Genomic DNA, 1,153,433 nt, shown 5'->3' with positions numbered 1-1,153,433 from the left:
AGTACCGCCACCAGTAAAACCACTGCTACCACTACCACCACCAGCACCACCAATAACACCAGTACAACCAGTACCAGTACCACCCCCACCCCTACCAATACTGCCACCAGTAAAACCACTGCCACAACTACCACCACCAATAACACCAGTACCAGTGCCAACACCACCAGTACCACCACTGCCACCAGCACCAGTACTACCACCTCCACCAGTACCACCACCAGTACCAGTATCACCACCACTACCACCACCAGTACCAGTATCCTCACCAATACCACCACCAGTACAACCACCAGTACCACTACCACCACCACCAGTACCACCACCACTATCAGTACCACTACCAGAACCAGTACCACCGCCCCTCACAGTACCACCGCCCCTCCCAGTACCACCACCACCACTACCACCAGTAAAACCACTGCCACCACTTCCAGCACCACCACCACTAGTACCACCAGTACCACATCAGCACCACCACCAGAACCACCAGTACCACCACCACTACTAACACCGCCGCCAGTATCACCACTACTACTACCATTACCAATATCACCACTACCAGTACCACCACTACCAGTACCACCAGCACCAACACTACCACCACCAGTACTACCACCACCACCAGTATCACCACCAGTCCCACCACCGCTACCAGTACCACCACCACCGCTACCAGTACCAGCACCACCCCCATCTACCACCACCAACAGTACCACCAGTACTACCACCTGTACCTCCACCACGACCACCAGTACCACCACCACCATCACCAGTACCACCCTCACCACTACCAGTACCACCACGAGTACCACCACCACCAGTACCACCACCACTATCAGTACCACTACCAGAACCAGTACCACCGCCCCTCACAGTACCACCGCCCCTCCCAGTACCACCACCACCACTACCACCAGTAAAACCACTGCCACCACTTCCAGCACCACCACCACTAGTACCACCAGTACCACATCAGCACCACCACCAGAACCACCACCACTACTAACACCGCCACCAGTATCACCACTACTACTACCATTACCAATATCACCACTACCAGTACCAGTACCACCACTACCAGTACCACCACTACCAGTACCACCAGCACCAACACTACCACCACCAGTACTACCACCACCACCAGTATCACCACCAGTCCCACCACCGCTACCAGTACCACCACCACCGCTACCAGTACCAGCACCACCCCCATCTACCACCACCAACAGTACCACCAGTACTACCACCTGTACCTCCACCACGACCACCAGTACCACCACCACCAGTACCACCACCAGTACCACCCTCACCACTACCAGTACCACCACGAGTACCACCACCACTACCAGTACTGCCACCACTACCATCACCAGTACCACCACCAGTACCGCCACCAGTAAAACCACTGCTACCACTACCACCACCAGCACCACCAATAACACCAGTACAACCAGTACCAGTACCAGTACCACCCCCACCACCACCCCTACCACTACCGCCACCAGTAAAACCACTGCCACAACTACCACCACCAATAACACCAGTACCAGTGCCAACACTACCAGTACCACCACTGCCACCAGCACCAGCACCAGTACTACCACCTCCACCAGTACCACCACCAGTACCAGTATCACTACTACCACCACCAGTACTACAACCACCAGTACCACCACCAGTACCATCACCAGTACCACCACCACCAGCAATACCACCACCAGCGCTACCACTGCCACCACCTCCAGTACTACCACCACCAGTAGGAGTACCACCACTACCATCACCACTACCAGTACCACCACCACTACCGCCACCAGTAAAACCACTGCCACCACTACCATCACCACCACCAGTACCCCCACCACCTGTACCACCACCACCATCACCAATACCACCACTAGTACCACCAATACCATTACCACCATCACCAGTACTACCACTACCACCACCAGTACCATCACCAGTACCACCAGTCCCAATACCACCACCAGTACCATTGCCACCAGTACTACTACCACCACCAGCGTTACCACCGCCAGCACTACCAGGACCACCACCAGTAGCACCACCACCGGTACCAATACCACCACCACCACCAGTAGCACCAGTACCACCACCACAACCAGTACCACCACCAACAGCGCTACCACCACCAGTAACACCACACGTACCACTACCACCATTAGTACCAGTATCACCACCACTACCAGTACCACCACCAGTACTACCACCAGTATCACCACCAGTACCAGTATCACTAACACCACCAGTACTACCACCACCAGTACCACCACCAGTACTGCCACCAGTACTGCCACTGTCACCACTTCCAGCACCACCACCAGTACCACCATCACCAATACCACCACCAGTACCACCAATACCATTACCACCACCGCCACTAACACCATCACCAGTACCACCACCACAACCAGTACTACCACCACCAGCGCTACCACCGCCAGCACTACCAGTACCACCATCACCAGTACCACCAATACCAGTACCACCACCAGTACTACCACCAACAGCGCTACCACCGCCACCACCACCACACGTACCACTACCAGTACCACCATTAGTACCAGTATCACCACCACTACCAGTATCCCCGCCAGTACCACCACCAGTACCATTATCACCACCAGTACAACCACCAGTACCACTGCCACCACCAGTACCACTGCCACCACCACCACCAGTACCACCACCAGTACCACCACCACCATCAGTACCAGAACCAGTACCACCGCCCCTCCCAGTACCACCACCACCAACGGTACTACCACCAGTAAAACCACTGCCACCACTTCCAGCACCACCACCACTAGTACCACCAGTACCACATCAGCACCACCACCAGAACCACCAGTACCACCACCACCAGTACCACCACCAGTACTAACACCGCCACCAGTATCATCACTACTACTACCATTACCAATATCACCACTACCAGTACCACCACTACCAGTACCACCACTACCAGTACCACCAGCACCACTAGTACCAACACTACCACCACCAGTACCACCACCACCAGTATCACCACCAGTCCCACCACCGCTACCAGTACCACCACCACCGCTACCAGTACCAGCACCACCCCCATCTACCACCACCAACAGTACCACCAGTACTACCACCAGTACCTCCACCACGACCACCAGTACCATCACCAGTACCACCCTCACCACTACCAGTACCACCACGAGTACCACCACCACTACCGGTACTACCACCAGTAAAACCACTGCCACCACTTCCAGCAACACCACTAGTACCACATCAGCACCACCACCAGTACCACCACTAACAGTACCATCACTATTAGTACTGTCAGTACCACCAGTACCATCACCACCAGTACCACCACCACCATTATCAACACCTCCAGTACCACCTCCAGTACCACCACCAGTACCAGCACCAGTACTACCACTGCCACCAGTACCACCACCACCCGTTCCCCCACCAGTTCCACTACCACCAGTACCAGTACCACTACCAGTACCACCACCACCACCAGTAACACCACTATCAGTACCACCACCAGTACCACTACCAGTACCACCCCAGTACTACCACCAGTAAAACCACTGCCACCACTTCCAGCACCACCACCACTAGTACCACCAGTACCACATCAGCACCACCACCAGAACCACCAGTACCACCACCACCAGTACCACCACCACTAACACCGCCACCAGTATCACCACTACTACTACCATTACCAATATCACCACTACCAGTACCATCACCACCAGTCCCACCACCGCTACCAGTACCACCACCACCGCTACCAGTACCAGCACCACCCCCATCTACCACCACCAACAGTACCACCAGTACCACCACCAGTACCATCACCAGTACCACCCTCACCACTACCGGTACTACCACCAGTAAAACCACTGCCACCACTTCCAGCACCACCACCACTAGTACCACATCAGCACCACCACCAGCACTACCACCACCAGTACCACCACACGTACCACTACCAGTACCACCATTAGTACCAGTATCACCACCACTACCAGTACCACCACCAGTACTACCACCAGTACCACCACCAGTACCAGCACCAGTACTACCACCAGTACCACTACCACCACCACCAGTACCACCACCATCAGTACCACCGCCCCTCACAGTACCACCGCCCCTCCCAGTACCACCACCACCACTACCGGTACTACCACCACTAAAACCACTGCCACCACTTCCAGCACCACCACCACTAGTACCACATCAGCACCACCACCAGAACCACCAGTACCACCACTAACAGTACCAGTACCACCACCAATACTAACACCGCCACCAGTATCACCACTACTAGTACCACCACTACCAGTACCACCACTACCAGTACCACCACCACCACCAGTACTACCACCACCACCAGTATCACCACCAGTCCCACCAGTACCAACACTACCACCACCACCACTACCACCACCACCAGTACCAGTACCACCCCCACCACTACCAGTACCACCACGAGTACCACCACCACTACCATCACCAGTACCACCACCAGTACCAGTGCCCGTACCACCACCAGTACCGCCACCAGTAAAACCACTGTCACCAGTACCACCACCACTACTGCCAGTACCACCACCACTACCGCCACCAGTAAAACCACTGCCACAACTACCACCACCAATAACACCAGTACCAGTGCCAAAACCACCAGTACCACCACTGCCACCAGCACCACCACCAGTACTACCACCTCCACCAGTACCACCACCACCAGTACTACAACCACCAGTACCACCACCACTAGTCCCACCACCAGTAACACCAACACCAGTACCACCATCACCACTACCAGTACCACATGCACCACCAGTACCACCACCACCACTACCGCCACCAACCACTGCCACCACTACCATCACCACCACCAGTACCAACACCATCAGTACCCCCACCACCTGTACCACCACCACCATCACTAGTACCACCACTACCAGTACCACCACCACAAGTACCAGTACCACCGCCACCAGTACCACCACCACTACCAGTGCCACCATCACCAATACCACCACCACCAACGCTACCACTGCCATCACCACCAGTACCACCACTAGTCCCACCACCAGTACCACCATCACCACTACCAGTACCACATGCACCACCAGTACCACCACCACCACTACCGCCACCAACCACTGCCACCACTACCATCACCACCACCAGTACCCCCACCACCTGTACCACCACCACCATCACTAGTACCACCACTACCAGTACCACCACCACAAGTACCAGTACCACCGCCACCAGTATCACCACCACTACCAGTGCCACCATCACCAATACCACCACTACCACCACCACCAGTACCACCAATACCATTACCACCATCACCAGTACTACCACTACCACCACCACTAGTACCATCACCAGTACCACCAGTCCCAATACGACCACCAGTACCATTGACACCTGTACCAGTACCACCAGTACTACCACCACCAGCACTACCAGGACCACCACCAGTACCACCACCACCACCACCACCACCGGTACCAGTACCACCACCAGTAGCACCAGTACCATCACCACAACTACCAGTACTGCCACCAGTAAAACCACTGTCACCACTTCCAGCACCACCACCATCACCACTACCACCGCCACCAGTACCACCACCACAACCAGTACCACCACCACCGCTACCAGTACCACCCCCATCTACCACCACCAACAGTACCACCACTACCACCACTACCACCAGTACCACCACCTCCACCAGTACCAGTACCCAGTACCTCCACCACCAACAGTACCACCACCAGTACCATCCCCAGTACCACCCTCACCACTACCAGTACCACCACGAGTTCCACCACCACTACCAGTACTGCCACCAGTAACACCCCCAGTACCACCCTCACCACTACCAGTACCACCACGAGTACCACCACCACAACCAGTACTACCACCACCAGCGCTACCACCACCAGTACCACCATCACCAGTACCACCGCCAATACCAGTACCACCCTCACCACTACCAGTACCACCACGAGTTCCACCACCACTACCAGTACTGCCACCAGTACCACCCCCAGTACCACCCTCACCACTACCAGTACCACCACGAGTACCACCACCACAACCAGTACTACCACCACCAGCGCTACCACCGCCAGCACTACCACCACCAGTACCACCATTAGTACCAGTATCACCACCACTACCACCACCAGTACCAGTATCCTCACCAATACCACCACCAGTACAACCACCAGTACCACTACCACCACCACCAGTACCACCACCACCACCATCAGTACCACTACCAGAACCAGTACCACCGCCCCTCACAGTACCACCGCCCCTCCCAGTACCACCACCACCACTACCACCAGTACCACATCAGCACCACCACCAGAACCACCAGTACCACCACCACCAGTACCACCACCACTACTAACACCGCCACCAGTATCACCACTACTACTACCATTACCAATATCACCACTACCAGTACCACCAGCACCACTAGTACCAACACTACCACTACCATCACCACCAGTCCCACCACCGCTACCAGTACCACCACCACCGCTACCAGTACCAGTACCACCAGTACCTCCACCACGACCACCAGTACCACCACCACCAGTACCACCACCAGTACCATCACCAGTACCACCCTCACCACTACCAGTACCACCACGAGTACCACCACCACTACCGGTACTACCACCAGTAAAACCACTGCCACCACTTCCAGCACCACCACCAGAACCACCACTAACCGTACCAGTACCACCACCAATACTAACACCGCCACCAGTATCACCACTACTACCACCATTACCAATATCACCACTACCAGTACCACCACTACCAGTACCACCACCACCACCAGTACTACCACCACCACCAGTATCACCACCAGTCCCACCACCACAAGTACCAGTACCACCGCCACCAGTACCACCACCACTACCAGTGCCACCACCACCATCACCAATACCACCACTACCACCACCAGTACCACCAATACCATTACCACCACCACTACCACAGCCACTAGTACCATCACCAGTACCATCACCAGTACCACCACCACAACCAGTACTACCACCACCAGCGCTACCACCACCAGTACCACCATCACCAGTACCACCAATACCATTACCACCATCACCACTACTACCACTACCACCACCACTAGAACCATCACCAGTACCACCAGTCCCAATACCACCACCAGTACCATTGCCACCTGTACCAGTACCACCACCACCACCAGTAGCACCAGTACCATCACCACCACTACCAGTACTGCCACCAGTAAAACCACTGTCACCACTTCCAGCACCACCACCAGTACCACCATCACCACTACCACCGCCACCAGTACCACCACCAGTACCACCACCACCACCGCTACCAGTACCAGTACCAGTACCACCCCCATCTACCACCACCAACAGTACCACCACTACCACCACCACCACCAGTACCAGTACCCAGTACCTCCACCACCAACAGTACCACCACCAGTACCATCCCCAGTACCACCCTCACCACTACCAGTACCACCACGAGTTCCACCACCACTACCAGTACTGCCACCAGTACCACCCCCAGTACCACCCTCACCACTACCAGTACCACCACGAGTACCACCACCACAACCAGTACTACCACCACCAGCGCTACCACCACCAGTACCATCATCACCAGTACCACCGCCAATACCAGTACCACCACCACCACTACCAGTACCACCACGAGTACCACCACCACAACCAGTACTACCACCACCAGCGCTACCACCGCCAGCACTACCACTACCACCACCAGTACCACCATTAGTACCAGTATCACCACCACTACCACCACCAGTACCAGTATCCTCACCAATACCACCACCAGTACAACCACCAGTACCACTACCACCACCACCAATACCACCACCACTATCAGTACCACTACCAGAACCAGTACCACCGCCCCTCACAGTACCACCGCCCCTCCCAGTACCACCACCACTACCACCAGTAAAACCACTGCCACCACTTCCAGCACCACCACCACTAGTACCACCAGTACCACATCAGCACCACCACCAGAAACACCAGTACCACCACCACCAGTACCACCACCAGTACTAACACCGCCACCAGTATCATCACTACTACTACCATTACCAATACCACCACTACCAGTACCACCACTACCAGTACCACCACTACCAGTACCACCAGCACCACTAGTACCAACACTACCACCACCAGTACTACCACCACCACCAGTATCACCACCAGTCCCACCACCGCTACCAGTACCACCACCACCGCTACCAGTACCAGCACCACCCCATCTACCACCAACAACAGTACCACCAGTACTACCACCAGTACCTCCACCACGACCACCAGTACCACCACGAGTACCACCACCACTACCGGTACTACCACCAGTAAAACCACTGCCACCACTTCCAGCACCACCACCACTAGTACCACATCGGCACCACCACCAGAACCACCAGTACCACCACTAACAGTACCAGTACCACCACCAATACTAACACCGCCACCAGTATCACCACTACTACCACCATTACCAATATCACCACTACCAGTACCACCACTACCAGTACCACCACTACCAGTACCATCACCACCAGTACTACCACCACCAGTACTACCACCACCACCAGTATCACCACCAGTCCCACCACCACAAGTACCAGTACCACTGCCACCAGTACCACCACCACTACCAGTGCCACCATCACCAATACCACCACTACCACCACCAGTACCACCAATACCATTACCACCACCACTACCACCACCACTAGTACTATCACCAGTACCATCACCAGTACCACCACCACAACCAGTACTACCACCACCAGCGCTACCACCGCCAGCACTACCACCACCAGTACCACCACACGTACTACTACCAGTACCACCATTAGTACCAGTATCACAACCACTACCAGTACCACCACCAGTACAACCACCAGTACCACTACCACCACCACCAGTACCACCACCATCAGTACCACCACCGCCCCTCACAGTACCACCGCCCCTCCCAGTACCACCACTACTACCTGTACTACCACCAGTAAAACCACTGCCACCACTTCCAGCACCACCACCACTAGTACCACATCAGCACCACCACCAGAACCACCAGTACCACCACCACTACTAACACCGCCACCAGTATCACCTCTACTACCACCATTACCAATATCACCACTACCAGTACCACCACTACCAGTACCACCAGCACCACCAGTACCAACACTACCACCACCAGTACTACCACCACCACCAGTACTACCACCACCACCAGTACTACCACCACCACCAGTATCACCACCAGTCCCACCACCACTACCAGTACCAACACTACCACCACCAGTACTACCACCACCACCAGTACTACCACCAGTATCACCACCAGTCCCACCACCGCTACCAGTACCAGCACCACCCCCATCTACCACCACCAACAGTACCACCACTACCACCAGTACCACCAGTACCTCCACCACGACCACCAGTACCACCACCAACAGTACCATCACCAGTACCACCCCCAGTACCACCCCCACCACTACCAGTACCACCACCACCAGTACCACCAGCACCACCAGTACCAACACTACCACCACCAGTACTACCACCACCACCAGTACTACCACCACCACCAGTACTACCACCACCACCAGTATCACCACCAGTCCCACCACCACTACCAGTACCAACACTACCACCACCAGTACTACCACCACCACCAGTACTACCACCAGTATCACCACCAGTCCCACCACCGCTACCAGTACCACCACCACCGCTACCAGTACCAGCACCACCCCCATCTACCACCACCAACAGTACCACCACTACCACCAGTACCACCAGTACCTCCACCACGACCACCAGTACCACCACCAACAGTACCATCACCAGTACCACCCCCAGTACCACCCCCACCACTACCAGTACCACCACCACCACCACTACCATCACCAGTACCAGTGCCCGTACCACCACCAGTACCGCCACCAGTAAAACCACTGTCACCAGTACCACCACCACTACCGCCACCAGTAAAACCACTGCCACAACTACCACCACCAATAACACCAGTACCAGTGCCAAAACCACCAGTACCACCACTGCCACCAGCACCACCACCAGTACTACCACCACCACCAGTACCACCACCACCAGTACTACAACCAGCGCTACCACTGCCATCACCACCAGTACCACCACCACTAGTCCCACCACCAGTAACACCAACACCAGTACCACCATCACCACTACCAGTACCACATGCACCACCAGTACCACCACCACCACTACCGCCACCAACCACTGCCACCACTACCATCACCACCACCAGTACCAACACCATCAGTACCCCCACCACCTGTACCACCACCACCATCACTAGTACCACCACTACCAGTACCACCACCACAAGTACCAGTACCACCGCCACCAGTACCACCACCACTACCAGTGCCACCATCACCAATACCACCACCACCAGTACCACCAATACCATTACCACCATCACCAGTACTACCACTACCACCACCACTAGTACCATCACCAGTACCACCAGTCCCAATACCACCACCAGTACCATTGCTACCTGTACCAGTACCACCAGTACTACCACCACCAGCACTACCAGGACCACCACCAGTACCACCACCACCACCACCACCAGTAGCACCAGTACCATCACCACCACTACCAGTACTGCCACCAGTAAAACCACTGTCACCACTTACAGCACCACCACCAGTACCACCAAAAGTACCAGTACCACCGCCGCCACCACCACTACCACCACCAGTACCACCATCACCACTACCACCGCCACCCGTACCACCACCAGTACCACCACCACAACCAGTACCACCATCACCACTACCAGTACCGCCACCAGTACCAACACCACCACCAGTACCAACACCACCATCACTGGTACCACCACTACCAGTACCACCTCCACCAGTACCAACACCACCTGTAGTAGTACCAGTACCACCACCACCACTACCAGTGCCACCACCATCACCAATACCACCACCAGTACCACCAATACCATTACCACCATCACCAGTACTACCACTACCACCACCACTAGTACCATCACCAGTACCACCAGTCCCAATACCACCACCAGTACCATTGCCACTTGTACCAGTACCACCAGTTCTACTACCACCACCAGCGTTACCACCGCCAGCACTACCAGGACCACCACCAGTACTACCACCGGTACCAGTACCACCACCACCAACACTAGCACCAGTACCACCACCAATACCAGTACTGCCACCAGTAAAACCACTGTCACCACTTCCAGTACCACCACCAGTACCACCATCACCAATACCACCACTACCACCACCAGTACCACCAATACCATTACCACCACCACGAGTACCATCACCAGTACCACAACCACAACCAGTACTACCACCACTAGCGCTACCACTGCCAGCACCACCACTAGTAACACCACCACCAGTACCAGTACCACCACCACTACTAACACCGCTACCAGTATCACCACTACTACTACCATTACCAATATCACCAGTACCAGTACTACCACCACCACCTGTACCACCACCGCTACCAGTATCTGTACCAGCACCAGTACCACCCCCATCTACCACCACCAACAGTACCACCACTACCACCAGTACCACCTCCACCAGTACCAGTACCTCCACCACCACCACTACCAACACCACCAGTACCATTACCACCACCACCACCATCGCCAGCCAGTACCACCGCTACCACCACCACCAGTACCAACACTAACACCACCACCAGTATCACCAGTACCACCAGTCCCAATACCACCACCGGTACCATTGCCACCTGTACCAGTACCACCAGTACTACTATCACCACCAGTGTTACCACCGCCAGCACTACCAGGACCACCACCACCACCACTAGCACCACCACTACCAGTACTGCCACCAGTAAAACCACTGTCACCACTACCAGCACCACCACCACTACTAACACCGCCACCAGTATCACCACTACTACTACCACAGTACCACCACCATTACCACTACTACCAGTACCACCAGCACAACCACCAGTACCAACACTACCACCACCAGTACTACCACCACCAGTACTACCACCACCACCGGTACCACCACTGCTACCAGTACCACCACCACCGCTACCAGTATCTGTACCACCACCAGCACCAGTACCACCCCTATCTACCACCAATACCACCACTACCACCACCAGTACCACCAATACCATTACCACCACCACTAGTACCATCACCAGTACCACCAGTCCCAATACCACCACCAGTACCATTGCCACCTGTACCAGTACCACCACCACCAGCACTACCAGGACCACCACCACCGGTACCAGTACCACCACCAGTAGCACCAGTACCATTGCCACCACTACCAGTACTGCCACCAGTAAAACCACTGTCGCCAGTACCATCACCAGTACCACCACCACTACTGCCAGTACCACCACCACTACCGCCACCAGTAAAACCACTGCCACAACTACCACCACCAATAACACCAGTACCAGTGCCAAAACCACCAGTACCACCACTGCCACCAGCACCACCACCAGTACTACCACCTCCACCAGTACCACCACCAGTACCACCACCACGAGTACTACAACCACCAGTACCACCACCAGTACCATTATTACCAGTACCACCACCACCACCAATACCACCAGCGCTACCACTGCCATCACCACCAGTACCACCACCACCAGTAACACCACCCCCTGTACAACCCTCACCACTATCAGTACCACCACGAGTTCCACCACCACTACCAGTACTGCCACCACTACCATCACCAGTACAACCACCAGTACCACTACCACCACCACCAGTACCACCACCACTATCAGTACCACTACCAGAACCAGTACCACCGCCCCTCACAGTACCACCGCCCCTCCCAGTACCACCACCACCACTACCACCAGTAAAACCACTGCCACCACTTCCAGCACCACCACCACTAGTACCACCAGTACCACATCAGCACCACCACCAGAACCACCAGTACCACCACCAGTACTAACACCGCCACCAGTATCATCACTACTACTACCATTACCAATATCACCACTACCAGTACCACCACTACCAGTACCACCAGCACCACTAGTACCAACACTACCACCACCAGTACTACCACCACCACCAGTATCACCACCAGTCCCACCACCGCTACCAGTACCACCACCACCGCTACCAGTACCAGCACCACCCCCATCTACCACCACCAACAGTACCACCAGTACTACCACCAGTACCTCCACCACGACCACCAGTACCACCACCAGTACCATCACCAGTACCACCCTCACCACTACCAGTACCACCACGAGTACCACCACCACTACCGGTACTACCACCAGTAAAACCACTGCCACCACTTCCAGCACCACCCCCACTAGTACCACATCAGCACCACCACCAGAACCACCAGTACCACCACTAACAGTACCAGTACCACCACCAATACTAACACCGCCACCAGTATCACCACTACTACCACCATTACCAATATCACCACTACCAGTACCACCACTACCAGTACCACTGCTACCAGTACCACCACCACTACCAGTGCCACCATCACCAATACCACCACTACCACCACCACCAGTACCACCACTACCACCACCACCAGTACCACCAATACCATTACCACCATCACCAGTACTACCACTACCACCACCACTAGTACCATCACCAGTACCACCAGTCCCAATACGACCACCAGTACCATTGACACCTGTACCAGTACCACCAGTACCAGTACTACCACCACCAGCACTACCAGGACCACCACCAGTACCACCACCACCACCACCTCCACCGGTACCAGTACCACCACCAGTAGCACCAGTACCATCACCACCACTACCAGTACTGCCACCAGTAAAACCACTGTCACCACTTCCAGCACCATCACCAGTACCACCATCACCACTACCACCGCCACCAGTACCACCACCAGTACCACCACCACCACAACCAGTACCACCACCACCGCTACCAGTACCACCCCCATCTACCACCACCAACAGTACCACCACTACCACCAGTACCACCACCACCACCTCCACCAGTACCACCCTCACCACTACCAGTACCACCACGAGTTCCACCACCACTACCAGTACTGCCACCAGTACCACCCCCAGTACCACCCTCACCACTACCAGTACCACCACGAGTACCACCACAACCAGTACTACCACCACCAGCGCTACCACCACCAGTACCACCAGTACCACCATCACCAGTACCACCACTACCACCACCACTAGTACCATCACCAGTACCACCAGTCCCAATACGACCACCAGTACCATTGACACCTGTACCAGTACCACCAGTACCAGTACTACCACCACCAGCACTACCAGGACCACCACCAGTACCACCACCACCACCACCTCCACCGGTACCAGTACCACCACCAGTAGCACCAGTACCATCACCACCACTACCAGTACTGCCACCAGTAAAACCACTGTCACCACTTCCAGGACCACCACCAGTACCACCATCACCACTACCACCGCCACCAGTACCACCACCTGTACCACCACCACAACCAGTACCACCACCACCACCACTACCACCACTAGTTCCACCACCACTACCAGTACCACCCCCAGTACCACCCTCACCACTACCAGTACCACCACGAGTACCACCACCACAACCAGTACTACCACCACCAGCGCTACCACCGCCAGCACTACCACCACCAGTACCACCATTAGTACCAGTATCACCACCACTACCACCACCAGTACCAGTATCCTCACCAATACCACCACCAGTACAATCACCAGTACCACTACCACCACCACCAGTACCACCACCACTATCAGTACCACTACCAGAACCAGTACCACCGCCCCTCACAGTACCACCACCCCTCCCAGTACCACCACCACCACTACCACCAGTAAAACCACTGCCACCACTTCCAGCACCACCACCACTAGTACCACCAGTACCACATCAGCACCACCACCAGAACCACCAGTACCACCACCACCAGTACCACCACCACTACTAACACCGCCACCAGTATTACCACTACTACTACCATTACCAGTACCACCACTACCAGTACCACCACTACCAGTACCACCACTACCAGTACCACCAGCACCACTAGTACCAACACTACCACCACCAGTACTACCACCACCAGTATCACCACCAGTCCCACCACCGCTACCAGTACCACCACCACCGCTACCAGTACCAGCACCACCCCCATCTACCACCACCAACAGTACCACGAGTACTACCACCAGTACCTCCACCACGACCACCAGTACCACCACCACCAGTACCATCACCAGTACCACCCTCACCACTACCAGTACCACCACGAGTACCACCACCACTACCGGTACTACCACCAGTAAAACCACTGCCACCACTTCCAGCACCACCACCAGAACCACCAGTACCACCACTAACAGTACCAGTACCACCACCAATACTAACACCGCCACCAGTATCACCACCAGTCCCACCACCACAAGTACCAGTACCACCGCCACCAGTACCACCACCACTACCATCACCAGTACCACCACCAGTACCAGTGCCCGTACCACCACCAGTACCGCCACCAGTAAAACCACTGTCACCAGTACCACCACCACTACTGCCAGTACCACTACCACTACCGCCACCAGTAAAACCACTGCCACAACTACCACCACCAATAACACCAGTACCAGTGCCAAAACCACCAGTACCACCACTGCCACCAGCACCACCACCAGTACTACCACCTCCACCAGTACCACCACCACCAGTACTACAACCACCAGTACCATTATCACCAGTACCACCACCACCAATACCACCACCAGCGCTACCACTGCCATCACCACCAGTACCACCACCACTAGTCCCACCACCAGTAACACCAACACCAGTACCACCATCACCACTACCAGTACCACATCCACCACTACCGCCACCAACCACTGCCACCTCTACCATCACCACCACCAGTACCAACACCATCAGTACCCCCACCACCTGTACCACCACCACTAGTACCACCACTACCAGTACCACCACCACAAGTACCAGTACCACCGCCACCGCCACCAGTACCACCACCACTACCAGGGCCACCATCACCAATACCGCCACCACCACCACCAGCGCTACCACTGCCATCACCACCAGTACCACCACCACCAATACCACCACCAGCGCTACCACTGCCATCACCACCAGTACCAGCACCACTAGTCCCACCACCAGTAACACCAACACCAGTACCACCATCACCACTACCAGTACCACATGCACCACCAGTACCACCACCACCACTACCGCCACCAACCACTGCCACCACTACCATCACCACCACCAGTACCAACACCATCAGTACCCCCACCACCTGTACCACCACCACCATCACTAGTACCACCACTACCAGTACCACCACCACAAGTACCAGTACCACCACTATCAGTACCACCACCACCACCAGTACTACCACCACCACCAGTATCACCACCAGTCCCACCACCACAAGTACCAGTACCACCGCCACCAGTACCACCACCACTACCAGTGCCACCACCACTACCAGTGCCACCAATACCATTACCACCACCACTACCACCATCACCAGTACCATCACCAGTACCACCACCACTACTGCCAGTACCACCACCACTACCGCCACCAGTAAAACCACTGCCACAACTACCACCACCAATAACACCAGTACCAGTGCCAAAACCACCAGTACTGCCACCAGCACCAGCACCAGTACTACCACCTCCACCAGTACCACCACCAGTACCAATATCACCAGTACCACCACCACTACCACCAGCGCTACCACTGCCATCACCACCAGTACCACCACCACTAGTCCCACCACCAGTAACACCACCCCCAGTACCACCCTCACCACTACCAGTACCACCAATACCACCACCACCAGTACCACTAATACCAGTACCACCACCACAACCAGTACTACCACCAACAGCGCTACCACCACCAGTACCACCACACGTACCACTACCAGTACCACCATTAGTACCAGTATCACCACCACTACCAGTACCACCACCAGTACTACCACCAGTACCAGTATCCCCACCAGTACCACCACCAGTACAACCACCAGTACCACTACCACCACCACCAGTACCACCACCATCAGTACCACCGCCCCTCACAGTACCACCGCCCCTCCCAGTACCACCACCACCACCACTACCGGTACTACCACCAGTAAAACCACTGCCACCACTTCCAGCACCACCACCACTAGTACCACATCAGCACCACCACCAGAACCACCAGTACCACCACTAACAGTACCAGTACCACCACCACTACTAACACCGCCACCAGTATCACCTCTACTACCACCATTACCAATATCACCACTACCAGTACCACCACCACCACCAGTACTACCACCACCACCAGTATCACCACCAGTCCCACCACCACTACCAGTACCACCAGTACCAACACTACCACCACCAGTACTACCACCACCACCAGTATCACCACCAGTCCCACCACCGCTACCAGTACCACCACCACCACCAGTACCAGCACCACCCCCATCTACCACCACCAGTACCACCCCAGTACCACCCCCACCACTACCAGTACCACCACCACCACTACCATCACCAGTACCACCACCAGTACCAGTGCCCGTACCACCACCAGTACCGCCACCAGTAAAACCACTGTCACCAGTACCACCACCACTACTGCCAGTACCACCACCACTACCGCCACCAGTAAAACCACTGCCACAACTACCACCAATAACACCAGTACCAGTGCCAAAACCACCAGTACTACCACTGCCACCAGCACCACCACCAGTACTACAACCACCAGTACCATTATCACCAGTACCACCACCAGCGCTACCACTGCCATCACCACCAGTACCACCACCACTAGTCCCACCACCAGTAACACCAACACCAGTACCACCATCACCACTACCAGTACCACATGCACCACCAGTACCACCACCACCACCACCACTACCGCCACCAACCACTGCCACCACTACCATCACCACCACCAGTACCAACACCATCAGTACCCCCACCACTAGTACCACCACTACCAGTACCACCACCACAAGTACCAGTACCACCGCCACCAGTACCACCACCACTACCAGTGCCACCATCACCAATACCACCACTACCACCACCAATACCATTACCACCATCACCAGTACTACCACTACCACTAGTACCATCACCAGTCCCACCAGTCCCAATACCACCACCAGTACCATTGCTACCTGTACCAGTACTACCACCACCAGCACTACCAGGACCACCACCAGTACCATCACCACCACCACCGGTACCAGTACCACCACCAGTAGCACCAGTACCATCACCACCACTACCAGTACTGCCACCAGTAAAACCACTGTCACCACTTCCAGCACCACCACCAGTACCACCATCACCACTACCACCGCCACCAGTACCACCACCACAACCAGTACTACCACCACCAGCGCTACCACCACCAGTACCACCATCACCAGTACCACCACCAATACCAGTACCACCACACCCACTACCAGTACCACCACACCCACTACCAGTACCACCACGAGTTCCACCACCACTACCAGTACTGCCACCAGTACCACCCCCAGTACCACCCTCACCACTACCAGTACCACCACGAGTACCACCACCACAACCAGTACTACCACCACCAGCGCTACCACCGCCAGCACTACCACTACCACCACCAGTACCACCACCAGTACCGCCACCAGTAAAACCACTGCTACCACTACCACCACCAGCACCACCAATAACACCAGTACAACCAGTACCAGTACCACCCCCACCCCTACCAATACTGCCACCAGTAAAACCACTGCCACAACTACCACCACCAATAACACCAGTACCAGTGCCAACACCACCAGTACCACCACTGCCACCAGCACCAGTACTACCACCTCCACCAGTACCACCACCAGTACCAGTATCACCACCACCACCAGTACCAGTATCCTCACCAATACCACCACCAGTACAACCACCAGTACCACTACCACCACCACCAGTACCACCACCACTACCACTACCAGAACCAGTACCACCGCCCCTCACAGTACCACCGCCCCTCCCAGTACCACCACCACCACCACTACCACCAGTAAAACCACTGCCACCACTTCCAGCACCACCACCACTAGTACCACCAGTACCACATCAGCACCACCACCAGAACCACCAGTACCACCACCACTACTAACACCGCCACCGGTATCACCACTACTACTACCATTACCAATATCACCACTACCAGTACCACCACTACCAGTACCACCAGCACCAACACTACCACCACCAGTACTACCACCACCACCAGTATCACCACCAGTCCCACCACCGCTACCAGTACCACCACCACCGCTACCAGTACCAGCACCACCCCCATCTACCACCACCAACAGTACCACCAGTACTACCACCTGTACCTCCACCACGACCACCAGTACCACCACCACCATCACCAGTACCACCCTCACCACTACCAGTACCACCACGAGTACCACCACCACCAGTACCACCACCACTATCAGTACCACTACCAGAACCAGTACCACCGCCCCTCACAGTACCACCGCCCCTCCCAGTACCACCACCACCACCAGTAAAACCACTGCCACCACTTCCAGCACCACCACCACTAGTACCACCAGTACCACATCAGCACCACCACCAGAACCACCACCACTACTAACACCGCCACCAGTATCACCACTACTACTACCATTACCAATATCACCACTACCAGTACCAGTACCACCACTACCAGTACCACCACTACCAGTACCACCAGCACCAACACTACCACCACCAGTACTACCACCACCACCAGTATCACCACCAGTCCCACCACCGCTACCAGTACCACCACCACCGCTACCAGTACCAGCACCACCCCCATCTACCACCACCAACAGTACCACCAGTACTACCACCTGTACCTCCACCACGACCACCAGTACCACCACCACCAGTACCACCACCAGTACCACCCTCACCACTACCAGTACCACCACGAGTACCACCACCACTACCAGTACTGCCACCACTACCATCACCAGTACCACCACCAGTACCGCCACCAGTAAAACCACTGCTACCACTACCACCACCAGTACAACCAGTACCAGTACCAGTACCACCCCCACCACCACCCCTACCACTACCGCCACCAGTAAAACCACTGCCACAACTACCACCACCAATAACACCAGTACCAGTGCCAACACTACCAGTACCACCACTGCCACCAGCACCAGCACCAGTACTACCACCTCCACCAGTACCACCACCAGTACCAGTATCACTACTACCACCACCAGTACTACAACCACCAGTACCACCACCAGTACCATCATCACCAGTACCACCACCACCAGCAATACCACCACCAGCGCTACCACTGCCACCACCTCCAGTACTACCACCACCAGTAGGAGTACCACCACTACCATCACCACTACCAGTACCACCACCACTACCGCCACCAGTAAAACCACTGCCACCACTACCATCACCACCACCAGTACCCCCACCACCTGTACCACCACCACCATCACCAATACCACCACTAGTACCACCAATACCATTACCACCATCACCAGTACTACCACTACCACCACCAGTACCATCACCAGTACCACCAGTCCCAATACCACCACCAGTACCATTGCCACCAGTACTACTACCACCACCAGCGTTACCACCGCCAGCACTACCAGGACCACCACCAGTAGCACCACCACCGGTACCAATACCACCACCACCACCAGTAGCACCAGTACCACCACCACAACCAGTACCACCACCAACAGCGCTACCACCACCAGTAACACCACACGTACCACTACCACCATTAGTACCAGTATCACCACCACTACCAGTACCACCACCAGTACTACCACCAGTATCACCACCAGTACCAGTATCACTAACACCACCAGTACTACCACCACCAGTACCACCACCAGTACTGCCACCAGTACTGCCACTGTCACCACTTCCAGCACCACCACCAGTACCACCATCACCAATACCACCACCAGTACCACCAATACCATTACCACCACCGCCACTAACACCATCACCAGTACCACCACCACAACCAGTACTACCACCAACAGCGCTACCACCGCCACCACCACCACACGTACCACTACCAGTACCACCATTAGTACCAGTATCACCACCACTACCAGTATCCCCGCCAGTACCACCACCAGTACCATTATCACCACCAGTACAACCACCAGTACCACTGCCACCACCAGTACCACTGCCACCACCACCACCAGTACCACCACCAGTACCACCACCACCATCAGTACCAGAACCAGTACCACCGCCCCTCCCAGTACCACCACCACCAACGGTACTACCACCAGTAAAACCACTGCCACCACTTCCAGCACCACCACCACTAGTACCACCAGTACCACATCAGCACCACCACCAGTACCACCGCCACTACTAACACCGCCACCAGTATCACCACTACTACTACCACAGTACCACCACCATTACCAATACTACCAGTACCGCCACCACCAGCACAACCACCACTACCACCACAAGTACCACCAGCACCACCAGTACCAACACTACCACCACCAGTACTACCACCACCACCGCTACCAGTACCACCACCATCTACCACCACCAACAGTACCACCACTACCACCAGTACCATCACCATCGCCAGTACAACCACCGCCAGTACAACCACCACCACAACCAGTACCAGCACTCCCACTACCACCACCTCTACCACCAGTACCACCACCACTATCAGTACCACTACCAAAACCAGTACCACCGCCCCTCACAGTACCACCGCCCCTCACAGTACCACCACCACCACTACCGGTACTACCACCAGTAAAACCACTGCCACCACTTCCAGCACCACCACCACTAGTACCACCAGCACCATCACCACTACTACCACCACCAGCACCAACACTACCACCACCACCAGTACTACCACCACCACCACCAGTATCACCACCAGCGCTCCCAGTATCTGTACCACCACCACCAGCACCACCCCCATCTACCGCCACCAAGAGTACCACCACTACCACCAGTACCACCACCACCAGTACCACCACCACCACTAACAGTATCTCCACCACCACCAACACCACCAGTATCACTACCACCACCACCACCATCGCCAGTACAACCACCGCCAGTAGAGCCGCCAGTAGAGCCACCAGTACCACCGCTACCACCACCACTACCAGCACCACCTCCACCAGTACCAACACTAACACCACCACCAGTATCACCACCAATACCACCACCACCCAGTACCATCACCAGTACTAACACCGCCACCAGTACCACCACCAGTGCCACCACCACCACTACCACCAGCAGTATCACTACTACCACCATCAGTACTACCACCTCCACCAGTACCACTACCACTACCAGTCCTACAACCACCAGCACCACTGCCAGTACCATCATCACCAGTACCACCAATACCACCACCACCAGCGCTACCACTGCCACCACCATCAGTACTACCACCAGTACTACCACCACCAATACCAGTACCACCAGTATCACCCTCTCCACCACCACCAGTACCACCACCGCCACCAGTACAACTGCCACCAACACAACCACCACTACCACAAGTACCAACAGCAGTAGCAACACTACCACCACCACCAGTACAAGTATCACCGCCAGTACCACCAGTACCACCACCACCACTACCAGTACCACTACCATCATCACCACCACTACGAGTACCGCCACCAGTACTATTACCACCAGTACTACTACCAGTACCACCAGTACCACATGCACCACTGCCAGTACCACCACCACTTCCAGTACCGCCACCAGTAAAACCACTGCCATCACTACCATCACCACCAGTACCCCCACCACCTGTACCACCACTACCGCCTTCACCAGTACCACCTCCACCAGTAGTAGTACCAGCACCACCACCAGTAGTACCACCACCACTACTACCAGTACCGCCACCAGTAAAACCACTGCCACCACTACCACCAGTACTACTATCACCAGTACCACCACCACCAGTACCACCACCACTACCAGTACCGCCACCAGTAAAACCGCTGCCAGCACTACCACCACTACTACCATCACCAGTACCACCACCACTATCAGTACTGCCACCAGTAAAACCACTGCCATAGCTACCAGTACCAACACCACCAGTACCCCCACCACCTGTACCCCCACTACCACTAGTACCACTACCACCACCAGTACCACCACCACCAGTACCGCCTCCACCAGTACCACCTCCACCAGTAGTAATACCAGCAGCACCACCAGTAGTACCACCACTACCAATATCCCCATCTCCACCAGTACCACTACCAAAACCACCACTACCAGTACCACCGGTATCACCCTCTCCACCACCAGCAGTACCAGCATCACAAGTACCTGCGCCACCAGTACCACCACCACTACCAACCAATACCACCACCAGTACCACCAATACCATTACCACCATCACCAGTACTACCACCACCACCGCCACTAGTACCATCACCAGTACCACTGCCACCAGTAACACCACCACTACCAGTAACACCACCACTACCAGTACCACCACCAATACCAGTACCGCCACCAATACCAGTAATGCCACCAGTAGCACCACCACCAGTACCACCACCACCGATACCAGTAACGCCTCCACCATCACTACTACCACCACCACGTGTACCAACTCCACCACTACCACCACCACCGCTACAGCTAGCACTACCACCACCAGTACTACCACCACCACCAGTTCCACCACCACCAGTACCAACACCGCCACCAGTACCACCACTCCCAGTACCACCACCACCACTACCACAGTACCACCACCATGCCCTTTCCGACATCTAGAAGAATATTTACTAATCTTTTCAGGAAGCAAAGTTGCTGCATTGCTTTAGTAGAAGGCAGAACCACCAGTATCACCACCAGTCCCACCACCGCTACCAGTACCACCACCACCGCTACCAGTACCAGCACCACCCCCATCTACCACCACCAACAGTACCACCAGTACTACCACCAGTACCTCCACCACGACCACCAGTACCACCACCACCAGTACCACCACCAGTACCACCCTCACCACTACCAGTACCACCACGAGTACCACCACCACTACCAGTACTGCCACCACTACCATCACCAGTACCACCACCAGTACCAGTGCCCGTACCACCACCAGTACCGCCACCAGTAAAACCACTGCTACCACTACCACCACCAGCACCACCAATAACACCAGTACAACCAGTACCACTACCAGTACCACCCCCACCACCAGTACCACCCCTACCAATACTGCCACCAGTAAAACCACTGCCACAACTACCACCACCAATAACACCAGTACCAGTGCCAACACCACCAGTACCACCACTGCCACCAGCACTACCACCTCCACCAGTATCGCTACTACCTCCACCAGTACTACAACCACCAGTACCACCACCAGTACCATCATCACCAGTACCACCACCACCAATACCACCACCAGCGCTACCACTGCCACCACCTCCAGTACTACCACCACCAGTAGGAGTACCACCACTACCAATACCACTACCAGTACCACCCCCACCACCAGTACCACCCCTACCAATACTGCCACCAGTAAAACCACTGCCACAACTACCACCACCAATAACACCAGTACCAGTGCCAACACCACCAGTACCACCACTGCCACCAGCACTACCACCTCCACCAGTACCAGTATCGCTACTACCTCCACCAGTACTACAACCACCAGTACCACCACCAGTACCATCATCACCAGTACCACCACCACCAGCAATACCACCACCAGCGCTACCACTGCCACCACCTCCAGTACTACCACCACCAGTAGGAGTAGCACCACTACCAATACCACTACCAGTACCACCACCACTAGTCCCACCACCAGTAACACCACCACCAGTACCACCATCACCACTACCAGTACCACATGCACCACCACCAGTACCACCACCACTACCGCCACCAGTAAAACCACTGCCACCACTACCATCACCACCACCAGTACCACCATCACCACTACCAGTACCACATGCACCACCACCAGTACCACCACCACTACCGCCACCAGTAAAACCACTGCCACCACTACCATCACCACCACCAGTACCACCACCACCAGTACCCCCACCACCTGTACCACCACCACCATCACCAATACCACCACCAGTACCACCAATACCATTACCACCATCACCAGTACTACCACTACCACCACCACTAGTACCATCACCAGTACCACCAGTCCCAATACCACCACCAGTACCATTGCCACCTGTACCAGTACCACCAGTACTACTACCGCCACCAGCGTTACCACCGCCAGCACTACCAGGACCACCACCAGTAGCACCACCACCGCTACCAATACCACCACCACCACCACAACCAGTACCACCACCAACAGCGCTACCACCGCCAGCACCACCACCAGTAACACCACACGTACCACTACCACCATTAGTACCAGTATCACCACCACTACCAGTACCACCACCAGTATCACCACCAGTACCACCACCAGTACCAGTATCACTACCACCACCAGTACTACCACCACCAGTACCACCACCAGTACTGCCACCAGTACTGCCACTGTCACCACTTCCAGCACCACCACCAGTACCACCATCACCAATATCACCACCAGTACCACCAATACCATTACCACCACCGCCACTAACACCATCACCAGTACCACCACCACCACAACCAGTACTACCACCGCCAGCACTACCAGTACCACCACCACCAGTACCACCAATACCACCACCACCACCAGTACCACCAATACCAGTGCCACCACCAACAGCGCTACCACCGCCAGCACCACCAGTAACACCACACGTACCACTACCAGTACCCCCATTAGTACCAGTATCACCACCACTACCACCACCAGTACTACAACCACCAGTACCACCACCACTACCAGTACTGCCACCAGTAAAACCACTGTCACCATTTCCAGCACCACCACCATCACCAATACCACCACTACCACCACCAGTACCACCAATACCATTACCACCACCACCACCACTAGTACCATCACCAGTACCACCACCAGTTCCACCACCACAACCAGTACTACCACCACCAGCGCTACCACCGCCAGCACTACCAGTACCACCATCACCAGTACCACCAATACCAGTACCACCACCAGTACTACCACCAACAGCGCTACCATTACCACCACCACCCTTACCACTACCAGTACCACCATTAGTACCAGTATCACCACCACTACCACCACCAGTACTACCACCAGTACCAGTATCTCCACCAGTACCACCACCAGTACCATTATCACCACCAGTACAACCACCAGTACCACTGCCACCACCACCACCAGTACCACCACCACCATCAGTACCAGAACCAGTACCACCGCCCCTCCCAGTACCACCGCCCCTCCCAGTACCACCGCCCCTTCCAGTACCACCACCACCACCGGTACTACCACCAGTAAAACCACTGCCACCACTTCCAGCACCACCACCACCACTAGTACCACCAGTACCACATCAGCACCACCACCAGTACCACCGCCACTACCAACACCGCCACCAGTATCACCACTACTACTACCACAGTACCACCACCATTACCAATACTACCAGTACCGCCACCACCACCACTACCACCACAAGTACCACCAGCACCACCAGTACCAACACTACCACCACCAGTACTACCACCACCACCGCTACCAGTACCACCACCACCGCTACCAGTATCTGTACCACCAGCACCAGTACCACCCCCATCTACCACCACCAACAGTACCACCACTACCACCAGTACCATCACCAGTACAACCACCGCCAGTAGAACCACCACCACAACCAGTACCAGCACTACCACTACCACCACCTCTACCACCAGTACCACCACCACTATCAGTACCACTACCAGAACCAGTACCACCGCCCCTCACAGTACCACCACTACCGGTACTACCACCAGTAAAACCACTGCCACCACTTCCAGCACCACCACCACTAGTACCACCAGTACCATCACCACTACTACCACCACCAGTACCACCATTACCAATACTACCAGTACCACTACTACCACCACAAGTACCACCAGCACCAACACTACCACCACCACCAGTACTACCACCACCACCAGTATCACCACCAGCGCTACCAGTATCTGTACCACCACCAGCACCACCCCCATCTACCACCACCAAGAGTACCACCAGTACCACCACCACCAGTACCACCACCACCAGTACCACCACCACCAACACCACCAGTATCACTACCACCACCATCGCCAGTACAACCACCGCCAGTAGAGCCACCAGTACCACCGCTACCACCACCACTACCAGCACCACCTCCACCAGTACCAACACTAACACCACCACCAGTATCACCACCAATACCACCACCACCCAGTTCCATCACCAGTACTAACACCGCCACCAGTACCACCACCAGTGCCACCACCACCACTACCACCAGCAGTATCACTACTACCACCATCAGTACTACCACCTCCACCAGTACCAGTATCACTACCACCACCAGTCCTACAACCACCAGCACCACTGCCAGTACCATCATCACCAGTACCACCAATACCACCACCACCAGCGCTACCACTGCCACCACCACCAGTACTACCACCAGTACTACCACCACCAATACCAGTACCACCAGTATCACCCTCTCCACCACCACCAGTACCACCACCGCCACCAGTACAACTGCCACCAACACAACCACCACTACCACAGGTACCAACAGCAGTAGCAATACTACCACCACCACCAGTACAAGTATCACCGCCAGTACCACCACTACCACCAGTACAACCACCAGTACCACCACCACCACTACCAGTACCACTACCATCATCACCACCACTACGAGCACCGCCACCAGTACTATTACCACCAGTACCACTACCAGTACCACCAGTACCACCACCACCACTGCCAGTACCACTTCCAGTACCGCCACCAGTAAAACCACTGCCATCACTACCATCACCACCACCACCAGTACCCCCACCACCTGTACCACCACTACCGCCTTCACCAGTACCACCTCCACCAGTAGTAGTACCAGCACCACCACCAGTAGTACCACCACCAATACCACCACCACTACTACCAGTACCGCCACCAGTAAAACCACTACCACCACTACTACCATCACCAGTACTACCACTACCAGTACCGCCACCAGTAAAACCGCTGCCAGCACTACCACCACTACTACCATCACCAGTACCAACACCACCAGTACCCCCACCACCTGTACCCCCACTACCACTAGTACCACCACCAGTACCGCCTCCACCAGTACCGCTTCCACCAGTACCGCCTCCACCAGTACCACCTCCACCAGTAGTAATACCAGCAGCACCACCAGTAGTACCACCACCACTATCACCACCAGTACCACTACCAGTACCAATATCCCCATCTCCACCAGTCCCACTACCAAAACCACCACTACCAGTACCACCGGTATCACCCTCTCCACCAGCAGCAGTACCAGCATCACAAGTACCTGCGCCACCAGTACCACCACCACCACTACCAACCAATACCACCACCAGTACCACCAATACCATTACCACCATCACCAGTACTACCACCACCACCGCCACTGGTACCATCACCAGTACCACCAGTACCACTGCCACCAGTACCACCAGTAACACCACCACTACCAGTAACACCACCACTACCAGTACCACCACCAATACCAGTACCGCCACCAATACCAGTAATGCCACCAGTAGCACCACCACCAGTACCACCACCACCGATACCAGTAACACCACCACCATCACTACTACCACCACCTCGTGTACCAACTCCACCACTACCACCACCACCGCTACAGCTAGCACTACCACCACCAGTACTACCACCACCACCAGTTCCACCACCACCAGTACCAACACCGCCACCAGTACCACCACTCCCAGTACCACCACCACCACTACCACAGTACCACCACCATGCCCTTTCCGACATCTAGGAGAATATTTACTAATCTTTTCAGGAAGCAAAGTTGCTGCATTGCTTTAGTAGGAGAAGGCAGAACTGCTCAGTATTTACAAAGATATGGAACATTTCTGCTCTTTCCTTGCACTGGCATGGTGTAAGGGTGCCTGTGTTACAGGAATATTCTCAAAACAATCTTTAGAGGAATTTCCATCTTTCCACGTGTGCTGCAATGTCCTGTGAAGCAGGAGTGATTACACAAAGCCTAAAGCGTCCCTCTTGTGTTTCTTCCTGGACAGCTTGTCAGCAGACTGCTTGGAGGCTTTGCTAGTGAAAGGTGACCAAGAGCAAGGGCAGGACCTGCAACGGGCCTGGTGTACGCCTAAAGTCTGAAGAGCTTCTCCCCCTGCTACTTGATAGCCATAGCATGCATGACGCCACACTGCTCATAGTTCCTGGAGTTGTGCTTAGGCCCCTGGCACCACAACCAGACATGGTACTGATCTGAGAGGAGTATCTACAGGACAGGATTGACATCGTTTAATCTTTGACATTTTTAACAGGGTATAGGGTAAGGGAGAATATCAAAAACACTGCAAACAATGGGACTCATTTACAAGCCCTGTGCGCAGCCAGAACGTCACTTTTAATGATGCTCCGGTGGCACTCACTGAAGACCCACATCTACGATTCCACGTAAAACTGCCCTGCATGGCTTTTCATGGCCTCATAGATATGGAGTGAGGCAACACAGCGCAAGTCGCTATGTTGCGATAGAGAGGCATGCCATGGACGTTCGGTGGGTGTTCCCACGTAACACCCATGGCATTTGACACATTCCCAGGTTTACAACATGCTGTAAACTTGGGAATGTGTCAGAACATCACAAGAGAGAGAACCATTAAGACAGGACAGGATCATACAATTGAGCAACAATATCCCCCATCCTCGCTCATGAAAATTACATTTAATTATTAAATCACCAACAATGTAAAAACGCAGAGAAGCCAAGCAAATAGTAACTTTGCCAGAGTAGAAAGACTGCGTACCTTTGGGAAGGAATAAAATAGTGAAGCAAAAATAAATACCAAGCAATAATACATAATATTGCAAGCAATAACCCCATCCTTCCCACAAAAAACATTGGAAAATAATGCAGAGAAGGGTGGACACACACCACGGCTAACACCCGAGGCCAGAAACAGACAACAAGGGTGAACCAACACCAAAGACACACGTGTACCACAAAATGAACCACATAGAGGGTACACACAGTGAGGCGCAGGGCGACTTACACACGACATCTGAAGCACGGGGCGACTTACACACAACAACACCTGAAGCCCAGGGTGACTTACACACAACATCTGAAGCGCAGGGCGACTTACACAGGACAACATGTGATGCACAGGGCGACTTACACACACAACATCTGAAGCGCGGGGCGACTAACACAGAACATGAAAGCAAAAGTGCAGACCAAACGTGCAGCGCAAGATGACTTACACACATTGATCAGGACACCAAACCACATAAGTAATGTCACCACAACACAAAGAGGTGGGAAACCACCCACCAGAACCACCCTCATGTAAGGGTTAACCCTAGATCCATTATGGGAACTAACCCATGCCCAACCCCCTTGTAAAGGTTACATACCCCCATGTAGGAGTAACAAACAGTGAAATGTAATGGGGAAGTAACCCCACAACCATCCCTCGTGTATGGGAACAATGTGATGACCACCCACAGGAAATCAATGAAGACCCATCCTCAGAAAAGCGTAAACCTGTGACATCACGACATCAAATGTACTGTAAAAGAAAATTACAATAACTAAACTCCAAGTGATAAGAACTCTATAGCTTTAAACACAGCGCTCTAGGCCAAGTTGCGAAAATAATGACGTATCGCAACACTGTAAACGTTTACATAGGTAAGCAGTACAAAGCCTTTGTCATAAGTTATAAACCATACTGTAGCTAAAATTAATGGAGCATGTAATTGTGTGCGGAATAACCCACAAATGTGTTATTACAGACTAACAAGCAGTCAGATGACGTAACTTGCCAGATATACAGCTCAGAATACTCGTAGACAGCCAGGCTATGACAGCACACATTGCAACCACTGACAAGATGTGCATGTTGATGTCACTACCAAAGCACAGAAAACTTGGCTCCTCTTCAAACAAAAACACTGCAAGGAAAATCTGAACTGATGGCAGAACAGAAACAAGTTCTAAGTATAGTATCGTGGTTATAACATGTGGCCACACAGAAGATGCGGGCACACTGAAATAGGGAGAAAAGTCCTCAAACATTACTTCTGACATACGTGAAACGGAGGACATCCAAAAAGATTCCGAAGTAGACGATTCTATGATGTTCAAGTCGTGAAGACACCGCGTTGTCCTCGTCCCTCATGTCAACTTACACTAAACTTTATTGGTTGAAGCACGAACACCGTGGTTGGCAGGAAGACCAGAGGGCACCATGGAACGCTATGTGACTGTGTGCCACCTCCAACCTTAAGATGGCGGCACGCTTGTGGCGGTGCATTCAGGTGCCGGATGGCTCCCGGCACGTGAATGCACCAAAATGCTCCCATGCAATGGTCAAGTGTCACAGAGGAACCCTCGTAGAACTAAGCAACATTGAGGAAATTCCAGAGGCATTACAGGTAAGAGCCCTCGCGCTGAATGTAGCGCGCACCTCAGCTTTTGAATTTCAAAGACAGCGGTAAAACTAACAAGAAGAAAGCGCTGCCAGTAACGGTAAAAAACAAAAGAAAGGCTCACCTAAAAGAGCTTAAAAGTCTGCATTTGGGCAATTACCTCCATATCCTCCCGCATAACATGTAGAAAAGGGCAAAGTACAAAAAAAAACCTGTAGAATGATTCGGTACTCCAACTCTGTAAATACCACAAGTAGTGCAGCGTTGTGTGTAAACTGCAGGGTCGTGTGTAGAGTCCATGATCGCCCCAACTGTGCACCCACTGCAACACGCTGCCAATCCTGCGCCTGCAAACTCCTGTGCAAGACCCGGTCAGAGTGGATCTCTGCTCCAATGCAGACAGGAACCAACATGCATACACCCCAGAGTGCCCAAAGACACTGAGCAGGCACCTCGCCTCTAGAGTAGACATCCAGAGCCAGCACTGGTGTGGTACCAACTCCTACATCAGCCCCCTCAGGAGCAGCCTGCCTAGCTGCTCAGCCCATCTCCAACTGTCACCACTCATCCACACAGGCACCCAGGCATTCCATTCATCACAGTCACACCAACATTCCATTACCATCTCTCACTCTGGCTGAGCAGCTAGGAGCAGCAGGGCTGGAGTACATGTAAATACAACTTAGTAGGGTATAACAGGTACTTACTCTCTTCAACTTATAACCCAGTTTCTTACATTGGTGTCAGTAGTAGGATCCAGGACTTTTTTTTTCCGCAATACCACACTGTGATCCACTAAAAGATCTCAGTCATCTACGAAAACTTCAAATCTGAACCCCTCTCCGCCAACAGCAGCAGCCTGCTCACACCCACGAACACAAGCCCTAAACACCAGCTCATCCATTGGGATGCTCTCACAACTTAAGCTACTATCTCCATCATAAATTATGTGCACTCTGGAGCACCCACGGAACCCTGTCTCCACCATGTTGTCATCCTCTGGAGCAAGACGATTGGCGGCAAGCTCAAGAAAGTCCTGAATACCTCCATCACCTCAGCCTCCTTCCCTGCGGACTGGAAACACTCTTTAGACCCATCCTGAAGAAACCAACCACCGACCCAACAAAACCAAAGAGCTAGAGACCCATCTCCCTGATCCTCTTTCCAGCTAAGGTCTTCGAGAAGGCAATCAACCAGCAACTCACCAAACACCTGGAAATGTAACAACCTCCTAGATCCCTCTAAATCCGGATTCAGAGCCAATCACAGCACAGAGGCAGCCCTGAGCGCCAATAACATCATGGCACTCCTGGCAGCAGCTAAACAGCAGCCCTCATCCTCCCAGGCCTGTCAGCCGCCTTCGACACCATCTCACATCACATCTTAATCAACCGGCTCGACCACATTGGAATCCAGGGTGACGCCCTAAAATGGACCGCCTCACACCTCACCGAAAAAATCCAGAGAATCTGTCTCCCACCATTCACCTCAGGACCCAAGAAGATCATCTGCAGTGCCCCCCACAAGGATAGTGCCCCAGCCCCACCCTCTTCAAAACGTACATGAAGCCCCCCCCACCTGCCAACACCGTCAGATCACATGGATTCACCATCATCTCCTCCACCAACACCCTGCTCATTCTCTCACTGTCAGAAGATCCTTTCACCACCAGAGCCATCTTCCACAGATCTATAATGAATTTCGCAGCAGACTGGATGAAGGGCAACTGTCTCAAGCTCAACTCGGACAACACAGAAGGTTTTATCTTTATGACCACCTCACCATGGAATGACGCATGGTAGCCTGCTGAACTCTGCCCATACCACGCCCGCAACCTCTGCAGCATCTTTGACAGCATGCTATGCATGAAGAAACCGGTTAGCGCAGTCTCATCTGTCTGCTTCCATGCCCTACACATGCTGCGCAAGATGTTCAAGTGGCTCCCACTAAACACCAGGACTGTTAAGCAGGCTCGCGTCACCAGCAGACTGGGCTATGGGAACACACTCTACGTAGGAATCACCACGTGCTTCCTGGAGAGACTAAAGCCAATACAAAACTCAGCGGCAAGACTCAACCTTGATCTCCTTAGACGAACCCACATCACATGGCACCTAAAGAAGCGACAATAGCTCAGATCCAGAAAAGATGCCAGTTCAAAATGTTGACCCATGCATACAAAGCCCTGCACAATGAAGGACCAGTATGCATTACAAAAAAGCATGGTCTTCCACTAACCAACCGGACACCTACGATTTGCCTCCCTCTTTCTCAAAGAGGACACTCCTTCTCACACCTGGCAGCCAAAGCTTGGAACAACCTTACTCTGCACTCCGGGACCGCCTCATCACTCTGGGAATTCAGGACCTGGCTGTTTGAATGAGCAGAGCCCAAGAAGCAGTTAGCAACTCCAGCGCCTTGAGACGCTCAAAGGTGATTTGCACAGCTTTATAAAGGATTTATTGATTTTAGTTGATACCAAAAATCTCTTTTTATAATCCAACATCAAAATCTACTTTTTAATTCTCTATTTTCTTTAGTCCATAAATTCCATTCCTACGACCTCCCCCCCCGCCACCCTCCCCCCCCCCTCATTCAATTTCGCACCTGTGACGTTTGAAAGGATGGAATTGAATCTGAGCAGCACTGAGAAACTTTGCATTGCAGAACTGAAGAGGTGAAGGAGAGAGGGCTGAGGCTAACGAAAGGATCCAAGATGCTAGACCACCAGATAGCCCTAATAGCATGGAAAGAAGTCTGCATGCTAAGGTCCACCACACAGAAGAGGATCATGAAGCAGAGGATGAAGAAGAAATGGAAGAGAAAGATAATTAATTGAATTTGCCTGTTTTGGAGATATTTGGACAGAGCTTAAACTTGTATATTTGCACATCTAAACTTGTATATTTGCACATTTAACAGCAAAGTTCTCTAAATGGAGCAGGTAACAAACGGCTTGCGGCAATTAGTGCTAGTGAACCTATGTTGGGAGCCTTGTAGCAGCCCCAGCGCTAGTGGAGGAGGTGGCCATGAGATCCAAATCACCTGCATTATCTAGAACAGTGTGACTTCACACAAATTGACCCATTCAGTGTTAGAGGACAGGCAAGCAGAGAGAAACCTAAAGCGACTATTGCTTACCTTTGTGCTGAAAGAGAATAAACTAGTTCTGGCTTTAGAAGAGACAAAGGCCTTGCAGGCTCATGAAATCAGCCAGAAAGAGCTGGACCTGAAGGCAAAGAGGATCTCAGAGTCCAGTGAGGATGGTGTCAGCAACAAGGAAGTGCCTAGAGGAGGTAAAAGGATCCACATAACCATAAACTGATGCTTAGCTTTAGAGTGGAAGATGATAGACAAGTGGTATGAGGTTACCTTGTGTAGGAAGAGTCCCCAGAGAAGGACTGGGGTGCTAGCTTGTGAAAACACATGCCCAATATGAGGAGGGATACCTTATTGCTCTTGAGAAAGCAGACAAGATGAAATATGTCCCCATGAAGGAAGGCGCTTGGGACATCCAGGGTGTTTGTGGTCCAAATATCAAAAAGGTGAGGAATCTCTGGCTAGATAGTCTCTACGAGAAACAACATTCATAAAAGGTAAGTAACTTGTTCTACAGGTTGTCTCACAAGCAGAGAGCCAGCATAAAAGAGGAGGTTTCTAAGATGCTGAAGGTGGGTGTGATTGAGCACTCCTGTAGTCCCTGGTTCAGCCCAGTGATACTGATACCACCCCAGAACTGAGCTTCTGAGTAGACTGTAGAGGCTACTATTCAGACTCCAAGACTGGTGCTCACCCTATCCTCTGTGCTGATCTGCTCATTGATCGGTTGAGGCCTGCCAGGTTCCTGAGCGCATATGATTTGACCTGAGTGCACTGGCAGATTATCCTAACTAAGGGAGCCAAGGATAAGCCACCATTCTACACTCCGGAGGGGCAAATTCCATTTAAAGTGATGCTCCTGCCACCTTCCAGAGGTTGGTCAACTGGGTCCTAGCTGGCCTGGAAAACGTCAGTAAAGCCTACCTGCATGACATTATGGTCTTCAGCTCCAGCTGGGATAACCACATGGAACACCGAAAATAAGTGTTCCGGGTCCTAAAACAGGGGAGGACTATCAAGGCCAGTAAGTGCCAGATAGGGAAGGGCTCAGTGAGGAACTTAGGCCACCAAGCTGGCAGGGGCCATGTACAACCTTTACATCCCAAGATTCAAACAATTCTAGCTTGAAACTCAGACTGAAGTGATAGCAGTCTTAGGCTTCACTGGATATTACAGGACATTTTGTCAAGAGGAATAGCACCTTAACAGAGCAGACTTCCAAAGAAGCAGCCTAAAAAGGTGGTCAGGACAGAGGCATGTCGATAAGCCTTTGACACCGTGAAGAAAGCCATGTGATCAGCATTAGTGTTCAATGCATCTGACTTCTCATAAGAGTTCCTCATGCTGACAGATGGTTCAGTGCATAGGGCAGGGCTGTTCTCTCACAGCTGAATGATGGGAGCCTGGAACAGCTTGTAGCCTTCATCAGCAGGCAGTTCCTGCCGGGGAACAAAAGTGGAGTGAATTAAGAGGGAGGAATTTGCAGTGGTCTAGGCACTGAAGAAACAGAGACCACATCTGTTTGAGACACATTTCTGGGATTAGACAGACCACAGACCCTTCAGATGGCGGATGCAAATGCAGTGAGAGAAACCTAAACTGTTGAGGTTGTCCCTCTCCCTACAGGGTATGGACTTCATGGTGGAGCACCACCGAGCCTGCTACACCAATGCCGTTGGTCTTTCCAGGTTTTTCTGCCTTAGCGATGAGAACTCTCCTGAAGGTGGGTAGTTCTCCCTGCCTTTTGCTGGCAGGGAACCCGTGTTGGAAATTACAATTTATTGCATGGTATTCCTCCCAGATTTTTGCCTTGACTGGTTTCTCTGGCCTTGAACTATGTACATCTTACCCCTGCTAAGTAGTGGTAAAGGGCATGTGCTCTCCCTCTGAACATGACGTTCGTACACACCTGATTAGCTCATTTACTTACCCAAAGGTCCCAAGTATATGATACTAACTGTATCCAGGGCCTATAAATTAAATGTCACCATTGAGACACAAGAAATCCGACTCCAGGCCTACCATTATAGCCTGGTTGAGCATGTCCTTGCATGGAAAGAGTAAAAGGTATTTAGCAAGGCAGGGTGCTTCCATAGAGAAAAACTGGATTACATTATTACACCTAATTATGCTAATTTTGGGTTGGAACCAGCTAGAGAAACATTTTAAGGACTCTTTAATAGTTAGACTAACATTAAATTGAATTTTTGTCTACCTCTTATGGAAAAGGTATTTTTTTTAGAAAAAATAGCTTTCCACTTCCTAAAGCGTCCAAGGTCTTTTTGTAAGTATTCCAACCATCAGCTGAATACTCCGCTGTAGTGAGATGTGGATTGCTCACAGGACAGGGATACACATCGGAGTGTGGGGAGATGTTGTACTTCTCTTGTCAGGATGGCCTGGGGCTGTGGCCAGGTACTTGATTAAGTTCAAAGGAGGTCTACACTGCTGCTCCCACCTGGGCCTGCCCCTCTATTCTCCTTCTGAGTCAGATAGGCACCAATCCCTGTGGGGGAGGGGGGGGGGGGGGGGGAGCTGTCCCAGAACTGATTTAGAGTGACTATTTCCATACCTCTGGGTGGGCAGAGGGTGCTCCGACCAGGAAGAAAAAGGTGCTGCCATGTTGGATTTAGGGAGAAGGGGGGTACTGTAAGATAGTTTACATTAAAACCCACAACAAGTGCTGCAAAAGTGGGTAGGGTCACCACTGGGATCTTTTATCTAATTGGTTAGGGAATGGCCAGCAGATGCCCCCACGCATAGGAAGGTGCCAGACATAAATGTGGCACCCACAATACCCTCTGAAGAACATTTCTTGACCTGAGGCAACTAGAAGAGGACTGAATCTATTTGAGGCCAGAGAAGAACCTAGAAAACTAGACCTGCTCCGCCTCTTCTGCCTACGACAAAGTGGATTCAAGGGGGTCATAAGCTTGACGTCCTGTTAAAGCCACAGAGAAGCTACAAGAAAATTGTTCCTGCAACCGCCCACCTGAATAGTGCCAACTGGACGTTCCTCTTGGCTTCTGCCTGCCACCCTATGAACCTCCAAGTGCCTTCCCTGAGGTTCTGAGGGCTTTAAAAGTGTACTCATGTGGTGGATTGGAACTTAAAGAACTAAAGTCAGAAGGTAAAATCTTTGACCAGGACAAATCTGGTAAGGGTATTAGACCCGCACTCCATTGAAATTAGCATCAAATTGCACCTATGTCCTATTCTACTGCAAGCATTGACTATGACTGGCACTTTGTACTGCTTGCCACTATTTCAACTTAACTTTAAAATTCATGTTTGCGAGTTCCCATTACTGTATTTTTGTAATCTGGTGTCACTAGGTTTATTACATTTGCATCAATTTTCTTATTAATTTTAGGATTTTTATTGTTTTGCATTTCAACTTTATTACTGTTTTAGCACCGATTCAATACTGTACACATTGCCTCTAAGTAGAACAGGTCTGCTCTATGCCACAGCTACCAGGGGCTTGAGCTCAGGTTAATTTAATGACTTTAAGGGTTCACCCTGACATGGATTGAGTTATTATATGGCGGGTTCTTACCTCCCATCAACGAATAACTCAATTTGTTACAGCCATTCAGCGGCGGACAGGAGAACTGCTATAAAAGTTTCCCAATGCATTTTGACTACGGGGATTATTCACAAGGTGTCGAATCTGTGGTTAGAAGTAGCCAATAGAAAGCTGTGAATGAGGGTGTGGCAGGGACAGAACCGTGAGTGGGGTGGGGGGTCAGAAGAGCAAAGGAAACGCTTGAAGCTGGGCTAATGAAACGTAAAAAAAAAAGAAAAAACATGAAAGGGTGTGGAAAGTACTGAATAGTCAGTGAGGATGGGAGAGGGAGCAATGGCGAGGTGGGAGGGGTGTTGTATAGAATTGAGAGCGCTAGAACACATGTGCACTCATTGAGTGCTGAAAGAAAAAAATGTTACAGAATGAGAGCAGTTAAATGATACCAGTCAGACAGTCAAAAGGATGGCAAAGACGCTATGTTCGAAGGAAGGGATAAACAAAGATGAATGAAAGCCAGTGAATAAGAAGAAAGCAACTGAGAGTGACAAGAAAGCCAACCAATGGTAAGCAAAGGGCAGGCTCTAAACCCATTGTACATTTTTGCCTTAGTTTACTAGTCTTCCACCAACAGCTAAAAGCAGTCTGGTAGGCAAGACCTAATTAAGGCATCAGGGTAGGTGGGGAGCGAGGAATAAAAATGACTTTGGAAATATCCCCCCCCCCCCTCCATATCTGACCCACCTTCCCCCCAAAAATACTACAAGAATCCCTTGCTGCTCACCTCGACAAGTTCCCTGGGAAGTAGACACGAAAAGCCGAGAACAACATTGGGCACACCCGTTTAGCATAATTCATCGTTTATACAAAAGCCATGTTTTACTTTCAAGTTTAATATGTGGTATCATAATCAAGGATCATTTATATACACAGTGTTCTAGCAAAAGAGCCGCAGTTACATTGTTTCAGTCAAGTGTACATAATCAAGAAGAAAAAAGCAGCAACGAAAAACTATTTATGAAAGATGCCAGCTAGTTCTCTTCATGAACTTGAACAGTCCCATTCAATACATATTTTCTAAATCTATATATTATTTTCGGCAGCTACAGATAAAAAAATGAAAGACATTTGATGAACAGGGAGCAAGACTGGTGATTGCATTACAGTTGTGTAGTCCACGAAAGATGCAGCCATACTGCCCATGAACTGACGTCTTCAGACGTTCCAATATTTTCCCATTTCTCGCGGATGAAGAAAGGTTTAATAGCGCTCAAGTGCCAAGCCAAGTCGCATTTATAGCTCTGTGTTTTCAATGTTTTCTTTAGAATACGCAACCTTAGCGCCTGCAATGTTTGCGCTCTGAGGCCAGCGTCTTCAGGTGACAATCACTGAGGATGCTCGAAAACACGGGGAGTTCGCTAATCCCCCAACACGTTAACTTAGAAGAACATCTTCTGGACCATTCTGTAGAGCTGTATTTGGCATTTGAAGGGACAAAGTCACAGGGAGGCGTTGAAAGTCAGGTGTCTCCTGATTGAAGTCATTACCAGTCTGTGGGAAGCAGGCTCCACAGGTAGTCACAGATGAAGCTCTTGCTGTGCTTTGTGCTGTCTATGTTGATGGGCTTCGCGATGTCCCCGCCGTAATGTACTGAAGAAATGGTGTGAAGGAAAATTGGTGTTGTGTTAACGGAATAAGATGTACATTGGGGCAGCTAACAAGAGCAACTCGCCCTTTACAAGAGAAAAATACAGAAGTTTAATATATTTTGAAGTGTGACAAGGCCTTGCTCCTAGCACCTGGAAGAAACATTCTGCTGTTCTGCCCACCCTCCCCCTACCAGCCATAAAATCTTCATCCAATCTGACAACTTATCCTCAGGCACACAGTGTTTGACAATCCTGTGGATTCAACCATCGCCCTGAGCTCTGCAACCCACCTATCAATCTTCTTGAACGATTTAGATAAAAAGTTACAATTATGTCAAGTTTCCTGTTATGGTGACAATACCTACCACTGTGAACTGTTGCTGCCCCTGCCAGTCCCATAACTATGATCGGTCTCAAGACTTAATTAGATTCTCCCTTGGCCAATGAGCAGAGTTTCACTAATATCAGCACCCCTCAGCCTCAAGGAAGTACAAGTTAAAAGAGAGAAGCAGACCATCACTTGATACTGATGAGGCAGAGGTCAACAGAGTGTGGTAGACCAGGGTCACGCTATACAGAGGAAGTGATCAATGTCACCCTCAGTGTGAAAGAAAATGTGTTGTAGGGTCCTTATGAAAAGGTGCCACGAGGACCTCCACCAGCGGCATTTCTCTTTTAAGAACAGTCAGAGGATCTCAGCCCTCTTGGAAGAAGGAACCTCTCCCAGAAGCATGCATATTACCCCCAAGAGCTCTTTTGTGTTTCCATTGTATATAAGAAAGCTAAGGTTGTAGACCTGTGTATACAAGTTACTTACCTATAAAAGCAGTTCTCCAACACTACTATCTTTTATAGATTTAATTGCTTTTGTTAAAGCTCATTATACTTGGAATCCACTGCACACAAAGCAGTCCTACAACAACCGTTTCTTTTATGGATTTATATGCTTTTGTGACAGCTCATTATACTTGAAATCCACTATGCACATAATGAATATGTACCTTTGAGTCAACCATTATTCAAAGAACCATGAAGCTTTTTTCTACAATAATAAGGTCTTGCTCTCTCCTTATGCCCCTTCACTGCTGACCAAGGAGCTCCATTCTGAACCATAATTTTAGCTGTATTTTTTACTCATCCTTAGGGTGAGCGCCCTCTTCCTTGACCAATCCAGCTTTAAATGTATGTTTTCTCTGTCCTGCTGCAGTGTTTGGGGACAACACACACACCAATTTGTCCTGTAATGTGAACAGTTGGTTTACCTAGGGGCACATATGAGGATTACTCCCAGGAAAAAAGAAAGATATTATTTTACATCCACTTTGTGGTCAGGTCCGTAAGAGAATTACCAGGATGTTAGGTTGTATAAGAAAAATGGATTTGTCAAAAATCCCACAGAGCAAAACAGAACGGGGCCACAAGAGTTGCATACGTGAACAGAAATGCTCTGACAGACCAAAATCTAACCCAGCAGAAGGGTCATTAATGAAAGAAAAATGACCCTAGCTGAGACCATTTTGTTTAAATCCTAGATTCTAATGGATTCTATGGACTCTTATTAAGAAGGCATTCGTTCTAGGCACGATTTCCCACACTCGTAAGATTTCTCTTTCTCCACTTAGAAATGGGACTCCAATGCATAAACTTTGGATGCACATACAGTAGTTTTTAGATCCTGCCTACTAGACAGTGCTGCATTGTCTGTGGCAAGACATACGGTGACAGTATACAGTAGTATATTATTAGTTTATTAGTCAATTAAAACCATAAACAAAATCTCACGGTTAAAAAATACATAACGAATAAAAAATGTAAAAGATAAAAAGCGGGTATGTCATACAACTAGTACAACCTCGACTCTTCACGCTACATACCCTTTGCTCCCTTCAACTTGCCTTCGTAGAGATTGTATTCAGGATACCAAACACTAATCTATGTTAGATAAAAAGTTACTAAACAGGAATCGATAGTTACACTGATGTCTAAAAAAACAAGCCTTCCACACAGATAACTAAAATGTCCCTTAAGTAAATTAATATATGTAGTTAAAATGCCTATAAGCGGGACTAAGGAAGTATAAATACAGTGCCAGATGGACTGTGAGACCCACTATTAACCCTTTCCCTGCTCATGACGGAACCACTCCGTCATGAGCCACGGGCGCCGTGTGCTCATGACGGAGTGGTTCCGTCATGGTGCGGCCGTTGGCGGCCGCTCCGCCCACGCGGCACTGATTCCCCGCCTGTGCGGGCGAACAATGCAAGTGGGCGGAGTTGTGACGGAACCACTCCGTCATGAGCACAGCTCGCCCGTGACTCATGACGGAGTGGTTCCGTCATGAGCATGGTGGCGCCGCGCTGACCCCAAACCCCCCCAGCGCCGCGGCGGAATTTGTGCCGCGGCGAAGGGGTTAAAAGCAATTTTGCAAGAATTCACATCACTAAAAATTCAGAAATAAATAAAGTAGTTATCTGAGTCTAACGGAATAGGGAGCTACTAGTTTCAGTCCCTAGCAGCCCGTCCTTCACAGTTTCTGTGCGTGCTAGGTTAACATTAGAGGTTTCCGAGTTATTACAGTTTAGAATTACATTCAGGGACCCCATCCAGATTACACATCGCATATCCTATTAGCTGATCATTTTCTGAAAATAGATCAATAACTGAGTCAATCTAATGTTCAGCATGATGTTGTTTGGGTCCATGAAATCCACCAGTGCATGCCTGTAGGACCCAATTCCCCGTTCAAAGAAGATTCAGACCCCTGGTGGCATAGACGGCAGGACTGGTCTTCACTTTAACCAGACATCCTCCATTTTGGCATGAGGTCTAGCGTGGGTATTTCTCCAAATTTTAGGGCCAAAAATGACTGTTTGATCTTCCGGTGGTAAGGTGCGGCTAGCAGGGCAGATTCTTTTAGAGTGGAATACGATTTCAACACCAGCCACCCGTGCCGACGTTTTGACAGTGTTTCTTTGTCTGCCATCCAACTATGCAGTTTTGTAGATTTACAAGCTTCTTACAGATTTGCCCAGAGCTATTAGAATTCCAAAGGTCACCCAGATCTAGCGTCGTAACACTGTTTTCTAAAAATTTCTTGTAAGCACAGTTGCCCCTTTGCAAGTTAATTTCAATCCAGACACCAGAGTGTTTTCCGCTGTCATGCAGCAAATGATTATGAATGGTCAAGATTACCCCAAATTTACAGGTAAATTTGGGGTAATCTTGACCATTCATAATCATTTGCTGCATGACACATTTTTCCGCCCTTTGGCCTACTATTCCCTTATTAAAATCTGAACTACACTCTATCTAGACATATATTGTTATCGCGATCTATCTTTGCTTCAGAATGTAAGCTGCTTTTGCAGTCAGGTCACCACCTTGTTGCATACATTTTAAATAGGATACGTTATTGCTTGCCTCCATGTTATATGCTGTTCTATGATTTGTTTTTTTATGCTCATGGTTTCCAAGCTGACGTATATTTGACTAAGTGGCTTTACCTATTTTTTGCATCAACACACATTGTTGAAATTATGCTTCAATGTTGTAAACAAGAAACTTAGAGTGTAAGCTGTTACACAGCAGTTTCAATTGACACATTTAAGTGCCCTTCGCGCGCCATTGAGCGTTGTCTGCCGCTCGGGTGTTAACGCTTTCAGTTTTGCAGCATCTGAGTTTTCAGCTGCGTTGATACAGACACACCCCCTGCCCCGGTCCAATGGGCGCGTCACGTGCCTCTCGCTGACGTACTTGTTTTCGTCAGCTACTTAACGAGCGACTTGACACTTCCCGGGGTTAGCTGTCAGACGTTGTCGACGCTACCTGGGAGGTATGTCATGCCGCGGAGCAAGCGCGCGTTCTCTAATGAGATTGCAATTCACCGCGCTTCTCACTTTCTTTTAGCTGCCCCTCTTCACCTCTCCATTTGGCAATCTCCCGTTGCTGGCCACATCTTAGTTGGGTCTAACTATAATAAGCACCATATGTAAATAGTCTCCATGCTTTAGAGCCGTTAGGCGGTTCTATTTTATTTTTGATTTTGTGAAACGCTGCGAGATTAATCCCGTACCTTCGCTTGCCTCATATTTATTGTCCGGGCTTTCAGAGGCTGAGGCTTGTTACGTGTTAAGTCTGTAACACGCTGGGTGTTGTTCTTAACATAGCGGAATTATATCCTCAAAACACCGCAGCGCTGTCCATACTGTCCCCTCACGGTGACTCCCTTTTTAGATTTTTTTTAGATATCTTTAGATACATTTGCCGCCAAAGTTTTCTCTTCACTTGTGTGGGTCCTTTGATGTTTGTACCCTATTTGGCTTAGGTACATCTCCGAACTAAGTGGTGAATTGAAATCCATTTCTTTACCCCCCCAGCGTTGGTTACTTTTGAACCACTGCCCACTGTGATTCATCACATACCGCCAAGAATATTGCCATCAATAGCACCGGTTGTTCAACAGTGAATGGTGAGTAACACACCATCTTGCGTTGGCCAGTAGGCCCCAATTGAGACCCCATACAGATGTACAATCTCCCCTTGTTCCGTCTTTTTGTTTTGTTTTAGGAGCCGTTCGGGCCCACTCCACAACTAATCCAGCATGAGTTTTCCTTGCTGTTGCTGGTAAATATCATCTTATTTCTACCTCATGACAATTAATGATCCCATAGACACACCATATTAATACTACTCATTATCTCTAGGTGTAAGTCCATCTTCCCTACCCCCCGCTGGTCCTGAAGAAGACCCCGCTTCCAAGATTTCCTAATTGCTGGCTCGATTAGGGGTCGAAACGTCGACGACTTTTCCCTTTGTTCAATACACAAGACTGACAGTGATTGTACAACTGCTTTTCTTGCTAATGTTATTGCATTTGTGTTGTTGCCATTTAAGTGGCAGGCTAGGTCTTCAAATTCATTTTGGATGTTCTAAAACACACGACCTTCCCCTTCACTTCGTCTGCACTTATCCCGATTTATGTTGCACTTTTCACTTCACTTACACCCTTAGTAATTGAAAATGATGATTTTGACATGCATTTGTCTATTTAATAGGTTGACATGTTGACCTTTTTCTATGCTTAATATGATTAAATGAAGTCATTTGTGTATCTCAATAAGGTGTTGTCATAACTTGATTTAAGTTTATATTCACATACTTGTGTTTTTATTAAGATAAATTGTTCCACTGTGACTGTTTTTTCATATACCAGTCTTTCATTATAGAGCTGTTGTAGTAGGTCCAGGTCTCTTGGATGTTGGTGTGATTGCCGAAAGAGTCTGCCGGTTTCCTTTCTCATGTTCCGAATTTGAACGGGCAGAATTATCGATTTGCCATGATCAAGTTGAGTTCCCTTCTTGTGACTCATCTCACTTTGGGTTTTAGACATATTATTGGCGACGGTCTCCCAAGTCGCTATTGGATTGAGCTCACATTGGGCTAGGTCCTGTAGACTTGTGACCCCATCCTGCGCTAATGACTTAATGGAGCCAGGGCTCCACTTCAGGCGTTTCAGATTTTCTGAGTGTGTTTCTCCCAACAATGTATGAAAAAAGCCTCAAGTTTGCGCAAGGATATGTTCACCTTGATTACCGGAGGGTTGTGATCGCTTTCCACACGATGTCATATCATGTAATCGCAGACCTGATGGTAAAGGGGCATTGAAACGAGGGTATAGTCTATAATTGAGACTGTCACCACAAACCCTTGACCAACCAGGTGAAATATCAGATGATTTTCGGCCATTTAGAACCAGCAGGCCCAATAGTTCACAGGCTTTAAGAGTTCTTCACCTGAGTTGTTCCTCCGTAAGATTGATGGCATTGATTGCTCTTGGAGGGGGCCCACTGCGTCTCTATGTTCTTCCGAAGGAAAATGAAAAAGGTTGAGTTTAAAGTCACCAGAAACTAGCCATTGTGCCTTGTTGTGGCTGTCTTTTAACTGGGATAGATGAGATGCTATTCTCCTAGAAGATGTCGCTTTCTGCTTTGGATTGATGTACAGATTTGCGATGATAATTGATTCTTTGCAGTCATTATCCTGACCTTCCAGATTTATTACCAGCATATTTGGGTCGTCCACATACACTTCCACCGTTTCAAAAATTATGTTAGTATTTATATAAATTGCCAGACCCCCTTTTGCCCTCCCATAGGCACTCTTTCTTTCAGCTAATTTTGTGTATTCCCTTTAGCCAATGAGCGGGAGAGACGTCTGCGCCCAAGTTACCTGGAACATTAAGATATTAAAGGTTTGCAGGAATCCTGTGAATTCTGGGTCTGAAAGTTTTTTCTGTAAGCCGTTAATGTTCCAAGAGCAAACTTCCAGGCCGCTCGGAATCATTTTTGGGGGACTTCCCTCGCAGTCTTGGCTGCTCCCGGCTCGAGACAACGCCTGCGGTAACCAACTCCAAGAAGATTGTTGCTCATTAGTTGTAACCAATCGTAGTGGCCAGTCAGCGGTTATGTCGTTAGTTACTCTAACAGACATTTTAGTGAGATCTGAGTCGGATTTGTGATAGACCGCCAGCTCCTTTTAGTACAGACACAGTGGGGACTGGTTGCTCACTTGATGATGGCCCTGCAAGCAATACGTGGGGATATCTGTCTCCATGATAGGCTGTTACTTCGATGCCCCAGGCCTTTAGGGGCTTTTTCTTTTCCAGAATCACAGCCGGAAACACAGAGGATGAGAAGGTAACTAAAGTGGGATCCGCAAGCTGACGTCTTCTTGCCGGCAGAAACTTAATTGGAAAGATGTCATCAGACTTTACATGGGCCAAGCTTGGCACTGCTTTGAGCAGTTTTAGGATGTTTAAACGATTTAGTATATCTTGAGAACCCCTCGATTTAAATTCTGGGATCCACAGCAGCATCTGACCCGAGTTGTTTAAACCAATTAGTTCATTAGGACCGACACCGCTTTTTAAGGTTAGTTGACTACCAACAGTTGCTACCTAAAACTGGGGTTCCAGGAGAGGCTGTTCACTTTGGGGTGGTATGATGGATTCTTCTACCAAGCATTCTTTCGCTTGCGGATTCCCCGCGGGTGATATTATGTCCTCTCGGCTGACAAGGTGAGCTCTACATGTTCCCTCTGGTTGGGAGCTGTGTAACAGTGAGGGTGTGTTAGATGAGGAACGAGATGCCCTTAGATTTTTAAGGGATGCTACCTTGTTGTGAACAACAGCTTGAGATGAGGCCACGATGGAACCCTGAGACTTTGGGCCCATTTGAGTCGTCCATAGACAATCCTGATCACCCTGTTCCGGAGTTTGGGGGGGAAAGAAGCTCTCTAAATTGCCTGAGCAGATGTTATTCCTTCTTTTTCTCGCATGTTTCCTTTCCCTTTTGGATTGTCGCGGTGGGGTTGAAGCAATAGTTTTTATGCTACCGTCCTCAGATGTTTCATGTAGAACCCCGGACGGAGTTTCGGGGTTAGTCTCAACTAAATCCACAGATTCTTCCTCTGGTGGCCGTTCACTGGAAACCAATCTGCTCCATGAAGTTTTGTTCTTAGGACTGGGTATTACCTCATTCAATAGAGTGCCGGGTCGAAACTTGGGGCCGAGGTTGTTTTTAACTTCGCCCAGTATGGCTTGCATTATAACTGGAAGTTGTACGAGTTTCTCGACTACCTCCTTACAGGAACAGACTTGAAAATCATTTAAATGATTTGATTGGGCCCTTGTGACTAGTGCGTTTAGTTTTTTGAGTTTCTCGTCAATTCCGGACACAAATACAGCCATCTTGTTCAGCAAATCCACCTGAATATCCATTTTGTATGAATGGTGAGTTAGAGCCAATACTGTTGCTTGCATAGAGTTCAGTATAGCGGTCCACAGATTCGAAGGGTTTTCTCCGAGAGTCACTATCCGTGCCATTTTGTTTCTCTCATCTTCTATAGTTACTTCCAGTGAGATTGTATTAGGCCCATCATCGGATACTAAAGGAGGTAAAGAATCCTCTTCGCAGTATAATTTAAACTCAGGAAAAACAAAGAATTTAGGTGCCCACCCAGCAGTACCTTTCGGGGCTGGGCCTGTATCAACCACTTCTTCTGGGGCATACACAGGAGATCTACTTGATGGATACTCATTTGGCTGCTCATTTGGTAGAATATTGAGTTGGGTGGTGGAGAGGTCGAGTTGGGTGGTGGAGAGGTCTGGGCAAGGCAAGTAGCGACCATCCCTTCTGGTTGACATTTGACATTCTTATTTAATTGTTGTGATTTATCATGTTTATTTGCTGGCCGAAAGTAATCTGTAATTTTTGATGAGTTATGATGATCCATCAACTTTTTATCTTCTTTGCAACTATCTTTGTCATCAACCTGGCCTGACTGCAAGCTCACAGTGCGATCTGAAGTAGTTTGAACCTTTGGGCTACTTTCTGGATGAAGCTCCATGCTCGCGTCGAAATCTAGGTCCGGGTCATAAGAGGCACTTTGATTCCTCTGTGGGAGGGGATCGACATTGACAACAGACCTGTCCGGTTGGATTTGTGGCTTCCTTTTTGCAGAAAGATTTCCCAGAGCAGTCTCTCTTTCGCGCTTTCTTTTCATTGGGGCTTGAGCCTTACACCGCACCTTACCAGATCTCATTCCTGATATAAGGAGTCTTAACCCCTTCCATGCTGGACGGATTCCCCTGCTGTGCTGATCTTTTCCTGCGCGGGCGTGGTCATGACGGAACGGTTCCGTCATGAGCACAGCTCAACCGTGGCTCATGACGGAACCGTTCCGTCATGAGCACCGAAGGGGTTAATTAGTAGACTCGTGTAGACTCTAATAGGTACCTGTATAGCGACCTAAAAAATGGATCGTGGCTGCAGTATTGCTATATTAGCAAAGGGTAAGTCAATTCTTAGAAAAATACACTCTCCTCCAGGAGGTGATACTGAGAAAATATAAACCCACATAAGGCCATGACAAAAATACTGCAACACAAAGACCTGTTAGTCCCTTCCAAAATCACTATTTGCGATTGTGATTGATCAAGTCATGTCACAATTCCTGGATATAGTCACAATTTCAGGCTGAAGGTTGGATTAAGCATGTGGATTGTCTGTCAGTCAAGTCAAAATATAAAAGTAATTTAAATTAAATTAGAATCAGGAGCACCCAGCACATGCTCCAAACACCAAGCACTTATCTGACTCTTGCTGAGGGTGCTCAGGCTCGGGCACTGACAAAGAGGCGGAGAAGAAGTCCAGACGGCAGTGGCACACAATGGGATCACAAAACTCTGTGCCTCTGCCACTACCCCCACCACAGTCTGTCAATCCGGCAGCGGGTCGAAGAACAATCGGCCTGAGACAAACGGTACAGATAGGCGGCTGGGCCGGGTGGCTCCCGCTGTGACCCAAAGCAGCCTGCCGCGCCCCCCAGCCTCTGAAGCCGAAGCAGTGGGAACGTGGCAAACCAGCCGCCGCACAACAATGGAGGAGCAGCAATGCAAATACGCCCCACCTGTAGCTCCACAGGGACAACACGGACTCCAGCAACACAGCAGCTCAGCGGGTCAGTAAAAGAACACAGTAGCTTGGAGCCTGGCCATTGGTTAACAATGGTTGGCTTTCCTGTAACATTTGCCTGTTTGTTATTCATGTCCCAACTTATCAATCTTGCGTTAATTTCCCTATGAAACGTTGCCTCTCCGATAACACCTCCGGTTGGCTAGGTTCTATGCTTTCATTGCTTGCCTTTCAAGCACTTTTTTTTTTACTTAAGCACTCCATGAGAGCACATGCTTTTGCCAGTAGTATCCATAGTGTAGTTCTCCCACCCTACAGTCCGTATTGTTCAATGTCAACCATGTGGTTCTCGCCACCCCATCTTGCGCTCGGGCTCATGTACGTTCCGATGTTGGCTACTCATCAGGGTGCTTCTCCCCATCCACTCAACGTTGCGGTCTCACCTGTTATGCCCCCCCACACTTCTGTGATGCTTCACTTTACACCAGACTTAAATTTAAAGAAAAGGCAATTAAAAACGATATTTAAGTAAACAGAAAAAAGTGCCTGTACCATTTTGCAAAAGTGTGCATGCGTCTACAAAATGGCACAGGCGGGCAAGTCATTTTATTTTTTTTATTCGTTAGCCATGCTGTTCAGCATGGATAAAAATCATTTGCAGAGCCATTAGGTCCCAATGGTGTAACCTATTGGCATTGACACTGCTTGTTTAAACAAAAAAAAATAATCGCAGGGAGCACAACTTACTTAATGTGTTTTCTTCGGTCATGTTTTGGACATTTTGGCAATTTCAGTCCAATGTACATTTTTTTAATGTTCTGGTTTAATTGTATTTATGTATATAATATAAAAAAGGAACAGAACATATAAGCTTGCTTCCAACAGGTTGGTTTTCTGCTCCAAGTTTGTTCTAAAATGAAGTTTTAAACATTAAAAGGACACCCATTCTAAAATGAAGTTTTAAACATTGAAAGGACGCCCAGGACCCCACAGAGGTGCAGAGATATTCTACAGAATGCAACGAAGGAGAAATGACACAGGCCCTGACCGGTTGGACCTATTTTGGATATTCCTGCCCAGGAAGAAGGAATACAGTTGGCAGTTCACTGGCTTGCCAATTCACTGAGATTGAAGGCAAGTAGAGGTCTACCGTTCACAATGATGCAAATCCCTAAAGTGAAGAAGTTATATATACCCTATATTGGATAGAATACGACTGCTGGGAACTGAGATTATGACTTTCGAAAATAAAGAGAGTCAGGCGTGACTAAAGGGGCATTGAGGCGTGGTAATAGTACAGTGAAAGTATATAAAGGAAGAACAAAACAGAGCCAAAGTGAAGAGTCAGGAATGTGGAGAAAGCAATGCAACAGAGGTAGAATTGAATGACCTACAGTTTTGAAGGATGAGAAAAGATCAAGCAACACTTGTAGAAAGATAATTAAGAGTGATCTGGAGAAGAAAGAAAGTTACCAAGGAGCAAGTCAGAAGACAAAGTGACCGAATGAAAGCAGAGTATGAACAGCAAGGAATTAGGCAAAGATCACACCGGTAACTGGTACCTCAGAGAACAGTGGCAAATGTATATATATATACAATAATAATATGGACCAGCTCAAGGATACTGCCCTTAACCAGAGTGGGCTCAGCACTGTAATCCCAGTCTATCTTGGTGACCTTGTGGTACAGCTGGGCTAAGTACCTGAAAAAAAAAATTAAAAACTTTGATGACACAGGAACATAAATGTTCTATTATTTGAGCAGTTGTGGTTTTAAAAAGAAGTTTAATTAAAGTATGGGAATACACTTGCAATCACTATATCAGATCTAAAGGACAGACAATTGTTAATACAGCTTAGGGTTCTTTTAAAAACACTTACATGAAGCTATTCTCTCCTGTATGCTCAGTGAGAGGTTTCACAAGCAGCATGGTTCTCACTAGAACAAATTCACACTGATTTGACTGAATGACGCACAAAACAAGTTTATCGACTGGAGTGCTTTACAATTAAATGGTTTAATAATATCCAACTAATCGTAGCCTTTCGTCATACCACATTTAGTGGAAGCAGTTAAATCGGACCAGTTCGGATTCAAACTTATATCTAGCAGATTGTACTTCGGTCTAGGCAGAAGGCAACTAACCCACTGATCTGTCATTGTAAGTTCTTTCCTTTGTGCAGGAATTTATTTTTGTCCCTATAATGCATACAAAATATTGTATTTGCCTCTGAGTCTTTCTACCGTCAAACTGGGGGAATTGTTACTCCTGTAAGCTGAACGTCACATAGAAGCAGGGTAGTCATCAAATGGAACAATGCCCATAAAAGGACATAAGACAATCATCTCCTAGTTTTTAGGACACCTCCTAGACACCATGTCCCGAAAATTAGAATCCTGGTCGTCTAAGTAAAACCCTATGTGGTCATTGATGCACTTTTGGCAACTTGTTGTAAAATGGCAGCCAGTTGCCATGGTTCTGTAAAAGTTTTGTTTTATTGACACAGCGTTTCTCAGTAGACAGGCACTGCTAGCATTGTGTTTGTTACCAAGATCGGGAATGAGTGTGCCTTACGATCTACTAGATTAGTCATCGGAAGAGGCTAAATCAAAAGAAATGCCATTCTTGGACATGTTCATGCAGCCAAGACAAAGCCATGTTTTTCGGATGATCAATGATTACATGCACATCAATCATTTAATTTCTAAAGCATGGATAAGACCCTGGATTGAAGCCTCTCTAAAAGCAAATACAATTGAATAAAACAGTAAACATGAAAAAAAACAGTAAAAATATAAACATTAAACAAAACTGTTCAAATAAAATGTACTTATCTTGCTGGTTTCGTCTCCGTTGCAGAAGACTGAAATGGGGTTCATTTCTTGAGTATTGGAATTTTTAGATATGAGATTTACCAGCTTTTATCCCCCTTTTCACAAACTGAGGTTTGTAATTTTCTGCCAATTACAGAGCATGGAGGACTACCAATGGCTTCATAATGGACCAGGAAATAAGCTTATTATGCTCTGTAGGCTTTCAATAAAGATTCTATAAGATGGGTGCAATACAATAAAAATAGCTGCTTCCCGTAGTCACCCTGGCAGCAGAGCAGACAACAGATTTCAAGGGACAGAAAATTAGTAAAGGGGTACCTAAAATGGAGTTTAATTGAGTAACCATATATCACATATAGGAGACTTTGCGGCCCACATTTCTAATGAGGAAAAAACAAAACTACAAGTAAAGAAAACATGGTGCTATAGACTAAAAAGCCCCAAATGTCTCAAGGTGTAAACGACTAGGGGCAACTTGACATTATTGTGGTGATTTCTAAGACCCAACTCTGAAACACAAGCAGACTGCCAAAAGAGGTTATCCCATGTCAGTATTATCACTGGTAGGACTAAGCAATTGTCAGTCACTCGCCAGGATCACCTCTTGAAGACCAGTATGGCCGGGTGAGGGCATTCGCATGACAGATTAGCATCTGAAAGGCTAGATCTGGTTCCGTCATGTCATACCAAATGACTGAAAGATAAACAATGCTGGGCAGTCAGTCACATGTCTGGATCACCACAGAAAGACTGAAGTGCCAGGAAAGAGTGTGTCATGAATCAGACTTGTATATGAAAGGATCATAGTCACAGCCTCTGCACCCTCATACATCTGTCACTCCTCCCCAGCATGACTTCACAATGAAAAGTAAGCAATAGCAAATTTATATTGAAACAAATTCCACCTAGGTTAAGAGGAGATTTTGAGGGTTTGGTAACTGTATTAATTTACTCAACACGTGGGACTAGTGCCAATCTGTTCATTTTTTAAACTAACTTCTGAATAGTATTTTGTGCCACTTGTTGTAGTTGTACCTTTCATGTTGTACAACTAGATGTTAATAAATCTCTTTATAGATAAACAAATACCCACTCTCCCTTTCCATGACTGAATAAACTATACTCCATTTAGGCTTTCTTCAGGTTCAAGCAGGCAGTCTTTGGAAAATAGTTTGACAAGGTCCTTTACTGCAAGAATATCATACCAGAGTCACAGAAATTCTACAGTATCTCACTTTCTCAAATAAGCAAATGGGGCAGCAAATTCTAGGGACATTATCAGATAAAGAAAAAATTATTGCCAATTCCACAGAAATTATGTACAATTCCCGAGTACATTGCACCCACTAAAAGAGAGCACTAAGGCTCGATAAAGGCAAAGTCACCCTTCAGGACTGACCGTGCAGAGGGAATCACTTCTGTGGTGTCCTCGTTCACTTCTTGCTGCATCTGTTGCATTTCGGTTTCCATTTCCTTAAGTTCTTCCAGCTCTTTTGTCAAAAATGTAAATCAAATGATGTAAGGAAAAATCGTATTTGGGATTATACAGAGGATGCAGACATTCTGTTTTGCGTTTCAATCATTCAGTTAATAGAAATACTTCCCTCACATTATTTATTCTTGCAATTTTGGACAAAACATTCCAAAGGAAGATTAAAAGCCGGTACATCAAAATATATTCTGAAATGGAGTAGTCGGAAAAAAACCAAAATGACAAGACCATTAAGTACAACAGTGATGAGTGCACCCAAAATGTCCTGTTGAATGGAGTCCCAGGGATAAAGCCCAATGCGGCCTAGCAGCTCTGCATTGAGCAGAACATACTAAAAAAAAGCAAACTTTCAAAACCAGGAAGCGTGAAGGCTGTATATACTACTCATGAGACGAGTCAGGCATCCGAAAGTAACTGAACCCTTTCCTACCTAGAGCACATGAGGTCAAAAAGCAGCTTGAACTAAATCGAGAACCCATCCAAACCGACATAGGCTATGCTGTAGAACAAGATGATTGGAGCAGGCACCTTGTCACAAGGTGTTCAATATTGCACTCTGCACTAGATTGTGCACTCACATCACATGGAAGAAGAGCTGTGCTGAGGGTAATTCCACAATTCTGGATCCACCAAAAAACCAGTCCATTACTGATCTTTTGGTCATGGTACACAAACAGATAGTAATAACCACAACACATAGAATATGGAGACCTGTGAAAACAGACTTCACCTACAAGTGCACAACATTAATAAGAGAAGCTGGAACACACACTGTATCAAACTTGGACGGCTCTTGGCTCCAACAACTTCTACCTCATCACATATCAGACACTTGTGCACCATTCACAAGCCACCTCTCACGTCAAATAAAGCAATAAAGGTTGGGCATACCCAAAATTGAGATGGCCTGTCCGCGGTTACCCTAGGGAAGGGGGGGGGATCTCGAAACAATTAAAGGAGTATGTAGAATTGGACTGAAGTCATTGGACAAAGAGGGAGAGGTACTCTTCGATAAAGTTGAGAAATGGAGGTCACGGAGGTTAGTGAATTGGAGGAGGGAGTGAGGAGAGGGGATATGCTACAGCTAAAAATGCCCTGTATTATTCTCAAACCACCCATACTGCAAATGGATGCTGGACCAGTGTGTTTGAAAAGTGTCTGACTTTATGTAGTCAGTTAACCCATGCAATGATTTGCAACCTTGATGAAAATGAAATAAATATAAGATTTAAAAGAGAAAGAGAGAAGAAAACGCTATTTACTTGTAATCCATGTTCTTCATTATGGGAAGAATTTTCAATTAATTTGTGAACACTGGATGTATCCACCAATGTGAGGTTCCAAACACTTTTACAGAGAGAAACTTCCTTCTAAAAATAAATGTGTTCCATGCCTTAAAAATGCAAGATTAACTAAACATTGCATGTCTGCCAACTTGCAAAGAGATTTGGGAAAGTCTCCTTTTTCCAAGCCTTTTGCGTATCCACTTCAGCTTATTTGTGGCAAATTCTACAATAAGCTCAAATACCAAGCCGAGAACTTCCTGAACACAGCAGATACATAGCCTAGATGGGTCTCGAGTATCAAACTAGTTACTTTCAACCCAAAGGAAGGATGAATGGCAAGAAATAGAAGCCAATTCAGAAAACCACAAAACTTCCCACATTCACTTGGTTAGATACCCAAAAGTCTTCATTAACTATTTCTTGAGATTTTTCATGTTTTCTCAGGGTAGAACTGCAAATCTATGATTGCGATCACATGGCAAATAAACATGCCTACCAGGAGTGCAATGCAGTCAAGCCACTCATCAGAGTGGTTGTAAAGCATGGGAGGTCTGGGGGAAACCGACAAATAAGCAGAGGAGAGGTACTTTCAATTACTGCAGAGGCATTAAGGAAATCTTAAAGAGACAAGCAGGTTCTGGTTCTGTAGGTTTTTACTTTTTAAAATCAGTCATCGAGTTACCACATATATATTGTAGCTGGAGTCTGGTCATTTTCATTGGCAGTTTTAGTAAATTCAACTAACAATTACAATGGTTTCCATGGTGCTCAGTGTTGAAGAGTTTTAAAATAACAGATAACAACAGATATTCTGATCTGAGATGTAGACACTGAAATATTCAATCTGGTGACACTAGCATGGAATGAGGTCATAACGTCAGTGGGGTATACCAAATTGGGCAGCTTTTGACGTGGAAAACCAGGTTTCATTTTACGAGGTCTAAATATACGTCTATGTTTGGAAATCGTGGACACTGATGGAGCAAATCTAAATGGTTCTTCTGTGTCATCCCAAGGGTTCTGAAATGCTTCATTAGTTATCAAGGTCTTCGAAGGATTTCCTAGCGAAACTGCTCCTTTATCAGAGAATGAGTTGCCTTTCTGTAGTTGAGTCTCGAAGGGATGGGATTCTTCAGGTGTTTTGGGGAGTTTAGTTCATGCCTTAGTGTTTGGTCTATGTAAACAACACGCATGAGGTAGGGAATCCCATTAAGCAAAATAATATGCTCTTCATCCTCTAGATCCAACTAAAGTTTGGAGTGATAACAAGTCCTTGAACATCACTGCAATTGAACAACAATTAATATAATGTAAAGAAAGTCCTTGAAGTCAAAGGGCAAATGGACACCAAGCAAGTAGCTGGATCTCATCGGGAGGCCTTCACAATCTCAGCACTCGATCACAAGCTCATCAATGTTGAAAGCAAAGTTGTGGGAAGCTCCATTTCCTGAATAATCATTACAGAAGGCATGCTCGGAGGTGGCAAGATTGCCTCTCCCAAGAAAATTACCGAGATAAGACCCCATGTGGAGCTCTGATGTAGCATACCCACTTTATGTCTATTAAGGTTCTTTTTTTACCTCTCTGTCAGAAAAGAAATTCATGTACTATATGCCAGTTAGTCAGACAATACACAAGCAGGCACGGTTTTAATCCGTTTTTCCTCCCATGTGAGTGAGAAGGGCATTTACAAAGAGTGAAGGCATGCTGGTTTTCAGAATTTGTACACCTTTCTACGGAAAAAACCAAAAGATAGAGCTTAATGTGGATACATGGGCTGTAGAACCACCTCAATGCCTAGAAATGTCAAGTGCCATTCAAACAAAAGCATAAAACCGTAAACAACAAGCGATGAGGACAGGACAGTGTTCAGGGATCCTAATTGCAGGAGGAGAAAACTGAACCAATTTCCAACTGCCAAAGCAATGTGCTAAGGGAAAGCAAAGACACTGCCACCCATAAAGTGGTGTTATTTAATTTCAGCTCTTCAAAGGCTACTGTTGATGATGATCCATTTCCTTTTAATAATTAACAGAAAAAAAGACAAATTCAGTTATTACTGCTTTTGGATAAATACATAACGATCTGCACCCACGCAAGAAAAATCGCTCCCTCCTTCTTGGGAGAGCAGTGCTGGAAAGCAAGACCTTACCCACACGTGACCCTACAACAAAGGGACACTTAAGAGATAAAAAAAATGTATCAGGTTACAGTACTTTTCACACTATGCTCTTGTGCTTTGTCAAGGATATTTAATTTCGGTCTGAAGATTGGTATTCTGCTCTCCTGCCTGTTTCAATTCTTCTTCGATTTTGCGTAGCAGCGCCATGCACCGCCCCTTCTCGTCAACGGAGTCCAGTAGTTTTTGGGCAGCGTCCTCCTCCAAACTTAACAAGTCTGAAAGGAAAAAAAGCATGTAAGACAGCAACTTGAAAATCAAAGAGGTTATAACGCTCTGTAGACAAGGCAGAGGGAAGAGGGGGAGCAATCCACATGAAGCTTCCAATGCGGCAACTCATGGCTTCACAAGCTCTAGGCCACTGCAAATATTGTTTTTATTGAACGATTCAAGTTCTGTTACTGGAAAGCTTGTCTCACTTAACTGATTTTTTATAGTTCTACAGAATAGACATGCCAGAAGTCTATGTGCAAGGCATGCAGAGGGTAATTATGTGCGTTTCCCAGCACAACCTGGCACACTGCTTATGTCATTTTAGCACCCAGCATTATCTACGCTCTGGACAACGCTAAAGATGCCGGCTTTCAACACTGCAACTACTTACAGGGAATCAGACAAACGTGGGGTGTTGCAGGAAAGACAGCACAAGAGAAGACCCTTGGTACCTCCTGAAGCAGATATGCTGAGAACCTAGAAGGCTCAACACATCAACCCCTGATCTAAGTGATCTATGGATGACAGCGAGCCATCGCTTTCCTTAGGCGGACTGCTCCATGATATGGTGGATATACTAGTGTAAGAGGTTATTCCTTCGCCAGTGAAGATATCCAACTGCTTTGGAAAAATGTGTTAGCTACTTGATCAGCATGTTTGGAAGTATTGGTAAAGAGGTCATAGAAAACAGTCATCGCTATCATTGAAGTTGGGAAACAGAAAACATGCATAATGCCCCAAATTCACCCTCCACAATGGCCCATGTTATGCCTAATGCCCAAAGTTCACCCTCGACAATGGTACATGTTCATCAGCAGGCGTAAATGAAGAGCAAACACTAGGTACCTTTCACAATGTCGGCTGTGGATGCTTCAGTCTCCAATAGCTTGTCCAAGGTCATAGCCTGCATATCAAAGGTTTTCTTTATAGTATTATTTTCAACGTTGAGCATCTTGGTGACCTCATGGCCGACCTCCAGCATTTCTTTCATCTGTTCAGCAAACATGTTTGCTTTCCAATATAGTCCCTCAAATGAGAACTGGGAAGAAAAGAGAAACGATTGCCATTTGCAAAAATTAATGGATCTGCTTTTGATTCTTTCAAAATATCGTTACTGGTTTTAAAAAGATAAGGAACTAAACGAAAGATTCTTTCACTGTCGAAATAGATTTATTCACTAATTGTATTGAAAATGATCAGGTAACAAGAACAAAACTTTAACTACAATGGCCTCTTTCTGGGTGTCACTGAATCAATTATGTCAGCAAGCCATAAGCATTACATACAGGCCTGGTAAATATTAAAACGTGTTTCATGCTGGTGTTTATGCTTTGCTTGGTGAATCTGCAGCATTTGCTGGTGAAGATGAGAGCAAATTTAGGGATAACAATCTGGGGCATACAATTCATGTATTATGGGTCCCCAACAATACCAATTTGTTTAGTTACGTTTAGGAGACTGTAGTTATATGGCATACCAATATATACATAATTAATAAATCACTTACAATTGTGAATCATGGATACTCAGGATGCTATTTGATTCGGGAGTCATTTCATCAAGAATATATTCCATTTCAGAACCTTTGTTGCACCTCTGCCTTCCCTATACATTACTGCAAACTCTTATATTTCAGTTGTTGCCCATGTTATTAAATCCTTTTTCCAGACAAACCTTTTGGGGCTCTAGAGGAACACCAGTTCACTGTAATAAAATCACTCAGCAAACAGCAGTGTCAAGACTATGAACCTTCTTGCTGACATCAGTCTTGGGTCGTGTCATTAAGCCTAATAAATATGTCTCTGTGGCACACCTTACGTTTGAGCAGCAAGTTTGTCAATCACTCTGTTTCGATAGGATAGGAGGGAAGGCCAATCCTAAACCATGAGTGAGAAAATACGTCTTCATGCCCACATCTGGAGCAAGCGCCCAAATTGTCCAGGTACATTCTGTGTAGTCGCTGGGGTGTCAAATGTCTGGTGCAAAGAAATAATTTTTACAAATTAAATGTTAGCACCCAGAGATCTTAGCTTTGTTTGAATAATATTTCCAATCCCACTCTGATAACTGCCTCCTGTGTCTACCTCCCATTGTGTTTTCAGCTGACACTGCTTTATAAATTTGAGTGACCAGTTTCTTTGAACCACCCACCATTAAGAATGCTTGAAGTACTGTATGGATAGATGGAGAATAGGTTTCACGCCATCAAATGAGTGGCACCACTCTTACCAGTGCAGCAAGTTTCAATTTGACCCAACAATATGTTTTGGTTGCAGTAAAGATCTGTTAAGTCAATTATTATTAACAATCGGATCGCCTACATTTTGTATTCCTGCAATTGTTCATGCAACCTTATGAACTATCACCGAGGGCTCATTATAAAACATACAAATCCAAGCAGGAATGTATCCATCAAATCCCATGCAATGAGCCCCTGGGTCAGAAAAAACACACCCAATCGAGTTCAAAACCTTCCCTAGATAGAGTAAGGATAAAAAGCCTTATCCAAAATGTGAAATCTGCAGATGTTGGTGGAAGTGCACGTAGCTGGCATAAACCAGCTTTGATCTGTGTGAACAAGAGTAGGCAGGATCTCCCTCAGTCTTGTACCTAAAAGCTTACTGAATATTTTACTAATTTAAGCACCGATTATGGCCATAACAATCTTGTGTTCATGGAGACACAATGAGGTTTAGCCAAGGTAACTAGGATAGCCTCTCTTGTGGTTCAGGGTAACCCTCACTCCCCCCTTTATCTTTTCTCCTACATGTACATATCGAGTATCCTCGGTGCGAAAGTGTCCATGTAAGGTGCGTAAAATTCTGTAGCAGAGGCATAGTTCCCCAATGTTTTGCCCAATGCTGACCCTACTAGTGACAAGAGGAGCCATGAAGGAGTTAAGGGCGCTTCGAGTGATTACCTTATATCTTGGGGTAAGGTGTTACGCTTAGGTTTTTTTTGAAAATATAATCCTGTAGCAATTCACAGTTAGTTTTGCGGGGTTGCAAATACATCATAATAATTGGCAGAGCTAGTATGAATTTCTGCCTGTGAGCATATTGAAGCTCCATTGACCTGTACAAACGAGGAACTGTGAAATGGTATGCACCGGATCTAACCAGTCTCACTAATTGTTGGCCAGCCTCATCACCTTCAGTATGTTGCCGGGTGACATTCTTAGTCACTGAATACTTCAACCTCTCTAAGAGTTTAGTGCGCCTTTTCCTTTCTTCATCCAGATGAGCACTTTGTGTGGGGCCAATATCACCTGTTCCTCTTCATGCATCGCAATCTCTAATGCCTACTGTTCTCTGTGTAAGATCATGAAGAAAATACATTCAGTGCTTAAGCAAATCACTCTAATCACAACCTTAAATGCCCACTACTCCATATGCTCCGCTTCCATCAGTTTCACATAGAGTATGCAAGACTGGGTTCCCTTAACATCCTCCTGAATGCAGCTTCATGTAGTTGCAGCCTATCTGTGACAAATGGGGATGCACGTATGATGTCAGCTGCAGTTCAAGGCCGTTTTTATAATGGATTATGATCAGAGATTGTTTTTCTTAGGTAGTCTATGCATGCAAAGGTTGTGCATAAGAACATATTGAGCCTGGTATGCAGGCCGTATGTGTTCATATAGGAATCCTCCCTATCCATTAAGTTGATCTTTCTCCATATTTCAGTGAAATTCCAGCTGGCCTACCAGGAATTATCACTTTTGGCCGCTCTTCCAATAAGGACCCTGTGATCTCTTCAGAAGTTTGAAACACCATCTGCCAAAAAGGCTGCACCTGGGGCAGGACCAGAGAATGTGCATCATGGTAACTGTTTCTCTATGCCACTTCCAGCACTCTTTACCGCTCGGGTGGCGCATGGTTCCCAACCTTGTAAAGTATTTCAGCATTGCCTCCCTTCTTCCTGAGGAAATCACAAAGTTGTCTGTTCTTGTGAGGATGTCATTACATGGTTTCCTGCCTAGCATTATATCTAGTTCTTTACCCCACTAAAAATGTGGATTGAAGCACTATTGCCTGTCATATTGAGTAGACTAGTCACTCCTCTAGCAAGCTCAGTAGGTCCTTCCACATTCCACACAGACTTTTCGTTGTACATCCAACCAGTTTATTACATTAATTTCTATGCAATTCACTCTCATGTTTTCAATTATTTTTGTGTTCTATAACCAGATTTAGAAGACTCCCCCACAACAATAATCCTTCCCCATGGCTATGGCACAAATGTCTCCGCCCAAACGAAAGTAAAATAGCCCTTTTTTTGGTTCCTGTACGGTTTGGATCTTTCGCTATGAAGAACGGGAAGGGGGCTGAGTTTGAACAGTCAGAAGCCCACAGTCTTCTATTTTTCTGTGTTGGTTACCCACTGACTTGTCCATTCCCACGCCTACATGGTCTCAATGTAAAGGTATGCCATCCAAAAAATTTAATTAATCCAGAAATAGTAATATGTTTCAGAGGCTGAGTTTACTGAGCCACATACTAACCTTTTGGAAAGAGTTACTCTTTTCGCTGACTGCCACAGTGTAATCAGGTAATAGAAGCACCATGCTAATTTCCACATCTTAAGGACTACTCTGCCTGCCTCACAAGCATGTCGCAGTCCCTGTAGCTAAAAATGTGCGTCACTAGTGGCCGAGGAGGCATGGTAGGCCCTGGGGATGCTCAGCCATCCTGTGTGCTCACTCAACTGAGAAAAAATTGGTGCGGACTCTCGTGCAGCCACTTTACACGACCAGTCCTCTAAAAACAATTGTAGCTGCTAGCCTTCAACTTCCTCAGGGAGATAGCCCTCCACTCTATACTTTAGAAATCCAAGCCTCATAGTCAATTTTACAACTGCAGCTCCTAGGAACTGTATACACAGTTGCATATTTGTAAGGGCTCCTTCATTTTCGGTTACTTTTAGCGAATTTATTTTCGTCTGCTCTCAAAAAATCCTAATCTGCTGCCTCAGTATCAATTTAATTTTCCAGTACCAGACTAGAGCCTTCAATAGCACATAGCATACTAAGGTCCCCCTCTGCAATATGCAGACAGCTCATCACATCATCCAAAGCAAAGTACTATACCATCCATGGAACCACCAACAGAAGCTGAACGATGTTCAAGATAATCAAACACTGCATCAGGCATCCTATTGGATCTGCTCACTGTACAGAATTGTGCTAGGCCATTAACCTCTTCTTTAGTTAAATAAAAAATAAAAAAAGACCACAAGAAAATCAGACTCGATGATACCAAGCCTGGATCATTTTTTAGATTCACCCTTCCCCCTAGAACCCGCAATGGCCAGCCTTCAGAGCCCTATCCCTCCTCAATCTGGCTGACATACTCAACTCCCTCAAAGACACTTCTTGCAAATAGGATGCCATACCATCATCTTACATCAAAGCTCTCTGTGGTGATGCTCTCAAGACAGACCGGATCCTTCCACTCCCAAGAAACCTACACTACATCCTGATGACCTTGCCAACTATCAGCCCATCACTCACCTACTATTCATCTGCAAGATCCTTGAAAAAGAAGTCTTTGGTGAACTCCAAGATCACATAAATGTTAATCATCTTCTGCAAGACTGCCAGTCTGCCTTCAGATCACACTGCAGCACGGACACCAATATCTTAAACATCGCAGAAGATTCCACCTTGACCACTGATGAAGATGGTCCCTGCCTCCTGATACTGCTGAACCTGTACGCTGCCTTTGACACAGTTGACTATCCCCACCCTCATACACACCCTTAAGTCTTGAATGTGATTCACTGGCAATGCCCTTCACTGTGTCTCCTCCTACCTTTTCAACCAAAACCAGTTTGTTCACATGGGCACCTACAGATCACAAAAGATCCCTTTCACGTGTAAAGGCCCCCAGGGTCCGTATTGTCTCCTGTCATCCTCAACCTTAACATGGAGCCAGATTCGCCTATAGCAGCATCAAAATCCACCAATATGCTGATAATAAACAACCCTACTTGAAAGGCTCATCTGCTTCAGCCATCCAACACCTCAAACACTGCTTGTACATCATCCAGCCCTGGATCTACAGCACCTATCTGAGGCTCAATGCAACCAAGATAGAATTCCTTGTCTTTGCTAATAACACCAATAATATCCCTTTTCAGGAAGGAAACCTCCTCTCATGTATCGTAGATGGAAGCTTGTTCTGCATGTTTTAAAAGTCTTGAAGCAAAAATGTAACTCAGCGTACAGGTACTACCTTTCAGTTGCACCCTCACGCCTTCTAGGCAGATGGTAAAAATCTTTATTTCACACACAGTTTGAAAGCACACACTGTGTGTATGTAGTCTTCCATGCAGTAAAGAGAAGTAATTCTTTATAGGCCTGCAGGACATATGACAAACAGTAAAGTGTGCATTTTGCAGTGCTTGCTGTCACATCTTTGTTCGTTAATCTGGCTGCTGGAGACAGAACCGGGCCCGTCTAAAACATACGGCCTACCCTTTCAACAGTGTGGTTTTTGCAGTTTTACCTTTCAAATTCAGTTTGCCCTAAAATAAAATAAAAACACACAAAAAAACAGTCTATCTCCTGGAAATCCTGGAGAAATCTGATAAAAGAGTTGGGTAGCATACGTTAAATAGTAACTTCAGAATAATCCGAATTCAAAACTAAATGTTAGTCTGCACTCACAGTTCTGCAGCAGGCCTGTTAACCCACTAAATCTGTTTCTTTACATGCTGCAAAGAGTGTTTAGCTGTAATTTTTGCCTGCGAGATTTTTTAGGCTATGCCAATGTTTTAAAGCAAACCTCAAAGAATTGTGGGTTAAGGTAAATGGTATTATAACAATCAATTTGGGAAAGAGGATACTTGAAGTGTAGAGATTGTGAAGTAATAATGGAAGAATATAGCCCGCTGCAGAGGGCTAAACCAGTTGTTAAAGGCCCTGAACAAGAGCTACAGGCTCAAGACGCAGGGTCTTTAATAATTGGTGTAGACCGAGGCAGAAGGGCTATTGGAACATTCTACCTTCTAAATTAAAAAATGAGAAACAGAAAGACATAAATTGAAGCACAAGACTTATACTAGCCATTATTTGCCCCAGCCATTTCATTTGTCTTCAATGGAGCTCCCATAAGTAAGAAATAAAAAATAAAAAAGAGAAGAAAAGAACAAGCATTTGCATAGCCAATAGGTCTCCTTTGGAACCATATAAGTGTTTAGCCATGCAACAGTTAATATTGTTGCAGTAAGGATATTGTGCTGCATAACTAAATAGATATAAGGTCCCAAAAGCGAGACCTATTGCTATGCCAATGCTTGTTCTTTATGTTTATTTATTTTAAATAAAGTTATATATGCATTGCAAGGGCGATCGGTGCTTATGCTATATAAATAAAAACATGCTTATAAAAAGAATGTGCCGGGATCAACTCTGCAATGCAAATATAAACATGTCTGCACTTTAGGAAATGTTTTAACTTTTTATGTGCTGCACGTGCAACACCACTTTTAAAAGTCTCCAGCCGCCGCTGCCTTTCACGGTAGCCAATAGGAAGCCAGCGCAAAGGGCAAACAGAGAGCATTTGCAGGGGCCAATGGGAAAGCCCACAGATACACTGCATGGAAGCACCGGCCTGCTGGTAAGACCACGGGGATTTGAATCAGTGCGCCCATTTGATAATTAAGCAGCCTTTCTTTTCATGTTCAGAGCACTCACCTGCAGCTGCTACAGTGAGGATTAGCCGGGTTCCCACGTGCCACGTCCCCAATAGTAATTACTGCGTATTTACACACAAACAACTGTGAAGCCGCGCCCTGCTCTTGCTGAAGTCTTTGAAGCGAAAACGCATTCGCACCTTCCTAGCTGAAGAACTTCAAACGAAACAAAAACGAGACGCTGCTGACACAACAGAGACAAAGAAGCAAAGCTTAGCTCTGAATCGCGAGAGGAAACCAATCTCGTGGACGAAGCAGCCGTGCTCACCGGGAAGGAAGGTGGAGTATATCAAGGGTGCGTTTGCAATCACGTAACCTTTAGGCAAAACACCGCCTCTGAGACCATCTGATAACAAGCAGGAAGTGGGATAAGGGAGGGGGGTAGGCAGAGAGAGGCACGCAGGCTGGCAAATGGTGTGCACTTTCGCAGCCACTTTGATGTTCTCAGTGGCCGCGAAAGTGATCAGGCTGGCTGACAAATGGTGCGTGCGCCCGGTGCACATGCACTGTATTTGGAGGCCTGAAAAGCACTAGTCTGCACTTCCAAATCCCCGCTTACTAAAGCTCTCGCCAGAGCGGCACTAAAGCGCTGGCTCAGGCGAGACCTAAAAAGGATCCCACTTTAATCTGAGCTTGAAAGGATGCCTGTCAAGCATGACCCCATGAAATTAGGCATAGGTTGCAGAAGAGGGGTCATCTACAACAGATGTAGGCCAGAGATTATAGTAACATATAACAGATTCAGATATATTGGCATTTAGTTTGAAAAAGTTAAATTCCATCCAAAAATGGACTTTTGAAAAGTAGCTGGTCACTTTAGCTACAGATTGCGGAACCTGACTGTTGAGAAGCACAATCGACAGCGGTTCCTCAGCGTAGGAACTAGCAAGTGAGTCAAACTATCTGATAAATTGGACCAGTGGATGAACATAGATGTTAAATAATATCAGAGAGAGGGATTATCCCTGTAGGACACCACAGTTGACTGGCAAAGGTGCAGAGTGAAATGGATGGAAGCTATACTGTTAGGGTCCACTTTGGGAAAGATAGAAAACCATGCAAGGCCTGGACCCTGAAAACTAGCTTCAGCTTGATGGGGTCCCTTTGATCTAGGATACATCTTAACTCATCAAGAGAAATGCAAGGGCAAGAACTGTCTCAGTGCGTCCACCAGCAGAAGCTGAGTTACAGGCGTTTGATACATCCAAGTGATGTGCTAACAATTTTCTTTCAGTCTTGGTGTGGGGTGTGAACTGGTTTGGCGGAACGGAACAAGTTGAAAATGTTAGCCAAGATAGACGTAAGTGTCTGAGCACGTCTGTAAGAAAGACACAGAACAAAGATTGCCCAGGGAGCCAGACCTGGTCATCTTTAAGATGGCTGCATCATCTTCGCAATTATCGATGGCGAATTTAGGACCAAGCTATATAAAACAAGTGAGGATTGCTTATTAGGGATGTTTACAGGACATGCACTTCTGCTGAAATCTGCAGGCCTAAAGTGTCAAATACTGTGGGAGCATTCACTGAATTAGGTCTGCTGGAGTGCACTAAGTTGTGCAGCTGCAGTTCTGCCCAGTAAAATGTGTATTAACAAGGGCCAAGCTAAAACTGTGTAAAATTGTACTCACCATAAATGAAAGTCATATGAAAATATAAAAATACTTATTCTGATCTGGTTTGTCCTGTTAGAAGATTGCTGCCACTCTACAGAGACTTTGCTATTTTTTAATAAGTGGTTAGTGGACTGAATTTGGTTACTGGATTGAATTAGGTTACCGTAGCTTGGGCCTTCATGTTCAAAGCAGGGAAGGGTTGGGTTCTAGAAATCCTTTGACACTACGCTCAATGCCAACCCCAAACTAAACCCTCCTAATTCGTAAGTATGAAGGGCACGACTTCTCTCAGCGGACACATGTCGAAATTTAGGAACTGACTATCCATCGCCCTACAAGGGAAACAAAGAATCTCTTGAACACAAACACTGCATAATAACTAACAGTGAGAGTCCACTTTACTAGGGAGTGATGACAGACATAGTTATTTACTTTACAAAACACATGAAATATGTCAGTTTCAGAAACTTTCCATTTCACCAGATGGCTATAGGCATTGTCATTGCTAATGGCACATTAGCGCAGCCATGCACACTCTGTGCCAGATGATGCCTGCCCTCCTCACAGCGGTACAAAAGGGGGTGGTGATGGACGGAGCATCAGAACCAATCAAACACTCACACCCAGTCAACAGATCTGGGTTTGATCCATCACCGTTCTTTAGCCCACTCTGCCACCCCAGTTCAGACATGGCCATATGCAAATCAGTCTGACCCTGTGCCTCATGGGAACAGTCCTGCCCGAACTGCCAAGCCATGCCTTTCCTGGACCGGAAACAAGCTTCCTAGGACAGGTTTCTGGCATTTCAGCCGTCTTCAGCCAGGCTTGCTTGAATCCAGTGGCAAAGTGAGCAAGGGACTCAACGTCTGAGCATACCCTGCCAACTTATGGCGAACCGGTCCTAGAAAGCATACCCTGCTCACACTGATTTGCATATGGCCATGTCTGAACTGGGGTGGCAGAGTGGGCTAAAGAACGGTGATGGATTAAACCCAGATCTGTTGACTGGGTGTGAGTGTTTGATTGGTTCTGATGCTCCGTCCATCACCACCCACTTTTGTACTGCTTTGCCCTCCTCACAGCATCACCAGCGGAGATGTAATATGCCCTCATCCCTCCTGGGGCCGGATCACTGAAAGCAGCGCAACAGACATGCATTGACATAGAGAAGCAACATCTTCACAATGGTTCTCTGTTTACAAATGGCATCATGTAATAATTGTATTTACATTAGATGGCATAATGCAAGTGTTAGAAATGGGGGTCGCTAGATGGCCGTAGTATACACCCTGTCCAAGTAGGGACCCTTCCTTCTAGGCAGGATAAGGGAGTTACACACCCAGATAACCCCTGCTCACAGCCTTGGTAGCTTGGAATGAGCAGTCAGGCTTATCTCCGAGGCAACGTGTAAAGTATTTGTACAGAACACACAGTAACACAGTGAAAACACTACAATTGGACACCACACCAGTTTAGAACAAGCATTGGCATAGCCAATATGTTTCACCTTTGGGACCTTATAAGTGTTTAACCATGCAGCATATTATCACCCACTGGGCAGATTTCTGTAATGGAACTAGTACTTATGTAAAGTGCTTTGATACCTTCATTCGCGCTACATAATGGGAAAAATAAAAAGGAATGAAAGGAGAAGTGCTTGCAGATTTCTGAGGTGGGGGAGCGAAAGGATGCACTCTGTAGAGTTACGCTGTGCCTACCTGCTGTAGATGTTTGTTTTTTCTCCACAACAGTTAGGGTAAAATGCCGATTGCTAACGTTCTTCTGTTTTGTTTAACCAGAAGCATGATCAGCCGGACGACAAATGGTTAAGTATCACAATGTAGCTATTCACTGAAACCCCACGAGGATCGTTCCCTTCCTCCCCAAGACAGGAGCTTTAACTACTGTAGCAGTGGCTTGTTGCCTTCCAGGGTAGGCTTGTTGGCCAAGGCCCGCTCATTAGATGGTGCTGACAATTCCGCTGAAAAGTAAGATGTCACCGTAATTGATTTCGTTTCTGTTCCTTTGTGTTTTAGAGAAAATGAAAGCGCACTCTTGTGGAGGTGGGGTGGAGGGGACGAGCCTTCTAATGAAAGCGGCAAGATCTGGAAACGAAACCGGACACAAAACAGATGGTAGCCTGGCCGCCGCCGCCGCTGGCTCCTATTATATAATGCCAGTTCCAAATCAGAGAGCAAGCACAGTATAGAAAATCAGGAGCCGAATTGAAAGGAGGCGAAAGTGAGTTATCCCAGTGTGCAAGTGAAGGCGGGGCTGAAGTATGCTGCAACTTGGTGCAAAGTAACAGATGTTTATTGCCAACCAAATGAATGTTAATTAGTCCATCGGCCTCTTGTAAGATGAAAGGCTGAGCAGATGCGCTGGGGTTCGAACCTGCGATTGTGAGGTCAAACATAAGATTAATAGGGTGCTTGCCTTAAAGTTAAGATTGCATTATATAATGCCAGTACCAAATCAGAAAGCGAGCACAATAGAGAAAATCAGGAGCTGTGTGTGTAAGCAGAGGCCTCGCTACCTCTGCCTCGGCCGCCACTGTCAAAACACGATTCTGCTGCCTTCCTCCTTCTACAAGTCAACAGCAATGGGCCTAGCATGACAGCGAATGCACAAGTTTCTCATTGCAAACAGAGCATTAGCAGGGCTGTGCGTGTGGCATGTGAAGGGAGGGTTGGTTAAAAAGAATGGCGCGAGAGAGAAGCGGGGGTGAGTGAGCACGGCAGCGCGGCGAACGCGCTAATTAAAAACAGATGGTGACATGTCCCCGAACAGATGGCGCCCCTGTTCGTAACCGCAAGCCGTAGGCCGTGGGCAGATACATTTCCTGGGTAAGGTGGGACATGCACCCGCCTTTTCCCAATTGCTATATTAAACAAGACCAAAAGGTCAAAAATTCAACATACACAATTCAAAATATGACTATTAAAAGTCTTCAAGCAATTTGGTCCATAGAACTCTATGGATGTGGCGATTTTACACAAAGTAACTCAAAATCCACAAGGCTAAACAGCTGGAGAGGAGGGAAGCTTTAGAAAACACAGCGATGCGTCGGTTCCGAGTCAGATCTGCTACACACTGGAGAAGTGTTGCGTTGAATCAGGACTGTAGGAAGAAGTGATGCGGTGGTTCTGGTCTGTGGGTGATGCGGACAAAAACTTGTAACGTAGGTGCGATGCGTGGAAATCCGCAAGTGATAAAAAGGTAGATTTCTTCAGCCGCGGTCCCACGATGAGTTGATTCTTTCAGCCACACAGCAGGCCCTGCGTCGGAGTCAGTGCGGGAGTCTCAGACCACAGAGACACAATTAGCTGAACTTGGGCTGCGGGAGTTTCTTTGTCTGCACTGTGGCGGTGCGTGAAAAATTCTCCTATACATCGGTGCTGTGTCAGAAAAACAGGTGCTGGAAGGGCAATGCGTTGATTTTGAGGTCTTCTTGATGCTTTTTGCAGCAGGAACAAGCTCCAAGGGCCCAGAACTGGAACTGGCACTACAAGGCAGGTCAGAACTCCCAGCAGTGGAGTTCAAGCATCCTGCAGGTGAAGTCTTTGCATCACTGAGACTTCTTAACAGGAGGCAAGCTCTTAAAGCCCTTGGAGAATCTTCTCAAGTAGGATACAGCAAAGTAAAAGTCCAGTCCTTTCCACAGACAGAAGCAGCAACTGCAGGCCAACCCAACAAACCAACACACAGCAATGGGGCAGTACTCCTCCTGACAAGTCTTCTTGGCAGGGTCCTGTTGATCTAGAAGTGTTCTAAAAGATTGAGGTTTTAGGTCCAATACTTCTACCTCTTTTGGCCTTTGAAGTAGGCAAACAAAGATAGTCTTTTTAGTGCACAGATCCTGCCTTGCCCTGACCTGGCTCCAGACATACTACAGGGGGGTAGACACAGCATTGTGAGAGGACTGACACAGCCCTATTCAGGTGTCAGTGCAACTCCTCCCACCACTTTAGCTCAGAAAAGCCAATCAGCCTGGTGATGTCAATCAGGATATGCAGGGCACACCTCAGCTCCCTTTGTGTGACTGTCTAGAGTTAGTGCACAAATGCCCCAACTGTCAATTGAAACCAGACATGGATTCCACAGGCAGGCAGTGGCACAGGATGGTAAAACAAAAAAATGGCCACTTTCTAAAAGTACTACCAAAACGCCAAGATGCCAATGTTGACTCAAACTGCGAACCTCAACTTTTGTTCATGGTCACTTTATTTAATAACAGTGATCCTTTTTAATTTATTCTTTTTTTCTTTGCAATAATTTAAGCACCATAGTAATAAATACCATATACATTGAAATACACAAAACATATAATGCAACCATCTCCACATTACATCACACTGTCACCCACCCCACCCAACAAAAAACACCCACCAAACAATTAAAAAATAAATCATTGCAAAACCACATACATTTACAAATCAAATACAGTTGCAAACAATATTAACACAACCAACATTTATTGCTAAATTCAACATTTGTGAATTTTATAGCCCAAAAGGATTTTTTTTTGTTTGTTTTCTACAGCTTCTAACTAATCAATTCCTCATAAATGGGCATACTCAACCGCCCAGTGCCAAGCTGCTTAAGAACAAGGGAGTGGCTCTGTAGTTTATCAATGTCATCCACCAGCGTTCTACTACTCTCATGCACTTTCGGTTGCGAATGGTTCAACGTGTTTCGAACCAATTACATTTGAAGGTTAACATCAGGGCTAAGAACTGAAGTGAACTGAAAACAATAATAATAACAACAAAAATCTCTCGAATAGGGAGGGTAGACAGGATCATAAAAACAATTGTCAACATCACCAATCATCGTTATGTACCCCATGGCTGTTGCATCCATAAGCCAAAAGTCCTTTCTAAAAGTGGCATCTTAAGACACACAATTTAAAAACCATCTCCGCAGAAAGATGTGTTTTTAAATTTGGAGTTCAGGGAACCCAAACTCCAAATCTTCATCTCTTTCCAATTTAAAGTTATACTTGTAAAATGTTACAAGGCAGCTCTAATGATAACCTATGGGAGAGCTTGTCCTTACAATAGTGTATAACGTAATTGGGCGTATTTCACTATCAGTACATGTAAAATACACCAGTACATGTCCTACCTTTCACGTGCACTGCACCCTGCCCATTGGGGTACCTTGGGCCTACCTTGGGCCTTACATGTAGTAAAAGGGAAGGTTAGGGCCTACAAGTGGGTGTACTTGCCAGGTCGACATGACAGTTTAAAACTGAACTCACAGGCACTACAATGTCAGGCCTGAGACAAGTTTACAGGGCTACTCCTGTGGGTGGCACGATTAGTGCTGCATGCCCACTAGGAGCATTTGATTTGCAGGCCCTGGACACACCAAGTGTCCTTTACTAGGGACGTATGAGTAAATCAAATATGCCAATAATTGAAAACCAATCAGAATTACAATTTACACAGGTAGCACTTGCACTTTTGCACAGATCAGCAGTGTAAAGTGCGTAGAGCTCCTAAACCAGCAAAAACGGAGTCCAGCATAACAGTAAAAAATATAGGAGATAAAGGCAAAAGACAAAGGAAACCACACCAAGGATGCCAGGACTAACAGTAAGCAATTGTTTTTTGTTATTGTGGTCTCCCTGCATGCATGGAACAATGTATATGTTCCTACCGAGTATGCTTGTTTCTACTCTATATTTCTTGTTCCATCACGCGAAAGATTAATAAAAGGTATATAAAGGGAACGTATGCTGGTAAATATAACATAGTAACTGTAGTTTCCATGTGATGGTCAGCCTTTAATTTGATGGATGTGACAATTGATAATCAAGCGCACAGGCATGATAAAATAATACAAAAACAACAATTGATGGACAGAATGCGGACCAATGTCATACATTCACCCCAGTACAGCGATCTGGGCCTAAATCCATAGCTTTTTGCACACCATGCCATTCCAGAGTGAATCCAGCCATAAGCAAATCAGTCTTGACTCTGTGCCCAAAGGGAACAGTCCAGCCCGAACTTCCAGGCCAGGTCCTCCCACGACTGGAAACAAGCACCATAGGACCAGTTTCGGGGTTTCAACCCTCATCAGCCACGATAGCTTGACTCCAGTGGCATGGAGAGCACAGGACCCACATCTGGGCATATCTGTCCAACTCGGGGTGACAAATGCAAAAACAACCATTGATGGACAGAATGCAGAACAATGTCATACATTCACCCTAGTAGAGAGATCTGGGCCTAAGTCCATCGTCTTTTTGCTCACCATGCCATTCCAGTTTGAACCCAGTCATATGCAAATCAGTCTTGACCCTGTGCCCAATGGGAACACTCCAGCCTGAACTGCCAGGCCAGGTCCTCTCAGGACTGGAAAATACCCTGTGGGCATGGTATGACCAAACGTGGGTCCCTTGGTCACTTAGCCACTGGATCCAAGCTTGCCTGGCCGATGAAGGGTGTTACCCAGAAACCGGTCCCAGGATGCTTGTTTCCAGTTCAGGGAAGACCTGGCTTGGCAGTTCAGGCTGGACTGTTCCCATGAGGCACAGGGTCAAGTCTAATTTGCATATAGCTGGGTCTGAACAGAGGTGGCGAAGAATGATGATGGATTCAACCCAGATCTGCGTCTGGGGGTGAGTGTCTAAACAGTTTCAGCGCTCCGACCATCGTCTCCTTGTGTTTGCTTTATGATAAAATAATACGTCAAGGGGAGATTTAAAATTAAACTCTTGTGTGCATTTCATAGAGGCTTTATGTGAGTGCATGTCAGAAAGCTGAAACATAAAACCAATGTAAATCCTTTTTTTAAGCAAATATTTTGAAAGTAAATCAGAATTACAAGTAATGTTGCACTGGCAAATCACTGAGTTTATTTGTACCCAAAACACACACTTAAATCACGTTTCTACCACTGCAATGAAAGAGTTTATTTACGTATGTTTCTACAAAGAAAGTCATGCGATTAAAAGCCTCTGTTTAAGCGTATGTTTTGTAATTAAAACAGATGCATGCAGAATTAAAAGTAATGTTGCACTGGCAAATCACAATAAAAATAAACACAATATGTTGAGAAAATATTTAACTTCGATTTGCTGGTGCAATATTACATTTAATTATGAATGTGTGTGAATTACTTTTACAACATGCGCTTAAACAAAGGCTTTGCATCGCTTGATTTTGTTTGTAAAAACGCACCCAAATAAAGTCTTTAAATTCAAGTTAGAGAAGTGTAATTTAGCCACGTGTTCTGAAAGTCAATAACGGGCAAGCAGGATTACAAGTATATCGTACTGATGACGGACCTAAGTGATGACATACATCAATCATGTGTAAAATAGCTAAATGTGCGCCCTCTGGGAAACAGCATCTGGAATTTAACCTCGATCTTTGAATGCACAACAAATATGACAAGATAAGAACAAGATTTACAGGCTTGGTTACAAAGGAACTTAGAGCAGCAAGTGAAAACATGAGCGCTTGTTCTCAGTGCTCTTGAAAAAAGATAAAAGTAGTTCCTGAAACAGATCCTAAAATGGAAGCAGTGGAGGGATAGTGTAATTGGTCCATGTGGTCGGGGAGGACTACACACAGGAAGAGACAGGACAAATGCATGCCCTGGACAAATAGGGAGAGAGAATATGAGAACGATGATGGAGACAGCCAAATGGAAGCCTATGGGCGGGGTGAAGCCCACAAAGTATATACAACATCTCTTCGAGACAGTGCATGCGCAGTCTATATGAAACCTAAAAATAAACAGACTAATGCTAAAAGTAAAAATTAACAAACTGCAAACTCAAACGCAAGGAAACAACCCATCTGCACTTGCATTGTGGCTGTCTATGGATTTTCAATCAGAAGAGCTAGACAAGAGATAAAAATCCCTGGAAAATATTTTCAAAACAGTCACATATTGTAGAAAGAGGTACAGTGAGACTGTCAAACATCTCTTCCAGGTTGGAGGACTTGACCCGCCCCAAAATGAAATATATGGAGCTATATTGTCCTTTTTACAGCATCATTTTTTAAACACCGGCTAAACAACAATCAGTTTCAAGGCCGTTTGGATGAGAGACGTCATAAAATGCTCTAACCATTCGGAGGTTTGACCCAGTAAGTAGGTGCAAGATAGCCAGGCAAATTCAAATCAAGCATACTAATGTAAAAATATCGAGCTCAATTCACGAAAAGAAAAATGTGAAAGTATGGGTGGTGATCTGAATATTCGCCTCAGCTTTTTTTAAAACACAAAACAAAAAAACAAAAATTGCAGAAGTACACCCGGAAATCTGAGCAGCCTTCCAGGTGTATTATTGCGAAAGCCATTTAACATCTCCAACAAACGCCTATTCCCCTGTGCAGAAATCTAGACTGGGTAGATTTAAGTACAAAGAAAATAAAGCCCGCAGTGCAAATGCATTTTTGTTATTATGGTTTTCATCCCCACAGGGAAAACATTTTTTCGAGGTGAAAGCCTTTTCCACATACCCAACGTAATCTTGGGGTAATCTGTTCCCCTCCCCTTACTGAAAGAAGAGTTACTTCAGCGCTTTGCCAGAGTACATTTCTGACTATTTCCAGGGTCAGAAGGATGAAGGGGCGGGGGGGGGGCGGGGAATCGCAAAGAGGTTTGTGAGCTCTCATAAAATTATAAAGGCGAACCACTCCTTGCTATGCCCACTTTCCGTTGGATGTACTAAAACAGATCTCCCAACACTTGCGGTGGACGACATCAGCAGTAGTAAATCCATTTAGGACTGCGAGGGATCTTATTGTGAACGGCTGGCAGGCATAACTGAAAGTAATTTCGCCAAAATGTAAGTATCCGGCTAATATTACCATAGTAAATCAGTACCATTGTGTGCTGCCACATCAGGGATGCTTTAGGTGTGAATGAATGGGCAGGATAACAGTGCAAATACAGAGAATACGCAGTGTCATAGAAGCGAATCTCTTTTGACACATCAACCAGTTAGAATGATTATACTCGTTAACCCTTCTGTGTAAATTAGTGAGACTGTGACTTAATCAGATATGTTAAAAAATATATATATATATATATTCACTGAAAAAACCATAGGTTTCAGGGGTGTTATAGTTAGCTGGACTTTTCACTTGTACAAAACCATTGAAATTCCCCCGTTATAGTTAGTTCAGCTAACTATAACTCGCGCGCCCGCAATGCACTGCTAATGACGTCACATATTACATCACTCATGACATGGTCAGTGACATCACTCATGACATCACTGATGACATCTCAAATGACATCACTGATGACATCAACCAGTGAATGTGTGTTTTTCTGAAAATTAAATATGTTTTATATATGTATATCTCAAGGTCGATGGAAGAATAAATGGGTATATAAGTGTCTAAATGGATGATTTGTTTTTGAAAAATTGATTGTGTAACTGACTGATTAAGTGTATCATAGTGAATACATGGCTTAGTGAGTAATGTTTAAATATGTAAATATCTGTATCAGTCTCTCACTTTGTGTATAAGTGGCTGCATGGGTTGGTGAGTAGCTACATGGGTGTCTATATAGGTTATTAGTTGGTTTTTTGAGTATCAGTCTGAGTGTCTGCATGGTTCGGTGGGGGGTATTACGTAGTGCATAGGTGCATGAATGAGTGACTCACTCTTTGTATGTGTTGAAGACCGCATGTGTGCAGGACTGTATGGGTGGATGAGTGTGTGTATGGGTGTGTTAGTGAGTGAATGCCTGTCTCAATAGTGTCTTTATGAGTAACTACATATGTTTTAAACTAGTATTTGTGACTATTGGTGTATATAAGTGAGTATATGTGAGAGTGAGAGATTGAAAGAGTTCCTGTATGAATAAGTATGTGTTTCTATAAGTGATTGTTTAAAAGACTAAGTATGTGTAAGGTTCCGTAGAAGTAAGTGTGGTGGTGTGTGTATAACTGTATATGCAAATAAATGTATGTTTGATACTTTATTAGCATGAGTGACTATGTGTGTGAGTAACTGTATGGATGAGTGGCATTGTGTAACAGGATGTATAGGTGTATGAGTACATATTATGAGTGAATACATGTATGAGTGACTGTATAGGACTGTTGGTGAATGAGTGGATGTGTATGTGGATCTTAGAATTACTGAAGAGGTTGTTGTAACTGGTATTGGTATGTCCATTGTTTTGAAAATTTTAGTCTCTATTTTTGAATGTGTGTATCAAAGGTTATATTAGGGTGAGAGGAGGTCTGCCACTCTATCACAAGGATGATGTCATCAGTGATATCATTTGAGATGTCATCAGTGATGTCATGAGTGATGTCACTGACCATGTCATGAGTGATGTAATATGTGACGTCATCAGCAGTGCATTGCGGGCGCGCGAGTTATAGTTAGCTGAACTAACTATAACGGGGGATTTTCAATGGTTTTGTACAAGTGAAAAGTCCAGCTAACTATAACACCCCTGAAACCTATGGTTTTTTCAGTGAATTTCTGAGGTTTTTTAAATGCTAATTCCTAACTATAACGTGCCTGAAACCTATGGTTTTTTCTGTGAATTTCAAAGGTTTTTTAAATGCTAATTTCTAACTATGCCTACAGAGATAGGACATGTGAAGAAAGAAGAAAGAATGCACAGAAAGAAAAAAAAGAAGTGCAGAAAGAAGCAACAGAAGTCCTCAAAGACGAAGAAAAGTGCAGGAAGAAGGATAACGTGCAGAAAGAACAAAAAGAAGAGCAGAAAGAAGCCTTGTTGCAAAATCATCCTGTACCCTCAACTTTTTCAGACGGATACTGGTGTTAACTGAGTCTGACTAACCAGTCCTAGAGCCAGTGCTATGTTAAAAGACACTTAGAATACAGTGAAAACACCTACATACACTAGGGAACATTATGCGTTGGGGTCCCCCTGTGATTAGCATGACCTCCTCTGTAAGCCCCTAGTATATATAGGGCAGGGGGATTAAAACTACCTCTTAAAACAGGACACAGGGCGTCTTTGCACACGTTAACTCAGGCCCCGTCCCCTCCCTTCACCACTGTGTAAACACGCCCTGTGTCCGTTTTTAGTTGGGAGATTAAGTTCATTTGAATCCTGAGGGTCCCTAGGGTCCAACTAGCCCACTAGGTACGTCCAGTAAGTGCCACAGAGCTGCGTTGCAGAGAGGTGTAAAAAGGGACTTGGCCTCAGAACACCTGTCTGCAGCGCAGCTCCCTGGTGCATACTGGAGATGCCTGTTGGGCTAGTTGGCCCTCAGGGACCCTCAGTATTGAAGAGGAATTAATTCCCCAACTTACAACTCGCCAGGGGGCGCGTTTGCAGAGTGCTGCAAGGAGGGGGCGTGGCCTCCGGCACGATGCCAGTCTTTTATTTATTTTAATTTTTTAAGAAGGGGGGCTGTGTGGTTCCCCTTCTTATTCTAATTTATTGGCCCTGATGACCCCATCCCCCAGGGCCTGTCTCCTAATTATATTTTTTTGACCCCAATCCCCAGGGCAGGCCACTGTTTTTTATTATTTTAAAAAAATATATATTTATAGACACACCTAGGACATGCTGGACAAACCGTACGTACCTATCACCATGACGATTTGCGTGATATTCATTAAAAGGCGACTATGCATACAATGAATCCACGTGGAATGTATTTACACCACTAGTGAAGCTCTGACATGTCTGATGCCCTACCGTGCCTAATCCCGGTAGACACCCTTGTCGTTTATTTATACAAACATGGGTAGCTATTGACGGGCATATTTAATACACATGCACACCAAGCCATTCAAAGGGGATTCGACAAAAATTCGACCAAAACTATGCAAGAAACCCCCCTCACGGTTAATAAAACACACATCCACTGCCGGATGTGTAATACTTTTTATTTTACTCTCTGGAAAGGGGGCGAACATCACTTGAGAGTCACAGCGCGCTCCTGGCAGAGCCCAATGCTGTGTTACACCCACCATTGCCTGCTGAGTGCCACACACCTCTGTGTTGTATTCCACTAGCTAGTGCATATGCTATGACACTCTCTAGCCCATGTGCACTGTAACACCACCCCGTGAATATGTCATGCCACACTTGTCTTCGCACGGGTTATATTGCCCCATCTAACGTGCCTTCCTCGATGCCTATGTTATAACGCACAGTGCTATGCCATACATATTACAATCTGGGATCCATATCTTTGTCACAGTGCATATGCAACGTTACACTCCCCAGCACATATTTTATATTACAACTTTAGAGATTAGTTAGGTTACACAACACTGCCCTGTGCATATTACACTCCAAGGCGCATATCGCATAGCACGCGCTAGTACCTGTGCTATCTCGCGCTCTCCAATGAATCTGTCATTGCGCACAATGTATTGCATATTATATTTCACGCCCGGTTCATCTTATATCACACTTTTTGGTGCATAGTTTATGCCATACACTATATCTAGTTTTCATTTTCAATCGTGCTCTCAGGACTATGTTCTATATAACACTGTGTTCACCTACCCTTTTCACAGGCATTACATTTTGCGATAGGGGGTGGAGGGTCAGGGGGTGTTTCTGCCAAGTGAGCCCGGAGTCACAGTCACAAACGTCCTCTTCTTCCTGAATAAAAGTGAGATTATGCTGCATACTTGTTCATATTTTAAGTAGTTCGCACAGACACACGTTTTAAAAACAATAAAGTTCCTAATACCCGCCTTCTCTGAACAGTTAGCTTGCTGCCCCATCCCCCTCCTCCCTATCCTCTGTTGTGTGAATCCATGGACTAGCCTCCTCCCTCCTGCCATGCATGGTCTGATGTGCTGCCACTGCCCTCAATTTAGTATGATGTACCAGTCCACTCCTCCTGCCCTCCATTGCCCAATTCTATGCCCCATCATTGACCTCCTGCTTAAACTCTGTGCTTAGCTTGCTGCCCCTATTCTCCTTCCCCCTGCCCTCCGATGTCTTTGTGTATGCCCCTGCTCCATCCTTTTTGCCCACCATGTTCCATGGACCTGCCACTCCTATCTACTCTGAGTGTTCTGTTGAGCTGCCACTCCCCTCCCACATGCCTAGCATTGTCAGATGACTGTAACCTGTCCCTGCCACCTCCACCCTGCCTGTCCACATGCCATGCCCCTATCCTCTTCCTCCTGTCCTACATGGTCCATTGTACTGCCACACCCTTCTGCCCTCCCTGGTCTGTTGTGCTGCAACTGCTCCTCCTGCCTGCCCCGTGCGGTCTGTTGTGAGGCCCCTTCCCCTGAACTTTCTTGTCTGTGCATAGGTCCTGACCCTCCCTTCTATCCTCCATCGTCCTTTGTGCATGCCCCTGCACCCTCCTTCTTGCCCATCATAGCCATTGTGCTACGACTAACCCACTTGCCATGCATGGTCTTCTGTGCTGCCATGGCCCCTCCCACCTTCCCTGGTCAGTTAGCTGCCCCTGAACCCCTCCCACCTTCCCTCCATGGTCTGTGTGTATGCCATCACAGTCTCACTGTTGCTCTTCATGGTGTGTCTTGCTTCTAGTGCCCATCCTGCCTGACCTCCATGGCTATCTTGCTGCTCCTGCCCTGCCCCCTTACCCCCAGCCCTCTGTTTACATGTGCAGACCCCTACTCCCTCCCTCCTGGCTTGTCTGTTCCATTGTAATGCCCCTGATCCATCCCTCCTGCCCTTTATGGTCTGTTATGCTGCAGCTTTCTCTCCTGTCTGTCCATTATGGTCCTGCCTCTTGCCCCTCTGTTCTCTGTTGTCCATGTGCATGGTCCTGTCCCCTCCCTCTTGCTTTCTATGGATTGTTGTGCTGCACTCCCGTCCCGCATGCCCTGTGTGGTGTATTGTGCTGCTGCAAACCCTGATGCCTGCCCTGCAGGGTCAGTTTGGTGCACCTCTCCATGTCCCTCCTGTCCTCGGTTATCCAAGTCCATGTCCCTACCCCATTTCCTTCCATGATCCAATGTACCATACTTGCAAACATTTTGAACTTGGTAAGAGGGAGGTTTTGAAAAAAAAACTGGGGTATTGATTTTCCCCTTTGAGTTACATTGAAAAAGAGGAGATTGTAGACAGGAGACAGATAAAATAAAGCCCATTTGATCTTAAAAACATTGGACGTTTCCTGGCTGAATCGGGTCTGTTGGCATGTATGGTTGTACTACCATTGCCTCTTCCTCCTGCCCACAATGGTCTATTACATTGCCACAGCCTCTCTTGCAAGTCCTGTATTGTTGGTTTGTTGCCCCTGCCCCCCTTTCCACTGCCCTCCATAGTCTGTTGTGCTGCCACGGCCCTTCCTGCCTGCTCAGTGTGGTTAAATTGTTGCCGTTGCACCCTCCTACCTGCCTTCAATTTTCAGAGTCCGTGCCCCTGGCCTCTGCCTCTCAACAGTATCCTAATGAACAACTAGATTGCTAACATTCTCTATTTATTACAAAAGTGTGGAACGCCTGACGTCATCTTGATGTAATCAAAACTGTAATACCTAGAGCATTTCCTTTAGAAATTACATATATGAGAGGGTCTTATTGGCATCAAAATTATGGCTAGTGCTCTAAAAGATTAAAATAAGGACATATTTTCTGAGTTTTCAAATAGCGAGAAAGCACTTTTAAATTATTTGTTAACTTTATGTTTTTTTATCTAGTTGACCACTTGATTAAATGTTGCACTTAGGGGAGAGGATGTGGTGTTACTTCCAGAACTGCAGACTTTGCAACTGGGGAACCAGGTTGGAGTTTCTGCTTCAGCTCGACATTCTGTGATTCTAGTCAAATCACTTAGTCTCCCCATGTCTACAACCGAAATGAATTTGTTCTTGTGTGATGTAACCAATGCTCATGTAAAGCACTCCAATACCTGACAAGTCTGCACTATATAGCACTGCAAAAACACAAAATAATAAGTGTTTTGCACACTTCTGTCATTGGGCTATATTTGGGCTACATCTGGGTGATTTTGGGCTACATTTGGGCTCTTGTCTCCGGTGGCCATCTTGGGATTTATTTGTTATGAAGTTTCCTAATTTCCTCATGTACTGCAGTCTCCTCAGTAGGCAATGCTTTCAGTTTTTTACTTTGATTCCATCATGAAGGTATTCAGATATTTCACACATTTGCCATAAATTCTGAATGTTAGCACTCTAGTTGCTCATTAGATCACTGTAGTAAAACTACTGTTCACCATGGAAGTCTGCTCCTGGTATTAAAAGTGCATGTTTCGCCGGTGATGGAATGTGTAAGCGTGGCTGTGGTGCGTTGGCGACTTTCATGCATATACTGTGGGAGTGCCCGAAGGTGGAGCGATTCTGGCGTGGTGTGCATGATGTTTTACGAATGGTTACGCGTGTCGCGCTGCTGCCTGAAGCGAGGAGATGCTTGCTGAATGTCTGGGAACCAAATGACTACTCGGTCCCGCAGGCGCGGTGGGTGACTCTGGGATACATGATAGCCAAGCGTGATATTGCCCAATTGTGGGGATCCCAGAGGCCCCCTGCGGTGTCGGCCTGGAAAGAGCATATGGATTGGTGTATGTTTCGTGAAAAGGTGGTGTATGTGGCGAGGGGTAAGCCTGGGGCGTGGATGAAACTCTGGGGCCCCTGGAACGCCTACCGCGGGGGTATTTGTGAGCCGCCGCTGCTACCGGCGGCCTCGCCGGCTCCGTCTCCCTAGATGGCGCCCCTCCCTTGGCCGCGGGCGCGCGGTCCCCCAGTCCCTGATCTACTCCCGTCCCCCTCTTCAGAATTTTGCTGCTGGTTTGGATCCCCCACTTATGGAGCACGTGTTGTCACTTTGGATCGAGGGTTGCCTTGCGGTTGTGGTTTGTTTATGTTGTTTTGCATTAAGAAAATGGAACCGTACTGTGGGCATGGAGCTGTGAGGCCTGCACCATTGATCGCTCCTGTCTTCCTATTGTGCACCGCTGAGAAAATTTTTGCTGTATGTCTGTAATATGCTTTTGATGCTCTAGCGGCCGGCCGTGTGGTTGTAGGCCCATACCTGTAACTTCTATAAACTGCAATAAACGGTTTCAAAAAAAAAAAAAAAAAAAAAAAAAAAAAAGTGCATGTTTCAGTCTGCATGTCAGAATTTTTTAATGTGCTAGAAGAGGATTTGATAAGTCACTCAAAATGTGCCCTCATTTTCTTTCTTCAACATTAATCATAATTTCTATGGCAAAATGAACCCCCTCATTGTGTTCCTTTTTAAATTAAATGTTTTAAGTGTTACCAGTTTATTCCAATCAAGATGGCTTCAGGTGTGCCATACTTTTGTCATAATGAAGACAGTAAGCGCTCTAGTTGTTTTTAAGAACACTCTGGGACATTCTGTCATTGGGCTATACTTGGGCTACATCTGGGTGATATTTGGGCTACATTTGGGCTCTTTTGTCTCTGGTGCCCATCTTGGGAGACTTATTTGTTATGAAGTTTCCTAATTTCTTCATTTACTGCAGTCTCCTCAGTAGGAAATACTTTCAGTTTTTTACTTTGATTCCAAAGGCATTCAGATGTGTCACACATGTGCCATAAATTCAGAATGTTAGTACTCTTTTTGCTCATTAGATCACTGTAGTAAAGCTACTGCTCACCAGGGAAAACTGCTGCTGGTATTGAAAGTGCATGTTTCAGTCTGCATGTCAGAATTTTTTAATGAAATAAAAGAGGATTTGAGAAGTCACTCAAAATGTGCCTTAATTTTTCTTTCTGCAACACTAATCATACTTTTTATGGAAAAATGAACCCCCTCATTTTGTTCCTTTTTAAATTAAATGTTTTAAGAGTTACCACTTTAATCCAAGCAAGATGGCTTCAGGTGTGCCATACGTTTATCATAAGTAGGACTGTTAGCGCTCTAGTTGTTCTTTGGAACACTCTGGGAAGCTGCAGTAGAACACAAAGGAATCAACTGACAGTCTCTGCCCTTGTTGGATGTACATGTTTTACTGAGAATGTCAGACTTCATTCTCACATGACTGAGAAAGATAATGTGAATTTACAGAAAATAAGCTCTCAGTTTAGCTTATAGATCACCTTCCAAACCTCTGTGGGAAAAGCATGAGAAAATATTTTTCTCTCAATCATGATATCCCAGCAGAAGGCTTTTTCACATGGTGAAATCACCTTCGAACATACCACAATTCCTAAAATGAGTATGGTACCATCAACAAATGACTTATAATGTAACTAAAGTCTTAAAACCTTCTATTAACTGCAATGCTTTTTAATGAGGTGCTATCATGTATATTGGTCCCAAGATGGCTGCCAACACTTCTTGGATGAAGTGCTGACAGCCAATCAGATCTCAGGATGAGATTTGTGGTTAGGCTCCGCCCACATATATATATGATTTTACTTTTGATTTTCTCAGGAACTACTGAACAGATTGACACCAGACCTGCAAAAGGCTCTTCCCTGACCTGAGGACAACCTCTCTGCCAAATTTCAAGTAATTCTGTTCAGCCGTTCGGGCTGTACCTTCGACTAAAGGTCCTATGGAAAAATGCATGGGGAAAACGCGTTTTGGGACCCTCCTTTTTTCTCGGCCCCCGCCTGACGAATCACCCCGAGACTTTCAGGGTAGGAGCGGAGCGGAGCGCCCCACCTATTTTGAAAATTTTGCGAGGATTCGTCAACCGGCGCCAAAGTTATTCCAAATAGAATGTTGCGGATTTCCTATGGAAACACGGTCCTAACTATAACTATCTACTGGCGTTCTAGTTAGGACCGTGTTTCCATAGGAAATCCGCAACATTCTATTTGGAATAACTTTGGCGCCGGTTGACGAATCCTCGCAAAATTTTCAAAATAGGTGGGGCGCTCCGCTCCTACCCTGAAAGTCTCGGGGTGATTCGTCAAGCGGGGGCCGAGAAAAAAGGAGGGTCCCAAAACGCGTTTTCCCCATGCATTTTTCCATAGGACCTTTAGTCGAAGGTACAGCCCGAACGGCTGAACAGAATTACTTGAAATTTGGCAGAGAGGTAGTCTTCAGGTCAGGGAAGAGCCTTTTGCAGGTCTGGTGTCAATCTGTTCAGTAGTTCCTGAGAAAATCAAAAGTAAAATCATATATATATGTGGGCGGAGCCTAACCACAAATCTCATCCTGAGATCTGATTGGCTGTCAGCACTTCATCCAAGAAGTGTTGGCAGCCATCTTGGGACCAATATACATGATAGCACCTCATTAAAAAGCATTGCAGTTAATAGAAGGTTTTAAGACGCTAGTTACATTATAAATCATTTGTTGATGGTACCATACTCATTTTAGGAATTGTGGTATGTTCGAAGGTGATTTCACCATGTGAAAAAGCCTTCTGCTGGGATATCATGATTGAGAGAAAAATATTTTCTCATGCTTTTCCCACAGAGGTTTGGAAGGTGATCTATAAGCTAAACGGAGAGCTTATTTTCTGTAAATTCACATTATCTTTCTCAGTCATGTGAGAATGAAGTCTGACATTCTCAGTAAAACATGTACATCCAACAAGGGCAGAGACTGTCAGTTGATTCCTTTGTGTTCTACTGCAGCTTCCCAGAGTGTTCCAAAGAACAACTAGAGCGCTAACAGTCCTACTTATGATAAACGTATGGCACACCTGAAGCCATCTTGCTTGGATTAAAGTGGTAACTCTTAAAACATTTAATTTAAAAAGGAACAAAATGAGGGGGTTCATTTTTCCATAAAAAGTATGATTAGTGCTGCAGAAAGAAAAATTAGGGCACATTTTGAGTGACTTCTCAAATCCTCTTCTATTTCATTAAAACATTCTGACATGCAGACTGAAACATGCACTTTCAATACCAGCAGCAGTTTTCCCTGGTGAGCAGTAGCTTTACTACAGTGATCTAATGAGCAAAAAGAGTACTAACATTCTGAATTTATGGCAAATGTGTGACACATCTGAATGCCTTCTTGATGGAATCAGAGTAAAAAACTGAAAGTATTTCCTACTGAGGAGACTGCAGTAAATGAGGAAATTAGGAAACTTCATAACAAATAAGTCTCCCAAGATGGGCACCAGAGACAAAAGAGCCCAAATGTAGCCCAAATATCACCCAGATGTAGCCCAAGTATAGCCCAATGACAGAATGTCCCAGAGTGTTCTTAAAAACAACTAGAGCGCTTACTGTCTTCATTATGACAAAAGTATGGCACACCTGAAGCCATCTTGATTGGAATAAACTGGTAACACTTAAAACATTTAATTTAAAAAGGAACACAATGAGGGGGTTCATTTTGCCATAGAAATTATGATTAATGCTGAAGAAAGAAAATGAGGGCACATTTTGAGTGACTTCTCAAATCCTCTTCTATTTCATTAAAACATTCTGACATGCAGACTGAAACATGCACTTTTAATACCAGGAACAGATTTCCATGGTGAACAGTAGTTTTACTACAGTGATCTAATGAGCAACTAGAGTGCCAACTTTCAGAATTTATGGCAAATATGTGAAATATCTGAATACCTTCATGATGGAATCAAAGTAAAAAACTGAAAGCATTGCCTACTGAGGAGACTGCAGTACATGAGGAAATTAGGAAACTTCCTAACAAATAAATCTTCCAAGATGGCCATCGGAGACAAAAGAGCCCAAATGTAGCCCAAAATCACCCAGATGTAGCCCAAATATAGCCCAATGACAGAAGTGTGCAAAACACTTATTATTTTGTGTTTTTGCAGTGTTATATAGTGCAGACTTGTCAGGTATTGGAGTGCTTTACATGAGCATTGGTTACATCACACAAGAACAAATTCATTTTGGTTGTAGACATGGGGAGACTAAGTGATTTGACCAGAATCACAGAATGTCGAGCTGAAGCAGAAACTCCAACCTGGTTCCCCAGTTCCAAAGTCTGCAGTTCTGGAAGTAACACCACATCCTCTCCCCTAAGTGCAACATTTAATCAAGTGGGCAACTGGATAAAAAAACATAAAGATAACAAATAATTTCAAAGTGCTTTGTCGCTATTTAAAAACTCAGAAAATATGTCCTTATTTTAGTCTTTTAGAGCACTAACCATAATTTTGATGCCAATAGACCCTCTCATATATGTAATTTCTAAAGGAAATGCTCTAGGTATTACAGTTTTGATTACATCAAGATGACGTCAGGCGTTCCACACTTTTGTAATAAATATAGAATGTTAGCAATCTAGTTGTTCATTAGGATACCGTTGAGAGGCAGAGGCCAGGGGCACGGACTCTGAAAATTGAAGGCAGGTAGGAGGGTGCAACGGCAACAATTTAACCACACTGAGCAGGCAGGAAGGGCCGTGGCAGCACAACAGACTATGGAGGGCAGTGGAAAGGGGGGCAGGGGCAACAAACCAACAATACAGGACTTGCAAGAGAGGCTGGGCAATGTAATAGACCATTGTGCGCAGAAGGAAGAGGCAATGGTAGTACAACCATACATGCCAAAAGACCCGATTCAGCCAGGAAACGTCCAATGTTTTTAAGCTCAAATGGGCTTTATTTGATCTGTCTCCTGTCTACAATCTCCTCTTTTTCAATGTAACTCAAAGGGGAAAATCAATACCCCAGTTTTTTTTTCAAAATCTCCCTCTTACCAAGCTCAAAATGTTCGCAAGTATGGTACATTGGATCATGGAAGGAAATGGGGTAGGGACATGGACTTGGATAACAGAGGACAGGAGGGACATGGAGAGGTGCACCAAACTGACCCTGCAGGGCAGGCATCAGGGTTTGCAGCAGCACAATACACCACACAGGGCATGCAGGCCGGGAGTGCAGCACAACAATCCATAGAAAGCAAGAGGGAGGGGACAGGACCATGCACATGGAGAAAGCAAGAGGGAGGGGACAGGACCATGCACATGGACAACAGAGAGGCAATGGTAGCTAGCTGACCATAATGGACAGACAGGAGAGAAAGCTGCAGCATAACAGACCATAAAGGGCAGGAGGAACGGATCAGGGGCATTACAATGGAACAGACAAACCAGGAGGGAGGGAGTAGGGGTCTGCACATGTAAACAGAGGGCTGGTGGCAAGGGGGCAGGGCAGGAGCAGCAAGATAGCCATGGAGGTCAGGCAGGATGGGCACTAGAAGCAAGACACACCATAAAGAGCAACAGTGAGACTGTGATGGCATACACACAGACCATGGAGGGAAGGTGGGAGGGGGTCAGGGGCAGCTAACAGACCACACAGGGAAGGTGGGAGGGGCCGTGGCAGCACAGAAGACCATGCATGGCAAGTGGGAGGGTTAGTGGCAGCAGAATGGCTATGATGGGCAAGAAGGAGGGTGCAGGGGCATGCACAAAGGACGGTGGAGGATAGAAGGGAGGGTCAGGACCTGTGCACAGACAAGAAAGTTCAGGGGAAGGGGCCTCACAACAGACCGCACGGGACAGGCAGGAGGAGCAGTTGCAGCACAACAGACCAGGGAGGGCAGAAGGGTGTGGCAGTACAATGGACCATGTAGGACAGGAGGAAGAGGATAGGGGCATGGCATGTGGACAGGCAGGGTGGAGGTGGCAGGGACAGGTTACAGTCATCTGACAATGCTAGGCAGGTGGGAGGGGAGTGGCAGCTCAACAGAACACTCAGAGTAGATAGGAGTGGCAGGTCCATGGAACATGGTGGGCAAAAAGGATGGAGCAGGGGCATGCACAAAGACATCGGAGGGCAGCGGGAAGGAGAATAGGGGCAGCAAGCTAAGCACAGAGTTTAAGCAGGAGGTCAATGATGGGGCATAGAATTGGGCAATGGAGGGCAGGAGGAGTGGACTGGTACATCATACTAAATTGAGGGCAGTGGCAGCACATCAGACCATGCATGGCAGGAGGGAGGAGGCTAGTCCATGGATTCACACAACAGAGGATAGGGAGGAGGGGGATGGGGCAGCAAGCTAACTGTTCAGAGAAGGCGGGTATTAGGAACTTTATTGTTTTTAAAACGTGTGTCTGTGCGAACTACTTAAAATATGAACAAGTATGCAGCATAATCTCACTTTAATTCAGGAAGAAGAGGACGTTTGGGACTGTGACTCCGGGCTCACTTGGCAGAAACACCCCCTGACCCTCCACCCCCTATCGCAAAATGTAATGCCCGTGAAAAGGGTAGGTGAACACAGTGTTATATAGAACATAGTCCTGAGAGCACGATTGAAAATGAAAAGTAGATATAGTGTATGGTATAAACTATGCACCAAAAAGTGTGATATAAGATGAACCGGGCGTGAAATATAATATGCAATACATTGTGCGCAATGACAGATTCATTGGAGAGTGTGAGATAGCACAGGCACTAGCGCGTGCTATGCGATATGCGCCTTGGAGTGTAATATGCACAGGGCAGTGTTGTGTAACCTAACTAGTCTCTAAAGTTGTAATATAAAATATGTGCTGGGGAGTGTAACGTTGCATATGCACTGTGACAAAGATATGGATCCCAGATTGTAATATGTATGGCATAGCACTGTGCGTTATAACATAGGCATCGAGGAAGGCGCGTTAGATGGGGCAATATAACCCGTGCGAAGACAAGTGTGGCATGACATATTCACGGGGTGGTGTTACAGTGCACATGGGCTAGAGAGTGTCATAGCATATGCACTAGCTAGTGGAATACAACACAGAGGTGTGTGGCACTCAGCAGGCAATGGTGGGTGTAACACAGCATTGGGCTCTGCCAGGAATGCGCTGTGACTCTCAAGTGATGTTCGTCCCCTTTCCAGAGAATAAAATTAAAAGTATTACACATCCGGCAGTGGATGTGTGTTTTATTTACCGTGAGGGGGGTTTCTTGCATAGTTTTGGTCGAATTTTTGTCGAATCCCCTTTGAATGGCTTGGTGTGCATGTGTATTAAATATGCCTGTCAATAGCTACCCATGTTTGTATAAACAAACGACAAGGGTGTCTACCGGGATTAGGCACGGTAGGGCATCAGACATGTCAGAGCTTCACTAGTGGTGTAAATACATTCCACGTGGATTCATTGTATGCATAGTCGCCTTTTCATGAATATCACGCAAATCGTCATGGTGATAGGTACGTACGGTTTGTCCAGCATGTCCTAGGTGTGTCTATAAATATATATTTTTTAAAAATAATAAAAATCAGTGGCCGGCCCTGGGGATTGGGGTCAAAAAACATATAATTAGGAGACAGGCCCGGGGGGATGGGGTTATCAGGGCCAATAAATTAGAATAAGAAGGGGAACCACACAGCCCCCCTTCTTAAAAAATTTAAATAAATAAAAGACTGGCATCGTGCCGGAGGCCATGCCCCCTCCTTGCAGCACTCTGCAAACGCGCCCTCTGGCGAGTTGTAAGTTGGGGAATTAATTCCTCTTCAATACTGAGGGTCCCCGAGGGCCAACTAGCCCAACAGGCATCTCCAGTATGCGCCAGGGAGCTGCGCTGCAGGCAGGTGTTCTAAGGCCAAGCCCCTTTTTACACCTCTCTGCAACGCAGCTCTGTGGCGCTTACTAGAGGTACCTAGTGGTCTAGTTTGACCCTAGGGACCCTTAGGACTCGAGGGGACTTAATCTCTCAACTTAGAACAACCACAGGGCGCGTTTACGAGGGGACGGGGCCTGAGGTGACTTGTGCAAACACGCACTATGGCACGTTTTAAATTGGGGATATAATTTCCCTTCAATACTGAGGGCCCCTGGGGGATAACTAGCCCACCAAGTGCTTCCAGTAAGCGCCACTGAGCTGCATTGCAGAGAGGTGGTCCAGGCCGTGCCACTTTTTACACCTCTCTGCAACGCAGCGCTGTGGCACTTACTGGAGGTACCTAGTGGGGTAGTAGGACCCTAGGGACCCTCAGGATTCAAATGAACTTAAGCTCCCAACTAAAAATGGACACAGGGCGTGTTTACACAGTGGTGAAGGGAGGGGACGGGGCCTGAGTTAACGTGTGCAAAAACGCCCTGTGGCCTGTTTTAAGAGGTAGTTTTAATCCCCCTGCCCTATTATATACTAGGGGCTTACAGAGGAGGTCATGCTAATCACAGGGGGACCCCAACGCATAATGTTCCCTAGTGTATGTAGGTGTTTTCACTGTATTCTAAGTGTCTTTTAACATAGCACTGGCTCTAGGACTGGTTAGTCAGACTCAGTTACCACCAGCATCCGTCTGAAAAAGTTGAGGGTACAGGATGATTTTGCAACAAGGCTTCTTTCTGCTCTTCTCTTTGTTCTTTCTGCACGTTATCCTTCTTCCTGCACTTTTCTTCGTCTTTGAGGACTTCTGTTGCTTCTTTCTGCACTTCTTTTTTTTCTTTCTGTGCATTTTCTCTTCTTTCTTCACATGTCCTATCTCTGTAGGCATAGTTGGAAATTAGCATTTAAAAAACCTTTGAAATTCACAGAAAAAACCATAGGTTTCAGGCACGTTATAGTTAGGAATTAGCATTTAAAAAACCTCAGAAATTCACTGAAAAAACCATAGGTTTCAGGGGTGTTATAGTTAGCTGGACTTTTCACTTGTACAAAACCATTGAAATTCCCCCGTCATAGTTAGTTCAGCTAACTATAACTCGCGCGCCCGCAATGCACTGCTGATGACGTCACATATTACATCACTCATGACATGGTCAGTGACATCACTCATGACATCTCAAATGACATCACTGATGACATCACTGATGACATCATCCTTGTGATAGAGTGGCAGACCTCCTCTCACCCTAATATAACCTTTGATACACACATTCAAAAATAGAGACTAAAATTTTCAAAACAATGGACATACCAATACCAGTTACAACAACCTCTTCAGTAATTCTAAGATCCACATACACATCCACTCATTCACCAACAGTCCTATACAGTCACTCATACATGTATTCACTCATAATATGTACTCATACACCTATACATCCTGTTACACAATGCCACTCATCCATAGAGTTACTCACACACATAGTCACTCATGCTAATAAAGAATCAAACATACATTTACTTGCATATACAGTTATACACACACACACCACCACACTTACTTCTACGGAAACTTACACATACTTAGTCTTTTAAACAATCACTTATAGAAACACATACTTATTCATACAGGAACTCTTTCAATCTCTCACTCTCACATATACTCACTTATATATACCAATAGCCACATATACTAGTTTAAAACATATGTAGTTACTCATAAAGACACTATTGAGACAGTCATTCACTCACTAACACACCCATACACACACTCATCCGCCCATACAGTCCTGCACGCATGCTGTCTTCAACACATACAAAGAGTGAGTCACTCATTCATGCACCTATGCACTACGTAATACCCCCCACCGAACCATGAAGACACTCAGACTGATACTCCAAAAACCAACTAATAACCTATATAGACACCCATGTAGCTACTCACCAACCCATGCAGCCACTTATACACAAAGTGAGAGACTGATACAGATACTTACATATTTAAACATGTATTCACTATGATACACTTAATCAGTCAGTTACACAATCAATTCTTCAAAAACAAATCATCCATTTAGACACTTATATACCCATTTATTCTTCCAGCGACCTTGAGATATACATATATAAAACATATTTAATTTTCAGAAAAACACACATTCACTGGATGATGTCATCAGTGATATCGTTTGAGATGTCATCAGTGATGTCATGAGTGATGTCACTGACCATGTCATGAGTGATGTAATATGTGACGTCATCAGCAGTGCATTGCGGGCGCGCGAGTTATAGTTAGCTGAACTAACTAGAACGGGGGAATATCAATGGTTTTGTACAAGTGAAAAGTCCAGCTAACTAGAACACCCCTGAAACCTATGGTTTTTTCAGTGAATATATATATATATATTGTTAGAAATGGGATTTCTGGTTGGCTAGGGCTTGCGCTAAAGCCAGGCAGAAACCACTACTCTAGTCAGGGCTGGGGAGTTACACGCCAAAGATAACCCCTGCTCACCCCCTTGGTAGCTTGGCACGAGCAGTCAGGCTTATCCCGGAGGCAATGTGTAAATCGTTTGCGCGCGCACCCAGCAACAACACCCAAGGCTCACCACAAAGGAAACTCCACACAAGGTTATAAATAAAAATAGCCTTTGTATTATACCAAAACACATTAGATAATATTCACACAATTTACACTGTGCCAACTGGCACTGGGCGGAATTCTACAAGGGACTATTTACACGGGACAGGGCCACATGGACCACTGTCAGAATCAGCACAAATCACCAATTGTACATGTAGAACATATACTAACTGTAACACAAATTAGTACTGTAGAGAACAACCAGTAACTACTGGCGCAATAATGACCTCAGCGTCATCACACTAGCATCAGGAATAAAACCTATCCTGCATCCATCACAGGGGCATAAACACATTATGCAATTTCTCATTGGTCTAACGCATTAGACCTAACCACCTAAGTATAACTATACTAGGGGCGTACATCGCACAGGGAAGTACAATCTCCCTAACATTCATCTAAACAGGTAAAACAACGCCCTAGGCAGAAATGACCACATTTAGAGGTATAAGACACAGGGTGCGCAAAACATGCTATACACAGTACATTTCCTAACACCACATCACATTAGCACATAAATCATATTGGCAATAATAACAAATAGCGCACAGATCACCTAGACCTCTCCCCTAGGCCAACCTGGCCTCTCAGGGGCTCAAACGCCCTTTGTTCAGCAGAGTCAGGGCTAGACTACGCAGGCTGCGCAAGCCAAAGCGTAAAGGCCACAACCTAAACGTTGCAGCTGCCCACTAAGTGCTGGGCAGCTGGGAAAATGAGCCAGGGCACCACTGCGCCTTTTGAGCCCTCTCTGGGCTCTGGAATGTCCCCAAAACAGCGTGGGAGCCTCGTGGGCTCTAGAACATAAATATGCCCTGGGACAACGTTGGAGCCTCCTGGGCTCTAAACAAACAATGCGGCGTTGGAGCCTTCTAGGCTCTTAAACAAATATGCCCCGTTGGAGCCTCGTGGGCTTGAAGAGAATGGTGCCCCCAAAACGTTGGAGCGGCCCGCTGCCTTCCGGGGCCGCTCGGATCACCACAAGCAAAGAATGCCCCTCTACATTGGAGCCTCACGGGGCTCAAGAAACAACCAATGCGGGCTGCCGTTGGAGCGCACTAGCGCTCTGACACAACCAAGGCTGGCCCCGTCGTTGGAGCCTTCTCGGGGCTCTAGGAACCAACAAGGCCCCCAACGAGATCAGATTGGAGCCCCACTCACCGGGACTCCTGCAGCTGCACGCGGGCTCTTCTCCCTGCTCTTCTCTCGGCAGGACCGGCAGCACTTCTCATGCGGCGCGGGACTTCCCTCGCAGATGGGATCCTCGCGCTGCTCTCGCACTTCACCCGGGCCCCCTCCTAGGACCCGGGACATGTTTGTGGAGCCCGCAAGGCTCCGGGGGCATTAACCTCTTCCCCTGTCACCGGGAGGCGGGGTGGGCTCCCGTCTTCCCTCCTGCCGTAAGCTCCGGGGGCTGCTGCTTCCCCCGAAAATGGCCGCACTTCCGCTTCCGTCCCGCGGCCCCGCCCACAACCAGGCGGGCCGCGGACTCAGCGGTAATTTTTCAATGCGGTTCGGGCCGCGGCGGTGAAACGCGGGGTGGGCTCCCGCTATTAAATCAAACAGGTGCCATGAGGGGTAGGCTCCCTCCGAATTGGGATATAAAGCAGGGTGGGCACCTGCGCACCCAAATCAGCGGGGTGGGCACCCGCAAGGCACACATCATGGGGGAATCCCTACGCTGGGGATTTCCTCTCTCTCGCTCGCAGCAGCGCAACGCTGCACAGCTCCAGCTCCTCTCTCTGGGGGAATAAAGCACTCTCCAGGCGCTATGTTCAGGACCAAAATACAAGGCAAAACGCACCCAGGCGCTAGAAGGATGCAGCAAAAGTTCCCAGAAGTCTTCCAGGTATCCAGGGGCTGGGCAGGGCCCAGGGAGGCAAGCCTTCCCCTGGGCCCCAGCAGCAGCACGCCCCTGGCAGATTCAAGTCAGAACGAGAACATTTTCATGGGGTCACAGCCCCTCTTTTATACACCAAATCCTTTGTCTCAAGGTGCAGGGAAGGGGCGAACCAGATACAACTGGTTCTTGAGCACTTTGTTTTGCTCAGCCCCTCTCCCTATTCAGAGAACAGGCCAGGGTCATCAGTCGCACCACAGGGGGCGGAGCCAGCATTGTGTGGGGAAAGCCCAGCCCTATTCAGGTCCTAGGTGTACTCCTCCCACCCATCTAGCTGCTGATCTCTCCATTCACCACTGGGTGACTCCTCCTGACTCTGGGGATTCCCTAGCAAGTCACATGACCTCAGGCAGCCAATCGCCAGACAAGGCACTCATCTCACACTGCACACAGAAATGCCCACTTCTAGAAGTGGCACTTCCACACTAGGAACAATGACGCCGCACACATCATCGCGCAGCATTTCATCACACGAGTCCGCACATACCAAACTCGGCCCTGCACTCCCCACGCATCAGGAACTAACATGGTCACTCAGATCCCCCATGCATTCCTATGGGAGGGCAGGTCAGTCTCACTCAATGTAACCCAGAGCGCACGCACTTTCCACTGGGACACAGTGTAAAAGCGCCTAGAGGCCTAAAACCACTAGTACAACACAGGAAAAAGGCTAGGATACTGCAAAAAGTTCTAGGGGTGAACTTGCCAGAAGTGCCAAGTCCAATATATATATATATATATTTTTTTATCACAACTATTTCAATGTGGTAATTATAATTAGGCTGTCCGGTTTTAGGTTTAAACCTATAACTACTGATAAAACCCACAGAAAGGGAAATAGTCCTCACCAGTGTAAATATATAAACACTGAAAAAACACCCGCAAAACCACAAAATAAATGCCATTCAAAGAAAGTAAAAGAAGAGTGAAAGAGTAATTTTTTTCTTCCTGAAGGGGCCAATACAATATACATTTGTTATACAAGCTGGCAGCAAGAAAGACTGGGCTAACATTATTCTGCTTGAGTTTTGTTGTTTATGGAGGTCACTAAAATATTGTTTCTTCTTCCTTTTGCTTTTTTCAGTTTTGTGGTCTTTGGTGCAAAGAAGCATGTTTTAGGTCTTGTTCAATTATTTTATAAACTGTAGAGAATCAGGGAACATCAAAATCATATTTGATATTTTGGCTGATTTTGAGTCTTTCACTGATAGGTAAAATGGCTGGTTTCATAAGAATCTTTCCCAATACGTGCCATCACATTTACCCACAGAAAATGGGTAAAAACCCTTGATACATCAGCCTACAGTTTATAATGAGTCAGTATTGATAGTAGGTGAACTGCCAACACCTCAGGCTTTAAACACTCAATGCAAGGTATAGTGACAAGTATAGGTGAAAAGAGTGCTATCACCAAGCATATGGGATAGTGGTTGTTAAAAATGGGCATCTCTATTTGGCAGAGGTAGGTACCTTTGACCAAATAGGGACTCTTGCTTCTAGTCAGGGTAAGGGAGATACACACTTTAGATAACCCCTGCTCACCCCCTTGGTAGCTTGTCACGAGCAGACAGGCGTATCCCAAAGGCAATGTGTAAAGTATTTGTACCCACACTCACAGTAACACCACCACAAATGGACACCACACCAGTCTAGAAATACAATATCTTTATCTAAACTTAGCAAGACAAAAACAACAAAAATCCAACATATAGATACTCAGTAGATGTCTTTAAAAAGGTTGTTGCAAAAATAAACTTGTAGATGATAAATGCGACACTTAGTCTCAAAGTACCTGGCATGCGTAACACAAAAAACCCAAAAAGGGTCGCAGAGAAGGCGATGCGTCGATTCTTCCTGCGCTCCGGTTTCAATGCAACAAGATGGTGCTTCGATGCTTTGCGACGATCCGGTGCAATGCGACAAGCTGGCATCTTTGATGAGATGCGACAACGTGGAGGCGATGCATGCACGCCCAACGGCCGTGCAGCAAAATCTGTGGTTTCCTGAGCAGCGACAACCCCTGTGACACGCTTCTCTGGTGATGCGACAGTGATCAGCGGCGACACTCTTCCTCAGCGATGTGACTTACAAGTTCTAGATCCCTTCGGTAAAGGGGGATTTTCTCCGTAGTTTCAAAAGTGCTGCTTCATTTTTGACTGCTTAAATAACTCTGAGGGCATAAGTGCCCAGTTCAATGCAAATGTTGCAGAACCTGTCCAGAGAATCGCAATCTTCAAGTGCACCAGCATTGGCATGGAAAGCTATTTCAGTGGCCAGAGTTAGCAAATTGTGTACTGGATGTTTTGGCGTTGTCCGTCTCAAGTGCCTATGTTGAGAGGGACTTTTCACAGAAAAAGGTTTACATGGGAAGGAAAGAGCGAGCAAACATGAAAAAAGACTGAGGAAGAAGTATTGTATGGTGTACTGGAATAAGTTTGATTTGCAAAAATGTATTTGGACCTCATATACACTGTACGTACACTGTCTATATACCATGCAGAATCAGCGCAGAAAACAAGCAATAATAAAAGCAAAACTTTCCATAAACACAGGAAAAAAACTTTTTGTTTTTAATGGTGGGAAAATGTGCAACCACTGATAACCACTGTTTTTCAAGGTATTGAAATCACTTAAAAACACAGAAAACCCCCACCAGAATTTACCAAAAATAGAAACTGAAAACAGGAAAGCCTAATTATAATCTTGTTATATATATAGGTGGATCTGAATATGAAAATATTTTTCACTCAATAACAGTAATCTAACTTCTTATAAAAGCACAAATATGTACCCAAGTTTGGTTATTTATCTGGTGATTTGGACTTGAAAAGAATTGCATTGAATTTCCCCCCCAATTATAACAGGTTAATAGAAAAAATCTCCTTTGAACTTCCCACAAATTTGCTTTTGATAATAATGTTGTGGGGCCATATAATATGCCTTTACTTTCTACTGACCCTCGTCATGGTCACCAGCATACGCTTGATGTGTTGTCTAGTTAAGTAATGCTCATGACAGGCTGCCATTTTGAAACGCCTCCAACCCACACTATGAATATTTATCCTGAGGTATGTAACTATAGGTGCTCTGAAACCTGGTAGACGGCAAAAGTATGGGGAAGCTTGGTTACGGCTCAGGCACGGCATTAGCTTTTTGTATCTATTCACGGCACACTGTACTTTTTAATACTATACAGTTTGTCATTATTAGTATAAATAAACAGAAGTGTGTAACCGCCTTATACGGACACTTGTATGTTTCCCACTGAATCAAGACCAGCGATCCTAATAACTTGCCCCACAACCTAGCTTGACCTACTTGTTGATTTCAACACTGAAGGAATGGAACCACTCTGCAGATTGTTCAACAAGTCTATGACAGAATCAGAAATTAATAGATAGGTCTAGCAAATTTCTGGGTAAAGACTTATAAATGTGGCCTAAAAGAAAAGCAGTTTCATACCAGAACTTTGCAAAAGCAGCCTCTAAACACAGCTACAAATAAAAACAAGCATTTGCAATGCAATAGTGCTCACATTTGCGAGAGTTCGAGCTATTGAAGGTGTAAATGACAATGTCTTTTACCTGTGTGTTTTGGTTTGGAGTGCAGTGCAGTGGCCTTTGGGACTTTATAAGTGTTTAGCAACGCAGTATCAGGGCTAAAAAAAATCCACTCACATTTGCGAGGCAGATTTAATTAGGACGAGCTGTTTGAGAGCAACTGTGACAAGATAGCAAGATTTAAAGGTATCTTTTTTGCTCACAAAATAAATGAGCAATAAAAATGCCTTTAAATCTTGTTAACTTGTCACATTTGCTTGCTTTCATAGACAAAGATCAAGTGCATTACAGTTAGGTCAAGTAGATTTTTTTTTAAGTTACTGGACCTGCAGGTCTAGTAACAATTTTTTGATTTTTTGAGCCCTGAGCATATTATCCTGGGTGCTGTGCAGGCAAGGATTGAATATATACAGTAGGCCATGCAGTCTGATTCAGGAATACATGCTTGCCCCGACTACATCTTTATATGACTTTGCAATAACAAATAGTGTCTATGTGTCATCACTGGCATTATTATAAACGCAGGTATCCCTTATTTTATTGTTTTATGCACATATATACTCAAAAAAACAACTGAAGTTTGTGGTAAGACAAAAAAACACAATGCATACAGATACCGCAAACAATATTAGTTTAAGGAGCAACATTTGTTTCAGTGAGATAAAAAATTAAAGAAACAATTGTGCAGGACTTCTGTTTCAATGGGATCCCTTAAAAAGGTTTTTAACTGGCCAAATCCAATCCTCACCAGGTTGCTGGTCCATGTGGTAGGTGCAAACATCCTGGACCAGTGCCCCCTCAAGGCAACTGTAGACAAATATCCTGAACACATACCAGATGACACCAAATAGACTAAAAGAATGGGGCTGTAGAGCACAGGAATGGCAACATGTTATTTTGCTTAGGCCTCCTAAAATCCATGCAACAGATGAAGAAATCTGAGCATGAAATAGACACTTAAAGATATTAGGACATCAGGTGACCTAATCTCATATCAATGAATTGAAAGAGGCCACATTTTGTTATCCTGCCTACATAAATGTATCCTGGGTATATTATTTTATTGCTCTCCTTGCCTGGTATACTTAGTAAAAGGAATTACAATTTCTTAGATCCACCTAAATCCCGACTTTCTCTGGTGCAGGTAGAGAGACCAGGACGGAATTCAGAGTGATTGACGTTGAAGCAGTTCCAAGTGCTCTGTCCTGCAGAGATATGTCATGGCTTCTCAGATACCAGATGCTATTGGGCTAATTCTGGCAGACTGTAACAAGCAGTGAGTGAAAATGAACCATGTTTGAAAGAAACTTTACTTGAAAAGCAGTGCAGCTTTTGGGATGTTTAATAGTGATTTCACAGCCAAGGGCTGACAGTGTAGGCAAAATGTACAATTTTATATATGTGTGCGGCTTTTATATGGCGCTATATAGCTGCAAAATATGTAAACGTACCCTGCAGGTGCAGGTGTTAATGTAATTGATTTATATCAAAACGTATTCATATACATATTCTTTCTGTCTTGATGCTCGGACCATTTTAGATTACACGATTTCCCGACTCAGTGAATTTCATCCAAACTGCTTCGTGGTGGATGAAAGACAGATTTGATTCTACAAGGAATCAACCCTTGTGCTGCAGATGACACACTCAAATCTCTCTACTTTCTGGAATGTTCTGACTACATATTGGAGCCACATCTGGAGTGTAGAATCCGGTTTTTATGCCACCTTTAGAAGCATTTTGTACAGTTGTGAAAGGCTCATCTGAAGTGTTGTGCCCAGTTCTGGGGAGCAGTCTTGAGGCTAGTGGACATTTCTGCAAGCCACAACTAGAGTAATGTGTCCTTTTATGAGAAGACCACATTGTGTTTTCTGGGTGGGGATTGTGCTGGAAGGGACAAAGGTTATAATTACACAGAGCTTCCAAAGGCAGGCATGGCCTCGATTTTCTGTTGCATGAAACATGTGTGAATCTTACTCGACGCTATGCAATGTTCTAATCAGAAGGATGACAGGTAGATTCTGACATCTAGTAAATGCCCCTCAAGGGTGCTTACGTTTCACCCTGTGGCTTGTTTAGGCCCTCTTGTAAGTCTTAATAAATCATTTTGATGTGCACAACGTGGGTGTCTCATTGAGCAAAGTCCTAGGAGCCATTCATTGGTTTAGGAGTACGGTATTTGCCATTGATCATTCATACGTTGCAAAATAGAATTATTATAATTTTTTTATCTTATAAAGTTTTATATAGCGCAAACTTGACCCGAGGGTATCGGAGCGCTTTACACGAGCACAAGTTGCGTTACATGAGGACACATTCGTTAGGTCTCGCCTGGCTATCGCGTACGCGATCGCACAGCGAGACTTATGTAGGGGCTTCAGAAAATGCTCCCAAAGGCTTCCCAGGCGGATCGGGTGGCGGTTACGTGCACAACAACGCGCATTCCATTTGCCACCAGCTACTTCCTGCGCGTGCGCCGCCTCACGCATTCAGAGAGATTTAGTAAGGGGCACAAGACCTTAGGAATGCGGTTTATGGACAGTGCATGAGAGGCATTCAAGCGCGAATCTGGCATCGGACGTGAAAGCAGCAGACTGCTTTCGCCAGCGCGCGCTCGGCCTCACTTCCTGCATCCCCTCTTACAACAATTAACTTTCGTTATACCTCACACCCCATATGCTCGTTCCCTCCCACCCTTCCTTTGATGTCCGCTTTTCTTGTTGTTTACAAACCAAGCCACACACTGCTGCACGCCAAACACTTCTGCATGCCACACACTGCTGCATTACACACTGCTGCACGCCGCACACTGCTGCACGCCGCACACTGCTACACGAAACACTGCTACACGAAACACTGCTACACGAAACACTGCTGCACGCCTCAGACTGCTGCACGCCTCACACTGCTGCATGCCGCACACTGCTGCATGCCGCACACTGCTACACGAAACACTGCTGCACGCCACACACTGCTGCATGCCTCACACTGCTGCACGCCTCACACCGCTGCACGCCACACACCGCTGCACGCCACACACCGCTGCACGCCACACACCGCTGCACGCCACACACCGCTGCACGCCACACACCGCTGCACGCCACACACCGCTGCACGCCACACACCGCTGCATGCCGCACACTGCTGCATGCCGCACACTGCTGCATGCCGCACACTGCTGCATGCCGCACACTGCTGCATGCCGCACACTGCTACACGAAACACTGCTGCACGCCTCACACTGCTGCATGCCGCACACTGCTACACGAAACACTGCTGCACGCCACACACTGCTGCACGCCACACACTGCTGCACGCCTCACACTGCTGCACGCCTCACACTGCTGCACGCCTCACACTGCTGCACGCCTCACACTGCTGCACGCCTCACACTGCTGCACGCCTCACACTGCTGCACGCCTCACACTGCTGCACGCCTCACACTGCTGCACGCCACACACTGCTGCACGCCACACACCGCTGCACGCCACACACCGCTGCACGCCACACACCGCTGCACGCCACACACCGCTGCACGCCACACACCGCTGCACGCCACACACCGCTGCACGCCACACACCGCTGCACGCCACACACTGCTGCACGAAACTTAACCCCTTCGATGTGTATGACGAAGCGGTTCCGTCATGCGCGTCGGTCGCGCATGACGGAACCGCTCCGTCATGGCCCCGCCCGGAACCTTCAGCACAGCACGGTAATCTGCGCCGCGCTGAAGGGGTTAAATAAAAGGCATTGTCATTTACAACGCCAATAGCTTAAACTCGAGTAAATGCAAGACCTATTGCATTGCAAATGCTTGTTTTTGTTAGGTACGGGGAGATAAAGTGATTTGCCCAGAATCACAGGATGTCTAGCGTCCCTGCCGAGACTCTAACCCGGCTCCCCAGCCCCGAGGCATACAGCCCCAGCCGCCAGGCCAACTCCTCTCCCCACAATTATGATGAAAGCATAAATAATTCAATACCATGACAGTAAGTTTTTTAATTGGTGGGTCTGATGTAGAAAAAACCTTGTTTATTTATGTTAATTCATGGGCTATCTGGCTGTTTTGCATTCTCCTGTCCTTCCTTAAGATTAGGAATTATGCCAGCACCTTGAACTCAATTAATCTTTTACTTATGAAGACTGTGTCAAATGCATAATTATTCACTATAATAATTCTGGGCTATGCTTTTTCAAATTATTTATACACAGCATCACTCTATAGAGAGCAATGTGTAGGCTTTATTAATTTTCTGAATGTGATGCGACTCTCAGGGACTAGATTATGGTCTACTTATACTTTGTATTCTTGCTTTCTAGATTATAGATGCTCATTTTTGTCCTGAAGATGAACTCAACTAACTGAGTTCGAAACGTCGTCGACCGCTCACAACATGAACCCCTCATATTAAGTCTAAAAGAAAGTGGTTCAACTCCTGTTGTCAATGCGATGTCTTCTTTTAAAGTTCACTTTCACTTTTTTTGTCACGCTTACTGTCACTGAATATGTGAGCATCTGAATTTACTTCATTGTATAATAAATATCTGTTATACCTTGACCTTCTTGTCCCTGTTCTATATTAACTATCGCTCTCTCTTTTCAAAATTAATTTAAAAACCTTTATTTAAACGTTTACCTTGTTAAGGTTTTCCCATCCTGGACCTTTTAGGCCATTTAGAACCATTGTCTCTCTCTTCACATCACACCGCTGCACGCCACACACCGCTGCACGCCACACACTGCTGCACGAAACTTAACCCCTTCGATGTGTATGACGAAGCGGTTCCGTCATGCGCGTCGGTCGCGCATGACGGAACCGCTCCGTCATGGCCCCGCCCGCGCACGGAACCTTCAGCACAGCACGGTAATCTGCACCGCGCTGAAGGGGTTAAATAAAAGGCATTGTCATTTACAACGCCAATAGCTTAAACTCGAGTAAATGCAAGACCTATTGCATTGCAAATGCTTGTTTTTGTTAGGTACGGGGAGATAAAGTGATTTGCCCAGAATCACAGGATGTCTAGCGTCCCTGCCGAGACTCTAACCCGGCTCCCCAGCCCCGAGGCATACAGCCCCAGCCGCCAGGCCAACTCCTCTCCCCACAATTATGATGAAAGCATAAATAATTCAATACCATCACAATAAAATCCAACATTACAGGCTCTCTGCTGTGTTCTGTTAGGATCACTGTTCGTGCTGTGTGAAAAGAAACTTGGTGTACTGGAAGATGAGGCCACAGTGACCAAAGCCCACGCACAAGAAATCCCTAAACAGCCTCGTTCCTATAACGATAGCTTCAACCCAAACAGAGCCGGTTAAAGCTCTGACTCGGATTCCAAGATAAGTATGCCGTGCACATATTCCTTGAGCACTGACAAACATGCGCAGGGAATTATGAATGCAAAAATAATCCATTATTGGTAGACCGAATGCTGCTGCCTTTTAGAGACTCCTAAAATGCTGAAGTTTGGCACAAAGCAAGAGTCTAGGACTGTTTTCTCCCCCAAGGCATGCAGTCAATTTCTTAAGCGCTGCAAGTTTTTGCTACCGGCAGAATCAACTGAGGAAGATCACATGATTTGTTGATGTCCAAAGAATGAACAAGCAGAAAGGCGGAGACGTTTTGGTTCCAGAACCAAAAGAACTGGCCACATGCCCCGTTTCATGCCTTCCTTTAGTCCTGCATGCAGTATGATTGGAAAAAACCTCTGCCAAATTCTAAGTCTTTAGGCAGGAAAGAGGGGAGTGCAAACTACGGCACTTCTGAGCCACTGAAAGCCAACAATCCTTCAAAAAGTATAGCAAATAAATAAGACAATCACTAACTACCTATTTAAAAAATCCACTGCCCAGCCCACTGAGCCTGCATCCGGGGGGGGGGGGAGCGAAGGGTTATACAAAGTGCTTCAATTAACTCACTCGTCGAAGGCTGCCTGTTGTTTCAGGGGCTGGCCTGATGCAGCATGTTGGACCAGAACATCATAACTGAAACAAGGAGGGAGGGGGAGACAGCTGCAGCCCAGGGAGTGAGCGTGGGAGCAAGCATTCGCCTATGTGAAGAGCAGCTGTTCCAAAAAATATATTAGGAAGGGAAATGCACGAACGTGCGTGAAGAGCTCTGAAGACTTAAAAAAAAAAGTCCCTGGGCAGAAATTTAAATAGAAGGAAGTGGAAGAGGACAAGACGTGGGGGCGATCCATGGGAGTCAATAATTGAGAAAACAGGTGGGACAAGTACAAACCATTATCCAATTAGAAGAAACGTTTTTAAAGGGCACTGACAAAAGCCAATCAGAAGCTGGGGGCAGGCTGTAAGCCCCCTGACTGAATACAGCATGTCGAGAGAGGAAGCGCAGGTGCTGCCTAGACTCGACCACAAAAAAAACACACACTATTGGGCTATATCACTAGTTCACTGCAATACATAAAAGTTTAACCATAACTGGTTGTCACAGAAATCCATATTTGGGATTTTAGAGCGTACCTTATAGTCAGTCAGTCAAAATTACTTTATTCGGTTCATAGCAAAAACCATAAAAGCATATAAATATAAAAGACATACAATATAAATAACATTGACAATGAACACTACAATTGAGTTAAGAAGGTATACAAGACACTTGATTTCAATTCATGAGTTACCCATTATTATGTTATATCCAAGAAATTTTCTTCCTTAATCTCATTGAGATTGCTAAAAAATTGGCAATATTAAAAATCTCCCATGTGGAACCCAGCAATTGTAAATATAAAAGAGCAGGTTTAACCTGCCTAAATCCTTTGTCCTTAATAAGGGGGATAATAATTTTTTTGCGAATAGGGGACAAGTGTTTGCAGAAGAAGACAAAGTGCACCGTGTCTTTGATGGAAAATCCGTCACAAGAACAGATTCCCAAGTCCCTCTCCTTCGACCACCCTGGGGAATCGGTGAGCAAAAGATGGAATTTATTCAGTCTAAACTTGGTCAATAAAAAACGATGGTTCATGTTGTTAACAGTGACCAAGTAGGGTTCAATACTGTTGGAAGTGATTACCAACTGATGAGCCCTTACTGAAGGTTTAAGTAGCTCCTTTTCTTCCCTTTCTAAAATTGTCCGCTGTTTATATGCAGCTTTCACCCATTTCAGATCCCCCTTAATTAAGTTGCCAGGTAGATCGAATAATTCGGGACGGCCTAATTCTCTGGATAAATTCTTAACATAATTTATCCAAGGAATGGTGCTGCCATACTCAAGAGATAAACAATCCTTTAGAATCACATGATTTAATTCCAAATCTGGGTTTAACCAAATTGTAATCCATTTTAACAATGGGGCTAGAGCAGTACGATCCACTAAATAATCTATCCCGCATTCCTGATGAACAATAAAGGCAGGGGTTGACTGAGGTAGACATAAGATGGATTTTAGAAATTTATCTTCTACTATTTGAAGAACTTTAACATCTTTAATTCCCCATAAGTCAGCCCCATACATTGTTATAGAAAGGCATTTAGCAAAATATATGTTCAAGATGGCCTGTATAGGCTTCACCCCCAATTTGCGAGCAAAGTCTAAGACGGCTAAAGTAGACCTAACAAAGACATTGCGTTTAGCTGCCAATTGCAGGGACCAAGTAAACTTATCATCAAAGATAACCCCCAAATAGGGAAATCTGCTAACGCGGGATAAAACATGCCCTTCGCAGTACAAGGTCTTAACTTTTTTTGATTTACAGCCCATAATCATGACATGTGATTTAGAAAAATTCACACTAAGATCAAGTGCTTTCATAAAATTTGCAAATGAGTCCAACAAACGTTGCAAACCCACGGGTGTACGTGCTAACAAGGCGGCATCATCGGCATATAATAATGCCGGAATAGAAAACTTGCCAGCTCTTGGAATATCCTTGCACGACCTAGTTAAAACAGCACCTAAATCATTAATGTATAACGTAAAAAGCAGGGGGGCTAAAATACAGCCCTGTCTAACACCATTGGTGATTCCGATCCTACCAGTGCAATTACCCAGGCGATCGTATCTGACAGTACCTTATGCACCTGTCCACTCGTCCCAGAGTCTCGCACACGGCAAGGAAAAAAATAAATAGACACAGAAAACTGTGCATTTGTACATTAAGAAGCCTAGCTCTGAACTCAATATTAAGCAGTATGGGGTGCAAATCAGGTGTCTCAATGTGCACAGCACCTTGGAACACCTGCATGTGGATGGTCTGCACCTGTGCCATGAGGTTACACCAAATGCCAAGCTTCCTGTCGGCTAAAAGTCTGCATAGCAGCAACAGTGATATCAGATTCGGGAAGAGTTTGAAAACCATAATGTTGAATGTCAGGTCACTTTTGCACCATAAAGTTGGCCACATTTGGCACATCACTCAAAACCCAATATGGTTCCAAAACCCTCTGGGCCACACTCACCTGTCAATAGCTCTGCCTGCTTGTCACCCATGGACATGGTGCCCCATGCTACATAAGTCCTCCAGAAAGAAGAGCGATATTCCATGCCCCAACCTCACGGAATCGGATCTGCGAGAGACTCCAGCCTTAGCACTGACTAATCATCTTTCATAAATACTCCCTGTAAGGACTCTAGCCACAAAATTGAGCCTACCGCCTAGCTCCTGTAGGTCTCCAAGTGTTGCACTTTCCTTTTCTAAGACTAGCTTTATTGCAGTTATAAAGTCCTGGATGTAGACCGTTACAATGCAAGGTGCCCGGATCTGTGGTGTCAGGATCAATATTTAAAGAAGTTATCCAATGCGTGGTGCTTTTCTTGCCTGATGTGCCAGTTGTACTACTAGGCCTTGGGCAGCGCCATTCACGCAGTCAGTGAAGTTTGTTTGCCCACTAATGGGAAGTCATCATGGTAACTGAGCTTGCTGCATGCAGGCTCAGTTCTTTTCTTGGGCCAATTCCTAAAAAGCTGAATCTCTCCAAATGTGCCCATGAGAGCCATTAGCCAAGGACATGCACCTGTCATTACAGTTTCCCTGTGAACTAGAAACCCAGTAGATAGAAGCTGCCTAAATAAAGGTTCATGGTTCTGTTTGGCAATATAGGCATCTAATGCATCCCTGACCAATCAACTCAAAAGAGGCATAGGTGAGCAACCAGGTCTCCTGACTCAACCAGTTCTTGCCTAAGTTGCCCCCTGGAGTCAGACTAGGGTGGAATATTAAGCATTCGCTCTTCTAAGAGAGACTATTCAGTGTAGGGTGATGAGGATATCACTATGGGGGCCATGCTTTAAACGTGCATTTTTCCTCCATTCTAGTTTCTGTCTAGCGTTTAGTTTGTCTATCTGAGTTTTCGTGCCATCTGCCAGACAGTGGTTATGTGTAGGGAACTTTGAAGCCTCAGATAAACACTTCTCTTGTATTTCTTAAAGTACATGTTACATTCAGTGGCAAGTTAAAGCGGATGGAAAAAGGGCCTTTTGGTAGGGGAACAGAACTAAGGCTGGGAAGGGAGCCTAATATGGGACTGCTTGGGCTTTCTGAAAGCCCAAAGGAACAGATATGGCAGTATTTAAATGCCAATTCGTAGATGTAGGTGCCCGTTACACAAGAGACAGGAGTTATGTATTTCTGCTGAAAGTTTGAATTGGGTCTTTTTACCACCCAAGGAGTCCGAAACAGCTTCAGCTGGTCACCTGGTGGATGAGAACCCCACCCGTTAAACGATTTTGACATAGTAAATTACCAGGGAAATTGGTGGGGTTCAAGAAGGTGACTAGGCTTGTGGTACTTTAAATTCTGGACCATTGTTATAAACATCGCCGTATCATGACGATTTTGGTATCGGCAGACCGCAAATGATTAGGATACTATGCACAAGCATTTTCGCCATATTCGGGTGAAGAAATCACCCTGAAATCATAGTTTCCGTTCTGATCCCTCGGTTTCCATTGAACGGCAGCCATTTTGTGATTGCCCTCACATAGGCCAATGACTAGGCCAAAAATCGAGTCTGAAGGACACATACACCTTTGCTGACTCCTCTGTGACCTGGGCAAGCTGACTCCACTGCCTGAAGCCAAACCTGTTCAGCCAGTTCCTTTCCCAGTGGCCGAATGAGATTAGTATCAAGGCACAACATATCATAAAACCTTTCATCACACACAAACCATGCCTAATCTTACACACACCTGTCCCTGTTTCTTACTTTATGACTTGCTTTACGAGGAGGAGGTGCCCGTTTTTATTGGGGGTCCGTCGATATCTGATGAAAGTACTGAGCCTTGTCGGGTAATTAATTGAGGGCTGGACAAACTGAAATATGGGCTTGTCATCATGACTCTGCTTTTTCTTTGTAGTGAAAATATGTGAATGGTCAACTGTAAAATAAGGAATGTTTGCCTAAAGCATAACATTTTGTATAAAAAGAGAAGGCTGGCTTTGTAAGGTTGAGCAGTCTCCTGAGAATATACACCGTGTTGTACTTCTAGGATAGCTGTTACTGGTTGCAGCCAATAAATACGATCTTTGACTTCACCAAGAAGTCTCTGTGTTTCTGTAGTCTGAAACAGGAAGAACTCGAAGTCTTAGGGTGTGTTCCCTGGCACCGCTGGGTTCTGAAAAACCCAGTACTTCAGGCTGATTGAGGGTCAACCTCCATGTAGCGGTTGCATAGCTCTGAAAGGATTGAAATGTGTTGGACTGTAGCATGTGTTCCTCTACTGATAAGTAAGTGCGACCCGTGGTAGCACTTACAGCTGCTCTGCCTCGCTGCCGCCGATCTTTTACTTTCCCAGCATATTTGCACATTAATGAATTGTTTACTGCCATTTTTAAATTGGATGTGTTGTTGTGACTGAATTTTAATACAAACTTATTTTTGCACTGGGCATTGATCGTGAGGAGGGCGGTGGGAATCGAACACAGACTAGGAAGTGGGGAAATTTTCAAACGGCCCGCCATTTTTGGCACGGCGCGGTCTAGTGGTTATGTTCTCTGAACAGTTAAAACGGGACGCTGCGCGAGCGCGCAGCCTACGCGCCGCTGGTGCGCCTAAGGCAAGCCCATCTGCGCCCGGAGGCGTCCCGGAGGCGTCAGATAGCGGCTTGGCCGGCCCCTTGGCGCTTATGAATGGGCGCCAAACTGTTGAGCGTATCTGCTACACCAGTAGTGATCTCAAGGCTATCGGTAGGTGTGAGAACTCTCGCCCACATACCCTTTCAGTTGGTAACATGAGGGAATTTAGCTGTGTGATGTGCAATTGGGCACTCGCTCCCCCTCCTACTGTAGTTAATAAAACTATGCCTGGAAAGCATGCTCCCGGCCCTTCTGTGCTTATTAACTCGTTGGTTAATAGTGATCTAACTATGATGCTCCATAATACACGCTCCATGAAGCAGCATGAATTCCAAATTTATGATTTGCTCTCTGAATTAAAACCTGATGTTTTATTTAGAACGGAAACATGGCTTCATGAGGGCTCTAACCCAACTATTGCTAACGCGATCCCCCTAGCTACCTAATATTGAGGAAAGATCGACAAGGAGGACGTGGTGGAGCAGTTGCTATTATTTATAAAAGTTAATTTACCTGTACTATTTTACCTAACTATGCCTTGGCGGATGCTGAAAGCCTAGGTTTTTTGTTAAAAGTATCGGCTCACCAGTCAATTGCAGGTATATTAGTATACCGGCCTCCTGGTCAGGTGAAAAGCTTTTTGGAAACGTTAGATAATGTCATTGCTCCTGTAACTGCAAAATATAAGCAATGTCTGGTATTAGGTGATTTTAACATTCATATGGACCAGGGCCTAGATCACGACTCCTTGAAACTTTATGAATCTTTGAATATGTTAAACTTTACTCCCTACGTTTCCTCCCCCACGCATGAAAGGGGTCATATTCTTGATCAGGTTTTTTCTACTGACAAGATTGAATTGGATCTGCCCCGCCCTCCTGTATGGTCTGATCACTGTCTACTCACTTTTAAAATAAAGAAAACACTGGTTCACTCTAATAAGCATTGTATGGAGCGCACCAGTAGTTTTAGACCTTTTAACCTGATGCCTTAGGCAGCACTAGGAAATTTTCTTAAAACGCATCAGTTTTGTTTTAATCATGGCCTAACGCACGATGTCCTTGCATTAGAGAGCTGGTTGGAAACCTGCACAAATGAGCTTGCCCCACCCAAGCTCTGTGTCGCCAATAGGGGAAGAGCATCTGCCCCCTGGTTCACGGAGGCTCTCAGGAAAAGTAGAAGTCTCTGTAAACGTTTGGAGAGAATCTGGAGGAAGGATTTTAATTCCACGGATAAGCAAACTTATAAGGCGGCATTAAAAGCCCATTATGCCAAAGTTCGCCTGGAAAAAAAGAACTTTTTAAATTTAAAAGTAGAGAAGGCAGGCAATAAAAGCAAGGAACTTTTTACAATTGTCAAAAACTTTGCGTCCTGATGTGCAATAAAGAATCCTTTCACCCCCACAGAGGAATGGACAGCAAGTATTGCACATTATTTTTATACGAAAATATCTTTAATACAAGCTTCCTTTGGAGTTGCATCTTCCCTTTCAGTAGGCAACTTGGTTAATACCCCAACTCTCTCACCCAAGGCTGGGAGGTTTCTATTGAAATTCCCCACGATTACTTTGGAACACTCTTTAAAAATCGTATGCTCGGGGAGGAGCCAAGATGGCGACCGGGACGGCAGCGTAGACTCCCGGCTCCGTGAACCTCCGCATCCCGCACGGATATCCTGCATGAGATCCTCAGCCTGCGCCACGCGCTCGTATTTGTGAATGAGAGTGGCAACCGACCGTGTGACTCCGAAGTTTCTGGCGGCGGTACCGCCGGAGAAATGTGCCTTTGAAATTTGCGGCCCGTGCAGCCCTGGAGCCAGGACCTCGAGTGGACGCCTTGGCCGGGTGGCAGTTCAACAACAGCGGCCTGTGGTGACTGGGTGGAGTCGGACCACCGGAGCGGTGCACACCTCGGCCTACATTTCGCCGTGGTCGTTCCTACCGCTAAGCGTAGCGGACCGAGTGCATGCCCAGGGTGGCAATTCTGAGATTCTCCGGTGATTGCCCCTGCCTTTGACGGTGAGCTGCCCGGACGCCGCCCGTAACTCGCCCTGATTCTTGCGGGCTGCTACCGGATTCTCGCGGGCGCTGGTCCGTGGTGGGGACGACAGTTGCCCGTGACCACACAACGGATAATTTTTGCCTGCCCCCGGAACCCTGTTTCCAGCGACTTGGACCTTGAGGCGCTTGTCCCTGGGTCCCGGTCCCAATACGGGTCGGGCCTACCCGGCGGCCATCTTGTTATGATGAAGCCTACCATCCTGTCCACCGGGTCACAGCAGGACTGGGAGTGTGTGACTTTTGGGAGTGTGGCGGAGCGATCGCAGAGAGCTGTGCTGGGGTACGGCGACCTCCTCGAGGCTCTCGGTGCCCTTCATTCCACCTTGGTTCATGGCATCGGGGTCTTGGGGAGTAAGCTCGATGGTGTGGCATCAGCGTCGGGACAGTTGCGGCCTGCCTGTCCTCAGGTACACAGGGACTTCCCACACTGCACACAGGAGGACAATGTCGCGGCCACCCCTGAGATTAGTGAACAGCTGGAAACTCCGGACAGTATGCTTCCGTGTGATCGGCTGGCTGTGGGTCTGATCTGTTCCGGAGGTATTGGACCTGAGTGGGAGGTGGTGGCCTCGTCCCGTGCACGGCCTCCGGCGACCCAGGGAAAATTCAAGCAACAGTTGTCTACTTTGGCTGATTCCGCCTTCCTGGACCTTGTGTGCAGTGCAGATCCTGGGGCAACACTGGGAAAGACGTCCCCCCATGATGCGGACTGTGTTGGTACTCAGAGACTTCCACCCCACCTGTGTGCGTCGCTTCCCGGTCGTTTTTGGACACTCCTTTACCTTGTAACATTGGACATGGCGCTGGGTCGAGGGGTATGCATGGGCAGATTTGCAAAGAGTGGTCAAGGATAAGGCTGATCCTTCAGGGGTGGTTATCTAGTAGACGGGCGGGCTCAGGGGTTGCGTGCTCTCATGGCATAGCTATTAGTATAATTGGTGCATAATGCTCCCCATCTTTCTTTGACATGGTCGATTTTGTGCTGCTTGCTGTTTGCCTTGGGGAAAACTTACCGTGCGGGAGGGAGAAGCCGGGGGCATGTTTTGAAGGCCCTCCTCCAGTTTATTAATTCTCTCTCTACCCCCCGTCTGGTGGGGTTCTTTTCTTACTCCCTTTTCTCTGTTCTTCTATATTTCGGGTCTGGTTCCAGGGCGACAGGCACACTGCTGGGGGGGGGGGGGCCGTACTCATCTGCCGAGGTGCAGGGTGGGGGGTTGGGGAAGGGGATTCTTTAGTCTTTACCCTTTTTTTTCCATGGCCTCCTTTTTCTTCTCTGATTCTTCTTTGTTTTTCTTTTCTGGGATCAGCGTGGTACAACTCCTTTGTTGTGAATCACTGCTTTTTCATGTGTGCCACAATTTCCGGGGTGTTTTCTGGGTTTTAGGGCATGGGACTGCAGGCGCAACTGGTCATGATACTTCTCTACATCCTGCACTTCCTGTTTTAGCGCCATTGACTCGATAGATTGCCGTTTATTGTTTACGTTTGTTATTCTGCCTGCCATTTTTCGCTGCTGGGAAATTGTTTGGCACCTGATCCTTTCGTGTTTCCCTATTAGAAAATGAAAGCCTTCTTAATCCTGGTGTCCTACTTGCGCCATTTACTGGCCGAGAATATATTAGCATGGAGATTCTGCTCCCCGAGGTTCTGCCTGTGTCAACATTGGATCTCTGTTGCTTTGACTGCTTAGCGGCCGGCCCCGGGGGGTTGTAGGCCCATACTTGTTATTGGTTGAAATGCTAATAAAGGTTTTCCAAAAAAAAAAAAAAAAAAATCCTATGCTCGCTGAAATCAGGCTCTCCCTCTGATCTCTGTCCTGCGAAGGTCCTCGCGTCTGTTGCTGAGGTGATAAACCCAGCTGGTAATAAGGTTCTGAATCTATCATTAATTTAAGGAATGGTGCCTGATACCTGGAAGCACGGGAAAATTCTCCCACTTTAAAAAAAAACATCTGCGGACCCTTCGATAGCCAGCAATTATAGACCTATTTCGCGGCTACCGTTTTTCTCCAAGTCTTTGGAGAAATTTGTAAATCAGGTTGTGGGGGAGTTTGTCGAAACCAATCGTGTTTTACATCCGAGCCAATCTGGTTTCCGTGCTAATTTCAGCACGGAAACAGCTCTCCTTGAGATATCAGAATCAATTAAGTCCACATTGGATAAAGGCAGTCTTGATACTGCTTGACCTGTCCGCGGCCTTCGATACCGTTCCTCACAAACTACTTTTGGGTCGCCTTCAAGGATGCGGTATCGGAGGCACGGTCCTTCAGTGGTTCAGGTCCTATTTGGAAAATCGCCAGCAAACAGTCTGGTCCCCTCCTTTCGCGGCATCTATTTTACCTATGAATGTTGGCGTCCCTCAGGGATCTATTTTACGTCCAACCCTGTTCAATGTGGTTTTGGCCCCTCTGGCATCACTGATTGAAACCTTTCGGCGCCAGGATGGTCTCTTACGCCGATGATACACAACTTTTGTTTACTTGTGGTAAGGGCGAAGCTCGTAATAGGAAGATGATAAATCTCTGTTTATCCACAGTATTTGGGTGGTTTAATCAGAACCAACTTCTCTGCAATTTGGAGAAATCTGAAATCATTTTCTTCGTCTGCAATCCTGGGGATGAGTGGCGTGAATGGTGGCCATCAAACATGTCTCCTCCTACTGCCTTAGCCACTACGGTCAAGAATTTGGGGGTCAAACTGGACAAGGATATGTCCATGAAATCCCAAGTCCAGACGGTAGCAGGCACTTGTTTCGGCCTATTGAAAATGATGCGTAATTTTCTCCCATTACTTTCAGTATCCCATAGGAAGATAGTTGTGCAAGCATTGATCCTGTCGCGTCTTGGTTATGTCAACGTTCTCTACCTTGGCCTGCCGGACTATCTGATTAGCCGCCTTCAGGTGGTACAGAATGCCGCGGCTAGAGCCATACTTATGGTTGACTTAAGGACCCATATGACCCCACACCTCAGGGCCTTGCACTGGCTCCCAGTACGCAAGAGGGTGAACTTCAAGGCTTTGGTGTTGGCCTATAAGGCATTCCACAACATTGGAGCTCCGTATTTGAGAAATAGATGTCAGCTCTATGTTCCATCTCGAAACCTACGGTCCTCAAATTCATTTTTGTCACAGACCCCAAGGTTTCTTCGCTCGCGATTGGGTGGTCGCTCCTTCCAAGTAGTGGCCTCCGGGCTCTGGAATAGCCTACCTCTTGATCTGCTTCAGGAGGGGGATCTTCTTAGCTTTCGTCACAAGCTCAAAACTTGGGTGTTTGTATGATCGGCGGCCTTGGGGCTCCACAGCTGTGTTTTTGTCACTGGTCTTTCTTTTCTTTAGCGCCGGGACACTCCCGGGAGTAGCCGCGCGCTCTATAAATACCCAGTAACATTAACATACACCAGCTGACCCACTTCAATGGCTGCTCATTGCATGCATGGTGGCAGTATGTTGATCCCATGTTTGTAACTCTAGGCCTACTGACGTTTTGTCCAAATTTATTGTGCCCGACATTGCTCCATATAATCATGCCCAATAATCCACAGTAGACTGCATCTGCTCTAACCACTCTTCTGTTTCCTTTTCATTCCTTTTTTTTTTTTTTTTAATTTTTTTTATTGACGAGTAACATGACACAGATATCCTTCATACACTCAACCATAATTTTCATCAAATACATTATCTGCATCATGACTCTGATTTTAGCAGAATTGACCACCCCCCACCCTGAACCCACCCAGCTACCCTTGAGGGCTGAGAGCTAGAGATAAAAGAAAGAAAGAAGAAAGAAAACATCCCGTTAAATTCATAACTAATTAGATAATATACATGATACAAACATAATTAATATACATTGCTATCATACTACATTTCAAGAATCAATGGTTTACACAATCCAACCAATTAATCAAAGGAGCCCAAATCAATTCCCCATTTCTGCGGGCTCTTGGGCCTCTCCTTCTAAAAACCAACAGCTCCCACTTCCCTATATTTAGAAATTTGCTAAACCATTCATGTTCCGATGGAGGGGATGGATCTAGCCAAACAGTTGCTAAACATAATCGGAGTACAGCCATTGAGACAAAAAATAACTTTTGCTCGTGGGGCGTCATATCCACTTCAGTTACCCCTAATATAACTGCCTGTGATGAGAGTGGAACTACACGGTGAAACAATATTTCCAGCCATCGTTCAACTTTGTTGAACAAAGGAAGCAAATTGGGGCAAGAAGAGAACATGTGAATAATATTAACCGCAAACTCACCACATCTGGGACAATTAGCTCCCATAGTCCCCCCCCATTGATGAATACGCTGTGGGGTTATATACAAATTATACCAGGTTTTGAAGCATTGAACTTGGAGATTTGCGGATAGGGTAGAGATGTAGCTAAGCCGTAATGATTTTTCACAGACCTCCTGCCCAACATGCAATCCTGTATGCCATCTGCCAAAATGTTTATCCAAATCGTCTTTTCTTTTTTCGTTAATCATTTTATAAATTGAAGATATTGTGGAGTGCCCACCTTTAATAGCCTCGAGTAACGAAATAGCAGTCCAGCTAACCATCCTCCGAGAGAAAAAATCCCGGATCTGTAAAAACTTTAAAAAATGTTGATTACCAAGAGTAAATTTCTGTTTTAAGTATTCAAAAGTCCTTACCCCATCCACCGAAACCAAGTCCCCTAGCCTATTGACCCCGTGGGCCCTCCATTCTCTAAAGTATCCATCAGCAAAAATTTGGGGCAGAAGAGTATTACTATTAACTGGAGTGTATAAATGTATTCTACCAATATTAAATAATTTGCGGATAGATGTCCAGATTTTGAAAGCCGCAAATAGACCTTTAAACCTCACACGTTTAAAATATGCAAAATCTATATGCTTAAATAAGACCCCTGAGATTTCCTCTCCATACACCAGTTTATATATTGAATTTTCCCGCTCCTCAAAATCAGGGCAATCTAGCAATACAGGAATATGTCTCAAAGTGATAGCCCAATAATAAATCTGAAAATTAGGCACAGCCCAGCCCCCCCTTTCTCTTGGTAAAGTCATAAATTTAAAGGCACGTCTGGGTCTTTTCCCTGCCCAAAGAAACCATGAAATAATACGTTCGATTTTTTTAAACCATATTAAATCGAATAGAACGGGGATAGCTCTGAGGAGATACAATATCTTTGGCAGAAAAAGCATCTTTATAACATTGCATCTCCCCATAAGTGTTAGGTAAAGATTACCCCACACCTCAGGGACTTGCACTGGCTCCCAGTACGCAAGAGGGTGAACTTCAAGGCTTTGGTGTTGGCCTATAAGGCATTCCACAACATTGGAGCTCCGTATTTGAGAAATAGATGTCAGCTCTATGTTCCATCTCGAAACCTACGGTCCTCAAATTCATTTTTGTCACAGACCCCAAGGTTTCTTCGCTCGCGATTGGGTGGTCGCTCCTTCCAAGTAGTGGCCTCCGGGCTCTGGAATAGCCTACCTCTTGATCTGCTTCAGGAGGGGGATCTTCTTAGCTTTCGTCACAAGCTCAAAACTTGGGTGTTTGTATGATCGGCGGCCTTGGGGCTCCACAGCTGTGTTTTTGTCACTGGTCTTTCTTTTCTTTAGCGCCGGGACACTCCCGGGAGTAGCCGCGCGCTCTATAAATACCCAGTAACATTAACATACACCAGCTGACCCACTTCAATGGCTGCTCATTGCATGCATGGTGGCAGTATGTTGATCCCATGTTTGTAACTCTAGGCCTACTGACGTTTTGTCCAAATTTATTGTGCCCGACATTGCTCCATATAATCATGCCCAATAATCCACAGTAGACTGCATCTGCTCTAACCACTCTTCTGTTTCCTTTTCATTCCATTACATGGCACCTTCCATGTGCTGGCAAAATATCAGGTATTATGCATCCAAATCTCGCTCAAAGATGCCTGACTCTGTGCTAGATGGCTGAGTGTGGTTCATGAGGAAATGGCCTTGCTCTGATTTTCCTAAAATTCTGGCAGCTAGTAAGCCAAAACGTCCAGCCTGTTTACAACAGTCTTTGGCATGACCCCTTTCAAAGTTTCCATGCCAATTGGCAGATATTTGAGAGAAAGCCTGCCTTGGCGCGTTTTGCAACCCCTAAATATTCACTAGTAGGGGTGGTGAGTGAATGCATCCATCTAAACATGGGTTCCATCCTTCTCAACTACCAGCCTTTGCAGTCGCTGCAATGTAATTTCAAAATTGCTGAAGAGGGGGCTGGCTCTGGGCTGAGTCTAAAGTTGGCTCTATTTCTACATGAGTAGACATTCATTGATTTCCTATGCTGTCCCTCACATCCAGCGACCCCTCTCCTGTCCCTTATCTCGTTTGTTGCTCCAATTATGTTGCTACTCCTCAATTCAAAGAGGGTAGCGGACACAAGTCACAACAGTTTACACATCAATTGTTCTTGCAACACACCAATGAAATGAAATAGCAATCAATCAAGTATTTGTAGAGCGCACTAATCACCCGTGAGGGTCTCAAGGCGCTGAGGGGGGAGAGGGGTGCAGCTACTGGTCGAACAGCCAGGTCTTGAGAAGTCTCCTGAAGGTTAGCAGGTCCTGCGTCTGTCGTAGGTGGGAGGGGCGGTGTTCCATGTCTTGGCAGCGAGGTAGGAGAATGATCTGCCACCGGTGGTCGTCCTGTGGATGCGTGGAACGTATGCGAGGGCGAGGTCAGCGGAGCGAAGCTGGCGGTACAGGGTGTAGAAGGTGAGTCGTTTGTTGAGGTATACTGGTCCGGTGTTGTGGAGTGCTTTGTGAGCGTGGGTGAGGAGCTTGAAGGTGATTCTCTTGTTGCCTGGTAGCCAGTGCAGGTCTCTCTGGGGGGCTGAGATGTTGGTGTGGCGGGGGATGTCGAGGATGAGGCGTGCGGTGGCGTTCTGTATGCGTTGTAGTCTTTTCTGGAGTTTGGCCGTGGTTCCTGCGTAGAAGGCGTTGTCGTAGTCCAGTCTGCTGCTGACGAGGGCCTGGGTGACTGTCCTTCTGGTTGCAGTGGGGATCCATCTGTAGATCTTGCGAAGCATGCAGAGGGTGTTGAAGCAGGAGGAGGAGATGGCGTTGACTTTCTGGGTTATTGAGAGCGAGGGGTCCAGAATGAACCCCAGGTTGCGTGCGTGGTGGTGGGTGTTGGTGCAGCTCCCAGTGCGGTCGACCACCAAGAGTCATCCCAGGTGGAGGGGGTGGAGCCAAGGATGAGGACCTCTGTCTTATCCGATTTCAGCTTCAGGCGACTGTTCTTCATTCCATCGTGGAGGTTGGTTTTGGCGGTGGCGGGGTCTTTGGTGAGGGAGAGGATCAGCTGGGTGTCGTCGGCGTAGGAGACAATGTTGAGGTTGAGTGATCGAGGATGTTGGAGAGTGGTGCCATGTAGATTTTGAAAAGGGTTGGGCTGTGGGATGATCCTTGGGGTACGTGGCAGGTGATCTTAGTGCCTTCAGATCGGAATGGACGGAGGCGGACTCTGAGTTCTGTCGGGGAGGAAGGAGGTGATCCAGTCCAAGGCTTTGTCGCGGATTCCTGCGTCGTGGAGGCATGTACATAGGGTGTGGTGGCAGACAGTGTCGAAGGCGGCTGAGAGCCACGGTTTCGCCGTTATCCAGTAGGGTCCTGATGTCGTCAGTGGCAGCGATGAGGGCGGTTTTGGTGCTGTGGAAGCCGGATTGGGACGGGTCCAGGGTGTTCTCCTCGAGGAGGTGGGTCAGTTGCCTGTTGACGATCTTCTTGATGACTGTTGCCGGGAACAGGAGTAGGGCCGGAAGTTCTTGGAGGTCCTTTGGGTCCCTTGAGTAGGGCGTTGGTCTCGGCGTGCTTCCAGCTTTCCGGGAAGGTGGCAGTCTCGAAAGAGCTGTTGATGGTCTTCCGGAGTTGGGGTGCGATGATGGGGCTTGCTTTGTTGAAGATGTGATGAGGGCAGGGGTTGGATGGTCAGCTGGAGTGGATGGTGCTCATGATTTTGAAGGTGTCGTCGTCGTGGGTCCAGGAGAGCAGGAGGTTGGTGTGGCTGCGGGGCGGTGAGTCTGCAGTGTCGGTGGCTGTTGGGAGGGTCTGGGTGTTGAAGCTGCCGTGGATGTCTGCGACCTTGCGGTGAAAGTAGGTGGCTAGGGAGTCGCATAGGTCTTGCGAAGGCGGGATGTCGTTGGAGCTAGAGAGTTCCTCCACGATGAGGAAGAGCTCTTTGCTGTTGTGCGCGTTGTTGTCGATGCGTTCCTTGAAGAAGGTCTTTTTGGTGGCTCGAATGAGTTGGTGCTGCTTGCGGCAGGCGTTCTTATGGGCTGCGAGGTTGTCCTGTGTCTGTTCGTGGCGCATCTTTTTCTTGAGTCTTCGGCAGGTTCGCTGGGATTCCTGGAGGTCAGGGATGAATCAGCTGGCCTGTCGATGCGTCTGTTTGAGGGTTTCTTGATCGGGGCGAGATTGTTGGCGCAGTCCTCTATCCATTGCCTGAGGTTGCGGGCGGCTGTGTCGATGTCGGTTGGTGGGTCTTTGGTGACCTTGCTCCAGCTGCGATGTGGGATCCGTTGCTGTTGGTGGTGCGTGGTGGTTTTCTTGAAGGTGAAGTGGATGCAACGGTGGCCGGTCCAGTGGAGCTCGGTGGTGTGGCTGAAGGTGACGTGGTTGCTGGCAGAAAAGATGGGGTCGAGCGTGTGTCCGGCGGAGTGGGTGGGAGTCGTGACTAGCTGTTTGAGTCCGAGGTTGGCGAGGTTTTCGAGCAGGGTGATGGAGTTGCTGTCGTTGGCATTCTCAAGGTAGAAGTTCAGGTCTCCGAGGAGGATGTAGTCTGTGGAAGCAAGGGCGTGCATGCTGACGATGTCGGAGATGGAGTCGCAGAACTGTGGTCGGGGTCCGGGGGGTCTGTAGACGAGGGTTCTTCTGAGGGTGGTGTTGGGGTCGGTGTGGATCTGGAAGTGCAGGTGTTCCGTGGTGCTGGAGGTGTCTTCGGTGCTGGTCAAGATTTTGAGGGTGTTCCTGTGGACGACGGCGATTCCTCCTCCTGGTCTGTACACATCAATAAATATAAAAGTGCGACTGTTACCAACACCATTGCTTACAAGACGAGTCCCCATACTATTTCTGTTCTCTTGTTCCATCTGGCCCATTCCTTGGTTTTCCTATCTTGTACCTTCATGCCCCATCACCTCCTAGATAACACTACACCAGGGAGAGAGAGTACCTCTACCTATTCACGAACCAACATCAGAACATGTGTACCCATTACCGACTCAATCAGCTGAACTTTTATGAAGGTCTGTACATACACCCACTTTTATGTGACCACTTCCTCTGGTACGCCCCACAGCAACATTTCAACAATCACCTGAAGCATTTAAATATAACACCTTTCATGTACACGCTGTGCTTATTTTGCCATGGTAAGGGGGCCATGATCCACTAGATACTTACATTGTGAATACACCAAAAGCCCCATTCCCTTCTTTTCTAATCCTGCTCTACCCTTGATATTAACGTTGCAAAGATGACAACAGATTACTTCCCTACCTTTGATCGACTTTACATCTGCCACATCCCTTCTAGTTTTAATTTGCAGTACTCCATCTGTCCTCTTTCCACACTCTGAATTCTATACTTTGGACATATTTTCAACAAACCTATACAAATACGTCCCTGGAGAACATACCTCAATTTCTTTCCACACATTTATGCCAGGTGGTCACCCATAAAGGCTGAAAGATATATTACTTAAAATATTCCACCAACACACCCCAAACCAACATATAGAGCAGTCAACAGGTCCATGCCTGTCACCCAAAAATAGTTTGAACCTGCAACAACCACTACTACTGAGATCATTATATTCAGTGATACATGTTTACTTTCGCTTGTTACTGGGTGATTCTTCTGGGCATATACACTCGTCTCAGCACTGCAGAAAACCAAATGCAGATTTAGTCCATGTTTGCCAAACTGAGCTATGCCAAAACGTTTTTTAATTTTTTAAAGGCCACCATTTGCAAATCATTGTTTTTTGGATACAAGTGGAAATACTGTCCAGAGTATGAACTTCAGACTCAGTCAGTCGAATAACTGATAACTGCAGACTCAAATTCTGGCTATCCCCACATGAGGTATATTCAGCAGGGTCCGCTAGTAGCAGGGGCCAAAAACAAAGCCTGATGTGGGGATGAGAGGGGTGTGGGCGGGGGATGGGGACAGTGACTGTCCTATCTGCTCTCTTAAAGAGGGATCGCCAATTCCACCTTCGGGTACAAGGCAGATGTACGTTTTCCCATTGAGCTCTCTTGTTTTGGGGGAAAGTGATGGAAGGTTCACATCCAAGAACCACTGACCCATATAGACACCGGTGTGCAACAATCTGTTTAGGTATCCAAACAGCTTCTCCTAATAAAATACAAGTCCCATATTTTACAAAGTGGGTTCAAATGAGCAACAGCTTTGAACTTAAATGTTGTGTATGCATGGACTTCCTTTAATCCCCTCTAAGGTGGCCATCTGTCCGCTACTTACACAGACAGTCCATGAACTAAACCTGCTGTCTGTTACTGATCTTTTAACAGAGATCATTCGGCCATACTTTTATCAGAGTTGCATGTCAACTAATCCCAAGGCTGAACATATTCTACAAATCAGCTGGAACTGGGAAGTATGGTTACTGTGTGAAGCGACCCAGGATTTGAGTCACCTCAGCCAATTCTAGTGCACACAATTTAGAAGAGTTAATTGACTGTTGACTCTGCACAGGGCCCTGTCCAAGCTGCCCTTTGACAGTCAGCAGTTGCTGCCCATTTATGACCTGCCGGAGTTTAGCTGGAGGTCCACCTCAGCTAAATTAGACCTAGGCCAGGCAAATCAGACTAGGTTGCTGTCTCTTGTTGTTTAGGGAAGTGCTGGGCTGTTCCTGGCAGCCAGAGGGAGCGATGATTAGACCTCGTCATGGCCTCAATCTGTCTAATCAAGTCTTGCAGCTGGTGCATGCCTGGCCAACCAGGCACTCTTGGTTCCTGTTGTGTTCAGTATGTCCACGCGATTGATTCACACCCTTCTGCTAATTGACAGCCCCTATCTGGTCAGACTCTTGACATTCAGTAGTCTGCACTGGTAAACGGCACATTATTTATACCACCTGTCTTCGCAATTTCTGTAAAACAAGGATATTTTTTTCTTTGCATGCAAGAACAATCCGAACTCTCGGCCATCCTATTTATTTCTTTGCAAATATGTTTCGTTTTAAAATAATCGATTGTACAAAACAGTCTTCATTTTGACTGGTGGTAAACCGTGAGTTTTAATAAATAGTAAACTTGTGAAGAGTGCACCTCATATGGTAGAAGGAGTAATTCTATGCAGAACATATGACGAGCAGGAGTGCACATTAACAGATGACGTTAGCCAAAAGACAGAAGGGGGAAGAGAGACAAAGTTACAAGAATAATGAAAACAATTTATTTAAACAACGCAACACACTGAATTCCAGGGCTTTGTGGCTATCCAAAGTTAGTATCTGGTCAATTACCTGGATCTCACAACTGGATCGATAATGGTTAGACCTGGCTGGTATCATTGCTGTAGTTTCACCCTAACTTTTTGCCTTCAGACATCCTGTTATTGCTGGCCTTTAGAATCTGCGTATAGTACCACTGCTAACCGGTGCTAAAGTGCTTGAGCTCTCTGCTTAAAACATGGCAAAACTGGCTTTTACCGAATTGGTTTATTTAATTTACTTATAAGTCCCTAGTAAAGTGCAGTACATGTGCCCATGGTGTGTAAATTAAATGCTACTAGTGGTCCTGCAGCACTAGTTGTGTCACCCACTTAAGGAGTCCTTTAAACATGGCGCAGGCCTGACATTGCACAGCCTGTGTGCATTTCGACCTGGCAAAATAAAACCTTTTTGCCAGACCAAAACCTTTTGAAATATGATCAAAACCTCCTTTTTTAATACATATAAGTCACCCCTTAGGGAGGGCCTGGACAGCCTCAAGGGCAGGGAACAGTGTACTGTACGTTGGACATGAACTACTACGTTTTACATGTCCTGGCAGTGAAAAACTCAAACTAGCTTTTGGCTACTGCAAGGCCTATTTCTCCCATAGGATAACATTTGAGTTGCCTTTTTACATTTTAGAAGTGTAATTTCCAAATGGGAAGAAATTATTGATTCGTGTTTGGTGTCTCTTGAAGCCTAATTTATGGTGAAGACTGATTTTAAATTACAATTCTGAAAAAGTCACTTTCAGAAAGTTGGCATTTTCTTGGCTTAGCCATTTGGTGTCCACAGCCTGTCTCTGGTAACATGACTGTGCAGTTGGGCTTTGTGTATTCCACCTAGACAGACACACACAATGGGAGCTTACATGTGATTGTATGGACCATAAATGGCAGGATGAGAGGGAGTGGCTGAGCCCACCTCACTTACACCTGAATAGGCGCTGTCCTCTGCCAACAGATAGAGCTGCATACCCCTGTAGTTAGCCTGGAGCCAAGGCAAGGAAGGCAGGGCATCTGTGCACTTCAAAAGCATGTCTGTAGAAGCTTATCCACACTTTAAAGAAACACCTGTGTATACAAGAAGGATCTCAGAGACCACCGCTACAGTACATTTCTGGACCTGTGAATACATACTCTGACAGGAAGAAGGACTAATGTGCTGCTACAAGGACTGCCACTCTGCTGGACTGCTGTTCTGAAGGAACTAATGCCCGGTTGTGCTGCCATCTTGCCTGGGTGAAGAGGACTGGACCTGCCTCTCTTGACCCCAGAACCCAGGGTGACTTAAAGGGCTAGATGGCTGGTCTCTTGATCTGAAGCCTCAGGGACAGAACAGGCTTCTCACCACCTCGCAACTGCACCTGGATGCTGCCATCTGCGAGTCTACCCTGTCAAGTGGAGCCACTCCAATCCTCTATCCTTGGAAGTGACCGGAGGTGCTTTGTCAGTCTCTGTGGATCCAGCGGAACAGACATCTCCTCTGCTGTGAGGCGCAACCCCTAGCAGACCTAATGCAGCTCCGCTGCTGCGTGGATTGGACCCATCGCTAGGCCTTGTGTTGCCACTGCAGCACGCAGAGTGACGCATCCTTGGCACAGGCCTTCGCATCTGTCATCCACAGAATCCTTGACGATGATGGACTGTGCATAGCAGCCTTGGGAACAGACGCGTCATCCTGACTGCATGCTCAGCGCCAGACTTAGCATCTCAAGCCCAGTAGACAGGATCCTCGACGCAGCAGGACCTCACACCACAGCCTTGTTGAATCTCCAGACCAGCTCATCTATGCCACAGAGCGAGACAATGCTCCACAAACCAGGATTGAAGGTATTCTATTCAGCGGGCCCAACTCGGTTCCTGTAGCTAGCCCGCCCTCTATTGCCGTTGGCCTGAACTTGTGACTGCCATGTCCGGTGCTACCAAATATCCAAACCTGGTGCTTTACACCTTTTGGAGCTGTAAATCTCTGGTTCCAATTGGATTTTTGTCCTTTTGGTCTTGTTTTATTTCTTAAATTAAGCTCTATTTTAGGTCAAGCTGGAAGATCCTTTGTGGGATCTGGAGATCATCCCTAGGACTTGCCTTTTTCTGCCTTTGCTTAGGGACTTTTTTTCATTTCAACTGCCTCTATTTAACTGTTTTGATGGAAAACGACCAGTAGAGGTCAGTAAAATATAGATTTTTTTTTCGGCTTGTTCAACTGCCTCTAATTAACTGTCTTGATGGAAAACGACCAGTAAAGGTCAGTAAAGTACCAGAATTGCTTTCTACTTAGGGACTTTCTTTTTTTATTTTTCTGGCAACTGCCTCCATTTAACATTCTTGATAGAAAACGACCAGCAGAGGTCAGTAAAATACCAGAATCACTTTAGCATTCCCTAGATTCCAGATCATAGAAACTTTTATTCAACAAGCCCCCATAGACAATGATATTTTTTTCAAATCTTGCATTTTCAGTGATATGACCACTGAAAGGGCTGGTTTTATATTAGAAACAGAGATTTGGACAATACAATTTCCTGATGTTCAAAGGCAAATAAGACCGTCCGGCCGTTCGCATGAAGAAGAGGGATTATCCCGAGACTCTGCAATCTACACAGTTTTGAAATCTCATTATTTGGATACCTGTAATTGGTTTTTTTGAAGACTAAAGTGTTGTACTTATTTGCCTTTGAACATCAGGAAAATTGTGAAGCCTTGAGAAAGCCCTGGTCCTATTGACCACTTGGGGCGAAACAAGTGTCGGCTGTCGCTCTAACTTCAGTATAATAGTACTCTGGAATATTCATGATTTAATCAATAAAATTATTTCTCAAGACAACCAAAGCCAATTGTTTTCTTCAACTACCAACTATTCTTCACCTACAAAGGGAGTTATCTAATACTATATAAAGATATGTACTATTAACGGAGGAGTTCCTGCTTAAACCCTTGCAGAACTCATGGGTGAGAGGGCAACTTGCATGTTTAGAGGCAGTGAAGTGAATGAGATGCGAAGACGTGCATTCAGGTGAGTGTGAAAAGAGAGTGCTCAAGAGGAAAGAGATGGGTGTGAAATGGACAAGATGAGAAGAGAAATAAGCATCGGCAGCCAATAGGTCTTGCCTTTGGGACCTTATAAGTGTTTAGCCCTGCAGCACATTATCCGAGGTGCTCTGCCACCATGGACTAAAGAGCAAGTTCACAACCATCCAAACTGAGGCATTGGCAGAGATGACGCAATGCTTTGGTTAACCATACTAGAGAGAAAGAAAGACCTTATGAAGCGCATCAACACCTTGACGGTGTAGTAAGCGCTATACAATTCCAACATAATACACTTACCAACAAAAACACTGCTGATAGCTTTGTCTGTGATGCAACTATTCAGTTTGTTTCCCCTATACACATTCACTGAAAGGAATGCGACACCGCCATAAGGAAACTTCAGAGCCTCCAGTTATGGGGCGGTAGCGAGGGACCGGTTAAAGAGACAATGCTAGTCATGTCATTATTTCCTTGGAAACACCACAAATTTGCATTCCCATTTCACTCTCTGGCAATTTTTTCAACATTGACACGAGCTGGAAATGTTATGAGGTGGAGCGGCTGGAGTTGTGCCAGTGGCATCTGCAGTCATAGTTCCCATTTAGCATTTTTTTATTAAATAAGCAGGTTTTGTAATCCTTTTTTTTTTTTAACGAGCGATAAAACAAATGTGCTATCAACTTTGCTAGAACAGCTGCTGTCACAAGCGAGTGCCATTTAGAGAGCGGATAGGGAAGTGGATAGTCGCGTTCGCAAATCTAATAAACACAACCATCCTAAAACAGGAACAGAGGCAAAAGAAAATGTAGTGTGCCCAAACTAACAAATGTACTGTAAGACAATGTTCACAAGGAACTCATTTACCAATTTTTTCAATAATATACAATGTCAATGATTGCCTTGAAATTAATCTCAAACCAAGAAGTCAAGAAATGAAAAACCTCAATTATTTCAAAAGAGAACAAATCATTAATCAACACCGTAAGTCTGCACAAAAACCTTTTTACACTACTGAAATCTACTAAGCCTCAGCCGAGGTCTTTATTTATTAACCACTTTTTTATATCACAAATAAAACCACATTTTATATATACACAGAAACTCTCTTATATTTACAGTGAATGGTGAGCCCCAGTGAAACAAACCATAACCTTATACAATGTGACAGAACAAAAAAGATTGGTGAAAGGTTATTGGAAAAAACATATATAAGGACAGTTTATATACAATATACAGTGATTCAGTCTAGGCTGTCTCTTATTTTGTTGTCGACGGCGTTTCGACCCACTTTGAAATACCGGGTCTCATCAGGACTGTAATTCTAGGGGCTAAGAGAGAAGAAAGAAGATAACTATACTCCAAGTCATAAACTAATTTGTTTATAAAGGGTCACCTACAAGACTTACAATTTCTTGGCTTACCGGTTTAAAACATACAGTTGTCCATGTAGGATCCAGTATGTATAAAGATGAGATGGATGACAATTGTATCCAGACCTATAAGTAAGGGATACTCATTTAGTAAAGACACAGTCTCGATTATTCTGTGTTATCACCCAAGTGTATAGTGTAATGCACTTACTTAGGTTCTTTTCTATCCTCCAAAGATAAGAGGCAGTACTACTCCAGGTATAATGGGAGATTTAGAGTGTTGGTATGACACTTCTGGAACGTTTTGGAAAATTAAAAATACATGGTCAGTATCCATATGGCAACAGAACAGACAGAGGTGGGGAAAGGGGATAGTCCAATTAAAGACCACTCAAACTACTTACATATTCAGTGTCAGAGGAACTCATATACTCAATAACGGTTCTTCTGTATAATCACTAAGGCAGTGTTATCCCACTGTAAGAGACGAGGGTATTCATGAATTAAAACATGTCCCTCATAATGCTCACTACATAGGTATATATATATAAAGCCCTCTAGGCCTGGGAGGCAACTTACTTGATAGCACCACGGACGATAAGTGTTCTCCACGCAGTGTGCTCAGCTGAGTTAATCGAGCCAACAGATGGGACAGGATCTAGCTCCTTTATACCTGGCTCCACATCAAGGAAAGGGAAGAAAGACCTCTCGGCCGCCATGTTGTAGTGGTCAAAAATATAACTCTCACTTAAAAATATGTCCACTTCTATTATGGATACATCTAGGTGGGGGAGCAGTTGAACAGCGGACTAAATCACATTTGTGATCCTTCGCCTTAATGATAAATGTCGAATTTTCAGGACGCCGCTGGCAGCAGCCATCTTGTAATGGCTATTTCACATAGCCCAACACTGGTTCGGGAATCAAAGTATAATAATGCGCCTACTTATTTTTTAATTGGCATATGTATGGATACATATAGGTGGGGGAGCAGTTGAACAGCGGACTAAATCACATTTGTGATCCGTCGCCTTAATGAAGAATGTCGAATTTTCGGGACGCCGCTGGCAGCAGCCATCTTGTAATGGCTATTTCACATAGCTCAACACTGGTTCGGGAATCAAAGTATAATATTACGCCTACTTATTTTTTAATTGGCATATGTGTGGAGGAGCATTCGAGCGGTGGGTATAAATTACGTGTCTGATCCGCTATTACCCTTGCTCTTATATTAGATGCCGTATTTTCAAGACGGCGCCGGCAGCAGCCATCTTGTAGTGGCTGATTCACACAGCTCAACCACGGTTCAGGAATCTAAATCCAATAATACGTCTGCTTATGTTTTAATGGCCTGTGTGTAGAGGAGCAATGGAGCGGCGGGTATATATTACGTTTTTAATCCGCTATTACCCTCGCTCTTATATTAGAAGCTGTATTTTCGGGACGGCGCCGGTAGCGGCCATCTTGAAATGGCGAAATCCCTTCACTCAGTTCAGAGTCTATGGTCTAGATCTATAAGCCTGCAAACAAAGTGCTGAACAGAAACGGTGGGCGGGAGGGGGGGGTTGGCGTGGAAAGGGGAAAGGACCGAGGGCTGGATAGAAATTAGTGTCTAAAATCATTTAAGGTCCCTGTTGTATCCCCGTCGTGGCCATTTTGAATTGGGACCAATATACTTCATACAGAGTTTAGTCTATATCTCACGGTCAAATGGCCAGTCACTTAATTGATTCAAGACAATAGTCAAACGTGATAAATCACAATATATAAATGCTTGACCTCTAATATTGAAGTAGAAAAGCTCACAATTTCGATACCACTAATTGTGCAAAAAGGTCAGTGCTGTTTATGGTATAAGTGCAGTTACTGCCATTGGGTAACATTATACTTAGACATACATCTTTGTCTCGTTTTACAAAACATTGAGCATACTGTACAGAGAAAAAACGTCTGTTGACCCGGAATTCGGGGTAGGGGAGGGGAAAAAAAGGAAGGAATTATACAGAATCTTTCCAAGGAACACATGATAGTATGACATAGAATCCTTTCTGATGACCTAATCATGATATATAAATGAACATTTCATTACATTGTTCGGACTTTAGTCATAGCGCATCCATCCATAGACAATTAATTTCTCTGTATGGCACCATTATACCAAATGAAACCTCTAGTTTTCAACACAGGAGAGTATCTTAAACCTCTGGTTTACTGCAAGGAAGGGGGATGTGGGGGGGGGGGGTGGGTTGGGGGTGAAGCGTGTGGGAAAGAAGGAAGTGAATGGAAGTAGGAGGGAAGGGTCATTTTATTTAAAAATGTTCCAATTGAAACATAAAATATTACAGCATGTGATCCATAGATCAATCATTTTCAATAGTCTACTGTATGACAGAGCCCTGTCAAATACATAGCTATCTAAAGATAATCAGGCAAGTCACACTAATGTAGATTAGTGTAAACTAATGAATTTCCGCCATTCCTCAAGGCTATTTAACCCATTTTTAATGGACCCACACTTGTCTATCCATTTGCATTCAAGGGATTGGAGAATAAGAGAGATGTCACCACCCCTACGTGGAAGCCTAGCTTTTTCCACCACTTGCCAGGTCAAATCATCTCTCTTATTCTCCAATCCCTTGAATGCAAATGGATAGACAAGTGTGGGTCCATTAAAAATGGGTTAAATAGCCTTGAGGAATGGCGGAAATTCATTAGTTTACACTAATCCACATTAGTGTGACTTGCCTGATTATCTTTAGATAGCTATGTATTTGACAGGGCTCTGTCATACAGTAGACTATTGAAAATGATTGATCTATGGATCACATGCTGTAATATTTTATGTTTCAATTGGAACATTTTTAAATAAAATGACCCTTCCCTCCTACTTCCATTCACTTCCTTCTTTCCCACACGCTTCACCCCCAACCCACCCCCCCCCCCCCCCACATCCCCCTTCCTTGCAGTAAACCAGAGGTTTAAGATACTCTCCTGTGTTGAAAACTAGAGGTTTCATTTGGTATAATGGTGCCATACAGAGAAATTAATTGTCTATGGATGGATGCGCTATGACTAAAGTCCGAACAATGTAATGAAATGTTCATTTATATATCATGATTAGGTCATCAGAAAGGATTCTATGTCATACTATCATGTGTTCCTTGGAAAGATTCTGTATAATTCCTTCCTTTTTTTCCCCTCCCCTACCCCGAATTCCGGGTCAACAGACGTTTTTTCTCTGTACAGTATGCTCAATGTTTTGTAAAACGAGACAAAGATGTATGTCTAAGTATAATGTTACCCAATGGCAGTAACTGCACTTATACCATAAACAGCACTGACCTTTTTGCACAATTAGTGGTATCGAAATTGTGAGCTTTTCTACTTCAATATTAGAGGTCAAGCATTTATATATTGTGATTTATCACGTTTGACTATTGTCTTGAATCAATTAAGTGACTGGCCATTTGACCGTGAGATATAGACTAAACTCTGTATGAAGTATATTGGTCCCAATTCAAAATGGCCACGACGGGGATACAACAGGGACCTTAAATGATTTTAGACACTAATTTCTATCCAGCCCTCGGTCCTTTCCCCTTTCCACGCCAACCCCCCCCTCCCGCCCACCGTTTCTGTTCAGCACTTTGTTTGCAGGCTTATAGATCTAGACCATAGACTCTGAACTGAGTGAAGGGATTTCGCCATTTCAAGATGGCCGCTACCGGCGCCGTCCCGAAAATACAGCTTCTAATATAAGAGCGAGGGTAATAGCGGATTAAAAACGTAATATATACCCGCCGCTCCATTGCTCCTCTACACACAGGCCATTAAAACATAAGCAGACGTATTATTGGATTTAGATTCCTGAACCGTGGTTGAGCTGTGTGAATCAGCCACTACAAGATGGCTGCTGCCGGCGCCGTCTTGAAAATACGGCATCTAATATAAGAGCAAGGGTAATAGCGGATCAGACACGTAATTTATACCCACCGCTCGAATGCTCCTCCACACATATGCCAATTAAAAAATAAGTAGGCGTAATATTATACTTTGATTCCCGAACCAGTGTTGAGCTATGTGAAATAGCCATTACAAGATGGCTGCTGCCAGCGGCGTCCCGAAAATTCGACATTCTTCATTAAGGCGACGGATCACAAATGTGATTTAGTCCGCTGTTCAACTGCTCCCCCACCTATATGTATCCATACATATGCCAATTAAAAAATAAGTAGGCGCATTATTATACTTTGATTCCCGAACCAGTGTTGGGCTATGTGAAATAGCCATTACAAGATGGCTGCTGCCAGCGGCGTCCTGAAAATTCGACATTTATCATTAAGGCGAAGGATCACAAATGTGATTTAGTCCGCTGTTCAACTGCTCCCCCACCTAGATGTATCCATAATAGAAGTGGACATATTTTTAAGTGAGAGTTATATTTTTGACCACTACAACATGGCGGCCGAGAGGTCTTTCTTCCCTTTCCTTGATGTGGAGCCAGGTATAAAGGAGCTAGATCCTGTCCCATCTGTTGGCTCGATTAACTCAGCTGAGCACACTGCGTGGAGAACACTTATCGTCCGTGGTGCTATCAAGTAAGTTGCCTCCCAGGCCTAGAGGGCTTTATATATATATACCTATGTAGTGAGCATTATGAGGGACATGTTTTAATTCATGAATACCCTCGTCTCTTACAGTGGGATAACACTGCCTTAGTGATTATACAGAAGAACCGTTATTGAGTATATGAGTTCCTCTGACACTGAATATGTAAGTAGTTTGAGTGGTCTTTAATTGGACTATCCCCTTTCCCCACCTCTGTCTGTTCTGTTGCCATATGAATACTGACCATGTATTTTTTAATTTTCCAAAACGTTCCAGAAGTGTCATACCAACACTCTAAATCTCCCATTATACCTGGAGTAGTACTGCCTCTCTTTGGAGGATAGAAAAGAACCTAAGTAAGTGCATTACACTATACACTTGGGTGATAACACAGAATAATCGAGACTGTGTCTTTACTAAATGAGTATCCCTTACTTATAGGTCTGGATACAATTGTCATCCATCTCATCTTTATACATACTGGATCCTACATGGACAACTGTATGTTTTAAACCGGTAAGCCAAGAAATTGTAAGTCTTGTAGGTGACCCTTTATAAACAAATTAGTTTATGACTTGGAGTATAGTTATCTTCTTTCTTCTCTCTTAGCCCCTAGAATTACAGTCCTGATGAGACCCGGTATTTCAAAGTGGGTCGAAACGCCGTCGACAACAAAATAAGAGACAGCCTAGACTGAATCACTGTATATTGTATATAAACTGTCCTTATATATGTTTTTTCCAATAACCTTTCACCAATCTTTTTTGTTCTGTCACATTGTATAAGGTTATGGTTTGTTTCACTGGGGCTCACCATTCACTGTAAATATAAGAGAGTTTCTGTGTATATATAAAATGTGGTTTTATTTGTGATATAAAAAAGTGGTTAATAAATAAAGACCTCGGCTGAGGCTTAGTAGATTTCAGTAGTGTAAAAAGGTTTTTGTGCAGACTTACTGTGTTGATTAATGATTTGTTCTCTTTTGAAATAATTGAGGTTTTTCATTTCTTGACTTCTTGGTTTGAGATTAATTTCAAGGCAATCATTGACATTGTATATTATTGAAAAAATTGGTAAATGAGTTCCTTGTGAACATTGTCTTACAGTACATTGTACTTACCCGGTTCGCAGGGACACAAGGGTCGCTCTTGTAAACTCCAAACTAACAAATGGTCAGGAGTGAACTGATGCATGTAACAGGGACAGTCTCCAGGACCAGACAAAACTGCCAAAAGAAGGGAAAAAATGTAAACTAAGGGCAGAAGACCAGGTAAGAGAAGGATCAGGAAGGGGGGGCCTTTAAGGGGATGCCCCACGTCACCCCCTTACAGGTTCGCTAGAAGGACAAACTCTTTTCCACTTTTCGTTTTGTCCCTCTTCCCGGATTACCCTTGAATCCATGATACAGAGATGGTACACTTTAGGATACCCTTCTGACCGTCTCCTCTATTTCTGAGTAAGTTTGGTTTCCTTCCCCCCCCACACCCCTCCCCCGGTCCTGATGAAACGCCACTTATCCATTAGGAGACCACAGGCATGATACATGTCAACCTTTTAACCACTTTCACCCCTCATCACACATATCGAGCTGCAGTAGGTTTAATTCTCCCTGCCAGCCACGACTGTTGTAGTCTGCTTTTAGCTATAGCATCTGTGCCCAGCAATTAAAGGTTCCTAAGGACACTCATAGCTATTTTTAACACACTCACTACATCCACTCTACCTACCACTCATCTGCCCCACCACCTCATCACATAGGGCCCCCGCCTTACAACACAGAAGACCTACGACAGAGAGCCCCCCTGCGGGGCCCGTTGGGCATTGCAGCGCCAGCCCAACAAGGAGCTGCCCTATGATAAAGCATGACACTTCTCGGGGGTGTGAGGGCCCTTGCTCCTTATTGGAGTAGCCCACCCCTTCCTGATCCTTCTCTTAGCTGGTCTTCTGCCCCCCTATAGACCCACCCATTCCCTTCTTTAGGAACTGCATACCTCTTTGTTTGACTTATACGTTTTAGGGCATGTATGCTGGTCCTAGATCTTAAAAGCCCATGTCCCTCCGATTATGTGTACTATAAATGTAAACTATTCATCAAAGAAATTTCGAAAGGAAGATGAAGGAACCAATTAAAAGCAATGGGCATGCTGAAAGCCCAGAGAGAAGATGCAGCATGCTCTAGAAACCGCTTATACGCTGTCTAGGCTTGACCTAAAAAAGGGTGTACTTGTCTACATAAAGTGTACATAGTGGGAGTGATTGAGACACACTGAAGACCACTGCTCCTTCCAAAGGCATCAGACCAGTCTTAAAATTTCGGAATTGAAACATTTTCAATGTTACATTATTTGCAACAAAATCATTGTGGTTACTCATTCATCTTAAAACCGCTAACAACCACTGACATTAAATAATTCTGGCTGATTTTCAGAGTATATCCGTTGTTGTGTTATATATCGGTATATATGAACAGCAAGCTCAGAGGAATCAAATTCCAGTCTGTTGGCACACTATGGGAATCACAAATGTAGAATAGAAGTTTAAGCCACACTTTAATTAAATAGGCCACATCCCAATTAGAACCCCACACACTCTTTTCATTCCACTTAAATGCCATGCCTCCAAGTTATCTTACTTTATCCTCCCCTGAAAAGTGCTGAGCACAGACAATTCTATAGCATTATTGAATAAATACTCCCCACTGCCAGCACTTTTTTTTTTTAACTCGGATTACCCCCAATCATACCGAAACGTATAAATCGGTTTCCTCGCAAATCACAGCCCTCTCCTACCACGGTGCAAATCGCAAACGCAATATCCTGATTGTGGCAAAAAAAATTGCTTTTTTCACAGAGCGACATGAAGAGGGTCGGGTTTGCTTCGTTACAACGCTCTCTCACCTGGCAAAAAGTTGCAACAGCTTCCAATGCTTAGAATCGTAGAACAAATAGGACCCCTTGCTAGGTATGTTTCTTCGTGTGTATCCTTTATTTTGGTCCTCCCATGGCACTTGTATTGAGTCTCTAACTAGGACCCTTGGGGAAAGGAAAGCCCAAACGACGCCCTCTGAGCGAGAAACCAGAACAGTGGCTTCCGGCTTCCCGCTCGCGCTTCCAGTAGGTTCAAAAGCGCAACCAGTAATAAGGCTCCCTTCAGATAAAGCTATTTTTATTATCGTCCAATCACAAGTCTCGCTGTACTTGGGCTCGACGCAGGCGCAATGAGACTGTGACGGCCATAGAGTTTCGTGATTCTCGCTTGAAAAAAAATCCGCCTGTAGGACGCAGTTGTCCTGTTTTGGGAGAAGACGAATCATTCTCGTTTGGTCACCGATCAGAATTTTGGTTGATGAGATAGGTTTGAAAAGATGGAACCTTGATTTGCATTTTTATGTAGCGCGAGCTTGGGGCCCCTTACATGAGCACATGCTTAGAAATCCATGCGAACATTTTAGAAGAGGAAGGTGGGAGATTTAAGAAATACAACCGGGAGAATGTACTTACGCCATTTACTTCAGTTGCAGCAGAGGCAATTTCATGCGTGAGACAGCCAAAATAAAGCTATTTTTGGCCTCAGAAATTCGGAGTCCCCCTCCTGAATCGGGTCTATTGACATGTATGCTTAGATTACCTTAGGCGCGGCGCGGGGAAGCTAAACGAGAAACGAGATTTGCTGAGAATCACAGGATATTGGGCTGACGCTGCGACTCGCACCAGGTTCCCCAGTTCCAGTGGCTTCGGGCAAAGCTCCTGCTGCATACCACTTAAAAATAAGTTTGGAAATTGTGACTGACAACAATAGGCTTAGCATCAGTGTGTTTGGGGTGAGGTGATAGAAGTGGCTACAAAGAACAATATAGTCAAACAACCATGTTGGCTTTTTATTTAAATATAAAGCACACATCTTAAATAAAAAGTAAATGCAAGTTAAACTGATCGGTTGGAAATGCATTGCCCTGGTAGGAAAACTAGGCGGGTTACTGTAGTCTACAGATGTCCTATGTATGTAACCGGTGTGGCAGTGGGGATGGGGGGCAAATAATTGAATCTTTGTTGGTGAACTTGGGAACTAGTACATACACGCTATCCCTCCTGATTTAAGTGGAAGACTACCAATTTCATCCCTAATTTCCTAAAAATCCGATGTTTACGATTCTGCTGGTGACAGAGGGAGCTCAGGAATTATGGTTAGTCTCTAACCAGTAGTTGTCAGCGCTCTATTCTGAGACAGCTTTAAAGCCAGATAGTAGTCTACTTAAATATGAGGGTTGACCTGGCCTAGGGCCGAGCACTCTGGAAAGGCATTCATAGTTTGCCCACACACTGCCTGTGGCAGTGCTTCAGGTGATGGGGACTGTTTTAATTCATCACAGTGTTCTGCCAGTGACTTGCTGCTGCAGCCTACTGACTTGAATGCAGCATTCAAGTTCACTGGGACAACTCTTTGTCACAGCACTGGCCATGCTTCTTCCAGAAGTAAGGGGAAAACAGTATATTATGTGACTAAGGCAGTGAGATCCTGCTGCAGAACACACTAGCACCAGGTTTCTTTTGTCTCCGGAGTCGGAGATATGTTGATATGACAGGCCTCTTTGTCTTCCACAAGTAAAGGCCTTTCTAGGGAATATGAAAATATATGTCCATCATGTCTATTGTTGCTGGGGGGTGACCTGCGGAGACCATAGGAATGATCCTGTGTGACTTCTCCATTTTGAAGGAAATATTCTTTATCCACTTATTGACTTTTGTTAGGTTTATAAGACTACACAATACTACTGTTAGTTTGGGAACAAGGAAGATATTTTAATAAAATCTTTTCACCCTATCCAAACAAATTAAATTGAATCACTGTTTGTTTCGCGACCAGAACAGATAATCCCTTTTGAATGGCCTCTTTCTTGTCTGAAGTAGATTCCTTCCAGGAGTGTCGAATGCATCTGCCCAGTGGAAACATGGTGTCAACTTCTGTTGGAAGCCTGGCACAGTCAGGAATGATGATTCTTTACGGGAGAGCTTTGCTTTTGATTGCAAGTGAATTCGCCAGATAAACTGATCCCTTGAATTTTACCAAAGTACTCTGAAGGTTGTTTCCTTGTAGATGGCTAATAAAAAGGTGATACTTTCAAGTATTTTGCAGGCTTAGAATGATGAGGCCTAAAAGATGAAGGGCATTTTTATTTTCTAAATAAATTGTGCATTTTTGTTCAGTTTCAGGACCAAGAAGGTGGGTTTTCTCAAAGGCACAAAGAAGGCAGTGGAGTTTGAACTGTATCAGTGTTGCAATTTTTCAAAAGTAAATTTTGCCGAGAAGCAATAGCAGCAGCTCTAGCCAGGCCTCAAGCTCTTATTCCATCAAATAAAACTTCTCAAAGAAATTCAGTTTGAAGTTTTTTGGGACGGGAATGTGCCCTTCTTAGTAAACAGGTTTTTACTCTCTGCACAGAGTGCCCAACCACATGTGAAACTGATATCATGACTTTCTATTTGACCCAGCCATCAGGCAAATTTAGCATGTATGCAGAGCCCTGATGTTATCCTTGGTAATGCCAGGTCCTGGACCTATTCTGTGACCTGAAAAGATGTACAAAACTTGCCCTCATAGTGGGCATAGGACTGCAGTCGATGCCCTGGGTAAATCTCATAAAGCAGTTTCAGCAGGGTGCAAAATGTTTGTGAATCATTGATGTTAATAAACCTTTTCCTCTGTGTCATGGAGACTGTGGTCAACTGACCCTCTTCGTTAAAGTTCCACTTTTATGTCAGACCCAGTTCCCTGCAATGACATTCTGTGTGCATGTTGAGTGTGTAGCTTATATATGGCAGCAGGACACTTTGGGACATATTTACAAGGGCATTGCGCCACCGGAGCATCACTTTTTGCGATGCTCCAGTGGCGCTGTGCCCTGACCCATATTTACAAGGCGGCGCTAAGCCACTTTGCATGGCTTAACGCCCTCTTGCAAATATGGTCCTCCTCGACGCAGTTTTCGGCGGTAAAGAGGTGTGCAATGGGTGTTGCTGTGGGCGTCCCAACGCATCACCCATTCATTTTTGACACTGGTCCAGATTTACAAGGATCTGTAAATCTGAGGCAGCGCCAAAAATTACACCTCCCCAGGGGAGGCAGGCATAAGAGTGGCTAAACGAGGAGAAATACTTTATTTCTCCCCATTTATTGCTCTTTCTATGTGTGCTGCATTCTGTAGCACACACAAAAGGAGCAAAGCGCCATTGATGATTGTTTTTCTCCAGGAAAGTGCCCCTTCCTGCACAACAACAATCCTCCCTGCAGCACAGGCACCCTTGCATCATGGTGCAAGGGTGCCTATGCTAGCCCTTGGCTGCTTGTTTTTACTTCGGCGCAGGGGTGGGTAAAGGAATGCCCCTTATTGTTGTAAATACGGCACATTCCCGCACTTAGAAAATGAAGAAGCTCAGTGCAGCAAAATTGCTGCCATCGTAATCGGCCCCAAGGTCAGCTAGAAGAGTGTGTTGCCCGACTAATGGCACAGGTAATTAGATGCACTGCGAAAAGATAAAAATCTTATATCTGGGGTGGGGTCCTCTAATACCAATTTCAACACCATCACTAATGCCAATACAAACAACACTGTTCAAACCCAGCCCCAAAGCTTAACTGCAAAAACTGATGAGCGAATCTCCCTACCTACTCTGTCTTCAAAGGAGCCTTATACTGTTCCATATGCACTTCCAACGTCAGCGGCGCACCTGGATGCTCCAATTTCAAAACTTCCTGTCACAGTTTCACAACTCTAAATTACCCGGGCAAACAAGGTAATCAACCTCCCCCCTGGGTCAACCCCTTTAGTAAAAGTTCTTGGGAATGTACCTATGTATACAGAGTCGTGTCTAGAAACATTTGGGGAGTTGAAGAACAAGGTAGTGTTAGAATTGAAACATTACTGTCCTATTATTCATATTTCATTCTGTATTAAGTTAGCATTCATGGCGCCGTTTTATTAGCAGCCGCCATTTTGTTCTGTGATCGAAGCCAAACTTCTTTCTTGTACCTTCTGTTTCAGTGGAAATAGCTTCGCTTGTTCCTTTATTATTCAAGGCTGAACTTCGTTGCACTAATGAATAGCTTGTTCTGTGTTTGCATACCTTTCTTCGTATGTAGCCCTATTCCCACTGTTCAGAGAGACGGGCACGGGCTGATCAGCCTGGAGACTAAGATAAGGTGTTCTTGGTCCCAGGATGGTAGCTCATCCTTCTGGGCCTCCTTTGTTAACTTGCTCCAACTTGAAATTTCTAGTCTGGGGGGGGGTCCTGTTGGGTATTGGAAATGTATAATATCTAATGTTATGTTGGGTAGAGTCAGTCCCTCGGCAGTCATCTTAGGAGGCTGGTCAGACTGGGCTCCACTGCAGCGCAATACTAATAAATTACTTGGTTTGTATTCTCTACTGTCTGACCGACTCTTCATTTGTATGGAAGGATGAGAGGTGGTCGCGGGTGTCCCTAATTGGGTCACTTCCTTCAGTTGGTGCCCGAACAGGGACCCCATCGGGTGACCTATCTTCGCCCGCAGACTCCCTGCACGATAGAGCACTGCACTCGCAGCTGCCCCACCTATCTGATCGGGCGGTGCTTCACCCAGTAGTCATCCCAGCTGGGGTTCTGAAAAGGCGAAACCCTTAGATTTGACCGTTTGGTCCAAGGAGTCGGCAGTGGAGAATCACTTCATTTGACCTGTGTGCACCAGGTGAGTTTGTTTTGGGCCATGGCATTGTTTGTTTGAGTTTGGTACGGTCTGAGGATCGTATTGGGCAAGCGCTTGAATTTGTTTGAATTCTTTGTGAACACGGCATTGTTTTGATTTAGTCAAGATGCCTTGCTTTAGTCGATTATTTTGTGTGAGTTGTCGTTGTTCTGCTGATGCTCAATTGGAGGAAAGGCAGCCAGCGCCCCCAGAGGGTACCCCAAAATTTGACACGTATGTAAAATACGGCCTTGGCCCTATTATGTTTTGTACATTATGGCACAAATATACGAGGGACAATGCCGAGTTGCAGTGGCCCCTAACAGGTACCTTTGATAAACAAAAATATCATTTCCTGGGGGATACCGCTGCTTGTACTGTCTCTGCCGTCGCGCAGGAGTAGGGGCTGCAAGGCTTCCAGCAGGAGCCGAGTGCCATGAAAGCGTCACAGGAGTACCGCAGCGCGGTGGATACCGCTGCTTGTGCTGTCTCTGCCGTCGGACAGGAGGAGGGACTGCAAGGCTTCCAGCAGGCGCCGAGTGCCATAAAAGCGTCACAGGAGTACCGCAGCGCGAGGGATACCGCTGCTTGTGCTGTCTCTGCCATCGGGCAGGAGGAGGGGCTGCAAGGCTTCCAGCAGGCGCAGAGTGCAATGAAAGCATCACAGGAGTACCGCAGCGCAGGGGATACCGCTGCTTGTGCTGTCTCTGCCCGTTGGGCAGGAGGAGGGGCTGCAAGGCTTCCATCAGGCGCCGAGCGCCATAAACGCATCACAGGAGTACCGCAGCGTGGGGGATACCGCTACTTGTGCTGTCTCTGCCGTCGGGCAGGAGGACAGGCTGCAAGGCTTCCAGCAGGCGCCGAGCGCCATAAAAGCATGACAGGAGTACCGCAGCACAGGGGATACCGCTGCTTGTGCTGTCTCTGCCGTCGGGCAGGAGGAGGGGCTACAAGGCTTCCAGCAGGCACCGAGTGCCATAAAAGCGTCACAGGAGTACCACAGCGCGGGGGATAAGGTTATAAGCCCCCTACAAGCTGGCTTTAGGGAAAAAACATAAACAATAGATCAGAGTTTTAGGCTCCAACTCCTTTATTGGAAATCAGTGTATCTGGAAGGTGGTAGTCTCTATCTGGTCTTTGTGGATCTCAAAAGTGCTTTTGACCTGGTTCCCAGAGATCCTCTCTGGGTAGTGTTGAGTGGACTCAGAATACCCCATTATCTTTTGAATATGTTGAGAAGGCTCCACACTGGCAACTATGCCCAAATTAGGTATGGGAGGAAGGGGGAACTCACCTCGCCTATTCCAATCAACAGGGGAGTTAGACAGGGCTGTGTGCTCGCCCCTACCTTGTTCTGTATCTACATCAACGGACTGGTAGGCGTGTTGAGTGAATTGAGGGACACAGACGCCACCAAGCTAGCACATAAGCTAATTCCAGCAATGATGTTTGCCGATGACACCTTACTGCTCTCTAAATCCCAGATCGGCATCCAGAGAATCCTTGATGGGTTCTGTGAGTTCTGTATGCATAGGGGGTTGGAGATCAACATACTAAAGAAAAAATATATGGTCTTCAACCCCGTTAGCTCAACCCGCCCTAACCCGCACATGAACAGTATTCCCCTGGAGCAGGTATCTGTCTTTGACTATTTAGGCCTCACTCTAACCAAAAAAATGGCCTGGGGACCCCAAACGGATATGTCAAGCCTTAAATTGATTAAATGGGATTGTGGACAGGGTACTATAAACATTAGTTACACCCTCAACAGTAGTTCGTATCATGAACTATCAGTACCATCCCTAGTGCCTCAAAATTTAATATTTAAAACAACGCAACCCAACATGTGCAAATAATTCCACCTAGAACATAAACCAGAAAAAGTGTGGAGAATGAGAAAGCATCTCACGTGCGCAACACCAGAGGAGCTGCTGGCTGGTTCTCGCCAGTGTGCTCACGAATTTCTCATCATCGATGTCTTTCTCATGAAAATAATAATGTGAAAAAATAATGTGAAAAAGATCATGTGTAAAGTAAACCGGGGAGGATTTATTTAGGCAGCCCAAAACCAACAAAAGGAAAAAATAAGAGGAAAGACCCGTGTGGTCTTGCAGATAAGATTAGGTATGACCCACGTATATAATTCAACCTGTTTTATTCCGCTCTGTGAGTCATCCCAAGGTTAAAAACACGGTCATGTTCAATAACCACATCTATGAATGGCCAACATGTTTCATTGCCTACTTATCTTTGCGGCAAATTCATCAGGGCGTCATGGAACTGCAATCACTTCCCTGGATTTAATCTGTTTTGAGACAGAAATCGCTGCATATATGCAGAGGACATAAAAACACATGTAAGGTTGACAGAAACATGAAGGAACCAAACTGTACCCCACTTAAAAGCCTAGAGACAAACAACCTTCCGAAAGGGACATTACCTAGTGAAAGCCAAGGGCACATGTACCAGCTCTCACGTTGTCAATGTTTTAAAAGAGCACTGTCAGTTGCTCTAATAGTCCTAGTACAAAGCACATCCGTTGTTTTGTGTTGCTTAGACCGTCATCTGTCGAGACAAATCGAACAATTTAGGAAATCCCTACATCTCGAAACTCATGCAAGCTCACTCATATCATTCAGAAGCCACCCAAAGGGGATACTGTCTCAAATTAAAACCTGTCACTGATCAAAAACATGCTCAAGCAGGGTAATTGGCAGGAATATACTTCACCAAGTCCACCCTGATTCTCCCATGTATTCTCAGTTAACTCTTCATACTAGTTCTCTCTCACCATCTTTAAAAAAAGCGATGTTGCTACCTCAGATTTTCTAAATCTCGCTATTTCCCCGTGGCGCCGCTACTGCTAGACCGGATCAAACTGGGCTCACCGTAAGGTTTAGGAGCTCACACCGTAACTCATTCCGGGAACAACCCAGAGGGATGCGGGGCCGGGATTTAAGCCGGCTGCGCATCCCGAGCACTTCCGGGTCGGGACTGCTGGGGTGAAACTACTATACCGGGGCAATGCATGAGCAGCAATTGCGAGCCCCACATGGCGGCCATCTTATAGTGGCCAGGTTATAACTGATTCAATGCCCGGTACACTAATCTTACAACAAGTCTGAAGTGTATTTATCACTTAAGGAGACCGATATTCAAAGGGGAATATAGGATATTTAAAATTATTCATAAATGAATAAAACAGGTAATATTAGGACGAGTCGATTGTGATAACTGATTCAATGCCCGGTACACTAATCTTACAACAAGTCTGAAGTGTATTTATCACTTATGGAGACCGATATTCAAAGGGGGATATAAGATATTTAAAATTATTCATAAATGAATAAAACAGGTAATATTAGGACGAGTCGATTGTAGAGACTGAAATTCTTCTTACATTATTCACTAGTGAACAGAACAGTCCAGAAAGCACAGTTAAGATATTCACATAGAATGTATCATGCCACACAGGGGCAGGTGTTTAAGGGATCGAGCAATGAGTTCATACACTATGTGTGTTCACCAAATACCAGGACCTACAGAGGTGTCTACCCAATGCTTTCATCGTCTGGAGATCTTATTCCACTCGATTTGGTCATTCAGGCCAATCTGATCGACCTTTTCTGAATAAATCCAGCGAGCCTCTTTCACTGCAAGTATATTCTCGATCTGATTCACATTACCCATCACTTTTTCCAACACCAACCATTTTATAGCTTTGTAGTTGTGCTGGTGGTCCTTATAATGTTGAACCAACTTCGTAGTTAATTTGCCATTCTTGATGGTGCTAAGATGCTCTTGTATCCTCACTTTAATTTTTCTTGTGGTGAGGCCAATGTAGTGAAGCCCACATGGGCAGGTTAGCCTGTAAATAGTGTTAGATGAGTTGCAATTACTGAACTTGTTTAAGTACCAAGTTCGTCCATCCTGCAACTGTACACTAGTTGTCTTTTCAGTTAATTCACAAACAGAACAACCGCCACACGGGTAATGCCCAGGGGGAATGGATGTGTTGGTCACTTGTGATTGAGGCCTTGTATGGACAAGTCTGTCTTTAAGGTTCTGGGCTCTTCTGAAAGCAAAACGAGGTGCAGGCATTTTGTACTCGCTGGTGGATAACAACGACCAATGCTTTCTGATGGCCTGGCGAATTTTCGTCGCAAGGGGGTCAAAGGTAAGCACTATGGGTAGACACTCAGATGTCTCCCTCAAACTTCTTTCCAAGAGCGCTTCACGTGGGGTATTATGAGCCCTCTTGCGAGCTCTGTTGACAATTTTTCTTGGATAGGCCCTTTGCACCAGTTTCTCAGTGAGACCCTCAGACTGTTTCAGAAAGTCAGCAGTCGAAGAGCAGTTTCTGCGGTAACGCAGAAACTGTCCTACTGGGAGATTATCCCTCAGTGCTCTAGGGTGGAATGATTGGTAATGCAAGAGAGAGTTTTTGTTTGTGGGTTTCTGGTGAACAGTCGAGGTTAGCTTATCACCAGTCACAGTGATATCCAGGTCCAGGTATGTTACTTTCTCGGTTCTCATACTCCATGTGAACTTCAAACATTTGTCACGGTTATTGAGCCATTCCAAGAACTCACACAGATGGCTCCGAGTACCAGTCCATATGCACAGGACATCATCAATATACCGCTTCCAGAGGCTGATATGCCCCTGGAAGGGATTAGGTGGATGGTATAGATGATGCTCTTCAAACTGGCCCACATAGATGCAGGCCAGACTGGGTGCAAAGGTAGCACCCATAGAAGTCCCAGATGTTTGTAGGAACATGTCGTCCTTATAGGCAAAATAGTTGCGGGTAAGTGCCACCTCTATGCATTGCATAACAAAGGATTGGGGGGTGTCATAAAACCAATCCTGACCACCAAGAGCGCGTGCTGCTGCCACCAGCGTTGCGTCTTGGGGGATACTTGTATATAACGATTCAATATCGATAGTTAAGTATCTGTTGCAATCCATCAAATTTTAGATCTTGGATGATGTTCAAGATGTCCGTGGTGTCCTGGACATAAGACAGTTGTGGGCCAGTTTGAAGAGCATCATCTATACCATCCATCTAATCCCTTCCAGGGGCATATCAGCCTCTGCAAGCGGTATATTGATGATGTCCTGTGCATATGGACTGGTACTCGGAGCCATCTGTGTGAGTTCTTGGAATGGCTCAATAACCGTGACAAATGTTTGAAGTTCACATGGAGTATGAGCACCGAGAAAGTAACATACCTGGACCTGGATATCACTGTGACTGGTGATAAGCTAACCTCGACTGTTCACCAGAAACCCACAAACAAAAACTCTCTCTTGCATTACCAATCATTCCACCCTAGAGCACTGAGGGATAATCTCCCAGTAGGACAGTTTCTGCGTTACCGCAGAAACTGCTCTTCGACTGCTGACTTTCTGAAACAGTCTGAGGGTCTCACTGAGAAACTGGTGCAAAGGGCCTATCCAAGAAAAATTGTCAACAGAGCTCGCAAGAGGGCTCATAATACCCCACGTGAAGCGCTCTTGGAAAGAAGTTCGAGGGAGACATCTGAGTGTCTACCCATAGTGCTTACCTTTGACCCCCTTGCGACGAAAATTCGCCAGGCCATCAGAAAGCATTGGTCGTTGTTATCCACCAGCGAGTACAAAATGCCTGCACCTCGTTTTGCTTTCAGAAGAGCCCAGAACCTTAAAGACAGACTTGTCCATACAAGGCCTCAATCACAAGTGACCAACACATCCATTCCCCCTGGGCATTACCCGTGTGGCGGTTGTTCTGTTTGTGAATTAACTGAAAAGACAACTAGTGTACAGTTGCAGGATGGACGAACTTGGTACTTAAACAAGTTCAGTAATTGCAACTCATCTAACACTATTTACAGGCTAACCTGCCCATGTGGGCTTCACTACATTGGCCTCACCACAAGAAAAATTAAAGTGAGGATACAAGAGCATCTTAGCACCATCAAGAATGGCAAATGAACTACGAAGTTGGTTCAACATTATAAAGACCACCAGCACAACTACAAAGCTATAAAATGGTTGGTGTTGGAAAAAGTGATGGGTAATGTGAATCAGATCGAGAATATACTTGCAGTGAAAGAGGCTCGCTGGATTTATTCAGAAAAGGTCGATCAGATTGGCCTGAATGACCAAATCGAGTGGAATAAGATCTCCAGACGATGAAAGCATTGGGTAGACACCTCTGTAGGTCCTGGTATTTGGTGAACACACATAGTGTATGAACTCATTGCTCGATCCCTTAAACACCTGCCCCTGTGTGGCATGATACATTCTATGTGAATATCTTAACTGTGCTTTCTGGACTGTTCTGTTCACTAGTGAATAATGTAAGAAGAATTTCAGTCTCTACAATCGACTCGTCCTAATATTACCTGTTTTATTCATTTATGAATAATTTTAAATATCTTATATCCCCCTTTGAATATCGGTCTCCATAAGTGATAAATACACTTCAGACTTGTTGTAAGATTAGTGTACCGGGCATTGAATCAGTTATAACCTGGCCACTATAAGATGGCCGCCATGTGGGGCTCGCAATTGCTGCTCATGCATTGACCCGGTATAGTAGTTTCACCCCAGCAGTCCCGACCCGGAAGTGCTCGGGATGCGCAGCCGGCTTAAATCCCGGCCCCGCATCCCTCTGGGTTGTTCCCGGAATGAGTTACGGTGTGAGCTCCTAAACCTTACGGTGAGCCCAGTTTGATCCGGTCTAGCAGTAGCGGCGCCACGGGGAAATAGCGAGATTTAGAAAATCTGAGGTAGCAACATCGCTTTTTTTAAAGATGGTGAGAGAGAACTAGTATGAAGAGTTAACTGAGAATACATGGGAGAATCAGGGTGGACTTGGTGAAGTATATTCCTGCCAATTACCCTGCTTGAGCATGTTTTTGATCAGTGACAGGTTTTAATTTGAGACAGTATCCCCTTTGGGTGGCTTCTGAATGATATGAGTGAGCTTGCATGAGTTTCGAGATGTAGGGATTTCCTAAATTGTTCGATTTGTCTCGACAGATGACGGTCTAAGCAACACAAAACAACGGATGTGCTTTGTACTAGGACTATTAGAGCAACTGACAGTGCTCTTTTAAAACATTGACAACGTGAGAGCTGGTACATGTGCCCTTGGCTTTCACTAGGTAATGTCCCTTTCGGAAGGTTGTTTGTCTCTAGGCTTTTAAGTGGGGTACAGTTTGGTTCCTTCATGTTTCTGTCAACCTTACATGTGTTTTTATGTCCTCTGCATATATGCAGCGATTTCTGTCTCAAAACAGATTAAATCCAGGGAAGTGATTGCAGTTCCATGACGCCCTGATGAATTTGCCGCAAAGATAAGTAGGCAATGAAACATGTTGGCCATTCATAGATGTGGTTATTGAACATGACCGTGTTTTTAACCTTGGGATGACTCACAGAGCGGAATAAAACAGGTTGAATTATATACGTGGGTCATACCTAATCTTATCTGCAAGACCACACGGGTCTTTCCTCTTATTTTTTCCTTTTGTTGGTTTTGGGCTGCCTAAATAAATCCTCCCCGGTTTACTTTACACATGATCTTTTTCACATTATTTTTTCACATTATTATTTTCATGAGAAAGACATCGATGATGAGAAATTCGTGAGCACACTGGCGAGAACCAGCCAGCAGCTCCTCTGGTGTTGCGCACGTGAGATGCTTTCTCATTCTCCACACTTTTTCTGGTTTATGTTCTAGGTGGAATTATTTGCACATGTTGGGTTGCGTTGTTTTAAATATTAAATTTTGAGGCACTAGGGATGGTACTGATAGTTCATGATACGAACTACTGTTGAGGGTGTAACTAATGTTTATAGTACCCTGTCCACAATCCCATTTAATCGGAAACAGTGCTGCGATATCTCCAGGTCTTGTATTGTGTATTATTGATTGAGTGGAGGGTGGCCTGGTTGATTTTTCCCTCTTAAACTCCTTTTTCTGAGTATAAGCCTTAAATTGACCCAGAATGCTGGAGGCCTGGCCATGTTTTATAGAAACTCTTTTCACAAGCCTGTAAGCCCAGTCATAGAGAGCTATAAAACTCAAATTAGGAGTGCTGCTTTGCACGGGCCCGAACTCAGGACATTGTCTCCCCAGGTCCATTAATAAAACTGAGAACAGTTTCCTTAGGCAGCTGTTTGGCTTACCGGTGAGCTCCCCATTAGTCCTACTGCGTTTGGATCTAGGGGTGAGATCCATCGCAGAGGAAATAAGTTGCAGACCCCTACTATTTTGGCGGCGCTTATGGGTGACCCCTGAACTGGCCGAGTATAGGTCTGAGCTCCTAGAACTTCTGAGACTCCCTGGTATAGGTAAACTGGCTTGGTTTGCACACATCAGGGAAGGTCCCAGTATCATTGGTAGAGACAACTTATGGAACAACCCGGAGTCGGCCTGTGTGGCAATCACGCACAACTAATTAGTTAGTAGTTATGGTGGGGGGGGCAAACTTGCCCAACTTCACGAAAACTCCGCCATTGGTTCCCTCACAGTTAATTTTCTGGTAATAAAGAATATGTATAATATAGAGCCGTGCTTAGATTAAATACCACTGGCTCTAGCCAGGAAACTGTACGTGCAATTCAGGCATGGCTCTCTCCCTTTGCGCTCATTCACTAATAAATGGTCCAGTAGCGTTGCTCTGGGGTGCCCAGCCTGCAGCAGGGAAGAGGAGACTGAACTTCATGTATTCTTTTTTTGTCCGGGATATTACAAAATCAGACACAAATGGTTGATCCAATTGTGCAGGAATTTAAGCACACAACACTGTAAAGAAGCATTCAGGCTCCTAAAATACAACACTGAACTCCAAATTGTTTATGCGGTATCCCGTTTTTTTAAGCTCTATGTGGTGGCACGAAAAGTTTTCGTAGGAACTAGCAATGGATCTAATATTGACTGATCTTTTTATCTTTTTAACCTAATGTCATCTATTAACCAATCCTATTTTATTTGGGATTTAGCTTTTTAATCTGTTTTTGTATAGACTGTATATATCTGTGTATGTTCTTTAATGGTCGACGGACCGAAATAAAGAATGATTGGATTAGATTGGAATTTGCTGCAGGATAAATTGTTTGAAAAACGGAGTAGACAGTCAATGTTTGATTCTCTTCAGGTATGGCTGAAGGAAGCTAAGCAGAGACGGATGAAGGCAGAAAAGGAGGCCCAAGGGGGCAGAATGCAGACAGTGACGCAGAAATCAGTAGCGTACGATAGAGAGAAAATAGAAAATGATATAGAGTGTGCTGATAGACAGTTTTGATTACAATGTGACACATCCTATATCCTATTGTGCCGCAGCCTTCACCAGCTGTCTCAGTCTCTTCTGCCCCCGCTGTTTCTGTTTCCCCTGTCGTTGACACAGTTGCTTTAATAACTACGCCTCCTTTCCATTCTGTAGCTTCGCCCTCCGCACCTACGATAATTGCTAGTGTCTCTGCGGTGCCGGTTGTGTCTATGTCTTCTCTTTCTCCAGCCCTTACACCCACAACCCAGCCATTTACGACATTGGTGCCTACCCATTCGGTCATCACTCCTTCCCTCTTCCCTCACACCCCGGTCGCATTAGGTAGTGGAACGCCTGTGTGTGGGCTGGGGACAAGAGCTGAGCAACAGCTAGGGAGCGGTTGGGGCGAATTCTAATACAATCTGATGTGGAGGAGGAAGAAAAGAAGGCAGTAGGGAATCAGGCTGCGCAGTGGGTTTGTCATACCATCTATATAACTGAAGATGTGTGGAGTGTGATGAGAGATTATGAGCCGTTTGTGCAGCAGCATGCCCTTAAGCACATGTCGGCTACCCTGATTGGATTGTGGAAACAGTGCTTCAATGCTATAGCGCCACAGATTATTTATGATATCTGAGATAATGTATATGTAGCTGGCATTTCACCTGAGGAGGTTTTCGGAAACGTCGCAGCATTGGTAGCTTACCATGGTAGGTTGTTCGAAAAGAGACCGACCACGGTATCCCAGTTCCCAATGAGGGAAGTCCAACCCATCTATCACCCAGTTGCCAGAGCTTCGAAATCAGCAGGATGCGGTCATTAGACCAAAGGTAGAGACACACTTCCAAGAACAGTAGGTCTATACCCCATGGAAGAGGAGTGAGGTGTTATCCCTCAAGACCCAATTACCTGACCCTAGAAAAAATCCTGCATATTATAAGAAATTGACTGAAGCCGCTTCATCAACAGTAAGGACACTTCCTGATATTGAAATGTTTTTTGGGGTTATTTGTGCTTGTCGATATTTGGAGACAGATGCACACACAGGATCATGCTGGAGAATTGGGTGGTACAAGGGATAAGGAAAGGAAGCCTAGAGAGAAGCCAAAGGCCGAGATATTAGCTTTACCCGACCGGATTATTACGAATATGCACTCCCTTATTCCTACAAGAACAGTTGATTGGGACAAGTTAGCAGCATGGCGTCAGAAGAAGGATGAAAGCGTGTCCGACTTTTTCATGCGGTTTGAGGGGGTGTTTTTGGAATTTAGGGACAGGATTTGTCAGTGGAAGGGGGTGTTCGATTGTTTGTCAATAGGTTTGTTACGAACTTGCTCCCGGGGATAGTGACCTGGTTGCAAGCTTCGGAGAGCACTTGGATGACTTCCTCCCCTTCTGTAATTTTGAGTATGGCACAGTATTATGAACACAGGGAGAATGAGGAATAGGAGAAGGTGGAGAAGAAGCATAAAGAGTTGAAAACGAAGGTGTAGTTACAGCAGGCGTCTAGGGGTATGGAAGGGGACGTGGTGCTGGTCCGGCCCGACAGCTTCCCCGTACTAGCAGAACGGCTGCACCTGTAGGGCCAAATCAGTGCGAGTATTGCAAAGAGGAGGGGCACTGGAGTAGTGAGTGTCCGGTGTTATTGCAGAAGGTTGCGGCCCCTCGAGGACAGGGTTCTCGTGGACGGGGTCGCGGAGTAAGTGATTGGGACAAGACTCGGGAGGATGGGACATCGCAGGGTCGCTCTGATCAGAACTATTTTGATGACTCTCGAGGAAGGCAGTATTATCAAGATGAATATGATTTGGATGAGGTGACAGGGATGTCCTACAGCTAGGACAGCCAGGGTCGGGGTGAGGGACCAGTTCAGATACCTGTAGATCAGTGCGGTCCTTATGTCACCGCAGATTTGCAAGGCTCGGTTAATAAATTTTTTTTGGTCCTTATACTGTGGATTCGCCCTTTCTTTGGACATCCAATTGTGGGGAAAATCTAATGGGTTTAGATTTGTTGAAGAAGCGGCCTGCGACCATTTTTTGTTCTCCAGACGGTGTCTATATGACAATTGGACCGAATGTAGTAAGCTCTAAGCAGTGTTTGTCTAAAGATGCGCCCCTTCCTGCTGAGTTTAAGGATGTGCCATCCACTTTGTGGGCGACGGGTGATACGGATGTGGGGCACTTACAAACTTCCCCAGTTTCCATCAAGGTTAAGGTCAATGCCGTTCTGCCCCGTATTCCCCAGTAGAAAATACCACAAGTGGGGGAGCGGGCTTCATTACGTATTATACAGGATTTGATGGAATCCAGGGGAGTTGAGGAGACAGCATCAAATGTGTGTAACAGCCCTATTCTTCCTATTCTCAAAAAGGCATCCTCAGACTCCCCCAATGGCAATGCAGATGTTTATCGTTTTGTGATTGACTTGCGTGCAGTTAAAAAGATTATGGTTCCTCAATTCCCGTGGTTCCTGACATTACTGCCCTTCTCACAATGATTCCTTCCTCTGCCCAATTCTTTTCTGTCATTGATTTGAGGAATGCGTTCGTTAGTATTCCAATTCATCCTGATAGCCGTTATTTGTTCGGTTTCTAAATTTCAATATTGTCCACAGGAGGTCACTTATTTAGGTCACCTACTGTCGAAGGAGGGTAGGCGATTGACCCCTGAGCGCGTTAGCTCCATTGTAAAAATGCCCATCCCTAAAACTCAAAGGGATGTACATGCCTTCATTGGCATCACTTCCTACTGTCGGCATTGGATCCCTAGTTATTCATTACTAACGAAGCTCTTGCTTGCTCTAACCACTAAAGATGTGCATGTGCCCTTGCCTTGGACGCATGAATGCCAGCAGTATTTTGAGCAACTAAAAATTGCGCTTTGCTCCGCTCCTGTGCTAGGCACTCCTGATTATGCAAAGCCGTTCATGTTGTATGTACACGAGACGGCTGGCTGCACGCTTTCTGTCTTAACACAGGCCTTTGGAGGTAAGCAACAACCGTGTGCCTATTTCTCTGCTTTGCTTGACCCCGTCTCTAGAGCCCTTCCGAACTGTTTAAATGCGGTCTCGGCTGTGGCTGTTTCGATAAGGCAATCGGCTGGGCTTGTACTTGATACTGATCTCACAGTCATGGTACCGCGTGCTGTGGACACTCTTTTGAATAAGACCAAGACTCAGCACCTTATCAGTGCACGTCTGACCATTTACGAGCTAACTCTTTTTCCCCGCATATTACGATCACAAGATGTGCCACTCTGAACCCTGCCACGTTACTACCCCTCCCTTCGGAGAGTGACGAACTAAACATACATGATTGTCTGTTTCGGACAGAGGAGGAGACGAATGGGTGGGTAGACTTGACTGATCTTCCCTTACTTGACCCCCAAGGGGAGCTATATGTCGATGGTTTCAAATTACCGGATGGTACCACTGCTGCAGCATATGCACTCACTACACTGCACACGGTAGTTGAAACATCACAAGTTCCTAATCAGTCCGCCCAGGCATCTGAGTTAGTTGCTCTCATTAGAGCTTGTGAGTTGAGCGAAGGACTGGCAGTCAATATTTATACTGACAGCCAGTACGCGTTCAGGGTCGCCCATAATTATTGGCGGCTCTGGGCAGAGAGAGGGTTTCTTACATTGCATGGGACACGCATACAACACGGCCCTCTGATACATAGACTATTGACTGCTCAGACGCTCCCTAAGAAATTGTCCATTAACAAGTGCAGTGCCCACAATGCTATTACTGAAGATATAGGAAAGGGAAATGCATTTGCAGACCAGACAGCCAACGAGACAGCTCGAATGAAGACGAAAAGATTGTTTGTAGCGGGTCCTGCCAGGTGGGTGCCCGAGGCTGCTATGTTTGAGGATACTCTAGACAATGTCAAGGAGATCCAAAGTGAGGCAACGGTTGAGGAATTAGCAGAAGGGCAGGAGAGCACAGGATGCTTAGATGAAGGTGGGTGTTGGACTGACAAGTCAGGAAAGCAGAGATGGATGTTACTGGATGCACATGTCCTTCCTGTGGACACTATGGCGCATGGCCCTGCTCATATTATTGCGAAGGGGATATGTAAGGTGTTAGATCCTGTAGGGCAAAATGATCACATACCTAAGGTTGCTGCTCACCTGGTGAAGTACTGTATGGTATGCATGATGCATCACCCTGGAAAAGGCACTTCTACCCCTTCTGGTATTTTGCCCCGCCCTCCTTCCCTTTCGAGGTTCTCCAGATGGATTACATCGAAATGGAACGAGTAAACAATCTGAAATATGTGTTAGTGGTTGTTTGTGCATTCAGTAATTGGACTGAAGCTTACCCCACCAAAGGAAACAGCCATGGCGACAGCGAAGACACTTGTGAAAGAGTTCTTTCCGCGTTTTGGTTTGCCAGTCTGATTTGGAGTGACAACGGAAGTCACTTCAACTCAAGAGTTATCCATTTGGTGTGTGATGGTTTGCACATCAGGCAAAAATGTCATGCCGTGAATCATCTCCAGTAGACAGGTTTAGTTGAGAAGTACAACGGCACTCTCTAATTGAAGCTAGCAAAGATTAAAGAGAGCACAGGATTACAATGGCCAGATGCTTTACCACTAGCTCTGTTGTCTACAAGAGCCACGGCTCACTCTAGGACAGGATTGTCAACGTACGAGGTCGTGTTTGGTTGCCCGGCAAATGTCTGGGGCGTTCCGCTGCCTCATCGGTTCTGAGAAATAGAATACCCTTTACTTGTGGACTATCTATATGAGTTTTACTAAAAACTTGCGTTCTATTTGCCAACAGATTCAAGAATCTCTACCGCCAATTCCAGAGGGGCCAGGCCATAGGATTCGACCCGGCGATTTTGTCTTGGTCAAGAACTATCAGAGGGAAGCCAGTTTGGAGACACGTTGGAAGGTGCCTCTCCAGGTCCTCCTCGCCACCCGGACGGCAGTGAAGGTAGAGGGCCGGAAGAATTGGAATCATTCAACCCAGTGCAAGAGGGTGCCCCTTCCGTTGCCTTATGACCGCTGGGTGCTCAATGGGATTGGCGACTCTGAAACGGAGCAGGTGCGCGCTTCGCTCTCTTCTCAGATGCACAACTGACGTGGGCACCCCCGAGGAGGAGAGCAGAGCAATGTTGAATGAGGCGGTGCCACCTGCAACTAGGGGTATCCAGGAGCTCAGCTTGTTGGCCCATCTGTGTTTGAGCCCCTGCCCACTGAGCCCCAGCCCGTTGGCTCTTCTGTGTTTGCACCCCTACCCCTTTGTCCCACTGGACCTGAACCCCTGTTTGCTGACCCCTCTGTGTCTGGAGTAGTTGGGTACAATTTCCGCCCTTGACTGAAGAACAGTGCACCAAAGGAGAAGTCAGATTAGTAGGGATAGACTGAGAGGATAACGAATGGGGTGTACCTTACCTGTGGTACCAACAGTAGTTTAGGGAAAGGGAGATTGGTGCATTGTTCAGATATTGGACAGGGTGAATTCGATGTGCTCCCCTGGGAGAGAGAAGAATACCCTGTCCTGGACGACGTGGGATTCTCTCAGAAAGGGCTGCGATCGCGCAGCTCCATCGAAAAGTGCTCAAGAGCACCACCGTAGATGAAAAATAGGAGTCTATCAGCGAGACTCTGACGGACGCTGAAAACTTTGTCCCCTTTCTTTGCCTCATCATCGTTGGCCCCATTGCATGTCTTTTCCTCTGATTCAAAAGAAAACAAAATATGTACCCATTTTGTCGCCCAGTTAAGGAAGAAGAGCAGCCTTTTGCCGCCCTGCGTTTTGGGCAAACTGGATCTGGTTGGTCTGCTAAGAAGAAAGTGTTTTGTGCTGTTTTTGTATTGTCACCGTCGTTGACTTTGGGAGGGGTGTTCTGGGCTTTGGAGTGCTTTTTTAATACCCCATTGTGTGTTATATACAAGGTTGTTTCTCCAGGTCATGCCAGAAGAGCAATTCCAAGTAATGTCTTCCTAGATACACACGGGAAATTCTTAGGTTAAAGCACAGCTTGTTATCCTATTGACTCCTTTACAAGTTTGTGGACTGCTTACCCATTGTCACTGGTTAATTATATATACGGTCCCCCACCCTAATTTGTAGATGTAAAGGGTGAGGGGGATGGGCTATCCCGGTCCCTGTCTGTACTATAGGAAGCCACGAGGGAAGGGATATCCAGATTGTAACATTAATGTGTATTGCAATAACCTGTATATGGAGGAATAGAACATTACTTTAACAGGCTGGCATTATCAAGATTTGACAGTCACTCGAGAAGCAGGTTACAATCCCGCATGCTGCCTGATAGTAAATAGTACTGACACATTCTTATACATAAATTGTTCTGGACTATTATTGTTCAAGAATACAATGTCTTTAGTGAGGAAAGATGATCCGAGTACTATGGGGATGAATACTAGATATGCTCCTGTAGATTGCCATGGTCCACTTTATGCACATTCGGGATTTTACTTCCTATCAAATGGTACGTACTCCAATGTTCATAATGGTACTGAACATGTGGCTTTGGGAATGGTGGTTCCTCTTGGAGTACCTTGTAAGTATAGTAAACAACATGTAAGATGGGTTAAAAGGACGTTAACAAAGGAGTTCTGCGATGGTGTGACAGACCTGGAGGTCAACAATTATAGTAATAGTATCACCTTTGGGTATATACTTTCCTCCATTATTACATTCGGTGGTACCGCTATGGCCAAGGTTGAAAGGGCTAGGGAATCTTTTTAATGTAGGCTGCAGATACTATCTAACTCTAGGCTTTGCATGACATCACCACCCAGTTAGAAAGCATGCGAATATACTCCGAGCAAACAAGATATGCAGTCGATTTTATCCTGGCTAAGAGCGGTGGTGTGTGCGCAGTAGTAGGGGACCAGTTTGTAGTCGGAATAACAAACATGGAAAAGAATAACACCCACCACATTTTAGACATTTTAGAGAACGTCAAGGGGATTGAGAGTGGAAATTGGGGTTGGTCCCTCTTTGGTGGATGGGGTTGGATTCTGGAAAAGGTGATCTATCTTGTGATTCTGGTTGCCTGTTGCATTTTGGTGCAGTGTCTTCCCTCGTGTCGATCCTTCTGTGCAACGCTCCTCGCCCCTAAACGGCAGAAGACAGTCTGTGACACAACTGCAATTATGTTGCAGAAGGATATTCACGAAATGATGCAGATAGACAAGAGCATCTTTGGTTCTGCCACATCCCTTGCAGCTTCTTTTGCTGATATTCAACACACGGATAATATTCAGTGCTGATGTCTCTATGCATTTCAAATAACACCCCTAATGAATATACGGACTACCAACAACCTCATGTCTGTTTTGTATGCTATTTTATGAATATTATATATTTTGATGGTCTTTATCTATTGTATATAGCTTTCGTCAAAGTCTAATGTTGCTTATGCTAGAACATTTTTCCTTCCTTTAGAATTGTAAGTCCCTTACCTGCTTGCAATAATAAAATTAAGCATGAATGCTAAAAGGAGGGTCTTTTAGAATTGAAACGTTACTGTCCTCTTATTCATATTTCATACTGTAGTGAGTTAACATTCATGGCGCCATTTTATTAGCAGCCTCCATTTTGTTCTATGATCGAAGCCAAACTTCTTTCTTGTATCGTCTGTTTCAGTGGAAATAGCCTCGCTTGTTGCTTTATTTTTCAAGGCTGAACTTTGTTGTACTAATGAATAGCTTGTTCTGTGTTTGCATACCTCTGTTCGTATGTAGTCCTACTCCCACTGTTCAGAGAGACAGGCACAGGCTGATCAGCCTCGAGACTAAGATAAGGTGTTCTCGGTCTCAGGATGGTAGCTCATCCTTCTGGGGCTCCTTTGTTAACTTGCTCCAACTGGAAATTTCCAGTCTGGGCGGGTCCTGTTGGGTATTGGAAATGTATAATATCTGATGTTATGTTGGGTAGAGTCAGTCCCTCGGCAAACATCTTAGGAGGCTGGTCAGACTGGGCTCTGCCGCAATTACTTGGTCTGTATTCTCTACTGTCTGACCGACTCTTCATTTGTATGGAAGGCTGAGAGGTGGTCGTGAGTGACCCGGGTGACCCTAATCGGGTCACTTCCTTCAGTAGCCCATTAGTTTCGGGCAAACTCGAGCATTGGAATGGAAATCTATGGTTCAATCATCATGTATCAAATGGTTGACTGGCTCAGTCCGGATACTAAGAGGTGGGCAGGGGACTGAGTGATAGTTCACCTTAATAGCTCTACTATTGTTGCACGCCTCCTGTCCAACCTTGATCCACCTAATATGGCCAGAGTGAACGGTATCCAGACCTATCCACTGGGGTATTTTTATAGACCAATGATCTTGTACCGGTCCCCTTGATTCCCGGCTCGAGGCAGACCATTACACAAGGGGTGCCCTCCAAAGATCACTTGGGCAATGCCATTCCTACCCTTGGGTAACAGGTTTGAGCCCTTGAGTAACATTGAGTCATGTGATTGACTATACACGACTGAACTGGCACCTGCTCTAAATGCATAAGTAACCCTTATATGGGGCGGGTTGAACAACTGCCCACTGAGGAGGACCAGGTAACTGCCAGCTACCCAGTGTAATGTCTACCCTAGACATAAGGAAAATATAATGAAAGTATGAGCTGGAATGTTGCAGGGCTACAATTTAAAATGCTCCTTCCCGAATCCCTAGTATGTGGCATTCATATCATTATGATGCAGGAAACCTGAGCCCTGAACACCAGAACACCACGGCCCGATTAGTAGCGAATGCCCCTCCCAGAACAGCCTCGATACCGCTTCTAAACAAACTCCACTGGCTCCCTGTAAGAAAACGAGTGAAATTCAAGATCTGTTGCATCGTTTTCAAAGCTCTTAATGGGCTGGGACCCCCTTACCTGTCAGACAAACTATCAAGGTACACGCCTTCTAGGCCTCTTCGGTCAGGATCCAAGTCACTTCTGTGCACCCTGAGAATTAAAAAAGCTTGCATGGGTGGTAGGACATTTACGCACCGTGCCCCTACTCTCTGGAACGAACTTCCTTGCCAACTACGCGAATGCCAGAACCTCCTACATTTCAGGAAGCTGCTAAAAACCTATCTCTTCTGAGGTTTGTTTGTCTGGCTGAAGCACGCTGCCCCAGCGTGGAGATACCCCTGTCGGGGTGATTCGGTCGCAATATAAATTCATAAATATCAAATAAATATGGACCCCATTATGCTCGATGGGCATTCATGCTTTAACACACCAGCTATTCCATCGTGTGCGGGCCGAACATTTGGGGGGATAACCATCTGGATAAACTTTCCCTTGGCGGTAGTGCCGTGGTGATAGACATTGTAGGTAGTCCTTTTCAGATTGTGCTTTACAAAGGAAACCCCATGTTGTATTTTGATAATTTCTACAACAATTACTTTTTGAACAGCCCCAATCCCTGATTCCTGAATCTGTTCAGTTTCATTGAGTCCCTTATGGGTTTAGTAACGGTGAGGGGCGCCCAGTCTATCTGTGCTTAGTAGGGGATTTCAACACCAAACTGGATTGCCCTAGCGAGGTAATGATAAGCTATTCTCCAGGGGGGCCTGATCATAGGGGTAAAGAACTGAAGGCATTCTTACCATATTTGGACCTCCTTAACACACTGGAGATGGCTGAAGTGGACATAGTTGGTTTGGCAATCTTTAGGGGCAGGAACTGTTTCTCTTTCATTGACAATATTTTTGTTTCCAACAATTTGTTACATCGATTGGTGTCAGGGGAAGTAGTCCAAACAGAATTTGGGGGTCACAATCCCGTAGTAATTGATCTGCTCACAGTATCGAGATTAGACTACAAAGTCAACCAGAAATTTAGAATCTGCAGGTATCCTGTAAGAGGGATGGATGGATGTATAGACGAGGAGGCGTCTGTTTTTTCTTAATGATGAGTTATTTAGGTTCAAAAGTGGGATAATGGTGTAACCACAGGTTCCTTCCTATTTTCTGCTTTTTATAGGGGACCTCCACAAGATGGTACTGGCCAGGAGTCTCGAGAAGAGAACAGCAGCGGGAATTATGATGTTGCAGGTATTATTAATTTGCCAAGTCACTGAGCACAAGTGTGCACAAACTTATAAAACAAAAGTGCAGAAAGTATAACTCAATTTTATAACATTTATCCCTACATATGCAGGGATGACTCCCCCTGACAGTAGGTCACTGTCATTCCCGCCCTGGTTGAGGATAGTCCCTTTTATAAAACAAACAAGGGGGGGTTTGTTGTGAGAGAAAAAAACAACAATACCAATTTTGCAGGAGTTTTAGCCCTATGTCTTTTCCTTTACAAAAAGGGTTTGATATTCCCCTTGCTGGAGCTGCACTCTTCCTTTGTTTGGGAAGCGGCTCGCATGGTATTGTACCGACAGCCCTCCCTTCGTGTCACAGGGGTGGGGTGGAAGAGTAGAAAAACAGAAGAAGGGAAAGAAGAGTTTTTGTGCGAATGGTGTTTTTACAGAAACCTACAACCCGCCAACAAAACCCCAGTCCCCAAATAGGTGCCCGGACCTCCCTGATAATCTCTTCCCTCTGCACACTCTAAAATCAACTGAACCCCATTACTGGGACTCACCCGCTATGCCACAACTCTCCTGAGTTGCAATGAACTACCAGTGTCCTCTGGATGTAACAACCACTCCTCACTCCAGACCTCCGCACTGTCCTCCTGGTCCGTGGAGTCCTCACCAGCGTCCTGGGTCTCGGCATGCTCCTCCAAGCAAGACAGGCATCTCTCCTCTGCTGGCGGGTGCCCTTTGTAGCGCTCTAGTTGTTGGCCGCTCGTATTGAATGGAGACCCCAACCCGGAACCGAACATCTACAATGTATCACCTTCTGGCCAGGCGTGGTCAGAAGGCTTTAAATAAAGGGACCAGAGTCGCTCGTGACTTCCGTTCCACACCAGTAGCCAAAGTGTCCGTGTATGTTACTCTGACGTTGCATCAGACGCATGTACCCCCCCCCCCCCCCTGCTTGAGGACCCCAACACCCTTCTACTCTGCAGACGGGTCCCTTTTCTCCTCCCACTGGCATCCATTGTCATTCCACCTTCCTTTTTAAAGACACAAGACTTCCCTCCCTTCCAGATAAAGGAGGGAGTTGATGGCCCATTTGATGGCTAGGGCCTCCTGTTCAACAACTGCATAATTTTTCTCTCAAGGGAATAGCTTCCTGCTAATGAACACAATGGGTTGTTCTGCATCCTTGTTGTCCATCTGTGCTAGAACGGCACCAAGCCATACACCTGATGCATCCGTCTGACCAATGAAGGGCTTTGTGTAATCAAGGCTGATTAGAACAGGCTCAGGGATCAGGGTCTCTTGATAAAAGACTTTTAGGATTTCTGGGGTAGGGTTTTGTAGCATCTCTTTTGAGAAAACTGAGGTATAAAATGTTGGTAATGACCAAGGAGTCTTAAGAAGGCCCTGAGCTCTTTTCTTGTTTTAGGTACAGGTACTTGGGAAATAGCGGACACTTTCTCAAGTTGGGGTCGGATGTACCTTTCTCCCAAGAGGAATCCTAAGTATTTCACTTTTCATGCCGCTAAATGGCTCTTTGCAGGATTGATCTTTTGTCTACATTCGCCTAAGGCCTGTACGACTAGCTGTAAATGTTGTGAATATTGTGTCCATGAGGAGCTAAAGATAATGATGTAATCTATACACCACTGCATACTTTTCATGGGGTTGGAGTATTGTGTTCATCATGGGCTGGAAAGCCGCTTGTGCCCCATGAAGCCCAAAAGGTAGGACTGTAAACTGATATAATTTTCTCGGGGTTGAGAAGGCCAGTTTTTCTCTTTCTCGTTCTTTGAGGTGTACCTGCCACTACCCCGTGCATAGATAAAGGGTACTAATGAACTAGGCTTTGCCTAATCGTTCCACCATCTCATCCACTCGAGGAAGTGGGTAAGCATCAAACTGTGATAGTTTATTAACCTCCCGGACAATGATTCAAAACCGGACAGATCTGTCTGGTTGGCACCAACACAATCAGGGACTTCCATTCACTACAAGATGGCTCAATAATGTCCATTTGCAGCATTTGGTTCACCTCTTTGGCTATAATGTCTCCCCTGACTTCATTAAGGACGCAATCATATTTTCAGTCCTAGTGTAGTATCTATCAAACTGGTTCTACCTGATAAAATAGAGAACACCTCCTGACAGGAGTGGAGGTGTTGTTTCAATCTCTGTATTAAGGAGCCAGAGAGATTAGGATATATACTTTGTAGTAACAGAGGGTTTCCTCTAGGATAGGCACCTGTCCTTCCCATTTCTTTAGGAGATTGTTATGGTATATCTTATTTGTATTTTTGTTTGAGTCCAATTCAGTACGACAGGTAATTGGTGTGACCTTCTCTAGTACTAGATAGGGTGCCTGCCACTGCCCCATGAGTTTATGGCCTGATGAAGCCATCATTAAGTGTACATAGTCTCCTATATGGAAGGACCACTTTTTCGTCTTTTTATCGTATTGGATTTTCTGCATCATCTATGCCTGTTCCAAATTGTTTTTAACTATCTCCCTGATCTGCCGTAGATGGGTATTTAGATTTGTCACATAATCCAACAGAGGTTTGGCTCTATCCTTCTCCTGTTCCCACCCTTCCCTCGCCATGTCTAAGAGGGAACTGGGTTGTCTTCCATAAAGAAGTTCAAATGGGGAATACCCTGTGCTTCTTTGCACCTTGCATCGGATTGCGAATAAGGCAAGGAATAACATATCTTCCTACTTTCATGTACCCAGGTCAAGCAATTTCTTCAGGGTAGTTTTTAGGGTGGCGTTAAACCTTTCTACCACGCAGTCAGCTTGCGGGTGGTAGCTCCGGTCCAGATTTGCATAATCCCCAATAGCCAACATACCTGTTGCATAAGCCTGGAAATAAAGGGAGTTCTTTGGTCCGTCTAACTTTTTTTAGGAAATTCTTTAGGAAATCCCACCTTGGTGGCCACAAACAGGTTCTGCGTCGATGTTTCCTGCTGCACCGCGGCGATACGTTGGTTCTTCAACCGCACGGCAAGCTTGCGGCGGAAAAAACTGCACTGAAGGGCAATCCGTACATTTTTAGCTCTTCCTGTAGCAGAAACAAACCTCCAATGGCCAAGAACTGGAATTGGCACCACTTGGCAGGGCAGAACTCCAAGAAGAGGAGTTCAGGGGCTGCAGATGAAGTCTTTGATGGCCCTGTGACTTCTTAACAGGAGGCAACCACACACATTCCCTTGGAGAATCTTCTCAATCAGGATACCAAAGCAAACCTCCAGTCCTTAGTTTCTCCAAGACAGAATCAGCAACTGCAAGCCAACACAGCAAAGCAAACACAGCAAAGGGCCAGTAATCCTCCTGACAGCTCTCCAGCTCTTCCTCTTGGCAGAGTCTCCTCTTGATCCAGAAGTGTTCTAAAAGTCTGGGGTTACAGTTCCAATACTTATTCCCCTTTTGGCCCTTGAAGCAGGCATACTTCAAAGGATAGTCTATGTAGTGCACAGATCCTGCCTTGCCCAGACCTGGCTCCAGACTCACTACAAGGAGGTGGCGACAACATTGTGAGAGGACAGACAAAGCCCTATTCAGGTTTCAGTGACAACTCCTCCCACCACTCTAGCTCAGGAAGGCCCATCATCCTGGTGAGGGGCAATCAGGATATGCAGGGCGGACACACCTCAGCTCCCTTTGTGTGCCTGTCTAGAGTGAATGCACAAACAGCCCAACTGTCAGTCTAAACCAGATGTGGCATTTTCCTACATGCAATGTAAAAATCATCTTCACAGAAAAAAGTGTTTTTAAATTCTGAGTTCAGACGTGTTTTTAAATACTGAGTTCAGGGAACCTGAATTCCAAATCTCTCTCTCTCTCTTCCCAATTGAAAGTTACACTTGTAAGATGTTACAAGGCTGCTCCAATGAAAACCTATAGGAGGGATAGTCCTTGCAATAGTGAAAAACTAAATTAACAGTATTTCACTATCAGGACATGTAAAACCAGGGGCGGCTCCTCCACTAGGGGGGAGGATCATCGCCACACTGCTTTGTCGCAGTGTGAGAAGCAGAACCAAAGTGGTAATAACTTTCAGATATTACCATTTTATGTTTGGTTGTGGGTGGGTGGGGCTGTTCTGCGAGCAGGCAGGGGAGGAGTGGTGTGCCTGCCCACTCCAGAGTGCGCATAGACGGTTTGGTCGGCCCCCAGGGCCGCCCAAATCAGTCATGTGCACTCTCCCCTTCTCCATGTTGGCTGCATTGCAGCCTGCATGGAGAAGATGGCCTCCCCATAAGCCGCTGTCTGGGCGGCATCCTGGCCAATCACAACGCTGCTTGCAGGGTTGCGATTGGCTTACGGGAGGGAGCCTGGCTGCCTGCTTCTGCTTTCTGTTCCTGTGAGCAGGAGCAGAGAAGACGCGGGACCCGGACAGCCAAAAGGTAAGTTTAATTTTAAAAAATAAATAATAATTAACCCCCTGTGCGACCCCCACCCGCGAGCCATGCCGCAACTGTGTAAAACACACCAGTACATTTCCTACCTTTCACATACACTGCACCATGCCCATGGGCCTACCTTAGGGATGCCTTACATGTAATAAAATGGAAGGTTTGGGCCCGGCAAGTGGGTGTACTTGCCAGGTCGACATGGCAGTTTAAAATTGCACCCACAGACACTGCAGTCACAGCACACTGTCAAAAACAGGAGGTCAGAAGCAAAAAAGACAGGGGAAAACACACCTGAGATGCCAGGTCTAACAAATAGCAAAATGGCAATTTAGACTGCAGGAAGTTTCACATTGAGTATATATCAGGAGTCAAGAACATAATGGCTGATCGTCTTTTGAGATTACCATTGAGTTTCCATGAGCAAAATGAGGAGATTGAAAATGATGACATGGTGGTGAGGGAATTTTCTGTCTTTAAGGTACACTTTAAAAAAAGGATTAGTCTAGGGTCGTAGAGCAGGTTATGGATTTGAAAGTAGTCATTGAATATGTATGCAACAGTCGACCTGAATGCAGAATTGTAGATGCACTTTTGGATGTTTTTTGGCGAGTCGCCTCAGAATTATCAGTGATTTCAGTTTCGTGGAGAGATTTCAGTGAGAGGCATATTTGGATGAGAGCCATGAAAAGCAGATTAAGAGACTTGTTCTGGTGTCCTGTCATGGACAGAGCTGTGGATCACTATGTATGGCAGTGTAGCTTTTGTATGGCCAGTGAGATGTCTCAAGTTACTGTACCGTATTCCATAAGACCGGTACCAGTGCCAGATAAGGTTTGGTATAAACTTGTTATGGATATTTTTGGTCCCCATAATGTGGGAAGTCAACCAAGTATGGGTTAGTCATTATTGATTATTGTCCTAGATGGACGAAAGTGGCTTTCATGAATTCTAGTAAGGTGAAGAAAGTATTGAAAAACTTTTTTTCCGGGAAGGGATGCTGGATGTGGGAGGTTACAGAAAATGCACCACAATTTGTTTCAAATTAATTTGAAATCTTTTAAAAAGAATTGGTTATGAAACGTGCAACTACTTTTTTGCGCCATCCTAGGAGTAATAGTTTAGTGGACAAAATGTAATCGCGTGATCAAAGAAAATTAGTAGTTGATGTTTGCTATTGGATTGGATGCGTGAGGTTAAAAAATTGTTGAGGGGGGGCGTGGCTAGCTGCCGAGCATAATGGCCGCAGCCTGAAGGAGCTCCGGGGTGAGACCGTCCTCCCCGCCATCCGTACATCGATCCGCATCTTGTCGCGAGCCTAAAGACTGCGCCTACGACGCTGCAACGAAGCGACGCCTGGCTGTGCCGCTCCGGGGTCTCTCCGTGGCCGGGGAGGCAGCCGCCGCGCGAGAGATTGGGCCTGTCCCTTCGGCAGAAGCCGGGGACTCAAGTGAGCAAGCATGCCCTGGTGCTGCGCATGGGCCCCGTGTTCGCTGAGTAGCGGCCCCCCCCCCGCCTTTAATTTGGACAGACTGAGTGGTGGACGATGCGGGGGTGCGGCTTGGAGCCCGACTGCCCTGGCGGGCGCCCACTTGCCATACGGACCCCCGGTGCAGCCGGGGCGCCACCGAGGGGGGAGCGGAGCGGCGCTGCGGGGCGGTGGCGGCTCAGCGCCAGCGGCATTTCCCATAAGGGACAGTATTCCTTGACCTGCCCGGCACCATCTGTGACGCTGGGAGTGCTGGGGCGGCCTGAAAGAACTACTGGCAACGCACAGAAGCAGAAGCGGTGACCGGCGGGACGGCGACGGACCACGCTCTCAGGGACAAGGGGAGAGGAGGAGTGCGACTTCTGGGCGCAGGTGACTGCAGCAGCCCTAGCGTGTTGGTGGTGACTCGCTGGTGTGCCATCCGTTGACCGCCCTGTCCCCTCGAAGTGCCGGCGCCTGAGGGGTGGCAGTACCGTCTTGGGCCCAGCGTGGAGTGTAAAGGCACCTGGTTTTTGCCCCTTGAGTCGTGGTGTTGACGGCCCTTAGCGGAGTCCGGTCCCCAGCCTCATCATGAGCGGTAAGGGGAGTAGGGCGCATCACCAAGGGAAACTGGACCAATATGCGTTTACTAAAGGCTCGCCCCCGCCGACGGACCACGACAAGCGCGCAGACACGGCCTCTGAAACGGCCGGCCCGCCTAAAGTAACACTAGAGGACATCATGGCCGCCCTGACCAATGTGCAAACGACGGTGGGGTCGATATCTACGGACGTGACGCTCCTCCGGGCAGACTTCCAGAAAATGTCCGCCAGAGTCACGGAGGTTGAACAGGTGACTACCACTCTGAAGAGAGATTCTGGCTTGCTGCTTCAAAAGGTGTCGCGACTGGAGGCCGAAAACAAGCGCATGGTCGAGAGGCTTGAGGATCAGGAAGGGCGCTCCCGCCGCAACAATGTCCGCATCACGGGCATTCCGGAGAGTGAGGGGAGCCCAGCCATGGACCTCTATGTGGAGAACCTTATAAAAACCGAACTGCAGCCCAGGGGGCTCTCTGCCTTCTTCTCGGTGGAGCGGGCGCACAGGGTGCCCGGGGGGAGGCCGAAGGTCAGGGCTCCCCCCCGGCCGGTCCTGGCCCGCATTTTCAACTTTCGCGACCGCGATGCCATTCTGCAGGCGGCCCGCGTGGCCCCACCCTTGCGTATATAGAACTCACAAGTATCCTTCTTTCCGGACTACACGGCGGCGGTGTCGGCTTGCCAGCGGAACTTCCTGGACGTCAAAAAGAGTCTGAGGGCCCGCGAACTTTCCTACTCCATGTTATTTCCGGCCAGACTACGAGTGGTGGCAGAGGGGAAGACCTGGTTTTTCGAATCGCCAGAGGAAGCGCATGACTGGCTGGAGGGGTGGCAACAGGTGAAGCAGTCAGGCCGTTCAGACAGGCGAAAACGACCGCCCGGAGAGGCGCCGGACCCCACTGGCCGCGAGGAAGCTCTGGACGCTGGTGCCCGGCTGCAGCAAGAGGCTTAACCCGAAGGCGTTGGACTCTGCTTACTTAAATGGACGGTGCAGGGTAAGGGGGATGACCCCGGGGTGGGGAGGTGTCTGTGTTTCATAAGGTGGCTCGGGACATATGGACACTCGAAATGGGGACGCACTGGTCTTCCTCGGACCTTCCGCTCCTAGCGCACAAGTTAGGTGCTGGGATATGGGGTCAAAGCGCTCTGCTGAGTTGGGGTGGCGGGCAGTTTGGAGTCCACATGGCAGGGAGGCTGGGAGGGGGTTGGGGGGTATGAGGGTAATTTGTTTTTTTTTTTTAGTAGTTAAGGTTCACACTGACAGTAATGTTTGTTGCGCAGCACATGCAACCACTACAGAGCACATATTACGCGCCATTTGCTGCGCGCCGCTACTTCCCCTGGTACTCGAGCGTTCTGATGGCTGCAGTCTGTGAGGGGGCACCTGAACTGTGTTCCTCCGCTCCGATACCACCACTCTCCCTGCTCACGTGGAATGTGCGTGGCCTGGGGAACAAAATTAAACGAGGCCTCGTTTTGCACAGTCTTAAGAGATGCGCTCCAGCGATTGTCCTGCTGCAGGAAACCCACCTAATCGATACCACCAGTAAGGCGATGGACAGGTGGGGGTACAAAATGGTGGTACATTCGGAGTTTACCTCCGGGTCTAGAGGGGTGGGTATTCTAGTACGGAAGCACTATCCACTTATTATACACAAACATAAAACGGACAGGGTGGGGAGGTTTGCGGCGATAGCCACCCAGTGGGAGGGATGCCCCCTTAACATAGTCTCCGTTTACATCCCTCCTGCAATGCACGCCACCGCGCTGCCGGCGCTTAGCGAATTCCTCCTTGACCTACCGGAAGGGGAGCTGCTCCTTGGCGGTGATTTTAATGCAGTCGTACACGAAGCACTTGATAGGCACCCTCAGCGAGCGGGTGGGGCGGGACTGTCCCGATTTGGAGGTTTTCTAGAGGCCATGGGGTTGCTGGACTTATGGCGGTTGCACCATCCGACAACAAAGCAATACACGTATCACTCGGGGTGCATAACAGTCTCACTAGGATTGACTACTTCCTGGGTTCCGCTAACTGCCCTCGCAATATAGACAGTGTTGAGATCAGACCTAGGGGTATCTCCGACCACTCCCCGATACTTCTAAAATATGAATGCTACCACCTCGCACGTCGCCGTATTCCCGTGATACGTCCCGGTTGTCTCAAGGTCCCTACGATACATAAAGCGCTGTCGAAGGCGGCGGTTCTCTTCTTCACGGAAAATGCCCCTTCTGCTGCTTCACCGACGATCTTATGGGAGGCATACAAAACGGTCCTCCGGGATCAGGCGCTCACTACCATAGCGGCGCACAGGCGAGCGAAGCTGGCGGAGTTACAGTTGCTTGAACGGGAACTGCACTTGGCGGAGGCTCGGCAGGCTCGGGACCCAACCCCGGAGTCGGCCGAAGCGCTGGGGGCTGCGCAGACCAAGTATAGGGCGCACCTTACGGAGCATACGAAGCAACAGCTGATGGCCACGCGGCACAGGATATAGGACCTGGGAGATAAGACGGGGAAGCTCCTGGCATGGCTTGACAGGAGGGAGGGTGGAGCCAGGTGGATAGCGCAACTCCATTCTGAGGAAGGTCAGGTGCTGACAAAACCTAGCGAGATAGCGGAAACTCTCGCGCGTCACTTTCGGCGGGTCTACTCCTCCACCTCATCCATGACAGAAGAGGAGGCAGGGACGTATGTGCAGGATCTGGCGATGCCCCGGCTCACCCCTGAGGCGGTGGGTGTCTTGGAGGCTGACATTACGGTAGAGGAGGTGCAAATGGCAATCCTTGCGCTGCAATCGGGTAAGGCGATGGGACCGAACGGTATACCGGTCGAGCTGTACAAGCGAACGGCCGGAACGATCGCCCCTCATTTGCTCAATATGTTTACGGATAGTCTCCGAGCGGGTGTACTCCCGCAGGACCAGCGGACAGCCACTATCGTGGCTATACCAAAACCTGGCAAGCCGGCATCGGAGTGCAACTCCTATCGCCCTATCTCGCTGCTGAATGCGGTGGCGAAGATCCTCGCGAAACTCTTGGCATCCAGACTAACACCGCATTTGCCGGACATTGTGCACCCAGACCAATCTGGTTTTATGCCCGGCAGGAGCACGGCCCTTAATCTGAGGCGATTACACGGAGTGTTGGCCCGTGTGGGTCAGGTGCGGGAGCCGGCGGTGCTGCTCTCGTTGGATGCGCGAATGGCATTTGACATGGTCGAATGGCCCTTCCTCTTTGCCGTACTGTCGCATTTAGGCTTTGGACCCAAATTTAGTGCCTGGGTCCGGCTCCTATATGCTCAACCAATGGCCCATGTGGCCGTGAACGGACACATATCTGGAGACTTCCCCCTGACGCGTGGCACCCGACAGGGATGCCCCCTGGTGCCCCTGCTCTTCGCTCTGGTGCTGGAGCCCTTGGCGGCTTGGATCTGCTGGGATCCCCAGATTCGGGGACTTAAGTGGACGAATGACTGGGAGGATCGTATCTCCCTCTACGCGGATAACGTGCTGCTCTATCTCTCCTCCCCGAGGTGCTCAATCCTCGCACTACTTAACATTTGTGAAATTTTCAGGAGAGCGTCCGGTTATACTATCAATTGGTCGAAATCGGTGCTTTATGTGCTGCGTGGCCCCTCTCCCCGGCTCCCTGTGGACTGCCCGTTGCAGACGGCGACGGAATCGTTTAAGTATCTGGGTATCCACATCATGGCAAGCCCCGCGGACTTCCTAAAACTAAATCTGCAGCCCCCACTAGACCGTCTCAGGTGCGATGTGCGTCACTGGGGTACGCTACCACTCACGTTGCTGGGGAAGGCGGCCCTCTTTAAAATGATGGCCCTGCCCCGATTCGTCTACGTACTGGAAAACACACCGTGTCGCATACCGCCAGACTACTTCCGCGCGATAGCGGCACAGGTGACTACCCTCCTGTGGGGTGGCAGACCGCCGCGCATAGCGCAGTCCAAATTGACTCGCGGCTGGTATGACGGGGGGGATAGCGCTTCCCGACATTCAGCTTTATTATTGGGCAGCGCAGCTCAAAGTAATAAACCAGTGGCTTCATGTCCCGCATACAGACCCGGCATTCAAAGCAGATAGGGCCGTACTGGGAGAGCGAGGTGTGTTGGCAGCCCTGTATGATGGTAGACTGACTCCTGCGCTCGTCGGCCCTCTCAGACAGACGGTTGCCATATGGCATGCAGCGCAGGCCAAGCTAGGGTGGCGCGGGTCCTGACCAAGCTCACACCTCTGTGGGACACCAGGCAACTCGGGAGGCTCAGACACAGCAGGGGCTTTGACAAGTGGGACGCTATAGGGATCTCTACGATTGGCGACATGTGGCATGGGAATGACATTATCACATTTGACCGTCTCCAACAACAATATGAACTGGCGCCAGCCGAATGGTTCCGATACACGCAAATTAAACACGCCTTGCTGGCACGGCTAACACCGGGTGTGGCGGTACCAGAGGCATCGCCCTTGGAGGACCGGTTACTAACGGATTATATGCCGAAAAGGGCCACATAGTTTACATACCGTAAGCTGATTAACAACCTGCCAGACCCAATGGGCCCTCTCCGCACGAAATGGTCCCGTGATGTGGGGGAATTCGACGATCCGGAATGGCGAGAGGCGTTGGCCTCGCCGTGGGAGGCGGGTATACCATCCAGGCTCCGGCTGGTGCAGCTTCGCATCTTCCACCGCTCCTATTACACCAGGCACACACTGCATAGCATAGGGAGCGCGGCACACCCTTTCTGCCTGCATGGTTGCGGGGAGGTGGGAGGCTTCTTCCATACCATATGGGAATGCCCCGTGCTTCAGGAGTACTGGCGGGGGGTGATGTACATGCTGTCACAGTCAGGGGGAGTCACGCTGGCGCCGGAGCCCAGGCGCTGCCTGCTGAATATATGGGAACGTAACGACCTCTCGCGCCTGGCGCAGGGCTGGGCCACATTAGGATTAATGATAGCCAAGCGCAACATAGCTCAAAAATGGGGGTCAGGGGAACTGCCGCGCCTCGCTGCTTGGGGCACGGACATGGACGAGGCCATGTTTGCGGAGAGGTCGGCCTTTGTTAGACGGGGCTGTCCTGGTAAATGGAGTAAAGTATGGGGGGCGTGGAACTCCTATAGGGGTGACATCTGTGACCCGCCCTCGGACCCTGAAGACGATGCCTCAGATTCAGACTAGGGTGGGGGAACGGGACGGTGGATGTTGAAGATATGCACTGCTGTGGAACTGTTATCTGCAAACTTGTCACATTCAGGGGCTATTGCACTGCTATTCATCATGGAAAACTATGTGTTTGATTGCTGTATTGTGCTGCTGCTAATGGAACAAAAAATAAAAACAAGTTACAAAAAGAATTGTTGAGGGCAATACTTATGAGATCCAAAGCTGACACCAAAGTTTCACCATTTGTTTTGTTGAAATGAAGGTTGCTAGCGTCAAAGATAAATAGACTGTGGATGGAAAATAGGTTGTCTTCATAAGACTGTGGTGATGAATGTACCGGAGAGGATAAAAGAAGCATAGAGGAAGGATACTGGGAAGAATGATCGTTGTTTGAATGTAAAGGAAGGCGGTGTGGTGAGAGTCAAGAGACTCTTTAAGTGTTAGAGGGAAGCTCTGTTTTTTTCTGAGCCAAGAAAAGTAGTGAAAGTATATGATCAAGCAGAGAGATTAGAGATTGGTAAATGTTGAAACAAAGGTAAATTATCTCTGGTGCGTGATTACCCTGAAGTGGAGTTTTTCCAGGAGCATTTAGGAATAACGTATTCCTCATCTCTCGAGAAGCAATCGAGGTGTTTGGCCCGGAGGAATGAAACCAGGATAATTTCTGTTCCTGTGAAATTGAGATACTATGTTTTAACACAGAATTTTATAAATAGTAGGTTTCATCTTCTATTTTATGTAAATATAAGTTATTTTCTTTGGGTTTTTTTAAAGGGGAAAGATGTGTTGGGATTTGCTTTAGCAATAATGTAGTAGGTGTTTGGAATGTTAAAAGGTTCTGTAGAATGTTTAGGTTTAAACTGCGCAGAAGTCAGTTGTTGATAATTCTGTACGCCTGGCAGTCTATTTGTAGATGCTCATTAAAAGGAAGAAGATTTTACACCTCAATGTTGGTGGGTGCAGCATCTTTATAGGAACCTAAGTGGTCTCGTACAACAATAGCAACTTCAGTGCACTCTATCAAAAATAGTTTTTTTTCATCTGTGTAATTTGTGTAGTTTTTTACAGAGGAAACCACTGCTCAGGGACACTGGGGCTCTTTACAAGAGAACCAGAGCATGTTACACATTTAATGATATTAGGTGATTTGCTTGAAATCACAGAATGTAGAGCCAAGGGCGGGATTCAAAGCTGGTTCCCCTAGTTCCAAAGTCAGCAGCTCTAGTCGTTAGGCCACGTCTGTTTTGTTTAACAGCCTGTGATGCAAAACTCAAACGGTATGTACAAAGCAATGCTGTTTCAACATATAAAGTGTTCTGAAAAGAAATGCCCCGACAGCAGTAAGCTATTGATACTTGAGGACAGGTTGGGCCCCTTCAGATAAGAGCAGCCATCTTGGACCAGGGTTTCTGCTCTCCAGCGACATCCATCTATTCTGTACCATAACCGATCTGATGAACAGGGCGGCGGAGTAGTTTTAATTTACTATGGAGACCTTCGCATTAATGTTATACAATGAGCTCAATTTATAGGTACTGAGACCATCTGTCTCAGTATTTGTACTAATAATACTACCTCACTGGAATGTACGTTCTCATATCACCCACCAAATGCTGCTCTAACTTATTTGAATGGGCTGGAGGAATCGACTAATCATTTTCAATCCCTTTTCCATAGAAACAGGTACTCAGTGTCTTTAACTGCACCAAGGCTCTTGTGAACTTTCATTCTTTGGATCTTGCACAATTGTTGAAGTGCCTGCTCACAAAATAGGCCACATTCTGGATGTCATATTTACCAATTCTGATAGAATTTGATTGTGTCACATTCATGAACTACTCTAGATGGATCACTTCCTTATTACCTTTTTAATTAATGACATTAAAAAGAGTACACGTCAACCAACAACCCAATTACCTGCAGACACTGGAAAAAAGTCACTTTACTCACCTTTAAAAATCAGTTTGAAGCCACTCATAGCAGCCTGCCTGTTCGCAGCCAAAGAACAGCAAACAGCTTCTTCGAGAGTTTAAGACCTAACCACCCCACTAGATGCTATAGCACCCACGGAATCTTAAATTAATCTAACCTAAATATTTGTCATGTCCTTAGTTCAAACCCACACTTAGGGATGAAAAAAGAAATTGAAACATCTGGAGAAAACCTGCTGGAATACCTACAGTTCTCAGGATTAGGTTTCAAGTACCTTAAACAGAAATCTAAAAGGCGATTTTATGGCACAAAAAAATTATCTCTAGCCCTCTTTAAAATTTCACAGTCTGGAGGCCACAGATCTCATTATTATCTCATCCAGGAATTAGCCACTTCCTTTTATTTTTTATTTTTTCCATGACAAGGTACGAAAGACCAGAGAAGATTTAAAACTTTTCAGATTCCCCAATTAACATATACAGGGGCATATCATCAAGCCCCGGAGATAAAATTATCGCCGCTTTAGCGTCCGTTTTCGGACGGAAAGCGGCGATAATTTTATCGCCTAATTAGCAAGGTCACGCTATCGCGTGAATCATTGCATTATCACCCTTTCCCCCAACGCCCATCTTTGCATCTCTAATGAGATGCAAAGTGGGCGTTCCTGCCCTGACATAACTGGAGGAATGTCGCTAAGGGACATTTCTACAATTATCAATGGGCACGCTAACCTGCAGAGCGACAAGCAAAGTAGCGATAACCTCTGTTATCGCTACTTTCCGTACGCCTGCTTCAAGACTAACTTAGCCATGATATCCTATGTAAGGTGGATATCATGGCTAAGTATGCCTTGCCCTATCAGCAAGCTTTCGCCAAACCTTGTGCGATTTTCGCTGTATTTCCAGCGATAATCGCACAATTGGCAGCTTGCGCTCTGAATTTTATCGCTTTGGAGATAAGCGGTGCTGATAGCACGCTATCTCCGCAATAAAATTCAGAGTTGGCCGGCGATAATTATCCTCGCGCTAAGAGCGCTGAGCGATAATTATCGCATGGCCTTGATGATATGCCCCACAGTTGCTTAAAGATTTTACCTCCGTGTTTTGCAACTCGACTCTCCGCCTTCCATTCTATCTCAGTGGAGGCATGTTTTGAGGGAATGAGAAATAGTAAACCGAATGATTCACCACTTGATCCGAGCCCAATTCTTAAAAGATAAGACACACCATTTTTACCGACAGCAAGCCAGATCATTAACTCCAGCCTCCGTTCTGACGAGGTGCCTTCCAGCCTTAGGGAAGATATAATAAATCTGTCTTTAAAATCCCACCCAAGACTCACAGGAGCTGACAAAACACAGACCTATTTTCCTCCCTTATCTAGCAAACAGTCATGAGAAGGTGGTTATGCTACAACTATGATACTTCTTAAAAAATAATATTATTTTGGTTGATTCCCAGCCAGGTTTCAGACCTGGTTTACGAACCGAATATGACATCAATTCTGCTTTAGATGACCTTCGGATAATTGCAGATGTGAAATTCAGGAGAAATGATTCCCCTGGTCCTGTCTGCAGCATTCAACACTATATATAGATCATCCCATCCTACTTCATCATCTAGCTAATCTCATTATTAAAAACACCACTCTGCAGAGGTTAATACCTTTTCTGATGGAAAGAATACAGCAAGTACTGCTCGACCCTTTCTCTTCAGAGGCCTTACCCTTACTGTAGTGCATCCCACAGGACTCAGCCCTTTCACCCCTGCTTTTCAATCTCTATATGTTACCACTGACAGTTTATGTAGGCATCTTAATGCCACAAACTACTTGTAAGCTGATGGCACTCAGTTAACCATTACCTTAACCCAGCCGCAGTCCGTGCAGGTAACAGCCGTGGGGAGGTGGGGCCGGATAGAGGGTATTTCGAGGGATGATGCAGAGGAAAATTAAATAAATCATTATTTTTCCCTCTGCATCGTCCCTCGAAATGCCCCTCACCTGGCCCCACACCTCACAGCTGTTACCTGGACAGACCGCGGCTGCCTTAACCACAATCCCTAAAACCTCCAACACAGGTCTCTTGGCCATAAAATATATCATGAAACTGTGCTCTCCTTTCTAAGGAAGAAATTCACCAAGTATATTCCCTCCACGCAACCATCACTCAGCAATGAAAGCCATCTTTGTTAGCCCACATGCAAAATGCGATAGATGGGGTTCTTGAGTATTCCAGATCAAGGGTACTAATCTCTAGAATTAAATTCCCTTGAACATATGCCTTTTTTCTTCCTTGATAAATTTCAGGAACACCTTAAAAACCTGTCTGGTCCTGAATAATCCCATATCTGCCTTATTCCACTCAGTTATGTTTCCTTAATGCCAGGAGACTTTGCTTGGACTTAGAATGAGCTATACAAAAAGAATAAATAAATAATAAATACATGCATAGTCAAGATGCTATTCCTTATATCAACCACCCAAGCGCCATATTTGAAATGAAGGCAGATGAGAGGTCTCATAAAGAAGGAGAACCCATAAATGCTACAGAATACTTCAATGCTAGGCCTACACTGTTTTCACTCAAACCGCATGGAAACTCCTTTCCTTTGAGCCAGGAACAGCAAAAACAGAGGTTTAGTCCTTGTCCCTGCTCTGGTTTTCTGACTCCATTCTTGCCAATGGTACATGATTTGCTCCACATGCCCTTCCAGAAAGATCTTACCACTATCATGACAACACACACCTTTGAGCACATTTCTTGTTTAACGAGCAAATGTGTGTAATGCCTTTTGGTAGACTTTTCACATTCATAGACTAGAGGTGGGCCAATTTATAATTCCATTGGTGCTAATGGGAACAATGCATCACTTTGCAATTTCATGAAAGTGCTAGATTTTAGCATATTTCCAATTAGTCTCTTGCTAAATCCTCTCATTTTTGTGCCACACTTCTTTAAAAAAAATTCTACTTGCATTTCATTTTTTAGCAACATAAGTGGAAAGGCTCTTTAGAACGTTTCACTTTTTTCATCTAAATAGAGCTTTAAAAACCTACATTTGTGAATTTTTCCACCTGCAAGATCTATTTTTGAAAACGTTTCTCTATAAAATAAAACACATTTCTAAAGCTTGATGAGATTCGTAAATGTTTCCATAGACGTTCATGAAATTGGGAGTGGCAAAGTCAATTTGCTCACTTCCATACAGAGCTCTCACTGTTACACAAGGAACGAGCAGAGACATTGCACAACTACGCTGATACACCCCAAAACACCACCAACACAATAAGAGTTATGGCACCTCTCCTGCAAACAAAACCCCTTCCATGATGTGCAGCTTATGATGACAATGGTGGCCATGTGATTTGCCTTCTCCACCTATCTGCAGTTTTTACACTTTTTGCTCATTTCAGTGCATTAACCTAATTGCCATAAGGATAAACAAGCATCTTTGATACAAACAACATTGAACATCTATCTTTGCATCATACCATGATCAGCCAAAACCTAGTTTACCAACACGGGGTCCTATTCACAAACTTAAGTGTACATGTGTAGATCTTATTTAGATATACACCTAAACCTAGGTGTCTATGTCCTCATGAATGGAATTCACCATTTCTGTGTCATTTATACCTAAATGTAGACTTACGAATCTTAAAACTAGATTAACAGCCGAGATCTCCGTATAGAAAGTAATATGGACATTTAAAAAACTGAATTTGACATTAAAAAAAATAAACCATCTATAATCAATTTTATTGGGTTTTTAGTACGATAAAATAAACAATAAGATGAGGGGCCAGCCACCCCAAGCACTGTACAGCATTCCTTTTACAAATGTCCGCGCTAGGCATCAAGAAGCAATCAGCGTTTCTAAGTCCAACCCATAGTATTCCCACCATTTACCCCAGATTTTGGTATGGTTCTGTGGACAGCCCCTAAACGCATATAATGGGGCCACCTGTTTGACACTGCAGTTCACACCTTGCTCCACTTGGCCAGGATGGTTGATGTGGACTGTTCCATAACCTGGCTATATTTCTTTTTGCCACCAGGGTGGCCACACTCACCAATCTTTTTTCCCCTCTGGTATTGCTCAGGATCCCCAGTAATTCTAAGATTCTGGATGTAATTTGAAAGTTTAGTATTTGGAATAAAGAATCACCAACTGTGTTCTAGTCATTAGCAATAAGGGGACACAGCCGTGTGATGTGGTAGAAATCTGCGTCGGCTTGGTGGCAGCGTGGGCAGCCCAAAGTTTTCGTCTGTGCTGCTAGCCAGAGGCACTGGGGCATAAGGTATGTTTGTGAAGAAAGTTAACTTTGATCATCCGGGGGTGGGAGGAAATTGCTAATTTGCAAGGAGCCATGCATGCCTCTCGCCAATTGATGTCTAAGAGAGGGCCCACTCACCACGCCTACTTGTGTTTAAGGGGGCCTAGGGGGTTGGGAGCATTAACTATTAAAGTTCGGTGTGTTTGGGAACCCCATCCCCTCCGAGAGTCCCCTTAAGGAGTTTGGTCTCTAGGGTGCTGTTTATGGGGGAGTCCACCAACTCCATTTTGTATTCTGTTTGCTCACTACAGAGCTGGAGCATTTATGACATTGGGTTTTAAGGAGGTGAAACTGTGTTTGTAATTCCTGAAAGGAGCTTAAGTCACCTCTTCCCCCACATCCCCAAGAGTGGAAATCCCAATTCTGTCCCATTTGGTGAACACCTCCAGACGCGAGCCACAGATGAGTCTGGAGGGTCAGTCTACCCAGTCATCCTGTGGAGCACAGTGTTGCTCTCCAGGTTAGAAACACCAATTGTGTCATGTCAGGGAGGGCTCAGGGGATCGGGTCCCTGTAGAGCAGTCCCATCATCTATTCAGTCCCAGCATAGAGAGTTCTGAACGGTATGCCGGATCGCTCTAGCTCCCACATATCTAGCCATTAATCACTAGGAGGTGGGTGGCTCGGTAGTGCAATTGTATGTTGGTCATTCCCATCTCACCGTTGTATGTCGGAAGTTGGCATTTGGCCATGGACATGTGGGGGTTTTGGCCCATAGAAAGGAATGGATGTCTGCTGTCAAATTTGTAAACCAGGTGTTGGGGATCTTTAGGGGGACGTTTTGGAGGACATATAGGAAACGAGGAAGGATCCTCATTTTAAATAAGGCATTCCGTCCTAGGATATTAAGCGGTAGAGAGGCCCAGCATGCGAGGTCCTTTTTCATTTTGGTGACTTAAGGGACTGGGCTTCAGGCTTCATGTGAGCTCGCTTTTCAGAGCCATCATGACCCTTGAGTATTCAAAACTGAGCCATTGGATCAGTATGTCGTTTTGCCCAGAGAAATAAGTTGTGCTGCCGCGTGTTGGGATGAGGAGGCATTTAGGTTTTTTTTAGAGTCAGACTCCCGATGCCTCTTCATAAAGAGCTAGTAGTTGCCAGCAGCAGGGTCCCGAATGATGGGGATCTATTTGATACAGCAGAACATCATTGGCATATAGGGTGATCCTATCTACAAAACTGTCTCCTCAGTCCCAGCACGTGACCTCAGCATCACAGTGGATCAGTCTAGCTAGTGGTTCAATGGCAAGGGCGAAAAAGAGTAGAAAGAGCGGGCAACCCTGATGGGTTCCTCTCACATCAGGAAGGGTTCACACAGGAGTGCACAGGCCTTGAAGCTACCAGGCATGGGCTAGTGTCATATACGCCCATCTAATACAGTGTTGGGTACTACGACTCGCCATAAAACCACAATGTTCAGGATGCAAGAGTGTGCCCAGAACTTCAGTGAGTGCAAGGAGTTTCACAAATATTTTAAGGTCTGTATTTAACAGAGAGATGGAGCAGAAGGCCTCGCATCTGGGGTTAGGGTTGTTGGATTTTGCGATGACCACGATGGTAGTGGAGTCCATCTCTGCAGGGAAAGCCCCAGTACCGTATGCCTCTTGGTGTTGTGCTAGAAGACGTGGGGTCAACATGTTCCAGTATTTCTGATAGTATTCAAAAGTGAATCCATCAGGTCCCGGAGTCTTTCCAGTATTCAGTGCTAGTATTGTTTCCTCTACATCTTCAATAGTAATGGCGGCCTCTAGGGCTGTTTTCGATGTCTCAGATAATGGGGGGAGAGGGACTTTCGCCACCAGCGGAGCGTGTATTTCATTCAGGGGACAGGAACGGTGGGCATATAAGTCTCAGTAATAGGACATGAACTTACGCCTCATCTCCGTTGTGGTATGGAATGATTTACCTTGGGAGCCTTGAAATGTGGGAATCACCCGTTACAAGTATCTGGTGGCCAGCCAGTAGAGTAGTTCCCTTTCTTGTATCCAGATTCCTATACTTTATGTGTCGTTACCCTCCAGCATTGGTGGGCCTCCTTTAGGGTCAGTTGTCGTAGGGAAGCTCTAGCATGTGCTAGTCTGCGACAAGAGTTTTTTGATTCCTCAGTTGAGGCCTGTCTCTCCATCTGGAGGATTTGGCCCTCCAGCTCCGTAATCACCCATATTTTTGGCATTTTCACACCCTCTGAAATGGGATTTCGCCAATCCTTGCATGGTGACCTTACCCGGTTTCCAGAGTATAGCGGGAGAATCCATGAAGCCTTGGTTAATGTCAAAGTAAGCGGTAATCTCTGCAGTCAGGAAGTCCGCGCATTGAGAATCTGTGAGGTGCCGTGCGTTCAGATGCAAATACAGGTTGGGGGAGGGAGCATAGTAGGTCTTTTGGGAGAATGAGTCGGGAGTGGTAGGAAATGCCACAGGGGAGGGTGTCAGCGTCTACAACCTGTAGGGAGTCCAATAGAAGGAGTAAGGGTAAGTCAACGCGGGAGTGGGTTTATGGACTGCCAATGTATGGGTATAACCTGCCTCTTTGGGGTGACTAATCCTCCAAATATCATAGAACCTTAGTTAGTCCATCCAAGTCTTAAGTTACTCTGATTGGTGTTGGCGGGATTGCTTGGGGCTTCTGACACATCCTTATTACAGTCTGGGGAGGCATTACAGTCCCTTCCAATGATGGTCGTAACCACAGGGAAGGCAAGGAGAACTGTTTCCAGGTCATGGAGGGCAGCTGAGGTCAGGTGGGGCAGCACATACACACTAAGGAGGTTATAGCGTTTTGCCTTCTCGTGGATCTTCTATTCCCACAAAGTGTCCCAGGTATCATTAATGGCTGCTGTCATGGGAAGGGATTTGTGGGGAAATAGTGCCACTCCCTGGGAGCCCACCACAAAACCAGTGTGGTAGATTCTGTCATAACCAAATCTAGAGAGGAAAGGACAGGCAGAGCCAATTAGGTGGGTCTCTTGTAACATTAGGATTGAATGTTGGAAACTTTTGAGATGCTTTAGCATTGCAGATCACTTTATGCGGTCAAGGAGACCGTTCACATTCCTGGATATTAGAGAACATTATATTTTGTTGGGCTTGGGTCATGTATGGGCTAGAGCCCCCATGTGAGTGGTATCCACCCTGGTAAGTAATTTGTGCGAGAAAGTACAGATGGGGTGTTTATGAGGCGTTTGCGCTGAGTATCAGGGCCTAGGGAAAAAAGGCTTGGCTAAAAGAGCCCAATGGCAAATCAGTATAAGGGCCCGCTTACAATATCCCCCCTCAACACACTTCCTCCCTAGAAGCATCTGTCGCCGCAAACGTCCCCTTCAACAGAACTCATAAATAGGATCAGACAAAATGTAACTGGCTTTAGAGTTAAACCCCCTCCAACACAGGATCGCGCAGCCATTCTTCCAGCCATACCATGTAGTTCCAGGGCAAACCATAGTAGTCAATAGGGCCCTGCCCAGGTGGTCTGCATCTGGTTTCACCTCCTTACATGGGAGTCACAGAGAGGGCTGCTCCTAGTGGCAAAGGTTATCCGCACCAGTTGGCCTCTCTATTTCAGTGTTGTGCAGTGTGGGAGACCGCAAGAGGGTGTATAGCTCCCTCACCCCTATAGGTTCCGGCCTGGCACCTTGAGGTTCATTGTGGGGCAGCCAGAAGCGCACGAAAGGGGAGGCTAGGGGAACAATCTTGATGTGTCTGGGGATTCCGCAAGTCAGGCGTCTCCGCCATCCACTCCTATGTGGTTCTTGGGGTTTCAATGAAATAGGGCCAATAATGGGAGAGGACTTTGAGACGTACTGAAAATATCAGCATATAGCGGAGCGTTCTGGTACAACGTATTTGCTTGAATTCCTCAAAGGATTTGCGCTGCCGCTGGACCGCCTGGGTATAGTCCGGGCAGATAATAATTTGGGATGACCTGTAGCGGAGCTTTCCTGTCGCCCTCACTGCTCGGAGAATCATGCCTCTGTCTCTGTAGTTCAATATTCGTGAGATCAGGGGTCTCTGGGGTGGGAGGGGGGTCGGTGGAGGACATTGTATCAAGGAACGATGTGCCCTTTCAGTTGGGAACCAATTGGACAGGCAGTACGGGGGCATCTAGGATGAGAGACAGGATTCCCATTAGGATTCATGGTTCTTAATCTCCATCTCTTTCAGGAATCTATTGATGTGCAAGTTATTTCAGTGCAATTTGTTTTCTGCCCGAGTCTCAAGGGCGGTTATGGTGGACAGCAGCCATAGAGACTGTAATTTTAAGGGCCTCCATTTCGTCTTCAATGGTCGAGACCCTGTTTTAGGCTTTGGCCACCCATGACCCCACACATCAGAGATTCTGTTGCAGGAGAGAGATGTACACCCTTACCTCTCGTGTTTTAGATTCCACTTTATGTACTCCAAAATAAGTTATCAGGGCTTGAAAAATCTACTTTTTCTCTTGCCATAGTGATTCAGATTTTATGAGGATAAGCTATTTTTAGAGCCTACTGACCCATTTGGCGAGAGCGCAGGCTGGCAAAGACCCAGTGTTCTATTTTCAGAAAGTGAATGAGTAGTGAAGATGGCTTTAAAACTTGTTTCTATCTTGTCACGTTTGCTGTGGGTTCAATGACAGAGACCAAGGGGCATATTCACAACAGCATGGCGGAGTGTAGTGTTACGCTACAATTGGTAACACTGCGCTCCAACATTCAGAAATGTCAGGGATGCGCCGTATTTACAATAATACAGCGCACCCCTTGCTTTACCTAGCGCTGGGGCTAAATTTAGCTGCCTAGCGCCACTGCAGGCACCCTTCCACCATTGTGCAAGGGTGCCTGCGTTGTAGGGAATGATTGTTCATATGCAGTATGGTGTCCCTTCCTGCACATAAACAATCACTAATGGCGATTTCCTCTTTCTGTTGCACACATAGAAAAAGCAAAAACGAGGAGAAGTTAATCATTTCTCCTTGTTGCACCAGTTTAAGACCAGGTGTTCCGCGGTCTTATTTTTGGCACTGCTCATATTTACGCCAGCATCTTAATAGGGGACAGTGTCAAAAAGCAATGGGTGTTGCGGCAGAAACCCCACTGCAGCACCCATTGCCTGCCCCTTTCGCTCTCCTGCGTGAATGGGTATTATTTACCAGGCGGTGTTAAGCCACGTTAAGTGGCTTAATGACACCTTGTAAATAAATCGAAGGCGTTATCGGCCCCAGAACTTTTTTAAAAAGTGACGTTCTGGTGACGATAACCCCTTGTACATATGCTCCCAAATGTCAGCTAGTGTCTTGTTACAAATTGCTGTTTCTTGTATCCTGCAGATTGGTGTTTACTTTTCATTTTCTGACTGCTAAGTTAAAGGATTTTTGACAATTGTGCTGAGGTATATGGATTGTGAAATTTAAGGCTGTAGGATGCCATTTTTGTCTAACACGACATTTATGTAGCTTGTACATTAACTACAAATATTTCAAAATATATAAGCAGTTAAGAAAGGCACACTTTTTGTAGTTCTGAAGTGTGATGGAAACAAAGATTTTATTAGAATCAAAACAAATCAGAACACTAATAGGTGATGTGCAAATGATAAATATTTGCTGAGACCCAGTTGACACATTATCGTTTGTACACTGCATAGTTTTATCAGTAAAACTGCATGTCAATGGGAAAGTTTGCACCAATTTCAATGGAAAATGGGCTGTCTGTAAATGACAGTGCACTACCACATCATGCTTTAGTAATGTACTTATTAAAAGTGAGAGAGTTTTTAAAGATGAACTGAGGAACATTCCTGCCACCCCCTACAAATGCCAATGCAATTAGTGAACTGAGAGGCAAGTCAGGAGTCATGTGTACCCTATATGTGGGATAGGTTCTTATTATACATGGAGCAAAAGTGTAGTCTAATAAACCAAACAGTTCCTTTTTAAAGCAGACATGCTGAACTCACATATTTGAAGGTGCTCTCATATGTGATAATGAAGAAAACAGACGACTCTGTGAAAAAAAAACATTTGCCTAGGATCACACAATGTGAGGCCAGCTCATGAGTCAAGAGCATTACAGTTAGTTTGAATAGATTATTAAAGTCCCTAGACCTGCATGTCCGGTATTTTTTTCTGATTTTTCAAGGCCTGTTTTTGTGAATAGGACCGATGGTGTCTTAGTGGTAAATGATATACAGAACCAACAACGTGTGACAGCAGAGTATTAAAACAATGAAACACACATCCTAGATTTCATTTCGAATTTAATTAAACAGGTGTCATTCTTGTTAGGATTACCAAGTTGGGAAATATTTTTGCGTGAAGGTGATGGTGGAACAAACTATTTTACTTCATCAGGCCATGAATATATCATTGTGGGCCACACAAATATCCAAATGTCATTCAGTTCTAAACTTTGTTGAACACCTACAGTATTTAGTCCTGTAAAGTTTGCTTGCTATCAATTATTCAACTTCCTCCAAGACTGTTTAGCTGGGTCCATGACCATCTGAACTGTGGCAAGCAAATTAAACAAGTCCAGGATGATTGTTGGACAACATGTCTGCTGAATATGATGTGGCATTTTTTGTGGTTTTAGGTCATTGCAAACACCAAATGCATGATGGGACTTTGTGTAGACTTGCCATAGAAGCAGTCACAATTGAGAAGTAAGCACGACCTTTTGGAGCACAGCAACAAAGTACTTTTCTCCAATCTGCATTTTGAATTTTTCTCCATTGTGAACACTTATGTATGTCTTTTACCTGTGTGGCTTTCTATATCTGACTGGATGATATATCTCAGAAGGTGGCTGACAATGAGGAATAATGTCTTTTGGATGATTGGCAGCATATCTTCCAGGTTGGAAGCTCCTTCATTTGAGTTGTCTAACGGGCTGGAGCGGTGTGAGACTTTGGAGTGTTCCACTTATAAAGAAAATACCAAAGAAAATACAATTTTCTGTCTTATAATTTGGCACGACCTAGTGGTGGAGGCCAGCTGATCTCGCGAAGTGGAAGCACCAGTCCAAAAGATGACTGCAATGAAAAAGAAGATTAATGCTTTGGTCAATGCGTTTATGGCCAGATGTACTATTTACTAGTCACAATTTTTGATTAGTATTTTGCCACAAGTTAAGAATTTTAAGAACTGACTTGTAAATTAATTAGGCAGGTCTTAAAATTCCGAATCGAAGTGGGTCGTATTTTAACCTACCTTATGAATATTAGTGAGGTAGGTTACAAATTGTGACTCTCTGCGATTGGAGGCCATCACAGGGATGGCGGCTTCTGGGGTCAGTAGACCATCTTGTCTGTGATTAATTAATAAAACAAACTTTAACAAAAAAAAATAAATGCAGCTCGCTTTCCTTGAAGGAAACAGTACTGGGTTTAAAAAGAAAAGTTTAGTTTTTTTGTTTGTTTATGAGTTGACAGTGGTCCCCTAGACTACTGTTTATTCTTCAACAAACTTTTTTTTACATTAACAGAGTGGAAAGGGTCCCAATGTTACTTCTTCCCTTTTACAAATTCATTACCACCTCGTTTGAGGTGTTGGTAAAATATCAATGTTTTGCGACCAGAGTTTAGTCACAAAACATTGACACATAAGATACCAATTCAGTATTTTGAAGGGATTTCTTCAACACACCCTTTAAGGTACAGAATCGGCATCCCATCAGAATCCCATTTTAGTAGAAATTCTGACTCGGAAAATGAGATCAGCATAGTATTAGTATATAGGAAAAAGCATTTTAACGCTCGCAAACACCAAAATGGAGCGTTTGCGACCATTAAAATGATTAGAACATCGTCCCTTAGTTCCTCCATAGTACTTTCGTTTGTGGCAACAAAGTGCGTCAAGGCATCACACGTCATTGCCGTGATAGTTATAAAACATGCAGGTGTGAGTAGGGGTTTCGTTTTTTTTTCTCAGGAAATGTATGGGAATTCTACAATTCGGGACCTTGGTTACAAATCAGAACATCGGTCACATTTTTTATTTATCATTATTATTTTATTTTAAAGCATTACTCTGGCCTCGTCGGTGAAGTCCGTGCTATAAAACTAGATGAACAATTAGAATTAAGTCGATTGTGCGTGGTGATAGACTCAGTTTGGTCAGACGAGGTTATCCATAGGAAAGCTTGTCAAAAGCTTTTTTTCGGGTCTCGGTTCAGGGAGGACGCGATCAAAGAGGTTTGCTAGTTAAAACTAAAAGCAGGATATTTCAAATTTTTCTATTCCACAGCAAGGGTTGTATGTCGTTACAACGCATGCCTTTACTACGTATGCGTTTCAACGAAATGCTATTTCCACGCACAACATTTACCACGAATATTCCTTTACCACGCATACTTGCATGGTAATGGCATTCTCTTGGTAAAGGTTATACCCCTCCCCTGTACCCTTACGTGACCCTCCAATCCTTATTATAATTACCCCTGCCCGTTACCCTCAATCTATATATATATATATATATTTTTAAAATTTTTATTCCCCTTACCTCTTCATCTCCTCTCCTCGATCTTCCTTGCTGACGTCCTAAAGAGGAAGCGTCATTCCGTTTCCTCTAAAACGATGCCGATTTTCACCACTTCCCGACGTTTTAACATGTTCTTTTATTTGGGGGGGGGGGGGAGACCCCCCAAAGCCCCCTTTTTTTTCAGCACGCATATTTTTTTATTTTTAGGGGGAGACCCCCCAAGCCCCCTTTTTCTGATTTTACCCTTTAACACACGTCTTCGCCGACATCAAAAAAGGACTGAACCGGACGAAGATGAAGACGTTCCAGTGCAGCTTGCGTGGTAAAGACGGTCGTGGAAGGCATACGCGTGGTAAAGACGTTTACGTAGTAAGTGTACCGTTGTAAACGTAACGTGTAGAAAAGCCTTCGTGGTTAAGGATGTTTCCCACAGCAAGTGATATATATCCTTCTCATATCATTAGAATTGTGAATCGTTTTCTTTTTCATATTATTTACTGTATTTTCACATTTTCATTTTACTTTGTTCATTGTATCTCATCATTGTTCCTTTTATCTTAATGCAACTGCTGTTATGTATTTTAATAAACATAAACTTAAAAAAAGTAAATGCAGGAATATAATTTATATAAATTGTGCAGGTTGTATTCCTTTTAAAGTCCCTTTCTGACATTTTCTTAAAGGGGGTGTGAATAGCAATAAGTATATTTTTCGGTGGGAGATATTTCCTCTGGATTGCCATCTTCCCTCAAGCCAGCAGATGGCAGGATTACACTACAAGTATGCCTAGAAAATTGCACTTGAATCCGGATGTCCTGGCCATGCCTCCAAACAATCCGTTCTGTAAGATCGCGCCCGGTTCAAGCCTGGTTGGAAAGAGTCCCTAACCTGTAACAGAGAGGTGTGCAACTCTAGAGACTGTGAAGAGCAGATCTCCAGCATCTCCCCAAAGCATGGAACGACCTCCCCCAGCACATCAGAGCCTACGCATCACTTCTTGAGTTCCGCAAGACGCTGGAGACCTGGTTCTTTGAATAGTTTCTCTTTGGGGGACCCAGCCCCCCCCCCCCCCCCCCCTCCCCCCCACGTATGCCTGGATACCCTTACTGCTCACTCATTACCACGCTATACAAATAAGCAGAACAGCTCAGGTGCTTGTTTATGTCTCACATTTTTAGGTCGTGTATGACTACTGGGTCCCAGCAGGAGAACTGGGTGCATCCCTGTAAAACTGGATTGTAAGTCTCATCCCGGGGTCTGCTGTTGGGCCACGTGCCAAAGTTGGATGCAATCCCAAAGGAAGGGGGGGGACACCTTTGTAGCCTGAAGTGTGTAGTGTGATTGAGAGCCAGCCCAAGTTCTAAGCAGTTTTTTGGTAGTCCTCGTTCACATGTTTGGTTTAGCGTAAAAATAGAAATATTTTAGTTGGAATGCATATATTCTTTCGCCAGTATATTAACATCAACTATATAGGGCACCCTACCATCAGAAATGTGTATTTGAGTTGGTTAATCACATCAGGTGTCACAATTAACGAGCTCCATGCTACTCATGGTATAGACCTGGGAAGGATGAACGGGTAAGTCGCCCCATCGGATTCTGCCTCTGCTGTCAGGGAGGTTGCCTCACAGTTTTGATGTTCTACGAAAGCCCTCACAAGTTGGATGTTCTGTGTTAACGCCAAACGTGAATCTCCTGCTAGATTCTATGACATCAAGGCGGCATGGAAATTATATTCTTACAGTTTTTCATAGCTGAAACATTCTTGAGCTGGGAAAGATGGCCATCTTTAAGAAGGTTCTACCTTGGCCTGAGAAATGGTCTTTTCTGATTTGATACTGTCCTGTGAATATTGGGCCTGGTGTACAAAGGGTTATCCACTCAAGATTGTCTCGCGACCGCCTTGCATCAGTGATAACATATTTGTAAACCAGGGCCAACTTACTTAGGCGTATTATTTGTAATACACAACAATGCCAGGATCCCAGCTTAAAGACGCAGCAAACTTAAGTGAAAAAAAAGAACAATCAAAATCAGCATATAGTAAAAAAAACAATAAAATAAAGTCTCAGAGTTGTCTTAAGCCTGGGAAATCTACTAGTAAATCCGGTCCCATGACTTTTCAAAGTGCATTAGAACGCAAAGTGGGACAGCCCTTTAAAACAGAGCCCATATTTACCATTTAATATGTGCAGGTGGTTGCAAGCGGTGGTCACTCTGGACCAGCACTTCTTTTTCAACATCAGTGTAGCAATTCAATCCTCCTACATTGTCTCCCTCTGTTTTTTCAACTTCTGGGGCTGGTTATACCTGGCATCATGGCTTTCCATTCTATGAACATGCCATGCAGTATAGCAGGGCCTGAGATCTGTCCTTATACTGTGATTTGACATCCAACCGGTCAAAGGAAGTAGTCCCAGGCCTGCATCAGTGTCAGAGAAGCTAAGTGTCACACGTGGGGGGCAACGTGTGACAGTGTATATTTACACCACCCCGACATGTAGAGGTGGAAGTCTATGGCTCCAGGCTCACCGCTGTGGCCTGGCTGACTTAAGCTTGAAATACTGTAGTAACACCTCAGAGGAAAGGGTTCTGCTGTGTGGAAAAAAACAATACATTTCCATGTTAGACGGGCCACCTAAATGTTTGTCTTGTATTTCACAGGGTGGGGTGCTGTAATGAAAGAGCCACTCTTGTGGTTTGGCACCCTATGATGACCTTCGACTACCACCATTTTAATTGATTTTAGTGTGTTATTTTACCCTAACCTTAATGTAGGACGGTCCTGCATAGGCCTGCTTCTCTTCTGTCTTGTAATCTTGCTGTCTTTTAGTGGGAACTGTCACGGAGTAGAACAGTACTATTGGCTTTGACATAGACTCATGTCATCTTGTTTTCTGACTTTGCCTTGCTTCTGCGTGCACAGCAGTGCTTCCAAGTTGTTTGGGTTATGAGAATTAGAAGGGCTTACTATTGGCTTTGACATGGCCTCATGTCATCTTGTTTTCTGGCTTTGCCTTGCTGCTCGCACGTAGCTGCAAAGTGGGGAGGGCAGGTTTTTGCTCTTCACTTGTTTTTCGCTCCTCACTGACCAGAGTGAACTGGATATTATCAGTGGAATGTGCAACTCTGCCTTGAAGTCAAAATATGGGAGCTTGGCCAACCTCCGTCTTGGCCTTGACGCAGACTGGTACAGCCAGCTCGGTTCTTTCTCATGTGAAGGGGGCAAGGTTTTCTAGAAGCTTTGCCTCGCGTCGAGTAATGCTATTAAAGCTGGGAGCCTTCGGGAGCCAGGTGGAAGTTCACCACAGAACAGACGTATTGCTGTGGAGGTGACGGAACTGGAGTCCTGATTGAACTCCTTCCTGGGCTGTTGAAGGGCTTCCCCAGCTTGAGTTGGCAAGGATGATGCAAATTCAATCGGTGAGGTGTTCCTAACCATTTTGTATATATTTTTTACTCTTTGCTACTTGTATATACTGCATTTTATTTCAATTGTTCATTTAATTGTTCACTTAACATTTGGGAATCTGCATTTACTGATATATTTGGCCTACCGTTCATTAATAAACTTGTGTGTGTTATTTTAAATGCACCTGAATTTGTTTTCTTGCCTCGCCTAAAGGGAGTGCTGTGTCCTTTCCTCGTCTTTAGGGGGTGCTGCTCAAAGAGTGTGTTATTTAAAGGTGCAGTGGTAAATTTGCCTCCAAAGTGGGAGTGCAGGGTTTGGGTGTGTCCTTTTAGTGAAAAGCACATTCATTACAGGTGCTTAATGAATAAAAAAAGTGGGTGATGCTAAACAGGAAAGAAAATTCTGTCCCTAAACGAGAAGCTACAAAATGCTGTTTTTACTGTGTAAGTAATGTGACATTTTTCCATGGGGAGGCTTACTTGTGAATGAAAGCTAAATTCTACACTTTAAACCAGGAACATTCTGAAAACTACATTGAATGTGTACTACATCAATATTATCAAAATCTAGTTCAATTGTGCGGGCACAGTTTGATAACTGCACTGGACATATACCTTTAAAACTCCATACTTTGTCCCCCTGAATGCCTCACCATTCATTTCTTCTGTGGTTCCACCACAGCAGTGATCACGCCTTAAAGAGACGTGAAGACCTCTTCTGATAGAGCAGCAATAGAACTGCCTCAGATAGAGCAAGGATGGGGGGCAGTAACTACTAGTCCCTGAGATGGGAATTAGCCAGTTTCGAGTGAACTGGAACAGTAGCCAGACAGATGGCCCAGGCTAAGGCCAGGGCCAGCTATCATCATGGCTATGCTAAGAGAAGTCTTAGTTGGCCCACGCCTTTTATCAGTAAGTCCTCTCAGACATTTGTCACCCGTAGATAGGGCACCTGTTCCCAGAACAGGAAGAGGGGGTGGTTCCTAATTCCCATAGGGCTGGATCTGGGAGGGGAGGGGACCAGTGGATCTTTAGAGAAGAACCTCTCTTTTGCCATTTCGGAAAAAGGGGCCTGGAATAGTTTGCAGGAAACCAAACCAGGCTTTGCCTGAAAAGTTGGATGGCTGTTGGTGGGAATTCTGCAGAGATCCAATGTGACACATCACTGTTCACTGCGAGCACACTGGATAAAAGGGATAACGAAAATAAACTGTGCCTGTCTATGAATGATTTAACAACAACTAAGGGGAAAACAGTAACCATTGCAATCAGTGTAATTAAACCATGTCATTTGTTATACAGCTTTGATCATTTGAAAGTTCATTCATTAGACAAACCTCCTGTTCAGAGGACAGTCCTGCAACTTTTCCCCCTGGAACTAAAACAGAGAACACCAGAAAGTCACAACAAGAAAATAACCAGTCTGGGCCACAGAGGATAAAGTGCATCGCCTTTTGTTAGGGCCTGTGGACGCGACGGTTCATGATTTGGTAAAGTACAGAGCACAGCGTAATGCCGATACAACATCTCAGTCATAATAACATTCAGAACAATAATTCTACAATTTCCCATTTTTGTTTTCTATATTACACAATATAAATATACAGAGAGAATGCAGCTGTTCAACGTCTCGCCAGGAGCACTGTCAGTGTTTTGCCCCCTGTCAAACCAGGTGGCAGTCTTCTTTTACAATAGTTTTTTGTCTTTAGGTATTTTTACAGTCAAACATTACAATATGTACAAAAAAAAAAAAGAAACCGAAAGGCTTGTTTTTTCGTTTTTCTTTTTCTTCAAACCAACAAACGCGCAGGAACATAACAGTTTAAAAAAATAAAAACTGTACAATGGCAAATCTAAAGGGTTTCATTGAGGCTTTTCAGAGGACAGCAGAAGTATAAATCATTGCTACAGTACCGTGTACAGAAATGGCATTTTTCATGTTTTTTTTTCTTTAAGATTTTTTTAATTTTTTTACTTTTTATTATTTTTTCGATTTCTTTGCCTACCAAAATAAAGAACATTTCATTTTTTAAATTTTTATCACGAGGAGACACTGGGTACACAGTTGAAGACTGCTTTACCTGCCAACAGCCACAAATGTTCTACAGTGTTGAGGTGCCCCAAAAGCCCTAAATACACCCAAGCATTGAACACTGAACACCAACCTGGGGAAGATGTACCTTCTCCGTCCACAGTAGGAAACAGACCAATCAAATGAACAATTCTACATTCTACCAACATTTTACAGCGGTATCTGTTCCTCCATAAACACCCGACCCAACCTACCAAGCTTTCTGTGATGGTGATGACATAAAACATTCCTCCACACCAAAAGAACTAAATGAATACCTCTGCAGTCAAAGTGATTCACAAAATGAAGACAGCCTCTTACTAGAGATCGTGTGGACATAACGTTGCAGCAGAATTCACTCTACCTTCTCACTTTTGTTAATTGCATGGATTTTTTAATTTAATCTATAATCAAATTGTGTCACAGAACCTCAACCACGGACAAAGCTATCAGAGCCGCACAGTAATGACATCATAGCTTGCCAGAGTGATGTCATCAAGCTTGTGTCAGTATATCCTTGTTTGAGAAGCAGTTCTTCAGTGCTGCTGGCATCTGAAAGACAGCTCGGAATGCACGCTCATTACACGTGAAATAAAGTGCACTTTGGGAGCTGGGCTTGGTGGTTTGAGGTTCTAGGCACATTGACGCTTTTAAGAAATCTTGGGGGATACGGAAGAAGCAATAGGGATCTTTAAGAAATTCTCAATAATGTCCCCTGTATGCTATTCTTTTTCTAACTCACTTTTTGACTGCACAGAGAAAAAGTAGGTACAGCAAATTTGTCAGTCAAGGGTGTGGGTGCTAGAAAAAGTGACCACTTCTCAATAGCCTATTCAGGCAACTCTTCATAAACCATCTGTAGCACCCTAAGAGTGTCTCTCAGCATAATGTGAAGTGTTAACCAACTGCAGCAAACTGACTCTAGGGTTCTAATCCTTGCCATAGGCTGTGCTGACTCCAGGTTACCATGTCCTAAAATTACAAAAACGTCTCTCTGGAAGAGGCAGGCCGCGGCAGGGTCAATAGGACACACACTTTGCAGTCTCCATCTTAGTACAACAGTGCCTCCATGCTCAGCCCCATCAGCAACACAAAATGTGACATTTCTTAAAGGTCAGTACATAAAACATTTGGCGGGTTTTACTAGGCGTGAAGCGAAACCTCCATCTTAAAACACGTTGATCAGAAACGGTGTCCCCATTGCACTCATCTTTGGAAAATGTGCATGTTGAAATATATAAATAGAGCGAGAAAGAGAGAGAAAGACTTGTGCATGGGCAGCCGAGCGGTACAGGGCTATATTTCATCTGAGGTTTTATACTACGACATAGAAGTGGTTTGTGTAAGCATAACACTCAGAACTCATTTGGTGCGGTAGAGAGCCTCAACAAAGCATACACAACCTGACAGAGTACACACGACCATCAGACCATTAAGAGCCCGCTAACAGACCAAACAGGACCCTGAGACTCCAGAGGGACCAGGTTGCAAGACACCCAGAAACTGCAGAGAACAGACACCACCCAGGCAGAAGACAGCACTTTCTTCGCATTCAAGCGGGAGGACACACTTTGCCTGCAGCTTTATGAGAGTGAGCAAAGCACATTGGGCTTCTAATTGGCTGAAAATCTGTGATTCACAGGAACGGCTCTATATCCGCAACTGACAATACACAAGTAAGGAGCCATTGTCATGAATGGTGCGTGAAACCATTGGTTTCGGCAATAGCCAAACATGTAATATAAAACAAGACCTTTAGCAATGTAGTACACAGCGACACTGTCTAATTAAACAGCAATGCATAGGAGACCAGTTTCAGACTGCCTTTCTGTGCCCACCCCCAAAAGTAAGCACCCCCGTAAAGATGGACGATCTTTGATGCAGTCAGTTAATAACAGGCATGGTGAATGCACTGATAGGAGTTTCTGTATCATGCCACAATGTGGAAATGCACATTTATCCTTTCTTATACACAGAGCGTTGAGAATACGCAGGACACTCAAAGTGGAAATAGATCTCATTTCACTGGCCAACAGTTGTTATTGAGTAGTAAGCAGCCTAGAACACCACAAGAGTTTGTCATGGGCTTCTCCCTGATAAATGATTTTTTTCTCTCTTTTCCTCTCCATATATATATATATATGTTTTACATGCTCACTTTTCTTCGCATCCGGTCCTGTCCTCAGGCACGAGGACATGAATGTTCCTTGCAGCGGGGAGACTGCTTTGGTTCGGAAGCTATTTCATGATTTGTGGAGGTTCCTATAGGACAGTGATAGCATGCATGGGATATGATGGCTAACCCTTGGGAACTTTGTTATGACCACTGGCTTTAGATAGAGCCAGGGCTGCTTTTAAGATTACGTTCTGAGTGAGGAGGAGTGGACGAAACAGTACGTACTAACAATATGGACGAATGGTGCATGACTATATGAAAATTCATTTTTCTTTGAGGCAAGTCACAAGACAGTGCTTGTATTTTTTTGTCTTTGTTTTTCTTTATTAAACACAACCTTTGAGTTCACGGTGAAACTGTGCAGAAAACAAAAGTTTTTCACTTTGCTTTTTCTGTTTCTCTCTCTCGTTCATTCTCGCTCTCCTCCCTAGAAGAGAAGATAGTGTCTTTTTTGTAGACAAGTTAGCAGAGACACAGTCTTTGCTTTATAAAATAGATCAGATTAGGAGTTGCAGGCACCTCCAGGAAGCAATCATTAGAGCGTGTAAAATCCAGTAACAAACCGTCTTAAATTTCAGGAATCTTGGCTTGTTCTTCCTCTTCTTTGCTTACATTCCTCTCCTGACCAAGGTATTTCTCCCTATCTGGACACAGTCTCTTGTATTCAGTTACCCTTTCACTTCCAAGCAACAAAATAGAAAATTATTAATTGAATTGGTGCATTTTCCATCTTTATACTGAGAGAGAGTACCAGCTTTCTAGACCCACCGCCCTATAAAATAAAATAAAATATAATAAAAAATCACAATAGAGTGAAAAGAAGCCCCGCTCTTTGTTCATTTTTCTCAAGCATGCAAAAGCAACCAAAGGTCTCAATCAAGACAGCTGCTCCTGAAGAAACTTCAGGTATATCACCTAAGGAAGGCTATGATGTCCTCCCAAACCAGAATGGGAGGACATAGCACCTCACAAGTTGGATCTCTGACTTCTGTCTTATACATTCTAACACACTATGTCCTGCTAGCACCCCTTGAGCAGTTGCAAGTCACAAAAATAGTCTCTTCCCAGTGTGGTCAGAACAACCGCAGTAACAATGCTAGACACTCCAAACCTCCCACAAGTGGGACAAAACGCCAACACATCAGGCCTAAAATGTCATCAAGACTCCGGCTAGGGCACTAATGATTTCGGCAGCTGCACATAAGAAACAAAAATTCTTCCTCCGGTGGAGAGGCTTAAAAACATACCAGTTAAGTTCAGTAAAAGAGGTTCAAGCTAAATTGCCTTGACACTGCCATGGCTATTTTCCGGTGAATGACGTTAATTCATTTGGTCAACAGGGTCCAGGGAGATTTTTAGCAACAAGCTTGTTCAACTGACTTGGCGGGGCTTTCTTCATCATTCAAGATGAAGAATGTGTTGAGGATAGGTCAGGCGTGTGTTCTGCAAGAATGCCAAGTCATGACTATTCAACAGAGGCCTCCATAATCACAAGTAGCCATTTTTTCAGGTGTCAGGGCTATGCAAATATAAGTCTTGCGTCTCTGCCATCCAATCACCTTGAAGAAGATTGTCACAAGAAGCAGCTAAGCTTCTAGAGGCAGAATGATGGCCCCCTTTTTAAAGCAGACATGCTCTGTCTCCAATTGACCGGCACCAACGGAAATGTATGTCCAACGATAAAAATAAGCTAGGTTGCATCACGTATTGCTTCCAGGAGGTGCCTGTAGAATTCTACGGAACACATTTGCCACAAACCACCAGTCACTCACTTCTTGAAGCCAGGGGCAGGCCGCCTTTTAAGGAGCCTATTACTGTGCTGTGTGCAGGTACCTTCTCGGTACTGACTACCCCTTATGTACTTGTCGCATGCATGTCCGAAAGGGCGCACTCGTATGCACACTACGTCCAACGTCACCATCGTACATTATTGAAAAACATATTTCTATTCAAAGAAGTGCTATGGAAAGTGCTTATCGTAGACTTAAGTTGACTGTTGGGAAGTGGCTAACACCTAGAGACTCACAGTGAAAATATTACTGTGATTATTTAGAAGTTAACTCTTTTGCTGAGGTGGAGCGGATTCGACTGCAAATGTATTAGAGGAAACAAAGATGCCCACCATAGTGTTTGTGGTTAGAGGCCTTATCTAAACATTGTAGATATTTGCAGAAACCCCTAGATTTGTCACGTGTTCTGAGATTCACAATTTTTGCAACTAATGTGTCTAAGGCGCATGGAGATACTGTAAATAATTTTTGTGTTCATAACCAATATTTATCGGGGAAGTTGGGATTAGAATTTAGGTCACCTTTCAAGCCTTAGAGAACATCTATATGCTGAGCAATCTGCAGTGGTGGTGTAAAGACATCAGTGCAACAAACTAAGGGAGTTATTGAGAGGCTGCTGGTGATGCGGCATCTGCCAAGAATCAGCTGATGCCCTGTCTGCCCATGTCTCAGTTCCCCTGCCTCATGTAGAGGTGGTGGAACTCCTACGTTTCTGACAACAGAGCCTTCTAAATGCTCTGTTGAGAGAAACTAAGCCTAAGCGGGTCCGCATTGGCTCTGGCGTTGGAAGGGCCGCAATATGGCCGGCAGGATTTCCGACACTGATTTTTCCTCTTCATGACCACCACACCATGCTTTTATGCTAAAAGTGCTCCGGCCTTCTTCGCAGAACACTTCTGGCAAAAACCAATGTCCGCACCACAATCTATCTCTAGATTTGGGGAAGCACTACCTCTGACATCTTAGCGGTCTGGTGGCCCACCTAACCAAGCCTACAATAACCCCAAAATCTTTGCTCATCTAGTTTCTCTTCCATTGTTTCGACTAACCCCAAAATGAGTGCAATGTAATTCACCACTGTCGCTCCCAGAAACAATGAAGGATGGTTGATATCACTCAGCACTTCAAAGGCAGGGAATAGAAAAATTACATTTTGAATTTGAGTGTTTCAGTTATGTCAGAAAATCCACTTTGAATTCTGATTGATCACTCGGAATGAGACAAATAAGTAGAATTTCTGCCTATTTGTTTTACTCTTGAACATGTACCATTCAGAACTGTTCAAAAGTATAGCTTTGAAAACTCACGGCATGACTGACATAAAATGATGAGCTGTGAATGTGCCCAAGAGTGAGGGTTGGGGATGAGCTTAGCCCTAGTCACAATGGTGAGGCCTTTGTGCTGAAAAGATCTGGGAGAGCCTTTTCCAAGGATATGTGTAACAACCAACCACAGGCACGGAGTACAAAAAAATCATGACTTAGAGTTTGATTTAGAGTTTGACGGACAGGTACTCCCTCATAAATGTGACAGATACCTTGTCTGCCTCAATAGAAAATTGGAATGTTGAGAGCTCCATTGGAGACAGTGGAGTCTCTCAGGGCTAATAATGGCTGATATAGGCCTTCTGCTTCGACATGTGTCTTTGTGGTTCTACCTTTTTAATTTAAAACATTCTATCCTCAGTGGGTGAAATGTTCTAATAGCCTTATTGCCCTTCTACCTCCGGCAATACAGGCTGTTAAAGCCCCCACTTTATTATAGGCCCTTGCCTGTGGTTCAAAACTGTTACTCTGGTTCAGGCCCTTCAACAACCAGTAGTCCTCTGCAGCGGGCTATAAGGCTTTATTAAAAGTGCCACAGGATATATTGCGCAAGTCAGACGGGATATCGGCTAAGTAACCAGTTTACCACCTCATAAATTCGGCATGAAGACTCTGTATTATCTATAGTCTTAAATTTTTCGACAACATTTAGACTTGGTGTTTGCAAATCTGGTCCTTTGGTTGGTTGGTTGTCAGTGCGTCCATTGGTGCAAAGGTCTCATTGATTGAGTGGCAAAGTATCTGTGTACATATGTAGCCTATAGTGAGTGACTGATGCTATGAAAGTATGCTGTCCCAGTGGCTGAGTGCGTTAGCTATTTAACTGCTGTCATAGTGCTTTCCCAGTAAGCGACTGATTAAAGAGTGTAAATGGGGGGGGGGGATCTTGATAAGGAACAATTACTTAAAATATGTAAGTATACTGTCTCTCGTAAGCGCCTTTTGACCCTGTGCCATATGTAGTGAGCAAATGCGATAACTATCTAACTTTGCTGCCATGGCAAATAACAGGTTTTACCATGTGGCTATGCTGCCACTAGTAAGAGACTGCTACGACTTTAACAATGCTGTCCCCTGGTGATTTATTAAACTATGTAAGTATGTTGCCCTTAGCAAGTGACTACATTAACTTTGTAGGCATGCCACCTCTTGTGAGCCACTGCTTACTTGATGCGCCCATGCTGCCTCATGAGAAGTGACAGTTTTATATTATGCGACTAAGTTTCCCCTAGGGAGTGACATTTATTAATAATGTGTAAGGTAGGTAGCCCTTACCCAGTCATAATACCTCCTTGCCTTACATATGTGGAAGATAATGAATGTGATTGTGTAGTTTGTTGTCTGCCTTTGTGCGCATGTGGATACACACACACAAAAACAATATAAATATTGTTTTAGTTATTTCTTTAGTTGGCAGTATATCAATTATGTGTGTATCAGGCGCAGACAGTATGCAGGCATGACTGCATACCATCCATGCTATCACAAAGCTTTTTTTCAAATGAGCAGGATGTGTCCAGCGGCTGTTTTGGATTTCCCAGGGCAGGATAAATGGAGAATCTTCCACATTCCTACTTTTAAAAAACAGAAAGGCCTCTACCCCACCTGCACAATCCTATTTAACACCACAACGTTTCTATTTAATTTTCTCTCAGCTCCAAATATATCTGTGGTATTCCTGTCAGCTAACCTCTTACTCTCCTCCCGCCAGTTACAGCTGGCATTACTATTCAGTGAGGCACGTGTGATGGTGTTCCACAACTTATCTGGAGGGCAAACAGCATGGATGACCCACTTTACTTGAATGAGGTGCAACAAACCCCCCAGTAAAAAAATGAACAGTTCTGAAGTTCACTTTTTACTCCAGGCCACAATATAATCCCTGAAAACCTACACACTGGCCCATACCACAGAACTAGAGGTGTGGAACAGAACATGTGATCACAGTGGAATCGAGAGATATGTATAATAATTCTGGCTTCCCCCTTGACCAAAGTATGTCACCCCCAGAAAAATCACCCTTTCTCTTTAAGCTTAATTTCTGCAAATTTTGAAGGACTTGCATATAGCATAAACACCAGTTCTGTGCACAAGCTGGCCAATAACACAATAAGCCTATTTGTTAAGACTAGCTGTTTTGGTACTATGGGCACACCATGGGTTGGATTTTATCTCTGTTTGCATTAAATGTCTACGCATTCTAGATTTCTTAACAACCTGTTCTGGGAGTGCTGCAACCCTTGTAACGTCTTATGCAGTCAGGCAGATTTGATCGTCTTGCTTCACCAGTTTTAGCAGCCTTATCGAGAGGCATATAGTCAGAAAGCACGTGGCCAAGGTTGGGCCAGGAGAGCCAGATTCATGCCGGGTTTTAAGTAGATCAAGAGGAGATACATTTACATACAATGAATCAAATCTCCATAATCTGTGATTGTCCTGAACATTTTGATGTGTGGATGAAGATGAAATACTCACTTTAGACCTTGTTAGGTCTCACGAATAAGGACATTTGTGTGCAGTGAAACATGTGACGACACTTGGGCCATACATTATTTTGGAATCTGTCCAAAAGGAGATCCAATGGGCAACAGACGCCCTAGGCTATCGAAACAGAGACCCTAGGCCATTTTCAATCTTGGTGAAGCAAAGTGGCACAGACAGGTTGGAAGTCAAAAGGGGCATCATTTACACTGTATGTAAGAAAGAGCGTTGTGAATCTCCTCTATTTAAAATTAACATGTCTGACTTTTGTGCGGAATTGTATCCTAAGCCCTCGAACCCTCAGTGTAAATACTTTAACTCAAGACCACTCTTCTGAGCAGTAATAATGACAAGGTGATTAATGCGCCCGATCCTGTGCAATGACTGTATCTCCCTAAATTAGCGCCCCTAATACCCTAGGAAGTAGCTGCACACAGCACAGAAAGAGAGGCTTCCCACAAACATGTAACTCTCCTTTTATTTTCCTCGTCTTCCCTCTCCAAGACATGCCCCTCAAAATCACTGCACGACAATACTCCCTGACATACAAACATGCATGGGCACACATGTGCACGCAGGCACACTCACACACGCGCTCACGCACCTGTTTCATGGCAAATTTTGTTAAGGCAAAAATTGAAAGTAGCAAAATGAGAAAAGTTGCACAATTCCATGTCTATAAGCATTTCTTAAAAGAAGGACACGGTGTGATATTATAAAATATTTGTAAAGAAAAAAATAAAATGTTCATTTTCCAAGCCTTTTTTGGTGGAATTCCTGCTTTCAAATGCTGGAATGTAGGCTTTCGATGGAAGTTTAGCCCTCGGTATATATGGGATTTTATCTCTAACGTATGTGGTGTCAACAAGGACAGAGATTTCGGTTAATGTATCTTTCCATTAAGATGTCCGAGCTTTCTGTTTTGCTGAAACAGAACTCTGACACTTGGGAAAGGCCAACAGGATGACAGTAAATTTAGGAAGCATCTTTAAAAAGATCGTGTTTAGGGCGTTGGTCTCTGAAAATTGGTAAGGCTGTTCATAAAATCGATAAAAAAACCAAAGCTTTTTTGTAGACTCGGTGTTGTGGTACAGGACAGGTCCTTTCGGCCAGAAGTCAGACATGAAGCAAACTGCCACATGTTTATTTTTGTTAGTCTGATAACACACAAAAAAAAATCCCCAATCTTAAGCTGCATCATTTGACGTTTATTACGTTCTAAGAAGATTTGAGAAGTGGTAATATTTTTGGTTGGAGTAGAGTTGTCGGTTGCACGTGCCGTGCACGCAGCAGAGGATGTCGACGTTGTTGGGTGGGGGCAGAGAGATCAGTTCTCACTGGTGAATCGAGTATTATGTGAGAAGAGGCACACCTGAAGCTGAGACTTTGATCCTGGGCTGAATGCGCACGCAAATCTAGTCGCCACGAATACGCTTTCTCCCTCACACCTTTCGAACAGAAACTCTGCAAATTCTCTGAGCATCAAAATATAGCAGACCTCAGAATCCCATCTCTAATTCTTGAGAACTAAGACATGCTTGAAATATCTTTCGGCCTATGAAAATTACTACCACCTCCTCCTGGCCCTCATACTCCTCGAAAATGGCTATAGAGTGCACAGACCACAAAGAAAAACAAAATGAAGTATTTCTTTCTACAGCGGAGTGCACTTAACTGTGTTGCAGATATATCAGGTTGTCATCAACTAAGAACCAGACATGTAGAACTGGTCATGCATGTTTCAAACGTCAGACGTTTGCTGGATGTATTTTTAGGCATAACAGGGGACACACAGAGGGGCCTGATCTGCCTAGATCCATTATAAGGGGGGAGGAATGAACTATGCGAGTATGCTGCCACCAGGGCTCGCGAATGGAAGAATGAGTTACCATCAAACATGAATTATCAAGTGGGAAGAAAATATCAAAGTTTGTTGGACTGGATCTCTGTTTTTATCCCAACTCAGATGGAGGTGCATTGTCCTGGGACTATCTAACAGTTATGTCCCTTGCATATAAACATGGAATTGTGAGCAACAAAAAAAAATTCAAAATCGGAAAAAACTGCTTAACAGTTGGGGGTAAACATGATTCAGCATCTTGATGCCCCCCACTGTCCTGGCAAGTGCGTGTCTGAAACCAGCGACTAGCCTTTCTCTTGATACGCGTTCCACAATTGTTCCGCGTGTATTGCCATTTTGTGCAAAAGAAAACAAACAAACAGAGGAAGACAGGCTGTCAATCTCCTAGTGTTTCTGTCTTTTCTTTGAAAGGTGAAATCCTTTCCAACCCTGCCCCCGCTGGCAAATTTTCTCAATTTTCCAAGAATATGGCATGAATGCGGCTCTCAAGTGGAGCCCAAAAAAACAATAAATTAACATCTAAAAAATATATATAAAAAACCCCATCGAAAAATATATATAACATAAAAAAAGGAAAACCCTGAACATGTCTTGTCTCATTACTACCGGTGCCATAGCTTGGTGCAAAAGTTAGCGCTGGCAGATGACAGAAGGCATGCCACTCTTCTTGTTTCAGGGTTCTTTGCACTCAACATTTCATTTGTTCGTTTATTCTATGTTTCTTTCTCCATTACCATGCTGGCTATAAAGCCAGATGAGCACATAGTGCAATGGCAAATGGAAAATCATCTCCCTCTTGCCAAAAATGCATTTAAAACATTCTTCACTGAAAAATAAAAATATATATATAATAAAATAATACTTACTACTTTATATCTCCCCCACCCAACACTCCCACCCCATCTACCTGCTTTTATTTTCAATTTCCCATTCCTTTGGAGAACCATTAGTTTTCTTCTTTTTCCTTTTTTGAAAATGGCTTTTCATCGCCGCACATTTAAAACGGAAAACAAAACAAAATCTGGTGGGAAAAAAAGATAAAAAATATTCCAAAGACTTTTTGTTTTTCTTGTTGCATCCGTTGAAAGAAAAGAAGAAACAAGTTCCAGAGCTGAAACATATTTGTATGGCGAAGGCTTCCTATGCTCCAAGCAGGCCTGGATCTACAGATTTGTGTTAGGTTCACTTATTTTTTTTAAAAATATATATTTTAAAAAAAACGAGGGAGAAATGAAAAGTACATTTATATTTTGTTGTTTTTTGTGGGTCCTTACAGAAGTGGTTCAAGACTCCCCCATTAAAGTGTCATAGGAGGCAACGTGATCCGGTCCGCTGTGCGCATCGTCTTTTGTAAAGATAGGCCCTGATTCCACATCGTCCTCGTCGGAGCCCTCTTGCGTGCACAGGCGCCTGTCCTCCGCCGTGTGGAAGCTACTGTCCTCACCAGGGCTGTGCTGGTCCTTATCAGACTGGTCTGACTCCTCGCCCTCTTCCTCAAGAGTCAGTTCGAACTGAAACTTCTCTATGCAAGCTTCCTCATCCTTGTCAGGGTCATCCGGCGGTGGTGATGGGCTTTGTGGGATCATGCTCTGGTACCAATCCCGGTTATCTTCCAAGGTGTCCAGAATGTCTTGTGCATCAGGGTGAACCAAGTCCGCCCAGGTCTCCCACAGAGGATGGACAATGTAATCAATAAATCCCACCTGGAAAGGAGAAGAAAAAATGACCAGTTACCATCCTTTTATGACTTTTTTCAAATGTATTTGTTAACGGTTTCACCACCACTTCTCCTGGGCAGATATGCAAAACATTGAACAGGGAAGCATCCTTTACAAAGTAGGATTAACCACGCAATGCCTTTACCACAAAGCTTTTACCACACATGCATTTACCAGTAATGCATTTTAAGGTATTTTATCATAAATACCTTTACCATGCATGGAAGTCTAGTTAAGGTAAGAAGGTAAGTAGGTAAGTATATGTTTGTGTGATATCTATCTATCTATCTATCTATCTATCTATCTATCTATCTATCTATCTATCTATACTGAAAAAAACAAAGGTTACAGGAACGTTATAGTTAGTAAATAGAATTAAAAAAACCTTAGAAATTCACACAAAAAAACAGAGGTTACAGGGACGTTATAATTTGGTTCAGATTTTACACAACAAAACCATAGAAATTCAGCAGTCATAGTAATCTCAAGAAACTATAACTCTTGCCCTAAGGTAACTATAACTCGCACTGGAAATGTTGTAGTGATATTTTCAGTGATGTCATGAGTGAGGTAATATGTGGGGTAATTAGTAGTGCATGGGGAGGGCGTGAGTTATAGACACCTTAGACCATGAGTTATAGTTACTTGAGATAACTATAACTGCTGAATTTCCATGGTTTTGTGTGGGTGAAATCTGAACCTAAATATAATGTCCCTGTAACCTTTGGTGTTTTGGTGAATTTCTAAGATTTAAAAAAATTCTATTTCCTAACTGTAATGTCCCTGTAACCTTTGTTTTTTTAATGCTATTTCCTAACTATAACGTTCCTGTAACCTTTGTTTTTTTTCAGTGAATTTCTACTGTTTTTTAATGCTATTTACTAACTATAACATCCTTGTGACCTGGCTGAATGAGTGTGTGAGTGGTTGTGTGGGTATGTAAGTGGGTGTATGAGTGTGTGGTGGGTGTGTCAGAGCATGTGTGAGTGGCTGTGTGGGTGTGTGAGTGCCTCTGTGTGTGTGTGGTTTCCTGGGTCTCTGAGTGGGTATATGAATGGCTGTATGAGTAAGTTAGAGGGTTCTGGGTCCTTGAGCGTGTGTGTAAGTGGGTGTGTGAGTGGTTGTGTGAGTGCGTGTGTGACTGGCTAGGTGGGTCAGTGAGTGGTTTTCTGGGTCTCTGAGAGGGTGTGTGAGTGGCTGTACAGGTATGTGAGTGGGTTTTTTGATTAAGCGCATAGGTGTGTATGTGGGCATGTGAGTGGGTGTGTGATTGCCTTTGTGAGTGGTTCTCTGGGTCTCTGAGTGGGTATGTGAGTGGGTGTATGTGTGGTGTTCTTGTTCTATGAGTGGGTGTGTAAATCGCTGTATGGACATGTGAGTGGTAGTGTGGGTGTGTAAGTGGGTGTATGAGTATGTGTGTGCGTGGGTCTGTGAGTGGGTGTATTTAAAAAAAAATTGGGATCTGGATCTACAGGTCTGCCACAGATTCACACTGTGGGCTGCACTTAGTGCTGTGTTGGAGCCGCAGATCCTCACTTGCCCCAAAATGTTTTTGGACAATTTCTTGCCCATGAGAGGTCCCTCACAGACCCCTACTTCAGTCCAATGGAGTCAGGATACCTCTAGCCTGACCCCTTATATCCTATTTCCACTTTACTTCCCCCTTGAGAGCTGTGTTCTGATGCACAAAACAGTGGGCGCAACTTATCTATCAAGTTGCGGCCAGCCAATCAGGGCATTGCTACTGGCGCTCAGATCCACTGCAGTGGATCCTCATCTCTAGATATACCATAATATTATTTCTTTAATAACTTGAAAACAACTGCATAGATTTACGCCAAATTACTAAAAGCACCTTTTCTGGATCAAGATCTAGCTTTCTGCCAAATTTGGTGTAACTCCGTTCAACGGTTTGGGCTGTAGTCATGCCTAAAATCCCTATGGGAATTTGCATGGGAAAAATGCATTTTGGGACCCCCTTTTTCTCAGCCCAAGCTTGACAAATCACTCCAAAACTTTCCAGACTTCAGTAGAATTGCGTAGCAAACACATTAAAAAAATTCTGTGAAGGTTTGTCAAACAGCGCAAAAGTCATTAGCAAAACTGAAAATGCTTTTTCTATGGAAACTAGGTCCTAACTATACCTATTGGCGACCTATATATACCTAGTACGTATATAGTACCTACTGGTGGTTGCCAGTAGGTAGTTATAGTTAGGACCTAGTTTCCACAGGGAAGGTGTTTTCTGTCTTACTTATAACTTTGGATCAGTTTGACGAATTTTCATAAACTTTTCCAAAAAAAGCGGCACAGTATGTCTAGGTCTACATGGAAAGATTCTGAGTGATCTGTCAAGAAGGGCGGAAGAAAAGAGGGGGTCAAAAAATGGGCGTTACCCATCAAGGGAGTAGCCAGAAAAATAAAATACCCCCTACTTTGCCACATGGAACGAAATGTCCTAGCAAAGTGAGCGATCCCGACCCTTTCCATTAAGGAGATTGTGGGCATTGTTGCCTAGACCAAAAAACGTATGAATGATGCATTTTACAGCATGATTTGAAAGAAATGTGGCTCAAAACTCCACATTTACCAGCATGACTTCTTTCCTTCTTTCTAGGATTTATTCTTTCCCTTTTCTCTCCTTCTTTTTCTCCAACTTTAAATTATTTTATTTTCTCCCTTTTCATTCTCCTCTCATTCCATTTTTCTTTTGTTTTGCCCATTCCTCTTTCAGGTGTCTTTTGAGCTCTCAGTCCTTCTTTATATTACTGTTTAATGTTTCTTCCTCCTTTCCATCTTTCCCTTTCTTAGTCCCATCCTCACATTCTTGTTTATCATCTCCTGTACTTCCCTTGTTTCTTCTCTCATCCCTCTTTTTGTTGAATTTCTTCCATTTGCTAAATCTTTATTTTCTTTCCTCCCACTGACCTTCACCCATCTCTCATTTCTTCTTTCTAATATCTTATATGATTTTCAGCTTTACTTTCTTCCTTGTGTCTCATTTGTATCTATTTCTTTCCCCACCCATTTTTCCAAGTTTCATTCTCTTCTTTCGCCTTCCATTCTTTTTCCCTTTTTCTCCTTCTTTCGATTTTTCTTATGTTTCATCCTAATTCCTTTTAACTTGTCTTTGTTCTGTTCTTATTTGCATTTTTTGTTCCTAACTCAACCTATTTCATTTTATTTGCCTTTAACTTATTTTTCTGTTATATTCTGAATTGAATTTGACTCTAACATATTTTTCTGTTATATTCATAACATTTCTCTTCCATTCTGTCACAATTTCTAAGCTTTTTTTAAACTCTTCCACCCCTTACCAATATCACAGTTGTACCACTGTAATGTATAGGTCTTTCCTTCTGCCTTGCAATGAACTGCAATCCAGATATAAAGGTTAAGAAGGGTTGTAAAACAATTTAATTTGTCCCAGGCACCCCCGCTTAAGCTGGCAGAGAAGGGGGCTTCGCTATGCCCTTGTTTCCCATGCAATTTCTAATAGGGATTTTGAACATTACTACAGCCCGAACTACTGGACGGAATTACACCAAAGTTGGTACCTCTTAGTCCAGAATGAGCCCTTTTTGTGATTTGGCGTAAATCTGTTTAGTAGTTGCAGAGTTATTAAAGGAAAACCAAAATTGCATGTCTTAGGACACGAACCCTCTGTGGATTCCCCGTGGTGGATCCACGAAGTCACGGGCCACCAGCAATGCCATGATTGGCTGACCACAACCTGACTGGGAGATTGCGGCCGCCATTTTAAGTATCAGGAATGGTCCCGGGGACTTACAATATTCCTGGAAAATGATTAAAGGGGTCAGGGGGTGGTACCCTGACCCCATGGCTGTGTTAGAGGAGTGCGAGAGTGACCTATGTTAAGTACGAAATTGATTTGTATCGTTATTTCCCACTTCGGAATCCGTGGATACCCCACTAAGCTCAGCGCAGTCCCCTGTGTAAATCCATTATGGATCCGCAAATCTTGAAGCACTTAGCAAAATAAAGAAAACACTTTCTGACCTACTCAGACATGCACACTGGTGCTCTCACACTCATTTACAGAAACACACAGGCAGTCATGCACCCACTCACAGACCTATGCAGGCATTCACACATTCATTCATAGACCCACACATGCCCTCACACACACACACAGACCCACTCAGACAACAACTCACAGACCCACTCAGGAACTCACACCCACTCACAGACCCACGGAAGGACCAAATCACAGACCCACATAGACACTCACACACTCAATTGTAGATACACACAGGAACTCACACACCCATTCACAGACCCACACACCCACTCACAGACCCACACAGACAGTAATACACCTATTCACAGGCCCACACAGGACCTCACACATCCATTTAGACCCACACACCCCCACACAGACCCACATAAAAACTCAGGCACTCACAAATCCACTCAGACCCACACAATCAGACACCCATTCACACACACACTCACATACCCACTCAGGCATTGAAACGCCCAGTGACATACCCACTCATGAACTCACAGACCCATTAACATGCCCACACAGAGACACACACAGCTACTCGCCGTCTCAACAAGTCACTCACACACCTGCTCACAGGCCCAATGAAGATCTCACACATCCATGCAGGCACTCACAGACCCACATAGGCACACACCCCCACTCACATAAATACACAGGCATTGACACACCAACTCACAGATCCATGCAGGTATGCACACACCCATTTACAGACCCATACAACCACTCACACACTCACTCACAGATCCACACATGCACTCTCATAACCACTGACTGAACGACACAGGCACTCACAGACCCACTGACAGAGCCATGCACAGACCCACACAAACAGACACCCATTCAAACAGGCACTCACAGACCCACTCATGCATTGAAACACCCAGCGACATACCCACTCAGGAACCCATAGACCTACACACACAGCCACTTACAGTCTCAACAAGGCACTCACACACCTGCTCTCAGACCCAGAGAGGATCTCACACATCCACTCAGGCACTCACAGACCCACATAGGCACACACACCCACTCACAGACATATGCAGGCATTGACACACTGACTCACAGACCCATGCAGGTACTCACACACCCATTTACAGACCCATACAGGCACCCATAGAGCCACAATGGCACTCACACACCGACTTACAGACCAACACAACCACTCACAGATCCACACATGCACTCTCATACCCATTGACTGAACCACACAGGCACTCACAGACCCACTGACAGAGCTACACAGGTATTTGCACACATACCCAGAAATTTATAGAGTCAATCACAGACCTACCCACACACCCACACAGGTACTCACAGACCCACTCACAGACCTATGCAGGTACTCACACACCCATTCACAGACTCATGCATCCACTTACACATCCACTTACAGACCCAGAGAGGCACACTCACACCTACTCACTGAGCCACACAGGCACTAACACTCACTCAAAGTTCTATGCTGGCACTTTCACATCTACTTAGAGTCCCATACAGGTAGTCACACAGCCACTCACAGACTCACACAGCCACTCACAGACCCACAAAGGTACTCACACACCAACTCACAGACTTATGCAAGCACTTATAGAGACACTCATATACCCGTGCAGGTACTCCCACATCTACTCGCATACCCATGCATCCACTTACACACCCACTTACAGGACGACTCAGGACCTCACACATCCACTCACAGAGCTATGCAGGCACTAACAGACCCACTCACAGAGCCACACAGAAACTTGCATACCCACACAGCCATGCACACACCCACTTACAGATCCATACAGTCACTCACACACCCACCCACAGATCATTACAGCTATTCACACACTCACCGACTAATGCAGCCACTCATACACCTACTCACTGACCTATACAGCCATTCACACACCCAGTCTCAAAGGTTACAGGTTACAGTTAGAAAATACAATTTAAAAAAACCTTTGAAATTCACAAAAAAATAAACCTTATGGGGATGTTATAGTATGGAAATAACATTAAAAAATTTACAAATTCACTGAGAAAAACTAAAGGTTACAGGGACGTTATAGTTGGGCTCAGATTTCAAACACACACAAAACCATAGAAATTTTGCATATAGTTACCTGAGTTAACTATAACCTACACCCACGCAATGCACTGCTTATGACCTCCCATATTGCATCACTCATGACATGGTAAGTGACATCACTCATGACATCACTGATGACATCATGGAGTGATTGTGAGTGTTTTCTAAATGTTTTATGAGTGTTAAACATTTATTCTTAGCTACTACAAAAGTTAAATTAGTAAATTTTGTGTACTTCTAATGAGTGATACTACTTCTAACATGTATTATTTGAGTTGCTGTTTGTGTGTATCCATGTGTGAGCGGGTGTAAATAAATAAATGTAAATGCCTGCATTTGTAAAGCATACAGCTACCTCCGGAGGGGTGTCCCGGCACTGGGGGCCGTCTGGAAGATTAAGCAAGCTATTGCCCAGAGTCACATGGTGCTGGGCTAACCTGCTGCCGGAGCCGGGGATCGAACCGTGAGCCCTGTGGTCCGGAGTCAGGCACCCTGGCTGCTGTCCCACAACTCTTCCAGTGTCTGGGTGGCTGTATAGGTGTGTGAGTGGCTTTGGCAGTGTATAAGTGGGTGTGTGAGTAGCTTGTTGGCTGTGTGAGTGGCTGTATGAGTGAATGGCTGGGTATGTAAGTGGCTGTATGAGTGAGTGAGTGGCTGATTGAGTGGATGTTTGGTTAAATGAGTTGGTGTGTGAGTAGGTGTATAGAAGAGTGAGTGTGTGAGTGGCTGTATGGGTGAATGAGTGGATGTGTTAGTGGTTGTATGGATGTGTGAATGGGTATGTAAGTGGTTGTGTGAGTGGTTGTATGAATGAATAAGTGGCTGCCAACTTGTAGGGGACTCCAACATTCACATTTCCTGGCCCAGGGAGGAGGGGCCAACTCCCAGCCACCTCCTGCTGACCGACATGCTATAAAACTGCCTACTGTGGCTTGGGGCGCTGAATGCTTGTTGCTGTGGCTGCCAACTTGTGAGGGACTCCAACATCCACATTTCCTGGTAAAGGGAGGAGGGGCCAATCCAACATCCCCGCCAGTGCAAGATAGAGAACACGATAACACACCACTGAGGTCAGGGTAAATTCTAAAAAGGGAAACTACCTTTGTGGCGCAGGAAAAATGAGCCTGACCTAGACACTTTAGGAATGAGTAAAAATAGGCCATGGAACTCAGAAGGCTTAAGAATCCCGCTAACAAAATCTCACAATCTGTCATTGAGAGCTCAACATTCTGAAATCCCTAGTAAGCATCGGGTAGGGAATGCACTCATGTTGTGCACAAGATCACACTGGAAAGAAGATTTCATCACTAAAAATGTACTCCATGCTAATGAACACCAGGGCAAATCTAGACAACATTGAGTCTATTTAACTTATGTCCCAAAGCTTAGCAAACAAACCTGGGAAGATGAGAAGGCATTTAAAAACAAAGTTCTTTTCTGGATTAAGCACAAACACCAATGTTGGTCTTTTGTGCGTTCAGAAAAAAATGGCAACTAAGACGCTATCATGCTTAGCAGACACTGCGGTTTGAATTGCATAAACCACCCTATGACCAAACCAATTGAATAGGAAGTAACTGTCCCTTGGCCACCAAGCTACTGCAGAACCAAAACATGTCGGATCTTGAAGAGGTTAATTGACAAAGTAAAATAAGCAAACTAAATATCCCAATATAGAACCCCTGCAAAATCAGGGAGAGAATCGCGAGGGAAGGCAAGCCTCAACCCCTGAAGAGGTAGTGGAACAGATAATATGCGATAAAGAAAGTGAAGAACCGATTGATACCCCTGATACTGAAATGAGGAGAGAAGGACAACTTAATATTTTCAGAGCAATGGACCTAGAGACCATAGCCTTGGTCTCGTGGAAAGTGGAAGGTTAAAATACAAGCTCTTGGATCCAGATTGGCATAATTACATTAAACAATTTAATCTCTGTCTCTTCCAATAGACATGGCTGGTAGATCCACTGCATAAACTGGGATATCAAACTTACCAATTAATAGCCACCCCGCCCGAGTGGAAGATCCTCGGGGGGGGGGGGGGGGGGTTGGTTCTCTGTGTAAAAAGTACTCTAACTGCGGAAATTAGTACCCATGATATAGATTCCACTTGTTTAATGTATGAAATAGACTGAAAAAAGCAATCTTGAATCCCTGGTCATAGATATGCTAAATAGTGCCCTTGAATGTGCAACACCAAATGACACAGTAATTGTAGGAGGCGATTTTAACCTCATATGAGCCTATAAGTGGCCTTGAAACAATAAAAGAGGAGGAGGATATGGCCAGGGGCATTCCCCATTTGGATGCAGGTCCATCGGCACCATGCACTATAGCAGGGATGCAATTTCTGCAGTTTACATTAGAGCATGACTTAAGGGTATGCAATGGCAGGGTTAACCCCAACAAGGACGATGATATTCCTTTATTCACATTCAAAAGAGGCAGATCCCAATAAAAGATAGCTTATAATATGCACAGTACAAAAAACCGGCACAGGATCTCTGACTTTAAAATAGATGCTAGATAAGAAAGCGACCACTACCCCCTATGCCTAGAAATGATAGGGTGCCTCATTGAAGTACAATTATCTATTAGACATTCCTTATCAATCCTGGTAATGATTGGAAACAACAGCAGGTCAGTTACATGACCTTGAATTATAGATAATTTATAAAGCTTCTGAGGTAGTGGGCCCATATGCAAAACAAGTGCCATCTAGAACCTCAATAATGGCCATGCATCAATCACTGGTGATGACTTTAAGGCCCTTTTTAACTAAAGTCACCAATGTGAAACCAACACGCAAGGCAAAAAGTGAAACCAATAATAATCCCTGGTATACTCTGGATTGCAAGCAAGCATATACATTATTAATAGAGAATCTAAAGTATGGGAGTTCACAGTTAGTAAGGGAAGCCAGGAATAACCACTCGCAAATGGGAGAAAACATGGGGGCCATGTACGTTGTATAGGGGTCTGTGAGGTGACTCATGGGATGCACTGACTGGGTTCCCTGGGAATGTCTCGAGTCGTACTCCACTGGGTAGTGTGCAGCTCTGTATACTATGTAATTGCATAATACCTGCTACAATGCCTGAGATTTGTCTTGTCTGCTACATGCCTTGTATATATATAATATATATATATATATATATATATATATATATATATATATATATATATATATATATATATATATATATATATATATATATATATACATATACACTGAAAGATGCTTATATCTAAAGCTTGGTTTTGATTTAATAAAAAGAACTTTAAAATAAAAATAATTGGGAGAATTGTGGCTCATAGAAACAAGGATAAAGTTGTTCTCACAGAGTATTATTTGGACTCCGCTACCTGGATTGAACACTTTTCTAACCTCAACTCAGATCTTAAGTTTTTCACTGGTGAACTACAATCCCTCAAGAACACTAGGGGATACACAGCTTATGTCAGTCTGGAAGAAACGCCACCGGCAACTGACACGGTTGAGCTGGGAAAAGCCCCTGGCCTAGATACATTACCAGGGAACTTGTACAAACATGACAAAGAGGTGTTGAGTCCCTTTGTCAACTTGATCACTAATGCGATAGCTTCAGGTGCACCAATCCCGCCACATGGAAGGGGGCCAAAATAATCCCCATTCATAAAAAAAGAGGCAAACAAGAACCATGGAATTATAGGCCCATTAGTCTAAAAGATGTATTACAGAAAATCTATGCCAGACAGGTGCTGAATAGATTAAATGAATGAATAGATCACAACAATATTTAACATCATATCAAGCCAGTTTAGAGCGCACACAAGCATGGTCGATCAAGTCTTCAGAGTTCTGCGTATCTTGTGGAAGTATACCAAAATAAAGGGAAGTCATATTTATATTATGTTCGTGGATCTATGGGCAGCATTTGATCTTGTACACAGAGGACCTTTATGGGCCTCATTAAAGAACCAATGTATGCTTGAACACATTTTGAGTCAGATATTTAGGTTACATCAAGGCAATTACGCGAGAGTCCGTTGGGGTATGAATGGCGAACTCACAGATCGGATCCCAATTAATAGAGGAGTGAGGCAGGGATGTGTGCTTGCACCCAACCTGTTCTCACTCTATATTAATTACATGGTTGATCATCTTGAGAAAGCTGAGCATGACTCCCAGAACTCTGCAGAACCCTTATTCATGACTTATTATTCACAGACAATACTATCTTGATCTCTCAGACACCAAAGGGTCTCTATAATTTATTGGATTATTTTAATCTATATTGCAATGAAAACGGTTTGGAAACAAATATCGGGAAAACTAAATGCATGGTCATAAAATCTCCCAAGAACTTCAGGAGGAATATCAAGGCGGACAAACAAAACTTAGAGCAAGTATCACATTTTGCTTACCAAGGCATAACGCTTGATTCGAGGCTGTCATGCAACCCACAAATAAGCCATTCTAGAATGGCCCTCACTCAAGGGTCCATGGCTCTTTTAAGTGAATGCAATGCGTCCAGGACTAAAATGATTACACCGGCCCTAGAGAGCTATAAACAGTCTGAGCTGTGAGGTATTGGTAATGTCAAACAACTTGTATCCACCAAAAATAAATTCGTGAGAGGAATACTAGGTATACCAGTGGAGACACCCCTTGTCCCTATATTCCATAATTTAAACATTAAGCAGATAGAGCACATTGCAAATCTGCGCTCTATACTTTACTGGATCAGATTATGGACGACTTTGGAGCTCGCAGACTACAGAGAGGGCATTGAGGAAATACTGGATCTTGAAAGGTCCTTAGCTTTCCCCTGGCTCCGACATCTCCAGAAATGGTTTAATGAGCTTGGCTTTTCTTACTATTGGACAGAATCACAATCACTGGTGCAAAGCTCAAAGAAGCACTTAAAACGAAGATACTGGGAGTATGTCCTGAATGCTCTCCAAAGTAGGCTGACAATGCAATTTGCATTGAAGAGTTTCTTGACACCATCAAACCTTACAAGACAAGAATTTTGTATATGAAATTTCGTTATGAAACTCACTCTTCAAGTCAAGGCCTATACTACGAAATAGAAATCGCAAGATGAAGCAACCTGTACTTCATGTGCTTTAGGTTAAACTTAAGACATTGCACATATTTTGTTTTTTTGCACTGCAGATGATAAGATGAGGAAGAAATGGATCTGTTTATCATGTAAAAGGTTGGAGTTAAGGGAGTATGAAGAAGTCCTAAGAATAATTATGTGATACAGCGCAATACATAATTTTTAGCCTGTGTAAATACTTATTAGCAGTAGGATTTGCACGTGGTAAAATGGGATTGAAACTGTAATGCTGAAATTAATATTATATTATCTTAGTTTCAAGAACCAAGTATCGCACTACCAATTATCATTTTAATGTAAATACTGTACATAATCTGCTGTTTCAAGTGAACAAAGTATGATGTGTGAATTTCTTATGTGTGTACTTTTAATGGTTTTTAACCGAAATAAAAGTTACTCATGAGTGGCTGTGTTGAGAGACTGTCTGGGTGTGTGAGTGGCTGTATGGGTGAATAAGTGTGTGTGTGAATAGCTGTATGGATGAGTGTGTGGCTGTGTGAGTGGCTTTATGGGTGAGTGGTTGTGGCTGTTTGAGTGAGTGGGTGTGTATGTAGATGTATGCGTCTGTCAATGGCAAAAAGAACTATTGATTGACAGAATGCAGAACAATGTCATACATTCACCCCAGTACAGAGATCTGGGCCTAAATCCATCGTTTATTTGCTCACCATGCCATTCTAGATTGGACCCAGCCATATGCAAATCAGTCTTGACCCTGTGCCCAATGGGAACAGTCCAGCCTGAACTGCCAGGCCAGGTCCTCCCTGGAATGGAAACAAGCATCCTAGGACCGGTTTCAGGGTTTCACCCCTCTTCAGCCAGGATAGCTTGATTACAGTGGCATGGGGAGCACTGTGCACTCACTGGGCTCTGTAAGTGGTTGTGTGGGTGTGTGAGTTGGTGAATGAGAGTTTTTATAGGGGTGCGAGTGTGAGTGGTCCTGTGGATGATATTATTAGTGATGTCATTTGAGATGTCATCAAAGATTTTACTGACCATGTCATGAGTGTTGTAATATGTGAGGTCATACACAGTGCATTGTGGGGGCGTAAGTTATAGTTAGGTCAGGTAACTATAACTGTTGAACTTCTATGTTTTTGTGCTTATCTGAGCCTATCTGAGCCTAACTATATGGTCTCGGTGCCCTCAGTTTTTTTCAGTATATATATATATATGTGTGTGCGTTCCAGGGTGGGTAGAGGTATAGGGTGGTAAAGGTATTTTTAGGCTTTAGGGCAGGGTAAGGGAATTGAGTGGTAAGGGTATTTTTAGGGTTTAGAGGTGGATAAGGGTATTGGGTTGTATAGGTATTTTTAGGGGTGGTTAGGGGTATTGGGTGGTAAGAGTATTTTGGGGATTTAGGGGTGGTTAGGGGGTACAGGGTGGTAAGGGTATTTTAGGGTTTTGGTGTATGTAGGGGCATAAGGTGATAATGGTAATTACTAAAGGGGAGGTTTAAGGGTGTTCCCCAATAAAGCTAAATGTTATTTATTCTTAAAAAATAGGGCGCTTGAGGTGTCTACTCCCCAAAAAGATACACAATTTATATTTATATCACTTACCTTACTTATACTTATCTGAGTGGCAAAGATATGCATGGTAAAGGCAGAGGTGTGGTAAAGGCAGAGGTGTGGTAAATGCATCCATGGTAAATGCCTGCATTGTAACGTCGTTCTATCCATTCAACAACATTCCTGTGAGCATGTTTTCAAATGCTGCTCTTGAATTCTCTTTCAGTTTATCTCTCAATTTTCATTTTAGTTATGGATGTATGCAATAAATAATGTAGCTGGCAAAGTTTTGACAAGCGTTTCAAAAAAAGGTATTTTGGATGAAGAATTGTTCATCCAAAAACTTCTTTGTGAAAAACATTCTGCCGCTATATGTGATTGTTGTGGGATGTTTTTTCAAACCTTATTTCCAAAACCTACACTGAAGTTCATGCAGACTGTGAAGTTTGGAAAAACATTCTCAAAATTTGCGAAGCAAAATGTTTACAAATTAGTTTACTCCCAGTTCTAGAAGTCACTCTTTAAGAAAATCAGAGGCTTCTGGTACCTTTTCTGGGGTAGTCTGTGAGTTATAAGTGCAGCCAGTTATCTAGACATTGTAGCTCTCTATGGCTTTTTCTCCTTTGTATTTACATTTTTGGACTCATTTGGTGCTTCTTGCAATACCAGTCTTTTGAACTTTGAACTTCATCGAAGCCAACTCCATCCTCGACTATTTCCAATCCTGATTCCGCAGCAACCACAGCACCGAAACCGCCCTCCTCGCCGCCACAGATGATATTCGCACTCTCCTCGACCAGGGCCACACCGCAGCCCTCATCTTACTAGACCTCCCTGCAGCCTGCTACACTGTCTCCCACCGCACCCTCACCGCCAGACTCCACGACGCCGGCATACAGGGAACCGCCCTCGACTGAATCTGCTCCTTCCTCATCGGCCGAACCCAAAGAATCAGACTTCTGCCTTTCCTCTCCGAACCCACAGAGATCAACTGCAGTACCCCAAGGATCATCACTCAGCCCCACGCTCTTCAACATCGACATGGCCCCCCTCGCTGCCATTGTCAGACAGCATGGACTCAGCATTGTATCCTATGCCGACGACACCCAGCTCATCCTCTGCCTCACGAAGCAACCTGACGCCACCAGACTCAGCTACCAGGAAGGAATGAAAGACGCTTCATCCTGGATGAGCAGCAGCTGCCTGAAGCTCAACTCGAAGAAGACAAAAGTCTTTGTCCTCGTACCCACCCCCTCAGCATGGGACAACAGGCCCACTGCCCTCGGCAACTCCCCCACTCCCACGGACCACGCCCGGAACCTCAGCATCATTCTCAACTTCCTCACTATGACCCGACAGATCAACACAGTCTCCTCCACGTGCTTCAACATCCTCCGCATCATTCGCAAGACCTTCAAGTGGATCCCTGCCGATTCCAGAAAGACCGTCACCCATGCACTCATAACAAGCTGCCTGGACTACAGAAACACCCTATAAGCCGGAATCAACAAATCCCTGCACCGAAAACTCCAGACCATCCAGAACACAGCTGCCAGACTCGTCCTCGGCATCCCACAACATGAACACATTACCCAGCACCTACGAGACCTCCACTGGCTCTCTGTCGAGAAGAGAGTAACCTTCAAGTTACTCACTCACGCCTACAAATCCCTCCACAACACCAGACTCCAATACCTCAATGAAAGAGTCTCCTTCCACGTACCCAAGAGAAACCTCCGCTCCGCCACCCTCGCTGAAACCTCGCGCATCCACAGAGCCAGAGTGGGCAGAAGAGCCAACTCCTACATCATGGCGAAGACCTGGGAGGAGCTCCCGCTCAATGTCAGACGTTCCCCCACTCTGAACATCTTCTGGAAGAGCCTCAAGACCTGGCTTTTTGGCTGATTTGAAGCTGCACGCCCCCACCTGTCCTCCCCAGCGCCATGAGACCCTCACGGGTGAGTAGCGTGCTTCACAAATCCTTGATTGATTGTTTAACCAATGCCCAGAGCTTTGACAACATGAATTGTGAACAAAAATCTTTGCTGGTGATGCGCACAGGCACCTCACAAGAATTCTTTCTCTGCTGGTTGCAGTCATCACTCATGCTCTCCCCAAAGAGACTCTCATGGTTTGCCCACTCAGTGGCTGTCAGACCAGAAAGCACCAAAATAGGCCCTGATGATTTTTGATCACCACTACTTCATGCAGAGTCAGGATTTCTCTGGCCAAAATCTTTTTTACCTGGTCACTTTGGACCAAGTGGTTATCTCTCCAACTAATCCTTTAGTTCTTAGCAAAGTATCCCCTCAAGATGGGCAAGCTTATGACAGGTCACCATATGAGCTTTAAATACGCTTACTGTACCTCGTCCACCTACTTTGTGTTTAAGAGTGCTGGACAAAGGCCTGATCATTGTGGCACCAGTGAATGGACACTACCAAACCTTCTGCTGCAGTATTCACTTCCTCGCCCAGCTCAATAACATAGCTTCCATCCAAATGATTGACTTTTTTAGTGCATCGTGCGTAGCACTACATCAAAGGCTTTAATGAACTGTAAGCAGATCCAATCTCTTGACTTAGATCTAACTCTGAGCTCCAGCCTAGTACGGTCAAATGCTTCTTTTACTGACTTGAGGAAAATGGAGGAGGGCCTGAAGCTCCCGAGCTGCAGGTTTTAGGATTTGATTTCAAGCAGAAGGTGCTTTTTCTGGTTGACAAATAAAAAGGCCCTGTTACTTATTTTACTATTTGCTTCTATTTTGTTTCCTAAAGTACAGTCTGTGGTTCCCAGCTTTATGTATCTCCCACCATAAGTGGAGCAAGAGTAAAATGGTGATAAATGGCATTTAATCGATGTTATGGCCACAAAGGTAAAATTTGAGCTTTTTCGGCCACTAAAGCTTTTTAATAAATGTACAAACCCCAAATTGAGATTTGGTAACAAATTACTGAATCACAATTTGGGTTTTAGAATAAATACAGAATCGGTATTTGGAAGGGGAGTGTAAAGGATATCCCTTCCAAATACCAGTTCTTTAGCTTACGTATTCATGTTTCGCAACTGAAATCCGGTTGGAAAACATTAATGTATTACCAACAAAATCAATATTGGTGGTACCCATTTGCAAAAATGTTTTACAAAAATTGTTATTTCCCCTTTTAAATGCACCCTATTTTCTTACTAGCAAAATGGGCTGCATTTAAACAAAAAAATTAGATTGCTTTTTGAAACACAGCAATCACACACATAGTGATCTGCTTACCCCAGCAGGCCACAATGCCTGTGACCCAAACCCAATCGTAGAGGGTCTGAATTTGTAATCTACCTCTTACAAATGAATAAGGTAGTTTGAATTGCAACCCACTGTGAATCAGTATTTTGTGAACCAACCTATTAATGCATAGGTCGGTTCACAAAATACCACTGCATTCGGTAGCAGTCGGTGTGCAAATAGCACCCACTTCTACTGAACCCGTTTTAATGGACTCTTATTAAGAAATCGAAAATTGAAAATAGTTATTTGATGCAATTTTGTGATTGTCTTTGCAGGAATATTAGTGCATTAGAGCCAGAGTGAGGAAACCTGCAAACTCATGACAGATGAATGGGTAGCAGCGTTGCATCATCCATTCCACAAACATGCTAATACAATTAAGAAATATAAAAATAGTGACCTGCGACTTCTCCACGGAGGCGGTGTGCTTGTCGCACATGGGACTGATCTCCATCCCCCGCTCCCGCTCCTTGTCCCCCTGGTGGAAGAACTCATCCATGATGCGATCCGTCCACTGCCGGTATAGCTCCAGGGGCTTTGTTGGATTGCTGAGATCAGCACAGTGCACCATGTTCCGGAGAACCTGCAGAAGAAGAGCCAGAAGCAGCAGTTAGGATTGTGTGCTGGACGAAGACCGTATTCTCATCGGTAGCCTTGTTTGAGTGTTTCCATCAAGCATGTGAAAAGGTGAGGTATTTAAACCTCACAACCTGGCATGTATGTGGAGCATTTTATATGATACATGAAGATTCCTTGAACATTCTGCTTAAAAGCCCGAGGGTAGGGTAATTTTTAGAACATGTCTCAGATTGCTAAGCAATCTCTGACATACCAAACATGCATCCTTGCTAAGCTACTCAGTATTAGCAGAATATTGTCATGTTATAGATATTTATATAGCGGTTTCAGACCCCTGGTGAGGCCTATAGTGTTATTCTAGCTGGTGCTATTGCAATGTTGAAAGAGAGCTTTATAACCCTAGTGAGGTTGTGAAACACTCTTAATTTTCTTTGGGTTTCTGGGCACCCTTCTCAGTACTAGATTGAAAGAGTGTAGTCTATGGATTCACCTGTATCAGATATGCTGATGGTGGTGTACGAGGTTTGACTGCATAGCGACAACACAGCACATTTGAGTGTACCTGTGCACTCGCTTGAGTGTTGCAGAACAGTGTGAGAATACACGCACCGACACGTGCAGGTACTTGCTTTATTTTGGATGTGCATCAAGAGAATTAAATGGATCCTACCCAGGAGAAGTTGATGAACAAACTATTCAACACTGTTAAGGAGTCTTAAATGAAGCCTACCTAGGACCAACAGATGTGCAACTAACCGGACACTGTTATACCACCAAGGAGTACATGTTGAGTCTACCAAGGTGTGACCAATGAGTTCCTTTTAGATAGGCGCTATTACACCACCAGGAGCCCATGATTCATCAACGATGTTTCAATAAATGTGGATTGTGGCAGCGCAGTGGGTTTGGAGGAGAGAAGGGCACTGGGAGGCTGATCAAACCTGAGCACATAACATGTGGCATCCACCCAGAGGGACTGGAACCTCAAACCCAGGAGGTACTGTAGAATTTCCAGAGCTAATTTAAAAGGTTAAGACGCTATGTTGGAGTCTTATTGAGGGAACAGGAATATTAAATTATTTGGTTAGGGGCCGACGTTGACAGCTGAGCAGTGTGAATGCATGTGGGAGGATGGTAAGAGAGGACTTCAATCCAATGGGATGATCTCACTTAAGTATCCCCGAAGCACGGCATATATACATTTTTTACAGGAGTGGGCCGTGCAGGTAAGAGTGGTGGGGCCGGGTTGGGTGGGATTCGAGAGATGACCATGAGGGAAAATTAAATAAATTCATTTTACCTCGTCGTTGTCTGTCGAATCACCCCCCCCCCCCTTCCCAACCGCCCACACCTCTTACCTGCATGGGCTGCTGATGATTTTTAATGAGAGACTTTACAATACTTTCAAGTGTCCACTTGAGAGACTGGTTAGGGACATGGGTTGGAACTGCAAGGATTGGCAATATCAAAGCCTATATAGCAAGAGTTTAGAATGCTAAAGTATTCAGACATAGTGGCGGTGCCCGCTCTCTTCGTACAAGAGTTGCACATCCTTATAGAATGAGTGAGATAGGTTTAGGAGAGTTGAAGGCAGCTAGTGGCTAGACAGGTTGCCAAGGCTTGAGGTTACATTCTGGAGGTCAAAGAAAATAGTCAGGGACAATAGGTGAAGGATAATTCTAGTCCATGGCCTGAAGTGATTACAGTCAGTCGTATTAGAAAACAATTTTTGCAGTTTGTGACTATTCTTAGAACAGACCTCGTTCTTGTACCGGTCTTGAAACACACTGAGTGGAGTGTTTGGTTCTCACCTAATATGGTGTTTGGGTAGGTGGTGCTCAGATGCCAGCTTGGTTCTGCATGCTTAGCTTGGGAAATGCCAGGTCTGTACTTCCACAATAAATCTCAGATGTAACATACAGTATGGACCTACTCAGAAGTGATAGATCCCAACCCCTGAAAGCACAGGTAAGCAACTAGTGGCATACTTTGTGGACTCGACCCAAGAGAGATAGGGGACTCATGTGATGAAAATTGTATCCTGTGACCACTGTAAACAAAGTCATTTGGAGTGTCAGAATGCCTTCTACGTCGCAGCTTAGTTAGCATTCTGGATAATGACCTTGAGCACAAAAAGGGATGCAATTATGAAGCAACAGAAAAGCTCTGCTCCTCTGCAAATGTTTAAATCCCTCTGTGAACTTTCATTGTAGAAGTGTAGGGCATGGCTCTGGCCAATTACTATGGTTATATCCTTGGAAATTGGTAACCAGTTGCCACCCACCTGTATCCTGTCCGTGTAGTTGTCCAGCAGTAACACACCAGAGCTGGTCACCTTCTTCGTCTCCACCATGGTCTTTAGGTCTGCCAGCAAGCTCATGTGCTTGGACATGTCCGTAGCAAGTACCTGAGTAGCACAAGCAAATAAATAGAGTGTTAGGCATTCATTAAGAGTGGCCTCTTAATACCGGTGGGGCTGGTAACAGAAGTTACCAGCGCGTTTGGAGTTCTAAGTTAACTTTATTTTCTCAACTTGATTGCAGCTGCTGAGAACAGTTAAAATCTTGGTGTGAAAGTCTGTGAAATCATGAGGAATGACTGGGTGAACTGGACCTAGAAAAACCAATCCCTCAGTAGTTACAAATTGTTTTGCGGCTTCTTAAGGTCCACATCATAATGGGCCATATTTTACCCACTCTCAAAGTTACTGGTGCCCACGGTATCAGTAATTTAGAGGGTGGGAAACATCAAGGTCATTTTCCAGAACAAGGGCCAAATTGGGGGTCTGCAGACCACACTTCGGCCACTGGTGACCAGCCTACACAGCCCACCAATCAAACTCACAAATCTTGCTCCTCCAGGAGGTTACAAATCTCAACCTTGAAGCTCCCAAATGATATCTCTACTTGAGCCACCAACTAACATCCGTGCCTACATGAAATTTTTTATAATTCTGCTCCTTGAAAATCGATCTCTGTGAAATTTTATGAAGTTATAATGTACTATTTCTGTCATTTATGACTTTTGAGAATTTAACCACATTTTTCAGTTTATCATTTTTTCTAGCAAATATTTTCAGAGAAAAATATAATTGGAAAATAACTTGTGTTTTTCAGCAAAATACCTTGCGAAAATATTACATCTACATTTTACGTCTTGCAGATTTTTGCCAGAAAATATTTCATTCTGAGAACAAAAATAATATGAAAAAAAAAAAATCTGGGCTTTTATCCAACAGCCCCCTATGTATAGTTTTTGTGTTTACGGCATAAAGTTATAGTTTTGTAGATATACATCAGTGTCCTTCTCATTTATCTACTTGTTTATTTTTTTTAAGAAAATTCATTGTAACCAAAGAAAAGAAGTTCTTTTGTCAGCTTTTTTATGCAGCCTCATGGCTGTGTCAATGTGTATTACCCGTGGAGTGGAAAGAAAAATGGATACTGAACTTTGTTATTGGAACCAGGTTTGGGGGTAGGAAGGTCATGCAGAGACACTTGTCAGAAGAGACGAGTTTACGCTCCTCTGCAGAATTTGGTGAAGTTGGTTTCCAGGCAAAGATGCTATGGTAGGAGGGTCCAACCCTCGAAACCCGGAATGAATTAATCTAAAAGTGAAGGATTGTTATTTTCAAGACGGAATGTGATGAAATATGGCCTATAATACCAAGGGGGCTTTTCTTGAGTAAGTCAGTCTGAAGATGTAACCTTGATGCAGCCTGAGACTGTGTGACGAAGAGCCATATGTAATAGGCAAAGTGCTATGAAGATGTCACTTAACTTGACATATCCGCAGATTGACTTCAAAGTAGGGACGGGTAAATAATTCCGCTCCACCGGCGGGGTTCGCAGAGTTTTGCCCAATCTGCGTTCTGCTTGGAACGCTTATGTTACAGACCTACTTTATGCTTTATCGTTTATAGACCTGTTTAGGTGATAACATTCACTTGTGAACACAAATGTATGCCTGCGTTAAATCTGTCTCTTAGGTTGCAGACATTCTTGGTGTGCTATGGACCTGTTTTGGGGACATCATTCACTTAACTTTGAAATATGTATCTATGTTACACATGGCCGTTAGGTTACAGAACTGCTTGCAGGCCAGTTTGGTGGCAGCATTAAACTGAGGTTTTAAAGATATGTCTGAGTTAAACTTGGCCCTTAGGATACAGATCTACTTAGGGAGTTTGGACCAGCTTTAAACTTAATGCATCAGAAAGATTCTGATCACTTAAAACCAAAAATAAACCCTGAAGTTTACCATATCAATGACCATTTTCCTCATGGTTTGCCGCTGGCGTTTGGTGAGGTTCACAAAAATGTCACAGTTCTCTTCTTGAAGCAGCTTAAAGCCTACGGCAAGGTGGTGATTCTCCAGCACAGACTCGTCGTTGTACATCAGGGCAAGCTCCGAATCTAGGCGACACAAGAGACAGACTGAGGACGAAGAAACAGACACATTTGCTGGCAAGTTAGGAGGTTGACCATGAGTAGCGGCTGGTAACATTTGAAAATGGTGTGGTGTAAAAGTTGTGGATGAACTTAAAGTAGCAAGCGGGCAAAGCCCGAGTGACAACAGGAGGTGTGAGGGTCTCCCCTGAGAAAAGTTTGAAAAAAGAGTACCACTAAATAGTGCATTTTACAGCAATTTGTAATAAAGAATTTAGGACCTGATTACGATGCAGCACCGTAGAAGAAGCAGGTCCGCCCGACTAGAAGTTAGCGGTCCCGCTGCCCTGAATACAATGCGACCGCATTTATGGCGGTTGCAATGTGTATATTTTCTACTGCGGTGTGGGCTGCGGGCTGCAGCACACCCACCCCAAAAGAAAATGAACACTTTAAAAACAACCCTGCAACGTGTGGCCGGCCCCATGCGGTGCCTGAAACATGGTGCAGAGATACTTTGGGGGCACCAGAGGTGCCCCCCAGCCCCTATGCTAAGAGTCAGGGGAGTAGGGGGCACTGCTAGGGGCAGGCAGGCAGACGGAAAGGGACATTGGAATCCCTACGGTGGTGCCTGAGCAGGCACCGCCCTTATAGGAGCGATTACTGACCCTCAGACGCACCGACGGGCTCCTTGAGCCCATCGGAAGCGCCGCTGATGGTCTCTCTGCTCGCCGCATGGTAATGCGACGGGCGGACCGCAGCTGCAGGTGTTGGTGGGTCCGACACTGGCAAGCCGTCTGTGTCGGACCCACCAACATCGTAATGAGCCCCTTAGTGACAAAGGAAGGTGATTTATAAAGCAATTGAAGACGTGTAGTCTTGAAACAATATATATATTTTGGTGGGGGGCTTTATATAGCGCAAACTCGATTCAATGGTATCAGAGCTCTTTACATGAGTACCGGTTGCATTACAGACTGACACATTAATTATTTTTTTTTGGTAGGCATGGAGAGATTAAGTGATTTTCCCAGAATCACAGTATGTTGAGCGTCCCTGCCGAGACTCGAACGCGGTTCCCCAGCTTCGAGGTCGCTGACTCTAGCTGTTAGGCCACATCCTCTCCCCACATTGAATACTGCCCCATATCTTATTACATTAAATAGGTTCAACAGCTACTATAGTGTGTAGATTGTACAGTGTGACAACATCAGGATCTTCAAAGTGTGTGCTTGCCCAGTGTCCTGCACTGCATACAGAATTGACTTTGGAAGAAAATGCACTAGTTAATATGTGCAACCACGGTTTTAGGTCGGATGAAAAAATGGGGTTGGGCGCTCCAAAGGGGTTGCGGCTTAATCGTGAAAACCAAAGATTCCCATAGTGTGCATAGTTGCTTTCTCGCTGCACTTTCTGCTATTGCATCAAGATATATAACACGACACCTGATACACACATAAAACCATCCACAACTATTGGCTTTGTCAGTGGCTGTTAGCTGTTGACTGTAAGTTAGTAACAATAATGATTTTGTTGAAAATAATTGTTATTGAAAAGTCTGACATTTTGAAATAGTGAATTAAATAGTACTGAGCCTTGTGGGAGGAATACAGGTCTTCAGTGTCTTAGTCACTCACGCCTGTAATGTTCACTCTATGTAAGACATGTAGTCTCTTTTTCATCTCACCCTTCTGCGTATCTTACACCTCATCTCTTTCCACCTCAGCACCACCTTCTCACTCTCTCCTAAATGCACTTCCTCACATCTCCGTCACTTCACCCCAAATACCGAACGCTCCCACTCGACTGTAAGCACTGCAGTTTCTTTTACTTTAGCTGTGTCAATATTCTGACAACTTCATTCACATCTGTCTGCACTGAATCACGACTGCTACTGGAATACATGACCATTGGTCTGAGTGCTCTGCAGAGAGGCCAAAGACTGGATGGCATGTAGTTTGAAAAAAAATTTGGCCCACTGGCAGGCACTGTCTGAGCTCTGATTTCTGGGGCGTTATGAGCATCTGGAGGCTTTTCGGTTTGAAGTATGTTCTATAAAGGATTGATATTGTGACACCCAAAACAAACCATTCTCAGTCGTTGGTGACACCCTCATAAACATCGAGGGGACTCAGTTAAAAGAATGCGAGAGTAATATCCAACACAAAAAAAACAGAAACACACGATCTTTCAAATATAAGACTCGTAGGGAATGCAAGATTAGGTAAACGCGGTAAATAAAAATGAAGGGAACTACAATGCTTAAGATTATCTTAACGTTTTTAGCATTATTTGTTCTGAACATGTGCAGTGTTGGTGCCAGTGAAGTCTTTACTGGCAAAAAAACAGTGAACGATTTCTGAACATTGAATGTTTAAAACTTTGAGGTTAAGGCCATGAATATAGGGCACAAAAGGGACCTGTTTCAATGTCTGTTTTGAAATATTATAAAATACACTTACCTGGGCGAGGCTGAGGCCAGGAAAGTCTTGTCCTCAGGCCAGTACTGTGCTGTCTTGGGCACTTCAGTCCCGGCAGCAGCCGGTGGCGCAGCCAGACTAGTCCAGTTCAAGAGTCAAAACCATGCTTCACCTGAAATGCTCTAAACAGATACACGAGGCACAGCAGAAGCATGCTCAGTGTATCTGTTTACACAGGGCTTTAAGTGGGATGAAAAACTGGTGGGTCTCTCAAAGGGGCGTGGCCAATGTAATTAAGGGCGTGGCTTAAAAACATGTAAGCTAAAAATCTGTGATTAGCATAGTGTGCTAATTGTCATTGCATCCAGATATACGAAACAAGCAACATCATACCTACAACAAGTCAGGACTATTGTTTTGTCAATGGTTGCAAGTTGCATAAGATAAATAAGCAGCAACTATGGCTTCCATATTATTTTGAAAAAGCTTTCACTTATTTATTTATTTTGAAAGTTTTATATAGCGCGAACATGACCACCGAGGGTATCGGAACGCTTTACAGATTATGCATCACGATGGTTATAAGTAAACAAACAAAATCATCACTTTTGTGCTTGGTAAAATAGTGAATAATAGAATGGAGTGCAGGCTGGGCATAGGACAGCCCACTGAGGTTTTTACCTTATCTCCTTGGTGCACAGTCTGTGCACTATTGCTTTGCGAGGCTATGCATCGTCCGGCGTCAGTTCCAGCGAAGCTGCGAGGCTTTGCGGTGCATTCCGTAGTTCTCCGTCAGTTCTGATGAGCTGTGCAGCAACGCTTTGCAGGGCTCTGCGTCCCTCGGTGTCGGTTCCGGTGCAGCTGCCAGCCATGTGGCAAGGCTTTGTGTTAGGCCAGTAGGAGCTCTCCTAGGAGCCAAGGGCCCATGACATGGGGAGGCACAACTTGGGGATCAGGAACACACTCCATTGGAAGCCAGCATGGCTCAGGCAGGCCTAGGCAGGTCCAATTTAGCAGGCTGCCAGGGCAGTTGCAAGGAGTCCTCTCAAGCTTATTATGTCCCTGTAGCTCAGAACAGGAGGTCAGTCAGCTGACCCCTGAAGTCACTCCAGCCTGGGATGAAGAGTGCAGTTCAAGTCTTTCTTCTCAGCAAAACAGGCAGCAGGACAGCAGAGTAACAGGGCAGCAGAGTGGCAGTCCTCCTTCTAGCAAAACAGCACAGCGGTCCTTCTTCTTTAGTATCCACAGGTCCAGGAGCGTATTGATGAATGGGACTGACGGTCCTATTTTTATACCTAATATATTTTTTAAAGTAGAATTGTCTAGAGAATTCACTTTGAAGTTCTGAAGTTTCGTGCCTTCTCTGCTCAGTTCCACGCTGGCTGCAAGAACAGTGCAGAGGTGACAAGCCCTTTATGTGAGGGTAGGGGACAGCCTATTAACTTGCAAATGGGGCTGTGCTCAGCTCTGACCTCCATCCTGCCAGTTAATAGCCCATGCAGGCACACCTAATCCCCCAATTGTGTGGCTCTTTGGGAGGAATAAACACAGTCCAGCTGCCAACTACACCATGTCATGTGACCCAGGAACAGGCGGTAGGCACCAAATTAGGCAGGAAAATGTCAACTTTCTAAAAGTGGCATTTTCAAAATTGTAACTTAAAATCTGACTTTAGCATTAAAGAGGATCTTAATTACAATTTCGTAGACAAACATGAAATGCTTACCTATTCCCTTTCAACGGTTAGCACTTATTAAATGTAAAAAGGCAACCCAAAGTTAATGTATGTTGAGACGTGGCCTTACAGTAATGATACACAAATTTAGGAGTTTTTCACTACCAGGACATGTAAAACTTAATAGTGCATCTCAAACGTTTTAAATATTCTGCAACCTGCCCTATGGGCTGTTTAGGGCCTATCCATAAGTTAGTTTAGCGATTCAAAACTGAAAAAGCTTTGAAATGTGCCAGTTACAGTGTGCATTGCACAATGCACACAATATCTCAGACCTCTACCAATGCTCAGCACAAACCTTAGAGAATAACATGTTTAAAAAAGGTTGTCTACAAAGACTGAAACATCACAGGGCTGTGAGTTGTGATGTGAATTGTGCATTGCACACTTCAAGGCTTTTTTGCTTTTGTATTCATGAACCATAACTATGTATAAAATTCCCTTTATCAGATAACATAAATGGGGCCACAAGACCACATCAGTGTTTAGAGCTGTATGAAAAACTGCAATGTCTTAGCCTTCCTCACATTTTATAAGAAATGAAATGGAAGAATATTGTCTCTTCTTTATCACCTGCCTCACCCTCTTTTCCACCAGCAAGCCTTGTATCATGCAACAGAGATAGGGTATGGACTTTCAAAGACATGATACTCTGGTCCAAAAAGGGTAAACAAATGCTAAACCATCAAAACTATATTTTATGGGCCACAATGGCTACATTTATCTGGCCCGTCGGATTCTATGTCTACCCTGTGGTATATACAAACCTGGCTTGCACGCAGATGACTTGTTCATTTGCCTTGCGCCTAATTGTCCAACCCATAGGCTTCTCCACTTAAATGAAATGATTGCAGTCACAAATGTTGTCACTTGTCACCCAGTGACACCGGGAACTATCCCTCAGTCAGTGGACAGACTGATAATTCAAATACAACCCTTAAAAAAGACATACAGACAAGCACATAACACTCATCAACCTCAGCTTGCATTCTGGATTGCTATTTGGACATGTGTTGTGGTAAGAGGTATTTTTCAAGCGTGCTCACATATGAACATTGTTAATGCTGAGGTTTTCTGAGTAAGGTCCAGAATGATGTAGAATAATTCTAGACAATTCTTAACACACTCTAAGCTACACTTCAAATGAAAGAAGATAGATGCAGATTTTTAACTATATCTGTAGACCATTGACGCCAAGAGGAACCAGTGGTTTTGTGTAATGAAATGGATAATTGTCTTCCTGACAACAGCTTGGACAGTATCCCAGCTCAAAAGTGCTGATCCTGTCCCATTAAAAATATAGCAGCCTTGTGAATGTGTGTTACTGTATTCCACTTATAGCACAGCACTCATAAAACAGTTTGCTGATGTGGAAAACGTATTGCTTGTTTACACAATGCATAGGGAAAATTTAGAGAGGAAGGAGAATCATTCTCAACACGAATATGATCTGCGCGGCCCTATGCTTAGTCATATGTGCCAGGATCTAGTATTTTCTGTGGGCGACGAGCTTTACTTACTCGTGTTGATGAGAAACTGGTTTGACACCCCGGGGTGATCCACATCATGGATGGAGGCTGCAAATAACGCAGCTAGAATCTCCAAGTCTGTGAACACCGCCTGAAAGAAAGATAAAAAAACTGAGTACACTTTAGCCTGCATCCTTCTGGACCACAGCTGTGTTTCCTATATTCATATCCATCAATAACTTCACTTGGAGGTTAAAAATCCGCAAATCAAATACAAAAATGTTATACTTCATAGTTAATCATTGCCTGCCACAACAACCTCTCAAAATGCCAAAAAATTCCAGAAGAACAAACAACAAAATCTTGTCTCTGTGAAGCCCCATACTTTAGCAATAAGTTCTCTCCCACGCATGTGATCTGAAATCATACAGGCTTAACGGTGTTAAGCAAAGTTTCATGAAGAATCTGTATTTGGCACTGCACCCTGAAACTCTTGCTAACAGATATAAAGAAAACATAGATGCTGGAGCTTCACAGGAATTTGGGGTAGACTCAAAGGGACATGTATATTGTGGTTTGTTTATTTATTTATGCATTTCTAGAGTGCAACTGAAACCTAGAAAGGTGCCCTGTGCTTACAACAGCCATATATTGCACTAAACCACCTAAACAGCAGATTATAGAGTATAAAGCCAAGTCTATAAGGATTTTCTAAATGCCAGAAGTTCCTCGAAGGTGCGGACGGAGAGGGAAAGATTATTCCAAAGACTGCAAGCTTTCACCGAAAAGATCTTCCCCCAGAACAAATTTGATTAAACTTAGGAAGAATGAGCAACACCAAGTGTTTAGGTTGGGAAACGGCCACTACAACGTGGCCGTTTCCACGCCTAACAATAACCACGCATGCATTACAACGCATGCGTGGTTACAACGAACAGCCTTTACCACACATACCTTTACTACGAGATAAGTAGTAAAGGCATGTGTGTTAAAGGTAAAAAAAAAAAGGGGGGGCGTTGGGGGGGGGTCACCTCCCCCAAAAACGAAAAAAAACTGGTTAAAACAAGGGGACTTGGGGGTCTCGCCACAAAAAAAAAAAAAAATGCACCTGAATTCCATTATTTTTAGAAATAGAAGAAAAAAGATGAGGAGGCAATTGACGTCGTAAGAGGAAACGAAAAGACACTTCGGCTTCCTCTTCACGACGTGAAACGTAAGTAGGAAGTACTTGGAGTGAAGACAACGTGGAGAGGTAAGGGGGAATGAGGGGCTGGTGTCGCACAGGGGTAAATTATAAGGGTAAAATATAAAGGTTAATTAGCAGTGAAGGAAGATATCCTTTAAAATGAAAATGCCATTAACATGCATATTTAAACAACGAAAATCGTAGTAAAAATGTGAGTGTTAAAGGCATTTTCGTGGTAAAGGATATGTGTGAGAAAGCATTCGCGTTGTAACGCATGCGTGGTAAAGGCATGCGTTACAACGGAATGCGTAGTAACGTCATACAACCGTTTAGGGTAGTAGTGAAAGAATGTATTTTAAAGATAAAGGGTGCAAGCCTAGTGAACTGCCTTATGCACAAAGCTAAAGGATTTAAAGATGATCTTTTTAGGTACAGGAAGCCAGTGTAGTTTGTCCAAGGCTTTTGAGACAGTAGAATGGTGGGGAACAGCCAATGCTAGTCTAGCTGCAGACTCTGCATCCAATACATGCATCTGAGCAGACAGCCAGGGGAACACAAAAACAGAAAGTTCCTATAACACAGCCTGCTCAAAACAGCAGGCAGGACCACCAGTGGTTTCATGTGAACAGGAAGAAATGGGAGAATTTTCCACAAATTTTTCAACAAGAAAAATCAAATGGAAGACAGTTTGGTAACCTGGCTGGTTAGGGAGAGATCATCACTGAAATTAAACTCCAGATACTTCACAGACAAGGAGAAATCAGCAGGCAGTGGATACCGGTGGTTGGGTTTTACCTATGGAGCAGCAACGAATCTCAGTTTTATCTTCATTGAATTCTGGGTAAGCAAAACAGTGATTTTATGCATACAAACGTGGAAGGCCTCGAGAGGACCTGGAGAAAATTGTTCAACTGATATGAGGAGCCGAGTGTCATCAGCATAGTTTACACCATGATTCCGAATCAGATGGACAAGCAGTCTAAGATAGACATTAAATAAGGTGGGGTTCAGGGAAAAGCCCAGCGGTAGCCCTTAACCAATAGTTCTAAAATCTGAGTGAAATCGCGGTGGGAGATGCACAACTAGATATCTGTTCTCAAGAAAGCAGATACGCCAGCCACAAGCAGATCCCTAATGCTGTTTTCTGGCATTCTGGAAATCAACATTTTATGAGTGACCATATCCGTGGCCGAAAGATCTAATACCATTAGGGCCTCAGTGGCCCACATCGACCCCCATTCGAAGAATGTCCAGAACAGAAAGAAGGTCAGATTTGGTACCATGTGAAGGGAAAAACCCTAATTGGGCTGGCTCAAGCAAGTGGTTAGGCTCCAGATAGGCTGATAAGAGCGTATTGACATGTTTATCTAGGATCCTTTCTGGGAATGGTAAAAGAGATACTGGTCGAAAAATACTGAGATTAGAGAGGTCGGCTGTAGGCTTTATCAGCAAGGGACCTTTCCACTCAGAATGTACTTACTATGCCTGAAGATAATGAGAGATTACAGATGGATTGTAAAGGATCAGTTGCTGAAGCACCCAATATTCGAATATTCCAAGCAGGCTTTAATACATACATGCATGGCATTTATTTCCAGAACCTAGGAGGTAGAGGGACGAGCTGCGACCACGAGGAAACAAGGTTAGCAAGTCGTTGGAGGGAGGCATACATTTAGATGTAAATGAAAATGTAGTAGTAATTTTGCGGTGTTAGGGATTGAAGTTTTATTTATGTTAGCAGCATGGCAAAATCAATAGATCTCTAAAGGCTCTAAATGTTTTTGAATTCCTCATCTTCATTCACTCTTTTGATATCACAATTTCAAGCTGGGCATTAACAGTGAATGTATATGATGTGTGTGTCTCAGAGTTATTAAAGAGTAACCATCCACCAGAAAGCCCTCCACAAACTGGAGAGACACCCTGAATATCGCTCTTGTTCACACTGAGCTTCCAACCTGAACCATGTGTGTTGGACATGCAGGTATTTTTTAGGTTCAGATAAAACAGCCAAGCTTACAAGAGACTTCCTGATCCTATGATTCCAGACCCTATATTTTCCAAATCTTATTTGTTTAGAAACATAAACATTACTAACCATTACTATTCGCTCCTTCACAAAATGGCTGGTCAGTACTTAATATGTATATTTGCATTGACTTGCTCAAATTCTTATGTTAGAAGCAATGTCTGTTGTCATATGACATTTGTCATGTGTCGGGCTAAGAATTGTATTAGATTCCTGAACAATTTTCACTACTGAAAAAAATTATAATATTTAGAATTATAAATGGGTAATTGATAGATGCTTTTCATCAAAGGATTCTGAGTGGCATCAAATCGAAACAGAGCAAAGCCTGGTTCCCTGACACCCATTTCCACCACCCTTTGCTTATCCCTCCACACCCCCCCAAACAAACTGGACCAATAAAATTCCTGGCAACCTGCCAGCCACCTCCACACCCTCTGATATAACCCTACCTCCACCCAAACTGACAAAAATAACTTGGCTCCTTCAACCCATCACCATAACCTTTGTGCAATCCCACACCCTCCTAGTCCAAAGCTGTGCTCCCCGCTTCAACAGTAAGAGTGGAGAGCTGGCATCGAGCTGACCGCTGTCAGTGCGGCTTGAATTGATCTCTCAGCATGGGTCTGTAGAGATTCACACTGACAAGGAAGAAGGCGGATGGTGCAGCCACAGTGCTGCCCGTGCTCTCCCGCCTCCATCGGGTGTGTTGAGACCTGGGAGACGTGGGAGAAGTCAGGTGAGACAGCCAACCACCATTCTGCCACCTAGCTTGGGTCTTTGGAGGCAGCAGACAAATGGTGATTGAGAGCTTCTCCGGGTGACACCACAACAGTGGGTAACTACTTTGGTTAACACCTGTTACAACGTCGCAGCAGTTAATAACCGAATCGCTATTCGGGTATTCATGGCAAAGGCTTCCTGTAGAGGCCATATACAACATCACCGTGTGCTCTTCTCTTCTCTACTCGACAAAATGGGTGGCGTCTCCTTTGCTACTCAGCGACAATGTCATTGACTCTTAACAGCCACACTGAAATTCCATAGAGAATCCCAGAAGAATATGCCTACTTAACAAGATTACCATGCGTTCACCAATGGTTCTTTACAATACAATACAATCCTAGGAGTTTGCAGGGATTCTTACCAACTCAAACAGAACCCTCTGCTGATGTTGTGGGCCCTAAGCTACTCAGAATGCTGGGATTAATACCCCCATGAGTCAGCGTTGATGCAGAAACACTCTCCTTATGATTACAGTGGCCATTGTCAAACTTATCTAGAGTTGGGTTAGATTTTCACAAGTTTTCATTAGCTCAGCAGCATTTTTACAAGTTACCTAATCCAGCCGTAATATTCTAAGAAGGCTTTAAATACATGCATAACAGTATGTGTGCCACTCTGCTGTCATGTATTCTGTGAGGACTTAACCACCAGATGTGCTCAGCTCTGCCTATGCCAAAAACAGCAAGCAGAAATCCTGCATAAAGCCAGCAGGTTTGCCTCTAGTATATCTCTACTTGATAAAGAATGCAGTATTCAACATACCTTGTGGTTCTAAATGAAATCCTGATGCTTTGATCAATAATATTATCAAAATACAAATTGATTCGATGTTTAGCGTGGCCAGCTGCTTTACATTTCAAAAGCTATGTTTGTTTTTTATTGTCAAACAGATCAGTACTACAGATAATCCATCTCTTTTATGCCACCATGTACCAGCATGAAAGCAGACACATGGGGTGGCAAGTGTTACAAGTGAAAGGGTAACAGCCTAGGCTTACCAGGAGGGTGCTCAAAAGAAGCATGCGGTTGGGCTCAGGCCTACTCAATTGATTTGCTGGCAATTATCTGGAGAGGTTTACATGGACCTTTGAAGACTTTTCCATCCTTTTATCAGTTTTCCTATGTTATGGAGCTCCTTTGCTGTGCCAACAAGGCTCTGTTTCTGAGTCAGCAGGTTTCTACATAGTCTCTTGCGTCCTAACATCTCGGCGCTGTAATAGTACTGGTTCTCAATGCAGATCATGCATTTATTTTTCGCTTCCCTCGTTGGGTTTATTAACCACCACAGCCCTTACCTCAACTTTAGGGAAACGGTGGATATTACCTGTCCGTTGGGTATCCAACCATAGGTTTGGAGGAAGTTGACTCATATATGCCTGAAGATCTGGGGATTCGTTCCACGGGCCTGTCGCCTTGGACCCCTACAACTTGTGCTTTCTTTCCTGCGGGTGCGACGCATGCTGGCAGTAGTACCGCACTGTGGTGAATGGGGTATGTGGGAGTGGGGGGGGGGGAGGCACGTGGCAGCCTCAGCGTGAGGATAGATCTTTAATGTGGCCATCTTGTGGATGCATTCGATGCTCTGCCTTGCACGCTACTGGTGCATCAGAAGGGCTTGACCCTCATCCTGAGAGAAACGTGGTTGCATGTGGCGTGGGATGGTTCTCTCCATCGGTTGGTTATATTGGAATTAGTGAGAAGGACCTCAAAGGTGTGTAAAGATGAACTCCACAAGGGATGATGTGCTTTTCATGGCAAGGACTGATTCACTGTTGTACACTTCAGCTCTACTTTAGAGGTCCAGTTCAGATGGATACCTGTATTCCAAGCTCCTGTTACTTTAGCTCCACTGCACTCTTTTTATCTTATTGTTGTGTTCTAAGTAATTTGCATCAAGTTTGTCTATCAGACAACAGCCATCAATGCTGCCTAAACTCCATCTCACCTGGCACCCAAGACTGAAACTGGTTCCTAACAAAGGACATTTTTGGGGAACGCCTGTTGGCAGTTAACAAATCCTTGAAGATTTTGCCCATAAGTAGCTATGCTGGGTTGTGGGGCTAATGCACGGCTACATGGTGTATGAATGTCTTAGCTGTTTACTTGTGTTCGCCACACGGCCTGGTTAAAAACCTTTTGGCTTTTTCCCTTGATGTCTCTTACAACAACCTAAGATAACAAAGCTAACCTACATTGCGTCACATTGTTATAGCATGCTTTGGATTTCTATAGAGTAGGTGCCCAGACATCGCTCTTCTGCTTCAGTGCGACATTGACCATGCCCTTCTAACTTGTGTTGGTGTCTGTCTCCTGCTGTTATTCCTGTTAGATGCTGGCTCTGCCCCTGACTCGGTAACTGCTCTTTCTTTCTTTGTGTTTCTGTTCTCTCTGCCCCTGCTTAACTGATCCTTTTGCATCCTCTGTTCCACTTAACTGCCTCTTTTTGCATCTTTTGCTCCCCTTATTGCTCCGTTTTGCATCTTGGTTTCTTCTGTCAGTTTTTGCCCCTTGACGTGCTCCGCCAATCACGATTTCCCATCTTGCCACTCTCTGAGGGACTTTCACGCTCTTGCTGAGCCCATCCACCGCCCCAGCGCTCCTCCCACTCTCTTTGGCCCTACTTATTGGCAGCCGCGGCGCAGCAGGTGCGTCGCCGGTGTTCTAATGGCGTGCCAAAAGCAAGCCTGTTTGGACTGTGTGACAGGAACTTTGGTCCAAATGCCTCCTGCAGCTACACCTGCTCAACGCTGGATGCTGCCATGAACGCTGCTGCGGAACTGCACCTCAGTCCATTCTGGTCTCCTTTACCTGCTCGCATTGCCACTTCACCTGCCTCCACTCACCCAATCACACCACACCCATCACCAAGCCAGAACTCAAGACCCCCACGTACACAGCACCACACACACACCCTGCACAACAATACTCACTTGCATGCATGCTCCTCAATGCCACTCACTCAGCAGGCACTCCACCAAGATTTGGGACATCCTCTTCCTCATAATATCACAAAAGAGAGAAATAAGGGAGAAATTGAGCCTTCTCTGACTCCCCTAACTAACGTTTTATACTCACTAAACAGAGAAACGCTCCACAAAATGTATTCCTCACCGTTTATTGTGATAGTGAAGAGCACAATACTATCCCTATTATCACATAAACCTAGAGTATTATTTAGAAGGAAAAGACATTATTCTTAAAATACTGCCCTCACACACTTTGCAGTGTCATGCTTCATCATTGGGCCGCGTCGAACGCCCCCGTGCAGACCAACACAGTGGGCGGAGCGCAATGTTTTTTGTAAGATGAAGAATAAAGTGGTGAGGTGACAAAACAGAAAAAGGGGTTTGACAAAATAGAACAAATAGTGTCTACAGTAAACAAAACAAGGACAATATTCCCTAAAGGAGGGACCACAAAAGTGCAGACATATATAGTAAAACTGTCTAGGAGGGGACTTACTTAAATTTTATTCCTGTCACCCCCTGACAGGATTAAAAGTAACTGGTCGGGATTTATTTAAGGGAGGTAAAAGCCCCTAAATCCCTGCTGCTATTACCAACATGTTTCTGCCCAAATCAAACGCTCATAAGAGTCGTGCAGGCATTCATCAGGGTGTTGGTCCCTTGGTTATTTTTCTTGGTCTACCCCCAACTAGGGGATTCGTTACCTTCTACTGAGAAACGGCCAGTCGCCTTTAATACTTCAGTACTCTGAATGGTTTCCGAGAGTGAACAATTATCTGAAAGAGAGTAGAACATACTTAATCGTTCCACTCCTCTACACCCCCTTGCATTGCTTTAAGAATAAGAACTATCCTCACATCTCTTATGCCACAGATCGTCATGTCTCCCAAGCGTGTTCACCACACAACACCCCCCCGTGAGAACTTTTATTCTTCACACAGGTCAAAGACCTCACGTATTCATTGTACACGTAGCGTGATGGAAAAAGATGTGATTCCCCATTCCAAAACACCACGAGTGTACACGTCTATATACACAGTAAATACATTACATCATGCTGTTAATTATTTGTCATCCACAGCACATGCTGGTTCTGCTGGATATGAACCAAAATAAAGAAGGACTTACAAGGGTTTATTGGAAAATCTCCAAACCCGGGACCGGTGAGAGGCCGTGGTCCTATAGTCACACTCTGTATACAAAGGAAGGAAGTCAAAATGCATAATAACATCAATTCCCTCGTATTATGCCAAAACCGCTTCTCTTTCATCATCAGACCACTCGTATCACTTACTACTCCAAGAACGCACGGCACTAATCGTCCCAACAGCGGTCCTCCGTCGCCGGAGACAGAGACGAATTCTCTTCAATTTAAAGACAGCGTATTGATTATTCCTTCCGGTGGGAGGGCTCTGAGTACACGTGATACCGCGTAGTTCCGGCCGTCTGACACTACGCGAGTGAAAAGAGAAGACGGACCAAGTACGGACGGGAGTCTATTGAGTGAGAAAACCACCCGCCGACATCTTGGAGGTCCTGTATCCCTCGTAAAACGTCGGGGCTCCTACATGGGTGTCTGTATTCCCAATAGTGGGAGTACCCTCTCGGTGATATCTTTATATAATAATGATTTCAGGCAAACTGAACTCATTCTCGGTTTCCCCACATACGGAAAAATGAGCGATCATAATTCATGTTTACACCCGCATTAAGTGTGAAAAGTGACCAGAAGGCGCTCTCGCATACAAGCACAGTGGTGATTGAATGAAGTGGTCAATAATTGAAACCATCCTGCAGGTGCAAATGCCATTTCATGATGCTATTATTTTCTCAGGTGTTGAGCTACACTGCGTCAACAATACTCTCAATACAAACTGACAAATCAATCATTTTTTACCCAACCCATATAAATGGAACCATGGGATGGAATCATTTAAACCCACTATACTGCTTTTTAGTCTGTCTACCCAACGTTGTTCCCTACAAAACAGGAAGTTAGCAATATCTACTGTATTGGGTGGTATAAAGGGTTTGTCCAGCACCGTCCACCTCAAGTCATGTTCACTATGTTTTTGTTGGTGAAAATGTGCAGTAAGTTTTGTGTTTGTTTTCCCGCATTGTATCGTACTCAGATGTTCAAGGATGCGTGTTTTTACTCTGCGCGTCGTCATTCCCACATACAAAAGATTACACGGACAACGGATTAAATAAATCACGTTCTCAGTGTTGCATGTGGTATGTTTTCTCTGCTCCCAAGGTTTGGACGTCCCAATGTCAGCCTTTTTTCCATTTAAAGACAGGGGGCATGCCCTACAGGAGCCACAGGCATAGTGTCCCATCACAGGGGGCAGAAAGTGTTCCGGTTGGGGACCACTATTGCCAGACATGATAGCTCTCGGACGTGTATTGACAATAGTATCTTTTATACTTGCACTCTTTTTGAAAGAGAATAGTGGTAGAGGTTGTTCTAATCCATTAGAGTTCAAAATCCTCCAGTTCTTTTGGATTATCTTTTTTATATGGTTGGAAGCTGTATTGAATGTAGTGACGCAAATGCTGCTCTCCACTCTTTCTTTTTCTTGTGTTTGTAGGAGCGTTTCCCTATTGCAGTTTCTCGCTCTTTTTTGTGCCTTGGATATGACTTTTACAGGGTAGTCTCTGTGTTTGAGTTTCTCACTCAAAGCATTGGCCTCATTTTTGTAATCCCCAATGTCGGAACAGTTCCTGCGAAGACGCAGGAACTGACCATAAGGCAAATTCTCTTTCAGTGAACGGGGATGAAAACTCTGAAAGGAAAGCAGGTTATTCCTATCTGTAGGTTTGTGAAAAACACTACTCGCCAACCCTCCGTTTTCTGCCTTAATCCAGAGGTCCAAGAATGGTAACGCTGTATTAGTGATAGTACTGGTGAAAAACAAAAATGGGTTTTGATGGTTAAGCCAACCCAAGAAAGAGTTGGCCTGGTCACTATTGCCTCTCCAAATAATAAGCACATCATCGATGTACCTACGCCATACCCTAATGTGTTCTAGAAAAGGGTTGGCTGCTGTAAACACTGTCTCATTCTCAAAGTTCGAGACATAGAGGCATGCCAGGCTGGGGGCACAGGAACTACCCATGGAAGTTCCATGGGTTTGTAGGTAGAAGCAGTCTTCAAACTTAAAAAAGTTTCTGGTTAGGGCCAGTTCTAAAAGGCTCAAGATAAATGCCCGTGGAGTATTATAACCCCATTCCTCAGCAAAGAGTATGTTCTCAATCACTCTTAGTGTTTCTTGCTGAGGAATGTTCGTATATAACGACTCAATATCCAGTCCCATCATAAGGTCTTTTTCAGGGTCAAACTCCAAGTCTTTTATCAGGTTCAAAACCTCTCTCATGTCCTTCAAATAGGCAGGCATCTTTTGAACAAGTGGACGAAGAAACACATCGCAAAATTTTGACAAGGGTTCTAGTATCGAGTTAGTACCTGATACTATCGGCCGTCCGGGAGGGGGCCGTGTGGGTTTGTGCACCTTAGGTAAAATGTAGAAGTAGGGCACCATGGGGTGTGCATTGCAGAGGAAAGCCGCCTCCTTTTGGCTAATCCAATCATTTCCAACTGCTTCTTCTACATATGTGTTAATCAAAACTCGTAGTTCCTCCGTTGGGTCTGCAGGCAAGATCGTGTAATTTCTTCTATCACCCAGCAGACGGAGACATTCCGAGTTGTACACATTTTTATCCAAAACAACAATTGCTCCCCCCTTATCGGCCGGTTTTATTGTCAATGTAGGGTCATCTCTTAATTCATTCAGGGTTTCTCTTTCAATTCTCGAGAGGTTATGGAATGATTTTATCTTTTCGGAATTTTCCAACAATTCCACCTCCCTAAGTACCGCTTGTTCGAACACAACCACCTCTGGGGGTAGTTGTCCTACACTGGGTAAAAAAGTCGAGTGATTTCTAAGCCCTGTGTCGTCCCCTTTGTCCTGGACCTCCTTGTCTTCAAAGAAAATCTTCAAACGTACACTCCGAAAAAAGCCAGCCAGTTCACATTTTAGTTTGAAAGAATCTAACTGGTTGGTAGGAACAAAGCCTAGTCCCTTTGAAAGAACCGCTTCTTGTGTTTGAGTTAGTGACCTACTGCTTAAGTTCATCACTAGGTGTGTTCCCTGCTGGTGCTCGGTTCCGCCTCCCGTGCCATGCTGCGTGTTATTCGTTGGTTCATGTCCTCCCATTGCACCCGTTGGGTTTTCTGTGACCTCTGTCTCCCTCTCCCCCTCCCCCTGCCTCTCTCTAAAAAAGGTGGGTATTCATTTGGGAAGAATTGAGGTGGGCCCATGTGAGGGTACATAGGGGGCCATCCGAATCCCATCTGTGGTGGTTGATGATAAGGACGCGAGAAACCCCTTGACCAGCCCCTACCTCTAAATCTTGGTCGGTAATCCGCATCACTGCTTTCACTCCCAGAGCTAGATGTATCTGTCTGATCTTTGTAGACTTCTTTTGCATATTTTGATTTTCCTTCAGTTTAATGTATTCATCTCTTATATAAGGATACACTTTCTCTCTTGAGAATTTTTTAAGATCTTTCTGTAACTTGTGCACCTTTGAATTCATAAGATAATCTTTATACTCATTTACTGTTTTATTGGTCTCTTCTAATTTCTTCTTAAACACAGAGATCTGTATTGATGTCTTTAAATTATCTTCACTTATTTGAATTTGCATCAAAAGGTCGTCAGAGATTTTTTTCGCCGTTTCTATGATTAAGATGAGCCAATCTCTGGAGCATCTCCACGCGATCAACGACCAATCCTTTCTAAATGAGGCGTTATCTAGAAAGATAAGGGGTTCATTGACAACCAGTAGACCTCCTGGGGCAGCATTTGACCTGAGATATTCCGTGAGGATTGCACCGTGCAGGATGGTCTTGACCTGTGTCCTCTTCAATTCTGTTAGTGTATCCCAACCTTCTACTTGTGTTAGGGCCTGGGTGAGTGTGGCGTCCCCCAACAGGGAAGGACATGATAAGATCCTAGTGGCGGCTTCGTCCCCATAGGCGAGGCCTGTTTCCTCCATCAGTAGTATAAAGTATAACTACCTTGTTTTTTGATATTTTAAGAGGCTATGAGGAAGTCCCTAAAGAATCTCTACGGCTCAGCGGCCGTGCTAACTAATAATATCACAAAAGAGAGAAATAAGGGAGAAATTGAGCCTTCTCTGACTCCCCTAACTAACGTTTTATACTCACTAAACAGAGAAACGCTCCACAAAATTTATTCCTCACCGTTTATTGTGATAGTGAAGAGCACAATACTATCCCTATTATCACATAAACCTAGAGTATTATTTAGAAGGAAAAGACATTTTTCTTAAAATACTGCCCTCACACACTTTGCAGTGTCATGCTTCATCATTGGGCCGCGTCGAACGCCCCCGTGCAGACCAACACAGTGGGCGGAGCGCAATGTTTTTTGTAAGATGAAGAATAAAGTGGTGAGGTGACAAAACAGAAAAAGGGGTTTGACAAAATAGAACAAATAGTGTCTACAGTAAACAAAACAAGGACAATATTCCCTAAAGGAGGGACCACAAAAGTGCAGACATATATAGTAAAACTGTCTAGGAGGGGACTTACTTAAATTTTATTCCTGTCACCCCCTGACAGGATTAAAAGTAACTGGTCGGGATTTATTTAAGGGAGGTAAAAGCCCCTAAATCCCTGCTGCTATTACCAACATGTTTCTGCCCAAATCAAACGCTCATAAGAGTCGTACAGGCATTCATCAGGGTGTTGGTCCCTTGGTTATTTTTCTTGGTCTACCCCCAACTAGGGGATTCGTTACCTTCTACTGAGAAACGGCCAGTCGCCTTTAATACTTCAGTACTCTGAATGGTTTCCGAGAGTGAACAATTATCTTACTTTAAGAATAAGAACTATCCTCACATCTCTTATGCCACAGATCGTCATGTCTCCCAAGCGTGTTCACCACACAACACCCCCCCGTGAGAACTTTTATTCTTCACACAGGTCAAAGACCTCACGTATTCATTGTACACGTAGCGTGATGGAAAAAGATGTGATTCCCCATTCCAAAACACCACGAGTGTACACGTCTATATACACAGTAAATACATTACATCATGCTGTTAATTATTTGTCATCCACAGCACATGCTGGTTCTGCTGGATATGAACCAAAATAAAGAAGGACTTACAAGGGTTTATTGGAAAATCTCCAAACCCGGGACCGGTGAGAGGCCGTGGTCCTATAGTCACACTCTGTATACAAAGGAAGGAAGTCAAAATGCATAATAACATCAATTCCCTCGTATTATGCCAAAACCGCTTCTCTTTCATCATCAGACCACTCGTATCACTTACTACTCCAAGAACGCACGGCACTAATCGTCCCAACAGCGGTCCTCCGTCGCCGGAGACAGAGACGAATTCTCTTCAATTTTGCACCTCAGTCCATTCTGGTCTCCTTTACCTGCTCGCATTGCCACTTCACCTGCCTCCACTCACCCAATCACACCACACCCATCACCAAGCCAGAACTCAAGACCCCCACGTACACAGCACCACACACACACCCTGCACAACAATACTCACTTGCATGCATGCTCCTCAATGCCACTCACTCAGCAGGCACTCCACCAAGATTTGGGACCTCCTCTTCCTCACCAAAACCTGGCTCAACCCCACATCGGCACCAGACATCGCCACAGTAATCTCTATTGGGTACAAAATTTGGCACCAGGACTGAACCCATAAACCAGAAGGTGGACTCTCCATCATCCACAGAGACACTATCAAGTGTACCTCTTACAGTGACCCAGAAGCCACTCTTATATAATGCACTTCAGACAGTAAAGCTACAATCAAAATCACCCTCACCTACTGGTCCTCGCACCCACTTCAGCACCCCTCACCATGGGAACCACATACTTCATAATCCTAGGGGATCCTGGCTTTCATCTCGACAAACCCATGGACTCCAACTCCACAGACCTTCTCAAAAGTCTACAGAACATCAGCCTCACCCAGCTCGTAAAAGGCCCTACCCACATCGCCGAACACCATCTTCTCTTCCAGCAACAAGGTTAAAGTCAACCACATCACTCCACTCACTTGGACAGACCACTCCATCATTCACTTCCACGTAACAGGGCCACCGACCACCCCTATGGAGTCTAGCAGCACCACAAGTTGCATCTGGAAGAAAGTTACAGAAATGGAATGGCTCAACACCCTTCAACTAAACTACCTAGACCATCACCTCAGACCCCATCAATGACACAAACAACTTCAACAACTGGATCACCCCCTGCGCCAATAACCTGGTGACCCTGAAAAACACCAAACTCAAATGATCCAACACACAAGCTAGCTGGTACAATGCTGACCTCAGGGAATTCAATAGAGTTTGCAAACAACTCGAAATGAAATGGAGGAACCACTGCAAGAAACACCCACAAGGTTGCACTTAGATACTATCACCATCAAGTGAAAAAGACAGAGAAAAAGGCACTGACCCAGAGAATCAAATCTAGCTCCAACCACCAAAAAACACTAATTGCAAGACTACACACAGCGGAAATACAAGGACCAGCAATCAAATAATTAGCTTCTTTCCTCTCCAGAAGAACACGTCAGGCACGCGTCATTCACATCAGAACCGAAGGGCCTCTTCTGCAGAGTCCCACAAGGATCATCACTCAGCCCCACACATTTCAACATGTACATGACTCCTCTGGCTAACATAATCTAATTCCATGGAATCAACATCATGTCTTACGATCACAATACCCAGCTTATTTGTCCCTCTCAGACAACACCAGCACCACCAAAACAAACTTCAAACAATGCATGTTCAGCATGGCCAATAGGATGAAGAAAACTGCCTCATTCTCAACATCAACAAAACTGAAGTGTTGATCCGCGGGAATAACAGCTCACCTTGGGACTTTACCTAATGTCCCACCGAACTTGGACCCACCCCCACCCAAACCGCCCATGCTAGGAACATAGGCCTCATCTTGGACACAAACCTCACCACGAAGTCCCATATCAATACTGTCACCTCTTATTGCTTCCAAATCCTCCACATGGCACTTAAAATCTTCAAGTGCTCCCACTGTATACCCGCCATACCATCAGGCAGGCTCTAATCAAAAGCAGATTGAACTACAGCGAGGCACTCTATGCCGGCGTCCCAAACCATCTACTTCACAGAAACCAAAACGCTGCTCCCAGACTCGTCCTTGACCTCCTACAATGAACCCACAATGCACATCCCCTCAGAGAGCTCCACTGACTCCCCATGCACAAGAGCTGCAAGTTCAAACTTCTCCCACACACATTCAAGTTACTACACAAAACGAAACCCCATACATCAATCACCAGCTTCACTTCCACCAACCCCCCAGACAACTTCGCTCAGCACTCTCACTCGCACACATCATCTCCAGAAGCATAATGGGAGGTTGATCATTCTCCTACAAAGTTGCCAAATCCTGGAACAACGTCCTCCAACACATCAGGGCCTTCTCCTCACTTCTTGAATTTCGCAAGAAGCTCAAGATCTGGCTATTCAGTTAGTCTTCTTATGGGACCATCGGGACTGCCTGTACTCAGGCCCAGCCTTGCCTACGCTCACCTAGTCAGCGCCTGCACACCCTCAAATGTGACAAGTGGAGCTCTACAAATTCACATTACATTACATAGAGGCCTTCTTAGGTTTTGCTCTGATTTTATATGTTTATTGTTGTTCTTTACTTCCTTCTACATGTGTCTAAATATGTCACTTAGAAATGCATCTGAAATTATCAATGGTCAATTTTATCACTTACTTGGATCTACAGAAGGGTAAGCGCTGCCTTACTAAGGGTTCTGGTTATGGTAAAAGTAAAGAACCGTTTTCTTAAAATCTTGAAATAGAAATATCAAGTTTAAAATAACTTTATGTATAGGGATTTATTGTGTCGTATAGAGATGTTATTTTTAAATAAGATTTTCTGGTCTTCTTAAATGCTGTTTTAAGCACATTAATGCGGAGTTTACATGTCACTATCATATTTAAAAATATGAATGGGACATAAACCCTCCCTAGCCACCCTATCTCCTTCCCTTTTTTAAAACCTCTGGCTGTAGAATTCCCTGTGTTTTTAGAACAGGGAGACATGAACCACTCCAATATGGCTGCCATGGCATCCTGCTACTTGGAACTACATGGACCTGCCAGGGTCTGATCACAAGAGCGTTAACTTTTCCTCTTGTAGTCTCCTCTCTTGCCTCTATGTTGTAAAGCGAGCTCATCTTGGCACACTAAGCCCTCTCTCTTCATCGGTGTATTGCTGCTTCCTCCAGGGCTTACCTCCTGAGACCAACAGATAGCCTGTCTGTCACTCAACAAGTACTCTATTTTAAAAAAATAACACAATGAAAAATAAAGGATCCAAATTGTAAAAAAAGATTTTAAGTCTTTATTTTACAACTGTTGTTTGAAGTAGTTTTTTTGTTGTTGTTTTTTTTAGAAATGTTTTTTTTTTTTACCCATGACCTCTTGATAAACCTGCATTCTAGCTTTAAAACCTCGGCTTGCATCTTTCCTTACAAGTGTGGGATTTCCCTTATATAATGAACTCTCTGAATAAACAGTAATCAAAGCTGCAAAAAATCTTCTAAGACCTTTCTTTTTATACCACTTGCACCAACCTCTCATGTACTCCGGAGTCCGCACCATGCAAGGCATGTGCTTGATACTAGGAGGCTAGGGACGTATGGAATGCTTGAATCAATCTGAACCACTACCAATCACCCTGAGTGCATTCAATTCCATAATTATGTATGTCATCTGTGTAATACAATACAGGAAGAACCCATATGCAAACCAGTCTTGGCCATGCCCCTGAGAGGACAGTCCAATTTGAGCTGCAAAGCCAGTGATTCCGTGAATGGGAACAAAGCAACTCCTGCAGACTGGTTGGGCCATCGGCGGCTACATCTTCCAGGTGCCGCTTCCCCGTGCCGCTTACGTGAAAATGTCTGAACCAGTCCGAGTTGCTGTTAAAGATTGGTTAAAATCTATTGTTGTGTAGCTCACCTAGGCCAAAAGGCTGTGGCCAATCATCTGCACATCAGTCTTGACTCTGCCCTATCCACCCCAGTGGACCTGGCCAAATCCCCTCTAAACCCCAGCAGAACCCAAGTAACCCCAGAAATCTAGAGCACGTTCTTGTCGTTCAGACCGAGAAAAGGATTTTCATCCATCGAATGATGCTGTCAGTTTTAATCTTTACATGTATGCTTTTTAAACCAACAATATAACATACACGCAGTACATTAAAAAAATATACACATACAATAAATAATTGTACAGTAAAACGTCACAGCAAAAATTGTCACATAATTCATATACCAGACTTCAGAACTATCTCATCTATCTAGATATCCTGTCATTAGCCCATGTCTAGAGCAAGCAGGCATCCAACATAATACTTTCCGTATTCTTCAGCTGATGCCATATTGCACAGTTCTTTAGAAGATGTCTTGTAGTATTTATTGACTACAACTCCGGAAGTCTACATAAAACAATCCATGTATGTGACATGCCAAGGGCTCACATCCTAAAATACCCAAAAGACAAGTGATCCCTGCACTCTCCTCCTAAGAGAGCCTACACAAGTAAAACTAGATATTCTCTACCACATGCCAGTCAGACACAAAAAAGGGGAAAAGCCTTATTCACAACAAAAAATTATACCAGCCTTTCTCTGGGATTAGTTGGTGGGCGAGATACTAAGCGAGCTTCCCTGCTTTGAAAATTCAGGAAAGATGGTTTAAGACTTCTCGGTAGCCACTATACCAGTCTGCCACCAGCAGGGCCATTCATCTTGGTACACTAGCACGTTTTCAAAAGCTTGAGTTAGTGAGGATGTGACCCAAACAAAAAAGACTCCAGCTGCAAGTTTTTGAGCCAGATACCTATCCCCTCCCTGTGGCGCATCACCCTTTCCTCATCCGCAACGTCCCTAGCAGGCCATGAATCTCTATTATATACCACAAGGGAGTCAGTGCATCCTATATGTAGTGCTGGGTTCCTACTTGAGAGCAATACCCAAATGCTGCCTACCATGCCATGAATTCTTGGTAGCTGTGCTGCATTGAAGCCACAAAATCCACCATGTTAGATGCAGAATACTTTGAAAGTTCTGCATTGACAAGCTGGCCAATCACCTGAAGCCTTAAACAACGGGGCACTTGCAGTGAGCACACAGATGCCTCATCTTGGTTTTGGAATCTTGACAGTTCAGTTGGGGGGGGGACCTTCAATGTTTGAATTAGCTATATAGAGGGCTTCGAAGACTTCGCTGGCAGAAAATATAAACTGTTCGGTTAAAGCCTGTGTCTAAAAAGTCTGTACAAATCTAAATAGGCTGCTCCTGCATGATTACGCAGAGGTTGCATGAATACGAGTTATTTTCACAAGACAATTGCCAAAGACTCCCAGAGCTAAGAGTGCAGGATCATGAGCCGTATACATCTTTGGAGACCTGATTTCTGACAGGGAGATGTCACTTACGTCTAACGCTGGCGTGGACAACAGCGCATGCGTCGACTGCGTGACGTCAGCCGCGTGCAGGCTGTTATGGTAGGCGACGTCAGCATGGTAGTGGTCCTCCAGCGTCATGATGTACGTGATCAAAGTGTCCACAGGGATCTTGAAGGTTTTCAATAGATCTCGTTCCTAGAGAAGAAAGATCAGAAACATTAGTGTCTCAGAAATTCCTCGCATGCATTACGCTCCCCAGCACCCAGGCTGATTTCGAGTGCGAAGTTTGTACTGACTCACCGACTCATTCCCAGTTCCACCTTCTGAACGTTTATCGCTGGTAGAAGATAATGCGCATAGACAGGACCTCAGTATTGTGTTAATCAGTCTTTTCACTTGTTTTTTGTACATCAATTGCCAACATAGTCATGGTAACTTCACAGAATTTTATATAGCATCATAACAAGTGCTACTATATTCAAACTCTTTGTAACGTGCTTTTTATTGACCATGAAAGGATGAAAAGCTGAGTCAGAACTACCGGAATTCAAACCTGTGATCCTTGGATCTACCTATAAAAATATTATTAATAATACCCATAAGCATAACAAGGTCATAAAGTAATAACAATAAAGACCATAGCAATGAGCATTAGTAATTCCAATTCTTAATAATATTTACTAATAAGAATACCACCAGCTTTACTAATAATTATTATTGATATTCTCATTTACATTATTATTGTTATTATCATTATGACTGTTACAAGTATTGCTATTGTTATTACATTTCTGCAGTAGGCTCATTCACTCAGATACGTTAGAAGCTTGTTAACCATTTTAAAAGTGAACCTCTATCACATTAATGGCGTGAGCTAGGAAATGCAGAAATTGTGAGAAGGGTTCAGTGTGAACAATGATAAATAAGTTGCATGCCTGACCTTTACCGCTAAGCTAGTGCCCTCCTCCCGTTCACCAAAGATAAATCCGGACTGGTCTACCTGACCTTAAGATGGCTTTCACAGAAGTTGAACTCTTTAGGGAAATTTGACCAGCAATACCGTCTTTGGTGGTGTCCATCCAACACACATGCATGTTAAACAACAGGGCATCACTGATGGGTTAACCCTGTGGCTCCGTGTCACCTGGACAACCTTGTTTCCAAGCCAGATATTCAATTCACCCAAAAATTAGATCTGAATGTTGTACTGTAGTTTCTGTATTGAACTTCTAGGACTACAAGTATTACATTTCAATGGTTTGTAAAAGTCAAACCCAAGAGTGGAAACTGGGTGACTCGGTAAGAGGGTTTTATTTAATAGTCATGCACAATATAGGCTCTAATGCAAGAGGTCCTCCCACTTCATGCCAAAGTACACTCATGAACTTGTGTTTATTAACCCAATGCCTAAAAGGCTATCTTCATTAAATGACATTCTGTTTGACTCTAATATGGCAACGACTCATGGAGTATATTGGATTTAAGAAGTGTTCTGAATCAAAACCCTCGCCATTCAACAGAAAGTCTATAAAAACCTGCCGTTTTTAGAGCCCTTTTCCTTGCAACTGTCCATTTACGCAGGGTAGAGTCACAATTCAATGACCAAGTAATAGCCATCTTTTCACATTAATTTGCATTTCTCCGCTTAAAAGACAATTTGCACTCTAAACAATGTGGGGTCCAGCCTCCCAGTCCAAAGCAAGGTCCCTCTCTTTCTCAACTTTCCAAGGTGTGTGTGATTGTCATGACTTGATTACCCACAATAATTTTTAGGTCTTGCCTACCAGACTGCGCAAGCTGTCTGTTGGCGAAAAGACGTATTGTCAGCTTACATTGGGCTTAGAACCCGTCCATTGCTTACCATGGGTTGACCTTATTCTTACTCTCATTTGCTTGCCTTTAATTTGTCTGTTTGTGTGGGCTTTAGTTCCTCTTTTAGTGTTTGTTCCTCTCATAGGACAGGGATGCATTACTTGTGTGATTCCACTGCTCACTTTTGAAGTACTATTTTTAGGTCTCGCCTGACCCAGCGCATGCGCTGGTCTGGCAGACATTTTGTGAGGGCTCCAAAAAGTGCTACCAGGCCAGCTTAGAGCTACAGTGCATGTGCGTGGGCGCGCGCGTCGTGCTTTACCGTGATTACTTTCACTTTCGCGGCCGTGCGGCCGCTTTGATGTTTGATCACGATCACTTTCGCGGCCGCACGGCCGCTTTTATGTTCTCCGTGAGGTTTCAATAGATTGCAGCAGTTAAATCGGTCTCGCTTTTGGGACCTCAAAGTGTTTAGTTATGCAACTGTTGCATGGCTAAAAACTTATAAGGTCCCAAAGGCGAGACCTATTGGCTATGCTAATGCTTGTTTTTATTTTGTTAAGCACTCCACAAAAGTGTGTGCGTTTTCCAACTTTCTTCCTTGTCTGCTTCACTACCTCCCCTCTGCGGCGTTTCTTACTGTTTTCTTTTATCTGTGTGCTTTTCTCACACCCCTGTGTTGTGCTCACCCCTCACATTCATGTCCCACCACATTTATTTTTAACCTGTGTGCTTCCACCCAACATTTCTCTCTTGTCCGTGTTGCTTACCCCTGCCAACTGTAATGCTTCCTATGCCCTATGTGTTGCTTCAGCCCTTCCCACCATCTGTGTTGCTTCTACTTCCCACGTATTGATTCCCTTTCCCACTCACACCCCATGTTGCTTCCCCCCCACCTGTGCCTCAAACCACATTATTTATTTACTGATCTAAATACAATTAGGGAATAAAAAGAAAAAGAGCATTCATGTCATTTTGTAGGCTTGCGAATGCGTGTTGCATGTGCCTGTAAATAAGGCCCCCGGAAATGTCATAGCACTGACTTTTTGTTTACTTTTTAACCATGCTGCACAGCTTTGGGATCTGTAGGGCCTTGCTAAAAACCATAGGCAAAGCCAATCGTTCCCAAAGACGAAACTTATTGGCTTTGACAATTCTTGGAAGATATTTGGGTTCCATTTGCAGCCATTTTGCCTATCATGAAGCACAGCACTCAGGAACATCTGTATCACAACAAACGTCTGTACCTGGAAAATGCTGTACATGATGCAGCTCAGCGGCCGGTTATTCGTATATTCAGCCACCCGGAATATGTTAAGGCCCCACTTGTTCAAATTGTCCAGTTCCTGTAAAAGAGTTGTCAACAGAGATGCATTAGAGGAGACACTGAATACATGTATCAAAATATTTGCTTTGCCAAAAAATATGAAAGTTTCAGGAACAGAAATGGACTGGTCAAAATAGACTCTGGTAAACTGACAGCTTATATATGTCATGTAGAAATGTAGGCAAAAGCACTTTTCTTTCTGGGACTTGCAGTTTTGCAATTCCAATTATGAGTTTTGAACTAAAAGTCACAACTAAACACAGATCAGGACAATCCAATAATCTCACAGGAAACTGGGCATGAACCTTTACATGTGTAAGAAGGGCTCCTGAAGAAGTAATTTAGCCAGTCTGATTCAACCGCTGCAATGTGTGCCGCCGGGTGTTAGTTCTCTGTATTTCTCTGTTATTCTGATTTGTTTATTCATTAAAGCTTTAATCCTGTTGGAGTAGGCGAGGATACTAATTGATCCTTATGTTGTTGCAAATCAGTATCCATTTTTATATTTACTTGTTGGGTTCAATGAGGGCTGCTATTTTTGCACTTTAACACTTAGGCCCACATGAACAAAGAATTTTTCCGATTCACTGCTTTGGGTCACTTGCGACTGGAAAAATGCATTTTAAAATGTAGAAAATGCAAAATGTGATTCAGTTTACGATTTGGAATTTAGAAGGGGTATGTTTACGGTGTCCCTTCCAAATACCAAATTGGTATGGTATGTATTACTGTTGCGCAACCAAATTTCAATCGCAAAACAGTAATATTTAACCTTCAGTTTAAAACTGATGGTAACCCATTTGCAAGACCCCTTCCCCTTTGAGACTGTAAATAAAAATATTTTATAGAGCAGGCAGTGGTCCCACAACCCACTGCCTACTCTTAAAAAATGAAACATCAAGGTTTCCCTTTTTTTTAAAACATATCCTGTTTTCCTTTAAGGAAACAGGCTGCATTAAAAAAATGCTTCATGAAAAACATATCACCGACATGGTGGTCTGCTGACCTCAAACATTAGATTCAATCAATAAAAGAGGAAATTATAAATGCTTTCGCTTCTTTCAAATGAACACTAGGGGTGCTGTTGCATTACTGATTGTCAGCTGCCCTTCCACTAATACCATAAACACTGATGACGAGGTCGTAGGGGAAGACAGTGGGCTGCTCTGAATGAGATTCATGCAGTCTAGAATAGTTGTATTTCATGACGCAGCTACTCGTCGAGTTAGGAGCCTACAAGACGGGCCTGAGCAAAATACGGCACTCACATTTCTCCATCCCACATGAGAACCCTGGGCACCTTCTTAATTTCCAGGGGGGCTCCCCAAATCTTGATGATTTGCTCATTTTGTCGAAGTCTTTTATTCTAGAGCGTAGAGACAATGTCACAATATCTGGTGACACAATATCGTCCTGCAATAATATCTTATCCAGAATATCGGCTCCCACGATATTGGCAAGATAAGTATGCATTAATAAGTACAGATTCGCTAGTCATAACTTCACATCCGCGTACATTGGAGAAATGTTCATAAGCATATACAAGGGCAAGGCAGATGGACGTGGAGTTACAACTCATAAATCTATACTTCCCTAAATATATTTACCGTCACCGATATTTTGGTAGTCGATTTTTTGGGGTACAAAACTTTGGTCGGGTGACATGTAAGACTTAATATTGTGACATAACACCAACCAAACGCGATGCCACATGCTATAATTATGAAAGACCCATGTTTTTAAGCATTTCTTAAAAGGGCTGCCTGCCTGGGATGGTTCAGGGATGGAAGGGCAGTAAGTTCTGCAGCTTGGGGTCTGCATAGCAAAGACTGTGACGTCAACTTTTGGGTGCTCGGGCCCGAATCACAAAGGTAAACTTAGACTTACTCTAAGTTTATTATTTTTTTTGTATTCACAAAGGTAAGATACGACTAGTAACTTTAATACTAGTAAAGTTACTAGTGGTAACTTACCTTTGTGAATACCAAAAAGTAGTAAACTTGGACATAAGTGTAACTTTATTACTATTTCGTATTTACAAACGTAAGTTACTTCCAGTAACTTTACTACTAATAGAGTTCATATTAATAAAGATACTAGTAGTAAAGTTACTACAAGTAAAATACTAGTAGGAACTTACCTTTGTGAATACTGAAAAGTAGTCAAGTTACACTTAAGTCTATCGTTGCGAATTCGACCCTCGGTGAACTTTGTGAATCAGTGGAGAGAGGGTATTATTCCTATGAAGCTGTTGGCGCAAGATGGGGAGGGATTCTATAAACGGCATAGTGTGTAATACAAAGAGCAAGATGGCCTCACTACTTACAAATTGTGATGGCCAAATTGACTTTTATGGAACTATACACCTAAGAATTAGCAAACTTCTGTTAAAACTGTAACTCTGCTTCTAGAATCATAATACATCTCTGATGCTCTTTCAATCTATTTACTGTTAAAGGGTGCATGGTTGTGGACTCACTGTAATTGTGAGGCTCGAGAGTTCTAGCAAAGGATGTGATCCCTGCCTTTGAGAGTACAGCTCAGTGGAGAACTTGTAGGAAAAGAGGGCTTCCTCATGGGAGCTGGGAAAATGGGAGATGGCGAAATGAGGATCCAATCCGATCCACTCAATAGCATTACAGCCTTTGACCACCTTCGTACCCACAGCGTTCCCACTATTGGTAACTATTGACAATTACTCTGTTAAACAGCACACATTGCTAATAGTCTCTGGCGAACGCTTCACTTGAATGGCGTTAAGATGGCCCACGCGCTTGGCGAGGACAGAGTGTGGAAAAAGATGAGAACTGCAGCCTCCGTTTTGAAAAACTAACTAAAAGCAACAAGTTACATAGGTATCTAATTTTTAAAAGGTGTTGTAGGAATGAACTTAGAGCCGACACATTGCTACTCACTTGTTTTCTTCTAACACGCTTTGAGCATGATTTGGAACGTTTTTGGAGCGCAGCTAGTGATTCATGAACTAATTTTTAAAAAGCACTGCTGCATAACCTGAAACCTTCAAAGACATATCAATAAGTGAATCTAAAGTTAGGCAATGAAACATGGATTTTGGATACTATAAACCTGCTATAGTTTACAAGTTCAATTTTGATGACAGCACTAGTCAAATCCAGTCAAATGTGGAAGCATCAATGAGACAGCAATGGAGTTGACATCACCCTTGCCGAATTATTCAGAAAGAGAGCAAATGTATCTGAAATAGACCGGGCAGGTGTGGCAGACTGATCGTAAGAGGATCCTGTGAGACGTGATCATGTTGGTGATCTACCGAGATTCGCAGTGATGATGACAAATACCATACCTTTCCGAGAGCCTCCTCCTGGTCTGTCTTGACTCCAAACCTGGGGATGCTACAGTTGGTCAGGCTTGAGCTGTGCATTAGTTTCTTGACCCCGCATATCTGGCCCATAGGTGGCTGTTGTTGTTGCTGTTGTTGCATCTGCTGTTTTTTCTTCTTGCTCTCTCGTTCCTTCTGGGTAGGCGAGGGGATCTCCACATCGTTCTGTTTGTCTGATTCGGGAAGAAGCAGGGCAAAAAAGATAAATTAACAGAAACAAATGAGGCAACAATAAAACACCAATATATTGAAGCTGGCAGCTGCGGTTGAAACACGTCAATAGGCGTCAAAGATGCAACCTTGTGGTTGAGCAAGGAACTGAGCAAGTAAGTTGGAAAACAAATTACAGATTGGTAGGAATGTGTTTATAATCGTACCTCTGAAAATTAGATAATAATGTGGGCACAGTATAATATAACTTTTGTAACCTGTGGCTGTTGCTATGTATCCTCTCCATAGGTCCCAGTTCCCTGCTGCTCAGCCAGTGTGAGTGTGATTTATTGGAATATTGAGGAGTGACTGCTTGGCATGAATGCTAGTTGTAGAGAGTGGGCTGAGCAGCATGCTGATCCTGGTGGGGCTATTTATATTTAACCTGTAACTAAGAGATATTATCTTCAATAAATCTACATCATATAATCTATGTGGCTGGCTACCTGACTACCTGTTTACTAAAAAGGTATCTTGTATAACAATAGCACTCAATGGATATTTGAGGTTGGTGCTAAAGTGGTGTATGACACCCTACTACCGGAGGTACCAAATCACAAAGGGTCAAAGATCCAAAGTGTACATTAAACTTTAGAAAACATCACAGCACTCAGTAAAAGTGCATTTTCATTCGAAAGATTATAGATCAAAGATTTGTAGTCTGTTGCAATTTTCAATCTTTATTGAAGCCAAAAAGAGGTTCTGTGCATTCAGTTTGAAACAACCAGTCTTGAGTATGTATAACAGCCGACACGTGTGTTGCCACAAGAGACCTTTTTCAAGGCTGTAAAATCATACAAAGTGCATCAGTATCAAAGGTACATGTAAATTCTTAGAGCATGCATGTAAAATTTCAAGAAAAAGGGTTGGGAGAATCAGAGACAAACTAAGTGCACTTAGTTTGTCTGTTTCTCGTTACCCTTTTTCTTGCAATTTTACGTGCATACTCTAAGAATTGACATGTACCTTTGATACTAATGCACTTCGTATGATTTTACAGCCTTGAAAAAATCACCTTGTGATGAAACACATGTCGGCTGTTGTATATGCTCAAGACTGATTGTATCAAACTGAATGCACAGATGATCACAGAACTTCTCTTTGGCTTCAATAAGATTGAAAACTGCAATGGAACTGCGAATCTTTGATCTATAATCTTTAAAATGAGAATGGACTTTTACTGAGTGCTGTGGTGTTTTCTGAAGTTTAAAGTAATTTGTAAACTCAGGTATCCGACTTTAAACACCTGATTCAAGAGCCAACGTTTTTATTCTCATGTCAGTTTCTACTAGTCAACTGTGTTGCCTTTCTTGTGGTTCAAAAATATGAATTTCAATGGTCCTACGAGCATGAAACTGGGGTAACAAATTATGAACTCGGCTGATGGGTAAAATAAACCGAGGTTCTGGTAGGTTTTGTGTTTTTGGGTCATAGACTTCCATTTATGGGCATTTTATTTGTTACTCATCCAAGCGCCTAGTTTTCAGCAGCTTGCTGTATGTAGGTCACGTTTTTTAAAGAACTAAAATGTGAAACTATACAGTAGTCGAATTTCATCGCTGACCCAAACTAGTTTCCAATTCTGTATATTCTATTCCTTGTAAAGTATTTTTATCTAAGTTCACGTATCTCAATGTGCTAAACAACAAAATTAGATAATTGAATGCTTTGTATTGTCTGTTTGGATTCTGATAGTCAAGTGAGTTTGCAATTGTGTTTGAATCCCAGCTCGTTTGGTATCAGGTTTCTATTTTCTTAGGCTATTCTTAAGTTTAGATTTTTCAACATGAGAAAATACAAACTGATGCTTTTAGCATTTTTGGAACAGACTGTATTTTTCCAAAGTTAGTGGGCAAATATTCTGTGGCTAGTAAGGTGCTGAAAAGTAAATGTATTTTTTATTTTTTATTTGTATTGTATAAAGTACTCATATACCAACATGGAAAAATACAAAACTAAGTTCTGTTATAGGTTGGAGAAATTTGATTTTTTCCTGCAACGTTATGCAATGGTATTTACTGTAATCTGCATACCTTTGCTTACATTTTCTTGTAAGAACTATTTTTCCTACTGAATCCCTCAATTAAAAATTAGGTTTTACTGAGATTTTAGTTGGAAAACATACTTTTAGAGTTTTTTTCTTGCGATTTAAACTTTTATGAAGTATTGAAGGAAACTTCAATGAACAATTTATGTGGAAAAAGTTCACAACTTTTCTGAACACTACTCTTCAATTCCACTGCTAGATCAATAGGGAGTTCTTGTTCTGTTGAGGCCCCAACGAAGTTCACATTTTTGAACGCCTTGGTAAGGTTTCTTTCATTCTGTCAACCAAGTGCTTGTTTGTGTAGGTGACGTGTATGCACTGATCTTAAAACAGGAGCAATAGGCAAGCTGTCCTCGTGTGTCTTTAGCCACCTAGGTTGAGGAACCTGTGCCATGTCTGAAAATGCAAAATTAATATGAAGAATGTTCCTGATTTGGATTCCTCTGTGGAGTAAATGGGTTTTTATTGAGGCGAAACATGGTGGATTATTAATACCGGATTTTAAATGGCAGAAGAGGCTGGGCTGGGCCCAGAGGGGTCTAAGAAGATGAGAGACAAGGTCCTGGTGCTTGGGGTAAAGAATCTAACATTCTGCCAAATTAAACAAATAATTTATCACATTTTTTTGCAAGAACCATGTGCTGTATTGTTTTGCTGCCAAAAACATCCAACCCCGAGAAAACACAACACACCGCCTGCGAGCACACCACTGGCTTCCTGTAGGTAGATGAGAGTTCTTCAAGGCACTTTGTACTGACTGTCCACTGTGCCTCTTACGGAAAAGGACCACTGTACATACAAATGAAATTCAAGAGTTGCAAACAAAACAGGGCACTGCACTCCAGCCTTGCACCAAAGACTGTCTTACCGCCTACTACAAGAAGTCCATAGGAGGCACAGCTTTCTCAGTACAAGCCTCCGAGCGTTGGAACTCACGATCACCCTCGATTTCAAGCATACAAAAGCCTTTAGTGTTCAGAAGAGTCATATAAACATGGCTAACATAACTATACCATCCTATAACCTTGAGATAGGGCGCAGTACAATAATTCCTTGGAGTACAATCTACAGCACACAGACAATCACACAACTTTCTATGTCTGGGTGAGTAATCAAGGGCAGACCTGTGTCTAACCTGGATATTATATACTAATGTTAATTCATATATAACAATTCTGGCCTACACTAATACCAATACCATAACATTCACAATTGCGCGGCATGTTGTAGTTCAAACAGGCTGCATAACAACTGCCTTCTGCTGCTTGGCACTCCTGCACTCAAGTAAAACAGAGTTAATACAGGTTATATCTATCAACCAGTACTGTACCAGTCCACAGCAATAAACAGCCTTAAAACACCTGAACAGGCAGGGAATAAATGAAGAGAGCTGCCACACACTGATAGACACGGGATGACTCTAATTTAGTCCACTACTGCAGGTCCCGAATTATTGCATATTAGGAGCACTCGTTTGGTTCTCCCACAATGACCATCAAATAACTTAATAAAGTCCATCCCACCAAATCTTCCCACCATCCAATGTCTCCTTCCAACCTATCCCTGCCTGGGATCTTAAACAAACAAACATCTAGAGCATCCTAGACTGTGATCTGAAGAAATACGATAAAGAGACCCACAGAGTAGCGGTGGACAAAGAATTCCACTCCGCCTGCGGAGTTCAATGAGTTTTGCCTTCTCTGCGATGAGTTCCGCAAAACTCTGCGAAGCGACGCAGAGCAGAGTTTTTTCTCTCCAGCAGCTCCCCAACCTAAGCAAGAGAGTGCTTGCGAGAAAAAATCATACGCTAGACCTCCACCGACGAGATTTCCCAATGACGGCGGTCGTAGCAGGTCGCGACCGCTTGCGTTGAGAAATCTGCCTCTCACATTGAGGAAGCTGCTGCTACAGTAGAATGTCTACTCGAGAGGCAGAAAGCAGCAGTGCCCTCTGGAGCGATGCGTAGTGTCGTTCGCACTGATTTTACAGCGTGGGACAAACTCCTGGTGCTAAAAATCAGTGCGAGCATTTAGCAGACTCCACCGCTTGCAAGAACTCCGTGGAGTGCGGCAGAGTTCCACGGAGTAGAACTCCGTGAAATCTGCCCCGGCCTACACAGAGCTGATCAAAGCTGCCTGCTTACTAGAAACCATAAAGGTGCGCCTCTCTCACACTTTTTCATCCATCACACTGCTAAGCGCCGAGCTCCTAATGGAAGATTCCATACCGGAAGACAAATGAAAAGAAATGACGCATGAAACTGCAAACTCCACTAGATGGCGGTCAAGTACAGAAAATATTTCCCTTGTTTTAGTAATCCCTGCAACCGAGGTGAATGATTCTGGGTTTGACAGTGTATATTGTAACTGAGTGCTGAGAAAGCAGAAGACTTGAGAGAACGTCTGAGCGTTTGCTAGCTTATCTGAGAGAACAAAACACATCTGAGTGTTTGAGAGAGAGCACGACGGAGTGCTTAAGAGGGCTTGAGAGAGCAGATGTTAGTGTTCGGAAGGGCTAATCTGAGTTTTTGAGAGCAGATCCCGGTGCCTGGAACAGCAGGTCTGGGTGCTTGAGAGAGCTGACCTGAGAGTTTGAAAGAAGGGGCCTGGGTGCTTGAGAGAGCAGGCCTGCAAGCTTCAGAGTGCATCTGTGCACATTAGAGAATACCCCTGGGCTCTCCGTGCACAGGCAGTGGTGCTGAAAAGGAAGACCCTAATGTTTTAGCGAGCCGGGGTGAAGGGCGCGAGAGAGCAGGTCTGAGTGTGTCAAGGAGCAGGCATTAGGGTTTAAGAGAGCAGGCGTGAGAGCTCGAAAGAAATAATCTGAGGGCTTCAGAAAGCAGACGTATGAGCTTCAGGGAACAGATCCAATTCTTGAGAGAGGCTTGAGTGTTGAAGAGAATAGATTTCAGTGCCTGAGAGGACCGGACTCGGTGCTTGAGAGGGCTGATCCGCGAGCTTGAGAGATCAGATTTGGGTCTCTGACAGGGAACACTTGATTATACAAGGAAAAGGCGAGAGTGCTTCCAAAACATACGACAGAGAAGTTTGCGAGAGCAGGTCTGAGCACTCGAGAAAGGGCTGTGAGCGCGCCTGAGGACTTGAGACAGCACACGTGAGTGACTGAGACAATGGGCCTGGGTGCATGGAGGCTCAAGCCCTCGAGCATGAGCGCACCCCTGAAGACCTGAGAGAACAGGCGCGAGGGCCGAATGAGAAGGCAGTGGCTGGTGCTTAAAAGGGAATGACTGAGGGCAGTGGTGCAACTAGAGCCACATTTCGGGGGGGACTAAGAAAAAATTTCAGGGGGGGGGCTGAATCTTTAAGCAAGAGTGGGGCTGCAGGGGCTCTTAGAAGGGGTGAAACAACAGCGAGGCAACAGCGAGGCCTCATTAACATACAAATGGTCTTTTAAAGACCTGAGAAGTGCTCGGGTGCGGCTGTGTTGTGCCCGGGAAGCTGTCTCATCCCGGGCTGCCACACACGACGGTGGGGGGCTGAAGCCCTTTGCGTCCAATGGGTGTTGCTCGCCTGACTGAGGGGGCGAGTGAGTTCCTGGGAGAACACATCCGAGTGCTTGAAAGGGGGGATGTGTGCTTGTGAGCGCAGGTGTGCGCACTTGAGAAAGCAGGATTTAGTACCTGAGGGAGCGGGCCTGGGTGTTTGACGGAGCAGGCCTGCAAGCTTCACACTGAACCTGACAACATGAGAGACAAGCCTTGGCAGTGGTGCTTAACAAACATACCCAAATGCTTGAGAGAGCAGGCGGGAGCGCTCGACAGAACAAGTCTGAGCTCTCTCACTCTCTCTCTCTCTCTCAGAGAGAGAGAGAGTAAATACTGGTTTCTGGGAGGGAATATTTGACAATACAAGGAGAAGGCTAGAATGCTTTGAAGACAATGATGTTTGGGAGGGCAGGCCTGGGTGCTTTAGAGAGCATGGCATGCCAAGGTGTTTAGAAGAGTAGGCTTCAGTGAGCGGATCAGAGTGCTTGAGACTGTAGGTCCAAGCGCTCGGAGGAGAGAGATCAGGCCTTAAAGACTGAGAGCACAGCTGAGAGCCTGACCGAACAGGCCTGAGTGCTCAATAAGTGCCCATTGGCAGGTCCACCAGAATTACCATGCTGCGGCGTTAATTATGGATTTGGCCCAGTTACCACAGAATCCACCATTTGCTGCCCAATCTGCAATTTGTACCCAAAACTTGTTTCTAGGCTAAATGCAGCAAACGATACTAAGAAAGGGGCAGTTCATACTGCCGCAGGTGAAGAACTTTGGCAAAGGTTGACAGGTCACATTTTAGTTACGTATTGATGGGTTTGGGTGTTAAACTGGTAGTAATGAGGTGAAACCTTTGCCCATGCCGTATTAACACGAGTAACAATAAAATAATGAAGTAAAGCTGTGACAACATGTGTCGAATTCTACAGCATAATTTGCCTTTTCTTGCTGCTTAATAAGGTCAAACCGCCAGCGTAATTTGGTGCAAACCTGCCGCATAATTCCATGGCCCTGGGCATGGTTCGTAAAAGGGAAGGCTCGGGTGCGTGTGGGATGCAGATCGGGATGCCTGAGAAAGCAAGCCAGGGTGACCGAGGTATCCCTCCCTCTCTGAACTGCTGCCGTTCTTTGGCCCACGCTTCTCATTCTGCTGACGTCACCAGGGATCTCGGGGTACCTGCGGGCGGCTGCTGTTTCCCCTGGATTCCGGAATCCCCCTCAGGAACCGCGCGCGCGTCGGAGGTGCACGTCCTCTGCTCAGTCACACATTCGCCTCGCGCTGCCAAGTCCGGAACATTCTGGTATTTTCTCTGTTCTCTGAACAGGTCTAAGATCCACATGAGTTCCTTTTCACGATTCTAGGGTGTTTGTTTGTTGGCTGTTGGTGAAGAATCCCCACACGCTCAAAGAGAACATTAGCAGGATTTCTGTCCACGAGAGAGGCGTGTGATTCAGGTGACCCCAAAGCGCGCTCTGTCCCCAGCCCCTACATTGATGCCACTGAGTCCTTCTGTGCCTTCATCTAGCCCTAGCAACAGAGACCAAGCCCTACTGAGACGCTACCAGGCCTTACTGTGACGTCATTAGATTCTAGTGGGATATAATGGGGGCCTAAGATGATGCCAACAAGCCTACTGTGATCTCAGAGCCTTACTGCCAGACAACCATCGTTACTGTGATACTGAAATGCCCTAATGTGACGTCTGATCTACACAGCCCTTCTATGATAGCCCTAGAGCCCGACCTAGCGGGCTCTACCGTCCATTAAAGGCCCGCTCCAGCGTTAAAGGCCCGAGCCGAAGACGGGCTTTAACAAGGGAGCGGGCCTTTTAGTGCCAGTAGGGCCCGCAAGGAGGGCTCTCAGGCTGTTAGAACATTCCACCCCTAGAGGGCAGAAAGTTCTAATTACTTAAAACAAAGGCCTCTCGGAGCCCGAATGGGTTTCGGGCTCCGAGAGGCCTTTGTTCACAGCAGCAGCTGTGAACAAATGCATCATTGGTATGTTGCTCTGCAGGCTTCTACCAGCCATTAGAAGCCCGGTGCACTCCTTTGTCTTCAATGGAGGAGTGCTCCATATTCCAATGTTCTAAATTGCCGAAAAGCCCCATGACGGTGTAAGCTATGCCTTGTGTGAGGTCTTTAAAGTCTATTTTGATGGTTCCAAGTGCGCATGTGTTGGTAACGGAACCTGTTGTGATGTCAGCGATCCTCAGGATGTCATCACCAAGGACCTATGGTACTATTGTAACGTGCTAATGTGATGTCAGCAAGCACTGTCGTGATGTCACATGATGTACCAAATCCTGGGGTTCATAATACTGCCAGGCTTCTACTGACAGTTTATCTGTTTAGTGTACATTGCCTTCACGTTAACAACTTCTCCATTGATATGTTCTTTACAGTGGACATCCTGATGTACAAGCATAACGCAGTGCCCAGAGTCACACATGTGTGTGTGCCTTTCCTGTCCCCAGCTCTTCTCCAACCCGGTAGGCCTCTCAAGGCACTGACCTATTGGTGATTCTCGCGACTTACTTGTTAGGCTGGTAAGGGGCAGGTCCTGCAACCTATGGGTACAAACTGCCCTAAAGCAATTCAAAAGCAAAATACAATCCTGAAATTCATTAGTGACCAGAACAGGTTCATGTTTCTCTGCAGTATGACCACAATCCGCGAGCAAGGTTGTGTCAAGCGACGGCGTCACTCCACGCCATCAAGGACATTGGTTCCAGTCTTAGGCTTTTGTGTGACAACTTCATTCCTCCTGCGTATAGTAGTTTTACTGTGAACCCATACACCTCATTTGACTACCAACCCTGACAACAAATATTAACATTAGGCTGGAACAGTGTTGATACTGACATGGTGCGAGGTGGTCACTAACTTCTGTCTCTTGCACCTGAATGCCTGACACACAGACGGTAGGTGAGTGCATTTACCGCTCTTTCGTGGAAACCATTTCTGTCTGTCTCATTATCTACCCACACATCCGTCTATTTACCTATATATGTGTCTATCCGTCCCTTCATCTTTTCAGCTAACTACATGTCCGTCGGCTTGTCTGTTCATCTGCTTGTCCTTCAATCCATCTGTCTCTTTATCTATCAACAGATCCGTCTGTCCTTGAATCTTTACTTTTACCTGCCTAGCCATCTCTATGCCTGTCCTTCCAGATATCTATCTGCACAGCTTTCTGTCTACTTAGCCACACGTCTATCAATCTGCGTATGTGTCTGTCTGTCTATCTGCCTTTCGATCACTGCTACCTACATCCATGCGCCTGCAATCTATAGGTCTGTCCCTCTACCTACATGGGTATCTGTCCATCTTTCTGCTATGCACACAAACATACATCTGTCTTTCTAATAGTCTGCCTTTCACCCTACATGTCTGGCTGTCTCTCTGATGTCTGTCTGTCTGGCTGTCTCTCTGATGTCGATCTGTCTGGCTGTCTCTCTGGGGTCATATTACAGTAGTTGCCACGGGTGTGCAACGGGCGTTTGCACCCGCTTTGTTCCCCACCCGGGGCACTTTGGTATTATAGAAGGGGGCGCAGACGCTTGTGCGTCCTCTTCTATAAAACCGATAGCGCTGGTGCGTTTAATGCACCAGCGTTTTCTTCAGAGGGTGTTCCCTCATTTGTATAGGGGTGTGCCCTATGCAAATGAGGAGATTCCTATGACTCTGCGCTCTCGGCATATTAAAGACAGGGCCGCAGAGTCAAAGAAGCCGTCAGGAGGCGCACTGACAGTGTGCCATTTAAAAGGTGGCGCACTCTCAGTGCACCCCCTAACAGGGGCCCTCTGCAGGGGGTAAAGGAGGTCCAATGGACCCCCCAGACATCCCTTTGCAGGCGGGTGCAGTCACTGACTGCACCCACCTGCAAGGGGATCTCTAATCACCTTTGAATATGCAGGCGGGTGCCGCCTGTACAGTGAAAACACGGAGAAGCTGTTCCGTCTTTTCACATGAACGCGCTGCCCTGGGGGCAGCACAAGTTTGCAGCTGCCCTAGGGGCAGCGCATTCACCATAATAGGGCGCATTATCCTGGTTTGCGACCGGCGCACCTTTTGAAAGGTGCGCCGGGTGTAAACAATGATAATGTTTTATACGGCCCCTGATGTGTATATGTCTATCTGTCTCTCTGATGTTTATCTGTCTGTCTGGCTGTCTCTCTGATGTCTATCTGTCTGGCTGTCTCTCTGATGTCTATTTGTCTGTCACATATCCCAACTTTTTCATTACCCTTTCTTCCACCAGCTGTTCATCAACACTTGAAAGGGCCGCCATGCACTTTCTTCTAACTACGCCATGACTTGCAGCACTTTACATTCATGTGGAGGCTGGTATCAGTCAATTATTTGTAAAGCGTGCGTATATTTCATCCAGTGGGAGGATAGAAGGACGTAATATCCGCCTCATTCATTAAAACCCCCGGCGTAAGTAAAACCTCACCCTGCAAACCACATCCCCACCACTATCTCAGACCAGGGGAAAAATGACAGTCGCTCCTCCCATGGGCAGCCTTCGTGGGGTAAATCCACTACCACAGATACCAGTCCGTCCACAAGAAAGTAAAGCGCCAAGAGGGTGAGGAATTGAAAAAACACTGAATTATTTTAAAAAGTATTTAACATGGCATACACATGTAACCAAGGGAGAGGAGATTGGTCTTCTGGAATGCGCCCTGTGTTTACACACACTCACCTAAAAACGTGTTGGAAATATATTCAGAGACCTGGTTCCCAGAGCGGCTCATTTCCGAGAGGTGAGTTAATTCACGGTTCAGCATTCTCTTGAACTGCGGAGGAGAGGAATGAAAAAAACAAAGGTGAGTGCCAGGCCATTGGGAGGGGATCACAATGGCAATGCCCAGCTGGCACAGGTCCATAATGGACACCTATGGGACATATCTCATCAAACCCATCTGCCCGGCCACATCACTACCATATCATGGAGCCAGCTCCCCGCCATGTTTCAAAGCTTACCAGATTCTTGCGAAAACACAAGGGAAGATGGAGAAAGTAGATGCCCAGTTGGGGGGGGGGGGGGGGGGGTGAGGGAGGCATAAGACCTCGCATATCTCACTTACCCAAAACTGGCATTGTTGATGCACTTTGTTAATCTTCATTTGCTATGGTATACATAAGGAGCAGTGTTGTTTGCCCAAACTCTCTAAGAATTATTCTTCGACATTGGTGCTTGCCGGTACTTCTCAATGAGACATAAGCAACAGGGACATCGTAAGGGTTTTGTAGGCCCGTGCTCCTAATAGCTTTGAATTTATGATCCAATTTCAGCTCTTTCATGCACCCAGGCATACTCATCCAAGTTTTAAATGACATGTAATATTACTGTGAATAATCTTACTGACACCCTCCTATTTCTCAAATGTGAAGTCCTGTTTTGATCTAAAAGAAATGTTTTTATGGATGATGCATGGAACGTAAACACAACATTTCTTTGTAAAATGTTGGTGATGGATTCTCACACAACACCCACATTAAAAATAAATTAGAGAAAAACAGTATTTAGAATAATCTGTTAAAGAATTATTCAAGGTCATCAGTCAAGACTCTCTGCAAAACAGAGCTGGCTTTATCAGCCCCCCCCCCTTGAAAGGCTGGGGTCCTGGGCCAAAGCCCACTTTGCCCATGCCTTAAAATGTCTCTGGTATGCAAGCCAGTTGACAGGAATTGGTAGCAGTAATTGGTCTGGCATAGGCAAGCCTGACAGTTTTTACTTCTTCTTGCAGACTTGTACAATAGGTATTTTAAGCCAAAAACAAATGAGTAAAAATACCATGTCTAAATATGTTTGCAGACAAATAAGTAAAATTTGACCCATTCCCCCAAAAAAGCATGTTGGCAAGACTATCTCCGACACATAAGTAACCTATTCTTTAGGAAGATGTGCACGTGCAAGATGCTATCACTCATAGTAAAAGAAACCAATGACTGAAATGGAGTGATCTATTTCCTCATGCTGTGATTGGTGGAAACAAATTATGAATGACTCTTGAACAGACCAATGGATAATAAATATATATATTTGTATGAATGTTGGCAACTGCTAAAACTGTCTCTATGCCAGAACTAAAAACTTGACACACGTAGACCACTTTAAGATGACGCTTTTGTAGGTACAAAAGGAAGCAAGTGTTCTGAAATTAGAATTTATTTAGAGTGTTTTGATATGAAACAAGAGGGGGTGAAATAGTGGTAGATTGTTAAAGTAGTAGTGTACCTACTGAAAAGCTGTTCTAGTGTTTATAAATAGTACCTTACATAGTGTTAATAAACCGTATTTATATATAGTAGAATACTGTTTATTTCTATGAAATTACATGTTATATAAGGGAAAGATGTTCTTGCGTACCAAATAGTACACATAGAAAAATGATTATTGTACTGTTAACTGCTTAACGGAAGAATGTGGTTTTGTTAATAAATAACAGTTCACAGAGTGGGCAGCTGTTAATAAACCGTCTGCATAGAGAGGCTGTTTCTAGTGTTAATACGTTGTAGTTTGTGTATTACAAGACTGTTTAGAGTTAATAAACATTAGTTCACCTCATGGAAATTTGCTCTGGTGTTGATACACTGTAGTTCACACAGTGGAAGGCTGCTGTAGTGTTAATAAATAGTTGAAACACTGGAAAGCTGTTTTAGCATTAATAAATAGTTCATATTGTGGAGACTATTGTGAATTAGAAGTTAATATCGGAAAAAGTGTTCTCGTGTTAATACGTAGAAGATCCTAATGTGGAAGACTGTTTATTGTAAACAATTATTAGTCCGCATAGTGGACGGCCTTCTCGTTGGTTATATAGTAGTGTACACAGTGGAAGGCTGCTCTGGCATTAAGAAGTAGTTGTACACATCACAGAAGATTGTTTTTAATTAATAACTAGTAGTTCACATGGTAGAAGACCTGTTAAAGGAATATTAGTTCACACTATGGAAGAATGTTTCTGGTTAATGAACTAGTTCACAGAGTGGAGAACTGTTCTACGGTTAACAACGAGTAGTCCACATTGGGGAATGTTGTTTTAGTCTTAATAACTAGTTGTTCACGCAGCGGAAGATTGTTTCTTGTTAATGAAACTGTGGTAAACTGCTCTAGACTCAACAAATAGCAGATCACATAGGAGAAGACTGTTTCTTGTGTAGTTCAGTAGTGGAACACCGCTCCGGTGATAGTAAATAAGGTCCCAACTAGTAACATCTTCATTTGATGTTATTACATCGGTGGGCAAGAGGTGGAAGGCTATTCTTTATTTCTCAACTAGAAGCTGCACTAGAAAAAGACCGCTCTTTTGTTATTTTCTGGGTGCTCCAATGGTAGAGGGCTATCGTTATTAAATGTGGGCTTAGATACTGTAAGTATTTGCTGAGTTAGACGTGAGGTAGATCTTGTCTAGTGAATGCTGGATCTTGCAACATAACAAATCTAAAGTAGATACACACAAAAAGGAGTGACACAAAGCACATCTGCTCAGCCTCACACTGTGGTGCGTCTTCTGAAGGGCTCATGAGCTACACGCCTAACACATCTCACAGAAGCTGGCCTACTCATTGATCACTCATGGTATGTATACAAAGAAACAATAAAAATGGCATTGCAACATCGCAGATGCGCCTTGCTGCTCTTATTTGTGTCAGGATAACTTGTGTGTAGGGGTTTCCACGTAGTCTCTTGCTTCCTTGGAGATGCAGCCAACAGCCAGGAAGTCCCGATCCATGCCGGGTTTTCTGGGTAGTTAAATAAAATAAATGTACATACAAAGAATCTAAATTGAACTATTTGAACAGTCATTGTTTATCCTAAAAATCTGGCATTTACCTGCACCGGACAACCCTTTTGTACGGATTTAGACTGGTGGAAATGGCGCTTACGAAAGGCACAAGTCTAAAACTACTCCAAAGAAAGGGTAAGCAAGCAACAAAATGCTGAGATTACCTGTGCTATTTTATTGAGGTGAAGATAAAGGGATGTACTTTTTAACCTAATCTCCAACAGAGCAACAATGCAAACAGGCGTTATATTCGCAGTTGTCCAAATCTGGTGAAGAGTCCCACTGCTTCCATTCCCATCCCACGCGCTTGGCCTCAGCCCTCAGCAAGATGCATATGACCCTGGGTACAGGAAGCATGTCCTATTTTAAGCAGAGGTTACTACTCCGTGACGTGGAGGAGGGGGAGGGAAGCAGGAACAGACTAGCACGGAAGGAGGGGTTTTAAGAGAGGAGGGATGGGTACAGTGTCGGGGTACAGGACGAGATGGGATGGGAGTAAACAGAGCAGGGTAGAAGTAACTAAACGGCATCTTAAGGTTACGTTAAAGCACTGGACACTAGAAATGAAAAAAGGACAGCAGAATTGAGAGCATGCAGGCTAGTGAAGTGACAGAGGACTTGCAACATGTACTGGCATAGTAAGATGTATAACTTGTGGTCTCTGCAAACCACACTCTTAGGGCAACCCCCACTGTTGGGCAGACATTGAATCTAAGGTCCTGGGAGGGACGGGGACATGCCTCGAGCCACAGAAGATAGTCAAGTGAAGAAGGAACAAGTCATGTCTCTCAGTTCCCGAGTCTGCAACGTAGCCACGTAGAGCGCACATCCTTCGTGAATAGCGCCAGAACTTTGGAACAGGTGCTGCTCTGTGTGATTTCTGTTTGAGGGGACAGCGATCAGTTTTATGGGGAGAACTTCGGGTGAGCTCGATGGAAAGGTGGTGAAAAGGCAAGTTATGCTTTTGTGACATTGTTACTACGTTATTTGGCTTTTTTTTAAATGGTAACGCTGTCTGGGCAAAGACCCCCCTCATTAGTAACAGTTAAATGCTCACATACAGCAACAGGCAATTGAACATGGCCCAGCAAGCTTTTGAAAAGGGGCTTCCACTGGGGGCCTTCCACGTGTCACCGCAATATTAGTAACTTGTGATCAGTTTGAGCTGGAAACAATTTTTTGGGGGTAAAATCTACAAATTATGTAGCAGATGATGGAATATGTGACAAATATTTCAAATCCATAACTTCGCGGAAAATGCTGCTGCACTGCATAGTTCCAGGGTCCTTGACTATAAATGTGTGTACATCAGGAAAGCAACCAGAGGGTGTCAAACTTCCTCAAGATATAGGCTGCAGCCTCAGAAGCTCTTCTTAGGTTTCGCCTGCACAGCACTTGTGCTGTACTTGAGAATCTATTGTTTTTAATATAAACTTAAAAGGGACTTACTTCCCACCTCCTCTCTTTCCTGTGCCTGCCCCTTACCTTTCCTCCATTTCTATTGGCTGTAGCATATTTTACTGCATTTAACAATTTGTGTTCCTCATCTGCTTCTCGTATCAGTTTCCCGCAGCTGAAATACTGTTAACATCCGCTTTGGTGGAACTATATTTCCATAAAGTTTTGCCTTTGACTCTTGCAGCATATTTATATAACAATTTATTACCCGGAGAGATTACGTGATTTGCATAGAATCACAGGATGTTGCGCGGCGCCGCCGTGACTTGAACTGGGATCCCAGCTCTCCACTCCCGTGTTATTTGTCCAAAAGCTCTTTCCTTCTCCCTGACGATAATTGATGAAAACAGCTCTTTATTAATTACATGGGTGAAACTGATGCATTACCAATGCTTGTTTTTTTTGGCGGCGGGGATCGGGGTGGCTAGAAGAGCCTCAGGCCTGTGCTCACGTTAATCCTCCCCCTTCAAGACCCTGCCCCACTCGCACACAGTTGAATTTTCTTTAGAAGTTTGCAGGTCCTAAATATTTCAAGATGAGACAGCTGCATGGAATGAATGAGAAGATGGCACTTGAAGGTGACGGTGAATTAAGATCGTGATCGTTACAGTCGTATTGAAATACTTCTGTATTATTATACACTTTGTATAGCCATTTCTGCGGCTTCTAGCACTGTTTTGCCTTTCACTGTGCAAGCTCTTCTCTGTTTGTTGTGAGTTCACCTAATGGGGAGCTCCATAGATTGGGTCAGGTCTTTCCACCCTTCTCTGAACAGGCGTTACTGTGATACGCAGGTTTTGTGCTTCAGTTAAGTTAGTGGTAGTCTCTTTCAACATGCGAGTCAGTGTCTCTCTGCCTCAGTCCACCTACCAGCATCTCCCGGTCCCCCTGTTCAGGTCAATCTCTGCCTGTCCTTTGAGCACTTGTCTCCCTGTCTCTCTCTCCCAGTGCATCCAGGGGATCTCCCTGTCCCAGTGAGAATGGCTCCTGGTTGATGCCGGGTCTGGTGGCTCAATGGACTAATAGGTCCACTGTAGGGACCTGTGTTTGACCTCATGGTCCCAGGTGCAAATCCCAGCAGGTCCACTCAGCATTGCATCCTTCTGAGGTCAATAAAATGAGTACCACTGAGTAGGGTAACAATAAACATCTGTTATTCAGCACCAAGATTCCCTTCGGGGTGAACATGCCCTTTACAAATACACATTATGTTATGTCCTAATGAGTGGCGTTCTATCCTCCGAGTTTTTCACTTCTCTTGGTTACTGAAGGTGAGCCTGTGTCTGTCTGTCCCAATGCACATGTAAAGGTCGCCCCTTCCTAGTGAATATGGCGTTCTGTCCCAAGTAGTGCCCCTCTGTCCTTTGGGTGTGTCAGTGTCGTCCTGTCCCAACATTTGAGTCCATCTCCCACCTCTTCAGGACACCTGTCAGTGTCTCAATGCCCCAATGTTCCAGCCTCCCTGACACGGTCGGTGTTCACTATAATAGCGTGCAAGTGCGTCACTGGCCTCTAAGGCTATTAATCTATCAATTTCGCCCTGTCCTAGTAATCATGTCTAGTTTTCTTTGAAGGATCTCGCTGTCCCAGGGTTTGGCACTGTCCTTATATTACATTCAGCCTGTACTAGCCTCTGTGTTGCCCCTGTACCAGGGTTTTATAGTCCCCGTGCTGGCGCAATCCCTCCGGCTCCCAGTGCTGTAGCATTATCTCTCCCTGTATGCGGCTCCCAGTCCTAGTGTATGTGTGTGTGCCCATGTCTGCGTCTCTCTGTCCCAGGGTTCATGCATTGACAGTCCAAGAATCTGTGCATTCATTGTCCAGTGTTTGTGTATCCCGTGTGAGAGTCAGTATAGGCCTGTCTCGGCGTGGGCGGCTCTGCTGTAGTGTCTGTGGTTATGTCTCTCTGCCCCAGAGTCAGAATCTTACCTGTTTCAGCGTCATGTATTCTCTGACCAGGTGAAGGTATTGTCTTTTCTCTGTGTTGGTAGTTTCTCTATTCCTGTATTCATGTATCCTTTGTGACAGTGTTACCATACTACTTACACAGGTGGGCATTTCTTTATATTTCCGATTATGAGTTTAGCAGTCCTGGAGTGGGCCGCTATGCCATCGACCCGCACCAGGACTGCCGCTAAACTGGGCTGCCACCTGCCCGTCAGAACACGTTCCAGCACTGCATGGACTGTGAAGTCCATGCCGTGCTGGAATTGATGCTGCATGCAAACAGAAGGGCACAACATGTGCTCCCCTGCATGTACCCCCATACATGGGGCAAAAGGGGGCCCTGTAGAGCCCCCTTTGTTTCATGACTGTCAGCAGTTTCCTGGAGGAAGAACCTCCATGACACCGCTGGCTGTTCTGCTGTCCTGATACTCGTAATATGCATGGCGGGGCCGCAGCGGCACCGCCAGCATATACTGAGCCCTAAACCGCCATGGGACCACCAAGGAATGCAGTTCCTCGGCGGTTGCAGCAGTGCAATGACGACCCGACTGCTAAAGTTGTAATAGGGCGGTCGAACCTCTGGTGCGGCAGTAGCTGGACCGCCACTACCATGGCCCCACATGTCTGGCGGTCCTCGGATCACCAGACTCTTAGTGTTCATTTTTACAGTGTCAGTGTACTTCCTGCCCCAATCTTTACCGTGCCACCGTACTTCCTGCCCCAGTGTCTGGTAGTGACTAAGCAGTGATGTGCATTCCCTGTTCCAGTACTGGTATAATTATTGTTCCAGTGTCATTTATTTATTTTCCCAGAGTCTAGAACCCGATTCTCTGTGTCTCTTTATTCACTGTCCATAGCTCATGTATGGATTGAACTTTTATTATAAAATGTAATATGGTTTTATAAAAAGTGGAAGACACTAAAAAGTATAGAAATTCACATTCTTTATTTTCTTATTGCATGCATTTTCTGATGTCAGAATATACCTTTAATGAGGAAATTGAGTCAGTACTTGTGTAATAGTTAAACACAGACGAGCAGTGATGTCACAGCATAAGCACGAGTCTTGTAACTGGTCTGATGGCTTCTTTCCTCTGGCACCTCACAAGTGGCAGGAGTGTGCCTTTGGCCTTTTAAGCTATTACCTAGCTGAAGACCTACTGTCACCAATACATTAAAAAAAGGAAAATATATATATATATTTCCCATTGAAAAAAAACAAAAGTCACAGGGACGTTATAGTTAGCAAGAAGAATGTAAAAAATAACCCAAAGGTTACAGGGACGATATAGTTAGGTTAAGATTTTACACGCACAAAACCATGGAAATTCAACAGTTATAGTTATACTTATCTCAAGACACAATAACTTGTGCTCAAGACAAAATAACTTGTGCTCTAAGGTAACTATAACTTGCGCCCTCGCCATGCACAATTTTCTCATCACTAATTTTAGTGGAAATATTGCAGTTATATTATGAATGATGCCACAGAAGATGCAATTACAGATGTAATATGTGGGGAAACTAGCAGCACATGGCGAGGGCGTGGGTTGTAGGCATGTACAATTGTCTGCACCCTCCGTCTTACGTATAGTACAGATATGGATCCTAAACAAAATGTTGTCAACCATTTGCAACACACAAGCAAGGCAAGGAGGGACAGAGCTTCAACCTAAAGCATTTTGTTGATGCTAACAAGTAGCAAAACATTCCCTTACTAACACTTAATGAAAATTGCCTACCCGCCACTGTCATAGATGAAATGGTCTACTGAAAGACCCACTAGGGCTAGTTTAGATATCAGCACTTCATGTGGTACTGTGATGTCAATTTGTGCCGATGTGAAGTCAATGTGCACGCTGTAAGGTCGCAATACCGACTGGGCTCTCTTAATATCACAATGGCCACCATTGTGACGTCCACTTTGAGTTCTGGTTTCGACTCTTCGATTGACCAAGGCAATCCAAAATGGCCAAACCCAGCCGTAACAAGAAAACTAAGAAAAAGAAGAACAGGAAAACATGTTATGGCTCTACAGAAGAGCTCCTGAACTTCCTAAAACTTGTATCCTGCAAAAAAGAGAGTGATTCATTATGGTCTCCTGGTGTTCCTGTCACGGCGATAAGACACATCAAGGGTTGCGCGCTTGCAGTTGTTACCAGGCTCCCAGGTGCACAGCGGTACCTAACACTCATTTCTTGCTTTCCAGGAAAAGCAGATGGTCCATGTCTCGCTGGAAAAGGGGCCATAGCTGCATTTTTGCAAACACCTTGTGCTGTGGAGCTGGGTGTGCATATATATATTTTTTTTTTAATCTGTTTGGCGATGATATTTCCATGTGAAACAAAAGGAAAAAGGGGGGACAAGGAGCAGATAAAGGTCCAGTACCCGTGCTCCGAAACTCTTGATCATTTTCACAAAGAAGGTACTATTCCTATAGATCGAGAGAGCTAGGTTATGAACAGGACTCAGAAGGCAACCCTCAGGACTATTTCTTGTTGCCCTCACCCACCCCTACGGATGTCATGCTTCATCATCGAGCGCGTGCTCCTCGTCGGGCCGGCCCTGCAATGCCCTACGAGTGCCTCGAAGGGTAATTTTAATGAAGCTCTTTTGCTGTTGCTGCTGTCTGATGAAAGATATGGGCATCATGGTGTCGAAAGGGTGGGGCTTGGGTAAGCAGAGGAGGGTAGATCTTCCGCACTCTTCACAAGCAAGCCACCTAGCAGCTGTGCGCTAACCTCTGTCCTGACCCATGGGGCATAACTTGATTGACTTGCTGGGTTGGACAATCATTTTAAATCTGAAAAAGTAGGTAACTCCCTTTTAGAGGGTGCCCTCTTTTCACACAATATAGATGACGGTAGGCTCATTTTCCTTCCCATTTTGGTCCTGAAGAAGTGCAACAGATCATTTTGTAGACCACTAGGGCGTGAAGCATGGTGAACCAATTATACCTTACCCACACATATTGAGCTACTCAGGTAGATTATCCCCCTAGAGTAGCCTTAACAATTTAGACTTTTGCCTCTGTCAGGAGAATCTTTACCTTAAAGAATGATTTGATGTCCCCTAGATGGTTTTATTCAGCTTCTTCACAATCACTGCCACCCACCTCATACCCACATCTTTCATCAGACGGCAGCAACAGCGAAAGATCTCTGCCAAAGTGACCCTTCGGCAGACCCGTAGGGCATTGCAGCACCGGCCCAATTAGGAGCACCCACCGATGATGAAGCATGACATCCATAGGGGTGTGTGAGGACAACAAGAAATAGTCCCGAGGATTGCCTTCTGAGTCTTCTCTACAACCTAGTTCTCTCTATCTATAGGAACAGTACCTTCTTTGTTGAGGTGATGATAGTTCCTCACCTAGACTTGGCCTGTAAAAAAGGCGTGTCAGGCCGTGGACATGATCCCGCATTAGTCCTATAGCTATTTCTCACTCCATTCCTCCCTCCACAGTCATCGCCTCCCACCCCATGAACAATCTGAAGTAGGTTAACCTCAAACTGGCTTTGCCAATCCACAATAAATGTACTTCATTCCTAATAGGTGTGGTACCAGAAAATTGTCTAACATAAATGTCATGTTCTAAATATCGTTTACAAAAATAACGCATCACTGGAGATAATAATACAAAATCTAAACGCAATTGGACAATATTTTTGTAAATGCTATTTAGGATGCAACATTTTATTTCAGATGTTATTGCTATATGTGATATTCTGACATACAACCATGTTATTTCTCATTTTTTGCTACACACGGTTAAGTTATCAGTATTGCCCATTGCATTACCTCTATTCGTATGTTCAAAACAAATTTGATTTTTTGCAACAGGCGCATGTAACATAGCTTTTTTGTTTTTATTCTTTTAAATGTCATTGTTCGCCTATTTGTTCTTCTTTATTTTCTCGCTGCCAATTTTTGTCATATTTTGCCTCATTTCATCATTTGTAGTCTTACCTTATTGCACAGTGGATTTCTACTATTTTCCTTCACTGGTTTCTGCAGTGCGCTGGCTCGCCGCATGTTGGTAAGCCTAAGGCTATATCAAGAAATGCAGAAATAAAACTCCTAATGCTATCATCAGTGGTGTTGGGTCTTTTCCTTGGATACTGGGGCAGTTGGGAGCATTGACCATTATCTACGATTGGTATCGTTGTTTCTCCTCACTGTCTGGCACCCTAGATACGTTTCTTCAACTTTATTTGAGATGCACCTAGCTTCTAAGTATTCAATGAATACTCATACCGGTCCAAACAGAGGTTGTTTCTAGGGAGAGTACCATGCCTGTAGAGCTAGGGTCATGACATCAGCCCTCTTATCAATGAAATTCAGCAAGGAGTATTTGAACTTCAAAATGTTGTGAACTCCACTGAAGATAACACAGTGGCAGAGGACCAAAAATGCCACTATGACCTTTTGCTCCAGGATTCCAATGCTTGTCTTTTTTGCTTCTTTCTATTTAAGTTACAAAATTCTGTGATCAGTGGGTGGGATGGTTTAATGGCCTTATAGATCCTCTGCCTCGGGCTTGCCTGTGGATCAGGCGCATAATTAGGGCAGACTGCTCTTAACATTGGATATGGCTATTAGCAATAGGCTATAAGGCTATGTCAAATCAAAGCATAATAGAGAAGACACACCCGTAAGATGGCTGAGATATGATCCAAATATAATCTCTAATTATCCTCTGAGGATGAAACACAAAACAGCGTAAATCTAGTCGGTTGGTTTTTAGCGTTTTGAGTCAGACTTACAATCGCATAAAAAGGACCCTTTGCTCAAGCTTAGTTCTTTCAAGTTACCACTGTTTTCAAGTTTCAGATCACAAAGCACACATAGAAATGTGAGGCTCTAGTCTTCTGTATCCCCATAATGTGTGTAACTGAGGCTTAAGGTAGGTCAGAAGATGTGGTTCCTACCAGTGGTTTAGGTGGAGCAGGGGAAGGGTTGTAACACGGCTTGCATTTGCAAAAGTCCAGGATATTTTCAGATCTGCCATTGCAATGCTATATGCTGCCAGTGATTCATTTATTTTTTTTAAAGCACAGGGTAACAAAGTTATGTGCTGGGGGGTGGAATACACCACTGACTAGTTTTAGTTCCACCATCCTAAACTTCCTGATTCTGCATCTCACTTTTGCAGTGGTATGCAGCAACAATTAGTTCTGTAGGGAAGTGCAATATTTCTTTTTAAACTACTTTATCTCCTGATAGACTAGGAGTTTCCCATTCAATAGTACAGCACATCAGGTTAATAAGTACATACCACAAGCTGACACACAAAAAATTGAAATTCAACACTGTATATTATCAATCATATATCGTGGAACAGTGCAGTTTATGACATACCTAGACAACACACAGGACTGTCATGTAACATATACATTAAGAAAAAAATAGACAAAATTAACAAGGTGTATCAAAATTGAAAAACATTAAATATGCAGGCCATTACACAATTTAACATGAAGTACACAAATGACTCAGTAGGGTGTCTGCTGGAAACATATACATGTTCAAGCATTGCTTGGATGTGAAGAATGCAAGAGAAGGGTACATAACACCTATCGGTATCGTTGACGTTTCAATCCGTTAAAGTTGTGTGTTCATACCAAACATCACCCAGGGTCTTCACCAGGACTAAGAAAAACCAGCCTGGATTAGGTTGCGGCAGCCTCATATTAGGCACTCTGTTCCAACAGTAAATGTGTCCACAGTTAAATGGCCCTTTGGTTTGTGGGGGAGGGGACCTTATACACATAGTAAGTCCTCCTCTGAGAAGGAATGAAGTTACAGCCAATGTAGGAGCAGAGCCAATGTTTAAACCCCCCATGTAGGTACAGCATCGGTGCCAGAGAGCGAATTAGTCGAGTCTAACCAGTTGGAAAATCAAACGAACCACAGTTGCGGGTTCTTTATGTGCATTCTTCACTTGTCACAGTTTTCCTATCTTTCTTGTTCTCCTCTCCCTGTCTTTCTTCCTCTAGGTCAATGCCTGATGCTGCAAATAAGATCAGGTGGGGGGGGGGGGGGAGGGCGTTTTGTGTTAAAAAACAAAACAAAGGTTAAAGTGACGCTGTAGTTAGGTGTTGAAATGAAATAAGAATTAATGTTTAAAAAAAAGGCTGAAATTCACCAGTTATAGTTTAGTGAAATAACTACAACTTACACCCCATTGTTTAGTGCTAATGACCACACATATTACATCAAACATGACATTTTAAATTACATCATTCATGCCATCACCGATGGCATCTCATATGACATAATTGATGCCATTACTGATAGGATCATCTGTGAAACTGCTATTCCCCTTACTTTATAAACCCTTACACCATTTCAAAAAAAGAAAGTTGTTAGTAAATGGCCTATGATCATAAAAAGCACAGGGTTACTGAATGTATGTGAGTAGAAAAACATAGAATGCAAATAGTGTAAGCCCTGGATGCAAGTGTGGATGTGCATGTTGAAAGCTATATGGTGCACCGTTTACAAACCAATAAGTAGTAATCCATCCTAAACAAGGTAAAGGCTGAGCACTTTCAATGTGGGTTACAGAGGCATGTTTCAAAGTGGGTTGTGGCGTAAAGCCAAAGCCTATTACAAAAAACTCTATGAAAAAGGCCAAAGCTTTTTTAACAATAGATTATCTACCATTAGATGTACGGGCAAGTGCCTGTGTAAAATAATTGTAACACAGCGCTATAGGACAATTTTATGTAATAAGGATGTTGAGATGGTGTGGATGTTTATTTCCAGAATTTCGCTGTGAAGATTCTGATGCAGTGCAGATTGTTGAATAATGTAGAATGTACGGTTAGTCCCCTTAGTGGTCGGATAACTCACACTGGGGTTGTAAGCATAGCTCTAACTTGTATGCCATTCTGTTCATCTCAGGAACGGCTGCAATGTATTTTAGTAAGCTATGGAGGGTCGTCCAAAAGGCTTGACAGAAGGTGTCTTATCTGTGGCAAATGCATACCTGTCAACCTGTTGACTTAAAAGTGGAGGTCAATTGAAGTCTTTAAGATGGTGATCCCATTAAGGTGAATAGAGAACACATTTTTTTGGACGGTGTTCAAGGTTATGAAAGAGGGTGACCTCGTGAAAATCTTTGTGGGCATTCTCTTTGTTAAGTAGGCGAATACCAGTAAAAAGAGGATAACATCCACTCAGGTGTGAGTGACTTGCCCAATATGCTGTGTGCCCACCATGTGGTCAAATGTTATGCCCATTAGCACTCAATAGGTGATCGAAAATGGCGCACAGGTGTAGAGTAACAAATTAGTTCAGTTTCACAAACCCTATAGGGTGCTGTAACAATGACTTGATTTCATCACTGAATTCTGAAATGTTGTCAGGTGAGTTATCATGTAACATGTCATGAGTGATGTAATATGTGAGATCATAAGTATGTATGATGAGGGCAGAAGTTATATTTAGTACACTGAACAAAAAATGTTGAATTTCAGAGCTTTATTGGTTTTTATATGTCAGTTCTTATCTCATTTGAACACCTAACTATAAGGTCAATGTAGGAAATTCAATTATTTCTGGGGTGTGGGACTACCCACCTCATGTAATAATTACTACGTATATCACAGAGAACTCTCAAAGTCCCGAAATTAACCTGAGCTCAATCCCCAGGTAGCTTTGGCACAGAGCAGAAAGGCTTAACTAAGGGCAATGTGTAAAGTATTTATGCAGTATCAAAACAGTAATAAAGTCACACTGAAAAACAATAAAAATCCCAAACCAAGTTTGAAAAAATAGAGTAAAATTTAAGAAACAAAATGACACAAAAATGGCAAAAATCTAATAAGGCGAACCAGAGATTAGGCATGGGCAGAATTTCAAATAATCTTGAGTAATCAGAGTAATTTCATGAATTCCATGTTACTCTTTGATGTAGAAATATACAGATAATGATGCAACTACGCCTACTCACATAATTAAGAGACATCTGAAGAAAAAAATCTTAAAGCAAGTACATATTTAACTAGTGTGAGTGGCTGCTTGAGCTGCTGTTTATCTCCAGTTGCATTTAGCGTTATTTTCTTAGTGCAAAATGTATCCTTGCGTTCATTTTGGATGCCAGGGTGCATTTTGCGCTAAGAAACTAACACTAAATGCTGGGAGTAGGTGGGAGAAAATCCAACCAAAAGTGCACATTTAGTGAGCGTGAGTGGCTGCTCGCGCAAGCTATTCATGTTTTTTTCCATTCAGCGCTATTTCTCAGTGCAAAATTACCCATTCCGTGTGATTATGCTACATATAATTACAAAAGTTATACCCACCCTTACCAGAGATATGATTTTTTTTTAAATCTCAAGTAGGAATAGTACCTAGAAGCACAAAGTGCCAATGGAAATCAATGGTCGTGGTAGCCTGGGACCTATGCGCAGTTCGACGCTGACCGCGATCAAGCATGAATCGGGTACACCAACAAGGTTCATCCTGGTCAAAGACTTAACTTTTCTACTTTAGTCCTTTCAGTCCCAATCCACCACAGGAGTACACTTCTAAGGCCCTCATAGACTTCAAGAGAGGCACTTAGTGACTCAGAGGATGTCAGGTAGAGGTCAAACATCAGGGTACAGTCCAGGTCCAGTTGCCGATGGAGTACTGGGTGGAAAATGGAAATTTAGCAGCCAGCAACTTCAGGCAGGGAAAAAGTAGCTTTCTAAAAGTTACTTTTCCTCAATATTCATTAAAATCTGACTTTACCTTTGAACTAGATTTTCAATAGCTATTAAAAATTGTTGCTTAATCATTTTTCTAGCTAGTCCCATTAACTAGATATAAAATTAAGATTTTTAATGGAAACTCTGGTTTTCTGCATAGGACAGATAGGACTGCCACTTTTGAAAAATAGCTTTTGGGTGCTAGTCACTGTAAGGATAAATTAACATTCAATTTCTACATGTACTACTTTTGAACACCATACACCCTGCCTTGTGGGCGACGACCACAAAGGTATGACTTATTAATATTTAAAATGGAGGTTTAAATCTTTCAAAAGGGTTTATTTCAAAAGGTCAAATTGCAGTTATTACACTGCTACAATCAGGCTTCACTGGGTAGGCCTGAAGCCATGTTTTCACTACCACAGTAATAGATGGCACGATAGGAGTTGCAGTCCACTAGTGGCATTTAACTTCCAGGCCCTGGGTGCAACTTGTACCATATATTTGGGACTTATAGGTAAATTAATTATACCAATTAAGAGTATGTCAATTTGACCAAATTGAAAGGAGGAGCACAGGCACTTTACTACTGGTTAGCAGGGGCAAAGTGCAGAGAGATCCAACACCAGCAAAAATATAGGGTCAAGCAAAAGGCAAAAAAAGGGTGACCACAAGGAGAAGGGGGGTTTTCTGCAGGAAACTTTCATTTTTTCTGTGAATTTCAGTTTTTTTCTTAAACATAAGTTAAGATTTAATTACCAGACCTTACTATAAAGTCACTTTAACCTTTGTTTTTTTCCCAGTGAATTTCTATGATTTTTGATCATGTTAAAATGTGAGCATACACCCAACCCCATTGGACAACCTGTGGCCAGTGTGCCCACTGCACACATCTTTTGGCCCTGTGCCCAGTCCCCATCGTGGGTGACCTTCCACCCAAATCACAACAGGGTGCCAACCCCAAACGGTACACGGTGTATGACCTGCACAATGCCAGTAGGCTAGTCGGTCTGCTTTATGCCAACACCTTGTCATTTTATTTTAAATGGTTTCTTTGGTCGAGTGCTGGTACCTTGATACCAGCGAACCAAAGTAATTGTTTTTTTTTTTTATTTAAGTTAAGGGAGGGGGCTCTTTGAGACCCCTCCTTCCCCCTCCCCACATGGCCTTGGCGGTCAAGGTGTGCCCTCTCAGCCCCCCTATGTGGCCTTTTTTAAAAGGTTTTCTGTGCTCATGGACCAAGACTCTGAGACCTGTAACAGCGGCTGCAACATTTCTTTTAGAGTTGTTGCCAGCCAATCAGAACAGTCTGTTCTGTGGTACTTACACAAGTACTGTGGTACCGAAATGACCAATGGAAGAAAACGCTCCCACAGCCAATCCGAATGGTCTGTTTTTGTCCAATTTTTGGTGCTGCAGAATCCCCTTGGGAACAATTGCGCGGGTAGAACTAACTTTTTCTTAGGGTCATCCCCTTCATACCTAACCCAATCCCTTCTTTAAATGTTTGACTTTGCCTAGGTTTCAATTTTTGCATTTCCATTGATATGTTAGTGTCTTGTTGTTTTCACCATATTTTAGTTGGTTTATCGGAAAGGGAGGAAGTGTTTTATGTCCGGCACGCACACTGGTCCAGCACGCACTGTGGTCTCTTGAGCATTCCAGAACCTGATGGTGTGGATGGGTTCTGGAATGCCTGGTGCAAAAATGGCAGTTGCCAGAGCCGGCAGTTATTGGGGGATTGCGGCTGGGATCGCGACTTCTGTTTGCCGCCATTGTCTCTACCAGGATACTTTGTAATAAAAGTGATTCTCTGCACTCACGGCGGCTCCTGATCTCATTTACAACTCCCCCTGGCACACAGACCTTCGATAAATGCTGGGGTCCATTAGCCCGGTCTACAATCTGTGAACCCCACAATACATTATAATTATCTTTCTTTTGACATAAGGGCGAGGGTTCCCTTTGTGTCCTGTCCTCATTAACGGGGGCTCTGTGAATGCTTCCCTCCTCCATTATGGCTTCTTTTATATTTGTTCAGGACTTGAGGACCAAGTCCCCAAATCTTTTAATTATGACCGCAACATTTCATATCCAAGTCTTGGACAGTCAATCAGAGAGCTTCAACTCTGAGGGCCCCACTTCTGATCCACGTACCCAAAATGGACGATGGGAGAACAAGGTCTCTCGTCCAATAGGACTAGTTAGTGATTATTTTTTTTGGGAGTTGGGTCTGCAGGGGGTCTGCAAATCCAGCTTCACAGACCATCCATGGACTTAATTTCTAGATATCTCAAACTTTCTAACGCTTTCAAGCCCATTCCAAAACGTTTCTAAAAGCCATGGTCTTGAAAACTACTAAATGGATTTACACTAAGCCAAACAAATGAACTTTCTGGAGTAAACACCAACTTTTAAACCAAGCTTGGTGGAGTCCCATTCACCGTTTTGTTTCTATAGTGTAAAGATTCCATTGGGAGTTAAATGGGAAAAAGTCACTTTTTTGGCTCCCCCTTTTTGCACTCTCCCCACAACCCCTTTACTGGATGTGCATTAAACCTGCCATGAAATGTTTTTGGGGGCATAGAGGGTGGAAGTTTTGTACAGATTTATCAAACAGCTGCAAACTTTTTAAGAGAGAGACAGAGAACCTGTAAGAGAGTGAAAGAAAGCAAAAGAGAGATGGGGAGAGAGATGACACATAATGCGTAACCCTCTAATGTGGTCCAAAATATTACCATTGAGGGGTTGTGGTGACATCCTAGACCTGAATCCCTAAGGCTGAGTGATGTGTCAAAGATACCAGAAACCTGAGATTGCACTATAAGACTGTATTACATGTTACCAGTTATTTATTTTTTATATTACATCATTATTTTGGGTAGTTAGCATGACATAAAGTGCACGTAACAACTGCCACTTATTGGAATTAAAATATTTTGGCTTTTTTTTTTCATGAACAAAGTTTTAACGTAAAGATGGATACTGGTGAGAGTCAGTGTTTTTATGCAATTGTTTGGCTTCAGTATTTACTGCATACTTATGTATTTGCAGAATTCATCACATAATTTGCATATTTCACAAAAAATCCTCAATGGGGCAGAATAATACAGCCACAAATAGTGATGCATTATTTATGCTGTTTGCCGCATAATTGAGATAACCTTTCCACAAAATGTGGTCTTCCATTCCACATAATCCTAATAGCGCTGGCAATAATAACGCTATGCAGAGTGGTTGTGGCACATTCAGTATGTTAAAATCCATATTTCACAAGGAACATTGAAATATTTTCAATATTTTACAGTTCACTGTGAAATATGGATTTTTATATTACCCCTGTTTTGGGAAATAAAAGCACCCCAAACAGGTAAGACATGCTTATGCCATAGCAGTGTACATAAATGTTGTTCAATTAAACGGTATTTCGAGCAACTCTACTAATAAACACTCTGGGACATATTTATCAAGGGTTTGAATCACTTTTGCACCATGTAACATGGTGCAAAAGCAACACAACCCCTAAGATGTGATTTAATAAGCTACGCGTGGCTCCCTTGCGTGGCCCTGGGTGGCTTGATAAATTCAGAGTAATGCAACAGCGCAAATCCCTGCATTGCGTTACTCAGCCCCAGGGAGGTGTTCCATGGCTAGTCCCTTGGTGGCCCATGGAGTTTTACACATTCCCAAATTTACTATTAAGGAGACATATATTTATTCCTCCTCAATTTTTCCTCATTCTGCAGCACACATAGAAAAAGGAAAATGCCTCAGGGGATTGTTTGTATGCAGGAAGGTGCCCTTCCCTGCACAACAACAGCCCTGCTTACAATGCAGGCACCCGTGCACCATGGTGCAAGAGTGCCTGCGTTGGTGCTCGGCATTACATTGCGTGCCAGGGCTGGGGAATGATGCAAATGCCCTATATTGAATTAAATACAGCACGTTCCTATCCTTTCCCTGTTACGCGGTGCAGCGCAGCAAGGTGCCTTGCTGAGCTGTGTTACATCTTGATATATATGGCCCTCATTCCTTTGAGCATAGTATCAAAGGATAGGAAACTTGACATGAAAAAACCCACTGTTTACTGCCCCACAGAGTGCATGTAATATTTACTTTACACTGAGAAACAACTCTCCTAATAGTCAGAAGGCCTCTTTAATGTGATGTGACTTTACGGCACATATGTAACACCTTGAATCGTTGTTTCAATTAAACAACTTTTCTTGAAACAAATACCCGTGAAAAATGCGCCATGGGATTTACCACACACACAGATGGGCAGAGCATAATATGCCATTTATTGCTGTTTTGAGGGAGGTTGCCATGATCCTGAATGATTCTCAGTAAGTCACTGAGGGAACCGTCCTCCCATTCTCAACCATCACCATATCACGCACCACACTTGTCAAGGCACAAAGTCCCTGATTCAGAGTTTGGTGGAATAAAGGCTGTATCTTGCACCGATAAATAACAGAACCCTGGGATGCGTGATTTATCTGGTGGGATAAATAGCCCCTATTGTGAGTTTTTTTGCGGAATAAGATGCCTATTTTGGTGCTTAATGCACCAAAATCTGGATGGAATGGTAAATACTGTACATTTTTCCCCTGTTAAATTCGGCCAAGTGTGACCTGCAAATATTTAATGAAGTGTGAGGTTTTTTGATGCACCTACTAATTACCGGGTGCGGTCAGAATTCTGACCAGTGCGCAAACAGGGGTTTGTGGAGAGGTTGGAAAATTCTGAACACCTCAGAGGCAAATGTTACTCAGGATGGTTCAAGTTTTCGCACAGCACTGTCGTGTTGCACCTCAACATCTGTAGTGCAAGACTTTCAGGGTGCCTTTTTAGGTCTCGCCTGACCCAGCGCATGCGCTCGTCTGGCGAGACTTATTGAGAGGGCTCCAAAAAGTGCTACCAGGCCAGCCTAGAGCTACAGTGCATGTGAGCGGGCGCGCGCGCCACGCTTTACCGCGATTTGATGTTTGATCGCGATCATTTTCACGGCCGCTTGGCATAGCCAATAGGTCTCGCTTTTGGGACCTTATAAGTATTTAGTTATGCAACTGTTGCATGACTAAACACTTATAAGGTCCCAAAGGCGAGACCTATTGGCTATGCCAATGCTTGTTGTAACTGTGCTAGCCTGGACCCAAGCAACTTCACCTCACATTGAAAACTTTGTCCCTCCTTCAAAGAGCTGCAGAATCCCAAGCGAGGTGTGGACGGGTTTGAGCCCGCATGGGGATTCCAAGATCAGTGGGAGTTACTGCTTGAGGCAGGGGTTTTGCACACATGTTTTTCACCAGGTAGAACCGGGTAGGGTCTTGGGTGAATTTGCACATGGAAAAGCACTACAATGTTATCCTTTATTTTAAGATGTGGAGCTCTGAGTATTGTGGTAATACTCCACGCGGCACCTCCTGCAGCATCGGTATGTATAGGGCGTGGTGTTACCACAACAACATACTGCAGCACTGTGCGTTGTTATAGGTGACCTGAACTATAGGGGAGCCAAAGACCGCTATCACTATAGCACTCTTGCGAAATGTAATATCAATGCATTTTATATACTTTTTTCTCTGCCCTTGGATCTCTCTGCCACTCTGTCTCTTACCCTGGTCCCCCCCTACCTTAATGCTCTTCTGTCTCACACACTCTTTCTGCAGCTCACATCACACTCACACACTTCAGAGCTGGTCTTTTGGCGCCCCCCCCCCGATGCCCTGGATCAGCAGCCCCTGATGCACAGTGTGATCTTGCCCCGTGTACACATGAGCGCCCCCTTGCTGACTCACCTTAATGTACCCCCAGCAGATGGAGCGCAGGTAGTGAATTTCAGGCATGGTGGACGGCACGGGCTTCCTCGTCGCGAAGCTCCCAACCATGAACCAGCGTAAAGTCAATGAACCGTGTACAGGCAACCGAGGGACACCCAAGAAAGGAGGGTGATGGGCAGGAGGGGCTCGGCTCGGCGCGCGCAGTCTCAGACCGGATGCAATCACTGTAGCATGGGGAGATCCAGTGTGCTGTTGGATTAGAGTGTGAAAAGAAAGGATTCTACAGGTGTGGAACGGGGACCTATTGCTGTGGAGTCGGGGGGGGGGGGTGATTCTACAGGTGTGGAGTGGGGAAAATCCGGATGCTGTCACTGCATTTTGGGGGAATTCCCTATGCTTTTGGTGTAGTGTGGGAAAAGTTCGGATGCAATGGGAATGCAGTGAGATGAGTCCGGATTCTACTGGCGTGGTGAGGTAAAGGTCTGGACGCCATCACTGTAGTGTGTGTGGGTAAAGCCCCGATGCCTTTGGGCTACACAAAGTCCACGGTGCAGTAGTTGTTTTTGCAGATTCATATAGTTGTGGAGTAACGCTAAACTGCGATGCTGTTGTGGTGTTGCGGATGAAGCTGGTGCTTGTTAAGGTGGTGCGCGATGTCCATGACTCCTGCGTCTCAAGCTCCATGTTTGTGCCCGGCGTCACTCTCTGTAGATGACGTGAAATGTCCAGGACTCCAGCCACGAGCATCGTTCACTGTTGTCGGATACTGACTCGGCTCGAGCCACTAGCGCTGCACACGTCATGGGTTTTAATGCACTGCCGAGTTTACCGTCGTTTGGCAATTCAGTCGACTCGGGGCGCCTGTGGACTCTCTCCGCTCGTGACGTCCATACCCGGAATCCCGCGTTACTAGGTTCGCGACGCCCGAAACACTCGCGTGGCACAGTTTACAATGGCAGGACCACCAGAGTTTTGATACGTATACGATTTTCGAGCAACAGTACTTCCGAGTTTGGGGTCCAGCCGCGCGAGCATTTCACAGTTTATAAGAAGACAGGGTCACTAGTGGTTCGAAGTTCACAATGACGTCAAGGCGAAGGCCACTAGTAATATGCAAAGATGTCCAGACCACTAGCGCTTCAAAGTTCTCGGTGTCAAGAGCGCTAGCATGATGCCCGACTCACTAGTGCAGCGTAGATAACCGTGTCCAGGCTACAACCACTGCACGGCAGCCGCACACCACGACTGACCTCAGCAGCACGTCATCCCACGGCCTTCCTGCCTCCTGTGTGCAGGGCGCCTAAAACCCCATCCGTGGCTATGGGGACTTCACACGCCCTCCTGTTTCCAGCCGTTCCCACCTCTTCGCCAGCCCCCCACCCCCTCCCCACACAGACACACTTTTTTTCTGCTTCTCCCTCTTAAGTTTCAGTTCTCACTTCCCACCGCCTCTAAAGCTCTTCGGTGCATTCTTTTACACTTAAATCGCTCTGCTCCGCCTACATCTGTGTGCAGTAAAGCGGCGAAACGCGAATCTTTTGGTACTAGATTCCATCACACAGGCGCTCTTAATTTTTTTACTAGAGAAGGTAACGGAAGTACGTAGGAATTTAGCGATCTTCTGAGGACCACACTACGCGCGAAAAGCTGGGAATATAAAGGGGTGATCTTGGTCCCGCAGTTCACAGAGCATTGTATCAGCTGTGTAGCGGTTCATAATCCTGACGGAGTCACAAAGCGCTCCAATGTGCATCAGAATGACCTTAACTTAACACTTACACTACAACTAGGGCCTCCTTTAAAACTCCCAGAAAAAAATTAAAAAACACCCCATCTGCAGGGTGTGAAAAATCGGAGAAATCCATTAATAGAACGCTAGCTACCACCCCAAAAACTTCGCACATTTCTGGCGCAGGCTGGTCTGACCCTGTAGTGGGTTCTGCCTCGTGTGATCCTGGGCAAATAACCTATATCCAATTGCCTCAAACTACACTGTACACATGCCTAATGGATTTACACAGTGTAAACCACGTTTGATTTAATTATGTAAAAAACAAATATACTGATCCAATTAGATGTTTCTACCCCACGCCCCTCCCTATCACCTCCGGGTTTCAACGGGGTGCGACATTTCCAGACTTGCATCCGTACATTTCGTCAGGTTCGGTAAATTGAAAGGATTTTTTTTTTTACAAAACCGATTAAAATAGGGTTTGCGGGAGAAACACTCAAGCAAATAACAATTTTTATTTAGCTGTACAACTTCCCATGCAAGGACTTATCTCGGAAACTTCGCCCGTAGGACTAGCTGTGCAAAGTTCACAAGCTTTCCCAGTTCACAAAACGGTGTAGTTTCTCAGTTTTATGAATTATCTGCAGCCCTAGTTTCTGTGATGTAGACTCATCGCCGCCCCGTTGTGTACAATAACTTGCATCTGTTGCTTTTAATCAGGGCCGGCTTTAGTGCTGGTGGCGCCCTGTGCGACAATGTTTGTTGGCACCCCCCCCCCCCCCCAATGACCACCTCCACCACGGATTCTCTCACTAGCACCCTTTAACAGTGACCAAGTGACCCTAACCACACTCTCTCAGATGCATTGAATTAGTTATACAGCGCCACTCATACCAGTGTAGGGTGTCCGAGCACTTTGCATCATACACACATTACAGAGAGACAATCAATCATACGTGTGTAAATCAGTGTATAGGAAATGTTACTTAAGCCAAAGGACTGAAAGTGTAGGAGTCACATGTCATCCATACTGGTAGGCAGTATAGTTTAAGAGTGCTTGGTGTGGAGAAGCACAAACACAGAGTCGAAAATGAAACAGCCTAGTTGGGAGTTTTCTTTAATAATAAGAATCGATTTCTAGCCAATTTAACCCTTTTTGCAATATATATCAATGTTCTAATAATGTATACTTCGCAGTGTGTATGCAGTTCTGGGATGAAAGTTAATAGCTCACTGTTGTATATTAGGACTTTAAGTTATAAATTGCAAGTAACAAAAGGATGTCTCTTTTGAAAGCAGTAACCTGCTGATCTGTTTACATCATACGCACTCTGTAATCTAATTGGTACACGTTCTTTGCAGCAGGCATATTAACCCTCTGCACTAACTTCACCTAAGACAAAACCTCAACTATACAAAATGCTGATCTCTCTCCAGGAAGATAATTAATCACACGAGCTTTCTTGACATTTATGTGAGGCCTGGTAATTGCAGGCGAAACGCTGCAGCAGGTGGTTCAAAAGCTTAATAAACTTTCAAACACGGCGCCCCCAGGAAGCCAGCACCCGGTGCGGTGGCACCGGTCGCACCACCCTAAAGCCGGCCCTGCTTTTAATGCCCAAGGCTGATCCGTGGCGCGCATATAAACGCAACCAAATACTAAAAAGTTAAATTGGAAAATGACCACCAAGTACGCTTACCTGAGCTCTTTCTCTATGGCTAAACTACAGCTTTTCCCCAGATAAATGCCCTTTAAGTGTCACTGTAAAACTGTAGGACAGCTCGTGAGCTGCCAGCAGCTCTCCAGCTACCTGCAAGTAGCTCTCTCGTGTAATACAGCCTACTAAATTAGAAGATTTTGATTGGTTGACTTAATATATGGATATAAACATTGAAAAGTAAACGCATGTGTGTTTTTCTTGCAATCATAAGCTGATTTTAGGAGAAAAACAGCTGAATTTTCCAAATCTATTTGTTGCTGTTATTTGCGTGATCGATCATGAGACGCTGGAGGGACATATTACCCAAATTATTATGATTTTGTTTTACATTACTGCTGGCAACGGTGCCTGACAGACCTAGGTGGTCACTGCTGGTAATCTTACATATGGTGGCCACTAATGCAATCTTGCTTGTTGGGGTCACTAACACAATATTAATATTAGAAGCTCAGGATGATTTTCATTGAATATAAGTAGCTCTTATTACAGAAAAGGTTGGAGACCCCACTGCAGGGGTTTATCAACAGAGCTTCAACAGAGCCGTCGACACCATCGCACCCTTGCTCTAGCACACAATCAACCGCTCCCTGGCGACCGCCTCGTTCCCTGATATCTGGAAACACGCCGAGGACAACCCCCGCCTGAAGAAACCCTCAGCGGACCCCACCGACCTCAAAAACTACAGACCCATCTTCCTGCTCCCATTCCCAGCAAAAGTCATCGAGAAAGCCATCAACAGCCAACACGCCAAATTCATCGAAGAGCACAACATCTTCGACTCCTCCCAATCCGGCTTCAGAAAAAAACACAGTACGGAAACCGCCCTCCTCGCCGCAACAGACGACATCCACACCCTACTGGACAAAGGAGAAACAGTAGCCCTCATCCTCCTCGACCTCTCAGCGGCGTTCAACACAGTCTCCCACCGCACCCTAATACGCAGACTCCACGACGCAGGGATCCAGAACAAGGCCCTCGACTGGATCTGCTTCTTCCTCTCTGGCAGAACGCAGCAGATCAGACTTCCCTCTTTCCTTTCAGACCCTACACCAACCACCTGCGGAGTCCCTCAGGGATCCTCCCTCAACCCCACGCTCTTCAAAATCTACATGGCTCCCCTCGACCCCCTCGTCAGAACCTACGGACTCAATATTGTGTCATATGCAGACGACACCCAACTCCTCCTCTCCCTATCCAACGAACCCAACACCGCCAGACACAACTTTCGAGAAGGCATGGAAGCTGTCGCCAAATGGATGAAAATCAGCTGCCTACAACTAAACACCAAGACAGAAGTACTCATCATGGGCCCAAACCCCGCTGCCTGGAACGACACCTGGTGGCCCCCCGCTCTCGGAAACCCACCCACCTCACGGATCACGTACGCAACCTAGGAATGATCCTGGACTCCGAGCTCAAAATGGACTGCCAGATCAACTCTGTCTCGTCCTCCTGCTTCCACACCCTCCGCTTCCTACGCAAGACCTTCAAATGGATCCCCCTCGAACACATAAAGACTGTCACTCATGCCCTGGTCACCAGCCGACTCGACAACGGCAACACACTCTATGCCGGAATAAACACAAACCTCACCCGCAAGCTACAGAACATCCAGAACGCCGCCGCAAGACTGGTCCTCAACCTGCCAAGACACTGCCACATCTCCCAGCACCTACGCACACTCCACTGGCTCCCCATCGAGGCTAAAGTCACCTTCAAGATACTCACTCACGCACACGAGGCTCTCCACAACACTGGACCAGCATATCTGAACAGCAGACTCAAATCCCATGCACCCCAAAGGACACTACGATCTGCCTAGCTGTCCTATGCCATGGTCCCCCGCACCAGAAAATCCAGATCGGGAGGCCGCTCCTTCTCCTTCCTCACGGCCAAGGCCTAGAACGACCTTCCGCTCCACCTCAGACAGACAACATCGCTTCCCATCTTCACAAGAATCCTCAAAAGCTGGCTCTTCGACAGATGCCCTCCTTGATGGACTGGAACCTGCATCCCCCCCCACCCCTAGTGCCTCGAGACCCTCACGGGTGAGTAGTAGCGCTTAACAAACGCCTGATTGAGCTGAGCCTTCTTCACTTCTCGCAAGCAGTCCGGTCCTCACTCGGTTTCTTTCCCCAGGTGCCCAGCTGGGGTGGCAAACGAGAGGGTGGGGTTGGTGGCAGCCTCATACAACATGGCCGGTGCATAGTCACACAGCAGCCCTCCGCATCTTTCAGCGCTGGGACAGTCCCGGGTAGCCATGCGCTTTACAAATGCCCTTTCATTCATTCATTCATTCTTCTCTAGGTGAGGAGTGAGCGAAGCGTGCTTTTGAGTTTGCAACCAGGGCACAAGTCGGAGGTACACGCGGGTGATGGACCCCCCCCCCACTAATTTTAGAGGTCCCCTTTAGCCACCAGCCGAGGAAAAGTTCAAAAGTGCCCGTTTGTTTGTAAAACAGCATACTGCACACTGGCCAATCCTGAAGCAGAGAAGCATGTTTATGGTCGTTCCTAATTTCTCGTGTCTTTCAGACATAGCCTATCACAAGAGGGTTTGGGTTTGCAGGTGGTTCTATATCCACTGCCACAAATCCCTACAGGCTCACATTGCCTGGGCAAATAGGGCTTCCTGAGCAAACTGTAAATGTGCACTCATTAGCAGTGAGATGCACGCATCTACATTTCAAAAGCCACACCAGTCCTGTTGGCCATTTCCTGATAAACATTCACGCTTTTTAAAAGCATTTGAGTCTTCCTAGGACAGGGACAGATTGTTCTCCTAGGCCGGGATATGGGTAGAGGTGGAGCAGTCACTTAGTGTTGTTATCATAACCACTTTCACATTTCTTAGCAAAATGTAAAAAAAAAGTTTTTGCCGACTTAAAATGTATAAATTATAGTAGAAGGGAGTGCAAAAAGGCACACTTTTACTAATTCTATTTTATTTTACTATCCATACTGTGGCCAAGTGGCTCCAAGTCAGCCTCTCTTGACTTTTTACACACCAACCTGTTGCATTCTGGGGATCGGATTTGATTTTAAAGCTTCCACCATGATGTCAAAATGTTGCTGTGCAGAGTGATGCCAGCTAAAAAGTCAGATCTGGTTGGAGGTGTCGCCAATGGTATGCAGCCCCTTGGCAAAACATTTTACAAAATGCTCAATTCCATTTTGAAAACTGTTTCTGCTTGTATGAAATGTAAAGCCAAAAGGAAGCTTTGTTCACATTTTGTGAGTGTTCAGTCTTTGCATCATGCATTAAAAGAAGCATTCAAAATGCCAATCATGTAAAGGAAAGGTTTACATCAAGCTTCATTAACACACAGTACAGAAACTGCATGGCATGCAGCAGTGTAAGCTTCTTTAACCCAAACAACGGTACGCAGCGGGGTGTCGGCAGCAAGAGTAGTGGTACAAGGTTCCATCACAGACAGAACAGGAGCAACATAGCAATTGTACTGGATTATCTAATTTACAGAAAAAGTACAATTTAAGCATCAGTGGTGCAAGCTTCTCTCCCTCACAAAACAGGTACACACTGAGAAGCGAAAACATACTGTATTGTAATTGTATTTCTTTAGCAATTACTACCTATAACTAGGCATAGAAACACTTTACGCTGTACAGCCCGCTGCTCCAGAACCCAAGGTCAGTGGTTACACCTGTGGTTACTGTTGGTTACTGCGATTAGTCTAGTGGTCTCCAGGATATCGCTCCTTGCAGCTATTCTGGTGTCTGTGTGGTGGATAAAGTTAGTAGGAGCTAGGTGTGATGGTTAGCGGGGGTATGCGAGTTCATGTGGATGGTAGGTGGGACTAGTGGATGAGCTATCAGAGACCAGGTATTCTATTGCTAGGTTGCTATGTATGGCTTTCAAAGAGGGACAGGGTGTGACCTTTGAGATGAGTTGTGGGAAATTTGCAGAAATGCAAAAATAAAGATTAAGGAAAACATGCACAGGGCTTAGAATAGACTGTAATCAGACAGAGGAGGCATGAAGAGGATAAAAGGTAAGGAGAGGATCATTCAAAGAAAAATGAGAGGAGACAATCAGAAGTTTTAAGTCACTGTTTTTCAGTAAAACAGAACAAGATTCCCTCCCTCTCGGAGAAGGCACAGCGAAGTAGTGCAGGCTTCTCTCCCTCTCGCGGATATAAAACTTGGCAGTGGCCGTGCAAGCTTCCTTCACTTTCCGAACAGCAGCAGATAGGGCAGTAGGTGTACAAACTTTCCTCACCGAAAAGGTACTGGAGGCAGCTGCAAAATACATATTCACTCTCACAGAAGGCATCTACAGTGAATGGTTCACTTCAGTGCAGAAGACATCTCGCAAAGCAGGAGTAGTGCAAGCTTCCACTGATCATGGAAAATGTCCAGCTCAGGCATGTGCGTCGTGAAGGTTACATATAGATGTATGAAACAGGTGATTAGAGTACTGAGGTGAACATGTGTGTGGAGGAGTGAGTGAGTGAATGTGTGAGTGCTGCAGCCACTTTCTTCTGGGGTGTTTCACCCTCCCTTCATTCCACCCTTCTTCGTTCCATCGGTCATTCTTTCCTCTCTTTCCTCTATCAACCCTACCTTCTTTTCTCTTTATTTTTTCCTCTCCACACCTCCCTTACTTCCACTCTTGTTCTTTCCTTGTCAATTTCCTCTTACCATCATGCCCTGCTTCCTCCCACCTTTCCTTATTTCCTCTTTCCACCATTCATTCCTTCCTTCTTTCCTCTCTCCAAAGTCCATTCCTTACACCCTTCCAGCTTTCCTCTCTCCTACATCCATTTCCTCCACTCTTCCTTTTTACTCTCTCCACCATGCCTTCATTCCAGCCTACCTTATTCCTCTCTCTACCATACCTTTCCTCCACCCTTCTTTCTCTCTCCAGCATGCCTTCATTCCAGCCTTCCTTATTGCTCTCTCTATCATACATTTCCTCCACCCTTCCTTCTTACTCTCTCCACCATTGCCTTCATTCCAGCCTTCCTTATTCCTCTCTCTACCATACCTTTCCTCCACCCTTCATTCTTACTCTCTCCACCATGCCTTCATTCCAGCCTTCCTTATTCCTCTGTCTACCATACCTTTCCTCCACCCTTCTTTCTCTCTCCACCATGCCTTCATTCCAGCCTTCCTTATTCCTCTCTCTACCATACCTTTCCTCCACCCTTCTTTCTCTCTCCACCATGCCTTCATTCCAGCCTTCCTTATTCCTCTCTCTACCATACCTTTCCTCCACCCTTCTTTCTCTCTCCACCATGCCTTCATTCCAGCCTTCCTTATTCCTCTCTCTACCATACCTTTCCTCCACCCTTCTTTCTCTCTCCACCATGCCTTCATTCCAGCCTTCCTTATTCCTCTCTCTACCATACCTTTCCTCCACCCTTCTTTCTCTCTCCACCATGCCTTCATTCCAGCCTTCCTTATTCCTCTCTCTACCATACCTTTCCTCCACCCTTCCTTCTTACTCTCTCCACCATGCCTTCATTCCAGCCTTCTTTATTCCTCTCTCTACCATACCTTTCTTCCACCCTTCCTTTTTTCCTTTCGCCCTTTATTGACTCCATCTTGCACTTTTTTCTTCTTCACAATTCCTTACTTTTCTTCGTTTCCTCTCCCTAACCCACCTGCTCATTCCAATTGCCTCTCTCCCTTATGTCCCTTTTTCTCCATATTCATGCTTTTGCTGGTACTGCACTTGGCAGCTCTTGGCTCCCACCCTGAGTTCCAACATTCTCTTCAGCTTAGCAGCACACCAGGCCCAGTGGCAACCCCAACTTTATCATAGAGACTGGTGGGGTTCACAACACCACTGGCATGCAGGTCAAGGCAGTGGGTATTTGACTACAGGTGTGGAAGTTCTTTTTGGAGGTTAGAAAAGAGGTATATTGACTAAAGTACACCTCTCATTTGGAACGCCAGTACCACACTCTACAGTCAGAATTGCCTAGATACCGCAGCCCCAATATACGGTAACACCATCAGTCAATAGTACTGAGTACCCAACTATTCTGGTTATAGAGATGCACACAAATGCACATTTTGCAATGAACTTTGGCAGAATGGAGTCTTTGCTATGCCTTTGCAGAGACATTCCATACTCAGTGTGTGAAAGGGGCTAGAGGGAGAGATGATCAGTGCCTCATAGGGCGATGTAAGGACAACATCTATGGCTTTATCTCTCCTTCCTCTTATCCTTTCTCCATTATCACCTTCTTGTCTCGTTTCTTTATTTCTATCATCTCAGTCATTCTTCTATTCTTCATTCCCCTACATTTATATTTCCAACCTCTTCTTTTACCATCCTCTCCACACAATCTTCTTTCTTGCACCCCCTCTCTCCCCTTCCACAATTTCACCATACTCTTTTACACCTACTTTCTTATTCTTTTTCACCCTCCTCTTTCTCTCAAACATATCTTCTCTTACATACTCCTACTTCTCACTGCTATCATCCTCTTCAGCTTCTAGGGCAAGTGTTTTTGTCATGCTTCAAGAAGGTACCGTTAACTCTAGTAAGGGTGCTACACTTGCTATTTGCAGTGGTAATAAGATATCCCCTGAAAGAGGTCCTCTTGGCACGTTCCCATTCCCCCCTTTGCCCCCAAAATGTTCTTCCACTCCCTTCTTTCTCACACATCATGCACTCTTTTCCCACACCTCCTCTCCACAGCACCGATTCACCCTTCTCCTTACACAGCCTCACCACACTCTCACCTTTCTCAACCACCTCATCCCCCTTCTCTGTCTCCCATATTCTCCGCTGACCCTTCCATTAATTTGTTTTCTCCCCCCATCTTTCTCCATTTTCTGACACTCACGATCTTCCTTTCTACACGTTACTGCTTTCAATTACCTCACTTTCTTCCTCACTGTCGTCACCTTCACACCGTACTCAAAACATTCTTAAAATTAATTTTCCACATCTTCTATGACTGCTTTTTACTCCTTTCTACGATCCTATCATCACATGTTCTCTGATTTTCTGTCTTTGTCTCTCTCACACTCTCTCTCTCTCTCTTTCGTTTTCTCTTACAATGGCTTTCTCCCACCTGCCTCTCACTAAATCTTCCCCTCTCTCACACACCCCACAATCTCTTAAATCAAACTATCCCTCCTATATCTTTCTCATACACCATCCTGACTGAGGCCATACCCTCCCTCAGACTCTGCCTTCTCTCTTTCATGCATCTTCTACTTCTTTTCCACAGCTCCTGTTTCTCAAATGGACTATCACTTCCCCAGTCTTTTAAACACACGCTTCCCAACAATAACTCTGATGCCTACCACTAGGTCACGTGTTGAATGGCAAGTTTACAAACTTACACTGCTGAAAAGTCTGTGCTCCACAGTTAGGTAAAACTGACCGAGTGGCCTTGCCTTTGAGGTCAGCTGAGCAAACCAAGCACATGGCTGAAGGTTAAAGTCAATGCAGTGATGACATCAAGGTGAAAATGGCCATTTAGTTGCAAAAGAAAAGACGCAAAAAGATTCATGCCATTTGAAATTGTTAGGCTTATGTATGTTCTTCCATTTGTAGGTGTTAAAGGGTTTTACTTATGCAGTTGGAGCCATATGGGGACAGTGTTACCCGGAGCAGGCCACCCACCTCCTAAGTAATTACCCTCAAGTCAGGCAAATACCTGCCAACCTCTCGATAAACATTTTGAATGGACGTGGGCCACTGACTCCCAGACTTGTTGTTGCACCTTCTCAAACTGATGAGCGTTACCAATGCGACTCAAGGCTTTGTCTTGATAAAACATGCGCAACTGTCAAAGGAGGTGGCCAGGGTAAGAAAAGCCTAGCAAATTCCCTTCACAGGAAGGATCTCACAGGGTGGTGACATCACTTCCTGTGACAGCAAGGCTCACTGATTATGCTAATTAGTCCACCCACTTATTTTTGTAGGACTTGTGCCCCGTTTGCAACCTTCATGAAAACGTCACAAAGTTGAGATTTGTGTGAAAAATTGCGATTTGTTCGAAATGCGTGTCATCATAGGTAAGCTTGAAGGGAAACATTCTGCATACATTTGCCACCGTGCATATAAAATATGTACCAAAGGTAAACTTGAAGGGAAGCAGTAGGCAACTATGTTGCATACATGTGTCACTGAGGAGATAAAAGCTGAGCAAAGGGTAAACTGGCAGTGAAACAGTAGGGAACATTTTCTCCCTGGCTGGCTCTAATTAAAGTGAAAATGATCTTCCAATGGGCAGAAAACGTTCCATAACTGGACTTAAATCAGGGATGTTTGCTGAGTGTGGAAGTAGGAAATCAGGAAAAATCTATGGACCTGAAAAAGTCTTACCACAATAAAGGTACAAGATCAAAATCTGTATAAAACCAAGAGCAGGTAAATATAGCCACAGAATTAACAAAAATCTAACTGAGACGCTTTCCGACCAATCCAAGGATCGTTATAGAGGTCTCCAATGACAATAGCTGAGTTCAGGGTGGAAGCAACAACTGGATGGATGGGTGAGTGGACAAAAATTAATCTTGTACCCCTTTTTAGGCACAGGCAGAATACTAATTTACCCAGAACCACAAGGTGTCAAGGAAAAGACGAGATTGGAACCTGGTTCCCCATGTTTTAACTTCAGCAGCTCTAGCCAATACGCCACGTCTAACCTTTGAATTTATTCCGCAGTTCAGCGGGCTGTTATAGCGTGATTTTAGAGCATTGACGGAAACAGTGCGCTGCAAGAGAGAGATAGCGTGTTGACTGGGAGTTGCAAAGTTGCCCCCTCTTTGTGCAGTTCTTTGCAACTTTGTGAAGGACGCAAAGTAGCACATTTTTCTCACTTGTGGATAAATAAATATATACAAAAAAGCCTTGTCAAGTTTCCCAGATCCATGTGTGATGTGCTGCTCCAGTCCAGGTTTTTTCTTTGAATTCTGGGACTTGTACTTTTCTAGATTTCATTATAAAACAGGACAATAAGTCACACAATTAAAAGGAAAAAAAGCATGCACTGGAGCAGCATATCATGCATGGACTTGGGAAGCTTGGCAGTGATGCAAAAGTAAGCTTGCAGACATTTGCCTTTCTGTATAGCAAAGATGGGTAAAGTTTCAGAGGGGCGTGCCTTTAAGTGCGCCAGGTCCTGGCCCAGCAGTATTTAGAATCTGACTTTAAAACAGATACCTATGGGGTTATATTCAGGTCATTCTCAACAAGGACTGTAAAAAAATCCTTAATGTATTCCGTGTCAGTGATTACATTTTTGTTTACAATCCATGTTTTACTTCTGCTTGCATTCCCTAGAAGTATTTGCTTTCTTTATGATACTGTGCTTCTGTAGTTTTTTTGTCGGGCAACATACAACTCATGTAAAGTGCAGTTTGTGGACGGTGTCACCTATTGGTGTTCCCGTTAGTTCAAGCTGTGGGTGGGAGTTCATGAAGGGGCTTGAGTGGGGGCTCTGAAGTTCAGTCTGAAAGCAGTGCAAGTTAGTCAGTGGGTCATAAAGGTGTGCCGACTACATGCACATCCAATCCTTGACCTCTTCGGAGCGTGCACACGTGGATGGTCACGTATATGCCAGTCGTAACAGTGGCAAAATTTGAGCTATGCAAATAGATTTAAGAGAGATGTGGGGAGAAAAAGAGTGCACGTGTTTCTCTGAGTGGAAGGTTGCGGAAGAGAGTGGTGTGAAGAGGAGAACAGGAGCATCTGCGAGACTATGAAGAACACTACCCCATCCTCAGACCTCGGCAATGTTCGATTCCCAGTCTCATATTTCTAGAATGACACTCCAAAGACTACGCTCCTTCCCCGGTCCAGGGGCGTAGCTTCAATTGGTGAAGCAGGTGTAGTGGCTCTGGGGCCCAGAGGTATGAGGGGCCCATTGGGCCCCAACTATTGCTGTATTTTATAATTCAAACAGCAGATGTATGTGGGGCATTCCCTTCTTTGCACTAGGGTCCATGACATGCCCTTTATGCTGCTACTACGAACCTTGTATATCAAAAAGCAGACACAAAAATTGCACAAGCAACCACAACCAGGGAAACGTTGCAAACTTTGACAAGGGTGAAAATCAGAAATTTGGCTGGGGAAAAAAGTCTTAGTACAGCCCTAATTTTGCCCATTCTTCATAGTAAATACCCTGTCTCGACTCACGCCTCCAGCGCCCACAGCCTGCTCCTAGGCAGTGTGGTGGCTGAATGTGGTGATTAGGGCACTTTAAAACCTCACGGAGGTGAAAGAACTGGCTGGCCGTGACCACCTTCACCTAAAGTGGCATTCTCGTCCAAAGTTACCCATCATCGAAAATAGAAACCTTTAACAGGAGTACATCTGGAAAAGGAATGGAACGAGGCATATGGGAATCACTGAAAGCCTCAATATAGTGGAGTTTCTCCATTTAGTTTCTTTAGATATTTTGTGGATTGTTCAGCAAAAGTGGCGAATCAGTGAGACAGAACTGGAGAAGAAAAAGGGTCAGGAGCACGGCTGTCATCTGTGCAGCAGGTGCGCTGGCACCGAAGCCCAGACAAGTGTGAGGGGTCCAATGAGCCCCAGCTGTGGTTTGAGAAGGTGGCTCATTTCCTTGCTTGCTTTGGGGCTCATGAAACCATTGCTATCACCCCATAAGGGTGGAAACATTAAGGTTCTGGCAGAAGTCCAGGTGGAGGGGAAGCAGGAGCGGTACCCGGGGGTCATACCGGTGGAGTTCCATTTGACTTTTCCACCGGGGCCTTGGAGTGAGTGCCAGGCGGGTGGCAGGCAATGGATTCAGAGCAGGCAGAGAGTCAAGAGCTCAGCTTTGTGCCGCCTGTTGCTTTTCTGCCGGTAAACCCGAAAGGAGTGAGGGCAGGCCCAACAGCTGCGCTTCGACTTTGAGGGTAAGGTAAGTGAGTGGCACTAAGATAATTGGTATGTGAGAAATGTATGGAATCCGCTGGAACTGGTAGTTTTCCCCCAAAAAGTATTCTCTGGATAGCATGTACAAAAATGATTTTTAAAAACAAATTTGATTTAAAACAAAAAACGTAGTGGTAAAAAAGACTGCCACAGAAGGATTGTGGCTAACGCATTAATTTATAAAGTACAAAAAATAGTTGTGACCCAAAAACATTTTTTACCACCTTATAACTTAGGCCCTTTCAACAAAATGTAGCCCTTCGTCGAACCTCTAACAGCTACTTACACCTCTTTCCCTATCCATTAATCCTTATCCTAACCCTAATTTCCAACTTCAACCCCAGCCCTCTGTCCCAACCTTTTCTCGGTCTCTAAAAATTGTCATTACTAAATGTAACTCTAAACCTCACTAAAACCCCACCCTTGAATTAATCCATACCCTATGCGAATCCTGGCCCTTTACTTGACTCTTACCCAAGCATTTAACAATACCCATAGCCTACTCCATTGCTTATCCAAACCCTAACTACAAACTCTAACTCAACACATACCATAATCCATCTCTTATCAGAACTATATAATTTCTTTTGCAAATACTTACAAGAGCCCTATGACTTCCCTTGACAATAAGTCATATTTAATTAATTTATAATTCTGTTTATTTTATATATAAAAAAAATATGTTAAGGCATGTTGAATTAAAAAATGACTTTAAATATTTAAAAGGAAAAAAATTACAATTAAAAAAATAAATGACTTTTTATGGGACACATTTTTTCTTTGCTCCAAGGGGCTCATGGCTGCCAAGGGTGTAGTGAAACTCAAAAAGATGATAGACGGGATGCTGAACATTGTTAAACATTCACCCCCAAACCCGGCCACAGGGTGCTTGTTTCTGGTCCCGGGAGGACCCAATTTGGCAGTTTGGTGTGGACTGTTCCCATGAGGAACATGGTCAAGATTGATTTGCATATGGCTTGGTCCAAACTAGGGTGGCGTGGTGAGCAAAAAAACGATGGAATAAACCCAGATCTCTCGACTGTGGTGAATGTTTGCAATGTTCAGCATTCCATCCATCATCTGTTCTTTTTGCTTTTGCCAAGTGTGTAGTATCAGAATATTGCTGAAAAAATACTGGCTACAAAAGTATAGTAACAAAAATATCGACTGCCATGGTATCATCGAGGTAAGTAAATATAGGTAAGTATAAGTTTACTATACTTCCCATATTATATCTACACAATATTAATCTGCAAGGTACGAAGATGTGGAGTTAATAATACATCTAGACTTAACTGTTTATACTGATCTTAAAGGTGTTTTGATAGTCGATATTTTGGCTACAATATTATTTATGTCCTCTGTATTATGACATACAATCCTTCCCAGTCTTCCAATTTGAGTAAACAGTACCATCTCACCCAGGTCCAGTGCTTAATTTGTAAAATATTACGTGCCAGGGCTATGACCAGGAGGCCACTCCAGCTTGCACTACCCACTGCCCCTGTCATTGCTGCCAAAACAACTACTAACCATCTCTCTCGCATGTAAATGCGACAAATCAGATTATTCCAGGCCCCCAAAGCTAACGGAATGGCTGGGGAGGCAGGTATTAGCAATTATTTAATGTATATTGTTTTCTTAAACAACTGTTATACTGCTCATCTTTAAATTACATGAGCAGCGCCACCTTGTGGCAGACTGCCCTAAGTGTGGTGTTGACCATTAGGTGCCGGTGCCGAGCACCAGAAACCAATTAAGTGCTGGTGCTGAGCACCGGAAAGCTCCGGCTCAAATTAAGCACTGCCCAGGTCTAAATTTCTTCCTGTCTGTACCTCTGCATCCCCAGCAGATGCAAGCTCTCAAGTGACCCACAATGAGAATGGAAATTTTGATGGGCATAATTTGGGTGAGCCACTGAAAGCTCGAACCAGGTACCTGGTTCAGCTCGAAATTCTCTTGGAATCTCGAGCCCTAAACGAGCCAAATTTTCACAGCTAGAGCTGCCATCGTCTGAAAACAAAGAAGCGGGTTTGAATCTGGGCAAATCATCTATCATCCTTGTACCAAAGCAAATGTGTGACTAGTAAGTCCTTGCACCAAATTTGCACAAAGGAAAACTGCAACAACAAAAACGTCCACTCATGCTCTATCATCATAACCCAAGAGTTAAAGAAAAAAAAATCATTTTTTTATATGAGAAAGAGATACGCATCTAGTGAAACCAGAAAACCTAGGATGAATCCAAGCTTCCCTCCTTGACCAAATTACATGATCAGAGGCAAGTACTTTATGTCACTAAGTCCTTCATAATCACATACACAAACACCTCTAAATACATGAGTTCGGAGATTGCGCCGTACAAAAACCTCCTTTGTGTTTGATTTAATAAACTATAATGTTTTTCCATGTATAATGAGAATGTAGGCCACATATGGGGTGCACATTATAACGGGCTTGCCTCTTACTTCACCATCAGCATTGTCATCTGGGGGCAGAAATGTTTGTAAAATCATGTTAAAACTCTCATTTTTAATAAATGCTAATCAATGATGCAATGTAATCGGATATTCTAAGGTGAATGGCTTCCACATGTTAAATAAAGACACTTTTTTAAAATTGTTCTTGAGACTATTATATTTTTATGTTCCTTGCATGATTTGCATGCCAAATATTTTGAGGACTCGGCTCGTGCACAGGTTTTTAGAGCCATGCCAGGCACTTGGCTTGGCTCTGGCTCGACTCTCCCTGTTAATTTGTTGAACCAGTCAATTGATGTTACTCCCGGATCCTACATTTCCCTCAAGTGCGGCGAGCGTGTGAGTGCCGGCACATGGCAAGGACAGGCGTGCTCTGCTGTCAGGAAGGCTTCTGCTCAGTCCCTTTTAGCGTCACGACAATTAAAACTGCGCACGCGTGATGAGCACTGACTCAACAGCAAAGCCCTAAGGCTGCTCTAGCAATTGATCAAGAGCCTGAGTTTTTGACCACTTATTGGCATTATCTCGACCGATGCCTGGACCAAAGCCAAGAAGACACAGGGCACCAGGTTGATCGTGATAAAAAATAATAACATGCTTTGCAACTTTATTTGCACACAAGTAGAGGAATAACAATCCATAATTTCTCTCTGATGTGGTCCTGCATGTGATTTTATTTCCATAATTCTCATAAATTACCTCATTCCACTAAATTGTGGATTTTATTTAATCATATATCTTACTTACTGACATTTTTACGCCTACCATCCCTCCAGAGGTATAGGCCATCAACCAGTACTCTCCAACCACCTCTGTCCTGGATATTTGTCTTACAAATTCCAAGTAAGAGAATAGATTTAAATAATGCACCAAACCATTCTCAGTGGTTTACCGTTGCCATTTGTTTACTCAGTATTCTCTTCATGAAAGTTCAGAAAACAAAGTTTTGTAACTGCAAGTAGGAACACTGTTAGATGAACCTTGTCATACAAACGCCTCTCATTTCTACAATCAAAATGTGCTTTTTGCAAACGCTTCTTCAGTTAAACCCCGCCTTCTGAACGACAAACATTTGGTCTTTCTCGGGCAAACAATGTAGTTCCGATTACTGCCTTCAATAAACGCTTTTCCATGTAAAAAAATTATTTTAAAAAACACTGTTTTGGTGTTGAGTGAAAAAAAAACATCTCATGTAAATAAATATATTACATTTAAAGTGTATTATGCCCAACAAAGCCATTGTGGGTTTTTACTGTCATTACACCACTGTTCCTTCATGGCGTTATTGGGTACACAGTTACTCGTTAAAAATCCTCTATAAATTCAAAGCTTCTTCAAAAGAATTTAAACTTCAAACATATATATTATAAGATCATAAACAGCTATCGCTAATTAATGTGAGATAATTTCCTTGGGAACAGACTTTAAGAAAAATTATGTTTTCTTGCTTTGTAATATTATGAAAATGGCTCCCATGACTGTACTTTGATGATCATGCACAATGTATCTTCTCTGTTGCTCAACATTGTAGTTATTTCTCCAATTAAAAACATCCATATATTTGAGCATTGCTATAAGTTATATGAAAAGGGTGGGGTTGGGGGGCATGGTCAAATAAGCACATCTAGGGGTCTTATCCAAGAGGCATGGTCTATATAATTAAGGATGTGGCTTAAAATACACAAACTAAAATCCTGCGCTTCACACAGCATGACACCTGACCAGTATTGAGAAGCGGTTAGTTTTCTGTTATTGTATCTATACACGTCACACAACAACAAACACATATACCTAAAAAAAGACCGATTGACTTTGCCAGTGCTTGTTAGATGAATCAAAAAAATTAGCAAGACCAATGATGTTATGAACAAATAAACTGAACATTTTTCAAATTGGAAAATAAGAGACTGAATTAAAAATTACTAGAGTCTGTGGAAGAGGAAGTGGCCTTCACAGTGGCTCAGACACCTTTGTTCTCCCCTTCAAAACACTTTCTTCTGCAGTCTCCCTCTCTAAAACACAAACTTTTTTATACCCAAATCTTCCTAAAACCTTCCAGATGTATATCTCACACTTTTCTGCAGTTACCACCAGCACACATGTGACTATTGGTCTGTGTGCTCTACCGTAAGGATTGGATGTGCATGTAGTCTGAAAGAAAAAAGATAAATTACGCTAATTCCAGACTTCACACACGCAATTGGGACAGGCAAGACACTCCGTGATCATTGGCACCCTTTAGTCCTACTTCTGTGTCTGGGCTGTCCCAGTTTTTGCTTCTCAAAATCTGGTCACCCTAAGTCTGGGCCCCTCTATGACCCAGTGGCTTGACATAAATTTGTGGGCCTCCCATGCAGAATGGGTAGAGAGGCCGCTTGGTTTTCCATATCACACAAATATTCATTGGCTTTGGGCGGAATGGGACCCTCTGAATCAGGGCCAGCTTTAGGGCAGTGCGACTGGTGCGGACGCACTGGGCGCAGACCTGTGGAGGGGGCGCTGACCTCAAGGGGGTGCGCCGCATTTAGCAATAACTTATGATTGGAGAGATGAGGGGCACCTTTTCCTAGTGGTAGTTAGAGAATCAGAGGAGTTGGTCATGTGGTGGGGTGCCAAAAATGATTGTAGCACCGTGCGCCACCAGTGCTAAAGGTGACCCTGCTCTGAATGGTTTGGGTGCCCCTGAAGAGTTGGTGTCCCCTGTGCCGCAGGGCTCAGTGTTGCGCCCATGCTATGACCCACTGACAGACACTGTGAGAAACTCACATTGCCTTCTGCCACAACTTCAGAGTTCTTAATCGTGCGCCCCCATAGATACCCAACCACCATCTGAACTCAGACCTGGAGACGCCTTGAAGAGTCATACGTTGCTTGAAAAAAGATATAGAAACACAATATTTGGGGGGGGGGAACACAAATACCCTTAGGAAATGCAAGCTTAAGTGAAACGTATGAAATAAAACATGGATGGCAGCACTGACATGGAATACCGTCCTTAAGGGTTTTTGCAGTCATTGTTGAGGAAGCGATCAGTGTTTCTACCAGTAACATAAAGATGGCGATGTGCCCTTGAGGGTAGAGCTGCGAGGAACAGGGGACCCAGATTTGAATCCCTCTACTCAAGAACGTGTAATATCTGGCTGTCTTGCAATGAGCTCTGATGCACTCTGGCACGCTTGGGTTACCGCCTGATGAGGCCCCTTTTCAAAGTTCGTTTTTAGGTCTCGCCTGAGCCAGCACATGCACTGCTCTGGCAAGACATTTAGTGAGTGGGCTTTAAAAAGCCGACCACAGCTTTTTGAGTGGCCTAGAGCATGCAGTTACGCGCACAGTTACGAGCAGAGGCGCCATCTGGCTTTCCTCACTCGTCGTGGCTCATTAAGTGCATCGCTCGCGGGCACCCTTACAACCCGCGATTGCGATCACTTTCACTTTGACGGCCGCATCACTTTCACAGCCGCACGGCCAATGCTTGTTGCTTAAGTCTTCCACCGTTTCTACGATTTCTGTGCTGTGTTGCTTCTTAAGCGATATCTTAAAAAAAACAGCCTAGTTAGCCATTGCGTTGTGCTACTCTAGCACCGGATAACACCTAGAGCAGACAGGATTGTTCATTACATTGCCATGAGGCTGGAATTACCACTGCACGGTGGTGTAGCACGGCAAGTCAGTCCCGGGCAAGAAAGCATAAACCCGCTGACATTCCGCAAGTGGCTTCCCCTGGAACACAAACATGTGATATTCATTTGTCATTAGTCATCCTCGAGAAACGCTGGAGTAGCGCCGTGGCCTTTCGGTATGCTCTTTCTGACCTTAAAATAAAACAGTGGAGGAATGACTGCATTGAAACATACACCGTTCGTGGTCCTCAACGTGCAATATATTCATTTTAAAGAATCATTTTGCGAAAGGAACAGTGGAACAATGCCATCTGGTGACCTAAATACCCACGGAAGGAATGATACATTAGACCGAATTAACATTCGAACAGCACAACAGTTTGTCCTGCCTCCGTTAACCAGTTCGCTGCGTGCGTCGGCCAACGGCCGTCGCGAGCACTACCTCCATAGTGCTACGCACGTCGGTTGGCCGCGGTTAAAGGGTTAAATAAATACCCTTCCATCGGCAAATACACTGCATTTCCATGATGATCAAGAATATGTAGTCGCAAACCTGAAAACATGCCATATTCATTGTGCAGTCCTAATTTATCGAGAAACAGTCCGCGCTGACGGACTCGGGACTCGTGCATGAAACCAAAACAATGTTAACATATTTAAAATCTAAACATCTTTGGAACATGAAATTCAGACCACGCGCTGCGGGTAAGCTTGCGAAGTCGCCATGCCGGACTGGTGCGCGAAACCAATAAATGTAAACTGTTTAAATGGCCGTCAGCGTGAAGAACCAGCATTATTTCCTTCATTGGCATAAACGCTGCCATATTATAACGCGATTGTTCCCAGGTCAGCACTTGCATCTTAGCTGCCATGAATCAGCTTGTGCACAACCCCAGCACCTGCCTGTACTGGTCCTCCGGTGCACAGCGAGGCGCCATGCTTGACCTCCTGATTGCTGCAACCCTACAGCGCCGACCCCCCCCTGCGAACCCGGGAGCCTAAAGCTCTATTTTATACAACGCGGCGCGGGATGTCGAGCAGATCCAGTGCTTTATTACTGCTTGGAACCTCGCCCGCTAGCCAACGTCATCCCCACTTCAATGTCGCTCTGCGAGCTGCAATGTCGCTCTGCGAGCTGCAATAATTGAGACCCAAGCCTTCCACCTCGTGCATAGTTGTGGTGGCCGTTCGCAGTTCCACCCATGCTAAAGGCACTAGCCAGGGCTTTAAGTGGGATGAAAAAACTGGGGGTCTCTAAAGGGGGTGTGGCTAATGTAATTAAGGGCTTGGCTTAAAAACAGTACTTTAAAAATCTGTGTTTAGCATAGTGTGCCGCCCAACTTGTATTTTGATGTTACTGTCAATGCATCCAGATATGATACAACAAGTAACATCATACCTACAAGTCAGGACTATTGACTTTGTCAATGGTTGTTAGTTGCATAAGATAAGTAAGCAGCAACTATGGCTTGTATAAAATATTGAAAACGCTTTCACTTAAAGCCCTGGTGACACCACGACAATGTTGCTGCTCCTTAGTTTCAAAAAGAGAAGGGAAATCCACAGAGAAGATGACTTTTTAAAGGATTTCCCTTCCCCCTACAACAATCACCTGGCATGACGTCATGCTGTAACTTATCCACTTGTGAGTAGTGTACATCGATATGCTTGCTGTCTCGAAACAGGTCTCTATTGTGCTCTGTTTTGTGCCCTGGCACTTTTTTCCGGACTGCAGTGACAGCAACGGACCGTCTGTGCCAGCGCACAAAACAGAGCCCGATAGAGACCCGTTTCGAGACCCCCTTAAACAAGCATTGGCATAGCCAATAGGTCTCGCTTTGGGACCTTATAAGTATTTGTTTATGCGGCAGAATATCCTTGGTGCAACAACATCAAGTGTTGCATGGCTAAATACTTATAAGGTCCTAAAGACGAGACCTATTGGCTATGCCAATGCTTGTTAATTAAAGGCAGGACACGCCCCACCTAAAACCTTATATTTGAGTTCGTTTCAGGACAACCCCTGCTTTTGTTTCGTTTTTCTCCAAACGCCAATGGAATCGAAAACCTGAGCCCAAACAGATCAAAACACGTTGGTGACTGCTGAACATCTTTGAGTAAATTCTATCTCTAGTCGACAAGGTCGCATTTAAAAGTGTCACGGACTTTACATCGTGACATTATTATGAGATTTCACACCTTGAAGTTAAAATAAAATGTTCTTTCTGAACAAAAAAATAGGTTTCCAGCTTTGATTTTCCGGTTAAATGCAGCCGAGGGGCGTGAGGGGCGCGCTGTTCTCCGTTTTAGACCCAGATCCATTTTGGAACTTGTTTACAGATCGCAGGCACCCCCCCTGCTTGACGCTTCCCGTCGGCCATGAGTAATGGTGGCAGTCAGGGTTGTAACTTTCCATACTATTTGCAGAGAGAGGTAAGAGGGAGTCACGTCGAGGCGAGCTCTCTGGGAAGAGCTCGTCCTGACGTCACGTGAGAAAGAGGCCGCCTGCGGCCTGGTTTCCCACGTCGAGGTGAAAGAAAGGCGGGAAGCCGAGAGCAGAGTGCTGAGGCCGATTCACAAAACCCAAATAAACACTAGGCTACATACAGGCTGTGTGGAGAAAAGTGGGGCACTTCAAGGTCAACAGCCATCTTGTTGTGTTCAATAGAGGCCACAGGGATGCGAAGGTAAAATATGCGCGTCTATGTACTGTGCCGTGCGTGTAGGGCCCATACCATCAGGCATGACACAATCCTTGCACGTTCACCGGAGCCCACTGCTGTACTGCAGTGTTAAAGATAGGACAGCTATTGATATATTGTGTGTTGGCTTTTAAATTACCAGAAATCCTAACAAAATAATAACTCTGTGCAGTGGTTTCCAGCTTGTTTCCCTGCCACCGTGAGGTGGCCGTGTGAAGGGAGCTGATAGGTCCTTTTGCACAGTCACCATTACTGATAGTAGGTGGGTGGGGCAATCACTCCAGTAATGGGGGTGACCTGTTTAAGCACTGCCTACAATGCAAGGGTGTGAGCAGAACACGTAAACATATTGTGACATTTTGCTTGTGCATAGCCTCAAACAGCATGAGCCGAGGCGGTCTTCTTCCATGTTCACAAGAGATGCCCGTATGTCCTTCATAGGAAGACTTATGCATCTTTTTTGCTCCTTGTGTATTAGCTCAGATAGCATGTGCCATGGCTGTCATGCTTGTGTGTGCTCCACAGTAGGGATGTTCAGAACATTCATACATCGCTATATAGACTCATGTGTGGGCTACCATCTATCATGGCAATGCCCCGCCTAGGCTCTTCACCGTAGCAGACTACATTGGCACAGTAAGCACCTTTAACCAATGGTTATAGACTGTTCATGTTTTGTTGTCAGGAGCGTTCACCATTGCAATGTTCTGATAGCATGCTCCTGGTTAGAACGCTTACACTTGCTTATATGTTGTTGGTGCAATGGATAAAACGCTATAAACAAGCATTGGCAAAGGCAATAGTTATAGCTTGCATTTCAAGTTGCGACTAAAAAAAGCAACAGATTCTCTTCTGTATGCATCTGTAAGCTAAATAAATAAATGTGTGAAGATGCAATTAGTCCCCTATTCATTGCAATACAAGCACTCCATAGGAGCTCGAGTGATACACCAAAGAGCCAAAATCATGAGGTAAGTGGGTAATATTCCTCTGGGGGGGAACGCAAGTCGAGTCCATGCATAGGTTAAATAATTGGTCGCAACAGTCCTTGCAGGCAGCTGCACTGTAAAGTCAGACCTAAAAATGGCAGTGTCCTTCACAATAAAGCACTTGGATGTAAATGATAAGAACCCTTAAACATGGCTGTGTACTGATTGACAGCATACTGTACATGCGTGGGCTCTACTATGGTTGGGACATGGCAGTGTTCTTCATGACTGATTAATAGAGCTGACAGCATGCTGATCGTTAGGACCCTTACCCATGGGAAGAAGCTGGTAGTGCATTGGCTCGAATTGCATTAGGTGGCAATGTCTGCTTGCCCATTCAATAGAGCTGTCTGCTTGCGGGTGATCAAAACGTATGCATATAGTAATACACAGCTAGTGGTATACCATAAAGAAAATGGGACCTGTCATATTTGCACGTTGAAAAGAGATGAGAGCATGGGGATGGTTACAGTTCTTATTCATACATCAAAACAAAGGAGGAGGAAGAGGAGAAACACAGAGGGACTCGTCCTCCTATTACATAATGCCAACAAACAAAAAGAGCCCGTCTGTCACTCATGGACTTGCCTTCCACTTTTAGTTGAAAAACAGCATATTTTAATTAAATAACCCTCACACACCAGGGTTTCCCCTTGGTGGCATGCTTCATCATTGGTTCCTTCCCGCTGCGGAAAGGGGCGTACTGCGACCCATGAGTTACATGGGAGCACTTATTGATGTATATACAATGAATAAAGAAGTAAAGACTGGGGGGAGGGGTATGGGGGAGGGGAGGAGAATTAAAAATACCTGCCTAATAGGAATTTTTATTTTATTCTTATCTCTAGTCGATATGATTAAAAACGGGGAAGAAATGAAAACTCAATGGAATAATGTTCCTGAGTTACAAACGGTCTATATGTTTCAAGCCACCCCAAGGCTTTTCTTCAGTACCAAGGCTATCTCCTCCCTGATACCAGTCCTGTAAACATAAAAAACTAGTTGCAAAATACCTGCATGCCAAGAAAAGTAAATATACATGTCCAGTGGTGCAATGGCGGACCCCTCGTTCCGCACCGCACACCAGTTCCACTAAGTGAGTTGGCCGCGCAAACAACCCCAAAGCCAGCCGTTGCGTGACGTCACTGTGTTCCAGATCAAGAAATCGTTTTTAAGTCCTAGGGGGGTGCGCAGTTTACTAAGTCCAGTAGTCAAATGTTGGTGAGAAAATATTTTATTTATTTCAAATTGTGTCAAAGTATCATCGCAAATAGACACTCCAGTCAACGCGTTTCATTCCCATACTGGGAATTTCATCAGGGCTAGTAGGCCATTGGTAGATTGTAATAGTCTTAGTAGACATAGCGCATTGTAAGATGAAACCCAACCGACAGAGAACAAATATGCAGACTGTATCTTATAACACATAGATTTCTTTAGGCAGTATTCTAATTTTATTGAATTTCGTTCTGTCCCGTGTATTGCACTGGGACCCAGAACCGCGATCAAGATATGAAGACTCCTTGATGCCGAACGGGTGTTTCTCCCTCTTCGTGTGTAAAAAGTAAATATACATACAGCACCGATACGGTGATATGGCTTGATGATATGTAAGATGCCTAAATCTGGCATCATGAGTCCTGCGGGAGGAAAGAGACACCTGTAGTCACACTTACTCCAAGGCTACTCCCTTGTGTATTCACCTAGGGTAGCCGCCCGTGGCTCGAGAGTCAGTGTTATTTAAAGAAAACATGTTGTTTTCCAACTAAAAGTGGAAAGCAAGTCCATGAGTGACGGACAGGCTCTTTTTGTTTGTGTACAGTTCATATTCACCATTATGTCCTAAATAAGCATTTGCCCCAAAACCATCTGTCATAAACACAAACCTCTTATACGTTTACCACTGCGGACTGTGCACGGATGGTCAGAATACTCATGCATGCTACATACTGTTTGTGCAATGGCTTTTGCAACATCAGCCATGGCAGCTTTTTCATCATATCTCACTGCAAATGTATGGTAAGAATGCCTACATCTGTATGTATTGTTCATGCAATTACTCAGTACCTTGTGCCGTTGTCAAGTCATGTTTGTATGTTCATCATGGCTCACAGCATGTGGATGGTAAGAACATTTAAAATAATTCTCTAGCATACTCCCGGTGCTCAAGAGCTTTCCACCCACTTCAGGTAAGGAATATTAGTCAGCAAGCCAAGACCAGTGTGCTGTTAGTCATCGAGGCCAGAGTAATGACTAGAGCCCTTACATTTCACTTGTAATGTTAGTGGGGCCAGGATAGGACGTTAGTGAGTGTGAGAAGCAGGAAAGCTGAGGTATTATGTTAGGAAATAGAATAATATGTCTGCTGGGAAGTTGATTAAAACATCTCTGTGTGAAGTATGATTGTATGGCCGGTAAGTGGCCTCTCTCGAGGATTAATGGGAGTAGTCAGTAAGAGCCCTTACTCTCTTTTGTCTAGTGGAGTGTTACAAGTCGACTGTGTAATCTAGAGAATGATGCAACTGAACTAGAATAGCTGGGTGCGGGTGATCAAAGTTGAGAAACATTGTTAGAGCTGTGGGTGGGTGTGGCATAGAAGGGGAGCAGGGTTAGTGCTGTGGGGGTGTATGTGGGTCCCCTAACTGGAGTAGCACAGGCTCTGCAGACCAGCAATGACCTGTGTTTAGGTCCCAGTACTGGAGTGTTCAAGTGGAAAAGAAGTGGTGTGCAGTGTGAGGTTTCAGTACTGGGGTAACAGAGGTGCACTGGCAGAACTGTGTGTGGGTCCCAGTAAAGGAGACGCAGGAGTGCCAAACGACAGCAAGCAGCTGTGTCTGGGCTCCAGCACTGAAATGACTGTTCTAGGGCCACAAAAGACGAGTTGCTGCACTATGTGTAGTTCCAGTACTGGACTAGCAAAGATTTTGTTCTGTCAGTACCACAACAGCAGAGGTCCTGATTGGATTAGCAGGAGTGGTGCAGATCAAGAATGAGCTGTGTGGGGTATCAGTAATGGAATAACAGAAAAGACGTGCTGTGTGGCGGTTCCAGTGCTGGAACAGTATTCCTGCAATGCTCGTTATAGTATAATAACCCAGGTTCTCTTCTATATGCGGGTTTCAGTACTGGAATGCCGCAGGTACTGTGCTACGTGAGCGGTCTATATCTGGAATTTTAGAAGTGTTGGGGGCACTGTGCCAGGATTCCATGACCGCAATAGCAGACATGCTGCATTGTGCGGTAGTTCCAGTACACCTGTTTCAGGGGTGCTGTGCTGGGTTTTAGTACAGAAACGGTGTGGGGTGCGGGTGTTGCAGTACCAGTGGGTGTAGTACAGGGAGTGAGTGCCGGAAGTGCAATACTAGCGGCAGCTGTACTTCCTGGGTGTTTTTGTACAACAATAGGGCGGGTGATCTACTTGTCGGGGTCCAGTACTGAAATAGCGGAGGATGCTGTACTGTGCCTGGATTCCACTACTGCAGTAACAGGGGGTGCTTCACTTTTTAGGGCTTCCTGTAAGGGACATACCACTGTAATAAGATATTGATACTACATACAGTAGCATATCAGGAGTGCGGTGTGGAGTTCCAGGACTGCACCAGCTGGGGTGCTGTAATGTGTAGGGATCGGGTGGGTAACAACCTTTACAACGCAACTGTTACAACGCACTACACTTACAACGCATTTTTTACAACGCATAATCCATTACAACGCACTACATTTACAACGCATGACACTACAACGCATTTTTTAAAACTACCTTTACAACGCATACCATTACAACGCCTACCATTACAACGCATAATATTACACTACACTATCCAACACTTACCCTACTGTTGCACCCCCTGGAGTTAGAATAGTAATTTTTACCCCTATACTATCCAACACTTACCCTACTGTTGCACCCCCTGGAGTTAGAATAGTAATTTTTACCCCTATACTATCCAACACTTACCCTACTGTTGCACCCCCTGGAGTTAGAATAGTAATTTTTACCCCTATACTATCCAACACTTACCCTACTGTTGCACCCCCTGGAGTTAGAATAGTAATTTTTACCCCTATACTATCCAACACTTACCCTACTGTTGCACCCCCTGGAGTTAGAATAGCAATTTTTACCCCTATACTATCCAACACTTACCCTACTGTTGCACCCCCTGGAGTTAGAATAGCAATTTTTACCCCTATACTATCCAACACTTACCCTACTGTTGCACCCCCTGGAGTTAGAATAGTAATTTTTACCCCTATACTATCCAACACTTACCCTACTGTTGCACCCCCTGGAGTTAGAATAGCAATTTTTACCCCTATACTATCCAACACTTACCCTACTGTTGCACCCCCTGGAGTTAGAATAGCATTTTTTACCCCTATACTTTCCAACACTTACCCTACTGTTGCACCCCCTGGAGTTAGAATAGCAATTTTTACCCCTATACTATCCAACACTTACCCTACTGTTGCACCCCCTGGAGTTAGAATAGTAATTTTTACCCCTATACTATCTAACACTTACCCTACTGTTGCACCCCCTGGAGTTAGAATAGTAATTTTTACCCCTATACTATCCAACACTTACCCTACTGTTGCACCCCCTGGAGTTAGAATAGTAATTTTTACCCCTATACTATCCAACACTTACCCTACTGTTGCACCCCCTGGAGTTAGATTAGTAATTTTTACCCCTATACTATCCAACATTTACCCTACTGTTGCACCCCCTGGAGTTAGAAAAGTAATTTTTACCCCTATACTATCTAATACTTACCTTAAATGCAATTTAATATTATGCGTTGTAATGGTATGCGTTGTAAAGGTAGTTTTTAAAAATGCGTTGTAGTGTCATGCGTTGTAAGTGTAGTGCGTTGTAATGGATTATGCGTTGTAAAAAATGCGTTGTAAGTGCATGCGTTGTAAAAGTGTGCGTTGTAACGTCATACATCCGGATCGGGTACTCTAAGGGCACAGAGTGATGTATTTTGTGGGGTACCAGTACTACAATAGTATGGGTTCTTGTACTGTGTGCGGTTCCAGTACTGTAATGGCAGAGGGTGCTGTACTCTGTAGATTTTCCAGCACTATAATAGCGGGGTGCTGTGTGGGCGGGGAGGTTCAAGTGCTGAAACCTCAGGGGGCACAGTAAGGGGGTACTAACTACTGCAATAGCAAAGATGCTGTGCGGTGTGGGGTCCATGACTACAATATCATTCATTCTGTACGGTGTGGGGTTCTGGTGCTGTAGCAGCAGAGGGCTGTAATCCATGGCGTTTTCAGTACTGCACTAGCATGGGGTGCTGTACCACGGGGCCCTTTGCCTACTGCCACAGCAAAGCTGCAGATCGCTTTGTATTCACCATCTGGGGGCGGTACTGTGCCGGCTACAAGTACTGCGATGGCAAGGGGGGACAGCACTGTAGAGGAAGTTTAGCACAAGGATAGCAGAGGTCTTGTGTTGTGCGAGGTCCCCATTTCTAAAACGAGAAGCATGCTGTACTTTATTGGGGACACTGGTACAGCAACGGGAGGGCTGTGCACTCTGTACGGGCTCCAGTACTGCAGTAGTGCCTATGCAGAGGGGCGGTGTCGACACTACAATACCAGGAGGCTGTGTGGTTGTGGGGGCTCCAGTACTGCAGTAGTGGCTATGCAGAGGGGCGGTGTCGACACTACAATACCAGGAGGCTGTGTGGTTGTGGGGGCTCCAGTACTGCAGTAGTGGCTATGCAGAGGGGCGGTGTCGACACTACAATACCAGGAGGCTGTGTGGTTGTGGGGGCTCCAGTACTGCAGCAGTGGCTATGCAGAGGGGCGGTGTCGACACTGCAATACCAGGAGGCTGTGTGGTTGTGGGGGCTCCAGTACTGCAGTAGTGGCTATACAGAGGGGCGGTGCCGACACTGCAATACCAGGAGGCGCTGTGGCGTGTGGTTGTGGGGGCTCCAGTACTGTAGTAGTGGCTGTGCAGAGGGGCGGTGTCGACACTACAATACCAGGAGGCGCTGTGGTGTGTGGTTGTGGGGGCTCCAGTACTGCAGTAGTGGCTATGCAGAGGGGCGGTGTCGACACTGCAATACCAGGAGGCGCTGTGGCGTGTGGTTGTGGGGGCTCCAGTACTGCAGTAGTGGCTGTGCAGAGGGGCGGTGTCGACACTGCAATGCCAGGAGGCACTGTGGTGTGTGGTTGTGGGGGCTCCAGTACTGCAGTAGAGGCTATGCAGAGGGGCGGTGTCGACACTGCAATGCCAGGAGGCACTGTGGTGTGTGGTTGTGGGGGTTCCAGTACTGCAGTAGTGGCTATGCAGAGGGGCGGTGTCGACACTGCAATGCCAGGAGGCGCTGTGGTGTGTGGTTGTGGGGGCTCCAGTACTGCAGTAGTGGCTGTGCAGAGGGACGGGGTCGACACTGCAATACCAGGAGGCGCTGTGGTGTGTGGTTGTGGGGGCTCCAGTACTGCAGTAGTGGCTATGCAGAGGGGCGGTGTCGACTATACAATACCAGGAGGAGCTGTGGTGTGTGGTTGTGGGGGCTCCAGTACTGCAGTAGTGTCTATGCAGAGGGGCTGTGTCGACACTGCAATACCAGGAGGCGCTGTGGTGTGTGGTTGTGGGGGCTCCAGTACTGCAGTAGTGGCTGTACAGAGGGGCGGTGTCGACACTGCAATACCAGGAGGCGCTGTGGTGTGTGGTTGTGGGGGCACCAGTACTGCAGTAGTGGTTATGCAGAGGGGCGGTGTCGACACTACCATACCAGGAGGTGCTGTGGTGTGTGGTTGTGGGGGCTCCAGTACTGCAGTAGTGGCTATGCAGAGGGGCGGTGTCGACACTGCAATACCAGGAGGCGCTGTGGTGTGTGGTTGTGGGGGCTCCAGTACTGCAGTAGTGCCTATGCAGAGGGGCGGTGTTGACACTGCAATACCAGGAGGCGCTGTGGTGTGTGGTTGTGGGGGCTCCAGTACTGCAGTAGTGCCTATGCAGAGGGGCGGTGTTGACACTGCAATACCAGGAGGCGCTGTGGTGTGTGGTTGTGGGGGCTCCAGTACTGCAGTCGCGTGGAGTGCCACGCTATATGGGTATTCCAGTCCTGCAATCGCTGGGGCTCTGTAATGCGTGGCGCACAGGTTGCTGTGCTGCGTGGGGTTCCAGTACTGGAACAGCATGGGGTGCTGAGCTGTGTGAGGTCCTGTATAGCAACAGCCTGGGGTGCTATGCTGTGTGGGGGTTCCAATACTGCGCCAACAGTGGGTACTATGCTTTGAGGGGCTTCCAGTACTGCGTTAGCAGGAGGTAGTGCGCTATGCCGGTCTCTACAGCTGCAGTGGCCGAACTTCTGTGCATTGAGGGGATTGCAGTGCCTTAATAGACGATGGCGGTGTACTGTGTGGAGTTCAGTACTGCGGCAACAGGGGGCGCTGTGCAATGTTCAATACATGAAACGGGAATATAACATTAACATATTAAAAGTACTGATGCCAAGCTGAGATGTGCAGGTACACCCCCTCTCAAATCAGTACTATGAGAGCCAACTGCTGTGTCGAGTGATGGCCGACATTCTCCAAAAGGAAGGATACCTACTCTCCAGTACCATAACAGAAGGGGGCGGTGTGGGCTTTCAGTACTGCCGTAGCGAGCTGATGTGCTGTTACTACTATAGAGAGGGTGCTATGCGACGTGTGTGTGTGTGTGTGGGGGGGGGGTATAGCAGTGTTGCTGTAACAACATATGGTGGTTCCATTAACCCAATAGTCAGGGTGCTGCAATGGGGTTCACGTAGATGTACTGTTTGGGTTCCAATACTTCGAAAAAAAGGGGAGCAGGACCGTGTGGGGGTCCAGTACAGCAGAGCAGAGGGCACTGTGCTATAATGTGTGGAGTTCCAGTACTACAAAGTCAGGGAGTGCTGTGCGGCGTGGGGGTTCCATTACTACAATGGCAAGGAGTGCTGTAATGTAAGGGGGTGGGGGGTCCACAGTACTGCGTGGGGTTCCAGTGCTCCAACAGCACGGGGAGCTCTGCTGCGTGTAAATCTAGTACTGCAGTCGCCGAGGGTGTTGGTATGTGGGGATTTCCAGTACTGGGGTTGCTGTTGGGTTCTCTGTACTATGATAGAATAGGGTTCTCTTCTGTAAGGTGCTCCTGTAGCGAAAGGATTCTGTGCTTTGAGGGTATCAGTACTACAACAGCAAGAGGAGTGCTGTACTGTGCAGGCTTCACTCTGTGAGGCATCCAGTTCGACACTTGCATGGGTTCTAGGGTTCCAGTACTGCGCGTGGGTCTATGGAAGATCCAGTAATGCTATAGGAAGTCTCTTGGCCCGTTTTCCTAGAAAGTGCGTCGAAGCAGTAAGAAATTTCAGCCGAAAATGCAGCTCAGGTGGGGGGAGATAGAGAGGAAACAGCGTGAGGACACGTTGCCGGGGCTCGGCCAATCGGACGGCTGAAAAAAGTCTCCATAGCAACAAGAATCTTCTTAGCAACTGCCTCCCAGCGCTGCCCTTGGGTCCGAGAACTGCAAGGATGCTCGCGCCAGAGTGAGGAATACCGAAAGCCTTCCCCTAGAATGACTTGCCGAGTTGTCATTTTTATAAAGTGATTTGTAAGGCCTGCATTACACACTTGACTGTTCTAAAGACTGAAGACGACGCCGGAGAAATGGCGGCGAAAGAACGAGAAAGGAGAGCACACCCGTCACTCAACCACAAGATGCCCTAGCCCCCAGGCGCCACTAAGGATGCTGGGATCTGTGGTCCTTCCCTTGCTTCAGTGCCAACAGGTTTTTATTACAGCTCACAAGGTTGCCAGATGACACCATGCCTCTAGAAACACAATGGACTTTTCATAATGCATACTGGGAATTGTGGTTCAATCGAATCACTTGAAAATGGCGCGAAATAATAATGGTTTTTAGAAGCAAAACCTGAAAGGATACACAGTATCACGGGTGAGAGAGCCATATCATAACTCAAATACTACGGCACAGTCGCCTTAGAGGAGCGTGCAGTCCCTCACACATTCATCATCTCACAAGCTCATAGGTTAACCAAGGTATTATGATGCGATTGCTAGTTACAAGTCCCTTTGGAGGCTACCAGGGAGGCAGATAAAAGAAAATAAATGCTGACCAGCCAGTCTGAAAACCTCCTGACGTGCGGCAACTCCTCTGTGGCATTACTGGACCATAATTCACAGTTACCAGTTATCTATTTATTATATGTTCAAAGAACAATATTAACTGTTTCTCTTTTAATTGTAATTCAATTCTTCTCCGTTCACATTAGTTCCTACCTGACGCTCGCCATTTTCTGTTTTTCCTTCTTGTCCATTGAACAATTACCCGATTAAGAGCCCACCACTAACTGAAATGGCGCTTAAAAATATTAGTGTCCAACTCCCCCTAATTATTTTATCCATCTTGCAGGACTGAAACAATGAGCCAGCCATAATCATTTTCGAACCTGTTCAAATCTGGATTTCTTACCTGGTCATAACCTAAACACAATAAAAAATGTTATGTTGGCTATAGCGCGGGCAAAGCAAACTTTCTACAACCCTGCCACTTTACAGTTTGCCCTTTTTAAGATTTAATCCATGTCATGATCCTGATGGGTGCAGGCAGACTATATTAAATTGTACCACAATGCATGGTGCAGCGTGTTTAGCAATGCAGGGTTTGGTGCACTTGCCCCAGAGTGCTACCATAGTAGTCACAACTTTTGCAGGCGGTTTGTTTCAATCATCGTGCAGCTTTGCTGTCCTGTACATAATAGCCCACTAATACTCATCATATTGGCTTCAGACCACCTAACATTCATTTGCGCATTTGTGTGAGACAAATTTGCGACGTAGACAAAAAACTTTGCAGCAGGCGCATTGACCTATCAAGCTACTTTTCCTGTGATTTCTCTGAGTTCCCCATAGATTTGGGCACTCGTTTGTTAAACCTCAAATGACCCACCGTCAATGCAGTTTCATGGTTCTCTTCGACCATTTCGTTGTTCTCCCTTGTACACTAATCTCAACCAGATGGTTTCTCACAGGGTTAGTGACTACAAGTTCGGGGTTGTTTTGGCATACGTGCAACAAGGGAAATGAGCCTCAGTCGTAAGCCAAGACATTTCAGGATAATGCTCCCTGTAGGAGGCATCAGGACATTAGGACATATTAACCAGCCAATGTCAGGTACACATTTTGTAGCTAATGGCGAGGATGAAGGTGTTGCAATAACTGATAATGTGGGACATCTTCGAGGCATCAAGCGAAGGATACATAATTCACAGTGACGCTGTGATGCCATAGAATGCGGGAAGGCTCAAAGATACGTAGTATGCTGACACAAGAGGTGACTCCAGGTAGTAGGATGTGAACCTGTAGCCTGTAGGTTAGACTTAGATCTCTGCAGAAGATGCTAGTCCATCTTCCCTATTTTACTTGCCTATAAAATGTAAATTTGGAATAAAATCATAGTAAGTGGGACCTGTCTTAAGTCCCAGGGTCAAAGCAGCCGCATCACGCAGTCTGGCTTGATTTGACTACATGAAAGGGAGATGTACGTCCTCGCTGAGATGTAGATGATTCCCCAGGAGTCATAGGGCCATGGCCATGGCCAGTGACAGGAGAGGAGTCTGTTGTGTGCTGTGTGTGAAACTGAGAGCCTTAAGGTTACAGCGGAGGGAACAGCACTCCACCGATCACCCCAGAAGACGAGGCACTATTACACCCCAAGCACTTCGAATGTCTTCGGACTGGCGTCTTCTCTTTCAGGCTCTGCCGAGCACTTGTACGTCAACTGGGTCCTGAGGTTTCACTTTCTAAAGCAGATCTTAACGTTCAAAACACTTCAACTGCATGTTTCGAATAAAGAGAGGACAGTATAGCAAAGTGCGTAAACTGGCCTCAGTTAAATTTAATTTCGATATATATTCCTTGTACATTTCTGCTACTCTTGAACCTAGATAAGTGCCCACGCATATCAAACAGGACATCAAATTAGAAAATTAGGTTTTCTTAGGGTGAGGTAAGTAGTAGGTTATGTCTTAAATTGTTTAAAACAGGCCAACAGAAATCAGTAAGATAATTATGGCCATAGGCGCTGAAGGATTTTCTACCTCTGGTGGTTGGATTAAAGTGGGATAGAGGTGTGAGGGTCGACAATAGTATTTAACTACCATGCCTCTCTTTCAAGCCAGTATGATAATCCCCAGTGCTCTGTCTACAATTTAGACAGGGGTGTTGGGAGGGCTTCTGACTCACGGTATTGTATGATTGAAAGAGATCACTGCTTGTAGCCATGGACTCTCCAAAATACAGACCCAGGATTCACAGGTGGACAACAGATTTTCAGGCTATCTTCATGAGATAAAATTACATATGTTTAACTTTAATTAAATTCTTCAGTCAGCATTTATACTGAAAATCAGCATGAATGCAAAAGTCCAGAACTTATGTTCAACATCATTGTCATAGGCCTATAAAGGAGACCAAGAAGGGAGTAATTTGGGATAATGTTCTACCACAATAGTGCAGACGAAATATTAGCCTGCTGATGTATTGTGAAAACAATAGTGACCCCAAAATATTGTCAAGGAAGATCTAATGCTTGATCACTCTCTAAAAACAAGCACCACATATACGATCTACTCACGAACACACAACCTGACTTACTCTGCGTAACTTAATAATGTTTGGGAGATGACATGGCTCCGGTATTGCATTAAGCCGTTCCTCCAGGCTATTAAACTGTCACGCAAAATTGCAGCCAAAAGAGGATGTGGACTAGCTGTTATATTCAAGGAGACAATAAATCTCACCAAAGCTGATGACATTTCCACACAAGGTTGTGAGGCCCTCATCACCAGATGCAACCCTACACCAGCTTCCACCTGTAACGTCCTCCTTCTTTACAGACCACCACCTAGAAATGCAACATTCACAGACCCATTTCTAGACACAATTTCAGACTTTATGACACTATACTCCAACCTATGCATGCTTGTTGACCTAAACATATGGTTGGACAAACCCAATAGGCCCCATCCAAAAACAATCATCACTGGTCTAGACACACTGAACCTACATCAGAACGTCCACAACCCCACACACATCACTGGACACATCCTAGACATTGTTTTTGCAAATCCAGAACTAGTTAACATTCAAAGGATTACTCCAGTTGCATGGCCAGTAGGGGTGGGCAGTAAACTTCGCTCCGTTGGCAGAGTTTGCGAAGTTTTAGGTAAGAGGATGTAGCCTAATGGAAGAGCGGTTGACCTCGAAGCTGGAGAACCGGGTTCGAGTCTCGGCAAGGAGCACTCAACCTCCTGGGATTCTGGGCAAATCACTTAATCTTCCCATGCCTATCAAAATGAATGTGTCCATCTGTAATGCAACTGGTGCTCATGTAAAGCGCTCGGATACCTTTGGGTCAAGTTCGCCCAATATAAAACTCCGCCCAAAAAAAAAAAAGAGCATGGAGTTCAGCAAAAAGTCTGTGCGCGGAGTTTACTGGTGACCACCCCTATCAAATAGCCTCTCTGATCCTAAAATAGTGTAGTTTCCTCGTTATTGACAAGGTGTCCTCTATAGGTCTTCGTCAGACTCAGTTGCACCTATTCACTCTAAAACATCCTAAATGTTGGTTTTGGCTGGTTACTTAGCCTTCCGACAATCCTGTTTCTGTTTCGGAAATTCACCTAGTGTCCATCGTCAACGTATTGGTGTCCCGGTAGTCCTTCTTTTTCTTCGGTGTAAATGAATTTACCTCTCTAGTAGTCCCCTCTCATGGTCATCAAGCCCTGTTTCACACATGCACGTTGGTGCTGGCAGACAGCGTGGGCTCTGCATGAGTGCTGGAGGCTTTCAGCGGCCTGACTCACCAAAAGCAGCTCGGGTCTGCCTTACAAGGTGTATTGCAGGGTGCCCGAGACACCGGGGGGACTGCGAGGGACACAGATGAGTAGATCAGTAAAGCAGAAGGCGTACTGTTTGCAGAGTCAGCATAAACCTGGAAGTGCTGGATAGTTGTGAATTTGGGCAAATTGTCATCCCACTGAGGTGGAATATTAGCAATAAACTCTAGCGTTCCAACCATCTAAACTGCTTAGTTTATTCCAGTGGGAGGCAATTGTGCTAATCCGTACAGGGAGAGGACTTGTTGATATAACCTAAGCTTGGGTCCATTGTTATTTTTAGTTAAGGGATTGGTCACCGGGTTTGTTGTTGATTCTTTGTTATTCCAGATTGCTTGGCGAGGGTGCTTTGTTATTCAGGTTGAGTAAAAGTTTTGAGGATGGAGGCTAGTCATGTCTAATCAGCTTACATCTCTTGCACAATGTCTAATATATCACGTTTATAAATGAAAGGATTTGAAGTTTAGTAGCATTGTTGCAGAGGGCGTAGTGCAAATACTTTATTTTTTAACCAGGCATAGTTCCACGTAAAAAGTCTCAGTATCTTTTTTCGGGTACTCACAGTAGCAGAGTTTCAGAGGGATTTGCGAACCTATGACTGCAAAGATGGTAGCAAATTTTCATTATATACCAAACAGGGGGTGTGAGAAGTTGGCCTGATGTATGATGTCACTAGTTATAGTGTACACCTTATATCAGTCCAAATACCCTTATGGTGATTGGTTGTAAAGTCAACCTTATAGACCAGCTATCCTAGTGGTAGCATGGACAAGAGCAGTCTTAGGCTAAACTCTGAATGGCATGTGAAGCCAGCTGTGATACCATATATAATCCCTTGAATACCAAATGAAAGGACACCACAACAGATATATATATAAAATAAAGTGTATTTATTCTAAGCAAACCCTCAGCACTCTTTATGAGATTAGAGGTAAGTACAACACAGTCTTATTAATGCATACAGTAAGTCACACAGGTAAGTAATACAGTTAGGCCCTAGGGGCCACGCAAACCATATACTAAATAAGTGGTATAAGAACCACTGTCACGGAAATAGAATAGGCCTAGGCCTAGGGAATCGCTGGGGCTACACTACACTAGCGTTAGTTAGGAAGTGGGAGGCCCACGGGATTCGTGTGCAGAGTGGAAACACTCACGCGTAATGCGTAAAAGTCAATAGCAATAGTACAGTTTAGAAAACGGTAGATTTAGGACACTTCCGGAGTAGCTAGGAAGTTGAGACTTGAAAACTAGACACTAGGATAGTCACTATCCTGATGAGCACCGGAGTACCCAAGTTACCTAGCCCACAGGCTGCGGGTGCATAGGGGTGAAGATGCGTCGTTTTCGTCGTCGACTCCTATGGATGCCTGAAGAAAGATGCTGACAGGCAGTCAGGGGAGAGTGTCCGGTGGATCCCAAGGCTGGGATCAAGAAGAGAAGAAACCTGCAAGCAGAAGGGACAGAGTCAAGGTCACTAGCCAGTGACCACGTGGAACCAGGAAGGAACCAGGTGATGTCGTGAAGAGTTGCAGGTGAAGGTGAAGCTTGTCGCTGCAGCCAGGAGGACCAGGAAGCGTCGAGGACGACCAGGACCAGGAGGCGAGCTGTCCCACGAAGGCTCTTGCTGTCGGCGGCGTCGAAGTTGGACTAGGACTCACCAAGCCTTGGCAAGCGGAACCCACGAAGAACAAAGGACTTGCTTCTGGTGCAGACCAGGAAGGTCTGGGGTGCTTCTTCTTTGCAGAGATGCGGGAGCCAGTCTGGAGGAGCCAAACCAGCGCAGAAGATTTCAGGGTGCGTCGTCACAGAGGCCACTAGCCAGCGGGCAAGCAACCGGACAGACGCGGCAAGCAGGAAAATGCTGAAGGGCCCCACGCAGGACTCGTGGAGTGTGGGGGGCTGATCTTCGGTGCAGATGGTGCTTGGGGTTGGGGCTTCTCAATCCCCGGTGCACAACTTCGAGGGTACCTCAGAAGCTGCGCTGTAAGTTACTAGCCACTGTTCCCAGGTAGCCGGTCCCACGTCGCTCGTCGCCTCCACGGATCTCAGCTCTGCTGCAGATGTGGATGAGGGTCGGAGAAGTCTGGAAGTCAAGGCTCTGGTCGGGCTCTGCAGTCGGTTCCTCGTAGAACGGTCGCAAAGCAAAGGGTAGTCTATTGATGGTGCCTGTTTGCACAGGGTAGCCACTCCTTGGCTACAAGGGAGATTCTTCAGTCTTCTTCTTTCGTCGAATGTCGAAGGTCCAGAGTTTCTGTTCAGTTTTGCAGGTTCAGGATAATCTAATCTCTTGAGGTCCAACTCCCACTCTTATACTAATCTGGGGGGCTGAGATACCTGCTAGGTCACGCCTTATGGGTGGGACCTGGGAGGGGGTGGTTACACCCACTTCCCTTTGTCCAGTTTCGCGCCAGAGCTGGGGCTGGAGTGCCCCAGCGCCGGTTTGAACTGGACTATGCAAGGAACACCTTGTGTGCCCCAGGCATGTCTCATTCCTTTCAGCCCACCCTGCCCCAATACACTAAAGGCTGTCTGGGGAGGTGCTAGCACCTCCCCAAGCAGGAAACCTATTGTCCAGGCCTCCCTGGCTGGGATCACTCCCAGCTGCAGGAGGTCAGACTTGTGTCGTGGCAGCAGCATCCATTTTGTGATGCTGAGGCTTTGGTCAGAGGCTAACAGTTGAAGTAGGATTTTAACATGTCTCTCCCTCTAGAAGGGGGGAATAATATCCTCATCACCAGAAATGGTATGGGGGTATTATTCCAAAGTGTTAGACACCTTACACGACATGTTTTGATACAGCCCAACCATAGTTACCATAACCGTTTAAGATTATAAGGCACTTTAAGAGTATATGGTAGGCTATATCATAGAACAGCTATAAGGACATGGTTCCGAAAGCTTCAGACAGGCTCAGCTCATGCTAGAGCACCATCTCACATGTTACCAAGCACTCTGCCTCCAGGATTGTTAAGGCCTGCCATAGGAGTGACTGATAGGTACACATGTGTCTATATATAAGGTAGGTATAGGAATACTACACCTAAGCAAGGGGTGATTACACGACCTTGCCCCAGCTGAGTGATCAGCCAGTTGTGTCTGATTGGAAGGCCAGACCAGGGGTGGCATAATACATGCTGCAGCCCCTGGGAGGCCTAGGGTACACCTATGCCCTGGGTACCTAGGGTACACTGTACAGGGTCCAATAAGGTGATCCTTACCAATTGGTTATGTACCTAGGGTACATGGAGTCCATTTTAAAGAGAGAGCAGACAGCCTGAGACCCTGAATGGCAGGATCTCAGGCCAACTAAGTCGAAAAACCAGCTAGACACTAGGCAAAAAGTTGGGGGTAACCATAGTCAGATATCCACCTTCCTACACAACCCCCCCCCCCAAACGAAAGGAGATAAGGCTGGCCTTGACAAGGTAAGCCTCTATTGCCTAAGTGGCCATATAAGGAAGAACCAGCACTGGCATGGTTACCCCCTGTCTCATGGTCCACTAAGCAATCCCTCATCCTAAATATATCATAGGGTCTCCACCATAGGGAATCTCTACCTTTGGTGTGTCTTTGCAAAGTAAAAGGCTGGTGTTGAGATGGAGTACTGAAGTGAGTGCCCTCAAAGTGAGGCCTCAGCTTCCTCCAATCATCCTCCACCATGGATGCCTTTCTTTCCTTAACTGAGTTGCACTGTGCTCTCAGGGTCAGCCTCTGGCTACCTAAAGCTGGAGGCTGGGTCCCTTTTGTGGGCTTACTGGAGGGACAGGTCAGGTTTGGGGCCCTAAGGTCCCAGGTTTGCCTGTGCCCAACAGAATCCCTCTGGGGGAGGTCCCTAACTACCTGTAAAGGGGATCCCTCAGGAATGTTTTTACCCATCACCTGGCTAGGGCTACTAGCCAGGCAATCCTCATTCTTTTGATTGGGGGGTTCTTGTGGACAGGGGCCCTCTTGGGGTCCACTGGCCTCCCTGACCTCTGCAGCCCTGGGCTGACTGAGGCAGGGTAGAGAGAGGCAGGCTACCTGCACCAGACTGGGTCCCACCTTGGAAGGGGCCACTGACATCAGAGGCTCTGCCAGGCCAGGCCCGGCTACCTCTGGGGCAGTTCCTTCACAAGGGGTGAGGTCAGATCCCTGAGGAGGCTGACCTTTTCCTAATGTCTGGGGAGAGGGAGACTTTTCTTCCTCCCCACTACTCTCTGTTTGTGTGGAGTGATCCATAGTTTCAGGCTTCACTACACCTATATCAGTCTGAGTATGGGCTGAGACCATTACAGCCTTGCCAACCTTTTCAGGAAGGCACTCAGTTTGTGTTTGAGCTGTGACTGTCACAGCTCTGCCAATTTCTACAGGGAAGTCTGTCTGTGCCTGGGCTGTGGCTACCACTGCCCTTCCAACCTTTTCAGGGAGGAAAGCTACTTGGACAGGGGTTGTGACTGGCACAACCCCACTACCCTTTTTGGAAAGGCCTACCATTTTAGAATGGGTGTCTTGTTCAACTCCAGCCCAAGCTGAGAGTTCTAAGTCATTCCCCAGCAAGCAGTCCACAGGCAAGGTTGGAGACACTGCCACCCTTTTAGGGCCAGTGACACCTCCCCAGCTGAGACATACCTCTGCCATGGGATGACTGTTCTGTTTGCCATCAATGTTAGTTACCTGGTATGAGAAACCAGGCAAAAGCTGCTCAGAGGAAACTAGCCTATGGGCCACCATAGTGATGCTAGCTCCAGTGTCTCTGTAGGCCTCAGCTTTTCTACCATTGATGTAGGGTTCCTGTCTGTACCTACCCAAAGTGTTGGGACAGGCAGTGAAGTTGGCAAACCCCATGCCACCATCACAGACAAGAGTAGCTGCTGCAGGGGAATTGGCTAAGCCAGGATCCCCCTGTGTTCCCCAAGAAAACCCAACCAAATTTTTGGGGGCACTCCCACCACCTGGGGGATTACTGCTGACAGTAATAGGTGGTGTGACAGGAGTAGTTGGAGGAACAGTTTTGTTTTTAGCCTGTGGACAACTGCTGTCAGTTTTCCAATGCCCAGGTGTTTTACACACATGGCAGTAAGGCTTTTTAACTGTGGTAGAGGAGGGAGCTTGGGACCCACCACCCTGTGTGGAGTTTTGGGGCCCTGAGGAAGATTTCTCTTTTGCTTTATCCCCACCCTTCTCTTGAGGCTTGGTGGTATCTTTCTTTTGGTCACCACCCTCATTTTTAGGCCTAATCCTGGTCCTGACCCATTTATCTGCCCTCTTTCCCAATTCTTGGGGAGAGGTCAAATCTGAGTCTACCAGGTGTTGATGGAGAAGCTGGTTCTGACAATTACTAAGGATCTGCTCCCTCATAATCAAGTTGTACAATCCTGTATAGTCCTGCACCTTGCTGCCATTTAACCAACCTTCCAAAGCCTTAGTGGCACAATCCACAAAATCAGACCAGTCCTGTGTCTGTGTCTTCTGGGTGTCTCTGAACAACAACCTATATTGCTCAGTGGTTAAGCCAAACCCATCTATCAGAGCACTCTTCAGGACTTTGTAATTGTTTGCATCCTCATCACTGACTGTGAGGAGCTTGTCTCTACCTTTGTCAGAAAAGGAGAGCCACAAGATAGCTGCCCACTGACTTTGGGGTACCTGCTGTACTTTGCAGGCCCTCTCCAAAGCAGTCATCCATTTGTGGATGTCATCCCCATTCTGATATGGGGGGACTATCTTGCTTAGGTTTCTATGGTCATAAGACCTATCCCTATCTCTAGGAATGTTGCTGCCACCAGTGGGTTCTGACCCACACAATTTTTGCTCTCTAGCCAGAGCAAGCTTCTCTTTGGCAAGGGCAATTTCTTCCCTCTGAATCCTCAGATTAGCTTCCCTCATTCTGGCTTTATGCTCCTTTCTCTCAGGTGAAGTCATTCCCCTGTGAGAGGAAGCATTAGAGATGCTAGAAACATGGGAGTGGATGGATTCCCTTGAAGGGGATCTGTCCCTCCTGCTTCTCTGTGAAAGCCTACTTGGGGGTCTGTATGGGGGGACCCCATGCAAACTCCCATGTAAACTTAGGTTAGCCTGGCTAAGTCTCCTTACTTGGCTCTGGCTGTCTACCTCCCCATCTGAAGCCCCATCTGACTCCTCTGTGGTGGGTAGACCCTCCTCTGTGCCTAGGGCACCTGCCTGAGATGCCCTATAAGCATCATACTCCTCTAGGAGTTGTCTTAACTGAAGGAGGGTAGGGTTTGCACCCTGTTTTATTCCTCTGGAGGTACACAAGTGTCTCATCTCCTGGAATGTTAAGGTATCATATCTAGAGGGGATCTTTTGCAGACCTGATCCTCCTGAGAGAGCATCTACTTGATCTACTCTCAGAGACATGATCTAGTGAGGGTGTGGTGTGTGCACCTACCTACACTAGTTGTATCTACTAAACCTCTCTTGTAGTTGTAGTCAGGGTGTGTTATTCCCTTCAACCTACAACTACAAAGTCCAGTAGGACTTAAGTATAATAATCTATGTTATATGTACCTAGACAATATCTGTGTGATCTTTCAATTTAGTATCTCAAGATTACAATGGTATTGCAACAGCAAGCTCAGATCCCAACCGCTGCTCACCAATGTGAGAAGTTGGCCTGATGTATGATGTCACTAGTTATAGTGTACACCTTATATCAGTCCAAATACCCTTATGGTGATTGGTTGTAAAGTCAACCTTATAGACCAGCTATCCTAGTGGTAGCATGGACAAGAGCAGTCTTAGGCTAAACTCTGAATGGCATGTGAAGCCAGCTGTGATACCATATATAATCCCTTGAATACCAAATGAAAGGACACCACAACAGATATATATATAAAATAAAGTGTATTTATTCTAAGCAAACCCTCAGCACTCTTTATGAGATTAGAGGTAAGTACAACACAGTCTTATTAATGCATACAGTAAGTCACACAGGTAAGTAATACAGTTAGGCCCTAGGGGCCACGCAAACCATATACTAAATAAGTGGTATAAGAACCACTGTCACGGAAATAGAATAGGCCTAGGCCTAGGGAATCGCTGGGGCTACACTACACTAGCGTTAGTTAGGAAGTGGGAGGCCCACGGGATTCGTGTGCAGAGTGGAAACACTCACACGTAATGCGTAAAAGTCAATAGCAATAGTACAGTTTAGAAAACGGTAGATTTAGGACACTTCCGGAGTAGCTAGGAAGTTGAGACTTGAAAACTAGACACTAGGATAGTCACTATCCTGATGAGCACCGGAGTACCCAAGTTACCTAGCCCACAGGCTGCGGATGCATAGGGGTGAAGATGCGTCGTTTTCGTCGTCGACTCCTATGGATGCCTGAAGAAAGATGCTGACAGGCAGTCAGGGGAGAGTGTCCGGTGGATCCCAAGGCTGGGATCAAGAAGAGAAGAAACCTGCAAGCAGAAGGGACAGAGTCAAGGTCACTAGCCAGTGACCACGTGGAACCAGGAAGGAACCAGGTGATGTCGTGAAGAGTTGCAGGTGAAGGTGAAGCTTGTCGCTGCAGCCAGGAGGACCAGGAAGCGTCGAGGACGACCAGGACCAGGAGGCGAGCTGTCCCACGAAGGCTCTTGCTGTCGGCGGCGTCGAAGTTGGACTAGGACTCACCAAGCCTTGGCAAGCGGAACCCACGAAGAACAAAGGACTTGCTTCTGGTGCAGACCAGGAAGGTCTGGGGTGCTTCTTCTTTGCAGAGAAGCGGGAGCCAGTCTGGAGGAGCCAAACCAGCGCAGAAGATTTCAGGGTGCGTCGTCACAGAGGCCACTAGCCAGCGGGCAAGCAACCGGACAGACGCGGCAAGCAGGAAAATGCTGAAGGGCCCCACGCAGGACTCGTGGAGTGTGGGGGGCTGATCTTCGGTGCAGATGGTGCTTGGGGTTGGGGCTTCTCAATCCCCGGTGCACAACTTCGAGGGTACCTCAGAAGCTGCGCTGTAAGTTACTAGCCACTGTTCCCAGGTAGCCGGTCCCACGTCGCTCGTCGCCTCCACGGATCTCAGCTCTGCTGCAGATGTGGATGAGGGTCGGAGAAGTCTGGAAGTCAAGGCTCTGGTCGGGCTCTGCAGTCGGTTCCTCGTAGAACGGTCGCAAAGCAAAGGGTAGTCTCTTGATGGTGCCTGTTTGCACAGGGTAGCCACTCCTTGGCTACAAGGGAGATTCTTCAGTCTTCTTCTTTCGTCGAATGTCGAAGGTCCAGAGTTTCTGTTCAGTTTTGCAGGTTCAGGATAATCTAATCTCTTGAGGCCCAACTCCCACTCTTATACTAATCTGGGGGGCTGGGATACCTGCTAGGTCACGCCTTATGGGTGGGACCTGGGAGGGGGTGGTTACACCCACTTCCCTTTGTCCAGTTTCGCGCCAGAGCTGGGGCTGGAGTGCCCCAGCGCCGGTTTGAACTGGACTATGCAAGGAACACCTTGTGTGCCCCAGGCATGTCTCATTCCTTTCAGCCCACCCTGCCCCAATACACTAAAGGCTGTCTGGGGAGGTGCTAGCACCTCCCCAAGCAGGAAACCTATTGTCCAGGCCTCCCTGGCTGGGATCACTCCCAGCTGCAGGAGGTCAGACTTGTGTCGTGGCAGCAGCATCCATTTTGTGATGCTGAGGCTTTGGTCAGAGGCTAACAGTTGAAGTAGGATTTTAACATGTCTCTCCCTCTAGAAGGGGGGAATAATATCCTCATCACCAGAAATGGTATGGGGGTATTATTCCAAAGTGTTAGACACCTTACACGACATGTTTTGATACAGCCCAACCATAGTTACCATAACCGTTTAAGATTATAAGGCACTTTAAGAGTATATGGTAGGCTATATCATAGAACAGCTATAAGGACATGGTTCCGAAAGCTGCAGACAGGCTCAGCTCATGCTAGAGCACCATCTCACATGTTACCAAGCACTCTGCCTCCAGGATTGTTAAGGCCTGCCATAGGAGTGACTGATAGGTACACATGTGTCTATATATAAGGTAGGTATAGGAATACTACACCTAAGCAAGGGGTGATTACACGACCTTGCCCCAGCTGAGTGATCAGCCAGTTGTGTCTGATTGGAAGGCCAGACCAGGGGTGGCATAATACATGCTGCAGCCCCTGGGAGGCCTAGGGTACACCTATGCCCTGGGTACCTAGGGTACACTGTACAGGGTCCAATAAGGTGATCCTTACCAATTGGTTATGTACCTAGGGTACATGGAGTCCATTTTAAAGAGAGAGCAGACAGCCTGAGACCCTGAATGGCAGGATCTCAGGCCAACTAAGTCGAAAAACCAGCTAGACACTAGGCAAAAAGTTGGGGGTAACCATAGTCAGATATCCACCTTCCTACAGGGGGGACAATGGGGCAAGTTTTTACGAGGTCTAACACACATTCCCCACAAGATCAGTGAGAAAAGAGGGTGTGGAGGTCCTCAGAGTCAGTGTGGGTGAACGTAAGAAGGCCAGGTGGGTGTGACACGCATCGTGCTAGTCCACCTGGAGAGAAAAGTCAAGGGGGAATTCCCTTGTCAGAACTAGGGCTCTCACACACCTAGCAAGCTAGGTGTCATGCTTCATCATATGAGCCTGCCCCTCGTCAGGTCGGCGCTGCAATACCTGACGGGCACCCAGAACGGGGCTCTTTGGCAGGGATCTTCTGTTCCTGCCGTAAGGTGCAGTGGGGGTAAGAGGCCTAGTCAGTGATGTGGGGTGAGTGGATTAAAACAGGTCAGTTAGTCCTAATAGTGTTTTATTCGTGAAGGTAAACTGCCTGATTAAAACAGGAAGAGTAGCAGTGAACTAGATATAAGGTTTCTAGCTGTGTATGCTCACTCTCCAATGGTCAACATGTTTCGTGCTCTCAGCGTCAGGAGGATCAAAAGTACTTTGTCAGGACCAAGGGGACTATCTACACAACATGATAAGTGAGAATCTACATACCACATATTCAGGTAGGTAGCCTATAAAATGGGGACAAAGAATATGTAATAAATAAAAACATATAATCACAATACGTTCACGACATTCAGAGCACAGGTACTGTTCAAGTACCTGTGCTCAAGGTGTAGTGGTAAGGATAAAAATTCATGCACTAACCGTGTGGCTAGGGGTATCAAATGTGTAGACACTCGGTAGTAAGCATGAACAATTAAAACAACAGGTACATGACAATTCAAATGAGTTAAATTAAAACCTTAACAGAGAGAAAGGACAAGGATCACCGAAAAGGCTATCAAATGAAGCCTGCAACGGAAGTCCGGCGGTCTAGAGGACATCAATAGTACATCCTGGAGGATGAGGTACAGTAAGAATGTCACGGTGCGATATCGTCACCAATAAAACAGGAGGGAAATAGAGGACCTTGGCGGCAAAAACACGCAAGAGGCATGTAAGCAATTCGGGGAGTGCGAGGGTCCACTCAAAACACACACAGCCGAAGGAGGCAGCCATGGACCCGTACATCACAGACAGTGAGCAAACACGGGGACGTGGTGTAGTATCCAAGTAAGAGGGATACAACATGGGTAAAGGAACAGTGAGATATCAGCCCTCCATGTGAAACGCTATCCGAGTGAGGAACACAGGTAGCACGCCAAAAGGGGAGTATGGACTAAGAGAAGAACCCTCGAAACGCTTCCACCATAGTCACTTACCCTCGCTGTATACTGAGGCGTCGAGGCGGTCTCAAAGTTGTAAAAGGGTCACTTACCCGCGTAGCAAGGAAGGCTGGCGGTCTGACCTACCATGGCGCCGGATCCGGGATGGTGGCAACTGGCCCGGTCCGGCGTACAGTTATACTCAATGGTAAACTGGTTACTGCAGAAGTTATCGCGGGGTAAAGGAAACCTCGTGAGATCATAGATCAACACAGTGAGGTTTGCGTGGCCTCTAGTAAATGCGGCGGCCATCTTAGAATGGTAAAATTAAGTCGTGTGTCTATGTGGGGAGGTAGATTAAATCTAATGTGGTAGTGCATAAGAATGGACCATCTAGGTGTGCTAAATAGAGAAGGTAATGGGTTGTAATATCTTACTCTAGCACTGCCAAATAAAGTCAGTACGGCTCGAAGGAGTCAGTGCCAATAGACCAGAATGGGTGAAGCATTCTGGATGAAACACATCTGTGTGCTGAAGTATAGTGGGAAAATCCATGTCACAGGGACTGTAAGGTGACCACATGTACAAAGTGAGTTGTACCTGAATTGGTGTTACGAAGAAGTATCGGTTAGTCTCTAGTACAGACAATAAATGTATCTCTTTGGTATGTCAAAGTACGGTCGTAGAGCCTATGGTGTACGTATGAATAGGCTGTCCATTGTAAAGAATCAGACGCTGACTGGGGGACATACATTAAATCATGCGTTAAAACAAGGGATGTGTATGCCAAGGTGGTGTTAGTTCATAATGTACTCATGCACAACAACAAGGAGGTGCAGGCTAGGCTAGAGCGCTCCATGGGATCTCATCATTAAGCCCTGGATGGTGTGTAGAGAGTCTGTGAACCCATCTCTGTTCAATCCTAAAAAGTGATGATTGCGAGATCTGTGTATGTGCTTCCAGTATCACCCAACGTAGGGAATCAGGAGGGTGTCGGGCATCTTTGAAGTGAGTGTACAGTTTGGTAGTTACCCTTAAACTTCGGATGTTAATTTTATGTTCAGTTATCCGGGTCTTGGCTGAACGCATGGTCATGTCTATATACCTCAGATAGCAAGGGCATGTGATCATATAGATGCATTATGTTGTGTTACAATTTGTATGGCGTGTCAATGTCCACTTGAAGTTGTCTGTAAACCTGATCTCTTTGGTCACGGCAGTCAGCTTGCATACTACACAAGAACCACACGGATGGTGCCCCGTCACCGGTGGGAGACCCCACAGGGTTCTCTGTGTGGTAGATTTGTTTACAGTGGGTCTTGTGTGTATCAGGATGTCTTTAAGATTGCCTGTACGTTTGTACGCAAACCTAGGCTTTGGAATACACAACTCTCCTGTCCCTAAAATGGTCCAGTGTTTCAAGATAATTTTCTTGATGCGGGTTGAGTCTGAGGTGAAAGATGTAACGCAAGTCAAAGTATCAGGCATTGGTTTAGGGTGTACCTCTAGAAAAGCCTCTCTGGGGTTATTTTTTGCTCTCTTCATGGAGTCTCTGATTTTATGTTGAGGATAGCCTCTAGCCCTGAGGTTGACTGCCAAAGTGTTTGCCTCTGTTTTGTAGTCAGCAGTGGTAGTACAATTACATCTGATGTGTAAAAACTGCCCAAAAGGGAGGTTGTCTCTCAAAGTTCGTGGGTGGTGACTGTGGTATAGTAACAAGCTGTTACGGTCAGTGGGTTTCCTATACAAGGTGGTACTCAGAGACCCACCCGACAGCATGATTTTCAGGTCTAGGAAGGGGATATTAGTCTCCGAGACAGTGTGGGTAAATCTGAGAAATTTGTTTTGGTTATTAATCCAAGTGACAAATTCATCACAAACAGAGCGTTCCCCTTTCCAAAAAAATAGGATATCGTCTATCTAACATCTCCACAATTTTAAGTTGGCATGGTAAGGGTTGTTGGTGTTATAGATGGTGTCTGTTTCAAAAGCTGCCATATACAGACAGGCTAGACTAGGGGCAATGGTACTGCCCATCGAAGTACCCTGGCTTTGGTGGTGGAGCTGCTTCTTGAATTCAAAGAAGTTCTCAGTCAAAGCCAGGGTAGCGCATTCCAAGATGAATGTCACAGGAGTGGGCGAGGACCACTTCAGTGTCTTAAGAGCAGTCTCAACTACTTCCAGGGTGGCTCTTTGGGGTATATTATTATATAGAGCCTCCACATCAAGGGTGACGAGAAGGTCTATGTCATTGGTGTTATCAGTTTCCTCAGTTATTCTGAGTATATCTGTGGTGTCATGCTCATGACAAAGGAGGGGGTCTGTCTCACTATGTATTACTGTCTCACATTAGGTTGAAGAAAGTGATCACAGAATTTGGAGAGAGGCTCCAGAAGGGAGCCGATACCGGAGACAAATGGGCGACCAGGAACCGGGGTAGTATCTTTGTGTATTTTTGGGTAAGGTGTAGAAGCTAATTTTGATTCCCTCAGGTAGCAGAACATAACGATGAACAGGCACCGTGTAATCTGTCCAAGCAATCACTAGCTGCCGTAAACATATAGCATTTGCCCAGCCCATTAATGTAAAATACATATACATATCTAGGTACAACGGCGAGGACTGTCAGGTGGCAATGTATTTGAAATCTCTATGAACAAGGGAGAATTGGCGAGCAAGAGGTACATGAAGCAGTCCATCCTTGGCATCAAGGTGAGCAAATGTTTAACATGTGTGCCCCCTGCCCTACTTACAGTAGGTGTTCCATTGACAGCCAGCTACAGTTTGTTATTGGGAAATTCTGGAGAGATGTCTTCTGAAGCCAGATTCCTGCTGGTTGCAGACAGCTTTCCCCCGCCACTCATCACAACCTATGCTTTCGAGATCACTAAATGACCACTCTCTGGTGCGGCATATGTTAAACCCTCCCCAGCTCTACCCTCGTAGATGCAAGCAGTCCTTAAAATCAGTTTGCAGCCTGGCTTCTGTTGAAGGCAGCCTACTCTCTCCAAAGTTCCAAGCCACTCCTATGAAAACACTGGCTGCGGCCAGGAGGCACCTAGGCACTGATAGTGCATAAAGCGCTGTGTGTGCTCCGGGTGATGCCACTAGCATTCCTCTAAAGCAGATTCTCGATATCCCATGCCGGGTTGGGAAGCAAAGGATTTACACACCTCATCGCTGACCAAAGCTGGGCATGGTTTAGTATCCAATGTAGGGGTGGGCGGAACTCTGGTGAATCTTGCAGTGTTTTTATGTAACTCCTTGGAGTGCGGCAGAGTAAAAGTCTGAAAGTTCTGCCCACCCCTAATGGTCAGACTTCCATCTGGTAGCTTTTCAACACAAAACACCACAAATCTGCACACCTAAGTCTACCATACATGCATCCACATATCACCCGCAGAACAAACCCAAATTTTAATACTTAGAAACACAATTAACATCCAACACAGATCTAGACAGAATACATTCCATTCAAAACCTTTATGAGTGGCTCCAGGAAGCTTTTGATATCCTAATACCACTAAAGCCAACATATAAGGACAAAGAAAGCAAATACCTTGGAGGAATGCAGGACTAAAAAAGATTAAACAACTAATTGCAAAGCTGCAACACACCCGGCCCAAAACAAACTTCACCTACACAAACTTAACAGAATATACAAGTCAACAATCAAAAAAAACAATAATGGTACTGTTCAGACAGAATTAGAAATGCTAAATGTGCAAATAAAGAATTTTATAACAGTCTGTCTCACAGAATTTCGTAAACCTAAATGCACAGAATGAACTCATACCGTTACTCAAGAATTTACTGACAATCGGCAAATTCTTACACAATCAAAGCAGCCATGTTGGACTCCTATTTAAAATAAAGGAAACTGCCAAACCCAACCAGTTTCTTATAATCTTCTCCAAGGGTAGGCTAACCCAGCCTCTGCATTCCCTCAAACAACTATTGCAAAGTGAATTTATGGATCTTGTCAAAGCAAGCAGGCAAGCCGTCTACCCTCTGACCTTTGTCCACCACAAATCTTTGAAAACATTCTTTCAACTACCCTTGGTGCCATACCAGTAAGAAGAATCAACAATAATTCTTTAACTTCAGGATTATTTCCCAAAAACTTAATAATGACATACATATGCCCATTATTAAAAAACAAAACCTGGACCCACATGATCCAAACAGCTACAGAACGAATATAAATGGATCTATCCTGGGCAAACTGACAGAGCAGCATTCGCCCAGATGTCACCATTCATTGAAAATAACTCAATAGCTTCTGACTTCCAAACAGAATTCCATCCAGGAACTGGCACAGAATCGGCCCTCGTCGCCATCTGGGATGACCTTAAAAACACAGTAGACCAGAACTGGGTTCCTGTACTACTTCTCTTGGATCTCTCAGCTGCCTTTGACACAGTTGACCATGACACTCTTATCCAAAGATTCTTCGAAACCGGCATAGAGGGAACAGCACTCGACTGCATCACACCCTACATTAAAAACAGAAATAGTGTAATCTATTCTCCCCCTTTCTCATCGAAACCATAATTCACAAAAGTAGGTGTCCCTCAAGGCTCTATCATCTTACCCATGCTTTTGAACATCTACAGGAAGTAATTACCAGCAATGATCAATTAATTTCAGCTGACCTGCTATAAATATGCAGACACAACATAAATACTTCTTAAACTGGAAAGCCCCAAAGAAATTGGAAACTAAAAAATCTTTAGTTGACAGCGCCATTGGTCAATGGACGAAATAGAGCCATCTCAAACTGAACGTTTCCAAACCTGAAATGGTCACATGTGGTAACTGGAAATTTTTTGACCCACTCTATGCCTGGCTTGATGATCGGGGACCGACTCTTAAAATATCTAAGAAAGTAAGAAACCTTGAAATTACCATGGACTCCAAGTTACCAATGGATATCCATGCAAACAAATTAGCAAGATCAAGCTTCATTGCTATGAAAACTCTGCAATCCATCTTCCTCCACCAAGAATTTCCCCACACGGTCCAGGGTATCTCTTTTGTACTGTTGATTATGGCAATGGCCTCTACCATGGGTAATCTTTTTCAACTATGGAAGAACTACAATGAATAGAAAACTTATTTGCCAGACTACACCTACATGTAAAGCCACAACCCCACATTTCCCCTGCCTTGAGGGCCCTACATTGATTACCAGTTGGCAGAAGATCCACCTTCAAGCTGCTTTGTATGACCCACAAAGCAGTACATTGAACAGGACCACTTTTCATCAGGAATAAAATCATCAAATACATATAACAAAGCAACCTCCGATCCAGATTGGCACCTGCCTCAAAACCCCAGCATACAAGAACAAACCATGGATGGTACATCTTTCTCTGTCCAAGGAGCCAAACTATGGAATTCATTACCCCCAAACATAAGATCCAAGGATAACTATCTTAACTTCATAAGACTACTCAAGAGTTGGCTCTTTCTTATATGACCACCATACTCAAACAGAAATGTACAGCCCATGCAAACATTTTTAATTTGATTATATGTATTTAGATATGTGCATTTCATTGCACAGATATATATAATACCTTTGGTTTAAAAATATATAGATATTCTTTAGATCTGATTACCTAATGTATATATTACTTATGGGTAATATATATTTATGTTATATTCCTTAACATCTGTATAGGTCACTGCATAGTTTTTATATAAACTATTTTGATTAGATGCTTATGTGTATCTGCTTTATTTTATTTTTTCTAACACAACATGTAAATATGATCATAACAATTGTATCTATAAGTGTTTCACTATTGAAATATTGAGGAGAAAATAAACCTAAAATAAATTTAAAAAAATTAGAAAAATGCACAAATAAATTAGCTTCACATACAGCAACAATTGAAAGTCTGAGTTTCTAATGATCTATCCACACATGCCCATATGGGACTGTATACAATACAACTTTATATCTCACTATAATATTTTCCTTATAAGTGTATATCCTTTCTATGTAGAATATATTTATTACTTTACTACTACACTAGGAAAAAAAATCTTCGGCTCTCTTCAGTGCACTGCTCTGAGTCTCACCCTATACCTCTCTCGATATATCCTCTACCTCCACTCTCTGACTCATCCCAAACCTCATTCTACTACTATGATCTCCCAAATAACTCATTCTAGACTCTTCCCTAAACTATCTCTCCTTGGCTCACCCCAAAACTCATTTTGCTACTACGATCTCCTAAATAACACTTCCTAGACTGTTCCCTCGTGTATTCCCCCTTTGACTCATCCCAAACCTCATTTTACTATAATCACGCTAATCCCTTTCTAGATTATTCCTTCCTTTGACTGATCCCAAACTTACTGCTCTACTTTTCAAATAACAACTTCTAGACTCTTCCTTCCACTTATTGCTCCATTTTGCTATCCAATCAAACAGACTCACATGTCCAACGCTCTAATTAACAACTTATATTTCCCTATACTAATCCACCACTAATCATGTTTGTGTTTCAGAGTAGCGTGCTACTCACCGAAAAATGCTTCAATGCCTCGTCAGGGGATGTAAGCGCTATATAAATATAATTACAATAATAATAAATCTACACTTAGTTTGGCAATATTTTGGTGGTTTATGTTACGATCACAATATGTCTTCAGCAGATAATTTGACCACATATTGTGTCACACATTCTAAGCGATTCAGGGAAAAATTTGGGTGGCTATATTACTGCAAAGTAGTAGCATGTTATGATTCCTATAACCTCGATTGCTGCTTTTTGGTACAAAAACAAGTTATAACTGTTGCAAACATCACATTTAGCAGATAGTAATACTTTTCCAATTGTGACTAGTGATTTTTTTGGTAAGTATCGAAGGATGTTACATATTATATGACCGAGGCACTGAATACTGTTTGTGTTTCCTAAGGGAAGGCGGGCAGAGATTTCAGCCGCTGTGTTTCAATGAAGGCGAGCCCTAAGTAGACATATTCTAAGAAAATCTGCAGGTTCACTCATCAACATGTTTCCCTTGTACGGGGAGGGTTATTGTTCTCCCGCACTACATATTCGCACAACCCAGCAAGGATGGCAGAGAAACCAAGGTGGGGGAGGGTATTTTTGATACTCAGCATTGGTTTCCGATGTAGTACACAATGCCTGCAACAGTGCCGCAATGGCCAGCTTTCCATCTTCCCGGATGATCATGGTTATCAATAACAGGTTGGCCACCTCTCATCACTAGAGTTCAATGCTGTTGTTCATCTTCTCATAAACGTTTCTCTTCTGTTCATAAAAATGTTGTATACTAACGCTTCAGGGACAATTTACAAATATTTCCTGGTTTCTTTCCATAGCCCTCAGGCACCACCGCAGAAGTGCACTGGGAGCAAAACTCTGACCTCCATCTTTTTCATTGTGCACACTCTTGTCTGTGAAGATCTAGGCATCTTCTCATATCATTTCGGCTTCCACCTCTTATAAAGACAACAACTCCATCTCCAATCTGAGTCCCACGTTCCAGTTCTCAATCACCTGCTTGTCCAGCAACTGTCACCACGTGAAAATAAATACCATGTGTGACAAACAAAAAGTTTGTCTCATTGACCTGGTGCTCTTACTTGCTTCAAATATGTTTAAACTACTATAATATCACCTTTCTACCAGTTCCCATGTTTGACAGTGTGTCAACAGGTTTGAACCCACCATCCTTCAGCCACCAGTCCCAATTTCTTGATCACAGCCATGACATATAGGCCTCCACCAATGGTTCTTGTGCCTCACGGGAGAACATGTTTGCCTATCCTTGGTCACAGTTCACTTCCGTTAAAGAAATTTCCTTCCAGCAAACCTCACCCTGTGCCACTCAGTTTCCTAATCTTAAAAATTACTTAAAGAACATAAAAAAGTGCATGCTAAATGTTATATCCCTGTAAAGAACACATAATGAGTTTCAAAAACAGAATATTTAAAATATAGTTTCTACTTCTCTTGAGGGTAATAGATTCCCCACAATTTCACAATGTCTCCATGACAAAAGCTACCAAAGATAAATGCCAAACTCTCAGTCAGACAACTACAAACCTCTCCAATCACGACGCCGAATGATCAAGGACATGAACTGTTACACTGGTAAACAAACAAACAGAAGCTCCAGCCTACTGACTCCCTAGTTCTTAGGCCTTCTGAAAAGCCTTGGATTCCATGGCGCAAGCAAAATGTTTATCACATGAACACGTTTCAGTTACATTTTTGTCTGCTTGTCCTGATGAAGGTCTGCAATGCAAATGGTAAAACACCACAGAGAATGAATGCTTTGTATTAGAAGTTGTCTGACCACAAATAACTTGGTAACTCCCCCAGGTCGAGCATTTGCTAACTACTTTATTAGTCCTTGAAATTAAGTTGCATTAGAAACATGACTTAGTCTTTCCTTACATTGTACATATTTTTAATGCACCAGTACCTGCAAAATCTTGGTTAAATTATATGAAATTTAATACATATTCTACATTTAAAACCAGTTTGTCGTTTGAGCTCAAGCTGGTGTATACAAGACAACATAAAAAATGTGCGAAAGGCACTGAAAAAAGTGGGACCCGGAGGCAGATAATTATAGATTCTTTAGCTAAATGAGCAACTAAGCAATTCCAAAAATGCTCGGAATACTTCTGGTATTCTTTAAGTAATGCTACTAAAGACCCAAATATTGTTGTACAGTGAACCTCTATCTGCCTAGATGGCAAGATTTCCCAATATATATTTGTATGATCTAGAGAATACCAGTAGCTAACCCGTTCCTCATTTTTGCAGTCCATCCATTCCCACATCGTTCAGTTTGCCTGTCTTTTCACTCCCTCTTCTCCTTCGCATCACCCACAAAATCCTTAAGCCATCTACTGCTATGTACTACATAAACACCCACACCTCCATTCTCACGCCACCACTCACCCTACTGTTATTTTGCGGCACACTTTTTGTACGCCTCCACCACATCATGCTTATTGTGTCAACTCGCACAACAGCCACAACTTCTGCCATAAGTCAATTCCTTTACCAGCTTGTCTTTTTCCATGGATAACCTACATTTGCTTATTTTTCCATATATTGTATCCATCATTACCATTTTAGTTGAAAGGCCAACATGGCCAGACCCAATGCTTGCCTGAGACATAACAGAAGGACATATGTCACAGGTAAATGAAAAATAATCACAGGAGGAGTTTTTTTCTTCCCAAAAACATTTAAACACAGTGCGAGGATAATGAACGGATGTATGACGTAACAACGCGAGTCATTACAACGCGTGCAGTTACATCGCGGTCGTTACAACGACTGCGATGTTACTACGCTATGCCATTACAACGCAAGTCTTTACATCGACTTGCGCTAGATGGCGTGCTAACATTAGAAAAGCGTAATTTACTATTCCAACTCCAGTCCACTTAACAGTAGGGAAGGTGTTGGGATAGTAAACTACACTATTTGTAATGTTAGCACGCCATCTAGCGCAAGTCGATGTAAAGACTTGCATTGTAATGGCATGCGTTGTAAATCCACTTGCGTTGTAAAAGTTTCGTTATAATGGTAGTGCGTTGTAAAAGTTGCGTTGTAAAGGTTGTTTACCATAATGAACACAACATTGATTGAAGAGAGTAGACATGGCTGCCGACCCACTATAGGGTAGTGGTACTATCTGCATTTTTCATCTGTTTTTAGGGTGCATGCTTTTATTTATGTTATGAAAGCTTGAGCGCCAGGATACCCTAATTAGGGGTGACAGTCTGCACTTTACAAATTCCGTAAAAATAACCTATCATAGTATATACTCGATTCTTATACGTAATAGTCTTAAAAGTATTACATAGAGGAACTGTATCTCACTAGCCCAAAACAAGAAATATTGAGTTTAAAGATAAAACATATAACATAAAACCTGAAAGATCCTGAAATATTTGTTCAGCAAAAAACAGCTAAGAATATTCCGCCCACTTAGCAAGATAGAATAAAATCCTGCCCCATAAATTCAGAGTAATGTCAAATGTATTGTACTGAAGAAAGGTGCAACGGATAGTCGTTCACCCTCCGTGTTGATGGACAGCGAAGTCAGATCCATGGTGCGGACAAATGTTGCCGGGGCTGACCAGCATCAAGGGGAGACCGATATTGAGGGCATAGCGATGTGAAGAACACTCCAAAGCCGAGGACAGGCAGCACTGGGATCACAGTGACGACTGATGCCAAGCGCAGACCAAAAACAAAGTCTGACTCACACAACAGCAGAATGGTGCTGGATGCCAGACTGGCGCTATAGCCAAACTAACTAAACTCACGCGAAAGAGCTTTTGGGATAACTCAAGATGGAAGATTGATGCCTTTATGTTAAGCGGTGTTTGGCTTCATTGTGATAGTGTGATCCGACTCCGAAACTGACAACTTTTACCACTGCTGCTCTATTCTCTCAGAATCTGACTTTATAACTTCCCAATATACATATCTGATGTCGACATAATTCATATTCTCCTTTCATTTCCTAGGAAACCAAATACTCAATGCTTATTGAGGGTCACCAAAAAGCCTTAAGGGGACGAGAATTGGACCAGGAAAAATACTAGAATCCGACTTCTGGCAATGGAGAGATTTTGAAGGGTGCAAGAAGACACTTCTGTCTTAAAGCAGCATCGTGTATGCCTGTCTTTCTCCCAGAGCAGCACGGTTCTCCCAATGAATCAAAAACTCTGTAATGGAGGCACCAGGCTTAATCTTCAGTGTGGTCTGACCTCCACATCAAAAAGTGACATAAAAGGTGGAAAAGGATGGTGAAGGTGGCATGGTATTGAAAGCTGCTAATTCCAGAATAGAAACGGTACCTATCTTGACCATGGATAATGTCACTAGCTTTTTCCTCTTCCTGTAGGGATTTTTGTACACTTTTAGACTCTTGTAACTTGGCAAGGGACTATCAAATGACACGTGCAAAAGTCTCCATGGCAAACCTTAACCTTGTTCATTAATATTTATGTTTTAGTACTGCCAAGAGAAGATTTAGTGTTACCTCTACCCTCATTTTCACAGATTTTTATAAAATAATATTGACCTCTGGTGTGCACTGGAATTCATTTCAAAATGAATGGATGCATCAGCCCCATCCAACTAAGCAGGCAAGCATCCTACAGCCATAATCCTTTGTGCTGCGCTGTATTACAGACGTGGGAGTAAAGGCAAAGGGATGTCAGAAGGGGCACTGTATGTGAGCCACAGATGTGGCACACAGACCAACGGCGCTCCCTGGAAGGTGGGAAAGAGGGTCATAGGGCCCTCCGGGCAGCTGTAAGTAAGTGCAGTTACTCACTACACCCGCCTGCAGGGGGATCTTTGCCACCCTTTGAAAGGCGTTACAGCAAACAAATGATGGACGGAATGCTGACAATGCGAACATTCTCCCCCAGTTCAAAGATCTGGGTTAAATCCATCGTTCTTTTGCCCACTACGCCAGCCCAGTTTGGACCCAGCCATATGCAAATCAGTCTTGACCCTGTGCCTCATGGAAACAGTCCAGACCGAACTGCCAGGCCAGTTCCTCCCTGGACCGGAAACAAGCATCCTAGGACAGGTTTCAGGGTATGTCACCCTTCTTCAGCCAGGCTAGCTCGAATCCAGTGGCACAGTGAGCAAGGGACCCACGTCTGGGCATACCCATCCCACTTAGGATGAAAAGTGTTACAGCAAACAAAAGATGGACGGAATGCTGACAATGCAAACATTCTCCCCCAGTCAAAAGATCTGGATTAAATCCATCGTTCTTTTGCCCACTACGCCACCCCAGTTTGGACCCAGCCATATGCAAATCAGTCTTGACCCTGTGCCTCATGGGAACAGTCCAGACCAAACTGCCAGGCCAGGTCCTTCCTGGACCAGAAACAAGCATCCTGGGACCGCTTCCAGGGTAAAAAAAAAAAAAAATGCCACCCTTCTTCAGGCAGGCTAGCTTGAATCCAGTGGTTCAGTGAGCAAGGGACCCATGTCTGGGCATACCCATCCCACTTAGGGCGAAAAGTGCTACAGCAAACACATGATGGACGGAATGCTGACAATGCAAACATTCTCCCCCAGTCAAAAGATCTGGGTTAAATCCATCGCTCTTTTGCCCACTACGCCACCCCAGTTTGGACCCAGCCATATGCAAATCAGTCTTGACCCTGTGCCTCATGGGAACAGTCCAGACCGAACAACCAGGCCAGGTCCTCCCTGGACTGAAAACAAGCATCCTGGGACCGGTTCCAGGGTATGTCACCCTTCTTCAGCCAGGCTAGCTTGACTCCAGTGGCACATCAACTGTTTCTTTTGCATATGTGGGAAGGGTATGCCCAGACGTGGGTCCCGTGCTCACTACACCACTGGATTCAAGCTAGCCTGGCTGATGAAGGGCGATGGCCTGGAACCGGTCCCAGGATGCTTGTTTCCGGTCCAGGGAGGACCTGGCTTGGCAGTTCGGGCTGGACTGTTCTCACAAGGAACAGGGTCAAGACTGATTTGCATATGGCTGGGTCCAAACTGGGGTGGTGTGGTGAGCAAAAGAATGATGGATTAAACCCAGATCCTTGTGACTTGGGGTGAATGTTTGCATTGTCCAGCATTCCGTCCATCAACTGTTTCTTTTGCACCCTTTGAAAGGCAGTCTGGTTACGGCCTGCACAGCGAAAAGCAAACAGGCCTTTTCAAACAACTGGTCCATCTTTCATTAATCCGCTGTCCTCAGAGTAAGCATGGGTTCAGCTAAGAACAGGGTTCATGGAGTAAAGCATATTTGCTGTTAATATACTGCACTGTCCCACTCTGCACCCAGCACACAGATTTAAGTGTGCGCCGCAGCTCTAAGTGGGAGAGTGCACCATATTTTTAATGTGGCCCTAGGAGATGTATTACAAAGTGGAGGTGCTGGCCATCGACATCACTTCATCTAAGCGCCTTTACTGTACTTGTCGCGGATACATATATTGAGATATTTGTAATTTATTTTATAAAGCAAGCACGTCTTTATGTGCTGGGAAACCTCAGGATTACTGTGGTCTTCTTCTTTCTCCTGTATCCCTGTGAGAGTATCAGTGTGTCAACACTAGTTAAAATTATAAATAAATTGAAAGTGCATGCAGAGAAAGAAACAGGAAATCTCTAATTTTTTGTTCCAAGAATTAGGAACAATTTGTCAAATAAAGTTGCCAGTTTGCCAGTCAGAAGACAGTTTGTTCCTGAACACACAGTAAATGCTTCTGGACTAATACATAAATGCCTCTTTGTTGCTAATTCTCCATTTGAAGTCCAAGCTTTTATGGGGTGCTTCGTTACCCCCGCGACCAGACTTTCAGAGCTAATGGCCGATGGGGCCCTTTTAACTGGGTGCTCAAGGCATTGACGAGGACATTGTGCCTTTTTACAGTCAAGCCCAGATTTCCTAACGCATTGCACCAGATATGTGTCACTTTTGTGACGCAAACCCGGGGCAAAGTGTTAGGGTGGCATTTAATATTCAACGCAAATCAGGACTTGCATTGAATAGTATCCCAAAGCAATTAAAAGTTGCGCTGTGCGCTGCTTTGCGTTATTTAGCGTCAAGGGGGCATTCCACTGGTGGTTAATGGCCGTTCTGGATTTTGATGCAAATCCCTGTCTTAGAAACATTGGTAAACAAGGGATTTGTGTAGCATCGCAAGCCTCCTCAAGGCAGGCAAATGAGCGAAATGTTTTGATTTCTCGTTGTTATTACAGCTTTGCTTGTGCGCTGCATTGCTGCATTGAACAACCTACATGCAACGTGGAAAAAGCCTTGAAGCAGCGGCACTTAACCTGTGCTCCTTTGTGTCAAAGAACAGGAAGTGTGGGCCTTAATGTCCTGTTCCCAATGCAACTGCAAACCTGCACCTACACAGGGAACAGAGCATTAATGAAAGGCAATCTGGCTGTTTGAAACCGCCAGCTCACTTTTCACTGAGGCAGCAGACTCGGCCAAGCCCGGACTGGCCGCAGCGGGCACCGGGCAATTCCCCGGTACGCCGCACGGGTGGGGGCCGGTTTTGGGCCCCTGGGGGCCGTTTTTGTTACAGGGCCGCCGGGGGGCCGGCCGAGTACTTTGCCAGGGCCGGTTTTGGTTCCCAGTCCGGCCCTGGACTCGGCCTCACATTTATAAGGGGGTTAGTGATCAATTACAGGCAGGTGCAATGAGTGACTGCACCCCCTGCAGGAAAACACCTGGGGATTCTCGGTGACATGCGCACCTCCCTCACAAGGGGCACCCTTGAGTGCAGCACTGACTGTGCGCAGCGTCTATGTGATGCATAGTTAGTGTGCTTCCTGAAGGCCTCTTTGCGGTCATGACTGTAATATGGTGTGAACATAATGGCAAAGGATTCCCTTATATGCATGAGGCCATGGAATCATGCCGGTGCTAAATGTGTACCTGCGTGATCCTTATACAGAAGGGAATGCACAAGCATCCAGCTGCAGTTTCTTCATGAGAGAGGAGGAGGGTTGCCCCCTGCAAGCTGCACGAAGCAAATGTGAAAAATAAAATGCAATGAAATGATTTTGTTGTCATTTTATTTCTTACCGATGCGCACTGCAGCCTGCCCCAGAGTCGAGAGAAAAGTGGGGCGTGTCCTTTGCAGCTGATTGGCAGCATGGAGGACTGGAGTAGTGGCCAGACACTCCAAAGTGTGCATGTCAGTTTGGCCGGCTGTCTTGGATGGGCAGTTTGTCTGACATGCACACTTTGAAGCTCTCCAACCCGAGCTGTATCAGACAGCTTGGTGGAGAGCAAGCACAGGCCTCCAGGGCCTGAAGGAGCGTCCAGCCATACAGATCCATCCAATCCTGGCACTTCTCTCATGCTGGTTAATAGCATAAGAGCAGAGTCTGGATTGGTTAGGGGGAGTTAGTTCTTCGACTCGTGCCACAGAATGCAGATGAATGCCAATGAGGAGGCGCAGCCCGTGGGCAAAATACAGTTTAATTTGATTTATTTCAAATGTTAGTGTAATGCATGTCAGTTTAGTGATTTTGTTTGTGTTTATGTTGCATGATGCTTGTTTTATTTTCGACGTTTGGAGGGGTTGTTTTATATTTGGCTTTCAGAGAGAGGGGATCTTTTATTTTTGGCTTCTGGAAGCGGTGGGGCACTTTGCTTGCCCTACCACTTACAAAGATTATCAGCCGCCCCTGCAAGCACCTGTAGCCCCTTATTCAATGCCAAATTGCACCGGGAGCACAAAGCGGATGGACTCGCCTGTTGCGTTGACAGGGAACTTTGTATAATATGTTGTCAGATGCAACATGCAAGGAAAGATGTACATACTAGGGGGCGAGACTAGGGGGCAAATCCTTTTCATATCTGGATCCATCTATATGGAACCAACTGCCCATCCACTTACGTCTCTGCACCAACTACCTATCTTTCAGGAAGCTGCTGAAAACCTAATTGTTCTGATCTGTCCCTTTTGGTTGCCTTAGGATGTTGCAGCGCGGAGATACCCCGGTTGGGGTGATTCATGCACTCTATAAATGATATAAATAAAATAAATAAATAAAATAAATAAAGATGTACATACTCGAACAGAGCTCTCATTGTTTCTAGGTCCATGAATGAGTAGCTCATCCATACATGGGTTTTTATTTTGTTTTCTGAAATATTCACATCCAATTTGATAATGAGATCAACAAGACTACAATTACCAGAATGCACAGAAAAAAAGCTAGACTAGTTGAGCTACTCACATACGGAACTGGGAATCTTGGGAACCCTGGCTTGAAACAAACTGGGTTTACTGGTTGCAACTACAGCAAGACTTACATGCTATAGAAAATAAGCAGCTACCCGATGCGGGGTTGATACACATGATATGGGACTGCCCTAGACTGGGACACTACTGGGCGACGGTCTGCAAAATATTGATGGATATAGCCCCGGTGCGCCGGAATGACACTCTGGAATACTGCATACTGTGACTAGGGCCCCGTGAAAAGAAGGGTAGCTCTGCCTCCCGTTTTGTTAATCTTGTGCTCCTACTGGCCAAGAGAGCCATAACCACAAGATGGAAAGCCACTAGGGCCCCGTCCCTGCAGGAATGCAACACGGAAATGTTGAGGTGAGGTAAAGCGTAGGGTGCTGGACTGCAACGGGAGGAATATAGAGACCTAAGGAAAACACTGATTTCGTTGAGTTGGAATGCAATGATAGAGGAATACGCTGCAATAGACATTTTGTCCTACTGAGGCGGACTCGGACTATCGCATGGGGGTTTGATCAACGGCTACGGGACACATAGGCTCCTCACAATCTTTGTGGGCTATACTGTGTAAGTTAGCAGGACTCTACAGTTTGCCTACGTCAGTCTTTGGAACTGAGACACATACAACTGCGAATGTGGAAAATGTGCAAATACTACTGTTAGATATTATGGCTGAGCATGTGGGGAGGGAGGGGGAGGTTGGGTAAGAGTTTTTGTTAGAATACTATAACTGTATTAGATCCTGATAGATTTGACTAATCATGACATGTTTGGCTGGACTCATGGTGTAGATGAAAATACTGAAAACTTTTCGAATTTGTTTGCCGTTTGAGATGCATATCAACGATCTTAGACCACTGAGTGATGTCATGCAGACTATCATGGATGTTCAATACTATTAATGGGTGATATCCTAAATTGGTTGTAAATATGTGAACTATGCCATGTACTTATATGTCCATATGTCGCTCTATGAGGTCAGGCTCACTGTTATGTGCAATCAATAAAAAAAAAATAGAAAAGCAGCAGCTGCTCCCCCCCTCCCTCCACGGCAGCCATGTGTCAAGGGATTAAACCCCAGATTCCAAACGCAATCTGAAGTTAAGGCAGTGGTCATACATTTTTCACTCTTTGGTCATCTTTTTAACTCCAATGATAGCGAGCAAAAGCTTATGGTAATGTCATTGTGTGCTAGCCACATCTCTTTAAAGGAGGCTAACTGAGCCAATACAGCCAGCTCTCAAAGACATATGACAATCACAGAACAGTTTCGCTCTAACTGGGATGATGATGAGAGACGACAAAGAAACAAAGAGTGAAAACATGTAAAACTACACTGCTAGAAAACAATAGACAGCTTTAAAAAAGCAGGATAGGGAGGGGGTGGTGTTGTTGATAAGAAAGGCAGACCAGCATGCCCCTCCACTGATCTTAAGTGCCCCCAAGTCTGGTGCTCTGCCGGTCCTTACTTTTTACTTACAGTCAATTTGTACTATGGATCTTGATAGTTTCACTTTTTAAATAATAACCGCTGGACTCCAGCTCCCAGAATGCCAAGCGGTCAGCCAACCTGAATGTCTCGCACCAGGCCTAGGCAGCTGCTTCTACAGCATCTGTTGAATTGCTAAAATCCAGCAGACATTGATTGCAGCATTCAATATGCAGGTATTTTAGCGCCTATAATTACAATGATAAATGGAAAACTGCAAGTTCCAGAATGCAAAGTGCTGTTAGTTGAAAAGTTAAAATTGGCAAGAACATGGGTACTTCTTTTCAGCCATTCACTGAGACAAAGTGGCTTGATCAAAATTATACTGCACACACTTACTGGCAAATTCATAGGTCTGAAATACAGCACCACATTATTAGGGTGCAAAATTCACATAATTTATTTTCACGTAATTACATGACATTTCGCAGAAATTACATTCAATTACACGAAACACAAAAGCAATATGGCGCACAATATTTTTGCACTAAATGAGTCCTCACCTCACATCAGTTTTCAATACGAGGACACAATTTGTGCTAAAAAAAGGTGAAAAAACACAAGGGCTATGAACTACAACCACACGTGCTATGGTTCCTCTTGTGCCCTTGCTCCGGTGCCAACATTTTGTTGTGAATACTGCACAATTACACCATGTGGCATAGTGGCGCAATTTCACATAAAAAGCATAGCACAAAATTCTTGAAATTTCTTGAGAATATGGCGGCTTAATGAGAATTTCACCCAGGTCTACACATTGCCCATGGACATTAGCGAGCTTCGCTCAGGAATCAGGGAAAGCCATTACTAATCCAGGCAACATGATGTGCTCACTTCGGCAGCACAAATACTAAAATAAGTCAAGGCAACATGAACTGCAATAAGGTCCAGGCAGACAGCACTTAAGTCTGTATCACTCAAAGGTTGAGGGACTGCAGCGGAAGATGTCTAGATTATATGCAACACCTTCAGCCAGTATTGTCTTTTCTGTCCACAGTACTATATATTCTGGGACTTGAAATTCCACCTTCAAAAGTTTGGAGTTGAAATTAAAATGCTAGCATGAAAAGCACTGTAGGTTAAAATAGCAGTAGTGGCTGTAGATGCCACGCATACTATGGGGTCACTTGGTAGTTCTGCCCAACTCCGCTGAAAAATCTTTAAAAAAATATCTCTAAAGCGGAAACAGTCTCTTAGCGCTTCCCCTGTCACCCACAGGTCAGTCTTGAGCTGATAGAGACCACCCTTTCCGGTAGTCGGCTTCTTCTCGTCATCCATTAAAAATAGGGGTGTGCGAAATTCGCGTAATTTGCTTTAACATGATTATGAAAAATGTTGGGAAAATGACACGCAAATACATGAAATGTGAATCGGTCATTTAGCACTATATTTTAGACCAAAAAGAATCGTTGTGTACATTTTTGATAGAAGGCCGCAATTTGTGCTACAAATATAGCATGAAAAACACAAGTGCAGACAACAGCTGTTTGCGTTATAGTTGTTCGCATTATTTTGGGCTGTAATTTTGCCACGAACTGCAGTGTAATTACACGATGTGACTTAATGGTGTACTATTGCGACTTTCACATAGCAAGTCTAACACGAAATTCCTGACATTTGGGCTACAAATATGCCACGAACTGCGTGTAATTACATGATGTGACTTAATGGTGTATTGTTGCGACTTTCACATAAAAAGTATAAAGCAGAATCTCTGAAATTACGCAAACGTAATTTAGATTTTACCCAGGCCTAATTAAAACCCACTGCGCATCTTTATCAATTTCTGGCACAACTTCTCCTCAAAGCACACCTCTTCTTATCAACCAGTGCTGCTCCCCTATTAAAACTGAAATTAAAGAGCCGGGTGGCATTCAGCGCCCGTGGTCTTTATTTGCTTGTATAGTTGGCACTCATGCTCTGTGCAGGCCTGAAGAATCAGTTACAAAAATTGGGGACCATCTGCTGGGACTTGATCTTCTGGATTTCAAGCAAGGCCAGAAAACAAGAGCCTGATTTAGTGTTTAGCGGTAATGCTTCGATTACTTACGGGTAATGCAGTACTCCGAGTCCTTCCCTCACTTAGATTCCTAACAACTTGAGGTCTCTGCGCCTCCCTCGACACCCTTTCTGCGGTATAAAAAACCCTCTATACTGCCTGTTTCGCCAACAAGCCTCCAACACTCAGTTGGCCTGAACATACAGGGAGGGAGGTGGAAATCTAAGTAAGAGAAGAGCTTGGATTAATGCAATTTCCGGTAAGTAATCAAAGCATTACCCCCTCGCCCCTCTCACTTAGATTCCTAACAACGTGAGATGTATATAAGCAAAAGAAAGCCAGGACAACTGAGTAAATGCAGAAGGCAAAACTTCATTATCATCAGGAAGACCACGGTTACTTCATCGCAGACAGGATCCTAAAAAACTCTGTAGTCCTTGATAAAGGTAGACAGGATTACCCAGGTGGCTGCCCTACAAATCTCAGCCAAGGAAGCCCCCGGACACTCAGCCAGAGAAGTTGACAAACCTCGAGTTGACTTGACCTGTACCCCCAAAGGAGAAGGAACACCAAACTGAGAATAAGCCAAAGAAATCAAAGTACGACTCCACTGGCTCAGGGATTGCATGGCGGGCTGCAACCGAAAGAAGAATCCTGACAAATCTTCTTCACTCTCCCTAGATAAACCACAATAGCTCTTCAACGTCCAGAGAATGGAGACTAACCTCATCAGGAGACTGAGGCTTCGAACAGAAACAGGCAAAATACCTTTCTGCTGTAAATGAAATCATCAAAGATCCTTAAGAAAGGGGCCTTACAGGAAAGACAACCCAGCTCTCCCAGTCTCCTGGCCAAAGTAATCTCCACAAGAACAAACACCTTCAATGTAAGAAATTAGAGTGGAATAGAGGGGCTCAAAAGGGGGCTAAAGCAGAGCCTGCAACACCAGAGGCAGCTCCCAAAAAGGAAAAACTGGAAATACCTTACGACTAATTTTATAAAATCCCTTAAACAATTTTTGGACCAGACTCTGTGATTTTTCTAAATTACCACAAGAAGCCCGGAAAGCCATAATTACTGGCCATTGTACCCGTAAAATCAAAGGACAGAGCCTCAAAGACAACCCTTCCAGCAAAAATTAAAGAGTCTGAGGAAGAGACGAAGAGATGGGTAAAATATGCCGTTTCACACAGATTTCCCAAAGGAAACCCAGTGCCGAGCATAGGAATCTGTAGTGGACGGCCTCCTGGTGTCCTGAACGTTAGAAGAAACTGCGTCAGAACAACCTTGAGATATTAACCCTGCGCTTGAACCGGCAGTGTCTGGTTGGCCGAAGGGATGCCCTCAGCCATGCAGATCCTACTGCTGCCGTCAACTGCAGGTGATTACACTTACTATACAACCAGGCAATGTGTAAAGCAAAGGCAGAGCAGCCACTCGCGATAAATACACCAAGCGTCACAAAAGAGACTTCACACGGGTATGTAAAAAAAGTTTATATTCAACACATGTATTCAGTCATTATAACATGAACAACATATCATTTTTGGGCATAAAACACATTTGGAAATATTACTATCAGTACTAGGCCCACTCCTAATGTTATGATATCAATAGTATGCAGACTGTGGACAATGCCTAATCTATGCCCTCCCCTCCCTCAAATGAGAAAGAGCACCCTTATGCGGTGCACAATATCAACAATATGTGCATACACAAAACTAGAACACTTTTTAGCAGCACCATGGGCTAAAGCCACAAGGGTAAACCCAATGTCAAATGTATTGTGCTTTTGGCATACAATCAACGTATAAACCGGCACCGCGGACCAGTGTCATTAATCGTAGGCGGTCCGCACACGATCACTACCACTCACACAAACTCACTCAGCACCGCTATGAAGTGCAGCAGGTATCAGCCAATCCGTACGGAATGCTCTTACACACTTCCGCACCCAGCACCCTAATGTGGTGCCACTTGTACCCAGCAGGTCAATGGTTCACCCTCTGCAGACTCCGTGGCCCAATCATCCCTCCACCCTCTAGTTCACCCCAATTGTCCTACACCCCCGGATAGCAGATAACGAACCCCGCCTCCCGGACACTGGGCCGCACACGACAAAGTCCCAATTAGTTTGGGTCCTCGAGAAGCAGGTGGGAATATGTAGCAGTTTTAGGAGGTAGACGTAAACAAGGTAAGGGTCGCAGCCACTCGGGAAGTTCAACCACCGGTCTCAAAACACAAAGGAGTCACACAGTCTCTAGATCTGCCTCCGAACTGTCTTGAAAGCATTCCTTCAACCCAGTTAATCTCTCTCTCGCTAATACCTGGTGCCAAGATGTCTTCAGGAAGGGCCAGGTGTGGAGAGGGCAGTTGGTCTGCCGCGATGAGGGTCTAAAGGGAACATCCGATGAATGGGGAGTAACACAGGGGAATCTCTTGATAGGAGGAGGTGCCCAATTGGTATACAATGATCCAGGTAGTGCCCAGGCAATCCGGTCACAGTGTCTGGTGCACGTAGGTATGAATTGCACCAGGCACTTCAGATTTCATCATGATGAGTTGCAAACTCTGCACCTCTCTGGAAAGGAGGCACAATGACTGGTGCACATTGAGATGAGTTGCACCAGGCAATGCCGATCACACACACGAAGAGTTGTGATTTTTTACCTCCCTGGAAATTAGGAACAGCTTCCAGTGCACGTTGATACAGGTTGCACCAGACCAGTCCGGTCGCACACACACAGGTGCAAGTTCAGCAGAACCACATGAAGTAGAATAAGGCCCTACTACGGGGTACACCTCCAAGGTTTGCACCCTGTGAATCAGACACCATATGCAATGAGCATGAAGTTGGTGTGTTGCACAAGAGGGATGCGGCACGATCTATGAAACAGGCCAGATGAAGTCCCCCAACCAGTGAATGCGATCCCTACAATCTAAACACTTATGAGTGTCAGAGTCTTCGCAGTACAGGAATCACAAGTCTTCGATGCGTGCAAGATTTCTGGGGCTTCGCACTAGACAATCCAGTCTCCAGACACAAGTATTACTTCCACGCTCATACCACGCTGCCAGGTTGAATTTAGTAGCCAATGTAGGCACTTGAGAGGGCACCGCTCTCCAGATGTAACAGGTGGATGTCGTATGTCCCTCTCGGGAGATCTTTGATGTCCCTCAGATTGCTAGGAGAACAGGAGGCCTGTGGTTAGGCCCTTATAGAGCACACTTCAAGGTGCCACACTTCAGCAGGTCCTTGGCCCAGGCCAGCCACTATTCGGACATTCATCATCCATGTGCATCACAGAGTCCTCCGGCAATGTGCACCACACAGTCCAGGTTCTCCTGTCCCAAGTCCCCACAAGCGTATCTCACCCTTTGTTGAAGAATGGCACCCGTAGTTATACTATTGTGTGTCTTTGAAGTTAGGGGAGGTTTAAAGGGGTTGCCATTTGAACCACAGATGTCTCACCTAAATTGTAGGCCTGTCTGTCAGGGGGCCGTGGGATGGTAGCTCCCCTAGAGGCTAAGTGTGACAACCTCTCTCTCCAATCTATCCCATTCTACCCTCAAATGGGAGAGGTCTGCAGTTTTCGTGGGATGCCCATGGTTTATGGCTGCAGCTTGGGGAATGCACAGATGTGCTGCCCTGGCCCTGATGTCCACTGGAGCCAGGCACCCGAGACTCTTAGAGCACAGAAATGTCTATATTCTATAAGTGACATTTCTAAGCGAGTTATGACAAAACCCCCTTTACCAATCGAAAGTGTTTGGCATGGTGAATCCATTGATAGGAAACATCATGAGGTTGCTCCACTGCAATCCACTATTGGAGCCCAAAGTAATTTCAACTACTTCCCCATGTTAACCCATGGGAAGAGCAAGCATCATAGGTAGTGAAAACACACATGGGTATTCCTCAATACCTGGGTGCACGTGCGCTATTGTGCACACTAACCTGCGCTGGCAGGTTGGACACCCAGGCCCAGGCACCAGGGGTGCAAGTGCACCTGTCCGAGTCTGCACAGCAGACTGGACACTGGTTTAACTAATATGTGTGTCTGTGCTAACGCACAAGCCTGTGATGACAGGAGGCATGCGCAATCCTGAGCACTATAGGTGTGGGTGTGTACATACAGCAGCCTACAACGGGAAGCTGCTCATGAGTTTACTTACAATAGATGCCAGTGAGCACCCAGTTGTCTGCGATGGCAGACAAGGCCAGGGGCTTACCCAGGGCCTAGCACCTTAGGTGAGAGTGCGTGCACACCACTCTGCCCAGCTGGACTCAGGTTGACCCCCTAAGGGTGTGATTGCACACACCCGGCTGGCGACGGCGGGCCAGGCACCTTGCCACTAACACCATAGGTGCAAGTGTGCAGACACAGGTCTGCATTCAGCAGGCCTGACCTGGGTGTTAGAACACAGGGGATACAGGTATGCACCCACTGACCCACGTTGGCAGACGGGACATCTATCAACAATGCCATAGGTGCCAGGACACAACCTCTAGCCTGCCACGTCAGTCTGAACATGTACTCAAAACAGCATAAGGACCAGAGCGAAGCCAGGCGCATAGTTAACACCTCTCAGGTATAATTGCGCACTCCCTGGTTTGCATTGGCAGACAGGCCCATGTTGCCGACCACTGGGTCAGCGCCTCTTCCTAGCCTGTGTAGGAAGGCATGCTCTTCCCCACCGCCTTGACAGTGAGAAAGTGCTCAAAGCTCTGAAGCCACATGGGAGAATCGTCAACACCACAGGGTAACCCATGGGAAGAGCCAACCTACCAAAGTAGGGGACGCCCTGTGTGGTTGGTTCCTCCCTACCTGGACAGGGAACATCCATACGTACCCACCTAGCCTTCAGCCTACCACGCCCCCTGCGCCGGTCAGGGCTTGCTTGCAGAGGTGCCCCCATGGTATGTGAGGACCCACTCAGGGTTAGCTGAGGCATAAGAGGTGCCAACCTAGGTAGGGGCGCAACGGCACCCCACCGGCCTGCAATGACAGGCCTGATACAGTGTTGACAGACTATCCGGTGGGAAATACACTCAGTGCTAAATCCCATAGCTAGCCAGTGCTGTACCTGCCCCAGGTATGGGGTGTACCCATTTTACTGGGCACACGAAGGTACGGCACCAAAGCCCATCGCGTAAGCACCCCGATGCGGGCAAGGCAGGTGGCAATGTGCACCTTCCCTTTGCAGTACAGTAGGAAGGTGCCCAGATTCCTATGGTTGTGCAGAGAGAGTCGGCAAAGACTAGGAGAAAAAAGTAAACAAAATCCCCTTAGAAGGCCATGTTTGACACCCTGCCAGTTTAGTTTCCAAACCGTGAAACTGAGATGAACCAAAGACTCCTCCTGAAGAACTGGGAAGCTCAGAGGAGAGGGACTTGTAGGTAGCAACCACCCCTTGTTCTTCCTCTTCCTGACTAGCTGAGGACACAAGGAGGAGCGGGCCCATACTGGAGCAACTAGTATCCCCTGAGCTGCTTCCCTCCTCATGCTGAAAAGAAACCTCTGGATCAAAGGGAAAAGTGGGAAAGCAAACAGAAGATAGAGCCTGCTTCTCCCAAGCTGCAGACTCCTTCATCCTGGATGGAAACTTGGGAAGCAGAGCGTTGCGGGAGGACACAAACAGATCTACCACTGGACACCTCCACTACTGACAGATCAGACTGAACAAATGGGGAGAGGGACCGAAGTCTTGAGAGGAGAGAATCACCCTGCTTAACATGTCCACAAGGATGTACAGAAGACCCTGAATGTAAATCAACGTCAGAGACAAGAAATTAGTCTGGCTCCAAGAGAAGCTGAAATCTGAAATAAGGGACAGAGATAAGGCCTGCGTTTCTCCCTGCCAGTTATGTAGGATTTTGCCGTGGTATTGTTTGTCCTGATCAGAACAGACTGTTACTGAATCCAAGGGGAGAAGGCCAGATGAGCCGAGCAGATCACCTCAAGCTCCCTCCAATGGCTGAGCAGATGCTGTGAGAGATTGTCCATAGACCCTGGACCTGATGCAAAGACAGTTCGGGCTGGACTGTTCCCATGAGGCACAGGGTCAAGACTGATTTGCATATGGCCAGGTCTAAACTGGGGTGGCATGGTGAGCAAAAGAATGATGGATTTAACTCAGATCTCTTGACTGGGGGTGAATGTTTTGATTTGTTCTGAATTCCGTCCATCAATTGTGTGTCTCCTGATGCAAAGACATCCAGGCCCCACAACTGTTTTTGCTTGCATTTGTAGTAATCAAGGACAAAGGAAGAGGACATAAGGACATCCTCTTCATGAGATGCCATGGATCAAACCACGAGGCCAGCTCCTGGTTCATTTCCTCTGACACTGGAAGATCGAGGGACATATCCTGCGAGTCGAGATTTCACAGAACTGAAGCAGAAAGCAAACTTTTTTATTCAGGTGGTAGCAAGCAGAGAGAACCAAATATACAGCTGCTGCCATATCCCCCTGAACACTCATCCAATCTGACACCCTGGGGAAAGGATCTTTCAGGAGATCTAAAATATGAGACTGAATTTTGTGAACCCTGCTGTCTGGAAGATTAACCACACCCAGATATGTATGTAATCTGGCTCCAATAAACACACAATCCAGTTCTGGGAACAACTGAGACTTATGGGTGTTGATCAGAAACCGATGTCAGCATATGAAGTGCTCAATTCACATGATTTGTTGCTTGACGGAAAGAACTGGCAGACACCAGACACTCGTCCAGACAGACACTGCAAAGGAACGCTGTCCCTCTCACACGCGGGAGACTTCACCACCACCTCCTTCACCGGATCGGGTGACCAGCGGCAACACAACCAAAGTTGGCTGACAGCCATAACCCTACGAATAGGGTCTCACAATATTTATTAGCTGCATACATGAAATACTCGTCTACATCACAGAATATAGAATCTGCTTCGTAAGGAAACTTTGATTAAAAGGAATTCTGGTCTCTGTTACCCTTAAGACCATCTACTGTTTACCTGTGGGACGGAAGTACAACCGACAATAAGGACCGTAATCATAGGAGTTTAGCGCTGAAGAAGTTGCTGTGTACTTCATGGTAGCGACAAAACACATGTTGGCTAGGCTAAGACTCTGTACCAAGGAACGCACAACAAGGACAATAAATCCTGGAACCACACGGAGCAGTGGATGAACAGTGTTTCTTTCTTTCCTACACTCATTACTGTACTAACATAACTCTATGTACCACTAGCGTGTGCAAGGGACCTTGGAATCGTCCAGATAGGGCTGGACGCAAATCCCCTTCTGGTTAAGGAGAACCATCAAAGGGGCCAGAGCCTTGGTGAAAACCCATGGGGAGATTTCAATCCAAACTGGAGAACTCTAAAGTGGGATCCCTCCACCTTGAAACGAAGAAACCTTTGATGTGCTTGATGAAGAGGCACATGCAAATAGGCGTCCTGTTAATCGATCATGGACAGCTCGTCCTGAGCAGAAGTCATAGGAATGATGACCTGCAGTGTTACCATGCGAAAATGAACATTCTTGATCCATTGATGAGTCTCTTTAAATTGGGTAAATGACGGAACCCCCCCAAGACTTTTTGCATCAAAAAGAGGATGGAATACACCCCCTAACCCTGTTCGTCCCGGGGAACAGGAAGTATTGCCTTTTTGTGCAGCAACATTGAGGTCCCATCCCACAAGGCCTTCCTCTGGACAGGATCTCTGGGTACAGGAGTAGTAATGAGCCCTGAGTCTGGAGGCAGTCCAACTCTATAAAGTCCCCGTCCTGAAAGATGTTCAGAACCCAACAATCTGTGATAGAGATCTCCCACTTAGGGAAAAATTCCTTGAGCCTTCCTCTCACCACATTCGAGGCTGGAGGACTGGAGTGCTGTCAATGGGCCTGCCTTATTGGATCCACCCTGCGACCTCCCTGATTCAAGGAGTTGCCATTTACAACGTTTAGCAGAATAAGACTTAGAGACTTTCGAGGGACAATCCCTGGCATCTCTGGACCAGGGTCTGAAGCCCTTCCTGGCAGGTGATTTATACAACCAGGCATGTTTATTGTCTTTGAAAAATGTCCTCATCATGTTGTCCAGCTGGTTGCCAAAGAGCCACAAAATGAACAGGATGTCCAAAACATCTGCCCTTTGCTACATAGCTTCTGCAAGATCCTTTACCAAGGATTGTGAAGTCAGAGCAGCATGGGATGCTGCCACAAGACCAAATCTGCAGCCAAATCTACAGCCCCAAGTTCACTTTTTTGTCTGATGGAGAACTGTCATCAGGGTTCAATGATTATCTGCCAAGAAGGGGAGCCAATATGGAATCCACGTCAATGGACTGAGGAAGTACAGCGTCTGCTTCCTCCAAAGAATAGGACTTCTGCAGGAATATTGGAATCTGGAATTGATCCAGCTCCATCCAACTTCTGAAAATAGACTTCTTGATCTTGGCTTGAAAAGGAATAGCCCCCAAAGCAGGGTAGGAATCTATGCGAGAGCGACGAGGGGGTAATATAAAACCATCTTTACCGCTGGTGGGCTAACTTTAGATAGACGCAAGTTCAGAGAGAGCAAGAAAGGATATCAGATAAATGGGCAGAAAAAAGGACAAAAGATAAAGAAGACAGTGATAGAGCGGGTACTTAGAGGCAGGTGTATGCAGTGCTTCAAATGGGAAAAAATATGTGCAGGTACTCTTAAAATGAGCTATGAGTGTAGCAAGTGGGCGGGGCTAGGGGCGGGGCTAAGGACAAGACATATAAGACACTTCTACTATGTGGCCGAATACTTATATATTCTGGAGTGCGCACTCACAGAAACAAGCAGCAATGCTCACACAAAACATTCCAAGAATGTCCTTTAAAATACCTCCATAGTGTCTGAACTATTTCCCTCTTTCACTTGCTTTTCTCTCACACACACACACACACACACACACACACACACACGCACACACACGCACACAAGCAGGCAAACACCCAGACACAAGCAGACAGACACTCACACAAAAGACTCAGGTGGGATAAAGGCCATTTTACACCCCTTATCTCCCGCGGCTTTCTTAATTGCTGCTGTCAGCGGGATGCCTGGATTCGAGTGTGTGCACAAATGCACACCATGGTGTGAATGTGATTGACAGCATAGGGCCTGAATGGGCCCTGCTCTGTCAAACACAGCGTCGTGGTGAACACCAGACATTATGCAGATGAGCCCTGCTGAATTGTTCAGAGGTGGCTGAGCTTGGGCTAGAGACACTTTGGCTTTCAGACAGCCTCGTTCGTGCATGTGAGCCAAAGCAACAATGAGCCTACCTTTGATGAGTACCGGTACTCTCCTTGGCAGCAGAGAAGTGCCGGTACTCAGAGCGGTAAAAATGAGAAGTGCCGGTACTCCGTACCAGTGAGTATGGGCCCATTTAAAGCACTGGGTGTATGAAAGGCATTTACCCATTCAGTGTCTAGGGAGATATATATTGGTACATAAGGGCCGTACTAACTGGGCAAAAGTTGGCATAATTGAAAAACATTCTTTGTATCGACCTGAGAATAAAGAAAGACAAATTAAGGCCCTATGGTCTACCTTCAACCAGCGCAGTATGCCACTAAACTATCTCACCGAAAACGGGAAATTAAGATTGAAAATTAAATCCGGAAAGGAATAGGAACAGAATTGCGATTTGACACTACTTCCGAAAATCTCGGCAGCAGGGCCACTCGCGCACCGTCACCCCCGCTCATTAGCGCGCCCGACGACGCAGCGCGCACGCGGCGCATGCGGCCTACACCCGGTACCGCAGTCTGCTCCAGGAAGAGGTGTGAAAAGTTAATTCTGGCGCCGAAAGCTCTGTGTGGGCGGAGCAGCAGCTCCTGTCTCGCTTCTCACCTCCGCCGAGAAGCAGACACAACAGTTTCCACGTGCTTCCCACACGCACCCATAGCCAGAACGGCCATCTTCCCCCTCACTGTGTTTTCCAAAATAGGCACCGTGTGATGGCAGTTCTGGGATAAGGCCCAGGTAGGGTGCCCAGCCCCTGCGTCTCTGCAGAGTGTTTCCTCATCCTACAGAAATCGATTCAAAGGCCCGCCCCACTGAGGGAGCCTCAAATTTATGGGAGGGTCACAATACTGTCTCAAATCCCATTTTTGGCGAATTTCTCTGTCCAAAACAGGATTACAAGTAGACCTGAGCAAAATGTTATTTACAGTGGCGACCTTCACATAATTTGTGAGCTTTGTGTTAAGCGAAATGTTATTAATTGTCCACTTCTATGCTTAACTTTCTGCTCCAACCAGTCTCCTACAGGTATCTTGCAAGGCTTTTTTTTTTTAACGCAAAGCACAGACTTTTTATAGAATTTTGTGAAATTTCACTAAACAAAAGTACATCATTTTGCACACACCTAATAAAACACACATTGCTCCCCTGTAATGTGAGGTAGGTACAACCTGCTGCAGATTATAGGTGCGCACAGAGCAAAAGTCCGATTCCTAGCTGCCAAACTCAGAATCACGCAGAAATTGTGCATTGCGCTAAAGCAATTTGGGGATGCACAAGTTGCACCTGCATTTTGAAGGAGAATCTAATTGGGCCATATATCTTGGGATAACGGTTCACAAAACCATCCACGAAAGACACACTGAGTAGCCATGATAAGGCCCAGTCAACTGTGCACCTTTTTCTGAAATATGTGTCCAACGCACAAGTCAATGTTGTACCCAAAAAGTACTGACTTATCCATTCATCCTGCAGAAGTCTATTAAATGAGACTGACCGTGCTGGAAAACAATGGCATCTTACTCAAGCAACAGAATACAAATCAATTTGTTACATATACTTTACAAATGGTCAATCATTTCTTTTTTGTATTAGTCCAGTAGACATGGGTTGCCCAAAGGCCTGTGGTAGTCCCTGGCACCTCTCCTGGCCCCCAGATGGAAGTTCTACCTACCAGGAAGCGAAACAAGAGGCGCAAATGAAGTAACTGGAAAGTTTGGTCTGCAATTCTTTGCAATACTTGTCCAGGTACTAAAAGTTACCACCTGTACTATGGAGGAAGCCATGACAGCAAAGCTCTGCAACTCACTCACAGCAAGAAAACAGAGACCACAGACTCCTGTCTTGAATTCAGGAGACCTGGCTACCCCAAACACAGCCATGCGCAGGCCAGATGATGTCACGTATCTGGATTCACTACTCTACAAATCTGACACTTTATTGCTGCATTCCATGCATGAGCACAGCTACAGCACTGCCGCAGCACCCATCTCTGCAGACTTCACACAACACACCCAATGCCTCCTACACACATCAGACTACCAGATCACAAACTACCAAGCAAGCACTCACTCGGAGTACCTGCATACCCACCCACAACGAAGATGGGACGTACCTGCAATTGTGACTCTGTCGTACAGGGCTTTGCTTCAAGTCCGGCTTATGGGCAACCACAAATTTGCCCCAACAGGAAGCAAAGTCCTCCTTCAAATCTCAGACAAGGCACTCAATTCTTTCCACATAGGTCACTTTATCAACCCATACTCTACCAACTAGGTACAACAAGTAGAGCAGTCTCTTTCACAGTCCCCCAGAGGCATTACAGGGCCTTGTGATGGTATGAAGCACTATACAAATGCTCCAAAACAACACAATGTACAGCAGCATGGTCTTCACAGTGCTCACCAGCATAGTTAGAAATACTAGGGGCTGTTCTTAAACAATACATTTTCAGACAAGATACCGCCCAATTGGATAAAAAAAAACCCTCTCTGGGCTTCCCTTCCACCGTATCTCCTGACTAATGGATTTCAACCCATAAGTAGGCCACAAGCTGATGTGTCGTGTCTGTAAATACTCAAGGCACTTTACACTATTAGATTCACCGAGCCCTGCCAAATAGCTCCAAAAATACTACCCAGGTGTGAGAACAGCCGGGCCGTACAGGGTGCCAAGCAGCATGTTGTGTAGAAGTCTGTAGCAACTCTTTACAAGGATTTGTTTGTTTTCCTTTAGAAATCTCTTGACACGACCGCTTCTAAAGGTTGGAGAGGATGTGTCCAGCTATACTAATATCACCAGTATCTACGACTCTCTGAGTGACGTCAGAGAGTCAGTCGTCCTCGCACTGTTCAAGTACTCCTCTGAAGTAGTCGGATGGATGGGCGTGAACAGTACAGCTTTTCCTCTAACATGACTGATGGTCTCACTGATGGGTCAGAAAGAGGGTTGGAAGCACACAGGGAAGACTGAAAGCCAAACGAAAGGGGTAGCTAGGTTCACTCCTCTAGTCAAATTCACCCACACTTTTCGTCACCACAGTCTCAAAAAGGAAGTAACTGCAGGTTAAGATGAGGTTAGGGCTTGGTTTCGCTACTATGTATAAACTTACTTCTCTCGATGTCTGACCTATCAAATTGCTTATCCAAACCTCCTTTCTTGGTGTTGAGGAGCTGGAGACATCTCGCTGCTCTCGCTGCACTGTTGAAGGAACTCCAGCTAGTGCAGAACACGGCAGCTCGCATGATAGTCACCTAGAGCTGGCGAAAGGGACTGTGCACCAGTAGACAGTGAGTTTTCAAACTCAGTTCAAGATGGCCGCCACTTCTTAAAAGACAATACACAGCCTATGCTTTGGACACTTTCGGGACCGTCAAGTCTTCCAAGCAAGAGAAGTGAAGAAGATGAGATCTATCTCTCATAGTGAGACCAGTCAGTTAGACCTCCTTTCCCAAAGCTGGAAGGTGCATATGTGTGACTGCGAATGTTACTGCTTGTTACCATGTCTGGATTGCACAATTATTGTCTTGTGAAGGAGGTAAAGCATCTTGCAGTGACTATTAAGAAGGAATATTGTCAGCTGCTATATGAAGATTCTCCCATCCCCTCAACAGATTACAAAAGCAAAAGGAACCAACAGGCCAGCTTCTCTAATTGACACAAGCCTATATAAAATTATCTACAACATTTCGACAAGCACCAGACCTAGCCCCACCAGAAAGCAGTTGCCCACGGCTGTACTTGGACATTATTTGGCTGGATTTGAGAATATTTAACAGCTCAAAATTGTTGAAAATATTTATTGTTAAATGGTCTTTATGTTTCTGGTCTATCTTTTTGAGCTTTAATTTGAGTTGTTACATGTTTTGCCTTTATTATTTTAGTCAAGATTTTTTGATTGTATATTTTCAAATAGAATCTGTCCGAAGTCTTGGTGAAACCCTGTTATAGCATTCCTCATTCTAGTATTTGCCAAACACTGGGATTAAAAACTCAGTTCTGCTTTGCAAATAACTGGACATTTACACAAGGAAATCAACACATCCACACATCACTCCCACGGGGAGTGTCACACTGGTTGAGAAGTCCAAGCTAGAAGTGGCCACCTTTACGTCTTCCAACGTACAGCAAATCTGATAGTTTAAGCCAGTCTGGGATCAGATGCAAATCATTACTACAGATTTCCGGCCAGGAAAGGACCGGAAAATAGTTGCTCTTAGTTCTGAATGACCTCCCCAAATGGAATAGGATACATATATGGAACCAAATGAAATCACCAAATAAGTTTTTCTTCTTTCACCTTTCATCCGAGAAGTCCATTTCGTTGTCCCACTCAATATCTGGACAGTCCAGACTTGCAAGTTTTTGGGTTTAAGAGCTATTCAAGTCACCTAAACTCAAAGAGTATTTTTATAAACATGAACTAATCTTGAGGGTAAAAGAGTTCCCACTGTGTTGTGGATGGGCCTTGCTGGCCACCAAGTACGCACTTGCTCATCTGATTGGTTGTTCATGTCACTCCCTATTCTAGCATGCTGAGAGAGAAAGAGATGTGTTCAGTATCCCAGCCTGTGGATAAGAGAGGAAGCCAGGACTAGTTTTGAACACATTCATAAACTGTATTTGCTCATTCTTATGACAGTTTCATTGCCAAGGTAATACAGTGCTGCATTGCTTTTCTAATGAATTCATGGGTGTGCTTAATCAGCAACTTTCTTTAAGAAAAAGCCAGGAGAACCCTAGGGCATTCCAGTCCTGCAACCATCATGTCGAGCCTGAAACCCTGAGGAAGGGCGAGGAGAAGCTCGAAACACACGAGTCAGTGAGGTATATGTGGATTGAAAAAGAAAAGAATTGATTTGGCTGAGGAAGCATGCATGGGACCCAAAAGCACCAGATACAAATATACCCGCCCTGACTTGCAACTTCATGGAGAGTGTATACAATGGTCATATTCAACTCTACGCCCTAAAAGTCAATTATCGTTTACAAAACTGCCAGGTGTTTTAAATCCTCGAAGGAAACACAAAGCCTGCAATTTTCTCAGAGAAAACTGTAGGTGCGGAAAACCTATTATCAACACTGCAGTCCGTGAATGCAGGCTCTCTTGCACATACATAGATTTTTATAGGGAACTCTGAACATTTACTTGAAATACTATTGAAACATTTGTATCTCTCTATGGCTAGATGGATAGACAGACAGACAGACGGCTAGGCGGATAGATGGATATTTGGATAGCTGGGTAGATAAAGTTTCTCCTATTTGCATAGGGATGTATACTCCTCCTACGTATTCCTGTGTCACATAAGACACATCTGCCCTCCAGAACCAGGAACAACAAAGTTCTCGTATATCGGTGTGATTTTTTATCTTAGAGTACAAAGTCTTTCACACCTCTCATTGGCCTTACTCCAATTTAACAAAATATCGTTTCAGACGATAGGTATCCATTTGTGGTAGTGAATAATGTGTACTAGGCACAAAATCAGGTCATGCTCCCTATTACCTAAATAATGTGTACATGTAAGATTAAACCAGGGCATGGAGGGGTGCGAAAGACATACATTCGAAGGTCCATCTTGACTCTTTGCACACACTTCAGGGAAGCCAGGCACTGCTAACATTAAAGTCACCACGCAGCTCCATCGTAATTGCGTGAAGCATAAATGAGCAGTCGTTGACAGCTTTCTTCAATTATTGTGTATATAATTTGCGAAATTCTCTATGAAGATTTTGAGATGAATCATGTCCTTATCACATATCCCTATCTAGAATCACAAAAACATCAGGGCACACCAAATCACTATATCTGTAATCCAAAAAATAACTGTCACAAAGTAAAAAGGAAAATTGGTGTAACTCAGGAGAAGTGTCAATCCAGTAGACCGCAAGTCAAAATGTCCTTTAGGTTGAGGAAAGACGAAAAGAGTCTTGAATCAGGTTCTTCTTTAAGCTTTAATTACAGTTCACACCAGAATGAAAAGCATCAGCAGCCGACGTACGTTTCGCCCCCCTGGGCTTCTTCAAGGCTCTAATATGAGAATGATGTTTTAATCACATTTAAGCAAAGGCTTCCGATTTAGAACTATCCGAAAAGTTATACGGGTAGAGGGCCGTTTCGAATTCGTTCGCGGTTCCCATACCGATGGACACTGAAGTAATATGTCCCTTTTAAGTGTCAGGCAACCCGGCTCCCTGGACCTTAATAAGTCTTGTTTCTGTATTATCCCGTGTATTCTCAGTAGATGACAAACGGCACTTCCACGTACAACAGACCTATCTGCCTGCCTTATAAATAAAACCACAAGTAGGCAGCAGGGCTCTTTAAAATAAAAATAATGTAAATTCATTAAAAGTAAATGGGAATGATTTCTCAAAGGACAGGGCTGAAGTCATCAAAGATATTTAAGCTCATCCATTAAGTAACTGAAACAACCTTACCTTTCGATTTGTCAATCTTAATGTTACTCGGTATTTTGATTGCTAAATGTCAGAATCTTTGAGGAATTTTGATTTTAACATCCCCATATCTAAGTAATCTCGCTAAGCATATGTGCTTACATTTTATAGCCTATAGCTGGATACCGTGTTTACTCTGAAAACGTATGAATTCGTGAGTATCCGACCATCTTCCTTTCTTTAGGAGCAGTGTATATAAATGCCGTTTCACAGAAGTGGTGACACTTCTACAGTGCATAAGTCGAGGGTGAACAGAGTCCCCCATTATTTTTTAGAAAGGGACTCTGTTCCCCTTAGCCTGAGAGGGGTCACCTAGTGCCTCATCACTGCAGCTGCTAGCATTTGCAAAGCCATGCCTCAGAATGTTTGCAAACCTCCATGCCACTGGCAGCCCCCCTTTATTTGTAAGAATACAACAGGAAAGAGAATCTTTTAATCTCGTATCTGAGGACAGAGAACTTGACAATGTTAACGCTTCTATTGCTTAATGTACTGCACACGTGAAGAACAACAGAAAAAAAACACAAATTAACAACACTTTTTATTTATCTACTGAAAGCAATGTAAACATGTCATTTCCACATTCCACACCTCTGTTAGAAAATATTGTCACTTTCAGCCATTTCCGACCTTACTTCAAATTGATAAGTGTAAAAATACTTGTGATGTGTAAAAAGTAAAAACAGAAAGGTTCCTTTCACATTCTTTTGTGCTTATGTATTTGTAGTTTTTGTAAAATAGACCCTTGACCTTTTAAGTGAGAATTACTATACGGACATGACGTCTCTTCTTACATCAGTACGTGTCACTTCACTGTGATTTGTATTTGATAATTTGTCCTCGCACTATTTTCCTTACAATTTGGGCCCCCTGTTCTACTCTCCTTCGGTCTCTGGCCAAAGAGTTATCAATTGAATCAACTCAGCAGCACCTAATCTTTGTCACGACTAGGCTGAGAGGGGTGGGTGCTGTAGTGTCGTGGGCCCGAGGCCCACATGCTATGCAAATGACCACACAGACACGCTGTAGTTGGGTACTGGAACTGGCCCAGGGCAAGCGCTTCTGGCTCATTTTATTAGCAGGGTCACCTGACCGGTAATGCCCATGATTGGTGAGTGTGCATTGAAGGATAACAGCAGGCGGAACACTAGAACGTGTCCAGCAGGACACTACATCTGGCGTCAGGTAGGGTCTGTGGACAGTATCACCATAGTCAGGGATCAAACGAGGTCCCATGTGGGATCCCGGACAGTGCAAAGTCTGCACAAGGAGCGCTTTGGAGACCACGAGATGTAACAGCTTGTACAAACAATTAAGCTGACCTAAGCCTGAACAGATGGGTACATGTTCCTTGGGGGAGGGGCGGCTTGCCCATCAGGGAAAAACCCAGTGGACAGCTTTGCCCTGCATCTAACTCAGACCCATTCTCTTGAGATTGCATTCGGGTGAGCCCAGTTTCAGGGGCTTTCTTGGACAATTATGATCTTGGCTGAATTTGCAAATATAAGACCAGAGCTTTGGGGTTCTTCATTTGTCTGTCTCCAAATTATGTTGTGTCCAAGGTATTTTGTGCGGATATGACACCTTAACCCCACACTTTTTACCACATAAGTAACACGGGGAGAGTGATTCAATACGTTTTTGACCCTCACCATGCATCTTTTGCCACTAAGTACTTTACTCCGCAGGGAAGTATATATATTTTTAAATAACATTATTTTAATGGGTTTTTTTTTAAACGGGGTTAAGATGTGGGTAGAAGTAAAGGGAGGGATTGGTGGTTTTAGGGTTAAGAGGTGGGTAGAGAGAAGTATAGGTGATTTTAGGGTTTAGGGGTGGGTAGAGGTAAATGGGGTAACAGTGAATCTAGTGTTATGGGTGGGTAGAGGCAAAGGGAGCCATGGGTGATTTTATGATTTTAGCTGTGGGTAGAGGTAAAGGGGGGTTGCCGCCCTCTCCCCCAAACAGACAAAAAAAGTAGGGGCATTGGGGGTGTCACACCTGAAAAAAAATAATACATATATAATATTGTATAACACACACTGTACAGTACGGGTTAAAGGCATGCGTTGTAAAGCCCTGTGTGTTATTACAACATGTTGTATAGGTCAACACACTGGAATGCACATGGGGTAAAGGCAAGCGGCTTAAATCCCTGAATTGTAATGCTTTTGCCCGCACAATATTTATACCAACATGTCAAAAAATGCACATCATTTTATAATAAATATTGTAACCAATGAAAGTTAATATATTCAGAGTCATCTCTTTGATAGCGTTTATGGTACTGTGATATGTAATCTGAGTTGTAAGGTGATTTATTATGTTTGTAATAGAACCTGTCACATCAAAGGGGAGGTTCTGAACATTGCATGTGGTGTGCAAGTTATGTTTTGCATGGTTGTTGTGAGAGTTTTTGATTATAAAACAAAACATGACGCACATTTAAGTGGTTTTTCGGGTTTGTTTTGTAACCATGATGTCACTGTAACTGTTTTTAAGTGAATTTCAGAAGTTTTTTTTTTAAACATATGTTTAGGTGTTATAACCAGTCCTAACCAAAATGGTAAGAGGAGAGCCAGCAGGTGTCAGGCTTCCGCCTGCCATTCCACTGCAATGCTGTTGATTCCAGGTAGAAGACACCTACTCTTTAGAGGTCATTATAAAGAAATAAAGGCTACTGGAGCTAAATGGACACAGAAAAAGACAAGGGCAGGGGGAAATTAGGAGAGATAAATGGAGGAAAAAACAGATGGGGAAAGAGAAGTTAGGATAAACTGAAGGATAACAAGTGGAAAAAGAAAGAAAGACAAAAAAAGAAAATGCATAAGACAGATTTAGAGAAATGGTAAAATGATAAAAATAAAGAGGGAGAGAGGGATGTAGAGAGAAAGAAAGACAAATAAAGAAAAATAGCGAGACCGCAGAAGAGCATTGACAGAAATCAATACAAACTGAAGGCCACTTGAAGGATGGAGGAAGAAATGCTCACTTCCTTTCTAAGGCAGGGGCACAGTTCATATTGTGAGGATTAAAAGCCAGGCCCTTAACCATTCTCCACCCACAAATACCCACAGCAATCAGAAAAGAACAACTAAAGCAGATTACTTTTGTGCGAGCATCAAATAAAGGAAGTCTGCACATCTGTTTACAGCAAAGTCCTGGATATAATACAGACAGCCCAATGTATATCACAGAGTACAAGGTCCTACAGACGCCCCCTTCTTCCCTGTCACCACCCCCTTACCACTGTCTGTCTCTCCTTGTGTAAGATATGGCAGGGAGCAGCTAGAACACAACACCTTCTCTCCTCAAAGACCTCATCTATTCATAGAAAGACACAGATCATATGTAGTGTAATAATTTGAGTCACAGCCCACAGCCCCTGTATTCAATGGGTAAAAACACTCTTCAAATTAGGTACCAGCTGCAATGTGGTTGAGAGAAAAGCAGCAGAGAACAGATGAGAGCAAGACAACAAACAGGCCATTTTTTATGCAACAGGATCAGGAAAAAACAGGCTATTTAAGATACTCTCATAAAGAGAGGATCAGGAAACCCCTAACAGGAGGAATTGAGGGCACCGTCAGGTATGAAAGGAAACCAGCAAATCACAATACAGAGGAAAGGCAGAGAAGGAAAGGGACAGGGGCACAGTATCTTGAGGTGGAAAACAAGCACAGTATAAACAGAGCACGAAGAATGAAGAAAGGGCACAACTATCAGGATATTCTGAACAAGAAGAGCCACCAAAACAGTCTGGAAAGATAAAAAAAAGTACCGTGGCATGTGGAGCAGAAACTGGCAGATTCCTCAGACACAGAAAGGAACAGAAAAACAATCCGGACAGGAACTTGAAAAGAAAAGTAAGACGGAAACAAAACAGCAGCTTCAGAAAAGAAAGTGAGCAGAGACTGATTTTTCTGGAAAAGAGACTGAGAAGCTAAAACTACAGCATCTTCTTCCAAGGAAAGAAGCAGGGGAAAACAAAGACCTGATGTTTAGGTAAATAAATGGAGAGGGAAACAAAGTATACTATGCTGTGCAAGGGCTTTGTGAAGCACATGGCTACCCGATGTGTCTCCCAGCGCTGAAGGTCAGTGTCCATCACATAGTGGCTGAAACAAAGCAGATCATTCAAAGAGATGTGTTTTAAGTAGTTTCCTGAATTTAGTTTCTTCTTTATTAATAATAATAATAATAATAATAATAATAATAATAATAATAATCGTTCTCAGAGATGAAGGCAGCGAGTTCCAGAGCTTCAGTGCCAAGTGGGCAAGCGAACACCCTCCACTCCTTGCTTTCTTAGTTTTTGGTACAATAAGAAGTCTCTGATCTGCAGAGCGTAGAGATCTTTTGGGGCTGTAGGCTGTAGGGGGTTAACATTCGCTGAATGAAAAGGGAACTTTTATTGTATCTCACCCGGTGGGCCAGACAACAAGTTTAACATTTGATTCTCTTGAGAACCGGCAACCACTGCAACCCTGGCAAGGATGAAGAAACTGAATGATGCTTGGGTATCTGTAGGAGAATGGGAACTACAGCATTCTGTCTCTTGTGTACATACACAGGACTTCCCAAGTAAACTGAGTTTCCATAATCAAGCAGGGAGAGCACCAAGCCCTGGACTACTGTTCTTTAGGGGGCATTGAGGAGGCCAACTCAAACCTTCCTTGGAGCCCTAAGTAGGCCACAGCAGCAAGCTGCTAATTTCTTAACTTGGACCTCCATGGTAAGGTGGGAGTCCATCCAGCATCCCACATTGTACAGTGATGAATAGACAAGGGCAGGGATAACATACAGCACAGGAACTTGACGTCTAAAATGGATTAACAAACGTTTAATGAGAGAAAGTAACAGTAAAAGAAACTGCCAAAGCGTAGCTCCATAGCACAGAGCAAGGAAAACGAACCGTAAGTCAACAGGTAAATAAAGGAACGGGTAGAAGAAAATGAATAGGCCATTCATGTATGGAACGGAGAAAGGAAGGTAAACAAGCATTGGCAGTGCTAATAGGTCTGGTCTATATCTGAAAGCCCTCTTCAGGTATTAATTAATTTAGGTACTCAATACCTCATAATACAAGTAGTCTTTCACAAATCCTTGCACTCATATACCCATTCATCCACCTGCTGACCCATCCCTACATTTATTCTCACCCATTGGCAATAAAACACACACACAAACTCAACAAGTGAAGGCAATCTAAATAATAAGAACAAATGAAAAAGGAAAAAATGTCACTGCATAAACATGGCAGGTAATTGCTTGCAATTAAGAATAAACAAAAAATAAGCATAGCAATGAGTTGCCATCTTGGGAAGGTATACGGATTGATTGCTGTACTAAACAAAGATGCCTGACATGCTGCTTCTAGTGTGAGGGTCATCTTGGAATGTTAAAACAAACATTCGCTATGGGCAATACATTTTAAGATAGCCACCTAGTTTAGAACGAGTGGCCAAGCGAGTTGTAGTGTAATGCAGATTAATTGAGCCCTAACCAAGCATCCCAGTAGCATTTGCTAAGGGGTTGCACAGAGCTCAAAATAAATACAGAAACAAAAACAATGAGAAGGAAAGACAAGCATTGGCAAAGCCAATATGCCTCAGCTATGCGTGAGCTATTGGCTTTGGCAATGTGTTTTAACCATCTTGTACACCAGTATGGTTGCTGTTCAGTGTGGTTAAAAGTTAGTGGTGTGGAGTGGGGTGGTGTGGTTGGAGTAGGGTAGACTGAAGTAGGGTAAACTGAGAGAGATTGGAGTGGGGTAGTTTGGGGTAGAGTAGGGTAGAGTGGGGTAGATTGGAGTGGGGTAGACTGGGGTAGATTGGAATGTAGTTAGGTAGATTGGAATAGATTGGTGTGGAGTGGGGTAAAGTGGAGTAGATTAGCATTGAGTGGGGTACACTGGGGTGGAGTGGATGGATTGGGGTAGACTGCAATGGGGTGTATTAGAGTAGGTTTGTGTGGAGTGGGGTAGAGTGGAGTGGGGTACATTGGAATGGAGTGGATGGGGTAGATCTGGGTAGATTGGAGTGAAGTACGGTACATTGGAGTGGTGTGGGGTAGATTGGGATAGTTTGAGTAGAGTAGGATGAATAGAAGTGGAGTAGATTGAAGTGGAGAAAATTGGGGATGAGGGAATTGGGGTAGATTGGAGTGGGGTGGGTAGAATGAGGTTGATTGTAGTCATGTGGGGTATATTGGAGTGGAGTGAGTAGACTGGGGTGGCATAGGGTAGACTGGAGTGGGATAAATTGTGGGAGATTGGAGTAGGGAGCTTGATGTAGAGTGGATGAGGTAGAGTGCAATAGGCTGGATCAGGGTAGAGTGGGGTAGATTAGGTAGACTGTGTTGGAGTGGGGTAGATTGGAGTGGAGTCAGGTGGAGTGGAGTAGATTGGCATATATTGGAGTGAAGTGGGGTAGACTGGGGTGCAGTGGGTGGAGTGGACTGGAGGGGAGTGGGGTAGTGTGGAGTAGAGTGGGTGGATGTAAGTGTGGTCAGGTAGATTTGGGTAGACTGTAGTGGAGAGGTATAGACTAGAGTGAAGCAGAGTAGATTGGAGAGGCCTGGGGTAGACTGGGGTAGATTGAGTGGGGTAAATTTAAGTTGAGTGGGGGTGGGGGGTGGGGTAGATTGGAGTGGAGTAGACTGGGGTACATGGGATTGGAGTGGAGCAAACTGGGGAGGAGTGAATTGGGGTTAACTGGGGTTAATTGGAGTGTAGTGGGGTCAATTGGAGAGGAGTGGGGTAGACTGGGGTATATTGGAGTGGAAAGCAGTATATTGGGGTAGATTGGAGCAGCATGGGGTAGATTGGAGTGGAGTGGGGTAGACTAAAGTAGAGTGATTGTTGTAGACTGGAGTGGAGTGGGGTGATTAGAGAGATTGGAGTGGAGTGGGGTAAGTGGTGTGGAGTAGAGGGGAGTAGAGTATAGGGGCATAGAGTAGGTGGCATGTTGTTAAGTGGCGAAGAGTGGTCTGTCGTAGAGTTGAGTGGCATAGAGTGGAGTGGTGTCGAGTAGAGTGGAGTGGCGTATTGTATAGTGTCGTAGAGGGTCTTAGAATTGGCGGGGATAGAGAAGAGGGGACTGGAGCAGAGTGGAATGGCATGCTGTGGAGTGGTGTAGACTGGAGTGGCAGACAGTGGAGTGGAGTAACGTGGAGTGTCGTAGAGTGAATTGACTTGTTGTAGAGTGGAGTGGCATACAATAGAGTGGCATGGTGTAGAGTGGAGGGGCAAAGAGTGGAGTAGAGTGTTGTAGAGTAGAGTGGCGTAGTGTGGAGTATGCATTGTGTGGTAGCGCTTTGCCATTACAGACAAAACATTTTCAACTGAGATGGTCATTACATTTTCACATACACACAGTTTTACTGTGCACAAACAGTAATATGTGGAAATGTCATCATCTAGTGAATTGATGTGTTGTGATCATATTCATTCAAATATTTGTTTCCACCTCACTTCAGAATTACAAACAAAGTGCTTCATTTGTACTTTCCTAATTCGGGTATATTCTGAAATATCAGTACTGATTGTTAACAGACATTTAAAAGCCTTTCTCTTCCTAGAAAGATGTTCACATGAATTCTTTCATTCTGAAGTCGGAGAAAGAAAAGTAAACACAAAGCTCGCTCGGAAGACAGAGCCTGACATTTTACCTCTATCTTTCAATGTAAAGTAAAAGTGAGAAGATAAGAACAAGATTTAAAAGCTTATTTACAGAAAGCAAGTTCATTTGAAGAGAATACAGTAAATAGGCCATGCTCCACAAGAGGGAGAACTCAAGATGGACAACCTAAAACAAATAATGCCAGCAAATAGAAAGCAAGCAACTGTGAGTTACAAACTACAGAGACAGAGGTAAGCAATGGGTGAAATGCATCCCAGTGAAACTTTCAGAAGGCTCACAAGAAGTCATTAGCAAACCAGACAGCTGAGCTATCTAGTAAGCTTCGACCTAAAAAAAGAGAGACCTATAAAAGGAGAAAATGCAAAACTGCAGTCACTGGCACTGCAGTGCACTCAATTTCAGGCGCACGTACACGTCATCAGGCATAATGCCATCACTCAGAGGAAATAGAGCCAATGACTAAAATGGGCTGACTCACTGGCCAATGCTATATGCTGTCATGGACGGAAGCAGAATGTGAATTACACTCAAATACACCAGAGGCTGGAAAGGACTCACCCAAAGTCTCTTTATATATGTATATGATATATATATATATATTTTTATTACAAGACCCTGGCAGGCAGCTAAAGCTAACAGGACAGATCTGAAAATGTACTTTAATATACACACAACTAAATAGCATGTATAAAATTATAAACATGTATATTATTACAGTTTAAAAAACAGTATATAACCCCCTACTAAGAGGACTAACAATGATTCGCAAATAAACATTTGAGAATCAATTGTCTGAGAGTGATAACAAACCCCCAAACCCCTGCCTACTACAAGAATCTGTCAGATTCCATGTCACAAAATTCTTGTCTACAAGTTTTAAAAGTCTAATAAGCATCCGCCATTAAAGGCCAGCTGTTGTTAAAATAAGTACATGTGTTTTTGCTATAAATAATTTAGTCCTTCTGATTTTGTCATCGCTTTTTGCAATAAAGAGAACAGACATAAGGCATCTAACATAGGTTTTTTTCCAATTAACTAATCATGCCTTCAGCCTATATCGTTGACTTGTTACCATAACCAATGCTGGCCTACTGTACTGAGCATTAGCTTTGCCACAAGGCAACCACCATGCATACAATTACAAATATGTAAAACAACATTACCGTACAAAAAACAATATACAACCCCTAACAAGGATTCTCACAGTATAAATCTACCATGAGGGTTAGTCAGAAGGGATAACCACAACCCTTGCCCCCCATAGCGATTGGTGAGATTACATTTAACACAATATCTGCGTACAGTATTTACCACAGTATAATAAAAACTCACCCTAAAAGGCACAAAAATAAGCTGGGCTTACTTTATTTGTAGTTACCATTATTAAAAAGAAGGTGAGAACTATGCAAGAGGACATATGTTTTCCCAACAAACCATCTTTTACCCCTGGCTTCTCAAAATAACCAGCTCAGGCACACTATACTGAACATAAGTTTGACCACAAAGCAACAGGCATCAAATTACAAATACACACAAATAACTTATGTCCAAACAATATAAAAGTCCCTTTAAGAGAGCCTAACAATGATTAGTACAAAACAAATCTTCTAACCTAAGGGTTTGTCAGAAGGAGCAACCAACAGAAAACCCCTAACCTGCTACGGTTCTCTTTGAGATTGAACACAGCACAAAAACAACCCACCCTTAAAGGCCTATTGACTTTAACAAGTATTTTCACTATAAATGTGCCTCTTTTTCAAGTTTTCGTAACAGGACAGAGAAAGGACATCTGACTTAATTTTCCTAGTGAAACAATCAGGGCTATAGCTTTTTCCTCTCTCTTGTCACTATAACCACTCGGCCTGCTGCATTTAACTTAGGCTTTCTACAGGGCAACTATTTTCATACCGTCATAAAATAAAAAATCTCTATAAAATGAGAGTTGGCAAACCAATATTCACCTTCCTAAGAGGTCCTAACATGGATTCTCACAGTGCAAATTGTTTACCCAAATGGTTTGTTAAAGGGTGCACCAACAGCAAAGTCCTTGCCCTTCCTGATTCCATATAACAAAATACATGTATACAGATTTGACCACAGTGTAATAACAAAGAGAACTATTGACTTTAACACAAGCTTTTCGAAAAAAATAAGTCAACTTTAGAGCCTTTTATCTAAATTTTCATACAAAACAAATGAGACTCATGGCATTGGACTCAACGTTTCCCAACATTCCAAATCAGGCTTATTGCCTTTATCACTAGCTTGCCACTACATCCAACTCATACCTAGAGCATTGAACATAGGTTTTCCTACGAGGCAACCATTGAATAAAATCATAAACTTACAAATAAGTGCCAAAAGTTCACAAAACAATACACACCACCTAATAAGTGAGTCTGATGAGATCAACATCAAACTCGGCCTACTACTACTACAGTAGTCCGTGAGATTCCGTGTAGCAAAATACCTGTATACAAGTTATACTTCAAAAAATAAGAAACCACCATTACAGGCCTGTTGACTTTAACACACGCTTTTAACACAAAAAAATTCATTGGGCCTGTGCCCTTGTCGTATCTTTTTATAATAACAGATCAGACGTATAGCATATGATAAATTGCTTCATTGGCTCATCATGTACTGAACACTTCCCACAGAATAAGCCTTTGAATACAGTCATAAAATGACAATTATGTACAAAATTGACGTTTTCAATGCCGCTGTATAAACCCCTCCTAAGTAGGAGTGTCAAGGATTCTCATAGTGCAAATTTAATACCTCAAGGGTTTGTCAGAGAAAGTATTCAGCACAAAAACCTGAGCCTGTTAGATTTCTTGTAACAAAATAGTTGAGTGCCTACATTACCACAGTGTATGAACAGTTCACCAGTAGAAACTTTTCACACAAAAAGTTGGGCCTACTGTCTGTCTTATAACTTTCCATCATAAAAGGCCAGGCCTATGGAATTTGACGAATGACATTAGGCCTACTGTATTGAGCAAAAGCTTTCCGACAAGACAAAGTCTAATACAATCACTCTTTTTCAGTGAAGCTCACTACTTCCGCCCACGCAAATTCTGTAGTCAAGAGAATCAACATGTAGGAAGAGTCCAAACCCCTCGCTAGTGGTGCTTGTTTTCTGTTCATCACATAAGGTATAGCAATAGTAGGACTGTCAAGCTAGACCTAAAAAGGAGAAAGGAAAACATTGGCAACACAATCAGCCAAAAAGGGCCATTCAAAACAAAGAAGCTATTCAAATGAAGAAAAGGGTAGTAAAAACCTTCAGCACAGAATCTAGAAATATAGGAAGCAGAGGGTAAAACAAACTAGCAAAACTATCCCGGGGAAAAAAACTAGCAGAAAAACAAACCAGCTAAGCATAAGGACAAAGAAAGAACAGCCCATGGAAACCTAACTGAACAAGATATTGCGGTAAACAAGGATACAGGCAAAACAAGCGGCACACACTGTTGAGTTAAGAAAAGGAACATGAAAAACAAATTGAGGAATTTTAATTTAATGTAAATTAAATGAAAATAATATAATAGTTGTGTAAAAAGAGAGGGTTTGGAAGCACACAGGGCATTCTGTTCAAGGCAGGATGAAAAATCAAACTTTACATAATCTTAAGGAAACAAAAGGAGGAGGCAAAAACAAAGAAGGCAGACTAATAGTGGAATAACAGGAAGATAATTAAACAATGCAAGCTCTTCAAGTAGTAAAATGAGCAGAGTGACCAAACACATCTGGGTAAGGAAAGGAAAGGTAAAGCCGGGAAAGACAACTGGCAGGATCGGAAGAAAATAAAGATCAGAAATACAAGCTGGTAAGGGGCTTCAAGAAATAAAGAAACTGTGAAAAATGGAAAGGAAGTAGGGAGATGAGAAAAAAAACAACAAGATATTTGGATATGAAAAAGAAAAGGAACAAAAAATATGAAAAAGCTTCACGTACAAAACGAGAATGGGTTACAAGAACATTCAACTAACACAATGGAAAGGGAAAAAACAGCACTGAATAAAGATTAAAAAAAGAAGGAAAACTAACAATGGGATCTTTAGGTAACAAAATGAAAATGAAAACAAACATGGCAGGATATTCATGAAAGAAAAGAATAAGTGTAAATATAATGAACTCCAGCTGGACAAAAAAAAGTGAAAACAAAAGTAGTAGATCTTCAGGTAACAAAGTAATAAGGAAAACAGACAAAAAGATCTTCGAGTAAGAACTTTCTCAACAATTGTCCCAGGTAAGGAAAGATGCAAGAAAACAGGCTTAGCAAGAGCTTCAGGTGAAAAAACAGAATGAGAAAACAATCAAGAGTATGGTTGAGGTCAGAAAAATACAAAAACAAGCCACAGTGTAATCAGGGAGTGAAAAGACAATGTGAAATAAACCTTAGCCTTCTTCTGTAGACAAATGTAGGATAACAAGTTGAACAGAGACATTAGGAATGTACAGGGATGGGCAAAACAAACTGAACAAATATATTCAGGAAGACACATGAGCTGGAGAAACCACGGATAGAATCCTTGGGTAGAAAATCTAGTAGGAAAAATAACCTCAAAAGATATTAAAGTAACACTGTGAGGAAGGCAAGGCAAATAAGATCTTCAAGTGAGGATGTGCCAGAAGCCAAACCGGACATAAAATTAAGACAGCTAAAGGGGCAAGGAAAACAAGCTGCAAGAATAAAAAGATAAAATAATCCAGAATTTGGTACGAAAACAAACAGATCAGGTAAGAAATAGGCAGTTCAAATAAACTGGTATGACCTTAATGGTAAGTAGAATGAGTAATGAAAACTGGAAAGGGCCTTTATGTAAATAAAGGAGAAAGAAGCAAATATTAAGTTATTTGTCAAAGAAAGGGGGCCGGTAACGAATTGGCTAGATGTTAAGGTAGGACATGGTGGAGGTGAACAAACTAGCTCAATATTCGGTAAGGGAAATTAACAGAAAACACTGAACAAACGCTTTGGGTAAGAAATGGATCAGGAAAAACAAACACCATCTTCAAATAAGAAACAGGGCAGGGGTGGAAACTGTGAAACAAATACCATCTTCGGGTAAGACAAGGAGAGGGAAAATAAACTGAAGTAGTATCTCCAATTAGAAAAGAAGCCGGAAACACAAGCATCTTCAGATAAAGATTGCAGTGGGATTACTGTGTGCTCAGGATTGTTGTGAGTAGGGAAAACAATCACACGTTTAGCCTTACAAAAGTGTGGAAGAAGAACAAAGTATTCAGATAAGAAAGTGAGCAGGGGGGGAAAAACTATCTACTGATAAGGAAAGGAATGCATAAACCAAGATCAAGACAACCCTGAAAGAAAGGGCATGTGTCATAAATTGGCTGGATTTTTAGACAAAAGAAGGGGTAGGGAAAACATTGTCAGACTTTAAGTAATGCAAAGAAAAAGGAAAACAAACCACATAATCTTCAGATACGAAAAGAGCGAGGACATACAAGTTGAGCAGAATCTTCAGGTAAGAAAGTAGCAGTGGCAAAGTGAACAAAAGCATGAGGTAATTAAAGAAGCACAGAAAGAAACAGGATAGTCACTTATGAAAAGGGACATGAAAACAGAACAGCTTCAACAAGTTAATTATCATAGCTGATTGGTAGGATCATCAGACAAAAAGGAGCAGAAAAACCGATGGGGAACTACATAATGAGAAAATGAACAGGTAAAGCACATTAGACAAGATCTTTAGTTAAAAAAAAGGAGGATGGAAGACGAACTGATGATATCTTCAGTTAAGAAAAGGACAGAGAAAACAGCAGATCCTCCAGTGGAGAACATGAACACGTAAAGAACACACGGAATATTTCAGGCCACACAGAGCAAACAATGTCAACTAAATACTGGAAACTTAATGATGGAAAGAAAGTAGGAAAATAAACTACCCAGGACGTTTAGGTAACTAAATGATATGAGAAAGCAACCTGACCAGTGAAAGTAGGAGAAAGAACGCAAACTAGACACACTAGTTAAAGCTAGGGGTAGGAAACCAGTAGCCAGTCCATTCAGGAGGTAACAGAGATGTTCCTTGGAACAAAGAACATGTCATGTGGCTGTTCTTTTGGAAATGTGAGGGCAATTAATAGCAATAATAACAACTATGCATGCATTCATCAAATGATATCTGAAAGCAGGTATCTGCTGGGGGGTGGGGGCAATGACATCGGTGGTTCATCAGGCATCCCTGGAGACCCAGTGTTCCGAAGGAAGGCACTCGGCCCAAGCAACATTGCTCTTGGGAGGGCTCTGGGACCACTCTTCTCTAAGTTGCTCCATCGTGGGGCAGTCAAGTGCCTCGATGACCGTGCAGTACTACTCCACCCTTCCTGGTCAATAAGCACCAAACACATGGCCACCCAAAGGGTAGAATTCAAAACTCTCAAGTGATTCAGGCCGAAAAACATTCAAAAGAAGCCCCTGTTTAGAAAAGTGAGGCTGGTTAATTGTGAATGCAATGTATTAGTAAGCAGTGACAGTGAAAGGAACTAGGCCTAGCAGTGACTTTAAACAGGGGGTCACAGTGACAGGAAGCCGGCCCTGATGAGGCGCTAAATCAAGGAGTGACACCGAGAGGGATCAGGGCCGGGCCGTGAGCTGGAAATCAATTGTGACAGTGAGAGAAACGAGTTGACAGTGACTTAGTAATCAGGGTGGGGTGTCTGTGAGAATGAAATCAGCACCTTGCAGTGAATTAGATACAATAGGGTGGCAAAGAATTAAAAGGAAAAGGAGAAAAGCCCTTCAGAGCCTCGTCAGTCGTAGAAAGCACAACATAACTGCATTTACACTACATAGTCAAAAGAAGACAAGGTCTGGAAGTAATTTAGAAGTCAGAGAGGAAGTGAGAAGAACAAGGCCCTGACAATAAAGTGGAATCAAAGGGAAGCAATAACAGGTACGACTGAAAATGAGGGAGAAACCAGAGGGAGGAGATCAAATGAGGGGCAGGGAATTCGCTGGAATTATGGCAGTGATGATGACGGAGTCAGTAATCAGTGGTGATAGTGCGAAAACAGAGACCTGACAGAGTCTTACAAACTTGGGAATTGCTGTGCGAAAAGCCCTTGCACTGGAGAGTAAGCTTTCCACACGGCCAAGTCATCTGCTCTTTAAATAGCAGGGCTGGGCGGTCTGCAGGTAAAACGTCAGCCAATGAGGCGAGCTAGAAAGTGCAACTGTAGCAGCCATCTTGGAGAGCTCTTTCCGCCATATGCAAAAGGAACCACAACCTTGAAATGCAGGACCTCTGATACTTTGGCTGCAGTTATGAACTTTTTTATCGATAAATATTAGTACGTGCTACTCTCAGGTGCAGGTCTCTCCTCTTTAAGCTGTAGGAAATATTACACTGAGCTGCATGTCCCTACTGTCGACTCCAAGAGCGATAAGACCTGCTACCCAGAGTGGCGGTTCCTTACTATTGCTTCCAAAAGCGGCAGGTCTCTACTCACTCCTCCAACCATGGTAGAGCCTGCTACCCTAAACGGAGGTCTCTGCTCCTTTCTCCAAGGGCAGTAGGGCAGGTGAGTCCACGCAGGTCCCTCTGATCTTCTACATGAGAAGACCCAGAACTCTCAGCTGAAGGGCCTCCCTTTCTCCTCTGTGAAGGCGTGGGCCGAGAATATAGAATCCTAGATATTGACGGGTCACAATATCGTAACCTGAATAGTGAGGGACAAATTATTGAAAGATAAGTTTGTCGAGATTGTCTACACCTAGCTCCACATATTCATAGCTTAGTGATATATATATAAATCTTCAAGGTACCAAGATGTAGAATTAAAGATAATAAATCCATACCTTCCTCTGTGCACTTATGTCTTCGATATGTTGCCCCTCACTATTCTGGTCACGATGAAGTGATCCATCAATACTTTGGCTTCGATACTTTTAACCATAATCCTTACTTAGCAGCTTGGCCTGTGACCCTGAGCTGCAACTCGACCTTCTATGAGTGGTAGAAACTTCAGGCCCCTAATCTAGGAGCCAGAAGGCATTTTACCCTAAACTGCATGACCCTCCCCATGAACACATCACCGGCCCACCTCTAGGCCTCCTTATGTAGCCCTTTCAGGCCTCAGTCCTCTCAAACCTACATACATCACAACATTACTGCTGTACAAGGTCATACATGTCAAGAGCAAGCGGTGCCGCTCACCTGGTCCCACCAGCCGACCAGCCATGGTTTCGAGCAGGTTTCACAGAAGAAGTCCACCAATGGCATCTTCCGTCCTCACAGGAGAGCCTCCAGGGATACTCTGGGGTCCCAGGTGTCTGGATTAGTCCTCACCGGAACCCGAAATCCTCCTTCTCGCCCGGGGTAGCCGTGCCGGGGGCGGTTGTAAAAAAGCCCCTCTCCTTGGTTGTTGTACTTTTGGCTGCAGCTCCCTCACTTCGTAGACAATGCTGGGGTCACTAAAATTGTCACCCCTTCCCTGTCCACAGCTTTTCTTGGGGATGGGAGGGTCAAGTTTCCAAACCGGCGGACACGGCTCCCTTGGACAGCTGCCATGCCATGGTGACCCGGTGAGCTGCAGGGATCCACCACCCTCCACCCTCTCCCACCCGCCCCCCTCAAAAAATGTCCAGCCCTGTTGCCCTTGCCTCTTTTTTAGGTTCCCATTTTTTTGCAGAATGCTACGCTGGTCACCCCCCTCCACCTTCCCCCCAAATCATGGTCGATATTTTAGCGGGGGAGGGGTGGGGAAACCCTCGGGGAGGGGGGAACAGTGAGCCCCTTACTTCTCCCTCCTGACCTTCCCAGACTCAAAAAGGAAAAATAAAAAGTAGGCCCCAAGCCTGGACTTCTCGGCTCGAGATGTAGTTCACCAGCAGCTGACGTGGGTATGTGGTAAGTCTCCGGCACTAGGAAGGGCGCCCCCCGCCCCGCACCTTGCAGTCCAAGTTACATTTTCAATGCCCTTTCCGTTTCTGTTTTTAAGTCCCTGGCCTCGCAAACCAGCCAGGGAAAGGGAGGGGCGAAGGGCCGAGCTCTACGCGGGTTACTATGCCTGAAAAAGCATCACCTGCCGGGGCACGGCTGTCAGTATCTTTGGGATGCAGCGGGCGACCCCGACTACCAGACGGCAGATATGACCTCCTGGGCACCGTGCGTTCAGGGCATCCTCTGATGGTGCTTAGAAGGGAGAATCTCTGGGATGCCGGGTTAGGCTTGGGTACCAGACGCCCACAGCATCCTCTCCTAGGGCCTGGCTGTGATCACTATTCTGGGATACAGCAGTCCTCCTTGTGTACCTGACTCGCAGAGCATCCGCCGTCAATGACCGGGTGTGAGCATGGTAGTAAATCCGCGGACCTCCTGTCTGGGCCGCGGCTCCTTGGGTACCAGACTCCTAGAGCATCTCCTACAGGAATCTGGATACGAGCATCTTTGGGAAGTAGCGTCCTCTCTGGATAGCATACGATCAGTCCTCCGTGGATGTCAACCACTCAAAGCATCCCCGGCTTGATACAGAATAGGAGCATCTCGGGAATGCCGGGGACCCTCCTGGCCCTGCAGCAGCCGTCCTGGGAATCAGACTCTCAGAGTTACGTCTGCCGAAGCCCAGATAAAAGCATCTTCAAATTGAAGTCCTCCTCTCTCGGTAGAAGAAAATCGGTCAATTCGAATAGCAGACGCTCAGTGCATCCTATCTTTGCAGATTGTATGAGACCCTCTCGGCGACGCAGAGGTCTTCCTTGGCTACCAGACGCTGCGAGCATCTTCGAGATGCGGTGGTCCTCCCTGGAAACCAGACGCTCAGCGCATCCTCTGGTGCGGCCTGGCTGTAAGCATCCTTGGATACCGCCGTCCTCCCTGGGTACCGGACGCTCAAGGGAACCTCTGCCTTAGAACGGATGCGCGCATCTTATGCATGCAGCCGGCCTTCTGGGGGCAACAGACGCTCAGAGCATCCGCGGCCTGGCGGTCAGCATCCCGGGGATGCTGTCGTCCTCCCTGACTGGGCCGCATCTCCTTGGGTACCAGCCACTCAGCGCATCCTTCAGCTGCCAGGGACGACTTGATGACGACGCAGGGAGGGAGGTGTCACCGTCGGCGTCGTCGCTCGCTGTAATCCCGTTAAAACGCCCCGCTGGTGCGGCGGTGGCGGGGCTGCAGAGACACATTCATCTCCGGCTGTTGGAGGCTGTGTCCGCCTGCGAGAGTCTCTCTCTCTCTCGCGCCGTCTCTCTCTCTTTCTCTCTGTCTCTCTCTTACTGCAGCAGTGCCAGGCTAGGAAGTGATGTCAGGTGGTTACTGATGGAAAGAGTGCAGGGAGGGGGTGGAGCAGGGTGAAGATGAGGAGGTGTGTGTGTGTAAGAAGACCCCTTCAGGACGGCACAGGAAGCAGAAGGCCAAAACAAACCCGAGGTCTGCAGAGGAAGACACATCAGTAAGGAGGGCACACAGGAGCATAGAGAAAGGAGAATGCAACCACAGAGAGTGGTAAAGACAGGGGTCACACAGATATAGGGGGCAGGAGAGCACAGAGGGAGGGGGGCATAGGAGCCTTGAGTTTGTAGAAAAAGGGAAATTGGGACAAAATCACAAAGATTACAAGAATCAGGCCAGAGAAGCAAAGATATTGGGATCGAGGACATAGAGCAGCGTAGAAGTGGGGTATGAGGACACAGGATTGAAGAGATAGGGGAACCAAGACAGGAGTGCAGAGATAAGAAATCATGGCAGAGGAGCGAAGAACTACGGAACGAGGATGCAAAGGATGTTAGAGAGAGGGGGGATGAGGGCACAAAGGGTAAAGAAATAGGGAATGAGGACATAGAGGATGTAGGGATAAGGGAAAGAGGACAGGGGAGCAAAGTATAGGAAATGAGGGCTTATCGGCGTAATGTGATAGAGAATAAGGGCACAGAGGAGTGACAATATATGAAAGAGGGCACTGAGAAGGGAACACATTGGGAATAAGGATAGAGACAGCGGGAAGAGGACACAAAGAAGCATATCAATAGGGAATGAGGGCACAGAGGAAGGCAGAGGGAGGGGAATACTGGCACAAAGAAGCAAAGAAATAGGGAATGAGGGAGTAGAGAACGACATGAGGGGACATAACACAGCTTAGAAAAGAAATAAGGACTTAGAGGAGGATAGAGAGAGGGGAAAACACAGAGGAACAAAGGGATAGGGAATGAGAGTACAGAGCGGCCGTAGACAGGGTTATGGCTGTAGGGAGAACATGGGAGTGCAGAGAATGGGGATGACGGCATAATGGAGCATAGAGTGGGTAAAAGAACACAGGAATCAGATCCAAACTGACCCCGGCCGAGGAACACAGTAGCTGCTGCGAGGGCGCAGGGGATGGGAAGTGGTGCACAGTAGGGAAAGGGGAGTGAGGACAGAGGAGGGTAGAAATAGGGGATTAAAGACACAAAAGTGTAGAAGAAAATCACAAGAGATGAGACAAGAGGTTGGCTATGAGGAGGTAGAGGAGGGTAGAGAGAGGAGAGTAGATGATACAGGAGGGAATAAGGACACCGAGGGGCATAGGCAGCGGAATCAGGACAAAGGAGCACAGAGCGGAATAGGGAAAGAGGAGCAAAGAGATGCAGAGTAGGGATATGGAGGGGATAGAAACAGGACTATGCTCCAAGTAGACGGGCACTGCCCGGGAGTGAGTACCTGCACTTCTTTCATTTGAAAGGGAGAGTACCAGCACCTCTCGGAGGGTTGAAATAGACATAACAGGGCAGTACGGACAGTCCTCAGCAGCAAAATGATATTATGACATGGAGGAGAGAAGGGAGGAGGAATAACAGCCCAGAGGGAGCTATAGGCAGGGGAAAAAGAACATAAGGCAGTGTAGAGGGCACAAGCACAGAAAGGAGGGCAGAGATGGGGGGCGAGGGGGCATGCATGACAGGCAGTCCCTGACATGCAGAACAGGCAGATCACAAGCAGTAAACAGCAGTAGTGGAAGCTTTTCGCACAAAAAGCTGGTATGGCGCAGGCAGCTGCAGTTCAAGCTTCCCTCACACGTAAAACAGGTAAACAGAGGCAGCAGAAGTGCACCCTTCGCTTAGAAGCAGAGCACGTGAAGTGTGGGGAGGAGCGCAACTTTCCCTCGGATACAGAGCAGGTACAGCACAGGCAGCAGCAATGCATGCGCATGTCTCCCCTCACATAGACAAATATAATGCCAACAGCAGAACCCTTTTTTACACATATAACCGGTACAGGGTACAGCTGCAGCAGTGCAAGCTTCGTTCACAGCACAGGGAGTAGCTGTGCTCGCTTACGTCTATAGGCAGAGAGCAGGCTGTAGCAAAGGAGGCTTTACACCCCAAACATAACATGTGCAGTATGGGATCAGCACTGTTCAGACACACACACACAGACAGACACACACACATTACAGCACAAATAGCAGATGTGCAAGTTTTCCTCTCGCACAAAAATCACATTGGCCACAGAGGGAAGAAAAGTTTGGAGGGCATCTGAGATGCTTTACTATTAAAAAATAAAAATTGATTATATATACAAAAAATGAATAAAAAGTGACAGTATTGAGATTTTATTTCTGGACTCTGGGTTCCCTTTTAATGTCCCTTTCTTACCTTGGCATTGTCATCTAAAATGTTTATGATTTATGAGGAACGCCTATAGGACAGATGTGGTCACTCACCTTCCTACTGTATATAGTGACACAACTTCACATGGTACATCTGAACACTCCCAAAATCGGAGAATACAGAGGGAAGGTAACTCCCGGACCCACCTGTGACTGCATTTGCGCCATGGTTAAGAAATGGACAGACAGCTTTGCTTGTCTAATTTTGCGTTAACGTTTTCACATTTTACCTTCACAAATACTATTTGCTTCTACACATTTTTCTGATAGGTCATTTATATTATTCATAGGTATCAAAAAGCAAAACTTTTCTATTTTTGTCGCATATTACTTTGCACATGAGTTTGAATGAACCCTCCTTAGTATAGTGTACACTGAGGCATAATGCACAACTTGAAAATGTGATCTTTCCTTTGCCACACCTCAGCCTGTTACCACTAAGACAATTGTGTTCTCCCAGTAGTGCTAGAAAGCAGCTATGCCAAATGTAAACAAACATGGGCAAGCCAGCAGGCATGGCTTGCATCTTGAGGCCTGCCTAACACATTTTCAGATACAAAGAAAAAGTTCACTTTCGGAATATATCTAGGAGGTAAATAATTTAACGCGTGATGACACAGAGTACATTTGAGATATAAAACAGTCCCTCATGCATTGCAATGAAAGCACTCAATACGGGGTGACATGATACACTACATGGCCAATAGAATGAGATAAGATACACCTCAGGGTACAAGCAAAGCCCACTCTATGTATATTTTAAAGAATGGGTAACAATAGGCAAGGCAGACAGCTGTGCAGTAAAAAATGAGAGTCAATGCCTTTTAGAAAAGCAGACCTTGCTTTCAATTAATTGACATTTACTGTGGGATCTGGAGTAGTGCCATAATGCAGACGGAATGGTGTCTAGGTGCATTATTTTATCAAAACTACCAGGCACTTAGCGCCGGTCATACACATAGCGGAACAAAGTAAAGTATATAGTGTAAGCACTGTTGCCTTTTAGTAAACAGTCAAAATTATTATGAAGAAATTGGACATCCACATTTGTGAGAACACAGGTCCCTTTTTCAGAGATAATATAGCCTTAGAGTCCGCCATAGTGGGCTCTACCGGCCATTAAAAGGCCCGTGCCAGCGTTAATGGCAGAGCCAAAGGTGGGGGCCTTTAACAAGGGAGAGGCCCTTTAATGGCCGGTAGAGCCCGTTATGGATGGCTGTAAATCTTTTAGAACATTCTGCTACTAGAGGGCAGAATGTTCTAATTTGTAAAACAAAGTCCTCACGGAACCTGAGGGGGCTGAAATCCCCTCAGGCTCGATGAGGCCTTTGTTCACGCTGGTGCAGTGAACAAACATTGGAACGTTGATGCTCCGGGCTTCTACCAGCCATTAGAAGCCCGGAGCACTCCATTGTCTTCAACGGAGCGCTCAACATTACAATGTTCTAATAACAATTAAATGAGGAGAAAGTTAAGTAGGAACTTTGAGAGTAAGATTCCAATTCCGTTATTAGACAAAGGGACACTCATCGGTTGGCACTTCCATACAAGGGTAGAGCACAAACCTATTTAATGTTTATGGCCTTTTGTCTAAGGTGTGGGAACTCAGCTGATGTTAAGAACAGTGATGGCCCCCGCTTTCATCAGCCGACGCTCCTATTTTAGGGGTCCTGTGTCAGAGGACAGCCATGTCAGGCCTATAGCACTGCGTAAATGCACTATTCCATCTAGCAGCTCAGATTCATGCTTAGGGGGTTTCAGCTTGGCATGATAGAAGAACACATTTCAATGTTAGTGCAATATTCAATGCCACCTTTACCCCAGGCAGCTTTTCCCATTCCAAGCTCAGGAGTCCAGCAGGGGGGGCATCTTACATCATGCCTGGGCAACTACTGAAGTGCACCCTTTCCCCGGCTTACTCCTATCCAAGTATAAGGGGTTCGGTCTGGTGGGGAACCTGTTCAGGTCCAGAATAATGCTGGATTCCACCTATCTATCTAGTTCATGCTTCTATTACCAGCTTCAGTTGTCGCATCTGGGATGGAAGTAATCTCAGAACTGACTGATAATACATTCAACCAGTCCCCCATGACTAACACTTCTTCCTCCTACTTATGGGTTTCAGTCTATAGGCCTAAGGCCATTCGGATTCAATCCATGCCTCTGGAACACTTTTCTGTCCCAAGGTTAGGAGGTATAGGCTTAGATAGGGGGTCGCATTTCATTTAAAGCTTGGAGAAAAGCTAAATTCCAGCACTGACCTGACCATTCAGTCCTCTTCAACATACACAGTGTCCAGTCTGCAGTGATAGAATGACCTCCAGATTAGAACAATGCACAATTATACAACTCTCTCTTCAGCAAACAATCTTCTTCCAATGACGAGCAGTAAGACTGCATACCCAATCCATGTCTACAGCAACGAAGACCCCCCTTCAGAGTTACATTGACAATTATTACGCACAGCGACCTGCCAATTCACCACCTTCCAGAGGTGAAAATTAAATCAACAAAGAACAGTGCGCTTCCTGAAATCTATATTCTGCAACCAATAGTATAATTATCAAGATATCAATTAAGCTTTATTCGACAGTTGAGTCATAAAAGCGCAAACAGACATCACACATATAAATTACCTACAAATATTTAAGACAAGCATTAAATTCAATATTTCAACCATCAATAAGCTAAAATCTATTAAAAACCATATACAGATATTCACAGAATAAAATAACACGTATATAAAACCTATGTGTGTTTAACCATCATAAAAGTTAAAATTTCATTAGGTTTATACTAGTACGATCAATTTCTACAAGTTGCCGTCACATCTCAATGCTTTAGATCGTAGGCCCCAAGCCCACCCTAGAAATTTGGCCACTGCTATACAGATGGGAGGAGCAGGGTCAGTGCTCAGAATGCGAAGGGCTATTCGATAGTTCCTAATGCCCAACGATTTACATACAGGTTTTATCCAAGTTTTACGGGGTTGTATGTACATTGGGCAGAAAAATAGCAAATGTTCTACAGATTCGCATTCCTCAGTGCAGTTATAGCATTTATTACTTTTATTTTGGGTATTTTGCCAATTTGAGGTGAATTCTGCAACCGGAAGGGCACCCACCCGTAGCTGGAAGTATAGCTTGCGGTCAAAGGGCCTCTCTATTATATCCCAGTAGCTTTCGAGTAATGGGCTGTTTTTAAGATCAAGAAAGCGACCTGTTAGATGGGAGGAGAGGCCTTGTGTTGTTTCTATCATATAAACCCATTCCCAATAGATAGCTTTCAGTTTGCTCTTAGAGGGGAAGGTAGCATTTTCTGGGTCGTTCCAAAGTTCAGACAGACCTATGCTGCGCAGAAGGGATTTAATGCTGCACAACCAAGGAATGTTATGTGATGAGTTATATTTAATTATATCCATGAAGCCGCACTTATAGTGCCCAAGCTCGTCTGTGCACCAAAGGCGACGCCAGTATAGCAGTGGGCGAAGCTTGACAAGGTGTGCCAATGGTTTTTTACCTAGGTCTAACAATAAAGGGCGCAGTGGTGTGCTGGCAGGTAGGCTTGTGATTTTACGCAAGAATGCATTTTTAAGCACTACCAGTTTGTTCAAGTTGCTAAAGCCCCAGAGCTCAGACCCATATAAACATGGACTCAGTACCATTGCACCGTATGCTTAATAGTATAATTACTCCTGTGTCGTAAGGGATATCACAAGTTGCTAAGAGAGAGACACTAAAAAACTGTAAAAGTAACAAAATATACATGTATAGCTGCTGGGAGGGGATGGGGTAGAAGAACTGATGGCAGAAGGGAAAATAATTACAACAAGAAGCGGGAATTGGCGAAAAAATCTGGATACAGCATGTACACAATAGATACAGCAACGCAAGGAATGATAAGGGCGTAATGGCAACAGACTACTCAAAATCCCCAAAAGATCTAAGACCTGATGGAGAAGAATATGCCGGTCAAGTAGTGAGCTGCAATGATTTAAAGGAGCTGACTGACAAAAGGCAATTGAGAGGAATAATAAAACGATTAACAAGCATTGGCATAGCCAATAGGTCTCGCCTTTCCGACCTTATAAGTGTTTAGCCATGCAACAGTTGCATAACTAAATACATATAAGGTCCCAAAAGCGAGACCTATTGGCTATGCCAAGCGGCCATGCGGCCGTGAAAGTGAAAGTAATCGCGGTAAAGCGCGGCGCATGCACATGCACTGTAGCTCTAGGCTGGCCTGGTAGCACTTTTTGGAGCCCTCTCAATAAGTCTCGCCAGACCAGCGCATGCGCTGGATCAGGCGAGACCTAAAAACGGAGGGGGCGGCAGGCCCGAATGGACTGCCCAATGCACTATTTAAACACGCTCCGGATTTTTGGGCTGATTACCTCACGCCTTTGTTTAATCAAATTTACAGACAGAACATCGTCCCCAAATCTTGGAAAGGGAGCATTATTCATCCAATATTTAAGCAGGGAAGCCACAACAATCCAGAAAACTACAGATTGATATCATTGATGGATGTTGAGGCCAAACTATACAGATCATGCCTACTTCACCACCTGCAAGATTGGATGGATGAGACAAGCATCATCCCTATGTTCCAAACCGGCTTCAGACCAGGCATGGGCACTTCAACAAACTTGGCCACGTTGGCACTTTTAATTGAAAAAGCAAGAAAAAGGAAAACACGGCTGTTTGCATGCTTTGTCGACTTGAAAGCCGCATTCGACAAAGTAAGCAGAAATCGCCTCTGGGAAAAATTAAGAGCATGGGGGCTACCGAGCAAACTACTGGATGCAATAATAGTCCTGCACAGTGACACTTGGGCAAGAGTGAAACTAGGCGATGGACGTAGTACCACCACCAATATAAATACTCAGCAAGGCCTAAAACAAGGCTGTGTTTTAGCCCCGAGTTTATTCAATTTATTTATGGCAGATATTAGTAAACACATGCATGCAGCCGAATGGCACTCGCCAAATTTAGTTAATGAGCCAATACCCTTTTTACAGTACGCAGACGATATAGTGGTGCTGAGCCAAAGCCCCATCGGGCTACAAAGAGCAATAAACAACTTAGTCACCTATCTGGATGGAGACAACATGGAATTAAATAAAGACAAAACCAAGGTTGTACGCCTTGTAGACCCTAAAAAAAACATGTTTAAATGGTTTGTAAAAGGGACTACAATTGAAGAACAAGCGGCCTATAAATATCTCGGCTTAAAAATGGGGAGAGGCTCCACACTCAAGGAACACAAATGGACCTAAAAGCAAAATCTCAATCGTTCATTTTTGCGTACAGATTATTGAATAAAAAACTGAGTTGCCCGAACTACGCACATCTTTTAAAAGTGATGGCTGCACAAATAGTACCGACATTGTCATATGCCCTTGTAGTCTGGTGTGGCAAGGAGGTGGAACGGCTAAACGAGTTGCAGACAAAGGTTTATAAAGCCGTTTTTAATTTACCAAGGTCCGCTGCCCCAGCACAGATCCGGCTGGTATTTGGCCTTCAAATTCAGAAATTCCGGAGCATGAGCGGCTTCGTGAAATTATGCCACAAATTCCGTGCATCTGAACTGGGGTCATTGAACAATCTATGCTGGAAAGAAATCAAAATCCAGATGGATCAGGACATTCCACACTCATGGGGAGCCTATCTGAGAAAATCATTGGCGGAACTTGACATACAAATGACATGGGACAGCCAGATAGATCGGGCAGCGTTGGGCAAATTGGTAAATAAGACGGCAAAGAAGAAGTCCGTCTTAGAAGATAAAATAACAACCTCGAAACGTAGACATGGGTGGACTGTGATTAACTCCTACATATCAACAAAGCCGCAGGCCTACTTAGTAACTCATTTCAGTATGGAACTAAAAAAAGGTTTCACCAATTACCGTTTGGGCCTGCATGATTCAAAAGATCTACAACCGTCCTAGAAAAGCAACCAAGCAGCACACTGTTGATTAGGCGGTTTCTGTAACGAAACATTAACTCACCTTCTTTGTGCTTGCCCCGCAGTTAAGGAACCAAGGAGGGGGCTTTTAAAACCGATTTTTAACAAATTAAAGATTCGCACGTGTAGGCAAGCTGTGATACGTTGGTTGGAAGGCTCCTCTATAATGTTGGCGTGCCGGGGCGTAAAATATCTGGCAAAAGTAAGAGAACTTTTAAGGCAAGACGATTTAGAGGAGATTGATAAAGCGTGAACAAGGACGGCAGGGACTACAAATACAGCTTTTCTTCACTAGCTTAGGTAGAACAAGGACTGGGATCCTATTCCACAAGAAAACAGGAACAATACAGAAAAACGGTGGCTGACCAAAGTCTACCGGAAAGTTTGGCATTTTATATGGTCATTTTACCTGAAATAATTTATCTTTTGGATAATTTTGGTCATTGGAGCTCCTGGGAAAGTTGTGAAGAATAGAACTTGCGCAGATTGCCTAACCAGTTACCCAATATTTTATGAGCTTTATTAATGTTATTAAGATTTTAATACTGCCAAGCTCATTGTCGATAAATGATATTTTATAGAAGATTAAGTTTAATACTTTTTTAAAGTGTAAATTGTAACGATTTTAAGTAATCATACACAATAAACCTTTTTTGTATCTATCTATCTTGATGGCAGAAGAGGGTGGAAGGGAGAATAAAGTAGACAAGCAATTGACTTAAGAAGATGGCGACTGAGTGGAAATCAACAAGTGATAAGAAATTAGGAGAATACAAGAATACAAGCCACAGGACTCCTGGAGGCTGGCTAGTAACACACTTAAGTGACAGCGTAAAACATTAGCAACCTAATACAAAATTTTAAAAAATTAATAATGCTTTCCTCGCAACAAGTGATGAACATGGCAAGTGAGCAAGACAAGTTCTGAAAACACACACACAAATATATATTGGGCGTTTGGTTAACTATATATATATTATATATTTATCTCTTCCAGGCTTAGGTTACAGCCGCCGCCGCTCCAGAACAGAGGGTGTGTCGTCGTTAACGGACCACTCAAGCAAGGTCCGGTAACAATTGCAAGTATCTCGCAAACCGAGGAATGACGATGCTGTGCTCTGGCCAAAATTCATACCAGCTGACGGAATAAATGAATTTTGGCCAGAACACGGCGTCGTCATTCCTTAGTTTGCGAGGTACTTGATTGAGATATATAATATATAATCTCTCTCCAACAAAACAACCTCCCAGGTAAGGTTCACCGACACCTGCAAGTTGTGTAATCTAGCGCTTTTACACCGTACAAAACAAATGCACAGATTGACAAAAACCGTTTATTCTTCTGAAAGCCTTGATCACGGGTGAATGTCTCTGCTTTCTTGATAAACCATGTGTTATTTGAAGACGCAGTTCCATCTTATTTGCGAATGCACAATATATATAATGTGATCCTCCTTCGGCACTAAAGTTTGTTATGGGTGTTTGTCGGGGATGCAGACCAAACAATTCAGCAGCAAATTCATTCAAAAGGATCAGAGCACTCACAGAAGTATGAGTAGATTTTGGGGTCATGGCAATTGTGAGTCATTTTTTCTTTCCACTTTACATATCCCAGCAGGAATGCCATTGTTCATAATTACATGCTTATTACAATGCAATGAGGGATTCATAATTCTTGGTTTCAGGTTCTACCTTTCTGCTTTTTACAATCCCCTAAATGCGGGATTTGATATTTGTTTTTTTGTTCATAGACCCATGTGTCATTAGTTGTTTCACGATCCCGTTGTTTTTTCCAACCATCAATACAGGTCTATTGTCGTTCAGTGGAAGTAGCATTCTCTTTAAAAGTTTTCTAAATACTATTATTCTCCAATTGACTTTGCAGATGACTTTGAAGGATCCATGTCCCTATGTAATTAGGATAACAATTTTATTATTTTAGGTTTAATCTTTGATGCAAATTCCTTAACTTTTAATAACTTTAGTTTTTTTTGTGTTCATCATTATACTACCAATTTGAATACTTCAGTGGAATTTACATGTACTGACAATCAGTCTATTTTATCACCAGTGCTTTAATATCTAATATCCACTGCTTGAAGTTAATTTCTACTTAGATTCTTTTCAATTAATTTTCATTCTTAAAATTCTAAATGTATATAACATTCTTTGTCAGTCATCAGGATTGATAAAGCGCAGCTAATCACCCGAAAGGGTATCCAGGTGCTTGCAGGTTTCGAAGGCTTATTCGAACAGTTGGGTCTTGAGGGCCACTCGGAATCCCGGTTGTGAGTTGATGGTCCCGAGGTGCGTGGGGAGGTTGTTCCAGGTCTTTGCTGCAATGGGGGAGATGGAGCATCCTCCACTTCTGCTTCAGTAGACGCGGGGATTATGGGCAAGTGAAAGGGAGGCAGAGCGTAGTCTTCTCGTCGGTTGGTGGAAGTTCAGGTGGTGGTTAATGTATGTGGGTCCTTGGTTGTGTAGACCCTTGTGTGTGTGGGTCACCAGCTTGAATAGGCATCTCTTCTGTACGGGGAGCCAGTGGAGTTGACTGAAGTGGGGTGTGGTGTGGGTTCATCAGGGAAGGCCGAGGATGAGTCTGGCTGCAGCATTCTGTATGGTCTGGAGTCTCTGTAGGAATTGTGCGGCAATTCCTATGTAGATGGTGTTGCTGTAGTCCAGTCGCCTGGTGATGATGGCCTGCGTCATGGTGCGTCTCATGTGTAGGGGTAGCCACTTTAAGATCTTACATAGCATGCACAGAGTTAGGAAGCAGGCAGAGGAGGTGGCATTGATCTGTGATTTCATGGTGAGCTTGTTGTCAATGATGATTCCGAGGTTTCTGAGGTGGTCGGAGGGAGTGGGTGCAGGTCCTAGGTTTGATGGCCGCTAGGAGTCGTTCATGTGTTGCTGCTCTTGCCGAAGATCAGTACTTCGGTCTTGTCTGTGTTCAGCTGCAGACAGTTGTTCTTTATTCATTTCGCGACATTTGGCATGCATCTGTGGATGCATGCCAAACGTCATGTGTAAGTGTTTAACCAATGTGAGCAGTCTATTCCCAATATGATTATGCATTATTTATATATATACACACACACACACACACACATACACAAAGGTTAAAGTGATGTTATTGTTAGGTATGGTAAAAAGTAAGTATATCTTAAATTGCATTAATAAAACTTAGAAATTCACAGGTAAAAAACAAAGGCCAAAGGGATGTTATGGTTAGGTAAAAATGTCTGTTAAAACATGCCATTTTAAGTTAACAAAACCACAGCCATTCACCAGTTGTAGTTATCTCAAGTAACTATAACTCGTACACCCATACCGAAAAGGAACAGGAAAAGAGAGTCGCACTTCTCAGTCATATTACAGATGCAGCTAGGCTTTTTTTTTAAATATCCAAGTTGTCAGTTCTGGCCATGTTCTTCACACACCTTTTCCTTTTTCATCCACTTTCATGGCAGCCTTTCGTCACACACCCATCTAATCCTTATCACCGCTGTATTGATCTTCAACATATAACCCTGAGTACTCTGTTACTTTTCACTTAATTTCATAAATTGCTCTTCCACAATGCAACATGCTCAGCGATGTAGTGAAACCAAGCACTGGAACAAACAAAATAACGCCAATATGATTCTTGTTGGGAAGCGTCATCTACGGACACGTTGCAGAATTCAATACGGTATAATTTATTCCCACCCCTTTCTTGGAGAGTGCTTACAGTAAAAACACAGACCATGCAGTCCACATGTGTTTCGTGGTAAGACAGATTCCTCAGGTCGTGTTTGCTATGAAAATTAGAATGGAACTGGGGTGTTCTGTAGTCTTTGTGAAAGATACTATTGCATTGCACAATGTGAAAATCTTTGGCTATTGAGTTCTCCTCTAATTGACAAAAGTCACTGCTACCTTCAAATAGAAGCATAGAGTACAAAGTTCAGTGGGAGACCATTACGCCTTCATCTCAAGCTTTGCTTGATGTCGTTGAAGTGCCAAGTAGAGTGGAGGTGCCATTAGCAAACTATGCAACTTTGACTGCCAAAGTCCTCAAAACTGAGGTTGCACAATGACAAATATTTACAAATCACTGAAAAGGGGAGGCTGCACCTCAGCATGACTCAGAGAGGGAAGAGAGTTTAGAAGAGATGGGAGCCCATGCATGGGCAGATACATTAAAGGCAGAATGAACAAGAGGACCTGGGACTGTGCATCCCATCTTTTGTGAAATACGATTGACTAGACAACACCAAGGCCTAGGAGTCACCTGAACCCTAGAGGCCATCTTCGATATCTTAAATCTACATTCAAGGCCCATTAAACATGGTTGTGATACGCTTTTTTCTGCTCTCCCCACTTTGGACAGTGGTTCTTTTTCTTTAAGCAATAAACATTAACACAACACAGCTTCAAATGAGGCTGCCCTACATTCATGCCAACTTACACAGACTTTCTCAATCCCTCGAGTAACTCCAGGAGATGCTGCATCTGGTCCATGGCTCCTAAGCAAAGTTTTGCTGCTGGTTGACCAGATGACACTCTCCAAATTAGCCCCCGTCTAACTAGTAACATTTGTAATATACAGAGAAATAGACAGCATGGCCTCCTTTTCAGAACAGACACAATGAAGCATAAATCAGGGAAATCAGGGGGGAATTTGTTTCCTACCAGGACACACTGAACAGAAAATCAGCACACAATAAGTCCTCAGGAGTGCAACATGATCACCACCCAAGAGGTTACCTACATGTGGAGTTTAAAAGGGGTGTGTGGGGATAAAGGAAAGAAATTGTGTAATACATATGCTGGAGTGAGAATAAATCTCATGCTGCTAATATTTAGTGATGTTTATCATTCCACCGAATAAATTAGCAAAAAAAATGTATCCATGGGTTTAATAATAATAATAATAATAATAAAGGAATTCGCCCACCGTTTTTTAGAGTACCCCCAGTAGTGAAGTAGGCTGTGATATAGCATCCCCAATATCTTAAGCTTTGTTTTTCATCATAGGATTTAACAGAGAGGAAAACAATTAGAGTGTTCAATGCCCGTTTTAAACAAAGAGGATTATTTAGAACGCCTGTCAAAGTCTCAGAATGTTTACTACATTTTTGTAAGGGTCAACAATTTGTGATTTAGTCTTGCTCGAGGATAGGTCTAGTACAACTTATTATTCGTTCCTACTCCTTCTCATCAGACATGGACAACTTATTTGAGAGTCACCTTGTTGCACACAAGGGGACATGTTGTATTCAGAATAGGTACACCTGCAATGCCTACAGCCATCTTTTGGCAAACCACACATCTACTCAACACCAGCCATTTGACAGATAAGCATTAATAACCACTGTGGAAGTCCAAACTGAGAGAGCCTACTAGCAATGTAAACACCATTCCAACTCCAACGACGCACAAAAGAGCAGCAGTGAAAGCAATGCGGGCGAAAACAACCGTGGTCCCACCTGGGCTCTCAAGATCACTCATTTTGGGGCACAGCTGCCCAAATGCACACAGTTCATCTACATATTGTAACAAGTGTCCACTGATTAAAAGATACAGCATTGGAGATAGCCTACCTTGGTGGAAGCCATATCACTGACCGACCGGTATGTTTGAATGGTTTCCAGTTGGTCTAGACACCAGTCCAGTTCTTCCAAGGTTTCTTTGGCCAATTGCTGATAGGTTTCCTCTGTAAGAGACAGAATATCACCGTGAGTGTCGGGAGATCTACAAAGTGGAGGCTTGCACGAAGAAGTTTACCACAAGTTCCTGGTTAGACATTCGATTTCAACACACAAGACCTAAAATGGCCATTCCACCTGTCAGTGACACAGAACATGAACTTTAAGTTCTGAGAGATGGTGTTAGTTTGACAACCAAAACCAAAGATGTGCCCAATTGGAACATGTGGCGCTTCTGTTTTTTTCCTCTATGAAGATGAGCCACAATATCACAACTGACAACTCCAACTTGGCTAATGAGTGTGTGAATAGACATGTCACTGAATGCAAGTCAGGGATAAAGTGTGGAATAACAAAGAAAAACAAGGAAATTGGACAAACACACAGCTCATAAATGTACCATTTTTTCTTGTTTAATGCAATAGACAATGGGAGCTGAACAAAACATTAAGTATGTAGACGTGGCACACTCTAAAGGATAAAAATGCTATTCCAATTGTGGTTCAATTTCAATCTCCTGTAGTATATGTCTCCGTCATGCTCTTCACCTGTCATTTTTGTACTATCACCCCTTTTAACATCAATAACACGCTACTACATTGACAATACTTTATATCTTGTGGTTGAAAAACTTGTAGCCAGGTGCCATAACCGAACTATTTGTGTTAAATGCTATCTGGCATTTCTTGTAATATAGAAAATTGCTAAATGAGGGCCAGTTTATGTTTTCATAAATGTGTGCAGAACAACCAGTTTTGCATAATTTTTAAATGAAAGTACAAAAAGTAATAATTTCCAGTGCGGCATGTAAACTAGGGTAACCTTTGGTATTAAGTGACCTCAATTACCATTGTAAAGGGACAGAATTTAGTTTGATGTCATTACAGAAATTAGAGATGGTATCATGCGATCTAGGGGGTGCTTTTGGGAACCTGAACCTCAAGTTGTAGAGGATGAACAAGGAGTACAAGAAAATGAAGGGGGAGAACAAAAACTGTGGTTCGAGAGGTTACATCAGATTATGAACACATCAGCAAAAGGTCCATTCAATTGTGGAACAACAAATCGTAAACTATTTCTTATGTTTATTGCCCGCAATTAATTAAAAAACAAAAACGGTAGAATTACAAAACAATGTTGAATTCCCTTTCTTACCACAGCATATTGTAATACAGCAAAATATGTAGCGCAGGCCTTGGAGGGTTAATGAATCAGATTCAATTCAAACCCGTGGTGCAGATATTCTTGAAGCCCTTACTTTGTAATTACAAGCTTTGAATTTGAATAGTACATGCAGCACTTCACACCACTGTGCACCCTTACAGAAAAACGTACTTTCTATAGCGGTACATATCGGATGAATAAAAAATAAAAAATAAAAATATATATATATATATATATATGATTGTATATTTGTATATCTGTAGAGCGAGATAGAGTTAGTTAAAGGGCACCAAGAGGCCCCGTGGGGGAGTGTGCATTATAAAAATGCTATCATTAATATTTCTGCCTGGGTAGTGTCACAAAACTTCAACAAATAGGGACCCTGTAAAATCATTTTGTGGTATGATGGCCATCAGCACCCACTAGAGGCCAGGGCGTACTTTCACAGCATCAAACACATAAAAGACGATGGGAGAATCGCTTACTATTGTTCTACCCACTGATAATCACTCAAGGTAACATTCCAACCCATCATTCTTTTGCTCACCATGCCACCTCAGTTTGGACCCAGCCATATGCAAATCAGTGTTGACCCTGTCCCAATAGGAACAGTCCAGCCCAAATTACCAGGGCATGTCCTCTCTGAACCAGAACACTAGCCACTCAAGATCGCTTTTGCCCTGATAGCGGCTCTTCGTGTTGCTTGGTTTCAGTGGCACAGTGAGCACGGACCCATAGCTGGGCATACCTTTGCCATTTAGGGCAGTACATCAAACACACAAGAGGTGATGGAAGGAATGCTTGCAATTTGTCTAACAACTGGCAATTGCTCGACGTAGTATTCCAACCAATCATTCTTTTGCCCACTGTTCGTTTGCCCACCATGCCACCTCAGTTTAGGCCCATCCATATGAAAATCAGTCTTGACCCTGCTCCAATAGGAACAGTCCAGCCCGAACTGCAAGTTCACTTTCAGAGCACTCACTCCTCCATCCCTTCTTATCACTATACGTCACAGAATAGAAAGAAGAAAAATATAAATCACTAGATTGTAATTGCATCATGCCTAAGATCAGCACGCACGTAGTTTACCAACCTCACATAAAACATAGTTGAGGAAATACTCTTTGAACAATGAGAAATACAGTTTAAAAAATAAGAGGGAAAATAACAAGCAATCTTGCAAGGTAAGTGGATGCATGTTTTTGGGTGCCAGCCCTCGCAAAATCAATAGGTCTGTCTCTAATGTGCGAACGCATATCAACAAGGACAGTCACAAATCCTGGTTATCACATTGAAGAAGAGTGTTTATAACCCTTGATGTGTCATGAAACAGATGAACTGTAATTACTAGAGACCAATCTATTTAGTCAATATTTAGATTTTAACCTGTATATACTTTACAAATTGTATTTGTATTGTATGAGATGTTGTGTCTTCATTTTTAGGTGATGTATTACATGTATTTATGTATATCTGTTTAGTTACAGTCTTACATATTGTAGTGTCCACTTTTTAGTTTTATTGTATTTTTGATTGTGCTTGTACATTAGATGTGTTGTGAGTTTCCCCCTTTTGATAATCTTTGTAAGATTGACACCCCACATGGGATAACAATTGTAATTGATTTATCTGTTAATAGAAATAATATTAAAAAAGGAAGAATACAAGTACACTGTTCTACAAGGCCTATATTGTGTAACTATATGACAATCAATTGGTTGCCAAGGGGTTCTTTATTACATTGTTGAATTTTCCCTGCCCTTGGAACTATGATCCTTCACCAGGGGGTCTTTATTTGTCTACAGTATCACATTGAAGTTATCCTTAGTGGCTTTGCCAATTCTGGGGAAACGTAGCAAAAAAGGATTGCCTTCTGTACTGAATAGGAAACAACATTTACAACGCGGGTTTTACACCGCATGCAAACACAACGCGGTTGTGACTATGACTGCGTTGTTACAACGCAGTGCCATTACTACGCAAATCATTACAACGACTTGCGCTAGATGGCGCTCTAGGATAAGGAATAGTATGATTTACTATTCCAACACTTTCCCTGGTGTTGCACACACTGGAGTTGGAATAGTAAATCATACTATTCCTAAGTCCAGCGTGCCATCTAGCGCAAGTCGTTTTAACGACTTGCATTGTAATGGTTGTGCGTTGTGACAACACGGTCGTTGTAACGACCACATTGTGTTTGCATCGCGGAGTAAAATCCGCGATGTAAAGAGACATATTCGTATTGAATATATGTTGAAAAAGAATAATTAAATGTGACATTAGTGTGATGATTAGGTGTACTTTTCAAATGTAAAATAGTACTTCATGCATTCCAATGGAAGCACCTCCTGGAAGAAGAAATGATACACCACTCAGCCAATAGCATGAGGTGAGAGTCATAATCTTCTGGGTGGAGCCAAATCCCCCATCAAGGTGTATTTTAGAGAATTGCTAACATATGCCATGCAGACAGCGGTGTTGTCAAGTAAGAACTAAAAAAGCAAGATCTGGGGTCATTATCTAACAAACCACTAGGAGAAGGGACCTATGGGATCCTCCAATTTTGCTAACAAAAATAGTCTTACAAAGATATAGGACTGGAACTTCTGTAAAGAGGCCTCCTGGGATTTGTTCAGCTTAACCCGTAGCTGTCAAGAAAGCCCTGTGGACTGAGCACTCTTTGTTGCCTGCAGGTCATTGGTTTTAAATCTCAAAAGGGGGAAATGGCAGTTCTCTCCCTTAGAGGTTCGTCAAATATGTATTTTCAAGTTGAATAATCACAACGCATTTTATCATAGAAAATTCAACATGTGGGGTCTGACAAACTGTTGCTGTCATACAATATCTTAGGCCAGACTTGTAATTTATGACTGAAACTAACTAGATTAACTCTTGAAAGGTATTCACAAAAAAATCCTAGCAAGTCTAAATCCTTTTACACCTCAATAATTGGACACCACAACTGTGTACAATTGTACACAGGTGCATCTTACATAAGGGGAATTAAGGGAGCATAGTTAAGCATGGTTTGCTATGTGAGTTTGTGAACACTCGCAATCACAACAGCTTGTGGGCATTCACACTCTGCTCTCCAAACCCTTGTTTGAAGGTTTGCTCCTGCAAATTCCCTTCCTATGTGAGATAAGGATCTAAACACCCTCTTACATGGTGGAAGTGTTGGAAAAGGGGTTTCTCCGTAGAGAAAAAAGAAATGGAAATATGTAATTACACAGCGCCGCTCTCATTTCCAAATACCGAGTTGTATGGCGCGTACAATTTCTTATTGGGAAAATGCTACACCTGAAAAAGCAACAAGATTTTTTTTCAGAAGTAGGTCAAGAAACCTGCGACTAACGCAGCTTACCAAGAACCCTCCTGGAAAGGTTTGTGAATTGGGGACAAGTGTACAGGACTTAATTCACAAAATAATGAGTGCTGGTGCTCAGAAGCTCGCAGGCGGCGCTATTAAACGTCAGAATGCCTTATGCGTAGTCTCGATCCACCTCATGCCTCTTTAGCCCACTAACAGCTAATCACTGCCCCATTATCTCTATGTTGCAGGTTCCTGCTTTCTTACTTTGTGATGATTTTTACGTCTTTCTCTGCCTCTGTCCCCTGTGTTTCTTTTTCCCTTTCTTGCTGTCAGTTAATGTCTGTTTCGGAAAAATAATTGCTGGTCACCAAAAATAAGTGCTGGTGGTCCACACCGGCCACCACTGTCTCAAATTAAGCACTTTAATTGTATTAAAAAATCTGCAAGCAGAGGTGTACATTTCCTACTGTATTTTACAATTTCTTTTGTGATTTCGGACCCCATAATTCATTTCTAAAGCTCACTGTATTTTACAGAGTAGTTATCCATCCTATTTTATTTATGAAGATTATTTTTGTTAATGGGTTTGAGGCACTGTGCTTTACATGCATACTGTCACTTTTTGTTTTATGATCTGCAGATATATGGAAAGACTTCAACATGGATTACCCACCACATAAAGGGAACATGTAAATCAAATGTAGTTACTTACAACATACATGATTAGAGCACACTAATGTTCTTCCTTTTAGGTTGTATGCTATGATATGCGTGTAACAAGAGGGAGAGAGAGGACTAGTTAGCTAGTCCGAGTCCCCGAGGGTTTATATGTGATTAAACAAAGAGGACTAGCTTAAGTTGACCAAAGTGTTACAGTACTCAAATTAGTTCTGTCACGGGCACCTTGTTGGTGTATTCATGAAGCCCTCACCCACCAACCTAGTTGGTGGCATGCTTCATCATCGGGCCCACCCAGTGACACCTAGTATGTCCCGGGTGTGCTACGACGCCTGATTACAGCGGAGCTGGTATATTGCTGAGAGTGCAGTGAGGTTGGGTGAGTTGTGATTTAAAACGGCTTGGTGGTGGTCCCAGTACCCGAGGGTAAATTAAATTTTAATAACTGGGCCGTCACCAGCAGTTAAAAGTAAGGCTACAGGACGCGTTAGGGTGGCGAGTTACTGCCCCCTGCGTCCTTCAGATGGTCGACATGTTTCAGCCAGTGCCTTAGAGTGTTCTGGCTTTCCTCAGGACCGTTTATTTAAAAAAGGTGTGGTGAAATAAAACAGACTTAGTGTTGTGGTACAGACTATGTGATACACTCACTAAGGCGTTTTTCTATATGTGAGAGGGGGATTCCCTTCTCATGCATATGCTTTGGGTTATTAGCCAAGGCTTCCTGGAGGGAAGTGGTAAGGGGATGACCAGTCTTTCTGGTCAGTGCCTGCCTTGTACCTGTTGCCCCACCGTCGTCCTCCGGTATGTCGACCATCTGAAGGACGCAGGGGGCAGTAACTCGCCACCCTCACGCATCCTGTAGCCTTACTTTTAACCACTGGTGACGGCCCAGTTATTAAAATTTAATTTACCCTCGGGTACTGGGACCACCACCAAGCCATTTTAAATCACAACTCACCCAACCTCACTGCACTCTCAGCAATATACCAGCTCCGCTGTAATCAGGCGTCGTAGCACACCCGGGACATACTAGGTGTCACTGGGTGGGCCCGATGATGGAAGCATGCCACCAACTAGGTTGGTGGGTGAGGGCTTCATGAATACACCAACAAGGTGCCCGTGACAGAACTAATTTGAGTACTGTAACACTTTGGTCAACTTAAGCTAGTCCTCTTTGTTTAATCACATCATGTATGCTATGATAAACATGTGGAATTCTGCTGGGGATTCAATACTTGATCCAAATTGATCTTGGCCATTCCTTAAGAAGGTGCTCTCAATTTCTCCACTCTCCTGAGTTCTATGAAACTGACTAGGTTGGTCTTGGGGTCCCTGCTTTCCTCCTCACGTGGTACAATCTCCTAAAGGCCCTTGCGATTCAGTGACCCCAAAATAATATTGTCCATTTTTAGGGTCGAGCCTATGAGAGCATGTGCTAGCGCATACACTTGCACTTGTGAGACACTATTGTTTACAAAAAGGGCTTGGAACCGCCCATTGCTCACCATTTGTTTGCTTCAGTGTCCTTCTTCTTTATAGTCTCTTTCATTGGCCAGTGATGGCAAACAATCACTTCTGATCTTTTCTATGGAGCATGGACCATGCACAGATTGATTCAAGTTAATCCGTGCTTGTCCACTGCTCCCAACGTGATTGAGGCACTATTTCTTCCCCCTTCCCTCTCTCCCTGCTTGCTGCTCCCTCCATAGAGCTTTTTTTTACTTGTTTGCTTTTGATGGGACAGAGTGTGGGTGCTTGAGTTGGCTCATTTGTATGGAAGTCTGTACTGCAGCAGCCTCTACATGCATACATGCCGACATTTGAACAGACTAAAAAAGACGCTGTAGAAAAAACATGAGAGACATGATTAATCTTTCCATTGAGGTGCATTTGAGATAACAAGTACAAGAGTGGGAAATCCTAAACAGTCTCAGCTTCTCTGTTCTGAGAAGCAGCGTCCTATCTGTTACTCCATTCATGTGTAGTCTCTAAATAGCCCCCTCCTCAAATCATTTAAAGGGGCCGTTTCATGTGGGGGGGAGAGAATAGCAGTTTACTTGATCAAATCTGCATTGATAGAAATACTTTGATTTCTTAAATATCAGATGTATCTAAAAAGAGGCAGGGTTAACTATGGAGTGTGGGTTATTACTTTTCTCTGAATCGACCAAAAAACCCAGGCTGGGGATGTGAATCCATTTGTTTTTGACTTTCCAGTGAAACAGCAGTCGGATCTTTGATACTGTTAAATTCCTTGGATGTATAATAGTTTTTGGGTAAACTCTTACAGAAGCCAGGCTTGGGCTGTGAGTGATGTGTCAGCTTTCGGTTCCCTCCAAAGTGTCCTTTGTGGATCACCTACCATTGGCATCTTAAGGCTTACTGCGGGCCATCTTCGTGACCGAGCGAGATATTCCCTGGATTCAGCCCTTTTCTTGCCGCCCTACTCTCTCTATGTTTGAGCCAGTTCCTTCACAGAAAGTCCCTTATGTTTCTGGGCACGGTCCTGACTGTATGATCAATTGAGCCTATGCACACCATGGGCCCCTCTGTCTCTTTCTTGAAGCGCACTCTTGGCACTTTGCCAAGCACTTGTGGCCATGCTGCCATTTTCTTCCCCGTGGAGCGGCACCAATGGTGAGGAAGCTTTCTTGTCCACCCTTATAGTGCACAGGATTCTTTAGGCACATACACCATACCCATTAGTGTTCCCCTTTTAGGCCATCATTTTATGATAATCAGCACTTCACCACTGGTGGAAGCTGAACATGAGCCACTCTACGCCACTCCACTGTACCCTATGCCACTTTACTCTACTCTAAGCCACTCCACTCTACTCTATGCCATTCTGCCCTACACCACTCCACTCTATGCCCCTAACCTTTAGCCATGCTAATGTACAACATGGCTAAAAGACATTGGCAAAGCCACTAGCACCCACATAGGCGAGACCTACTGGTTTTGCCAATGCTTGTATCAAATGGCGCTTCCTCCCATTCACCTTTCATAATTTTAGTTAGGAACCCAAAGCATCCCCTAAATGATTTTGACATTTGACTGACTCTGCTACAGCCCATCTGGGCTTTCAGAAGCACTGTCTTATCAGGTTAAAGTGGACTACCAGTTGAGGCTCCTTGACAAGATGCCAGCCCGTTGTACCTAAAGGTCTTTGACCACGACAGTAAAGTCATCCTAGGAGTCACATAGAGCATCACAGACCAGACAGCAGAGTATCCCTCTAGTTAGACAGAATGACGTGCAGACAGTAGAACACCACTCACATTATACAGATCTTACAGGCCCACGGATATTGATTACGTACCAGCTCACAGAGGTACAAAGCTCATTACAGGTTATAGGTTTAAGCTTCAGACTGCTGCCCTATAGCACAGCTTACAGAGTTTTCAGGTGGTGTGACCCTCAACAGTAGAACAATCTCACAGGTGAGAGTGATCTTACCAACTCTGACGTTGTGCAAAAGCGCTACCCCTTTGTCTACTCATCGTACAACCTTGGACCTTAGACAGCTAAGCAACCGACCAGCTTCGCAGATCTTACAGGTCAGAAATAGGTTAGCAGAGCTACCCCTAAGGTTACATGGATCTTACAGGCTCAAACCTCAAACAGCACAGACGTTCATTATATTACACAATACTTACAGCTAAGCTCTCACTTTCCACAATTATCCTACAGGCTACACCAATATTACAGGTTTAGGCCTCAGAAAATAAAGTTATCTCCCAGGTTACGTGCATCTTGTGTGCAGCACCATCAGATACCAGACCTATAACAGGTTACGGGGATGGTACAGGCTCAGGCCACTGACATAAGAGCGGTACAACAGGTGACACAGTTTACACAAGCTCTAAGAAATCAGAACTATCCCACCGCTTACAACAATGTAGTAAGTGTCGATGTTAGAAAGCTCAGCTACCTCTAGACAGATCTTATCGATTTTCACCTCACACAGGAGATTCCCTACAAGCAAACCAAATCTCACAAGTGGAATGCTAAGTTTCTTCATGCGCCAACTCAAGACAGCTCAACTGTATAGAAACTTGTGTGAGGGCAGTTGTGTGCTTAAGGTTACGCCATGTCATGAGAAGGGGGCAGATTGTTATATGGAGCACATGTTTCTTCATGAGCTGAAGTCACTAGGGCACATCATGAATGCTGAGGCAATTCAAGAGGTTAAACCACTGGGAGCATTTCCAGTGAACTGATTGATAGGGGCATCTCTTGCACTGATATTACAGGGGAAACTTCATGAGGTAATAGCTCTATGTGCGTTTTGCGAACTGATTGCACTTGATGAATTTGACGTGCACAATACATGTTTTGCATTTCATGGAATTATAGCACAGGATGCTTATCACTAGCTGATGGCACAAGGATAGTCCATGACATTGTGGCACCCGGGCATTAGACACATTTCATGAGCAGAGTGCCCTTCAGGCATTTCCTGCGCTGGTGCCAACAAAATGATTTTTAAGAGTGTATGGCACTGTGGGTATTTAGCAAGCTGGTGGCATTTCATGAGCTAAAAGCACAGGAGAGATTGTGAAATGAGACTCTGAGGCATTCAAAAAGAGGACGTCACTGGAGTATTTAATGAGCTGAGGGAATTTGTCGTATTTCATGGGCTGTATGTACTGGGGAATTTCATGTGCCTGGTACACGTTTTTCATTTCATGGGATTATGGCACATGGCACTAGCTGAAGGTACAAGGATAGTTCATGACATAGTGACACTCAGGAAATTCAATAGACACATTGCATGAGCAGAGGGCACTTCAGGCATTTCATGCGTTGGTGGCATCAGAAGTATTTTTAGGAGGGGATGGCACTGACTGTATTTAGCAAGCTGGTGGCATTTCATAACCTGATGGCACATGATAGACTGTGAAATGAAACTCTGAACCACTGGGAAAGAGGACATCACTAGATTATTTCATGAACTGAGGGAACTAGCAGCATTTCTTGGGTTGAATGTTCTGGGTAATTTCATGTGCACCGTGCACGTTTTATATTTCTTGGGAGTATATTACAGGATGCTTCTCACCAGATGATTGTGCTGCGGCAACAAATGATGGACGGAATGCTGAATAAAACAAACATTCTCAAAGACGTCAAGAGATCTGGGATAAATCCTTTGTTCTTTTGCTCACTACGCCACCCCAGTTTGGAACCAGCCATTTGCAACCCAGTCTTGACCCTGTTCCTCATAGGAACAGTCCAGCCCGACCTGCTGAGCAGGGTCCTCCCTGGACCAGAAACAAGCATCCTGGGACAGGTTTCGGGGTACATCACCCCTCATCAGCCAGGCTAGCTTGAATACAGTGGCACAGCAAACAAGGGACCCACATCTGGGCATGCCCGGTGCACTTAGGGCGAAAACTGCTGCAGCAACAAATGATGTACGAAAGGTCGAATAAATCAAATATTCTCCCCTAGTCAAGAGATCAAGGTTAAATCCATCACTCAATACGCCACCCCAGTTTGTACCCAGCCATATGCAAATGAGTCTTACCCATGTTCCTCATGGGAACAGTCCAGCCTGAACTGCCAAGCCCTGTCCTCCCTGGACTGGAAACAAGCATTCTGGGACCAGTTTTGGGGTATATAACCCCTCATCAGCCAGGCTAGCTTGAAGCCAGTGGCACAGCTAACAAGGGACCCACATCTGGGCATATCCATCCCACTTAGGGCAAAAGTTGCTGCGGCACCAAATGAGGTGAAATGCTGAATAATTAAAACATTCTCCCCCAGTCAAGAGATCTGGGTTAAATCCATTGTTCACGATGCCACCCCAGTTTGGACCCAGCCATATGCAAATCAGTCTCGACCATGTTTCTCAAGGTAACAGTCCAGCCCAAACCGCCAAGCCCGGTCCTCCCTGGACCGGAAACAAGCATCCTGGGACCGGTTTCGGGGTATATCAACCTTCATCAGACAGGCTAGCTTGAATCCACTGGCACAGCGAGCAAGGGACCCATGTCTGGGCATACCCGTCCCACTTAGGGCAAAAGTGCTGCCGCAACAAATGATGGACGGAATGCTTAATAAATCAAACATCTCCCCCAGTCAAGAGGGTTAAATCCATCGTTCTTTTGCTCACTACGCCACCTCACTTTGGAGTCAGCCACATGCAAATCAGTCTTGACCCTGTTTCTCATGGGAGGTGGTGTAATGAGCAAAAGAACACTGGAATTAACTCAGATCTCTTGACTGGGTAGAATGTTTGATTAATTAAACATTTCGTCCATCATTTGTTGCTGAAGAACTTTTCGCCCTGAATGGGATGGGTCTGTCCAGACTTGGGTCCCTTGCTCACTTTGCCACCCGATTCAAGCTAGCCTGGTTGATGAGGAGTATTACCTCGAAACCGGTCCCAGGATGCTTGTTTATTGTCAAGGGAAGACCTGACTTTGGCAGTTCCGTCTGGACTGTTCCCATGAGGAGCTGGGTCAAGAATAATTTGCGTATGGCTGGGTCCAAACTGGGGTGGCATAGTAAGCAAAAGAATGACAGATTTAGCTCATATCTCTTGACTGGGGGCGAATGTTTGATTCATTCAGCATTACATCCATCATTTGTTGCTGCATCACTTCTCACCAGATGATGGCACAAGCATAGTCCATGACATGTTGGCATTCGGCCTATTCAATAAACAAAATGCATGGAGAGCATTTCATGAGCAGAGGACACTTCAGACATTTCATGAGCTGGTGGCATTGGAAGTGTTTCAGGAGCTGATGGCACTCTGGGTATTTAACTAGCTGGTAGCATTTCATAAACCGATGGCACATGGGCATGAGGCTCAGGGCATTTTAAAATGAGGACCACTGGAGTACTTCATGAGCTGAGGGCACCAGAAGCATTTCATGAGCTAACAGTGGAGAAGTCATTTTGTGATCTGAAGGCAGAGAGAACATTTCATGACCTGGTGACGCAGTAGCATAATAATGAGTTCTTGCAGTCAGGAAATTGTAAGCGATGCTCTCACTGGGGACATGTCAGGAACTGAGGAGACTATGGCACAGAGGCATTTCATGAGCTGGTGGGAATAAATTCACAAGCTTTAGACAAGGAGGTCTTTTCACGAGGGGACACCTGTGAGCATTTTACAATAAGGAGATCTTGAGGGATGTCATGCAGTGAAGCCATTTTACGAGCCGATGTCTTATGGGCGTTTTATGTACTGATGGCGCAGGGTACGCTTCATCTGCCGGTGGGTGCTGAAGCCACTGCAGTAACGCTAAATGATGGGCCTCCACTCAGTGGCGTAACGAAACTCGAGGGGCCCCCCCTGCAAAGTACATGAAGGGGGGCACCTCCGACCACACTCAGCTCTCCAGCCAAGGTACTGGGCTGAGGGGGCCCCTGGAGCTCGTCTCCCCTCAATATGCCACTGCCTCCACTGCAGAATGCGATGGGGGGCCCTTGATTCCCCATATCTCACAGACCTACATTGACCTTCAGCTTAGTAGGGCCCCCTTAAAGGATTGAGGGCCTCTTGTAGGGTTTGGGGCCCAGCTGCACTGTGGGGCCTCCGTTATGCCCCCAGCTGGAGCAATTATGTGCTGATGGAATTCTTACTGGGGTCGTTTCGCATTTCACGTTTTCAGGGAGCTTATAATGGGCTGATATGCAATTCACAAGCACTCAACGAAGCAGTGAGAATATCATGGGTTTGTTGTTTCTGTTGTTTTTGAGGAATGTACTCAGCATAACAACACCACCTTCCTCAGCTGGAAAATGGAGATTTCACTGAATTACGACCTTTTGTTATTAGGGCAGACCTGATTTAGTGTACCATGTTACTTCATTTCTTGCAAAAAAAATATCCGGAGGGACACTGACCCTCAGTTCCACTTCCAGAAATGGGTGCAGAATGCATTTGTTTTGGGGGCGGGAGAAGGGCATACGTGTTCTAGGACTTTGCTTTTTGTTTAATCTGGAATATCACATCCCTTCTACCTTTGTTCTCTTCGTGCTTCTGACCCCTGACTCTCCCGCCTTCCTCGTTGTTATTGTCACTGCTCTTCCTCTCTCCACTGACCACCCTCCTGTTCCTGTCTCATCGACACTGCTTCTGTGGCTATATTTCCACACTGCCTGCCCCACTGTCCTTCACTTGTAGGTCTTTCCCTACCTGTCCTGTCTCGTTGTCTTTTGTTCAACCTCGACTCCCATGCCCCGCCATCTCAACCCTTCTCCTCGGCATATTTCTCACCTTCATGTTATTTTACCCAACACAACTCACTAGACTGATTTTGTGCCTCACCCAATCTGTCTCTCTGAGCCTGCCATTCCTGCGATTATCCGTGCCTGCGCCTCTCCTACACTCTGCCTGTCTCATTGTGCTTGCCTCGTGTCCTTGCTTCCTTCTCTGGCCCTCTCCGCAGGGCTGTACTGCCACTGCCCTCTTTTACGGTGGTGTTTCATTTTAGTTGACTGCATCTCTCTTGCCTGTCTCTAGGTCACACTGTCATGATGACGTGTGCAATGCGTGACCCTCACTTCTCCCTTTCGCCTCATCCTCGCCGCTGCACTGCTCTCGTGGTGATGTGTCTCTCACTCTCTCTGCATCTCTCCCCTAGTGCATTGCACCCTCTCGTCTCATTCGCCCCGCTCTCTTGGTACGTGTGCAGTATCCATCTATCACGTTCAGACCACGCCCCCTCTCGTTCGAAGCCCCGCCCCCAGCCTCCCTCTAATGATCTCCTTTCCATCCGGCTGCACTAATGGGCCCTGGGCCAGGGAGCCAGTGATATGATACCCGCGCTGTCCCCGGCCAGGCCCTCCTCGCGGACACCCTGGCTGACGTCAGAGCTGCCGCCGAGCCGACAGCAGGCTGCGATGCAATCATTAAATCAGGAACGGGAAAAAGAGAAACTGCAAAAACCCAAGCCGGCCCGGGGGACTTCAGTGTGCCCTCTCATTCCTGGCGCAGGAAGCATCTCGGAAAGCGCGGCCTGGTGGCGCAGAGGACCAGGGGAGGACGCCGAAGCTCTCTGCACTTGCCAAGGCCCCGGTGACCTTGTGGGGGTCAGCGCCAGGCCTCCCTACTTAGTAGTGGGTTGTTTTTGTCTGTGTCAGTGCCCACCCACCTTAAGAAATAGCTAGATCAGCCTGTGGTACCACGCAGCTCAACAGACCGACAAAGGCTCCTTCACTGAGCACCCACTTCCGCTGCTGGGACCACAGGCCCGCACCGCACACGTTCCGAGACCCCAATAAAAGTCCTTGTAAGACCTATCATTCACCACCAGCCTAGAGAGAAAAGCCCACCTCTTATATTCATCCTTTCCTGTGTTGCACATCCGGTGCAGAGACCCAGAATCCGTGTCCCTTCCTTTCCACAGTTGTGGAATACTGGATACAGCCCACAGTTCCACAAGCCCCGGCGCAAATCAGTGCCCCATAATCCGCAGCCCAAAATACACTTAAGTGAGCTGTTGTTTATACAAGGCTTAATAGTGGCACTTAAACTTCTTCCAAACACCCTACTTTTTTGGGCAAAGAAAGGAACAGGTCTCTCATGGATGTATGTAGTATTTACAAAGTGCGTACCTAGCCAAAAAGCCTGCAGGTCTCTGTACAGGGGAAAAGGCAAGATAACATCTGCCCACCTGTGAAAGTTCAGAATCTAAGTCTCACAAGCTTTATTCAGCACCAAGGCATGAAATGCTAAATTAACAACAGCATGGTTGATTTTTTCCATTCTTCAAATGGATAGCTCCAGCTGCCTGTTTTGAGATAGCAATATATACCATACTTCATAGAGCCACTCCTTTCTCATGATTGGTTGCCTTTCACGTCAGTCTTGATGTCTGGTTCCTATTTGCTGCTTTCCTCCCTTTTTAGGTCTCGCCTGACCCAGCGCATGCGCTGATCTGGCGAGACATTTTGTGAGGGCTCCAAAAAGTGCTACCAGGCCAGCCTAGAGCTACAGTGCATGTGTGCAGGGGGGGGGCGTCGTGCTTTACCGCGATTACTTTCACTTTCGCGGTTGCTTTGATATTTGATAGCGATCACTTTCGCGGCCGCATGGCCGCTTTGATGTTCTCCATGAGGCTTCAATAGATTGGAGCAGTTAAAACAAGCATTGGCATAGCCAATAGGTCTCGCTTTTGGGACCTTATAAGTGTTTAGTTATGCAACTGTTGCATGGCTAAAATCTTTTAAGGTCCCAAAGGCGAGATCTATTGGCTATGCCAATGCTTGTTGAGTCTTACCCCACCACAGTAGCTTTTTGCTTTGCTGTCAGTAGATTTGTCACTTTGTTCCTAACGAAGCATTGCCAACAGAACCACGTTTAACCCCTTGCGTGCTCATGACGGAACCACTCCGTCATGAGCCACGGGCGGCGTGTGCTCATGACGGAGTGGTTCCATCATGCTGCGGCCGCTCCTCCCACGCGGCACTGATTCCCCGCCTGTGCGGGCGAAATAGAGAGTGGGAGGAGTCGTGACGGAACCACTCCGTCATGAGCACAGCTCGCCCGTGACACATGACGGAGTGGTTCCGTCACGAGCATGGCGGCGCCGTGCTCACCCCGCACCCCCCCAGCGCCGCGGCAGAATTCGCGCCGCGGCGAAGGGGTTAAACAACACCAGTTTGCTTCCTTTCAGCGCGACCTAGTGGTAACTAGAAGAAACTGCAGCAAAAAAGTGGAATATAAAACACCGGTATCGATAGATTATAAACAGTTCAGTTCAGTTCATATACTTTATTCGGATAAGCATTGTATCCATAAAAGTCCAAAACAGTAAAAACAGTATGAATGACGGGAGAAGAGTAACAATATACATTAATAAAAATTCAATTGCAAAACACAATATTACAAACTCAAGGTTGTAAGTAAATGACAATTTTTAGACTTAACCATTCATGTATTAAAAACTCAGGGATTAAGCATTGTTTTAGGAGCCCTGGTAGCAATTCTCAAGAATGAACTTAAACGGAAGACCAGCTCTTCATCAGCCAGGACAAGCATGCTTGAGTAGGCAGAATCCAAACTAATAGGTCTGCTCCTGCTAAAAAAGGGGTAAAGAAGCCCCTTACTGTATTTAATGTAATATTTACAAAAAAGCAGGAAATGAAGAGTAGATTGGCCACTCACCCCGTCACATGGACAGGGTACTAGATCAAGTTTCGGATGGAAGCCAAGCGGAAAACAGAGCGATTTTGACTGTCCCTGCTCTCAAACGGAATAAAAGACTCCTTTCCCACTGACTCATAGGTAGAACAAGATCATTTGGTAGAGGATGGCAGGGCCGCTCCAGTGACATATAACTGGAAACAAGAGATTTCTTTGATTCCAGCGCAGTTCTTTCAGTGCTATAAAACAAGTAAAAAGCACTTCTGAGGTCTTTTTTGTGCAGTTTCAGCTTTACCAGGATTTAAAAAGATGCAGCCTTTATTAATGCTGCATAAACTCTGATAGCGAGGGGATATCCATCTACCAAAGTTCACAATGTGACGGGTCAAGTAAAAAATGTGACCTGTCAAGTTAAACGTGCTATTTTTACCATGGTTAGATCAAGGGAAAAGTCACAATGTGACGTGGTTCCAATGGCACTTATCTGCAGACATGTGGCGTTTTGAAACCAATTTGACTTCAAGTAAACTACACTAACCCAAACAAAACATCCACACTATCGCAACTCAACTAAAAACCTCAGCAACCACAACAAAAACAAACTCAACACACTGCAACTCTACTCATTCAATGTGAACTACACAATCCACTGGAAATCACCGAACTCTAGCCACCTGAAAGGAGCTCAATGCAATCCAAATCAACTAAAAACATTGAGTAAATCGACCACTCAACCCATATTAACCAATGGAAATGAAGAGACATAATTGTTTTGCAACCTACTGCGAACCAAAACAACACAATCTAGCTCAAAACAATACAGAATGCCCTAACTCAATTTAACTTACCGGGTAATCTCTTCACAGGGCAAAGAACCCCAACTCAATTCAAGGTAACTGAATGTAGCTGAACACAACTGATAGAAATTCAAGTAAACCCAACCCAATCCACATTAAACCAAATAAAAAGCACATGTTCCACCTAAATTAAAAGTAAACTCAGTTGGGCTCAACCCAGTTCAACACAGCACAGCAATTCCAAAGAATCCCCAATGCAACCCAAACAAGCTCAAATCCGCCTAAATCCACTAAACCCGCCTCAGTCCAGCACAACTCTACTCATACGCCTACATATAGAAGTGTACATTTAACCTTTCTTTTTGCATGGACAGAATACATGATCCTGAATATTCCACCCATTATGGCTAGGGTGTAGGATGGTGTGTGTGAGTGGAGTGGAGGCGGTTCAGTAGGGTTCCAATATTGCACTCCTACCAGCAATGGTGTGTGTGTTTACTGGATGGAAGGTGGGTGATATTTAATAAAGCAGCAGTACGCAACTTAGCTGGCAACTACAAACATGTACATAACCATAGTTTGGGGGAATACAACATGCAGTGAGCATGTTCTTCACTGAGGATTTTGTCTTATTTTTCTGAGGACTTATGAGCTAATCGTGTCCCCAGATAACTCCGGCATGTGCCAACACCACATATCCAGAGGCACCAGCCTAGTCTGAAAAATGATATCGGTTTTAAGAGGTCTTTGCAAGGAGTATCTCGTTCACGAGAACAAATTCAAAGAATGGATCGTCCCAGGTGGAGACGCCTATCTTGAGTGGCGTTTAACCACTGCAGAAAAGCTTTTATACAATAAACACAGGGTTTCAAATTGGGAACATTCTGTTACAGGACACCACCAAGGTCTTCCGTTGTAGATATCTTGTACTCATATAGAAATTAATCTAGTGACTGCTTTTGAAAGCATCCAACATCTCTTTTGCAATAAGTGTGTTCTTACAGAACACATAGCAGTCATCCCATTTCACTAGTTGAGATACATGCACCATCAATTTACTCGATCTCTGACGGAAAATTGAGTGTTCGGCATACAAGACGCCGGAGGGAAAAGACGGATGACATAACCCCTTTGGCTACAGACCAAAATTAGGAGTTTTCTTGAATAATTTTGAGCTGTGGATTAGAAGCCATACCCAATTTGAGCATCAGCATGCATTTGCTTAAAATTCCAACATGACCATTTTGTGGCTATACAGGGAATATTCTGAAGGAGGCTGTAAGTCAGTACGACATGCCGAGCCAGTTCGCATTCCTTGTCTTTGCATCCAAAGCATGCTCCTTTGAGTGAGGGTGTGTAGTGATGTGACTCTGGCCACAGAGAGGAGCTCAAAAGCTGTCGTACACTTGCCACTGAACACCTATGGAGGTACATGTCTGGTCAGCAGGCATCAGTCGAAAGGTGCGATCGAGGGCACGCTCAAATGAAGATGACCACATTCAACAGGCATGATTGGTCAGTATTTGGAGAAACCCCAGACCTGGCTCTCCAACAGCTCCAAAGTCCTGCCAGAAGCCTTGGGGATCAAAAACATATCCTCTATGTGGGCCACCTCCAGATCGTATTTCAGATACAGCACAACATCCGTCAAATTAACGTTTCTTATGCATCAGTTGCAGTCTCTACAAAAAACACTGATGAGGATTGAACGCTACTTAAAAAGCAGACACCTATACAGGGTAACAACAAGGGCCTTGAGGATTTACACCTTGATCTTTCGACCGTCCTCAGTGAACTGCGAATCTCCAACATAAAAGTGAGAGTATGCAGCTAAAGATCTGAGGAGACCCAAGAATGTAGCTTCTAAGGATTAACTAAATCTTCAGAAATTACTGACCTTCTAGGAACATCCCACTCTCCAAACTTCCCCTATGTCACAAACATTGACATTGTGGCAACCCAGGCAGAGCTACATGGTTTCCATTTTGTAGGATGGTATTTGATCAGATAAAAGTGTATTCGAATCCTCTGTCAAAGTTGGCATCTTAATGTGCTGACCTTGCCAACAGTTCCAAAAAAACAATGGAAATCACCCTCCATTCTAGTCAGTTCTGTCCAAGGTGCCTACACTTGCTATGGGGTTGTTCCTGATCCACACAACAGTTGGACACCTTGGCTTGATAGTATGTAAAAACATAAAATGAAAAAAGACAGGCAAAAACACAGCCCCGAAAAACATCTACTGCCAAAATAGCGAATTATGTAAGTATCATCATTCAAAAAGTTAAATCCACACCTCAACTGCCTATCAAGCACTTGCTCAAAAGATATGCTTTGGAATAGAGTAGGGGAATAAATTAATCTGGTCATACTCCAGATGGGAAGAGAGTTTGGTAGTGTTTAGGCATTTAAAACAAATCTTAATGCTAGCTGGGTAATATTAAATACTATTCAGTTTAAGAAGTTGGATTACTGGTTGAGAGGGGTAGGAGCCTCAATCAGCAATCAACCACAATATTTGTCAGGGTAAAACACAAAAGTCACAAAATTGGCCTGCGTCTAACCTCTGGTAGCTAGGCACAAAAGCAGTCCAGCTTAACTTAGAGGCAACGTGTAAAGTATTTATGCACCACACAAAAATTAATAAAGTGAAAACACAACACAAGAAAAATCCCAAACCAATCTAGACAAAAACAGATCAGATTTTAATAAATAGGGTGAAACAAGAACACCAAAAATCCAATCAGTAAAACCGTAGATATTACATTTGAAAGTTTTAGGGAAAAATAGCACCTAAAACACAAAGCGCCACTCACAGTCAACTGGTCCCGCTAGACTAGTGGAAAGTCACAAGCAGGGGCGGATCCTGAAGGGCAGAAGCGCATCACCCCACCTGCTGCAAGCATAGCAGGCAAACACAAACAAATAAAATGGCATGTCAATGCCATTTTATTTTGCCACCGGCTCACGCTGTGCAGCGCAAGAGTTGGGGTGGTGCTCAATTCTAAGATTGCTACGCCTGCCAGTGTGCATGTCAGATTGGCTGGCTGCCTACAGCTGTCCTATCTGACAAGCGCACTGTAGACTCAACAATCCAAGGGCTGTGAAGCAGCCTGGGGATTGCTGCCACAGGCTCCAAGCCTCAAAATGAGTGCTGGGTTAGCCTTCTCCAAACAATCCTGGAGCTGCTCTCATGCTGAAATGATAACACCTCCACGATTGGTTGAATTTGCGTTCCACAAGCAGTAAGAAAGTCCTTCCCTTTTCTGCTCCTGGGCACAAGGCTCGCCGGCAGGGAAGTGCCACACCGGCGAGAGCCACCGCCGCGTTTATGGTGAGTTGTGCGCCATTGCACCCCACCATATTTTGTTACTGCTAGCCGCACTCGTAATAAGTTCACACGGACCGCAATGGAGTGCAAGCTGGATTCAGGGGCCAGGTTAGTTCACCTGAAAAGTTACCTTCTAGGTCTAGCAAAAGAGTTTAGTTTGCTTTTGGATGAGGCTGTGAAGAGGAGGCTGAGCATCACAGAGGTTATCACTGTATTGCAAAGAGCAGGTTGGGTATTTCAGATGGTCATTGCTGTAGCATGAAGAGCAGGTGTGGCGTCACAGACGGTCGTTGCTGTAGTATCGCTTTGGCAGTCATTGCAGGCTGTCATTGCTTTAATGTGAAATGCAGGTCTCGTGTTGCCGGTCACCGCTGACATTCGTTATCAGTGCGTAAAGCAGGTTTCAATAGAGCATCGCATTGGTGGTCGTCCCGGGTGGCAGAGTAGAGGCTTGAATGGGCAGGTTTTCAGTTGCCACAAGCTCAAACTTTAGGATTTTCACCTTTTCTTGCTGGAGAAATATATTCTGGTGCCAGCCAAGGGTCCAAGACCCGGGGAGCACCTCTTGGGGATCAGGACTCACTCCAGCAGAGTTTAACAACAGGGCTCATGCAGGACCAGTTGTAGGTCCAGGCAGGTCTAGTTGTAGCAGGTCCGCTGGGCAATTGTAGGGAGGCCTATGAAGCTTGTTGTGTCCCTGTAGCTCACACAGGAGACCAGCCAACTGACCCTTGGAGTCACTCTGAGTAGCCGGGGATGTAAGCAAGTCCTCTAGCAGAAGGGCAGTCCTTCTTCTGTAAACTCCGTAGGCCCAGGAGGGATCGGATGAGGGGCTCTAGACATCCAATATTTGGACCTGGTGCCAGCTTTTGTGTGGAGGACTCCCTATCCTACCCCCACACCCGGTTCTGGAAAGTTCTCCCCTTCCCCTGTTAAGGCTCCAACCTGTCTTGGGGTGTCAGCAAAAGGCAGGGAAAGGCTTGGTGTCAGGTTCCTTTATGTTTGCAGGAAGCAAAGCCCTTTAAAGTGTGAGTAGTGAAGGGTACAGCCCCTCCACAGCCATCCTGTCATTTGGCCCATCCTGTGTACACCTATGCTCCCTTTGTGTCATTGTCTGGAAGTAATACACAAACCCCTAACACCAGGGCCATTCAAAGTCATGTGACCCAGGTCGCTAACAGAAGGCACATATTGTTGGGACAAAAAAATGCCAACTTTTTAAAAGAGGCATTTTCAAAATTGTGACCTAAAATCGGACTTGATCATTAAAGAGGATTTAAAATTACAATTCGTATGAATAAATGAATGTTATGTTATGTTAGCCATATTTATATAGCGCACAGATGCCCCAGCAAAGGGGTGTCCCGGCGCTGCAACAGACAAGGTATCAGACCAAACATAACCAACAGCAAATCACTAGAGGTTCTGGGGAAAAAGGAAGGTTTTAATAACCTTCCTAAAGACCAGAAGATCGTCAATAGCACGAATATGGGCAGGGAGAGAGTTCCAGAGCCTGGCCGCTAATACTCTAAAGGAGCGACCACCGGCCCTAACCCTCTTGAAGCGTGGGACTACAACAAAGTGAAGTCCAGAAGATCTTAGAGTGCGCGAGGGAATATAAGGCTGAATAAGATGCCCCAAGATATGAGGAGAGGAGTGCTTGAGGATTTTAAATAGCAATCAAAGGCACTTGAATTTGATCCTCTGCGAGATAGGGAGCCAATGAAGTTTGCCAATAGTTTTTTTGGCCGAACAAAATCTCGGTAGGCCAACCAGAGCTCTGGCGGCAGCGTTTTGGACGCATTGGAGTCTAGCAAGTTCGGCCAAATTGGCTCCTAACAAAAGAGAGCTCGCATAATCCAACCGTGACAGGATCATAGCTTGTACAATAGGCTGTCTGGTAGGAGCATCAAAATATTTAAAAGTGGGTCTAAGCTTTCGAAGTATCCCAAAGCACGTGGCAGCAGTTTTCTTTGTGTGAGAAACAAAGCTGAGTTTGGAGTCTAACCAAATCCCAAGGTTTTTAACCTCCGTAACAGGGAGGGGAGTAGAGCCAAGCTCAGATGGCCACCAGCGATCACCCCAAAGGTGGCTCTGCTTGCCAACAATGAGCACCTCGGTTTTCTTAGCGTTCAATTGTAGGCAATTATCAGTCATCCAACGCGCTACAGAGCTAATTCCCTCCCGGAACTTAGCAGAGTCCAGGTCGGAGGCCCCACTTAATGCAACCGCCAGCTGAGTGTCGTCAGCGTAGGACACCAAAGTAAGGTTCCACCGTTTGGCTACAGCAGCCAGCGGCTGGACATAAAGGTTGAAAAGTGTGGGGCTATGGGCCGACCCCTGCGGGACACCCTGTGCGATAGGATAAGGATTAGATTGAAAAGGGGGTGTAACAACCCTAAATGTGCGATCAGATAGAAATGATAGAAACCATTCCAGTGCCGTGTTACCGACACCCGCCTCACCCAGACGTTGTAATAAAATGGCATGGGAGACGGTGTCAAACGCAGCACTGAGGTCGAGGAGCACCAGTGCCGCCGTTTGACCCAAGTCGACCAAAGTTCGTAAATGGTCGACCATAAAAAGCAGCGCCGTCTCCGTGCTATGGCCAGGTCGAAAGCCATTCTGAGTAGGGTCCAGAATATCAGCGCGGTGGAGATGATCAGATAGAATGGTATTGACATGAGCCTCAGTCAATTTGGCCGCCCACGGAAGAAGCGATATGGGGCGATAGTTTTCCAATTTAGATGGATCCAGGGCTGGTTTTTTCAGAATGGGCATCACCTGAGCCTCTTTCCAGCTTACAGGGACAGAGCCAGTTGTTATAGATAGATTAACAAGATCGCGCAATAGAGGGAAACAAAGAGACGCAGATTCTCTGAACTGAGCAGGACGAAGAGGGTCCCTAGGTGAGCCTGATTTAACCTTTACCGCAATTTTTGTAAACTCCTCCCGGGAGAGCTCAGGAAGAGAGCAAAGAGCCAGCGTAGTCATCGGAGGAGATTCTCCCTTATCCAAAGGGGCAGATGAATCAGGAAAGGAGCGATATATAGCCGCCACCTTTTCCACAAAAAAAGCGGCAAGATTTTCACAGTGCGATGCAGAACGAATCTCATCAAGTGAGGCTCTGCTAGTTGTAAGATCTTTAAGAACCCTGAAAATTAATTTAGTAGGATTAGTGCTGAGATTGAATTTGCGAGAAAAATAGGCGGCCCGGGTTTTACAGACCGCTCTATGATAGAGCCTAGTCTTAGCACAATACTTCGATTTCTTGTCGGGAAGATAAGATTTGCGCCAAGCTCTTTCGGCTTGTTTGCAAGATTTCTTTAAAAGCCGAAGCGCATCGTCGTACCAAGGACTAGGCGCACCACGGCGCCATTCAATCTCAGCAGTTGGAATCAAACAGTCCAACGCATCAGTCAACCAGTTGCAGAAAAGATCATAGCCTGATTCTACGTCAGAGAAAGGACCCAGAGCTTGTTGACCAAGGACCCGATGAAACTCAGCCAAGTTCAACTTGCTCCATGGGCGTCTCAATGACACAGGCACAGTTGTTTTGAATGAACTTCATTGCAAAGATTAATTAAAATCGTAGCAAAAAATATAGGCAACGTGAGTCAACAAGTAAAATTCATCTGAATTAAAATAATGATATTAAAGTGGAAGAAGGCTCAGTATTAACATTCATTATATCAAGTTAGAAAGAGGGGTAAAAGTGCAATCATACCATCATATACATAGTATTCCTTAGAAAAATCATCATAGGCAATCTTGATTATATGACAAAAGGACCAAAAGTGCAATCATACAATCAAATACATCAACATCATATCAATTCATTTGAATGTAAATAGCATATCTCTATCTTCTCCCAATCCAAGGTTATCACCTATTAAATCTAATAAGGTAAGCCAGTGTTAGTCAAAGGAAGAGATAGGCCTTGCAACAATGAAATACAACTTTAGATGTTTTTCACTGTTAGTGCATGAAAAACATAAGTACACATGTCCCACTTTTAAAATACAATGCGCCCTGCCGTATCAGCCTTTGGAGCCTACCTTAATTATGACTTATAAGAATTAAAACGAAGATTTAAGCCTCGCAAAAGGTGTATAGCTGGGTCTGAACTGAGGTTGCGAAGTGAGCTAAGGAACAATGATGGATTCAACCCAGATCAGAGACTGGGGGTGAATGTCTGAAAAGTTTCAGCGCTCTGTCCATCATTTCCTTGTGTTTGCTTTGTTTGCCCTAAGTTGGCAGGGTATGCCCAGACGTGGGTCCCTTGCTAACTTTGCCACTGGATTCAAGCTAGCCTGGCTGATGAGGGGTGTAACCCTGAAACTGGTCCAAGAATGCTTGTTTCCCGTTCAGGGAAGACCTGGCTTAGCCGTTCGAGCTGGACTGTTCCCATGAGGCACAGGGTCAAGACTGATTTGCATATGGCTGGGTCCAAACTGAGGTGGCAAAGTGAGCTAAAGAACGATGATGGATTCAACCAAGATCTGAGACTGGGAGTGAATGTCTGAAAAGTTTAATCACTCTGTCCATCATCTCCTTGTGTTTGCTAAAGAGGTGTATTTTGCCATGTCAAATTGGCAGTATAAAACTGCACTACAGGCTGCAGTGGCAGATCTGAGACATGTTATTAAAGTGTCACTATAGTGGGTGGCATTATGAGTGCTGCAGACCCACTGGTAGCATTTAAGTTACAGGCCCTGGACACATGTAGTACCATTTACTATGGTCTTATAAGGAAATGAAACGTGCCAATTAAGTCCAAGTTTACTGTGTTTGAAAGAGAGACAATAAGCACTTTAGCACTGGTTAGCTGTGGAAAAGTGTGCAAAGTCGTAAAGACAGCAAAAAAAAACAAATTCAGCAAAAAAGATGGGTGAAGGCAAAAAGGTTGGGGAGATACCACACCAAGGATGTTAGGTCTAACAATCAGTAATTTGCTAGTCTGTGCTCTTTAAATCTGCGTTTTCACATGGAACCCTACTTGCAGGGCAACCATGGATTTGTATGAGCCTAGAAACTCCTGCAAATGCCTTACCCCAGGTCTTTCAAAAGGCAAAAAAACTGATATACAAAAATGGTAATTGATTGATCTGAAGAATGCATAAGATACATCTTTAAGCACCGGTTTATTGGTTTGGTCAGTGGTGATGTGGGAGGGAAGGCAGGTTGGGCGAGAGAGAAAGACATGTTGAGAAGAACTTGAAAACATATGAAGCGTTCCTCCTCAATGAAGGGTTGTAATGAAGTGCAGGAGCCCAAGACTTTCATATATATATTAGAGTATCCACCTATAAAGGAATGTCTTCTTTACTAAATTGCACAACGTATTTCTTTATCTTTTTGTGCTATTTTATTATGATTCACGGCCTCAGCTCAGAGCAATCTTTTTGCCTGATTAATTGAAACTTTTCTATGAAATAGTCAAGCTTATGGGTAGAATGTTTACTTTTGGGCCTGGGACCTCTGAACTTTACAATTTCCAAACTTTTTAAAGTTTTGTAAACTTCACAAAACTTTGTATAAGGGCAAAATTCTTGCAAAAATATTTTTGTCATTAACCCCCCCATAAATATTTTGATTAAGAAAAATTACTCACACTGAAAGTGTTTTCTGAGCAATTTTTCCTGTAAAATATGTCTAACATTGCAGGTTTTTGTCACAAAATTTACATTTCTCAACTGCAATCAAGCTTGGGAATGTTTTTTTTTTTTAATGCAAAGTTAGCGGAGGAAAATGTTTGCAATTTCACACACCATTACGTTTCAGTCTCCAACAGGTTTGAGATACAGTGGTTTTAGAAGGAAAATCCATTGAAATAATTGGAGTTGGTCATTTTTTGGGAGGATGAGGAAACTCTTGAGTGACTAGAGATGAACAATAAGTTCAAAGCAGATCAACACCCTTAGGTGACCATTGGTTGAAGGAAATATTTCTAATATATCGGGAAAGACCCATAAGTGATTAAATGAGTCGGACGGTGGAGCATATTGTGTCTAAAGAGGTAGGCATAATGACCATCCTAGAACAACCAGTCGGACCTTATTTATCTTTAACAAGGGGCCTACCTTGGCCAGTAAGATTGTGTGGCGGGGGTAGCTTCAGATTTCCAAGAAGCACGCTGGTTAAAATAAATTATATGAAAATGCAGGGCATGAGGGGGGCTTATGGAGCAGTAAAAAGGGAGAGGAGTGAGGATTGTTAGGGGTACCTAAAACTCAATACTTTGTCAAATAAACAATTTTTAAGACCTTTAAAACAGAGACGAGTGTGTGTGTGTACCTGTGTGTGTGTATGTGTATTATTTTCTTTGTTTTTTTTTGCAGATTTATATAGCGTGAACTCGACCCAAAGGTATTGGCGCGCCTAACATAAGCACCAGTTACATTACACAAGGACAGAGTCATATTTTTTTGGGGTAGGCACGGGGAGATGAAGTGATTTGCCCAGAATCACAGGATGTGGAATCGACCCCGAGGCTCGAACCTTGGTTTCCCAGATCCTAAGTCGGCAGTCTAGCCGTGAGACTACATCCCCTCCCCCGTGTATGTAAAAATCCCAAGTAAAATCCGACAAACACCTCACAATACCTGACTTAAAGCACCAGTATCCAACTATTTACTAAAGAATACTTTTATTCGGGGGGGCTGTAACACCCCAAACACTTCCCCGAAGCTATACCACTGCCTTTGCCAGTAGAATACCTTCCTCACCCATGGGATGCTCAAACTTTTCTGTCTCGTCGCAGCTTCCAAAGTAAATGCATTGACATATAGATTCCGCAAGCACGACATTGGTTAGTAGTACAACATGAGCCTAATTTATTGAATTACTCTCTAATTAGGTTGATGCCACATACAGTCCTATTGACTGACCATGAAAAAGTGCATTTTTGAACAGGGAGTTATCATGTGGTGAAATAAAATCTCACTGCATAAAGATGCCAGTGGGCCCGTTAAAATAGGCCCTGGTCATAGCGTATGTGAAAAAGGAAATTTGTTGTACATCAAAACAAACGAAGTGGGAACAAAGGGGGTGTGGGTGTCTAGATTACAGGGGGAGTGCCTGACTGTTGGTTCCCTTGCATTTCCTGACATGTGACTGACCCTTTCCTGACCCCACCCACTTTTTAGGGATACCAGCCTGTCAGGATAGCTCCCATTTATTTATGGGACAATTGGACATGTTGGAGTACCTTGTTCTTGATATTATAGCAATGTGCACAATGGTCAGGCACTGGAGTCATAAGAGTCCCATGGCCATATGCAAGCAGTGAAAAATGCCCCCGTTTTTTGAGTAGGTAGTAAAATCAGCCATAACTGGAGGGCAATTGGGCCGCAGACTCCCGCACTATTGATAGATGACTGCAGAACAATGACAGCAACAATGCCACATTCTGGCCTAGACTAGCTGCTCCAGCTTCCCGTCATGCAGTGCGAGGCGCCAGATCTTAGATAGAGCAGTACCTGAGAGGGTGGCCTTGCAGACAGTCTGCTGGGTGATGACCGGCGACCTCCTGTGGACAAACAAAGGAACAGGTTTTAATCTTTAAAAGTAGTAAGTAGACAGTAGTAGGCTGGGCAGCATGGTGTGGCATGGGTGTGCAGAGAGAGAATCTTGGTGGGAACTGTATTACACATTCCTGGATGTCTGAACAGTTTATGAAACTTTTACAAAATGCAACGTTCACCACAAATGACGAATGAAACTGAATTAGTAACTTTGAAATTGTGTTCCAGTGCCCAATTTGCACACTCAACTTTAGCGACAACTAAAACTGGAGTAAGTGTCGAATTGGTTGTGGAAAACAACACAACATTCCTATATTTTCAGGCGGTGTTGAGGAAGTCTTTTCTTTGTGTGAAACAATAATCCCCTCGTAGGGAGCAAAAGATTAAGTGCATTTGCACCTTTAAACCCCCGTCCCTTTAAATCCGGGGATTTAAGATTAGTAAAATAACTTTATAAATCGCAAATGTGGTTTGCTTTATATGTCATGCCTCGTGTAAGTTGTCTACTGTGGAACCAGGAGACAGCTTCTTTTGATAGCACTGAATACGTACACAATCATTACAATCACTTCTCTGAAAAAAACAATTCGCCAGAGCACATTATATTTAAGGAACATACTATAGGCTCACTGATGCCCTCACATATCTTTTATTTAGCGCCAAGATGCCCTTGGGTGAACGAGTGCTTTACAAACACACATGTTATGTTATGTTAGCAAACCTACATTTCACCATTAGACACTTCTGTTCTTTGGAGAACAGGCTGCTAATCTTGGCTTCCCCTACTTTACAACGCTGTGTGATCCTGGAAAACCACTTTGTCTCCCTCAAACCAAAGCCCTTCATTTGTCGATTAGAATGTTTAGAAACAGGCTATGCGCCAAGATTAAGAACTATAGAAGCTGCTATGTGTGCTTTGCCAGATGTGAAATCAAGTTATTCCATGCTATTACCTGCCAGCAGCAAAAAGGGAATGGCCGCACTCCCATTCGGCCCTCGCTTGGAATGGAAGAGGATGTTCCACCCTCTATTTGCAGGCCTGAGGGAGGCAGGAGAATGATGGTGGTGTTCTTGCACCACAAACACGGGTACGACTGTCAATCACACCCCTGTTGACAGAAGCATATAATCAGTTTGGGGTGCTGGCACAATGGTGCAGCCTCTCCACAGCCTGGTCAGTAAGATTGAGGGGGAGGTGTGACCTTCAGATTGCCCAACAACCATGCAGGAACATAATGTTAAACTACATTATATGCTGTACTCAATTTGTGCTGGTGGTTTCCGGTACTTGGCACCGGCACTTAATTATCAACACACGGCGCTTCTGACAGTCTGCCACAAGGGGGCAATGTCTGGCTAATTTAGAGATGACCACAACAGTCAATTATTCATTAAGTATAAATTAAAATGACTATTACCTACCGCCCAAGTCATTCTTGTAGCTTTGGGAGCCTGGAATAGTCCAAATTGTCACGCTTGTAAGAGTGTGATGGTTAGTAGTTGTTTCGTTACTATCACTGGCAGCATGACAAGGGCAATGTGTGGTGCATGCTGCAGTGGCCTCCTGACGAGAGCCCTGGCACTTTTTTAAAATTCTTTTTTCTACAAATTAAGCACTGATTATATGACAAGCAGGGTGCAGAACAGGGGCTTCTGGGGCATTGGAAAGGGAGATAAATGCTGTTGGCAGGGGTACTAAGTGAGAGAAAACACATTATTTTGTGAAATAAAACATGTTTGATGTGCAAAAGAGATTGTGCATGCGTTTTTGTTTGTGTGTGTACAAATTCCTGGTGAAATTCGACAGACACCTCACCATTCCCGACTGAAAGCACCTGCACCCAACTATTTATCACAAAACACATTTATGAGGGTGGATGTGACACCCTAAACACACCCCCTGGAGCTACGCCCTTGGACAGGGGGAGCGCAGGGTTTACCAAACGTGGTGGGGAAGGATGGCAGAAATGTAGATATGTTTTTTAAGTATTTGACGGGGGAAGGGAGGGAGGATCCCAAAGGGTGGGAAGGAGTGAGGGGGATAAGAAAGGGTATTCTTTTCGGAGCTCCCCACCACCTGCACAGATATTCCGTAGGCTCTATTGCAAGGTGACTAAACACCACTACAGAGGCTATGATAGAAGCTGAACATATAGCCTGGGTGTCCAAGGCAGGAAGAGGCCACACCCAATTCTAAAGGGGACACAAAATTAGTTTCACTCTTAAAATAAACACTTCCTGGCTTATAATGCGGGTGACCTTCTTTTCACTGTACGCCAAGGCAGATTGTGGTCTTACCAACTGAAGGCAGGTGGTGACCCATGGGCACTACTACACCAGCTCGCCCACTCATCGCAGGACCAACAAGCAGCATCTGAGTGCCAGCACCAGGGCTCTGTTAGCAGGCCACCTTCACCCTAGCACACCCCATGACATCATCACAGCTGTTCTTGCAGATCCCCCACCTGGGCCTGGGATCCATCGCTCCTTCTACCTCCAGAGGGAGATCCAGGAGTGAGGGGTGGGGGGTGTGTCAGAGTTGTGTCATCAGTGCAGTCCTGACAAGGGGGTTTTGAAGATAAACATGTGGCAGCAGGTGAAACTCCAAGCTACAATCTTTAAGCTTGGCCACAACCCCAGATTATAGCCAGGCCAATGGAAGTAAAAACAGATCTAAACGGAGTAACCACCAAGCGAATTCCACCCCACAACCCTCCCTTGACCCTTTAGCCTTGGATCTCAAGGCCTGGGAAGAGGACGACTTTACTTTAGTTCAAATTTACAAGTCTGGGCGTTACACAATAATTAAATCAACTCACAAATAAATAAATAATATCAGCCTCTGCATTCCTGCCCTCCTGGGGGAGAGACAAGGAGCAGGCTTCAGCAGCTATCTTAATTCCAAAGAAGCCACGGCAGCAGCTCTTGGGTGCCACTGAGGGGTGCAGCCAAACTATGGCACCGTCCATTGTGCTCACAGCATTGAAAACCCTCGTATGGTTCCAATCAGGACACAAACAGGAAGAGGATCCGGTCCTCGAGTTTCCACCATCGAGTAGCACCTCACGTGCATATTACAAAAAAGGAATGAGCTCAGACACGAACATTGGGATGTTTTTTTCCCTTTTTGCAGCCGCAGCCCGTGCAGGTAAGAGCGGTGGGGGCAGTGGGAAGGGTGCGGGGAGGGGGATTTTGTTGGACGATGACAAGGGAAAAGGTATTATTTATTTAATTGTCCCAAGGCATCGTCTGTCGAAATCCCCCCACCCAGCCCCACCGCTCTTACCTGCACGGGCCGCGGTTGCCATTTTTGAGCAGAAAGTCTAATCTAAGGAATAACATCACATAAACTCCGAGGACCAAATTTGAAACTCTCCACTTCTTGACAGTGATAGCAGCAGAATGCAACCAAATGGGTGCTTCATTTTTGCCCAATTTAGAGCATAGTATCAACAGCATTGCGTTTTGCCAAGATCTCTGGAGCTGAGCTGTAGCAGTCAGAGCAGAGTGGAGCAGAACTGAGCGGAGCTGAGCCGGGTGGGATAGCCAGTAGAAGCAGAGCCCGTAGTCGCGTTTGCCTCAACCCGTATGCTGCTTCTGGGACTCCTGTTTCTCCCCCAGCTCAACCTGTTTTAGTAGGGGACTGCTAAGTTGGTGGCCTCTCCCTCAATACACCAGTGCGTAACGAAACTTGAGGGGGCCTGCAAAGTTCATAGAAGCCTCCCCGCATCCCCCCCGACACAGTCAGGAGCTCTCAGGCCAGGGGCCTGTGGTCAGGTACAGACACGGAGGGGCCCCCTGGAGCTTGAGCCCCCCAAACTGCAGGGACTGCGGGGGCTAATGTTACGCCACTGAAATACCCACCGGCATAATGGCCTAATGTTTTTCCAGCGTGTCCCCAGCATAGCGGCAGAGCATACAGTGGCAGCGGAGTCTGGTGTGGGAACTAGGGCTACGGGCTTCTGGCCTTGTCCGGCGCGGCCACCAGCAGGTGATGATTTAACAGCCGAAGGGACAGAAGAGACGGTGTTGTGATGTGATGGTGCTGTGCGGTTTGGGGGCATAAGGCCTCCATCGGAGGTACAGTGTGGAGAAGTGCAAAAGCAGCTCGCTTAGTAGTGGGTGCGGCTTACACTCACCTCACTCCCCACAGAACCATCACCTGTGCGTTCCAGAAATTCCCACATCGGAGTCTCCCTGTGGTCCTGAAAGGACTGTAGAGACAACGGTCACTGAAGTGCCTAGGATCTAAGGACATTCAACCATAAAAGGATATAAGGTCTGCAAACACTACTATCGATACCTTTGGGGGCCAGTTATATTTGTCCCCAATACAGCGACACCATTCTAGCTGACAAGGTGAGCACATGTGTGCTGGGGGTCACAATAAAGGGGCACTTGAGCACTTCTAGTCCATCTGAAAACTGCTCTAGTACCGGGTCTGGATCATTCCGCGAGTCAGCAGGGTTGTGGCCAGGTTAATGTTCTATCGGACCTATTGTCTGGTTAGGCTGTCTAGGATAATTACGGAAAGCTCATACTAGTCCTAATCGAGGGAGGAGCTTTTGTTTTGCATCTACTACGGTTGGCTACCTACTCCAAGGGCAATGCTTAATTTGAGCTGGTGGTTTCCGGTGCTCGGCACCAGCACTTAATCGCCAACACCGGCACGTATGACAGTCTGGCACATGGTAGCGCTTTTTGTCTAATTTAGAGATTAGCACAACAGTTGTTTATTAATTTAATATTCATTCAAAATGACCGATAACTGCCCCCCCCCCCAGGCCATTATTATAGGTTTGGGGCCCTGGACTAGTCTTAGTTGTCACAGCTGTGGGTATTTGATGGCAGTAGTTGTATTAGTACTGACATTGGCAAAACATTTTTTAACAAATTAAGTACTGCCCACAGGGTTGCCCAGTTTGAAACGCACAACTATTTGGAAGGTACCTGGGGTATACCTGGCCACAGGCAGCCATTTTCCCCAGTGCAGTCAAGCAGCTGGAAAGGAAGATATCACCTGAGAGAGGTTTCGCGCGTCATTGTCTTGATACTGAAACTCTAAGCTCTTATGATTTGCACCTTGATTTGCAACCTTACAATGTTTGAGGCAATTTTTCCATCAGAGGCGCCAGAACACATCTTGAGCAGCCTGGAACGGCATCATCTGGGCTTACCAATGAGATCAGGATTTATTGATGAGCTGAAGGACCTTACAAAAAAACAACAGGCTACAGGAGCAGATGAAAAGGGCTGTCATTTAGGTACCACCAAGGCTTCTACGCAGAATATCGAGAAGTATTGTATATTTGACTGCAACCTTCTATGTAAGACAAAGCAGTCCTATGCGAGGGTAGTCTGGAATGGTATTCATGCAATTTCTTCCCTGATGCTTGACACTGTGGAGGGGGAAGACTATTACCTCTCCATCTAAGGATTCAACAGGTCAGTCAGTCAGTCAGTGAAAATAAATTTTATTTCGGCAAAAGCCATAAAAGCACAAAGCAATAAAAAGCCTTAAAGTCCACATTTAATTTAACAGGCCATAACCCCATGATGCCTCCTCCTCAACTAAATGGAAAGCAAGAATCTGCCACTGAAGCCCCAGGGCCTACGACTATCATGGAAGCCGCCGCAGCAATGGATCCGGAGAAACCTGGAGTTTTTTGGTTCAGATCATCCAACAGACCAGTTGAAAGTAGCGCCACAAAGGGAAAATGGTGTATCATTGACCGATCAGGATGTTGCAAACGGGGGCTAGTGCTAATAAAACAGAGAAATCTACAGAATTAGACTTATCAACAGGACCTTCAAGACACATGTCAAAGAGACAACAACAAAAATTGCATAAGCTAAGGAAGGGAGAAATTAGTCAAATTAAACACACCGGGTAAGGCACCCCACAGAAAACTATTTCCAATCTTCACTAAAGGCAGCATCATTTGAGCTACAATATGTATGCCAGTTGCAACAGACCAGGAGCAGGATAATCGGGCGGGGGAAGGGACCTGGCCAAAATGAATCCCTCAGTGACAAGTGGCAGCCTACTAGTGCTAATCAAAGCTCATAAATGTCATTACATGCTCAAATCAAGGGTGGTGGGATGAGCTCACCCATTTCCCAGTGAAAGACATCCGTGCTCAACGACCTACCTAAAGTGAGTATTGATCCGGCTACTGTTGATGACACTTTTCTTAACACGCAAAATAATGGCTTACCGACTGCTTTGCTGCCATCATCGGATGCAAACCCAGGGGTACATCAAAATATTACCCAAGTTCAGTAATCCATACAAGCCGAAGCTGCAATACGGCATATCAATATGGTTCCAGGGGAGAATGAAAACCTGTTTGTGGATAAAACCTATCATACTTCACCTGACAACTGAAGGACAATTACAAGGTTTTCTTAATTACAACCAATAACTGGGTTAGAAGACACTCCCCAGTATTCCTCCAAATGACTACATGATGTGCTGAACAGTGGCAATGTGTTAAGACTGCTTAACCCCTTTCTGTGCCACGCCCTTTCCCCCTCCTGTGCCGGGCGTTACATTAGTGGGTGGGGTTCATGACGAGATAGTCTCGTCATGGGCACAGCGCGACCGTGCTCCATGACGGGCACTGAAGAGGTTAAGTCCTTTAAAACCCTAGAAATTTAAAATCTATGGACACTCTCGATAGCATACTTAAGACCTAGAGGAGTGCAAGGGACTTAAATTTCATTAGCAACCCATGAACTTGCATCAAAAGTGTATCAAGAAAAAGATACATTCTGGAATTGGGGCATAAAGAGCACCATACATGCAGCGTATCGCTATCCATCCATTCTCGCAGCGCAATCTCCGGGGTCTCTAGCTCAGAAAATTTCAGAGTGCTCCCCGCATCATTTTCAAACAACACGGGTTGGCACTCTGGTGAGTAATGGAAATGTACAGAGAACAATTACTCAAACTTCTCAATCTACGAAGAAGGCCCCATTCTTCAGTCCCTTCTCTATACTGCGGGCTGCTATTGGATCAGGAGACACAAGCCGTAATGACCGTGCAGGATCAGGCGTAATTCCAGCAACACTGACAATGGAAAGTATGCCTCCCTCCCCTGGTATCACAAAGAACGTTTGCTCCTGGCTTCCCCAAATCCTGTTAGGTAATAAAAATCCATGTATAGGGGCAGACAATACATTAGCACAAAAAAGTAAGTGGTCATCTGGAACCCTAAAACATGGCTTGAGGGGCAACAGAAACCAAAATGTAGTAGACAACAATTTGGACACAGGACCATAACACACAAGACCAGTTAGTCACTGCTCGTAGATTTCTCTTTCTTTAATCCATTTCTTTTCAATAAGCACAGCCAACGTGATGCGCCTAAACATAGGCTTCCTCAGGGCACAATCATGTGAGCGAGTGGTCTATTCCTTGTCTGAGCCACATTGTCGCACTCTATCGCAGCATCCTACTCAGCGTTCCACTGTTTTACTGCCCCTACGTCGAACTCAATGGGACTTCAGTCCTGATGCGAGGTAAGTTTGATTGCAAAAACATACAGCAGAGTGTATCTCGGTTAATGCAGTGTTAATCAGTATGGGTTCTATGTACCACAGTGTCCCAAAATTACACAGAGTAAAGGCTGGAACCCCTAATTTTAGTCTACAACCTCCTGCAGCCCTCATTTGCTCTTGGCATAAATCGTGTTTTCCCAAAAAGGCCTCTGACCCGGACGTCATTCAGCATCTGAGAAAATTTCAAATCATCCTCATGCAGGAAACATGGGCGGAGCAGTCAGTCCTGTTAATTAGGTATCTTGAATACAACAAGATTGCTCATAGAAAAAGCCCTAAAGGTCGCCTCAAAGGGGATCTCATAATATACATCTCAGTAATCCTCAATACTAAGGCTGAACAAATATATCTCACAGAAAATCGGCTATAGGCTGTTAAACTAGAGAACTGGAAGCAGGGGAGAACGACCCCTCCTGCTACTGAATGTCTACATTAATCCAAACCTAAAAAACAAAAGTGCTCGATAAAAGGCTCCTGCAAGAACCGATACCCAAACTAATGACTGAGACTGAAGCACACTACATGATAATGTCTGGAGACTTCAACTCAGAGGTATTTCAATCACGGTTACACATTGAAAATGGAATTGCTCAAAATCTAGTTTGGAATATTCCCGTACAAACAAAACCAGTATCGTCAAGGAAAGATTATCGGGGCATCCAACTTGCATCCATACTACTTAGCTCTGGTTTTCTTATTCTGAATGGAAGGTTTGCAGATGATAAGATCCCATCCTGAACACAGATTTCGCAAAAGTCTTCGTCCATCATAGACTACTCAGCCGCCTCCCTACCTCTCTTCAAATATATTGGCAGCTTTCAGATCGAGGTACGTGAAGATAGTGATCACAATACGCAAATTAGAACGTTAAATTTCAGACCTTGCGTAAACCAACACGCCAATTTTGTTATTGTTGATACTGACTTCAATAATCTGAAGAGACTAAGATGGCAAGGGAATCTCTAGGAACAAGATGAGCACATCTGTGTAGACCTGCTAGAAGAGCAACAGTTCCCAGTACACAACGTGATCATAGAGTGGGAACAATACAGTGAAATATTGTTACAAAAGGTCTGTAGGAAAAATAGCATTTAGTAACCATTAAAAGGAAAAACTATCTCTGGATTAATAAACATCTTCTCTAAGCAAAGAGATCTTTAGATCGCAAATACGGTATACTTATGATGGGCTCTGCAAACAAGTTTTAGCAGGATAAGGTAAGAATAATGCGCCGGCTTTATAAGCGAGCAGTATTATCTGCGAAAAAAGATCATTTGGAAAGATTTTGGGCCAGGGTGTTCCATTCATGTAAAAGAGGTGATCCAAAAGCCTTTAGGAAAACCTAAACGGGATTGATAAAGAATCAGCCTCTTCCCAATACACAAATATTTCTGAAGAATCCTGTGTGCAATTCCTGAGAAGACATTATTTCATTACAAATCCAACTAAGGATGATGGTGGCATTCAACAGCACGGTAATCCAGGAAATCCATTCCCTGGATACCATTACGGCCAATGGTGCTACTACAGGAAAATGGCAAACATGACATTCTCAGCCACATATGTAGTCAAGTTACATTCCTAGGTGAGATCAATTATGGGTCTGTATCAAATCAGCTTGTTCGGGACAACCGTTATAAATGTAAGCACTTTATAGAAATCCTCATAAGAAAGAGTAATGCAGACGGCACCCCTGGCCCCAATGGCCTGTCCGCCGCACTTTTCAGGTCTAACATAGATTTCTGGGCGGGAAATCTCTCTACTCTATATAATACAGTCCTTCAGAACCAGGTCCCTGATTCATGGCATGGATCCATAATAAACTCTCTTAAAAGGGGGGACAGGAGCAATCCTGGAAACTATCCATTGATAGCACTATTAGATTTAGGCTCCAAATACTTTGCAAGCTTGGTCTTGCAAGACCTAACAGCATGGGTAAACTCTTTGAATCTCAGTCATTGGAATCAGTCGGATTTTCGTTCTGGACAGGGCAAGTCATCAAATGTAGCCGCCCTTACAATTTCCATGTGATCTGCCCTTGCCTCAAATAATATTCTTTACTCCTGTTTGGTCAATTTTAAAGCAGTTTTTGATAGGGTTCCTCAAGACTTATTATGGATGAAATTAGCAAAGGCTGAGATCCCAGGAACTCTATTGAAAGCAATCGGGCTCTTGTACACTTGCACCTGGCTCCGTGTAAAGTTGGGTGATTGCAAAAATAGTTTGTGAAAGGTTTATACGACAACAAGATTGAAGAAAGCGTGTTTTCTCACCCCACTGCTGTTTAAAATATACATCTCCGACTTATTATGTGATCTAAATTTAGGCCAGGGCTATCATTATTCCTATTTTTAAAAAGGGCTCAAGGGACGATCTTGCTGGTTACCGACCCATTTTGCTCTTGGACTCAGCTGCTAAAATCATGGGGAAGGTGATCCTGAATCATTTATCTTCGTGGCTAGATACTTTTAATGTTATTTGTGATTTACAGTATGGTTTTAGGCAAGGCAGAGGGATGCTCGATCAATATATTCATTTGAACTTGCTGGTCTGGAAATATACAATAGCCAAGAGGGGCACCTTGCATATGGCTTTTATGGATTTAACATTGGCATTTGACTGTGTAAAAAGATTCAAATTGTGGCAGATCCTGGGGGAGCTGGGTATGGAGTCGGAGCTGGTGACCTTCCTAAACTCTGATCACAATACCACGGCAGTGAGGTTTAAGGAGTATGGCGTCATGACGGACTCCTGGGAGGTCAGGAGAGGGGTATGGCAGGGGTGCATTTTGGCCCCTTTGCTGTTCACACTTTACATCAATAACCTAGGGGACCTCCTCTCAGCCAGCAGTAAAGATATCCCAAGAGCTGGGTCCAAACTGATCCCTGCACTTCTGTACGCAGATGATGCGGACTTGTTTGCCAGGACCGCCGTGGGCCTTCAAAAACTTTTAAATGTTTTTATTGATTTTATGGATACTTCATTTAGCCCCCAAAAAATCTAAATCCCACACTATGACGATAGGAACTAAAAAGGCTGCTAAGTGCAAGATTTTTTGTTGGGGGCAGAATTAACAAAAGTGTCAACTTTCCCTTACTTGGGGGTGCTGTTTGATGATCAGGAGACCCGGGCTGTGCAAAGACTACTCAAAAAGAATGTTTTGTCCAGAGCAGTAGGGGCCACGGTGGAATTTGCAAAAAGGCTGGGGTATGAACCCGTACCTGCCCTGCTTAAGGTGTATAAAGAAAAATGTATTCCTATGGCCACATACGGGTGTGATGTTTGGGGCTATAAGGATGTGAGTGACATTCAGGGGGTTGAAAACAAATGTATGTGTGGCCTTTTTGGTGTCCCCTCTAGCACCCCGGCCTTTATTCTGCATGAAGAGCTTGGTCTGGGGTACATCTCTGACCTTATTGCTGTAGCGCCCCTGATACATTGGCTGAGAATCGGGTCTAGCCCAACCACCACCTTGAACCAGCTTGTTGTAGCAGACTGCACCGCCCATGAGGGGGCCCTAAGCAGCCCCTGTTTAAAATACATTATGGAACAAATTAAATGGCTAGGCTGCCCTGACTTGTAAACTAAACCTAAATCCCTCGGTCCGGCAGTCATCAGGGACATTAAACGTACGTTTCTGGCTAAGCAGCAGGTGTTAAGGGAGGGCATGGAAAGAGCCAAGCCCTCGGTGAGAAGGTATGTCACACTGAGTTTGGAATCACAGATACAGCCTTATTTGTCACTGGTTTCCAATTTGCAACATCGCTTTGTTTTAACTAGATTCTGGCTGAATCTGGTACCCTGGTCATTAGCCTTTCCCAAGGGCTACTCGAAGCCTAGCGCCCTACAGCCATGTCCCTGTGACAATTTTTCTGATCAGGATACCTTCCATTTTATCTTTTTTTGTACATTTTATGACTCCCTGCGCAAAAAGCTTCTACTTAGAAATGCCAAATTTGTCCAAGTAAGGCCCGCAATACTATATTTACGAATGCTTCCCTCCACCATGGAGTGCTTCAGGTTGCGAGTTTCTTGTCAGGGGCCTTAAGACTCAGGAAGAAGATGTCGCTGCAGAAGTCATGCAGCATTCATCTAAATATATCCAGTGCATTACATGTACCATCTAGTGGTTCTCCTGGTGTAATTAAGTTGTCCGCTTATTAAGGAAATGACTTGTCACTACTGCATTTTACTTGCTGTATTTTACGTTCACTTTGGTACTCGTCGTCTGATTCCTTGTAATGAGTTTTAATCTTCATCTGCTTTATGACTAATTTTACTCACAGCCACTGTATGATAGGGCCTCTCTTAATGGACATTGTAACTTTTTCTTTTAAGGTATTGAATCTTTAAAATGTTTTTAAATGTTTTAAATTGTCTGCTTATATGGCTTTTATTGGCTGAATAAAGTATTTTTGACCTGACATTGGCCGAATAAAGTATTTTTGAACTGACCTTATTCACACTCCCTGAAAATTGCGACGGCATCTATTTTATACGCTGATGACCTGCTGTTGCTCAGTTTGACACCAGTAGGCCTACAGTGCCACCTAAATACTCACCTACACTCAACTGAATAATCTTGAAGTAAATCTTTTGAAATAGAAAGTGCTCAAATTTACAAAGAAACTCAAAATATCCGGCACTTGGACTATTGGAGGTCTCCGGCTTGCATGTACCTTACAGAACAAGTACCTGCGAGTAACCTTCGATTCCAGCACTACGTCTATTCCGCATATTGAGGCAATGAAGTCAAAGGCAACCTCTTCAACCACTGGTTTTCGGCAGCTATCAAAAACTTTGCACGGCCCCATTCTGGAGCCTTTACAAAAAGTCATGGCTGCAAAAGTTTCATTCACAGTAGCATATGGCTCTGAAATTACAACAGTCAAAATGGCATTTTTAGACATTTTGATTTAAAAGACCTACCAGCTTATATTCAAACCTCCAAAGTACATTTCACAGGCCCAGCTGTGCCTAGAGTTTGGCATTATGAAACACAGCTGGGGAACAGCCTATGCCTTTCTCGAAGTGTGCCACATCTTTCGACTTTCTGAAACCAACACTGTAGCCACCCGGGTATGGCAGGAAATAACCAAAACTCGAAGACTGGACTGAAGGACTTTCTAAATGATATAATCCGATCTCTTCAAGCAGAAAATTTAAGAAACCTCCATGTAACACCAAAGGAATTAAAAACAATTGTCAACTGATTGATTAGATCACTCTCCTTACAAGATGATAAGGTTAGCCTGGCAAAAAAAGCTCACACCTGCAAGTTATTAATACTTATAAGCTCCTAAAGGTGCAGCCTTACTTTGATCATGGATACCCATTCCAGATAAAGTAGGCATTTATGCGATTACGTCTTGGGGTCCAACCAACATTGGGCCAGCCGCCTCCTTGGTCCAGATCAATGAATAGAGAGGAATGCAGACTTTGCGGAAAAGGAAAAGAGATGATGTTGCATATTCTCGGTCGTGTCCGGTGTTACTCTTTGAAAGAAGAAAACTACTGAGGTGCCTTTTCATTCAATCCGAGATAAGAACTTGAGACAATCACTCATTCAAGGCCTAGATCCAGCTTACACCTGACTAAACACGTGGGTTGTTAAATTCATACAGTTATTTGAGGCAAAATAAAAGGGACAAAATGGTGTGGGCAGCTCAAGAAGAAAGCAATCTTCCATCTAAATTGGCATATGACTCACTGGAACAATGACTTTCGATAACATAGACTCAAGCAATATTTATTTTAGAGAGTAGGCAATATAATGACTGGTATCACGAGGAACTAAACTTGCTTTTTATGAATTGATACTTTTTGTAACTGATAGGCTAAAAAAAATTCCGTGGTACCTTTGTTGTTTTAATGTGTTGTTTTTATGTGTAGTGTTTTTAATTACCTATGCACTTTATTAATACATCTGAATCTGCTTTCTAGTTTACGTTCTGGGCAGTGGTATTATTAATAGACAATAGGCGCTTATGGTGAGTACACCTGGTATCTGTGGGGTTCAAATTGGTTACGGTGCTAAAGGGTTGGAGAGAACCACCAGCCTCCCATAGTGATTGTGGCAAAAGCAGCACAAAATCAAAATTTGAGAATACCCAAGCACACGCAAAGATTTGGTTTACAAGATTATTATGTAGATTCAGCATGCAACATAATAAAGCAGTTCTTTGTTTCTTTCTTGTGTATTTCTTCAATTTAATATTCTCGTTTTCACAGTAGTTTCACAGTCTTCACAGTGGTTCCCAAGCCAACACGTGTTTTGTCGCCTTTAGTAATATCGTACATGCGACTTGTTCATGGCTAGGTACAAATTAATATGATATTTCACATTAGTCCAATGTTATTGTAGATGTTGCAAACATTTGTTAACATAGGCAAACAAATGTGCTCCCAGGGTAGGTGACAATGTATTGGGCTTTCGACATGTGGTGGTATCGCACGGCTATGGTGTACATATTAGCACCATGAAATAAGGTGAGTTGTAGCCTTATATATATGATGGTGAATATCCGAACGTACAGAGATTTATCGCGTGGGTGGTGTACGTGAAATTGATTGTTTATGTGGTGAAAATACGTTCTGTGTGACGTTTACCATATATTTCATATGGTATGTATAGTCTCTAAACACCGGGCTAAAAGTGCAGACGGAAGTGAGCTAATCAAAGCATAGACTAGCTGGGGGTGTCTATATGTACAAGAACAGAAAAGAAAAAGGATACGTGGCTGTAAATATCTATGTCTCAGAATACGAGTGTGAGGTAAAGACACCGTAGACACAGTTGTTGGATGTCAAAAGATACGTACATCAAGTGTGATGGTAATTCCAAATCACACAGTCATGCGACGTGGGGGGCAGGCCCTCGTGAGGTTGCACTTCAAATTAAAAGCGGTATTCGGTACTTTTTGGTACGATCCCCATCTAGTTCAGAAAGAGATAAAGGTTGTCTCTATTTCAATATGAGTTCGTCTAATATGACTGAGATAAATCTAGTCCCTTAATCAGGAGAAAGTCTGCCACAGATATAGATGTGCTCAGACAGCTAAAAGTTATTTCCTTTACCTCTTGGTAAGTGACAATGTGAAATATCATATTAATTTGTACCTAGCCGTGAACAAGTCGCATGTACGATATTACTAAAGGCGACGAAACACGTGTTGGCTTGGGAACCACTGTGAAGACTGTGAAACTACTGTGAAAACGAGAATATTAAATTGAAGAAATACACAAGAAAGAAACAAAGAACTGCTTTATTGTGTTGCATGCTGAATCTACATAATAATCTTGTAAACCAAATCTTTGCGTGTGCTTGGTTATTCTCAAATGAATCTGCTTTCTGCCTATTTAGAGAGGATATCAGAAAGCAATAAATCTGCCATTTGTACACGGTGAAGGACTTAGCTTTGTACCCCTGGAGTGTTGGAACTTTACCTCACAGGTAAAGGTGTACTACTAAGCCACTTAAAAAACAGTAACAAGAACATTCAAGAGACTGGCTTTGTAGTAGCAGTTCTGATCTCATATACCCCAGTAAAAAGTCTTGGAGAACTTACTTGTTTGTCGGAGTAGTTACGTTTGCCAGGATTGAAAAGTTACTTCTTACACTCCGCAGACTTGCAAGCACCTGGCAAAAGCAGAAGAAAATACTGTTACAACCAAGGCTTTCCTTAATTCAAGATCTTAGACGCAGAGCACAATTTCCATCACAAAAACTCATTTTTAACTTCAATATTTTAATTTTATATATCAGTTAGCCTTTCATTAATTCTAGATCTTAGACACAAAATACAAATGCAATCACAAAAAACTAAAAAAATCAGTAAAGAAAAGGTTTGTGCAATTGTAGCTCTTTTATGCAGAGTATAATTTCTTTAACTAAAATTCATTGCTAGCTGCTATTAATGTCCCAAGGTCTATCATAGTTGCCAAGGTTTGGACCTTATATGGATAATTTTCTTTTGAGATTTGTGGGGCAATTTGGGAGATGAGAAGAGTTAGACTGTAGATTCCCGGTGCATAGAGACAGTGTAAAATGCCCTTAGAATGGTGAAGATCAGGCAGTGAATCAGAATAATCCAAGCAGCGACAGCTTGTCTTTTTGAAGCAAATGATTTAAAAAAATATTTGTTACCTTACTAAACTAGAAATACAGTCACAATGGACAAATAGAAGAGGCTACAAAATGCAATTTTCTCTCAGAATTTTTTTAAGGAGGAATTTACATTCTCATCTTTCATTTAACATTAGTTTGCTTTACCCTTTCGCATGGATAGCCTATCAATCTGTTGTGGATTGAATTAGACAAATGGACTCCCATTTTCCTTAGAGAAGGAGCATTTTTGTTTACAATCTATACTAATAATCAGGTTTTCAGATATTATTTTCTCAAACAATATTTCTGATCACACAAAGTATACTTTCATTACTGTTAAATCCATCATGCCCCATTTTTTGTAACAATACACTTTTATTTTTTTTTACATTTTATAGTCTAAATTTTTTAACTACTTAGCTTCTTTAAAAAAAAATTTTTTGTCAATTCCAACTTTTTAAAAACACATCTGTGTAGGTTTTTAGCTATTTTTTCTTACTTAAACATTTTAATAGTTCAACTTTGTTTATTAGTGATTTTGACAAGAGAAGAACTTATTGGACGGACATGTCATTATAAGGAAAGATGCCAGTAAAGGCTGCAATCAATACATGTCATTACAGTTGGACACCAGAGGACAAAAGAATCAGCAAAATGAGAAAAAAGAGGGCAGGGCGGTTCTCCCTCATTCAAAAGACAAAGAAAAACAGGAACATGAAACTGAGATTGACAATGGAAAAAAACCAATAGCAATGTTTCAAAAAGATTGAAAATTGCAGAGCGAGCAAGTTTAGAGGCAGAAATTGGTGTACCCGAAAAATGTACTTAAAAATACATCCTAAGTAATGACAATCAAGGATAACAATTGGAGCACATGTTTAAATTATTTAGTAATCCAAATTACCTTAAAACTAATAACTCTAATCAAAGATCATGACCAAGTTTTATAAAAATTCTGAAGCAACCTTTCATGAACAGTGCATCTAAACAATTCAATTAATAATCTTTTTTTTTTAATTCCCAAATAATTATAGCATTCAGAAGTACACACCCCAAGCTTTTTTTTTTTTGCTTTACTATGGGTTTTTTTCAACCCCCCCCCTCCCCGCCAAAAATCAAAAAGGACTTTCAGGTCAAGGTGAAAATTGGTGGTGCAAACAAATAAATATAAAAAGGGGCCAAATAAAAGATTTGTGAGGAGCGTTGTGGACAGACGAGGGGCATCAAATTAGGGAAATGTTTCTCTAGGCAACTGTTTAAAATTAGGGGTAACATCTTCGCCTAGCCGTAAATTTAGTATCATTAGCATTATAACGGACAATCTATAAAAATGTTTGCAGTGGAATACATTCAAATGCAAGCAGTAACTCGTACCTGAGCAAACGGAGTTACTATCAAGTCTTCGGTATGCCTAAAGGAGAGATGTAAAAAGAAAGGAGGTGATCAGATATCAGAACTCCATATTTCTTGACATTGTCATTTTAAACAGTTCCAAAATGGCACTTGCTCATTACACAGAGCTGAAACTCCTGATTCACACACTGAACCCATACACTAGCAGTCTCCCTTAAATTCAGCCAGGCTTGTGATCAGGTCTGGTGGCCAAATTCTTGACTGTGGAACCGGGAGGCCAAAATGCTAATTTTTGTTTCTCCTTTTTTTTAAAAAATGTGATCCTGAGCCTAAATAGTCTTTGGCTGAAAAACATGTGCTTAGAATAAGGGTAACTCTCAGAATGTTGTGCTTTGTAAAACAAACTTGACTTTTGCATGTATTTGCCTGCCACACAAGGAAATAGGCAAAGAAACTAAAGGCTCACTTTAAAAAGTAACAAATGTATCAAACATAATCGACCAAAAGTGAAACACGCTTTTCATTTATTCCCTGTCCCATGTGACACTGAGCTCTAAGGAGTCTCCAATGTGGCGAGACTCTCCCTTATGCGGACACAATTCTGTGATACAGAGACAAAACTCCTAAATCTCAATGAACCTACCAAAATTACCCCACAATTGCCCCAAAAATTCTTGAAATGTAAGCAAATAAAAATATACTCTGGGACGAATTAGGTGTGCAAAGTAGGCATACACTTCTGTGCTGTGCCTTGAAATAAATGTACCAAACTTAACATGTGACCTAAACTGACTCCTCCTCTTTGAACCGACTACTCCAGACTACCTCAAAGACCATCCTGGAGTCCTCATCTCTCCCCATCCCACGCAGTCAGCACTGGGGAAGCCCCAAGGGGTTCCAGTTGTTCTTTGTGAACTGTATCTCCCTCAACTCACCATATTGCTACACAGCTTTAATACTAGAACTGATTTGGGCAGACTGTCCTCTTCCACATACAGATGTTAATGTGACTCGAAGCATACAACAGCCATCTTTGCACAAGGTTTATTTGTCTCTCAATGCCATCCCAAAGCCCTTTAAGGTGGCAGAAACCCTATTGATTCATGGAATCCTCCTGGGTTTCATACAACTGGACACAAGACACTAGATCCATGGGGGTCTCCTTTAGTGCAACAACAGTAGCCCCTCTAAAATTCATCGACATGCTTGCCAACCATGCTACATTTAGCTGCCGGCCACAACTTTTTCTGCAAATCTATTTGAGTCATCCTCCTACTGCTGTTAGAGAAGTTGTGAATTGAACCTGTAGGAAGCGAAATCCATCTCCAACAGGGTAAAGAGAATGACCAACATATCTCTGAAAGGTACTCAGTATCTTGAAGTGTGTGTCTGGCAGCTGCTGCTGGTACTAACTCACTGCACTATACTGCAATGGCATGTTTGTCAATGGTGCACTGCGCTAGAGTGGTTAAAGCTGGATACCGTGCTCAAACGCCACTCCTATCATTAGACGTAGTAAATGATTTTTACACATTGCAAACTCATTTAACAGATAAGTTTTATTTATTTTTTATCAAAAAATGTATGAAAAGGTCAAAGTTACTAGTGTTCTATAGGAAACACAGAGAAAACATTTTGTACTAATCCCTTAATTAGTCACAGCTCACCCACGAGTAATAGAAACGTGAACAGACTTAACCAGAGCATGACATTTTGGAGGTGACTTTAGCATTAAACATGGTCTTATCACAGGACAACTACTTATAAAGCTCATGTTTCTCACTAGAAGCAACGCGGTCCTCGTATTATCATGAAGTGAACAAAAACCAAGGTCAAGAGGTAGACTGATTTCCTCTGACCAGAGTGGCATGTCACGTGATGGGATTTCCACTTCCGTCATCATCTGGTGAAGGGATGTGATATCACTTGGCAGGGGCGTAGGAGCCACTAAACTTCTGGGGGGGACAAGGATAACTTTTTGAATTTTCCAGTAACCCTATACAAATCGCCCATTGTATGAGAGCCGTACACTCCGTTAACTGAATACAATCGCATAGTTTTGTAGTGAAACATTGATAAAGGCAGACATGTAGTCACAGTTTGCAGGTATGCTTCAATTGTTATTTTCACTCACAAAGCAATTAGACCAAATGTAAAAAAAACATGTTTTTGAATCTTACATCTTCATGCATCAAGCAAACAAAGGTGGGATGAAAAAAAGGAAGAATAACCCAAATGCTCTTCAAGACATTCCTAAACCTCAGAATGCAATTGGACTAATATTGGAGTGTATTGGAGACAGGCTGCAGGCACACAGAGCTGTAAAAGCAGAGAAATGTAAAATAGTAATATGAAATCCAACCTTACCAGTAAAGAGGATTTATCATGGCCATTCCAGAGATATAAAACATGACACAGCTACTCCTTTCTAACCAGGAATTACAGCTTAAAAGAGTGTATTAAGGAATTCCCAATGTTAATATACGGGAGGAGTAGGCCTCACTGTAGTGAAAAACAAATGTAGGTGTTTTTCACTACAAGGACATGCAGAACTTTAAAGTACATGTCCTTCATTTTAGTAACATAGCACCCTTCCCTGTAGGGTACCTAGGGCCTCACCCTAACGCAAGATGTGTGCTTAGTATGGCTGATGCTAATTTGAGGTTCAACTGCTCAAAATAAACATTTCAACAAAACATTAGCCTTTGAGTTGCTGAATTGCGCAGTGTGAAACAGTCAAATAAGGTAGGGTTGGGTTGAAGAGGGGCAGGATGCAGACAGCAATCAACAAACTACCTTGAGACTCTTCCTTTGACCTGGAAGTGCAAGCCAGAGGCAGTGGGCAGTGAGGGCTAGGTGAGAAAATATTACTTGAGGGTTGATGCACAATAAAAGGGAAAATCACAGGTCAACTAGTGTTTTGACGTGCTAATGGCCCCGCAATTGACTGTAGAGAAAGGGGGAATTCTTTTGTCCCCTTGTCCCCCCCACCCTTGTCCCCCGTGTTCCCTCCACTTCAACATCTGGGGGGATATACCATCGCGTCCCCCACACTTCTTACGCCCATGTCACTTGGCCACAAAAGTTGGCAAGTGTGAATCTGGGGCACCATACCATACCAAATTACAGCTATTCATTGCCATAAGTGAAGGCGTCATCCTCTGATACCACCTTAAAGTCATCATTCCCGGCTTTGAACTTTGTGAAGCTGGTAAAGGAAATTATAAAAAATGTTGAGATTGCAAGCTGGTGAACTGTGGCCAATTTGCAGGAAGCAATAGAAGTTTTTATTTTTCAAACAATAAAGATGGTGCTGCTAGCCTTGTGCGCCTTGTAGTGACAAGTGAGAGAACTTGGGAGCACTTAAATAAGGGTCTAACTTTGTATTATATTACACATGAGCAAGAAAGATCACTATTAACTGTTAGCATGCACTGTTCTCCGGGAGGGATTACGGGAGGGTTACCAGAATGAGACTTTGCAGGTGCGCGGACAGGTTGCTAGTCCAAGGGCAGCGTACACAGTTGCTCATCTGGCCTAAGTACGTGAACGGGGCTCTCTCTTGCGTGGAGTGTACTGAAGGAACATCCTGCACCTTCACATTAGCAGGCACGTAGCTTGGTTTGCGTTGGCCAACAAGTATATAATGCCCCGGTTACTTACCGGTAATCTTCATTTCTGCCAGAAAGGAGAAGTATCTCATGCGTAAGGAATGTATCCAGGAAAACAGACAGGGAGGTTATGCTTGACATGTGCAAACTAGTTCAGGGCCAAAGCTCACGTAGCTTATTGGGGGTCTTGCCAGGCTGAGCCACATATCTTTTGTTGATGTTGCGGCATACTGCAGAAAAATGTATTTTGCATTTTAGAACTTGCTGGGGGAAAGGGTGTGGCCTAACTGCCAGATCTGACGACTTTAGAACTGGGCCAAGTTCAAGTCTCGGCGTCGGCTCAATATCCTGTGATTCTGGGCAAATCACTTAGGGCCTCATGTAGGAAGCCAAATAACGGTCGGTAACGGCCGAAATTCAGTAAATATCCCGTTACCGACCGGTATTTAGGCATTTGCTTTTTAGGGGGCTGATTTCTGGATTCGGTATTTACCGATTCGGAAATTAAGAAATCGGTAAAATACCGATTCGGTAAATACCGAATCCAGAAATCAGATGTAGGGAGCACTCTAAAGAGTGAAAATTAGTATTAGAAATTTGTTATTTACCACCAAATACAGGTTGGTGATAAATAACGAATACCTTGCAAAAAGCAATATTTTGCTGATTTAAGAGTGCTATGTGGCAGACATACATGCCCTTAGGGCATGTATGTGCGCCACATGTGCACACATGCAAGATTAAGGGGTGCAACAGGGTGTCAATGTGACACCCTGCCACCCTTGTATATGCTCCTCTCATTACCGAATCGGTATTTACCAAATCGGTAATGAGGCATACCTTCCCATTGATTCCTATGGGCCTCCAGGCCCATAGGAATCAATGGGAAGGTATGCCTCATTACCGAATCGGTAAATACCGATTCATAATTACCGAATTTTTCCGATTCAGTAATCTTTACCGAATCATTACCTACATCACATTTACCGATTCATAAATACCGAATCGGTAAAATTCGGTATTTATGAATCGGTAAATGTGAGGCTACCTACATATGGCCCCTAATCTTCTAATGCCTACCAAAAGTGTAATGTAACTGGTGCTCATGTAAAGCGCTCCAATACCTTCGGGTCCAGTTCGCGCTATATAAAAACTGCATAAAACATAATGTGGGCTAGATTATAGGGGAAAGGTTCGCAGTAACTAGATGTCTGTCTGCTGTCTTGAAGCAAGAAGGAGAGGTTTTTCTTAGCCGATGCTGCCACCGGCTGGTTAGTATGGGGTACTGCTCTCAATAAAACCTATGGAAGATTTAACAGTGCTTTTGACTATGACAGTAACGAGGTACGACCGCATTGTAAATTACATTTTTTGTAGTTCTAAAAAAGTAAGGAGTTTTTTTTGTTCAGGGAATGGAGCCCCCTTCGTTTGATCGGGATGTTTTCTAAAACAGAGCAAAGCATTTCGAGAAATGGAAAAAGGAATGGCGTAAGGGCGTCGTGCACCACTTACGAAGAGGTGCAGGACTTGGTATGTGTGCCTTGTGCTGTAGTCAGGGGGCGTATGGAGTAAAAGGCTTCGACCGCGAAGTCAGGAAAGAGGGCTTGCCATGGCACTAGCGCCAGCAGAGAACGGAGCACTCTACTGCGTTTAGTTAGTCGGCAAAAAACACACATTGCTAGACGATATAAGCCCGGAAAGTGCCGGAAATGAATGGCTGTAGCAGCCATGCACACAAGAGTACTTTTGTGTGAAGCACAAAATGGCAGGGCTGGAGGCAGCAGGGGTCATCAGAATGTTGTTACGTGCAGGGGTTGCCAGCATGTGTGTAATCTGAAGGTGCACAGTGCAGAGAGGATAGTCTAAGGAGACAATATAGCGAATTGTTCCCACAGGGGTTCAAAAACAAACCTGGAAGGTTGGAGGGTGAAAGAGGTTATCACATTACACTGAAACAGTCAGGATTGCCGGTAGTGCAAAAGGAACAGAGTCCAACAACAGTAGACGACAAATTACAATATGGATGATATATTGATTTGTAGTGGTGCACAACCGAAAGCATTATTAAGGATTGAGTTATCTATGAACATTTTACTGTGGGAGCCAAACCTGTCTAACACTGAGGGAAAAGGGTTTTGGTGTATTTCTAAGTCAGTTTCTAGTAGAGATGTTACGTGGCTTACATGTTACACGAGATACTACACGAACATGTTCTGTTATCAATATAGAGGTTGTGGCGTGGTGGTGGGGTTTTACAGAGATTTCTGTATTTGTCGTTTTCCACACAGCATAAGATCAAACCATTAGCACTTCATTTTATTTAGCACAATGCTCTTTGCTTGTGGCTTGCGGTTTTAAAGCAATTACACTTAAAAATGGTTTATGTTCCTGGAAATTAAAATGTGGTGACAGATTTTGTCACCATTGCCAGCTGCCAGTTCAGATGAAGAAGAGGAAGAAAGAGACTATCAAGGAGATGTGAGTTGCAGCTTTGGGCAGAACAGTGGAGGCCACACTGAGCAAGAATGAATGGCTGGATGAGTGGAAGACTGATGACGCACGCAGAGCAAGAAAGTAGCCTTCGGTCGAAGCACGGCTGGAGGTCACATAGATGGGGGGCATGTAAAAGCAGGGTTTGCAGGGGGGTGAGCAAGTGGTATCCCCAAACTCCTTGCAGACCGAGATTAATCCACTAGCCCACGAAGCCATCGCAGACTTCATCAGCCCGCACCTCCTCTGACTACATCCTCCTAGGGGACCTCAAATTCCACCTGGAGAACAACAAGGACAGCAACACCACCACCCTGCTGGACAACTTCGCCAACCTCGGACTCAAGCAACTGGTGAACACCCCCACCCACTACGCCGGCCACACGCTTGACCCCGTCTTCTCCGCCAGCAAGCACATCTCTTTCAGCCACTCCACCGGACTTCATTGGACTGATCACAGCTGCGTCCACTTCAACTTCAGGAGAACCACGACTCACCACCACCCACAACAGGTTCCCCGCAGGAGCTGGAACAAGATCACCGCCGACCAGCTCACCACCTCCCTCAGCCAGAACCCTCCCGCCAGCGCAACGGACCCCAACGAAGCAGCCCTGAACTTCACACAGTGGCTCACCAACTGCGCCGACGACCTCGCACCTCTGAAGAACCCACCCGGCAGCAAGAAAGCCTCGTGGTTCACCAATGAACTCAAAACATCCAAGAAAAACTGCCGCACCCTCGAAAAAGCCTGGCGCCACGATCAGACTACAGAAAACATGACAGCCCTCAAGAACGCCACCCGCATACACCACCAGCTGATCCGCACCACCAAAAGAACAACATTCAAAGAACGACTGGACAACAACACCCACAACAGCAAGGAACTCTTCAGCATCGTCAAAGAGCTCTCCAACCCCAGCGCCGAAAACAACAACATCACACCCTCGCAAGACCTCTGCGACTCACTCGCCTCATTCTTCCATCGCAAGATCGCCGACATACACAAGAGCTTCGGCGCACAGACCACTCACCCAACCACCGAACCAACGCCCCCCACCACCACCCTCTGCAACTGGACCCCAGTCAGCACCGAAGACACCACCCGCACGATGAACACCATCCACTCCGGATCCCCAACTGACCCCTGCCCCAACCACGTCTTCAACAAGGCCGACTCCATCATCGCACCCCAACTCCGGGACATCATCAACATCTCCTTCACCACCGCCACCTTCCCGGAGAGCTGGAAGCATGCCGAGCTCAGTGCCCTCCTGAAGAAACTGTCAGCGGACCCCACCGACCTCAAGAACTTCCTCCCCATCTCGCTCCTCCCTTTTCCTGCCAAAGTCATCGAGAAGACCGTCAACAAACAGCTCGCCGCCTTCCTCGAGACGAACGGATTCCTCGACCCCTCACAGTCCGGTTTCCGAGCCAACCACAGCACCGAGACCGCCCTCATCGCAGCCCCCGACGACATCAGATCCCTGCTCGACAACGGGGAAACAGCTGCCCTCATCCTCCTGGACCTCTCTGCAGCGTTCAACACAGTTTGCCACCGCACACTAATACAGCGCCTCAGCAACACCGGAATCCAAGAGAAGGCACTGGAGTGGATCATCTCGTTCCTCGCCGGAAGAACCCAGAGTCCGCCTCCCTCCGTTCCGTTCCATGGCCACCGAAGTCAGCTGCGGCGTACCTCAAGGATCCTCGCTCAGCCCCACCCTCTTCAACGTCTACATGAGCCCCCTCACAGCCGTCGCACGCCAACACAACCTTAACATCATTTCCTAAGCCGACGACACCCAGTTGATCCTCTCCCTCACCAACGACCCCGCCACCGCCAGAGCCAGCCTACACGAAGGAATGAAAGACGTCGCCAAGTGGATGAAGAACATCCGCCTGAAACTGAACTCAGACAAGACGGAAGTCCTCATCCTGGGATCATCCCCCTCCACCTGGGACGACTCCTGGTGGCCCCATGCCCTGGGCACCACCCCCAAGCCAACGGACCACGCACGAAACCTGGGCTTCATCCTTGACTCCTCCCTCTCGATGACCAAACAAGTCAACACCGTCTCGCCATCCTGTTTCAACACCCTGCGCATACTCCGAAAGATCTTTCGATGGATCCCCACCGAAACCAGGAAGACGGTCATCCAGGCACTCGTCACCAGCCGACTGGACTACAGGAACACCCTCTACGCTTGAACCACAGCCAAACTACAGAAAAGACTCCAGCGCATACAGAACGCCTCCGCACGACTTGTCCTGGACATCCCCCGCCACAACCACATCTCCGCCCACCCGAGAGACCTGCACTGGCTCCCCGTCAGCAAGAGGATCACGTTCAGACTCCTCACCCACGCACACAAGGCTCTCCACGACCTGGGCCCCAAGTACCTCAACAACCGCCTCACTTTCTACACGCCCACCCGCCAGCTGTGATCGACCAGCCTCGCCCTCGCCCTCGCCACCGTACCACGCATTCGTAGAGCCACCGCCGGAGGAAGATCCTTCTACTACCTGGCGGCCAAGACATGGAACTCCCTCCCCATCCACCTACGGCTGACCCAGGACCATCTCTCCTTCAGGAAGCAACTCAAGACCTGGCTTTTCGAGCAGTAACGGACCCCTCCCCCCCAGCGCCTTGAGACCCTAGCGGGTGAGTAGCACGCTATATAAATTGATTGATTGATTGATTGATTGAAATACATTTAGGCAGAAGCTTAATCAAACGCGAAAGTCAAAGAAAGGCTGTCGTCATGTGGTTTTGATGCTGAAGTGGAGATTGCAGGTAAGGAATACATAACTCAGTAAAATCCTTCAATTTGGGCGTGGATACCCAAGTAAGAAAAGGGAGAGGTACAGAGCTTAATTTAAGCCAGTGGCTGCTGCAGCACTTATTTTTCGGTATTAGACATTTACCAAGAGGGAAAAACACACAAAGCGAAAAGATGGAAAAAACACGTCACAAAGGGAGAAAGCAGGGACCCGCAAGAGTGAAATAAAGGGGCAGAGAGTGTCTAGTAGTGGATTAAAGAGGCCAGAGGTGAACTGAAGACTACATAGCGTTGGGATTTGGTGGGATCTAATTTGATTGCACTGGCCACAGGCTTCTGAGCAGAGATTTGGGCACCGGCACGCATTCATTTACAAATTAAGCACCGGAGAGGAGGTAGAACTTTGGAGTTTTTATAAAATAGAAAGCAAAGACACAAAGAAACCTGGCACACCTTATTGTGGTGAGTCACGGCTACATAATGGAACACCCACACATTTTCAGCTCCCTTGCTTGCTGCAAGGGCAAGAAAGGTCAATGCTTGCAGGTAACATTACAGCTGCTTCACTGGCTCTGAGACTGAAAATACCGGTGTGTAAGTAGGGCTCAGAGTTTTCCATTCGTGCAGATGAATATAAACCGAAACCATCTGCTTCTCTGTTTGTAATTTTTTTAAGAACTGAAAAATGGTTAGTAGGTGGCATTCGATAAGGAGCACCCCCCGCCCCCCCCCACCCCCAGTGCCTTGAGACCCTCCCGGGTATGTAGTGCGCTTTACAAATGATTGATTGATTGATTATGTGTGATTCTTAATGCTGGACAGCATCATGACAGCCTGGCAAATGGCTGTGCAGAGTCACAGGCAGAGGGGATCCCTTATGAAGGTTTACACAGCTGTTTATGTGTTTGTACTACACTGCTACTGTCTGAATGCATATGTACTATAAGTGAGTAAAGAATTGTATGTGGCCTCTAAAAGCACTAAAACCCACCAGGCGTCCAAACGCGAGTGTAGTTTAATTAATTAAATAAACATGGTGGTATATAAGCAGCGGCTTCAGTTTTTTTCCCACAAAACTAAAAAGTATGGATAAACGCAGATAAAATCAATACACAATAAATGGGGATACTTCCAGATGGAAATAATAGACTCCATAAAACTTGGAGACCAATACAATTTAAGGAAGTTGATGTAGCAGGCAAGTGGAGCCATGTCAAGTATGACACCTGCAGCCAGTCCTAGCTTCGCTAGATAACTGCATTCTGGGAGTTGTTGTGGGTGCTTCTTTCTTTATATGGACGGCAGACAGTTCCCAGCAAGCAAAGTGGTGGCTAACGAGCCCAGATTGGCTCAAGGTATCACACGTCACTCGGCCACGTGCCATCCCCACGCGGGCGTCTTGCACTCCTGAGCCAGCAGACAGGTGGACAGCACAGTTCGACACGAAGGAATGGCATTTTTGGGAGGAAAATGTCTTCTATTCAAGATGATGCTGTGTTTCACCATCACAGGCCTGGGCTTTGCAGTTCAGTGGAACTTTAAAGCCACTTTACATTACCGTATTCATAGATGAAACTTTCTTTTTTTCAATTGACCCGGATATTCTGTTTCAAGGAAACAGGACTAGCAGTTATAAGGAGGTGGCAATTCCTTCATTTAATAGGACAGGACAAAATATTTTAGAAGGCAGGATTTTTTTGTTTTGACAGGACTACAAAGATTTGTACATTTTCAGACCACCCCCAGAGAGAGCCTTAGTAAGGCTGTGTCTGACACTTCATAGCAAAGGTCCCGCCTCCTCTCCCACCCCCTCAGTGTTTCAAAGCACAGGGTTGCAGGGAATCTGCTAATTATTATCAGCAAGACCAGGGCCAACTTTAGCGCTGGTGGCGCCCGGTGCGACAATCAATTTTGGTGCCCCACACCCCATAACTGACTCCTCAGATTCTCTCACTACCACCGGGCAAAGTGCCCCTCATCTCTCCAATCATAAGTTATTGCTAACCACAGCACCCACCCCCCCAAGATCAGCGCCAAGTGTGGCCGCACCAGTCACACTGCCCTAAATCCAACCCTGGGCCAGCCTACCAACACACACATGAGGACCTCACACAGAAGAACAAGCCCACTTACACATCGCTGGTGATGGAGGAGTTCCGCGACATGGTCTTGGGCGACATGTCGTAGTCGCTGTCCGAGCGGTACAGGAAGGACTCCCGCCGCTGGCTCTGTGGGAAGCTCGGATGCAGCACCAGCCCTGGACTTGCCTGCGAGTCGATGGGGCTTCGGCCGGGTGAGGGGCCATTTTCAAGGTCAAAGCTGCACAGAGAGAAGGAAACCTGGTTAGCGGATCAGGGTGCCTGAAATGGGGGTTCGTGGTTAGATGAGCCAGGATTGAGGCCCCACCCCCAAAAAACAAGGCAGAAGTGCCGCAGTCCCTGTTTTTATACAAAAACGATCCACATTCATGTTAACATTACCACATAAAGGATCCAAGAAACAACAAAGTTGTAAGTCAAAAGGATTGTTCTCTGTACATGCACACAGGCTTGAAATGAGAGTAACTCTTCTCCAGACACGGTGGCCTACTATAAGTGCTGACCTGCCTGCCCGGACATACACCCTACTCTTAGGCAGAACTCCAAATGTGCAAATGTTGCAAAACATTTCTTGATTTCTTCATTAGACCAAGAACCACTTTTGACAATGAGCAGGAATAAAGGGAGCATCAGTAATGAAATAAGAGGGCAAATGACAAGCACTGACAACAAGAGGGCTGGATGATAAGGGTATTGGTAGAGGCTGTCAGTATATCACCTGCCGCTAAACAACCACAGCTCACTTGGCACTTCATTAACAACTGTAAAACACTTAGGGCCCGATCATGACTTACGCAGTGTGGGAACGGGGCTGTCACGCTGCTCCCACACCACCAAAGCCGTGTGAGCACCGCCCGCCAGATTATGAGTTTTCTCTTGTCTGGCGGGCAGACCCGTGGTGGTCCCACGGCGGTGCCTCTGAAACAGGGCACCGCAATGGGAGAGTCAAAGGCAGTTCCTGCATGGCATGGACTCTGCAGTCCATGCCTTGCAGGAACTGGGGTACATGCACACAGGGTGGCGCAACATGTGCCCCCTGCATGAACCCCATTGCCCTGAGGCAACAGGACACCCTGTAGGGCCCCCTTTGTTTCCTCTCCACCACTGTTTTCATGGCGGGCCACCACCATGAAAACGGTGGCGGAGATGAAACTCATAATATGCCTGGTGGTGCCACAGCAGCACCGCCAAGCATATTGCAGCTCAAGACCACTGCATCACCGCCAGGGATCTCTGATCCCTGCAGTTGCAGCGGTCCCATGGCATCCGACTGGCCAACTTGTAATAGGGTGGTCGGACTGTAGGTGCGGCAGTACCGTCACCATGGCTACAGTGGTCCATCGGACCGCTGTTGCCATAATCAGGCCCTAAGATACAATCGCCACCAGGGGTCTTATCAACCATGAAGAATTTGTCAAGCGGACTTTTTTTGCTATTGGGGGAGAATGACTCTATCTACTTTAAAAATATTTTTATAGTACGAGATTTTGAACCAATGCACAACAAACTTCTTACTCTTACGTATTGCATGCGTGGAGTTCTGGAGCCAATGGGCAACTATCCTGAGGTTGAGTTCAAGATTTCCAAAACTGTAGGCTAGAGCTGGATTTTGGATACAATAAATGTATATAAAAAGACATATATGGCGCTATGTTTAATACAAGCTACTCTACACTTCAGTACACACAATACTTACGTAGGAAAATCACAGACCTGGTTCCCACATTGAAACTTAGTTAATGTTTCAATTGTGCGGGGTACTTCCAACAAAATCAGCAATGGACAAAATGAATATTTTCTGACATACAGAAAAATGTCCCTCACTTTTAATAAGTGCGCGATATTTAGAAACCACTACCAGTTTAAACAGAGCTATTCTTCCACTGAAGTAAATGGATAAATGCTTTAAACTATTCACAATTTTGATTATTTTTTTTGTCTTTCAATAATTTATTGAATAATACGTTCTGTTCCATATCTATTGTCCTAAAACATGGACATTAACATTTGTACATCTATATCTCAGTTTGCATTAACATTTGTAGGTTTCAACAAAGTTTTGGCCATCAAGAATAATGAATAAATTACGGGGTCCAAATGAACGTGATAAACGTCGGTTTCAAAGGTTGGCAGACGCAGTAGAATCCACCAGGGTGTTGGAGGATATTAAAGCCGCACCAAGATGGACTATCGTCTGATAAATTTAGAGATCACCGCTGGCCCAGCGAAGTGATAGGAATCACTGTCATGGCGTTCCAGTCAAGGTACACAGTGTTTGATGGTGGCTCCATTGACTGAAAGCTGGCAGGCCTCCTGACCCTATCATAGGGAACCTGTTGGTTGGCAGACAGGGTACTCTAACATTTCTGATGCCGCACCTTGTACGCCAAACTCTAAATCAGACCTTACATGTAAATAGGAGATGTGCCCATATTTAAGGGGCATTTGAAAGAGGACAGACAAGAGAAACTAAGCTACACATTCTACATGGAGGAAATCACAGGCCCATGAGCGTCAAGTTCTAATGGAGTTAAGTATTTAACTGCGCGCAAACTATTGCAGAGAAAAGGTATTTTGGTTAAATATTTAATGAAATTTACTCAGCGTGCTTCAGGACCATAGAGGTTGGGGTGTAATTTCCGAATGGGCAAAAAGTGTTCACAACAATGAAGTTAAACTAGAAAAATTGATAATGATTTATAATCACTTGCACATCACATTTACAGTTTTCTATATGTTTCTACTGCCACTAATGGAACATTTCTTAATATAGAACTAGTTAGCACTATATCTGCTGTCTTCACAAGGGCAGCCGGTGAAGTGTAGGCGTTACATAGTGAGCTATAAAGCCCTACAGAGCGCTGCCTTTCCAGCTCAGGTGTTGGAGGATATGCATCCGTAAAGTCCATTAAGGGTTTTGCATCCTCCCCAGGACAGAAGCCTTTATTTTAAGAGGGTAGGTAGGAGAGACAGCTTAGTCCATGACAGGCTAAGCCGGACGCCCCTGTCCGTTGCTCAACCCTTTCTGTTGCCACTCCAGACGATTTTCAGCAGAAAGTAGCTGAAAGCCCCTCCCCCCCCCTCCCTCCTCACATGGTGAAAAGACTATCTAAGCTGGCAGCAGTGCTCAATTTGTGCTGGTGTTTACCGGTGCTCGGCACTGACAGTGATTTCTTAACACTGGCACATATTTAGAAACCATCCACCACATGGTGGCACTGTCTATCCGTTTTTAAACACATCAGCAGAGTGTTTAACAATTCAATGTACATTAAAAAACAAAGAATATTAACCAGGGCACCCAGACCAATCCTATCTTTGGGTGACCTGGAGTAGTCCGATTTGTCACATTCGTACGAGTGTGAATGTGGTAGAGTCGGTGCTCGCATTTCACAGATCTGGCGGGGACAGTGGATGGTGCCGGATGCAGTTGCTCATACAAATTAAGCGCAGGCTGGCAGGCCTGGTTAAGCTGCAATAAACTTGAATGAGAAGGATTTGCTGTGGCTTCATTATTCTTATTGTTTATTTGAGATAGTAATAAAGTGTTAGGTATATAAAGTGCTTCCTCCACTACGTTGCAATGTTGCAGCCCTGTAAGTAACAGCTCATAGGAGTACTAGGCTGTCATTTTGTTGACTTTGTACCAACAAAAGGTAAATATGGCTGCGATGGATTTGAGCACATGGGCTGCAGTGTACACAGGCCTCCCTGAAGCCTGGCATCCTGTGAGAAGAGAGGTATATATTGTCATTTAATACATCTCTGGATGTTTGCTTGAATGTGCAAGCCTTGATGGAGTTCACTATGCAATATGGAATGCAGCGTAGGAGGCTTCCCAGGGTTTTTGTTTCAACAGCGGGGGAACACATACCCATAGGCCGCTTGAGGAAAGGGGCTTATCGTAACCGGCAAAGAGAGATCTGATTGGCTCCCACCACATCAAACAAAGGTTGCAGCCCCCCCAAACGGGGCGTTCTCGAGAGGGCTTTTTTGTAACACCTGCCAAACACATACAGTCTAGTTTGCCTTGACCAAGACTCCTGGTGCTATTCGAACTAGGCAAGCAAGACTATTAGCAGTTTATATGACAAAAAGCCAGGTCTTAAACTCAGATTTCAGAGATCCCATGATGTAGAGCTGCCATGCAGCAAAAACCTGCACCTGTTCCCGAGCCGAAGAATCCTGGTGAAATTTCTCCATCCTCCTCCTGCACCAACCCCCTCCATTGGCAAGAGTGTCTCCCTTGTTTGGTCCCAGCTGGTTTTACAAGACATTGTGGGACGGGGTGCTCCTGGCGCCTTGTTGCTTTCATTTCTTCCAGCAATGGTCGCCCTCGGGCAAGTGGGGCGAGGTTGTTATTCCAGGTTTTTGGGTCTAGTTGTTGAGCATCAGCCATTTTAAATATCAACACACAATATCACAATTCATTCATTACCTTGCCAATCTATATACATTTTAATCACACCCATTAATACCTAAACTCATATCTTCACAAAGACAACAGAACAAAGCTTCCCAAAAGCCCAACACCTCCATATGACACAGTAGATAGTCTAAGACGGCCAACGTGCACCTCCAGCATCCAACACCAATGAGTCCCTCACCAATGAGTCCATTCACAAGCCTAAGTCCTCTTGGATGTAACAAACTCTCAGCATGACCCAAACCGGCCTTCTGATCCCCTACCTCACTCTGAGGCAACATCCCAATGTGGGTTTGAAGAACACTCTACATACCAGAGTAGATCAGGGTGATTCCACACTTTAGAACAGGGCCACAGTTATCACTGTAATAGACTGCGGACCTGGTCTACACTTAAAAAAACCTAGATTAGGGGGTGCATAGTATTTAAAATATTGCTTCAATTAGGTCATTGGGCGCCCACTAGCAACTTTACTAAAAGCAACAAGATCTTCAGCAATTCTTCAAAGGGAGGCTGGATTATCACCACCATTATCATGGTTTCTAAAGCACTGTAACTCATAATGGGCCTCCAAGCGCTAAAGGAGACTCGTTGCCACATGGCTAATAATAACTTCGGTAGGAAAGGTGTGGGGAGACCTAGTATGACAAACTAAAATAGTGTCAAGGTTTTGAAAAGAGGCTCAACAGATTCAGATCGACACATTTATCACGTCACACACCAGGAGAAACAAAAAACTCACTTCTTTCTCTTTTAATGTTAGAAATAATGTGCAAAGACAGGAGGGCGATGTTGGTTACCATTAGTTGGATTTCTCGTCATTCTCAAGTGCATATTTCTTATTTAATAGCTTGCCTTCCTTTTCTTGTGTCTGTCCTTCCTCTGGAGCATGACCTCTTTACCATCCTTTTAAATGGCTGATTTGGTATCTGCTCACTGCCCCTTTTTTAGTAAACTACTTTTTTTTCCTTTTGGTTAAGCACTCCATGAAAGTGCATGTGTTTTCCAGCTCTCTCCCTTGTGCGGCTCTCCCTGCCTCATCTCCACTCCCCATTGCCCTCCACGAACTTTACCTTTGCATAAACTTTTCTTCTTAGTTTTTATTTTTTTGGGAGGGGACTTGTATGTGCAATTTGCTGCCTGGCCACTCCGCAATTAAGAAGGAGCCTTCGGGTAAGAATTGTTCATTATTTTAATTACTGATCTAAGTGTAGCCACAATTTTGGATTAATAAATTTAAAAAAACAAAATGGTGCCAGCGTCATTATGCTGGTGTGCGCCTGTCTAGTGATGCATTTGCTTTTGTCCATATGCTGCCCAGCATCTACAAAAATCACAGCCATAGACAATAGATCAACAAGGAAAGACCTGTTGGCTTCGGAAGTGCTTGCTAATATTGCGCTTATGTTAACTACTTTTAACAGATATTGCCTCTGCAACATCAAATGTGAGTTTTGGGCTTTTTTTCCATGGCGTTATTTTTGCGAGGCCTGCATGGTAATATTCAAACATGGAAGATACCACTATTTTGAAGCAGCAGACATAATGTAAAAGCAACATCATTAGGTCTTGTCTGAGACAGCGCCTGCTCTGTCAGTTGAAATACATTTTGTTAACTAAAAGGGGGCTTGAAGCTGCCCCATTACTTCACATTCCTTGACCTCATTGTCACTCTTATTTGTCGGATTCTGATTGGTAAAAGCGTGCCGGTTTCACTTTCTCTTCATTTGTTTCTCCCTTCTGTGGAGCATGGACAAAGTACTGTTTCATTCTTTTTAATTAGTGTCCTTTCACTACTAACACTTTGATTGAGGCACTTTTTTTTATCTACATACAGGGTGCATGTGTTTTTACGTTGTCTTGCTACTGATTTAGCTCTGTGCTGTTGCTATCACCTCATGTTTACAATGTTTCTGTTTGTTCTGTTTAACTTTTCATCCTCTTCCTTTTAACTCTTTGGTGCAGCATAACACCACCAACACACCACAAGTTGTTGGTGTCACTTTTGAAAACGATTTCAAAATGCATCAATGGGTTTGCGCTATTGCTATTAAGTAATCACTCATTTAGTATGCAACAAAGTGCTCTTTTGGTATGTATTTCATGATTTAAAAGATGTCTTGATTAAAATGCTTTATGCAAAAAACAGGGTATGTCCTGCACTGGTTTACGTTAACACGATTATTGGTTGGCTGGAACATTCCAGTATGAAAATGACATATATTAATGCACGTTTTTTGCTTGTTTGGATGCTCCTTTTGCGCTTTCTCCCATAGCTTAATGTGTATATTGTAACAAAAATTACCACACCATACCATTCAAAATACAATATCAGGCCATACCATACTATACAATGACAGAACATGCCATACAATAAAAAGCCATGCCATAACATATAATATACTATACAATGAAGGTCATAACATACTATACTGAAAATTACAGGCCATATCATAACATTCTATACAATAGAATGATCGGCAATACCGTACCATATGGCACTGTACCGTACCGTACCATACCATAGAATGACAAGACATACCATATCATACTATACAATGACAGGCCATGTCATACTATATAAAAGTTAACCGTACCATCGCATTATAATATAATATTATATAATAATTGTTTTGTATGAAATTAGTACAACATGGCTACAAAAAAACAGTCAACAAATATAGCATAGGCACGATCTATTGGGTTTGCCAATGCTTTTCCCCTCATAGTGAATACAAGAGTGAAACCATCCTAAAAAGAGAAACTCTTATGAATTCACACATCCATTCCACAACATTAGATTTACCCAAAGATGCTCGCATGCCACCAAAGGCTTGATGGCTAGCAATCGTAGTGAGTCACAATTTGGACCTACCTCATTAATATTCATGAGGGAAGTCAGATTCTAACCCATCTGTAATACAGATAGCACTGGTGTATACACGGCACAGGCCATCTTAAAGGGGCGTTCCCTCATTTGCATGGGAGTGCGGCCCCATGCAACTGAGGGGAACACTGCCTCTGCACCTGCGCTGAATTATTGATGTGGGCGCAGATGCAAAGAGGCCATCATAACGCACAATGACAGCACCACAACATGATGACTCACAGTCAGTGCATCTCCTGAGGGCATCCCTCTGCAGGAGGAAAAGGAGTTTCCATGGACTACCCAGACATCCCCTGCAGGTGGTGCAGTCAGTCACTACATCCGCTTGCAGGGGACCTCTGTCGCTCCTGCGAAGTGCAAATGGGTGACCCCATCACAGTTTTTCACTAATCGGCTGCCTCCAGGCCAACAGCAAGTTCTTCTGTGCCCTGGGGAAGCACATTTTTAGTAATAGTGTGCACTATCCCAATTTGAAGGTGCCCCACTGTGCAAACAGGGACAGTGCATCCTATTTGTAATACAGTCGCGGTGTCCCTTTTGCAAACTACAGCCCACCATAATCACACTGGCATAAGTGTGCTTCTGTCTCTGAGGGGCAGGAAGACATATTATCCTTGGTTCCCTGGCACAACAGATCTGACAGAGGGAGGGGGACAAGGGAAGGCAAGGACATTGGAGAGCTATCTCCCATCCTGGGATCTTTCTGGTGAGCCAAAAACCAGATGCTTAGAGAAACAGTCGTGGGAGATCTTTGAACCAAGCAGCATCTTCTATAGGAAAAAAATCTCAATGTTGAGGTCAACTTGTGAGCAGTACCTTTTGGCAGCAAGAATCCTTAACTCAAACTAGGACACGAGTACTAAAAATATGCCTCTGGGAAACGTGGAGGAATCGTGGGAAAAACCCAAGTCATGGAAAAAAGCACCGATCACACAGAACGGCACACGTGAGCATGGACAAACACGAGGAAATTCAATTAGGGGGAGTTAGGTGGGTCAGGCATTGGGATAAAGCCCCATTTGGTGAGTGAGTGAAAAAATATTAATTTAGAGAATAGTGATGGAACATCTTTAAATGAGACCCTTTATTTTTCTGCACCAGTTCCTCTTGTGCAACATACAGACCCTGAACAAGGTTGGGATACTCCAGACCGTGTTTTAATGGGCTGTCCTAGGCTAGGTACACAAAAGGCTAGGGCGTTTAACGTTTAAATGATGTGTCGGATCACATGTTTCGGCTATCTGCCCAGGAGTGCTATGTATAATGTTTTTCTTTCTACAGCTTAGATTCTCTGTTTGTTCGCAGTCTCAAAAACCCTTTAACCCACTGTACTCGTAAACCCTGCATTAAAATCTGACCCTTCAGTGATCTTCTTCTCACCTTCCATCCTCGGAATGTTTATGAGTATGGCTTCCTCTTAGTCTCATGCCTGCCTGTGTCATATCCTTCTCACTGTAATTCTGCATTTTGTCTGATTCCTTCCTTATTTTCTAGATTACAAGATCTCCTCTTTGAAACCCTATCCCTGCAATCTTACATCACCTTATCTCTCACCAACCATTCACCTGAAACTACACAGCTCCCACTAAAAATTAAACCTACCTGATGTTAATATATCACAATTGCATGCAATGTTTTCTTGAGAGAACATGATTGAACGCAAAAAAACAAAAATAACCACTAGATTAACCACTAACCTTGGATTCTGGAATCGTGTGCTACTCACTGTAAAGCGCTTCAACGCCTCATCAGGGGTAGCAAGCACTATATCAATCCAATTACAACTACAGTTACAATGTGCATGCCTCAGGAAGTAAGGAAGGACAGGGTGACAGGTAATGTGGGTGCGAGGCTGCACAATGGCTACTGGCTCCTGGTTGTGTCTCAACTTTCAGTTCCATCAGTGTCAAGTTAGTATGGAGTGAGCATGGCAGCAAGTTACACAAAGGCGTGGACAGCAGCGATTTTCAACTGCGAAGCTCTGGTGGTGATTCCAGATAGGAGATGGTCTGACCTAACTTAGCCCTATCCGGGAAACAAAGTCATGGCCTATTTTACCCTGAAGACCCTGTCTGTCGCTCTGACGTCATCACACTTTATAGATATTGAAAGTTTAAAATGGCCACCGTTCCCATACAGTCCACCTATTTCTACCACCAGCAACACATCGGATTCTTCATAGGGTGCAGGTCCATCACAGCTCTTCCAGGTGTCTGTCCGATACATTTATAATTCTGTTGCTGGTTTTCCATTAAGTGGCGGCGCGAACTGCTTCAGCCTTTGTGCCTGCCAACACAACTACTATCACCCCTTCACATGCAAAGAAGTCTAGCCAGCTCCACTCAAGAAGTAGGGGGGTCTAACCAGACCTCCTCAACAGTCAGGGCAGGTATGGCCAGCAACCCTCTACAAGCAGGGAGGCAAGTATATCCTCCCTCCACATGCAGGCACTTGCCAGTGCCACCCATTTGCCTACAGATAGCTCCCCGCGCCGTTTCTGCAAAGACGGTCCTACCAGCACCCTTTAAGACATTGGGAGTTATGGCTGTCACCACACAACATGCAGGGGGTTTAGATAGAAGTCCTCCAGATGCAGGGAGGTCCTACTAGCGCCCTTCAAGAAACAGATCAGTCCTGTACATGGCCCTCACCAACCAGGGAGGTTCAACCAACTTCCCTCCACTTGCTGGGAGGTATACCCAGCATCCCTTCAAATTCAGATAGTTCCTTCTGCCACCCTTTCACATGCAGATGGGTTCTCCCACCACCACTTCACATACATTACGGTCCCGTCAGCACTATACCACATGCAGGGAGGTCACACCTGCACCATACCCCATGCAGGGAGGTACTCGTATCAAGAGTCCAGCAGAGACCACATTCCCAGCAATGAATTGTGTCAGCTCAGCAGCCTCCCATCAGCCTGGCCTATATTTGACAGCCACGTGAATAAGGTCAGCAGAGACTTATCGACCAATAATGCATTCAGCCCCTGCTCCCCTCCGCCTGCTGGTCAGAAAGGAGAGCTCAGATTTTGACATTGCATTTGACTGGGACAAAATATGGCCTGCAGCTAGTGAAACCCAATGAACACGTAATGCATGCATCGCACAGAAAAAACACGACCAGTGTGCTACTGTCAGGGACACACATAAAGGGAACTGGGAATAGGAAAAGAGAAACTGATGAAGTGAGCGGAAGATATATGATAAAAACATATACACCCACATCTCTTTGACACCCAAGGCGCTTCATAGCCTTCAGCACTGTCTTCATTCTAAAATGACTATTACACCATTACAATTGTCCAAAAGCCATTCTGACTAACACTGCTCCTGGAATACACTCATCCCCTTTGGTGCATTTGTAGTCTGAGATGTATAAATAACTCTAAAGTATCTTTCTCCTCCAATGTCACACACAAGGCATCCTGCTAACCTACTTTTAGCATAATGTATTGCATAATGTCTTATCATATTTCTCCATCTCTTTTCTTACATTCCAAGGGCCTTTCAAACAGATCAACAGAACTAGGTTTGAAGACAGATTGACCGAGGTCCACAGATTATGGAAAATCAGCCAATCACAATGTGACTGAAATTCTGAGATTCACAAAATATGAAATACCAGGAAAGAGAGAAATCTGAAGGAAGACAATTACATTCAAAGAAGTCTGGAGACCGAGGACCCCAAATCACTGAAATTCTGAAGCCAGCAAAACTTAGATTTATTAGACGCACAGGAGGTGTAAGTCACGTTGATAAAAACAGAAAACAGGCTCAGTGAGACAATGATAGGCAGGTCCCTAAAGGAGCCCTAAAGAATCCCAGGTGGAAGCAGAAGAACAATCCATAAAAAATCTAAAACCTCAGTAACATTTTGTGTTATTAAACCAGAAAGCGAAGGAATAAATTGTTAAAGGAAGTCGATTTACAAGCAAGTAAACACTTCTAATAAGTAAATTCTCTATAATTGCAATATGGATGAAGCAGGAGAATAACTGTTAGCGATTCTAGGCCCAGATGTATGTCCAGTTTTTGCGTGCGCAAACGGGTTTGCGACCCCTTTGCGCACGCAAAAACCTACACGGCCATGTAAAAACACTATTTTGCGACTTGTAAAAAATTGCGACTCGCAGAATAGTGTTTTGCGACTATTAGGAAGGGGCATTCCCTTCCTAATTGTGACTCTCTAGCCATGTAGGGCAGGCAGTGGTACCAGAGACCACTACCTGCCTTTAAAAATTTTTAGGAAAACAATTCTTTTTTTTACATTTTTTTAAATGCATTCCATTTTCCTTTAAGGAAAACGGGCTGCATTTTAAAATTAACCGCTTTATTGACAAGCAGTCCCAGACATGGAGGTCTGCTGAGCCCAGCAGGCCACCATCCCTGGGAGGGCCAGCCATTCCCAATGGGGTCGCGAAATGCAAGTGGCTCATTAATATTCATGAGCCTTGCATTTTGCGACCCTAGTGGGAATCGCAATCAGTGTTTCTGACACTGTTGTACATTCCAAATTGCGACTCGCAATTTGCGACTCGCAATTGAGCGCAAATTGCAAGTCGCAATTTGGAATGGTCGTACATCCGGCCCTTTGAATATAAACATTTCAATCTAGTAAGAAAAAACAACAAGAGGGAATATTCTTAGAGATTCTTGAGTCCCAGCTGGAAATCAGATTTACTGAGAAAAGATAGAACCAGTAACACACAAAAGCCAGAAGAACCTAGGGCCTCTTTCATACCAGACAACGTGATAAGAATGTATTGCACTCTTTATATAGTTTATACCTTTCAATCAAGTTATTGTGGGTTGCATGCCTTACCCACTAGTTTGTATTTTTATTTATGTGTGTTCTAGAATGTAATTGGTTTTTCTATTATAGCCTGAGAGCTCGCTGTAGTGGACTTCTGGCGAGGGCCTATAATAAGGGAGAGGGCCTTTAATGGCTGGTAGAGCCTGCTACAGAGGGCTTTAAGACTATTACAACATTCCGACCCTAAAGGGCAGAATGTTCTAATTTGTAAAACAAAGGCATAACGGAGCCCAAGGTATTTGAAATCCCCTCCGGCTCCGTGAGGCCTTTGTTAAACATTGGAATGTTGATGCTCCGGGCTTCTACTGGTTATTAGAAGCCCACAGCACTCCATTGTTTTCAATAGATCGCTCAACGTTCCAACATTATTTCAAGCATTCTCCATGTTGGGATCATTATTTTAAGTGTTCTAAATGTCTGGTAAGTTTATTTTCAACCTAGTACCTAATTAAGCACCAAAAGCCAGTTCCATTTCTAAAAGAACTTGTCGATAATATCACATCATCAGAGATAATTTGAGACATTAAGAAGAAAGACATGGCTCTCAAAAAGAAGTTGGCTTTGAAGATCCCAGTATACGTAGCTATTCTAATGAAAATGGGTAACACATGAGCGAAGGCTTTGCTGAAAGTCAACAAGCGTTGCAAAAAGGCTTGAAGGTCAGCCAAACCCAGGCAGCTGGGAACTGGAGTTGGCATCATCTGGGCACACACATTCCTTAGGGCTGTTCCCGGGCAAAGCACCATTACAAAGAGCGACAAGGGCTGGCAAATGTGCAGTCACGACCCGCCCTTTTCAGCACTGCTATTTTCAGCCTGAGAGTGAGGTACAGGGTGGTTCCTCCACCAGCTTCTAGTGGTGCCAGATGATGGAAGCCAGGGACACATTCTGGGGCCAATTGAGGCTTTCATTACCATGGCCCATGCCAATAATGTAGGTCGGTCATATTGGGGAACAGTCGGGTATTTCCTAGCTAACCACTGTCCCTGTAAGGCAAGGAGGGTCGGGACAGCCTCTAGTCACGCACAGGCTTTTCATCAGAGGCATCAGTCTTCTATAAAATCAAAGACGTCTCCAAAAACACCATTCCACTTATGTTATACCATTGAGAGAAAGCACCGCTTTGGAAAAAATGTGAACAAGACATGGCTTCTCAAAGAGCTAAATGAATCTTTTTTTATAAGAAAGCAATTTCTCTGAAGAGCTGCTTATTTTTTGGTATGTGGATATCAGAAGGCCCAATACATACTGTTGAACATGCAGACAATGATTCATGACAGAATGCAAGTCTACCTATCACTTACACAGGCATGTTGTTCCAAAACAATGGTCTTGTGTTTCCTTACCCCCCCAAAAAAACTGATCAAGGCATGATTCCGGTGTGGAAAGGACACTGAAAGGAAGGCATTGATCCAAAGGTCAACCACATTGAGAGACATTGACACAGAAGCAAAGATGACGTAAGCAAAGAGAGGGCATAAAATTGGTGAAGACTTGGACACTGACATGGAGGAGACATTGATGTTGAGAGGACATCAGCACAGAACAGACATCAACAGAGAGGAACGCAACAAACAGAGAAGATCATTATGAAGAGGATACTTATATCGAGTGAACTTCGATAAGAAGAAGATATTGACACAGAATAGGTGCTAAATAGGAGAAGACATCAACAAGGGCACAGTAAGGCATGGGCACAGAGAAGACAACAACGAGGACACGGTGAGGATATGGACACAGAGAAGACATCAACAAGGAGGATACACAGTAAGGATATTGACCGACACAGAGAGGACATGGATGCAGAGAGAACAGAGTTACAAAGAGAATATCAGCACACAAAGAACATTGACATGGAGAGGATATCAACGCGGAGAGGACTTTAAGGCAAAGAGGCAATAAATGCAGGGACGGCATATTCATGCCCGTGGAGACGACGGTGGCACAGTGAGAACATTGGAAATGGAACTTGGAAGACATGAGCACAGGCATGACATCGACATGGAGCGGATATCAAAGAGATGAGAACATCGATGTGGAGAGGATACGGCATAGGGGCAGGGAATTGATAATATCACGTCATCAGAGATAATTTGAGACATTAAGAAGAAAGACATGGATCTCACAAAGAAGTTGGCTTTGAAGAACCCAGTATATGTAGTTATTCTAATGAAAATGGGTAACACATGAGTGAGAGTCTTGTGCAAAAACATGAGGCCTGTTAGCATCAAAATGGGGGTCTGTTTGGGATTTAGTAGTGGGTTGGTTTTGGCACTGTAAGGGTCTATTGGTCTATGTCAGTTACACGAGGGCCTGTTGTGTACTATGTCAGGATCTGTTGGAGGTTGTGTTTGTTTTGGACTTGTGAGGGGTTGCTGAGGCCTGTGAAAGGCTACATGGTTTAGGAAAAGTATTTTGCCAGTTACATCAGTTGCTTCAGACTATTCGAGGTTCTGTTTCCTGGCAATCTGAGCATCAGACAGAGGCTATGGAAGGTATCTATGGGCTATGCGAGTATGTCTTGGGATACACGTATGGATCTGCTGTGGTCTATGCAAGGATTTCTTGGGATACACGTAAGGGGCTGCTGTGGTCTATGCGAGGGTTCATTGGAGGTATGCAGTGGTCTCTCTGGAGATACTCAATAGTCTTGTGGAACAACGTATTGGTTCTCCACTTCTTCTCTGAGCCTTGTCAAGGAGGATGCCCCCCTCCCTCCCCCCCAAGGTTCTTTATATGTGGTGGCCACGTTTGAGATCAGTACTCACTCCTCCCCTTTGCATGGCTCACGGATTCTGAAGACCGAACATCCGTGTTGATGTGGGCGGAGCCAAACTGGCAAACAAGGTGCGTAGATCTTCCACTTTCCTCAAGCATTCAGCTTGGCACCAAGGTTAGGCAACTTTTAGCTCGGTGAGTACCTACCCAGACGCTGTACTTAGGAAGTGAGAACAGGTGCCAAAGTCGCCTTTCACTTATTGACGACACGGGAAGAGTCACCTGTGTGGATGGCCCAGAAAGTGGGAAAAACTAACACCAGGGAAGAAAGCAGCTGATGCTGTATGCTGAGAGCTGTAATCTGTAAACCTTTAGGTAATTCTTGCCAATGGAGCTCTACCATTCTATAGCATTCTCAAGAACAGGTCGTACTGTTACCCCACCCCCACAGGTCTCATGTATGGACCTGCTGCAATCAGAGCGTCTGGGCTGATGGTTATGTACAATGAGCAATTCTGTTACATTATTGTAATGAGTGAGACTGTAATCTCATATTCTACTGTGTTTTATTTTCTTATTACAGGTACGTTCTGACATCGAGTTGTTACAAGTTACTCGTGATGTAAACGTGCTCAAGGGGCACAGCAGCCTTCGCTCAGAGTGAAGGACGTCGGTGGCTGTGAGCCCAATACTCCTTTTGTATAACAGCAGTTTGTAAAATAAACGGTCTATTTACAGACGCGGCTTGGGGCCACGTTCCAACTTCCCTCATTTCCTAAAGCAGGCTGACTTAGGCTGCTTGCAGAGGCGAGCTGTGGCAGCCCACGGCCGTTCAGAGGAATTAGTTATACTACTTTTCACCCATGAAAAAAAAGATTTTTATTCTGGCTAGGCCGGCAATGCTTGCTGATTCATGCAGGATGCCTAAACAGAGCCGCCAAGATGCCCCTTGTCATGTGTAAAATGTTCAGCCAATTCTGCCTTTTCAGCCTGCAGCAGGTTGCATTCTGGGACATGTAGTTTTGATTTCAACGTTGAAAATCCTAAAATGCAAAGTGCCCTTGGATAGAAAGGAAGGTGTGGTGGAAGGTGTCACACATGACATGGTGCCACATGTCAGCAAAGGACGATGCAAGAAACCCACATATTACATGGGATAAAATACCCCTTGTTTTATAATGATACTGCCAGTCACCTCAGTGGTTCCATGACCAACAAAGGCACTTAGCCAGCCCCCAGTGCATTGACTGTGCAGAGAGCCAACTCCCTCCAGGGACCAAGGCCCCATTAGGCGGGCAAACCCCTACTCACTAGTCTGCGCTCAATTCAGACTGCACGTAGAGTCCACTTCCTCTTGACAAGAAAGCCCTATTAGATGGGCAAGCTCTTTCTACTCACAGTCTGCTCTCAGTGTGCAGGCGGTGTGTAGAGTTCACTCCCTCCAGACGCCAAAGCTCAGTTAGGTAGGCAAGCCACTACTATGCAAAGGTTGCGCTCTCTGTGTAGCTCTTCACAGACCCCCTCCCACCCCCCTACTCAAGCCTACTATGTACAGCTAGATATGTTAGTAATACTCTACATAAAAAAAAAAACTTAGGTGTTACCTAAAAAGACAATGGTTAAAGTGATGGTATAGTTAAGGGTGGTAATAATTTGTTATTTTTAAAAACCCTAGAAATTCACTGAAAAACACAAATGTTAGAGTGAGGTTATTAGCTAGGTGGAAATGTCAGTTTAACAACACTATTCTAAACGTAAACAAAAAAAAACACTGACATTCACCAATTACTGTTTACTGAGCTAACTATAACTTGTGCCATTTACTGCATGTGTACTCACACATTATATCACTCATGACATGTTCAATGACAGCATTGATGACATCACTGAAATCCAGCATACTGATTTTCAATTTACTCTACAAATCAGTACAGCCTCTGAAATATGTAAATAATTACTAAATGATGCAGAATCATGTAAAGCATAAATTACATAAACAAGTGATTATATAAAATAATTAGATTGTATTCCACTCTCTCTGGACACACAAACTCCATTAGGTGACCAAGCCCCTACTATGCGCATCCTTTGGATTCAGCACACTTTTTCATGAAAATCCACTACCTACAGACACCCAAGCCACAGTAGGTGGTCAAACTCCTACTATGTACAGCCGTCACCCTCAGCAGAGGTATTTACAGACAGTCCACTCCCTCCAGGCAGCTACCCATAGCCTTCGCCCTGTCCACAGCTTTTTCCCTCTAGACAACCAAGCCTCATTAGGTTCCCACGCCCCTATGAAGCAAACTGTCACCCTGTGCACAACATTTCACAGAAATACTTGAAGAAATTAGAGGCCACACTGATTCTTGAAATGGATTGTAAAGAACCCATTGGGCGGAATTTTGATGAAGATTTATACGTCTTTTTATGAATATTATAACATTTTGGTGACCTGACATAGGACATATTTTGAGAGACGGAATTGAACTATATTGATTTTTAGTTAATTTGATTTCTGTATTTTGTTTAGGCAAGGAAGAGGCTGTATTATATGGCCAAATAACCCACCGGGGTACAATAGGATACATGAGAATTCGAATTTGGACGAGATATAACGAAATTAAGATTGTTTAAAACATTTCATATGTTTTGAGCAAATATGGGACCTTATGATGAATTTGATATGAAGTAACTGATATTAGCATTCAAATTATGATGACATGGAAAAGTATTTATTAATCACTTTGCTGACATATAGATTTTGAATCATGTAATATATAGTATATAGGATTGTTGTAAACTATATATTATTATTATTATTGTACAAAAGGAGTGCCAGAATTGTAAAATGTTACAGGATGGCACTGATGTTTTTTGTTCCTTTGTCCTATGTTTGCGTTAATTTCCGTTTTTAGTGGTGATGTCATGGGAAGAGGTGTTTCAACAAATTTCAAAATATGGCGGCCCATATCAGGAACAAGGCTTTTACAAAAAGTGTTGATTGTGCCTCAGCAACAATAAAGGGTTGTGTATCTCGCAGCTACAAGAGTGCCGAGACCTCTTTTAATTTTGGAAGGGTATTTTGCAGATTTCTACAAGTGCAGGCGAGTGCGTTCCTAGAGCACCGCGGGACGTTAGAGTTAGGAAATATAATTAAAAAACCTTAGAAATTCACTGAAAAAAACAAAGGTTACAGGGACGTTATAGTTAAGCTAAGATTTCACTCATACAAAACTAGTGAAATTCAGCAGATTAAGTTACCCAAGCTAATTATAACTTACGCCACCACCTCAGGGAGGTGAGGGATGCACGGGGCCGAGAACAGCCCAGGAGGGGGGTTGTGCAGCACCCCTCCTTCCTAAAAAAAAAGAAAGCCCCGGGGAGGTGATGGTCTGGAAGCCCAGGAGTGGAGCTCGTGCGGCCCCCTCCTTTATTAAAAACGAAGCCCTAGAGAGGTTGTGGTCCCCATGGCTTCTAGAAGTCCAGGAGGGGGGTGTCCACCTAGCCCCACTCAATTATTATTACTTTTTTTAAAGTCCCAGTGGGTTTTGGTCCCCGGGGCTCAAAGAGCATCAGGAGGGGGTCCCCAGGCACCCCCTTCCTTTATTATAAAATACCACCAGGACCAGGCCCACACGGGGCCCTTTTGAAAACAAGTAGGAGCCCATGCTTGGTTTTTTAAACATTTATTTGTCGCTAATTCAAGAATTTTGTGAAATAAAAAGAAGCTTTTTTGTTCTGCTAGGGTCCCTCTGGAACCCCAAGACCAAGGCTTGGGGATCAGGATATTACTACACTGCCCCTTATTCTTTTTTTCAAATTATTATTTTGGGGGACTCAGCTGAAGCCGAGTCCCAAGATGGCTGACAACACTTCCTGGTTGAAATGTTGGCAGCCAATCAGAGCTCTGCATTTCCCTGAACAAGCTCGTTATTATTCACAAAGTCCTCTTGATCTCAGATAAACAAATTTAGATTTCTTTCAATTTCTCGATATCTACTGAATGCCAAGCGCGACCATCCGGAAGCGCGCCCTTAGGACCCGGCTCCCCCCCGCCCCGTGCGACACACCCCCTTGGGGGCGTCAGCTTGGCCGGCAGCCTAATTGGTTGCCGGGCAGCAGGTGTCCTTCCGGGTCAGAGCTACGTTGAGCGAACGCGAATTTCCGGTCGGGATGAGTGGAGGTGGGGCGTAGGGGCTATTTAGGCCCGCTCCTCACCCTCACTCATCCTCTTTTCCTACGGGGACAACGACGACTTCGGAATCTTCTTCGGGATCCATTGACTTGCAGCGGTGTAGGCGTTCGTTGGCGAGACGTTGGGGCTTGGTCTGGAACTTTGCCGGTCGTCGGGACTACTGTTCGTCGGTTGCTGTGCTGCTGGGTGCATGCTGGTGGGGACTCGGAGCTTCGACGGTGTCGGTGTTCGGCGTTCGGTTCGAGGGACTGTTGCCAGGTAAGGTGCTTGGGGGGGTGAGGACTCGGGCTCGGCCGCTGGGGTTCTGCGGGTGGCAGCGTATATTTGTTTGCTGCTCCCACGGGGCTCTGGGCGTGTTGCGGGCCTGCTCCCCTGAGCATCTGTGTGCGGATCGAGGCGCGTGCGTTCGTTCAGCGTATGAGGAGAGGTTGGGGTTAACTGTGCAGTGAGGGGCAGCGTATCTTCCTGTCTCGAAAAACGGCGGTAATTTGGGGCGCGAAGAATTCGCGGGCGATTCGTGTTGCGCATTGTGTGGTTAGGTCGTGAGTAGTGTTGTCCGGCTTCCGCTACTGACCGTACTGTGGGGTATTACAGTATTGCTGGCTGTGCGAGTGGGGGTATAGGTAGTGTTTTACCCGCGCCTGCTGTCTGACCGGGGGAGAGCTGCCTTTTTGTAAACGCTTAAGTGAGGGTTTTTGGCGGTGCGTGGGCTGGTCACCGGGTAGGAAGGTGGACTCGTGGACTTGAGGGCCTGGTGATTTAAGACCTTGGTCGGCGTGCGCACGTGGAGCCTGGGGGTGTCAGCACTGTGAGATAAAGGGTACTGCGAGCTCGGGTGGCGTAGGCACGACACATTGAATTTGTTACAGGGTGCTGGGGGAGGACGGCTATTGTGCATCCATATCCTCTGGGTCGTGTGAGGGGCCGAGCGACGTCGAGCTGCCAGGGGTTGAGCCAGCCAGATCCACTTGCTGCAATATGCCCCCCAAAAGGAACCAGAAGAGAAAAGGGGGTGATTCAGAAATAGCACAATTGTTGAAATTGGTGCTAGCGAAGATGAGTAGAGATGAGGACAGCGAGGCGGATGATGAAGGGGGTGTGGCTCCCGAGTCAGATAGCGAAGGGGAGGCAGCGCCGGTAGCGCCCGAGCGCCCACGAAGGGCGATAGTTCCACCAAAGGCGGCCTTTCCGCCATTGGTGAAGAAGGCAAAAGGGGGCAAGAGGAGGAAGGTGGCGAAAGGGAGTGAGGGGGCTGTTCCAGAGAGGATAGATTTGCAGCCAGATGTGCCGCAGCTGCCAGTAGAACCTGCGCCAGCCGTGCTCCCTACCCCTTTAGCCCCCCTGCCCGCACCTGCGCCCCCGCTCCTGTAGTACCCTCCCTGGCTCCTATACTACCACCTGCGCTACCTCCGGTCATTCCTGAGCCCGTAGGGGCCACACAAGAGGGGGCAGGGCTAGCTAGGGATGATATTGGCTTGATTTTGGCGGAAATTAGGGGAGCTTTCAAGACCTTGGCGCCGCCCGCGAGTACCCTTGCCCCCCCCGTGCCGGAAGTTCCGGTGGTGTGTTCACCACCAGCAGTGTTACCAGTTGGACAAGCTGAGGTAGTGGGGGCGCAAGTGCCTAGTGCGTTGGGGGGAGGCGGTCAGACTGCTCACTCCAGTATTCTGGCAACCGTGGCAACATTGTTGTCACAGCTGGGAGCCCCGGCAACAACCGATACAGCGACCGCGCCAGGGGTTCCACAGGCGGGGGGGGGGCGGTCCTAGCAGAGCTGGGCAAACAGGTGGCGCTATTAAGTAAGGCACAAGAGACAGCGACGAATGCGCCTGGACCAGCGGTGGGTCAAGCGGCCCCCGCGCATGCAGTGCCCGAGGTGACCTCTGCAGGTAAGGCAGGGGAAGGCTCAATTAGTGGGGGAGGCAATGACCCTAAAATGCCAAGGGGTGTTGAAACGGTGCTGTCAAAGAGAGGGAACTTGGCGGCGCATGTGGCACAGGATGTGAAAGAAAAGATTTGGAAGGGTGACTTTGTGGACATATTTTCTCTGATCAGACCAAAGCGAAGGGATGAGGCCCCTGGAGAGAAAGACAAGAAGGAGGGGTCCTTTAAGGATAGAAAGCCAAAGGTGGAGGAATCCATCTCTAACTGGCTGTTTGGTTTTAACGTGTTTTCAATCATACTGCTTGAAAAAAGGCCAGAGTTGGCAGTGCCATTGATTTGCTATGCAAATAAAATCTTGAAGGTACAGGTGACATACGGGGGTGGCGCTTGGTTAGATTATGACAGGGACTTTAGGTGGGCGAAGGTTGAAGATCCGGATATGGGGTGGGACCAGACGGAGGTGAACGTGTGGCTAGAAAGTGTGAACAAATTGCATGTGAGGCAGCCCTTTCGGACTTCCCAAGGAGGCCCGGGTGAAAAGAAGGGCACATGTTGGGCGTTCAACAGGAAAACATGCTCATGGGCTCCAGGGACATGCAAGTTCAGGCATGCATGTGGTTACTGTGGCCACCCCTCCCATCCCGAGTTCAAATGTATCAAAAAGTCCAAGGAAAAAGGGAGATATCTACTGAATGGATTTATACCAAATAACTGAAAGCGTGATCTGTGTAACCAAATCTACTTTTCTGCCAAATTTGGTGTAATTCCGTACAGTGGTTCAGGCAGTAGTCGTTTTCAAAACTCCTATGGGAATTATCATGGGAAACACACTTTTTCAACCAACCTCCTTTTTCTCAGCCCACTCTTGACGGGTCACCCCGAAACTTACTATGCACAACAAGAATCACTGGCACACTTTTCCTGTAAAATTTCCTTAGGATCTGTCAAATGGCACCAAAGATATAGGCAAGTCACCAAATGCTTTTCCTATGAAAACATGGTCCTAATTCTATATACCTTACTGGCAACTGGAATAGTATTGCCATAGTGAGGTTCTATTGATATCATCAATTGTGGCCAAATGCCCCCAGGCATGTAACTATAGGACTATATTAAATGTAACCCCTTATCTATATTTTTAGATTATGTTTACTTCTGAGTAATTAACTTGAATAAGCTGTGTTATTCAAAGTGCAGCTAACAATGGAAATGTATTGGAATTGGAATGTTTATTGTTGGTTTACCTTTCACAAATAGATTGCTAATAAAACAATGTACAGAGGTGATAGTCAATTTATGCAATTCTGTGGCTGCAGCATGTCCTGCATCCTTATGGATTTACCACATTTGCAACAAAATTTGCCATTTAATTTGCAAATTTCACAAAAAAATTACTTTATAGCTTAAATGGATAAAAATAACACTGCCAGAGAATGTGGCGATTAATTTACATTTCTGTCAGATAGTTTAGATAACCTTACTTGATAACGTGGTAGCCACTGAAACATAAATCTTGTACCATTGACAACGGTAAAGATCTCAAAAGTGGTTTTGGGACAGTCATCACGATGATGAAAAACATTTTACATGGAACTGTGAAACGTTTTCCACATTTCATGGTCCCCTATTAAATATGGGTTTCATATCACTACATTTAGTGCAATCAAGACACCCAAACATGTAATACATATTTATAAACGCAGAAAGAGATCTATATAGATATTACATGCACACCAGAAATTGAAGTAAATACCAACTCACTGGCTCTCACGACCGGTATCGACATTCTCTGCCTCCCTGATGCTTGGGAGGTTTCAGCATTACCTAACGCTTATGCATAATGGCGGCTGACACAGTGAGTGGTTTCTGCTTTGAGGCTTATCAAAGCATCATCGGTAGAGAGGAAATCCTAAAGGGATTAGAACAAGTGGGTCGGATACAGTGACTCTCACTGAAAGGCCTAAGCACTCAGTGTGCAACGAAGCGCCGACGACAGCTCTTTGCTCCCTGACACATTCAGAAATCCACCCTCGGAGTGGAGATCCTTCAAGGTCTCTGTGGCAGAGTATCGAGGGCTGTTCAGTGTTAGCTTAGCTGTGATTATCTGGATGCGCACTAGCTTCTTTAACAAATAGTTAGGGGCTCCTAGTAACAGGGCATTGCAATGGTCCAGCCTACTTAGTATTACACCTCTGGAAATCAGTGATCTGGCTGGCAGGCCAAGCAGAGGATATAGCTTCCTAAGGGCCCGGATCGGTGCAAAAGATGTCCTGGTAAGTCTATTCACTTGATTTTCCATAGACAGGCCTTGATCAATGATCACACATAAGTTTCGTACCGCCACTGGGTTACCCAGTGGCAGTTCCGTGGGTAGAGGCCAGAAGTTAGACGATAGGGATACCGGGATTTTATTGGATGAGCAGCAGAGGAGTTCAGTTTTGCTTCCATTCATCTTGAGTGAATTTGCATTCACCCAATCAAAGATGTCAAGAATGCATGACTGGGAATTACCTATGGTATCCTCCTGGTCATTGTTCAGCGACAGAATTAGCTGAGTGTCGTCTGCAAAGTTAATTAGCTTAACATTGTGGGTTTTAATAAGTGAGATGAGGAGTTTGCCATAAATATTGAATAAAATAGGGCTGAGGGAAGAGCCCTGGGGGACACCATTTGTTGTCTTCTAATTTTGGATAAAAAAGGGGGAAGAGATACTGCCTGACAGCGACCAAACAGATAGGATTTTAGCCACTTTACCATCGGGCTCCCCACATCTTCTGCCGTAAGTCTGGACAGAAGAGTGTGGTGATCCACCATGTCAAACACAGCTGACAGACCTAGGAGGAGAAGTACAACAGATTGTCCATTGTCTGTAGTCCTCCGAATATCGTCGGTGGCACAGATAAGGGTGGTCTCAGTTCCATGGCCAGGGCTTTAACACCCCATCAGGGGTATCAAGCATTCTATAAATGCAAACCTTCTATCCCTCCACTATCCTTCTCAATCCCAATAACTGACTAACATATCCACCATTCAAATTACTTTCATATTTCACTATACCAATTCACCACTAATCCTTTATAAATTCCGGAGTAGCGTGCTACTCACCGAAAACGCACTTCAATGCCTCTTCAGGGGTAGTAAGCACCACATAAATGCAATTACAATACAATACAATGCTGGGACTGAAGTCCTATTCGTGGTCTTGGAAAGCTATGCCACTCTGCTCTGTTTGTTGGTCTCCCACAAACCCTTAGTAACAAGAAAAGCTTCTCCAGAGCACTGTCCTGTTCACTGTAGCTTCCCTCAAAATTCATCATCCGGTGAGTGTCGTCTGCTGCCCGAAATGGGAATTCCTGCAGCCGGCTGTCCTCGGTCAGTGATGGGTACGTTCCCCTGCTTGGTCACTAGTTCAGTACCCTCTTTGAAAATTATCTGGTGGGAGAATGGTAGGGTCACCATCCCTTCCTTCGTGTGAGAGAGGTGACTTACTGGGCAAGACAAAGCTTTGGAAAATGTAATGAAAGCTTAGCCGCTGTGTCTGAAATCCAATGAGTTGACTTTTGTGCACGCTGAGATCACGGAAACAGTGGGCCTGACTGTTATACTTGCTGCTCAGCCAGTGTGAGTGTGGTGTAGACTGTTGTGCATGATGATGCTGTGGAATGTTGGATGAGTGACCTATCACAACAATCAACACCGTATTTGTTTGTGTCAGGAGCCATATACAATGAGTTGGCGTAAAGCTGGCCTTCCTATAGATCGAACTCGGAGGAAATAGAGAAGAGCAACATGAACATTAGAGTGTAGGGATGAGAACTACAAATATGGCTGATCCCAAAGGACAGAGAAGTGTCACGTCAGGGCCGCTGCAAGACCTTATTGTACAGGGCCGGGTACAGAGCATTATAAGAACACTTCTAGACAGAAACATGGCTCCAGGAAACGTGTCCAAGTTGTCTCTGACGACCAAATTTCACGCCTAGCCTCCCAACAAGCACCTGTGTTGTGTTTTTCCCTCCTTTGTGCTCTCTTCAGCTCCACTTCTTGGAAATGTTTGCATCCGGGTAATCTTTAGTCCTCAGCTTCGCCCGTCTCTGCTGGTTTCTTTCTGCCCCTCCAGTCACCAGTTCCCGGGCTGTACGCCGAGGGTCAGATTGGTGACACCCTGACACTTTGTTTGGCCCACTGGCCCACAGCCTGGACTGGTTACAGACATTAGAAATCCCAACAGGTCCAGAGCACCAAGACACTGCTACGTAGGACATCACAGGTGTAATACTATTTATAACTCTGAGGCATAGTGTGCACGCGCGGTGACAACTTTTAGCATCTTATCTCGGACGGGAACCTGGTGGCTTCATCTAGATCACGGGTACTCATAGTACGGCCCGCGGGCCGCCAGCAGCCCGGCAAGCCTTTCTTGGCGGCCCGCGGACCTTGCCGACTTCGTACCGGTGTTTTTTGTTTTTTTACAGTGTCAGCAAACACAGACTTTGCTCTGTGGGTGCCGGGCGATTCAAGTGATAGTCCGAGTGGAGCTGCAGGGGCGCTTAGAAGAGGTTAAATACAACAAATCCTCGTTATCATGCAAATGGTCTCTTAAAGACCTGTGAAGTACTCGGGTGGAGCTGTGTGTGTGCCCTGGAAGGGAAGCTGCCTCAGCTGCCACACAAGCGGGGGGGGGGGGGGGTGAGGTGACAAAGAATGACAGAGGACAGCAAGGTGTGAAAGTCGAGTGAGGTGACAGAGGGCAGTAGGAGGAGACAGAAACAGACAGAGACAGATAGAGACAGAGACAGACAGAGACAGGGACAGACTGACAGATAGAGACAGAAACAGATAGAGGCAGGGACAGGGCAGACAGATAGAGGTAGAGACAGACAGAGGGAGGGAGACAGATAGAGACAGGGGCAGACAGAGCTAGATAGAGGCAGAGACAGGGACAGAGAGACAGATAGAGGCAGAAACAGACAGAGATAGAGACAGAGATAGAGACAGAGACAGACAGAGACAGGGACAGACAGAGACAGATAGAGGCAGAGACAGACAGAGACGGAAAGGGAGACAGAGGGAGGGAAACAGAGACTGGGACAGACAGAGGCAGAGACAGGAACAGACAGATAGAGGCAGAGACAGAGACAGAGAGATGGAGAGGGAGACGGAGGGAGACAGAGGGAGACAGTGAGGGAGAGGGAGGGAGGGAGACAGTGGGTGACGGAGGGAGAGGGAGGGAGACAGAGAGGGAGGGACACAGAGAGAGAGGGAGACAGAGAGAGGGAGACAGGGGGAGGCAGAGGGAGACAGAGGGAGGGAGATGGAGACAGACAGAGGGAGACAGACAGAGGGATGGAGGTGGAGGGAGGGAGACAGACAGAGGGAGGGAGACAGAGAGGGAGAGAGAGAGGGGGATAGAGAGAGAGGGAGACAGAGAGGGAGGGAGACAGAGAGGGAGGGAGAGAGAGAGAGAGAGAGGGAGGGAGACAGATAGAAGGAGACAGATAGAGGGAGACAGAGGGAGGGAGACAGAGGGAGGGAGGGAGACAGAGGGAGGGAGGGAGACAGAGGGAGGGAGGGAGACAGAGAGAGGGAGAGAGAGATAGAGAGAGAGAGGGAGACAGACATTGGGAGGGAGACAGAGAGAGGGAGACAGAGAGAGGGAGAGAGAGGGAGACAGAGAGAGGGAGAGAGAGAGAGAGAGAGAGAGAGAGAGAGAGAGAGAGAGAGAGAGAGATGGCTCAGTGGACAAAGGCGTCCGCTGCAGGGGCCTGTGTTCCACCTCATGGTCAGTTTTTTTTGTTGCTCTAGCCTCGCCCCCTCCCCCAATGACCCCGCCCCCACGGTGCGGCCCTCGGCCACAAACCAAACTGTAAATTTGGCCCCCCTAGAGAAAGTTTGTGAGTACCCATGATCTAGATTCATCCCTGCCGCGCATGACAGAGAGTGCACCTGGATCAGCATCAGAGGGAGTGCTGCGTCATAATGACCCGACCAGGGGCATCCCTTATGCGTCAGAAGGGCCGCCGACCCTTACATAATGCCACTTGCCTAAGAGGCGTGCTCGGTTCCCCCAAGAGGGACTTACAGGCTTCCCTTGAACGGCTCTGTGCACCCCCTGGGCCAGACAGCCTCTGTCAGCACCAGCTGCCAGAAGGAGAAGATTACAGTAAGCCCTAGCTGCTGCAAGGGAAAGGACTGGAGGGGTAGGGGGGCGAAGGTGAGAGCCAGGGCAGAGCACGGAGGCGACTGACCAAAGACACACATCAGCACCCACAGGACATAGACAACACACAAACACAACACAAGCATGCACACATACAACCCACGCACAACACACAAAATACAAGCATCTAGACACACAACACAGGCACACTACACACAAGCACACTCATCACTCATACAAACAACCAGAAAAAATGCACAAATGCACACATAAAAAACACCAGCAGGCACGCACAACAAACAAACCACAACACCCAGGAGGACAGACTGGAGATGTGCCCTTCATCACCGGGCGTCTGAAAGTGGTCATAGAAAAAGCCTCGCTTCAACCTCCTTTATAGGTAAACAGAAGAGGTGACGTCAGTGCCAGAAGGAGAAAGTGCCTTGGTTTAATCTGCCCAAACGCGCACTAGTCCTCATTAGAGCGGCCTGTTTAGAAGGAATGTGCAGCAGATGGTCGGTGGAGCGGAGTGACGAGGAGGGGAGAGTGACAGAGGAGAGGGCTGGGCGTGAGAGAGGAGGGAAGCAGCGACCAGAATAAGGGCAGGCGAGCCAAAGGCAGTGGGTAGAAGCAGTGCTTTAAATGGGAAATAATAAGCGCAAGTATTCATTAAAATGAGCTAGAGGTGTGGCGAGTGGGTGGGGATAAGGGCAAGACATGATCCTAGTTAATGGCTTCTATATAGGGTGACCAGGCGTCCCGGATTTGTCCGGACAGTCCCGGGTTTTCGCCAGCTGTCCCGGCAGATTTCGGCAATTTTGGCTCATGTCCCGGTTTTTAGAGGGGGTCAACTGAAACCAGTAAGAGGCACTTTTTGAGTGTTCTAAAGCAGTGCTATTAAGCAGCTGTTATAAGTAAACAATTTAATTAACAGGTAGGATACTGTTTTTAGAAATGACATTTTATTTATTTTCTTAGTGCCTCTTCCGTGTTTCTATGTTGATACCGGCTCAGGGCTACCAATGCACCTCGACTGTCAGAGACAGGTTCCACTGGGACAGCCTGGTGCTCACTAGAATAGCAGCCAAAGAGCCTACCTTTCATGAGTACCGGTACTCTCCTCGGCAGTAGAGAAGTGCCGGTGCTCAGGGTGATAAAAATAAGAAGTGCTGGTACTCAATACCGGCGCATTTAAAGCATTGGGTAGAGGGTGGATTTAAGGGAGGAACACAAAATGCAGAGGCCAAACATGTAGGAGGGCCACAGAAGAGAGCAAGTGAACATCAGAAGGAAGGGAGTGCCGGGTCTCACACTGCTGCGGCCACCAGGGTGGTTTTATACCAAGGTCTGCTGGTACTGAAATGTACTAATAGCCTGTGGTCATGGGGAACTCCTCTGGCCTAGCTTGGTTGGCTGCCGCTACTGTTCCACCTGGAGAGGGGGGGCCAAGTCAGGTACATGGGCCTGGCATTGCTACTGTAAGCAAGTCTCCCAACGGATCACTCATGCCAACTCATGGTGTTCAACTTTCAACCTGCAAGCGTTTGGCCATTCCCTGAAAGTTATGTATGCCTTTTTATATTTGTCCGCGCTATACTCTTGGCATTCAGGGTCTGTAACACAAACAACAATTCCAAGTCTCCTTGGGCCTGATTTAGAGTGGCGGATGGTTAATCCATGTTAAGGTAACATCATCTTCCATTTGTCCAAAGAGTTCTTCCAATTTGTTAGTCAGTAAAAGGTTCCTGAATATATATTATATATATATATATATTATATATATATATATATATATATATATATATATATCCAACCAAAGAGTTGCCTGCAATGAGGGGGGCCCACACAAGGAGGTAAGTATCGCCGTTAATTTATTGAAAGATGCCGTGAAAACGAACAACTGACTGTTCTTGCCAGATCTCCAGGACAGCCCGACGCGTTTCGTGCCCCTCGGCACTTCTTCATGGGCTACTGGCTGAGAATGAAAGCGGGCATGTTGATTATTTAAGACACCAGTTCAAACACTGTCTCCGCCCATGTGGGCGTGGCCAGCCTCGTGGCCTGCTGGTACATGTGGTGCCTTAAGTCCTACTCCAGTGAGTTACAATGCCGCATCAATCTTTAAAAATATAAATCCACAATGGGTTGCAGAGTGCAGAGCAGCTGCCAGTTCACTTCCGTATTAACTTTCAATGGCATCCTTGTCCTTACATCACAGCGTCGGTTGGCGCTGTGACAGGGCTGCACTACGTGCAGCGGGACCTTCCTCGCGGCTCAGGCGGTGCCGCAAACATCCAACCAAAGAGTTGCCTGCAATGAGGGGGGCCCACACAAGGAGGTAAGTATCGCCGTTAATTTATTGAAAGATGCCGTGAAAACGAACAACTGACTGTTCTTGCCAGATCTCCAGGACAGCCCGACGCGTTTCGTGCCCCTCGGCACTTCTTCATGGGCTACTGGCTGAGAATGAAAGCGGGCATGTTGATTATTTAAGACACCAGTTCAAACACTGTCTCCGCCCATGTGGGCGTGGCCAGCCTCGTGGCCTGCTGGTACATGTGGTGCCTTAAGTCCTACTCCAGTGAGTTACAATGCCGCATCAATCTTTAAAAATATAAATCCACAATGGGTTGCAGAGTGCAGAGCAGCTGCCAGTTCACTTCCGTATTAACTTTCAATGGCATCCTTGTCCTTACATCACAGCGTCGGTTGGCGCTGTGACAGGGCTGCACTACGTGCAGCGGGACCTTCCTCGCGGCTCAGGCGGTGCCGCAAACATCCAACCAAAGAGTTGCCTGCAATGAGGGGGGCCCACACAAGGAGGTAAGTATCGCCGTTAATTTATTGAAAGATGCCGTGAAAACGAACAACTGACTGTTCTTGCCAGATCTCCAGGACAGCCCGACGCGTTTCGTGCCCCTCGGCACTTCTTCATGGGCTACTGGCTGAGAATGAAAGCGGGCATGTTGATTATTTAAGACACCAGTTCAAACACTGTCTCCGCCCATGTGGGCGTGGCCAGCCTCGTGGCCTGCTGGTACATGTGGTGCCTTAAGTCCTACTCCAGTGAGTTACAATGCCGCATCAATCTTTAAAAATATAAATCCACAATGGGTTGCAGAGTGCAGAGCAGCTGCCAGTTCACTTCCGTATTAACTTTCAATGGCATCCTTGTCCTTACATCACAGCGTCGGTTGGCGCTGTGACAGGGCTGCACTACGTGCAGCGGGACCTTCCTCGCGGCTCAGGCGGTGCCGCAAACATCCAACCAAAGAGTTGCCTGCAATGAGGGGGGCCCACACAAGGAGGTAAGTATCGCCGTTAATTTATTGAAAGATGCCGTGAAAACGAACAACTGACTGTTCTTGCCAGATCTCCAGGACAGCCCGACGCGTTTCGTGCCCCTCGGCACTTCTTCATGGGCTACTGGCTGAGAATGAAAGCGGGCATGTTGATTATTTAAGACACCAGTTCAAACACTGTCTCCGCCCATGTGGGCGTGGCCAGCCTCGTGGCCTGCTGGTACATGTGGTGCCTTAAGTCCTACTCCAGTGAGTTACAATGCCGCATCAATCTTTAAAAATATAAATCCACAATGGGTTGCAGAGTGCAGAGCAGCTGCCAGTTCACTTCCGTATTAACTTTCAATGGCATCCTTGTCCTTACATCACAGCGTCGGTTGGCGCTGTGACAGGGCTGCACTACGTGCAGCGGGACCTTCCTCGCGGCTCAGGCGGTGCCGCAAACATCCAACCAAAGAGTTGCCTGCAATGAGGGGGGCCCACACAAGGAGGTAAGTATCGCCGTTAATTTATTGAAAGATGCCGTGAAAACGAACAACTGACTGTTCTTGCCAGATCTCCAGGACAGCCCGACGCGTTTCGTGCCCCTCGGCACTTCTTCATGGGCTACTGGCTGAGAATGAAAGCGGGCATGTTGATTATTTAAGACACCAGTTCAAACACTGTCTCCGCCCATGTGGGCGTGGCCAGCCTCGTGGCCTGCTGGTACATGTGGTGCCTTAAGTCCTACTCCAGTGAGTTACAATGCCGCATCAATCTTTAAAAATATAAATCCACAATGGGTTGCAGAGTGCAGAGCAGCTGCCAGTTCACTTCCGTATTAACTTTCAATGGCATCCTTGTCCTTACATCACAGCGTCGGTTGGCGCTGTGACAGGGCTGCACTACGTGCAGCGGGACCTTCCTCGCGGCTCAGGCGGTGCCGCAAACATCCAACCAAAGAGTTGCCTGCAATGAGGGGGGCCCACACAAGGAGGTAAGTATCGCCGTTAATTTATTGAAAGATGCCGTGAAAACGAACAACTGACTGTTCTTGCCAGATCTCCAGGACAGCCCGACGCGTTTCGTGCCCCTCGGCACTTCTTCATGGGCTACTGGCTGAGAATGAAAGCGGGCATGTTGATTATTTAAGACACCAGTTCAAACACTGTCTCCGCCCATGTGGGCGTGGCCAGCCTCGTGGCCTGCTGGTACATGTGGTGCCTTAAGTCCTACTCCAGTGAGTTACAATGCCGCATCAATCTTTAAAATAATCAACATGCCCGCCTTCATTCTCAGCCAGTAGCCCATGAAGAAGTGCCGAGGGGCACGAAACGCGTCGGGCTGTCCTGGAGATCTGGCAAGAACAGTCAGTTGTTCGTTTTCACGGCATCTTTCAATAAATTAACGGCGATACTTACCTCCTTGTGTGGGCCCCCCTCATTGCAGGCAACTCTTTGGTTGGATGTTTGCGGCACCGCCTGAGCCGCGAGGAAGGTCCCGCTGCACGTAGTGCAGCCCTGTCACAGCACCAACCGACGCTGTGATGTAAGGACAAGGATGCCATTGAAAGTTAATACGGAAGTGAACTGGCAGCTGCTCTGCACTCTGCAACCCATTGAGGATTTATATTTTTAAAGATTGATGCGGCATTGTAACTCACTGGAGTAGGACTTAAGGCACCACATGTACCAGCAGGCCACGAGGCTGGCCACGCCCACATGGGCGGAGACAGTGTTTGAACTGGTGTCTTAAATAATCAACATGCCCGCCTTCATTCTCAGCCAGTAGCCCATGAAGAAGTGCCGAGGGGCACGAAACGCGTCGGGCTGTCCTGGAGATCTGGCAAGAACAGTCAGTTGTTCGTTTTCACGGCATCTTTCAATAAATTAACGGCGATACTTACCTCCTTGTGTGGGCCCCCCTCATTGCAGGCAACTCTTTGGTTGGATGTTTGCGGCACCGCCTGAGCCGCGAGGAAGGTCCCGCTGCACGTAGTGCAGCCCTGTCACAGCGCCAACCGACGCTGTGATGTAAGGACAAGGATGCCATTGAAAGTTAATACGGAAGTGAACTGGCAGCTGCTCTGCACTCTGCAACCCATTGAGGATTTATATTTTTAAAGATTGATGCGGCATTGTAACTCACTGGAGTAGGACTTAAGGCACCACATGTACCAGCAGGCCACGAGGCTGGCCACGCCCACATGGGCGGAGACAGTGTTTGAACTGGTGTCTTAAATAATCAACATGCCCGCCTTCATTCTCAGCCAGTAGCCCATGAAGAAGTGCCGAGGGGCACGAAACGCGTCGGGCTGTCCTGGAGATCTGGCAAGAACAGTCAGTTGTTCGTTTTCACGGCATCTTTCAATAAATTAACGGCGATACTTACCTCCTTGTGTGGGCCCCCCTCATTGCAGGCAACTCTTTGGTTGGATGTTTGCGGCACCGCCTGAGCCGCGAGGAAGGTCCCGCTGCACGTAGTGCAGCCCTGTCACAGCGCCAACCGACGCTGTGATGTAAGGACAAGGATGCCATTGAAAGTTAATACGGAAGTGAACTGGCAGCTGCTCTGCACTCTGCAACCCATTGAGGATTTATATTTTTAAAGATTGATGCGGCATTGTAACTCACTGGAGTAGGACTTAAGGCACCACATGTACCAGCAGGCCACGAGGCTGGCCACGCCCACATGGGCGGAGACAGTGTTTGAACTGGTGTCTTAAATAATCAACATGCCCGCCTTCATTCTCAGCCAGTAGCCCATGAAGAAGTGCCGAGGGGCACGAAACGCGTCGGGCTGTCCTGGAGATCTGGCAAGAACAGTCAGTTGTTCGTTTTCACGGCATCTTTCAATAAATTAACGGCGATACTTACCTCCTTGTGTGGGCCCCCCTCATTGCAGGCAACTCTTTGGTTGGATGTTTGCGGCACCGCCTGAGCCGCGAGGAAGGTCCCGCTGCACGTAGTGCAGCCCTGTCACAGCGCCAACCGACGCTGTGATGTAAGGACAAGGATGCCATTGAAAGTTAATACGGAAGTGAACTGGCAGCTGCTCTGCACTCTGCAACCCATTGAGGATTTATATTTTTAAAGATTGATGCGGCATTGTAACTCACTGGAGTAGGACTTAAGGCACCACATGTACCAGCAGGCCACGAGGCTGGCCACGCCCACATGGGCGGAGACAGTGTTTGAACTGGTGTCTTAAATAATCAACATGCCCGCCTTCATTCTCAGCCAGTAGCCCATGAAGAAGTGCCGAGGGGCACGAAACGCGTCGGGCTGTCCTGGAGATCTGGCAAGAACAGTCAGTTGTTCGTTTTCACGGCATCTTTCAATAAATTAACGGCGATACTTACCTCCTTGTGTGGGCCCCCCTCATTGCAGGCAACTCTTTGGTTGGATGTTTGCGGCACCGCCTGAGCCGCGAGGAAGGTCCCGCTGCACGTAGTGCAGCCCTGTCACAGCGCCAACCGACGCTGTGATGTAAGGACAAGGATGCCATTGAAAGTTAATACGGAAGTGAACTGGCAGCTGCTCTGCACTCTGCAACCCATTGAGGATTTATATTTTTAAAGATTGATGCGGCATTGTAACTCACTGGAGTAGGACTTAAGGCACCACATGTACCAGCAGGCCACGAGGCTGGCCACGCCCACATGGGCGGAGACAGTGTTTGAACTGGTGTCTTAAATAATCAACATGCCCGCCTTCATTCTCAGCCAGTAGCCCATGAAGAAGTGCCGAGGGGCACGAAACGCGTCGGGCTGTCCTGGAGATCTGGCAAGAACAGTCAGTTGTTCGTTTTCACGGCATCTTTCAATAAATTAACGGCGATACTTACCTCCTTGTGTGGGCCCCCCTCATTGCAGGCAACTCTTTGGTTGGATATATATATATATATATATATATATATATATATATATATATATATATATATATATATATATTCAACGAGTTAGTCCAAACGAAAAAATATGAGTTTGCAAGGGGGTTTCCAATGTGATTGCTGTTTGCTTTTTTGCACATAGCCTTTGGGGCACTTTACTTGCTACTAAGTAAAGAACTTATTTGTATTGTAGGTCTGATCATGCATTAATGTCCTACCAAATGTATATGCCTTGCTAATTAATGGTGCATACCTCCGGGGCTACTACCATAACACCTCTGCTTTGTGAAGCAACTAATTCCTCCAGGCTGCAGTCACTCAAGCACCAGCAGAGACTTGACGATTTACAGCTCACCTACCCAACAACTTTCACACGTCTGCTTGTGAAAGACCTCTTGTGGACCATACCCCAAATTTACAGAGGGCTTACAGGCTTTCAGCCCATCCATTGCTAACTATTTGTCGGCTTTGTCACTGTTGTTTGCTTGCTTCCTATTCAATGGCATGCCTTCCTTCCTCTGTTTATTTCTCCCCTACAACACAGCCTTTTTACCATCCTTTTGAATGAGTGATCAATATTGCTCCACTTCTCACTCACATTCAGGGAGTTACTTATTTTCTTTTTATTTCAGCACTCTATGAAAGTGCACGTGTTTTCTAGCCCTCTGAGCTGTATCCTGCTTCCTCCCAAACACCCACCCGCACTCCAGGGTATTCACTCATTCCTTCCTCCACGTTGGTCCAATACTTTTCCAACCGCTGCTTGGCTTTTAAAATTTTTTTTTTTTCTTTACCTCTCCCGAAGCAGCCTCAAGTGCTTAATTGGTCCATCTCTCTGTTGCTTGCCACTCAATTGTTCCCACACCCTCTCCTCCATTGCTTCCCAAGCCCGTCGCAATCCTTCACATATTTTTTTTTAAATTTAATTTCCCTTTGAAGAGCCCAGTCGCACCATTTTCTGCCTGCCCATTCAATGGTGTAAAAAGAGTATTCCACAGCTATTGTTTTTCTATTTTCCAATCCAGATGGTGCCCACAAGATTGGGTGTGTAAATAGACAACAACAGTACTCGCATCAGGCGTGTGCACAGTATGAGCAAAAAAACTGGCAAAGCCAATATGTTAAAAAGGTGAGACCATATTGTCTTGGACAGTGCTGTTTTGAAAGACAACCTGCAGAGCTGGGCTCAAACTGGCAGAATCCACACAATACCAAATACTGGAAATTCTGCTGTTTTAATGTCAAACTCCAAGGTGTGTGGAAAAAATCATTTTTTGCCCACTGTTTGCAGTGAGAAATCAGTATTTCCAGCTCATTTTGCCTCATTCAACCCCTGTTCTATGAGTCCTTCAGAACGAATTCAGAACTAAGGGCCCCATTATATCTTGGTGGTGTGTATACACTGTGGCAATGGTGACAGACTATACATACCGCCAAGATAAAGGTCTGCCTGCCAAATGTCAAAGCAGGCAGATCTTAGGTTTAATCATGGCGGAAACTACTCCATGTCTGCCGTGATTAAACCCCTTCAATGGCCCTGTGGAGTAAGGGCCGTTTGAAGCAGACCTCGAATTCCACCAACCAAATTTAGATGGGTGAATTAAAGGTCAGTTTTCACTGCCCATCACTGCCAAGAAAACCGTGGCTGCAAGGGACAGTTAAAACTGCTATATGCTTCCCTCACCATGGCAGAGGGCTCCCATGGTGAGGGAAGCATTTTCTTTTTTATTTTCAAAAAGAAAATTCCACTTTCTTTTTGAGAAGAAAAAAGAAAACAGTTTGCTGAAGGGCTCCATCATGCTGACCGGGCCCGGCACCAAACTGTAAACAGCATTTATAGGAACTACAGTGACAGCGGTTTCTGCCAATGCTTTAGAAATGACTGCCAGCTTGGTGGTCATTTCTAAATTTGGCGGCGGAGTAGTCTTGGCCTGATGGATTTTAAGTCCTCCGCCAGGCCAACGGAGATTACTCCATCTGCAAAAGTATAAATCGGTCCCTACGTCTCTTAACCTCAGCTCTACAGTACCTTAAAGAGAAAATCACTTTGTTTATGTTGAATGCCGTCAATAACAACACAAAAGAAGCACTGTCGAAACTAATCGGGCACACTTTTCAATGGTGTAACTGACTTTTTGGCTTTGCCAATGCCTTTTAGGGGTGGTATACCGTATTGGAAAAAAAGAAAAAGAAATGCTTGTCTGCCTGATGCAGAGCCACATCAGAAACCACCTCCCGCTCTCCAAAAAAAAGCTTGATGAATTTGCATGCATTGATCATCACATAGGTATGTGTCATCATTCTGCATGCATCATCCAACACACACGCATGTCACGATGCAGCAGGCCATTTTGTTTTTGTTATAATTCACTGTTCGTAAATGGTGAACGCCAATCCTGGAGTGGTAAATAAAACAAAATACAAAAGTGTGCCAAAAGAGATTTTTTTTAAAGAAAAGAATGGCCAGGCAGTAAATTGAAGCTCCTGTCCTTTCAAACAAGAAAAAATGTACATTTAAAAAGAAAACAAGACGGGGAAGCAATGGTGGAGCAGGCAAGGAGTTGTGAGAGGAAAGTAAATGCTGATAAGTGACCGGAGTAGTGAGGGGTGCAACTGAGGAGCAAGGTTGCTGGGGCAAGTCACTCACATGCATTTCCGTGAAGTGCGGCATGCACACATAACAAGCAGTGCCTGCTGTGGAAGTATACAAGTCATCCAATCAAGAGGATAGTAAAGAAGCTGTGTCTAAATGGAGGGACAAACACAAGAAGAGAAAAGCTATTGAATAAGAAGCACGCAAATGAGATTGACAAGAAAGCCAACCAATGGTAAACAGTGGGTTGACCAAAAGCCAAATGTATGTATTGGAACTGCACACAACTTGTCTTTGATAAGAGACAGATATCTAGAGGAGAGACCCAAGTAAGGAGTTTCATTATATATTATTCCACAGTTTTATGAAATACTGAAAGCTTCCAAAGCCTGGTCAAAAATAAGTCAAACAAATGACATGGAGTCCACACAAACAGCAACTTCCACGCCCCCTTGAAAAAGAGTGGCTACAGCTTCCATTCCTCCAAAACAAACCTAACAGAAGAAATAGAAAATACAGCCAGCAAGATGAGTGGGCCAGTTAAAGGCTCGCTTCTGGAATTGGCAGTATTCTGTAGATCATGAGTTAGAATCCCTGCAAGGCCAGCTCAGCATTTCATCCTTGTGGGCAGTAAACGCAGTGCCTTTGATCTGGGTGACAGAGCATCAATGCTCATAATTCCTGCCCTCTTCTGCACCATGTGGTCTCAGGGCAATGCCTCATGACTGAAAAAAAGCAAGGAACGTTACCTATCGGGGATGATTCACAAAGATATTCCTTGTGTCTTAGCCCTTCCTCTTTCTTAGGTTCGATTTGATGCAAAAGTTCCAGGAGTAAACATGCTTACACCTGGGGGAAAAAGAGTCAAAACCAGGCCTCTTCTGTAAGTTTCTCAATTGGCGAACACAAAAGCGCAACAAAATGTATGGAATCCTTCATAAAAAGTAATTTGTTACAGTACGAGTTGGCGTTGGGCCGACATTTCTCTGGCACGAATCATCAGTTTGGGGGACCACTCACAAACCATCTTCTGATCGAACAACGAGCTGTACATTCTATGCACTCTGTAGTGTCCATAAGGCAACTTTTGGGGCTCTAGAAATCTGCTTACAGAAATAAAATAAGTATCTCCCTAGAAATGAGGCAAGTAATCCATGCGTGGCCAAGGCAATGTGGCGGGAATGGCCTTGGACAGGAAAGAGCACAACAGTGTCTGTAGCTTTTCCCTGGGACAATCATGGAACAAAGTGGGCGAGGATGTGGCCTAACGGCTAGTGCGGTCGTTATCAAATCTGGGGAACCGGGTTCGAGTCCATGACGCTCAACATCCTGTGATTCTGGGCAAATCACGTAATCTCCCCCTGCCTAACAAAAATGAATGTGTCTTTGTGTAACGCAACTGGTGCTCGTGTACAGCGCTCTGGTACCCGATACCTTTGTGTCAAGTTCACGCTATTTAAAACTCAGAAGAGAAAAAAGTTGGGAATTTGGTCCCTGGGCTGCTTGAGAGGTTTCCCCCATCACATCCTCCACCTGGTTCTGTCTCGAACCTAGGGTGGGCAGCTTTCCATAATTACTTTGCAGGACACTGTGCAGGCACAGAACACATTGAGTACGCAGAGAGATCAGAAGTAGTTTGTTGGGGAGCGGAGGGTTGAGTAGCATCATTATTTTTGGGCTGTTCTTTCTAAATCCCCACCCTCTAAATCAAGCCATCTTAAAAGACACAACTCGGCTGAAGATTGAGCATAACAAATGTGAATACCATTCCTACTGTATTTGGGTTCTCTCTCTTTACCGCCTCTTGGAGTGAGTCTTCATTGCTCGCTGTTGCAATTTAGCAACTCTGGTATGCAACCAGAATGAAACAGTGCTAATGGTAAATACCCTGCACACGGCCCAGTAACCACCTACTGACACAAGACCAGGCTTAGTGTGTACGCCTTAGCCATTGACTAGGTTACTTGACATATAATCTCAGCTTTACCACTTCACCTAAATATGCTGGAAATAAACACTGCATTCTAAAGCTGGGCAGGGCTCACAACACAATGACAATTCCCTGGGAGTTGTAGTCTCCTGGCATTGCCATCAGAATCTCTGCCACCATAGTTTGGTCGAGTCCCCTAGTTCAAAAAGTAGATCCGTGATAAACGTTTTTAAATCCCAGCCCCCCGACTGGCGAAATGGTGTGCCTTTGGGCACTCAACTTATTCCTCGGCTCATTTTTTGGTCAGATGGGGAGTATTTAGACTCAATGTACAAGCTGCTAATAAGTGTCTTTTTTAAAAGACATTTATTACGTAGCATCTGTGGCAGGGGAGAAGGGCCCAGCGCATAGTATATTCACCAAAATGCAATATGTGGTTAAACGTCTATACCTTTGCAGCTAGTAGCACTGTGCTACAGTCTCAGGCCAAGTACTTTAACAAAGTGTTTGATCCTGGGCAAATCCTACTCTCACAGTGCTTCTGTCCACTGATCGACAATATGTCAGCACTTTGAAAAAGACTTTGTAGAAGTCAAAAAAACATACTTCCATGACATATCCTCCACAAGGTATCCATTGACAAATGATGGGACGTGTATTGGCAAGTAGCTTGTTTTGCATCGCTATGGCCGAACGTGTTCCTGAAGTTACATTGTGCGGGACCCCTCCTGTGGAGCAGATCCTCCTTCCCAGCCACCAGTAGGAACCTCTTTCACAGCTCATAAAGGGCCAAAAGAGTCAGCGTGGCTTGTCCTCAGAGAAGCACATAAGTGGTGTGGAACCAATAGGCGCAACTGTGGGCGTCCCGCAGTGCCTCTGTGCTGGCAGCAGGATAGGAACAAAGATTGCACAACAAACCTGTAAAATGCAGGATGGTTGGCTACACTATTCAAACCCCCTTACAAGGTCATCCTGGAGTGAGCCCGTCGCCAGTCAGGCAACAAGAGGAGACTGGATCGATGCTCCGGAAGGCCAAGACCACAACCCAAGGGAAAGTGAAGGACATGAATACGGGAGCTGCCGTCATCAGCAGGAAGTGCGCGCTGCTTCCACCCAGCCACAAACTGACGCCATGATTGGCCATTAATTATTGATATCACGCCAGCATACAAAGCAGAAAATGAACTAAGTGAGGAGACTCCCCTGGAGCCAACTCAAGCATATGCAGGTAAGGTGGACACACAATAAGATGAGCTTTACCTTCAGAATGATGGCCATGTTCACAAAACAGGAGGCAATTGTACCAAAATGGGACAGGGCTCCTCTACCAAGAGGCAAATAAATCAATGCAGGGCAGTCACATGATCCTCTGGATGAAATGTGACCAAACAGCACAGGGACCGTGTAGCAGATCAAAGATTAGGTGACATCTAAGGCTATGTCTACGACTGTCGTGGTGCTTAGCTGCGTGATATGGGCACCAGGGTGCAAAAAATGTATGATTTCTTTTAAAATGCACAGATTTTTCACAAAAATACGAGTCCTTCGCAAAATACATTTCAACAGCACCGTAGCAACGTTTTCCGTGAGGATATACCTCACACAAAAGAGCCACAAGAGAAACAAGCAGGAGGATGATTCAACGAGAAAATGTCTCCCTACAAGACTTTCTGTTTGAGCCAGCCTCCCTCAGCCAAGAATCATGCGAAATTTTGCCCAAAATCGAATGATGTAAATTTTAGGAATCTTTGGCTATTGTAACAGGGTTAATGTTAGGCTTGGACTATGCAGCCAGGAAGTACAAGACCACGCTTTCATACATACCTCAAAGAGTTCTTGGAGGTCAAATACTTGAATATGCAGTTGAGAATTCAATGCAGATGTTGGGCGAGCCTTTCTCGCTGGGGCTGCCCGGAGAGGAAATGGGAGGACAGAAAAGACTTGCTCAAACCCTGGAGCCCTTCAGAGAAGGGAGGTTCCTCGTCTGGTCCATCTTGGAAGGGAAGTGATGGGAACGGGCAGCACAAGAGCTCATATCATGTACGGACTGATAAGGTTGTGGTGTGCGCCTTAGAAATAAATGTTATCTTTTGTTATGTGAATTTTTAAAGCGCTATTAATCACCTGTGAGGGTTTCCAGGTGCTGAGTAGGGCAGGCCGGAGGGGTGAAGAGGAGATCATGCCTGTTGTGTCTGGAAGAGCCATGTCTTGAGATTCCTTCAGAAGTCCATGAGGGAGTGGAAGTTCTGAAGTGTTTCGGGAGGTCGCTTCAGGCTTTCACTGCGTGGTATGAGAAAGGGTGTCCTCCGTTTCTGGTCTTTTTGATGCAAGGGAGGTGTGCTCTTGCCTGGGACACAGCTCAAAGGTATCTGGTGGATTGGTAGACGTTGAGGCGTGGCTGAGATAAGCTGGACCGGTGTTGTGGAGAGCTTTGTAGCTTGAAATTACATCTATCCTGGACTGGGAGCCAGTGGAGATTGTTGAGGTGTGGAGAGATGTGGGAAGTGATGGGAAGGGGCAGCAAACAACCTCATATCATGTACGGACTAATAAGGTTGTGGCGTGTGCCTTAGAAATGAATGAATGAAGTAAATAATAGCTTACATCCTAAATCCCTGGCCACCCAGATGAGGAAGGGGTTTATTAGGAACTTTTAGACCCCATCATTTTAATCATGTGCACCCGAATGAGTAATGAGTAGATGTAATGTTAAGTTAAAACTGGTCTGAGACACCAAGGCACTTCACACGCCCACCCAGATGCGAATGGAAAGGCAGCTGAGAATTACTCCGACCTAAACCCCTTGTTAGGTCACACAGATGAGAGCTACTGGGATGAGGAAAGTTATGATTAGAATCACCCAAAAGAGAATATAGAGGCAGCTGACAATTGTTCAGACCACAAATTACCTGTGAAAGCCCACCCAGATGAGAGCCACTGAGAAGACCAAGAATTCCTCCTGTTTCAAACCACCCATAAAAACCACTTGAATGAGAGTCATGGAGGCGGGTGAGAATTTCTCAGTTGACAAATCCCTCGACAAGGACCACTGAGATGAAAGATGCAGAGAATTCCTTCGATTCCTCATGAGGAGTGTCCAGATGAGGGGCATGTAGGCAGCAAAGAATCATTCCTTCTCCAACCCCTTAATGTGGACCACCTAGACAACAGATACCGAAGGGGCAGACGAGGGCAGATGAGGGCAGACTGGATTAGCGATAAAAAGAACGCTGAAACGCATATGGATATTAGTAAAACCACCCAGACTAAGGGATGTAGATGCAGATCCCTTGACACGACCACACCAGCCTGAGGCACCATAGATGAGAGACAACATACCTGAAAGGCATAAATAAGGGCAGCGCTGTAAAGAGGGTCAGCCAAATGTAAGGATGACAGCAGCTACTGATCACTAAATGTATCTGCCAAGACTGGAGATAATGGGCAGCAGGGAATAGGCAGACTTTCAATCACAATAGACTGGAGCAGCAATGGCTACTTACCAGAGAAGACAAACATCTAGACCAGGGTGGACTTGGTACTGTGCAGCACAAGGCACGCCGAGCACAATGAGGGCATGCAAAAGCATTTATAGCCCAATAAAAGAATTTAAGTAGAAGGACATGAATGGGTATTCAGAGACATAACAATAATAGGAGACTCCTGGCTGGTCAATAAATGCTTGATCAAGGACAGACTTTGACACAGAAATGTTTTAAGACGTGGGCAAAGTGCCAAGGACCCCACCTTACAACGGGCCGCCTGTGAAAGTCATCTTTACCTCTCTCTAGCGCTCTTCTACAATTCTGCCTCAACATATCTCCCTCAATCTTGCTCCTCTCTGCCCATCTCTAACTCTGACTCTGCTTATCCTAATCTATCTCCAAGGAAACACTCTCTAACTTTCTATCTCCTGGCCTTTCTCTCCTCACCTACCTCTGGCTCCATCAGCTCTCTCCTTACTTGGCCTTGCCTCTTTTTAGCTCTCTCTACTTCTAGGTTTGCCGCCCCCACCTTAATCTTCACCTCTCCTCATTGTGTCTACCTTGACTCTCCCTTTCTGCTCTTTCTACCTCACCAGCCTCTACTTAATGCATGACTTCACCTCTCTTTCTCTAGCTACGTCTACAATAAGAAGTCCTTAATTTGAGCTGCTGGAGGCCACCAGCACTACCATTTGGGGACCGGCCCTTATTTTCTGCATCCCATATTTACCAAGTTCAAGAGAGGAAAAAACGCACAGATCAGAAATACGGAGGAAGAGAAAGACGTCAAAACCGCTACAAAAGTAAAAGGCAAGAACCTGCAAGAAAATGGGGCAGGGAGTGTCTGGTAGCGAATTAAAGACTATCAGCCTTGGAATTTGGTGCGTCAGCGTTTAATTGCACCAATCACCGCCTTCTGAGCAGAGCTTTTTGTTCATAAATGAGGCACTGTCAATGACTATACCCCTGTCCTTGTCTACAGCTCATATCTGTATCTACCTCCTTCTATGACTTTCACTCTCTACTAACTTATATGTACCTATTCTTTCTCTGTCACATTTCTGTACCTAACCTATCTCTCGTAAATACACCTCTAGCTACCACACCTCTTTCTTTCTCGCTCATGACCTTCACTCTCTCTACAACACTCCCTGTGCATGGGTCTCTACCTTTCTAGCTCTCCTTCCTCGCCTCTCTTAACCACACCTCACCGGTAGGTTTCCATCTCACCCTTCTATATCACTCTTCCGTCTCCTTCACCTCTCAACTTAATTTCTCTCTTTACATTGCCACTCTGTCTCTCTCTCCCCGTCTCTACGGTTCACATTTCTTCACCTTTCTATTCTCTACCTCACTCCTCTCCTCCCGATGTCTGTAACTCATATCGCACTCACTGCCTCGATGCTTTTTTCTCCCCTCTTGCTCTAGTAAAGAGAGACCAGTCCAGAGGTAGAAGTAGGCAGTGGGAGAGAGGCTGAGATGGATAAGTAGTGAGGGGTGGGATAGAGAGAAATATCACACTCCTAGGGATCCCTTGAACGGAGGAGGTACCGGGGCAACCCTTGCCTTAAAACACACCCACACCACTCCACCTCACCTCACATCGCTGTCTCTATTTTCTCTCCATCTCTATCATTAACTTTTCTCCTTACCTCCATCTCTTCTCTATGTTTCCCTGCTCTCTTTTATCTAATAGTACTTCCTTTTCAACTCAATCTTCTATATATTTCTCTATACCTCACCTTTCTGTCTCTACCTCCCACTTTCTCTATCTCACTCTCTCTACGCTTGAACCAAACTCATCTGCCTTTATCTACCTCACCTGTCTCTCTATTTCACCTCTTTTTTCGCTACAACTCAACTTATTACTACCCTTCTCCCCTCATTCCGCTTTTTTCTCTTCTTTACCTGCCCTTCTATACCCCACTTCTCAATTTACCCTTCTCCCTAACTCACCACTCGTTCACTACCTTGTATCTCTGTACTTCTCTGACTACCTCACCTCTCTACCTGCCGACATCTAACCCCTATCCCTCTACTTCTGTAACTTACCTCCTTCAATATTGACTTTCTTCCTCTGTTCCACATCCCTCTCACTGTAAACACACTTGGTTGTCCCATACCCTTACTCGCCATACCTTTCTAACTCACGCTAAATCCTTACATGTCTCTATGTTGCTTATGCTCTCTCTGCCTCATCTTCATTTTACCTCTGCATCTTTCTTTCTGGCTACTTCACTATTTTCCTTTTACCTTCCATCTCTCTGTATTTCACACATACCCTATATCTCATATCAATCACTGCCTCCTCTTCACCTCTCTTGCTATGCCATTCTCAGTACCTTTTTCTCCTTCTCCTGTCTCATGCCCCATTCCATTTCTTTTTCTGTACAAAGACGGAGGTCCATGTCTATTCAGAGACGTATACACATAGAAAGAGGACAGGAGGGACAAGGGAAGGGAATTAAGAGGGAAATGATCAGATTTCACTCAATTAATGGTAAGAGCTTTGCCTTTCAGTGTGGCAGCGAGAATAGCAGCTGAGGAGAGGATTTGTGATTCTGACTTCCCGTCAATTACAGCTACAATTTCATATACCTTATTTTGATAGAATGCAGCTGTCTACCATATCACCCTTACCATGCCTTATCTACGATGAAGGGAACAGGCTGATTAGACACAAAATTGCATGGATCATTTTGCTGCAAGAAAAAAATCTATATCCGAGCACAAAAGTAAACAAGTTCATTAAAGCTTGTTCGAGTTTTTCCCCCCCACCTTTCTGGCACATGTACACCAGGCTGTTGGAGCTTTTAGCTGTTTTAGAATATCCCCATTCCTGAAAGTTTTACATATAATCAGGGGCGGTTCCTCCGCTATGGCGGAGGAGAGTCGCCCCACTGCTGTTACCTAGCAAAGGCAATAGTAAAAAAATAAAATGATAATAAAATAATGTTATCATTTTATTTTTTCCTGTTGTCTTTGCTGGGTAGCTGAGTCACAGGGCGGGGTCGGGCCATCCTGGGCTTCAGGAAGGAGGTGTGATAAGCACTGCTAGGTGTGCATGTCGGTTAGGTCGGTGGTCTTAGGACGGCCAAACCGACATGCGCACTTAGCATTTCTCTGACCCGAGCTGTTTTGCACAGCGGAGTGGAGAACACAAGGCTCCCAGGCCCTGTCTGAGTGGCCAACCAGGCCGCTCAGACCAATCCTAGTGCTTCTCTCATGCTGGGTAATCACATTCCTAGCATAACAGCAGCATCAGGATTGGCATCTGGGAGCCTGCGTAGTGTGCACCAGTCGAGGATCAGGAGAGGAGCAAGACGTCAGACGCAGCGTCAGGTAAGTGATAATTTATTTATTGTAATGTTTTTCTTTGTGTTTGTATTGTTGTATTCTCCCTGCGCTGCCGGCCTACCACGTTAATGTTAATGTTAATGATATTTATACAGCGCAGCGGTTACCCGGGGGTGTCCTGGCGCTAGAGAGCATTGGGAGCAGCCGCCACTGCATATACTTTTAATATTCTTTGGCACTGTGCAAGTTTCAGTTGTCAGAAAATGCGTCATATAGTTGTTCCAGAGAGAGACTCCCCAAAATATAAGTTGCCCGGGGCAACAAAAATCCATTTAGATGACACTGCTTAGACATGCAGGAAATAAATGTAAAATGGGCAACCGAGTCTCCCACCCCAAGTTCAATTAAGGAACATGGAAGGTGGGCCACTATTACTCAAGAGTCTTTCCACATTGCAAGGTTGATTATAACACATCTAAAATGTGATAGAAATAGATATAACTTGTATGATCAGTTCTTGTGATAAAATATAGCATGGTTTAGGCCCTACCGCGCTGCACTGAACACTCTGCCTTGCTGAACCCTCTGACATATATGACTAAACTGCTGGAAGAGCCCAGCCCAATAACTAATACATTCTGAAGTGTGCAAATAATCAGGGGCGTGCAAAATGTGTGTAAATTGATTTTGAAATTAGATGAAAGAATGCATAATTTCATGATAGGGAAAGCTGTCATTTAGCCCTATATTTTAGCGCGAAATACGTCTTTGCGTTAATTTTAGATGCAAGGAGGCATTTCACAGAACAAATAGCGCGGAAAATACAAGCAGTGTGAGCAACAGCTGCCTATTTTCTGGCAGTTTATCTTATCGCATGTTTGCTGTAAAATGTTGCCATTCATTTAGCGAAGTTGCGGTATTTCGCGGAACAAGCATAATGTGAAATTCCCCACATTACATGAATTACGAAGGTATCATTTTTCTATAAAGGATCACACCACTCTATCCTCAATGCTCAATTCTTACATATTCCCCATTACACTGATCTCTTCAAGAATAGCCTCATCATTCGTATTCATGAGAAAGACACATTTTCAAGCACTTTTGGCAAAAGTGCAGCTGAGATTTCTGCCAAAGAAAGGGAGAGAGCTCACACTTTAGAGCTGGGCACTGGCAAGGAACGCTTTTTACACTCGGCCGCTCCAGGAACAAGGAACACTGTGGTGGAGGCTGGGGCCTGAAATGCAGTGGAGGATTTCGTATTTAGGAAATGACTAAGAAAGGGGGTGCAAGACTATAATTTTACTGGTGTACCTCCGCGAAATTAATAATGTTGCCATGCTTTGATATGACCATTGCTACGCTTTTCTTTTTTTTCATTTGCAACGTTGACAAAATTCTGCCATTTTTCCAACAAAATCCTCCCACAAACGTAAAGTTGCAGAGGTTTTCTTCAGAAAAATACTTGGCTGAAAAAAAAACAATTAAAACTCGGTTTGTAGGTTTTGTTCTACCTCAAAATCTCTTTTCCAGATTTTTCCCGCCACACCTAGAAAACACATATTTTTGAAAACTCCGTGAAATTATTGGACGCTTGTATGGCCCCTTCTGTAATACCCTTAGCGTAGGCGCACATAAAGTGCCAGCGCTATCTGCTGGGGGAGTTCCCTCATTTGCATGGGGGGGTGCTCCATGCAAATGAGGGAATCCCTTTGCCTCTGCACCCACGCCGTATTACAGATGTGGGCGCGGAGGAAAAGAATCCCTCAGGATGCGCACTGAGTGTGTGCCATCTAAAAGGTGACACACTATAAGTGCGTACCCGGATGGCAGCCCTCTGGAGGCAGGACCCCCCAGACATCCGCTTGCAAGGGGATCTCTAATCCCCTTCAAAAGTGCAGATGGGTTGCCGCCTGCACTGTGAAAACACAGAGCGGCTGTAAAGCAGCCACTCTGTTTTTCATTGGAATGCTCTGCCGCCATGGCAGCACGAGTTTGCGGCTGCCAAGGGGTAGCGCATTCATGGTAATAGGGCGTATTTTCTCTGTTTGCCCCCCTGCACCTTTTTAAAGGTGCACCCGACGCAAACAATTAAAATGTGCTTTTACCATAATACAGCCCCATCCATGTCTGTGGGTTCTGGGAATAGATTATGTGTGAGGTAGGACAGCATCAACGACCAGGATTTCTTGGAAGATGTTTCGGAAAGCAGACAATCTGGAGTCTCTATCTGATGTCTCTGGTCTGAGGTCCAACAGCAGCAACAGGTTAGTGGAGCTGCAATTGGCGCCTGACCAATGGAAAGACATGACATATAAGAGCACATTGTATGGCTCCTGAAGTCACACCTCTATCAGAGACCATTCAGCTGGGACCTTCTCATTGTCTAGAGGGCTGACGCAATTGCAATGTTTCTACATCGCTTCTAGTGGGATGCTGCAGCAGCTTCATTCATGGACATTTGGATGTCGGATGGAAACCACTTGCTCAAGCTACTCACAATCAGGGCCGGTCTGGCCATAGTGGGCACCGGGCGTTTCCCCAGTGGGCAGCCAGGGTGGGGGCCGATTTTTGCTGCAAAATCGGCCCCTGTAACAAAATTGGATGAAACCGGCCCTGGCAAACAGCGCGGCTGCACCCCCAACCCCCCGGGGGGCGGCCGAGCATGCCAGGACGATTTTGGTTCCCAGTTCGGCCCTGGTCACAATTCATGCTATGTTAAGGTTTCAACAGACCTGGACAAACTATTGGCCCAAACGGGCAGACGATCACTCTCTTGTCCCAATAAGATTCCATCAAACCCATGACAACTAGGTCTCTTTAGGGACGTTGCTTTCTCTGAACCCAACATGTCATCCAAAACTGCACCTGTTCTGCTCAAAACACGAATGGATTGCATCATAGTTTGGCCAGTCCAGGCCACACAACATTCTACACAGTAGTGTGTGGTCTACTGGTTGTTCGCCACCTATCCCACATATCCAAAGGTAGGGATCGCTGGGCGCTCCACACAGAGGGGGGGGTCAAAAGTAGTCACTGGTTCCTAGGGGGTATTTTCCTAGTGCCTGGCCTTTGTTCCGCTACTAAAGTGCCTACTACACCTTTCAGTCTAAAACCATTACTGAATGGCTACTCTCCACCCTCACACGCCGCCCGCTACTAAGGTGTGACCTGCCAGGTGGTGACAGATGACTGTTCCAGGGGTAACGTACAAGAACGCCCTTCTGATAGCGAACAATTGCTGCGGCGCCTGTGACCGACAATAGTACACGCCTAAGAACTTGAACCTTCAGGCCCTATTTCTTCCTTTCAATATTTGGTTAACCCATTATAAAGTAAAGGTGTTTTTTATTTTGCCTTCATTGTGTTCACAAAGTGTTCTTGAATGCCTGCATAGTTGTCACCCAAGCAGAGACGTCTGTTTGAGGTTACCTTGGTGAAGCCCTGCAACGTGTCAAAGATCGCTAGGGCTATAACACAAACAGAATTGACTTTATATATATATATATATATATATATATATATATATATATATATATATATATATATATATATATATATATATATATATATATATATATATATCTATCTATCTATCTATCTACCTTCATGGTATTGCAGGAGTCAACACTCTGGCTATAATGTTTTTGTACCGTTATATTTAAACGCAATATTCTGGCAGAAGACCATGCTGGTGTGTTTCTTTCAAAAATTGTCATTGCATTAAATGTGATAAAGCTGGTTCTGCAAGAAGTATTGTCAGTGCATGTGTATAGCACACAGTATGCCATAAAAATGCCCCATAGCGGTTTTGGTGTGCAGTGCTACCTTCCACATGTTGACAAGGTTTCTGTAGAAGACCTAGGTTTGAATCCCCCTGTGATAATGTGCTTGTGAGTGATGTTCTATTCCCTTGCCAGGATAGATGGCAAGAATTCATTCAGTGAACTGTGAGTGTATGATTCTGGTGCCATGGCAGGAAGTCGCACTCCCGTAACTGAAGATTGAACCGTACGAAACCGCTGACGAGAGCGGGTAAGTACGTCTTTCCCCATTTTTGTTAATCTAACCTCTCTGTTTACTCCTATAAGAGGGTATATGATAAATCTGAACGTACTTTAAAAAATGACTGGCTCCCGTCTCTGCTTTGTCTATACTGATTAGGGAGACCTTAAACGATGGGAAGCACCACAAATGCCCAATTCGCTAATTGTTAACCTTTTTGGGCTTCGAGTAAAAAAAAGTAGAGATTAATGACCAATAATAAGGTACGATAAAGCATGATTTTACCCAAACTTTCTGACAAAGGATTTTGGAATTGAAGTTTCTACCTTCAGTAAGATCGTATGTAACTTTAAACAGGACACAGAGTGACCTTCCAAAGAATTGTAGCTCGATATGTCCACTTTGTATAAGTACTAAAACAAAATCAAATGTAACATATGGTAACACACATAACACAGAAAACTGATTTCTATACATACATGTGTTTATTATGTACAGAGTCCAACTAAAGTACAGACCATGCCCTGAGGAAGACCTTCACGTGTACAAAACTAGCCCATTTCAAAGGTCGAAACGAGTCGGATTAAAGTCACGGTAGCCATAAAATGCATTCCCTCCAGAAACTGATACAGGACTGGGACTGGAGTGAATCGAGTTATCCTCTAAAATTACCGCATAGAGACATTATGAACCTATTCCTCAACCACATAGGGCCATAGAAATATCAGAGGATTATAAAGTTGAAGAGATTCCAACATTATTTTGTTCTTAAATAACTATCTGTCGCTCACTAATCCCTGTAATAATTGCAATAATTATGTAGGTTGTATATATATGTAATGTAGAGTCTATCGTCAAAAATGTGTGATTATTGTGTATGATGTCTTAAATGCACACACAATATATGTAAAATTTCTCTAAACAATAAGAAAAACAAATTACAGAGGAATCAATACGTGTTATATGTATGTTTATGTTATAGTGTGATGTTTACGCATATGTGGCTTGTTATGGATCTGAGATACAAAATAACAAGTTATATACACACCCATAAGAAAAAGAAAAAGAAAAAGAAAGAACAGGGAAGACGGTCAGGCAAAAGACAGAATCAAAACAATAAGGGAATAATTTACCTATCTGGGTGCATATAGGTTATATGTCCTATGAAATAAAAGTGAAATTTATGGTAGAGGGGGTATTAGTGTTGTATAATATAGGGCTCTGCCCAGCGGCGGCTCCTCCACCATGGCGGAGCAGTGTCGCCCCCCCAGCCTGCACCCTCAAAAATTTGAATAAGAAAACGATAATAAAACGGGTTTCAACCCCGTTGTATTATCATTTTATTTTTCTTCTATGTGACTCTGTGCCGAGTCTTTGGGGTAGAACCAGGGGTTGACAGTACTGGATGGGGAGTGGTGGGCACTGTTATCAGTGCGCATGTCCGTTTGGCTGGCCGTCTCAGTACGTCAAAACCGTCATGCGCATTGAAGCTCTCTCGAACCCAAGCTTTTTTGCCCATTTGGAGAGAGCAGACACAGGCTCCCAGTCTATCTGGGAGCGCCAATTCACAGCAACACGGCCAATCTTGAAGCTGCTCTCATGCAATAGAGCAGCTTCAGGATTGGCTGCAGGGCAGTCTGGGAGCCTGTGCCTGCCTGCAGTGGAGAGTGGCAGAAGAGCGCAATGCTGGAGGGCGGCAGGTAAGTTCTTTTTTTGTTTTTAGTTATTTCTCCGTCGTCCCTAATCCACAACTCCCCTACCTCTCCTCCTCCCCCGACACCCCACCCAACCTAGAGGTGAAAAATATCTTCTCCTTACTGTGTACATAATATGCAACTCTCTAATATGTTATTTACTTTTAAATACTTGGGTGGGTTCTCAATGAGATAACGACTGTCAATGTTTGCAGAATGTTTGCTTCTTAATCCTATGGAAAAAATCTACTTATTCAAAATAACATTTGTGGAACAAAAGTCCCTGGAAACCATTAGTTTGTTAAATGTTTCTACCCAGACAGACGAAATTCTAAACAAACAGGAGTCTCTACCAATCAATACCATGTTTTAAAACGCATAAAAGTTCTTTCAGGATTTTCTAAAGGTGAACTATTTTAGTTTGAGGTGCATTTAGCTCGAAGCATTTACTTTGAACTTGTTAACATTAAAGCCCAATGGGGGAGTAATTTGCCCTATTGGGGTTTTAGGATCTGTGGTAATATTGACCATCCCAAGTTTTTCATCTGGACTCTTTGCATGCTTAAAGCGCCTTATGAAATCTCTTAAGGGTCTTTAAGAAGTCTGTGAAAGGTAAATGCCAAAAAGCACACCACAAAGGAATATTGGCAATAATGTTTTGCAGTATCAGTTGCCATCTGAATGTCTTTTCCACTAATACTCACCCAGGTACTATCAAACCTATGATCACAAGGTGAAGCTACACCAGGGCCTAGGCTACTCACAAGCTTCCTCCAGGGCAGATACTCGACCATGTTATCCCTACAGCTGAGAAGTGGACAACTGGTCAACACAGAGGCCGAGATCTCTTCCTTAAGGCTTCTATGCCATGCTACATTATTACGCTACGATATGTTATAAGAGGATGCTATGTTGCTTCGTCATCGTTATACTTTAATGCATGCAATGGAAACTTGCCTGCCACTGCATGGGTAATACATACTCTATGTATGTATGTGTAATTTGTGTAGCAAAAACATAGCCAAAAGGCAGCTGAGCACTGCACAGGGCCAAAGGAAAAGATAATGAGACCCGTGATGGGAGGGGAAGTTCTGAGTGGAGGTGGACTTAATTTGTTGTCATATAGTGTTCTTTAGGTCTCGTCTGACCCAGCGCATGCGCTGGTCTGGCGAGACTTTTTGAGAGGGCTCCAAAAAGTGCTACCAGGCCAGCCTAGAGCTACAGTGCATGTGCGCGGGCGCGCGCCGTGATTGATCGCGATCACTTTTACGGCCACACGGCCGCTTGGCATAGCCAATAGGTCTCGCTTTTGGGACCTTATAAGTATTTAGTTATGCAACTGTTGCATGGCTAAACACTTATAAGGTCCCAAAGGCGAGACCTATTGGCTATGCCAATGCTTGTTTTAAGATGTGCTTTCAGCTCTTTCCAAAATTGGAAAAGGGTCGGGGTAGGTCTGATGGCTACAGGTGTTGTTGCAGACCCTGGGTGCTTAACTGGAGAAGTCTTCATTCTGCTGGTGTCCTGGCTCAGGATGTGCCGAAGGCCATCGGAGGCAGTGGGCTTGTCAGCGGGAGGGTGGCAGTCAGGGTGGCTTTGTAGATGATGCTTTTGATGGTTGTTATGGTCTGGCTAGACAGCAGGGCTGGCGCCAGACCATTATGTGAACATCACTAGAGAGGGGCTTTGGCTCCGACCACATGTTGGGAGCCAGAAGTACATGTTTTGATTGGGCAGAATTTCTGTGCACCCACAAAAATAATGCTTGCCCTCCCTGCAGCTGTTATCATTTTGTTAAGTTATCCAGCTGCCTAAGCTTGAATTTTCACAGGCCCGCATCCAGAAGCTAGAGTAACAGAGCTTGGGTGATGGTTGCCGAGTTGCATTCTGGGAAGAACAGTTTCACTTTCTTTAGCAGAGAGAGCTGAACCAGGCCTTATGAGGGAAGCTGTGAAGAGTGTGGACTGACTCACTGCATCTCTTACTGTACACATACTGTAAGTAGCGGTGAGCTTTCATTACTGCCCCAGTGCCTTTCCTATGAGAGGGAAGCTTGCACTGCCGCTGCCTTTTCCACAGATACATTCCACAAAAAAATATCAATGTCAGTCCTTAGAATTAGACAGAAACGATGCCGACTTCCGGGAACAGCCACAGAAGCCAGCGGCTGAAGGCTGCCAGAGTCCGTGGGGCCAGCAACATGAAACCGGAGCCGCCCTCAGCATAATCTGCAGGCCTCTGTGAGCTTCTCCCCCCCCTGCAAGCTGAGAAGGACTCGGTTTTGCACTCCCATGTCATTCTGTTAAAGGAGCCCTCTCCCCCATTCCCCACTGAAATCCACAGGGTAAAATTAGAAGCAAAAATAGATAAAGTGGGGATTTTATCCTTAATCGAAAGATGGTCACTGCTAAAAGGAATAATCGAGGGCGAACTTTTGAAACCATCAAAAGGCTAGCTCTTCCGGATCATGCACCTACAGGAAGGGTCCATATAAACCAAAAGATTCAGGTTGGACTCCCCCCCCCCAGACGCTCAACAGTAAACATAAATCAGCAACTCTGCCAACGTTATTCTATGTTTATACGGCGAAGTACATAGCCAAATATGTTTTTTAGAAAGTGTGCTTATTACAATCCGATATCAGTTCAAAAACTAGAGAGAAATCGTTGTGTTGAGCGTCATCATGGGACACGGTTTTGCAGCGGAGGTATTTGTCAAACAGAGTAGCCACTAGCCCGAGGCGTAACTTAAAATGATGCCCCCCTCCCCTTCCCCCCCCCCAGAACGTGACGAGGGGACCCCTGAGTCTCCCATGTCTAGGGTGACCACATTTTGAGACACAATTTGGATTTGTCAATAGATGTTAGTTGTATAAAATAAATAAAAAAGCAGCAACTAAGCAACTATGGCTTTGTTGTATACAATATTAAAAATGCTTAAGCTCTGAAATGATGAGACTGTGTAAGAACTATAACCTCTGCTTTTTAAGTTCTTTCGCCATCTTCTTTTCATGAACTGGCACATAGCAACATGGGCGTTTTTGTACATTTGTCTTGTACATTTCTTCCATCTAACCCTACCAGAATGCCCTGCCCTAGACCGCAGCAGAAGGAGGCCACCAAATGCTGTGACAGCTCAAACTGGCCCATTGTCATTCTGTATGCGACAATCAGCCGGCAGACAGCATGACATGGGCGGGGTGGGACTGCCCTTGTGCTCCGAGGATGAGTGCAAGGCGGCCCCATCAGGGAGCGAGGATGAGTATAAGGCGGCCCCTTCATGGAGCTGAGGCCTCTCGCAGGGGAACAGCTCTGCTCCTTGCAAGGCCCAAAATTACAGACAAAAGGCATCCGTAAAAGGGATCCTCACGGACAATGGATGTGAGATCCAAATTACGGACGGTCTGTGAAATTTACGGACGGTTGGGCATCCCAGTGGACAGTCGTCCAAAAACCGGGACTGTCAGGGGAAATCTGGGACGTCTGGTCACCCTAACCATATCTCACAGATTCTTTGGCCTTGGGTGAAATGAGCCCCCCCGAAGGGTGTGCGGGCCTCCCTGTACTGCAGGAGTTGTAGGGACTTGCTTTACGCCACTGAGCATAGCTTCTGTTGCACAGTAGTGGCTTAATGCAAAGAGGTAGCCCCCCTCTGAAAATGTGATAAAGGGCCCGCGAACCTCCACTGCTTGTGACTTCTTTTACACAAGTCTAAGGACTCCTACCATATTCTCAAGGGCAACTGAAATCACGTTTCTGAGGTCCCCATAGCACCAATCACTTTGAGCACATCACCCTGATCTCAAGGACCCCTGTAAACTCCAGCAGGACTACTTTTGGTCATCCATCAAACTCCGACCTCTTTAAAACCTAGGACTCCATTCTCATGTCACTTAAGAGCTCCTATTTCAGTTGGAACGGAGGTGGCTAACTTTCCATTGTTGCTGAGCAGGGCACTTTGCATGCAGGGTGGTCATAGGAGAAGGAGTTCAAGGCTGCATGTTCGAAATGAGCAATTGGATGAACACAAACTGTCCCAGCTAAGACTGAGGTTATCTTGTTCGAGAACCAGACCACTTTTTGGTCCCCGTCTTGGTGGCCAGTGGAGCTAGGTTCAAGGGCGTAACACAGGTCCCCGCATCCCCTGCAGTGCGGGGAGGGCCTGAGCTGCAGGGGGCCCCCTCAGCACTGTACTCAGGCCGGAGAGCTCCGGATTGAATCCGGAGCTGGGGCCCCTCAGTGTACCTTGCAGGGGGGCCCCCTTCAACTTTCACTACGCCACTGGCTAGGTTCCCTCCCTGTCCCAGTTAAGAAAGCCAAAAATGTAGGAGTCATGATGGACAGGAAACTTACCTTCAAAGAACAGGTGAACTCAGTGGGTTATTCGGCATTTTACACTCTAAGATCTATTAAGAAAATGTTTCCTTATCTACCTGAAGAAACCAAAAGGATGGTAGCCACTGCCCTAACCTTATCAAAAGGTGGGGAGCTGTAATGGGCTGTCCTTAAATATGCAAAACCAACACCTGCAGAAATTGCAAATGTTGCAGAATGTGGCAGCTAGGTTACTTATGGAAATTCCTAAATTTAAGTCAGCCACACAGTTAATACGCAAGCTTCATTGGCTTCCCATCAAACAGCATACTAAATTTAAGGCCCTCTGCATTGCCTGTAGGGCCCTGAGCAGAGGTCCCAGAATTTTCTAAACACAGTTTCAGAAAATATCAGCCACCCAGTTATCTGTGCTCCACTGGAGCAAACAGCTTGGTCATACCTAGGGTACACAGGACCTCCTGGGGAGGTAGAATTTTGACTGGGGTATTGCCAAACTCTGGCATGAATTAGCCCCGTCTAGCTGAGCCATGCCTAGCCTACTGGCATTCAGAAAAGCCCTTAAAACTTGGCTCTTTGCCTGAATTAGCAATCTGGTTCTAGCCCTCCCCCTGCTGTAATCTGATCTAGAGCCTTGACGTATTTGTGCGTTTAAGAAATGTATTACCATAACATATTATTAACATAACAAACTGCATATGTGGAAACATGGTGCACGTGTGGAGGCATATTGCATGGGTGGAGTCACTTTTCACGAGTCGGGATGAATGGTGGCTCCTGAAGGGTTTTTTGGGGGGGGGGGGGTTGCTTCGCCACAAAGGATGATAGGCCTACTGTACATAACTGTATGCAGTGGAAGTGTTCAGAAGTATAGACTGTAAACCGAGCTGGTAAACAACGGAGTGCCTAGGGACGATTGGTGATCATGCCCACCACATGAGGGGTTACGTATCTGCATTTTGCACATGTTTTTCACATATTTACAGTTTGAGCGAAAGGGCATTAAGTGATATGCCCAGAATCACACAATTATTCTCTCAAGTGCTGTCGCCGGGACTCACATTGAGATCTGCAGTTTCCAAGGTCACCCGCGCATCCACTAAGTCACGCCTCCTCTTCCTGGCCACGCCTGTCTCAGTCCTCGGCACCGACCCAGAAGAAGGCCAGAACATCTGCGCCTTTCACGCCCCCCTGTGTCTGGTAAACACGGGCTGCTTTTTCGACGGGGAGTGCGGTTTACTGCACACTGGTCTTTCCTTCATTTTAGAGACAGCTCAAATCTCAAACACCCCAAAAATGGAGCTGACAACCATATGGTCGGTGCTTTAATGCCTAATCCATCGTAGGCCTCATTGCAGAGTAGTAATTACTAGCGGTGACAGGGAGAGAGGGGTCAAGGGTCAGGATTGGCTCAGAGTACGGGCGAGCCATGTAAATATTCGACAGGTAACCCATGCATCAATTATATTAAAATCCCTTTGAAATTTCAAAAAGTGATTTTTTTTAACATGTAGAAGCGTTTCGCTTTAGTAAATTAAATTATATCACTGCTTTGCAAAGCACTTACTAAAAGTGATTGTTTTTATACATGACCTTAGAACCGTCCGTGCCCACATTCCAGCATTATGACAATACCACTGGTGAACTAAGAGGCATTTCAGTTAGCTACTGTGCCACATTCGTGACCGTAGTTCATATAGATGGAGCAACATTATAGTCTAGTACAAACGCAAGAGGTTTTGTGCTGTGATGTGATAATGAAGGAAAAGGATGTTTGGTGAAATTAAAATATTTGCCTAGGATTACACAATTTGTCAAGCAAGGAAGCTGGAATTGAGCCCGGATTTTCTGGTTTCGCATTATGCAATTCAGCCTCTGGATGTGCACCCAATTATTTCGCCTGTTTTATATTAACGGTCACAGATTTGTCTTTAATTTTTGGCGCTCGAAGTTAAAGCGTGGGTAGCAGGCAGAAGCCACGCGACAACTCAGCTCAGAGCCAGGCATCAAGCTTGCAGTGACTTTTATATCTCTAGGAATTACTCAAAACTGGACATCACTTCCTCTTTTTTTCTTGTCCAGTCATGCAATATTTCACTCTTTAAAAACAATAGTAGTTGTATTAATAATATCATTTTTTGAGTCTGGCCCACAACAACCTGTTTTAGCTCTTGATATTAAACACTAGCCACTACCAGATAGTTTAGGTCTTTATTTAGGAGTCAAGAACCCAAACAGTGATCGAGTTATAGTTACCTTAGGGCACTTGTTATAGTTACTTAAGATAACTATAACTGCTGAATTTCTATGGTTTTGTCTGTTTAAAATCTGAACCTAACTATAATGTCCCTGTGACCATTGTTTTTTTCAGTGAATTTCTACATTTTTAATGCTATTTCCTAACTATACCATCCATGTAACCTGGTTGTGTGAGTGGTTGTGTGGGTGTATAAGTGTACAGTGAGTGTGTGAGTGCATGTCTGAGTGGCTGTATGGGTCTGCAAGTGAGTTTGTGAGTGGCTGTGTGGGTCTGTGAGTAGCTGTGTAGGTGTGTATATGGGTGTGTGAGTGGGTGTGTGAGTGAGTGCCTTTGTGGGTCTGTGAGTGTTTTTTTGGGTCTCTGAATGGGTGTGTGAGGGGCCGTATGGATTTATGAGTGGTTTTCTGGGTCTCTGAGTGGGTGTCTGAGTGGATGTATGGGTGTGTGAGTGTTTGTGTGGATGTGTTAGTGGGTGTGCAAGTGTGCAAGTGAGTGTGTGTGTGCATATGTGGGTGGGTGTTTGATTGAGTGTGTGAGTGGCTGTAGAGGTATGCAAGTACGTGTTTGAGTGGTTGCATGGGTGTGTACGTGGGCATGTGAGTGCCTGTGTGGGTCTCTGAGTAGATGTGTGAGGGGCTGTATGAATGCGTGAGTGGGTGTGTGTGAGTGGTTGTGTGAGTCTGTGCATGATTGTATTTTTTATTTTAACCGGGATCTGGATCCGTGGCTCCATTGCGGTTTCATGCAGGAGGCCGCACCGAGTGCTGCAGTGGATCCACAAAAAAAAGGTTCTTGGACTCTTTCTTGTCCATGAGGGGTCCCTCACAGACCCTTCCATCAGTCCCATGGGGTTAGGATACCTCTATCCTGACCCCTTATATCTTATTAACAGTTTATTTCCACCCACCCCCTGGGAACAGTGTCCTGATTGGCAAAATGTGGGCTGCAATTATTCCCTCAGGTTGCTGCCAGGCCATCACAGCATTGCTGTTGCCATGCAGACCCGAGTCTCTAGATATACAGAAATCTTTTTTCTTTAATAACTGCAAAACTACTGAACAAATTTACACCAAATTACAAAAAGCTCTCTTTCTGGACCAAGATCTAGCTTTCTTCCAAATTTGGTGTAATTCTGTTCAGCAGTTTGGACTGTATTTGTGTCTAAAATTACTATGAAAAATTGCTTGGGGAAAATGCATTTTGGGCCCCCCCATCCTTTTTCTAGGCCACCTCTTGACGAATCACCCCAAAACTTTTAAGACAGCAGCTAAAGTGACTGACACACTAGTACTGAACATTTTGTGAAGATTTGTCAAACAACGGCAAAGTTAATAGCAAAAAAAAAAATGTCCTATGGAAACTAGGTCCTAACTGTAACTACCCATTGACGACTGTATTATGGTAACCATCAGTTCAATTAAGAAATAGCTGTTCTAGGCCTAGGGCTTACAATTTAGGTACAATCCAAACACATTAAAATAAAAATAATATCTCCCCGAATTTGAACTATGTCCCAAATAGCTCTGCGCGAGAGGATGAAGCAAGCAACTTCCATAGTCATGCGGCGATTCCTCACATGAATGAATTCTGAAATTTCCTTCCTTCTCTCTGTTCTTCTTTCAGTGCCTTTTCCTTTCTTGCTTTTCTATCCATCCTTCTTTCTCACATCCACGCAACTAAGTTTTCATCACTCTTTTCTTCAGCTATCCATTCATCCTTCTCTCCATCTATCTATCCATCATCGTTCCTTCCACCCTTTGCTCCATCCATTTCTTCATCATCCTCTCAGCCATCAATATCTGCAGCTATCCATCTATCCATCCTCTCCATCTTTCTTTCCATCAATCATTCCCTCCATCTCTGCATTCATTCATTCATTCATTCATCAGTCTATCCGCTCTGTCTCTCCATGTTATACCGAGCTATCAGATGAAACTCACTGGGGGGTGGGGGGGTGATGGCCCCTTCTGCTAAAATTAATGCCTTTTTACCCACTCGGATGTCCCGCCTCCTCTTATAAAGAGGCAGAACTGACTGGATCTGTGTAAATGAAGCGGAACTTCCGGTGTTTGGAAGCTAAACAACCTCTTCTGACATGGCAAGGCAGGTTTACCCGCAGAGTCCTTTCACCTCACATTATACCAAGTAATTCAGAGTCCGCCAGCGGAGCCCAACCCTGTGCTTAGCCTCTGCTGTGAGTGCAAGAGCAATGTGATGTCCATGGGAGTGAGGAAGGCAGTGTGAAAAACTTGCAATTCAGGCTCCTTGGCTACTCTCCTAAAACAACTCAGTGTGTTCCCTCAACCGTGGAGAATAAAGCACTGCAGTGCATTTTTTCCAAACAATGCGACATATTACATTTTCAGGTCTGCCTCAAACAAAGACGTCACCAGGCAAAAACATATCTGGGCTTCCCAGAAAAAAGTACATAATTATTTGAGTTTGATTTGTGTTAAATGTAAAAGTTTTATTTAGAGTATGGCGCAGGGCCTAGGCCTGTTCCTACGTACTACCGAATTTAGCAAATGAGCTAGCTGGGGTGCTCAGGGATGGGATGTTTATGAGAATTAGAACTGGACATTTACACCCCACCCACACGTGAAGCAGCGTTTCGTCTTCCTGAGATCTGCCAGGTGGTTTTACCGAAGAAATAGGTAAAAAAAACAAAAGTAACTGATTTGGAACTAACACCAAAAATCTATTTGCAATTCGTAAATCAGAATTTGTGAAAGCAATTTGACTCCGATTGGCAATGTGGTAAATTGGCTGGCTAACATGGCTGGACTGAGATATGTGAAGTGTTTCCTTGATTTAAAAAAAAACACACACACACACACACACTGCAAATCATCATATGAGAGGGTATCCATACAAAGTTCTATTGGAGTTTTCTCACGACTTGACCGAATCAGAAGCAAAACCCCCCTTCAAGGTTGATCTTTTAACCCATAGCATTGTATGCGTGGTATCAAATAATGAGATATCAAAACAAAATAAAAACGTCCCTACAAAGGATCACACGATTTGACCAGGAGAGAACATTTAAGCTTAGATTATATTTACAGTCACCACCAGGCCTCAAATTCTACTAGGCACATAAAAAAGAGAAGGAATGGGGTTCCATTTGGGCCACTTGTGGAGTTGGGCCTGGGTGGAAGCAATGTCGCCTCTTAGGGGGTGGGGGGGCTGGGTGGGTGGTCCTCCTGGGAGGTGCTCACGTGGCTTCCGGTTGATGTACCATTTCACAAGGACGATGGATCCTATGACTAACCCACCACTTGGGAGTCGGGACAATGTGTCCTCAAAAACACGCAAAGTAGGATAAGGTTATCAACGCAGCCCTGAAGAGCTGTGCCAAGGAACCCCAGAGTGTTCCGGTCTGTCCTCACCGCATTCTCTCTGTGCTATTTCTGCACCAGGCATGCTTCCTTTTACCCACTGTACGTGTGGCATGAAAGTCGGGTTCCTCCTGAAGGTTTCAAGATTTCGGCAGATTTCTAAAGTGAGAAAATACTAGGAAAAAAACTATTCTGCAGTATAAAAAACACTCTCCCTTAGCATAGCAACGCACATGAACACCACCTAACTATATGCAATCTAATATACATTATAGCTATACCGACTATTAAAGGCCCGCTCCAGCGTTGCGAGGGCCTTTAAGAAGGGAGCGGGCATTTAATAGCCAGCATAGCCCAGCTACGAAGGACTATAAGGTTATTAGAACATTCTGCCACTAGAGGACAGAATGTTCTAACAAATAAAACAAAGGCATCTTGGAGCCCGATGGAGTTTATATCCCCTTGGGGTCCGAGAGGACTTTGTGAAAACAACATTGGAATATTGCTTTGCGGGCCTTTACTGGCCTGTAGAAGCATAGAGCACTTGATTGTCTTCAATGGAGTGCTCCACATTCCAATGTTCTAATTAGCATTCTAATATTCACAGATCCCTCATTAAAAAAGGTCATCTACTCCAATAAGTTTGCATATAAACTTAAAGTAGGTTCCACATTTTCTAGAATCTCATCGTCTTCGCCAGCGGCAGTTATGAAAACTACAACAGTCACAGATTTCCAGGTGGACTCTGACAGTCAACAATTTACTCACACAATCACACAAATAAGTCTGGCGGAAATGTGCACCTGCACATTTAACTTTCTTTTGTTTTCCCAGAGTTTCAACTCCTTCCTCCCACTTCTTACCCATTTCAGACCTGGGCTTATAAATTTCAAGTGTTACCAGTCTGGGAATAGCCATGCAAAATGCTTGCGGACACCCACAGAGATATAAATCTGTGGGTGCTCCCTGGGTTTTGCATGCCGCCCCCATAACACTCCTCCTTTCCAACACTAAGATTACAAAAGTGGACATTCAACGGAATGGATGGATTTTCCACCCGTTCAAAAGCATCTCTGGCTTCCAGAATTCAAATTATCCTGAGACATTGACATAGGAGGATGGATTTAGACTAGCACTTGGCTTGTTTGACACCTCGAAGTTACACTTAGGTGTGGGTAAACTTTTCAGAATCTTACCACTGAACCCATGTGCAAGAAGCACGCATACCTCTACCAATATGGGATCACCAATATGCTGGGCACTCTTGTTCACGGGTACGCAATCTAAAGCTCACGATTTAAGGTGCTGTGACTTCGAAAGTGGATTTCTCAGCCGAAGACAGCACTCACAGATTTTTAGCTATTACCTACGCACACTTTGATCAGTTGGCCTGCCGGAAACATCTTGTTTGGCACGCTTTCACAGCCATGAAGGTTCCTATTGGCCAACAACATGATCTACAATGTTGGAATGAGAGCACAAAAAGGAAAGTACTCTTCACTGTAGTGGAAAGTCTACAAGAAATATTCCATGTAGTCTTTTCTGCCACATAGGCATCCTTTCTTTGCCTTAGAGCTAGGGTGACTAGGCGTCCCGGATTTGCTCGGACAGTCCCGGTTTTTCGCCAGCTGTCCCGGCAGATTTCAGGAAATTAAGCTCATGTCCCGGTTTTTAGAGAGGGTCTGCTGAAAACGGTGGGAGGTATCTTTTTAAGTTTTGCAAAGCAGGGATAGTTAGCAGCTGTTTAAAGAAAGCAATTTACTTCACAGGCATGCTACTGGCTCTACAAATGTATGTTCTTACTGTCTTTTCTGTAATTCTCTGCAGAGGAGCACTGCCATTCTGTGCGCTGGGTTGAAGTAAAATTGTAGTCCTTCTTCTATTTTTGGGAAATGTCCCGATTTTTGGCCTTAAAATTCGGGTCACCATACTTAGAGTCCTCCGTATGGGCTCTACCGGCCGTTAAAGGCCTGCTCCAGTGTTGATGCGGGCCTTTAACAAGGTCGCGGGCCTTTAATGGCCGTGAGAGGCCGCTACGGAGAGCTCCAAGGCTATTAGCACATTCCTCCCCTAGAGGGCAGAATGTTCTAATTTGTAAAATCAAAGGCCTCTTGGAGCCCAAGGGAATTTAAATCACCTCGGGCTCTGAGAGGCCTTTGTTCACAGCAGCAGCTGTGAAATGAAAAAGCATTGGAATGTTGTTCTCCAGCCAGCCATTTGAAGCCCAGAGCACTCCATTGTCTTCAATGGAGAGCTCAACATTCCAATGTTCTAATAAGGGATTTCATCGCACGATCATGGCACCGGCAGAAGATGTCGTATGTACAACGTCATTAACAGGCATCAAGTAATAGTACAGAAAAATGATTCTGGTGTGGGGGGGAACAACCTTTACAACGCAACTTTTACAACGCACTACCTTTACAACGCATTTTTTACAACGCATAATCCATTACAACGCATGACATTACAACGCATGACACTACAACGCATTTTTAAAAACTACCTTTACAACGCATTCCATTACAACGCATACTACCATTACAACGCATACCATTACAACGCATAATATTACACTACACTATCCAACACTTACCCTACTGTTGCACCCCATGGAGTTAGAATAGTCATTTTTACCCCTATACTATCCAACACTTACCCTACTGATGCACCCCCTGGAGTTAGAATAGTAATTTTTACCCCTATACTATCCAACACTTACCCTACTGATGCACCCCCTGGAGTTAGAATAGTAATTTTTACCCCTATACTATCCAACACTTACCCTACTGATGCACCCCCTGGAGTTAGAATAGTAATTTTTACCCCTATACTATCCAACACTTACCCTACTGTTGCACCCCCTGCAGTTAGAATAGTAATTTTTACCCCTATACTATCCAACACTTACCCTACTGATGCACCCCCTGGAATTAGAATAGTAATTTTTACCCCTATACTATCCAACACTTACCCTACTGATGCACCCCCTGGAGTTAGAATAGTAATTTTTACCCCTATACTATCCAACACTTACCCTACTGATGCACCCCCTGGAGTTAGAATAGTAATTTTTACCCCTATACTATCCAACACTTACCCTACTGATGCACCCCCTGGAGTTAGAATAGTAATTTTTACCCCTATACTATCCAACACTTACCCTACTGATGCACCCCCTGGAGTTAGAATAGTAATTTTTACCCCTATACTATCCAACACTTACCCTACTGATGCACCCCCTGGAGTTAGAATAGTAATTTTTACCCCTATACTATCCAACACTTACCCTACTGATGCACCCCCTGGAGTTAGAATAGTAATTTTTACCCCTATACTATCCAACACTTACCCTACTGTTGCACCCCCTGGAGTTAGAATAGTAATTTTTACCCCTATACTATCCAACACTTACCCTACTGTTGCACCCCCTGGAGTTAGAATAGTAATTTTTACCCCTATACTATCTAATACTTACCTTAAATGTAATTTAATATAATGCGTTGTAATGGTATGCGTTGTAAAGGTAGTATGCGTTGTAATGGCAATGCGTTGTAAAGGTATTTTTTAAAAATGCGTTGTAGTGTCATGCGTTGTAATGTCATGCGTTGTAATGGATTATGCGTTGTAAAAAATGCGTTGTAAGTGCATGCGTTGTAAAAGTGTGCGTTGTAACGTCATACATCCGGTGTGGGGAGTATAGTTATACCTCCAAAACCTCGTGCACTTTTTTAGGTTTGCATGGACAATAGAAAAGTGGAAGTAGACTCTGGAGAAGTAGTTTTAAGGGTGTGAAATGTTTATAAAAAAGGTTCTTGTCTAAAGGATGGAACTTCAGAAATCTACTTGCTCTGCAAAAAAGAACAATTTTTCCCTCTTTGATGCCATGCCGTGAGGTGACAAAATATGGCAGCATTCTAATTATATCAGAGTTGTGATAACAGCCTTTGTGATTATGCCAGAGCTCATATTATATCAGGGTTTTGCCTCCTTTCTGCAAATCAGCATAGAAGGGCTTGAAGTAGGTAGGACGTTCCGGGGTAGGCAAGGCCTGCCACACTGTGCGCACCAACAATATGGCATGTCTAAGGGTATTCACCAACTCCTCTCCAGTCTCTTAAGATACTGGAAAAGGTTAGAAATGTACTCCTGACAAAGGGCAGGAGTAAGACTTTCCGGGGCTAGAAAAAATTAGGTGTAGGGAAAGTGAATTTGCAATTGCTCATTAGATTTTTGCATGAGCAACTTTACGTGTGCTAATTAGGGACTGTGCTTACTTTTTAATACACAAACGTCATTTCGCGTAGAGCTCCTTGCAGAGTTTACTTGCAGTTAACAGTTATTTCAGAACTGCAAGTATGCAGTTGCGTAATTTGTTTTTGTGAATGGTGTCTGGCAGGCCACCCTGGCATATATATTTGTGGCAAAATAGAAATACGACACTCGTGCTGCACGTACAATTTTTTGACCAGTCTGGGGAGAGGATGTGGCCTTTCGGCTAGGGTGGTCGACCTCGACGCTGGGGAACCGGGTTCGAGTCACGGCAGGGATGCTCAACATCCTGCGATTCTGGGCAAATCACTTAATCTCCCTGTGCCTAACAATAAATGAATCTGTCCTTCTGTAACGCAACTGGTTATGATGTAAAGCACTCTGATACCTTCAGACCATGTTCGTGCTATATAAAACTCCGGAAGGAAAAAAATAAATCAATCAGACAGGCAACTTTGCAACTAAAAATATTAAAAACTACAGATTTTTGCACGAGTACAATATTTAAAAGAGATGCAAAGGGTACTTTGAGTTTTGCATGAGCTGCATGTACTCTATGTACATAAATCTGTACAGCTTCGCACAGCACTAATGTTTATTTGCTCATTCCAAAATGGAATCCACAAACATTTGTTTGGAGACTCCTGGAGCCGCCGCGGTTCCTTGGTGACCCAGCCAGCCCAAGGCCAATGAATATCTGTGAAATATGGGAGCCGGAAGGACCCCTCATCACATTCTGTAGAGATTGGGCATCATTTTAAGCCATGGCACTGTCAAGGAATACCACCCTTTACAACAGTTTGGTAGTAAAAGGCAGTCGTAATAAGGGAGGTAGTGGGCCCCTCATATCCCTTGGCACCGATACCACGGATTCAAACATCAAAGAACTGGCACTGATAGGCACTCTCATAAACTTTTTATATATATATAGGATTGGTATGAGGAGATATTCTTATCTTCACACTAACTCAGATGCTCGTTTACACAATCTGACCTAATCCACTGTGCCTATTTGATTAATATTTTAAAACAACCACAAAAAAGAAAAAAAATAGTCAGTCAGGTCACTCAACAAACAGCACTCTAATTGAGTGTATGTATACCACAGAGGAAAAATGTGTGGAGAGATGAGAAAGTATCTAATGTGCGCACCTCCAGAGGAGCTACTGGCAGGTTCTCACCAGCTTGCCCACGTTCTTGTCATCATCGATAACTTTCTCATGTAGAAAAACGTGTGTGTCCAGTGAAAGAAAGGTGTAAAGACAAAACATAAAGTAAAGACCCCGTGAAAAACGAGACAGAAGAAGTCTCTAGTAAAATTGAGCTAAACTCACACACACACTTGTAACTTTTTTATCCAAAATGTGAGTTTGCCCAGTATTAAAAACACAGCATGTTGTGAACCACTTCAATGACGGCCAACATGTTTCATTGCCTGTTCTATATTAGCGGCAAATTCGTCAGGGCAACCGAGGTCAGCAATCACCTCCCTGGACATCTAGCAATAAATCAAGAGTGACTGACAAACATACAGAAGAAGAAAGAAAATTGATTTTTTTTTTTTAGAGAAACACCCCCAAATTGGCTTTAACTTCAGTACAGGTATTGATAAAAACACGGACTGGACTATAATATAGCACCAAGTCCTTTCCTCTACAAATCGTAATATTTACCTAGTGAGAGCCATGGGCCCACATACCAGCTCTCATTTAGTCGTAGGGGTCAGAGGCGCAACTAGAGCCAAATTTCGGGGGGGGGCTGAGCAAAAATTTCGGGGGGGGCTGAGCAAAAATTTCGGGGGGGCTGAACTTTAAGCAATAGGCAGAGTGGAGCTGCAGGGGCTCTTAGAAGGGGTGAAACAACAGCAAGGCCTCATTAACATGCAAATGGTCTTTTAAAGACCTGTGAAGTGCTCGGGTGCGGCTGCTTTTTTGCCCGGGAAGGTGTCTCAGCCCGGGCTGCCACACACGACGGGGGGGGCTGAAGCCCTGTGAGTCCAATGGGTGTTGCGCGCCTGGTAGGGGTGTATATCACTTATACTTTTGATCCCTTTCACCCAGCACAATCATTGCTTAGAGATTCATCTGTGGAAATAGACATATCACATTAGGTGCCTCTGGAAATAGCACAAAATCATTTGTATAGATTCCATACAAGGGCTCAACTCGCTGCCAAACCCAATATCCGGCTAATTATTAGCTCAAGGCGTGCACCCACACATCATTAAAACAATATGGCACGGCATTGCCCTTGTCGTACGGCATCAGCTGCTTAATGTTACGCCATGCCCGAGCAAGAAACACGCTGTCCAGACAGAGTGTCTCTATTACTCCATTAAAACTTCGTGCAACCCCATGTGTTCATTCTGAAAGTTTGCATCACTCAACCCGGCATCATCTCATCCAACATACTCTTACCGCTTTCCAAAAACCTTCACGCGGTAACTCGTCTCGGCATCTAACTCACAGGCGATTACCTTCTATTTAAAACGAACACGGTCATCCTCCATTGGCGTCGTGACGTTATTACAGTCACGTGATCGCCATTACGCACTCGCTGTTCGTATCACTAAATCATGCCCCATCTTTGAATGCTTCGCAATAGTATGCATCGATCCCTGAATACATAATATATTGTGATACTTGAGAAAGTAAACCGCAATATGGCATATCTGTACTGCCTTTACTTATTATTTTCTTATTTCAACTAACTGCCGTTAAACTATTCTGGCATCGTGACATAGTGTCACTCACGTACTCACCATCAAATATTCACTGTCAATGCGAGTGATTCTGGCACCATATTTAAATGCACCGATTATTCGAAACACTCGTGTGTACAAATCACCAGAAGTTCCTAACGTAGGGTACTCATGAAAACGTAACCCAATGCTGGTGAATCGTGTGTCTAGATATTCCTTTTACAGTGTGATAATCAATATCAATGCATGTGAATCAGGCACCATCTTTTAATCGCCCGATGACTCAATACATTAATGTGTGCAATTCCCTCGATGTTCCTATTGTAGGCTACTCATGAACAACATGACGCAAAATGGCTACAGCACAGTTCCTATGCTTCTTGCCTGGTATATCAAATTAAAACCGGTGCAGACCAACAATCCACGTTTGTTACATTCTGCATTATGGGAACATGTACACCCGTATCAGCCAACATGCAATAGTATGTTCAATGGAATAGTTTTTCTCACGTCCAGAAAGTATATGTTCATGGACCAGGTGTACGAGTGTACCCACTCGGAGGCTGCCACTAACCCCGAATGTGTTCACAACACCACCTCGTCATCCCCCATCAACCTCCTACAAGATGCGAGTGGGAGTCTTCACATTATCAGGCAGCTACCCATAAATGTATAAGCACAGGCACATTACCCCATCCCTACAACTCATCAAGGATGTGTGTGCCCTAGCCCAACCTAGCGCAAATCACATAGTTAATTCATGACAAAGTGATGTGAATTTGGGTTTAGAATCGGTCCGTCATCATTATCTGCAAAGGAGAGCTGCCAATACTTCACATGGTTCTTAAATCGTCTCTCTATCACTACTTACTGATCTTTTTCCACCCAATTTGGTCATTAAGAACAATCTGGACTGCTTTCTTGGAAAATATCCAACGAGCCTCTTTGGTGGCAAGTATCAAAAAGTTACTTGACTCGCCCAGTACCTTCTCTAGCACCACCCATTTCAATGCTCTATGGTTATGTTGATGTTCCCGATAGTGTTGTACCAAACGTGTGGTCAGTTTTCCTGATTTAATTGTGCTCAGATGCTCCTGCACACGGACCTTAATTTTCCGAGATGTCAGGCCAATGTAGAGCAACCCACATTGACATGTCAATCTGTAAATCACATTTACTGAGTTACAGTTGCTGAATCTGTTAAGATGCCACGTCCTTCCGTACAACAACTGCACACTCATATTTTTTTCTGTTAAATCACATACTGAGCAACAACCACATGGGTAGTGCCCAGACGGAATTGAGGTGTTCACAGTGCGCTGCATAGGTCTTGTATGGACAAGCCTGTCCTTTAGGTTCTGTGCGCGCTTGAACGCAAACCTTGGTTGCGGCATTTGATACTCTGTGGTGGACAGTAAAGACCAATGTTTTCTTATGGCCTGATGGATTTTTATAGACACCACGGAGTCAGTTGCACTAATGATAACTATGCCCCTGGTAATCTATTCACTAACGGAAATCTGTCTGTAAAGTGATAGCTTAGTTCAGCCTTCTCCAACGAGTAGTTTGTGATCTACTGGTAGCTCTCCAGCTGCCTGCAAGTCGCTCTCCTGTGTAGAGCCCAGCTTACTAAATTAGAAGCTCTAGCTATGTTGCATAAATATATGTATGCCAAAATTTAAAAGTGTGTATTTGATATGAAAATATGTGAATTTTAAGAACTCTTATATTTAAAGCTGTTATTTAAGATATTAATCATGCAGCATTGGGGAGATTTATTAGTGATATTTTATCTTTGTACCAGGGACATTACAGCTATTGCTTTTATGTATTACCAATGTAAAGGTATTCCATATTGACAAAGCCTTTACTGGCGGCAACCTCGACTGAGGCACTAAGAGGATCACTGCTGGTAATTTTGCATGGGGGTGGCCACTAATGTAATCTTGTCTGAGATGCTTGATACTACAACAGTAGTAACTGTAGCTCGGGATGATATTCATTAAACATAAGTAGTTCCTATTACAGAAAAGGTTGCAGACCCCTGGCTCAGTGGTTTTGTGTACCCCACTACAAAAATCCATTGTAAGGAGCAGGTCACAAAATCTGAACTTATTAAGGTAGCTCAACATGTTCAAGCGCCCACTACGGATGTCAGTGTGGAACCAACACACCACAAGATACATCCATCACAAGGTTGTTCGATGGTTCAGTGAAACCATGACAGAAATCTTTCTTTAACCTAATGTCACAAGTATGAAACTTGGTAGGTCACTGGCTTTTTGCACCCTCTACCAGACTCCGTCTGACATCAGGCCACAGAATTAGTTCTTGGTAGGATAGCTCACTGGGTTAATTCACCCACTAGGCTCTACAGCAGAGGTCTTCAAGCTGAGGGGCACATCCCCAGGGGATCTGTGGCTATATTCCCAGGGGTTGAGGGGGGGGCAAATGGCTCAGTAAATACTTGAAAATAAAGATGGCCTGGAAGCACGACTTGTGTTTTGGCAGTTTCCAGGCTGTCTTCATTTACATGCAGCCATTAAAGTGCTTAGGAAAGCGTGGGAACTGTGATCCACATTGCCAGGGGTCAGTCAGTGTGGGCTTTTATTCAGAGACGAGGCAGACGGGGAAAATCCAGCGGAACCCGCGTTCACTATTCCGATCCCTACATGAAGGTGGATCTGATCACGTGCTATCTATGACATGATCATTTAAGCAAATACATATATATTGAAACACTGTCCTGAGTTCGCTTGGACATTCTGTTGGATCTATTTTTAAAATAACACATATGATCTAGCTGAGGACCTGATATGTTAATATAACTCCATTAAGAGTGGAATTCAAGGACCACGTAAATTTATTTGGAAAATATTCGGAACAGGGGTTAGCGACAAGGCCACCCCCCCTGATTTCATTTAAACCATAGAAGGGGTTCTTAAATTTTCATGAAAGACGGAGAGAGTATTATTATTCCTGTCCTGATGAAGGTGGGATTCCAATAAGTATCCACCACCGAAACGCGTTGACGCTTGTGTCTTTAGAATTGATTAGATCCAACAACTACCTCATGTCGAAATCCACTATGAAATAATAGACTGATGGTTTCATATATATTGATTGTTACTGGAAATAACCCTTCTTCGATGAATGTAATGATTTCACGCTATGTTTTTGCTCTCTAGTCCCTTTTCTTTTTAACACGCATTTTTATATTGTATTTTATCATTGTTGATAATTGCCTATGTGATTGTGTATTTTTAATAAATTGTGTACATTTTATATCATTTTAGTTCTTATCATTCTGTTACATGTGGTTATTCTTTGGGGTTCACACTGAAGCTTGAGTCTGGATTAATTTTGGGGTGCCTTCAGCTCTGGTGAGGATGAATGGTGATTGATGATGTATGTATGATACAATAGTATACATTTGGAAAAAAGGTGGTCGCTATAGATACCCAAGAGAATATCTTTTTTTACGTACTTAAGGTACCCTGTCTCTTGGGCAGTGGGGTCACTCCTAAGTCTTTATACATATACGTCAGTCAGTGTGGTGGCAGGGTCAAAGAATTGATTGCATAAAAAAGACAAAATAATGTGTAGCCATTTTGTTGTTTTTTCACATCTGGTTAACTGCATATAAACTAAGGAAGACAAATTAGCTGACAAATATATGCAGTTATATATGCACATCTCAGTTGGCTAATGCAGTCACTGCAGATGTCTGTGTGTGTGTGAACAGAGTGTCATAGAACTGAATCCTGAATGGTGAAGAGGGGAATAGGGACTTTTCTATTTATTTATGGTGCTATAAGGTCCCAGTCTATCACAGAAATCACTGTGAATGTGTAATTATTTTAAATTTGCTTGTACACAGCATAACACAGGGTGGAGCAATATAAATTAGGTGCACATTTACAAAAACTTTGCTTCAGGTTTGTGTTACTTTTTAAATGCAACTACAATGCAGCAGCTGTATTGGTTTTTTATAATCCACCACAAACTGCGACTTGCGTTAGACTGTATCCAAACGCACTCCAAGGCTGCATAGCCCCTTTCTAGGGCCCAGATTTACTACAGCCTTGCAACGAATTTGCATTACTTTTGTAATGTAAACCCAACATAAAGTGTCATGCGGGATTTACTAATCAACGCAAATTAGGATTGGCGTTGAATATTTTCCCAAAGTTGCGCTATGTGCAACCTTCTTTCATCAAGGGGGTTATTTTAAGGGTAGTACATGGGCCTTCACATGCAACCATTATGGGTTTTGACGCAAATCCCCAACTACAAAGAATTGTGAATGGAGATTGGTGCCAAAATCCTGAGCCTCCTTGAAGGAGGTGTAACGGAAATAAATGTTTTCATTTCTCCTTGTTTTTCACTCTTTACATGTGTGCTTCTACAGCACACATACACAGAGAGACATGCCTTTAAGTATAATTTTTCTACAAGAGACCCATTCTGTACAAAAACTAAGCAGCCAACAATGCACACACCCTTGCACAATGGCACACGGCAGGCATAAAGTGTGCCAGTGCAGGGAGAGAGCAGCATGCCACATAACAGTGGATGTGGCACTGTTCTGCACTCTCCCATTCATGCAGTGTAGCACAGCAAATGTACTGGTTGCGTTGTGTGATTTCATTGAAAACCTAGGCGCTAGTGTTTAAGATAAAAACAAGTGCTTTCAAAGTATATATTTCAGAAATATGTATCTAACAGTATAAATAATCAGACAACACCATTGCCAATATTTTAACAAGTGTCCATTAAAAGGACGCATTGCAGAACTCAGCTGATAACACTCTTGTATTATCTCTCAGAAAGAATAAATCTTTGTCACAAGGGTCCCCGTAGATCTTCCCTGCTTCCGCCTCTGTTTACATGCAGATTTTCCTTGCTATCATAATGGCTCGTGTCACCCTTGCTGTTCAAGGCCCAACTAAAAGAGGAGCAAGATGTGGGAATTCTAACCCCCCTGTTTTTTGTTTTACACCAAAGGGCAGACAGCCTGCGTTGGGTCATACGCAAAGGTGTTATGGCCCAGTGAAATGAGCAGAGGAGACAGCCTTTAGGTATCACTGATGCTGCAGGTGCAGTGGCACCGGAGCCCAAGGGTGTGAAGGTCCAAGAAAACCCAATGTATGTTTTTGTTTGTATTGTTCCTCCCTTGGAGTGTAGGGGCCCACTGCATCACAATTATGACTGTCTTAATTTACATAAAAGGCGTCAGGGTTCATATTCCTGGCTTGCAGTAGTGCCGAGGGCACCCTTGTTGCAGAGGGGAGAAACTGAGGGACATTGGAGTTATGGCCAGGCATGGTGGGGAAGGGGTGAAAGCGGCACACGAGACAGGCTGTGGCTACGCATGGAGGCAGCTATTGTTAATGCAGTAGGTGCTATTGCATTGGGGACCTAGGAGTGCAAGTGACTTCTATACTCCCAATTATGGGGAGCAGGGTTAGTTGATCGATTTCTGTTTTTGTTTGATGCATTCACTCTTTTCTAAGTCTCAAATTTAGTATGGATTTTGAGCTACAGGGAAAGTATCCCTGAAATTATGTCACAAGCCCATGGGCGATGAAAGATCTTGATCAAGGTTAAAGCTTAGGTTGGACCCTGTGGTGAGAAGAGAATGGCTCGTAGACGAAGAACGACTACTAGAAGTCCATACAGATGGCGGACCTCCCGCAGTCCTGGCTTACAACAACAGTGTGAAGATTAGCAGTACTCCTGGCAAAACTAATGTCTGCGCCCTTTCGTTTCCCATACAGTGAAATAAGGCAGTTTACATCTGGCCTTGTGCAGTCATTTGGATGCACCACTAGGTGGAGCCTTAGGGCTAATGCGTTACTTCTCTTTACGGAGGCAGCGCCCTTTCTGACATGCACTAGGTCAGTCACCAAAAGGAAAACACTCTAGAGGTGCTATTTAGAACTGTAGCAAGAGGCGAGCCTTGAGAAATGCCACATGGGAGAAGAACATGAGAGGTGAAAGGGAGGGTGGAATAGAAAGGGCCTGGGCCCGCAAGGACAAATGGGATCCTGCAGAGAGCAGTACTATGGAAAGTCCAAGTGGAGAGTTTCTTGACAAGAATGTAATGGTCAACAGTGTAAAAACAGCAGATACATTAAAAAGGGAAAGGGGCTGAGGCAATGCTGGGGACAAAGAGACCCTTCAGGTCATCTAGGTCTGGAGTCAACATGGACTCTATCCCGCTGGCTCTTAATGGCCCTCCCCTCAGCAGCCACTGGGAATCCGGGAAGGAGAGGGGTCTGGCCCTGGCACAGCGGAGGCGGCTGCTTCAGGCACAAAGAGGCAGGGCAGACTTGGCTAGGACTCCACACTTTCCAATAGTGACATTTGTTTCAGTTCCTCTAAAAATTGATAATTCTCGTTGACAATTCAGTCTAGACTAGTGCAACACACACACACACATAGAATCACCAAAGAAAGCCCTCTAAAAATACAGCACAGCCTGCGGGCTGTGCAGTGAAACCAAGAAAGGGGCTGCCTTAGAGTCATCTCATAAGGGCAACCCAGAAATCCCCCAACCTAACCCTTGGGAGAAGGAAACGAGGCTTTCGATGCTCAATACTGCCTCTACTGGGCGTAACAAGAAGGCAGCGCCCTATACATACAAGGATCTAAAGGACCCCAAATATACATAAAATGAGTGGATCCCAAATATACACGGATCTTCATGGGACCCAAGTACACCCAGTGCTTCATAGGGCCCCAAGCCAACCGAGAGCTTCATGGATGCCCAAGTACACAAATGGCTACATCAGACTTCAAATATACACAGTGCTTCAAGGGGGCCCCAACTGCACACGTAGCTTTATGGGACTCAACATAATCACAGACGTAAAAGAGGGCCCTAAACACACAAATTAAAAGCCTTGGGCCCGTTACCTACAGAGCTTACTAGGTGCCAAACAGATATAGGGCTTCAGGGGGCTCAAATATACAATGACCTTCTTCATCCCCCAATTACAAAGCTTACCGGACCCCAAATATACAAAGAGTTTCAAGGTAACTAAACTTACAGAGATTTAGAGGGCAAGAAATGTATATAGAACATCACATGGCTCCCCAAACAAAGATTCACAGCACCACAAATACATACAAACCTTCAAAAGGCCCCAAGCATATATGTTGCTTCATTGGGGCCCAATATTTACAGAGCTTTGTTAGACTTTAGGGCATAAAGCAGAAATATTTGCTCCAGGAGACCAGCACAGCTCAGGGCCCAGACAAGTACAGATACAGGAAAATAAACTGTGCAAGCAGCATAATAAGCTAAAATCGAGAAGCCAGCTTTATATGAAACTATTTTTGCTGCTATTATTTATATAAAAGAGTTTAAGGTATTTTCCTTTTGCTACTTTGTTCAAAAGTCACTTTGCTTGATTGTGCACTTGTAAAACACAAGACACAACTGCGCATGCGTGCGTATGCAAGCTCTACCGCTACTGGCAGAGTCTGACAACTTCCTGGTTGAAGCCATTTCCTGGATAAGGGGTTAATTCCCCCGCAGATGTTTAGTTGATACCTCAATGAGCAGACTGGCTTGCATCCCCTGAGCATTTCACCATGTGGTATGGGGCAGGTGGTATCCGTTGGGAAGGGATTGCGAAACTGATCATACCCCATGGAAGCAGAAAGGGCCCATAGATGAGAACAAGACTGGGGCCCGGTACAGAACGAGACACTGACATCTGGACTTCACACCAGGCACTGGTGCGAGAGGTAGAGTCCTCTCCGCTAGTGGCACCAAGACATTGTGCAAGGGACAGTGCAAGATAAGCAAAGGTCTTGTCATTCAGTCCTGACCATTGAGGCCAACGGAAAGTTGGGGCACTACGCCCCTTTCCCAAATGTACTGAGCTCAACAGATGAGGTACCATTGAACATGAGAGGAAGGCTACAACATGTGGTACCGCCACTGCCATGTTATCCGACAGCAGGTGAGGACTGTGAGGGACCTATGGACAGCGTCACCCGTGCAACAGGGTCCTGATTCAAAAAGATGCAAAAACTTCTCCAGCACGCCTCCCATCTATGGCACTAAGTATTCATTCTCTCTCTCCCAGGCATACCTTTAAGTTGTCCCTCACGCTGGGGGCTTCAACCTCCTTGAGCTCACCTTTACCCCCCCCAAACAAGCAAAATGCCGCCTACTACCTTCAGTTTCATCACCCGCCCTGAAAACCTCACCTTCCCAAAAATATATAATCTATATTGATTTCAATGAGATCGCCCTTCAAAGGCACTCAGTCTCACCCTTCTCGGAGGCGGTTGAGAGGTAAATGCGCCGCCTAATGGGTAGGTTGGCAGCTGTGTAAAATGGCGACCTGAACTCTAATACCAGCTCTCCCACCAGACCAAGATGTTTGATCCTAGGCAAACCTCTGTATCTCGTTGTGTCTCGGGTCACTTACAGGACAACATCGATTGCACTGAAAAACAGGCTGCGCAGTGTAAAAGGCAATAAAAGTGGTCATATACCATTTACTTGTTGGATTATTCATGTGTGCCTGCTTTATAGTTCGTCTCAGCAGCACAAAGTGCTTGAAGTATCATTGTATTCATTCGAGAGATCCATTATCCATGCTGAACAAAAATACTTCATACAGCAAGCCTGGTCCCATAAAACACCACGCGAAAACCCCTCACAAAACTAGCAAAACGCTAAAAATCACATGTTACACCAGAATACAAGCGCTCTCCTTTTAACATATGGTCAAAAAGCTTCACTGCGGGGGGAGGAGCCTAGTGCGCAACTAAGATGGCCGCGTAGGCTTACGGCTCTCGAGGGCCTCCGCAACCTCCCACGTCTATCCTGACTTAATCCTGGTTTATTTGACGGGCTTTTGCAGATGAACTTGCGCTGAGGTGCCACCCGTTTTCCAAATTCAGATCGGACGCCGGGACCCGGAATGGTTGCACTCCGAAGTTTGCGGCCTGCTCTTGCCTTGGTCCCGATCTCGAGCTGGTGAAGTGCCCGGGTACGAAGTGAACAACAGCGGCTGACTGGGCTTGACCTGCCACGGACCCCGCACTTTCACTTTCGTTTTCAAGCTTGCTCTCTGATATCGGCCGAGAGACTCTGGTGTTTCAGAGGGGCGCGGACAGCGAAGTGTCTGGCCTGACTCTCGGATTATACATGGGCTGACTGTCGGCGACGGCTGTGCTCGATTTGATTAGCTACTTGGTCCCTTTTTCCTGGTGCGGGCGGGTGCCGGCCTTGGTGGCCTCCGGATGATGGCGGCGAGACTAGACGGAGACAAGTCGAAACCCAAGTCAACCCGGAGGGGTGCCTATACCGAGGTCAATAACATGGATCGATATGCGCAGGCTAAGGGATCCCCTGGTGGCTCGCATAAATCGCCTGAGAGGTCTAAGGAGGTCTCCGGCCCATCGTCGGAATTGACCCTGCTGGACGTCATGGGCGTATTGAGGAGATGAAGACCGCTGTGGGTCAGCAGTTTGATACCCTGGCTCATAAACTGGACGCGGTCCTGATCGACGTGAATTTGGTCAGGGCAGACCTGTCCAAAACTAACGAGCGGGTCGACTCCTTGAGTCAAGCGGCGTCGAGTCTAACTGTGGACGTGGCCGCCCTGCAGATGGAGGTCCGTAGGTTGCGGCTAGCCAGTGATCTGACGGACCGTCGGCTTGAGGACTCCGAAAGCAGGGCTAGACGGAACAATGTCCGTATCATTGGAGTGCCGGAAAGATCGGAGGAATCTGCTGCGGATCTTTTTGTTGAGGATCTGGTGACCAATCATCTCGCGCCCAAGGGACTGAGCAAGTTCTTTGCGGTGGAGCGGGCCCACAGGATTCCGGGTGGTGCGCCCAAGGTGGGTGCTCCCCCGCGGCCTATAATCGCCCGACTCTTTAACTTTCGGGATAGGGATGCTATCCTTCAGGCGTCGAGGGTTGCCGGGCCGCTGAAGTTTGAGAACTCCAATGTCAGCTTTTACCCGGACTTCACGCAAGCGGTCCAGAAACAACGGCTGGGATTTTTGGGTGTCAAACGGCGCTTGAGGGACATGGAGCTGAAATATGCGATGTTATTCCCGGCGAGGCTGCGGGTTGAGTTCCAGGGTCGTTCCCACTTCTTCGACCGGCCGGAGGCGGCTGGAGACTGGTTGGATGCCCTGCCTCGGGGACAAGATCGGGACAGTCGGATGGCGGAGAGCGGACGGGATTTGGTGAAGCAGGACTAGAACTTGGTTCCTGGTGATGGACTGAACTGGTGACGTTTTGTACCTTGGCTCAACTGGACCCTAGATTGGCACAATATGCCCTTCAAACGCCCGGGGGTTGTGGGGAGCCTATTGGGGTCCTTTCCTCCTTCTGGGGTTCTTTTTGTGGTATATGTTAGGGCGACAGGCACACTGCGAGTTGGGGGGGCTGTTCGGGCTCAAGCAGGGGTGCAGGGAGGGGGGAGTTGTGGTTTTGGGATTGTGGGGGAGGGGGGTTGTTGGGGATTGTTTGTTTGTTTCGCAAGGCAATGTGAAGTTCTTTGCTGACTTATCCGGGTTGTGCTTTCCGGGATGTGGGTATCATGCACGGGAGTGGGATGGGGGGTAGGGGATTGAGAATCCTTTCGTGGAATGTGAATGGACTTGGGGACAGGATCAAGCGCGGGGTGGTGCTGCAGTTTTTGAAGCGGATTTCGCCCGACATTGTTTTCCTGCAGGAGACACACGTGATTGGGAACTCCTTCCATGCCCTAAATAGGAGGGGCTATCGCCTTGCCGCTCACTCTGGTTTCACTTCTGGCTCTAGGGGAGTGGGCATTTTGGTTAGGGCCTCTCTCCCATTGGAAGTTGATGAGGTGCTTCACGATGATAGGGGGCGCTATGTGGCACTGGTGGGGAGATGGGAGGGTAGGACTATCTCGCTCGTCGCTGTGTATGTGCCTCCGGGGTTACAGACGGCTACATTTGCTGATTTGGGGCGTTTGGTCCTGGGACTCCCTGGGGGGGGTTCTGGTGTTGGGGGGTGACTTTAATGCCGTTGTTTCTGGGTTGGAGGACCGTCACCCCCCCAGGGATCTCCCTAGGGCTCAGGCCTGGTTGGGCGGCTTTTTGGACACTTTGGGACTTGTAGATTGCTGGAGATTGATGCACCCGGGTCAGGCGCAATATACCTTTCACTCGGGGGCCCATGGGAGTCTCTCGAGACTTGATTACATGCTTATGCCGGCGATCCAGGCTGGGATGATTGGGGAGGTGCGTCATTTAGCCCGAGGTATTTCTGATCATTCCCCTATATGGTTGCAACTGAAGGTTGTCCCTGGGGCGGAGGGGAGAGTGGCACCCATTAGCCCCTGGTACCTACGTAACCCTAAGATCCGCGCGGAACTGGTCAAGTCAACTGATCACTACTTTAATGATAATGTGGGGTCGGTGCCCTCGGCCATCTCCCTATGGGAGGCTTATAAGGTGGTGGTCAGGGGGCAGGCCTTGTCCCTTATCTCCCATGCTGAGAGGTGCGAGAGAGCAGAGGTGGTTCGCCTGGAAACTGAAATAGCTGAAATGGAGGAGGACTTGGAGCGGGGAGTTACTGATGAGAAAGTGCATGTTCTCAGCCTCAAACAATCAGATTATAGAGCGCTAGTCACGGAAGCCGCTAAAGGGATGAGTAGAGAGCAGCAAGGACGACTGTATGATGAGGGGGATAAGGCCGGAAAGTTGATTGCTTGGTTGGATAAGAAGGAGAGAGCGAGCAGGGTGGTGCCCGTTGTGGAGAGACTGGATGGAGTGCGTGTGACTGACCCGGTGGAGATCGTGGACTGCTTCGCGGCTCATTTCCGCGGGGTATACTCTCCGGTTTCTGTGCGTTCGGAGGAGGATTCTCATCTGTTACTTAGAGACATTGCATTGCCAACCCTATCGGAGGCTGATGCAGTATTGATGGAGGCGAAGTTGTCGTCAGATGAGATCGCTTTGGCCACTCGCTCGATCGCATCGGGTAAAGCTGTGGGTCCTAATGGTCTTCCCATCGAACTATATAAGTTACGTCCCGATAAGATAGCGCCGCATCTTCGGGACATGTTTTTCGCGGCACGTGCGGCGGGCTTCCTCCCCCCCGACCAACGCCTCGCCAACATAGTTGTGATACACAAAGAGGGGAAGCCGCGAGATCGCTGCGCCTCCTATAGGCCCATTTCGCTGTTGAACGCAGAACCCAAAATTCTGGCCAAGGTATTGGCTAATCGACTGGTTCGGGTCGTGGGCGACTTGATTCATCAGGATCAGTCCGGTTTCATACCTCATCAGAATACAGCTCTAAATCTGAGGCGGTTGCACGGCGTGCTTGCTAGAGCGGAATTTATACGTGAGCCGGCCATCTTGGCATCTTTAGATGCTACTATGGCGTTCGACACTTTGGAGTGGCCATATATTTGGGCGTGTTGGCGAAATTTGGGTTCGGCCCTGAGTTTATTGGTTGGGTAAAATTACTATATGCTGATCCTCTGGCTCAGGTGGTGGTGAATGGTAGGGTATCGGCTCCCTTCGCGCTGGGGAGAGGTACGCGGCAGGGATGTCCGTTATCACCCCTTCTCTTTGCACTTTCTTTGGAGCCTCTCGCCGCCTGGTTGCGTTGGGAGCCGTCGTTGCGAGGCATTAGATGGACGCCGGAGTTTGAAGACCGTGTCTCCCTTTACGCGGACGACATCCTTCTGTATCTCACCTCTCCTCGACTTTCGCTAATTGTATTGGTGGATGTACTGAATTCTTTTGGTCGCAACTCCGGCCTGGTCATCAACTGGGCCAAGTCGTGTGTTTACGCCCTCTCGGGTGAGGCCCCCCTCCTGCCACGGGATTGTCCTATCCAGATCGCTACCCTGGGGTTCAAATATTTGGGAATCTTTATTTCACTGGATCCCGCGGTCCGCTATGAGCGAAACCTTCTCCCTCCCCTCCAGCGATTGAAGGCCGTCGTCGCGAGGTGGCGACGACTTCCGCTCTCGCCACTCGGACGTGCGGCATGGTTTAAAATGATGTCGCTACCTCGCTTCTTGTACGCTTTGCAAAATAGTCTAGATGTCGTGCCAGCCCGTTATTTCCGGGAGGTGGAGGGTCTTCAGCGCCAACTGTTTTGGGACGGGCGGCCGCGGATTGCTCTCGCCAAGTTGACGCTCCCTTGGTACGATGGGGGGGTCGCCCTCCCCGATATTAAACGATACTATTGGGCGTCTCAGTTGGCGTCGGTGAACCACGGGATATACGGTCCTGCCTTGAATCCGGCCTTCGAGATGGATAAATTTCTGCTCCCGGGTGGGGACTATAATAGAGCGCTGTACTCGGTGACCCCGGACACACGGTTGACAGGACCCACGCAGGTTGCGGTACGTGTGTGGCACGCGGCGAATGCTGCGATGGGGTGGAGGGATCGCTTGACTCGGGCGACGCCGTTGTATGCCTCTGGGCGGTTGGGCTGTTTGTGGAGATCGAAAGGTTTTGAGAAATGGGATATGATTGGTATATGTAAGGTGGGTGATCTTTGGGCGAAGGGGTCTTTCAAAACGTTTGAAATGCTTAAAACTGAATATAAATTAAACGATAGAGAGTACTTCCGGTATGCTCAAGTCTACCATGCGCTGTGTTCGGCTTTTCCGGACGTTGCTGCTATCCCCGAGTACTCCCCACTGGAGGATAGAGTGTTGGATGGCTACGTGCTCGACAGCACTATTTCTCTGATTTATAAGAAACTCATTAATGATCGCGCGGACTTGCTGCTCCGTCTGCGGGAGGCATGGACGGGCGATGGCTTGGAACTGGACGATGAGGACTGGGTATCGGCGGTGGCCTCCCCGAAAGAGGTGGCGATCCCGGCCCGCTTACGATTCGTACAGCTGAAGATCCTTCATAGAGTGTATATCACGGGGCCCGGCTTGCTGCGCATGGGTTACTCGAGGGATGGATTGTGTAAGCGTGGATGTGGCCTGTCGGGTACCTTTCTCCATATCTTATGGGAATGTTCGGAGGTTGTGCGATTTTGGAACGGTATCCACACCGTAATGGAGGAGGTCACACACGTTGCTCTGTTGCCAGAAGCTAGGAGGTGTTTGTTGAATGTCTGGGAACCGAATGATTGTAATGCGGCACGGACGCAGTGGGTGACCTTGGGGTACATGGTGGCTAAGCGTAACATTGCACAGCTGTGGGGCTCCCTGAGGCCACCCACGATCGAGGTATGGAAGGAGAATATGAACTGGTGTATGTTTAGGGAAAAGACGGTGTATGTGGCGAGAGGCAAACCAGGGAAGTGGACTAAGGTATGGGGTCCATGGAATTTATATCGAGGACGTCTCTGCACCCCACCTCTGCCATTAGAGATCGATATTGTCCCCCTAGCCACGCATTCTGCGGGATGGTGTGAGGTGTGTTCCATGTTTGGTTCTCCCGTTGCCCCCCTGTACCGCTTCCTGACAAGAACTGCTTTGGACACTGTACGTTGTTCCCCGTCCTGGGAAGAGCACGCTGCTATTTCGGACTCTCATTGCCTTGAGTGTGTTTTATATTTAATAAAAAATGAAACTGTTTATTCCGACTGCTACTGGCCTATGGCCACGGCCTGTTACATGTGCTCACGAACTGCCGGGAGCTTTGCCTCTGGTTCATTTGAATGTGTGGCGTTGCACTGCGGGCCCTCGGGCTCTATAGCGGCCGGCCCTGGTGGTTGTAGGCCCTTGTCTGTATTTTATTGTGTACCAACGGTTTCTAATAAAAATTTTACCAAAAAACAAAAAAAAAGCTTCACTGCACTGGTATACTTTGGAACTATTCAATAACAACTGTCCAATAGCAAATTATACTTGAATCAGTTTTGCCTACTCTCGAACCCATTGCTATGATATGGCAGTGATAAGCAGGCTTCTAGAGTGACATCATCTAGGGGGGCACCAGATGACATGGACGTCAAAGATTTTTGCACCCGTCCAGCTTGTGAAACGCTTAACAGCTAATGAAGATGCCCACCTTGTAAGGAATCAAAATGGCCGCCCTGTAAATAACAAAAATAGCCACTTGTTAAGAATAAAAAATGGCTGCCTTGAAAAGACTCAAAATGACCCAAACCCCCGCAAGATCAAATTTGTACTTCCAGGAATATTTTTGGATTTACGCATCTGATCATCTTGGTTATCGCTGAATTACAGTGGCCACCCAGCTGCCACCTGGGCAGAGTCAGAATCTCACCCTGACTTGAAACACTGTAAGTGCTGCTCTTTTTGGCATCAGAGAGAAGCCTTACTGAGGGAAAATGGGCAACTGCATGGTTGGTGGCCGCTGAACTGAAAGTTGGGGGCAAGTTTTATTCTGTAACCCTTGGTATAACACGGTGTGGCCCCCAGGTAAACATATTTCCCTTTATAATGTATCCATTTGTGTGTGCCTGGGTTGTAAGACAAGGTTCATTGATAACTCAAATCTTACTAGTACTGATGGATGTCTGCGGCCATGCAGCCCACTAGAGGTCGGACAAGTTCACACATATGACCCCAAAGGGGCACACATGCAGAACATCGCTCACAGTTCAATATAACTTCGGTGGCACTCTGTAACAACTAAGTAGCTGACGTGTTGCTTTTAGATGTTGTGTTATATTTTTTTCGCATGATTGTGTTTGTGGTTAGGTGCAGCTAAGTATTGTGTTATATGTCTAGTTATATGTCTCTATATGGTTTACTGCTATGGTATGTTTTTTGATGAAGTGTTGCTTACTAGATGTTATGTTTGACGGGAAGGTTTTCTGTTTAATCTATTATCTTGTGTTTTTTTTCTGGGGCGCTTTATTTTTTATGTTTTTGTTGACGTTCTGTGCTTTTGTTATTTTTGTTTTTTTAGGTTCATGTTATTTATTTTGCTGTGTTTAACGTGAAGATTAATTGTATGTTTCGATATTTTACAGTGCCCTGATGACTTAATGTTAGTTTTCTTTTTTTTAAATATGCAAGAATTCAGAACCCTGGGGCAGCAGCATACAAATGTCATGTGTTCACCCCAACGAGCTCAAGAGTCTGTTATCAGAGACAGAAGAACAGCAGAAAGCACAGACCAGAGCCTCTGAAATCAAGAAACAAGACTGGATTACAAAGCTGAAAATCCGTGGGCCAAGGGACGCCCTGGCACCTGACCAGAGAGGTATCCATCTCCAGGGGGAACATCGACATAGAAAAGAGACATTCACACTCGGCCTGTGATTGGGCGGGAATGCCAAAAGCCACACACCAGACCCACCAATCGCACTTGGGTTGGTGGAATGTCGCTAAACCAAACACTGCTGTGGAGAAAACACAAGAATGGCCAACAATCTGCATGCAACAGTGGCAGGGAGTACACGAGTACCCGGTTCCACCCAAGAGAGGAACAAATCAACACCCAGGCAGACAAAACCCAGCCAGGCACAGCAGCTCTGTGTGCAAGGGCACAGTGCCAGGTTGGCAGAAAGTATCAAAGCTAATGGGATGGCCCCAACCACTCATTCTGCACTTAACAGCGCCAAAGGACGTAGGTTGTGTAAAAATGACAGAAAGTAGCAACATTTTAATTACACTACTAAGATAACAGCTAACAACCTCAACCAGACTCATGACCACCCTCAAAAGCAGGGCAATTCGGTAGAAACCAATCGGCGCCATAGCAATGAGAGAATGTATGCTATAACGTAACACAACAAAAAGATGCGCCGAAGAATGGCGGCCGCACACAAGGGTCGTCAGGCAGACGCGCGCGCACAGAGTGTGCCCACAGCCGAGGGTTACAGAGGCCTTGTAGGGTTTCTCGTACGTCACGTCACGTCGCCTAGGATAGAATCAATACCCCGGCGTGGCCGGAGGCGTGCCGCGCGCTCACATCCTGCAGTGGGCAGCCACGTCAGACTGGTGTGCCACCACAAACCGCAGGCTGATGCACGAAGGCGCGGCGTCTCTCTGGCACGAGAGCCGCATGCCTGCGCGCCAGCGGACTGGAAGCCGTCTCTGGCGCAGTCTGGGTTGAATGCACGCTCTTCCTGCACTGCTGCTGCCGCCCAGGGCCGTGAAGCACAGAGGTGTGTAGGAAAAGAACACACGAACCCCATCAAGACCCTCGAAGTATGGACACATAACACTGAAAGAACCTAACCCATAACATAAAACATAGCATAAAGCATAGTATAAAGACCAGAAACTTAGAAACATAGTATAAACACATCAAAAAACACATAAAAAGTTAACAGAGTAACAAATCAGAAAACACCGTGTAAAAAAGAACAGCTAAAAATATAACAATACATCAGAAAACACCATGACACAAGGCCGCGATTAGCATGATCTAAGCACAAGAGGGGGAAGGCACTGACAGTAATTCACAATCCGTCACCACAGACACACCAGGGTGAAAGGGAACTCCCGGCAAGCTCACGAGGGAATACCTGCTCCTGGTTAATACCCATCATGATGTCACCGCTGGCTTCTTATTTTAATAAGCAGACACACTGTGAGGGCAGCAGGTGGTGTTAGTCATATGTTGTAAGCGCTTTAAAGTGGCCTTCAGGCAGAAGAAGCACTTAAAGATGGCATCTCATAAAGGAGTTAACAAGCTGCGGCGTCACATATTTATCAGTGGTGACTGTCTACATTTAAGTTTGAACCCTGTGTGTGAGTGTCAAGAGGGTTGGGCTCTTTTCTTTTTTTTTTGGGGGGGGGGGGGGGCGCAAAGCTGTTGCCGAGAGCGTAAGACACGTAAGACACGGGGTTTGTTAGTTCAGCTAGTGGCTACCAGGCGCGCAACACCCATTGGACTCAAAGGGCTTCAGCCCTCCCCCCCCCCCCCCCCCGTCGTGTGTGGCAGCCCGGGATGGGACACCTTCCTGGGCAAAAAAGCAGCCGCACCCGAGCACTTCACAGGTCTTTAAAAGACCATTTGCATGTTAATGAGGCCTTGCTGTTGTTTCACCCCTTCTAAGAGCCCCTGCAGCTCCACTCTGCCTATATTGCTTAAAGTTCAGCCCCCCTCGAAATTTTTGCTCAGCCCCCCCCCCCCCCGAAATTTGGCTCTAGTTGCGCCTCTGGTGGCCACCCACCCTCCCTTCTGGCTGTCTCTTCTGTGGTAGGGTTTGTCACGCTTCTGTTTGTCTATAGCGACAACTTATCTTGAAACCTGCCTGGGCGAGCCTTAGCTCTCAGACTCACACTGCGCTCCAGGGGCTGTGTCGCTCCTTCGCGGGTGGCACTGTGCCTCTGTCTGAAAGGAGGGCGTTGTTCCGGATGCTCAAAGGAGACAGGGACATATACAAATAGTGCAGGTGGCAGCTGCTGGTAATGGAACCATCCCTTCTAAAAGAATACAGGCCCCTGCTGGAGGCATGTGCCGGCTGCGGTGCTTCTATTTACAAGGTTTTTTTTTTGCACATTTGGTAGAAATCTTGCAAGAAATGAGTTGTGTACACTGTGACGAACTGCTTCACACACAGATATGCTGCTGGGCAAGGATTTCACGCTGCCTGAGATTTCAGGTCCATGCCTCACGAGTCTCCAGCTCTATCTTTATTTTATTATTTTACTATCAATGTCATCGTTAGAAATACAAAGTGTCTCATTGGGACAACTAACACCACACAAGCTGCATTCCTTCCTGTGGCATACACAACTTCTCAAACAATGCTTCCCCTTGTTTAGAGTTTCGTCACCCAGTTATGGTGCACAGAATGCACTACACAAAACTCAACAAATTAAATTCAAACAAAAATCATTTTCACTATAAACTCAAAGCCAGACCTATGTGCTTTATCAGTACTTGTTTACTGCAGGAGTGGGAACAGGAATACAGCTCTGCCACCTGCAGCTGCCATCTCCCTTCGCTTTACCGCAGTTTGGTGGCGAGGTATACTGAAGGCAACCTCCCTTTCAGCTAGCCAGAAGGGCAGGGCCCCCTGCTACTGTGAGGACCAAGGTGTCCGGTGCGACTCTGACCTGTCCTAATCTCACCACGTATAATGCTATCTCCCACCTCTCCAAGATTAGGCAGAGTGCAGTGCACCTTAAGTCTAATTAATGTGCCTTGCAAAGGTCCAAAGAGGCCCAAAAGGGCGATGATTGCAAAAAATGGCCTAAAACTGGCCTTGTTGCTGAGGGAGGGCCAAATGTCAGAGTGCTGCTTTGATAAGAGAGGTCTAAAAATCCTTGCACTGAAGCAGCTCTGCAAAACACATATAAAACTGGCGTGGCCGTTGTAAAGTGAGTGATCGAGTGAGTGGGCCCGAGCACTAATAGTCAGGTGTACTATCCTTAGTCGCCTTGACTATTGTAATGCTCTTTTGCTCGAGTCCCCAGCTGTTCAACTGGACAGACTTCAAAGAGTCCAGTCGGCTGCAGCCAAACTGGCCCTTGGTTGGACCAGAAGATCCTCGGCCACAGCAGCCTTAGCCGAACTACATTGGCTCCCTTTGAAGCAGCGAATTGCTTTTAAAGCACTCTGCCTTGTCTTCAAGGCACTACACGGAACGGGCCCCAGATCCCTACAAAAATTGTTTTCCTGGTACACCCCCACCAGAACTCTCCGATCCACCTCAGCCTGCCTTGTGTTGGTACCCAGATTTAACAAAGTAAGGACCGGGGGAAGATCCTTCAAAGTGGCCGCCGCCAAACTTTGGAACAGTTTGCCGGTCGACATTCGCCAAATTCCAAAACTCCTGCCTTTCAGAAAGCGAATCAAAACCTGGCTCTTCCCCAATCCCGTTCACTGCTAACTCCCTAATTTAGCCTCCCGTCTCTTTCCTTCCTAAGGAGTGAGCTTCAGCGCCAGGATACCTGTCAGGTGACAGTTGCGCTCTACAAGTGTATTAAATAATAAAAAAATAATAAGTGTGTGTGTGTATATATCTATTGTCTTATAGCCCTGGATGTAGCTGCATTATGCACCTGCATAATGAATAATGATGGAGTCAAAGCAGTGGAACACTTTCTGGCCAATAGACCAATGAGATGTGCTAAACACAACCAAAATAGATTTATTGACATTTTGTTTGGAGAATAACTTGTTTTTGTACAAAATTCAAATGTGCCAGCAAATTCAAGGTGTGGCAATGGGGGCCAGCTTCTCCCCTAGCTATGCCTGTCTCTTGATGGGATGGTGAAGCAATATGCCCACATTTTCTCTGACAGAGTAATAGTTTGGTTAAGATTTATAGATCTTTTTGTTGTCTGGAACAGCTCAGAAGAAAGTGCACGAGATTTAATTGCAGACATCAATATCAACAAACCTGAATCTTAAGTTTACATACTCTATCAGCTGTGAGAATATAACATTTTTGGATGTTATGGTATACGTGTCCGGTAATGATCTGGCAACATCACTTTACAGAAAACCAACAGCAGGAAATGCTATATTGCATGCAACAAGTGCCCATCCACCCCACCTTATACACAGCATCCCCTACGGGGAGATGCTGAGAATAAGGAGAATATGAAGCGAGGACCTTGATACCCAAGCAAAACAACGAGAATGTAAAAACAGGTTCCTCCAGAGAGGGTACACAACAAAAACTATTGAAGCTGCAATATCCAAATCTAGAGGCAAGGCCAGACAGGATTTACTTCAGTACAGACCTAAGCCCACGGCTGCAACCGGTATAACATCCAATGAGCCAACTCGGCTCATATTAGGGTATTCAAGACAGGAAGGACAGATAAGGGCTATCATACGACGCAATTGGCAGATAGTACTGGGGGACCCCATTATAGGTGGGTTAATGCCGAAAAAAACAGCGATAACCTTTAGAAAAACAGCAACTATGGGTAACACTCTGGTCAAAAATAACCCGGAGGATGTTGAGTTCAGCACATGGCTCACATCCAGGACGGGATTCTTTAAATGTCCCAACTGCAAGGCTTGCCAATTTGGTATAAATACCAAGTCGTATCAAACTCCTTTTAGCCATAAAATCCATTCCATCAAAAAATATCTGCCCTGTAAAACTGAATTTGCCGTGTGTGCACTAGTATGTAGCTGCAATTTACTCTACATAGGCATCACTAAATTGGCAGTGCATAAAAGAATCCTGCAACATACACGCGCTATTGTGAATAATGATCCAAGCTACCCTGTGGCAAGGCACTTTAAGGACAAACATGAAAGTAGTGTCAAATATTTTAAGTACTTTGTTTTGGACTCAGTGCCAGCAGACAAAAGAGGTGGAAACAGGGAAGCCAAATTTAGGCGCTTGGAAACTAGATATATTCTAGAACTGGATACCAAGCAGCCAGGTGGTTTAAACGCCAGCGAGGACATTTATGCATACCTGTGAATATCCATTACAGCAAATATACTATAAGATTATTTTCTGATTCATTACCTGTAAATAGAGGTTTCCCCTAATACTGTAACCCATATATCTAAAAGTAGGTAATTTTGAAAGCAGTAACCTTTCCATGCACTCTCCATCTTTGATATCATCAATCTATGATAAAAACATTTTAAATATACAATAGTAGAAACACATTTAATCATGTTGGTCCCTTACACATGGAATGGAATGGAATGGAAATGGATTTGTTAAGCGCGGTTGCTGCCCACGGGCGTCCAAGCGCTGAGTAGAAGCAGAGATGTGACGGAACAGGGAGATTAGGATTAGAGAGATTTGGCACATCTGATCAGTACTTTGGAATGCATGGTATTTTTGACCATATTATATGGATTACCTTAGATTAGCTGAATACTGTTTTAGTAACTACTATTTTAGGAATTTTAGCTTATTTAGTGGGGTTTTAAGGTTGAAATGATTTCATATGATATTTGTGGGAATCAACCAAATAGCCCTTTAGGTCATCTGCACTTTAACGTAGCCAGCCTATAGTCTCCATACTCAAGTTTAAATCAATTAATAGGCTCGATAGACAGGGGAAATGGCATTAGCCTAAATTTCGTGGCTGCTAGCAACTATTTGCACTAAGCATTTTGCACTAGCAATGGACTATTTTGCACATATCGGGATATAATTGTGGGACTTGCACAATAGGAGTAGTTGGGGGATTTATATCATGCGCACAGTCACTTTTTAAATATAAAATAGCAGTATAGTATGGCATAGTATTATAGCCAGGATGTGAACATACGCGGCAAATTGGGGGCTTTCTATGTATTTATACATGTACTTATCTTTAATTATGAATATTGATTTAAGCCAAACATATTTTACCATGCTTTGTTTTTACCCTGGACAAATTTGAAACATTATATCATTTATGCATTTAAGTTTTGAATTGATTTACCAGTGTAATATGTTTACTATGTCTATTGCTGCTATCACTTAGCACTTGCACTTTAAAAAGAGAAATCCCGCCCTAGGCGCTGACATGTGATCAAGGCCGTTCACTGGCCGAAACGCGTCATGGCGATTGCTGAATAAATCATTATTGTGAACATTTGGGTCTACTCTTGCCTTATTTCGCGTGGAATGAAGTGGTGGGCGAGTTTTCATATATATATATATATATATATATATATATATATATATTCTACCGGCGGTCGCCAGTAGATAGTTATAGTTAGGACCTATTTTCCATAGGAAATTCGCAACATTCTATTCCCAATAACTTTGGCGCCGGTTGACGAATCTTCACAAAATTATCAAAACTCGTGGAGCGCTCCGGTCCGCTCCTATCTTGAAAGTTTCGGGGTGATTTGTCAAGCGGGGGCCGAGAAAAAAGGAGGGTTCCAAAATGTGTTTTCCCCATGCAATTTCCCATAGGAAATTTTAGCCGGGGCTACAGCCCGAACTGCTGAACGGAATTACACCAAATTTGGCAAAGAGGTAGTTCTTGTTTCAGAAAGAACCCTTTCTGTTAAAGGGTGTAAATCCGTTCAGTAGTTGCTGAGAAAATCAAAAGTAAAAACACATATATATCTATGGCCGCGCAGGATCCGCTCACCCTCCCGATCACGAACCTTATGCTAATTGGCTGTCAACACTCCAAACCAGGAAGTGTTGGCAGCCATCTTGTGCCTCGGTAATCGAGGCACAAGAAAACAGCAAAACAAGTGCGCAAAACGCAAAAAGGGGGCAGGGTAGAAACACCCTGACCCCTTAGGCCTGCTCAGAGGGTCCTACAAGGACCCCCAGGGCCCAAAAAAAGCATAACAAATAATAAATAAATAAAATCGGCGAGATTCGCGCACCTAGCGCGAATTTCGACCGCAATGTTTAAAAAAACGAAGCGCGGGCTCTCGCGCTTCGTTGCTATTTAGCCCCCGGGTGGGCCAAGTCCTGGGGGCAATATGTTAATTGTAATGGGGGGCCTAGAGGGGCCCTCCAGCCCCGGGATCGCCACCCCCGGGGGCTTTATAAAATTATGTGCGGGGGGGCTCACAGCCCCCCTGGGGGTTTGAAAATAAATGGGTGGGGGGCTCAAAGGCCTCCCCCAAGCCCCGAGGACCGCCACCCCCCAGGGCTTTAAATTTTAACGTGGGGGGCATCCAAGTCCCCCCAAGCTCCGGGGAACGCCACCCCGGGGCTTTAATTAAATACTTGTGTAGCGGGGGCACACGGCCCCCCGCTGCCCCGGGACCGCCACCCCCCAGGGCTTTTAAAAAAAAAAAGAATTCAACCTGTGCGGGGGGGGGGGCTCTCGCGCTTCGTTGCTATTTAGCCCCCGGGTGGGCCAAGTCCTGGGGGCAATATGTTAATTGTACTGGGGAGCCTAGAGGGGCCCTCCAGCCCCGGGATCGCCACCCCGGGGGCTTTTTAAAAAAATTATTCAACCTGTGTGGGGGGGGGGGCTTGAGCCCCCCCAAACGCCCCGGGCACCACCACCTCCCGGGGCGCTAAGTCTATAAATTTGGGGGTCCGTCAAGGACCCCCAAGCCCCGGGGACCACCACCCCCCGGGGCTTTGAAAATGTTGGGAGGGGGGCTGTACGGCCCCCCCCCTCCTGGAGCCCTTGATGGTCCTGGGGACCGCCACCCCCCAGGGCCGGCTCCTGCAGTGTCCCGGGTTGCCCACCCCCGGGACACTGTAGTTTGCTATGGCTGGGCGGGAGCCTTGCGGCTCCCGCCCTGCCATAGCAAACTGCTTTGGTTTTTGGAAGAAAGAGCAGAAAACCTGCTCTCTCTTCCAAAAACCTAAAGACAATTGCTTTTCCACATGGGGAGCTGCATCTTAGCAGCTCCCCATGTGGAAAAGCAATGCCGGCTCCTGAGGGACGCGGGGAGCCGACAGACCGTGGGGGGATTGGGGACCCCCCCACGGAGCCCAACGGAGAGGGCCAGCCCAGGAGGACGGGGTCCCTGGGGCTACAAGTGGCCCGGGAGGGGGGCCACGCAGCCCCCCTCCCCAAAATTTGAATTAAAAAAAACAAAAAAAACAAGGGCCGGCCCCGGGGGATGTGGTCCCCGGGGCCATAAGTGGCCTGAGGAGGAGGGCAACGCAGCCCCCTCCAAAAGAATATTTTTTTTAAAAAAGGCCATGCCCCGGTAGATGGGATCCCTGGGGCCGTATAAGGCCTCGGGAGGGGGTCCACGCGGCCCCCTACCAAATAAAAAAAAAAAAATTAGAGGGCAGGCCCTGGGGGATGGGGTCCCCAGACCCAATAAATTAGAAAAAGAAGGGGGGCCACACAGCCCCCCTTCTTAATTTTTTTTTTATAAAAGACCAGCATCGCACCAGAGGCCACACCCTCTCCTTGCAGCACTCTGCAAACGCGCCCCCTGGCGCTTTTGCAGATGGGGAACGAATTCCCCTTGAATACCGGGGGTCCCTGGGGGCCAACTAGCCCACCAGAAACCTCCAGTATGCGCCAGGGGGCTGCGTTGCAGAGAGGTGTTCTGAGGCCACACCCCTTTTTACACCTCTCTGCAACCCAGCTCTGTGGCGCTTAATGGAGGTAGCTGGTGGGCTAATTGCACCCCAGGGACCCTCAAGATTCAAGGGGAGTCAATCCCCCAACTTAGAACGTGCCACGGGCGGGCTCACTCAGAGCAGGCGAATCCAGCCTCCAGCAGTATCTTTTATTTCACGCACAACCGGCAAGCACAACCAGGTATTACAACAGTTAGCCCAACGCGCTTCGAAGTCACCTCCTGGATCACGGGCGTATGCTAATGGGCAGATACGATAGGAAACAGTCTCCGAAATGCCATTTATATCGCCCTCTAGTGGGCTTTGATTGTCCGTAGCTTCTTGGGACTTGAAGCCCTGCTGTTAAAATATTACCCTAATAGGTTCTGCCTCGTAGCGATTGGGTTTTAAAAGCTCTCCATAGAGCTCCCCAGTTCTGCAGCCACTGTAAATAAGGCAAACCTGTTCTCTGCTGTATGATTACAGTGTATCTGCATGAGCAGTCCGCTTTAACATCTTTGCGGCGGTGCAGTCTTCTCGACCTGGGTGCAGGCCGATAAATTATTATCCAAAAGGCAGCCCACAATTGAAGCCGCACTCAGAGCAGGCGAATCCAGCCTCCAGTGCATTTTGAACAATACATTTTGATTGAAACAACTCGAGAGTGCGCCTCGTACTTTGTGCAAACGAAGTGTCTGGGCAGGATTGTTAGCGGTTCGTCACCGCTCAGTGGCAGCACCCGCCTGGGAAGTGAGCGGCGGTTTTGTGACGAGACATTGGAATATATATATATATATATATATATATATATATATATATATATATATATATATATATATATATAAATCCGCAATCCCAGCTGACGCTGGCGTTAGCCTCCCCCCTCACTCACTTTCGATGGCGGTCCGTGGCGAGGTGGCAATCCTCAATGTATAAACCAGACGCTGTTATTCCTGGATACTCGAACAACAGAACAGCCACGGACAACTCTTGAGCTTTTCAAAACCAGTTCTTTATTTGGACAAAAGCCAAACGACCGACTCTACGCGTTTCGGGATAGCAATCCCTTGCTCACGAGTAAAGTGTACAAAAAACCAGGAAGTATAAATAAATCACATGGTTTTCAAACAATCATAGAAAGGGAAAACACACTTTGCAATGATTCCTTCTCACAGTCTTTTTTCTTTTTTCTCTTTTTTTCTTTCAATGCAAACTTTAAATCGTCTTACTGACAATGGTATCCTAACATGTACAATTATTTTTTGTTCGAAGGGTTTAATTTGCTCATGATAATTAATCAAACCGTTCCATTTTATATCATGACTGTTTAAACGCCCAAGTGGGCGAAAATCAAACACAGTATGAAGTAATGGCCATAATGACAATTTTACACAGTATATCTGAATGAGCTAATACTCATATAGACAGTTGGCACTATTCACTGTAGATAAAAATGACCTTCTCAAAAGGCATAAGATTTCTTATTAACACTGATAGCATCTTGCCCCAGTGGGCATGAGTCAAAAATCAAGGCCAAAACCTACAAAACAACCTATTTGCGTAATGAGCTAAATTAAATGCTTTAGTTTCTTTGCTTCTCTTCATGAATAATCATAATTTCTTCACATCTACAATTGAGAAAAAAACAGTAATTTTAGTACCAAATTCACTGAGACTTAATCACTAAATATGAACAAACCTGACTAAGTACACTTTAAATGATTCTTTAAAAAAACTTTTGTGCTACAAAGTTTAAAACATGTACGAAACAGCTGGTCCTCTGTTGGACTCCATGAACTACATAAAACATTCAAATTCTTATTTACATCTGGTAATCATCCTAAATGGACAGCTAATTCTTCATCACAGTTGTGTCAGATCGGTGCGAGAGTTCTGTACTGAATAATGAGTTTCGATTCAAGGCGTCTTAGTTCCCGGACTCTGTTACCCCCTCTTTCGTTAGTTTTTACATAATCAAGAACACAAAAACTAAGCAAGTCACTATTTTGATTATGATGACTTGTAAAGTGACGTGCTATGGGGTACTGTTTGTCGCCGTTTTTTATGGCGCGTAAATGTTCGAGGATTCTGATTTTGGCCTTATGAATCGTACTCCCTATGTATACCTTTTGACATGGACAAAATAAAGCATACACCACATGATCAGTATTGCATGTGGTATATTTTAAAATTTTGTAAGGTTTGTCAAATGGTGAGAGTGTACATTCTTTACAGTTTTTACTGTATTTACATGCTTTGCATTTCCTGCATGTAAAAAATCCCTGTATTCCTAGGGTATTTGCACGTGTGGGCTCAATCGCTTTGCACAGTGTATCTTTTAATGATGTTGCTTTCCTATAGGTGATCTGAGGGAAAGTTTCTACACTATCTGAAATGTCATTATCAGTGTGCAATACAGGCCAGAATTTATTCAGGCTTTTGCGTACGTCATGATTTTGATTGTTGAAGGTGGTAATAAATCTGATTTTATCAACTTCATTATCACTGTTCGTTTTGTCTAAGAGTAATAACTCTCTAGATCTTTTGGCCACTTCTACTTGAGCTTTATTAGTGCCATTCCATACACAAAAAATGTCATCAATGTATCTTATCCATTTGACAACTTTGTTCTTAAATGTCTCATGTTGTCTCACTACTCTCTCCTCCCAGTACCCCAAATAGAGACCCGCAAAGCAAGGAGCAAAGCAGGTCCCCATTGAAGTACCGAGGGATTGTTTATAAATTTTCCCATCAAAAATGAAGAAATTCTGTTTTAAACAGGATGTCATCATTTCGACCAACATTTCCGTATGGTAGAAATACGAGATGGATCTTTCTTTGAGGTAATGTTTGCATGCTACCACTCCTAAATCTTGTGGTATGCATGTGTAAAGACTTGTCACATCTAATGAGAGAAGGGAAAATTCATTCTTCCATTCGAGTTTTTCCAATTCTCTCAAAAAATGACTAGTATCTTTGATATAAGATGGAAGTTTGGTCACAAATGTCTGAAGGAAGTAATCCACGTATTTAGATGTATTTTCCACGCAGCTCCCTCTTGAAGACACAATCGGTCTTCCCGGGGGAGCTACTGGATTTTTGTGAATTTTCGGGAGCAGGTATAGAGCTGGTAATTTGTCAAATGGATAAGATACATTGATGACATTTTTTGTGTATGGAATGGCACTGAAGGTGAGGCCAGTACGTTTGTAGAAGAGCTTAATGTCAATGATTTTAATCTTCAGTTTACGAGTCAGTGGTCACGAACCAACATTGAGTTTTTAGACCTGTCCCTTACCATCGAAAGTGACGGCCTAAAAAGTAGTTTATTCAGAAAAAAGACGGCGGGCAATAGCCTTTTACATGCCCGGAGCTGTCATCCAAAATCACTACTAGACAGTATTCCTCTAGGTGAATTATTAAGAGCAAAACGAAATTGTAGCTCGTCGGAAAGCTTCAAAAAAGAAGAATCAATAATGATCCAAAGATTCAGAGAAAGAGGATACTCTAATTCAGTGATTAATAAAGCTCAAGTAGAAGTGGCCAAAAGATCTAGAGAGTTATTACTCTTAGACAAAACGAACAGTGATAATGAAGTTGATAAAATCAGATTTATTACCACCTTCAACAATCAAAATCATGACGTACGCAAAAGCCTGAATAAATTCTGGCCTGTATTGCACACTGATAATGACATTTCAGATAGTGTAGAAACTTTCCCTCAGATCACCTATAGGAAAGCAACATCATTAAAAGATACACTGTGCAAAGCGATTGAGCCCACACGTGCAAATACCCTAGGAATACAGGGATTTTTTACATGCAGGAAATGCAAAGCATGTAAATACAGTAAAAACTGTAAAGAATGTACACTCTCACCATTTGACAAACCTTACAAAATTTTAAAATATACCACATGCAATACTGATCATGTGGTGTATGCTTTATTTTGTCCATGTCAAAAGGTATACATAGGGAGTACGATTCATAAGGCCAAAATCAGAATCCTCGAACATTTACGCGCCATAAAAAACGGCGACAAACAGTACCCCATAGCACGTCACTTTACAAGTCATCATAATCAAAATAGTGACTTGCTTAGTTTTTGTGTTCTTGATTATGTAAAAACTAACGAAAGAGGGGGTAACAGAGTCCGGGAACTAAGACGCCTTGAATCGAAACTCATTATTCAGTACAGAACTCTCGCACCGATCGGACACAACTGTGATGAAGAATTAGCTGTCCATTTAGGATGATTACCAGATGTAAATAAGAATTTGAATGTTTTATGTAGTTCATGGAGTCCAACAGAGGACCAGCTGTTTCGTACATGTTTTAAACTTTGTAGCAAAAAAGTTTTTTTAAAGAATCATTTAAAGTGTACTTAGTCAGGTTTGTTCATATTTAGTGATTAAGTCTCAGTGAATTTGGTACTAAAATTACTGTTTTTTTCTCAATTGTAGATGTGAAGAAATTATGATTATTCATGAAGAGAAGCAAAGAAACTAAAGCATTTAATTTAGCTCATTACGCAAATAGGTTGTTTTGTAGGTTTTGGCCTTGATTTTTGACTCATGCCCACTGGGGCAAGATGCTATCAGTGTTAATAAGAAATCTTTTGCCTTTTGAGAAGGTCATTTTTATCTACAGTGAATAGTGCCAACTGTCTATATGAGTATTAGCTCATTCAGATATACTGTGTAAAATTGTCATTATGGCCATTACTTCATACTGTGTTTGATTTTCGCCCACTTGGGCGTTTAAACAGTCATGATATAAAATGGAACGGTTTGATTAATTATCATGAGCAAATTAAACCCTTCGAACAAAAAATAATTGTACATGTTAGGATACCATTGTCAGTAAGACGATTTAAAGTTTGCATTGAAAGAAAAAAAGAGAAAAAAGAAAAAAGACTGTGAGAAGGAATCATTGCAAAGTGTGTTTTCCCTTTCTATGATTGTTTGAAAACCATGTGATTTATTTATACTTCCTGGTTTTTTGTACACTTTACTCGTGAGCAAGGGATTGCTATCCCGAAACGCGTAGAGTCGGTCGTTTGGCTTTTGTCCAAATAAAGAACTGGTTTTGAAAAGCTCAAGAGTTGTCCGTGGCTGTTCTGTTGTTCGAGTATCCAGGAATAACAGCGTCTGGTTTATATATATATATATATATATATATATATATATATATATATATATATATTCACCTAAAAAACCATAGGTTTCACACAGGTTATAGTTAGGTGGACATTTCACTCGTAAAAAACCAATGAAATTCCCCCGTTATAGTTAGTTCAGATAACTATGACTCGCACGCCCGCAATCCACTGCTCATGACGTCACACATTACATCACTCATGACATGGTCAATGGCATCACTCATGACATCACTGATGACATCATCCTTGCGATAGAGTGGCGGTCGCGCGAGTTATAGTTATCTGAACTAACTATAACGGGGGAATTTCATTGGTTTTTTACGAGTGAAATGTCCACCTAACTATAACCTGTGTGAAACCTATGGTTTTTTAAGTGAATTTGCAAGGTTTTTTAAATGCTAATTCCTAACTATAACGTGTGTGAAACCTATGGTTTTTTAAGTGAATTTGTACGTTTTTTTAAATGCTAAGTTATGTATTTATTATTATTTTTTTTTTTCCCCAAGGTTTTTCACCGTGCGCGCACCCCGCAATTTTTTTCCAAAAATAATTTTTTAAAAAATTCTCCCTTGAGGGTCTTTCTGTGACCCCCTGACAAAGGCTAGGGGGTCAGGAACTCGCTTCCCTGCCCCCTTTTCATGTTTTCCACCTTTTTTCCACCTTTCCTTTTCAGTGCGACAGACAAAATGGCGGCCGACACTTCCTGATTTCGACCGATTCGAATGTTTACTGACATCTATCAACCAATCAGAATTTCGCTTGCGCACGGCACCGTGCACGCACAGTGCGCGCGTATAGATATTTATATGCTTTCAAATGCTATTTTCTCAGGAAATACTGAACAGATTGACACCAGACCTGCAAAAGGCACTTACCTGACTGGAGGACTACCTCTCTGCCAAATTTCAAGTAATTCTGTTCAGCCGTTCGGGCTGTACCTTCGACTAAAGGTCCTATGGAAAAATGCATGGGGAAAACGCGTTTTGGGACCCCCTTTTTTCTCGGCCCCCCCTTGACGAATCACCCCGAGACTTTCAGGGTAGGAGCTGAGCGGAGCGCCCCATTAGTTTTGAAAATTTCACAAGGATTCGTCAACCGGCGCCAAAGTTATTCAAAATAGAATTTTCAGATTTCCTATGGAAACACGGTGCTAACTATAACTATCTACTGGCAACCGCCAGTAGATAATATATATATATATATATATATATATATATATATATATATATATATATATATATATAAATATATATTTTTTCATGCATTTATGCGATCATTGTACAACTATTTATAGTTTGGATTGCAATGTTTTCTATGTCTATTAATCATGTGCTTGGACACTTGCACTTTAAAAAAGTGAAACACAATAGGCAACGCTGTCATGTGATCAAGGCAGAGAGCTGCCGAAACGCGTCATGGCGTAGCTATTTTCTAAGCAATAAACAAAAATAGCACTTACTTTGGGTCCACTCTCGTTTTGTCTCCCGTGGATGAGAGCGTTGAAGAGTGAGATATATACATATATTTTTTTCATTTCTGAATTCGCCCTTGCCGTCCTTGTGAATTACAGTCCCAAAACAGAGCACAAACTCCTCTTGTCTTGCCATATTTATTTACTATTGCCATAACGTTTCGGTCACCCTGTGACCTTGTTCACATATATATAAAAACCCACAAGGTGAATCCTTCCAAGGCCACAACGGAGAGCTTACGGTATTTCAGTTTAAACAAAGTACTTTATTGTGCAGACCCCCCTGCACTGACAGACGACTTTCGCCTTATGGCTTTCTCAATGTATATGTATTTAGCATTTTTTTCCCCAATTTGTTTCACTGGAAAAAAAATGTTAGACAAGCGTATGTTTAGGTTGCACTGGAATCAGTCGAGCAATGCAATCCAAAGAAAAAGAGATGTTGTGTCTTAATGTTCATGGCACATTACAAACATCACAACCTTAACTCACGCCACAACTAGGTGCGGCTCATGACCTCAGAAATGACATTCACTAGGTAGCCAGGGATTGTAAATGCTACTATTTCAGAACGCTTGGCTGTTATATATAATTAAGGTTTCTAGTCTTATTGTATTTATTTATTTAGCATTTCCATGTCTATTTATCCATTTTTATTTTTTGGCCAGCTTAGCATATGTCCAAACTTATTGAGTTTTGTGAACAAATAAAGCTGTAAATTGAATATTTTCACATTCATTTAACTGATAACTGTATACTCATAAATTGAGATCTGCCTGGTTTTAGTACATTGCAAAGCCACATATAATAAAACAGTACACCCACATGCAAATATAAGTATTATACTACAACCACATGTTGAGATACAGAGTTATTTCAGGAAATCTTATCCTGTTTTTAAACTCCCAGAGCTGCCGATCTGTACAGCTATTGCCCTGTAGTACACGATGGACAGCATGAAGAGGCACTCAAAACAAGCCTGTTTATAAATTCAGGGAACACACTGTGTTCTGTGTGTATTGATCTGTAAAAATCAGTAAAAACGGAAAATTGGGAGCCTTATTTACAATATGTCCCATGGTAACAGTGTATGACTTTCCACATGCCTCAGTGGTGTTGTACATTCCAGGTCTATCCAATAAGGTGGCAGATAGGAACTCTTTTTGTGGATCCGTAGGACGCTTCATTGAGTGGTCTTCCACATTACCCTGTCCCCATGGGGACTTTTTTGCGATAGTTCTTTCACTTCCCATCTTAAGAGTCAGGCACAGGATTTCTTCAGCTGGAGGCTGGGCCCAGATGCTTAGGCGACTGATAAATTTAGGCAAATTTGGTGGACAAGCCTGTCGTAACGAGCATTTAGTCTTTTCTACAATGCCCTGCAGCACCTTCACTCCGCCAGAATTCACTTGGATGCTGACATGACCTCCTCCTGTCAGACTTCACATCCTGGGAAACTTCAGTATCGATCGCGAAAACCTTAAATTATCATGCAAGAATCTGGTATCTAAGGTACCCATACATATTATTCGTCCTCCTGGGCCCTATGGTACGTTGGTGCATGCAATATCATCTGGATGCACGAGTACCTCTGCCATGGAGATGATCAGTTTCTCTATTTTGCATCTTGACAAGGTCTTGCTTGGGTTAAGTCTAATTGGTCGCACACTGCTCCACCTACCAAGCGTGTTCCCCCAATGAATGTGGTCCCTGAGGTCAGCGTCGGCGGGTACGCCTATGCCCGAGTCATGAATGCAAGTATGAGTAGCGTGTGCCATCCCTGGACACGTGTTTCGAGGTAGTTGCCTCTCGTCAGCAGGGAGTAGGAAAAAGTGTGTGGGGTTGCTGTGTAAGCTGCTAAAATCGTTATCAGGTAAATACCTCTCATAATTAAGGTCTTGCTTGGGTCACTAATACTTCAGATTCACAGTCTCTGAGACTTACCATTTTTCCAACAATTCATCAACCAGTAGGACTGGTATTATGTGCAAGCTCATAAGGACCATTCACCACCAGAGGCCTCCTAGACATCAATATACTTGCCTTTTGGGATGTGTACATTGCTCTGTTCATTACCTGACCTAATAATATGATTCCCGCTCTAAATCATCTCTCAGTACATGTTCTACTGTAAATAATGTGAATACTTGCACCGCATCTTTCAGTAAATGTTCTACTATAACTTGACTCCAGCGGCGTCACTATAAGGGTGCGGGGGGTGCGGACCAAACCGGGTGGCACCCTCACATGGGGTGACACCAACAGGGCCGGTGTGCGCAGAGCAACCTAACCTTTTAGGAGGAGGAGGTGCCTGTGCGCAGTGCGCACTGCCTCCTCTCCTTTCTTTTATTTGCTTCCCTGTGAAATGGATCCAAAAAAGAAAATCCCTTTTTGCTGGAAACCAATGTCGTATTTTTCTGACATTTAATTCCAAAATTCAGCATCAGGAATAAAAGTTTAAAAATATGAAAAATAAATAACTAAATAAAGTAAGACAGAGTGGTAGCAAACTGTCCAGATTGATTTTATTCCCACCCAAACACATTAGCGCCACTTTTACAGAGTTTGCCAGTGAAGCGCTATTTTTGTTGTCTTGGCTTTGTTTTCCCTGGGCTTGGGACTAGTGCACCAATCCTGGAGGTACTTCAATGTGAGGATTGAAAAACAAAATTTGTACTGTTGCTCTGTATCTAGGGATGTTGTCTTTTTTTACCATACTGCTTACGTTTTGTAAGGATATAAGCAATGGCCATTGAAATGGGTCCATTCAGGGCCCTGTTGTCATGTCCTTAACTTTTCAGACAAAAGCACTCACTGATTTCAGAACAGTGAGTGTAAAAATGTTAAGGTAACCATGTTGTTCCTGCTTACATTTCACATGGTTTGCAAAATTTTGCATTCCTTATGATTGTTTGCTTTTTCCAGGATGCTGTCACTTTTTTTTGTAGGCCACATATTGCTCTTGCCCAGTGCGTAATTTAAATTGAGCCGCATCCAGGTGTTTGTACCCGGCAACAATTGGGTTGTAGTTGAAGGCAGTCTGAGTTTTTCTCAGTGGGGCAATATGGTGTTCAGTGGGGGAGAGGATGTGGCATTATGTCCAGAGCTGCTGAATTTGGAACTGGGGAACCAGGTTCAGCCTTAATAACCAGTCCGCCAGACCACTCTCCTGAGTGAGCACTATCTCATGCTAGACCTTAGAAGGCTTCGCAAGACATTAGAAGCCCTGGTGTCTTAGCAACAGCAGGTGGACCCAAGCATGACAAGTGTAGGTTAACTTTCAAGGGTTGTCCATCACTATTCATACTGAAGTTCACCTCCAGTCTTGCAGGCAGGCCTATGAAGCAGTACACCCTAGAACAGTGACCCTGTCACTGAGATCACAGGACCCTTGAGAAGGGTCAGCTCTAGGGCGGTGCAACCGGTGTGACCGCACCGGGTGCTCACTTTAGGTGGAGGCATCAGTTTTGCAAGTATATTATGGTTCTAAAAGCGCTTGCTGCCTCTTTCCTGGCCTCCAGTAGTTTTCGGTAACAATAAAAATGTCATGATGACTCTGGGGATTAATGTTCTCCCTAGAGAGAGATCAGAATTTTGTCTAATGGAAGATTTGACTCATGGAAAGGTAGCTCAGAGGGTTAATGTACCTGCTGCAAAGAACATGTACCATGGAGATCACAAAGTGCACATAATGTAAATAGGCCAGTGGGCTACTGCTTTTGTCAGAGAGATCCTTTTGTTACTTGCAGTTTATAAGTTAAAATCATAACATAGAACAGTGAGCTATTAACTGTCATCAACTCCGCAGCAACACAAGTCACATTTTTTATTAACTTTTGATACGTTTGAGCTACAAACAATTTATTAGTTTAAATGGTCAGATCATGCTGCAGATCTTGCATTATGAGGCAAATATGGCAGAGCCATTATTATTTAGAAAACATTTGCAAACTAGGATTTTTAGCCATTCATGTTTGAACTGCTGTTTTGGAAAAGGGAGAAGTGCTGATGACAGAAACTCCATGGCTCGGAGACAAATGGCTTGTGCTTCCACATTTTATCGTATTTGGGGACATTCTGTGATTAGCAGCATATCCCACTTTGTGAACACATTTTACTGTCAATAACTCATTATAACCTTAAATAATCATGTTTATCTATTGGTTGATAAAACTTGGCAGTGAAACCAAACAAATACAAAAAATTGGGATGTTTGCGCATTCTGGCCACGCCTCTGGCTCTGCCCACTGATCCAATCCTTGGGTTATTCCCGCCCTCTGATTCTCCGCCCACAGTTCCCCTACTTTTTTCCCCACCACTTCGACCACTGATATATCGTGTTGCTGGATAGTGGGAACACCACACCAGTAAAAAGTACCATACCTATGATATTATAAATTCCAATAAACTGTTGACTAGCAGGTAGCCCACTGTACAACCTGATTAATGAATCATTATCACACTGTTGTTAACAGGCACATTTTGTAAATATAGGACCTACATTTACAAACGTTACTAAGGATTCTGTATGGTCCCGTTATTTGCCAACTGTGTCAACTGACGGACTCGGGGCGGAGGAGGTCCATGCGGTAAGTCGTGAGGGGGTGACACCATGAGTTACCCGCACCGGGTGACACCAACCCTAGTGACGCTACTGCTTGACTCATTTCCTCTTAAATTCTCAAAAACTCAGGCTTTTTTTCAGAATGAACTAGCTTCCTCATAGAAGGTTATATGAAGACTTCCGTGTTTTTCCCCACACAGTCCTGACTCTGTTCAGAAGAGGTGTTAAGGCTTGCTGCTCAACAGTCCAGGAATCTACAGCTCATAGCAGTCCTACTGGTGTAGATCTGTTTTAGTTCCCTTCAATTAATCATTTCGTTCCCTTTCCACTAGGAGCTAGCAAATTTCCAATTTCAAAGGCAAATTTTTCATAATTTCACAAAATTTAGCAATACGATTTTTCACATAGCTTTCATCCTGAGACTGGCATGTGTAGAAAAGGTTCTACAGAAATATATGTTCTGCTCAACCCAGCCTGCTGCTGGTAACTTACATGATTTTTAACCGAGGTCAGCCCTTGTCTGTTGGCAGAACAATTGTTCCCAATATAAAATACATACTGAAAGCGGGATTTGGGTCATCCCCTTGATCATAAACAAGTGGCTGCTCTCGATTTGATGGCTTTCATTCGTATTCTTGTGTTTGTATCGTCCCTGACAATTTTGGTTTCATAGTGATCTGACTGAGTGAGTTATATTCTTCCACTGTTCAATTGAGGGGGTAGTGCTTAATTTGAGCTAGTGGTTGCAGGTGGGGGCCACTGCCCTTATTTTTGGGGACCAACACTTATTTTCCACCTCAGATATTTGCCAGTGCAAGAGAGGGAAAACTACATAAATAAGAAAGACGGAGGGCAGTGCTTAAGTGGCATGAATAAACTTGGCGGTCTCTGAAAGGGGCGTGGCTGATGTAATTAAGGGCGTGGCTTAAAAACACGAAAGCTGAAAAATCTGTACTCAGCATAATGCGCTGTCGACTGGTATTTTGCTGCTTCTGTCATTGCGTCCAGATACACAATGCAACAAGTAACGTTACACTTACTACAGGCCAGGGCTATTGGCTTTGTCAATGGTTGTTTGTTCCATAAGATAAATAAGCAACAACTATGGCTTCTTGTATAACATATTGAAAGCTTTTCAGTTGTGACATGATGAAACTGTAAAAGAACTATAACGAGTCTTTGAAGTTACATCAGAAGCTGTGAAGGGTGGTTTTGCTGCAGAGTTAAGATCTTTTTTTCATGCTGAGGGTAAGGGAAAAAGGAGAGGCCGATAGGGGCCTGTCTCAGCACCTGCTTTTTAGAACTGCCAGTGCTGAGCACCGGCAGGACCCAGACCACTTAAAGCCCTGACAGAGGGAGATAAAGAGGGCAAAACCGCCACAAAAAGAGCAAGCAGGAACCTGCAAGGGCGATAACAAGGGGACAGAAAGTGTCTGGAAGTGGATTGAAGAGTACACGCCATTGTATTCGGTGCACCGACGTTTAATTGCACCCGCCACCGACTTCTGAGCCGAGGTTCAATGCAACCCTCAGCTGCAAAACGTGCACACATGTATGTAGTGAAAGACCAATACAGTAGCCTTGCTACAATAGCAGAATGAAAAGCAGCACCAGCAGGGTTAACATTTAAAGGGAAGAATGCACATGCATGTTTTCGTAGACTAGAGAAATAGATTTAGGCCGCCACCATAGCCGTGAAGGCCACAAGCCAGCTTTGCAGGGAACACGTGTTTAATAAAATATATTGATAAGAGTAGACTTGACGTGCAAGGCAGCCAGGAAGTTAGGCTTCATAGAAACCCAGACATCTAGGAGTAGTGGTGCCTCACGCTTCAGAACCAGACAAGCCAAGGACACCAAGCTAGTGTAGAAATGTATCAAACCCCAGGTGCAGACGTTCATAATCACGTGACGCGTTACTTTTGTAGAACAGCATTGCCTTTGTTACCAGAGACTTCTGCTGGAAGGTTCCATCAATAATTATGCATGTGACGTATCCACCCCTTTGAAACAGTATATATTCAATGCCTGCGCATGTACCACGGGAAGTTTTCGTTCCCAGTTTAGCAGAGGAGTCTATGCTCCCCCTCGATCAAGTGAATAAACTCTGTGCTCTGCTGCCAAAATTAAAGTCCTGTTTTCTTTTCTTTCATCCTGAGAACATTTTGGCTGAGGCAGCCCAGGAGTTCATCTCGACAACCCCAGATGGTGGTCTACGGGGGCGAGCTGCCTGCCATCGATTGAATAGAGGCTGCACAATATAAGAAACTACCCAGTATTACGGTAAGTCTGTCTGCTTAGGAACGAGTGGGTAAGATTCCACCGTGCTGTCACATGGGGCGGGGGGGGGAGGGGATTGAACTTCGTATCTTGCAGTTTAAATTACACGAGGCTCTGGCAGTCACAGCACAGAAATGTAAAAAGGCATGCATGGTGTATTTCTTTTCTCTTTTGCCATGATAAATATGTATGGGTTTCTTTTTGCCTTCTTGTGACAATTATAAATGTGTGGTGTTTCCTAGTATTTGCTGGAAGACTAGCTAGTTTGAAATTCCCGTTGAGATAGAAAGGAAGAGACACTCCTGGGGAAGGGGGTGATCTGATGCACGGGCAGAAGTGACTTACCCAGGGGGCAGCTCCTGGAAGGGACACTCCGGTCAGGAGGGTTCCATCAGGCTCTAGTGCATTACCCAGAAAGAAGTTTCTGGAAGAGACACCCCCTTCTTAGCAGGTGCTCTAGCAGGCATCGGTGCAGGTAATCCTAGCTGCCCCAGAGAACCAGTGCAGGGATAGTAACAGGACTGGGTCACAAGTGTGTGAATTCTGACATGGTAAAGAGACAGTCATTTTTAGGTCTCGCCTGACCCAGCGCATGCGCTGGTCTGGCGAGACTTATTGAGAGGGCTCCAAAAAGTGCTACCAGGCCAGCCTAGAGCTACAGTGCATGTGCGCGGGCGCGCGCGCCGCACTTTACCGAGATTACTTTCACTTTCGCGGCCGCTTTGATGTTTGATCGCGATTGCGATCACTTTCACTTTCGCGGCCGCTTGGCATTGCCAAAAGGTCTCGCTTTTGGGACCTTATAAGTATTTAGTTATGCAACTGTTGCATGGCTAAACACTTATAAGGTCCCAAAGGTGAGACCTATTGGCTATGCCAATGCTTGTTGATCGGAGCTGGCAAGCCTTACTCTGAGTAAGTCAGACGCCCAGCTCCAGTAACACCAGATTTCAGAAATCTAGAAGGTGTCTCGAAGGAGGGACAGTCGAGGCTGAGTCATCAGTTGATGAGTCTGATAGTCAGGCAAAGGGACAGCTGTTTGCTGGTGTCAATTGACTTTACCCGGAGCACGGCCAGACCCTTGGTTGTAAATCCAAAAGCACATGAGGGGTAAGGGGATATTTCTCCATGAATAAAAAAGATATAAAAAGTACAGTGCCAAACAGTCACGAGGGACAATTTGTAGAAAAAGAGCAGGGTTCCTAGCCAGCAGCTATACAGTCTAGCTGTCGTGAGGAAGAAAGGCAGCAAGACCTGTGTGATATTGTTTGTATTTCAGTACAGACCCCCAAGGTGTCCTGGAAGTGGAATAACATTATTTCACATAAAAGTACAGGGAGTCAAAATAAAGCGTCGCAAGATGAGCCTAAAGAGTAATAAACAATTCCTTATGTGTGAAACTGATATCACACTCTCCAGTACTCTATGTATTTGTGTATATTCATGATAATGTAGTGACATGTATTGCTTCAGGCACAAATCCACTTAGACGCCCCATTAATGCCCCAGCTCCAGATAGAACTATAGAAGTATTACACAGGTTGGCAAAAAGCGCACTTGACGTTCATCGCTCTGGCCCCACGGTAATATGTGTGAGGTCAGGTACCACTCCATAAAGTCAGCATGTGTTTTCCACTATTACAGGTTAGTGATAGTTATAGGGCACACATAGCTTAGTGAAGAAGACAAGTTTAAAAGGGACATATGACAAGGGATTAAAAGGAGACATACCTCCACAGGGGACCATGGAGACCCATCTGGAACACATGATGAAAACCTTTCCTTCAGATCAGAAGAAAATACAGAAATATTTTAAACAATGGCATAAAGGTACTAAGGGCCAGGCTAAACAATGGCCAACGAATGGGACATTTGATGAAGACATAATTGAACATACACTGACTTACATTTTCTCTAAATATAGTGGAAAGAAAAGACAGAAAATGGAAGCCACCCTGTCATTATGGAGGGTGTTCCATGACACAAAAACAGATGCAAAACCGACAGCACCAGAAGAGGTACAGTCCCCCGAGCAGCCCCCACCTTATGGTCTCTACCCTGTCCTGCCAGCCGCGGGGTACCAAGACCCTGTTGAAGCTGAGCCTAAGGAGAAGGGACAAACTTCACGGGGAAGAGAAACACAGCCTGACCCCACCCCTACAACTCCCCGGGACAACCAAAACATGGACCGAAGAGACAGACTTATAAATGAATTACAGCACACTATTAGACAGGCAGAGCGTTCTCGAAGTCTTGCTCCCCTTAGAGGGCAGTGGACCATATAACATGTTGTTCTTAGGCTGGGAGACACATCTGCAGAAACTTTGAGAGAGGCAGCTGAAGAGTGGATAAGAGATAAAGAAGAAGGCTGGGGGAGTGACACAAAGACACCACAGTATTATGAACCCCCAGATGAGTTACAAGACTCAGGAGGGGCACAGGAAGATAGAGAGGGGGGTGACAGACCTAACAGGGGTACAGCTCAACAAGACATTAACAGGGGGCCATACAATTTTCACCTGCGTCCTGTGCAAGGGACACTTATGACAGTAAGAGACACTTCACAAGGACCAAAGAAGTCGATTTTGAAAAAGAGCAGGTCAGACCTAACACCTATAAAGGCCATATAATACCAAGAGGGTAGTTACTTTTGTCAGCCCTTCTCTGAAGAATTGGCAAAGTGGACGAAAAGAGATTGATTTAGCAACTGACAAAGATTGTATACGGCAGGGACATGGCAACCAGCAGTGGGATTACCCCTATATGCAAGAATGTCTTGCAGTATGGGAAAGGTATGTCAAAGACCCACCAACTGAAGTGATCAGGAGTAATTGGCCAGATCTGAGATTAGGCCCCAGACCAACAGGTCACCAACCATTAACTCAGTTGCTCCTCATGTTCAAGGGCGGGCCAGTGCCCACATATGTACCATGGCCTCAAATTGATAAAGAAAATTTGAAGAGGGCATTGCCTCCGCCATTTGATGGAGCTGGAAAGTGGATAGGATGCTTTGAGAAACACACTGCAGGAGTGAACCTTACTTTGGGCGATGTTAAAAGCTTGTAAGTTCATTGGTGGGGGATGAGGTAAATAACATTTTTATTAGAGCAGGATTTCCTCAAATAACCTTGATAGACACACAATTTGATGGGTCATCTTTTAACAATATCAGACACTATGTGTGGAGTGCGCTAAGGCAGACATATCCAGATAGACCAGATATTGGAGCTCTTATGGCAGAAAGTATAAAACCAACTGAAGACATTGCAGGACATTACCAGAATGAAAGAACGATGGGTGCAAGAAGTAGGTTGCAATTGGAAAAATACTGGAGGAAACTTCATGTTATTTTATAATGTGTTAAAGCGAGGCCTGCCAAAAGAGGTACAAGCAAGCCTAGATGGAGTAGTGGGTCTAGAGGCTAAACCATGGCCAGAAATACAAGCTCACATAATACATTATTTCAAGCGGAAGAAAGAAAAGGATGAGGAATGGACAGAACAAGAAAAAAGGGCTACAGCTAAAATGGTGCAGCAGAAGCTTAAAAAGTCCAATACAGAAAGGGCACTCCTAGCAGCACCACAGATGGCTGTTATTGCGCCAATACGGTGCAGGTGCCAGGAGGGCAACCAGTAAGTAATATAGGAAAGAAACAAGGACGTTTTCCAAAAGGTCAGGGGTCAGCAGGAGGAAGAAACAACAAGGACCCAGAATAGGAGTACTATGTTATTATTGCTATAATGTAGGTTGCATTGAAAGAGAGTGTAGGGTGAGAAAAAAGGATGAGCAAGCACAAGGATGGGTCATTCCACAAAGGCAGATGGGGCCACAGCAGGGGCAGTGGAGCCCCCGGCAGCAAGCGATACAGGGACCCCAACGGCAAGCTCCACAGGTTCATTGGATAACGCAGCAAGGGCAGGTGCTGCAGAATGCACCTCAAGTTATTAGGAAAACATCAGGAGGGTCTACACAGATGCAAGTAGGAGGAGGAGTGACGGTACAAGAAGGTAATCCCTTCACTGTCCAACTATCCAGGGATGATGCTCTGGCAGACCGGGCACCAAAAGAAGCAGCTAAGGCCTCCCCAAATTAGGATCAATACAAAGAAAATACATTAGGTATAATGACAAGCAGGCAACCAGCTGCAACAGAATTGCCGCTTCCATATACCGAAACAGCAAGATTGCATTTGCATGAATTTCAGGAACAAGCATTTCCACATGAAAGGGAGCTTTGGGAACAGAGGGGGTGTATTCAGTCACTAACAGATGTCATTTACATGCAAGAGTGTACAGGCAAGCCAGTTATGCTACAAGCTCTGTTGTGCACAGCTCTAGAGTGACTACATTTCCCAGCACACACTTTATATCTTCTTGCTACACTATAGGCAGATTGGTTTATTCCCTACCGATCTGAAATGATCTCTTTGTACATTGCAGAGAGTGCCATATGTCAGCAGTATAACCCTAGGACACCTTTAAAGGTGGTTACTTCCACAATACCACGTCCATCAGGTCCATTTAAACATTTGCATTTAGATTTTGTCAACATGATAGAAAGATGTAACAACAACTACAGATACCTCATAGTGATTGTTTGTACATTTTTTAGATGGATTGAGGCAGGACCTTGTATACACAATGATGCTAAGGCAGCAGCTAATGTTCTGATCAGAGAGGTGATACCGAGATGGGAAGTGGCCGAAAGTATCTGCTGCAATAACAAGCCCCATTTCGTCAATGCAATCTTTCAACACATTTGTATCGCCCTGGGAATCAAACATAAGTTAACATCTGCCTATCACCCACAAAGTAATGGTGTTGTGGAGCGCCTGAATGGCCTCCTCAAGAACAAAATTAGTAAAATGTGTGCAACTCTGAGCAAGAAATGGTTGTACTGTTTTCCACTTGCTTTATATGCCCTTAGAAATCAGCCAGGAAGTGATCATCATCAAACGCCACATCAAATAGTGACAGGACGTCCAATGCCTACCCCTTTGTCAATAACAAGGCAAAAGACACATGCCCATAAAAGAGCTGAAGTTCTAGGAGAAGAAATTAACTGTTATTTGTGTGAGTTACTGAAATCTGCTAAGTTCTTTTCTAAATAGGTATTGCGAACAGAGAAGCCCGCCCCAGCCGAGCAAACTAGCCCGATCCCTGTTGGCCAAGAGGTGTACTTCCGTAACTTCAAACGGAAATGGAAGGATCCTCGTGACGACAGACCCTTCTCGGTGACAACGAGCACTCCCACTGACCTGAAAGTAGCTGGTCTGAAACCATGGATTCACCGAAGCCATGTGCGTCTGAACCCTGCATCACCACAGACACCCCGGCAAACCTAAGAGGACCAAGAGGCAGAGAAAGAATTGCAAGAATGACCAAATACCCTTTCAAAGCACAAGAGGAGAACTTCATCGACTCTACTCATGACCAGTTACGTATTGCTATTTTGTTCTTCTTCCTATGCCTTATTATTCTGCAATGTCACCACCTTCAATTCGGACTCGCGGTGGGGCACCTCCAGCCTAATGGACTACTATTGGATCTGTGGCGAGTGGCTGTATACACGACTCCCTTCAGGTTGGCAAGCTATCTGTTCTCTGGTAACTGTGCACACAGCGGCCTTGGCGATTCCAGCGGTAGACATTTCGCAATTGCATGAACACCCCATTGGCCGTCCAACAACTTTGCAACATCATAATTGGAGGAAGAGAACTGCTGAATATTATGGCGCAATAGCCTGGGTGGGTGTTCCACAAAAATACAGGTCCTTTAACGATGCACAAATACTCTTTGGGAGCATCCTCCCATTTGTGGAAGCTAAAGCAACTGCCCGTTGGTTGCAGAATACCCGCATCAAACTAAGGTGGGCTCTCAGCACCATGGAGGAAGACTTTAAATCAAAGAAGAGTTGAGGGCTTTGGGAGTGATGATAATGCAGCACCGCTACATCCTAGACTTGATGACGGCTTTGGGAGGAGAAGTCTGTGCCACGATCCATATGGCTATATACATTCTAATGATGATGAGTATAGAACTCTCATGCATGAAAAAACAAAGTTACAGTGCACACCAGTATTTCCAAGCTTCTCTTTTTCATATTCAAACTTAGTTCATTGCTTGTCTGATTTGGCGTGCAACCAGGACAGCAGGATCCACCCTGGCATCCCACGTTTGTGTTACAACTTCAAAGTGAGGAGAGAAATATCCACTCCAGTCCGGTGCACAGCCTTTAGCGTCATTCACCATATGTCTTCGTCTAAAACTCCAAATTTAACCAAATGATCGTTCCAGAATATTCCAAATGAATTTCAAGCGTGGTTTTTATTTCACCTTGACAAACACACGTGCGGTGCAGTAGCATTTACATTGCTTCTTATGCTTCAGATATGCCCATCCGGGCCTTTTTCTGAGCACGTAATAAATACTCAATACATCCTCAGTCACAGAATTTCATGTACCCAATGCATTTCGGGCCGACTTTGGCCCTTCTTCAGGGGTTAACTATGAGTAAAAAGAACAATGTGTTAAAATGCCATCTTAAAAAAGAACTGTTTGTGTATATACCATATTATGTTCAGTTATCGTGAATAGTTGCCGTTATGAATGAGGTGGGTCCACATTCTTGGAGGTTCAAAGCTGTGCATTATGGGTAATGAAGTTTTCAAGAACCACAGAGTACGATCATGAGCAACGTGATTGGGTGTTGAAGAGGGGTGGAGTCACGATGTTTAAATTTAATTAATGGGAAGCAGGAGTAACGCTTTTGAAGCGCTGCTTTCAGCAGTGAAGATCTTGCAGGGAAACAGACCACATCACTTGAAATCACCAAGGTACAATGTGTGTTTTAAGGCTTGCTCTGATCTAGTAATGTGTACTATAAGTACAGGAGTATAAGATAAAGTGAGGGTTCATATGTTCGGGCTTTTACCTGTGGATGAGATAGTGTTAGTGAGGTTGGCACAGACAGTCTTGTTGTTGGAGTGTATTTTACTAGAGGGAGAACGCTGAATTGGGTTAACTGAACATAATATGGTATATACACAAACAGTTCTTTTTTAAGATGGCATTTTAACACATTGTTCTTTTTACTCATAGTTAACCCCTGAAGAAGGGCCAAAGTCGGCCCGAAATGCATTGGGTACATGAAATTCTGTGACTGAGGATGTATTGAGTATTTATTACGTGCTCCGAAAAAGGCCCGGATGGGCATATCTGAAGCATAAGAAGCAATGTAAATGCTACTGCACCGCACGTGTGTTTGTCAAGGTGAAATAAAAACCACGCTTGAAATTCATTTGGAATATTCTGGAACGATCATTTGGTTAAATTTGGAGTTTTAGACGAAGACATATGGTGAATGACGCTAAAGGCTGGGCACCGGACTGGAGTGGATATTTCTCTCCTCACTTTGGAGAATAGAACTCTGACAGAGGCCATACAATCTCTACATACCTTAAAAGAAGATGGTGGATAAAGGGGGTGTCCCCAGCGAATGGTACACTGAGTGGTTTATTTGAGTACCTCCCTGGATGTCAGGACTATTTAAGGCCTTGTTGCCCCTCATGGTGATCTTGCTGTTGATCTTCTGTGTCCTCCAGGAAGTGATAGGATGTTGCAAGAGGGTTAGTCAGAAGATAAGAGGGATGTTCACTATGAGTGGTCAATAAAATGCAGGATGTTGATGAGAATGTATGTACGTTAATGATGTCAAGAGAAGGTGCGGATGTAGTTGTAAATTCAACTAAAGGGGGGAGGAATGTAGATAATGAGGAATGTTTGTATGTTTCAATGAAAACCTCAGCTGGAAAATATTCACAAATGTATATAGTGACAGACAAATACAGACCTAGCCTTGCTACAATAGCAGAATGAAAAGCAGCACCAGTAGGGTTCACATTTGAAGGGAAGAAAGCAGATGCATGTTTTCGTAGACTAGAGAAATAGATTTAGGCATCCACCGTAGCCGTGAAGGCCACAGGCCCGCTTTGAGGGAACACGTGTTTAATAAAATATGTTGATAATAGTAGAATAGACGTGCAATGCTGCCAGAATGTTAGGCTTCATAGAATGCCAGACATGTAGGAGTAGTGACTCATGCTTCAGAACCAGACAGGCCAAGGACACCAAGCTAGTGTAGAATTGTAACAAACTCCAGGTGCAGACTTTCATAATCACGTCCCTCGCATATGTAGAACCACCACCGGCGGAAGATCCTTCTCCCACCTCGCCGCCAAGACCTGGAACAGCCTCCCACTGAGCCTACAACAGACCCAAGACCTGCTGACCTTCAGGAGGCTACTCAAGACCTGGCTGTTCAACCAGTAGCGCCCCCCCCTCCCAGCACCTTGGGACCCTTGCGGGTATGTAGTGTGCTCTACAAATGATTGATTGACGAGTTATTTTTGTAGAACAGAATTGCCTTTTGTTAACAAAGACTTCTGCTGGAAGTTTCCATCAATAATTATGCATGTGACATATTCACCTTTGAAAACAGTATATATTTCGCTGCCTGCTCATGTACCACGGGACGTTTTCGTTCACAGCTTGGCAGAATTGTCTATGCTTCCCCCTCGATCAAGTAAATAAACTCTGTGCTTTGCTGTCAAAATTGAAGTTGTGTTTTCTTTTCTTTCATCCTGAGAACATTTGTGATTTCCTAATGCCTTCTGGGTGTTGTAGTCTTGTTTTGCATCCATTTAGCAGATTAGACCAACACACTTGAACTCAATAATTTGTAGGGGCAGCATTCAGGATTGAAAATAGTGTCCACAATGACCTGAAGTGAGGCGGTCACAATTCTTCTGATGCACCTCATCCTGCTCTCTTGTGTTCAATATTTTTTTTATTTCATTTTTTAATAAGGTCTAGCAACTTCTGAGCGAAACTAGCCATCTCCCTTTATTTATTGCAATAATGTGCAATTTTCTCACTTTTTTTCTATCGTATAGTTTGCTGCTCTTACATGTTGCCAGGTAGATTACGGGGCCTTGCCTTACTGACCCTTCCCTTTTCTGGTTTACACACACTGAGCATCCAGCCGTTGTGCTGTATTCTGGCCTATATGTTTTAGTCCTTACTGCAGTTATAATTTTTCAAGTCTATCTCTAACATATCCAATTGGTTAAAAAAACACTGTTCCGCCGCACACACCCTACATTGTATAGCTTGCTATGAGCACTTCACATAGGTATAGTAAACCGTATACAAATGTGAAAACAAAATGGCCGTCCGCCATAGGAGAAAGCCAAATAAAAATAGCAAAATGATTGCCTTCCATAGCAACCCATGTGGACGCATAACTCATGGCCCACGCACAAACTTCAAAATACAAAGAAATGCATCACAATACACATGTGCTTATGTATTGTAATAAATGCAGGCATGTGCATCATAATGCATGTATTCGCAAGCACACAGAAATTAAAAAAGCAGTTTCAAAGTCAATGGCTTTGCCTTTCAGAGCTAAGAATTATTGGCTTGGTCAATGATTGTTTCTCAAGACACAGCACAAAGCCACCTTCACATCCTGTAAATCCATGAACATTCTAACAAATGTCACATTTTACTGAAATGAGAGAGTGACCATACATTTTCACCTCACTAAGGTGTGAGTATAGCTCACCAAGGGTTAATGGTGGGCGCTCACTGTGCCCACTGGTGCTTTCTCAGAGACAAAGAGAAAACGCCCTCAGTGTGAAAGGGCTCCAGGTGAGGCGAGACTGACAGTCTAAGTGACAGTGTGTGATGGTGTGTTGACGAAGAGTCATGGTGGTGTGGCACTTGCCCTTTTACCTCCCTGTTGCCTCGCCCCATACGCCACCCTGACAATCTTTCACATTCATAAAACCTCATCACCCGTTAAGCGGTGCGGCAAAGCTGAACCAAATGGAGTCCTGGCAAAAATGTTCAAACCAGACCATTCTCCAGGAGGCCCTGACTAGAAAGTGGCCATTCGGGGCTTTCCTGGTGTGGTTGTGTGAAATTCGAGTAATGCGCATGTGCGTAATTTCAGAGAAGTGCGAACCCGTCTGTCAGCACTATATTTTAGCACCAAATTCAACCTCGCTAAAAATGTTGGCACGAGACTGCATTTAAACACCACAAACAACCAATCACATCTGTTCCACCTCGGCGTTTGCAGTCATGTTTTGCGCCAAATTGCGCCATTTGCAGTAAATATTTACCACGTGCGACACAAAATTACGTAAAGTGGCATGATGGCAACAAGTGAAATGCAGGCACCAAGGGACTGTGTCAAATTTGGGAGAGCTTCAACTAGTCATCAAATGAGGAATTCTTGCACCGGAAATGAAGGAAACAGATTTCAGTCAAATCGTTCACATACGGACACCTGCGCTCCAATTCTTAGTCAAAGTGCAAAAGACTGGTGTAGACAGCGGATTTCGAAAGCACAGGCTGGGGAGGCGCTTTTATTGTACACATCACACAGTATGCCGGCGGGCTAAGGATCACTTCCTGGAAAACGGGGGGTTTCAACTTAATCGGTTCTTAGAAATCCGAAAATTGTTCTCCTTACAGAGGGGACACAAGAGAGACACCTTACTGCCAGAGAGGTGTGGTCTGAGATCTGGGAGGAGACCCCCCCAGGGCCAATCTCTGAAGGCTGGGTCTTGGAAGGCAAAATGTGTTTGTGTTGATGGAGCGGCGTGCGGCGTTGGAAACAGCTTGAGGTCTGAACACACTTCAAAACTGGCTGACAAGACCTAAGTAATCCTGTGAAATGAGGTGAGGTGTCCTTTAACTGGGGCATAGTGCACGGGAATCCAGCGAAGACCCAGAGGGGCCTGGTCAATGTCACATTTTCATGATATCTACATTAAATAAATTTGAACTAGTTGCATATTTAGTGCATATCCTGAATAACTGGCTTGGATATGGCCCTCCTGAACCTATATTGGACACCCAAGCAACTAACAAATCTTAGCACCTTCATGGATCTCAACTTGCTGATGATACCACAATAAACAAGGCAGCCAAATCCTCCCTCCACCACCTCAAAAATGTTCTAACAATGTCCTCAATGTCACCTTTGTCCCAAAGAGATCCCGCAATACTATTCAAAGTAATATCCAGACAACACTATGGAAATGATTTATGCATCAGCCTGTGAGCAATCTGGATGCACAGAGGTGAACCAATGCAAAACACCGTTTCAAACCAACCCCTACACGCCAAAAACAAAACAAGAGATCAGATCACCCCGCACCAGAGGCGCTGTGTGGCTTCCCTGCCAAACACTACCACCACCACCTGCAAAAACACAGCAGCACTACTCCCGGCGACCTAACATTCTAGAGAACCCCTAAAGCGACTCTTTCTAAAATGAAAACAATAACATCTCAAACTGGAAGGCTTTCCGAAATAGACTCTCCTTTCAAAGGGCCTCCACAATTGGCATTTAACTACAAACCATGCATGAACCACCCACCGCTCTCACAGAAACAGCCAAGTCTCAATCACAAAACCACAAGGCACCAGCAAGGCAGAGGCTACACAGGGCCCTCAACAATGGAGGTCCAAAAAGCAAAACATGGGCAAGGTGTAAAGAAACGAAAAACCCTCAAGCTCTTGACCACAGACAGCAATCCCAAAGTCCTGTTGCGTAAGAGACAGCTGCATGACATAAAACTCTCAAAGCCACCAATTAGCACCCGACACAGAACAAAACAGGAAATCATTTCTCACTCAATGTAGCACAGATATACCTACAAAGTGCAACCACATGCTCCTGATCACACTCACCACTAAGGAAACCTTCACATCACAACCACAAAAAAGCACCTTGTACAGAACATAACACACATGTTCCAACACAGCTCAGACATGCTACATAGTCAGAACACCATCTACAGATCCGTAACACTGGAAGGGTCAGGCTGAGCACGGGCAGGGCTGGGAACCACTGCTCAACCCCGAAAAACACAGAGGACCAAATAAGATATCTTTGGAAATTATGGGTGATATTAATTTACAAGCAATAGTAAACGCTTTAAAGTTTATCATGCACATTGATTGAAATACTTATTTCACCTTAACACAGGAATCTAAGGAATTTTGAAGCAAACAACTCTCAAATATAATATTTACATCAATCATAAATGTCCTACTGTACAAGGTCTTGAACTTTTGGAAGCCAGATTTGCTCCAACCCAGAAAACATCTAGCGGTTTTCAAATGAGCTAAGCCAAGATACTTGGCAGTTCTCAATGCCCATTTCCAGACAGAAAAACACTCCTGGGCTCATGTGCCGATACTACCTTCGACTGCCAATACTCTGGGGTTTGACCGGGCAACCGCCATGAGTAGCCCTGTCTGCAGACCTCATTTGCTGGGGGCACAAAGGTCAGTAACATGGTACCCTTGCCTTGGTTACCAAAAGTATTAACCTGCCTTTGGCTTACGATTGGAACAAAGGTGTTCATTGAAGTCCAAGAAAATTGCTGAACAATGGGAGCGAGAAGAACAACACTCAGATAAACAAGCTCCCCAAACCAAGTGTGTCTTAAATAGCATATATCTGCACTAACTTCTTCCTATAAAAAGCAACTTGAAGTGGGTGGGTTTTTCACATGATGGGCGTGTAGAGTTTAGGAGGCTTCCTGGGGGACAGCAAGTGAGACCTCCAGTTGCAGTCCCCTGGGAGATTTTTAGCCTCTAGATGTCCCGTCAACCCCACAGCGCACATAGATGACGGCAAACAATTTGCACTTTGAAGAAGACACCGCACCCCACAAGAGCAGGAGAGCTGGAAGCGCACAAACCAACACCTCAGCCATTTTAGTGACGCAGCCTAACGGCCCCAACCCTTAGGTTCTTGGCTATTGGGCCTGAGCCATCATTCCAAACAAAAGGTAAAGCTCTCTGCCAACATCTCTCCCAAACTAAAGTTTTAATGTCATAATTCAATTAAAAACTCTGTCACAAAACTTAAGGCGACCAGAAGTTCCAGATTTTCCCAGACCGGGGGTCTCCAACCTGTAATCAGAGCTCCTTATGTTTAATTGATATCATCCCGAGCTACTGTTACTACTGTTGTAGTAGTGAGCATATCAGACAAGATTACATTAGTGGCCACCCCCATGCAAAATCACCAGCAGTGATCCCCTTTGTGCCTGAGTCAAGGTTGCCACCAGTAATGTAAACAGGCTTGGTCAATTTGGAATCCCTTTGCATGGGTAATACATAACAGCCATAGGTGTAATGTCCTTAGTACAAAGGTAAAAATATCAAAAAGAAATCTCCAAAACGCTGCATGATTCATTTCTTAAAAAATAACTTTAAATATATTTTGCAAAGTAAAACATTTCTCTACAAACATCAGTTTATGAGTTCTAAAAATACACGTTTTCATATCAAATGGCCTACATAGATTTACTCAACCAAGCAAGATCTTCTAACTTTGCCAAGCGCGACCATGGGGAAGCTCGCACTTAGGGCCCGGCCCCCCTGCCCCGGGACACACCCCCTTAGCGCGGCCAGCAACCTAATTGGTTGCTGGCTGGGAGAATTTCTTCCGGGGCACCACGACGTGGGCCCAACGTGGACTTTCGGTGGGGGGGGAGTGGAGGTGGGGCCAGGGGGCTATTTAGGCCCTGCTCTCTCTCCTCCACTCTTCCTCTGTTTGCTGTGTTTCCTGACCTGCCCGGACGCCGAGGATTGCTGTTATCTTGCTGTTAGCTGTTTGTCGAGGTTGTCGAGTTCGCCGGATCGCGGTTGCGTGGAGGGCCTTGCTGCTTGGTGTCGGTCTAGGCGCGGGCGGCGGTGACCTGGTAGCAGAATTTTTTGCGGCGTCGCGGTTGGCTCAGGTACGGTGTTGGGGGTGGTGGGGGCGCGTGTGCAGCTTCCGTTGTTCGGGGGGCAGCCAGCGGTGTATTCCTGAGTGATTTCGTGGTCCCCGCTGGGCTCCTGGGCGCAGCGCGGTGCCCCTTCTGCATACGCAGCGTAGGATTTTTGAGGCAGGCGCGGCACGTCGCGAGGGACTCCCGGTGATTGTGTGGGCGGTGAGCTTTTCGAGCGGGCCTCAGCTACTGCTAGATTGAGCGCTTGAGACTCGCCTGTGCACGTGTTATTAGGAAAGCAGCGCGTAAGGCCAAGCGGGGGTTTAGAACGTGTTGTGGTGCGCGAGGGCCGAAGTGCGGCGGTGGGGGTTGTGAGCGTTTTTCCGGAAGGACGGCAAGCAGTAAAACAGAGTCAGCACAAGTCGGTAGCATCGCGCAGGCGGCGCGGGGCTTTCTGCGAAGCAGGGCAGCGAGGGGTAGACAGACTTAAGCGCTTAGCAACGAGCATTTTACTGCCCATGTGCGTGGTAGGAAGCAACGATTGAGAGGCACTGCGGCTTGACATTTAAGGTCTGAGAATCTCAAGGTTACAGGTGCAATCCCCATTGATTGTGGTCAGTTAGATCATTGTTGCATACTTGAGGGTCTGTGGCTCATAAGCTTGGATTCGCGTCGAGTTGCAGGGGCGATACCCAGGGGTTTTTGACGTTAATCAGGTCACAGGTTCAATGCCTATTGATTGATGGTGTGAGATGGGTAGATAAAGTGCATAATAAGTGTGCAGGGCATTGTTAAGCATCTGATTGATTTTGTATGATTTTGTATATAAAGTGTAGAATAATACGACATAGATATACAAGCTCACAGGTTCAATTCCCAGTGACCAGGTCAGGTAGAATCTTGTGGTAAGCAAGCTAAAGTCTCGGTCGATCCCGCAGGAATTGCAATGCCCCCTAAGAGGAACCCTAAGAGGAAGGAGGGGGAGTCTGAAATTGCGCAACTATTAAAGCTGGTGCTGGCAAAGCTGAGCAGGGATGAGGATAGTGAGGGTGAGCTGCCTGAGAATGCTAGGGGGGAGGCTCCTGAGTCGGACAGCGAAGAAGTCCCAGAGCCAGTAGCAACCGAGCGCCCGCGTAGGGCTATTGTTCCACCCAAAGCGGCCTTCCCTCCCCTAGTTAAGAAAGCAAAGGGAAACAAGAAGAGGAGGGTGGTGAGGGAAAGTGAAGGGCCAGTACCAGTTGCACCGGGGCCACAACCAGTGGTAACACAGCCACCACCAGGTCCTGCACCTGCAATACCTTCTGCACCGTTGGCCCCCATACCTACATTAACCCCAGTGCTCGAGCCCATCATGGCTCCGGCAGTCCCACAAGAAGTGCCCCTACACCCAGTGGGTGGGGGGCTGGGGGAAGGGCGTGACGACGTGAGCGTTATTTTGGCTGAAATCAGGGGGGCTATTAGGGCCTTGACGCCGGCCACAATCACCCCAATATCCACAGTCCCAGAGAATACACCAGTCAACGCAGCAATAACAAGGGTGACGCCAGTGCCGCAGGATGAGGTAGTGAAAGGGCAGACATCCAGTGCACCAGCGGAAGGGGGGCAGTTGGCCAAAGCTAGTATCTTATCGACGGTCGCAACACTTTTAGCACAGCTTGGGGCGCCAGTACCGAGCAACACAGCGGTGGCTCCATGGGCTTCACAGGCAGGGACGGGCGGGGTCATAGCAGAGCTGAGCAAGCAGGTGTCCCTTTTGGGAAAAACGCAGGAGACAGACGCAAACACGATTGCACCGGCAGTGGGTCAAGCGGCCCCCGCACAACCAGCGTCAGCAGTGCCCTCTGCAGGTAAGGCAGTGGAAGGCGCAAGTAAGGTGGGCGGGGATGAATGTAAAAGTTTTGAGCGGTATGGAAACGGTTTTGTCAAAGCGAGGTAAATTGGCAGCACACGTGGCGCTGGACATAAGAGAGAAGATTTGGAAAGGTGACTTTGTAGATATTTTCTCCCTCATTAGGCCAAAGAGGAGGGAAGAGGACAATAGAGAAAAAGACAGGAAAGAGGGTTTCTTCAGAGAGAGGAAACCAAGGGTGGAGGAATCGATTACCAATTGGCTATTTGGTTTCAATGTTTTCTCAATTGTGTATCTAGAAAAGAAACCAGAGTTGGCTATACCCCTGATATGCTATGCCAACAAGATTTTAAAGGCTCAGGTCACGTATGGGGGTGCGGCTTGGTTAGATTATGACAGAGATTTTAGGTGGGCCAAGGTAGAGGAACCCGACATGGGTTGGGACCAAACTGAGGTGAATATGTGGTTGGAAAGTGTGAACAATAAGACTCCCATGAGGCAGCCCTTTCGGACATCCCAAGGAGGCTCGGGTGAGAAAAAAGGCACATGTTGGGCATTTAATCGAAAAACATGCACTTGGGCCCCGGGGACATGCAAGTTCAAGCACGCATGCGCATACTGCGGCCACCCCTCCCATCCAGAGTTTAAATGTCTCAAGAAATCTAAAGAAAAAGGGAGGGAATCCAAGCCTCCCCCTACAAAATGAGTTACCTAGCCCGGTCAATTTAGGGAAACTGATGTTCTGGCTAAATCAGTACCCTGACAGGAAGGCAGCCAGAATTTTGTATGAGGGGCTCTCTGCAGGCTTCCGCATCCCAGCACAGGGAGTACCACCAGTGGACTATTGTAAAAATGTATTGTCAGCACGTATGCATCCAGAGGTAGTGGCGCTTAAGGTGCGCAAGAAAAAGGCGCTGGGGCGGGTAGCAGGTCCCTTTGGGTGGTGCCCAAAAAAGAGCCGGGTCAATTCAGAATGATACACAATTTATAGGCGCCACAGGGTGCATCAGTAAATGACGCCATAGACCCGTCCCTGTGCTTGGTGACATACTCTTCTTTTGATGCGGCCCTACAGAGGCTGCGCGACCTAGGGCCAAACGCTTTGCTGGCAAAAACCAACGCTGAGTCTGCCTTTCGGCTCTTACCAGTGCACCCAGAAGACTATCATCTCCTAGGTTTCCAAGTGTATTTCCGGTATTATTATGACAGGTGCATGCCAATGGGCTGTGCAGTGTCATGCAAATATTTCGAGATGTTCAGCACGATGCTGCAGTGGTTATTTGTAGTAAGAACAGGGCACAATGAGATAGTGCATTACTTGGATGATTTCATGATCATGGGCCCCCCTGCTTCGGAGAGTTGTGGGCAGGCTTTGGGCAAGCTGGTAGCTTTGTTTGAGGGAATGGGAGTGCCGCTGGCCCCTGGTAAGACGGTGGGTCCTGATACAAGCATGTCCTTCTTGGGCATTGAGATCGATACAGTGGCGGGGGAATGCAGGCTGCCACTAGACAAAGTCAGGGCTTTCTCACAAGCGATAGACGCTGCCTTAGCAGGTCCCAAGGTCACCCTGCATCAACTTCAGGTATTGGTGGGACAGTTAAACTTCGCATTAAGAATCATCCCAATGGGCCGCCCGTTCTCGAGATCCATTGCTCGAGCCATGGCGGGTCTCACTCAGAAGTATCACCACGTGAGGTTATAGGCAGAGGTGAAAGAAGACTTAAGGATTTGGCGTAGTTTTTTGAGGGACTTCAATGGAAAGGTAATTTGGCCCGAGCCGGCGATTTCCAATTCAGAATTGGGCCTGCTCACTGACTCAGCAGGTAGCATTGGCTTTGGGGCAATATTGGGGCCGCAGTGGTGTAGGGGCGATTGGCCAGTGGCATGGCATGAGAGTGGTCTGTCTAGGAACATAGCCTTCTTGGAGCTTTTCCCAATCATAGTGGCAGTGGAAATCTGGGCACCATTCTTTAGGAACAAGACAGTAATCTTTTGGTCTGACAATCTGGCAGTAGTGGAAGCCATCAATAGGCAAGGTGCTACTTGTAAGCACGTGTTGCGATTGTTGAAGCATTTGGTTCTAGCTTGTTTAAAACTGAATTTGGTGTTCAAGGCAGCACATATCCCCAGTGTAAATAACCAGGCCGCTGACGCTTTGTCTCGCCTCAAGTTGCAGGAGTTCAGGAAGTATCACCCTCAGGCAGACGAGCGGATGACGGTGTTCCCAGCATCTTTGTGGAAGATTGGAGTTCCGGATTAGCAGGGCTGGTGGGAGCATCCTTGAGTGAAAGCACGAGACGGACATACCAGCAGCAGTTCAGAGATTACAGGATGTTTGCTGGGCTAATAAGCCGGTCCCCCCTTTTTTCCACTGAGACGCTTTGCGAGTATTTAATGGCACTTAGAAATCAGGGTAGACCGGCGTCTTACGCCAGGGCGCGCGTAACGGCAATAAGCTTCTTTGCGAAAGTGGCAGGGCTGCAGGACCCTGGGGCTACTATTGTGGTAAGGAGGGCTCTGTCAGGCTGGGCTAGGCTGCAAGGGGCAAAGAAAGACAGGCGGAGGCCTCTGGATGTGAAGCTGCTAAGGGACATCTTGGGGATGTTACAGTCCGTGTGCGTGTCTCAATATGAATGCATACTATTCAGGGCAGCCTTTTCCCTAGCATTTTATGGGGCTGTCCGCCTGGGCGAATTGGTGGGGGCATCAAAAACTGATCACACAGGGGGCCTCCAATGGCAGGACACAAGATTAGACTCAAGGGGTTTAGAGGTGGTATTAAGGAGATCCAAGACTGACCCGTTGGGGAAGGGGTCATTAATTCACTTATCCCCAGCTCCAGGGGATGTGGCCTGCCCCATAGCCAATATGGAAGCTTATCGGTTAATACGCCCCAGTTGGGGGGGCAGGCTTTGTTCATACATGAGCAGGGGGATTGCCTATCTCAATACCAGTTCAGGGCCATGTTTCAACGGGCTTTGAACGGCTTAGGGTTGGATCCTAAAGGATATTCATCTCACTCCTTTAGAATAGGGGCGGCAATGTTCACTGCAGGAGCTGGTTTACCGGCAGAGACAGTTAAGAAAGTGGGGCGCTGGTCATCAGCCTGTTTTAAGCGCTATGTGCGGCCTGAGTTACTTTGAAATGAAATTCAGTATTTAGAGTGGACCACGCTGACATTGTTTTCTTCTCCCTCGCTATTAGTATGGCAACGAAAGTAATCTGTGTGTTGGGACACTTGTTCGTGTGGCGCGCCACGGTCCGGCTGCGGCAGACGCGAGTGGTAAAACCAGCAGGGTTAAAGAGGACATCATTTGTATGGCGAGGCGTCGGCGGTCTGCGAATCCGGCAGTTGCGCCAACTGGTCGAGGAGACACGAGAACGCGAGGGACATCCGTCCCCAGATCTGATCATCTTGCACCTGGGAGGAAATGACATGGTGAAATTGGGTCGCATGGCAGTAAGAGAGGACTTATTGACCGAATTTGCCTGGCTGGGGAGAACATTCCCACGGGCCCGGATAGCGTGGTCATGCATGATCCCCCGCCGGATTTGGTCAGAGGGGGTCAGATCCTGGGCCTTGAATGTATCGGTGAGACGCCTCAACAGGGAGTTGGCCAAGTTGTGCTCAGGTCCGGGCCACTTGTGCCATATTCCACATAGACTAATAACTGGGGACTGGATGTTTCACCACGACGGCGTCCACTTATCAGACATTGGCACGGACATGTGGATCAGGGGGATTTGGTCATTTGTGCAAAACTTGTTCTTTGGTGGGGAGGGTGAAGGACCTGTGGGCCCTGGTCACCCTAGTGGTGGAAAAGGGGTCACAGAGCTGTGAGTTTTAGGGTAACGGGAGGCCTGCTGGCATACTCCCGAGGCCAGCACTGAGGGGAGAGACGGTAAGCTCTCTGCAGGGAGAATGGGGACACCGGCTGCTGGAGAGGCAAGGGCGACAGGTCACACAAGCCTCCTTTGGCAGCCTGGTGGTGAGGGGTGGGCCCCCCGGAAATAGACGGACAAGGACCAAGGGCTGGGGGGCTCACCACTCAAGGACGCAGGTGGGTTGCGCCTTGCGTGGTTCTCAATCGTTGGGGATGCGAGCCAGGAGGCCCCTTAGTGCTGGAGGCAGGCGCGCAACACCCATTGAACTCAAAGGGCTTAAGCCCCCCCCCCCCGTCGTGTGTGGCAGCCCGGGATGAAACCGCTTCCCGGGCAGACACAAAGCCGCGCCCGAGCACTTCACAGGTCTTTAAAAAGACCATTTTCATGTTAACGAGGCCTCGCTGTTTTTTCTCCCCTTCTAAGAGCCCCTGCAGCTCCACTCTGCCTAGATTGAGCCACCCCACCCCCCGAAATCAGCGCCACTCTGCCTACTGTTTAAAGATTCAGCCCCCCCCCTGAAATGTTTGGTTAACCCCCCCCAAAATTTGGCTCTAGTTGCGCCTCTGGCTGGAGGATATTAGGGACATGAATATTGGGTTATGAATTCAGAACGCTTGGAAACATTAAATGTGGTTAGAATGAATTTATAATCTGGAAAGTTATCAATGTTATTGATTGTCATGTTTATGAATATCTTGTTGTATTAAACATGGCCTAATTTTCCCACATCTTGGAGTAGTGAATGGTTTGTGGGTACTCAATAGGTGGAACAGGGTTGCTCTGGGGGGGTTCCGGAGTCTATGCCAAGCGCGACCATGGGGAAGCGCGCACTTAGGGCCCGGCCCCCCTGCCCCGGGACACACCCCCTTAGCGCTGCCAGCAACCTAATTGGTTGCTGGCCTGGAGAATTTCTTCCGGGGCACCACGACGTGGGCCCAACGTGGACTTCTGGTGGGGGGGGGAGTGGAGGTGGGGCCAGGGGGCTATTTAGGCCCTGCTCTCACCTCCACTCTTCCTCTGTTTGCTGTGTTTCCTGACCTGCCCGGACGCCGAGGATTGCTGTTATCTCCCACCCACCCGTCCCTTGAGTTAAGGCTACAAGTTAGGATAGGAGAGAGGGGAGTTGCGGAAAAGGGGTCACAGAGCTGTGACTTTTAGGGTAATGGGAGGCCTGCTGGCATACTCCCGCGGCCAGCACTGAGGGGAGAGACGGTAAGCTCTCCGCAGAGAGAATGGGGACACCGGCTGCTGGAGAGGCAAGGGCGACAGGTCACACGAGCCTGCTTTGGCAGCCTGGTGGCGAGGGGTGGGCCCCCCGGAAATAGACGAACAAGGACCAGGGGCTGGGGGGCTCACCACTCAAGGACGCAGGTGGGTTGCGGCTTGCGTGGTTCTCAATCGTTGGGGATGCGAGCCAGGAGGCCCCTTAGTGCTGGAGGATATTAGGGACAAGAATATTGGGTTATGAATTCAGAACGCTTGGAAACATTAAATGTGGTTAGAATGAATTTATAACCTGGAAAGTTATCAATGTTATTGATTGTCATGTTTATGAATATCTTGTTGTATTAAACATGGCCTAATTTTCCCACACCTTGGAGTAGTGAATGGTTTGTGGGTACTCAATGGGTGGAATGTGATTGCTCTGGGGGGGTCCGGGTTCTAAGTAAGCTGGGCTCTACTCAGGAGAGCTCCTGACAGGCAGCTGGAGAGCTACCAGCAGCTCATGAGCTACTTGCTGGAGAAGGCTCCCCCAGACAATCTGAGAGTTACTGCGTGTCCCAGCACTTTTCCCAGAATAAAATACATGTCCTGGTTTTGGGGGGAAATTCAGATAACCGTTAGCACCATAAGTGAAATATTGCTCATGTTTACATCTCTACCGGCCTTTCAGTCAGGCATGGCGTGTGGTAGGCCAGTATGTATCCGTCTGTCAGCAGCTGTTTTTCCTCAGCCGAGCTGGACATGTGGCATGGCTCTTCACACTATTTGTCATACATACCAATAGACCCGATTTAGGTGGTAGGCTCCCAGTTTTTTAAGCAAAAAAGTGCAGTAATTTTAGCTGTCTACAGCCTAAAATTGCCCCTGCTTCAATACAAGTTTACGGGGAAAATATGTCTGCAGATTTCTTTTTTTGATCTTCTACCACTTTTTTGGCATATATGCTTTTATGTCCCGTGCATTTTTAGGAACTCTTTAAAATACATTATTGTTCTGTAGCACGCAAAAAGGTGTAGGGAAAAAGTAAAGGCAATTCAATTTTTATTACAGGCCCCAGTACAACCATAACATTTAAAGGCTTTCTTTACTAAGGTATGATTACCATAACATTACAATATTTTGTACTTTTGAAGTGGATATATTGGTTTTAGCCATACACGGGACCTGACCTCTAGATAGCGATGTCTCCGCAGCTGCGCATTACCACAGTTCTACGCTGGTTGGTGGTATTACTTTAGCCCTATGCTTATATTTCCATTTTGTAGTCCCACTTCTATGTTTGTAGCTTGTCCTGGTTTTCGGTTTTGAAAATCTGACCACTCTAATAAACCTCCACACAAGAGGACTTGTGGTTCTCCTGCACTTGGACTCCGTGCCCTACCTTCACATCACACTACACTGACTCAGAAATAGCCCGGAAAAAAACAACATTATGACGCCTCAAACGCCAGTGTGCATGGAAACTCAGGGACAACCAGGTGAGACACTTCCCATACAGCGCTACGACAAGTGCTTAATTTGAGCCGGTGATTGCGGGTGAGGCCTACTGGCACTCCTTTTAAGGGAACAGAGTTTATTTTTCTTAAACAAACTTTGATCTAGACCAAGAGAGAAAAACCCAAAAAGGGAAAGAAGTAAGAGAAAGACGAAGAAAGGGAGAAAGCATGAATGAAAAAAAACCATGCAAGAGCGAGATGTATAGAAGGCCAGAATGTCTGATTGTGGATTAAAGAGGCATGCGACAAGACTACACAGTCTTTGTATTCAGCAACCCGACCTTTGATAGTGCCAGTGGACTTCTGAATACATCTTTAGGTCCCAGCACTGAATGTTTTTTTAAACAAATTAAGCACTGTAGGATGCTGGAATTTTGTTGCAGTTGTTCCCCCAACTTTTTGCCCGTTTTTTACTGCTAGATGCTGATTTTCGACTCTGACAGTGCACTGAGGCCTGATAACCAGACCTCAGTGCCAGTGCTCTTTCCCCTAAAACAAGTAAAGTCTAATTGTAACCCAATTGGCATGGACTTTAACACCTCTGTAAGTCGTTAGTAAATAGTGCCCCAGACACCTAGGGCATGGGTATGAAAATGGGTCCCCTAAGGGTTGCAGCATGTCTTATGCCTCCCTAAGGGACTCCCACACAAATGGCATGCAGGTTTCTATTGCAGACGGCGTATCATGGTGCAAGCCATGAGTGAAAACACAACATGGCACACTCACTGTCCGCCATGCCAAAGTCACTGCATGCTAAATGTGCAAGTCACCCTACAGCGGGCCTTGTAGCCCTAAGCAGGGTGCCTTAATTTACATGTGAGGCAGATATGCCCCTGCATTGTCTGGCTCAATTACTAGATAGTGCAAGTGAAAAGGGAAGCCATCTTAAGTATATGTACTGGGCATTTGTCGCTATGAGTTCCCCAATTACATGATCGTTTCACTGAAAATACTGCTGTTTTGTATCAAACACCTTGTCTTAATACATCTGTACCGATGCCATAGTAAATTTATTATAGCATGCACCCAGAGGGCACCTTAGAGGTGCCCCCTGAAACCATACTGATCTTCTAGTGTAATGGCTGACCGGATCCTTCCAGCCTGCCACCACAGATGGATTTCAGACCCCCTGTAGGTGAGAGCCCACGCTCTTAGGAGGTCAGTAACAATGCCAGAGGTGTTAATACCTCCTCCAATAGGATGGCTAGTCAATCTGCATACCAAGGCCAGAGGCTACAAAGCCTCTGCCGCCTTTGATATGCGACCCCGGCTTTCCCTGACCTCGGAGATGCCACCCCCTGATACACACTGGTGTGTGCTGCATTCCATAACACAATAATTGCACCTCGGAGGTCGTCATGCACGACATGGAAACACTTCCAAAATAGGATCAAAACAGTATCCTTCCACCCACACACCCTACATGGGGTACCATGTTACTCATGGAGGTAAGGGCTTCAGCGCCCCACAGAGGGGTAGTAAGCGCTATATAAATGCTGCAACACAATACAATGCGTCTGTGGTATTCGCAGGTCACTGCATTGTAAGAAATAAGCTGGGACAGTGGCGTAGCAAGGGGTGGCGGAGGGGGTGGTCCACCCCAGGCGTCATGAGTTTTGGAGGTGGTGCCCCCTGCTCTTACTTGAGTTTGCCGCAGTGGTGGCAAATGCAGGAAATCCCACCAGCAACCCCCCGTCCCCACCTGCTCTTCAGTTCGGCCACGGGCGGCAATGGCAGGCACCGCCACAGGCGGTGAGAAGTGAGAAGCGCTGTTACTCACTGTCCTAGTGTAGCTGTTTACCACTAAGAAGCGCTGGGACTCACTATCCTAGAGTAGCTGTTTACCACTAAGAAGCGCTGGGACTCACTATCCTAGAGTAGCTGTTTACCAGCGAGAAGCGCTGAGACTCACTATCCTAGAGTAGCTGTTTACCAGCGAGAAGCGCTGGGACTCACTATCCTAGAGTAGCTGTTTACCAGCGAGAAGCGCTGGGACTCACTATCCTAGAGTAGCTGTTTACCAGCGAGAAGCGCTGGTACCCACTATCCTAGAGTAGCTGTTTACCAGCGAGAAGCGCTGGGACTCACTATCCTAGAGCAGCTGTTTACCAGTGAGAAGCGCTGGTACCCACTATCCTGGAGTAGCTGTTTACCAGTGAGAAGCGCTGGTACCCACTATCCTAGAGTAACTGTTTACCAGCGAGAAGCGCTGGGACTAACTATCCTGGAGTAGCTGTTTACCAGTGAGAAGCGCTGGTACCCACTATCCTAGAGTAGCTGTTTACCAGCGAGAAGCACTGTTACTTACTATCCTAGAGCAGCTGTTTACCAGTGAGAAGCGCTGGGACTCACTATCCTAGAGCAGCTGTTTACCAGTGAGAAGCGCTGGGACTCACTATCCTAGAGCAGCTGTTTACCAGTGAGAAGCGCTGGGACTAACTATCCTGGAGTAGCTGTTTACCAGTGAGAAGCGCTGGGACTAACTATCCTGGAGTAGCTGTTTACCAGTGAGAAGCGCTGGGACTAACTATCCTGGAGTAGCTGTTTGCCAGTGAGAAGCGCTGGGACTCTCCCAGTAAAAATACTACAACCCCTGCTGAGAAGGGCAGTTACTCTTCCTATCAAATTTTAGAAGTGCAGGTACTCAGTGGCTGACAGCACCGGCCCACTCAAAGCACAGGATGGAGGTGTGTAGAGGAATAAGGGTTATAGTTGTTTCGGATGCCCTCGCGGCGGTGGCAGGTGGACAGGAGTCCTGGGTGCGGTGCAGGGGGAGGGGCTGCACCTAAGAGCTGGGTGCGGTGGACGGTGACACAATACCAGGTATGAAAGTCTTCAAGTCCTGCGGGCGACTTAAACACACACACACACACAACCTTGTGAGCATAAACAGAAGTGAGCAAAGCAAACATTCCTACTACCTGCCGGCGAGGAGAGAGAGTGGGCGACGCATGCCCCTCCCTGCCCCAGATGCAGTGCTCACCCAGGCGTGCACAAGGCCCGGTGCCAGCTCGGATGAGACCTCAGCCTTACAGATCAAACAGAGAGTGACTGCTCGTAGCAGCGCCCCCAGCACTGACGGCGCAGCTAGAACCGTGCTCACGAGCCACACCGCGGCCTCCTCTGAAGGGTGGGGGCGTCCCCCCCCCCAATTCCTCCAGCCACCCCTTCTCGGGCACCCGCGTCCTCTTGCTGTGCGAACGCCTCCAGGCAATCACTGCCCAGCAAAGCAGCTCCACGGATTAATGGGGCTCAAATGAACAAAGGATGCTAAGGTTAGGGAGACCAGATTTGATTTTGAGAAGGAAAAACTGGGGCAGGCCAGACATAAAAGAAGGACCAAAGTCTTTAGTCTTCCTTTTATGCCTGGCCTGTCCCGATATTGAGTCGCCTTGTAAATCTTGTACATTTGTACACACACATATATGTGTGTGTGTACATATATAAATATTTATTTATATATATGTGTGTGTGTATATATAGTAAATGTGTGTGTGTATAAATAGATGCCACACATTTGTAAGCTAAGCATACATTAGCTATACCCTGACCCCCCCGCCCCCCTCCCCCACTCTGTCTCCCCATGTGCTGCAGCATGCATGCAGCTGACCTCCTCATGTGCTGCCTGAAAGTCACAAACAAATTACTTAACGAGCATGCCTTTCAATTGTCCTTTTTGGGTGACTTGACCTTTGCCCCAAACACCGGAACATGTTGCATGCCTTTCAAATGTCCTTTTTGGATGACTTGACCTTTGCCCCAAACACCGGAACATGTTGCATGCCTTTCAAATGTCCTTTTTGGATGACTTGACCTTTGCCCCAAACACCGGAACATGTATTTAAAATTAAGGAAAGCGTCGGAACACCGGGACAGTCCTTTGAAAACCGGCACTGTCCGGGAAGATCCGGCACTTCTGGTCATCCTAGCTAGGGTAGTCCATAGGCCAATGTGGCTGCTGCTGAAAGCGTGCTCTGTGAATTTGATAGAAGGTATAGCTGTTATTTGTAGAGTTTTAGCACTCGCTTCAGTCTACAAAAAAACAAACAATACAGACTCCCCTCCCCTCACCGCTGATGCACGAACATGCATACAGCACCTAAAATGACCACAATCCAAGCGTGTTGAGACAGCACTGTCAATCCCCGTGAATCCACACGCCACTGGTAGACCGGCTGCTTTACTGCAGTTCGAACCCAAAATACCCCAATCCTCGTACCCAGGACGTTAAGTGGGATAAAAAAACGGGGGGGGGGGGGGGTCTCTCAAAGGGGCGTGGTCAATGTAATTAAGGGCGTGGCTTAAAAACACGTTAGCTAAAAATCTGTGTTTAGCATAGTGTGCTGCCCGACTTGTATTTTTGCTGTTTCTGTAATTGCGTCCAGATATAAAATACAACAAGGCACATTATACGTACAAGTCAGGACTATTGGCTTTGTCAATGGTTGCTGCATAGGATAAATAAGCAGCAACTATGGCTCATATATAATATTAGAAAAACTTCCGCTTAAAGCTCTGGTGACACCAATGTTGCTCCTCCTGAGTTTCAAAAAGAGAAGGGAAACCCAGAGAGAAAATGACTCTTTAAAAGATTTCCCTTCCTCTACAACACTCACCACGCACACATCAATGTTATTTACATCACTTGTGAATTCCACCAGCAGAGAGGCTGAACTTAATGACATACTTTAGATTGTAAAAGTATGAGCACATGCTGGTTTGTGAAAATATTGTTAACGTTTTGGCATCTGTATAAAGTGACAGTAGACTTCTCCAGGACATCAATTTATTATTGGTTTATCCATTAGGCTTTTTTTCAATACAGCATTATAACCCTACCAGGGCATCTACTACTAAACCAGCTCACTAACTGTTAACAGCACCTTGTGAAATACAGCTAAAAGCTATGGATGCACGTAACTGGTGTAATTCTGCAAAGTATAATGACTCATAAATACTACAAAACTACTCATAATTATGTGAGAAGCATAAGCCAGCATTTAGCGCTATTTGCTTAGTGCAAAATGTACCCTCGCGTGCAAAATGGGTCTAAGGATTCATTTTGCGCTGAGAAAATAACACTAAATGCTACAAGACAAGAACAGCAGTCGCCAGAAGCCACTCACTCTCTTAGTTTGTTGTTCCTGTGCTCCTGCAGTAGGATTTGTGCCTCAAGTTATTCTTGATTACTCAAGCTGGTGTAATTATGCAATTTTGGTAATTTCATATCACAAGAGTAATGCGTAATCCCAGAAATTACTCCGATTACTCAAGCATAATTACAATTTCGCCCAGGCCTACTAAAAGCATTAAAAATATAGGGACGGTTTGCACCACACAGGCACAATACAATAAATACACATGAATGCATGACTTGCAACACCCACAGATTTGCAACACCCACAGGTACAGAAATATCTGGGGAATGGAAACAAATGAGATTCTACAAGGTTGGCACAGGTAGGCAAGCTTTTGTAAAAGTGTTTTCATGTATGAACAATCAAGCCCTCAAAGGCTTGCTTCTACTTTTTAGGGATGAGAGATGAACTACTGCTTTGCAACATACCTAAAAACATTGCATGCATTTATTTGTGAAACCTTGTGAGGCAAATCTCTTGTGCTGCTTTGCTGATGTTAGCAGCTAAAACAACAACAGTTTGCAGAACTTTAAGGAAGTAAAAAAGTTAGCACCTAACCGTACCTCATCGCTCCCATCACCAACCTGGGAGTTCAGAATTTTACACTTCAGGTAATGTAAACAACGGCCAATGTAGCTCAGATGATTGGTGCACCTACTGCAGAGATACGTGCATGGCCCACTAGTCGTGGATAGAGTGCCAGCAACGCTAACTCCGACTGTCATCCTTCCGAGTAAACAAAAAGCAAGACTACCACTGAGCTGGGTTAATAAAGCACTAACTGGTCACTTGCTTAGAGTGAATGTTACAGTCATGGTCTATACATTTCAAAAGACTGCTCTCCGCTAAATTAGCGGAAACATTAGGTAAGAGGGCCAAGCATTGCCTTTCAAGACATTACATGGTCGCATCCCACAATATGGATTTTGCAAGCACGGCCACCCCCCTCCATCTGAGAATTATCGAATTATCTCGAATAAGTGAAATAGATGTGGTCTAGATCACAGAACTGAGTTCTAAAGTCTAATCCCCACATGACCAAACCGTGTGGTCCTGGGCTAGTCGCTTCATCACCCTCCCCCTAACCTCCCCTCCCCTAATTTTTAGGTCTCGCCTGACCCAGCGCACGCGCTGGTCTGGCGAGACTTATTGAGAGGGCTTCAAAAAGTGCTACCAGGCCAGCCTAGAGCCACAGTGCATCTGCGCGGGCGCGCGCGCCGCACTTTACCGTGATCACTATAACTTTCGCGGCCGCACGGCCGCTTTGATGTTTGATCGCGATCATTTTCACGGCCGCTTTGCATAGCCAATAGGTCTCGCTTTTGGGACCTTATAAGTATTTAGTTATGCAACTGTTGCATGGCTAAACACTTATAAGGTCCCAAAGGCGAGACCTATTGGCTATGCCAATGCTTGTTTAAAATATGCTGCTCTCCGAAATAGTTTCAACGCCACTAGTAAACGTCATGCTGAACTTTTAGATAAAACAAATGGCGCATGCCTTTACCCCTCGCTGTATCTGTCCCGCACCCTTGCTAAAAGAACCCACGCGACCATTAGTCGTGCAGCGTGTAAGGGCGCTTCGAGGAGCTAGAGACATAAACACAGGAGGGAGGTATGGGTCTTATGGGTGCAATTTTCTTCCCCAAAGCAGTTGTCTCTCTCTGCTGCGAGCAGTCAATCTTAGGAGCCCGACGGAAAGGAAGGAGGTGCTGGAGAGGAGGGAGAAAGAGAGGGCGGCGGGAATAGTAGTGGGAAAGAGGGGAGAAGGGCAATGGGCTGACAGTGAGAAGAATCGGGGAGGAATCGGGGATAGTAGAGAGAGAAATCATGGTGCCAACGCCGGCCAGTGAGACCTCAAAGTCAGGGTCAGGACACTGGGGACACATCCTCACATGCTGCCTGCAGCCAGACCCGTACAGCAAGCTCTCAGCTCGACAGGAAGGACGGGGGGGGGGGGGTATTCATGGCCGGAGGTGCTCAAATATCCGAGGACAACTCTATCCACACATATCACCCAGACTGGCAAAACCCAGATATTTAGGCAACAATAATGATTTTTTAGTGTTCTCCCTATTAAAACGTTCTCCACCACCAGGCCAGCTCATGGAAAAGAAAATGTTCTCACTTTTATTTCATTTATGTTTTCTTTTTCTACTGCTGCTGTTCACGGGGCTACAAGAAAGAAACATATTAATCAAATGCATATGGGATGCACATTAAATCTTCCGCTCAGGGTTTGTCTGGAGTGCCCTGTGTGGTGGTATCAGGGTGGGGAGGAGCCCCCCACGGGGCTCTGTAGACTTGAGCCCCCCAGCCATTTAAGTGTGTTTTACAAGTCAGAATCATGCGCCCGCGCAGGGCTGTCGGAACGCGAGGGCGCACACAATGACAGTTTTTACTGAAGCGGGTGGAAAAAAGCCTGGCACGCCCTGGAGGAAATGCAGTTTAGTTTTGTCAACAAACCTAAAACAACCTGGCAGGGAGGAGGGGAAAAAAATAAATCGCGTTATCGTGGGGTTACATTGAGGCCACTACTGCGTCTTGTACCCCAACACTCACTTCCTTAATGATAATAAATTGACAAGTTACATACGGCGCATTGTAATCACCTCTTGGCGCTTGATTCACAGGTGGTATTAGTAACCGCATCACACTCCTTACAACAAACTAGAACGTCTGCATTGGAACAGGACTCGAACCTGCAACCTACGGGTTGTAGACAGATCTCTGCAGCAGACACGTTAACCCACTAAACTCTCTCGAAGACCGGATTGTAGAGGACCCCTGACCCGTTGAAAAAAATCCTTTAAAAATATATTGTTGACACAAGGCTTACTCACACCTCCAACTTGACCAAGGAGTGCAACTCACCTCCCCAATTTGGCCAAGGAGTGCAACTCACCTCTCCAACTTGGCCAAGGAGTGCAACTCACCTCTCCAACTTGGCCAAGGAGTGCAACTCACCTCTCCAACTTGGCCAGGGGGTGCAACTCACCTCCCCAACTTGGCCACTGTGTGCAACTCACCTCCCCAACTTGGCCACTGTGTGCAACTCACCTCCCCAACTTGGCTACTGTGTGCAACTCACCTCCCCAACTTGGCCACGGTGTGCAACTCACCTCCCCAACTTGACCATGGTGTGCAACTCACCACCCCAACTTGACCACGGTGTGCAACTCACCTCCCCAACTTGACCACGGTGTGCAACTCACCTCCCCAACTTGGCCACGGTGTGCAACTCACCTCCCCAACTTGGCCAAGGTGTGCTACTCACCTCCCCAACTTGGCCACGGTGTGCAACTCACCTCCCCAACTTGGCCAAGGTGTGCAACTCACCTCCCCAACTTGGCCAAGGTGGGCAACTCACCTCCCCAACTTGGCCAAGGTGGGCAACTCACCTCCCCAACTTGGCCAAGGTGGGCAACTCACCTCCCCAACTTGGCCAAGGTGGGCAACTCACCTCCCCAACTTGGCCAAGGTGTGCAACTCACCTCCCCAACTTGGCCAAGGTGTGCAACTCACCTCCCCAACTTGGCCACGGTGGGCAACTCACCTCCCTAACTTGGCCACGGTGTGCAACTCACCTCCCCAACTTGGCCAAGGTGTGCAACTCACCTCCCCAACTTGGCCAAGGTGTGCAACTCACCTCCCCAACTTGGCCACGGTGTGCAACTCACCTCCCCAACTTGGCCATGGTGTGCCTACCCTCTTCACCAATATGGGAAGGGAAAGACTCCCCTCGATGACCTTACAGCCTGTGCCTGCTTACTCCACTGAATTATTCACTTTATCAACTTGTTGATTGTGTCCTACTCACCTCACCGACTTGGAGAACCTGTGGCGCCGGATGTCGTCTTCGCTGAAGGAGAAGTGCATGTCCACCTCAGCCCTGCTGGGTCCCAGGAGCCGGACGAAGTCCTTGGATGGCATGAAGGCGACCCCGCCGGCAACTCATAGAGGAAACCGTCTGGACACCAACCGAGACCGAACTCCAAAGAGATTGACAAACCTGATCCACGTCCAGTGCAAGAAGGGCACCATCACATGGATAGCTTTGGCACAAGAGTGACCCAACTGATAACAAGAGTGTCACAATTGTAGGCTAGACCATCCACTGACTCTACTGTGGACAGCACCAACACAACAAAAGTCAAGACTGCCTCAGATGAGAACAAGATCAACCGAACCACGAACAAGACAAACACAACTATAAATAAGATTATCACAGCAAGGGCCACGAATGACACACCGCGTTAAGAACAACCCAACCGTGGACACGACTGACACAGCAGCGGACAAGGGCAAACTGAAATGGGATAACACCCCTCCCCCATCAGGAGACAATACAAACAAGACTGGCCCAGCTGCAGACAAGGTTAATCCAATTGCAAACAAGCATAATCCAACTACAGATAACTCTAACCCAACTGTGGGCAAGACCAACCAAAGAGCAGACAAGACCAACTCAAATGTGACAAAGACCAACCTAACTGGTGACAAGACCAACCAAAATGCAGAGTAGCCTAATCCAATTGTGAGCAAGACTGCAAACAGGACCTTACCAACTGCTGACCAGACCAACCCAACTGTAGCAAGACCAACCAAACTGCAGACCACACCAAGCCAACTGCAGTACGACTGATCTAACTGTAGCAAGACCAACCCAACTGCAGACCAGACCAACCCAACTGTAGCAAGACCAACCCAACTTCAGCCCACACCAACCCAACTGTAGCAAGACCAACTCAACTGCAGACCAGACCAAAACAACTGTAGCAAGACCAACCCAACTGCAGACCACACCAACCCAACTGCAGACCACACCAACCCAACTGTAGCAAGACCAAACCAACTGCAGACCAGACCAACCCAACTGCAGACCCGACCCACCCAACTGCAGACCAGACCCACCCAACTGCAGACCAGACCAGACCAACCCACTTGCAGATCAGACCAACCCAAATGAAGCAAGATTAATCAAACTGCAGCAAAATTAACCCAATTGCGAACTAGCCCAACTGAACTGTGGTCAAGACTGACCTAATTGTGATCAGGACACTACCATCTCGGATCAGAGACACAATCATCTCAAATCTTGACAAGATGAACTCGACATGACTGACGACTCAGGCAGATACAAACTGAGCTGCAGATGAAACTTCCGACTCACGTAAGATACCTCATCCGTGGACAAAGAAAAGCATATCAACTCTGCAAAAAACCAACAACTCCTGGGGCTGCGCCAACTTCACCAGACCGACCGAAAACTAAGGGGAGTAGCAGTTGTGCGCCAGACAGCCAAAACTCCAAGAACCGACAATACTGCACGACCCACCCGGACAGGGCAGGCCCGCTGCAAGCTCTGGGGAGAGCCACCGGCCCGACTGCAGGCAGCGCTGTGGCGAGCTAGAGTCCCGCCGTCCCAGCCGCTTCTCCACAGCCCTGGGCGCTCGTCTGCAGGAGTGCGGTCGATAGAGATGTCCGCTACAAAACACGGAGGTGGCGGAGCGGGAAGGGCGGGCGGCAGGTGATGTAAGAGCCGCCACCCGACCCCTGTGCGCTCAGGCGAGCTGGCGGAGGAGCTCAATCTCACCGCGGCGCTCCCCTGCCTGCTCTTAGCCGCGCCCGCCCGCCCGCAAAGGTCTCCAGATCCACATCCGCTTTACAACTGATAGCTACACAGTTGCACTGCTGCTTGGTATCAAGCTCTCCCCGACTTTCAAGGCACTCTCTAGCGCCTGTCCTGTTTGATAAAAGCAAATGGATGCTACATGGTCTCCAGCTCTGCCAGGTGGCTCTCACTTTACATCACTTGTAATTACGATGAGTGGAGTAACGCATCCTTGTAGCGATGCAAACTGAAGGGCAGAAGCTGCAATCTTGGCGGGTGCATTCAGCCATTCATACTTCTGAGGCGAATACAATCACTACCAATGGCCTGGGCACTAGTTAAGAGGAGAGGAGCGATTCGTTACTTCTGCATGAAAGGATATGTAACACCTGCTGACACAATGCACTTGTCATTTAGATACAGGTGGAGGTGCATGGTCCCCAGCTGCAGCCCTCTTTTCTCAGGACATTTACTTCTCTACACAGAAGCTTGTTGGTCTCTGGCTTTCCGGTTTCCAGCTTTACCCCGGCTTTCTCGGGACATAGTGTTCTCTTTTTCCCAGAGTTTCACTGACCGAACACCTCTGGGCGCAGGCACTCACACTTTATTCCTTCCACTTTGTTGAAAACTACTTGGTGGTCTCCAGGTTTACATACTGCTTTTTCAGTCATAATGCATTTATTTTTTTCACATTTGCATATTATTTTCGCAGCTTGAGTTCTTGCTGCTATCACCCCTTATTAAACAGGCGGTCCCCAGCTTCACCCCTGTTTTCTGAATACTGCTTCTTGTATACATGGAAATTGTGGAATCTGGGTCTTACACCGCCTTCTCAGTAGGGCAGCCCTCTGGGTGGCAAACGCCACACCCCTTTCAGTTTTATTTCTGCTCCCTCAGTGCCACTGCCTTTTAATGCACAGATCCCCAGTCTTGCCCATGCCACTTACCAGTGCCACTCCTGTTTTTATTTATTTTCGATGCACAGAAGTTAAATGGCCCCTTCTCTACCCTTAACCTTCTCGGTGGTCTTGCATACTGGGCCCCTGACGATAAATGGTCTCTAGATCACAGCACAGGGCATTCCGTGTATCCCTTCTCTCTCTGCATCACTGCCCCTCGATAACCCATGTAGGTCGCCGTCTCTATTGACTGCACGCTTAATACTGATGCGAGGTCGCTGCCAGCTCTGTCTCTCTCTCTCTCTGAACAGCAGACCTACAGTTACTGCCTTTAAGCAGACAACCCTGCAATGTCTCCAGCTTTACCAGGTATTTTCCAATCCCTCACTCAACACTCCAGCACCTACATGCCCCCACCCCCTGCTGCTCCCTGCTGGCACACAGATGTCCCGTGAGCTCGCATTTCAACATTCGGTGTTACTCCTGTTGCTTAGTGTACAGATTGCAGACGTTCGCCAGCTTTACCACTGCCAAAGTCAACATTATTGCTACGTGGTTTCCAGTTTTCCCTTTGCTTGAAGCAGGAGCTATGAAGTGTATTCAGAGGAAACACTTGAATTAGAAAAGGAACTTTTCAGATCTTCATATGTTGAGGAGTACGGAGGGGGAGGTAGACATGTCCTTGAAAGCAGCACTTTATATGAGCCGTTCCTAGCAGGCTCTCAGTGCGGGCACTTTTCAACAGCGTTCTTTGACATTAATGAGCCAGTTCCGGCACTTCGGAACAGAGCCACTAAAATTAAGATGTGGTAACAGCATTTAGTGGACAGTGGTAGCACTTCTAAGCAGAGCCACTTAGGAGCTTGGGAACGCTGGTACTTCTCAATAGGGCCTCAGTGAATGAATGATGTAGACCAGCACTTCTTATCAGGCCTCAAACACGTGCATGGTAAAGTGCTTGCACTTTTAATCAGGTGTGCAATTTGTGGAAGCCATTCATGGAGACAGCACGTGCACTTCTCAGCATGGCTGTTTTTTGGGTTTACAATAGAACTTCCCAGCAGGGCTGGCATACTTTTAAAATGATTTTTCACGTTCAAGTGCTTCTAAATAATAGGACAGTACCAGCACTTCTCAGCAGGGTGTCTTTACTTTTGGGGTGACAGTACAAACACTTCACAGGACGGCTATACTAATCACAAAGCACCCATGTTTCTCAGCTGGTCTGCAGTACTCGGAATGTGGCAATAATAATACTTCTTGAAAGGACTGCGACAGCATGAAAGTGGCTTTACTTTTTAATGTGACAAAAGCAGCACTTTTCAAAACTTTATTGGTGGAGTACCAGCACTTTTCAGCAGAGCTCGCATACTTTTAATGGGACAAACGCCCGTCAGCGAGGTGGCTATATTTTAATGAGATAACACCAGAACATTTCGGTAGTCCCTTTATAATTTTATGGGACAGTACCTGCATTACTCATGAGTGTGACCGCACTTTCTAATCAGACAATAGCAGCACTTTTCAGAAGAGCCGCTATACATTATGATGGGACGGCAGTGGCGATTCTCAGCAGAGCTACCGGATTTTAAATCTCCCTGTAACAACGCTCGTCAGCAGGGCTGCTATACATCAATGGGACAGAAGCGACACTTTAGGGCAGTACTGGCACTCTTTACAAGCACTGCATTCCTCCACCCAGTCCAGGAGCTGCGCGCTCCAGGCTCCAGAGTTTATTCGTGACACGCCCAGCTGGGTGTGCGCCGATGGCCCCGCCCCTTTCTAATGACGCACACAGTCTCTCGCCAGCGGGAGGGCTGGGTGCACAGCTGTCAGCCCCATTGAGCCGCAGTGCTGACAAGAAACTCACCACAACTTTCACACGTGCAGGAGCGACGGACACACCCCTCTCTCAACCGCTGGCAGGAGCCGCCCTCCCCCGTTAGACTCACACCCTCTCCTCCACTAGCAGCAACCTCTGCTGAGCTGGAAACACGCTCCCTTCTCTGGAATTTGCACTCCCCACACGGCCACTACAAATACCCGCTCCCTCCCCAGAGGTGCCGACCCCTCTCGTTCCACAGACGCACACTTCCCTCTTCTCCACGCGGAAGCAACTCGCCCCCTCCCTCCATAAGCTGCACACTCTCCTCTCCTCAATAAGCAAAGTATTTCATTCCCTTACAAGAAGGGCACCTTTCTCTCGCCCACAAGCAGCGTGCGTCTTTCTCCTCTACGGAAAGTGCACACTCCTCTGTCCTCCACGAGAGGGACTCTTCCCTCTCCACTACTACTGGATGTAAACTCCCCATTACAAATCCACAAAAGAGAGTACCTCAGGCTCTCAAACTCATCCTCGCCTCTACCGAACCCCCCTTCCCCCCATGAGATGCTTCCTACTCTCCACCACGGCAGCAGGCAGGAATGAGGCATAACCGCAGGAACAATAATGCGTATATTATCGCAGTGTTGGGCGGGTGGTTGGACAGGTGAACGCTGTGACAGGCAGTTTCTGAAAGGGCACCTGCTTCTCTTAACAATTAATATGTGGCTTAACGGCTAGAGCGGTCGACTGTGAAGCGGGGGAACCGGAGGTTCAAGCATTCTGTGACTCTGTGCAAATCATTTAATCTCCCCCTCCCTAAATGAACGTGTCCGTCTGTAATGTAACTGGTGCTCATGTAAAGCGCTCTGACACCTTCGGGTCGAGTTTGCGCTATATAAAACTGAGTAAAAACAAATGCCGGTTTCCCTGGGTTCTGTCGAGGTATTTTAGCGCCCTAGGGCAGATGCATTTTTTTTTTTACAATCCACCTCATTTTTTGTCACCGTCGACGTGGCTCTGGTCTCCTCACTAGCCTTGGGTGACACTAAAACTCAACAGGGCCCCCTAGCGGGGAAACACCTTTGAAGCCCATGCATGGAAAGGACACAGCCTTTCCCTTAGCGCCGGGGGCGCACTTTTGGAACGTGTGGGCACGCCTGATTGCCAGTGTGCACAAAGCAGGTGTGCCACTGGCTGTGTGGGTGAGTGAGTGGGATGCCTCCCTCTGCTGAGTCTTCTGGGGTGCATAAGATCGAGGGCAGGAGGCCCTCCGCAGAGGCTGACATTCACCATTTCCAGAGGCGTGCACCCGGAGTTATACCTGGAAACTGACACTCACCCTTCAATTGGGACAGGACTCGATGGTAGCCAGGCAACATTTTTATTGTGCGATTTATATTAAAAATCTATACAATCCTATATCTTAAGTAGTAAAACAACCCAATAATTACAATTAAAATCCTCATGAAGTTCTATACATTGCCCCTAATACAGTTTATTTAAACTGGGCCTTCAGACGCAGCTCTGCCAGTGAATACGTTTAGTGAGAAACCAAATGCATTTATTAGACAGAACTGCGTAGCATCTTTAATGTCTTTGTGCCTGCTTGTTGAAAAGGGTTTGTTTTAGAAATGTATATCTTGAAACCTGTAAAAGTGGACATAAGCACAGGAAATGTTCTACTATTTCAGAAAATAAGTTACGCCAGCAGCACTGTCTATTGTTATCCACAGTTTTAGTACAAGACTCGATGGGAGGCCCAATAACTGAACACTAGGGCCAGCCTGAGAGTTCCGGGGGCAACCTGCACCCCCTTCAGAACTCCCCTGGGTAAAGTGGTCTTTAGCAAGATACCAAGAACTGGAAATAGTGTTTGTGTTGAAATTGTTTATTAGCATTTATTAAATATAAAACAATAAAAGCAATAAAATACAGAAATGTGCAATATGATAACATAAATGACATTGGAAGTAATGCATAAAGTTAAATATATATGAATTCATAAGGATGAAGACTGTATCTTATTTAAATACAAGTAATACAATAATAAGATGAAAGGAGGATAAAATAATTCAGTTGTGAATAAAACACTAAGCTATTTGATTGAAAAACTTAAATGACTTACGGTGAGATAAAAAGTAATTTTAAAGCAAAAAAGATCAAGAACTTGACATAAGGTGAAGCATAAAATTGCAAACAAGGAAATAGTGTTTGTGATGGCATGGGCCTTGCCCTATAGTAGCACTAGATCGAGAAGGCCAAATTCATATTGGCACGTCCATGGAAACCCAAGCTGGTACCCAATCCTCACAAGAAGCCGGTCCCAAGCAGACCAGGGCCGGACTGGGAACCGAAACCGGCCCTGGCAAAGAGCTGGGCTGGACCCAGGGGTGGGGGGTGGGGCAAGGCGGGGGCGTAGCTTGTTGGGAAGCTTGCTGCTTTTGTTGCTGGGGGCCGAAATAAACATAAACAGCCCTCCAAGGGTATAAAACTGGTCCCCTCCCTGGCTGCTTACCAGGGAAATGCCCGGTGTCCGCTATGGCCAGTCCAGCCCTGAAGCAGTCCCTGTGTGGCGAGATGGAAGGCGCTGACATTGGTCATAGATTGAGCAATGCCCTCTATTCCCCTAGGCCGGAGGCACCCCAGCTTGGATGTCAATTCATCAAAATGCCAGGGGTAACGGAAGTGATATCACACGCCCTCTGACCCTCAATTTCATTCACATACAAACACACACATGCTTACACATACACACATGTTCACACCTACACGCTCTCTTACGTAAACTCACAGTCACCCGCAAGCTCTCACACAACATACAATTCAAAGCATTTTTTTTACTTACCTCAACTGCCAGGTAATATCATACTCCATCTAATTGTACTCCATTTTTTATTACACTAATAGCGAATAATGTTCAATTTTTTATTACACAAATAGCGAATAATGTTTCATTATTCACTAGTAGTGTAATATCAAATTGAGAGAAAACAAAGCAAGTAGAGCCCCAACCGATGTCTATAATGACGATCTGCCCCTGTGCTCTGGTGTTGCCCCCACTGAGGTCAAGGGTCACAAAAGCAGTGGCAGAGGTTCGCAAAGGTCAAGCTTGGGGTCGCAGCTGCGAACCCTCGCTACTATGCACCCCAGTGTGAGAAAGCCACAAGGACCCGACCCAGGAGATACTGTAACCTGGGCAAGAGTGGCGTAACACAAAATGATGTCCCTCTCTTACCCCTACAGGAAGTGAAAAGAGCCCCCTGAACTTCCCATTCCTCCCAGATAGTCATAGGTCTTGGCTCGCGAGGATCAACGTTAGGGGAGCCCCAGCGTCGGCCTGCTCTGAGTACAATTGTTGTTGGGACAACATACTTAGGACAGTCTTCAATACAGGTTCCCACGCTGGCCCAGCGCGTCGCCAGTGTTGCAACGCCTCAGTCTCCGATGCACGAGTCTCAATGCAGACAGCAAACTGGGCCCTATGGGAACTGACAAGTCCCCTGCATGGTGTCAGACAAGTACCCTGCCCCGAATGCCCCAGCGTCATCGCTATCTGGATCTCTGGTAGTGATTTGTGGTCATGGGGAAATATGGACCATGCATGTGTGCTATAACCTAGGCACGTGTCATGGTAATGCGGTCTGCTTAGTCCAGGAGGTGCGCAACAAACGCTGCCCTTGAGAAGGTAGATGGCCACTGCCCTTACCTGGAGTTTAGAGACACAAGCAAGGTGGGGACACTGTGCCCTTTTTGTGTTCAGTAGAATCAGTAATGTGAACAGGCTTTTTCTTAAAGCCCTGAATGGAGTGTGTGTGGCGCCAGACTGTGGATAACTGTGGATAACAATAGACAGTGCCGCTGGCGTAACTTATTTTCTGAAATACTAGAACATTTCCTGTGCTTGTGTCCACTTTTACAGGTTTCAAGATATACATTTCTAAAAAAAAACCCTGCATGTGCTTGCTGTGTTGCATGTGTGTGGCTGTGGATGGTGCATAGCAGTGAGGCCCGTGGGTTACATTTTGGAAGTCCAGGGCCTGGAGAGGATGGAGAGGTGAGCAGCCGCGGCCCGTGCAGGTAAGAGCGAATTTTCCCTCGTCATCGTCAGCTGAAATTCCCCCCCCACCCGGCACCACTGCTCTTACCTGCACGGGCCGCAGCTGGAGGCGAGGACTGCAAGCCCCAGCCAGGAGATGTGTACTGCTGGCGTTCCTGAGGGCTGGGGTGGGACACACTCACGCTGAAGAGAGACGAGCTGGGCATCTTCTGTGCACACCAGAAGGCCACAACACATGGGGTTGGGCCCAGTTACTTCTGCTTGCCCCCATTGCTCTCTGACAAGCCCACCACCCTTAGTCTGGTAGTAAAGAACAAGTAAAATTGAGGTCACTGGTGCCACAGCACCGGCTGCCCTCTTGGTACCTAGAGGGGACAGAGAATATTGAAGCCTGCCCCGTGGGGTCTGAGGATTACTAAGGCACTACATACAGGGACGGTTGTAGGATTTTGGGGGCCCTGGGCAGAAACGCAATGGGCGAGGCCCCTCTAATTTGCATACAACCTCACACATTCAGGGCTGTTTGCATCTAATTGCCCTGATCCTCAAGCTTTTTTGTACAGACCCCTCCTAGGTTGCAGCCCCTCCCTCTCAGCCAATAACAAGCACCTCTCAGCAGATGAATGCGTGAGAATTGCTTTTATCAGAAAGGTTTAAAAGTGCTTTAGGACAGTGGGCGTCCTATGGTGCCTGTGAATGGGCAGCAGGGCAGGAGGCCTGGTTGCAGGACAAACCTGCAAAAAAAAGGTGCCGCCTTGCAACTGGGCCAATAGGAGGGCCTCCCTCCGCTGGGTCAAGCCTCACTATAGCATGGTTGTGAGGTCCAGGGGAGGGGCCTCTCCCGTGGGCACAATTGCAAGGAGCTACCTTTCTTTCAAATTACAAGAGCAGGGGTCAGGAGAGGGCCAGTGTGCCGTGGCCTGGCTGTGACACACTGGTGTGGGACCCTGTGTTTGTGAGCTGGGAGCGGGCCCCTGGGCAGCTGCCCACGCTGCCCATGCCTGGCGCCAGCCCTGACTACATAGCACATAGTGCCAATCGATAGCAGCTTCAAAGCACTGCGAATGTGAGGGGTTATTATGACGACCTAATGGCGTACTTTTCTAAACGCGTTGGGGGTGCACACAGCTTGTGATCTTGGGACATTCAGCAAGAACGACGATCAATCACCTGACAACTTTACTGCCACTACATTGACTGTTCGGAGTTCCGTTTCCAACAGATCCCAAGCATCCCCGGATGACCGTAAGAGCAGAAATGGCAACAACGTTATAACAAGACCTTTCATGATTTCCATGTCTATTTTAAGCAGTGTGGTCCCAAAGCGAGATGATGCGTCCAGGCAGCGAACTAAAAATAACTTGGCAGCCTGAGGGTAGAACAGGCCCAGATCTCTCAGGGAACTCGCTTTTCCACCAAGGTTGGACGGCGGCTGAGTCCTGAATGGGCACTTTGGAGTTCAAGGACAGCCTGACGAGCACTGGCAACACAAGACACACACGCGTCAACCAAGTGTCCCCGCTACCTTTGGGAAGTGCGCCTCAGAAAAAAAATACATTTTAATATTATATCCCTTTCTTGAAAACAATTACAACCTGCATTTATCCTGCTTCTGCCAGGAGCGGCCCGTGCAGGTAAGAGCGGTAGGGCAAGGGTTGGGGGAGGGATTCAACAGACGACCACGAGGGAAAAGAAAATAAATTTTTAATTTTCCCTCGTCATCGTCTGTCAAAATCCTCCCCCCCCCCCCCGGCCCCACCACTCTTACCTGCACGGGCCGCGGCTGCTTCTAGCCGCTTCCAACTTGGACCAAATGGATCCTCAAATAAATATTTTACAGGCTTTGACCAGGATCACACATTTTGGTCAAGTAGGAAGCCATCATTAGAACAGTTGTGTAACAAAACCTCAGGCCCCCCAGAAGGTAACGTGAGGGGGCCCCAGGACTCATTCCCTTACTGCCTTGCTGCTCCTGGATATGTTATTTGTTTGCAGCGGGCCAGTCCAAGGGGGGGTCCCCTTGGACTGGCCCGCTGAGGCCTTTGAGGTGAATGCATTATCTAGCCTGGGGCCAAAGACGTTTGAGAGGAACCTAACCATCTCAGAAAACATACATTGTGCGTCTGTCTCGCACACCTCATCATCCACCACTCTGCTACACGCTGTGTCCCATAACACGACACCTCAGTTTTTTCACACAGGACATGAAAACACTTCCCATATAGGATCACAAAACAAAGACCGCACCCTTCCAATGACACACTCTACATAGCGTAGCTTGCTGCCCATGTCGGTAAGCACTTCAGTGCCCCACAAGCGGCAGGAAGTAAGCCAAGACCGGACTGGCCATCTAAGGCATCGGGCATTTCCCCGGGAGGCTGGAAGGGTGGGGGTGTCGCTTTTGTTACTGAAGGCCGGTATTGTAGCAGTGCAACAGTTTTGAAATCACTGCAGAGTTCCTTGCCTATCCAACAGTTTTCAGGCAACAATAAAAGCGTCCATATAACTCTGGTGATTAATGTTCCTGCTGGAGAGAGATTGGAGTTTTGCCTAGTGGCAGTTTTGACTCGTCTAGGGTAGCACAGAGGGTTAATATGCCTGTGTACTATGCAGATCACAGAACAGTATTTTATGTGCAAAGTTCAGTGGTTTACTGAATTTGTCACAGAGATCCCTTTGTTACTGTGCAGTTCATAAGTAACAATTGTAATCTAGGTTAGAAAGTTATGTTTTTTTCTAAGTCTTTCATTATCCTAATTCTGCTAAAAAAAAGGGTTTGTTTTGGTAGAAATAAATTCTGATTAGTAAAGTCAACGCTAACCACTGTGTTATGTTTTGAATCCTGAGTTTGTGCTTCTCCAGATCAAGCCCTCTTAAAAACTGCCTGGCAGCATGGATGACATGTGAATCCTCCACCCTGTAAACTCCTTTGTCTAATGTAACATTTTCTATACACTGATCTACACAGGTAAGAATCATTGTCTTTGTATGTGTGTGTGATGTTAAATGCTCCGAAACCTGACACTGGCATGACAGCCGCTATGAAACAAATGAAATACACGTGAGAGAGGGGCTATGGAGAGCTGAGAGGCACTGTTGGAGGGCGATAGTGAGGGAATCATTGAAGAGCCCTAATAAAGATTGATCCTGGTGCACTGTAAAGTCATCATTTACTATGCTTAACAAAAAATACAACCAAATATATAATGAAATTGGGATGTAGAAAGCACAATTTGCCATTTTATTCCACATTTTCTTGGGGGTGGAGAACCCCTCAGGCCTCCTTGAAGTGGTCAGGCTTGCTCATTGTGCTTGCTCCCTACGGACCGAATGGGGCCTGGTCTGATAACATTTGCCGGGGCTGCTTTGGGTTTACAGTCTGGCCCAGTAGTAAGCTCTATATAAATTCTGCAATAAAATACAATACATCCAACTCACTGAAGGAATAGTTACTAAGTGTTTAGCATGTGTATATGCTTGCACAATCATTATTTGTGCAAATGCGCATTTTGTAATCTAGTCAGTTGGTGAATCAGTGGTGGCGGAGCCAACTGAATCAACAACGGTTGCCTGCCACAAGATTTCTTATGGGGACAATTATGCAATTTGGGCATCACCCAGCCATACTAAGGGCCACCAAACCTCTATACACTATCACTTGGCTGCGGGTTAATGCAGGCGACGGGACCAAGCTTTCTAGAAAAGTCTACTTCGACACTGGCCCAAAACAAGAGTGGACTATTGGTGCCATCATAAGGTGATGTAGCTGCATCTTTCGCCAATATGGATTTTAACTTTTGGATAATCATTGGAAGTTGTTATAGATTTTTTTACTCCGATAATTTTACTTGTTAGTATTAGAGAACAGACGGAGACATCACAAGGGAACATTCTCACGCCCATCTCTAATGTAATAAAATGTTAGTATATGTAGATCTGAGACTTCTAAACTCGGTCAGTCCCTGGAATTCATTCAGTACTAATTTGCACTGATATTTTACCATTATTTATTTATTTGATCTCTGTTTTTATGCATGTGATTGTCTTTATTGACTATGCATGTTTTACAATAACTCTTGACCATCTCTCTTGTGGCTGAGCATATGTCAGGCTGATGGGGTCCCAGAAAAGAGACTTAGATCTTCTGAGGAAACTTCTACTTTCAATTCTCTTTACTCCTTTTCTCCAATGGCTTGGAGACAGTGCACTCAGATGTGTTGGAACTGCAACCTTGTTGAGGTCAGGCCTGGAGAGGAGCACCTTGCTGCGGATATTGTAGGAAAAATACTTGAGTCACTAATCCAAGGGCTGTTTAATACACCAGATTTTTATGATATCTAAAAGAAACACATACCTTCAATAAACCTACAAATTAATGTTTTACATAGACAATGGTCAGTCTGAAAATCTACCATTGTGCTAGCTCTCGTAGACCAAAGTTGGACACTTTGGAGACAAACTTTTAAAGAGCTCGGACACAGGCTTCTTTCCCATCTTAATGAGCAGTACGGTCTCCATTTTGGATGATTTTGCAACACTGCCATTTTGGTATTAACTGAGTCCAGTTTGGAAATTGAGAGGTGCAGTTCTTAAAACATAAGCAATTTCCTGAGTCATTAACACACAGAACATTTGCGTGGTGTAGGTAGTGTGGAAGCAAGATTCACATGGTTTCTTTATTAAGACAGCAAAGCTATAGGAAGATTGAATATTACCCCTCACATGGCGACTAAGCAAGGCAGCACATTAGCCTCTGCATTGATTCTGGGTAATGAAGAAGAACCATGCTTTGGGCACTAAAAAAGCCTGGTTTGTTAAGCCCCTGCGGCGTACCAGGAGTTAAAAATGAAGCTATACAAAGAGTTGTTTCTCCACTTTCAAACTCTCCAACTGTCTTGGTCAAAGAGCTGTAATTGAACTCTTGTAATCAAAGAGATGTTTGTAGGCATTATCAAGCAGGAAGTTTCTAAGTGCCTTCTACATCCCTAGATGGTAATGTGGTGGCATGGCCTAGGATGCCTGAGGTCTACATCTGCGTCAACGTCATCCCTCTCCTAGACGGAGCCTTATTCTTCTCCAGGTAATGAACTGGGATTAAGCTGTGGAGACAGCGTAGTGTTCTGAGTGCCTGCTGCAGAGATCTCTTTCTGTAACCAGAAGGTTAGAATCACTGATAGCAAATGTATTGCTCAAGTGCACTGAGGTCAATAACATTTGAAAGATTAAGTTGGATGATTCTAAAATTCATTAATCAACAAAACTCAGTTCATTGATGTGCGCTATATAAAAAGCAAACACTTTTGGGGATAGCAGTTTTCGTCACAGTACAGGGCCAGTACCCACTGCCAACAGGTGGAATAAAGACTCTGTATCTGCTCCATTGTGTATGGCCGACCAAAAGTCACCATTTTGACTGAAGGCTGCAGACCACTTCCAATTTCCTAGGGCCCTAATTTTGCTCACACTTCAAATATCCTAGCACTGTTCCAAAGCCACCGTTGCATAAACATCTGTTACTCAGGTTCAATGTAGTGCCACCAGAGGTGTGCAGCAGAAGACTGTTTCTCGTTGGCATGGTGCAGTGCCCACATGCTGCGCTGGTTCACACTGAGCGATACATCATTATAGCCACAATGGCTTACTTCCTTAATCTGTACATGTATCTGCTCCTCCTGTCATTTCACCACCTGGTTCTGACATACCTTAGAAATTTGACACGGTCAAAACAGGGTCACGAAAGCCTGATTTGGGAGCAGAGCCGAGTAATAAGTATTTCTATATTCACAAGTGAATATATGCAGTAAAGAGGTGGACTGGCCAACTGGAAAGTTTTTAAATCTATTTTGCATAAAAGTTTTCCAATGTGCTGCATAAACCCAGAGAAGACTTCCCGCTGTACATTAAAATAAACAAAATAAGGGGCAACAACCACCAAAATAATTCTGCTTTAACAATGGACACGCTCGCTACGTGAAAGTGCAATGCAATTAAGATTAAGACAAGTTACAATAGCTGTCTGAGCGTGGACTTTAAGAAAAATCAAGCTAGGAAATAAAAAAGCAGTAATGTATTTGCTATTTTACAGTAAACTATCAAAAAATTCAACCAACCTACCAACTTTATAGGCAAGCAAGCAAGGAATTGGTGGTGCCCTGTCACTATTTCCCTCTTTGCACAACATTTACATTAATCTGCATGTAAGCGTATGTCAGACACGATTGGACACTAGGATAGGCTTTGAAGAGATTTATTTTTACTGACATAGGGCTCCTCGCCCTTATAGTCACTCTCTTTGATAAACACACAGTATACTCTGGTACAGGTTAAGGGTGTCTTCCTCCTCTGGCAGGCTTTCTCTAATCAACGCCATCTGGGTCAAGAGATGTAAACCATAGGGCATAAAAAAAAGAAAAGAAGAGTGGTTTATTACATCATTTGTGCTCCTGTCACCTTCTCACCCATGTTTTAGCAGTTCAGGCTGCTCTGTGTTCCTCACACATATACCAGTGACTCAGCAGGTATAGTGCTGGGGTTATGGTGGAGGGTAGGTGCTCTGTAAATCTCTGAGGAGGCTTCCCACTCTACCGGTGCTTCCCATCAGTCACCAACCCCTTAAGGCATGCCCAAATTGCGAACCCCCAAAAAAGCCTCATACCACCACTCACTGGATGAGCCGCAGCAGTCTTGTCCACAGCATCCGTATCCACCGAGGTCTCTTGCTTCTGTGTGCTGTTTCTCTGGTCCTCGTCAGTATCCTGTGCTGGCCTTGCTCGCTCTCTCCTGCCGGTCAGCTTCCCAGTAGCAGGTAGTAGGAAATGGGGGTGGCGAGGTGGGAACGACGACGGAGGTGGGGTTTGAAAATATTAAAAAAAACCTCACTTACTTTTCTGCCAGCCGCATCTCTCCTCCACTTCTCTGCTCTTCCTGACGCCAGTCCGGAAGAGGCTGCAGGAAGCACCAGGGCACATAGGCTCCCCGTATCTAAACACAACACTGCAATGCAGCGTTGTGATTGGTCGGAGCGCCGTGGATCGGCGCTCAGATCAGGACAGGGAGCCTGTGCATATTACCTGCCAGGCTATCCATTACAGCCTAAAGGGGAATATGCAAAGTGCGCATGACTGCTTGGCCGGCCAAAACGGTATAGTCCATTCCTCCTCCCTGAGCAACCAGCCCCGTCGCACAAACCCAAAACAAAAATGATAATAACGTTCACTTATTATCTTTCCCTCTTTGACTGCTCTTAGAGCAGTGGGGCGACGCTCCTCTGTCTTAGCGGAGGAGCAGCCACTGCGGCTTCCACTCCTGGCCTCTCAGTCTTCGTGTTGCCGTCTTCAGTTTGACGCTCCTCTCCCCTCCGTCACAGCTCCAGTCTTGTGTTCTCCATTCAAGGGTCTCTTGTAGCATCTTCTCAGCGTTTTTATCCGCCGTCCAGCCTGCACCAGAGCTGGTGCGTTGCAATGAATTGTTACACTTGCACATACAACACGGTGACTGCTATGCATCATCTTGCTACAAGATATCTCTCTTCAGCATTGAATTCCATTGTGTGATGGCCGGGAAGAGGGCCGACACCAGTTTATCGAGGAATGTTAGATTCTAATTGTTGAGTAAATGTTCACTGAAGATCTGTGTATTTTAATTGAATGCTGCTTGAGCTCGTTACATTCAGATGCCCTTTCCACTTTTTTTAGAAGAGACATTTTCTCTGCTCCTGCTTAAAGAGTTAGACTCCTGAGTAGATCTAGTCTCACTTATCTGACTGAATCTTCATTTGATTCAGCCTTGTAGAGGCTTTCTACGGCCTGACCTCAATCATGAATTTCCTAACTTCCTGTAGCTTAACATATTAGGGAAAATCATGGGAAGCTGAGTTTGCTCAATTTGATTTATGATGATTTATGACAATTTTAAGTAATTTGTGTTGGCATTTGCTGTTTTTAATTGATTTGCATTATACTAATTGACACTGATGTACTGACCACTGCTTTCGACAACATCAAATGATTTGACTCTGTAACTTTGATAATCTACTAATAAATCTCCATGCTTTGCAAGTCTACTGTCCTCTGTCACCATGGTGAGGTCTAATGTGCCCCCCTGTCATTGATGGATTGCTGATTTGTTGATGTCATGCTTCAGTCCGGGACTAAAGGTCCATCTGCTCAAATGCAGTTTGTACTTGAGTTCACATCAAAGATCTGCATGGTGCAAATCCCATACGTACTGCAAAAGAAGAACCAATCAACAAGTAAGATGTATTTCTACAGTGGGGGCATTGACCCACAAAGCAGCTACTCTGACTGGCAAACACATCCATGGAAAATTTTAGGTCCCTGTCGGTCATTAACGCAGAATCACGGGCAATAATTAATTATGCCAGCTTAAACCACTTTCTTCTTTCTCCCTTTTCTTCTCTTGCCCCGGGCCAAAGCCTGATGATGAAATATAGGTCCTGGTTCCCAAGAAGGAGAATTGGTGGCCACCACCTGCAACCACCGGCACAAATTAAGCTCCACTGCTATCACATCCCTGCCTCCCTTTTCCCAAACTGAATTTTATATACCTGCATTTTCTTCCACAAGCTGACCCTTCCAACAAGCTCTCTCTAAACCCCACGTAATAGGAGATCAAAGTCAAAAGATACAGGTATGTCCCACACAGGATTTGTGCCAAGAGAATTACAAAAAAAAAAGAATTTAACAGCTAAATTTGGGTATCTACCACCAAAATCTACAAATCTGATTGATTAACTATTTATCGATCAATGTTTTTGAACTTGGTTCAACCATGCCCTAGGAAGACCATACTTAGAACACACATTTCAATTTTTGATTTGAACCTTAAAATTGGATTTTGGCCTTTAAATAAGCATTCTCAATCTCAGACTGATCTGGAACCAGATCTAAACCCTAAGTGGTAGGGAAAACATTATTACAATACATCCATATCACAGTCTAGCATGCTGTGTACTTCTATGCCGTGATATTTCAGTAAGTTGGTGGTCTCTGATTAGGCAGTAAATGGAAAATGGCACCCTAGTGGGCTGAAGACTCATCGTCACAAGCTCTCAGCAGCAAGTTGATGGGACAATATAGGCCATCTATGGTGCCAGGAGACCCAAAGCCACTTTATAAAGTGATTTCTGCCAAATATTTTTTTATATATTTTCTGTTGTGCTTTGTGTGTTTTGTATATTTTGTGTTGTGTGTGCTTTTATTGTGCCTTTTACAACCATCATACCACATGCATTGAGCAAGCTGCTGGTTGTGAGTGGGCCAAGGAGCTGGGTGGGCTGTCAAACCCCTCACAAAAGGGATCAACTTGATGGCCCTGAAGAGAGATACTATTTCTACAATCCACTGGTTGGAACTACCTCTAAGGTGCTCTGAGGAACAAGAGAACGAGCCCGCATCCACCGGGATAAATTACCTGCTAATTACACTCAGATTTCCCCATAAGGTGCACTACCCCACTAAAGTATCTTATCGGAAGCAAGTCAAACATTGAAAGGCTGCAGTTTACATGACTAAAATACAAAGAGGAACTGAGCAGTTCCCTTTTCCATTTTCTTAAGCTTGCTGGAAAGAGATAATTTAAATAAGCACTGCCAAAGCCAATAGGTCTGGGTTGGCCGCCAACTTTGTGACTTTTATCATTGCTTGTTTAGTAATGTTTTTTGTAAAGCTGCATATTGTGTAGTAGGTGCCTGGTCCTTTCCAATATTGAAAAAATTGGCTTAAAGCAAAAATATGTTTTGGACTCCAAAAGCACACATTGCCATAGAAGTCCCTGGCACTTAAGTCAACTACTTTGTAAGATTGATGGGCTGCGTGTGTACGGTCAGAATGCCATCACTCACAGTGATGTTAGCCTATGGCTAAAGTGGACTGTCGCACTGCTGAATGCTGCAAATTTTGAAAGAACAACGTTAAACACAACAACATGCCAGTGGACGAACAGCTCTTATAAATAAGTATACTATATCTGTTCATTTGTTTAAGTGAAATCAAAAGAGCTTTTCTAACCCAAGCCCTATAAAAAATAGACAACTGGGACAACACAGGTGCTAGCTCATGGGTCCACAGCTACTGAACTACATATCGGTCCAGAGTTCTAATCCAGGCTTCTATATTTGAAAACATTGGGCCTGATTACGATGCGGTTCGGATCGACTGTCGCACAGCCGTCTTTGCAGGCCCTTTCCGACCGCTGAGACCAGGAAGTTTTCCCGGACCGTATTACGATGCAACTGCTGCTACAGCGGCAATCACATCGATAGCGCAGCACATTCCCCGAATATGTCTCTGCAAATGTGTACAAATTAACAGAAAACATGTGAATTGCACACACATGCATACCATGTGTGGGGATATGTCTTGAGCACCATGTACATCATTGCTGGAGTGTGGCAGAATGTGCACAGCCCAGTCAATGGGGATACATACCTCATGAGGACTTACCTGGATTCCGGCGTCCATAGGATCTTAGTCATTGGGGTGCCCTGCTCAGGGTAGGGGGGACCTGGAGGAAGGGATCCATGATGAAGACTGCTGGAGAGAAGTGAATTTGGGTGTGTATGCACCCCAAATCCATTGCTTCTGATGACTCGAGGCAGTCAGTTGGACTGCCATGATCAGGTCATCGAAAACCCACATTGCATTACGGCACGGCGGTTGGAGATCCCTGCACTGCCCTATGGAGGCTCTTTTTCTCAGATCGCCATCTTGGTGGTCGTAGAAAGGCTGTTGGAGTCGGCAGTGTTTCAGTGGTCGGTTGGAGTACAGGATGCATGCATCATAATCCGGCTGTGATACCAAAATGACTTTCAATCGTCATATCATCCTTGATACATCATTTTATTTCTGACATCTCGAAAACTGTGCATTTCAGATCCTTGCTCTAAAACCCAAGAGGCGGCCCAGTCTGTCTTGAGCTAGTCTTACCCAGACAACCCTTCCTTATGGAAATCATGGAGAGCTGTGGTGCATCTCAGCGTAAGTATTATTTGGAAGTCCGCAACCTTTTAAAGATTGTTTATTAGCATTTAGCTCAGACACAACAGTGACACCTCTATGGTGGTGTAGAGTGGAGTCATGCAGAGTAGAGTGTCACAGAGTGATGTAGAGTGGGATAGAGTGTAGTGGCGTAGAGTAGAGTGGCATTGAGTACAGTGACGTAGAGTGCAGTGGTGTAGAGAGAAGTGGCGTAGAGTAGAAAATGTGATGTGTAGTGGCATAGAGTACAGTGGGCTGGTGTAGAGTGCATTGGATTAGAGTGTTGCAGAGTATAGTGATGAAGAGTGCAGTGGCATAGAGTGCAGGGGCATAGAATTCAACGGCGTACAATGCAGCGTCAGAGAATGCAGTGTCATAGATTCCAGTGGTGCATAGTACAATACAATGGTGCAGAAAGTAGTGGTGTAGAGTAGAGTTGCATAGAGTGCAGTGGTGTAGAATGCAGAAGAGTAGAGTGGGGTAGATTGGTGCTGAGGGCAGTGGCGTAGAGTGGTGGGATGCAGAGTAGAGTGGCGTAGAGTGCATTGGCATTGAGTGCAATAGTGCAGAGCAGAGTGTCATAGAGTTTAGTGGCAGAGAGTGCAGTGTTGCAGACTAGACTGTGAGAGTGCAGTGGTGTAGAGTGGAGTGGAGTGGCATACAGAACAGTGGTGCAGAGTAGAGTTCAATGGCGTAGAGTGAAATAGCGTAGAGCGCGGTGACATAGAGTGCAGTGGTGTAGAGTGCAGTGGCGTAGAGTCCAGTAGCATAGAGTGCAATGGCATAGAGTAAGGTGGTGTAGAGTGCAGGGGCATAGAGTTGAGTGTTACAGAGTGGCTTGAAGTGGAATTATGCAAGTAGATTGAAGAGGCCTAGACTAGACTGGCATAGAGTGCAGTGGCAAAGAGCACAATGGTGTTGAGGAGAGTGGTGTAGAGTGCACTGGCATGGAGTAGAGACGCGTAGAATGAAGTGGCGTAGTGTGGAGTGGTGCAGTGTGGAGTAGAGTGCAGTGGCATAGAGTGGTGTAAAGTGTAGTGGTGTAGAATAGAGTGCAGTGGCGTGGAGTGGTGTAGAATAGAGTGTAGTGGCATAGTATGAGGTATGCATGGTGTGGTAGCACACTGCCATTGCAGACAAAACATTTTCAATTAAAATGACCATTATACTTACACAGATACAGTTTTACTAATAAAACTGTACAGCACACAAACAATAATGTGTGAAAATGGCATCACCTAGTGTAATGATTTGTTTTGATCATATTAAAGTATTTGTTTCCAACACACTTCAGAATTAACAAAAAATGGCTAAATTTTTGCGGTCATAATTCTGATGTATTCTGAAATACTTGCCGATTTAATTTAAATGTTGTTTGCTAGGAAAAATACAATTTCCTAACCCTCAGTATCTAGCAAGATAAGCACATAAATCCACTCACTTTGAAGTCTGAGAAAGAAAAGTAAACACCAACGTCCCTCGAAAGGCAGAGCCTGACATTTGACCTCTGTCTTTGAATGCACAGCAGATGTGACAAGATAAGAACAAGACTTACAGGCCTGTTTACAGAAAGGAACACTTGTAGAAGTTGGTGTGAAAGGCTTTTCTCCCCGGGAGGGAGGAACTCACCCAGGACAGCCTAAAACAAATAAAGCCAGCAAATAGAACGCCAGAAATGTGAGTTACAAACCACAAAGCCAATGGTAAGTCACCATTCCGTCGGAAGCTTTCTGAATGTCCCCAAGATGAATTCGGCAAACCAGGCACCTGTGCAGTCTGGTAGGCTTCGACCTAAAAATGCAATTTTCTTCTAGTTCTTTTAGATTCATCTTCAGCCTTTAATACAGTGGACTATAACACTGTGACCCTTTACACTGAAAGCCTTAATAACACCTTATTACAATTGTTTGACTTCTATGGAAATGTTGCAGCAGCTATCAGTGTGTAATAATTACTGAGATTCTCTACGGACACATCTCTGTAAGCTACGGTGTAGCAGAGAGTCCCATTTTGGCACGCTTATTGTTCAGTATATGTGCTGAGCCCACTGGGTCTATAAGTGACCTCAGGATTTGGTATCATATTTATGATATTGATGCCCAGTTATACAATAAAATGACTTCAAACTCTGACTGCTCAGTCTCGCCTTCCAGTTTAACTAATATACAAACATGCAATGCAACGTAGCACCCAAAGAGGCTGCACTGCCTTGAGTTAGAGCAAGGGAACAGGAGAGCGCCACATCTTCAGAGATAAGGCTCTTTCCTCCCCTCTCTCTAGCGTCGGCGCTGATTTCAGCTGCTTCACCCTTCCTGTACAAAATACCACGCATAGGTAAGTTTGAAAGCTTTTCCTACTTTGTATATGTGCTGCACAGTGCAGGACGAATGCAAAGTCAGAAAACATTGGAGAAATAAAAATATTTCTCCTGTTAGTGCTTCCTTTGAAGAGGCGTTAACTTTTGGCGCAAAACCCTCTCTACAGTTCTTTGTAGATAGGGTTTTGCATCAAAAGGCAGGGGTGGTTGCAGGTGAATGCCCATGTAACCCCCCCCCCCCATCCCCCCTTAGCTCTAAGTAATGCAAACCAGTGCTTCGCAATTCTTTTAGGGTACTTTCCAGCACAAAACTATTCCACCCAAAACATTTTGTGCTGGTTAGCATCACTTTTGTGACGCTAACCCTGTGCAAAATGTTTGAAAATCTGCCCCAATGGAGTTGAACGAAATAAAAACAGATTTTCACCTACTCTCGCCAAAACGTGACGTCAATAAAAATGAAAAAAATGCACTCCAGACTACACGGCTGTAGCCTCAAATTACTGTATCAGCCAATCCTCTGGGAGGTATATCAGGCAAGCAACTCAGCGGCATATTTACAAGGGCATTGCACCACTGGATCATCACTTTTTCAGACGTTCTGGTGACACAATGCCCTGCTCCATGTTAACACAGTGGTGTTAAGCCACTTTGTGTGGCTTAACACTACTTTGTAAATATCTCCTTGTATGCAGGTATCTGCGTGAAAGGGGCATGCAATTGTTGTTGCTGTGGGTGGTTAACCGCAAGACCCATTGCTTATGATGCTGCCCAGATTTACAAGCATCTGGAAATCTGAGGCAGCACTAAAATCTAAAGCCATGCTACAGCAGGCGTAAGATTGGTGCAACAAGGAGAAATGCTTTTATTTCTCCTCGTTTTTGCTCTTTCTACGAGTGCTGCATTACACAGCACACATAGCAAGAGCAAATTGCCTTTAAGGGTTGTTTACGTGCAGGAAGGTGTCACTTCCTGCACATAAACAATCATCCCTGCAACACAGAAACCCATGCACTATGGCACAAGTGTGTCTGTGTTGGCGAGAGCTAGCTTTTGTTACCACCAGCGCAAGGGAAAACACAGGGGTGCACTATATTCTTGTACATATGGCACATTCCTGCGTTTTTTAGGATGCTCCACTGCTAAATTGCGTGCAGCGCCACTTTGTGGCATTACCTTGTAAATATCCCCCTTAACCTATAACTCAATTAAAAAATCTGGCTAAAGGGGCATTTGCCAACTTCAAATGACTTTGTTACTGCAAACCTTTTCTGCATCTGGAGACCCAGAAACTGCAGTGCGACCACTTGTTCTCACTATTCTCGACTACGACAATGACCTTCGAGCTTGACTTCTGAACAAGAACCGTCACCTTTAAAGGCTGCTGCAGCTGGGCTAATTTCATGTAAAAATGTAAATGACTACCAAATGTGGGGCTGTACAGCTATAAAACTGCCTGTTTAACATACAAAGCACTAGTCCTAGATAATCCTAAAGAGTTGACGCAGAAATTGACAATTTCCTAGGCTCCTGCATGGGTAGACACAAAGTAAACTATCACCTACGGATCCGAATGAAGAAAACAGCCTCCATTTAAAAAAAATGTGTATACCGTAAGCCCCAAACTATGGCACACTATGGGCCAGATTTACCAGTTTGTTGCGCGGCGCCGTGCAGCAGCTGCAAATGCTGCGCTGCACGAGGAAAGAGCAGGAGAGCACCATATTTACAGAAATATGGCATGCTACTCCCCTTTCCCTAATGCCAGCTCAGAAATGTGCGGCAATGCACCATGGACACACCTTTGCACCATAATGCAAGGATTTTTCCATGAGTCTAGCATAGGTTTTGTACTGGAAGGATACCCTTCCAGTACAAAATACTATGCTTAGAATAACTTTGAACATTTTCCCACTTTATATGTGTGCTGTACAGTGCAGCACACATTCAAATTGAGAAAATAAGGGAGAAAAAGAGCCTTTCTCCGTCAAAACACCTGACTGAATTGGGCGCTGTTTCCTGATGCTAAACCTTGTCTTTTTTTCAGCAGTAAATAGGGCTAAGTGACAGAAGCCTTGTGTGGGTGCATGGGAACAACTATGCACCACCCATGGTATGCCCCCCTGGCACAATGTAATGCAAAGCAGCACTATGTACTGCTTTCTGTTTACTTTCAAGTGATTTTCCAGCATAAAACAGGTTTTACGTTGGAAAGTAAATAGGTGAAAAAGATTTAGCATACTTTTGTGACACAAACACAATGTTGAGTCTTAGGAAATAGACCCCTATATGTCTCCAGTAGGATGCTCAGCTCTTTCAATCTATTAAAGGCAGTTGCGACCCGCATGGCTCGCGGGCGGGGGTGCCGAGGGGGGGAGCGAGTGGGCAGGCCGCACGGGAGGGAGCATAATGATAAAATAATAATACTAACTTACCTTGAGGCTGGTCCTGCATCGCTGCTCCTGCTCTCCTGTCTCCGACTCCAGGAACAGGAAGCAGGAAGCCAGGCACCCTCCCCTAAGCCAATCACAACACTGTAATGCCGCGTTGTGATTGGTCTGAGCGCCATGACACAGCGCTCAGCCAGGGGCTGTAGTGTGGGCATGTTATCCATGCAGGCTGTAATGTAGCCTGCATGGAGAAGGGGAAAGTGCACCTGACAGTCATTGCACACTTAGGAGTGGGCAAACCATTCCTCCCCTGCCCTCCTCTGTTAGAAGAGCAGCCCCGCCAACCCGCCCGCCCGCAAAGGAAACATAAAATGGTAATAAAGGAAAGTTATTACCATTTTATGTATTTGCGAGAAAGCAGTAGGACGATGCTCCTCTGCAACTGCGAGGTGCCGCCACTGATTAAAGGGCTCTTTGACATAACATTTGCTCGAGAATAAACAATCCTTAAAGAAAAATCTCCAACCTTCCTTCAGCTCTTCGTTATTTGTCCTGCAGTGCCACCTAGCGGTAGGAGATAATATGGCGCTTTCTAGAGAAGTGCATTAAAAAAGTAGGCACGTTATCCTACCTAGGTGACACTGACATGGCCTTGTGAGAGAGCTCTTTTCTTTGGCATACATAGCTTTATTGTTGCTCCTATATCTGAGGCCCTATGCATTGGACGTCATCGCCTGCTGTTCGGCAGGCAAATTGCAGCGCTGCCAAAACGTCGACTGAAGAACTGCTCGCTCTATTTACTGTCTTAAGATAAGCGCGCAAAGGGCAGTAGGAACCATATGATTATTTCAATATCATTATCAATGAATCAATGACAGGGAACTTCATGAGGTCTTTAAAGCAATCTCTTACATCCCTCGACTGCTTCCACGATGAACTTGGTGTACTACTGCCTCCTCCGGCGGGACATCGGCTCCCAGGGTAAAAAAAACACCTTTATTACGAATTATAGATCGAGTGAACCTGAGCACGAAACATGAGAACAAACCAGGCTGCACAAAGGACAGGAAAACCGATCAAGCTTAACCTGGAGTGACAGAACGAATTCTACTTCAAGTACCACCTTGATGGCAATCAGGGATCACATAGAACCCCCAACGTCAATGCAAACTGCTCCACAAAGCAGGCCAAACCATCTTTTTTCCTGAGCACTCCAACAAAATGTCAAGTATCACCCAACTGTTTATTCCACCGGCCATTTCCCTAGTGGGCTCTAGCCACTAAGATGGTTTTTGGAGGAAAAGTGCCAGAAGGCAGACACAAAGGGTGCTTTAGGTGTGTGTGCGTGTGGGAGAGAGAGAGATGGGAGAAGGGAGTAAGGGTGGTTTGAACATTTGTGCCAGAGCTGCTTTGGTTTCCCAGTATGGCCCTACAATGCACAGGGGTTACAGCGCTACTTAAATACACACACAAAAAGAACAGATGATGGACGGAATGCCGAACAAATCAAACATTCACTCCCAGTCACATATCTGGGTCAAATCCATCGTGTTTTTGCTTGCTACACCTTTCCAGTTTGGACCCTGCCAAATGCACATCAGTCTTGACACTGCTCCCCATGGGAACAGTCCAGCCGAAACTGCCAGGCCAGATCCTCCCTGGACTGGAAATAAGCATCCTCGGGCCAGTTTCAGGGTATCACCCATAATCAGCCACACCAGCTTGAATCTGGTGGCATAGTGAGCATGACGCTAAAAAACAAAGAAGGGAGTGAAGAGGTATAATAAGTCTTGCATGGAGTGAACAATATATCACCTTTTAAACCTTTCACGAGTGTGGTGAAGGGGTGTTTCGAGTATATCAGAGTATATACTACGATTATTAACTTTGTTCCTCTATCCTTCCAGATCGTTTTTAAAGAGAATACCAAGTAGGTATTGGATGAATGTATTTTTGATAAAGATGCTTATTAGCCTTTGACATTGACTAGGCTGACCACACTAGGTAACAGTCAGAGTGGTAAAAGGGATCAACATCCTAGGTCCTGAAGAGAAGCTTAGGGGTAGGCTTCGAAACATGTAGACCCGTGAGGACACTGCCCATTATAGCACTTGTCCCTCCTTTTCCCCACTTTTATTAATACCAGCTATAGGTAGTATTAAAGTTTAGTTTTCCACGCAGCCAGGTATTTTTTTAACTCACTTATCTTCTGACCCTTTCACTCTCACATCAAACACATTATTTCACTTTACTTGAAAGTGCTCCCACGTATCCTTAGGTCGTAGCATGCCCCGTCCCGCAGCGGGGTGAAAGAACCCGATGGTGAAGCATGCCACCAAGGGACCTTTTGGTGGGTGAGGGTTATTTTAGAACACATATTGTTTCTCCTGTGCTAGAAACCGAATGGTTCTCTTGGGTTTAGTCACTGTTTGTAAGGATAGCACGGTTCTTTGGAATTGAGAGTGGACTCCCTTTATTTTTTCATAGTGAGCATGACACCACAAATCAGCCAGGCTAGCTTGAATCCGGTGGCATAGCGAGCATGGGGCCCACACCTCGGCATACCTTTCCCACTTAGGGCAACAAATGCAAAATAAACAGAAGGACGGAATGCTGAACAAATCAAACATTCAGTCCAGGTCACAGATCTGCGCTAAATTCATCACCTGGGGGGAGAAATGCAAAAAGAACAGATGATGGACGGATTGCTGAAATCATCAAACCTTTTTCCAGAGAGGACCTTTAACCTTTGTTTTTTTCAGTGGGAATATATATATATACACAAGTATCGACCATACAGATGGTTTAACTGCTGTTGAATATTACTTGTTGAAGAGACCAATAGAACATAAGGAACATAGCAATATGCTAATCGAAATGATCCGATTTTGTCTATTCAATAATATATTTATGTTCAGCAGCCAACTTTACCAACAAACCAGAGGTGCAGCCATGGGGGCCTGTTTCTCACCGAGCTATGCCTGTCTACACATGGGCATGTGGGAGGGACTGGTCCTCATGGAAAAACATGGTGACTGTATGCATAATAAGGTAAAGATGTGGTTACGATATATCGATGACCTGTTTGTAATTTGGCATGGCACGATTGATGAAGCACATAAATTTGTGGAGCAAATCAATGTCAACAATGTTAACTTACAATTTACTGCAACATTCAGCAAGACGAGTATAGAACTTTTAGATACTCAGGTTTACATCAGTAACAACACAATTGAAACCCGTCTATTTAGAAAGAAAACAGCAGGAAATTCTACATTACACACAAGCAGCTCTCATCCAAAGCATTTAGTCAACAGCATCCCTTATGGGGAAATGCTGTGCTTGTGATGGATATGTAGCAATAGCGAAGATTTAAGGGTAGCACAACTTGAGAGCAAGAAACAATTTCAACAGAGAGGCTATTCCATCAATGTAATCAATAAAGCTATTATCAAATCCATGCAACTAAGCAGAGACAAGGCATTGCAGGAAAAAATCATACAAACAAAATCGATAACTGACCAAACCATTTTGGACAGGGAAGACTTTCGACTAATAATGAAATATAGCAAGCAACACAAGTCCCTTGATAAGATCATCCAGCAAAATTGGCCTCTGATTCGTAGTGATCCCGTGATTGGACCCCTGCTTCCGCAGAGGGTGTCCATCACCTATAGCAAGGCCCCTTCAATGAGAGACATTTTAGTAAAAACCAGCGCAGAGGTTGTTGATGACAATAGCTGGATTAAAGCCAACAAAGGATTTTACAAATGTAAAACGTGTAAAGCATGTTCCCATGGGGTAAATAATAGTACATATCTTACACCTTTCAGTGATAAAACACACAAAATTTCCAAGCTCATGACATGTAAAACCGAATTTGCTGTCTATGTCCTGTTGTGCCCATCTGGCCTTCAGTATATTGGTAGTACCAAATTACCGGTACATAAACGGGTGCTACAACATTTAAGAGCCATTACAAACCAAGATAACACCTATCCCGTGGCACGTCACTTCAGGGAATTTCATGAATCAAACAACTCGTACCTGAAGTACTATGTGATAGATGCAGTTCCGCCTAGTAGGAGAGGCGGCGATCGTGAAAACAAACTAAGAAAACTAGAGACGCGCTATATTCTACAGGTAGATTCAAAATCTCCGGGGGGGGCTCAATGTCACAGAAGATTTACATACATGTCTCACATGAACAAATGAAATTGACATATTGTAAGGGCACTGTAGGATTATCATAGAATGGCAGCAACAAATTTATTTTATTTTTAAACCTTTTTTACACATTTTTATCTTTCTACTTTTAGATAACAATTTTAAGGAAATTTCAGTATAATGGTAGTAAGTTTTTTATTAAAACATCTATAAAAATCAGGAGATTATAAATGGATAAATCCTTGACAGTTATATGGACTAATCGTCATAATTTTATATGTCATACTTTTTATCATAAGTGTATAATTTAATATCTATTTAATTAATTTAACTAATTAATCAACTATATAGCTGTATACTGATGTGTCTATTTATTTATTTATCTATTTATGTATTGGTAATTAATGTATTTATACTAGGAATAACCATTTGCACATATTCTCTTGACCTTGGCTCTTCGAAGAATGCTGAATAAGCAGGTCTTACATTACTGATCCTTGATGTAAGTGGAGGTGGTTGACATAATGTAGAAATGAAAAAATGAAAAAATAGAATCAAATATGGGTTGTCGCTATCAACATGTGTTACTTATCCCAGAGAAACTCAACATTTCAATAATTAGAATGATGAAAAGGAATTATATGTCAACGGATTCCTACCACCCTAGTGAAGAAGAAATAGATTAAATCTGAAAACTATTTGCACATTTATGCACTTTATTTCACGTATTGCACTTTTCAGGGATTTACTCACAAAGTAGCCTCAAACAAATATGATGTATAGGAAGACTAGACACAGCACCAAGGGATTTATCCCGTGATTGTATGCTTAAACACGTTCAAACAGAATAAATTGATTCAACAGCATCATCTGTAGGTCACGAGGTACACAAACAACTGGTGGTTCGAATATTTTGATGTTTAAATTTATTTATTCATTTATCTATATGCCCAGGAGTGAATTGTATTTAATATTGATAATAACACAATGGCGATGAGAAAATCAAACCATATTTTCATTTTGAATACGAATGTGTTTAGTCTGTCTTCCTGTTTTATTATAACAAGGCACACGTGATGAGTTCCGAATACGAGCACTAGCACTTTAAATATTGCACTGTTTTGAACCTACCATGTCATGTGATCAAGGCTCAAGCGAGCCGAAACGCGTAATGGCGACTGGTGAGGAGGAATAAATTATTGTTTTTTGCACCGATTTTGGGTCCGTGTCCGTGTTCGTCTTTTTGAAGAGATTCTACACAAATGCATGAAAGAGTGCGAGATATATATATATATATGCCACGACGTTTGGGGAGAGACAGGGCGGTTGTGAGGTTATTAACCTCATCCTGGGTGGTTTGCATTGCTAATACTACCCCCGCCGAGTTATGTCCCGAAACTTGTGGCTGAAGTGGTGCGGGGACCCGAGGAGGCGCTTTGTGTATATGTCAAGCAGAAAAGTTTGTTCTATGTACATCGCTATCCTGCATTCCACCTAAACCATTGGGGTTTAAAATCATATTCCATGTATCGCCTACCTGGAACCAGAATGCTGCACTCTGGGCGTTGCAGTTCACTTAAATCTCGTGAACTGAAACAGGTGAGCTGATATTTTTGAGGGCGGAGCCCGCTTGTACTTATAAGGGGGCAGCAGGACTTTCACACTGATGACAGAAGACTTTTGAAACGCTTGGGCGCTGATGAAGGCAACACTTACGCCGAAATGCATTCGCCATTAATTATTCAATAAAGTGCTTCTTTGGACTTTCCTCGTTGGGCCTCTGCTCTTTTCGCGAGGAGGAGTTGTGTGGTAATATATATATATATTATCTACTGGCGGTCGCCAGTAGATAGTTATAGTTAGGACCGTGTTTCCATAGGAAATCTGAAAATTCTATTTTGAATAACTTTGCCGCCGGTTGATGAATCCTCGCGAAATTTTCAAAACTAATGGGGCGCTCCGCTCAGCTCCTACCCTGAAAGTCTCGGGGTGATTCGTCAAGCGGGGGCCGAGAAAAAAGGGGGGTCCCAAAACACGTTTTCCCCATGCATTTTTCCATAGGACCTTTAGTCAAAGGTACAGCCCGAACGGCTGAACAGAATTACTTGAAATTTGGCAGAGAGGTAGTCCTCAGGTCAGGGAAGTGCCTTTTGCATGTATGGAGTAAATCTGTTCAGTATTTCCTGAGAAAATTGCAGTTAAAGCACATAAATATCTATAGCCGCGCACCGTGCGCTCACCGTGCGCGCAAGGTGCGCGCACCCTAACGTGCGCGAGCATAATTTTGATTGGTGGTTACATGTCAGTCAACGTTCGAATCGGTCGAAATCAGGAAGTGTCAGCCGCCATTTTGTTTGTTGTGGGTGCGAGAGTGAAAAATAGAGGTGGCGAACGTGAAAAGGGGGCAAGGTAGAGAGTTCCTGACCCCCTAGCCTTTGTCAGGGGGTCCCTAAAGGACCCCGTAGGGTGAAAAAACATTTTATTTTGAAAAAAATTGCGGGGTGCCCGCACGGTGAAAAACCTTGAAAAAAAACAACAAAAAAAACATACATAACTTAGCATTTAAAAAAACGTACAAATTTACTTAAAAAAACATAGGTTTCACACACGTTATAGTTAGGAATTAGCATTTAAAAAACCTTGCAAATTCACTTAAAAAACCATAGGTGTCACACATGTTATAGTTAGGTGGACATTTCACTCGTAAAAAAACAATGAAATTCCCCTGTTATAGTTAGGTCAGATAACTATAACTCGCGCGACCGCCACTCTATCACAAGGATGATGTCATCAGTGATGTCATGAGTGATGCCACTGACCATGTCATGAGTGATGTAATATGTGACGTCATGAGCACTGGATTGCGGGCGCGCGAGTTATAGTTATCTGACCTAACTATAACGGGGGAATTTCATTGGTTTTTTACGAGTGAAATGTCCATCTAACTATAACAAGTGTGAAACCTATGTTTTTTTAAGTGAATATATATATATATATCTACACACACCCACACACACACATGCACATGTTCACTAAATATAAATGTATGTTCACTAAAAAACACATTTAAAAGCTAAGGTATTTTTCTTGCTTAAGAGTATAAAACCACAGAAATGTGGCAGATATAGTTATCAATATGCACCATAATTCAGACCTTCCAACAAATTATTCTCCTGATTTCTTTTTTCTTTTGTGTCTTTGCCATTGGCAAGTTGGTGTTTCGTGCATAGTAGACACCACAAGTTATGGTATGTGTTGTGTGTGATGGGAAATTCCAGTGGATTTATGCATCTGAACCAAAACCATAACAGAGTTTTTCAGTGTAATTTTTTCAGGAAATGTCACAGTCTGTTTTATGATGACGGTACAAGGATCCTGCAACTTCTTTTTGCTTTTTTGTACATTTACACTAAAGGGGACCATTTTGAGCCCCCCCCCCAATTGGGCTTAGTGGTCAGAGTGAGCATACACTGCCCCTTTTATATTTAAGTATTTTATTGTGTAAACATAACCAACCCTGCAGGAAGAACACTGCCATATACAGTATAAAGTAAAAGCAAACACTTATGGGTTTACCTAGTCACATATTCATATATGCACCATACTACTATTTCAGAAGTCTGCTTTTATCACATAGCACATTTCCGTCAGTGTAAGCAGCACATTGCCCTATAGAGTATAATGTAAAAACAACCTTCAGCAGGTTTATTCAGCCAAATGTTCATATACAATCCTTACTACTACCGCAAAAGTATGGTTTTGTTATACATCACATTTCAGTCAGTTTAAACAATACCATTCCAAACTTTAAAAAAAAAAGAAACTAACAGTAAATCAGTAATCAAGAGTGGTCTTCAAGTCTAACCAATGAGTGTATTGGGGGACCTTTTTGCGTCCTTAATCTAATGTATTGTTCACTGGAGTCGGCACAATAGTACGACCGGATGTACAAAGGAGAAGACAGTGAAATCTAGAGACGGGGAGGAGGGATATCGTGCTTCCGCTGGGTTTCAGTGTGGTCTTGTTCATGCAGGAGGCCCTATTCTGATCTATTTCTGAATTTGGCATCAATGTCATTATAGTGTCCCATGTTCTAGCCAGATCTATTTTCCTGTTTCTCTCTCTTCGCTTCTCTATGGAGTATTTTGCTCTAGCGATCTCTCTATTTCACCAGGTGTCTACGCCGTGCCTAGATTTTGGGGCTGCCCGTTGTTTTCTAATTCATGGCAATTTGCCATTTATCGAGGGCCAGGTCCATGAATCTGATATTTCCCTTGTTGGCCTTAGACTTCAGTATAGGTCTACTACACAGGTTTCAGGCCCATTTTTTTATTCCCATGTGTTACTGAGCTATCAATGGTGAAAACCTGCCCCCAGAATTCCTCTACAGGCAGGCACATCCTGATCATGTGGTAGAAGTCTGCGTCCGACTTCCACTACCTAAGGGAACCTTGGTTCTGCAATGGTGTACGTTTTATCCATTTGTTTGAGGGTGATGTATGCTCTATACATGAATCCACTTGATTCTGCAGTTCTGGAGATTTTCAGAGCAGTCCTCACTACTCTTTCCCTTTAGTGATTGGCTTAGGCATGTCTTCCACCGCCTGGTCTCTCATAGAGGATAGCAATCATTTTGTTTGCTCTGTGAGTGCTTTAGACAGCAATGTAGCAGCTTTGCACTTGTCACGGATGGTACCTATCTGTCTCAAGCCTTGATGGGCTGGTGGTTCATTACAACTCACTTCTATCATGTCTGCAGTGCTGTGGTAATGGCCCCATGCATGAGAAGGTGCTGTTCAGGAAGATCAAACTCTTCCTGCAATCCCTTGAAGTCTATCTTGGATCCGCTTTCAAATTATTCTGGGTCTCTCCATCCACTGCTCTGTCCCTTTTTCAATACTCCTGCAGGATCCCTGGTGGTGTAAGTGTACCCGGCCCTCTTATGTGTCTTTTTTTTACTTGCGGCAGCTAATTATATCTCTTGTGCTATGGTAAAAACTCTGATACCACCAGTGGCGGCTTCTCCACTAAGGCGGAGCAGCGTCGCCCCTCTGAAAAAAAGGAAAAATAAAATGATAATAACTATTGTTATTATAATTTTATATTTCCTATATACTTCAGTGGCTCTCGGGGCAGGGCTTGCGGAGATGGGAGAGGAGTGGTTTTCACTCTGGGGCCGCCCCAAGCAGTCCTGCACACTTTGCATGTCCCCCACCAGGCAGCATTACACAGCCTGGTGAGGAACATGGAAACCCTCCAAGTCCGCGTCTGAGCGCCGATCCACAGGGCTCAGACCAATCACAACACTGCAAGGCAGCGCTGTGATTGGCTATGGGGAGGCTGGGAGGGCGGGTGCTTCCTGCTACTGGCCGGGAGTGCAGGAAGATGTCAGAGGGATGACGACGAAGGAGAGGTGGCGTTCGCTTCAGGTAAGTGTTTTTTTTGTTTGTTAAAATTTTCTTTTTTAGTACCTCCCCCTCCCCCCCCCCCCACATCCCCCGCTTCACCACCCGGGTCCAGTAGCAGCCGCTACTGGGTACTACAGATCGGTAAGGCATGATGGGAGAAAAGTATTCCGCAGCCAGCCTGATTCTTTTCTTTTTTTAATACTCAGACTCACAAATTATTTGTGAGTGCCCGATGTCAGGTAAATAGAAAAATATTAACCATTTAAAGTGTGCTCTGCAACGTTTTTAAATACTAATAACTGATAAACCACTGAACAGATTTACACCAGACTAATGAATGCACGCTTTCTGTGTAAAACTTCTACTTTTGTGACATATTTGGTGTAAAGCCGTTCAGAGCAAAATTTCCTATAGGAGCCAAAATGGGCAAACACTTCTTTTTCACTAACTCCTCTTCCCCCTTTTTAAAAATTTTCCCCTTAGAGATCTTAAAGAAAATTAGTAGACTGAAGTTTAGATGACTTAGCTGTGTCAATCCATCGACTGGTTGAAATCAAAGGTATAGGCAAATCAAAAAACGCCTTTAAAATGGAGTGTGTGTCGACCCATGAAAACCCTGTGCAATCGAGCTAGAGAGAGAGAGAGAGAGGGGGGGAGTAGAGAGAGAGAGAGAGAGAGAGAGAGAGAAAGAAAGAGAGAGAGAGAGAGAGAGAGAGAGAGAGAGAGACTACAAAACAAATCACAATACAAATTGGCCTGTATGTCTTACTTTGCCACTGAGGGGCTCTGGTGCAATCACATATATCATCAGAACCCTGACACACTAATATAGGATTATGTTATTATTATCATCTTTCATGTTGATTTTAGGACAGTGAGCTTGAAAAAAAAGTGGTGGTTTTCAAAAAAGGAAATGTTTTTGAAAGCAGTAAGTTAAATATTGGACGGTACTCTTTGTCTGGTTTTAGTAATATAAAAGGGAAAACAAATAAGTGCTTAAAAATGTCGAATTTTAGAAAAACATCATTTAGTTTGCTAAATATCACATTGACTGTAAAAGATCACTAAGTGGAATTAGGTTCGTTGAAAGAATGTTCACTGTACAATGAGCAATAGTAAAGTTCTGCAGTGTAGTTATTATGATGGAACGCATATTCATGGAGACCTGTGATTTTTTTTCTACATTTCCCAGGTAACCATGGAGAAATATTTTCCTTGTGCCACCTGTGAATTACAGGGTTTTATACCAGTACATTTTGTGCAATAGGAGGCGTCCAGGCATGTAATAAATAGCATATATGTGCAGAGAGTAACATACTATATACTACTATTGTTGAGTGTGGGGAGGGGCCACAACCCAAAAGAGGTGGAGCCTCTAGTGAGTAAAGATGCCGCTCCCGGGCTTCAAAATTGGTCAAAAATGGCATATAATCTGCGCACGTGTTTTTTCCATGACATTTTTTCATGGGTATTTGTTTCACTAAAAGATATTTAACCAAAGCCAAAATCCAAGGGGTTACATTTGTGCAGGTGGTAAACGCGCCTTGAGTGGGCCTTGAGGAGTTCTGTCCCTTTGTAAAGTAATTGCTGAATACAATATGTGAGGCAGTAAGCTGTGTTTTTCTAATGCAAGTCTGCTGTACCGTAGCAATAAACTCGAATGTGAGCGTTATAATGTAGTACATATGGGTGAATGGGTGCTTATTGCTCTAAATAACATGGGTTACTAAGCCACATTTCTTTTCACTGCCATGGAATAAACGCCTATGTATACACCTGTAAATGGTACATAAGATCATCTGAACAGCGCATATGTTTAAAATACAGAATATATTTACAGCAGTTCGCCTTTGGGGATATTAGCGTGAATCTATGTAAGATGTATAAAGTATGCACACTTGCCATTTACTATAGTGAATGATTTGTACAGCATGAGTGCTCAAACATGCTTGTCTGTTGTTACGCCGAAATAGAAGGTATCAAAAGTCCTCAGAAATGTTTCTAAATACCTGTCCATTTTCCATCATTTAAGCAAAAATCACTCTTACTTGGATTTACAGACCTATACATTGGTAAATGATACTAACATATAAAACATTACACTGTTATACGGATTTCAATATATATTTGTATGTCTGAAAACTAGGCAATATTTCAAAACACACACACACACATGCGCACACGGATGCGCACACACACAAGCACACACACACACACACACACACACAAGGTAACATGTATTATGGGCCCATAATGCCACTTCAGGTTTATGGCGACCTTTAAAAAGCATTCAACTAGAACACCTTTGTGACATGGTTGCATCTTACCACAGATACTAACCCAATATCAGCCGCAGTCGGTAGTAGGAGTAAGTGGTGGTGACGTGGGGAGGGGCAGGGTGGGGGGTAGTAAACTATGGAGTATGGCGGTTTACAGGTAAGTTGACATATAAATTAATAAAACGAATTTCGTTGCGTGCACTGCATCGCATTTGGGGATGCAGTGCACGCAACGAAATTCGTTTTATTAATTTATATAGTTAACTTACCTGTAAACCTCCGTAGTCCATAGTTTACTACCCCCCACCCTGCCCCTCCCCCTCCCCACGTCACCGCCCTGCAGTTGCTCCTACTACCGACCGCGGCTGCCCAATATATTTTTTAAGGTACACTTCCTCTTTCTATGGCTGATGAGATGGAGTGGTACAATATTAAGCACATATCTGTCAAATGTACAATATATGTACCCGCGCCTCTGGACTCGCATCTTAACAGAGGTACTAACCCAATTAATTTTTTTAAAGGTACAATTCCTCTTTCTATGGCTGATGAGATGGAGTGGTACAATATTCAGCACATATCTGTCACATGTACAATATATTTACCCGCGCCTCTGGACTATGTCAATCGGCCGGTGCATGGCGCACGGGGAACCACTTCTCAGCGAGTTGCTTTTTAAGACCCCCCATTGGGCGGACAGGCGCAGCCCCTTGTATCCGTGCGGTGAAGCCATCCCGAGCTCACGCTTCCGGCCAAGGTCCCACGCGGATCTCGGAAACGGACCTGATCTTGCGACACCTTCGGATAAATCGAGGCTCATCACTCCTCCCTACTGCTGCCTGTGCCTTCTTCACCTTCCCCATTGGTAACACCCACGAGCACTGACGTTTCGTGCTCCCCAGCAGGGGGTACTGGTTTCTCGGCAGATGACGCTGTCTGGCCTAGTGTCAAGGCACAGGGTGAAAAAGCGACACCTGCAAGGCTGATCGATAATGAGCCCGCGGGGCTAATGAGGGATGGCAGGGCCACAGCACACTCGCATCCCGGCACGGTCGCCAGGGGAGGGTGCGGGTCGCCACTGTCATGCTTCAGAAATAGACTGAAACCATGAAAACACACAGCATGGCGAGGTGGGCGTGTGTATCCCCAGGGGACTGGAAGGCATGAGTCACGCCATTCATGACCGAAGCGTAACAACCATTACCTGTTCATGGTTTGCACGGAGTGGAGACTAGAGTTGGCCAACGTCACAGTGTTACGTGGCACTCAGTGATTCGGAAAGCACGTCAAACCCCAACGACTTAAGGGGTAGTTCACAAGAAAACTGCACCCATACAACTAACCCTATGAATAAGTTAGGTGTACTATTATTGTGGAATTTACAAACATTTCCAGTAATAAGCTCAAAAAGCTGCACCAGACTCGTTTTCCAGGAATATTACTGGGAATGGGATATCAAACATTCCCGGGGAGCTCGTTTTCCCAGTGCTAGTTCTGCATGGCATACAATTACGGACTGAAGGATGGGGGGGCCTTTTCTTCAATTGCACATGAATTTGTCTTTTCGTTTCTCTCCAGGGAACGTTTGAAGATGATCCGCTCCCTTTCCTATACTTGCTGAGGAATTACTCAGTCTATTTCCTGAAGTAAATCTAATCATTTTCAGGGTGGTAAAAGGTCAAATAGACGTTTGTGAATGCCCACAAACACACAAGTTTGTGTGCGCTCACAAACTTACATGGCTAATGAATCTACTCCTCAATGTTGCATGAGAGTACCTACTGCACATTTCTCTGCACATCAGTTGGAAAATGTATCAGTAGTAAACACATTTACCACAGCTAGGTTTTCTTTTGGAACTCCTGGCAGGAGTAAATCAAGGCACTTTTGTCTCTGAAGGCATGTTTATGGCCGAAAATGGCCCTGTGAATTTCCTCTTTGGTATTCTATAGTGCCACCTGCAATTACAGTTTAATTTTAATTATCTGGCATGGCTCTGCACAAAAGTAATGAATAGAAAATGCTTAAACAAATATGAATCACTGCAAAATTAGCCTGGGTGCATTCCAATCCATCATTTTTAGCTCTTCTGTTTTTGCAGATGGGCAAGAAGCAAACGGAAATCAGTCTTGGCCCTGCCCCACAAAGTACTTCAAATAGAAGCTGCTCAGCCCCAGTCCCTCTAAAGGGAAGACAATCAACAAGAGATTCATTTTGGCAATATTGGACTGGTGTAGGAACCAACAATGCACAAAAAACCAGGATGGCACATGCTGAAAAAGAGCCTGTTTTTTGGACCGCTATGTGTAATGAATTTGCTGGTGTAACCTTCCCTGCCAAGGGCTGTGGTATCCCTACATGTTTATAGAGGTTAGAGATAAAGGGAGCTGGGAAATCCAATAATTTAGAGGAGGCAAACAGCTCTAAGGGATAGAGAGACAGGTTGGCACATGAGGTGCATATTCGGTTTAGTCACTGAATCACTGGTTGAGGGTGTTAGGAGACTGTGGTGGTTGTTTAGTGCCTGGAAGCCAGTCCACCAGCCACTGTGTCAACACACCAAGTCACTGCAGTATTAAGAGATTCCCACCTGCCTGGCAGGTATCTCGCTGTCTTTTGAAAATGCACCAGTACAGTGGTTTGCTTGAGAGTCTGCCATGTAATTTTTGATTTGCAAAAACAAACTCCCCAAGTGAGGGATTGCATTTGAAAAAACAAAACAAAAAAATGCCATTGACGTGGAGGGAGTTTTCACCCAGTGCATCAGGGTCAAATATTTTGATTTCCGTGCCCAGATCTGCCATATATCACAGGAATTGGGCAAAGAAATCTTTGAGACAGTTGCCCTGCCCTGCACTGGGTGTGGAAACTATCACTACAAGCTGGTGGTCTAATAGTGTACGGGCTGCCAGGTCCAGGGTTTCCACCACTGAACCCAGATGCTTGTCCGCCATTATGAAACCTGTGCTTCCGACACCTCCAAATTGGCTTAGAGAACTGTGTGCTTGTTGGGGCAGATAAACAGCCAGGTTATGGTGGTTTACCCACTATGACAAACTTTAAATGACCCCCACTTGTCTCTAATCATACCACACTCACTGGATACAACAGTGTGATCATCTGCAAAGCGTTACCCCCTATGTTTCAGTTCCTTTCTGTCAATATTATACATATACATATTCACTGAAAAACCAAAGGTTACAGGGACGTTATAGCTAGGCTCAGGTTTCACTTGTACAAAACCAGTGAAATTCAGCAGTTATAGTTAACTGAGCTAACTATAACTCACACTCCTGCAATGCACTGCTTATGACGTCACAAATTACATCACTCATGACATGGTCAGTGACATCACTCATGACATCTCAAATGACATCATCATGTGAGAGTTTAAAAAAAGTTTGAGTGTTAAATATATATTCCAAGGTGTATTAGTGAATCAGTGGGTGGGTGAGTGCCTGTATGGATGATTCAGTGGGTGCGTGACTGGCTGTATAAGTGAGTGAGTATGTGTCTCAGTGAATGTATGGGTGAGTGACTGGTTGTGTGAATATTTGTACCAGTCTGTCAGTTGGTGTCTGAGTGTCTGTATGGGTGTGTGAGTGGGTACACAAGTGGCAGTATGGGTGATTGATAGGTTGTCTGAGTACCTGTATGGGTGTCTGAGTATTTGTGTGGGTTGGCGAGTGTGTGTGTGACTGCCTGTATGGATGAGTGAGTGGGTGGGTGAGTCAGTGCTGTATGGGTTAGTGAGTGAGTGCATGGCTCTGTGAGTGAGTGGATGTGTCAGTGGTATATATGTGAGTAACTGGGTATGTGAAAGAAAGTATAGGTGAGTGATGGATTATATAAGTGACTGCATGGATGAGTGAATGAATGTGAGAGTGGCTGTATGGGTGAGTGTGTGCTTGTGACTGTATCGGTGACTGAGTTCATGTTAGTATCTGTATGAGTAAGTAAGTGTGTGTGTGTGTAACTTTATGAGTGAGTAAGTGGCTGTGTGATTGACTGTATGGATGAGTAAATAGGTATATGTGTAGCTCTGTGGGTGACTGACTCAGTATGTGAGTGGCTGTGTGATTGTATGAGTGGATATGTCAGTGGTTGTATTAGTGAGTGAGTGGGTGTATGAGTGGCTGTATGGGTGAGTGACTGGATGTGCATGTAGATCTGTGAATCAGTGGGTGTGTAAGTACTGATATGGGTCTGAAATTGGCTTTGTGAATGGTTGTGTGAGGGTGGGTGTTTGAAAGGTTCTATGGGGGTGTGAGTCGGTGCTCTGGTGATTTTGTGGATGATACCATCAGTGATGTCATTTGAGATGTCATCAGTGATGCCCCCTTGCTCCACCACTCTGCAAACGCGCCTCCTGGTGCACTGATGGTTGGAGGATGAAGTCCTCTTGGCTGTAGAGGGTCCTTGGGGGCCAACTGGCTCTCCTGTTACCTCCAGTAAGGCCCACCCAGCAAAATTGCTGAGAGGTCATCAGAGGCCACATCCCCTTTCTCCACCACTCTGCAAACACACTTCCTGGTGTGAGTGGCTGTATGGGTGTCTGAGTGGCTGTGTGAGTCACTGTATGGGAGAGTAACTGAGGGTGTAAGTGGCTGTATGGGTGAATGAGTGACTGAGTGATTGTTTTGTTAAATGAGTGGGTGTGGAATTGTCTGTATTGGGGAGTGACTGTATGAGTTGCCGTCTGGGTGAGTGAGTAGATGTGTGAATGCTTTTATGGATGTGCAAATGGATATATAAGTGGTTGTGTGGGTGTATGAGTGGCTCTGTTGAGAGGCTGTATGGATGAGTGACTGGGTGTGAGTTGCTATATTGGTGAGTGAGTGGCTGTATGGGTGAGTAAGTGGCTGTGAGAGTGACTGTATGGGTAAGTGAGTGGCTGTGTGAGAAGGTGTATGGGTAAGTGAGTGGCTGTGTGAGTGACTGAGTGTGTGAATGGCTCTGTGGATGGGTAAATGGGTGTGCAAGTGGTTGTATGGGTGTGTTAGTGGGTGTATGAGAGGCTATGTGGGGGTGTGATTGGTATAAGTCATCCTGTGGATAATGTCATCAGTGATGTAATTTGAGATGTCATCAGTGATGTCACTGACTATGCCAGGATTGTTGTAATATGTGAGTTAATAAACAGTGCATTGCAGGGGCATAAGTTATAGTTACCTCAGGTAATGAAATTTGAGCCTAACTATAACGTCCCGGTAACCTTTGTTTTTTTCAAATCAATTGCTAAGGTTTTTTCTAATTTTATTTCCTAACTATAATGCCACTGTAACCTTTGTTTTTTTCAGAGAATTTATACGTTTTTTTAATGCTATTTCCTAACTATTATAAAGCCCCTCTCAGCTTTGTTTTTTTGAATTTCTATGGTTTTTTAAATTTCCTAAATGTAACCTATAACCTTTGAGAGTGGGTGTGTGAGTAACTGTATAGTTCGGTGAGTGGGTGTGTCGGTGGCTATATAGTTCTGTGAGTGGGTGTGTGACTAGTTTTGAGGATGTGTAAAGGCATGTGTGAGCAGATATGTGAGCCAGTAAGTGGGTGTGTGAGTGGCTGTATGGGTCTGTGAGTGGGTGTGTAAGTAGTTGTGTGGGTGTGAGTGGGTGTGTAAGTGGCTGTATGGGTCAGAGTGGGTGTGTGAGTGGCTGTATAAGTCTCTGAGTGGGTGTGTGAGTGGCTGTATGGGTCTGTACGTGGGAATGCCAGAGTTTTACTCAGTTGTTAAGCATAAGATTAGCACATTGCCATCCACGCAGAGATAGAAAAGGGCAAAGTCTTTTGCCATTTCTACAGCATAGGACTATCACAGTGTCATCCAAGCTGAGCTATAAAATGACACAGAGGGACCTCACTACCACACCTAGGGGGTCAGGGTATTCCTACCCTGCCCCCTTTTCTTTTATTTAAACCTTTGTGTGGGACTCGGCTGAAGCCACGTCCCAAGATGGATGCTAGCACTTCCTGGTTGAAGTGTTGGACGCCAATCAGATCTCACCATGAAATCTGTGCTTAGGCACCACCCAGATATCCTTATTTGCTTTCCCTTAAATTTCTCAACAACTACTGAACAAATTTACACCGGATAACTGAAAGCGTGATCTGTGATCCTAACGCTACCTTCCTGCCAAATTTGGTGTGATTCTGTCCAACAGTTCAGGCTGTAGTCATGCGCAAAGCTACTATGGGAATTACCGTGGAAAAAACTTTCCATGCGCCAGAGCTTCGGGCCTCTTGGAATCTCTCCATTGGCTTCCTGTCCGGAAGCGGATAGTTTTTAAATCTCTCACCCTGGCACACAAAGCCTTGTACAGATCGGGAGCAAAATATCTCCAGGATAGGTTGTCTTTTTACCGTCCGGCCAGATCGCTCAGGTCGGAAGCCTTGTTTTTTGCTGTAGTGCCCCGCGCGAAGAGAGCTCGCATCGGCGGCCGCTCCTTCAAATGTTTAGCGCCTCAGCTGTGGAATAAATTGCCTGTGGCCCTGCGTAGCACTCCAAACTTGTTGGCTTTTAGGAAGGGGCTTAAAACCTGGCTTTTCACTTCTTAGTTTCAGGTTCTATTAGGTTTCCTCTTCTGTATCTTTCTGTTTATTTTCGTTGTTGTGTTCTATGATTAGTGTGCATTCTAAAGCGTCGGGACACTCTTTTGAGTAGCTGTACGCTATACAAAAACCTGCATAACATAACATAACATAACATAACAAGACTCATTATGACACTTTTTTTGGAAACTTTTGTGGAGATTCGTCAAACGGCGTCAAAGATATAGGCAAGTCAAGAAATGCTTTTTCTATAGAAATATGGTCCTAACTATAACTACCTCCTGGCGATCGCCATATTTATTCCAACAGGACAACTCCGGTAGAAAAACGAGCCCACCAGAAGGAGTGCAGTCCAGTCTCTTTTATTTCAGAGAGTAGTAATCGAATTATGGACTATGGAGTTTGTGAAGGAGGTTTGAAAAAATATCAGTAACCTATTGCAGTGTTCATTGGGAAAATCAGAATGCACTGAAGTTTGCAAAGCCTGCAAATATGTCATCATGGCAATGCTATTATCGTTAGTGAGCCTACCTCATTGGAAGTCCTATGTTGATATTGACAATTGATGTTTAAAATGCACGAAAATTATCGCTCTGCTGTCCATATAATTAAGACCCTGTGGTAGGTCGAAACGGGTTATGGGATTACACTCTGAAATAAAGGAGTGGATTGCACTCCATCTGGTGGGCTTGTTTTCTGCAGGAGTTGGGAGAAATGTCCTTTTGAAATATATAAGAGGTGACGTCCACTAGCGGTCCTGACCGGGAGGCTGGGCATCCTATTCGCGTCAAAAATATAAATATATATTTGTATTCCAAGTACATTTCCTTGGTATGGCTGAGAAGAGTAAAGACTTAATAAAGTAAATTTACTTTTTCTGTCATTTTCAATAAACCAATGTGAAATCTAATAACTGACAATATGTTTTTTTTAACCACAATGCAGAACTTAGTGGTCAGAGAGGGTTTATAACCATAACCGTGACTGGCAATTTATTTTCTGTGTTGTTATGTCTTACATCACACTTTGGGTGTAAGACAAACATCCAAAGGCAAATGCTTTGTGAATTGGGCCCTCTATGATTTAAAAAAAAAATAGATCTGTTTTTCTTTCACTGACAAATTTTTCAGACATAGAAAGCTTATTACCTACCATTTACATTTTAAAATGATGCAAAATATCTTATTTCATTTAAGATGGGCTTCTGGATTAATCAAGACTAGTGAGGCTTCCAAAACCTGTAAAACAAAGCTGCTGCGTCATAACTGTGAAATGCAGCTTGCTATTCAACTAATATTATGAAAAAAGTGCTGTAAGTCCATGTCAGCAGCATCAAGGAGAAATTTGAGGAAACACATACACTTCTCAGGAGAGGGTACAACAATTTGTTGGTAACATATTCTATGTGGCAGTTATAAAGATCTTACCGGCAACACCCACGCCTCTCTTCTCACATACAGTCTGGGTACTTACCTAAAACAAAAAGCACAAACAAACCAGAAGGTTAGTACAAATAAACTTTACTACGTTTGTTGTAGCACCAACATTCAAATGTCGCAGCAAATCCACATGGAGCATAATTCAGTAGGTTTAAACAGCAGCCGGTGCCTGTAATAGTTTGAAGAACCAGTTTGTCGCCAGTCTCATAGTGATCTGGGACTGACTCTTTCCCAGCCCTCTCTAGCTTTCTGAGGTAATGGCACCAGCCCTCTTCGCTAAAGGTCTTTCTGTGTTTAGTCAAGTCTAGGAATGTGCAAGATGTCTGTAATTTGCTTTCGCAGATCCGTCATCCTGCAATATATTTTAAGGTGAAATGCTTTCTTGCGTCAAATATTGATGCGAGGATGTATTTTGTGGCAAAAACGCGGTGCGAGAAGCAGTCGCTCGCGTTCTGGCCATCACAATAATCCTGCATGCTTGTGGTAAAATCTTGCAGAGAATGGCATGTAGTTGCACAACATGGTGTAATTTTTAAAGTTTCGCGTAACAAGTGTAATGCAAATTTCCCCAAATATCATGTGTTACGCCCAAGTCATTTAAATTTCGCCCAGATGTACTCAACACCAGCCAGTGAAATATATCAATGGTGTGAACTGTACACCTCATTTGAATAAAAAAACTATAGCTTAATTACACTTTAAAACAGTTGTCAAGCTATGACTCATTGCACTCAAGTAAAACAACAACAGTAGACAATACCAGCAACATTCGGAAGGACATACCCCATAGAAGCACTAAATAAACTCAGCAGATATTAATCAAAATATCATTCAAACAACATTGACTGACTTTGCCTACAAAAAACAACGTCCCATGAGGTTAATGTGTGATGGTCTACATTGCATTCTAGAATGAGGCATTCTTACTTCGGTTTCATCATTTTCAACTAGAATGAAGTCTATAGTTTATGCGACAGTTGATCCTATCAGGTAAATGTTCCAAATCCAGTGGTACTACCTGCTCGTACGAAAAAAAACCAAGTGTTTTTATTAACCCCTTGCGTGCTCATGACGGAACCACGCCGTCATGAGCCACGGGCGGCGTGTGCTCATGACGGCGTGGTTCCGTCATGCTGCGGCCGCTCCGCCCACGCGTCGCTGATTCCCCGCCTGTGCGGGCGAAATAAAAAGTGGGCGGAGTCGTGACGGAACCACGCCGTCATGAGCACAGCTCGCCCGTGACTCATGACGGCGTGGTTCCATCACGAGCATGGCGGCGCTGCGCTCACCCCGGACCCCCCCAGCGCCGCGGCGGAATTTGCGCCCCGGCGAAGGGGTTAATATTCAGCGCTGTCTGCCTAAAATGTATGCACAAGCATGTGTGAATTTATGTACAAACGCACAGCTACCCGCAGGGCTTTAAGTGGGATGAAAAAACTGGAGGGTCTCTCAAAGGGGCGTGGCCAATGTAATTAAGGGCGTGGCTCGAAAATACCTAAACTAAAAAATCTGTGCTTAGCATAGTGTGCTGCCCGACTTGTATTTTGCTATTTCTCAGTGCATCTTGATATAATACAACAAGTAACATCATACTTACAATAAGTCAGGACTATTGGCTTTGTCAATGGTTGTTAGTTACATTAGATAAATAAGCAGCAACTATGGCTTGTTGTATATAATATTGAAAATCCTTCAACTTGGAGCCCTGCTGACACCAGGACAGTGTTGCTGCTTCCGAGTTTCAAAAAGAGAAGGGAAATCCAGAGAGAAAATGACTCTCTTTAAAGGATTCCCCTTTCCCTACAACGCTCACCTGGCATGACTATTGAGAAGAAAGCAGTGTGAGCACGCGCACATGATGTGCCTGCTGTCACTGCAGTCAGGAAAAAAACGGTCTGCAGTGACAGCAGGCACAAAACCAAGCCCGAGACCCGTTTCGAGGCCCCCTTTAAAAAACTGCCGGTGCTCAGCACCAGTGAGACCCGGCCCACTTAAACCCTTGGCTACCCGCCAACCTTCTAAAAGATGTCTAAAAAGTACTTTACCCCAAATATTCTAGAATAAAGGACGTCATAGCCATTTATCAGGCCCCAGTATGTTCTAGCTAAAGGTATTTGAAAGCTGAACCGTCACAAGGGAAGTGGGGGTGTCAAGGATCTTTTCTTTGAGCCCTGCTCTTGGCGGGACCCCACCTTCTACTCCTACATTTACTTACATAACAGTGCAAGAAGCGAGGGAGATCTAAGCGTATCCCAGACCCAGTAGCTATTATTGAGCCAGATCCAGGCTGGACCCAGTGAAATTTGCTACATTTCTCAGATGGAATTTGCGAACACCGGGACACAATCAGCAGTGCCCTTCTGCATGTTGTCTGCTTTCAATTTGGGGCCAGGTGTGGCTCCTCTATAATGGCGGAGGAGCGTTGCCCCACTGCCAGCAGGTGATAAATAAAACGATAATAAAACATTCTTATTATTGTTTTATTTATCTCTGTGCTGCTTAAGTAGGAGGGGGGGCCATGACAGGGATGAATGGTGTGCACTTATAAGTGTGCATGTATGTTTGGCCCGCTGTCTTAGGCTGGCCAACCAAAGATGCATACTTATGTTTCTCCAACCTGGCTGTGCTACACAGTTGGGTTAGAGAAACGCCACGGAGAAACGCTCCCAGGCACTGTCTTCGCAGCAAACCAGGTAGCTCAGACCAATCCTGGCGCTGCTCTCATAGCATGAGAGCAGCATCTGGATTGGGTGGGGAGCCTGTGCCTTCAGGCCGATCCACTTCCGGAGGAGGAGAGCAGGAGCAATGAGGCAGCGGGAGCGGAGCGACAGGTAAGTGGTACTTATTTATTTATTTTTTATTTCCCAACCTCTACCTGCTACCCCCTGCGCCGCCCTTCCAGTTTTAATTGGTGGCAGCCTCTACTGTATGGAGCAGTGACCTTCAGCTGGTGAGAGATCTTTCTTATTTTCATTTCCTGCTGAGAACAAACAAAGGCACTCAGCTTGTTATCACTTCACAAGTACTTAAGAAAAACTATGATTTGGAAGAAGGTTTTTTACTTTGTTCAGCCACTGTATATAAGGGATGTGCATGCACTGTGAGAATGTCAGGAGTGTGTTTATGAGTAATTACACAAATAACAATGTAAAAAGCATTATTCTTTTATTTGAATTATTGGTTTATAATGCTAGTCATTATAGTGTAGGGTGTCAGAGCACTTTACATCACACACACACACACGCACACACACACACACACACGCACATTATTGAGAGACAATACATCAATGTCCAGATAATGTTACAGAAGACAATGACGGCTGCATGATTCTAGACATTATGCTAAGAGTGTATGGTTGGGAGAAGCACAAAGTTAGGATTTAAAATCTAATGCAGTGATTGTGGTTGTCTGTAATAATAAGACTTTAGTGCTACCCAAAGCAACACTTTTAGCTACTTTACAATAACGACAACTTGAGAACAAATAAGATTTTAAACCTATTCCTTGCAGCTCCTTGATGTTGGGTCATAGCTGACTGTGCTATATTAGTAGGATTGCAGCTTGTGAAACGCAAGTAACAAACACACCTGTGTGTCAAAGGCAGTAACTCATTTACCTGTCTACTTAAAATACAAGTATGGCATCTGCATGGTACACAATGTGATTTGCAGCTAGCTGCAACATTAATCCTCTGGGCTACTACGAGTCAAAGATGTGGCTAGACAAAATACACAAATCTCCAGTAAGTACACAAACACCAGAGGTATCTTACCATGATTATTATCCCTCTGAAAACTGCTAGGTACAAAGATCTCTGCAGGGGGCGCCTTATCACCATAAGAGAATTTAAAATGCATAGTCTTTGTGACCAAGTAAGTAAGGAAGAACAAATGTATTGCCACAGCTGTCCTTGTTTCTAATTTCTTTACAACAGCCTTACGAGGCAATCTGCCTGTACTTCTGGGCAGGGGACAGAAATGCTTAGGACACCGGTGTAAATTAAGTGCCATGTGGGCACAGAGGCCGTGCGCATCTTCATCTCCACTGAATCCTAAACAGCTGATGGAGGCAAAATGAGGAATGGAGAAGGGGCGGAATAGAGTCAGAGGGGGGCAGATGGGCAAGAAGGGCAGAATACATTATTACACGGGGCTATCTCATCATAATCTTACCCTGGGGGCAGCAAGGCATTGGAAGGGCAAACACTACCTGCACTGTAAGTGGTACCCGATGTCCAAATCAGGGAAAGGTCTAATGTAAGAAACAAATGGCACTAAACTGCAGAATTCTCGTTATTAGGCGTTTTATGTAGCGTCGCACCTGAAATGTAGGAAGTGGGAATGGGCCCTAATGCAAGAAAGGGAAACTAATACCCCACCACACAACACCCCCCCACCCAGTTGTGTAGGGGAAAATCAGCCATAAGTGGCATGCAGTGGACTCAGTGCTTTAAATGGGCCGGTACTGTCCGGTATGGAGTACCGGCCCTTTTTTTTTGAGAGGGAAGAGTACCGGCACTTCTCAAGACCGATGTAATACTTTTAATTAGAGAGTACCGGCACTCCTCAGAAACAAGCAGGTACTCTGGTACGGAGTACCTGCACTTCTATTTTCCCATTTCAAGCACTGAGTGGACCCCTCACAATACTGGGCCCTGGTGCACTGCACCTGCTGCACAAATGGCAGCCAAGCCCCTTGCATCTGAAGTCTCCTTCGGCACTTTAGAGCAATAAAAACAGTAAAACCAGAGCAGAAGGGGCAGGGCCAGACTGGGAACCACAACCGGCCCTGGCAAAGTGCTCGGCCGGCCCCCCAGGGGGGGGGTTAGAGGGGGTGCCGAAGAGCTTTTTGCCAGGGCAGGTTTTCGGCCGATTTTGTTACAGGACCGATTTTGCAAATAAACGGCCCTGTAACGAAAACGGCCAACAGGGGCCCAAAACCGGGCCTCACCCGTGCGGCGCACCGGGGGATTGCCCGGGGCCCACTACGGCCAGTCCGGCCCTGAGAAGGGGTAACATATTTTTGATAAAAAATAATAATAATATCTCAGTAAACAGGCATTCTTGCGTTAAAATAGGCCGACAATCAGGTTGATTAATAGGCAGCTGTTAATATTTACTTCCCGAACATATCTCTCTCTCTCTCTCACACTCTCTCTCTCACTCTCTCACTCTCAATCTCACTCTCTCTTATATATATGTCGAGTGTGCCCGCCGCAATTTAAATCTCTGCAGCGATTTCGGTGCCCACCTTGACACCCGCCTGTTTACTGAAGAAATTTTCAAAAGTAAGGTGTCTGTTTTCCGGGTACGCCCTGAATGAAGAGCGGCATGTGATAGTCAAACACGGCCAGCTAATCCCACGTGAAGCCCTCATTGATGCTTCTAAACAGGAGGGCTTGGAAAGGTGCTACTTTAGACAGCCCAAGCTTTGCAGCCTTCCTGAACAGACAATGCACGCGCTGTATTTCTGATGCTCGAGTGTCCTCGTGTGGCTGAATTGCAGTTTACACCCAAGCGTTGTTGAAAACAGATTTTTTTTGGCTCTGGGTCACGGAAAACAGGATGCGTGCCTGAACCCGGCTGGACCGCACGCTCTCTGTGCTGGATATTGAGTAAGAAGTCCAACACCGCCCTGCCTCGTGATCTAATGTACTGGCAAGGTACCAGCGCACCAGCTGAAGTACTTTGTTATCTTATACAGCTCCCCCGCCCAGTCAAGCAGGTCTCACCTTTTCTCCCTCTGCTCACCAGCCACTAGTCTGTTTGAAAGTGTCTGCGTGACACACAGCCTCCGCTCCCCCAGCCGCCCATACTTGTTTAGCCAGTATAATTTGAATTTATTTGTTTGCATACGTTAATTAAAACCATTGCATTACAATAAAACATTAAAAAAGGACAGCGCAGTCCATAGAGGTAAAAAAATCTGGGAAAGTGCAATAATTAAATGCCAACATTTAACTAGGGGCTTCTTATCATGTTTGGCGTTGCCCTTTGGCCGGTCTCATAGGAGAATGTCACCCTACTAGCTCCTTCAAATCGCCAAGACTACTTTGGTTTCCATTCTTTTAGCTGGTACTCTTTTCGTGTAAAGTGCTTGTGCTTTGCACTGTGTAGAAGAATGTTCTTTCGGAGACCTTTGTTTGAAGTAATCCAGTATCAGCGTTTGGACAGTTTGAGGGCTATGTCGGGGGGCCGTAGCGGGCAGAGGCATAGCTAGAGCTTGTGGCGCCCGGGGCTACCCTTCAGATTGCCGCCCCCTGGGGGGGTGCTGGGGAAAATGGACGGCGAGCACCTGAAAGAGGTCCGAGAGACACGTAGTATCGCCGCTAATAGTTACCTCGATCATGCAAGTTACATGCACATACATGACACGGTCCAGGGCTAGACAGCCCCCATCCCCAAAATAGTGCCACCTGGGGTGGACCGCCCCCACCTAGCTATGCCGCTGAAGGAAAAGCAGAAGGAAACCCAAAACTTACATCAGTTCTACCTACCCTGTTTGTGACATTGCACTCATAACATCACAGATTGTGCAGGACCCTTGTCCCCTATCTGCCACATCCATGAAATCTCACTTATGACATCACAGCATGTGCAGGACCTCTGTTCCTTATCTGTCCCATCCATGACATCTCATCCATGACATTATAGCTGGTGCAGGACCCCTGTCCTCTGGTCATATTCAAGCCACCTACCCTATCATGTGCCCAGCTTCTGTGGCACGAACACCTACTCCTCTAGGCATAAACTGCGATTGTAGAGAACTGGTTTTAGGGTGTGCTGATCTGGTTAAATTTACAAGAACCTCCCTCCTCCCCTGCCTCTCAAGACCTTACCTGGGTCCTGCGGCACCCACCGGGGCTGCCCTCATCCTTGGTTTAAGTGTCTTCAAACCCTATTTAAAATCCACCTCTCTCCGTGACTCAGCATCACTCTGTGAATGAGTTCTTGTTCCACAACACATGACCTTCCTTGCCTACCTCACAGATGTCAGTTACAAAATGCGCTGTGCCGAATGCTCAGTCATCCTTTTCTACCTCAGAAAAAGGTGAACTTTATTCTTGTCACCCTACGGCTGCCACTCTCACCCAACCACGCTCGCAGGTGGAGGAAAATGTACCCTTGGTACATCACTATGAAATAAACCGAGTACCACGTGTCATTTACTACTCCTAGAAAAGGTAAGAGGGTGGTATAAAGCAGCACATGAAAGCGTCCCTGAGAGATTTTTTTCTAGCTAATTGCTCCCAAGAGGTATTACGGTGCCGTGGCTTGTCTGTGTCGTTTTAGGACTTGTGTGCAACGGAGGGAGGACTAAAGCCATTGAGAAGCCTTGACTTGCCCTCCTTCCATTGCCCACAAATGTTGCTGTCCTGTGATGTTTATCTGCCATGCGATACTGAATGGACAAGTCCCACTTCTAGGAATGCCCATCCAAACTCATGGGGGTATATTTAAAAGTGTCCAGACCATCTTTCACTTTACTGCCTAAATCTTGCCCTTGAAAATAAGTTCTGACCCCCCCACTTCTTTTTATAGGACTTGTGAACTGCCACTCACAAAAGATCCTTTTCTCCCCTCTGAAACCCGTTTAAGCTCCCTCTTACCTTACTCAGCCTCCAGTACTCCACAGTGGTGGCAGCCAGGGTCTCTATGTAGGGGTTGGTTCTCTCCTGCTGCAGCAGGAAATCCCCCAGCACTGCCATTGCCACAGACTCGACTCCTCACGAGAGCGCGTAGTGGTGGAGCGCATGACGTGTCACTGCCAGGTTCTCAGCGTGAGGGCTGGCCAAAAATGATGTCCAAGGCCGTCATTGGTAGCGCTGGCATGCTACAAGATTGATGGCCCTGACAGAAGGGCGCAGGCGGGAGAACCAGGGGCCGCACACAATACACCTTTAACGGCAGCAGGACACAGCTGACAAAATTTAATAACTACAAACAACAGACGGGGGGAGGAGTTAGCCAGGCACTCCACCACCCTGGCAGACTGGCACTGCTTCAGAGAGCCTCTTGGTGCACAGCTGAGCCCGTGGAGGGAGCACGGTGTGCAGGGCAGAGACGCCCGCCACTGCACGTTTACACCTGCCATTTAATTGGACGTGTTTTTAATTAATGGGGCCCCCGGGACCGTGCCGAGACCCGGCTCTGAAGAGGGGCTGGGGAGGAATCGGGCGAGGAGCCGGATTGGACCGCAGGGGGTGCTTACTACTAGGATGCCCGCTATCAATCACGGCCTACTTCCGCTGTGGCGGGCTATTGGCTGGCATTCGGCGTGGGCGGGCATTTGTGTGGCGGGACACCGCCATCTCCCTGCCAGAGGAAGCGAGTCCTCATCGGCCTCCTCCAGTCTGAGGTACCAAGGGCGCAGGCTGCCTTCTCATGCCAGGACTTCGGCCTGCTCCTCAGTGCTCCCAGAGTCATCGAGAGGGCGCAGTGGCACCCTTCATGCCGCAGGCATGAGTCCAGGAATGAGAGGAAAGGAATTTACTTCTCTGCATTTATGGCATTTTTTCCCCTTGTACTATGGTTGGATTTGGTAGCACGTTTTAATAGGAAATATTTCTATGAAATAAATCAAATACATAACATATATAGGATTTTGCCCTAGTGTGCAAGAGCGTGAAAAATGCACATCATAGTAAAGCTGTCATGGGAAGGATAGAAGCCCCAGAGATCTTCACATAAGACCAATGTGTAAGGGCACTGATTTACACCACGCGGGGTGCAAAACGCCTATGGTTTTATATTGTACTGGAAGGAATTGATTTCTAATCATACAGCACCACAAATTCAATCCCCTCTAGGTACATTGAGCACAACGACTCAGGAGCAACTAATGGAAAGGTGTGTGATGGGCAATAGAGTGAGGAGATAATGTATCTTTCTAGTAAATGTTTTTAGGTCTGACGTAAGCCATATCATTTCGACTTAACTTAAAGTGTATATATATATATATACATGCCGGATGTGCTGGATGGGTATTAACAATGTGCACCGCCCTGGGACGGATGTCACGGACCCACACACAACCACAAATGCTGAGGTACGTCGCGCACCTTGGTGCGTGCGCTGCAGGCAGCATTTTTTGCTTTTGGCAAGCAGGTGCGTAGCGCTTGCACTTCAAATGGCAGCTGCGCGGCACTGGCCCATTGTGGTGGCCTTTATTATTTATTTGGGTACACTGACTGACAGAAGTGTCAGTGAGTGTCCCCAAATAAATTATAAAGGCTGCCGCAACGGGCCAGTGCCCCGCGGCCGCCGCCCTCAAAAGAGTGACGCCTGGGGCAGACCGCCCCCCCCCCCCTTAGCTACGTCGCTGGTGGCAGGGGAACACTGGCTGTGAGCGGGCACCCTCCTGTACCTTTACTGCAGGAATGCTGTGCCATACCTTAGTTGTGGCGCAGCGGCCGACTTCGGAACACAGAGGCTCACGGTTCAATCGCTGGTGGCAGATCAGCCCAGCACCATGTGACTCTGGGCAATAGCTTGCTTAATCTTCCCGACAGCCCCCAGCGCCTTGACTCCCTCGGGTGCTTGTTCTTGCTTTAGAAATACTGGACATTTACAGTGCCCCCTTTCTGCCAGCTATGGATACGGCATGTGTTTTTTTTTGGGGGGGGGGGGGTTTCATGTAACGCAAACTCGACCGGAAGGTATCAGAGCGCTTTACATGAGCACCATTTGTGTTACAGACGGACACATTCATTTTGTAAGGCACAGGGCAATTACATGATTTGTCCAGAATCACAGGATGTTGAGCATCCCTGCTGAGACTCGAACCCAGTTCCCCACTCAGCTTCGAGATCGAGCACTCAAGCCCTTAGGCCACATCAATGGAGAACAGTTGAGAGACTTTGCATTTTGCTACACCCCTGGTGTTAGAATGTCTTACTCCTGGAATGGGCTATGTGACTCGTCCACCATCTCTTTACTAGTGCAGGCTCCAGTATGCATTTTCCGTTGTCCTCCCTGTAGGGAGGCCCCTGTTGTTAAGGCCGCCCTTTACAACACTTAAATATTGCACTTCATGCTAAAATCGAATGAAACATACCTGTGTTTGATCAATCACTTACCTTGTGTCAAAGATGTTTTTCTTTAACATGCCCTAGTGCCTTTCTAGTTCCTGTGTGCTTGTGAGGTGAGGTATCGGGTGACAGCCTTGCCTGTTGTGGTGGGATGGTTCACTTATTCACTTTCCCCGACCAGCATGGGGAAATGTCAGAACATCATGTGCACGGGAGGCTGGAGTGACAGCCGCAGAAACGAAGAGTGCACGGCAAGGAGTGAAACTTGGGCGACACACCAATGTCAGACTTTAACCTCACGTCTGCGTGATGACGTCTGTCAGCTTCGGGAATGGGGTGCACAGCGCTTGCATTTCAAACGGCGGCCGCACGGCACTGGCCCGTTGCGGCGGCCTTTATAATTTATTTGGGTAGTACACTGACTGACAATAGTGTCCCCAAATAAATTATAAAGGCCGTGGTAACGGGACAGTGCCGCGCGGCTGCCGCCCTCAGAATAGTGACGCCTGGGGCGGTCCGCCCCCACCGCACCCCCCTAGCTACGCCACTGGTAGCGGGGCCGTAGCAGGGTACGTAGCACCCCTGATGGTTTGTACAAATCTTCCGCAACAGGCCGGGATATGAGGTTCTTTTTGTGCAAAGCATACTGCAGAAGCCTCCTGGCAGGTGGTTACTATTTCTCTCAAGCAGAGTTCTCTTAGAAGGATTTTCCTTTCAATTGCTAAGGCCAAGCAACAGCACAGAAGGTTTAGCCATGATTATCGTTTGTATTCACATAGACGGCATGTCCCTCCTGTGTTGTGGTTTGCCCAAGCCCTGCTAAAGTCTGTGACTCGAAGTGCTAGCAGTCGCATGTACATATTCTCTCTTCTAGCTTTAGGATTAAGTGGGGCAGAAAGGGAGGGCTGAGGTTGATTCACTAAATATGACTCGTTCAGCAGTATCAGGAAAGGTAGAGTTTTTAATGTTGCCTGGTCTTGCTGGAACAAAACTTGTTGGACTTGTTTCTTAATACGCGTTTACCAGTAAGTGCATGAAATGCAAGGCAGAGCGAGTGCTGGTTTGTTTATTTCAATGGAGTCCATGGCTCTCATAAGCTGCTTATTCTAAAGTGGCCCGTTTTTTTCAAATGAATCTCTGAGACAGCTTTTCAAAGATTTCCCTGGAGATTTTAAGATTCGAATGTAGTATTTTAAGAAGTCGGCCTCAAGGGTTAGTGATTGTTTGACTAACCCGAGCTCCAGCCTAAGTCTCACCCTGGAGAGGTGTTTTGTGAGTTGAAAAATTATTTTATAGGCCACACATTGAGCCAGCTCTAGGGTTTCTAAAACAAGTGCCCGGAAACGCTTGATGCCCATACGTAAGTTCTGGGAGAAGAGAGGCTTGAGTAACCTTTCTAATGGCCTCTGCTGACGTACTTATTAACTTGTTGTTCAATTCTATTAAACTATACATTATGGCCGTCTATTTATTAGTCAGATCTTTTTTATGAGCGGTGGATCTTGCTGTTTCTGTGAACCAGATCCCCAAGTACTTATATTTCTGCACCGAGTTAATTATCCTGGATCCTAGGGTGCATGTTATGAGTTTTTTTTGTCTTTTTGCCGGCCTATTACTATAATCTTGATCTTATCTGAGTTGATGGTAAGTTGATTGGATGTGCTGTATTCATGTACACTGGTCAATGCTCGTTGGAGGCCCACTTTAGTATGATACATGATGACTATGTGATCTGCATACTGAAGAATGTGTAGAGGTCGGTTGCCTAGTCAGGGGGCAGGCGACTGTTGACGGGATCTTTTCCCAGATCAGCGGTGTACAAGTTGAAGAGGAGTGGAGCAAGCATGCAACCTTGTTTCAAACCACCAGTCGTACAGATATTTGCCGAGAGAGCCGTAGGACCTGTTTTCAACTGTACCCAAGTTTCCGAATAGAGGGACATTATAGCTGTTAGGAGTGAAGATGGGACGCCCAAGTTCTAGTTTCTTCCATGACAATTGTCTGTCGACCTTATCGAAGGCTGCGGTTAGATCAACAAAGCAGCAAAAGAGTGGGGGTTGATGCATCTGAGTGGCTTGGTGGAAGGGGGCAGATAAAGCGATTATGTTGTCAGTTGTTGCGGCTCCATCTCGGAAGCCAGTTTGAAAAAAGGGGAACAACTCATTTTCTTCAGCCCAATTTTCCAGTTTTTTCAGAAGGATGCGTGCATGTGCTTTAGCTTCCAGGTATAACAGGGGTATTAGGCGATAGTTGCTCAGGTTTGAACGGTCTCCTTTTTTGTGAATCAGGCCTAATATTGAGCCCTTCCAAGCTTCAGGAGTTTTTCCAAAGGGTATATGTGGTGTTAAATAGTGGGGTAAGTAGCGTTGCCCAACCCTCTGGGGCAGTTTGGAAAATCCCAGCGGAGAGGCTGTTTGGACCTGGGGCCCTGCTCGATTTCATAGATTTTATTAGTCTTGCAATATTCCTTGGGTGAAACAGGGTTTGATGTTTATCTCCGTTAGATGAAACTGGGGCCGTGGTAGGTGTAGGGTTGTGTGCCAGAAACTGAGTTCTCACATGGTTCTCCCACGCATTCCGAGGGATTTTAAGGTGTTCACGTACTGCCAGAATCGAACTAAGGATCCTTCTTTGAGCATTGAGAAGATCTTTTTCTATTCCTTGCCTTGCTGAGCTCGCTTCTGGGCCCAGATGATTTTTTTGTGGGCATTCCATACGCCCATAACTGCCTGTAGATTTCCATATGTTGAATTTAGTTTAAACAGGCAAGATTTATCCCTCAAGTTCTTTCGTGTGAGGTTAATGCTTCGTTCCGACAAGGATTTGTTAATGTCACTTGGGAATTGATGAAATCACTTTACGAGACCTCTGTGGCCCTGGAGAAGTACTCCCAGCTCTCTGGTCATCTGATCCCAGTTTGTTAGGAGAAGGTTCCCTGGATGATCATGCAATCGGAGATTCACGTCGTTGAGCCATTTAGCCACCTGGGGCGAGGGAAAAGGTTGCCACTTAATTCATCCTCTGTAGAGTGGCCTAGCTCCTGGCCTGTATCTGCTATCTGGTGGGTTAGATTCAGATTTATTACCGGGGATTGTGATCACTTTCTGTGCGATTTACGATGGCAAAGCTCTAAAGATGATTAAATAAACCACTTGACATGATGATGTAGTAGATTGTAGAGATTTTCTTAAATGTGGGACAGGTGTCCGTCGGAGACTGGTCTGCCGATTTCAGACCATATATGGCGAGTAGATTGTTGAATTGGTCGTGTTCACTATTCCTCTGTCCGGCATTATGTCGATATCCCAGGTGTTTAGTGTTAAAGTCGTCTGCCAGCACCATTTCGTGTACGGGTTAAGATTCAATGATTGTCTTGATGGTCAAACACATGATCCCCATGGCATGCGCTTTTGAAGATTTGCGGGGGTTCAGGTAGCATCTATGAGGTCCAATGAGAAAGTCTTCTGGCTGCTTTTCAGGCTAGGACTTGCACGTTCTTGTGGGCCTGCGTATGTGAGGAGATCAAGACTATGTGAGATTGTTTTAGAAAGATCGAAAGGCCCCCCAAAGGCCGCCCGAATAGGCTTGTTTGCGTTGCCGATTGAAACATTTCATAAAACCATAGATTGCTGCGGAGATCAGTGATCAGGTCTCCTGGAGGCAAATAATGACGTTGGTGTTTAAAAAGTCAAGCCCCTGTTTAAAACGGAGTGTTGAAGCCAGCCCGCCACATTCCAGGAGATAATGGAAAGTTGATTTTTTTATGCCAATTTCCCAAGCTGAATGGGCACAGTGATTGGCCTGGGATAGGGTACCCTTGTAGAGTAAAAGAAGCTATTGTCCTTAAGAGCTGAATTCTGGGCTGCAGATTGCCAGCTGATAATCCAGTCATTTTCACCGCAGCAGATCGTTAATGGATTGGATGCCTGTGTTGTACTTACTAGCCAATCATGGGGGGTGCCCCAGGCTCCCTTCAGTGTACATTTTCTTGGAACATGAGGGTATTTCCTAGGCCACGTGGGCTCTAGTTCTATGCCCCATTCGTAGAAGTTGGAAGCCTCTTTGAGAATAGCGTCTCTGGTTTCTATTGAATCCCAGTTTGTGATTGTGGATTCAGATGCCCTTGTCCCAGGCATGTGGGTGAATTTTACTGAATGTAGTTCCACTGAGGTTAGATGCTTGAGGGATGGTATGTGTTGAAATAATTTTAACAAGTTCCCTCTATTCAGAATGTCTGCAGGTCCTCTGGAGCCACAGTGAGGGATGAATATTAGGCCAGCAGAGGAGTTTTCTGCCTTCTTTCCCCTTCCTTTTTAATAGTGGGGTGTGGGGTTTCCCCGATGGATGAGTTTGGGGTGCTGAACTTTCACTTACTGGCTGCCCTATATCCTTGTGGTCCCTTGATACTGGTGGCCAGGGCACATGTTTATAGATGGTCCTCCCGTGTGTGGGAAAGCAGGGGGCTGCGGTTTTGCTCCCATGTGGACTTTTTCTCTGCGGATGGTTTCATGAGTTGGGATGGACTAGGATTTCTTGTTTGGTCCTGTATATTTATACTCCCCCTCAACAAATTTTCCAACACCTGTTCATCATCCCTCGTAGGCTTGACCATTGTGTGCATGTGGATTCCTCGAGGGTGTTCGATTTGAGTGGACATTGGCGACGAGCTGGTAGAAGTGGAGGGCAAGGTGGAAATGGTGTATATGCCGTTCTGGGCGGCTGGTGTTTCTACACTGGAGGGGATGCCAGGGGCCGTAATTTGAACTGCGCACCTGCATGGTGGATGATTTGCACTCTCGTTGTTTGTTCATTTTCCTGTACAAGCCTGGTGTATGGCTGGGATAACAGCCAGGGATCCAAGGGCGGCCATTAATTGTGTTGGGGTCGATGGAAAAACGCTTTGTGTACCATCAACAGGATTGTCTATTTTCAGGTTTTTTTTGATGCTCTTGGTGTCTCCCAGTGTCGAAGACTTCCTTTTTCTGAATATTGACAACTGAGTTGTTGGAGTTCGAGCTGGAGCCTGGATTGGATCTCTAATTGAAAATGGGAGAGAGTTTGACCGCCTTTCCTTGTTGTACAATATACCCTGTTCTTGGTCCTGGGCCTGTTGTCACCTGAAACCTTTTTTGAAGGTGCTGTTTTTTGGAGAGTTTTTTCAATTTATTTTTCCCTCTTCTGGATAGAAGAGGATTCCCTAAAACGTGAGTAATGGGGGCTTGCTGAGAGTTGAGAAAGGGTTCTTCTGAGGCGTGGGCATTGGAGGCTTGCTTGATGGGGCTCACGGTTAGATCTGAATCTATGTAGGAGCTTGAGGTGGCACTGGAGTGGGCATTTACACCAGTGCAATCATTTCTGCAAGAGGTTAGTGCCTGGTGTGCTGATTCCCCCATAGGCATTGGGGGACCGGATGCGGCCTCTCCGTTATCCTTTGGTATCATCAGTATTAGCCAGCATAACATTTGTGCCCATTGCCCATAACTTGTGTTTATTTTCTGCATTTCTCACTTGTTTTCCCGCTCGTTCTATGCCTTTTCCGGCTGTTTCCTTTTGCCAACGGCCGTCTCCTGCTACCCAGGGCCCTCCCCCCTCCCAGGACCTACTTAATGGAGGCCGCAGCGCTGGCGCGCCGTTGGTACACTGAAGGCACACCTAAGACAAGCCCGTCTGCGCCCGTCCGCGCCTGGACTGCACCTAGTGACAAGAACCCTGGTCCTCTAGCCACCCACAGATACTCTACTGCAGTACTCCGAGCACTGGACCCCGGACGCCCCAACAGCTAATTCCTCACAAAATCTTGTTCGACACCAGGACCTTTCACATTCCACCTCTTACTCTTCACCTGCAACGCTGGACCTCCCATCTCTCCGCCGACCGCAACCAGAAGCACTACTATGCCTCCTGCTCAATGCCAGATCTCTCTGCAAACACATCCCCGCAGTCTGGAACAACATCTCAGCCCTCGCTCCTGATGTGTTCTTCATCACCGAGACCTGTTTCAACCCCTCAGGCACCCCGACATCGCCACCGCAACACCCAACAGCTACAAGATGACTGACAGGGACCACACCAACAAAGACAGAGGAGGCATCACCATCATCCACAAACAATCTGTTGCACGACCACCGAAGACTGCACCACATCGATCATGGAGCACCACAACTTTCAACTACACACCAATGGCAAAGCAACAATCAGAGGCACACTCGCCTACAGACCCCCAGGACCACGCACCAGCTTCTGCAACACCATCACCCCACTAGCCATGAAGTCCAAACACTTCATCTTCCTCGGAGAACTCAACATCCACCTGGATGGCCCCACAGACACTGACTCTCAAACCTCCTGGAATGCCCAGGCAACATCTGCATTTCCCAGCTGGTCACTGACTCCACACACAGGGCAGGACACACAATGGACTCAATTTTCATGGCCAGTGAGTCAAATACAGTCATTCCACAGAACTCACCTGGCCGAACCACTTCATCCTCCATTTCACCATCGCAGGATTACCACTCACCACTTCCAGCACCCCCTAAGCCCCCTTCCGCAGCTGGAACAGAGTCACATAGACCCAATGGATGAATGCCCTCAACACCACCCAGCCCGCCCCCGCAACCAACCTGGAGCAAGCCATCGGGAACTTCACTGCCTGGATCAGCAATGCTGCAGACCAAGTCACCGAAATCAAACTGGCCAAGACCCTCCGAACCACCAAACAAGGCAGCTGGTACACACCAGAACTCAGAGCAATGAAGCACAACTACAAACAACTAAAGAGAAGTTGGACCATGAGCAAAGACACCGCAGACCAAGCTATTTTCAAATCAGCCCTCAACAAATACCACCAACGACTCAAAGATGTGAAAAAAGAAGCCCTAACAGACCACATTGCAGCAAGCACCGACCACTCCAAGGAACTCTTCAGCATTGTCAGAGAGTTTTCCTGCCCTACGGCCACCGAGACCACCATCCCTCCCTCACAGGAAATTTGTGATGCTCTAGCAGACCACTTTGACAACAAGATACCCTCCATCTACCAGAAGTTCGCCCTACAATCCACGGACCTCCACATTGTCCTCGCCCTGATGCAAGCCACCCATGCTCAGTCACTCACCACATGGCAACAGCACATCACTCAGAATACCGGAGCCATCATGAGCTACATCCCCTCTGAGGAACCCTCGGACCCTTGCCTCCACCACCTCTTCAACCTCAGAGGCAAAAACATCAGCAGCGAACTCACCACCATCCTCAACTCATCGATTACCACAGCCACTTTCCCTGATGCCAGGAAACACGCTGAAGTCAGACCTCTCCTCAAGAAAACATCCGCAGACCCCAGCAAACTCCAGAACTACCGCCCCATCTTGCTGGTACCGGTCTTCGCCAAAGTCCTCGAGAAGGCCAGCCGCTCACCGAACACCTGGACAGAAACAACCTGCTCGATGCCTCCCAATCTGGTTTCTGGACCAACCACAGCACCAAGACTGCCCTGAATGCCACCACGGATGACATCTGCGCCCTCTGTGACAGAGGAGAGTCGGCGTCCCTGATCCTTATCGACCTCCCTGCGGCATTTGCAACTATTTCCTACCACACTCTCATCAAGAGACTACACCACATGGGAATCCAGGGAAACACCCTCAGATGGATTACATCATTCCTTGCAGAACTAACACAGAGAATCCGCCTACCTCCCTTCGCCTCTGTACTCAAAAGCCCCACCTGGGGTGTCCCTCAAGGCTCATCCATCAGCCCCACCCTCTTCAACACCTACATGACACCACTAGCTGTCATCGTTATAACCCATGACCTCAACATTATATCCTACACTGACGACACACAGCTCATCCTCTCAGCAGACTCGAACACCACAAAGACCAATTTTCACAACTACATGAAAAACGTTGCCAACTGGATGAAGAACAACTGCCTGAAGCTCAATACTGACAAGACAGAAGTACTGATCTTAGGCAACAACACTTCCCCATGGAACGACGCCTGGTGACCCACTGAACTCAGACCCACACCAACAGACCACGCCTGCAGTCTCGGCATCATCCTGGACAGCAAGCTCACCATAAAGCAGCAGATCAACACAGTCTCCACTGCCTGCTTCCACACTCTCCACATGCTGCAAGAATCTTCAAGTGGCTCCCCATCAGCATGAAGAAATCCATCACTCAAGCCCTTGTCACCAGCTGTCTAGACTACAGCAACACACTGTATGCAGGAACCATGCCCGTACTCATGAAGAGACTACAGACGATATAGAACTCGGCAGCAAGACTTATCCTCAACCTTCCTAAACTGACCCACATTTCCCCACGCCTCAGGAACCTCCACTGACTCACCGTCCAGAAAAAACATGCCAATTCAAGATATTGTCTCACGCCTTCAAAGCCCTGCTAGGGCCTAGGACGAGCATACATCAACCGCCGACTGAATTTCCACCAACCATCCAGAATCCTTTGATCCGCCGCACTCGAACAGACAATGCGCATTCCACCAAAGCCACAGAGGAGGCCGTTCCTTATCCTACCTTGCCGCCAAGTCCTGACACAGCCTCCTCCTCCACCTCCATACATCACCATTACTGGCATACTTCAGGAAGAGAATCAAGACCTAGCTTTTCGACTGAGCCATCTCAGCGCCTGGATACCAACACGTATGATTAGCCACACTATACAAATACCAATTGATTGACTGATTGATAAATACCAAACAAAATCAGTTTGGGGCCATTGAAACATAAAGCTATAGCATGTAACTAACACCAGCTACTGAGCAGTGTGGCTGATAAACAAACAATATTCGTGAAAACATTGTTTTTTCTGTTTGGCATAAGTATAAGCCATGAGTTAACCACCCCCTCTGCATGATGGTGCCTTTCTGCTTGACATGCGGGCACGTTCAGGGCTGAATCACCTCAAGATGCAATCATGATTTTCCTTTCCTAGATTGACATCAAGGCCAGTAAGGGACAAAAAATACTTCTGGGTGAAAAGTAGGCGTTTCTATGTGACAACAGAGCATACTCAGAATTAGTTGCTCTCACTGTTGGCCCAAAATAGTGCAGCCTTATCATTGACACCAGGGTTGGCTAGGAACCAAATGCCTCAAGGTGCAAACTTAAGGCTGCTTTTCTGGTCGGCATCAGGGTACACCAGGTAATAAATCATCTGCAGCTGCAAACATGTGACTGCTTTTTCTGTTTCTTACCAGTGTTACCTTGTTAAGTGCTGCTTCCACATTAGATGCAAAGATGGTGCTATTTTAATGTCTGGCTTCAGGCAAGAACTTAAAATCCACCCACATGTTGGTTACCCAAATGCAAGATTTGTTTGGCCTGAAGGTGTGTTGGGCCGAAGGACTGGTCTTTCGCAGAAAGGAGTACCTATATTGCATTTTTCAGTTTTGAAGCAAAGATTACAGTCAGCATAAAGGCACTCTGGCGGATATGGTGGCAATGCAATGGTCATGGCTGTAGGTCCTATCTGTTTACTATGAAATGCTATAATAGACTCAGTAGGCCTGACATATTTATTGTGAAGGGCATATGGGCATATGTTAAAGTCAATAGGAATTCAAAGGTGGATTGTTATTACTGTGTATTAAAGCCTACAGATCGGTATTTTGTTACATGGAACATAACAGAGTACCCTACTAGGCACAGGTTTTGTTGTTGATTACACCTTCTGAAAAACTATGGGTAGGGAAGATTTGCACTGCAAATTCCCAGTTAGGCCCTCTTAGGAGAGATAGTATTTTGCTTTGCCAACTGTAATTTTGTGTACATTTGTAATTTTATGACTGTGCGCCCCATGTTTACCTTGTGGGAAAGCTTACGCCTGAGACAGTAGGTCAGATTGGTGCACCGAGTAAAGTTATGTCCGATGATTTAAGTCTAATCTGTTTATTATGAAAAGTAATGACAGAGAATATGTTAAAGCCACGAGGCTTTTAACAGTGGGTTGTTAGCACTTTGTTACAGGCTGTTGACAGGTCTCGTGCTACATGGAATCGCATAGATACCCAGGGTATGTAAGAGTGTCGCTGTTGGTCACCCACGCTGGCAAACGCTGGGAGTAGAAGATATTCACTGTGATGATTCTCATTAGGCTATTTTGAGACAGGTTGTACATTGTTTTGGCAACTGTAATTTTGTACATATTTGTACTTTTGTAAATGTATTCATGGTGGTTGGCAGTTTATACCTACTTCAGCAGGTTGGCTATAGTCTGATGCCACTGGTAATGGCTATTGCAGGCTATCGGTCTTTGTAGGTTCCCTGGGAGAAGTTTTGTCAGATTCTTTAGGTGTGATCTATTCATACTGAAAAGGTATGACAAAGCAAGTAGGCTTGACTTACTTATTGTGAAACGCTTGTAATGAAGGCAATAGACATTTATGGATGAATTTTTATTACACTGTGCTAAAAAGTGTACAGATTTAGTCCTTTGGTAATCTTTGTAAGATCCTATTGGGAGAGAGAGTATTTTGCTTTGCTAACTGTAATTGTGTGCACTTTCATAATGTTATGCGTTACCCCTGAGGGGTGCCTTATGGGAAAGCTTATGTTCAGAATAGAAGGCCTGAGATGGTTAAGCTGACAAGCCAATAATAAAGGGCGCAGGTCTGATTGGGTCACCAGGAAAAGAATTTCAGATGGCATAGTTCTGATCTGTATATTATGAAAAGTTACAACAAAGGAAGTAGCTCTAATTTATTTACCATGCAGCATGTATGTTAAATATAATAGGCCTTTAAAGAGTGGATTTTTTCCTGCAGTGTGCTAAAGCCTGGAAACAGGTATTTTATTACATAAATTCTCATTGAATACCTCGTAGGGAAGGATTTTTGTGTTGGTTACCTCTTTTTACAAACCCTTGGGATAGAAGATATACACTGTAATAATTCTTGCTAGAATCTCTTTGGAGGCCTGACAGACTTAGCATTCTTTATTAACTCTATTTCGGTTCAATGAACCATACAAGTGCACAGTGCCAAAACATTTTATAACTTAATCAATCCAATCACATTTCATGCCAGTGCACATATATTAATCAATTTTCAACATAATACATCAATTCATAAAATGCAGTCCTATGCCTGCAGTCAAAACTAGGGAAACAAAAACCTGAAAGGAAGAACTCTTACGGGTGAGTTCCTAAGGGTCCGTCAAGTGACCCAGGTTATTATTTCCAGATGAGGGCGGCTCAAACAATGGAGAGGTAGTATACATAAACCAATAAAAATATGGAAAATGCAAAAATTATAGAACCATAAATAAAATATCATTGGACCGATATATATCTCCCAGCTACACCTCCGCCCGGTTTGATGCACTGTCATTTGAGAGGGAGAGGTATACGCATAAAAGTATTTTTTTTAAGACAGGCCTAATAAGTACCTCATTCCGGGGGTGTTAAAACGTTTCAGTTAACTTAACTTGATAATTGCAGTGCCTGGCACTCTATTGCAGATTTTACCCATAGCACTTTCTAATGACAACAGCACCCTTGATGAAATTCAGGACCACGACACAGCGATCACTTGAAGCCAGTGAATGCAAATATCTCAAACCTTCTTTGTAAGTACACGGACGTTGCTTTCTCAGTAAGGGAAGCAGAAACATTGCTCTCAATGGCTTATAAAGTGCCCAAAATAGTACAAGGTGCAGGGTACTTTGGACAAGTTATCACAAGGACATGGAGTGAGCTTGGACGACCAACCTCCTTGACATGGGAAAGCTAGCAAAAAGTGCAATATGCCTAACTGAAACCTTGTAAGGTAAAATGTATCTTGTGAGTTAGTGCAAAACACTAAATAGAACTGTAAATTAGTACTCAAAAGGTGAGCCAGAGCGAGGGACAGAGTTCCGAAATGTCCCTGGTGGGGCTGATGGGCATGTTAGCCCTAGTAAAGAATGCAGATTTAATCGTGCCTTTTGCTTTGGTGGTCATATAGTGAGGATTTTCAAAAATGTCACCTAAGCCACTCTCGTGAAACCTGCATTTCAGATAATGGAACCAAGGGATCTTATCAACACTAGAGACAGCAAGACAGTCCCTGATGATATCTCTTGAAAAAGACATGTTCTCCGATAACCAGATCTTGGCCCGTAAACACAAGGGGGCACTCGATGTACTCCAGACCCAAATCAGAATGAAAATATGCTGTGGACGCACCATAAGGTACCATCTTCTTATAAAGTTGTTCTCTACCACTTGAAGCTTGTTGCTTCTACTGTACCCCCATACCCCTCCCCCATAAGTGGCAATGAAAAGGCATTTTGCTCTATAAAGGGTTAATAGTTATTTAGCTGGTTTCTTCCCCATTTTTGCTGCAAACCGAAAGAGCGTATCAGATGCCCTGCTAGTCTGCTGCACTCTTAGGGTCAAGGGGGGGTCCCAAGTCAGCTGTGCATTAAAAATGTTACTCAAGTATGACTTAGGTGTCTGCCAGGATCTTGTAAATAATAAATCATTAAATAATGCATACATTAGATATTTAAATATATATTTATACATATATAGAGGGTTGTTTGTCCCAAGCCCTCCTCTGCTGTTGATTAGAGTGCCATTATCGCTCTGCATCCATCCATGACAGGTTACTGCATGGAGTATTGGTTCAGTCCACACCAGTCATTGGCTCGCTTGCTCTGTGAATGACACTATTTTCACATCGCATGTGGTGATCCACCTGAAAATCAGCGTACCTCAGTGTCAGTACTGGTTGGCCAATCCTTTATTGTTCAATTCTCTCTTTTTAAAGTTCCCCTTTCATTTATTTGCTTCTTTTTTAAATTGTAATCTTTCATGAGAGGATACAACAGCTCTTAAGGGAGTGCTAACATGGCGCTTACTTGGTACTCATTTCATCAGAAGTGGGCCGCAGCCTATCTAGCCACTTCTTGTAAACCAGGCAACCATTATGGAATGCTGTTGTCCATAGTCTATCATTGCTTTACCATTTGAAAATGGCCAACACATTGGTTCTAAAAGTGGTGGCTGTGCTGCACCCTTAACCCCTTTAGCGCATCGTAGAATCCGCCGCGGTGAAGACGTTTCCGTGCGCGGGCGGGGCCGCGTCGGCCAACGGACGTGCACAGCACTATGAAGGTAGTGCTCGTGACGGCCGTTGGCCGACACACGCAAAAAACGGATTAAAACACGATACCACTGCAAGATGGACACCTGCTACTATTTTTGTTGTGTTATTGCACAGTACTTACTCAGCAGTATGTTTTCTTTTTCCTACAAATGTATTCTTTTAATTTATCTTGCATATTTCGTGGAGTTTGCGCATTTTGTTGTATGTAAGCCAGGGAATGGATGAATGGATACAAAAGTGCAAGATGAGTGACAGAGCGCATGTATGATGACTTACTGAGTGCCTAAACCCACCAAATGACCCAAAAGGCACTTTCATTCGTTAGTCAAACCTCTTTGTATTGCCAGTGCTTGTTCTGTTTGGCATGAGGGCACTTTGCAAACTGAATATTCTCTATGAGAAAACACCTTGCCGTTTCTCTGTTCCACAGCAGAAAAACAACACGATTTATCTCTGGGGGTAAAAAACACACAGCGTCGATTTTCCAAGTGACTTCAGGGTACACGTATAATTCACAAATAACCTTTACTTTTATCAATACTGGAAGGATCAGTTGCACCTGACTGGAGGTCAAAGAAACCCTAGAAATACTGTCAATCAATATAGGAAAAAGACCAATACAGTCTACCAGTAACGGTCTACAAAGACTCATTACCAACTTGCTGTCCTTCATACAATACTTAAAAACACACCTGTTCAGAGTGTACCTTAATGTTCAACGTATTCCTATCCCATCCTGTCCTCACCCTCTTTAAGTTGTCGCATAAGTTACTGTTGTATATATAGCGTGCACTTGCTCTTGTGGCTAGGTCTGTGTTATGCAGATACATTAATACAATAAATAAACTGTGAGCCTGTTCTCCTTTGGGGGAAGCATGTCCCTGACAACAGTACTGTTTGTAATCAAACAGCCAAATTTACGACAGTGGGGTGTTCTAGAGGCCGAGTTGTTGGTTGTGGCATCAGTGGCGTAGCTAGACCCTTGGCCGCCCGTGGCGGTCCCTGCGTTTGCCGCCCCGGGGTGGCCGCAGTGAAGAGCGGGGGCATGTGCTGGCGATTCCTAGGATTTTCGCTCTGTGACAGCCGCACTAAAGGAGGGGGAGGGACCTGTCGGTAGCTGCCCGAAGATGGCTGGTAGGAGTGGGGGAGGCCGCCGCCCCAAAAACTCATGCGGGCCCCCTCCCGCTACACCACTGTGTCATCAGAAATAACAAGTTGCTTGTTATCTGCTGTTTCCGCTGCAGTTTTGCTCTAAACCCTCTTAGGGGATTTTACTCCAACCTAATTTAATGATTCATAATTTACCAACCTCATAAGGATGGATGGCTGAGTAGCCTTACGGATGTATAAAGCGCTGAGCCATTTTCCCATTCACTTGCATTGTGTCGTACAGAGCGGGAAAAATTGCATAGGAAGTCCTCCACCAAAATCTACAAACAAACATTTCTAATCATGCACCTTTCTCCAGAATGAAAACTGCTCCTTTATTTAACCCACAGAACTGGGCAAGCTGCAAAAATGACATTTACTCTTCACTCAAATTAAAAGGAAGTCTGTGAGGCCAAATGAGGAACGGCTCTGTCAGGAAACAAGAATGTGTTTTAAAGGTGTCTGAGCACAGAGCCTGTCACGCATGGATATCACACGCACACCAGCACATAACGAGGCAGTCAGCATTTTGAGGAAACTGTTGTGGGCCCAGAGAGGAGGGGGCTCCTGCGGCGATGCTTCATTTACCGGAAACAAAAAAAGCTATTTTGAAATTCAGTCAATGGTTCACTGGGAGAGGGAAGTGCTAGATTTCTACTTGGTCTGGCCAGAGGGAGGCTTTTGAAGCAAGACTGCTCAAGCCAATTCTGCTCAGCACATCCTCAGATTCAGCGACGGCTCCTCAGGTAAGGCGGAGGAGCATCGCCCTACTGCTTTTCAGCAGTCAAAAATGAAAAATGGAATGATAATAACAAAGGTTATTATCATTTTATTTTTCCTCGCTCAATTGCTGCAGCAGAGCTGAGGGAGGGGCGGGGGCCGTCCATTCTGACCTGACACAGCTGTAGGAAGAAGGAGGAGTGGTGGCCCTGCTTTAAGTGCGCATGACGGTTTGACCGGCCGTCTAAGGCCGGCGAAACCGTCATGCGCACTTAGATCTCTCCACCCGAGCTGGGCTGTACAGCCGGGTGGAGAGCAAGCGCAGGGTCATAGTCCCTTAGTGACCACCTAACTAGGGCACTCACACCAATCATGGTGCTGCTCTCATGCTGGGTAATACCAGCATGAGACCAGCGTCTGGACTGGTGAAAGGGAGCCTGTGGCATGCCGGGAGTCGAGGAGCAGTGGCCAGAAGAGCACCAACGCTGCAGATGGCAGGTAAACATTCTTTAAATTCTATTCCCCGTGCTGCCCTCCAGTGCAGCCCCCCCCCGTGCTGCCTCCCTGCACTGCCTCACCACTTTAATACTCCAGCAGCCGCCACTGCTCAGATTTGACTAATTTGATTTTCAAGCTTGTAAGGTCAATATAACACCAATTTATGTCAAATAGGCTGTATGTCGGAATATTGTGGACTTATGTGACTCAAATATTGGGCTCTAAATTTAACCATTAAAATATTATCTCTTTAGTTGTAGGTTTGCTACGCTGAACTCCAATGGTGTTCTAGTTTTGTAAACATTATTTAGGACATGATTTATGCCAGATGATATAGTGATGAGGACATTACGATGACGCACCATCCAATAATACAGTATTGAGTGTATGGGTGCAATATGCAATGGAAGGCCCAGACGTAGGTCCTGTCGCTCACCGTGTAACAGGATTAGAGCTGCGCATCACAGATGAGCCACAACAAGGCTGAAACTGCTTTGGGATGTGGCCCGCAGGATTGGTCTGGGCTGTCCCTGTTGCAGCAGGACCCAGACAGATTTGTACACGCTAGCTCCCTGGATGCAGTGGCTTAGTGATTAAAAAAAAAAATAGCCCACAGTAAGCACCAGTGACTGAGATTTACACAAGCACTCCCACCATGACATTTTTCTCTTGCCCACTATGATGCCTTAAAAAAGATTACATTTTTCCTCTAAAAGAATGCGTTTTGAAAAATGTCTTTCTAGAGGGAGTGATCACAGTCGAATCAGGAGGCTGAGCTGTGAAACGCACTTCCTGTGCAACTTCGGGCCGTTGGCTGTATGATATCTGTAAGATAGGCTACAACGTGCCTGCTTTCAAGCATCTTTGGTCACATATCTGTTTCCTTCTGCTGCCCTCAGCCTTCCTCTGGTGGGGAGCTTGGCGGCACAAGTTTCATGAGTGAAAAAAAGGGTTTTAAATATGGTTAATTTTTTCATAGGGAACAAATGTAAACTCTGCAAATGTTCAGATATGAAAGATTGGGCTAGCAGATCACGAACAGGCTGAGTAACAGCGTTTCGTGTGATGACGATTGATCAGATGCAGGGATGTGTCCACATAGAAGGCATTTCCATAGTCCCAACACAGGGTGACTAAGGCCTGAATCACAGTCTTCTGGGCAGTTAAGGAGAGCTAAGCAGAGACTTTCCATAACATGTTAAGGTTGGTAGTACAGAGAGCTGAAACCAGATTTATTTGAGTGGTCATGGTTAGCTCCTACATTTTTGACGGATTCAGACGGGACAGGGGTGTCTCCTATGCTTTCTGGCCACCAACGAGAAGAACAGATGTTAGAGGAGTTGCTGAACAAGACAGCGTCTTAAACAATTCGAGGAGATCGTGATGGTAATGACCACCATGGTTGAACGAAATTTGCCCTGTCTTTCAGACAGGGCCGGACTGGGAACAGAAACCGGCCCTGGCAAACTGCTCAGCTGCCCCCCCCCCCTCCCCCCCCCCCGGGGTGAGGGGGAGTGCAGCCGAGCAGTGTGTGAGGGCCGGTCTCGGCCGATTCTGTTACATGGGGGCGATATTGCCGACCCTCGGTAACAAAAACGGCCCCCACCCTAGCGGCCTACCAGGGAAATGCCCAGTGCCTGCTATGGCCAGTCTGGCCCTGCTTTCAGAAAGGTTGCCTAAGATCACTACAACAATTTCAATGTGGTCTGCATATGAGAGGATATTGAAACCGTATGTTTAAACAGTCTTGACCAAAGGGGTCTTGTACACATTAAACAAGGTAGAACCTCATTATTGTAATACCTAATAATGAATAACAAATGCAGTATCAGGAGTGTGTTTGATGCTGAGTACATGGCAGAGAAAATAAATATTGACTGGTGCCAAGGAGCTTCTGTACAGTGTGGCAAGCTTGCTCCATTTCTGCATGGTACTACAAGGCACTACAATGAAATTAAAATAAATGTGTGAACATGAAATAGGAAAAAGGATACTAAAGAAGTGTCCCAGTCAATAAATCCAGGTGGAGCCAGGAACTTCCATTGATGGCCTACTAAGAAAGAAACAAGCATTGGTAAAGCCAATAGATCGCACCTATGCAAGCTAATGGGTTTGCCAATGCTTTTATCCATGTTGCACAGCGACGTATCATAGCTGAAAGTTTAAAGTAACACATAAGCTGGCCTAGATGAGAGAGGTCTCTCAGGAGTCAGGCAAGCAGGTCTCTCCTAGTCAAGCAACATCCTTTTTTAATAGTGGTTGCTTTGTAAAGCTATTTTCTGTAAAAGCGTTTGTCTGTAGTTCTGTCTTAGTAAAGTGTTTTTTCAGTAAAGATATTTCCCTGTGACAACGTTTCTTATTTTTTCTCTCTGTAAAAATATTTCCTCGAAGCAACCATTCTCTGTGATGATTCCCCTGCAAAGGCAAAGGTACTTATTTTTCTGTAAAGAATTATCACTGTAGCGGTTTCTATCTATAAATAATTCTCTGAATTGACTTTTCTCTCTAGTGATTTTGTTGTAAAAGATTCTTTTATTAATTGTCTCTGTAGTAGTTTCTCTGTAAAAGGTATTTCTCCATAACAATTTTTCTCTGTAAAGATATTTCTTAGTGGCAACCTTCCGGTGTAGTGGTTTCTTCATACCGTTAGCCCCATGTAGCAATTGTTTTTAGTTGTAATTTCTCTAGAAAGAGATTTCTCAGTAGCACGTTTTATATGGTGGTTTCTCTCTAAATGTACTTTCTGTAGCTACCTTTCTCTGTAGTGGTTTCTCTGGAAAAGCATTTGCTGTACAGTTACTCGGGGCCATAAAGTGGGTGCATCACTCACAATGCACCAGTAATGGTTTTCCATATCAGGGCTCGAGAACCATTTCCATTGCTCTGATCTTTATGGCAGTTATCAGGATTTTGGGATCATGACAGAGTGTTACGGCTAATACTGGGGTGGAACAAGTACATTACTTATTAAGATGCTGCAACAGAACACTGATTCTAGTCTATTGCCTGCTCAATGTGCAGGACCACTAACTAGTTGAGTCAATTCTGGTCCCTAGACTGGTGATATATTAAAGCCCCTCATCATGACAGAGCCCTGAGCGATAACAAATGGTCTAAAAAATGGTTTGCTGTAAGAGGAAAATGTACACCTGGATTGTAAAACGTGTGGTATTGCTGCAGAGAGTACCAGTGGTCTGTAAGGAGATAGCATGTTAAACCATACTCCACAGAGCCAATCTTTGCTCTAGATTCACTGGGTTTCATATCAGTCGTAGTTGTCTTCCTTCTATTTGTTGCTGTCCTCCCTTTCTGTGTTTGACCCACCCTTAGGTGTTTTTTGGTTTTGCTAACAATAGAATTACCATTCTTCCTGAGCTGAATGCAACACTGCAAACACAGCCATGTTTAAACAAAACAAATTTGCCGCCTTTCAGTGGCATCTAACAGTCCCTAGAAAAATTGCAGAAGAAATGTGGAAGACAAAATGTAAATCTTGACAGAACAGTATAAACAAGCATTGTCAATGTCAATCAGTCTCACTTGTAGGTAAATGAAACCGATTGGCATTGTCAAAGCTTGATATTTATTTGAAGTTTCATACTGTGCATCTACATCTGAATAGAGGCAGCAAACTGCAACTGGCAGAGAAAGTCATTTTTTAAGAATTGCATCACTGCAGTGTTTATAAATATTCAAATAGTCAAACTGGAAAGCACACTTCTTCATAAAAATATGTTATGTTGATAATCTTCTTTACTATCAGTAATCGGGCTTCAGAGCAGGATGCAGCACTGAAATAGCCACCAAGAATATCACTGATGATGTGATGCACATACTGGATAATGGCAATTCCTGTCATTTGATACAACTCAAACTCAATTTATTAGATGCCTTCGACACGGTCGACCATGGCATTTTCTTACATACTTTAGAGGACTGAGTGGGTTTCAAAGACAAGGTGTTTGAAAGGTTAAAGTCCTATGTTTCTAATTGCTCACAACACATCATAATAGACAGATTATTCTGTAAATGTGTACCTATACTTCCCAAGGTATCTTCGGAAGTTTTCTCACTCTTCATCCATCACCAGTTTGTCCATTGTATCCAACTGCTTATGAAGGTTCTTTCTCCCACTGACATTTCCATACTGACTAGGAACCAAGATAACAGTCTTCGATGAATGCGCATCACCTCAAATTTGATCTTAACAAAACTATGTTTCCCCTTATTTCTCTACAATCTTCAGTGACACCAGTTTAAAACTAATTATATTTAGGGCTCCCGGTTTTAAGGCATTTATCTTTTTAACATTTCCGTCTGTATTTATCCATATTTCTTTTTTTGAAATGTTATCTGTATATTTATCCTCATTTATTTTTGTCGCAAGCAAAAAATGACTCTGCAGCTAGTATTTTTTCACACATATTTAAATAGACAATGGGCACTTGGTTGTTATAGGTTTAGATAGATTTATGTAGATGGATACATGGGTTATTGCTTTGAACACAGAGGGCCTTTTGTTACTTGCAGTTGATAAATTGTAATCCTTATAATATAGCACAGTGAGCTATGAACGACATGTGGCTCCTACACCTTGTAACCCCCACTGTCTTAATTAACGCATCCTACACATTGATTTACATACATATGATTTATTGTCAATATATAATGGGTCCGCTCTGACACCCTGCATTGGAAAATTAGCGCTATAGCACTATAAAAGAAATAAAGCTATATAAAGGTATTTAAATTGTTATTTGTGTAAATACTGGGACAGACCAGCACATCTAACATTCCTACAGTGCATGCCTATCTCTTTTATACAGGGACTGAAGATCATGCCTCTTTTAAGTGCCTGAAAAGTGATAAGCTGTGTGCATTTGTATTCCCTCCATTGCTTTTAGGTGTGAATCTCCTCCCACCCCCATAGCCCCAGCCAGGATACTACAACAAAAGGAGGCCTGATGGCTCCTTAGCGTCTGCCTTCATTATGGTACCTCCAGAAATGGTGCACTTCAATGCTGTTCAAAGAATGACAAGAAAACAAAAGTAGCGCTTAACTGGCAAACTCTGTAAAGAGGTGTCAATGTGTTTGAGTGTGAATAAACCCAATCTGGCCACTTTGCGTTCGCTGTGCCTTTATTTATTCATTTTTACATGCTTTGAACTGTTTTTAGGTCTCGCCTGAGCCAGCGCATGCGCTGATTGGCGAGACATTTAGTAAATAGGGCTTTTAAAAGTGCGACTGCACGCTTTTAGCTGGCATTCTGCCTGCGTTCACGTGCACAGGCCCGAGCAAAGGTGCCATATGGCTTTCCTCTCGCTTGGCCAAGGGCGCGCGCCTTGCTTCAATGCCCCCCCCCCTCTCCCACCACAGAGAGCATCTCACAGCTTGTTTTTTTTATTTTTAACTTTGAGCGCGAGGCGCTCCTAGTTTCTCTTCTTGTCTTTTAAGGTAAGCACTCCATAAGAGAGCATGAATTTTCGAGATGATTCCTTTGTGTATTTCTCGCCCCCATTGCTCTTTCACACGTGTGTTTCTCCTCGTTCCCTCAATGTTGCGCATGCCTGTGAGCTTCTTCACTGTTTCTTCCCCCACCCACACCCTCCATTTTGCTTCCGCCACCTGCGTTCTCCATCTCTCTTGCTGGCTACTGCTTCCCCCCATCGTATGGCTTCTCCCAACCCCGTGTTGCTTCCGCCCCCTTCCCACCCTCCTGTGTTGCTTATTTGCACGACCCCGTGTTGCTTTCGAATGACCCGTGCCCTTCCCCATGTTTCTTCCGTGGCCGCTCTTGCTTCCACCCCCATTGCTTTCACTCCCTCCCTACCCCATTAAAAAAAGAAAAAACTTTGACATGTTTCATTTTTAGGTCTCGCCTGACCCAGCGCATGCGCTGGTCTGGCGAGACATTTTGTGAGGGCTCCAAAAAGTGCTACCAGGCCAGCCTAGAGCTACAGTGCATGTGCGCGGGTGTCACGCTTTACCGCAATTACTTCCACTTTCGTGGCCGCTTTGATGTTTGATCGCGATCGCGAGCAGCACTCGCACGGTGCCTCCCACAGCACGTCCTACAAGTACACAGAGTAGATAGTTTATGGGTTGTACATAAAGCAGTAGAGTAGACAGAGCTCTTGAGTTTGTCTGCTCCGTGCGTAATTAGCTCGTCCAGTCCTGTTTCTAGCTTTTCATTCTGGGATGTGTAGGTCTGTTTATCATATTAGAAAATCAACTGTATAAGGGTCTGATTCCAAGTGTGTAGGGTGAGTAGATGCTATTTAATGTATGCTGCATAAAATATGGCACCCTGGAGTTTGGAATTTATCGAGTGCGATAATAACACCTGTTCCAAGTTTTTGAAAAATACCATGCGAATTATAGTGCTTCACGCATGCAAATCAATGTATTACGGTAAATACTGCACTCTGTTCCCCTGCTAAATTCAGGTAGTTTTCTCCCACCGAAATTTAACAAATGGTGCAGTATTTAATGCACCCAGTGGTGGCTGTGTATTGTAAATAGCGCCCAAATAGGAATTCTGAGTCCTGCGCAAACAGGGGTTTGCGCATGGGTCAGAAAATACAGACCCACTCATAATCAAGCATCTGAATGCAAAGAAACAACATGGAGTGGACAAGCAACTCATGCAAGCTCAAAGTGAATGATGAGGTTCGGTCGCTCAATGTAAGGAAATAGAAGGCAGACCAGTGAGCCTCACTGAAAATACAAATTCAAGTGATCTGTGAATCAAGTGATCAGCCTCTGCAACTAGAACCTTTAGGGGACACATATGTGATACGAAGGTTCTCTCTAACCCAACGCAGCCTGTGTATAGTTTATACAACATTATTTAGTTGTTATTGAACCTTTCGGGATAAATAACAAACAGAAAATGTCCTGATGCCCTTTCACTTATTTTCATTCTGCAAGACTGTGAAGCCAGGATACAGCCTGGGAATATTCTGTAATTGTCTCATTGCTGAGCAGCACCGAGATTAATATAACAGCCTTTGGCCAACGAGTTAACTGAGCAGAAAGGGACCATGGCTTCTGAGGTAATGGGGAGCAGCTGGGGTTCCCCTTTCACCGAAGCTCTTTGCATGCAGACGGGCTCTAGACTGAGACCTACATTCACAAATCGGACCTTCTTGCCCCACTACTCGGTATTTCTGGCACACATGCACTGAAAGTGGGAGTATTGTTCCCCTGAATGTGATGAGTTATACTTTCCAGCGCTGTAACTTAACTCAGTGTGGCTCTTAACCTGTGGTCGAAACCCGCATTGTGCCAAAGTCGTATGCAGGCTGCTAGGCCCCAGAGCCCTTCTTTCAAAGTACACTTGGAGGGTTGGGTGCCTGTCTCTCCATGCTCTGTCCCTACTTCTTGAAATGCTTCCTTCAACACTCCTCTTGCTCTTCTCAGATATCTCCTTCACTACGCTGTTACCACACCCAAATATCTCCTTTTATCCCATTTTTTCTTCTGTTCAGACTTCTCCTTACCTGTCGCTCTTTTACTTTCCTTCTCTAAGTGACCATGATTTTTGAAGTTTGTCCAGCAACAGTAACAATCCCCATAGAGTGGGAAGTATGGTTTATATATCACCAAATGCAGGTATCTGCAGCACCTGTTCACATTACATCACATGGCCCAGTCAATACATTTACAGATCCATGCTTTGGTTACTTTTCATCTAAACAATCACCGGATTTCATTCACATTTGAAGACTGCAAATTCAAGTTTGTGTTCCATTTTCCTAAATCAACTCACTGGAAGTCTCATTTGGAAGCAATTGTAAGGCAGGGCCAGGGGAAACAAGCATTGGCATAGACCATAGTTCTCGCCTTTGGGACCTTATAAGTGTTTAGCCATGCAACAGTTGATGTTGTTTTGCCAAGGATATTGTGCTGCATAACTAAATACTTATAAGGTCCCAAAAGCGAGACCTATTGGCTATGCCAATGCTTGTTTTCTCTGTCCTGAGGCTGCACTTTGCAAGAGAAAATTTTCAGAAAAAGACATTTCCAGCAAAAATGTTTCTTTCTTTTTTGTATTCATTTGACAGGGGAAACCTATCAGAAAGTTAGCGTCCGAAGCACCTGAAACCTGGCTGACAAATACACAAATGCAAACGTTATTGTAGCTACAAAAAATCTCTCAGTTAACACATTTACTGGCATTTTTCCGTTTATGTTTATAAATACAGACAAAGGAAAAAAAAATCTGTCTATATTTATATGCAAAAATCTGTTTAAACGAAAAACTGGTAGCCTTAATTATATTCAAGAAAATTTCTGGATTGCATGTTGACCATTATTGTAATTATCTTGAATTGACTCTTTAAAAAACAATGGCACATTGGCCAGAATTGCCATTCACCAGCTCAGACTAATTTTTTGGCTTAAACGATATTTACTGAAAGCAGAGGAAGCAATCCAAACACTGGTCCTCCCAAGATTAGATTACAGTAATTCCTTTTTCTCAGGGACTCCAAGAATTCATATTTGTCGCCTTTAAAGCTATATTTGAAGCTTCAGTTTGTCCTATCCCTAAGACTGATTGATTGGAAATACCCCCCCCCCCTATTGCTCAACGTGAGTTGGCTTTCCATCAAGAGTAGATCTAACTACAAACTGGCTAGCTTAACACACACACTCTTGCACCCTGACCATTGCCTTTATCAGGCTAAAACTCTTAAAGGGTCCTTCCAGTGAAACAAATAAAACAGTTCAGTTCTAGCTGGCCCTCCACTCTGTACAATTATCAATTATAAATTTTTTAGCTTGCACCTTCGTTTGATATGTTTCTGTGGGTTTTGAAACTAATTTTGTGACCTCCCGATAACTCCGCAGCACCAACACTGTCCTGCTCAAGATTCCCGTCTTCAACAACTTGCAATCGGACATTCTGTGGTTGCGCTCCACCAGTTCTTTAGCTGTGCTCCCAGAGTTTGAAAATGCATTCTGTTTTCCACCCATACTATTCCATATTTAACATTCTTCTAAAAAGAACTGAAAAAATTGATTCCCAATGACCACTTTTAACAATCTTTGCTCTAAAATCTTATTTTGCGAAATTTACTGTGGCTAGATACCCTCACTGTTGAGCTTCACTCTCTTGGGCCAGGCCTAAGACCAGTCTGGCCGAACATGCACTGTTGGCATCGCTTTGCTTTATGTTATACATATCCCGTCCACCATTTTTACATATTTCAATTCCTAGATTATTGACCTGTCCTCTTTCAGATACATACATTTGCATGCACAATGTTGATATATGCATGCATGCCTTTTTCAGTATCATATATTGATTACTAATCTTCCATTTGTCAGCATGTTCATGTAGCTTGTTCTTGCTCTGCTTCATTTGAGTTATGCCACATTGTAAGTGATTCTTTATTTCCTGTAGTTGTAAACTCTAAATGTTCAGGATCGAAAAAAACGTGTCTGCAATTACTGCATGGGTGACACAGGTTTTCCTTTCATAGGGAGGAGAGTTTATTGTGAGTGTATCATATAGCCTTTGAGCCAGCCGTAGCAGGCTCTACCAGCCATTAAAGGCCTGCTCCAGCGTTAGGTGAGGGCCTTTAACGAGGGAGTGGGGATTTAAAGGCCGGTAGAGCCTAGAGGGCAGAATGTTAAAATTTGTAAAACAAAGGCCTCATGGCGCCCGAGGGGATTTAAATGCCCTTGGGCTCTGTGAGGCCCTAGTTGTACATTGGAATGTGGATGCTCCGGGCTTCTACGGGCTATTAACCCCTTGGCTGCGGCAGGAATTTCGCCGCAGCGCTGGGGGGGGGGTTTGGGGGCAGCGCGGTGGGGCTGTGCTCATGACGGAGCCACTCCGTCATGAGTCACGGTTGAGCTGTGCTCATGACGGAGTGGTTCCGTCATGACTCCGCCCACGGCGCTAATCGCCCGCACAGGCGGGGAATTAGCGCCGCGTGGGAGGAACGGCCGCCAACGGCCGCGGCATTACGGAACCACTCCGTCATGAGCACACGGCACCCGTGGCTCATGATGGAGTGGTTCCGTCATGAGCGGGGAAGGGGTTAAAAGCCCGGAGCACTCCATTGTTGTCAATAGAGGGCTCAACATTCCAATGTTCTAATAAACATTAGCATATTGTAAGGTGGTGCTGATTGTGTGGAGGAAGTATAGTACTAACTAGAGGTGAGTGAGCCACTGAAATCTTGAGCCAGGCTCGAGCCAGATTCTCGAGTCTCGAGCGAGATGCTCTTGGACCCTTAAGCCCAAAATGAGACAAGCTTTCAGGTGGCTTCTGCCTGCACCCACATGCCAATCTCATGCACCAAGAACTGAAGACGAAGCATTATCCTTTGATGTAGAATGGAAGACAGAAAAAAGGATTTCCATCCAGTGGCTGAACTCCAAAATGGGAAACAAGATCATCTGTGATCAAACAAGGCTACAATGCTCGCATATTGTCTAATCCTAGGCAAACATGTTATTTCACCAAGCCTCCTTTTTCTACACCATCATATATGAGAGCACCTTAGGTGAATTCAGGGTGTGTATTGTGTGTGCTTGATTTAATAGACTATAATGGTGTCATCTATAATAAGAAGTTAGGTCACATTTTGGGTATACATGACAACTGAATCACATATAGTTCACTAATGGCATTGTTGTCAGGGTAGGATGGGACAGGAATGTTTTAAAATTCATGTTTGAAAACTATCACTTTTAATAAATTTCTCTCAATGCAGGAATATAATCTGAGGTACTAAGGTGAAATGCTTCTGATGTGTTAAACAAACACTTTTTAATTTTGAGGAGACCATCTCACAGTTTTACATTGTTTTTTGTACAATGTACATGCCAAAAATGTCCAAGGCTCGGCTCTGGCATGGGTTCCAAGAGCTCAGCCAGACCCGTGGCTCAGCTCTGGCTCAGCACTCCCTGTTGTTATGTTATTGGATTTTGTAACACGCACAGCTACTCCTAGGAGTGTCCCGGCGCGAGCCTGCAGGGTCCGAAAAGAAAAAGATTAGAACAGGAAAGTTTTGAGCTGTTTCTTGAACTGACCCAGCTCTTGGATAGCGCGCAGAGAAAGAGGCAGCAAATTCCAAGCCGTAGCTGCCCTAACAGTCAGTGATCTGCCCCCCATTCTTTGGAGACGCACACAGGGAATTTCCGCAAGCAGCTGAGACGACAATCTCAGATGCCTGGTAGGCAAGTAGAAAGCAAAACGCTTTCTAAGATAAGGAGGACCTCCATCATACAAAGCACGATGCACTATGACCAAGGCCTTAAACTCAACACGCTTCCTAACCGGGCGCCAATGCAACATGCGCAGATGATGCTCAATACTCTTCCTGGTCGGAATGTTCAGCACCAGCGGAGCTGCCGCATTCTGGACCACCTGCAACTTTTTAAGAATATAGTCAGGAAGGCCCAGATACAGCCCGTTAGCATAATCTACCCGAGAGAGGATCAGGGCCCGGACCACTGTTTCCTTCGCTGGTCTTGGCAATAGTGGAAGGAATTTTTTGATTCATCTTGTTCACCTCTACAACCAACGAATAAGTATAAGGGCTACAATGTGCTTTTACTTTTCTGCTGTTTAAGATTTGTGAAGTTCCTGGTTTTCGTACTTCATGAAATGTGCAAAGTCTTGTCAGTTCATCTTTGCTTTCAACGTGTAAAGCACTGCAAGATGATTTTCTTTCTAAACAAAGCCTACCTAGAAGAAGAACGCAAACTTTTTTTTTTACAAGTGTCTCTTTTCCCAAAGTGTTTCTGCATAGAATAGTAAATGTTTGCAGTTTTTTCTTTTCTAGTGTAACTTTTACAGAGTTTTTTATGCACAATGGAGTTGTCTAGGAGAAGAACACTAAGGGCCTCATTTATGGCATTTTGGCGTAGGGTAGCGCAGCAAAGCCCTTGCTGCGCTGCCCTAGGCCAAAGTTAAAGGGCATGAATGCACGGCATTTAAGCAATACAGTGCTTTGCTGTCCTTTCTGCCTGCACTGGTGTCTTTTTGGCAGCCTAGCGCCAACATAGGCACCATTGCACCCATCACTTTTGCACCAAGTAAAGTGTTACATGAGTGACACAGGGCTCTCATAAAGATTCATAAAGCCACGCAAAGCCACCCTGCAAGGCTCTGAATGGCCTCATAAATCAAGAGTAAGGCGATGCAGGGCAAATCCCTGCGTAGCCTTACCCTGCACCCAGGTGAAATTCCATGGGCGTAGTGGTGCATTTTCCAATGCAGTAGCCATGGAATTTGACGCTGCCCCAGATTTACAAAGTGATGTAAATGTGGGGAAGCGTCAAATCTGTATGCCTCCCGAGCTGAGGTGTAACAAGGAAAAATATGTTAATTTTTCCTGGTTTTTTCCTCAGCACACATCGAAAGAGGAAAACACCTTGTAGGACTGTTTTTGTGCAGGAAGGTGCCTCTTCCTGCACAAAAACAAAATGCCTGCAACGGAGGACTTCTTGCACCATGGTGAATGGGTGCCTACGTTGGCACTAGGCTACCAAAATGGCGCCAGCACTGGCAGAAAGGACAGGACTGCTCCATATTGCTTAAATATGGTGCAATCCCGCCCTTTCACTTTGGCGTAGGCGGCGCAGCAAGGTGCTTAGTTGCGCTGCTGTACGCCAAAAGGCCATAAATGAGGCCCTAACTGTTTTCTACAAAGTAATTCTTATAACGAAACATAAGGAAGTATGTGGCATAACTTTTCGAAATAGTCCTGATTTTCATGTTAATGAGTCCCAGCAAAAAAAACTTAGCAATTTTTGCCAAATTTTGCGTAGACCTTGGTGAAGGTTGAAAAAAAGCTTCCTATCCAAAAGCGGTTTTCACTGTGGGACTTCAGACTTGCATTTCCTGACATAAGGAGGCAACAACAATTGGTGAAAATCCACAACTGGATGGAAGTGCTTCGCTGTGTGTGGCTCCCCAGCAGCAGTGAGCCTCATGTAGTATTCAGAAATTTGTGCTTTTTGTGATAATCAGGTTTCAATAAGGAGTGAGAGAAATCATCTATTTTTTTTCTTCAAATTTAAACAAAATTGTTAAGTTACACAACTTTTTGAAAGGAGCTTTAAATGTGGTTTTTCAGTATCTCGGGTGAAACTTTCATGCATGGGCCTACGAACATAACGCCACACAAGGTACTGGCGGTAGATCAGATTGAGCAGAAAATGTCAAAAAATGATGGAAAATTTCGGGGAATTACACACATTTTTGTAGCACACAAATTGAGAATATAGCTATTTTGTGACTGTAATCAAAAAGTTGCATAGGACTAGTTTCAATTCACATTATAAATAAGATGGGTAAAGTTTAACTGTTAAAATTCTCTTTTTGTTCAAAAAGTTTATTTCTCACCACAAAGGACAGATCAAGCATATTTGCAAGGGGAGGAGGTACACAATGGGGTTAGGAGACCGATGGGCCACTGCAGGTTAGTCGTTAAAGCAGCAAAGCTTTGAGAGAAGAAGAAACTCACATCCTAGTAGGGACCAAGGCATACACTGTAATATGGCATAGATGGGAAGGCATGCACACATCTTTTATTAGGTCTCGCCCACCAGACCGCACAAGCTCTCTGGTTGTGAAAGATCTATTATGAACATACATAAGGCTTACAGCTCATCCACTGCATACCATTGGTTGGCTATATTGTCACTTTCATTTCCTTGCTTCCTATTCATTGGCTTGACATCCTCTTCTTGTGTTTGTCCCTCCCCTGTAGTATAGCCTCCTTACCATCCTCTACTTTTTTCTTTTTTTTATCATTCACTCCATGGGAGTGCATGTGATATCTAGCTCTCTCCCTCATGTGATTCTCTTGCCACCCCTATGCTGCTCTCACCCTCGTGTGCTGCTCCCCCCATACTCACCCCACCAGCTCCTCCTTTACTCCCACCCGCAATCCTTTTTTATTTTCGCTTTCCACAAAAAACTTTTTTTTAATTTACCGATCCAAGTGCCATCTCCCATCATGGATCAGCAAATAAAGAGGAACCTGGTACCAGCATCAGTCTGTAAGTGCGTGTATTGAGCGTTCCTTTCTTGATGCTGCGCAGCATCAGCAAACTGCATTGGCAAGGCGAGGCCTATTCACTTTGCCAATGGTTGTTTTAGAATGCATCTTTCACTAGTGAGAAAGAGAAATAGCAATCTAAAACACATGCAACAAGACAATTCAGCTTCATGGCTTCTCAAACAAGCACTGGCAAAGCTAACGGGTCTTGTCTTTGGAAGGCGTTAGATGGCCTTTCATCTTTGCCAATTATTTTTGCTGACACTGAATAGCATTGTACACACATGCATCACCACGCATACACACACATATGCAACCGGTTGTTGCGACAGCCATTTTTTTTCAACCATTCTAAAATGCCATATCCAAATCTTGGAGCTGTAAATTATAAAGTATAAAAAGTGCACAAAAGGGTTGTTTTAGAGAAAGAAAGTGGAAAAACCCCAGAACTTTGAGGAGCGAGGGAGCAGCAGTGGAGTGAAGGGAGGGTTCAACTCAATTTTATTAAGTGGCGGCGTGCAACAAAGGGCGGGGAAGCAATAAAGGAGCTGGAAGGAGCTCAAAAAACATAACTGGACTGGAAAAGGATGGGCGTGGGAAGCAACACGAAGAGCCGGGGGAAAGGGATGTGAGCGGGAAAACAGTACGTGAGGAAGACAGTAAGAAAATAAAGATGTTCTCATACAGTACTGGGAAAAAAGTAGTTAGCTGAATGTAAGCAGTGTAAGGATATAACTTATCTAGTCAGAAGGATTGTAAAGAAACTATGATCCAGGGGAGGGGGAAACACAAGAAGAGGAAGGAAAGCCATTGAATGGGAAGCAAGTGAATGAGATTGACAAGAAAGACAACCAGTGGTAATCAATGGGCTGATCCAGAGCCCACTATAAGCATTGGAATTGTGGTCTATCAACAACAAACAGCTAAAACGATCTGTGTGCGAGACCTAAAAATAGGCTGGATGTGACAGCAGTCACCAGCACCTTGACACTATCTGGCGTGTGAAAATCCAAGGACTAGTGACCGGATCCAACATATAAAAAATATACACGGGTCAGCTCTTTCGGTGTTCACCCAAGTTGCCATGTGCACTGCCTGCACTGTGCTCGCAGCAACAGACAGCAGCCTGTTGATCAAACAGGTAGGACTTCCTGAGAGAGACAGTAGTGTTGCAAGGATGCCATGGGCTCAGGTGCAAACAAGGAAAATGACCCCTTGGACTGCTGTTGGGGTAGTAAAATACAGCAATAACCAGAGTTCATTGGTCCACAGCTGCACCAGCTGCACCGATGGTAGCTAAGCCCCTAGATGGAGGCCATTTACATGTGAAGTAAAGGGCAGGACGAGGGTGGGATACCAGGTATGAGATTCAGGACTGCATCAGCCACGTGAGAAGGGCTCTTTAACCTCAGCAAGCTGTACCTGAAGGGGTAAACACAAGTTCTATAGAGCATTAACAACCTCTCTTGTAAAGCAATAATAGCCAGCATTACAGTCTATTAACAACCTCTTCTGTAACGCAATTACAAACCCCGCTACTGTGCATTAACAACCACTCCGGTAAAGCAATGCCGGCAGTTTCTACCATGCACTAACATCCTCTTATGTAACAGTTTCTTCCATATAGCAATCAAAGCCCCTACGTCAGAGCAATAGCAGAGAGGTGTGCAAAGTTGCACCTCCTCCACTCTTAACAGCCCACTATAGTCTCACATCTTCCTTAGCCGACCTTACCTCCTCCGCTATTAGGCATTACACCCTCCTGCCTCACCATTCTTGGATGATGTTGCACCCAGCTGCTTAGGGTGACCAACCGTCCGTAAATTTCACGGACAGTCCGTAAATTGGACCTCACGTCCGTTGTCCGTGAGGATCCTTTTTACGGACGCCTTTTGTCCGTAATTTTAGGCATTACAGAGAACTGATCTGTTCCCCTGCAAGAGGCCTCAGCTCCCTGATGGGGCCGCCTCGCACTCCTCTGAGCACAAGAGCAGCCCCACCCCGCCCATTGTCATTCTGTGTGGGGCTGATTGCCACATGCAGAATGACAATGGGTCAGTCTGGGCTGGCACAGCATGCGGTGGCCTCCTCCAGCCTTGCTCCAGGGCAGGGCATTCTGTCTCATGGAAGTGCAAAAACGCCCAGGCTGCATCTAGGTGAGAATCCAGTTAACCAAAGGAAGGCGGTGAAAAGAAGCTCAAAGGAAAGGATTATAGTTATAGTATAGCAGCCATGGTTGCAGCTTTTTTATTTTATGCAACAACCATTGACAAAGCCAATAGTTCTGGCTTGTTGTAGTTGTAACTTTACTTGTTCCAAGTGTAACGTTACTTGTTGTATTATATATCTGGATGTAATGACACAAGCAACAAAAAAAGCAACAAAAATACCAGTCGGGCGGCACATTATATTAAGCACAGATTTTTAGCTTATGTGTTTTAAGCCACGCATTTTATTACATTAAACACCCTTTTGGAGAGACCCCCCTAGTTTTTACATCCCACTGGAAACAACACTATGTCACAGTCGCCACATGTCCAGGCACTGTGCATCATGCATGACTCATGCCTTCCACTTTTTCAGATTGCCTAAGTGCAGGGGCATAGCGAACCCTGCCCCACCCCACCCCTTGCTTTAGGAACTACAGCGAGGGTGGAGTTCTTGATGGGTCTCATAATTAATGTGAAAAGGTGAGTGAGTAAGTAAGGGATGGGTGGATGGGTGGCTGGATAGATGAGTGAAATGATGGATTGATGGATGAGTGAAAGGGTGGATGACGGGCAAGAGAATGAGTAGATGGATGAGTGAAATGATGGATGGATTGATGAATTGATAAGTGAAAGGGTGGATTGCTGAATTGATAAGTGAAAGGGTGAATGGATGGACGGATGAGTGAAAGGCTGGATGTAAGGCTTGATGAGTGAGTGAAAGGGCGGGTAGATGGACAAAAGGATGGATAGATGAGTGAAGGAGTGAAAGGGTGGATGGATGAGAGAAAGTATGAATGGATGAGTGAAAGGATGGATGAATGATAGGTTCAATGGATGGATTCATGAGTGGATGAGTAGATGGGTGGGTGGGTGGATGCAACGATGGATGGCTAAGTGAAAGGGGAATTGAAAGTGAAAGGGGGATGGGTAAATGGATGGCTGAACGGGTGAATGGGTGAAAAGATGAGTGACTGGATGGATGAATGAGTAAGTGAAAGGATGGCTGGATAGGTAAATGGCTGGATGGATGAGTGAATGGATGGATGGGTGGAAGAGTGGATGGATGAGTGTACGGATGGATAGGGTGAAAGGGTGGATGGATGGATATTGGATGGATGAGTAAAAGGGTGGTTGGAGGGATGGCTCAGTGAAATGATGGATGGATGGATAGGTTTGTAAATGGTTGAATATGGACATGGATGGGCACACAGATGGAAGGACAGAATGAATGGTGAAAGACTGAATGATGGATGAAAGTATGATTACACATTGTAAGCCCCATTATCTTAAGCAACATTTCCTATACATTGACTTTAACATTTATATGAGTGATTGTCTCTGTATAATATGTGTGTGTTGCAACGCACTCCAACACTCTGCCCCACATACTTGGGATGAGTAGCACTATAGAAGAAATTAAATACACATGAGAGAGGGTCTATGTGAAGATGAGGGGTGCCATTGGAGGGTGGTATCAAAGCCGGGCTGGCCGGACCGGGCATCAGGCGTTTTCTCTGGGAGCTGGTGGGGTGGGGTGGGGGCGGTTTTGTTACCACAAAAAGACCTGCACATTTGCTTAAAGCTGCGCGCACACTGACAAACCATAAAGTGCACAATTGTCTCAACCTAATGTAAACTTATTTTCACTTGTACTTTAGTAGTTGTCTATTTACTTACTTATATACTATTGCGCAACCTTCTCTGATGTGTCTATAAAACGTACCTTTTGTCCTGAAGTTTGACCTCCTGTCCTGAATTTTTGTCCTGAATTTTGACCCCTTGTCCTGAATTTTTACACTCACTGTCCTGAATTTGCACCCATGTCAGTTGGTCACCCTACTGCTGCTGCTGGAAGGTGTCAACACCCTTCATCCATGCCACCCTGTGAAAGCCTTATACCCTCCTGTCTTATTGGCCTTGGGAGGCGTTCCACTCTTTCTCCAGCAGCCTTGCACCTTCCTCTCTAGCCACCAATCAGGTAAGGCCTTACACCGTCTTGTCCCACCATCCCTGAAAGTTCCAATATCTTCCCATCTTACCAGCTCGAGAAGGACTTCCTCTTGTGGAACTCCTGGATGCTCCGGTTGACTGCCATCTTCTTCAGGTATGTCGGCGAAGTGCACGGGAAGAAGATGGGGGAAGTCGGTGGCCGGTTCTGGCCCATCTTGGGTGTCCGTGACTGGCGTGCTGAAGGTGAGATGGGGAGGAAGGCCTCTTCCTCCCGGCTCTGCAGTGAGGTGAGCTCAGGAATGCTGGGGAGGCTGGGCATGCTCTTAACCTTCTCACGAGCCATGGTACGCAGTAGCCCAATGGCAGCCGGCAAGATGCGCCCACGGACGTAACTGCCAACTTATACTCAAGTTAAGCACCAGATCACCAAAAGAAACTTGAAGACTCACTGCAGACGCTCTGTCTGAGGGGTGTTCACCACCGCGAGATCAAGGAGTAAATGTGGTCCACATGCACAGATTTTGCTTCTTCCGGTCACCGAATCAAAGGAGTAAGAAAGAAGGGCTGAGGAAGGCAGGAAGAGCCTCTGCTAACGTTCACGTCAGTCTGGGGTCAGTGTAAGCGCGTGGTCCGATGGCACGAGATGCTCGACCTGGGCCCTCCGCTCTCGCGCTCAGGAATCCTTAATGACGTAGTCAGATGGAACGAGATGCTCGGCCCGTCCCAGGCCAGGGCCCTCCGCTCTCGCGCTCAGGAATCCTCAATGACGTAACTGGGGGGAGAACGGCCAGGAACGACGGACACACGTGCAGCTCAGGGGTGGCGGTGGCATGGCTATGGGAACGTGCTGGGGGACTCGAAGTGCTGGCAAGCTTTAAGAATAAAGACACGTTCACCAGAGGCACAAACCAGCCCGGGCACTAGGTTCTGACAAACGTGGCCCCTGGAACGCCCACACACACTAGGACACGCTGCTGCGCCACCGTCCTTCACGGCCTGAGAACGCCAACGTCAAACCAGTGGTGCGGTCAGGAAAGGGTAAGTTCTCTGTCATGCCAAAGTTAAAACATTTCGCCTACTGCTGCGGAACTGTTCACAGCTCAAGTCTGTGAGTAAGAGGCGTGCACAGTCGCAGAAAAAAAAAGAAAAACACAAAAAAAGCCGCTTGAGACAGACTTCCTCTACTTAGTGCAGGCGCTTGCGAAAGCGCAGAGATCATAAACTCTTAAGAAACCATCCCTGATAAGAGTATCCCGTGCTGGGCTCGAGGAGGCGGGGAGGCCTAGGGCATGCTAAGAGTTTGCTGTTGTTGAACCTGCCTAATGACGCGCCCTTCCATTGCTGTTTCCTCACCGGGATGCGCCCTTTGGTCTTTTGGAATCGACACATCATGGCAATAGAAATCGAGGGAACAAACGCCCTTTGGGCCTAGCTCACATTTTGCACCTGTGTGCTCCCAAGGCAGCAGCCATTTTGACCGTACCAAAGTGCCAACCAGCAGGTGGTGCGCACAAACTCTCTTTGGACCTAGTTCATATTTTGCACCTGTGAGCTCCTGATGAAGCAGAAGTCAGAAGCTGACTAAGACTGTACCAAAGGGTCAACCAGGTGGGGTGGCGAGCACAAACTCCATTTGGATCTAGCTTTCAAATTTCACCTGTGAGCTCCTTAAGCAGCAGAAAGCATAGCCCACTTAAACCGTGACAAATTGCCTTTTCGAACCAGCTCCCAGTTTCAATCTGCGAGGTCACGTGGCTGCGAAAGGCAGGAGTTCTGCTTACAGCATTGCAAACAGCTGTGCAAAACCCTGAGTGATAGGAGGGACAACCCCTTTCGACGGAAAGTCACATTTGTCACCTGTGAGCTCATAGTGCTGCAGAACAAAGCAGCCCTCTTAGAGCAGGCTAAGCTAACACCTGTGTCAAAAGCATCAATGAGGAGGGATGAAGGGCACGAGCCCTTTTGGAACCAAGCCACGTTTTACACATGCAGGTTCCAGAAGCTGCAGAATGCAGAGTGCCACTTAGCGCATGCCCAACACTTGCTGCTCTCTCACAGGATGAAAGGTGTGCACACGCATCACCTATCAGGACTGGCCTAAATGTGAGACCTGTGAGCTGCAAAGGCTGCAGAGTGCAGCTGTTCTGTGTAGAACATGTCCAAAACCTTCCCTGATGTGTCTATCGGGGGGAATGCAGAGACCACCCCAGTTATGACTCACATTTTAGATCAATGAGCTCCACAGGCTGCAGAGCACAGCAGCCTACTTGCTGGAGCTTGGCCAGCAAACACAATGCATCACATGAAGCCTGCGCGTCTCCCACTGTTTAACCTTGATCCCAGAGAACATCTTACATGCAGTCTATGGTCTCCATCTTTAGCATTCCATCGTTACTATTGTTCACTCCTTGCTCAAATTCAGCTTATGATGTGACGCCCACGGTTATCCCCCCATCCTTAGCGTTATTGACTGTTTACACACTGCTGTTGCCAGTCTATCCTTACCCCATGGGTACCAGTGCTTGTTTAACCACAGGTCTATATTCTCACCTCTTCTCTTACTACTGCAGTTCTGTTATAAGCGTACTCAGTTACATTTGGCCCTTGATGTTACCTTTAGTATTTCTTTAACTAATCGCCTTACTGATGTATCTGACCTATGAATTTCAAGGGCCATCACCAGTAGCCTGTAGTGCTATGTAAAAAAAATAAATATCGAAATACAGTAAATAAAATGGGTGCGACCTCCAGCATTATCCCAGCTCCCTCAGTCCCACTCCCTCTTTGCACACAGATCCTGCTTTATCCACAGACCCGGTTCTGTCCTCAGTACTGCTGTGTGAGATGTGAGGGAATGGGGCGGAGGTTTTTTCAACACTAGAGCCCCTCAAGCAGGCATAACATTGGTCTGACCCAAAAATGCTTGGCATACGAGGGCAAGGACAGACAGTACCCTTCCATCATGCCTGGTGATATCCTGTTTACGTTCATGGCAACTTAATAAGGGGCATACCCCCCAACCTCAAAATATAAAATCATACACCCACTTTCTGTAAACCTCCCCTGGTCGTCCATTTTAAAAGTTGGCAACAAAACTGTGGCGATACTGTAGACAACCACATGTCCAGCGGTGCATACTTACGAAGACACCAACGGATGCCACAGTAGCCAATATTTTCAAGACTTCACATTTTTGTCTCTTAAGGGAAGTGAGGCACAGAGTGATGAGGTAGTTTGTTCAATATCACACAATAAGATAAAGATAAGATTATATTCCCACTAAGTGGCACAGATATGGCAAGATGATGGTCCTGCGATGGTAGTGCTGTCAAGACACTCCAACGAGGCCCAGCACGACTGAACTGTGTCTCAAATGGCTTGTCATCCTTATGGAGCAGATATAAAAGCAGATTCCAACTTGGCCACCCCTTTTAGGGCAGACCCAACTCTGCTTTGCCTACAGTTGGTAACTGTTTGCATTGTCAGGCAGATCAAAAGAACTGAGGAGTGGAGCAGTCTCTAGAGGGGTTACCAGTAGCACAGACACATACGAGGGATTTACACGACACCTGCGTTTTTCCCCAGTTATTTTCAAGTTAAGTTACCTGTTGTCCGGAGTTGGTCAGCTTAGCCTTTTCTGCTGGTCCAGGCAGTTCTGGGACCGATGGAGACCCACCAGCAGGCTGGATCCGGCAGCTGTTATAGAGATGGACCTTCGACCCCTGTGCGTCCTACAATATAACACCGGGACACATGCCGGTCTTATGCTGCCCAGGACCAGTCTGAGGTCAATGGATCACAGCTGGAACATACCAACATGATGCAGACAATGAGTAACAAAGTCAATCAGGCCTCACGTGTTGCTTAGAGACAAACTGACATTTGGAAGTGGCTTTTGGCTTTCAGGTGGCAAGTATGTTGAGATACGTAGGTCTGGGCATGCTCACAAATGCCAGGCGTACCTACTGATATGTGTAATTATTATGTATGTCACTTGGTAATATGTGATTATTACAACCCAAGGAACCAGTTTAATATTCTTAGAATGATGAAAAGACAGAAAACACCTGCAAGCTTCTAAACTTCTGCCTTGCTGGTTACATGCAGTGACGTGCAGCTCTTTGATGTCGGCGCATAACAAAATGAGCTGCAGTACATTTCCAGGGTTGCAACTTGTGACCTGCAGGAAACACAAGGAGCTCTTCAACAAATGTATTTACAAACTAGGCTATCTTACCAAAAAATAGAAAAATATCTGATTTGAGTAGACAGCATCTCTACAGCAACTGCACTAACACGAGGGTTATCTTACCATCATCGTAACATTTGTTCTTGTTGGCAATTTCTTAGGGGCAGCTTTTATAACAGAATGTATACGCTGACTGCTCCTCAAGAAATTGTTCTTCATAACTCCACTCATCATGGCCCCACCCCTTTTCTGCCCCGCCTATTGACACCCAGTTAGCTGTTTCCTGGAGTTAATTTACTCAACTCCCAACACTGGGTACTGGGGATATCAGAGCACCTGCACCAACTTTATTTCAAAGAGTACTGGACCTCCTCCATATGGCCACAATACTTACAACAATTTGCAGAAGTGGATGCTTGGGTGATTTACTGTTTTGACTCACAACCACAGCTGTCTTGGTTGTGTCGTGCAGAAGCCATGTCAATCAAATCTCTTGCATGCTACTAGAACAGATAAAATCGTGAGCTATGAGACCACGGGCCACAGCGTGACACTTTATTTTGTTAATTGGTTCACACTGGCCATTTTGGTTTCCTGTCCCATGATGGCTGGGAGATGTCTAACTTTGGGGCCAGAGCTTCTGAAAAGCAAGAAGAAGAGGGGGAAGTCAGTTTAAGGAAACCCATAGTAGCAAAGGCTTGAGTAGCAGCAACATAGCAAGACTGGAAACCAAGAGATGAAAGGAGAAAACCAGACACACCAGGAATCTGGAATGCGATCGCAGTCCAGCTCCGACAAGCACCTCCTTTCTCCACTTTACAGCTTTTTTTCACACAGCAGCTTGCTGCACCCTAGTATCTATCGTCACCACCCCACTGCGCTACCTAGCATGTTAGAATCCGTTCTCCCAGATATCCATCACCTCTTTCAGCTCCTCCCCCTCAGTTGTACATCACTCTGTTCCTTTGTAGCTAGGTTTATGCTCTGTCAACCCCATACATATAAGAATCGGCAACAGCAGCGAACAAAGGGCAGCATATGTCTTCCTGCAACATCTAACTCTTGGAGGTATTAGTACAAATCTCTTAGCTTTAAGGTTAAAGTGACTGTCACTGTTTCCAACCAGGCATTGCATGCAGCTTGGCACCGGTGCAATAGCGGATATTGCTACCCCACAGGCTCAACGTTGGCCAGCCCCATGCCAGACAAATAGGATAACTGTGTGAAAGATGGACTCTTAGGTTTGTTGGTTCTGATTCATAAAGCCATTTGCCTGCTTTAGTCGAACACATACATGCAATTGTCTCAATTTACGAGCACAAACTATTAACAAATGGTGCATTAGCTGCATTTACCTACTAGCACTATTAACCCAAGCTTGAGTAATATTGAGTCTGAGTTAATTCTTCTCTCTGGATGGGAAGTGGGCATTCCTTGCGGAGGTTCCCTTGGAAAATTTGGGGAAAATCTCAAACTCACAAGTTTGTACCCTCAGGTTTGTTTCTGACCCATTCCCACAATCGAAATGGTCAAAGGTTTATGGCCACCACGTGGGAAAGAGAAGGGAACATTCTACAAAATTAGTCGGGTGTATAGAAAAGGATTTATCAACTGGGAAAGTTATTTTCTCTGTGGAGATATAGATTGTAAAATATTGAATGCCATTGCACAAATGTGATGACTTTTCCCCATGCGCAAGTGTGCACCGTGTACAATAGAGGAAATGTCTCCCTGTGCTTCCAGTCCCATATTCAGAAAAGTCTTCCAAGACAATGCATGTACTGGTATTTATGTAGCACAAACGGTGCTAGGAATCAGCAGAATGCTGTAAATTACTTGTGGGTATGGGAGACACCTACAAGATTGTGTATCTAAAGAGGAATTACATCAGTACAAATCAAACATTAACTTTTTAGGCACAGGGGGGCTTATTTACAAGCCCCTTGCACCGCCGGTGCGTCACTTTTAAGAGACTTGTAAATACGCCCTAGGGACATCACTTTTAAGAGACTTGTAAATACGCCCCAGAGAGTTAAAGTGATTTGCCCAGAACTGCGTAATGTAGAATCAAGCTAAAAGGACAGGATTTGAACCTGTGTTCCCAGGTTTCAAAGCCAGCAGAACTAGCGTTAGACAACATCTACTCCTAGTCTGCCATATTTGCCTGAATTTCGTCCCTTATGCAAGTTATTGCATTCCTAGTCTCCTTATGCACCACGCTCTAATGGCGCGGTGTTTGGTCAGTTACTTACCCGATGCACAAATCTACTTTTTTGTATTATTATTAAATATAATCGTAAAAATTGTATACGAATAAATAAAACTCGACAGACAAACATTTGATTCAGCTGTCGCTATCAAAAGTTCTAAATATTTCAGTAGAAAACACCTTTGGCAAACCACAGATATGCCCTGGTGCAGCTGCACACGTGCTCTCACTGGGTGGCTGCCTGTGGGCTGTGAGAGATGCTGTCTGTGCACCTCCTGGGAAGGTCTGTGAGCCGCAGAGAGGCACTGTCTAGCTGGCTCTAGTAGGTGGATGGTGTCTGAAGTCAGGGCTGGACTCGGATCGCAAATCAGCCCTGGCAATTACATCCGACCGGCCTCTGGGGCGGAGGGGTGGTGGGAACGCTGCTGCGCTTTTTAGGTCTCGCCTGGCTATCGCGTAAGCGATCGCTCAGCAAGACTTATTTAGGGGCTTCAGAAAATGCTCCCAAAGGCTTCTCAGGCGGATCGGGTGGCGGTTACGCGCACAACCACGCGCATTCCATTTGCCACCAGCTACTTCCTGCGCGTGCGCCGCCTCACGCATTCAGAGAGATTTAGTAAGGGGCACAAGACCTTAGGAATGCGATTTATGGCCAGTGCATGTGAGGCATTCAAGCACGAAGCTGGCATCTGGCATCGGACTTGAAAGCAGCAGACTGCTTTCGCCAGCGCGCGCTCAGCCTCACTTCCTGCATCCCCTCTTACAACAATTAACTTTCGTTATAACTCACACCCCATATGCTCGTCCCCTCCCACCCTTCCTTTGATGTCCGCTTTTCTTGTTGTTTACAAACCACGCCACACACTGCTGCACGCTGCACACTGCTGCACGCCGCACACCACTGCACGCCACACAGTGCTGCACACACTGCTACATTACACACTGCTGCATTACACACTGCTGCACGCCGCACACTGTTGCACGCCGCACACTGCTGCAGGCCTCACACTGCTACACGAAACACTGCTGCATGCCTCACACTGCTGCACGCCTCACACTGCTGCCCACCACACACTGCTGCACGCCACACACTGCTGCACGCCACACACTGCTGCATGCCACACACTGCTGCACGCCTCACACTGCTGCACGCCTCACACTGCTGCATGCTGCACACTGCTGCACGCCTCACACTGCTGCATGCCGCACACTGCTGCACACCACACACTGCTGCATGCCACACACTGCTGCATGCCGCTGCACGCTACACACTGCTGCACGCCGCACACTGCTGCAGGCCTCACACTGCTACACAAAACACTGCTGCACGCCTCACACTGCTGCACGCCGCACACTGCTGCACGCCACACACTGCTGCACGAAACACTGCTGCACGCCACACACTGCTGCATGCCACACACTGCTGCACGCCACACACTGCTGCACGCCGCACCATGCTACACGAAACACTGCTGCACGCCACGTATTGCTGCACGCCACACACTGCTGCATGCCAGACGCTGCTGCACACCACACACTGCTGCACACTGCTGCATTACTCACTGCCTCATGCTGCACGACACTGCTGCACGCAGCACACTGCTGCATGCCGCACACTGCTGCATGCCGCTGCACGCCACACAGTGCTGCATGCCTCACACTGCTACACGAAACACTGCTGCACGCCACACACTGCTGCACGCCACACACTGCTACACGCCTCACACTGCTGCACGCCTCACACTGCTGCACGCCTCACACTGCTGCACACCTCACACTGCTGCACACCACACACTGCTGCATGCCACACACTGCTGCACGCCTCACACTGCTGCACGCCTCACACTGCTGCACACCTCACACTGCTGCATGCTGCACACTGCTGCACGCCTCACACTGCTGCACGCCGCACACTGCTGCACGCCACACACTGCTGCACGCCACACACTGCTGCATGCTGCTGCACGCCACACACGCCGCACACTGCTACACGCCTCACACTGCTGCACGCCTCACACTGCTGCACGCCTCACACTGCTGCACACCACACACTGCTGCACGCCGCACACTGCTGCATGCCACACACTGCTGCACGCCTCACACTGCTGCACGCCTCACACTGCTGCACACCTCACACTGCTGCATGCTGCACACTGCTGCACGCCTCACACTGCTGCACGCCGCACACTGCTGCACGCCACACACTGCTGCACGCCACACACTGCTGCATGCCGCTGCACGCCACACACTGCTGCACGCCGCACACTGCTGCTGGCCTCATACTGCTACACGAAACACTGCTGCACGCCTCACACTGCTGCACGCCGCACACTGCTGCACGCCACACACTGCTGCACGAAACACTGCTGCACGCCACACACTGCTGCACGCCACACACTGCTGCACGCCACACACTGCTGCACGCCGCACCATGCTACACGAAACACTGCTGCACGCCACACATTGCTGCACGCCACACACTGCTGCACGCCAGACACTGCTGCACACCACACACTGCTGCACACTGCTGCATTACTCACTGCCGCATGCTGCACAACACTGCTGCACGCAGCACACTGCTGCACGCCGCACACTGCTGCATGCCGCACACTGCTGCACGCCACACAGTGCTGCATGCCTCACACTGCTACACGAAACACTGCTGCACGCCACACACTGCTGCACGCCACACACTGCTGCACGCCACACACTGCTGCATGCCTCACACTGCTGCATGCCGCACACTGCTACACGCCTCACACTGCTGCACGCCTCACACTACTGCACGCCTCACACTGCTGCACACCACACACTGCTGCACGCCGCACACTGCTGCATGCCGCACACTGCGGCACGCCGCACACTGCTGCACTCCACACACTGCTTTTATGCGAGTTTATGCTACTGACTGCGAGACCTATTGCATTGCAAATGCTTGTTGTTAAAAGGGGCCTTCACTAAAAAAACGGTCCCCATTGGTACAAACCCGGCCCCCACCATTCCGGCCCACTGGGGAAACGCATGGTGCCCGCTAATTCCAGTCCGGCCCAGTCTGAGGTACTGCTTGGAAGCTGCTTCTGAAGATTAAAAAGTCTTAGCTAGCTATACTGCGGTCCCCTGTTCCTGTAAATCTTTGCTCTTATTGAAACAGTTAAACTCTGGCAAGTTTAAGACAAGTATGTGAGAGGGTGAGGATGAAGGGAAATGGCTAGAGGGCCCTTGAAGCTGGGGAACCAGGTTCAAGCCTGGCGGGAGGCTCAAACATACTGTGATTCTGGACAAATCACTTAATCTCCTAGTGCCGAAAAATGAAAGTGTACGTCTGTAATGCCACTGGTGCTCATGTAAAGCGCTCTGATACCTTCAGGTAGAGTTCTCACTATATAAAACTGATTTTTAAAAATTCAGCTTGTGGACTATGCGAGGGGTGATGGAGGAGAAACCTAATGGAGGCAGAGAAGCATGGATTGAACGTCAGGACATCAGCGCCACCCTGGGGATAACTTTTGAACTCCAGGAGATGAAGGAAAAGGGGCCTCTTTGGGGAACAGCAATAATTGAACATTAAAGAAAAAGTGTCATCAGATGTCTCATCCACCCTCCTCTTCCTTCTCTCACCTCATTTGGAGTGTCAGCGAATCAGGTTTCCAGTTGGAGACAGTGCTGGTCTCTGTTCAGATAGTGTTCTGGGCGTAATCTAATTTGCGCCCCCTACCGCTTGTCCTGTTTTATTTTCTACCTATTGAAAGTTTCGGAGTGGGTGGAAGGTGAGGTGGGAACAATAAAAAGTAGCATTGAACACAGCTTTCACATGCTAAAGGCCGGCATGATGGTGGAACGACCACAGATGACACCATCAGGCAAAACCCTTACAGCAGACACAACTCAAGCCGAATTTCTATCGGAGGAGCCTCACCCAATTAAAGGCAGCACCGCGACTCCATTCCTGTCATCGTCCTCACTGTCAGTGTCCACCATGTAAACCAAGGCAGTTCCAAACAAAAATGTCCTCACATGCTAGGAGAAAAACACCAGGAGATGGGGAACATTGTGAATATTATCCATGAGGGTGGATTCCCACCTTTTGAACTTATCTTTAGGGATAACATTCAGTGATGAGAGGTCCTCCGTTTGTGGAGTAGTGGAATTGCCGCACATTTTGTCCCCCCCTAGTAGTTCCAGCTAGGAATTCAGGAGCCATTTCAAGGGGCAAAATGTCTCCTTAAATTTTGTACCCCATGAAATTGCAGACACATTAGGTGGGGTCGATCCCTTCCTTGCTAGTGTGGTGGAGGGGATGTCCAAACACATTTAGTCATCGAACTCTCCATGACCCCATAAGACTTGTATAAACGCTAGGACTAAGACACAGACGCTTCTGCTTTGCAGCCCTGTCACACAATTAATCCCATTTTAAATTGCAAATGATTAAAAGTTGTTTTTCTTAAATTACATGATAAGTAATCTTTGTTCACCCTGAGAAGGAAAATGGATTAAGGAGAAGCCACTGTTCTCGGTTGTCCCTGGGACTTAAGCAGCCCTGTGAGGTGCTCACGCATCCAAGATGGCCGCCGGTGTTTTGTTAGATGGCAGCTGCGATTGGCTGAATGCACTCTCTTGGCTTATAATGACTTTGTTGCACTGCTCTTTGACAGATAAGCTCTCTTTCCGGGGGGACTGAGATAGGGAGATGAGTTGGAGGGGTTTAGACACTTGTGTCGAGGAAGAAAGCTATCTTCAAGAAATGTAAGTGGTTTCTGAACTCTGTGGGACCATCGATTCCCGCCAGAGGAAGGCCGTGAAAAGAATCTTAACCACATATTGCTCGACATTATTAAAGTCAACTCGCCTGGGAATTTCAAATTTAAATCTGCCTTTCAAAATGTACCAATAAACAGAGGTCGAATTGCATGTGTGTTTGCTGCGTGTCTTGATTTATTTTCCTTATTTCTTTGACTTTTTCAGTAGGCTTTCAGACAACGAACACCAAAGAAACATACCCTTCTGTGGCAATAGAGGTTTCTTTGCCCGCTGTACATTCAGTACAAAGTTGTCATTTGCTTTGAATGCCATGCAGAAATGGATGACTCGCGCGCCACCGCTGAACCAAACATTTCCTTGATCAGTCACTGCTTTGAAGAGGTAGAAGTGGAAAAAGGAACATTCATTACATTATTTAAAGAGTCAACATGGGCCGACATATGTCAGCATACACTTTGCAACAAGTCACATTGACAGAAGCAACCTCCTCTTTTTGAGCTCCAAATCTGCTGACATTACTGCCATATACCAGAGAGAGCGCGTCATTAGTTATTTTATATAGACCAGATTATTGTGAAATAAACATGTATTTTTGCCCTCTGTCACATGAATAATATTTTTACCATGGCGGTCTGACGTCAAAACGTATTAATTTTGAGGATTTTTAGACAAGGAAAAATCAACCTACTCAGGCGAGAAGAAGGATTCCGTTATGAAGGCTAATCAAAGGCACAGCTACGATTTTTTTCAAAGCTCTGTAGAATTACAAGAAGTACACCTGGGACTCCAAAGGGTGGCATTGAGGATAAAACAATTCAAGCATTGGCAAAGCCAATAGGCCTCGCCTATGCAAGAGCTATTGGCTTTGCCAATGATTTTTTGCCATGTTGCACACCAGAGTGGCAGCTGTTCAGCATGGCTAAAAGTTAGTGGCATAGAGGAGAGGCACGTGTGGAGTGTCGAGGGTGAAATGGGCAATGGTGGAGTAGAGTGGCAGCGAGAGTGGCAGAGAATGTCGTGTATCGGAGTGGTATAGTGAGGAGTCGCGGGGAGTGGTATACACTGGAGTGGCACAGAGTAGAGAGAACTGGTTTAGAGTGCCTTGGCGTAGAGTGTTGCAGAGTATAGTGGCATAGAGTGCAGGGGCATTGAGTGTAGTGGGATTGAATTCAGCGGCATACAATGCAGCGCCGTAGAATGCAGTGACATAGATTAGAGCGGTGCATAGTAGAGTGCAATGGTGCAGAGCGGAGTGGCACAGAGCGTAGTGGCGCTGAGTGCAGTGACGTAGAGGGCAGTGGCATAGAGTAGTGTGGTGTAAAGTGGAGTGGTGTAGTGTTGAGGGATGCAGAGGGCAGTGGTGCAGAGTAGAGTCGAGTGCCATAGAGTGCTGAGCAGAGTCGAGTGGCATAGAGTGCAGTGATGTAGAGTGGTGCAGAGTAGAGTAAAGTTGAGTTGTGTAGAGTAGAGTACAGTGCCGTTGAGTGCAGTGGCATAGAGTGGAGTAGTGCAGAATAGAGTGGCATAGAGTTCAGTGGCAGAGAATGCAGTGTTGCAGAGTAGAGTGTCAGAGTGCAGTGGTGTAGAGTGGCGTAGAGCGCATTGGGGTAAAGTACTGTGATGCAGAGTAGAGTGTAGTGGCATAGAATGCAGTGGTTAAGAGTAGAGTGGCATAGAGAGGAGCGTCATAGAGTGGAGTGGCGCAGAGTGGAGTAGAGTGGCATAGAGTGCACTGGTGTACAGTAAATTGTTTCAGACTAGAGTGAAGTGGCATAGGGTGGAGTGATGCAGAGTGCAGTGGCATTAAGTGCAGTGGTGAAGAGTAGATTAGAGCGGCGTACAGTGGACTGCAGCAGAGTGGAAGGGCACAGAGTTGAGAGTTACAGAGTAAAGTGCATTTGCGTAGAGTGTATTGGCGTAGAGTGCAGTGGCATAGAGTTCAGTGTTGCAGAGTGGCGTATAGTACAGTGGCATAGAGTAGAGTTGTGCAGAGTAGATTGGTGTGGTCAGTGCTTAATTTGAGCCAGTGCTTTCCGGTGCTGAGCACCGGCACTTAATTGGTTTCCGGTGCTCAGCACCGGCACCTAATTGTCAACACCACACTTGGGGAAGTCTGCCACATGGTGGTGCTGCTCATGTAATTTAGAGATGAGCAGTAAAACTGTTGTTTAAGAAAACAATATACATTAAAATATTGCTAATACCTGCCTCCCCAGCCATTCCTTTAGCTTTGGGAACCTGGAATAATCTGAACTGTCAGTTGCAGGCAAGAGTGATGGTTAGTAGTTGTTTTGGCAGCAAAGACAAGGCAGATGGGTAGTGCAAGCTGCTTTGGCCTCCTGGTCAGAGCCCTGACACTTAATATTTTACAAATTAAGCACTGGGTGTGGCCTAGACTGGAGTCGTGTAGAGTGCAATGGCGCAGAGTGCATTGGCATAGAGTAGAGTGGTCCAGGGTAGAGTAGAGAGGCGTACCGTGAAGTGGCATGGAGTGCAGTGGCATAGAGTGGAGCGTGCTGAGTGCAGTTGCGTGCAGTGGTGTAAAGTGGAGTGATACAGAGTAGAGTGCAGTGGTGTGGAGTGGTTCAGAGTAGAGTGGAGTTGTGTAGAGTGGAGTATGCATGGTGTGGTAGAGGACTACCATCAAAGACAACACATTTTGAATTGAAATGACCATTACATCTGCACAGACATACAGTTTTACTAATAAAACTATACAGTGCACAAATGGAAATGTGTGGAAATTGCATCACCTAATGTAATGATTTGTTTTGATTATATTAAATTATTTGTTTCCAACACACTTCAGAAATAACAAAAAATGTGCTTTACTTGTGTTCTTAATTCTGATATATTTTTAAATACTTCCACAGTTTATTTAAATGTTGTTGCGTGGTAGAATACACCTCTTTTATAACCCAGTATCCAGCAAGATTGTCACATAAATCCTCTTACTTTAAAGTCAAGAAAGAAAAGCAAACATGCACCCTTGACATTTGACCTGTCTTTGAATGCACAGCAAATGTGACTTGAAAAGAATAAGATTTAAAGGCTTGTTTACAAAATGGGAGTTCGTGGAAGAATACAGTAAACACGGTTTAGGCAATAGGAGGGATGAACAGAACCTGGAGAGCCTAAAGCAAATACAGACAGCAAACCGAAAGCCAGAAGATGTGAGTTAAAACCAGAAGCCAATGGTAATCAACGGGCGGAATGGATTCCTAGGTCAACTTTTTGAAAGTCCCCAAGATGTGTTTAGCAAACCAGACAACTGCACTGTCTGGTAGGCTGCGACCTAAAAAGGGGTAGATGAAAGGGAAAGTGTGAATAGCAGAAAAGTTTTTAAAATAAGATTTGAGGATGTGTAGAAAGGGTGAACAATCATTAAGTGCAGGTGAGAGGGAGCACATAACAATGAGGAGAAAGCATGAGAACCAGATAAGAGAGGCTTGAGTGCAAGAGAGGAGAGTACTATGAGACAAGGAACCGGAATCAGTGTAGGCCAGAACCTTAAGGGATCTAAATACCAGACATGAAAGTTAGCATTTCATGTGAAATCCTTAGGTGACGAATTGGAAAGTGAGACATGAACGCAAGGGCAGATGTAAGAGAAGACACACCAGATGATTGTGTTTGTTTGTTTATGTATCTTTGAAGGTGGTGTGTGCATACCACTAACATGTTGCCCCATGGTCACATTAGGGCGACAGTTGGCAAGACAGTGAAAAGGAGAGATGAACTGCAAAAAAGGTTTGCGATGGATTAGGCATAAAGAAGGTTAAGAACTTAAAAGCAACAGGAGTGTGAAATTGAAGTGGTAAGAGTAGCGGTAAGGAGGGGGGTCAAAGCTTATGCCAATATTATAAGTAGATGTCAAAAGAGGGATGTGAGGAGGATAATTGCGAGGGTGAGGAGCTAGGAGAAGAATTTCAGGTTGTGGAGGGGGTTGAGAAATTAGGAATCTGTGTGAATAAAAAAAAGATGAATGGGAGAGAGACAGTCAATGAGACATGAATGCATGGATTGGGTGAAAAAGAAGAAGGTGGAGCAAGCAGAATCGTCAAAAAGGGCAAGAAAGGCAAATGGTGAACTAATGGCAGAAGGAAATGTCTGATGTAAAATTCAAAGAAAAGAGGAACAAGTGCCTGGCACTGGGGTACCCTACAGCATGAAGGCATGCAGTGAGGGCAAACAATATACCGAGCTGCAGCAGGTAAACTTTAGTGACACAGGCCATGGGGCCCAGAGGCAGCTTATGTAGTTTAAAACAAAGATCAAATATTAGGGCAAGAGTTGAATGTGATATTACACAGTCTTATCTTCAATACCGGTCTTGGGAATTGGTCATCCCAGGTCACACAGGTGGTCATCCTCAAAGCCCGCATGCACTGTATACTGGACACATGTGGTCAAGTAGCCCCCATGTTTTAGAACAACTTCAGCAAGTCTGAGCAATTTTAATGGTTTCATTCTCATATTATTTAACTCTCCAGGGAGCCACCATTTTTGTCGTTAAAATGCCATGATGCTGAATCTTGCCATAACCCTCACCTATTGCGATAGGCATGCACATCCACTAGAAATTGACCCCAAATGACGGTCCTTGTGGCCTTGGCTCCTCCCACAAAGCTGTCTAATAGCAGTAAAGAGCCAAGATAGAATCCGATGACGTCAGAAAGAAGTGGGGCACATTGGCCAGACTTGGAGGACATCTTAGGCCAGAGAAGAATGAGAAGAAGAGGAAAGAGTGGGTGTATAATAGGGGAGGGGAAGAGACTTGCCTTAAACTCTAACAAGATTAGCGGTCTGCCTCTAATCTTCCGGGCCAGGGAAGAGGGAGCGCTACCATTTATGACTGACGCTATCAGCCCTACCGGCTTGTTGGGAAAAATGGAAAATCACAGTTCACTGTACACCTGGTGGCTTCCCTCTGTCAACACAAATGTGATTGATTGAACACAGGAACGAATGATCCGCTAATACCGGTGGGTTTAAGGGGATTGTATTGTATAGTACAGATGTATGACAACATCATAAAGCTGCTTTGAGGCAGGAGTGTGTATCTCAAGATGCAAAGGGCAGGTACTGTCCCTCCGACTACTGTGACCAACAGAGGACCAATGTTGTTAGAAAAAGCATGTTCCATCCAAAGAAGACAGGAGTCGGTAAATGAAGACACGACGTGAAGTTTAATGGCACGTCTATACTCCACAAGTTACAAGTCTAGAATGCTAACCACCCTTCCACCAGTCGCATGCCCAACCTTCCACCCTTTTTGAAACTACACATTCTCCACATGACACGAGCTAATCACGAGCTGAGGTAAAGAGCCACGCTCGTGACAGCTCGCGTCATCTTACATTGTTCCCAACACACCTTCCCTCCTTGAGAGAAAAACAAAAAACAAACCAAAAAAAACACACATAAACTTAAGCATAATATCCCAAGATAATTACTAAATTATCCCATGAGAAAATCCTTGTACTTTTCAGGAAGACGATGGGAGCGTACCATCCTAGAATTACTAGAACTACAAGTAGGAAAAGACGCTTCCTCACGGCTGTCACCACATTCAAAATCAAGAAAAACATTGCTGCTATAATCTTCTTGACCACTAGCAACACCTTTAAACAAAGAGACTCTGTTTAGATTCCACACAGAACCACCATCAATTCTGATGGCATTCTTGAATGTCTCAATTACTTTTCTTGGACTTGACCATATAGGACAACCTTTACCAACACCTTCTTTTTTTTGTATGCGAATCAAATCTCCCACTTTAATCACCTGTTTAGTTGGTGGGCCTATTTTTTTTCCCAAATTATGTTTCATTTTATTTTTGTACAATTCAACTCTCCGTTGGACAGCTTCATAATCCACACTGAAAAGTTCATTGGATTCATTCTTACTTTTCCTCATCCACCAAGGAGTTAATTTAGTGCTAGGTTTGTGCCCTCTTAGGAGTTCAAAAGGACTAACCAAAGTGACCGAATTTGGAGAAGTTCTATATGCCAATAACATAGAGTGAAGTGCATTACGCCAATTTAAACCACCCTTAACAGATAGTTGAATAGCTTCTTTAACAACACGGTTAAATCTCTCAACTTGGCCATTAGCCTCTGGATGGAAAACAGAAATCTTCCTGTGGATGATTCCACACTTAACAAAGAAATCATTCATTTCATTGCTAACAAATTGAGGTCCATTGTCAGTTACAATTTCTTGCGGAATTCCTTCTCTACAAAATACCTCATCTAAGAACTCAATCACACTATGGGAAGTAACTTCCTTGACCATCTTGACCTCAGGCCATTTTGAATAATAATCAATAAGTACTATTCCAAATGATTCATGTTTGGGTAAAATGTTAAATGGACCAATGATGTCTAAACCAAGTTTACGGCAAGGACCAATCGGAAATTCAACAGGGTGAGGTTCTGGGCGTAGAGCAACAGCAGATTTGTCACTATCCGCACACTGAACACATGAACGAACAAAATGATCAACATGATTATCAATGCCCGGCCACCAAAATGATTCCTTGACACGTCTCCTGGTAAAGGATATTCCCAAATGCCCCTCATGAGCAATTTTAAGAATTGTGTTTCTAATGGAAAAAGGTGGAATAAATTTGTCACCTCTCAAAATCAAACCATTTTCGACAGCAAGTTCATCCTGAACCTTAAAGAAACCCATCATGTCTCCAGATAATTTCCTCTGTTCCGGCCAACCTTGCAGTAAATACTTCTTGACATTAAGTAACTCTATGTCCCTTCCCATTTTGGTGAACCAAACATCTTCTTGTAAGAAAGAATGTTGACCCAACACTGAATTAACGTCACCCATGGTGAAAGCTACTTCAGATTCCTCATCTCTGCTCTTATCTGGAAATTCTGTAGGAGAGATCAACCTAGACATACAATCAGCATGTACATTATCTTTGCCTTGAACGTACTCAATCTGAAATTGAAAAGACTGTAGTCTGGAAGCAAGTCTAGCAAGACGTGCGGACATGGTTCGCCCCCCACCAGGTGACATTAAAAAAACAAGAGGTTTATGGTCAGTTTTAATGACAAATTTTGTACCCCACAAAAAAGTTCTAACATGTTCAGCTCCCCAAACGCAGGCTAACAACTCTCTCTCAATGACAGAATAGTGCTTTTCAGCATCTCTCAAAGCCCTTGAAGCATAGGCTACAATCCACTCTCTCCCATTGTCTCTCTGTAAAAGAACACCACCTAACCCAGTGCTACTAGCATCTACCATAATGATGCACTTTTTCCCACAAACAAACGGCTTAAGACACGGGAAATTCACTATAAACTCTTTCAAAATCCCAAATGCTTTGAACATCTCTTCAGTCCACACAAATTTAGCATTTTTCTTCAATAGACCTCAGAAGGAATCCACTTTAGAAGCAAAATTCGGTATGAATTTTGCGTAAAATTCAATAAGACCCAAAAAGGCTACGAGTTGTTCCTTGGAGGTAGGTATGGGAGCATTTACAATACTTTCCACATGATTTTGTTTGGGTTTGATCCCCTTTCCACTAATAGTGTGCCCTAAATATTCTACCTCTTTTTTCTTGATCTTGCATTTATCAAGACGTAGAGTAAGACCCTTCTTTGATAAGGCAGCAATAACACCTTCTAAATTGGAATCATGTTCTTCGTTATTTTTCCCATAAACAAGAATATCATCTTGAAATGCAATAGCGCCCCTCAGTCCTTCCAAAGTGTCTCTCATGAGTCTTTGAAAAACTGAAGCAGCACTGGCAAGACCAAAAGGCATACGACAATACCTGAATCCTTCAGGGGTGATAAATGCAGTGATGTTTTTTGATTCCTCAGCAAGAACAACTTGGTGGTAGGCACTAGCCAAATCAATACAAGAAAATACCTGAGCACCCGCTAATGTGGAAACCATCTCATGTAAATTGGGTAAAGGGTGGGCAGCCACCCAAATCGCGTTATTTACACTGCGAAGGTCCACACACAACCTAAGTTCACCTGAAGGTTTAATGGAAATCACAATGGGAGAAACCCAAGGAGATGATCCAATGGGTTCAATAATATTATTTTGGCATAGTTCTTTTAGTATGTCCTTCAATTTGTTTCTGTAAGTGAGTGGAACATTCCTTACTCTATGATGGATAGGGACAACATTGTCATGTAGTTTTATTACATGTTCAAACCCTTTGTACATTCCTAATTTCCCACTAAAGACATCGGGAAACAACCCTTTTAATTTATTGACAATTTGAGAATCGTCATCGTGGGCAGTATCACAGGACCCAACAACATAGACAGGAGGATCAGCTCTAGGGTCAATTTTGATTCCTAATTCCTGTTGGTGAGGCCACCCTAACAGTGATAATCCCGACCTTGCACCATATATTTTCCCAAAAGTATGACGACCAGAAAACTCTAGATTGGCACAAAAATAGCCCACAAGGCCGATTTTGTGTCCTGTGTAACCACCAGGAGAAACATCCGGTGGAAGCAGGATTTTCGTAGACCAATTTTCATTAAAAACGCTTAACGAAATGATGGTGTACCAGGCACAAGAATCTACCAGGAATTCTAGGTTAACATCATCTACAGTGATAAAACATGATGGGAATTTAGTGCACTCTCCACTATCACACACATTAATGACGGTATTAACCTCGTATTCATTGTCATCACCTACGTTATCACTTTCATCATAAATACAGATCACTTTTTTAGGTATTGATTTACAGAATTTCCCAAAATGACCCTTTTTATTGCACTTTGAGCAAGTTCTCCCGATAGCTGGACAGTTTTTAAAATCCGCTAAGTGTCCGTCGCTTCCACATCTATAGCAAAGTAGTTGATGTTGATTTTTCTTTTCATATTTTGTAAATCTGGATTTATTATCAGTTTTTTTTTTTTTTTTTGAAACCGTTTATTGCAATCTCAAATATATACAAGTATGGGCCTACAACCTTCCGGCCGGCCGCTAAAGTGACAGAAGCAAATGACATACATACAATAAGGCACCTGACTTTGCAGAGACGATAAAGCAGGAGGTATCAACAACGTGGGCCACATGACTCTGAGCCCACAATACGGTTTCGTTTTATACAACACAACAACATAAAACCACACCCGCAAGGCAACCCGCGATCGAAAATGACGACACGTGCTCCTCCAGTGGGGGACCCCAACCATCCAAAGAAATCCAGAGAGGGGAAGGGAAACAGATCCGGGACTGGGAGAACAATGTGCCCGGGGCTGAGGGAGGGGGTCAACTAGGGGGATGGAGCTGGTGAAGTGGGAGGCAACAACGGCGGCTCGCAAATACCCCCGCGGTAGGCGTTCCAGGGGCCCCATATCTTCGCCCATGCCCCAGGCTTACCCCGCGCCACATACACCACCTTTTCTCGGAACATGCACCAATCCATGTGTTCTTTCCAGGCTGACACCGCCGGGGGCCTCTGGGATCCCCACAGTTGAGCAATGTCACGTTTAGCTATCATATATCCCAGAGTCACCCATCGCGTCTGCGGAACCGAGTAATCGGTCGGTTCCCACACATTCAGCAAGCATCTCCTCGCTTCAGGCAACAACGCGACATGCGTAACCGCTCGCAGGACCTCATGCACACCACGCCAGAATCGCTCCACCCTCGGACATTCCCACAGAATGTGCAAAAAAGTCGCCAAAGCACCACACCCACGCTTACACAATCCATCCTCGGCATAGCCCATACGCAAAAGCCTTGGCCCCGTCATATACACCCGGTGGAGTATCTTAAGCTGGACGAAGCGAAGGCGAGCCGGGATGGCCACCTCCTTCGGAGAGGCCACCGCGGAAATCCAGTCCTCGTCGTCCAGCTCCAGCCCATCGGCAACCCAAGCCTCGCGGAGGCCAGTCAGTAAGCCCGAGTGGTCATTTATCAATTTCTTGTAAATGAGGGAGATCGTGCTGTCCGGAACGTGGCCATCTAGCACTCTATCCTCCAGGGGGGAGGACTCCGGGATGGAGGCCACGTCTGGGAAGACGGAACCCAATGCATGACGGATCTGCAGGTAGCGAAAGTATTCACTGCCCTGCAGCTGAAACTCCGCCTGCAGCATCTCGAATGTTTTGAATCCTCCCCTCGTCCAGAGATCCCCCACTGTACTGATGCCTATCATGTCCCACCTCTCGAAGCCCTTCGAGGTCCACAAAGAGCCCAGCCTCTCCGACGCATACAACGGTGACGCTCGGGTTAAACGGTCCTTCCATCCCATAGCTGCATTAGCCGCGTGCCATACTCGCACCATGACACGCGTGGGTCCCGTCAAGCGGGAATCGGGCACGCTAGTGTAGAGCGCTCGATTGTAGTCGCCACCGGGCAGGAGCATTTTGTCCATTTCAAATGCCGGGTTTAGGGCGGGCCCATAGAAACCGTGATTAATTGCAGCTAACTGGGAGGCCCAGTAATACCGCTTAATATCCGGGAGTGCAATCCCTCCGTCGTACCACGGGAGCGTCAATTTTGCCAGAGCTATACGCGGCCTCCCGTCCCAAAACAGACGGCGCTGCAAGCTCTCCACCTCACGGAAGTAGCGCGCCGGGACCAAGTCCATAGTGTTCTGGAGAGCGTACAGAAAGCGCGGCAATGACATCATCTTGAACAATGCCGCCCGGCCGAGCGGCGAGAGCGGCAAGCGCCGCCAGCGCGCGACATCCTCCTTCAAGCGCTGGAGGGGGGGAAGCAGATTTCGCTCGTAGCGGGCCACCGGGTCCAGCGTAATATAGACCCCCAGGTATCGAAATCCCTGCGAGGCAATCTGGATCGGACAACCCCGGGGGAGGACAGGAGCCTCCCCGGAAAGCACATAGACACAGGATTTAGCCCAGTTGATGACAAGGCCTGAATTACGGCCAAAGGAGCGCAAAACATCGACCAGGACAATCAGTGACTTGCGCGGGGAGGCTAAGTACAAAAGGATATCGTCAGCGTAGAGGGATACGCGGTCCTCATACTCGGGGGTCCAACGGAGACCACGGATAGAAGGGTGCCACCGCAGCCACTCCGCCAGGGGTTCCAAGGCCAGTGCAAAAAGGAGTGGCGACAGGGGACAACCCTGTCGCGTGCCCCGTCCCAGCACGAATGGGGCCGAGACTCGACCATTCACCACCACCTGTGCCAATGGGTCCGAGTACAACAACTTGACCCAACTGATGAATCCCGGGCCAAATCCAAATTTAGCCAGCATCGCCCAGATGTAGGGCCATTCGAGCGTATCGAACGCCATGGTGGCGTCTAAGGACGCCAAGATGGCCGGCTCCCGCACGAACGGCACACGCGCGAGCACCCCGTGCAAGCGCCGCAGATTAAGGGCCGTATTGCGATGGGGGATAAAGCCGGACTGGTCCTGGTGGACCAAATCGCCCACCACGCCGACCAGCCGGTTGGCGAGCACCTTGGCGAGGATTTTAGGTTCCGCGTTCAAGAGCGAGATAGGCCGGTAGGATGTGACCCGGTCTCGCGGTCTCCCCTCCTTGTGGATAACTACGATGGTAGCCAGACGCTGGTCCGGCGGGAGGGAGCCCCGCGAGTGGGCCGCAAGGAACATTGCGCGGAGATGGGGTGCCAATACATCCGGTCGCAGTTTATACAACTCGATAGGAATGCCGTTCGGGCCCATGGCCTTGCCAGAAGCGACTGAACGGATAGCGAGGGCAATTTCGTCCAAGGTGGGGGCGGCCTCCATCAACTCCCTGTCCTCCATTGAGAGGGAGGGCAGCGCGATGTCACGCAGCAGGGCATGGGAATCCTCCTCCGGGCAGGGAGAAACCGGGGAATATACCTCGCGGAAATAATCTGCGAAGCAAGAGACAATGCCTTCCGGCTCAGTAACACGTACACCATCCATTCTCTCAATCAGCGGGACCACACGACTAGCTCTCTCCTTCTTATCCAACCACGCAATCAACTTGCCAGCCTTATCACCCACATCATACAATCGCCCCTGTTGCTCTCTGCTGAGGCCCCTGGCCGCCTCCTCGACGAGGGACCTATAGGCCGCCTGCTTAAGGTGTAGAACGTGCAGCGCAGCGTCAGTCACCCCACTCCCCAGATCCCCCTCCAGTTCAGTAATTTCGGCCTCCACCCGGGTCACCTCCTCCTGTGCGCGCCTCCGGGCATGGGAAATAAAGGAGAGGGCCTCCCCTCTAAGCACTGTCTTGAAAGCCTCCCACAGGGAGATGGCCGACGAGACAGACCCCACATTCTCCTCAAAATACCGTTGCAAGGATTTAATCAAGTCCGCACGAATAGTGGGGTCGCGCAGGTACCAGGCATTGATTGGAGCTACCCTGCCCTCCCCCCTCGGGAAGACATCAAAGTGCAACAGGAGTGGGGAATGATCTGAAATACCCCGCGCCAAGTGGCGCACCTCCCCCACTCTCCCGGCATAGGCCGCAGGAACAAGGACATAATCAAGCCGCGAAAGGCTACCATGGGCCCCCGAATGGAAGGTGTATTGCAGCTGAGCGGGATGCTTTAGACGCCAACAGTCCACCAATCCCAGTGTGTCCAAAAGGCCAGACAGCCACGCTTGTGCCCGGGGGAGGTCCCTAGGGGGATAGCGATCCATAGTCCCAGAGGCCACCGCATTGAAGTCCCCCCCAACCACCAGAAGCCCCCCCGGAAGGTCAAGCAGGAGGCGTCCCAGGTCCGCAAAGGTGGTGGACTGTAACCCCGGTGGGACGTACACTGAGACAAAGACGACTACTTTGCCCTCCATTTTCCCCACCAAGACGGTGTAGCGTCCCCTCTCATCATGGCGCACCTCGTCTATTTCTAGCGGGAGCGAGGTCTTGACCATAATGCCCACCCCTCGTGAGCCTGATGTGAAGCCCGAGTGGGCCACCAAACGATAGCCACGCCGATTCATGGCACAAAAGGTGTTACCAATGAGGTGCGTCTCCTGCAAAAAGACCACATCAGGCGAAATCCGTTTCAGATATTGCAGGACCACACCCCGCTTAATCCTATCACCCAGTCCGTTAACGTTCCAGGACAACAAAGTCAGGTCCCTACCCCCCATCACATACAGAAGCCATCAGTTGTCCCCCGGAGAGCATCTCAAAAACACCAATACAATGAAGGGTTTGCCTTGCGGTAGAAACGAACCACACCCCACCCCAACCCACCCATCCCAACAGAACTCCCCCCACCCTGCACCCCTGCATGAGCCCAAACAGCCCCCCCAAAGTGCAGTGTGCCTGTCGCCCCATAGAAGAAAACTAACTAGTACCCCAGAGGAGGAGGGAGATCCCCCAAGAGACCCCACACGACCTCCACAGGAGGGGAACTTACCCTAACAGTCAATGGTGACAACAACACAGTCCCGAGCAAGGCCTACCATTAGTCCCTCAGTCCTGATCCGGCGGGCCCTCCCCACCAACCGCTCCCCCCCCACCCCCCCGGCCCCGATCTCCGGGCAAAGTGTCCAGCCAGTCCCCGGCCGCTTCTGGACGATCAAAAAAGTGCGTGCGGCCATCCACCTCCACCCTCAGCTTAGCCGGAAAAAGCATCGCATATTTGAGATTCAGGTCCCGTAGGCGACGTTTGACACCGAGAAAGCTCTGTCTCTGCTTTTGGACCGCCGGAGTAAAGTCAGGATAGAAATTTATATCCATGTTATCAAGTCTGACCGGCCCTTGTAGCCTGGAAGTCTGCAGGATAGCGTCCCTGTCCCGAAAATTGAAAATCCGGGCGATGAGAGGCCTCGGAGGGGCTCCGGCCTTAGGCCTACCCCCGGGGACCCTGTGGGCACGTTCCACTGCAAAGAATTTACTCAGCCCCCGAGGCTGGAGATGGGTGAGGACCAAGTCCTCCACAAACAGATCCGCTGCCTCTGCCTCGCGTCCTTCCGGCACCCCGATAATGCGGACGTTGTTTCTCCGGGCCCGACCCTCGGAATCCTCCAGTCGACGATGCATCAGGGCGCTCGCCTGGCCAAGCCTGCGCACCTCCTGTTGGAGGGCCGCCACGTCAGATGTGAGGCCCGAGGTAGAGTGGGCCAAAGAATCGACCCGGTCATTTGTTTTTGACAGATCGGCTCTCACGAGGCCCACGTCCACGAGGACCGAGTCGATCTTCTGCGCCAGAGTGTCAAAGCGCTGGTCCACCGAGGCCTTCATCTCGGCGATAGCGCCCATGACGTCTCGGAGGGTCAGGTCCGTGGGCAGAGCAGGAGCATCAGGCGGGCCCGTAGGGGACCTACGCAGCGCCTCTGGAGACCCCTTCTGGAGGGTGTAGCGATCCATGTTGTTGGATTGATGGGCCGCGCCACGACGGGTCGACTTCACCTTAGCCCGGTCGCCATCTTGTTTTGTGGCCATGGTCGCGGTCCCCAAATCGAGCCAATCTCCTCAAAAAGGGGGTAGACAATCCCGTTCAAGGGCTCTGGGGGGGGCGACCACCGCTCCGCAGGACGGACCGCCGCCGGCGGGCCGGCAGGGCACCCCAACGAGGCCACACCACCGCACACCGCTTCGCGACCCTACCTCGCCTGGCAGCAAGGAGGGCGCAAAAGCGAAAGTGAAAGTGCGGGGTGCGCGAGTCGCCCGGCCTCGCCCGCCGCTGTTATTCACTTTGTCGCCGGATCGCCCCACAACTCCAGTACGGGGGGCCGGTGTGGAGAAGGCCGCAAACCTTAATCGGTGCTCCCGCCGGTGTCCGAAGTCCGAATTGAAAACGGAAAACGGGCGTCACCTCAGTTCGGGTTCACAAACACAGTCCCCTCATCTAGGACAGGATTCGGTCAGGATTTATGCAGGAGGTCGCGGAGGTCCTCGGGAGCCTCGCACCTACGCGGCCATCTTGGGTGCGCGCTAGGCTCCTCCTCTCTATTATTATCAGTTTTTGAAGAGTTATCATTTCTCTGTGGGACAGACTTTCTTTGCTTGTCAGCATCCTTAGTGACGTTGAAAACATCACTTTTTTCATTTCCTCTAATTTCTTTTACGAACTTTTCTGAATGTTCAATTGATTTGGCAATGTCAACGGCATTGTTCAAAGACATGTCAGACGTAGTCCATAGGCGTTCTTGAACCTTTTTATTGTTTGTTCTCATCAATATTTGGTCTCTAAGCACTTGCTCATATGATATGTGCTCAAAATCACATGTAACAGCTAAGGATCTGAGAGCCGATACAAAATCTTCAACAGGTTCATCAGGTCGTTGTTTACGTGAGTAAAATATATACCTTTCCATCACTATGTTTTTTTTTTTTCCATACCGCAGGTTGAGTTGTGATGAGGCATAGCTATATACATCAATATTTCCTGGATTGACTAAGGCAGGTAGAGTTTTAAATTTTTTCAAAGCGATTCCGCCCAAACAATGCTTTAGAAGAGATAGTTTCCTCTCAGGTTCACATTCCTCACCCTCCAAAACTTCTACATATGCCATAAAAACAGGTTCCCAAATTTCCCACGGCATGGGAGGATCACCAGGAGAGGATAAAAATTATGGAGGAGGAACAATGCCTGACATGGTGAAATACCCAATGAAATGGAACTGATATCATAAAGTATTCCCAAAAAAATAAAAAATAAAAAAAAATAATAATAAATGTGCTTAAACGACTTATTAGGCTAAAGTTAGACTCAATGTGAGAAAGAAAATGTTACCGCAGTAAATTCCCTCATTAAATGCTCCGCATTGACAGCTTTTTGTTGATTCCCGTTGATCCCGAGCTGTTGCTAGGATACCGTGCAACAAAATGGTGTTTCCTGCTCCTTCACGTTGAATGACGCGTCGCGCAAACGTCAGCGTGCGTCTGACGCGCGTTAGTATACGTGTGATGCTTTGCGAGATATGAACTCGTTGAAGGTTCCAACTGCGGTAAAAGTTCCTCACTTCGGCTGTAATCCCTGAGCTTCTTGGGTCAACTCCAGTACAGCCGTAAGTTTCTTTTTTCCTTGTTGCGAAAGAGTTCAAATGCGCATGCAAACTAACATTGCAAAAATGAAACTTCTTCCGTTTTTCGAGAAAACGAACACACAAAAAAAATATGAGTAACCAGGCTGGTTCGATTATAAGCGAATCCCGCTCGTCGCCAGTGTTAGAAAAAGCATGTTCCATCCAAAGAAGACAGGAGTCGGTAAATGAAGACACGACGTGAAGTTTAATGGCACGTCTATAATCCACAAGTTACAAGTCTAGAATGCCAACCACCCTTCCACCTGTCGCATGCCCAACCTTCCACCCTTTTTGAAACTACACATTCTCCACATGACACAAGCTAATCACGAGCTGAGGTAAAGAGCCACGCTCGTGACAGCTCGCGTCAGCTTACATTGTTCCCAACAAATGTACATGAAACAAGCAACATGGAGTCTTCCAGGCTGAAAAATGAACCAGATATACACCTACAGCCTCCTTTGTAAATTAATGGAAGGAAGTTTAGCTGCTGCACCACAAGAACGTACCACGTGCTGTTTTATTTTGTGAGGCTGTTAAAAGTGAATTTCTGCCTTCACAGATTCGATTTTGAAGCGAGGCCGTTGTGGTAACAAGCCATCAGTTTCCAAGTGTGCCTAGCGCCTCACACCTCTTGTCCCATTACCAGGGTTCATCACTTTGTACCTCTTGCAAATTAATGCACACGGACTAATGTTTTTTTTTAAGCACAGCAGAGGAACGTCGCTTACCAATTTGAACAGGTTCAGCACCAAGGTCCACGGCAAGAAGTGTGTGTGCACACAGCCTGTGTAAACTCGCACACTGCATTTCACTGGAGTTCGGGGCACCTTTCACAGTGAGGGGTAAATGGCTCTCTGGCAACATGAGCACATACTCTCTGCCACGGCCACGCCAGCGCCTTGTTTTTTGGGGGGTATTTTGTGGTGGCATCTGTCATGATTCGCGAAGTCGACCCAAAGGTATTGGAGCGCTTTACATGAGCACTAGTAACATTACACAAGGACACGTTTATTTGTGTTAGGCATGGGGAGGTTAAGTGATTTGCTCAGAATCACAGGATTTTGAACCGGTGCCGAGACTCGAACATGGAGTCCCAGCTCGAAAGTCGGAAGCTCTGGTCCTTACGCCACATCCTTTCCCTAATGAATGAGTCTGTCCTATGTGAAGAGAGACAGTATTGCTGCTGTAAATGCAATGCATGATGGGAACTAGAACAACTGCTGATGGCGCTGTGGGAAAGTTGCTGGCTCTACTGCGGCTTGTGTTGCGTGTAAAGGAAGCTCAAAGCACACCAGCAACCAGCATTTACTATTTATGGCTATGAACTAGCGCTGCATCGGGCCAGCTTCGTATGCATGAAGCTTGCTCTGTGGCTATTCTTACTGTGTGGGGGTGTAGCTCACCATGCCGTAGCTCATGCTATGCGAAGAGGCCTATCCACCAGCCAACCTGCTCCATGGAAAAGAAGCTAGCCTCACCACTTGTCACCTCATGGGTCAGGGCAGCTATCCTCCTGCCGCAGAGGAAGATTGCCCTCTTGATGCTCAGGCTGTTTGTGGAGGAAGCTTGCACCTCTGCTTGCCATAATATGTGCAACTGAAGATTCTATGCTGCCTATGCTAAGGCTGGAGGGCACTTCCCTCTGCTACAAATATATTGAAAGAGGGCGTACTTCTTGAAGGCTGAAGACTCCTTTTTTCTAAGATGGCTTCTAGAGCCAGTGGAATAAGAGCCTTCCAGGTGGCCCCGCTGAGTACACAACACTCCTAACCGGCCAAAACGTTCTTCTGCCCCAGTCTGCTGTTTCCTACCTTGGCATGTACCTCAGATTAGCCTCCCTCTGCCCATGCCAGACAGCACCGGCCTCTGCACATCCTGCCTCTACCTCACTCTGCCATCACAATCTGCTGCTTCGAGCCTTCAACCGCCCCACTGAGCTGAAAAATCATTCCAACATGGCCGCCGCCCATGCAAGCAAATGCACTACAGCTATCTGGAAATAAACATGCCTTGGGAAAGCCTGCACTCCAGTCTCATGAGCGGAACCTATTAGCAATAGTTGTTCTATATATCAGCCACTTTTATGTTGAATCTCTAACTTTTCCCAGGTTCAAACAAGGTTTGAAGCACTTTTCAAGAAAAATATCTGCACCATTGTTGCAATGTGGTCCATGTATTCTACAAATTCAGCACCAGCTTAAGATGCTAGAGTGTGAGGGTCGTCAATGTGAGTAAGTGGACGAATTAAAAGAAGCTAATTTTCTTTAATCTAATTTGTCGCCTAATGCCAAAGCACACTTATCTAATTTGAAAGCAGGAAAATAAAATGAAATGAAAATGAGTGAAATTGTCAACATCATAAACAAAAAGTGTAGTTAATAGAAACCTAAACCTGGTATATGTGCCCAATCAATATATGAACTATGGGCATCATGATTTTAGTGTTTAACTTTCCTTTAACACATTAGTGCAATTTTAGATTTGTAGTCGGTATTTGCAACAACTGAACCAACACACTTAACAACATTGATTTTGTAAACTGAAATGCTAGGGGTGGAAGAGCAACATCTGGAGGACATTCAGCAATCATATAGAGATCATAATGATATAGTAGAACTAGTAAAATATTAAGAACTGAACTACACTCCACAAAAGTATGATTATATCCAGGGCCTCTGGAATTATGTGATTCTGCGGCTGCTGCGATGTTCGCAAAATTATAGATTTGCCGATTTTGCCACATAACCCATCATCTGCTACATAATCTGCAAATTTTAGCCCAAAAAAAAGTTTCTCGCTCAAATGGTTCAAAAGTTACTAAAAATGCACAATGGAAGGGCCTTTGCATTGCTGGACTGGTCACCTTTCTGTTGCTTATTTATACATTTAAGTGTTAAATTCGTACTAATGAAATGTAACCAAGGCCCAGAAAGTGTTACCAATTTTAAAAATTATGACATAATGAATTGATACTATTACAAAATGATGCGCATTATGCCGCATAATTTGCCTTTTCTTGCCGCATAGTTTACTTAACCCTGCTACATAATTTGGCACTCTTCTGCTGTATAATTTCAGGGGTCTTGATTATATCAAGGAAGACCATGGTGGAACGAACATTCAGCGTTGACTCAATTATTACTCACTATTAATCATTCTAAAGATGGGAAAGGTTGAAGGGAATAGAGACGGATGTCTTCCATCATCATGTGAATCAAATGCTGCGTGATGGAAAAACAGCAGGGTGTCCATGATCTACAGTATGCACCTTCACAACCACTGGTTTGACATTTGTGTACATTCCTCTTCTGCACAATGATGGCATAGGTGCAGACCCCAAGTTCACGGAGGCCCTTAGTCTGCACATCTAAGCAAATCTATGGATTCTGCTTTTGAAGGCCTACAGATTGTATGTGCACATACTCTGGGTGTGAGGGTCTTGAGATCCCAGGTTTTCATGCATATAGACTCTATAGGCATATTTATGAGAGGCTTGCATAGTGTTTACACTACACAACGTGGTACATGCGTGACACAAACTTCCAAGTCAGATTTTTTAAGCCACTTTGCGTGACTCTGAGTGGCTTAAAGAATATGGAGCAAGGCAATGCAGCGCAAATTGCGCCGGTGCGTTATCCTGCCCTGGGAAGGCGTTCCATGAGCGTTGCGTGGGTGTTCCCACACAACTACCATCGATTTTGACACATTCCCAGTTTTACAAAAACTTGCAAACCTGGGGATGTGCCAATATCTTACTTCTTCCCAGGCGAGGTGTAACAAGGAGAAATAGCTCTATTTCCCTTCGTTTCCTCCTCTTTTTATGTGTGCTGCATTCTGCATTCTGCAGCAACACATAGAAAGAGGAGTATGCCTCCCAGGCTAGGTTTTGTGCAGGAAGGTGTCCTTTCCTGCACAAAAACAATCCTGCATGCAACACAAGAACCCTTGCAGGGTGCCTGCATTGGCAATAGGCTGCCAAAAGGGCGCCTGTGCAAGGAAAAATACAGGAATGTGCTGTATGGCCTTAAATACTGGGGATTCCTGCCCTTCCCCTGTCACACAGTGCAGCAAGGTGACTTGCTGCGCTGCACTGCATCACCTCCTCATAAATAAGCCCCTTAGTGTGTGCTGTGCCTAAGCATTGTCATTGCACTTGTGTGCCAGGCTGGTGGTTTATTTGGTGGTGGTTCTTTTTGGGCAGGAATAGCTGATTAACACTATAATTATAAGCAACACAACTCACAGTTGTGATAGTGCCAGTACTGGTACCACGAGGATGTGACTCCCTCAACCCATGCAGGATTTCATATTTTTGGGAATTGCTAGACCCACCAGAGAGAGGCATTGCATTGCACTGCACTACACCTCTTAACCCATCCTCTTCCTGGGAGTCCGTCCAGGGCTGGACTGGGAATGCAAACCGGCCCTGGCAATTGAGTCGAAACGGCTGCGGGCAGGGGTGTACGTGGAAAACACTGCAAAATTAGCCCCCGCCCTGGCGGCCCACCGGGGTAATGTCCGGTGCCCGCTATGGCCAGTCCGGCCCTGAGTACGTGCCTTGCGTCTACTCTCCAGCATCCGCACACCGGCACAATATAGCATCTGAAATATACACATTAGTGTCTGAGGTCTCTTTATTAGCCTGAGCCTGGTTTGCAGAGGATTTTCGACATCCAACAGGGCTTGATATCTTCAGCTTCCACCGCGCCCCGCCTCCTCCTCTCTCGCGGGAGCACTGCTCGTTTGCTCGAATTAAAAACTAGCGATAACTCATCCGAATTCGGCTCCGTGCGGCCTTTTGGGGCCTCTCTGCCTTTCTTCCAAGCCTTGGCTGGCTTCATACTATTATCTTCATAAGAATGGCTCGGAGGCAGCAAGTCACATGGGGCTTGAACCGGCGGGGAGGACGCTGGGTATTACAGAAGCCATGTTTGGGCCTTTCCTGTCTATTCACACTCGGCGGCTGCTACGTTCAGGATCTCAGCTATTTTAATTTCAATAAATGTTTCACAAATATGAATGGTTTGCCGCCACACTACAGTGACCAATGATGTAATAGACAGTGATTTGTTTAAAAAATGTACCAGGGCCCAAGGTCAGGGCCGGCTTTAGCATTGGTGGCGCCCGGTGCGACAATCATTTTTGGTGCCCCCCACACCTCATGACCGCTTCCTCTGATTCTCTCACTAACACCGGGAAGAAGTGCCCCGCATCTCTCCAATCATAAGTTATTACTAAACACAGCGCCCACTCCCTGAGGTCAGTGCCCCCTCCACAGGTCAGCGCCCAGTGCAGCTGCACCGGTCACACTGCCCTAAACCGGACCTGCCTTCACTGAAGATGGTGCCACTCACATATCCTGTCATGGCTACCAAGTACCAGCACCAGCATCAATTGCTAATCCTCACACTAAAACATGAGTGGAATTTCGAACACCTCCAGGTTACCCCAAACTTTAGGGAAGACATAGAAACTCTAGTTCTATATATGTTTTTTAGTATATTGATTGGTTGAACGTTCCACTGATGAATATAGCTCAAAAATAGTCAGAGAGCACCACCTGGTGGTACAGTCTTATAAATAAGTGCTGGTTAGAAATAAGTACGGTTGCCGAACCCTGGCAGGGAACAAGCACTGGTGACCGGTGTACTGTATTGAAATATTTGTAAAGCGCTTGCTACCACTATGTCTGACTCGACTCCCCCCCCCCCAAAAAAAAGTTAGAGACTATGTAAGGCACAGAAGCGCTTGCCCATATGGCATCATGCTACGCCATGTAGAGTGTGTGGTTGGAAGGGTGTTGTCCTTGCTTTGATGCGGTGTAGGAAGTGTTTCCATGCTGTGAACAATACTCACTAGGTGTGATTATCATGTTTTGAGACACAGCACTTACTGGTGTGATGAATGAAGAGGTGTGAGAAATAACATTTTAAGGTTAGTAGTATGCTGACAGCCTTGATTGGCTCTGCAGGTTCCTTTATGGTGTTCTTGTATCTTACAGTCCACTCTGATGGTTACCACATAGGGTAATGTTTTCTGAGTTCATGGGTGAGAGGAGCAACAGCTCAAGATCTGCCAGGACAGACTGCATTAAGGTAATCCTTTTTGTGTACTCCATTAAATCTTGTTAAGGAAGAGCTGGCATAACCTGTGGTTAGTGTGGGAGCTAAAACACAATATTTTTCTGATCTGAACCCCAAAGTCTTGTGCACCCTGATTTTTACCTTAGGAAGTTCAGCTCTGGACCTCTCGCTGATCTAGCGGCAAGAGGCTGCCCCTCACCAATAAAGCATTCATTTAGCAGAGTAGAAGTTAGAATACAAATTGGGAATATTTAATAACTGAGTTCTAAATCAAAATAGAGTTTAAACATTTTATTACAGAATTATCAATAAAAACAATACAGAGGAATGCATAATTTGCCATAAAGGCCCAAATACAGAGCACAGAATCACAAATCATAATAATATCCCTTTTTAGGCAAATAAATCTCTCTAGATTCTAACTGTTAAACTCATTAAGAGTACTGACAGCGTCCTAAGGAGGAAGAGAAAGTCCCAAAATAATTGCAAAGAAAATGAGAAGTCGCCCGAACCTTCAAAACAGGAGTTTTTATACACAACTATGCATAACAATTAACAAAATTGCAGATTCAGTATGGTATGATTATTGTTAAGTCGCATTGGCTAATCAAAGACTGCTTCGTAATTATTAAAATTTCTTAAAACCACCCGTTTCTTAAGGTAAGAGAAATCTGCTGCTTTCTTTCTCAGCAACTGCACTCCGGAGGTGTTCAACATAATATGAAACATTTCTCAAACAATAGGCCATAGAAATCTGTTCTTCTACACGCCTGCATCGGAACTTCCAGAGGAAATCCTTCAAAATGATACATCAGGTACATGATGGGAAGTTTAATTCACAACACAGGCTTTCTAATACAATCGCTCTTTTGTGTCGCAGCACTCTGTACTCTGCTGAAACCGTGGATAGAGAAAGTCTTGCAGCGAGTCACTGATTGGGAGAGAGGAGATAACAGGAGCAAGATGAGCAGAACATCTGAAACAGCATCCATTTGAAATAAATGGAGTCCCCTCAGATTCCAGACGTTTTACTCACAGAAATGCGAGGAAAATTTGTGCTTTTAGTCAAAGTTTCAGGTTTGCAGAGCATTGTGAGTAAGAAAATGTTATGCGGTGCATGTGAAGCACACCCCCGTGGATTCCCCTTGATGCTATGTTTTTAGAACTGTCTGACTGAGTCTGTTGGTGTTTCTCCTGGGGGCAGCCTACCCAAGCCAAAAAGTGCAGCCGTCCATCACTGCAAGTGGGACAATATTGGGAGTTAGCCACACTCTCCTGTTCCATATTTAAAAATAATACCCAAAAGAATCAAACGTCCTCATCTTGCTAACAGGATGGGATACTTTACTACGCAGTGGAGCAAAAAGACTGTTGAGGTTTTAGGGGTGAGGTTGGTGCGTCATGTTTGGATGGACATGACGCATCCCATTATTTTATTAAGAAAGATATTTTCCTGATACACAGTGGACTTTCAGCCCCCCAGGGGAAAATTAGGGGAAAACCTCCTGCCTGTCCCTGGGGGGGCAAAAACCGGTTTGTCTCTTTTGTCATGGGGTGCGGCCAATGCCAGAGTGTAACACCTGCCTCACTTTTGTTTGCCCAAGGCAAAATCCTTGATGTCAGGTGGATTATCTACCCCCGCCGGTGGCAAGTTTGGGGCAAAAAGACACTATTAACCCCACTGAGAAAGGGGTACAGCTTGATGATGGGTAATACGCCTCATCATTTGTTTGTTTTGGTGCCATTTTGGAATCCCTGGTGTCTATTGGGGTTTCTGCCCCTGAGAAGTGGCAGGAAGTCTATTTTGCCCCATGGTGTAGGGAACACAAACCCATGCGGGGAGGCAGGCGCTTCCCCAAAAATATACTGCATGAATTCAGTCTCTAGTGTCTAGTGGGCTTTCTGCCTCCAAGGGGTAGGTAAGGGGTAATTACCCGCATCTGCCCCCCCAGTGCGGCAGAAAGACTGTCACCCCATTTAGTTGGCTCTGGGCACAGCTATGCCCCTATATTTAAAAAATAAAATAAAAACATACCCAGGCATCTAGTGGGTTCTCTGTCCCACCTTGGGGATAATTACCCCTATCTGGCCTCCGGGGGACAGAAAGACTGTTGCCTCATTTACTTGGCATAGGAGCATGGCTATGCACAAGCTGAGCAGCCCCGTTATATTTTTCTAAAAAACCCACAAAAAAACAGGTGTCTTGTAGGCTTTCCGCCCCCCATCTGCCCATCTGGGGGGCAGAAAGACTGTCGCCCCATTCACTTGGTGTGGGGGAATGGCTATGCCCATGCTGAGCAGCCCTCACCCCATTCTTTTTCTAAAAAAAAAAAAAAATGTGTCTAGTGGCTTTCTGCTTCCATCTGCCCAAGGCAGGGTAGAAAGGCTATTGCTCCATTTCTTTGCAGTGGGGCATAGCCATGACCAGGAAACACAGCCCACCCCTTATCTTTAAAAAAACAAAAATAACTTTCTCTTGTGTCTAGTGGGATTTCTGTCCCCTTCTCTGGGGCAGATTGGGGGTGTTTACCCCATCTGCCCCACAGCGATAGAAAGACTGAAATTATAAATTGCCCCTGGGGAGCACAAGCCCTTGCCCAAGGGGCCGCTCCCCTATTCCTGGTGGCTATTCAGTGAAGTAAAACATACCCATCTGCTTGTTTTCCTTTCACTTGCAGTGCAATAACATCAGCGTGCTCTGTGCGCCGATCGTCACTACAGTAAACAAAAACAAAAATTCAGGCTGCTCAGGAAGCTCTTCTTGAACAGCCTGAGAGAAAAAAAAAGAATGGACTCACTCTTTATAACTCTCCCCAGTGTCGGCCAATGGCTGACACCCGCACTGAGGAGGGAGTACAGCCATCGGTTAATGGCTAACGGCCACACTAAAAGGGTTAAGCGCCTAATGTAAGTTTTCCCACACACACTAAACACTTAATTTGCATAAAATGCTTAGGGGCAGATTTATGTTTCATGGCGCATCCCTGCAAATCAGCAGGGATGCGCCAGGAAAGATGCGTTACGCAAGTTTACCCTTGTGCCACCACAGATGCGCCGCATTTACAATGCAGCGCATCGTGGCGCAAGGATAAACAGATGCGTCACGCATCTGATGGCGTAAGGGCGGCGCATTGCTGGAGTCGTGTCGCAAGCACGACGCAACTCCAGCAATGTTTCGGGGCTGCCCATACCTAACATGCTACGTCATGCCTTACGCCTGCTACAAGCAGGCACAAGGTTTTGACGCAGTGTAGATTTCACTGCGTCACTTTTCCGAGGCTTTTTTCGATGGAACGCCCACCCTGCATACATTAAATCTGACGCAGGTTTAATGTGGCACAGGGCTTTACACCGTGACGCATCTCCATACATGTGTCACGATGTAAATGGGCCGCAACGTGGCGCAGGGTTTACGCCGCCGCTGCGTCACAAAAGTGACGCAACGGCGGCGTAAAAGTGGTGCAAGTCTCACATAAATCTGCCCCTTAGTGAAAATAAGCATCCACACTGCTGCACTCTTTGCATTTTGAGTTTAGTGTAGGCAGACGCAGACGGAGGGCAGTGTTTTTTTCTAGTGTGTAGTGTAGGCAGACACACAAAGACTACAAACACAGGACTGATGTGGGCAAGCACTATCTGTCTGTAAATTCCTCACTACTTGTGTCTTCTGTGTAGTTTAAGCACAGACTTTCCAGAGTACTTATTGAGCAGAAGGGTAAACAGCGTTTAGTTCGCAAGTGGAACAACGCATGCCATAACAATGAGGTCGTTACAACAACCGCGTTGTTATATTGCATACCGTTACAACGCAAGTCGGAAAAATGACTTGCGTTAAGGGGGAAGAAGGTGTTGGATTTAAAATCAAACACCTTCCCTAGTGTCCGCACAGACTGGAGTTGGAATAGTAAATTATACTATTTCAACATCCAGCGCCCCCTACAGCAAGTTGTTGTTCCGACTTGCATTGTAACGGTATGCGAAATAACAATGCGGTCGTTGTAACGACCGCGTTGTTATGGCATGCATTGTAAATGCATTCGAAAAAAAGGTATATATTCAGCAGAAGGCTCTCTAAGTAGGTCACCCTCTTCCTCTGGTTCCACAATGCACACCGCTCTGCCACTCCTGTGGAAGACCATTCATCCCAAAAAAAGTCCCTTCCTTGTTCCCTCACCCTGCAGGGCCGGACTGGCCATTTATCTCATTGGACATTTTTCCCTGGGCTGGAGTCAGTTTTTGAAGGCCCAGGCCAGCTGCTAGTGCCTACTTCACTTTCTCCAGCTCCTGGATCTAAATTGCAACAGGCAGAGAGTAGGTGTCAGGGGAGTTAGAGAGAACAAGAGAGAGGAGGGAAGGTGATGAGAGAGTGTAGAGAGGGAATGAAAAAGACCAGGAATGGATGGATAGCGAGAGATGAGTGGGGCTGGTTTAAGTTTTTTTTGCCAGCGTTGCTTTTGGTTCCCAGTCTGACCCAGCTAACTTGTCCTTTCATGTTGTCTGCACTAGATAAGGTTACCAGATGACCATGTCACCAAGGATGCAGTCCTTTAGTTCTGGCTTTTTTTAAACTAATCATTATTTACCGGTTTGTTGCTTCATTTGTATCATGTAAAGTGAACCCGTTCTACAATTCCCAGAATACATTAGACTCTTAAGTGAAAAAAAACATGATTTGAGCACACCCTTGCTAAGATGTTGTAATCTGGTTGCCTTACTCATTATTAAATCCCTCCAGATAGGACTGCTTTCTAAAAGGTACTATACAATGCCTGCTTTGACTCTACAGATATTTCTGATCTCAGCAAGACCACTCAACGAGTTAAAACGTGCCAATGACGCCTGCTGTAACCTGCATGTCGAACTCAAATCTGGTAATGTCAGCTCAGCTTCCCACCCCTCTAAAGTCAGCAGATTGTACCATTAAACTGGCTAACAGTAACACCAGTCAATCACAGCATTTAGAAATGGCACAAGTGCAATATAAAGAGCGATATAAAAACCAGAGCAATATTAGTCGTGCACACTATTCCACCTAGAAATGATGCATCATTCTCAGGCTGTGAAGCAGTCACTAGTTTTGTACAGCGACTGGTTTGCAGCCTGAAAATATTTGTGCACTGTTACAGTGGCTTAGCTAGACCTACTGCCACCCGGGGCGAATCTTAAGTTTGCCGCCCGGTGCAGGTAAGAGCAGGGGGAGGGGGTAGGCGACTTGCTCGGGGGCTGGCGGCCGATGGACAGTTTGTTCTCGGGGGATGGTGGTAGTCGACAGACATGTCTTGCTCACCTCCACCGCCCCAAAAAACAGTGCGGCCCAAGCCGGACTGCCCCCCCTCCTTGCCGCCACCCCAGCTACGCCACTGGTGACAGATGTACTAATCTACAAAAGCCCAAGACTGACCAATAGTAGGATTCACAGAATCCTGTCCCATCAATAACATTTAGTAGGGTTCTTTCACATATCCTACTAAAAAGGCTAGGAATGCAGCAATGGTGACCCATGAGGGACATCAGACCCACATCCTTCCTTTCACATTCCCAAACTGTTGTTTTTCGGATAGGCTTGACAGCACAGCTGCCTCCAAGACCTATTGTTAACTGTTCTACACATAGAGTGCCCTTTGACTTTACCTACAGAAATATATTTTTCTCATCTCATGCTTTTAAACGTTTGGTGTATCCTTCCGTCCCCTATGGAATGTTTGCACTGTAATGCACGAAGGGCTGTTTTACATCTCAAAATCACAGAATCATTACACATTCATTCAATTATTTCATTAATGTGCTTTTCAAATGTAGGAAGCTTTTTAATGTCTAGCCGGGCTCAAAATGCAAGCCAGATGTAGTGGCTTTGATGATGCTTGTTTTTCTGTCAATGTGATCTTTATTGTTTAGTCACTAAAACCATAACAACCACATGGAGATGTGCAATACAATACATTAGTAATATTAAAATTGCCTTGCCAAAAGAGTACAATATACCTTTGAAAAAAGCATTAAAGATGTATATTTTCAGGTGAGTTGATAAAAATCAGTAGAATGCGTAGCCTCCGTGCCACTGATATTCAGATAGGAAATAACGTCAGTTTTGTGACACGTAACACACTTAGCCCTCTCGATAACTTTTATATCAGCCTCACTCACTTATAGGGATAGAAGCTGCACTTTGCCACCCTCACACAATAGAAGTCATCATTGGTTTTCAAGAGCAACAGTAGTTGGAAAGCATTGGCACATTTCATTGCAATTCGTAGGGAGGTGGACTCCCTTCCACATGCCCTAGTAATTCCATGCAGCAAGCAGTCACAATGTATAAATGGCTAAGTCGCAATTACATTTGTGACATGTAACGTACCTCTTTTGGGGGTCACAAAGCTTATGATTTTGCAAATTGCAGGTTTACAGTCACAAAATCCTTTCCTACGAGTGGTGAGTTTGCAGTTTCTGCACATTACCAATGCATCACTAACTGTTCCAGATTGCCAAATAGGCAAAAGAGGCACCGGCCAATGGGCCCCACTCCTTTTAGGGTCAACCTAATATTGATTTGATCTTGACAGAAAATTACATTGATCTTCAATTGCACAAGAACGACTGAACTCACTTGCCATTATGGCCACTGAATACGATGTCTTGCAAACGGTAGGCTTCCAAGATATCCTGAAAGATTTCACCACAAACAAATTGAGGAAAGTAAAAATTTTAATTTTTGTTGGTTTGACAAATTTGTAAAATTTGTTTAATAACATTAATAATTGTTAATGTTTAGTTTTATGTAATAAAATTGGTTTATTAAAATTGTTGGTTGGTAAAATTAAAAACGTATTAGGAGATAATTGCGAGGGGGACCCGAAATTTCGACTGCCTGGGGGGTCTCCACAGGGTTTAATTCGGCACTGATCACTAAACTTCAGACTCTGAATAAAGCTTATTTTAAACCAAAATATCTCCATACCCCCCTGGCTGAGGTGATTTCTTGAGCATGGCACAGTGCCCCCAAGATGCCCGCCCCTACCCATACCAGTGAAGTTTGCACTCATCGTGATCTCCCGGGCCTCCCGCCTGCGGGGTTTATATTTCTAATCTCAGCAGAAATGTACAGAAAATAGCAAAGACAGCCCGAAACTGCATGTATGCTGGGGGCAGAAACTGCGGGTGTATGGGGGACTAGGTAGAGTACACGCTGTGAGGAGGGGGAGGATTACTGGGTGCAGAGAGACAGTGTGGGAGTAGGGTAGGGGAGAGGAGAGGAGCTGGCACAGCAAGACAGAAAGTCAGCTTAACCCACATGCATCCTCGGACAACACTGCAAATATTTCATCACATCTGAAACGGTCTGAATAGTAGTATCTATCTATCTATCTATCTATCTATCTATCTATCTATCTATCTATCTATCTATCTATCTATCTATCTATCTATCTATCTATCTATCTATCTATCTATCTATCTATCTATCTATCTATCTATCTATCTATCTATCTATCTATCTATCTATCTATCTATCTACCCATCTTTATCTGTCTGTCATTCATCTTGGGTATATCTTTCCAGCCGACCTGCCATCCACCGTTGTATCCAACTATCCACTGGATATCCACCCCTTCTGAATTCTGTCACACAATTCATATTTCACTGTCTGCTGATCGACACATTTAATTGTGTGAACCTGTTCTACAACTCTAATAATGCATTAGATGCTTAATTGAAAAAAAACATGATTTTACCACATACTTAGTGACATGTTGTCATCTGGTTGCCTTGCCCATCATTAAATCCCTCCAGTAAGGGCTTCTTTCCAAAAGGTAATATACAGTGCTTGCTTTGACTCAACAGCCCTTTCTGATCCCAGCAAGTTCACTCATTGACCTCATTCTTCACTTTGCAAGCCTTTTAAGTAGATGCAGCCTAGAGCCCTGTCAATCAAGCAATTGCTCCGCCTCCTAAAGAAACCCACTGCCAATCCCCAAAATCTTGAGATCTGAAAGCCGATCCCAACCATCCTCCAGCGCAGAACATCCTAGGAATGCAATACCTAAAGAATGCCAGGTGTGTGGGAAAGAACACACGGCTCCACGACCATCAATTAGGGTTCAGGTCAACGATAGGTAAAAAAGTGTATGTCCATGCGCTGGAGAGGAACGCCACCTCTTCATCGATGAGGCCATCAAGCAGCATGGACAGTGCTTGACCTCGTGGCTACCTCTGCCACCAAGGAGCAGCAGTGTCCAGGGGAGGTACCAGATGGACAGACTCATGCCAGATATCCAGCATAACCACTGACATTGTAAATGGAGCCTGCTAATTTGAAGTTGGCTCCAGTTCCATTACTGAAAGTAAAGAAAGGTGGTATACACACAGACTTACCTAACCTCCCTCTATTGGAGAGCAAGCTAGCACAGTGACAAAACAACCAATTTATAACTTTCCATGCAGCACCACCCACTGCCATTCAAGCACAGAAACTACAGACTGACACTCACCAGAACTACGTTAATGGCGAACCTCAACACATCTAATGAGTCTACAACAAGCCCTTCGACCGGATGCAACTAGTACAAAACCAGACGGCCAGATTGGCTCTCATATAGAAAAGGGAAAGCCTTAACAGGCAACCAATGGTCCAGAGAGCCAATCGAAGCAGAGGCTTCACTGCTTACCGACTAGAAAACCACGTCCAGCCAACATAACGACCGTTCGACAACTCAAGTTCAAGCTGAAAAAACATAGGCGGAGCCCTTGGTGTGAAAGGCGCCAGGCTGCGAAGCATTCGCCCCAAGCTGTGAAGTGCTTGCAATGCATTCCTCTGAGCACAGCCAACCAACTTCTCGTCAGGAAAACCCAGAAAATTGAGCAACTCAAACAAATTCTAAGTGACATCACAGAAGCATTGACAAGGAACATCCAAGCAGAGGTTTCAGTCTGTAGCCTGGCTCCACACTCACTGGTCTCGTGGAATTGAGTCTCCACTCTTTCTATCCCCGATAATTACGCCACCCACCACCACTCCATCCATCCACCCGACCGCTTCCCTCAGGACAGGATCTGGCCCACAGAGTTGTTCCCTCATCCCAGCAGTTTTCAGTAGTCTTGTGGTGTTTTCTTTTTTTATTATGCATGCGTAATCTCGCTGGTTTGATGATTCAGCTACCTATAGGTCAAGTAATTTCCTTTTTTCCAAACCTTTATGTTGACTGCGCAGTTTTCTCTCACGCAAGACTTGGTTTGAGCAGAGATACCTTGTGGGAAGAGTGAAACCGGATGTGTGCTGGAGCCTCATTCGCTGTGCTTGCAACGTTCACCTCACCACTTACAGACACTGCATGGACTTGGTGGCGGTATTTGCTGTGGTGATGGTATTTGATGAGACCTTGGTACCTGATGCTTATCTCCCATGTTTCCATCATGACTGACTGGGCACTCAACTGCCATAAGAGAAACCTACATAAGATCATTTAAAATTGTGCACAAATGCTGAAAATGATCTTAGAAGAAAAAATACTGCAAATGCCCTGATTATTATGTGGATCCCTGCGCGTGCGTAGCACATTTCGAAAATCACAGCCCACTAACCATGTCTTAGCATCTAGTTTCAGCTCCTTCATAGAAAATGTGCATGTGTGCCTAAGGCATCTACTAAGGCCTGGTTCTTAGGTGAAATCCTTCAAAATCCTGTGTAGTGCATTGATTATCATGAGGAGAGGGTATTGTTGACCACGTAGGCTAGCGTCCATTAGAGGGCTGGAGTGGCGAGAGTGGCTGAAGAGGCAAATTTCTGACCAGTACCTGGAGCCCAGAAAACTCGATACCAAGGCCCAAATCATGGCGAGGGCTTTACCCACCTACTGTGCTCAATTTGCAGATAAATGCATAGCCAAGACTTTTATTATGAACTGGCCACCGAATGCCGTGGGTTATTGAATACCAGCCCTGCTTGCTTTGATTTGCCCTCATTCCTCTTCCTTACATCACCCAATGCTTCCTGTCCCTTCATCTCACTTGAGCAGATTTTCATCCCTGCTTTACTCTCTTCCTATTTTTATTTTCAAAATTTCATTTTTGTAAAAAAAAATCCCTGCTTTTTCTTTCTCCCTTTTCTGCTTTTCTTTTTCTTGCTTGGAGTCAAAGTTGAACAATTTAAAATAAATCCAGTTTCCAGACATGAGTGTCAGAGACCACCAGAGGGAACCACAGGCAAAAATTAAGCACTAACCCTCTCACTTCAGGGTCAGCATTGCTATTATGACTTGCCCTTCGTGTGCATCTGACTGAGCTTCTGCTGTGGCCCCGAAAATGCCAGGGGAGGCAGTGTTGTTGCTGGAATGCTTGCTCTAGATGATGCTCTGCAACCTTAAGATGATGCCCGGCGAGAGGTGGATTTTGGTTCGAATGAACCCAAGAACTATGAAGACAGCCACAGGCCCAACTCTTCCAACAGATCCCTCGGACGTGAAGAGGGGACCAGAGGAGGATGGACCTTTACAGACATTTGAGAATTTAACGGTGGCTCCTAAATGTCATTAGAAGTTGAGCAAATTCATTCTCTTTATGTAGGCAAGATCTGATATTGAGGAGAAATGGAGTATGGAGCATGTAGATGTTGACTGCTGAAATTTTTGGGGATTTGAATTATATCAGTATTGTTGTGATCAATGTCAATCAACGGAATCGCTATGTCCTTCCTATTGGACTGAGGTCTTCGCGTAGAGCGCACCTCATCCAATGCTGATATTGGTACTCCGTATTGTACAGGAATGCAGCAGTCTGCCCCACAGACCCGCAGTCATAAGGGAGGCAAGAACTCACCTGAGGCGACAAAATGCCATTCTGTGGCCCAGCCTTGAGAGGGCTACTGGTACTATCACAGACTAGGAGAAGCAGAAAAGGTGGGAATCCTTACACTTTCTGTCAACAGAAAATCTGGTAATTGATGGACCTGGGTAACATGCTGTATATTTGTGCAAATGCAGAGGCTGTGTAAATAGCTGTCAAGTGCCTTGGTCTCTTGACCCCAAGGGGTGGGCGACAGAGGATAATGTGTGGTGTTGAGACATTTTCATTGAGAGGTACACTGGGGGCCATATTTACGGGTTTGGTGGCTCAGTTCAGCGAAGCAAGTCCCCTTGCTGCACTGCCCTGCGTCACAGGGAGAGGGCAAGAATGTGCAGTATTTATCCAATACTGTGCATTCCTGTCCCTTTCACTTGCACTGGCGCCATTTAGGCAGCCTAGCACCAAGACAGGCACCCTTGCACCATGCTGCAAAGGTGCCTGTGTTGAAGACAGAATTATTTTTGTGCAAGAAGGGTCACCTTGAATACAGCACACATATAAAGAGGAAAAAACAAGGAGAAATAAAGATATTTCTCCTCTTTATGCCTCCCCTGGGGAGGGGTATCTTTTGGCCCATTCCCAGGTCTACACGGTCTTGTAAATCTGAGAATGCATCAAAAACCATGGGTGCCGCATGGGAACACCTACGCAACACCCATGAAATGCCTACCAAGGGAAAAGTGGCTTTGCGTGGCTTCAAAAATATGACTTCAGGTTTGCGTTGCTCTTGCCATACATTATGTGGTGCAAGAGCGACGCAAACCAGGTCATCAATTTGGCCCTTAGGGTTTGGAAATTGGTGGTGGGAATTGATTGTGAGAGTCAGTTTGGTTTTACTGATGTATGGTGAAGTTGTGATGGTCATGCAAGTTACCATGAATAGGTTGAAGAATGAAGAAAGAGCCGACCCATGGAGTACTCCTCACTGGAAAAAGTTGGGCTAAGAGGTGGCTTTTTCTGATGCTTCCACTAGAGTAAGGCCTAGGAGAATTCATGAAGACTGTACCTTGGGTGGCCATCCAGTCCGTTAGTAGTGTGTGAGCACTACACAATCTGCGCTGCAGAGCAGGGCTGGACTGGAAACAACAATCGGCCCTTGCAAAAATGTTCACATCAGCCCCATACAGCAGGCGTCCGTGACTAGAATAGACTCCTGAGTACATGGAGGGGGCATCTCACACCATCCTGCTATTAACCCAATCCCTTGGCCGGCAGTCTTTTGGAGAAATGCCAGAGTAGCAGAATGGCCAGTCTATCTCTGGTGCAGAACATGGCAAACCAGTTTATTGGCACCAGGGGCAGCCACTCCATTAGACTGGAGGAACGCCACCCCCCCGCGCCACCGTCAGCAAATAAAACGATAATATAATCAGTTTTAAACCCAATTTATTATCATTCTATTTGAATCCCCTGACCCACTTCCAGGACTCCGACAAGTCTTTGGGGTGGGTCCAGCAGATGACACTGCTGGTGTGGGAGTGGTGGGCACTCCCTACACTGTGCATGACTGTTTGGCCGGACGTCTCAGGCCAGCCAAACCCTCATGAGCAGTGAAGCTCTCTCCAGCCTCTGCTGCGTTGCAGGTCTGCAGAGAGCAGGCACAGGCTCCCAGTCTGCCTGGGAGCGCAAGTGGCCGGCACTCAGGCCATTCCCGACGCTGCTTTCATGCAGCGTCAGGATTAGTTGCAGTGCATTCTGGGAGCCTGTGTCTTGAAGACAGAAGAGACCGATGTAGCAGGAGATGGCGTTGGCGATCCGGTACGTTTACTTTTTATTTTTTTTGTACCCGAAACACCTCTCTCCTCCCCATCTCCCTCCTCTCTCACATGGCCCGGCCCGCCTCACCACTTTTGCAGGCGACGTGTCGCTACTGATTACCAAACGTGGGAACCTCTCCGACAGCAAAGGGTCAACTGCTAGAGAGCTTCTGCTTCCATTCCACAGTGCGGTCTATAACTGACTGGGCTATGCCGAGGAATATGCCAGCCACCCTTACCTAAAGAATAGCAAGAATAGCGTAGAACCTGCCTAATGCAGTGTTTTCACTCAAGTGAGGTATGAGGGACGTGGTTTTGCAACCTGGAGCATGCAATGGTCTAGTGTGGTCTTTTGCATAACAAGAGTACGATGCACGCACATATAAAGGTGTCTGTGAAGGTGCCAGTTAGGCAAGAGAAGGTGGTCATGTTGAACCCGGAGTGTTTCGAATAGCAAAAGGGTTACATCTCGGCTTTTTTCTGAAATTTTCTTTGGTTGGTGTATCAAAAATGCTCCGTACATGGATTATCATCATCATCACAAAATTAGAATTTGCAGGAGCCACAGATCAAATTGTTTAATACATAGCAATTACGCAAGTCGCTATTAGCATCATTCTGTGATTGGCTACCAGCACAGGGACGGTGTCCTTTAAGGGACAGCAGACTTCCATCTCTGTGTTCGGATTCCCAAGCAAGAATTTATTTAGGGCTGCCTAAATGTAACAGGTATCGCTTTAAAATTTTTTTTTCAGTTTGGGAGGATATGAGGGGAGCGGGGAATGGTCCAATGGACCCCTCGCCATTCCCCTGAAAACAGCATGTGAAGATTTCCACAGGGGAAGCTGTCCAGAGGGGATAGCTTCATTTTTGCAAATCAGCTACAACCTTTTTTGAGATGTCAGTAACTTTGCAATGATTTCCAATGATAATTGTGGTCACAGACCATTGACATATACAGTTCAGAATCTCAATTGGTAGGGTTGCCCTTTTAATTCAAAACCCCCTTTGTGAGACTCAAAAGGTGGTTCAGTACATGGGCAAATACAATTTTAGGGTTGAGAATCCTGTGGCTTTGGAAACTGTAGGGGTTGCGACTGCAACATGGTTAAGTAACTCTGACACTATGTTACCTTACAATAAGCAGACATGTCTGCTTCTCCTAGAATTTGAAGAAAAAAAATGCAAAAAAGGGGAAACCTGTGGTGGCTTCTAATTCCAAGAGTTGAACACAGAACTGAACTCAACCCGGTAGTCTGAATGTTGTAAAAATCCACACACAAAAAAAATCCACATTAAAGGTGTTTCTGTTAGCAGAAAAACGTGCTTAGAAACAAAATAAAAAGATTTTTTTAATACAAATATGTTTGATTTTTCCTGCCTTTCAGAAATTAGCTTTTTCCCACCAATTTCCTTTAAAACTTTTTCTAAGTATTTTTCTTTCCTTGTCTATTCTGTGAACTACCTTCAATTTCTGAAACCTAAAGTGATATCAGAGGATGGATGCCTGAATGTGTAGTCTGTAGATACATTACAGTGGAAAAGGTGTAAATAAAAGGGTCATATCATCCTGTTGTGGAAGAAAAAAATTAAAATCAAACTTTTTAGTTTGTACCCTTTTGGCAAAAATGGGTTAATAGGCTGTACTCCTTGCCTTCCTCCGACGTGATATCCTGTTTCACAGGCTGAATGGAGATCACACCGTGTAGGACTACTGCCCAATAGAGAGAATACTGGAAAAAAACCTAAACATTAGAAGGAAAGCAGGGGCAGGTCGGTCTATAGGGAAATCAGGCAGTGCCCAGTAGGCTGGTCTGACAGGTTAGTGTGTGGGTGGTTTGGTTGTGGGCCTGTTTTATGGTCTGCTGGCTTTTAACATTTTTGTAGTTTCGTATATCATGAACTTAACCCAAAGGCACTGAAGCACTTTATATGAGCACCAGTTACGTTATACAAGAGCACATTAATGTTTGTTCAGGCACTGAGAGATTAAATGATTTTCCCAGAATCACACAATGTTGAGCCAACGCCAAGATGTGAAACTGGTCCCCCAGTTGTAAAGGCAGCAGCGCTGGCCATTAAGCCACGTCTTCTCCTGTTGATTTTTCTCTTATGTTAAAATAAACACTGCCTGTAGCAATCTCAAATCCATGTAGTATGTCATATCTTGTAATCTTGTTATCTTGGAGGCAGCGCATTCAAGTGAAATACGGAGCAGCTGCTTAAAGGCTGCTCCATGTTTCACTGGGCAGGCGGAAATCCGTCTGTACTTTTAAGGGGGATTAGAGATACCCTCGCAGGCAGGTTCAGTGAGTGACTGCACCCGCCTGCAGAGAGATGTCTGGGGGGTCCATGGGACCCCTTTCTCTCCCCCCAGAGTGCTGCTTTTAGAAGGTGCACTGAAAGTATGCTACCATTTTGTGGAGCACTTTCAGTGCGCCTCTTAAAGGCATATTTACCTCTGAGCTCTCGTCAGGAATACAGTGCGAGCGCAGAGGCGAAGTGATTCCCTCATTTATATGGAGCCACGCCCCCATGCAAATGCGATAACACCCTCTCATGATAGCGATGGTGCAACATGTGTGCCAGTGATATCTGTATTACAGAAGGGGACACACAGGCATCTGCAGCCCGGCGGCACTCAAAGAGGGTGCACACACCTGTTGTGCCCCCGGGGCACAATGTATAATATGCGCCCAGGAATTTCATGAAAAGCGCACGACCCATTTAAATAAAAGCCTCCATACAATATGCATTTCAAACGCCAATGCGCTTGGAGCAAAAGGGAAAATCATCCCTAATGCGCTTTTGTTGTTTATTCCAACAACAAAAAAACACAGCAACAAGGAAAACACTCACTGAATTTGCGTGGGTGCCAAGGGACAGCTTGAAGGATTAAGGAAGCCGGATGGCTCGCGCATGACTATAAGAGCCCCACCCCCCTCAGTCAACCTTGAGTGTTTGTTTCTGTGTTTGTAGGTGTTAAACTCTTTATCTGCTCGCCTCAGCTCAGCTCTGCTGCGCCACCAGGCCTGGCTTCCTGGAAGCCTTTGATCACTGAGCTTTTGCGGACTGGGATTGGCAATTGAACTAAGGCTCAACACGCGAGGGCTGGTTAGGAAAAAACACAAATATAAGGAAGGCAAGTTAATCCGAACTACTCCTGTCGAGAATACATCCTACATGTTCTGCTGTGCTCTACAATTCCTCAACAAAAAGTTTGAAACTTTGAATTATTAAATTGATGTATAATCTCATCTGTTGCTCAGATTACACCTCTTGTATTGTACATGATTATGTATTTTTTGATGTCAGACTAGAAAAAAGTGAAGAGCGCAGTAACAGAAAGAGAATTAATAGATCATGAATAGACTTGTTACCAAGCATTACATGGTTGAATAAAATTGCTTTGGGTGAGAGGATCAAAACAAGTCCTTTCAATCCAACTGACATGATACAAAGCATACTTTGATCTGGGTGCATTATGCTGGAGACACCCGGCGACATAAAAGCAACTGAGAGATTGTAGGTGCGTGAGCACCATTACTATTTATCGGTCATACGTAAAGCAACCCAGCTGCCCTATATGCTACCAGCTGTATAACTCAGTTGACAATTTTTGACTACAAGCACCAGTTGTTGCAATGAGGCCGCTTCAATTCAGTTTTGGGGTCCCCTATATCTAACCGTAGACTAGCCCGGTATCTACCTCCATGAAACTGGAATATCTTTCAACGCAAAAACCAGATAATGAGGAATCAGCTCAGATAAGTGATTATTAGGCGTAAACCCAAGAACAAGGTACCGGGAGGCCTTAGCACCCTGGGTGACTTCGCTATGTTGACTGTATCTAGCAGAACTGAGATCATTTACATTTAATCCAACATTGATTTGACTGTACTTAGTTGGGGTTGTGCCTCCAAAAACAGCGATGAGAATTTTACATTCTTCGAAAAAGCTCTGTCGAATGTCCCAATGTGGGTCCACAGACTTTGATGCCTGGACGTCCATATACCGGAACCTGGGCAGAGTTGCACAGACTGGTACGGTTAAGACTTTCACCACTAGGCCTATTTATGACCCTGTCCATGGTGCTGAACTTTGATAGAATAACACTGCCCATACTTTGTGAAAGGAGTTCTGCTAAAACAACTCCCAGAATGGGAAATTATCTGTGAACAAGAACCCACATTGGTCGCTTAATCTGAAACAGTGCCCTTACTCTAAACCTTTTTTCTTTAATTTTTCTTTAATGGTTCATGGTAGAGATGAGCATTATTTACCATTTCTACTGTACAAGCATTCTAAGGTGTTGAATGTGTGTGTGTTTTCACTGATGGCACTGTGTCACAGTGCATAGTGACTGCATGATAACCAGGGCAACTGTGAAAGTGGGATTATGCGGTCACTGTGTTTAGATAGGAGTTTGACCCCCAAGTGGATCAAACGTTATGAAACATTTTTAAAATTGCTGCACAAGGGTGCAGCACCAAACCAGACATTTTGTAAACATTAACTGGTCCGCTGTTTACAGATGTAAACAGGTATCAAAAGGGATGACAATTTACCTCTAAAATTTCATAACGCAATAGTATGTGCTGCATTATGCTGCATAGTGTGCGTTTTCTTGCTGCATAATTAGGCCAACCCTGCAGCATAATTTAGTCCTCTACTGCCACATAATTCCAGCGGCTTTGATAATACTGTAACTGACTCACTCTTTCCTACCCCTCCCATAAGCTAGTCTTTGACTGATCAACCACAAGAGCCAAGGAGGTTTTTGAGGACTATATTTCTGTATTAAGCTTAATGCTAGGAGTGTGTGAAACGGTATCTTTTAAATGAAATTTCATGAAATTATGCTTTTGGCGTGAAGACTAGTTTGCCAGTTTGCTGCAAGACGTTATTTCGTGTGAGGGCATACCCCATGCAAAAAAAGTCAAGCTTGGAGATTGCATAAGCAGTAAATGTCTCTCCAGTCTCCTTTGGATGAACACTACACAATACTACAAGAAAGGTTGCAAAATGTGCAATGTGATATTCAGGAATTTTGTAAATTTTACCAATACCACATACATTTCGACAAGGTCTACCAAATACCTACTCTACTAAGTGGCGTGCACGTGCAATCCCAGTGATGATACTTCTAGAGGGTTCCTGCAACTTGGGATGTGGAGAAAAGACTGACAAACAGCCCAATAATCCTAGCACAAACAAAATGAACGGAAATGCCTGAATAAATCTGAACCACTTGAAAATGTTCTGAGAGCATTCATCATTTTTAGCTCATTTGTACCACTACATTAGGAGTGAGCCTAGCACAAATCAGTCCTGGTCTCTATCTTAAGTTAAACTAAGCATTAGTGGCATGTGTATGTAGAGATGTGGGCCCATGCGGTTATGCAGTGTACACAATATGTCTGGGTTTGCTTGATTACAGCCTGGCAGTTTAGGTAGGCCTCTCCCTTTTTGTGGCATGGTCCAGACTGATTTGCATATTGTTGGTAATAGCAGAGAGAGCAAAAATACATTGGAGTGGAATGCTACTCCCTGCAATTACTGGGAGCTCACATTAATTCAAGCACTCCCTCATTCACTATTTGTTTTATACAGTCACAATAGCAAATCTAACCCCACCCCCAAAAAAATATCAACATAATTGAAGAAGGCTGAGAGACAGTAAGCAGTTAAACTAATACAAAGTTCAAATCACTCTCCATCTTTTGAATGCACTGAAGCAGCAATAGATCTGTTACACAAGGTATGTTACACAAGGTATGACATTAGCGTTGCAAAGTCAGCACAGACCATGACATCCCTTAAAGACGGGGCTGAGGAAGAGTCGGTCACATGCGAGATTTAACAGGGTGAGACAGCAGCATCATTATCACTCAGTATTGAACAACTCCTGTCCCTCATTAGTAGCATTATAAGCAATTGTTTTCTACAGGAATGACAAAATCCCTTTGTGTCTTACTGTTTCAAATATGAAATGTACACATGCCTATATTTAATCCCTTATGTACCATTATTATTCCACAAAGAACCTCCTGCTAGGTGGCACTCGCTGGTCATTGCATTATGCATTCATGCCATTGTATTTCACACATTTACACTCTTGCTATTGGCGGCCTGGCACTGACCAGCTCTCATTTTAACTCTCTTAGACTAAACCCACATCTGTTACTGGATTAGTTTCAATACACCCTTAAATCGACCCACAGGCAGTGTGTACCTTTTCATTGAATACCAGAAGCTATGCAGACAGCCACTGTTGAAAAAACAGATTGCACCGCACGGAGCAGAGTCTCTCTCCGGAATAACCAGGCCAACATTCATGCTTTATTAATCAGCAGTTATTGATGACCTTGTTTGACAATGCAGAGGAGAACATTCACATTCATTAACCCCGGTGGTATATAGATCTTGTGGTCAATACATTCACTACTGGAGCAGCGTTTAAGTAATTAATAAATCATTGGTTCTCAGCATCCACCACCCCCGGAAGATGTCATTCGCCTAGCGACCTGGTGTTCATCCTGCGTTCCACTAAGCCCTTTTCTATAACATTCCTTTGTGGCTATAGGATAACGTACAAAACTTCAAGCACAGGAGAGCAGGACTGGAGCAGCCCAGTAGGCTCGACAAAACAGGCACATTACTATGAAAAGTCTCAAAAGTGAAGTAGCAACTGATGTTTTTGATATTTCTAGTCACAGTACAATTTTACTCCCACAATTAGAAACTTGCTGCACAACAAAACCAGTTACTCAGAGATTCAAGTAATTGGTTGATTTTGTCTATAATGAAAGCAGATCAACAGTTGTACATTATAGCAAAAAACACTGTGAATACTATAAAGATAATTTTGAAAACCTAACCTTTTCTACAGCACTCAAAATAAAATGAACTGCCTCTCTTCCATAACAGGTATTAATGGTCCCTACCTCAATTGGTCTCACCTTCATGATGTATGAAGGACACAAGGCTGAATTGCGCGTGCCAAGAGCTCTGCAGTGGCCACTCATCCCCACTGCTCTACCTTACCAAATGTGTGACAGCTGAGGTGACATTGACAGCTGTACGTTTTCTTCTGAGGGTACGCTTCACTTAGCCTTTGAAATGTTCTAAGGCATGGGGCTTCTTGTGTAGTCAGTGTGGTTAAGAAGATATCTCCCCAAAAGAAGATAATGGGTGTGAAGAATATCTGTGGACCCAATAGTTATCCTGGCTGAAGATTATGCTTGTGAGCATCTCAATTGATATGAACCGGTTGTGCTTGTGGGATGCTGGGGCAAACAAAGGGGGAGGGGGGGGGGACAAAGCAAAGACTAAAGGCCCTTGCGACTTAATCAGAGAAAGATGTGCTGTCAGCCAATGCAACTCATCGCTAAATGGCCATAAGGGAAGTGGCCTCAAACTTTTCACCGAATCCTCTAAAAGGAGACGCAGCAAGGCACCCACCCTCTGCACTGCCTCTCTGTAAACAACGCTGCCTCTCGACCCATTCCAAGAAAAAGAATAAGAAGGCTCAACTTTTCACCTGAGTGAGTTTTTAAGTCAGCTTTAGGTGTAGCTAATGTGCACAGTCCCACTACTTATAGTGAGCACTGGGTCAACAAATTGCATATCATTGTTGGACTTTCTTGTCAATCTCGGTTGCTTGCTTCTCATTTGATGGCTTTTCTTCCTCTTCCTGTGTTTGTCATGTCCTTTGAGCCTTTCTTCTTCACCATCCTTTTGACTGGGTGACCTGTATCCTTCATTTATTAAAACACTTTTGTATTCTTTTGCTTTCAACACTCGATGAGAGCTCTTGTATATTTGCGTGCCCCTTGCTCCACTCCCTGTGTGCTACTTTCCCCTTCACTTGTCACCACACTTTCTGTGTTGCTCTCCCACCCCGCTCATCTGTTGCTTCTGTCACCTATCTTGCTCAGCTTTTTTTACATTACCCACCTCCTGCTCCTCCAAATGTTCCCCGCCCCTCCCTGCTCACCACTGCTCATCTGTGACATTGACATGCCCACCGCCACTTCTCTGTTGCTGCCCACCACCCATATCCCTTTTTTCTTTATGTTTTAAGAGATCCCAGCAGACAACATCTTATAAAAGTTTGCTCCTTACAGTAAATTTGATTTTGCATTTTTTTTTATTTACTGCACTAAGGTGGGTGTAAATACAACAGAGGAATGACAGAGGCGCACGAGAGAGGCATTTTCATACATCATACATACATATGTGAGAGGGTGAGAGGTGGGGTGTAAGACATTTAAAAACATAAAAGGGACAAATGAAGTGTAGGAGGAAAATATGGTATACTTCAATCCACGAGAGGTAAAAAAGGGAAGGGTATGGGAGATATGAGGGAGACACCAAATACAATTGGGGTAAATTGCTGTGAAGGGGAGAGAAGCAGTTTTAGCGATATTTACATAACAGTAGTATACATTCAATACAGAATGTGAAATTACTTGAGTGGAAATTTGTGTCCAAAACTAAAACATGGTGGAATAAAGCTAAGGCGGTTTTAGGTGCAGCAGAGACAATTGCCTCTTTCAACTGAGGGTTGTAAATGCATGAAACCACCCCTAGCAAGAGGAGCCGCGGAGGCATAAGCGGGCATGGAATCAGGAAATGGCAGACATGGGGTGTAATACAATTTGAGAGCAAATGTGGAACTAAAAATTGATAACCTGATCTCGAGGTTGGCTGGAGGAATTTAGAAACTCAGCTGCATATTATGCTCTCCACCATAGGGTGGATAAATCATTTTTCCCTGCAGAGGAGGAAGCTCTTTTGGGTGGAGATCTGTAATTTCAGAAATGCCTGCCTTAAACTGTGGAATTCTCTCATTCAATCTGGCCAAAATAAATATATCCTCAAAGAGGGGTTATTGGCCACAAATCTAATTTCCTCAATCTGCTTGGGTAAGGGTGCAGGGTCCTAAGATATAGCGGGTAGACATGGGTGAGCCACTTGAAAGCTCGAATCAGGCTCAAGTCTTGGGCGCGGTTCTGACTCAGCTCATGGTCCTGTTGGAACCTTGGGCCCAAAGTGAGCCATGGTTTCAGGTGGCATCTGCCTGCCACCATCCCTCTACCTAAGATGTGGCATTGGGGCTAAAGTTGCCAACTTTAAAATTGGGTACCTAGGTTCAAATCTCGACATCGGCTCAAAATCCTGTGATTCTGGGCAAATCCCTTAATTTCCTCTTGCCTATAAAAATAAATGTGACTTTTTGTAATGTAACTGGGGCTCATGTAAAATGCCCCAGTATCTTTTGGAAAGTTAGCGCTATAGAAAGACGGCAGAACTGCACAAAGAGGCAAAAAAATGCATTTACATAAAGAGGAAAGACAACTAGATATCCACTTAGTTGCTGATTTGTATAGAGAGAAACAAGAAAACCTGGATAAATCTCAGCTTCCCTGCGTAAATGAGTGATCTCAGGCAAATATTTTTTTTTTACCAAAACTCCTTTTTCTTCACTATCGTGTATGAAAGCACTTTCAAATATGGGAGTTTAGAACATGAGTTAAAAAAAAGCCTATTGTGTTTGATTTAATAGACTATAATGTTACTATATAATGATCTGGGCCACTCATGGTTTAAACATCAACTGTCTTGCCTCTTAGTTCACTCAGGTTTCATGTTTAAAAATGCTCACTTTTTTTAAGTACTTCTCAGTGCAGCGCTATAATGTGATGTATTAATGTCAAAGCTCCCAAATGTTAAAGAAATATGCTTTTTTAATTTTGAAGAGGCTTTATCATATTTTATGTGATGTTTGTTGTATAAATTACATAGCAAACATTTACAGGGCTCGGCTCGTACACAGGCTCTAAGACCCAAGCCGCACCCTTGGCTCGGCTCTGGCTCTGCACTGCCTGCTAATTTGTTGGCTCGCCCACCTCACCTTTCCCTAATAATCCACCACATTTCTTACTCCCACGTTTCACATGGCCACCTTCGCCAAACAAGATGGCCGATACTCACAGTGTGGACTTGATGGCGAAACAGCCACCATCTTTGGTGGAGTGAGCATAGCACCAGGCTGAGCTGACAGCAGAGACGGAGGGACCAACAACAACGGAACATCTGCCATGAAGCCAGCTCCTAATGTACAGCTTTCTTGGAAGTACAGACAAAGAACGGTCAGGTATTATTCGGGGGGCAGAAACTGTATGCCTTCCCTTCTCTCTATCAGGCCCCACTTTGGGGATGTGGGGTGTTGCAGCAGGCAGGCGACTGGGGAGCGTATATTTCAGCACTCCATTCCAAGAAGCGCAATTTTGGGCTGCCTAGAAACTAGTGCGTCCAAAGCTCTCTAGTGCCTATAAGGTGTAATTGGCGCTCTATAGCATATACATAGGGGTAAAGTACTCATTACCGCTCTACAGTCCTGCTATAAATCTCGTGCCTGCACACACTCCGCTCTCCGGATGAAGGCCTGTAAGCAATTGAACACTGGAGTATTAACACAAGGTCGTGTCCTGAGACGAGGGCGCTCTGCTCCCAGGCTCTGTGTCAGCTGAGTCTCTGGGGTGCTCGTGAAGGAACGAATCATGCCCCTTTACGACCCAATAATGACTCAATAATGACTTCAACATGCCTCAATCTATAAAAACAGCCTTTTCAATCTATAAAAAAAAAAACAGTTTCGACTGGGAAAAACAACTTTAGATCGACAATGCTGCCTACAGGGCGCCCTCTAGGGGCGCCATAGGGGACTCATTACGAGGTGGAGGAGTGACAGGCCACTTAATTCTCCAAAACCCAGGTGCAGCAGGCGTGATATTTCGCCCCATTGGAACACTGATGGCGCCACAGGCCTGTCAGCTTGTCCCACCCCTGGTTCTCAGCTACCTCCTACCTGCTGTTGAGTTACAGGGTAAGTACAAAGAGCGAAACTACAAACTATATAAGGAGTTCTTTACTTTGTTACTTCACTGGAAGTGAAGAATATGTTGACCCTACAATTCTGTGCCGCACGAATTGCCACACGGCATTAGAAATGCCACACACCACAGAGGACCAGTGGCGTGGGAGCTAGGAGTACAGGAGAGGTTGCAGCACCCTTGGAAGGGTTTAGAATATGAACAATAAAGGGACCCTCCAAATGTTGTTCTTCTAGCAGCATTTCTTGTGTTTTCAAAGACAGGCTGTCAAATATCAACTACGCCTTTAGTGAAGTGATGTTATTGACTAGCTCCTACACTCTAAAAAGAGTTCCAGCACCCATGAAGCTACACAAGTATTACAAAAACGTGCCACGAAAGCACTCGTTGTGCTGCCAAAGCATTTTAGGATCACGGGAACCCTTGCCAGCCATGTGAATGTTTACAAGTCACAAGAACATCCGCATACAAAAAGATCCCTGCATGTCACAAGAATTGATGCACAAGGACCACCCCATACCAAAAGAACGTCTACTGACCACCAGAGCCAATATGTGCCACAAGCACTCCAGCATGCCAAAAGACCGGCCCAAATGGAAGACAAACCACAACACAAACCACATGCCACAAAACCCATGTCCATCAAGAATCGGTGTGCCACAAGAACTGCAAAATGTTACAGGATTTCCCACGTGCTGCGTGAACTGCCACGCAAACCACCTCTTGTCACAGGACACCAAACATGCACCAAGAACCACTACTTGCAGCATGAACTGTGGCATGCCACATGAACTACCACATGCCACCAGAACCTGCTTCCTAGAGGAACCTCCATGTGGCTCAACCCCACCAGGTTCCACAAGATCCGCTGTGGGTCACAAGCGCTGTCAGGGTACCTACACTGGCTGGAAGTGTGGTATTGAGGCTAATATGCATGCTCTAAAACCCAGTAAGGCTGGATCCACCCAGGCTTCAGGTCTTTACCAGAAAGTTTGCATTTGTAGACAGGTCACAATTATTCTGTGCCTTGAGCTGAAGGCTTGTATTATGTTTGATTGCAAAATGCATGATGTCATGTCAACAAAATCCGTACAGTGTGGTCTTTAGTAGGGTTCAATTAAATGCCCACTACTCCATTCCCAAGTTATCCATACACACTACTGTTCTATACAGCATTTGGATGAAATGTTTGTGTTATAAAATAAATTTTACTAGCCCTTTGACCCTGTCACCCAACTTGGTGAGAGGAATTGGCATTTCAATGATGTATGCCGGCAGACGATGGCTAGGGAATGTGAGGAATGGCGGTAGGTGTTTGACACCAGCAGTGCAAGCAGATACCACTGTGAGCTAGGTAGGTCAAGTAGCCCTAGGTGTGGATGCAGCCCGGCAGGCAGTGGAGCTGAATAGCCCCACCTTTTTCCATTGAGCGGACAGAATTCATTGTGGTCCGGAGATCGGAATCTGCCTGGTTGGTCATGGCCACAGGCATGGCATTGCACAAGAATACTGAGTGTGATATATCATGCTACAGATTTATCATAGAAAGAATTTTGTCTACCAAAATATTGTGAAGGTTTGTATACTTAAGAATGGATTTACTAATTTTAACTCCACAGATCTATCTATCTATCTATCTATCTATCTATCTATCTATCTATCTATCTATCTATCTATCTATCTATCTATCTATCTATCTATCTATCTATCTATCTATCTATCTATCTATCTATCTATCTATCTATCTATCTATCTATCTATCTATCTATCTATCTATCTATCTATCTATCTATCTATCTATCTATCTATCTGTCTGTCTGTCTGTCTGTCTTACTTTAAAGTTTGTTGATGTGGAGTTAAGAAGAGTATATATGTAATTATCTTCATATAATTAGCATCGCAATATTTTTGTATTCAAGATTATAACATACAAAAAATAGTTACCTGCACCGACAGGTCAATGTACGCGAGATTGGTAGGGACTGGTAGGTTGGCCATTTGGGAATATCGCTGATTCTAACTGCGTTAAAATAATTGGGGTGGATGGAATTCCACAGAGTTACAGAAAAACTTTGCAAGATTCCGCAAATTCTGCAAGATGCAGAAAATATGCAGCTCTCTCCGCTCTTGCTACAATTTAGCACCGGTAGCGTGAGCACCAGGTGTTGCACAAGCGTATGGACATTTGAGTTGATTTTGATGCCGCTCGAGTAGAAAACCTACTTGAGCAACAGCAGATCCACTCGAACGGTGACCTTTGACCGTGACCGCTCACAAACGCCGGTGACTTCCTGCATTTGAACATCCTGCTAGCGGTCGCCAAATCTCGCTCGCCAGCTTGCACATTCTGAAGCCTTCAGGGGAAAAAATTCTGCCATGCAGTGACTGATAGAATTTGCCAGAACTCTGTGTTCAAGAATAACACATATTGGTCGAAATTCCAATTCTGCAGGCAGAACGGAACATTCCGCCCATCCCTAGTAAATAACTTGTGTTTCTACTACCTAATCTAAAGGTAGTCAATTAGCAAACAATCTCAGAATACAGTAGATGCCAAAACTGTATGCTGTTTCATGCAATTTGTGTAAGTAATGTTTACAGAATTTATACAGCACCTTCTACCATTAAAATGGTACTGAAGTGTGTTCTTACTCAGGACACTCTTTCCGTATGTTTCTGGAATTTCCATCCATCAGTTGGATATGGTTGTTTGGTTGTGCATATGCTTAGTTGAGATTTGTTAAGTGTCTAGCTCAGTAAAGGATTGTGTTGGTTAATCTGAAAGATGAGTTCCATCTTCCTCAAGGCCCTGGAAGTGTGTGATGGGTATGGAAGGGTGTGCACAACTTTTTGGGGAAGCGGTTATCTTTTTCTTTGCTTTTTCAACACAGCATTGCTAGTCATGTAAATATTTAGGATGCAATGCTGTGCACATGACAGGGTGGTCTCTTAAAGACAGCTTTGTGTGAATGCTACTGAGTTGCATATTGGTGTGGCTGGGATGTGTGATTGTTGACTCATCAACACTCTATCAACTATATGGCTCTGGTGTCGGCTTCTGCACGTGATAGTGTCAGAGCTTCGGGCTAGTGTCTTATGAATGAAAAAGGCAAAGTGCAAATGTGATTGGAAATTGACGACTGGTGTTGTGCACACTGATAGCCAATCATTTAGCCTCTTGGTGATCTTGGGTGCAGAGTCTTTTGCAAATGATGGGCTTGGCCATTGAAGAGGCCACCATTGGCATTCATCATTCTTTGACTGTCATATGGAGACATCTTTTGTGATACATTTATCAGGAATACTGTGGATTCCAACTCTGAAGCCTGGAATGAGTTGCTCACGCGTTCCGAAGTGATCCCTGAAGAGAGGGAGAGGCAGTGAAGCAAGATATTGCCACAGCATCCGGATCCGAGAGGACCGCGTCTCACAGTTTGCTCTGAAGTGGGTATCAGGGAAGGAAAGGATTCACTTTCGTCAGGAACATTTTGAATTTCCAGTGGTGCGGTCTGGAATACGGTGATCCCTAAATATAGTAGCCAAAATAGCCATGACCAAAATACCTAAAGGTAAGTACAGATAGGTAATACCTTAATATATATCATCATGTGGAGAAATACAGAAAGTCTATATGTGGAGGAAGTCTATATAGAAAGTCTATACCTATTTACCTTTCAATATTTTCGTACTCAGCATCTTGGCTACACTATTAAGATTCTGGGAATATCATTTAATCTCCCCGTGCCTAGAAATGAATACATCCGTCTGTAACGCAACTGGTGCTCATGTAAAGCGCTCTGACACTTCGGATCGAGTTCGCGCTATATTAAACTGCAACAAAAAAAAGGTATAACATTATTTATTCCCTACTCGATGCTGCGGGCCCACACCAATTGTCACAACAACCCCTGGTTGCGAGCACCTGAGGCGAAAGAATTCAGGACGCATCAAAGGAGGCTGCGGCAACGGTGTAAACACCTCTGACATTTGCCACCCCCGTCCTGGCATCAGCTGCCCGCAGCAGTGGTCTGGGAGGGCTGGTGTGTGGTGATTCACGGCTCCGGCCCCCTCCTTGTTTCCAAAACCCTGGTAGTTTGTGCTCGGCGTGTCGGCCGCTCGCGCCCTGACCGCGCAAGGGGACAAGAAGTGATGGCGAGGCGTCCGTCTTGCAAGAACATTGGGTTCTGTCAGCAGCCTTCAGAAAGGCCCCCCTGCCGGAAAAGAATGGAGCTGTCTGCCTGAGAAATTGCGCTCCCTCCGGGCCAAGGGGGCTTTCTCGCAGCGCCAAGTCTTAGATGTGCGACAGGACGAAATACAACAGAAAAAAAAATCATACCACCATGTTAGACCCATTACAAAGAAAGACGGTTTCCTAAATCCGGTCACTTGCAATTTTGAAATTAAAGTGACAGGCAGCGCGAATCGGACCTAGTAAATATCTTTTGGTAAACGGAGGGGTTACTAGGCCTCATAAAGTCGTAGATGTGGGCGAAGGATGACCGAATTCAGGGTCAGGAAAGACCAACCAGGCCTTCCAAATGGAACATCTCATGGTCGCCACCTTTACCTATGTTTTGGCTGCACAGCTGCTCCTGAAACTGCTCCGTCAGTTCTTAAATTCAGATGAACTCTATCTCGAAAATATGCCCTGAGTCGATGCACAAGACATCCCGCATGTGACTGCTGTGATAAGATGCAGAACTCCAGGCGAGGTTATCACAACTCAATACAGTACCCCGGATGAGGCCTCCAGAACTGGACCCTATCCCAGAAGAGGCCTTCAGAGCTTGACCCTATCCCAGAAGAGGCCTTCAGAACTGGACCCTATCCCAGAAGAGGGCTTCAGAGCTTGACCCTATCCTAGAAGAGGCCTTCAGAACTGGACCCTATCCCAGAAGAGGCCTTCAGAGCTTGACCCTATCCCAGAAGAGGCCTTCAGAACTGGACCCTATCCCAGAAGAGGCCTTCAGAGCTTGACCCTATCCTAGAAGAGGCCTTCAGAACTGGACCCTATCCCAGAAGAGGCCTTCAGAGCTTGACCCTATCCCAGAAGAGGCCTTCAGAACTGGACCCTATCCCAGAAGAGGCCTTCAGAGCTTGACCCTATCCCAGAAGAGGCCTTCAGAACTGGACCCTATCCCAGAAGAGGCCTTCAGAGCTTGACCCTATCCTAGAAGAGGCCTTCAGAACTGGACCCTATCCCAGAAGAGGCCTTCAGAGCTTGACCCTATCCCAGAAGAGGCCTTCAGAGCTTGACCCTATCCCAGAAGAGGCCTTCAGAACTGGACCCTATCCCAGAAGAGGCCTTCAGAGCTTGACCCTATCCCAGAAGAGGCCTTCAGAACTGGACCCTATCCCAGAAGAGGCCTTCAGAACTGGACCCTATCCCAGAAGAGGCCTTCAGAGCTGGACCCTATCCCAGAAGAGGCCTTCAGAACTGGACCCTATCCCAGAAGAGGCCTTCAGAGCTGGACCCTATCCCAGAAGAGGCCTTCAGAACTGGACCCTATCCCAGAAGAGGCCTTCAGAAGCTGGACCCTATCCCAGAATAGGCCTTCAGAACTGGAGCCTATCCCAAAAGAGGCCTTCAGAACTGGAAACAATACCCCAGATGAGAATTTCAAAACTGGACATAATACTCCAGTGAGGCCTCGAGCACTAGTTAGAGTACTCCAGATAAGGCCTCCAGAAGTGCACAGTACTCCAGATGAGACCTCTTGAACTAGGCACCATACTCGAGATTAGGCCATCAGAATTGGACACATTACTCAGGAGAAGGCCTTTAGAACTAGACACAATACTAAAGATTATACCTTCAGAATTGTACACAGTTCTCCAGTGACGGCCTCCAGAACTGGATACAGTATTCCAGATCAGACCTCCAGAATTTGATATAATACTCCAGATTAGACCTTCGGATCGGACAGAATCCTTCAGTGACAGCCTCCAGAACTGGAGACAATATTGCAAAGATGGCATCTATGGCCGGGCACAATGCTCCAGGCAAAACTTTCAGAACGGGAACAATGCACCATCTCAGGTCGCTGCACAATAGTAAATAAAACAGAAATGTGCCTCGAACTGCACATAATACTCCAGATGAGGTGTAGAACAGGACACCGTACTCTAGATGAGACCTCAAAGGAACTGCAGACAATTAGTCATTTATGCCCTCTAGTACTGTGCGCAAGTGTCCCAACATCCAGAAGGTGCCTTTTAGAAGGCTGGACAGGAAGTCTTTGCCAGAAGGGTCAATGTAGTGGTAATATCTAACAAGGAACACATTACCACCCCAGCTGTAACAAGGAACACATTAACGCCCCAGCCTGACCCAGAGAATCACTATTGGAACACTACTATATCCAGTGTTACTGGGTGTGACCAAAGGCCTGAAGGGTGGAGTGACCCAACGACAGGATCCTTGACCCAGCCTCGCCCCTTCATTGCGGGAACACCAGAACAAGGCTGAACTAATTTCGGGTGGAGGAGATGGACAGCTCTTCAGCAAGAATTTGAGGAGTTTCAGGCAAAATTTCCGTTTGCCGTTCGTGTACTTCCCATTTCAAAGCAATAAGGCCATTTTTTTTTGTAATTTGGAAATACTCGACGCCCTCGTGTGGCCTTTAGTGGTAGTGCTGTTTGTCTTCAGGCATGAGCGTCTTTAGTGAAGCACTAACTCTGGAGAATAGATATGTCCCCTAAAAATGCTGCTATGGAAAAAGGCTCGCGCACATTGGAACTTAGGATGACACAGGAACGTAGACCTCAAAACCTGTTCCATTCGCGAAAGCATGTCAGACCCAGAGAATACTTGTCCCCAAGTTATGGCACCTTGTTTTCTTACTATGCTCTGTCTGAACACGCACATAAACAGAGCTCCCACTCTCTCTTCTCAGCCACTGACATTCAGAGAGGATTACAAAGCTTAATGTGATTTGGCTGTCTGTTTGATTTATTATGCGGCCATCTTTCTTGAGTTTGTTTAAGGACGTGTGGCTATTTTTTTCAAATAAAGATTTTTCTTATTTTAATTTCAGAGATTGAACTTGAGTTAGGAGATCTTCGCGCAATATTGGTTTTGATCACAGGGGGTTACGTACGGTATATTCGAACATTGAAATGTTGAAGGCAATGGAGTGACGTAGGTTCAATAATGGCTGGTATAGACCGTCTGCTGCGGCATTCCAATGAATGTTTAACTGTTTAGCTCATTTTAATTTAGAACATTCTAAACTCAGTGGGCGGAACATTCTAATGGGTATTATAAACCTTGTGCAACATGGCAGGACCAGTTGTGATAGGCCTCTCCCACTTTTATTGGCTGTTGCTCCAGCATATAACTCAGGTCCGGGCCCTGTACCTTAGGGCACCATAGGCCATAATTCCATGTTTGAACAAAGGACGGTTCATAGCTCCTATGAAGGCGATGGAGTGGCAGAGGGCAAATAATAGCAGGTACAGACCTTCAACACCACCATTCCAATGCTTGTTTTCTTCATGTTCAATTTAAAACATACAGTCCTCAGTGAGTGGAATGTTCTAACAGATCTATAGCTCTTCTGCCCTTGGGCTATACCACTTTTTAAAGGTCCTCTCTCTGTTGATGTGCCCTTGCCTTCGGCTTAGTACTATAACTCTGGAGATGGACTCTTTGTACGGGAATCAGCGTTTAATACGCTGGTAATACCATGCGGATAGATAATGCGGACGTTACATCGTCCGCGTTGTTACCACGCATGGCATTACATCACAAGTCATTTCAACGACTTGCGCTAGATGGCGCGCAACACCAGGGAATGTGTTGGATTTTAAATCCAACACATTCCCTGCTGTTGCGCTAACTGGAGTAGGAACAGTAATTTATACTATTCCTAAGTCCAGCGCGCCATCTAGCGCAAGTCGTAGAAACGACTTGTGATGTAAAGCCATGCGTGGTAACAACGCGGACGATGTAACATCCGAGTTGTAACCTACTGCGGGGTAATAGATGGTGTAGTACGTCATACATTCCTTTGGACCAGTAGATCCCTAATAAGTAGTCTACAAAGTTCAAATAAGGCCTTAGCGTTTGAAGGCTTACTTTAATTTATTTCAAGCTCCTTTTTTGGATAGTTTTTATCCATGTACAGGTGATGCCATAAAGCCTGCGTCTCCAATCGCTCATTCACTGTGATTGAAGGCTTCTGAGCCATTTTGTTGTCTTGGCCTCGAGCTGTGATTAGTTTGTTCAGCTAGGTAGACTGGATGCACTAGTTGGTACTTCCTTGTAGGCGATGCACAAGAAATAAGGAGTGGCTACTTTGATCTGATCCAACTCTCCTGACTCCTTGTGTTCCTGTGGCCTCATGAAGTTGTTAGCTTTGCAGCCTGGTAAGCAGGTGTGTTGGTTGCTACTGCCTTGTAGGTGATGCAGTGGAGTCCAAGGGCTGTCGCTCATTCGTGCACTCTGATTCTAGCCTTGTGACTCCTTGTGTAGCTTTGGCCTCCTCATGTCCTTCCCTTTTCAGCCAGGAAGATTGCATGTGTTTTTTTTATTTAAGTAAGACATAAAGACAGTTTTCGCTACCTTGCCAGTCTAAAGTCTAAAGACATGTACAGGGGCTCATAATCAACACTCTCTCGCCATTGGTCAGTTCAAATGTCACTTAAATTATGCTCCCTTCCACCACAGACCATAGTATAGATCAGCAGACCAGATGACTCCAGCCATTGGATGCTTTCACTTTGAGTGACTGCATTTTTACCCTTGCAATCAATCAATCAATCCATCAATCATTTGTAAAGCGCACTACATACCCGCGAGGGTCTCAAGGAGGCGGGGGGGGGGGGGGGCCGCTACTGATCGAACAGCCAGGTCTTGAGTATCCTCCTGAAGGTCAGCAGGTCTTGGATCTTTCGTAGGCTCAGTGGGAGGGTGTTCCATGTCTTGGCGGCGAGGTGGGAGAAGGATCTCCCGCCGGTGGTTGTTCTTTGGATGCGCGGGACGGTGGCGAGTGAGAGGTCGGCGGAGCATAGCTGGCGGTTGGGGATGTAGAAGGAGAGCCGTCTGTTGAGGTAGGCTGTGCCAGTCTTGTGGAGTGCTTTGTGTGTGGGGATGAGGAGCTTGAAGGATATCCTCTTGTTGACGGGGAGCCAGTGCAGGTTTCTCAAGTGGGGGGTACGTCGAGGATCAGTCGCGCCAAGGCGTTTTGGATGCGTTGTAGTCGTTTGATGAGCTTGGTCAAGGCTCCCGCGTAGAGGGTGTTTCCGTAGTCGAGTCTGCTGCTGACGAGGGCCTGGGTGACTGTCTTTCTTGTATCTGTCGTGATCCATCTGTAGATCTTGCGGAGCATGCGGAGGCTGTTGAAGCAGCACATGTATACATACACCTAAAAAATTGTTCCCTTAAGAAAATATTTTTTAAGACACTTGTACCTCCCAGTACATAGATAAACCCTATGTATAGTAGAATGTCATCAATTATTTCTATAACACTCAAAGCAATTGTTGTAAGGTGCAATGTTGTCTCTTCACTATAACCCAGATATGGAATATTTCTTTATCGTACATAAAATGAGGACATAATTAGAGTAGCTAGTAGTGTATATGCAATTTGTAGACTGAAGTCACCTGCCCCTCAGGTGTGTGATTAACATTTCAAGCACTTGTATCTGATTTGAGAGGGACCTTTTTTGGAACTGCAGCTTCATGAAAGAATGTAATTGCCTTTGTATCTGACTTGAGAGGTTGAGAAGGACCTGTTTCAAGCGGTTTGTGTGTGTATGTATGTATGTATGTGTATATATATATATATATATATATATCCGCAAAAAGATTCCTCCCACCAAGGAAAGAACCAGAGGGACACACCAGGGGATCAGGAAGAGCAACTTTATTGTCGCACAGGAGGCATGACGCGTTTCGGCTGATTGTCTTCTTCAAATGCCAAACACTGCAAAACTGCCACCAGCCGCCTTTCAATAATCCATTTCAGCTCCATTGGTGGAAGCCCAGCTAAGGCGATTGGTTGCTGGAACGCCATCTCGCAGCCTCCCTCGGCAGACTACGACACCCAGAAGGCACCATCCCGGCCCTCAGGAAAGCGTTTCTGTCGCCTTCTTAAAACTCATAGTGAGTGCTGGTGATTGGTGAACAAACGTAAATAGTGCAGTTTTAAAAATGTCCCAGTGTCCTCGCAGCATAAAGCTCCTCTCCCTTGCCCCCATTGACGTCTCACCGCATGAACTCAGGATCGTGTGATATCGGAGACTAAGCTACAGTGAGCAGGTCTCTCCGTGCAGTCACGGACTGCAAATCGCAGCGAAACTCCACAATTCCTGGATGCGGGGGCCAAAGCAATCCAATCCCTTGGCAAATGAAAAGCTGAACAGAAGCACAGCAATGGTCCTTGAAGCTCCGGCCACAAAACAAGACGGGTCCCCCTAGCACGCTCAAGGCTAGCGTGCAAAATATCCGCAAAAAGATTCCTCCCACCAAGGAAAGAACCAGAGGGACACACCAGGGGATCAGGAAGAGCAACTTTATTGTCGCACAGGAGGCATGACGCGTTTCGGCTGATTGTCTTCTTCAAATGCCAAACACTGCAAAACTGCCACCAGCCGCCTTTCAATAATCCATTTCAGCTCCATTGGTGGAAGCCCAGCTAAGGCGATTGGTTGCTGGAACGCCATCTCGCAGCCTCCCTCGGCAGACTACGACACCCAGAAGGCACCATCCCGGCCCTCAGGAAAGCGTTTCTGTCGCCTTCTTAAAACTCATAGTGAGTGCTGGTGATTGGTGAACAAACGTAAATAGTGCAGTTTTAAAAATGTCCCAGTGTCCTCGCAGCATAAAGCTCCTCTCCCTTGCCCCCATTGACGTCTCACCGCATGAACTCAGGATCGTGTGATATCGGAGACTAAGCTACAGTGAGCAGGTCTCTCCGTGCAGTCACGGACTGCAAATCGCAGCGAAACTCCACAATTCCTGGATGCGGGGGCCAAAGCAATCCAATCCCTTGGCAAATGAAAAGCTGAACAGAAGCACAGCAATGGTCCTTGAAGCTCCGGCCACAAAACAAGACGGGTCCCCCTAGCACGCTCAAGGCTAGCGTGCAAAATATCCGCAAAAAGATTCCTCCCACCAAGGAAAGAACCAGAGGGACACACCAGGGGATCAGGAAGAGCAACTTTATTGTCGCACAGGAGGCATGACGCGTTTCGGCTGATTGTCTTCTTCAAATGCCAAACACTGCAAAACTGCCACCAGCCGCCTTTCAATAATCCATTTCACCTCCATTGGTGGAAGCCCAGCTAAGGCGATTGGTTGCTGGAACGCCATCTCGCAGCCTTCCTCTGCAGACTACGACACCCAGAAGCCACCATCCCGGCCCTCAGGTAAGCGTTTCTGTCGCTTTCTTAAAACTCATAGTGATTGCTGGTTATTGGTGAACAAACGTAAATAATGTAGTTTTAAAAATGTCCCAGTGTCCTCACAGCATAAAGCTCCTCTCCCTTGCCCCCATTGACGTCTCACCGCATGAACTCAGGATCGTGTGATATCGGAGACTAAGCTACAGTGAGCAGGTCTCTCCGTGCAGTCACGGACTGCAAATCGCAGTGAAACTCCACAATTCCTGGATGCGGGGGCCAAAGCAATCCAATCCCTTTTCAAACGAAAAGCTGAACAGAAGCACAGCAATGGTCCTTGAAGCTCCGGCCACAAAACAAGACGGGTCCCCCTAGCACGCTCAAGGCTAGGGTCCAAAATATCCACAAAAAGATTCCTCCCACCAAGGAAAGAACCAGAGGGACACACCAGGGGATCAGGAAGAGCAATTTTATTGTCGCACAGGAGGCATGACGCGTTTCGGCTGATTGCCTTCTTCAAATGCCAAACACTGCAAAACTGCCACCAGCCGCCTTTCAATAATCCATTTCACCTCCATTGGTGGAAGCCCAGCTAAGGCGATTGGTTGCTGGAACGCAATCTCGCAGCCTCCCTCGACAGACTACGACACCCAGAAGGCACCATCCCGGCCCTCAGGTAAGTGTTTCTGTCGCTTTCTTAAAACTCATAGTGAGTGCTGGTGATTGGTGAACAAACGTAAATAGTGCAGTTTCAAAAATGTCCCAGTGTCCTCGCAGCATAAAGCTCCTCTCTCTTGCCCCCCAAAATTTTAACAGAACTTCCCCTTTTTAATTCTGCTGCTGTATTGAAAGTTTCAGGGTGATACGTCGAGCGGGGCTGAGAAAAAAGGGGGTACCAAAATGCGTTTTTCCCATGTGAAGTTTAAGGGGATTTGTCAGTTTTTGAACACGACTACAGCCGGAACGGCTGAACTGGCTTTCACCAAATTTGGCAGAAAGCTAGATGTTGGTCCAAAAAGTGCGCTTTTTGTGATTTGGTGTAATCCATTTAGTCATTTTTGAAATATCTAACTCCAAAACATATAGATATCTGGGGACACAAGTCCTTGCAGTGGACTCGCGGATCCTCCTAAGATTTGATTGGCTGCCAACACTTCAACCAGAAAGTGTTAGCATCCATCTTGGGATTTGGCTTGAAGCAGAGTCCCAGAAAAAAAGTAAAAAATAAAGAAAAGGAGGCAGGGCAGGAATAACCTGACCCCCACAGATATTGTTGGGGGGGGGGGGGGGGGAGTCCCTCAGGGACCCCTTCTGAGGTAGCATTTAAAAAAAAAATTTGACGTGGACTCGCGGGTTGATCCGCAAATTCACGGCAATTTTTTTTTTAAAAAGCACGGTGGGCTGTCACACTTGCTTTAGAATAACCCACAGGTGGGCCAGGTTCTGGGGGAATCTGATAAATATAGGAGGGAGGCACATGGGGCTCCCCTCCTAGGACTTATCAGAGCCCCGGGGACTGCCCCCTCCCCAGGGCACATTTAAATATATATGCAAGCAGGCCCAGTTAGCCTGCTGGCAGCCCCATGGACCACCACCTCGCCGGGGCTAGTTCAATATTGTGGGGGGGCATCGTGGACCTCCCCTGCACAGGGAACAGCCACCTCCCCAGCACTACTTAGAATATTATGGCGAGGGGCCTCATGGACCCCCCCTGCCCCAGGGACTGGCATCTCCCCGGGGCATATTCCAATATTATGAGGGGTCTCGCGCCCCCTCTGCCCCGGGGACCGTCACCTCCCAGTGGCTAATTTGAATAATTTGGGGGGGGGGTTTTGCGGACCCACCCTGCCCCGGGACCACCACCTCCCTGGGGCTTTATATATTTGGATTGGGGGAGCCTCATGGTCCCCCCCCCCCCGGTCCCAGGTGACCACCACCTCCCCGGGGCTACGCTCTAAAATGGGAGGGGGGTTGCATGACCCCTCCTCCCAGGCCGTTTTGGGCCCCGGGGACCGCCAGCTCCCCAGGATAGGCCCTAACAAAGGAAGGAGGGGGGCTGCGTGGACCCCCTCCTGAAGCCATTCATGGCCCTGGGGACAGTGCAGTTTGTATCAAGCGAGCAGGGAAACAGACATTGCTGTTGGATCCAGAAAGCTGCATATTAGCAGCTCCCTGGGTCTCAAAGCATTGCTGGCTCCCGCAAGAGGTGGGAGCTGGCAGGGACCGCTCGGGCCTTCAGGCTTCTCCGCAGTCTCCAACCAAGTAGCCGGGCCACGGGGATGGGGTCCCCGGGGCTGATAATTGCCCTGGAAGGGAGTCACTTTGCCCCCCCTCACTTTCAATTATAAAAAATGAAAACTAAAGGCCGGGCCCTTCGGGATGGGGTCCCCACGCGTCCCACCTCCTTTTTGTTTTTAACAAAAACATTTTTAATGAGGCCATGGGGGATGGGGCCCCAGGGCCTAAAGTGGTACGGGGAAGGAGGGCCACGTAGACCCCTTTCCTAAAAAATAAAAATAAAACCTTAATTTGCCTGAGGCCACGTCCCCTTTCTCCTCCTCTCTGCGCACACACCTCCTGGAGTGCTCCTGGTTGGGGAATGAAGTTCCCTTGGCTGTTTCAGGGTCCTTAGGGGCCAACAAGACCTGGTGAAGAAAGGGGACGTGACCTCTGACGACCTCTCAGCAATCTACCTGTGTGGAGTTACTGACAGTAACAGGAGGACCAGTTGGTCCCCAAGGACCCTCAAGAGCCAAGGGGACTTCATCCCCCAATTATTAGTGCGCCAGGAGGCACGTTTGCAGAGTGGTGGGAAAAGGGGGCATGGCCACCGAAAACTTCTCAGCAAACCCACTGTGTGGGACTTGTTGGAGGTAACAATAGCCAAGGGGACTACATCACCCTACTAGTAGTGCGCCATGAGGTGCGTTTGTGGAGTGGTGGAGCAAGGGGCCATGGCCTCCTACCAGGTCTCAGCAATTCTGCTGTGTGGGACTTAATGGAGGTAATAGGAGGAGGAGTTGGTCACCGAGGACATCTTTGGGGGCCAACTACCCCACCTGTTATCTCCAATAAGTCCCACACAGCAGGATTGCTAAGAGGTCTTTGGAGGCCACGCCCCTTTTTTCCACCAATTTGGTTGGGGGATGAAGTCCACCTTGCTTCTCAGGGACACTGACCATGTCATGAGTGATGTAATATGTGAGGTCATAAGCAGTGGATCGCGGGGGCCCGAGTTATAGTTAGCTCAGCTAACTATAACTGCTGAATTTCTCTCATTTTGTTTGAGTGAAACCTGAGCCTAACTATAACGTCTCTGTAACCTATGGTTTTTTCAGTGAATTTCTAAAAAAAAGTTAATTCCATTACCTAGCTATAACGTCATGTAACCTTTGTTTTTTTCAGTGAATATATATATACACACACACACACACACACACACACACACACGTACACACACACACACACACATATATATATATATATATATATCTATTCAACGAAAACTGTTACACTTCCCAGTAAACGTCACCCAGGAAAAGATGCACAGAGCTGCCACTCAATTTACGGTGAAGCGTATGTTTTTATTTCACATACGGGAAACAGAATAACAAACCCAACACGTTTCGGAGTTCCAACCACTCCTTGCTCACGGGTTAGGCATGTGCGTATATTGCAAACTATTTAAAGAAACATGGTGTACAAACTTATTCATCAACATAGAAAAAATACTGTGATTGTATGTTTGTTTTGTTAATAAAGTTAAGCAGTTCAACGTGACCTAAATATTCATTTCACACACGGATAATTTTGTAAGGATGCGAGAAATCAATCCTTATAATTGTCATTAACAAACATTCCATTGGTAAGCCGTATTTGCAAAAATACATTTATGATAAACAATGATTACTTGTACTGACAATGTCACTTTTTTGGAAGCATTGAGTAGACTAGAAGACTAGAGTCCAAGATCATAATCAAATATGATACTTTATACACGAATGGTATGAATATGGATGAGGAAATGGCAGTCCACTTGGGTTAAATGATGTCTGACATGTTAACACCACTCTTTCTTTCTGTACTAGACTTGTGCCTTTTTAATGATTGTGTCTTATCAAATATTGGTTTTAATTGTTACTTGTGTTTGTATTTGTTATAGATGATGAAGTCTACTAAGCAGTGACGCCGGCACATCTAGAATAAGTCAGCGAGTTTTGTGGATACATTTGATGCGGATGTAGAAATTCCTTTGAAGTATTATTGATTTTGTGATATGCCGTACTTGCCTCAAACCATTATTTACATTAAGGACATTAACTAGGCATTTGATTCTGTTTTTATTGGCCCACAGGGGCATTAGTTAGTTGACAAAGTTTTATTTTGTGGACTTAAAAATCAAATAACCAGTGTTAAATTTAATTGTACTTTGATGCCGATGCCACCTAGCATTTTGACTACACTGTATTCATGGAGTATGTCACAAATGTCATGCAGGGAACACCGTATTTAGGTGTATACCAGTTCAGTTCATTAGTCTTTATTTTGATTATAAAAATCATAAAGGACATTACAGTCTGTTAAAAGTCAAGACATAGCTAACATTAATGTGAGATACATGAATGTAAGTATTAATACAGCAAATCAACATACTCTAATACACTATAAAAGACCATATATTTAAAAAGATGTTATATGAGATATATCCACCCAGCAATGGTTTGTTGGCAAAATGATGTTTTAAGGCCAATACACCTATGGCAGTGGTTTAGGCAGACAGCTACCCCGGTCTTTGGTAAAGACACTAAGCCCTGCGTCAAGACATGACAGGGTAGCAAATTCAATCTACCACACATCCCTTAAAGTTGGTAAAAAGGGGATTGAGACAAATCAGTGTTCCCTTAGTTTGTTAGTCCGGATCGCCCATGCCCAACTCAGGAATTTTGCCATGGCAACAACAATGGATTCCTGGGTACATGTCTGCAGGATCCTAAGGGCCTCCTTGGCTGATCTTGTGCCTAGGCTGGAACAAGTGTGCTTGAGCCATTTAATCCTAGGTGACCTATAGGCCGGGCAAACAAATAAGATGTGAGCAATTGATTCAATCTGTGCTAAACACAAAGGGCACATTTCTGTCGTAGACGTATACCATCGGCTAGTAACAGCTTTAATAGGAAGGAAGCCTACCCTAAACTGGTGGTATAGCTTTCTATCAAACGGTTTTAAAATAAAATCCCAATACGGTTCAAACTCAAGCTCGTGTTTGATCATCAAGAAATTCCTGGTCACAGTTGGCCTTATGATAGAGGAAAAACGCTTCATCTTCACCATGTCCAAATAAACTGCCTTAAGCTCCTTTTTTGTCGGGAACGGGTTGACTTCTGGATTCTCCCACAATGTACTCATCGCCATTTCAGTCAAGGATTTTTTTATATACTGGAGCCACTTGATCTTACCTAGGCACCCAACCCCCCTAAAATCCAAGAGAGCTTTGGCATACAGAGAGAGCTCAGGGGTAATCCAAAGCCTTCTCCAAAGAGCTATAGGCCTGAATCGAGCCAGATCCTCAATACATAAGCAACCGAGGTCCAAAAATAAAGGCAGCAATGGAGTAGATTGCGGCAAACCAGTTAGTGCCCTTATAAATTTGTTTTGAGCAGTAACCAGGGGAGTAATATCCTCATAGCCCCAGAGCTCAGTGCCGTATAGGATTGCACTAGCGACTTTAGAGTTATATGTCTTAAGGGCGAGAGCTATGGGCTTGGTAAATAAAAGCCTATGCTCTTTTATAAGAGCTCCAGCCAACTACACATGTTTTAGAGCTAACATGTCAATCTGTGGCTTCCAGTTTAGCTTCCTGTTTAAAGTTATCCCCAGGTAAGTGAACACTTCAGTCTGATCTAGAAAAACATTATTCATGTATACTTTACCCTTAATGGCTTTGTACTTGTGAAGAACCATGAACTTTGTCTTATCCACATTGACCACCAACTCATGGTCGCGGCAGAACTCCTCAAAACGGGACAGGGTAACCTGTAACCCAGTTCGGGTCTTAGATGGGATCAAGGTATTGTCCGCGAACATGAATAGGGGGATCTTCAAGCCCGCCAAAGTTGGAGCATCAGTGGGGCATGTGGAATAATACTGTACAACCCTGTCAATGAACAAAGAAAACAGGGTAGGAGCCAGGACACATCCTTGGCGCACACCCTTTAACACAGGAAATCTATCTGTTACTTCTCCGTGTGTGCCCCATCGAACCTGTGCGTAATTGGAGTCATGTAATTTGACTAGCATTGCTAGTAACTCCAATGGCATCCCCTCATCCATAAATACTCTCCACCTTTTATTACGAGGGACCAAGTCAAAAGCGGACTTAAGATTGATAAAAGCCACATATAGTGTGCCCCCTCCTATGATAACAACCCGCCAGTAAATCATCACAAACCTAAGCACCTGACCAACGGTGCTGGTATGGGGGCTAAAACCTGCCTGCAATGGTGATGGAATCTCAGACTCCTCTATCCACAGCTGGATTCGGCACAATACCAACCTGGCAACTATTTTCTGAATGGAATCTATAAGGCTGAAAGGCCTATAGTTGCCAGGGAGTGTGCGGTCCCCCTTTTTATATACTGGTATTATAACTGCTCCGGACCAGGTGTCAGGGATGCACGCGCCAGTAGCAATGGCATTGGCAAGATAGGTGCCAATTGTCCTTATCATAAACAAACAGGTCCGCCGGTACACAATCGAGGCCCGTGGCCCTTCCTCTCGGAATTAGGGAGAGGACTGTCTCTACCTCGGATTTGTTAAATAATAGGGTGGGTATCGAGGGGGGGATTTGAAAATCTACTGAGTTGATAATGGGGCAGAGAACTTGGCCTTATAATACGAGACTCACTGTTCCGGGGGAACATAGTTAGTAGGTGTATGGGGTGTTCCGCCACTCCCCCACTTGACTAACTGCCAGAATTTTCCCATGTCTTTCTCGTTGCTGGCTGAAAGCAAGTCCAGCCAGCGATTATCATCCCACTCCTTTTTGGCTTTTAGTTGAGTTGCTTTGTACCTTACCCTGGCAGATTTAACCTCTCCCATATCTTTAGATCTAATAGCCCTTGTCAATAATCGATATGCCTCTCTACAGGTTTTATTATACCAGGTGGCTGCTGGTGTCCCTGTCTTTACCTTCTTATTACTGGACTTAATAAAATATGTTTTTAGTTTTGAAAACAAATCTCTGTGAACCTGGGGGGCAATGAGGTTGATATCCTCCTGGGAGTCACAGCTTTGCAAACAAGATATTGAATGGGTAACCATGGCCTTCATCATGCCCAGGTCCCCTTCGTTCCTGATAAGCCTAGACATCTTACTCTCCTTGTGTCGTTTGAAAGCAGCACTTCAGTTGGTATATCCTCTGCAACTTTTTTGGGGATGTTTAATAAACCCGGGGCCTTGATTGTCAAAATTAACGGGTCGTGGTCGCTTTCTGTGCGTTCCGGGACCAGCATGTCAAGGAGGGAAGACCAACATTATATATTGCGGAGAATAAAGTCAATGCGACTAATCCTTATTAGGACCTCCCATTTTCTGCTCGCACTCCCCTTTCCAGGTACAGCCCTTTAAGTTGCAAGGCAGCTTCTTTCCATTTTTTAATTGGGCTCAGATCGGGACGGGATATTCCACTGTGAATCCTCATTGGTACTTAAATTACCGTCTTCCAGATCAAGCGGTTCAAAGGTGCAATTGAAGTCTCCCATGATTAACAAGTTGCACCCACCCCTCTGGCTATCCAGAAAACTATCAAGGAGGGCTACTGTCTCAGAACACCTCCCACCCGGTTGCCCTCTTGAACAGATGTTAATTATCAAAGTATCTCGTGCTTGAGCTGTCCGGAGCCGAAGGGCCATAATATCCGGACTGTCAATGGAGACCACCTCAACCCTATAACCCATTTGCTGTCTCACCCAACAAGTGAGGCCACCAATGGGTCTACCTTTCCGTCGCCCTTGGCAGGTTTAGAAATTTTTTAAAACCCAGGATAATACACCTGATCAATGGACCAGGTCTCCTGGAATGCCCAGAGGTCAAACTTTTCAATAAAAGCTGCCCAATCGCTGGATGCGGTTTTGGGCAGGAGCCCTGCAATATTCCAGGAGCCCACTGTCATGACAGACTTTAGCTGCCCTTGAGATGGACTTACAAGGGATGGATAGGGAGGAGGTACGTTCCCACCACCTGCGCATTCAGACCATAGGAGCAGTCTAGTGGAATGGATCCTACTGGGTGAGCATCAACCATGCCTTCTAGCCTCTCCACCATGCTCTGTTCCACCTTAGTAGTATAGACACCCCCAAGATAGCCAGGGGTATTACCTATTGCATCCTGCTCTGTTGAAATATCCCAGGTTTTAAAAGAATCGGGTAGATCGCAAATAGGGGGACCATTACCTTGGTCCTCGTAGCCCCTAGGTATACCAGTCCCAGGTAAGTCAGTCGATGTCTTCTAAAGAGGAAAAAACATTGAAGCGGTTGTTAAGAGGGACTGAATAGTTACATTGGCCAAGTGTTTGTAATGTCCCTCTCCGTTCAGCAGGTCTAGTGATATCTATGGGTCGATAGAAATACCCCAGGGGGAGAACAGGGATATCATCCCTGGCGTCAAGGTCCCCTGCCCTCTCCAGAATATGCTGAAACAAACCGGGGGACCTAAAACTTAGAACCACACAGTCACCCCTAAGGGACTTTTGGGACTTCCCCACCCATGGTACTCTGCAAACCATTTTGAATTCAGTAAACAGTTGGTTTTTGATCCCTGTCCTTGAGCTCAGTAAATGTAAAGCCTTATTTCTCAGGGTTGACCAGTCCTCATATGCCTGCAATGCTAACCCAGGGACGTTACTGAGGACTACAGTATAGGGAGTAGCTTCCGGGTGAAGATGTAGGAAGTTAAAAGCATTCTGAGTACCTGCAAGACGTTGTTGTTAAGGGAAGCGTGTTCGAGTTTCTCTCAAGACATGAAGCGGACCAGGTAAGCTAGTACCTCCCCGCAGCAAGGAGACATGATGACTAACAGCGGAGGCTAGTTCGGTGGGATTCGGTGCATTAGTTACAGACCCTCTGTTATGCAGACACCCCCCTCCCCCGGAGAAGAGATGCCCCAGCCATCTGTCTTTGTGCTGGAATTGGTCAAGATTTTATGGGAGAGGCCCTGCTCCATTTTGTTGAGTCTATCTTCTATCAGACACAATTTCTGCATCAAGGGGCCAATTAGGTTTGATATTCCCTGCACTATCCATGTGTAGAGTGATTCCTCGATAAGTATAGGTGGGCTATCAACGGCACGACCTGGTAGGCTGTCACTGTGGTTTGACAGCACCTGCCATGCCCCCTTGAGGCTACCTTCCGTTTGACTCCCCCTGATAATTGGGGAGATGGCCTTCGATGGACCCCAGCCTTTCCTTTTCTTCGAGGGTGGTTCCCCTTTTGCAGCCTGCGTTGCTTTCTTGCCCCTGGTTGTAACCATTATTATGCCTGAGTTGGAATCTGGGCTGGATGGAGTAGATGGTAATGGGGTGTTGGGACCTGATGTATACTGACTTAGGGACGAGGAAGGTATGACAGAGGATAAATCTATTTGTGTTGGAACGGTGGGGGGAGCTAAACTACCATAAGTTAGGGGCATTTGAGGTTCTAAAGATAACCTGCGCTCTGTTAGTTGGATCTCGTGGATCAGCGGAGATTCTGCCCTTGTCAAAAAGGCATCAAGGGTTCCCACCACCCCTCCTCCCACTCCTGCCTTACGTTTGCTCAATAGACCAGCTCCCACAGGAGGCATAATAGCGGATCAAAGAAGCTAAACAGTACCTTGCAATAAAAAGAGTCAAATGTACATAAGGTGGGCCAGCCCAGCCTCGTCCTTTTCTCGGATGAGCTCAGACGGGCCCGCCCTTGGTCCGGGCTTCGTGCGGGCACGTCCCGCAAGCGTCCCGTGCCGCGGTGGGAGAGGCAGCGCTTTATGTGCGATGGCCATGCCACCCCCTCACTCGCGGCAGCTGCGATGGTAGTGTTGCACCCTGGGGGCTGTAGTCCTCTCCCAGGGTGATGGGACTGGTGCAGGAATGAGTTCATGCGTAGCCCAGTGACCCTGTCACCCTGATCGCAACAGGGATCTTTCTACCGCTAGCAAGGCGTCCCACACGAGCACAGAACAGATGGGCAAAAGGTGAAACAACAAAGAAAGTCTCTTACTGGCGTATGTCAAAGGTTACCATCTGTTTTAGCCCACTTGGGCAGAATTGAGCATTTTAGGTGCATATATTGTGTAGATGGTGACTGCTTTGCCCACTGGGGCTTGAATAGTTGAACCATGTTGACATATGTGCTAAAGCAGGCATAGTTAATAAGTGTATGCCTTAACATAAGGCATTACAGGCGAATGGTAGGCAAGTGACATTTTCAGTACAAGTAATCCTTGTTTATCATAAATGTATTTTTGAAAATACGGCTTACCAATAGAATGTTTGTTAATGAGAATTATAAGGATTGCTTTCTCACATCCTTATGAAATTATCCATGTATGAAATGAATCTTTAGGTCACGTTGAGCTGCTTAACTTTATTAACAAAACAAACATACAATCACAGTATTTTTTCTATGTTGATGAATAAGTTTGTACACCATGTTTCTTTAAATAGCTTGCAATATACGCACATGCCTAACTCATGAGCAAGGAGTGGTTGGAACTCTGAAACGCGTTGGGTTTGTTATTTTGTTGCCCGTATGTGAAATAAAAACATACGCTTCAACGTAAATTGAGTGGCAGCTCTGTCCATCTTTTCCTGGGTGACGTTTACTGGGAAGTGTAACAGTTTTCGTTGGATAATTAGAGGCTCGCTACCTCGCTGAACACTCCTCACCTGAAGAGGCAGGAGCTTTCGCGACTTTTGGCTGGACATATAGATATATAAACATTCATAGATAGATAGATAGATAGCTAGATAGATAGATAGATAGATAGATAGATAGATAGATAGATAGATAGATAGATAGATAGATAGATAGATAGATAGATAGATAGATAGATAGATAGATAGATAGATTTGAAGCAGTTGCATCTGACTCAAGAAGGACATTTAGTACCAACTTGAGTTACTGAAGCTTTGTGATAGACTTGTTAAGCAGCTGCTTCTGACCTGAGAGGGACATTGAGTAATTATTTGAGGTATTATAGCTCTATAAAAAGCCAGACCAATTGACTTTGTCAATGCTTGATTTTATTTCATTGAAGGTGATGAAGAAGAGCTTCTGTGGTGGCCCCTTATCCATTCACACAGATCCAACCCTCCTGGCACAGTCTGACAGACTTAGCTGGGTGAGCCACAGGGGCTCTGCTTCGCAATCATCCAACTCACTGCCTCCATAATTGCGTGTCAAAAATTAGGGAAGAGGTGCGTGCGCCCTTCCAGGGAGACATCAGTGAAGGAAGAATACACCTGAGTCCCTCTGTGCCGTTAAAGCATATCCTCGCCCCTTCCACTCGTTGGGGGGCAGCGCAACGCAGCATGAGGTGCAGGCAGGTGGCTTCCGCTTCACGCCTGCGGATTACGAATGTGAGCATCTCTGCCCCATTAAACATTCAGCTGCACCACAGGGGGCCGCCTGGGATGCAACCTTGGAGATGTCAAACCCTGGGTAGCATGAGAGCATAACTACTCCCTCTCTCAGCTCATCCTCCCTCCCACTCTTCTCTCCTTCACCTCACACTCAGGCTGAACTTAAGCATATGTTCATGCATCTACATGGGCCAACTGTGGAGTGGAAAAATAGTTAGGATGAATTAATGGAATGAGTCAAGTTACGGTTAGCGTAGGGTTCAGATAAGATTCAGGATAAGGCACAGACAGCAGCAAGACGTGCATCCACAACACACACTATAGGTACAACACCTGTAGTAGCAGCGTAAATCGCCCTCCAGTGAACAGTACAGGTGCAGATTGGGTAGCAGCAGTGCAAGCATGCCTGATATACTAAAGATTGGCAGCAGCACAAGCTTCCATCACACACATCAAAGGACAGCACAGGTAGCAGGAAAGGATACCTGTATGCAAACAACACAACTGATTATCATTACCTCCTTCCCCGTCTTCCCGTCCCATTCCTTACGCAAGAGTAGTTCAAAAACTATTACCTAGCTGAGGTCAAAATACTTCCCCCAGTATGGTGCTGCCTACTCAGCATTCACAAAGGGGGAAGCACATCACCAGGAAATCCTGAGCATACCAAAGAAACTCATAAGAAAGAAAAACACAAAACACAATCACCATAAACAGAAACCAGGGAGGGAGGGAATGCTCAGGAATGGAACGGGAAGACTAGGACTCGGAGTAATAAAGATTACCGGTGAGTAACCAGGCATTACAAACAACACAGACACCCCTTTCTAGAAGGGATGTAGTGCACACCATCCACCATGCACAAATGACCCATCACAGTCACAACATGCCTACAGCTTTCAGCACATCAACTGGACAACCCAAGCAGAAGGAGGCATTGTGGTTGCCCATCGGTCTTCATGACTGTACACACTTCAGAAGCCCCCACCTTCAAGCTTCTGGTCTGCCACATTCTTCTATCTGAACACCATGACACATATGACCCAAGGTGCTAAATATATATTTCAAGGGCTCAGTGGGCTTGGTGCTATTGGCTAGAATCGACCGTGCAGTTGAACGAGCACAAGAGCAGGAATTGCGATGCCAATATAAAGCCCTCTGTAGCTGCTCGCTTCCAAGAAGAGCTTATGCCTTACACGATGAAGAGCTTCTACGGTTCAACATACATTGATCGGATTGTACATAAGAAAAGATGAATGCTGATGTTCATTGTGGCATGAAGTCTTTATTAAACCAGTGAATTCGTTGACTCGATTGTATTCAAGGGTCGCATTTTTCTATGCCCTTATATTGGTATCTCTGAAAGTTTAAATCACTCTTGAATCATCGCATGCTGCGAGAGCGCTACATGGACTGTTTGGAGAGTTGAGCAGACCTCTCGTGGAGCAGCACTCACAGGGAATCAACTTATATTAATCCCCTCATGTGTGTTAAGACAATATTGGTTGTAAAATTGTAGGGGACTTTTATTTATGTTTCCTCTCTATGCTTCAGAGACCATTACATTTCACCTATTGCTACCATGCTAATAAGAAGACAGCCTGCTCTGACTACTGCACACATGCCGGTTCTTGTCCTAAACGGTCTCCCATTTACTCTGTGTAGCTATCAGCGCCAAGACACCCTTGGGTATAAGTTGCGCTATATACATTTTTTTAACATAACATTTAATGTACAACGGCTGTAATATGAATGGTGGTGTTGGGAGTGGTGGCATTTACTTGGCCCTTGGTGCTTCAAAATAAAACCAACAAATAATCTACCATCCACTCAACACCAACACAGCCTTCAGCTTAAGATAGACATTGCTGCCGCCACAACCAGCTAGACAGACATCTTCCTTAGAGACTTGTGTCTGCCAAAAAATGCATCCAACAAGACCATGAAGAAGGCCCTCTTCACCTGGCTAGCCGCCACCAACATCACTCAGCTGCCTACCCATGCTAATGAGAACATCATGAGTTTAGAGTGCACCCCACGGCCAACCGCACCTGATTCCCTGTCAACACACAGACTTGGCCAACCTTACTGACATTTCTGACTTGCTACATACACCTCAAACCCAATGAGGTGAGCCATAGGCATCAAAGACGAGGACAACATTTTCAAAGCATTTCCCAAAACATGATCACCATAATAGTTGTGTGGCCCTGCCAGACACATTGGGTACCCACGCCAAAGTCAAGACCCTATAAGACAATTGTAACTTTGCCCTCTACATGACAGCAGATGATCCTGCTCTACTCAAGCACATCTCCATGAAGCACAATCCAAGACCAGATGCACCTTGGCGCATACAAGAACAAATCAATAGCAAGAAATCCTTGAGACTATTGGAGAATAAAAACTTCTGTAGGTAAGACACACCTTTGGAGAAAAATAATATGTCCTTCAGGAAGAGGGCAAACCGATGAAAAATGAAGTCTTTGCGAGGAAAGTACATCACTGGAGATTAATGTGCTGAAAGAAGAAGGCCGATCATTAGAGGTAACGAGACATCTCCTCTGAGAGTTGGAACTTCTGGAGGTAAGAGGGCAGATCATTAGAGAAGGAGAGGGTCTGCTGGAAAAATGCCACAATTTATCAAACCCGTCAAAACTAAAACAACTCGCAAAAGAGCTAACTTAAGAAAGGATCTCAAATGGAGTCTAATAAAGTGCCGGCACTCACGGTACGTACCAACGAGTCCTGCTGCCAGTATCTCTCAATTACAAGTTGAGTGGCCCTGACTAGCAAGTGCTGGTGCTGGGCTACTGAAAGTGCAGAGCTAGGATCGTGGGTATAGTTCTGTTCCAAAGCGCAGTAGCCCTACGTGAAAAAGCTGGTACAGTTCCAATTACAAATTTGACAGTGTTACTCGGAAGTGTTGCCAAGGTTCCATTATAGCAGCCCCACTGAGAAGTGCAGGCACTGCCTTGTGAAAGGAGGGCTTCCCTTCTGAGAAGTGCTGTTTCCGACCCTGGCTCAAAAATGTGCTTCCTAAAACCCCACAACAGGAAGTGGGGTTTGGCCCAGGATGGGACCTAACCAGTGCCAGTTCCCACCCTGGAGGAAGGGAAAGAAAGGAATGGAGGGGTTCCTTTCCCTCTCCCAGTGCTGTGTGGGTACTGATCCTCTTCAGCTAGACCGCCACTTCCGCCCGCCCCTTCCAAGCTCCTGCAGTCTGCCTGCCAATCACCCGGGGCCACCACCACTGAAACTTGCTTACACTTAAGGTTTTTAATTGCAACTGGTTTTGGTTCCCCGGGCAAGGCACTTTTCTTGCCAGAGGGGTTTCCATTTTCCCAGGGAATGTGTGCATGGATGCAAGTGGTTTATTTATAGAGCACCCGCCTCGCTACAAAGAGACAGAGCACTGAACCACAAGTGGGGACAGAAATGGGGACACATCTGACAATGCAGCAGGAAAGAGGCAAGTTACAAGGAGAGGGGCAGGGAAGCTGCCAGCACGCAGCTGGCCTGCATTACCCGGCTGTGTGCACGGACAGGTACATTGTTTGGTGGTGAATGTTTTTTTTGAGTTAAGGTATAATATGATGAAAGGAAGTATGGATCCCCAAGGACAGGAGATACTCCGGGTTTTATTAATGAAAACTGTTGCATCGATGCATGAAAACAGCAATGCAACAGTTTTCACTGCACCCTCCTACGGGCACTCCATGTCTCAAGGAGAGACAGATACGTCAGGAAACCTGACGTATCTGTCGGCGCAAAAGTCACGCATTGCTCGAGTTGTGTCGTAAGCATGATGCAAGTTCAGCAATGCATGAGGCAGGCCCACACGCATAGCACTGCATCACCCTTACGCCTGCTGTGAGGCAGGCGTAAGGCTTTGACGCAGTGGCATCCTAGAATGGGGCAGTGAAATTCGCTGCGCCAGTCCTATGAGGCTTTGTTGCGTGGGAACACCCACCCTGCATACATTATATCTGACGCGGGCATAATGTGGCATAGGGTTTAACAAGGTAACGCATCTGCCTACATCCGTCACCTTGTAAATATGGCTCAATGTGGCGCATTGTTTACGCCACTAGTTCGTCACGAAAAGTGTTGCAAGGGGCTCATAAATACCTGAGTTTATGAGATCCTGGACTTTCCATTTGTAAAAGGTGATGGCAGTTTGTAAGGCATGTTGTGTGACACATTGCAGGACTGGCTAGTTTACTAATATGGCACACAATACTCTTTTGGGAGCATCGCGATGCTTGTGACAGAAGTGTTATCCCCCATCAACCTTAGAAGGATGACAGCTCAATTCAGCCCGCCTGGGATATGAGTCTCTGACCCGCAGGTGTCATAGATTGCTACAGAAGACACTTTAACACATTGTACTGTCTGACCTGCTGGGCTGCCATATTTTCAGCCCTGACCAGCTCGAAAGTTAGCGGAAAACTTCAATTTTTCGAACACGTCTTACAAGAGGGATGAGATGAAGCAAAGAATGCGGGGACTTATGGGAAGTGGATGGAGTGCTCTGAGCAGGATCACAAGGGGAAGCCAATTATTTCTGAGATTGGAAGTTAAGGTGCCATGCTGTTGACTGGTACAACAGCAACTACCTGCCGGCTATTATTGATGGCATCTTCGTTGCTGGTAGTGCTGGGTGGGCTGAACAAGCACTATGCTGATGTCAGGAATAATATTACAGGTGCGAAGAGAACAAAAACTAAGGAGGCGGGGCTGCATACTAGGGTCTATCGATTGAATTTAAGGGACCCTGAAAGACTGGCTCACAGTGCTTAATTTGAGCCTTGGTTTCCGGTGCTCGGCACCAGCAATTAATTGTCCACCACATAGTAGCGATGTCTTTTTAATTTTGGGATGAGCAAAACAACTGTGTTTATTAAGTCAATTTGCATCGAAATGAATAATTCCAGCCTCTTATGCCATTATTATAGCTTTGTGTGGTTTGAAATCTTCAGAATTGTCACACTTGTAGGAGTGTGATGGTTGGGTATTAATTTGGTGCTGTCATTTTCAGTGCTGGCAGGATCAATGGAAGGTGCAGGCCGCAGTGGCCTCCTGAGAAGGGCCCTGGCACTTAATGTTTTACAAATTAAGCACTGCTGGCCCATAAGTCAAATCTGGGGGGTGGAGAGCTAATGTGACTGCAGCTAGGAGAGAGGACAGGAGTAGTCACAGAACTGATAATGTGGTCCAGTGCAGTACTGTGTAGTAGCGCCCAGCAGTGAACTTGCAGAGAAGATCCCTCTGCTGTAGTGTGAGCAGCTGAGTCTAGCAGTCATAGTGCAGCACTTTGTGTGACTAGCCAGTGAAAGAGTGTGCAGCAGAGAGTTTAGTAATGGTAATGTGACACAATGTGGATGGTAGTGCGAGAAGCGAACCAGCTGTGTTAGTGTGAGGGCCCAGCAATGGTGTGTGCAGAAGAGACCAGCAGTGATAGTGAGGCACAGCGGGGGCAGTAAAGCAGGGTGCAGCACTGACAGTATTGCACAGTTTGCGCCACAGGAAGAGACCTTGTGCTGTAGTGTGTGCAACCCTGCTGTGAAACCATGTGCGTGCCAGTGCTTAATTTGAGCCTGTGGTTTTCGCTGCTCGACACCGGTGCTTGTCAACACAGCTGCCACATGGTGGCATTGTTTGTTCAGTTCAAAGATGAGCAGAACAACAGTTGTTTATTATTTTAATATACATTAAAAACAAAAAAAAACAGCGGCCCCAGCCATTCTTATAGCATTGAAGGCCTCAAACACCTAAATGTTACACTTGTAGCAGTGTGATGGTTAGTAGTTGTGTAGGGTCTGTCATTGGCAGTGCTGGCAGCAGTACTAGGTGGTGGAAGCTGTGGTGGCCTCCTGACAAGGGGCCCTAGCACTTATTCTGTTTACAACTTAAGCACTGAAGGCCTATTGCTGTGTTGTACAGCAGAGTCCGGCAGTGATAGCGTGCCATAGTGCGGGTCAGTGAGGAGCCTGCAGCAGAGAGTCTTGGAGTACTAATGTAGCAAAGTGTGGGCCCAGTGCAGTAGTGCCCATCACCCCGCCACCTGTCATAGCGTGAGGGCACAATCATGATGCAACAAGACTCTCCTTGGGCGAGCTGACATTAGGTGGGGATCTGGGGCTGGCTTGGGTGGCCGCCAGTAATGGCGGCCGTGCTGGCTGCAGCACCCTTTAATCCTGAGCTCACCTTACGGCAGAAGGCACGAGTAATTGGGGCCTTGTTGGCAGATCAGCTTTTGCTAAATTGCTGTCTAAATGTTGGGTTCCCTTGGCAAAAGATAAAAGTTAAAGAGCTGTACTGGCTGCTTTCAGACAAATTTATTGCATTCAAGGAGGCCATTGAGGTCTCTCAGACTGCGCTAAGGTCACGTTGCACTAGCCTTCAGCGCTAGTTGGGCAGCTGAAGCTTACTATCCAAATAATTCAATGGGAAGTCCATTTTCCTGGTCCACTGCCTGAGCGGTATCTGGTCTAATACTGAAGCATCACTGGCCCAGGTTTTTTAGCGCAGTCAAACAGAATTTAAGATTAGGGCCTCTTTCGTTGATAGTTAGGTTCAGGCGCGCAACACCCATTGGACTCGAAGGGCTTCAGCCCCGCCCCCCCCCCCGTCGTGTGTGTCAGCCCGGTATGAGACAGCTTCCTGGACAGACACACAGCTGCACCCGAGCACTTCACAGGTCTTTAAAAGACCATTTGCATGTTAATGAGGCCTTGCTGTTGTTTCACCCCTTCTACAAGCCCCTGCAGCTCCACTCTGCCTATTGCTCACCCCTTCTAAGAGCCCCTGCAGCTCCACTCTGCCTATTGCTCACCCCTTCTAAGAGCCCTTGCAGCTCCACTCTGCCTATTGCTTAAAGTTTCAGCCCCCCCCGGATTTTTTCTTAGCCCCCCCCCCCCGAAATTTGGCTCTAGTTGCGCCTCTGGTTAGGTTGTGTCTAGCCAGGAGACGGACTTGTTCACTGATGCCTGAATACTGCCTGGGATGTTTATCTCTAACCAAAGAATTCTGTCCCAAGTCAGTTCTGGAGTTAATTGTCTGTTGTTTGGGGCTCCGCCTGGTGCTCCCCGGGTCTCCTGCTTACGTCACACAGAGTGGGCGGAGCTATCATGTGCTCTGCCTTCTAAAGCAAGGAGCTAATGTTTACTAGCTGAGTTAACTCCCTTGTGAAGTAAGTGTTGTGCACTCGGACGCCCTTGGTTCTTCAAACGTTTACCACATCACTGTTGCCTTGGGCACACTGGGAGCCTTCCCACCCTATTCCAGATGTGCACCCTCTGTGCCTGCTCTACAGCAACAACTGGGAAGCCATTTTCAAAATAAAAGACATCCCATAGCGGTACGTGGGGCGGGGACAGACAGCTTTCAAAATGGAAGCGGTCCACATTGGTTTACTCCTTCACATAATAATTTTATATTGTTGTGATGTGTGTGTATAATGTGACTATTGAGAGGACAGGCTTATCTTTTTGTGAACTAAAGTTTGGCTCTCCACTTCAACTGCTATGTTACTCAAAGAGAATAAGAACTCTGCCCCGGACTATAAGAATTTTGTAATTTTTTTGTCAACCATATTTCACTAACCTGGATGGCTTGGGATACTGTTTGCCAAATCGTACAAGTCAATATATACATATTTCAGAGCAGATGGCCCCCGTAAAAATCGTCGACCATCCTCGTGACCCTATAAGTCGCTCTGACCTCAAGGGGCACAACTTTAATTTACTTGCACAGGTGGGCAAAGGTGAAGGAAGACAGAGTTCGATCTTTCCATGTTCGACTTTCAGACTTTCAGTATTTAGAAGGTGACCTTGCAAGGCATCGATCTGCCAGAAGCAACGTTTTAATAAACAAAAGGAAGGGTGAGTTTATTAAAGTGAGAGGGAGGATAGGTAGGGGTGATGACATTTTCTTAGGAGAGACAACAAAAGTTGGAACTAAATTCTCGCCACTCACTTGCAGTATTACTTTACAAAGATCAGACTGCTACCTTTGTGGAGCCATATGTAAATGATGAAATAGAATAGCAATTAATCATTTATGAGAGAAAATTGCATCGACAATAATGAAGAAACAATTATTTGGATTACTAAAATGACAAAAATGCCTAACACCCCTTCCCACCGTAATCTTAATCCTTAAACTAAAAGTAATCCTACCCTATGACAACCCCTAACCTTTTTGTAAAGATAACAAACGGGTACATGGTAAGCAATATGAAGACGCTGTATGGGTGGAAAGTTCTGGACTTACGGCGCTACAGTTGTCAGGGCCCAAATTTACATGTATAAGGGAGAGGGTCCCAGGGTGTACAAACTATTTGTTATAAAAAGAACTAGCACAAGATCAATCACAGAAAAAAGCAAAAGAAATGCAAAGAAAACTTGCCAAAGTGTTATTTAATCACACTTTAGGAAGGTACACATTTACTAATAAATACAATAGACTTAGATCAAATAGTGCGGGGTGCCAAGGAAGGGAAAGAAGTGGATGGTGATTTGAGTGAGGAATGGGGGGTAAGTGACATATAAATTATAAACACGTCACAATTTAATTGCAAGGCAAAACAATTTCAAGCCAAAGCATCCAGGTCAAATTCATTGAAATGAATATCAGAATTATTTACAAAAACCATGTACAAGCAAAAGCACAGTGTCTATTACACTGTTGGCAGTACTGGCAAAGAAGTGTTGTCGACGTTTCGACCCCTGGACATAGGTAGGTAAGTCAGCTCCTTACTAACGGGGTCTTCTTCAGGACAGAGACAATGTGACAAGGGGAGTGGCACCTAAAAAACATATATATATAAATTAATGACAATTCGAAATCCCAAACTGGATTGATTCAAGGGGACTCCAAATAGGACAAGTAACCATATTTACCCAAGACAGGGATGTACAGGTGATCAGTATCTTCTTGGCGTCAAATGACGCAAGGGCTGAAAAGCTCCAGAGAGGGGGTAGAGTGAGTGGCACCTAAAGGGAAATTATAAGGTGTCTGAGTGGAGATCCACAAAAGCACATATAGGATTCAAAAGTTAATTCCACGAAGAGAACTTACTTAATTGTCAGTCTTGAAGGAATCGGGGAATGCAATATCTCCCGAATCAGAAGCCATGGTGCATACTCAAAAGGCGACAAAGGAATTAATCGCAGGAAAATCCAGTCTCTAAAGGTAAAAACAAAGGAGTAATATAACTAAAGTCTTAAAAAACCTTAGCCTAGGGGAAGTACAGCTAAAAGAGCAAAGAAACCACGCCATGTCATCAGACGACATTGCTTTACAAGGTATGCTATTAATCGGCCCCTAACGAAAAAGGGGTTCAGCAGAAATGAATAAAGTTAACCTAAGGTATCTGGTCAGCAAATTGAATGGGTAAAAACAGGTATGCTCAATCACAAAACCCACTGTGTGATGTTACACAAAGCCAGCGGAGGCTAGAAGGGATTAAAGCAATGACCAGCGAGAGGTAAATTGAATTACAAAATAGCCCGAATTAGCGAGCAGCGAGCAGCCGGACAAATGGAAAAAGTCTCGGTAACTGGGCATACAGTAGCAGGGGAGTGGGGGCGGGGGTTGTTAAACACTTTTAAACCCTTACCGTAGGACGCGGCAACACCGACTCGCCTCGTAATTATTCAGAAGTCACAGAGAACTGCACCGTTTGTGCATCTAAATAGGCAGACGCGCCGCGTGACGCTAGACGCGGCGCAGACGCTAGATGCCTGCAGTCTGAGATGAATTAGAAGAAAGACAACCGGAGTTGCTTTCTCAAGGCAATTTCCGCTAAAGTCAAAATTATAGTAAAACAGGGGGGAGAAGGACACATAATTGCTGATTTGATGTTCATGTGCATATCAGTAATAAAATACAGATTAGCCCCAGAGGTGGACAGTGTCAAAGCGAAACAATGGGGCATATACAGACTAACAAGTCTGGGTCTGATTAAAGACAACATCATATCACAACATGCATTGGTAAACAAATACACAATCGATTGTTATGTCAGTAAATTAGACAGCAGTAACTGAACCTTGCCAGGGAGGGTACAAAAGTAAACATAAAATCGACAGATGTTTAACATAGTCAGTAAAGTGAACACAGTTAGACTAAGTGTATAAATAGACACATAGGTTTTATCTGGCCCCCGAACAATGTCATAGATAGTAAAAACGAGAAAGCCATGGTTCACCATAATAGACATTTGTAGGAAATTGGGGTAGTTGTCGAAAAACAACCGATATATACAAAAATCGATCATGGGCGAAATACACAAAGATGTACAGTGGGCGAGTGCACAGACCTAAAGGGGAAAACCTCTAAGAGGTCTAACCCAGCATCAGGGTGATTTGCAGAAGGCTAAGAGGCCCAGGAAAACGGGGTATCTAGGTGTTTAGAATAGCTAGCTGGGCATTGCTAAGGTCCTGCTCATTCAGACCCAAGTTAATTGTATCAAAACGAATCATCCATTTGCACTCCCTGACCGTAAGTACAGAGGATATATCACCTCCCCTTGGCCCCAATCTGGTTTTTTCTAATACAATCCACTGCATTTGTTCTGGGCGGTGTCCCACCTGTTTGTAGTGTTCGACTAGAGGTGCCCCAATGACCTGACATCTTATTCTACTTTGGTGCTGTAATATTCTCACTTTAACCTTCTGTTGTGTCTGGCCAATGTACAGTTGGCCACACGGACAAAGAATCCCATAAATAACGTCAGTAGAGTTACAGTTGGTGTGGGAATCAAGTGTGACAACATGATGTTTGTATGCAAAAGTTTTAGCTTGAATCGTTGTCGGACAGGCCTTGCAGGATCCACATTTGAAATGGCCTATAATTGGTGGCAGGTTCCACAGTGACTGTATCGTTGGTTCCACTGGGTCTTCAAGAAAAGAATGAACAACATGATCTTTGATACTCATTCCTTTTTTGAAAGAATGCATGGGTAACGATGGTTGATCAATTTCAGTGGACACAAGGCTCCAGTGTTTATTTATTATCCTCTTCACTGCGTTGCTTCTAGTAGAGAAGGTAGTGACGCAAATCATTTTTTGATGATGGGCTGAGGCGGTAGGTTCTCTCGCCGTTAGTAAGGTTTCCCGTGGATTGAACCACGCCCTCTTCTGGGCCTTTTTCACCAGGCGCTTTGGGTATCCCCTTGAAATAAGTCTGATGCTCAGATCTTCAGATTCCATTAAGTAATCAGACCTCTTGGTGCAATTTCTACGGATTCGTAGGAATTGGCCAACCGGCAAGTTATCTCTTAAACCTCGTGGGTGGTGACTACTGTATCTTAGAAGTGAGTTCCGTTCAGTGGGTTTTCGGTACAAGGTCGTACAGAGCTTTTCATCTTCACTGAAAATCTTTAGATCCAGGAATGGTATCACCCGGGGGTCCGACTGAATAGTGAACTGAATGTCCCGATCACACTGGTTCAGCCATTCGTGAAATGCATTAAGTTGAGTTATATCGCCATTCCAGATTAGCAATATATCGTCGATATATCTCTTCCATAGTTCTATTTTTCGAGAGAAGGGGTTGTTGTTATCGAAGATATGACGTTGTTCAAAATTGTCCATATACAATATCGCCAGATCTGGGGCAAATGCAGCTCCCATCGCTACTCCCTTCTTTTGGATGTAATAGTTTCCTTGAAAGTAGAAAAAATTCTTTTTCATTGCAATAGCAAGAAGTGCAATGATGAAATCCGTGGGTACCCTCATTGGTGCTGGTCTGGAATTCAAAACTTCTCTCATCACATTTAAAGCTGGTTCCTGAGGGATACTAGTATAAAGTGATACGATGTCACAGGTGACAAGTAATTGTTCCGAGGGGTTGAAAGATTTTTGGTCAATGATAGTAATTACTTGCATGGTATCACGTAGGTAAGTTGTTGTTTGTTCAGCCAGTGGCTTTAGAAAGAAATCAATATATTTACAAAGAGGTTCTAGTAATGAACCACAACCGGACACAATGGGACGGCCGGGTGGGTGAAGGAGGTCCTTATGTATCTTAGGTAGGGTGTATATTGTTGGTAAGCGTGGATTCCTCTGATTGAGATAATCAAATTCCAAATTGCTTAGAAAGCCAGAGTCTAATGCCTCACTAGTGATGTGGTGTATTTCCTCCGCCAGATCCTTGGTGGGGTTAGACTTAAGTAAAGAATAGCTGACACCATCGTGAAGTTGTCTCATGATTTCAGACTTGTATGTCGTAGTGTCCTGAACAACTATTGCCCCACCCTTGTCGGCAGACTTAATGACAATGTCCTTATTGTTCTTGAGACTCAGAAGGGCCGCTTTCTCAACTTTGCTAGTATTAGGTATCGTATGCTTATAGGCTGACAGTAGATTGTTGACATCACTTAGAACCATGCTCTCAAAAGCCAGAATTCTGTTACTCATTGTATGAGTGGGCGGTACGAACTTAGATGGAGGACGTAGTCCAGTGATAGATTTAGAGGGAGTATCATCGGAGTTCTTAAAGAAATATCTCAGACGGATCTTTCGAAAGAAACCATGGAGTTCGGTTTTCAGGTTGAAAGCATTAGGGTGGGCTGTAGGAACAAATGACAGCCCTTTGGAAAGAACCGATTGCTCCTCTGTATTCAAAGAGTATGTGGAAATATTGACTACTGGGTTGATATTAGAGTTCACCACCGATATACTTTGCGTCTCGTGGAGATCTCCCCGTGGTTCTCTGGTTGGAAACGGACCTGTTTGGGGATCGCCCCCCTGCCTCTGTCCCAGTTCGTGCTCCCTGGGTTCTGTTGGCCTCTCGATGGTCCTCTTGGCCAATTGCCCCGGCCCCGTGGTGGTCTCCATTGGCCTTCCCCTAAAAAAGGAAGATATCCTTGAGGGGGGTACCAATTATCCTTGTAGGTGTAGTCGTAGCCTTGGCCCGAGGCTTCCTGTTCGCTATCCGAGCTCACCGATGAGTTAGAGAAAGTGGTGTAGTTCCTTCTTCCCCTGAAGGCTCCTCTACCTCGCCCTACGAAACGGCCTGAATTATCTTGTTTATAATAATCCTCGTTGAGGTAAGGATAAGTGATCTTTTTGTCGTAAAATCTGATATCTTTGGAAAGTTTATCCAACTTTTTGTTCTGAGTTGTAGTCTCAAAGTCTTTTAAGGATTTGCCAAGATTTTCCAGGGCACTTTTTGCATTGATCAAAGTGGCATCACCCGCTATTTCCTGTTTTAGGGCAGCGATCTCTCTCGATAACACTTGAACCTGTTCTGCCGCTGTTTCCACCCCTAGTACCATCCAATGTCGTGAGGCATTATTGGCTATAAAACTAAAACCTTCTTTAAATTTAGGGATATCAACAAAGATTGCTGGTTCAATTTTAATCTGCAAACCAACAGGTATTATGTTAGCCTGAAGGTATTTGGTAAGTAAGTGACCGTGAAGTTTAGTACGAATTAACTTCTTTTCTAAACGTTCAAGTTTCGCAATTTTATCATTGAGTGTAAAGTCAATGTTAGGGGTGTCTGAAGAAAGGAATAGGTTCCTCGGATCTTGTAGCAGCTGGTTAATGTACTCCTCGGTATAGGAAAGGGTCTCACTCTCCACCATTTTAAGAAAGGGGAAGAGTCACATAAAATACCTCGCAGGTATGCACCTGCCCATGAGTACGTTATTACAAAGGGTAAACCCACAAATCACTGGGACCTGGGTAATAGAGCAGTATAAGGGAGAGGGTCCCAGGGTGTACAAACTATTTGTTATAAAAAGAACTAGCACAAGATCAATCACAGAAAAAAGCAAAAGAAATGCAAAGAAAACTTGCCAAAGTGTTATTTAATCACACTTTAGGAAGGTACACATTTACTAATAAATACAATAGACTTAGATCAAATAGTGCGGGGTGCCAAGGAAGGGAAAGAAGTGGATGGTGATTTGAGTGAGGAATGGGGGGTAAGTGACATATAAATTATAAACACGTCACAATTTAATTGCAAGGCAAAACAATTTCAAGCCAAAGCATCCAGGTCAAATTCATTGAAATGAATATCAGAATTATTTACAAAAACCATGTACAAGCAAAAGCACAGTGTCTATTACACTGTTGGCAGTACTGGCAAAGAAGTGTTGTCGACGTTTCGACCCCTGGACATAGGTAGGTAAGTCAGCTCCTTACTAACGGGGTCTTCTTCAGGACAGAGACAATGTGACAAGGGGAGTGGCACCTAAAAAACATATATATATAAATTAATGACAATTCGAAATCCCAAACTGGATTGATTCAAGGGGACTCCAAATAGGACAAGTAACCATATTTACCCAAGACAGGGATGTACAGGTGATCAGTATCTTCTTGGCGTCAAATGACGCAAGGGCTGAAAAGCTCCAGAGAGGGGGTAGAGTGAGTGGCACCTAAAGGGAAATTATAAGGTGTCTGAGTGGAGATCCACAAAAGCACATATAGGATTCAAAAGTTAATTCCACGAAGAGAACTTACTTAATTGTCAGTCTTGAAGGAATCGGGGAATGCAATATCTCCCGAATCAGAAGCCATGGTGCATACTCAAAAGGCGACAAAGGAATTAATCGCAGGAAAATCCAGTCTCTAAAGGTAAAAACAAAGGAGTAATATAACTAAAGTCTTAAAAAACCTTAGCCTAGGGGAAGTACAGCTAAAAGAGCAAAGAAACCACGCCATGTCATCAGACGACATTGCTTTACAAGGTATGCTATTAATCGGCCCCTAACGAAAAAGGGGTTCAGCAGAAATGAATAAAGTTAACCTAAGGTATCTGGTCAGCAAATTGAATGGGTAAAAACAGGTATGCTCAATCACAAAACCCACTGTGTGATGTTACACAAAGCCAGCGGAGGCTAGAAGGGATTAAAGCAATGACCAGCGAGAGGTAAATTGAATTACAAAATAGCCCGAATTAGCGAGCAGCGAGCAGCCGGACAAATGGAAAAAGTCTCGGTAACTGGGCATACAGTAGCAGGGGAGTGGGGGCGGGGGTTGTTAAACACTTTTAAACCCTTACCGTAGGACGCGGCAACACCGACTCGCCTCGTAATTATTCAGAAGTCACAGAGAACTGCACCGTTTGTGCATCTAAATAGGCAGACGCGCCGCGTGACGCTAGACGCGGCGCAGACGCTAGATGCCTGCAGTCTGAGATGAATTAGAAGAAAGACAACCGGAGTTGCTTTCTCAAGGCAATTTCCGCTAAAGTCAAAATTATAGTAAAACAGGGGGGAGAAGGACACATAATTGCTGATTTGATGTTCATGTGCATATCAGTAATAAAATACAGATTAGCCCCAGAGGTGGACAGTGTCAAAGCGAAACAATGGGGCATATACAGACTAACAAGTCTGGGTCTGATTAAAGACAACATCATATCACAACATGCATTGGTAAACAAATACACAATCGATTGTTATGTCAGTAAATTAGACAGCAGTAACTGAACCTTGCCAGGGAGGGTACAAAAGTAAACATAAAATCGACAGATGTTTAACATAGTCAGTAAAGTGAACACAGTTAGACTAAGTGTATAAATAGACACATAGGTTTTATCTGGCCCCCGAACAATGTCATAGATAGTAAAAACGAGAAAGCCATGGTTCACCATAATAGACATTTGTAGGAAATTGAGGTAGTTGTCGAAAAACAACCGATATATACAAAAATCGATCATGGGCGAAATACACAAAGATGTACAGTGGGCGAGTGCACAGACCTAAAGGGGAAAACCTCTAAGAGGTCTAACCCAGCATCAGGGTGATTTGCAGAAGGCTAAGAGGCCCAGGAAAACGGGGTATCTAGGTGTTCAGCCCTTGCGTCATTTGACGCCAAGAAGATACTGATCACCTGTACATCCCTGTCTTGGGTAAATATGGTTACTTGTCCTATTTGGAGTCCCCTTGAATCAATCCAGTTTGGGATTTCGAATTGTCATTAATTTATATATATATGTTTTTTAGGTGCCACTCCCCTTGTCACATTGTCTCTGTCCTGAAGAAGACCCCGTTAGTAAGGAGCTGACTTACCTACCTATGTCCAGGGGTCGAAACGTCGACAACACTTCTTTGCCAGTACTGCCAACAGTGTAATAGACACTGTGCTTTTGCTTGTACATGGTTTTTGTAAATAATTCTGATATTCATTTCAATGAATTTGACCTGGATGCTTTGGCTTGAAATTGTTTTGCCTTGCAATTAAATTGTGACGTGTTTATAATTTATATGTCACTTACCCCCCATTCCTCACTCAAATCACCATCCACTTCTTTCCCTTCCTTGGCACCCCGCACTATTTGATCTAAGTCTATTGTATTTATTAGTAAATGTGTACCTTCCTAAAGTGTGATTAAATAACACTTTGGCAAGTTTTCTTTGCATTTCTTTTGCTTTTTTCTGTGATTGATCTTGTGCTAGTTCTTTTTATAACAAATAGTTTGTACACCCTGGGACCCTCTCCCTTATACTGCTCTATTACCCAGGTCCCAGTGATTTGTGGGTTTACCCTTTGTAATAACGTACCAAATTTACATGTGGCACAATCCTCGTGAATGGCTACACCCAAGAGCCATTGAAAGGGTAAGGTTGAGAAATGGTGGAGGGTGGTGCCTTCTTAATTGGTCCACGTCAGTGGAAAATCAACATCAAGAACTTTGCTCAAATTGAAATTGCTTGTGATGTTTTTATTACTAGTAGACAGTGCAGGTATAAATTGCGAAAGAAAAAGCAAACAAGCCGACACGTGTTTCGCCCTAGTGGCCCATTGGCCTTGGGCTTTTTCAAGGCGGTTTTCAGTAAATAGCAAGGTCTTCCTGCTGATGAAGTGACTGAGTCTCTGCGGTCTCGGAGAAAAAAAGCTGTCAGAAGGGTTCATGGTAAGCAATATTTATTTTTTGATCTTATATCCGAATATAAAAATAAATGTATCTATTACGTACTTCATTATTAGGTGTTTTTATTTTTTCATGATTTACACATAAAGCTTCTTTTTTTGTGGCATCTGAACTATGCCAGAAAGTGTATAGCCTAAACATTGGTGTTCTGATCTCTGATTGTCCACATGAAAAGTGAGAGATCAAATGAAAATTACTTTAGCTCAATTTCCCTGTTTCCTTATCTGCCAAAATTGAGAGCTCTTAGAAACATGGTAAATACCGTTACAGAGGTTATGAAACACACTTCTCTTTAACATTGTAAGTGGCTCTTACCGCTATAAGATGTATACTAAAATATAGTACTTGATAGGAGGAACCGTTATGCAAATCGGTGGCAGCTTAATATAAAAAAATACTGCAAGATGTGTGCAATACTTACAGCCTCGAGCTTAAAGCAAAAGTTCAACCTAGCTTATTTTGAGTTATGATTGAACCACAATATTAAATTAAATGTTAATATTAAATTAAATATAAAATAAAATTGATACAAAAATCATCCAGTCATTTTACTTTTTTCCAAACACAAATTCAGGAACATTTTATTCCAACTTTAACAGTTTAAATTTCACCACCGTCTTTCTCTCATTGCTATTGTCAGACACATTGCCAGTGGAAAGAGACACTCGATCCTTTGTTATTTTATGTGGAGGCCTTGCGACAGTAGGGTCAAATAAAGTCACAAAGTAAAAAAAAAAAAACTACAAAAAAACTGGTGTAAGCTCTAACCAAAACCAGGGAACACACGTGTGCTTATTTTACTGCAGGATGAATGGAGGAGCGCACCACCCGGAAGTCAAACATGTATTCTGCATGCATGTTAGACGGAGATCCCTGCACAAGTGATGGTGGATTCACCGGGCTGTCTTCCTCTATTTTATTTCGTATATATCTAATGCTGCCGCCCACCTCATACACACTCCGAGAAGCAGAGGATCGTCACGCTGATAAGCCACAATCATTAGGCTAAAACCACGTCTATTGATGCCACGTTCGTCGGAGGTAGGACTCATGCGCAGCTATTTTACCGTCCCTGCCCAGGCACGTCATGAGAACGTTCACAGATCTCCAGGGAGCCCGCGCGCTTGCCAAGATGTTGAAATATTAAACAGCTTCTGTGATTTTAATGAACATCGCCTGGGGACTGTATTCACACCCCAGGGACCGGTTACTAACCAGGGAAGAACGCTTGTCTCCTGGTACAAGTACGAGTTTCAGCTCCGGCAGCGCGCAGACCTTAATGCACCCCTTTAGTTGAGGGGTGAACGCTCCTCGGCTCTCACCTTTCACCTCTACCCCCCCAGTCCTGGCATGTTCACAACAGGCCGAGTGCAGGTTTCCCTACCGGGTCTCCAGCTCGACTAGATATATGGGGGCAGATTTACAAGCCCCTTGCGCCTCTTTTACGCCGCCGTTGCGTCACTTTTGTGATGCAGTGGCGGCGCAAAACCAGCGCCATGCTGTTGGGTATTTACAACGTGACGAATGTGGGAGATGCGTCACGTTGTAAAGCCCTGCGCCAGAAGCAGGCGTCCCTGTGCAGGGGGGGCGTTCCTTCTCAGGAACGCCTCCTAAAAGTGGCTGAGTGAAATCTACAAGATTTCACTCAGTCATTTTTGAGACCATGCTGCGTCAAAACCCTGCGCCTGCTTGAAGCAGGCGTACGGATTGACGCAGCATTGTGCAGATAGGGCACCACAGAGCCTCGCTGGAGCTGCGTCGCGCTTGCGACACAACTCCAGCAATGCGCTGCATTTATGGCACAGATGCGTCACACATCTGTCCGTTTATGCCCCATGGTGCGCCGCATTGTAAATGCGGCGCATCCATGGTGGCGGAGCCGTGACGTACAATAACTGGCGCATCCCTGCTGATATGCAGGGATGCACCAGTTATTGTAAATCTGCCCCATGGTTGCCAACTAGTCTTATTTCATGTGTGGTAGTCTCAAATAGTCCTGACTTTTTAGTCAGCAGAATATTGCATTGTGGGAGCTGTAGTTTCATCTTTTCCCATTAGAAGTAAACGCTTGCAAGTCAGAGTGCGCAAAGTTTGCAAAGCTCTCAATTTTCACACTTTGCAAAATTACCTGATCTATTCTTTTGTATTAACTGGGTTTCCATGACCTCTAGGTAGATATGTTTCACCATTCAGCGAGATCATTTTCCTTAGATCGAGCCCAGCCAAGCTAGAAAATGTGTCCTGTTTTTCTCTCTGCAAGTTTACCTGTGGTGGAGCCTCTCTATGCACAGAAGATGAACACTTAGCCGTCATTTTGATTGATGCGGATTTACCATGTGGCAAAATCGCACAGGGTTAAATCATCATTGCACCTTGCGTCATTTTCACACATCAATTTCGTTGTGCCATTTAGAGTTAACCGATTGTTATGGGCTAAGGTCTGAAGATATGTTTTTACTGTATCCAACATCTACCCAAGCAAAGACAGTATGTCAGGAAGAGCCCAAGGCTGCCGTCATCTTTCACACCTCAGGGGCATATTTGCAAGCCCCTTGCGCCGATGGTGCATCACGATGCGTGACGCACCGGCGGTGCAACCTGCTGAGTGATATTTACTAGCACACATACAGCCACCTTGCGTGGCTTTACGTGTGCTTGTAAATATCGCCGCTTTTCAGACAACACTTTGCGTATTAGGGGCGTGACATGGGTGTTGCTGTGGCGCCCAAGCAACACCCATGTCCACTGATGCATCTCCAGATTTACGAGCAATCGTAAACCTGGTAATACATCAGAAGGCTAAGTTACCCAAGGGGTGTCGTAGCAAGGTGCAAGGAGGAGAAATGTTGTCAAATCTCTTTGCTTATTTCCTTTTTCAATGCATGCTGCTTTCTAAAGCACACATTGGAAGAGGAAATCACCTCAATTGATTATTTTTGTACAAGAAGGTGGGGCACCTGCACAAAAGCAATCTCCCCATGACGCGGCATGGTGCAAGGGTGTTTGTGCCGGCGCATGGCGTCAGTTTGTGCGCCAGTGCAGGGAAAAGCACAAGGATGCAACATATTGTTGTAAATATGTTGCATCCCTGTGCTTCAAAACTAACGCAGTGCACCAAATTGACTTGTGGCACCATGCAGCGTTAGTTTCTCATAAATAGGGCCCCTCAGTATCTATAATGCGGTGCAGGCACCATTGGCACCTCGCTTTGGATACACCGCCGCACTCAGAACGAGGCTGCATGCGTTTTCTTACACTGACCCATTTTGCTATTGTTCAATTGGGCTACATACAGCAAAACTTGTCTCAAGTTTCATGATTTCATGCGAATGGGCTAAAGAGAAACATTTTACGATTCTTCACAACGCATTCGATCAACCTTTGTTTGCGCTGTAAAATTAAAAACATGCAACTTCACAAAGCCCTTCTGCAAAATCCCAGCGTGCTTGGGGCTTTTGGCTACAAGGCCAGGAGTGGCTTGAGCTGGCACGTCCCGTACAGTTACTAACCTTTCTACCAGGTCCAGTTATGGTGGAAGTGTCTGTGGACATCAGGCTATATTGGAACAGGAGAAAAGTCTTCTTTAAGATAGAATGACCACCTTGCAGGGTCTGGGAAACACAAGTGTTGTCCATGCTGTTTTGAACTATATTTTAAGCTCCTTAAGATCACGATCGAAATTCTGAAATTTCAGCTTGTATACGTCTGCTTTGTCACTTTACCGGATGTCTGTCATTTTGTTCAAGGTTTTTATAATCTATTGTTTTATAAAGTGCTTCCAATGTTTTTAAATATGCATTCATTAATGTATATTCTTCTTGTTATTTGACTTTCATGGCTCAATAGAGCCGAATAAAGTATTTTGATTGATTGAAAATGTATTTCCAACTGAAACTGTAATAGACCATTATGCATCTAAAACCAGTTCCAGCACACAACTGGGCTGGAATGGAATGGTCTACACAGCCCCTCACAGCAAGATGCAGAATTCACAGACTTCACACTGGCCAGGCACAGCCTCATATCCCCAAGTCCTGGCATCATTAAATGCTTCCGTGCTTCCACTGTACGTCCCATTGCTGCCACATACGCCCCTCTGCCGGTATCTAATGCCAGGTGCACCTGTGTGTGACAAGCAACACTCCGCATATTGCCATGTGTCCCCTCTACTCCCCAAGTGCAGCATCATTTGATAATTCAGCTTCATATTCCAAGGGTACCCACCATATATCCAGAAACAGCATATTGTGCCCAAAAGCATACGCCTTGGCTTATCCAAATCCCCTTGCCCCCCCCTTTTTTGGAATAGATTATGTCCAAATACAGCCATGATATGTGCAAGTACACCCATCACATGACAAGTGCACCCAGAGACCCAGGTACAGCCATCTTATAATATAATAATAAATAACTTCACTTAGCGCTTCATTCTGTACTTTTGCCTCTTCAAAGCTCTGTAAGTAACAGCGGTTGCTATTACCCAATTTAATGGTACTCTGTTAACCAAATTCAGAAGGATAGAAGGCTGAGCTGGCCTTGCCAGAATTCGAACTTGTGACCTGCAGAACCCTGCATTTCTCAGCAGTGACTGCTGACGTCACTGATCCATCCTGCCTTAGAGCCATCCAAAGCCAAAAAGATAGAACCCTGGATGCAAGTTTAAAAGCATGGGTGCTGCTAGATACATGCGAAGTTACTGGGTTCACTGCCCAGGCTCTGGCTTCTGTGTTCCAGGGATTTGAGTGAAGAGACACGGGGAAGACAGGACAAGGTAACCCAGGAACGCTGTGGCGGGGAGACTTGGGGCAACAATGGCAGAAAGCAACATAAAAGAGAGAGGGCAGACAAAAGTAATAGAAGGCAGATAGGGACACGTGGGGGAGAAGACAGTGCATTGAAATGAGAAAGCAGAGGGAGTATGAAAGGAAAAGTATGAGGCAATAAAAAAAACTGAGAGTGATAAACGGATTAGATGTTGGATGTGAAGAGAGGAGCTTAGAGTGGAAATAAAAACAGCAATTAGATGGTGCTCCAATGTGTGGCATTCACAGTCAGTGAGGGATACTGTGCTGCCAGGTTTGACAATCACACCCAATACGTGACACAGTGCTCAAAAGTGTGACACTCCCACCCAATGAGTGACACTGTAATCACGACTCTCCAGTTGGTGAGAAGGGCTGTAGGTGTTTAAATTGAAAATATTAATATTGTAGATACTGTGCTCTGAAAAGTGCTGCATGAATATTTCTAAAATGCTCATCACCCAAGTTTATCTGCTCATGGACCTGATTTTAAAGCTACCCTTGCGCAAGATGGCTGTGAAATGCCCGAGCCTTGATTAAAAAGACTGATTAGCCTGTAGATAATGGTGGCTTGATTCCCCAGGTGCTACTATGAATACAAGATCAGAATCCCTCTACACCTCTGGAAGGCAGAAGGCCTTCCGGCAGTGTGAGTGGCAGCTCAGTCACCTCCGGGGTCAAACGCTCCTCATTTGTAAAATTCATATTACTTGCCCCTCCGTTTCTTTCAGGGTGGCAATATTTTTCCTTGATGCTGCTACTTTATATATCCAGTCAGGAGATACCGGAAAATCTATTCACATGCCTGGCGGACAGTGACCAAAAAAGCAATCTTTTTCCTCACAGAAGAGAGGGTTGAAAAAAAATATTTTGATTAACAAAATTAAAAATCAGTAGACCCTGCATGGAATATCATGAGGCAGTCACATAAAAGGCAGTCCAGTCAACCTGTAGAATTTCCTATTCTGAAAAGAAACATGCAGGACCGGACTGGGAACCAAAACCGGCCCTGGTGGAGTGCTTGGCTGGCCCCCCTGGACGGAAGGGGGGGGGGGGGGCAGCCGAGCCGTTTGCTAGGGCCGGTTTCGACTGATTTTGTTACAGGGGCCGATATTGCAGACCGCTGGTAACAAAAACAGCCCCCCAGAGGCTGAAAACCAGCTCCCACCCTCCCGGCCTACTGGAGAAACGCCCAGTGCCCGCTACGGCCAGTCCGGCCCTGGAAACATGGTTTCCATGACTCAGAAATCCCATTATTTTTTTCAACAAAACCTGGTGTATTCCAAGCACAAAAAACCCACATTCCTGGTTTAAACGTTATTTCCCCAAATGGATTCTTTGGGGAGACTTTTTGTGTGATTGCTTTCATCGCAACAATCTTGGCCTAAAGATCCTTTTTGTGCAATTGCAATAAAGTAAGATGAAAGAAGGAGTTTTTTAATAGCTCACTTTAGTGATCTGCTGATGATGTTGGTTTCATAGGGGTTTGATTATAAAAAGTTTCCTTCTGCTTGAACCCACTCTGCCTTCTTCCGTAAAAGGTGTTTTTGAAATTGTGTTTTTGAAATTAAATTGTGTTTTTGACTTTGCAGAGTGTGACTATAAGCCACCGCGCCCCACCAGGACCTATGTTGTGAGGTTAAAATTGTTTTAAAGTAAGCCTTTTTTCTCTCCATATACTAAGTCTGCCGTGCTTTCAGGGGTATTATGAGCCTCACGACTGCTCATACCCCTGTAGTTTATAGTCATGTTCCACTAGTCTTATTTATCCATTTACCGGCAACTCCCGAGTTTGTATGTAGGAAGAATGCATGCCTTTGATATGAGTTTTACAATGTTAAATATCGCCTGGAAATTCACTAGGTCTCGTGGTTAGCACAATAAAGTAAGTGCTAATTTATTCACTTCCACTAATAAGCCCTACAGTCTTCTAGCGATGAGCCTATGACTGCACCACGAAGAGCACTCAGCATCAGCATGAGCTTTATCACTTTAAGACGAATTCAAGCACCTAAGTAATCACGTATCGTCGGATTTGTTGACTTGTGATGTATTTTTGTATGTCTTTTCAGATTTCACACGTCCCTCAGAAATTCTGAAGACACAGTTACAACCGTGAGTTAATTCGGTGTTGTAACACCACAGGTCAGGGTGCGCATTAGCGTGGGCATACCGCCATGGTGTCCTGGTCCTGACGAATGCCTCACCAAAAGCAACAGGAGGCAGAAACATGTTGACCATACACATCTCCTTTTTTTATATACTAGGATGTCTCTGGTCTATTTAACCAGTTTGTAAACATCCACCACACTTGTTTTTACTTGTGCCTGGTTTTCCACCAAGTAAAATTTTCTTTTGGATAAAACTTAGGCATTTTCATAAAACCACTTTTCACTAACATTCACATCAAACAAATAAACCCACTCCGCTGTAGACAGGCGTCATAGCACACCGGGGAGGCACTCGGCCCCTCTGGTGGGAACCCAATGATGAAGCATGTCACCAACTAGGTTGGTGAGTGAGGGTTCTTTTTTAAAACAAGAGCGATTTCTCTTGCTGGCTCTTCTTTTGTTGGCAGCACTCTTTTGTTTTTTAGTTGATATTATCTAGGGGGACCAAGAGTGGCTCCAGTTTCTTCCCTCTCTCTCCTGTTGTTTGACTATATTGAAATATTGGTCCAATCCCGGATCCATATTGCTCCAAATAGGTAGCAATTTGGTAACCCTTTGCTTAACCCTTCCACGCCCTGTATCCTAAGCCTTCGAACGGCAGGAAGTGAAACCCATTTTTAGGTCTCGATGGCAACAGCACATGGGCTGCATGCGCTCTTGCTTCCAAGTGATATTGTTTACAATAAAGGGCTTGGAGCCCAACCGTTGCTTACCTTTTTTTGGCTTGATTGTCATTCTTCTTAGCTGCCTCCTAATTGGCCAGCGCGTGCCAGGCACCACTTGCTTTTCTTTCTGTGGAGCATGGCCCAAGCACAGATTGATTCAACATGACTAGTATCCATTCGCTGATTGTGCTGTAATTGAGAACCTATTTCTTTATTGCTGCACTTTTAAATACACCTTTTCTAATATTTTTATATTGATTATCACCGTACATGTACGGGTTTCAGGACACTTCCTCTGTTTACAGTTCTCACACTGTTTTCTCCATTCATTCATTCAATTTACAAGAACATTTTTGGATATTGTTTATCTACGCCTGCATCTTTTGTCTTACTCATACAACTAAAATAAAATCACATTTCCTGTGGAGTGGATTAAGGTGTTGTAATGTATAAATGCCATACTAGCAACACATTTACACCTTCATGATGCTTGCAGTTGCACGCCTATTTTCGTTGCATTTCAGCCATTCCTTCCCTTTATGCCTCATACCGATAGACACTGGAATTATGCAGCAGGGGAGGACCAAATTATGCAGCAAGAAAAGGCAAATTATGCTATTTAATGTGGCACATTTTGTGACAGCATTAGTTCATTCTTTTGTTATCTTTACTCAGAGTTACTTTGTCTGGCCTAAGATGTCACCTCAGTAGTACCAGTTTAACAACCAAATCCATCAATCTGCAACTGAAAGATGATCTGTCAACTTCTGAGAAGGGCCTTTCACTGTGTGGGAAACAAGTTGATCCATTTGAGCTAGAAAATGTGTTGGGGTAAAATCTGCAGATGATTGATTATGTGCAGGGCCGGACTGGGAACCGAAAATAGCTGTGGCAAAATGCTCAGCCGGCCCTTGGGGTGGGAGGGGGTATGGTGCGGCCGAGCTCTTTGCTAGGGCCGGTTTCGACCGATTTTGTTACAGGGGGCCGATATTGCCGGTCCCGGTAACAAAAATGGCCCCTCAGGGGCACATAACCGGGCCCCAGCCTGGCAGCCCACCTGGTAAATGCCGGGTGTTCGCTATGGCCGTGATTATGTGGCAACATTACACAAAATCTATACTGCGCGACTCAAAGCTATGCCACTTTACTCTATGCCACTCCACTCTACGTCACTCCACTCTACTATATGCCACTCTGTACGAAAATATTTGAAGAGAGGAACTCTACTTTTCCCAAAAGAGAGTAGCAGCCCATGAGAGGTAGAAGCAGGTTATTGAAGCTGCAGAGAAACCTGCACAGAGCTGGTGAGCAGCCGCGGCCCGTGCAGGTAAGAGCGGTGGGGCAGGGGGAGTGGGGGAATTTTGACGGATGATGATGGGGGAAAATTCAGTAATTTTCCCTCGTCATCGTCAGTCGAAATCCCACCGATCCCCCACCCGGCCCCACTGCTCTTACCTGCATGGGCCCCGGCTGCTGGTGAGTACTCAAACCTCTGGGATTACTTGTACACTGGATCTTTTAACTTTTATCACTTATATTAAAGCTCTACAGGTGAAAGAGAAGTGTTTATTTTTATGAGTATGAAAATCAATACCCACTGCCTCGTTTTATTTTGTAGGTGATTTTTGTGAAAATTGTGTTATTTTTGGTTTTGATAAGCACCAACAAAAAATTTGAATAATACCATAGTGTAAATGCAGTAGCAACATGCACTGTCCACCGTTTTGGGGCTTGTTGGTGTGGAGTGGTCAGTGAGGTTTAAGAGTTCTGATGCACTAAAGAGGGTGCTGATACTAAGCAATCTCAGTGTGGACATAGTCATTCTCTGTAAAGTAGAGGCGGGCGAGCCACTGAAAGCCTGAGTCAGGCTCGAGCCTGAAGCCTGGTTCTGGCTTAGCTCGAGGTTCTGCTGGAATCTCAAGCCCATAACAAGCCAAGCTTTCATATGCCTTCTGCTTGCCGCTCTCTCTCTCTCTCTACCCAGGATGTGGAGTTACAGCCAAAGGTGCAGACTGTGGTATTATGGAGCCAGGTTCGAGTCTTGGCATCGGCTCTACATCCTTTGATTCTGAGCAAATCACTTAATCTCCCTGTGCCTATAAACAATTAACGTGATGTTGCTAATGTAACTGGTGCTAATGTCCAGCACTCAAAAGTGACAAAACCGTGAGGCAAAAACAAAGCCTCAACATAAGGAAAGCCAGATAGCTACTCATTTTCTGTCTGACTTGTACAAAATGAAACCAAAAAACATGCATAAATTTAGGTTTTCCCACTTAAATTGTATGATCTGAGGCATGGATTTCATTTCACAAAAACTCCTTTTTCTTAATTATCGCATATGAAAACACTTTCAAATATGTGAATTCAGAATACAAGTAGTAAAAAACCCATAGAGTTTGATTTAATAGACTACAATGTTGCTATAAATTAATCTGGGCCACATACAGGGTTTACATGACAACTGTCTTGCCTTTTAGCTTACTGGTAGTTCATGTTTAAAAACTATAATTTTCAATAAGTACTTATCAGCGCTGTACTATAATGTCAGCAATGTCGTCAAAGCTTGTACAAGTTAAAGAAATATACTTTTCCGAAGTGACTTTATCAAATTTTACATAATGTTGGTTGTATGATTTACATAGCAAATATTTTTAGGGCTCGGCTCTTGCACAGGGTCCAAGATCCAAGCCAGGATCTTTTCTGAGATCTGGCTCGGCTCTCCCTGTTAGCTTGTTGACTCGCACACCCTTACTGTAAAGCTTATGCTTCGCTGTATGTGTTATCAACAGTTTGGTTGTTTGTTGCAGCCCCAGGGCAGGGGGGCATTTTAAAACAGGAGAACTTCGCCCCCTGCTGGATTCCTGGGCTAATGAGGTTGACACTTTGGATTTGAACGGCCCTGATGAAATAACAACTTCTTGTAAATGCCACTGTGAAATCATCTGTAAGGGTGGACTCAGGGCTTTAAGTGGGCCGGGTCCTGCTGGTGCTCAGCACTGGCAGTTCTAAAAAGCAGGTGCTGAGACGGGTCTCTAATCGGCTCTCCATGTTTGCCCTCAAGGTAAAAAAAAATCTTTACTCTGCAGCAGTGCCACCCTTCACAGCCTTTGCGGTAACTTCGAAGAGACTCGTTATAGTTCTTTCTCAGTCCCATCATTTCAGAACCGAAGCATTTTCAATACTCTATAGAACAAAGCCATAGTTGTTGCTTCTTTATCTTACACAACTAACAACCATTAGCAAAGCCAGAAGCCCTGACTTGTTGTAGGTGTGATCTGTGATGTTACTTGTTGTGTTATATAGCTGTATGCAATGACAGAAGCTGCAAAATACCAGTCGTGCGGCACACTATGCTAAGCACAGATTTTCAGCTTGCATATTTTTAAGCCACGCCCTTAGTTACATTGTCCACGCCCCTTTAAGAGACCCCCTCATTTTTTCATTTCACTTAAAGCCCTGGGTGGCCTTGTTGCAGTGTCGTCATGTTAATACCCACCACCCCCATGTGCCACACTCACCTCCCTTCACCTCGTGAGCGAGGATTTTAAAGGTGTCATCGAGCGGTGGGGTCACGCTCATTGTGCTCCTGTTCATCCTCTGAGGCAAGGTAGAGTCTTGGCACGCGCGGCCTTCAGTGACAGAAGACTGATGTATGGGCCAACTGGGAGTCTCAATAAAACTAAAACGTACCTGACTCTTCGCCTGCCTATTGTTCTTTCATAGAGAGGATTCAGACCACTTACCCTGTAGACGAACCGCAGTCAGTTGGCTACAAGTAATGAAGCAAAGAGCGCTGACACCCCTGCTGGAGCTCAGCTCGCCTCTGCGGCAACGTGTCTGAATTTTAAAGCGCCCAACCGCCGGTGAAATGTAAGTCATTCTGCCAGACGCCTGCGTCTCCCCATGGTGCTGGCGCTCTAAGCGGCGTCTACGTCGTGTCGGGGTAGATTTCTAGTTCGCATCAGTTCTGTCTGGAGACAGCGCTATTCTAGTATGGTTGGGAATCTCGCGCTTCGGGCTGGTAATCTTTGATGGTGTCGTCTGTGTCCCTGTGTGCGACTTTTTCTGATATCTGTGTGTTTATATCTTTCCCTGCTTACCACCATCACCCTGAAAGCAGCCCAGTAGCCAGCAGCATATGAGGAAATGCCAGAGTGTCAGAAAGGCCGGCCCTGATTCGCCATCTTCTAACTTATGTGTGCTAGTGGGGCTGTACCAGGCAGCCATCTTCACACAACATAGAGCAGCTGAGAAAATCCACCACTTCCACCGGAAGGATATCAGAAGTCTGATCCATCCAACTATCCACCCACAATCCATCCACCCACCTAAATCCATCCATCATCCAACCACCCACCCAGCCAAATCCACCCAAATTCATCAATCTCTCCATCCATCAACCACCCACCCAGCCACCCACCCAAATTTATCAATCTCTTCATCCATCAACCACCCACCCAGCCACCCACCCAAATTCATCCATCTATCCATCCATTATCCATCCACCCACCCACCCAAATCCATGAGCCATCTATCCACCCATCCATCCATCCACCCAAATCCATCCATCCATCCACCCAAATCCATCCATTCATGCAGCAAGCCACCCAAATCCATCAATCCATCCATCCATCTATCCACCCACCCGCTAGACCTGCATATGTCTCTGAATGTGTGCCTCCGTGATATTCTATCTAGAGCTCTTTACGGCTGTCATCTGCTGTCTCTTTCACTGCTTATCGTTTCCAGACAGGCTTCGTCTGTGAGATGCGGCTTTAATCTCCAGACACCATGAGCAAGTGACACATTGGATTTACCCAGGGCTCGAGTAGGGGTAACACGCGGGTGGACGGCGTCCCCCCACATTTTTTACCGGGAGCTCGATAACTGGAGCAAATGAGCCACACATTCACTCTTTGGCTTCTCTGGGGCGAGATCGGAGCTCATTCAGAATGCGGCTCACGCGCTGGTTTCTCTGATGCAATCGCATCTAAGGGGTGAGCGAGGGGAAGCAATGAGTCAGATGGTGCAAGCCACCTTTCGTGACGTCTCTTCCAGTGCTTGAAATGGAAACATAAAAGTCCAGGTACTCTGTAGCAGAGTACCTGCTTGTTTCTGAGAAGTGCCGGTACTCTCCAATTAAAGGTATTGCATTTCTCTTGAGAAGTGCCGGTACTCTCCTCAAAAAAAAAGTGCCGGTACTCTGTACCGGACAGCACCGGCCCATTTAAAGCACTGGTCACTTCCTGTCGTGACGTCAGCGTCCCCCCACTTCTTTTTTAGGACTTGTGCCCTGGATTTACCCACAAAGGGCGACTCAAAGGATATGAGAACATGAGATATAAATCGTTGAGTCAACACATTTAATTTAATTAGGGAAGCAACTAACATTTGCATAATTTCCCATATGTGAAATCCTTTATCATTCTTGTGCTAACAAAATGGTACTTTATAGGGTACCTTTCACAAAGTGGCTGATGTGCTGTAGGCCTGGATAACAGCTCCAGTATACAGCTGCACAAAGAAATAGCGCTACATGTAATACAACATGAAGAACAAGCAGCCTCTTGCGCTCACTAAATGTGCTCTTTGAGTAGGATTTCCCCACAACATAATCCCATTTTCTTAGCGCAAAATGCACTCTCTCGTCCAAAATGCAAGCAAGGATGCATTTGCGTAGTAAGAAATGGAACAAAACACAGTAGTACACAAAAAGAGGGCTCAAGCGGCCCCACGCGCTCACTAAATGTGCCCTCACAGTGGGATTTTTTTTACCCCAAATTACGTGTGCAGGATTATTTGCATAATTTTCGGTAATTCCACTTCAAAGAGTAATGCGCCATTACCCAAATTACTTCGATTACTCCAGCATTATTTTGGTTTACACAAAGATCACATCACAACCTGCATACAATAGTTAAGCACTACAATGCCAGTCACCTAAAGTACATTTAATATATTCATGGGTTGATTTACTCCAGTATAACTTTGAGGATAAACAGGGTAAACTGCAGATCACAACTTAAAAATGACTTTAAAACAAAAAGAAAGTACTTGAAAAGAATAAGCCTCAAATTTCCAAGGAGACTTGATTTGATGACCTTGTTAACCAGCATCATCAATCACATGGCCTTGCATTTTTGGATTATAGCCTGCTGCTGAGCTCAGACTCTGTATATGAGTTATAGGCCGTAGCTGCATACGAGGACCAATAAAGATGGAGAGATTCTTTATTACGTGATATAACATAAGCCAAAAAGGTTGGAATACTAGTAGAACTTTTCAGCCGCTGAGGGCAGAATGTCTAAACAGAGGAAATAGAAACACAACGTTTGGAATTGGAGCAGTAGGTCTGGAACCAATCACTTTTAAAACATTGGAAGCTCCTTTGAAAACAATGGAGTGTTCGGGGTTGCAAATAGCCGGTAGAAGCCCAGAGCTCCAACATTCCAATGTTGATGTTCACAGCTGTTGGTGTGAACAACAGCCTCACAGAGCCCAAGGTGATTTTAATCCACTCGAGCTCTGTGAGGCATTTGTTTTATTTGTTAGAACATTCTGCCCTCTAGCGGTGGAAAGTTCTAATAGCCTTATAGCCCTCCATAGCTCGGCCATACCGGTATTAAAGTCCCACTCCCTTGTTAAAGGCCCTCGCCTCGGGCCTTTAACGCTCGAGCAGGCCTTTAATGGCTGGTATAGCCCGCTATAGCCGGCTATAAGGCTATATTAGCCCACTGACACTTCCCCTGCCTTCAGTGGAACTCCCAACATTGCAATGATCTAATAACAGCAAAACTTAGATCCATATGTTAGCTATTGTCCCAGGCAGACCAGTTTGCCGCCTCCCATTACAGCATTATTAAGACTTGTGCTGCTGAACTTTGCACAGTGGTTGGCCGGGTCGGATGGCCCACGGGGTTTGCCTCTTCATGATGGCAGCTGCCTCCATGTGCATTGGTGGGGGCAACACTCATGGGGGGGGGGCAGGACAGCAGCCGGGGAGGGAAGCAAACCAGGAAGAAAGGAGGGGAGAGAGATAAAATCAATGGATATTTGTCAGAGCAAAGGAAAACACAGGACAGTATGAAAAGAAGGCTGACAATAAGGGAGAGCACCGTATCCATGTCAGATTGCAAGGATATCTAGATAAGATATATTTACATAAATGAATCTAAATGAAACACATTTGCATATTCAGTAGTCATCCTGAAAATGTGATATGAAGCCCGCCATCCAGGACTTTCGTCAAACCCCTTCAATCTCACCACTGCCTTAGCACCAGCATGGACCCTGCCCCTTGACAGACTGACAGAGCATGGCTGAGGCTCATGGGAAGGCTCAGCTCTACAGAGACATGAGGAAGCAAGAATAAGACAGGGGTATTGCTTCTTTTTGCTCCTATATGGGTCCAAAAGTCTGGTTTCTATGGAGGATGTTATTCTGGGAGCTAGCGCCTAAAGATGGTTTACGTTAGAGCGCTATTATCAGCTTCAATTGGATTGCTTGTTAATACCACCCATTAGGGAAAAAATGAGACATATATACCCTTCACTTATGCGGCAACTGCACTGGGACCACCAGCCAATTACCCATCACTCTGCTGGCACAAGGTGCAGCTAAGAAGTGCTCTGAAATTTCTTAAGATTGTATAAACAAATGCATAAATAAGAACGGTCAGAAAATGTGTCAGATTATGTGCCCTATAGATTCTGCATCTGGCCTCAAATCCGGAGCTGTGTCCAAAAGTTGTCCAAGAGGGCCCAAATCGTGCCAGATTTACAGGGTAACTCCAGAGCATGTAAATTAATGCCACTTAAATTCACTGTATGCAAATGTATCTTTTGTACCATACTGAAAGTATGGCATGCATGTGAGAACAGGAGTGAGCCACGCCTCTTGAAAGGGCTTAGTACCAAAATATTGAGCTTTTACTACAGGCCTGCATACATCAACTCTATGATATGGGAATCGACCTTTACAATGTGGTCTGAGCCATGTGTGCCGTTTCCCCGCAAGCGGAACCACACTTGTGTTAACCACGAAGATGCCAAATCACGCATGTGCCTGGCTAAGGCAGTCAGCGGTCTAGATGTGCGGATTGGCAAGGGGAGAAACAGGAAGGATTGACAGAAGAAGCTCCGGGACTTGGCCTGATAAGTGGGGCTGGTGCTGGGTTTTGGAGGGGTGGGGGGTAGTTTTTAGAGCTTGGGGGTGGGGGTCGGTGTAGTTTTTAGGGCTTGGGGGCAGGTTTTAGGGCTGAGGGCGAGAGGTTACAGGGTAGTTTTCAGGGGTGGGGGGGGGTCCGTTTTTAAGGCTCACGGTGGGGGGACTGGGTAGTTTAAAGGACTGGGGACAGAGATTTAGGGATCAGAGTGGGGGCATGGGGTCAGGGTGGTTTTTAAGACATGGGGGCCGACATTTAGGGTTCAGGACGGTGGGGAGAGACAGTTTTCAGCGCTGGGGCAGTCTTAGGGCTCGGGCGGAAGGCTGGGATCGGGGTCGTTTTTAAGACGTGGGGTGAGCTTTAGGGCTCAGGGCAGGGATAGGGACAGCTTTCCGGTCCGGGGAAGCTTGAGGTTGAATGCATCTTAACTACGCATTCCTTTTCCAATCATGCTTTTATAGCACAATTGAATGGTAAAGGCATGCGTGGCAAAGGGATGCGTGGTTAAGATGCATTCGAACTTGGGTCTGCGTTGTTGAGACACGCATGGTTTAGCCATGCATGCTCCTGTCATACAACCCTATAATATCGACGTGTTCTGTACCATCCTGGTAAAAAGATGTTGAGTTAGAACAGTACATCTACACTTGCTTATGGATGCCCACCTAAGCGATAAAGTGGTAGTCAATATTTTAGGGTCAATATATGTATAGGTCGATATTTCTTCTGCAAGATTTTGACACTTACAGCCCCTTATATTGATACCTCGTGGATGTGAGCATATATACTGCCTCTTTGATTCCCAACATATAATGGGTGTGTGAGACAGCAGAGCGCAAACTTTGCATAACTTGCCGTGACCCCTACTGACTGTGCCCCTCCGCCCTTGAGTTTCACGCCTTTACCTGGGCTCGATGGATATGGCACTGAACAGACAGGCCCCTGCCTCCTAGAAGCACTTCACCTCCCCAACCCTACTAAATAATGGAGTGTCCATTAGGGGAAGCGGCTTGATGAGAATCCAGAGAGACAGGTGAATCAGTGCCAGTTCACCTTCCTGTGTCAGCAAAGGTCGCCTCGCAACGTTCCACGACCCGCTGCCATTTTGTATTAAAGGCCCTCGCGGTTGAGGACGCGGTGAATATGCACGCATGCGTGACTTTCAACCAGGCAATGAATTTCGCTAGGTCACTGCCAAATTAGAGCATAGGACATTCTCAGAGAAGTGATCGAAGACGATCAAAGGGGATTTCCTCTGGTGGAACTTTGTATAATTGATGACTCATCAAATTCTTTTTCCTTCTTTCTAACATTGACGAATACTATAATGTGATCGCTGATAAACTCACAAGGAAAATGTAGTGATAATATCAGTGTTGTTATCACATTTATACACGTAAGTTTATCATTATGGTACTTACTGTTATTTTTTAATAATAATGTAAAATCATAATATTATCATTGACAGTATTACTAAGGAGAGTATTAAGAACAATGATAATGTTAACTGCAATGAAAATAACAGTAACGTTGTTTGTTTTTATTTTAATGGTAATAGCTTGGTTATTATTATTATTATAACAATGTTACAAAACGATAATAATAGCAAAAAAATAAGCATTGATATTTTCAATATAGATGATAAAATGTATTTAATGCCACTTGTTGTCCAAAGAAAAGCCTCACGATTCACCTGGAAGGAAACATTACGTGAAAAACAGAAAGTAAACACCGATTTAGCGACAAATTACAAATTATGCATATTCTTTGTGGGATAAATCAATCAATCAATCAAAGCATTTATATAGCGCACTACTCACCCAGAGGGTCTCAAGGCGCTAGGAGAGGGGGGTCCGCTACTGCTCGAACAGCCAGGTCTTGAGTTGCTTCCTGAAGGCGAGGTGGTCCTGGGTCAGGCGGAGGTGGGTCGGGAGGGAGTTCCACGTCCTGGCGGCGAGGAAGGAGAAGGACCGTCCCCCTGTGGTGGCTCTTCGGATGCGGGGGACGGTGGCGAGGGCGTGGCCGGTCGATCGAAGCTGGCGTTTGGGAGCGTAGAAGTTGAGGCGGCTGTTGAGGTATCCTGGGCCTTGGTTGTGTAGGGCTTTGTGTGCGTGGGTGAGGAGACGGAAGGTGATTCTCTTGGTGACCGGGAGCCAGTGCAGGTCTCTCAGGTGTCCGGAGATGTGGCTGTGACGGGGGATGTCCAGGATGAGTCGTGCTGAGGCGTTCTGGATCCGCTGAAGTCTTTTCTGGAGTTTGGCGGTGGTTCCGGCGTAGAGGGAGTTGCCGTAGACCAGACGGCTGGTGACGAGGGCCTGGGTGACCGTCTTCCTGGTCTCGGTGGGGATCCACCGGAAGATCTTTCGTAGCATGCGCAGGATGTTGAAGCACGACGAGGAGACGGCGTTGACTTGTCTGGTCATGGAGAGGGTGGAGTCCAGGATGAAGCCCAGGTTGCGTGCGTGGTCTGTTGGTTTGGGTGCGCTGCCTAGGGCGGGGGGCCACCAGGAGTCGTCCCAGGCGGAGGGTGAGGATCCCAGGATGAGGACTTCCGTCTTGTCCGAGTTCAGTTTCAGGCGGCTGTTCTTCATCCATTCGGCTACCCCTTTCATCCCTTCGTGGAGGTTGGCTCTGGCGGTGGCGGGGTCGTTGGTGAGGGAGAGAATCAGCTGGGTGTCGTCGGCGTAGGAGATGATGTTGAGGTTGTGCTGGCGTGCGATGTCTGCGAGGGGGCTCATGTACACGTTGAAGAGGGTTGGACTGAGCGAGGAGCCTTGAGGAACGCCGCAGATGACTTCGGTGGCTTCAGATCTGAACGGGGGGAGGCGGACTCTCTGTGTCCTTCCGGCGAGGAAGGAGATGATCCACTCCAGTGCCTTCTCCTGGATTCCGACGTTGCTGAGTCGCTGCACTAGTGTACGGTGGCAGACAGTGTCGAAGGCCGCGGAGAGGTCTAGGAGGATGAGGGCCGCTGTTTCTCCGTTGTCAAGCAGAGCTCGGATGTCATCGGTGGCTGCGATCAGGGCGGTCTCGGTGCTGTGGTTGGCCCGGAAGCCAGACTGCGAGAGGTCGAGGGATCCGTTTGTCTCGAGGAAGGCGGCCAGCTGCTTGTTGACGGTCTTCTCGATGACTTTTGCAGGAAACGGGAGCAGCGAGATGGGGCGGTAGTTCTTGAGGTCGGTGGGGTCTGCTGATGGCTTCTTTAGTAGAGCGCTGAGTTCGGCGTGCTTCCAGCTCTCCGGGAAGGTAGCGGTGTCGAAGGAGGTGTTGATGATGTCCCGCAGGTGGGGTGCGATGACAGCGTCGGCCTTGTTGAAGACGTGGTGAGGGCAGGGGTCGGTAGGAGATCCGGAGTGGATGGAGTTCATCGTGCGGACGGTGTCTTCGGTGCTGATCGGGGTCCAGGCGCGGAGGGTGGTGGTGGGGGGCGGTGATTCGGTCGTGGCGTGCGTCGGTTGAGTGCTGAAGCTGTTGTGTATGTCCGCGATCTTGTTGTGGAAGTAGGAGGCGAGGGAGTTGCAGAGGTCTTGTGAAGGGGTGATGTCGTTGTTACCAGCGTTGGGGTTGGAGAGCTCTTTGACGATGTTGAAGAGTTCCTTGCTGTTGTGTGCGTTGTTGTCCAGTCGTTCCTTGAATGCGGTTTTCTTGGTGGCTTGGATGAGTTGGTGGTGTTTTCAGGTGGCGAGCTTGAGGGCAGTCATGTTGTCCGGTGTTGGGTCTCTGCGCCAGGTTCTCTCGAGGGCTCGGCAGTTCTTCTTGGAGCTCTTGAGTTCGTCGGTGAACCATGGGGCTCTCTTGCTACCGGGTCTGCTAGTCGGGGTCTTCAGAGGGGCGAGGTCGTCTGCGCAGTCGCTGATCCACTTCGTGAGGTTGGTGGCTGCTTGGCTGGGGTTCGTTGCGCTGGTGGGTGGGTTCTTGCTCAGGGTGGTCGCGAGCTGGTCGGCTGTGATCTTGTTCCAGCTTCTGCGTGCAACCTGTTGCTGGTGGTGGTGGATCGTGGTCCTTCTGAAGCTGAAGTGGACGCAGCTGTGGTCCGTCCAGTGGAGTCCCGTGGCGTGGCTGAAGGCGATGTCCTTGCTGGATGAGAAGACGGGGTCGAGTGTGTGTCTGGCGTAGTGGGTGGGGGTGGTGACCAGCTGCTTGAGTCCGAGGTTGGCGAGGTTGTACAGCAGGGTGGTGGTGTTGCGGTCGTTGTTGTTCTCCAGGTGGAAGTTGAGGTCCCCGAGGAGGATGTAGTCAGCGGAGGGGAGGGCGTGCGGGCTGATGAAGTCGGCGATGTCTTCGCTGAATTGTGTGCGTGGTCCCGGGGGTCTGTAGATGAGGGTGCCTCTGAGGGTGGTCTTGGGGTTGATGTGGACCTGGAAGTGCAGGTGCTCGGCGGGTGCGAGGGTGTCGTCGGTGTTGGCCGTGATGCGGATGGTGTTCCTGTGGATGATGGCGATGCCTCCTCCGGTGTGGTTGATGCGGTCCCTTCGGTTGATCTTGTAGCCGTCTGGGATGGCGATGGCAATGTCGGGCGTTGAGGAGGCGTTCATCCAGGTTTCCGTGAGGAAGGCGACGTCTGGGGCTGTGGTGTCGAGCAGGTGCCAGAGCTCGACGGCGTGTCTGTGGATGGAGCGGGTGTTGAGCAGGATGCATTTCAGGTGGCTGCTGCTGTTGCTCGTCTTGGTCTTGGTTGGTGCTGGAGTAGTGCAGGTCCGGATGCAGGTGAACTTGCAGGAGTTGCAGCAGAAGGGTCCGTGGGTGCGTCTCGGGGTGGCACGGTAGCATCCTGGGCTTCGGCCGGCGTTGAGTGCATTGAGGGTGGCGGCGTCGTACGTTCGGCGGGTGGGCTGGGGTCTGCGGGGGCCAGGGGTCCTGGCGCTGGGCGCGGTCCAGGCGCGGACGGGCGTAGACGGGCTTACCTTTGGCGCACCTTCGGCGCTCAATCGGTGCTCCCGCTGCGCGCGTCCGCTGCGCGGTCGCTCTGGGGACGTCATAAGAAGGGAGCCGGTCGGGAGGGTCTGCGGGGAGGCGGGAGCGCGAGCCAATCGGGACCGGGGATCATGATTACCCTTAGACCTCCTAAAACTCCAGCTTCCCCGACAACAGTTTTTGGAAAATAATATTACACAAAATACATTTTTGCTCCCATTCTGTAAACACGTATTGGATTTCGGGAAGTTGTCAGAGGTTTCCCCCACCTTCAGATATTGCTGGTAGGTTGATTTGTAAAGTAAACAGACAGTCTTGGTAGTGTGGAGAGTACACTCCTGCATAACATGGGGCTTAGTCAAGTTAAGCCGCACTTGTTGATGTGAGTGTCCCACCCTAAAGAACAGTGTCACTCATTTGGAGTGAAGGTCACTCCTTCAAGCACTCTCACTCAATGTGTGTTCATGTCACATTGTAAAGTAGTGTCACTCTTCAACAGCCCTAATTGCCCTTAGTGGTTTTAATGGAGGTTTACAAGTTGAAATATATTTTGTTCCCTTTTTATCTCATGTCCCCAACCCTCAATTCTTCCAACGGTTGAGTGAGGTGCACTGAAATCCCCGCCAATGTTCTACTTTGCCCCGCTCGTTTTCAGCATTTTTGCCAGTCATCACAGATATTAAGCATGTGCAGTCAGTTTTCTAGCACTCTTTTGTGTCACACAGATTCTGCCTCAAATCTCCTTTTAATCGATGTGCCAGGACTCATTAAACGTTGCCTTCCAACCAGAAGGGGCTCTATGCACCGCAACACCCCGGGTACTACTGTTCTGAAACAAATTCCTTTGCGCACGCTGCATCGCACAATGCGATGCAGCGCGTGCAACAAAATTCGTTTTATTTATTTAAATGTGTACTTACCTCCGTTCATCCATATTCCGGTGTTTACATTTCCCCGCCTCACCGCCCCACGGAACTCCCTCCACGGACGGCTACTGTTCCAGTATTTATTGCTCGGATGCACCATTGGCACTGCTCGACTACATGACGGCCTAACAGGTATTAGTAAGACTCCTCCTATTCTCTATGAGCTTTGCGACTCAGGTGCATTTGTCGTCTGATTCTTAGCGCCACCTCCTATTCACCGTCAAACATGGGTATTATTATGTAAGGAAGGGACACTGAGGGACCGAAGAAAAGAATACGGTCATCCTTTCGTGATCCCCACAATGGTAATGAATATAGAATACAATTCACTTTCAATTACTTGAATATTTCTTAGTCATTAAACAATTATCATAAAGGCAAATTTACTTAGGATTTAGCAAGTCAAAGTTGAACAGTATTTCATCTCCATGTCTTCATCTTCTGTCATTATGGTGGACAAGGAACTCAAGGATGCCCACTGAAATGTCTTATTTTGTACATTTTCATAGGTATCGCTAATGGCCAAGCTGGAGAAGGTCTAGATAAGTTAGGATATCTGCAAATGCGTCACTAAATAAATACTTACCTAAAAATATTAATTACAAAAAATAAGAAAAATTTAAGATATCTCTGCCCTGGCTCCTCTTATTGCAGCAGATTTCTGGGTGGATTCAATTTAAATATTTGAGCTTTTGTGACCTCGATGACATTGGAAAAAAGATTGAATAACTTTCTTTCTTCAACATGATGCACCTAGCTACCAGGGGTTTCTAGTTGAATGTACATGCTTGAAATGATTGGGTGCACCTTCCTCCCTAGCGTTCTCAGATTCCTTAAAATAACTCAAAAGCTTACTTTTCGAAAGGTGTATCAAGAGTGTTTTTCCTGCCCAACCCAATAATTTGAAAATGAGGTTAGTCACCACCTTATCTGCTTCAGAGAATCCAGAACACAGTATGACAACTACTTGACAGACACAGCCAGAATCAGGTCTCACCGGACATCCATTCCCTACACTGGCTATTTGAGGCTCAATCACACAAAATCTCATGCAAGGAATGCTTGCTAATAGTCTAGCAACTATCATTTGCTTGAGGTAGTATTCAAACCATTGTTTTTGTCCACTGTGCCGCTTTAGACAAAGGCCCACCTTATGCAAATCCGTACTGATTCGGATCCTTGTGGAAACTGTCCAACCTAAATATCCCAGGGCTAACCCGGGCCTGGTTTTCCTATGTTCTGTTTCACGGAGGGCCTGGCAGGTCAGGCTTAACAGTTCCTACTCGAGTGGGGTCAAGACTGATTTGCCTATGCCTGGATCTAAATTGAGGCGGCATGGTGGGCAAAAGGACGATGGGTTGGAATGCTACTCCGAGCGACTGCTAGTCGTTGGACTTATTGCAAGCATTCCTCCCATCACATTTTTTTCTGCTTGTTGTACTGCTCTCAGTGACAAGGGTATGCCCAGACGTGGGTTTCGGGCTCACAGTGCCACTGGAACCAAGTTCTACCGGACTGACGAGCCCGAATCACAGCAAACTCTGGTTTGAGTTGCTTGTGTTTCTGCTCAGGGAGGACAGGGCCTGGCAGTTCGGGCAGGACTGCTCCTATTTGAACAGGATCAAGACTGATTTGCATACGGCTGCGTCCAAACTGAGGTGGCATGGTGAGAGCGAAAAAGAATGATGGTTAGAATGCTGCCCGGAGTGATTGCCATTGGTTGGACTTATTGCAAGCGTCCTCCCATCACCTTTTGTGTGTGTCGTGTACCTGTGGATCAAAACATCACAAGGTGAAGATTTTGCCTAAAGGACAGCAGTGCCAACATTCGAACTTTGAAGACAGGTTCAAGTCCTCGTGTTCGCTTAGCATTCTGTGATTCTGAGAAAATCACTCAATCTCGCTGGGCCTACAAAATAACTGACCTTGTGATATGTAATCTGGTGCTCCTGTAAAGTGCTCGAATGACTTTGGGTCAAGTTCAGATGATTTAAAAGCTGGAAAAAAGCCATGTACATCGCACATAAAGCCATCCACGGTACTGACCCACTCTTTCTTCCCCCCCAAAATACACACCTACCGATAAACTAGAGTGCTACACTCCAAACAGGCCTCACCCTTTGTCGTCACTACCCTTTATCGTCACTTTCTCTAGACAGTGTTGAACTACCAGCAGCCCTTCCTAAGTGCAGATGGAACCTCTAGAAACCAATGCCTCAGAGAATAAGACTAATCAACAATTACCTCAAATTTCACAGCGTGCTGTAAAATTAACTATTTCCAGCCCCATGATATTTACCAGACAGACCCCTTCTCAGGAAGAAGATATGAATTCAGTGGTGTGACGCGTCTACACCCAGACCCTTCTGTGGCACTTCAGGAGTAAGAGCTGCTACACGTTCACTGTGCCATGAGTGAGCATGTCTCCCACCTGGAGAACCCTTTAGGAGAGCATGGACTCCTATAGAGCTCTCGATGACACTCGGGGCGCTTTGCAGCCTTGTCAGCGATGCGCAGCGCTATATAAATATTGTAATACATGACCACTTGGAGGTTTCAGATACCTGCCCCTCGCCAGCCTGCTTAATGACAATGTATGTCACAGAAGCAGCTAGACACCAACGCGGAATACACAGAGATTTGCAGACTGTACAGAAAAGGAAGCGCACTTTTAGGTCTTAAGCATTTGCTCATTCTGTGCACAAATGGAATGTCCGCCACAGACCACGCAATCCCCTGTAACCACCTGCGCACAGGTAGATAATGCGGATTAGTGTTTAGGTTGTAGGACACCTGGGTTGTAATCACGGCTTCCCCATGTGACCATATTGTGTAATCCGCGGCAAATCACTTCACTGTCTACAGCTTCCCACATCTGCTAAAATGAGGAGACTTCAAAAGGGAGCAGAACGGGGGTACTATGGGATGTGTAGAAGCTGGGCATTCATGTCTCGTGATACCCAATAATTATGGAAAAGACTACAAATTAGATTAATTTATTTAAATGTATCTTATGTGGCTATCCTGAAAAAATGAAGCCTGGACGTGCACTGGGCTTCACTTTCATAACTGCATAGCTCAAGATTGAAATGGCATTTCCAGAAGAAAATTCGCAAAAGGGAAGATCACTTTGAACTCTTGGCTCAACGCTCTGCTCAAAACGGTGTTGATGCTTCCCCTGCCTTGAGCCACGAAGCTGAAAAGTGGGACATAAAATATGGATATTAGCGTGGGCTGGAACAAGCGAGGATGAATGTGCTGGCCTTGGGCAGGCCGCGCGGCGCAAGCGTCGGGTTCACTTATAGAACTCATAAGAACATGATCAATAGTACTTTCAAGGCGGTGAATGATCTACAGATGGTGTCCTGAGCCCGCCATGGCCACAGGGTCTGCAGACCAAAGCGGCGGCGCCAGGTCGGCCATTGTTCTTACCATTGTCAATGTGTGATGACACAAGAGAGCTGGAGGAGGGGCCTTGAATTGGAAAAGGCGCAAGGCATTGGAGCCCCTGAATCGCTTGAGTAGTTGCAACCGGGTTGGACAGCACACAGCGGCGGCTCCTCCGTTATGGCGGAGGGTCGCTGCCCTCCTCTGCCAGCAGCCAAAAAAAGTCAAACTAAAATGATAACAAACCCTTGTTTATTATCATTTTTTTGTTGTTCTTGGAGCATAGGCTTGGGGGGCCGTCAGTCTCAGGATGGCCCAACCGTTAAGCGTACTGCAGCTCTCTCCAACCCAAGCTGCAGTGCTGGGTTGGGGAGAGCAGCCAAAGGCTCCCCGTCTTAATGGGAGTGCAAATCGAGGGAGCTCAGGCCAATCCAGATGTTGCTCTCCTGCATGAAAGCAGCATCGGGATTGGCTGCAGTGGAGTCTGGGAGCCTGTGTCTGCAGTGGAGAGGAGTGCGATGCGGCGGGTAAGTGGCTTTTTGCTTTTTATTTGTTTGTCTCGCCATCCGTCTGTCCCTCCTTCCCACCCGTCCCACCACACTATCAAGACACTGGTCGCTACCGCACACAGCCTTCACCACGAAATGGACATTTATACGGTTTGTCGGTTTCAAACTCACATTGCATACAATGCCTGATGAAGGCTCTTCACTTGACAACCATGTGAAGAGTGCTGATACCATGTGACACACAGTGCCGCCACATGAGTTGCTAAGTTTGTTGTGTTCACCAGCCATTGGACAATCTTTTTGTGTCCTTTAAGTGGTTGAATTTGGCTTGTCCTTTAATGAGATCTGACCTCTCTTGTTCTAGAGGTCAGGCAATGCACTTCTAGCCATGCATGCAACCAGAGCTTAATTTGAGACGAGGGTTGCAGGTGAGGCCCACTGGCCTAGTGAAGTTAAAGAGCCACTCAGCAGATAAAAAAAGACCAGGCAAGCATAGCTAAAATGCAACCTGGCAGAAGGTATTGACACCACAATTTCTTTGATACTTTTTGTTGCAATTATCCCACTGTGCAAAAAAACAGAAGTAATTCGACAGGAAATGAGCAAAAACGAATTTCTTCGACCAAATTATTCCCAAAACTTCTCTCAAAGATCATAAATTGTCCAGAAAAGCAAAAGCAAACGAGGCACAGCGAGGTGGAGGAGGTGATAACAAAATGCCAAGGAAGACAACAGGAAAATAGAAAAATAAGAACCTAGAATCAGGAGACTGTAAAAGGGGGAGTCCTGGAAGATTCAGGACCTAGGGTAGGCTGCGTAAAACACGCAACAAAAATACCACTCCGCCCAAAAAATTGCTTTCGTCAATGTAAATAACAATGTAAGTTACAAGATCTCTAGACGATCCAGCTGACAGCTTGAGAATAAATGAAAATAAAATCAAAGATACACGGCAGCATGAGACTGTTGTGTCTCCAGCATGGCCAGGTTGTTAGGGACTCCAGAGAAGATACATTTCGAGCAATGAATCAAAATGGAAAACATGTACGTATTTAGCGGTTATACTGAAAATCTGGCATCGACCCGCTCTCTTAGACCGAAACCTGCACAATAGGATGACAAGACGCGCCTCTACAGCTTGAATGCATTGGCTCTGTCCCGTTCCATTGGACATTCAAGACACCTGCAAGTCTAATGTTTCCCAATTTCCCTGTAGACCAATCCGCTTCTGCCAACTTGTAGATCAAGTCTAGATTGAAAAATGGTTGAGTCGACACCAGGGAATCAAAGCCGCCAGCAAAATGGCAGGTAGAGCGAGACCGACGTAGCAACCTTTATCAAAGATCATCTGAACTGTGAGAGTGTTCCTGTGGGAGCCGGCAAAACAGGAGAGGAAGAAGCCAGCAGGCTGGTGCAGAACCACTGGGAGCCATCACTCCATATCGCTGTGACGGAACGATGGAGGCTAACCAAGGTTCAGCTACTATTCGGCCTCCTCCTGATTGACACCTAGTATTGGGCAGTAACACACAAGCAATAATTACTCTCCAGTGACAGGTGCACCCCATTTCCGTGAAAAAAATCTATCCCCCTCAGAAAGTCATATGTGATTAAATTGCTTGGAAAGTTGATAGTAGGCCAACCACAAAGCAGTATCCCTGGTTTAACTGGAGACCTTGAAAAGCACACCCAAACAGTGGCCTCTGTCCTTCAGAGCTTTTACATTTTTGACAGGAAGAGAGACACCTATAAGGTAGGGGGCTATGCAGGTGAATGGGTTTATGCTTCCTCTTGATGAATGTGTGACTACAGGGAAGGCTCCCCCTATCCGAACCAAGAAGTATTGGGCTTTTCAAAATTGAGAAGCTCAGGTTGAACAAGAGTAGACCTGTATGAGAGCCTTACACCTCACCTTTTTGTGCAGGAGTTATGCAAATAATCTAGGCAGGGAGTTTCGCAGCCCTGCAAAAACAGTTGACTGGTATAGCGAATATAATTAGGTCGAAACATGTTGAAAGTAGGAATGGTTGGTTGAGTCATTCATGTCACCACAGAACTAGTTTCACTACATATCATTTTTCTTATTATATCAAGAGAACCCTGGAATAAAAGGAAACTTTGGGGTATATCTTTAGATATTTTTAAACCACAGCTGGACCCCTGCATTTGTCCTGTTTAATGTAATATCTAAGAACTCCCTTCACGGTTGAGTCCACTGAAGTGGCACTGCCCTACTACACTGTGGGGGGCCGCCTACTGATGAAGCATGCCACGAGAAGTTGTTGGTGAGGTGACCCCTCAAATATCCTGTTTGATCTCTGACCCCTTTAGGGACCCATGGTTGAGCTTCAACGGTGACATAATACAGGCCCATGCACCTTTGTGTTAAGTACAGGTTTATACAGGAGGACGTGCTTGGATTTCTCCATCTCTTCTTTTGTGCTAAGAAGTTCAATTAGCCTTTGACAGAGTCCATTGTCCCCAAGTTTGATTGGCCTAAAATTATTTCTTACCCTCCAGTAGGATTTGACAATGTATCTTGCCCTCAGCTAAGACCCTCTGGAATGTGTTTTGTAGTTTACAGTTGGATTTGACAGCGCACATTACCGCAAACTTTGATCTTCCAAATAGACATTTGAATGTCCAAATAGACATTTGAAAGTCTCGACAACTAGTCTCATTGCCCTCACCGCTATCATCCTATGTTTACCTCTAGCCTTCGATTAGGCTTTGACAGTGCCCATTGTCCTTAGTTTGATTGGCCTAAAGTTTTTCTTGTCCTCCAGTAGTATTGTCAGTTTCCTTGACAATCACCCCCCACACCCCTTTTATAACAATAGGTTTACTAGTAAGTCAGTAAGGCTTTCCTATTTTCTTGCCTAACAGCAGGGCTTGTCTTTTTTCCGAACTTGTCAGCAGAATCTGCTGATTTTCAATGTCCCGCCACAGGCCGCCACCACACACATTAGGACCTGTATTCCCATCTATATATTATTATATCCTTCCTATTCCAAAGTGCTATAAGGCACCTGCTTAGGATTGCACAGTGTACTTTTCTGATGGGTTGTGATCCCATTACTCCACCCCTTTAATTGAACAGAAACCCCACCCCTCAACCTTATTGCATCATTTTCCAGTGTCCTCTGGTTAAATAGAAATCTTGCCACAGCCTTAGTGCATATCCCTTCGCGACTTTTGTGCATAGATTGCAGTTCATATTGTAGTCACTTCATGTGACTGGGTGATGGTACCACATGCATGGGTGCTAATGACTGGACAACACCTATTGCGCAATGCAAGCCACCACCAAGACCTGGGGCTGCGTGCATCCCATTGGACCAACTTCCTTCCAACTGCCCACCAAAGATATTACAGATCAATAAGTTTAAGATGCCGCCCCAGCATTCCCTGTTAATTAAAGGCCTGTCTGCCTCGAGCAGCAAATTTATCATCTCATTGACCTGGAAAATGAGAGCCAATTACCTCCGATTCCGTGTCGTTAGGGCGCACAATGATTTCTCTCCTCCTAGACACTTTAATCAGACAGGAACAGTAAAGGCTCCTAATTATACATCGTGTATGGTCGCAGAACTCCCGTGTGCCCATTCGCTGCCTCGCCGCTTGGAAGAACCTTGTTAATGTATTACATCGGCTTACCCATAACTGGAAAACGGCATACCATTGGGGAGCTAAATGGTCAAACTAGAGTTGTGTACAGTGGCAAATCTTCCCATGGAGGTAGTGTGTGTGTGGTTGTGGATCAGGACTTAGAAGTTAACATTGTTCATTTTAAGGCTTTTATGGGAGGCACTGCTAATAAGTTCAGGGTTTAGAAAATGCCAGATGCTTAGCTCACCACCTCTTAAGCAAACCTGACTCCAAGTCAATTGCCCTGTGATTTGAGGTGGTTACACTCACTAACATCCCCAAATACAGAAGTGTTTCTTTGGTCGTGCCCCTTTCCAGGTTGCAAGTCACATATGGAGGTCCCAATATTGAGATCAATGAGATCGACACCCAGATAGGTCCATTCCACAACATCAACTATCAACATTCTTTGTGATTCTCTTCCTCACAGACCAACCCACCGCTGCCAAGAGCAACTTCCACAACGGGATGAGGGCTGTCGCCACCTGGATGAAGGATAGCTGCCTCAAACTCAACTCAGACAAGACCGAAGTCCTCATCTTGGGTTCCATCCCCTCCACTTGGGACAACTCCTGGTGACCCGCAGCGCTCGGAACCCCCCGCACCCACAGACCACGCACAAAACCTCAGCATCATCCTGGCAGCCTCACTCTCAATGAACCGCTAAATCAACGTTGTCTCGTCCTCCTGCTTCCACATGCCCTGCCTGCTTCGTAAGACCTTCAAGTAGATCCTCACCGAGTCCAGGAAAATGGTCACCCATGCAGCAGCAGACTCGACTATGGCAACGCACTCGACGCCAGCACCACCCAGAAACTCCTAAAGAAACTGCAGAACATCCAGAACGGCTCTGCCAGACTCATCCTGAGCATCCCATGCTGCAGCCTCATCACCGGCCACCTGAAAGACCTTCACTGGCTTCCTATCAACAAAAGAATTACCTTCAAGCTCCTCATGCATGCCTACAAAGCCCTCCACAACACCAGACCTGCATACCTCAACCAATGCCTCTCCTTCCACACTCCCACCAGACATCTCCGCTCCACCTAACTGGCCCCGGCCACCATCCCATGGATCCTCAAGACCACTGCTGAAGGAAGATCCTTCACCTACCTCGCTGTGAAGACTTGGAACTCCTTGCCTCTGCACCTCAGGCATTCACCAACGCTGCTGCAATTCAAGAAGTACCTCAAGACCAGGCTCTTTGACTTAACCGCAGACCCCTACTCCCCACTCAGTGCCTTGAGACCTCAACGGGTGAGTGGTCATGAAGGTGAGCATGTATAGGGGAGAATACATGCACTGTTCTTAACTCAACATCTCCTTACTTTGGGGATATGTCGGTAGTTAATAGACAACAAAACTTTGATAATGTCGTAGAGCACCAGCTGGAACAGGATACTCGCTCCATGTCATCAATTACGCCCCTGGCAGCTGCCCAGCACTGCAGGGGTAAGTATAAAATGACAAAGGGTGTAGGTACTTCCTGGTTAGAATTAAGAAAGTTATAAAAAGCTTGTTTTCTGGAGCAATAAAACATGGCTGTACCTTTTGCTGGTACCAAAGTAATGCCACGTCATCAATCATCGACCACAGCCAATAGACTTGGGCAGTGAATGTAAGCAATTTTACAACAGTGGTGTCTTCCTCGCACATATTGATTTACTGCACTTGCTGCATAATCTACCCCAATCTGTGAAATTTGCAGATTTGTACCAAAAGCAATGTTGCTTCAAACTCAAACAGATCCAAAGTTACTCAAAAATGCCACACATGGTTCCGTGCAGTAGAGGACCTTCTGCGAAGGTTCTTTGGCCACTTTTCTCGGGATTATTGCTGTATTCGCATGCTAAACTGGTAATAATGAGGGGAAACCATTTAGAGTTATTAATGTGTTACAATTAAAAACAACTGTGAAGTAACACCACATAATGTGCTTCATTATACCAGTAATTTGCCTTTTCTTGCTGCACAGTTTAGTTAACAATGCCGCATAATCAGCAACACAGGAAGGATGCCATGGACCCCAGTGCAAACAAGGAAACTGGGTCCTTGTAGCTCGTTGGGTTATAAAAGCAGCCATAATTGGGCTTCATTGGCCTCCTTAAACATATGGGGTCCTGGTGTCACTGCACCTGCTGACCACTGGCAGGTAAGCCCCTGTGTGTAATTTGGTCCTATATGACCGAATGATTCTAGGTAACTAGAATATAGCGCTCCTTTTTCAGCAGGTACCTGCCAGGAATCTATATCCACAAACTCGATATTAAAAATAACAAAAGTTGATTCAGAATTAATGAATTCTACAAAACAAATCTTTAAATTGAATGAACAAAAGAGAAAATAAAACAAAACAAATTGCTGAAAGGTGATCGAAACATAAAAAACAAAAGAATGATTAGACATTTTCAGAAGAAAACAAATGTATGTTTTTTGTTGCGCGCAATGACACCGGAGCGGCAAGAGGAGTGCGAACAAAGTTGTGATTGGAGCTGTGAGTAATGTTTATTAAGTAAGCATAATCTATCATAATGCCAATTATTGGGCTGCGCATTAATGGGGTTTTCTTGCGTCTACGCCCATCACATAGATTTTTCTTGTGAGACTTGGCGAGGTTGGAGCAGAGATGTCGCCGGATGTGTGCTGCGTCTTTTTCCCTCACCACAAGCCTATTCAGGTAACCATCGAGCATTTGGTGTATGAGTATGTCCCTTGAGTACCTTTTTTTTACAACTGACTCGACAACGGCAGCATCGTCCGCTATGCACAATTTACGTAGTTTTTGCAAGAATTACAGGTGAAAAACTACGCAACATTGTACAATCCTAGTTTTGTGGTGTTCTGTGGTCAATGATGGCGTGCCCTTAGTTGGAGAAGCCATCAAATGTCAACTTTTTGCCACCAAAAGTGTGTACAGCCTGTGGAAACCCTTGGGATTTCGCCTTGCAGCAAACATGCACTCTGGGGTCTACTCAGAGTGAGCAATATGTCTGGCGCCCAAGGTCTCACATTTACATCCTACTGAACAGGAAGGAAGGTCAAGGGCAGTGCATTGTGGGACCCAGGAGAAGAAGACCTGGCCAGCAGACCTTCTGCTGCGACTAACTGCTGCGCGACCTGGGAGGAGGCCCCGTAACTACTGCACTGCACTATGTGCGGCAAATGCGCTGCCATGTACCACTGCTCTGAGATGTTTACTGCATTGCATGGGAGCATGTTACTGCATTGCAGAACATCAAAGAATACAGTTCTAATGGTGCCGTGGGGCATCTGAGCCCAGAGAAATCCCTTCACTGCAGGGTAACAAAGTGTAGGAGTGATAGAAGCACTGCATCATAAGACAGCGCAGCAGGGTATCAAAGGGCAGAGGCATTACTTTGGCTCCACCCTAAATCTAATGAGATGGCAAACAATATGGACGAAAATGCTTCACAAATGCACAGCCACATGAAATGTCTCTTGGTAAATCCCATGCCATCATTTTAGCACTTCTGTGCCTTTTATAGAAAGGACCCATCACATGCAGTCATTGTACTCTCTCGTCTATTCTTCTGAGTGCCATCCACACTTCGCCCCAGTCCCTTTCTGTCTGTGAGCTGCAAGACCTTTTGGTATCAATACTTTGGAATATATTCAGAGTGGACTTTGGCTCCGCCCAGGGGAGCATTGCTATCTCACGTCATTCTATTGGCTGCTTAGTGTATTATTCCACTTTGTGTGGAGTGCTTGCATTGTAATGCATGAGGTACTATTTTACATCTCAAAAGTAAACTGAATTAGTACACACTGCATTCTCAATTTCATAGATACATTAAAGGCAGAAAGTCGTCGTTTTTGTTTTTACACTGTAGCAGGCTTTTTTGTGTTTTAGTCAGGACTCGAAAAAAAGTAAGCCCAACTTATTGCTTTAGCCCTCATCCCTGCCAGTCCAGGCCTGGTTTACTATTTGCCCTGTGGAGTACTGATGTGCATTAGGCCACACACCTCTCTCAAGCCTTCAATAGCAGATCGCTTCATGCCAAAGCTAGTAAAAAGTCCATCCAAGCTCACTTCCCATCAGTTACACAGTTACACGCTGTATCTAATCTCCACACACCCTAATGCACTCGTCCATTGTACAGTCACCAACATTTCCAATCTTTCAAAACTAGCACAGCAGTTTTTGTGCAAATTGCAGTTATTACAACATACTGACTCTCCGCCATATTTTTCTCCTATAAACACAAGGGATTACTCCTGTGCTCTTGGAATCGTTGTTAGAGCTGCATGCTGTTGCGTCAATTTTCTCAGAACGCAGTCAACATCTCTGGTCCAACAAGCCGGAATTGCAGCAATTCTCCCGTCCATTGAGCTTGCCATAGGATAAATTGGGTCACGGTACATGCTGTGTCTTTCAAAGGGGAAATTAGGAGGAAAAACATCATGGTTTTTTGTTAAGAGGCCGCGAGAAATTGTTTGACTGAGTAAGATGGTTTTGAAGGTTAGGTTTTCAAAATAAGGCATCAGTCGCTATCCAGCGACAACCTGTGTTGATGAGTTTGAGGCACCTTTAAAGGGTCTCTTAACCTCTAGTATGTCACGGGTACAACATGATTAAAGCTTCCCAGCATACATGTCCGGGAAGCAGAATTTCTGGTGTAAATGGACTCTGTGGAAATGGAGCAAGCAAACACTTGGTCGTAGGAGAGAGAAACCCGTCTATGCCTTCATGCAGGGAGCGGAGGAATTTCCTCGTCCTCTCAAGCGACCCAAGGGAGGGATTAAGCCTGAATTTAGGTTGTGTGAATTGACGAAGAAAAATGTGGAAAAAATAGAATAAAGGTGGATTATAGGTGTGAATGAACTTTATGAACAGTGGAGGAGGCAAACTCTTGGTCATTGTTGCTGTCAATATCCTGTTCTATGGCAGTGTCCGGAGGAAAATCAATATCCCCAGAACTCTGTGGAAGCCGAGCTCATACGTTGCCTCATGGAAGAGGCAGAAGTGAGGTAAAAACAACCAGAGTAAGAAAAAGGCTCAACATGTGGGGGGGGGGGGATAAAAGTTCAGACCATACTTTGACTCCAGAGTCATAGGTAAGAGAAATACAGGCAGCCCGCCCATTCTCTGAAAGTGTCTCCCTTCTATACTGCGCTAGAGGTGAGGGGACTGGTGTGTGCCTGGCTGCCACTATGTGGACCTTTCTCTCTCATTATGCAAAACCTGCCGTGCAAAGCATGAGTAAGCACTTTCTATCGTTAGGCTTCACGTGTACTCGCACTCTCACCATTCAAGGTGAACTTATTGTGTTTCGTCACTTGTCTAAGGCGCTTTCTTTAAGTTTGCTCTGGCTATTGGTTCAGGCACCTTCAGCCACAGGCTTGAGACATTGTCAATCACATATTGGATCGGCCCACTATGGGGTTCCTTTAGTCTCTCCTTGTTTCAGATGATTGTTTGGGTGTTCCTTTCTTTCTCCAATAGAATGCACAAGGAACAACTACAGATCTAAAAAGTTGCAGTCATTCCTCATACATTTAAATCTTTACCTCATTCATGAATTGTATATACAAAGCATTTTTTTGATTGTTTTGTCCTGCAGAAGGCATTTTTTTAAATTGCTTTTGTCTGCCGTCAAGTGGAAACATCCAACCTATTGGCTTTGCCAATGCTTGTTTGCTGTTGAAATTCAAATTGCTCTGTGTCAGACCTTCAAATGCTTTGCTTCACAGGGCTGTGTGTAACCTGCAGGCAGGGACCACTCAGACTTTCAGCTTTCTCAGCTCCAAAACGCGTGCCAATGAAGGTGGGATCAACATAATAAGGAATTTGATCCATAAGTGAGTTACATCTGTTTTTTTACTAAACTTGCTAGCAAAGGAGTGCACTCTCAAGAGACAGCAAAGGCAGTTGCCCAGCTGAAGGAAATGCTACACATATTTGAATATTAGTGGTGGCCACCAACTGGCCACTTTTTCCCTTTCTTTCCTTACGCAAGGATAATAGGTCTGTTCTGAAGAAGCCCACTCAATTTCTACAGTTTCATCCTATTATTTGTCACCTTAATGATGTTATCCATCATTTATATGCACTACACTGTGTTTTGACACTTCAGTTGTTGTGTTGTTAGCTTTCATTAGAAGGGGGTGTGTATAGGAGTGGTTTTAAAGCCCTTACGAGATAGAACGCTAGAATGATGCGATTCTGCAGGCACAGCATTTTTTGTATAGTTATGGATTTGAAGCATCTGCCACATAATCCATCATCTGCTGCGGAATTTGCAAATTTTAGCAAAAAAACATGTTTCTACCTCAAAAGGATCGAAAATGCATTGACGGGTGTTGCTGCGCAGTGGAAGGTCCTTCCCAAAGGTTGACTGGTCACCTTTCAGTAGCTTATTGCATTGGTATGGTCTCAAAGTGCTGTGGGGCTTAGGGTTCCTTCACGCCATAGTCCTGGAATTTCGTCTCAGGTGGGGCTTTGATTTCTGGCTGTCCGAGTTCAACCATCTGCAGTGTAGATGTGTCTCACATGCTGTTTCCCCTCGGCATGATTGTTTGTATGTTTATTATAATGGGTAGTAGTGGTGCTCGCTCCAAGAAGGATGAGTGGATGAGTTGGCCCTCTGAAGAAGAAGCTGTGCACTGCCATTGACATGCAGACCTCTCTTGTGAGCACTCCAAAAAGCCCAAACATCTTTTTAGGCAGGCAAGTGGCTCCTCCAGGCACCAATTCCTCTTCTTTTATGAAATGCATCACAACCCCCCCATATTTGGCATAACCATGCTCTTAAGCCGACCCGCCCTATTGGCTACGGTGGCGATCAACAGTTCAGGATTAATATTGAGCTTCCTTGGCGGTAGGCGGGCACACATCTCTATCACCTAACGCGCACCCTGGGGGTGGTAAATGATCTCTCAGAATTGTCTTCTGTTTGGGGTCAATGTTGCTGAATCACCAGCCGCAGACTGGTGCACGGTTTGACACCACCGCAGCATGCGGGGGCTGGGGGACTCCCCAGTGTGGGTGGTAGTAGAGTCATGGCTCTACCAGCACCAGACAGGAGTGGTGGAGTCAGGGCACAGAAGAAAAAACAAAGGGGTGGTCGGACCAGGGCACCACAGAGGAGCTATGGTGTCAGGGTGTCTCTGGCTACAGAAGATGGGTAGTGGGGGGGGCACCACAGACCAGTTATAGAGGCAGGGCACCGTTGGCACCACAGTGTGGAGACGGTTTTAAAGTTCTTGTTACCACACACAGAGGGGTGATGGGATCAGAGGCCTGCTGGCACCACAGGGCCATAATAAGCCAGGGCACCACAGAGGGGTGAGAGGGTCATGGTAGAGAACCGTAAACATTAAGGACCTCATTTATGAGAATTGACTCATTGCTGCGACAAAGCCGCAATGCAAAACATCTCAGTGCGCCCTCCTTGCGACACCAAGGACGTGCCGTATTTACAGTACAGCGCATCATGTCGCAAGGAGCTATAGATATGTCAGTATTACTGACCTATCTGTATGCACCAATGTGGCTCATTGCTGGGGTGTGTCTGAAAACAGACACAACTTCAGCAATGTGTCCTTTCACATTGGGCAAGCCACATGTGAAAGGGCCTGCGTCACGGCAGGCGTAAGATATTGATGCAATGGCGTCTTAGAAGTGGTGCAGTGAAATCTCATAGATTTCAATGCGCCACTTCTATGAGACTTTGATGCAGGGGAACACCCACCCTGCACACATTATACCTAACGCAGGTACAATATAACGCAGGGGTTTACGAAGTGACACATCTGCCTAGATGCATCACTTCGTAAATATGGCACAACGTGGCGCATATTTTATGTCACCGCAGCGTCACAAAAAGTGACGCAATGGCAGCGTAAATGTGACGCAAGGGCTCATAAATAAGGCCCTAAGATGGAGCGAGAGATGTTTTTAAGGGTCTCTTGCCAGGGCCATGGAGGGATAACACAGTCTTCTCAAACACTGCTCACGATCCGGACTCTGGCATCGTCTCGTGATCCCTGGCGACAGTCAGCGATATCCATCCAGGTCCGTGAAAATGGAAAGTGACGTCATGTCAGAAGCCCAAATTCCAAGCGTTGATTTCGCTCCAGGAACCTATGAAGCGACTGACAGCAATGCAGAACTTCAAACCTATTAAAGTCACTTTCAGAGACGGAGTCCAGACTGTGATATCACTTTAGGAACTGTACATCACCTACTTACGCCACGACATTGACGCCTATGACACCATTCCCAGCACCTGACGTCAGCCAGTGGCGTCAATGCATTAACTTAGTGATAGAGGTGGACTTTACAGCAAGAAACTGACATCAGCCACTGGCATCACTGTAAGCTATTGATAGTCACTCCAAGAACCTGACGCCAGACGTTGAGATCACTGCAAGAGCCTTCCATTGGTCTGTGACATCCTTAGAAAAACCTGGCGCTAGGCACTGACATCACTGAACGAAACTGACTGTGACTGGCGACTGTGTCGTCACTCTAGGAGTCCCTTACTTTCCTCCCTCAACACACAATAAAACTATTTGTACTTCCGAAAGGGATTGGCAACTTTTTTTATAACGTCGTAATAAAAAATGTAAACTCGGATGTACTGTTAAATGTACTTCCAGATGTTTCCATTTAAGGTACACTGACTACCGGCGCTGGCAAGTACAACATAATGGTATGTCATTGAACGTGTACACTGCACACAGTCGTAACTGGGTTTTGTCAAGAAAATTAGATATTTTTTGGGCGATACATTTGCAGCTGTGACTTGCAGGTGGTCTCTGGAGCAGGCACCCAAGTCACTGAGCTACCCCACACGCCATCACGTGATTTAAACAGGGCTTCCCTAGTAAAAGGGCGCGGCATCGCAGGAAGAATGAATGTATGTAAATTATTGAGCAATAAATAAATAACACATAACTACGTAGTTACTAGTTCTTCACCTGCGACTTAATAGCTACTATTACCGCACAAAAGAAAACTTTTTGCACAACAGGTTGTGAGGAAACAGTAAATTATCCGGCATAACTAGTCTCCATTGGCTGTTAGACAGGGGGAGATTGGAACGAAGAAGCGGGCTAATAAAAAGAGAGGGCCTGCCCAGGGCTTCTCCTAGGTGAATAATGAATGCGGCCGTCTACCCTCATCTACTCCGGCCTGCCGCGGTCTCGAGCTCGCGCGGACATGCGGTGACTCACTCCTTCAGCAACAGCGCACGAGCTGCAGCACGCGACCTGCCCGTATCCTGTGGAATTTTCCTGGTGGAATGTTCAGGGGCGTAATGTCAGGGCTTTAAGAGGGATGAAAAGAACTGGGGGGGTGGGGGACTCTCAAAGGGGCGTGGCCGATGCAAATAGGGGCGTGGCTAAAAACACACAGACTGATAATCTGTGTTTAGTTTAGTGTTCCGCCTGACTGGTATTTTGCTACCTCTGTAATTTCGTCTAGATACAATACAACAGGCAGCATTACACCTACAACAAGCAAGTACTATTGGCTTTGTTAACCTCTTCTGTGCCCATGATGAGATAGTCTCGTCATGGAGCACGGTCGCGCTGTGCCCATGACGAGACTATCTCGTCATGAACCCCACCCACTAATGTAACGCCCGGCACAGGAGGGGGAAAGGGCGTGGCACAGAAGGGGTTAATGGTTGTTAGTTGCATCACATAAATAAGCAACAACTATGGCTTCGCTGTGTAGCACACTGAAAATGCTTCAGTTCTGAAATGATGAGACTGTAAGAACTATAACGGTCTTTCCGCAGTTACACCAAAGGCAGTGAAGAGTGGCCCTGATACAGATTGAATATTAATATTTTTCATCCTGATGGTGAGGGTAAAAATGGAGCGCAAGATCGGGACCTGTCTCACCACATGCTTTTTAGACCCGGCCCCCTGAAAGCCCTGCGTAATGTTATCCCTACAGCCATGGCAATGTCCCCACATTTTTGCCCACTTCTGGGGGCATTCCCGGCCTCAATATAGGGCCCTCTCGGCCAACACACACTAGTCAAATTGCTCCTCTCTATGGATTTTCATCTCAGCAATTATCATTGTGTTAGACTGGTCACCTTCCGCTAAGTGGGTGCTGTCTATCAAGCATTCCCTAGAAAAACAAACACTATTAACCCCTTCAGTGCCACGCCCTTTCCCCCTCCTGTGCCGGGCGTTTCATTAGTGGGTGGGGTTCATGACGAGATAGTCTCGTCATGGGCACAGCGCGACCATGCTCCATGACGAGACTATCTCGTCATGGGCACAGAAGAGGTTAAATAAATTAGTCAAAACTCAAGTGATAAATGGAATAAGTAAATGTTACTTGTAAAAGTTGTCAGTCACTTTTGTTAGCCCTGGAGCTTTAAACTCAAGCTAACCTGTGGTATTACATTTTGAATTGAATGTGGGCAAATGCTGTAAATTTAACACCAACTGGGGCTTGCAGGGATTCAAGATTGCAAGGTTTATAGCTTCAGGTGGTAATTCAGAAGGCAAATGCAAAGCGCATCTCGTGTTCTGCAAGCACACTACTCTTCCTAGCCGCTCCTTTGTTTGCAATAGTGACCCCTGACCCTCACAGGGAGACTCCGTTGTAGGAGTGGGTGGAGCTACGGGAGTCTTTGTGTAACACCAGATCCCACATCCTATGGCATTCTGTGGACCAGTTACTGATGGAAAGTCTGCCCTGCAAATGCAAACCCTATCCTTGCCTGTGTGGCTACTTCGAAGGGGTGTGTGCCTGCTGCAAAGGAACAGGCTTAAAGTGAAGTCTGAAGTGGAAGAGGTGTGGCGCAGCGGCCAGGGTGATTAACTCTGGAACCTGGGGGCTCACGGTTCAATCTCCAGTGCCGGCGGCAGGTCAGCCCAGCACCATGTGACTCTGGGCAATAGCTTGATTAATCTTCCCGATGGCCCCCCAGCACCTTGACACCTTTGGGTAATTGTTCGCGCTTTACAAATACTGGACATTTACATTTAAGAAACAATTATTTCTAAAGTCAGGACAAAATGCAAATCATTAGAACTTGCGCAAAATAAGTTTACTGAGGCATGTATGCGCATTTAAGCATCACACATCTCTTGCCGCATGACTTCCTGAAGTATTTTTGGGGGATAGTGGCACCTGAATTACTGGATGATAAATGGTTGTGCATCAGTTTACTTCTCTGCTTTCTCACACACCCATCCCCCCTCCCACATCTCTTGCCAGCGCCATGTCTGCATTGCTTCTCAGGCCTTTACTAACCACGGATGTGCACTGATAATCTCACGTGAAGGCCCACAGCAGGGATTTGTGGTGGATGGTGATTGTTATGGCCTTATCTTCAGTGATTGATGGACATGTCAGACCAAGGGAAAGATGAAGGTGGCCATTCAACCAGCTGGACTAAAAAAGCAGAATCCAAAAGTATGTTCAGAATATTCCATTAACCAATGAGGGACCAATGCTATGTTACATGTAATCTACTGCGTATAAGACAGGCGCTTTTGCTGCTTCTCTCTGTGTTTTACCTTTTATATGTGTGAGCGATATGTGTCTGATGTTAGGTGATGCATCTGTTACTTGAGTGAGTGAAATTTGCCTGCTGTGCATGTTCTCGGACTGAAGTTTTCAATACCACTGTTTATGCTGTACATATTCTGCGCCTGAGGGAAGCTTGACCTGCTGCTGCTCGTGTGGTACCAGAAGAGCGGGTTTGTGTGAGCAGGTTGTGAGATGGACTGCACTGATGCCACCTATGCTGTTCCTGTTGCTCTTCAGGGAAGCCCGGATTAGTGCTCACCATGTTTTACCTATTCTGTGTATGTGAGAGCGAAGCCTGCACTGTTTCTGTCTGTGCTGTACCTGTTCATGGTGTGCAGGAAGCTTGCATATCCACTGTGTGTGGGATAGAGTACCTGTCTCGACAATGCATGTCAAAGTTTCAATTTGTATGGGTCTGTTTCAATACGGCTCACGGGCACCTCAGAAACACAACTAAATTCAGGAGTATTGCGCACACACACGTGCACATACAAATGCACTCTATCACAGAGACAATCATGCATGCACACTCAAGCACTCACACCTTCACCCAGAGGCACCTATACACCCTCACCCTGACGTGCCCACACACCATCTTTCTCATACACACAAATACGCACACATATACATCATTCTCTCCATATACACACACACACACACACACAGGTGCACATACAAATGCACTCACTCACACAGACAACCACGCATGCACACTCAAGCACTCACACCTTCTTCCATAGGCACCTATACAACCTCACCCTGAAGCGCATGCACACCATCTTTCCCATACATACAAATGTGCATGCACACACACACACACACAGCATTTGCTCCATGCCGCTTCAGCAAGGACTGGGGAAGAGCAGCGCTCACTCACACAGTGACAGATGTCAGGGTGCAGGGCAGGCCCTTGTTGCGGTTGAACAGCAGCATGCTAACTGGCAGATGTGTCCTTGTTGCTGTCTGCAAGGCCTTGCAGATCTGTCACCGCTCGCCTGTGTCCCGCAGCACTCGTCATTTATCCTGTCGCTTCTCCGCGCGCTGCAGGAGGCCTGATGGTCCTTGCGCGCGCCTTCCACGGTGGTGCGCGTAAACAATGGAACTCAGGGAGTCTGGGCAGCACCATTAGTGAGCTCGCGGAGGTACATTAGCAACACCATTGGGAGCCCAGTGGCCCCGGAACCACACGTGGATGAAAAGTCCACCCAAGAAGAAGCTTGGGTATGCATGGGCAGAACCCAGGGGCATGTCCTGTTCTGGGGGAGATTCAGTGAGTAGGAAGCTGTAGCCATGGGTTTGAAGAACCGTCTTTTGATAGGGAGGTTGCACTGAACTTTTGGACCTCTTCAGTTTTAGGTAGGCCTCTTGCTCCATGTCAATCCTGAAAAGAAGCGACTCCCTTTCCAGTGTGGGACCGGTGCTGCGGAACTCTCTCCCTTCAATCATCTTAACATCACTTCCTTGTCGTGGAACATGGGAAAACTTTCTAGAAGTCAATCCAATCCACTATCAGAATCTCATTTCTTGTGACACACAACTAGTTACTAAGCACCAAAATTCCATTACAGCCTGATAAAACCAAGCAAAATAAGATATTACACTCCCTACAATAGTTTCTCATAATGTGAAGCTCCAATAAATATTTTGCACAATCCCCTTTGCTGGTGCCACCTCCTGCTGGAGGCCTCTGCTCGGCTTACGTAAACGGAAATTTACAGCATTGAGGTAGGATCCTCCAGTTGGCAAGAGTGAATGGCCACCAGGATCGCTCTAGTGGAGCCCAGAGGTAGTCATGAGTGAAATACACACTCACCTCATCCAATGAGTTCCAGGAGCTTCATGTAGGCCTGGGAAGGCAGCAGCCGCGCCGCCTTCTGAGTGTGTCTTGTAATAGGAACTTCTCAAAAATGCTCGAGGAAGAAGCAGTGATGAGGCAAAGAGTGCCAGAGAAGCGTCCCTCAGAGAGCCAAATTCTCATTTTTATCACCTGTGGAGGAGCTGGGAAATTTGGGACCGGAAGGAGAGCCTGGGTGTGACTAACCTATTGCCTTTTAAGTTTGAAAACTCTTACTTTTTTGTAGTTTTATGTAGCGCGAACGTCATCTAAGGCTGTTACTCTACAATGAAACTGGTACTCATTTTACCAATTAAGGAAGGATGAAAGGCTGAGTGAACCTGTATCTAAAATCAACATTTGCTCTGTTCAAGGGCCTGCCTCTTGAACCTCTTCCTTCCTGCTTTTCGGATTCCTAGATGAGGCAGGGGCTCCAGGGACACAATGCTCCAGTCCTGAGGGTTTGTTGCACAGCCCAGTGCATTCTGGGAGATGTAGTCTTGATTTTCTTCAATTGTGCACTTCTTAAATAGGAAGCGCGCCCTGGAGCATTTGAAATCCGACTGGGGTGCATCTGGTGACATAGAACCCCCTGAACCCCTACACTGAGCATAAGCAGAACACACCACAACTTGGAGGCGCTACACCTGGCGAGAGAGACGCCTTGCTTATTAAGAAAACATGAGCAAGAAATTACTGTGCACAAATTTCAGACAAATAATGTTTTCCATCTGCAAACACTTCGAGAAGAAACACTAATCACATTCATTTTGCGATTTTAATTAAGATGTTGTCGCGAGGAGAGATGGCAAATGCGGGCTTTTTGGGACCACAAAGGAAACATTGCTAAATGTATGTAATTTTCTTTTCAAAACTATTCTTTATGAAAAAAAAGGTTTAAAATGGTAGGCTGTGTTGTACAGTTAGGCGGCAAGTGATGCAGAACCACTGGAAAATGATGTACTCCTTGGTGCCAAAATACCAGATGTGCTTTTACCCAACGTAGTGCTCCTCATTTCATTAATCTCAAAGTGATGAAAGGTAGAGTGGGGGTCCGTTAGTTATCAAACGTGTAAGCCTTCTTCATATACATAGATCTTTGTAGAAGGTGGCCAACTCGCTTAGCAATCTTATCACTCTTTACAAGAGTTTTATAGCAACATTACCACTATACAAGAGTTTTGTCCATGCATTCCTGCAACCTGCGGAAGTGATTAAAAAAAATGATATATATATATATATTTTTTAAAAAAAACAAAAATCCTGTTCTTCTGGAAGGTATTCTGAAGTATCTGATCCTAATTCGGGTGCACCTTCCTTACCATCCAGAGAGGAGTGAGCGGGAAACGGATCAGACCTAGTCCATCACCCCACCCCTCCCCCCCCTATATACGACATAAAGAACAAGGCACAACTTTTCAGTTCTGGTACTTAGGAAGAGCTATGATGCCACTTTTGAATAACTGACACTCAGTGACGGATGCTTGGTTTAAAGGGACATGAAACCCTCACCCTCGATCGTGGCATGCTCCATCACTGGACATTCACTCCGCATCCTAGAAGTGAGTGGGTGGAGTCTGGTGTGGGCGTCCCTCAGAGCGCGGTGTGCACGAAGAGGGACATTCTGATTTTACCAGAGGCTGAAATTGCTTGGGCTTACCAACCTTCCCCCTGCTCTAGTCTTTATTGCACAAACGCATGTCCAATCTGTTGCATCTTAAGGCCAGTTGGGGGTGATCACAGCACCTCCTTTTGTATCCCGACCACATCTGAGAGTTGTGCCACAATTTCCACAATTTTCTTCTGTTTGGTTGTGCCGTCTTTTCAAAGAATTTACTCTGCTTCGCACCTCGAAGTATTTCCTCCACCCCTTTCAGAAAAGATACGAAATTGCGGTAGGGGATCAGACCAGGAGGGGGTTTGCTGTGACTCCCTCGGAGTTCTTCACACCACTCGCATATGACCAGTGAGGACCACCCTCACACAGGAGGGGGCGGGGGGGCAGAGAAGGGCACCTTGAAGAGAGAGAGATATGTGAGCCAGATCGCTCTAAAGAGACCTTTAAGATCGTGGCACATGCACGCCCCAGGTTACAGTTCCATAAACAGCAGAGTCAGCGTATACAAACACCCCAAACTTAAACACATTGCTACATTTGTAGCACTGCTGAAAGCTCCAACCAAGCGGAAACAAGGGGAGAATTTAAAGAAAAAATAGTCTACATTTGAAAGAAAAAGTGAGCATGAACTGGTGACAGCCAGTGCCATTATTGGTGCATAAACATCTCTTTGAAAAAGCTTCAGTAACAGTTTTCAGTCCCACCACTGGGTGGCGGGGTACACGCATGTTAAGACCTAGAGAAAGCCAGAATGTTGGAGCAAGCCTAGTATTTACGTCATTGTACATGCATGTATCATGAAGGGGGTGGCGGGGGAGGCTCTTTGTGGGTTTGTTTGAGATGTCTGTATTCACTGGAAACCATATTTTGTTTTGTTAATATTTATTATAACCACAGCACAAGCAACAATAGTACCTAGGGTCACATCTTTGTTTTTGACCCTTTTAAGTTTCCTAGATTGATCACGGAGACACCAACTTCGATTCCTCCCAATTTAACCCCCACATGTAAGTTGCGTAATTACGTGAAACACTTTTGATATTAACGGTACAGTGAGCTGCGAGGAGTTATTTCCGACCACGTCATAAGAAGGTGGAGTCGTAAGAATGATAGATTTGCGAGTTAGACACGGAAAAGTCATTTCTGCCAATAAACTTGGAGACCCTTATAACAGAGAGAGAGAGAGAGCGCATTATTCAAAGCAATAGTCCGGTGAGTTAATTCGCACTAACCACACATGTTTGTACTTACCTTGAATGTTATTTGTGTTTTTATTTTTGTCTGTCTCGATCTTTTACTCTGAAACTCATAAAGCAGCAGCGCGGGCCCGACAACCCAATGCCACTCGTCTGCGTCCGCCTCTGGAATCCACCCTACGCCACGAGCGCGCTACAACCCGCCATTTACGACGCCGGAACACCACAGCAGCAACAACGTAAAAATAGACATTTACATTTCTGATCCCGCCCCGCTGACAGTTGGGGGGCAAATAGGCGGTTGCTGCCCCCACCCGCCTGTCACTTCTCCAACTCAAACCTCAATTAATTAACCGCTCCGCCGGGCCCATGTGGGCGCGGAGCGGCGCGTCATGGCGCTTCCAGCTTGACTGAGTAGCGGGGACTCATTTGCAAGCTGAAGTGACAGCCCTTCTGCGCTGTTGAGTCATCGGCGCCACGCACGGGCCGGGATGGAAATGAGGTACAGAACAGCTGCATTCATCAAACAAGCATTGGCATAGCCAATAGGTCTCGCCTTTGGGACCTTATAAGTATTTAGTTATCCAGCACAATATCCTTGGTGCATCAACATCAACCGTTGCATGGCTAAACACTTATAAGGTCCCAAAGATGAGACCTATTGGCTATGCCAATGCTTGTTTTATCAGTAATTGATGCAAAACAACCTCAAAACCCTAAAGAAAGGTGAGGACGCAAAGAGAAAATATTTTACCATAAAAATGCCATTTGCAATCTGGTAATTGGTGCAGCAACAAGAGGTGGGATTTCTTCCAGTGTAAAGAATGACTTGTAAAATGGCTTGCCTTCCTCCTCTTACAAATTGAGCCTATAAACTGTCTGAGTGGTCGGGGTTTCACACCGACCTGATGATGTGTATGACTTGTGGCATTTACATTTTTAAAGCTCACAAGGTCGAAGCTCTAGACTCAAGGCACCCTGCAATGACAGCAACATTGCTAATGTGGCCAATCACAATCTTTTGAAGTGATACATAGGCAGTATTCGCTTCCATGTGCACTTCCTTACTGCTGGATTGCAGGGCCGGCTTTAGTGCTGGTGGCGCCCTGTGCGACAATGTTTGTTGGCGCTCCCCCCAATGACCACCTCCACCACGGATTCTCTCACTAGCACCCTTTAACAGTGACCAAGTCTCCATAACCACACTCTCTCAGATGCATTTGAATTAGTTATATTGCGCCACTCATACCAGTGTAGGGTGTCTGAGCACTTTGCATCACACACACATTACACAGAGACAATCAATCATACGTGTGTAAATCAGTGTATAGGAAATGTTACATAAGCCAAAGGACTGAGGGGCAAATTTACAAGCCCCTTACGCCAGATTTGCGCCGCCGTTGCGTCACTTTTGTGATGCAGTGGCGGCGTAAAGCCAGCGCCATGCTGCGGGTTAATTACAACGTGACGCATCTAGGGAGATGAGTCACTTTGTAAAGCCCTACGCCACATGTTGGCATTCCTGCACGGGGGCGTTCCGGTGCAGGAACGCCTCCGAAAAGTGGCTGAGTGAAATCTTGTAGATTTCACTCAGTCACTTTTACGGCCATGCTGTGTGAAAACCCTGCTCCTGCTTGAAGCAGGCGTAAGGATTGATGCAGCATGTTAGGGATAGGGGCACTCAGAGCCTTGCTGGAGCTGCGTCGCGCTTGTGACACAACTCCAGCAATGCGCCGCCTTTCCGCGGGGGTATGCGACACGCATCTGCTCATCTGTGCACCACAGTGCGCCGCATTGTAAATGCGACGCATCAGTGGTGGTGCACGGGTGGGCAGATGCGTCGCAACTCTTCTGGCGCATCCCTGCTGATTAGCAACGATGCGCCAGAAGTAGTAAATCTGCCCCTAAAAGTGTAGGAGTCACATGTCATCCATACTGGTAGGCAGTATAGTTTAAGAGTGCTTGGTGGGGAGAAGCACAAACTCAGAGTCGAAAAAGAAACAGCATAATTAGGAGTTTTTGTTTAAGAATAAGAATCGATTTCTAGCCAAATTAACCCTTTTTGCAACATTAATCAATGTTATAATAATGTATACTTTGCAGTGTGTATGCAGTTCTAGGATGAAAGTTAATAGCTCACTATTCTATATTAGCACTTTAAGTTATAAATTGCAAGTAACAAAAGGATGTCTCTTTTGAAAGCAGTAACCTGCTGAACTGTTTACATCATACGCACTCTGTAATCTACTTGGTACACGTTCTTTGGAGCAGGCACATTAACCCTTTGCACTAACTTCACCTAAGTCAAAACCTCAACTATACAAAATGCTGATCTCTCTCCAGGAACATAATTAATCACACCAGTTGAGGCCTGGTAATTGCCGGGGGAAAGAAACGCAGCAGCAGGTGCTTCAAAAGCATAATCAACTTTCAAACAGGGCGCCCCCAGGAAGCCAGCACCCGGTGCGGTGGCACCGGTCGCACCGCCCTAAAGCCGGCCCTGCTGGATTGTTTTGGAAGTGTATTTGTAATGAGTTACAAAACGCTTGTAATGTGTGCAGCCATGGAAATTACCAGTGACATTTCACGACAAAAGGCCGACGTGTGACAATCTCAGTAGCAACAGGGGACGTGGGACGGACCAAAACAAGCAGACACTTTTTTAGTGAAACAAGCACATTTACTTGTGGTTGTAGATAAATGAAAGTAGCGCAAACATGACCCTAACGTACGGTTTCGATTTACGGGTTTTCACCGTTGCCAGATGTTGTGTTTTGCTGTGCCGAGCCTGTGTTCTATGTGTTGCTGCTTCACCATGAGTACGTAGGATTCTTTCTGGGGAGGAAGTTATTTACGTCAGGGACTGTTACTACGCTAGGCAAACACAGACAGAACTATTCTTTCGTCCGCACGAATTTATGTGCATGGATAAAACATGGACTACAGAAGTCCTTCCTAGCAAAAGAGCTATTTTGTGTTTTCGGTCCTGTGATTTACTTGCCATGCCGTGGGGCTCATCGCTGCTTTGCTGTCAGTTCTATCTCTGTGTCCCCATGGCATAGGGTTCCGCAGCCCTGCATGTTCTTCATGCTAGGGTTTATGTGCATATTTTGTTGTCATTATTTCTGAGCACTACAGTGCTGTTTCTGTTAGTGTGTGCAAGTTCTGAAGCAAGCAAAAGGTATTATATCATGATATTATGTGTTACCATGCAATGTTTTGTCCCCAGCCTGGCAACTGCGCACATAATGTGAGACCAGCTCAGAAGATGTTGTAGTGAGCCACCCAGCTCGACCCCAACAATGTAACACATTCAGCTTCTGGGCCGGGCGCGGGCCAGGGAGTATAAAATAAATGTGACGTCAGCGCTCGTGGCTGACTGCACAGAGCAAGTACTTTGTGTGGCCGTCCTTAAGCGTATGTTATATGTCTGTGGCCCAAGTAATTACACCTTATGTGCCCTTGTAGTGCCCCTCTACATTGGAGACAATTGCAAAAACAGCACTTGATGGACAGAATGCAGAACTATGTCATACATTCACCCCAGTACAGAGATCTGGGCCTAAATCCATCGTTTTTTTCCTCAACATGCCATTCCAGTGTGAACGCAGCCATATGCAAATCAGTCTTGACCCTGTGCCTCATGGGAACAGTCCAGCCCGAACTGCCAAGCCAGGTCCTCCCTGGACTGGAACCAAGCATCCTAGGACCGGTTTCGGGGTTTCACCCCTCTTCAGCCAGGATAGCTTGATTCCAGTGGCATGGAGAGCACGGGACTCACGTCTGAGCATACACGCCCCACTTGGGGTGACAATTGCAAAAACAACAGTTGATGGACAGAATGCAGAACAATGTCATACATTCACCCCAGTACAGAGATCTGGGCCTAAATCCATCGTTTTTTGCTCACCATGCCATTCCAGTTTGGACCCAGCCATATGCAAATCAGTCTTGACCCTGTGCCTCATGGGAACAGTCCAGCCCGAACTGCCAAGCCGGGTCCTCCCTGGACTAGAACCAAGCATCCTAGGACCGGTTTCGGCGGTTCATCCCTCTTCAGCCAGGATAGCTTGATTCCAGTGGCATGGAGAGCACGGGACTCACGTCTGAGCATACCCGTCCCATTCGGGGTGACAATTGCAAAAACAACAGTTGATGGACAGAATGCAGAACAATGTCATACATTCACCCCAGTACTGAGATCTGGGCCTAAACCCATCGTGGGTCCTGGGCTCACTGTGCCACTGGAATCAAGCTATCCTGGCTGAAGAGGAGTGAAACCCCGAAACCGGTCCTAGGATGCTTGTTTCCGGTCCAGGGAGGACCTGGCTTGGCAGTTCGGGCTGGACTGTTCCCATGAGGCACAGGGTCAAGACTGATTTGTATATGGCCAGGTCTAAACTGGGGTGGCATGGTGAGCAAAAGAATGATAGATTTAACCCAGATCTCTTGACAGGGGGTGAATATTTTGATTTGTTCTGCATTCCGTCCATCAATTGTGTGTCTTTTGCTTTCTCGCCCTAATTGCGCCAGGTATGCCCAGACATGGGTCCTGGGCTCCCTGTGCCACTGGAATCAAACTATCCTGGCTGAAGAGGGGTGAAAACCCGAAACCGGTCCTAGGATGCTTGTTTCCGGTCCAGGGAGGACCTGGCTTGGCAGTTCGGGATGGACTGTTCCCATGAAGCACAGGGTCAAGACTGATTTGTATATGGCCAGGTCTAAACTGGGGTGGCATGGTGAGCAAAAGAATGATAGATTTAACCCAGATCTCTTGACAGGGGGTGAATATTTTGATTTGTTCTGCATTCCGTCCATCAATTGTGTGTCTTTTGCTTTCTCGCCCTAATTGCGCCAGGTATGCCCAGACATGGGTCCTGGGCTCCCTGTGCCACTGGAATCAAACTATCCTGGCTGAAGAGGGGTGAAAACCCGAAACCGGTCCTAGGATGCTTGTTTCCGGTCCTGGGAGGACCTGGCTTGGCAGTTCGGGATGGACTGTTCCCATGAGGCACAGGGTCAGGACTGATTTGCATATGGCCAGGTCTAAACTGGGGTGGCATGGTGAGCAAAAGAATGATGGATTTAACCCAGATCTCTTGGCTGGGGGTGAATGTTTTGATTTGTTCTGCATTCCGTCCATTAATTGTGTGTCTTTTGCTTTCTTGCCCTAAGTGCGCCAGGTATGCCCAGACGTGGGTCCTGGGCTCACTGTGCCACTGGAATCAAGCTATCCTAGCTGAAGAGGGGCGAAACCCCGAAACCGGTCCTAGGATGCTTGTTTCTGGTCCAGGGAGGACCTGGCTTGGCAGTTCAGGCTGGACTGTTCCCATGAGGCACAGGGTCAAGACTGATTTGCATATGGCCAGGTCTAAACTGGGGTGGCATGGTGAACAAAAGAATGATGGATTTAGCCCAGATCTCTTGACTGGGGGTGAATGTTTTGATTTGTTCTGCATTCCGTCCATGAATTGTGTGTCTTTTACATTGGAGACAAGGCAGAAGAACCAGCAGCGTGACGGCGGGCCGAGCTTACCGATTGAGCAGGAGCGCCGTCCGGTGATGAAACATCGTCCACGGGACCATATGTGAGGTGAGGTGGGGTGAGGTGAGGAGCGGCAACAAGGATATTTGGCAGGCCAATAGGCAGGCGACGCAATGAAGAGGCTTGCCGGAGAGGGGCGGCTTCGCGAGTGCACAAGCGGCCACTGCAGAAGCAGAATTAGTCCATAGCAGACCCAGCGGTGAGTGAGTAGTGACACACGGGGAGAGTGCACGAAGCACACTACACTCAGGGAGCAGCACCGATGTCTGTCACCGTGGAGGCGGCGAGAGAGGAGAGCGGAGAGAGCATGTGGCAGCAGTCATAGGAGAAGGCAGTCAGCGGACCAGCGTGTCCTTAAAGGATGGCAGGGTGCACGCAGGAACAAACGAAACAAGCATTGGCCGCGCGCGCGCGCCTCGCGCTCAAAGTTAAAACAAGCATTGGCCGTGCGCCCACATAAAAGTAATGCCGTGTGGCCGTGAAAGCGAAAGTCATCGCGATCGCGGTGAAAGTGAAAGTGATCGCGATGATGCGCTCTGTGCTAAGCACGCGAGGGATGTGCACGCAGCAGTGATTGGAGAGGCAGAGTGAGGCGCGCGCGCTTGTGCGCATAACCGCAAGCTGGTGTCCTGCAAAAAGCCTTTGGTAGCACTTCGAAAAGCCACAGACTAAATGTGTCGCAGAGCAGTGCTTGCACTGGCTCAGGCGATACGTAAAAACGCCTCTACAAATGGGAGCGCACTTCTTTCTGACCCTTCTCAGCATCCGTAATTTCCTTCCTTTAGGGCAGCTAACTGTCCATACTATTCCCACTACAACTGCATGCAACATCTTTGTATAGGTGTAGTTCATATTTTTGGGTTTAGGGGTTAGCTAAGACAATTAGATAGATTCTAAAATTATCTGTAGATTATACCTACTTCTAATAGGGCTTTCAGCCGGCTCTCTACATCCATTGGTTGATGGCTGCGTTAATTGCATTTTCTCCCACCCACTTTAGCATAGAGGGTGGGTCAGTGGTTCATCCCACTTCCGCCATTGGCTCACTTCACTGTGATTGACAGCATTCTCCTATTTAACAAAGAGCACAACTGCACACAAAGTAATACTCTGGCAAAGCCGTTTTTTTCAGACCAATTTTATTTTTTTGCTTTTAGCATTTTCCATATCGGTGAGGGCCAAGCAGCTCCTTCAACAATAAAGTTGTATAAAAAGCAATAAAAAAAAAAGAAGCATTGACAAAGTCAAAAGGCCGGCACCCAATGGCACACCTACTGGATTCACCATTATTTGTTTTAGATAGGGATTGATCCTTCTAGGTATCAGGTAGCAATACACAAACAAATTATTAGTGAAAAAAATATTTTATGGTTTTTTTTTCCGTTAGCCCTGACTGTCAGATATTTCAAAGGTGTTTTAGAGATGATGAACTGATCATGGAAGTGGCTTGGTTAAGCAACCTAACTTCTGGCATATTTTACAGGGTTCCTACGGCAAAGTTACTTGAAAAGGCATTTGTGAGTCTATCTTAATCTTAAGAATTAGTCCATTGCCGGAAGGTGGGAGGGGGAATTCACATCAGGTCAAAGAACCAGACGGGAAAGAACAATATTTCATATGTAGGAAGGGGTGGGAGCACGCTTCTTCACCTCCCAGCACAGTTCGCCCCTTATCATTATGGTAAATGCAGTTCGTAATACATGCTTACTTGATATTTCATATGTAGACACGCTTATCGTGTTAGCATGGTTCAAAGTTGGGCTTACTTCCTCCAATCTGGGAAAGCATCAGGGCCCAATGGGCTTCCAATAGAGATTTATAAAAGGCAGGCCTCAATTGTAATAGCTCCACTTCTTAAGATGTGGACTGAGGCGCGCCAAAACGGGAGGCTCCCCCCTGATCAGCGTGAGACTATGATTGTGGTGATCCACAAAGCGGGAAAGTCGCCTGACCAGTGCAGCTCGTACCGTTTTATTTCTCTCATCAACGTTGAAGCCAAGATCCTTGCTAAAGTTCTGGCGGATAGGCTGGTGTCCGTCATAGCGGAGCTAGTACACATAGACCAGTCCGGGTTTATACCCCGCAGAAGCACCCGTCATAATTTAATACAACTGTATGGTGTGCTATATATGACCGAGGAGGTTGAGAGTTCACAGACGGCGTTGATGGTGCTGGACGCCTCAATGGCCTTTGACAGCATCGAGTGGCTCTATCAGTTCATGGTCCTCCAGAGGCTGGGTTTTGGTCCGACCTTCTGCAGCTGGGTACGACTCCTATACGAACTGCCCACGGCCCGTCTTCGGGTCAACGGGGCAATCTCCAGAGCTTTTCCCTTGCATAGAGGTACCAGGCAGGGTTGTCCCCTGTCTCCTCTCCTTTTCGCTCTCACGTTGGAACCACTGGCTTACTGGATCCGGAGGGACCCCGAGAAATTGGGGCATACCGGCGCTGGGGGGTTGGGAGGAGCGCATCTCCCTCTATGCTGACGATATCGTTCTGTATCTGGCGAGACCATACTACTCGATAGCCCGTGTGCTACATATCTTCGACCTATTTGGGAGCTACTCCGGGTATACTAGTAACTGGTCGAAGTCAGTGATTTTTCCACTGTCAGGTCCTGCCCCCAGAACTCCATCTCAGTGTTTGGCCTCGGTGGTAGTAGAGGGCTTTAAATATCTAGGCGTTAACGTCATGCGAGACAAGAAGGTATTTCTCGATATGAATCTCGAGCCCCAACTGAGTCGTCTAGGTGCGGACATAAGTCATTGGTGTACCCTTCCACTGTCCCTCATAGGCAGGGCGGCATTATTCAAAATGCTGACACTGCCGAGACTACTCTACATCTACATCTTACAGAATACACCACACCCTGTCCTGCTGGGTATTTTTAAACGAATAGCACAGGTGGTTAGAACCTTGTTGTGGGAGGGCGGGTCTCCGAGAATTGCTCTACACAAGCTGCAAAGGGGAGTGTACGATGGAGGTTTGGCGATCCTGGATGTCAAGTTATATTACTGGGCCTCGCAGCTTCAGGTGATAAATGACTGGGTCTACGTGGATAGCAGTGAACCTGCCTACATGGAAGATAGGATGGTTATGCCTAGTGGAAATTGTGAACCTCTCCTATATGCTTGGAGGTCACGTATAGGGTGGCCCGAGCATACCATGGTGGTACTGCAGTGCTGGAGAGAGGCAAACACACTCCTAGGGTGGGCGGGAAAACTGACCGGTAGGACCCCGTTGTGGTTGGGTGACCAAATGCGGGAAGTGGTCGCTTTAACTGGCTTCAAAGGGGTGGAAAGTGATAGGGATTGACTACTTGGGAGATGTCTGGAAAGGGGATTCCCCCTGTTCCTTTGAGTATCTCCAAAGGGAATACAACCTTCATCAGTCACAGAACTACCATTATATTTGACTCTTACATGCGCTACGTACATATATACACAGCGATCTGTCTATTCCGGAATACTCCCCGCAGGAGGATAGGTTGTTGCTCGACCCCATCACAGAGAAACTGACATCCATGATCTATCGCAAACTTATCAACAACCTACCTGACCCCTTAATCGCTCTTAGAGAAGCTTGGGCCAGGGACCTGGGAAGTATAGATGAGGAGGACTGGCAGGATGCACTGCAGCGCCCTATAGACATCGTGATCCGCTCTCGATTTAGACTAGTGCAGCTAAAGATCCTACACCGCACATACTATCCACACGCGCACCTTTATACATGGGGCAAGATTCAGTCAGCGCTATGTGTTAGGGAGTGCCAGCAAGAGGCCACCTTCTTCCACACCCTATAGGAATGCCCGGAGATCTGTCATTTCTGGAGGAGGGTCACTGATACCATGTCTAGGGTGGTGGGAGAGGTGGTACGATGGAGCCGAAGTAGCTCTTGCTGATGATCAAAGGTGACACTGATTGGACTAGGTATAGGGAAATATGGTTGGTCCTGGCTGCGGGAATTGTGAAATGCAATATTGCTAGGGGATGGGGGCGCCGACACCCCCGCAACTAGAGGAATGGAGCAGGACCTTGATTGGTGCCAAAGGGCCGAAGAAACTGTGTAAAAAAGTAGGGGGTGTGCTAAAAAATGGAAGAAAGTGTGGGCGCCCTGGCGGAAATACAGAGAATCTGGGGCGGACAGGTAGAGGTAGGGGGTTGGGGGATTACTGATTATCTGTGTTGTTCCCTCATGATTGTTTTACTGCTGATTTCTTTGGTACCTCCAACTATGGCCTTTTGGAACTACTGTATACTGTATGGTCTCATGAGCATTGTTAATAAAAAAGATTTAAAAAGAAAAAAAGTTGGGCTTACTTCCCATTATTCTTGGCTCTCCAATTAAATTTAGTGCGGTGTTGATCAAGTCTTTTCACTGCGTACATAGCTCATCCACTATCCGAGCACTCAAGACAAAGTTACAGAAGCCTGATGAGTCAGAAGAGTATCCCATAATCCGAATTTCACCTATCAATGATCAGTCATTGCTGGCTGCCAATGTTGTTAAGTTGTTTTAATATAATTAGTCTATAAAGGAGAAGATCGATATATCTCTTCTGAGGACACCCACTACGAGGGCTTCAAAGAACTTGACTGAGAGAAACAGACTTGCCTAGGGGGCAGGGATCTCGACACCAACCTAACTCTGCCACGTGATGTACAAACTACTCATGCAAACTCAACAAGATTATCATCTTCCCCTGCACCATTTTTAAGGCTTGCTGATAGAAGGCTTGTATCTGGCTGTTGTCAAAGACCTAGTGGATAGACTATAAATACTAAAAGGGAGATTTTGGACACTCCATTGCAGGCTTGCTTGTCATTCTCACTTCCCTGATTCTTATTCCATAGCTTTCTTTGTGCCCTTTTTGGATGACCCCCCTCCCACATTGTGCTGCTAGGTGCTGTGGTAATTGATCTGAAAGTGTGCTGGGTCCTGATAACCAGGCCCAGCACCAGGGTTCTTTCCATTAAACTGTAAATGTGAATTGGTACATCCAATTGGCAAAGTACTTTTACACCTCTATAAGGCCCTAGTATATGGTACCAGTGGTACCCAGGGCAGGGATGCAAACGGGGTACGAGGGCTGCAGCACTTATTGTGCTACTTGGAGTGACCCCAGTAAAACAAAGTCTGCAGGTCTGCCCTGTCGGCTCTTCACAAGCAGCTTGCCTGCTCGAGTTTGACCCTGCACACAGCATGTGTGACATGGTCACCTCACTGCATTGAATATGTGTCAGTCACCCCTAAGGTGGGCCTCCTATAGCCCAGGAGGCAGGGTGCATTATCTTATATGCATGGAAATATATGTGCAAGCATATACTATTCTGTGATAGCGTTCCAAATGTAATTCTACTACACATGACTGGTTCTCGATAAGTTACCATGGGCTGGCATTAGGACACTACCTATATGTCCAGCTCCATGATGGCCCGGCTGATTTCTTTCGTGTCAATCACCGTGCTTTTTAACGCCCAAAACACTGGTGGTATCAAGGTTTAACAAGCATGTACCAAGGGGGCACTTTAGACAGTGCCCACCTAGATTAACAAGTGATCCTGTGCCTTGGTGGCCTTTTTCGAAGCTTTGCCGCCAAGAAGGAAGTCTGACCTCATGCTGGGGAGTGTGTGCCACTCCCAGAGGTCAAAGACAATGGGCCTGTGTGAGCAGCAGGTGAAACCTCAGCCCACACAGAATGGATAGTGAATTACACTGGTGTGGCGGTGAGCCTCAAAGGATTCACTGGCGCCACTGGACAAAGGACCTGTCCCCCCTTGAAGACAAAGCTCCCCTGCCCCAGACACTGTTTTTCAGGGGCAGGTGGAAAATTAGCTATGCAGGAGGTGACCACCTCCTCAAGGCTGACCACTCTTCTAGGGGCTGGCATCTCAGGTGTATGACCAAGGATGGTTCTGGCCATCTTGAATTTGGGCGTAGAAACAGTTCTGACTAGTTTTAGTGACATACACCCACAGGATGTTGTCACTACTGGGGTAGATTAGCCACAGGACCAGATTCCCATTGGCTACTAGTCCTCACACCTACTAACACCCCTTAAATCTAAGATTTAAGGGGCACCACAGACAGCAGAACCTCAGAATGAATGTGTTATCAAGAAGAGGCCCATTTCCAAAACAAGGCAGGACACTACGAAGATAGGCGCTAAGCTCGGCACCTTTGGCAGCCACCCTGCACCCGCTGGATCGACCAATGCAAGAGACCAGTTCCAATAGAAAGGTGAACCCCTCTGCAAACTCCAGACTTCACTTAAACTCCCTTGGGCTAGTGGCACTAGTGTCCTGCAGTCGACAGGCACAAATCACAAAGTCCACAACCTTGAAGTCTTGCCCTCTGAGCTGCAGGGCAGGTGGCTTCTGGGAACTGTAGTGCTCACCCTCAGCGAGGCTCAGCTTTCTACAACGTTCTCCTGATCCTTTGGATAAAGGGTTCCCCAACCCGAGCGCTTGAAGGTACCATGTCCTGTTGGTGGTCAGTCTAACTACTAACTGCTTTATTCAACGCTTTAAGAGAAGAGATTCATCTGCTTAAATGACCAACCACTCCTGTGGCTCCATCATAAAGATCTTGCATTTATTTTGACCCCCTCTTGGCACGTCTGCCAGCTTCTCTGGCTGCAGATCCGGTTCAGTACCATGGATAGCCAAGAGAATCTCTGCACCTGAGTCCCCTGAGCCAGGTAGATTGGATGTGCCTGGAGACTCTTGGTCCAGGGCCAGCTCCTTGCTTTATTTTCAAAGGGTTCTTCTCAATTCACCCCGCAAGTACCTTTTTGCTAAGGTAACCATTTCAACACTGTAAGTCTGATTGACAGCTCTGTTTGACAGCTGAAAGTGCACCTCTACACCCCTCTTCTCTGAACCAGGTAAAATTGTGCTTGCTGTTGTGAACTAGACTAAGGACTCCTGAGACCTTAACTCAGAGTGGGTTCAGTTGAATTCCCCCTCTAAAGTATCAATTGCATATATGTGTTTTTCCCATTGACTGCGATGTCAATGTTATTCAATTGCAAAGTATTGATTTATTTATTGCTTTAAAATTTAATAACTCCAGTTATACTGTATGTATTGATTTCGTTTTGGTGTCTTAAAATATATAAAAATCAGAGATATTTTTATAAATTGGTGTTGGATTTCTCTTGAGTCCTGTAAATTGCTTATTGCCCATGTTGGTGATGTGAAATGCTTAACACATGTTCCTCTAAGTAGCCTGTCTGTTTTCTGCCACTAAGTGTTACTGAAAGAGAACCTAGGGTCCATCTTTGTATATTGTGCTAGTAATACGTGGTAAGGCACCCCCTGCCCCATACCACATAATACTTTCACCTTGCAACACTTTCTTTCCAAATCTTGCATTTCTCCCTCCTGTTCAGTGTAGCTTCTTTATCAGCCTTTCCATTGGACGACTTGTATCCATCTACTGCTCACATGAAGGAACTCATTATGTCTTCTTTGAACACTATATGGGAGTGCATGTGATTTGTTTCTCTCTTCCCAGTGGGCTGCATCCTCCTCCCTTCCCTGCTCTAGCACCCCATTTATTGCTTTCCACTCCTCTCCCAGCTCCTCTCTGAAAGCACAGCAACAGATATATATTTTTATAATATCTTGACTAAAGAGCAAACTTTAACAGATTCATTTTAATTCATCTTCTGCTTCTAACAGGTTTATTTTGTTTCATCTTCTGCTTTTAACAGGTTCATTTTGTTTCATCTCCTGCTTTTCAAGTATTTCATGGGTCCTAGACCTTAGTCCACAAAGGTGCTCTCTTTCCTAGCACAGGGGGGCAGAGTGGGCAGCTGTACTCACCTCTGCTGGTGACATCTCTTCTGGCAGAGGCTTATAATTCTGCTCCACGAGCTTCTATGCTCGTTGGCCAATGCATATTTCCAGTTTATATTTGTGTGGAAAGTAAACTAGACCTTGGCAAGCATTTTCTTTTTAAATCAGACACTTCCTTATTCAAGATCCCAGACAGTGGTTATGCTCTTTTAGGCAGCTGCAACTACACTTCTGTGTTATATTTAAGCAGTACCACGTGTAATAGGCCTTTTACATTATTTTCAGAGATTTCCTGTGCCAGAAGCATTTGAAAAAGAAACCATACTGTTTATAAAGATTAAAAATATTGAGTTCAATGTTTAGTTTCGGGATAGCTTAAGGTATGTGTTTGCTGTGTCTTTGGTATTTTAACATTTTAAAAACTTTCTTTACACAGTGCTTTACAAACAAGAACTGGAAAAGTCAATAGCTTGTCACTCACTTTATCACTGCAAGACCTATTGGCTTTGAATTGAGTGTTAGTAAATGTCTTTTAACAATGTCCCTCGTTTCCCTCTCTCATCCCAGGGACAATTTATAAAAAACATGTAGCACGCAGTCTGTGCTCACTCGCACTGTTTCATATTCCTTGCATTTATTGTGAAAAAGTGATGAGTGTCACCAATCACCTATCTTTAAGGATATCTGCTAACTCCTACAAGATAGTTCTGACTTAATCATTCCAAATCCACATAAAAAAAAAAAATATATATATATATATATATATATATATATATATATATATATATATATATATATATATATATATATATATATATAGTTAGGACCGTGTTTCCATAGGAAATCTCAAAATTCTATTTTGAATAACTTTGGCGCCGGTTGACGAAACATCGCGAAATTTTCAAAACTAATGGGGCGCTCTGCTCAGCTCCTACCCTGAAAGTCTCGGGGTGATTCGTCAAGCGGGGGTCGAGAAAAAAGGGGGTCCCAAAACACGTTTTCCCCATGCATTTTTCCATAGGACCTTTACTCGAAGGTACAGCCCGAACGGCTGAACAGAATTACTTGAATTTTGGCAGAGAGGTAGTCCTCAGGTCAGGGAAGTGCCTTCTGCATATATGGAGTCAATCTGTTCAGTAGTTCCTGAGAAAATTGCATTTAAAAGCACATACATATCTATAGCCGCGCACCGTGCGCGCACCGTGCGCGCACCCTAACGTGCGCGAGCGTATTTCTGATTGGTTGTTACATGTCAGTCAACGTTCGAATCGGTCGAAATCAGGAAGTGTCGGACGCCATTTTGTTTGTTTTCAGTGCGAGAGTGGAAAAGGAAGGTGGCGAACGTGAAAAGGGGGCAGGGTAGAGAGTTCCTGACCCCCTAGCCTTGGTCAGGGGGTCCCTGAAGGACCCCGAAGGCAGAAAAAAACATTAAAAAATTTTTTTTTAAAATCGCGGAGGTGCGAGCAGGGTGCGCGCACGGTTAAAAACCATAGTGCATGGGTGCATGAATGAGTGACTCACTGTTTGTATGTGTTGAAGACAGCATGTGTGCAGGACTGTATGGTTGGATGAGTGTGTGCATGGGGGTGTTAGTGAGTGAATGACTGTCTCAATAGTGTCTTTATGAGTAACTACATATGTTTTAAACTAGTATATGTCACTATTGGTGTATATAAGTGAGTATATGTGAGAGTGAGAGATTGAAAGAGTTCCTGTATGAAAAAGTATGTGATTCTATAAGTGATTGTTTAAAAGACCTAGGGCCTCATGTAGGTGGCATACACTTTACCGATTCTAAAATACCGAATCATACCGATTCGGTATTTAAGAATTGGTAAAGTGTATGTAGGTAAAAATTCGGTAAATGTTACCGAATCGGAGTGAGTCGGTAATTACCGAATCGGTATTTACCAATTCGGTAATGAGGCATACCTTCCCATTGATGGGAAGGTATGCCTCATTACCGAATCGGTAAATACCGATTCGGTAATGGGGGAGCACATGCAAGGGTGGCAGGGTGTCACATTGACACCCTGTTGCACCCCTGATTCGGCCATGTGTGCACATGTGGCACACATACATGCCCTAAGGGCATGTATGTCTGCCACATTGCACACTTCTAAGCGCTATAAAATGCTTTTACACATCCATACTTTATTTACCACCAACTATTAGTTGGTGGTAAATACCGACTCCAAACAACACCCACACACTCCCCCTACATCTCATTTCTGTATTCGGAATTTACCGAATCGGTAAAATTACCGATTCGGTAATTTTACCGATTCGGTAAATTACCGAATACAGAAATGAGCCCCCTACATGTCACAAGTCTAAATACCGGTCGGTAACGGTATAATTACCGAAAATCGGCCGTTACCGACCGGTATTCGGCTACGTACATGAGGCCCTAAGTATGTGTAAGTTTCTGTAGAAGTAAGTGTGGTGGTGTGTGTATAACTGTATATGCAAGTAAATAGATGTTTGATTCTTTATTATCATGAGTGACTATGTGTGTGAGTAACTCTATGGATGAGTGGCGTTGTGTAACAGGATGTATAGGTATATGAGTATATATGATGAGTGAGTACATGTATGAGTGACTGTATAGGACTGTTGGTGAATTAGTGGATGTGTATGTGGATCTTAGAATTACTGAATAGGTTGTTGTAACTGGTATTGGTATGTCCATTGTTTTGAAAATGTTAGTTTCTATTTTTGAATGTGTGTATCAAAGGTTATATTAGGGGGAGAGGAGGTCTGCCACTCTATCACAAGGATGATGTCATCAGTGATGTCATCAGTGATGTCATTTGAGATGTCATCAGTGATGTCATGAGTGATGTCACTGGCCATGTCATGAGTGATGTAATATGTGATGTCATCAGCAGTGCATTGCGGGCGCGCGAGTTATAGTTAGCTGAACTAACTATAACGGGGGAATTTCAATGGTTTTGTACGAGTGAAAAGTCCAGCTAACTATAACGCCCCTGAAACCTATGGTTTTTCCAGTGAATTTGTAAGTTTTTTTAAATGCTAATCCCTAACTATAACGTGCCTGAAACCTATGGTTTTTTTAGTGAATTTCAAAGGTTTTTTAAATGCTAATTTCTAACTATGCCTACAGAGATAGGACATATGAAGAAAGAAGAAAAAACGCACAGAAAGAAAAAAAAGAAATGCAGAAAGAAGCAACAGAAGTCCTCAAAGACAAAGAAAAGTGCAGGAAGAAGGATATCGTGCAGAAAGAACAAACAGAAGAGCAGAAAAATGCCTTGTTGCAAAATCATCCTGTACCCTCAGCTTTTTCAGACGGATACTGGTGGTAACTGAGTCTGACTAACCAGTCCTAGAGCCAGTGCTATGTTAAAAGACACTCAGAATACAGTGAAAACACCTACATACACTAGGGAACACTATGCGTTGGGGTCCCCCTGTGATTAGCATGACCTCGTCTGTAAGCCCCTAGCATATAATAGGGCAGGGGATTAAAACTACCTCTTAAAACGCGCCACAGGGCATGTTTGCACACGTCACCTCAGGCCCCGTGCCCTCCCTTCTCCACTGTGTAAATGCACCCTGTGGCCGTTCTAAGTTGAGAGATTAAGTCCCCTTGAATCCTAAGGGTCCCTTGGGTCAAACTAGCCCACTAGGTGCCTCCAGTAAGTGCCAAAGAGCTGCGTTGCATAGAGGTGTAAAAAGTGGCGTGGTCTCAGAACACCTGTCTGCAACACAGCTCCCTGGTGCATACTGGAGATACCTGTTGGGCTAGTTGGCCCTCAGGGACCCTCAGTATTGAAGGGGAATTAATTCCCCAACTTACAACTGGCCAGGGGGTGCGTTTGCAGAGTGCTGCAAGGAGGGGGCGTGGCCTCCGGCGCCAAGCCGGTCTTTTATTTATTTATTTATTTTTAAGAAGGAGGGCTGTGTGGCCCCCCTTCTTTTTCTAATTTATTGGCCCTGGGGACCCCATCCCCCAGGGCCTGCACCCTAATTTTTTTTGTTGAAAAAAATTAATTTGGCCCTCCCAAGGCCTTAATCGGCCCAGGGGACCCCAACCCCCGGGTCATGGGCTTTTTAAAAAAAAAATCTTTGCTCCCCTCCTCAGGCCACTTATGGCCCCGGGAACCCCATCCCCCGGGGCCGGCCTTTGTTTTTTTTTAATTTAAAAAAATATATATTTATAGAAACACCTAGGACATGCTGGGCAAACCGTATGTACCTATCACCATGACGATTTGCGTGATATTCATTAAAATGCGACAATGAATCCACATAGAATGTATTTACACCACTAGGGAAGCTCTGACGTGTCTGACGCCCTACCGTGCCTAATCCCGGCGTCCCGGCCGACACCCATGTCGTTTATTTATACAAACATGGGTAGCTATTGACGGGACATTTAAAACACACGCACACCAAGCCATTCAAAGGGGATTCGACAAAAATTTGACCAAACTATGCAAGAAACCACCCCCACGGTTAATAAAACACACATCCACCGCCGGATGTGTAATACTTTTTATTTTACTCTCTGGAAAGGAGACGAACCTCACTTGAGAGTCACAGCGTGCTCCTGGCTGAGCCCAATGCTGTGTTACACCCACCAGTGCCCGCCGAGTGCCACACACCTCTGTGTTGTATTCCACCAGCTAGTGCATATGCTATGACACTCTCTAGCCCATGTGCACTGTAACACCACCCCGTGAATATGTCATGCCACACTTGCCTTCGAACGGGTTATATTGCCCCATCTAATGAGCCTTCCTCAATGCCTATGTTATAACGCACAGCGCTATGCCATATATATTACAATCTGGGATCCATATCTTTGTCACAGTGCATATGCAACGCTACAATCCCCAGCACATATTTTATATTACAACTTTAGAGACTAGTTAGGTTACACAACACTGCCCTGTGCATATTACACTCCAAGGCGCATACCGCATAGCACGCGTTAGTGCCTGTCTTATCTCGCGCTCTCCAATGAATCTGTCAACGCGCACAATGTATTGCATATTATATTTCACGCCCCTGTTCATCTTATATCACACTTTTTCGTGCATAGTTTATACCATATACTATATCTAGTTTTCATTTTCAATTGTGCTCTCAGGACTATGTTCTATATAATACTGCGTCCACGTACCCTTTTCACGGGCATTACATTTTGCGATGGGGGTGGAGGGTCAGGGGGTGTTTCTGCCAAGTGAGCCCGGAGTCACAGTCACAGACGTTCTCTTCTTCCTGAATAAAATTGAGATTATGCTGCATATTTGTTCATATTTTAAGTAGTTCGCACAGACACACATTTTAAAAACAATAAAGTTCCTAATACCCACCTTCTCTGAACAGTTAGCTTGCTGCCCCATCCACCTCCTCCCTATCTTCTGTTGTCTGAATCCATGGACTAGCCTCCTCCCTCCTGCCATGCATGGTCTGATGTGCTGCCACTGCCCTCCATTTAGCATGATGTACCAGTCCTCTCCTCCTGCCCTCCATTTCCCAATTCTATGGCCCATCATTGACCTCCTGCTTAGCCTCTGGTCTTAGCTTGCTACCCCTATTCTCCTTCCCCCTGCCCTCCGATGTCTTTGTGCATGCCCCTGCTCCATCCTTTTTGCCCACCATGTTCCATGGACCTGCCACTCCCATCTACTCTGAGTGTTCTGTTGAGCTGCCACTCCCCTCCCACCTGCCTAGCATTGTCAGATGACTGTAACCTGTCCCTGCCACCTCCACCCTGCCTGTCCACATGCCGTGCCCCTATCCCCTACCTCCTGTCCTCCATGGTCCATTTTACTGCCACACCCTTCTGCCCTCCCTGGTCTGTTGTGCTGCAACTGCTCCTCCTGCCAGTCCCGCGCGGTCTGTTGTGAGGCCCCTTCCCCTGAACTCTCTTGTCTGTGCCCAGGTCCTGACCCTCCCTTCTATCCTCCATGGTCCTTTGTGCATGCCCCTGCACCCTCCTTCTTGCCCAGCATAGAGATTGTGCTGCCACTAACCCTCCCGCTTGCCATGCATGGTCTTCTGTGCTGCCATGGCACCTCCCACCTTCCCTGTGTGGTCAGCCAGCTGCCCCTGACCCCCTCCCACCTTCCCTCCATGGTCTGTGTGTATGCCATCATAGTCTCATTGTTGCTCTTCATGGTGGGTCTTGTTTCTAGTGCCCATTCTGCCTGACCTCCATGGTCATCTTGCTGCTCCTGCTCTGCCCACTTGCCCTCAGCCCTCTGTTTCCATGTGCAGACCCCTATTCATCATCATCAAGAATCTTTATTTCGGCAATATTTCAGCCATAAAAGAGCACATAAAATAATATGTACAATATAAAATACAGTAATAAAACAGTAACTACAATTTCATGATCAAGTGTACACCAGAGCTACTAGCCACTATTTGCAATTATAAAACTCCTTTTGATCCAAGAAGCATACAAATAATTCGAAAGTGCAAACACAATATGACCTGCAGTATCAGATTTAAAAATCCTTAGTGCATCTGAACATTTCCTGAATCCTAAATTTCTGCAGATAGGTACAATCCACTTCTTCCTTATTCTACTATAAAGAGGACAGAAAAATAAAATATGGCATTCATCCTCATTGTTCGTACCACAGCCTGGACAATGGCAGTCCCTAGACAGGGACCATTTACTGGTAAGGCACGCTATAGGAAGTGAGCCAAACCTCCATTGTATGTAAAGCTTCCTGGCCATGACAGGGAAAATTACATCCAGATAATCTTCGAATAAGTATACAGATTTGATCTCTAAGAACGATTTTACCATGATACCATTCTGTGAATCATGCAGCCAGACATTAGAGCATCGAGATCTATAGTGCTCAGTAAATAGGTTCCCTGAGATCTCGCTGCAGGCTGTTACTGGATTAAGCCACATGTTGATAAGGCCCATTTTCAAGAGTTCATCTTTAATGTAAGAGAGCCAAGGAATATGCACTGCCTTGCCTATACTCAGAATTTCTTGTAATTCGATTCTGTACTGCAGGAGCTCGGGGGTCAGCCATATCCTCCTCCAAAACCTAAGGGGTTTGATGGCTAGTTCCTCCTGGATACGGAATATGCCCAGATCGAGTCTCAGCGGTAAAAGAGGTGTACGTTGGGGGAGCGAGAGCAACTGCCTCAGAAAATTATTCTCTGCTTTGGTCAATCCAGGTCTGACGGCATGCCCCCAAAGTTCCCCACCGTACAGTGCTGCCGCTCTAGCCCTCGTTTTGTAAATTTCAAGGCCAGGGCTAATGGGTTTATAAGTGGAGGCATTTGACATTTTTAATATTCCCCCCGCTATTTGGGTCAATTTAAGTTGTGATTTGGCAAGATGGGGGGCCCAGGAGAGATTTTCACTTAGTGTAACACCTAAGTATTGAAATGTATGAACTCTCTCTAGTGCAACCGAGTCTAAGGTGGGGGGTGGTCTAGTGTGTGAAGAAGGGTTAAAAATCATGTATTTAGTCTTGTCTACATTTATCTGTAGACCATGTTCACAGCAGAAGTTGTTAAAACCTTCCAATATGCGTTGGATCCCCATGGGTGACTTAGATAAAAGCAAGGTGTCGTCAGCAAACATTATAGCCGCGACTTTCTTGCCTGCCAACCTGGGTGCATCGTTATTAGGCACTGCGTCCAGGTAAGATATCAACCCATTTACATATAAGCAGAACAAGGTAGGGGCCAGGACACACCCTTGCCTGACTCCCTTGCTCACTGTGAACCTAGCAGACAAAACTCCTCCTCTTGCACACCTGACCTGTGCAAAGTTCTGGATGTGTAACCTCACCAGACCCCTATTCCCTCCCACCTGGCTTGTCTGTTCCATTGTAATGCCCCTGATGCGTCCCTCCTGCCCTTTATAGTCTGTTGTGCTGCAGCTTTCTCCCCTGTCTGTCCATTATGCTCAGCTAGCTACCACTGCCTCTTTCCCCTCTGTTCTCTGTTGTCCATGTGCATGGTCCTGTCCCCTCCCTATTGCTTTCTATGGATTGTTGTGCTGCACTCCCGTCCCGCATGCCCTGGGTGGTGTATTGTGCTGCTGCTGCAAACCCTGATGCCTGCCCTGTAGGGTCAGTTTAGTGCACCTCTCCATGTCCCTCCTGTCCTCTGTTATCCGAGTCCATGTCCCTACCCCAATTCCTCCTGCCTACCATGTTCCAATGTACCATACTTGCGAACATTTTGAACTTGGTAAGAGGGAGATTTTGAAACCAAACTGGGGTATTGATTTTCCCCTTTGAGTTACATTGAAAAAGAGGAGATTGTAGACAGGAGACAGATCAAATAAAGCCCATTTGAGCTTAAAAACATTGGACATTTCCTGGCTGAAACGGGTCTGTTGGCATGTATGGTTGTACTACCACTGCCTCTTCCTTCTCCCCACAATGGTCTATTATATTGCCACAGCCTCTCTTGCCAGTCCTGTATTGTTGGTTTGTTGCCCCTGCCCCCCTTTCCACTGCCCTCCATAGTCTGTTGTGCTGCCACTGCCCTTCCTGCCTGCCCAGTGTGGTCAGATTGTTGCCTCTGCACTCTCCTACCTGCCTTCAATTTTCAGAGTCCGTGCCCCTGGCCTCTGCCTCTCAACAGTATCCCAATGAACAACTAGATTGCTAACATTCTATATTTAAAACGCCTGACGTCATCTTGATGTAATCAAAACTGTAATACCTAGAGCATTCCCTTTAGAACTTAAATATATGAGACGGTCTTATCTGCATCAAAATTATGGTTAGTGCTCTAAAAAACTAAAATGAGGACATATTTCCTGGGATTTTTGAAATAGCGACAAAGAACTTTTAAATTATTTGTAATCTTTATTTTTTTTATCCAGTTCACCACTTGATTAAATGTTGCACCTAGGGGAGAGGATGTGGTATTACTTCCAGAGCTGCAGACTTTGCAACTGGGGAACCAGGTTGGAGGTTCTGCTTCAGCTCAACATTCTGTGATTCTGGTCAAATCACTTAATCTCCCTATGTCTACAACCAACATGAATTTGATCTTGTGTGATGTAACCAATGCTCATGTAAAGCACTCCAATACCTGACAAGTCTGCACTACATAAAACTGCAAATACACAAAAAATAAGTGTTTTGCACACTTCTGTTATTGGGCTACATGTGGGCTACATCTGGGTGATATTTGTGCTGCATTTGGGCTCTTTTGTCTCTGGTGGCCATCTTGGGAGATGTATTTGTTATGAAGTTTCCTAATTTCCTCATTTACTGCAGTCTCCACAGTCGGAAATGCTTTCAGTTTTTTACTTTGATTCCATCAAGAAGGTATTCAGATATGTCACACATTTGCCATACATTCTGAATGTTAGCACTCTAGTTGCTCATTAGATCACTGTAGTAAAATTACTGCTCACCACGGAAGTCTGCTGCTGGTATTAAAAGTGCATGTTTCAGTCTGCATATCAGAATTTTTTTATGAAATAGAAGAGGATTTGAGAAGTCACTCAAAATGTGCCCTAATTTTTCTTTCTTCAGCACTAATCATAATTTCTATGGCAAAATGAACCCCCTCATTGTGTTCCTTTTTAAATTAAATGTTTTAAGTGTTACCAGTTTATTCCAATCAAGATGGCTTCAGGTGTGCCATACTTTTGTCATAAGTAAGACAGTAAGCGCGCTAGTTGTTCTTAAGAACACTCTGGGACATTCTGTCATTGGGCTATACTTGGGCTACATCTGGGTGATATTTGGGCTACATTTGGGCTCTTTTGTCTCTGGTGGCCATCTTGGGAGATTTATTTGTTATGAAGTTTCCTAATTTCCTCATTTACTGCAGTCTCCACAGTAGGAAATGCTTTCAGTTTTATACTTTGATTCCATCAAGAAGGTATTCAGATACATCACACATTTGCCATAAAGTCTTGAATGTTAGCACTCTAGTTGCTCATTAGATCACTGTAGTAAATCTACTGCTCACCAGGAAAGTCTGCTGCTGGTATTCAAAGTGCATGTTTCAGTCTGCATGTCAGAATTTTTTTATGAAATAGAAGAGGATTTGAGAAATCAAAATGTGCCCTAATTTTTCTTTCTGCAGCACTAATCATAATTTCTATGGCAAAATGAACCCCCTCATTTTGTTCCTTTGTAAATTAAATGTTTTAAGTGTTACCACTTTTTTCCAATCAAGATGGCTTCAGGTGTGCCATACTTTTGTCATAAATAAGACTGTTAGCGCTCTAGTTGTTCGTTAGAACACTCTGGGAAGCTGCAGTAGAACACAAAGGAATCAACTGACAGTCTCCGCCCTTGTTGGATGTACATGTTTTACTGAGAATGTCAGACTTCATTCTCACATGACTGAGAAAGATAATGTGAATTTATAGAAAATATGCTCTCAGTTTAGCTTATAGATCACCTTCCAAACCTCTGTGGGAAAAGCATGAGAAAATAGTTTTCTCTCAAACATGATTCGTGATATCACAGCAGAAGGCTTTTTCACATGGTAAAATCACCTTAGAACACACCACAATTCCTAAAATGAGTATGGTACCATCAACAAATGATTTATAAGGTAACTAAAGTCTTAAAACCTCCTATTAACTGCAATGCTTTTTAATGAGGTGCTATCATGTATATTGGTCCCAAGATGGCTGCCAACACTTCTTGGATGAAGTGCTGACAGCCAATCAGATCTCACGATGAGATGTGTGGTTAGGCTCCGCCCAGATATATATGTGATTTTAATTTTGATTTTCTCAGGAACTACTGAACGGATTTACACCATTTAAGCAAAAGGCACGAGTCTGAACTGAGGACTACCTCTTTGCCAAATCTGGTGTAATTCCGTTCAGCAATTCGGGCTGTAGCTGCGTCAACAGGTCCTATGGGAAAATGCATGGGGAAAACGTGTTTTGGGACCCCCCTTTTTTCTCGCCCCCCACTTGACGAATCACCGTGAAATTTTCAGGATAGGAGCGGACCGGAGCTGGCCAAAAGTTTGGAAAATTTCGCGAAGATTCGTCAATCGGCGCCAACATTATTCCAAATTGAATGTTGCGGATTTCCTATGGCAAATAGGTCCTAACTATAACTTCCTACTGGCGACTGCTATATATATATATATATATATATATATATATATATATATATATATATATATATATATATATATATATATATATATATATATATATATATATATATATATATATATTGGGTGACATGCTATCCACCTTTCCTAATATATTTGCTGCGACCTGCAATGCTTGATATTTTGAAATATTTATGTATATAAACTGTAAGCCCTCCATCCTTTGGAGGCACCTGACAAAACCGTTTTCTCAAGGGAGGGTCTCAGCATATAAAATTGAAAGACCTGTGTTCTAATGAAGTGCATCTTGTCTCTATCATCACTTCTGTGATATGATTGCTTCCCGCCAGGCGATACCCCTGAACGTCAGTTGGTTTGGAGCAGAGACGGTTATATAAGTAATAAAGTACCCCTGCCATATATTATAAGGATATTGCAAGTCACTGAGGAGTTCGACTACCATATCGGGGAACAAGGCTGAAGGCAGAGTTCTTTTATAAGGTTATGGAACTCTGAGGTAACTTGCAATATCCTTATAATGTACGCCCGGGGGTACCTTCTCCCATATAATACATGGTCAAACCACCTTTCCCACAAACCACTTAAAACCTTGGTGCATAACTCCTTCATATGAAAGAGCAAGCATGTTTGCAAAAATGAAGAATACAAATAAAACCTCTAGTGCAAAATTAAATACATCAACCAATTTTTGCAAACAGATATTAGAAACAGTTCAATACAAGTCATTAAAAAAAATCAGAATGTGTAGAAACATGCAGAAAGATTCTAGCTTTTCTCTATCTAAGGAGTGCAAAAAATAAACATGTCCTCTCTACTTGTCACTGTAAGCTACAAAATAGAGCAGAGAAAGAAAAGCAACTTGTTTTTGTTGCTTTAAACAGCTGCTTCAATTATGCTCTGTGAACTGACTTCCCTTTCACCTCAGCTGCTGGTTCTGGCAGCAGGCATTGTGACATTTGAACTCAACTATAATAACTTATAATAATCAAGTTCTGACATCTTTTCTTTATAATTGATGACTTGGAGCATCACAACTCACAGATTGTAAAAGGATTGGAGACTGGCGCTCATGCAGGATCCCATGTATTGTATATATCAAATAATGTATCCAACAAAATACCTTCATTATTAAGGGACTGGTTTAGGATTTGAGGGGTGGCCCACCATCCAAGAGGGTGGCGGAGGACGTTACGTCTATCACCCTGACAGACTACCACCCCCCCAAATTTAGAGATCACCAGCGGCACAGCGGTGGTCTCTACTTTCAATGGAAGATGGACAGTTGCTGTCAGTTTTGACAGTTGCCCACTAACCTATATGTTTTTGAAACACTACTCACAAATTGGGAGTTTGTTTTTGAGAACTAAATTACTAATGATTCCTACATCCTGGGAGTATTTCCTCGGTGTAGGGGTTATTATTTTTCTTTTTCTGTTCATCATCAACAGGTTTTCCCTGGTAGTGATGGAGAGAAAAATGGGCACCACTTACTCTGATGCCTAGCACACTGTTAGGGCGTCAGCATAAGCTTTCAGTCGATGATGTCAGTGAGGGCACCACCAATGGGAAGCTGACAGACCACAAGTTTGTTGGACAGGGCACTCCATTATGTTTGTGACAGAGTACCTGTCATTCAAACTTTAAATCAGGTTATACGTTTTTAAACAACATTTAAAAAAAAGAAAAGACAAACAAGGGCCATATGACTATTCTGAACTTGGATTTTAAGGACTTTACCTTATTTAATTTTAAAGCAATGCATCAAATTTTGCAGTGAAGCTCGTGTTACTTTCCTATACTCCAGTCCTGCAAAATGTGGGACTTATTTTTTGTACGCATACTCGTGCGAAACACTCTCTCCAGTTGTGCGACCATTTTCTTAGAGAACATTAAGTTTAGCCTACGGGTTCAGTGTGCTCTCCACACGATACAAGGATCTGAAAACTTGCAGGCAAAAACACATCAGCTTCAGGTCACTGCTTTATGCTCATAAATCTGATGTTATTGAGTTTTGAGAGGAAACTGAAAGCATCACACGGGGAAATAAGTCACAGTTGGAGACACCAGTTCGAAAATAAAGAACCGCTCATCGATTCCGCGAGTGACTGGATGTGGTTGACTCAGTCATCGATTCTTCTTAAGGTTGAAAAAAAAAACATCTGGAAATTCCCAGTTGCGCTGTTAAATAATTTAGCCACCAGTGGACATCAGTCAACCTTGATATCACCCAACTGCTTTTCTTGGCTGAGCACAAAGAGCAGGCCCAGCAAGACAAAAGGCTCCTACCACGCAGTAACTCCCAACCGTGCTCATTCACCTGCATTGAGGAACGTCAATGCTGTCTGAAACATTGTTTTCAGTCTTCGCTACAGTAACATCGACCAGAAGCACAAAGCAATGAAGATAGATTGGAGAGTAGGCGCTGTCGACATAATCTTTTGCTCGGACAGAGGATTAGCGGGGTTACCTCATGTGACGGAAACATGCTCCAGTCACAAAATCCAGGCGTCTCGAGTGTCGTTCAACTCAATTAGGTTAGTGAATGATTCCTTATAAGGCTCTGAGTGTGAAGTTTTCCTCATCAATACATAATATCTATAAGTAAGGAAACAGCATAATTATTTAAAGTTAAATGGCATTAATCTACTCTTAGAGTGGAATAATGAGAGATCCATTTAGGTTCATGTGGATTTATAGGCTAAAGTTAGGTTCTTATGGTCCACCTCAGAGCCAAAAGAATATATGGGCAACAATTCCAAAAATTATGAAGTACAAAAGTGTGAGGGAGTTAGAGCACAAGGGAGTAATAGCGTCCATCTACCATGCCTTAAATCTAAGTTTCTGACTCCTAACCCCAGTCCCTTCTTCAGGGTAACATCAAGCCACTCTAAGGACATAATAAAGGTAAAGAAGAGTTAGGTGCACTTCAGCAACCTTCAAAATGCTCAATGAATTAAGCCATTGATGTATAGAATAATTACTTGCACAATGAGGTTGTTGATCATGAAAATAGAAAAAAGACTATTGTAGCAGCTACACTTGGTGCTCTCATGGACTTTTTTATAATGTGTGTAACACTGAGATTACTAGTGATACATTTAGCTGCTATCAAAATAACTAGGTTGGTAAAACATGTTTAATGATCCCTTGTGAGAATGAGTGTGTCATCTAGAGATCCCTTCCTGATTGGTGGGATGCAGCTTGAGTTCTTATTGGACAGTAAGTTTGGGATCTGTGTCTGGGAAAAACCAATCCTTGTGTTTGCTGGATTAGCCACCATTGCTTCAAGTTAATTCACTCATTTTCACCCATTGCTTTTGTATTGTCTCAGTCCCGCACGTGGCACGCGGAAGTGAAAAAATGGGTTCCAAGCTCTCTGCATCATAGTGTCTTAGGCTAAATCGCACGCAATTAACCCAGCAAGGCTGTACCTTTTCTGGAGTAACTTGTACTGCCGGACAAAGGGAACACATCCTACCAGGACAGACGGAACTGTACCTCTCAGGTCAAGTCTAAAACCATTAAATGGAATTAACTTAGAATAATTACAATGGATTCAAATTGTCATTGGCATTTTTTGTTTTTAACTTTTTTATAAATATATAGTGTGTGATTAAGTTTTCTCTCATCAACAGTAAGGTCAGGCGAGGAGTAGACAGTTCGGGAAGGGGTGCATTTTGGTGCAAGATTTCTGTTGAGTTGACATTGACTGGTTTTTGCTATCGGGGTGCTTCTTTTGGGGGGTACCACCAGGAATGAAATCTTATACTCACCAGGTTACCCCGTCATAGTTGCGTCGATACAAACTTTCTACAAGTTTTGGCAGAACAAAGACCCGGGGAAGGAAATGTCTCCATCAAACAAAATTATTCTGTCCACCTAGGATTCGCAAATGTGGGCGTCCATTTTGCTGTGCCTTCAAAGGGGTTATCCTAGCAGTGTGGGGGACGGTACATGCCAATATTCCTCTGAGATAACGAGAACAAAGTCATTGGCCTGGAGAATCTGCCAGGAGCGACCCCGCCAACGAAGAGCCTCGAACTACTTTTCGCATTCCCCTATCTTCAAATTTGGATCTGCAAACGCTCCTGCTTCATTTTCCCTAAGTATTTGTTGATTTAGTTTTTTAGCATCTTGGTGTGTTGAAAACTGTTTGGTGTTGTGTTGTTTACAACGAATATTTTGAAACTGTAAGTATTGAAACTAAACTCTAAGCTCTGCCTTGTTCGAAGAGCAGGCAAGGCCTGTTAATTAATCGGTCGAAGTAGAATGAAGAGATCTGAGCTTTACACCAGACCACCACTTTTCTACCCACACTTTGTGATCTTGGGCAACTTATTTTTGTCTAATCTATCTAAACTGGGAACATTTAAAAAACTAAAAAAAGCACCAATACTTAAAGTGATTTTTATTAGCACAGCCACAATATATGCAGGGCCACTGAAATTATGGAGCAGGAGAGGCCAAATAATGTGGCAGAGTTGAGTGAATTATGCCCCAAGAAAAGGCAAATTATGCAGGATAATGCAGTACATTTTGTAATAGTATTACTTCATTATTTCCTCAACTTTAAATTTGGTTACACTATCTGGGCATTGGTTGCACCTCAGCAGTACCAGCTTAATACCCAAATATAGCAACACGCAACAGAAAGGCAGAAAGGTGAACAGACAGCTTTGCAAAGGGCCTTCCACTGCGCGGAAACACATCACTGCATTTGTAGTAACTTTTGAACCGTTGGAGCAAGAAACAATTTTTTTTGTTCAAATCTGCAGATTTTGCAGCAGATCATGGATTACGTGACAATCTATAATTATGCCAAAATCACCAGAAAATTGCATAATTCCAGTGGCCCTGAATATATATTTTTAGTCTCCCAGGAAATCACTGCACCCAGTGTCCACCGTTAGTAAATTATCTTAATACAGGATAGATCAGATTAAGGGTGGTGGGTGCTCTAAGTTTGTTCCCTTTCACCATTGCAGACCACTTTACACCACCCAACTTTCAAGCAGTGGTGGAGCAAGTCCATTGAAGAATCTGGAAACAACGTCACACTAAAACTGGATACAGTGTACCCTTCATATTATCTGGGTGCAAAGAACTTCTTTGCTCTTTTCCCTTGAAATCCTTTACACCTTGAAACCACTCATACCTAAAAAAAAAAAAGCAAAGCTATTGGATTAAACCAGTTGTAAAATGCCCTTTTTGGATGGCCAACCCCCACTTTGTGCTGCGAGATGCTGTGGTAATTGATCTGAAAGTGTTCAGGGTCCTGCTAACCAGGCCCAGCACCGGTGCTCTACCCCTTAAACTGTAAATGTGAATTAGTACACTCAGTTGGCAAAGCACTTTTACACCCCTGTAAGGTCCTTGTACATGGTACCAGTGGTACACAGGGCAGGGATGCAAACGGGCTATCAGGGCTGCAGCACTTATTGTGCCACCCTGAGTGACCTGAATAAAACCGAAGTCTGCATGTCTGCCTTGCCAGCCCTGCACGAGCAGCTAGCCTGCTCGAGTTCTAACCTGCACACACCATGTGGGACAGAGTCACCTCACTGCATTTAATATATGTCAGTCACCCCTAAGGCAGGTCTTCTATAGCCCAGGAGGCAGTGTGCATTATATTATATGTGTGGAAGTATGTGTGCAAGCATATACTTCCCTGTGGAAGCATTCTAACGTAATTCTACCACAAATGACTGGCGGTCTATTGAATAACACGGCTTGCATTTTGACATTACCTATATGTCCAGTTCCGTGATGGTCCGGCTGATTTCTTTCATGTTTGGTGTCAAACACCATGCTTTTTAACCCCGACACGCTGGTGGTGTTGAGGTTTAAACAGCATGTACCCAGGTGGCACTTTAGACAGTGCCTACCTAGTTTAACAAGTGTTCCCGTGCCTTGGCTGGCTTGTTAGATGCTTTGCTACCATGACAGAAGTCTGACCTCATGCTGGGGAGTGTGTGTTTGCAGTGGATGGCGCTTGGACAGTATGCGTTTTACTGCTTTACATGTTGCTGAAAGAGCGTTCTGTTGGCCATGGAGTTTGCAGTGACACCTGCTGCTCAGTGGGCACAAACAGTGTTTGATATTGTTTTCTTCCGCTGACTGTGGTGCTGTCTGTGGTGCTGAAAGTGTTTGGTGCTGGCCTTTGTGTTTGTCTGTCCACAGGAGCCATTGTTAACAATTATTTACCATAAAAAATAGAAGGATTTAGCTCCGTCCAGAGGAGCACTACCCCCTTCTTACTATTGTGTTTTAGTTTATGATTCCCCCTCCCATCTAATGCTTGTATTGCGCTGCATGAGGGACTATCTTACATCTCAAATGTACGCAGAAACACAGCAAATCAAATTATTTCTCTCAAAATGCGTTGTTGTATGGAGAAAGCACTCTTTTTGCAATGTTATAGTCGGGGCTCAAAATGCAAGCTTTGCCAGTGCTTGTTTCCAAGTTATTGCCTGCTGCTGTCCAAGGTTCTGCAAGTGTGTTTAACCTATCACTGTCCAGGAGCCGAGCCGTGCACCAACTCCTGTCTGACCTTGTCATCTTTCTAACCCTCTCTGTGTTCTCTCAGAGCCGGCACATGATCTGACAGAGCTCTCAGTGGGAAGATATTTGGCACCCTTGAGGACCATTGGTGAGTGAAATGAGGCAGCACGCATGTCAGTCACTGACTGATTACCTCAGAGCAGTGACTGGCCTCTGAACACAAACATCTGTACAGCTCCCCCACTCACTCTCACTCACTTACTTTCACAATCTAGGCCGTAGCTGGTACCAAGAGGCGGCGCTGCTGCAGGGGTGAGAGCAAGCGAGGGGGGGGGGGGGGGGGGGAAGCTTGGCGGTGAAAGAAAGGGCTGATAATGTACTAACAAGAGCACATACTTAACAATAGATAAAAACACCGCACTTTAAGCGGAATTGTTGGTGCCAAGTGAGAAGGGCGCTGCTGTTTGCATGACCTTCAGGCAGACAGTTGTTTCCCCTCCTCTGAAGAATGGCGCCCTGGGCCTGGCCCCAACCCGCCCGTACCTAAAGCCGGCTCTGTGTGCTCCAATGTTTTCTTTCAGACAGAACCTTCTTTTTCGAAAGGTGAATTCCCATCTCACCTGGCTTTGAACGGAAACTTCGTGGACAGAATATCTCCAAACAATAAACTGGAGATCTTTCTCATTTTAGCAATCATTCTTTATTTACGCTTTTAAAAAAAACTACATATTCTAGAAGCAAAGAACAGAGATTAATCACCCCGTGAAACCTAAGGTATGTAAAAGAGTATCGGAAAAATACAACCATCAATTACTGAAATCAGTATAGGAGTGAACAAGAGGAAGAGAAGGGGGCAGAAATATATAGAGAAACAGAGGGAATTAGAAAAAGAGAGGTAAAAGAGACACCGACGGATTAAGGGAGTCAGAGCGAGTGCATGCAGTAATGAAAGAGTCATCAATGTAATAACTCATATTCCAGCTCTAATCGATCAAATTCTCTACTAGGACAGAAATCGCCCTGCCTGATGCCAGAACAGTGCCCACTGGCATCACCTGACATGGGCTGCCACCCACACTCTCTCTGCAGAAGGCAATGCAATGTGCCAACTAGACTTTGCCGGATGGGACGCTCTGTTCCAAAAAATGATAATTTCCCACCCCCATGCACTCCTCATGAAAGCCCACATGGCAAACACTGATGACATCACAAATTACATCACTGATGCCTTTACCAAACAGGCCTACTGAACGTGGCCGGTGTCTGCTGTGTTTGGTGGACGCGACACTGCGTTTGACGACCCAGCTTTTTAGCTCTGCGAATGGCAGCGGTGCACTGGCAGTAGAGCGAGGGTCAATTCATGTACCACTACCTCAGCTAACATATTTTGCAACTTGTGAGTATTTTGCATAATAACCCAAACTCCACTTTACCTGAATTTTTTTTAATGAATTTCACAAGTTTTTGTAGTAAAGGAGGACCTTCCTACAGCTGGTAGGTAAACTTACCGTCCACTCAAATTACGCTTTGCAGAGTGATAGTCTTAGCTCTACTAATGATTTACTACAAGAATGTGTCACCAAACATGTTCACCAGAGAAGCAGTTGGGGAAAGTTTGCTAAACCTGTAGTGTAACTGCAGGCACCTGACCCCACGCCCCCACACTGCATGACTAGACTAATAGGGCATACATGGGCAGAGTTTAAAAGACCAGTCCACAGCGGTCATGATCTGTGTGTGTCCGAGTCATTGCACCAAAGAGTGAATGTGACTACAAAGACCAGAAACTTTTTGCTTCATGGGTCCAGCAAATACAGATCCCAGCAGCCCACCAGAGATGGCCTATCACTTGTGATAACGGCCCAGAGTGGGCCAACAAAAATGGATGCGGGTGATGGCTTGTGTTTACTTTGTAGGTCCACAAAGCTGGTCAAGCTGCCCAATTACTCAAAATATGACTCGATTAATGTCCCGCTTCACACCTTCCACATAATGACTGCAACAGGGTGAAAAAAGTGTTGACTTTGTCCCAAACAAATGGACCACTTTATTCTTCTTCTGCATCCCAAGGTTAGGGATTTTCAGAGAATGTTAGGGAGCTTGCACTGCCTTGAGCCCCCTGCGACACGGGGAGGGGGCTCAAGGGGCCTCCAAGCTGCCTGACAGGGGTGCAGTCATCCTAAAGCTGATGTATATCTGTGTTATGTGAGAAATTCAGGACCCCTCATCACATTCTGCTGGGAGGATACATGGTGGATAGGTTTGCAAATGTTTGAATATCTTTGGATATAGATGGGCACACAGATGGAAGGACAGAATGATTGGTGAAAGACTGAATGATAGATAAAAGAATGATTACACCTTGTAGCACCCATTATCTTAAGTAACATTTCCTAAACATTGACTTTCATGTTTATATGAGTCATTGTCTCTCTATAATGTGTGTGTGATGTAACGCACTCCGACACCCTGTCCTTCTTACTTGGGATGAGTAGCACTATAAAAGAAATGAAATACACCTGAGAGAGGGTCTATGTGAAGATGAGAGGCACCATTGGAGGGTGGAAGCAAGGCCGGACTGGCCGGACCGGGCATCGGGCGTTTCCCTGGGAGGCTGGGAAGGGGGAGGGGGGGCGGTTTTGTTACTGGGGGCTGGCACTGAAATGTTCCTTGTATATACTATTGCGCGACCTCCTCTGACGTGTCTGTAAAACTTATCTTTTGTCCTGAATTTTGACCTCCTGTCCTGAAATTTTGTCCTGAATTTTGACCCTTTGTCCTGAATTATTACACTCACTGTCCTGAATTTACACCCATGCCAGTTGGTCACCCTAATCCCCAATGGATGCTAGGAAGAGTTTGAGGGCTACCACCGGTGCTCCAAAAAGTAACCAGACTGAAAACACGGGAGTCCAAAACGTACCTTCGCTTCTGGGTGTCAGAGGCACAACAGGTGAGAACGAGAAGCGAGCATCCGACTGAGCAGTATAATTAATACCCGTCTGCAGGGCGATCTAGTGCCTCCTCAAGGGTAAAAAGCGCTGTATAAATACTTCTGCTTTACATCTGCGGGAGAATGTGCGCCAGTAACTGTCTTACTGAAGGTTTCTCCTTCGGAGGGCAATTACCAGATAAAGTGCTGTGTGGGTGTTGCACATGCACCATGCCTGGGTGAAAAACAAATGTGAGTGGGAACCTGGAAACCCACGGTATTGTTTTAAGTCGCACATGAACGCATGCCTTTCGGGCATTTTACTGAATAGGTACAGAGCCATGCGAGCTTTTGTCATGTATTGTTTGCTAAGAGTGAGTTCTATGCAGCACAGGCAAGGGAATTGCAAGCTTCCTGGGCACTGACCAACAGGTATGTTACAAGCGTCTAGAGTGCAGGGATCCCTTCATATCAGGGTTTACCTCCAGAAAATGGAGACAGCACGAAATATCATGAACAGAATATCAAGGCTGAAATATCCTAAAGTCAGGCACGCAACGCCCATAGGGCTCAAAGGGCTTCAGCCCCCCGTTGAGTGGGTCAGCTCGGGCTGAGACAGCTTCCAGGGCACACACACACAGAGTTTTTGAGCTGCTGTGGGCTGGCTGGTCTGGCGTCTTATTGCAGCCGCACCCGAGTACTTCACAGGTCTTTAAAAGACCATTTACTTGTTAACGAGGCTTTGTTGTGTTTTCACCCCTTCTTAGAGCCCCTGCATCTCCACTCTGCATACTGCTGGAAGAAAAGCGCCTCCTTGAAATTTTTATTAGCCCCCCCTCAAAATTTGGCTCTAGTTGGCCTCTGCCTAGGGCGAGTGGAGAATTTTTTATACCCATGACTCCATTTATATGTACCTTGCCACTATATATATATATATATATATCTTCAAGATGCATAGATGTGGGGTTAAGAATAAAAAATCTATACTTCATCTTCCACTTAAAACAGACCCGCAATATTCTGTCCACAATATTCTGATACCATGATATTCCTATGCATGAAACTCCATAGTGCAATCACAGAAGAAGTGAAGGGCAAGCAGCAGAAGCATCACACACAGAACTGGTCAGCGAAGGCAGCAGCAGGGCAAGCTTCCTTCACACACAGAGCAGTAAAGCAAAGAGAGCAGCAGTGCAAGCTTCCTTCATACACAGAGCAGTACAGCACAGAGAGCAACAGGGCAAGCTACTTTCACACACAGAGCAGTACAGCAAAGAAAGCAGCAGTGCAAGCTTCCTTCACACACAGAGCAGCACAGCAAAGAGAGCAGGAGTGTAAGCTTCCTAAAAACACAGTACAGCAAAGACAGCAGCAGTGCAAGTTTCCCTTCCTTCACACACAGCGCAGTGCAGCAAAGAGAGCAGCAGTGCAAGCTATCTTCACACACAGAGCAGTCCAGCAAAGACAGTAACAGTGCAAGCTTCCTCCACACACAAACAAGTACAGCAAAGAGAACAGGAGTGTAAGCTTCCTAAAAATACAGTACAGCAAAGAGAGCAGCAGTGCAAGCTTCCTTCACACAGAGAGCAGTGCAGCAAAGAGAGCAGCAGTGCAAACTTCCTTCTCACACAGAACAGTCCAGCAAAGCCAGTAACAGTGCATGCTTCCTTCACACACAAACAAGTACAGTAAAGAGAACAGGAGTATAAGCAATACAGTACAGCAAAGTGAGCAGCAGTTCAAGCTTCCTTCACACACAGTGCAGCAAAGAGGGCAGAAGTGCAAGCTTCCTTTACACACAGAGCAGTACAGCAAAGAAAACAACAGTGCAAGCTTCCTTTACACACAAGTAAGTAGAGCAAAGAGAGCAGGGGTGTAAGCTTCCTAAAAACACAGTACAGCAAAGAGAGCAGAAGTGCAAGCTTCCTTCACACACAGAGCAATGCAAAAAAAAAAGAGCAGCAGTGCAAGCTCCCTTCACACACAGGGCAGTACAGCAAATACAGCAACAGTGCAAGCTTCCTTTGCACACAGAGCAGTACAGCAAAGAGAGCAGGAGTGTAAGCTTCCTTCAAACACAGTACAGCAAAGAGAGCAGCAGTGCAAGAGTCATTCACACACAGAGCAGTGCAGCAAAGAGAGCAGCAGCGCAAGCTTCCTTCACACACAGATCAATGCAGAAAAGAGAACAGCAGTGCAAGCTCCCTTCACACACAGGGCAGTACAGCAAAGACAGCAACAGTGCAAGCTTCCTTTACACACATACAAGTACAGTATAGAGAGCAGGAGTGTAAGCTTCCTAAAAACACAGTACAGCAAAAGGTAGCAGCAGTGCAAGTTTTCTTCACCCACAGATCAGTAAAACAAAGAGAGCAGTAGTGCAATCTTCCTTCGCACAAAGAGCAGTACAGCAAAGACAGCAACACTGCAAGCTTCCTTTACACACAGAGCAGTACAGCAAAGAGAGCAGGAGTGTACGCTTCCTTCAAACACAGTACAGCAAAGAGAGCAGCAGTGCAAGATTCATTCACACACAGAGCAGTGCAGCAAAGAGAGCAGCAGTGCAGGCTTCCTTCACAAACAGAGCAGTGCAGCAAAGAGAGCAGGATAACAAGCTTCCTTCACACACAGAGCAGTGCAGCAAAGAAAGCAGCAGGGCAAGCTTCCTTCACAGAGAGAGCAGTGCAGCAAAGAAAGCAGCAGTGCAAGCTTCCTTCACACACAGAGCAGTGCAGCAAAAAGAGCAGCAGGGCAAGCTTCCTTCACACACAGGGCAGTACAGCGAAGAGAGCAGCAGTGCAAGCTTCTTTCACACACAGAGCAGTGCAGCAAAGAGACCAGCGGTGCAAGCTTTCTTCACACACAGATCAGTGAAGCAAAGAAAGCAGCAGTGCAAGCGTCTTTCACACACAGAGCAGTACAGCAAAGAGAGCAGCAGGGCAAGCGTCCTTCACACACAGAGCAGTACACCAATAGAGCAGCAGTGCAAGCTTTCTTTCCACACACAGAGCAGTACAGCAAAAAGAGCAGCAGGGCAAGCTTCCTTCATGCACAGACAGTACAGGTAAAACATGAGAAATAGAAATTCAAGCGTCCCTCAAACACAAAACGTCAACAACACAATAAGCAGTGGTGCACATTTCCTCAAACATCCCCAACAGATTCAATAGCAGCACTAGCTTTCCAAATAGGATATTTTGTTACACTTATTCCAAACCAATGGATTTAAAAGACCTGTTAGAAGAAATTTGAAATTATATTATTTTCTACCACAATTAAACATAGAAGGGGTTTAGTAAATGGGAGGCCATGTTTGCTATCTCCCGTAACTTCTCAGTCACAGGTTTAAATGGGTTAAAATAGGTTTCCTCCAATATTGTCTGGGGGTTGGTCAATGGAAAATGTAGCACCAGGGGCGCCATTGATGAGCTATCAGTAGCCCTTCAGCTATTGGTCCATAGCTCAGAACCATGAATCAGAGACCAGTGCATCATTCAAAATGGAACTGTTGAGGCAAAAGTATTGTTTCTACAAGGAACTTTTATATTTCAAAATTCTTAATTGATTTTCACAAGAGCAGACAAAAAGCCTGTAACAGGGTTAGCATAACATATCTAAGGCAAAGTTATAAGTATTCAATCATAAAGTGAGGTTATTAAGCCTATATGGGTAACATGTGACTAACCCGAGTGATCGATAAAAAATAAAAAAGGAGAAAAGACAGGCAAAAGAAGGGAAAAGCGAAAGAGAAGAGAAGGGAAGGGAGAGTGATGGCTAGTCAAGCTGTCTCATTTACTTCCAAAAATTCTATGCATATGTTAGCACCAGAGCGGTCCGATGTTGATAGGCCTAACATACAGCAACCTGGTACAGGTAACAATAACAATGGATAGATGCAATTTAAATACAATAGTAGAATGTTCCAATACATTTTTTGGGGAAAAATGAAAAGCATGTCTTTTGTAGTAAAATGTGCAAATTATTAGAAAAACGTATTTTGGAGACAAGCCTATGGCTATTCCAAACTATAATTAAAACCAATAGTTGAATGATTATTCCTCCTAAATTGGGAAGATTTATTGCTGATGCTATTTTCGTAATCGCAGAGGAGAATTACTGCAACTGCTCTTTTTTTATTGTTCATGTAAAGGTTTGTTGGCAGCTCTCCCTGATGCGCAGAGGCAGTCACTACTGGTAATTTTAGACAGGATGGACTTTAATGTAATCTAGTAGAATGTGGTCACCATTGTAGCATTGAAAATATTTGCTAATAGCTTGGGCTGATTTTCATTAATCAGAAGTAGCTCTTTTTATAGAAAAGATTAGAGACCCATAATATAGGAGGAAAGAGGGCGAATGTGCCCCCTTCATGCTGTAGGGTGCGAGAGGCTGTCATTCCACTGCACCTACATTTGCCTGGTAAAGAGTATTGTCACCTTGGCAAATGGCAAATCCATTATTTGGCCAGGGTCCCATTTAAAAGACCTTTTCTATACCAGAATACAAGCTAGTGGGCAGACGCATGAGACAGTGGAAAAGCAAAGGCTCCTCTACGTAAAGACGATCACAGAAAGGGGCGAGGGCTGGTTTGCAGTCAGTGCTTAATTTGTAAAACAATAAGTGCCAGGGCTCTGGTCAGGATGCCACTGCAGCTTTCACCACACTTTGCCCTGCTATGCTGCCAATGATAGTAACAACACAACTACTAACCGCCACACTCCTACAAGTGGGACAATTTGGACTATTTCCGGCCCCCAAAGCTATAAGAATGGTTTGGGCGGGAGGTAAGAGTCCTTTTTAATAAATATATCATTAATAATTAACTGTGGCTGTGGTCATCTTTAAATTACCTGACAGCACCACCTTGTGGCAGGCTGTCCCAAGCGCCGGTGCTGACAATTAGTAAGGGTGTTGAGCACCGGAGACCACTGGCTCAAATTAAACACTGTCAGCAGTGTGTGATGAGAGGGAAGTATCTTCACACACCTGAGACCACCAGGAGCCTGCGGTTCAACGTTAATAATAAATATGGATTCTGGAGTAAAATTAAACATAAGATGATGGTCGTTTGTTTATGTTTGTTATGCATATAGCAAAAGTGCTAAAACTGTATATTTAAAGCATAGAGATATTTATCAGCAATCTTCCATTTTCAGGTAATTTTTTGTTGATCGATTCTGTCATGAAAGCTTATTTAATGAGAAGCTGTTGGGGTTGTTTGAGAAGTACTATGCGGCTTGTAGTTTTTTCCTTATCTGTAATATTCCCAGTTGTGATACCAGACAATTCTGACACTGCTTCTGCGCATCTCAGCATTTTTAGAATGGGAAGCTGCACCATTGCAAATCTTTCTTAAATGTCAGGGGATCTGCCCATGATCCATTCTGATATTGCCTAAGTAAAAAAATGTATTGCGCTGGTGCAATTGCATTTGCCCAAGTTGACCAGTTTTACAGCGGCAGGTGCTCCTGCGAATTCCAAGATGTGTAAGAGGAATTACATGCATCTAAACCGGGGAGTTGGCTCTGGATGGGGCATGGGCCAACAGCAAGGTATCCCAGATCCATGTAAGAAATGGGGTGCTCCGCAGCCCCTCTCCCCGATGCACATACTTCACTTAAGGGGTTTCAAGATGACATCGATAAAATATATGCAGGGGCCAGTCCTGGTACCCATGGGCGTTATTGACCCTCCATCTATATTCCTCACTGATCAGCATGTGTGTGACTGTAAGGGTGGGGGTACAGATCTACTCCAAGTGTATTCAAGTACAGGATCCAAAGTCACAAAGACTTTCTCTTTATGCTATGTACTCACAGCCTTGGCATAAAAGAAGATGGGAGAGATGCAGGACTCTAGGTCCACAAATTAATCATTGTGGTTGCTGATCTATAATACCCTACAAAATGACTACATAAATCACATCTGGTTAAAAAAAACAACAACCCTTAGTTGATGTACACATTCCAAAAACAGTTAATAAAAAGGCACTACCACTTGCAAGCCTTTTCCATGATCTGACTCCATGAAACAACAGAATCAACCCAGGTGCTGTAAATAGGTTCCGCCCATGTAGTTCACCATGATTTTTCTCTTTTGATCCCTTGGCTTTCGCCCATTTATGATGGGTGAGTCTCTCAATCAATCAATCAATCAATATACTTATAAAGCGCACTACTCACCCGTTAGGGTCTCAAGGCGCTGGGGAGAGGGGATGCTACTGGTCGAAAAGCCATGTTTTGAGGCGTTTTATGAAAGTTAGGAGGTCCTGGGTCTGGCGTAGCTGGAGTGGTAGAGAGTTCCAGGTTTTGGCGGCGAGGTGGGAGAAGGATCTTCCTCCGGCTGAGTCTCTCACAGTACTTTCACTGTAATTGAACTGAGCATTTTCTCACCAGTGACCGCTTTTTAAGATAAGGGCTTTGCAGCGCTGCTAGAGTCAGGGCCACTGGACTAGTTACATGTGAAAATGTGTGCAGACTGCATGTGAGACTACAGTTGTGTCCAGTCTGACAATTGTGCACAAATAGTCTGGCACAGAAGGAAGTCTGGACAAGTGCTGGTATGTGGTAGGCCTTATCTTGTTAGTAAACGTCCACAGATAGATCAGTAGATTTACTGGAAAATCTGTAGTGCTTTCACTGATTATACATATGCGTAAAATGTACCTTAGAGTGCAGTCCCCCTACACTTAAGCCTACACAGTACAACAAGGTGTCAAACTGGAGTAAAACATGCACACCAAGTCTGATTTTGCAGTTTCCAATAACACACATATACATCTTATGGGCCTTCATGGACTGACATATTTCTCTTCCTAAACTCATAATCAGATGCCAAGCCTTTATCCCACCTGTTGGGCCAAGTTAATTATCCTGCTCTCCAGCATAGGTCTTCACCCCACAGAAGGAGCCAATATCAGTGACTGCCCTTGTTCTTGGGAAGCGGAGAGGTGTGGGGCAGTGGCGTAACACAGGCCCCCCTAGCCCCTGTTGTCCGGGGGGGCCCAAGCTCCAGGGGGCCCCCTCAGCACATTACTCTGGCCGGAGAGCTCATGACTGAGTCCGGAGGGGGCCCCTCCACGTGCCTTGCAGGGGGTCCCCTCAAGTTTTGTTATGCCAGTGGTGTGGGGGAAATTTGTATCTGATAATTACACTGCATCTGGATTGAGACATCCCAGGCCCATTGAGCAAAGGAGGAAGCCCAGACAGCTGGAGCCAACATACAGGGGCTTGCCTTTGAAGTTCTGGTGGAAAGAGATCTCACAGTTATGTCACCTAGGGAGAGAGCTGAGGTCCTCAGAGAAGCTCTTCACAGAGGAAACTTGAAAGCGCTAAATTGGATTGTTCCCGTTTGCTGTGCAGGAGTGTTAGGATAGAAGTGGGAGAATAATGTGCAATCTAGGATTGGCCAGAGTTGTCTGGCATCCAGAACTTTCTCCACCCCACTTAAAAACCCCTGCAGAAGGGAGAGGAGGAAGAAGATCTTGGACCTTGGATGTGACAACTGTGGAAGAATGTGCAGCTGGAAAGATAAGCCACCTGATACGCTGCAAAGATGGACTAAGGACTTTGACGGCAGCTGACCCCATGACTAGGATGGGTCTCTCCAGGGCCAGTGACAGTGATCCCTTCATCCCCCTGAGGACCAGTTGGTTGAAGACCTGGAATCCACTGCCACCACATGTGCTCTGCAAGTCAGCCAGGAGGCTAAGGGAGCCTGGGAGTGTGGGCAGCAGAGTGTTCTGCTGGCTGATGAAGGAGAGGCAATGCAAGATGCTACAGCAAATGGAGATAAACACCAGGAGATAGGCAGAGAAGAATGCTGGCACAGGGAGCCAGAAAACCAGCTCTCAACAACGTGACCCTTTTATAGGCAAGGAAAGTTGTTGGGAATGCTCCTGGTTGCTGGAGCTCATCACCAGGACCAAAATTATACCAAAATTGACCGAATCGTCCCAACAAGGCCTGAGATATGCTCTTTGAATGATCCGTCCATTTTAACTTGGCAATCCAGAAAACAAGCATGTGGCTCTTCACTCCAGTGTCCGGGCCAGGGACCAGGGTCGGCGCAACATGCATTTTTTGAATTAATTTTGCCGCCTTGAGAGGTGGCGTGCATGAGGCCATCTCCATGACTGCTTTATGTCCCATGGGTCACCACTTCCCAGGTGGGCTGGCACCACGACAAGAGAAGCAGCACTTGAAGGCTGAAGTATAGTTTAGTGTCCCAGGAACATCATCCCTTGGGACACAGAAGAAAAACCAAGGTGGACCTATGAGTGCCACCACACTCATCAGTTCTATGGGTGGCAAGAGCCCCATGAGCAATGCTGGACACCTCCTTTGCCATCCATATCTGTGGTGGGCAGAGGGTCAAGGCAGCAGCACCCCACCCATGCTCCATGCAGGAGGGTGAAGAGGAAGGATAGTGGTCTCCCCGCATACAGGAACATGAGCACAGACGGGAGGGAGCCCAGAGAGCTAGGAAGATGGTGGGCTCCCTGCGGTGTCTCTACAAAACAAAAGACTAAAGATTGCGGGTGTCCCACGTGTGTCTGACACCCCCAATTAAAGAAAATCAAAAACAGGGAAACCAATGCGTGGCACAAGACCACAGTGCTGACAGCAGCGGGGAAACCTACTTCTTAGCTATTTGTGCTACTGGCTGAGGCATAGCCCCCTAATGCCCTGCAAAGGCTAATTTAAATACTTTTCCATTTTTAGTGGCAACGTCGGTGAGTTTTTAACTCGATAAAGGGGCTTCTGCTGTTGGGCACTGAAGTGAGTGGACCCCTTGCGGCTGGTCCTAGTGCTGCATTATGTGGCCTGAGAAGTGTGAAAGAAAGACTGATGTCATTTTGATTTGCAATGCTTTATTTAAAATATTTCACTGACAAGGATTATTGAAGAACAGTACAATGTTTTCAAATGCACTTAACTATGATTATTGAGTCTGTTGGTTTTAATGGTGAAACCTAATATGCGATTACTGATTTTAGTAATGTGGTGATCACTTGACAAAGCCAATAGTTCTGGGGTACATAAAATGACGCTCCGTTTTATTGTGATGTTGCAAGAGGTATAGGTTTGAGGCATTGTGATTATGGAGTTTAGGACCCAATAAGGGTGACATGTGATTTATGGTTATAACCAAAGCTATTTCCATCCATATTATGTACAGATTTATAATTTAAAGTGTAGTATTTAGTAGTGTGTGTGCAATAAATGTACTTTTCCTTTTTTAAAGTATTGTTGTTGCACAGCAGTGAATGGAAATTACTATCCCACACCACCTACCTGAGTAGACCTTGGTCTGTTCTGCTTTTCTATCCTGAGGGAATCAAGTGCTACAACGGGGTACTTGTTCCCAGTAAGGAGACACTTGTGGACCTATTACTTGTGAAGGACGCAAAACCTTTGCAACTAATCAATACTTCCTAAACCAGGTCGTTGCTCTAACTATATCCCATGGATATTGATTACATATGTTATATAATGAACTTAGGGCCAGATGTATGACCATTGTGATTTGCGACTCGCAAATTGCGACAAATTGAGAGTCACAATTTCGAGTTGCAAATCACAATGTACAACAGTGTCCCAGACACTGTTTGCGATTCCCAGTGGGGTCGCAAATTGCATGCCTTATGAATATTAATGAGGCACTCAAAATTTGCGACCCCATTGGGAATGGCTGGCCCTCCTAGGTATGGTGGCCTGCTGGGCTCAGCAGACCTCCATGCCTGGAACTGCTTAATACTTAATAAAGCAGTTTTTTAAATGCAGCCTGTTTTCCTTAAAAGAAAGTGGGATGCATTTAAAAAAAGAAAAACAAAAACGTTTTTGTTCAATTTTTCAAGGGCAGGTAGTAGTCCTGGGACCACTGCCTGCCCCTAAAAAATATTTTACCCCGCATTCACAAAGGGGAAGGGGTCCCCTGGGGACCCCTTCCAGTTTGCGAGTGGTTTACCACCTTTCTCAGAAGGGTGCTAAACTGTGACTGTTTCGCGACCGCAATTGCAGACGCAAAACAGTCTTACGTAGGGTTTAGACTCGCTGTTAGGATGGGACGCCCTTGGAACGCCTCGTCCTAATAGAGGATCCCTAATCCTATTTAGCCGGTCGCAAATCATTTGCGATTCACTAAATAGGGTTAGTACATGGGCCATTTGGTTTTTGCATGCGCAAACGGGTCGCAAACCCATTTGTGCATGCAACAAACGGTCGTGCATCTGGCCCAGCATCCCTCACTCATATGATAGCTTCATTAACTCATGAAGCTTAAGGACTATATACTCCTGCAACTACACACTGATGGATATTTCCGAGGTGGCTCAGTTTGCTGACAATTCTTGGATACCTTGATCTTTGCAGAGTTAAAAAAGGCATCTTTGGCCAAATTATCTAAAATGGGAGTCGCAGCTAATGGCGCGGCCCTCTGAAGCATCTTCACGCTGCTCACTGCAAATTGCATATGAAGCGGCACTGTTTGCTGGAACGTAATCATTACCATTAGCGCAGACTTAAATATAACATAAGAGTGAAATTGACAAGAAATCCCGCTTTAAATGCTGTCGAAGCTGGCAGGGTTCCTGCGCTGTGCTTCAATTCTTTATACCCATCCAAGGATAGCTGCCTTGGCGGCGAGGAGTGACTCACCGCCGTTAATTTTAGAAACGAATAAAAAAAACCTCCCCTTGCCTTTCAGAAACCGAGGGCTCTTCATTTCCATTAACATTCATAGCTGGTGGAAGAGGAGTTTGACTAATGGTAAAAGATATTCCTCGCTGGGGGCTAAAATATCGTTCTCGGCCGTCGAGAAGGTTCTCGAAACGCGGCACAGAATTCTGGCGTCCAGCCTTCCGGAACATATGCGGAACATATGAGACAATGGGTTCATGGGAGAGACGGGAAGACGAAATCGAAGCAGAAAAACTGGCTTCAAAATGCTGCTACCGCTTATATGCGCGCCAGTGGAATGTTGAGAGTTGCCAATCATATTCCAGTGGAATGTTGAGAGTGGCCAATCATATTCCAGTGGAATGTTGAGACTGGATAATCATATTCTAGTGGAATGTTGAGAGTGGCCAGTCAGATTCCTAAAAATGCATGAATCTCCCTCAACACACAGATCAGTTCAAGCTCGGACGATGGGCGGAGGGACGACTGCTAGAAGGAGAGAGACAGGTGCAAGGCTGAGAGGACTGTGCTAAGTACATTTATGCTCTTACAGTATTTAAAACCCCAGAGTCTCTCAATAACATTAGTTACTCCCTTTGCACCATTGCATACAGCCACAGCTCATAAATTAGGCGAAGGCCAATGCACGGAATCATTGGGCAACTCTGTGGTCAGCAACACTTCCACAGAAAATGAAAATACAAAAAAAGTCTCAGCGGTCATTAACCTCTGTGTCAGTTGCTTTCATCAATAATACAGTGTTTCTCCACTGCCTCTCCCAGTTTTACTAGGAAGGGTCATCCTTCAAAGTGTGGGACGTCCTAATTGCCTCCCCGCCCAATTTCTGCCTTTGCCTGAAGCTAGGGGTGATATTCCAAGAAAGTGCTCACACCGTGCTGGGTAGCCCTGATGGTTAATGGGATGCTGTCAAGGAAGCTGTTCTTGGCGGATCAAAAACAGCACCCTTTACTAGCACAGCTGGGGAAGCTGGCCAAAGAGGCATGTCTTCCATCTGGGCCTGTGGCTCACGGTTTGGCAGATCTGAGCTGCCTCCAGTCCTACTGACCGTCTCATGTACTACCGACCTTCCACTACCACGAGGTTGAGGCAGGCTGGAAACATAAAACTCGTCACACCTCATGCAGTCCATGCAGAGGGATATGTTACCAAAGAGGTTCGAATTTTAGAGCTTATAGAAACTCCTTAATGGTTTGGATGTCTGGTTAATTCTTTGCCTCTGAGCACTGGAGGATGTCAGTGGGCTTGGATAGGGGAGACTATAAGGAATTTTAACATGGACCGCACAACCTACTTTGGTGAGAAGCAACATGTGTAGCCAACTGTTCTATCAGCATAGAGAACATTGAGCATGTACTACACCAACCCTCGGTCCTGTCTGTACGCGTCGTTCACTGTCAGAAGAGTCCTGGGGAAGCGGGATGGAAACACCTGAAATATGGGCACCTGCGAAACGTTCCACTCGGGGATGGGGGCGAAGCGGTTTGTAGGAAGATATGGGTGCCTTCGGGAAACAACATTTCTTTCTTGCACCCCAATCCACACCGCGCCTTGTATAAATGTATAGATGTCTTGTGTTGTATCGCTTGGTAAGCAAAGTTCACAATTATTTTAGTCAGAAGAGCGATGAAGTAAGACAAAAAAGTGGTACAAAAGAATTATCCCAAAAAATTGTCAGAGCCTATTCAGAGATGGGAACGCAAGAAACAAGAATCAAGCAGGCAGCAGCCCACCCACAGGTTGCACATTAAACACATATGGCTAAACCTTGGCATCCACCCTGAAAGGCAGGACGGTGAGTTGGAGCGATGAGGATTAGATGTTCATAGGATAGTAACTTGAGATTTTGTGAACGACAGAAGGTCCATCCTTAACTGAAGACTCAGTCTAATAACTAACATGTTGACACATAGATGAGGCCTAGCCTGTATATGTTGAGACTTGGACATCTTAAAAGAAAAAAAGATCCTCCTTAACTGACAATGTAGCATCAAAATGTAATGGTTTGTTTCTTGGATTTATAAGCAAAGCCTGCTGGTCATCTAACTTAGATTTATAAAAGCCAAAGCACAAAGTATATGGTTTTAAAATATCTCTCCAGGCACTAAATGCAAATCACGAGTTTCCAACTGGTACAAACACTAAATGCCGCACAACTCAATGGTACAAGTTTCATCGACCTATAAGAGGATGGAAGGCTGAGAAGGTCCTTCGGAAAGAGAGATTGAGGGAATAAGGTCAGGTGCTTCTGAGCGACAGACACTCAACAGGGCTATCCCATGGGTTTCGGTAGCGTTAACCTATCCTCACCCATCTAGTCCCAGCATGTTGCATTTGTTAGCGTGCCTATGACATCACAGCCTCATTTTCACACTGCTTGAGTAGGGATCCCACAGCCCCCTGGATCACAGATGACATTTGACAGATGAGTTTTTGATGATGGAATTTGCATTTGTTTGCTGAATCTCTTCCCCTCGGAGAAGACACATCTCTGTTTCCAGAGCTACCACCGCCTGTATGCAGGCAAAGATGTTTCAACTGTCAAAAAGTTCCAGAGTACTCTCTGAGGACCCTGTGCGCACGCGAGATGCGTCAGCGGCGCTAAATTTGGAACCTAGAGGCAAGCGAGCACAGGGGGTGGGAAGAAAAGAAAAGACATTGCTATTCACAAGCTTTCTAAAGATACACACAGTACACCTTTCTAAGTAGGAAACAGAGCCCGCGTACCATGGCCTCACAAGTAGATTACATACGTATGCAGAATCCCTCAATCAATCAATCAATCAGGCGTTTGTTAAGCGCGACTACTCACCCGTAAGGTTCTCAAGACGCTGGGGGGGGGGGGGGGGGGGGGTTAGCAGGCTCCAGTCCATCAATCCCTCAACATGTGATTTCAAATTTGACCCGTCATCATCTGAGAAGAATGTAAACCTCAAGCAAAATACCTTATGTTTTGTAAAGGACCTTTGCGATAGGTATGTATCATCACAAACATGGCGCCAACACAATGTTTAAGATGCTAAAGGCAATTTGAAACACTTATTGGATAGTTTAACTACCATGAGCACAGTCTTCCACATACTGTGTGTAATGGTCAATGCATTGGAACAGCGGTTTTTGTTTGGACGTTATGGAGAGGGGAACTATGGACCACTCCCCAACCTTTCTTGGTCCTTCGCATCAAAATCCAGGTCCTGCCTGGTTATCTACTGCATACATTAGTCCTTCAATGCCTTTTAGAGGATGACTCCATATTAGTCAATTTGAAGCTGCCTCTCACCTCATAATCACACCACTCCCTTTGTTTGTATGACGGAACCAAGCATGCGCTTTCAACACATGCCTTTACCAGGCAATGCCTTAACCACACATTGCCTTTATCATGCAAGTCTTTACCACGCATATTCTTTTATCGTGCAAGTCTTTACAATGCAAATATAAGTATATATCAGGAAAGTGAAACTCATATGATATATATATATTTTATGTAGATTTATAGATACACACACTTATACACTTATATCTGTGTGAATATATATATATATTATTATTTATATTCTTTATTATGTTTTAAGAGTTGCTAATTGTCATTTATATTGGTGGATTTTAATCAGACCGGTCAGTGTTTTTATCTCCTCTATTTATGTTTTTTTTATATAGCAAAACAATGTCCCAGGTAGAGTCAGCACTAGCACTTTAATAGCTCTATTGAACCTGGTAACAGTGAGTATATGAGTTTCCAGTATTCTAACAGCACTGAGGCATTTGTTAGGCACTAGCACTTTAAGTTCACTGTGGAACATATAATAGAAAAGTGACATATACAGAGAGATAATACGATATTCAACCACAACTACTAGCATTTTTTGCACGTCTATGTTTATAAAATGTAACCTAATTATGGGTTTCTTTCATCCATATCTATGAAATACCATATTTATTTGAACTACTTATTGAATGTAGATATATGTATGAATATGGCAATGGCTACGTGATTTGAAGGTATATTGACAGTATGTTTTTTGTTTTCACTAAACTTGATTAAAATTTTATAGTGTCAATAGTGCACATATTGTATACATTTTGTTCCCTGTCATGTGGCGCATCATGTGATCAAGATCGCTTTACGAGATCGAAACGCATCATGGCAGGCACTATGCCTGAGCAGTTATGGAGTTAATTTCTTGCCAATAAATTATTGCACTGCGATAAAGATAGTACTGCATATTATGTGAGCGAAGCGTGAAGGAGGTCCGTACTTGGGTGGTACCGCCAAGCAAAAGACGGGGCAGGAAGTGCTGAATATATATATAGACCTTTAACCCTATAATGCTGCACGATAACATCGATACATATAATGAATTGGTTGTAACTGAGTTGAAGAAGTTGCATATTTCCACTACACGGGCACAGTGCAGCAAACACAAACAGAACAATTGTTATGGCAGACTCATGAAAAAGCTACAGGATAATGACAACTTGATTATCCGTCAATCGGACAAGGGAGGTAACATTGTTCTATGGCCCAAAAAAATGTATCTGAATGAAGCTTTACAACATCTTAATGACCGCCAATGCTATAGACGTGCTAATTGGGAAATGGTAAAAACTGCATGGAATAGTTTTAATAGTAAATTACTCTCATGGAAGAGTGCCGGTCTATTAAGTAATGATGAGTTTAAATTTCTCATGACCAACCATCCTGTAATTCCAGCCTTTTACCTAATCCCAAAAATCCACAAGAACCCACACGTGCCTCCTGGTAGGCCGATAATTTCAGCTAAAAATAGCATGTTGAAGAACACTTCCCGCTACATTGATTTCTTCTTACAGGAACATGTTAAAGGGTTACCATCATACCTACAAGACACAGGAGACTTCCTAAGAAAGATTGAGACTGTTGATTGGCAGGAGGATTTCTTATTGGTTACCCTTGATGTCACTAGTTTATATACCAGTATACATCACATGGATGGTAATAGAGCAATGGAACATTTTTTACGAACTAAACCAATGTACATGTTACAACACAATAGAATGCTGCTAGACATGGTGATGACCTGTTTGAACAATAACTACTTTTTATTTCAGAATCAGATTTTTCAACAGCTGAGAGGAGTAGCGATGGGGGCCTGCTTCTCCCCTAGTTACGCATGTTTGCACATGGGACTGTGGGAGGAGCAGGTCCTCAAAACTAAATTTAATGATATCATGCACAAACACATCGTGGTGTGGTATTGTTACATTGATGATCTCTTCCTCATTTGGAGGGGGTCGGAAACAGCAGCCAGTTCTTTTATTAAAGAGCTGAATGTAAATGATCTCAATCTGGAATTTACATCACACATCAGTAGTATTTATGTTGCTTTTCTAGATGTTGAGGTGTATATACTCAATGGCCAGATTCGTACCGGACTGCACCGGAAGTCAACAGCAGGGAACACAGTGTTACATGCCTCTAGTCACCATCCAGGGCACCTGATACGCAGCATCCCTTATGGGGAGATGTTGCAGATCAGACGCATCTGTAACACAGAGGAGTATTGCATTAAGGCCCAGCAACAAAGCAGGTGTAGATTTCTGGATAGGGGGTATCAGACCCACTTATTAGATAGTGCCATTCAAAGAGCTAACAGCATCTCCCATGAGAATGCTTTGTGCATCAAAACCAGTTCCAAGACTCAATTGACTGAACACAATACCATCAGTGAACCTCCAAGACTAATTACAACCTTTAGCCGACAGCATAATAAACTACGCATGATCTTCAACAAACACTGGGGAGTCATTCAAGGCGACACGGTCATCGGGGGGACTCTCCCGAAAGCCCCGGTACTAACGTTTCGCAGAGCTCGTTCAATGAGTGATATGTTGGTCAGTAGTAGTCCAGAGGTGAGATCGAATGCTTCCTGGCTTCAATCTTCTAAGGGGTTCATCAAATGTGCCTCTTGCAAGGCTTGTAAATATGGCAGGAATAAAACTACTTATAAAACTCCCTTCAATGATGTTCCGGTTACGATCAAGAAGTTAACCTGCAAAACTGACTTTGCCGTTTATGTGCTGGAGTGCACGTGTGGCCTGCAATATGTGGGGAGTACCAAGTTGCAGGTGCACAAACGTGTACTCCAGCACATGAGAGCCATAAGTAACCAGGATGATAGCTACCCAGTGGCCAGACACTTTAAAGAGAAGCACAATAGTTGTCTGGACCATCTAAGTTATTATGTGGTGGATGCAGTAATTCCGCTCCGCCGGGGTGGTGACCGTGAATCCTTACTAAGAAAACTAGAGACTAAATATATCATCAAATTCGATTCTAAAACTCCTGTAGGTCTCAATGCAAGTGAGGATTTGCACACCTGGCTTTAATCTTTCCACCAGACATACTAACCTCTGAAACGGCATTTGTCAACTGACTGTATTGCATCTGAGACTACATGCTGTAGCACTGTATCTATGTGCCCTGGAGGCAAATGGCTTGATTGTCGTGATATGGGACTAAGCCAACTATTAGCTACAGGGTGCATGCTTTCACAAAAATATTTTCCAGTAATCCAATTTAATTGGTTTTGAGAATTTGTTCTGGACAATATCTTTTAGACTGGTAACATCGGTCTCTTTCAGTTTTTGCGCTTGCTTCTTTTAAAAAACCCCCCCTCCTTTTTTCAATATAATATTATATTTAGATTTGTCATAGCGTGATATTGGTGGGTCCGTTATAAGGAAAGATTCGTGCAGTATAGGTTTGTGACATTGGACCAGACCTAATTCATCTTTTAAAATATTAGTTCCTCTAACTAATTCATAGTTTTTTATTGTAACAGACACAGGGGTGATTTGGGGAAATAGAGATTTACAACTCTCTTAGAGGCGATTAGTATGTATATCTCGACTTAGTATGGCATAAATGATTTGCATTTTTGTGTGATTTTGCATAGAAGGTTTACGATCTGTTTTTTCTGATCAAGACTTGCAAAGGTAAAATATAAGACTCCAATCACAGTTTACTTAACATATCATCGTACTGTATTATATATAGCTGCTATGGTTGCTCTATGTTTGCACATTTACACGATTCACCCACATGGGTTGTGAGCGAGTACCTATTGGATCGGGCTAAATTGGCATACCAGGTCCGAATTTGCACAGTTGCACAAATTGACCATTGAGGCTGTAATTCATTATACATTATACATTGTATTATGGAATGGTGCTATATTTGCTCTTAGACTACATAGACTTCATTTAAAGTTTATATTAGTTTATCATCGTACTGTATAATAGAATGCTGGTATTTTTGCTGTATGTTTGCATATTTGCACAATTTACCCACAGGGGTTGTGAGTCTCTATGGATTGGATCGGGCAAACTGTTATACTAGGTCCCAATTGACACTATTACGCAATCTGCCCACTGTGGCATTATGTCAAATCATTTCAAAAAATGTATGTTGGGATGTTGCTATATTTACGCGAAGTTTGCACATTTGCAGAATTTGCACATCAAATACATGGCTGTATCGAAATTCATTCGCCGTTTATAATCAGGGGATGTTTTATTTATTTTCTCCTGTCAAATGTAATATTTGTATTCATTTGAATATGGCTTTTCCAAATCACTGTTTATTTGTTTTGTTTACTGTCCATACAAATGGAGATTAAAGTTATGAGGATTTGTATAATGTGTAAGGCTGCCATGTACAAGAACTCTTCCATGTCTATTGACCCGCCGATCACGTGATTAGTCACTGGATTAGTTTCACTTTATAAAACCAATAGCTTTTCACTAAAGCGTCATGTGATCAAGGCCTTCTTGAGGCCGAAACGCGTCATGGCGGTGAAGGGGATTCCTATGAAACAATAAATAACTTTGCACAGAAGACTGGGTCCGGTTTCGTCTTTCCGAACATATTGGATACTGAGGGCGGAGTTCCTTGGAGATATATATATATATATATATATATATATATATATATATATATATATATATATATCTTCACACATTTTCCCCAGATATGCGGCCACACTCCGTCACCGGTAGGATAACAACCATTTATTCAGAAAACAGGCAGCTTCTCATTCCGCCATGGTGTCCCCCGGTCTGACGTGTTTCAGGGAATCCTTTCCCTTTCTTCAGAGGCCAACATGAGCAACCTTTACATTGCGTGCAACTGCACTGTCCCCTGCACGCTATTTAAATGTTATTAGCCTCTGGTGGGCCAATCAGTTAATTCATTTTAACAAAGCATGTTGGGACCTGCAGTCCATTCAGTGCACCATTTACACCCTCCAGTGGGTCGGGTGCTCATGTTTTCTTTGCAGGGACCAATCCTTACAGCCCTCCATTGAGCCCCCGAATGGGACTCTGCCTGTCTAATACCTGTGACGGATATATATGTTACCTACTGGCGGTCGCCAGTAGGTAGTTATGGTTAGGACCTATTATCCAAAGGAAATTCGCAACATTCTATTTGGAATAACTTGGGCGCCGGTTGACGAATCTTCGCAAAATTTTCAAAACTCGTGGGGCGCTCTGGTCCACTCCTATCTTGAAAGTTTCGGGGTGATTCGTCAAGCGGGGGCCGAGAAAAAAGGGGGGTCCCAAAACGTGTTTTCCCATGCAATTTTCCATAGGAACCTTTAATCGTAGCTACAGCCCGAACTGCTGAACGGAATTACACCAAATTTGGCAAAAAGGTAGCCCTTGGTTCAGAGTCATACCTTTTGGTTAAATGGTGTAAATCCGTTCAGTAGTTCCTGAGAAAATCAAAAGTAAAATCACAAGGTAAATCTTAAGAAGATCTCTGACTCTCTCATCCCCCAGGTAACTAGTATCACTCCTGCCACCATTAGTGACTTGGCAAGAACAACCTTTCCCTCATTCACATGAAAATGACCTTACCACCGACATCGAACAAATGCGCAAATACAATAAATCACCCAACGATAAATCATTTGGTTGAAATACTCATAAAAGCATTCTTCCTTAGAACCAGACTTGCCGCAATTTATGATATTAAGTTCACTGACACTGTCGACCTAAGACACTGCAGAAGTCTTCCGACCAGCCATACGCACACGACAATCCTCACTCCTAGCCACACAAAGTTAACCACAGAGACAGCTAATTCTATGGACTCTCCAAGTGTTCAAGACATTTTTAATTGTTACCAAACGTTACTTTCTAAGATTCCAAGGTTGTGGGTAGCAACTGGTGACAGAGATCTTTGTCACAAGCTGCTTGAATCACCCGTGACTTACTTTCAATGAATACTGCTCGTGGACAACACTGAATCTAATTAATTTTGATTTCTCTTCCTAACATAGGAGTTCTTAGATCTGACATGTTGTGTAATTAGTTTATAGGGTTTCCAATTTATCTGCTGAAGTGTTGTTGCATTTCTGAGCCATAATCTAGAGTGCCCAGAATCTCCAGAGGTAGGGTGTTGCATTTCTTAAGAACCAATAAAATATAAGCATTGGCAAAGGCAATAAATTTGTCCTAGACAAGCTGGTGCTATGGTTACATTTTTTATGGTTTACTACAAGTGTATGCCACAAAAATACAAAGAAAAAAAACCTCACTGCACCTAGACATGGCGGCCATATGCTTGTAAAAAAATACACACTTGAAAAAATGAGCCATCTCATATAATTTTAATAGAACAGTGCTGGAAATTCATGGCAGGAATGTGTAATTAGAACAGGCACAGAAACCCCTTTTAGTTTTAATTCAAATCACAGAGAAATACAATGCTTATTCGTGAAAAGGTACTATTTGAATAGAAATACTGTAACCTTAACCCCTTCGGTGCTCATGACGGAACGGTTCCGTCATGAGCGTCGGTTGAGCTGTGCTCATGACGGAACCGTTCCGTCATGACCACGCCCGCGCAAGCAACGGTCAGCACCGCGGGGGAATCCGCCCCGCATGGAAGGGGTTAAGAAATAGTATGAAAAATAAAAAAGTGCCAAAGTTAACATTTGGGACACCGATTTTCCAACAATTACGCTGGCATTTAATCTTAAAATACATATTATGACAAGCAGAGCACATGAGAGGGGCTAAAGGGGCAGTGGAGAGAGAGACGAATCCGGGTTGGTATGGGTACTAAGTGAGAGAACACATTTTTGAAGATTTTCAAAGCAAAGATGAGGGTAGTGTGTTTGCGATTCTGTTTATGAAATACTACAGACACCTCCCCATAACTGACTGAATGCACCTGTACCCAACATTTTACGAGAACATACATTCATTAGAGGGGAAGATGTAACACCCCAACCCCCCCCCCCCCCCGCCCTTAAAGCTATGCCCCTGACTATGTCCGGTCGTGAACAGCACCACTTCTAGGCTAAAAGAATTATTCTGAATAACGAGAAACCGCAATAAACCTTTCAACAGAGTTGGTTGGGCAGCTGGTGAAGTCTTGCTAGATGTCAAAGTATCTCTTCCATGCCTTCTCTAAACCCAGTGACGTCAGAGACATAGAAGAAGCCCTCAGCCACATCAAGGATGCATCCATCAGTTGCCCAGTGAGTGCATGTTAAAATAAACAGTGGGTAGATATTGTGCAGCTGTAATCGAAGCTGATACAGCTTGTATCTGGTGTAGGGTAATTATTGAAACTGAGAATGAGGTAGTGTTTCATCAATGAGGTCACAAATATTATACATGGTTTACTATATTACGCATCGTCCAGCGTGTTAAGGTGTCGCAGCAGCTGCCTGACTTTACAACATCTTTATTCGGTGTTTTCAATGAGATGCACTTGTTTTCTATGGTTGGATGCATGTTGTTAGTGGAAGAATTCTTACCTTAATGTGTTCCTTTTAATTCAGTTCCTTTATTCCCTACAGGTTCCTTGAATATTCATTCCTTTGCCTTCTTGAGGTCTGTTAGTTTCTCATACTCTTGCACTGTGTTTCATTTGGGATGTGGAGCCTTCTATTGCAAATAAGTGGCCATGAGGCTGGGGTAGATTGGTGTATGGGGATCACATGGAATGAATATGCTGCATGTCAGTATTTATGCAGCCAAAATAGGCATTAAGATATGGGTACCAAGGCACCTGTATGCGGGTACGTCACAGTGTGTTTTAACTTTTTAATCCCATTTAAAGACTTTTATATTTTGGAAAACATTGTTCTTAGTAAATTAATATTTGTCATTCAAGCAAACACTTTTAAGAACTATTGCAGCAATTATTACCACAGATTGTAAACAAAATCTGCTTCTCAAAGCCAAAGATCGGGCATTCAGCAGCCGTACTTGCATTTGTTCGTACTATCCTTTAAATCAGGGTTCTTCAAAGTCGGTCCTGGAGGGCCGGATTCATGCCGCATTTTAAAGATAACTACATTTATCTAAATGGAGATATGCTAAAAATGCTAAAAATCCGGCATGGATCCAGCCCTCCAGGACCGACTTCGGGGGACCCTGCTTTAAATTAATATTAAAACATACGGTCAGCTTGTGAACCAGGTATTCTGGTTTTGATCCATATTCTACTTCGGACTCTAAAAAATAACGAGAGAAATTATTCAACAAACCATGTTGGCAGGTTTTCTAAAAAATGACACTACTTTTTTGCACACTTTTTCAGTGAAGGGCTAGTTTCACGCTAGTTCAGCGCAGTACAAATTTGGTTTAAATTGGTTTCGTTAAGTTGACAAATTGGCTGAGAGGAGGTGTTCGAATTCTGAAGGTTTTTTCCTTCTGCAAATCAATGCAGTTACATGCATCACAATCTTTGAGATGTTCACAAACCAATTTAAAAAGCCAATAGTATGATCACATTTCCCCTAAAAGTGGGTCGCCAAACAAATACCTACAAAAAAAGTTTTATCTTGAGAATCCTCCCACAAAGTAGTTTTGCAACAATACATTTTTCATGTCATACTCTTCCCAAAACAGAAGCTGGCTTGAGTTGGACAACTCGGAAAACTTCTTCATCTGTCAGACTGCGGACATTGTCCATCCTTCCCAACTTTGATAGCAAAGCCCCAAATTTCAGACACCCAAACAAGTGACACAAGTTCGTCAGCACTGTTAAATATTGGAAAGAGAGCTTTTAAATTTCTGAAATTGTTTGCCGAAGGGCAAATGTTAAAAATAAAATATTTGCGTACCCCTGCAAATGTTTCTTATTAGACAGTGCTCAACAGGTAGTAACAAATTCTCACCAGTTCCTGTAATATGCTAAACAGCATATATGAGAGCAGCACTGACGTTGCGCAGCATCTGAAAAAAGTTAAATGCTTTCTACTGATGCTGTGCAGCATCAGCTAAAAAAGAGAAAAGTAAAGAAGGAACGAGGATGCTACCGTTGCAGCGGCAGGGTCGTACTCTAGACATGATGACATATGTGTGCACATGCCACAAGCAATGATAAGGTAGACATTTTTTTTTCACAAATCTTGGACAAGCACCACTTGAATAAGTAAAAAAGAAAACCTAAATTCTATTTGCACCAAAGCGCTTCTTGCAATACCGAGCATCCAGTAGCAAATGACAGCTGCTGGGCCCTCCAAAAAAGTTCAAATTAAACCAATTATTGAAAGGACTGCGAAAAGTGAGTGAGCAAGGAAGGAGGGAGAGAGGGGTGGGTGAGGGATAGGCTGAGTGACAGTGAAGTAACGTAGAGTGAAAATGGTGGGGGGGCCAAGGGAACAATGGAGGTCCATTGGCATAACGAAAATTGAGGGGGCCCTGCAGGGTACACAGAGGGGCCCCTGCTCCTGATTTAATCCAGAGCTCTCAGGCCTGAGTACTGTGCTGAGGGGGCCCCCTGCAGCTTGGGGCTCCCCGTATCACGGTGACTGCAGGGGCCTGTGTTACGCCCCTTTGGAGGTCCACAGAAGCGCATTTTGAAATTCAGAGTGGTCTGGTAGTAAAAGACAGGTGCCGGGTCCTCCAAAAAATTGAGTGAAAACATTGTATTTCCCAAACCACACAGGGTAGGCGAGCTACAAAGGAGTGAGTGGGGACAGCTGAAGAGGAAACAATGGAGCGGTATTTGGGGGCAGAGTAGCACAGAAGAGAGAGCAAGAAAACACATGCCCTTTAATGGAATGCTTAACTAAAAATGAAAAAGTAGCTTCCTAAATGTGAACAGTGGAGAGATATAAGTCAACACATAAATATGATGATAAAGAGGTTATGCTCCTGGGGAGGGACAAACACAAGAAAAGGAAGGCAAGCCGTCGAATAAGCAAATGAGAGTGACAACAGAGCTAACCAACGGTAAGCAACGGGCAAGCTTTATGCCCACTGTTAAGGTTTTGCTATGGCCTACAAAAGGTATTCCACAAACAAACAGCAAAAAGCTGTGCGTAGGTGAGACTTCAGAAAAGAAAGCAGGGTACACTCTTTATTCTCCGCTGCAAAGAGAGAAAATGTTTGGCTGAATTTGTTCAATTTTTTTATGAGATAGGTTGCGGCTGATAAGCCTGCACACTGGGAAGATGGCCCCCACAGAGATCAGTTTAAGGGTTAAACTCTTGATTGGTCTGAGGCTGTTGAAAGAATAACTGTTTATTAACAAAAAAAGCTACTATGTAAGCAGCAAGAGGAAATTCAGTGCATGATGTACACAAGCTCTCAATACTCTATGTAGGCTTTCAAAATCGGCTCCTATTTGCGTTTAACAGATTTTCTTTGTATTTTTCTTCTAAAGGGGTTTCTGACCTCCTGTACACTGGCACTCGCTGCTCCCCAAGGAGATTATATTGATTCTGAATCCTTGCATTATTATATGAATAATACACAATTCAAAAAAGGAAACTCATGGAATACGCATCTCTTTCAATTCTGATTCATGCGCTGCAAGGCAAATGCCTAGGCGCCACCAGATTCGGGATGCGTGGCACCTATGGCCGTGCAAAGGTCCCCGCTGGAAGGGCAGGCTGGTGATGGCTGCAGATGACAATGGTTGGAATCAGCCCCTGAGTGAGACCCGTCTGGGATTGGTCCGCCGGGCAGGGGACCTGGAAGTGCATTGAGCTGGAAGTGCATTAAGCACGTCTGGGGCACGTGGGAACCGGTCCAACCTGACCCCTGCCCCCTTAAAAGGGGCGACAAAGCGGCAAAACAGTCTTCATCGGGGGCCCAGGGATTTTTTATCTGTCTCTCTCTTTTTTGTTCCGCCCATAATCCCCTGAGGCAGCAGTATGTTCGGGGCGTGTTTTTCTCGTTTTAGGTCTTTGGCTATATTACTTTTCCTTCAAGAGGCAAGTTGAATATTGTGCTAGTGTTTTGCAATCCTGTGTGACAAATTCTTTTCTCCAACAGTGGTCAGCATTGACATTAAGCGTTGTATTTTGTATGGTTTGTATCCTTGGTCTGCAGTAAAGTCATGATTGGTGGGGCATGTACAGTCCTTAGAAGGCATCCCCATTGTTTATGGGGGATAGGTGGGGGACAGCGGTCTCTCATGGACCTCCCTCAGGGGCGCTTACGGCCAATCGGCTACAGGGTGCGAGGTGGAGAAGTGCATGCTTCAAACAGGCCCTTACGGCCAATCCCCACACAGGCACGTGGGCGCCAAGCTAGCATAGCAGCGCAGTCCTTTGAGGGAGGTGGTATTTTAAGGCGTAGGGCGTGTCCGAAGTACTTAACCTTCAGGGCAGGTGGGCCTCCTGCGCAAGGTCACTCTGAGCTGGAGGGACCCTTACAGGTACTTGGACCAGTCATGATCTTACACGTAGGCTCAATGCAGGATACGCAGAAACAAATTTTAGTTATGGTTAGGAATGGCTTTGTATTAGAGTCTTTGTTAAGGTTAGCCATCCACGCATATGTAAATAATCTTGCATGGACTGTTATGGGGGGGTTTCTGTGTATTTATGAAAAAAGATAAGTTTGAAATGTTTAATTTTGCTAAATGAAAATAGAATACAGCAGAAGTTGTTACGAACACGAACCCAAAAAAGGTTTCTTGTCAATAATTGTATGCAATGTATGCCTCAGGGGAGGGGGAACCCCACAAAGGGTTGGGTTCTTTGGGCTGGGGACTCGGCGCTACCTGGCTATATCAGATTTCAGGGACTTGCTAAAAGAATTGTGTATCTGGAAGCACAAACTCTTTAAGAATTGGCGTCTTCAAATAATTTTTTTATGAGAAAATGTTTTTTGATCACTTATGGTCTTGGTCAGGAAAAATGGAACTGTCACTCAACGCTATGCCAATGTCGTATCTTTTAGACAAAATTTTATCCCAAAGAGGCACCAAGGAATCTAAAAGAAATGTTGACATCTCAGATAATCTTAGAAATGGGCATTACATGGGTCTCTGGCCAAGGGACCACACAATGCCAAGTGTGGCTTACCTCCAAGCGACCCTCCCTACTTTCCGTCCTTAGGACTACTATAATTATGTAACTCCAGAACTATGCATAGGATGTCAACTTCGCACCGTGACTGCGCATGCCGGATACCCATTCATGCTACTATGTAAAGATGCCAGGTTAAAACTATTTAAATACCACCAATAACATAGCATAAATGGGTTTTGGTAGTTCTTCCAACCTAAGAACCGTGCCCCGGGACACCGATGAAGCAGACTGAATATGTAAAACATAAACCTCTTTTAATGATGTCAGCAAGCAGTTGAATTATGCTCATGCAGCAAAATTAGCAAATTACAGCTTTTCTACATTTTTTTTTTAAATGTAACACATGTTTCTCTTTTCAATGTAATGTAATTTAATTTCCTTTGAAGCCTATGAAAATTGAGTGGTGGGTTGTAATCTGTATTGCAAAACATAAGTGTTCAAAGCAAGGGCAGAATGAACTGCAGCCAGGCCAGTCTCCTGGTCACCACCCAGGGCAGGCGGCTTCACCATACCAAGAGGATCCTAACATGGGAGACACTTGGGACTCTACTTTTAGATTCTTAGTGCTTCCGCCGACGTTGCCTTCACTCAAGGTAGTGATTGATATTTGTCATTTCTTTTTTTTCAGAGAAGCCCAAGTGAATTGTTGGAGAATGTACTGAAACCTAAGGGTCGTTTCACAAAGACCTAAGAGTCTGGAGTGTGAAATGGCCAGTAAGTATTCAGTCTATTACAGATCAGAATTCCATGCCCAATTCTGTTGTGCAATCGCTGGTGCTAATTGCTTATAAACTATCTGTGAGTTAAATCCTATTTCTGTTTGTATCTCAGTATAATTAATCGATTAATGCCACAAATCAAATTACTTTTGATTCAGTCTTTAAGTTGCTTAGTAGTACCAATCCAGTTAAATCCATTATATTATTTGTTCTTCTTATCTTTGCAGTTCTTCTATTGAGTTACTTTCCAATGTAAATTTCCTCTGCACTTCTTTGCAGATATGACTGTTCCTTCCATGTGTTAGTGCTTTACCAGCGGTGGCTCCTGAATATCGAGTCCAGGATATTGTGGGACACTAACGCAAACAAAATATCCAGAGATTAAATATCGAAAGTATGTATAGATTTTCTATAGCTAAATTCACATCTAGGTACCTTTAGATGTCCAAGAAATAAAAAACCATATGGAGACTTGTTGACTGGTAGATTTATCTGTTAGCTAATCAACAGGGCTCTTTGCCACTAACTACTAATGAAACACTGATTGTTTACATTCACAGGCCACAACTGTAATATCTCTCTGCACCCTGTCGATGCTAAACCGTGACTATAAAACATTGTGTAAGATAATAGTAGGCCACATTTTCCATAATTTACCTCTACCCTGATCATAATGTCCTCGTTCCAGATTGCAGGAAGGCACTGGACAAAAGACGGTTACTACAAATATTGAAGGCTGCAACACAGGAAGCTGTATTGGCAATAGATCTGGAAAATGTCTTTGATAATGTGGGTTGGAGATATTTAATGTAAGTGCTCAAAGAAATGGGGGGTGGGACAGGAATAATGTAGGCAGACCTCACTGCCTTGAATTGAAAGAGGTACTCAGCAGGTGTGCCCACTGTCACCCTTGATGTTTGCACTGACAATGGAATAGTTACCAACATTATTAGACTTAACAATACAAAGACAGTCACACAGTGCATAACTCACACAGTCATTGTACACAGGTGACCTGTTGCTATACCTGAGTATATGTCTGACATGCTGAAAAGAACAGTGAGAGATGTAAATGCTTTTGTGAAAGCTACAGGAATGAAAGTTGTTAGACCTGGCACCATTGGCGTAGATCTCCCTTCTATTTTTTGTCACTTTTTGTCTCCTTCGTGGTTGCTGGCGTTAGACGCTCTGGGTGCTGTGCCACTGCCATTCATTGTCACAGCGCGAATGCTCCTTATTATAAATTAACTGTATGAACTAATATAGTCTTAGTAGTGCCAAGGAACATGTTAGGAAAGTCAAATCTGGTATGCTTGAGATTCAAATATTAACGTGCATCTGGTAGTGGTGATTGTGCAACTACCGCTTTTGGAAAGCAGGTATCTTTTTGTCTAAACCTTCCTGTGTGTTTTCTTGGTATGTGTATTGGCCATCTGGTTTAGAGGGCCAGGGCAGGCTAAGGCCGACCTGGGTCGAAAGGAGGAATCTGTTGTTGAAGTATGGGGAGGGGTGACCCCTTTGATCTGAGCAGGGCTGTGCCTGGCAAGGTGAATGATAGCTCTACCTCCCACTGGGCGTCTGATGGTGGGCCCCCTCTCCCTGAAAGGGAGGATGCCGCCTCGTAAATAAAGTGACCCAAGTCGACACCAAACTAGTTCTGGCTGGGTCGAGTGATTTGTGACTTTCTCAAGAACAAAGACTCTTGGGGTATAAAGATCTGAGCTGAAACCCCTTCGAGGTGTATAACTTCGGGATGCGAAAACGAACCTCTGTCCGCGTAACAAGAGGGAAAGGACTTTGAAACTTTCATCCATCTACTGAAGCAACTACCCAAGGGCCTGATTTGAGCTTGCCTCCTGCCGCAGTCTCAGGGACATTAGGCTTCATTCGTCAGCAGCCCGGATTCCTCTTGAAGAGAATCCTACTTGCAGGTGAGGCCTCTGTAGAGAAATCCAGGGTCTCTAGTTCTACTGTGGGGAACGCCGCATTTGACTTGCTATGGAAACTATTGCTATCGCCATTGTGGGCCGCTGCAGCTGAGGAGGTGTGCCGCTGAGTGCCTGCATTTGCCTTGCTACGGAATCCATCGTTGTCGCCGTTGTGGGCCACTGCAGCTGAGGAGCTGTGCCGCTGAGTGCCCGCATCTGCCTTGCTACGAAAACCATTGCTATCGCCATTGTGGGCTGCTGCAGTCGAGGAGCTGTGCCGCTGAGTGCCCGCCTTGGCCTTGCCATAAAAACTATTGCTGTCGCTAGTGTGGGCCGCTGCTGCTGAAGAGTTGTGCCGCTGAGTGCCCGCATTGGTCCTACCACGAGGATACTACGAGAATCAGTACTATCGCTGTTTTGGGCCGCCGCTGCTGAGGAGCTGTGCCGCTGAGTGCCCACCCTTGTTTTACTACTGAAACCATCGCTATTGCTATCGCGGGCCACTGCATCTGAAGAGCTGTGCTGCTGAGCACCCACGCTAGCCCCTACGTCACAATCCTTGCCATCTTCTGTGTGTGCCGCTGGGCACCGCCTCCCAACCCCATCCTAGGATTAGCGTGAGTGCATGCCGCGGACTGATGCAGCCGAGAAGCTGTGGCCGCTGAGAGTCCGCCTGTCATCCCGCACCTTCCCCGTGAAGCTGTGCACTGTGCCCCCTTTATATCCCAGGTGCATTGTGCATAACCGGGCCGCCTAGGCCCCGATCTCGAACTAAGCCTGTTCCACCTGCACGCACGAGTGCTTCCATCGCCCTGAATGAATCTGTAATCATGTGAATTGTGGTTCTTTGAGCATTTCTCCATTTCATGCTTAACCTATATAAATATAACTATTTTTCTATACTTGCTTGTGGTGTCCGTTTTGTAGCGTCTTTCCAGCGTTATTGTGTATGGTCATAAATACTTCACACACTGCCTCTGAGATAAGCCTGTCTGCTCGTGCTACGTTACCACAGGGTTGAGCAGGGGTTATCAAAGGGTGTAGCCCCCTTACTCTGACTTAGGAAGAAGGGTCACTATTTCACACCGGCGCTAGCCGCTGCCAACTGGAGGCCCCATTTCTAATAAAAGTCAATTGGGACATGTCATGTGTATTCCCGAAAAAGACTAGGAACATTGCTAATTCACTACTGGAGGTATGAATAGGTGGACACACAGAACCTTTAAGTACCTTGAGATCCAAATGTACAGTGCTGATTCGGAAATCATTATGGGAAATACTGTATAAACAGTTGTATCCCTCAGGAACAGTGCAGATTTTTGGAAAATCCTTTTCTATGTGTGGTAGGAAGAACAGCTTTTGGAATAAATTCTGATTATAGCACACTTATTGTAATATCTTGCCAATCTTTTGGTGCTACTGCCGGTAAAGATATTTAAAGAAATTAATTTGATACTATTAGGCCTAGATAAATGTCAACTGCCATAATTTGATGGCGACATAGCGTCCCCAGATTACACGTTTTATTACTGCGCAAACCAGCTTCAATGGGCATATAGATGGTTTTCCAAGCAAAAATCCCTAATGGCTAAGACTGTATCCATAGGCTTCCATGAGAGTCAACTGATTTGTTTTTTTCATGACCCTAAGATGCTTGCAACCATATTGTCCCAACTACTGAAAGTAGCCATATACTGCTAAAAAAAGATATTTAAAAAGATCAAACAAACACAGCTTATGACCCGGAGAGACCCCAAGAATAGGACTTTCTGGGCTGACAGGAGCTACATGGATAGGCAAACTTTTTTTTTTTTGATGATCAAAAACCTTTATTGAGGATTTAACACAACAAAGATACAAAATTGCACCATGACAAAATAATATGCAAAGCTATATGACAAAGAATAGCGAAGATTAGCACATACTTGCACCACTGAAAAGCAATATATATGAAATAAATCGTGGATATACCATAACGACAAGGGGAAACCACCTTGAGTGACACCATGTGTGGAAAGGAGAGACATTGAGAGACAGGGGGGGAAGGGGGAGCAGTAAGGAGGAGACTCATTGACATTCACCGGCAGCCGCCGCGGGCGGAGCGCCGGCGGGCAGCGCGGGAGAGGTCGCAGGGTGCTGGGGATTGTGACTCAAAAGGTAGGATACGAGCGGTCCCCAAATATCAAGTGGGCGGGATCTGGTCCCAGAATTTGGACAGGAGAGTCTGGCAACGGGAAGCATCCTCCAGCCAAAGGGCCTCCTTCAGTGCAGGCCTGCGACCCCAACACATGGAGACCCAATGCCGTGCTAGGACAAGCAACATGGCAATCAGTTTGCGGGAGGCATCTGGACAGAATTTGACAAAGTCTAGAAGGCAAAGCAGAGGGTCGGGTTAGACCTGAAACGAGGTGATCTCAGAAATTGCAGCGCAGACCTCACACCATTAAGCGGAGACCCGAGGGCACAGCCAGGCGAGGTGGGAGAATTTGGCCGCAGCGCAGAGCAGCGCAGGTATCTATCATTGGCAATGAGTCCCATCCTGTGCAGTTGCGCAGGGGTCCGATAGAGCCTATGTAGATACTTAAAGTGGATAAGGTGCAAACGATAGTTAGGGGTGAGACTTTTAATCTGAGGGCAGCAATAGAGCCAATCGGCTTGGGAGATTTCGACACCTAGGCCCTCCTCCCATGCCACACGCGCCCTGTCAGTGGAGATGGAGGAAGACGCCAGCATGAGAGCGTAGATTTTAGTAACTGATTTCTTTGGGGAGGGGGATGTATAAAGGAGATTGAGAGTGGCCATTGAGGGGAGGACGTTGGGGGAACGAGGAGTGGAGCTTCTTGCAGACAGCCCTGAGCTGATAATAGAGCAAAGTATCCATAAGGCCAGAAACAACAGCAGGTGTAAAGAAAGTGTTCCCAGGGTAGAGATCGGACAGAGTAGAAAGCCCAAGACGAGTGGCGTGCTTCCCCATCCCTGAAGACTGAAGAGGAGGAAAACCAGGTGACGGGCGATGGGCATCACATCTGCGGAAAGCATGTCCGAACCTGAAAATTTCCGAAGCCCCTCCCATGCCCAGCGCAGGGTCTCAACCGTATCGATCTCGGCACAAGGAGGCCTCGCCAAGACAAACAAAGTGGTAGTGAGCGGCCACGGGACGGCTGGGTCAGCCTCCATCGCGATGTGGGGCTGAAACACAGTGGGATGAAGCCAAAAGTGAAGAAAACTGGCTTGGGCACTGAGGGCATAGAGTTTGAAGTCAGGGGCACCAAGTCCTCTGTGCAACATAGGGAGAGTTAGAATATTGTATGCAATCCTGGGTTGATGGCCAGCCCAGATCAGAGGGATTACCAAAGAAAGGATTTTACGGAAAGAATGCACTGTAAGAGGGATGGGAATATTGACGAATAAATATAAAAACTTCAGAAGCACTACCATCATGGCAATGGCTACGCGACCGGCTAAGGAAAGTGGCAACCGGCTCCAGAGGGGGATTTTGGATTCCAACCAGTCCACCGCGCGACCAAGGGTGGCCCTCCAGAGTTTGTCAACGTCTCTACTGAGCCAGATCCCAAGGTACCTAGTAGGCGCAGATGCCCACGCAAAGGGATAGTCCGGATCAAAGGGCATCGTGGCATCGGTCAGAGGCAATAGCACAGACTTGTTCCAGTTCACCTGAATGCCGGAATATCCGCCAAAGCGTATCACCTCACGGACCAGAGGGCTGAGGTTCTCTTGAGGATTGCGGATGTAGAGGGTGACCTCGTCCGCGTACATAGAAACAAGTAGAGCACGAGCCGCAAAGCCGATGCCCCTAAGGGTGTGATGTTGGCGCAGTCGGGCCGCGAGGGGCTCCATTGCGGTGGCGAAATGCAGAGGTGATAGTGGACACCCTTGCCGAGTGCCGCACTTGATGGATATGGGGTCAGAAATTTGACAGTTGAGCCGGAGACGGGCAGTGGGAAGAGTATAGAGGAGCAGCACTTTCCATATAAAGACCGGACTGAAGCCCAGGCTGGAGAGGAGATAAAACAGAAAGGGCCACTCTAAGGTGTCGAAGGCTTTAGTGGCGTCAAGCAAGGCCGCCACCGCAAGGAGCGCTGGATTGATTTGATGGAGAACCGAAAAAAGGGTCCAAAGATTGTGGGAGGTAGCACGGCCAGGGATGAAACCGGACTGATCTGGGCGGGCAATGAGCAGCATGAGGGGAAGAAGGCGCGATGCGAGCAGTTTAGCAAACATTTTATTGTCCGTATTTAGGAGTGACAGGGGATGGTAAGAGTCTCGTAACTTGGGTGATTTGTCCGGTTTTAAGAGCAAAGTGAGTAAGGCCTCGCGAAGCGATGGGGGAAGCTGTCCTGTCTCAAAGGACTCATTATACATGGTGGCTAACTGAGGAAACAAAATCGGGCCAAAGGCCTTGTAGAAGGAGGCCGGCAGGCCGTCCAAGCCAGGGGCCTTGTCACTGGACATGCCATTAATTGCAGCTAGAATCTCTTCTTTGGTGAAAGGCTCGTCAAGAAACTCCCGGTGGGGATTAATGGATATGCAGACTTGGAAGGAGAGAGGGAATGATGGATATTGGATTTTATGAATTGGGAAGCTATAGATTCCCTGACTTGATGAAAAACAGTTTCTAGGGAGTACCTAACATATGAAAATCATTGAAACATTCAAATGGAGCTGGGAAGGACTGGAACTACAGATGCATATGGTGCTACAAGCATTGTTTATATCAGGAGGAGGAGGTAGAAGACAAGTGACATTATAGTATCATACATTCTGAGAAACAACCAAAGGCAATCTTCAAGATTTCAGGGAGAAAAGGTCTGGGAATCTAGAAAGAGAGCTAGTAGAGATTGACTAGCAACTGACTACTGGGTACATCCCTAAAGTTTCCTAGAACTTGTTGTTTAAAGTTCAATATATTGCAGAAGACCTATATTCCTAAGCCCCCCTATAGATTAAATTAAATATATTCCCTTCTGAGTGCAGATTGTCCTGATTTTCTAAGATGAGATGGTTCTGAGGCTGATTCTACCATATGCTGTGGAAATGCCTGGTGACCGCAGACTCCTGGTCATTCCTGGCTGATTCGCTAGCAGAAATGCTGAAAGAAAGAGTCTGCTCAAGGTCGAAATGTGTCTTATGGTCCTGATGCCACACCCTAAAAGGAAGAAAGTGCCACAGTCTAGAAGGAAGGACAGTATATTTACAGACCTCTTCTTGCTACTCCCAGAAAGAAATATTATGAGGATATGGAAGTTCACCAGAGCACGAGCTACTGACCGTCGTAGAAGAAAAGTGGCTATATGGGCAGGGCTAGAGGCTGTGACTCCACAAACTGGAATACAGAGGGGGTGTCACAGGAACATAGGTGTTGGAAATACGGGTGCTGGGGATGCTGCTGCACCGGAAAAGTAACCATGTTGGAGTGAGCAATAAAGATGCCTTTAGATTTTGTGTTTATCATGCTATGCCTTCTGACAAATTACTTTTTTTTCTATGACTGCAAAGGGAGAGGATATGGGAAAAGTGACCTAGGTGACAACCATGCTGGGGTACAGGAAGTGAAAGGAAAGTGTGTAGGATGTCAACAACACCATTTAAATCCCTGTAAATTAACTATACATATATTTCAAAACATGTCTGCAATTAGAAGTGAACAAATGAAGCACATTTTTGTCATTCTGAAGTGGGATGAAAAGAAAACAAAGAATTTAATAGGATCAAAACAAATCAAGACACTTTGGGGTACAAGCCCCTATCGCCACCACAACGTCACTTCTGTCAACGTTGTGGTGGAGATAGGGGCATTGCCTTATTTACAGGGCAGCGTTAAGCCAGAGTAAATAATGCCCCTTTCACGCTATGGTTAGCCTGAAAGGGGTGGGCAATGGGTGTTGTGGTGCGCATTCCACCGCAACACCCATTGATTTTGACGCTGCCCCATATGTACAAGGGCAGCATACATAGGAGGCAGTGCCAAAATTAAGACTAGGTAAAACCTGGTCTTAAGTTGGCAAAATGAGGAGAAATGCATTGTTTATCCTTGTGTTTGCTTTTTCCATGTGTGCTGCCTTGTACAGCACACATAGAAAAAGCAAAATGCCATTAATTGTTTATGTACAGGAAGGCCCCCCTTCCAGTACATAAACAATCATTTAAAAAAAAAAAACATTTTGTGAATTTACAAAATGGCATTTCAGGATTGTTTATGTGCAGGAAGGGACACCTTCCTACATATAAACAATCCTCCTCGGCACGCAGACACCCTTACACCATGGTGAAAGGGTGCCTGCGTTGGCGCTACACTGCTAAGTGTGGCACCATCGCAGGGGGAAATGCAAGGCTGCACCATGTCGCTGTAAATATGGTGCAGCCTTCCGTTTTAGAAGTGGCGGAGAGAGGCGTTAAGCCATGATGGCTAAAGCCACACTTCGCCACTTCTTTGTACATATCCCTCTTTTTATGTTGATGTTCAGATGATAAACATTCGCTCAAACTGCTTTCCATACATTATCATTTGTGTGCTGTATAGTTTTACCACTAAAACTGCACGTCTATGCAAATCTAGTGGCCATTTCAACATAAATGTGCTGTCTGTAAATGACAACCACAGCAGTGCTCTAAAATGCACCATTGACTACATACTACACCCTTGCCACTCTCCTCCTGAATTGGTGCGGTACATTTGCTACATTTGTTTATAGTGTGAAGCTTGGATTTCTTTACAATCGCTATAACTTTAGTGATGTAACATTAATGGCAGCACCCTCACTCTTGGAAATTGTACCAGCACCACTGCATCGGAGAGCGATAGGCCAGGTATTTGATGAATTGCTATTAGATTTTTAAAGTAGTAGAACAGATAGAGGGAATGCCCCCAATTTGAACTAGGAATCGAGGCAGGTATAGACATTATGCACAAAATTATCAAAACACAGTCTGCAATGTATGAGGTTTGACACTGTTGGCAGAGACACCCTTTTCAGGTAGCAGCAGATTGATGCAACGAGCAGCAAGTAGGTACTTAGAAGGGAGACTATAGCACATGACCCCTGACCCACCTTTGTTCTGTTCTGCTTCAATTTGTCATTGTTTTTTAGGTTGCAGCCTACCAGACAGCACAGCTTTAGGTTTGCTAAAGACATCTTGGGGACATTGCTTACCAATTACTTTGTGATTCGTAACTCACAATTTCTGGCTTTCTATTTGCTGGCTTTATTTGCTTTAGGCTGTCCTGCTCGTTTGTCCCTCCTGTTGCCAGACCTTGTTTACTGTATTCTTTCACAAAATTGCTTTCTGTAAACGGGCCTTCAAATCTTGTTCTTTTCTTGTCACATTTGTTGTGCATTCAAAGACAGAGTTCAAATGTCAGACTGTGTCTTCCAGAGAGCTTGGTGTTTTTTTTCTTTCTCTGACTTCAATGCTGGCAAGTGGGAGGCTGCTTGAGGAAGGCTGTACTGATGTTATTTTTTTATAGTACACAACAAAATGTAAATGTCTGTAAATAAACTGCGTTGACAATCATATCAATACATTGGGTGAATACATTTCCACACATTATCGTTTGTGCACTCTATACTTTTATTAGTAAAACTTATGTGAGTGCAAATGTAATGGTTATTTCAATGGAAGATGTGTTGTTTGGAATGGCAGTACGCTACCATACCATGCATTTTCAGCATTACCCTACTGCACTTTACACCACTCCAAGCCACTGCATTCTACACCACTCCACTCCATTCTGTGTCACTGCACTGTTCTCTGCACCACTCTACTCTACGCCTCTCTACACCACTCCACTCTACTCTCTGCCAATGCACTCTACCCCACACTACTCTACTATGCACCGCTGCACTCTTCACAACTGCACTACTCCACTCTATGCCACTGTACTCTTCAACACTGCACTCTATGCCACTGCACTCTTCTCCAATGCACTCCACACCACTTTTACTTAAAACCAATGCACTCTACGCCAATCTATCCTGAACCAAATCACTCTATACCACTGCACTCTGTACTCTATGACACTCTATTCTACTCTGCACCACTATTCTCTATGCCACTGCTCTCTATGTCAGTCTAGACTGCACCACTGCATTCTACTCTGTGCCACCGCACTCTACACCTGTGCACTATACGCCACTCTAGTATACACCTCTGCATTCTACGACAAAACTAAACTCACTGCCACTCTATGCCATTGAACTCTATGCCACTTCACTCTATGACACTCAACTATATACTACTGCACTCTATGCCACTTCAATGTACTCTGAAATGATCTACTTTGCCACTGCAGTCTATGCCGCTCTATTGCACTCTGTGCCACTCCGCACTATGCCACACCACACCACTGCACTCTACGCCACTCCTCACCACTTTATTCCAAACCAATACACTCTTTGCCATTGCACTGTATGCCAATCTACTCTGCACCACTGCACTGTATGCCACTATACTCTACTCTATGCCACTTTAATTTATGCCACTCTACTCTACACCACACCATTGCACCCTACATCACTTTACTCTGCACCACTGTATGCCACTGCACTCTACACCAATGCACTCTACACCACTGCACTCTATGACACTCTACTATGCAGCTCTGCACTCTCTGTCACAGAACTCTATGCCACTCTACTCTACGCAGCTGTACTCTAGGCCACTGAACTCTACTCTGCACCACTCTACGCCACTCTTCTCCACCCTACGCCACTCTTCTCCACCCTACGCCACTCTAATTTACTGTGCACCACTTCAGTCTGACACTGCACTCTATGCCACTTCACCCTATGCCTCTCTACTCTGCACCACTCCACACAACTCCACTCTGTAACACTGCACTCCACACCAATGCACTCTAAGCCACTACTCTATACTATTCCACTCTACCCTGTGGCACTCCACTCTACCCTGCACCACTCCTTTCTAAACCACTTCACTCTACTCTTAAACAATCTAATCTACGCCACTGCACTCTATGCCACTGCACTCTGAACCAATGCACTCTACACCATTTTACTCAAAACCAATGCACCCTACACCACTGCACCTACAGCAACTACCTTGTACCACTGTACTTTATCCCACTGTACTCTACAACATTCTACTCTAGGTCACTGCACTCTAGGCCACTGCACGCTATGTCACGCTACACCTCTGCACTCTACATCACTGCATTCTATGCTACGCTATTCTACTCTGCTCCACTGTGCTCCACATCACTGCTCTCTGCACCACTCTACCCTGCACCACTCTTCTCTGCACCACTTTACGACCCTCCACTCTGACACTCTATTCTGCATCACTGCACTCTACTCGGACCCACTCAGCACTACGCCACTCTTCTGCACTGCACCCTATACCACGGATGTATGAAAGAACCATGCATGCATTTACCACGCATCCCTTTACAACACAGTCACTACCCCGACTGCAACGTTACCAAGAGTTCCTTTACCTCGCAAATTGTTACAACAATTTGCTTTAGGAAGGCACTGGCCTTTGGAATAGTACAAATTACTATTCCAACTCCAGTGGGTGTATCAGTAGGGAAGGGCTTGGACTTAATATCCAACACCAGTTTAACACTGCGTTCCCTAAAGCAAGTCGTTGTAATGACTTGCGGGGTAAAGGGGCGAGTCGTAATGTCGCGGGTAGTACCCGTTGTAAAGGCAGGTCGTGGTTCTGCCTTTGTGGTAAAGGATGTTTCCCCTACACCACTACACTCTATGCCACTGCACTCTACGCCCCTGCACTCTATGCCATTGCACTCTATGCCACTCTACTCTACACCTCTGCACTCTACCCTGCACCACTTCACTCTATGCCATTTCACTCCACGTCACTCTACTCCCCTTTGCGCCACTCTACTCCACTCTGCACCACTCTGTGCCACTCCACTTGATGCCATTGCACTATATGCCACTGCAATCTACTGTGCAACGCTCTACTCTATGACCTTGCACTCTAGGCACATTACGTCACTGCACTCTATGTCAATGCACTCTACACCACTTTACATAAAAACCAATGCACTCTATGCACTATACGTCAATGCACTCTACACCACTTTACTTAAAAACCAATGCACTCTATGCCTATCTACTCTGCACCACTGCACTTTAAGCCACTTCACTCTAAGGCCACTCTACTCGACTCTACCCCACTCCACGATACTCCACTCTATGCTCTAAACTCTGCTTCTCTGATACTCTACTCCACTCTACGTCACTCCACTCTACAGTGCTCTACTTCACTCTATGCCATTCTGCGGCACTACTCGACTCTACGATGGAATATGCAACTCCTTTTATCCCACTTAATTCCACTTTACTCCAATCTATGCTAAGACACACTACTTCACTCTATTCCACTCCACTCTATGCCACTCCACTCTATGCCACTCCACTCTATGACAATCTACTCTGCTGTACACCACTCTACTCTACAACATTCTACTCGACTCTACACAACACCCTCTATGTCACTGCTCTACACCATTCCATGACACTCTATGCCCTTCCACTGTACGACACTCTACTCCCTCCATGACACACCACTCCACAACACTGTACGCTGCTCCATGACACTCCACCTCACTCCTCTCCACAACACCCAATTCTACTTTACACAACTCCACCCACTCTATGCCACTCCCTAACACTCCACTCTGCTCCACTTTGCAACACTCCACTCCACACCACTCTCCTTTACCCCACTAACTTTTAACCATGCTGAACAGCAGCCACTTACCAGAGTACACCAGTACAACATTGCTAAAAGATGTTAGCAAAGACAATAGCTCTTGAATAGGCGAGACCTATTGTCTTTGCCAATGCTTGTTTTATTTTCTATTATGTTTCTTAATACATCTGCTTGTGTTCACACATTATGTATGAAAGTGAAATTGTAATTGAGGATATTTTGTGTACTTTATACATTGGCATAGTTAACCTCCGAAGAAGATGCATCTTTCTTTGTTGGGCTACTAAAATCAATACAAAAAAATTATGTTTTGAAAAACGTGAAAGGCAGAGATGTATTAGCGATGATGAAAAACCAATCAGTGAAGGGATCGTAAGCGGGTGCATTGCATGGACACTCCATTGTTGCACTGAAGAATAACCTTAGGTGGCATTAAGATGCGGAATAATCAGTCTTATTCCCATAGCAGGAGATTGGACATTCTCATATACAGCACCAAGATGTCTTGAGCTGGTCATAGCTTGCCGGTACATCCTGTGGGCTCTAACACACACAACCAAAGACCCTTGAATCAGTCACAACCTGCCATCCTCCATGCTCTACAACGTGCCCAACAGAGGAGCCTTGAGTTGGGCATGACCAGAGCTTGCAGCTTCGTATTTGACTCAGGGTTTGCGCCAGTGCTTTAAATGGGAAAAAATAAGTGCAGGTACTCATTAAAATGAGCTACAGGTGTAGTGAGGGGGCGGGGCTAGGGACAGGGCTAAAGGCCAGACATGATGATACTTAACGACTTCTCTAATAGTTACAGCACACACCAAAACACATGAGAAATGTGTTTATATAAACAAAGCAAGTTAACTTATTACACAAAATGAAAGAGAAATGCGATAATATGTTAACAAATAGTTGCACCTTTCTAATGTCATACTGCTAATTGCTGTTTGGCACAATACTATATATTTTTGAGCATGCGAGTAGGAAGAAACTGAAAACACCCCCACTTCGAACAAAAGATCTTATGGCACCAAGTAAATGAAGCAAACAATCATGACCCTCCCCAGAAGAAATCTCTTGTCTCTTTCATCGATCTATCCATTCATCCGTTCATCCTACCATTTACCTGCTGATGTCCACCCTTTAACCTTTACATTCTATTGTCTATTCAGTCCTTCATCAATCCTTCAGTTTTTCACCATTGCGTCTATCCACCCTTCATATCCAAACCTATCCATCATCTCCAAACCTATCCATTCATCCTTTCACTCATCCATCTCTTTATCCACCTTTTCCCTCATCCATCAATCCATTCGCTCATCCATACATCAACCCTTTCACTCTTTTATTCCATCCACCTTTTCATTCCATCCACCCTTTCACTCAATCCCTCCTTTCACTCATCCATCATCCACCCTTTCATTCATCCATCCAATCTTTCACTTATCCACCCATCATCCGCCCTTTTAGCCAATCATCCACCCTCTTTCACCCATGCATGCGTTCACTCATCCATCCATCTATTCATCCACCCTTGCTCACTTATCCATCCACTCACTCACTCACCCACCCACCAACCCATTTTTTCGTTATTTATGAATCTTTGTCGCCGAGCAGACGTGCACACAAAGTGCCACCCATTTTCTTTAAAATACCTCCTGAGAGTGTCTTGATTCTCTCTCTTTCTTTCACTTTTTTCTTACAAAAACAGGAATACAAATGCAGGCAAACACACAAACATAGCAGACACACAAGAGCAGAGATTACATGAGCACCAGTTACATTACAGAAAGTCACATTAATTTTTGTTTTAGGCCTAGGACAATTAAGTCATTTGCTCAGAATCACAGGACATTGAGCTGAAGCTGGGACTCAAACCTATTTTCATAGTTCCTTGTTAGGCAGCTCTGACCGGCCCTAATATTACACCCTCTCAATTTTCCTATGTGGGAAAGATGCCTCACAGCCTATGCAAACATAAACCCCCCACCAAGGCCTGAAAGACACTGGAGCGAAGGTGCTAACAACAGGCACACAGCAAGGCCAATTCACTAACTCTCCCCCTTTCCCAGCAAACTATAGCTTCAGGGCGCTAGCCTGGACAGGGAGCAGGGAAGAAAAGCAGAGAGACCCTTAGGCACCATCCCATCGCCCAATGTCCGCCTTCCCAATCTGATGCTGGGTAGCGTGTAATACCCTCCCCTTCGTAGACTCATGCTGAGAGGTGCATTCATCTCGGGTGACATGCTGTAATTAGATTTGTAGGGTACGGGATAGGCTCAGAGTCCAACACCTACAGTGTGATTGACTGGGCAGGGTCTGATTGAACCCTTCACTTTTATTCACAGAGGGCCGCACTGCATTCACAACCCTAAACAGCCCTTAAGTGATGCTAATGAGCCGCTGCTGGATTGCTCAGCAGCGGTTCCATTCAGAGGCATACACTGCCCCTCCGTCCATTCTGCCTTCTCTTTCCTTTACTGTCCTTGGCGAAGGAAAAGTTCCGGTACTCAAAGGGAGAAAAATAAAAAGTGGCGGTACTCCGTACTGGCGAGTACCGGCCAATTTAAAGCACTGGTTTGCGCCCTATGACCTTTGGCTTCTGCTTATATAGGTTTTAATGTATAATCTCGTTATGCTATCAAAGCGTCTATGTGATGATTTCAGTGCACTTTATAACAGTACACATTATAATTGATTATGTGTTTAATAAAAAGTATGGAGAGGCCCTATGGGAAACAGGATACTCACTGCTTAAGTAGTACCTTACATTTGCGCATGCGCAAGTCACAGTCTCATGAGCACCTTGGGAAGCAAGTGCAGTCTCCTCGCACATTTTACTCAGTGGATTACAGTCTAAAAGGCACAGGTTTCAGCTCGCAGCGAGACAGCAGAACTGATGTGCTGGAAGACACCCTGAGGGACAGGCTCATGGGCTTGGAACAAATGCGAGAGCTGGGCTGGGGCTGCCATCTCAGGAGGGGGAAGTGGGGAGGGTGTATTTGTATCACAGACACAGGAACCATGCAGGAGACTGATTTGATTAACTCTTAGGTACTTTTTCCAATTCTCTTTTATTTTATTTATTTATTTTATTTTCTGCTCGTGCTTTAGTAATAGATGGAGTAATTCCATATCATATTCTCTGCACGGGGCAGTGCGTAATTAGAATGTGTGGATACTACACACTGTGGTGTTTCATGATGTCTCAGAGTCACAGTGAGGCCCATATCAAACAGTCTCGCTATATAGTCCCTGGCAGGTCTAAGGGTTGTCCGGGATGACCGACACTGAAATACCCTGCAGGTAACTCAGTGAGATGCCTGTCAGTTCTCCCCTCTAATGGAGTATCTACACGAGTCTAGTGGTCAGGAGCGACTTACCTGGAGAGCCGCAGTCCCCTGGCAGCTGTCACACACAGCCAACAGGAACCTGGAGACACTCTGGCACTGACTATTTCCAGTACATAACTTATCTGCCAACAAACCAAGTTCGAGTCTATTACAGCCCTTCCTCTAGAAAAACAAGCATTTGCAATGCAGTAGGTCTCGCATTTATGACAGTTTGAGCGATATGCATTGTAAATGACAATGCCTTTTATTTATGTGTTATTTTAAAACAGATAAATAAAAGGCCTGGTCATTTACAATGCCAATAGCTTAAACTTTTGCAAATGTGAGACCTATTGCATTGAAAATGCGTTTGGTGCGTGTGACATAAAGTTTTTTTTAAAGCGTTATGAGAGAGCGTATCCTATCTGCAACAGCAGGCAGGACAACGCTATTTGGGAAAATAGTACTCGGAGGCTGTAATTAAAGTCTACAGAGTAACAACACACAAAACAGGGGGTGTCACCATGGGAAGTCTGGACCTAAAAAGACAGGTCTTCAGTTTCATGTGCAATTCAAAAAGTAAGGAGGAGGCTCTCATGAAGCAGAAGGTCATTCTGCACTTTAGGACCAATGTAGAAGAAGGCTCGACTGCCGGATCTGGTTTCCTGTATGGGTGGGATCTGTGCAATTAGGAGTCCAGACAAGCAGAGGTGTCTGAAAGGCTTGAGAAAGCAGATGAGATTGCTGAGGTTTGTTTGGACACTGTTATGTAGTGCCTTGAAAGTGTGGGTGAGGAGCTTGTATAGTGCTAGTTTGTGTATGAAGAGGCAATGGCACTCCTTAAGGTTTCCTGTTCCATGCTGGGGAAGTGATGTGTGCAACAGTTAGGCAGAGCCAGTAAGAAGAGTGCACATGGCACGGCCCGGAGGTGAAATGCAATTCACTGAATGGACTCTGTGGCCCTGCTCAGGTAGAGACTGTTTGCATGCTGTGCTTATCCTAGCACATACAGAAGTGCCTGTACACAAGCACTGTGCCTTAGCTGGAGCGTAGTCCAATAAGTGGCTGAGTCCCTTCGAGGGCAAGCCGATAACTCTAAATCTCCGATTGAGCTTTTATTTTTGAGAGATCAGCTAAGGTTCACAATTACAGAAACAATTAAAAGACAGATTCAGGAGATGAGCGCGGGGAGTCTCTCTGTCTCAGGCAGTGCCTAAATGTGCCAGGGCTCTTGTTAGGAGGCCTCTGCAGCTTAAACCACCTATTGCCACTGCCGGCGCTGCCAGTGACAGTACTCACAAAACTACTAACCCGCACACTGCTACAAGTGTGACAATTTAGCCTAGCCCCCAAAGCCATAAAAATAGCTGGGGCGGCAGGTATTAGTTGTATTTAATATATACTGAATTAATGAACAATTGCTGCTCTGCTCATCTTTAAATTATACAAACAGCGTCTCCATGTGGTAGCTGTCATAAGTGCCGGTGTTGATAATTAAGTGCCGGTGCCGAGAACTGGAAATCATCTGCTCAAATTAAGCAGGTCAGGTAAACACAGTATAGCTATGCTTTGTGATCTTATGGAAGACAAGGGGCTACAGACCCTGCCATTAATGCAGAGATGGGAGACCTGATGAGGGTGCAATATGGAAGATAAGAGATTCCACCTCTGCTAACAACCAATGCACACAAGCAACACCTGCAGGAGAACAATCAAGCACGACCCTGGTGCCGAAAGACAATGCTTCCAAGAAGATGAACCCGCCCGCCTCGACAGAGAGGCAGGGTCCTCTGACCAACACCTCCTAGTTAATGACAAACCGCTGCTGCCTGCCGCTTGCACCCAAAGCACAGAAGTCTGGACCGGGAACAAGCGGGGCGGGGGGTGTAGAGTAAACCTATACATCCTTTACACCCAACTCTTTCACCCACGGCCACCCACCTCTGGCCCCTCTCTCCCCATTCCCTGAGAAACACTTTCGAGGCACAGAAGAAGCTTTAGAAATAAAAAATTACAGGTAGGCGTGACTGGAAACATTTCCTCTTTAGTAAGGCGCCCTATTAACACAAAAAACAGAGATTGTTTTAAAGGCGTAAAAAGTAATAAAATTGTAAACATTGTGTGGTAAAATCCTGCGGACTAAAACTACACCGGGAAAAATCACGGGCCCGAGACTGTGTTTTACTGTCACATATTCTGAGTGGCCTGAGAAAAAGAGCCTAAACACTCTGCCCTTTTCTGCTAGATCTGTTCAGAATTTTAAAAAGATGGGCCAGGAAAGACACAAAACTACTGAATTTTGGAAAGCGCTGTGGAACGCCGAGGTGAGACTAAAACTTTGAACTGCTCAATTGTTGCTGAAAAGAGACCGCTGCTGTCACAAAACATCACAAAATACATTTCACACAGTTATGCTTTACTGCCTGTGGAAACGCATTATGGAAGATTCAGTCCACATGTACTTTATGATATATAAATATATTGCAAACCTTAGTGAGCGCCGTGGGTGTCAGTGCGCTTTCATAACTAAACACACCACGAGTTTCGAGAAACCTATTCAGATATATATCTGTGTATGTATATATATATATATATATATATATATATATTATCTACTGGCGGTCGCCAGTAGATAGTTATAGTTAGGACCGTGTTTCCATAGGAAATCCGCAACATTCTATTTGGAATAAGTTTGGCGCCGGTTGACGAAACCTTGCGAATTTTTCAAAACTAATGGGGCGCTACGCTCCGCTCCTACCCTGAAAGTCTCGGGGGGATTCGTCAAGCGGGGGCTGAGAAAAAAGGGGGGTCCCAAAACGCGTTTTCCCCATGCATTTTCCCATAGGACCTTTAGTCCGAGCTACAGCCCGAACGGCTGAACAGAATTACTTGAAATTGGGCAGAGAGGTAGTCCTCAGGTCAGGGATGTGCCTTTTGCAGGTCTGGTGTAAATCTGTTCAGTAGGTCCTGAGAAAATAGCATTTAAATCAATATATATATCTGTAAGCGCGCTCCGTGCGCTTACGGTAAGCTTACCGTACGCGTACGGTGCCGTGCGCGTACGGTGCCGTGCGCGAGCTTAATTCTGATTGGTGGTTACATGACTGTAAACATTCGAATCGGTCGAAATCAGAAAGTATCGGCTGCCATTTTCTGTCTCTCGCACTGAAAAACAAAGGTTGATAACATGAAAAGGGGGCAACGAAGAGAGTTGCAGACCCCCTAGCGTTCGTCAGGGGGTTCACGAAGGACCAAAAAGTATGAAAAATAAATTTAATAATTTTTTTAAAAAATCGCGGATAAAAAAAAAAAAAAAGAATTAACAATCACATTTAATATATACATCTAAGGACCCCCAAGGGAGAAAAAAACAGTTGATATTTTGTAAAAAATGGCGAGGCGTGCACGGTACGAAATGCGCAACGTGGGTGCTCGGTGCGCGACGCGCACCGAGTGCCCACAGCGCGCGCACGGTGCGCTTCGCGCACCGTGCGCGCAAAAATTAAAAATAAATACATAACTTAGCATTTAAAAAACCGTACAAATTCACTGAAAAAACCATAGGTTTCATACACGTTATAGTTAGGAATTAGCATTTAAAAAACCTTTGAAATTCACTTAAAAAACCATAGGTTTCACACAAGTTATAGTTAGCTGTACATTTCACTCGTAAAAAACCAATGAAATTCCACGTTATAGTTAGATCAGGTAACTATAACTTGCGCGACCGCAATGCACAATGTGTCATTTCAGATGTCATCATTGATGTCATGAGTGATGTCACTGACCATGTCATAAGTGATGTAATATGTGACGTCATCAGCAGTTTATTGTGGGCGCGCAAGTTATAGTGACCTGATCTAACTATAACGTGGAATTTCATTGGTTTTTTACGAGTGAAATGTACAGCTAACTATAACTTGTGTGAAACCTATGGTTTTTTAAGTGAATATATATATATATATATATATATATATATATATATATATATATATATATATATATATATATATATATATATATTCACTGAAAAAACCATAGGTTTCACACATGTTATGGTTAGCTGTACATTTCACTCGTAAAAAACCAATGAAATTCCACGTTATAGTTAGTGCAGGCAACTATAACTCACGCGACCGCAATCCTCTGCTGATGATGTCAGATATTATATCACTGATGACATATGTGTCTTTATGAAAAATAAATATTTGTAATATATGTATAGCTAAAGATACAGTATTAGCATCAACAGAGGATTGCGGTCGCGTGAGTTATAGTTGCCTGCACTAACTATAACGTGGAATTTCATTGGTTTTTTACAAGTGAAATGTACAGCTAACCATAACATGTGTGAAACCTATGGTTTTTTCAGTGAATTTGCAAGGTTTTTTAAATGCTAATTCCTAACTATAACATGTGTGAAACCTATGGTTTTTTCAGTGAATTTGTACGGTTTTTTAAATGCTAAGTTATGTATTTATTTTTAATTTTTGCGCGCACGGTGCACTTCGCCACCGTGCGCGCGCTGTGGGCGCTCGGTGCGCTTCGCGCACCGAGCGCCCACGTTGCGCATTTCGTACCGTGCACGCCTCGCCATTTTTTTCAAAATATCAATTGTTTTTTTCTCCCTTGGGGGTCCTTAGATTTATATATTAAATGTGATTGTTAATTTTTTGTTTTTTTTTGTTTTTACCGTACGCGTACGGTAAGCTTACCGTACGCGCACCCCGCGATTTTTTTTAAATATTATTAAATTTATTTTTCATACTTTTTGGTCCTTCGTGAACCCCCTGACGAACGCTAGGGGGTCTGCAACTCTCTTCGTTGCCCCCTTTTCATGTTATTAACCTTTTTTTTTCAGTGCGACAGACAGAAAATGGCGGCCGATACTTCCTGGTTTCGACCGATTCGAATGTTTACTTTGATCTAACAACCAATCAGAATCGCGCTCGCGCACGACACCGTACGCGTACGGTAAGCTTACCGTAAGCGCACGGTAAGCGCACGGAGCGCGCTTACAGATATATATATTGATTTAAATGCTATTTTCTCAGGAACTACTGAACAGATTTACACCAGACCTACAAAAGGCACTTCCTTGACCTGCGGACTACCTCTCTGCCAAATTACAAGTAATTCTGTTCAGCCGTTCGGGCTGTAGCTGTGTCTAAAGGTCCTATGGGAAAATGCATGGGGAAAACGCGTTTTGGGACCCCCCTTTTTTCTCAGCCCCCGCTTGACGAATCCCCCCGAGACTTTCAGGGTAGGAGCGGAGCGTAGCGCCCCATTTGTTTTGAAAATTTCGCGAGGATTCGTCAACCGGCGCCAAAGTTATTCAAAATAGAATTTTGAGATTTCCTATGGAAACATGGTCCTAACTATAACTATCTACTGGCGACCGCCAGTAGATAATATATATATACACATATATATATATATATATATGTATATGTATATATATATATATATATATATATATATATATATATATATATATAAAAAATAAAGGTTGCCGCTTCTGTGGGATGCACTCACTAGGGGTAAGCCAAACATGAAAGAGGCAGCACACTTCAAACCTCTCCCCACATAGGTACTGCCAACGCGTTTCGGATAACCTCCTTCCCTCCTTCTCTGGGCAGTTTGTAGAAAAAGGAGAGGCAAACAACAGGCTAGCAGAACATCCCCTCTTTTATTTCTAAAAGTCTCAAATGCAAGTCAGGTGAGTTAATACTTGCATGCTGGGACTGGTAGTCTTTTACTCCCAAGTGGGCGTTGCCTCGCAATTTTCTCAAAGTTCATCGTGGGACAAACAAAGTTCCAAAGCGGCGCCTGTATAGCGAAGGCTCCCCCAGCTCCGCATCGCCATGCCAGTGCAAATGCCGCGGACCCGCTTGGATGTCGCAGCGGTGCTATCCCATGACCTGGGCTGGCCACTATTTATGAAAAATAAAGATTGCCGTTTCTGTGGGATGCACTCACTAGGGGTAAGCCAAACATGAAAGAGGCAGCACACTTGAAACCTCTCCCCACATAGGTACTGCCAACGCATTTCGGATAACCTCCTTCCTCTGGGCAGTTTGTAGAAAAAGGAGAGGCAAACAACAGGCTAGCAGAACATTCCCTCTTCAATTATGAATGCACGGTAGGGCAAGAGAGAGTGGACCGCAGGAAGCGCCGTACCTCCCGGGCCAGGGTTTCCCGCGGCATCACGCAGGAGCCTCCGATAGATGAGGTCCCGAACACTCCCTACTTCGAAAGCCAGCATGACGGCTCAAGGAGGGGGGCCTGGTAGCTGTGCGCCGCAGCTGCGGGGTCGGTGTAACCCTCCTGGCACCCAAGCCCCTCGTTGGCACCAAACAATGCTTGCTGTACACCTTCTCCGACTCACTCCTGCAGGAGATGTGGGGTGTGGTGAGGGGCGGTCGAGAGAAGTAACCAACACCAAGGTAGTAAAGCTCAGTAAATAAACATACGTCAACACAGTAGTCGGGAATGAATCCCCCCCCCCCATAAGAGCTCGCTCACTGCAGAGAATTCACCACCTTGGCCAAGCATATTAACAAATTAAGAAAACTAGCCACTTTCACACCCAATCTCATCCATACCCCATAAGCAGTGGCGAAACCTTGCCACTGTTGAACAGCGTGAGTTGTGACAGGCACGGATTGGATATACAATAGCTGATAGAAATAAAAGTACAACACAGAGAAAGTGTGCTTTTAATGTGCTGCCGCAGAAATACAGAGATAAAACGAGGGGCGCGTGCCCGCTTGGAGGGTGCACATTAAAGAAGCGATCCAGTCAGGGTGGGCGGGGCCTAAAAGAGACAGGGCGGTCACCAAAAAGCCTCACTCCACATCACATGAGAGCATTTTACATAAAGTATGACGCGCGCGAATGAAAAGCAGAGTCAGAGCTTCCACCCCACTTCCGAAAGCAACCCGATGACAATAGATCTAGCAAAGTGAGCAGCGAATGCGCTGCAAAGCTAGGCGAGACCTAAAAAGAGCAGGAAGGTTAAGGCCAAAAGTAAGGGATCCAAAAAAATGGGCAAAGTGGGGGAAAGAAAAATAGCATCGTAGGAAATAAAGGAGACAGATGGACAGATAGATAGGTAGATAGATGATAGACAGACAGATAGATAGATAGATAGATAGATAGATAGATAGATAGATAGATAGATAGATAGATAGATAGATAGATAGATAGATAGATAGATAGATAGATAGATAGATAGATAGATAGATTTTCTCCAATAGCACCAAAATTAATGTCGTTAAAAAGGGATTTTTTTTGTTTTAAATACAAATATTGACGAAATGTGATCATCAGAAGGTCAAAAGAACGCTCCATATTACTGTGCTAAAATACGGGGCTATTGTTAACCAACTTAAGATACTCATTTACAAACCAGAGAAAGGTATTAAATCTGACCTGTCAATAATAGAACTTGGGACATGCAAGTACAACAAAAACCGCAGAGAGCCCTAAACCCACCAAACTGTTTTATGGTCATAGAGAAGTGAGAGAACAGCTTCACACCCATCGAGCGGCGCTAATGCTCTTACACATTAACACTTTTTTGTAACAGTTTTTTTATGGCTGGGCAATGTCGACCTGACCCTGCTGTGGCCCCTGGAAACACATTTAGCACATTTTTCTTAGACGCCACTTCACACCCTTCAGAAGCCGAGAATGTCTTCGCTTTCAGGGCTAAGTTCAAAAGCGCCTTCCTGCTGCTTCCCTGCGCGTCTCCCCGCTTTCCCTTCCCTCGCCGCCTGCACCTTCTCTGTCTGGGTCATGTTCAAATCCAGCAGCAAGACCGCCAAAAAGGAATCTTCGTGTCCACAATGTTCACAAGCTGAGCATCACACTTAAAAGCGATGGGGACGATGACATATTAGCAGTGCTTAATTTGTAAACAAATAAATAAACAAAAATTGCAGGGACACCAGGTGGTTCTAAAGGCGAGCTACCTTTATTTTTAAAAGCATGGTTTTTCCCCCCAAAAATTGCCTGGCTAGTCCAGATTCTACCACGTGCTTCTTGCGTCCACCCTCTGCACTTCCTACCTCTTTCTCTCACTCCTGCAAGTTATTTTTTAGCCCTACTTTCTCCCTATCTCCCTTCTCCTTCTTTTCTTTCCTTTCTTTGATGGAAGATAAGTCTTGGACCCCACAGTTCTATGCCAGTGTCCACCACCTGCAACCACTGGAACAAATTAAGCAGTGAATGTTAGAGATCATTAAACATGGAGCATGAGAATAGCGAAAGGCAAAAACATTTTGCTGCTCAGGTGCTCCATATGCCCTAGTAACAAGCAATCTGTTGCAATTTGGCTCCATCTTGAGGCAATGTTTCGTATTACACTAAGGACCTGTTGTCAGTGGCCTTAAAAAGACTGTAAAAATCCTAAAGAACACTAGATCCTGTGCATATACCTTATAGAACGAAGCAAGCTCTATCTTCTCTTTGGGACACATTATAATTTTCATGTAATCTGAATTCCAACCTGGTGCGAAGCCATGCAGCAGCATTACTTGAATGTGGGCACGCTAACAAAACACTGTTGTGTTATTGAATAAAAGGCTTTCAAGTTCCACCAAAATAGGAGCTTAAAAATAGAAGGATAAAGGGGAGAGGAAGCCACCCCTTCACTGGAGGATGCCCAGAGTGAGCACACAATGGGTGAAAGGGGGCGAGTTAAGAGTGTAATGTGTGGGGGCAGAGCGGGAACACAAGGGAGCTTGCGAAACACAAGGGCTACACGTCGAGTCTCCTTCTGCGCTCTCTTACTTTGAACAATACACAACTCACAATTTACCGCTGCTGGACGCTTTAGCAGCAATCCTGAAAAGAAGAGGTGGGCAACAGTGCCAAGGAAGGAAAAGATTTTAGTGTTAGCGTATAAATGCCGTTGTTGGACTCAGATGGTATGGCCGGTGTTCGCAGCTATGGGAAAATGGTCCTATGAAGACGCCGTTGTCTGTGGGGCTTGAGATTCTCTAACAGCTAATCTCCACTAGAACAAACTGCATGATCCTGTGATCTGTGAATTTCCCTGGGCTTCATTCTCCTTGTGTGTCAGACCTGACCACTCACAGGAAGCCTGTCACCTTATTTATCTGTTTATGTATTATGCAGTTTTATATAGCCCGAGCTCGACCTGAAGGTATTAAATCGCTTTACATGAGCACCAGTTACGTTCTTTTGGCAGGCTCGGGGAGATTACGTGATTTTCCCAGAATCACAGGATGTTGAGCCAACACCCAGGCTCGAACCTGGTTCCCCAGCTCCAGCATCGGCAGCTTTGGCCATTACGGCACATCCACATGATTACAACATTTACAGGAACAGTGAATGCTTAAGGAGGAATTTCAGGAGCACATCTGTGCTTTAAGCCACTCAAGGTTCAAAGGGCATAGGACACAGGCAATGGTCAATGCTATGGGTATTGGTGTGGGCCCTGAGGCCAAGTCTTGTCTCCAAGATGCTCTCCCACTCATAGGCCTCCTGCACCAATTCCAAAGATTCTGTGGCCATCCTGCTGTGGTCCTCCTGGAAGAACAGACACATACACATGATGCTCCCCTTAGGTATGGGGCGGGGCTTATGGCCAGCGAGACACATTGTGTCGGAGCTCCTGCCCAAGACAATATAATTCCTTACAATACCGGCAGAACGAACATCAACCCGGGGGAAAAAAGTGTCGGAAGACCCCGTGGAGAAGTGTGGCTCAATGGTTAGAGCGGCAGACCTCGATGCAGAGCACTGGTCTGGGACCAGGGTTCGATACCCGTCGCGGCAGGGTCTCGGGCTATAAATTCCGCGGACCGGATATTCTCGCCTCAGTGCCTATTCTAACCATGGGTCCCACGCTGCAACTCTGGGCAATAGCTTGCTTAATCTCCACAACGGCCCCAACAGCGCTGGGATGCCTGGCCTCACCATGGGGGTGCCCAGGAGTGGACACCTCACATGGAAAGCCAGGAAGGGTTCCTTCAGCGGTATGAGTACAGCGCTGAGATACCCATAGTGGTGATCGGCGCTATAATAAATACCTATACATTTACATAGCAGGATCGAGAAGCGGGAGATGACCGGACTACACCGGCGAAGAAACAGCTGAGAGAATCTCCGGGGGAGAGACGGCCTGCCTTACTCAAAATGGCAGCGCCTGCCCCTCAAGCCTAATATAGACAAGGCCCCGGAAGACGCTGAAACACGAAAAGGGGGCCTTGAGGGCAAGGGAGCCCCCATATGGCAAAGTAGCTGCGCAACAAAGCCGAGGTACGTGAGGCGTTGCCGGAGCCCACCCGGATATCACGGACTGCTCCTCGGGTGCAGTAAAAGGGCGGCCTCCTCTAGGATGCGGGACCGGAGTTGATGGTGCCCCCCCGGAGGAGTGGAGAGCACAAATCGTCTGAACATACCGGCGGAACGAGCGACTGAGCCCCGGTGACAGCAGGCATAACAGAAAAACTTGCGTGAGTAATTTGACCGCCTCGTGTTCGGGAGAAAGCGGCTGCTCCCCCCCATGGCACTACGATATCCCCCTACCGCCGCAGACTTGAAGAGTTACCTCTTTAGTGGCCACAACAAGGAGCCTGACTGCTATAATGGTACCTGCTGGAAACGGGGGCACGCCAGAGGTTTTGGAGGGCCTTTAGGGAGCTGCCTGACCCTGTGCCTGACTTTAAGATGGTGCCGGATGTTCTCCAATACAGTGCATGATGAGAGTCTTGTCTACCCGGATACTCCACTTACATTTGCGCGATCTGATGTAGAAGCACACCTATGAACCAAGAGGGACAACCAGAAGGAAAGGGAACAACTGCGTCCGGAGGCCCGCACAACTGACACATAACATGGCACCGGCCCTGCGGAAGACACACAACCCACATCATATCTGGATCCCAGCACTTGGCTCACTCAACTACAAGACACTGCTGTTTGAGTGCCTGATTTCTTCTCCACGGCACTGAGTCTTTATTAGAGTAGTGCTTGTCCCCAAAATGGCACCGGTGAATCTGTTCTTAGCAATTCACAGTTATGGCCTTGTAACAGCAAGATGGCTGCCACAGTGGTCGCTACCACATTGTGCTATTACTCTGGGACAAAAACTGGACTTTGACCAGAACTCAAACCTATCCCTCAACCGGCGTACCCATCAGGACATCAGAACTCAAACCTATCCCCCACCCGCCATACCCATCAGGACATAGAATAGGGAAATTACCTTCGACCTTGGAGACCTAGCTATTTGGCTGATGCTCGGTGGAGCTACTTGTTAGCTAAAGAGGAGATGGGTTGTGGACTTCCCCCTCGGCCGTCACCTACCCAACCGGACTTTGGGCTGACTTTCTTTTCTTTACAAGTTAAAAACTGCCCCAATTTGCAAACATGGTCCACTTTTTTAGGTATATAATTCACTAATGGGGGCCACTGCTATTTTGGTGCATATTTTCTGTCCCAGCCCGACCCTGAGTAGAACTAACATAACGTAAAAGATTGGAGGGCGTGAGATAAGAAGAACCAACCAGTCTGGCCTTTGGGATAAGAGGCCTTGTGAGAAAAGGCCACCCAATGAAAGCAAAATGCAAGCATGAACTCAGTTTACTGATACATTTTGTTCCAGAAGTGAAATATTTGTTCCTACAGTTATGTTTTAAATGCTACAAGTTTATCAATCAAGCACTTTTACTCCTATTTTGTGAACCACTTGTAACTGTCGAAACAGGAAATAGCGTGGGAACAGGAGGGGAATGCAGAGAGCCGCGTGTTACCTAATGGCAAAGATAAAGCGTGTAAACTCGTCCTAAATTTCAAACAAGTGTCTAAACGTGAATTAGCCGTCAACTTAAGTAAAACAATATTCACTTTGATCAAATGAAGCATGAAATTTAATAAAAGGGTTTTATTTTTGAGTTTAATCAACAAAAACCATTCACGCTTCTTCTAAGAAGTGGGACAACGCTCTGGGGTATAGATATAATACTTCAAAGAGCATGTGGGAGGAATATGTACTGTGAGAACTTAATAGGTTTTATTTAAAGTGAGTTATAAAGGGGTGCACTCAGGCAAGCAAATACACACCAGCTACTTTTCACGTTATAAAACTTAACCGCCTCATCTTCTTGTAGGTGAGCTATGGGTGCTTGCAACTTTACGGTATAAGTTGGTAAAAAAAATCATTTCTGCCGCTGATATGTCCATGGTGTCGGCCAGCTCCTTGAAGGCATACAGCATCCCTGCGATATCGAAGATCACAATAGCAATATTGAGGTTTACATTAAGGGTACATAAAGATCTTGCAAAATATAATGGAGGCTGCCTGAGAGGGCTCTCTGCTCCACCCAAAGTTGGAAGGCCCGCCACTGGAACTCATCCAAGTAAACAAAACAGCCAAACATTTGCATCTCTCACCCATAGGCCATAATGAAGAATTGATGTATTTTCGTTGGACACCAGATTGAAATGAACGATTGACTTACCTAAGGCAAAGAAAGGGGTTTGCTGAGAGGATAGAGACGCTCACATGCCATACCCCGATTCTTGGCACATGGATCTGCCAGTCTGTGATCCTGAGTGGACTGTCCGTAGCTATACCATGAACGAAAGTATAGGTACCCAATGTCAACCCCAGTAAACATCAATGAGGCTGATATGAAAATACATGAAGAAATTGAGAAAGCACATCACACAACAACAAATTTGCCAGAAGCACAAGAAGCAACCCTTGTCTCTACATATTCACACAAGTTGGTGGTACAGCGCAACACCAACATCAGCACAGACAGGACCGAAGCAAGAACTCACCGCCGGGAGTTATCAGTTAGAGAGAGCACTCTCAAGCAATGAACATGTTTGATATTGGAACTCTGGGCTGTACTAAGATACTTCAGGCCACAGACTATTGGAAGGGAAAGTATAGTTTCCTACCTTTGCCTAAAGGTAAGGTATCCGATCACAGTTTCACCACATCAGTAAGTGAACAAAAATAACACCAACACAAATCTTTGGAAGAAAAATAACTAGAGGTACTATCTAGAGGAGCACTTAATTTCATACCACAATATCGACTAGAGATGTGGAAAGTGACTAGAGATATGCAAATTAAAAAAAGATTGCCCGTGTAATGTGGCTTAGTCGGGAAACGTCATCATTCACAAAGACAAGCAAAGTTTTTCGAGTCCTCTGGGGTGAAGCTTGCCTCCCTATGTCATATTCCCTGCTGATTTAAAAACTGCTAGACACCGAGCTGCAGGGGATTATTTTTTATGCTGTCAATCAGAGCTGCAGCCCTGAGTGACAACGGGGAAACACAACAGCTGACAGATGTGTTCTTCCTGTTTCTTGCTGGCAGAGGTCCCACCCTGGGACTGCCAGCAGCAGGCAGTGTGAACTGTGCAGCTCTTTGGGAACTGGTAGTCATGGTAGGTCAGAGGCACCTTATTGACCCTGGTCTATTTTTGTTAATGTCCATCTCTGTACCCCACACATCTGGGAATCTTTTTATGAAAGAGATGCGTGTTACTGAACAGGGTCATTGAATTATTCCTTCAGCACATCTGGAGGCCAATACTTGATGCTGGGAATGGGATTGTCCAGTTATGAACAAATCAACTAACAGGCTTTTTTTCATCCTGCTACTGAGCTTAGCCAGGCTTGTTTGGCCGAGCATTTGAGACCTCTTGTATATACTTTAGTGTATACTTATATGTGTATGTACTTTGTGGGCTCTGGAGATCAGCCCTAGGACTTGTCTGCTTCCGCTTAGGGACTTTTTCCTGTTCAACTGCCTCTATTTAACTGTCTTGATAGAAAATGACCAGCAGAGGTCAGGAAAATACCCGAATTGCTTTCTGCTGAGAGACTTTCTTTTTTTTTCTTTCTGTTCAACTGCCTCTATTTAACGGTCTTGATAGAAAATGACCTGTAGAGGTCAGTAAAATACCAGAATTGCTTTCTGCTGAGGGCCTTTCTTTTTCTTATTTTCTGGCAGCTGCCTCTATTTAACTTCCTTGATAGAAAACGACCACCAGAGGTCAGTAAAATACAAGAATCACTTGAGCATTCTCTAGATTCCAGTCCATGGAAATTGTCTTCCACGAGCACCCGTAGACAATAACGTTTTTTTAAACCTTGTATTTTCAGTGATATGACCACCGAAGGCCCTGATTTTATATTAAAAACAGAGCTTTGGACTATACAATTTCCTGCAGAAAGGGAATATTTCTCTCCATGTTTTCCCCTAACTGGTGTGTCAAGCAGTTTGGTGCTTACTGTTCCTCCATGTTAAAGAACAGTACAGGTTTTAGCAACCAGGCTAATGTGCTGCATGGCTAAATACATATAAGGTCCCAAAGGCGAGACGGATTGCATTGCAAATGCTTGTTAGGTCTCGCCTAAGCAGCGGAGCTGCGCTGCCCTAGGAGATGACCTTTAGAAATTGGTCAGCTCTTTTCAAGCACTCATGCTTGTGCTGGCATCCACCTTGCGGCAGCGAGCAGCGGCGCGCGAGCTAATTGGAAACAGATAGCTATTGCGCCGCGGCTGCTCGCTCCCACAAGGTGGATGCCAGCACAAGCACGAGTGCTTGAAAACAGGTGTTTGCATTTGCGTGGTTGCCCTCGCTATCCCTTCTCAACTGTACGTTGCTCTCTCTTTCATCCATCTAAAACCTTCTTTGTTTTCCTTTCCTTGCATCTCTTTCTGATTTTGTCACCAACCTTCCTCACCAAGTCCTCGTGTTCTAGTACATTTTGTATCTATTATTTTTTCCCTGCAGTCTTTCATAGTCTCACCCTTCTCCTTTATATTTTCAGCCACATTCTCTTCCCATTTTCTAACTTTCTTCCTTTTCTCCTTTTCTATCTATCCCCTTTTCTTCTCCTTTCCCTTGCCATCTTCTTCTGTCACCACTTCCTTCTTTCCTCACCTTCTCCTCATTTTCATTCTCTTCTTTCTCTCCTTTGCTCTGCTGTACTCTCTTTGCTAGTTGTGGTCTCTCCCACTTTAATTTTCTCTCTTTCTCCCTTACTCATCCTCTCTCATCCTGTCCCCACCCCTCACTCCTGCATCAGTTCTCCTTTTCCACCGCCTTCGCCCATGGCTTCTCTCTTCCTCTCCGCTCCCAACTTGCCCCTCTCTTCCCCTTCACCACTGCCCTGGGGGCGCGGCTCACGTGTGTGCAGGGATGGCGCACATCTGGCCAGCGGGGCATGGGGTTTCTGGCGCTGCTGTTTCCTCCCAGAGAACAGATGTGGGGAAGGTTTTTGGGAAGCCAGCGTCATCGGTTTCTATGAAGTCAACCACACTCTCGGACTGAAACAGAGGCAAGTGTTAGCCAAGGCAGACGTTGAGGCTTTTGCATAGTGTATACATTTGTAGGGTGTGGTAAGGCTGTGTGTGCACATAGGCCCCTTAAAGGGTCATCGGGGTCCATCACTGTCAGCCTATGAAAGATTTGGACTACATTGTAAATCAAATGTTGGTCAAACTCAGACTTAAAATAAAATCTAACGGCTTGATTGGATAAATATTTAATACAAAAAGTGATATTTTTATCGAACCGAAGTATTCATAAGGTAACGATATTCTCTACATACGGAATCTATTAATCAAACGCACGGTTTAAAAATAAAAATAAGGTTATATAGCTACGGTGGATCAATGGATATAGGTGTGATGGATATATATGTATGAGACCAACAGATTAAACATTCAAATAGTCTGCTTAGACTGTGATCATCCGAAGGTGGATAAAATGAGTACCATTTATGTAGGTAACAAAAGCAACTATCAGTAATTCCTCAAAACACAATTCGAAGAAATTTTTTGGGGCTGTATAAATGATACATTTGTTGCCTTTTCTGTTTCCTCGTGCTGTCTCTTTTGTCTGTCTGTCTTTGATTGGTTAGTAAGCTTGACTGTCTGTCTTTGGTTAGGTAGGTAGCGCTGTGAGTTAAGAAGCTGGTGTAGTGTTCTCCATTTAGCTTGTAGTATTAAATACGGAGAGGACGGGGGAGGTGGGCCACACCAAAAGTGCAATACAGAAGTGAGCTCAACAGAGTGAACCTTCCACAATTCATTCAGTGGTGACTACCTGGTGATGGCAGCCATTAGTATATTTGAGGGTGCCGCCTTTTCTCTACCCTGGGATTCCAACATAACAAAGACTTTTGCCAACAGCAAGGAGTCAAGGTAGTCCAAGCCGAGCTAGCAAGCTAAAACGTAATTTCAAACCTGAAATACATCAGAAATCTGCCACGTAATATAGCAAAGGCAAAAGTGGTACAGATAAGCCTGATACTGCTTAAATCCATGGCAGGACAGCACCCAGGGTAATGTACTGCACGACTAACCACTTATAAAGTACCAAAGGCGAAACCTATTGGCTATGCCAATGCTTGTTTTTGTCTTGCTGCCCATCCCACGGGTTGCTAGAGGAGCTCAGAGCAAACATGTTTCTGGGTAAGGGTAGCAAGGGGTCGTTTTTCCTGGCACCTAAAAACCTCTAGAAAATTACACGAACTTGCGATCAAGGTCTATCATAGCAGTTAAGTCACAACATATGACAGATTCACGCATTACTGTGCATCACTATTATTTACACATATGGACAGCAACAGCCTTCTGTCTAGCAGGAAGTGCCACCAGTGTAGAGGGTCTTCCCGCCAAATCAGCTTCACGAGAAAGGAAACCAGTTTTGGTATGGTGCTTCTGCTGCGGAGGGTCTCTGACTCGGAGCCCCCCTGACACATTGAGCCTTGGGACCTAAGGCTGGGAAGGAAGCTCAAGGGGCCGGGTTTATGGCAGCCATGTTGACAGCCGGCTGTTCGACTCCACGCTGCCTACCCCATCCGAGCCCCTCTGCTCCCAAAGGCCCAGAGCGTTTACGCGGGAAACTGGAAAGGCGCGATGACTCACCGAGGGCTCAGGCAGGAATAAAAGCCTCAGGTCTGTGTGACAAGCTGGCTAAGCCCTATAAAGCGCCTGGAGAGATTGGCGCGGAGGATGCGTTTATAAATAACTGTTATATCGCTTTGAGGGGCTCTGGTGAGGATTCCTGCGCTGTGCGTGGGGGTTCAGTTTTTGAATAACCTCTTTCGAGAGTCATGCCCCCGTGTTCACCCTGCCTCCCTGTCTTATCGGGGCTGTCAGCCGGCTTCTGACACCTGCAGCTTGAGAGGTATGGGGAAAAGGGGTCCTCTTGAGAAAAGATGTTCTTGGCGCTTAAATCGAGTGATTGCAGAGGGGAGGCACCTGCGCGTCGTAAGCCAAGATCAACATGGCGTCTGTGCACCAGGGCTGCGAAGGGGCAGCACGCAGGGAAACAAGGGTATTCAAACTGATGTCGGCCTCGGGCATGGAGGCTGTCGAGCGCAGCTGGGGACTTTACGAGGCCTGGGGAGAAGAAAACATGTAGGCGAGGGAGAGGGAGAACCGACGGAAAAAGAGAGGAATAAAGAAAATGAGAAGGGTGAAAGAGAGGAGGGGTTAAAGGGAGGGAGAGAGTGAAAGAGAGGGAGACCATGAGAGGGAGAGAGGCATTGAGGGTATTGCCAGAGAGCAACAGGGAGGTGGTGATGGAGAAAGGGAGACAAAAGGCGAAGGTAGAGGATATGGAAAAACGGGCGCAAGAGACTGGAGAAATGAGGACAAAAGAAGGGGAAAGGAGAAGGTAGAGGGGAGAGAGTGGACGAGGGGAAGAAGAAAGGGGAAGAGATCGAAAGGGAAAGGGAGATAGCAGGATAAGAAAAAAGGAAAGAAAGAGCAAGGGGGAGAGAAAGATGAATCAAGAGAGGAAGAGAAAGGGAGAAGGTGAAAAAAGGAAAAGATACACGGAGAAAGTGAGTGAAGGCTACCTAGAGAAGGGGAGGGATGAATAAACAGAGGAGAGAGACAAGGTGCAGACAGAAACAGAGAGGAAGAAGATGTCGATAAAGAGAAAGAGTTAAGGGCAGATGTGAGGGTAAAAAACAGAACTGTAGATATATACAAGGCTTAAAGTGAGCCGGGTCCTGTCGGTGCTCAGCACAGGCAGTTCTAAAATCCAGGTGACGAAAAAGGTCCCTATCAGGCTCTCAACTCTTGCCCGAACCATAACTCTGGTGGTAGCATTAAAAGAGAATCTTAAATCGGGCGGCAGCACCACCCATCACAGGCATTTGATGAACCTTCCAAAAAACTCCTAGAAGCGCCCACTGTGTAGTCATAACGCAGAGGGCAGGAGGGGTGATGGGCAGTTGCGGCTCCTCCACTATGGCGGAGTAGCGTCGCCCCACTGCTTTTAAGCAGTGCGTAGAATAAGCATAAAATGATAAGAACTTTAGGTTATTATCATTTTGTGCTTCCTGCTGCTTAGCGGTTGGGCGGGATGCTCTGGTCTCGGTGTAGGGCAGGGGAGGAGTGGTTTGCCCACTCCTAAGTGCGCAATGCCTGTTTGGTTGGCCCTCTTGGGCCGACCAAACCAGTCATGCGCACTTTCTCCATTCTCCATGCAGACTGCATTACAGCCTGCATGTAGAACAAGCCCAGGCTCCCATTCCTTGGTTGAGCGTCCAACCAGGATGCTCAAAACCATTTACAATTCTGATTGGTTAGGGGAGCCTGGGTGCCTAGCGTTGTGATTAGTCAGTGGGGCCTGGCTGTGCTTCCATCTAAGACAGTGAGGAGTAGGATGCGGAGACGCAGGACCCGGCGCAACAGTAAGTTAATAAAAATAAATATGGGCGACCCCCCCACGCAACCTAACTGCGAGCCATGCCAGCCGCTGCGGGTGACGGGCAGTACTCAGACTCTCAACCGAACAGGTTTAAAGCCATAGCGTACTGTTACTGCTAAATATTAGCAGCTTCTAGACATTTTTCAAGCCCACAATAAATAAAACTAATATTTTTACAAAGGGTTCCTAATGGAGTTTCTTCACAATCTCCTAAATTCAGAATTGAAGCATGTTCAATATAATTTACAACAAATTCATTGTTGTTACTCAATTTTCATCTTATGAGTTAACAACCACAGACAAAGCCAATAGTACTGGCTTCTTTTAAGTGTAATGTCTGTTGTTCTTTTATATGTCTGAATACAACAACAGAAGGAGTTAGCAAAATATTAGGTTTTTAAGCCATGCCCTTGATTGTATAGGCCACGCCCCTTTGAGAGACCCTCACCTGTTTTTTCATCCCACCTAAAGCCTTGGATGTATAGGGGAAACACTGAGGAACCAGGATGAACAGGGGGGAGGGAGCGTGTTAGTGCAGCATGTTTGCCTCCAAGCAGTCTTAAGCGGTTGATTGTTTGTGCGAGATGAACAGGACCACCATGGATACAAACAATGAATCACCCTCGCCATCTTTTGAAAACGTCTGCCTGCGGGTGAACTTGGCTGCAAAACAAAGATTTTGCAAGGTAGGTTTCCCACAACATTTGGTGGTGGAATATTGATTTTCGCAAAAGTAAGTTTTGTAGAGTTTGCCCGGCACTCCCATGAATCTAAGTATTTACAGAAAAACAGATCTTTTGGGGGGGTGGTGTAAGGGGTGGTATAGGGGTGGTTTTGAAATGATGAGAGACCACGCGATCATTGCTTAATTTGTAAAATAATAAGTGCCAGGGCCCTAACTAGGAGGCCACTGCAGCTTGCACCACCCTTTGCCCCGTCAATGCTGCCAATTATGGTACCAAAGCAATTGCTAACCATCTCTCTCGCCTGCAAGTGCGACAGTTCAGATTATTCCAGTTCCTCAAAGCTAAAGGAATGGCTGGGGAGGCAGGTATTAGTATTTTTGAATGTATATTGTATTAATAAACAACTACTGTTCTGCTTATATCTAGATTAGATGAGCAGCTCCACCATGTGTCAGAGTGTCATAAACGTGGCGATGACAATTAAGTGCCAGTGCGAGCACTAGAATCCAATTAAGTGCCACTGCCGCACACTGGAAACCACAGGCTCAAATTAAGCACTGCTTGAGATATGCCAAAATAAAGGCATCCGGGGAGGCTACATGTGGGCTAAATCCCAAGAATATCTGTGCAATATGGGAGACACCGGGCCGTCACCACATTCTGCAGGGCCCCATCATTCCTAGCTGCCAAGTGTTTGCAGGTCCATGCTTTATGTGCTGCTCCAGTCCAGGTTTTTTCTTTGACTTCTGGGACTTGTAGTTCTGTTTTATAATGAAATACACACAACTACAAGTCCCAGCATTCAAATAAAAAACATGGACTGGAGTAGCCCATTACACATGAACCTGGGAAAGCTGACAGGGCTGATCATTTTGTGTTACACCACTGTGTTCATGTAAGTGATCTCCGTCCCCACAAACATCTCTTCCCTTTAACTTCCATTTGCCCTACTGATCCCGGCGGTAGCTCAGTCATTAAAGCTCAGGACAGAGAGAATCTGCAGTTAAAACCCCCTACCCTAATGTCAGCCAGATATGTTCACATTTAATCACGAATTAGGATTCCTAAAATAAAGTGCGTAATTGTGTTTAATAAATAAATAAGTGGTTTCTTGGGAGCGAACTGCTAGGGGCTTTCCCAAATGGCAGGATTTTATCTTATCAAGGCGACCTAGTCTTGCTCCCACCTCATGCCTCTTTCTTTCACCACCCTCCACTTCCTGTCTATTTATTTTACTCTTGCAGGTTCTTTTCCATCCCAGATTTTCCTGTTCACTTGTTTCCTACCTTTCTCAACCTCCTTTTTGTGTCTTTTTAACCCTTTCCCTCGCTTGCTCTGGATCAAAGTCTGATGATGAACAGTAAGTCGTGATCGTCAAAAGTCAATGTAGGTGCCCACCACCTGTAACCACCGGCAAAAATTAAGCACTGCATAAATGCACACAAAAGGACCCTCATATGTTGAAACCCAGGCTGTACCTCACACAGTTACTTGGCTGCTCAGATATTAATAACTATTGATTTCAGACCACGCTCCTTTTGCAGCAAATGTAATGCATTGGCTGTTTTTTCCTAACCAAACGCATTTTATGATGGAACAGCAGCTCATGTCCTTATCTAGCCTGATAAGCGGGACATTATAAACTCACAGCTGCCCAGCACCCGTTACACAGTTTACAATGCTTCGATCACAGCAGAGTATGAAGTAGTAGAAACTGGAAAGTGTGTGATGTACACCATGCACAAGTGTGAGGAATGGTTTGACATTTCCTAGCTAGAAATGTGTTTTAGATCAAACGAGCCCCCAAAACCATAGACCATTGAAAATATGGTCAAATAGCTCCTTGATTTTAGTTGTCACACATTCATGACCTCAGTGCCATGGACACTGATTCACGAAAAACGCTATAGGTAGAGGAAGTGACATCACCAACAATTTGAACTTAATGACACCACAGGAAGTTACATTATATGACCCTTGACTATGATTCTTCCCCAAAAGACGTGACCGTAACACTGTCAACGTAAAAATGTACATTGCCCAAGTTCCATAGTAACATCATGATTATTATAACACAACGTAGACAAATGTTTATGGTAGATTTCACCGACATTAGTGAGCAGACATGGTATGCCAGGGAACATTACTATTTTCTCTTTGTATTTCATAAAAGTTATGTGTTTGTCTGAAGTGAACAGTGTCAAAACACAAAACAGCACTGCAAACTTAAATTCTTTACCCCACACACTGTCCTGTCACAATTTAATAGTTCCCCTTGTGTATGCCACAATGATAAACCGTAGGGAGATTTGAGCCAATAAAATAGCTCATATTCAACATATGATGTGTATGAACTAGTACTTGTGGGCATATATATTATTGTTTTCTAGTCTTTTTTCTTACATTTTGAATCATGATAATTTGCAAGACACTATCACTCGTGTGAAGCACAGAGGCCCAGTTTTTACTGAAACCATAGTTGTTCATGTTTTTGAACAATGAAACATAGCAACAACCTGTTTCAAATGTGTTTGCTTTGTAGTTCATTTTTATTTTATTAGCTGAGTGTAAATTCCAAGCCCCAGTGGCAGCAGCAGAAAGTAACCAGATCTCATGAAGACACTGCTGACATACTCTTCCTCCAAGGGTAGCTGGTGGGCCTTGAAAAGGATGTCACATAAGACTTGCCATGAGGGATGTAAGTGACCCCTCACCTCGTTTAGGGAGGGCTGAAGAAAATTTGGAAAAATATGGGATCAACGAGTGCATCTTAAAGCATAATTTTCTGACACATGTACCCAAAAGCCACAGGCTCTGAATGGGAACTCATTATGTGTACAAGCCTTATCATGGCATGCCAAGCCAATGGAGGCCAAGACTCCCAAGAATTAGCTCCATTTGTTTACAAATGTCCTATGTCTGCTCCCATATGTCACCAATGACCTAAATTGTGCCAGGGTGAGCACATAATGCCTGTATTCTGCCACTTTAGCTGTCCATATACCATGGATAACTTATGTCAAAAATGACCACAAGTATGTCAGGGTCAGCATTATGTCAAGAATTTCATCCAAAGTGACAGCACTAGCATTTTGCTACTTGTGTCCTCTATGCTAAGAATTTCCTCAAGTATACCAGTGCCAGCTTTTTTCCAAGGGTGCCCCATGCCAAGACTTACCTCCAGTATGCCAGTGTTCACGTATTTCTATGGGCGTCACTAGCATGCTAGTGCCAAGTATTTCCCACAGCATGCTAGTGCCAAATATCTTCAGTGGTATGCTAGTGCCAAGTGCTTCCCATAGCATGATAATGACATTACATTTTTCATAGGTGCCTGTCATGCTAAGATATGTTCACAATATGCAAACCCAAGTATTTTGTGATGGGTGCCTGCCTCTATAGGCTACGAATTACAATCAAAATACCAGGGTCAGTGGCAGACTTGCAGGCATAGGACCAAATTCTCACTCACTCACTCACTTACATTCACTCACTGACACTCATTCTTCTCCACTCACACTTATTCATTATCACTCATTTGTATTAATTCATTCTTACAGACTCTCCTCCTGCATGCAATCTTAAACGCACTCACTCATTTACACTTCCTTTTCCTCACTCAAACTTACTTGCATTCAATCTCCCTCTCAGTTACGCTTTCTCACTCAGTCTCACTTATTCTCACAAACTCTGAATCAGTCTTTTACCTGTTGGATCCAGCAGTGTCTGGTTGGCTGAAGGGATGCTCCCAGCCAGGTAGAACTACTGCTCCTGTCAACGGCAGGTCATTACACTCGCTGTATAACCTGTACTCACCCTTGGGTAGCTTGGCACTGAGCAGTCAGGCTCACTACAGAAGCAATGTGTAAAGCAAAGGCACAGTAGCTACTCACAATAAATGCACTGAGTGTCACAAAAGAAGCTTCACACAGGATGTATGTAAAAATGTTTATATTCAACACACATATTCAATCATTATAACATGACTATCATACCCCACTCTACTCTACACCACGCCAGGACAATCTATGCCACTCTACTCTATGGAACTCAACACCACTCCACTCCACTCCACGCCACCTAACTCCATGCCACTCTATTCCATACCACTATGCTCCATATCACCCCAGTCTATGCCACTTTATTCTATGCCACTCTAAGCCACTCCAATCTACGCCACTCCACTCTATGCCACTCTACGCCACTTTGTTGTACTCCATGCCACTTCACCCCACCCCACTCTTTGTCATCCCACTCTATTTACGCGACTGTGTGCCATTCCACTCTACTTCACTCTATGCCACTCCATTTAACATAATGCAACTTTATGCCATTCCACACCACTCTAATCTATGCCACTCTACGGCACTCTAGTCTACACCACTACACTCTACACCACTCCACTCTGCTCTACCAAACTCTATTCTACGCCACTCCATTTCAGTCTATGCCACTTTACACCACTTCACTCTAGTCCACACAATGTTACTCTGCAGCACTGTACGCCACTCTACTCTATGCCACTCCATTCCACTCTATGCCACTCTACCCTAAGCCACTCCACTCTACACCATTCCACTCTACAGCACTACACCATTCCACTCTACAGCACTCCACTCAAAGCCAATCTCTTCCACACCACTTTGCTTCACACCACATCACTCCAGTCCACCCCATTTTTTGAAATCCCACTCTTTACACACCACTCTACGGCACTCAACTCTATGCCATTCTATGTCACTCTACTCCACTCTATGCCACTCCAATTAAAACAATGCCACTTTATGCCACTCTACTCTACACCATTCTACTCTACAAAACTGTACTCTCCAACACTCTATTCTACACCACTCCACTCCAGTCTATGCCACTCTACTCCACACAATGTTACTCTATGGCATTCTATTCCACTGCACTCTACACCACTCACTCTATGCCACTCTATTCTACACCACTCTATTCCGCTCAACATCACTCTACTCCACTCTATTGTACGCCACTCCACTTTACTCAATGCCACTATATCCTATGCTACTCAATTCTTTGGCACTCCACTCTACACTACTGTGCCCCACTCCACTCCACTCAACACCACTCTATGCCACTCCACTCTACACCATGCCACTAACATTTAGCCATGCTGAACAGCAGCCATGCTGCAGTACAACATGGCAAATAGACATTGGCAAAGCCAATAGCTGTCACATAGGAGAGACCTCTAGGCTTTGCCAATGCTTGTTGTTAAATGCTGGGCGTTGGTGCTATTCACACTCATATCAGTGGTGCAGAAAGCCAGAATCATGTACACATAGTTAATTTATCCATTCAAAGAAGTGATTAAAATTGGGCCAACATGATGGCTTAATGTCAACTTCAGTGTGTACGGGGTAAACATGTAACGCAGAGGAAGAAGATACAGGCATGTGTGTATGTGAGTGACATATACATTGAATATTGAAACTGGGAGAAATGTTGTCTTATGAATGTAGTAAGTCAGATTGTTTGTGGTCTGAGGTCATGCCAGGAGTCCATGTATTGTTTTTAAGTATCCAGCCCTAAAAGCTATAGTTTATCCCTATTGACACCTGATGGTGATGACACAGTCACTGACATCTACAAGTCCACAGAAGAAAGACAGCAAATAAAACACGCCCTGTATTAAAATTAAGCGATCCCGGCTTCACATAGCTTGCAATGATAGACTGCTGAGGTCTAGGAAAGGCCCCACCCCCGCATTGATTTCAGATAAAAAAGGATGGTGAACACACTTTAATATTAATGGTTCTTATACCGGAGAACTCGGATTTAATGACCGCTGTTGATGTCCAGACTCAAACAGGACCTCCTGGGAGCCATGTGATGGTAAAAATAGGAGTTGTGTTTTTGCCCTTGTGGTATCTCAGTGACTCCAAAGCCCCTAGGTGGCCATTTCAATTTTCAGATCTTGGTTTAAAAATAGGTCAGGAGAAGGGCCCTAATGCCAGATATTGAAACTATAACACACTGCGGTGGGTCTAATGCAATTACAGTCATGTGTGCCTGACAGATTGCATTTCAATATCGGTTCCTGCCGCGGGGATCTAGACGCCACGCAGTGACAGTAGCGTCCTTGCGAATCCGCAAGCTATTTATATATGTAAACTCTGTCTATGGCGTAAGGCGGAAAAAGAAGGATAGAGCTCCCCTGCCCCCTATCATGACCCCTACATATGGATAAAACCTTCCGCAAGCACTTTTTTGTCAATTTTCCAAGTGACATTTTCTTAGCTATTGTCAAAGGCTAATTTTTACCAGCACTAGACTACGTACGACAAGCAGAGTATATGCCTGCGCATGTGCAGTTTGGGTATTCTGAAACATTTCTGCCAGATGTATGAATAAATTACATATGTCACACTCTATGGCTATAATGTAGACTGAGCAAAATGTGTATGCCGGCAGAATCTTGCTTAACTTCTGGCATTTCACATTGTGCTTATTATGCAAAATTTCTGAACGTACCCATTACAACACAGCACATCATTTTCTGCCTATATAGGTAAAAATCCTATCGCGCAAGCACATGAACAACGTAAATGGACAGAATAAGAGCATGTTGTTTACTGCAATTCTGGGTTTTGTGCTTTCTTTTAGCAAGTCCAATATCGACGAAGGGAAAATGCATTTCATGCTAAAATATAGCCCCAAATATCAGATTTTTAATTTGCATATTTTTTCTAAAACTCCACATAATTATGCAAAAGGAAATTACACTCCTGATATAATGCGGAGGTATTCCAACATAGCTACCGTATGCCTTTTTTAAGAAACCTGGATCTGTGCAGTGTATGCTTTTCCAGGTTATATTCCCTTCTAGCATTAGGAAAATTACATATTTACTATTTGCTTCATGTCTCTTTCTTTCAAAATATTTTCCCCCCATTGTGGCCTATATGAGCCACTCCTTCCAACTACTGTCACTCATTTATCTGCATCAGTTACACCTATTTAATATGGGTGAAACTTCCATGCGCCAGTGCATCCAATCAATGCATGCCTGTAGTTCTGTGAACACCCTGAAAGTTGCGGCTTTGGGGACTGCTCAGCACAGAAGCAATGCCACACTAAATACACCCTGGCAGCTCCACTTTCAATTTCCAGGAAATACCAACTGAATACAAAGGAACTTTTGTCAGATGCAGAAATATTACACATGGGTGATTGAAGCCAACTTTCTACAGAAAGTAGAGAAGGTTTTTGTCCCGCAAATTTGACTTTTCTACAGCTTTCCTGAACTTCAGAAAGTTTAAAAAAACAAATAGAGGGAGATAACTTCCCTTAATAGGAGGCGTGGTGGAGAAAAAACTGATTAAGAAAATTGTCTTCCAAAAGACGTCTCCAAAAGCAATTGTCTTGCAAAAACCTGTTAAGGGTTTGGTTGATGGGGTACTCGGTCACAAACATGGTGGATACCCTTTGCCGTATTATTAGTGCACTATAACACTTGGAGGACGGGATGTCCATAATGTTTTGACAGAGCCACCCGTCTGTGAACTCTAAATAAAGCGGCCGTGGCCCGTGTGGGTAAGAACGGTGGGGCCCGCTGGGGGGGACGATGACAATGGAAGATTAATTATTTGTTTCAATTTTCCTCGTCATTGTCCGTCGAAATCCCCCCTCACCCGCCCCACTGCTCTTACCTGCATGGGCCGCGGCTGAAATAAAGCCCAATGACTGAAGATTTGCCCATCCCTACTTGGATGGGTCAAACTTGCGCATTGAAAACACGTTGCGAATCTCGGAATAAATTAGCTCAATATTTTCCTCTAACGTGATTTTTTGGATTTAAGGTGCCTTGAGGGTTTCGCCAAGCAAAGGGCAAATGTCAGGTGAAATGACAGAAATCTGTGATAGATCCTGTTGAAGATCCTTATTCATACTCGAAGTAAATGTAAGAAACAGTCCCCGATTTAGCCGCGTTGTCTTAAAGGCACAAAGACAATGTGCAATGCTGGGCTTTATACACTCAAGCAAATGGTTAAGAGAAATGAAGTGCTGCCCATGGCTCCTGGTCCTCTCAACAGTGCACAGAATCGAAGCCAGCCCAGCAGGGGAAACGTAAGGTATTCAGAACTGACAGCCGAAAATGTCAACAGTTTATGTAATGGCAGTCAAGTACCTAGATTGTGAAGCATTCATTAAGAAAGCATCTCCAACCCCCAGAATGCGGTAATGAGTTTGTATCAGGTGGCATTTAAGAATATCGAAGGAATAAACGTCTCACTATCAGAAAGTCCAGGTGCCACATGAGATAATGAATCATTTCCAAGACATAAAGCGGTATCGCACTTAAGAACAGGACTTTTGAGTAAGGCCATTGAAAGATGACTCCTTGACAGCCACGGTCCATGCAGGTAAGAGCGGTGGGCGGTGGGGCCGCTGGGGATTTCGACGGATGACGACAACGAGGGAAAATTAAATAAATAATAATTACCCCTTGTCGTCTTCTGTCGAAATCTCCCCCCCCCCACCCCTGCCCCGCCCCACCACTCTTACCTGCACGGGCCGCGGCTGCTCCTTGATTTATGGCAAGTAGGTGATTGAATATTTCAATTTATGGAGTGTAGAAACAACAAAGTGAGTTGCCGTTTTGGACTTAATTGGAACTATTCTTATTGATCAAGCATGCTCAAGCATGACTCAGCTTTATTAAACATCTCTGATCAACAATGCAGCAGATATATTAGGAATCCAAATAAAGTCGGCCAGGCCAAGCCATACACTGTGGCTCAGAGAGATCTTTAATACTCAGAACAAACTATGGACCCAAATAGAAATCATTGTCTGTGATTGCAGACAGACCACACTGCTCTGCTCCAAGAGCATTCTTTTGCTCATACCACCCAACAACAAACTCTCAACGCAAGGGAAGATCCATAAAGACAAACAGCATCCTGCTATAAGATGGCCACCTAAACCATCTCCAGATTACCTGGTCACGGAAGCTATCCAAATCTAGTCTGCCCAAATGTCCACAACCACAGGACCCAAATAAGAAGGGGAGAGGATGTAGCTTTACGGTTAGAGTGATCGACCATTAAACTGGGGAACCAGGTTCGAGTTTCGGCAACGACGCTCAACATCCTGTGATTCTGGGCAAATCATTTAATCTCCCCGTGCCTAACAAAAATGAATGTGTTCATCTGTAACAAAACTGGTGCTCATGTAAAGCGCTCTGATACCCGATTTCTCGGGTCTAGTTCGTGTTATATAAAAAACAACAACAAAAAAAGCACCATCTGAGAAAGTTCTCTGGAAAAGAACGATCAGCCTCTACCATCCTCCAGGCACCATAATGCCTCCATCTGAAGATCTTGGATGGCAACTGGGACGCATCTGCAACTGTTGTCTTTCAGTACCGTCTGACGGCCACATATTTGACCTGGCTTTGTGCAATAGGTTCAGACAACGAAGTCCTATTTTGTGGGTTATCGGTAGCCAGTGTGAACTAGCTCACCGTAAGGTTCAGGTCCCAGTGGTTTTGTCTCATCTGGGTTGACGAGGAGCAGATGGGTTGTCACTAGGGCTGGAGACCGATACCACATTTCATCAATCCAGTCAACTTAGGACTGTAGCTTACAGCAGATGCAAGATCATGTGATGACTGGAGGAGAGGAGAGATGTGAGAAAAGTGAGCTTCACAACTGCAAAGAATCGTAGGGTAAAGAACTGTCAATAAGAAGAGTGTCACAGAACAGAGAAATTAATGGAGGATATTAGAGAAAATAGGCACAAGTAAAAAATAGCTTACGAGTGATTAATATAATATCACTGACGAAATAAAAAGAATAGCTCATGTCGCGCTTTCCATTTTCCAAGAAACGCACAGAAGAAGACAATTAAACCTAGAGAGGGTAAAAAAGCAGATTTCAAAACACTTGTCAGAGAAAAAAAGACAAATCCTCATTATGGGCTCAGCTGCCAAGGCTCTGATGTAAGCTGATTGCTGCTCTGAATTGCAAAACTGTCCCGATAATCACAGGTTCAACAGCGAGATCACCCCCACATCTGCTTTCAAAAGGCACCCCCGGTGAGGAGCAGATGCGGGCATGGAGGGAAACAAAGACTCCGGGGGGAATAACAACGAAACTACTGAATTTGACCCTAAAGACTATGATAGTGTGTCTGGTGCATAACTGGAGCGAAAGACCCAGCAGCAGCTCCTCCGTTATGGCGGAGGGGCATCGGCCCCCCTGCCAGCAGCTGCAAAAATTGAAAACTAAAATGATAATAAACCATTTTTATTCTCATTTTATTTTTCTTCCAGGGCCGAGTCTTGGGGGCAAGGCCTAATTGATAAAAGGCATGAAGAGGGAGTGGTTGGCACTGCTGTCAGTGCACTTGTTGTTTTGGCCAGTAGTCTTAGGACGGCAAGCCGACATGTGCACTGACATCCCTCCAACCCAAGTTGCATTACCACATGGAGAGAACAGCAGGCAAATGCCCTTGTTGGGGCAGAAAACCAGCCCGCTCAGGCCAATCTGAGCGCTTCTCTCATGCTGGTACCAGCATGAGAGTATGGCTGGGATTGGTCGTAGGGGAGTCTGGGAGACTTAGCTTGTACACAGCAGTCAGCAGAAAGCAGAAGCATGGCGATCGGCGAGTGACAGTACAGTTCTAATTTTTGTTTTTATTTTTAGTCCCCCCGGGTTGCAACACCACTTTCACCCAATACCAGCCGCTATTGGAAAGCCCATCCTGCCTCCCAGGTCCAAAAACACCGCCACAACACCACAACCCATTGGTCGTTCCATCCCCAAACTTCAGATTTTGCTAACCATGTTGAAAAACAAGAGTGAAGTGATGTATCCTGGTGGGCATCCTGTCTGCAGTGGTCACCGGGTGAAGGTTTGTGAGGACCAACACTACAAACTCTTCAAAGCCAGGCTGAAAACAGTCTCTTCTTTGAGGGAAACCTTTGCCACCCTCTCCAATTTTATTTGTGGCAACATTTTGTGTTCTGCAGCAACTGTTTGGTTACATGCAGCGCGTTACAAACAGAAAATAACGTGACACAGCACTGCGAGCCCTTAGGAATCAAGCACAGGAGCGAGACACATGGACAATCCTTACTGTGCTAATTTGGATGGAAACACCTTGTTAGCTGGGATTGTTTCTGCACATACCTAGACTCTGGTGAAAATGTATTTTTCATTGGAATTTGCTCACAGGTGGCCCTAGTACCTTCCCAAGCTCCTCTCATAGGTCAATATTCATGCCCTCCAAAGAGACACAGGGCCTCATTTATGAGGTTTTGTCGCAGGGCAGCGCGGCAGGCATTCCTGCTGCACTGCCCAATGGCAAAAGATAAGGGCAGGAATGCGCCGTATCTATCAGATGCTATTCTCAAAAATAGTTGGTGGCTGCGTGATTTCAAGTCACTTTACTTTGAGACAAGGGCAAGTTAATCAATGAACATTTGTATTCATTAACACATTAATACCCATAATTGTTGCATTTATATATGTCTAAAAAAGAAGAACAACACTCATCATTGGAGTTATTCCATTGTAACACACCAAAAATCAAACAGAACGATGACAGTAGATCACTACTCTTGGTGATCTAACTAGTGCAGTCAAAACAATACAATACGCCATACAATACATCATTGAAAGGGATCAAAATGAATACAGAAATGCGTGCAAAAATTATTTGAACAAATACCAGCGCATAAAAAACAAACTATTATCAAAAATTGGTTATGCAACCAGTTCTATAATTTATAACCAGGGGCTTGTACTCATTTTGACCCACCTGGTGTAAACAGAGGGGTTCTAAATCATCTAATATGGCACGGATTGGTAATTCAGAAAGGTCTTAATCACTGTCCATACTGATGCGGCTACAAAGAAATCCCCAATTCGTATCACCGACACGTTTCAAACCACAAGTTACTGAGGGTTCTAATCAGGACCAGTGCTGGAAGGGTTCTTTTTTATCTTGAGCTGTTACGGGCGGGCACAGTTGATAATTGGAAACATGTTGCAAAAATAAAGCTGCAGCTTGTTACTTAGATCAATTTCTTAGTCACATTTGGAGAGATGTCCTCAGTTTGCAAACTGGCTTGTGAGATCCTTTGTTGTGCTTCGGGCAAGAGAGAGAAAACCACAAAAAGGAAAAAGTGGTGTAAGAGATAGACGATAAAACAGTGACAAAAGGATAACGCAGGGCTGAAAAAGTACCTGCAAAAATGTACCAAAAGGGCAGGTCGTGTCTGGAGGTGGATGAAAGAGGCATGAGGGGGGATCAAAACTCAGCAGCCTGGGTATTTGGCACCTCTGACATTCTATAGCACCAGCCACAGGCTTCTGTTCTGAGCAACAATTTGGGCCTGGTACTTATTCTTTTACACATTAAACACTGCTCATCACGCCAGATAACTGAAGGACATATCTTTTTCAAGAGAAAAGAGGACAAGTAGGCTGTCCCTGTATAGTCCTTCATGTCATGTTTGGTGATTTTGAGTTTTTCAATATACCTTATATTGGCACCGATGCTCAACAATTCAGATTTTTCACAGAGAATTAGTGTAGATATGTAGAAATGTCACGGAAAACTTCTATACAACAGTGCGTAAGGTTCTCCTGTATCCCTATTGGTCCCTCTGCCCATTAGGGCGGCACCCTGAATTAACAACAGGCCGCATGTGCAGACCATGCAGAATGAATGCTCTGTTGTACGTTGTTACAAAGTACCACCTGTGGTGATGTCATTGTAAACCTAGGCAAAATTTAAATTATGATGGTGTAGTTTGTTTAATTTCGGGAATGTTGCATTCAATTTAAAAAATAACGCCATTATGCCCCTTTCCACAATTTCACATTAAAAGTTAACAGCGAATGCACCATCGGCTGTAAATCTACTGTGAATGCATGTGAACAGCGGAACACGAGCGGCTGTTGTTCTAAGTGTTTTTGTTGTTTTGCTCTATTTTTTTTTTTTACCTCAAAATGCACCCTCACAGCAATTTTTGATGCAAGGACACATTTACTTAATATACAGCACTAAATGACGGATTTGCATTTCATGTAATTACGCAGAATTTTGCAGAAATTTCACATAATTATGCAATAGCATATTATGACACTTTGCTGAGACAATGTCATTAATTGTGACATCTTTTGCATCTCAGTCATCTGAACTCCCTTTTATCAAAATCTATGTGGATACATGTATCCTTGGCTCTTAACTCTACTTTTACGAAATTTTGTAACTAGAAATTCTAAATCAATGTTTGAGATAGCTTAATAGATTCCAGCAGTGCTAGAAATGAAAGTGTGAGAGCAACTTAAGGTCTTAAGGTCTTTGGTAGTCCGTACAACATTTGGAAATTCTGGAACTTGAATTAATTCTTAGATCACACAATTTTATATGCAGCATATGCCTTCCATTTAACTGGTCCCTTAAAGCTCTTGCAAGCAATCACACATATCTACGGCTATGGATATGAGATATTTTGTTGTGGCTATAAACTAAATTTTGAATGAGAGGGTATGCAGTGTTTCGAGGTTGCCCGGTGAGAAGCACCACAGTGGGGATCTACTGACCCTTCACCTAACCTTTCACAGGTGCGTTGTCTAATCCATTGGTTTGATGTCTTGTCATACCTCATATTGTGCAGGTGAGTTACTGTGGCCCCGGTACAAAGATTCCATTTGGTAAAAGTGATTTGCCCTCTGACTTGCATTGGTATTTGGCGAATCGACCCATGTACTAATCATTTGTTTTCAAAATTCCGAATCGCAGTGGGTTGCAATTTGACCTACCTCATGAGTATTAATGAGCTCTGTAGAAAATTGTGACCCACTGCCATCACAGTGAGGGTGGCCTGTTAAGACCAGCACACCACCATATCTGCAATTGCTTTTAAATAAAGCAAAAACAAATTCTTCTAAAGGCAGGCAGTTTTCTTTAAAAGAAAATGAGCTGTTTTATAAAAAGAAAGAATTACACAGTGGTCCCCAAGATCACTGCTTATGCCTCAAAAAATGTTTTTCTCAACATTCACTAAAGGAAAGGGATTCCTTGTGGAGCCCTTCCAATTTGCAAATGGCTTACCACCTTCTTTGAGGTGTTGGTAACTTATCAATGGTTTGCGGCCACAATGGTAGTCGCAAAACATTGATACATACCTTAAGGAATGACAAATTGGAAGGGACACCTTAAACACACCCTTTCGAATTTGCAATTTGATATGTACTCGGCAACCAATTCCGTGATTCGGTAATGACCGCATCTCAGTTTGGTTTTGAACATACTAAAAAGCTGGTTTGGGGTCACAAAGGCTCCAATTTACAGCCACAAAATAGCTTTGTGCATAAGGCCCTACAAGTCCTAGGTTTTTGTGTGGCTGGGCTGGTCTGCTGAATGAAACTGATTTCCAGATAGTTGTGATTAGGTCGATTTGGGTTGCTGAATTGGTGGTAAAAGTCCATACCAGTGAATGGAGTAAAATATCTTGTGCCGGTGGACAACTGAAATCAGAAACTGGCATCGTTGATGTTGCCTAGAGCAGTACGATCATCATAACACAACCTCACTTATGACCCCAGGGAAGAACATACGGAATCAAACCACTGAAACCCAACGAGTAGCATAAACCAAAGGCTCCCCATAACAAGGAGTCTGAATCACCTGGACTCGGGCATTTGGGAGGTTGACAGAAGGCTGCCTTGGGGTAGCCTTGTCCGGATGGACTAACCGGTTACAAGTGAAAGCCAATCTGGTTACACTGGGAAATGTAGGTGTAGGTGGACCGCACAGGCGAACATCTTGCACTAAAGGAGAATGGAGCGCCGCTGCTAGGCCTTCCAGCACCTAACATACTACCACTCTCGCTCTCCGCATAGGGATGTCTCTAACACCGATATTATCCACACGTTTATGTAGTTAAACAACTATGGGTTAGGTTAACCATTGATAACATTGCTGCCATAATATACCTGCTCTTCTCTTTGTACTTTTTAAAACAAATTATTCTTTATTAGCTTCTATGTATTAATTTTACAGAAATGCACTCCATGCAGCCAGTCTAAACAAGGATGTTGTAGCTGAGTGACAGTAGGGTAGTGAATGCTATCCGCATGGGGTGGCGGGTGATACACTCAAGCATTTCCTTCAGTACCTGCCATCTTGTTAGCAAACACGGGCTTCCACTGTGCCAATAGGAAACTCGTCCAATGTGTTGTAAAGCACTCTGGCTGGTCTGCAGTATATCAATACACATAAATAAATTAATTCAGTGGAGAGTTGAGGAAACCCTGATCTGTTTGTCCTTCACATGTGAAGACATTTCTCATTTCTACCGCTGTCGTGAAAATGAATGCCTAAATGGGCTTTCTGACAGAAAAAGGTAATCAGATAATGGCCAGGCTCCCGCGCTTAATTATTCAACCATCGCTGGCACTGGTTCAACACAAGGGCAGCCCACTGCAGGGACCAGGGGGCTGCTGGGGCAATGTCTGCAGCATCTTCAGAGCTCCTGGCAAAGCCTCACCTTCACACCGAGCACCTGGGCGGGTCCCAACATCAGGACCAGTCAGACGCAGAGGCATCCAGATCTACAAACAAACAAGGCCCCTTAGAGGCTGCATGTTTAGCAAGATTTTCAAACTAAAAACAAGATTTACAATGCACTGACCTCAACCTCTGGGTGCTGGCGATATCAGTTAGTGGGCATTTTGTGCTGGGTCAAAACACTGAGCTTTAGATTTGGCAAAGATTCCCTCCCACTGTGGTTCTATGTCAGAATATCATAAATAGAAATATTGGATGACATTGATATTGTGTCCTAAACATCTCTTCCAAAAATGTTATCTAGTTGCTCCTACGAGCATGGGACCATTTTTTTGTAAAGTATACTGCTTATTTTATTCTTGCTTGATATGTTGGAATATATATTCTTATTCTATTATTAACTCCAAAGTAGTGGTATATTTTATAAACGATATTTAGTACTCTAATAATTCGTAACAATATAGTAACAACGATATTCTGCTACCATAACATAACGTGTATTTGTAAACTGCATGTTCACCCGTGGGCATCTTGGTGCTGAATAGCAGATGTTTATTGTTATCCAACTCAATGGTACTCATTTTTTTGACCTCAGGAGGATGAAAGGTTGGGTGGACCCGCTGGGACTTGAACCTGTGACCATGAGGTCAAACACAGGCCCCTACAGTGGACGCAGTAGTCCACTAAGTCACCAGACCCAGCTCGATGGATCATTCATGGGCCTTGTTCAATCCACTGGAAAAAGTAATCGTGATTCTCCCGTTTCTGATGGCAGTGGTAAATTTAAAGGTTTATTGTTGGGTTTTAGGAGGTACGCAGTTTATGCATCATTTACCTAATTCCTTACGCTTAGCTTGTGTTTGAAATGTGGGTGTGCATTGAGCATTACAGGTTTGAAAATGTTAAAGCATATTTTAGATGTTATCCCAGTGGATCTAACTGTACTCGCGGTTTTAACCTCGGCCTCTGAGTTTATTAAGGAGATGTGACGTGAAATCCGAGTTTAAAGATGACACTGAGTTTGTGATTTGTGTAAGGCTGTGGTACAGAAATATACAGGTTTTTGAAATTGACTTGCAACAATATTGAATCCACAAGATCCATTACTATTATGGGTCTGATTACAAGTTGCACCGTACTGTGGCAATGGTAACATTTCACACAGCTGTGGAGTAAATCAAGGCAAGTGCATGCAGGTAATCCACACCAGTACTGGGCAATTACAAGTAAATCCCACTGAATGGGGAATTACAGTGTTGGACCTATTTTCTAGTCTTAAATCCACACAGAATTCTCAGTTCTATGGGGTGTAACATATACATTTACCACCTTCTCTGAGTTGGTGGTAAATCAGTGTTGTGACCTTTGGTTATGGGGGAGGTCTCGGGAGAAGGGTGGGCACAGTAGGGAAGTGAGGGGTACATTTTTTTCTGGCAGGTGTAGAATTGTATTCTCCTCCCTGCCCCCCCCCACCAAATAAATGGGAATGATACTTGGCTATTGTTGCAGCCAAATCCTCATGCAATGTTACTGTCCAGAAAAATTGATCATGGTTCTCCCACACCTGGAAAAACAGTGGAGAAATACCTGCATACTCTTAATCGGAAGGTGCAAAATTTTAGGTGGTAATTTCGCTCTGCCTGATATAGAATTGGGACCTATATTTTCAATGAAAGAATAAGGGAAGTACACATTTTCTATTCTTATCGGCATATCTATTCATCTTTAAGATGCATGCACTGTGAATGTGAGTACATATAAGGAAGTGTAGTTGTAGATCTCACTTTCAAGATATGTGTATGCATGGATACATATACATATATACACACACACATGCACACAGCCGCGGTCCATGAAGGTAAGAGTGGTGGGGGGGTGGGGTTGGGTTGGGGGGATTCCGGTAGACGATAACGAGGAAAACTTAATTATTTATTTAATTTTCCCTCTGCATCGTCCCTCGAAATCCCCCATCACCCAAGCCCACTGCCCTACCGCTGTTACCTGCATGGACCGCGGCTGCATACACACACACATACATCGTCAAGGTGAATAGATGTGTAGTTAAGGATAGTATATCTACACCTCCCTATACATATTCACCATAACAATATTGTGGAAGTCGATATTTGTTAACGTAAAAAATTTTCACCTCAATATTCTGACACGCCGCCGAGAGTAGAGCCCCTCTGTCCTTCCTCAACTCTCAAGTCAATAACCTGGACCCAAGGCCAACTTCTCACCAGGAATCATCACAGTGGTAATGTGCAAAGAAGACAGCCCCGGCCTCTTAAGATACATTTTTATAGACAGACAGTAACTTTAAAATTGGATTCAAAAGGCCTGAATATCCAATATTTAAAAATAAATTCACTTTCAGAAAAGCCAACCCGCATGATGGCTCCCACAGTGGTAGAGCACAATATAAAGCTAAATGAGAATTATATCAGCATAAATGACTTTTCTCGTCACTGACTTTAAATAAATTTATTATTCATGTTCCATTAAACCATCCAGACCAAATATCACATCAAGGGTTTATCGCTAGAAATATGCGCTCTGGAGTAAAATTTGACAATTAGAAAAAAGGGATAGCCCTGAAAGTTTTTAGAGGAATCTCGTCTCCTGCGACAGGCCCATTTGGACCCGAAGAACTGATAAAGAGCTGCGTTCTATTCTGAGCAAAAAATGTAATTTCCTCTCTTGGCCAAGTGACAGCGTTTATCCGCAGGCTCCTTTGTGTGTCTGAGGAGAAAGGTAGAGGATATCCCGTGGTTATTTGTCATCTGCCGGCGAGACTGTAAGTGCTTTCACGAGGAGGCCATTATCAGCCCATGGACTCGGGAGTCGGGGACCGTGGGCGAGGTGGGAGCTGCAGGTGGATGCTAATGCAGCCAGTGGGACGTGAGAGTGCATAAATTAAACTTTCTCCTGTTGGCGCAAATTCTCAAAAGATCCAAAATAGGTTTGCGACCTGCAGAAGCGAAGTCCTGTAAGGCACCAAATCGGGCAGAACTGGCATACCAAAGGGCCTGGCAATTTGTGATATTTTTAAAGCTCATTATGACAGATAAGAAGTCGGCTCTGACCTGAGAAAGAGTGTGCTATTCAATATTGTTCTGCTTTTGACATCTCAATTGTTGCAAAGTCATCCTGTGCCCTGCGCACCCCAATGTTGTTTTCTGACTGGGACTGGTGGTAACTGACTCTGACTGCCACTGGGCTCTGGTTAACCAGGCCCAGGGCCAGTGCTATGGTGAAAACAAAGTAAAAACACAGTGAAAACACACACATACATTAGGGTAAACTATGTGTTAGGGTACACCTATGATTACCATAACTGACCCATACGTCCCTAGTAGATGATAGGGCAGGGGGATTAAAACTACGTTTAAGTCCCTAGTATATAATATGGCATGGCAGTTTAGAGGCCAGCAGCCCTTTCTGCACTTGCATGTGTACACTGCTGAGAGCCTGAGCTCATTTTAAAAGCAGCCCTGTGTTTCAGGACTGCTTTTAGATGTAAAGAGTGCCCAAACTCGACTTTGGTGGCAGGTGCACTTAAAAAAATGTAAACTACAATATTGTGCCATTTTAACTACCCCTAGGGTCTGCCCTGGGTATCCCAGGGTGGAGGGTCAGCTACTTATAGGGAGAATCCTTATAAAATAGGTTTTATGTGCTCTAGGTATAGAGAAATTGCACATTTCACTTTCCTCATTGTAACAAAGTGCTTCCCAAAATCGACTTTTGTGCTAGGAGCACTGAGGAGTGAGGATCTACATTCTTTTTGTATATTCAGGACCCCTAACGTCTCCCCTAGGTGTCCCACGGGGTGTGAGGGGGCACATAGCTATAATCAGATCCTTATAAAATATGTTTTATAGTCCCTGGTGTTGGAGAAATTGGGCATTTCATTTTCCCCATAGTAGATCCCCAACCACATAGGTTAACATGGCAATAGTTTATTAATGAATAACTATTGTTAGGAATTCAAGAAATATATCATTCATGGGCTTAGGAGAATGGTATTATTAACTCCAACAATATGCTATTGTTGAATTTATTCAAAAATATACAGAAAAGAAGTAATAATTATTTTTTGTCTATGAGCAAAAATACAGACTTCTTGCCCTCTTCCCTGATTGGTCAAGGTGTTAACAGGGTTAGCCAGGCTGCTTTGATGAAGTGATAAGTGGCACCGGGGGAGAGAGAGTATCTTGTAGGGGACGGCTCTGCTACATAGGGATGCCAGAGCAGGGGGGAGGGGTTGTAAACCATGAGCTTCAAAGGAAGATGGGGTCAGGCAGAAAAGACCAGGCCCATCTACCCCCATCCCATCTGAACCCAGCCAGATGGAAGGTTTAAAGAAGGAATTTGCAAATGTCAGGGAAGAGACCTAAGGAAATGAGCCATACTGGAGGCTGGTTTAACTTGTTCCTGCTCCTCTGCTGAGATTTCAGCTATATTTAATTTTGGAGGACTAGTGCTTTCTGGGAGACCATTTCGCCACACTTTGGAGGACGTGGTCATGCTTTAGGGTGTTGCCCTGCACCTCATTGGACAGGAGTGCCCTCCTGCTTGAGCTCATTGACCTCAGAGAAAACTGAATAAGTATCTAGAGGGGCAGAGCCTCTCAGATTTGCCGCTTGAAATTAAGAGAAGGGTCCATGTTGGAAGTTTGATTTGGACCAACCAGGCCCTGCACTCTAACTGACTGCATCTGCTGCATAAGCTGGAACTACAGTCTTGTGGACCTAACTTGCTTCAGGAGGAAAAAAGAGTGGATTCCCTGCAATCTACAGGTTAACATAGTTCACCTGGTCCATCACCACTAAGAATCCCCAGCCTGGAGTGTGTCCAGTGGATTTGTAAGGGTATTGTCCAAGTGTATTGTGGGAACTGAAGTCCCAAATGTTCAAAGACCATCTTGGAGATTCCAGACCCTTGGATTGTTTTTTTGGACACTATGGGACCCCCAGAGGAACTTGAGGAAGAAGTTCCAGAACTTTGGAGCAACGTTGGAAAAAAGCCCCAGAAGGGGACTGACTCAACTGCGAGAGCCAAGCCGGCGACCTTCAACCGCAAGCCGGCCGGCCCTGCTGGTTCGTCCCAGTGAAAAGCTCTGGAGGTCAATCTTACAGAGTTTGACCGGGAGCTCCCTGGAAAGCAAGCTGGCGAACCATCACCGAACCTAGACCGGTGAAGAGCATCGAGAGACCACATCAGAAAAAGTTTCTAAGTCTGAAGGTAAAACTTTGACCGAGGCCAACCGCGAGGGGCAGCTGCGCAGTGCTCCATCGTGGTCGGCCTGAAGCTTTGACTTTGTCCGGGTCTAGCACAACCAGATGTCCCAATAGATGCAATAAGTTTCTGTGTGCTATATAGTGCTAAATCTTTAACATTTCATATCGCTGGTTCCCTACATTGGATTTTTTTTTTCAATTTGGTGACATTTTAAAGATAAAAACATTACCTATTTTTAGAAATTCTTGTTGGAATTTTATTGTGTGTTGTGTCTTAATTGTTTGCTGAATTGGTGTTTTTAAATGCTTTACATACCACTCTCTAAAGTTAAGCCTGCCTGCTCATAGCCAAACTATCAAGGGCTTAGAATGGGAATCATTTTCTAAGACCTATTCCGAGCCCAAGACTGGGTTAGTGGCCTTATTACCAGTTGTAGATGCATATTTACCACTACTAATAATCCACTTTCCAACACAAATGCTCTAGAGAGGCGAGAAGGGTCTCTTTGAAAACTGACCACACACTGATATCCTCATCTGTAGGTATAAGGTGATGCAAACACGTCACACTGAGTTTATATCCTCATTGTACTCTGTGACATAACCCTCTGGGCAAGATGTACAAAAACCTTTAGCAGTCACTAAGCATGTAATTCACAGAATCACAAGGTTTGTGACTGCTAAATTGCTTGCATAAATGTGCTAAACCCGTTTTGCGATCTGGTAACTGGTTATGGAATCGAAAAATGAGTGCCTAATATATAAATCTGAATTTGGAAGGAACATGTATCAATGGTTTATGACCACAGTTTTAGTAGCAAGCCATTGATATGTCATTCACTCCTCAGAAAAGGTGGTTACCTACTTGTAAAGCTGAAGGGCTCCCCGTAGGACCGTTTCCCCTTTGTGATTATAAGATTTTTAAATGCAGACACGTTTATTTTGTGGAAAACAGAGTGCTTTTTTTTTTTTTTTTTTAAATGAAAAAAAACATTCATTTAAATGTGAACCCATATATGATGGTCTGCTCACACCAGCAGGCCTCCACCCTTGCGGGCATCCAACAGAGTGTGTTACATGTTGGGTCCTACCTCATTAATAATGATAAGATAGGTCGAATTGCGACCCACTCACAGTTGTGATTTTGTGAACCGACCTATTAGTTCATAGATTGGTTCACAAAACTGGATTTCATTCCCAAACAATGGAGCACAATTTGGAACTGCTTTTTGCTAATTAAATTTTTGTCCATCTGCCTTAAATTCAGAGTAGCATACTTGCTGATACCACATATTAACAGAGGCTGCGTTCTCTGTAATGTCGTATTTAGTAGGGTGGGATTAACTATCGTAAATCTATATCGTTATTAGGCTGGGCAGTCAATTCCGTTCCGCTCGCGGAATTTGGGTAATTTCGCATTCCGCGGAGAACGCAGAATTGGCAAAAATTGCAAGAATATTTTGCTTGCTCGAGCTTTCAAAATGCGTGTTCGCGAGATATTTCCCCCCGAGCACGCAAACAGCATTCGCGAACAGGAAAAAAGCATCGCGAAGGGGCAGAACTAGCAGTTCCATATGTTCGTAGAATTTCTGCGTGCTCGCGGAGATTGTTTACCGTTTTGCGGAACTTTGCGTAGCGCGACTACGCAAATTCCGCCCACCCCTATCGTTTTTACTCGCAATTCCTGCAAAATTACCCATAAATTACCCATAATTATGTGGAATTATGTGAGAAGCGTAATCCAGCATTTAGCTCTATTTTCTGAATGCAAAATGCACCCTTCCGTCCAAAATGCATATGAAAAAAACAAAATAGCACTAAATTCCACAGGACATGAACAGCAGTAGCAAGCAGCCACTCACTCTCTCTTAGTTAGTTGCCTCATTGCTCCTGCAGTAAGATTTGTGTCCCAGATTACTCAAGGTGGTGTAATCATATAACTTTGGTGATTACGCATCACAAGAGTAATGCATAGTTACTGAAATTGCTCCAGTTGCTCTGGCATAATTAACATTTTGCCCACGTCTAAAATGTAGTTCTTAGTTGCATCCTCTGTGATGTAAGACTCTTTGCACAGACTAATTTTCTGTGATGTCAGACAGACCCAGTGGGTTCGTCCCCTGTGATGTTACACTAGGTATGCAGCTTCAGTCACAGTGGGGTCACACTCAGCCTGCCCATCAGCCTATGTGATGTGGGGTAGAGCCAATGGCTGCATCCTCTGTGATGTCACAATGTCCTGCGGCTTCCTCTTTTGTAAGGGCACACTCAGAATACAATGTTAGCCTTTGTGGCCGTGTCTTCTGTGATATCACTGCCAGCCTACAGTATCATCCTTTGTGATGCCATACTCGGTCTGCCAGGCCGGACTGGCCGGACCGGTTATCAGGTGTTTCCCCGGGAGGCTGGAGGGGTGGGAGTCAGGTTTTGGTACTGGGAGCCGGTTTGTGAAGTGGTGCTGCAATACTGGCCCCCAGTAACAAAATCAGCTGGACTGTCCAACATAATGTCTCACTTCTCACTTTCACTGCAGAGTTCCTTACATACTGAGCAGTTTTCAGGCAACAATAAAAGGATGAAGATTATTATCTCTGTTGGTTTATCTTCGTGCTGGAGAGAGATTGGAGTTTTGTCTAATGGTAGTTTTGACTCATTTAAGGTAGCACAGAGGGTTAATATGCCTGCTGCAAAGAACGTGTGCCATGCAGATCGCAGAACTGTATCTAATGTGCATAGCTCAGAGAGTTGCTGCTTTTGTCACAGAGATCCCTTAGTCACCTGCAATTCATAATTTACAACCGTAATAGTCTAGCACAGTGAGTTATGAACTACCATCAAAGAGTTGCATGCAAATTGCATGGTACAGGTTTGAAAGTTAATTTTTTCGCCAGTCTTTCATTATCCTAATGTTTCTAAAAATGGGTTTCTTGGAGTAGAAATACATTCTTATTAGTAAATCCAACCACTGTGTTATGTTTTGGATCCTGAGTCTGTGCTACTCTAGCCCAAGCACTCTTAAAATATACCTACCAATATGGATGACATGCAAATCCTACACCCTGTGTTCCCTTTAGTCTAGTGTAAAATTTTCTAAACACTGACTTACAGGTGTATGATTCATTGCCTCTGTATGTGCGCATGATGTAAAGTTCCACGACTCCCTACACTGACTAAGTCAAATGAAATACATGTGAGAGGGGCTATGGAGAGATGAGAGGTGCTGTTGGAGGGCGATAGCGAGTGAATCACTGAAGGGCCACAAGAAGATTGTTGTATCCTGGTGCACTGTAAGGTCAACAATACTGTGCTCTAAAAGCTAATACAAATAAATATATAATAAAAATGTGTTGAAGAATGCAACATTTTTTACATTTCTTTCCACATTTTTCTTGGGGAGAAATCCCCCACACTACAACCCTCTTTGTAGTGGCCAGGCTCACTCGCTGCGATCGCTGCGCACCGTGCGGGGACTGGTCTGACAACATTTGCCAGGGCTGCTTTGGGTTCCCAGTCCAGTCTGGCCCTGTCCACCTGTGCCCTGGTGGGCAAAGCCGAAGCCAAGAACTGAACATCTTACAAAGGGTAACCGTGGAGGTCGCGGCAAGGGCAGGGCCTAAAATATCCTCTTAAAAAAGCAATCAATTTTCTCACCCAGAGTAAAATAAAGTTGATCGCCGCTGCTTGGCCAAGCACACATATGCGCTGCACCAGAAAGCACCCCGCGCAGATAAAGGACGCTCACTGAAGCCAAGCCCATCAATTACCAGCCTATCTCACCCTATCTGTCTGGGCAGCAATGAAACCCTGGTTACCTGGGGATACAATGATGTGGCTAATTCCGAGTGCCTCCTGCCAGATAACGAAACAATGTCAATACCTTTTGTTTGTGGAGCCGTCAAAGATAGAGGGGTTTACCTGGGCACCCCAGAGGGGCGTTCCGGCTCATTTCCTCTGTGACCCAGGTGGCGTCTCCTTTAAGAAAAACATCTCACGGCACATTGATGCCAAACACAGTAATAGCAATGGCCTTCGAACAGTAAACTTCTGAGTAGGAGATCTGTTCAGTGCCGTAAAATGTCAATAGACCAAAATACCCGGGCCCTGGCACCCACATGGTTAAATATAAATTTGTGGAAGTGTATTTGTATGTGTCAATATACGTATCTGATTGAATCTTTAAATGGCCATTATAGTTCTGCACATTTTCCACCTTACACCAAATGTGTAACATCCAGCGCTCACAAATATTTCACAATCAAATGACTCACTATTTCCAACTATAACGCAGATAACCTCTTATCAAATTTTTAAATAGGAACAGCCTACTGTACTTATAGGGCCTTATCAGGATGTTGATGGGACAGCCACTAACAGGTTGTCGGTGGCGGTCCTCCCGGCATCCCGTCTGACCACAGCATTACGATGCAGTCGGTCGGTCCCCGTCGGGGTGGCGGTCGGACCGTAATAACTACAATGAAGGTGGTAGGGATTACGATGTCTATTTCCCACAGCCTTTTCATGGACATCCAACTGCCATGGAAAGGCTGTCGGAAAGGGACTTTGGGCACCCCTGGCAGGGCCCCTGCCCCCCGTGGGCCTTCGCTATGTGGCCAGAGGAACACATGTGGTGCCCCCCAAACATCCATGCACCGTGACATGGTGCCTGGTACACGGTGCATGAATGTTTGGACACATGCCTTTTGCTACTGCGGCTTGTGCTACAGACCTTTTCTGGGTCGCAGTACAAGCTGCAATATTAAACTGCATGTATCCGACTGCCTACAGGGTGGTCATATCATAATATGGCGGATGGAACCAACGACTATATGTCAGGCCGTCTCCATCCCGCAGCAATGGCAGTCAGATGCTCGTCTGACCGCCATCATAACGAGGCCCATAGTGCTCTGTAAAATGAATTTGCAAGTACACAAGTCCTACTGTTGATGTATCTCAAAAGCCCTGCCATTAAGCCACAGCCTGTACTTTTGTCCATCAACGAGCTCCTGCTGCGGATCAGTTCTATCGATAGATAATGGGTGCAAAAAAGCTATTCCCCGACAAATATAGCACACAGTGCCAGCACACAAAAAGAAAACAGTACTGCTGTTCAAAAGATGGCCACCGAAAAAATACTGCACATTGACAAGTGGGATCATGTGCAGCCTTCATTTTTAAAAGTGGAATACCAGTCGTGAAGCGAGGAAAACATAAAAATAATTTAACTTAAGCAAATGAATCCTAGAGAGGGCGCAATTTGATTTTCATGATTTCCACTCTGGAATATTCTAGAAATATTTTAGAGAGGCAGCAATGCGGCTGAACATGCATATTTAAAACATTTTAATGAAAGGATATAAAAGGGCGGGTATAGGAGACAGCTGCTGTAGTTTACTGTAGTGATTCACATAGCATAATTCAGAACAATGATAACATCAGGCAAATAAAAAAAAAACTCAATCTGACTCTTGTTTTTCGAAGCCGAACAGGCAGTCTCCTCTTGACCGGTCAACAAATGGATCAGTTAGATGGTAAATTAATCAGTTCGTGGAGGGAGTGTTGCAGGGCTGTGGGGTGGGGCACGGGGGTAGTAAACTACGGCATACGGCCTAATAGAGTTAAGTAATTAAATAAATAAATGCAGCGCGCCCAGTGTAATTTGTTTTATTTATTTATTTAGTTACTTAACTCTGTTCTGCCATATGCCGTAGTTTACTTCCCCCTCCCTGCCCCTCCCCGCCTCACCACCCCTCAGCACTCCCTCCACGAGCCGCTACTGATATTAATAAAAGGCAGGAACTTCTAAGGGTCATGATTATTATTTTCCCTGACACGTAATTTAAAATGGCAGATTTTATTATGTCAGACCAAAGCAAGGTCTACAGATCTTCTAAGATGCTTTGACACTTGAACTAACCTGGTCCACACTCAACAGAACTGTAAAAATAAATGCACATGTATGAAAATATGTCAAGACCTTTAACACTATGCACAAGATGGCCGACTGAAGACCAAGGCATGCATGAAATCCGTGATCATGGCGCTTCGGAATGCTCTTCAATAGTCTTCAGAGATAATATCTGGCCAAAGACAGGCATCTCTCACCTGTCCCATAACTCCCTGCATGGGCTTCAGGGGACATATCCGGCCAAAGAGAGGAATCTTTCACCTGCCCCACCACTCCCTGCATCCGCAAATGCTTTGCAATGAATTGGGCTGCCCCAGCAAAGACCCCATGGGAAGTAGAAGCAAGAGGGTGGAGAAGGGAATCCTTGCCCAGGCATGCTTCCAACATAAAAGCTGAACTGAGTCCAAGTAAAGCAAATAGATTTGTGACCGACTGTCAGGTATGACAGGAGCAGGGAAACAGACATTGATCAGATTGGAAACTGCACAAAAGAAATCAATGCTGTCACAAAGAAGTAATCTCAAACTGCTTTCTACAATCAGTCTTCTGGAGGAAGACCGAACGAACACCCACGGATGTGTTCAAAGGTCGGGCCATCAAAACCAAGGACATCCCTCCTCCATTCCATGGGCCCCACTCTTCTCCTCGCCTCTTGTGATAATCTCGGCCCCTTTTGGCCTCTTTAGGTATATCTAGTCCCTTAATTTCCCTAAAACATTGCCCCTTCGTTAAATGAAAAAAGGTAAATCCATTCACAATTTTCAATTATGGTGTAATTTTCAGGTTTCTTGTACTAGTTTGGAAATTATTACTAGATCAAGAGGTGTAACTTTCATTGGACTAGTTATAAACAGCTTCATATGTATTCAAGTTCCACATAAGGGTGACATTGAATTATTAGAATATTGGATTATTACGAAAAAGAAAGGAACATTCCATTGGTAAATAAAAATCTGAACACAAACCAATGGACCTTCTTAGACGTCAATAACCAGTTCAAAGGTGAAGCTGGAGTCAGCTGGTATTTTTTCCGTAGATGTTCAGTAGAAATCCAATGAGTCATCTTCCTGCAATACCATCCAATAGGAATCATGTACAGAATCAACTGCAATTTCCATCCAAATCTCCTGTGCATATACATGAGGATCTGGGAGCCCATAAGCCGTCAGCAGCAGCACCTGAAAAGTCTGCGGATGCAGGAGAAGCCATGGTGCATGGCAGCATGACCTGGAAGTCATACAATGTATGACCATGACCAGGCGCTGTGGCTGAGGTGTGAATCATTAGAATTAAGCATCTCCCCTTGGGATACTTATGTCACACTGCGCCTGTAATAATCGAATGTATCAATTCATTCACTCATCACATATACTCCCAACTGATAAATCTTTAACCAAAACAAGTACCACAAGGATAAAATGATGCACAAAGATTTAATGACGTGTCGTCAAACACAATATCCGTTCATATGGGATCTTGATACAGTATATATCAACACATGTTGTATATAGATTCAGCTTTCCTTAAAAACACATCACAAATTATTAGACATTAGTTCATGAAAGCCTCTCCAATACGCGCAAAATAAGAACCTATGAATGACTAAAGATCTCTACAAAGCCAAGGGAGAAGAAAACAAGACACTAATAATCAGGCTATTAGATTGATGCCAATCTGCTACAATCGTCAACGGGGATTCCTGATGTGCCAAGATCCTCATCTATGATATCCCAGTATCAAACAGATTCAGCAAAAATTATACGTCGACGTATTTCGATGGAACTGAGAGTCTATTACCACTTTCTTCAGAACAATATGGAATGTTCTGTCTCCAACAAACATTCAGAGCATACAATGTCAAATGAAGACCTCAAAATTCCTCATAATGAGCCTCAAAGTTTCTTCACTTTACACAGACCCGTATGCGCATCTCAACGAGATACCAGAAAAGAACTTGTACAACAGCCATTTAATTTATACAAAGACTCAAGACCCTGAGAATTTAAGAAAATCTAGGGACCAACAAGGAAAAACTAAACAAAGGAGGCTCAAATTCCCCTGATATGTAGCCCAACCAAGCTACATCCCCTGGGTAGTGAGAGAGAAATATTTTTTTCTACAAACACAAACATATGTGTTTTAGAGGGTGATTGAATTACAGGTCTAAATATGTGTCTTCCTGGGTTTTATTTAACATTTCTACGATATATGGGACCTTTTTAAAGTCAAATGGAGGCCCATTAGGAGGAATTTAATTTTGAGATCACCATTTCAGATTGTATACTCTGAATGTTTGTGGGAGACAGAACAATCCATATTGTCCTGAAGACTGTCATATCCACCGAAATGCATCAATGTATTATTGTGTGCTGAATCTGCTTAACACTGGAGTATCATAGGTGATAATCTCGGCACATCAGGAATACCCGTTGACGATTGTAGCAGATCTGCATCAATCTAATAGACTGATTCTTATTGTCTTGGTTTCTTTTTCCTTGTTTTTGTAGATTTATCCATTTATAGGTTTTTATTTTGTACCCTACTGGGATGGTTTTTATAAAATACTGTCTGATATTTTGTGATGTGCTTTTAAGGAAAGCAGAATCTATATACAACATTTGTTGATAAATACTGTATGAAGATCACATATGAACAGATATTGTGTTTGACGACCAGTCATTAAAGCGCTGTGCATCATTTTTTCCTTGTGGCACTTGTTTTGGTTTAAGATTTTGTTTTTCAATTAAAAGTATATGTCATGAGTGAATGATTTGATACATGAGATTGTTACAGAAGCGGTGTGACAGTTTTAGGTACCCTAATGGGAGATTCTTAATTATACTGTTTGAGACTGTGCTCTTTCCCCTTGGCTTGTGGGGCCCCTCTCGTTTTTTTTTAACTGGGGTTTGAATCATCCCCGCACAAGATGGAGCCACTAAGAGCAAGGAGAAGGGGAGTGAGGACAAAACCCCTACCAACTTTATCATTTGTTCCATTCCCAGTTTTTCCATTTCTTACCAGAGCTCACTTGCATTTTTCCTTTTTGGCTGTTTGAGTTGTCCCGGATCTTCTCCAGACTACAGCTATGAACAAGGTAGATGCCTAACAGTCTCAGGTGGCACCGTGTACTCTTTGACTATTTGCTCAAGTCGTGGTTGGTGGCAGCCATTTTATAGTTCGTGGTGCAGTCGCTGCGACCCCGGTTGAAGGATGTTCACACCACATCGAAGTGACGTTGAATGATCAAGGCACCTTTGTGCATATTCTTATTTTTAATCAATGTCAATTTTCACAATCATTGTGAAATTACAATTGCAATAACGATCACAAACCCTGGAAGACCTAAGTGTTACGCACATCTTCTTTGTCCAGTGGTGTACACAAGATGGAGGCTAACCAAAGAAATGACAAGGATAGGCCACCCCTCACTTTGTCACCAACAGGGACTGTATTTCTGGGCTAGATAGAGTTTTTGTTTCCTGTCCCAGCACTCCCTGAGCTGGGGCAACCCCTTTGTAGGGTAAAAGACAGCTACAAATACTGCAGTGTAGCAGGACAAGCTTGACCTGTACGGAAATTGGAACCCCAGACCCTAGCTGAGAGGCGGGTCCCTCCAACGTTTAACATGCACTGCTTGTAATTGGCGGCGGACTGTCAATTTTGGGGAGCACGATAAATGTGATCCAATTTTTTAAAAAACAGCAAAATCTGTTTTTCCCCTCCTGCGAAGCTGACTTTGAGCTGCTCCACTTCTCCACAGACCGAAAAAACAGAAAGGCTTACACAGTTGCTTTTAGTAGCAGGTGTTTTTACCTTAATGATAATTCCATTAGTGCAAATATATTGCTTGGGCCCCTGGAAGTGATTTTGAAAGCTGCTTCCCCAGCATGGAAGCCGGTGCGCAGCACCTGTCTGCAGGGTCCCCCTGGCGCTTTAGCGACAGATGCCACGCACTTTCTCATTGGTTGGGGAACTTGATTTGCTGCACTGTCAGGAACTGGACAGTGTAATTAACTTAATGCAATTACCATTAAGGTAATTTCATTACAGCCCCTTACAGAGCTGGATAGCACAAGCATTCCTCGTTTTATACATTCTTAAATGACTGGAACAAGGAATGATTGTGATGCAGGATATTCCTCCTGTATTTCATTTTTTTTATTTGGGCCGGTGGACAAGATACTAGTTGTAGCAGGTAGACTTGCCCGAAGGTTAGCATCCACTTATCACAGATATATATATATTTTTTTTAAGGAATTCTCCCACCCCTACTGCCAATAACCATGGGTATAGGTTGGGGCCTCGCTCTAGCACCTTCAAGAGCCATGTAAACAAAGATCTATGTTCACCGTGATACAGCACTTCCTGAAAGTGCAGCTTAGTGCTGCCCCTTGCTTCAAAGCTAGGACTAATTTGGATCTCTAGCCGAAGCTCTCCTGGGCGGCCCTGTTGCTACTGACTTTGCCTGGGTGGATGTCCCCTGCCGCTCGCAGGAGTCTGGAAATGTTGATTCAAAGTGCCAAGAAACCCTCTCTGGTACCCTAGATGGGACGCAGCCTGGTGAGCACACTCTCTCGCTGTGCCCAGGCCTCAGTCACTGTGGTGTGGAGCATAGACCCATCGCCACGCTCAGTGGCATGGACATTTTTTTATTAATGTTATCCTCATTTTACCATCAATCTTATAGCCTGTCTAGCTGACTGGATACGCCCTGCCTGACTGATATACATATGACTGAACGGATGCAGTGGCATGGACATTAGAAGTGCCCATGTGACTCACCTGGGGGTGCCCTGGCCCTGCCAGGCTGTGCAGTGGTCCATCGCCCGGCTGCTTTGCTTGACAGCTGGATTCTGATCTTAAAGGTAGTCATGGACGGTCTTGTGCCAGTCACCTTGGTGTGCCGACAATCCTACTTTCCTATGTCCGACTTCCTACATTACCAACATCTGTCCTCACTGGCATGCAGCCATTGACTTAACGTGGCTAGCACCGCTGGGTTGTAAAAATGTTAAAGGCACTAAGAAAGCCCTAACCCAGGAGACAAATCAGGGTTCTCAAGAAAAAACTGGACCATGAACACGGAGAACTTTGCAGAAACACCTTAGCGTCCTTTCGGGTTTCCCGACCAGGGGCATTTATTCTATTGTATTCACCTTGTAATATTCTGAAGGACAGTGATCAACTAGTGACTGCGCACAGCTCTATGGGGTTAGGATTCTTTTGTGGGAAGGTCCTGACGGAACGCAATCAACGATAAGCAGAGCCTGGGTATCCAGCGATGCTGCTCCGCATTTATGCTCAACCCTCTTTGCCTGTGTATCAAATGGTCTCATTTCCCTTGTATTAGGTTTACTTTTTACTCTGCATCTTTATTGAAACTGAAGCATTGATCAAATGTTATCCTTTTTACATCCAGTGCTGGACTAGCCTTAATCTTCAAACCACCTTCTAGGAGCTAGGCCTTCTCTGCTTGGCTGCATGCAATGGGGCATGAAGGAATGTTTACAGGTCGCCACCTCAAACCAAGTTCCCAAATCATCCCAAAGTACTGAACACGGACAGCTCAACCTTTGATATAGGAGGTGGTACATTAAACTGCACAGATCTGAGGATGGAAAAGCCAGATGGGCCTCAAAACACGAGCAACAGCTTGGCATGGCTGGGAGGGCCTCACCTCTACCCGACAGATGACTCCCAGGCATCAAGGCGTCACAAGGAGCACACGTGGTCCTCCGAGCAAGACCCAACAGTCTCTGCCAGCACTGTGCATCAGGTTCACGTCTCGGGTAGCTGTCTTCCCCTGAAGAGGCTGAACAAGAGTGAAACAGGTGTCAGAGATTGCTGGATTCTAGGCATTCCAGCAGTCAATTTAGAGGGTCTATGGTGTATTACTGGTGTGCTTTATTGTGAATGCTTTCCACTTAAGTGGTGAAAACCCCAGAGTTCCTTTCTTTGTTTTACATAATTTATGCGGCCCCCAAGTCTGTGATGACATGTCTTCTTAGGCAATGCATTTTAACAAACGCCAAGCCTACACTATATTTGAAGTCTTCTTTTAAACGTATCTGTAATTTACATGTTGCACAGTGCTCGCGTGCCCTTTAGAGCCCCACAGATTAACAAACAGACGAATAAATAAATACATTATTATAACCCACGCATCACTCGAGGGGCGGTCCAAACAAGAAGCCACTGGATGGAGATTTCAGTAGTCAGCAGCTGTGGCGACGTCATCACGTCTCTCAAGGTATACATCACTTTATTTAAAGATGCTGGTAAGTCGTCCGTCAGGGGACAAACGGAAACCTCTGCGCAAACCCACAAAAGGGGCCTTCGCCGCGGACAGGTGGTCGGCTCTTGAAGAACGCCAAAGGGCTCTTCAATATGTCCTTCACGCGCCGCCAAACCGCGCCAAATTAAAAATGCATTACTCACCGCCAGAATTAAACGGGCGATTGAAAGCATATAATTGAGGCAATGATTCGGATTCCTTTATAATCATGTCCTGGCTTGTTTATCGGGACTTTAATAATACATTTCAGAGGGGGAGGGAATGGAGAGAGAATGGATGAGCCTAACAAATGCCGCCAGACAAAGGGCCATGTATTCCAAGCACGGGACGTGGCGCGCGCTTGCATCACCGTCACTGTGTAGAAGCACTTTGTCGATATATGTGCATCGAATAAATAAAAACAGTGATAGCAATCCTTAGAGTGTTGTGAAAATGGGTCAGGGGTAAGATTAACTGCAACTCTGGGCAATAGCTTGCTTAATCTCCACAACGGCCCCAACAGCGCTGGGAGGCCTGGCTTCACCCTGGGGATGCCCAGGAGTGGACATTTCACATGGAAAAAGCCAGGAAGGGTTCCCTAGCGGTATGAGTACAGCGCCGGGAAACCCCGAACCGGGGTAGCTGTGCGCTATATAAGTACATGTACATTTACATTAGATTCAAACTTAGCTGGTGGTTGTTTAAGTGCATTAACCGTCTAGATTCGAGACCCTCTAAATCTGTTGAGCAGAATCATAATCTATCAGGGCATGAGACATCTCAAGCCATGATAAGAGATTACTGGCTGTCCCTCGGGCTAAAGACAAAGAGCGCTTCCGGTGTTATGACTGGTCTTTTGGAATATCCTACCAGATGCACTTAGACAAGCGCCAACCTAATACTATTTAGGAAGCACTGGCTCCTCTGTTGGAGCGGAGGAGCGTCGCCCCACTTACTATCCGCCCCAAACCCCATGAAAAATAAAATGGCAATTAATTACCATTTTATTTTTTCATCCCCGTCCCGAGTCAAGCGTCAGGGTGGAGACAGGGTCCCTGCTGAGTGACAGCAGCAGGGAGGAGGGTGGGCTGCCTATGCACTTAGGTTTAAAGTGTGCATGCCTTTTTGGCCGTCGGTCTTGAAAGGGTCAGCCATACATGCACACTTTAATCATCTCTAAAACAGCTGGGTTAGAGTCAGTGCAGGCCTCCAGGGCGCTGTGGAGCGCCAAGTGCGGCCGCTCCCTCCAATCAGGTGACTGCTTTCAAAGCATGAGAGCAGTGCCCTGATTGGTCATGGGAGGTCCAGGCTCCAGCTTCCAGTTCCTGTGGAGGTCTGGAGCCTAGAACGTCGCATTCGCCTGGTAAGTTATTTTTTTCCGTGCACGCAATCCCCACCCCCTCCTCTCCCTGTAGATGCCACCTGCTACTGGCATACCTATTCAAGGCAACTATGGCAGACCCATGTTCGGGCAGTGTTCGTGTTACAAGTGCTCTGAATTGTTAATTATTGGATTGTTTCATTGATAGTATAAAACAGGTGCTTCTGAAGCTGCCACTGTTCCAACCCGTAAAGCATGTTATTCTCTAAGTAAACTTTGAAGTTATGTAAAGGATGCATCTAAAATGGCTGACATATGAAGGGGGGCCGGTGGCATGTGATGATCCGGCTGCCACTATGGTTTCTGGCCACTTGGTGCTAGCTGCTTTCAAGTGAAGGGAATGCTGAAAGATTAGAAAATGGTGGGCCCTTGAGAGTCACAGGCAGATCCTGCAGAAGGTGTTGGGCTCTCAAAATGGCCGCCCCCACGAACCACTATAGAACTGGCTGAGTTTCGAACTCCAGTGCAAACTAACAACAAAAAAAGATGTTGTTAGCTATTTGTAAGTAAGAAATGAACGTTTTACATTTAAAGTAAATTAGCTGAAGTTGTCTTTTACAAGGCTAAGCTGGTTATTCCGACTAGCATGCTATTTCTATCATGTGACTGCATTATGTCAATTTAGGTGTAACACGTTCTATAAATACCTAACTAAATCATTGTTCATGGGAAAGCCAACTAAATAGGTATGTGCTCTGTATGACGTCCGGTGTGTAATGGACATAGTGCCAATATCGGCAACAGTTGTCACAAAACACATAAGTACATAAATAAACCACACGACACTGTATTGTAAGTGGAGAAATATTGAACGAGAGGGACAAGAGGGCGAGGAAGGGGCGGAGACAGTATAAATACCCCTGTCCCCTTCCCGCCCCCGCCGGAAGTAGCCATCTGCTGGGGTCTCCCCTGGCGGACCCAGGGACTAGACCTCTCACCCCTGTGCCTTCCTGTGGCACTAAGGCGGCCGCCCTTTTAGGGGGGGGGGCTGCTGCGCAACCCCCCCCGGGCAGCCTTAAAATGGCTCCTAGAGCAGCACTTGAAAAGTGGGTCACTTGCAAGAAGGAAATGGGACACAAAGTGACAAGACACACCCAATTAACCAATCAGATTGCTTGGTTAAATGTCCCCTGGGACCGCTCTGTTTCAACCGATAATTTGGGAACAGCCACTCAATGCAGCAGGACACGTGAACTTTTTTCTCAGGTTACCAGAGAAAATCATCGCGGTGATGCGTAACAATATCAAACGAGAAGCCGAGTCTATGGTCCGTAAAAAATTGCACAAAATCCACATGAAAAGAGAAATTATAGGCTGTCCGACATGGCGATGGATGGGAAAAAAGCACTTCCATTAAGCACATTCTTTTCACATTATTTTTTACAATTGATGACTGAGGAAGACGATATTATGAAAATCCCAGGCTTCATTGCTCCTGTGTCTGCCATTTTATGGAAACACAGAACACGAGCGTGTTAAACTCCCCGGACAGCTATAATTAAAAAACATAAATAAACAATATGTTCTCAGATTGAAATGCTAATGGTATAAGTGGAATTTCAATATTTTCGAGACAGTTTCCGCCTGAATTTTCTATTTGCATACCAGACCTGGGGGAGGGCACTCTGTTGGTGCTCCAGGGAAACCAAGGCCTGGGATGACCCCACTGGGAGCATGCTGATGTAGGTGTTCAGGTTTCGCTCAGGCGATATGTACCAGAGCAGGAGGCAGCGACATAGAGATAGGCAACAAGAGGGATGGAGAGAGGTGAGGTCGCGAGGGAGAGGTGGGGCAGTGGCAGCTCTTCCGCCAAAGCGAAGGAGCGTTGCCCCACTGCTGCAAAGCAGTGAAAGAAATTACTAATACAATGAAAACAATATTCTAGAAATATTTCAGAGAGGCAGCAATGCGGCTGAACATGCATATTTAAAACATTTTAATGAAAGGATATAAAAGGGGGGGTATAGGAGACAGCTGCTGTAGTTTACTGTTGTGATTCACATAGCATCATTCAGAACAATGATAACATCAGGCAAATAAAAAAAAAAACTCAATCTGACTCTTGTTTCTCGAAGCCGAACAGGCAGTCTCCTCTTGACCGGTCAACAAATGGATCAGTTAGATGGTAAATTAATCAGTAGCGGCTTGTGGAGGGAGTGCTGCGGTGAGGCGGGGCGGGGGGTAGTAAACTACGTCATACGGCCGAATAGAGTTAAGTAATTAAATAAATAAATAAAACACATTTCGTTGCGCGCGTTGCTTCGCATTTGGCAATGCAGCGCGCGCAATGTAATTTGTTTTATTTATTTATTTAGTTACTTAACTCTGTTCTGCCGTATGCCATAGTTTACTTCCCCCACCCTGCCCCGCCCCGCCTCACCACCCCTCAGCACTCCCTCCACGAGCCTCTACTGAAATTAATAAAAGGCAGGAACTTCTAAGGGTCATGATTATTATTTTCCCTGACACGTAATTTAAAATGGCAGATTTTATTATGTCAGACAAAAGCAAGGTCTACAGATCTTCTACGGTGCTTTGACACTTGAACTAACCTGGTCCACACTCAACAGAACTGTAAAAATAAAGGCATATGTATGAAAATATGTGATGTATACCTTGAGAGACGTGATGACGTCGCCACAGCTGCTGACTACTTAAATCAAAAGCGGAGGAGCGTCGTCCCACTGCTGCAAAGCAGTGAAAGAAATTACAAATACAATGATAACTCCAGGTTATTATCATTGTGTTTGTTCCAGCTGCGCAGTTTTGTGGGCGGGGCTGCTCTCAGGGCAGGGGAGGAGTGGTTTGCCCACTCCAAGTGGGCATGACCCTTTGGCCGTCCCTCTTGGGCCGGTCAAACAGTCATGAGCACTTCGCATGTTCTGCATTACAGCCTCCATGGAGAACATACCCAGGCCCCCATTTCCTGCCTGAGCGCCGAACCACGGGGCTCAGACCAATAAATAACGCTGCATTGCAGCATTGTGATTGGTTTGGGGGGGGGAGCCTGACTGCTTCCTGTTCCAGTCCCGGAGAGGAGAGACTAAGACAACATGGGAGATAGCGGGAGAGAGGCAAGGAGGTACGTTTTTTCTTTTTTCTTATTTTTTATTTACATTCCTCCCTGCCACTCCCGATCCGTACCGGCTGCTACTGAGGTAGAGAGAAGAGTAGAGAGAGAGAGAGAGGCGCATTGAAAGAGGAGAGGTAGAGAGCTTAGAGATAGAGATGGATAGGTACAGCAATGCATGAGGTAGGTAGGGTGAAGTAAGGAGAGACACGAGAAAGAAAGTACGTGACAGAGGTGACTTTAATTAGAGAGGGATGCATTGAGAAAAGACATATTGAGAAGAGTGGAGATTTAGTGGTTGGTGAGGTAGAGAGAGATGAAATGCAACAGGATAGGGAGAGAGAAAGGGATAAAGTACAAAAAGTGAGCTAAGGGAGGCAGGAGGTAAGAGTAAGCCTGAAGGAGGACGACAACGATTTAGAGAGAGGTTAAGGGGTGAGAGAGGAAGAGAAATACATAATAAAACAACAGGAGGTAGAGAAACAGGAGATGGAAATGTAGAGAGCGTCGAGTTGGGAGTTGGGGATAGAGTCAGAGATGGAGTTAGGCAGAGAGAGCCAAAGAGGGTGAGGTAGAGAGAGAGAGAGAGAGAGAGAGAGAGACAGAGGGGAGTGTGTCACTGTATGTAAGAGAAAGAGAGACAGAAAGAGTGTGACTCTTCGACTCTTCCATTCCAGGCGCTTTTCCCCCGGGCCTACAGGAAGGTGGGGCTTCCGAGTAACTGCCTGCTTTGCCCATGCCTTAAAGAAATCTTAACAATATTCTGGAACTAGACTGTCCTGATTTCCGTGTCAAAAACTATTTTAAAAAATGTGGGGGGCGAAGTGGTAAATGACCTCCGAAGCACACAGGCTATGCAACCAAAGCATTGTATTACCCAAGAAACAATTTCCACATTCAGAGATCTGGTTCCCCTCTATTATCTTGACTATTAACAAGCACAGTCTTCCATAAACATACAGGCATATTCAGCTTGTAACCCATGTATTATTCACAAAGATGAGCCTAATCCAAGTAGTTGAAGTCCTGAGGATATCTGTCTGAGTTAGCTAAAAGTGAACGAAACATGTTGAGCCCTACCTCCTTCAAGGATCTGTGGCCGCAGTCTTAGAGCCTATTTCAACAACACTTAGCGTCACATTGTGGGATGTATTTTCTTCCACATGATGCAACTGTTCAAATGGTGATTTACTAGTATTATGAAGTGCTGGAGAGAGATTCAAGTTTCCTGGTATGTATATGTTTTTCACCCCTAAAGAGACCAACCCTAATGTACTGCTTAGTTGGTATCTTAGCTCCTTCATTACACTGAAAGTACACAGGTCATAGACACCCAGAGAATTGACTCCGGTGATCCTCTCAGGCACATATTATAAATGTGTCCACTCTAATATCTACAGATCCGTTTTCTAGATGATAGTCAATGTAAGATGATCACCTTTGCAATAAGTGGTTCGAAAATCCCATTCTGTGTATGAAAATCGATCATCACCTGCGATAGAATGAGATGGGGTTAAGTAAGTAAACTAGTAGGCAGCGTTAGTCAGATAACTGTTACTGAAGGAGGGGATTCTTTGTGATACTGGTTTTCACTTGTGTGAAGTCTATACAAATTCTAGGTGTGCCCTTTGTGTATGGAGTCTGGAGTCTTGTATATATATAACCAGCCCTTTTGCAATCCCCCTTTTGGGAGACTTATATTGGTCTTGGGACACTGGCCATTTTCTCACTCATGATGCTGCATTTATTGTAATTATTTACAATGAATAATTTATACACATAGAGAACAGGGGTTAGTTTTCAAAATATCGGTATTACTGAAGAAAATGTGAAGAATGGTTATATGTTAGAAAACTTCCCTACAGGTCGTTGTTTTTTTGTTTTGTTTGGAAGGGGGTGTCCACAGAAAGCAGCCAGGCACATAAAGGGTGAAATAGTGGCTTACGTGGATGTAAAGTTCAATTAAAGAAATGCATGTATACATTGTTTTGCTGAATTACATTAGAAATTTGGGTGAACAACAGAAGTAGAGTGCATTGAAGATATACATAATAGTACACATAGCTAGTAATACAGCGAGTAAGTTAAGTAGAGTAGCTCTGTCTGCGGAGCAACAATTGTAGAACTTCAGTGTAGGCTAGCGATCAAGGCAACGAATTTCGCTAGACCGATCCCACCTTTCATCATCATATAAAATGAGATAAAAGGAGCACAATTAAGTTGAGCAATAACAGCACCATGTATTTAGGTACCAAGAAAGATTTCAGTTTGAGTTGCATGTGCTTCATAATGGGCAACAATTGTTAGTAGTTCTGGAAATCCTAGTTCTCACCACAATCAGAAGTTAGTAAAGTGGACATGGGGTGCAGAAGTGTGGTAGTTTAATGGGATACGAGGCAGACATGGAAACGTCATACTCGACAGTCCTTAGGGGGGCTCCCTGAATCGCTAAATAGGGCATTGGCCACTACGGCTCTAGAAGCCCAAGGCAGTGTAGACCTTCGCCATACTTGGTTGACGATGGTTGCATCGTTTGAGGAGGGAGGCCGCTTCATGCGTCAGTCGTGGTCTTCTTCTGTCAAAGCACTTCAGAGCCAAACAAAAACCTGACAAGACGACAACTCACTCTTCCTGCATGAGATACTCCAGACAACCCTTGTGCCGCGCCTTTACTCTCAAGAGTGCACTAGACCTTCTAATGAGATTCTTCAAGAGATCCCTTAGCCAAGGCTTCACAGTGAGGAGCGCTCAAGATGTCTTCATGAGAATCCCCATGCCACCCCGAGCTGTGCTGTCACACAAGGGTGTGCTTGACATCTCTTCGCAAGATTCTGCAAGTGACCCCCAAGCCATACCTTTGCTCACAAGAGTGCTCAAGATCTCTTTCAAGAGATCCTACCTACCACGACATCACTCGGCCCTCGGGCACGAGTTATTCCGCATGACCTCTTCACCGTGCCGTCGCTCCCAGTGGCTTTTTGGAATGCCACCAAAACCATATGTGCGCTACACATGTATTCATTATTAATTTCCTGATTGTTTTGCAATTCGGCTTGAATAAAGTTGACATATAAACAGAGGAATATAGGCCAATAGGTAAGGTGTGAGATTTATGGACAGGCCTTTTTATCCGATAGGCCAGGACTAGACTTCAAGGGCAGTCAATCGTCACTTGCCATGGAGGCAGAGCTTCCAAAGGCCCGTAGGTATGAGGCAGAGTTGGTCACTTGCCAGGCCTTAGGTACCAGACTCAGCACTTTGCTTTAAGTCTTTCAGATGCTCTGATCCAGGTGGTTAGTCACTGACCCTGCCCCAACCCTCTCAATCTTTTCAAACGTTCCGATTACCCTACCAGTTCCCCATGTATAGACATCTGCACGCCTAGGCAAGTAAATACATTTATCTTTTGTCTGGCACAATCGTGGTTATAGGTATAGAACTCAACTTTTAGTCCAGTGCTGTAGTTACTGTTGTATATTTGACAGTTCTCATGCAAACCCTTTCACGGCTATTTGTTTTTGCATATTTTTCTTATTTCTCTTTTTCTTATAATTGGTCTTTTTATGCTATTTTTATTAAATAAGATGTTTCAAAGTTTTTATATTAATGTTTTATATATGAGATACAGTGGTATTATGATTAGTTCTGAATCTTTTGATTCATATATGGCCTCTAAGCCATTAAACTCTAAATGTAAATAACGATGTACATTTGCAAATTAATATGACCATAGGGTGTATATACCCCTAATTGGAATGCCGTGTGTATTGTTGTGAATGTCTTTTGTGATCTAGGCGATCGAAATAAAGATTTTGAACTGCGAACTACATATATCAAAGTTTGAGGATACCCCTGTGAGTTTCAGTCCTCATTGTGTCTGAGTGGTAGCAAACAACACATCTCCTTTACAAATACCCCAGGCTCCAATCCGGGATCTTTGTACAAAGTGCAGTTTTGTTAAAAGGTAAAAGGCCATTTTTAGTGAAAAACCCTTTCTCAATCTTTTATTGTACAACAACCAGTGCTAAACAAAAAGCTCGAAGACATCTATTAATACTACTGAAGCTTCACATTAGTGCCTCACAACCGAGCAGCCAAAAAGGTGACTTTTTAAAGAAAAATAACAAACGTTCTTTACTTGGCGTTTCCCTGCTGCACACTTTGCCAGTAACAACGTTTTCCCACCCATCTACCTTCTTTTCATCTTTTATGAGAACGCTTCGTCTTTAGGCTGTCATCCATTTTGTGATCCTGACACAGGAAGTGAAATCAGAGCACAGGAAGTACAGTATAGCGGTGCAGCAGAACAGCATACGGGCAAAATTAAAGGCTACATTCCCATTTCCTTTCCTGCAACTGCAAAAGGTCTAAACACTGCACTTCCTTTCGTCAAGGAAACGAATTTAAAGTGCTCGATTCGTAAACGTAGTTGGAATTTAAATAATAGACATTTTATCTTTGAGGATCATGGTTGTTCCCTTTAGAAAGCAGGGCGGAGGGAGCCCACTGTGCCAGAAAATGTTTGACAATCCTCAGTCACCACCGCCCACTCAACATGTTCCATTCCTTGCATGAGACTCCCTGAAGTCAAATGCAAGCCCTTCCTCCGTGCAATCTTTGTTTGGCACGCGGTATGAAAGGAGGCGGACAAAATTGGAAGAGACATGTCTATTGATTTTATCACCGGTTGTGTACTGCGAGGGCTGGCCCTTCGGGGCCCCGACTCTTCCAGTTAAATGGAGTTGCTGATTTCCATCACTGCTACATGTAAACCTATTTAATGGAATCCTATGGGGCACCCAGAGCATCTGCGATAAGCACCAGTGCCCGGCTTCCATCCCTTTTCTGACTATGCCTGGCCCTGACAAAGTCTTCCCGCTGTGGCACTGGGGACTGGGGGCAGATGACCTTGGAGGGCTGTCTGTCGCCTGGGCTTTGAGTGCTGGTGGTGCAGTCCAGGGACTCCTGGGGCTGGCAGTAGGCAAGGGCTTGTGGGGCAGGGACAGAGGGACAGGTGAAGGGCAGGATTTTAAGGTACTCGATTTAGTAAGTGCGGCATGTCGGATACCTAGGAAGAGTAGTATGGTAATATAGAAAATACTCTACGCTGCTTACGCTGCTGGTCAGACAAATCAGCTGGGGAGGTGGGAGGGACAAATGAGAATGGTCAGAGTTCATAGGTCAAGAGACAGACGGCCTTGGTGTATTAATAAATGTAGTTCATAATTGGAGTTAGGCAGGGGTTTAGTGCAAGGAGATGCATTTGACTCCTCTCCATCCCCTCTACTCACCCCAAACCTCCTCCTGCTGCTAAGATCTCCAAATAAACACTTTCCAGCCCCATCCTTCTTCTATCTCTCCACTACTCACCGAAATGCGCTTTGACGCCTCCTCAGGGGCAGTAAGTGCTTTATAAATGAAATCACAATGACAATTTGCAGTTGGTTGCATTGAAGGGTGGGGTGTGAAATGGTCAGGCTTTGATTGTACAGTGAGGCCCTAATGTTAGCACGTATGTGAAGTGCCAAGGGTTTGAAGTTGGTGATGTGATGTACACCGTTCTCAATAAACCGGCCTTTCTCACACACATATTACTGTGTATAGTGGTCTCTGGGGGGGTGCCGTCTCACCCAACAAATTACTTTTATTGGTTAAAGAACACATTGAGAAAACTTCACATTCAAACACTTTCTGACTTGTCTTTCTTGGAAGCTATTCTGAGACATGCAAACTTGCACGGATGCCATAAGGCTTTCACCTCTCGGTGGTGGCAAAGGCTTTATACTGCCATACATCAGAAAGAAGATTACTTGAACTGTGACAACATCACCCATATACTCAAATAAGAAAAGTCCAGCATATGTAGCCCATAACAGAAAGGTTTGCTCCTATAGTTTAAAAGAAACAAATCCTAATCCTATAAGCCTAACATCAGAAAGTCTTACCCCTAAAACTCAGACATGAGAAATTCAGATTCCAAATACCCCTTAACAATCTAAAAAAAACTCCACCTTAAACCTTCAACAGAAGAAAATCTTACCCTAAAACTCAGACATCAGAAAATCAAATTCCAAATATCCCTTAACAATCTAAAAATAAAACCCTCCTTAAAGCTCCAACAGAAGAAAATCCTGCCCCTAAAACTCAGATATTGGAAAATCATACTCCAAAAACCTCTAACAATACAAAAAATTCTACACCAATACCTTCAAACTTAGAAAATCCTACCCTTCGAACGCTGGCTAAATACAGGCTTGCTCTTGTAATGAACAAGAGAAAAATAGGTTCTAGTAGGTTTCAAGAGAAAATTGTAACCCTAAAGCTCGAAACACCAGAAAATGCTCTTTCAATACCTCTAACATTAGAAAATCCTACCACTAGTATTCTGACGTCAGAGAATCATTCTTCCATAAGTTTCCCATAAGTAAGACTTTCTTTTGCAGTTGATATAAGATAATTTATCTCTTGTAGTTTGCAGGGGAAAATCTCAATCCTAAAGGTCCAGCATCATAAAATGTTACCCGTAATACTATGACATCAGATAATCTGTTGTCTAAAGATTCAGGGTAGGAAAATTCTTCCCCTTAGGCCTGACACCTTGGAAAACTATCCCTAAAACTGTGGTAATAGAAAATCTTACTGGTAAAACTCGGGCACCAAACAACTCTTCTCCAACAGTCCTAACAACAGAAAAACCTACCTTAACATCAGAGAACCCTGGTTCTATCACACAAAATATCCACCCCGGCCCACCACTCTTACCCGCAGGGGCCACGCGTACACTCTCCTCTGAGCAGAAGGGCTTTACAAAACTCAGTGACCGACCTCGGAAAGATGAACGGCTGACCTGGTCCTGCCCACAGCATATTCGAGTGGAAACCAGGGACCGAATTCACAAAGGTAAACTGACACTTTTGTGTAGATTTATTTTGCTTTGGCATTCACAAATACCGAATTAATAGTGCGTTTATGATTGTGGAGACTACACAGGTGAACAGAGAACTCCGCACATAAAATATAAGCATGTCTATCTCTTTATGTGCGGAGTTCAGGACCCTGACTGCTTAATTACTACTAAATCGGTGTTTGGGAATTCCAAAACAAACGTAAACTTACACAAAAGTATAATCAGGCCCTAAGTGTCTAACCCAAAGCTCTTGTACTCACTGACAGCACTGCGGAATAAAGTGGCTGTCGGGCTGCCCGAGAACAGAATCTGGGAAATGCCTCTTGCAAGAAGTTTCCTGTAGTAGGCGAGTTAACTCACTTAAATACCTTACTGACCAATCATGTCAGGAAGCACAGCTCTGGCTACACTAGCATATCAGATGCTACAGCGAATGCATGCACCCTGGTGTCTGACGAAACCGGGCCGAGTGACCCCTGAAGTGAGAAGCAGATGCAAAAATCTGATTCTACATTAATAAGACCTCTGCAGGACCAGCGAGGGAGCCCTAGGATCAGTCTGCCAGATAATTTTTGCAGTGTCAGGATGAGCGCCTGGGCGCCGCTGAACGCACGCATCTGGCACGTCTGTCAACTTCCTGCCTGTCCTCGCCTGGCCTAGGCAGAAGGGTAAAGGAAGGACATGGGGACAGACACTGTAAGGAAGAGGAACTCGCCGGCCAAATTGGCAGGTTTGTGGCCAGGCGTCCCGGTTCTCTACCAGCTGTCCCGGGAGATTTAGGGAAATTTAGCTCAAGTCCCAGTTTTTAGAGAGGGTCGACTGAAAACGGTGGGAGGTGCATTTTTATGTTTTCCAAAGCGGGGACAGTTAGCAGCTGTTATAAGAAAGCATTTCAATTAACAGGCATGCATATTATTTATGCTCTTACTGCTTCTTCTGAAATTCTCTGTTGAGGAGCACTGTCATTCTGTGCACTCGGTTGAAGCAACAGTTTAGTCCTTCTTCTATTTTTCTGAAATGTCCCGGTTCTTGGCTTTGAAATTCTGGTCACCCTAGTTAAATACCACAGCTGGGGAAAGCAGGGCATCCCTGGGAAAGTGGGGAAGGCTTGTGTCAAACACAGCAGCCCCTGCAGGTGGGCAAGTACTGTACTACAGGAACAGAGGCTGTCAATTGGCCAACACCCATTTGGTATACGGCCAGATCCCACATGTCGGATTACTGCTAGTGCGGCAACAGCTGTGGTTTCCACAACCTGATAATTCAAGGAAATGTGGTTATACCTGTGATTTTGTTGAAAGTAATTCAAAGGAATTAATATATTGCTGTGGATTGCGAATTTCTACTAGTAGACTACCCAAGACATTTGTTCTCTTATAACAAAATGACGAGACGCAATATAATCACAGTCAGTAAAGAGTCTTGGTTTTCAACAATTTTAGTTCATAGTTCCCAGTTTGAACAAGAAAATTCTTTATTCTTTTTTCAAATTCCAATATTCTTCTTTTCCTAGGCATGCAGACGCAGCCAATGCGCTTCGCTTAGCAAAACTCGCTACTGGTGTGTGACTATGCTGGGTGGTGCAGTAAATTCTGCCTAGCTGCCATTCTTTGTTCAACAATTGTTCCTTTGTCTGATTATTTCCTACTAGTCAGGTAGATTCCAAAAGCGTTGATCTCCTTCAGCGATCAATTCATAAAACCATACTGCCTCATCGAATATATCTGTTTATTCAGTCAGCATAATGTGACCGAGGTGTAAATAAAACACACACATTTCATGCTGTCCAGTTATAGTTGAGCAGTAATTTAAAAACAAAAGAAAGTCTTCAGTGGAAGACAGAGGCAGAATGCCTTGTTGGGTACAGAAAATAACTTCGGAAAGTGAAACACTGCATTCAGTCTGCTGATTAGTACCATGCAGACGGGAACATAGAACATGTTCGATCTACTTTGTTCTCTTGGGTGCAGCAAGCTTGGCAACAAACACCAAGGTTGTTAGTCCTGAAAAAGTCCAAACATGCTGAAACACATCAACTACTCATGATAGGTTCAATGGTTCCTCTGCTTTTAAGCCTACTAATAAGGGTTTACGTAAAGATGTCCTGACTCAGAAAGAATTTTAGCACTTTCTGAGAAAGATGGAAGATCTACACTTTTGAATCACAAAGGAGTACATTTTGCTAAGTAAAGGAAATGCCCAAGCATATAAGCGGCGACCCATAAGCCACAATCATACCGTGAAAGCGGGAATCAAATCGGATGGTTAGGCATGGCTAATCCATCCCTCACTGGTGTAAGAAACTTGTGGTCTGTTTTTTTTTTAATCCCAAATCTTGATTTTTAGAGCAAACCCTATGTGAAAAAAAACGTAGAAAAGATTAGGCCTGGGAGGTGAACTCCACTCCATTAGTGGAGTTTGCAGAGTTTTCCACACTCTGCAGAGCACGCACAGTTTTCCTTGCTCGACAATGTTAAGTTGGCGAGTGTGAGCAATGAAAATCCAATGCTATACCACCTCCCAGTGAGATTTCTCAATGTGGGTGGTCGCAGATGGTTGCGACCGCTCACGTTGAGAAACTTCCGTTCACGTTGAGGAAGCTGCAGCTTGAGAATAACATCTACTCGAGCAGCAGAAGGAAGCAGCGTCCTCTTGCGCTGTGCATGGTTCTGTTCGCTCTGATTTCCAGCGCAGGATGAACACCTGGCAGTAAAAATCAGCGCAAACGCCGCAGCCTAATGCACTCTGCCGCTTGCGGAACTCTGCCAAGCACAGCAGAGGTTTTTGGGTCACTTTGCGGAGTTCCGCGTAACGGAACTCCGCACAGGCCTAGAAAAGATATCAAATTGTCTCCCATAGCTTTCAACCCAGCAAGTAGCTTAGGGTGCTTCAAAAACTCTATTTTATTTGCTCCATTGCTGGGGCCTGTGTTGTTGGATGACCTTATTGTATTTATCTTTAGAAGCTATCAAGAATATGCATTACAGTGGTTGCTGTTGTAAATATGTCTATCAGAGTAATTAAAATACACCAATGACCTCAAAATTCAACTGCCACAAGACGTTCTCTAGTGCTGCAATGTAGAACATTCCCATTCCTCTTTTTTCACTAGACAATTGTCCTCAACGCGCTTCGTCCTCCATGCTCAAAATTGTTCACTCACAAATATGTAAATAGCAAGAGACTGCCAAAAGAAAACTACCTCCACTTTATGTTATCATACGTTACATGATGTTAAGGACGAAAATGTAAGTAAACCATTACATATACCTTTGCAATTTGTAAACACACTTCTAATTCCCTCAAATTTGGGCCATGAGATGCATTACTCAAGAAGCCGTCAGTTATAGGAAAAAATGCTTAAAAGGGTGATAGAACACATCTGAAGCAAAGAATTGAAGGAGGCACACACTTATTGACATATGTGTCTGTTGCATTCCACACCAGTTCCTTAGCTGATGAGCTTTGTCACTTTTGTGTGAAAGCACAAGCCTTGATAAAGTCCGCACTGGCGAAACGTGTCGGTTACTGATCTGTTATGGAGTACTATGAAAAAATGCACCCATAAAGATGCCTCGTTCCCAATTCATTTTATGGTGAAAACGGTTGCTCAACAATTTGGCCTAGGTACAAATACAACAAAAACTGCTTAAACACTGTAGAGTTGAAAAAAGATGCAGGACACAATAAATCCACTTTCCACCAAATTCCAGAACTGAGGGTAGTCATGTACTGCTAATTTAGGTAAAAAAGCAATTCACTTTAAACTTGTTGTGAGAAAGCAAACAGGAGTTGCGTCCTGTGACCACATATCATGAGCATAATATTGCTCATATTCCTCGTGAAACAAGGCAAATATTCCTGCTTAGACGGCTGCGTCCACCAATACTGTGTCCACCCAGAAACTCGCCCAACCTAGACTTGCGAATGTCTAGCTTATCCAGCCTAAAATTACAACTATTGAATTCAGTAAGCTTAAACGTACAAATACTGAATTTAGCTAACCTAAACCTACAAATAATGAACTTTGCAGCCTAAACTTACAAATACTGACCTCCTCCAGCCTATTCTTGTGAATAGTGAACTCGCCCAGCCTAAATTTACAAATATTGAACTCAGTAAGACAAACAATATAAAACCTGAACCTAGCCAGCCTAAATTTACAAATAAGGAACTGAGCACCTTTAACTTACAAATACTGAGCTCACCCAGCCTGATCTTGTAAATGTGGAACTCACCCCGCCTAAACTTCAGCCGCGGTCCGTGCAGGTAACAGCGGTGGGGCCACGTGAGGGGGGATTCGAGGGATGATGCTGAGGGAAAATGTAATAAATAATTCATTTTCCCTCGGCATTGTCCCTCGAAATCACCCCCCCACATGGTCCCACCTCCCCACGTGGTCCCACCGCCCCACCGCTGTTACCAGCACGGACCGCGGCTGCTAAACAAATTTAAACCTGCCCAACCTAAAGTTACAAATGCTGACCACAGTTGACCTAATCTTACACTCTGAAATTGACCAGCCTAAACTTCCATATAAATGATTTCAGGCTTACAAATTTGCAACTCGCGAAACTAACAAATGCTGAAGAAAGCCAGCTTGTTCTAAAGTGACTTGTCTCCTTGTAAAAACTCCATCCTTGCACCATTATTGGATGCCTACATTGGACCCTACCAATTCTCAACCCACAAATGCACCCTTGACCCCATCTTATTTTGAGTAAGGGCTCTCCCCCCACCTGAAGGATTGTCCTCTGCCCCCTGTCACCTCTAGAGCAAACTTCGGGCCAATGTCAGAGCAGCGTCTCATCTGCTCAAGGGATGCTAGCCACGAACACATGCAACACATTAGGGTTCCACTGAGGTAAAAGTGACATCAAATTTACACAACTACGTGGTGTGCGCCAGAGTTCCATGATCTGGTTATACGATAAATATACATACAGTTTATGAAAAATGAAACTCGTTTAAATAGTCTATGGTTATCCTGAAACTGGGGCGTTGGTCCAGCCCTCCTGGACCTGTGCTGGACCCTCCTACCTCGATTTTCATTTCACCTTTAAGGTACGCAGCGGCCGAGCCCATTGACGTCAGAGCACGGATACGCGCTGTATCCATATTTATACGTCTATACATTTATGTGCATGACTTGAACAGAAGGGAGCCGGGGCGGATGTGCGCGGTGCCCGGAAGGCCTGACTTGTCAAGAAGATGCCAAGCCATGCATGGGACGAGGCACTGGCAGTCTATGCTCTCAGTGTCTGCATCTTGCCCGGTGGGGGCGAGGTGGAGGGAGGATAAACATGAGGGACCTTTTATGTACAAAAGGATACTTGCCTTTACAGCTGGCCACAACAAGGATGAGATCTGAAAAGGCAGAGCCAGGACCACAATCCAGCAATAAGTAGCGTCCTTGACATATTTCAAGGTCATTAATGCTATTAGCACATGGACGCTCCAGCTCTCTTCCAAGCCACTGGAGAGACCTGCTGCTGATGGCCTGTGCTGGTAGTTACAGACTGCGCTGTGAACAATCTACTTGGTTTTCCTGCTCTAAAAATGCCAGTGAATGCACTGCCCTAGCATTATGGCCTGCGGCTGAGGGCTATACTAGTTATTAAAAGCCTCCTTTCAGTGTTACAGGCCCAGTCAGCAAACGCAGGCCACCACAAGCATTGTGTTCCATTCTAATATTGTGTCACAACACGAGTGCTATCTGGATAATGGGAATAGGTCATTCTCACTTCCCATGCTTTATAGATCAGCATTCCTCCTCTAGCTGACCCCTGTCCCCAGACTCCGACCTGCACCCGACTGAGATGCCGTCTCCTTTTAAGGAACCTGAAGCCAGGCAGCTGATCGGCCCATTATGGACCACGTTACTATCTCCTAAATAGGTCTATGGTCCCCACAGAGTTTTCTGGTGCGACCACAGTGTCCAAAGAAGTTTTCCAAAGTGACCCATGGACTCAGTGTGCATTGATATAGTGAACTATATGCATTCAGTCAAGAGTGGCCCAAGACTGTATTTTCCAAGTGATGAAACTACCCAAGGACCTTTCCTATTCCTACTGCAACCCACTGTCCGGACAGAGTCTTCTCCAGTTACAGTGACCTGGAGGGAGATTTTTCCAGTAACCAGCCGTCTTCTCGCTTGTCCTATGGTCCTGATGTGCTAGCTCCAGCAGGGTTTTGCCAGTAACCACTGGTGTTGAGGGAGATTCCCCCAGCGAAGCAGGGTCTTGAGGGAGTTTCTCCAGTAGCCAATGATTTTGAAGGAGTTTCGCTAAGGACCTTTGACCTGGGAGAGATCTTAGCTCCTGTACATTTCCATCACTGACCTTATGCCCAAAGGGAGATTTCCCATGTGAACTACAGTCCAAAGGTAGCTTTACCCTGTGACCTAAGGACTAGACTAAGTTTTATTCAGTGACCTTGGGCCCCTGGGAGGAGATTTCCTTTCTGAGTTAGCGCCCTGGGGAAGTTTTCCCATTGACTTGAGACCCATAGAATCTTTTCCCTAGTGGTCCATGAACTTGTTCATGCTGAGTGTTTCTGCTTTCATTCATAGTGTCCAATAAAAGCGCCCAAAGTGTGATTACTAGAATCAGAATACAGCAAACACAGTTTGCAACTGGATTCAAGCTAGCTTGGCTGATGAGCGGTCTTACCACGAAACCGGTCCCAGAATGCTTGTTTCCGGCCCAGGGAAGACCTGGCTGGGCAGTTCCCATGTTGAAACAGGGTCAAGACTGATTTGCATTTAGCTGGGTCTAAACTGGGGTGGGGAAGTGAGCTAAAGAACCATGATGGATTCAACCCAGATCTTATAGTGACTGGAGGTGAGTGTCTGAAAAGTTTCAGTGCTCCGCTCATCATCTCCTTGTGTTTGTTTTAGAATTAGAATAGTAAATCTACCAGGTCAAAGTTGTGTCAGGTCAAGGTCATACAGGGAAGGTCATGCCCGGTGGAGGTCATGGCAGCCACAGGCTCTTCACAGTGCCTACCTATATCCCCTGTGCACGTGCCCCCGCCTCAGTGTTCACGCATCATAACCAGCAGTGAGAACCTGTTTGCATGCCAGAAGTCAAGGTTTGAAAGAGAAAGCAAAATACAGCTTATGAAGAAGGACCTAGGGCATGAAATTAGAAAAGCCCAGTCGGCTCCGAGGCAGGATTCATTGCTTCAGTATGTCATCATCCTCTGAAGGGCGTGAGGGGGAAGGCAGAGGATGATACGTGGGTAAGGTAGCGAGACTATCAGCCACTTCATGGTTGCTTAGAGTGGCCGCAGCAGGGGTTCCATTCTCCATGCATGAATGAAGGCTGGGCAGGTGATTGACTGACTGATGGATGTCAAGAAGAACTGGCTAATAAACAGCCTGCTTATGGGAAGGACTAAAATACGAATAGACTGATTAAAAAAAGGGCTTAAGACGGACAGAATGAATGTAGGACTGACCAAGAGATGGCCGGACTGTAGAGAAGATTGACAGATAAATAGACTCACTATAGGGAGGACTGATCCATGCACAGCCTGACTGTAAAAAAGACTGAGTGCAAGATGGGTTGACTATAGGAAGGGCTCACCAACGGGTGGATCAACAAACGTATGGACTAACCCTAGGTTAGCTGAATCACTGTCTGAAGAACAGCCAGACGGATGGATAGATCAACTGACAGATGGGGAAGAGGGAAAGTAAGAATAAATTATCTGTAAATTTCCTCAACAAATGGCTCTGAATGCATTTTGCACCAATACTGAGCGGTCTGTTTCTGAATGGAGGATGATTTTATGGAACGAAACGTTGCATCAATGAACCAATGTGCGGATGAATGACTAAATGAAACCTTGCTTCTCTAATTTGAGACATGCAAGAATGCTTTCTGAAAGAAGGTTTGCATTGTGGGCCCTGGTTACTCAACTTATAATTAGGGCTCCCTGTTTTCAGTTTTTACTGATATTTACAGATAAATAAACTCAGATGGAAAACCATTTGTTTCCTTGTATGTATTTATTTTTAAATGTGGATAAAAATGGAAATTGGGTTGCTTTTGGGTGATTCTAAACACTCTCTGCTATGACTGCCTCGCCAATAGCTTTGTGGATTGATAGGTAAGGGGTTAAAACAGAAAGGGAATTTAGTAAAGAGGCTTTAACAGCAGTAGATATGCACAAGGTAATACTTAAATTTGCATATTGTCACATAAGGCGCATTGATTTATTTTCTTCGGATGGTCATAACACTGAAACCTGGCACGCTTTCAAGCATGAGTTCATATTTGTCTATAAATAAATGTGGAAATATAACAGTTTCAGCCAAATTCTTTTCACAAATCCCCAAATAAATATGGATAAATACAGATAAAATTACCAAAAAATAAATATGGATAAATGCAGACAGAAATGTCAAACAAATAAATACCATAAAACCGGGAGCCCTACTTATAATATATATCAGCCATAATTGAAACTATACTGACTGATACAGCTTTCAGAATCATGGCGGTATGTCTATCTAAAAACATACATTTACTATTATTTTTTAAAAGTTTGTTGAAGATATTTGGTTAGTGCACCACGGTAGTATAATATTGATGTTAATGAAGTGCACACCCAAAACTGAATTATCTTTTGGATATTAAGCATTTGATGTTACTATCCCTAGCCCTAACAATACTCCACCAACCTGCTTAATTTCTGGTAGCTACCCATAAAAACAGTTGATGATACATAGATAAAACTATAAAAAGAGAGAAACAAATTAGAACTGAAATACCAGAAACCAAGTTTGTTCCAATCAAATTTAGAACAAGTTTTGCGTACAGCAAAAGAAAAACTCAAAATATCAGAAATCCAAATGGGTGAGTGGATCTAAGCAAGATTTGAATATATGACTTGGGGCTACAGACACCTTTGCATCGAGGGCTCTTACGCTGTATTACCACTATGTCGAACTTCACCTTTGCAGTATGTACGGTTCAGGACCAGGCTGCTGATGCTTCGCAACACAAATCACGAGCTGAGAGAATGCTCAGGTGCTGGTGGAAGCAGAATTGTAAGGTATGTTATTCATTGCACCACCTTCGATAGCATCGCTCACTGCTTGGATAATGGAATTCATAGCCTGAGTGGCTTTGAGAGTGTGTCTAAGCTGGCTGTTACGTTACAGAAATGGATGGCCTGTGTCGCAGAACATGGACATCTAGGATTTATCTCTTCTGTTTCCAAGTTGAAGTAGCTTTTCTTGCCACTGCTCCAGTTACTGCTGAGTGAGAAATTGATTATTCGGCCCCAGCTCGGGTACTATTGCTGATAACGTCAACAAACAGTCGATGGCCATTTTTCATGAGGAGTGTTGTCTTAGGAGATAGATGTCCAAGGTAAGTTCAGGAGGTTAGGATCCATGCCAGATTTTCACAATAGCTGTTATACAACTGATCTCCATTTAGAGTTCAGTCACTGATTGCTGATTGTATAATTGTATATAATCCTAATTTATAATATATGAAATATATATGGGATAAGGTAACCATGGAGTTCCCTGACCATATAGAGGAATGAGGGCCCTTTGTAAGGTCGTAGAACTCTGAGGTGACTTGCAATATCTTCATAATGTATTGAAGGGGTATTTTATTCTTTATATTACATGGCTACACCGTCATCCTTATTCTAAAATGCTTAAGTCCTTAGGGCCATATTTTTAACCTAGTTTGCATTGCTTTTGCACCACAAAACATGATGAAAGAGTGGCGCAAATCATAAGTCTTATTTTTGAAGCCACAGAAAGCCACTTTGCATGGTTTTGAGTGGCTCCAAAAATGTGGAGTAACACAACGTTGCACAAATTGCGTGTAGTGTTACTCTGCCCTGGGTAGGTGTTCGGTGGTTGTTGCCATGCAAATCCCATGGGTTTTTACGCATTCCCAAATTTGAAAGTCCTTGTAAACCAGGGAATGTGCTAAAAAGATAGGCCTCGGGAGAGGAGGAATATCTTTATTTCTCCTCGTTTTTTCCTCTTTCTATGTGTGCGGCATTCTGGAGAACACATAGAGAGGGGAAAAGCTTCTCAGGGTTGTTTTTGTGCAGAAGGTGCCCCTTTCTGCAAAAAACAATTCTGCCTGTAACACAGGCACCCTTGCACCATGGCATGGTGTATAGGAGCCTGCGTTGGCGCTAGGCTGCCAAAATGGTGCAAGTGCAAGGGAAAAGGACAGGAATGCGCCATACTGGATAAATCCAGCACATTCCTGCCCTCTCCCTGGGACACAGCACAGCAAGGTAACTTGCTGCTCTGCACCACAATACTCATAAACATTAAGTGTGTTTCTCTTTCATATGAGTGAGACCACAGGTTTGCAGGCACGAAGAATATTTACTGCAAAATTAAACACACTAAAAGGCATTTAGATATTTCTAGCAAAACAATATTTGAATCAGTTTAAGGTAGTTCAGATTTAAAACATGTTCTAGCTCAGAATGTGCTGCAACATGTATAGAGATTCCCTCTTTCCTATAATTAGCCAAAGGGCAACAAATAAACGTGCTGTCATAAATATCTCTTTCTAATCATCACTTTTTTCTTTATAGAAAAACATATCAAAGGAAAGCAAAGCCAGTTATCATATTTGTTGTTTATGGCCTCGCTTTGTAAACAGGAGAGTGCAGGAGCCGAGCTCGACAGCAGCCACCTCTGTCCGGAAGTCCGGGAGGCTCGAACGGCGCTGAGCCTGTTTGGAGTGGTAGTTACTCATGCTGGAGGGATTCGGGCAAATCTGGCTCAGATAAAGCCGTTTTGTCTAGGACGAGGGATGTTAAACACTCTGACCCTTCAAATATGTGTATATGACTTCTGGGTGCAGTGGTATTCTTCTTGATGTAAATAAGTGACCCCATTGTGGATACAACTGCTGGTCATTTCATGTCTCATAGCTGTTTGTTTTCATGTTTTCATCACCCGTTGAGGAAGATATATATATATATAAATATATATATATATAGATATATATATTAAAAGCGAGATTCAGGATGAAACTGGAATTTCCACCAGGGGTAGCAGGCTCCTTCCAAACCGCATACCTGTTAAAAGCACTTCGCTCCTGCACCTACATGCACCAACAAGAATACCAGGCTCCCACCCCACAGGGCCATGTGTCATGGTCCTAATTGAAAAGGGAGAGAAAGAAACAAAGCGGGCACCCCTTCTGTCAGTTCCTGCTGATAATTGAGGCCTGCAGCCTTTTATTGACCCATCGGGAGGTAACCAAAGTTAAAGAAATGAATTCTATGTGACAGCATCTGAATCAGGAGGCGGCCACATAGAATTATGTAGAATTTCCGGAAGTGCTAGGTGAGGAGACTGGACAAACATTGTCCAGTCTCCGCACCAAGCGCTGCCAGAAAGTTCACGGAATGATTTTTCTCGCAGAGTTACGGCCCAACTAGGAATTAATTTCCTGATTCAGATGCGGCCACATAGAATTAATTTCTTTACCTTTGGTTACCTCCTTCAAACTTATGGCCTTTTGATTACATTGAGTCTGCTGGGGAACACCTACATGGGAAGACGCAGAGGCTTCAAAGTCTACTACCACTCTTGAATATTGCTAGGAGAGGATGTACATTGATTCTGCACCTCCCGCATCACATGGTGCTGCTGCACCATTGTGAGGTTGCCCTACATTTCATCACACTTCTCTCTGTCCTGATGAAGACCTGCATGCTAGGATTTAAGTCACCTTGTGCAACAGTCAGGTCGAAACGTCGATTTTTTTAGATTAACAAGCCTGGACTGATTATCAATACATGTGTAGGGTGGTTGTTCTAAAAATACACCACCCTGTTCTGAACAAGGAGAAATAAGAGACTATACTAAATCCCGTAGACAGGCTACCTTTGTATATGTCCTTTCTTCACCTTTTTCCATATCACTGCGCACTTGAGCACCATCTGAAACACAATTTTTTTCTTTCCTTTTTGGAGCAACCGTTATACAATGAATTTGATGTTTTCTTTTGCTGAATTATGACTAATGAATCTTGATACAAAAACTGAACCTGATTGTTTGATTCTTCATTAAGTGGATGTCATTGATTGTTTTGCCTTCTGTGTCTGATCTGTTGTGCACAGCTGCCTGAAGTGCACTTCAGTGCCATAGCTGGTGTGCATGGGCTACCGGGCCACTTCTTTATTGTTACATCTTTTTAAATATTTTTGCAGGATTTGACTTTATATTCCATATATTTGAAAAAATATCAAATAGATGAACGTTGCCCTTTTTTCTAAGGCCAGGCGTATTAGCTTTGCCCCAGCTCGTTATCTCTGGTGTCACACAATTTAAAATTGTATACCCTTGTACTTAATTCTGTACAGCACTTTGGCACAAAAATTCAATAGATTCAACAAAGTGAAATGAGCTATCGGCTCGTGACACTGACAGTGACCAAAGGGTATTCTATTACTGTCAATTATGCTATTTTCAGAATTGTATTCTTTTTTAAATTCACATAAATATTTTAATATATGAACCACTATGTTGCCCACCACCCAGTCTTTTAGAGGCCTTCAGGATCACCCCCTTTACCTACAGCCAAAGCATCTATCCTGCAAAGTCCTTATTTATTCGTAAACTTGTTTCTGTTTTGGATTTACCCTGCCATCCGAAAGACAACAGAAACAGATTGTTTTGTGTTACAGACGCGGAACGTGTGGGAGGCGTTGAAAACCACTGTTACACAGCAAATCTAACACTGTGGATCACCTTCTGTTTGAAGCAGAATGTGGAATATTTTTTTACATAATGTTTCCCACCGGGGATAGCCCGTTTCCACATGCTACAATTTTTTAGCAAGTAAAAGAACCGAGACTCTAGAAAATGAATTGGTTTACTCAAGATCACGCAATTTGGAGAAGGAAAAATCAGAACCCATTTTTCCTCGTACTGCAATCAACTACTCCCCCCCCCCCCCCAAGCCCCCGAGGCTCTCTTGCAAATGACAAGCCACTGACATCCCTAATGTGGTAAATATGCTGGATTGCTTCAGTGTCTCCCTTTGACGTTCAGTGGGACTTGGTGAGATAAGCACCCAGGCAGTGGCGAACCGTATAAAGAACTCAGGGAGACAGAGGGTCTTTTGGACTCTAGTTCAGGAACAATACGCCCATACAAGAAGAAACAGAAGAGTTACACACATTGCACTTCAAAGACTCAGACACAAAAGCACTTAGATCCTTTGTAGACATAAAAATTCCCGCTCTTGCATGGTTCCACTGCTGTTGTTGACATGGAGTAGTAATGGCAAAGGCTCCCCAAGCCGGGGGAGCCTCATGTATAGCAGGGAGCCAGTTCCTGAAGCAGGGTTGCGGCACTGAAGCACCGCGGTCTTGCGGACCGGTCAGATGAGATTGGCCGGCCGGGTGCGACTTCTGGGGTCACGACCACCTAACAAGGTCAGCTCGCCCCTTAAAAGGTGATGCGTGTGGCAAACGGGCCTCTTTATTTCTCACTCGCCGCCTGAGGCGCCACACAGGAGTCCTCCTTACTCCCCACCCGCGCACGGTTGAATCAGCATGCTTCGCTCTGCAGCAACTCTGCACCACAGCCCCTGCATGGCCCAAGGGGCATCCCGGGAGCTTTGTTTTTCCCACCCACAATCCCCAGAGTAAGGAGCGCGGGAGGTATAGCATTTTGGAACAGATGTATGGTTATTAGGTGACTCACCTTTGTTATTGTGCTTGTGAGATGTAATGTTTAACACCTCTTTTCCTCTTGCAGGTCATAATGGTATGTTGTATTTATGTGATTGGCGGGTGAGGTCATGATTGGTGGGGATATTAAGGGTCCATGGACACCATCTTTTTAGACCAAAGTTAACAGCGGCATCACTGGACCCTCCAAGGGTTGCTGGCAGCAAGTCGAAAGGAAGTTGCAGTGACGGAGGGGGTTGGGGGCAGTCGCTGACAAGTAGTCCTTACCTGGCAATCACCCTCTCAGGCGTACTTGGCAAAAGCTGGCACAGGGCCTTGGGGGTCAAGGAATGTGGGTGTAGGAGCTGTCCGAGGTAGGTATCCTAAGGGCAGCCGGGCCCCCTGCACAGGAGCTCCCTGTATAGGAGGGCGGTGGGTGAGGGTCCTCCGTTAAGGAGGGACCCATCCATTGTCCTTGATGGACAAGGGGTTTTAAGTGGAAGGGTCCTTAACCCCTTCAGCGCTGCGCGGATTCCCCCGCGGTGCTGAAGGGTTCGAGCGCGGGCGGGGCCATGACGGAACGGTTCCGTCATGAGCACAGCTCAACCGATGCTCATGACGGAATCGTTCCGTCATGAGCATGGAAGGGGTTAAACCAGTTATGATCTCACTCGGAATGCCTATGTTTTTTCTTGGTTGCACTACAACAAACTTAGTTATGGTTAGGTAACACCCATGTACTAGAGTCTCTATTACGGCTAGGTCTCAATTAGGTAAACAAGATTGAATTAATGTGGGTTACGGTGCAATAATATTTGAAATTGTGTTTTGTGTATATGTTTAATAAATACGAATGGACTGGGCCTTTTGTCATTGAAGTGGGCATGTTGGGGTGGGCGGGGTCTTGGGGGCTCTTCAGGGGACATCAGCGACTCCCTGCTATACTCTCACGCACACAGGTTGGGCTGGAGTATCGCAAGATTTGGCTTCCACTTGTAAAATACAACCATAGGGAAATCTCCTCGCCTTACGAGCTGCATCACCCACACTTGCACAGGTTAGGAGAAGGGACTATATCCATTCACCACGGAGAGAACCCACAACTGCAGACATCAATCTGTCTGTGTGAACATAAAGCACCAAGAGGCCTAGAACTAACAACCGTGGCGCTGTACAAAATACACCTCACAGTGACAAGTGCCATCCAAGAGAAGACTGCTTCGATGACTGGAAGTACGAGAAGCAGGATGACTTTCGGCTTCAAGCCGCTACATTCACTGAGACAGTGTATGTCACCGGGTACTTTTATTCATGCCTGCCAAGTATCACGCTTCACGTGTGACACTAACGCATTTCAGTGTGGTATTCCGCATCACCGCACGGAAATGCGCTGTCAATCATTTAAATGCCACTGTCTCACTTTGCTGTACCAGTGCTGAAACTGATTACCATGCTGCTAGCGCGCGCACCGGCTCTGCTGCTCCATGCAGGGACTTGCCAGCAGGCCCAGTAAACAGTTAATAATCTTGAACACTGTCTGCTGCTTGCTACAATGTTACTTCTTTTAGCCCTGCTGTCTCTGGCCTTAGAAATTCCTGCCCGTGCTGCGGCTGTCCGGAAGTGAGGTCGAATTCAGGAAGCAGCGGGCGGGGAGCTCGACTCAAGTGGTGCGCTGAGTGCTGTCCCAGTGACGCAGCATAATAAGTGCGCTGCTGCCTGCGCATATTTATTACTGGGGCTTTGGACCGGACAGGATGGCAGTATCAACACTCTCACCATCATGGCAGTGCATGAGTCGAGGCCTCGGGCGTTGCGGGAAGCTGCAGTTAATGCTGTGCGGCCGCGACAAGTGTGGGTCACCGCCGCCACTGCACCGAACTCACGCTCAGAGTAGACAGAGTGCCAGATGATTGATGCTGTGGGTTCACTGATCGACTCGACGCGGGACGCGCCGGCCCGGCCGCAACGTCACGGCTACCAGCCTGACAGACAGTCAGACTACAGAACAGAAGTACTTTGGTCAGGCAGCCTGCCTTAACCTGAACATAATGCGAACTAAGAGGGTTATTCCATGTATTAAGCTCAGGTACCCGCAATTTGGAAAACGATTATTCATCATGGTTGTATGAAATGTAAATTATGATCGAATCCCTTCTTAAGTATCGACAGAGCATTGTGTATTTACTTGTGTTACTGTGCTGTTTACTTAAAACCTTTTTATGTCTCAATATTCATCGCAATTTGATGCCTCCTTTACTTTTGTACCCTCACTAAAAATCTATGTCCTGGAGACCGCACACGTTTGGATGCCACACAACGGAGATGGGTCCGTAGCCACCTTCTTTGCATAAGTGAATTTACCTAGAGTTAATTTCTGTTCCACCTTATCCTTTACCCCTAAATGTTGCGATCTGGTCGGTGATTTTACTCACTCCATGAGCTCAGCTTGCTGCTTGCCTGTGGACGTTGCTACCTTTGTTTCATCTAGAAAAGCGCACCAAGGCACTTGACATGGTGTACAAACCTACTCAACGTTCTGATATTGGTTGTGCGATGTATGCGCATCATCTGTATGTTACAGATTTGTATCAGTGACACACTTTTTGAGGTTGACTATGAGTCTGGCTTGTATGTCCTGTGCTGCTTGATATTTTTTTAAATATCTATTTTTTCATTTTTCATGAACATGTCATAGGAACGATTTATGCAAAAAAAAAAAAAAACAACAGGAGAGTTACCGAAAGCCACAGTGACTCTATCCTTGTGCTGCATATACTTAAAGTCTCAGAGGCACCTGTGCTGTGCCAGGCAGCTGCAGCCGATGCCTGCAGGTGTTAGTACTCTAAGGTGACACTACGGGATGTTTTTAATTTCAAATATCCTGATGGCCTTGGCCCCCAGTTACTTATTCCATATTTCTGCTGGAGTTCTTACAGTGCACCAGGCAGAATGCTTGGGCACACTGCAAATCACTTCAGTTTCATCCTAGACTATTGCTGGATGCATGAGCTACCTATGACAACACTTCAGCTGTTGTCAGGGGAGATGTGCTACAAATATAATTTCTACACTGGATTACCTACAAATGAGTCACTCTGTCTGTATATTGTGTGTGTGATGCAAAGTGCTCTGACACCCTGCACTAGCATGAGCAGCACTATAAAACAAATGAACGGTTTGTGAGAGAAGGATTGAAAGATATTAGAGTGCTTTACAAATGAAAAAGATGATATAAGGCAGTGGCTCCCAAACTGGGGTCCGGGGACCCCCAGGGGTCCGTGACATATTCCCAGGGGGTCCGCAGGGAGCAGTTTTAAAAGCACTGCAAAGTTCCTTGCATAATCAGCAGTTTTTGGGCAGCAATAAAAGTGTCAAGATAACTCAGGTGATTAATGTCTTTGCTGGAGAGAGATGGGGGTTTTCTCCAGTGGCAGCTTTAACTCATATTAGGAAGCCCAGATGGTTAACATGCCTGCTGCAAATAATGTCTACCACGCATTAAAAAAAACTGTATTTTGTTTTGTGCATGGCTCAGTGAGTTCCTGCTTTTGCCACAGAGACTCTTTTGTTATTGTGCAGTTCGCAAGTTCACTGCCATCAAAGAGCTGCATGCAAACTGCATGGCACAAATGATTAAGTTATGCTTTTTCCCAGTCTTTCATTATCCTGATGCTGCTAAAAAGGTTGGTTTGGGTAGAAATAAATCCTTATTATCAAAGTCAACGCTAACCCCTGTGTTATTTTCTGAATCCTGAGTTTGTGCTCCTCCAGACCGAGCACTCTTAAAAAATGCCTGCCAGTATGGATGACTTGTGAATTCTACACCTTGTAGTCCCCTTTGCCTTATGTAAAATTTTCTATTCACTGATTTACACACGCATGATTAATTGTCTCTGTACGTGTGTGATGTAAAGTGATCTGACACCCTACAGTGGTATGAGAGGTGCTATAAAACAAATTAAATAGAAGTGACAATGGGGCTTTGGAGAGATGAGAGGCACTGTTGGAGGGCAGAAGTGAGGGAATCATTGAAGATTGTCAATCATTAAAGATTGACAAACGATTGTTGTATCCTGGTGCATAGTAAGGTCATTATTTACTATGCTTTGAAAGCTAAAACAATTCAATATATAATGACAAATGTGTTGTAAAAACACAATTTTACCCAAAATTTTCTTGGTGGAGAGGCCCCCAAAGCCCCCTTTGTAGGGTCAGGCTCACTTGCTGCACTTGTTGTGCATTGTGCGGGGACGGGTCTGATACCATTTGTCAGAGCAGCTTTAAGATTCCAGTCCAGCCTAGGCAGGAGCAGAAGCCTTGGGCTTCAAAATAAAACCAAACAATGTAAAGGTAGTTGCGAGACGCAGGACCAACCTTCCAATTAGAATTTTTCGATTTTTGAAAATATTTTTAATATAAAAATACTAAAATCTTTAGTAATTCAAGTCTAGTCTTTGTTTGATATGCACACGTGTGCAGCTTTTTTTCCTTCAAATTACAGTTTTAATATTTGACATTTAAATCATACAAATTGCCTGGGGGTCCTCGGCTTCCAGTAGTGACTCAATGGGGGTCCCCAGGAGTGAAAAGTTTGGGAACCCATATACATAATACTACAAATGGTTTTGAGCCATTTACGATAGACAAAGAGCATTAAAGTAGAAATTACAGCAGTCACAAATACTGAGCCATAGGTCAATTACAGCAGTTTTAAGATCTTCTTAAAGTTTTTCATTGCTCAAGTGGGTGCAATTTCTGATATTTATATGCTTCTCTCATCTTCATTGCTTGATTTTGCTCGCGAGAAAGTGTCACTCATAGTGATTGAAATGTCACTCGTAATTTCACTGAAATTATGAACATGTCACACATAAGCAATCTGAAACCTTGGCAGCTATGTTTACTTGTTCTATATTGTGTGTTGTTGCTGGAACTTTCTGTGTTTTATTCAGAACTTAAAAAATGGAGGGTATTAAAAACGAATGTGGTGATGAGAAAAACTGTTCCGATATGGTGTCCCGTTTGTGATGAGTGCACATCTGTTGTGAAGCGTCAGAGGCTTTTTTGGCATTTTTAATTTGCCACTCCAACTTGGCAAAAGGCCATTTTCTATCTCTAAAATAAAAATTAAAAATACATGTGTAGCAGCACAAAAAAAGAAACAAGCACCCCAGTAGCACTTTGTAAAAGTAAAGTTTAAAAAAGTTTTGAAAAACAGGTAGTGGGACTCGAGAGCTGTGGGCCCTTCCTAGATCATTCCGGTGGTGGTCCTGGATCCTGCGGTTATTCTGACGCTTTTCTGTCCGCATTGTGGACATTTCTGTCTCATGGCTCTGATCCACACTCTATGACTGGCTGTCTATTCCTTGCTTTGTGTCTCATGATTTTCCTCACAAAACCACTTTTAGCTTTTGCTGGGAGAAATCATAAACAGAAGACAACAAAGTCAAAAACACAGTCAGGTAGGATGGCAAAGCGGTCTAGTGTAAGGTCACCTCTTGCTAGCATCAGGACCAGGAGCATCCGCGGCTTCCTCTTCTTCTAAGGTCTGGCTCCACCAGAAGAGTGAAATGCACCAGTTCTCAGCTTGTCGCGCTCAATATTATTTTTGTTATCATTGAAGTAATGTAATTTTATTGTAAATGGTTTATCAAAAACAATGTCTGAGTAATCACATATCCTGACTCGGTCCCTCTTGCGTGGTAGAGTAAACTATAATATCACCTTTCCACTGTAAAAACACAGCCACTAAAGAATAGCTTTACATAAAAACATAATATAGTTAAATACAAAAAAAAAGGATACATGAATAACTTGATAAAGAAGCATCTCCATATTTATGTGGGGCATATTTCTTACTCTAGTATTTCATTACTCTATCTGAGCCTTCGGGTTATTACTGTGAATAATTGACCGCCTACTGAGAGTGGGCAAATCTCAGAGCTCTGTGGATATAAAAAGGTCTCTTATCAGAGGAACTTCTTTCATCTAGGACTCTTTACTATCACCTTCCCAGTTTAATAGCGATATATTATTAGCTAATAAATTCCATAAAAGGCTGTGCAGGAACTTCCTGCCTCATTTTCGTACAAGTATTATAAAGTGCTGTTGAGAAGCACTGACTGTCCGTTATAAAGATTATTATGCTTGTTGGAGCGCGTGAACACTGCCCTCTTGATAGGTGCTACAACTTTCCCATTAAAATGATACCAGCTCTTCTCAAAAGTGCTGTCACTGTATTTATTATTTTACGCATAAAATCACTGTTGCTACCCGATTAAAAATATAGCATTTCTCATAGAACTTTCATGTGAAGTCACAATAAAATTTTAGCATCTTCACCAAGAAGGGTTTCCCATCAAAAGCGCTGTTGACCTCTTGAGCAGTGCCCTTATTGGCCCATTGAAAGTTCAACAATATAGTCCCAATATGAAGGTACTGCCCTTTTTAAGGTACTGCAGTCCCAGTGAGAAGTGCTGTTAATGGGCCCTTAAATAAAAGTCTCTCTTGCAGGTAAGGATGGCACCATCCTATTTATAATAGATGTACTTTTAAAACTATGTTATCTTTGCTGAATGTATATATGTCCTATGAAGAATGCTCGGACTGTCACAGTAAATGCATCACAGCCCTATAAGAAGAGGTGGCCCCGTCACAATAAAAGTAAAGCAACCCTGCTGAAAAGTGCTGGGTCTGTCTTAATGCAAGTCCGGCTGTAGTGTTAGATGGAGTTTAAGCCCCTTAAAAGTATAGCAGCCCTCCTGAGAAGTGCTTGATTTGTCTTAATGCATGTGTGGCTGCAGTGTTACACGCGGGTCGTGCCCACCTTTCTTGATAGGGCATGTATGAACACAACAGAAGGCCAATGAGGGGACTGCTGTAATAGATTATTTTCCATAAATTGAGAGAATTATTCTGAATTTGGGCCAAGGGGATTTGCGTCAGAGGACGTATGTTTCAGAAATATGAGGGAGGATGCAAGCAGAGATGGTGATGATGCTTGTAGGATGTATAATATATAAACTAAAATGGTTCAGGGGTAATATGATAAAAGAAACAACAATTATAGTATTTTCAAAAACATTTGTATAAAACCAACACACAATAAAAACAATAAACGAAAGACAAGGTACCCACATAGATATTTTTGTACAAAAAAATGTGGAAGTTTAAATGTTCTTTATAAAATAAAAAACACACAAAATCCAATACAGACAAATAGTTAGTGCTCACAAGGTTACACTCAATACACATAAACAAAAAATCGCAGTGTAAACAGAAAACACACAATGGCAGAGGAATGAAGATCCAAGTATTTGTCTGTATTGTAACAAGTATATATTGCAATTTATACTTACACTTGATTTGCCAAAGGGGAATGTTGAAGGCGTTTTTAACCTCATTCCTTCAGATGTATTGGTTTGGTTGCTCTTGAATATTGTTCTCTGTCCTGATGATGACCTTACAAAGTATGGGAGTCGAAACACCGTTGATGTTCCCCTTTGGCAAATCAAGAGGAAGCATAAACTGCAATATGCACTTGGGGTTGCCATCTGGAAAAGGTGGTTTGGCATCTGTGTTATGAGATGGGGGACAGCTGATGCGGTTCCTGTTGGGAAATGAGGAAAAAGGGGGAAAGACCAGATCTAATTTTGGTGAGAAGGATTTGGTACAGTGTCAGATGTGGGGCAAAGATGGGAAAGGACAAAAGTGTTTTGGACACAGCGACTTCCCCGGAGGGTGTGAACTAAAGCAAGAAAGCCGGCAGCCATTAATAGCACAAGGGAGGAGGTGAATATGGGAATGTCAGGGATTTGCAAGCCAAAGGAATAGTAATTATTGGTCATAATGATATATTTTTCAATGTCTAGCATTATTTCGGCACAACAGAGTTCATATTTCTCTGCCGAGGGACAGGATTTAGTTAGAAAAATTAGTACAGATGCTAGAGGATTGGCACACATTTCTGAAGTGGAGGGGGGTAGAAAGAACATCTCAAAGGAGGCTTTTTCTTGTGGGAGAGTGATGGCTCAAATAACCAGAATTGGGGAATGAAGGGAATAAGAGGGAACAAAAGTGACAGCAAAAAGTAAGCCCGGACCCAGGGCGGGCAGGATGAACTGCAAAGTGAAGTAGATGGAGAAAAACGAAAAAAAAACCTAGATGGGTAGGAACAGCTCAATTTGACAAATAATTGATAATAGATATATTGTTTAAAACGGAACAGGGTGGGAATTGTTGGGGTGGAAATTGTTTATGTGGGCAGAAAGAGTAGTATTGTTTTGTTAGCGCGCTGGGTAGGGCAAGTGGGCATGGGTGGCTACGCAGTAGGATATGTTATGTCAGCCTAACTTACTCCCAGTATCAGGAGAGCGGCGCTCTATTCCGCTCCCATGGGGCATTATCTGCACAGTGGCTTCCTGCATAGCATATAGCATCAGTTCTGCAGCTATAGCGATTTTTGGGTTGAGATCCAGTAGCCCACCACTAGTTTGTTAAATATAAATTCCAGTTTTCAAAATGACATACTGTGAAGAATGTACCTATATTCCTTGGGTAGGTGAGGTGACAAAAAAGGCATAGATCCAATTAGATCCACTTGCTAATAGCAAAAAAAGAGAATATGCTGGACAACATACTTACATGCATCTGACTTAGAAACTGACTACCAGAGTCAGAGCAAAAGACATTGGAACAAGACTCATTTTTAAGCAAGCAAAACTGTGACTTTCAAAACAAATTTCTATAGTGTAAAGGATACCATTTGTTTGCGGTTGAGTCACCGCTTTCTGGCATGTGTTTAGAGTTGGGCATCTGAGACATGTTCATATGGCAAACATCAGAGCTTTAAAAGGTCTGCTCTGGCAGCAGACATCTTTAAATCACACCCACACACCAAATATCAGCCAGCATTTCTAATCTGGAATCCTTATTGTTTAAAAATGTGTGAGGGAGGCGTTGTTGTCAGGGTTATGCATGATTCCATCTGCAATTATCTGTTTTAGAGTGAATAACAAGAAACACCCTGACGTTTACATAAACTGTTTTCGTTTTCTCTGCTCCAATGTGTAGAAAACAACGAAGGACTTGGATCCACTGAGGAGACAGAAACCTGAAACAGAGTTAGAGGTTTTAGGAAGATGATTTCTCTGTTAACGCCTTTCACCACACACGTCCTATTCATTCGCCTTTGGATCTGCAAATGTCTCTTGGCCTATATTGCCCTCCCTGGGACTTGAATTCTCTCTTTCCTTCTATGTTTGTTGACCTTGAGGACATGGTTCTCAAGATACAATGACTCACTTAATGGACATGTCTCGAGGTAGAATGCTGTATTCTCAAGCGCATCAGCTTGCTCTGAGTGTGTGTGGGCTGATTTTTTTTTAGCTGTTTGTGGCATTTCTGTAAGATCTGCCTGGTCGGTTTTTACAGTTGATTTCCCCGCTATTAAAACAAACATTGCCAGACGCAAGGTCAAATCCATGCACATTTCCAGACTCTTTTAAGCCACCTCAAAACTGCCCCAATTTACAAACATGGACTGCTTACTAATAATAGGCACTTCTATTTTGGTGCTCGGTCCTATTTTGTGTCCTGGTCTGACCCTGCTTGTACCACATTTTGTGCTCCCCACATTCTGCTTAAGTTATTAGCAAGTGAACATATTTTTGTCTTAAGTTATTAGCAAACTAACATATTTATGCCTTTACTTTGTATCTGCCAACCTTGATGGATCTATATACATTTTATAATGAATATGCCTCCTTATCCGGCAGTCTTTTTCCCCACAGGGAATTACAACGCGGTCGTTACAACGACCGCATTGTAATTCCGCATACCATTACCCCGCAAGTCGTAACAACGACTTGCGGAGGGGGGGCGCTGGATGTTGGAATAGTCTAATTTACTATTCCAACTCCAGTCTGCGCGGACATTAGTGAAGGTGTTGGATTTTAAATCCAACACCTTCTCCCCCCTCCGCAAGTCATTGTTCCGACTTGCAGAGTAATGGTATGTGGAATTAAAACGCGGTCGTTGTAACGACCGCGTTGTAATTCCCTGCGGGGAAAAAGTTTTGTGGTAAATGTTGTTTACCTTTTAAAATACAAAGAGTAATCCCAACAAGCTAATTGTCTGCCTCATTTCATGCATATTTGTCAAAAGGTGCAAAAAGTTATTAGTGCATTAAACTTTCACTCTGCCCCCATTTATCATTTCCCTCATGCATCTTTAAACAGGCCACTTGATGGATCTGCACAAATCTTGACATAACCAACAGAGATCTGAATCAGCTATAGGTCTGGACAATTTCATAAAATGAACACTTCTTTGTCTACCCTTTTCAAATCTGTCAAACTTTGATAGACCTTCATGAAAATGAGAAAGCCAAGAATATGTTAAATATGCTAAACATGCTAAGTCTCTGTAAAAATGTGTTCAGATGCATCACATGTGGGCAAAGATATTAGTATATCAAAATTATTTTGACCTCACCATAACTTTGCCCTCATTGGATCTGAAAGATATACCTTCTTCGGAATACACTTGCTAACTGCCTGGAAAATTTGACGGAGATTCATCAAACAGCATTAAAGTTATAAACAAATGAAAATTGTATTGCTCCCACTTTTCTTTGCCTCTACATTGATAGATTCAAGCGAAAAAATTACGTATCAATATAATACTAATTGTTCCATGCGTCTGCCAAATTTTGTGAAGATTCCTCCCGCCGTGCCAAAGTTATTAGCAAAGGTTTTGACTCCACCTAATTTTTATCTGGACTGTCACACTCCCTTGATGAATCAACGCAAATTTAAAAATATATACTGAGTATTTTCAAAATACCAAGGGCTGGATTATGATTTAGAACAGAATGCCTAAGACCAGCTGCCGGAGGCTTTCTGCCCAACATCGTAGGTTTCAGTCCGACCGCTGTATTAGGATGACGGCAGTCAGAGTGAAACCTGCAGGTGGATTCCGATGTGCTTCCGACGGGCTAAAGCCACCATAATCCCCTAATGATGGCACTTTCCAACAGCCTCTTCATGTCGGCATTTCTGACATGGAAAGGCTGTCGAAAAGTGTCTTTGGGGCCACTAGCAGGGCCCTCTTACCCCCTGGCCATGGGGCCTAAACATCCCTGCACTGTGTGGCAGACACCGCATGGAGCCTGCCACATGGTGCAGGGATGCATATAATAGAAAACTCAGTGAATATGCTAAAGTTATATGCACATCATTGTACATACATAATGTTATCAAACAGTAAATATTCAAGCAGTAGTGTTAGGTGCTGACACAAAGCCAAATACTCATCCACTAAGAGTATTAAACATATCTTTGCGATTATAGAAAATCCAAAGATTTAGATCCACTAGATAGGCAACGCAGCACACCACCATGGTCTAATAATACCCCAAATGATCAATTTCTTTGAGTATTGTCCATGAGTTGGAAAGTTCATATAGAGATGTAAATCATTGTCCAATCTTGATACGGATGTTGTATTGAATGTTTTATTTGCCAAGTATGTATCCAATTTCAAACCGCAGCCGACGCGCGTTTCGCCCGCAGGGCTTTTTCAAGGCTGCATACATATAAAGAACAAAACAAAACATAAAGTCTGCTTGACTCCATAAGTAAGTGTGCTAAAGAGCATCACAGTCTACACCAAACCATATATACAAAGGGAAGAATAAAGAGAACAAACAGGCATACAAGAGAGATATGGGCCAAAAAAGACAAGAAGGGGAAAATCTAGGTCAAAGCGTACAGGAAAAACTGGGTGTTACAACGAGGTCAGGTTCACGCAACCAAAAGAACTGAGCTGTGAAAAATGATATGGTATATACAGATAACGTGAATGTTGTCAATCTATCGAACCATGTTCTAAACAACCATGAAATAAATGTATTGAGCAAGGGATTGAATTTCTTTCCTAGTGCTTTGCCTAACTTTACATTTTTACATATCAGCTGTTTTAAATTTGTTAGAAAAGTCAAACTATTTAGATTTGTTCAAGATAAACAAAAATTGCCTAGTACAGCAAATGTTGACATCAACAGAGAAGACATTCAAATCCGGCGGTCGGAACCGCTGACCTATGGTAGGTCGGTTCCAGACCGCAACGTCGCCAACATCGTAATTCGGCCCCAAGTGTCTGCCAAATTGCATGCATATCCACTGAAAGGTGCAAACATTATAAGGAAATCTGCAAATGGCTTTTCAGAAAAATTTACAAAATGATAAACCCTTTCAAGCTGACCTGGCTCTTTTTTAATGACATATACGTCAAAAACTACTGAAAGGATTAACGGCGAACCAAGAAAAGCATGCTCTCTGAGTAATGGTCTACTTTAATGCAAAGTTTAGCATACATTTATTCACAGTTTTTTGCTTTAGCTGCAAGAACAATTTCCAAAGGGAGCTAAAGTGGGGAAATCAAATCTTTTTTTCTCCAGAATGGAAATGCACAACAATTGCTGTGCTGCACCTCAGTTACATACACTACCACATTTGATGAAAATCCATCACTGGGGACAAACGTTGTAGGCAAAACAAACAATGCCTTTCTAAATAGGAAGTGTAGCTGATCCATAATTATACAGTGGTGACTACCGCTGTGTAGTGCATATATATCATATATATGCACATATACACACATATATATGTTATGGTGGACATGCAAAGCAACTAAATAAACTCACCGTGCACTTCTAACTGGGTCTGTGCTCGTCTTATTCCTGAGATCTGCAAGCCGGGACTGTTGGGTTTCATGTGGCGAAGTTCTTTGACACACACACATATATATATATATGTGTGCTTCGAGTAATCAGATTACCGTGACCCGCTGCTTGACCCCTGGAAGTTGAGATACTTCTGCCAGTGGGCGGTCCATGACTACATGGAGAGACGTAGTCACTGTACTGGCGCCTCCAGCATTTCTTCCAGTGGATTAGGATGGCTGGAAGTAGGGGCCATAGACTGTGTATTTCCCTGTATTTTTACCAAGGTTTCTTCCTGAACAGCGTATGGAATTCATTTCTAACTGGAGGTACAAAGCCACATGAGTCACTCGTATTTCGATTAACATGCTGCATTATGGGCCTGGCATTGTTCAACACCGAACTGGCGGAGTTCTCTGCAAGGCAACGCAGTTCAGGTGAGCGCCTCACCATTAAGGAGGGAGGAGCATATAAAGGACACCGACAAAGAAACTTTGTGTAAACTGCGGCATTTGAGGAAAGCTAACCGCCGAAACGCGTAATGCTGAATGTTCTATAATAAATGGTCATTGAAGCCCCGCTGTGTGCCTTGATCTGCTCGGATGGGAGGAGATTTTTTTTCATATGCAGCGTGTTGCCAGTGACACGCAAAAGGCACCCTTCCATAAAGAGGTCGTGACATACATTGGCAACTGGTGGATGAAGCTCCGAGGTATTGGACTGATGCGATCCGCCGCTTGACCCCTGGAAGTTGAGATACTGCTGCCAGTGGGCGGTCCATGGCTACATGGAGAGACGTAGTCACTGTACTGGCGCCTCCTGACTTTCTTCCAGTGGGTTAGGTCGGCTGGAAGTAGGGGCCATAGACTGTTTATTTCCCTTTATTTTTACCAAGGTTTCTTCCTGAACCGCGTAAGGATTTCATTTCTAACTGGAGGTACAAAGCCACATGAGTCACTCGTTTTGCGATTAATATGCTGCATTATGGGCCTGGCAGTGTTCAACACCAAACTGCCAGAGTTCTCTGCAAGGCAACGCAGTTCAGGTGAGCGCCTCACCATGAAGGAGGGAGGAGCATATAAAGGACACCAACAAAGAAACTTTGTGTAACCTGCGGCATTTGAGGAAGGCTAACTGCCGAAACGCGTCATGCCGAATATCCTATAATAAATGGTCATTGAAGTCCCGCTGTGTCCCTTGATCTACTCGGATGGGAGGTGATGTGTTTTTTTTTATACATATATATATATATATATATATATATTATTATCTACTGGCGGTCGCCAGTAGATAGTTATAGTTAGGACCGTGTTTCCATAGGAAACCTGAAAATTCTATTTTGAATAACTTTGGCGCCGGTTGACGAATCCTCGCGAAATTTTCAAAACAAATGGGGCGCTCCGCTCAGCTCCTACCCTGAAAGTCTCAGGGTGATTCGTCAAGCGGGGGCCGAGAAAAAAGGGGGGTCCCAAAACACGTTTTCCCCATGCATTTTTCCATAGGTTCTTTAGTCGAAGGTACAGCCCGAACGGCTGAACAGAATTACTTGAAATTTAGCAGAGAGGTAGTCCTCAGGTCAGGGAAGTGCTTTTTGCAGGTCTGGTGTCAATCTGTTCAGTATTTCCTGAGAAAATAGCATTTAAAAGCATATAAATATCTATACGCGTGCACCGTGCACGCACTGTGCGCGCACGGTACCGTGCGCGAGCGAAATTCTGATTGGTTGTTAGATGTTGGTAAACATTTGAATCGGTCGAAATCAGGAAGTGTCGGCCGCCATTTTGTCTCTCGCACTGAAAAGGAAAGGGGGAAAAAAGGTGGAAAACGTGAAAAGGGGGCACGGAAGAGAGGTCCTGACCCCCTAGCCTTTGTCAGGGGGTCACAGAAGGACCCCCAAGGGGAAAAAAACCATTTTATTTTTTGGGAAAAAATCACAGGGTGCGCGCACGGTGCGCGCACGGTGAAAAACCTTGAAGAAAAAAAAAATTAATAAATACATAACTTAGCATTTAAAAAAACGTACAAATTCACTTCAAAAACCATAGGTTTCACACACGTTATAGTTAGGAATTAGCATTTAAAAAAACCTTGCAAATTCACTTAAAAAACCATAGGTTTCACACAGGTTCTAGTTAGGTGGATATTTCACTCGTAAAAAAACAATGAAATTCCCCGTTATAGTTAGTTCAGATAGCTATAACTCGCGCGACCGCCACTCTATAACAAGGATGATGTCATCAGTGATGTCATGAGTGATGCCACTGACCATGTCATGAGTGATGTAATATGTGACGTCATGAGCAGTGGATTGCGGGCGCGCGAGTTATAGTTATCTGAACTAACTATAACGGGGGAATTTCATTGGTTTTTTACGAGTGAAATATCCACCTAACTATAACTGTGTGAAACCTATGGTTTTTTAAGTGAATATATATATATATATATATATATATATATATATATATATACACACTACACAGTGGTAGTCACCACTGTATAGTTATGGTTTTATATATATATATATATATATATATACACACACACACACACGCACACACATTGCTGTCTGCTTTTGCTCTTTCGAAAAGCACACTTCCACTGCTAAGTAAAGCTAGCTGACGCTCCCAACTCCTAGTCAGTGGTGGCTAGTGCTTTTAGGAGGGAGGGGGGCACACATATACGCTCACTGACACCATTGCAGCACACACACATCCATTCACAACACTCATTAACAAATATTAACAAATATTCAGACATGCATGCACTGAACATTAATAAAAAAATATATATATATATATACTCACAGTTACCTCACAGGTCTCAGGAGATTTGAGACTGCTGCCTTCCCTCATTGGTTGACCGTATCCCAGTCAATGAGGGAAGGCAGCAATCTCAAGCCTGGGAGGTCACATGAGGGTTGAGACTGCTGCCTACCCTCATTGGTTGACCTTAGGTCAGTCAATGAAGGAAGGCAGCAGTCCCAACCTCGTCACAGAGTGGGATGGGATCAGTGAGACTGCTGACCCTACCCCACTCCGTGACGAGGTGTCAATGATTGACACTCAGCTCTGGGCACTTCGGGGATTAAAACTAAACCATTCAGGTACGAGGCAATGAGTGACGCTCCCCCTCATCATGAGGTGGTGGACCTCGAGGACCTTTGCTGAGCTGAGATGGTTTCTCCCACAGGAGTTGTGACATTCTCAGGCAGCCAGGAGCCTTCACATTTAGCGCATGCCTAGCTCTTGGCTGCCTGATCTGAAAATGAAGAGTGTCTGTTGGGCTGACCTTTCCTCAGCCTGACAGACCCTCTTTTTGAGAGGCAGAAGGTGAGCGGGCATGGCCCGTTTGCCTCTATGAACGGGTCGCAGCTGCTCCTAGTTCGTGGAGCCAAGTTTAGTAGTTCTTTCTTTGTTAATATTTTTTTTTCCAATTGGATATTTCAATTTTTCGAACATTTCGATGCACTTTTTTGTTACAATTTTTATTAGATGTTGGGTTCAGACACGTTTCCTTTGAGTACTTTTCTCAAACTCATCAGAGAAGCCCACACTACGCACTAGAAGCAAAATGAATTCGAGCCAGGGTAGGCTGTCATGAGATAGTGCTGGTGGAACTAATCTCCCAATGGTGAACTGCACACAAAGCGGGCACTCGCCCCATGCAGGGCGCCTCTGGGCTCCACTGTCATTGTTTACATTTATTTAATGTTACTGTGAGCAAGTTGTTTCAATTTTTTATTGTTCAATTGTAAGTAGCAGATACATTCATAGGGAAACTTAAAAGGGTAAATAAAAATTGCTCCCTAAATGATAACCCCTTTAGCTTGACAATGACAAACTGATCTGTCTCGTAATGTTGTCGAGCAACAGCATTCCATCGACCCACCTGGGGACTCAAGTAAGCGGCAACAATTGTCAGCCATATTCCATAAAGAATTTCACTGGGACACTTGGAACAAATTCATTTAGCACCGGTGTAAAGAACAGAGCAAACAATTCCACCCCCCCCCCCCTTTCAAAAAAGGAAGAAAAACAGTTTCCTTCTTTTTAATTTATATTACTAACTAATTTATGAAACAATGTATTTGTTTTTAGTTCGTCGCAGCAAAAGAAATCTGTAGCATGACCCGGAAAGGCAACGAATTTAATTGTAAATTACCTTGCAAAAAAATAAAAGTGGTGAAACACGATCTTTTATTGAAATGCTCCATGCCCCTCAATCTATATTTATTTGAATCAGGATTTCTGCTGCCTAAAAAAATTGGGGGTAAAGGTTAGTGTTTTTACCGACTGTGCCTAGGAAACCGGAATTTTTGTCCCTGCTTCTAAATTTGACAGAATTATGAGACCCTGGGCAAGATTCTCCATGATCGTGTAACCTCGAGTCCTTGATCCGCCAACTTTGCAAGCCCTTACAAAGAGGTTAAACTCCAGGATAAGGCCCTTTGCAAAAAAAGCTAACACGCTCATCACTGCGAAGCGCGCGCCCTGATCCGCAGGGCGCGAGGGGCCTGCTGCGTCAGGCCCGTCACAGTGAACCCTGCAGATGTGGAGCGAGGCAGCTGGCCAAGTGGCATTGAGTGACGGCAGCTATAATAACCGCTACCGCGAATAGGAAGGCTGCTAACAAATTACTATCATTGCCGGCAGCGCGCGCCGAGCGCGAGAGGTTAGCAGTTTGCCTTGTAATTGCGCCAACGACGATTTCTTGGGAGTTAATGCATCAGCCAGCTTCTATTTCTGTTCCACACTTGGCACATTTTATGGCACCCAATTGCACTATTATCTTTCTTTATGGCGAGAGAAGAAAAACACGTAAAATGCCAAATGACGGGAGGGGAAATATTTGATAGTTTACAGAGGTTTTAGTGCTTATGTTCTGTTTTATATAATGCATAAAACTATTGTTAACCTGCTTCAATAGTTCCCAAGGACAAGGAGGGCGTGGTAGCGAATAAAACAGCAATATTCCCCAAATCAAACCATGGCATAAAGAGATGGCAGGCATATAATGTGAGAAAGGGACTGTGGAACCTTGCTAGCAATGGGATAGCACAGATGCAGGCTATCCCAGCATGCAACGCAACCGCTCAGTACTAAGGAGAGAGGCCTGCCTAACTCAAAAGCATCTGCCACAAATCGATGGTCACCAGAGGACTCTAACATATTCTATCCTGCGGGTCCCTGATAGTCACATACTCTGAGCACTGACGTCTCATTCCGGCCAAAAACAGGACGATAACACAGTCAGTCCTGGTAAATCTCTTCCACTGGCATCTCATAATCACAATCATATAAAAGAAGGCTGTTGGGCAGTCCATCCAGGCAGATCTCTGAATACCCCCCACTCTTTGTCGGCGTCGGTTACCTCCTACAGATCCATTCGATCACAGAGTGGAGGAAGCCCCTGCCAAAGCGAGCGTGGAAAATCACATCAAGAACATAAAATACAAACTTCCAGCACAGTAAAGGGACCTGCAAGTCAATCAGTGCAGTCAGCATGACACACATAAAATAAATACGTGCCTATCTTTCAAACTTCCTTATCCATCACAACACACGTTCCTGTGACAGGAACCACGCATGATCTGGAAACGCTTCCCACACAGGCTCAAAGAGAAGACTCCATTTTCCAAGTAAATGCTCACATGGTGTAGCGTCCGACCGCATGGACAAACACTTAAGCACTCCACATAGGTGTAGTAAGCACTACACAAATAACATAATACACATTACAAAACTTCACACATCTCTGCCCAACTTACCAACATCACCAAGAGAAGATGGCTACAGCTCGTAATCAGCAACCATGTGGCGGTCTAACCACTGGGCGACAGGCCACGCCCTTAAGTCATGGCAATGCTACTGGTCAATGGGAAGTGAGCATCCATACTCCAGGAGGCAATATATTTGCTGATCTCCAAGTCCTTAGTGGAGGTACAAAGTATATTTATATGTTTGATTATTTTAGCGCCATACATCCGAATAGCCACTGATGGAAGAGGAAACGGGTGCATGCGGTGGACCACAGCTCATATAAACAACGGTAAAGGAGAATGGAGAAATTAGGGTACAAGGCTGCAGGAGAGGAAGAAGAATGTAGACCAGGCGTTTGTTTTATTTTTTCCAGTAAGTTCTTAAAGAAGACAGTGCTCAAGAGCTGCAGGCATTTGAGGATACAGTGAAGGGGGGGGGATAACACGTGCTCCAAGGTCTTGCTTCTTGGTGACTGGAAGACTGGTCTTTCTGTCACAGGCGCATGAGGACTGAAGAATGAACTCATGCAAAGTCCCTGGATCTCAGCTCTGGTGCTGCTGTGTCATGGCTGGTTTTTGCCATCGTTGGACATGCCTCTTTCTGCAGGGTTATCCCCAAACGTTTTGCCTTCTTCCTCCTATTTTGTCTGACCTTTCTTTGTTGGCTTTAGGACTCTGGGAAATTTACCACTGCTAACTAGTGCTAAAGTGCATTTGCTTTGTGTCTAAATTGTATTGATGATTGGTTTATACATGATTGGCATATTTGATGTACTAATAAGTCCCAAGTACAGTGCACCAGGCGGTCTCAGGGCCTATAAATCAAATGCTGCTAGTGGACCTGCAGCACTGATTGTGCCACCCACATGAGTAGCCTGCAAATATGTCTCAGACCTGCTACTGCAGTGTCTGTGAGTGAAGTTTTAAACTGCTATTTCGACCTGGCAAGTGCAACCACTTGCCAGGCCCAACCTTTCCCTTTTATTACATGTAAGTCACCCCAAAGGTAGGTCCAAGGCAGCCCCATGGGCAGGGTGCAGTATTTGTAAAAGGTAGGGCATGTACTGGTGTGTATTATACATGTCCTACTAGTGAAATACTGCTAATTTTAGTTTTTCATTATTGCAAGGACTATCTCTCCCATAGGGTAACATGGGGATTGCCTTGAACTATTAATAAGTGTAATTTCCCATTTGGAGCAGACAGAGATTTGGAGTTTGAGGTTTCTGAACTCACAATTTAAAAATACATCTTATGGTGAAGTTGGTTTTTAAATTGCGTGTTTGAAAATAGCACTTTTAGAAAGTGGGCATTTTCTTGCTTAACCATTCTGTGCCTCTACCTGTCTATAGAATACACCTCTGGGTTGGATGAGACTTGTGCATTCACTCTAGACACTCACACAAAGGGAGCTGAGGTGTGCCTTCTATATCCTGATGGCCCATCACTAGGCTAATGGGCTTCCTGAAATAGAGTGGTGGGAGGAGTTGTCACTGACACCTGGATAGGGCCGTGCCTGTGCCACACAGAGCTGTCTTCTTCCCCCTGTAGTGTGTCTGGAGTCAGGTCAGGGAGAGGTAAGGCCGTGTGCTCTACAAAGACTTTCCTTTGAAGTTTGCCTTCTTGAAAGGAAGAAAGGGGTATAAGTATTGGACCTCTGACACCCCAAAATCAGAACACTTCTGGACTAAGGACTTCTATCAGGAAGAATGGTTGGATGCTGTAGGAGGGACTGGCACTCTGCCCCTTGCTTTGCTGTGCTGCCCTGCTGCTTCTTTCATGGGAGTGAAAGGACTGGGCTTTGCTTTCTCTATCCTGCTTCTAAGGTTCTCCAAGGGCTTGTGCATGCTTGCCTCCCGTTAAGAAGTCTCAGGGCCATCCATCAAAAACGTCACCTGCCAGTGCCTGGGCTCTTATGCTGAGAGCCCTGACTTGCCAAGTGGTGCTAATTCCAGTTCCTGGGCCCATGGAAGTGTGACGTGGTGAGAAAATCCAAGCATCGACTCTCAGCACCTGTTTTCTCGTGCCAGCTTGGTGGCTGAAGAATTGAAACCAACGCAGAGCGAATTCCGAGCACTGTGTAACTGATGTCCGTGGCACCCGCTCTGACTCCGATTCAGCACCCGCATCGCAGCTGTGAAATCGAGACAGCACCTGCTTTGCCGCATCAATAAAGTTAATCTGAATTTTAGATGCATCGTCCCTCGACACCGACTCTTCATCGACGCCGGGCCGCAGTAAGTAACTGAGGACACATGTCCCAAAGTCGAGGCAGTAAGGAACCAACGCATCACCTCCCCTGTCTAGCAGTAGGGAACCAACGCAGTATCTCCCCTGTGGACTAAGGAACCAATGCATAACTTTGTTTTCCCGTGCCTAGCCTCCCCAGCTCCGGTTTCATCTTTGATTTTTGACGCATCTAAGGTACTTTGTGCTAAAAAGAAAACATCCATTGATTTCTATGGACTAAACTTATGTAATCTTTTTTAAGTGATATCTTGACTTGTGTATGTTGGATTTTTTTTTATCTTTTGGTCTTGTTTTATTCAAATGAATATTTGCAATTTTTCTAAACTGGTGTGCACCTTTTATTGTGTTTTCACTGTATCACTGTGTGTGTTTGTACAAATGCTTTACACATTGCCTCTGAGATAAGCCTAACTGCTCATGCCAAGCTACCATGGGGTGAACGGGGTTTATCTTAGCTGTGTGACTCCCTAATCCTGACTAGAGTGACGGTCCCTACTTAGACAGGGGGCAAACCAGTGCCAACTAGAGACCCCATTTCTAACAGCCATGAAGTGGATGGGGCCCAATTTCCACAAAGGTCAATTTCTTAGCCCAAACTATTTCAAGTAAGTTATCTTACGAATGGGCAATCAACAGAACTCTTTAAGCATTTGTAGGTGATGTGCACTGAAGAAGATACTGGTTGCATTTTTTTCAGTTTGTAGTTAGTTGAGAATGATGGAAGGTACTGATTCCTGCCTCAATGTACTGATTCCCCCAAAATGTACACTCTTATGGATTAAAACGTTTAACAGTGATATAAAAGGGGGACGGTAAGACAAAACCCTTGTTTCTACTTAACTAAAAAGAGAAGCAAGGGTTATCACAGATCCACTTGAAGCCTTCAGGAGAGCTGTGCAAGACATGAAAGAGTAGCATCTCCAGTCTTGAGGTCAAACAATGCAGGAAAGATGAGACAAGGTACCTGGTCTTCCCACCCTATGCACCAGGCATGTGAAACTGGGTCACAAGTCAAAATCCACCAAGCAACATATCTAAGCTTCAGAAAGGAATTCAGCGCACAACTCTTCAATTAACAACAACCCACCACTGGGTAGCCTCCAAACTCCCTGGCATGCCTGAAGGGTGCCATAATAATTCACACTCACTACACTGGATAGCCTTCATCCCCTCTTTCCTCCCCCTTGCCCCTCCAGCTATTCCAGTTCAGCTCTCCGTTCACCTACTCTCTTCTCCGTTCTATTCTTGATCTACTATACTGCCCTAGGTGGGTTTGTAAATACAAAATTCCACATACGCAGATTCCACTACTATTTTACAAATAAATAACATTCAGGTTAAGGATATAAACAGGATTTGTAGACACATTGTGAAAAGACACCAAAAATCAGGCAGTGATTACATTTTTTTTTCCTGAATGTCTAACTAAAAGAGATACTTTTCCAACCACCCAGTCCCTTACCTACAACCATGGACGTCAATTCACCAAAATGCCGGGGTAGCAGAAGTGACTTCACATGTCCTTTGACCTTCATCTTCTCTTGCACACACATGCTTACACGTACACACACGGTCTCCCCTATAAACATGCCCTCACCCGCAAGAATGCACACAACACACATTTACAAGCATATTTTTTTACCTGCATCAGCTGCCAGGAAAGGTCATATTCCAGCTCATTTTAATTTTACTCTATTTTTATTACACTAATAGTGAATAATTTAATATTATTCACTATTAGTGTATTAACAAAGCAGAGGCAGCTGGCATCTATGGGGAGGAGGGGGCGAGCGCGCACAAGAGCAAGTAAAATAATAAAATAAAACACTTGCAGAGTCCTCTGCACTGGACCTCCTTTTTCTTCAACTGCAGTCTGGCCACCAGGAAACTCCCTTGACCAATCCTGATGCTGCTCTCATGAGGGCAGCACCCTGACTAGAGGGAGTGGCCTCTCTCAGCACTCCACAGCGCTCTGGAGGCCTGCACTTGCTCTAGCCCAGCTGTCTTAAGACAGCTGATTTAGAGATTTTTAAAGTGCGCATGTCTGGCTGGCCAGCGCAGGATGACGGCCAAAAAGACATGCACATTTTAAACAGTGTACATACAGCCCACCCTCATCCCTGCTGTTGTCACTCAGCAGGTCCCACCCCATCCTGACGCTTTGTTCAGGACGGGGATGAACATTCCTATTTTTCATCTCTGGGGCTTTGGGGGTAATTTAAGTGGGGGGACGCTCCTCCCCTCCAGTTGAGGAGTCGCCCCAGTAAAAAAGCTGACAGAAAACAAGGAAGCAGAACCCTAACTGACGTCCATTTGAATGAGCTGCCCCTGTGTTCCTTGCACTGATTTTCCCATATACCTCACAAAAAGCAATGTCTTTCAATGCTCAGTTCAGAAATGTAATTTCTATCAAACTCAGTGGGATCGTCTTTATTCACTTCAGGAAGATGAAGGACTGAGTCAGAGCTACCAGGTTCCACCTAAGCTTTAGCAGTAGCCGCTAAACCAATCAAGCTGTCTCACCACTCCATGAGTTTCTTATGAGGCTTTTGAATAGCTTTTCTCAGTTCTTTAACCTATTTGACGGTTTCTGTTCCTGGTCAGACGGTTGGCTGCAATTGTGAGCTCAATTGATCGAGGGTCTCCATGAAGGCAGCAGGTCCTTGGTTTGTGTGTCGGTGATGTTCTGGGCCGGATTGGCCTTTTATTCCACTGTGCATTTCTCCAGCACGATTGAGCCATTGGACGCTGGTCTTCAAAGTCCAATTTCGCTGCTGGTGCCTCTGTCACTTTTCCCAGCTTCACATGACAAGTTGCAGTAGGCTTTAGGAGAGAGGGATGAGGAGAGAAGGAAATTAGAGAGGGAGAAGAGAGACTAGGGAAGGCAAGAGGATGAATGGATGGAAGGAGAGCGCGAGCTTGAGGGGACAAAAAGAGTGGGGCTGGTTTATGCATTTTGTCCCAGAGCTGCTTTGGTTCCTCAGTCCAGCCCTAGTGATGTGGTTTGCAGGGAGAGGGTTTCCCCTGAGGTGGTACACACATTAGGGACACATCATGCAACCTTCCACCATAACCCCAGTAAGTGTTAAAAGTGCATGTGTTTTCTCTGCCGGGTGGTCTGAATCAAGGAAACATTAGAGCTCTGCGTCAGCTATGGCAGTGTTATTTGTTGTTTTTGATGTTTCGACGCATTGCTGCTACTGCGAAGGGCCTTAAGGTCTTTATTGGCAGTGCTGTGTTTGGGGCTCTTCTCATCGTTATCTGGGGTTTTGGTCCTGAGCTTGCTTCTCTTAAAGCTGATGTCCTCTTATCCAGCATTGGACATTGAAACTGAGCTCTCTCTTCTCGCCCATTTACTCTCGGGTTGTACTCCGCCGTTTGCAGCAGGCGGAGTGCAAAGAGGAAGGAGGGGCTGGAACAAGGTGTTGAGTACAGGAAAATGTCTAGTCTGTGTCAGGCAGTCCCCTGAGCATGGTATAAACACATTACCTGCAAACACACAAACATAATCACCATTATTGGTTTACCAACAGATAATTTCATATTTCTCGGGCTGTTTACTGGCGATAATTCATTTCTCGCGTTCTCTGCGGAAGGCAAGAGGTGGCTCGTGTACAGATGTTAATGCGGCAAATTCAATTTTCCCCACGCTGGGCATTTATTTAGCGTGTAACCAGAGTATGCATTTAAAAACGAGAGGCAGGAAGGACGTGTCCTGTGGGGAGGAGAAGAAACAGGTAGAGCTGTGCGCAGAAAACCATGGTCACCTTGAAATCACACCGCAGCTCTGTTAAGTGGCTGACAATTGGGCATAACAGTTTAGATTTTCCCATTGGAAGTATGGAACTGAAAGGACCAGTGCTTAATTTGTAAAACATTAAGAGCCAGGGCTCTCGTCATGAGTCTACTGCAGCTTGCACCACAGATTTCCCCTGCCAGCACTGCCGGTGATGGTAAAAACTCAACTATTAACCATCACACTTCTACAAATGTGTCAATTCGGACTATTTCAGGCCCCCAACGTTATAAGAATTACTTGGGCGGCAGGTAATAGTCATTTTTGAAATATATTAAATTAATACTTAACTGCTGTTGTAGCAATCTCTGATATGGCCAGACAGCGCCACCATGTGGCAGTCTGTCACAAGCACCAGTGCTGACAATTAAGTGCCGGTGCCGAGCATCGGAAAGCACCGGCTCAAATTAAGCACTGGAAAGGAACAGCAGCCAAAGCCCTGTTGAATAAAAGCAAAGGGCTTGCTGAAGATGTCACGTATCAACAAAAGTAGCCACAGAGTGTCAGGAGTAGGCTTGACTTAATTTTTGGGACTGACATCACAACGCAGATTAATCTAAAATGTATCCTCAAGTCAAGTAGACCAGCCCTAGTGAACATTCCAGTTGACCAGTATCAAAAGGGCTGTACTGGACAGTACCACAGTTAAATAGCGCCATGTCTCTTCCCGTGGACTGTTGTCATATTACATCAAAACACTATTGATAGTCAAATGATGTGCCTATTTAAAAGTACATTCATTTATCAAGTCACCAAAGTGTAATAGCTACCCTCGATCATCTAACACTAAGTATCGGTATCTGGCAGTTTACAGCTGTGTGCAAATGGTGAGGCCAAGCTCGTGTGTTGTAGCTTCTTCCAGCCCTCTTCCACTAAATCCTGGAAATGCATCTCACCAAGTTCTCCATCACTATTTCTCATTTCATTTGGAATTATCTTAATTTAAAAATAGAGCATCCGAGTTTGCCTAGATCCAATTTGTTTTGCTTCGAGTACTACCTGACAATCCTGATATGCACAAAGCTTGAAGAGCTGCATTCCCAAATCTTATCAGAATTCTTAAATTATGATTATGCCATGTCACACCAGACCTTGACATGCCTCTGAACATTTTAAAAAGTGCAGACTTATTACAGAAGCAATGTTGTCGCGCTATTGACGACTGAAGAGTAGTTATTGTATACTCCTACCTTGTTCCCAAGGCCAGCTTTAATACTGGTGGTGCCCAGTGAGATCTTTGTTGGCGCCCCCCGGAAAACCACCTTCTCCACGAATTTCCTCACTACCCCACTCCACCAGTGCCCCATGTCTATCCATAGCCTCTCTCTCACATGAATTTCATTTGTTTTATAGCGCTAATCATCTTTTGACACCGGTGTTATTCCTAAACACGGCGCCTCTCCTCCACCCGAGGTCAGCGCCAGGTGTAGCTGTACCCTGGTCCGCTTTAGCACTTGTGGCGCCCGCTGCAATAATCATTTTTGGCACCCACACACCCTATGACTGCCTCCTCGCATTCTCTCACTACCACTGGCCAAAAGTGTCCCCATCTCTCCAATCATAAGTTATTCTGAACATAGCACCCCCTGAGGTCAGCGCCCCCCAAGGGCAGCGCCCCCCTCCACAGGGTAGCGCCCTGTGCAGCCGCACCAGTATCACTGCCCTGGCTGCACCGGTCACATCACCAGGGCCGGACTGGGAACCAAAACCGGCCCTGGCAAAGTGCTCGGACCCCCCACCCCTCCCCCTGGGGCTTGGGGGTGCTGCCGAGCTCTTTGCCAGGGCCGGTTTTCGGCCGATTTTGTTACAGGGCCGATTTTGCAGCTATGCTACAAAAACGGCCCTGTAACAAAAACGGCCCCGAGGGGCCCAAAACCGGCCCCCACCAGTGCGACGCACCGGGGGATTGCCCGGTGCCCGCTACGGCCAGTCCGGGCCTGCACATCACCCTAGAGCCGGCCCTGCCCGTTCTCGGCGACTGTGAATATCTGTGAAAGTAGTTACCCGGAAATGGCCGTTACTTGACCATATATTAACAACATCCTCTCTAAAAAGTGACACCATTACGAGTATCGAAATATTCTCATGATTCCATGGAAACCTATAAGAACTTTACAAAGAGGTATATTTTTTAGTTAATATACCTGTTATCACCATAAGGCACAAGGCCCACCATTTTACACTCCAGAAGCAAAGCTCAAGTTGAGTTGATGACCCCAGGGTAATAGTCCAAGCATACTACGTGCCCCATAGTAATCCCATGATGAAGGGATGCCGCTACAACAGATTTTCAGATGGCCACTGACTACTTGCACAGTGGCGGCTGGTATTACGGCAGAGTGGCGAGGTGGGTGGGCGAGCGTGGGATGAAAATAAATCATAAAAATAAAACCACTTACCTGCCTCTCGACGCATCGCCGAGTCAATGCTCTTCTGCTGCTGCACTGCACAGGCTCCCAGGGTCCCCTGTGGCCAATCCTGATGCTGCTGTCATGTTTGAAAGCAGCATCAGGATTGAGCGCTGTGCATTTGTGCTCCCAGGGAGACTGGGATCCTGAGTTTTGCTGTCTCCAACCCGGCAACGCAGCTCGAGTTGGAGACAGCTCAGTACAAATGTGTGTTTGGCCAGCCTGAGATGGCTGGCCAACCCCACATATGCACTGATAGCAATGCTACGCACCACTCCCCTCCAGGCTCACAGCCTATCATTGTCTGCCCTGCCCCCCAAGATGCATTTGTGCTGAAAAATAAAACAATAATAAACCTGTGTTATTATTGTTTTATTTTCGAGCTTTGGGGCTGCTGGCAGGGGTGACGACGCTCCTCCGGCATAGCGGAGGCGCTGCTGCTGTACGTACATGATGCGCATCAGTACCAGAGGTGTATAGATTAGACTAACAACGAGCATCGAGGCGGAGTGGATTCTCCATGAGACAGCAATCGAAGCAACCAAAATATCAACCTTTAGTGAGATGGTTGAAGTTTACTCCTGAGGACCTGTGGGCCTCCTCGAACCAAAGTCTGTTCATCTCTGAAAATGGTTTTGAAGCCTCTTTGCTAGAGGCAGTGAATATATATTCCTAAATGCCAGAGAAAGTTGGGCCTCAGAAGATGAGCCACTTCATCAGAAACGAAAACATCCTAATGCGAGACTTAACAACTATTAGAGCACACCCAGATTGATGGGTGGACGAGCAGAAGAGATCTCCATTCCCAAGTACCACAGATCACTTCGGTAGAGTCAGACTCAGTAGGACAACTTGGCTAAATGCCATCTAGGCAATGCCACTGGTGCTGTGCCTGCAAGATATAGAAGGTGCCAGCCATCAACTTTGGCCCTGAGATTATAATGCAGTGGTTGACACTTCATGGGGACGTCACATCCCAGTGGTAATATTTCTAGCATTGGATTAGTCACATAGCACTCCGGTGCTTAAAGGATGCAGTCACACCAGGTTCTAGGGTATATACTGATTACGTATCCGCATCAAACTTGAGTCACCACTGTGGCACAGACGACGCCATCTTCTACTAAATTATGTTGCACCTTGCATTGCTACGTTCATTCTGAACTGCTGTTTGTGCTTACATCATACATGCTTCAGGCAAACACCACATCAGCCATGTCTACTGGGCTTGATGCACCACCATTAAGTGGACAAAGTGGGCAGCTGGCTAATAGATTTGGCTCGCAATTGCTATGCCTTCAGTGCCACTGGAGGCCGCCTGGCATTCGGCTTCGACGCTGGACGAAAGCAGAGGAGGACATGATTAAGCAGGTCTGCTGGCAATCGAACCCAGACTGGAACTGCCCCGAGCTGCCACTCAGGTGGAACATCATGGAGACTTGTGCAGGGAGGCGCACACAGAGGGCGCTTAGCTACCACGCAGGGAGCCTCACCACATTGGAAATGGGTCTTATTCTCTCTTTCCACCACACGACCCTCGCTGGTGACACCATAAAATGCACAGACGGCCTATTGGACCCCTCCATTTCCCTTTTCTCGAGGAATGAACTGAGACGGGGCGGTGAGTCGCCTATAACAAACGCCACATGGAAATATACAGTTTGCAGCTTCTGTTCACTCCACCCTTCCCTGCCCCACTATATCAATGTCTGAATGTAAATGTATTACAACGGGCAAATGTATGACTTGAACCTATGTCTTCCTTTATTTGTTAAAATCCCAATAAAGAACAATAAAAAAAATACTGAGTATATGCAAGACTCTCACTTAGGTTCATTGTAATTATAGTGATCTTATATGGTATCTTGAATATCTGGTATGATCCAACTCCAAACATTGGCTTTAGTAGGGATGGGAATAGGAGACAGTGGAAGTTGAATTTTCCCAGTACAACAGGGTGTGGTCAACTGAGGAAACAAAGACTCAAATCTAGATTTTCTGGGTTCACAGAAGGTCACTTAGCCACAAGAAAGGCAGTGCAAAGATGTTTCCAACAAGGTTTTTCAAAGTTCTCAGTTTTTGCCCTCTGTAAAGCTGCAATTTCCAAGATTACTTCATCTTCCATCCAAGCAAAGTTAATTAACTAATAAACTACGCACAATGGCATGACGCAGGAGCAATTTGACAGTGTTTAATAAGGATGTGTGGCAGAAATTCTTGCAAAAGGTATGATTGTCCCACAGATGTGGGAGAAGCAAAAAGAACTACACAGAAAAACCTTTCCTACTCATACCTATTGTCACAAAAATGTTTTTAAGAAGATCTAGCACAGATAATCACTGGGTTATCGCCCTGGAAAGGAGAAAAACACACATACTGTCTTAGAGTGGAGATAAAAAGCAACAAAAAGGGTTGGGCGACGCAATCAGGGGAATGAAGAAGCGATGCTAAAGGTCTCGAGTGCCATTGTCTTTTTCCGGCTTAAACAGCAGGCTTGCAGCTCAGAGTGCCATTTTGTCAGTGTCAAAAAGGAGGGAAAAAAAGTTGCTGCGTGAGGCCTTCAAGAAAGACTGCGTACAGCAATCTAGCAGCAATCATCTCTGGTAAAACGGGCAATTTGGTACCCAACGTGAATTGCATGGACCGTGTATTTTTCGAGATGAGTGTTTTTGCAGAAAGGCGCATTTTTAGAACATTACTGTGCACTCGTCAGGGAAGCGGGCATTCAGGTCTGAGGGGCAGGGGCTTACGAACGACACAGGAATTTCGTCCAATAAGGCTGCCTAGCACTGTCGGGAATCACAGAAATCAGATTGTATGTCCTAGTTTGATTGGCGCACCTTGGGTGGTGAAATTCAAAGAGAAGACACCGACCCAAGAGACAGGACACCAGTGGCGAGTTGTATTCAATTTGAGATTTTACTGCGAGGGAGTAGATATTTAGGGATATACTAATCTCTCTTTCCCTCTCACAATGATGCCCACGGCGCGTTGGTAGAGCCCCAGTGGAATAGTAGATGTGGTGCTTTGCCTAGGGGTCACCCAGAGGACATGTGTCAATATCCTTTAAACTCAGATTATTCAAGAGTGCTAAAGCTTGGCCTGTTGCTACGATCAACCACATATACCTGTGGCATTTAACAATCTTAGGCCCAGGCGAATGACGTTTGGAGAAAAGGGCACAATATTTAGCCAAGAAAAAACAACCAAGCTGCTATGTTATGGGCGCTCGTGGAGCACAACTACAGCATTAGAGCAGGATATCGGCGCTTGGTGGGCAAGAAGTGTTGGGGATATCGAAACAGCCAAAATCTGTTTCCATCTGTATAAATGTTTCTTTAGCCAAGTTTTTCTGCTTTCAGTGGCTTACTAACAGCGAACATCAAAAAGCAGCAGATGCTTCTTGAGACGGGTATCGAAGACACCCAAATATCCACCTGAAGCAATATTGTTGCTGTTTATTACTGAAGAACTCAGAGCCTCGCATGAAAAAAATGGCTCTTTGTCTCTGAAAATGGTTTTAAGGCCAAACTTCTTTTCCAGGGACAGCTAGGTATATAATCATAAACGCAAGAGATATTGGGGCTTCAAGGATGAGCCACTTCATCTGAAACTCAAACAAGCTAAAGTAGAAGAGAACACATATTACGGAAGACCAAGAGGGATGGAAGGAAGAGCCGAAGAGCGCCTACACTCCCAAGTACCACACTTCACCTTTGTAGTGTCAGACAATTTGTCCAAATGTCATCGAGCCACTGCAGTGCCAGATAAACCCTGTGGAGGCCCCTAGGCAGTCGAAATTTCAGGTCCCCCCGTAGCAAATTATTTCCTAATACCCAATGCATCGGATATTTTTACAAGCTGACATATGCTAGAAGATGAGCTTTTAAGAGGCAACTGTTATGTGACTCTGATGTCTCTGTTTTATGTACTTTAAGATGTTAATGGGTACATTACATTAATACAGTATTTTCTCTATATAATCTTAAATGTAAAATGTAAAGGTTTTTTTTTTGAGTTGATTAGTGTTTTTTATATCTTTTTGGAAACAATGTTTAAGAAAGCTTGATTGTAATTTTCTTTCAAGATCAAATCAATATTATGTTGATCCGTTGTCGCGGACCCTAAAGGAGTGGAGTCCATAGGCCGGTGCCTACTTTGCCTAATTGGTAACCGGGAACTGAGCCACTGGTGTGCCGACTCCAGTTCAAGAAGGTGTTGGTAACCAACCTTGGCCCAGGGTTAATGTAAAGCAGTAGTTTACACTTTGCCAGCACTTCACAACCATGGACATGCATTATGTGAGGGTCAGCCCATTGCAACTAACAACCATGCTGATGATACACTGGCAACTGCCAGGGAATGAAATCCACAGTCAAATATCACAAAAGTCTCAGGGAGAGAAACCTCCATGGACACAGGGGAGTTAACGGTAGCTCATGCTCTGATATTACCAGGGCAGGACATTGTTCAAGATAGAAAGCATGTCTACAAATACCATTCTCAGAGACACAAACCTCTGAAAAGACCATTCTGTATACTTGGAATCCAATGCAATGAACAAACCATTTTTAGGAGTGCTGCTAAAAACCTTAATACACCGAAGTCTGACTGCGGAATGCTACACAAGAATTGAAGTGAGGTTTTGCAAAGGCTAAAGGTGTTGACATTTCACTAAATTGTGAATTTTAACACCTTCTAAAAGCGTCTCCTACACTCAAATTACCTACCAAAAACATTTTTAGGAAGGTGACAAACCCCATTCCTCATTGCTAAGTTACCAAGTTTGTTACCTTTTCAAATTCTCCTAAATGTAAATTTCCCATAAAACAGATTTTGGGTGGAGTTCTTCAGAAATAAAGAGGGTTTAGGATAGTTTCCCATTAAACCTAACCCTTCCAGTATTTTTTATTCACAGTTTTTTTTAAAGTCTTCACAGTCCTTGTTTGAAAAAAAAACCATTCTTTGATATTAAGAATTGGAAACATTGATTTCAATATAATTACAGAGGTGCAATTAAAACTTCCTCAAACGTTCAAGGCACATTATGAGATGTTAAACTAATACTGTGACTGAATATTCATATTGTAATCAGTGACCTACAAGCTACATAGAGGTAAGATATGCATTCAATGCATGTAAACAAATATTAGAACGAACATTACAAGATCAACTGATTATACTTTGCGTACTGAAGATAGTTTGCCAAGACTGTACAATGTGAAAGCTTTCGAAGTCCCATGGGCTTCAACAGCTAACAAATAGTTCCACAAAGAATTCATATTAAATTCAAGTTTCCGAATTTAATGTACAAATAGCTCATCCAGTTCAAGATTTTTCTTTCGTTTCTGGGACTGGTACTTCTGAAATGGAAATTTTAATAGGATGGACAGGACTACAATTTCCAAAATACAAAGGAAAAAAAATGGACCTAATGGGCTACTCATGAACAAAATGGTGCACATGAGTGCTCTGAATAAAATACAAAATCCGTGAAATGCATGGGGACAGATCAGACATAGGCCATGCGGCGGTCTATGCTGCTGTGCTTCATCGCTTCTTTCAAGCAGCACAAGTGTACAAAAGTCTGCTTCAATAGGAAGGACTAAATCCCTCGAGGGCTTGGCTTCATGTTATTACAAGGCCTTGCTCAAATGTCCTCATTTCAAAACTCAAGCATCTTCTGTGAGGCTTTTTCAAATTGTGCTTCAGCTGACAGCCTCTTCGAAAGCTTTTAAGTGAAAGGTTCCATTGAAGTCACCCGTCCGCACGGGGAGAGCTAGGTGGTCATATATGAGACACTTTCATTTCTTTCTCTTTGATGTACACTTTCTATCCCATGATGTGCGGCAAAAGTAAAGAGGAAGATGCACACATAGGCGACCTCAGGGAGATGTGCCTAATACAGCGAGGACAAAGACAGCCATCTTGCTTAGGGTGTGATGGAAATCTTTTTTAATTTTAGAATTGGAAGTCAGAGAGTAAGTCAGCATTTGGACCTATTGCAAAATCCTCATTAGGCCACAGACTACCCCAAATGTTGCATTCTTTAACGTTTTTAAATTTTGCACTACGTGATATCACATAACTGTTTTTACTGCATTCCCAGGTAAAAAAAAAAGTCTCAGGAAATATCAGCGGGAGATTGGCTCACAGAGAAAATGTCTCACCAGAAGAGTCAACCTCCTGGTATTATCTCATCAGACTTTTTTTTAGGTGCCTTCTCAGGTAGATACAAATGATGTGAGATACTGGCCAAACACATTTCACTACACAAGTGTAGTTTTATGAAACTTTCATTAAATTTCATGTAATGTGGCATCCAAAAATAACATGATTTCACACACCTCTAGCTGTAAGGTGTTTTCATGTACCATCCTCTATAAGATGGACAACTTCACCTGCTTGTAATGGCCCCAACCTTCCACAATCCTCACCAGAGTCTCCACAAGAAAATTTAATTCCGAGAATGGAAAGATTGCTCATGACATCCAAGCAGCTTCTAGAATGGTAAAAACTTCAGAAAACCAGAAACCAAGGCTCCTATAACGCTTCCAGAGACTGATCCTCACCAACTTCTACTTCTTACTCTTCTAACTCTTGACTCAATAGCGTATTCAATCAACGACCTTCCCAGAACCTACTCAAGGTGAAACCCTTGTAGGAGTTCCAAAACTCTCAAGATAAAGGTAGGCTTGTCTAGCTCTTTGGATGTCACAAACCTGTATTTCACTGTATCTTCTCGCAGATTAAAAATACCAGTCTCCTTGAATTGTGAAACCACTATGCAATTGGTAGTCTTACCCAGTGAGCCATGGTATGTCATGAGTCAAATTTCCATGGGTGATGAACTAGAGAAGCTGATGCAAGGTGTAGGGTTCAATCAGTGGCCGAAATCTTGGACACAAGTGTTGGTCTTCGAGGCCAGGAGTTCAAGCAGGAAACTCGAAGTGTTAGAGATGTGTGAAGCCGGGTTTGACGGTCTGAATCAGCTAATCGGATGTGTTTCCTGAGTGAGGTGGCCCCAGTTGATAGTTCAGTAGCTTAGCTTAAAGAAGGCCTTCAAGATCTTTTTCAAGTCCTTGCATATTTTCAGATCTGTCTCCGCAGAGCTCTGATCACTTAGTACACAATTGCAGGAGCCACAAGACAATAGCAAGTCTCCTAGGCTCTTTCCAACATCCTGCTGGTCTTCAATTACCTCCAAATTACCTCACCTGGTCACAAACACTTATTATGAAATTATGCATTTCTTGCCTTGGAGGAGGGGCTTTGGTAGTGTGCCTAAATTGAATATGGATTGCAGATGGTGGGCACAGGCTCTCATGTTTGAGGACTGCGACTTATTGTTTATCATCAGACGTTGACCACAGCATGAGAGAGAAATGCAGAAAATGAAGAAAAGGGAGACAGAGAAAGATGGGAAAATGGCAAAAAAAGAAGAAAGTGGGGATGAAAAAGAACTTGCAAAAGTGAGATAAAGACAGTGTTGGACTGTGGAAGAGACATGAGATAGAATGAAAACTAGACGCACTTGTTGTTTAGCAACTCCTTTGGCACAGGCAGTAGCTTCTAGGAAAAACTTTGGCCCCTGCACTTTTTTTTAAAAATATTTGTTTACAATTTAAGCACTGGCCTTGTAATAGAAAAGCTACCAGAGGGCGTTGCACAGAGAAAAACCACCATGGGCGGGAAAGTCTTTCTTAAGAAGAGGCAGTTCTGAGCCCTTGGCTTATTTACTTATCCTAACCTCTTACAGAACAAAGACAATTCTAATAATTCTCTGCTAAATACTGATGCTGTGGTGTTGCGTAGGTGCAGACTTAGGACTTCATTTCCTGCTCCGCCTCGTTATGAGTCAGCGGCACAACTTCACCATTGTAAAGCTATAGCCTTGCGACTCATTCACCGTGTGTTGCGGGATCGATCCACTTGGGAGAATTTGCAATTAGGTTCCCTCCCCAGGCACCTGTATGACATTACCTTCATCCATCTTGGGATGAAAAATAAGGCAATCTGAATTTTTCGCTCATCTCTTGATTGGAATGAGTTCTCAAAATTAATTTGCAAATTCGTACTCCTCACACAGAATTGCATCTCTAAATGTAATGCTAGCAAGCGGCAGCGAGAATCGCTAATGCTAATGGCTATGTAATGCATGGCCCCCTGGAGACTTTTTTTGAGGGATTTTACTCCAGAATTAAGGAACATGCATTCAATGTGAATATTCAGGTACAACAAATTACACTTTTATGTTCAACTATTTCAAGCAAAAGAACAAAACTGCATTAACATTTAAAGAACATTTTGCCAGTCACAGAGGAACTACTCTAAAAGAGGGCCCCACAAGGACAAAACAGTTCCCTTCCCTCCGCATGGGGCCCTCCTTGTGAGACATCCCCATGTGACTGGCAAGGCGACTTTTATAACCGGTGGCACTTTAATGCTATTTTAGTTTTTTCCTTGAAACCATTGCATATAAAAGTGCAAGCTCCCTGCATATACATAGTCAGTGTTTGTTGATTTCTTCGGAGGTCAATGGGTAGAGGTAGCAGGAAATGAGCCCTGAGAAAGACCCAATGCTCCAAGAAAGGTGGAACCTATTATCTGTGCTTGAAAGTATACAGTGTTTAATTTGAGCAGGAGGTTTTCATTGCTCAGCACCAGCACTTAATCATTAGCACCAGAGCTTTCCATGAGCACCAGTTAAGGACATATTCACTTATGGTAGGCACAGGGAGATTAAGTGGTTTGCCCAGAATTACAGGATGTAGGGACAACGCAGAGACTAAAACCAATTTCCCCAGCTCTAAAGTCGGCAGCTCTGGTCATTATGCCACATCCTTCCCCCACGTTCAAGGTTAGTAGTTTATTCTGTATTAGGCAGCACTAACAGGAGAAATTGGCTGGTGCAAGCTGCCTCCTGACAAGATCCCCAGCACTTGTTTTTTTTTTTTACAAATTAACCACTGAAAGTAGCCCTGAAAAGAACAGCTGCAATGATATTGGCAGAAGATTTTCAGTTTGGATTTAGGATACCTTATAATGGTCTGTAGCGCAGCTCGGGGGCAAGAACTTGGGATCAGTGACAAACATAGTACAAAACAAACCGACAAACGAGGTTGGGGCAGGAAGGATGGCGGGAATCTTTGAAGGCATTCCACTGCCTGAGTTGGTAATATCACCGTTGGGCATTGTACCTAAGAAGCCAGAGGGGGAATTCCACATGATGCACCACCATGATTCGGTGGATGTCGACACCAATCAAGGAAAATGCTCAGTGGCTTATGCCAACACTGATGAGCAGTGCTGTAAATGGGGAAAAATAAGTTCAGGTACTCATTAAAATAGAGGTGTGGCAAGTGGGCGGGGCTAGGGGCGCGGCTTGGGGCAAAATATCATCATACATAGAGACTTCTGTACCAGTTGAGAAACGTGTTTATGTCAAAAAACACAGATTAACTCTTACCACACAATGAAAGTCATGACGGCACTTTCCCCCGAATGGTCGCTGCGCACCTGATTGACAGTGCAGGGTCTGTCTAGAGACCCTGTCCTGTTAATCACAGCGGGACACAAGCCCTCCCACCCTCCTGCAGTTTGGGGACATTCAAATGGTTGCTGCTGGAATCTTCACCAGCAACTCTGGAAAAGGATGCTTCAGCCGAGTTAAATACAAGCTCCTCGGAAGCAGAGCGGGCTCTACCATGCACTGGAGCAGAAACCTAACCTGCGCCTGCCGTGCCCTGATCAGGGTACCGGTACTCTCCCTGGCTACAGAGAAGGGCCGGTACTGACGGCAAAAAAAATAGGAAGTGCTGGTACTCAGTACTAGTGAGTACCGTCCCATTTAAAGCACTGCTGATGAAGCAGCTGTGATGGTATGCGGATGTGCTACAGGAGCCAAGATGGAGAAAGCCAGTGTATACTGCCAGTGTACCTGAGCGGGCTTGTTTAACGCTCGCCCAGGCACATGGAGTCTTCCCGTTTCTCCACCTGGCTGTGCAATACAGCTGGGATGGAGAAACCTAACTGCGCAAGTCCGTTCGGCCGGCCTAAGACGGATGGCCAAACAGACATGCACAGTTAGCAGTGCACATCACTCCACCCCTTCTGCCATGGCCCGGCCCTGCCCCTCCCTACACACTCTGGCTCAGCCAGCAGCTGAAAAAAAAACAATAATAAAATATCTTTTTATTTTTCAGCTGCTGGCTCTGAGCCAGTGGGGCGACGCTCCTCTGCTGGTCTCAGGCATCTTAATCAAAAGACATTCGACCAGTGCTGAACAGGCCCAACGCACCTGTGACTTTGAATACCACGTTCATCTTCGCATAAGACACCTAGTACACACCTGTGGAAGGAGGGGCAGGAGTGAGAATTGAATGGTGTCACGGGCCCACGCAAGCACTGTCTGCTGCCGCAGGGAGGTGCCTGGTTTCCAGGGTCTTCAGTGCGCATCCTGGCGGCAGGACGAATCCGTGTAATCCATTTACTGCAGCCAGAGCTCAGGCATTAATAACCATTAGTCAGCGGCCATTATAATCGCACCCTTAGCTGAGGATAAATGAATGAGAAGGGCAGCTGCTGGGAAGGGAGGGAGTGTCTGCTCTAGGAGAGAGGCAAAGCTGGACCAGCCTTGCCTCAAAGAAGGGGAGAGAAGGTGGGAACGGTGTTGAGCAGAAAACGTGAGGGTGATAGGAAGCATAGGGATAGAAGGAAAAGGGAAGGGAGGAAGGAGAGAAGGAAGGAGAAGAGGGGATGGAAGGAAGGAAAAAGAGGAAGGAAGGGGGACAAGCTATGGGAGGCAGGAAGGAAGGGGAAAGGAGAGGAGAGAAAGAGGAAGGGAAGAGGGAAAAAAGGGGCGCGCAGGAAACAAATAATGGAAAGAGGAGAGATGATGAAAGAAAGAGGGAATGGCCGAGGCGGGGCCTAGTCTTCGCAAACTGTGACCCGGGAACAGCTCTGCCTCGTGCGCCAAGCAGCGGCCTCACCGCGGGGACGCCTGGCATCAACTGGATAATTAAGCAGCAGACAGCCTGCTACCTGCATACCTAATTCACAAGACAACGTGTGGGATAACTTTCCTCTCCGTGCCAGAGGGCACCTCGGCGGTGCCAACACATGCCATCATCCAGGAGGTTCTTGCAGGCCTTTTCATTCCCGGCATACAATTCGGCATCGCAGATGCTCTCGAGCCAGGAGCTGGAGGTCTAAAGGGCTCCCTTCTGCCATTGCCAAGGCCAAAATCGTGCCACCATAAATCCATCTCATTTTGCGTACGTTGGTGAGAGTATGACATGGCGATTTTTTTCATGCCAATGAACGCTTCAACATGTAGGAAAGACAAGATCTCATCCCCATCCCCTGCAACAAACTTTGGGGGGCCGCACGCCAATACTTTGTGATGATTTTCTTCTTCGCTGACCACCCTGACTTAAAGAACTAGAGTGCTAACCTTCCCCTCACACACTGTCCCTGTGCTGGGCGCTAAGCTGGAAGAGTTAAAGCACAGATACAAGATACAGCACTGTCAGTGATGGATCACACCATTTGTTACCTGGCAGAATCCGACAGTCGATGCAAGGTTAACAAGAACTGGTAAACTATTAACACTACCTCAGTTCTGTATTTTCTATACTTTATTTACTTCACTGTATGAAGAATGTTCTGTCCCATATGAATACACACATGTACTTAGAATAAACGTACTCACATTATATGTAAAGCGCTCTGATACCTTCGGGCCTGTCAAGCGCTATATCAAACTCTAAATACATAAATAAAGTCAACAGGTTAGGTTTCAAGCGCATAAGCATGCAACCGGTATTTGTGCATGCCTGTGTTGCCCAGAGTTGTTGGCTTTATAAGCATATGGAGAGGACTCAGCTAGACAAATAGGGATTTCTAACCATAACATTCTGTAAAAAGCCTAGTGCAGTGATAAAACAAAATTTAAAAAATGCATGCATGACGCATCATTTATTGCATAATGAGTCAGTGTATCTTTAAGAGGTAGAAAAGTCCTTCAGTCTTTGCAATGCAAGTCAATGGAGGCTCAATGATACACTAAACAGCCAATAGCATGAGAGGAGAGAATACTACTCCTCTGGCCGAAGATAAAGTACAGTTTATAGCTATTCTAAACATCTGGTAACAATTGGTATTATAGACAGCTGAGCTGCCAAGCCAGACCTAAAAATCTAAAGGAGTTCACTGCACCTCCATCGCACATCTTCCCTCTGGGTGGCCAACCCAGTACCTCTACCTGCCTTTTCCTGTCTTCCTAGATCCACGTGATGCTGTCGCTTACCATGCTGTCCTTGTGCTGTGTGTGTCAGTAAAAGCATTTTCACTGTATACGAAAGCCAAAGGAAATGGCTGTGTCTATGCTTGTTTTGCTTCACCCACTGTCCACAGGGCAGAAATGACAGCTAAATTCATAGAATGTTGCTGTATGCAACAATGCATAGGTTGATGCCATCACCTCCTGCACTGACCCATCAGGGTGACATTGTGCATTTGAAAACAAAGCGCACATTATGTTCCAAGATGAAACCTTGGCTAAGGTGGATTCAGCATAATCAAGTCCAGCACTGTGAGGAGGCAGAACTCTGAAAAAAAATAATCAGAGCAGAACCACATCAGAGGGCCATGCCTACCTTCAAGAAGACTCTTTCTCTACCAGGAAGTCAGAGTTGGAATCTGCTATGCACTCTTAACCCCCCATGTACAGAGACTCCAGCCCACACATCCTGAGGAGGAATTTATGTCTCCTGGGAGCAAGAGTCCTCCTCGAGAATGTGCCATTTTGATGGGGAAGAGATATAAACTGGTAGAACCAAATATGCCAATATGCCATAGGGGGGGGGGGGAGGGGGGGTAAGCAATTACAGCAGTGCATGAAATATTTGTGTTTTAGAATACTTTTTTGCCACTAGGACTGTAGACCTTGAGAAATTATATACTCACTTAATGTGATAATATTATTACTGAGTTAGAGTACTGACACAGGAATTACCAAGCAACTTTACATCAACACTAAAGAGCACAAATTACTTCCCCAGGATCACACAAGTTAAACTCGAGGGTGACACATCCAAGGGCTTGAACATCTCTACACCCAGGAGGCCCCTGGAGCCAGTTCTTAGGTGTACAAATGAAAAAGGTGGGAAACAAAAAGTCGAGTGAGGGACCCAATAAACAACAGCCACAGAGGGAAAGCAGTAATAACATGTCCAAACTGACCTGGACTGCTCCCCACGAAAGCTTGGGGATCCCACAAGCAATCTGCAATCTTGCCTTAAATTAATGTCTTATTTTAGCTCCCGCCCATAAGCCTCCTACCTTGAACACTCATGCGAATAATATCCCTTAGGCAAAAAAAATTGCTTTTGCTGGAAAGAATATTACAGATTAAGTAGTGCTGTCAAAAAATGATTTCCCCCCATGTGAGAAATGCATCAGCTCCACGCCACCCATTGATTTGTTCACGGATGCATTCTAGCTCCAGCTTCCAGTTTTCATTAAGAAAACATACCTGCGAGGGCAACCGGCTACAGAATCAAACACGGGTTTTTCTTCCGACTCAGTTCTGGGAATGTGTATGCCAATATCGCAGAGCAATACTTTCTAAATTGGCTGGCGAGAACCTGAAAAAAGGAACGTTGAGTTGCTGAGTGACAGCTAAAAACAAAATTTAACATATTTCTCAAAGTTAGTGCTGCATGCTACCAAGTGGGGGAGGCATTTTAGGCAACTACATACTCTTGTTCCAGAAAAGTAATCAAAACAGCTTCTGCATAAGACCCAGGAGGGGAGGTGGATTCAAGCTAGCCTGGCTGAAGTGGGGCGATACCCCGAAACCGGACCCAGGATGCGTGTTTTCTGGTCCAGGGAGGACCTGGCCTGGCAGTTCGGACTGAACTGTTTCCATAGGGAGCAGAGTCAAGACTGATTTGCATATGGTTGAGTCCAAACTGGGGTGGGGAAGTGAGCAAAAGAACGATGGATTAAACCAAGACCCCTTGACTGGGGTGAGTGGCTGAAAAGTTTCAGCACTCCGTCCATTATCTTCTTGTGTTTTCCAGGTGGGGAGGTGGCAGCCTTTTTTGATGAGTGGGTGGTCATATTAGATATGTATCACTGAAACACCATGTTTTAGTCCTTTTAGAAACAATTCTTATCTTCTAGAGTCATCCAATCAGTTATTTGGAAACCAGACGAGACTACTAGTACCAGAATGCATTAGGTTGTTAATGAAAGCCCAGTCCTGGAATCAAAGCTTAGTGTGATATGGAGCTTCATAGTTTCTTAATGTCTGAATCATCCACGGAACTAAGTCAGTCATCACTCTCAACATCCACAATCTGCCCAGTGTGCAAGGAGAGAGAACCATCACCTCTGGTGATAAGCGGTGGTTGGCGGTAAACCAGAAAAATCACAGTCTGTTGTTCTGAAATGAGATCTCAAACTTGTTGTCTTTTCTTTTTCGCTATTGCATTTAAGAAAACATAAAGAGTCCTTTATGATTTAAACTGGAAACAGACATGCACTTTAAAAGAGATGAAAGCTATCTTTGTTTTAATATTAGCAGAAGTAGCATTGAGAAAACAGAGGTGATCCAGGAATGTGTAAGAATGTGTAATACTATTGCATGAATGCCAACATTTTGGAAGAGAGAAGTGGGAGATTGTTTTTTAAAATAATCGGGAGAATCTATCACTCTTATTGACTTCAACTGAGTCCTGAATCGGGTCTATTGTCTTGTACAGGGACTAAATTAAAATTTAGGCTTTTTATCTTTACCTGTCAGGAGCATGGGGAAACTGCTATGGCAGGCAGAGAGAGCGTGAGAAAATTGTTTATGTACAGGCCTGCAGGAGCATATTACTGGCAGTACATAATCCGTAGCTCCTAGTCACACACGGCCAGTCCCTGTCTGCAGAAGCCCGCTGAGGAATTGGGCTTTTGCATACAGGAATTGGGAGGTGGGAGACTAGCCTTGTAATCGGTAGTCTCCCACCTGAATCGGGAGGGTTGGCATGTATGCTATTGCCTATAAAACAAGCATATGGCAATAGATTGATCTCAAAAGAATAGCTTCTATTTGTTGAGCACACTCAACAAATACATAAAATTGAATAGAAGATCTGAAGAAGACTGCTGGAATTGTAACCTCCAGTCGAAACATGTTAACAAATTGATTCTGACTTTAACGCGTTGTGATGCAGCTCTTTTTCAATTGAAATTCACTATACCTTTAAACAGGCATGTAGTACAAAGCAACAATATGATACTTAAGAATGGTACTACTGATGGCATATTACAGATAGAGCGTCACATACAAAAGCATTGATAACAATTGATGTTTGAATAGTGAAACCGACTAAAACAGTAAAAGCTAACAATTCCTCACAAATATTAGATTAATTTGCGTCATTTTTATATTATATATTGAAATGTGTTCCCATGTGTTTAGTTCTACAACTTAAAGTATGCTCTTTTCGATTTTGTATACCCTAAATTGGACTCCATCACCCTGCTTACTGAGGTACTCCAAACCTTTCTACAGAGGACATTTCTGTTCTTTCATACACCAAGAAAAAGATCACAAGCTATAAACAAGCAACTATTTTCCCATTTCAGAGCGCGATCAGACTTTATGAATCTGCCCACCCTGCATAAGCACTGGAGACTTATTCCCTGTAAAAGAAAAATAAGGAGGGCACTGACCAAACCGTTATCTGGAGACAGGAGATATGGATGTGTTTAGACCTAAAATAATTGTAGGTTCAGAGCTCAGTATTGGGGAAGGGTTTATGAAAATGGCACAGTGTAAAAAGATATCTGATAGGGTGAGTTGGGATATACATACTTCAGGTTTTTGGCCTTTTCCCAGGACCGCATCAACACATAACAAAAAGTCACAGCATGCAGAGGAACTATTCTTAACCAAAACATTGCAAGATATAAGATCAATGTACGGCTTTTACAAGCAATGTGTAGTTTTCGTAGTGTTTTTCACTAACCCAACCAAGACCGAACAAAGCACTCGGGTGAAATTGCTGTTTTCAAATTGTCGCAGAACAGTTAGTAGTTCATTAATGTAAACAAATGAGAAATCTCTGTGCAAGAGCACATAACACATTTACAGGATGGCCAGGCTGACTCAACCCTTTTCTTCTTCAGAGGTTAATGAAATGAGTACCATTAAGTTGGGAAATAGTAGCAACAGAGCCACAAGACTGTGACGATGAGTGACAAATAAAATGCGAATTTATCAATATGATTGTAATATAAAGACAGAATATTGGAAAGAATATTGTAATATGAAGACATAATAATATTAACAATAATACAAATAATAATAATAATAATATTGTAATATGAAGACAGAAAAGCTAAACTTTGAAAGTTGAAAAAATACTATGATATAATAGTATATAATAATACTATGATTTTGTTGACTGTGGAGGCAGTCAGCAATGCTGACCAGGTCATCACCTGATTTATGGTCCAAAGCCACATTTTATGGCAGATAAGGCGATTGAAGTGCAATAGTATAGCAATAGCACATGAACATGATGGTGTTGAACACTCCCTGTGCCGCCATGTTCTCGCCCACTCCATTTTCTGCTGTGAGGGAGTTTCAACTTATGACCTGTATCGTTATTAGATACGGACTGCTTTCCAAAAACCCAACTGGCGATCCTATGTCAAATGTTCACGGATGTGATTATGTATGGATATTCTACGACAGAAGAGAGAAAATCAAGGCACGGAGAGCTGTGGAGATTCCAAACTAATGATTATCTCAAAGCAGAGAGCTGTGGAGATTCCAAACTATTGATTATCTCAAAGCAGAGAGCTGTGAAGATTCCAAACTCATGATTGTCTCAAAGCAGAGAGCTGTGGAGATTCCAAACTAATGACTATCTCAAAGCATCTGCATAAAGAGGATGAAAAGAAGGGATGTTTCAAAACATTTAGAGGGAGACAAAATTAAGGAATATGAAAGAGAGCAGTGTAGAGTTGTAGACTTGTAAAAAGTAGCTGTACATAGAGTGGGTATAAGGAGATTGGATGAGCAAACACAAGGACAGATGCCCAGACAAAGCAAATAGGTGTAGAAGGTTAAAAATCAGCAGGACCTCAAGATCATGTGATTGATTGTCAAGTGGGAATGAACACAACTCAAGGTAAGAACTCAGAATGGCTCCTGAGTCCTGAGTGTGAATATGAATGAGGACAAAGCACACGAAATTGGGAACCACTCCTGAATTAGTTTTACATTTTCAAGTTTTCAGGCATTACGCATATAGGATTTGAATTCCGGGGCTCAAGAATCACGGAAGCACTGGGAAGATAATATTACACTTGGAAAAATATTAGGAGTGTAAATTTATGTGAATGGAAAAAGCTGGACCTTTTGATATACATGTATTCATTTTCTTCTGTGTGAGACACATTTGACGGCACACTAAAGTAAATACCCTGTTAGAGTACACAGTGATGTGGCAAATCCCTGTAGTTACCTGACAAGTAAAAAAACAACAACAAAAAATAAAGAAAAAACGAATTTCACTGAAAGAAACTAAAGTTAAAATGACATTATAGTTAGGAATGTTAATAAGAGACTAGGTTAAAAATACCTAGAAATTCATTGAAAAATCCAAAGGTAAAAGTGACGCGATGGGGGTTGAAATACAATAAAACTAAAAAAAAATTTAAAAACTGAAATTCAATACTTATAGTTTGCTGAGCTGACTATAACTTGCACATTGGCAATGCACTGCTTATGACCTCACATATTACATCACTCATGACCTGTTAAATGGCATAATTGATAACATCACTGATGACATAATTGTCGACATAACACTATATTTATATATAGCATAGAGTTGCAGAGCATGCATGTGGAGGTCTGTAACAGGGAAATTGCATGAATGTGGAAGGTAGGAGTGATTGTGCATTTTGAAAGTTATATGATGCACCATTAATAAATGACTAAAGCCTGGGGTGCTAGCAGTCTTCCAGTAAAACTCCATGTTAAACAAGGCAAAGGCTGAGCACACCTGATGTGGGTTGCATTGGAAATTGGCTGCAGGTGAAGTGTGTTGAATTTCTACCAGTCCATAGACCTTATAGTATGGTGGCACAATGATCGAATGATGCCATAAGTGGTGTCATCAATGATGTCATTTAACATGTCTCAAGTGATTTAATATGTGAGGTCATAAGCAGTAAATGATGAGGGTGCAAGTTATAGTCAGCTTACTAAACTATAACTTGTGAATTTCAGTTTTTTGGCTTTTTAAACGTTAGTTTTTATATTATTTCAACACCTCACTATAACAACACTTCAACTTGTGCTATTTTGAGGGAATATCTAGGGTTTGTTAATGTAAGTTAAGGTTTATTACTATACCTAACTATGAAATAACTTATACATTTGGTTTGTTTTGGGTAAATTTCTGTTTTTCTCTAAAGTAAAGTAAGATCTTACCCTACCTCACTATATAGTCGCTTTAACTTTTGGTTATTTTAGTGAATTTCAGTTTTTTTAAATGTAAGTTAAGATCTCATTACAGCACTATGCTATAATGGACACTAACCTTTATTTTTTTCAGTGAATTTCAGTTTTTTTAAAATCATATTCAGCCAACTCTCCCATTGTGCACGGTCAAGCTGCAGGGCCTGGCCTCTGGCTTAAAGATTACTCTGCCCTTAATGGCAGAAACAGAGGATATATTGTGATAATCAAATTAACGTACGATGGAGAAGCCATTAACCACACTATGCATTGAAAGGGTTTAGATCTTTGACACTGAATGCTGTAATGTGCGTGAAAAATGTCATGAAGGCTAGACAATAGCATTTTCTACAAAAAAAGGCAAACTGTAATGAGATTGACCCTGTGGTGGGCAGTTAGTTAATTCGTCTCATTACACAGTAGTCTTCCAATTAATTTACCATTCAAATAGTTTCCAATTACTGGCCTAGCATCCCTACAGGTACTGTTTACTAATCCAGTATTGATCCCAGGATACAACTGGCAATTCCCCATGAAGCAATATGTATTAAACTTGCCATTGTCTTTCCAAAAGACCCGTGTGCACCATTTGTTTCTATAAAACATAAGCCGCAAAGCCAGCCTGCACGAAAGGGATCCGATTCAAACAGAAGAAACATGTCAGGGGACTATTGGGATCTGTTTGCTGAAAGTAGGGAAATGTAAGACAATATCATGGCCTCCCAGGACTGGAGCATAAATTCCAATCCCAAACCTAATCCAAAACTCTAATCAGACATAAACACCTTCACATTTAGATATTGAAGGAGTTTAGGAGGATTAAAAACAAGCTTGAAATGCATTGATTTAACCAGTAAAATGTCTCAATTAGCTAAACACTCTACACTGATATCTGCTGTGATTTTCACAGCACAATTCTGAACCCAGGAAAGGTTCACTTAACCTGCTGTTCATTTGGGGCCAGTAAACTGAGTACCAATAATTGGGTAAACAGTAAGAGTTATTTACAGAGATTGTAAGCAGTCTAGATACATTCTGAGATAGTTTATGAAACAAAGAAGTGATTTAATTGTACACTATTTCTTGTTTATTTGTATCTGAATACCCATTCAACATCACTGTACTTTCTCCATTCCTTTTGCCTCACAACAATCGTTCAGAATCTTTCTGTAGTTCAGAATCAGGTCAAAATTATACTTGATCTAAAATAGGCCCTGTCAACTGGATAGGAAAAGGCAAGGATGAACTAAGATTCTTGCGATAAAGTTACAAATGATCAAACATCTGAAAATTGAAACTAGACCCACGGGTCAAGTAATTTCACGGTCACCATACCTCCGACTCCTCCGATTGACCTGTAAAATAGAATTGATTTGTTTTAAACTGTGTGATGAATCCAGCCAGCAGCACAGAACAATCTTTATGAGTGAAAGAAGAAATTGATTCTGCTTTCTTTTGAAATATCTACGACTCAATGGCCGATATGTAATTAAATAGTTTTGAATGACTTCCTCGTGATCGGCTTAACTTCAAAACCAAACGTATGTTCCCTTCAGGGGTACTCTCAGCCAGTCTTCAGGGCAACACCAGTTCTGGGGCGATAGATTGCCCTCCTGTTTTTAGATGTTGCCCTTTGTAGCTGTGAAGAAGGACATGCCAAAATGCACCTTTTTCTAGGGTGGAAAAAATTCTTGCTCAGCCAGGAATAGAAAGCACCACTTTTCTGAAGGGTAAAGGGCTCCCATCTGACTCCCAATGAAGGTGCAAGTCACACATTCTATGGCATTCACAAATGGCTGTCAGGCCTAGTGTAGCATGCATAGAACAATTATAAAAATTTATATTGCTAAGAATATACATAGAGAGGTTTTGGGACAATCCCTTCCAACCATTGGGTTTCGCACACTCACCTCTTTCATCCATTGGCTTGAAACGTCCTCAGTCATGTAACCGTACAGCCCATTGTGGTATTCATCTCTCATTAGCTGTTTGGATGTATCCCTTTGCCCCCACTTGGGTCCTTGCATTGAACTGCATGAGGGACTTCTTTACAATTGTATCCTCTCTGTCGTCTTCTTCTTCAGGTTCCCTCCTGTGTGTCTCGCTCTAATGTGCTAATGTGGCACACTTTACCACATTAAACAAAGGCCTTTAGGGCTGTGCCAGTGCATTTGGTTATCCCGGGATTTGGTTCTGAAGGCTGAGAGGCAGGGACATCAAAAGACAAGACAACAAAAAGTGAAATATGGGCTGAGCCCCTGGAATTATGCTGCAATGGAGGACTAAATTATGCAGCATGGCTGGCAAACTTGTGCGGCAAGAAAAGCCAATATAATGGTGCATTATGTGGCACAATCTGTGACAGTATTATTTAGTTGTTTCAGCATCTTTTAATACTGTCTGGGCAAAGTTGCACCTCATCAGTTTAGTTTAATATTTGAATGCAGCAATCAGCAACTGAAAGTTAGTCAATACGGTTGTGGTGTGTTTTTTTAACTAACTTTTGGTTCCAATGATTGAATTTTGTTGTTGACATCTGCAAATCATGCAGCAAGTGGTGGATTATGAGACAAAATTCAATAAATCCATATTTATGTGGAAAAACGCCACAAACATGAGATTGCGTGGTTCCAGTGGCCCTGCTACGGGATAACCACCTTGACTGCCACAAACCTATTTGCCATTGAGACTTAGAGTGGCATATCGACAAGATCTTGCAGCACGTTGAAGGAACCTCATATTAAGACTTTCCATTTTTACGAGCATAGACGTTGATAGCAAATTATGATCAATCCATTGCCTTCTCATGTTCCCATGTTTCTAAGTCTTCTTAACCCCTTCAGTGCCCCGCCCTTTCCCCCTCCTGTGCCGGGCATTGTATTAGCGGGCGGGGTCCATGACGAGATAGTCTCGTCATGGGCACAGCGCAACCGCGCTCCATGACGAGACTATCTCGTCACGGGCATAGAAGAGGTTAATCCAGCTTTACCCTGGTGCCCCTGCTCTGTGTCATGACTCCATCTAATGCATTAGTCTCAAAGTGGATCCTGAGCTTCAACAAGCATTAGATCCTAGGGGCTACTGATCCAGGACCAGCACCCATCTCGCTTGAATGAATGACTGTTAATGTACAATGTGTTATCCTTACACTGGGTCTGGCCTAAGTGCTCCTTTGTGACTATAGATAGACCTTTTGGCACTGCTCAAACAAGCTGTAAATTTCCACCGCCAGTCTGAAGCGTACGTGTTGTGCTTCGCTGTCTGCGAAAGATGGATCACAAGCCTCCCTCGATGATGTGACATCCTTGAGCATATAGTTTTATTTTAACTGCAGTTCATTTATTCATAATGTCTCTATGACAATAAATGAAAGCGAGTGTCTTAGATAAGTCCGCTGGGGGGAAACAGGCAGACTTCGGGGACCCCTGCTGCGGCAACAGCGACAGTTATGATATTCATTCTCCATCACGGGCAGTCACACTCCATAAACCAACGCCAAAATACTCATAAAAACAGACAGCCTGGTTAATTGCAGCTCTAGCAGCAACTCACGTCTTTTGAGAAGCTAGAAATCAGGGGGAAGTCAGAATAACTACACAAAACCATCTATGGGTTGATAACTTGAAAATACAATACACAGTGATTGGTGGGGGGAGAGCATCCAAGTAACATTAATACCTAAAGCCTTGTACCTTGTCCCAGCAAGAGGTACATGTCTCCCGCCAAGTTCCTTGCTCGCCCCACCCTGAATGGCCGAATACGTAGGTTCTGTGAACTTAATGCCGACCAGACATACCAGTCTCAATGGGCTACTTTTAGTATCTATGGCATGAAGCAGTGGGAAATAAAATGTCAAGCTTTCAAGAGAGTTGACGGTCACATTTGGCATCTAAGCTGGCATGGTGTGCACAGGGGAAGCTTGTCCTCCTGATGCCAATGTTGTACCCCTTTTGGGCGGAAGAACTCTTGGACTGCTGCTGTCTGTGCTGTGTTGTGTCATCAACCCTACGTACAATCTAGGAACTTAAGATCCGCAGGCGCCATGCTGGCTACCATTCCCACAGCGCAGAGAGCTCGTATTGGTGGTAGCTCCTTTAGTTTTCTAGCGCCCAACCTTTGGAACTCCTTCTCCCTTTCAGACTGTCAGGCCCCTTCTGAAACTCTTTTTGGAAAAAATGTAAAACCTGGCTGTTCAGGTCTGGTTGACTTCTTGGTAATCTGTTCGGTCTTCTCTTGGGGAGCTTAACACTGGGACACTTCATTTGGTGTAGCTTTGCGCTCTACAAGATTCATTATTAGTATTACCTGCTCCTCCGCGGAAATAAGATTGGGTTATTCCAGGTCTGACATATTATTCTATACTTGCGAAAACTTGCTGTGCTCAGAAGCAGGAGTGGGGAGTTGTTAAACCTGGCCCAGTCATCTCCAACTCTAGTTTCTGTGCTTCTCAGAATAAAGCAGTATGGGGCCTAGGATGCCTATTCACAAAACAATAGTAAATCTAAAACCATAGATTTACTTTTTCTTGTTCACAAACTTTTATATTGAAAGCTGAGATAGGTGCAGGCATCTAGGCACACTAATGAGAAACCCAGATGACTTTAAAAAAAAGTCTCCTATTCCCTCTGTACGGAGTTCTCCACGACAAACAATTCCACAAGGGATAACAGGATTCCCCCTTGTGCAGAATGCACTTTTTTTCCTTCAAGGGGAAAATAATTTCCCTTTGGAGAAGCCCCTTCCCCTTCAATCCTACCAAATTTGGAGGTGATCCATTCCCCTTCCCACCCTGGAAAGGAGTTGATGCCTCATTTCTAAATCATTCATACGTGATCATTTAAAAAAAGATGAACTTTTGCTGGAGAGGATCAATTTAACATTGATCAACCAATAATATAACACTGGAGGGATATCAATTCTTCCAAAACAATTCTAAGATAAGGGGTTTTAAGAGAGCGTGTCGTCAATGCATACGTCACCCGTCGCCTACGTGCTCAGCGTGGTTCAGCACCAGCTGAGATGGCTTTCTTTTGAGATGCAAACTCTGCCCTTTCGCAGAATCTTGTGTGACAGACAATCCAGGCGATTATTTCTTCCTCATGTAAAACAGTCCCCGGGGAGAATGTTTCTATTTCAAGGTACTCTCATTATCGGGTATTTAATTTCCATTAAAAAAACGCAAGAAGGCCTTTTTTGTCTTCGACGGCCTGCATTTCTCAGTAAGCCGCTGAATGCATAAAATGTAGAAATTGCTGTTTTGGGCGATGGAAAAGGGCACCCACAAATTGCTTTCCTCATTGTAAGTTCCAGTAGACAAATTTAACAAGCAATGGTAAAGCCAATAGATCTCGCCTATGCAATTTCTTTGGGCTCTGTCAATGTTTTTAGGCATGCTGCACAAAATCGTAAGCTGCTGTGCAACATGGTTTGAAGTCAAGAAAAATTAGCATTATGAAGCTGCCAGAGTTGACTGCATCATAGCACTTTTTTAAAGCTATGTTGCACAGCAGCCCACGCTGCTGTGCAATATGTAAAAAACAAAAATGCGGAGTGGAGATGGAAGCAACACGAGGGAGGTACAGGGGAGGAAGGTAGGAGCAGGAACATTGGGAGAGGTGAAGGCAACACGAGGGAGGTGCGATGGAAGAGAGAGAGCGCACCAGACAGGGGGGCAGAAACACGGAAGGGTGGGAGGAAAAAGAGGAAATGGTACCTCAATCACAGCGCGAGCAGCGGACGGACACTAATGAAGTTCAGTTACGTTGTGCTTGATCCATGCTCCACAGAAAAGAACAAAAGTGACACTTGGCCTGTGCTGTCCAATTTGGAGGCAGCAATGAAGAGTGACAATGAAGTCAACAAATGTCAAGCAATGGGTGGGGACTTTGTTAGCAATACGTCTTGCAAACAAGAGAGCATGTAGTGCATGCGCTTGTGCAGGCTCGACCTAAAGATCCTGAATAATATTTCGGAAGGTAGCGTGAGCTCATTATAGCTACCACTGTTATTATGGGATGACCAATACAAAACTTCTTAAAGATAGCTTTAAATGTGCAGCTACAAGTAAACTACCAAAGAAAAGATTAGAAGAAGTTTTGAAAAAGAAATAAAAAAAAAAAAAAGAAGCATATTTTGGGGCTATATTTCACTCTTCAACCATAAAAAGTTGTCAAAAAAACAAGCATTGACAAAACTAAGAGCATGGGCGTTACTGTGCCAACACATGGATACATTGGCATTCAGAAATGTCGTTTACATTCGATGTATGCAGAAATACTGTTTTTCACATTAAAGCCCGCACTATTGCCTTTGCCAGAGTGGGAATACGTACAATACAATGCATACGAGAGATAAAGAATTCAACGTGAAAAGTACCCAGTGCATTTCAATGGAAACACATTTTATAAAATAGAATTATACAACAAATAGCTGGAAGTTTTAAGTAATACTCTTCAGAGTGGAGCCAAAGCCCACTCTGTCTATATTGTGAAACAAGCATTGGCAAAGCCAATAGGTCTTGCCTGTGTGCCATCTATTGAATAAGTCAGTGTGTTTTTTATACATGATGTACAGTTGCGCAGCTGAAAACAAAAACTAAAAGCACTGTGACGCGGTGGTTGCTGGCTGCATCATAGCACTTCTGTTTTTACTTCCAGCCATATTTCAAATAAGCTGCAAGGGTGTAAAACATAGCTGAAAGAACATTGGCAAAACCAAGTGTCTCTATGGAGTGTTGTGTTTGGGATTGCTGGATGTGAGATCTGTGCAGTTCCCCACCTTCTTGAAGTGTCTTGAAGGCCAATGCTGAAGGCACTGGCAGAGCTCTGTGGCTGTGGGAGGTTTGCAGTCCCCAGGCCTCGGGGGGTGTTCTGAAGATGGAAGCTGAATAAGGTGCACTTGCAGAGCTGAGTCTTTAGCAGGAGAGGAGGCATTGGGAGCTGGGCAGTGCCCTGAGGGCTGAGGTGCATTGGCAGAGATGTGTGGGTGAGGTTTCTGATGTCGAGCTTAGGCGGTGCTGGTTGGGAACGAGTGGCATTGTGAGAGCTACGTGACTGAATGTGAGATGAGGGGCTTTGGCAGCGTTCCGGTCTAGCCCCTAGTCCTGAAATAGCATGGGGCGCGATAGGCCAGAGATCAGGGCGGATCAGTGAGGACACATTCCTGTTGCTGAGGCAGCTTGCGTGCTAGAATGCGAGACTGAGGGTGCTGACAGGACTGAGTGCAGAAGCCAGGGCAGGAGGCAGGAGGGCGGGGCATTGTGAGGAGCAGCAGGAGGTCCTGCAGCCCATCTCTCAATTGTGATGACAGCAATGCCTTCAGATTTCTTGCACATAAGGTCGCCAGGCTTCACTCGTCTGCCTTTAAATGATCACCATAATGCATTCTGGGAGTTGTAGTCTTCAATTCCATTATTGAAACCAACTGGACAAGGTTATCAAAACACACTGGTTTGCAAAAGGAAATTCCCGGGCTGGAACTGTTTGTTAGGAGATATCTGTACACTAACCAGTCCTAAAGTATTACCAGGGCCAGACTGGCGGTAGCAGGCACCGGGCGTTTCCCCGGTGGGCCAGAAGGGTGGGGACTGGTTTTGTGGCCGTGGGGGCCGGTTTTGTCACGGGGGCCGGTTTTGCAGCAGCGCTGCAATATCGACCCCTGTAACAAAAGCAGGAGCAGTGCTTTTTACTAGAACCCCACCCCCCCACCCAACGTCCACTACCAGGGCCGGTTGCTGTTCCCAATCGGGCCCTGAGTGCTACCTCTCGTTGGCGAAGGTACTGAAGAGTACAGAACATAAATTAATGGAATGCTGACACCTTCGGCTGAGGTGTATGGACAGATGTGTGGATGTCTAGTACAGGAACAGAAAAGAGAGGATATATGCCAAAATCAACCTCAAAATGAGGTATCACGCATGGAGCAAGAAGGCATGCTCACACCCAGGATGAGGGGTACTAAAATCCTGTGTTATACTGAAAAGGGGTGCCATTGGCTAGTTGTATGACATCTACTGCATCTGAAAGGCCAGTACGGCTGGGTAGAATCAGTCACATATCCGGCAAGTGAACGGTTTTATCCAGCTCTACCTTTACTACAGAGCAAATTGCCCATCTTGAATCTTTGCACTTCCTATAGGCCAGTCCTCCTCTCGTTTTAGGATTGAATGTGATCTTTTAGTTGCAGCTAAGAATTGCTAAAGATAATAGAAAATGTACATATTTGGGGCATTTTCAGAAGTTTACCAAAATTACCACATGACCCACAATTCCATAATTATGTCAGGTTTCAACCTCACATGCACCCACACATGGAAGTAAACAGGATGGCAGATCACATAGAGGGTGCTTGTATCGTGGCCATATGCCAAAGTTTGCTTTGGCTCCCGTTGAAGACAAGCTGTCCTGAGATGCTGAACTCGGTGTCAAGCATGCCTCTGGCCCACTCACCGCCGTCACAGCGGCGTGCTTAACATTCAAGTCTTCAATATCTTGGACAGGCCTTGGAAGAGTCTGGAGACCAATCTGTCTGCAAGAAATGTAATACCTGCTACAAAAAAAAGTGCTATGACAAGTCCAGCACTGGCCGTGCCATAATGCTTTCTTTTGTGACTGTGGTTGGGGGCGGGTCAACATGCACAGCAGGAGAAGGGCAGGAGGGGGCAAGCAACATGAGGGACAGCTGGAGGAGGGCGGGAGGGGCAAGCAACATGAGGGACAGTGGAAGGGGCAGCATGCTGATAGATAGCAGGAGAGGACTGCAACATGACGGGCAAGGGGATGAGGCCAGGAGGGGGTCAAGAAACACCATGGAGAGTGGGAGGGGAATGAGGCAAGAACTGACACGGAGCATCACGCGGCCTGCCAACACATGCACTCTGATGAAGTGCTAGAAGAAAATGAACAAAAATGCACTTCACTCCACACGCGAGCAGCACAAGGACACTAAAAAAGTAATTAATCAGTACTTGGTTCATGCACCATCGAATAGACGAAATCACGAACAGAATGTGAAATCGGCACACATTTATCAGTAAGCAAGTAAATGAGAGTGATGATGAAGCTAACAAATGGTAAGTAATGGGAGTGCTCTAAGCTTTTTTTTTGTTAACAAGAAATCTCACAAGCGACAGCACATGATCTTTCTCGGCGAGGCCTAAAAATGGTAACGATATGTGATACATACAGAGGTCCTGTCAAGCCAGACCTAATGAGAATTCACAGAGGTGGGGGAGCCACTGAAAGGTCGAACCAGATGCCTGGCTCGGGCTCAGTTCAAGGTTCTCTTGTACCCTCAAGCCCAAAATGAGCTGAGCCTTCATGCAGCTTTTGTCGGCCACCCACGCTATAATCTCATATGCCAAGAATAAACATTAACCTATAATGCAAAAAAGAAGAGAGTGAAAAATATCCATCTATGGCTGAATTGCAGAATGTCAAATCAGAAAATATGTAATCAATCACAGCTTCCCCGCTTGACCAAACTGTGTGACCTCAAGCAAATATTATGTTTTGCATCGTCTCTTTTTTCTTCATCATCACATATGAGAGCGCCTTCAAATATGTGAAATCAGTACGCGCACTGAACAAAAACCTATTATGTTTGATTTAATAGATTTATAATGTTGCTCCATAAAGAACAATTTAGGCCACATATAGGGTGCACATGGCAACTAACTTCCCCAGCATTGTGGTCAGGGTGGGGAAGGGTCAGGAATGTTCCTAAACTCCTGTTTAAGGACTGTGGCTTTTGATAAATGTCTCTCAATGCAGTGAAATAATCCGACACACTGAGACAAAATGGTTGACAGGTGAAAGAAATACACTGTTTAAAATTTTGAAGAAACTTTATATGATGTTTTTTGCATGGTTTACATGTCAAATTATTTTCAGGGTTCGGTTTGTGCACGGGCTCGTAGAGCCAAGCCAGACTCCGGCTCGATCACCTCCAAAAATAGATCAATGGGATAGCAACTGCGATCGGCTGTCGACGTACATACACTATTGCTCACTCCCAATACAGAAGGCCAAATGATGTTCAAAGGCAGAGCAAATACTCACAGAAAGCTGGGAAATGTGTCTAGGTCTCTGCAGAAAGATGGCACATTTCATATATACATCCTGAGGACTATGCATATTATTTTGCAAAATCAGGGAATCAGTGTTCTCTGTTAAAGACTCAAAAACTGTGTGCTGCGCGCTGGAAAAAAATGCAAAACCTATGTAGCCTTTATGTACAGATTTCCACGTGGCAGTGGTCCTGTGGGTCAGAGGGTGTCCTCCTCCAACTCTGCCTTCAAATGGCTTCCTCCTCCGCCAATCAAAGAGCCAGGAAACACTTGATTGATACTTTCGTACACCAATAAGGCAGGTGTACAGCAAAAAATAAATCACCTGAAGTTTCCATGGGTGGGGAGTTGTTGTAAACACTGCTGTCTCACCGGGAGAATGACTAAAACATCTTTGTCTGCAAAATGTCCGCCTGAAGATAGGCGCCACTTGCCCCCAGCCTTGCCCGAAGCAACACGGGGCTGTTTAGGAATTCATTCGACGGCATGCTTTCAGCTGCTAAAAGCTTTTGGGGCGGACAGTCGTGAAGGTGATCCCGCACGCACGCACTTTGTTACCAAACAATTGCCTAGAATGTTAGCGGTTAGTAGGGTGCGCGCGACACGCCCCTTCCTCTCTGGACGGCGGCTTTGAATAAAGAGCGGAAGCGAGAAGCGAGGGCTGGGCGGGATGCGTCACTTGGTATTCCTCGGGCAGCACCTGCGGGACTCACGGCCGGCAGTAATTGTCTAGCAGGAAAGGAAAAAGGTTCAAGCCCTGCCGTAGGTATGGCAAGTCCTATTTTTAGATTTGCTGCTTTTTGTGTGAAAACCACTGATCTCCAGAACAGCCCTGGTTAGCGCCGCAGTGGGCTACTGGTCAAATGAGGCCTTGCTTTTTGCGTTTTTTTTTGTTGCAGTTTTTATATAACTCGACCCGAAGGTATTGGAACGCTTTACATGAGCACCAGTTACATTACACAAGGAGACATTCATTTTTGGTAGGCACGGGGAGATTAAGTGATTTGCCCAGAATCACAGGATGTTGAGCGGACCCCGAGGCTCAAACCTGGTTCCCCCGCTCCACCACTGGCAGCTCTTGCCATTATGCCACATCCTCTCCCTTTATGCCACTTATATTCAGAAGTCTGCCTTGCCCAGTGCCAGTTCTGCACACTGACTCAATGCATGGGTCTGCATGTAGCTAAGTACGTTCACCTCTTTCAAATAAGGGATCTATATGGAGTCAGACCTTGGTCTTAATACCCAAGTATCAAAGGTTTTTCAGTCCTATTGCTACGAGTTGAACACGCTATGGCAAGTATTACCTTTCCTAAAATGAACTAAAAATGTCAGTAGTCACAGCCCCCTTTCAATGTAGATTTGGTGATGGTAATTCCATCTTTTTATCAGCCCCTAAGGAATGTCTGGCAAGACTACAAGAGGAAAACACTGCAGTACACCTGATGTGTCGCTTTAAAAAAAAAAAGACTATGCAACTAAAGCAAGAAAGACACTTCATAGGGTCCCCATGACCGATGCAGTCATCTCTAAGTCCATGGCTTCTGTTCGTACGGCAATTTATTCACATATGACGGCCTTTATGGCCAACAGATTTCACTGGCACAATCTCGGAAGAATTAACAATCTGTTCATATTTTCCCCCTCAAACCTCATGCTAAAATGCTTTGGGGACAGGGACTCTGTAGCCACATGTAGAACACTGTACCCTTTGGTGTTCATAGAATACCTTCTATTACTCATTTATTAAAGGTTTTTAAAAACATACCATTTTGATCAATAATGCATCAGTTGTCCCCCTTAAGTGCATAGAAACCCTTTGGGGGCAATGGATGCTGTGCGGAATCAAATACACTAAAGAGACATATAAACAATAGCTCGATTTTTGGCTTTGCTAATGTTTGAGATTTTTTTGGGTAAAATCTAGGGACACTTCTTGTGTAAATGTGCATATTGTACAAGAGCAGAATGCTGTCACTCACAGATAGGTAACCAAATGGCTGAAGTGGGTTGACCCTGTGGCCCATGATGTGTGCGTTATTAGGTGGAATGAAATATCAATGACACATTGACAGACCAACTGAGAAAGACAGCTGCCTGAATAATTTTATTAAAATAAATAGGTCTTGGCTAGCGCCATACCTAAATACAGTTCATATCCAGTCCAGTGTGTGCGCTACTTTTTCATGTTAATGCATCTGGCGTAGAGAGTGGAGCAGGTATGTATAGATTAACCACTCTTTGTATTCTTTGCCTTGGATTATGCCAGATCTAAAAAAATCGAAGTTATGCTCACGTAGATACAGTAGGGCTTGAGGGACAGACTGTAGGGGCTGCAATCATGTTGACTGAAGCAGCAGTTATTTGAGTCATATTGCTACTCAACCCTACAGCTTAACCAGATGTGGTATTACTTAAGGCTTGAAGCAGGTCGAGCTGTTCAGTAGTCCAATGTTTTTGAGAAATTGTTCCAGAGAGTTCCTCCTGCCCCTTTTAAGGATATGCAGCATGTTTGCCTGCACACCATTAGGAATGAACCACTTTCGCTCAGAGCAGGAACGCAGAAGTGTGACCGGCTGGCTGAAATGGAAGAGATCTGGCTAGTGCTTTGGAGCGTTCTAATTAATCGCTTTCCAAACCCAGCTCAGAGCTCTGCGGGGAACCTGGTGACCCATGGTCAGCCAAGTAATTTGGGGTCTCATGGCTGATAAATCCGCATGTTTGGACAGACCACTGTCAGGAGTGTAGCCAGGGCTTTAGGTGGGTCGGGTCCTGCCAGTGCTCAGCACCGGCACTTCTAAAAATCAGGCTCTGATCCGGCTCTCCGTTCTTGCCCTCACCCTCAAGATGAAATAAAAATCTTAACTCTTCAGCCGTACCACTCTTCACTGCCTTTGAGGTAAGGTCAAATAGACTCGTTATAGTTCTTTCAGTCTCATAACTTCAGAACTGAAACATTTTCAATGTTATATACAACGAAGCCAAAACGGTCACTTTTTTAGTTTATGCAACTAACAACCATTGACAAAGCCAATAGTCCTGGCTTGTTGTAGGTGTAATACTACTTGTATTATTTCTCTGGATGCAATGACAGAAGCAGCAGATTTACCACTTGTGGGAAACACTATGCTAAGCACAGATTTTTTTAGCTTACGTGTTTTTAAGCCACGTCTTTAATTACATTGCCCCCCACCCTGACAGACCCCCCAGTTTTTTCATCCCACTTAAAGCCCTGAGTGTAGCTATCATTAGTGTAGAAGGTGTAAAAGCACCAAAGCCTTAGAGTGTCAGAGGCCCACTGCACCCTGATTATGGCATTATTTTCATTACCAGGCCCGGGGCAAGGGGGGCCATTTTAATAGCTGGCACTCGGGAGCATGGCCTCCGTGCTACGCCACTGAGGGATGCAGGTGCCTCTGATTTGTGGAACGGATCTGAGGCTTAAATATGTGGGGAAGAAATAGTGTAATCTGGATATTTCCACTGTCTATCTCAGTTATATGTTGTGTTCCATTGTCAACACGGGCTGATTCTTGATAAAGAGTACACCTTAATACAGAAGTCTTGTGGGTCTAAAGATAGCTGAGATGTGAGGAAAACACTCATCTTCTGTGCCACTTTCACCAGAGGACCGGATGACCAAGATGGGAGACCAGCACACATTCAGTGGGGTAGAGTATCTATGGTCAAGATCTCACTTTTATCTTTATTTAGGTTAGGAGCATCCATTCTAATCCAGTTTTGGATTGCCTATACAAAGGCGGTCACTTTGGCCTTCTCTATGTAGTTGCTCCCATGGTCAACCAGAAACTAGTAAACATCTGACGTCAGAGCCCTCCCTCTTTATTCAGGTAGGCTGCAGGTAACATATGAAGGTTCAGAGGCAAGGTGACAGGGAAAAGCCCGAGGTGACCCCAAAGTCATGGTCATACCTGAGGGGTTTCCTACCACTTATTAGAAAGCGTATCGTGAGGCTGTGGGGCACAGAAGTCTCAGTGTTGGTGTGAGCTGTGGTTGATCTCGAATACAGTTCGAGTCATACAGCCCCTAGCAGTAAACTCAAGTTTTGCTAAAAATCAAATTTTCACCCTTGTTATCTAGTAATGTCCTTCCTTTTCCACAACTATGATGTGTGTTAGACTTGCGAGACTGAGTGTTTACCCCATTACAAACTCATGCATTTAGACCAATTTGTAAATTTTGCACACACACAATTTGTGTGCACCTGATACCTACTACTCCCATGCGCTCGATTTGTAGCAATTCAGATTAGGATATAACAGAAAGCTAAGAAAAGGCATTCGCTGAAACTGAAGAGGCCCTCAGCAGTCGGTACCCTGACAGTACATTGAACATGCGGCAGTGCAGAGGTCGGCGTCCAGGCCTAAGAATGCTGATGAGGGCACCTAAGGGATGAAGGCATCATGTGGCGGTGAAAGCCAATCAAAACATGGTGTTTTTGTTGCATGCTGTCCATTCTTAAGGGAAGACACCGACACACCACTCCATTACTCAACAGGGACTGGTACGGGGAAGGATAACTGCATGGTTTACCACAGCGGTTCAATTGAGACAATCATAAGAGCATGCACTTGTAGAATACCAACTAGCACCAGTGCCACCAAAATCATACACGAAACACTCGATTATACTGCAATTAGCATTTACATAGCACTGAATCAGCTAAGCTTAAGAGTCAGAGAACACCATACCGCCGAGGTCAGTTCCTACTGCTGGGATGGGTTTTTAATACATTTTGCATACCCAACTCCATCCACATCTACTTATCTTGGTGATATATATATATATATATATATATTTTTTTTTTCAAGGTACGTAGTTATGGAGTTAAGACGTGTAAATCCTTTACTTCCTTTTTTGCGCTTGCCTGTTCGATATTGTGTCCCTCGAAACTGTGGTCACAACAATGTGACCCGTTGAAATTTCAGATTCAGTGTTGCCTACTACAATCGTACAGAATTAACATCTATCTCCAAATGCCAGGGAAGGCATATTTTATGAGATACTTATTAAATATGTTTCACAATAAGTAACTGTATAAAGGTTTGGCAAATACCGAATCAAAGTTAAAAAAATTGTATAAAACATTTTTACACAGATTTTATTGAGAGTGTGTGTGGTACAACTAAAGAAATCCAACAATGGCAGTTTACAGCTGTTGTCTAAAAAATATTTTGCTACTTTGTGAGAACTCTAATGGCACCATAAAATGTGCTTTTTATGGCATCAGACAAGCCTGAAAAGGTGATGCTCAACATAAATGCTCAAAAAGGTGAATTTAGCGTGAAGACTCACTCCGTTCTTGTGGGGATGAGTTCCCAGTGCACACTACTAGCACACAAGGTACAGCATTGCTCATGTTGGTCTTTGCGATGCATTTGGCCAGGCCCCTGATGGTCAGAGGACTTCTTTAGAACGTGACAAATGCCAGTATGTTTTTGTGCTGTGGCCCATAAGGTTAGTTTTCAAGTTCACATTCTCAGATCTTTTGCAGCGACTAACATGTCAGAAACAATTTCTGTGAATATTTTCTTACATACAAGTCATTTTGAAAGTTCTCCATGTAGATGTCAGAAGGCGTATGCTAATGTGAAGTCTAACATACATCTTTTAGTAAAAACAAACATCACAGTCCACTTACTTTGTTTCAGCATTCTGGCCAGGTGGGTGAGCCAATATATTTACAGCGCACGCTGAGCCGGACCCGGGCGATGGGTCCGTGCACTAGCTGAACCCTGAAAATGTTTGCCATGTAAATCATGCAACAAACATCACGCAAAATATGATAAAGTTGCATCAAAATTCACAAGTGCATTTCTTTAATGAGTAGAAGCTTTAACCTTTATAGTCAAAACAAAAAAAAATTAGAGCCATTCCTGCCTCCCACCCCCACCCTGGCAACAGTGCCATTTCTGAACTAAGACAAGGTAAACCTGTATGTGTCCCAGCTTCTTATAAACAGGGCAACATTACAGTCTATTAAATCAAACACAATATGTTTTTGTATAACTGGTATTCTGAACTCACATATTGGAAGGTGCTTTCATGTGCGATAGTGAAGAAAAAGGAGGATCAGTCAAATAAAATATTTGCCTAAAATCTCACAATTTGGTTAAGCGGGGAAGCCACATTTATTCGAGGTTTTCTATTTTATCATTTCCCTTTATATAAATCAGCCATAAAATGAGTATCTATATGTCTCCAATATTAATGCTTTGTTTTTGCCGCTTTGTGCATGCCAGTAGAGCAAGACAGGCAGGCAGCGGCCACATGAAAGCTTGTCTGCTGATGGGCTCGAGGTTCCATCAGGACCCCGAGCTGAGCCACAGCCAGGTTTCTGGCTCGAGCTTGGCTCAAGCTTTCAGTGGCTCGCCCACCTTTACTGAATATGAGATCGGGCCTGAAGTCCAGCGAGGGTTGGAGGGGAGGGAGCTTACGTGTCAATATGAAATAAAACACTCAATCTATTATTAATCAATTTTGTCCTCTGACCTGCAGCCTTAATGGCAACACAATGTACCAAGACTGCAGAAATTATGATGGGTTTCGGATTACAGTGGCCTTAAGGTTTCTTAAAATTTGTTCCCCAGACACTGCAGGCACGCAACTTGAGAGCTTTTTAATGGTGATGCTTAAAATTGTTTCGGCCCGCTTACTGATATTAAGAAGACTTCTTCAAGACCTGACGAACACCAATATGTTTATTTGTGCAACTGGTCTGCATGATATTTGTTCAGCTTTGCATTCTCAGTTGTTTTGGAATTGTCAGTAGTGTCATAAAGCACTTGTGGGTAGATTTTCTCCTAGATGTGGTTTCTAAAAGGTTTTCTGAGTGGGTGTCAGTTGCTTTTTATTCAGCTGATGGCTTTCATCTTCGTTTAGTGCAGCACACATCTTGGGTTGCTTTTCTCTAGTGTTCTGCCCTTTATCTAGGATTAGTCAAGCAGGCAGTCCACATTGGCGCCCACGGGTCGATATGAAACAAAAAACACACAACAATCATTCGAGTCCTCCTTGACTCAGTAGTTAACACAGTCCATGCATTTATGAAGGACACTTACATTTGTGGAAAAAAAATCCAATAGTATTCAAGCAACCCGGACAAAAATACTATGCTTTCCGCGCAGTATTCACCTGTTTATTTAGACACCCCGCTTGTGCCTCTCAACAGTGTTAAGAGTCTATATTTATGTTTCTTCTAAAAAAAATAAAAAAAAGGGCGCGTTTGAGAGATTAGATGTCACTTCTGTTTTGCTGCCCTTTCCAAATATACAATTGTAAAACTGAACCAGGCAAGCTTTCATGTTTCTCATTATCGCACAGGGGAGACCCGCGTACTCTATATTCATCCCCAGACAAGTGAAAAGTCAAGAGAGAGAGAAAATGGCGCCCAGCGGCACATTAGTTCTCAACCGGCATGGCCCAGAATTAATAATGAGAAACAAAAGATTAAATTACCCATAGTGTTAGCTATAATGAAGACAGTTTGTTAGCGGGGACCCAAGAAAGGCATATGTAAATGTTTCGGGGAAAATTCTGCTCTCTGATGCTGAACAGCTGTGATGTATTCCTCAAAGAGAACGAGCGAAGTTGGCATTAGGAAGAAACTCAATCAGAGAATGACAAAAAGAAACAGAGAGGCGCCTCTACATTTTATGTTAAATACAAAATTTAGTCCCCGTCTAAGTTTTTTAAATTCTGGCACATGGAGAAAAAAAGGGTGTGATGGGGTCAAGAAATTTGATCAATCTGGGGAAATCAAAGCATTTGGTCATAAAGGTGTGGGAAACATCCTTTACCCCCACATGCGTTACTCCGCATTCCATTACCCCGCAGTTTTTACACCACAAAATCTTTCACAACGCAGGGCTTTACACCGCAAACTTACAACGCATTCCCAAAAGAAATGCCCTCGAGGAGCTAGAAAAGTAAATTGTGTTGTAATGGGGAATGCGTTGTAATGGATTGCGTTGTAAAGCTCTGCGTTGTAAAATATTTTGCGGTGTAAAAACTGCTGGGTTATGGCACGCGGAGTAAAAGTGTGCAGGGTAAAGTGTCCTAATCTAAAGGTGTAAATCACCAAATTCGGTCTAGTCGGGGAGACAGTCATAGAACTTAGTGCTCCTCAATCTTATGTCTTTTTCATCACCGCATGACCCCATCACATTCTTACAAGTACTTTCTTGCCTTTAGTTAGAGTCCTTCAATAGATTTGACAATGGTGAGCGAGCAGCCTCCCAGTCTACCAGGTAGGTGGAGGCCCTCTCCAGTTCCCTCTGCTCCCTGGCACAGTACTGAATGCCTGGCAGCGGTCTATTAGCCAAAAGTGTTCAACTGGTGGGAGCTGCACTTGCAGCAGAGATGAGAGCTGAGTAGCTCTGGCCATGTTTACTAGCCGCCTCATCATTATTTTTTCTAACTCAAAAATAAATCCCCAAATCAGGATTTGTTTTCTGAAGTACTAAAATACACTGGTGCATGGGTTTTCACCCTCCACGCGAGAGCCACTGTTTGTTTTTGCTGCTTAGGTACGCCATGCACCCTAAGTAAAGCAAAACTCCCAATATAAGAAAAGTAGAAATCCTGGCGTGGTTGGATCCTGAAACTGATTGATCAGCGTCAGAGAGAGTGGTGGTTCCACCAGAAGTTCATTGACGGTTCCACTTCTACATGAGGTGAGGGGGACTGCAAGTTTGTTGAGGCTATAGAACTGTCAACTTATGGTGGTTCTTCTATCCCACAAAACGATAAAAGACCCCCTCTACGTGTCACCCATGATTTTCTTATGGGATTGCAACTGTGTGCTAATGGGATGAGAAGTGCCAGGAAGATTAGTGTCCAGTGGAAGGAAGGAGGATGCTTGGGCTGGTGGTGTCTCGAAGGTCACACATATCTGAGCTGATCTTACATTTATTGGGAATGAGATAGATATGGCTCAGCTCCATGAGGCGTTAAGGCTGTGTACTGGATTTATAACTCATCAAATAATTTATAATGCAGCAAACAAGCTGAAGAAGAGCCTCAGACAACGTGAACAACAAAGGCTGAAACATTTCTTTTTTTTTTACAAAACTGCTACAAAAACAACCACTTGCCACTAGAACTGCCACATGCAACAAACAATGCCAAAACCGCAGCCACGTGATTAAGGAGCACCACATACCACAACAGCTGCTGCAGGATTTTCCATAATTACTATGTGCCGCAATACCTACCACATGCCTTGTGAAAGTCTGGTGGGATCAACCATGCGGAGTGCATTAGAAAAGGCCTCTTTTGGAGGGACACAGCTAAAAGCTGGTTTATTTTAGGTAAAAGCTATGGGGACATGAGAGTCAGACACAAACATCCATTAGAGAATAGAATGATGCTAGATTTATATTGTTTGCCAAATTTCAAACCTTCAATCATCAATTTTAAAGGGGAAATAACACATTGAGAGGCCCCTATGGACAGGTAGAAGATATTCTTTCGAAATGTTTTAGAGGAAGTATCTGTGAGACCTTGCAAAGACTGGCTTTGGAAAGAATATCTGGGAGATCTCGCATTAACAGGCAGGGAATTAAATGAGGGCGATCTTGCACTGACCTAAGAGAAAATATCCGTGAGATCACACAAAGAGAGATGTTAGAAACAATATGAGGGGGATCTCACACTGACATGAGTTAGATCACATATATGAGATCTCGCATTCACAGGCACTGAAAGGATCATTTGCAAGATCTTGCGATGACAGCTGAATAAAGAACACAAGGGAGATTTAACATTAATATGCAGAAATAAGAGGTAGATCCCTCATTCACAGATGTTTCAGCAAATAATAGGGACCTCTTACACTGACAGGTGGGGAGGGGGCATGACGGAGTTCTCACATGGAAACGTGTTGCCCGGAATCAGGGAGATCCTTACATTGATAGGAACTGAAGGACATATCTCTGATGTCACACATTAACAGACATTTGGGGAAATATCTGGGAGACCGCTCACGGACAGGCATTGTTATAAAGTAACTTTAGACTACAATGAAAATAAAGATGGGCCCGAAGTAGTGCTAAAGACATTTAGGAAGGAAGTTTTCTCCAGCCAAGTCCATTCATCTTGGGCCACTGCAGAAGGCACCGCTATTTCTCACAACTTCAAAAGTGGTGAGAGACAATGTTTGTCCTAAGTAAGCTGTTTTCTCTCTCTCTCCCTGTGTTTATGGTGCGATATGGTCTATTCTATTCTATGAAATGAAAATTTGTACTTGTATAGCGCACTGCTGCCCCAGCAACGGGGCGTCCTGGCGCTTGTACTCATACCGCTGTGGAACCCTTCCTGGCTTTCCCTGTGAAATGTCCACTCCTAGGCACCCCCAAGGTGAAGCCAGGCATCCCCAGCGCTGTTGGGGCCATTGTGGAGATTAGGCAAGCTATTGCCCAGAGTTGCAGAGTGGGACCCATGATTAGAGTAGGCACCAAGGCGAGAATGATCAGGTCCGAGGAAATTGAGCCCAAGACCCGCCGAGGCGGGAATTGAACCCTGGTCCCGGACCAGATATCTGCATCAGGGTCTGCCGCTCTAACTATTGAGCCACACTTCTCCATTATGTACAACATTCTATGGGTATTGTTAAGATGTATATATGTAGTATCTCTACAGGGTGTACCAAGTCAAAAGTCAGCAGAGCACTGTGGACTGTCAAAGATACAGTCAACAAGTAATTTGAGACGAGCCAGATTGTGGACTGTTATAACATCATGATCCAGTGCTCATTAAAAAGGTGCATCGTCAACTCTTTCCTGAATTGCAGCAGGGATAGAACATCCATGGTGGAAATGGGGATGATGTTCCTAAACCTAGGTGCACATATGGAAATGGCCAGCTGCCTTCTGTGCCATTTTTTGTACTGCTTAGTCTCCAGTCTGATGCTGACCTGGCTACAGATGTGATGAGCCACTGACAATGGGAAGCTTGCCAGTAAAAAATGGTGTGGGTGTTGGTTGTGATGGCTTTCTAAATGATGCAGCTGGATATGAAGATGTGCAGGCCGGCAGGGGATCCCTTGATAACACGTGCTACGGCATGTAGTAAGCTGTTAAGCAGGGCCAACGTGGAGTCTGGGAGGCCATAGTACAGGGTGTTTCCACCAACTGGATGCAAGAGTATGAGGAATTCAACAACATTCCTGAAGTCACTTTCTTGGAGGAACGGTTTCACAATTGTCAGTCGAGAGAGCGGGTACCAGAATCTTTGTTTTCTTAGTACTGTGTTCCTTGAGGGTCAGGTGGATGTCTAGTGTGAATATAAGTGATCTGGCCCTGGGTAAAAGTTCAGGATTGGAGGCTTCACAATCTTGTCATTGTTCCAGGTTAGTACTATTTCTTGCTTCTTGTTCTTGGCAAATAACTGGAATTCCAACTTGGTGGGGTTGAACTCCAAGTAGGTATTGGACATCCAGGTCTGGATGAGGGAGAGGCAGTGTTTGAGGTGCTGGGTGTTGGTAACAGAAGAGGTTTTTGAGTGGAACTGCATATCTCCTGCATATTGGTGAATTTTGATGCGGTTATTGTTGAGCAGCGCCTTAAGAGGATCAATTTAGAGACTGAATATGATGAGTGACAGTATGGAACTGTGGGGGACTCTGCAGTTAATAGGGATCTTCTGGGACTAGAAGGAGCTTGAATGAATGAAATGGTGTTGGTTTGAAACGTAGGTTAAGAAGCATTGAAAGGCATTATCAGTGAATCCTGTTCAAGACTTCAGAATTTAGATGAGGGTGGACTGGTCGATGGTGTTGAAGGCAGATAAGAGGTCCAGCAATGTAAGATGCCAGCAGTCCTCCTCGCTAGTGGCTAGGAGTGCATCATCTACGTTTATGGTGCCTCACGACGTTCCAGAAGGGAGTGCTCCTCCGCTAAGGTGGTGAAGCGTTGCCCCACTGCCTTGCAGCTGTAAAAAAAACAAAGAAATAAAATGATAATAACGTAATGTTATTAGCATTTTATTATGTCCTTCTGCTACGTCAGCTTTGAGTAAGGGGTCGGGGCTGCAGAGCAGGGGAGGAGTGGTAGAACCCTCCTAAGTGCACAATGGCTGTTTGGTCTGCCCTCTTGGGTTACCCAAAACAGTCATGCGCACTTTACCTGTTCTCCATGCAGGCTGAATTACAGCTTGCATGGAGAACATGCCCACCCCTGCAGCCCCTTGCTGAGCGCCGAACCACGGCGCTCAGACCTATCACAATGCTGCATTGCATTGCAGAGTTGTGATTGGTCAGGGGAGCCTGGGTGCTTACTAATCACAATGCAGCATTGTAGGGTTGTGATTGGTCAGGAGAGCCTGTCTGTTTCCTGGAGCCCGAGACGGAGGGGAGCAGACACACTGGACCCGGTGAAAAGGCAAGTGTATTTTTTTTAATTTAACAATGTGCCCCGCTCCCTCCGCTCCCTCCGGCTGTCCCGCCCTCACCCACCCGCAAGCCATGCCGGCTGCCACTGCATTCTGTGGATGACAGCTGATTGTTTCTTTCTTTTGGACCAGTTGATTTTGGGGCTACCTGTAATTTTTTCAAATAAACCTCTTTCTTTCACCAAGAAGTCCACACTAGACATAAAGTACATTATAAGGTTTGGAGCGCTAGCCTTAAAGAGAGCTGTGTGTACATCACCAGGGTAGGTGTTGTGTCACCTGATTGAGTTTAGAGGACATCATGGGGTGGGTGTTGTAACTTTGGGTGGATTCTCCTCCACATCATGAGGATGTGTGTTGTTTTCTCAGATAGTCTTGTGCATATTGTGATGTTGGTCTGTTGTACTTTCACATGGAGCCTTTTGTACATCATAAGGATGGGCACTGTACCCTCAGATGGAGTCTTGTACACAGCATGAGGTTGGATGTTGTTTCTTCAGGTGAGTGTCATCGGTGAGCATGGTTGTGTTAATCCGTACCAAGGAAACAAATGAGTTTAACCACAAATGTTAGCCGCCGTGGGGTTACACTTCACCCAGACCGTTCCTACTATTTGACGCACACATCCGAGTAAATTGCAAATACCAATATTAAGCCACCAGCATCGGTCCTATTTTTCTACAAGATTTTATTTTATCATCTGCGCCCAACTTTAGCTGTCCTTCCAGATAATTCTTGTCATAGTCCAGCTTGTCAGCCTGCCAAGAATGTATTTCATCTTCCGTTCTGTCAATTAATCCTATGACAATGTGTGTCAGTAGATAAAAACAGCAAGGAGAAGAAAAGGAGAAAAACCTTACAAGATGGTTTCCACCCAGCGACTCTGGCGATCACTCAGGCAGTAGAGTCAGTGAGATTCGCACAGGTGCGCGTCAGGGCTCAGAAAGTTAATAACACTCCCTGAGCCAGAGGAGCCAGAAACCTGAATTATTCAAATCCCATCAAGTGACAGATTTTCCTATTTCATATGTGCCTGGTTAACTTGCGCGGGGAGGGGGAAAGAATCTCTCTCTCTCTCTTTTTCTGCTATCTTTCTAAGGATAGATTTATTATACGAGAAAGGAAGAGGATTTAAGCAAAACAGAGGGAGGACAAAAAAACACAGATGATGAAGCTAGCATTGTCGGGAGTAATATCAGCTACCAGGCAAAGAGAACTGCAATTCTCAGTACAATAATGAGTATTTTATCAAGGGCAACGACGCAGCTCCAGGAGCGAGCAAAAGCAGACCCATACTGAAGAGCCAACCAATCACAAATGTTGAGTCATATGCATAATGGAACCCGCAAACTGCCATCTTGCCCACAAATGAATGGAGACAATATTTCATATTTATGTGACACACATAACAAGGGTAATTTCTGTTAATTTTAAGAGTTACTATTTTCCAGCTCCAAAATACTCAGCGAAGGGTCCCTCCTAGAGATGACCCCAAAAACCACAGGCACAATGCCCTTTGTATGTTGAACATTCATGAGAGATATACATGGAAAACAAAATCCCAGTAGAAGTGATGATACCTCTAGAATGTGACATTAAACTGAGTTCTTGTTTGGAATATTTGAAACCAAAGAATATGTGTTTTTAGGTGTGAATTTGCATATCCACAGCATCGGCTGGTGCCTTGTTCTTAGGGTAAAATCCATCGGGAACTTATTTACGTGGACTAGGTAATCACAGGTGATTTTTCTTTTCAATGTAAGCCGGGATATCCCTTCTATTTCGAGTCCCACTGGCCTCATAAATGAAATTGTGCTGTATTATGCTTAGAAATTAACGTCTTGCCCATGAGCGGGGAAAGTCAACCGCTTCCTTTAAATGGGGGCGCAGGAACACCAATCACTAGAAATGCACGAAACCGCTCCTGGGAGTAGGAAGCTGCATCAGTGAGTGGGCGAGGAACCATTTAATTACCTGAAGGAATTCCACTGCGCCCAGGAACACCAATCAGATAAAATTAAAAAGTCATCAGGCAAAGAAAAAAAAATCTGTAATGATATATTTTTTTAATTCATTCAGAAGCCAGGTGAGAAGCAATTCCCAAGTACAGTTCATTCCAGACAAGCAGCATTCAATTCAACTCATACAGCTTGTACAGAATCCTTTTAAGCCTTCAGTTTTTGATAGTTCAGCCATGCGTGCTCTGGCACCCAGCCAACCACCTCTTTGATGGGGACATGGCAGAATCATAGGAGACATGACATGCTGGTGACATGATTGGAGATGCTAGACTTGGTTCACGTGATAGGCTTATCTTTGGCACGAGGAAGTGAAAGAGGAATGGAAAAGATGTGGTGCAGACTAATGCCCTTTCGACATGCTCGTGGGGTAATGGGATGCTGCAGATTCCCTGCTTACACTAAACGCGATTCTAGAAATACGACTATAGCCTGCGCATTTGGATCTGCATTAATAGGACACGGTACAATGGCAGGAGGCAATATATGGAAATTATGCCAAAAAGGACCAGCTCTTTGATGTAGCAGAGTGTGGGGCGGAACCAAATGATGATAGGGAGGTTCTGCAGAGCACAGACATTGATGGAAAGCCAGGCGGAGCTGGGAACAGGAACCGGAAAGTGTGGCGGGGATGGTTGGCGATGAGGAGTCAGAAGGAGCCTGTGGCCAGGAGCTAATACGTCCTTGTACAGTGACCAGAAGAAGCAGTGGTGGGGAGCCGGAAGAAGGATTTTAAGAAAGGGATACTTTTCATAATTTTCATGTAATTATTGAGGGCATTTTCACAGTGTATACCTTGCTTTGAGGGGTAGTTTAGAAAGGAAAATGAATACATTGCAACATGTGCAGGTTACAGAACCAGCGTTGACTGGTGCCGAAGGAACTCAACACAGGGAGCACAGTAGGACAGTGACGGGGGACATGGAGGACCTTTCAAATAAGAGCAAACAAGAGGTCTAGCCGATATATCCCATAGAGCCAACTTCCGTGCATCCGACGATGTCTGCAGCAGTAGTGTTTGTGTTGAGAAATATGACCAGAAACACTATGAATTTACACATCCCCAAACATTTTCACATGAACCTGTCCTTTCTGGGCTCATCCATCTGGTGTCTGACCTTTATCCAACTCGAGAGGCCACCAATATTACTTCTCCATGCAAACAAAGTTCTGGCTCAACTGGTCACAACAAATTGTAATTCAGATTATCTTCTCAACTTCAAGTGATGTCCCAAAGAGCTTCCTGGTCTAAGTGAACCATTTGACAAAACAGAATATTAGAACATATTCAGTGGAAGACCCCATATTGCGAAACTCCATCCCAGTCACAACAGAGAAACATATGGCTACAACGCCTTTTCGGAGTACTTGCAAAGGTCAACAGGACACCAGTGCCCCTTGGTTGGAAGCCACTGCAGTTTCTTGAGGAAGTGAACGATACCTGGCCATCTTTGGTGGCCAAATTCAAAATGGGTACGTTGCAGCATTCAGTATAGCTTAGTGTTTGGCCTGTCAACCGAAGATCGGTTTGACAAAAAGCACATTTATAATTGCACCTTCCAGAAATAAAACACACTATTATGGTACTAAAATTGAGTGGAAACACCAAACACAATACTTGTAACACAAAAGAAGATTTGGACAGCAGACTAGAACACTATATTAAGTATCGGCCAGCTCTCTGCTCAAATTGCTTGTCCCCAAGTCCTTAATCACTGTTTTTTTTCCAACTAGATCAGTGTGAGGAAAGTAAATCTGGCCAAGCAGGGACTCCGAACTACCAATGGAAAATTGTGCAAAGCTAGTTCTCAATCTCTTCCTTGCTGGAGCTTGGTAATTGCCCACAATCACACATTGTTGGCCACTGTGTTAGAATTGAGAGCAGGCACAGGTCAAGATTTAGGAAACAGAGACGCTGGCATAAAAAAGGAACAAGGGCAATTAACTGAAAGTGTTTTTTCTGTGATCTAGAGTGCATTCTATACTATTTCAGAACTGCTAATATTCAAGTAACTCGTGCCAGGACACTTAACGTGCTACATAGGGCCTGACAACAAGTATGATGGAGTGGTATCTGCTGATGAGATACCACTTTCCCATACTACATGTTGCCTGGTGTTTTCATACCTGAAATGACCAGGTCCGCAAACTCCATACTCAGTAATTTTGGGCCATTTTCACCGGGTGTGAGTCTGCTTCTGGTGATACTAGAGGACATGGGGTGGCAGGGCAGGGGTTTTCAAGCAGGGGCACAGATGGGAACCACACATCCCCTGCAGCAGCAGCCCTGGACATTGGCAGAGCATGGGGCTGACATGTGGCTTCACCCCGCCCATCTCCCACTCCATGAGCAGGAACACCCTGGGGCATGCAGAGAAGCCCATGGCACACAGGCCCCCGGGCAGGCACGACACAACAGGGGTCAGGGGAGAAACAAAGCATCCCCCAGCTTGGCCCTCGTCTGACCTGCGCCCCAGTATTTAATCCAGTATTTGTAAAGCGCGAACAATTACTGGAGGGTGTCAAGGCTCTGGGGGCCGTCGGGAAGATTAAGCAAGCTATTGCCCAGAGTCACATAGTGCTGGGCTGACCTGCGCTGGCACCAGGGATCGAGCCGTGACCTCCCGTGCTCCAGAGTCAGGTGCCCTGGCCACTGCGCCACACCTCTCCCCCACCCACTGTCCCCACCCCCCCCACAAGCCTCTCAGCAGCCCCCTCGCCAATGTACCACCTGCTCTAAACAAGTGGAAATAAAGGATGCATATCTGGACCTACTATTCACCCCAGAAGGGGAAGACAAATGCAGATTTTGACTTGGTTTTACGGGATCCACGTGTTACTCAACATTCTAGGAGGAACACCTTGGAATGTCCAGATTTAGGTGCGTGGATACTTGTCAGAAACAGTAATTCTGCCCACACGGTATCCTAAGACCTAAATCAGTCTCCCGCCTAATTGGGCCCTGTAGTCATTCAAGTAAACTGAATGGTCATCAAAGCTCAAGCCTTCAGAGCAAAGAGGACTTTTATCAGTTTTTGTCAAAGGAAACAGAACACTCTTTCGGCAACATTCTGCTTAATGCAACTGTGAGGGACGTATTGATAAAATTTCAGCTCGCAACACATTCTGCTTCGCTGCTGATTAGAGTACAATGCATAAATCAATTCACCTTACAAGAGATAAATTTCAGCAAACTCTGCTGTGAAAGGTGTACTTTACATGTGAGGCAAGACTACAGTTTTTACAATGTACGCGCATGTTTACACTGTTTACAATATTATAGATACACAATATGTCAGCTCTACCACATTAACCATCACCACGCCTGCATTCCTTGGCCATATCATGATGGTCTGTGCTGCCTCAGCGCAGAGCTGAGCGCCTGTTTTTATTAGGAGTAAAAATACCTTTCCTGATTAAGTGTAGCATAATCACATGGAATTATCCCAAAATTCTGCGAGATTACGCTTGAATTACGTGAGAAGAGTAATTCTGTATTTAGCACTATTTCTTATTGACAAAATGCCCCCTCGCATCCAAAATGGACACGAAGATGCATTGTGCGCTAAGAAATAGTGCTAAATGCAACAGAACACAAATAGGGAGCTAGACGGGCGACTCGCGCTCGCTTAATGTGCTCTTGGGTTGGATTTTCCTCCATCCTACTACCAACATCTAGCGCTATTTTCTAAGCACAAAATGCCACCTCATGTCTGTGTTAAGGAACGGCACTAAATGCATCAGGACACAAATAGTGAGTGCGAGCTCACACTCGCAAAATGTGCTTTTACTTTAGGATTTGTCCTTCATAAAAAACTAATGCTAAGCTTCAGCATTATTCAGAAAAACCTGCATATTCCAGACAGATCACCACTGAACAATCTCTTCACAAGGCACAGGAGGGCAGCGGAATCCAAAAGGGACACCGACATAGCTGAGTCAACGCAGTGGATTGAACAACTTTGCTTCAGCATTCACCCAGCCAACTATCAAATTGCTTGCCAGTGAACGTCAACCATGTAAACGTGCGTTCTTGGGGTTCACAGCCCACTTTATCTACCTTGACGACGACGCAGGGTACCGGCACAAAATGAAAAACCAACCTCTGGACACTCAAGTTATTGTCCAAAGCAGGTGTGGCATTAGATTGTTGAGGTTGCGCAACCCTTGTCAGTGGATGTCAAAGCCTCCTAAACCTAAAATTAGGAAATGAGGTTTGCTGCGATTCAGAAGAAGGGAGAATACGCCCATCCAAGTGGAAGTTGGTGAGGGAGGTTTTCACCCGTCTGAGGTCACCATGAGGTACATTCTGTGGCTTAGCTGGGAGACCTTTGCATGCTGATGAATAATCACTCTATTGTGTCTTGATGTCCATGTCCTCAGGGGTTGCACATAAAGCAGGTGTCCAATGTAGGTCCAGAAGAACCAGGTCCAAACAGGATTTCCAGGGTATCCATGTAAAATAAATGTGCATACAATTAAGTAAAATAGATACATTATGGAATGATTGGCTATGCCCAAAAATCTTGCAAGGCTCTGGCCCTCCTGTGCATTCACTGAACACCCCCATTTTAAGAGTTCACTAGAAGAATTTCTTATCATGAAGTGAACATTCTTCAATATTAAATACACGCCTAGCGTGAAACTGACAAAAATTGCACACCTTGCGTAACCTGCCATTTTTAGTAGACTCTATTCAGAGAGTTAATGAAAGCGATATTCACATTACTGTGGTGGAAAATGGGCAAACTCTTTGAAAAGTGATCCCTGGAGCTTTTTTGACAATATGCCAGCGCAGTTTTGCCTTCTAATGAGGTGCATACTTTTAAAGCGTAAAGATGCTGGAGCGGCGCAGGCGGGAAACACCGCTGTGCCCTGGAAAGGGCATTAAAGGTCCAATTAAGACAGTATGAACGCTGTGTTTATGGCGCCTTGTGAGGATTAACCAAGTGCTCTCAAAAAACTGCGCTGCGCGCCCTAAGGCAATTGTAACATCAATTACCGGAATTGTGAGGAAAAAGGTGTGAAAAATGACTTACAAAAAAGCTCGACTGAATATTTTTAACATATGCTGACGGATCCAGAGACAGTGTACAGAGATGAGCCAATGCACAGTGGCAAGATAATTTGATTTTTATAAAATTCTGTTAGGAGACGACCGCGGAGGGCTGAGTGAAATGTAAAATTTGCATGCAAAGTTTACTAACTTTGTACTTTGCAAAAGGTTTCAAAGTTTGTTTCAAGTGACAGAAATGTTGAACTCCCAGATAAAAATTTGTGCAAAAAAGTTTTTTCCCCAGAAGAATTTCCCTTGATTTTTTTGCCAGACACTCCAAGTCCATTTTTGCTAAGACTTTTCCCCGTGAAACAAACAATAACTTTGCAACCGTCCTTAATTTTTGATGAAAACTTCATAAAGTTTGCAAACTAAATGCACTGGTTGAATTCGGCCTGTTCCGCAACTAGGACAAGTTGTATTGTAATTGCATATATATAGCGCTTACCCCTCAAAGAGCTTTTTCGCTGAGTAGCACGCTACTCCGCAACCCATAAAGGATGTGTTGAATTAGTATAGTGAAATATGAAAGTGATTTGAGTGGGGGATATGCTAGTCAGTTATTTGGATTTAGAAGGATAGCAAAGGGGTAGAAGAGGGAAAACAACGCCCTGGTATGTACCGGAGTTCTAAAAAAAATCAACGAAAATTACTGACTACACCCACAAATGATTTTACTGCCCTGTTCTCACTAATGACAGAACTTTGCCCACTCCTCGCTGGGACATCAGTTCTATCGTGCATGCATATTAGAGGGTTCGCACAGACAAGGAACGTCGTGATATTCGTCAAAGGCGTGGAAAATCTCTCACTTCAGCCAGCCTTTTCACACACAATGTTTTGCCTGAGAGGAAACGTAAATTTAGACTGAGAGACGAGGGGGTCAGAGGGGATCCGATATCCTCGCCCCTCACCTGTATCCAGATGGACCAATGAAAATAACGCATCAAAGAAGTGTCAAGAAGGCGCGAAAAACTGGAATACATTAGAACGGAAGGCAATTTCTAGCGGACATCGCAGGTGATTTCTTCCTAATTCCCCCGGCTCCGGTTCCAATCACACTTTGATTCGCCGCTGTAATCCTGGCTGAACTTTGTTCAAACGCGAGACTTGAAAAGGAAGCTCGCGGCTTTGATATCTCGCGCCTCCTTGTAGTGTGAAATCTCGCCGTCGCCCGCAGCCTGCCGCGAGATGAACAATCCGCGCGTGGTACATATCCGTGGATTAGCTCGCCAGAGGCAGGGGGTGGAAGAGGACTCCTGCTAAGAACTCCTCAGATCACTTGCAAAGGCCTCAGAAGACATTTTTCAACTCAAAATATCAGCCGCAATGCAAATAAGTGAGGGGGTCCCGGCTGCATGGAGACGCATACATTTGCGCACAAGCAATGGCGCACAGGGAAATGATTCCATATGTTGGGATGTATAAAAGAGCATGATGAACCCATTTTAGGGTGACCAGATTTTGTGACCCAAAAAACGGAACGTGACGTAAAAATAGAGGCAGGACTACAATTTTAGATTAACGAAGTGGCAAAAAGAATAACAGCCCTCCTCAACATAGAAACACAGCGGAAGCACTGAACAAATAAAAACAAATCATTTTTAAAATCAGCATCTTACCTGTTGATAAAAGTGCTTAATTATAACAGCTTCTAACTAGCCCTGCTTTGGAACACCTAAGAAAGAGCTCCTCACTATTTTCAGTTGATCCTCTATAAAACTAGGATATAAACCAAATGTGCCGAAATCTACCGGGACAGCTGTTGGAAACCGGGGACTGTCCCGACGAATCCGGGACGCCTGGTCTTCCTACTCCATCTACTTGTGACCATAAATCAATGCATGTGTGAATGCATGAAGAAACATCAATTCATGTATGTATGACTGCATATAGAACCACAGATCTACACTTCAAAACACTACTAAGCACACAAGAATACAAACTTAACACAACTAATTCACAGGGGGAAAAAAATAAGAAACAAGTGTTATTAATCTACTACCTATTTAACACAAATCTAAGGTTTCAGACTAATGCTTTACTCGCAGTAAAGTGCTTCAACGCCTCGCACAGGGTAGTAAGCACAATATATAATGGCAGACAAAATACAGATTACTGTATTTAGTAACATAAATCAAATTAGTTGTGAGTATATATAGGAGCTTTATTGAAGGTATGTCTCGCAGCAAAACATCCATGAATGTGTCACTGCATTTGGGAGGATAATCTCATGTATTCATGAATGCATAAAGTAACATAAGTTCACATACCCGTATCTGCATGTAGGAGCTTAAATTCACATGTATCGCTCTGCATAAAGGAGCACAAATCCACCATGATTTATTTATGGGGAATAACTTCACACAAGCACAGGTGCGTGTAGGAGTATGTATGAGAAGCATAAGTCCTTGAACAACAGAAAAGGCAGTGCTCATCTCACCTCTACCATCCACCAAATGGCAGTGCTCAGAAAGAACTAATCAGCAGCTTATCGTTAACAAAGTCTTCCTGGAATTTCTATAGGTAACTATGTCTCCAGTACTTAATTTTCAAAAAAATAAGTTCAGGGGCCAAAAGTTTTCTTTAGAAGACCAAAGTCAGTGCTGTTGAAGGTCGGGGTGAAGAATACCAAGTCTGCATAGTGGGCATTCCACCTTATGTCTCTTTAATCCTCCGCCCTGCCTCTTTATCTCACCTTTGCAGGGTTTTACTCACCCCTACTTTCTGTTTTTGTCATAGTTTTTTTTGTCTTTCTGTTCTTTCTTCTTTCCTCTTTTGTGTTTTTCTTTTTAGCTCTGGATCAAACTATGTGGAGGAAAATAACAGACTTTTCCCAAAATTCACTGCAGCTGTGCCCCACCTGAACACACAGGGTCAAATTAAGCACTTTCTGTCTCCATCCTCCTCACTTCTGTACCTGGCTCTCCACCATCCAGCTAAAACAATGCAGGAAATATGCTTCCTCCTCCATCTTGTGCCAAATGAAACCAGAGGTATCCAAAATGGATCCCACTGGCCTCAGTACTCAGACTCACACAACACGGTTCTATGATGAAATTTCAGCAACAAAAAAAAATATTGTCAATAAAATATGAGGACACAGATATTTTACTTTACAGACTTTGGGCCTGATTATGATGTCAGGCGGACTCAAGTCCGCCCAACACCATCTCGGCCCTGGGACCGACTGACCTCTGGTCGGCTGTCCCGACCGCCTAATTAGGAGGCGACTGAACACTGTTCAGTTGCATTCCTACATTTCCCTATGGGAACATGCATTACAGCCGTAAACCAGCCGTAATACATGCTCCAAAAGGGAAATGGGAGGTGCTGTTCATTCCTGCACCCCGTGGTAAGCACCTCAAGGTGCTTCCATGAGGTGCAGGATCAACAGTGCGCCCTTGGCCACACACATGGGGGCCCCCAAACACGCTTTCCAACATGGTTTCCATGTCGGACAGGCCGGCATGGAAACCATGCGGGAAACTGTGCATCGTAATCCCAAGGGTGGAAATGTCTGCTCTTTGGGATTACGAGCTGATTCCGGCAGGCTAACGGGTTTAAGAAGCCAGCCGGAATGACTGGCCAGTTTAGTTTCTGACCGCCAGCATTGTAATGCGGCAGTCTTAAAGTAAACCAAGGGCCCGATTATGATGTGGCCCGGAAAGCTCTGACCATCGGCCGGAGCCTTTCTAGGACTCATCGTATTCGGGCCCTTTGTGTGTAAATTCCAAAATATCGACTACAAAAATATAGAAGACCGCATTATCTTATACAATTGGTAAGTATGTCAAATATTAATTATTATACAATATATTATTCTTAATTAAAAAAAATGAAAAATTTATATTACCAAAAATGTTTATAAAAATGCATAACTCACAAACAGAAACAATATATACTTTAAAATAGTCACAAAAAATAATCAACATTAAAAAAAATAAAATGATTTGGACTTATAATTAAATAAAAAGAAAATGCATGCTAATAATTATTATTGCAATCGCTAGTAATTACAAATTAAAAATAACAATATTAAAATTATGGAATAAAACAATAATATTACTACATAAACAGTAAAAACAATTACAATAATATCAGATTAAAAAAAAATTACACTTGGAGGGGTCAACTTTTGGACGCATTCCAACCTGACCAATAGTAAAGAAATTGTCTGACTTTCGCAGGTCAAATATGATATTGAAATTCCGACGTAAGCAACAGTAGGGAAAGTGATGGACTTTGGCAAGGTCAGATTCAATATTCCCACTGAAACATAACCAACAGTAAGAAATATGTTAAATGTTTATGGGGTAACATTCACTATTCCCACTCCACCATAACCAACACTAGAGGAGGTGTTGGATTTTTGAAGGGTCAGAACTACTATTCTCACTCGAGTGTAAGCAACAGTAGGGAAAATGTTAGACTTTGTAAAGCTCAGATTTACTTTGCACAATCATAAAATAATATAAAATCAAATACATATTTATGAAATCAAAAAACAAAATATATTTTCACAAACAAATAAAACTATTTTTAACATTATATAATTTATATAAATAATTACAAATTACAAACATGAAATTAACAAATAAAAGTAAACATCAAATTATATTAAAAAATTATATCAATTAAAAACATTAAGTGGACACACTTTCTACCCAATTACCTGGAAATTCCAACCACAAAAACAAATGAAATTAATTGAAATTAATATAAATACATATTATTTTAAAAAAATAATCACACTATATAATTATTTATTCTACAAAAATATTCAGCACTATAACAAATAATATTAAAATTATTAAAACAATTAATTTAACAAATCCGTTTTCTAATTAACCATTTAATAAGTAAAAAATAAAGACCATAACTGAAAAATATCTAATAAAAATGAAACAAATATTTATATAATTATCAAATTAATAAATTAAAACATAAAAATCTAATCAATTACTTAATATTTTTAAAACATCCAACCCTACTCTCCTATAAAAGATACAACCTACTAAAAAATATAAATAAAATAAAAAATATAAATATATTGCCAAATAAAAAAAACTCAAAAAATGATTCAGCATACCTATCATTAAGATAATACCAACACAAGACCTAATAACCATAAGGCACTGTCAGAGAAGACATATATCTGCCCTTATTTTAGCCCTTATTTAAATCCATAAGGGGCACACATTCAATGAAAACTTGTTACGATGTTGGCAAAACCACGTCCACTACAGAGAAAACCCACTAAAATGCACTTTCTTTAGCGGTGAACTCTGAACTGCCCCTCAGTTGTGTACATGTCCTGCGTTCCTCTCATGCACACTATCTTCACCTTCAACTGAAACTTTAGGTGATGAGGGCATTGACGCAGATGGAGCTAAAATGATGGAGCCACAATTAAACACTGGTGTGTTGGGGAATCCTGAGAGCAGGGCCAGCTTTCCCATAAGATCAGCAGCTTCGATGAACTTAAGACCTTCCAAAAAGTATACTGCATATTTCTTTTGTAATGAATATTGTGAGCAAAACTTTAAGGGTCAAAATCAGACCAGGTTCCAGCATTCACAGTATCTCCTTTTCGGTGTTTGCAGTTTACCTTGCGCTGTTTACCATGTTTATTCTCCCACATTCCTATTTAGCCTTCCCTCAAGCTTAGCTAAAACCTCTCAATATTTCCCTACAGATAATCGAGAATAATCCTGGATTTCACTGTATTTAAAATTTTGATTTGTAGCATTGAGCATCATTTAGAGTTTGACAGGGTGGGAGGAATGGCCCAATGTGTGGGGCGGAATCCTTGAGAGCTGAGGCATTTATTTGTGTTTAGAGAAAATAAGTTCCGGCTATGTTTTTGCTGGAAAAAAAGTTTGGCTTCAGGGAAACGTGGCACCCGCACAGCAATCTTTTAGTGCTGTATTTGGATCCATTGTGGACGTGGATCCCTTTTCAGGACAGGGATCCGCACCAGACAGGCATGGATCTCTACACAGGATGGATCTTCTTCCACCAGAGTTCCGAAAGTCATGACCTCTGCCCCCGGCAGACTAGGGGATCATCTTCCAGGGTCTAAATGACCCTGAAAGTCTCTAAAATAGAAACACGTATTTTTTTTTACAGAGAATAACACTTACAAATGTAGTATGTTACTGATCACACAATATTTTCACTCTGGGGACAAGAGAGGGAAAGAGTTAAAAAATACTCTTTAAAAAACCTAGTTCTGCATACTAATTTTGCTTCTGTAAAATACATTTTTAAGGCCCATTATAATTCCTTTTTATATGATAATTTTACGGACATATGCTAAAGATACACATGCAATCCCAGCCACTAATCCAGCCTCTAAATTTTACATTTGGTTGCAAAAGCTGAGATGTGGAACGATAGGCTAGCGCGAGGTGCGGAGCAAGCTGTGTTCTCAGCAAAGCCAAGTTGAGACCAATCTGACAGGTTGCGCGCCGTTACAATGGACAGATTTAGGACCCAGGGGAAAGAAAGAAAGCATCCCTATTGATCTCACTGGACAGACAGAGCAATTTGTGACTGGAGAGCGAAAATTGATTGCAATTCAAAATGAATAGCACTGTAAGTAAAATCCCACGGAAATTACTGACACTCCAACAACTGCAAATCAATTTTCGAAAAATGCAGAGCCAACCTGAAATCTATCTATTCTGCTAAAGCGGTGCAAGACTCATCAAAAGGTAAATAAAAGAAAATGTGGTTCCCCTAAAATGCTCTTCATGGTAAATGTTACAATTTTAACCTAGTGAACAATAATGTTAGTAAGCCAAAAGGCAGGAGGCAAGCATTCTCCAACTGTGAGGTCATACTGTGCGATATATTATCCTAGTGTATTTAAGCTCCCCAATTGATCTAGTATTGCAGGAATAAGCGAAAAATCTATCTAGTCCGAGACCTCCTCACCGGCCACGGTTACGGGTCTCCACAGGCCTGATCACTCACCCACTCGCCGACCATCCCTAAATATTGAGCGTGACCTTGGCCTGTCTCTTTACCCATGATGTACAGGACCACTGATCCCAAGCAAAGTGTTTGCTTTATAAACATCAGAATGTATAGAGATACTTTAGCCGTCATGTAAGCACTCCCTATTTTTGGACTATAATGGATTTGATGCATAGGAGATCAAGTGATTGGGCCAAAACTAAGCCGTCCACATGCACTAACCAGAGAAAGAAAACTACAAACAGAAAATGACAAAGGGAAAAATCAAATAAAAATGACAAACCTCCCTAAAAATATACAATGGGATATAAAGATCACCCATTGAGAAAACAAAAGACTATCATTCCACCTGTGGCAGCTGGTAGGGAACGGTGGTAAGGGATGGGGGGTTAAAAAGTAATAATAATACCTGCTGGTCGCTGGCCACCGCCTCACCTCCGTCCGATGCAGGAAACAGGAAGCACACAGTCTCCCAGACTCTGCTAGCCAATCACACGCCTGCTGTCACCAGCATGGCAGCGACGTCGTGATTGGTCTGAGCGCCATGGTTCAGGACTCAGACAGGGAGTTGGAGGCTGTGCATGGTCGCCACCCAGGCTGTGCAATACCACTGGTGTAGAACATGCTAAGTGAGCATGACGGTTTGGTTGGCCAAAGCCGGCAAGCGAAATCGGCATGCGCACTTATGGTGCAGGAGTCACTCCTTCTCCCTCGATATCACGTGAGCCCAGCCCTGACCTAAACTGGCTGCAAGATGCAGATACTAAAAATACAATGAAAATAACGTTGTGTTATTATCATTTTATTTTTCCTTTGCAGTGCTTTTGGAGCAGTGGGGCGGCGCTTCTCCGCCTTAGCGGAGGGGCCGACACTGCATTCCACACAGATCGCCAGTGCAGAATGTCTTTTCAAGGAGCTACATAGAATTCCGAAAGTATTCTGCAATCCAGATGGCACTGGCAAAGAAACAGATGTTACCGCCACGCTAAGAGGGTACCAGACGCAGCAAGCCTTTGAAGGAGGACAATGCGCTCATTCTGCTGTCAGCAAGCTTCCTGCAGGATGCCACGCTCTGTGTGCCATTGGGCATCCTTGCAGTCTAGACCACAGTAGTGTTTCCGTGATTGTTACCATCCAGTGGGATGCTGCATGAACTGCAAGGAGGAGTGGGTGGGAAAGGTGGCAGTGGGCCTGTGGAGTTCTGCACAGAAGGAAATATGCCAAACGTCGGCTTCTTCCTCTCGGCAACGTGCTAGAAGAGAGGGGCGTGATCAAACCTTAGGAATTTCCTTTTCCAAGAAGGTGGTCAGTCTAGAGATCTCTGCCTGAAGTTCCACATCAAAGATGCAGTGGAGTATTTCCCTGTAATGTCAGTTCCTGTTTGAATATTATGTGAAAGAAAACTCTATGAGTGATAAAAGCAACACATTAGTTCCCTTGTTGTTCATTTCGCTCATTGCCCACTTGCTACTCTTTTTATTCCTTTTTTTCATGCTTGCATCCTGAATTCCCTATGGATCGTCTACTGGATGTCTATGCATGGCACTTTCCTCTTCCCTGACCTCAGGAAGTGTTTGGTGCTTTGTGTAGCTATTGCTACACAATCTAGACCTTAAATGGATCCAAATGGAAAAATATAGTAGTTATCCCCAAAAAAACTATCATGGACCTGGCCCTCCAGAACCTATGTTGGACACTCTGAAATAGAAGTAGTCAGACGAAACCCTAAGGTGGACTTTGGGTGATTGTGCTTCTTCTGTAGCAAAAGTGTACATTTTTATTGGTATGACAGGCATATATTACTTTTTAAGTACGATTTTTATTGTTAACAGCTTTTAATATCACACATTGTTCTGTTAAGTCCACAAAAGTAGAAGTGATTCATTCTTTGATGATGACGATGAACGGATTTTTAATCTACAGTGCACAGCAATGGTCTCTACGCCGCATAGAGAGTTTTCACTAAGCACTTTACAGTAGGAAGTAGGACAGTGCGAAAGTGAGCGGCTGTGTTCAGTGACGGCTGCTAACTTACACAACTCTGCAAAAACTGACATACCTGTGCACTTATACCACAAACTAAGCGTAACTTGAAAACAACCAACGGACAAAGTTGATCTTGGCCAAAAATTTGGAAAAGATGTGTCCTCTGTGGCAACATGGTCTAGTGGCTACATTTTAAAAAGACCATCCAGTGTAGAGAATAAAAACTATTCTCTTTATTTGTTCCTGCACCACTAACAATCACAACAATGGGCATTCCAGAATGTTCCTCTGTTTTATGATGTATCCTTAGGTTTTAAAACCTATTGTGACATCAGTCACTGGAAGGCCTTTGCACAGTAGGGTTGAATTCAAATTCCAACTTCTCCATTTGACACTACAGAATAATCTTGATCTCTGTGGACCACCGTTCCCATACATCACGGAACAGGAATTTCATTCTGGTTGTCTGACCTCTTTTAGGATGTGCCGTATTAAACAATCCACATTTACACAGTTTTGGAAAAAATAAAATGTATAATCTTGTTGGTGGTGCTTGGTCTTTGATGGGCTGCGAAGAATGTACAAGGTTAGGGTTCCTACTCGCGTATGCCAGGCGATTTCATTAAGCTTCAGCACGTAAGCAGTCAACAGGCAAAGTAGCATTTAGGGATTTATGCCAACAACAAAAAGCAATTTCACATGTGATTCTTTGGTTCGAGTGATGTCGCTCATCTCATGGAAGCCGTTTTGCGCTACACTATTGCCACTTGTCCGTAATCCTCTTCATACAAAAAAAAACACCTTTAAGGAAGCTGAAGTGCATGGTGGGTGGGTGGCTTATAACTCACTTTTACTGGAAAAATAAATTAACATTTCTTTGTCTGTTTTGGAAGCAGCTCACATCAATTTGCTGTTACTATTTATGTACACATTCACAATTTTCAGACGACTCATCAATTTCAGAAGTAGATACATCACATTAATGTATTAATATCAATGTTATCAGTTTAATTATTACTATTATTATCTACTGTGAGCAGGGCGCTTTCATCTCTTTTGAAAAAGGATAAAAAAACAGGCATCTGGGAGTCTCGAAGCCGCCGTGAACAGGATCCTGCGGATCCCTGTCCTGTTGAAACACAATGACTCTCAGACTGGAGATGGAAAACCTCTCCCGCCGCCAGGTAGACAAACAGGTATGTGCTCGAATGCGCTGCCAGCAGATGGCTTGTACAGCAGGTACACCGGGTCACTGAATCCACCCAAAGTAAACATTTTAAGATGTTTTATTGCACACCTACATTCAGTTTTAACAAAAGCCCGAGGTCAAGGTGTCCTTCTAATCTATTGTATTCGTTCTCTTGTGGAGCTTGTATTTGCCAAAAAGGCTTTTGACAAACCAATCTCCCATGTGTAAATTTTCCAACACTAGCCAAAGGCGAGTAAAAACAATCATACGGTGACAATGCAGGATCCAAACATCAAGAACGACCAGCCAGCAGCTATAAATGACAAATAAACATTCGAGAGACAAAAAAGACAAACTATCCCCACAAAACTCCTCAAGAAAAGAGAACGTTTTTCAGTGCCTGTGAAACGGGGTATGAGTTTTCAACGCCCTTAGCAGCAGGGCAAGAGAGCTCAAATACTTAGGGATGAGTTAACAGGAGGAGAGACCTCCTGATCGGGTTGGGACCACCTAAAGGGATTCTGTTCACACATGGGGTGCTGGAAGTGCTTTCCTGAACCCGAGACTCTAGCCTGACTGGTGGGGTTGCTGCCGTGGGTGGCTGCAGTGGGGGTTGCTGCAGTGGGCCTTAGGCTGTCCACCGTAGACCCTAATCTTGATTTTGATATATAGTGGAATGCTCAATTTCACATGTTTGCAGATCATGGCACGCGAGCCGGTGGAGATTTTTCAATGTGGGTGGGATTCAGTGACACTTCCTGAGTTCTTTGACCAGTGAGTAGGAGGCATACAGAACACTCTTCATGGGATCAGATGTGATTCTGGGACTTTGGCTAGTAGATTGGCTCTTTTGAGGTGATCCTAAGATCTACAATGAGATGCGTACCAATAGTGGTGGTGTTGGGAAATGTGGGCCCGACATGCTGCACAGGTTTCAAACTGTGCTTCAGAAAAGAAGGGTGGTGCTTGACACATGCCATGTAAACGGTAATTGAAGTGAGAAATCTCATGTGTAAGTGGGAAGGAAGCAACATGGGACACAGCTCACAAATAAACTATCAGGCAAGTACTATGAGGAAATTGGGGGAAAGGTAGAAGCAAACACAAAATCAAAGCGAGGGATGGATGAGAGCAAATGTTTTTTGGAAGAAATAGCTTTGCGCTCAGTTGGCGGAAATGAAAATATTCAAGGTGAGAGTTAGCTGAAGCCACTGGACACCTATCCTAGGTGTGTGGCAGTTATGCATTCACTTGTGGAGAATGCACCAATGTTTATGCATTTGCGTAGACAGCTGAGTAGGAAATCATAAACCTACGATCAGTCAGGCAAAGAAGTAATCTCAAGTGAGTTGTTGGTGGGGGAGAAGGAAGGATTAGAGGGAGTGGGTTTGACACATGTTCTGGTTAGAGGTAAGGGAGTAGTTCCACAACACACATATATGATCTTTATTGAAACCAGGGGTACATTTTCAGGTCTAATGTGTACCAGTTTGGAAGTAGGAGCAGATTATCTAGATACGGAGAGGGCCCTCAGCTAGCTCTGATACTTTAAGCACCGGTTGACTTGTGTTTTGAGTGTAATATTGGCGTCTTACACCAATACTAACCATACTAAGCTCTGCTTTTGAGTGTTTGCCACATCATCTTGCTCCAACGCCTGCAAGCGATTGGGGTTTGTGGCTCTGCTTTGACCTGGTTCTCCTCTTTGCTCGCCGACCGTTCTTTTCAGGTGGCGTCTCTCCTTTTATCTCCAACTGGCATACTTTACACCACGCCGTCTCCAGGGCTCCTCCCTGAGCCCCACGCTGATTAAATCTACATTCAGCCACTGGCCCAGGTTGTGAAATCTCTGGGCTTCACATTGGTGTCTTATGCGGACGACACCCAGCTTGTGTTTTCTTTCTTCAGCACTCCTTCATTAGATCTAGTCAACTTCCAAAAAGGTATGAAGCCTGTTGCAGAGTGGATGGCAGCTGATTGTCTGCGGCTGAATACCAGCAAGCCGGAGATTCTTCTTGTAAGCAGGGCTGTCCACGCCTGGGGAGACCATTGGTGGCCCTCTTCCCTTGGGATTCCCCCTGTCCCAAGTCGGTGGTTAAGAATTTAGGCGTTTGGGTCAAGAATGCCCTTACATTCGAAGCACAGTCAAAAGCGGTGGCAGGCACCTGCTTTGGGCTTCTACGTGGGCTCAAACCCATTCTGTTTTTTTTTTATCCCCACATTCGTCAAGTGATTGCTCAGGCTGTTATTCTTTCCCGGCTGGACTACTGCGACATCCTCTTTCTGGGAGTAAATAAGCGGTGATTAGAAGGCTACAGTTGGCTCAGAATGCAGCTGCAAGGTTGCTGTTTTCTCTTCCTAAATACTGCTCAGCTGCGGATGCCATTCGTAAATTACACTGGCTCCAGGTGGATAAGCGCATTCATTTAAGGCTTTGTGCACGGCCCACAAGATCCTCTTTTCTCAGGGGGGCTTCCATCCTATCTAATTTGCTGATTCCGTATCTTCCCTCACGAACCTTGTGCTTTGCTGATCGTAATTTAGTTTGTGTGCCAAGTGTTAGAAGAATTTGGGCAGGTGGTCGGTCCTTTTGCGCCAAATACCCTGCCCTTTGGAATGATCTCCCTCTTCCTTTAAGGTGCACCCAGAAACACCTGACCTTCAGGAAATCACTGAAGACCTGGTTGTTTATCATCTAATCCTTCTGCTGCTTCCTTTCTCCTTTTTCCCTGGGTCTATCTTTCACAGTTACGGTCCTCGGATGAAACTAACGATGCGATGCCCCGTTGCTGAGGCAGCCATGCGCTTTATAAATCTCCTAACATGACATAACATACAGAGTACTTAAAGGCAGAATGAGAAGGTTATGAAAACAGTGTAGAGAAGACCCTGATAGACAAAGTGGAACTTGCTCAAGAGGTAGGTAGCACTGGCAGTTCAGCATAACCTAGGATCCCAGCCATTTGGGTCTCAACTCCAACGGTAGCGCTCGCCTAGTCAAAGCGTTCTGAACAGCACCACCATGAACAGACAATAGTCTTTGCTCCACAGTAAATTGTCACTCCTTAAAGTAATTCTGGGATGCATTAGGGGAAGGGATGACAGAGGGTGAGGCTTACTTTTCTTTCTTGTTATGGCAGCCTAATGCCTTTGCGTGTTATAAGACATTTGCTTAATATCACTCCAGTATGGACGACATCACACCGCCTCCATATTAAAAACTTTCTCCACTGAATTAAATGAGATTGAAAAAACAGGTATCTGTCTGGATGGCTGGCGTCTTTGTGTGAAAACCAGTACATGAGGTCGACCACACTCCAAGTGACTTTGAACACACGAAGATCCGATGTCACAGCAAAGCATTCAAAACAACACCACGTATCTATGCACCGAAGTCCAACATCCGATTTGTGTGCTTCAAAACATACCAAAGTGTGCATATACAACACATGTAGGAGTTAACCAATGTATTTAACAATTCTGCCCATTTTCAGTTTTTGCAAAGGCAGAGACGAACCTTGATTTATCTTCGCCTTGCCCGAGGGAAGATTTCTCGGCAGTGCGAGATACTTTTAGGCACAAAGTAAAAAGATATTCAGTCTGAATGAATGTTTGAGAAAGTCTCCACTAGTCTAGCTTTTGTAAAGCTTTCTTAGGCACAATGGCAGGTTTCCAGATGTATTTCTCTGCAAATGTATCTTTTGATGGGGTTTGCCTTGCTTTAGTGGTAATGAAAAGACCCTTGTCTAACTTGCAGAAGTTTGGAAGTGCTCCACAGAGCTTCATGAAGTGGCAAAAAATATTGTGAAATTTATCACAGCCCAATATAAGTTCTGACGACCTGTCAATTCAAACAAGGTCCAGGCCATCATCCTGCAACCTCGTCCGCACCCCAGCCACTGAATCCTACTTGCCATGTCCTCATGACATGCTGAAACACAGACACCATAGGCATCAAGTTTACAAAGTCTTGGGTATTACTTGCACTTCCATAGCTTCCAATATAAAATCCAGGCTACAAGCCCACGTGCTACTCACACGTGGGCTTGGAAAACTTGAGAGCTCTGTCAACTTCACTTTTTATACCCCAGCTGAAATATACAATTGTTTTTTCTGGTGTGTTTTTTATCAAGTGGTGCAGCACAGCGTGGTAAGAAGCCCCAGTTCATTAACCAAACAAGCATTAGCAAAGCCCATGGGTCTGGCTTCGACAGACTGCCCTTTGGCTTTGACAATGCTCATTTTGTTTTCTCATGATTTGTTGCTAAATGTTTTTGTTGTAGAAACTGCTGGCCTCGGGAACCAAAAAATAAATAAAAGCAAAAGTATTTGTTTGGGCACAGACAGGATACATTGCCATAGCTGTTTGTGTCACTGAAGCGAACTACTTTGTGCATGGATGTGATCCTTGTGAAAGGGAAGAATGCCTCACTTACAGCGAAGTCAGCCAATGGCTGAAGTGGGGTGACCCACTGCCCTAAGCTGTATGCTGTAGTGAGTGGTAGAAAAATGTGAATGACACATCAACAGACCAATGGATGAAGAGGGCTGTCTGAAACCCCTATTACAGATAGTCTCTCTTACCATAATATTGGTTGCAAACCAACTTCAGTGTATGTGATAAATTAGGGTGGGCAGAACTCACTGAGTTTCACTTCATGGAGTTCTGCATAGTTACCCAAAATCTCAGCGATATTCTGCGGAGTTCAGAGAATGGCAGAGTTTTGTACGTTGCGCTGCTCGTGCTGATTTTTAGTGCCGGGAGCTTATCCTGCACTGTAAAATCAGTGAGGCGCTGCTTCTTTCTGCCACTCAAGTAGATCTTCCACCCAAACGGTAGTTTTATCAACATGAACGGTGGCGACTTGCTGCAACCGCCCGTGCCGGGAGGTGGCCTAGTGCTTGTTTTTCTTGCTCGCGCTCACCAACTTACCGTTGGAGAGCCGCGTGCGAGAAAAAACTCGGCCATGCGATGGTTGCCAAAGTTTTGAGCAGAGTTTACTGCCCACCCCACTATAAATGACACTCATCTGATAAAATGACATAAGTAATATGTAAATAATGAGTTCATTTTGGTTTATTTATGTAACAATTCTCTAAATATTTAATCAATTATTGTATCCACTTCCATATTGTCTACTGTGATATCTTGTCAATCAACTGCTGTTCTCACTTTTGTTGAAATGTAGCAGAGCCACTAGAATTATGATGGACTTGGTCATGGGCTTTAAGTACATATGTATAGGTTTACTGCACTTGATGCAAAATCTACTATTTGCTACATAATTTGTGGATTTAAAAAATGGTGTTTCTAGTTCAAAGAGATTACATTACAAAAATAAAGTGTCACATGTGGTGCCATATAGTGGCAGACCTTTTTCAGAAGCTAATTGGTCATCCTAAGCTGTTTCTCTTTGCTGTATTCAGGTAGTACTGTTAAACTGGTACTAATGAGGAAGAACCTTTGCTTATACACTATTAATATGTGTAACAATTTCAAAAAGTAAAATAATACTAATATCTCCTCTTGTTGATTGTGCAGCATAATTTGCATTTCCTTGCCACATCATTTGGTCAATCCTGCTGCATAATGTGGCTATCCATTGCTGCTTAACTCCAAAGACCCTACTTACAACTGGATTTGTAAAGAGCCCTGAAGCGGTTTTGAGCCTCGTTTGTGCTATAAAAAAAGTACAAATAAAGAAACTGGGGCCCAATGTTGATTTCTGCATCTGGGATGCATGGAGCGACAACATATACAAAGAAGCATTGGTAAAGCCAATAGGTGTTGCTTGTAAAACAATCTGACTGTGCAAATAATTTTTTCAGCCTAGATGGTCTCTGCAGGTGCGCATGCATATGTGATGACCATCTTTAAATAAGTTTTCTTTTTTCACTTTAAGAAAAAGCTTTAAACAACAGCTGCCGGGCACATACAAACACATGTTGGAGTCATCGTACAAACCCATCTGCGGCAGGGTGGAGTGCACGAGGAGCAGATTGGCAAACGCGAATGGCCCAATAGCAGTATGCAGCTGCCGGGTCCTCACAATTGTTTTTAAAAAATACGATATGTAAATACAAAAATGAGTGCCTGGGAAGAGAGCAAGGAAAACAAGGCCTTCCCCAACACCCATGGAGTGGTGCAAGCCAAATAAAAGACTAGTCTCCTGATGTCAGCTGCAGAAAGATACAATTTTTCCAATCAAAACATGATGAGACCAAAATGCTCCATGTGTGGGAAAAACAAATAACTAGGTGGCAACCCATTGAATCAGGAGCAAGGAACTGAGACAGACAAGAAAGTCACAGATTCATGAGCAAGTGTTGGACCCAAAGCCACTCTAAAGGCCTTGTGGGGATGCAGGTTGGACCGCCACTGACAGTCTGTCGGAGGCCGTCCAACCGGCTGACAGCCCTTCGGTCTGACCGCCGGATTATAATACCGGCAGTTGGACCATTTGCTGTCGGGGGAAGACAGCCGCCTCTGACAGGATCTAGGATCCTTTCGGGGCGGCGGTCAGACTCCTATCCCTAAAATGGAGCCAATGCCTGCATAGGCACCGCTGTAGGGTTTAGGATGTCCGTTTCCGACTGCCTTTTCATGGCGGTCCGACCGCCATAAAAAGGCAGCTAGAAAAGGATCTTGGGGACCCAAAGCAGGGCCCCTGTCCTCCATGGGCCACTACTTAGTGGCCAGTGGGGCACATGTAGTGCCCCCCTCTACACATCCATGCACCGTGTGTCAGGCACATGGATATGCACAAAGTGCCTTTTCCTACTTTTTCCCATTTTTTTGGGCTGCAGCGCAAGCCAAAGTAGGAAAAGACCAATTCAGACCGCCGGCACAGTGGTCCGATCATAATTGGGCAGGTGGGACCACCAACTCATTGTCAGACAGCCACCTGCCCGCGACGATGGGAGTCAGATGCTCGTCCGTCCTCCATCGTAATGAGGGCCCACGTCTCTATTAGATACAGTAGGTGTCTTTACCAATTGGCGAGACCTAAAAATGTCATATGTATCCAAACACTTTTATTTAAGGGAGAATTAATCCAAACATAGGGATATTAAGTTTGTTCAGAACCTCAGTTGAAAAGGAATTTGAGATTCATATCTTCAAGCGACACCTCACCGACAGGTAGGGAAGCCCATGCACCCACATTCCAGATGCTGTGTGATATACAAATGTGCTACAAGTAAGTTACACTTGTGTTTACTCTTAATCTTCTTCAAAGCTTCCTTCCATGCTTATGGTGTAAAAAAACATAATACTAGGTGTAGGGGACCACACTTTTTCTTAGGATCCAACTGCCAGCACTGAAGGATGCCAAGGTTGTCAAAAACCAAGGCTCCTTTTTCTTCTGCTGCTCTTCCTGCCTCTTTATCTCACTTTTGCAAGTTCTTTTAGAACCCTCCTTTCTTCCTTTGTCGCGGTTTTCCTTTCTCCCTATTCCTTCTTTCTTTCTCTATTCTCCTTTTTTGCGCTCTTGCTCTAAAATCCCAGTGCCCACATTTTAGTACTGGTCCCAACCACCTGCAAGCACCAGCACAAATTAAGTACTTTAAAGCTATATTTAAACCAGGAAGTGTACTTTAGAAGTACACATACATGCAGTTCTAAATCTTTCACAAACGCTTTATCAAAGCATGAAGACCTCTCATGATTGTGTGCCACCATTTTACCGTATTTCATCCTTGAATCATGAGCACTTAAAACAAACACTTCACACTACAAATGTGTGTTGCGCCAAAGTGTGGTTTCAGTCTGTAAAAAAACACACTTGTGAACCCAGGAGGTTATTTATTTAAGCTAGCACTGAATTAACACTATCTTTAATTGTTCAACAATGGCAAGAAAAGTAAAGAGAAAAAGCACATGAAAATTGGTGGAGTTCTTCTAAGAACATTACCAGGTCGTTACCCGTGCCTGGAAGTCAGATGCATACTTGAAGCTAAACCTTCCAAAAATCCTTTTGCGGTCAAAACAAGGGCAGATCTAGGAATGACTCAAAGGCATAAAGGTGGATGGATATGCACCCCAACTCTTCATCAGCTCAAGGTCACCTCGATTTACGGTTGACTGAGACCCCTCCTCCATAGCCAAAATTCCAAAGACGTCCCATGAATTCCAAACTGGTGCCCGCTCTCCTTTTTACCAAAAAACCCTACACATCCAAATTGGACTTTAGCACCACCATCAAAGCAATACTCTTCTCTTATCTGTACTTTAGAAAGACACTAGTCCCTTGTGCCACACTGGCCCCATGCCCTGGATGCGGATTTTCAGGTACATCTAAAGATGTGCAGCCACATCGCTACCATCATGATGGTGAATAAAGGCACAAAGGAATGGGAGGCAGAAATGTTTGCTCGGAATCACACAACTTTGGTGAAAGTGGGGAAGCCAGGACTCACATTCAGTTCTACTGGTCCTAAGGAAGTTGCCAAAAAGATCACGGGGTTTCAGGAGATAAGATCAGTGTTTCTTTTAAGCATCCTTAGAAAGGTGGGATCCAGCTTTAAAGCACTATATGGAAGCTGCAATGCACTATAATACACAAAGGCATATAATAATTTGACGGGATAACATTCCTGAGGCCAGCATCAATACGTGAGGCACATAGTTATTGTCATACTTTTAAAGCCAAAAGCTCTCTTATATCTGTGCAAAGTTGTAAAGAATGGAAGCTTGAAAACGCAAACCTTTTTGAAAAACTATGGCTAGCTGTACTAAGTTAGTACAGCTAGCCATAGTTTTTCAAAAAGGTTTGCGTTAAGTGTGAAGCTGAAAATGTTTTTAAAAAACGTAAGGCTGGATGGAAGGTTGCTAAAATGGAGCAGGAATGTTCCTTTTGCCAGGCAGGCTGGGAGTGGCAGCCACTTACCTTTTTAAGTCTGGCCTAGCCAAGACCTTTTGATGTTACTAAAATGATATGTTTAATATACTTAAATATGGTGTTTTCAGTCTTCATTTATGTCTGTTGTTGTGTCATGCAGACTTTAATTCTGCCACCTCAGCATACTGCATGAGGCATGGGGTTAGTCCATTTCATAAATTGGCAAAGCTATACTGTGAGTGATGGTGCCTTGTTCTTTCTACGGTATACCTGGGCACAAAATAGTCCCCTTCAAGTGTCAGACTACTGGGGGAATGTACGCCATTTGAGACAAAAACAATATTTTTGCTTTTACCCAACTCTTTTTATATTGGCGAGGGCTTGGCAGATTGCCGAATAATAAAGCTTTACAAAATCCATGACCCAAAAAAAACAGGCATTGGCAAAGCCAAAAGGCAGGCAGATGACAGGAAACTACAGGGTTCACATTTGCTTGCTTCTTGGCGGCTCCACACTGTCGCGTGCTTTCACTGCCGGAAGTCCCAGAGTGGGCCTTCAGGGGCAAAGAAACAGCCCAGCGGTGGCCGTGTTTATTCCCGCTGCCACGCAGGCGACAGCGGAAAAACACCAACTCCCGCAGCCTGCTGTCCTGTCCATGTTGGGCGGGTCACCCTGCTGCAGGAAATGGCGATTCCTTTCCGGCGAGGCTAATTTTTATACATCTCTGTCACTGCCGGGAAAAAAATCTAAGACAAAACAAGGAATTTCCTCAGCTCATTAAAAAAAAAAACAATTGTCTTCTTAAAAAACGTTACCATGCTTTAAGAGTAGCTGCAGCTGTCAATGCCAGCTTAATCACCTCCTGTCGACGAACAGGAATTATCTGCGAGCGCTATTGTTTGAAAAGCATCCAGAGCGGTTATTTTTCAACTGCCTCAGAGCATATGTTGTTTGGGTAAAGCAAGAACTTAATGAAGAAATGAAAAAATAGATGTTTCTGACACAAGAAACTGGAAAGGGCCTGGAGGAAGAAATTTGATGCGGCCAGGCGTAAGGATTACTGGACAGCTATGAGAGCCTATAAAGCGGCCCTCCGCCTGGCAAAAACACAATTTTTTGAAGAGCGAATACAACTTGCCTCAAACTCCTCCAGGGAGACCTTTAAAGTGGTGCAAGAACTGCTAAAAGTTCCTGAGCCAGCAGTCTCCCATGACCCTGAGAGGTGTAAGGAGTTGGCTAATTTTTTCCACACTAAAATAGTAAAAATATTAGACTCGTTACCCCAGGTGGCTACATTTCATGGGATTCAAGAAGAACCCCTCCCTGCGGGGATAAAAGAGTGTCCCTTCTCCCTTGACATGTTCGGCCCAGTTTCAGAAAGTGAAACATTAAAAGCCATAGTGTCCATAAAAAGCGGTTCCCCCATGGACCCTGTCCCCTTTAAAATTCTAAAACAAGCGGCAATTGCTGTGGTCGGGCCCATTACGAACTTGATCAATGCCTCCTTCTCTCGTGGTTTGGTGCCACCCACCTGGAAAAAAGCCGTGGTCAAGGCTCTCCTAAAAAAATCTAACCTCGACGCGACTGAGCTGGCCAATTTCAGGCCCATTTCTCTGTTGCCAGGTCTCAGCAAAATTGCTGAGAAACTTGCTAACCATCGACTGTCCAACTTTCTTGAGTCAAATGGTCTGCTCCGAGACTCGCAGACCGGCTTCCGTCCCGGCCATGGCACCGACACGGCCCTCTTGGCGGTCGTTGAGGAATCGAGGCGCATCTTAGATTCGGGAGGATCAGTGGCAGTGATCCTCCTGGATCTGAGTGCGGCATTCGACACCGTTGACCATCAGGTGTTGACCCAACGGCTGTCAAAGGTGGGTGTGGCAGGTATCGCCCTGAAATGGCTCTGCTCATTTCTGGAAGACCGTTCCTATCAGGTCTGGGAAGGAAGCAACAAGTCTCCATCTATTTCTCTCCAGTGGGGGGTGCCGCAGGGCTCGTCCCTGAGCCCGACATTATTTAATGTCTACATGGCCCCCCTGGAGGATGTGGTGACCCCTTATAACATCAAAATCATCAGCTATGCTGATGATACCCAGCTGGTGGTCGCCCTTCCTCAACTGGTGGAGAACCCTGACTTGTTGCACTCATGTCTGGCGGACGTCCACACCTGGATGAACAGTTCAGCCCTGAAGCTGAACGGCTCTAAAACAGAGATCATGCTGCTTGGAAACAAAGCGCCATCATTGCCACCTTCATGTTGGCCAAGCTGTATGGGTGACTTTCCAACCATGAAAGAGGAGATCAAGAGCTTAGGAGTCTGGCTGGAGCAAGATCTTTCCCTTAGAACTCACGCCAAAAGAACTGCGGGAGTCTGCTTTGCCCTGCTGCGGGCTGCGCGGAAAATTCTTCCGCTTCTTCCTTTTCCATCAAGGAAGTTGCTGATTCAGGGTTTGATAACATCTCGCCTTGATTACAGCAACAGTCTGTTTCTGGGCGCCCCTGAATCGACTTTTAACAAGCTCCAGCAGGTGCAAAACGCGGCAGCTAGACTCCTTATGGGTATCCCCCGAACAGAATCCGCCAGACCCGCTCTCAAGGCACTGCACTGGTTACCGGTGCGGGAGAGAGTACAGTTCAAGGCACTGTCCATCGCCCATAAAACATTCCAGGGCGGTGGGCCCCCTCTTTTAGGGAGCCTGGTAGTACCTTATAAAGCGAATAGAGCACTGAGGTCTGACCAGAGGTATCTGCTCCAGGTCCCGAGAGTAAAAAGATCACGCACGGGAGGGAGGAGATTCTCTGTGCATACAGCAATGCTCTGGAACTCCCTCCCACTAAAACTCCGCGCTGAGACCTGTACCCTGCGCTTTCGCAGAGACTTGAAAACACATTTGTTTCCCCGGTGAGTCGCCATCCTTACTCCATGGTCCCACGGTTGATGCACTGTTCATAGCGCCGGGATGCCCGAGGGTAGCTGCGCGCTATATAAGTTTTAATAATAATAATAATAATAACATCCGCTTTACGTCGGAAGTCTCACACCCAGAAAGGGCCATAAGGGAGTGGCGATATGTCTGGGGAACGTACCATGCTGCAGGGGGGAACAGTGCAGGTCCAAGGAGGGCCGTGCCCAGGTCAGATTTTCAGGATATCCACTGAAAGATAAATGTACATACAATTTACCTCGAACTTATTTGCAGAGTGAATGGTTAGCCTGACAATCGGGTATAGATCTGTCTAATTGCACCCAGCCGCACACCAGGAGCATGTTGGCAGATTGCTCATGCAAAAATAAAATTAATCTCTGCTAAAACCGGTGGTTCATAAAAACAGATTGCCGTCCCTGAAAAACTAAATTAACACGGAGGCGCTCTCAGGTTAGCAATGTATTATTTCCACTTAATTGTTTGTTGTTTGCAACAAACAAGAGTGCCTTCCTCAACGAGGACCGGATCCGTACCAGATTTTCAGACTAACCACTATTTAAGGTAATTCCCATTAGATTAATTGTATGTAGATATACCTTAGGTGAATATATATGGAATCTATGGCCTGGATCTTGGATCTACTCTAGACACCCCCAGTACAGAGATGGAAAGCATCCATGTCATTTTGATGTGTCCGCAAACAACTTTTTCTCGTGGCAGAATGGTGACTGTCATAAATATTTCCTTTAACAGGTGATCTCTAATAATCATAACTCTAGTTTACGAGTGACTTGTAGACCCACAGATTAGTTATATCCAGCCAGGGTTTGAAAGTTTCCATCACATATGAAGATACCTTAGTTAATTGCATCTAAACCCCTCATACATTTTCATTCGTAAGAGCCAGGAAATCCAAATGTGTTTTTACTACTCGGTGGGTCAATTACCCCAGGGATAACACAGAAGAGGCTTCTATGGCTACTGGTCGCACCCAGAGCCCATGATAGTTTGCACTGTGGTGCAAATCGCAATTGCAAATAGTGATGAAATACCGCCCGATGCAAATGTTTCCAGGTAAAACCTGGCAGTATGTGCGTGGGTGTAAACTGCCCAGTCTGAATTTTGTAGCTCGGAGCAGGGGAAACCATGCATAGCAGTAGTATACCGTCAACCCTCGATCCAAGGAGCGGAACTCAGAATGATGAAGTAATGTCGGGCTAAGTAAATACCACACCTCATTGTCTTGGCAATTACCGGGTGTAGTATTGCTGTAGCAAATAATGGAAGAATAATACAAACCTAATAGTAGTACTGTACTTCTGATAGGTCTACTAGGACCATGATTGTTACTACTGCTATCTGTACTAACACTATCACCACACACGCTAGCAGTAGTAGAACTACTGGCTCGACTACCTTTATCACTGCTAGTTTGATTGGGGCTATTCATACTTTTATTATTACTGCTACAGCTGCTAACAATACTTTAATTGTCACTACAATTAGGAGTGACACCAAGCTCATACTCCTGCAGTACTGCACAGAGTGTTAGTAATACTTCTGTTTGAATTGCTAACCTTTACTAAAATTACATCTACTACAGGCATTTTAAAACTACTGATATAGTTTGGAAGTGTTAACATTACTACTTCACTTAGTTCAGCAAATTATAGTAGTGATTCTGGTAGTAGCACAACTACTATTTTGAGTATTACCGGTGGTATTATTGACGATTAAAGTATAAGTATCAGTGATAATAAAATTAATTCTGGTGCCGATACTAGAGATATTACCACTACCGCTTGTACTGCTAACAGTGTTCTTTTTATCACGGTTCCTATTACTGGTGCTACTTGAAATATCACTATAAGGACCTCCAGGACAGACATCTCTATTGCTACAGATGCTGTTACGGATGACTCTGCTGGTACGACCAATAGCCGCACTACTTCTAGTCGTACTACTGCTCCCAGCTGCTCCATGCACTGCAAAGAACACCGCAGATCCCTTATCCAATCATTGCACCAGGATCGACATTGGCCCTTCTAACTCCTTGGAGACATACAGTACTGCCCGGCCTCAAGAAGGCGAGGCATGTACCGCTGCTGGTGAGCTTCAATGAAGGATGCTCTGTTGTCCTCCAGATCCTTTCAGGGCATGCGCTGCTGCTCTACGGAAGTGCATGCAACTGTCCTCTAGCCTATTATTAACATGCACTATTGCCCTCCAACTTCAGTGGGCATGCACGTCTACCCCATCCTCAATTAGGCATGCAGTTCAGCCCTGTAGCTTCAGTGACTCGTACACTACTGCCTTCAAGCTCCACCGGGCCCTGCACTACTGCTCCCCATCAAGCAATACTGTCCTCTAGGTCTATTAAGGCATGCACCACTGTGCTTTAGCTTCATGCATGAATTTACAACTGCCCTACAGGACTTTTGAAGAATGTACTGCTGCCTTACAGGTCAAACACACCACCCTCCTATCCATCTGTCTCACATACATAACAGAAGGATCAATGCCAGTCCAGAGATTGCCCACTCCTCGAGATCGTACCAGGCAAACCTAAAGGACGCGCGATCTGGACATTCAGCATAACTCAGTACCTCATAATAAATATCGAAAAAGACAAGTACAAAGTCCAACAATCTCAATAATGTTCAATATCTGTGTAAAAAAAAAAAAAAGATAAACTGTACCACTATACAGCGTCTGGGGTATTAAGCGCTGTATAAATGTAATTACATTATATTACAAGGTAATACGGCATACACTGCAGCCATCCAGCTCATCTGCAGATGCACTACAGCCATGCAGCTCCAATGAGGCGTGCGGTACCGCCCTCCATATTCAGCTGGGCATAGAGTACTGCTGTCCAGCTCCATTGTGTTTATATTTTATTTATAGAAAAGAGAGGGACCCCTTAAACTTCAAGGGAAATAAGGTACTTCCAATATACCAACAATATCAATCCCCTTGACCACACAATATAGTTAACATAAATAGAAATAACCATAAAATAGGTATATATCTCAATGCCACAAAAAACAGTCAGAGAGTGTGAGTTATGAAATACCAAATACAATTTTTGCATGTAAATTACAATTTATTAAAAAAAAACCTGTTTATAAATCTCAAAATAGAGTCACCAATCTGACTCTACACTAAAAAAATTAATTGATACAATACAGAGGAAAATTGTCCAATTACAGTGATTTACACATCGTTATGACCAGCATAACACAAAAAACAACACATATTTAGACAAAACACCTTGTCGTTTCCTACTGCATATCATATGGAATTATAATTTCTGGAACATAAATAGTGATACATTAATCTCCTTTGTATGTATAATTCTATGTTGGTCCTTAGATTATGCTTGCAGAAGCGTCGACGCGTTTCGATGGTTACACTTATAATTCCATCTTTATCAAGACCATAATGAATGTGTTTTCTCAGAGTGCCAATTCTGGTATCACTCCCCTGTATAAAATAAATATATACGATCACTTAATTTATAAGTAAACTTTCTGCATTTTATCGTTGTAAGATCTATACCATAGTATCTCTCTTACACATGTTTCTCAACTGATTCATAATACAATCAATTTCCAATTACTTGTATACTTTCTTATTCATCTTTTTTGTTTACATATATGCAGAAAAAGGGAGGGTGGGGCTATTACAATTCCCCTATTCACTTTCTTCTGGATTAGTTCCCTCCATCCCTCTTATGGATATAGAAGGGGCTTCCCCATTTCTCACAATATATTACCTATCTCACCGTAATTTGTTGAGCTGGATGGTAACTGTCTTATTGCCTTCCCTTTGTTCTTTATTCGAGGAGACAATATATGAGATGGTGTCACGCTTTAATATGTGATATCTGGCCACTAGTATCTCCTCAGACCTACAGAAAACATAATAATAATGTAACATATTGTCGTATATAGATTTCTTACAGAGGTAATTCTACTGTGAGATACACTCTCTCCAATGCATTACCTCCGTTCCGTGTTATTTAAAATGTCACAACGTTATACTTCCAAGGTATTTCCACTCCGGCGGGCCCCCGTGTTCTATTGCGGTACTTTTAAGACTTTAGCGGGCTGTGGAGGTATTATATCTTCCTCTCTCATATGCCGTCTAATATAAAACATAAAAATAGCATGAGTAAGCAAACCGAAGGGCTCCGCCTCTACTTATACTAATAATTCCTCCTAGCTCTCTCTCTGTCTCACCCTGAATAGTTGGTCATCAGATCCTTGCTAACCCTGGGCGTAGTGGACGTAGTGAGGCTATGTGAAGCAATACGGAGTGGGGGCAAATCTACGCCCACCCGCACACTTCGCGTATCCCCACAACGCCCCTGCCCGCCTCCCTCCCGCCCTCATTTTACAAGGATTAAAATGATTAGATAAAGAAAAATTACTTACCTGAGCTGCCGCGTCCCGGGGCTCCATCTTTCTGCTTCCTGCATATCTTCTTCCTCACAAAGGCGCATGCGCGGGCACCCGCGCATGTGCATTTCTCCCGAGAAATGCGCATGCGTGGGCGTCCGCGCATGCGCATTAGTGAGGAAGAAGATATGCAGGAAGCAGAAAGATGGAGCCCTGGGACGCGGCAGCTCAGGTAAGTCATTTTTCTTTATCTAATCATTTTAATCATTGTAAAATGAGGGCGGGAGGGAGGTGGATGGCGGGCAACTCTGCTCCGCCGCGGGGTGTGCGTAGTCTGCCCCTGCTATGCCTACTTTGTGCAGCGCGAAGTGGGCAGTACTACGCACACTCCGTGGGCGGAGCGGAGCACTGCGCCCACCCTTAATCCTTACCTTGAAACGTGCAGAGTTTAAGCCGGGAAATCGAGTGTCTTCTTTTTCGTGCTTACCGATCACTCGTTTCGATGGCTCTATTTGGCTGTTGTAAGCCCGTCCCGGATAGGTTGCTACGGCTCACATGATACTATTACTAGTGACGTTTGTCTACCTTTCCGTCTTCCTTCCCGATTGGTCATTCCCCTCACGTGTCAGTGACACTACCCGAATCGCCGCTTACTTGTGTATCTATAGCGGCATGTTAATACACCTCCAATTCCCGAAAATCTAATTGCCTGATAATTATCATGGTAACTATGACCATGATCCGCCCGCATCAGTCGCCTTGCGCTATAAGAATATAAACGAAAGAACACGCCAACACGTAAATTGGTGTGAAATCTACCATCTCATAGGCGGCAGAGTTACCTCGCCTATTAATTCTGTTCACTTTTTATACTTAGTTGTGGAAATGCTTCCAATATATTGGAAAGTAACTAGTGCTCATGGCTAGTTTCCGCCTTCTTCCCCGTAACTGAGCCAATGCTCTGGCTCTTTGTGAATTGATCTTGTGCTGACGCTGCCCTTAACTAAAACAGTAAGGGGCATCCCGTCTGTCTAAGTTCTTCTTTCACAGATAGATCTAGTATTTCAGGTGGATTTAACCATTAGAATACACCCCACTATGATGTCGATGGAATAATACAATGTATTGTTCGTGTTAAGCCGCCGATAGTGTCCTGTTCTAAAAAACCCTCGATCACATTACTATAATCCTCATCCAGTCTTCTCTTGAGTTGAGTCCTACTTCTACCGTATTGAGATAGCACATATACCATTGTTCTCTCTTTTTTCTTTTTGTGTCAATGTCGCCTCCTCTTCTGTTTATAGTTATTTTCTCTAGGATGAACCAATTAAACTCATCGCATTTATGGCTCAGACTCTGAAAATGTTCTGTAAGTGGGGCATTTTCTTTTTTCGTCCTAATGGCTGATTTATGTTCTATGAGGCGTGTGCGGAGTTCTCTACTTGTCTCTCCCACATATCCTAGTCCGCATGGGCAGACTAGAAGGTAAACCACATTTTTACTGCGGCAATTATTTAGAGTGGTTGCTGTAATTAGTTTGCCTGCAAATGTGATGTTATTTCCATTCTAAACACTGTGGGCATATGGAGCACGACCCACATTTATGGTTCCCTCTAGCTTTTTTGCCACCCAAGGTCATTTGTTTACCACAGGTAGATATGTTAGTTCTCACAAGTGAGTTCCTTATCGTTTTATTACGTCTAAAGGAGAACAGTGGTTTTTGCAACTGATATTCTGTACCATAGTTTAAAATTTTCCAGTTTCTGTTCACTATATTTTTAATTTGATTACTTATATTGGAGAATTGCGTGACCAAAGCTACTCTCTCTGTGGTAGTCTTACTGTTTTCTTTATTAATGTCTAACAGAGACTCTCGATCATAAAATCTTGCTCTTTTCAAAGAGTTTTTAATAAGTTTGTTAGGATAACCTCTGGCTTTCAATGTTTTCTTTAATATTTCGGCATGACGTGAGAAGTCAGAGATAGTCGTGCAATTCCGTCGCAATCTTAAAAATTCCCCAAAGGGTATATTATCTTTTTGGGAGCGAGGGTGATTGCTCCCATGTTGCAATAGGGTATTTTTATCAGTGGGTTTAGTATAAAGCTCCACATGTAATTCCTCACTGATACTTTTAATTTTTATATCTAAAAATTCAACATGAGAGTCACTGTAATGTGCTGTGAATTTTAGATTGGGATCCCCCAGATTAATCCACTCTAAAAAGGACTGAAGTTCATTACTGGCACCATTCCATACGAAAATGATATCGTCTATGAAACGGGGCCAACTCCATTGTGGCCTGTGGCGGCTTCACCGCTAAAGCGGAGGAGCGTCACCCACTGAACAAAAGGAAAAATAAAATGATAATAACTATCGTTATTATCAGTTTAGTTTTCCTATTTCAATCAGTGGCTCTGAGGGCAGGGCAGGGCTGTCAAGAAACAGGGGGAGGAGTGGTTTGCACTCCCAAAGTTCGCATGACTGCTTGGCCGGTCCTCTTGGGTCGGCCAAACAGCTCATGCGCACTTTGCGTCATCCCCACCAGGCTGCATGACACACCCTGGTGAGGAACATGCAAAACCTCCCACTTCCCGTCAGAGCGCTGAACCACCACGCTCAGACGAATCACAGCGTTGCATTGCAGCGTTGTGATTGGCTCAAGGGAGCTTGGGAGATGGGTGCTCCTGCTGCCTGCCGGGACTGCAGGAAGAAGGAAGATGACAGTTCTTTCTTCTTTTTTCGACGTTGATCCGCCTCACCACCTGGGTCCAGTAGCAGCCGCTACTGATTTCAACATGTGTTACTGCCCTCTAGCTCCACTGAGGCAAGGGCTACAGCCCCCAGCTTTCACTGAGGCATGCATTTATGCAATACTGCTGTTCAACTTCACTGGAAAGTTTCACTAAGGACTTCCAGCTGCAGTGAGGCCCTCCAGCTGCACTGAAGCCTGGAGTGCTGCCCTCCAGTTGCACTGAAGCATCCCCTACTGCCTCCAGCTCCAATGAGGCCTGTCTAGCCACTGTGCCCTGTGCAGCTCCCGGTTTATGCCCAGGGCACGCTGACGCGCTGTCTCGACTTGCCACAAGTCTGCACAGTCAGTATAGGGTTCCAGTGCAGAGATTTCCTTCTGCACCAGAATGCGCAGACTCCCTGCCCAGTTCTCTGTTTACGCTCCACTTTCTGAACCAAAACTTGGATAAGCCTCAGAAATGAATCATTCACTTCCTGATATTTGGAAAAAGCAGAGCGGGTGCCAACACCTGAGGACATCAGTAGGAATTAGGTGGCGCATGGTAGGCGGTCCTCCTCCACGGGAGAGCAGCCATAAACGAGAAGAGGGAGTTCTTCTGCAGAGGAGGTGGTCCAAGGAAGAAGCAAGTCAGGTACAAGGGATGGGGAAGTCAGGCACTAGAGGCGGCAGTCAGGCTTTGGAGGGGGTAGTCAGCTGCTGGAAGGAAGTAATGTGGAATAAGGCCCTCCCAGTCCAGGCGCAGACCAAGGCAGTCCCAGGAAGCACAACCTGCTGAGCTAGCTACCCAAGTGCAGCCCTACTCAGCAACTGCAGGAAAAAAAGGTGGAGGTACAGGCCTATTCAATACCAGGTGCAGGCCCAGTCTACTCCAGGTGCAGGCCCAGTCCTTTTCAGGTGCAGGCCCAGTCCCTTCAGGTGCAGGCCCAGTCTACTCAAGGTGTAGGCCCAGTCCTTTTCAGGTGCAGGCCCAGTCCCTTCAGGTGCAGGCCCAGTCTACTCCAGGTGCAGGCCCAGTCCTTTTCAGGTGCAGGCCCAGTCCTTTTCAGGTGCAGGCCCAGTCCCTTCAGGTGCAGGCCCAGCCCCTTCAGGTGCAGGCCCAGTTCGAGCCGGGCACAGACCTAGTCCTCCCAAACAGTGCTTAATTTGAGCTGGTGGTTTCCGGTGCCTGCACTTTATTGTCAACACCGGCTCTTATGCTTATCACATGGTGGCGCTGTTTGTCTTATTTTTTTTTAGGAGAACAACAGCTGTTGTTTAGTAATTAACTGTACATCACTATAAGAATAGCTTGGGCAGCAGGCATTACTCATTTTAATGTACGTTTAAAGCGTGAATCGTCACACTTCTTTGAGTGTAATGCTAGTAGTGATAGTTCTTTCATTGGAAGCGCTAGTGACAGCAATGGGTGGGGCAAGTTACAGTGGCCTCCCCACAAGGGCCCTGTCACTTCATTTTTTTTTTTACAAATTAAGCACTGCCAAGTAGATGTACCAGTCCGCCCCCGTAATCAGCCACAAGTTAGTTCTAGGTTGGTTATGGGTGAGGCTTGGGCTCCGACAACAGGGGTGAGGGTTCAGCAACTCGAGTCAACTCGGGCTGAGGAGTTCCTCAAAGATCTGGCAACTAATGCTCTTGATCTCAAGTCTTCCTTGGGGCAGCTCCGTGTGCTGGAGCGCCACCTCACCCTCGTTACTTTCCGACGTCTAACGAACAATCACAGAGTCTTACACAGTGGAGTGTTGCCGTGTCCTTTGTCAGTCTCAGAGGGGTCAGTGGTTTACACTTGTAAGCACACTATTGGTCTATTCCATTTTCAAAGACCACTGTTGAATTCCATGACATCTCATACTTTTGAGCAGTCTCACCCTTAGCGGTCTCAAACGTCCAATGGACTTAAACAACGTTCCAGACACTTATAGCGCAGTTTTACTCCAAGCAACTTCCAAAGACCCCTAATTGCATGAATGGAGCCTCACACAATGACGTATAACTTATTGCACTCTGGAGCACAGCATTCTCTGTGAGTCTCACTTGTTCACTGTGAGTCTCACAACTTGGCGCACAGCGTCACTGCTGTGTTGTGTGTCCTATTTTGGAGCACCACTTCACACAATTTGTGTGAGTCTCACATCTTGGAACACAGTGTTCGTTACTGGATAAGTGTGTGTCACAACCTACAGAACAGCCTCACTGAGGGTCACTTACTGCACATTTGTGGCACCTGCTGCTTCACTCATTCAGTGTGAGTCTTAGCACCTGGGTTGACAGCCCTATTTATTGCATGTGTTTGTCACACTCTGGAGAGTCGTCGCACTCCTTCAGTATGAGTCTCATAGCCAGCCGCGGTCGGTAGTAGGAGTAGCAGCAGGGCGGTGACGTGGGGAGGGGCAGGGTGGGGGGGTAGTAAACTATGTATTATGGAGGTTTACAGGTAAGTTAACATATAAATTAATAAAACGAATTTCGTTGTGTGCACTGCATCTCATTTGGGGATGCAGTGCACGCAACAAAATTTGTTTTATTAATTTATATGTTAACTTACCTGTAAACCTCCGTAATCCATAGTTTACTACCCCCCACCCAGCCCCTCCCCACGTCACCGCCCTGCTGCTACTCCTACTACGGACCGCGGCTGCTCATAGCCTGAAGCACAGTGCCACTCTTTAAGTGCCTGTGTGTCAAACCATGAAGCAGAGTTTACACTTTGGAACATGGTGTCCCTCATTAGAAGTGTGTGTCATACGCAGGTGCACAGCCTCACTCATATCGGTGTAAGTTTCACACCTTGGAGCACAGCGTCACTCTTTAAGTGCCTGTGTGTCAAACCATGAAGCTCAGTCTCACACTTTGGAACATGGTGTAACTCATTAGATGAGTGTATTAAACGCAGGCGCACAGCCTCACTCCTTTAGTGTGAGTTTCACACCTCGGAGCAGTGTCACTCACTGCATGCTTGCATTGCACGCCATATGATAAAGCACAGCCTTCGTCATTCAGCGTGAGCCTCACACACTGAAGCAGTGTCTGTAAGTGTACGTGCATGTATGTATTTGTCTGCGTCTGTCGTCCCAGGAGCACAAGCACAGCCATGCTCCTGCGGTATTTTATACAACAGAAAACTGAATTTAACCCAGCTATAAATCAAACATTAACAGTATCTCTGATTCTGAAAACACAAGCAGCAGTGACAGCGTGTTAAGGCTTTAAAAGCTGAACATCTAAAGCATAAGACAATTTGAGAGCCGTTTAAATGGTCTTTCTGTTACAAAACTATGCGAACGGATGAACATGCGTCAGAGCAGGGTGCAGAAAGTAGCAGAAACGTCGCCCCCTGTGCAGGCGGCGCACGTATCTCACCCAGGCGCGCAACACCCATTGGGCTCACCGGGCTTCAGCTGCCCCCCCCCCCCCACCCCAACCCAACCCCTCATGTGTGTCAGCACGGCTGAGACAGCCTCCCGGGCTGGCGTCCGAATTGCTGCCGGACCCGAGTACTTCACAGGTCTTTAAAAGACCATTTACTCGTTATCGAGGCTTTTCTTGTGTTCTCACCCCTTCTTACAGCCACTCTGCCTATCGCTGGAAGACTTACCCACTCCCCCCCCCCCCGAAATCTTTTTCAGGCCCCCCCCCCCCCCCCCCGAAATTTGGCTCTAGTTGCCCGCCTGATCTCACCCCTCTCCTCTGCTACACCTGGTTCAAAGTCTATCCGCTTCGTGCCGCGTGCCAACGTCCCCTCCCCGACCCCCACGCCCCCTCCCACAAGTCCCGGAAACAATGATCCCGCGGGAGGTGCAACCCTGCTGCGAGATGTGCAGACCCCCGTACCCAACCCAGGACCCGCTGCTTTCGGCAAAAAAATGCAGCTTTTCAGCGCCGGGAGCTGCAGTGTGTCTCGAAAGAATGTGCAAAAAGCGCTGAATCGAAGTGGGGGTATAATATGACCAAACCAGCACCAGCACCCAAACACACCTGAATCTGCACCTGAATCTGCAAGGAAACGGGTTAAAACGCACCGGAATAACATGCATGGCAAATACAATGCAATCGATTCTAAACTGGGAATAAATGCAACCGAGTCGGTACCAAGACCGGTATACAACCGAATGCCAGCATATTCTAACATGCAAACAAAAATGCATCTTCATTTTCACTAGCAGTAAAGTTCATCTCTGCAGGAAGCAAACATGCAACGGAATCGGTGCTGGAAATAAGATGCAACTAGCTCAGGTATCTGAATCCGTATTTCGAATAATGTAACTGAATGTGCACTAGGGAACAACACACTACTGATATTACATGGAAGATAGGCACGACTGAATATGAACTGATAGAGCAATGCAATCGAATATGAAGCAGAAATTAAATGCAACAACAGCTGCACCACGATTGATCAAATACAAATCACTCTGTAACAATCAAGGTTGGTACAAAAAAGCAACTCAGCATGCAAAGGAAAAGAACTTCGAGAAAGACTGCACAGCAAATACAATGCATCAGCATAGATGCAGGGGACGGCATGCTGCACAATCTGAGCTGGGGGCAGAGGGCACCATACTGCGTGCTGAGGGCAGGGTGCCTAGAATCTGTGCTGGAGCCTGATGAGCTGCATTTTGGGCATGGGACAGAGCGCACATGGGTTTAGGTTGCGGATAGAATGTCATGGGATCTTGGGGGAGCAATAACCTGTAGTGGAAAAAGAATGCAGCATAATTTGTGCAGCGGACAAAAGGAACTGAAATCTGTGAGCCCCCTAAAATGTGTGCTGGGGATGAAATGCACAAGAAAGTGTAGTCAGGAGACAGAACATACAGCAATGTGTGCAGTGTACGGAAAGCCCTGCAGTGTCTGCTGGATCAGCATGCACTGCAGTCGGAGCAGGGCTCAGAATGCACTGAAACCTGTGCAGGATTGAGACTGCACCGGAATCTGCGCCTGGGACAGAATGCACTGAAATCTGCGCCTGGGACAGAATGCACTGAAATCTGTGCAGGATTCAGACTGCACCACAGTCTGCACCTGGGATAGAATGCATTGAAATCTGTGCACAACTCAGACTGCACCACAAGAGGTGCCTGGGAGAGAATGCACTGAAATCTGTGCAGTATTCAGACTGCACCACAAGAGGTGCCTGGGAGAGAATGCACTGAAACCTGTGCATGATTCAGACTGCACTGGAATCTGCGCCTGGGACAGAATGCACTGAAATCTGTGCCTGGGACAGAATGCACTGAAATCTGTGCAGGATTCAGACTGCACTGAAATCTGCACCTGGGAAAGAATGCACTGAAATCTGCGCAGGATTCAGACTGCACCACAGTCTGCGCCTGGGATAGAATGCACTGAAATCTGTGCAGGACTCAGACTGCAACACAATAGGTGCCTGGGAGAGAATTCACTGAAACCTGTGCAGGATTCAGACTGCACCGGAATCTGCGCCAGGGAAAGAATGCACTGAAACCTGCGCAGGATTCAGACTGCGCCACAGTCTGAGCCTAGTACAGAATGCACTTAAATCTGTGCAGGATTCAGACTGCACCACAGTCTGCGCCTGAGACAGAATGCACTGAAATTTATGCAGGATTCAGACTGCACCACAGTCTGCGCCTGAGACAGAATGCAATGAAATCTGTGCAAGATTCAGACTGCACCAGAATATGCGATCGGGACAGAATGCACTGAAGTCTGTACAGGATTCAGACTGCACCACAGTCTGCGCCTGAGACAGAATGCACTGAAATCTGCACAGGATTCAGACTGCACCACAGTCTGCGCCTGGGATAGAATGCACTGAAACCTGTGCAGGATTCAGACTGCACCACAGTCTGTGCCTGGGACAGAATGCACTGAAATCTGCGCCGGATTCAGACTGCATCACAGTCTGCGCCTGGGACAGAATGCACTGAAATCTGTGCAGGATTCAGACTGCACCACAGTCTGCGCCTGGGACAGATTGCACTGAAATCTGTGCAGGATTCAGACTGCACCACAGTCTGCGCCTGGGACAGAATGCACTGAAACCTGCGCAGGATTCAGACTACACCACAGTGTGCGCCTGGGATAGAATGCACTGAAATCTGTGCCGGATTCAGACTGCATCACAGTCTGTGCCTGGGACAGAATGCACTGAAACCTGCGCAGGATTCAGACTGCACCACAGTCTGCACCTGGGACAGAATGCACTGAAATCTGTGCCGGATTCAGACTGCATCACAGTCTGCGCCTGGGACAGAATGCACTGAAATCTGTGCCGGATTCAGACTGCACCACAGTCTGCACCTGGGACAGACTGCACTGAAACCTGCGCAGGATTCAGACTGCACCACAGTCTGCGCCTGGGACAGAATGCACTGAAACCTGCGCAGGATTCAGACTGCACCACAGTCTGCGCCTGGGACAGAATGCACTGAAATCTGTGCCGGATTCAGACTGCATCACAGTCTGCGCCTGGGACAGAATGAACTGAAATCTGTGCCGGATTCAGACTGCATCACAATCTGCGCCTGGGACAGAATGCACTGAAATCTGTGCAGGATTTAGACTGCACCTGAATATGTGCAGGGGGCAGAATGCACCTGACTCGCTGCGGCAGATGTAGCATTGCACTCTGTGCCTGGAGCAGAATGCACTGAAGTTTGTGCAGGATTCAGACTGCACCTGAGTATGTGCAGGGGGCAGAATGCACCTGAATCGCTGTGGTGGATGTAATGCATTGCACTCTGTGCCTGGAGCAGAATGCACTGAAGTTTGTGCAGGATTCAGACTGCACCTGAGTATGTGCAGGGGGCAGAATGCACCTGAATTGCTGTGGTGGATGTAATGCATTGCAATCTGTGCCTGGACCAGAATGCACAGAAGTTTGTGCAGGGCACAGAATGCACCGGAGCCTGATTGGGCGTCAGAAGGTGCCAGATTTGTTTTTAGGACAAAATGAATGCACCGGAGTCTGTCCTGGGGCAGCCTGCGAGCGAATACGCCACAACCCTTTAACAAAAAGTCAGTCTATTTAAAGCACTCATGAGGTACCAATGCAGTGTTGCATAGTTTCAGTTGCATAATAAGTTTTCAAAATATTGACCCCTGTGCCCACTCTGATGACCCAAGGCATGCGTCCCTGGAAGAAGCCCAGTCCACCCTGGCATGCATGCCACCAGTGACGACAGTACCCCGCTCCCCCAGTACCATAGCCCCCCCACCTACCGCTTGTTGGTGGTGTGATGGTGGCTGTTGCTGGTGGTCCCGTGAAACGAGGAAGGCCAGGACATGCGCGACTTCTTGAGGCCAGGCCGGTCTGACGTGTCCATGGCGTCGGCGCGCTCCATCTGCCGGTGAGGGTGCCGGTCGGTGTCCGAGTATCCCCGGTGCTTGATCTTGATGGGGGTCCGGGGTTGCCTCCACAGGTGTTGGGGGGGCTTGAGGGTGGCCTGTCCCTCCCGGGGCACGGGTAGTGAGAGGGAAAGGCTCTTCTTGCAGCATGGCGGGGGTGCTGGGGGTTCCATCATAGTGCAAACTTTCCAAAGAACAGGCAAAAATTAGATAAAAGGCCACTCAAAAAAACAGACTAAGATCCTCAAAAATAAGCGATAACTCTATAAGCAATAGACAACGCCAGAAGAAAAAAATATAAACTATATTTCCATATATTCCTTAAACAGCTCTAATAAAAAATATGCAAATTGGAGGCACGTGCCACCGAAGTTAGGACGAGGTCACAGTGTTAAAGAAATGCAAGTCCGCAAGGAGGGTCCGAAAAACAGACGCCGGCACGAAGGGGTCGTCGAAGAAGGCAACAGTGAGGCTGCGGGCGCGTCGGGGGCCAAGGCGACCCCGGCAGGTGGGGCAGCCGCCCCCGGGGGACTGCAGCGAGGACGCGCCCTGCGGGTCCCCGCTCCAAGTCATTGCCCGGAGCCAAGGCTAGGAGGGTGGGGGACGAGGCTCCTTCTCTGCCACCCCCTCACAAAAGGCTTAAATTATTGCTAATGCAAAACAAGGAGAGGGGGGGCTCAAGCGAAAGAGGGGGTGAAATCTATCAATAAAAAAAAACAAGAGCGCTCACAAACAAATGGCTTTTCTTATTGCAGGAAAATAAGAATTCAGAGTCCAGAAAAGGTTGGGCAGGGGTGTTATTGCTTGAGTGGAGATTCCTCTCTGCCTCCTGATGTCTCTTGGTCCTTCTTGGCGGGGGGAGTGGGTCGGGAGGATGTTGTCCCGGGGTCGGGGGCCTCCTGCTCTGCCGCGAGGGAGGGTGCCTGTCCGGCAGCGGATAGGGCAGCAGTCGCCGTGCCCCTGTCTCTCGACCCTTCTTGGGAACGGGGGCTGGTGGTGGTCCCGGGGTGGAGGGCTCCTAGGCTGCTGGCAGGGAGGGAGGCTGACCTGTCCGGCAGGAGGAGAAGAGACAGCAGTTGGAGCCCAGATCGGCAGCCGGAGCTGCACGCGACCAGCCCTCCTCCACTTCATGCGCGAGATTTCTCTCTCTCTCTCTCGCTGCCTATCTCCCTCCCTCCCTCTGTGCGCCTCTTCTCCGGCTGGCTGTTCTCCCCTCCTCCTCCTCTCCCGACTCTTCCAGCAAGCCTGCTCAGAAATCCGGCGTCTCTGCCTCCAAAACTACCTCGGATCCGACCTGACTGTTGACACCATGTGTCACCGCACCACCCCAGGGAAGTCGCGGATTAATAACTTGAATTTTAATGGAGGGAAACTCCTTCGAGCCCGGGCTTGTGTAAGACCCCCCAGGAGTTGTATACAGTAGCTCGCAACTTATGAGCAGCGTCGCCTTGTGTGCCAAACACCACATATCAAGCGCTGGGCTTTCCTTTTACAAATCCCTGTTGTCAGGTGTGTCGGTCCAGTTGGGGCCATTCAGGGCAAAAGTCCTAAAAAAAACATCACAAGAAGTGACATCAGATCTTAAGCGCTCACATATATGTTTAGCAGGTCTATAATGAGTATATTCGAGCACATTTCGAGTAAACTTGCGAACCCTGCTGATTTAGGCAGAAGGTTCAAACTTTTGTAAGCTTCACATAAACCAATGTTACCTTTTATCAGCGTAAAGCTTCCTCTACCCATAGTGCGTTAAAAGAAAAAAATGTGATATTTAAATTATTACAACGGCTCCCCTGGGGTAGTAAGCGCTATATAAATGCCATGTATTTTGTGCAAATACTGAGAAAGATAACACATCTGACGTTCTTAAAGTGCATTCATATCTTGTAAACAGGGACTGACCGAAGTGAAAAGTTGCCTCTCTTAAGTATGTGTGAAGTGTTAACAAGGTGTGAGGGTGTGTTTCCCCTCTGCTTCATTTGCTTCTAGGTGTGAGGCTCCTGACTGTTGCCATCCAAGAGACTGGAACAACAGGAGGCCAGATGACCCCTCAAATTCGGCCTTTGTTATGGGCCCAGCAGGAGTCAAAAATAAGAGAGCCCCATCCTGTCCCCGCCTGCACATTGTTGCGGATCGAAAGCAGATAATGTGCAGGCGCTGCTGAAAGTGTCCCTGTGTTTGGAAATTACACCGGAACGAATTCAGCATCTTTTTTAGTGGGGCCCAACTTCTTGGCAGGGAAACGTGGGTGTACGCCGTTCACCCGCGTGTTTCCCCCCACGACTTGTGCCCTGGGTCCATTGAATTGAGGAAAGACGACAACTAGCCCACAATGAGGGATTTGTTAAAACATTTGGTACCTGCAAAGTTGTAAGCGTAAGGACATTGCGTAGGGCAATTCATTATATATATATATATATATTACCTACTGGCAGTCGCCAGTAGGTAGTTATAGTTAGGACCGTGTTTCCATAGGAAATCTAAAAATTCTATTTTGAATAACTTTGGCACCGGTTGACGAATCCTCGCAAAATTTTCAAAACTAATGGGGCGCTCCGCTCCGCTCCTACCCTGAAAGTCTCGGGGTGATTCGTCAAGCGGGGGCTGAGAAAAAAGGGGGGTCCCAAAACGCGTTTTCCCCATGCATTTTTCCATAGGACCTTTAGACACAGCTACAGCCCGAACGGCTGAACAGAGTTACTTGAAATTTGGCAGAGAGGTAGTCTACAGGTCAAGGATGTGCCTTTTGTAGGTTTGGTGTAAATCTGTTCAGTATTTCCTAAGAAAATAGCATTTAAATCAATATATATATCTGTAAGCGCGCTCCGAGCGCGCACCGTAAGCTTACCGTACGCGTACGGTGCCGTGCGCGAGCGCGATTCTGATTGGCTGTTAGATCTTAGTAAACATTCGAATCGGTCGAAACCAGGAAGTGTCGGCCGCCATTTTCTCTCTCGCACTCTGAGGGGGGGAGGAAAAACAAAGTCGGATAACATGAAAAGGGGCAGGCTAGACAGCTCCTGACCACCTAGCCTTGGTCAGGGTGTCCCAGAAGGACCCTCAAGGCCCAAAAATAAATGTTTTTTTTTTTAAAATACGCCGAATGCGCTTACCGTACGCGTCAGGCAAAAAATAAATAAAAAAAAAACAAATTCCACATAATCCCCCCCCGTGTGCAAAAGGTGCCCGCAGAGCACCTTTTGTTCATGGCATATTGCCCACATGCAAAAACCAAACACTCCGTCCATCATTTCCTTTGGTTTTTGCTTTGTCCGCCATAAGTTGGCAGGGTATGCTCAGACGTGAGTCCCTTGCTCACTTTGCCACTGCATTCAAGCAAGCCTGGCTGAAGACGGCTGAAATGCCAGAAACCGGTCCTAGGAAGCTTGTTTCCGGTCCAGGGAAGACATGGCTTGGCAGTTCGGGCTGGACTGTTCCCATGAGGCACAGGGTCAGACTGATTTGCATATGGCCATGACTGAACTGGGGTGGCAGAGTGGGCTAAAGAACGGTGATGGATTAAACCCAGATCAGTTGACTGGGGGTGAGTGATTGCAATGTTCAACACTCCGTCCATCATTTCCTTTGGTTTTTGCTTTGTCCGCCATAAGTTGGCAGGGTATGCTCAGACGTGAGTCCCTTGCTCACTTTGCCACTGGATTCAAGCAAGCCTGGCTGAAGACGGCTGAAATGTCAGAAACCGGTCCTAGGAAGCTTGTTTCCGGTCCAGGTAAGACATGGCTTGGCAGTTCGGGCTGGACTGTTCCCATGAGGCACAGGGTCAGACTGATTTGCATATGGCCATGACTGAACTGGGGTGGCAGAGTGGGCTAAAGAACGGTGATGGATTAAACCCAGATCAGTTGACTGGGGGTGAGTGATTGCAATGTTCAACACTCCGTCCATCATTTCCTTTGGTTTTTGATATTGCCCACATGAACATTTAATAGATAACCTTTCACAACGAAGCGCATAATATGTCCTCGGTGTGTGGACGGTGCGCGAAGCGCATCGTGCGTACATGGCCCATCCAGCGTAACGTGGGCATGCGGTGCGCGTAGCGCACCGCGTGCCCACCGTGCGTGCACGGCACTAACTGCGTAAAGTGGGCGCGCGGTGCGCAAAGCGCACCGTGCGCGCACGAAACGAACTGCGTGAAGTGGGCGCGCACGGCACGAACGGCGTAAAGTAACTTAGCATTTAAAACACCGTACAAATTCACTGAAAAAACCATAGGTTTCACACACGTTATAGTTTGGAATTAGCATTTAAAAAACCTTGCAAATTCACTGAAAAAACCATAGGTTTCACACAAGTTACTGTTAGCTGTACATTTCACTCGTAAAAAACCAATGAAATTCCACGTTATAGTTAGTGCAGGCAACTATAACTCACGCGACCGCAATCCTCTGCTGATGCTAATACTGTATTTAGACACTTATTTGCCCATGTCTTCTTCCATTAAATTTTAGCTATACATATATTACAAATATTTTTTTTTCATAAAGACACATATGTCATCAGCAGAGGATTGCGGTCGCGTGAGTTATAGTTGCCTGCACTAACTATAACGTGGAATTTCATTGGTTTTTTACGAGTGAAATGTACAGCTAACTATAACTTGTGTGAAACCTATGGTTTTTTCAGTGAATATATATATATATATATAAATATATATCACTACAAGTGCCCCGATACTTCAGAGACGTCACTCCATGAGGAAGTGGGTTTCCAACCTTTTATTTGCAGGAAGCTACGCACTGCAGCTGTACATTGAAGAGTCCCGACGCGTTTCGCAGCTCACGCTGCTTTTTCATAGGGTGGCAACCATCAAGTGCCGAAAATCTCCAGCCATATTTATCCAATCCGCATGCACTCCCTGGTGAGTTGCATGCTGGTAGCTGTAGTTTGCTTTTTCCCTTCAGTGGGGTTCGTCACAAGAACTTAGTTCTTTTTGCCTTTATTTCCTTTTTCTGCCCTCCAGTGAGCTACAGACACAGTGATTAGCTTCTAATTGCAGTTTCCTCGTGCTGCATTCAAACTGTCAGATGGCAGTCAGCAGCCCCGCATTCATATTCCAAAGCGGGTGGTTCATCTCTCGCGGCTGAGGCCGCCGCGTACAACATCACTACAAGTGCCTCGATACTTCAGAGACGTCACTCCATGAGGAAGTGGGTTTCCAACCTTTTATTTGCAGGAAGCTACGCACTGCAGCTGTACATTGAAGAGTCCCGACGCGTTTCGCAGCTCACGCTGCTTTTTCATAGGGTGGCAACCATCAAGTGACGAAAATCTCCAGCCATATTTATCCAATCCGCATGCACTCCCTGGTGAGTTGCATGCTGGTAGCTGTAGTTTGCTTTTTCCCTTCAGTGGGGTTCGTCGTATATATATATATATATATATATATATATATATATATATATAATCCTTACAGATCCGGAAGTCTGGTGCTTCTTGCACGGCGGTCCCGGAAGGTAGACCATAAATCCAAAATGACTCTCTCTCATTCAGAAAAAAGAGTATCCGGGACAACCAGGGGTGCTTCAAAAGTTTATTCTGGCAAAAATAACGCCTCACCAACCCATGCAGCCGCTTATACACCAACTGACTGACTGATACAGACATTTACACAGTTTATTCACTAACCCATGCATTCAGTAAGATACGCTTAATCAGTCACGCACCTACTAAGTCATCCATTCAGACACTTATACACCCACTCATTCTTCAATATACCTTGGCGCATATATATATATATATGTATATATGTATATATATATATATTACCTACTGGCGGTCGCCAGTAGGTAGTTATAGTTAGGACCACGTTTCCATAGGAAAACCTCAACATTCTATTTTGAATAACTTTGGCGCCGGTCGACGAATCCTCGCGAATTTCTCAAAATAGGTGGGGCGCTATGCTCCGCTCCTACCCTGAAAGTCTCGGGGGGATTCATCAAGCGGGGGCTGAGATAAAAGGGGGGTCCCAAAACGCGTTTTTCCCATGCATTTTTCCATAGGACCTTTAGAACGAGCTACAGCCCGAATGGCTGAACAGAATTACTCAAAATTTGGCAGAGAGGTAGTCCCTAGGTCAAGGAAGTGCCTTTTGTAGGTTTGGTGTAAATCTGTTCAGTAGATTCTGAGAAAATAGCCTTTAAATCAGTATATATATCTGAGCCCGCTTACGGTACGCTTACCGTACGCTTACGGTAAGCGTACAGTGGCGTGCGCGAGCGCGATTCTGATTGGCTCTTAGATCTTAGTAAACATTCGAATCGGCCGAAACCAGGAAGCGGCGGCCGCCATTTTGTGTATTTCACTCTGAAAAAAAAGAGTGAAAACAAGGAAAGGGGGCAATGAGGAGAGTTACAGACCCCCTAACATTTGTAAGGGGGTCAAAGAAGGACAGAAAAGTACAATAAAAACATTTATTGATTTTAAAAAAAATCACGGGGTACGCGTACGGTAAGCTTACGGTAAGCGTACGGTAAAAAAAATAAAAATAAATAAATGAAAAGCAGATTTAAGAGTTTAGAAATTAGGGAGCTCTAAAAAGAGCTGTTGTGTTTATGAAGTCATTTTTTTAGTGGTACCTACAAGTAAGTACCGATGCAGAGTCTAAGGTTCAAGAGGAAGACTCTGTTCCCTTCATCATTGAAGTGCACACCATCTCCTCTATAAATGTCTTGCATGTCATAACGCAAGTTGTTGTGGTAAATGGCACCCATACCATAGTCACGGAGGAAAGCAGAAACAGATTTGTTGACGTGCTTTCTTGCTTTGTCAATCTGCGGACAGAAATGATTGGACCAGTTCCATTTTTGCCTTTGGCATATGTTGGAAAACACAAAGGCAGTTTTAGGGAAAAGTGTAAACAGTTGTGCAAAGGTGTCCTTCATAAGCATTTCCAGACCTACCCCAGTCAAAGTGCCTAGGTCATTGCCACCACAGTGCACTATTATGAGGTCAGGGTGTTGGATTTGAATGAAGGATTTTACCAATGGCATCAATTGGTGCCACTTTAACCCTCTCTGACCAATCCATTTAATGTCTACATTTGGCAAAGCAAGGTCTCTCACCATATCTGTTTTCTCTGCATACTTTTCACTCCAGAAGACATAGCTGTGCCCTACAATCCACACTGTGAACATCTTCAAAGGAGAACTGGATGCACTCAGGAGGTGTCTTTCAGTAGAATGGCAATAAGAAAAGAAAGACAGTTTGGAAATGGAGGCATACATATTTTTTACAAATTAAAAAGAACTGATTGGCTGTTTCAAACCATTCCAGAATAAAAACTAGGCTGTATGTGAAAATTAATAGAAGCATGTTTTGTATTGGTACAAAAAAATGTGTAACCAAAGAACAGTACTATGGATTTGCTGTTAGGTTTGAAAAGTCAAGCACTCTTGCTCTGTGGAATTGAAACATTGTGTGTCGAACTTCTGACCTAACTGCACACAGCAGTGTTCCATGAGCTGTTGCTATGGTAGCTGGCAGAAGTCAAGTTGGGGGAAGGGTACTAGGCAGAAGTCAAGTTGGGGGCAGGGTACTTTTGGAAAAGGGTTGGTTTTCAACCAATAGAAATGTGTGATTACATTTAAAAAAAAGGGGGAAGCACTGAGATTTGAAACTTACATGTATATGTGTGGAAAAATAGAGGGAAAGTTTGCCATTATCTGGTTCTGCTGAGAGGAGACAGGTGAACACAACAGAGATCCTGGCTCTGATAATCTGCTGTTTGAGTGTCACATTTCTTTCAGAACTAACTAATTTTAAAGGTGAGTTTACAGTTTGAGAGGGTATGTATGTGGTAACTTAAGAAATGAATAATAGAAATGGGAATTGTTTTTGTTGTAGTTACACATGGTGGTTTCATAATGTGTCAGTGTGTAAAAGTGATTTACATTTGCCCCTGAAAAAATAAAAGAGCAGTAAGTGTGCTTTGAAATTGGCAAAGAAATTTCATTTTGGCACTAATGTGAAAACATGACTCTGTGTGCATAGAAGAATTATAGACAGAGATTTATTGCGTCTTGCTCTGGTGATTTCACAGTTGCATTAGATGGAAAGGGGGAGCGAATTTTTGGGGGAAGAAGCAGAGGCTTAGCACACACCCATGTCCTTGCCGTGTATAGTCATGCACAGTATTTACAAGCCAGTGGGGTTTTCAGGTTTAAGTCTGTAATGCAAATACATTCAGCATCACTAAGGCTGGTTGCCCTTGGTGGAGTGTAGGCAGTCACAGAGAATGCACATGGTGGTGGTCTGAAAAAAAAACAGCTTGGACACGTGCAATTAAATAAAGCAAAAATAGTGGTTTCATAATGTGTCAGTCTGTAAAAGTGATTTCAAATTGTAAAAAGAGATTTTCACTTGCCCCTGAAAAAATAAAAGAGCAGTAAGTGTGCTTTGAAATTGGCAAAGAAATTTCGTTTTGGCACTAATGTGAAAACATGACTCTGTGTGCATAGAAGAATTATAGACAGAGATTTATTGCGTCTTGCTCTGGTGATTTCACAGTTGCATTAGATGGAAAGGGGGAGCGAATTTTTGGGGGAAGAAGCAGAGGCTTAGCACACACCCATGTCCTTGCCGTGTATAGTCATGCACAGTATGTACAAGCCAGTGGGGTTTTCAGGTTTAAGTCTGTAATGCAAATACATTCAGCATCACTAAGGCTGGTTGCCCTTGGTGGAGTGTAGGCAGTCACAGAGAATGCACATGGTGGTGGTCTGAAAAAAAAACAGCTTGGACACGTGCAATTAAATAAAGCAAAAATAGTGGTTTCATAATGTGTCAGTCTGTAAAAGTGATTTCAAATTGTAAAAAGAGATTTTCACTTGCCCCTGAAAAAATAAAAGAGCAGTAAGTGTGCTTTGAAATTGGCAAAGAAATTTCGTTTTGGCACTAATGTGAAAACATGACTCTGTGTGCATAGAAGAATTATAGACAGAGATTTATTGCGTCTTGCTCTGGTGATTTCACAGTTGCATTAGATGGAAAGGGGGAGCGAATTTTTGGGGGAAGAAGCAGAGGCTTAGCACACACCCATGTCCTTGCCGTGTATAGTCATGCACAGTATGTACAAGCCAGTGGGGTTTTCAGGTTTAAGTCTGTAATGCAAATACATTCAGCATCACTAAGGCTGGTTGCCCTTGGTGGAGTGTAGGCAGTCACAGAGAATGCACATGGTGGTGGTCTGAAAAAAAAACAGCTTGGACACGTGCAATTAAATAAAGCAAAAATAGTGGTTTCATAATGTGTCAGTCTGTAAAAGTGATTTCAAATTGTAAAAAGAGATTTTCACTTGCCCCTGAAAAAATAAAAGAGCAGTAAGTGTGCTTTGAAATTGGCAAAGAAATTTCGTTTTGGCACTAATGTGAAAACATGACTCTGTGTGCATAGAAGAATTATAGACAGAGATTTATTGCGTCTTGCTCTGGTGATTTCACAGTTGCATTAGATGGAAAGGGGGAGCGAATTTTTGGGGGAAGAAGCAGAGGCTTAGCACACACCCATGTCCTTGCCGTGTATAGTCATGCACAGTATGTACAAGCCAGTGGGGTTTTCAGGTTTAAGTCTGTAATGCAAATACATTCAGCATCACTAAGGCTGGTTGCCCTTGGTGGAGTGTAGGCAGTCACAGAGAATGCACATGGTGGTGGTCTGAAAAAAAAACAGCTTGGACACGTGCAATTAAATAAAGCAAAAATAGTGGTTTCATAATGTGTCAGTCTGTAAAAGTGATTTCAAATTGTAAAAAGAGATTTTCACTTGCCCCTGAAAAAATAAAAGAGCAGTAAGTGTGCTTTGAAATTGGCAAAGAAATTTCGTTTTGGCACTAATGTGAAAACATGACTCTGTGTGCATAGAAGAATTATAGACAGAGATTTATTGCGTCTTGCTCTGGTGATTTCACAGTTGCATTAGATGGAAAGGGGGAGCGAATTTTTGGGGGAAGAAGCAGAGGCTTAGCACACACCCATGTCCTTGCCGTGTATAGTCATGCACAGTATGTACAAGCCAGTGGGGTTTTCAGGTTTAAGTCTGTAATGCAAATACATTCAGCATCACTAAGGCTGGTTGCCCTTGGTGGAGTGTAGGCAGTCACAGAGAATGCACATGGTGGTGGTCTGAAAAAAAAACAGCTTGGACACGTGCAATTAAATAAAGCAAAAATAGTGGTTTCATAATGTGTCAGTCTGTAAAAGTGATTTCAAATTGTAAAAAGAGATTTTCACTTGCCCCTGAAAAAATAAAAGAGCAGTAAGTGTGCTTTGAAATTGGCAAAGAAATTTCGTTTTGGCACTAATGTGAAAACATGACTCTGTGTGCATAGAAGAATTATAGACAGAGATTTATTGCGTCTTGCTCTGGTGATTTCACAGTTGCATTAGATGGAAAGGGGGAGCGAATTTTTGGGGGAAGAAGCAGAGGCTTAGCACACACCCATGTCCTTGCCGTGTATAGTCATGCACAGTATGTACAAGCCAGTGGGGTTTTCAGGTTTAAGTCTGTAATGCAAATACATTCAGCATCACTAAGGCTGGTTGCCCTTGGTGGAGTGTAGGCAGTCACAGAGAATGCACATGGTGGTGGTCTGAAAAAAAAACAGCTTGGACACGTGCAATTAAATAAAGCAAAAATAGTGGTTTCATAATGTGTCAGTCTGTAAAAGTGATTTCAAATTGTAAAAAGAGATTTTCACTTGCCCCTGAAAAAATAAAAGAGCAGTAAGTGTGCTTTGAAATTGGCAAAGAAATTTCGTTTTGGCACTAATGTGAAAACATGACTCTGTGTGCATAGAAGAATTATAGACAGAGATTTATTGCGTCTTGCTCTGGTGATTTCACAGTTGCATTAGATGGAAAGGGGGAGCGAATTTTTGGGGGAAGAAGCAGAGGCTTAGCACACACCCATGTCCTTGCCGTGTATAGTCATGCACAGTATGTACAAGCCAGTGGGGTTTTCAGGTTTAAGTCTGTAATGCAAATACATTCAGCATCACTAAGGCTGGTTGCCCTTGGTGGAGTGTAGGCAGTCACAGAGAATGCACATGGTGGTGGTCTGAAAAAAAAACAGCTTGGACACGTGCAATTAAATAAAGCAAAAATAGTGGTTTCATAATGTGTCAGTCTGTAAAAGTGATTTCAAATTGTAAAAAGAGATTTTCACTTGCCCCTGAAAAAATAAAAGAGCAGTAAGTGTGCTTTGAAATTGGCAAAGAAATTTCGTTTTGGCACTAATGTGAAAACATGACTCTGTGTGCATAGAAGAATTATAGACAGAGATTTATTGCGTCTTGCTCTGGTGATTTCACAGTTGCATTAGATGGAAAGGGGGAGCGAATTTTTGGGGGAAGAAGCAGAGGCTTAGCACACACCCATGTCCTTGCCGTGTATAGTCATGCACAGTATGTACAAGCCAGTGGGGTTTTCAGGTTTAAGTCTGTAATGCAAATACATTCAGCATCACTAAGGCTGGTTGCCCTTGGTGGAGTGTAGGCAGTCACAGAGAATGCACATGGTGGTGGTCTGAAAAAAAAACAGCTTGGACACGTGCAATTAAATAAAGCAAAAATTGTGGTTTCATAATGTGTCAGTCTGTAAAAGTGATTTCAAATTGTAAAAAGAGATTTTCACTTGCCCCTGAAAAAATAAAAGAGCAGTAAGTGTGCTTTGAAATTGGCAAAGAAATTTCGTTTTGGCACTAATGTGAAAACATGACTCTGTGTGCATAGAAGAATTATAGACAGAGATTTATTGCGTCTTGCTCTGGTGATTTCACAGTTGCATTAGATGGAAAGGGGGAGCAAATTTTTGGGGGAAGAAGCAGAGGCTTAGCACACACCCATGTCCTCGCCGTGTATAGTCATGCACAGTATGTACAAGCCAGTGGGGTTTTCAGGTTTAAGTCTGTAATGCAAATACATTCAGCATCACTAAGGCTGGTTGCCCTTGGTGGAGTGTAGGCAGTCACAGAGAATGCACATGGTGGTGGTCTGAAAAAAAAACAGCTTGGACACGTGCAATTAAATAAAGCAAAAATAGTGGTTTCATAATGTGTCAGTCTGTAAAAGTGATTTCAAATTGTAAAAAGAGATTTTCACTTGCCCCTGAAAAAATAAAAGAGCAGTAAGTGTGCTTTGAAATTGGCAAAGAAATTTCGTTTTGGCACTAATGTGAAAACATGACTCTGTGTGCATAGAAGAATTATAGACAGAGATTTATTGCGTCTTGCTCTGGTGATTTCACAGTTGCATTAGATGGAAAGGGGGAGCGAATTTTTGGGGGAAGAAGCAGAGGCTTAGCACACACCCATGTCCTTGCCGTGTATAGTCATGCACAGTATGTACAAGCCAGTGGGGTTTTCAGGTTTAAGTCTGTAATGCAAATACATTCAGCATCACTAAGGCTGGTTGCCCTTGGTGGAGTGTAGGCAGTCACAGAGAATGCACATGGTGGTGGTCTGAAAAAAAAACAGCTTGGACACGTGCAATTAAATAAAGCAAAAATAGTGGATTCATAATGTGTCAGTCTGTAAAAGTGATTTCAAATTGTAAAAAGAGATTTTCACTTGCCCCTGAAAAAATAAAAGAGCAGTAAGTGTGCTTTGAAATTGGCAAAGAAATTTCGTTTTGGCACTAATGTGAAAACATGACTCTGTGTGCATAGAAGAATTATAGACAGAGATTTATTGCGTCTTGCTCTGGTGATTTCACAGTTGCATTAGATGGAAAGGGGGAGCGAATTTTTGGGGGAAGAAGCAGAGGCTTAGCACACACCCATGTCCTTGCCGTGTATAGTCATGCACAGTATGTACAAGCCAGTGGGGTTTTCAGGTTTAAGTCTGTAATGCAAATACATTCAGCATCACTAAGGCTGGTTGCCCTTGGTGGAGTGTAGGCAGTCACAGAGAATGCACATGGTGGTGGTCTGAAAAAAAAACAGCTTGGACACGTGCAATTAAATAAAGCAAAAATAGTGGATTCATAATGTGTCAGTCTGTAAAAGTGATTTCAAATTGTAAAAAGAGATTTTCACTTGCCCCTGAAAAAATAAAAGAGCAGTAAGTGTGCTTTGAAATTGGCAAAGAAATTTCGTTTTGGCACTAATGTGAAAACATGACTCTGTGTGCATAGAAGAATTATAGACAGAGATTTATTGCGTCTTGCTCTGGTGATTTCACAGTTGCATTAGATGGAAAGGGGGAGCGAATTTTTGGGGGAAGAAGCAGAGGCTTAGCACACACCCATGTCCTTGCCGTGTATAGTCATGCACAGTATGTACAAGCCAGTGGGGTTTTCAGGTTTAAGTCTGTAATGCAAATACATTCAGCATCACTAAGGCTGGTTGCCCTTGGTGGAGTGTAGGCAGTCACAGAGAATGCACATGGTGGTGGTCTGAAAAAAAAACAGCTTGGACACTTGCAATTAAATAAAGCAAAAATAGTGGATTCATAATGTGTCAGTCTGTAAAAGTGATTTCAAATTGTAAAAAGAGATTTTCACTTGCCCCTGAAAAAATAAAAGAGCAGTAAGTGTGCTTTGAAATTGGCAAAGAAATTTCGTTTTGGCACTAATGTGAAAACATGACTCTGTGTGCATAGAAGAATTATAGACAGAGATTTATTGCGTCTTGCTCTGGTGATTTCACAGTTGCATTAGATGGAAAGGGGGAGCGAATTTTTTGGGGAAGAAGCAGAGGCTTAGCACATACCCATGTCCTTGTCGTGTATATTCATGCACAGTATGTACAAGCCAGTGGGGTTTTCAGGTTTAAGTCTGTAATGCAAATACATTCAGCATCACTAAGGCTGGTTGCCCTTGGTGGAGTGTAGCACTGTGGACATGGGCTTTTTAAAAAATCTGAAAAGTGGTTTCATAATGTGACAGTTTGTAAAAGAGATTTTCACTTGCCCAAAAAAAAGAGCAGTTTGTGTGAATTCAAATTGGCAAAGAAATTTCGTTTTGTGACTATTGTGAAAAGAAATTTAGTAATATATTTAAATACAATAACGGATTTTTTTTTTAGTTTTTTTCAGGTATTGCTGAAGAACAGTGAACAAAATTTAAGATGCCTACAAAATCTCGAGTTCAAAAAACGCTAAAAAAAAAACTATATTTGAAGACAACTGGAGGACCAAAGTTAGTAGAAGATGCTGATGTTGGGAAAAAGAAAAAATCTTCTGGTAAGCAAAAAAAACAATTTCTAAACAAAATATTCAAAACAAAGAAAAATGTACAAAATGTCTGTTCTCGGAAAAATGTAACAAAAAATAGAGAACAGCAAAAAATTGAGAATTTAGTTAATGCAAATATACCTTCTGCAATTGAAAAGTTTAACATAAACAGAAAAACAGCATTTAAAGAGATACGTAGAAAAATGTTTCAGAGAAGAGTTATGTCCAATTTGATAAAGGATATAAAGAAATATAAGCAAAAGGCAAAATATTACAAGAGAAAAAAAGAAATTGAAGCCATTGCAGCAAAGGCATTAGAATTAAAAAGGAAACTATTCATTTTAATTTTGAATAGGATGCGTACATTAGATAAAATGGTTAATGTACTGAAATCACAAAGCAAAAGCAAAAGAGTAGTGAACAGAACAAACTTTTGTAAAGTTTTTTTAGGAAAGTGGATGCATAGTTCAAGTAGTGAACCTTTTTTTAATGAAGAGAGCTATTTTCAAAGTAATAGTTTGCTGCATGCAGTTGACACCAGAGGTCGTTCATACGAAGTAAAAAATGGTTGCATAATGGAGAAGGAGATAATGGTTCCAAGAGATGAGGTACAAGTGATGGCAGATGAGGCAATGGGGAGACGTCCTAAAGCCCCAGTGTACACTTGGAATTGTAGTAGTATTTGCACTGTGCGTCAGGAATCTATTGACAGATTTCGAGAGTTTCTAAGAGAATATAGTAAAAAAAGTGTAAAACAAAAGATTAAGGTGCTTCAAAGTCTGGATCCATGCAGAGTGAGAGAGAATACTGGTTTGCAGGGTCATTCTCTTGCTTGTCTATCTAGAAAAGTGTGCAATAGTGTTTTCCATCATTTTAGGATGCTGGCTGTTCATCATACTGAAATGAGAAAGTTTGTGAGACGGTTGTATTTTGCCAAAAGTCCAGCAATAAAGTTAAATGAATTGAATAGGGCTCTGTTCCGAGGAACGGTATCAGATGTAGAGAAGGTTGTTGATGAAATTCAGTTTTGTTACTTTGGTCCTGAACAAAACAGTGCAGAGAAGGACACAGTAAATGAGGCAGAAGTGGAAGAGAATGTAGAACCTTGTGTAAGTAAGACATTTAATGATCACATAACAAAATTTGCAATAATCTCTAATGAAAGACCAAATGTTACTTGTATTTGTTGCCGCAGAACTCATTATAGAAAACAAACTAGGAATGTTGATCTCTACAGAAAGAGTGAAAATGAAGATAATTATAAGTGGATGGATTTTGCCACATATATATTTCTTGAAAATTGTTTTGAATTGGGTGAAGATCAGCGTATTTGTAAATACTGCTACAACAAGTTAGAGGAAAATAGAATGCCGACCAGAGCTGTACATAATAATTTAGAATTGGATGCTATTCCTGCTGAACTTTCTGAATTAAATACATATGAGTCTATACTCATTCAATGTGTTCATCCGTTCCAGACCATAGTACGTATGGAGCCCAAAACTGGTAAATTACCTCCTTCAGATTTACTGAGAGGTTTAAAAGGTAGAGTGGTGTATTTGCCCTTGGATTTGAAAAAAAATATGGAAACTATTGATGCGGATACTTTGGAAACTGAACCATTAATTATTCTGGTTAATGGTGTACCTACAAAGAATAAGAAGATTTGGCAGGAGCTGGTAGATGTGCGGAAAGTACAAAGAGCAAATTTGTATTTGAAAAAAAATAACAAATGGTATGAATCAATTTATATAGAAGAAGAAGAAGAAGAAGAAGAAGATTTACAAGGAGACACAGAAACACCAACTGGACAAATTGAAAAAGTGGACAAGTCAAAGGAAGAAGAAATTTATGAACATTTTAGCATACATCCTCTCCATTCGAAAGAAGTTATGGGAGACAATATTGATCTCTTTCAGATGAAGAAAGCAAAAGGAAATCCCGTGAGTGTATGGGAGGAGAGCTTGGAAGCTCGATGTTTTCCCCAGCTGTTTCCTAAAGGAAAAGGAGGACGATACGATGAACGTCCAGAACAGATTCCAGCTTCAGAGTATCGAACTACAAGACTATATGCTGAAGATCCCAGATTTCGACAAAGTATTCCTTATTTGTTCCATCTTTTATTTGAAAGCGACTTGTCTGCACTGTCTTATGCAGTAAATCACATTTTAAAAAGTGGAGTACATTTACAAAATGTGTCTGCTAAGGATTTTATGGAGAAAGTGCAGCACCGAGATGATCATTTGGAAACACAACTGATCAATCTGATGGCTTGTCAGCGTGGGACAAATGAATATTGGTACCGACGCCATGGTGAACTAAAATGCATGTTACGCAATTTAGGAACACCAACATGGTTCCTTACCCTAAGCTGTGCCGAGTACGCTTGGGATGATTTACTGGATTTTCTACGAGAGGCCAATTCAAACATTAAAAACATCGAATACAAGACAGCAGGAGAACTGTGCTCATTGGATCCGGTTAATGTTTGCAGATATTTCAATCATAGATTTGAGGCTATGATGTCCTTCATCTGCAATAAAAAAAATCCACCCCTTGGAGAAGTAGTGGATTTCTTTTGGAGAAAAGAGTACCAGGCAAGAGGTGCTCCTCATATTCATATGCTGCTGTGGATCAAGGATGCCCCAAAGTTTGGAACAGATACTGATGAAGCAGTGTTATCTTACATTGAAGAATATGCAACATGTGCTATACCTAAAAGCACAGAAGAGAACAAGTTAAAGGAGCAAGTTCTACGTTTCCAAAGTCATCGGTGTGGAAAATACTGTCGACGGAAATACAAGAGCAAAGAAAAATACTACACTAAATGTCGATTTGGATTTCCTAGACCTGTTCTTACAAATGGAAGAGTCAACAGTTTTATGTCAGCTGTGAGACATACTATCACAAGAAAATCACCTAAGAATACCTACAACCTTAAAAGAAAAGAAGAATCAAAAAATATAAATGACTACAACCCAGTCATTTTATCCATGTGGAACGCTAACATGGATATACAGTATGTTGCTGACAATTCCATTGCTGTTGCTCGATATGTAACGTCTTACATTACGAAATCAGAAAAAACAGAATTGAAGGAAATGTGGGAAGAGATTTCTCACGAGAAGACTGTCAGTAAGAAGCTGTACAGTTTCAGTTTGAAGATGTTATCGCATCGAGAAATTGGATCCTACGAATGTTCAGATAGGTTATCTTCTGCAAGTCTCTACTCGAAGTCAAGAAGAATAATTTGGGCAAGTTTAGGCCTTGCAGCAATGAGAAATCGGGTACTGAAATCTGTTGGAGAAATTGAATATTTGGCTGAGAATGACCCAGAAAGTACAGACATATTGAAAACAAACATGTTGGACACATATTATCCCAAGAGAAGTCATCATCTGGAGAACATGTGTCTCTATGAAGTGTTACAGAACTACATTTATTCACGGAAAGCTGCAGAAGACATCAACAGTGGAAAATATAAAGTTGTTGGTGAAGAAGGATGTTTGGTGAAGCAAACCAAAGGAAGTTTGATAAATCACCGGAAGCTGAGTTGCGACACTACCGACAAGAAAGAATTTTACTACTTGGCTCTTTTACAGTTGTTTAAACCATGGCGTACAGAGGATGAACTACTGGGAGAATTCCAGAGCTATGAAGATTCTTTTAATGCTTGCAAAGACAGCATACAATGCAGTACATTCTCAACTTATCTGCAAATGTTAAATGAAGAAATTGAACAGGAAACTACAATTGCAGCAGAAATAGCTAGAGACAGTTCTCAGGACAGCCAAAGTTCAGGAACACACAGTCAAGATCCCCTAGGACAACCAATCGTTGAAAATGAAGCATCAATAGCCATGAATGAAGTGGAAACGGCTATGAATCAAGCTCAAGAAGAATTTATAGACTTAGAAAATTTGGAAAGACAACTGAATCAAGAGCAGCAACAAATTTATGAAGAGATCAAAAACAAAATTGATCACGGATTTCTACATATCAAAAAAGAGTGCTCATGCACATCATTTCATCCAATCAGGATGTATGTAAGCGGACAAGCTGGCACTGGAAAAAGTTTCCTAATTAAAGTCATCAGAAGCTACCTAAAGCAAAAAACGGATTCTACTTTGTCTTGTGTGGTTACTGCTCCAACTGGGTTAGCAGCATATAACATAAAAGGAATCACCTTACATCGTTTGCTAATGTTACCAGTGGAGCATGAGAACAAAATACAATTCAACAAGCTAACTGGAGAAGCATCCTTGGAAGTTTCACGAGTATTGAAGAAGATGCAAGTTCTCATTATTGATGAGGTGAGCATGGTATCAAACTTAATGCTTGCCTTTGTGCATTTAAGAATGCAGCAAATTTTGAAGACAGACTATGACGTGTTATTTGGTGGAAAACACGTCATAGTTTTTGGGGATCTTTTGCAACTTACTCCAGTTAAAGGACAACCAGTGTTTAATACTGTGACACATGAAGACACAAAGAAGTCATTGGGAAGCATTGGAAATACAAATATTTGGTCCTTCTTTGAGTACAAGGAACTTACAACTAATATGAGGCAAGCAAACGATGAAGAATATGGAAGTATTCTGAAAGATATCAGGATTGGACTACTCACAGATGTTGGGAAAAAAGCATTACAGAGTCGGCTGCTACATAATTTATTTCCAAAGGAAGAAATAGTTGCAGAGAAAATATACAAGAATATTGCAGAAAACAAAAGTGTCATCTGCTTAATGCCAACTCTACGTGAATGCTCAATATTTAATGAGGAGCTTTTGAAATTGGAAAAGGAAGACATCAGGAAATTGGAAGCAGTGGACAAAATTGAGGATGGAAGAATTACAGTCACAGTAACAGGCAAACTGAAAAATAAATTGGACTCACTAGAGAAGAACATCTCCAAAACAGCAGGATTAGAAAAAAATCTTTATGTTTGCATGAACTGTAGAGTGTTTTTAAGGAGAAATTTGGATGTTGAGAAAGGCTTAGTGAATGGAGCGATGGGAAGAGTTGTGGGTTTTATTAATTATCAGAAAAAAGAAGGAATTGAATGTTTACAGATAAAATTTGATCAGATAGAGGAAGTTAAAGACATTTGTCGTTGTTCAGTTCGTTTCATGCTTGTGAAAGACTTATATGTACGTAGGAAGCAGTTTCCGTTTTCACTAGCATATGCTGTAACTATCCACAAGTCTCAAGGATTGACTGTAGATTGTGCATTTGTGAACATTGGTTCAACTGTGTTCAAAGAAGGTATGGCATATGTAGCTTTGTCACGAGTCAAAACATTATCAGGTTTATTCATGATAGACTTTGATGACTCAAAAGTTAGTGCTGATACAAACTGTGTAAAGGAGTATAATAGATTAAGAAGAAGCTATGCTCCTCATTTAGGTCAGTATCCTGTGTTGGAGAAACGTGTAGTTTCTCGTAAAAGGAGAAATGAGAATATCTGTAATGAAGATGTAGAGAAGAGGAAAAAAAAGAGGAGTGATGTAATTGCAAGCAAAAAGAATAAGGAAAATGAAGAACAGGTTGTAGGATGTCATTTTGAAAATAGCTCTGGTGTCAACTGCTACGCTAATGTAGTGCTGAATGTTGCATTTTATCTGGAAAGTTTGCAAGAGCAGATAATAGTAAATCAGGGAAAAAGATTCTGTTCAGAGCTCAGTCTCCTTTTTCAAAAGCTGAGTAAAGATAAAACTCAAATAGAAAGTGCTACTGAAATTAGAAAACTTTTAGATGTATGTTCAGGACGAACACAGTTTTCTCAAAATGAACAGCAAGATGCACACGAATTTTTGATGTATTTTCTTCAGGTAGTGGAAGAAGAAGGAGTTCCCATTGACATTTTTTTTGGTCTCTCTTATAAATGGGAACATAGTTGTGATAATTGTTATAATATATGTGGCTCTATTGTTGATAATGAAAGGTTTATTTATTTGACATTGCCAGAGAGTAAAACAGTCACTTTTGCAAAATTAGTTAAAGATGCTAATCATAGCATGAAATGTGGTGAGTGTAATTCTGACATGTTTTCAACATTAATTTTAAGGGAATACGGACAGTATGTAATTTTAATGATGCAACGATGTAGAGCTGATGGATCAAAATTGGATACTTTAATAAAGAAGTTTACAGGACAGCAATTATCAATTTCAGGAAAAACTTTTGTAACTGTTGCAATAATTTTCCATGATGGACCTACTGTTACTTCTGGACATTACACAGTTTATCTAAAATGTGAAAAAGGCTGGACACTGTGTAATGATTCCCAATTGATTTTCAAACAACGTTTGCCTTTTGATTTAGCAAATTCCTATCTAATCTTCCTGAAACCTAAATTTTAGAGAGATTTGGCAAGATCTGGACAAAATAATTTTACCATTTTACTGGATTACCATTGCAATTTTGTAGAAAAAAGATTTTTAAAATTATCATTTGGCCTAAAGGAAAGATAACCAATTGTAATGTGGACTTTTTAAAATTTTAATGCAATTTTCAAAAACCAATAATTTAGAGATAATCGGTAACTTCTGCACATTTTAAATTATGGAATGCTATTGGACTGCCATTGGAAATTTTTTCAAAAATGATTTAAAAAATTACTATTTGGCCATGTGGAAAAGTAAGCAATTCTATTGTGGACTAAATAAATTATTCAAAAAATTTTCGTGAACCAAAATGTTACAGAGAATTGGTGAGATCTGGACAGATTAAACTTTAGAATTTTAATGGTTTTCCCTTGGAAATTTATTCCAGGAAAAAAAAAAAAATACTATTTGGCCTAAAGGAAATAAAATCAGATGTATTTTGGAGTTATTTGAGATATAATATTGTGATTATACTTCTGAAACAAACATATCAGACGGTATTTTAAAGAAAAAAGTATTGTTTTTAGATGATATTTTTTTAGAATAATATGCATTTCTGTAATGATAAGTTTAAGTGAGAAGACATTCTGGGCTTTTTTAATACAATCTTTGTGATTGTTAATTTTTTTTGCCCGCTGTAAAATGATGAATGCAATTGCTTTCACAATTAATAGTGAAATGCAATATATTCTGAAAACAGCAAAAATAAGGCAAAAATATTTTTTTGTAAAAAATGTAAATATGTGTATTGTATTATAAAATGGATAAAAAATATTAATACTTTTTTCTTTATTTTCAGATCGATATAGAAAATTTTCGGAAACTACAACCATTTTAAAAACTATTTTTAAAAAAAACAAATGAATAAATATTTTTTTGAGTGAGTATGGTAAGTTAAAAATAAAAATTGTAGTCTCTCAAGGACTTTGTAATGAGATAAATGATTTTTAGTGTTTTTTTTAAAAAAATAAAAAAAAGGTACGCTTACCGTACGCGTACGGTAAAAAAAAAAAAAAAAGTTTTTAAAAAAAAAGAAAAAAAAAGATGAAAGATAAGGTTGGCTCTTAAAAGAACCGTTGTGTTCATGCAGGGACAGAGGAAAGAAAGATTGGGAATATTAGACGGTACGACAAGTGTGCTGATCTATTTTACTGTTCACCAGGGAAACACTGGTCTCCCTATAAGTAATTAGATCGTGACAAGTGGCGCACCGTACTTCAACCCTCGCAAACCGAGGGTTAATTTCCAGAGGGCCAGCAAAAGGAGATTCTCCCCCCACAGATGAAGGGCTCACCTGACCTGCAGAAGAAGGAGTCTGCCCTGCAGATGATGGTCCAGGCTGAGCTGCTGTGGATGTACTGGCTCGTCTTTCTGAAGAGTTACCTCCAAAAAGATGACCATGTGTCCTTCTGTGTACTTCCTGGAGGTGTCTCTTCATGGTGTGATTCCCAAAGGAATACTTCCTGTTAGGATTACCTCTAGAAAGTACACGCTTACACAGCTTGCAAGTAACTAAGGGTGCATTCACCTTTTGCTGGCCTTCTGGAAAAGTAAAATACTCCCAAACGTAAGAAGGCTTTACTTTCCTCGCTCTCTGCCTCAAGACAGTGCTGCTGGTGCTAGCCTCACTCTCAGAAGAGCTCTGCTGTTCTGCCATCGTATCCCAAAGACAAACCAGCTCCTTCTCCCAAGGGATCACAAGCAGAAATGAGGGGAATGGGTGTGGTGTAGGAGAGTTCTAGAACTGAAAGTAGTTTCAACCAATCAAAAGTTGTGTTTCAAGATCACATGACCTACCGTACGCTTACGGTACGCTTACGGTACGCTTACGGCAAACAGTACGCGTGCGCGTAAAAAAGACACGCGCTTGCGCGCATGCGCATAACAGTCACTCCCCGGCACTTCCGCGTAACGTGCGCGTGTTGCGTAAGCGCGCACGCGTCCCACGCGCAGTACGCGCGGCTACGCAAAGTACGGAACTATACGCAAGCAGCGTAGATAGATTACGGGCGTTGCGTAAACCGTACGCTTACCGTGAGCTTACGGTACGCGTACTATAAAAAAAAATAAAAAAAAATAAAAAAAAAACTGGAAATAAATTTTACATGTTTATTTTAAAAAATATATATAAAAAAAATATTTAAGGATTTTAAAAATTTAAGCATAGTCTTTAAAAAAGATAAGAAAATTAAATTAAAAATATGTTTGAAAAAAATGAAGAATAAAAAAAAAAATAGCATTTAAAAAACCTTGCAAATTCACTGAAAAAACCATGGGTTTCACACACGTTATATTTAGGAATTAGCATTTAAAAAACCTTTCAAATTCACTGAAAAAACCATGGGTTTCACACACGTTATAGTTAGGAATTAGCATTTTAAAAACCTTAGAAATTCACTGAAAAAACCATAGGTTTCACACACGTTATAGTTAGGAATTAGCATTTAAAAAACCTTAGAAATTCAGTGAAAAAACCATAGGTTTCACACATGTTATAGTTAGCTGGACATTTTACTCGTAACAAACCAATGAAATTGCCCCGTTATAGTTAGTTCAGCTAACTATAACTCGCGCGCCCGCAATGCACTGCTGATGACGTCACATATTACATCACTCATGACATGGTCAGTGACATCACTCATGACATCACTGATGACATCTCAAATGACATCACTGATGACATCACTGATGACATCATCCTTGTGATAGAGTGGCAGACCTCCTCTCACCTTAATATAAGCTTTGATACACACATTCAAAAATAGAGACTAAAAATTTCAAAACAATGGACATACCAATACCAGTTACAACAACCTCTTCAGTAATTCTAAGATCCACATACACATCCACTCATTCACCAACAGTCCTATACAGTCACTCATACATGTACTCACTCATCATATGTACTCATACATCTATACATCCTGTTACACAATGCCACTCATCCATAGAGTTACTCACACACATAGTCACTCATGCTAATAAAGAATAAAACATACATTTACTTGCATATACAGTAATACACACACCACCATACTTACTTCTACGGAAACTTACACATACTTAGTCTTTTAAACAATCACTTATAGAAACACATACTTATTCATACAGGAACTCTTTCAATCTCTCCCTCTCACATATACTCACATATATACACCAATAGTCACATATACTAGTTAAAAACATATGTAGTTACTCCTGAAGACACTATTGAGACAGTCATTCACTCAATAACACACCCATACACACACTCATCCACACATACAGTCCTGCACACATGCTGTCTTCAACACATACAAACAGTGAGTCACTCATTCATGCATCTATGCACTACGTAATACCCCCCACCGTACCATACAGACACTCAGACTGATACTCAAAAAAACAACTAATAACCTATATAGACACCCATGTAGCTACTCACCAACCCATGCAGCCACTTATACACAAAGTGAGAGATACACTTAATCAGTCAGTAACACAATCAATTTTTCAAAAACAAATCATCCATTTAGACACTTATATACCCATTTATTCTTCCATCGACCTTGAGATACACATATATAAAACATATTTAATTTTCAGAAAAACACACATTCACTGGATGATGTCATCAGTGATGTCATTTGAGATGTCATCAGTGATGTCATGAGTGATGTCACTGACCATGTCATGAGTGATGTAATATGTGACGTCATCAGCAGTGCATTGCGGGCGCGCGAGTTATAGTTAGCTGAACTAACTATAACGGGGCAATTTCATTGGTTTGTTACGAGTAAAATGTCCAGCTAACTATAACATGTGTGAAACCTATGGTTTTTTCACTGAATTTCTAAGGTTTTTTAAATGCTAATTCCTAACTATAACGTGTGTGAAACCTATGGTTTTTTCAGTGAATATATATATATATATATATATATATATATATATATATATATATATATATAAACATATTTAAACTTTAAAGAAACACACATTCACTGGAGGACGTCATCTGTGATGTCATGAGTGATGTCATTGACCATGTCATGAGTTTTGTAATATGTGACGTCATCAGCAGTGCATTGCGGGGGCGCGAGTTATAGTTAGCTCTACTAACTATAACGGCCGAATTTCTCTGGTTTTGTACGAGTGAAATGTTCAACAAACTATAACTATTAATTACATATGCCAAGAGTGACAGAATGAAACTTTTGGATGAAATCAAGGAGATAGAGCAACGTATCTCTACCCTGGGCGAACACTCAGAGGCGGATAATCTCAGAAGTAAAATGAAAACCAGATTGATTTCATATGAAAATGAAATCAAAAGACGCAAACAAAGCAAGTTTGCACGGGACCAACATGACTATGAGTCAGGTAGAGTCCTGACTTTCGCCAGGAAATATGATGCACCGGGGAAAACTCTTCAATCTGCGACCCCGAGAAATAGAGAATTGGATCAAAGAGACACATCTGAATCGGAGGTCGACACTGAGCAATCAGAGACAGAGATTGCTCCAAGTGATCTAGGAGCTAGTGGAAGTAAGGAACCGGATTTTCCCAGGGAATACGAGATCATGAAAGAGTCATGGAGGAGATATCCGCAAAGGAAGAAACCCCCAGATCAAAACGCCGGAAAACCAGGAGAGAGGGCAAGAACCGCAAGAGGGGGTGGAGCATCCCGGACAACAAGGGGCAAACGTGGAACCAACAGGAAATGGATAAACAAACAGTAATCAATCTTTCCACGAGAACATTGACCAAAGATGAAATTGAAGTTTTAGGAAAAGGTCTAACGTTTTGCCCAACCTCAGAATGGGACTATGTGCAAACTCGGATCGATCTTTACTGCTTCATACGCAAATTAAAATTGCAGAAAACTTTCAAACTACGTCCTGCTTTGCCTGCCCCCACCTCAGTGCATTTGTCAACGGATGAGCTCACGGGACGTGATTCTGAGGCACTCCAAGCCTTGCGTGAGTTACAAATGGATACAACATTAATTGAACAGGATGAACACCCGCACCTTGGCATTGACCAGACCAGCGGCAAAAGCAAATTCAAAAAGAAATCCAGGTTTATTCCCAAAATGCCTTTTGACGCGATTGACTGTTTCCATGATTCTGTGATTAAGGATCTGAATAAATTGAGGATGCAAGATATGCAATGTCAGCAGAAAAATAAACGTGGCTTCAATTTATCTAAAGCCCAATGGACAGCAGTCAAGACCCTCAGAGAAGATACTGCCATCATCATCAAGCAGTCTGATAAAGGCGGGAATGTGGTGGTGATGTCTAAGGATTTCTATCGAGAGGAAGCACTACGTCTTCTCGGTGATACATCTAGCTACCTGCAAATCCAAAGGGAGAGATACAATACCAGTGTGCTAGCATTTTACAACTTGCTTGAGAAATGGAGAAACGGTGGCATCCTGGAAGGAGATGAATTTCAGTTTCTGAAGGTGGACAGCCCCACATTACCGACGTTTTACCATCTACCAAAAATCCACAAGGATGCCCTCAGACCACCAGGGCGACCTATAGTATCCAGCAAAGAGAGCTTGCTTGAAAAAGCGTCTATCTATGTAGATCACTTCCTGTTTCCTCTTGTAAAAAACTTGAGTTCCTATGTTCAGGACACTACTGATTTTATTAAACGCATCCAGGAGATACAGTGGGAACCGGACTTCGTGCTTATCACTATGGACATTACGAGTTTGTATACATGCATTGCACATACTGATGGGTTAGAGGCACTCCAGTATTTTCTCAAAGCTAGGCCTCTGAAATTTCAGATGCATAACAACATGCTTCTGGAATTTGCTGAATTTTGTTTGTGCAACAATATTTTTTTGTTTGGCGGGCAGCTGTACCTACAGACTCAGGGTACCGCGATGGGCACGTGCTTCGCCCCCAGCTACGCGAACTTGTTCGTGGGCTGGTGGGAGAAGCACGTGGCCTGGTCAGAAAAGAATGATGTATGGGTTGAGAAAATTGCCCTATGGGCACGTTATATTGATGATTTGTTCATCATTTGGAAGGGTACACCTGAGGAAGCATCAGAGTATATCAATATCCTAAATATGAACACCCTGAATCTGCGTTTCACTAGCTACATGAGCAAGATTGTAGTACCTTTTTTAGATCTCTTAGTTTTTGTAGCGGACGGTAAATTATGTACTAAACTTTACCGTAAACCCACTGCAGGGAATTCAGTTTTGCACTTCACGAGTCAACATCCACGGTCACTCATCCACAGCATTCCCTATGGGGAGTTGTTGCGCCTTAAAAGGAATTGCACGCTCCCAATAGATTATACTCAGGCAGCTGGCGAGTCACTCAGCAGGTTTAGACGAAGAGGTTACACCAATGCCCTCCTTAGAGATACAGCTCTTAAAGTGCAGACAATTGAGAGGCATTCCCTATTGGGCCAGGGTCAACCCAAGCCAATTCAAGTGGAAGATAAGTTGGAGAGTCCTCGACTTATACTTGGCTTTTCATCAAAGGCCGGGATTATAAGGAGACTGGTGGAGAGGAACTGGAGAATTTTGTTGACCGATAATATCATTGGTCTTGATACTCCACAAAAGCCGAAAGTAACCTATCGTAAAAGTAAGTCATTAAAAGACTTGCTGGTACGCAGCCATTTTTCTGACAAGGTCCCTAAAAATACTCCGGTGGGTTTTTACCCATGTGCCTCTTGTAAGGCGTGCAAGAACAGTAAAAAGGTGAAGGAATATACTGTTCCAGGCAAAACAGGAACACGTAGTATCAACAAATTCCTTAACTGTAATACCAGTTTTGTCATTTACTGCCTGATGTGCCCCTGTGGTCTCCAATACATTGGAAGTACCATTCATCCTGCTAAGAAACGTGTATTGGAGCACGCACGGGCTATTACCAATCATGACACAGCTTACCCTGTAGCCAGGCACTTTGCAGACAAGCACGAATCCCGTAGTGATAAACTCAGCTATTTTTGCTTGGACCACGTCCCTATTACGGATAGAGGAGGAAATAGGGTCAAAGAGTTACGCCAATTAGAGGCGCGTTTTATTATTGAACTTCAGACACGTGCTCCCGGGGGCCTGAATATGGAGGAAGAATTGTGGTCCTTCATTGGCTAAATTCTGTATGACTCTCAATTCCCACATCTCTGCATGCGTTAAGAGACAATTATGCGAATATGATGTGTGTTGTTTTGGTGAACACCCTTTACCCTTTTTCTCTTTTTTTCTCTTTTTTTCTGTTTTTATTTGTTGGACGAGATTTTATATGCAACATATGCAGGATAACAAAGATTATATTTTAGCCACGGCTTCTTTATGCTTTTTCACTATATGGACATAAATTTATTTGGGTAATTATATTGAATAGGAGATGGCCCATTTGAGGGCTCAATTTTGCTGAATAATGCATTTCTGTGCTATAAACGCAACAATGTCTGCTGTGAATTAATTCAGAGATTTGATTACAGGAATGTATCTTATCGCATGGACATTATATTGTGTGTGGGCAATTATATTGAATAGGAATTGTTCCTTATATGTATGATAATTTTCATTATTTGGTTGCCTTTCACTTGAATGACATGACACGGCATTATGTGTCCACGTTTTCTTTAATTATGTGCATCAGCCGAGGAATCTTGTGATTCTGTTGTTCATATGGCAATTCCAATATGGCCGCGGCGTTAACAATGAATTCGGATCACTTATATATTAAGTCCTATGTCGATGTTGCTCGCCAGCCTTGTCGCCCAATACATGCATTGTTTATTTAAATGTGATTCTAGGGCAGAGTAAACTAACACTGACGAAGGCCAGGGTGCCGGAACGCGTGTGTTAGTCTTCACGGAGAAGTACTAATAAAGTTAATTTCTTGACTGAGCCTGAGTGCGCCGCACGTTTTTTCTGGAGACGTGAAGTTTGTGGATTTATTGGTTGCGCTATCGCCCGCGCAATCGGCGCACCCACACTGCAGAGAGCGAAGTTGAGGGGCGGTTTTGTTTTGCTATATATATATATATATATATATATATATATATATATATATATATATATATATATATATATATATATATATATATAAAACATATTTAAACTTTAAAGAAACACACATTCACTGGAGGACGTCATCTGTGATGTCATGAGTGATGTCATTGACCATGTCATGAGTTTTGTAATATGTGACGTCATCAGCAGTGCATTGCGGGGGCGCGAGTTATAGTTAGCTCTACTAACTATAACGGACGAATTTCTCTGGTTTTGTATGAGTGAAATGTTCAACAAACTATAACGTCCCTGAATCCTGTGGTTTTTTAAGTGAATTTCTAAGGTTTTTTAAATGCTAATTTATAACTATAACGTCCCTGAAACCTATGTTTTTTTCAGTGAATTTCTAAGGTTTATATATATATATATAATAGATATATAGATATATATGTGTGTGTGTGTGGTACATCTGAAACCATCTTTAACCTTTCTGAAGCTGACAAAGTGGGACTTGTTTTAATTGGGTGATGGTACATGGGTTCACAAAAGAAAGGCAAGCACTTTCGATACTAATGGAAGCGTTGAAATAAAGATAGATGTTAGTAAGAGAGCAATGGTTTTCCATTGTAGACCACCAAGTACGGCTGCGTAAGGCAAATATCTCAATTTGTCTCACGTCAGGTCCAAGAAGTTCATTCTTTCATGTTTTGTGGGACTTGTAGACCTCCAATTACAGTACCCAAATGCAAACTTACCTTTAAAGTGGTGGAGAGTATCCGAAGAAGAGAAACCTCTTAAGCCTGACTTGTACACACTGAGAGCTTTTCTGTAGCATTGAGGATGATCAAGGTTGAATCCATGCTAATTTGTAAGCTGGAATGTATTTCCAAAGCTGATTAGAAATGGCACCACCATCAACATATCTGCCATTCAAACTCACTAACCTTGGTACATGTTGAGCAAAGCACTGTCCTAACCACAAACCCATAAGAACAATGATAAGTGCCATTAAGGCAGCACTAAGCGCAATATAAAAATTCTTCTAAAAACCAATTATAACACAAGCCTAGCTCTAGGGCTTTAGTTCTCTTTAGAGAGCTTTCATGATAGGACATTTTGTATTAGTATAATCCATATAAATATTGGAAAGAATGTGTTTTAAAGTTCCCACTTCATCTACCTGATGTCCAAAATTGATCACCAATAGAGAATTTCTCCTTTTCAATAATCGTAACTGAGAATGATGGAAAATGAAGATAGTGGAATCTCGTCACTTTTAAGCCGCATCTACCACATGAAGAAATGCAGTATACCTAATTATTTCCCTCAAAGTAAAATATCTGATTCTCATGTTTTGAGTAAGGTTCAGGGTCCAGATTATTCAGAAAGGGAGGGCATCAATACTTATGCGAAGAAGCATCGCACTTTCGCAGCATCCAAGATATTTTTGTTGTGTGTTTTTATAAGGATCATATTAGGTTTGCAACTGAAACATCAATATGTGCAAGTCTAGAGTCTGCTTAGTGCTTATCCACAACCAGGCCATTTTAAGGGAATGTGAATTTAGAAAGGTCATCTGGGCAGTGACTATACAATAGGTCCCGAACCCTAGTAGACCTTGCCACGAAGAAGAACCTTCTGAAATGCCCAATGTTGGTGATTGTTGGAGTTGCAGGAGTGGGTTTGGATACCTGTTCGTACTCTAGACTGGGCGACCCCTCTCAGGTGCATTGCATTATGTTTGCATCTCTATCAGGTCGTTCTCAAAGCCTGTGGAATCTTTTGACACAAAAACAAGTTGTGGCTCCACAATTGCAAATTTGAGAACACTTTGAGAAACATTTGAGAATAATTGAAATGAGTCCAATAGTCTAGGAAACAGTTTTGTCTTAACACATGTAATGGCCAGTCTAAGATTTATGATGGCTATTTCATGTTAATAGAAATATGTAGTCGGCTGTGTTGTCATTACTATACCACATATTACTGTCAGGTTTTTTATCATACATACAGAGGACTTGATTTTCTGGGGATTTAATAAATGTGTTGGAGCACGAAAAGACATAACATGAACACATTCTCATTTTTCCATATTCTCTATATTATGTCAATCAATCAATATTAACTTTATTCGATTGACATCAGCAATCATAAAAATACAGTGAAAACAATCATAAAAGTATGATAAGCACATCAATTAATATAATTTCATATAATAAGTTCCATATGGATTTAGTCTCAAGCATAGGCATGGTGGACAGTTATTTAGAATCTCGAGACATACCAGCAAACATTAAAATGATGTAAAAATTGTAGGTATAGGGGAGCAGGTGTCGCTTGGCTAAAATTCCTATGTACAAGTAATGGGCAAATATAATTTTGTCACACATTGGCCCATTTAGGACACATTAATACGATATGTAAAGTGTCCAATGCAGATAACTCCTCACATGAACATATGGGAGGGTCTTGTGGCTCATGCCAGTCTGCTACAAGTTGCAGAAGCATGTTCAAACAAAAATATGTTAAAAATCTTCTGTGGTTAACCGGCAAATCCAATGTGAAATAAAATTCAATTTTATCAATCGATTTTACCATAGCATAGTGTGTGCAGCAGAGTTTACGCTGTGAGTCTAGCATTCTAGCTTCTTGGGTAAACTTATAAGAAGCTCTCATGACTCCTGCAATATCCTATTTGGAAATGTGCTCTGGCAAGTTAAAAACATGCGATAGGCCCAGTTATGACAGGGTAGTTTTTATATAGCTCAACCATGGTATACACAAGCTATAGTTCAAATTTAAACAATCTCTTAATATTAATCTGTTAAAATCCAGTTCTTTTTTAGTCCATATAGAGCACCATAAAAGTATAGGGCACAAGCGTACATAGTCAGCTATATAACCTGCCCCTATCTCTTCATGTGCTATTTCTGCAGGGACATTCTGTGGGATTCGTACAATAATATTAGGCCTGGGTGGTGAACTTCGCTCCGTTCACGGCGTTTGCTGAGTTTTCTGCACTCAGCACTCCGCGTAGCTCGCGGAGTGCAGAAAACTCCGCTGCGCGATGTGCAGCAGAGTTTTTTCCCCACTCGTGATCGCGAATGGTAAGTTTGCGAGTGCGTGCTGCCGCTCGGGTAGAATTTCTACCTGAGCGGCAGGAATACCATCACAAACTGCAGTTCGCACTGCATTCCGCCACTCGCGGAACTACGCAGAGCTTTTTTGTAACTTCACAGAGATCTGCATAGCAAAACTCTGTGAACTACGCTCAGGCCTGAATAATATGTCAAACTTTTGACATCGAACACCAATGCCATCCAAAACTGCTTCAGTGCAGTCATTATTCCTGGTAGAGAAGTCCCTATATCTTTCATTTGGTTTTACAAATCTGTTCTCCGGCTCTCACAGCATCTGTAGCCTCACTATGCCTGATTTCTGTAAGTAGTGGAGCTGAAGATCCTCGGAGATAGGGCACAGCTTTTCACTTGAGTAAAAGAACATATCCCGATTCATCCTAATCATCACCTTAGCTTTTTATTTCTTGCTAATATCCACCTAAAGATCTTTAACGCCAATGCTGTTCACTTAATAAACTTGATTTTGCTGATAAATTAAAAACAAATTCTCAATAAAGGCTTCTTCAGATTCCCAACACACTCTTCAACGAGCCCAGTGGAATCTTTATATAATAATAATTTATTTATTTTCATCCAAATTTCGCAACCTCAAATAGCGGTGGTTCATTTCAGTCAACCCGACCGTAGTCTTTAGAAAAATGGTTTTCCAATCAAACAGATTAAATGCCGTTTATGGTAATGGCAGTGTTTTCTGCTAAGTTTCTGGATTCAAATAATTACTTATGTAACGTTATAACACTTTCCTGCTTGAAACAGTCAGTTGGATTCATTTGGGGTTTAATTTCCTTACCTTGTTTTTGACACCATTGAAAACATAGTGGTTATGTTAACAACACAAATACAAGATCTATCAGATGTGCAGGTCACTAGCTCCTTCTTAATATTGAAATCAGCTAAAGTAAAGGCCTTACTTACACTGTGAGTAACAGCATTAGGCCCAAAGGATGAGCTCAAGAGCGTAGCACAAGCCTTGTCAGTAAAGTGGTAAAATCTGCTTCTTTTTCATTCACTTTATCTTTTGTATTGTATTGTATTGTAATTGCATTTGTATAGCGCTTACTACCCCTGATGAGGCGTCGAAGTGCTTTTTCGGCGAGTAGCACGCTACTCCGGGACATATAAAGGATTAGTGTTAAATTAGTATAGTGAAACATGCAAGTAAATTTTAAGTGGTGGATAGGTTAGTCAGTTATTTGGATTCGGAAGGATAGAAGAGGAAAAAAGGTTTGTATTTATATAGCACTTGTTACCCCTGATATGGCGTTGAAGCACGCTACTCCGGAAACCCATAAAGGATTAGTGGTGAATTAGAATGGTGAAATATGAAAGTAATTTAATATCCACCTAAGGATCTTTAACGCCAATGCTGGTCACTTAATACACTTGATTTTGCTGATAAATGAAAAACAAATTCTCAATACAGGCTTCTTCAGATTCCCAAAACACTCCTCAACGAGCCCAGTGGAACCTTTATATAATATTAATTTATTTAATTTCATCCGAATTTCGCAACCTCAAATAGCAGTGGTGCATTTCAGTCAGCCCGACCGTAGTCTTTAGAAAAATGGATTTCCAATCAAACAGATTAAATGCCTTTTACGGTAATGGCAGTTGTTCTCTGCTAAGTTTCTGGATTCAAATATTTACTTATGTATCGTTATAAGACTTTCCTGCTTGAAACAGTCAGTTGGATTCATTTGGGGTTTAATTTCCTTACCTTGTTTTTGACACCATTGAAAACATAGTGGTTATGTTAACAACACAAATACAAGATCTATCAGATGTGCAGGTCACTAGCTCCTTCTTAATATTGGAATCAGCTAAAGTAAAGGCCTTACTCACACTGTGAGTAACAGCATTAGGCCCAAAGGATGAGCTCAAGAGCGTAGCACAAGCCTTGTCAGTAAAGTGGTAAAATCTGCTTCTTTTTCATTCACTTTATCTTTTGTATTGTATTGTATTGTAATTGCATTTGTATAGCGCTTACTACCCCTGATGAGGCGTCGAAGTGCTTTTTCGGCGAGTAGCACGCTACTCCGGGACATATAAAGGATTAGTGTTAAATTAGTATAGTGAAACATGCAAGTAAATTTTAAGTGGTGGATAGGTTAGTCAGTTATTTGGATTCGGAAGGATAGAAGAGGAAAAAAGGTTTGTATTTATATAGCACTTGTTAGCCCTGATATGGCGTTGAAGTACGCTACTCCGGAAACCCATAAAGGATTAGTGGTGAATTAGAATGGTGAAATATGAAAGTAATTTAATATCCACCTAAGGATCTTTAACGCCAATGCTGTTCACTTAATAAACTTGATTTTGCTGATAAATGAAAAACAAATTCTCAATACAGGCTTCTTCAGATTCCCAAAACACTCTTCAACGAGCCCAGTGGAATCTTTATATAATAATAATTTATTTATTTTCATCCAAATTTCGCAACCTCAAATAGCGGTGGTTCATTTCAGTCAACCCGACCGTAGTCTTTAGAAAAATGGTTTTCCAATCAAACAGATTAAATGCCGTTTATGGTAATGGCAGTGTTTTCTGCTAAGTTTCTGGATTCAAATAATTACTTATGTAACGTTATAACACTTTCCTGCTTGAAACAGTCAGTTGGATTCATTTGGGGTTTAATTTCCTTACCTTGTTTTTGACACCATTGAAAACATAGTGGTTATGTTAACAACACAAATACAAGATCTATCAGATGTGCAGGTCACTAGCTCCTTCTTAATATTGAAATCAGCTAAAGTAAAGGCCTTACTTACACTGTGAGTAACAGCATTAGGCCCAAAGGATGAGCTCAAGAGCGTAGCACAAGCCTTGTCAGTAAAGTGGTAAAATCTGCTTCTTTTTCATTCACTTTATCTTTTGTATTGTATTGTATTGTAATTGCATTTGTATAGCGCTTACTACCCCTGATGAGGCGTCGGAGTGATTTTTCGGCGAGTAGCACGCTACTCCGGGACATATAAAGGATTAGTGTTGAATTAGTATAGTGAAACGTGCAAGTAAATTTTAAGTGGTGGATAGGTTAGTCAGTTATTTGGATTCGGAAGGATAGCAGAAGGATAGAAGAGGAAAAAAGGTTTGTATTTATATAACACTTGTTACCCCTGATATGGTGTTGAAGCACGCTACTCCGGAAACCCATAAAGGATTAGTGGTGAATTAGTATGGTGAAATATGAAAGTAATTTGAGTAGTGGATATTAGTCAGTTATTTGAGGTGAGAAGGATAGTGGAGGGATAGAAGGGGAAGAAAGGATTACATTCATATAGCACTTGTAACATACTGAATACGAGACACATTTAAAAACGGTTCCCTCAATTTACTTTGAGGTTTAATTTATATATGGGGCCAGGCCACTAGAATTATGCAGCAGTGGAGGACCAAATTATTCGACAGAGTGGACTAAATTGTGCAGCAAGAAAAGCCACATTTTGTTGCAAAATGTGGCACATTTTTTTATAGTATTACTTAATTATTTTGTTGTTTTGACACGTTGACAGAGTTAGGGCAAATGTTTCACCTTATTAGCACCAGGTTAACACACAAATAAAGCAATAAGCAACTGAGAGGTGACTAGTCTACCTTTGCAAAGGACTTTCCGCTGCACAGCAAAACATGTCACTGCATCTTCAATAACGCTTGATTCATTTACATTAAGAACAAAGTTCAGCAGATGATGGATTCTGTGACAAATGTTGAAAATGTATAATCATGCAGAAAACACTACAGCTGCAGAATCATATCATTCCTTAATAACACCATTTTCGGAATTTGATATGCAAGTGAGCAAATTAAGGTGATCCTTAAGTGGTACTATGAATTGTGTAATTACCATTGATTTGCATAAGTCTTGTCAGATTCTGTTAATCAGTAGTTGACTTGAGTAATTCATCACTTTGTTTTCTCGAATAACAATACCCACTTAATTGGGCGCCAGTATACTAGAAACCATCAACACAATCAAAGCCTCTACAGATAGAAACAATCAACCTTCACGACTGCCTCAAAGAAAAGAAAAAACGACAGGCACATGATATTGACTTGAGGTGGGGTGGGGTGGGCTGGATTCATTACCTCCAGAGCAAGATTCGAGGAGGTTCACCCACCCACCACTGGGATGTTATGTCTTGAGTTTATTTTATTTTTATTTTTTTATTTAAAAAAATGTTATTGAAAAAGAGGCATGTAAACAATCAGAGCACAACATTACTCAGAAGATCCGTCGAGCACAGTAATACGGCATCAATAACTCATTGCACAGTACATTTTAAATGTCGTCAAAAAACCCATATTATACAACTAAACCAAGGTGGTTCACATATATCCCCTCAAAGTGTTCCAAGACCCCCATATTTGTGACCATTTTGTCGGGCACCCCCTAGAGGCATAAATAAGAACTTCCGTCACCATGCACCAGTCCATGTCCTTGGCCCAATCGGCAATGCTAGGTGGGTTCAGGGCCCTCCATAGACGTGCAATGTTTCGCTTGGCCACCATGATATATCTTGAGTTTAAAAGACATGTATCCTTTAACTCACAAGACTGTGGGAATCAAGGAGAGGGTGCAAACGCTATTGATCACAGGGTTGGGTGCATGGCCATAGGCCTGCCAGTCACAGGTATAAATCTCAAGCGGGCCAATGTAGCCTTTCATCCTTCTGAAGTTGATAAAATAGCACCTATAAATTATGTTCCTGGACACAGTCCAGCTGGTGGTGTGTTTGTGCTGGCATTTGATCCTGTAATTAATGGTTCTAAGTGAGAGATTCTAAAGTTAAAAGAGAACTGCAACTGTATCGTGCAAGATGATTCATGCATTTTTACCCGTCCTGACGGATTGGCTCTACAATTCGTAACAAAAATCAACTCTTTCTTTTGTACAGAAAGAACACAAACTCTAAGCTATCAAAAAAGTCTCTTCCCAAAGAAGGTAACTTTATAATAAACATTTGGGATCTCAGAAAACTCTCCTCCGTATAATATCACAAAATGTGGTCAAATGGAGAAGCCAGGTATAAAACCCGGGCTTATTAATTAGCCTTAAAAGCCAGCAAACGTAACTGAAACCCCATACAGCCACTCCCATTGCCTTGTATGATGATAGCAGAGACAAATACAATTATCTATTTCGTAAACAATATCAAATTGATTAAAATGTGTATGAATGTGACTACAACACGAAAAAAAATCATTTATTACTTGGGAACGTTTTTCAAAATTGAGAAAGCTTTACAACAAACGCATAGATGCATCTTATGTACATATAATATACATAGAGGATGTGCATTACATACTACGTAATGCTAATGCCTTTTAGCAGATTATTCCGTTTTAATGCCTTTAAATAAATGTAAATGTTTTAAGTCTTAAGGTAAGTTCATTGCATGGGCTGCATTGTAACATCTCACACCCCTCCCCACTCCCGCTGTCACGTAGACAAAACCTATATAACCTGTTAAAAGGCATTAGCAATACGCATTCAAAACTCTGACATCAACAAATACATGACCAAGTTTACATCAAAACATACAGACGCACGTGCAACAAGGATATCTTTAAAATGTCAATTGCTCTGAAGAAGCAATAGTAAAAATGATGAAACATGTTGGCATTGGTATTTCTATCAAATGTAAACAATATGAGTATTGATTTGGCTGGCTGAATCTACACAACAACGGACTCGAGAATAAAACACAGTGTTGGTAAGTACGAAAGTAAACGTGAACCCTATGACAGAGATTTGTTTTACTGCAATTATTGAAACTGACGTTAGTGTACAGCTATAGACACAGGGTTGAATCCTCTCAGAGCTCACTCTGCCTTTTAACTTCTTAAGGGCAATGAAATAAATATCATTAAGTAGTAATAACAAGTTATTGACGTTCACGTTTCACACTGTCCTTACTCCTCCCAGCGACTGCACCAAGCTTGCGTAGTGCATTTTTATCAATGAGGTATAGGGGTCAGTAGTGTCTCCCGTGTGTGCAATGCCCTGCAGAAGGCATTCAATCTTGGTTCAGAGCTGTAGTTTTGTCATGTACTGTGCCAGCAACAGCAAGCTGCTTGCAACGTAGTGTACAAACTTGCTGTTTCCAGGCGCTCTAACTGTTGTTTTTATTTCTCAACAGGTTGTATCATTGACATGGTAAGGATGACAGGGCGAGTGGACTTGTGTATTAAACGCCTTACCCAGCTTCCATGCTGTAGTGTAGCACAAAATGATGGGCCTCCCCTGCAAAATGTGAAGAGGATACCTTTTTATTTCCATATTTCACAGATATGTGTTGGCTCTAGGATGATTGGGGACCCCTCAAGGGTCTCCCACAACCCCCCATGCCCCCAAGCACCAAAGTGACTGCAAGGGTCTGCAGTTTCTCCCCAGCTCCAAGCGCAAGTGTGCCACTACTCTCTGAACTAACTGTGCCCAACATTCCCTAACAGTCAATAAAGGCCGGATGTGGGTCGGGATATACACAGTCCTTAATTTGAGCCGGTTGTTTCCAGTGCTCGACACCGGCACTTAATTGCCGGAACCTAAGTATGACAGCTGCCACATGGTGGCACTGTTTGTGTAATATAAAAAGGAGCAAAAAAATAGTTGTTTATTAATTCAATATACATTAAAAACAACTAATATCTGCCACCCAATCCATTCTTAAAGTTTGGCAGCCTCGAACAGTCGGAAGTGTCACACTTGTAGCATTTTGATGTTTAACAGTTGTGTAAGTACTGTGCCAATGTGTGGTGCAAACTGCAGTTGCCTCCTTAAGCACTGGATATAAACATAGGATACATTTGTGTACAATTCATTTAAAGGGGAAAAAAACTGGCGAGGGTCCAACCCTCCTGCGTCTGAGCAGAGCAGCCTAGCTGTAGAAGCCGCACGGTTGAATAACTCTTCCTTGTGCTGAAACACATCCTGCTGAGATGCAAATTCAGCGCTCATGCAGCGCAAAGAGGGCGACCTTCGTTTCAGTGGATGGACTGCATACAAATGCAAACACATTGGGCTCTGCGCCTGCGCCACTTTCCCTGCACAGGCGCGTGGTCAAGAAGAACTTCGAGGACAAGCAAAGCACGCGCCGCCCGGGAGGTGGCCCAGGGACCACCCACGGGGTGCACAGCCACGCACTGCAGCCCCCGAGGCAACAGAGGGTGCGCCTTGAAGGTGCTGTCAGGCAGGGTTGGGAACCATATGCGGCACAGGCAAACAGTTTTAATTCAGCCCTCCGGCCTCCATCTCTTTGTACTCATGTGCGCCCTTTCTCTGTCTTCTCTCACTCAACCTCTGTCCTTTAAAACTGGAGACAGAGGCAGCGGCCTCCAATGGCCCCGCCCCCTAACCAAGAAATGCCCGATAGGATAAAAGGCCAACCTAGCCCTGATGTCAGTGTCTTCAGAGACAGAACACCACACAGGACAAAAACCCTTTATGTGGCAACCGGAGCCAGACTGTAGCATTCACAATTGGAAACAAAGATTCCGTTGGTCTTATTTCAGTCAAAATAGCCACACACATTGAAGTGAGAAGTGATACAACTGTTTTGTTACTTTACCTAAAGAAACAATGTCGCCGAAGAGAGCACGTGGTATACACTGGCTACAGGGCAGGTGAACAGCCTGTGGCGAGGGTTTTCACTGCCTGCATAGGAGAAATGGGCATGTGATCGGTTGCGTTCCTTTCTTGATGCGACGGCGGTCTGTTACTTGCAATGACGTCACAGTACGGAAGTGAGACTTTTGGAATTTTGATAGAGTCTCAATTACACTTTATCTTGCGAGGACTTCTCTCATTCACGTGGGGCCCGTCCAGGCCCCAAATTACGTATTTGGTTATGGGGAGGGCCCCTGAAGAAAAATATATGTCCCGGAGACTTGGTTAGGGCCTCTCTGCTCACCAACTACAGTTTTCCCAGCAGGGTACTCATCAAGGGCGCGCGCGCCCCGGAAAATCCAGAGGAAGGGTCCACTGGAGCAAACTAGGGTTGTGCAACTCTTTCCTATTTGGAGCCCAGGATTTTAAAAGGTATCTGCACCATTTTATACTCTGGAGGATTAAATGCTGCGTCAGCATCCAGGGTCGATGCATGCCGTCCTAGTCAGCAGGTGAATTCGGCCGCCAAAACGGGCAGCTGCAGGCATGAGAACGAAAGACTGGTAATTTACCCTAAATACTGGAGAAATACCCTCTCTGAAGATGCCCCCTTGATGAATGCAGCCAGCGCTGGTGTTTTCTCTTACAAGGCTGAGAGGGCACCGCGAAAACAACTCGATCACAGATGTGCGCGCCCTGCAAACAACACCCACATACTGACAGGCGGAGGCTGCCAGCCAGCGTCGCTCCTGCGCGCGCACAGCAGCATCGAAAGGCATTCGAGACTCAAAATCTAATGGGATTTTATTTATACACTTTCTGCGCGAGCCTCTCTTGCAAAAACACGTTAAAACAAGCTTAGACAGCCCCGATAGGTCTGGACTTGGCAAGCTGGTGTGATTATTACTTGTATTATTTGCAGGGTTGTGCTACGAAAATAAAAGAATACACCCGCTGTTGCCTGCAGGCCGCAGCTATGTGCTTGCAATACAATAAATTAAAAAAAAAAAAAAATTGAAGAGGATTTAATTACAGTATGGGTGCTTCAAAATTGCAACCTTGAAAATAGTTTACTGTATGAGATGAAGAGGGGCGTTGGAGGGGGCTGGTTATGGGGGTGGCGCTTTGAGCTCACCCCTGCCCATCCAGTAATGGAGGAACTTTAGAAGAACAAAGGCCAAGGTGGGTGTGGGGCTTACTGGCCACTGGGGCCTGAAGTCACCTTCCTATCCGTCTCACGACAGTCCTACAAAAGTTTCTGAGGGTGCCTTCGATGTTCCGGGTAGGTAGCAAAATCCCCTCATAGCTGTTAATTGTGCAAAGCCTCCACACATGAAATAAACAAGCATTTACAATGCAATGGTCTCGGCATTGTTAAAGTTAGAGCTATTGGCATTGCTCATGACATTTTTGTTTTATGTTTTTGTTTTTAAAACATTTAAAGAAACGGCATTGTTATTTACAATGTCAATAGCTTAATCTCTCTCAAATGCGAGACCTATTGCATTTGCACCCACACACAGAGCCACACACAAAGCCACCCACACACACACACATCCACCCACACACACAGAGCCACCTAAACAGAGCTATTCACATAGAGCAACCCACACACAAATAGAGACACCCACACAGAGCCACCTACACACACAGAGTTACTCACACACAGACAGAGCCACCCACGCATAGAGCCACCTACAAAAAAAGCCACCCACACAGAGCCCCACACACAGAGGCACACACATACGCACACACATAGAGCCTCCCACACACATGCAGAGCCACACACACAAAGCCACAGATACCAACACCAGAGACTCCCGAACCTCACCTGCTCCACTGTGACAGGTTCCCTTGTGAAGGCCATCCAGTACAACACAGGCCAGTACACGTAAGGGGACAAACAATGATAAGTCATGGTCCACCTATATTAACTCCTAACCCTCACCTGCTCCACGGTAACGGATCACTTGTGAAGGTTATCCAGTACCACACAGACCACTACGTGTAAGGAGACATGACATATCCACCTATGATACCCCTGCCCCCCAGCGAACCCCCCCTCCCCACCCCTCAATGAGCCTCATCAGCTCCACGGTGACGGACTCCCCGTGTAGGCTATCCAATACCACACAGACCATTACATGTAAGGGGGCAAGCTGACACGTCCACCTATAATACCCCGAGCCTCACCTGCTCCAAGGTCACAGATCAATCAGTTGTGTAGGCTATCCAATACCACACAGACCAGTCCATGTAACGGGACATAAACAATGACCCGTCCACCTCCAATAACCCCCGAGCCTCACTTGCTCCACGGTGACTGATCCCCTGTGAAGGCTATCCAGGACCACACAGACCAGTACATGTAAGGGGGTAAACGATGACACGTCCACCTACAATAACCCCCGAGCCTCACCTGATCCTCGGTGGCCGGGTCCATGGCCTCCACTCGGGCCGCCGCCGTCTCGTACTCATCCTCGCTGTTGTAGCCGGCGCCCCCCTCCTCTTCGTGCTGCTGGAGCTGGCTCCTCCAGCACCAACCCCTTGCTGCCGCCGTTGCCTCTTTGTGTTTCCGGGTCCGGAGCAGCAGCGCCACTGACTCCGTCTCCCTGGCCGGAACCGCCAGCGCCCCCGACCGAAGATCCTCCGCGAGGTCTGCTGCCCAACTGTGACCGGCCCCCACCCGGACAGGAGCCCGAGGAGAGGGAGCGAGCGCCAGGGGGAGGAGATTGAACAGCGCCACCCAGAGAAACAGGGGGAGGAGACCAGAGCAGCAGCCGGGCAAGGGAGCGAGCGCCAGGGGGAGGAGATTGAACAGCGCCACCCAGAGAAACAGGGGGAGGAGACCAGAGCAGCAGCCGGGCAAAGGACCCTGGCTGTCCCGCCCATCGGACTCACGGTCGAGGCTGCCTGTTCCCTTTGGCAGACGGCATGGGCTGAAAGTGCATGTCACCGACTACTATTTCATCAGGTTGATAAAATCGAAGCGGATAACAGAAGTAGAAAAATAGAGCACTTGGTCACAAAGTGTCTTTAGGCAACTAACGCATTGATGCCCTCCCTCTCCTTCAATGCGCATCAGCGCTGAGGACATGAGCCAAAGGTGCCCGCGGAGAAAGCGGGTCACTGTTCCGGCATATCCACCTATGTCACCCCTCTCAATAGGCCACTACTTTTAACTTTTGCCAACACGACCTCAGGGGGGGGCTGGAGAGCCTGATACGCCATGAACACCGTCTTTCTCCGAGGCAAGTTCAAGCAGAAATGCCTCGGAGAAACGCAGCGTCATGTTCGGATTTGGGGGCGTGTTTTTCTTTCTCTCCTCTTGCCATTGGCTGGAGGAGAGAAAAACACGCCCTGCGAAAAGCAACGAAAAAACACGCCCCCGATCCGAAAAGGACGGGGCTTCAACGGAGTGACTGGACCTCTTCTCCAGTGGCTGGCCAGCATTTAAGAGGCCAGCCAATGGAGAACAGGAGAGAAGAGGGGCGGGTGCAAGCCCCTCTTCTCAAAGTCACTCAAACTCATTAAATCTCGGAGCGAGACTGCGCAAGCGCAGCCTTCGCAGCCGAGACCTAAAAACCCTTACGTGCAGGGGTTTCAGCCCACATACGCACAATGAATTACATTGACTCTTCACCAGGAGATCAAGTCATTACCTCTACGTCCCTCATCCTCGACCCAGTCATCACTAGAGAGGTATTCCACTTGATAGGAAACAAAACAGGAAACACTTTTAGGCTCCACCCACCCTCCTGCCAGGGGCTATAAGTACATAGCCAACATAAAGCACATCCTGTTTTGTTTCCTGTCAGTGGACCTGACGGGGACGCTGGGGTCGGTGCTGGGCACTTACCTGCTTGTGTTGTCCTGTAGTTTCCTCCTCTGCTGGGCTCTGGGGGTGCTCATGGGCCTTCGTGGGAGCTTCTTGAGTCGGGCTGCTTGGCTTCCTGGACTCCTTCAGGTTCCTGGTTACCGGTTCTGCTGGGCTGCGCTGGTTTCCTGGGGTCCTGTTGTCTGGTGAGTCCTTTCCTGCTGCACCTCAATTAGGGCTTTGTATTCTCTTTTTTTTTTCTGCCGTCCTTGGGAGCGAAAGACTGTGGCTTCTCAAGTTTTTCCAGGAGCCTAGAGCCCGCCAATCTTACGGGTGTCCTTTCTGTGACTCATTTTTGCAAGAGACACTGTGGCCTAATGGTTAGGGGCTGGGACTCTTGTTCTCAACTTTACGTGTTCAATCCCCGGAGTTTCTACAATTTTCACCGCTCGGACGCGGACTTTACGGAGTGCCCGGGGTGGGGTCCGGGCGCTCCGTGTGCGGCTGGTTCTCTTTTGGTGCACTCGGGTTTGGGCCGAGTGCTCCGCTGTGCTGTTTTCCGGGCCGCTCTGGCACAGACTTTGTGGAGCGCCCGAGGCGCTCCGTGTATCGCGGTTCTATAGGAGCACTCGGGTTGGGTTCCGAGTGCTCTGTTCTGCTTACCTATGTGCCGCTGCTGATGTGGTGCGCCTGGGTGGGCTCCAGGTGCTCTGCTGCTCCATAGTGCTCCGTGCCCTTCGCGCTGGGGCTTGATGATTTTTCGGCCTTCGGCGGCCTTGATGGGTGGTGGTTTGTTGTTTAGGGATTGGCCACGCCCCCTCCCGCCTCGCATTTGGTTTCTGCTCAGCTGTTTTCCCTTGCCGGTTGATTGTGGGTGGTTTCGGGCTTGTTTTTTATTTAAAGTAGGGGGGAGTCGCATTCTGGTCTGTTCCTGCCTATGTTGGTTGTGTGCGCTGGGTCCTGTCTTTGGTGTTCATGATGGGGAAGCATCACAAAAAGCAAAAGCATGTGTCTCCTGTTTCCTCTTTCTCTTCCCCTGCTCACAGTGGGGATTCTGCCCCTGCGGTGAAGCGAGCCAGGTTGGATGACGGCAGATTGAAGGGCCTGATTTTGGAGACTTTGTCTGACCTGAAGTCCTCCAAGAAGTCTGCTGGGAGTTGTTCTGGTGGGGGTGTTGTCCTCTATTTGGACATTTCTTCTTCCGATTCTTCTGATGACGCTTCCTTGGGGGCGGTGGATCTGAAAGGCAAATATGTTTCCAAGGAGTTGTTGCCTGACCTTCTTTCTCATGTGCGTGAGAACATGGGGTTTCCTGATGATGCTGTGGCCAGTACTTCCTCGGATGCTGTTTTGCCACAATTTCGGAAGCCTGTTACTACTTCTCTTCCTATCCATCCCTTTGTGATGGATGTCCTCTTGAAAGAATGGAAGGATCCGGATCACATTATGATGCAGCTCTTCATGTCCAAACTATATCCTTTACAGGACATGGAGGAATCGTTTCCTGAGTCGGTGCATGTGGATTCCATTGTCGCCAGTTTCGTTGGTCGTCCTTCTATGGCGGATAATAACATTCTATGTGATGGTGTGGATAAGAAGATTGACTCTGCGTTGAGGAAGTCTTATGCTGGTTCTCACCTTGCTATCCGTTCTGGTGTCTATGGGGCTTATGTCGCTCAATCACTGTTGACTGACTTTAAGACTTTGTTTTCTACGATGCAGGAGGGGGGCAGTTGCCCGGACTTGCTGGAATCCATGGAACGTCAGGCCGAATTCCTCTCGGACATTGCCTTCGATACCGTGCGCGCTTCTGCCTTGTCCTGTGGTTCCTCTATTGCTGCTCGTTGGAATTTGTTGCTGAAGGGTTGGAATACGGACGCCGTGCAGAGGTCCATGGCTTTGCGTTTGCCCTTTACTGGTCATTGTCTCTTTGGGGACGCTCTTGAGGATAAGCTTCATAAGGTGTTCAAAGAGCACAGGCATTCCTTTTCCTTCCGTCGACAGCCCCCTCATAAGGATTTTTCTTTCTCTCATGCCAAGACCTTTCGTCAGCCTTCCAGGTTTCAGCAGTCCTCCTTTAAGGGCCCAAGAGGTGCTGGTAGGGGATTCCCCCGGAAGTTCCAGAAGAAGCCTCCCCGTGATGCTGGACAGGGGCCGCAACGTTCCTGACTATGCAGCCCCGGAGGTTGGTCACGCTGGTGTTACGACCGAGGTTGGTGGGAAGTTGCGATTGTTCCTTCCTGCTTGGCATCTGACGACCTCCGATCAGTGGGAGCTGGATGTCCTGGTACGGGGGTATTGGATCGAGTTTCTGTCCCTTCCTCCTCCCTCGGGCATGGTGCGGACTCCGACGCCCTTGAATCAGTCTTGACGTCAGTCTTTGGTGGACGGTGTTTGCACTTTGCTCTTGAAGAAGGCGATTGTGCCCGTTCCCCGGTTGGAGTGGGGTCTGGGGACCTATTCGATTGTCTTTCTTGTTCCGAAGGTCACGGGCGGATTTCGGATTGTCATCAATCTCCGGAGTCTGAACTTGTTTGTCCGGAAGATCCCATTCAAGATGGAGACCTTGCAACGGGTGATACCTGTGATTCAGGCCGGCTGGGTGTTTGCAACGCTGGATCTCCAGGACGCTTATCTTCATGTGCCTGTGGCTCTGGAGGATCAGATGTTCCTGCGCTTCTGCCTGGAGGGTCGTCATTGGCAGTTCTGTGTCCTTCTGTTTGGTCTCCGGTTCGCTCCCCGCGTGTTCACCAAGGTGGTGGCTCCCTTGGTGGCCCATCTTCACCTCCTGGGTGTGTCAGTGTTCCCTTACCTGGACGATTGGCTGCTCCAGACTCCTTCCCCCGCGGTCCTGTCTCAGCACCTGTTCTTGACCATCCATACGCTAGAGCAGCATGGGTTTCTTGTGAACTTTCCGAAATGCCAGCTACTTCCTGCAACTCGGAGGTCTTTCATAGGGGCCGTCTTCGATTCGGTCCTGGGCAAGGTGTTCCTTCCGGATTCCCGGCTTCTGCGACTTCAGTGCCTGTTGCGGAGGTTTTTGTCCCAGGCTGCGGCTCCCCTCCTTCAGTGGCTCGAGGTTCAGGATCATATGGCTGCTACTGTCTTCACGGTGCCCTGGGCCGGGGTTCATCTTCGATCTCTGCTGTGGCATCTTCAACGTTGGGTGCCGTTTCCGGTTTGGGACTATGCTCTCTCTGTGCCAGTGTCTCTGGAGGTTGTGTCCGCTCTCCAGTGGTGGCTGGATTCCTCCAATCTCTCCAAGGGAATGTGGATTCGCCTGCCGCCTCCATTGGTGTTGACGACGGATGCCAGTGCGTCTGGTTGAGGGGCGACTCTGGGTCAGTGGGCTGTTCAGGCTCGTTGGCTCCGGTTGGAGTCCCGCCGGTCCTCCAATTGGAGGGAGCTGTCTGCGGTGGATCGTGCTCTTCGTTTCTTCCAGGATCGTCTGCTGGGGTGCAATGTCCTGGTGAGGTCCGACAACTCAGTAGCTGTGGCTTACATCAACCACCAGGGCAGTACTCGCAGTCCTTCATTGAATCTGGTGGCCTGTGCAATTGCGGGTTGGGCGGAGTGTCATCTTCTGGCCATCTCTGCTCAGCATATCAGGGGTGTGGACAATGTGATGGCGGATGCCTTGAGTCGCAGGTTTCCGTCTTCTCTGACCCTGTGTCTCTCCCCCAGGATTTTCCGGATGAGCTGTCGGAGGTTCGGGACTCCCCAGCTGGACTTGTTTGCCTTGAGGACCGATGCACAACTTCCTCTTTTTTGTTCTCGGACTCCAGAGTTGGGTGCTTGGGGGGTGGAGACGTTGTCTCTCCGGTGGCCTCCTTCCCACCCTTCCCCCTGATTCCAGCCTTCTTGCTGAAGGTCCAGCGGGTGGGTGCCCAGGTGGTGGCTGTCTTGCCTCACTGGCCTCGGAGGTCCTGGTTCCCGTTGTTGTTGAGCCTGGCGGTGGGTCCTCCTTGGATTCTTCCCCGCTACTCATCTCCCCTGAGGTCGCCCTCTCCCTCCCTCCTGGTCCCTCTCACCCTGGCAGTCTGGAGGTTGAACGGATGTCTCTTGGGGTCCGGGGTTTGCCTGACCACCTCATCACTGTGATGCAGGGCTCCCGTACGAGTTCCACTTTGTCCTCCTACTCTAAACATTGGGCTTCTTTCTCCTCCTGGTGTTCGGGGCTTGGTCTGTCTCCTATCTCTTGCCCTATCGCTTCTATCCTTCAGTTTTTTCTGGATGGGTTTCAGAAGAACTATGCTTTGTCTACTCTGAAGGGGCAGTGGGCTGCTGTTTGGGCTTTCCGGGATCCGGCTTCGCTCCCGTCTTCGGATGGGTTGTTGGTTTCCCGGTTGTTCCGGAGTTTCTCTCTGTCCTCTCCTTCTGCTCGTTCTCCGGTTCCTCCTTGGGATCTTTCTTTGGTCCTGGGTGCTCTGCAGTCCTCTCCTTTTGAGCCCTTGGAGACGGTTGACCTTAAATTCCTCTCTTTTAAGGTGGCTTTTCTTGTTGCTGTCACTTCTTCTCGGCGGTTGGGTGAGCTCACTGCCTTGTGTTGTTCTCCTCTCTTTCTGCGTTTCTTGGATGACGCGTTGTTCCTTTCTTTGCATCCTGTGTTTATTCCGAAGATTCATTCTTGTTTTCATTGCTCTCACGAGTTGATTCTTCCTTCTTTCTGTCCTTCTCCTTCCTCACCTGCTGAGTTGTTGCTTCACTCTCTGGATGTAAAGCGTGCGTTGTCTGTTTATGTTGCCCGCACTGCGGGGTATCGTTCTTCAGACTCTCTCTTTGTGACCTTTGGTCTGGCTGGTCGAGGTAAGGCTGCCTCCCGTCTTACTCTGGGTCGCTGCATCAAGGCTGTTATTTCTCTGGCATATGAGGGCTCTGGTTTGCCTTGCCCTTCTGGGGTTCAGGCCCGTTCCACTAGGGGTGTTTCTGCTTCCTGGGCTGCTTTTCATGGGGTTTCCATTGATGAGATCTGTTGGGCTGGGACTTGGGCATCTGATTCTACTTTTGTTCGGCACAATCGTCTGAATTGTGCTCTGTCTGACCAGAGCAATTTTGGTTGTGGTCTGTTGCGTGCTGTGGGGGTTATCCCTCCCCGATTCTGTGTGTTTATTAAAGTTTTTTCACTTGCTGCACTCCACTTTTGTGTTCGGTCTCTGTTCTCTGTGTGAGTTGCCAAAGGCCTGCTTGTGGGGTTGCTTTGGTATGCCTCATTAGTGATGACTGGGTCGAGGATGAGGGACGTACTTACTTGTAATCCCCATTACTCTTAGTCCTACTCGTCCTCGACCCAGTCATACTTCCCGCCCACCCTCCCTGTTCAGGCCTTTGTTGCTTGGTATGTCAGGATGTGCTTTCTGTTGGCTATGTACTTATAGCCCCTGGCAGGAGGGTGGGTGGAGCCTAAAAGCGTTTTCTGTTTTGTTTCCTGTCAAGTGGAATACCACATTAGTGATGACTGGTTTGAGGATGAGTAGGACTAAGAGTAATGGGGATTACCGGTAAGTAATCATAACATTTGGCAGGACAGGGGTAGGTGTACCTAGAACAAGTATGTAAACAATTTTTAGTTTTAATGCACATTTATGATTGTTTTAGGCACAAAGAAAAGGGCTTATTGTTTTGAATTATTGCAAACTGAAAACGTAATTGAAACATACAAAAACAACAAAAGCAGACACCGATTAGAAAGAAAAAAGCATGGGCAGAGTATTAGTTAATCAGTCCAAGCTCTGAAGTGTTCAGTAAGCTATGCACATATCAGCGGGAGAAATAGCAAAGTGCAAGATAGCCAGTGGTTGAAGTGGGCTGACCTATTGCCCCACGCTTCATAGTGGTGAGCAGAAGCAAAATATGAATGCCGTTTGAATAGATGAAGAGGGATAGCCCAAAGCGTCTTCATGTATTTGCATATTTGTCCTTTTTTAAAACAATTTACAACTTGTTTTGATTACATGAACTTGGCGAGACACCTAAGGCTCTCTTTAGGCCAGACCTAAGCACAGCACAATACCAAAATATATAAAATAGGGGAAAAATATATGAAACATATGAAAAGAGTTGGTGAATAATAGAATAACGGATAAAAAGAACTAAAGGAAGGATTTTTTCTTTGCATTTCTTTATTTGAAAGTTTAAGAACATAACAAAAATGCTCATGTATGTGGGCTCCTACTACCCGCTTTACATGATTTTCACAACATACATTACATTTTCAGTTCGCATCCATTATGAAAGCACTCCAGGCTGTATGGCCACATGTAATCATGCCTTCTGACAGGCACTATCATTGGCAAATGTACAATGCGGAGTATAAACAATGTCAGTGAGTGCACAGTAAATAAAAAAAGAGACATTACAGCAATCATCATAACACAAAGCAGTCATGAGACCCCCTTTCTACGGATTATTGGGCATTAACCACGCATAATGGACATTTTACATCTAAACCAATGGCAAATGCGTACTCAGCCTATCATCCTTTGCCTCCTCCAGCATTTGCAGATAGATATCCCATGACGTGATTCCCTACTCACAGTGGCGTAACAAAAGTTGAGAGGGCCCCCCTGCAAGTTACACAGTGGGGCCCCCCTGCGGGAATTAATCAGAAGTTCTCAGGCCTGAGTACTGTGCTGCGGGGGCTGCGGTGGCCTGTGTTATGCCCCTGCCTACTCAGCCCCCCCACGAGCATCTGAGAGCATCACCGCCTCATCTTTCGCCCAGCACAGCAAGGTGTGGAGCATCCGGTGATTTCCATGCCACAGCAATCTGGCATTTGCACAGCACAAATGCCAAGCCAATAAGTCTAATGAAGAGATTTGTCCCCTTTGGCTTGAGGGTGGATACCCAGGAACAGTGGGGGATCCACCGCTAAGGTGGAGGTGCCTTGCCCCACTGCTTTCAGAAGTGTAAAAAAAGGAAAACTAAAATGATAACTCATGGTTCTTATCATTTTAGTTTTCCCCGTTGTGGCATCTTTGTGGGGCGAGGCTGCTCTCAGAGAAGGGCGAGGAGTGTTTTGCACTGCCTATGTGCGCATGAGTGCTTGGCGGACCCTTTCGGACCGCCCAAACAGTAATGCGCACGTACAGTGTTCTCAATGCAAGCTGCATTACAGCCTGTGTGGAGAACATACCCACCCCTCCAGCTCCTGGATGAGCGCCGTGTCATGGTGATCAGACCAATCACAACACTGCACTGCAGCGTTGTGATTGGCTGCAGGGAGCCTGTTAGCCCTGGTGCTTCCTGTCTCCCCCCAAGAAGCCAAGAAGAGTACATAGGAGAGGTGGTGGCCGTCCAGCCGAGAGGTAAGCAATTTCTTTTCATAGATCAGAAACTGCTCAGCAGGTATATGAAATTCATCGGAAAGCTTGGCAAATAAATGAATCACCCCTTCGTCAGGAAGATCACCTGCCCATGCCACTCCCGCCTCTTTCCAGCAGATCACATCATGAAGTCAGGTAAAATTCCGGAGAGCTGGCCAGTGCCACACCAGAATTAAGGGCGAGTACAGGGTAGGAATTCAGCGGCCCTAAATATATATTTTAGCCAGCAACGCCTGGCCACCATAATCTGTGGCATCTCCTCAGTCGCACCAGGACCGGAGGCCGAGAGCCACGTGTATATGGGAGTACCCGACAAAAGACACAAGATCTCTGGTCACTTAACATAGGAGGCCAAACCGATCCACAGCAAAAGTCATTGTAGCTGAGCAGCAGCAAAATATAACTCAAAATTAGGCGTACCAAGCCCACTCTCAAGCAAAGGATTACATAACCTTTCCAAAGTCACCTTGTGTCTACCCTCACCCCAGATCAATTCCACTAGCAGCAATATTTGCATCTTTGAGATGGCCACATGGCCCATTGGCGACAGATGGAGATACTTTCAAAACTAAAAAGACCCACGCACCGAACCAAGGGCCCAGTATAGATTTACTTCTAAGGTCAGCATCATCAGACTGAGAGATTCTTATATCTATGTATTTTAATGTATCACATTGCCATTGAAGGTATGCCGGAGGGAGATCAGCTCTCTCGGGCTCGGGGACTGGGCAGAGAGGGAACAGACAGGACTTAGCCCAGTTAATACGAAGACCGGCCATCATCCCAAACTTCTCCAACGGCGTCATCATTCCCGGCAGCACAGCCTCTAGATCCCATAGGTATTCCAGCACATCAATGCATGCAGCAATATCACGTGACTTTTCGCTTGAGCTCTAACTCCCCATTTTTCCCCCAGCTATGCAACTGACAAGCCAACGGCTTCATGGCCAGGGCAAAAAGTAAAGTGGACAATGGGCAGCCCTGCCGGTTGCCCCTGCAAATGTCAAAGGTGCCAGAAATTTGGTGGCCTGTCTTGACTCTAGCACTGGAGCATCCATATAGGGTCTTGAGCCACCACAAATAGCTTGGCACAACCCACATGACCTCGAGCGTTGTAAACAGGCAATCCCACCCTAAGGTGTCGAAGGCTTTCTCAATGTCAAGGGACATCGCCACAAGAAAACCAGTGGTGTCCAGATCAGTCTGGAGAAGCCATAGCAATCGATGGACATTGAGGAAGGTGCTTTGCTCTGGAATAAAACCAGATTAATCCTCATGCATGAGGGAACTGAGTAGCACGAGAAATCTGCTTGCTAGGACTTTCCATAAGATTTTACAGTCCAGATTTAAAATAGAAAGCAGCTTGTAGGAGCATACATCTAAAGGATCATGGTCGGGCTTGGGAAGAACTATGATGAGATCCTTGCAGAGTGTATCAGGGAGATGCCCGGTGTCATACTCTGCATTGTAAATCTCCAAAAGGGTGGGTGTTATGATAGCTCCATAAGTGGAGTAATATTCTATGGGGAGGCCATCAGTACCCGGTGTTTGGCTATGGACTATCTGCCAGATGGCCAGACGTAGTTTGTCTATGTTGGACTTGGCCTTTTATGAAGGGTTTTCCCCAACTTTTTGTCTTCTTTCTCCTATTTTGTCTGACCTGCTTTTGTTGGCTTTAGGACTCTGGGCACTCTACCACTGCTAGCCAGTACTAAAGTGCATCTGTTCTCCGTCTAAATTGTATTGGTGATTGGTTTATCCATAATTGGCATATTTGATTTACTGGTAAGTCCCTAGTAAAGTGCACCAGGTGTGCCCAGGACCTGTAAATCAAATGATACTAGTAGGCCTGCAGCAATGATTGTGCCACACACATGAGTAGCTCGGCAAACATGTCTCAGACCTGCCACTGCAGTGTCTGTGTGTGCAGTTTTAAACTGCCATTGCGACCTGGCAACTGCACACACTTACCAGGCCTAAGCCTTCGTTTTTATATATGTAAGTCAGCCCTAAGGTAGGCCCAAGGCAGACCTATATGCAGGGTGCAGTGTATTTAAAGCGTAGGAAATGTGCTAGAGTGTTTTACATGTTCTAATAGTGAAATACTGCTGATTTTGATTTTCTCCATTGCAAGGACTATCTCTCCCATAGGGTAACATGGGATTGCCTTGAAATATCTTTTAAGTCTAATTTCCCATTAGGAGCAGATAGAGATTTGGAGTTTGGGTTCTCTGAGATCACAATTTAAAAACACATCTTTTGGTGAAGTTGTTTTTTAAATTGGGGAGCTGAGGTGTGCCTTGCATATCCTGATAGGCCATCACCAAGCTAATGGGCCTCCCTGAGCTAGAGTGGTGGGACGAGTTGTCACTGACACCGGTATAGGCATATGCATGTCCTCACACAAAGCTGTCCCCGCCCCCCTGTAGTGTGTCTGGAGCCAGGTCAGGGAAAGGCAGGCTCTTGTGCACTACAAAGACTTTCCTTTTAAGTTTGACTACTTCAAAGGCAGAAAGGGGTATAAGTACTGAACCTCTGACAGCCCAAAATCAAAACAGGTTTGGACTGAGCACATTCTGCCAGGATGTAGAGCTGGATTCTGTAGAAGGGGCTGCCACTCTGCCTTTTGCTTGTTGTGCTGGCCTGCTGCTTGCTGCTTCTGTCCTGGGAGTGAAAAGACTGTATTTTGCTTTCTACATCCTGCTTCCAAGGTTCTCCAAGGGATTGTGCATGGTTGCCTCCCATTCAGAAGTTTCAGGGCCATCAAAGACTTCACCTACCAGTGCCTAGACTCGTCTGCTGAGAGTCTTGACTTGCCAAGTGGTGCCAAATCCAGTTCCTGGGCCCTTGGAAGTGTAACCTGGTAATCTTAAAGAGAAAATCCACTCATTGACTCCCGGCATCTGTTTTCTGGATGCATAGCTGAAAAAGATCAAGACATCGCCACTGCCTGCACTGAAGCATGGTTCCAACTGGAAACATTGACCAAGGCTTTCTCCATAGGCCCCAGCTCGTTGTCGCAGCACGTCAGAAAAATCACCGCAGCATGAGTCTCGAGCACTTTTATCGACATCTGTGGCACCTGCTATGACTCTGACGCAGCACCTCCTCACTGCTGAAGAATCGACACAGCACCTGCATCTCTGCTGCCGCAACGACGCAGCATGTCTGGATTTTTTGACACATCGTCCCTCGACGCAGACTCTTCATTGACACCGCACCGCAGTAAGGAACCGAGGCAGCTTGTCCGGAAACCGAAACATCACTTACTGTGTCAATAAGGAACCAATGCATCACCTCCCCTGTCAGTAAGGAACCAACACATCACCGTCCCTGCCTAGCATTAAGGAACTGTCACATCAACTCCTCTGCTAGTAAGGAACCAACGCATCCCCTCCCCTATGTAGTAAGCAACCGATGCATCACTTTGCTTTTCCTGCGCCTCACCTTCCCTGCACTTTGCACCGTTTTTGATTTTTGATGCATTCAAGGTACTTTGTGCTTAAACAAATGCATCCATTGATTTCTATGAACTAAACTTGCTTAATCTTTGAAAAGTGATTTTGAATTGTGTATGTTGGATTTTTGTTATTTTGTCTTGTTTTATTTAGATAAATATTGATTGTTTTTCTCAACTGGTGTGGACTCATTTGTAGTGTTTTTACTGTGTTACTATGTGTCTGTATGAATGCTTTGCACATTGCCTCTGCGATAGGCCTGACTTCTCGTGCCAAGCTACCAAGGGCATGAGCAGGGGTTATCTTAGCATTGTGACTCCCTTACCCTCACTAGAGTGAGGGTCCCTACTTGGAGAGGTTGCAAACCACTGCCAACTAGAGAGCCCATTTCTAACAGTCTAGTTTAAGGGGAGCAGAGAGATTGGATACATGGGTTGCATTTAGCTCGGGTAGTGGTAGCTCATGAAAATATGCACGTAGGTCAGGTTTGGAAGGAAACTATAAACTATAAAAACTCATAAAGGCCACATTAATTTCATCCTGTGTATTAAGGATAGCGCCATCGTCTGCTCGCAGCACACCTAAAGGGAGGCTGGAGTGTTCATCGAATAACAACTGCCCAGCCAGCATTCTACCTGCATGGTCGCCCTCTCCACGCTCAACTAAACCCTCACGAAATGGGGATTACGGAGGGAGTCAGTCTGTAACCCCCAATTACTGAATTCTGGAGCGGGTGCATTGCAGGGAGAGCAAAAGTGGGCAGTCGTGGGAGATCGTGCACGCAAGGTATTCCGCATTTGGGTTCGCGGAGCCAAGTGGGCCGATGCAACAAAACAAATCTATACGGGTATGTATGCCATGTACAGGGGAGTAAAAGGAGTACTCGCACTCCACTGAATGCTGGAGGTGCCACGCATCATACATCACATGATGGGCCAGCCTGTCTCCTATATGGGCAGTCGTCATACGGCAGGCCGCCCCAATAAGGGGGGTACCAAGCAGTCCATATATATGTTTAGGATGCAATTGAAGTCACTGCCCCATAGAGTAGGAGTGTGGGGGTCATGCAGCAAGGACAGTCTGAGTCCATCCATAAAGGCCGGATGGTTCAAATTAGGAGCATAGACAAACACCAATGCAGAGGGTCTACTGTGTAATTACTCCTCACCAACAACATACCTGCTGTCCAGCTCAGTCATGTGGGCATCAGAAACCAAGTTAACACCTGGGGCAATCCAGACAAGAACCACCCTAGCACAAGCCGACAAAGTGGTTCCATAAACCTGCCCCCTCCATTTCAAATGCAATTTAAGGAGCTCTGTCTTGGTCAGGTGTGTCTCCTGAAGGTATGCCACCTGTACGTGCCTAAGTTAAGTGCAAACGCGATAGCGCTTAGCTGTGTAGTCATACCCCGTACATTCCAGGTCATAAAGTTATATTGGGGGTCATAGGTGTGCATGGTAGAGCCATGCAAATATCGAAAAAGGAGGCAAGCTATGACAAGCTGGTCTATCCAACACTGGGTCATTCCCGTGAGGAGACCATCGCATCCAACCCCATGATCCTCCTGTCAGAGGTCGAGCAGACAGGTCAGCAGATAGCAGCGACCCTACATCCCAGGCAACAAAATTAACAAAAACATAAGAAACATTCCATTCCACCACCACCTCGGCAAGGAAAATAGCCCATCCTATGCAATAAAACAAAAAATCATTCAGACATAGCAGAATTTGAAATAACAATGTCCATGTAAATCAGGACATGGATGACAAGTAAGCAAATCGCCCGGTAAATGGTCCTGTGTATGAAAGTCTCATCAATCCACACTGAATCATCCTCCCCCACCCCAGTTACCAGCAGAGTCCACCTATGTGGAGATACAGCCAGCTTACCCACATGAAGCAACAACAGGAGAAAATCATACATCATCAACCATGTGGGGTGTCACCGATGAGCTCCGGATGTCATCGACAGTGGAGACCACAGTGCCATTAAAATCTGAGGCAGTGTCAGTGTCATTATTGTATCAAAGGGATATGGAGATGGTGCAGAACCCCCACAACTACTTGTGCACCTTCATGGGCCACCTGTTCCGAGCTCGGAGTGGAACGAGGCCTGTGAGGTCTGCGTCTCCGCCGCAGTGGCGTGAGCCAGTCCCCAGGATCCTGGGTCGGGGCTGCATCGCCCAGCAGGCCTTTAGCATGGAGTCAGGTCCAAGCATCCCTCGGAGTCGGAAAGAAGTGGGTTTGATCGACATATGTGACACAAAGTTTGGCAGGAAACAACAAAGCGCAGGCAATCCCTGATGTGCGCTGCTGGGCTTTCACCATCATGTATGAAGCACAGTGGTATTTCTGTGGTGTAATCTGGATAGGCAGTGGTTTCAGAGTTCTCAAAGCACCAGGGACAATGGGCACAAAAGAGCAAGAGAAGCAGTTCCCTGACTCTGCAATTGAGGAGTTGGGCAATCATTGGGTGTGGGCATGCCCCGGCTGTGGGGGCCTACCTGCCAGACAGTGGGCATGTTCAATGGAGAAGAATTTTGGAATTCACCCAGCTAGAACCATCTTGGTCAACCACTGCTCAAGGAAGAGTTCCACATTGGGTCCCTCAGCACGTTCTGGAAATCCCAAATTGCACATTGTTGTGCCTAGAGCGGTCCTCATCATCCTCTGCGTTGCCCAGATACAATATCAGCCTTCATCTCCAGCACCTGGGACTGCATGTGTAGCACAATAGGTCATACACTTGTCAAGGTGGATTCAGGGTCATCCAGCTGCTCAGCCAACTTGCAGTTGTCCGTGCGAAGCTGCCCGATGTCTAGGAATACTGAATCAATCTTAGATTCAAGTGCAGTCTTTGTATCCAGTTTGGCCCGCAAGATACATTCAAATTGGGTGGAGTGGCAGTCCAAAGTGGCCTCGAGATGGCATAATGAGCCATCCCCTTCAGCCCCTTCAGCATCAGGGACTAGAGTCTCCCCCGTCAAGGTGGGAGTCTTACGCTTCTTGTGCTTCACCAGGATGGGACAATTTCAGAGGACCCAGCGGAGCCCTGGCAGGGCCGTCCGTAGGGCAGGAGGCCGAATCACCCTCCCACAGAACTAGCAAACTACATACGAGTTCTCAAAACACCAGGTCCAGTGAATGTACCACAATGGTGAGGCACCACTAGCAGGCAAAGGATTCGTAACACTAGGTGCCCTACAGGGGCACTGTGTCCCAAGCAGTGGGACCCATTTCCCAGGCCTAAACCACTAACCCACAGGGGCGGAGGACCAGCTGAGCTCTCATTAAAAAAAACAAAATCAGCTCCTATTTCACACAAGCACCGCCAGGGTGGGGGGATTGTGATCTGCCCATGTGTACCGTGAGGTTGATCACCTGTGACATCCAAAAGTCTCAAGGTCAGTCATGCCAGAATTTGCAAAGGTAGCTGCAAATACCAAGAGGCGGGGCCCTAGCTGGTGCAGATTAAGAAATCTAGAATTAAGAAATGGGGTGGCTCCCTCAACTAATAAACACTATCAAAGAGCACCCATGAGAGCCCACAGCGGGCGACTCACCCACTGTCACTGAGAGGCCCTTGGTGGGCCTGCCACCCCACATCACAGTGTATTGCTGGGGGCCTCTGACCTATAAGCTCAACAGCTCCGCAGGAGTCCTCCACTGTCAATATACGGGCTCAAGCATGAATAGCCCCCAATAGCCTGCAAGTCTGAGGCCCAAATGCAACCACAAAAAAGTATGCTGCAGTACAATCCTCATTGGGGTTGCGGACATGAGTACCTTCACGTCTGAGCAGAGATATCAGCCCAGCCCAGGCCGCACATCCAGCGCATCCTTCTGCCGCCGACTCTCGTGGCCCGGGCATGCTACCTCAGGGGAAGCGAGGGTGAGCACACACTGCTTCATTAGTGCGCCGTCCATCATCTCCTTGTGTTTGCTTTGTTCACCCTAAGTTGGCAGGGTAGGCACAGACGTGGGTCCAATGCTCACTTTGCCACTGGTTTGAAGCTAGCCTTCCTGATGAGGGGTGTTACACCGAAACCGGTCCCAGGATGCTTGTTTGTGGTCCAGGGAAGACCTGGCTTTGCCGTTCGGGCTGGACTGTTCCTATAAGGAACCGGGTCAAGACTGATTTGAATATGGCTGGGTCTGAACTCGGGTGGCGAAGTGAGCTAAAGAACGATGATGGATTCAACCCAGATCTGGGGCTGAGTGTCTGAAAAGTTATAGTGCTCCACCCATCATCTCCTTGTGTTTGCTCTGGGCACCAGTGCCACTGCGCCTGATACACCAATGGAAGCTACGCCTGGCTCAGGCCATGGATATACAATATGCCCAGTGCATGCTGGGCATAACCACAGCCAAAGCCTCACATACACTATGGACAGATGCACAGCCAAAATAAAGTCACATGCTAGGGTGTTTCTTTAAACAACTTAATCCAGACTCTAACTAAGATCACTGCTAACAAACTTTATAAAAAAGTGGAAAACTTTAAGTTGAACAGACAGTATGTTATGCTCCAAAAGCAAAAATAATTCCCTTTTGATGGTGTGCTGGACAAACATAACATCCACCTCCACCCTGCACTGCTCATTATCCCACAAATGACATCACAAGATCACAAGATCTGCCTAAAGTATCCAAAGTTAAAAACACATAAACGTGAGAGAAGTGTTTTGGTGAGAGTAAGAACTGTGGAGCAATACTAAGAAAGCATGGTGTCAATATGTTCTGGAGAATGGTTCAGCGCTGGCATTACGTCAAGCAAGGATGGTTTAATAGAGACAAGATAAAGATATGATTTCATAAGAAAGAAATTAATTCCCTGTGTCTGAGAAAATGTATTGGACAATAAGCTTTTATTGTTTCCCATAAGGCGTGCGGCCCAGATTTCATTTCTAGTATAGTAGGTGCCATGAGACTTGCATTCAGGGGAAGCATTAGATATTCAGAATGTGACGGCAGCGACTTGTCTTGAAAGATTGTCAGACACCCTGATGGTAGGTCGTAGTAGGCCTGTCCAGTTTTCGTCCAGAAAGGCAAAATCCAGACCAGGTTGTTAGGATATCCACATAAGGTACATTTATACACATTTTGTTTCTCAAAGCGATTTGTGTGTGTAATTCAGACTTTTATGAGTAAATAGTCTTATTTATGAGAGAAGAACCACTTTCCTGATTGAGAAAAGTTGGTTTTGCACATATAAAAAGATGTACCCACACAAAGTTGAAAATCTACGAGCAAGGAGAGGAATGGAGCATTTGTTATTGCCTAGAAAATGGAAATCACAAACATTTTCAAGGACCGTGTCTGGAAACCTATGACTGCTGGAAGTTTCCAGGTGTAACCCGCACAAAGATGGCCATCTGCACCCACACAAGGTTGCAATACCGCAGGTATAGATTCCCAACTCTTTTGTGACTAAGACCTAACAAATCCACACTCATTTATTTTGTCAATGGCTATCCTGAATATCTGGCATGGATCTGACTCTCCTGGATTGAGGTTGGATATCCCTATACCAGAGAAATGTCACAACATTACCCGGACCACAGGTGGTATTTCACGTTTCTGTTGTCTTACCATTCTTTTGACAACTTACATCTGTCACAAAATGGTAATGTATAACATTGGCTCAGTGTTCCGCATTCTTTGTAAAATTGAGTTTAGTTTGTGGCAGATGCTTCACATAATATGAATACCTAGATTTGAGACAGTTTCAACCAGAGCTACCCAGTGCTTAATTTGTAAAAGGATAAGTGCCGGGGCTTTCGTCGGGAGGCCACTGCAGCTTGCACCTCACATAACCCATGCCAGCTGCCAATGACAGTACATACACAGCTACAACTCTTCACACTCCTACAAGTGTGACAAGTCAGACTATTCCAGGCCCCCAAAACCAGAAGGATGGCTTGGGAGGCAGGTATTAGTCATTATTAATGTAAATTGAACAAATAACCCGCTGTTGTTGTATTCATACCTAAATTAGCATGACAGCGCCACCATGTGGCAGACTGTCATAGCCCCGATGCTGGCAATAAGGTGCCGGTGCAGAGCACTGGAAAACACCGGCTCAAAATAAGCACTGGAGCTACCTCTTAGGGACCGGAGGTGTACCATGCAACTCACACAGAGATGCAGGCATCAGGGTGACCACCTCTTTCAGGTAATCATGGGCATGTTTTCTAAGCCTAGACTTTTATGTGATCATCTAACGCATTCTAGGAATTTCAATCTTATTTTGCTTCCGTTGAAATAATTAAACAAACACACCTCATATCAGAGATTTGTAGATAAAAGGTTCAGGGCTGGAGACAGTGTCCATGATTGTTCGTAGTGAGGTGGTCACCCTAGCAGCTACAGGTGTCTGTGTGAGCTGCAAAAAGTAGGTGTAGAATAACAGAGACACTCAGAAACACCTGAGGTATAAATCCAGTGGAGCAGGCAAGGGTATTCTACCCCAACAGGAGTACGAAATGCTAAGACCGAATTTAGGGCCAGACGTATGACCATGTCATTTAGTGACTCGCAAATTGTGCTCAATTGCGAGTCGCAATTTGCGAGTCGCTCAATGCCATGTACAACAGTGTCTGTGACACTGTTAGTGATTCCTAATGGGGTCACAAATTGAATGCCTCAAGCATATTAATGAGGCACTTGCAATTTGCGACTCCATTGGGAATGCCAGGCCCTCCCAGGTATGGTGGCCTGCAGGGCTCAGCAGACCTCCATGTCTGTGACTGCTTTTAAATAAAGCAGTTATTTTTTTTAAAAGGCAGCCCTTTTTTCTTTATGGGCTGCATTTAAACAAAGAAAAGTGAAAAGTTTTCGTTTAATTTTTTAAGGGCAGGTAGTGGTCCCTGAGACCCCTAAAAAATGTTTTCCCTGCACTCACAAAAGGAAAGGGGTCCCTTGGGGACCCCTTCCCATTTGCGAGTGCTTTACTACCCTCTAGAAGAGGGCGGTAAATTGCGGTTGCAAAACATTCTTACATAGGCCTCTGACTCGCTATTAGGAACGGACGCCCTTTGAACGCCCCTTCCTAATAGCAACTCACAATTCCTATCTAGCGAGTCGAAAATAAATTGCGACTCGCTAAATAGGGATTGTACACGGCCCTATTAGATTTTGCATGCGCAAACGGGTCGCAAACCCGTTTGCGCATGCAAAATATGGTCGTACATCTGGACCTTAGAGTGCCTGTAGAACGATGCGATATTTATCGCACCTGAGAAAATCCAACACCACAGGGACCATATTTATTGGGTGCAGTGTGCAGCACAGGGTTGGGTTGGGTGAAAGCATGCACGGCATGTAATGTAAAAGTATGAAGGGTGTCATTTTAAGTAAGGCAGACCTACTCACTTTGTCAAAGAGTCAGACCACCAAAATCTAAAAAGTAGATCTAGTGGCCTTATCAAGGAGTCAGCATATGAACATATACAAAGCAGATATATATTTATTTATCAATACGCGATTGTCCTAAAAATTTTAGATAAAGCTTTATTAAAAAAATAAACATCAACATGTAACATTTTCCAGGCCACAAAGTGCAGTCATAGAACCCACCTCAAGGGCACCCTGCACTCCAGCTGAATAGCATACAGCACCAGCTCAGAGTGCTTTAAAAAACAGGGCAAACTCACCTGGGGTCGTGGATTTAATGACCCAGGAGACTTTCTGTTTTTTTATGTTGATGGGGAGCTGCTGCAATCTCTGCAGCCCCCACAATGAACAAAAAATGTTCGGTGGTGCCCAAGCCCCTTTTAGGGGCACCATTTCAATCCCCCAAAATATAAGTAAAAAGTCCTTGCAAGTGCACTCCTCCTCTAGAGAAGTGAACAATAAATACGCGGTTCCTGCCACTCATTTATTATTCATGTTATTAATGTTATTCTTTTTTTTCACCCAGAGGACCCACACCTATATTTTTTAAGTTAGGGACTGCAGGGGAAGTCCCAAAGCCAATGACCCCCCGCTGACTCCCCAATCAGCACATATTTGGCATTATGTTTTTTGTAGTGGGTGCCCTAGTGCTCCCATGGGGCACCCACAATATGATATTTGCTGGGTGCCTTGGGGAGCCCCAGGGCCTCAGCAGCCCCTTCTGGCTCTCTTGGCGGGAGCCGGCCACTTACTTTATTAGTGGGTGTCTCGAAGCCTACCTGGGGCACTCACAATGTCTCCTTGAATGGGGGCCATGGGGGAAGCCCCATGGCCTCCTTGGCCCCAGCCGACTGCCAGGCCAGCACTATCCTGTGTGCTGGTGGGAGCCAGCTATGTTAATTTGCTCCTGACTGGGCAGGAGCAGTTCTTTTTCCCCAGGCTGGAGAAATGTTGTTTTCTCTGCCTGGGAGAGTGCGGGCAGGGCATGCATGCCCACACTCTCCCAGCCATAGAACCGCAGTGTCCCGAAGGATGGAGTTCCCGGGACACTGATGGAACAGACTCTTGAGGATGCATCAATCAGGCCAATCTGGGGCTTGGGAAAGGGATGAGACTTTTTTGGGGAAAGTTTTGTGAAGATTCGTTAAACGGCGCCAAAGTTATAAGCAAAACAACAAATCTTTTACTACGGAAACACAACCCTAAAGCAATTCAAACTTTTTTAAAAGACTTGTAAATTAAACGTTATTACTGTCTCTGGAAGTGGCAAGCTCTTTGGAGTGTCTCAGTCACTCCTGTTCTCCTCTCCACACCACTCCCATCTGCAGTCTCTTTGCTAAACACATTATTTTTCTCCTCATAACCTTCTGAAACACTCAATCTGTGTAACTTGCACCCTATCCCTTCCCGCTTCAGCACCCTTGTTTCACTCTGTTATGTACATAATTGCTTGCATTTCCTTCACTTCACCAATCCCGCGATACACACAGTGTACTCACTCACCTGTCTGAATTACATTTTCTAAACTTTTGCCCTTCCAATAATTTGAGAGCTGCGTACCACCTTCCTACACTTTCGCATACAGTTACAATTAAAAGTGGCACATCTGACCATTGCTCTATGTGCTCTGCAGAGAAGCCAAGGATTATGTGAGAAAATATTCTGAAACCACTGGCTTTTGAACCTTAATCATTGTGAAACAGCTCTTGAGCTGCTTGTGTTCCAGTTCAAAGAGGACCTGCCTTGGCAGTTCAGGCTTGACTGAGCCTACTGGAGCAGGGTCAAGACTGTTTTGCATATAGCTGGGTCTAATCTGAGGTGGCATTCTGGGCATAAAAACAATGGATTGAAATACCACAAGCGATTGCCAGTGGTTAGACTTATTGCAAGCATCATCCCATCACCTTTTGTGTGTTTGATGCAACGCCCTAAGTGGCCAAGGGTATGCCTCTACATGGGTTCTTTGCTCACTGTGCCACCGGAACCAATCTACACCCTACTGAAGGGTCTTAGTCTTGGGTTGCTTGTGTTCCAGGTCAGAGAGGACCTGACCTGGCAGTTCAGGATGGACTGTTCCTACTGGGACAAGATTAAGACTGATTTGCATTTAGCTGGATCTAATCTGAGGTGACACGGTGGGCAAATAAATGATGGGTTGGAATGCTACCTTGAGCATGCGCCAGTGGTTTGTCTTATTGCAGACTCCTCTCATCACCCATTGTGTGTTTCCTTAAATATAACAGCAAGTCTGCATCCCCTTTTGCCTATGTGATTTTGTGTGACAGTTTGATAGTCTAAAGGAACAGCTTTATGCAATACTAGAATCATGTCATCCCTCAACCATGATTCAGTTATGAAGAGCAAGTCAGGTTGTGTTTCTGTGAGTAGATCGTAGATGTGGTACTTGTTTTTAGAATGGGATCAAGCATTTATTAGTAGGCAGGTCAAAGATTGTGTTTTGGGTGCGGGGTGAATTTGTTTTCCGGAAGGGTGAGTAGTGTTGTTTGAACTTGCAGTAGATGTACTATTGGGGATGGTGTTTACTGTATCAGGACAGATATAGTGTTGTTTGTCTATATCGTTATCCTCATCCGACAGGCTTAGAAGGCATCTCGTTGGGTTTGTGTGTGCAAGTGGTAGAGGTTAGGGGTCGGGGAACTCATGGAATTCCACTCTGCAGAATTCTGTGGAGTTACTTATAAACTCCACAAGATTCCGTGGAGTTTCCCCAACAGGCAGAAAAAAATGCATGCCGTGCCGCTCACTCTGCGATTTAGTTCCGGTATTACTTTCCGCTCTGAGAAATCAGTGCCAACGGCAACATGCAGTGTGGAAGACTGCACAGCCATTCGAGTTGCATTTGCTATCGCTTGAGTAGAAACTCCAGTCAAAAAGCATCCCGCTGACCGCGACCGCTTCAGTGCCCGCTCAAGAACGAAAATCGTGGTGAAAGTCATCCTAGCAACAGGAAATCTTGGCAGGGGACACCAAATCACGCTCGCGCTCAACAGATCGCTTGCTATAGCCTCGCATTGTTCTCGTTGCATTATTCGAACAGGAAAAAAATCCACCACACAGTGATTGGCATAATTTTGCCACAACTCTGTGCTAAAAGAGTAACGTAGAGTTGTCAAATTCCTCCAATTCTTCAAGCAGAATTAAAAATTCTGCCCAGGCCTAGCTAGTGGAGATAGTTTGAGAGTGAGGAGGTGAGCTGTCCAGTTGATGTTGTAGTGTAGTCTAGTTGTTTAATAGACAAAGAGATGCAAAGTTGTGAAAAGTAGAGTGTTGTTTATATTGTTTGTATATGTTGATGGTGGAAGGCATTTGGGTTAGGGGTGGGGGTGGAGCATGTAGGTCATGTTTTAAGACTCTACATTGTGCAATTGATGAAAGGCGGGAGAT

The 1,153,433-nt window shown here is 45.1% G+C and overlaps 2 protein-coding genes and 2 long non-coding RNA genes across 7 annotated transcripts; all 4 read right to left on the bottom strand.

Moving 5' to 3' along the window:
- Window positions 1–39,430: 39,430 nt before the first annotated feature.
- On the bottom strand, window positions 39,431–135,205 carry SPC24 (SPC24 component of NDC80 kinetochore complex). 2 transcript variants are annotated; one of them, XM_085600760.1, is made up of 7 exons: window positions 134,981–135,205; window positions 133,204–133,308; window positions 58,531–58,723; window positions 57,545–57,689; window positions 53,914–54,018; window positions 51,305–51,381; window positions 39,431–40,207 (listed from the first exon to the last, which is right to left on the bottom strand). In XM_085600760.1, exons 3-7 carry the CDS (start codon window positions 58,688–58,690, stop codon window positions 40,101–40,103), a joined length of 594 nt encoding a protein of 197 aa, XP_085456886.1. In that variant the 5' UTR covers window positions 58,691–58,723; window positions 133,204–133,308; window positions 134,981–135,205; the 3' UTR covers window positions 39,431–40,100. The 2 variants fall into 2 exon arrangements, with proteins under 2 accessions (XP_085456886.1, XP_085456885.1); XM_085600759.1 differs by lacking the exon at window positions 133,204–133,308.
- Window positions 135,206–201,834: 66,629 nt separating this feature from the next.
- On the bottom strand, window positions 201,835–1,089,971 carry PDE4A (phosphodiesterase 4A). 3 transcript variants are annotated; one of them, XM_085600756.1, is made up of 15 exons: window positions 1,088,612–1,089,971; window positions 455,865–456,050; window positions 444,872–444,908; window positions 442,959–443,029; window positions 427,783–427,832; window positions 399,801–399,913; window positions 264,387–264,480; window positions 253,887–254,095; window positions 250,482–250,580; window positions 247,453–247,617; window positions 228,968–229,067; window positions 223,165–223,319; window positions 221,189–221,311; window positions 218,726–218,908; window positions 201,835–202,299 (listed from the first exon to the last, which is right to left on the bottom strand). In XM_085600756.1, exons 1-15 carry the CDS (start codon window positions 1,088,911–1,088,913, stop codon window positions 201,880–201,882), a joined length of 2,307 nt encoding a protein of 768 aa, XP_085456882.1. In that variant the 5' UTR covers window positions 1,088,914–1,089,971; the 3' UTR covers window positions 201,835–201,879. The 3 variants fall into 3 exon arrangements, with proteins under 3 accessions (XP_085456882.1, XP_085456883.1, XP_085456884.1); XM_085600757.1 differs by lacking the exon at window positions 1,088,612–1,089,971 and adding an exon at window positions 681,452–682,713; XM_085600758.1 differs by lacking the exon at window positions 1,088,612–1,089,971 and adding an exon at window positions 593,535–595,183.
- LOC146833132 (uncharacterized) lies at window positions 769,418–770,210 on the bottom strand. The gene is made up of 3 exons (XR_014960203.1): window positions 770,097–770,210; window positions 769,919–770,011; window positions 769,418–769,824 (listed from the first exon to the last, which is right to left on the bottom strand). It is a non-coding gene; the product is annotated as an uncharacterized LOC146833132 (long non-coding RNA).
- Window positions 774,820–775,612, bottom strand: LOC146833131 (uncharacterized). Its single transcript, XR_014960202.1, has 3 exons — window positions 775,499–775,612; window positions 775,321–775,413; window positions 774,820–775,226 (listed from the first exon to the last, which is right to left on the bottom strand). It is a non-coding gene; the product is annotated as an uncharacterized LOC146833131 (long non-coding RNA).
- Window positions 1,089,972–1,153,433: the final 63,462 nt, after the last annotated feature.

This window comes from Triturus cristatus, chromosome 4_2, assembly GCF_964204655.1.
Source record: "Triturus cristatus chromosome 4_2, aTriCri1.1, whole genome shotgun sequence".
NCBI classification, from domain to species: Eukaryota; Metazoa; Chordata; class Amphibia; order Caudata; family Salamandridae; genus Triturus; species Triturus cristatus.
The sequence above is the reverse complement of the archived record's forward strand: the minus strand, read 5'-3'. Positions and strand labels throughout refer to the sequence as shown.

Bases quoted from the DNA above. Each gene is read 5' to 3' on its own strand.
- PDE4A (XM_085600756.1), bottom strand. From the start codon at position 1,088,913: ATGATGGAACCCCCAGCACCCCCGCCATGCTGCAAGAAGAGCCTTTCC. The intron at 456,051-1,088,611 runs GTAGGTGGGGGG...CTCTCTGTGCAG, and splicing joins CATCACACCACCAACAAGCG to CTTTGACCTTGAAAATGGCC. The intron at 399,914-427,782 runs GTACTGCTCTAT...TGTCTCTTACAG, and splicing joins CTGCAAGGCCACCCTCTCAG to AGGAAACCTATCAGCAATTG.
- SPC24 (XM_085600760.1), bottom strand. From the start codon at position 58,690: ATGTTTGCTGAACAGATGAAAGAAATGCTGGAGGTCGGCCATGAGGTC. The intron at 57,690-58,530 runs GTACCTAGTGTT...TTTTCCTTTCAG, and splicing joins CACAGCCGACATTGTGAAAG to ACTTGTTAAGTTTGGAGGAG. The intron at 51,382-53,913 runs GTCAGTCCTGAA...TTTTTTTTTCAG, and splicing joins GAAGTGATTCCCTCTGCACG to GTACTTAGCCCAGCTGTACC.